This window comes from Homo sapiens, chromosome 22, assembly GCF_000001405.40.
Source record: "Homo sapiens chromosome 22, GRCh38.p14 Primary Assembly".
NCBI lineage: Eukaryota > Metazoa > Chordata > Mammalia > Primates > Hominidae > Homo > Homo sapiens.
Genome location: NC_000022.11, coordinates 42462307 through 43509310, shown reverse-complemented (window position 1 = coordinate 43509310; position 1047004 = coordinate 42462307). Strand labels below are relative to the sequence as shown.

At 51.7% G+C, this 1047004-nt stretch overlaps 15 protein-coding genes, 11 long non-coding RNA genes, 1 other non-coding gene and 10 pseudogenes across 88 annotated transcripts, besides 184 other annotated features; 21 read left to right on the top strand and 16 right to left on the bottom strand.

Moving 5' to 3' along the window:
• Window positions 1-1462: 1462 nt before the first annotated feature.
• Window positions 1463-97297, bottom strand: MPPED1 (metallophosphoesterase domain containing 1). Of its 2 annotated transcripts, none has more exons than NM_001044370.2 (7): window positions 97153-97297; window positions 84102-84403; window positions 74096-74277; window positions 34350-34575; window positions 10961-11076; window positions 6554-6667; window positions 1463-3813 (listed from the first exon to the last, which is right to left on the bottom strand). In NM_001044370.2, the coding sequence occupies exons 2-7, from the start codon at window positions 84323-84325 to the stop codon at window positions 3695-3697; spliced, it is 981 nt and encodes a 326-aa protein (NP_001037835.1). In that variant the 5' UTR covers window positions 84326-84403; window positions 97153-97297; the 3' UTR covers window positions 1463-3694. The 2 variants fall into 2 exon arrangements, with proteins under 2 accessions (NP_001037835.1, NP_001349715.1); NM_001362786.2 differs by lacking the exon at window positions 97153-97297 and adding an exon at window positions 92297-92759.
• Window positions 20581-21354: an enhancer, noted in NCBI's record as "H3K4me1 hESC enhancer chr22:43883837-43884610 (GRCh37/hg19 assembly coordinates)". NCBI's record gives its function as "activates a minimal SCP1, AML or CMV promoter by ChIP-STARR-seq in primed H9 embryonic stem cells {active_cell/tissue: H9 hESC(primed)}" and the evidence as "EXISTENCE:reporter gene assay evidence [ECO:0000049][PMID:30033119]".
• Window positions 21355-22128: an enhancer, noted in NCBI's record as "H3K4me1 hESC enhancer chr22:43883063-43883836 (GRCh37/hg19 assembly coordinates)". NCBI's record gives its function as "activates a minimal SCP1, AML or CMV promoter by ChIP-STARR-seq in primed H9 embryonic stem cells {active_cell/tissue: H9 hESC(primed)}" and the evidence as "EXISTENCE:reporter gene assay evidence [ECO:0000049][PMID:30033119]".
• Window positions 43833-44334: an enhancer, noted in NCBI's record as "H3K4me1 hESC enhancer chr22:43860857-43861358 (GRCh37/hg19 assembly coordinates)". NCBI's record gives its function as "activates a minimal SCP1, AML or CMV promoter by ChIP-STARR-seq in naive H9 embryonic stem cells {active_cell/tissue: H9 hESC(naive)}" and the evidence as "EXISTENCE:reporter gene assay evidence [ECO:0000049][PMID:30033119]".
• Window positions 59774-59973: a silencer, noted in NCBI's record as "peak4505 fragment used in MPRA reporter construct". NCBI's record gives its function as "represses an SCP1 promoter by STARR-seq MPRAs in K562 erythroleukemia cells {active_cell/tissue: K562}" and the evidence as "EXISTENCE:reporter gene assay evidence [ECO:0000049][PMID:32103011]".
• Window positions 81011-81512: an enhancer, noted in NCBI's record as "H3K4me1 hESC enhancer chr22:43823805-43824306 (GRCh37/hg19 assembly coordinates)". NCBI's record gives its function as "activates a minimal SCP1, AML or CMV promoter by ChIP-STARR-seq in naive and primed H9 embryonic stem cells {active_cell/tissue: H9 hESC(naive and primed)}" and the evidence as "EXISTENCE:reporter gene assay evidence [ECO:0000049][PMID:30033119]".
• Window positions 97298-99629: 2332 nt separating the features above from the next.
• On the bottom strand, window positions 99630-108980 carry LINC01639 (long intergenic non-protein coding RNA 1639). The gene is made up of 4 exons (NR_146918.1): window positions 108857-108980; window positions 107080-107206; window positions 104429-104532; window positions 99630-100225 (listed from the first exon to the last, which is right to left on the bottom strand). It is a non-coding gene; the product is annotated as a long intergenic non-protein coding RNA 1639 (long non-coding RNA).
• An 8923-nt stretch (window positions 108981-117903) lies between these two features.
• Window positions 117904-135317, top strand: LOC105373053 (uncharacterized). 3 transcript variants are annotated; one of them, XR_938288.3, is made up of 4 exons: window positions 117904-118007; window positions 118228-118375; window positions 121092-121224; window positions 135279-135317. It is a non-coding gene; the product is annotated as an uncharacterized LOC105373053 (long non-coding RNA). The 3 variants fall into 3 exon arrangements; XR_001755577.2 differs by lacking the exon at window positions 135279-135317 and adding an exon at window positions 123229-129308; XR_007068121.1 differs by lacking the exon at window positions 135279-135317 and adding an exon at window positions 123229-126000 and having other exon boundaries at window positions 118231-118375.
• Window positions 120092-120670: an enhancer, noted in NCBI's record as "H3K27ac-H3K4me1 hESC enhancer chr22:43784647-43785225 (GRCh37/hg19 assembly coordinates)". NCBI's record gives its function as "activates a minimal SCP1, AML or CMV promoter by ChIP-STARR-seq in naive and primed H9 embryonic stem cells {active_cell/tissue: H9 hESC(naive and primed)}" and the evidence as "EXISTENCE:reporter gene assay evidence [ECO:0000049][PMID:30033119]".
• Window positions 120671-121249: an enhancer, noted in NCBI's record as "H3K27ac-H3K4me1 hESC enhancer chr22:43784068-43784646 (GRCh37/hg19 assembly coordinates)". NCBI's record gives its function as "activates a minimal SCP1, AML or CMV promoter by ChIP-STARR-seq in primed H9 embryonic stem cells {active_cell/tissue: H9 hESC(primed)}" and the evidence as "EXISTENCE:reporter gene assay evidence [ECO:0000049][PMID:30033119]".
• Window positions 139177-139678: an enhancer, noted in NCBI's record as "H3K4me1 hESC enhancer chr22:43765639-43766140 (GRCh37/hg19 assembly coordinates)". NCBI's record gives its function as "activates a minimal SCP1, AML or CMV promoter by ChIP-STARR-seq in primed H9 embryonic stem cells {active_cell/tissue: H9 hESC(primed)}" and the evidence as "EXISTENCE:reporter gene assay evidence [ECO:0000049][PMID:30033119]".
• Window positions 162652-162797: a silencer, noted in NCBI's record as "fragment chr22:43742520-43742665 (GRCh37/hg19 assembly coordinates)". NCBI's record gives its function as "represses an EF-1alpha promoter that drives an FKBP-Casp9 reporter gene in an ReSE screen in HepG2 liver carcinoma cells {active_cell/tissue: HepG2}" and the evidence as "EXISTENCE:reporter gene assay evidence [ECO:0000049][PMID:32094911]".
• Window positions 165939-312031, top strand: SCUBE1 (signal peptide, CUB domain and EGF like domain containing 1). The gene is made up of 22 exons (NM_173050.5): window positions 165939-166137; window positions 170076-170207; window positions 189246-189374; window positions 218131-218265; window positions 246466-246591; window positions 250976-251092; window positions 270357-270473; window positions 277436-277558; window positions 280123-280239; window positions 281815-281937; window positions 286095-286214; window positions 286569-286673; window positions 288022-288138; window positions 288724-288861; window positions 290853-291056; window positions 295060-295221; window positions 296719-296886; window positions 298228-298389; window positions 299071-299268; window positions 301087-301239; window positions 301698-301777; window positions 305162-312031. Exons 1-22 carry the CDS (start codon window positions 166050-166052, stop codon window positions 305312-305314), a joined length of 2967 nt encoding a protein of 988 aa, NP_766638.2. The 5' UTR covers window positions 165939-166049; the 3' UTR covers window positions 305315-312031.
• Window positions 179502-180275: an enhancer, noted in NCBI's record as "H3K27ac-H3K4me1 hESC enhancer chr22:43725042-43725815 (GRCh37/hg19 assembly coordinates)". NCBI's record gives its function as "activates a minimal SCP1, AML or CMV promoter by ChIP-STARR-seq in naive H9 embryonic stem cells {active_cell/tissue: H9 hESC(naive)}" and the evidence as "EXISTENCE:reporter gene assay evidence [ECO:0000049][PMID:30033119]".
• Window positions 180276-181050: an enhancer, noted in NCBI's record as "H3K27ac-H3K4me1 hESC enhancer chr22:43724267-43725041 (GRCh37/hg19 assembly coordinates)". NCBI's record gives its function as "activates a minimal SCP1, AML or CMV promoter by ChIP-STARR-seq in primed H9 embryonic stem cells {active_cell/tissue: H9 hESC(primed)}" and the evidence as "EXISTENCE:reporter gene assay evidence [ECO:0000049][PMID:30033119]".
• Window positions 194861-195362: an enhancer, noted in NCBI's record as "H3K4me1 hESC enhancer chr22:43709955-43710456 (GRCh37/hg19 assembly coordinates)". NCBI's record gives its function as "activates a minimal SCP1, AML or CMV promoter by ChIP-STARR-seq in naive H9 embryonic stem cells {active_cell/tissue: H9 hESC(naive)}" and the evidence as "EXISTENCE:reporter gene assay evidence [ECO:0000049][PMID:30033119]".
• Window positions 196029-196608: an enhancer, noted in NCBI's record as "H3K27ac-H3K4me1 hESC enhancer chr22:43708709-43709288 (GRCh37/hg19 assembly coordinates)". NCBI's record gives its function as "activates a minimal SCP1, AML or CMV promoter by ChIP-STARR-seq in primed H9 embryonic stem cells {active_cell/tissue: H9 hESC(primed)}" and the evidence as "EXISTENCE:reporter gene assay evidence [ECO:0000049][PMID:30033119]".
• Window positions 196609-197189: an enhancer, noted in NCBI's record as "H3K27ac-H3K4me1 hESC enhancer chr22:43708128-43708708 (GRCh37/hg19 assembly coordinates)". NCBI's record gives its function as "activates a minimal SCP1, AML or CMV promoter by ChIP-STARR-seq in primed H9 embryonic stem cells {active_cell/tissue: H9 hESC(primed)}" and the evidence as "EXISTENCE:reporter gene assay evidence [ECO:0000049][PMID:30033119]".
• Window positions 207873-208372: an enhancer, noted in NCBI's record as "H3K4me1 hESC enhancer chr22:43696945-43697444 (GRCh37/hg19 assembly coordinates)". NCBI's record gives its function as "activates a minimal SCP1, AML or CMV promoter by ChIP-STARR-seq in naive H9 embryonic stem cells {active_cell/tissue: H9 hESC(naive)}" and the evidence as "EXISTENCE:reporter gene assay evidence [ECO:0000049][PMID:30033119]".
• Window positions 208373-208874: an enhancer, noted in NCBI's record as "H3K4me1 hESC enhancer chr22:43696443-43696944 (GRCh37/hg19 assembly coordinates)". NCBI's record gives its function as "activates a minimal SCP1, AML or CMV promoter by ChIP-STARR-seq in naive H9 embryonic stem cells {active_cell/tissue: H9 hESC(naive)}" and the evidence as "EXISTENCE:reporter gene assay evidence [ECO:0000049][PMID:30033119]".
• Window positions 215274-215568: an enhancer, noted in NCBI's record as "tiled region #12495; HepG2 Activating DNase unmatched - State 4:PromP, and K562 Activating DNase matched - State 5:Enh". NCBI's record gives its function as "activates a minimal TATA promoter and a strong SV40 promoter by Sharpr-MPRA in HepG2 and K562 cells {active_cell/tissue: HepG2 | K562}" and the evidence as "EXISTENCE:reporter gene assay evidence [ECO:0000049][PMID:27701403]".
• Window positions 215629-216146: an enhancer, noted in NCBI's record as "H3K4me1 hESC enhancer chr22:43689171-43689688 (GRCh37/hg19 assembly coordinates)". NCBI's record gives its function as "activates a minimal SCP1, AML or CMV promoter by ChIP-STARR-seq in naive H9 embryonic stem cells {active_cell/tissue: H9 hESC(naive)}" and the evidence as "EXISTENCE:reporter gene assay evidence [ECO:0000049][PMID:30033119]".
• On the bottom strand, window positions 225481-233369 carry SCUBE1-AS1 (SCUBE1 antisense RNA 1). Its single transcript, NR_134582.1, has 2 exons — window positions 233300-233369; window positions 225481-227374 (listed from the first exon to the last, which is right to left on the bottom strand). It is a non-coding gene; the product is annotated as an SCUBE1 antisense RNA 1 (long non-coding RNA).
• Window positions 226550-227050: an enhancer, noted in NCBI's record as "H3K4me1 hESC enhancer chr22:43678267-43678767 (GRCh37/hg19 assembly coordinates)". NCBI's record gives its function as "activates a minimal SCP1, AML or CMV promoter by ChIP-STARR-seq in naive H9 embryonic stem cells {active_cell/tissue: H9 hESC(naive)}" and the evidence as "EXISTENCE:reporter gene assay evidence [ECO:0000049][PMID:30033119]".
• Window positions 231091-231591: an enhancer, noted in NCBI's record as "H3K4me1 hESC enhancer chr22:43673726-43674226 (GRCh37/hg19 assembly coordinates)". NCBI's record gives its function as "activates a minimal SCP1, AML or CMV promoter by ChIP-STARR-seq in primed H9 embryonic stem cells {active_cell/tissue: H9 hESC(primed)}" and the evidence as "EXISTENCE:reporter gene assay evidence [ECO:0000049][PMID:30033119]".
• Window positions 239000-239786: an enhancer, noted in NCBI's record as "H3K4me1 hESC enhancer chr22:43665531-43666317 (GRCh37/hg19 assembly coordinates)". NCBI's record gives its function as "activates a minimal SCP1, AML or CMV promoter by ChIP-STARR-seq in naive H9 embryonic stem cells {active_cell/tissue: H9 hESC(naive)}" and the evidence as "EXISTENCE:reporter gene assay evidence [ECO:0000049][PMID:30033119]".
• Window positions 239787-240575: an enhancer, noted in NCBI's record as "H3K4me1 hESC enhancer chr22:43664742-43665530 (GRCh37/hg19 assembly coordinates)". NCBI's record gives its function as "activates a minimal SCP1, AML or CMV promoter by ChIP-STARR-seq in naive H9 embryonic stem cells {active_cell/tissue: H9 hESC(naive)}" and the evidence as "EXISTENCE:reporter gene assay evidence [ECO:0000049][PMID:30033119]".
• Window positions 244293-244792: an enhancer, noted in NCBI's record as "H3K4me1 hESC enhancer chr22:43660525-43661024 (GRCh37/hg19 assembly coordinates)". NCBI's record gives its function as "activates a minimal SCP1, AML or CMV promoter by ChIP-STARR-seq in naive H9 embryonic stem cells {active_cell/tissue: H9 hESC(naive)}" and the evidence as "EXISTENCE:reporter gene assay evidence [ECO:0000049][PMID:30033119]".
• Window positions 244293-245905: a biological region, named in NCBI's record as "BRD4-independent group 4 enhancer GRCh37_chr22:43659412-43660611".
• Window positions 244706-245905: an enhancer, noted in NCBI's record as "BRD4-independent group 4 enhancer chr22:43659412-43660611 (GRCh37/hg19 assembly coordinates)". NCBI's record gives its function as "activates an origin of replication core promoter dependent on BRD2, P300/CBP, MED14 and CDK7 cofactors, and independent of BRD4, by STARR-seq in HCT116 cells {active_cell/tissue: HCT116}" and the evidence as "EXISTENCE:reporter gene assay evidence [ECO:0000049][PMID:35650434]".
• Window positions 244793-245294: an enhancer, noted in NCBI's record as "H3K4me1 hESC enhancer chr22:43660023-43660524 (GRCh37/hg19 assembly coordinates)". NCBI's record gives its function as "activates a minimal SCP1, AML or CMV promoter by ChIP-STARR-seq in naive H9 embryonic stem cells {active_cell/tissue: H9 hESC(naive)}" and the evidence as "EXISTENCE:reporter gene assay evidence [ECO:0000049][PMID:30033119]".
• Window positions 245150-245199: an enhancer, noted in NCBI's record as "active region_19190". NCBI's record gives its function as "activates an Ori minimal core promoter by ATAC-STARR-seq in GM12878 lymphoblastoid cells {active_cell/tissue: GM12878}" and the evidence as "EXISTENCE:reporter gene assay evidence [ECO:0000049][PMID:35858748]".
• Window positions 245220-245499: an enhancer, noted in NCBI's record as "active region_19189". NCBI's record gives its function as "activates an Ori minimal core promoter by ATAC-STARR-seq in GM12878 lymphoblastoid cells {active_cell/tissue: GM12878}" and the evidence as "EXISTENCE:reporter gene assay evidence [ECO:0000049][PMID:35858748]".
• LOC124905129 (uncharacterized) lies at window positions 245588-251996 on the bottom strand. The gene is made up of 2 exons (XR_007068120.1): window positions 251752-251996; window positions 245588-249730 (listed from the first exon to the last, which is right to left on the bottom strand). It is a non-coding gene; the product is annotated as an uncharacterized LOC124905129 (long non-coding RNA).
• Window positions 257568-257756: a silencer, noted in NCBI's record as "fragment chr22:43647561-43647749 (GRCh37/hg19 assembly coordinates)". NCBI's record gives its function as "represses an EF-1alpha promoter that drives an FKBP-Casp9 reporter gene in an ReSE screen in HepG2 liver carcinoma cells {active_cell/tissue: HepG2}" and the evidence as "EXISTENCE:reporter gene assay evidence [ECO:0000049][PMID:32094911]".
• Window positions 261279-261780: an enhancer, noted in NCBI's record as "H3K27ac hESC enhancer chr22:43643537-43644038 (GRCh37/hg19 assembly coordinates)". NCBI's record gives its function as "activates a minimal SCP1, AML or CMV promoter by ChIP-STARR-seq in naive H9 embryonic stem cells {active_cell/tissue: H9 hESC(naive)}" and the evidence as "EXISTENCE:reporter gene assay evidence [ECO:0000049][PMID:30033119]".
• Window positions 270090-270590: an enhancer, noted in NCBI's record as "H3K4me1 hESC enhancer chr22:43634727-43635227 (GRCh37/hg19 assembly coordinates)". NCBI's record gives its function as "activates a minimal SCP1, AML or CMV promoter by ChIP-STARR-seq in primed H9 embryonic stem cells {active_cell/tissue: H9 hESC(primed)}" and the evidence as "EXISTENCE:reporter gene assay evidence [ECO:0000049][PMID:30033119]".
• Window positions 270591-271091: an enhancer, noted in NCBI's record as "H3K4me1 hESC enhancer chr22:43634226-43634726 (GRCh37/hg19 assembly coordinates)". NCBI's record gives its function as "activates a minimal SCP1, AML or CMV promoter by ChIP-STARR-seq in primed H9 embryonic stem cells {active_cell/tissue: H9 hESC(primed)}" and the evidence as "EXISTENCE:reporter gene assay evidence [ECO:0000049][PMID:30033119]".
• Window positions 277774-278068: a silencer, noted in NCBI's record as "tiled region #15411; K562 Repressive DNase unmatched - State 8:EnhW". NCBI's record gives its function as "represses a minimal TATA promoter and a strong SV40 promoter by Sharpr-MPRA in K562 cells {active_cell/tissue: K562}" and the evidence as "EXISTENCE:reporter gene assay evidence [ECO:0000049][PMID:27701403]".
• Window positions 282313-282878: an enhancer, noted in NCBI's record as "H3K4me1 hESC enhancer chr22:43622439-43623004 (GRCh37/hg19 assembly coordinates)". NCBI's record gives its function as "activates a minimal SCP1, AML or CMV promoter by ChIP-STARR-seq in naive H9 embryonic stem cells {active_cell/tissue: H9 hESC(naive)}" and the evidence as "EXISTENCE:reporter gene assay evidence [ECO:0000049][PMID:30033119]".
• Window positions 282879-283445: an enhancer, noted in NCBI's record as "H3K4me1 hESC enhancer chr22:43621872-43622438 (GRCh37/hg19 assembly coordinates)". NCBI's record gives its function as "activates a minimal SCP1, AML or CMV promoter by ChIP-STARR-seq in naive H9 embryonic stem cells {active_cell/tissue: H9 hESC(naive)}" and the evidence as "EXISTENCE:reporter gene assay evidence [ECO:0000049][PMID:30033119]".
• Window positions 284066-284231: a silencer, noted in NCBI's record as "fragment chr22:43621086-43621251 (GRCh37/hg19 assembly coordinates)". NCBI's record gives its function as "represses an EF-1alpha promoter that drives an FKBP-Casp9 reporter gene in an ReSE screen in HepG2 liver carcinoma cells {active_cell/tissue: HepG2}" and the evidence as "EXISTENCE:reporter gene assay evidence [ECO:0000049][PMID:32094911]".
• Window positions 288563-289064: an enhancer, noted in NCBI's record as "H3K4me1 hESC enhancer chr22:43616253-43616754 (GRCh37/hg19 assembly coordinates)". NCBI's record gives its function as "activates a minimal SCP1, AML or CMV promoter by ChIP-STARR-seq in naive H9 embryonic stem cells {active_cell/tissue: H9 hESC(naive)}" and the evidence as "EXISTENCE:reporter gene assay evidence [ECO:0000049][PMID:30033119]".
• On the bottom strand, window positions 295650-296637 carry SCUBE1-AS2 (SCUBE1 antisense RNA 2). The gene is made up of 2 exons (NR_134632.1): window positions 296614-296637; window positions 295650-296156 (listed from the first exon to the last, which is right to left on the bottom strand). It is a non-coding gene; the product is annotated as an SCUBE1 antisense RNA 2 (long non-coding RNA).
• Window positions 310308-311239: an enhancer, noted in NCBI's record as "H3K27ac-H3K4me1 hESC enhancer chr22:43594078-43595009 (GRCh37/hg19 assembly coordinates)". NCBI's record gives its function as "activates a minimal SCP1, AML or CMV promoter by ChIP-STARR-seq in primed H9 embryonic stem cells {active_cell/tissue: H9 hESC(primed)}" and the evidence as "EXISTENCE:reporter gene assay evidence [ECO:0000049][PMID:30033119]".
• Window positions 311240-312172: an enhancer, noted in NCBI's record as "H3K27ac-H3K4me1 hESC enhancer chr22:43593145-43594077 (GRCh37/hg19 assembly coordinates)". NCBI's record gives its function as "activates a minimal SCP1, AML or CMV promoter by ChIP-STARR-seq in primed H9 embryonic stem cells {active_cell/tissue: H9 hESC(primed)}" and the evidence as "EXISTENCE:reporter gene assay evidence [ECO:0000049][PMID:30033119]".
• Window positions 321764-321883: a silencer, noted in NCBI's record as "silent region_13859". NCBI's record gives its function as "represses an Ori minimal core promoter by ATAC-STARR-seq in GM12878 lymphoblastoid cells {active_cell/tissue: GM12878}" and the evidence as "EXISTENCE:reporter gene assay evidence [ECO:0000049][PMID:35858748]".
• Window positions 322132-322291: a silencer, noted in NCBI's record as "silent region_13858". NCBI's record gives its function as "represses an Ori minimal core promoter by ATAC-STARR-seq in GM12878 lymphoblastoid cells {active_cell/tissue: GM12878}" and the evidence as "EXISTENCE:reporter gene assay evidence [ECO:0000049][PMID:35858748]".
• Window positions 322177-342689, top strand: TTLL12 (tubulin tyrosine ligase like 12). Its single transcript, NM_015140.4, has 14 exons — window positions 322177-322418; window positions 326162-326331; window positions 328371-328569; window positions 329311-329470; window positions 329559-329692; window positions 332915-332991; window positions 334696-334812; window positions 334908-335102; window positions 335485-335596; window positions 336757-336908; window positions 337411-337492; window positions 339743-339811; window positions 340399-340537; window positions 341152-342689. Exons 1-14 carry the CDS (start codon window positions 322242-322244, stop codon window positions 341301-341303), a joined length of 1935 nt encoding a protein of 644 aa, NP_055955.1. The 5' UTR covers window positions 322177-322241; the 3' UTR covers window positions 341304-342689.
• Window positions 322332-322551: a silencer, noted in NCBI's record as "silent region_13857". NCBI's record gives its function as "represses an Ori minimal core promoter by ATAC-STARR-seq in GM12878 lymphoblastoid cells {active_cell/tissue: GM12878}" and the evidence as "EXISTENCE:reporter gene assay evidence [ECO:0000049][PMID:35858748]".
• Window positions 322932-322991: an enhancer, noted in NCBI's record as "active region_19188". NCBI's record gives its function as "activates an Ori minimal core promoter by ATAC-STARR-seq in GM12878 lymphoblastoid cells {active_cell/tissue: GM12878}" and the evidence as "EXISTENCE:reporter gene assay evidence [ECO:0000049][PMID:35858748]".
• Window positions 323002-323081: an enhancer, noted in NCBI's record as "active region_19187". NCBI's record gives its function as "activates an Ori minimal core promoter by ATAC-STARR-seq in GM12878 lymphoblastoid cells {active_cell/tissue: GM12878}" and the evidence as "EXISTENCE:reporter gene assay evidence [ECO:0000049][PMID:35858748]".
• Window positions 323002-323526: a biological region, named in NCBI's record as "H3K27ac-H3K4me1 hESC enhancer GRCh37_chr22:43581791-43582295".
• Window positions 323022-323526: an enhancer, noted in NCBI's record as "H3K27ac-H3K4me1 hESC enhancer chr22:43581791-43582295 (GRCh37/hg19 assembly coordinates)". NCBI's record gives its function as "activates a minimal SCP1, AML or CMV promoter by ChIP-STARR-seq in primed H9 embryonic stem cells {active_cell/tissue: H9 hESC(primed)}" and the evidence as "EXISTENCE:reporter gene assay evidence [ECO:0000049][PMID:30033119]".
• Window positions 339391-340246: an enhancer, noted in NCBI's record as "H3K4me1 hESC enhancer chr22:43565071-43565926 (GRCh37/hg19 assembly coordinates)". NCBI's record gives its function as "activates a minimal SCP1, AML or CMV promoter by ChIP-STARR-seq in primed H9 embryonic stem cells {active_cell/tissue: H9 hESC(primed)}" and the evidence as "EXISTENCE:reporter gene assay evidence [ECO:0000049][PMID:30033119]".
• Window positions 340247-341103: an enhancer, noted in NCBI's record as "H3K4me1 hESC enhancer chr22:43564214-43565070 (GRCh37/hg19 assembly coordinates)". NCBI's record gives its function as "activates a minimal SCP1, AML or CMV promoter by ChIP-STARR-seq in primed H9 embryonic stem cells {active_cell/tissue: H9 hESC(primed)}" and the evidence as "EXISTENCE:reporter gene assay evidence [ECO:0000049][PMID:30033119]".
• Window positions 345259-345761: an enhancer, noted in NCBI's record as "H3K4me1 hESC enhancer chr22:43559556-43560058 (GRCh37/hg19 assembly coordinates)". NCBI's record gives its function as "activates a minimal SCP1, AML or CMV promoter by ChIP-STARR-seq in naive H9 embryonic stem cells {active_cell/tissue: H9 hESC(naive)}" and the evidence as "EXISTENCE:reporter gene assay evidence [ECO:0000049][PMID:30033119]".
• Window positions 345762-346265: an enhancer, noted in NCBI's record as "H3K4me1 hESC enhancer chr22:43559052-43559555 (GRCh37/hg19 assembly coordinates)". NCBI's record gives its function as "activates a minimal SCP1, AML or CMV promoter by ChIP-STARR-seq in naive H9 embryonic stem cells {active_cell/tissue: H9 hESC(naive)}" and the evidence as "EXISTENCE:reporter gene assay evidence [ECO:0000049][PMID:30033119]".
• On the bottom strand, window positions 346069-357752 carry TSPO (translocator protein). 5 transcript variants are annotated; one of them, XM_047441479.1, is made up of 4 exons: window positions 353373-357752; window positions 349891-350101; window positions 348121-348259; window positions 346069-346508 (listed from the first exon to the last, which is right to left on the bottom strand). In XM_047441479.1, exons 2-4 carry the CDS (start codon window positions 350070-350072, stop codon window positions 346320-346322), a joined length of 510 nt encoding a protein of 169 aa, XP_047297435.1. In that variant the 5' UTR covers window positions 350073-350101; window positions 353373-357752; the 3' UTR covers window positions 346069-346319. The 5 variants fall into 5 exon arrangements, 4 of the variants coding, with proteins under 4 accessions (XP_047297435.1, NP_000705.2, NP_001243460.1 ...); NM_000714.6 differs by having other exon boundaries at window positions 357707-357752; NM_001256531.1 differs by having other exon boundaries at window positions 357184-357378.
• Window positions 351708-352228: an enhancer, noted in NCBI's record as "H3K4me1 hESC enhancer chr22:43553089-43553609 (GRCh37/hg19 assembly coordinates)". NCBI's record gives its function as "activates a minimal SCP1, AML or CMV promoter by ChIP-STARR-seq in naive H9 embryonic stem cells {active_cell/tissue: H9 hESC(naive)}" and the evidence as "EXISTENCE:reporter gene assay evidence [ECO:0000049][PMID:30033119]".
• Window positions 357060-357159: an enhancer, noted in NCBI's record as "active region_19186". NCBI's record gives its function as "activates an Ori minimal core promoter by ATAC-STARR-seq in GM12878 lymphoblastoid cells {active_cell/tissue: GM12878}" and the evidence as "EXISTENCE:reporter gene assay evidence [ECO:0000049][PMID:35858748]".
• Window positions 357781-358000: a silencer, noted in NCBI's record as "silent region_13856". NCBI's record gives its function as "represses an Ori minimal core promoter by ATAC-STARR-seq in GM12878 lymphoblastoid cells {active_cell/tissue: GM12878}" and the evidence as "EXISTENCE:reporter gene assay evidence [ECO:0000049][PMID:35858748]".
• Window positions 361210-361419: an enhancer, noted in NCBI's record as "active region_19185". NCBI's record gives its function as "activates an Ori minimal core promoter by ATAC-STARR-seq in GM12878 lymphoblastoid cells {active_cell/tissue: GM12878}" and the evidence as "EXISTENCE:reporter gene assay evidence [ECO:0000049][PMID:35858748]".
• Window positions 365889-366158: a silencer, noted in NCBI's record as "silent region_13855". NCBI's record gives its function as "represses an Ori minimal core promoter by ATAC-STARR-seq in GM12878 lymphoblastoid cells {active_cell/tissue: GM12878}" and the evidence as "EXISTENCE:reporter gene assay evidence [ECO:0000049][PMID:35858748]".
• MCAT (malonyl-CoA-acyl carrier protein transacylase) lies at window positions 365913-377105 on the top strand. Of its 3 annotated transcripts, NM_173467.5 has the most exons (4): window positions 365913-366385; window positions 368062-368149; window positions 372013-372230; window positions 375825-377102. In NM_173467.5, the coding sequence occupies exons 1-4, from the start codon at window positions 365963-365965 to the stop codon at window positions 376266-376268; spliced, it is 1173 nt and encodes a 390-aa protein (NP_775738.3). In that variant the 5' UTR covers window positions 365913-365962; the 3' UTR covers window positions 376269-377102. The 3 variants fall into 3 exon arrangements, 2 of the variants coding, with proteins under 2 accessions (NP_775738.3, NP_055322.1); NR_046423.1 differs by lacking the exon at window positions 372013-372230 and having other exon boundaries at window positions 365914-366419; window positions 375825-377105; NM_014507.3 differs by lacking the exon at window positions 372013-372230 and having other exon boundaries at window positions 365914-366385; window positions 375825-377105.
• Window positions 371703-371872: an enhancer, noted in NCBI's record as "experimental_63425 CRE fragment used in MPRA reporter constructs". NCBI's record gives its function as "activates a minimal promoter by MPRAs in K562 erythroleukemia cells, with activity observed for the introgressed 22:43533530 variant allele {active_cell/tissue: K562}" and the evidence as "EXISTENCE:reporter gene assay evidence [ECO:0000049][PMID:34662402]".
• A 2493-nt stretch (window positions 377106-379598) lies between the features above and the next one.
• Window positions 379599-398561, bottom strand: BIK (BCL2 interacting killer). Its single transcript, NM_001197.5, has 5 exons — window positions 398508-398561; window positions 385128-385295; window positions 381516-381614; window positions 380686-380815; window positions 379599-380098 (listed from the first exon to the last, which is right to left on the bottom strand). Exons 2-5 carry the CDS (start codon window positions 385286-385288, stop codon window positions 380006-380008), a joined length of 483 nt encoding a protein of 160 aa, NP_001188.1. The 5' UTR covers window positions 385289-385295; window positions 398508-398561; the 3' UTR covers window positions 379599-380005.
• Window positions 379864-380741: an enhancer, noted in NCBI's record as "H3K4me1 hESC enhancer chr22:43524576-43525453 (GRCh37/hg19 assembly coordinates)". NCBI's record gives its function as "activates a minimal SCP1, AML or CMV promoter by ChIP-STARR-seq in naive H9 embryonic stem cells {active_cell/tissue: H9 hESC(naive)}" and the evidence as "EXISTENCE:reporter gene assay evidence [ECO:0000049][PMID:30033119]".
• Window positions 380214-380263: an enhancer, noted in NCBI's record as "active region_19184". NCBI's record gives its function as "activates an Ori minimal core promoter by ATAC-STARR-seq in GM12878 lymphoblastoid cells {active_cell/tissue: GM12878}" and the evidence as "EXISTENCE:reporter gene assay evidence [ECO:0000049][PMID:35858748]".
• Window positions 389915-390074: an enhancer, noted in NCBI's record as "active region_19183". NCBI's record gives its function as "activates an Ori minimal core promoter by ATAC-STARR-seq in GM12878 lymphoblastoid cells {active_cell/tissue: GM12878}" and the evidence as "EXISTENCE:reporter gene assay evidence [ECO:0000049][PMID:35858748]".
• Window positions 397692-397911: a silencer, noted in NCBI's record as "silent region_13854". NCBI's record gives its function as "represses an Ori minimal core promoter by ATAC-STARR-seq in GM12878 lymphoblastoid cells {active_cell/tissue: GM12878}" and the evidence as "EXISTENCE:reporter gene assay evidence [ECO:0000049][PMID:35858748]".
• Window positions 397936-398494: an enhancer, noted in NCBI's record as "H3K27ac-H3K4me1 hESC enhancer chr22:43506823-43507381 (GRCh37/hg19 assembly coordinates)". NCBI's record gives its function as "activates a minimal SCP1, AML or CMV promoter by ChIP-STARR-seq in naive H9 embryonic stem cells {active_cell/tissue: H9 hESC(naive)}" and the evidence as "EXISTENCE:reporter gene assay evidence [ECO:0000049][PMID:30033119]".
• Window positions 397936-398611: a biological region, named in NCBI's record as "H3K27ac-H3K4me1 hESC enhancer GRCh37_chr22:43506823-43507381".
• Window positions 398442-398611: a silencer, noted in NCBI's record as "silent region_13853". NCBI's record gives its function as "represses an Ori minimal core promoter by ATAC-STARR-seq in GM12878 lymphoblastoid cells {active_cell/tissue: GM12878}" and the evidence as "EXISTENCE:reporter gene assay evidence [ECO:0000049][PMID:35858748]".
• Window positions 407754-408048: an enhancer, noted in NCBI's record as "tiled region #7153; HepG2 Activating non-DNase unmatched - State 3:PromF, and K562 Activating DNase unmatched - State 5:Enh". NCBI's record gives its function as "activates a minimal TATA promoter and a strong SV40 promoter by Sharpr-MPRA in HepG2 and K562 cells {active_cell/tissue: HepG2 | K562}" and the evidence as "EXISTENCE:reporter gene assay evidence [ECO:0000049][PMID:27701403]".
• On the bottom strand, window positions 416732-417177 carry RPS25P10 (ribosomal protein S25 pseudogene 10; annotated as a pseudogene).
• Window positions 418946-419005: a silencer, noted in NCBI's record as "silent region_13852". NCBI's record gives its function as "represses an Ori minimal core promoter by ATAC-STARR-seq in GM12878 lymphoblastoid cells {active_cell/tissue: GM12878}" and the evidence as "EXISTENCE:reporter gene assay evidence [ECO:0000049][PMID:35858748]".
• Window positions 419754-420048: an enhancer, noted in NCBI's record as "tiled region #1995; HepG2 Activating DNase matched - State 1:Tss". NCBI's record gives its function as "activates a minimal TATA promoter and a strong SV40 promoter by Sharpr-MPRA in HepG2 cells {active_cell/tissue: HepG2}" and the evidence as "EXISTENCE:reporter gene assay evidence [ECO:0000049][PMID:27701403]".
• Window positions 419754-420048: a silencer, noted in NCBI's record as "tiled region #1995; K562 Repressive DNase unmatched - State 1:Tss". NCBI's record gives its function as "represses a minimal TATA promoter and a strong SV40 promoter by Sharpr-MPRA in K562 cells {active_cell/tissue: K562}" and the evidence as "EXISTENCE:reporter gene assay evidence [ECO:0000049][PMID:27701403]".
• Window positions 419754-420152: a biological region, named in NCBI's record as "Sharpr-MPRA regulatory region 1995".
• Window positions 419813-420152: a silencer, noted in NCBI's record as "silent region_13851". NCBI's record gives its function as "represses an Ori minimal core promoter by ATAC-STARR-seq in GM12878 lymphoblastoid cells {active_cell/tissue: GM12878}" and the evidence as "EXISTENCE:reporter gene assay evidence [ECO:0000049][PMID:35858748]".
• TTLL1 (TTL family tubulin polyglutamylase complex subunit L1) lies at window positions 419920-469795 on the top strand. Of its 2 annotated transcripts, NR_027779.2 has the most exons (12): window positions 419920-420034; window positions 429325-429409; window positions 433721-433837; window positions 439069-439140; window positions 439467-439707; window positions 440721-440901; window positions 444987-445121; window positions 445390-445498; window positions 449784-449927; window positions 457424-457510; window positions 462738-462901; window positions 469406-469795. NR_027779.2 is itself a non-coding variant. In NM_012263.5 (11 exons), the coding sequence occupies exons 3-11, from the start codon at window positions 433725-433727 to the stop codon at window positions 469533-469535; spliced, it is 1272 nt and encodes a 423-aa protein (NP_036395.1). In that variant the 5' UTR covers window positions 419920-420034; window positions 429325-429409; window positions 433721-433724; the 3' UTR covers window positions 469536-469795. The 2 variants fall into 2 exon arrangements, 1 of the variants encoding a protein (NP_036395.1); NM_012263.5 differs by lacking the exon at window positions 439069-439140 and having other exon boundaries at window positions 439467-439675.
• Window positions 429742-430263: an enhancer, noted in NCBI's record as "H3K4me1 hESC enhancer chr22:43475054-43475575 (GRCh37/hg19 assembly coordinates)". NCBI's record gives its function as "activates a minimal SCP1, AML or CMV promoter by ChIP-STARR-seq in naive H9 embryonic stem cells {active_cell/tissue: H9 hESC(naive)}" and the evidence as "EXISTENCE:reporter gene assay evidence [ECO:0000049][PMID:30033119]".
• Window positions 430264-430786: an enhancer, noted in NCBI's record as "H3K4me1 hESC enhancer chr22:43474531-43475053 (GRCh37/hg19 assembly coordinates)". NCBI's record gives its function as "activates a minimal SCP1, AML or CMV promoter by ChIP-STARR-seq in naive H9 embryonic stem cells {active_cell/tissue: H9 hESC(naive)}" and the evidence as "EXISTENCE:reporter gene assay evidence [ECO:0000049][PMID:30033119]".
• Window positions 456945-470726, bottom strand: TTLL1-AS1 (TTLL1 antisense RNA 1). The gene is made up of 3 exons (NR_125362.1): window positions 469047-470726; window positions 468010-468100; window positions 456945-457256 (listed from the first exon to the last, which is right to left on the bottom strand). It is a non-coding gene; the product is annotated as a TTLL1 antisense RNA 1 (long non-coding RNA).
• Window positions 474763-475264: an enhancer, noted in NCBI's record as "H3K4me1 hESC enhancer chr22:43430053-43430554 (GRCh37/hg19 assembly coordinates)". NCBI's record gives its function as "activates a minimal SCP1, AML or CMV promoter by ChIP-STARR-seq in primed H9 embryonic stem cells {active_cell/tissue: H9 hESC(primed)}" and the evidence as "EXISTENCE:reporter gene assay evidence [ECO:0000049][PMID:30033119]".
• Window positions 481271-481771: an enhancer, noted in NCBI's record as "H3K4me1 hESC enhancer chr22:43423546-43424046 (GRCh37/hg19 assembly coordinates)". NCBI's record gives its function as "activates a minimal SCP1, AML or CMV promoter by ChIP-STARR-seq in naive H9 embryonic stem cells {active_cell/tissue: H9 hESC(naive)}" and the evidence as "EXISTENCE:reporter gene assay evidence [ECO:0000049][PMID:30033119]".
• Window positions 493675-493874: an enhancer, noted in NCBI's record as "active region_19182". NCBI's record gives its function as "activates an Ori minimal core promoter by ATAC-STARR-seq in GM12878 lymphoblastoid cells {active_cell/tissue: GM12878}" and the evidence as "EXISTENCE:reporter gene assay evidence [ECO:0000049][PMID:35858748]".
• Window positions 493857-494560: an enhancer, noted in NCBI's record as "H3K27ac hESC enhancer chr22:43410757-43411460 (GRCh37/hg19 assembly coordinates)". NCBI's record gives its function as "activates a minimal SCP1, AML or CMV promoter by ChIP-STARR-seq in naive H9 embryonic stem cells {active_cell/tissue: H9 hESC(naive)}" and the evidence as "EXISTENCE:reporter gene assay evidence [ECO:0000049][PMID:30033119]".
• Window positions 493995-494184: a silencer, noted in NCBI's record as "silent region_13850". NCBI's record gives its function as "represses an Ori minimal core promoter by ATAC-STARR-seq in GM12878 lymphoblastoid cells {active_cell/tissue: GM12878}" and the evidence as "EXISTENCE:reporter gene assay evidence [ECO:0000049][PMID:35858748]".
• Window positions 494162-639545, top strand: PACSIN2 (protein kinase C and casein kinase substrate in neurons 2). 10 transcript variants are annotated; one of them, NM_001349969.2, is made up of 12 exons: window positions 494162-494290; window positions 597154-597290; window positions 615698-615854; window positions 618129-618364; window positions 620513-620668; window positions 624750-624925; window positions 627007-627127; window positions 628689-628694; window positions 630142-630263; window positions 632301-632423; window positions 632978-633174; window positions 637842-639538. In NM_001349969.2, the coding sequence occupies exons 2-12, from the start codon at window positions 597231-597233 to the stop codon at window positions 637952-637954; spliced, it is 1467 nt and encodes a 488-aa protein (NP_001336898.1). In that variant the 5' UTR covers window positions 494162-494290; window positions 597154-597230; the 3' UTR covers window positions 637955-639538. The 10 variants fall into 10 exon arrangements, with proteins under 10 accessions (NP_001336898.1, NP_001171899.1, NP_001336900.1 ...); NM_001349970.2 differs by lacking the exon at window positions 494162-494290 and adding an exon at window positions 549042-549149; NM_001184970.3 differs by lacking the exon at window positions 628689-628694.
• Window positions 494195-494244: a silencer, noted in NCBI's record as "silent region_13849". NCBI's record gives its function as "represses an Ori minimal core promoter by ATAC-STARR-seq in GM12878 lymphoblastoid cells {active_cell/tissue: GM12878}" and the evidence as "EXISTENCE:reporter gene assay evidence [ECO:0000049][PMID:35858748]".
• Window positions 494365-494434: a silencer, noted in NCBI's record as "silent region_13848". NCBI's record gives its function as "represses an Ori minimal core promoter by ATAC-STARR-seq in GM12878 lymphoblastoid cells {active_cell/tissue: GM12878}" and the evidence as "EXISTENCE:reporter gene assay evidence [ECO:0000049][PMID:35858748]".
• Window positions 501587-501656: an enhancer, noted in NCBI's record as "active region_19181". NCBI's record gives its function as "activates an Ori minimal core promoter by ATAC-STARR-seq in GM12878 lymphoblastoid cells {active_cell/tissue: GM12878}" and the evidence as "EXISTENCE:reporter gene assay evidence [ECO:0000049][PMID:35858748]".
• Window positions 504771-504870: a silencer, noted in NCBI's record as "silent region_13847". NCBI's record gives its function as "represses an Ori minimal core promoter by ATAC-STARR-seq in GM12878 lymphoblastoid cells {active_cell/tissue: GM12878}" and the evidence as "EXISTENCE:reporter gene assay evidence [ECO:0000049][PMID:35858748]".
• Window positions 507565-507744: an enhancer, noted in NCBI's record as "active region_19180". NCBI's record gives its function as "activates an Ori minimal core promoter by ATAC-STARR-seq in GM12878 lymphoblastoid cells {active_cell/tissue: GM12878}" and the evidence as "EXISTENCE:reporter gene assay evidence [ECO:0000049][PMID:35858748]".
• Window positions 516161-516281: a silencer, noted in NCBI's record as "fragment chr22:43389036-43389156 (GRCh37/hg19 assembly coordinates)". NCBI's record gives its function as "represses an EF-1alpha promoter that drives an FKBP-Casp9 reporter gene in an ReSE screen in HepG2 liver carcinoma cells {active_cell/tissue: HepG2}" and the evidence as "EXISTENCE:reporter gene assay evidence [ECO:0000049][PMID:32094911]".
• Window positions 522932-523450: an enhancer, noted in NCBI's record as "H3K4me1 hESC enhancer chr22:43381867-43382385 (GRCh37/hg19 assembly coordinates)". NCBI's record gives its function as "activates a minimal SCP1, AML or CMV promoter by ChIP-STARR-seq in primed H9 embryonic stem cells {active_cell/tissue: H9 hESC(primed)}" and the evidence as "EXISTENCE:reporter gene assay evidence [ECO:0000049][PMID:30033119]".
• Window positions 523451-523968: an enhancer, noted in NCBI's record as "H3K4me1 hESC enhancer chr22:43381349-43381866 (GRCh37/hg19 assembly coordinates)". NCBI's record gives its function as "activates a minimal SCP1, AML or CMV promoter by ChIP-STARR-seq in primed H9 embryonic stem cells {active_cell/tissue: H9 hESC(primed)}" and the evidence as "EXISTENCE:reporter gene assay evidence [ECO:0000049][PMID:30033119]".
• Window positions 537951-538938: an enhancer, noted in NCBI's record as "H3K27ac-H3K4me1 hESC enhancer chr22:43366379-43367366 (GRCh37/hg19 assembly coordinates)". NCBI's record gives its function as "activates a minimal SCP1, AML or CMV promoter by ChIP-STARR-seq in naive H9 embryonic stem cells {active_cell/tissue: H9 hESC(naive)}" and the evidence as "EXISTENCE:reporter gene assay evidence [ECO:0000049][PMID:30033119]".
• Window positions 543811-544590: an enhancer, noted in NCBI's record as "OCT4-NANOG-H3K27ac-H3K4me1 hESC enhancer chr22:43360727-43361506 (GRCh37/hg19 assembly coordinates)". NCBI's record gives its function as "activates a minimal SCP1, AML or CMV promoter by ChIP-STARR-seq in naive and primed H9 embryonic stem cells {active_cell/tissue: H9 hESC(naive and primed)}" and the evidence as "EXISTENCE:reporter gene assay evidence [ECO:0000049][PMID:30033119]".
• Window positions 544591-545372: an enhancer, noted in NCBI's record as "H3K27ac-H3K4me1 hESC enhancer chr22:43359945-43360726 (GRCh37/hg19 assembly coordinates)". NCBI's record gives its function as "activates a minimal SCP1, AML or CMV promoter by ChIP-STARR-seq in primed H9 embryonic stem cells {active_cell/tissue: H9 hESC(primed)}" and the evidence as "EXISTENCE:reporter gene assay evidence [ECO:0000049][PMID:30033119]".
• Window positions 549314-549608: an enhancer, noted in NCBI's record as "tiled region #1755; HepG2 Activating DNase unmatched - State 1:Tss, and K562 Activating DNase unmatched - State 1:Tss". NCBI's record gives its function as "activates a minimal TATA promoter and a strong SV40 promoter by Sharpr-MPRA in HepG2 and K562 cells {active_cell/tissue: HepG2 | K562}" and the evidence as "EXISTENCE:reporter gene assay evidence [ECO:0000049][PMID:27701403]".
• Window positions 556691-557192: an enhancer, noted in NCBI's record as "H3K4me1 hESC enhancer chr22:43348125-43348626 (GRCh37/hg19 assembly coordinates)". NCBI's record gives its function as "activates a minimal SCP1, AML or CMV promoter by ChIP-STARR-seq in naive H9 embryonic stem cells {active_cell/tissue: H9 hESC(naive)}" and the evidence as "EXISTENCE:reporter gene assay evidence [ECO:0000049][PMID:30033119]".
• Window positions 560860-561751: an enhancer, noted in NCBI's record as "H3K27ac-H3K4me1 hESC enhancer chr22:43343566-43344457 (GRCh37/hg19 assembly coordinates)". NCBI's record gives its function as "activates a minimal SCP1, AML or CMV promoter by ChIP-STARR-seq in primed H9 embryonic stem cells {active_cell/tissue: H9 hESC(primed)}" and the evidence as "EXISTENCE:reporter gene assay evidence [ECO:0000049][PMID:30033119]".
• Window positions 561752-562644: an enhancer, noted in NCBI's record as "H3K27ac-H3K4me1 hESC enhancer chr22:43342673-43343565 (GRCh37/hg19 assembly coordinates)". NCBI's record gives its function as "activates a minimal SCP1, AML or CMV promoter by ChIP-STARR-seq in primed H9 embryonic stem cells {active_cell/tissue: H9 hESC(primed)}" and the evidence as "EXISTENCE:reporter gene assay evidence [ECO:0000049][PMID:30033119]".
• Window positions 564135-564214: a silencer, noted in NCBI's record as "silent region_13846". NCBI's record gives its function as "represses an Ori minimal core promoter by ATAC-STARR-seq in GM12878 lymphoblastoid cells {active_cell/tissue: GM12878}" and the evidence as "EXISTENCE:reporter gene assay evidence [ECO:0000049][PMID:35858748]".
• Window positions 567174-567400: a silencer, noted in NCBI's record as "fragment chr22:43337917-43338143 (GRCh37/hg19 assembly coordinates)". NCBI's record gives its function as "represses an EF-1alpha promoter that drives an FKBP-Casp9 reporter gene in an ReSE screen in K562 erythroleukemia cells {active_cell/tissue: K562}" and the evidence as "EXISTENCE:reporter gene assay evidence [ECO:0000049][PMID:32094911]".
• Window positions 568794-569088: an enhancer, noted in NCBI's record as "tiled region #5708; HepG2 Activating DNase unmatched - State 5:Enh". NCBI's record gives its function as "activates a minimal TATA promoter and a strong SV40 promoter by Sharpr-MPRA in HepG2 cells {active_cell/tissue: HepG2}" and the evidence as "EXISTENCE:reporter gene assay evidence [ECO:0000049][PMID:27701403]".
• LOC124905128 (uncharacterized) lies at window positions 569322-571605 on the bottom strand. The gene is made up of 2 exons (XR_007068119.1): window positions 570453-571605; window positions 569322-570349 (listed from the first exon to the last, which is right to left on the bottom strand). It is a non-coding gene; the product is annotated as an uncharacterized LOC124905128 (long non-coding RNA).
• Window positions 569421-569921: an enhancer, noted in NCBI's record as "H3K27ac hESC enhancer chr22:43335396-43335896 (GRCh37/hg19 assembly coordinates)". NCBI's record gives its function as "activates a minimal SCP1, AML or CMV promoter by ChIP-STARR-seq in naive H9 embryonic stem cells {active_cell/tissue: H9 hESC(naive)}" and the evidence as "EXISTENCE:reporter gene assay evidence [ECO:0000049][PMID:30033119]".
• Window positions 574262-574777: an enhancer, noted in NCBI's record as "H3K4me1 hESC enhancer chr22:43330540-43331055 (GRCh37/hg19 assembly coordinates)". NCBI's record gives its function as "activates a minimal SCP1, AML or CMV promoter by ChIP-STARR-seq in primed H9 embryonic stem cells {active_cell/tissue: H9 hESC(primed)}" and the evidence as "EXISTENCE:reporter gene assay evidence [ECO:0000049][PMID:30033119]".
• Window positions 574778-575294: an enhancer, noted in NCBI's record as "H3K4me1 hESC enhancer chr22:43330023-43330539 (GRCh37/hg19 assembly coordinates)". NCBI's record gives its function as "activates a minimal SCP1, AML or CMV promoter by ChIP-STARR-seq in primed H9 embryonic stem cells {active_cell/tissue: H9 hESC(primed)}" and the evidence as "EXISTENCE:reporter gene assay evidence [ECO:0000049][PMID:30033119]".
• Window positions 578425-578504: a silencer, noted in NCBI's record as "silent region_13845". NCBI's record gives its function as "represses an Ori minimal core promoter by ATAC-STARR-seq in GM12878 lymphoblastoid cells {active_cell/tissue: GM12878}" and the evidence as "EXISTENCE:reporter gene assay evidence [ECO:0000049][PMID:35858748]".
• Window positions 582952-583750: an enhancer, noted in NCBI's record as "H3K27ac-H3K4me1 hESC enhancer chr22:43321567-43322365 (GRCh37/hg19 assembly coordinates)". NCBI's record gives its function as "activates a minimal SCP1, AML or CMV promoter by ChIP-STARR-seq in primed H9 embryonic stem cells {active_cell/tissue: H9 hESC(primed)}" and the evidence as "EXISTENCE:reporter gene assay evidence [ECO:0000049][PMID:30033119]".
• Window positions 592575-593353: an enhancer, noted in NCBI's record as "NANOG-H3K27ac-H3K4me1 hESC enhancer chr22:43311964-43312742 (GRCh37/hg19 assembly coordinates)". NCBI's record gives its function as "activates a minimal SCP1, AML or CMV promoter by ChIP-STARR-seq in primed H9 embryonic stem cells {active_cell/tissue: H9 hESC(primed)}" and the evidence as "EXISTENCE:reporter gene assay evidence [ECO:0000049][PMID:30033119]".
• Window positions 602710-603385: an enhancer, noted in NCBI's record as "H3K27ac-H3K4me1 hESC enhancer chr22:43301932-43302607 (GRCh37/hg19 assembly coordinates)". NCBI's record gives its function as "activates a minimal SCP1, AML or CMV promoter by ChIP-STARR-seq in primed H9 embryonic stem cells {active_cell/tissue: H9 hESC(primed)}" and the evidence as "EXISTENCE:reporter gene assay evidence [ECO:0000049][PMID:30033119]".
• Window positions 604280-604800: an enhancer, noted in NCBI's record as "H3K27ac-H3K4me1 hESC enhancer chr22:43300517-43301037 (GRCh37/hg19 assembly coordinates)". NCBI's record gives its function as "activates a minimal SCP1, AML or CMV promoter by ChIP-STARR-seq in primed H9 embryonic stem cells {active_cell/tissue: H9 hESC(primed)}" and the evidence as "EXISTENCE:reporter gene assay evidence [ECO:0000049][PMID:30033119]".
• Window positions 610198-610972: an enhancer, noted in NCBI's record as "H3K4me1 hESC enhancer chr22:43294345-43295119 (GRCh37/hg19 assembly coordinates)". NCBI's record gives its function as "activates a minimal SCP1, AML or CMV promoter by ChIP-STARR-seq in primed H9 embryonic stem cells {active_cell/tissue: H9 hESC(primed)}" and the evidence as "EXISTENCE:reporter gene assay evidence [ECO:0000049][PMID:30033119]".
• Window positions 610973-611749: an enhancer, noted in NCBI's record as "H3K4me1 hESC enhancer chr22:43293568-43294344 (GRCh37/hg19 assembly coordinates)". NCBI's record gives its function as "activates a minimal SCP1, AML or CMV promoter by ChIP-STARR-seq in primed H9 embryonic stem cells {active_cell/tissue: H9 hESC(primed)}" and the evidence as "EXISTENCE:reporter gene assay evidence [ECO:0000049][PMID:30033119]".
• Window positions 616189-616288: an enhancer, noted in NCBI's record as "active region_19179". NCBI's record gives its function as "activates an Ori minimal core promoter by ATAC-STARR-seq in GM12878 lymphoblastoid cells {active_cell/tissue: GM12878}" and the evidence as "EXISTENCE:reporter gene assay evidence [ECO:0000049][PMID:35858748]".
• Window positions 619466-619525: an enhancer, noted in NCBI's record as "active region_19178". NCBI's record gives its function as "activates an Ori minimal core promoter by ATAC-STARR-seq in GM12878 lymphoblastoid cells {active_cell/tissue: GM12878}" and the evidence as "EXISTENCE:reporter gene assay evidence [ECO:0000049][PMID:35858748]".
• Window positions 626294-626867: an enhancer, noted in NCBI's record as "H3K27ac-H3K4me1 hESC enhancer chr22:43278450-43279023 (GRCh37/hg19 assembly coordinates)". NCBI's record gives its function as "activates a minimal SCP1, AML or CMV promoter by ChIP-STARR-seq in naive H9 embryonic stem cells {active_cell/tissue: H9 hESC(naive)}" and the evidence as "EXISTENCE:reporter gene assay evidence [ECO:0000049][PMID:30033119]".
• Window positions 626868-627442: an enhancer, noted in NCBI's record as "H3K27ac-H3K4me1 hESC enhancer chr22:43277875-43278449 (GRCh37/hg19 assembly coordinates)". NCBI's record gives its function as "activates a minimal SCP1, AML or CMV promoter by ChIP-STARR-seq in naive H9 embryonic stem cells {active_cell/tissue: H9 hESC(naive)}" and the evidence as "EXISTENCE:reporter gene assay evidence [ECO:0000049][PMID:30033119]".
• Window positions 627443-628017: an enhancer, noted in NCBI's record as "H3K27ac-H3K4me1 hESC enhancer chr22:43277300-43277874 (GRCh37/hg19 assembly coordinates)". NCBI's record gives its function as "activates a minimal SCP1, AML or CMV promoter by ChIP-STARR-seq in primed H9 embryonic stem cells {active_cell/tissue: H9 hESC(primed)}" and the evidence as "EXISTENCE:reporter gene assay evidence [ECO:0000049][PMID:30033119]".
• On the bottom strand, window positions 633781-637897 carry LOC101927393 (uncharacterized). Of its 2 annotated transcripts, XR_001755575.2 has the most exons (3): window positions 637808-637897; window positions 637226-637326; window positions 633781-636819 (listed from the first exon to the last, which is right to left on the bottom strand). It is a non-coding gene; the product is annotated as an uncharacterized LOC101927393 (long non-coding RNA). The 2 variants fall into 2 exon arrangements; XR_244440.4 differs by lacking the exon at window positions 633781-636819 and having other exon boundaries at window positions 636852-637326.
• Window positions 651763-652512: a silencer, noted in NCBI's record as "silent region_13844". NCBI's record gives its function as "represses an Ori minimal core promoter by ATAC-STARR-seq in GM12878 lymphoblastoid cells {active_cell/tissue: GM12878}" and the evidence as "EXISTENCE:reporter gene assay evidence [ECO:0000049][PMID:35858748]".
• Window positions 651763-652879: a biological region, named in NCBI's record as "H3K27ac hESC enhancer GRCh37_chr22:43252438-43253282".
• Window positions 652035-652879: an enhancer, noted in NCBI's record as "H3K27ac hESC enhancer chr22:43252438-43253282 (GRCh37/hg19 assembly coordinates)". NCBI's record gives its function as "activates a minimal SCP1, AML or CMV promoter by ChIP-STARR-seq in primed H9 embryonic stem cells {active_cell/tissue: H9 hESC(primed)}" and the evidence as "EXISTENCE:reporter gene assay evidence [ECO:0000049][PMID:30033119]".
• ARFGAP3 (ARF GTPase activating protein 3) lies at window positions 652038-712809 on the top strand. Of its 3 annotated transcripts, NM_014570.5 has the most exons (16): window positions 652038-652197; window positions 661679-661797; window positions 668295-668367; window positions 673818-673949; window positions 674986-675069; window positions 677675-677762; window positions 682312-682371; window positions 685609-685655; window positions 686902-687041; window positions 691454-691582; window positions 692047-692169; window positions 698367-698498; window positions 700421-700544; window positions 702148-702238; window positions 710151-710272; window positions 711706-712809. In NM_014570.5, exons 1-16 carry the CDS (start codon window positions 652129-652131, stop codon window positions 711721-711723), a joined length of 1551 nt encoding a protein of 516 aa, NP_055385.3. In that variant the 5' UTR covers window positions 652038-652128; the 3' UTR covers window positions 711724-712809. The 3 variants fall into 3 exon arrangements, with proteins under 3 accessions (NP_055385.3, NP_001135765.1, XP_005261582.1); NM_001142293.2 differs by lacking the exon at window positions 673818-673949; XM_005261525.5 differs by lacking the exon at window positions 698367-698498.
• On the top strand, window positions 655371-656229 carry COA1P1 (COA1 pseudogene 1; annotated as a pseudogene).
• Window positions 709474-709768: an enhancer, noted in NCBI's record as "tiled region #9313; HepG2 Activating non-DNase unmatched - State 14:Gen5', and K562 Activating non-DNase unmatched - State 23:Low". NCBI's record gives its function as "activates a minimal TATA promoter and a strong SV40 promoter by Sharpr-MPRA in HepG2 and K562 cells {active_cell/tissue: HepG2 | K562}" and the evidence as "EXISTENCE:reporter gene assay evidence [ECO:0000049][PMID:27701403]".
• On the top strand, window positions 715609-717501 carry ADAMTS7P5 (ADAMTS7 pseudogene 5; annotated as a pseudogene).
• Window positions 720727-721899, top strand: DNM1P18 (dynamin 1 pseudogene 18; annotated as a pseudogene).
• Window positions 724745-724852, bottom strand: GOLGA2P4 (GOLGA2 pseudogene 4; annotated as a pseudogene).
• Window positions 729085-729134: a silencer, noted in NCBI's record as "silent region_13843". NCBI's record gives its function as "represses an Ori minimal core promoter by ATAC-STARR-seq in GM12878 lymphoblastoid cells {active_cell/tissue: GM12878}" and the evidence as "EXISTENCE:reporter gene assay evidence [ECO:0000049][PMID:35858748]".
• RPL5P34 (ribosomal protein L5 pseudogene 34) lies at window positions 731941-732966 on the top strand (annotated as a pseudogene).
• Window positions 739545-739731: a silencer, noted in NCBI's record as "fragment chr22:43165586-43165772 (GRCh37/hg19 assembly coordinates)". NCBI's record gives its function as "represses an EF-1alpha promoter that drives an FKBP-Casp9 reporter gene in an ReSE screen in K562 erythroleukemia cells {active_cell/tissue: K562}" and the evidence as "EXISTENCE:reporter gene assay evidence [ECO:0000049][PMID:32094911]".
• Window positions 739563-739622: an enhancer, noted in NCBI's record as "active region_19177". NCBI's record gives its function as "activates an Ori minimal core promoter by ATAC-STARR-seq in GM12878 lymphoblastoid cells {active_cell/tissue: GM12878}" and the evidence as "EXISTENCE:reporter gene assay evidence [ECO:0000049][PMID:35858748]".
• Window positions 750154-750448: a silencer, noted in NCBI's record as "tiled region #987; HepG2 Repressive non-DNase unmatched - State 23:Low". NCBI's record gives its function as "represses a minimal TATA promoter and a strong SV40 promoter by Sharpr-MPRA in HepG2 cells {active_cell/tissue: HepG2}" and the evidence as "EXISTENCE:reporter gene assay evidence [ECO:0000049][PMID:27701403]".
• Window positions 760177-760738: an enhancer, noted in NCBI's record as "H3K27ac-H3K4me1 hESC enhancer chr22:43144579-43145140 (GRCh37/hg19 assembly coordinates)". NCBI's record gives its function as "activates a minimal SCP1, AML or CMV promoter by ChIP-STARR-seq in primed H9 embryonic stem cells {active_cell/tissue: H9 hESC(primed)}" and the evidence as "EXISTENCE:reporter gene assay evidence [ECO:0000049][PMID:30033119]".
• Window positions 765253-765828: an enhancer, noted in NCBI's record as "H3K4me1 hESC enhancer chr22:43139489-43140064 (GRCh37/hg19 assembly coordinates)". NCBI's record gives its function as "activates a minimal SCP1, AML or CMV promoter by ChIP-STARR-seq in naive H9 embryonic stem cells {active_cell/tissue: H9 hESC(naive)}" and the evidence as "EXISTENCE:reporter gene assay evidence [ECO:0000049][PMID:30033119]".
• Window positions 766014-766308: a silencer, noted in NCBI's record as "tiled region #8887; HepG2 Repressive non-DNase unmatched - State 8:EnhW". NCBI's record gives its function as "represses a minimal TATA promoter and a strong SV40 promoter by Sharpr-MPRA in HepG2 cells {active_cell/tissue: HepG2}" and the evidence as "EXISTENCE:reporter gene assay evidence [ECO:0000049][PMID:27701403]".
• Window positions 766405-766980: an enhancer, noted in NCBI's record as "H3K27ac-H3K4me1 hESC enhancer chr22:43138337-43138912 (GRCh37/hg19 assembly coordinates)". NCBI's record gives its function as "activates a minimal SCP1, AML or CMV promoter by ChIP-STARR-seq in naive H9 embryonic stem cells {active_cell/tissue: H9 hESC(naive)}" and the evidence as "EXISTENCE:reporter gene assay evidence [ECO:0000049][PMID:30033119]".
• Window positions 768135-768711: an enhancer, noted in NCBI's record as "NANOG-H3K27ac hESC enhancer chr22:43136606-43137182 (GRCh37/hg19 assembly coordinates)". NCBI's record gives its function as "activates a minimal SCP1, AML or CMV promoter by ChIP-STARR-seq in primed H9 embryonic stem cells {active_cell/tissue: H9 hESC(primed)}" and the evidence as "EXISTENCE:reporter gene assay evidence [ECO:0000049][PMID:30033119]".
• On the top strand, window positions 788010-817190 carry A4GALT (alpha 1,4-galactosyltransferase (P1PK blood group)). 12 transcript variants are annotated; one of them, XM_005261648.5, is made up of 3 exons: window positions 788010-788146; window positions 813680-813736; window positions 815314-817190. In XM_005261648.5, exon 3 carries the CDS (start codon window positions 815360-815362, stop codon window positions 816419-816421), a length of 1062 nt encoding a protein of 353 aa, XP_005261705.1. In that variant the 5' UTR covers window positions 788010-788146; window positions 813680-813736; window positions 815314-815359; the 3' UTR covers window positions 816422-817190. The 12 variants fall into 12 exon arrangements, 11 of the variants coding, with proteins under 11 accessions (XP_005261705.1, NP_001304967.1, XP_047297368.1 ...); NM_001318038.3 differs by having other exon boundaries at window positions 813680-813820; XM_047441412.1 differs by having other exon boundaries at window positions 813680-814320.
• Window positions 788342-788531: a silencer, noted in NCBI's record as "silent region_13842". NCBI's record gives its function as "represses an Ori minimal core promoter by ATAC-STARR-seq in GM12878 lymphoblastoid cells {active_cell/tissue: GM12878}" and the evidence as "EXISTENCE:reporter gene assay evidence [ECO:0000049][PMID:35858748]".
• Window positions 788562-788791: a silencer, noted in NCBI's record as "silent region_13841". NCBI's record gives its function as "represses an Ori minimal core promoter by ATAC-STARR-seq in GM12878 lymphoblastoid cells {active_cell/tissue: GM12878}" and the evidence as "EXISTENCE:reporter gene assay evidence [ECO:0000049][PMID:35858748]".
• Window positions 788872-789001: a silencer, noted in NCBI's record as "silent region_13840". NCBI's record gives its function as "represses an Ori minimal core promoter by ATAC-STARR-seq in GM12878 lymphoblastoid cells {active_cell/tissue: GM12878}" and the evidence as "EXISTENCE:reporter gene assay evidence [ECO:0000049][PMID:35858748]".
• Window positions 797562-797691: an enhancer, noted in NCBI's record as "active region_19176". NCBI's record gives its function as "activates an Ori minimal core promoter by ATAC-STARR-seq in GM12878 lymphoblastoid cells {active_cell/tissue: GM12878}" and the evidence as "EXISTENCE:reporter gene assay evidence [ECO:0000049][PMID:35858748]".
• Window positions 801838-802049: a silencer, noted in NCBI's record as "fragment chr22:43103268-43103479 (GRCh37/hg19 assembly coordinates)". NCBI's record gives its function as "represses an EF-1alpha promoter that drives an FKBP-Casp9 reporter gene in an ReSE screen in K562 erythroleukemia cells {active_cell/tissue: K562}" and the evidence as "EXISTENCE:reporter gene assay evidence [ECO:0000049][PMID:32094911]".
• Window positions 806003-806502: an enhancer, noted in NCBI's record as "H3K4me1 hESC enhancer chr22:43098815-43099314 (GRCh37/hg19 assembly coordinates)". NCBI's record gives its function as "activates a minimal SCP1, AML or CMV promoter by ChIP-STARR-seq in primed H9 embryonic stem cells {active_cell/tissue: H9 hESC(primed)}" and the evidence as "EXISTENCE:reporter gene assay evidence [ECO:0000049][PMID:30033119]".
• Window positions 807617-808300: an enhancer, noted in NCBI's record as "H3K27ac-H3K4me1 hESC enhancer chr22:43097017-43097700 (GRCh37/hg19 assembly coordinates)". NCBI's record gives its function as "activates a minimal SCP1, AML or CMV promoter by ChIP-STARR-seq in naive H9 embryonic stem cells {active_cell/tissue: H9 hESC(naive)}" and the evidence as "EXISTENCE:reporter gene assay evidence [ECO:0000049][PMID:30033119]".
• Window positions 809669-810352: an enhancer, noted in NCBI's record as "H3K27ac-H3K4me1 hESC enhancer chr22:43094965-43095648 (GRCh37/hg19 assembly coordinates)". NCBI's record gives its function as "activates a minimal SCP1, AML or CMV promoter by ChIP-STARR-seq in primed H9 embryonic stem cells {active_cell/tissue: H9 hESC(primed)}" and the evidence as "EXISTENCE:reporter gene assay evidence [ECO:0000049][PMID:30033119]".
• Window positions 810353-811036: an enhancer, noted in NCBI's record as "H3K27ac-H3K4me1 hESC enhancer chr22:43094281-43094964 (GRCh37/hg19 assembly coordinates)". NCBI's record gives its function as "activates a minimal SCP1, AML or CMV promoter by ChIP-STARR-seq in primed H9 embryonic stem cells {active_cell/tissue: H9 hESC(primed)}" and the evidence as "EXISTENCE:reporter gene assay evidence [ECO:0000049][PMID:30033119]".
• Window positions 814337-814836: an enhancer, noted in NCBI's record as "H3K4me1 hESC enhancer chr22:43090481-43090980 (GRCh37/hg19 assembly coordinates)". NCBI's record gives its function as "activates a minimal SCP1, AML or CMV promoter by ChIP-STARR-seq in primed H9 embryonic stem cells {active_cell/tissue: H9 hESC(primed)}" and the evidence as "EXISTENCE:reporter gene assay evidence [ECO:0000049][PMID:30033119]".
• Window positions 814837-815338: an enhancer, noted in NCBI's record as "H3K4me1 hESC enhancer chr22:43089979-43090480 (GRCh37/hg19 assembly coordinates)". NCBI's record gives its function as "activates a minimal SCP1, AML or CMV promoter by ChIP-STARR-seq in primed H9 embryonic stem cells {active_cell/tissue: H9 hESC(primed)}" and the evidence as "EXISTENCE:reporter gene assay evidence [ECO:0000049][PMID:30033119]".
• Window positions 815733-816254: an enhancer, noted in NCBI's record as "H3K27ac-H3K4me1 hESC enhancer chr22:43089063-43089584 (GRCh37/hg19 assembly coordinates)". NCBI's record gives its function as "activates a minimal SCP1, AML or CMV promoter by ChIP-STARR-seq in primed H9 embryonic stem cells {active_cell/tissue: H9 hESC(primed)}" and the evidence as "EXISTENCE:reporter gene assay evidence [ECO:0000049][PMID:30033119]".
• Window positions 820567-821458: an enhancer, noted in NCBI's record as "H3K27ac-H3K4me1 hESC enhancer chr22:43083859-43084750 (GRCh37/hg19 assembly coordinates)". NCBI's record gives its function as "activates a minimal SCP1, AML or CMV promoter by ChIP-STARR-seq in naive H9 embryonic stem cells {active_cell/tissue: H9 hESC(naive)}" and the evidence as "EXISTENCE:reporter gene assay evidence [ECO:0000049][PMID:30033119]".
• Window positions 821459-822348: an enhancer, noted in NCBI's record as "H3K4me1 hESC enhancer chr22:43082969-43083858 (GRCh37/hg19 assembly coordinates)". NCBI's record gives its function as "activates a minimal SCP1, AML or CMV promoter by ChIP-STARR-seq in primed H9 embryonic stem cells {active_cell/tissue: H9 hESC(primed)}" and the evidence as "EXISTENCE:reporter gene assay evidence [ECO:0000049][PMID:30033119]".
• Window positions 822349-823240: an enhancer, noted in NCBI's record as "H3K4me1 hESC enhancer chr22:43082077-43082968 (GRCh37/hg19 assembly coordinates)". NCBI's record gives its function as "activates a minimal SCP1, AML or CMV promoter by ChIP-STARR-seq in primed H9 embryonic stem cells {active_cell/tissue: H9 hESC(primed)}" and the evidence as "EXISTENCE:reporter gene assay evidence [ECO:0000049][PMID:30033119]".
• Window positions 846565-846844: a silencer, noted in NCBI's record as "silent region_13839". NCBI's record gives its function as "represses an Ori minimal core promoter by ATAC-STARR-seq in GM12878 lymphoblastoid cells {active_cell/tissue: GM12878}" and the evidence as "EXISTENCE:reporter gene assay evidence [ECO:0000049][PMID:35858748]".
• Window positions 846885-846934: a silencer, noted in NCBI's record as "silent region_13838". NCBI's record gives its function as "represses an Ori minimal core promoter by ATAC-STARR-seq in GM12878 lymphoblastoid cells {active_cell/tissue: GM12878}" and the evidence as "EXISTENCE:reporter gene assay evidence [ECO:0000049][PMID:35858748]".
• Window positions 847065-847204: a silencer, noted in NCBI's record as "silent region_13837". NCBI's record gives its function as "represses an Ori minimal core promoter by ATAC-STARR-seq in GM12878 lymphoblastoid cells {active_cell/tissue: GM12878}" and the evidence as "EXISTENCE:reporter gene assay evidence [ECO:0000049][PMID:35858748]".
• Window positions 858931-859744: an enhancer, noted in NCBI's record as "H3K27ac hESC enhancer chr22:43045573-43046386 (GRCh37/hg19 assembly coordinates)". NCBI's record gives its function as "activates a minimal SCP1, AML or CMV promoter by ChIP-STARR-seq in naive H9 embryonic stem cells {active_cell/tissue: H9 hESC(naive)}" and the evidence as "EXISTENCE:reporter gene assay evidence [ECO:0000049][PMID:30033119]".
• Window positions 859439-859538: a silencer, noted in NCBI's record as "silent region_13836". NCBI's record gives its function as "represses an Ori minimal core promoter by ATAC-STARR-seq in GM12878 lymphoblastoid cells {active_cell/tissue: GM12878}" and the evidence as "EXISTENCE:reporter gene assay evidence [ECO:0000049][PMID:35858748]".
• Window positions 859849-860038: a silencer, noted in NCBI's record as "silent region_13835". NCBI's record gives its function as "represses an Ori minimal core promoter by ATAC-STARR-seq in GM12878 lymphoblastoid cells {active_cell/tissue: GM12878}" and the evidence as "EXISTENCE:reporter gene assay evidence [ECO:0000049][PMID:35858748]".
• On the top strand, window positions 859919-891471 carry CYB5R3 (cytochrome b5 reductase 3). Of its 6 annotated transcripts, none has more exons than NM_001171661.1 (10): window positions 862322-862425; window positions 862610-862670; window positions 872465-872596; window positions 877861-877933; window positions 878323-878429; window positions 881030-881159; window positions 881623-881706; window positions 881922-882007; window positions 885423-885522; window positions 889366-891471. In NM_001171661.1, exons 3-10 carry the CDS (start codon window positions 872513-872515, stop codon window positions 889536-889538), a joined length of 837 nt encoding a protein of 278 aa, NP_001165132.1. In that variant the 5' UTR covers window positions 862322-862425; window positions 862610-862670; window positions 872465-872512; the 3' UTR covers window positions 889539-891471. The 6 variants fall into 6 exon arrangements, with proteins under 6 accessions (NP_000389.1, NP_001165132.1, XP_047297139.1 ...); XM_047441183.1 differs by having other exon boundaries at window positions 862605-862670; NM_000398.7 differs by lacking the exons at window positions 862322-862425; window positions 862610-862670 and adding an exon at window positions 859919-860016.
• Window positions 860059-860408: a silencer, noted in NCBI's record as "silent region_13834". NCBI's record gives its function as "represses an Ori minimal core promoter by ATAC-STARR-seq in GM12878 lymphoblastoid cells {active_cell/tissue: GM12878}" and the evidence as "EXISTENCE:reporter gene assay evidence [ECO:0000049][PMID:35858748]".
• Window positions 864101-865092: an enhancer, noted in NCBI's record as "H3K27ac-H3K4me1 hESC enhancer chr22:43040225-43041216 (GRCh37/hg19 assembly coordinates)". NCBI's record gives its function as "activates a minimal SCP1, AML or CMV promoter by ChIP-STARR-seq in primed H9 embryonic stem cells {active_cell/tissue: H9 hESC(primed)}" and the evidence as "EXISTENCE:reporter gene assay evidence [ECO:0000049][PMID:30033119]".
• On the top strand, window positions 868710-869508 carry ATP5MGL (ATP synthase membrane subunit g like). Its single transcript, NM_001165877.1, has one exon. It carries the CDS (start codon window positions 869037-869039, stop codon window positions 869337-869339), a length of 303 nt encoding a protein of 100 aa, NP_001159349.1. The 5' UTR covers window positions 868710-869036; the 3' UTR covers window positions 869340-869508.
• Window positions 872023-872558: an enhancer, noted in NCBI's record as "H3K27ac-H3K4me1 hESC enhancer chr22:43032759-43033294 (GRCh37/hg19 assembly coordinates)". NCBI's record gives its function as "activates a minimal SCP1, AML or CMV promoter by ChIP-STARR-seq in naive H9 embryonic stem cells {active_cell/tissue: H9 hESC(naive)}" and the evidence as "EXISTENCE:reporter gene assay evidence [ECO:0000049][PMID:30033119]".
• Window positions 872559-873096: an enhancer, noted in NCBI's record as "H3K27ac-H3K4me1 hESC enhancer chr22:43032221-43032758 (GRCh37/hg19 assembly coordinates)". NCBI's record gives its function as "activates a minimal SCP1, AML or CMV promoter by ChIP-STARR-seq in primed H9 embryonic stem cells {active_cell/tissue: H9 hESC(primed)}" and the evidence as "EXISTENCE:reporter gene assay evidence [ECO:0000049][PMID:30033119]".
• Window positions 877299-877800: an enhancer, noted in NCBI's record as "H3K4me1 hESC enhancer chr22:43027517-43028018 (GRCh37/hg19 assembly coordinates)". NCBI's record gives its function as "activates a minimal SCP1, AML or CMV promoter by ChIP-STARR-seq in naive H9 embryonic stem cells {active_cell/tissue: H9 hESC(naive)}" and the evidence as "EXISTENCE:reporter gene assay evidence [ECO:0000049][PMID:30033119]".
• Window positions 885164-885718: an enhancer, noted in NCBI's record as "H3K27ac-H3K4me1 hESC enhancer chr22:43019599-43020153 (GRCh37/hg19 assembly coordinates)". NCBI's record gives its function as "activates a minimal SCP1, AML or CMV promoter by ChIP-STARR-seq in naive H9 embryonic stem cells {active_cell/tissue: H9 hESC(naive)}" and the evidence as "EXISTENCE:reporter gene assay evidence [ECO:0000049][PMID:30033119]".
• Window positions 887536-887625: an enhancer, noted in NCBI's record as "active region_19175". NCBI's record gives its function as "activates an Ori minimal core promoter by ATAC-STARR-seq in GM12878 lymphoblastoid cells {active_cell/tissue: GM12878}" and the evidence as "EXISTENCE:reporter gene assay evidence [ECO:0000049][PMID:35858748]".
• Window positions 893441-893570: an enhancer, noted in NCBI's record as "active region_19174". NCBI's record gives its function as "activates an Ori minimal core promoter by ATAC-STARR-seq in GM12878 lymphoblastoid cells {active_cell/tissue: GM12878}" and the evidence as "EXISTENCE:reporter gene assay evidence [ECO:0000049][PMID:35858748]".
• Window positions 893918-894067, bottom strand: RNU12 (RNA, U12 small nuclear). The gene has a single exon (NR_029422.2). It is a non-coding gene; the product is annotated as an RNA, U12 small nuclear (small nuclear RNA).
• Window positions 894011-894070: a silencer, noted in NCBI's record as "silent region_13833". NCBI's record gives its function as "represses an Ori minimal core promoter by ATAC-STARR-seq in GM12878 lymphoblastoid cells {active_cell/tissue: GM12878}" and the evidence as "EXISTENCE:reporter gene assay evidence [ECO:0000049][PMID:35858748]".
• Window positions 894011-894576: a biological region, named in NCBI's record as "H3K27ac hESC enhancer GRCh37_chr22:43010741-43011284".
• Window positions 894033-894576: an enhancer, noted in NCBI's record as "H3K27ac hESC enhancer chr22:43010741-43011284 (GRCh37/hg19 assembly coordinates)". NCBI's record gives its function as "activates a minimal SCP1, AML or CMV promoter by ChIP-STARR-seq in primed H9 embryonic stem cells {active_cell/tissue: H9 hESC(primed)}" and the evidence as "EXISTENCE:reporter gene assay evidence [ECO:0000049][PMID:30033119]".
• Window positions 894221-894280: an enhancer, noted in NCBI's record as "active region_19173". NCBI's record gives its function as "activates an Ori minimal core promoter by ATAC-STARR-seq in GM12878 lymphoblastoid cells {active_cell/tissue: GM12878}" and the evidence as "EXISTENCE:reporter gene assay evidence [ECO:0000049][PMID:35858748]".
• Window positions 894361-894540: an enhancer, noted in NCBI's record as "active region_19172". NCBI's record gives its function as "activates an Ori minimal core promoter by ATAC-STARR-seq in GM12878 lymphoblastoid cells {active_cell/tissue: GM12878}" and the evidence as "EXISTENCE:reporter gene assay evidence [ECO:0000049][PMID:35858748]".
• On the top strand, window positions 894428-925590 carry POLDIP3 (DNA polymerase delta interacting protein 3). Of its 5 annotated transcripts, none has more exons than NR_103820.2 (9): window positions 894428-894512; window positions 906151-906541; window positions 907255-907341; window positions 909518-909613; window positions 912946-913125; window positions 913708-913774; window positions 917227-917356; window positions 921739-921805; window positions 923343-925590. NR_103820.2 is itself a non-coding variant. In NM_032311.5 (9 exons), exons 1-9 carry the CDS (start codon window positions 894454-894456, stop codon window positions 923518-923520), a joined length of 1266 nt encoding a protein of 421 aa, NP_115687.2. In that variant the 5' UTR covers window positions 894428-894453; the 3' UTR covers window positions 923521-925590. The 5 variants fall into 5 exon arrangements, 4 of the variants coding, with proteins under 4 accessions (NP_115687.2, NP_001265586.1, NP_835237.1 ...); NM_032311.5 differs by having other exon boundaries at window positions 913697-913774; NM_001278657.2 differs by having other exon boundaries at window positions 907204-907341; window positions 913697-913774.
• LOC124905127 (uncharacterized) lies at window positions 894532-900576 on the top strand. Its single transcript, XR_007068118.1, has 2 exons — window positions 894532-897398; window positions 900349-900576. It is a non-coding gene; the product is annotated as an uncharacterized LOC124905127 (long non-coding RNA).
• Window positions 894577-895120: an enhancer, noted in NCBI's record as "H3K27ac hESC enhancer chr22:43010197-43010740 (GRCh37/hg19 assembly coordinates)". NCBI's record gives its function as "activates a minimal SCP1, AML or CMV promoter by ChIP-STARR-seq in primed H9 embryonic stem cells {active_cell/tissue: H9 hESC(primed)}" and the evidence as "EXISTENCE:reporter gene assay evidence [ECO:0000049][PMID:30033119]".
• Window positions 894611-894940: a silencer, noted in NCBI's record as "silent region_13832". NCBI's record gives its function as "represses an Ori minimal core promoter by ATAC-STARR-seq in GM12878 lymphoblastoid cells {active_cell/tissue: GM12878}" and the evidence as "EXISTENCE:reporter gene assay evidence [ECO:0000049][PMID:35858748]".
• Window positions 895665-896208: an enhancer, noted in NCBI's record as "H3K4me1 hESC enhancer chr22:43009109-43009652 (GRCh37/hg19 assembly coordinates)". NCBI's record gives its function as "activates a minimal SCP1, AML or CMV promoter by ChIP-STARR-seq in naive H9 embryonic stem cells {active_cell/tissue: H9 hESC(naive)}" and the evidence as "EXISTENCE:reporter gene assay evidence [ECO:0000049][PMID:30033119]".
• Window positions 906814-907108: an enhancer, noted in NCBI's record as "tiled region #2357; HepG2 Activating DNase matched - State 5:Enh". NCBI's record gives its function as "activates a minimal TATA promoter and a strong SV40 promoter by Sharpr-MPRA in HepG2 cells {active_cell/tissue: HepG2}" and the evidence as "EXISTENCE:reporter gene assay evidence [ECO:0000049][PMID:27701403]".
• On the top strand, window positions 927300-936067 carry RRP7BP (ribosomal RNA processing 7 homolog B, pseudogene; annotated as a pseudogene). Its single transcript, NR_002184.2, is given in 7 exon segments — window positions 927300-927382; window positions 928952-929094; window positions 931349-931467; window positions 932213-932330; window positions 932702-932799; window positions 933185-933380; window positions 934493-936067. The product of NR_002184.2 is annotated as a ribosomal RNA processing 7 homolog B, pseudogene (transcript).
• Window positions 927328-927537: a silencer, noted in NCBI's record as "silent region_13831". NCBI's record gives its function as "represses an Ori minimal core promoter by ATAC-STARR-seq in GM12878 lymphoblastoid cells {active_cell/tissue: GM12878}" and the evidence as "EXISTENCE:reporter gene assay evidence [ECO:0000049][PMID:35858748]".
• On the bottom strand, window positions 934929-955355 carry SERHL2 (serine hydrolase like 2). Of its 18 annotated transcripts, none has more exons than XM_024452196.2 (13): window positions 955269-955355; window positions 954224-954373; window positions 953966-954079; window positions 953606-953647; window positions 953228-953247; window positions 952723-952797; window positions 950854-950963; window positions 949046-949125; window positions 945842-945922; window positions 942973-943007; window positions 938108-938190; window positions 936782-936875; window positions 934929-935375 (listed from the first exon to the last, which is right to left on the bottom strand). In XM_024452196.2, exons 1-13 carry the CDS (start codon window positions 955288-955290, stop codon window positions 935256-935258), a joined length of 1026 nt encoding a protein of 341 aa, XP_024307964.1. In that variant the 5' UTR covers window positions 955291-955355; the 3' UTR covers window positions 934929-935255. The 18 variants fall into 18 exon arrangements, 11 of the variants coding, with proteins under 11 accessions (XP_024307964.1, XP_047297251.1, XP_047297255.1 ...); XM_047441295.1 differs by having other exon boundaries at window positions 934929-935372; XM_047441299.1 differs by lacking the exon at window positions 955269-955355 and adding an exon at window positions 954634-954935 and having other exon boundaries at window positions 934929-935372.
• RNU6-513P (RNA, U6 small nuclear 513, pseudogene) lies at window positions 940061-940164 on the top strand (annotated as a pseudogene).
• On the top strand, window positions 943982-944249 carry RN7SKP80 (RN7SK pseudogene 80; annotated as a pseudogene).
• Window positions 948197-948881: an enhancer, noted in NCBI's record as "H3K4me1 hESC enhancer chr22:42956436-42957120 (GRCh37/hg19 assembly coordinates)". NCBI's record gives its function as "activates a minimal SCP1, AML or CMV promoter by ChIP-STARR-seq in naive H9 embryonic stem cells {active_cell/tissue: H9 hESC(naive)}" and the evidence as "EXISTENCE:reporter gene assay evidence [ECO:0000049][PMID:30033119]".
• Window positions 948331-948390: an enhancer, noted in NCBI's record as "active region_19171". NCBI's record gives its function as "activates an Ori minimal core promoter by ATAC-STARR-seq in GM12878 lymphoblastoid cells {active_cell/tissue: GM12878}" and the evidence as "EXISTENCE:reporter gene assay evidence [ECO:0000049][PMID:35858748]".
• Window positions 955413-955812: a silencer, noted in NCBI's record as "silent region_13830". NCBI's record gives its function as "represses an Ori minimal core promoter by ATAC-STARR-seq in GM12878 lymphoblastoid cells {active_cell/tissue: GM12878}" and the evidence as "EXISTENCE:reporter gene assay evidence [ECO:0000049][PMID:35858748]".
• Window positions 957156-957655: an enhancer, noted in NCBI's record as "active region_19170". NCBI's record gives its function as "activates an Ori minimal core promoter by ATAC-STARR-seq in GM12878 lymphoblastoid cells {active_cell/tissue: GM12878}" and the evidence as "EXISTENCE:reporter gene assay evidence [ECO:0000049][PMID:35858748]".
• On the bottom strand, window positions 959803-990895 carry LOC124900479 (uncharacterized). The gene is made up of 3 exons (XR_007068117.1): window positions 989958-990895; window positions 979502-979587; window positions 959803-959949 (listed from the first exon to the last, which is right to left on the bottom strand). It is a non-coding gene; the product is annotated as an uncharacterized LOC124900479 (long non-coding RNA).
• Window positions 974904-975404: an enhancer, noted in NCBI's record as "H3K4me1 hESC enhancer chr22:42929913-42930413 (GRCh37/hg19 assembly coordinates)". NCBI's record gives its function as "activates a minimal SCP1, AML or CMV promoter by ChIP-STARR-seq in naive H9 embryonic stem cells {active_cell/tissue: H9 hESC(naive)}" and the evidence as "EXISTENCE:reporter gene assay evidence [ECO:0000049][PMID:30033119]".
• Window positions 975405-975905: an enhancer, noted in NCBI's record as "H3K4me1 hESC enhancer chr22:42929412-42929912 (GRCh37/hg19 assembly coordinates)". NCBI's record gives its function as "activates a minimal SCP1, AML or CMV promoter by ChIP-STARR-seq in primed H9 embryonic stem cells {active_cell/tissue: H9 hESC(primed)}" and the evidence as "EXISTENCE:reporter gene assay evidence [ECO:0000049][PMID:30033119]".
• Window positions 975405-976127: a biological region, named in NCBI's record as "H3K4me1 hESC enhancer GRCh37_chr22:42929412-42929912".
• Window positions 975698-976127: an enhancer, noted in NCBI's record as "active region_19169". NCBI's record gives its function as "activates an Ori minimal core promoter by ATAC-STARR-seq in GM12878 lymphoblastoid cells {active_cell/tissue: GM12878}" and the evidence as "EXISTENCE:reporter gene assay evidence [ECO:0000049][PMID:35858748]".
• Window positions 980719-981466: an enhancer, noted in NCBI's record as "H3K4me1 hESC enhancer chr22:42923851-42924598 (GRCh37/hg19 assembly coordinates)". NCBI's record gives its function as "activates a minimal SCP1, AML or CMV promoter by ChIP-STARR-seq in primed H9 embryonic stem cells {active_cell/tissue: H9 hESC(primed)}" and the evidence as "EXISTENCE:reporter gene assay evidence [ECO:0000049][PMID:30033119]".
• Window positions 988314-988608: an enhancer, noted in NCBI's record as "tiled region #9885; HepG2 Activating DNase matched - State 1:Tss". NCBI's record gives its function as "activates a minimal TATA promoter and a strong SV40 promoter by Sharpr-MPRA in HepG2 cells {active_cell/tissue: HepG2}" and the evidence as "EXISTENCE:reporter gene assay evidence [ECO:0000049][PMID:27701403]".
• Window positions 989134-989193: an enhancer, noted in NCBI's record as "active region_19168". NCBI's record gives its function as "activates an Ori minimal core promoter by ATAC-STARR-seq in GM12878 lymphoblastoid cells {active_cell/tissue: GM12878}" and the evidence as "EXISTENCE:reporter gene assay evidence [ECO:0000049][PMID:35858748]".
• Window positions 989374-989433: a silencer, noted in NCBI's record as "silent region_13829". NCBI's record gives its function as "represses an Ori minimal core promoter by ATAC-STARR-seq in GM12878 lymphoblastoid cells {active_cell/tissue: GM12878}" and the evidence as "EXISTENCE:reporter gene assay evidence [ECO:0000049][PMID:35858748]".
• Window positions 989454-989623: a silencer, noted in NCBI's record as "silent region_13828". NCBI's record gives its function as "represses an Ori minimal core promoter by ATAC-STARR-seq in GM12878 lymphoblastoid cells {active_cell/tissue: GM12878}" and the evidence as "EXISTENCE:reporter gene assay evidence [ECO:0000049][PMID:35858748]".
• On the top strand, window positions 989515-1000967 carry RRP7A (ribosomal RNA processing 7 homolog A). The gene is made up of 7 exons (NM_015703.5): window positions 989515-989597; window positions 991164-991306; window positions 993175-993300; window positions 994043-994160; window positions 994532-994629; window positions 995007-995205; window positions 996316-1000967. Exons 1-7 carry the CDS (start codon window positions 989525-989527, stop codon window positions 996399-996401), a joined length of 843 nt encoding a protein of 280 aa, NP_056518.2. The 5' UTR covers window positions 989515-989524; the 3' UTR covers window positions 996402-1000967.
• Window positions 989634-989763: a silencer, noted in NCBI's record as "silent region_13827". NCBI's record gives its function as "represses an Ori minimal core promoter by ATAC-STARR-seq in GM12878 lymphoblastoid cells {active_cell/tissue: GM12878}" and the evidence as "EXISTENCE:reporter gene assay evidence [ECO:0000049][PMID:35858748]".
• Window positions 994953-995496: an enhancer, noted in NCBI's record as "H3K27ac-H3K4me1 hESC enhancer chr22:42909821-42910364 (GRCh37/hg19 assembly coordinates)". NCBI's record gives its function as "activates a minimal SCP1, AML or CMV promoter by ChIP-STARR-seq in naive H9 embryonic stem cells {active_cell/tissue: H9 hESC(naive)}" and the evidence as "EXISTENCE:reporter gene assay evidence [ECO:0000049][PMID:30033119]".
• On the bottom strand, window positions 996751-1008732 carry SERHL (serine hydrolase like (pseudogene); annotated as a pseudogene). Its single transcript, NR_027786.1, has 11 exons — window positions 1008619-1008732; window positions 1007537-1007686; window positions 1007279-1007392; window positions 1006919-1006960; window positions 1006543-1006562; window positions 1006038-1006112; window positions 1004169-1004278; window positions 1000201-1000283; window positions 998587-998680; window positions 997384-997495; window positions 996751-997193 (listed from the first exon to the last, which is right to left on the bottom strand). The product of NR_027786.1 is annotated as a serine hydrolase like (pseudogene) (transcript).
• Window positions 999580-1000278: an enhancer, noted in NCBI's record as "H3K27ac-H3K4me1 hESC enhancer chr22:42905039-42905737 (GRCh37/hg19 assembly coordinates)". NCBI's record gives its function as "activates a minimal SCP1, AML or CMV promoter by ChIP-STARR-seq in naive H9 embryonic stem cells {active_cell/tissue: H9 hESC(naive)}" and the evidence as "EXISTENCE:reporter gene assay evidence [ECO:0000049][PMID:30033119]".
• Window positions 1000279-1000978: an enhancer, noted in NCBI's record as "H3K27ac-H3K4me1 hESC enhancer chr22:42904339-42905038 (GRCh37/hg19 assembly coordinates)". NCBI's record gives its function as "activates a minimal SCP1, AML or CMV promoter by ChIP-STARR-seq in naive H9 embryonic stem cells {active_cell/tissue: H9 hESC(naive)}" and the evidence as "EXISTENCE:reporter gene assay evidence [ECO:0000049][PMID:30033119]".
• LOC101927372 (uncharacterized) lies at window positions 1003452-1007402 on the top strand. Its single transcript, XR_938283.3, has 2 exons — window positions 1003452-1003491; window positions 1005952-1007402. It is a non-coding gene; the product is annotated as an uncharacterized LOC101927372 (long non-coding RNA).
• Window positions 1004084-1004717: an enhancer, noted in NCBI's record as "H3K4me1 hESC enhancer chr22:42900600-42901233 (GRCh37/hg19 assembly coordinates)". NCBI's record gives its function as "activates a minimal SCP1, AML or CMV promoter by ChIP-STARR-seq in naive H9 embryonic stem cells {active_cell/tissue: H9 hESC(naive)}" and the evidence as "EXISTENCE:reporter gene assay evidence [ECO:0000049][PMID:30033119]".
• Window positions 1008885-1008934: a silencer, noted in NCBI's record as "silent region_13826". NCBI's record gives its function as "represses an Ori minimal core promoter by ATAC-STARR-seq in GM12878 lymphoblastoid cells {active_cell/tissue: GM12878}" and the evidence as "EXISTENCE:reporter gene assay evidence [ECO:0000049][PMID:35858748]".
• Window positions 1008955-1009324: a silencer, noted in NCBI's record as "silent region_13825". NCBI's record gives its function as "represses an Ori minimal core promoter by ATAC-STARR-seq in GM12878 lymphoblastoid cells {active_cell/tissue: GM12878}" and the evidence as "EXISTENCE:reporter gene assay evidence [ECO:0000049][PMID:35858748]".
• Window positions 1009525-1010026: an enhancer, noted in NCBI's record as "H3K27ac hESC enhancer chr22:42895291-42895792 (GRCh37/hg19 assembly coordinates)". NCBI's record gives its function as "activates a minimal SCP1, AML or CMV promoter by ChIP-STARR-seq in naive H9 embryonic stem cells {active_cell/tissue: H9 hESC(naive)}" and the evidence as "EXISTENCE:reporter gene assay evidence [ECO:0000049][PMID:30033119]".
• Window positions 1010112-1010632: an enhancer, noted in NCBI's record as "OCT4-NANOG hESC enhancer chr22:42894685-42895205 (GRCh37/hg19 assembly coordinates)". NCBI's record gives its function as "activates a minimal SCP1, AML or CMV promoter by ChIP-STARR-seq in naive H9 embryonic stem cells {active_cell/tissue: H9 hESC(naive)}" and the evidence as "EXISTENCE:reporter gene assay evidence [ECO:0000049][PMID:30033119]".
• Window positions 1010234-1010528: a silencer, noted in NCBI's record as "tiled region #4608; K562 Repressive DNase matched - State 5:Enh". NCBI's record gives its function as "represses a minimal TATA promoter and a strong SV40 promoter by Sharpr-MPRA in K562 cells {active_cell/tissue: K562}" and the evidence as "EXISTENCE:reporter gene assay evidence [ECO:0000049][PMID:27701403]".

The window sequence follows — 1047004 nt, the reverse complement described above, 5'->3', positions numbered from 1 at the left end:
ATGGGGAATGGATGGACGGATAGATGGAGGATGGATGGATGGGGGATGGATAGATGGAGGGATGGATGGATGGATGGGGGATGGATGGGTGGATGGGGGATGGATGGATGGAGGGAGAGATGGATGGATGGATGATGGACGGAGGGAGGGAGGGATGGACGGATGGCGGATGGATGGTTAGATGGATAGATGGAGGACGAATGGATGGAGGGAGGGATGGGTGGAGGGAGGGATGGATAGATGGATGGGGGATGGATGGATAGGTGGGGGACGGATGGATGGATGGAGGATGGATGGATGGATGGATGGATGGGGGATGGATGGATAGATGGATGGATGGGGGATGGATAGATGGAGGGATGGATAGATGGGGATGGAGGGATGGGGGATGGATGGATGATAGATGGGGGATGGATGATGGATGGATGGATAGATGGGGGATGGATGGATGAGGGGATGGATGGATAGATGGGGGATGGATGGATGGAGGGATGGGGGATGGATGGATGATAGATGGGGAATGGATGGAGGGATAGATGGGGATGGATGGATGGGGGATCAATAGATGGAGGGATGGATGGATAGAGAGAGGGAGGGAGGGAAGGATGGAAGGATGGGGGATGGATGGATGAATGCATGGATGATGGATAGATGGAGGGAGGGATGGATGGATGATGGATGGAGGGAGGGATGGATGGATGGGGGATGGATGGATAGATGGGGGATGGATGGGTGGAGGGAGGGATGGATGGATGGGAGATGGATGGATGGATGGATGGGAGATGGATGGATAGATGGATGGGGGATGGATAGATGGAAGGATGGATGGATGGACAGATGGGGGATGGATGGATGACAGAGGGGGGATGGATGAATGGATAGATGGGGCATGGATGGATGGGGGATGGATGGATGGATGGATGGATGGATAGATGGGGATGGATAGATGGAGGGATGGGGGATGGATAGATGGAAGGATGGGGGATGGATGGATGGATGGATGTTGGAAGGAGGGGTGGATGGTATATAGAGGGATGGACGGACAGATGGATAAAAATGACAGAACTTTTGCAGCTTGGGGGCTTTCAGACTAGGGTCGTTGTACCTGCCAGTGTTTCTCCTGGGCAATGTCTGGACCCTGTGTTTCACAGGGGCTGGGCTGAACATGCCATTTCCAGGAAGAGTCCAGCGCTAAGGCCTCTGGAGGTGTTCTGTTTTGGGAGACCAGGCAGCCAAGTATTTGTACAAAAGAGGACCCAGAACTGCCCACACCACCACCTCTGGGATCCCCCCACCCCAGGGGAGGTTAAAGCAAGCAGAGGGACACCGACTGCTGCCACACAGGAGGTCTTTGGCATCCAAGCTCTGTCCAGGCCTCAGCATTCTGCAAGAGGACACCACGCTGCCACCATGTGTCCCAGACAACAGCCAGAGATGTGGAAGGAAGAGGTGCCGCGTGGACTTCTCTTTTTACAAAGACTTTATTGTCTGACATGCTTGACAAAAAAAAAAAAAAAAATTACAGCCACAATCAAGTTATGCCAAAATGATTGAGAAGCACGCCGTCATCTTCATACCTCGAGGACTTTTAATGAATTTTCTCTTAAAGTAACAGCTGCCTTCATAACTTTTCTTTTCCACATAAAAATACACCATATTCTGAAGATACCTTAGGAAAAAAATTTTTTTAAGTTTATCGTTCTTGGTCCACATAGAAATTGAGTGGAGCTGGCACTGAAAGGGCCTGCTTTTCTCCACCCGCACACATGTCCTGCGCCTGGGGCATCAGAGAGACCTCATAAACATCCCTGGCTACAGGAACCCCTTCAGCCAAACGGGATTCCTGGAGCCCTGCACCCCACGGCGCTCAGCTTCAGCCAACCCGATACAGTGCTGCTGCCAGGCTTCCAGGGACAGCAGCCCCACCCCTCGAGGAGCCCAGCTCAGTGTGGGCAGAAAAGGACTCCCAGGATGCTAGGATGCTGCACCCAGGGTTCAGGACTCCTCAGAGCTCACACCAGTTTTGAACAGGACCCTTAAAAATAAAAATACAATAAAAAGAGCCTTGGACCATGCATTGCTTTGTAGGGACATAACTTCGGGTCATGGCAAAGTGAGGGCAGTGAGGCCAGAGAACAAGGGTCAGATCCTGCCTCGGCTCCTTTTGTGCTGTGAGCCCCCAGGCAAGTTACCACACCCCTCTGGCCTCAATCGTCTCATCTCTAAAATGGGACTAAAGTACCTACCTTGAAGGACCATCTGAGGATGAAATGAGTCTATATCTGCAAAAGGGCTCACGGTAGGCTGGTTCCCAGGGCTGGGACCTGGGTGAGGGAGTGACACCCTTCTCTCAGATGTACAACGGAAAGGGGTGCAAAAAAAGTCACCAATCAGGACAAATAATACTACTTTAATGCAACGTTAAAAATCAAAATAAATGCAGAAAAAGTCCATGATGAACAAAATATTAAATAACGACAGAATCTGACCCTGAACTTGCCCATTTCTGCCTGACTGCCTGCCCCTCATCTAGGCCCTACCGGTTCCCACCACCGCCCTGGCCCCACCCCCTCCAGTCCTAATTCAAAGAAGAAAAAGAAGCTGTCCAAGGTGGGGCTGCTGGAGCCTGGGGCCCGCTCGGTCCCTGTGCCACCCTCCAATTCACAGGGCCGGCTGGTCCTGGGCTTCCTCGGCTGCAGGCATGCCAGACAGAATCCTAACGGTGCAAGGGAAGCCGCACCAAGGAACAGAACCTCACTACGGGGCAGAAAAGAGAAACACAGGACCCACTTGGTTCAATTAAGAGGGGTGCGTGCGTGCATGTGTGTCGGTGCGTGCCTGGACATGGGTTCACACCCATGGCAGGCCTGCTGCAGCCTAAGCCTGCAGACCCTCCATCCAGGCTACCGCATTCTACAGAGCAGTGTGTTCCCCGTGGGACCAAGGGTCATCCCCCCATGACTGGGAACGCTCTCACTGGTCCTGGGCACGAATGCCAGTGGCTCATTCTGTAGAACCAGCCCCCATCATCCAGGCTCCGAGTGAATGCCTAGGACACTCAGGTCATTGTTCAAGTAAACAAAAATGCCTATGGGAAGAAAAAGGGGGGAACAATGCCAGGCAAACAGCTGTGGGCCTGGCCAGGTGCGGTCTGAATTCCTGAGATGTCCCTAAATGCTCCCTCGGAGGGCCTCCGCCTTGGGCCTGTCTCCTCCCTCACTTGGGAGGAGAGAAAGGGACTGTCTGTGTGCAGCTCACGAATCCTCCCACCCACCCCAACCCAGGGGCATGCCGCCACACAGACCCGTGGTTAGAGGGAGATTTTGTGTAACTTCCAAAACCCATTCAAGAGCAGCAGCTTCCCAAACCAGGAGGGCGTCCAAGGGAGAAGAATGAAGATTTAGTCATTTCCCAAACATGACAGGGCCATGAGCTTAGTAGGTCCTTTAACGAGGTACACGCAGGATGTACACGCAGAAAAAGTAAATGAGCACAGAACCCCTGATGGGGATGCGCAGGGTCCCAACTCCAGGTGACAGAAGGCTAAAGAGTCGTTCCAAGGCCCTGACCTGCCTGCTAGGCCAGTCCCCGCAGCCAGATGGGTCGTCCAGGCAACTCAGCATGGAAGGAACAGTGGCCGGGCCAGGCCTGTGGAGCTGACACGGGCGGGCAGGGCAGGGGCAGTGGGGAGCAGTCAGGAGTTCCGGGGTGTGGGGAGGTCGATGACTATGGGCGGGTTCACGGGCTGGTAGTTCACAGTGCATACGGACGCATTCACATAGGTGGTCGTCCCATCTGCCATGACACCATACCCTGGAAAGTAAGCACATGCCCATCAGGCCAGCAGCCAGAGTAGTGAGGGTGGCCAGGGGGGTGTGGCAGTCATAGGGCACTCAGCCCCTGTGGGCTGAATGTGTTTGGGGCAAGCTGGTAAACTCTCGAGGTCAGTCCCTTCATCTGTAAAATGGAGATGATAATGATACATGCCACTTCCAAGCCTGCTGTGAGGATTATATGAGATAATTATCTATGTACTGTGCTCGGCCCAGTGCCTGGCACATAAGAAGCACGCAGTGAGTCATCATCATCGACATCATCTTCACCACCATCCTCGTCACCATCACCACCACCACTGTACCACCATCATCACTATCAACATCATCATCACCACCACCCTTATCGTGATCATCACTATTTTTCACCACTACTACCACCATAATCATCACTAATGTCATCATCATCACTATCATGATCAACATCATCACCAACACCCTTATCATCATCTTCACTGTTACCTCCACCACCATTACCATCACCGTCATCATCATCACTACCTTTATCATCACCACCACCATCGCCATCACCAACATCATCAAAAATGCCATCATCATCACTATCACCATGAACAACATCACCGCCCTTATCATCACCACCACCACCACCATCATCATCATCTTCACTAATGCTATCTATCATCACTACAATCATCACCACCATCATCCCCATCACCACCATCAACATCATCATAACCAATGCCATCATCATCACTACCACAATCAACATCATCACCACTGCTCCTATTATCATCATCATTATCACCACCACCATCACCATCATTATCACCAATGCTATCATCATCACTGCCTTTATCATTGTCATCGCCATTCTCACCACCACCATCACTAGTGCCATCAACGTCACCAACATACCGCCACCATCACCATCAACATCATCATCACCAATGCCATCATCTTTGCTATCACCACCAACATCATCATTGCCACCCTTATAATTACCATTCATCACCACCACCACCATCATTCATCACCACCACCACCATCATCAAGAATGGTGTCATCACCAATGTCACCATGATCGTCATCACTACCCTTATCATTATCATCGCCACTGTTATCACCAGCATACCACCATCATCACTATCATCATCATCATTGTCATCATTGATGATGCCATCACTGATGTCATCATGATCATCACCACCAACACCACTGTCATTATTATCACCCTCATTATTATTGTATCAGCACTATCATCATCACCACAATCACCATCATCATCACCATTATCATCATCACCACCATTGCGTTTATCATTATCACCATTGTCACCACTACCATCATCATCAGTATCATCATCATCATCATTGACATTATTACTATCACCATCATCACTACCCACACCACTGTGAACATGGCCATCATCATCATTACTACTATCACTACCATCCTCTCACCATCATCACTATCATTATCATCATTGTCATGTACTTTCTCTGCCTCCCTCATACCCTCTTCTCACCACCTCTATTTGGTAGAATCCCCCTCATCCTTCAGCTCAGGTCATCTCCAAGATAGAAGGAACATTTCCCCTTCCCTGCGTGGTGCTGGGGGAGGAAGGGAGTGGTTAGTGGGTGGGTGAGGACCTATTCTTTGGAGTCCAATTGTGCCTGTCCAATTGTGTGGGGGTGTGGTTTGGGTCAAAGGCAACTTTGGATCTGATGGAGCTACATGCCCATAGTAGGGCCACAGAAAATGACAGCTATTATTATTATCCCACAGCACGTGAGCTGCCCATCTCTCCCAGGACCTCTCACATCCTGCTTTGATGACTCCTCTGTGCCTAGGGCTCCTCCAGGAGCTACTCCAGGGCCAGGTGAGGTCTGATCACTCCTTCCCCTTGACAATGAGCTGCAGAGGCCCTCAGGGAATGAATGGTTTGAGGCTTGCTTGCTTTTGAGCTGGAAAACGATCTAATATGGACCAGGCAATGTGGAGGCCTGGGGTCCCTGGTCCAACCAGACACAGGTTCCGGAGGCCAGGAGATGTCTCTGGGGGAAACCACGTCAGTCCAGACATCCCACAGCAGCCAATATGCTTCCTGGCAGGGATGTGACAGAGAGGCCTTGGGCAGGTGGGATAAATATCCAAAAGGGGCAAAAAAAGAGGCATCTGTGCCAAACTGGTGAAATGAGGCTCAGGTGAGGATGGCTGAGGTCTACTAGGGAACGCCTGCACGCAGCAACAGGCCAGGGCGTGGCCATGTGGATGATAGAACCGGAGCTGACATCACCCTCACCATCACAGGTAGTCCCTCCACACTTATTAAGCACCTATTGTATGCCAGGCCCTGGGGACAGAAGCAACAAGACAGGGCCACCAGTTTTAAGGGATTCATGGTGTGCCCACCAAATATAATGCATCCTCCATGTCACGGCTCAAATGCCCCTTCCTCTGAAAACCCCCTGCCCACCTCCCGACGGCTTCCCAGGCTGGAGGCACAGCAGAGTTGCAGGGCTCCCCGGAAGCAAAATTTACCCCCTAAGTCATGCAGGATGTTGTGATCATCTTCCTATTATTAAACATTTAGCAATAGCTCATTGACAGCCAGGGTGTGTATGGCAGTTAGCAGTTACAAAGCGAACAGTAGGAATGGGCTATTTATTTCCCTTCTGGCTGAACGAAGGGGAGGTCCTGCTGGAGGGTCCATTAGGAGCCCCTAGCCCGTGAGGTGCCTGTCTCCGCTACGTACTGACCTTCGTGGATGTGGCCAAAGACATGTAACCGCGGCTGGACGCGCCTCTGCACCGTGTTGAGCAGCTCCACACAGCCCACCCGCTGCATCTTCTTGGGGACCCAGTCCAGGAAGCCTGGTATGGGGGAGACAACAGGAGGCCATGACGCGGTCTGTCCCAGCCCCTCACTGCCCCACGCCTAGCAGCAGCTTCTGCAGCCTGGAGAAGGCATGGGGCTTCCGGACTCCGGCTTTGCACCACTCTCCCCTAGCAAGCTCTCCGGAACCCTGCCCTGCCTCAGGCTTCAGGGACTGAAACCATTCAGGACCTTGCAGCCTCACCCTCCTCCTCCATAGGGCTGCACTGAGGGCCTCCTTGAAAGAGCTCAGCATGGGCCAGGCACTTGGGGTGGGGTGCTCAGTAACTGCTGGCGCCCCCCAGACCATCTGTGCTCGAGTGGCCTCAAGGGTGGCATCCGCCCACCGCAGAGATCAGCAAACGGAGGCCAGAGAGGGACGGGTGAGTCCCAAGGGCAGGCACCCTGGTGGTTAGTTGCAGAGCAGGGCGTCCTGATACACAGCCCAGGAGTGAGATTTCCATGTCAGAAACTTCCTAAACAGCACAGACTCATGAGCAGAAACTTCCTCCGTGGGTGCAGCATCGCTCACGTGGCTGCGCCTGCGCCTGCCCCCGCTGCCAGCCTCCTGGAGCCGCCCAGATGGTGGCTGCTTATTATCCTCACATGGCTACACAAACGGAGAATAATTGATTACTCCAAGCAAACAATTAGGGTTCATGGCGGCCCCTCTCTGTTTGGGTGAGCAGAACAGGTTTCTGCAACTGCCAAGAAGGGGACAGGGGAAGCTTCCACTCAAAGGCCCAAGCAAGCAGCAACAGGCATAAAGAGAAGACACAGACAGAGATAGAGACAAAGATGAGGGAGGAGGAGGAGGGGGAGAAGGAGGGGAAAGCAGAGAAAAGAGACCAGGAATGGGTTGGGCACAGGCTGGGGGCAGACACTGGGTTGAAGTCCCAGGCTCTGCTGCCTACTGGCTGTGTGACCTTGGACAAGCCACTTAACCTCTCTGTGCCTCCGTTTCATCCAATAGAGTGCTGGGCTGGGCACTGGGATCCCACCATGCATGAGGCCGGATCCTTCTTCACTTCTGGAGTGTGTGTTGTGGGGAGGGTCTCCAGCACCTCGGCACCCTGGCGCACACAGTCCGGAGATGATGCAAGGGCAGCACCAGCTGGAGTGCCTGGCACATGGGCAGCCCCGAGACAGGAGCCGGGCGGTGTGTGAAGGGGCCCGGGCGGGGCGTCTGGAGAGCAGGAAGCCAAACGACACCATGTTTGGAGAGATGGATGGATGGAAAGGAGAGAGGGAGAGAAAGAAGGAAGAGGGAGGAGGGGAGGAAAGATAGAAGAGGGGAGAAGGAAAAAGGAGGAAAAAAGGAGATATGGAAAGGAGGGAATGAAAAGAGAAGGAAGAGAACAAGATGCCTTTGCTGCTGAGCCTCACTGTCAGTGACCAATGACACCGAATGTTGACGGGAACCGTCCCAGGACTCAGGCGGCTTCAGGTGGGGGTGAAACAAACCCGGCTACAACCTCTCTGTGCTGCTTAAATCACACCAGGGCCCAGGCCTCCGCTTCCACCTGTGAGGGTGAGGCTGACAAAATCTTCCTTTCCTGGACTTTGTGAGGAGGCAGAGGGGCCGTGGCGCACTGGCTGGGTAGGGGCACAAAGTGGTATCAGGATTTTCTTCCTGAACTGGTGTGTGAGCCAGTGACACTCAAGCTGTCCTGCGCCTCACCCCACACCCTCCCCCATGGCCTCTGCCTGGGACACCCTTCCCCTCCCCTTGTCTACCTCACCCTCCTCCTCCAATTCTGGGATCACAGCTTGTGCAAGTCCCCCATGCAGCCTAACAGCAGTCATCTCTCCTGACTCCTCAAGCTTCCCTCACCCCCGAATGTGTCCCACGGGGCTTGGCTGTTCCTGAACCCTCTACCCTGCAGCCTGGGGGCCCTCCAACCCAGGCACACACTGCAGGAGTTATCCTGGACCAGTGTCACCCAGCACAGGGGCTGGTCCCAAGCACTGAGGGAGTGATGGTGGGTTTCTGGAGGTGGCGGTGGGAGCAAGACACTGATATGGGCCGAACTGCTGGGAGACTGAACTTCATTCAGAGGACTGAGGGAACCACAGAGGGTCACAGAGGGGTGGCATGGCACACATAAGGATACAGAAAACTCCCTCCTGCTGATGTAAAGCGAGTGGACTGGAAGGGGCAAGACCTTCGCCTCCACCACCTCCACCACCTCCGTCACCACCTCCACCACCACCTCCATTACCACCTCCATCACCACCACTACCACCTCCATCACCATCACCACCACCACCCCCATCACCACCTCCATCACCATCACCACCACCACCTCCACCACCACCATCACCACCTCCATCACCATCACCACCACCACCCCCATCACCACCGCCACCTCCATCACCATCACCACCATCATCACTGCCACCTCCATCACCACCTCCACCATCACCCCCACCACCTCCATTACCACCTCCATCACCATCACCACCACCTCCATCACCATCACCACCACCACCCCCACCACCTCCATTACCACCTCCATCACCACCTTCATCACCCCCACTACCACCTCCATCGCCATCACCACCACCTCCATCACCATCACCACCACCACCCCCATCACCACCTCCCTCACCACCACCACCACCTCCACCATCACCACCGCCACCTCCATCACCATCACCACCACCACCCCCATCACCACCTCCATCACCACCACCACCACCACCTCCACCATCACCACCACCACCTCCATCACCATCACCACCACCACCCCCATCACCACCTCCATCACCACCACCACCACCTCCACCATCACCACCACCACCTCCATCACCATCACCACCACCACCCCCATCACCACCTCCATCACCACCACCACCACCTCCACCATCACCACCGCCACCTCCATCACCATCACCACCACCACCCCCATCACCACCTCCATCACCACCACCATCATCACCTCCACCACCACCATCACCACCATCACCCCCATCACCGCCACCCCCATCACCACCACCACCACCTCCACCATCATCACCACCACCATCACCACCACCACCACCTCCACTACCACCACCACCTCCACTACCACCACCACCACCTCCACCACCACCCACCATCACCACCACCTCCATCACCACCACCATCACCTCCATTACCACCATCACCACCCCCATAACCACCACCACCACCTCCATCACCATCACTACCTCCCACCACCACCACCTCCCACATCACCACCACTTCTATCACCACCACCATCACATCCATCACCACCCCCATCACCATCACCACCACCTCCATCACCATCACTACCTCCCACCACCACCACCTCCCACGTCACCACTTCTATCACCACCACCATCACATCCATCACCACCCCCATCACCATCACCACCACCTCCATCACCACCACCACCCCATCCCCACTGCCACTACCTCTATGACTATCACCACCTCCCACCACCACCACCACCATCTCCACCTCCCACCATCACCTCCGTCACCACCATCACCTTCATCACCACCACCTTCATCACCTCCACCACCATCACCACCTCCACCACCACCACCTCCACCATCACCACCTCCATCACCACTACCTCCATCACCACCACCTCCACCATGACCATGGGAGAGAGAGAGAAGACATTGTCCTGGACTGAGGCAGGGTCAGCAGCTTGAAGAGAAGGGGGAGTGGGAGGCAGTTTGGAGGTGGAATGGGAGGGATGTGGTGATGGCCAGGCTGTGGGAATGAGGAAAGGAAGGGAACTGAGAGAGCCCCCAGATGGGACAGTAGGGGTGGAGGAGGCAGTATGCAGATGAGGGGATGACCTCAGTGTGGATTGGGTGGTGGGGTGGGGGCAGAGAGGAGAGATGGGAGGTGGTCTACAGGCCCTGGGGATGTTGGGCTGGGTGGGGGTGAGGAAGTGGGGACCCCAGGTTTCTGAGGGAGTTAGGGCTGCCCGGAGGAAGCCCTGTGCAGGGCTCTGGTGATTTTCAGCACCCGGGACTGGGGTCTGCAGAGGCATAAGCCGAAGCTCCAGGGTCCCACCTGTCAAATGGGCAGGTGATTCTGGCCTCCTGTGCTGTTGTGAGGAGCCCACAAGATAACAAGTCAAGCCCCCTGCTCTCAGTGGGCACTCAGGAAATAAGAGGGACCATGGGGCGACGTGTCCTCAGTGCCCCAGCAAGTGGGACTCAGAACCCCTCCAGGGCTCCCCTATACAGGCCCAGCCAGCCCCCCATCCCAGAGCCCACCCACCAGCCCAGATGGGCGAGCTGGAGGGCCAGGCCAGCAGAGCCTTACCCAGTGGTGGTCCATGGGTTATCAGGATGTCTACGCCTTCGGGAATGAGGTTCCATTTCTCCAGCAGGGCTTGGCCTCGCGGGAGGTTGAAGCCCCAGCCGTAGAACCAGGGCTGCCTGTAGAAGAAGTGCAGGTGTTTGAGGGAGGGCGGGTGAAAGTACAGGGTGGTCAGAGGGAATGCGGAGCTCCCCACGGGCCAGGGGGCCCTCAGGACCAGCTCGCTACCTGGAGACCCAGGGAAGGTCTCCACCTAGGGAAGGCAGGGACTCACCAGGACTTTGACCCACTGGCGGTCTGTGGGTCCCCAGGCAATTCTCTTTCCTCTCTCCTTCTGCTTACCTGCAGTTTCTGTTTTTCTGTAAGTATTATTTACATAACCAAAAAAAAAAGAAAGCTAAATACATATATATATATACATATACATATATATATCAGCTTCTTCCTAAGACCTTTCCTGCTCCAAGCCTTTCTAAGAAAATCCACAGGGAACATTATACATTCTCCAATACTCCCACCCCCACCCCCAGGAAGATGCCCCTCCATCCTCCCTCCCCCAGGTGGGGTGTGTGGACCCCCAGTCAAAAGAGAGCAGATTCCAGGTGCGGGCTGCTCATTCTTGCTTATACTGGAAGCTCTGGCCAGGGAGTCCAGGTAGAGTTGAGCCCATCCCCAGCTGGGAGGGTGGGGCCAGGTGGACCTAGACCATTATACGCAATCCCAGCCTGGTAGCCTGCTCCCCAGCCAAGACCTGGACCCATCAATGCCAGATATTCCCCCTAGTCAGTTCAGTGGTGAACACATCACCTAGATCCTTCCAATTGCAGGCAGTCTCTTTTCAAGAAGAAAAGTGGATACTATCATCCCTGTGTATAAACAGTGAGCTTCTAGCCTTGGGAGCTGTGGGCAGCTGTCGGCAGCTGTTAAGTTACCCAAGAAACAGCTGGATCAAACTGGACCAGACACCCACCCTACCTCAGCACTTCCCAATTATACGGGCCAACACAAAGCCATTTGAACTGGGTTTTCAGTCATTTGCAACAAAAGCATCAGAATCATCCCGTAGGTTTCACCCATACATGATTCCACAAGAATGGGCCCTTTATGTCAATAAAGTAACCAGCATCACCACCTCCAACACCGCCACCTCCACCATCACTAGCACTTCTACCATCAACAGCACTTCCACCACCACCTCCATTACTAGTACCTCCTCCACCACCACCACGTCCATCACCACCTCCATCACCACCATCTCCGCCACCACTACCTCCACCACCACCTCCACCACCACCATCTCCACCACCACTACCTCCACCACCACCACTTCCACCACCACTACCTCCACCACCACCACCTCCACCACCACTACCTCCACCACCACTACCTCCACCACCACCACCTCCACCACCACTACCTCCACCACCACCACCTCCACCACCACCACCTCCACCACCACCACCTCCACCACCACCATCTCCACCACCACTACCTCCACCACCACTACCACCACCACCACCTCCACCACCACCACCTCCACCACCACCACCTCCGCCACCACCACCTCCACCACCACCTCCACCACCACCATCACCACCACCACTACCTCCACCACCACCACTTCCACCACCACTACCACCACCACCACCACCACCACCACCACCACCACCACCATCTCCACCACCACTACCTCCACCACCACCACCTCCACCACCACCATCTCCACCACCATCTCCACCACCACTACCTCCACCACCACCATCTCCACCACCACCACCACCATCTCCACCACCACTATCTCCACCACCACCATCTCCACCACCACCATCTCCACCACCATCTCCACCACCACTACCTCCACCACCACCATCTCCACCACCACCACCACCATCTCCACCACCACTACCTCCACCACCACCACCTCCACCACCACCACCTCCATCACCACCTCCACCACCACCATCTCCACCACCACTACCTCCACCACCACCACCTCCACCACCACCACCTCCATCACCACCTCCATCACCACCATCTCCGCCACCACTACCTCCACCACCACCTCCACCACCACCATCTCCACCACCACTACCTCCACCACCACCTCCACCACCACCTCCACCACCACCATCTCCACCACCACTACCTCCACCACCACTACCTCCACCACCACCTCCACCATCACCACCTCCACCACCACCACCTCCACCATCACCACCTCCACCACCACCACCTCCACCACCACCATCTCCACCACCACTACCTCCACCACCACTACCTCCACCACCACCTCCACCATCACCACCTCCACCACCACCACCTCCACCATCACCACCTCCACCACCACCATCTCCACCACCACCACCATCTCCACCACCACCATCTCCACCACCACCACCTCCACCACCACTACCTCCACCATCACCTCCACCACCACTACCTCCACCACCACCATCTCCACCACCACTACCTCCACCACCACCATCTCCACCACCACCACCACCATCTCCACCACCACTACCTCCACCACCACCACCTCCACCACCACCACCTCCATCACCACCTCCACCACCACCATCTCCACCACCACCACCACCATCTCCACCACCACTACCTCCACCACCACCACCTCCACCACCACCACCTCCATCACCACCTCCACCACCACCATCTCCACCACCACCACCTCCACCACCACTACCTCCACCATCACCTCCACCACCACCATCTCCACCACTACTACCTCCACCATCACCACCTCCACCACCACCACCTCCACCATCACCTCCACCACCACCATCTCCACCACCACCATCTCCACCACCACCACCTCCACCACCACCACCACCTCCACCACCACTACCTCCACCACCACCTCCACCATCACCAGCACTTCCACCACCACCTCCATTACTAGTACCTCCTCCTCCACCACCACCACCTCCATCACCACCTCCATCACTACCACCACCATCACCACTACCATCACCACCATCACCTCCATCAACACCTCCATCACTACCACCACCATCACCACCACCATCACCACCATCACCTCCATCACCACCTCCATCACCACCACCACCACCTCCATCACCACCTCCATCACCACCACCACCTCCACCACCACCACCACCTCCACTTCCATCACCACTTCCATCATCACCACCTCCATCACACCTCTGTCATCACTACCAGCACCTCCATCACCACCACCACCACCTCCTACCACCTCCATCACCACCACTACCTCAATCATTGCTATGATCTAAATGTTTGCATCCCCCCAAAATTAATATTTTGAAATCTAATCCCCAAGGTGCTAGTACTAGGAGGTGGGGTCTCTGGGAGGTGATGAGGTCATGAGGGTGGAGCCCTCTCAAATAGGATCAGTGCCCTTATAAGGAGAGGCATGAGAGATCCCTTGCTCCTTCCACTATGTAAGGAAACAGCAAGGAGGTGCCATCTATGAACCAGGAAGTGGGTCCTCACCAGACATGGAATCTGCCAGCACCTTGATCTTGGAATTCTAGATTCCAGACTGTGAGAAACACACTTCTGTTGTTTAGAATCCACCCAGTCTATGGCATTTTCTTGTAGCAGCCCGAATGGTCTAAGACAGCCACCATCACCACCACCACCACCACCACCACCACCACTGTGAATCAAATTGTGTCCCCCAAAAAGACATGTTGCCAACCCCCAGGACCTGTGAATATGACCTTATTTATAAAGAGGTTCTTTGTAGATGAAATCAAGCTAAGATGGGGTCATACTGGATTCGTGTAGGTCTTACCTCCAATGACTGGTGTCCTTAAAAGAGGGCCATGTGATAACATAGAGAAACTGGCAGAGGGAAGGACACCAGGTGACAATGGAGGTAGAAACTGAAGTGACACTTCCACAAGCTAAAGAACAACCAGGATCACCAGCAACCATCAGAAACCACAACAGTGTGGCCAAGGATCACCAGCAACTAGCATCACCAGCAACCATCAGAAGCCACAAGAGTGTGGCCAAGCATGGTGGCTCATGCCTGTAATCCCAGTGCTTTGGGAGGCTGAGACAGGAGGATTGTTTGAGCCCTCGAATGCAAGACCAGCCTGGGCAACACAGTAAGACACTGTCTCTACAAAAATATTTTTAAAAAATTAGTCGGGCATGATGGCGCGCACCTGTAGTCCCAGCTACTCAAGAGGATGGGGTGGGAGAGGATTGCTTGAGCCCAGGAGGTCAAGGCTGCAGTGAACTGAGATTGTGCCACTGCACTCCAGCCTGGGCAACAGAGCAAGACCCTGTCTCAAAATAAAGCAGCAGCTAGAAGAGTGGCCCGGAAGAGTTTTCCCTCAGAGCCCCCCAAAAGGAACCAATCTTGCAGAGGCCTCTCTAGGCTTCTAGCCTCCAGAACCGTGAGAGAGTGAATTTCCGTTGTTTTCGCCACTGGATTTGATCCTCAGTTACACAGCCCTACATAGTAATGCAATTGCCATCCCCACATCACCTCCCCGCCTGCTGCCCTGGGACGACCTTCACCCCTGCAGCACTGTTGGTCAGACAGGTCTCCTTCTACATGGTTTGTAGATGAGAAAATTGAGGACCAGGGGTGGGAAAATAAAAATAGTCACCAGCATTTCCTGTGCACCTACTGTTCTGCCAGGCCCCAAGTATGTACATTACTGGGATGGGCTCAGCTGTTACAAGAACCCCGTGAAAGAGGGACTAGCATTATTCCCCTTTTACAGATGAGGACACTGAGGCTCCCAGCAGTGAGATGGCACAGGACTTGGGTCCTGGCGTGCCGGCCCCCAACAGGGTGCCTCACTACCACTCTCCCGCCACCACATGCTGTGAGAGTTGGTGGAGGCTGGGGGAGGGGTGGGCTTTGCCATTGCCAGTGCCTCTATCACCACCTCCATCACCAGCACCAGTGCTCAAGGCTGCCACTTAAATCCCTCCCTGGGCCATGCACTGTTCCGTGGGGTGACTGACACCCCTGGCTGTTAACCCAACATACTACCCTGTTGGCAGGTGCCCAATGCACCTCCTTGGAACCCCATTTGAAAACCCCAACTTAGTCCTATGCTGGCAGGTCCTGGACTAGAAGATGGAGGTTTGGCGAGGGAATGGAAAGTGCCCAGGTTCACACAGTGGGTCAGTGGAGAAGTCATTCTCAAACCCAGATCTGATGTTCTCTCCCCACTGCCCCACCCTGCCTTCAAGCCTACAGAGCCATCTCCTGGGACACAGGGCTTGTGACAGAGGAGGATGGGTGGCCACACTGGTTATTTGGGGTCAAAGGCCTTTTCATTGTTTCAGACACCAGCCCAGGAGACACGCAAATCTATGTTTAACGAATGATGGTGGGTGAGAGGGGACTGAATTAATGAATAAATTGTTAACAGGATGTTGAGCAGGACTTTACCTGTTCTTGGGATTGCAGCCAAAATGCCAAAGCTGAAACCGATCCCCCTCATTTGAAAGAAAAGCCCCAGAACCCCCAGGGGAACGTACTAAAAGCAGGCAGAACACACCAGACCACCACCTCCCCAGTCCCCTACCAGCCAAGCTCTGGGCCTTGAGGAAGAGGGCTGTCGCTCCTGCCCGGTTCTTGGGGGAGAAGAAGAAAGCAAGTCCCCTACACCCAGCCATGAGCAGGCTCCAGGAGAGCCCCTTGCACAGGTGGGGGCCTGGGGAATGAGACTGGCTGTGCTTTCTGGGTTGTGCCTGGGGATCTGCCCCCAGGCCTGTGAGAGGAAAAATTAAGTGTGAGGGGCAGGGCACAGAAGAGCTGCCTGCACCCCCAGTATGGGCTCTCTCAGGGACCCCCACCCACAGGCAGTGCCCACCAATTGAGGAAACCAGGCAGCTGTGGCTAAGGAATGGCCTCTGGGTGGGCAGCATCAAGGACAGTGGCTAATCCCATTAGTGGGCACCGTCTCCCTCAGACACATCCACACAGGCCTGCAGGAAGCCAAGATTCTCTCTGCAGAAATACGTATCACCCCTGACATGCACACACATGATTTTACACCCAACTGTGAGCTCATCTTGCAGTTAGACCTAGGTTACAATGGTCCACTCCTTACCACCTGTGTGATCTTGAACAAAGAACTTAACTTCTATGCCCCAATTTCCCATTTGTGAAGTGGGGATAATACTCAATACGGCTGTTGAAATGACTAAATCAGTTAATCCATGTAAAGTACTTAAAACGGGCCTGGTACACAGTAAGTATTCAACACATTGCAAGTTCATCATCCCCATCACCTCAATTATCCCTATAATCACCCCCAGCACCACCTCCATCACCACCACCTCCACCACCTCCATCATCACCAACATCATCACCACCACCACCTCCATCACCAGCACCTCAATCATTACCACCACCTCCATCACCACCGCCTCCATCATGACCACCACCACCAGCACCTCCATTACCACCACCTCCAACACCACCACCTCCATCATCATCACCATCACCATCACCACCACCTCCATCACCAGCACCTCAATCATTACCACCACCTCCATCATCACCACCATCACCACCACCTCAATCATTACCACCACCTCCATTACCACCTCCATCACCACTACCTCCATCACCATCACCACCACCAGCATCATCTTTATCACCACCACCTCCATCACCACCACCACCTCCATAACCACCACCTCCATCACCATCACCACCACCTCCATAACCACCACCTCCATCACCATCACCACCACCTCCATCACCAACACCACCATCACCACCACCATCATCTTCATCACCACCTCCATCACTACCACCGCCACCACCTCCATCACTACCATCACTACCACCACCTCCATAACCACCACCTCCATCATTACAACCTCCATCACCACCACCACCACCTCCATCACCACCACCGCCTCCTCTATCACTATCACCACCATCATCTCCATCACCTCCACCATCATCACCACCACCTCCACCATCATCACCACTACCATTATCAACATCAACATCATCACTCTCATCACCACCATCACCATTACCATCATCATCACCATCATACACCACCATTATCAATATCACCACCATCACCATCACCTCCTATATCACCACTACCATCATTATTGCTATCATCATAATTATCATGGAGCCCTCCTGAGACTCACCCACGGAGCCTGAATGAAAAACCTTTGGCCTACAGCAGGGTCTTTCAAATTGCATTTTGATGAATGGCAACAGCATTTTTTTAAAAAAAGAATAGAAAACATCAGCTCCCCAAGATTTGAGAGTCCATTGAGCCAGGAAAGGGATACTTCAGTTAAATATATTTCTATTTAATTAGCCACCCACATCCACATGGACTGAGTCACAGAGTAAAATGCTTTCCTTCCGCGGTTCCTAGTGGAGAAGAGCCGACAGCGTCTCACTGGCAGCTCCCAAGGCTGCCCCAGTTCTAACCTGCTGAGTTCACAGCTGGAATTTTCTGATGCCGCGGTCCCAGACACATTCAGAGCCCCACTGGCTGAACCAGGCAGGTAGGGGGAATGGGTAAGGTGCTTCTGGGAAGGACTCAGTGGCTTAGAAGCCACTTAGGGTCCTCCCTGGAGCCCCAGCCCCATCAGCCAACAGAAAAACAAGCAACACATTTCTGGTGGTGCCTTCCAAACACAGCTTCCATTTTTCAAAAATCTGATCAAATATTTACAAGACAGGAGGAAGCCTCATCAGTATGGAGAGAACACGTCTGTTGGTTCCCGAGAGCCACGGCAGGGGGCAGTTATTTGAAGGAAACACTCGGAAACATATCAGAGACCCTGTGGACCCCCAGGAGCTGGCCCCTGGTAGAGCCGCTGCCTGTCCCACCTTCCCCTCACCCAACACCAAGGAGCCTTCCTCTAGGGGTGACAGTTTCCCGCCAGCTTCTTGGAAACACATGACCTCAAATCTTGGGGAGCCGGAATCTGCCCTGTTCCCCCACCCCAATGCCCAGAGAGGTTGTTCCACTTCCCAGGGTCACACAGGGAGGCCCAGGCAGAGCTGGGTGAAGAACCAGATCTCAACAGGGCAGCGGGTCTGGAATTTGTTCCTTTTTCCCTCCCCATCACACCCTTGCCCATTTGGGGAGCCATGAGAACATCTCCAAATGCATAGAAGGACCAGACTTGCCTGCAGGATCTGGGGACATGGGGGCAGCTGACACCACAACATTGGGTCCGGGGGCCCAGAGCCTGCCTTGTTTTCCTCTACTGGGTAGAAAGGGCACTGAAGTGGGCATCGGACACCCCAGTTCTGCCCCTGGCTGCTCACTGCACCTCTTCCAGCCTCGGTTTCCTCCTGTGTAAAGATGGGGTTAATGATGCCTCTGTCCCCAGTCCTCTTGCTCTCCTCTGTGTCCCACTGCCTGACGCAGGGGAGGAAAGGAGGGAGGAGGAGAGCAGTTAGGAGGATTAGACGGCACCACCACTGTGAAAATGCCTTCTAAATACCCGGGAGCTCCATCAATGGGAAGAGGTGATGTTCCAGCTTTTATTAGAATGTTGGTGGACAGGGGCCGGGTGCAGCGGCTCACGCCTATAATCTCAGCACTTTGGAAGGCCGAGGTGGGTGGATCACCTCAGGTCAGGAGTTCGACACCAGCCTGGCCAGTGTGGTGAAAACCCGTCTCTACTAAAAATACAAAAATTAGCTGGGCATAGTGGCACATGCTTGTAATCCCAGCTACTCAGGAGGCTGAGGCAGGAAAATCACTTGAACCCAGGAGGCAGAGGTTGCAGTGAGCTGAGATCATGCCACTGCACTCCAGCCTGGGCGACAGAGCGAGACTCCATCTCAAAAAAAAAAAAATGTCAGGGGACAGGAGGAGTCAAGTCATGCACAAGACATCCAGAAGAGACACTTCCCAGGACAGACTGCTCGCTGGGGAGCACCATCCCCAGGCTGGGAAAGGGGGACTTCTTAAAGGCAGGCAGGAGCAGGTGGGTGGGCACGACTGAGTAGACCCCTTGGGGTGATCTCACTCCTAGAGGCCTCTGAGCCACACATGAGGCCTGGACAGCCCCCGGCCTCCTGTACAACATTCATGGAAACCACCATCAGGCTCTGCCCTGGGCAGAGGAGACAAAAGAAGCAGCCCCTCCTGGAGGCGAAGTGCGAAGAGGTCCTCCCCACATGCTGTGTGTGGGGATGAAATGACCCTCTCCATGTCCAGTGAGACCTGGCAGACCTGGCAGGTGGGATCAACCACCGTGACCGGCAGGCCCGAAGTCCACGTGGCCCCTGGTGTTTCAGAGGTTAGGGCAGACAAGGGCTCCAGGGGCCCAGTCAGCCCTGATCAAGCCCACCCCTCACTGCCCACACTGCCAACATGGTCTGAGACTCACGAATGCCTGAGATACGACGCTGAGGTGCCCCAAGAGCCACTGTACTTGTTGCCAACACAACCCAGTGCCTGGACCCAACCTCACCACCCTGAGGGTCCAGGATCCCCAGTGCCAGCCCCACTGTGCGGGGCACACCACAGCGCCTGAGGAGGGCGGACGGATGCGAATTCCCGCTAAGCCATGGAAGGCGGCTTTATGTCCTGAATTTCTGTCTTTCTGTTCTAAAGTAACCATTGGAATAATTTTCTTACAGAATGATAGTTGCCATGACAACCAGAGCAAATTTTCCTTTTCTGAAACAGATGTCTCATTTAGTTGAAAATTAGAATGTGAACAAACCCATGGGAAAAATTAATTCAAACTTTAACAGAGCGCTGAATACAATGTAATCTCTCAGAGGTTAACCCCTTAACAGCTTTTTTGTGCTCTTATGGTAACCTTCGAGTCCCGTCTAATTAAGCCTGCTTAGCCAATATAAATGACCTCCTCGTGGCCAATCGTTAAACAGTCTCCTGCTGAAGCGTGAATTCCAGGTTCCTCAGCCGCAAACAGGGAAGCGGGGAGACACTCGTCTATAGGAAATGGCAGAAGCCGAGCCTACCCTGCTCGGGTTCTCTGCCTCCCCAGGTAGGGTACACAGCTGCTGGGTAGGTCGTGTCCCCAGGAGTCACTGTAGCACCCTGGAGTACAGCCATCCCTGGCTGCGCCCCATTTCCTGGAGTGCTGGGGCCTTGGGGGGCCCTGGGAAGTGCTGAGCACACAGGCACACCCGGGCCGGGGCATGAGGCTGAGGGCGGCGTAGGGGCCGCCCTCAATGGGACACAGAGCAGACACCCACACAGATGCAGTGCCCACGGCCTCTCCAGGAACAGCCAGACTCAATCCTCACACCCCCCCAAGAGAGGCAGCTGCCACCATGGCCTCCACTCTACAGATGCAGAAACTGAGATGGAGAGAGGTACCCACGTGACACAGCCAGGGCTCAAACCCGGAATGCAAGTTCCAGGGCCTATACTCTATGTGTCCATCCCAGAGTGATGAAAATGTGACCAGGAATCAGCCTCGCGCCACCCGCCCCACCGCCCTGCCCACAGCAAATCCCCTTAAGCAGTCGCTGTCACGTCTAGTAGCTCAGTTCATCCTCAGGGCAAAACAGTTGGGAGGCCCGCCCGTTTCAGAGACAAGGAAACGGAAGCACAGAGAAGTCAAGCAGTGTGTCCGAGGGCATGGGCCAGGGCTCAGAGCTCCTGCGTCCTGTGCCCAAGCTGGCAGCTGACACACAGACAATTCCTGGGGTGCCAGGCCACAGGCTCTCCCTCTCCCAAGATGACTTCCTGCCTGCTCCTCTGAGCTCCCTGACCCTTGCCAGTTCCCCTCTTAACCCCGACTGGACAGAGGGGAAGAGGCCTGCACCCCTGGCTCCTAGGACCCCACCCACACATTTACTGCATGTCATTCCTCCACTCCAGCGCCTCCCATGGCTCCCTGCTGCTTCCAGGACAAGCCCAGCCCTCGGCGTGGCACACGGGGCTTTAGGATCTGCCCTGCCCACCTTCCAGGTCATTCTGTTCAGGATCCCCACGGAGCTCACCACCCATGTCAACCTTAACCATCCACTTCCAGCTTCCTAAACACAGTCTGGCCTTTCTGTACCTCCAGGTTTTGCTTGTGCTAGTTCAGAAATCTGAAATGCCCTTCGTAGCCTCTCCCATCATCCACGACCCGTATTTTATTAAGGACCGGCTCAAAGGCCACCTCTTCCAGCAGTTTCTCTTGATCACCTGCCTCCCCCAGCACAGGTGTCCCCTCTCCACCCTGACTGAGGTCCATCCCTGAACCCCTCCTGCCCAGGCCGGCTTCAGGGAGGGGTTGCTCAAGACGGCCATGAATGAATGAACGAAGAATGAAATGAACAAGCAGGTGCTCTACCCGACAGGAAGGTGGGAGGAACTACACACTAGCCCTCTTCACTCTGCACCATCCTGCCAGGAGCCTCACCTCAGAGTCCCTGACAGTCAGGAAGCCCCAAGACCCATATCAGCGATGAAAACAGTCACGAGAACTCTCTGAGACCTCTGCCATCTGCTGAGTGTCCCATTCTCTCTCCCTCTCCCATGAACCTGCACCGGAGACTTACGTGTCCATTTTACAGATGAAGCCTCAGAGGTAAACCCAGATCCAGGATGCTCACACCCCTCTGCTGCATCTGGACCCCCAGGAAGGCTCACCTCCCCTGGGGGCCCCTCCCAGCCTCCCCAGGGCCCCCATTTCCCGGGGTGCAGGCTGAGTGCTGGCAACTCTGCTGCCTGCTGGGGTGGCCACCACCATGAAGGTCCTGTGGAGGAAGAAGGGCCTTTTACAGGACCTGCCAGCAGCCAGGTATTCCTATACTTCCTCCTCTTGACAATCCTCTGAGGATAGCTTTGCTGTCTCTACTCTACAGGAGCTGCAGCTCCAAGCAGGGGTGTGACATTTTCCAGCCATGTGGCTGCTGCAGTGGCCCCTGAGCTTTCAGAGGAGCCTGTCCAGGTCCAGGTCCAATCTCCTTCCCCCAAGGCCAAGCACTCTCTGTCCTGATCCCCACCCGTTTGTTCTTCCCACCCCAATACCTCCCCTCCCCAAAGAGGCCGGGCTTTCCAGGGAGCCAGCCATGGCCACAGCCAATATTAAGAGTGTCTCTGGTGAAGATGACATCTGTCATTGGCCCCGAGTCCTTCCCCAGACACTGCCAGCACCCCAGTGAGGCTGTATTCCCATTCTGCAACAGGGGAAACTGAGGCTCAGAGATGTCAGAGACGTGCCTGGTTCCCAAGTGAGGGCATGCCTGCATGGAGACCAGACCGGTGTGTTGACTCTTCACACCACAGCTGGTGTCTGTCTCCTGGGGATGTCCCACTGTCCGAACTTCCTCTGTCCTCTGCCCAGTCCTGGTGAGAGGGGTTTGCCCTGACCCCTCCCTCTGCATCTCCTAGCCCGGTGGGCCCAGGCAAAGGCTGGGGGAGATGGACAGCAGGGGTCCAGCTCCACTGCCCTTGGGGCCCGATGGCTGCCCGAGAGGGGACAGGGCAGTGCGGAGCTGGCAACGCGTCCCCAAAGCCCGTCAATCACACACCTGGCCGGGGCACACAACTGCGTACGGCAAGTCAGCAGCAAGATAAGTGGAACCGAAGAACAGGGTCCTTTGTCATTCCTAATTAATTTTCCCACCCTTCCCATGCACAGAATCATCCATCTTTTGTTTCGCTGGGACTTTGCGGCAGGAAGGAGGCAGATGATTCATTTCAAACATTAATCTCATGTGGAGTAGTGTGCACACGTGTGTTGAGGGGCCTTCTAGAAAGGAAAACAGCCACGTGAAATCAATTTTATCTGGACAGGTGAACGGAAGATGAAGATAGGAAGGGGGCAGAAGAGAAATCGTGGCGGTGTCTGTGTGTGACTCTGTGTGTGAGTGTGAATGTGTGTGTGTGAATGTGTATGACGTGTGCATCCATGTGTATGTGTGTGACTGTGTGAGTGTGTATGTGTGTACTTGTGACTGTGTATTAGTGTGTGTGAATGTGTGTATGAATATGTGTGAATGTACATATGTGAATATACATGTATGGGTGAATTCATATGTGTATGAATGTGTGTGTGTGAATGTGTGTGTTCATGTGTATGTGTCTATGAATATGTGTGTGGTTGTGGATGTGTGAATGCATGTGTTTGAGCGTGTGGATGTGTGTGTGAATGCATGTGTGTATGAGTGTGTGGAAGTGTATATGAGTATGAATGTGTGTGTAGGTGTATAGGTATGTGTGCGTGTGAATTATGTGTGTATATGTGAATGTCATATGTGAATGTTTCTGTGTGTACATGATATTGTGTGTACATGTGTGAACGTGCATGTGAGTGTGTATGGTATGGGAATGTCTGTGCATGTACATGAATGTGTGTGTATGTGAATATGTGTGTGTGTGAGTGTGTGTCTGTGCGTTTGTAGAAGCAGCACAGCAAGCTACCAGAGACTGAAGAATTTCTTTGCCTCCATCAGAATGTAACTGATGCTGCACGTTGGGCTCAGAATTCTAAGAAGCCAGTACGGGAAGGAGACGGAGGTGGGTGGCTGTGGGATCACTCTGGGTGGACACTGCTGGCTGCCTTGGGCCCCCTCATCCATGGCACGTACCAGCTGGCTCCCAAGCCCCTCAAGCAGCCGTTTCCCTGAGAGGCTCAGGCGGGGCTCACACCTGCCCTAGATGACAGGCTCTACAGCCACCCCTAAGCAGGTGGGGCAATTCCTGACTTGATCTGGGCTCAAGGCAGGGGATGAAAGGGAAACACCATGCAGGTCTCCACAATACCCCAGCCGCATGGCTTTGCGTGTCTCACCCTGTTTCACCATCCAGGGCCCTGTGAGGGGAGAGGGAGAATCCTCTCTACAGATGCAGGACCCAGTGCTCAGGACGAATCCGTCACAGAAGGGGACAGGGATCCAGAAGCCCAAAGCTCAGCAGGGACTGCCAGAGGCTGGGCCCAGGGGAAGCCAGGCAACAGCTGCCAGAACAAGCTGCCCACTGGACGGCCAAGGCCAGGAGCTGCCCAAGTCTACACGCCTGAGCCAGACCCGGGGCTGCCTCTTCCTAGGGCTGAGATCTTGAGCCAGATGCTAGACCTACTCAAGCCTTACCTGACCCATCTGTAAGATGGGAATGGAGATCATCCTGCCTTGCCTGTTGCTAGGCAGACTACATGGGACAATACACGGGGCAGTCGGCCGAATGCGGGTCTCGAGTATGAAGCAGCGGGGAAAGTCTTTGCCTCACCTGCCCAAACAAACTGGGAAAGGCCAGCCTTGTGCTGGAATCATCCAGAAATACAAGGCAACATGCAAGCAGCACTGCACCAGGTGAACGGGGACTGCTGGCCCCTGCAACCAGGCGACATAGTCCTAATGGCCGTGAGGCCGCAAGAAGGGAGGCCTCGGCCACTTAAGAGGGGAGTTGGACTCGCCCTCCATCCTTGGTACACTGGGCCCCAGAGGGCTTCAGGAAAACAGCAGAACAGAAAAGGCCCCCACTGGCCACGGGCAGCAGGAGCTGGATCCCCAGGGCTGTTCTCAGGCCAGCAGACCTGTGTGGTCCAGGATGCCCCAAGCCAAGAAACTCACGTAAAGTGGCCCCTGCTGGGTGTGCCCACAGACTGAGGCAGACACAATGCCTCCCAGGGAGCACCCTCAAACTGGGCTACACCCCCTAAGCCAGCCACACCCCAATCCAGCCTGCCCAGGACTCCCCCAGATTGTACCTTGCTGGCCAAGAGCCTGCCATCTAAAATGACAACACCCCTAACACCTCAGAGGGAATTATTGGAGACTAAAACATAAATGTTTTATAAAAGATTTAAAAGGGTTCTTAAGAGAAAGGGCAAAGGACTCCAGGTCAGAAACTTGGCACTGAGTGCCGGGCCCGCCTGTGTCTCACGCAGAGACAGGAGGAGGCACCGAGGGCGTGGCATGCTGCAGAGAAGCTGGCAGTCCAAACCGACACCTGGGGGGCTTCCTGGGAAGGGTGGCATCACCGGCCGCCTTGAATCCTGGGTGGAGCACGCCATGGGGCAGGGTGGAGACGGGAGAACCAGCCTCATCACTGTCACCCATCTGCAGTGACAGCTGGGGGAGTGGGGGCTGCCTCGGGGCCGGCCAGGCATCCCGCCACCCTGCCCTCCACTCCCAGGACTCGGCCCCGTTCTGGTGGGAGGCAAGGTGGAAGCTATGGGGCCAGGAGATTAACCTGTCTCGTTTTTTCTCTAAAATATATATTTATCAAGTTAGAAAGAAGCATTCTGGCAGCTCACTGTGCACACCAGGTGGGGCCTCCATCCTCCCTGCCATGCAGGCCCAGCTTGTTCAGTTCCCACAGGACCTCACACAAGACACTTCCCTGCTGGGGTCTCAGACCTCTCAGCCATAAAATGTGGACAAGAGTCTAGGCCTCCCTGACTGTTTCAGAGGACAGGGCCTCTGGGCCAGCATAAGACAGGGACTGTCACTGCAATCACATCAACCCCTGGCCCTGAGCTCTTTCAGGGTACAGATTTCAAGTTCCAGGCTGCTCCGTTCTGGCCCCATCCAACTGGCAGGCCTGCTAAGCGCAAAAAGGGAAGGGAAGGAACGGACGTCAAAGGCCAGTGCCACGACCCACCCCAGCCTCATCCCAGAGCCACCTGGCTGCAGCTCTGTCCCATGGCTGTGGGCGGTAGAGAAACCACCCATATTGCTTCCGTGCCCTAGCCTGGGCGGTCATAAACGTCGAGCAGCAGGTGTATGAATGCCCACCATGTGCCAAGCAGTGTGCACACAGGACCTCCTTCAATCCCAAGGGCAGTTCTGCAAGGGGACTATCCCTCTTGGCATTTCACAGAAAGCCAAGATTCTGACCCAAGGTTAAACAGCTGGGAGCCACGTACCAGGATGTGTATTCCAGAATGGTCTGGAGCAGCCCTGGCTGTTTGAAGAGGGCTGACCCCTGAGGCCACTGGCTCCCACAGAGAGGTGAAGGGCATCCTGGCACCACTGCCTGGCCTTGAGGTCCAGCCCTGCCGGGAGACAGTGAAACCCCTGAGCCGAGAATCAGGATCCGAGCGCAGACGCCCAGCAACGGGCCCGGCAGCCACTTCTCAAAGTTTAATGTCTCAGCAGGTTTGGATCCCTTCTTTCAAAATACCAGAAGTAATTAGACCAGATGGACTCGCTGCGTGCCAATTTCACTCTCTCCCTCACTCTTTTTTTTAAATCAAGGCCGTTTTCAGTTAAATGAGAACAAAAAATGCATCCAAAACCCATAAATGAATACGGTATGTATACGGGATTTTTTTTAACACTTGGGATTTTGTACCAGCTGAGTTCTTCCTCTTCTCCTGCAGTTGGTTCCCGCCCCCTTCCGCTAAGCTGCTCTCAGCGAAGGCCCAACACCGGCTGCACCTGAGGGTCCACAAACGGCCTCCCTGAGCCCTGGAACGTCACGGCGCCCTGGGAGGGGGCAGCACAAACACGCCACCCTAATGAGACTTTCATCCCTTCTTGCCTGAACAGACTGAAAGGCTTGGTAAGTGCAGGGCACAGCGGTGGTTATGGCCCTGCCCCCATTAGTGATGATGCTGTGATGGAACCCTTGCTGGGGAGGGCAGGGCCCAAGATCCAGGGGACACAGGAGGGGGCATCTGGCCTTCAGCTTGAGGGTGAAGGGGATGGTATCAAGGGGGCGACATGGCAAGCCAGCAGGGGGCACAGTTAGGCCTTGCTTTAGAGAGAGCAGCACGGAAGAGGAAGAAGGAAACAGAGGGGAGGGAGCTGGTGACAGGCCTGGGAGGAACCCCAGAAAGGTTCAATCGCAGGAGAATAAACCTGGCCTGGATTTTAACTGAGTCCCCACAGCTTGCCATCCATCCATTTGGTCACTCATCCACTCATTCATTCATCCAACAAATACTTATTATGAGGAACCAGACTCTGTACTGGGCACTGGAGTTAGGTCTATGAGAAAGAGAGATCTGGGTCCCTGCCCCTATGAAGCCTCAGACGCCCTAGTAGGATAAAGAGAAGATAAATCAACTGCCGGAGTAATAAAGACAGGGCGGTCCTACACTGAATGGCCCAATGGAGGAGAGAGAAGCCAGACACAGACCCCACGTGTCAGATAAGGGTGGTAGGAGTAAAGAGGATAGGCTTTCTACACATGGTGCTAGGCCAGGAGGGTGTCCATGTGGAAAAACCCTGAACAAGATCCCTATCTCACACCATCAACACAATCATTTCCAGTGGATCCAACACCTGAACATAAGAGGCAAAACAGCAAAAGTTCTGGAAGACAATATAGAAACAGGGCCAGGCAAGGTGGCTCATGCCTATAATCCCAGCACTCTGGGAGGCCGAGGCAGGTGGATCACTTGAGGTCAGGAGTTTAAGATCAGCCTGGCCAACATGGTGAAACCCTGTCTCTACAAAAATACAAAAATTAGCTGGGCATGATGGCAGCTACCTGTAATCCAAGCTACTCAGGAGGCTGAGGCAGGAGAATCACTTAAACCCAGGAGGCAGAGGTTGCAGTGAGCCGAGATCATGCCATTGCACTCTAACCTAGGCGACAGAGTGAGACTCCATCTCAAAAAAAAAAAAAAAGAAAAGAAAAGAAAAAGAAATAAGTCTTCATTATTTCAGAGAACAGAAGATCTCTGCAATAAGGTACCAAAAGCATTTATCACAAAGAAAAACACGAAGATATTTGACTACACCAAAATTTAAAACTTCCGTTCACCCAAAGGCTCTGCTAAGACAGGGGAAAGAGAGGTCACAGAGGGGGAAAAGCTATTAGTAACATCACAACTGGGAAAAGGCTCATACTCATAATCAGAATACATGAAGAATCTCCATGAACCAGTAAGAAAAAGACAAACAATCCAATTATTGTTTTTAATGGACAAAAGACTTGAGCACTTCCCAAAAGAGGAAATCTAAGTGGCCAATCAACATGGGAAGAGATTCTCGGCCTCACTGGTCATTAGGGGAATGCAAATGAAAACCACCCAGAGACACTGCACCAGCACACACCCGTGAGAATCAACCCACTGCAAGGACTGAATGAGAACATGCGAGCAAGCACTGAGCAGGGGGTCTGGCTTGTGCAAAGGCTGGGTAAGCAGAGGATGCCAACAGTCACAGGCCCCTGCCCCCAGTAGTTATAGGCCCTTGTCAAACCTGAGCTCCTGGGAGGCAGGCTTGATCCATTTCAGGGTCTCCCGAGCCCTGCACAGAGCCAGGCACGTGACAAACCACAGCGGGCCTCAGAGTGTGTGGCTCAACAAACAAGGAAGTCAAAACCATTACGATCTAACCCACTGAGGACTGCTTGAGCCCAGGAGTTTGAAATCAGTCTGGGCAACAACATGAGACCCCATCTCTACAAATAATTTTAAAAATCAGCCGGGCGTGGTGGTACATACCTGTGGTCCCAGATACTTGGGAGGCTGAGGTGGGGGGATCACTTGAGCCCAGGCAGTCGAGGCCGCAGTGAGCTGTGACTGTACCACTGTACTCCAGCTAGGGTGACAGAGCAAGACCCCATCTCCAGGGAAAAAGAAAATCTGACCTACCATTCTCCCAAGCAGAGTATCTCTTAGTGGTAACAGAAGAAAAGCCAGTTGCTATAACCATATGTTTGCTTTTTGCTTCCCCTTTCTAGCTTGCTATGTAAAGCCCTCAATATCAAGGCTAGCCTCCAAGTCTAGCAGAGAGAGGACCTCCTGGGAATGGGTCCATGCATCCCTCTGCTTAAGGGGGAATTTCCAGCCACAGGCAGAGGAACTGTGGCCCTGTAAAGGGGAAGGGGCTGGAAGGGCACTAGGCCCACCCACAGCAGACCCCCTGCTTGCATGCCCCTCGTGATGGGCAGCTCACTGCTTGGTAAGGCCACATCACCTCTCCCCTGGGCGCCTGCCTATGGGGGAGTCTTCCCTCACTGGTGAGACTGCCTCCTGTCACTTCCCTCTGTCCTCTGCTCTGCCGTCTACCTCCTAAGGCCACATGGTGAACACGTCTGCCCCTCAGCCTGGTCGGCCCTGCCCACATGTCCAGCTGCAGCAGCTATTAGGTCACTCATTGCTAGTGTTTGTTTCATCCCTGCTCCCTGCCTGCTGGTCTAACTGTGCTTCTAAAGCTGGAGGGAATGCCTCCTGCAGTCCACGTGGTAGCCAATATGTTGAGGGCAGAGGGGAAGAAAAGGAAAATCTGGAACATCTGAACTTCACAATGATCACAAGCAGCTCCATCACCTGCACCCCCCGAATGAGCTGCCATATGCCCGGGTGGCCGGCGCCAGGGGAGTGGAGGGCCCCAGCCAGAACCTCAACAGACAGCTGGGGAGGGGGTGCACAACCCCCCCACACCCCACTCGACACCAGGCAGGATCAGCAGCCAGGCCGGCGGGTTCTTCAGCCGTGAATACAGTTTTAGGGGCTGGTTAATGCCACTTCCAATTGTGGAGCTTCTAGCATCACCTGGGGATACCGGCAGCTGAGGGTCCCTCTCTACCAAGAGACTCTCGTAGGGTAGTGTCGCACGCTCCCTAGATCACGTCATGTCACCTTCCCACTTACTGGGAAGCCCAGGGCTCAGACAGGCTACCTGACACCCTCAAGGGAGAAGGCCGCCCCGCAAAGTCCTGGCTACCAGCAGCACGGTGGGTGGACGGGGGTATGGCCGGGGACCCAGGGACCTGGGTTCTGGCGGCACCAAACACAATCTGGCTGCCCAGTCTCTGCTCTCTTGCTGTCATCCACCCAGGCCCCCGGAAGCCACACTCAGCTCTGTGGTCCCCAAAATGCCCCAGGCCCTCTCAAGTCTCCTGGCCTTTGCCCAGGCTGTTCCCTCTGCCTGCCACACCCTTTCAGCTGCACTTAGCTGCCTGTATCTCTTCAACCTCTGGCTTTCCCCATGGGAAGCCTCCCCTGACCCCAGCACCCAAGGCCCCTCCTTCATGGCTCTTATTGATGATGGAATTGGTTGTTGACTGTCTCCCACGAGAACGTAAACCCCATGAAGGCAGCAGCAGTGTCTGTCTGTCCACACCATGTCCCCAGGGTCTCCCTGGCACTCTGTACATCCTTGATGAATGAATTAACAAGTTTATTCCTGAGGGCATGAGGATATCAGCTCAATCCCCAGGCCTCAATCTCCTCAGGGGGCCAAAAAGGCCCATATGCACCCAAAGGCTGTTCTGAGAACGGAGGCCTGCCACACGGGATACGTTCAAAAAGGCCACTGAATGGCCTCCGCCCTGGAGCAGGAAGAGCTAGGACTGGCAGCCTGAAGGGCCACCCCGCGGGTGCCCTGGACAAGCCACATCCCTGCCTGAACCTCTACCTGCCCTTCTGTAAAATGGGGTAATTGCAGGCCTAGCCCTGCCTTGGGGTTTGTGGAATAAAACTAAATAGTTATCCTCTTCCTCGCTCCCCAAGGAGCACCCCAGTAATAATAAATGACCACAGCCACTCTCCAGGGCCTTCCTTTGAGCCAGGCCTTCACCTGGATGGGCCCAAGCAGACCTCACAACCCCCCAACAAGGCAGGCGGTGTCGTTTCCCCACTACACAGAAAGACCAGAGAGGCTGAGCCACCTGCCCAAAGTCACACAGCTGAAAAGTGGTGGTATCCCAATTTGAACAGCCTCCAGTACCCAAAGGCCCTTGTCTGGGACCTCACTGGCTGCAGGGAGGGTTCACCAAGACCCTGTACATCGTGAAGTCCAGGGAGATGACAGCAGGCACCTGCCGAGGCCAGGGAAGATGAGACAGCCCTGCACCTCCCCATCTTCCCCTCTGCTCCATGAGGAGGCCGTGGCAAGATGAGACCAGGTCCTAAATCTGCCCACAGCCTCCAGCCGCCAGGTGGCCACCATGTGGCACCAACCAGGGCAGCCCAGGGGTTTCCCAGACACTCTCTGCTGGGGCATGGTGGCAGGGACCCAGCCTCCCAGGGGAGGGTAGCGGCCAGAGTGGCTTGGCATCCATTCCGTGGCACCACAGCAGCAGACGCAGGCAATCTGCTCACCCCGGTTGGAAACTGAGTGAAACTTGCCCAACAAATGAGCCCAGGTCTCACCTCCACCACCTGCTCCCAGCCCCAGACAGGGCCTGAGAGGAACAGGAGGAGCACCAGCTCACAGCCTCCCTTGCGGGATGGAGAGAGGGGGCGTTCAGCCCTTGTGTTAAGGGCTGTCAAGTGACAGGCCCAAGAAGAGCCTGGCACAGGGCCTGACACATAACAGAGGTTCAGACATGTGGTCTCCCTCTGCCTCCTCTGCCTGTGGAAATCTCATGCCTCTTTTGGCCCCAGTTCAAATGCCCCCTCCAACAGGGAGCCCTCCTGGATCTCACCAAACCCCTTCTGGAGCAGGGTAGCAGGGCCCCTGAACCCACCTCCTGGGCTCGAGTTCCCTTCTCTGTCCTTCGGCTTCTCCCACTCCCTGGCATGGCACAGGCTGTGTGTGTGCACCTGGCTGGTAGGGGGGTCAAGGGGAAAGCTTGCTGGGTCCTCCTTCTAGACGGCCCTCCTGGTTTTTGGCCTATCAGACTTCTCCAGATCTGAGCTCTAGTGGCCGGTGAGGCAGACTCAGCCACCTCCCCTCCTCTCCTTGTCCTTGGTACTGACCTCATCACATCCTCAAGTGCCCAGAGGTCCTTGTCTGGGACCTCACTGGCTGCAGGGAGGGTTCACCAAGACCCTGTACATCGTGAAGTCCAGGGAGATGACAGCAGGCACCTGCCGAGGCCAGGGAAGATGAGACAGCCCTGCACCTCCCCACCTTCCCCTCTGCTCCATGAGGAGGCTATGGCAAGATGAAACCAGGTCCTAAATCTGCCTGCCGCCTCCAGCCACTAGGTGGTCACCATGAGGCACCAACCAGGGCCACAGGGGTTTCCCAGATGCTCTGTGCTGGCAGTAGCTCTCTCTGAAGTCCTTCCACCCAGGCAAGCCCTTTGTGCCTCTAAAGGGCTCCTTAGCCTCGCTGACTGTGCTGCTTCCTGATAGTGCAGCCTCAGGCCACGTTACTCCTCCCTGCCTGTGAATACCCTTCTCTTCCCTCAAGGCTCAGGTTACCCCACCTCCTCCAGGGAGCCTTCCAGGATCAAGCCACACTTTTAAGCATATGTGATCTTGCCCTTCCATGTATGAAGCCCACCTCACCCTGCCAGCACTGGGCACCCTGTGGCCGCTCATTCTGTCCACCTATAGAATAGGGATAATAAATCAGTCCTCACAGGGCTGAGTAAGGATTAGAGATAAGGTTTATAGAGCCTTTAGCCTAGGGCCCAGATTACTGTAATTGCTCAGAAATTATTTCCTGCCATCACCATCATCATCATCACCACCACCCCCACCATGATCATCACCATCATTATCACCATCACTACCCTCACCATTATGATCACACCACCACCACCACCATCATCATCACCACCATCACTACCACCACCACCGTAATCATCCTCATTACCATCATCACATCATCACCATACCACCATCACCATCTTCACCATCATCACCATCAGCATAACCACCATCATCACCATCATCAGCAGCATCGCCATCATCATCACCATCATTATCACCATCACTACCCTCAATATCATCATCACACCACCACCATCACCATACTATCATCACCCTCACCCTCACCCTCATCATCATCATCACCACCACCACCACCACCACAACCATCATCATCACCATCACCACCATCATCACCACCACCATCATCACCATCACCACATCACCATCACCACATCACCACCACAACCATCATCATGACGATCATCACCACCATCATCACCATCACCACCATCATCACCACCATCACCACCACCACCACCACCACAACCATCATCATCACCACCATCACCATCACATCACCACCACCACCACCACCACAACCATCATCATGATGATCATCACCACCATCATCACCATCACCATCATCACCAATATCATCATTATTACGATCATCATCTCCCCCAGCCCCTGACATATGCATCTTTTTTTGTATGGAGCAGGAAGACAGCATTAGAGAAAGATTCCTAGCATTATAGAATATTCATTAAAGGCAGGGGTTCTGGAACCAAATTGCTTGGGTTTAATCCCAGCTCTGCCCCTTCCTAGCTGTGTGACCTTTGGCAAGGTCCTCACCCACTGTGGGCCTCAGTTTCCTCACCTGTAAAATGGAGATAATAGTACCTGCCTGTAAGTGAGCTAGTACAGCATAGCATAACACAGGTTACAGCTGATAATACTATTTTCAGTGAGATGTGGGAAAACAGGCCCAGAGAGCAGCGGTGACCTGCCTAGGTCACACAGAGGGTAAGGGGTCAAGATTCAGTCCTGAGCCTCGCATCCGGAGCTCCCTGCTGCTACTCCCATCCCCTACACCCCCTGCGCTCAGCCTCAGCTCTGGTCTCACCAGCAGGCAGGACCAGCACCCAGGCCCACTCACCATGGGGAGCCATAGATCCGGAAGCCCCGCACGGTGACCTCCGAGTCCTGAAGGTAGATGCAGTTGGTCAGCAGCGACTGCACATTCTCATAGTTCTCCGGCTTCAGCTTCGACACAGATGGGAAGTAGTAAAAGTCCTGCTTGATGAGGTCGGCCATGAACTCCTGGTCAAAGGTCAGCTCGTGGTTGCCTGCGATCACGATCTTGTACTCGTAGGGCAGGCTGCCTGCAGGGGTGGACACAGACAGACACACAGCACACAGCCGTCAGCTTGTCCAGAAGCCACAGCACGGCTGAGAGAGGGGCGGGCAGGAGGAAGCTGCATGAACTCCTGGTCAAAGGTCAGCTCGTGGTTGCCCGCGATCACGATCTTGTACTCATAGGGCAGGCTGCCTGCAGGGGTGGACACAGACAGACACACAGCACACAGCTGTCAGCTTGTCCAGAAGCCACAGCATGGCTGAGAGAGGGGCGGGCAGGAGGAAGCTGCTGGAATCGCTGACAGGGGTACCTGCTGCCAGGCCCCCAACAGGTGTCTTCATCAGATCAAAGGAGGCAGCAGCCTGATCACTGTCCCCACAGTCCTGCCTGTCCAGGCCTCCACTGGCCATCGGCCCCCTGAGATCATCGGGAAGAGGCTGGACAGGTTCCTCCCAGGCTGCTGAGCTGCAGAGTGCCTGGCCTCATCCTGGGACTTCTCTGCCTCAGTTTCTTCTGTCTGGACTAGTTTTCTACTGGAAGAAGACCCCCACGCTGCATCCCCAGCCCTAGCTGTCACTGGCCTCACGGTCCCAGGCCCCCACCCCCTGGGTATCTTGGACTCTTTATCCTCCACTTTCCAAAAGGAATTGCAAGGTCTTTGCAGAGCCCAGTTCAAATGTTTGGAGACCCCACACTCAGGAAACATTATAGTACCCACCCCTACTGCCATGGAAATTCAAAGCCAAAACAAAATCTAGATGGAATCAAAACAAAAATGTCTATGTATACAGCCACTGAATTACAATAGTGTCATTCCAGCTTTGCTGTGTGCGAACTTTTGGGTAGTTCTTCCAAGGTACACATCTTTCTCTCTCTGGGGTCCAGTTTTCTGGATGCCCTAGGCAGGAGTGTGCACTGTCACCCAAGAGAGACTGGCTGGGGGCTGGTTTCTCGGCAGCTGCCCGGCAGGCCTCACCCACCAGGCTGGCTCTATGCAGGCGCAAGACCACCACAGCTGTTCGGTCTCAGTAAACGCCACTCGCCCCTGCCCCCTACTCCATCTGAGAGCCAGCCTGACCCCAGGCTTGGGCCCCTGACTCCCCACTCCCCACCAGCCTCAGCTGCTGGGCACTCATGGGCCTGGAGAGTCAAGATGGTACCTGTAAGCCCTGATTTGGATAAAAAATGAAATGTTGAAAGTGCACTTGGAGACCCAAGCCTTTCTCCTGGCCCCTCCTGGGCCGAGAGTGACCTGGAGGGTCAGGCAAGTAGCAAAGACGCCAGCACAGCACAGGGGCCTCGGGGTGGATGGGGACCCAGACAGGAAAATGGTGACATTCCATAACCAGTTCACAAAGCAGTAACTGTGGCTAACAAAGACCGACACCTCGCGAGGCATCCCCTCTATCCCTGGAAGACCATGACCTTCATCTGCTAAAGCACACACAGGGCAAGGTGCCAGAACACTTGTCTGGCCATCAGGCTCCAATGAGCCCCTGACACCCCCTTCACTCCTCACCCTCCCGGGGCAATGCCCAGCAGCACGGGCACCGTGGTCTGTCCCCTGGGACAACACAGCAGCCCAGGAACAGCAGAGCCTTTTCCACCATGACCAAAAACTCTACCTCTTCCGCTGTGTGAGCATTCCATGGGGAACCAAATTCCAGAAATGCCTCTGCTCCAAATACTAAGGATTGTTTTTCTTATTGGAAACGGATGCTTGCAATATGGGCTGAGACTCGGAAGATGTGCCATCACACTCAGCTCTCAGGAAGCACTCTAGGAAGAGCTCGCCTCCCCAGCCCTTACGTGAGCTCCAGGGAAGGGTAGAGTGAGGTTTACAGCAGTACATGTCCTATAACTACAGCCATTATTATATCCTAATAGCAAGGAAATAGAAGGGTCCAGTGCCCCGTTATAAGCTTCTTCTCTACCCCCAGCTAGATGAGACCTGTGCCGTCTGTCTAACCACGTGCCCTATGGCCACGGCAAATGGCCAGGTCCCAGCCTGGCCAGGGAGGGTGGGCCAGGGCGGTAAGAAAGGGAACCCCAAGGCGAGACAGAAGTTTTCTTCAGAACAGGCAGAAAATCCCAATCTACTCATAGCTGACTCACCAACCACCTCAGACTGCTTCACAGGTTTGAGAAAGAAAGCACTGCTCTTTCTTCTTCGGGATTTATCAACTCTGGGGCGGGGGACCACTGGTACATGGGGGCCACTGGTACTTAGCAGGCCACAGAATCTCAGCTCCAGCAGCCTGGATCCCAGACCCACTCTGCCACCAACCCGCTGTACGACTTAGCTTCCCTGTGCCTCAGTTTCCTTACCTGTAAAATGAGAAAAGTAACAGCGACCTTGCAGGACTGTTCTGATATTATAGAAGATAATCAATGGAAATGTACAAAATTTTGATGTTCAAAAAAACCAAAGAGCTTCCCTGGGCCAGAGTTTGCAAACTAGAAGCAGGCAGGCCAGACCCATCCACAGACATATTTTGTTTGGCACAACTTTTTTTTAAAACTTGAATTTGTTGCCAACATCAAAAATTTGAGAGATTCCTAATAACATTTCATTACTTCTGTTTTCTAAAAATAAAGAAATAAATACAATTTAACTGGTCCAGTCAGGAAGTGCTGAGTGTCTGTGTCCCCTTGGACAGGATGAATGCGTCCAGCTGGCCCCAATCCCCACCTGTCCCTACCGTCTCACACCCAGTCCACTTCATTCATTTGAAGGTACCGCCCACTCTTAACAGGCATTTGGGTTTCTGTCCCTGGGGACATGAAGGGAACAGCCTGGCCCTGGCCCGAGGTTCTTCCAGTCAGGCTGCTGGGATGAGATTCTACAAGCCCCTTCCACCTCCCTGACCCTCCTCTTGTACATCAGAGCCCACCCTGATGGACGCTGGGAACTCTGCTTGCTGTGCTCATGGGAGAGCTCCAAGAACATGGATGCAGGCGTGTTTGCTTCCCCCAGCTCTGTCCCTAGCAGGCCCCAGCAGGAGTCTGGCGAATGAAGCCTCCCACAGCCCCACAGTGCGACCAGGCATGGTACAGAGAAGCCCTCTCCAGTGAGGCTCAGGCTGCGGAGAGGAGGGAAGAGGGCTGCGTGGGCCTGAGCAGCTGGTAGTGGGTCCGGGAGGACACAGCAGGAAAGATGGCCACTTCTGGACCGCTGGTGGAGAGCTGAGATCTCATTTCCCTAGAGCACCCCCAAGGTACTTGGTTTTATTATCTCCTCTTTGCAGCTGAGCAGAATGAGGCTCAAAGGCTGGGAAACCCACCCAGGCCCCACGGCTGTGGAGGGGGACGCTGGTCCAGCTGACCCCACCCCTCTAGACGGGCACCTCAGACTCCTCCAAGGCCAGCAGACCCCTCATCGAGCCCCTCCCCAAACACACTGCAGCAGGGAGGCAGCCAGAGCCCCCAGCTCGGGTTGGGGGTGGCCACCATCGCTGCCTTCGGGCTCTGATTCACCACATTTCCACTTCACATCACCCATCCATCCTGCAGCCCAAGCTGGGGGTGCAGAGCCAGTGCTCATGTATTTATGTCATGTCTTTGACTGGGGGTGTTACTGAAGCAAATTAGCAAATTACTCCAACTGTACAGTTTCATTTATTTCTGCAGCTCCCGACTACTGGGGATTGGGCGGAGCGCAGAAGCTGTCAGCTCTCCCCTCTTCTTCTCACCTCAGCAGCTGATGACTGAGGCTTTTTCCCTCCCAGAAAAGGGTGGATGGGGCACAAGGCCCAGCTCCCATACATAATGCAAGGGAGCAGGGCAGGAGCCACCACCTGCTGGGGTGACACCCTCAAACACTGTCTGCTCCATGGCTTGGAGGCAAAGGGACATCCACTTATGAACACAGAAACTGTCCAGCACCACATCCCTCTGAGTCCAAAGTCACAAGAATGCCTGTGGGTGTCCACCTGGACTTGGCAATTCACCAGCTGTGCATAACCTTCACAGACACTTAAGTGTTACTATCCCCAGGTAAACCTGGCGAAACTGAGGCCCAGAGAGAGCTTGCCTAAGATGAGACAAATCAATAGCAAAATGACTGACAATTACAGAGGACAATGGACATTTGGTAGACCCTATGGCGGTATCCTGAGGTGTACTCTGCACCATCATGCTACCCCGCCTCTCAGTGGATGGATGGATGCATGGATGGATAAATCGTTTATAGATGGATGGATATATGGATGCACACATGGATAGATGGATGCATGCATGGATGAATGAATGGTTGGTTTACAGATGGATGGATATGTAGATGCACACATGGATGGATGGGTACATGGATGGATGGTTTATAGATGGACGGATGGATGAATGGATGGCTTACAGATAGACAGATGGATGAGTGGATGAATGGGTGCTTTGTAGATGGATAGATATATAGATGCATACATGGATGGATGAATGGATAGATGGCTGGTTTATGGATGAATGGATGGATGAATGGATGGTTTATAGATAGATGAATAGATGGATGAATGGATGCTTTGTAGACGGATGGATATATAGATGCATACATGGATGGATGAATGGATAGATGGATGGTTTATGGATGGATGCTTTATATATGTATGGATATATAGATGTATATATAGATGGATGAATGGATGGATGGATGGATGGATGGATGATTTATGGATGGATGGATGGATGGGTGGCTGGATGGATGATTTATATATGTATGGATATATAGATGCATATATAGATGGATTAATGGATGGATGGATGGTTTATAGATGGGTTGGTGGGTGGGTAGATGGATGGATGGGTGGATGAATGAATGGATGCTTTATATATGTATGAATATATAGATGCATATATAGATGGATGGACGGATAGATGGTTTATAGACAGACGGATACATAGATGCATACATGGGTGGGTGGATAGGTGAACTGACAGATGGGTGGATGGATGCATTTATCAATCAATCCATCCTTAGCTAGGTCTGACTGTCTCCTTTACACCAACTGACCTCTGTGTCGCCCCTTCTCCTCAAATGTTTCCTCCAACTGTCCCTGGCAGGGCATTTTTTTGACTCACCCTCCTTACCCACAATCTTGATTGTCCATCTCTGAATCTTCTCCAATTAAACATGCTCTCTTGCAGGTGGGTATGGAGGACACAGAACGGAAGTCCCAGCATGGCCTGACCATCACGGAGTGGGCAGGAGGAGTCTCCTCCTCTGTTCTAGGGCTGCCACCTCTGTTGTTAGAGCCTAAGGCTGCATTAGTTTTCCAGTGTTCCCATCGCCCTGCAGTTCTTACCAACCCGAACATAGATACGATTCCCAGTGACCAATCATTAGAGGCTCGCTTGCTTAATTTCATCACAACCCTCCATCTAAACAGTGAATGAGGGGAGTGTTTTGGGGACTTCAACCAACTAATTGATTTTCAGGGGCTTTATGGGGGAAAAATTAAATGAATACAAACTCTTCTGCCTAATGCCTGCACTGAACACAGAGGAAATGGATGTTGTTCTCTTTGCCCTTTCCTGCTGCTATTCCTCCCTGCAGCAGGTAAGACGGCTGACACACAGCGGAGCTTCCCCATTGCCCTGATGGGAGCTGCCTGAGAAGCCACAGGAAGTACCTGAACCCCGGGAAAGTAGCTGTTCTCCAAGCAGGTGTGGAAAGAGATTAGGCAGCACCAACCTTGGAGACCAGAACATAACGTGACCCCCTGGACCAAAGATGGGCACAACATGGGGAAGCTAAAGAAAAAGCCTCTCTACAGAGCACCCCCGGGCTGGGCACGGTGGACAGCAGTGCAGGTGCTGGGGGCTGTGCTTGCCTTGGTAAGTCTCAGCAAGGGCACAAATGGGTCCAAATGCCTTTTCTCATCCACCTCCCCTCATCAACCCAACGGAAGCTAAGCATCCACTGAGCCTATCCTGAATGCCCCTTAGGCTGAATGCCCACCTTCTTCCCTGAAGCTGGACCCACTACAAAGCCCCCTGCCCTGGTCAGCTCTCCATGAGCCCTGATTAAACATGAGCCCCCAGTGTTCCCGTGTTCCAGACCCTGGCGAGGCTCCGCTGGGGACACAGTCATGAATCAGACACCACCAAGAGGCCTGTAGCTCTCCTAATCCATGCTGCTGATTGGACAGGAGAAAACTGGAGCTCAGAAAGGGGAAGAGACTTGTCCAAGGTTACATAGCGAGACAGTGGAGAGAGCTAGGACTTGAACCCTGGCCTCCTGCCTCAGAGATGTCTGAACAATGACCAGCCTCTGGTAGGACATGCCTGATGAGTAGACAGTTTAGGGGACTGGAAGGATATGAGGACATCTGGGAAGAGTGGAGCAGGGACTTGTGGCACCGGTCAAACCCTGAAACTGGAGACAGGCCAGTTGGACTCTGCTAGGTGGGCGAGAACGCTGATCTCCCAGCCTCTGCCACAAGCCCTAGGTCCTTGATGCCAAAACTAGTGCTTTTCAGAGCTGGGGAGCAATGCTACACATTTGTATTCTCCATGAAAACATTCAGACCATCTTCCCCAAATGCCTCCTTTTTTCCCAGCCAGATCATTCAACATCCTGGCATTTGCTAGCCGTGGATTTCTTGTTGCAAAGACATTTAAGTATTAACCAGAAGAGCACTAGAGGATGGCCCTGTTGTTTTCACTTTCCATTTGCCACATACGTGTATTCAAATAGCTGTGTATCCGCACACAGATTCCACATTGCAACAAGTGCAGCTGCCGCACGGGGCAGAGGGGGATGTGCATGGAAGTCTCTGCTTTTTGTGCTTCCGAGATTAATCTCCCTCCAAAAGGTACAATTCTTTATCGCTAACACTTACCCATCCCATTTAACAGAAAGTGCTGCCTCCAAACTGCATAATCTGTTAAATTCAACAAGATATGTGCAAGCTTCTCCACCATCGATGCCATTCCCGGAGCAAAGTATTGAGCCCGGTGGAGTTTTAGCGTTCTCTAAATGCAGTGACAATCAGGAAAATGCCCACTTATGGCTTCTTCCGCCCATTCCCATCTCGCAGAACACAGCAGAGGGGGATGGAATAAAGAGACGGCATAACGATCTCTGATTGCATTTTTAGTACATCTTTGACAGTTCTGTGTTTAAACACTTGCCGATGTCTAGGAGATTCACATTAGCAGACTTCTCGGTATGGCGCATGGTCTAGAAACACACCAGGATGGAGCAAGCTGCGAGAGTCAGCTGTGAGCCACCGTGGGGTCTTGGTGCAACTCGGTGCATGAACGCCAGGAATGGCTTCACACGGCCAAGCACACACAGAAGACTGTGGCTGACCATGCAGAGAAAGGGAATTCTGTGTGTAACCTGAACAGGCGGGAGAGTTCTGGAGTCAGATGTCTGGGCCAACAGCCAAGGCTGAGTTCAGGGGAACACAGTGCAGGGCTGCGCCTGCAGAAGCTGAATTCTGCTACCCTGTACTGAGCGCCCTGTCCAGGCACTGCGACCAGCATCATGCATTCAATGCTTCCAGACACCCTTAGCAGGCACGGGCCATTCTCCCCATGACAGAGATGAAAGGCAGTGCAGCAAGGGGTGCAGGGGGCGTAGCCTGACTTCCATCTCTACCTCCCACTGGCTCTCTGGCCAGAATGAGAACCCTCACTTCCCTGAGCTTTAGTGTCCCCATTTATAAAACACGCATGCTTCCCCACAGAGTTCTTGCAATGATCAAGCTGATGAAGACACGTGAGCCCCACGCTGTACCTATACTTCTGCACGGATTTGTTTTTAAGCAAGTTTGATAAGACACATGGACACAGAAATGGCTGTCACAAAGGAGGCTTACACTCACAGTTCTCTAAAAACGCAAGCCACGCTCCACCATGCCTGGCCAGACAGGGAAGCACCAGGGACAATCAGGAGGTGGAGGGTGAGGGGGAAACATGGGCAGGAGCCTGTTTCATGGTTTCCAAAGGAAGGGTTGGGCAAGGCAAGGGAAAGAGACTTAGGACTGTCTAGTTCGAATAATTCTGGCAGGTTCTAGGACATGAGGGCTGTCCCTAACTGTCTGGCACTGCCCCTGGGGTGATCAGGGCAGGTGGATAGTGGCCCTGTCCACTCTACTGTGGGCTGTGGAGTGGTTGGCTTGTGTAGTTATTTGCTGTATCTAGGAACTGGTTAACCCAGGGAGAGACAATCCCCCTGGCTCAGCAAGGCCCTCAGATGTCAAAGCATCAGAATACAGAAAATAAAAGGCAAGGTTAATACAACCTGGATGTTAGCCATTTTCATTGCATTTCGGGGCTATTCAGGAAGATTAACGCTGCAATGTATAGCACAGCCCAGAAATGTGAGCTGCGAAGCTGGAGATGAGAACTGAGGCTCTACAAGTTCAGGTCACCTACCTGGGCACACAGCAGCTCACTGGGACCCAGGTCTGGCTTCCCAGAGCTCGGTGCCACAACACCCCAGATAGAACAGACATCCTAGGATGGCAGACCCCCCAATGAGCTGCAGACCCCCTGGCCTCATCCAGCCTCCACGGGTCCTCATGGGAGGCTGCTGGATTCAAAACTCAGCTCTGGTGCCTGGATTTAAAAGGCAAATGTGATTTTTCTTCTGTTCCATCCTAATAGCCAAAATGTTTAACTTTCAAACATTTGTTTTTCCTGGGAAATGTTTTAAAAACAGGAACATTCAGTCCTAATCATCTTCAACTGCTTGTTTCCACTGCTACTGCAGAGCACATATGACTTCAGGCCGAAAGTTTTCTGTGTTTTCCCCCAAAAATCAAGGCTGCCTGTAGCTAGCAGGACTTTGTGGGAACCTCCTCAGAAGTCGCAGTCCGGAAGGACACACGTGCCCAGAGATGTGCACAAAAGGGCCCTGGTGGCCCCCGGCTTCCCCAGGGGCTACTGCACTCCCTGCAGTGCTCTGATCTCAGCCCTCCTCGTCCAACCTTGCACCCCTGTGGGTGCTTACGGTCTCCTGGCATCCGCATCTGCTGTTCCACACACCAGGATCCTCTTCCCGCCCTTCCTTCTGAGTCAACTCCAATTCAACTCGCACTTTATCAGCCAACCCCAGGGCCACTTCCTCCAAGACACCTTCCAAGAGCCGCTCTCTTCACTCAACCCTAGCAGGATGATGGGTGCCCCCCAACAAGCACCCAGGGACGTGCTTCTCACAGCCCTGACAACCAAACCAACCGCGGGTTGATTTGTCTGCTTCCCCAGCACCCTGGGAGCCCCTTCGAGGCCCCTGCCTTGTTCAGCGCTCTACCGCCAGCACGGGGCTCGGTGATAAGTACACACTCAACACACAGCCACTGAATCCATGAGGTTCCGTCGTCCCTTACAACCCATGGCAAGGGCCGGGGAGGTCACATGATTCAACCAAGGTCTCCTAAGTGATCGGCTACAGGATGTCCCCAGAGGCCAAATAGCTGGCCCACGGATGGTAACCAACACTGTTAGGATGAGATGAGCCCATCAGGTGGCAGCCTCCCAACTGTCATGGTCTCCGTTCACTCGGCAGACATCAAGAGTCCATGACTTCAAGGCCCATGCCACGGAGCTGCCCCACGAGGCTGTGGGAGAGCCCTGGCCTGAGAGTCGGCTCAGCTCTCTACTATCTCACCATGCGACCTGGGATAGTGAGGCCTTTCCCCTCCTCGTGCCTCAGTTTCCCCATCTGTTCCATGAAGACGTGACATAAAGGTCCTGACCTCTGAGAGCTCTTTCAATTCTCTGAGACCCTCCAGGCAGGTGTGTATGTGGTACCGGGGTGGGGTGCCCACGGAGGGTGTTAACAGGGTCAGATGGTGGGAACCAAGGGGCCCTTGTATAGGACGGGATTCTGAAGGCCCATGTTTGTCCCCAGTTGTGGCTGACATCCCATGAAATCAGCAATAAAGGAAGGAAAAGGCATGGCCTGCCAAGGACAGAGGTTTGGAAGCTGGAAAGAGATGGATGGGTAGACTGGCTTAGCTGAGCAAAGAAAACTAAAACCAAAGTCCTGGGAGTGGGTAAGAGAAATGTGGAGCTACAAGAAGCAAGGTGAGCTGTGGCCAGAGTCCCAGGGGGTCTCAAGGACTAGAAGCCCAAGAGCTGCAGTCTGACTTAGAACCTGTATGAGAAGCAGGTGGGACCCGGGCCCCTCCCACCTTGCACCCATCCAGCAGCCATGCCCTTTGCCTCTCATCCCCACAAAAGTGGGGAGCACTACCAGGGTCACACAAAAACTCCAGAGAGCCCCATTTAGGGAACATCGAGGCAAGGGGATGAACCCTGGGGTCCCAGCCTCCAGACCCACTTAGCTATCAAATCTGGAAGCCAGACTTGGAAAGCAAAAACTGGGGAGAAAAACAGGTGCAGGAGGAAAAACCCATAGGTATCAATATAGGGCTTGCCCAAAGACATGGCCAGGGCCCCATGATCACATCCCCCTATGCCCACCACACACACACACACACACACACACACACACACACACACACACAGAGCTGACCAACAGCTTTCAGATGTTCAATTCATATACACAAATGCAGTGTCATCAAGCCTCTGAGAAAAACCCCACAGTGAAGGCCAGGTGCGGTGGCTCACACCTGTAATCCCAGCACTTTGGGAGGCTGAGGCAGGCTGATCACCTGAGGTCAGGAGTTCAAGACCAGCCTGGTCAACATGGTGAAACCCTGTCTCTACTAAAAATACAAAAATTAGCTGGGAGTGGTGGCGGGCGCCTATAAACCCAGCTACTCAGGAGACTGAGGCAGGAGAATCACTTGAACCTGGGAGGCGGAGGTTGCAGTCAGTCGAGATCACGTCACTACACCCCAGCCTGGGCAACAGAGCAAGACTCTGTCTCAAAGAAAAGAAGAAAGAAAAGAAAAGAAAGAAAGACAGACAGACAGAAAGAGAAAGAAAGAAAGAAAGAAAGAAAGAAAGAAAGAAAGAAAGAAAGAAAGAAAGAAAGAAAGAAAGAAAAGAAAAAATGAAAAATCAACCACAGTGAAAAAAGAGTCAGAGGCCAAATCAAACAAGGAAAAGAAATTAGAGGAAAGAAGGCTGAGGCAGGAAAATGCTTTTTTAAACTATATCATTGACATCCTTGGTGAGATAATAAAATATTGCACCCATGAAATTTTAGCAGGGTGCTTTTACAAAAGAAATAAAAACATAGCAGGATATTTTTTAATTTGACCAAAAGAGGGAAGACGAAGTCAAGGAAATCTCCCAGACACTAAAATAAAAAAGACAATGAAGTAAATAACAGGTGAGAAAAGATTTAAAAATCAGGCTGGCCACAGTGGCTCCCATCTGTAATCCCACCACTTTGGGAGGCTGAGGTGGGAGGACAGCTTAAGCCCAGGAATTCAAAGATGTGGTGAGCTGTGACTGCACCACTGCACTCTGGCCTGGGTGACAGAGCAAGATCCTGTCTCAAAAAAAAAAAAAAAAAAGAAAAAATCATAAGCCCAACATCTGAGTACTACAAGTTGCAGGAAGAGAAATCAGAAAAAGAGATGGAAGAAAAAACTGGAGATGAGAAAAGTTCCTGAATTAAAGGACAAAATTTTTCCATTAACAGAGTGCTTGGAAAAAATAAATGAAGTAAAGACCCACATTAAGCACATTCTCCAGAAACCCAACAGGTTATATATAAAGGATGAGAAATCCCAACAGCAGTGGAATTTTCAACAGTGACACTGAAAAAAAAAGGAAAAATGCCTTCCAAACTCTAGGGGAAAATGATCTGCAACTCAGAATTCTATACCTAGATAAACTATTAGTTAAGACAGGACAGAATAAAGATCTTTTCTAACATGCAAGTCTGCCAGATATTTCTCTTGTGCACTTTCTCAGAAAGCTACTGGAGGGTGTGCTCCACCAAAATGAGGGAGTAAACCAAGAAAAAGGAAACCATTGGATCCCAGAACCAGGGGTTACAAGACAGAAGAAAGGTGAAAGGAGATGATGGCCATCTGAAGATGGTGACTGTGAGCAGGACTGGAAATCAATCAGTCCCAATGGGAGCAGGCCTTGGAGGCTCCAGGAGGTAAGCCTCCAAGAAAAACTAGAAGACAGATGACCTAGCACATCTCACCACACTACAGAGGGGTGTTTAAAGCTCTGCAGAAGACTTGAGGATGAACTATGATGGACACATGAAAATATAAGCAAACAAACAAAATAATTAACTACTTTTAAAAAATAATGTCACATAATGAATATTCAACCAAAAATTGGGATAGAAATACTAACAGGTGAAAAGATGCATATGTGAGTGGGGAAGCTAAATCTCTAAATCTTCATTTCCCATTATAAGAAATCTAAAAGTAATGTCTAAATTGAAAAATCAAAACATAGCAATCCCAGGTTGTTCCTTCGAGAAACAAGAGAAGCAGCACTAGAGCTGCACTGGGAGTGGGAACCAGGCCTCGGGAGGAGGCTGCTATCTTGAGCATAAGCCCTGTAGCACTCTGTGACTTACAGTGCACATTCATTGCCTGAATGCAAATAAAATGTTGATTAAATAAAAAGAAGCATCTTCAAAGTCAAGTGCTTCTCTTCCACTTCCCAACTCTGTCCAGGGCCACCCTGACCTTTCACTTGTTCTGCCTGTTGCTCAAAACCTACAACAAAAGCAAACTGGGCCACAATTAAGGTTGATGGAAAGACAGAGCAGGTAGAAAATCAAAGCTGGCTGATTCCTCCGAGATTCTGAGGGTCCGAGTGCTGGGATGACTCTGGCACCAGGTTCAAAGGCAGGTGATCCAGCTGAGCAGCTCCTCACCTGGGCAGATCAGGCAGCTACTAATGACATCACTGTTGCCACCTGATGGGAACTTCAGCCACCTCCCCGGTGCCCTATTTCTCATCCTCACAATAGTCCCACAAAACAGGCAATATTATTAATATTTGGCAGATGAAGAAATCGAGGCTAATAAAGTTAATGAACTCCACAACTGATCAGCGAAGAAGCGGGAATTTGAACCTGGGTGCATCTGAAGCTGAAACCCATGATTTTCCCCTCAGTCACAACCACTTAGACATATATTCTCAGGTTTTTTCATTAAATATTTCTCAAAAAAAAGTAAAAAGAGTGCTGTCATACATTTGAGTCTTTACAATATCTCTCTTGCTATGAGCAGCTCTCAATGACTTTATTTTAAGCAACATAACACTCTGGGCAAGACTTTGTGGCTGCTATAAACAAAGAAACAATACAGAGAAGCACTTTGAGGATGAGGATTAAGGATCTTTGAGCACACGGTCCTCCACAAAGTCAACAACAACACTGGCAAAAGTTGTCAAAATCTACCTTTTTAAAATTCTGGAAATCAACCAACAATCCGAGGAGCATAGATGCAAGAAAAATAGCTGAGTTGTGCAGCATTCTAACTTGCCCTCTTCTCAGCCTCCTCTTTGCAAGCCTGTAGTAGCCTGAAAATCAGCAGTCTCAGAACTATTGCAGCTGTGAAAACTACCAGCCTAGCAGTCACAGGAGGGGGAAAAACAGCTTTGAGACTCCCAAGAAAGCCCCTTTCACTATTTGGCATATAAAGCCTCATTTGTAGAACTTGTCTTTTTTTAGAGATGAGGTTTCGCTATATTGCCCAGGCTGGTCTCAAACTCCTGGCCTCAAGTGATCCTCCCATCTCAGCCTCCCAAAGTGCTAGGATTATAGGTGTGTGCCACTGCACCCAGCCAGGACTTGTCTTTGTTTGACCTGACTCAGAGCTTGCTCAATGAGGAAAGCCCTAGCCCCAAAGTATTTGTTAAAAACAATCAGCAGCAGTTGTCTAACATCACAGCTTCCCAAGGAGGCCATACCAGTTAGGGCAAACAAGAGGCCAACCAAGAAACTTAAAATGAAAATCTGGAGAATGAGGCATCCACAGGACATCTAGAGGATCATGCTTATGTGCAGGGCTGTGCGTGTGCCTAGGAAAGGGGCCCTCATCACTCACCTCAGAATGACCTTGAAGCACATGCAAGAAGTGAAGGCTTTTGTAAAGTGCTAGGGTGTTGAGGATGTGCCTCAACACAATGGTAGGGAGCCCCTCAGCAAATGATGGGAGACTTATCAGTTCAAGGCATGTAAGGAAATCTCTGACCAGTCATCAGCTCACAACTAAGCTAACCAAGCAGAGACTTTAGTAGCCACACATGACAGAGAATACAAACACCACAGAGTTTCCAGGACATTCACTAAATAAACAACAACAAACCTTGGTGCAGGGGGTGGGATCTGATTCCCATAATCAGCAAATTATGTTATTTAAAACATCCACAGCCTAAGTGTGTTGGTGCTCGCCTGTGGTCTTAGCTACTCAGGAGGCCGAGGCAGGAGAATCACTTGAACCCAGGAGACGGATATTGCAGTGAGCCACGATTGTGCCACTGCACTCCAACCTGGAAGCAGTGAGACAGAGTGAGACCCTGTCTCAAAAAACAACAACAAACAAACAAATAAACAAAATCCAGTTTTTTTTGTTTTGTTTTGCTTTGGGTTTGGGGGGGGGGGTTTGGGTTTGTTTTTGTTTTTGTTTTTGTTTTTGTTTTTGTTTTTGTTTTTGTTTTTTGAGATGGAGTCTCACTCTGTCGCCAGGCTGGAGTGCAATGGCGCAATCTTGGCTCACTGCAACCTCCGCCTCCCAGGTTCAAGCAAATCTTCTGCCTCAGCCTCCTGAGTAGCTGGGACTACAGGCACATGCCACCACACCCGGCTAATTTTTGTATTTTTAGTAGAGACGGGGTTTCACCATGTTGGCCAGGATGGTCTCGATCTCTTGACCTCGTGATCCACTCGCCTTGGCCTCCCAAAGTGCTGGGATTACAGGCGTAAGCCACCACGCCTGGCCACAAAAACATCTAGTATTTTTTTAAATGAAACACACAAAGAAACAGGAATGTATGCTCCTTAGACAAGGGAAAGAGCAGTCAATAGAAATCGTCCTTGCGGAAACCCAGATGGTGGATATAACTAAATAATGCCTTTAAATCAGCTATTAGAAATATGTTCAAAGAACTAGAGAACTGTCTAAAGAATTCAAGAACATTATGAGAATGATGTGTTCACAAATAAAGCACATCAATAAGGAGATATAACTATAAAAAAGAATCCAATTCTGGAGTTGAAAAGTAAAATACCTAAAACAACATTTTCATTAGAGGGTCTCAACAGTAGTTTCAAGCTGGCAGAAGAAAGAATGAGCAAACCTGAAGACAGATCTGTTGAAATCATCCAGTTTGAGGAACAGAAAGGAAAAAGAATGAAGAAAAATGAACAGAGCCTCAGAGACCTGTGGGACACCATTGGGTGCACTCATGTGTGCGTAAGAGGAGCCATAAAGGAAAAGTGAGAGGGGACAGAAAGAGTAGTTAAAGAAACAATAGCTGTATTCTCAAACAATAGCTCACGCCTGTAATCCCAGCATTTTGGGAGGCTGAGGTGAGTGGATTACTTGAAGCCAGGAGTTCAAGACCAGCCTGGCAATACCCCATCATGGCAAAACCCCGTCTCTACTGAAAATACAAAAATTAGCTGGCATCGTGGTGTGCACGGTGCACCTATAGTCCCAGCTACTTGGGAGGCTGAGACACAAGAATTGCTTTAACCTGGGAGGCAGAGGTTGCAATAAGCCAAGACTGAGCCACTGCAATCCAGCCTGGGTGACAGAGTGAGACTCTATCAAAAAAACAAAATAAAAAAAGAAAAAAGAAAAGGAAACAATAGCAAAACCTCCCCAAATTTGATGAAAAACATTAATCTACACATCCAAGAACTTCAAGTAACTCCAAACATGATAAACTCAAAGAGGTCCACACCTAAACACATCATAATCAAACTGTCAGAAAGCAGACAATCACTCATCACACACAAATAATCCTCAGTAGCAGCTGGCTTCTCATCAGGAACCACAATAACCAGAAGGCAGTGGGATATACAAACGCTAGGAAGAAGGACTGTCGACCAGCAATTCTACATCCCGCAAAACTATCCTTTAAAAATAGAGAAATTAAGTCATTCCCAGATAAACAGAAACAAACTGAATCTGTCACTAGCAGACACTCTCTACAAAAAATACTGAATAGACTTTTTCAGACTGAAATGAAAGGGCACCAGACAGCAACTGAAATCCATATGAAGAAATAGAGAGCACTGGTAAAGGTAGCTACACAGGTAAATATAAAAGACAGTACAGGCCAGGCGCGGTGGTTCATGCCTGTAATCCCAGCACTTTGGGAGTCTGAGGCGGGCGGATCACGAGGTCAGGAGATAGAGACCAGACTGGCCAACATGGTGAAACCCCGTCTCTACTAAAAATATAAAAATTAGCCGGGTGTGGTGGCACGTGCCTGTAATCCCAGCTACTTGGGAGGCTGAGGCAGGAGAATCACTTGAACCAGGGGGTCAGAGGTTGCAGTGAGCCGAGATCACAACACTGCACTCCAGCCTGGTGACAGAGTGAGACTCTGTCTCAAAAAAAAAAAAAAGACAGTACAATTGTATTTCTGTTTGTAACTCCTTTGTTCTCCTATCCAGTTTAAAAGACAACTACACTAAGGAATACAGTCATGGACTGTTAATGACAGAGATGCATTCCGAGAAATGCACCATTAGGTGATTTTGATATTGTACAAACAGCAGAGTGTACTTACGCAAACCTAGATCATACAGCCTACTACATACCAAAGCTATACAGTACAGCCTATCACTACAGGCTACAAACCTGTACAGCATGTTATCGTACTGAATACTCCAGGCAATCGTAACACAATGGTAAGTATTTGTATATCTAAACATAGAAAAGTAAGTAAAATTACAGTGTTATAATCTTATGGGACCACTGTAGTATATGCAGTCTGTCATTGACAGAAACATCATTACACAGCACATGACTGTAGTTATAAAACTGTGTTAATGAGCTTATAATGCACAAAAATGTAATTTGTATGACAATAATAGCATAAAGGAGGGGGAGGGCATAGAACTCTACATTAGAGCACAGTTTTTGTATATTTATGAAATTAGGTTGCTATTAATCAAAACTAGATTGTTATAAGGTAAAAAAAATTTAATTATAATGCCCAGGGCAACAACTAATACAATTTTTCAATATAGTAAAAGAAATGAAATTAAAATAGTGAACTAGAAAATATCTATTTAACACAAAAGAAGGCAGTAATAGAAGAAAAGATGGACAAAAAATATATAAGATATATAGAGAACAAAAAGCAAAATGGCAGATATAAATCCTACTTTGTCAGTAGTTATATTAAACATAACATGCTTAAACAGTACAGTCAAAAGAAGGCAGAGATTAAAATTTTTAATTTTTTAAAAATCCAATTATATGCTGTTTATAAAAGACACACTTTAGATCCAAAGAAACAAGTGGGTTGAAAGTAAAAGAATGAAAAAGATATACAAACAGTATCCAGACGCCAAAAGAGAGCTGTAGTCGCTATACCAGCATCAGAAAAAAATAGATTTGAAGACAAAAATTGTTACTAGAGAAAAGGAAGAATATTTTATAATGATAAAAAGCCCAGCAACAGATGGCTTCACTGGCGATTTGTATCAAACATTTCAAGAATTAACACCAGTCCTTGACAAACTCTTCCAAAAAGCAAAAGAGGAGAAAACACTTTCCAGCTCAGTCTAGGAGGCTTTGATACCAAAACCAGACAAAGCTATCACAAGAAAAGAAAACCACAGACCAATATTCCTTCTGAATATAGGCTCAAAATCCTCAAAAAAATACTAGCAAGTCAAATCAAGCAACAAAGGATTAGACACCATATAAAAAGGTATTATACACCATCACCAAATGGGATTGAACTCAGGAATGTAAGGTTGGTTCAACATACAATTAATGTAATATACCGTAATAATAAGGGGGAAACCATATGATCATCTCAACAGGCACAGAAAAGCATTTGACAAAATAAAACACCCTTTCATGATTTAAAAACACATACACACACACACCGGGTGCGGTGGCTCACGCCTGTAATCCCAGCACTTTGGGAGGCTGAGGTGGATGGATCATTTGAGGCCAGGAGTTCAAGACCAGTCTGGCCAACATGGCGAAAACTCTGTCTCTACTAAAAAAACAAAAATCAGCCAGGCATGGTGCTGCACATCTGTAATCTCAGCTACTTGGGAGGCTGAGTCACAGGAATCGCTTGAACCTGGGAGGCAGAGGTTGCAGTTAGCCAAAATTGCACCACTGCACCCCAGTCTGGGTGACAGAGCAAGACACTGTCTCTAAACAAAACAAAAAACACGTAACAAACTGGGAATAGAAGAGATCTTCTGAACCTGACAAAGAGCATCTCTAAAGGTCCCTCAGCGAGCTGGGCATGGTGGTGCACACCTGCAGTCCCAGCTATTTGGGAGGCTGAGGCAGGAGAATCACCTAAGCCCAGGCACTCAAGTCCAGCCTAGGCAATATAATGAGACCCTGTCTCTAAATAAACAAATAAATACATACATATTACAAATCCCACAGCTAACATCATACTTAATAGTGAAGGACTAAAAGTCTTCCTCCTAAGATTGGTCACAAAACAAGGACATTCACTCTTGCCATTTCTATTCAACATTATGCTTGAGGTTCTAGCTGGGGCAATGAAGCATGAAAAAGAAATAAAAGCATCCAGAACGGAAGGGAAGAAATAAAACTGTCTCTATTCACAGAGAAACATGATCTTGTGGCCACAAATCAAGGAAGCCAAAGGTTGCCAACAGCCACCACAAGCTACAAGAGGCAAGGAAGGATTCCCTGTTTCCTCTCCCTCACCAGAGCCTCCAGAAGGAACACAGCCCTGCCGACACCTGAATGTCAGATTTCTGACCCCCAGAGCAGTGAAAGGATACATTTCTGTTATCTTAAACCAAGAAGCTTGTGATAACTTGTTACTGCAGCCTCAGGAAATTAACACAATAATCAAAGTGCTTGAAACCAAAGACAAGAAACTTTCAAGCAATTGGGGTGGAGGAAAGGGCACATTATCTTCAAAGAATCAACAGTAATGCTGATAGCTGATCATTCAACATGGAGAAATTACACTGAGTAGTTATGTTGCTGAGATTATGAATGGGTTTCCATAGCTTCCTGCAACAGATTCAAAAATGCTCTGAAAAGTATGTCGGAAACAGAAAATAGCTCTAGTGATGGCAGTTTCACCTGTTATAGGCTAAAAATTGTCTCCCCCTCCACAAAAGGAACATGTTGAAGTCTTAATCCCTAGTACCTCAGAATGGGATGGCATTTAGAGACAGGACCCTTAGTGAGGTAATTCAGGTAAAATTAGGTCATATGAGAGGGCTCTAATCCAATGACTGGTGTCCCTGTAACAAGATGACATTGACCTGGCGCAGTGGCTCACGCCTGTAATCCCAGCACTTTGGGAGGCCGAGATGGATGGATCACCTGAGGTCAGGAGTTTGAGACCAGCCTGGCCAACATGGTGAAACCCCATCTCTACTAAAAATACAAATATTAGCTGGGCACGGTAGTGGGCACCTGTAATCCCAGCTACTCTGGAGGCTGAGGAGGAAGAATCGCTTGAATCCCAGGGACAGAGGTTGCTGTGGGCCGAGATCACGCCACTGCACTCCAGTCTGGGTGACAGAGTAAGACTTCGTCTCAAAAAAAAAAAAGGACATGAAGGCAGAGAGGCAGAGAAGCTCATATGAGGACACAGTGAGAAGACAGCCATCTGCAAGCCAAGGAGAGAGGCCTCAAAAGAAACCAATCTGCTAATATCTCAACCTCAGATTCTGGCCTCCAGAACTGGGAGACAATAGGCTTCTGCTGTTTGAGCCTCCCAGTCTCTGGTACATGGTCAGGGAAGCCCTATCAAACCAACACAGTATCAATGCAGAAGATGCACTTGAAGAATCTGAATACAAATGTTTCATAAGATGTGAGAGAACAGAAATATATGTCTCAATCCCAGCACTCTGGGAGGCTGAAGCAAGCATATCACCTGAGGTCATGAGTTCGAGACCAGCCTGAGCAACGTGTCAAAACCCCATCTCTACTAAAAATACAAAAATTAGCTAGGTGTGGTGGTGTGCACCAGTAGTCCCAGCTATTCAGGAGGCTGAGGTGGGAGGATCACCTGAGCCTGGAAAGTTAAGGCTGCAGTGAACCATGATAGAGCCCTATAACTTAATAGTACCGGTGTTCCTTTAAGATGAAGAATTTTGGGAGGCCAAAGCAGGAGGATCCCTTGAAGCCAGGAGTTCAAGACCAGCCTGGGAAACATAGTGAGACCTTGTCTCTACAAAAATTCAAAAAATAAGCTGGGCATGGTGGCACATGCCTATAGTCCCAGCTACTCAGGAGGCTGAGGTGGGAGGATTGCTTGAGCTCAGGAGATCAAGGCTGCAGTGAACCAAGAACACCACTGCACTCCAGCCTTGGCAACAGAGTGAGATCCTGTCTCTAAAAAGAAGAAAATAGGCTGGGTACAGTGGCTCATACCTGTAATCCCAGTACTTTGGGAGGCCAAGGAGGGCGGATCACCTGAGGTCAGGAGTTCGAGACCAGCCTGGCCAACGCAGTGAAACCCCCTCTCTACTAAAAATACAAAAATTAGCCAGGCGTGGTGGTGGGTGCCGGTAATCCCAGCTACTTGGGAGGCTGAGGCAGGAGAATCGCTTGAACCAGGGAGGCAGAGGCTGCAGTGAGCCTAGATCGCACCACTGCACTCCAGCCTGGGCGACAGAGCGAAACTCTGTCTCAATAAAGAAATAAATAAATAAATATTTAAATTTTAAAAAAGAAAGTAGAATGGTGGATGCCAGGGGCTGGGGAGAGGAGGGAGGAAGAAGTTGTTTAATGGATCATTTCCATTTGGGAAGACAAAAAAGTTCCAGAGAGGAAAGGCAGTGATGTTTGTACAACAATGTGAATGGTCTTAATGCCACTGAACTATACACTTTTAAAAGACTAAAATGATCAATGTCATGTATATTTCACCACAATTTAAATAAATAATCTGGGGAGCCTGGATCTTAGACAACTAGAAGTGTGAGCAGGCAGAATTGTAGGCTCTTGGAGCTCTGAGAGTTCTAGCAATGCAGTTTTTAAAATCTTAGAATCCTGGAAGCCAATCATTCTCATCTTGGAAATAAACAATTCTAGAACTGTAGAAGTCAACGGGGTTTCGGGATGAAAGAAGAGTAAATGGTCATCTAGAGTCCTGGCCCACCTCATCCCCCACACCCCCATCATCATCAGAAAATCCCACAACGAAGCCGCAGGACTGGAAGGCTATACCTGGTTCCAACTCACCAGGAAATTCCCAGCAAGGATTGTGCTGGGTTTGGCCAAAGACCCTGGATTTTAAAGGCATGGCTTCAGGGCCAGATATCTGGCCCTTGTGTCACTGAGTAAAAGGTGTCTTCTGGCTACAGAAAACCCATTTAAAGGGGCAGGGGGGGTGGTGCGGGGAAACGGCCCATAGCGATGTTCTTTGCAGTAGTAACTGAAATAAGTATTTAAAAATGAGTAAGACTGGCCGGGCACAGTGGCTGATGCCTGTAATCCCAGCACTTTGGGAGGCCGAAGTGGGCAGATCACAAGGTCAGGAGATCGAGACCATCCTGGCTAACACCGTGAAACCCCGTCTCTATTAAAAAATACAACAAATTAGCCGGGCGTGGTAGCGGGTGCCTGTAGTCCCAGCTACTCGGGAGGCTGAGGCAGGAGAATCACTTGAACCCAGGAGGCGGAGCTTGCAGTGAGCCGAGATTGAGCCACTGCACTCCAGCCTAGGTGACAGAGCGAGAATCAAAAAAAAAAAAAGTAAGACTAAAAGTTCCTGTTTTTAAAATATTTCTGGCTAGGTGTGGTAGCTCACACCCTTAATCTTGGCACTTGGGGAGGTCAAAGGAGGACTGCTTGAGCCCAGGAGTTTCAGACCAGCCTGGGAAACATAGGGAAACCTCGTCTCTACAAAAAATAAAAAAAGTAGCCAGGCGTGGTGGCATGTGCCTGTGGTCCCAGCTACTTGGGAAGCTGACGTGGGAAGATTGCTGAAGCCCGGGAAGTCGAGGCTCAGTGAGCCGTGATCATGCCACTGCACTCCAGCCTGGGTGACAAAACAAGACTCTGTCTCAAAAAAGAATAAAATATTTATTCCTAAAGCCAAGGGTTTTAAGGCTAAATAAACATTTTGAATGTTAGGATACACTAAAATGAAATCATCTTCCCCCCTCTGTTTATTCATTTCCCCATTCCCCAGTTCTCTTTCTTGGCCCTAGTAAGTTCTGACTGGCCCCCTACAGTCCCTTCCTCTGTGGCCTAGGGTTGTGGAGGGAGACACACACAGGCAGCTGAGGAGCAGCAGTGGGGAGAGTATTGAGTTTTACAGAACCACAGGCAGCAGTGCTGTTTCCTTTCCCTGGCCAGGAGTATGAGAGGTTCCACAAGATTGATAAAAGGGGGTGATCAGCTGGGCGCATTGGCTCACACCTGTAATCCCAGCACTTTGGGAGGCTGAGGCAGGCAGATCACCTAAAGGAGTTTGAGACCAGCCTGGCCAATATGGTGAAACCCCATCTCTACTAAAAATACAAAAATTAGCCAAGCATGATGGCTCACGCCTGTAATCCCAGCTACCAGGGAGGCTGAGGCAGGAGAATCGCTTGAACCTGGGAGGCAGAGGTTGCAGTGAGCCGAGATCATGCCACTGCACTCCAGCCTGGGCAACAGAGCAAGACTCCATTTCAAAAAAAAAAAAAGAAAGAAAAAAAGAAAAATATAGGGAGGTGATCACAGAAACTACAGAAACAGGTATCCATAGTGGACAGCAGCTCCCTAGGCAGTCAGGATTGGCACTCCGGCAGGAGCAGCCCACACAAGAAAGGCATGGAGGCGGGAAAACCTCCAACAATGTGACAACTGCCCCGAAGCCTCGGACAGACAAAGGGGAGGGGTGGAGCCAGGCCTAGTAGGGACCATGGGGTCCCCGCCAGAGGCCTTGACCACAGGAGCAGTGCCTGGACTCACCCGGGACACAGGAGGGAAACCTCTGCAGAGTTTTAAGGGGGTGCGGCGCATGGTTGGATCAATGAGCAAAAAACTTCTTTCAAACACCAACATGACAAATGTTAGTTTGGAAAGTGACTATTTTGAGAGGTTGGGATGTTACCAAAGAAAGCCTCGCTTTGTCAGCTCGATGCTTCCCCTTCAGTGTCGTGGCTGTCAAACCAGCCCAGAATTAGCTCCAAACGGCCTTCCGCGAGCTCTCGGATCTTCATTTGCATCGTGCACACTCCGAAAGGTGTGAAATCCTTCTTCTTAAGAGAGATCAAAGAAACAAACCTATACACTTTTTAAAATCCGCTTTTCTTTTAAAAACAAATTTCAAAGAACTAAATTCTAACTTTTAAATGCACGATTTTAAAAAGCGGAAGTCCTCTTTGGATGATATTAATAGTAGTAATTAAAGCTACCACCAGCTGGGCGCAGCGGCTCACACCGGTAATTGCAGCATTTTGAGAGGCCGAGGCGGGTGGATCACGAGGTCAAGAGATTGAGACCATCCTGGCCAACATCGTGAAACCCAGTCTCTATTAAAAATACAAAAATTAACTGGGTGTGGTGGCGCACGCCTGTAGTCCCAGCTACTCAGGAGGCTGACGCAGGAGGATCGCTTGAACCTGGGAGGCTGAGGTTGCAGCGAACCGAGATGGCCCCACTGTACTCCAGCAAGACTCCATCAAAAAAAAAAAAAAAAGCCAGATGCAGTGGCTCACACCTGTAATCCCAGCACTTTGGTAGGCCAAGGTGGGCAGATCACCTGAGGTTGGGAGTTCGAGACCAGCCTGACCAACATGGAGAAACCCCATCTCTACTAAAATTATAAAATTAGCTAGGCGTGGTGGCACATGCTTGTAATCCCAGCTACTCGGGAGGCTGAGGCAGGAGAATCGTCTGAACCCGGGAGGCAGAGGTTGTGGTGAGCCAAGATGGCACCATTGCACTCCAGCCTAGGCAGCAAGAACGAAACTCTGACTCAAAAAAGAAAGAAAAAAAAAGTCTACCATCAACTGAGCCATCTACTCTATGCCAGGCATTTTAGATTTAGATGTGTTCACAAAACCACCACCAGAGCAATGGCTGCCTGTGTTATGCATTTACCCCATGCCAGGCCCTATGATGAGCCCAGATCACCCGCTGCCTCACTGAACTCTCCCAATATCAGCTCCCTTTGATAGATGAGAAAACTGAGGCTCAGAGAGCAGACAGAACATGCCCAAGGCCATATGGCTGGGAAGAGCAGAGCCAGGATCCAAACTCGAGAGGTCTCTCAGGACCCACGAGGCTAAGCAGAATCCCAGCTGCAATGCCTTATTCAATCCTCACAACAGCCCTCCAAAGCAAGTGTGTCGCCCCATTTTTTAGGTGAAGACACTGAGGCACAGGGGAGTGATGACCTTCTCAGGGCTGCCCAGCAGGCATGTGGCCAGGCAGGACCGGGAGGGGGCCTGCCCATTCCTTTCCCCTGGCCCCTGTCTCATTCAGGAATTAAACTAGCCCAGGTCCACGGACATGACCACATCATGGCTCCCTCTGAAACCCAGATAAGCCCTGCAATGGGGAAGGCTCCAGAAGCCACAGAGAACACTGAGTGGGAGGGAGGTCACTGACACGTGAGAAGAATGGGGCTGGTCCCACCGAGGACAAGGGTTGGGGCGCTACGCCCTGCATGCATGCCTCCTCCCCATGGTACCTGCTGGTGTCCCTGGCTCTACAAACCACCGCCACCCGGCTGGGCCCGCCCATTCTGCAGCCCCATCTCTCCAGCTGCCTCCACTGCCTTTCTGCTTCTAGAATCCACCTCGCTCAGGAGGGATGGAAATAATGAAGAGTTTATGCTGCATCGCCTGGAACTTGCACTTCACCTGCATTATCTTGTTCGGGTCTCACCAAGGCCCTGTGAGAAACATCCCGTTACTTCCCCATTTTCCAAATGATAAAACTGAGGTCCAGGGAGGCTAAGTCACCTGCCCAAGGTCACACATCGAGGAGGCAAGGTGGCCCAGCTCTGGTTTCAGTTCAGAGTCTGAGCTCTCAACCATGTCCCCCTGATGCATGTGTGTGGCCCTCGGCACCCAACTCCCTCCCTCGCTGGGTGGCAGGTGGAAGAGTTCCAGGGTGCGGGGATGGGGCCGAGCAGGGGATCGAGGCAGGCGGAGGTCTAGCATATCCACAGTCTGCCAGGGCACACACAGGGCCCACATCTGGAACTCAGGGCCATAGGATAAGGGGATGAGTGCATTCCTTGACTTAGCCAATAACAACACTGAGAGCCTACTTGGAGGGGGGGCGGGGGGGGTTGGCACTGTCCGTGGTGCTGAAGATATGGCGGTGTACCTGACGATCCAGATCCCTGCCCTGGAGACCTGCGTGACCTCCAGAAACCACCTCTCCGCACTGGGCCTCAGTCTCCTCATCTGTCAAGTGGGGACAATATACTCAGGGCCCAGGATATCTGTTGCAAGGGATCGTGAGAAAACAACGTGAAAGTGCCTGTAAACTGTAAACTTCTGTCCAGAAGTCATTATTGCTGTTAAGCCCCCGTGTGACTTGGATACGAGGCTTTGCAGCAAAACGTGTATTTCGAATATGAAACGTAGGATGTAAAAATCCCTGTATCCCATCAGCAGCTGACACAGGACTTTTTTTTAGTTAGTCCTAAGCCTATAAAGCTTTACTGCTGACCATAAATATCAAAACCGTCTTGGAAACGAAGAATTTGCCTAAAAAAAAAGAGTCAGGGGCTGGCAGGGGATTTTCCAGATACACAAGAGTAGTTCCCATATACAAAAGGTCTCCTTAGCTATTAAAAACAAATAAAAAATGTAGGGCTGGTGGCTCACGCCTGTAATCCCAGCACTTCGGGAGCCCAAGGTGGATCACTTGAGGTCAGGAGTTCGAGACCAGCTTGGCCAACATGGTGAAACCCCGTCCCTACTAAAAATACAAAAATTAGCTGAGCATGGTGGCAGGTGCCTGTAATCCCAGCTACTCAAGAGGCTGAGGCAGGAGAATCACTTGAACCCTGGAGGCAGAGGTTGCAGTGAGCTAAGATCATGCCACTGCACTCCAGCCTGGGTGACAGAGCGAGACTCTGTCTCAATAAATAAATAAATAAATAAATAAATAAATAAATAAATAAAAAGATTTTAAAAGAGCCTAGACCTTGGGTTGGAATCCTGACTCCACTTTTCTTTGCCGTATGACCTTAGACAAGATTTCTCCCCGCTGAGCTCAGCTTTTGCACCTGCAAAGCAGAGACAGCAACAGCAGACACCTCCAGGGATGTCTAGATGTGTGGTCCAATGCAGCAGCCATGAACTCCCTGTGGACATTTAATTTCAAATCAGCTACAATGAAATAAAAATACAAAAGTCAGTTTCTCAGTCACACTAACTGAATTTTGAGTGCTCCATACCCACATGGGGGCTCGTGGTTACCACACTGGACAGCACAGATATACAGCTTCTCCACTCTCTCAGGAAGTTGCACAATGCTGGTGTCAGGCCCTGTTACTCAAAGTGTGATTCCCAGGATGGGCGCAGTGGCTTACGCCTGTAATCCCAGCACTTTGGGAGGCCAAGGCAGGTGGATCACTTGAGGTCAAGAGTTCAAGACCAGCCTCACCAACATGGTGAAACCCTGCCTCTAAATACAAAAATTAAAAATACAAAAATTAGCCAGGCGTGGTGGTGGGTGCCTGTAATCCCAGCTACTTGGGAGGCTGAGGCAGGAGAATTGCTTGAACCCGGGAGGCAGAGGTTGTAGTGAGCCGAGATCGCACCACTGCACTCCAGCCTGGGCAACAGGGCGAGACTTTGTCTAAAAAAAAAAAAAATATATATATATATATATATATATAATATTTACATATATAAAATATTTTTATATTTATATAAAAATATAAATATATATATATATAAGTGTGCTCCCCAAGAGTCCTCGGGAGAACAGAGAAGGGGCATACCCTGGGAGCTCATTAGAAATGCAGAATGTCATGCCCTCCCGAGACCTATGTAATCTGCACTTGAGCACTGAAGTGTGAGATAGGCCAGTCGTGAGGATAAAGGAGAGACCAGGAGGGGAGACGCCCCTCTACATGAACAATAACAGCACCTGCTGGTTTCCACTCTCTCTAAGTGGCGATCGTATTCTCCAAATGGAACTAGTCCCCGGGCTTCTGACAACGTTTATGCTGAGTGCAGGTGCAGGAGGCAGGCAGGCAGGGGCAGGTTGCATAGACAGGGAGATGGTGGAAACTTCCAGACATTTCAGAAGTTTATGTGCACGCGGGGACACAGTATTTTAATTCTGTGCTGGCCAGGATTTTCTGGCTTGTTCATTATTCCTGTTCTGGAATAAAATCCTGTATGAAAATGACATTTTAAAAAATCTACAGGCTTGTTTCATATCCAAACACCTCTCTCCATGTTTGTGAAAAGAGAGAAAAAGCATGTCAGTAAGAAAATCTTGCTTCCACCAACTTCTGAACAACCAACCAGCAATTTCTCCCCAAAGGGTCCACAGCCTTGAATGAGCTGGAGAGAAGCGGCACAGGAAGAGGAAGACTCACACGAGGGAACCTGGCACAGCCCCAGACTGCACGCTTGGCATACATCCTCTCTCATCCGCAGAACCACCAGCAGGGGGGAGGAAGGCACCGCCACCCTCCATTACACAGGAAAGTCACCTGCCCTCCGTCTCACAACTGGGAGGCAGGTGAGCTGCAAGTTAAGCCTACATGGTCCAACTTGGTCCCCGGCTACCACTTCCCCCTGTCCTGTCTCCATCGTTCATGGTGTTTTCTTGTTTGTGTGGCTCTCAAGTGGAAGTCTTGCTTGATTTGCTGCCCACGGTATCTCTGGTGTCTGGCACAGGGTGTAGAACAACACAGAGGTGCCACAAATGTTTGTTGAGTGAATGAATGATTGCAAACCAAAGGCAAGTAGCAGCTTCAGCCTTGCGCCCTAGGTTAGCCTCAACCCTTGAGCTGGAAGGCCTGTGCTCATACTTCATGTGTCCAAGCACTGCCCAAATGCCCAGGCCGCCTCACTTGCCACCTCCTGCATGAAGCCCCCCAAGCTTCCCTACTGGGTCCCATCCCCCATCTGGACTCAGTTTCTTCCACTCACTTGCTCAGACTCTCCGTGGGGTTCCAGCCACATCTTCCCATGTGCCGTCAACACCCCCAACTCAGAGTTGCTGCCTCTGCCCAGACATGGGCACGGCTGGCTGCCTCCATTCAGATCTTCATGCAAACATCCCCTCAGCAGAGGGTCCGGCCCTTCCCCATCCCTTCATGTCCCCTCAGCCTGAACACCCCCATCATATGACAGCTGTTTATCCACAGCCTGTCTTCTCCCCTGACTCACAAAGGCAGGAACTAGTTTTGTTCACTGCTGCATCCCCAGTGCCTAGAATCACGCCCAGTGCAGAAAATGTGCTCAGGAAACATCTGTTGAGTAAATAATCAAGTGCAACCTGGAAAACAAATACTAATAACTATGACTAGTTTGAGGCAGAGTTAAAAATGCATTAAAAGTAAACACCAGGCTGGGTGCAGTGACTCATGCCTGTAATCCCAGCACTTTGGGAGGCCAAGGCAGGCAGATCGCTTGAGCCCAGGAGTTCGAGACCAGCCTGGGCAACATGGTGAAACCCCGTCTCTACAAAAAATAGAAAAATCAGCCGGGTGTCGTGGTGCATGCCTGTAGTCCCAGCTACTAGGGGGGCTAAGGCGGGAGAATCACCTGATCCCAGGAGGTTGAGGCTGCAGTGCGCCATGATCACACCACTGCACTCCAGCCTAGGACCCTGTCTCAAAAAAAAAAAAAAAGAAAATGTAAACACCAGGCTAGGCACAGTGGCTCATGCCTGTAATCCCAGCACTTTGGGAGGCCGAGGTAGGCAGATTGCCTGAGCCCAGGAGTTCGAGACCAGCCTGGGCAAAATGGTAAAACCCCATCTCTAAAAAAATACAAAAATTAGCCAGGCATGGTGGTGCATGCCTGTAGTCCCAGCTACTCGGGGTGAGGTGGGGGACTAAGACGGGAGGGTTGCTTAAGCCCAGGAGGTCAAGGCTGCAGTAAGCAATGATTGTGCCACCGCACTCCAGACTGGGCAACAGAGTGAGATCCTGTCTGCAAAAAAAAAAAAAAAAAAAGGAAACATCAGACAGCAAAGATATAGATAAGATGGCAGCAAGAGGGGGCAGGGTACGTGTGTCCTCAGGTTCTTCAGGGAGGAATGGAGATGTTGATTAATTTTAGGCTGTGTTAAGTCTGATACACACGTTAAAAATTTATGAGTAACTACTAAACAAATCAAAAAAGAATACAAAATTTCCAAACCAGTAGAGGCGAAAAAAAGAAACTTCAATCAATCAATCCAAAAGAAGGCGGAGGTGGGGGGGATAGAAAGCACAAAATGAATGACAGAAATGGGCATGTTTTATACACCAGGTAACTAAATAAATATTTGTTGTTATTATCCAAATACAAAAGCCTTTACCAAGGTCCTTCCACACAGAAATAAGGAGGGCACAGGAATAGGCCTTCAAGTTACTCCCAGTGGAATGAGATGGATGTCAAACATGCTACAGAGGACCCATCAGAGGAGCTGGCACATCTCCCAATAATCAGGGCCATTAATCAAATTACCTTCTTCACTTTGGCCCCCAGGAAGCTCAGACCCTAGTTAACCACTTACAGCCCACATAGCACTGGGTACTGGAATTCTAGGCCCTCCGTCTGAGCTACTCTAACTTTTTTTTCAACCCTGGCTTTTAATTTATCATCAATATTCTACCCATTTTACTATTTTTGTCATTTTTATAAACTATCTCCAACTCTTTGACACAAAATGAGATATAAACAAGCAAACAAAAAATCCAAATGAATAACAAACTACACAAAATTAAGCCACACAAGAACTTTCAGACAGTCCAGGACTTTCAGAGAAATGAATCTCTCTACCCTGCTTAGATTTTTTTTTTAAGTTTTTAATTTTAAGGCAGAGATACTTAGGATAATGGTCTTCAAAAAAAATAAAGAAATAAAGGGCCAGGCATGGTGGCCTATGCCTATAATCCCAACACTTTGGTAGGCCAAGGCAGGTGGGCCACCTGAGTTCAGGAGTTCAAGACCAGCATGGCCAACATGGTGAAACCCCGTTTCCACAAAAAATACAAAAATTAGGCATGGTGGCTGGCTCCTGTAATCCCAGCTACTCGGGAGGCTGAGGCAGGAGAATCATTTGAACCCGGGAGGGGGAGGTTGCAGTGAGCTGAGATCGCGCCGTTGCACTCTAGCCTGGGTGACAGGGCAAGACTCCATCTCAAAAAAAAAAAAAAAAAAAAGATAGATAGAAAGAAAAAAACACCACTGCATAACATGTTTGATACACACACACACACACACACACACACACACACACACACACACCCCAGTGGGTCTCATTTCATTTCCAAAGCCATTTTGTTGTAAATAGATAATTATCACTTAAGCATACCTTTCAAGGGGTTTATACATTAACATGAAAATACTGTAATTATGGCTGGCCAAAATCACTTGACTACAACTTAGAATTCTAGATTTTTCATCTTTCTTAGAAGTTAATTTTCTTCCTTTTAGCCCCTACAACACAGCATGGCTTGTGAGGAATTTTTTTGATGAAGAATATAGAAAATTAATTTTTTAAATGAAGATCAAACCTCTGCTGCACAAGCCATCCATTTTTCTTCTGAGCCTTGATCTCACTCTCCAGGTGGTCACTCAGTTTATCAATCACACTGGCCATGTGCGTACGCAACCAAAATCCCTGGACACCAACAGCGCCCCATCAGAGAGTGCCGGAGGTGACAAGAGGCTCCAGAGTTTAAAAGTAAAATTATTTTTAAAATATTCAATCTCAAGTCTTTGCAAGAATAACAATGTGTGTCTGGAAATGTCTGAATCAGGCCGTAGCAACAGAATCCATTTTAAGTCTGCTGTACACTTTCAGAGAGAATTCTTGTTAGCTCTTTAAAAAAAAAAAGTTGGTTGGACTTTTTTTTTATCAAAGTGATCACATCATAAAATTTGTCTTCTCTTTCCTCATTCCTTTAACAAATATTTGTCAAATGCCCACCTCATGCCAGGCTGCCAGGCCCTAAGTATACCAGGTCAGCCATCTCCCTCGCCCCTAACTTCATACCCCACCAGCAAATTCTGTTGATTCCACTTCCAAACCAGAGCCAAGCCTCTACTGCACTCTCCCTGGGCCACCTCCAGGTCCAGCCTGAGCTACCCTGGCCTCTCGCAGACACCTGCACCAGCCTCTCCTGGTACCCTGGCGTCCTCTCCTGCCTGCTACAGTCAGGCTCCACCCAGAAGGGTCCTTCAGAAACCCGAATCAGACCTTGTCCTCCCTGCCTAAGCCCCCCAGTGGCCTCTAGAATAAAATCCATGCCCTCGTCCCAGCTGGTCAGCGGCCCAGGATCACCAGGATCAGGCCCACAGGCCTCCACTGTGCAGCAGGAATTCAGAGCTGGGTCCTTCTCCGTGCATGACCCTCCCAGGGGGGCCTTCCCCAGCCATCTTATGTCAAGGAGCTTTCCACTCCAGTCACCACCAGCCTACCCTGTGCATTGATCAATTCTCTTCACTCTGCTTGCTATTTACCACCTATGACTGCATTCAACCTCAGGCCACCCAGGCAGGGACAATCCTGTGCCATCCATCACTGAATCTCCAGCACCAAAGCAGTGAACACAGTAGCCCCTCACGCTGTGTTGACTGAGATGCACGTAGACCCCTGCCCTGGTCCCCAGCAGTCACAGCCCCGCGGGAGAGGCGAGAGATCTACTAACCCATGCTGGGGGCTCTGACACTGGGAGGTACGTGAACCGGCAGGGCCCTAAGTGCCAGGAGGGGCTGAGTTCACACAGGGTGCACACACGGTCTCATCTGATTGAGGTGGACGCTCCATGAGGGAGAAGGGAGGCCAGCTGGCTGATGAGGGCAGAATCAGAAGTGGCCCCACATCCCTGACCTCCAGTGCTTGGTGCCCTGCACTGGGGAGAGGCTGCCAGTCCTGACAGAGCCAGCATGAGGCCTGATGGACTGCCCCTGCAGAGCTTGGCACCCCATTCCCAGGAAGACTCCAGTCCCACCCGACCGCACCCTCCATGCATAGAGAACAGCTCCACCTCCCGGAGGCAGGAGCAGCCCCGCACAGGGGCGGGTGCCCAGGTACTAGCTTTAGGTCCTGATCTATTACGGGGGATGCCCACCCAGCACACTCTGCAGCAGTCAGAAGGGGCAGCCACGGGGCAGGATCTTGCAGTGCTCAAGTCAGGAAAGGGAGGAAGAGCGAGGTGCACCCAGGCAGGAAGGAGCATGGGAGAGAAGGAGGGAGCTTGTGCATGCTGTTCATTGGGTGGGGAGGTGGGAAGAAGGGAGGGGAAAAATAAAGAAACAAAAGCAGGGACTTGCACAAGCTGCAGGGGACAGACAGCCATGAACTCTGGGATGGGGACCTTCCCATCCGCATCCAAGGTTGGTTTCCGCACCCCCAAGTAGAAGAGAGGAGGCCAGAGAGTAGACTGGAAAGGACAGACAAATTATGAGAGGGGCGTGGAGGGGGGTCAACCACCAGCTTGCACCAGAAAGTACTTGTTTCCCACACATGATCCTAATTACCATGCCTGTGAGCTGCCTCCTGCTCCTGCAAGGGGAGGGCGAGGCCCCACCTGCTCCTTTCTGAAGCCCCCGACCTCCACTTGGAACCTTGAACAGAGAAGGTGCCCATTCCGCCGGCAGGCGCCCTGGGATTAAATCACAAAGAGGCAAAACGATTGTGTGTGGCCCATTTCCAGGCAAACCCCCTGCAGCCTCAGACCTTCCATGCAGTGGCAAATGAGGCAAGAACCAAAGAAACTGCCTTGACGTAAATTCTCCATTTCCCTTTCTCCCCCTTCCTCCCTCATGGATTTTAATTAAGGGTTTACTTGCAAAAGACCTAGTTCTATTTCACTAAATCCTTGGACCCCTTTTATATTGTCTCATATATCGTGTTATGCTCAGGCGCCAGTGCAAACTTAATTATAACTTCTAAATACTCCATTACCAGGCCCTCATCTTCCTCCCCTGCCTGAGTCTGCTAAGGGTAGTGCCACTTAATTAATGGGCCCATCATGTGCTTTACAGACCACGCTTTTACAACAAACACCCCTGGGCACCTCGGCACCAGGCTGGGCTGGGCTCTGAGGACCCGTGCTGACCAGGGTATGGTCTCCGCCCTGGAGTGGCTCACAGAAGCTGCAGGAGGAAGGGAGGCCAGTAGGCTGGCACACAGAGCACCCACAGCAGCTCAGCAGGTGACACAGTGGGCAGAGGGGACAGTGGGCAGGACAGACGATAGCAGTGTCACAATCACAATAGATGATTGCAGACGTCAGCCTCAAAGGGAAAGGAGAGGGGACATAGGAGCCCTGACTGAGAGGGTCCCAAATGCCATAGTGAAGTGCTTCATCTTACTACATAGCCTAAGGGGATGGGTCAGAGGTTTGGGAGTTCAGTTTGGGACAGAACTAGTCTAAAACCCTGGCAGACACCCAGGAGGAGGTGTTTTGTAAGAAGACTAGACAATGCAGTGGCTGGATGAGAGAGATGGAGGCATTCTGCAGGTCTGGGTGGAGCTAGAGCTGGGGGGTCTGAGTGGTTAGTTGTCATTTGGAAAGAAGGTGGGTGAGAGGCCTAAGGATGGACCCTAGGAGAAGCCCCCTTCAGTGGGCAGGAGGGGAATGAGGAACAAAAGGAGGAGATGGAAAAGGGCCCTGGAGAGGGAGGCCACATGGAGCCTGTGGCAGAACCCACACTAGAGGAACCTGCATCCAGCATCAGGCGCCGCAGAGCTGAGGGGAGGAGAGGCCAGCCAGTACAAAGCCACCTGTGGCCTCTGGCAGTCACTCCCAAGGGTGGCGCAGGGTCCTCAGGCTGTGGGGGCTAGGGGTGAAGTGAGGGCTGTGGAGGGTGCAGTGAGGGCTGCGGAGGCTGCAGGCTTCCTGTGGCTGGGGGTGGGGAGGCCAGCCTGGCACCTGCCAGTCACAGAGAGGGAACTTTCTGGCATCTTGCAAATCCCAGCTCAGGAACTGACAGTTCTTGCAGGCATGGCTGTCACTCAGAGATGGCAGCAGAATTTGGACCTGGCATTCTTGCCTTGGGAAAGATGTGGGCAGTGCCAGGGCCTTGGGGTCAGTGGCTGCCTCTGTAGGGCATCCTGGGAGGAGGGTGCTTCTGGGTGTTCAGCCTCCCCTCCTGCCCTCAGCACCCTGGCCTCCAGGGGGGCCTGCATGCTAGCACATTTCATCAGGTCCAGAGCACCTGTGGCCCCAGCTTCTAGCCTCGTCCTTGAGACCCCAACTCAACTTACGCTCCCTGAGTCTTCTCAGATCACTTCCCAAGTCGTGTGTGGCAACAGCGATGGCTCACACTGGTCTGTGTCACAGCGCTGCCCTCCTTGAAGCTCCCATTTACTGGTGGCCTACCCAGTGGCATTCAGGCATGCCCTGCCCTGCTGGGGTCACCATGGCCAGCTGACAGACAGGGCTGCGTCAGCGGGGTCAGCATGCCACTCACGGCTGCACATTCCTCTCTGTCCAGGGCTCCGCTGGCTGGCGCTGGACATGAAGCCTTGACCCTCCCCTTCAGGGGCTGACAGTGGAGGTAGGAGACACGCCCCCGCCGCAAGGCGAGAGCCACCAGCAGAGCCTAGACCAGGAGCTCTGGGCGTACAGAGGAGCAGGGAACAGCTCTGCCCAGCGGGGTTGGGGGAGGCTTCACAAGGGGCAGCTCTGGAGGGGTGAGTGGAGCGTGGGCCCCGGACCAGGGAGGGGAGCTTATTCTACGAGTGAGGAGTCCAGCTGGACGGTGTGGCTGGAGGGAAATGGTGCTGCTGGTGTTGAAGTTGAGGAGTCTGTTTTGTGTGGGGCAAGGATCTGGGAGTGGCAAGTTGTTCACCGTGACAGATGTTTCACAATGACAGGGATCCTGTGGTGCCCGGACTGTGCAAAGCACTGCGTGGGAATACTATTCATCAACCCTTCCCCACAGCCCTGGGGCAAGAAAATAATTCTCCCCGTTCTACAAGTGAGGCACAGAGAGGTTGAGAGACTGGACTGAGGTAACACAGCAAAGAGGAGGAAACAGGGGTGAAGACAGCTGCCTGGCCTCCAGCCGCCCCACCTCCCTGCACTGGCACTGCTGACTGATCCATCCAGGCTGTGAGCTCCCTGTGGCTGGTGAGGAGCAAGGAACCACCTGCACATTCTTTGCCATTTTCAGCAAGTTTTGCTTTTGCGTTCACTCTTTATAGCTGGAGAACTTGTCCTTATCCATCTTTTAGCTGCTTACTCGACATTTACAAATCAAGCTGCCACTTCTATTTCATGAATACATTTGGGATATTAATGGCCAAGGGGGAAAAGGGGCTGCTCAGAGGGACTCTTTCATCCCAACCCGTCCCCCTCCCATGAACGCAGACCCAGCTAGAAGCCGGCAAACGGGCAATGCATAGACACCAGTCACAGCCGAGCTGACAGCAACGCACCTCACAGCAAGTTAGAGTCCGCAGGAATTTAACCACGCAGAGCCCCGTTAGATGTCTTGTCTTGTCTTATACGGTAGGTCTTTATTAATTTTTTAAATCTCTTCCTGTCTGTCTGGAGGTGGCTCCCAGAATATGATTTCAAATGCTTTCCATGAGATCAATGAACAGGGAAGGAGCAAGTTGTGAATTTCAAATCTATAACTTTCTCATCCAGGAGAAGGGGCTGAGCCAGTGGGTGGGCGAGGTGGGCAAGGTGATGAGGTGGGTGTGCAAAGGTCTCCCGCCCTGTCGGCTGGGGAAGGGGCTCATGGAGGCCCTTGAGCGGCCAGGATTGACCCAAGGCCCAGCGCTGTCCCATCCCTTCTGTGACACACTTGGCACCAGACACCCAGGAGCGTTGCCTTTGTTTGAAATTACCAGAAAAACACACCCCTCCCCTATAGAAAATCAGACACAGAGAGAGAGAGAGACAATCCTAAAGAAGAAGGTAAAACCCCATGAGCCCACCACCCAGACATCGACTCTGGAACATTCTGGAGCTTTAGCCCTCACCAGGTACACTCTGGTTCTACAATCCATCATGGCCTTTGAAAAGCTTTCTAAAGGTCATCCCCATACAAAAACCTTCCCAAAGCTCCCCCTGCCCTTAGGATCAGCCCCACACTCTTGTCCGAGGCCCAGGAGGCCTGTGTGGACCAGTGCCTGCCCCACTGCCCTGCTTCTCCCACTTCCCAACACTCCTAGTGCTCTCTGCTCCCACCCCAGGGCCCCTGCAGCCTCCGCGTCCTCTGCCTGGAACGGGTCCTGCCCAGAGCTGCACAAGGCTGCCTCATTCTCACCCTCAGGCCTGGCCCAACATCCCCTCCTCAGGGAGGCCTTCCGTGCCCACCCAGCTGAATGGCCATCACCACACGTCCCCAGGTGGGTCCCAGACAGACCCCATAGCTCTCTCTAATGAATGGCTCCCGTGCCGCCCTCATGGCTATGAAGCCACCGTCCCCTCGCATCAGGCTGAGTGGGGCCCTGTGTGCTCAGGGCCTACTGTTACCCCAGGGCTTGCGACACACCTGGCACCTCGTGGGCTCTCAGTGAGGCTCAGCAATAGGATGACGGAATGTTTCTTTCCAGTCTCTTTTTCTCTGTGTCTGCTGTTGGGAGGGCGGTTGCTAGCTGAGACTACACGTCCACATCTCTCAGGAACTCCACATGCTGTAACACATGTGTTGTTCCACTGCCTTCCCTGCCAACTCAACCTCAAGGTTCAGGTCCAATGTCTTCCTCCCAACACCCCACCCCTACCCAGGGGAGCCCAGATCTGGTAGACGCCAGTTCATGGGGGCAATCATAACAGGTATACAGCACTTTACATTTTGCAAGGTGATTCTTTCCTCCATTCCAACAGAGCCTCAAAACAACATTTGGAGGGATGCGAGGCAGGGGAGCCTAACCGCCCCCTTTTAAAATGAGGCCCAGAGGGGCCACGTGGCTGCTGTGGTCACCCAGGCAGGAAGCAGATCCAGACTCCAAATGCATCGCCTACACCCTTACTTCCAATCAGCATCGTCCACACCCTTACTTCCAATTAGGGAGGCTTCACCTCAAGAAGGAGAGGCAACACAGAGCTATACCAAGAGTTCAGCACTGGGGTCCCACTGCCCAGTTCTGCCATTTACAAGCTGTGTGACTTTGGGTAAGTGGCTTCACTTCTCTGGGACTTGGTTTTCTCCTCTGTAAAATGGGAATGATAATAGTTCCTGCCTCATTGTCAGGAGGATTAAATGAGTTACTAATACATGCGAAGGGTATAGAACAGCACCCAGCACATACTAAATGCTCAGTAAACCTGAGCTTCATAGAAAAAACGACCCTGTCCAAACGCACCAAATAGGTGCACAGTCCATCTCTCAGCCATGATCACCAAACTCTGGGGACCTGGCCCACCGGCCAACCAAGGTGTCTCGCTTTGTGCAGTGGGTGAGTTCCCAAAATACCAGCAGCAAATGGGCTTCGATTCATGCTCTCACCCCCATGCAAATGCTCCTCCTCCCTCAGTCTGAAGCCCATTCCTCCTTGAGTGAGGGTCCTGACATCTGCAAACACTTCCAGGCAGCAAAGGGGCGAGGCCTGAGGGAAAGAACCTTTTGTAAAAGGAAGACCCCTTTACAAGTTGTAAGTTCACACTTTCCACCCATCATGGGCACCTGGAAAGCCAGGCTGTGTGTGAGAGACAGTCCCCACCCTTCAGAACCTCCATTCTCCTCTGTCAAATAGGGACGCAAATGGTAGCCACCTCAAGTAGCTGTTCCCAAATTCAACAAGGCAGAGGTGGTAAGAGCCTGCCACCCCGTGCCTGGCACACAGCGGGGGCTTGGCCCACAGCGACTCCAGCCTCTCTGCCCTGGAAACGGCCTCTTGACTCCACCAAGTGGAACCTCCTGTCTTTTGAAACCCACAGCAGACGGGACAAGCAGCCTCCCTCGGGGAAGGGGCCCCTCCTGGGAGGCAGCCCAGAACTGGAGCCAGTGTGGGCAAGGGGAGAATCCCAGAGAAGGACTTCAGGAGCCCTGTCCCCCGGCCTGCACTTCCTGCAGCCCAAACAGGGCCTTTGATTAGAATTTCCCGTTTGAAAAATCAATATTTAAAGCCCTCTGCCTGCCAAACAGAAGGGAAGGCCTTGCTTGTAAATATTTGTCTCGCCTGGCAGAGTCGGGCCCCTGGCTCACCGCGGCTGCCCTGCCTCACTCCTGGCCCTCTGCTTGTGCAGTCCCAGCCAACTGCACAGCGGGACGCCCCTGGGGAGGCGGAAGGGACCGTCTGGCAGCCACGTGGGGCTGCGCAGGAAGGTGAGCGGCCCCGCACCCACGCCTCCACGGCAGCAGGCCTGGGTGCTGGGCTGCACAGGGGCCATCCATCTGTCTTCCCCGGGTGGGGACAGAGATGCCTCACTGTGAGATTTCTCTGGATTCCAAGGCAAGCGAGTTTTCCCAGGGGGTCCCCTAGGTTTATTTCTTATTTTTGAAAAAAAGCACAAAGACAAAACCCAGAGGATGTGCTTATAAGTCATCACCCACCATGGCGCAGTGCATGGGAAAGGGCTCTGCTGCCGAGACCAGCAGCTGCTCACATCTGGCCCCTGGAGAAACCATCTCCATGGCAGTGGGTGACTGAGCTAGGATGAACCAGCTGAGCACCTACCCTGGCACCACCATTCTGTGTGTCACTCATGCATTCACCCACTCAGCCATTCATTCATTCATTCATCAATTTCTTTTCTTTTGAGACAGAGTCTCACTCTGTTGCCCAGGCTGGAGTGCAGTGGAGTGATCTGGGCTCACTGCAACCTCCACCACCCAGGTTCAAGCAATTCTCCTGCCTCAGCCTCCGATGTAGCTGGGATTACAGGTGCCCGCCACCACACCCAGCTAATTTTTGTATTTTTAGTAGAGACAAGGTTTCACCATGTTGGCCAGGCTGGTCTCAAACTCCTGACCTCAGGTGATCCACCAGCCTCAGCCCCACAAAGTGCTAGGATTACAGGCATGAGCTGCTGCACCCGGCCTCATTCATCAATTATTTATTGAGGCCCTACCTTTGCCAGGCACTGGGGCCTGGACACATAAATGGACAAAGACATGAGCAAAGTCCCTTTTGGAGGGGGTCTTCCAGGCCAAAAAAAAAAATCCCACAAACAAATGGAAAGTCACAACCAAGACAGATGCTGGAGGAGGAGAGGTCCAAGGTGGATGGGAGAGAAAGGGGCACCTGCTCTGAGAGGTCAGGGAGGGTGACCAGGCAGGCACAGGCCAAGGAGGGGGCCCGGGCAGCGCAGGAGGGAAAGGCAGGCAGGCAGCCTCGGGAGCTGGCGGGAGCCCCCTTCCTGCTCAGCACAGCCGCCCGCCCGGGGCAGGAGGGACCTACCCAGCCACTCGTTGAACTTCTTCACCTCGCTCGGGAGCCCCAGCTCAGTGAAGTCCCCAGCGTGGATCAGCACGTCGCCGTACGGCATCTGGATGGGGTCCGTCCTCGAGTGGGTATCAGAGACGCAGACGAAGCGGGTGTAGCCTGGAGGTTTGGGGGCATCGTGAGGCACCGGGTCCACCCTGCAGGGAGAGATGACACTGCGGATCAGGAGGCCATGGAGCCGCGAGCCTGCGGGTGGTGTGTCTGCAGCCCCATCCACCACAGCTCACAGCCCCATCAATCCCGCTCAGATCCACCAGACCAGGGACTGGACGCCCAGCCTTCCCAGGGGTCCACCCCGGCCCGAATCCTGACTTCTCTCATCTTTAGCCAGGCAAAGCATGTTTGGCCCCCAAGCCTCAGTTTCCCTGTCTGTAACATGGAAACGTCGGGTTGGGGGGCTGTTGGGAAGGTTAAAGGGAGTGAGAAGTGGGTGCAGTGAGCATCTGCCCTCCGAGCTGAGGTGCTGCACAGCTTCCAGCCTTTTGTTCGTTATCACCGCCAGAGTGGCCTCTTCAAGATGTCTTTTATTTTCCCCTACTCACTTCCCTCCCATGAAGCTTTAGTACGGCATCACAGCGGTGCCGTACGTGTGTTTAGGTACCTCACATCCACCTCTGCTTTAGACAGAAGAGCAAGACGTTTTCTTCACTCCCCAAGCACCAGATTTTACCCTTTAGGGGCGCTATGGCCCCCACTGAGACCGCATGGAGTAAAGCCTGTGGTCGGGCGATGAGGACAACTGCCCGGGCTGTGCAGCGCACGTCCGCCGTCGCAGGACAGCAGCACGGGAGGGGGAGTTTCAGGAGAATGTGTGAAATAAAGACCCTAAAGGAAAGGAGTCCATTTCTCAAAACCGTAAGACAGTGTGATCATTTCTAGACCAAGGGCCTTCCAGGGCTGTGTCAGAAAACACTCCTGGAGTCAGAAGACCAGGCTTTCCACAGCCTGGGTCTGCACATCTGTAAAACGAAGCTACTTCACTGAGCAAAAATAACATTTTAAAAAGCGGCACAAATGTAGGTTCTTGTGCCTCAGGAGCCTATCGTGGCCCTCCCGTTTGACAGACGAGGATGCCAAGATCCAGCCGGGCTGAGCAAGCTGCCCTGGGCACCCCAGTGCAGAAATGTGGACGTGGGCTAAGACCCTGGCTCCCGGCACCCCGTGGGCTAAGACCCCAGCTCTCCATCCAGTGCGGTCTCCACTACACGTTGCCTCCCCAGGTGAATGGTTTTACCAGGCTCAAAACTCTTAAAAACAACGCAATGACATTTCAACAGCAGCTCTCTCCAAATGAGTATGCTGCTCGAGGAGTTGTGTTTAAATCTAATTATGCGGCAAACCAAAAGCGGTGCCATATCAGTTACATAAATACTTTTAAAGACATCTTTCTAATTATCCTTTTTTTTTTTTCAGACAATATACTTCGAAGAAATTTAATTAACACCTTACGAGAGACGTGGGTTCAGCATGCTAATGTGCAGGGCGCACTAGCGCGCTCCATCCGCCGCAGCCGGAGGCGCCGAGCCAGCCTCTCCCCACCACGATGCCGCGGCGGGAGCGCGCACCCGGGGCCCCTTCCTGGGGGTTGCTAGGCCTAGGGAGAATCCCAGCAAGTCAGAGCTGGTCTACGCTGGGAGGAAAATGAATATGAATCCGATGATGACCAACCAGGGAGGTGCTAGGAGCTTTTCCTCTTCTCCTCCATTCACTCATTCACTCACTCATTCACTCATTCACTGAATACAATACATCCTGAATGACTACCGTGTGCCAGCCCTGAGCTCAGCGCAGGGCCACAGGGATGAACCAGGCTGACCCCTGCTCACAACAAGCCCAGGGACTGATGGTGGCAGCAGATTTGGCCAGACGATGACAATACAGCCAGCACCTTTGACAGGGCAGCAGAGGGGACAGGGCGCAGAGAAGGCCCTAACCTGGCCTGGGGTCTTCTGGAAGCTTCCATCAGGGGTAGTGTCTGAGCTGGTCTGGAAGCTGAAATCTCCTTCCCAGAAATTCCCACCACTCTTCTGTCCTCTGGGGCCCCCAGTGACCCCCACTCCCCATGACAGACAGCTGGTGTGACCTACATACCCTGCCGCCCCCCCACACACAGCTGATCAGACCAAGGGCAGCCAATTGCTACTGGGCTACTGGCCTGGCACAGGAATTCAAGTGAGCCAATCAAATTCATTCATTCATATTCTCTCCCTCTCTCTCTCCTCCCTTTCTCTCTCTTTCCCTCTCTCTCTCCTCCCTTTCTCTTTCCCTCTCTCTCTCCTCCCTTTCTCTTTCCCTCTCTCTCTCCTCCCTTTCTCTCTCTCCTCCCTTTCTCTCTCTCTCCTCCCTTTCTCTCTCTCTCCTCCCTTTCTCTCTCTCTCCTCCCTTTCTCTCTCTCTCCTCCCTTTCTCTTTCCCTCTCCTCCCTTTCTCTCTCTCCTCCCTTTCTCTCTCTCTCCTCCCCTTCTCTCTCTCTCCTCCCTTTCTCTCTCTCTCCTCCCTTTCTCTCTCTCTCCTCCCTTTCTCTTTCCCTCTCTCTCTCTCTCCTCCCCTTCTCTCTCTCTTTCCCTCTCTCTCTCCTCCCTCTTTCCCTCTCTCTCCTCCCTTTCTCTCTCTCTCCTCCCTTTCTTTCTCTCCTCCCTTTATCTCTCTCCTCCCTTTCTCTTTCCCTCTCTCTCCTCCCTTTCTCTCCTCCCTTTCTCTCTCTCTCCTCTCTTTATCTCTCTCCTCCCTTTCTCTCCTCCCTTTCTCTCTCCTCCCTTTATCTCTCTCTCCTCCGTTTCTCTCTCTCTCCTCCCTTTCTCTCTCCCTTTCTCTCTCTCCTCCCCTTCTCTCTTTCCCTCTTTCTCTCCTCCCTTTCTCTCTCTCTCTTTCCCTCTCTCTCCTCCCTTTCTCTCTCTCTCCTCCCTTTCTCTCTCTTTCCCTCCCTCTCTTCCCTTTCTTTCTCTCTGTGTCTCTCTCTCTCTCTCTGTGTGCCTCTGAGGTTTTGAAGATGTCATAAGGTGACAAAGACTAAGTCAAAGAGACAAAGAGAGATGAAGATGGGAGAGACAGGGAGCACAATGCCACCCCCGAGCTGCTAGGGACCCGACAGTCTACCCTCTGGGAGCCCCGCCTAGCAGAGGAGCCCTAAGAGGGCCTCAGCTCCCACCCACCACCAGCCAGCCAAGAGCAGTGCGGTTCTGAGGGCTCTGGTTGGGCTGGGCCTGCTGCTGGAGCCAGAGATCTTTAATTAACTCCACTCATATTTCCCTGCACCCCGAGGCTTCTGGAGCACAGCGAAGAGGCAGACCTAGTCATCCCCAGAGAAAGAAATAGACTCTCATTTCCCGACACAGTCCCCCAGCTATTTGGATTGCAACAAATGCTCAACTTTGAAATAATAACAACAGTAATGATTTCAATGATCCCCACGCATCAAGAGCTCATTATGTGCTGGGCACGTTACAGGCAGTGGCTCTCTTCACCCTCATAATGACCATCTAAGCAGGGTACTATGGGTAGCCCCATTTTACAGGTGAGCAAACCAAGGCTCAGAAAAGGCTGACTTGTCCATGATCTTAGCTACAGGAGTTGGTGCAGCTGAAATTTGAAGCTGGTTTTTGGGTCCAGAACTCACACCAGGCTGGACTGTTACCAGGCTGGACTTCATTTCATTCAATCAACCTATGGACAAATCTTACTGAATGCCTCTAAATGCCAGGGACCTGCTTGGTATAAGGATACATCTGTGGGTGGGACACCCACAGAGGCCACCGGTGTGAAGATCCAGAAACCTGACTATGTTTGCAAGTGAAGGAAAGAGCAAAAAGAGTCAAAATATGGAGAAAGAGGCCAGGCACAATGCCTCACACCTGTATTCCCAGCACTTTGGGAGGCCAAGGTGGGTGGATCACTTGAGGTCAGGAGTTCAAGACCAGCCTGGCCAACATGGTGAAACGTCGTCTCTACTAAAAATATAAAAAATTAGCTTGGTGTGGTGGCAGGCGCCTGTAGTGTCAGCTACTATGGAGGCTGAGACAGGAGAATCGCTTGAACCCGGGAGGCGGAAGTTACAGTGAGCTGAGATCGCACCACTGCACTCCAGCCTGGGCGACAGAGTGAGACTCTGTCTAAAAAAAAAAAAAAAAAAAAAAAAAAAAAAAAAAAAAAATTAACAACAACAGTAGAAAGAGACAGTGAACAAGAGGGCATAATTTGAAGATCCAGCTATACCTGAAGCTAGACCCAAGCTTGAAATTCTTAATATGGGCCAGTAGACTCCTTTTCATCCTTAAGGCAACTTAAGTTGTGTTTCTGATACTTGCAATGACAATGAAAAGTTAGTCCATGCCCAAGCTCCCAGCTACTAAGTTAAAGAGTGGAATTTAAACCCAGGACTTCACAACAGGAATCTGGGCGTCTAATCTCAACACTTTGTGACTCCCCCCCAAAAAAAAAGTGCAAAATGGTTCTTTCTCAGTGACATTCTGCAGGGACCAGAGATAAGACGTGGAAGCAAAGGCTTCTTATTTCTTGGAGCCAAACTCAACTTCCCCAAAGCTTCTGCCTACTGGGGTGGTTCTGAGACCTGACACCCATCTCAAGCTCTCCCCAGCCTACACCGATCTTCTTCCCATGGGATTCCTGGCAGCAGGAACAGCACAGAGGAGAGAACACGGCCTCCGACGCCAGACCCCAGGCTGGCACCCCAGCTCAGTGACCTCCTCCTTGCTGTGCCCCTGGACCCCACCAGGCTCCAGCCCTGCTCTGTAGGGTGGGGACAAGCCACTCCCTCTTTGTCATGTTGTGAGAACTTCACCAACCTTCACAGCTGGAGCCCTGATGCCAACACCCCTGCAGTGCACTCTGGATCCTGCTCTTGGTTCTTTCTCTCCCATAAGCCACTGGTTCTGTGCAAGTGCAGTTCCTGGCGCCAAAAGCCCAGAGAGGCATCAGAAGCAGAGGCTGTTACCCCTCGTAACCCTATTCCTGCAGACATGGGGTGCTCTGAAGGTCCAGGCAGGGACAGCTTCTAACAACTCATCCAGCCGTGTGACTGGGCATCAGCCTTTCCTTTAGTAGGAAAGGACCTCTAGTCCCTTCCTCTCATTTTACAAATGGGGAAACTGAGGCCTGGGGAGGCACAATGACTGGCTGGATCAGCATCACACAACAACTGCCCCAACCGCTTGCCCAGTACTCTTCCCACAAAGCACTGCGTCCAAGGGGACCCTGGCCACAGTACCCTCCTGCATCCCCACACCTGTCCTTCCTTCCCACATCCTGGCCTCTGCTCTTGCTGGTCCCTCTTCCTAAAGTGGCCCACTCCACGGAGGCCACAGTGCAGCTGGTCCTCCACACCCAGGGATTATGCCACCCCCACCCCCACAGAAAGTCCTCCGTGATCCCTGACACTCCTTCTGAGTCTTGCCGCCTGTCCCGTTCTCACTCTCTTCTCTTTCCTGCTTCCTATTCCCTGTGCTAGGCACCAGGCATGCAGCCCCATGCTTGTGGAGGGGAGAGATGCTTGGGAAATCCTCCTACAAATGAATGTGTCAGCACAGAATGAATCAGGTGCCACAAAGCGTGGGCCACAAGGCCCAGTGCTGAGCACCTAGAGCTGGAGCGGGAAAGACTTCCCTGAGGTGGTGACACCTGGGTGAGATCTGAAGGAGGAGTCAGTGCTCACAGGGCAAAAAGCTGGGATCAGAGGGAACAGCATGGGCAAAGACCTGAGGCAGGAGGAAGACTGGAATGTTTGAGAAACTGGAAGCAGCCACCGCATCTGTTGCCCAGCAGGACAGGATGAGAGCCAGGCAGTGCCGGGGTGTGAGTCCTCCCCACCTGCTTTGCTCCTTGTCCCCCTCCCTGCACTCCAGGCTGAGCTCCATGTCTCCAGGAGCCTCTCAGTGTGTGGAAAGGCCAAGGAGCCACACAGCACTGGGTGGGAATCCCAGCTCCCCACACTCACCTTCCAAAACCTTAGCATCCTCATCTGTAGAGAGGGTGTCCACATTGACCTGAGACAGCAGGAAAGGCCAGGAACAAGGCACAAAGGGACTACTCTAGGCCTGGCACGCAGCTGTGGCCTTCCATCCCACTCTGCTGTAGCTTCAAGGACCCGGTGCAGCCTGAGGGGCTCGAAGGGCCTTTAAGCGATGACTCAAGTCTCTGCCATAACGACTTTTAAAGGTCAGAGAGGAGTTGCTGTGCCTGGTGCCATGGCCCTGGGGACTTCAGTGAGAGCTCCAGGATAACCCTGTCCCCCAACACTCACTCTTGCCTTCTTACTGACCACCAGGCCAGTGGTCCGCCTACCCACCCAGAGCAGAAGGGCTGGGCCTGGAAGAGCCTCCTGAGACCCCCATAGGGTTTCTCAGTCACCGGGGCAAGGAGTCTTCAGCCTTGCTCACAACCTAGAGGCCCAGCTCCGGAGATTCATTACCCAAGCAAAGGCGGCCTCGTCACCAGCAGAGTCTCTGGGGGCAACTGCATAAATCACAGGACTCAACCAGAGGCCATGTTTGGACTGTCACTGTTGTTATTAAATATAAATTGTGGATTTATTAAATAAGGCTCCATCGCTCCCTCACCCCGGAGACAAAGCCCAGGGTGGCAACAAATCACATGTCGGGAAGTGGCAGCCATCCCCCCACCGCTCCTGGGAGGGAGCAGCCGACTCGCCATGGAAATCCATTCAGCCACCACCAGCAGCCTCCATGCTTCCGAGCTCGGGGTGTGGAGTCTGAATGAAGGGGCAGTGGGAGGCAGCAGCCCCCTCATCCCTGTGCCCACCCTGGCTTTACCCAGCTGTGTGCAAAGTTGTGTTTCAAAGCTGGAGCTCGGAGCATGCTCCCTCCAGGGTCCCACCCAAACCCCAGCTGCCTCGGAGTCAGCAGAAGCCGGGAACTCTCCCCTCTGCCGGAGGTGGTGGTGCAGAGCAGTCCAGGATGGGGTGGGGCAGGCCAGGTGTGAATCCTTGCGGGGCCTGCTCCAGCTCCCCAGCTAAGCTCCTTCTCCATAGCACTTACCATCACCAGCATCACACGCTTTCATGACCATCTGCTAACTGCCTGCCATCCACTGGATGTAAGCTCAGCACAGGCAGGGGTGCCTTCGATCACTGCTGGGTCCCAAGCACCTCACCAGGCCTGGCATGTGCTACCAATGCTGAACGCTTGCTGCCCACCGCGCCTTCTCTACGAGGATTTAACTATTTCATCCCCAGCATTACTGTGCGCAGCGTTTTTTTCACCCCCGAAGAACCAGTTTTCACCCCTTGGAGGTGCTGTTTCCTCCACTGAGAATGCATGGACTAGTGTCACGGGGGGTGAGGACCAGCTTTCCGAGCTATGCAGAGCGCATGCGCCATCCAAGGAGGGCGGCACGGCAAGGGGAATTTCAGGGGAACATGTGGTCCCTCGACCTGGAGTAGCCAGCTCCAGGTTGGCGAAACTGAGGCACCAAGCAGCATGAACCCCATCCAAGCAGGCAAGCTCAGCGCCCAAGGTCCTAAACAGTGAGAAACTCAGCAGCTCACAGACATCCCAAATGCGTGAATGAATGACTCAACAAATGAATGAATGGCCCTGGGTTGCTCGGTTAAATGGGGTAGATCACCCCCTCTCATTCAGTCATTCACCACCCTCCCTCAGGACGCAGCCCGGCCTGCAGGGGCCTGTGGTGTCTCCTGCACGCCCCCAACCCCTGCTGCCTGCCCAGCTGGGCCTCCATACAGTTCTCAGAGACCCCTGTCTTCTAGCCACCTGCAGGCTCCGACCTGCCGCCCCTTCTGCTGGCCCACTTCCTCCTCACACCCTCTCCCAACTTGCTACGCCTATTCCTCCTGCTCTGGCCTTCACCTAGAAATTACCCAGTTCTCCAGGGGGTCTTTCCTGGATCCCTTGAAACTGGGAAGCACCTCCTCAGCCCCCACTCTCTGTCTTCCTCTTTCCCTGGCTCAGTTCTCTGACTAGGAGCTCCCTAAGTGTGTGCCTGGCCCAGGCAGGGGCACCGTGATTGACAGCTGTCCATGGTCCCACTGTATGTGGTGCTGGGACCCTCACAAACCCCACCTGCCCTGGGAGGCCTTGCTGCTCTCTCCTTGCCCACTGGGCAGGAGTTCAGCCTGGCCTCCGGGGACCTCAGGCTCAGTCACCTCTGACCCACCCAGTTGGAGGATGAACCTCACCAGCAAAAGACAAAACCCAGCCCAGGGAAGGCCCCCATCCCTGCAGCCCCTCCCAGGCCTCAAGTCTCACAGACCGAGGAGCGGCAAGCCTGAGGCCCGGGGCCTTCCTTCCTGCCCAAACCCGCCAATCGGGCTCCAAAAACAGAAAACCAGAGGCAGCAGCCCAGATAGAAATCTACCAAAAAATAAAGTAGGCAGCCACAGGCAACACTAGCCCTGTGGCCCCACACGGAGACAAGCATTTTCCTGGGCAAGTGCCACTGGAAGAGGGCGATCCCCGCCTGGAGCCTGCTGCCCTGCAGAGCCCTTCCCTGCAGCTCCCTCTCCCCACAACAGAGGCCAGGCCTGAGGGAGGCCACACAGGGACGGGAGGTCGCGCCCTCACACACACCCCACCAGGCCAGGGTTTCGAAACCCCGTCAACTCCTTCTCCGAGTGGTCCGAGGGACAGCGGCTGGGATGCCACAAGCACCGCTGCCCTAAGATGGAGATCACAGCCCCAGAGGCGGCCCAGGGCCTGGACCCTTTTTGGGGCACCAGACTCACGGGCAGTCTGGAGGGCTTCCCGTAGGCCCTACAGCACTGGATCAGCCCCTGTCATAGCTCCCCCCTCCCTGTGCTGTCACCTCCCTGCTCTGCAGGGGTCATCCCTCATCCAGACCCAGCTTGGGGGTGGGCACCCAGAGTGGCCGGGTGAAGGTACAACAGCCAAGGGGACAATGGCCTCCGCTCTCAAGCAGAAGCATGAACATCCACACACATCACAGCCTGAGGATGCGGGAGGCCCAGCAAGGAGAGCCCCGGGCTGGACTCAGGAAGCCTGGGTTCAACTCCAGCTCTGGCATCTGCCAGCAGGGTGGGGCACCTCACGGGCCTGGGCCCCTGGTTCCTCACCAGGTAAGCTCTGTCGTGCAGGGCTCATGGGAGAAGCAATGGGGATAAAGGAGGAGGGGGGCTCCAGGAACTCAGGGAACCACCCAGAGCAGGGCCAGGAGCTCGACCACCTCTGGAGCCACCCCAAGCTACCCACAGCTTTCCAGGTCCTCGGGAAATCCAGAGAGGGAAAGGCTGGCCCCGCACACAGGCATCAGGACAAGTCCTCCTGCTGCTCACGGGGGCCTTGAGTCTGTGTGCTCCCCAGGGCCTCACTGCTTGAGCACCCCCAATGCCCCGAGGGGCAGACAACAGAATCCCCCAGTCCTTTTGGAAAAGCATCTCTGCTTTCACAAGAGAAGCACAGGGTCTGGACAAAAGGAAGGGCAGGGAGGGGAAACAAAGAGCCCAAGACTGGTGTCCTAACCTGCCATGGGGCTTGTGGCGAGCCCCTTCCCCTCTCTGGGGCTCGGTCTCCCCATGTGTACAATGAGGAGCGTAAATCAGACCAGGGGTCGCCACCCAAATGCCAAGAAAGGGATCGGGAATGTGGCCCCCGCCAGACGCTGCCAGGAGGACATGTGGGCCTGGGGTTTCCAGGCCTTTGGGTTTTATAAAGTGAAGCCAGAAGTCTGGAGTTTTCTGTGCATCCACCTCATCTTTAAATATTTGTAAAACATGCTCCTGGCCAAGTGAAACAGGACTGCGGCCAGAATCGGCCCACAGGCCATCCATCTGCAACTTCTTGCCGGTCCCTCCCAACTCAGAGCCCCGATGATCCTAGAATTCCAGAATTGTTGCAGTCAACAAACATTCAATGCTTGTTACAGTGCCCCCAGAACCAGGAGGCACCCGAGACCATGCACCCACCCCAGGGGGCCGTCACCGCCCCCACCCCCACCCCACCGGTCCCACTTACATCTGCACATGCGGTGGCTGGAAGCGGCCCTGGTTGATGTTGTAGAAGGTGAAGGCCTGGGTGGGGTTGGAGCTGTACTCGTCCACCTCGATGATGAGCCGGCTGTGCTGGTGCCGCCGAGCGGCCATCACGTGGGACTGGGAGAATGCCATGCCCAGGCCGCAGGGGAGGAGGGCCAGGGCCTCCGCCTTCAGGACGCTGGCATCCCACCTAGAGCGCCACATGGACCTCCGCCGGCCGCCCCGGCATCTCCCACCGCTGCCGCCACCGCAGCCCGGCCCCCCGCCAGACCTGGAAACAGACTGAGGAGACGGAGCAGAACCGTGCGACAGTTAATCTGTTTGGGATTTGCTTTATTTAATGTCAGATGAAGATTTAGAAAGAGGGAGAGGGCGGGGGGAGAGGAAAAAAAAACACAGTCGTACAGCTCAAAAACTCATTACAAATCTTTCCAACTCAGCAGTTTGATGAATATACTTTGGTAAAAAGAAAAGGGAAGGGAGGGAGGGGACAAGAAAAAAAAGAAAAAAAAACAACCCACAGCACTGTGGACGGATGCATGCATGGCTCAACGTGTTTAAATACTTAAGACATTTTTTTTTTCCTTCAACAAAATCCTCCCGAGCCTACAGGGTGACAGTGAGCTGGGGTAAGACAATGGCTGGTATTTTGTAAACAGGTGAGTTAAGTTTTACTTTTCAGAATTGGGGAACAGGAAGGATTCTCCTACAACCCTCCCCCATCCTCCACAGACCCCCAAACACACCCACATGGCCCCACGCCCACACCCCTGCAAGCCTGAGCAGGTGGAGACAGCACGGGCGAAAATTCCTCCCTCGACATCGATTTCATCTAAAGATATCTTTTAGTGGTGCCCTGAGAAGGGATTTTCCCAGACATAGATGGTCACATACCCACTGGCTCAGGGATGGTAGTGCAGGTAGGGGCAGAGATGGTGAGGGAGGAGGAACCTTTTGCAAAAACCTCCTCCGATGCCTCACTACCATCTCTCTCGTAAGGATCTCGGGAACCCTAATGTGCCCCGTCAATCTTTGAATTGCAGCTTGAGAATGCTGCAATATTTTTCAAATCTTTTTCACGGGGAAGTGCAGTTTGCATTTATATTTACTGGACTTAAATATCCCTCCAACCGACCCCACCTTGGGGTCAGTGTAGAACTCTGTAGAAACTTGGAAATGCAGGCCCCAGGTGAGGCCCCATCCTACCCCAACACACAGCACAATGGCCGACGCCTCGTTAGTCAGACCATTGAGTTGTCTTGTTCCTTTTCATAATTATTTTTTAAACTGTGTAAATGGGAAATGCCTTGAAGACTTTTTGTCGTTGTTTTCAGTTTGGGTCATTAAGACCCTCCAACGATTCCTTTTGCGCTGTATTTAACCAAGGAGAAAATAACATCATTTAAACTATTCCTGGACACTCATATCGCAATCACATTAAATGAAGAAAAATCCCCTTTGCTTTGCGCTTGGAAGAAGAATCGACACAGTCAGAAAACAAATTAGATTAGGAAAAAGACAAAAATTAGAGACTGGAGAACATTTTAATTATGTGCAAAGGAGAAATGGGTTATTAATTTTTTTAAATCTTGATCATCTCCCTAGAAGGTGAAATAAATAGCAATATCCTCCTTCTCCCACAGACCTCTAAAGACACTTCCTGATTCCCAAAACATATCCCTCTTCTCCACCTGCAGAGACAAGGGGGAAAAAAATCTCCCTTTTCCTGGGGACACACTTGCGCCATTGTTTTGTCCTGTGGGTTGTTTCAAAGTGAATTGGCTCTCCCTGCAGGTGCTACGCAACAGAACTGTAGGTGGGGGAGCAGGGGCCTGCACCCCTCTTGTCTGTAACTGCTGCCCGGCACCCAGAAGGCCTGGGAAAGGGCTCAGGGCACCAGATGCCAAGTTTCAGGACGCCGCATACTCTGAGCCAGGCCCGCCCAGATCTGGACGGGGGTCAAGCCCCAGCATGGCTGACTTGCTGTGTGACCTTAAGCCAACTTCCTAACTTCCCTGAGCCTCCAGCTTCCTCTTCTAGAAGATGGATTTGAGGCCCGGTGCAGTGGCTCACACCCGTAATCCCAGCACTTCGGGAGGCTGAGACGGGCGGATCACCTGAGGTCAAGAGTTTGAGACCAGCCTGGCCAACATAGTGAAACCCCCTCTCCACTAAAAACACAAAAATTAGCCGGGCACTGTGGTGCACACCTGTAATCCCAGCTACTTGAGAGGGTGAGGCAGGAGAATTGCTTGAACCCAGAAGGCAGAGGTTGCAGTGAGCCGAGACAGCGCCACTGCACTCCAGCCTTGAGACTCTATCTCAAAAAAAAGAAAGAAAAGATTTGATAGTAGCAATGCCACCTCCTGGGGGTTGTGCAGGTTAAATGAAGAAGTAAGCAGGAATCCTGAGTACAATGCCTGGTGGGTCCCAGGCGCCGGCTCACCTCAGCTGTGATGGTCACAGTCACTATTCTGCTCAATTTGATCCTTGCATATTGAGGAGCTGCTGTCAGCAGGTGCTGCCTGAGTACTGGACACCCTTGGTACGAGGGTGTCAAGTGCGAACCAAGGGGCCAGTTCCAGGAGCAAGGGGTGCCAGACAGGCCCTGGAGAACTCAAATATTTCTCAAATGCAAGCTGACCACATCACATCTCTACTTGAAATCCTTGCGGTGGCTTCTCTGATAAAATCCCTTGACCATAAGACCCTGCATGGTCTGGCCCTACGACTGGTCTGGCCTCTACTTGAGCCACACAGGCCGGCCCCCGGTGGCCTCTTGCACCTGGAGGCCTACAGCTCACAGGGGCCATGCTCTTGTTCAGAGCCACACAAGTCCAACACTTTTTGAGAGTCTTCCTCTGTAATGCTCACCACTAAGAGACAGATATTGATGCCCATGTCTCATGTTTGACAAATGATCAAGGGTACATCCCACAGAAGTGACGTCTCATTGCACAGAGAGTAGGTGGCAGGGCTGGGCCCCCAGACCTAGCTGCCTGGCTTCCGCCTCTGCCCTCCTCTCCCGCTGGCTGAAGCTGACACCCTTCCTCTCAGCAATGCCGGGGTCTCCTCGGAGAGGCCTGGATCTGGGGCCTTCATTTCAGGGTCCCAGGAAGAGCCCGGATGTCCCCTGAGGGCAGGGTCGGGCTCCCCCCTTGTGCACCCCATGTGTCAGCTCCGGCCCCCAGCAGCTCTGTGACCCTGAGCAAGCGGCTGAACCTCCAGAAGCTCTGTTTCCTCTTCTACAAAATGGAAAGAAAAACAGTCCCTACCTTGTAGAGTCATGAATATTCAATGAGATGACACATGTAAGCTGCTGATCACAGAGCCTAGCAGACAGTAAGTGGTCAATAAATGTTAGCTAATATTATTGTTATAACATGATCACCCCACGGCCTATCACAAATACTTCATCAGTAGTATTAGTGGATGGATGGAGGCAGGGAGGGAGAAACGGATGGATGGAGGCATGGATGCAGAGACGATGAGGGGACAGAAGGACATACAGAATGTCTGGAGACTTTGCCTGGTGCCCAGCAGAGGCTTGGCAGAGGGTGGGTGTCAGGAGAGCTTAGCTGAAGACCGAAGAGTCACTGCCCCCTCTCCATCTTACCCACCTTGCATATCCAGCAAGGAGGCTGCCAGGCTGGCACAGCCCTTGTGAAAAGGGGTTCCAGGGGCCCCCACCCGTCTTTGCCCCAGAGGAGCAGGCGCTAGCATGCAGACAGCCTGCAGTCGAGGGAGAACCGCTCTGCACCAAAGGGACTCAGCCGGGAAAGGCAGGCGGCAAGGCTCCCGGAGGCGCTCCGCGCTGAAATGCTGCATTTCACATAAAGGGGGTTCGCAACGGGCCCTGCTCAGAGAAATCCGGGAAACTGGAAACGCAACGGCTTCTTTTAATGCCCATTTAATATTTATGGAGCCGCAGCAGCACGTTAGCCACCGTGCGAGGAGGCGAGCATTCTCCGCCGTGCAGCCGATCCACGGAGGAGGCGCAGCATCTCCCAAACAAACAGCTTTGAGCTAGGAAGCGTTTACACCCGGTCCTCAAAACAGCACAGCACGCGAGCGATGCAGTGGTGCCCCGGGACCCGCCGCAGGGAGACCGCCTGGGCTCCCAGCCTGGCTCTCAGTCCAGCGGAGTGACCTTAAGCAAGTCATGCATCCTGATGGGGCTGCAGATGCCTCCCCAAAATGGAACTACGGGGGAGGATGGATGGATGGAATGAATGAATGAACGCATGACTTATTCAACAACCATTAGCCAAGGCCCTACATGCTCTCCCTGTTCCAGGTGCCAGAAAGGGCAATGGAAAAACAAAGAGGCTCCTGCCCTTGAGGAACATGGGACGGGGTGGAGGGGGGACAATAAAGTAAACAAAGAATTAAACAGAAAAGACACTTTCAGCTAATAATCAGTACCTGGAAAAAGACAGAACAGGGTGATGGTTTGACTAAATTGGGTGATCAAGAAAGGTCTATCTGGGCTGGGCATGGTGGCTCACACCTGCAATCCCAGCACTTTGGGACGCCGAGGCGGGAGGATCACCTGAGGTCGGGAGTTCGAGACCAGCCTGACCAACATGGAGAAACCCTGTCTCTACTAAAAATACAAACAGCCAGGCGTGGTGGTGGGCGCCTGTAATCCCAGCTACTCGGGAGGGTGAGGTAGAAGAATCACATGAACCGGGGAGGTGGAGGTTGCATTCAGCCGAGATCGTGCCACTGCACTCCAGCCTGGGTAACAGAGTGAGACTCCATCTCAAAAAAAAAAAAAATGTCTATCTGAAGCGGCATCACCTCACACACCAATGACACCCCGACCTGGGGAATGAGAACCTGGGCAGAGGGAGGGGAAGTGCTAAGTCCCTGAGGCCTGGGCGGCCTGGATAAGTGGCCTCACTCTTTCGTTGTCATGGGTCACTGGCATGCTTCTGCCATGGAGGACAGCCTGGACTCTGAAGTCAGAGAAAGAAGGGTTCCCATTAAATTCCATCTCAGGCTGCTGAGCGGTAGGACACTGGGAAAGTCACTCAACCTCTCTGTTTCCACTTCTTCAGTGGTCCCCTTGAGGGGTTACAGAGGGGCTGGAACAAACCTTGTACCTGCCCATAAAGGCCCAGTGAACCCAGAGTGGGAGACTCCAGGTCCCCGCAGCCCAGCACTCCTTGAAAAATTCCCTCTGGTTCTAAGGGCTTGCTTTTCCAAAGTCTGATTCTCTTATCAGATGGTTTCTCTTTCCGTTTTCCTCTCAGAGACATTTATTTGTTGTTCCTTGGGTACTGTGAGTCCAGTGAGGCCAGGGTGCTCCAAGGAGAACCTGGGTGTCAGCCAAGACACCAAGGAGCAGGTCCCATTTGACGCCAACTGTATGGAAAGCTGGTGTCTAGGAAAGAGGTCCGACTCCAGGACCCACCTCTCTGTGCCTCTCTCTGACCACCCCCCACCCCCAAACTTGTCTGGTCTCCTGGCGGTCTTGACCCCCCATCACCATGGTCACACCACACCGGCCTCCCGAAGGAATGTCCTAGAACTCACCTCTGCCCGTGCCATTCCCTCTGGCACACCCAGCACCCTCTAGAGCAGCTGCCGCCCTCAGGTGAACTCAGCACCTCAGGTCAGCTCAGGAGGCTGCACCTGGCCCCAGCCCCACTCCCACTTCTCAGGCCCGGCTCAGTCATGCAGGCTTTCCCTGGCACAGAGGGGGTCCTGCCTTGAAGCCTCCACGAATGCTATTCCCTCTGTCCAGAAGGCCCTGCACCCAACCCCACCCCTGCGTTCACCCTCGTTTCCTGACACAAGCCCACTCAGTCTCAGAAAGCTCAGAGCCTCAGAAACACCTTCCCTGACCTCCCCTGGCTGGGTCAGGAGCCTCCACCCACAGCCCCCAAGGCTTCCTGTAACAAAACTCCCAACACACAGTCGGCTTTTTATCTGAACTGAATGAAACGCCAAAGAATAAAATGATATGTGAATGAATGAATGAGAGAAACTACACAGGCCTTTGAGTCTGACAGCAGGACTCAAAAGCAGCTTTGCCCCCCTTAATCTTAGTTTTTCACCTACAAACATGTGGATTCTCAATCCTTCCTTCCTGGGCTGCTGGAGCACTGAAGGACACAGGAGATTCAAAAGCCCCTGCCAGGGCCTAGCACACAGGAGGTGCTCACTCCATGTCTCTTCCCCTCTAGTTAGAAAGTTCTGATGAACTCAGAAGCTCCCCAGGGAAATTTCAAGAATGCAGAAGGGATTTTCAAGCAACCCCTCCTCTCCTGCCTGAAAGCCCATGGTGCCTGGCCCCTTCCTTCTCGCCCCACCGAGTAAGACTCTGAGGCTTTGACTTCCCAGGGAGTTGTGGCTGGACACGTCCACTACAACCCACCCTTGACACGTTTTTCTAGGCAAATTCTTCACCACCACCCCCATCTGGACACTGCAGGGCACTGGTCAGCCCCAACGCACCCACTGCTGCTCCTGCTCTGGGCCAGATCCTGTTCTGGGAGCCACAGGACCCAGACACGAAACTAGCCCTCCAAGGGCTCAGACCCGGCGAACCAGCCAGGCAGAAAACAGACCTCCTCAGAACTCTATTTTGAGGAGTTGCAGTGGAGGGGGTCTGTGGGCCCCTAAGAAGGCCCCCACCAAACAGCGAGGCCAGCCAGTGTGTGCTGAAGGCCCAGGAAGGAGAGAGAGAGAGGCCTTGGCTCACACAGAGCATCTCAGCAGCAGATGAATGTTTGCAAAAGAGATGCTTGGATCATTCTGGTGGCCCCTCTCTGTCCGAAGATGTGTGAGGAAGATCTTGGAGGATTGCACTACCAGAGGAGCTGCTGCCCTGCAGACCAAAGATAGATTTTGCTTCACCGTGTGACTTGAAGCATCACTTCCAGCCAACACAGGCCTCTCAAACTCAGCGCAGGCCCAGGACAGCCCCAGTTCACATCTGCTGTCCCTGTGCCACTATTACCAGCATCCTCTCCGGCTCTCGAAAGTGCTCTCGTTTGGAAGGAAAAGGTCACTCTGATCAAAGCCAGTGCCAGGCCGGTAAGGCAGCCATCCCCAGAACACACCTGTGTTTCTCTTCCATTCATCGGCAGCTCTTTAACAATCACTGGGGGGCTAGCATAATATGGTGCTGTCCTGGGTCCAAAACTCGGATGACAGTCAATGAGCACACAGAAACGACTGTCTTATTAAGCATGAGAAGCTTCCAGAGAAACATCTCCCCCAACAGCCATCCCCGCTGCGGCGTTCTGAGGAACCCCACCTTGGAAAGCTTTCACCAGGATCCTAGACGCACCTTGGCTCCGTCTCCTCTTGGGGCCTTTAACTGAGAGTAGGAGCGACTGAATAGCCCCAGCCTCTCTGATGGGACAGCCAAAAGTGCAGCTGCCTGTCTTCAGGCCGGTGGCTCAGGGCGATGCAGAGAAAAAGCCGGCTTGGCTCAGCAAAGGCAGTGCTTACTAGGGCTTTTGTTGCAATGTGGCGAAATGTCACAGAGAAACCACACTAACCCTTCCTAAGTGGTCCCTGCAAGCAAAATGCAGGAGATAATATTTAACAGAAAAGTACCAAGGTGTGGGGGTCTGGGGAGAATTGTTTTACAAGCGACAATTCCCACACAAGCTCAAAAATCACTTTTAAATCATATTTTCTTTCCTTGTTTTGCCTCTGCTTGAAAATATGCAATTGATGAGCCCATAGTAGAAAATGCCATAAAAGGAAAAAAAAAAAAAAAAGCAGAGGGACTCAAAGGAAAAGAAGCAAATACCCCAATGGGAGAAAAAAAATCAGACCTCGTCCCACCATGTCCTAAAATGACAGACCTTTGTGTTTGATCTCCTTCCCAATCAAGTGTGGGATCCCAAGGAAAAGAAACACTGGCCAGCAGCTGGTATTATCAGCTAAGCTGAATAAGCTGATGAGTTCAGTAGATGAAGGAATCCACAAATAAAGTGAAAATTAGCCCCTATTCCTTGCAAAAGGATCAACCACAGTGACTTTAAAGCATTTACCACTTAAAAACCTTTTAGCTGGGCCCATTTTGAATTATGACTACATGATTTTAAATTACACTTTCTAATTCCTCACCACCGCCACCCCCCAGCAGTCTCTGCCGCTTCATTTTCCAATTATGTACTTTTATTTCGGAATATGAAGAGTGCTACTTACTGGATCATGTCCTGTCTGCCACAAATAGCTGCTCACTTATTCCTTTAATTTTAGCTATGAATGCAGTCGGCTCGCCGGGCTTGTCTTCAAATTCTGAATATTCTCCATTCCCATTGCACAGAACGAGCCCCGAGACGCAAAGAAACACACAAAGCTCGGGCAGAGAAATATGTTTGTAAACCAGTGCTCTACTCCATAAATTATTATAATTCTTGGTGCTTTCTATATCCATCTAGCAGATCAGCGATCACATAAATAATAGCAAGTGGACTGATTTTTCTTCTGCAAAGTGCTACGTCCTAGTTTTCAAAATAAAGCACTTGGAGAGTCACGTATCTATGGAGTTGAAATGGGAAGCTGTTCAGATCTGTTTCAAACATGCACACAGACATATCCACACACAAAAGGAAATAGGAGGTAAATGTGTAAAACTCAGCATCGTGTCCCCTTCCCGCTTATATATCAAGTCACACTCAACAGGAATGGGGGTTTAGCACATACATGGCTAGGGAGGGGAAGAGGCTAGAGGGCTGTGGTTGCTCAGGATTCAAATACAATTTGCAAAGAAAGTAAATGTGGATTTACAGTTCTTGTGGAAATCTATTAAACAGATGTCACTGAAGCATAATCAAATCAGCACTATGGCAATTCTACACTTAAGTCTGATATTGGGGTTTTGCCATTTTTATGATCAGTTCAAGTGTATGTTTTGTGATGGTGCAGGAATTTGCAATTAAGGATGAAACCTCCCAAGTATGATCAATTAACTAACGTGCCTGAATGACAAACTTACAAATGCAAAACTCCATTCTCACCAGCCCCCAACCACTGCATTGTGCAGGGAACCCAGGGCAGAAAAAGGGTTAGGGGAGAGAACCTTTGCCTCTTCTGTGAACACTGAAACACTAAAAAGCGCTTTGTCAGGAAGAAGGGAAAGGCAGGTTGCAGGAAGGGATTACATTTCTCAGGTAGCCAGTGCAATATATTTTGCAGGCTTGCAGACTGCAGCACTGTCCGGAAAATGCAAAAGAATGAAATGAAGGGGAAACGATGAGAGTGTTAGAAATTGGAAGCAGGCATCATTTTCTCCTTGAAGTGATGAAATTAGCCTGGGCGATGCCAAAAGTCTCTTCGTGTGCATCAACGCTGAGCCTCACATCCTTCTTGGAAGGAGGAGACGGGAATGCGAAAGTGGGCAACAGACAAGTCACATTTTATAGAAACAAACTTTCAGGTGTAGATTGGGGTGGTGGAAAGAGGAGCCTACTCATCCCTGGCTTTGAACTGGATGCAGAGCAGAGTCAACCAGAAGGGAGAATTTTATTTATTTATTTTTTCCCGCAGCTGCTTCTATTTATGATGATGACCTGGTTCTGACATTAAGCTGGCCAAGTTCAGGTCCAAGAAAATCCCCCACAGAGTAATTCATGAAAAGGCCTGAAAAGGCCACGGAACACCTCAAATCACAATTTGATTTCAAAATTAATACCTATAATCTCAATTTGTTATGATTTTTTTATGAAATTGGGCTGCCCTCATTGGTCACAGATATTTTAAGTGGAAATAAAGTATAACTAAGTCTTGTCTCATTAGGGGGAAAAAAGTCAAAATAAAGTAAAACATTTGTGTTGGCAGCAGACCTGTCAGGTCACCAGGGAGAACCATGGTGAATCAAATTAACTGAGAAGCAATTTATACCTTTCCTCCAATACCACCCCCAAAAAGGGGTCTCTTATTTTTTTCCTGTTGGGTTTTTTGTTTCTTTCCTTTTTTTTTTTTTTTTTTTTTTGCTTTTGACATTTTAGTCACCTCTTCAAACTCAAGTCAGACAACTTCAGTGGCAGTCTGGAAGGGATGCTCACTGATGGTCTCATTACATGGGGACATCCACACAGCAAGAACGAGGGCTGCAGGGAATGGCTTTCGGAGTGCCCCAGGCTACATTAAACGGTTCTTGCTGTGGGAAACAGTGCCTTCATCCCCTCTTCTCCCTGCCACCCCCAAGTGTTGGACACTTCTGGTCCTAGAGGGTGAGGCGCCCAGGCCAGAAGGAAGGCCCCTACCTCTTATCGGAGGTGCCATCGACTTTGATCTGTGGGTACGGAGGGAGCCTGAGAAGCTATTCCCAGGCCTCTGCACCTGGGGAGCCCTTTGCCCCAGGACCCTTGCTCCAGAAGGGCAGGCAGACAAAGGTACTTATTGCTGAACGGAAAGATCTCAGGGAGAAGAAGAATGGAAAGGGGGAATTCGTGAAAAGACCCTTTTTTGTTCCCGGTGAGGGAGGGGCGATGGGAGAGACATGTCACATTGTCACATTAAAGACTTTGACAGACAATCCAGGGATAACGCAGAAATTCCACCCTTAACTGCAGCCTGATGCAACTTGAAAGGCATTAACTAACCTCCACTAATTGCATGTTTTTCTGTGCATAATATTTACTTGTTAAAAGTCTTTGCCTGGCTGATTAATTTCCTCTGCCCCCGGTATTCATGATCAGTTCACAGGCCTGAAATTGGGAAAATGAAGTCATTTTGATAGACTAAAAGATGATTGCACTTTGGGGAGGGTTTTCTTTTTTTCCAGAAGTCCAGACCCGCACCCAGAATGCTGATTTTTCTCCTTAATGCTGCCCTTCACGGAATCCCAGCGACCACCGTCATTCCTCAAACAAGCAGAGAGAGATGTGTCCTGTATAAAGTGAGCATACCAAGGCCCGTACTGCCTAGTTGGGAAGGTAGCAAAGTTCAAAGAAGAACAAATGAACTTAAGCCACATTCATTGGATGAAGATTTAAGAGTCTCATGGGTGAGCTGGGAATTTATTAAAAGCAGGCTTTTCAAGAACGATGATTCCCTACATCAGTCTGTGTATTCCTGACAGTTGGGGCTCAAGTAAAACACCCTAAAATTCTTATTGTTCGCCTAGATCTAAACCTGTCCTATCTGTCTACAGGCATAGCCCACGGGGCATCAGCCAGGGTGGATGTGAGTGATTCTAAGCGTACCACGGGGTGGTTACATCAGAGGTACCTCCTCGGCCATGTAGGTGACTCTCTGAACCCATCCACATCACCAGTACAGGGACCTCATTCAATCCAGGTCTTCCGAAATTCCTGGGGCCGAGAAATAAATAGGAAGGCAGTCCCACACTGAAACACTTCCGAACACACGATTAAGCCTCCGTGACTGGATTATCGCCTTTTGACTAGCCATCGCCCAATTAATGTACCTCCAGTGAGCAAGCACTAGAATCGATGGAACCATTCCACCGAAATCCATCTCCAGAAAAAGATTTTACAAGTGTTGTGGGGCTGCCACTCAGAAAGCCAATTTGCAAGGAGCCCAGCACGGTGAAGCGCAGTTTATCATGCGTGGTTCCCACACAGAGGGCCCCTGCAGACTGCGCCTGGCTCCAGAATGCCTCCCTAGCACCACAAGCTCAAACGCATTGAGGTTCTCCCCTGCCTCAGCCCGGCCGAATCCATCAGCACCCTCCCCAAATAGTCTCTTAGAGCCCTGGCTCCTGTACACCAAGATCTGGCTTCCGACTGGACGTGGCAGTCAGCTGGTGGCCTCTCCAACATCGCCCTGTGCCAGGTTTCTCACCAAGTTGGTTTAATTTTTTTTTTTTTTTTGCAAAGTCCAGTCAGATTATTGACAGTGCCTGTCTGCCTGACCCGCCCCCGCCCCCCGGCGCCGCAGATCCCTGCTAACAAGTCTCCCAGTGCCATTCAACTCCCGTGAGCCAGCTCCGCCATTCAACAGCCAGCCCACTTTTGTTCCCCCAGTTTAATTTCATAATTGTTTGCCACTTAACAAGCTCTCCTCTGGGCCATTCAATAGAGCAGGGGAAATGGGGAGGGGGAAGGCAAAGAAACTCTGGGAGGGGAGCTGGGAGCCAGGCCAGCCCAGCACTGGGGAAGAGACATCCCAGAGAGGTCAGCTGGACAGGGGTGGGGGCCAGTTCCGGAGTGGAGCCTCCTGACACCAACTGGGCCACCCAGCTTGAGCCCGGAGAGGTGGGAGGGAAAGGAGCAGGGTGAGTTCCGAAGGCCAGGCCGGGGCCTGCCAGACTCCTGGGCACATCAGTGCTCTGAATGACACGCCTCTGGCCCTGCCAGGGTGAAGGGAGACAGCATGAATTCACGCTCCCGTAACATGTCCCAGAACAAACACACAGGAGACAGAACTGCTCCTTAGTTTGGGCATTCCATGATCAACATTCCCTTTGAGGGCTGGGACCTGTCTAGGTAGCCACTGAATCCCCTGGCCGAGCACATAGCAGACAGGAATAAATATGTGTTGAGTGAGTGGATGGATGGATGGATGGATGGATGGATGGATGGGAGGGAGGGATGAATGGATGGAAGGAAATGGATGAAGTTTCCAGCAATACCTAGCAAAAGTGGCCACTCGGCCAGCGTTCGTTCCCTATCTCTTCCCCCCCAAGTGCCAGCAGGGGCTTGGCAGCGCACACAGTAGGCTCTCTACAAGCGGGGGCTGCTATTGTTACCACTATCATCATCACTGGCACTCCACCAGCCCGCTGCTTCCACCAGCTACTCCGCCAGCAGCAGCAGCGACTGGCGAGCAAGGGAAAAGTTTCGCTGACCCCGCGGCCCCAGCCGGAGTCCCGCGCCCTGGCGGAGCCCCCTCCCGCCGCCGCCCGCTAGGCAGGCGGGGCAGCTGGGGTGCCCAGCCCGCTTCCCGCACCCGGCAAAGGCGGCCAAAGTAACTTTGCGGGCGCCCCTGCGCAGCGCCGCGGGCGTCGCCCAGCGCCTGGAGAGGGTCCCGGCCGCGCCCCGCGCCCGGCCTCCCGCCCGCGCCCGCCGCGCCCCGCCCGCCTCCGGTCCTACCTGGCCCCGGGCTCCTCTTCGGCGGCCGCGGCGGCTGCGAGCAGCAGCGCGCACCGAGGGAGGCAGGGGCTCCCGGGAGGGAGGCGCGCAGGGGCGGGGGCTCCTCCGGCGGCGGCCGCCTCGCCGCGCGTCCGAGGCTGCAAGTGGGAGCCAGACTCCTCCTTCGTGGGGCGGGGGGCTCCCCGCGCCCCCTCCGCCGCCCGCCCGCGCGCCGCGAGGCTCCGAGCCTCCTTGGCTCCCCCCGCCCGCCGCCGCCCGCCTCCCCACGCCCGCCCTCCCCGCCTCTCCGCGCCCGGCCGCCGGGAGGGGCGCGCTCGCGGCCTCGGTCCCGGCCCTTGCGCCGCCACCCGCCGGGGCCCCCGCCAGGCCCGCCAGGCCTCGGCCCTCGGCCCCCGCCCGGGCTCGGAGTCCGCATCCCGCTGCGGAGGGACAGGGAGCGCGGCCGCGGGCCTGGACGCGGGAGGAGGAGCGGGGCCCGCGCTGCGGAAAAGGGAGGGGGCCGCCCCACTGCGCCCGGCGCCCCTCTTGGCGCCCGCCCCCAGCCCCGGACCGGGCCGCGCGCGGGCTGGGCAGGGAGCGGGGCGGGGGCGCTCTCACCTCCGGATCCGTGGCCTCCGCAGCGGGCACCGCGTGCAGGGGCGTGCGCGGCTCCTTCCGGGGCGCCGCAGCCTTCGCCCGAGGCCCGGACCCCCTCCTGGGGCCGCCGGGGCACCCTGCTGTGGGCCCCTCCCGCCCGGGGTCTGGAAGGTCCCCCTCCGGAGACGGAGACACTCTGACCCCAGCTCCCAGTCTGAATAGGTCGGGGTCCTCCTCCTGGGCCACCATCTCTTCCACTCGGGAGTCACAGGTCCCCAATCCCGGGCACAGCAGGTAGCCTGCAGCGGCCGGAGCCCCAACGGGATGGGTAAACAAGTCAGGAACTCAGACGGCGCGACACCCAGTGTAAAGAGGCCCTGCCTTGCTGGGAAGAGCAGAGACCATCGCCTTCAGTGTCGGGGGTCACCCTGGGGAGTTTAAGGCCCTGTGGCTTCCAGCCCCTTGCCGCGGGTGGGACGGGGATTCCAGGGCCTTGTATAGTTAGGGTGCAGATCACTCTGGCCTGGGCCTCCCAGACTGAGAGGAAGATGAAAAGGGGCTGTGGCTCCTCAGAGGCCCAAAGCCCCTCAACAAATGCTTGTAGGGTCTCCCTTCACCAACACACACATCACACAATCCCCAAGGACACCCTCTGCGGGCCCCTCAGGCCTATTCTGCCCCTGAGGACTGCTATCTGGTGTGGCTTCCTGGAGGTGGGGACAGCCCAGTTGAATGAGTGTATGCCAGGAGAGAAGGCCTGGAAAAGACATCCAGGCCGAGGGAATGCGGCATGCAAAGGCCTTGGCATGTGAGTTCATTGGGGCTAGAGACAAAGGAAAAGCAAGGGAGGGAAGATGAGGTGGCAAGGCTGGGAGTGAGGGAACAGAAGCCAGATCGGGAAGAGCCTTGGATAGACTTTATCAGGGGCAGTGGGAGCCATAGAGGGTTTTTAAGCAGGGCTGTGACTTGGTCACGTTTATCTTTTTACAGCTTGTTCTGGCACCTCTAAAGACAGAGGTAGAGGGGGAGAGGCTGGGCTATGGAGGGAGAGGATGGAGGCCTGGGGCCCTCAGGCCAGAGATGGGGGGCAAGGGCTGGCCGAGGAGTCCTGAGGCAGTCACCCCCTCCTGCTTCCTTGTCTTTAGACCCCAATTCTCTCTCAGGGAATCCCAAACTCAACCCGGGAGCCTCTTTCTCCTCCTAGGCTACAGGCTTCCTGAGCACCGTGACTTCGAGGGAGGTGAAGGAGAAAACTGTCATGCCTGCCTGGGAAGGCGGCTTGGACTCAGTGTCTCAGCAGACCCCACCTGCCGCCTGCCTGGGACAAAGCCACAGCTTGGCTGTGGCCTCTGGAGATCACAAAGGACAGTGACAAATGTGCCTTCCTGGTCCCTGGGTCGAGAGCAGAGGTTCCTGTGACACTTGTCCTCCAAGGCCAGCTTCCCCACCACCTCCAGTCCTACCAGAACTACCCTCAAGTCCCAGAGCATCATCTCTTACCTTCCCAGGGTACACATTTATTGAGCATCTACCATATTCCTGGCACTCGGCACTTGCTTTGAAGCCAAGCATGAGCTCTCCACCAGAGGGACCTGGTGCTACCTGCACCACCCAGTCCCAGGCGCAGAGCTCTCAGCTTGACCCACACTGTCTTATGTAGCCCTCATGCCTCCCCTGGGCCAGGCTGCATCCCAGAGGTCAGCCTCCCCAGCGCCTAGTGCTGCATCCCACAGGGCCTGGCACTCTGTAGGTGCCCAGGGAATGGTCCCTAAAAGATGAGGGAATGAGGAGTGTGGGATGGGCAGGATAGACCCACTCCTAAAAGAGCAACCATTCTGGCAAACACAGCACACATTCTGCTTTTGGAAAAATTTAATAACACAGTGGCACTTGTTCATGGAGACTAATAGAAACACCACACAATCCCACACTGCTAAACCAGCCAGGAGATGGCTCGTTCTGCTGGAAAACATTTCCTAGGCGCCTACTACGTGCTGGAGGCCAAGGCAGAGAAGGAAGAGAAGGAAGGCACTCTGTCATGGGAGAAGCAGAAGGTCAGCAGATACTCATGACACCAGGGAGAAGAGGGCAGCCCAGGGCAAGGAGAGCAGCACATGCAGCCAGGACACTTCAGAGGAGGCAGTGTGTGTGCTGCAGAAGAATCTAGGGATAAATGGGAGAGGGGCAGCCAGGCAAAGGGACCAGCCTGTGCAAAGGCTCAGAGGCTCCAAAGTGCATGTGCGATATCCCCTGGCCAAGAAACTCACCTTCCAGAAAGGCGTCCTGAGGCAGTAACTGCAGGCTGTTTATAGCAGCCCAGAAGTGAAAGCAACCTAAATGCCCAGCCAGAGGGGATCCGTTTTTTAAATCCTGCTATGTCTGGGGAGTTTCAAATAGCCAAGTCCTGTTGCTGAAATGCCACATGGGAAAATGGGCTCCATGCTCACCACCCATCCCGCGAACGAGCGAAGCAGGTTACACCAGAGTGTGCCCGAATCTGTGTTTTGAAAAATGAAAAAATAGAGGGAAAGAGGAGAAAGAAGTCAGGAAGTAAATACAGCAAAATTTCAACCCTGATGATAAGATTTTGGGTGGGGGTTGGGGGAGTCTACTTTATTTATGGGAATTTTTTGTCTCCTACTTTCCCGCGATCATCAGGATGTCACGAAGGATGGTGAGTGTGGGGCATTCAAGGAGGGGTGTGGGGTGTGTGGGGTCCCTGCAGGGCAAGGGCTGGGATGAGCTGGAGGCCTGGGTGGCTTCGCTGACAGAGTGACCTAAGCTTTCATGCCTTCCTCGGGTCCTTCATGGTGACTGGCTCACAGCCAGCATGCCAGAAATGTTATTAATCAGCAAATATCCACATGCACTGTTTTAGGCCCCAGGAATCACTCTGGCAGAGAAGGGCAGAGGAGTTCAGAGGACATGAAAGTCATCATGGGCTGGGGCTTGGGAGAGGCTCCCAAGAGGAGGTGACGCAAGCTGGGTCTTGAAGGATGGAGCCCTAGTTTCATATCCCCACCTCGGCCCTATTAGACCCCAACAAGGTCTCTACCTGCCAGCCAGGTCTGTGTGGATCCTGACACAGCCCAGGGCAGGGTCAATTTTAGTCCAGCTATCTGGCATGGTCCTCATCCTGGGCCTTCCTCTAGGCCTAGAGCCCAAGGTGGAAAAGCCACACCTTATCAGGGACCCTGGGCCCTGCTCACCTCCAGCAGGCTCAGGTACAGCCTGCAATGACTATACCTACTCTTAAACCATGCCCTAACCAAATTCTGCTTTTGCCATTTAACAGCTCATGAGTCTGAACCTCAGTCTCTTCTGTAAAGCTGATGCAATAATCCCTACCTCAAGGGCCGTGCACATGCAGAGTGCAAGGTGCACAGTAAACATTCAGCAAGCAGTGGCAGCTCACACTGTCACAGTTCTAGATACCAGGTCTGGGGATCTGGATTCTAAAACCCAGTTCTGTTACTAACTTGCTTGGGACCTTGGGACATTCTCATGTTTCTCTGAGCCTCAGTTTCCTCAGCTCGAGGAGAAAGGGGATGGGAAGGCTCACTCCTGAGCTTGCTCATAGATGAAATGACAAGCTATGGAAAGACCCCAGGAGCTCCCTCCTCCTGCCCCCAGCTAGAGTTCCAATTGGACCACTGGCCACATGAGACGCCCACCCCACTCTGCAGCATTCCCTGCCATGTAACTCCAGGCCATCACCCAGAAAGCCAGGCAGGAGCTGGATGGAGGCCAAGCCCAGGCAGGGCCGGGCTCCTGTGCAGTCTGCAGGAGCCAGGAGGATATGCTCCCGAGGTGGGGGCTGCTCCTGGTGCCACTCCTGGTCCTCCAGTCACCACTTCCAAGCCTCCCCTGTGGGTGGCCTGAGCTCACGGTACCTATGGCTCTTGGCCCCTCACATGCTGCCTCTGAGCCCTTTGCTGTTTGAGAGAACTTCTCCAGATGGCTTCTAGCTGGTTTATTTCTCACAACAGCCTGGTTGGGACCTCAGTGAGGGGCAGCCCTCCCTGTGAAGGGAGACTAGAAATCCCATTTTATAGATGAAAAAACCGAGGCTCCAAGAGGTTTCGAGACCTGCCCAGCTGGTATAAAGTTGAGATAACAAGGCCCATCTTCAGACTCTAAGACACCCGCTCTTCCCTCCACCCAGCTCCCCTGCCCCCCACCTGGTGCCAGACCAACTCCTTCAAACCCTGCTGAGGCCCCCAGCACATCTCAGCTACCATCCCAGCACTGCTACGGGCAGATGGGCTCTTCTGAGCTGTCCAGGGTCCTGGCCATGCCCAGCCCTGCCTCAAGGCCTTCTCTGATCCTTCCCTGGCTGCCACCTCTCTGACTTCCTGGGTAGCAACAAAAAGTGGGAACATGTGGCTGGGCTTGGTGGCTCATGCCTGTAATCCCAGCACTTTGGGAGGCCGAGATGGGTGGATCGTCTGAGATCAGGAGTTTGAGACCAGCCCGACCAACATGGTGAAACCCCGTATCTACTAAAAATACAAAAATTAGCTGGGCATGGTTGTGCATGCCTGTAGTCCCAGCTACTCAGGAGGCTGAGAGAGGAGAATCGCTTGAACCCGGGAGGCAGAGGTTGAAGTGAGCCGAGATCGTGCCATCGCACTCCAGCCCAGGTGACAAGAACAAGACTCCATCTAAAAAAAAAGAAAAAAGAAAAGTGGGACTATGTGATGCCGGGCCTGGCCCAGGTCTTCCGGTCCTATGCTGCCTGTGTACCCTTGGACACCACACTTCAACACTCAGGGCCTCAGTTTCCTTTTCTGAAAAATGGGCACAGCATGGGGCAAGCCAGGAGGTGGTTCAGACTCAGCCCACCTCTGCAGTTGTCTCTGCCTCCTCCTCTGGGCCAAGCAAAGCCAGAGACTCAGAGGCATTTGGGCCCAGCCCTGCCCTTGAGCAAGAGGTCCAGAGGCTGTGAGGCTTGAGAACACAATGACCATGCCCTGCCAGGCCGAGGGGCACACGGGCTGAGGAGCACAGTGGGGCCTCCCGTCCCTCCTGGAAAGCAGAGAGGAGAGGAGCTTGGAGAGTGCCCTTGACAAGGGCAGAGAGGGCATAACGGGCAGAGGGAGCAGAAGCAAAGGCCTAGAGGCAGGAACCAAAGGGGAGGCTTGCTCAGAGAGTGCCTGGGAGGCAGAGGCGGCCCCTCTTCGCTGCACTGTCAGTGGCCACAGAGAAGAACACCAGGGAAAGTGGTCGGGGCCAGGACCCGCCCTGGGGAGATCCCTCAGGCAGTGGGCAGAGGCGGAAGACTGAAAGCCAAGTGCAAAGCAGAGGCAGCAATCCAAGGGACAGAGTGTGGGGCGGGGACAGAGGGATAGCGAGGAGGGGTCCCCCCGAGGCAGAAAGGCCAGAGCTACATGGCTTGTGGCATCGCAGTCTCCACAACACCAGCTGACCCTTGCTAAGCATTTGCTCAGCCTAGGGGCTGTGCTGGGCTCCTCATTCAATCCTCATGACCACCCAACCTGTTCACTGTGGAGTGGTGGCAACGGTGGCATGAACTGGGACACTATGAGGTCCACAGGCTTCCAGTCACCCCCTCCAGCTGAGCTTCTGATTTGTCTAACATCCCCGAGCTCAGTATCCCCACCCAGAGAGTAAGTTGCAGAGCCTGGGGCATCAGGCTCTGAAAACCAGGCCCTTATCACTGGGGACATTTTTCCCTACCGTGGGAGTTTGGGTGAGCTCACCAGCTCATGGCAGGTCCCCTGTGTCCTCTTCTCTCTGGGATTGACATCTCCAGAGCTGCCCCTACCGCAGGCTCATTTGCCCATGCCACCCACAGAAGGCCCAGGTGTGGGGGCCAGCAGCAGGAACCCTGGGTTCAAGTCCAGTAGTCTGACCCCAGAGCCAGGTCAACAGTGGTGCCAGAGTCAAATGTGGGGAAAGAAGGAGCCAAACAGGGTTTGCTCCTGGGACCCAGGAAAGGGATGAGTGAGGGAGGTCCTGGCTCCAGCCATGAAAGCCCAGACCCAGATCTCTGCCCACCCCCAGCCCCAAACACCACCCTCACCCACACCAGACAGGTCCATGGGTGGCTCGGATAAGAAAGGGCTCGGGACATGGGCCTGAGTCTTGGCACGAGTGTCCTGGCCAGGACCAAGCAGACCCTGCAGCGAATGTTCGGGGGTGCAGAGGGCTGGAAGATGAAGGCAGGAGGCAGCAGCTCAGAGCGGGCAGCTTCTTCCAGGGCAGTGAGAACCAAAATCTGTGCATCCCCATGCCCTGTCCCCTGTCCCTTACTCCTGCATCGGGCAGTACCCAGGTCCTGTCCACCTGCTCCCGAATCCGCCTGCAGTCCCTCCGGCCCTCCCCACCCTCAGGCCTCACTGAGCTCCCGGCTCACCCTGCCCAGCATCCTGTTTGGGGAGGGGGTCCTGCCTGTCCTGCCAAAGATATGCTCACCCAGGCAACCTCCCCCTCCTGGCCCACCATAGGCTGTGGCTGCTCTGTCCTCGACCTTGGCCCACGGCCAGTGGTAGGGTCTGGGCCTGTGAACCTTGGGTGGAATCAAGAGCGAAGGAGGCAGCTGGATGGGCCTGAGGTCCAGCAGCACACAGCTGAGGCTTCCCGCCATGCAGGCGCCTTCTGAGAGCCCAAACCAGCACCACCCAGAGCCCCACCCCATTCCTCTCCTGCCAGAAGTCCCACTCCCAGTATCCCTCACCTGGGAGAGGCACCGCAGTGAGCTGGAGAGAGCACAGCCTGAGGCGTCAGACAAGCCTGGGCCCTCTATGTGGTTGTGGGCAGGGTGCCGGCCTGCTGCCTCACCTGTAACATGAAGGAAAAGACACTGCCCTGCAAGGTTGTGCCAATGGCATGGAATCAGGACCGTGAACTGCCTAGTGCCAGCTCTGATTCCAGCAAGTACCAATCAGCGGTGGTCCCCAGGACAGCCAGCAGGTGCCTGCCCCAGCCTCCCCAACCACAACAGGTCCCATGCTATGCACTATGGGACCTGCATCTCCATTCCTACTACCCAGAAGACACTCAGTCAACACAGCATGCACCAGGATGCATCAGACAGAGGATCCTGGGAAAGCACCCTAAAACGGAAGCCATTATCCAATGGTGAGAGGCACTTTCCCAAGGAGACAATGCAGGAGAACTTGGGAGAGATCACAGAGCTGGGGGAGGCACAGAGGAGCTGGGGAAGAACAGGAGAGCTAGGGAAGGGATAATTGAGGTGGGGAGGGTCAGGAGAGCTGGGGAGGTACAGTGGAGCCGGGGGGAGGGTCAGGAGAGCTGGGGAAGGACAGTAGAGGTAGGGGAGGGACAGAGAAGCTGGGGAGGGACAGGAGAGCTGGGGGAGGGACAGTAGAGGTGGGGGAGGGACAGAAGCTGGGGAGGGACAGGAGAGCTGGGGGAGGGACAGAAGAGGTGGAGGAGGGACAGTAGAGCTGGGGGAGGGACAGTAGGACTGGAGGAGGGACAGGAGAGCTGGGGAGGGACAGTAGAGGTGGGGGAGGGACAGAAGAGGTGGGGAAGGGACAGTAGAGCTGGGGAGAAGGAGCAGTGCTGGGGAAATAGCACCAGACAAACTTTGCAGCTGCCCCCTGCTGCCCTCCTCAGAAAATAGGCCTCTCCCCTGCATTCCTGCAAGGTCCACCTGCTCCCTTTGCCCACTGCTTTTCCCCTGCCTGGGACCTGTTCTACCTTTGGGAACATCTACCTGTGAGAAGTTTTTTCTTCTGTTGAGCTTGGAACTTCTCCCTTTGCTTCTCACTCCACCTCCAGGACTGCACAGCACCCTCAGCTCCCTCCTGGGTTCCCCAGGGAGCCTTGGGGCCATCAGTGGAACTCCCTGAGCCTCTTCCTCCCCAGGCTCCACAGCCTGCCCTGCAGCTGTCTTGGCTAACCTGGCTGCACACCCCTGCCCTTCTCTGGATGAGCCCCAGTCTCTCTTTCCCCTCAAGGTGAGGAAGCCAGACCAGCTCAGGCCAAATGCAGCTCTTAGCAGGGTGTGGATGACACAGAACCCAGCTAGGCAGTGTCATGTGTCTGCCATGGCAGTCATTCACACCCTACTCCAAATGTTTCCAGCTATTTTCTAACAGCGTAGTTGAATTAAGGTCCAGTGGCCCAAGCCTGTGATCTCAGCACTTTGGAAGACTGAGGCGGGTGGATCACCTGAGGTCAAGAGTTCAAGACCAGCCTGGCCAACATGGTGAAACCCTGTCTCTACTAAAAATACAAAAATTAGCCACGTGTGGTGGCGGGCACTTGTAATCCCAGCTACTCAGGAGGCTGAGGCACGAGAATCACTTGAACCCAGGAGGCAGAGGTTACAGTGAGCTGAGATCATACCACTGCACTCCAGCCTGGGCAACAGAGTGAGACTCTGTCTCAAAAAAAAAAAAAAAAGAATAAAGTTAGACCTGGTGGGGACCTCAGTGCCCTTCTCCAACCCCACTCTATTCCTCCACTGTACAAATAGGAAAACTGAGACCCATGCTGAAGAAGAAGGAAGTGTAGGAGAGGAAATATTCTCTCCTCAGATTCCAGGAAAGGATAAATGGCTCCTGAAGAGGAGGTCAAGGTGTGAGGGCAAGACTAAAAAGAAACTTTTATGTTTTCTGTCCAGGATTGTTAATGCCTATTACCTGAGGCTGCAGAGGCTGCTGATAAACTTTACTATCTAATTCATCAGGAAAGAATCTATTTTGCCAATGAGTCAAGTGAGGTCAGAGGCACTGAATGACTTGGCCAAGGGTGCATTGCAACCCTGCCCAGATCTGCATGACCCCAACCTCCACATACTTCCACTCCCTGACACCACTCTGCAGGCAGCAGAGGGGAGGAGAAAGGTATGTGTGCATGTGCAGTCCCCAGGCCATCACCCAAGGGGACAGCGCTCAGCCTCCCTCCTGACTCCCATCCCTATACTCCCCTGACCACCCTGACCCTGCAAACCACTCACAGAGATCAAAGCTGCTATGTTTGAGCATCCCCCTTGAGCTGGTCACTCTGCACAAATTATGCATTTAATCCTCATAACCACCAGGAAAGATGGCAGTATTATCTCCAGTTTACAGATGACAAAATTGGGCTGGAAGAATGGACTTACCCAAGGTCACACCTTGAGTCTCTGGTAGGGCTGGAGTGGCACCCAGTTCTAGTGCCACTAGCAAAAGAAAAAGCCCAGGCAGGGGCAGTGCAGAAACTACTCAAACTCTATACCTCCCACTGTGTGTCCACAGCAGACATCACTAATCAATCACAGAACTCTTTCCTATTAAACTAGAATCCTTGCACAGGGCTCCAGGCAGCCATTCTGAGGGCTTGGCCCTAGAAACAATATCCACTCGCCACTCCTACCTGGGCCAAGGTCCTCTTGGAGCAGTCTGAACATTCCACTCCTGCCCTTGCACTCTTATTCAGCTGTGACAGACCAGAAACTGGCCCAGAATCCCAGAGTATTAGACTGGAAGGAACTTTAGGCAATCTGTGGGCATATAAGTGAACAAAGAGGTGAACTGACCCATGCATACAGCAAACTGGTAAAGCAGCCTCCGCACCAGGCCAGGCCTGGAGTTCCTGCTCCCTGTCCCCACCCCAGTGTCCACCACTCAGTTTCCCCAAAATGCAATGGAGCCCTGGGGACTGCCAGCCTTGCAGGGTGCCCCCAGAACCTGTGCCCCACAGGCAAAATGGCAGCTGGAAGTTTGGATGGTTATCTCAAAGCTTGCCACAGAAGCTGGTATCTCCCTGTGAAAGACCCACTGGGCTCCCAGAGGCAATTACGTCCCTGTAGGGCTGGGTCTGGAGCTGACCAGGGCCACACTGTGGTCCAGCAGGGCTCTGCCACCTCCACACTGCCATCTCTCCCCAGACCTTCCTCTCCTCACAGCTCGTGGGGTCTCCAGTTCTCTGCCTTGAAGACAAGCATACTTTGTATCTCACTGAACCAAGGAAACCCTCACCAGCCTAAACCCTAAGCTGCAGCCCTTCCTGAAACTCCTCTCTCCCCTCCAGTGTCTGCCTCCCTCAAGAGCCCTCTACTTGGTACCCCACTTCTCCACACCTTCAGGTACGCCCGGTGCACCCACCCCTCTCCATCTGCATTCATACTTGCTCGCATCAACTGACCTAAGAAACAGGCCTCTGTCCCTCCCACCTCACCCTCCTACTCCTGCCCCATCTCATCCACCTCCTCAACTGAGTTTCCTTAAACAGCCATCGCAGGTGCCCTCTCTGCTTCCCTGCCTCCTCAGGCCAGGCCAGGGCCACCAACGTTCTCCCTGGTGTCTAGTGTGGTCTTGCTCAGACCTCATCCTGCTCACTCCTGGCATATGGGCCCCTCCCCCACTCTCAGCCGCCCGGCTGTGGCCCTCAAGTCTCCATGGTCTGGTCCCAGAGTCCAGCCTCATCCAGATGCACTGACCAACTTTCTTCTCCTGCCCTGGGACTCCATGCTGGCTCAGTCCTCTGCACCCTTGATAAACAATCACAGCAGCAATAACAAAGATACTGCTTCTCTAGAACGAACATGGGCCCATCACTGAGCTGAGCATGAATTAGCCAGTTCCGTCTTCCATCAAACCTATTGATTTGTTGACTCCAGAAAAATTCAGTGAATGCCTACTCTGTGCCACTCACTACTCTCAGCACTGGGGATACAATAATGTAATGATGGTATTGTTCCAATTGCACAACTGTGGAAACTGAGGCCCAGAGAGGCTAAGTGACCTGCCTGGGCTCACACAACCACGAGGTGGGTTCCAAATCCTACACCCGCACACACACCCGTGCCATGGCCTCCCTGTGGGCCACACACTCCAGAACCCTGCCCCCATCCCCCACTCCTCTGTCGCCCCTGGAGCCCAGCATCCTCAGTGCTTTGTTCTCTCCAGAAGCCCCCTCCCACCACCGCCACCACCCGCCGCCAGCCCGGCTGCTGCCTCCCTGGGAGCTGCTGCCAAGCCGTCAGCTCCTGTCATCACCCCAAGGCAGCCAGAGGGAGCACCAGCAGCAGCTTTGGCACACGCCACCTCCGGCCGCTCCACAGCCACCAGGCCAGCAGGATGGGCGCCCCTCCCGCAGCCATGCCATGGGAGTATCAGTGCAGGGGGATCCAGCCCTCCCCATTACAAACCAAGAAACCGACGCTGGAGAAGAAACTCTGAAGTTCAGCCAGGCCTCCGGTGACAGTGGCTAAATTTGTAAAATCAACCCATCGTGGTGATGATCCAAAGTCTCTGGAAGGCAGTCCCTCTGCTGGCATAGTCCCCTGTTCAACCTGCCACCAGCCTCTGGGAGCTCAGTGGGGTGGGGCACTTCCTCAGAGGAGGGTTCTGACCTCCGCTCAGGTCAAAGTTCCCTCTCAGGTGCCCATGGCACCCACCCCAGGTGCTCCGCCAATAGTCAGCCCTGGGGTCACCCAGCCCTGAGGTCATCCAGCCCTGAGGTCACCCAGCCTTGAAGTCACCCAGCCCTGAGATCACCCAGCCCTGAGGTCACCCAGCCCTGAGGTCATCCAGCCCTGGGGTCGCCCAGCCCCAGCTCCCAGGTGACCTCCGTGGAATCACTCCTGTCCCCTCCCCTTCCTCCTGGTCAGGCAGGTGACCGCGGACGAGGTGTGGACTCAGGTCCTGTCCTTGCCTGCCTTCCTGCTATCCCTCCTGGGGGAGGAAGCCCTGGGAGGGAGGCGGGCGCCCTGCTGGGGCCACATGGGGACCGAGGAGCACACGTGGCCAGGCCCGACCACCACGAGACTGTGCGGGCCGCCTGGGGCTCCCCCACAGGCGGGGAAGGCACCCCCGCTGCGTGACTCTCTCGGCTGCCACAGGAACCTCGTCCGAGGAGTTTAAGGAAAAAGGTTGTCCTCTGAGGGGGCCATAGGTTGAAGGAAGGGGCAAGAAGGCAGTGTGTGGAACAGACAGGCCCACGCGGCTCCCAAGTCGCTGCCACCTCCAGGCTCCAGGTCTCCTCCCCGGGTTCAGAATCACAGGAGAGAATCCCATTGGGTTTCACTTGGGTCACGTGTCCAGCCTGGACCAATCAGCCATGGCAGGGGTGGGGCCATCTGGAGGGAGTCTGGCCAGTCCCAGAGAAGAAAGAGCCTGTGGGCGAGGCAGTCACCGACACGCAGCTTCCCATTTTACAGGAGGGAGGTGGACAGGCCCCCAAGGAAAGATCCCTGGGCACTGTGTCCTTGCGTCTCTGGATCAACCCAGACAAAGGCCCTGCAGTGGGAGGGAGCCACGTGTGCCCTGGTGAAGAGGAGGAAGAAGAGGTGTGGTAGGTCCCCAGTGGAGGTGTGTACCAGGTGTGCCCTGGTGGAGAGGAAGTAGGGTAATGTCCCAATGGAGAGGACCCCCGAGGCGGCCGACGGACTTCGGTCCATGCAGCAAGACAGACATGAGAGACCCCTGTTTCCAACAATGACACTGGTAATAGGAGCCCAGGAGATGACTGGGAGGAGGGAGGGAGTGGACAGGGAGAGATAGAGGGTGAGCAGCTGAACCCAGGCCACTGAGGACAGGTAGAGGGAGAGGAGCCACCGGCCTGGGCTCCTCCAGGACACCCAGTGGGGCTCGCTGGGTGACATGGGGGGATCGAGGGCAGGAAGCCAGCTAGGGGGAGGATGAAGAGTTCAGTTGGAAACACTTGAGCATGAGGTTCTGTGGGGTACACAAGAGAGCTGGCTAGAGGGCAGGGGCCACAAGGAGAGAGGCCTGAGCTTTGATCGGGGACTTAGGGGTGACTGGCAGTGACACAGGTGGCCCAGGAGGCCACGGGAGTAGTCAGGATCTTATAGGAAATGGCCAGAAGAGAGGGGGCCAGGACTGGGTCCTGAGGAACCCAAAATCCAGGAGAAGGGTGCAGAGGAAGGAGTGCGGGGAGAGCAGGGAGGGGTGAGACCAGATCCTGTAGGAGAACTTGGACTTAGCAATGGGATGCCATAGGGGACCTTGAGGAGAGGGTCCCCATGGGGGCTAGGATGATGGTGATAAGAAGGGGAGACATCCCCCGAAAAACGAGGCATCTCCCTATGCCTCTGAGTCTCCAGCACTCGGGAGCGATCCTCCATTATGTTGAGAATAATGACTCCAGTGTCCATCGGGGGCAGAGGTTTCCTTGGCTAGAAGAGACCACTGTCTGAAATGTGTTGGGAAATGGCTGTGCTGTGTTCCCAGGGCCACCTAGCAAAGCCAAGGTCATCCACATTTGACAGATGGAAAATGAGGGGAAGCAGCTCATCCAAGGGGCACATCCATGGCAGAGCTGGGACCAGGATCAGGACCTTGGTGTCCAGCCTCTCTTCCTGGCCCTGACCACATCCCAACTGCTACTTCCAGTGAATGTCATGGCCATAGTGGGGGAGACTGGTTAGACTTCCTCTCCTCAGGCCTTGGCCCTCCTTCCAGGGGCCTGAGCCAGACCTCTGCTTGACCATGATGCCCTCTTTAGCCCGGCCTGGGGAGGCCAGGAAGAGCCCAGCCTGCAGGTGCCCCAGCTCTCACATGGAGGCCTCAGGTGGGGTCAGCTCCTGCCAAGCCCCGGATGTCCTGGGCAGATGCCCACTCTGGTCACCACCAGCAAATGAACTCCAGAGAACAGCAACCACACTCACTAGCAAGCCAACACCAGCAACCCCACATACCAGCAACCCCGCACACCAGCAGCCCCGCACACCGGCAGCCCTGCACACCAACAACCTCAGGAAGGAGGCAGTGGGCATTTGAGTTCTCAACGAGGGCAATTCCAGGACTATTGTGGGAGCTTTGGCACTTGTTGGACCAAGATTCCCGTTCTGACTCTGCCACCTGCCACCTGCCCCCTGCACAACCTTGGGCAAGTCCGGACACCATGTCAAAACCTCAGTTTCCTCATCTGCAAAATGGGCTTTCTATGCCCATCTGCCAGGAAGATGAGGATTAAGGGGCCCCCCTTTGGATAGTTGCCTGGAGAGCGAGGGCCCCTGTTTATGTCAGGTATTGAGCTCAGCACCAGCAAAAGAGGCACAGGTGATCCAGTGCAGAGCCCAGCCTCACATCGCTCACTCCAGGGTCCTGATATTTCCTATAAATGTGATCCAGGATTGAGTTCCTGGTTCCCTGCCTTCGTCTGCACCATGCCCTCTGCTTACTGTGCCCACACCATGCCAGTTTTCCAGGCTGTCGCTAGCCCTTGGCCTGTGTCTGCACCCTCCAGGCTGACCAGTGCCAACGTGGTCCCAGCCTTCTCCCTCTCTTTGGCGGCAGTCATTGGTGCCACACAAACAGCCCATCTGAAGCTCACGTTCAAACACAGCCACCCACGGGCCCAGGACACTGCAGGAGCCAAGTGGACGCCCCTCCCCTTGCACCCCTCGCAGTGAGGGAGGGCGGGCAGGACCAGGCGGCCCGCACAGGAAAGCGGGTGTTTACACTGCAAACAGAGGCTGAGCAGAGATTGTGCCGTGGATTCAGCTTCAGGGAGGTGCAGACGCCCAGGTGCCAGGCCTGGTGTTTGCCCCCAGCCCCAGGGGTTCTTGCTGCCACCCGCAGCGCGGAGCATTGCTGAGCTGTATTTGCCCCCAGCGCTCAGCCTGTGCCGTGTGCGGTGGCGGCGGAGTGCCCTGGCTACAGGGCAGCCGCTGGTGCCTGCTCACCCTCCGCAGGCTGCTTCCTTCTGCCTGGGATTCGGCTGCCATGGCGCCTGCTGCTGAGCAGCCCGGCTCTTAACAGAGATGCAGGACCGATCCTGCTTCCTGCCCCAGGCCCTGCCCCAGCCAAGGGCCCACCACCCCCAGCCTCATCAGCTCCCCACTCTCTCTGTCCTCACCTCCCTGCCTGCCACATCACCCCAGACTCTAATCACTGTGAGCGCCGCCCCAGCAAAGGCCATTCCAGCCCTCCCTCATCCCTTTGACAAGCAGCCCTGGTTTGGGCCTCTCTGCTCCTGCCAGTGGTGGAGGTGAAGGAGCAGCTTCTACCCAGGGGGCGAAACAGAAGCCTGGAAGAGAGGCCAGGACCTCAGGCTCTGAGCCAGGCGCCCAGCCCCACCACTCAGGGGCCGGGTGGTGACCTCGGGCAATCACTGTGCGGCTCCGGGCCCCTTTCTCCTTCATCTGTAAAATGGGAAGATGCCAATCTTAGTCTCCACCTCGCAGGGCCAGCATGAGGATTAAATAAGTCAGGGCAGTAGAGCATTTAGAAAAGTATCCAGCTGGGCGCCGTGGCTCACGTCTGTAATCCCAGCACTTTGGGAGGCCGAGGCAGGCAGATCATGAGGTCAGGAGATCGAGACCATCCTGGCTAACATGGTGAAACCCCGTCTCTACTAAAAATACAAAGAAAAATTAGATGGGCGTGGTGGGGGACGCCTGTAGTCCCAACTATTCGGTAGGCTGAGGCAGGAGAATGGCATGAACCCAGGAGGCGCAGCTTGCAGTGAACCGAGATCGTGCCACTGCACTCCAGCCTGGGCGACAGAGCAAGACTCTGTCTCAAAAAAAAAAAAAAAAAATAAGAAGAAGAAGAACTAAAGAAAAGCGCCCAGCACAGCCTGTGAACTCCGCAGGTGACAGATGGTGGTACCTCACTGTCATCACTGTGCTGGGACCAAGGGAGGTGCCAGGAACTGTGGGCCCAGAGGAGGGTGAGGGTGCCTTACACACCTGCCTTCATCCTCACAACCCCTGAGAGATGACTGTTGCCAGACCCCTGGAATACAAGAGGAAATCGCGCCTGAGCCACCAGGCCGGGTAGAGCCTGGATTTGACCCACCAAGCCCGGGTGAAAGGAGGAGGGCACAGTGCTTTACTGTGGTAGGGAGGTGGCTTCCCGAGGACCTACCCAGGGCTCACCAGGGCCGATCCCAATGTCTCTGTCCCTTAGGAGGCTGGCAGCCCTGGGGTCCCATCTCAGGCAGAGCCAGGACAGCTATCCCTCCCACTGGTCCACATGTCTGGCCCAGCTGTCCCCTCCACTGAGAGGCCTTCGAGTTTCCCAAGGCTTCAGCCCCATCGGACCCCCCCACACTGGGCTGGAGCCGTGCTGGGCAGAGCTGGAAACAGGGACAACATCACCAGCCCCTGGCATCCAGGCCCTCCCTTCCAGGCTGGTGAAACTCCATGTCTGTACCAAGGTCACCTCTACTATCCACGCTGAGCGGCTGGGGTGGGAGGGAGCCACAAGGAGCCCCCTCTGCTCTCAGAGCCCCCCCCACCAGCATTCTCCTGCCCAGAATTTCCCCAAGACCCAACTCTCGTCTCGACTGCCTTAAGCCCCAGCGCTTGGCAGGATGACATATCTTGGAACAAGCAGGAAGAAGAAGGGAGGCAGAGAAAGCCCAGCAGCCTGCTGGCCAAGGCTGCCTGCGATTCAGGAGGAGCTGGGATCCAGCCTCATTCCCTCATCTGTGTGGTGAGAACCATGGCACCTAGGGGAGGCCTGGCATCCTCTCTGAGCCTCAGTTTCTTCATCTGTAAAATGAGGCTGATAACATCAGGCCCTGTGCCACAGGACTGTGGAAAAAAGTACCCAAGATGGAGTTCCAGGCAGCAGCAAGCAGGTGGTAAGCACTCAATGGAAATTAGCTGTGCCTGTTATCATTGCCCCATCCAGGTCCCCCACACCAGCTCTTACATGAGAAAGGCTTTGATGAGTGCTATAGCATGCAGCTGGCTTATGAAGAAGGGTGGATGTGGGAGCAAAAAGGCCTGGCAAAGTGGGAAGAGCCTGGTGAGGGGGTCAGGCACACATAAGCTCAAGAGCTGACTCCCTGATGTAAGAGCTGGGCCACCTTGGTCATGCTGTTTAACCTCTCTGGACCTCTTTGCAAGAATTAAATGGGAAAAGGTGCATGAAGGGGTCTAGGAGGTGTCAGCACACAGTAGAAGCTTCATTAATGTCAGTCTCATTAGCCCTTCACTCCTTGGATTTGTGAATAGTAGAGAAAAAATGCTCTTACACACCTATGCATTCTCCGTCTCCCGCCATCTCGCTCGAAACCCTGATTTGGCCAGGCCCGGTGGCTCACGCCTGTAATCCCAGCACTTTGGGAGGCCAAGGTGGGTGCATCACCTGAGGTCAGGAGTTCGAGACCAGCCTGGCCAACATGGTGAAACCCTGTCTCTACTAAAAATACAAATATTAGCCAGGTGTGGTGGTGCATGCCTGTAATCCCAGCTACTGAAGAGGCTGAGGCAGGAGAATCGCTTGAACCCAGGAGGCGGAGGTTGCAGTGAGCTGAGATTGTGCCACTGCACTCCAGCCTGGGTGACAGAGCAAGACTCTGTCTCAAAAATAAAAAAATAAAGAAACCCTGATTTGTATCATCTGCCAATTTCCATGGTGTAAATACTCCCACTATGATCGATTTCAAGCTACCACAAGCTACCAACCTAAGCAGTGTCGGGAATAGCTATGCACAGATGACTGTCATGCATGATGAGAGCCAGCTCCATGACACCACAGCTGTTCACAGCTCCCCTTCTCCACCATCCACCCCTCTTCCCAACCCACTGCTCTCCTGCCACACCCACCATGTTTCTGGTCTCACACATGCCAGGGGTGTTCCTGCCTCAGGGCCTTTGCACTGAACTGCTATGTCCTCTGCCCAGAACATTTCTCCCCTGGTTGTGACATGGCTGCCATGTCTTGCTTTCCAGATCTCACCTCAGATATCACCTCCTCCAAGAAGCCCACCCTGATCACCTTGCTAATATTGCTTCCCCACCCCACACACACCCCTACTGCTCTGAGATTTCATGATATTTTATTTCCTTCATGGCACTCGACTCGTCTTGAAAGTCTGGCACACATTTATCTGTTGTGTGTGTTTATCTGTTTACTTTCTGTCTTACCCTCTACGGGGTTGGCTCCATCAGGGTAGGGCCCCATCCCTGAGGTCCCTGCTGTGTCCTTGGTGTTTCACACAGTGCCTGACACATAGTAGGTGCTCAGGCAATATTTACGGCACAGATGAACGAACGAACAATTGAACTAGGAACGTCAGGACCCACCTGGGCTGATCTTCCCAGGCCCTGCCTGGCCCACAGCCCCTCCCCCACCACAGAGTCCCCATGCAGCGGCTCTAATTAGCAGAGGTCCCCCCCCCGCCACCCAGTCCAGCCCCCTCGACTACGGCCCCATTGTGGACCCTGTAATTGCAGAGTCTCCTGCCTTTTTCTCCCCCACCCCAATTCTCCCTCTTCAGCAGAAAGAGGCCGGCCCCATTGTGCAGCTCCTGTTGACACAGGGATGACCTCACCGGGGGCCTCCTGAGAGGGGCCCAGCAGGGGAAAGGGGAGTGGGGAATAGAGGGGTGGCAGTGGCCCGGCCCAGGCTGGGAAAGGGCTGGAGGCTGAGGCCTGGGACAAAGGGCCACAGGAGGGTGAAGCCAAGGGTTGGGGGTGGAGGAAGAAATAGAGAAAGAGAGTTTCCAGGGGTAAGACAAGGGTGCTTTTCATTAGAGGGATACTTGAGGGAGGGAAGATTTCATCCCAAGAAAGGATCCCACAGGAAGACTGGGCCTGACGGCCATGTTCTTGAGGGAGTTTTGGAGACACAGAAAGACAGACAGACCTAGGCTTAGGACCTGCCTGTCGTGAAGGCTTGGAGCAGAGACTCCCCGAGCCTGGATCTTCATCTGTAAAATGGCAAATAATAATACCTTCCACCTGGGACTGTCTTGGGGTCTCTAGTAGATCACAGAGGCCAGGTAAGGACATGGTAAAGGCTTGATGGTCATTCCTCCCCACCCACTACTGACTCCGGCACACACATACGTGTGCTGTTGTTCTCTCTCTCTCTCGTTCTCTCTCTCTCTCTCTCTCTCTCCTTTTACAGACTTTACTCATTCCTTGCTGCTTCAAGCTGCCCACCATCTGGCAAGGTCCCTACCACAGTGACCCCCGGCTGAGCCTGGGCACCTGCTGTCTCCTGCTCTGGGCTTTTGCACTTGCATGTTCATACGTGAGCCCCCAGCAGGGCCACCTGGTGTCTGTGCCTGGATCTCCGCCCCAGGACCCTGGTTATTGCTCCAGCCCTGAGCACCCCACTCCCAATCCCCCTACCTGAGGGGCCCTGGGAAGGGAGCATCTGCCCCATGACACCTGGGGAGCCCTGGGTTTGCCATCAAGTCCCTCTCCCTGGGAATGGGACAATCCCTGGGTCAGGACAGCTGCCAGATCCCAGGGAGCCCCATGCACTGGAGGGAACGGAGCGGGGCTTGGTGGGGCAGCACGTGGGCTCGAGGAAGAATGGGGTTCCTGGCCAGGCCTTCCTCCTTGTCTATGAATCACATTTAATTTTTTTTTTTTTTTTTGAGACGGAGTCTTCCTCTGTTGCCCAGGCTGGAGTGCAGTGGCACAATCTCAGCTCACTGCAACCTCCGCCTCCCGGGTCCAGGCAATTCTCCTGCCTCAGCCTCCTGAGTAGCTGGGATTACAGGCACCCACCACCACGCCTGGCTAATTTTTGTATTTTTAGTGGAGACGGGGTTTCACCATCTTGGCCAGGCCTGGTCTTGAACTCCTGACTTCAGGTGATCCACCTGCCTCGGCCTCCCAAAGTGCTGGGATTATAGGCGTGAGCCACCATGCCTGGCCACATTTAATTTTAATCAGAATTTTGTCAGCATTGTATCTTTTTCATGAGCAAGTATTTTGCAGATGGAAGCTCCTTACGTGAATTTAGTTCCTTGGCTGGTCTTCTATCGAGTGTGTTTCAAACAGTTTCTAACTTATTATTTGTATGTTCATTTCCATTTCACTGAACTTATTTTCACTGGCATCCATATTTCCCCCTGTGACGTTTCCACTGAAGACTTCATCCTCCGAACAGTTTCCAGCCACATCCCAAGTTAGCTTCTGCCACCATGGGTTTCCTTTGCTAGCCATGGCTTTCTCCCAAGGTCAATGTTTCCGAGACAGATGTCATAAGTGCTAAATTTGGTTAGGAAGGTTTGATTCTAATCAAAATCAAGAGGTTTTCCTGGGTGCAGGTTTGGTTTGAGGTGGATGATTCTCCCAGTGAGATTTCTCCTGCCCTAAAGGACTAGGAGTCCTGCTGAGTCACCACAGCAAAGAGCATCACAGGTATAGAGCAACCTATCAGGGCTTGGGTCAAAGTGACATCCCCAGGGTCAAAGTGCCCTGAGTCTGGAGAGGGCCCAGGTCCTTGACAGCAGAATCAGGACTGGAAAAAAGTCAACAGAAACCACAACAACCCTGTTAAGGCAGGACTGAGAGCCCAGACTCGTTAGGAATGAAGGTTTGGGTCACCCCACCTGGCAAGGAACCATGACCGGCTCAGGTACCACCTTTTCTTCTGACGAAACTTCTGCCTTGGGCCCCTGGTGATTACTGTGTTGGGCCGAGTCTAAGAGGCCCTCGGCAATGTCTGCCTCCCAGTAGTCACACACTTCCTCTGGAGTGTGGACACTCGGTTCTAGCCAATGGGGTACACCAAAGGTGATGGGACAATGTCATTTCTGCAATGAGGTGATGTAAGTGTATGGCCTCCATCTTGCCAGCAGTGATGAAGCAACTGCCATTGTGGAGAGGCCCATGGGGCCAGGAGCTGAGGAGCTGAGGTCCTCCAGTCCAACAGTCTGCAGGGAGCTGAATTCTGCCAGAACCATGTGAGTTAGGAAGCAGATCCTTCCCCGGTGGTGCTTTCAGGTGAGATTGCAGACCCTGTTCTCCCACCCTGATTGTAGCCTTGTCAAAGACCCTAGAGCTTGGCCGGGTGCAGTGGTTCACACCTGTAATTCCAGCACTTTGGGAGGCTGGGGTGGGCAGATCACATGAGGTCAGGAGTTCAAGACCAGCCTGGCCAACATGGTGAAACCCTGTCTCTATTAAAAATACAAAAATTAGCCAGGCATGGTGGCATGTACCTGTAATCCCAGCTACTCAGGAAGATGAGACAGGAGAATCGCTTGAACCCAGGAGGCAGAAGTTGCAGTAAGCCAAGATCACACCACTGCACTCCAGCCTGGGTGACAGAGCAAGACTCTGTCTCAAAAAAAAAAAAAAAAAAAAAAAGACCCTAGAGCAAAGGACCTGAAGACACGGTGCAGCCTCCTGCCCCACAGAGACCAGGAGATCATAAATGTGTTTTGCTGTAAGCCTCCAAGTATTGTGCTAATTTATTTTGCACCAATGGACAATGAATCCACCAGGCAAACAAATAGCAATGACAGGAAGAAGAATTAGTAGTGGTAGTATAGAGATATGTTTGTGTATTGAACACCTACTATGTGCCGGGCACTGTGTTAAGTACTGCACAGGCTTTGTCTTGTTCCTTCCTCACATGAACCATATCCATGCTATGGTCACCTTTTACAGAGGAAGAAACTGAGGCTCAGAAAGGTCAAAATGACTGAGAGGCTCCAGAGCAAGGCCCAGAGCCTGGCTCTGAGCTAAGAGCTGGTGGGAGAGGCGGGAGGTGGCCCAGGAGCACCCACCCCAGTTTCTGTTTTCCAGATCCACTTTCCTCCATATCATTCTCCTCTTTGGGTGCAGACACCCTTCATCTTGTCACACAGTGATCACATGGACACAAATGCACCTGCAATATCTTTAGGCAGACAAACTTCCCAGAAAATAACAACAATTTTACCTGCACTTTTAAGAAGCATTTAATTCCTTCAATTGTCTGGTGGTCCATTTGCAGGGGAAACTGAACTACCTGATCATTTCTCACTTCACCTGCCATACGGGAAAGAGATTCAATTAGAAAAATCTATTGCTAATTTGAAAGCTCTGATTCTATAATTTCCTACAGGGAAGACATGTAAATTGCGTGTTATTTAACACCCTTTCATGGCAGGTGAGTTCCGCGGGGGGCCATTATAATCCACTCTCCCCTCTTCTTACAGATTCCTGACAAGGGGGAAGAGGGAGGAGGGAGAAGGAGGAGGAGGGAGAACAGGAGAGCATTTTGAAGGCTGACTCCAAGTGGCTTTAGGAACCCATAAGTTTGAAGGGCTTAAATTAAGCAGGGTCAGCTGATTGGTGCCTGCCGGCTCCCTGGGAACACAGGCCAGATTCCCTCCTCCAACCCTACAACTCCTCCTGCCTTCCCCTAACCATCTGGAAAATCACCATGGCAGGCGGAGGGGTCAGGATGCCCTGATCCACACTCTAGCCTCTGTCACCAGCTGTGTGGCACGTAGCTGTCCCTTAATCTCTCTGGCCCTGGTCTCCATCTGTGCAATGGGGAAAACTAACACCCCCAGCCTGAGCTGCTGGGAGGACCAAAGTCCATTTCAAGTGTAAAACACAAAAGGGGACTTTGCAAACTACAAAGCACTGTCCCCTGGTGAAGGGCGCTAGCACTGGGACCCGGACCCTAAAGAACCCACTCAGTGTCTCCCACCCTAAAAACTCCCTAGAAGGTTTTTCTCTAGAAGGACCCGAATCTTTCTGGCTAAGGGGTTTTCAAGATGAAACTATTTCTTCCCACACAATTATAGCAAACAGGCTCTTTGCAGCACCCCTACACACACACAGACACACACACACACCCCTGGGTAGATTCTCTGGAAGAATGTTTCAGAAGCCAAGGGGCCTCTGGGGGCCTCTGGGGTGGGGAGGTGGGGAGGGAGGGAGCAAAGAGACCTAGTTTTTACCGAATGCTTTTTGTACGGCTTAGATTTCTTTCCACCTTCCTTCCTATCAGGTGCACCCAATTACCCCTCAAAAGCATTCTTTTATACTTTTATACATTTATTCAGTTTTAACAAATGAAACATGTGACCCATGGCTCCTCCCTCCTTCCCCCACCCTGGATCCCTGGCTTCCTGGCCTCCCCTGCCTCATGCCAACATTCTGGCTCCCACGTTCCAGCACCTGCCCCAGCCAGACCCGGGGCCGGGCTCCAACCAGGGGCTGTCACTTCCACCTGGGCCCCCCTTGAAGCTGTCGACCTGGAGCTGGCTCTAGAGGGAAGAACAAAAGTGCGCTGCTCCTTTCAGGGAGCTGTGAGCAGACACACCCCCAAACACGAATGCACTGGGATGGGGCGACCTTGACAACACCCAGAGCCCTCCCGCCTAGCCGCCCTCCTTGCAGGCCCCACTGGCCGGCGGGCGCCACCTGCTGGACGCAAGCGAGAAGTGCACGCTGGTGCCCACTCATCTCCTTGGTCCTTCCAGACTGAGACGGGCACAGCGGTCTGCAGCCCTGGGCAATGTGTCCCGGGCTCCCGCCGGGGGCGCGACATCCTCCTCCCCACAAGTTTCTCCCAACAGCTGTTTCAGGTGTTTTTCCCAGACATGACGTTTTTACATGTTGGAGGTGTGTCAGACTAAAAATCTCCATTCACTCCCCAAATGTGCAGCGGGGCAGCCCAGTGACATGGTGACCAACAAGATGTTCATGGTCCCTGCAGGCTCTGAGGACCGGCGGCTGAGATTAAACAACTTATTACACAAAGAACCATTTAATTGCAAGCACAATCACGCTTAGTGGAGAAGGAGAGAACGGAGCACGGTTTAAGATGATCTCCTCACCAGTTCTGCAAGGTAGGATTCATTGCTATATTACAGAGGAGGCTCAGAGAGGTGCAGTGACTCCCCTAATATCACACAGCAAGAGAAGGTGGGGCTCAGATAGGGACCCGGGTCGTCCAGGCCCCAGGAGGCTGGGAAGGTGCAGGGTCCCCAATAGACCCACTGCCAGTTTGCAGAAATAGCCTCCAACCCCCTCCCTCACAAGGGTCCAGGGAGCAGCTCTTTCCCCAAAGGCTGGTTTCAGCAGGTTGCAACCACTGCTAGGGGTTATAGGGGTTACACCAGGCCCCCTGCAAGAGCTGCAGACTCTCTTGTCTAAAACGACAAGCAGACAGAACGGAGTCCTCAGACACTGTCCCCGAGAGACCACCTTCCTCTGCCTCTGCTCACCTCCCTTTTCAGCAAACTAGCCCACCATCCTTCATAACAGAAGAGGGGCCTGCAGTAAAACATAGCATGCCTGGGCCCCCTACAAATTGCCATCTCCTCCCTGGCCTCAGTTTCCCTGCCTGTCTATATAATGAGAGGTCAGACCGGCTGGTCTAAAGGTCAAGGTTGATCGAAGCACTCTAACTCTCCCCACCCACCTCCCTTCATCAGCCAGTGCAGAGACACACACGCCCCTCCATGGTGCTGGATGTCCTCAGTTTTCCCAAAATGACCTGGCTTTGAAAGACCAAGGCCAAAATGGTTTGGCGGTGACTGTGGAGGCCAGCAGGACTCCCTGGCCACACGGTGACTCAAAGAGGCAGCCGGCAGGACAGCCCTGTCTCCCCTTGGGACAGTGATGCAATCCATGGGCAGCTGGGAGGGCTCCGCGGGCCAGACTGCTGGGCAGGCCCCCTCGCTTTCTGAGTTTCGGGCCCTCACTGTAACCTGCAGACCCTCCTTGAGCTGGAATCCAAAGCCCTCCTATGTGTGAGTCCTGCACTTCTCTAAAAGTGGTGGAAAAGACAGGCCAGGTTCGAGTCCAGCTCCCAACCCACCACTGCTGTTTTCAAAGCCTTGTGCCCTTGGGCAGGTCACCTCACTCACCCACTGCTGTCCTGTCTCATTCCCATGTGGATGTCGGTGACACCTGCCTCCCAGGTGGTGGCAGGTAAGACGAGATGATCCCGTCAGCAGAGGGCAGAGTGCCTCGGGGGAATTGGTGCTCACAGAGTTAGCCCTGATGGAGATGGCTGCCCAGGCTGGACCTTGTCAGCCTCCCCAGATGATGGATGAATAATGGATGGGCAGGCCGGGCGCAGTGGCTCACTCCTGTAATCCCAGCACTTTGGGAGGCTGAGGCGGGTGGATCACCTGAGGTCAGGAGTTCGAGACCAGCCTGACCAACATGCTGAAACCCTGTATCTACTAAATACAAAAAATTAGCTGGGTGTGGTGGTGTGTGACTGTAATCCCAGCTACTTGGGAGGCTGAGGCAGGAGAATCGCTTGAACCTGGGAGGCGGAGGTTACAGTGAGCTGAGATAGCACCATTGAACTCCAGCCTGGGCAACAAAAGCGAAACTCTGAAAAGAAAGAAAGAAGGAAAGAAAGAAAGAGAGAGAGAGGAAAGAAAGAAAGAGAGAGAGAGGAAAGAAAGAAAGAGAGAGAAAAGAAAGGAAGAAAGAAAGAAAGAAGAAAGAAAGAGGGAGGGAGGGAGGAAGGAAGGAAAAGGAAGAAAGAAGAAAGAAAGAAAACAAAGAAAGAAAGGAAAGAGAGAGAGAAAAGAAAGAGAAAGAAAGAAAGAAAGAAAAGAAGAAGAAAGAAAGAGGGAGGGAGGGAGGGAGGGAGGGAGGAAGGAAGGAAGGAAGGAAAAGAAAGAAGAAAGAAAAGGAAGGAAAAGAAAGAAAGAAGAAAGAAAGAAAAGAAAGAAAGAGAGAGAAAGAAAGAAAGAGTAAGAAAGAGAAAGAAAGACTGGATGGGCAAATTTGGACCGTGCACACACCAACCACCTTGCACAATGCTTGGTACTCTCACATCCGTGACTTCACTTAGCCCCCATAAAACCCCTGCTTCCATCATTTTCCAGCTGGGGAAACTGAGGCCCAGAAAAGAGACATTCCCAGTGTCACGCAGTGCTGGGTTCCAGCTGGGCAGTGCTGGAATCAAACCCCGGTCAACAGGGAGAGTCAGCTGCAGTTTGTCAGTGGAACAGCCTGAGCCGTGCGGCCGCGTTTCGCCAGAAAATCACTCCCTGCTCATCATAACCGGCACCTCTCCATGTCGGCCACACGAGGGCAGCAGCGCCCCGGCCATCGCCGGGCTTCGCACTGAGGCTTCTTCCATCCCTGCTGAGAACGACTGGGCGGTTGCAGCCAGCAAGGCTCAGAGGAGGAAGGGGCCACGTCGGGGACCTCTAGGGTCTGCGAGGGGCCCAGGCTGTGTCCTGCCCCCTCCGCTGCCTTGGTGCATGAAAGACTCCACTTCTTCTGTGAAATGGAGGCTTGTGTCCCCACCCAGGCAGCCCAGGCTCCGGATAACATCAAGTGCCTCTGCCAGGCTGGGGTGCGGCGAATAATCAAAAGAAGCACGGAACCACTGACCAGGTCCAAGTCTCCATTTCACAGAAGTGGAGGCTTCATGGTATCACTGCCTCCGTGCAGAAGAAAAGGAGACTCCAGAGGCTGACGCAATTTGCCTGAGGTAGACGCAGAGTCAGACTCAGAGGCCGTATTGGTTCGTCCCACCGTCTTCCAGAGAGAATGGGCTGCCTCCTGGAGCCCTGACCCACCCACGACAGCCCCCAGGATGTCCTACAGCCAGTTGCAAACTCAGTTTGTCCAAAGCCATTGCCCTTCCCTCTCTGTCTTCTGTCAGTGGGAGGCACCACTGCACAGAGACCCCCAGCCTGAAACCTGGCATCTCCCAAAACTTCTCTGAGCTCCTTAACCCCACATCTCCCATCCAACTCATCACCAAACTCTGTGGATTCTCCCCAGGCCCGTTTTTTAAGATGACAAAAATTGCCTTGAACTACATCTGGGCTGTGATTTCGGATTGGGACACACACTCTTCAGTTTGCTACAGGCTTCACCGCTCCCTGCTGCATCCCCAGCTCTGGGGGCCCAGGTCAGCTGCTGTCGAGCACTGGGCTTCACTGATGTGCTTTTTACAGCGAGGGAGTATTTCCTTGCCCCATCAAGTGTGCAGGAAAGAAAGCTGGGCAGAGAAGTCTGCCTATTTGAAGAAAAAAAATCAGAAACAATTTTCTTCAGGTGACAGAAGGCAATTTTTAAGAAGCATGCAACCAAAATGCATTATATGTAAACTGTGTAATATCTAATATTTTTTACGCTCAGCCCACGTTATACATTTTTGCCACCTGTCTGGCCACTGTAGGCTTTGGAGGTTGCAACCCCCAGGTGATAATAATCACAGAAGAGACTTACAGTGAGATAGCGAGATGGGGGTGGGTGTGGGCAGAGGGAGAGGAAGAGTCAAGCCATTTAGATAACTTGGGTTTCCTCTCCAGGCCCCAAAAAGCAGGAAGGGGGCGCGTAGAGTACTACCTCCTATCCTATTTTGTCCAAAGCCAGATTCATAATCATTGCCACTTCCATGCACACCCTTCTCAGTTTCCCACCCGATTCCCATAGACGGGGCCCCTCCACTATCTCCTGCCCACAGTATAAGTCGTAAAGTCTCCCAAACCTCAACCAGGTGAACAATAGTGCCTGATGTCACCCAGGTCCTATTGCAATGATTATGTGTTTTTTCTTTAAGCTGTTAATGGAATGAATTATATTAATTAATTTCCTAATAATAGGAATTGCATTCATAAGATAAACATAACTTCATCATAATATGCTGGGGTTTTTTGTTTTTGTTTTTTTTTTCTTTGAGATGGAGTCTCACTCTGTAGCCCAGGCTGGAGTGCAGTGGCACGATCTCGGCTCACTGCAACCTCTGCCTCCAGGGTCCAAGAGATTCTCCTGCCTCAGTCTCCCAAGTAGCTGGGACTACAGGCGCCTGCCACCACACCTGGCTAATTTTTTGTATTTTTAGTAGAGACGGGTTTTACCATGTTGCCCAGGTGGTCTCAATCTCCTGAGCTCGGGCAATTCACCTGCCTCGGCCTCCCAAAGTGCTGGGATTATAGGCGTGAGCCACTGCACCCGGCCTGTACTGTATTTTTTATTATTATTGCTGAATTCACTGTGCTAATAATTTTCAAGAATTCTTGGAATCTATGCTCATGGGTAAAATTGACTTGAAAGTTTTCTTTATTGTACTGTCATCATCTGATTAGCCAGCTTATGCTAACCGAATAAGGTAAACTGGTAAGTGTTGACTGTGTTTCTCCACTGTGGAGTAGAAATTTGGGTAAGCTTGAACTGATTTGTTCTTTGACTGTTTAGCCAAATTAGGATTTGGTTCATCCCACCATCTTCCAGAGAGAGCTGGGCTATTAATTTGGTGAATTCCAAATTCACATATCTGGAATTGTCATCTGGGACAGACGTTTTCTTTATAGGAAGATTTTAAACTACTAAATTAATGTATTAAGTGATTATAGGACCTTTCAGGTTTTCTGTTTTTTCTTGAGTCAACTTCAGTAAATTGTATTTTTCTAGGAATTTGGCAATTTTGTTTAAGACTTCTTATGTATTGGCATACAGTCACTTATAACAGTCTTGTGATATTTAATATTATTCATTTACTCTATGAAAAATCTAGAATTATGTCCCTTCTTTCATCCCTAGTATTGTTTATCTGTGCTCTCTCTTATGTCTTAAACTTGTAAGAGATTTTTATAATTTTTTAGTCCTTTCAAAAAATAATATTTTGTCTTTGATTCTCTTCCCTACTTAGGTTTGTTTTCCGGTTTTTTTGTTTGTTTGTTTGTTTTTTGTTTTTTTGTGTGATGGCATCTCACTCTGTTGCCCAAGCTGGAGTACAGTGGTGTGATCTCAGCTCACTGCAGCCTCCCAACTCCTGGGTTCAAGTGATTCTCCTGCCTCAGCCTCCCGAGTAGCTGGGACTACAGGTGCCCACCACCACGCCTGGCTTATTTTTGTATTTTTTAGCAGAGACAGGGTTTTGCCATGTTGGCCAAGCTGGTCTTGAACTCCTGGTCTCAAGTGATCCACCTGCCTCGGCCTCTCAAAGTGCGGGATTACAGGTGTAAGCCACCATTCCCAACCATTTAGGTTTGTTTTCTACGTCATTAATTTCTGTGCTTTTTTTTTAGATGGAGTCTCGCTCTGTCACCCAGGCTGGAGTGCAGTGGCATGATCTCGGCTCACTGCAAGCTCCACCTCCCAGGTTTATGCCATTCTCCCGCCTCAGCCTCCTGAGTAGCTGGGACTACAGGTGCACACCACCATGCCTGGCTAATTTTTTTGTATTTTTAGTAGAGACGGGGTTTCACCTGTGTTAACCAGGATGGTCTCAATCTCCTGACCTCATGATCTGCCCACCTTGGCCTCCCAAACTGCTGGGATTATAGACATGAGCCACCACGCCTGGCCCTAATTTCTGTTCTTAACATTTGATTCCTTTTAATATCTTGGGGTTTATTCTGCTGTTCTTATTTTAACTTTTAAGTCAGATGCTTAGTTCGTTCATTTGAAGCATTTCTTTTTTCTTCTTCTTTTGTTTTATTTTTGAGACAGAGTCTTTCTCTTTTGCCCATGCTGGAGTGCAGTGGCACCATCTCAGCTCACTGTAACTTTCACCTCCTGGGCTCAAGCAATCCTCCTGCCTCAGCCTCCAAAGTAACTGGGACTACAGGTGTGCACCACCATGCCCAGCTAATTCTTGTATTTTTTGTAGAGACATGGTTTTGCCAGGTTGCCCAGGCTGGTCTCGAACTCCTGGGCTCAAGCAATCCACCCACCTCGGCCTCTCAAAGTTCTGAGATTACAGACGTGAGCCACCACACCTGGGCCATGAAGCATTTCTTATTTGCCAATACAAGCATTTAAGATTATAAACACTCCTCTAAATACTGCTTTGGTTGGATCTCACAAGTCGTGATGCAAAACATTTTTGTGAATGCTCAATTCTAAGTATTTTCTAATTTTAGTTGTGATTTCGTTTTTGGACCGCGAGTTGTTTGGATGTACTGTTTTTCCTAAAGTACAGGCATTTGCTTGTTGTCTTTTTGGTTATTAACATCTAACTTGTTTAGATTGTGATCAGAGAATATAGTCTGTGTACACATTGTGGTGGAAGCTATGACTACAGCACAGCTTCCTCTTCCGGAACGAAGGACTTAGTCCCCCAGCTGCTGCGAGAGCTGCTGGAGGATGGCCCCCAGCTGTCTGCTCTCTTAGGAAGTTATGTGGGCTGAGGAAATTGACTTGCCCAGTCAAGACCATGCCTCCTTCAATGAGCAGCCTGCATGCAATGGCTGCTCAGGGTGAGAATGTAAAGGCCTGGTTCCTTACCAACTCACACCCTTCTGAAGGACTACCCAGCTCCAGCACTCTCTGCGGAGCTGGCAGAGGCTTCCGTGGGTATTGCATTGCTGCTCCACCTCTCCATCTGTGCAGACCTGTCTCATCCCATGCATTCCACAAGTGCTGATCCAAGGAATGTTCCCAAATAAAATTCCTGCACCCCAATCCCCATCTCAGAGCCTGACTCCCAGGAGATCCGACCTACCAGCCTGATCTTGGACGTGCATTGAGGTTAGCTTTATAGTCTATGATACTTTCCAAATGTCCCATGCATGCTTGAAAAGAATGTGTTCTCCCCCATTTCGGGGTTTCATATGCTACATGTTGATTATATGAAACTTGTCATTGTGTTCCTCAAATCTTTGATTTCTTCACCAAAATGGCCTAAAAATATCCCATCCTAAAGGTGGAGATATCTATTCTTGTCCCTTCCATTTTTGCTTTATATTTTTTGCAGCTATGATGATATTATATATAAATTGAGAACTGGTACAGCTTCCTGGTGAATTGAGCCTTCCACCATTATCTAGTGACTCTGGATCACTAGATAATGGAGTGCAATGGCACGATCTCAGCTCACTGCAACCTCCACCCCCTGGGTTCAAGCGATTCTCTTGCCTAAGCCTCCCGAGTAGCTGGGATTACAGGTGTGCACCACCACACCTGGCTAATTTTTTGTCTCTTTAGTAAAGACGGGGTTTCTCCATGTTTTTTAGGCTGGTCTCGAACTCCCAACCTCAGGTGATCCACCTGCCTCAATCTCCCAAAGTGCTGGGATTACAGACGTGAGCCACTGTGCCCGGCCACATATTTTTTCTATACTTGGACTTTCAACAGTTCTTGGTTCCTATGTTTGAGGTATGGGATTATGCTCTCTTGTAAACAGAACATAATCTCTGTTTTTAAAATTCATTCAGACAGTCATCTTTCAACTAAAGTGTTTAGTCCTTTAATATGAATTACTGACAACATAAATGTAGATTAATTTCCATGGTCTCATAATGTATTTTCTATTCATTCTATATTTCCTACCCTCAGCCCCCTTTCTAATCTTCCTTTGTATCATTTGAGATTTTTATCTTCTTTTTCTTATCCTATTTTTTCTTTCTAATTATTTAGAAGTTATCAGCTCTATGACTAGTTTTTAGTGCTTACTCTAGCTATCTTAACACTGAGCACTTAACAAAGTCTAAACTTAATATATTTGCCTTCTCCCCAAATAATGGAAAGACATTCACAACTTGAATTTTGAGCATCCGTCCCATATTATATGGTATTGTCCAGTATTTTAATACTAGCCCATTTTTCCTACCATAAGTTAGGCATTATTATCGTGGAGTCCTATACTCCGTTGTTGTTTAGTTTTCCATCAAATGTTTCCAACATATGTGCCCATTGTTCCTTCTTGTATGCCTTGCCTTTTCTCTGGAATAATTTTGATTCTGTCTGAACTACATTACATTTAAATGTGTCCTTAGTGAAGATCTTTTGGAGGTAAAATCTCACCATTTCTTTTTGTCTGAATATGTCTTCATTTCACCCTCAGTTCAGTAGGATAGTAAAGAGTTCTAAGTTGACCGTTGTTTTTTTTCCAGCACATGAAAGATATAATTCCACTGTCTCCTGGTTTCCATTGAGGATAGTGATACATCAGCTGTAAATGATCCTTTAGAGTTTTTTTGTTTGTTTGCTTGTCTTGTTTTGTTTTGGGGGGCTTTTGTTTGTTTGTTTGTTTTTGAGGCGTAGTTTCACTCTTGTTGCCCAGGCTGGAGTGCAATGGGGTGATCTCGGCTCACTGCAACCTCCGCCACATGAGTTCAAGTGATTCTCCTGCCTCAGTCTTCCCAGTAGCTGGGATTATAAGTGCCCACCGCCATGCCAGGCTAATTTTTGTATTTTTAGTAGAGACAGTGTTTCACCATGTTGGCCAGGATGGCCTTGGACTCCTGACCTCAGGTGATCTGCCCACCTCGGCCTCCCAAAGTGCTGGGATTACAGGTGTGAGCCACGGCGCCTAGCCAGATGCTTTCAACATCTCTTTTTCTCTGATGTTCCATAGTTTTCTTGGGATGTATGTAAATGTGAATTTCTTTTTATTTATCTTGCTTGGGATTCACTGGGCTTCCTGGATCTGAGATTTGTTATGTATAATTTCACAAAAGTATCAGCCATTACCTCTTCGTGTATTGCCCGTTCTCCTATTCTGTTAGCTCCTTCTAGAACTCTAAATACACGTACATTAGGCCCTGCCACTTAATTTTTCTGGATAATTCCTTTGGTTCTACTAGCTTATTAAACCTCTCTTTGGCTGTGTGTAATCTGCTGCTCGCTCTGCTCATTTCAAATTTCAAATGCTACATTTTTCACTTCTGTACATTTTATTTGATTCTTTTTCAAATCTGGTTGTTCCTTTTTTTTTTTTTTTTTTTTTTTTTTTTTTAGATGGAGTCTTCCTCTGTCTCCCAGGCTGGAGTGCAAATGGCACGATCTCGGCTCACTGCAACCTCTGCCTCCCGGGTTCAAGCCATTCTCCTGCCTCAGCCTCCCAAGTAGCTGGGATTACAGGCACATGCCTTCACACCCAGCTAATTTTTGTATTTTTAGTAGAGACAGAGTTTTACCATGTTGACCAGGCTGGTCTCAAACTCCTGACCTCAAGTGATCCACCCACCTCAGCCTCCCAAAGTGTTGGGGTTACGGGCGTGAGCCACCGCGCTCAGCCCTGGTTGTTCCTTATGCTCTCTTATTCCCTGAACTTCAATTTTAATTGTTTGAAAACATAAAACTAGTTATTTTAAGTGTATATTCTGCCTGTGATCATTTCAAATCTGAAAGCTCTAAGGTTCCACTTGTACTGTCTCTTGTTTCTGCTGGTTCTCTTATCTTCCTTGTGAAGTTTATTAATTTTCACTGGGAGCTGCTCATTTTCTTGGGGACTTTGTGGACATTTCTATAAGGCTGAGATTGTAGCTGAATTCCTCGAGGAAGGTTTAAGGTTTGCTTCTGCAAGCTGACTGCGGGTACTATCAAGCAGGGGCCAGTTTCAATTTTCAACTTGAGTTTTTTTAAACCACACAAGTAGCAGGAATTCAAACTGAAAATCACGTGAGGGCCAGCTTGTGGTTACAGATTCTCAGTGGAGATATGTTTCTCTCAACCCAATGTCAAGGTCAGGGCAGGCAGGCTTCCTTTCTGTTCTCCTCTGCGGGGTGAGATTTGCTTTTCATTCTTTCTGACACTCTAGACATAGACCTTTTGGACTCAGGCTTTGAAGAGGTCTCCTATTACAGCCCCCCTTGGGGGAAGCCCAGACTTTATCTCCTGTCCCTTGCACCTCACACAGCTATGGAAACACAGGCTCCAAGTCTCCAAGGCGTCTACCTTTGCTTCATGTTGGAGATCCGTAACTTTCTTGCTTTCATGCTAACTCAGCAATGTGTAAAAAAAAAAACAAAGATTAAAACAATATTTTATCCAGCATTTTGGTTATAATCAGGGGAGTGATTAAAGGTATCGAATCTGGCAGAGTGCCAGAAACAGAAGCTCTCTCTCTCTCTCTCTGAGAACTTTCCAGAGTGTGCCTTGGCCGTGAGCCCATGCTTTTCTTTTAACACACACAAGAGCATATTCACAGATGTATCTGTGGGTTGCTGTTGCTGTTGTTGCAGTGTGTCCTCTTACATGGGCTTTTCAAGGGCCAGGAGGAAGGGAAAGTTAGGGGCTCTCAACCTTGATGTGGACATGAAACAATGAAGACTCTGGAGAAATGTATGGAGAAAGTTGAATAATGGAGTGATGGCTGTTATATGCGTGCAGCATATTTGCACGTCACCCGTTGTTAATCACAGCTTCCCCTCTGTACCGGGGAATGCATTTCAACCAGGATATGGTCACAGAAAGCTTCAAAACTGACCTGCAAAAAAAAAGTTTTCGTGCCACAAAATGAAAATGCTTCTTGCCAGTTGGAATCACACCAACCAAAGCTGGGCCTGTGGATCTTAGCAGCCCTAACCAGAAGGCCCAACCGACGGGCGTCAAGAGCCTGGCAGGGAAAGCGCTGGACTGTCTGATGGAGCGTGCATGCTTCAACCCTCATCTTTCTTAAAATGGAAGCAATCCCGGTCCCTAAATATACATGGGTCTTTCAAAACCTTGCTCCTTCTCCCACCTACCTTCACACTTCTGACTCAAGGGGGAAAAATAGCCCTCCAGCAATTCATCTCCTTCACGGGCTGCCGGCAAGCTTATAATTTTTTTTCACAGCTGAGTTATTTCTGATCTATGTCCTGGCAAAAAGAAATATAGAGCAACAGTGGCTGGGAGACGTTTGGAAGCTGTGCCAAGCCAAACAGTGTCTAAAAGTCTACATTTGAGCCGCCAACCTTGGGAAAGTGTGTTTTAACTCTACAAAAAAAAAAAAAAAAAAAAAAAAAAAAAACACACACCAAAAACCTTAAAACACTCGTGATGTAAAACGAACTTAAAATGAGGGTCAGAAAGGAACTCTCATGAGTTATAACGGGAGGCAGCCCCCCAGCCCCTGAACGTGTGGTCTCACATACCCCTTCTGAAGGCATCAGAAGAACCACAAAGCATTGCAGCTCAGCAGGTCCCAGAGGCCCCTGGGGACAGCGAAGCTTGGAGGTGACAGACAAGCTTGTGAACCTCACCACACTGCGGTTGACGCCTTCTTCACCTCTTAGCCGGGTGCTCCTGGGCAATGCATTTGACCTGAGCCTTCAGTTGCTGAACTGTAAAACTGATGCTAGAAAACCCACCTTGTGAGGTCAACACAGCAATCAGATAAAATTATATAGGCAATCACACATAATCACAGTGCTTAGAGAGTGCTAGTGCTTACTAAGTGCTCACGATGACAAATGCCGCGTTTGTATTGTTGTACTGATGCTTAGTAGATGATAATGATAATGATGAGGTTGATGATGATAAAGGAGGAGGAGTAGAAGAAATTGAATCTGAGAGAGAGAGAGAGAGACATGATTAAAGTAATTTTAGGCCAGGAGCACTGGCTCATGCCTGTAATCCCAGAAATTTGGGAGGCTGAGGTGTGAGGATCGCTGGAGCCCAGGGGTTCAAGACCACCCTGGGTAACATGGCAAAACCCCGTCTCTACAAAAAATACAAAAATTATCAGGGCCTGATGGTGTGCACCTGTAGTCCCAGCTACTCCGGAGGCTGAGGTAGGAGGATTGCTTGAGCCCAGGAGGTCAAGATTGCAGTGAGCTGCGATTGTGCCATTGCACTCCAGCCTGGACAACAGAGTGAGATCCTGTCTCAAAAAAATAAAAAATAACATGATTTTTAAAAAACAGTCAGTGGCAGACACAGGATTATAGCCTTGCTCTCCTGACCTCCAGTCCTGTATTCTTTCTACCGTTACTAACATTGCAGTCATTCTTTTAGTATTACTATTAACCACCAACAGTTCTAAACGGGTCTAATGCTCATTCAGTGCTCCCACGCACATCTTCTTAGCACTGTTTCATGTCAACTTTGTGAGGAAATCTGGAGACACCCATTTTGCAGATGAAGAAATTGAGGCAGAGAAATAAAATGATTTGTCCAATTCCAGTAAGCCAATAGCAGAACTGGGGTCTGAACTTGGATCTCTTGGGGGAAGGTCAACCCTGGTTTTGTCTTCTAAAACATCAAACTAGGATTGATTGAGGCTGGGTCCTCTGCTGACTCAGGGGACTTGGACAGGATTTGGAACCGTTCCTTGTCCTGAGGACACTCACTGACTAATGGGCCAGACAGACATTAAAAGTTAAAATACATAAGGGCTTCCAGGCCCAGCACGGTGGCTCATACCTGTAATCGCAGCAATTTGGGAGGCTGAGGAATATGGATCACCTGAGGTCAGGAGTTCGAGACCAGCCTGGCCAACATGGTGAAACCCCATCTCTACTAAAAATACAAAAATTAGCTGGGCGTGGTGGCGCGTGCCTGTAATCCCAGCTACTTGGGAGGCTGAGGCAGGAGAATCACTTGAACCTGGGAGGTGGAGGTTGCAGTGAGCCGAGATCGTGCCATTTGCACTCCAGCCTGGGTGACAGAGTAAGACTCTGTCTCAAAGAAAATAATTAAATAACAAAAAATAAAATAAAATAAAATGAGAGTAGAACTAATTGAACATCTCTTCGAGGATGTTAAAGCCCCAGAGTCTTCTCCCCAGCTCCAGGAAGCCATGCAACACACCTCTCAACCACTCCCTGGCAGGGACCTAGAGGTTTATACTCTGGAAAGAGTGAGAGAGATCCTCTGGACAGGTGCATATGGAATGCTGAGAATCCTACAACTTTCCTCCCACCCTTGTCCTAGAACACTAGCAGCCGGTCCTTCACTGTCAGGCAAGAGACTGGAAGAGGTTTCTTCAGGGAATCTTACCAGCCCAGGGAAAATGTCTTTATACAGAGACATTTCCCAAACCAATCCTCCCAGTCAAATGACCTTCAGGAAAGCTCTTATCACCAAGCGCCACTCACACACTCAGAAGGACCAATCCCATGAACAGGCAACCAAGGATTGTTAGACTTGGGAGGAAAGCAGCAAAGCTGAAACAAATGACTCAGGTAAAAGTAACTTGGAAGAAATAGAAACTATTTTAGGGGAGGAAAACTTTCTTTTTTTCAGAGATGGGGTCTCACTCTGTTGCCCAGGCTGGAGTACAGTGGCATGTTCATAGCTCATTGTAACCTTGAACTCCTGGGCTCAAGCAATCCTCTCGTCTCAGCCTTCCTAGAATCTAGCACTACAGGCATGCACCACCATGCCCAGCTAATTTTAAAAACAATTTTTTTGTACAGATGGAGTCTCTCCATGTTGCCCAGGCTGGTCTCGAACTCCTGGCCTCAAGCAATCTTCCTGCTTTGGTCGCCCAAAGCACTGGGGTTATAGGCATGAGCCACCACATACGCCCTAGGAAAAAATTTTAAAAGCTGCCATTGACATTCTTAGAGAAAGAAAAGAAGAAGATATTATACTCATGAAACAAGAACAGGACACTGCAAAAAATGAATATTCTGAGAATCTAAAAAGAGCTCTTGGAAACTAAAAACAGCAGAGATTTTAAACAATTAGTAGAAGAGCTGGAATATAAATTTGAGGAAATATACCAAAAGGACAGAGATGCAAAACAGAAGGTATGATGATTAATTTTATGCATCAATTTGGCTGGATCGTGGGGTGCCCACATATTTTGCTAAACATTATTCTAGAATGTGTCTGTTGAGGGTCCTCCCTGAGGAGATCAACATTTGACTCAGTAGCCTGAGTAAAGCAGATGGCCCTCCCCAATGTGGGCAGGCACCATCCAAATCTTGAGGCCCTGAATAGAACAGAAAGGTGGAGGAAGGGCAAATTTGCTGTGTGCCTGACTGCTTGAGCTGGACGTGGGTCTTTTTCTGCCCTCAGACTAGGACTGACAGGAACCCCATTAGCCCTTGGGTTCTCAGAGCTATACCACCAGCTTTCCTGAGTCTCCAGCTTTCAGACAGCAGATTGCGGGACTTCTCTCATGAGACACACACACACACACACACACACAGTTGGTTCTGTTTCTCTGGAGAGACTTCATACAGAAGTGGGGAAAAAAACAATGGAGCAGTTCAAGACATCCATTTATTTATTTATATATTTTATTTTATTTTTGTAGAGACGGGGTTTCACCGTGTTGCCCAGGCTGGTCTCAAACTCCTGGACTCAAGCAATCTGCCCACCTCAGCCTCCCAAAGTGCTAGGATTACAGGCGTGAGCCACTGCACCCAGCCTACATCCAGTTAACAGAAGGTCCAGAAAGACCAGAGAAAGTGGGGGAAGAGATTAATAAATAATTTGGGGAGTTTTTCAAAATTAAAGGACCTAAATTTTAAAAAGTACAAGGATCCACCAAGTACTTCTTCAGGCAAGCCATAAAAAGAGAGCCCTAATATGACACATCATCATGAAAAATGAGCCTCCAGGATGAAGAGAAGCTTCCAGGAAGAAGAAATGGCAGGAATAGCTCTGGACTTCTTGACAGCAACATTGACAGCCAGCAGGTGCAGGAGCAATGCTATGAAATGCTGAAGGAGAAGTGTTTCCAACCTAGGTTTCTTTGGGTGGTGTTGTTGTTGTTGTTATTATTGTTGTTTTGAGACAGAGTCTCGCTCTTGTCTCCCAGGCTGGAGTGCAGTGGCACAATCTCAGCCCACTGCAACCTCCGCTTCCTGGGTTCAAGCTATTCTCCCACCTCAGCCTCCCGAGTAGCTGGGACTACAGGCACGTGCCACCATCCCTGGCTAATTTTTTAATTTTTTGTATTTTTAGTAGAGACAGGGTTTTACCACGTTGCCCAGGCTCGTCTCGAACCGCTGACCTCAGGCAATCTGCCCTCCCAAAGTGCTAGGGCTACAGGTGTGAGCCACCACGCCTAGCCCCAACCTATATTTCTTTACCCAGCCAAGCTATCAGTCAAATGAGAGGATAGAATGAAGAGATTTTTAGACATGCAAGGTCTTGAAACACATATAGTCAGTCCTCATTATTCTTGGATTCCATATTTTTGAATTCATTTAATCAATAAAATATATTTGTAACCACCAAACTAGTATCCACACAGCTTTTGCAGTCATCTGCAGACATGCGTACAGCAGCAAAAATTTGAGTCACTTGATGTGCATGTTTCCAGCTAAGGTTGAAAAAGGTGACCCTCTGCCTTCTTGTTTTGACTCTGATGATGTAAACAAGTGTCCTTTTTGCAGTCTAGTTAGTGTCATGTTTTTCATATTTTTTGTGCTTTTTGTTGATATTTCACTGGATTGTTTTTTGTTTTGGTTTGGTTTTGCTTTTGGCTTTTTTTTTTTTTTTTTTGAAATGGAGTCTCGCTTTATCACCCGGGCTCGAGTGCAATGGCGCGATCTCAGCTCGCTGCAACTTCTGCCTCCCAGGTTCAAGCAATTCTCATGCCTCAGCCTCCCGAGTAGCTGGGATTACAGACATATGTCACTACACTTGACTAATTTTTATATTTTTAGTAGAGACGGGGTTTCACCATGTTGGCCAGGCTGGTCTTGAACTCCTGACCTCATGTGATCCACCCACCTCAGCCTCCCAAAGTGCTGGGATTACAGGCATGAGCTACTGTGCCTGGCCTGGATTTTTTGGTTGTTGTTGTTTTGTTTTGTTTTGTTTGAGACAGCGTCTCACTCTGTCACCCAGGCTGGAATGCAGCGGCGTGATCTCCACTCACTGTAACCTCCGCCTCCCAGGTTCAAGCAATTCTCTTGCCTCAGCCTCCCTAGTAGCTGGAGTTGCAGGCAAGCGCCACCACACCTGGCTAGTTTTTGTATTTTTAGTAGAGATGAGGGTTTCACCATATTGGCCAGGCTGGTCTTGAGCCACCGTGCCCAGCTGATTTCACTGTTTTAAATGACCCCCACCCCCAAGCGCAGTGCTGAAGGGCTGTTGATATGGTTTGGCTGTGTCCCCACCGAAATCTCATCTTGAATTCCCACGTGTTGTGGGAGGGGCCCAGTAGGAGGTAATTGAATCATGGGGGTAGGTCTTTCCCGTGCTGTTCTGGTGATAGTGAGTCTCACGAGATCTTATGGTTATTATAAGCGGAATTTTCCTTTCCTCTTTGTCTGCGACCATCCACGTGAGATGGGACTTGCTCCTCCATGCCTTCTACCATGATTATGAGGCCTCCCCAGCCACATGGAACTGTAAATCCAGTTAAACCTCTTTCTGTTGTAAATTGCCCAGTCTCAGGTAAGTCTTTATCAGCAGCATGAAAATGGACTAATACAGCTGTCTAGTGTTCCTAAGTGCAGGAAGTCTGGGGTATGCCTTACAGGGAAAGCCCACGTTAGAGAAGCTTCGTTCAGGCAGGAGTTAGAGTGCTGTTGGCCATGAGCTCAGTGTTAATGAGTCAACAATATATATTAAATAGGGTATCTTTAAACAGAAATATATATAAAACAAAGTTATGTGTTGATCAGTTGGTGACAACACTGTGACCCCAGACTCATAGGAATGGAACCCTGTATTTCCCTCTTGGAGCATTGGCTTAGTGTTGGGTAATTCAGCATTTTTGGTGACTTTATAGACCGTAACTGGTGTGAATAATGAGAATAGACTGCTTTCCTTACATGCTTTCTCTGAAGATTACTAGAGAAGATACTTCACTAGAATAAGGGCTAAATCAAGAAAGAGGAAAATATGGGATATGGGAAAAAGAGAAAGGCAAGGGGGATCCCAGGTTGCTGGAGGCGGGATGCCCTATAGGCATGGGGCACCAGGCTCCAGCTTCCCTGGGCAGATGGGCGTGAAGACCCCAGTGCATCTCGAAGCCCTGCGAGGAAAGGGCAGGACTGAACTAGCAACAATTGTCTAGAGAACGATGCAAAGGAGAAACCACGAAAATGATTTGCTGGGGTCGGGGTAGGGAGTGCGACTGTGCGGAAAAGGTTGACAAAGAGGACAGTCATTTATTTGCTGCTGGAAGCCATTTACATGAATTGACTCATTGAAAGCAAGGCCAGGTAGAAGGCAATCAACCAAGAGGCTGAAGAATTTGTCCAGGATCACACAGCTAAGTGGCAGAAGGAGGACTAGAACCCGGAAAAGTGGCTTAGAACTCCATGCCCTTCACCACTGACAATGCTGGTGTCCTAAAAACAGGTCTGAGGGTGGGGGGCAGGTGCGCACAGTGAGTAGGGGTCAGGAGGCAGCGATATCCTCACCTTCCAGAAACAGAGGTCAACCAATGAGGCTGACAACTAAAAAAAAAAAAAATCAAGATGGAGTCTCAGAGGCCAGGCAGAGTGGCTCATGCCTGTAATCCCAGCACTTTGGGAGGCTGAGGCAGGCAGATCACCTGAGGTCAGGAGTTCAAGACCAGCCTGAGCAACATGGCAAAACCCCACCTGTACTAAAAATACAAAAATCAGCCAGGTGTGGTGGCGGGCGCCTGTAATCCCAGCTACTCAAGAGGCTGAGGCAGGAAAATCACTTGAACCCAGGAGGAAGAGATTACAATAAGCCGAGATCATGCCACTGCACTCCAGTCTGGGCGACAGAGCAAAGACTCCGTCACAAAAAAAAAAAAAAAAAGATGCAGTCTCAGAGGCAAATGACACAGGGTAAAAACAAAATAATTGGTTAAAGGAGGTGAAATAGTTGCCTCTGGGGAGGGGACAGGAGGGGGTGAAGGACAGGAACAGGGAACTGCTGTTCCTCTTAACAAACCTTGTAGAGCTATTTGCCTGTATAAGTTTCATGAAAATAAAAGCTAAAAATAAAGAGAAGAAATAAACACTGTTCCCGGATCCTAGACAGAGCCTGCAAGCCAGGGCTGCCAGGTGAGGCCCCGGGGACGGGGTAGCCATGGCTTTTCCTGTTTGCCCTGGAGACTTTGTCTTTGACTTGGGAGACACCCTCTGGCCCTCCAACACCAAGCACGGTGGTTGGGGGTTGGGGGTGGTTCCCCGTGTGAGTTACGGCCCCAGATTGGTTGACGATCCCAGCAGGGAGGGAATCGCCTGCCTGTGGAAGACCCCAGCTGCACCAATCTTCCTGCTCATTCAGGGGCTGCTGGGCTTGACCTATCGATGTCAGTTGCAAATGAGGGGTCCTCCCACAGCTGCTCAGCCAGCCCCTCATCTGAGACCCGTGCTCCAAAAAAGAAGCTGGGGCGGCAGAGGGCTGTCACCTCACACGCTAATGACATGGGCACGGACATAAGAGGCCCCCAAGAGACACACCAAGCACCTGAGGTCACAGAGACAAAGTAGAATCCACAGAGCAGTGGTGCCCCAGGGAGGCAGGAGACCCTCATCCCATCTCCAATCCCACCCTGGTCCCCACTCCCCAGTCCAGATGGGACTCCCTGCCTCTTTCCCAGATGTCCCCCACACTGACTCACTGTGGGCGGCAGCTTTTACGTAAGAGGGCCAAGTGATGGCCCCCACAACAGATCATCTGAGGCTGAGTATTAGACACCACTGCATATCCACCACGCCCCTCTTTTTCTCTTCCTGTCAAACTCAGTAATGGAGACAACCTCCTTCCTCTGGGAGTTTCAGATGCAGAGGCAAACTTTTCCCTCTCACAGCTATGATAACGGTGTCGTCTCATCTGGCCCTTAGCAATTTTTGAACCCCAGCACATCCAGCTAGTGGAATTAATACTTCTCAGGGTTCCTTCGAGGGCCAAATGAATCATGCAGGCTGGGGTATTTTGGGAAATAAAAGGGTGAGAAATCCAAAGAATATTTTGAGAAATGTGCGCAATCAGCCCTCTCAGATGTTCAAATAGATGATTAAGTCTCTGATTAAACAGCAGAGCTGGCATGAATGGAACTGACCAGAGAGCAGAGAAATGTTCTCATGTACATGAATTTAATACATGACCAAGCTGTCTTCAGTGGGCAAAGAACAATGGAAGGAGTAGCCAATATAAAAGCAGCTTGGGGGTCGGGCGCAGTGGCTCACACCTGTAATCCCACCACTTTGGGAGGCCGAGGCAGGTGGATCACCTGAGGTCAGGTGTTCAAGACCAGCCTGACCAACATGCAGAAACCCCGTCTCTACTAAAAATACAAAATTAGCCAGGCGTGGTGGTGCATGCCTGCAATTCCAGCTACTTGGGAGGCTGAGGCAGGAGAATCGCTTGAACCGGGGAGGCGGAGGTTGCAGTGAGCCAAGATCACACCATTGCACTCAGCCTAGGCAAAAAGAACAGAACTCCATCTCAAAAAAAAAAAAAAATCAGCTTGGATGCCTTCTTCATATCTTTCACAGATGCTGAAAAAAATAAATTATTTATCAAGCAAAGCAAACCCTAGGAGGGCTGGTCAAAAATATAAGTGAATATTAACCAGATCTCAGGAGGAATGGGAAGTCTTCGAGCTTTAAAATCATTAAGGAGATTTTTTTTTTGAGGAGAAGCAAAAGTGATTGACGACTATATAAAAACAAAAAACAAATCTCCCATACCACAGAATAAAAAACTAATGGGGGTAGAGGGGAACTAAATTGACAACCAAATGAATGGCAAAGGGTTAATATCAATAATCTGTGAAAACACTACACTGGCTGGTAAGAAAAGCCTTAAACCAACAGGGTTTTTATTTTCTTTTATTTTTTGGAACTTGACGAAATGATACCAAATTTCATCTGGAAAAATAAACGTGCGAGACCAGCCAGGGAAATTCTGAGGAAAAACAAAAGTAGTGGAGGAGGGCTGGCTTTACCAGATGTTAAAACATCTTAGGAAAGTACAATAACTTTTAAAGTTTAGCCCTGGAAAAGAAGTAGACAGTTCCATCCAGACGCGAGTGCAGAAATGGATGGAAATATGTAGGATTTCAGCACGTGAATGAGAGAAGGAATTTCACATCGGAGGGGAAAGGTGCATTGTTCAAAGTAAGGCATAGAGATAAGTGGGTAGCGGCCATCTGGAAAAAATAAAACAGAATCCCTACCTCACCCCCTACACCCAGATCAGTTCCACATGGGTCCAAAATTTAAACCAAAAAATTGAACCTTAAAAATTCTAAAAGAAACATAGGTGAACTTACAATCTTTGGAAAGGAAAGATCTTTATAGGCAGGATACAGAACACAGAAGCCACAATAAAATTCATTTGGGGAAATCAATGGGTGAGAAGTCCCAAGAATATTTTGAAAAAGATGGGGAATAAGCCCTCTCTGATATTAAAATACATGATTAATGGGGAGATGAGAAACAGGCTTTCCTCCATAAAACAGTTCAATACGTGATAATGGTGTCTTCTCTGGACAATGAACAATGGGAAGAACATTCAGACTGTGAAGTTGGGACATCATGAAAAGAAACATAAGTTTAAGTCCATTTTCCACATATACTAAAGAATAAATTATTTATAAAGCAAATCAAATCTTAGGCTGGCCAAAACAATAAAGGAATATTGAACCGGACTCTAAAGGAATGAGAACCTTGCAAGCTTTAAATGATTGAGGAAATCATGAAGGAAAAGGAGAACTGATTCAACTATTTAGAAAAGACCTTCTATATCAAAAAATCAAAGTGCAACAATTTTGACTACGTAACATTTTTTCATTTCTAGGTGAATAAAAAAGGTATATACCAAGTCAAGACAGAGCTGAACAGGGACTGACATTCACAGAATTAATTGCTTTAATTTAGAACATGTTTATACAAGTAAATGAAAGAAAGACTTAAAACCTAACAGATAATTGACAAAATCTGAATATGAAAAAGCAACTCCCAGAAAAACAAATTCAAGTAAATGGTAGCCATATGAAAAATGTTCAAGCTCACTCATCATCAAGAAACAATACAATGCCCTTTGGGGATAGGTTAAAAACCTATCCAATTGGCCAAGATTTGTAAGTTTGAAAATACCCCAAATATATGGAAAAATAGCCATTCTCAAACACTGTAGTGGGAGTATGAATTGGTCTATTCCACTCCTTTTAATGGCTGTATAATACTTCATGTGTGGATGTAGCAACATTTATTCAACCAGTCCCTGTTTATGGACATTTAGGGTTTTTTTCCTCCCAGTTTAGAATGAAAAGTGGTACCATGATGAACATCCTTGTACACACATCTTTGCATCCATGTGTAAACACATTTGTAGTAGAAATTCTTGGCAATGGAACTTCGCAGTAAATGCTGGTTTGCTATGAAAATTTTGAAAGATGTTTCCAAACTGCCTCCCGTAGGGTTACAGTCGTTTATACTCTGACCAATTGTATGTGAGCTGTGTTCCTATACCTTCTCCAGCAGCAAAAATTATAGCATTAATATTGTTTTGTTTTCATTGTTAAGTATATTTTTTAAAAGGGCAGTGGGGGCCAGGTGCGGTGGCTCACGCCTGTAATCCCAGCACTTTGGGAGGCCAAGGCGGGCGGATCACGAGGTCAGGAGATCGAGACCATCCTGGCTAACACTGTGAAACCCCATCTCTACTAAAAATACAAAAAATTAGCCAGGCGTGGTGGCAGGCGCCTGTAGTCCCAGCTACCGGGAGGCTGAGGCAGGAGAATGGCATGAACCCAGGAGGCGGAGCTTGCAGTGAGCCACGATCACACCACTGCACTCCAGCCTGGGGGACACAGTGAGACTCCGTCTCAGAAAAAAAAAAAAAGGGGGCAGTGGGGTGGAGTGGGGTGGGGTGAGTAGGGGGATTGTCAGGAAATTGCAAGTTGTGGTACAAATGTAAGACATTTTGATTTCTTCACCTTTGCCACTTACCTACCACAAGCTCCTCAGCTCATCCCCTTCCCTCCCTGGGCCTCAGTTTTCCCATCTGTGAAACAGGAGAATGAAATAAATTGATATTTTTCAAACTTACTCACCAAATGACAAAGCTGAGTGAGGTGATCTTACCTCTGTGTGTCTGGGGTGGGTGGGCGGTCACCCCTGCCCACTCTTCCCTCCTACACACCAGAGAAGCAAACACACATCGGGAGCTCCAGCCTGGCCCAGCCCACGAATTCAGGACTCTGGTCTCATTCCCAAGCTGCAGCTGAGGAAGGTTAGGAAGCCAATTCTGTTGCAAAGGTGGTCGCTTTCCTGCCATAAGTGATGTTGGACCCCAGGGCTGCCTTTCCTGGTGTCTTAAATGTGAGCCATTCAAACACCAATCTTGACCTGAACCATCTGTGGCTCCCCATCGCCTAGGGAATTAAGGCTGACTCCCTTCACTGATTCTGACCTTGAGCCTCCAGATTCTGGCTCCAGCCTCTCTCTCCATGGTCTGGCCAGACACCCAGTTTCTATCTCCTGCAAACCAAGCCTTGACCACATACCTTATCCAGGGGCTCCCCCTCCTGCTGGCCTTTGTTCACCCACAAGGTCTCCCACCCATCTCTAATGACTTCCTTTACCACCAATTGTGTGTGCCCTTCCGCATAATCTATAGTGTGCAATGAGGTGCAGGAATCAGAGGCCATAGGGTTATAACAGGGAAATCTATAAGCCTTCATCAAAGCATTCCAGCTTGGTGATTCTTAGAGAATCTAAGACAAAGCAAGCATATTCAAAATAGAGCAAGTATAATTACAATTAAGGTTGGGTAGGTATGCACGGATGAAGAAAAAGACTGGAAGGAAATATAATACACCAAAATGCCCCAGGTTTTGAGTATCTTCAAGATAATAACATTGATAGGCTGGGCACTGTGCTTCACGCCTATAATCCCAAGACTTTGGGAGGCCGAGGCGGGTGGATCACCTGAGGTCAGGAGTTCAAGACCAGCCTGACCAACATGGGGAAACCCCATCTCTACTAAAAATACAAAATTAGCCAGGCATGGTGATGCATGCCTGTAATCCCAGCTCCTCAGGAGGCTGAGGCAGGAGGATCGCTTGAACCCAGGAGGCGGAGGTTACAGTGAGCCGAGATTGTGCCACTGCCCTCCAACCTGGGCAATAAGAGAGAAACTCCGACTCAAAAAAACATTGATAATGCTGATGATGATAGCTTACTCATGTTAAACACGCCATGCCAAGGACAACGCCAAACATTTTATATGCTCTCTTTACCTAATTTTATATATTTCAAGCTCTCTGTAATTTACGTGTTTAACTTTTGTCATAAGAAAAATGTGTTGCTTTTTAGCATATTAGGGTTAAATCATGATGGATGGAGAATTATTTTCGTGCAATGAAAGGTGGGTTCTGGATAGAGATGGCTAAGGTCAGACTCCTCCCACCTTCCAGATGAGGTTCCTAAGTTTCTTGACCCCCTTTCTCTGCTGCCCCCTCCCTACACCCCTGCAGTTTTTCCTGAAAACTGGGCCCAACAGCTGGCTCTCATACACGTTGTCAGAAGAATGAAGCTAGAACCCCAGATCCCTGGAGTCTCCTCCCCTGGCCTGTTTTAGGTGGCCCAAGCTCCCACAGCCATCCGGCAGCAGGGTAGTGGTCAAGAGCCCAGACTCTGGAATTCAGACCATCCCTGACCCTGCTGTATGCCCCTATGTGAACTTGGCCAAGTGGCCCCTTCTTCTGTGCCTCAGTTTCCCCATCTGTAAAATGGCCATCATGGCAGAAGCCACCTCCTTTGTAGACCTGGGTGAGAAGGAAACAGTATGAGTTAAGAAAAGTGCTGTATCCAAGGCCTGGCACATAGTAGGCTCTCAGTACCCAGGTCCTACCATTATCATCATCATTTGTTGTTAATGTGTTGGAGGAATGCTCAGAGGCAGCAGGCAGACATTCCCCCCAAAATAAGCTCTTAGGAAGAAGCCCCCTGGACGCAGGCTCGGAAAACCAGAATGTTAAAAAGATAAATAAAGCCTCTCTGTAGCTGGACAAAGTCTGGGCGGACCAGAGGGGGCAAGGGAATTCGGCTGCGGAGAAGGATTTAAGCCCTGGACAATGGGCGCCGTCTGAACTAACCGGAGCTGCTTCTTTGAGTCGTGAGTAGAGCTATTTTCTTGTTTAAAGCCTTAAACAGCTATTAAGTTGGGCAAATCACTGGTAAAACAGCTGGAAACCTAAGTAGCAATTTAAACAGCCCATTGCCCTTCCATCCCGACATAGAATGCCGGCCGCTCGGACAGACCATCTCCAGGTCCGACTTTGTCAGGCCTAAGAGGATTGAGTGGGGGACCCTTCCCCAAGCTCTGAATGCAGCCAGGAGCTTTATTTAGCAAATCCACAATTTCCACCCCACCCCCTCCCCCTTTTTTTTTTAAGTGAGCAGACTGAACTCTAATTTTCCCTCTTTTCTCTCCCCGGTCTCCTTGAATCGGCCCATTCTTTCATTATGTGGAACTAATGAAGGCCTCGCAGAGTCCCTGCTCAGGAATAGGGCCCTTTAATAAAACATGTTTCATTGATCAACTTCAAAAAGTCTTTTAGTGGGGTTGGAGGTGGGAGAGGGAGGAGGTAGTTGGGATGGAGTGGAGCGGGGGAGGGTCTCCCAGGGCACCACTGGGGGAAGCTGAGCCTGGCGAGTGACAGCCTGGGAGCTCGGGCAGGCGTGCATAATGTCTGTTTCTTTCCTCACGATCCAAAATCCAAATCCACAATCCATTCGTTTGTTTTGTGGGCCGGTGATTCTGCAGGCGCCGGGACAGGCCTGCCTGAAGCCTCCCCATTCACCCACATGGGACGGGAAGGAGGGCTGGATTGCTTTACATTTTTTATTTTATTTTTTCTTAATCTACTCACAAATAAAACTTTTGGCCAGCTAAACAGAGCTCTGGACTTACAGCAGTCCCCCAGAGAAATATGGCCGCCAGCTTTGGGCTTCTCTAACATCCGTCCCAGCAACATCCCTCAGGCACAGTGTGACAGGGGAGGCGCCGCGGCACACAGACCGTCGGACCCCCGCCTGCCATGAATATTAAGTGAGAACCTACTATGTGCGCAGGAAGCTCTACGGATTAATTTTACTTTTATGGTTTTTTAAAAAATTGTTTGAATTGCAAAAGCAGTGAATGCCAATTACAAAGCCATTCCATGACACTGTGGGGTACACAGTAAAGCAAAAGTCCCTATTAAGGATTTTTTTTTTTTTTTTTTTTTGAGACAGTCTTGCTCTGTCGCCCAGGCTGGAGTGTAGTGACACCATTTTGGCTCACTGCAACCTCCACCTCCTGGGTTCAAGACATTCTCCTACCTCAGCCTCCCGAGTAGGTGGGATTACAGGTGCCTGCCACTGCACCCAGCTAATTTTTTTTGTATTTTTAGTAGAGACGAGGTTTCACCATGTTGGCCATGGTTGGCCAGGCTGGTCTCGAACTCCTGATAGATGATCCGCCCACCTTGGCCTCCCAAAATGCTGGGATGACAGGCATGAGCCACTGTTCCCAGCCCCTATTAGGGATCTTAATCTCACTCCCAGGAGAAAACCACTATTCACATTCAGATGTGTCGCTTTTTGAGACTTTCTTTATAAAAATACACACATACACTCACATCATACAAACAGGGTTTTTTAGTTTGTTGTGTTTTTGCAAACACAGGATCACAGGCAAATCCTGTTTCAAAACTTGCTTTTGTCACAATGTAGCAGGACCATTTTTTCAAGACACTCTTTAAATGTTGCATATTAATATTCTATAGTGGCCAGGCGCGATGGCTCACACCTGTAATCCCAGCACTTTGGGAGGCCGAGGCCGGTGGATCACCTGAGGTGAGGAGTTCGAGACCAGCCTGGCCAACATGGTGAAACCCTGTCTCTACTAAAACTACAAAAATTAGTTTGGCGTGGTGGTGAGTGCCTGTAATCCCAGCTACTGGGGAGGCTGAGGCAGGAGAATTGCTTGAACCTGGGAGGCAGAGGTTGCAGTGAGCTGAGTTCATGCACTTGCACTCCAGCCTGGGTGACAGAGCATGACTCCGTCTAAAAAAAAAAAAAAATCTATTGTGTTTGTGCCATAATTTACTCAGCCTTTCCCCTACTGGAATATATTTATGTTGTTTTCAAGTTTTCCTTGTTATCAGTGATGGTGTCCTGAACACCCTTGAACAGATATCTCTGTCCATGGGTAAGTATTTCTGTAGATTCCTGAATGGACAATTGTTGACTCAAAGGCAGCTGCATTTTGTTTTACTTTTATTTTTATATAATACATAGAGTATGGTGCATTAGGCACTCATCTTAAGTATTTAGCTGAATGCATTTTGCACGTGGATATATCTGGGTAATCCCACCCAGGCTGAGACACAGAACACTTTTCTCACCCCCAGAAAGCTCCCTTGGGTGTCTTCCCTGACAGTTCCCCTCCCTGGAGGAAAGGAAAAATAATTTTCCATTTTGATAGATAAGCCCTCCATAAAGGCTGCTCCATCTTACATGCTGCCCACCGTGTCCAAGAATGTCCATCTCCCAACAGCCTCTCCAGCACTGGCTGTTACTGATCTTTATCTTTTTTGCCAGTTCCACAGGGAAATGTGTGTCTCATGTTGACCTAGTTGACCACTTGAATGACAGTGAAGCTAAACTTTTGTTTCTAGCAATACTTCACCTTTTATTAATTCCTCCTCTGCAAATTGCTGGTTCACATCCTTTGTCCATTTACTTTAGTCCCCTAAAAATTAATTATGTTGGGCTGGGCACAGTGGCTCATACCTGTTATCCCAGCACTTTGGGAGGCCGAGGTGGGTGGATCACTTGAGGTCAGGAGTTCGAGACCAGCCTGGCCAACATGGAGAAATCCCATCTCTACTAAAAATACAAAAAATAGCCGGGCGTGGTGGCGCACGCTTGTAATCCCAGCTACTCAGGAAGCTGAGGCAGGAGAATCACTTGAACCCAGGAGGCGGAGGTTGCAGTGAGCCAAGATTCCACCACTGCACTCCAGCCTGGGCAACAGAGTAAGACTCCATAAAAAAAAAAAAGAAAAAAGAAAAAGAATTATCTTGGATTAATTATCTTCTTCCCTCATACTTCCAAACTCCTCACCTTGTTAGTTAATGAATAATTTAAAGATTCACCTTTATTGGCTTCTGGGCACCCATCTTTCTGGCCATTTTTACCCTGGAACACTTGGGACAAGTCGCTGAACCTCTCTAAGCCTCAGTTTCTGCATCTATAAAGTTGGGGGGACTCACACCTTCATGGCAAGAGTGTTTTGCAAACAAAGTGAGATTGTGAACAGCTGGCTTGTATTAAGAACTTACTTTCCCAGTCTTTTCTTGGGTTCCAAAATGAGGAGCCCCTGGAATTGGATTCCTGTTGCCAAAAGGCAAGGAAAGATGAGGAGTTTAGAGGCTCCGGGTCCACCGTGGTGAGGGTCCTAAGGCTTACTTCAAAGCGATTCTTCTCAAACCCTGGCATCTTCTCAACCTTAGATCAGCAGGGTCTAGACTGCCCCTCAAAGAGTGTTCCAAATAAGCTAAACAGCAGCTGCATGATTGAAAGAAACGGGGCAGGGGTGGTCAAACCAACGCAGGGCACACCGGGCCAAGCAGACACAGGATATCTCTGCTGCAGGATCGCCCAGAGCCCTTAGTAAGCCAACAGCCAGGGCGGCTCTCCAAGAGGGCGAGGTGTGTGTGGGGTAGTTCCCAAGTGGATATGACCCTGGATTCCCAGAGCAGTGGAAGAAATAGCTTGGATGTCTGCTCTCAGAAAGCTACCTTCAGAGAAGACTTAGGTGGAGCTAAACAAACACCTTAACCCTATTTGCAGGATCCCCACGCAGGCCAGAGGGATTTTTTTTTTTTTTTTTGAGACGGAGTCTCACTCTGTTGGCGATGCTGGTCTCGAACTCCTGACCTCACGTGATCCACCCACTTCGGCCTCCCAAAGTGCTGGGATCACAGGCGTGAGCCTAGAACACAAATCTGCTATGTCATGCCCTTGCCCCGAGCCCTCATGTGGCTCCTCAAAACTGTCAGGATAGAGTGGGAACCCCCCCGCTTCACTCCCCACCCACAGCGTTGCCTCCAGGCCCAACACACTATTTGCCATTTGCTCTGCTTCCCAGGATGTTTCATGTCTATTCCTCTCCTTGGAATGTTCTTAGTCTGCGAGGCACCTGTCGAACTCCTGCTCATCCCACAAAATCCCACTTAACCCTCTGGCGAAATTTTATCTTCTAACATGTGCTCCTCCCCACCATGCCTGTCCTGCTGAGTGGATGCTTCCCTCCTTTATCACAAAACTGCACATGGTATGGACCTCAAATCCAGCCCCTATGTCTCCAAGAGGTGACTATCTACTCATTTCTATCCCCTAGTAGACTCTGAGCTCCTGGAGAGCAGAAGCTGTGCCCAGAACAGTGCTTGGCATATAGTGGGTGCTTGGTTAAATGTTTGTTGAATGACAAAATGACTATTTCTCTAAAAGAATGTTACCCAAAGAAAAGCACAGAGGTTTGATGATCGTTACTTTCTTTGCACTGAGTGCTGTGGAATTGATTATCCAGGACCAGAAACCCAAAGAGAAAGTTAAAACTTGGTCACTGGTTTGTCAAAGAAGGCATTGCCAAAAATGCCATGTCCGTTAGATGCTGGTTGGGTGGCATCCTTCGGCAAGGCCTTCCGGGGTAGGTCATGAAGACAGAGGACAGCATCCCTTCCCCCGTTCCCCATACCCTTGGGGGTGTGACGTTCTCCCTGCAAGGCCCAGAGCCAATGCCACCTTCTCCAGGAAACCCTCTTGGAGGCACACAGCAAGTTCTCAACAGGTTTCCTTTTTCTTTTCTTTTTTTTTTTTTGAGATGGAGTCTCACTCTGTCACCCAGGCTGGAGTGCAGTGGAGTGATCTCAGCTCACTGCAACCTCCACCTCCCAGATTCAAGGGATTCTCCTCCCGCAGCCTCCCAAGTAGCTGGGATTACAGTCTCCCACCACCATGCCCAGCTAATTTTTGTATTTTTAGTAGAGACAGGGTTTCACCATGTTGGCCAGGCTGGTCTTGAAATCCCGACATCAGGTAATCTGCCTGCCTTGGCCTCCCAAAGTGTTGAGATTACAGGTGTGAGCCACCGTGCTGGGCCCCTTTCTTCTTTCTTTTTTCCTAGAGTGGGTCCCAGCTGCACCTGCAGCCTGGCCTGCGATGCCCCTTCTGGCCATGGCACCTCCACAACCTGCAGTCCAGTGGGCTCATCAGGCAAGGCACCCAAACCGCCCTGGCCAAGTTGGGCCCACAACTGTAGCTCTACCCACTAGACTCCTTCCTAAGAGCCCTAATCTTGACCCAGAGACTCACTCGAGCTGATGTACCGTGGCCCTGGAGAGCAGGGCCCCTGGTTCCTGCTGCCTGAATCCCTGAGCTGCCTTGAGTCTGTCCCTTCTGAGGCCCAAGCTTCAGGCTGTGCTTTTTTTTTTTTTTTTTTTTAATTCTGAGATGGAGTCTTGCTCTGTCACCCAGGCTGGAGTGCAGTGGCACGATCTCAGCTCACTGCAACCTCTGCCTCCCAGTTCTCCTGCCTTAGCCTCTGGAGTAGCTGGGATTACAGGCACCCGCCACCACACTTGGCTAATTTTTGTATTTTTAGTAGAGACGGGGTTTCTCCAAGTTGGCCAGGCTGGTCTTGAACTCCTGACCTCAAGTGATATGCCTGCCTCGGTCTCTCAAACAAGCTGTCCTTTAATCACTGAGGTGTGTACCGCCTTCCAGCAGATTCTGTGTTGCTTCAGTTATCCAGAGTCACAACCAATGACCTCTGACCCACTGGCTCATTTCACCCAGGCTGGCACTCCCTGCACGCTTCCTCACATGTATGTCTCTGGACTTACTCTATACTGTCTATAAAGTTTATATCAGTATTTGTTGAGTGCCAGCTGTATGCTAACCACCATGCCAGGAACTTTACATGTGTTATCTCATCTCTCCTTCATGAGCCCCAGTGATGGGAGTTTTTTATTATCATTTTATATATAAGGAAGCCCAAGCTCAGAGAGGCTAAGTAACTTTCCTGAGGACACACAGCTGGTTAAGTTGTTGTGTCCATTCAGGTCCAAAACTAGTGCATGTGGTCAGCTATGGGAGATTTGCAGTCTAGAAAAGATGAACCAGGCCAGGTGCAGTGGCTCATGCCTGTCATCCCAGCATTTTGGGAGGCCGAGGCGGGCGGATCACGAGGTCAGGAAATCGAGACCATCACTGTGTTAACAGTGAAACCCTGTGTCTACTAAAAATACAAAAAATTAGCCTGGTATGGTGGCACGCGCCTGTAGTCCCAGCTACTCGGGAGGCTGAGGCAGGGGAATCACTTGAACCCGGGAGGCGGAGGTTGCAGTGAGCTGAGATCACTCCATTGCACTCCAGCCTGGGCAACAGAATGAGACTCCATCTCCAAAAAAAAAAAAAAAAATGCTGGACGTGGTGGCTCATACCTGTAATCCCAGCACTTTGGGAGGCCGAGGTGGGTGGATCACCTGAGGCCAGGAGTTCAAGATCAGCCTGACCAATATGGAGAAATCCTGTCTGTAGCCAGGCGTGGTGGCGCATACCCATAATCACAGCTACTCGGGAGGCTAAGGCAGGAGAATCGCTTGAACCTGGGAGACGGAGGTTGCAGTGAGCCAAGATCACACCATTGCACTCCAGCCTGGGCAACAAGAGTGAAACTCCGTCTCAAAAAAAAAAAAAAAAAATACGAACCAGGCCCTGCTGCAGAACTCATTGCTGGAGCCTCCTTCTCCAGCCTCAAGCTGATCATGGGCAGGGGCCAGGCACTCTTCCCGTGCCTCCAGTGCCTGCCCCAGGGCCTGGAGTTTCTGCTTAGTCAATTTCTTTCTAAATGAAATGAATTTTTTTCCATTTCTGCTGGGTACTATCCAACAACTGAATAGCTCTTTTTCTTTCTCTAATGACTTAGGTGGAACAGCACAGCCTTGGGTGAGGGGGACTTAACTTTTCTTGGCCTCAATTTCTCCGTCTGCAAAACAAAGGATATGAGATCCCCAACCTCAGCCTTTGACTGTGAGGATCAAACAAGCTGATGGGTGTGACTGAGTCTGGCAAACTGTGAAGTCCTGCACAAAGCCCATTGTCACTGTCGCCATGACCTGCCCCAGCTACATCACAAGCACCAAGCTAGTTATCAAAGAGCATAGCTGGCCTTGGGGGCAGAAGAGCTCAAGCCCCTTGGTCAAGCTCTCCCTGGCTGGCCCTGACTCCCCCGGCATTCCTCGGAGATAAGGCTGTCAGGCAAGAGGCCATAACGGCTCATTGTGCATGGGGTGCTACGTCTGCCTGCAGCCCGGCATGCGCAGCTGTGGGGAGACTTTTATCATGGTGGTATTTGCACCCTCTTCCCCTTGTGCTGGGCAGACTTAGAATTGAACTAGGCCTGGCCGTGCGCAGTGGCTCACGCCTATCATCCCAGCACTTTGGGAGGCTGAGGCGGGTGGGTCACGAGGTCAAGAGTTTGAGACCAGCCTGGCCTACATGGTGAAACCCCGTCTCTACTAAAAATACAAAAATTAGCCAGGCCTGGTGGCGCATGCTTGTAATCCCAGCTACTCGGAAGGCTGAGGCAGGAGGATCACTTGAACCTGGGAGGTGGAGGTTGCAGTGAGCCAAGATCACGCCACTGCACTCCAGCCTGGGTGACAGAGTGAGACTCTGTCAAAAAAAAAAAAAAAAAAAAGAAGGAAAGAATTGAACTAGACCCGACCTGGGACCAGAGAAGGGTTAGCATCTTCCATTCAAAACAGCAAACTGGGGCAAGGCCCCAGAGGATGGCAAAGCTGCAGATCGCTGGGCTGAGAGCCCTTAACTTCTTCCTGGATCCTGGGAGACCCACCCTGGGATGTCACTGAGCAGCAGCATCGCTTCCTATTTCTATATTGTCACTTCCACTAATTAACCTTAGGAAAACATGTTTAAGGGGAATCCAGGCAAATGTCTCCTCTGCTATGCCTGTTTTCAGTACTTTCTCTGTTGGACCACTTGCTGGGTACTAGAGGAAGAAAAGAAGGAAGGGGACCAGTGACCCCCTAATTTATTGATGCCCCCAAATTCATGAGGTCCCCTCTTTGTGCCTAATATCAAGGCTCCTGCCCCCATCTGCAGCCTTGAAGCCCCTACCTGGCTTCCCAGTGGTGTCACCTCCTTGGAGGACTGTGTTGGTCTTGGGTTTAGAGAGCTGCTTGCAGCCCAGGTGGGTAGCATCCTTGGGCAGAAGCCCCAGGAAGAGTGCTGGATAATGACTCCAAAGGGTAGAGGAAACTGAGGAGGTGGAGAGGATTCCATGGATTTGAGAGTCGCTTTAGAGGTAAAATTGACAGGACTTGATAACGTCTTTTTTTTTTTTTTTTTTTTTGAGATAGAGTTTTGCTCTTGTGGTCCAGGCTGGAGTGCGGTGGTACGATCTCGGCTCACGGCAGCCTCCACCTCCCGGGTTCCAGCTATTCTTGTGCCTCAGCCTTCCAGGTAGTTGGGATTACAGGTGCCTGCCACTTCAACCAGCTAATTTTTGTATTTTTAGTAGATACGGGGTTTCGCCATGTTGACCAGGTTGGTCTCGAACTCCTGACCTCAGGTGACCCACCTGCCTCAGCCTCCCAAAGTGCTGGGATTACAGGACTGTGCCACCATGCCCAGTTGGTAACATCTTTCTGAGAAGCAAGTTGACAATAGGTCCAAGGAGACAAACACCTGATCCGCTTCCACCCAGTTGTTCTACCTCCACAGATTCATTTTAAAGACATGAGAGAGGTGGGCAAAGATTCAGGTACAAGCATGTTCCACTCAGTGCTGCTTATAACAGCAAAAAGTTGGAATCAAACTAGACTGGTTAAGTAAATTATGGTGTAGTATCCCTGCAATGGAATACTACTGTACATAGCCTGTTTTAAATTTTTATTTTATTTTATTTTGAGACAGAGTGTCGCTCTGTTGCCCAGGCGGGAGTGTAGTGGCGTGATCACAGCTCTCTGCAGCCTCGACCTCCTGGGTTCATGGGATCCTCCCACCTCAGTCTCCCAAGAAGCTGGGTCTACAGGCACATGCCACCAAGCTGATATATATATATATATATATATATATATATATATATATATTTTTTTTTTTTTTTTTTTTTTTTTTTGTAGAGACAGGGTCTCACCATGTTGCCCCACCTGGTCTTGAACTCCTGGGCTCAAGCAGTCTTCCTGCCTCAGCCTGCTAAAGTGCTAGGATTACAGGCGTGAGCCACCATGTCCGGCCAAAAACCACATTTTAAAAGATTTTGTGCTTACAATTCTGAATGAAATGAGAGAAAACAGGTTGCAAAAATGCATCTGTTGAATGAAACTCGAAAAGCATGCTGAACAAAAGCAGCCAGGAAGAAAAGGGTGAATCATTATGTATGATTCCATTCATGCATACAGTTCTAGAACAGGCAAAATCCATCCACACTCAAAGACATCAGATCACTGGTTGCCTGGGTTGGAGGGATTGCGGCAATTGACTGGGAAGGGCAGGTGGAAGTTTTGGGAGCGCTGAAAATGTTTTCTATCTTGGCTGTGGTGGACATTATACAGGAGTATATGCATTTGTCAAAAGCCACTGAGTGGGGCTGCCAGCGTGGAAGACACAGCACAGCCACTTCTCCGAAACTTAAACCTGGAATTACTACATGGCCCAGCAATTCCACTTCTAGATATACCCAAAAGAGTTGGCAGCAGGGATTCAAACCAATATTTGTACAGCAACGTTCATAGCAGCATTATTTGCAATAGTCAACAGGTGGAAACACCCAAATGTCCATCTGCAGATAAATGGATAAACAAAATGTGGCATAGACATACAATGGAATATGACTCAGCCTTAAAAAGAGGTAAAATCCTCCAGGCGGGGTGGCTCACGCCTGTAATCCCAGCACTTTGGGAGGCCAAGGCAGGTGGATCACGAGGTCAGGAGATCAAGACCATCCCGGCTAACACAGTGAAACCCCAACTTTACTAAAAATACAACAACAAAAAATTAGCCAGGCGTGGTGGTGGGTGCTTGTAGTCCTAGCTACTCGGGAGGCTGAGGCAGGAGAATGGTGTGAACCCGGGAGGCAGAGCTTGCAGTGAGTCGAGATTGCGCCACTGCACTCAAGCCTGGGCAACAGAGCGAGACTCTGTCTCAAAAAAAAAAAAAAGAGGTAATATCAGCCAGGTGGGGTGGCTCACACCTGTAATCCCAGCCCTTTGGACTTTGGGAGGCCAAGACGGGTGGATCACCTGAGGTCAGGAGTTTGAGACCAGCCTGGCCTACATGGTGAAACCCCGTCTCTACTAAAAATATAAAAATTAGCCGGGCATGGTGGGGTGCGCCTGTAGTCCCAGCTACTAGGGAGGCTGAGGCAGGGGAATCACTTGAACCTGGGAGGTGGAGGTTGCAGTGAGCAGAGATCATGACACTGCACTCCAGCCTGGACAACAGAACGAGATTCCATCTCAAAAAAAAAAAAAAAAGAGATAAAATCCTGATACATGCTACATCATGGATGGGCCTTCAAATCATTATGCTATGTGAAATAAGCCAGATATGAAAAGACCAATATCACATGATTCCACTTATATGAGTTTCCAAATTCATAGAGCCAAAAGACAGAATAGTGATTTACCAGGGGCAGAGGGAGGGGGAACGGGAAGTTACTGTTTAATGGGTACAGAGTTTCAGTTTGGGAAGATTAAAATTCTGAAGATGGATGGTAGTGATAGTTGCACAACGTGAATGTACTTAATACCACTGAACTGTACACTTAAAATGGTTAAAATGGTAAATTGTATGTTATATATATTTTACCATGATAATTTTTTTTTCAGAAACAGGGTCTCTGTCACCCAGGCTGGAATGCAATGGTGCTGTCATAGCTCATTGCAGCCTCGAACTCCTAGGCTCTAGAGATCCTCCCACTTCAGCCTCCTGTGAGACTACAGGCACACGCCACCAGGCTCAGCTAATTTTAAATTTTTTTGTAGAGATGAGAGTCTTGTTATGTTGCCCTGACTGGTCTAGAACTCCTGGCCTCAAGCAATTTATCCACCTCACCCTCTCAAAGCACTGGCGTTATAGGCATGAGCCACCATGCCTGGCAAAAAAAAACAAACAAAGAAACAAAAAATTGTTTTAAATTCATCAAACTATGCACTTTTTTTTTTTTTTCGAGACAGTGTCTTGCTCTGTCACCCAGGCTGGAGTGCAATGGCGCGATCTTGGCTCACTGCAACCTCCGCCTCTCTGGTTCAAGCGATTCTCCTGCCTCAGCCTCCCGAGTAGCTGGGATTACGGGCATGCACCACCACACCTGGCTAATTTTTGTATTTTTAGTAGAGACAGGGTTTCACCATATTAGTCAGGCTGGTCACAAACTCCTGACCTCAAGTAACCTGCCCGCCTCAGCCTCCCAAAGTACTAGGATTAGAGGCGTGAGCCACCATACCCAGCCTAAACTATGAACTTACATGGTACATTTTACTCTCTGTAAAGTATGCCTCAATAAATATAATTTAAATAAAATAAATAAACATAGAGGCCAGAAAAATATGCTGTATATGCAATATGGTCTTAGTTTTATTTTTTAAAATGTATATGCTCATGGCAAAAAGACTGGGAGGAAATATAGGAGAATATGAGTTAACAACATCCTTTCTGCGTCATTTCTTTTTATTTTTTTTGAGACAGAATCTTACTTTGTCGCCCAGGCTGGAGTGCAGTGGCACGATTTCAGCTCACTGCAACCTCCGCCTCCTGGGTTCAAGAGATTCTCATGCCTCAGCCTCCCGAGGAGCTGGGACTACTGGCGCCCTCCAGTCATTTCTATATTGAAAAGATATGGATTTTTTTTAATTGGAAAGATGTTCCTTTTTGCGTAAAAGGTGTCGTTGCACAAATCAGCATTTGCAGGGGAAACTGGGTGAGAGCACCTTGGGCCTGCTTCAAAACACACTATACTCACTCACCCACACCCCCTGCTCTGCTCCCCTCCATGCTGTTTAAATAATGTTGGCAGCACCGTCTTCCTGGTAGAGGGGGTTTGTTGTAAGCTCCACTGTACCATTTTTTTTTTTTTTAGAAAAAGGAAAGATGCTAAGATAATTTTGAAGATCAAGTCTGTAACTCCTCGAGGCAGCCTTCCAGCCACTCTCGGCATGCGGGCTCTGTTTGATTTTCAGGTCTGGTACAAGTGTCAGCTCCTGGGAGTGACCTTGGATGATGGCCCCTGTCCCACCACACCTCTGTGCTGGATCGCACCAGCCTACTTCAGTTCTCTGCAAAGCCCTGATCACTGACTTAGGCTTGTCTTGTTTCTGGTTTGTTTCTTGCTGGCTTGTTTGTCTGTCTGCTGTGCCCAGCTGGACTGTAAGCCCCATGAATGCAGGAATCCTGTTTGGCCCCCTCACTGCTGTATCCCCAACCCAGAAGAGTGTCTGCACAGAGCATCTTTTGAATGAATGGCTGCTTCATGTTCAATGCCTAGGCTGTTTTGCAAAAGTGATCTTATGAGAGTTTCATGCCCACACTGCAAGGTTAGCATTCTTAGCTCAGTTTTTGTTTTGTTTTGGTTTTGGTTTTTGAGATGGAGTCTTGCTTTGTTGCCCAGGCTGGAGTTGAGTGGCGTGATCTCAGCTCACTGCAACCCCCACCTCCCAGGTTCAAGTGATTCTCCTGCCTCAGCCTCCTGAGTAGCTGGGACTACGGGTGCATGCCACCATGCCCAGCTAATTTTTGTATTTTTAGTAGAGACGGGGTTTCACCATATTGGTCAGGCTGGTGTCTAACTCCTGACCTTAGGTGATCCGCCCGCCTAAAGTGCTGGGACTACACCCGTGAGCCACTGCACCCTGCTGCTTAGCTCAGTTTTACAGATGAGTATACAGAGAGGCACGGTGGTTTGCCCAAGGCCACACAGTAAGCGGCAAAGCTTGCATCTGTGTTCTGATCTGCCAGGTTCCTGCCCTTCCTCTTCACCTCTTCATCTAAGTCTTAGATGGTTAGATGGAGCATCTGAGACTGCAGGACAGAAGGAGGATGGAAGAGCCCTGGACAAGGAATTGGGAGCCCACAGCTCCTTCTAATCCCAGTGGTGACTGGCTGGGTGACCCAGGGCAACACTTCCCATTCATTCATTCAACCATTCATTTCATAAGTAGTCAAGGAACTCCACTTCTTACTCTTGTTGGAATAGTCATGGAATTGTCACAGCTGGATAAATAAAATATGAACAAGAAATCATGGGGTTTTTGTTAGGAAGGAAAGAGTAGGATCTTTTCTTTTTTTTTTTTTTTTTTTTTTTGAGATGGAGTCTCATTCTTATTGCCCAGGCTGGAGTGCAACGGCGCGATCTTGGCTCACCACAGCCTCTGCCTCCCAGGTTCAAATGATTCTCCTGCCTCAGCCTCCTGAGTAGCTGGGATTACAGGCATGCGCCACCACGCCTGGCTAATTTTGTATTTTTAGTGGAGATGAGGTTTCTCCATGTTGGTCAGGCTGGTGTCGAACTCCCGACCTCGACCACCCGCCTCGACCTCTCAAAGTGCTGGGATTACAGGCATGAGCCACCATGCCTGGCCAATAGGAGCATTTTTATTGACTATCATGGTTATACCTGTTTGAGTGGCAAAGAGTATGTACTCTGGAGCCGTAGTACCTAAGTTTGACTCCTGGTTCTGCTGTGTGACCTCTCTGTGCCACATTTCCACACCTGTAAATGGGGATAATAGCACCTACCTCAACTAGTGCCAGTAGGGTTGTAATATATGTGAAGTGTTTAGGACAAGGGCTGGCATGTCTGTTATTTGTCAATGGCGTTATTTCACAGAAGCACCCCCCACCCCCCCACCCCTCCGTGCAATGATTGAGCAGGACTTTTTTGGCTGCAAGTGGCAGAAACCAACATAACTGTCTTAAGAGCAGAAGAGATGACTCAACTAGGGCCTCAAACAGTGTCGCATTCCTCCTTTCCCCTCCTTCTCTACTTTCTCTCTCTCTCCTCTTTCCCTCTCCAACTCTCCTCTCTGCCTCTCTCTGACTGGCGGATCCATTCCTCCAGGCAAGCCGTCCACACAATGGTAGGACCACAGTGACAGGCAGCTCTGGCCACCAGTCCCTTACTGCTTCATACCCACACAGGAATGAAGACACCCCACACACACATCCAGCTCCACCTAGAGAATCCCAAGGAAGGCATCTCACTGGTGTGGCGCCATTGTGTGTCCCTGTCTACATGGCTAGGAGGTAGATTACAATGAATGGCTCAGCCAGTCACCTGTTCACTTCTGAGGGCTTGGGTTGACACGTGGAAGGGATACTAGGTGCCCAGGATGTCTAACTAAGCTGTACACTGGGTATACCACAACATTTTGATCTAAGCGGGAAGACGTCGACAGGCCGACAGGTTCCAGGTTTCAACACTCTCCCGGTGCTCATGGTGGAGGGGCACGCCGGGCACAAATGGGGCTCAGCACAGAGGCTGGTGCCCGAAAACAGGGCCCCTGAGCTGAGCCTGAGTCTGTCTTCCAGAGGCAGCGGATGGGGAAGGGCATCACAACAAGAGGGAATGGAGTGAGCTGTGGCTCAGAGGCGTGGGGTAGAGATGAAGCGTGGGAGTTTACCAGACAGCAGGTGAGGATGGAGAGGCCCACAGAGCACCATGTCCAAGGGTCTTGAGTGGATTTTGTCCTACTGGCGGCAGGGACTGGCGAGGTCAGGCAAGCCCTTTGAGAGCTGCCTCTAGCTACTCTGGTGTTATGAGTTTGAGTCTCAGTGGGTGAGAGCTGGTGCCAGTGGGCGAGGGGATAGAGAGGAGAGGTTACGAACACAGTGCTGACAAGGGGTGGGGAGTGGAGAGAGGAGATGAGAGGCATCCTCCAACCCCAGCTGGGAGTCCTGAGAGAAGCAGGCTTGGGCAGGAGGAGCTGAGGGCCCACTTGGTGGACTTTAGGTGCCTGAGGGGGCTCCAAATGGATGTGTCCAAGGGACAGCAGATCTATGAGGCTGGGCCTCAGTTTCCCCAGCTGTCAAATGAAGAGCATAGGCTGGGCTATCTCTAGGATTGATCTGCAGCTTTTCCTGTAAATGTGTCCATGAACTTGCAGCCATGAGGCAATGGGTGGAGGTGTGCCTGGTACACTGCAAGGCTCCACGTGGTGTGGCTACAAGGGAAAAGCAGCTAATCCTCCAGCTCCCGCTGGAAGACTCCGGGAAGTCCTTCTTGGTGTTGTCTCGTCTTTTGTGTCTCCTTGGCATGTGGAAGGGCGGTTCCAACAGATTTGGGGACTGTTAGAAAGATGAGAAAACATAAAACTGAGTCATCCCTAAAACCAACCCTGTGAGTTATGAACTGTTACAATTTGACCACTGTATTAGTCTGTTCTTGCATTGCTAGAAAGAACTACCTGAGACTGGGTAATTTATAAAGAAAAGAGGTTTAATTGGCTCACAATTCTGCAGGCTGTACAGGAAGCATGGCTGGGAAGGCCTCAGGAAACTTACAATCATGGCGGAAGGCGAAGGGGAAGCAGGCTCGTCTCACATTGTAGGAGCAGGAGGAAGAGTGCAAGGGGGAAGGTGCTACACACTTTTAAACAAGGAGATCTCGTGGTAACTCACTCACTATCATGAGAACAGCCAGGGGGAAATCCGCCCCCATGATCCAATCACCTCCCGTCAGGCCTTTCCTCTTCCCACATTGGGGATTACAATTGGACATGAGATTTGGGTGGTGATCTGGTTTGGCTGTGTCCCCACCCAAATCTCATCTTGAAACGTACTCCCATAATTCCCACGTGTTGCAGGAGGGACCCAGTGGGAGATAATTGAATCATGGGGGTAGTTCCCCCATGTTGTTCTCATGGTAGTGAATAAGTCTCATGAGATCTGATGGTTTTATCAGGGGTTTCCGCTTTTGCATCTTCCTCATTCTCTTTTTGCCTGCTGCCATCCATGTAAGATGGGACTTGCTCCTCTTTGCCTTACACCATGATTGTGAGGCTTCCCCAGCCACATGGAATTGTAAGTCCAATTAAACCTCTTTCTTTTGTAAATTGCCCAGTCTCAGGTATGCCTTTATCAGCAGGATGAAAACAGACTAGCAGAGGTGGGAACACAAATTCAAACACTGTCAGCCACTATGTGAAAACCACTTTTCTCAATATCTAAACTAAAAAAGTAAAACTTGAAGCATTACAGCCAGGAGTGCCCTACCACCCCCACGCCCCTCAGCCCTTTGAGTCTCTGAGTGTGTTTCATTAAAGAAGAATGGTTAAGAGTGTGCCATGGGGGGTCACACAGACCTGGGTTCAAATCCCACCTCTGCCACTTACTAGCTCTGGGATCCTGGGCAGGCAGCCTGAGTCCCCATCTCTGCAGGTGTGAAGCAGAGATGGCTCACAAGCTTAGAAGATATAACGCCCGGGACATCTCAGCAGAGTGTCTGGTATATATAATGCTCAACACACGTCAACTATTGTTACCCCCCCGGAAGGAGACAGCAGCAACAGGTCAGAATATGCTGGGTGACACAACTCAGGTGGGACGTCTCAGAATCTGGAACGTGGGTTCCTGGGAACTAAGACCCTCACTTGACAGGTCAGGCCAAGAAATGGGCCTGTGTGGCCGAAGGTCATTTAGGGATTGCAAAAGTCTACCCTCAAAGGTCTAAAAACATGTGCAACCAGAGGAGGCTATTATGCAATTTCACTTTTAATTAAAAAAAAAAAAAAGGATGGCTGGGTGCAGTGGCTCACGCCTGTAATCCCAGCACTTTGGGAGACGGAAGTGGGTGTATTGCCTGAGCTCAGGAGTTGGAGACCAGCCTGGCAAAGTGGTGAAACCCCGTCTCTACTAAAAACACACACACACACACAAAAAATAGCTGGGCGTGGTGGTGTGTGCCTGTAATCTCAGCTACTCGGGAGGCTGAGGCACAAAAATTACTTGAACGTGGGAGGCGGAGGTCGCAGTGAGCCAAGATTGCGCCATTGCACTCCAGCCTGGGCGACAGAGCGAGACTGGGTCTCAAAAAAAAAAAAAAAAAGAGAGACAGAGAGACAGAAAGGATGACAAAAGCATTTAAAGGAATCAATATGGAAGCTTGACATCTATGTAATGACATTTTATGCTGGCAAAGAAATTTATTTTCTGAAAGAACTTCCACAACTATTATTAAGCAAGAGAATTCTTCATGAGGAAGTTTTTAAATTGTGAAGTGTTCTTAACTGGTTGTATATTACTACCATCTGCTACTATTAGTAACAGTACCAGTACTAGCAGTAGTGATAGTAGTAGTAAGAATAATCATCGCATGTCCTAAGGGCTTTATGTACAAGATCTCACTGAATCCTCCCCACGGGTGAGTGAAAAACACTAGCTAGCATCACTCTCATTTTACTGATGAGAAAACTGAGGTTTGGAGAGCTTCCACACCATTTCTGCTGTGTTGAATCTTCCCGACAACTCTAAGAGGTAGGTCACCTATACAGAGGAGGAACCTGAACCCACAGAGATGTCAGTAGATTTAGCTAAGGTTACAGGGTGTGGTCTGAGAGCAGACCTGCCGGGTCCAGGGCCTCTGGCTTTCCCAGTGCTGAGGACTGGGGTCGGCCGCTGGGGTTGGGTCCGAGAGGGTGTACCTGGAAGGAAGCAAGAGGGGAGCTTCCTTCCCTCCTCTTCCACTGAGACCTGTGTGAGGCGTCACCAGGGGGAGCCAAAGGGCCCCAGGTCAGCCACTCTGGGCCCCTGACGACTGCCATCCTACTGGTTGGACCAGCTTCCCCACCGAGGCACAGACGTGGAGGTGGGCAGGACGGAGTAGGCAGTTGGATTCACTCTCAAGACCCTGTCAAATAGCCAAAGATTTGGCTTAAATCCTCCTTTGGCTTATTGTTCCTTTTTCCTGGAGCAATAAGAATGATCAGTTAAATGATGTCTGCCTTGTCTCTTTGTTCGTTCATTCACTAATTTAGCAATAATTTCTTAGGCCCCAACTAGGAGCTGTGGCCTCAGATATAGATCAGCTGCAAGCCCTGCCCTCGAGAACCCCCAGTCTAGGAGAAGACAGAGGTAAAACCCAGAGCGAGCCAAGCTCTGATGAGGTAACTCCAGGGGACTGCGGAAGCCCAGAGGAAGCCTCACACCCAGCTGGAGGCAGGGGTCAGGGTATGGGCAGAAGAGGAGGGGTGGGCCCTGTGAAGAAGGGAAACCAAGGGTGCTCCTGGCAGGGGAAAGGGTGCAGGCTCTGGGGTGTGAAAAATAGGACAGCTGTGGGGTTCCCTTTGCAGCAGTTTGGTGAGGCTAGGGACCGTTAGAAAGATGACAGAACATAAAGCTGAGTCATCCCTTACATCCCAAAGGGGTAAGAGATGACTTGTTTGCAACACAGAGAGCTCATAGGTCATTTGGAGGTGACAGGAGCCATAGTGTGCTCCCTGCCAAAGTCACTGTGCAATTCAGCAGCCTTCGGCCTCCACTATCCCAGCTTGGCATCCAGAGGTTCCAAGCCATCCCGTGCTGGAGGCCTGGCTATGGGTTCCCACCTGCCAGCCCACCGCAGTGCAAAACAGACTCATCCGTTTCTGCACGCAGCCCTCCAGCACATCACTGTCATGTGCATACAGTGCTCTGCAGTTTTCAAGATGCTTCCAGAACATTCTCTGGCTCACTTATTCAGTCCTCGCCTTCACTCATGGACCTTGGCAGATTCTCTATTTGTTCTTCTCATCCATTAGGCAAATATCCTCTTTATGTTCTGTGTCTAGCCCAGGTCACCTGTCCTAAGAGGCCTCCCTGACGGCGCCCTGGGGCAGAAGTGACCTCCTCTTTCTCTGCTCCACAGGCCGCCTCCTTTCCTTCACCTGTGAGGGGCTTACAGGTGTGTCTTCTCTCCATTTCCCTCCTCCTCTGCTCGCTGAGTCCTCCACATAGACAACAGCTGCCTAGAAGGAACCACTTTCTCTCTGCCTGCACACCTTAGAGGGTGATAATTCACCAGCAAACTTGACCTGAGCAATCGCTTGGGGGCAGGCTGGGGACTACAACTTGGTACAAGGGACAGCTACCTCTGGGCTGAGGGGTCACAGAGTAACCTGCCTCCATTCCTGCCTTGATTTGTGGGGATGGAGCCTGGAAGAAGCTTCTCTTGCTGCCATCAAGCTTGAGGGGCACCTGGCTAGGGCTGGGCGGGGGGGTGCCTAATGACCAGGCACATTAGAGGGCATTGTTTCAAGTAGGTCAGAGCCCCCTGGAAGAACCTCCCCCACCACCTCACACTGCTTGCCCTGTTGCCCAATGCACAAGATAATATGTGGTTCTGAGGGAACTCCCCACCCCCTGCAGAAACTCAAAGCTACACAATTGACGGGGACAAAATAAAGCCTGTCAACAGCATCTCCCAAATTAAACCAGCAGCCAGGAGCAGCCGTGCAGACCGAAATGTCTGGAGCAATGGGGTGGGGGCTCAGTGGAGACAACAGGCAGCGCTTCCTTCTTCTTTGGGCATCTCTGGACCCCCCACACCCCCGATCCCCATGTAGGGGACCCCTTGCCTCAGCCACCAGGCCCGTGCCACAAGCTGATGTGAAGTCAGATGGGGTGTGAGAGCTGGCTGGACACAGATTTAACCTTCCAGGGCTGAGGAGCTCGTCTACGGTAGGTTGGATGAGGGCGTGAAGAAGCATGTGTGAGCGTGTGTGTGCTGGAGGGTGTGAGGGTGTGAGGCTGTGTCTGAGTGATTGCACGTGAGAGCATGTGTCTGCATGTGTGACTGTGTGTGTGTGTGTGTGTGTGTGTGTGTGTGTGTGTGTGCGTGTGTGTGTTGGGGGCAGGAAAGGGAGCTGGTGTGGAGGGGCTCAAACTGGTGCAGGCAGAGTGGACAAAAAGAGAAAAGAGTTGTCTTTGAGTTGGGCCTGGAGAGCAGGAGAAGAAAAAAGGAGCTCTTATTGGTGGTTGTCAAGGAGATGGGCCTTGGGGTTTGCTGAACTTTCGTCCCTTAAAGCGTCCTGCCTGGAACTGAGAGGGGCCATTTATTTCCAGCCGCCCGTCCCTCCCAGGCCCGGTGGGACCAGACCCGAAGCCAACCCTCGCCAGGCGTCAGGTGTAGACCCCAGGCCAGGCCAGAGCAGTTCCTGGGTCTTCGGACCGGGATGCCCGCCCTGCCCCTCCTCCTGGCCCCGCCCGGTCTGTCACAGGGGGAGGCCTCGGCCTCGCATTCCGGGCAGCGAACTTCGCCGGCCGAGGTTAGCCCCGTGCGGGGGCCTCCCGCGGGACCGACCGCCAAGCGGCATTGTCCGTCCCGGGCGCCCGCCCGGTTCCAGACGCAGGTCCTGCGGCCGCCCCGTGACAAGCACACTGACGGGCCACTGTCCTTTGACGAGTGCTAAAAAGTTCGTTTGTTTTGAACGTCAATTTTCAAGTGATCTTCACGAGGTTTCCCCTCCCGGTTCCTTCGCTGCTGCCTCGCCCGCACTCGGTCCCCAGTAGGTGCTCAAGAAACGTCCAGCAAACGGCAGCGCAGGCGAGTCTGCTCTGCGCGCTGGCGCGTTTCACTGCCCACGGATGGCGGGCGACCTCACGGGATCCCCGGTTCGCAGGATCCCCGCCCCCGAGGCTGCCTCTGGGCCGGGAGGGGTTACCCCAGAGGGGCGTCCACTCTCGACGGCGGGGGCCGGGGCGCCGCGGGCAGGGGAGGGCGCAGCCTCCAAGCAGCCCCAGCCTGGCCTAGACCCCGCGCCTAGCGAGCCGGCCGGCCAGGCCCACACCCCCCACCTGCCGCCCGCCCCAGGGGAAGGGTCCCCCCGACGACGCCCGAGCCCCCCTCTTCCTCGGAGGGCCGGAGGCCGGCGCCCATTGGCCGGCCCTGGGCGACGCCCCGCCCCTCCGACGCCACGGGCCAATGAGCGCGCGCTGTCAGCTCATCAGCCGGGCTGGCTGGGCGGCTCGGGAGCCCGAGCGGTGGCGGAGCGGCGAGCAGCGAGCAGCGCCTGCGGGAGCGGCCGGTCGGTCGGGTCCCCGCGCCCCGCACGCCCGCACGCCCAGCGGGGCCCGCATTGAGCATGGGCGCGGCGGCCGTGCGCTGGCACTTGTGCGTGCTGCTGGCCCTGGGCACACGCGGGCGGCTGGCCGGGGGCAGCGGGCTCCCAGGTAAGCCCCCGACCGAGGTGGGGGGCGGCGGGCGCGGGGGGCTCGGGCGGCCGAGGCGCGGTCCCGGAGGGCTTCTTCCCCGCGGATCCCGAGCTCGCCCCGCGCGGCCCCGCGCCCCCTGCCTCTTTGCAAAGTAACTTCTAGGGCCGGCCCGGGGCGCCCCCTCCCCGCAGCCCGGGCGGCCGGGGCTCCTGAGTCCGGCGGGGCCGCACCAGGGGTGGGTGGGCCGGGGCCCCGGGAGGGGAAGCGCGAGCGCGGGAGCGAGGAAGAAAGGCGGCGGTTCCCGGGGACCCCGCGTGCGGACCTGGGCGGGGCGGGACCCCGAGCGCAGAGGGGCGCTCCTCCTGGGAGAGGGGGCGCGGGGCGGGGCGGGCGGAGGGGGACACGCCAGGAGGTGGACGGGGAAAGGGACGGACCGAGAGACCGGGACGGGGCGGGAGGTGCGGGACAGACGGACAGAAGAGCCGGCGCCGAGGGAGCAGACAAAAGGAAGCCCGGAGAAAAGACAGATGCGGAAGGGTAGAGAGGAGGCCCGCACCGCCCGGGGAAGGAGGAGGAGGCCGGTGGATCAGGGGGAATCAAGAGGGATGGTCCCACCGATGATAAGGGAGAGAGAGAGGAGGAGACGGGGGACAGATGGACGCCGCAGAAAAACGGGGTTGGGGGGGGCGGTGAGAGGGAGACCGGGAAAGAGAGAGGGACAGAGATACCTGGAAAGCCGCAGACGAGGGACCGGGACCGTCTGACAGGACGGGGAGGAAAGACAGAGGGAAGGAAGGCAGAGGATCCGGAGGACAGACACAGGGAGGAGAGTCCGGACGCGGGACGTCGGTGGAGCAGACCCAGGAAGGGGAGGGGGAGACCCGGAGGCCACAGGCCCAGGCCCGTGGGTTTCACGGGGACCCCCCCACCCTCCCACCCGGTCCCCTCCTGCTCTCTGTCTTCAGGGGCTTCCCGAAAAGCTGGAGTCACATTCTCCCCTCCTCGTCATCAGAGGCGCTTCCTCCGGTGCTCTGCTTGGAGGGGGAGGCAGGGGGAGGGTCCTGCACGTCCTTCCCGGCTTCCTGAGGTCTGGTATGGGTGGCGTAGGGTCTATTCCTGGTGGTCCCGCGTGCCCCGAGTGAGGATGCTGGGCCTGTGAGACTCTTCCACAGCAACACCCCTCCTGGAAGCCCAGCCCTGCTGCCCCATCATCCCCCTTGTGTCTGTGGGTGTCTCTCCCAAGCTTTGGGGTCCCTCACCTCTGAGTGACTGTTCCTGGGCGTGCCTATCCCCACCTGTGTCCCTCCTCGTGTCTCTCTGTATCTGACTCTGTCTCCTCCACGACCCTCTCCGTGGAAGCCCTGTGACTGTGAAACCCCAGCAGCATGTCCCCAGCATAAGCAAACCAGAGTCAAAGGGAGCAGCCTGTGCTAGGAGGGCTGGGTCGCCCTGCAGGGGAGTCTCCAGCCCAGACAGGAGCGGGAGCATGGCAGAGAACCGATGGGGACAAGTGGCTTCTCCCTCTCTCTCCTCAAACTCCCATGTCCTCTCCCCACACTCCACACCAAGGACACCCAAGTGTTTAAAGGTGTGTTGGGAGATAGCTCCACCCACCCCTCATCAACATCCATCCATTTCCATTCCAGTGAAGACACCTGCCTAGGTGGGAGATTAGGGGTGAGGGCACAAGGGGCTCCCACCCCTCATTCCTACATACTGGCCCCTGGGAAGTGGGAAGAGCCATATCTGTGGCCCACTGCCCCTGCTGGTCCTGTCTCATAAGTGACCCCAGTCCTCCCAAACAGAAGCCTGGAGATGGGCCCTCTCTGGCCTCTGGGTCCCTGCCTTAGAGGCAGTGCCAGTCCTGCACAGTGTCCCTCTGTTGCCACTTCCCCAGAAGGCCCTCATGGATGTTCCTGCTGGCCCAGCCATCCAGTTGCCGGCTGGGCCCCCTCCAGTTCCTGCCTCCTTGTCCCCTTTCCACTCTTCCCCTGGGCAGCTGTCTAGGACAGGCCGCCCACCTGAGCAGATGGGTAGCCCCCCCCGGAAAGCAATGCCACCTGCCGTGTGTGTGCGCACACGTGCATGCATGTGTGTGTGTGTGTGTGTGCAGGGGGGTCATGCTGTTGTGTTTCTTGTTGATGCCTCTCTTCCTTCAGGGGTGGGCAGGAGACTTAGGGGCTAGGGCAAAGAAGGAGAAGCCCTGGGGGGCATGGATCTCATAGGCCCCACTGGCAGATTTCGAACCCAGATATTATCCAGGGGAGAAATTTAGAGTGGACACTCTTGGGGACCCAGCAATCTAAGGTGAGACCAGAGGCATGAAGAGATGGGGACATTCCAAGCTTACCCCTGGGGCACTGCCCTCATGGCAGCTGCTGAGAGTTCCTTGCACTGCTGCACTCCTGGGTCCTTCTGTCTGTCTGTCATGTCTACATTTCATGCATTGCTAGCTAGAAGTCACATGGCACATAGGAAAGCTCATTCTGTGTCAGAGTCCAGTCTCAGCCCCAGTGAGCTACTGACCCATAACAGATTTCACCTCACTGGGCCTCATTTCCTCATCTATAACCTGAGGAATCAACCTGGATTATAGGTACAGCTCTGACTGTGCTGAACTGTGCCCGACAAGAGGCACGTCCCCTCCCTGCCTGAACTCTGTGTGTGTGTGTGTGTGTGTGTGTGTGTGTGTGTGTGTGTGTGTGTGTGTAAAAGAGACAAGGAGAGAGGCTTGGGGTGTATAGATGGAATGGATACACAGAATCTATTTTGCACAATTTGCCCCAACAGCTGTTCCAGACTGAAAGTGTATATGTGTTGGGGGCAGGAGGTAGAGAGTGTCGGGAGCCCTCAAAGCCTAGACTGAACTTGCATTTATAAGTTGGGACATGAAAACCAGGTTCACGTGTGGATTTCCGAGGAGGGAGGACCATGTGGGGAGTCAGAACCATGGATGGGCTCAGGTTAGCCCAGTTGAGGGTGTGGTTCTGCCACCAGACACTTTGGTGTGGGGGCGTGGAAGCCAGATGATGAATCCCGTGTTTCCACAGGCTAGGGGCAGGGTGGGATCCCACGTTCAGGTGACCTGCAGGAGCCTCCTGGCATGGCCTTGGTGTCCCCATCTGGAACCCAAAGGGACTAGATTTAAACTCCTCCAAGGACCCTTCTGGCTCTAAATTCTAGAATGAGGAGAGTGGGGGGAGGGTTGGAGCTATGCTTTGGGGGGGGTAGAATGAGGAGAGTGGGGGGAGGGTTGGAGCTATGCTTGTTGGGGGGGTAGAATGAGGAGAGTAGGGGAGGGTTGGAGTGATGCTTGTGGGGGGATAGTGAGGAGAGTAGGGGAGGGCTGGAGTGATGCTTGTGGGGGGATAGAATGAGGAGAGTGGGGGAGGGTTGAAGCAATGCTTGTGGGGGGATAGAATGAGGAGAGTGGGGGGAGGGTTGGAGCTATGCTTGTGGGGGGTAGAATGAGGAGAGTGGGGGAGGGTTGGAGCAATGCTTGTGGGGGGATAGAGTGAGGAGAATGGGGGAGGGCTGGAGTGATGCTTGTGGGGGGATAGAGTAAGGAGAGTAGGGGATAGAGTGAGGAGAGTAGGGGAGGGCTGGAGTGATGCTTGTTGGGGGAGTAGGACAGACGGAGGAGGAGGTTCTTCCTCACTGTCTCCTTAAGCCTCAGTTTTCTCATCTTTTTAGCAGAACAATAGCTCAATGGGATGGTTGCGACAATAAATAAGGCCAAGCGTATTGATAGCATTGTCCCTGCCACAGAGTAGCTGCGCCAAAGATGCTACCAGTTGCCACTTGTCACACCAGATTGTCCTGTGACAGCTGTTATTGCCAATGAGCCCACCGATCAATGGACGGGCAAAGGCAAGAGCTCCCCCTGCCCTACACTATCGGCCACCTGCCCTGGGGCCACACCTTACCTCTTATTCCCCCCACACCCCTACCCACAGGGTCAGTCGACGTGGATGAGTGCTCAGAGGGCACAGATGACTGCCACATCGATGCCATCTGTCAGAACACGCCCAAGTCCTACAAATGCCTCTGCAAGCCAGGCTACAAGGGGGAAGGCAAGCAGTGTGAAGGTGAGTCCAGCCCGGCCCTCCCGGGCAGACCCTGAGGCTGCCAGGGCTGCTGTAGGTGGCCGATGCCTGCCCCATTCATCACCAGCTGGGGCTGAGCCTCCAGCACCACCATTGTGGTTGCTGACAGCACAGGCTTCTCTCAGCCTCAGGAGGGAGGCAGTGAACTTTTCGGAAATGCCGGCTGCTTCCCTGGAAGGGTGGAGTTAGAGTCATGGGGTGCCTGATTCTCAACTGGGCTTGAAACTTTTTGTTCTTTTTAAGAAATTGGCTGGGTGCGGTGGCTCACGTCTGTAATCCCAGCACTTTGGGAGACCGAGGCAGGCAGATTACCTGAGGTCAAGAGTTTGAGACCAGCCTGGCCAACATGGCAAAACCCCATCTCTACTGAAAATACAACAAATACAAAAAAAGTTAGCCGAGCGTGGTGGTGCATGCCTATAATCTCAGCTACTCGTGAAGCTGAGGCAGGAGAATCACTTGAACCCAGGAGGCAGAGGTTGCAGTGAGCCGAGATGGCGCCACTGCACTCCAGCTTGGGCGACAGAGCAAGACTCTGTCTCAAAAAAAAAGAAAAGAAAGAAAAAGAAATTAAGATGAAGCATTGAATGAGGTATTTGTGCATCTGTCCTTGACTGGCTATATGGGGGTGGAGTGCAAAGACCTGGGCTTGCCCCCCGACCCCCAGAGTCCCTAACGTCAAGTTCAAAACCACCCTGTAGGTCTCTGTCTCAAGTTCCAGTGCTTGGACAGACACTGGTGGATTTGTGCCATCTGTCTCTCCAGCCTTTCTGCCCTGCACCTGGGGTGCTGGTTAGCCCTCCTGCTATTAAAAACTGCCTCCCCAGCAGGCTAAAAGTTAGAGAGAAAAGAGCAGCTCTGGCTGTGTTTGGTGCCAGGACTCTGCAAGCCCATTGGAACCTTTGGAGCTTTTGTCCATGAGAGTCTGCATGGCCGTCCTCACCCCATGGGTCTGGGGCAGGACTGGGCATCTGGGGGCTGGAAATAGCTCTCTCCGAGACAGACAGACACCCCTGGATGGGATCACTGATCCCAGTCTTCCCTGTCTGCACCCATCGTATAAATGAGGAAAGCTGAGGCTCAGACAGGAGAAGCATCTTTTGCAAGATTCCCATGTTCACAGTGATATGACAAGGACTGAAATCCAGGTCTTGTAACTCCCACTCAACAACTCTGGCAGCTAGTTTTCTTCTCCCTGGGCCCTGCCAGCTGAATTTTTCCAAGTTTGATATTTGTATTAGGAAAGTGACATGGGAGCACAGGATGGGTCCCTGCTCTTTCTGTATAAGGCGTTTACAGGGCTAGAGTTTTGTGGGCGATGCAGCCACTCCTCCCTGGGATGCTGGTGGTGTTTATCCTTCACATTTGTTGAGCATTTATTTAAGGCTGAGTGCTGGGCAGATGACATCGCCCTGGATCATGCCTGGTTGGGTAATATTCCTGGCACGCTCAGGGCCCAGAACCCAAAGTGGGGAGCTGGCGCCTACCCACAGACCTCTGGAAGGAGGCCAGGCTGGAGGCACACAGAGGAGGCCATGAGTGAGAAGCCTGGTGGGGCGGCTGGCCCGGCTGCTGGCAGGGCCAGAGGTTAGCTCGCTGGTTCGAGTGGTACATGTGAGGCTGGTGTGACCGCTTTCTGACCCTCTACTCTGCCTTCCAGACCCAGTGTCCCGGAAAGGCGGGGCCATGGTTGACCCCCCTATCTCTGCTGGTTTAAGCCACTGACCTGGCCTCTTCCTTCCCAAGCCCAGCTCCTCCTTAGGCCCTCTCCTGCTGTCCCCTGCCCGGGAGGCCTTACCTGTTTCCCTAAAATTTTTCGGAGTTCAGCTTTAACTCCTTACTCTGCTTGACCCCCGAGTTAGGAGTCAGACTTTTGTCCCAAGCCCAGCTCTGCTGCTCACTGGCTCTGTAGGCTTCATGTTCTCACCTGCTAGAAAAGGAAATTGTTTTGTCCTGCTGGGTATGAAGATGAGACAAGAGGAGGCTTGTGAATGTGCTTCGGGAACTGCCAGGGGTCTCCCTATCTCTCCAGCCAAATTCGGGCCTCCACCCTTCACATCCTGAAACACTGAACAACACCTCTGTCCTGGCACATGCATGCACACACAGACACACACACACACACACAGACATACACACAGACACACATGCATGCACACACACTTGGTTGCTCTATGTTTGTGAGCCCCAGCTCAGATTTTCCGCCTGCCTGGAGCTCCTTACCTTCTTTCTGTATCCTGTCTAAATCTGAAGGCTAATCATTCTTTAGGTTTGCCTCCTCCAGGAAGCCTTCTCTGATACCTCCACTTATATACACACACTTACACGTGCACACACATGCATGCTAGACTGCAATGGGTACCTACCCTGCTCCCAGAGGCTTCTGGGCTTCCCTCCATCATCACACTTCTGACTCTAGGTCATAATTACTTGTCTTGGTCCCCCACAGAACTGTGAGCTCATTTATTGAGGGCCCACCATAAGCTTGCTGTAAGGGCCACCATACCGAAGCTGTCAAACTCAGGCCATGCCCCCAGGAGCTCCCAGTGAGCTCCTCAATTAGAGGTTCTTTTACATTTGTAGCCGTGTTCCCAGCTCACGGGGCAGGGCCTGGCACTAGCGCGGGTCTGCAGAAAACATTTAGTCTGAGTTGGCTCTCCTTTGCCCGGACAGGACTTCACATTAGATGAGCAACCTGTAAGATATCCACAGAGGGGAGTGCGGAGTGTGGGGTCTGTGGAAGGGCTCGTTCTGGCCCTGGTGTCATCTTGACCCTGTGCAATGAGACAGAGGAAAGCAGAGACAAGGCTGGTCTCTTCGAGGGGAGCCTGGGTTGCAACCCACCTCTCATGTGAACATCTGGGTGGTAACTTGCCCTCACTGAGCCTTAGTTTCTCCTTTGGTTGTGCGGGCCAAAAATACTCCCCATCACAGGTCAGCCTGAAGATTGAGTGAGGCACAGTATAGTGCACTGGGGGCTGGCATCCAATACACAGTAGGCACTCATTCCGTAGAGTGTGCTCCATATACAGATGGCAAAGTCTTCACCATGATCCTGTCATTATCATCATCTGCATTATCACCATCATCATTATCATCATCATCACCATCATCATCATCACCATCATCATTATCATCTTCATCACCATCATCATCACCACCATCATCACCATCATCATTATCATCACCACCAACATCACCATCACCATCATCACCATCACCATCATCACCACCATCATCATTATCATCATCACCATCATCATCACCATCATCATCATCATCACCATCATCATCACCATCACCATCACCATCATCATCACCATCATCATCATCATCATCATCATCACCTGTTCTCACTAGCTGTCAAAGTAGTTTCAGGCTCAAATGAGACTATGAATGGTGAAGACCTTTGAAAATTGCTCAGTTCTGCATACCTGGGAGGTGATAGTTATGGTGCAACATAGTCCTTGGTCTCCAGAAGCTTGTGGTCTGGTGGGGCTGCATGAGCTGGAAATTCCTGATAACAGACTTAGGGTAGCATGGGTCATGAATCAGTGTCTGTTGAGTTGCCATGTTAACAGTATGAGAACAATTGTTAGGAACCAAAAGGAGGACATCGTTTGGTTATGGGCTTCCTAAACCCTCAGTGAGTGAGTGTTGGCATGGATTCTGGAGGCCTGTGTAGACCCTGTTCTTTTAGCACTCTGGTTTTCTCATCCCTGGGGACCTACTTACAGTCATCAATTTGAATCAAGTCAGCCTGCCAGAGTGCTCACATATATACCTCATACCCCCAACACATAAACACGGAGAACCATCAGATCCCTGCTGGCTTCTCTGGGAGGACTATGGAGAGACAACTGGGGGCTCTGAAATCTGAAGGGGCACCATGTGCAGCAGTGGCCTGAGGGAGCTGGGAAACCATCCAGATGTTCACATCCTTGGTTTACAGATGGAAAAATGGAGGCCTGAGGGGGCAGGGTCTTTCCTGGGTGGGGACTAGAGCCCAGGTTTGACAGACCTGTTTCTCCACACTGTGTTTCTGCAGGTGGTTATTCCTATCTGTGGCTTTCTGTTCTGAGAAGAGGGTGTTAACAGCCTCTATTAAGGTCAGCTTAGGAGTTAAAGCATTGACTTTGGTGCCAGATGGCTTGGGTTCAAATCCTGCCCGTGTAGCCTGGGCAAGTCATTTAACCTCCATTTGTTTATCTATAAAATAGGCATAATGTTAGTACTTATTTCATACAGATAGTGTGAGAATTAAATGAGTTAATGTATTTAAAGCCTTTGAACATAGCTTGGCACATATGATGCTGTATATAAGCACTAGCTGCCCTTACTGTGATGATGATGACGGTGCTATTGATGATGAGGGTGATGGGGGTGATGATAATGTTGATGGCGATGATAATGTTGATGGTGGTGATGATAATGTTGATGGTGGTGATGATAATGTTGATGGTGGTGATGATAATGTTGATGGTGCTGTTATGGTGCTGTTGATGAGGGTGATGATGATGGTGATATTGATGATGATGGTGCTGAAGAAGATGATGATGATGTATCTGATCATCATCATCGTCACTATGTTGATGTCAATGATCACAGTGTTGTTCAAGATGTGAAAGAACTAAAGCTTTGTCTTTTCCAACAATTCCTGGGACCTAAAATGGTTGGGAAATGAGGTATTCTGGTTCATCGACTGTTCATATAAACCATATGCATATACTTATATCCCCACAGAGGTGAACAGTCAGGTGTGTCATTCACAGATGGCTGCTTATCAAGAACATACAATAAGAAACACTTAGGAAAGAAGACTTTCCTTTGTTCAACTAAGCCTACTTCGGGGATGGCAAATATGCCATCACCTTCTGCCATAGCAGACATTAATAATCAATTACCGCACCCTCCAGTCATTTTTGCAGTAGATGAAACTTGCTTTCCCTCCCTGGGTTCCTGCATCTGCAGGTCCTGAGCTGGAGTAGGGTTCTGCCAAGGCTGGGGTTGGAGTCTTGGAGGCAGTGAGCCCCCTGTCCTGCAGATCTCACTGACTGTGCTCTTTGCTGTGATAAGAATAAAGGATGGACTCTCAGCAGAGCATGCCCCGAGGACATGGCTGCCACATTCTCCCCAGTTCTTCACCACCATGTTGAGTGTTTGCTTCCAGACACCCTGCTACATGTTCCACGTCCATGATCTCATTTAATCCTCTCAAGAACCCTACCAGATAGGGACTATGCCTTCCATTTTTCAAGTGAGGAAACTGAGGCATGGAGAGGTAAAGTGACTGGCCAAAGGTTACACAGTTGATAGAGGAGAGCTAGAATTTAAGCCCCAAACCGGCAGTTCCGAAGGTCTCTCCTCTTGACCGCTGGGTGATACTGCCTGCTTTTAACTGGCTGTCCCATAGGGACTGTAAGATTTGTCTTTACCAACTAATCAGTGCCCGAAATGTACTTTCTCTATCATTTTCACAACCCGAGCCTGGATTGTGGGAAGCCCGATGTGAGGCTGACCGAGCCTCTTACCCACTTCACCAGGTCACCTTGAAACTTCTGCTGCTTGAGAAATCCCTGTTAGCAAATCCAGCCCTGGAGGCCACCTGCCCCCCATTCTGGGAACAGTTTCTCTTCCCACCTTCAAGGGCAACTTGTCTTATGGCCAGTGGACATGTGTGATGATGGCATAGCCTCCACATGTGGAGACATGTTGCATCTGTGTCCAGGAGTGGCCTGGGGCCCCCTGCGGTCAGCCTAATGCCGGTAGAGGGCTTGCTGTAGCCAGACAGGTGAGTGCCTCAGACAGCCGGGAAAGGCTCTGAGCAGGGCTGGAGATAAAGCACTGTTTTCTTGATTGAATCTGAAGTGCCTTGAGGCAAAGTCCTGGCTGTGTGGAGTTGGAAGAAACTTCGAAGGGCGTTGAGGCAGTCCCCGTGAGTGACAGCTGCCACCCCTCTTTGCAGCTCACCCCAGGTCCATACACACCACCATTTTAGCCCATGCCACACTGCACTTAGGTTTTCCCACGTCTCCTCCTGGAATGTGAGCTCCTCAAAGACCGGATCTGGGACCTGTCAGCTCCCATCCCTGGAAGCTAGGGACTGGGCCTGGCACAGGGTGTGGAAGGCATTTGCTGGATGACAGGGTCACCTCCTCCAGGAAGCCATCTCTGGTCCCCCAGACAGGGGAGTTATCAGCTGTGAACATCCTCCCTCAGTGCTCCTGTCACACTAGGTTGTGAGGACCCATGTAACTTCCCTCAGGGCTGGGCCCAGAGCTGGTGTCGGTGGACAGTGAATGACCCTTATCCATGCTGGGAGGACCCAGGAAGGCCTCCAGAACCTCACAGACTCTGAGCGTTCTACAGATGAGGAAGCAGAGGCTTGCACAGAGAGAGAGCTAGTCTGAGGATAACTGGTGTGGACCGATGGCAGAATTCGCCTGGGGAAACTGGGTCCAGAGAGGTCTGTCTCTAGCCAGGCCTCCCAGCTGAGAGGGAGCAGGGCCTGGGTTTCGTCCCCCACCAGCCAAGGGGTCCCAGCATCAGGCCAGGCCCCCATCAGCCCATGGGAAAGCATTAGGGGAGGCTCCTGCACTATGGAGGGATCGAGGGAGCTGTACAGCCCCTCTGCTTCTACACGGACTCGCTCCCTTGCTGCTGCTGGCTGGTCTGAGACAGGACCTGGGAATGGGAGGGGCTGGAAGCTACCATTTGTGATACCGTTATTATTTTGATTTATTTTAGAGTTGGGGCCTCGCTGTGTTGGGAGCTATTATTGTTATTTCTGTTTGTTTTTGAGATGAAGTCTTGCTTTGTCACCAGGCTGGAGTTCAGTGGCTCAATCTCGGCTCACTGCAACCTCCGCCTCCTAGTTTCAAGGGATTCTCATACCTCAGCCTCCCAAGTACCTGGGACTACAGGTGCGCACCACCATGCCCAGCTAGTTTTTTGTATTTTTAGTAGAGATGGGGTTTCACCATGTTGGCCAGGTTGGTCTCGAACTCCTGACCTCAAGTGATCCTCCTGCCTCAGCCTCCCAAAGTGCTGGGATTATAGGCATGAGCCACCGCACCCGGCCATTTTTTATCCATCCCTCCCCACCCAGCCTCACTGTCTTTTTTTAGTTCCTCAAACTTGCCAGCTTGTTCCTACCTCTGGACCTTTGCACACCCCGTTTCCTCTTGCCTCTCCGTTTAACTAAGCGTGTTCATCCCCGGCTCATCCGGCCCCTGGGGCATGGGCCTTTCAGAAGCCACCAGGCCAGTCCCACACTGGCCTCCTGGTCCGAATTAACCAGGCCTGTTTGTGCTTATTCTGCTGAGGGGGCAGGCTGGGGGTGAGGAAGGGGCATTTCACCCCCTTTAAATGCTTCAACTCATTTAACCTTAATTGCCTTGTTTTCATAGACATTTGCGAGGGAAAAGGACCAAATTATAGCTTGAATTGGGTCCTACTAATCTTAATTAAAAGCTCTCGTTTATAATCAGGACCAGGCCCCAAACGAGGAGCAAACCGCCCTCAAATGGCTTGTTTAAATAACTAAGACCCTCCTGATAATCACTGTTTAGTCTGAACCAACAGTACACATCACCCCTTCTATGTGTACTTAATTTTTTAAACCATTTATTCAAGTGGTTTATTCCACTTGCAAGTTCCAACTCGGGCCTTTTCCAAAATGCTATAATTAAAACTCTTGGGGGAAATAACTTTGTTGTTTGGGCCACAGTATATCAAATATATTGCTATGTTCCTCTTTTTGTGTGAAAAGGAAAAACATGACAACCTTATGGCCATCAGATATCACAAAATTAGCATGTATGTAATGAATGTAAATAATCACTTCCTGAATTTTATATCCCCGGCGTCTACTTGTCAATCACTGAAGTTAGGTAGATTACAGAGCATGTTATTAAAATGTTTTAACAAAATTCCTAGTAACATACTCAGTGATCCATTTAGTTTAACATCAGAAAAACAAAATCTTAAAACCAATTTGGCCTTCTTAGGAAATAATGTCCATGACCTTATTAAATCATTTTCATCATCATTATTACACACTTTATTGAAACTCCAGATAAAATCCTGCTTTTTGGGAGGCCAGGAAAGGCAGTAGGCGGTGGGAGGCTCAGCGGGGAGAGAAGGGGAAATTCTTCTCCTTCAAGTCTTAAAACATGCAATTATGCATGCTAACGTGTGCTCTGCCGAAGATGAAAGTGCTCAAGTCCAAGCAGACCAGCAGGAAGGAAGAAATTGGATATAACTTAAAATTCCAAGTTGCTGTCAGCTAGCAATTAGGCAATGTTGCTTGCCAGCTCTGCTGCAGAGTTTAGGCCTCTTACAGAGTTCTTGGAGCCAATGACCACTTTTAGGAGGAAAAATAAAAAGCTCATGCTACTGCATTTAAACACTGGAGGCAAGTTCACCCCTGAGCCTCAGTTTGCCCATCCGTAAAATGTGTGTGCACTGGACTGGATTCAGTTGAGTATCAAGAATGTTCACTGAGCACCTACTCTGTGTCAAGCTTGGTGCTGGGGCCAAAACATGTTTCCTGCCTTTGACCTGCCTTGTGGGAGACACAGATTGGAAAAGATGTGATCATAACAGGATGTGGAAAGTGCAGCAATGAAAATACAAACAAGACAGGATGAAGTAGAGAAAGTGTATATCTCTGCCTGAGGAGGGGAAGAAATTCAGGAGGGCTTCTTAGAGGAGGTGTCCTCTGGGCTAGGTTAGAAAAGCATAGCAGAAGCAGGTCTCTGATGCTCCTTCCAGCTGTGATGGTCAATGGAAGCATTTGTAGCAAGGATTTAGAGGTCTGCATTTTGGTCCCTCCTAACTCCGTGAGCCAGCGGTGACTTAACCATTCTGAGCCCTGGTTTCCTCATCCATCACATGGGAGCCACAACACCTGCCTTACAGAATGTGCATTTGAGTAGAGATTTGAGGAGGGAAGGGGCCTCGCTGTCTGTGAGAATGTGTTGAAGGCTGCACCAGTATCTGCATGTTGGTTTTTTTTTTTTCTCTAATTCCCCATTTCTCCCAGGGTTAGGGGTCTCTGCCCCCACCTCCCACCCTCCATGTCCTCCAGCTCCCCAGGCAGCAGCCCCTCTCTGCCCCCTTCCTCTGGGCCCTCTCGCCTCCTCTTAGCCGCTTCTTATTACAGTGGCTGTATTTGTTTTTCCATCAGAGGAATGCTAACCAGCAAAAACCATTATTTCTAAGAAAATAAACCGTGGACTTGTGTGCCTTTGAATGCTACTGAAATGGATGATGGCCTTCCCTAAAGGCTTTGAGACAAAGAGGACTCGGGGCCTTGTGTGAACGGGCAAGGTCAGGAGGTCTCAGAGGGTGCTCCAAGACAGGCTTCCAGATGGGCCAGGGCTGCAGCCTCTGGCTAGAAAGAGTGTAAAACCCCAGCCAGCTGGTTGGACGCCTGGCCTAGGTTAACAGCAGCTGCTGGCGTTGATCACTCCCCACTCCCTCCAGGGTCTTCAAGGTGCACCCCTCTCTCCAGGAACCCCCATGTCTTCTGTCTAGACCTCCTGCCTCTCGTACAGAGGGAAGTGGAGCTGGGAGTGTGTCCATGGAGACCGGGTCCCAGCCCTATGTGGCCTGGGCCAAGTCTGTGGGCCTCTCCGGCCTTTGCATCCTGACATCAGAGTTCAGCAGGGGCAGGAGATCTCAGGCCCCTGGGACCCTCGCTGTGGGCAGCTCCTTCCTCAGGGTGCTCCTCGTTTCCATGGCGCCCAATGCTGGCCTCAGTCTGTCAGCTTGAGGGGTGGGCTTCAGTGGGGCTTAGCCAACTGTCCCTTCCCACTGCCAGCCCTGCGGGCAGACCTGGTCCTGGCCAGTCTGTAGGCAGGAGCACGAGAGTTTGTGGGCATCTGTATCTGAGTCATTCCCCGCTCCAGGCTGGCAGCCCCTTGTGGCCAGGGTCCAGGCTAAGGGCAAGGGGCCTGGCCCAGGACAGCACTGGCATGGGAGGGAAGAAGGCAGGGAGGTGGCCTGATCCTTCACAAGGCCCGCAGGCCCCAGATTCCTGGTTCACAGAGATGCCGTCTTCTCTAGACAATTGTGTCAAGGTGAGGAAGGTAGAGTCTGGGACCAGCCTGCCCAGGTTCAAATGTTGCCTTCACCACCTTCTAGCTGGGTGATCTTGGGAAAGACAAGTTTTCTGAGCCTCAGTTTCTTTTTCTATGAGCCATGGGAAATGAAGACCTTTCTGCCTGGCTGTAGGGAGGATTAAGCCAGTTACCATCAAGGTGGTGCCTGGTGTGGAGTTGCCACTGCTGTTATTTTTATTACAATGGAGAGGAAGTCCACCCGGGGATTCGGAGAGAAAGGGAATGAAACCGAATTGCACTAGGCCAGCTCAGGCCCTGCCCACTGCTGGATCCCGAGATGAGAGAAAGAAGCCCAAGCTGAGAGCCTTGAGTTCAAATTGCCATGAGCCCCTGATCTGCTAAGATTTGTCTTTCAGCTCCCTTCTTTGGGCCTCAGTTACACCTTGATAAAATCCAGGGTGCTCTAGGATCCAGCTTACCAATTCTAAGGGCCGGCCCAGGTTTTCAGGCAACTTCTTGTTTGTGATTGTCCTCCTGAGCTTGGAGGTGGCTGGGCCTATGGAGCAGCCCCACAGAGCCTGCAGTTTTTGGGTCTCGGGCCTCCCCTTGGCCTTTCCCTAAGGGGATGGGGGAATGACTGCCTGTAATTGGCAGGAGGGTGGAATAGGGGCCTTGACTGAGGGCTGGCAGAACTAGACTCAAGCCTGGCAGGTTCCCTGTGGTCTCTCCTGGCTTCCATCTCACACGCGCCAACGGCTCCATTTTCACTTGACCAGGCTGCCTCAGCAACCATTAGTCCTGATGCCAGAGCCCAGGAGCAGCCCCCAGCAAGGGCTTCAGGGCATTTTTGAGGGAGAAAGGAAATAATTAACTGGTCTTCATCATATCGGTTTGGTGGGAAATCTCCCCTGCTTCTTGGGAGCAACACACCCCACTGTGACCCCAAGCTGGGCAGGTGGCATTTGAGGTCAGTTCAGAGCCAACCTCCTTGTGGTTTCCCTTCACCCAGGCAGAGATCCCTGGAGATGCAACCAGCCCAGAGGAGAAGAAGACCGACAGCATTAGCTTGTTTGACTTTTATTTTTAAACAGCTTTATCGCGATATAATTCACATACCATACAATTCACTCGTTAAAAGTATACAATTCAATGCCTTTAGTATATTCACATTGCCAGTCCACTACCACAATCAATGTTAGTATCTGTTTAATTTATTTTATTTTATTTTATTTGAGACAGAGTCTTGCTCTGTCGCCCAGGCTGGAGTGCAGTGGCATGATCTCGGCTCACTGCAACCTCCGCCTCCCGGGTTCAAGTGATTCTTCTGCCTCAGCCTCCCGAGTAGCTGGGATTACAGGCATGCACCACCATGCCTGGCTAATTTTTTGTATTTTTAGTAGAGACAGGGTTTCACATGTTGGCCAGGCTGGTCTCGAACTCCTGACCTCAGGTGATCCACCCGCCTCAGCCTCCCAAAGTGCTGGGATTACAGGCGTGAGCTACCCTGCCGAGTCCAATGTTAGAATCTTTTCATTACTCCAAAAAGAAACTCCATGCCCCTTGACCATCCTCTACCACCCCGCAAGTCTTCAGCCCTTCCAGTGTTAGGAAACCTCTCATCTGCTTTTTTTCTCAGCAGATTTGGTTTTTCTGGAGACTTGATGTAAATAGAACCATCGACTATGTGATCTTGTGACAGAGACATCACTAACTCTGAAGTCAAGCTGCCTGGCTCCCTTCCTGGCTCCCCTTGCATTTGCTGTGTGATCTGAGGCAGGACAGGCAATGTCTCTGAGCCTTGGTTTGCTGCTGTGAGATAGACATGGTGGTACCCAGCTCTCAGGGCAGTCCTGTGTGTGGGGCCTGCAGACTGCCTGACATGTCATGAGAGTCGGTCAGCAAGGCCACCGTCGTGATTGTTCATTCATGCAATGCCCAGAGGATGCCTTTGAACATGCTCGGGCTCTGCTCGTTTCTGAGGCTCAAGCTGCACAGGACACAGTTCTCGTTCTCATGGATTTGCAGCATCAGAGGACACAGACACAAGCAAGCAAGAATAATGCTAGTACCTGCTTGGGCTGGGGGAGGGGCTAGATCTGCTCGAAGATGAGCAAAAGCTTCAGGGAGGAGGTGATGCTGGGGCTCAGGATGCAGAGGTGAGTAGATGTTTGTGGAGGGGAAGGAGCTCCAGGCAGAGGGAACAGCATGAGTCAAAGTGTGGAGGTCTGAAGCCACATAACGGACTGGGAGAGGTCACTGAGCAGCTCCAACCCCACGGTTATCTTGAATCACAGAGTGGGAAAGGGGAGGGAACCTTCCCACCCTCTGGCTGAGCCATGGTCATTGTGTGCAGTTAGGAATGAAAAAGTATATAGATGTGTGTTAGTTTTACGTGCCCTTTGACCTTTCCTGTAATTAACTGCTGGGCCCACTTCTGGCATTGTCTCTGCAGAAGGGAAACCTGATCGATGGATGCCAGGGGCCCTCAGAGAGCGCGTCTCATTACTCAGTCATTACAAACCCAGAGCTTAACCCCGAGCCACCGGAGACAGGGGCTTAATCCTTCCTGCTAGGCAGCCCAAGAAACTACCTTCCCTGGAGCATAATTAGCCAACAAACCGGATTAAGATTTATTCATCAATAAGGACTCAACTTCCTAAGCCATACATCTCTCCCCGAATGGTTGCCTGATCTAAGGAGGGCACGGTTTTTCTTAAAGCCCCCAGACAAAGGAGAGGACGTGCTAGCGCCCAGCCAGGAAAGGGGTCTTTGTTAGAGCGTTTGGTCTCCACTGTTCTTGAGGAATGTCTAGAAAAATGCCAGTTTCAGGGGGAAATGAGAAGACATTTTCAGTAATGATCTCCGAGAGTAGAGAGTGGGATGCTTTAAAAATACTTAATTTTGAGAATGTTTCTAGTCAGTCCCGATTTTGAGGAAAATACCCTAAAATAGTATTAAAATAAAATGAAAAGGCTCTCTGATTCATTGCAATAGGATCTTTTAGAATCTAGACACCACAGAGTAAATGTATATTTTATGAAGCAGCAAGAATCAATTTTGAATTAAATGATTAAAAAAAAAAAAAACACCTCACCCTATATGGGTTCCAAACCTGCGTTGCTGGCACGGAAGCACAGCCATGGGGTTGTGTGTGCGCACGCTGCCTTTCAATACACAAAAAGCGGAGCTGGGTGACCTTTCAAAAATTCCATAATGAGCAGTTCTCTGTGCTGCTTTTCTCTGCTCTATTAGATGCTGGGAGCTGTCTTCTGTTGGGAATTGAGTTTTCATTAAAAACAAAAAAAAATCCAAGCAGGGGAAGGAACAGGGATGCTTGGAGTGAATTGCTGGACTTCTCATCTCCTGTGTCAGGGCTCTGAAAGCTGCTCAGATCTTTTGTCCTGCCACTTTCTCCATTCATGTGAACCATCCCTGTCACCACCCCTCCTCAACCTCAAGGGTAGGTACAGATCTTGGAAAGAAAAGTAATAATACCCATGAAATCTCTTCCCCACTTTTCTCCTTAATGACTTTTTGGAGCATGAAACACTTTTTTTTTTTTTTTTTTTTTTTTAAAGACGGAGTTTTGCTCTTGTTGCCCAGGCTGGAGTGCAACGGCGCGATCTCGGCTCATCGCAACCTCCGCCTCCGGAGTCCAAGCGATTTTCCTGCTTCAGCCTCCCGAGTAGCTGGGATTATAGGCATGCGCCACCACGCCTGGCTAGGAGCATGAAGTACTTTTTTAAAATATTCATCTCACACACCCCAAGGATGTGGCTCCAAATGCGGGAATAGAGCCTGCACTTGAATGCAACCACTGGCTGGGGGCCTGAAGACAAGGTCCTCAGCGATCCTGAGCCTCAGCCTCTTCTGTGTGACAGCAGCTCTTACCCTGGCCTCACACACACAGCTGCCTCACTCCAATCTCTGCCTTCATCATCCCACGGCTGCCTTCTCTCCGCGTGTCTGTGTGTCTTCACATGGTATTCTTCTCCCTGTATGTCTGTGTCCAATTTCCCTCTTCTTAGGACAGCAGCATTGTATTAAGGCCCACCCTAATCTAGTATGACCTCATCTGAACTTGATTACATCTGCAAAGACCCTACTTCCAAGTCAGATCACATTCTCTGGTCCTGGGGGTTGGGACCTCAACATATCTTTTTGCGGGGACACAATTTAATCCACAACAGCCCTTTAAGAATAAACATCCATAGAGCTGTGCTCTGTCCCCTCCATTGCTTTACCATCTCCCTGCTCCACCTGCCTGTTTCTCGTTCTCTGGCTGTCAGTCCTGAAAAAGTGGTCTGAGCCTGATGAGTGTCTTGGAGGTCTGTGGTGCCTCTTCCAGGGGCGGCGACTCCTGGATATGTTTTTATAATAATAAATCCACTTGCTTTGGCAAATTTTTTTAGCTGGTTTGTTTGTGTGTTTATCTCTTAAGTATTAAAGGAGGAGGCTTACATGATTTTAGAACAAAATTTCAAGGTACAAACATGGAAAATCAGGGAAGGTTTGGTTTAGGAGCCAATGTCCTCCATCCAGGACACTGGGAGGTAAAGCTGGCTGCCACAGCAGGCCTGGGGATTGGAGAGGAACTGGTTGTTCTGAGAGATGCTCAGCCTGGGAGAACTAATTGGGGATGGATTAAGGAAAGAAATGCAAGCAGCAAATATCCCTGCACTCTCCAGCCCACTGGCAATTACTGTGGCCTACGTTATGGGGAGTCAAAGGCAGGAAATGGCTAGAGTTGTTTTATTGACTATTCAACGATATCTTTATAATGCCTTATGGGTATGGTGATCAGATAGTTTATCATTTTAATAATGAAAAGGTTAATAACTGCTGTTAATAATTACGCCCTGACAACAGGCATAAACTGATACTGTGCCAGGAAAATTAAAGTGTATGATATTCTCTAACTAGGGGAAGACATCCCCTAACTAGGAGGTCTGACGTTTCTCAGACCTTACCACCATTAAAATAGCCAGTTGGATTACATCTTATAGATGCAGCAACTCCATAACTGATTGTGTTTCTTTCTTTGTCTTGGCATTTAGGAAGCTCACAGCCCACCTTCTGTCATTGTGCTACAGTTATCAAATGTGTTTTTGTATATTTTCACCAGCTTTATCTTATTCTTCAACCCTCATTTATTTTTCTTCATACTAACATCTTATTCTATTAGAAAAAATTGTTGTATGTATTTTGTAAGCTGTTTGGAGGGATATTTGAAGGAATCAGTGAGTTAATAGAAGTTTGGATGGATGAATGGGTAGGTAGGTGTTTGAATGTGCGTGTGTGTGCATGAGCGTGAGTGTACATGTGTTTGGATAGAAAGGTGGGTATTTGAATCAATGAATATACAGATGAGAGGATTTCTCATCTGGATGGATGGATGGATGGATGGATGGATGGATGGATGGATGGATGTTTGGATGGGTCAGTGCTTAGATGAATGGAAGGATAGGCATCTGGTTGAATATTTAGACAGATGGATGCATGCATGCGTGTCTGGATGTATGGGTGAACATTTGGCTGGATAAATGGATGGGTGAATAGGTGATTGGAGAAATGGAAGGGTGGTCAGCACACTGGATATTTAGATGGATAAATTTTAGCACAAATAGATAAATGGAAGAATGGTTGAGTAGATATTTGAATGGATAGGTTGAGGGTGAGTAGATGGATGGATAGTGGAAGGGTAGATGGGTGTTTGGATGAAAGGATGCATGGCTGGCTGGCTGGTTATTTGGGTAGATAGGCATGCACACATGTGTATGTGTGTATGTGTATAGACAGATGCAGAACAAGTAGAAGGATAGATGGGTAAATGGGTATTTGGATGATTGGATAGTACTTTCTCAGTACACTGTATAAATGTGCCAAGGGTGAAATACTGTATCATGTATAAAGCATTTTGTCAATGACTGGCATGTCACAGGCATTCTAACTTATTAGAAAGGACGTGGGCTTCCTAGACTGAAAGACCTTTGTTCTGATCCTTGCCCTACCACTTACTATGTGACCCTGAGCAATTATCTAACTTCTCTGCACTTTAGTTTGTTCAACCATAAAATGAAGTTAAAACACCTACTTCCAAATGTTGCTGTGAGAATTAAAAGGGCTGGTGTATATTTCAGGAGTAGATACCTCCTTCTGAGGTACAAGATGAGAGAAACTTCTTTTACCCAAGCATAGAATAAAAGTCCTTTTCCTCAGTCTGATTGATCCAACCTAAGTCACCTACCAACCCTGGGACCAACAGCAATTGCTAGTGGCACGTGCTGTTTGGATAAGACTGTTAAGTCTCCACCCCCAGAGTTAGGACCAGGCCAGCTTCCCCCTGAATCACCTGCTTGAAGGAGGAAAGGAGGGAGGGAACAGTTTGGGGGCTGCTGAGTCAAATCGGGTGTGAGGTGATACTCATGCTGACAGGTAGTGAAAATAAGTGGCCAGTGGGCAGACTGTAACGATATTAAGGGTGTAGAAAAACCACGCGTTGGTAGCTGATTTGATGTTAAGGAAGCAGTGGAAGGAAAACAATATTCACCGGGATGAGGAACCCCAGGTAACTGTAGGTTGATGAGTTAAAGTTGAGCTTTGTTGCCTTTGGAGTACCTTTGGAATACCCAGGGGAAGAGGTGGTTGCATTAGTCTATCTGGGGCTCTGGAGAAAGGTCAGGGCTGCAAACAGAGACTGGGAAGTAATCAGTATCTCTCAGTTTTTTAAAATCTATGCCGGACGAGGTGGCTTACATCTGTAATCCCAGCACTTTGGGAGGCCAAGGTGGGCGGATCACGAGGTCAGGAGATGGAGACCATCCTGGCTAACATGGTGAAACCCCATCTCTATTAAAAATACAAAAAATTAGCCGGGCATGGTGGCACGTGCCTGTAGTCCAGCTACTTGGGAGGCTGAGGCAGGCGAATCGCTTGAACCCAGGAGGTGGAGGTTGCAGTGAGCTGAGATCGCGCCATTGCACTCCAGCCTGGGCGACAGAGGGAGACACTGACAAAAAAATAAATAAATAAATAAAATAAAATCTATGTGCCTTTTCAATAAACATAAAATATCACATTCTCCCTTAAGTTTATTTGTAATTTATAAGTGTATTAAATATCAGAATTAAAAACAGCCCAGAGCCAGGCACAGTGGCCTATGCCTATAATTCCAGCTACTAGGGAGGCTGAGGCAGGAGGATCCCTTGAGCCCAGGAGTTTGAGTCCAGCCTTGGCAACATAGTGAGGCCCTGTCTCTAAAAACAAACAAAACAAACCAATTCAAATGAGCTGCAGAATTGAGAACTGATGCAGGTGCCCCTATAGGCAGATTAGGAGAGGACTTCTATCTCTTGATCCTTTGGTGACCCAGCCCAGGCTACTTTGTTCTTCCCTCGCTGTGGCTGGGTGGACACCAAGAGTGGCTGCACGGACACCAAGAGTGGCTGCACAGCCCAGACCCCTTACTCTGGCGCGTTCACTTCTGCTGTTTGTTATCCCCTTTGCTCTGCAGCATCTCTGGCAGGCATCAGGGCAGTGCTTACACCTCCAGAGTCAGGGAGCTCACTACCTCCTGCAACAGCTTCTACCTTGCAGACCGGCACTCCTACCCCTGAACGTTCATTGGCCCCATGGCTTCCCCTCACTGTGAGTAGCTCTGCTCTCCAGACCAGCATGGAGAAAGCAAGGAGTTCCGTGTCTCCCTGCGGCAGCTCCTCCAGCAATTGAGGGAAGCTAGGCCTGCCTTCTACAGGCTCTCTTCTTCTACAGGATGGCCCCAGCCCCACTTTCGTAGCTGGAACCCAGCCTCAAAAATCCCTCTTCTACACTATAGGGGAGTGACCCCGGCTTCCTACTCCGTCGTCTCGTGAGATGCACTTCCGGTTCCACTTAGTGCTGCACTTCCGGTTCCGGTTCCAGTTCCCCTGTGGGGGACACTTCCGGCCCTCCTCTCTCCCCATCGTGTCTCGGAGCCTCTGGAGGTCAGGGTGACTGCCGGTTGAGATGAGTGAGGCCAGAGGGGTCTCAGGGGGATGCTGAAGACCCTGCAGAAGAGCCGGCACCACCAGGCTGGCAAATTCTCGCTGTGCCTGGTGCCCTCCCAAGGACGCCAGGTGTGACCGGGGTTAGGCCCCTTGGGCTCTGAAACCCACGAGTTTGAATCCCACGGATTCGAATCCCATTTGTGCCACTTCCTAGGTGTGTGACCTTCCACAAGGTTTTAGCCTCACTGTGCCTTGGTTTCTTCAGTGCTCTTGCAAAATTGGAAGTGAGAATGGTGCCTGCATCACTGAGTTAATGTGGGATTGAAGAGGTAATGACATGGCCTTACAAGCAGGACTTGGGCGTGGAAGCAGCTCAGACAAGGTTAACTAGGCGTGTTCCTATCATTCTCCAGGGTATCTCAAATCTCTCTGGAACTCCAGAATTGATAGCCCTTTGACCCCTGATGGGAAATGTTGAAAAAGCCTTAAAACAGCAAAAAGGGTGACCTTTATCAAGGCTACTGGCCATTGTTTATGAGACAGGAGCCTTTGTTATAGCAAGGAAGCTGGAGCAGTTGAAATGCAGGCATCAGACACTGATGTGGAAAGACACTGGAGGAGTTAGTGGACTTTTCTTTCATTCCAGAGATTACACTTCTTGGGGATGTGCAGTTAATTTTACTCAATACCCCCTGCTTCAAGAGAGCTAGTTTTCAGAAATTGTACACTGGCTCCGTGGAGGCAGAACTAGGTGTGAATCTTGCCTGTTCACTGTGGTAGGAACTGGAAGGCACCCCACACATGATTAGCATTTTTATAATACTTGAGTCCTCAGCTCCCAGGGAGGACTGAAGTGAATACTTGTTGAATCATCCCCTAATCACTCAGATCCCGGTGGCTTCCATGGTGTTGGGAGAGGGGACCACCAGGCTCTTCTTCTGACACCTCTCATGCCCTTCCTTTTGCAGACATTGACGAGTGTGAGAATGACTACTACAATGGGGGCTGTGTCCACGAGTGCATCAACATCCCGGGGAACTACAGGTGTACCTGCTTTGATGGCTTCATGCTGGCACACGATGGACACAACTGCCTGGGTGAGTGATACAGCTGTAGCCTACCCTCTGGGCACACCCTGCCTGTTGCTTTGCTCCAGCTTACAGAGTTGGGAGCCATGAGAAGGTTCTCCTTCCTTTGGCTTCCTGTATTAGTTTGCCAGGGTTGTCATAACAAAATACCACAGACTGGGTGGCTTAGACAACAGAAGTGTATTGCCTCGCAGTTCTGGAGTCTGGCAGTCCAAGATCGAGGTGGGGGCAGGGTTGGTTTTTCGGAGGGCCCGCTCCTCTGTCAGGCTTGCAGGTGGCTACCTTCTTTCTCCTTGTGTCTTCATACGGTCTTCCCACTTTGCATGCAAGTGTCTAGTGTCTCTCTGTGTCCTAATCTCCTCTTCTTTTTTTTTTTTTTTTTTTTTTGAGATGGAGTCTTGCTCTGTCACCCAAGCATGCAGTGGTGTAATCTCAGCTCACTGCAACCTCCACCTCCTGGGTTCAAGTGATTCTCCTGCCTCAGCCTCCCAAGTAGCTGGGATTACAGGCGTGCCACCACACCTGGCTAATTTTTGTATTTTTAGTAGAGACTGAGTTTCGCCATGGTTGCCAGGCTGGTCTCGAGCTACTGACCTTGTGATCCGCCTGCTTCGGCTTCCCAAAGTGCTGGGATAACAGGCGTGAGCCACCTTGCCCGGCCAGCCACTGCGCCTGGCCCTAATCTTCTCTTCTTATAAGGACACAGTCATATTGGAGTAGGGCCCACTCTACAAACTCCATTTTTAAGTTAATTATCTCTCTAAAGGCCCTGTCTCCAAATACAGTCACGTTTTGAGGTACTGGGTGTTGAATTCCTTCAACAAAGGAATTTTGAAGTGACACAATTTGGCCCATGATTTTATATACCTCCATCTTCTCATGGTCCAAATACATTTTTAAGCCAATTGTATAAAATTTATAAGAGGTCGGGTGTGGTGGCTCACACTTGTAATCCCAGCACTCTGGGAGGCCAAGGCGGGTGGATCACCTGAGGTCCGAAGTTCAAGACCAGCCTGACCAACATGGCAAAACCCTGTCTCTACTAAAAATACAAAAATTAGTTGGGCGCATGCCTGTAATCCCAGCTATTTGGGAGGCTGAGGTAGGAGGGTCACTTGAACCCAGGAGACGGAGGTTGCAGTGAGCCAAGATCACACCATTGCACTCCAGCCCGGGCGACAAGAGTGAAACTCCATCTCAAAAACAAAAAAATAATTACAAGAGTAGTCCACATTTGCTGAATCAAATTGGAAAAAAGGAGAAGAGTAGGGAGAAGAAATTGGCAGGCGTCTTAGTTGTGCTGGTGTGTTTTCTATCAGTCTTCCACCTGCATCCAAGTGTGTTTTTACCATAGTGGTGATCAGATAGTCAGCATGCATTTGCCCTTTGCTGTTCCCTTTAATATCATGCGTACCTCAGGCATTTTGGTTTTCTTTTGAGACAGAGTCTTACTCTGTCACCCAGCCTGGAGTACAGTATGGCTCAGTGCAGCCTTAACCTCTGGAACTCAGGTGATCCTCCCACCTCAGCCTCCAGAATAGCTGGGACCATAGGCACATTCCACTGCTACTGGCTAACTTTTGGGTTTTTTTGTAGAGACAGGGTCTTGCTATATTGCCCAGGCCTCTGGAACTCCTGGGCTCAGGTGATCTGCCCACCTCGACCTCCCAAAGTGCTGGGATTACAGGCTTGACCCGCCACCTTACCTCAGGCATTACTTCAGGTATTTTTATGTGGCCCCTGTTACCACTATTTTTCTAGTTGCCCCACAGTCTGACAAATTACTAATAACCTGTATCAGTTTCCTGGGGCTGCCATGACAAAGTAACAAACTAGGGCTTAAATAACAGAAATGGATTCTCTTGGTTAGGAGTCCAAACTCAAGGTGTGGGCAGGGTAGTTCCTTCTGAGAGCTGCAAGGGATCATCTGTTCCAGGCCTTTCTCATAGCTTCTGGTAATGTCAGGGATTCCTTGGCTTATAGATGGCATCCTCCCTCTGTCTTCACATTGTCTCAGCTCTATGTGTGTCTGGCTCTGTGTCCAAATTTTCCTTTTTTATGAGGACACCAGTCGTGTTGCATTAGGCCCACCCTAACAATCTCATCTTAACCTGGACATCTGCCAAGACCTTATTTCCAACAAAAGTCACATTCACAAGTACTGGGAGCTGCGAATCCAACATCTTTTGAAGGGACATAATTCAACCTGTAACAGAGGGAGTTCAAAGTCTGTCACAGAAGAACAATATCTTGTCATGGGAAACACGTGGCTCTCAAAGCAGACGTGTCTGTCCCCAAGGCCCTCTTTTGCCACTGGCTGCTGGGTAACCAGGGCACAGCAACTGGAGCCCAGGGGATATGGGCATGGATTTGGCAGGAGCATGTCCGTAGATACATTATTGATTGTCTGGGTCTCAGGCCCTTGTTGGTAGAGGGAGGCTATGAGAAGCAGCTTCCTCACAGGGTTGTCGTGAGCAGTGACTGAGATAATGTCCAGATGGCCGAGAAAAAGGCTCGGCACAGGGGACTCTCAGCAGCCGAGAACTGTTACTATCTACATGGTGTCTGAGCCTCAGTCTTCTCCAGTCTCCAACAGGGATAACTGCGTAATCCACTTCCCAAGATCGCGTGTGAGGATGAGGTGACAGTGTGAAGTGACTAGCCCCTATTAGGTGCTAAATAGTCAACGCAGGCATTACTACTCCAGCTGACTCGGCTGCCTTTCTGTGGTTAGACATTTAGATTGTTTGCTTTTTTGTTTTTTACCATGAGAATCCAGAGGTGGTTCTGGGCATAAAACATTTTTTTCCCCTGTTTTCCCAATCGTTTCCTTAGGAATGCTTCACAAAAGTGGAACCACTGGATCAAACGACCATTTGGTTTTTTATGGCTTTCTAAAAGGGCTCAGCAAAGCTTCTGTTGTGCCAGCTGGTTTGTGGGTGTGTGGTAGAGGATACTGGGTGTCCTGAGTGCTCTGGAACTTTCCCTCTTAATGGGGTGTTAGCCTTAGACCTGCCTGCCTGTTTTTGTCCAACCCATGTTGGATGTCAGATAAGTTTGTTGTGGAAAACATCTGTGAGCATGTAATTACACCCCGAATAAATACCCAAGTAGAGGTCCGAGCATCAGGTTATTGAAGCCCAGAGAGGCCTGTGAAGAGCTACCCATGGATGCAGTGAGTGTGGGGGTAGAAGCGGGGCTAACTCCCTAGGGGTCTTCAAAGAGAAGGTAGCATTGAGTGGAACCTCCAAGGTTGGGGATAAGTTTGCTAGACCAAGGGCAGAGCCTACATAGACCTGCAGGCAGCCCCTGAGGCTCAGCTCCTGGTGCGTGCAGGGAGCAGCAGGTGTGGGGCTGTGGAGGTGAGCAGGGCATTGACTAGATTGTGAAGAACTGGGACCACACAACGTTGATCGTGCCAGATGCCAGGTGAAGTATCTTCCAAGAGTTATCTCATTTAATCCTCCCAAAACATAAGTGCTTGGCTTTCTTAGTTGTTTGCTCCATTTTCAAATGATAGAGAGAGTATGTTTTGGTCTCTGATTAGTCAGTGAAGACAGAGCCGACAGTCCCTTTGGGACAGCCAGTTAAAAGCAGGCAATATCACCCAGCGGCCAAGAGGAGAGACCTTGGGAACTGCCAGTTTGTGGCTTAAATTCTAGCCCTTCTCTATCAGCTGTGTGACCTTTGGCCAGTCACTTTACCTCTCCATGCCTTAGTTTCCTCACTTGAAAAATGGAAGGCATAGTCCCTATCTGGTAGGGCTCTTGTGAGGATTAAATGAGATCATGGACGTGGAGCATGTAGCAGAGTGTCTGGCACCAAATATTCAACATGTAACCAGCATTCATCTGGTCACTGGCTTCCAGATGAGATGTGTTGATGTGGAGTGGTTTGATGCCTCCAAGACCTCGTGGGGACCAGTCCCCACCATGTGCGCTCCCACGGCTGTGCCTGACACGTGGAACTCTCCTTCCAGCCACTGTACTCTTACCTGTGCAGAACCACCTGTTTGTAAATACCCTGTTCTTGGCTACAGCAAGTACTCCCAGTGTCCCCAGAGCCTGACGCCAGCAGCCTGCAGACTAGCAGTGAGTCTGTGTGGGCCTTTGTCTCAACAACATTGTTTTCACAATGGATTATGTTTACACTGATTAATTTAAAAGAACTGGGTAAGGTTCCCCCCCTCCCCCGCCCCACCACCTCTGAGCACAGATTGCAACCTCACGCGGCTCTAACTTGCACACACAGCAGCCAAGAAAAGGCTCTCTCTGTTGCTCCTCTGCCTTTAGCTGAGGGCAGACCCTTCCCAACAGAGTTCTTTCTGTTCAGGCTTTCTCTTTCTCAAGACAAAACTCCAGCTCTAGAGAAGCCGGACCTTGGTTCCAACAGGCACCAACCCATCCTGACCATGTGACCTCAAGCTAGTTAACCGACTTCTTGGAGTCTCAGCTCCCTCATCCATGAAATGCTGTAAGAACTGGAGTACCTCGTACTCTAGGATCATGGGGCTTAATCAGTGTTGGCAGAAATAAATCATGCTGTAAGAGTCAGCTGGGCTTGGAGTTTGAAGATTTAGGCTCAAATTCAGGTGTCACCGCTCATGAGTTTTATAGTTCGGGACCTGTTCCTCTAGCCCACCAAGCTTCAGTTCCCCTAACTGTGAAATGGGTCAGTAATACTTGTCTCGGAGGGTCGGTGTCATGATTAAATCTGAAAGGAGATTGTGCAGAGCTTGTGTACAGATGTAAATTCTGTGCAGGTGCTGGATATTGTCATCACTTTCCAGCAAAGGCTTCAAGCTGGCAACCCACAGTCCCCATCTGGCCCACAGACATGTTTGGTTTGTCCCCATGGTGGTATCATTTGTTCTTATTAAATTATTTGTCAACACTTAAAAATTAGGGGTTATCACATTAAAAAAAATCAATATTTCTAGCATCATTCCATCTCAGCCACAGTTACCCAGCCCCTGACGTTTGCGGGACTTGGGACAGGAGTCCAGATGGAGGCCCCTATCCCACATGGCTAAAATATTAAAGTAATTAAGAAGCTCCCAAACAAGAATGACTCTGCCTCTTCTACCTTGACAAATATTCCTAACTAATGACCTAGAGGCTAGACTGGAATTTAGAAGACTGCTTGGATTTTGCGCCAGAAAGTGGTAGCATGGGCAATGCCTGCTCCCTCCCTGCCCTTCCCACCCTCGGCTCCACCCCACACCATGACGAGCCTCAGCACACCCTAATGCAAATGTGCAAGCTTTGGCCATTTACCCTGAAAGCAGCCACCTTTTGCCTAAGTCTTACTCAGGCCTAAGTGTAGTCTGATAGGCTTAGGACCCTTTTGGGGGAGTTTTAGGGTCCTAAATACCCAGCATGTAATGTGGAGTGGTAGGCGTGTGTTCCAGGTGCTCATGACTCCCCTGTGGACCCCTTACTCCATGGTGGTGGGGTCAGGGGGGTGCTGCTGCAGCCACAGGAGAGGCAGAACAGGGACCCCCAAAGTGTGGGGGCCCAGGGCAACAGCACTCTCGCTCACATCTCACTGTGGTGCTGGCAGCAGCTAGAGTGAACTACACCGCAGCTGCCTGCTTCAGAGGGGGTGTGTACTCTCTTGTTCGCCACAGTCTCCACCACTCCCTATTACTTGCATCCAGCTTTGGCCATTTAACTACCTGCTTGAAATTGTGCTGCCTGGAAATGTTTGGAATTCTTTGTGCTGCCTGACAAAGCTTCCTGCACAAGGTTTTGTCCCCAGTGGGCATTTGGTGGCTGTGAGTGGCCCACTGAGTTGTTGGAAGGTTCTCTGTCTCCGCTGCCTTGTGCATTCTTGGCTGCCTCTGGGCAGTCACTAAACCTCACCCCACAGCCCATCGCCCATCAGGAATAGTTAGGCCCGTTCGCACCTCCTCTGTTTTGTCTCAAGAAGTCTGGGTCAAGAGTCTTGTCCAGTTGTAACATTCCTCTCTGAACCACCACTGAATTCCTTAGGGATGGGGGCTGGGATAAAACCCTGATCACCTTAGAAATAAACAGGCCAGTTTGAAAAGTGTTCTGAGCTGATTAGGAGAAATGAGGCTGATGGCTTACAAGTTATTTTCTTGCCTAAGTTTTCATAGTTGAACCTTTTCTTTTCTTTCGAGTAAGCGAGGTTATTTTCCTGTGGAGATGGCCTGCCTGTGACTGTGTCCTGGAGGGTGGCCAAGTCTGTCCTCTGGGGAGCAAAGCCCTCACTCTATTTGACATCTTTATTGAGGAATTTCTCAAATATAACAGAAAATGACACCAGAGGGAATTGAAACCATGATGAGATCTTGCTCAACCCCAAATGGCTGCTTTTAGCTGTGTAATTACTTGAAATAGCAGTAGTTCTGTTTGAAAAATATTATTCCAAACTCCATGCAATTGGACAGCAGAGCAATATTTAGGCTAATAGAATAAGATTGTTTTCATCTTAAATTAAAACCAGCAGTGGATAATTTCTTCCCGTCTCCACAAAGCAAGGCTCCTCTTTCTCTAAAGCCATTAGTTCACTTAGCCAGATGTTTTCTTCGACCCCGATCTTTACCTTGACTTACTGAAAAATACGTCTCTCAAGTTGCTCACAGTTTGAATTTTGGACCTGCCTCTTGGCACTTTTTTTCCCTGTTGAAGAGAAGTCATCTGTATCCAGGTTCAGAAGCATTGATTTATTAGCCAGCTCTCTCCATTTCATTAACATTTATTGAGCACCAACCCTATGCCCAGCCTTGTGCTGGGTAGACCGTCCTACTTGAGTGAGATTCGGGAGCTTTGGTTGAGCCTCCTGTGTGCCTGGATTTGCCCGGGATGCTGTGCTCAGTTCTCTTGTTAGTGCTCACAGCATCCAAAGACATTAGTGTCTTCTTTTTACAAATGAGGAAACTGAGGCCTAGTGAGGGGAAGTGACCTACCCAAGCTCACACAGACAGTAGGTGGTAGAGCTAGGACTAGAGCCCAGGTCTGGGATTTTGCCAATTTCAGCCTGTAAGCCTGCCCTGCTGCCCACCCCCGCCCCATAGTGCCCGAACTGCACCAGCTCCGGGAGGCTGGCCAGGGCCTCCTTGTCGTAGGGTGTTAGATATGCACGCCTGTATCTATCCGTGAGTTTGGGAGTCACTGAGAGCATCCAGAAATCCCAGCACGTGCCAGGCCAGGCACAGGCAGGGAGTGTGCTGAAGGGCCAGCGGGCACCCCTTGCTCTAGAGAGCTCATACCAAGGGCGCCTCCACCCCATAGCTCGTTCAGCCTCCTTGGGCCAAGGGCAGAGCTTGTGGCCTTGTTTAGGCACCTCACATCATCCTTGAGCCACCCTTGGGACCTTGTCTTACCCCATCCAACTGTACGGAGCCCTCCGCTCCAGCACCCTCCTCTCATGGCCATTGCTTCCACAGTAGCTTGAGACCCCTCTGGCCAGGGCCCCACCAGCCTCCCCCCAACCCCATTTCTCACCCTTGCTTAGCTGTGCCCACTGGGCCAGCCTTCCCTGTACCCGCAGAGTCCTACACAAATCTGTTGACAGACTGCTACTCCCCAGCAGGGATCTGGTGAGGTCCTGCTCATCCTTCAAGCCCCAACCAAACCTCCCCTTGCTCAGAGGTCTGCTGTGACCCACGCCACACAGTTACATCTCCACTGCAGCTCTGTGTCATGGTCCTCTCTTCTTCCCCAAAAGCAGAATTTGTCTTGTTTACCTTTCTGTCTTTCTTCTTGGAACCTAGTGCAGTGTCAGATATATTGTAGGCATTTAGTAAATATTTGTAGAATAAATGAATGAATGGATTTGTCAAAATGCCTTGTAATCTAAAAACCCTCTCACCTAACAAGCCTCTGATTTTGCACCAGAAAGTGGTAGCACGGGCAATGCCTGCTCCCTCCCTGCCTTTCCCACCCTTGGCTCCACCCCATACCACGATGAGCCTCAACACACCCTAACGCAAATATGCAAGCTTTGGCCATTTACCCTGAAAGCAGCCACCTTTTGCCTAAGTCTTACTCAGGCCTAAGTGTCGTCTGATAGGCTTAGAACCATTTGAGGGGAGTTTTAGGGTCCTAAATACCCAGGATATAATGTAGAGTGGTAGGCATAGGGCAGAGGTAAAGATTAATTAGATGAGATATCTCTCGCAGGGCTCTTAGGTCCATGAGGAAGCCAGAAATATTCACAACTCTAATGAAGGGTAGAAAGTGCTATATTAGGGCCAGGCACAGTAACTCATGCCTGTAATCCCAGCACTTTGAGAGACCGAGGCGGGTGGATCACATGAGGTCAGGAGTTCGAGACCAGCCTGACCAACATGGTGAAACACCGTTTCTACTAAAAATACAAAAAAAAAAAATAGCCAGATTTGGTGGCAGGCGCCTCTAGTCCCAACCACTTGGGAGGCTGAGGCAGGAGAATCACTTGAACCCGGGGGGCAGAGGTTGCAATGAGCCGAGATTACACCACTGCACTCCAGCCTGGGCGACAGAGTGAGACTCTGTCCAAAAAAAAAAAAAAAAGTGCTACATTAGGAATAATACTAAAGCCTTCCACCTAGTATTCATCCATTTGTTTATTCCAAAAAAATTGTTCTGAGTGCCTGCTATATGCCAGACATGGTTTTCAGTGCTTACTATGGTGGTGAACAAAGGCTACAACATCTCCCTGCTTATGAACTTACATAGAGGAGAAAGACAGTGAACATGTGAACATGTAACTCAGTAACTTCAGCCAGGTCAGAGCCACTGAAAAAAATAATAAAACAAATAATGTGATACAAAGTGATGGGGGCAGGGTGACAGCATTGGGTAGGGTAGGATTCCAGTTACTATTGCTGCATAAGAAACCACCTCAATATGTATCAAGGCCAGGCTTGGTGGCTCACACCTATAATCCCAACACTTTGGGAGGCCAAGGTAGGAGGATCACTTGAGCCCAGGAGTTTGACACCAGTCTAGGCAACATAGCAAGACCCCATCTCTACAGAAATTTAAAAAATTAGCCAGGGATGGAGGTGTGCGCCAGTGGCCCCAGCTACTAAGGAGGCTGAGGTGGGAGGATTGCATGAGCCCAGGAGGTTGAGGCTGCAGTGAGTTATGTTTGCACTGCTGCACTCCAGCCTGGGCAATGGAGCAAGATCCTGACTCAGTAAAACTAAAAAAAGTTTTTAAAAAATGTGTATTGAAAAATCACTATGTCCCCCACAAATATGTACAATTATTACATGTCCATTTTGAAAAGTAAAATTAAATTTTTAAAAAACTACCTCACATTTAGTGGCATAAAATACTATTTTGCTCATGAATTCTGTGGCGCAAGAAGTCAGACAGGATCAACTAGTCTCTGCTCCACGGTGTCTGGGGCCTCAGCTGGGAGACTTGAAAGCTGGGGATGACTTGATAGCCAAGAACTGGAATCATCTGGAAGCATCTTTGCTCACAGCTGGTGGTGGTGGTTGGCTGTCAGCCAGGACACTATGGGCAGCCTCTTTATGTGGTCTTTCCACATGGGCTGGTAGGAGCTTCCGCACATCATGGCCGCTGGGTCCTAAGACGACAGAATCCCATGCTTGGCAGTTTGACAGTCTAGCCTGAGAAGTCACCTCCACCAATGAGGGGGGTAACAGAGGTCTGCCCGGGGTAAGGGGAGGAAGCCCCAGTGAGAGGGAGGAAGTACCACATGAAGGTCTAGGGAAGGTCCTCTGTCCAAGCAGAAGGGGGACAAGTGTGGTAGGAACTGTTAGGAGTTTGGGGATGGGCCAGGATGCCTGGAGGATCAGGAGCGAGGGACACAGACTGGAGATGAGGCAACGAGGCGGGCCGGGGCTGGGTCAGGCAGGGTCATATCGTCTCGAGAAAGGGGTTTGGATTTTATTCTGTTACCTGGGAAGCCGTGGGCTATTTTCACCAGGGATTGACATGTTCCAGTGGACATTTTAATTTAAAAAGCGCTTCTGGCTGCTGAGTAGAGAGGCAGAGTGGCTTAAGCAGGGAAACCACTGCAGTGGCCTGGGTCAGAGCGGTTGGTGGCTTCGTTCAGGGTGACAGTGGGAGAAGTGGTCGTTGAACTCACAGTGTATTTTGAAAACAGTTGACGGGAGCAGCCAGTGGATGAGATATGAGAGGTACAGGGAGAAGAGAGTCAAAACTGATGATTGGGTTTCCCCGGAGTTTCTAGGGGCTCTGCTGCTGTGGCTGAGATGGGGAAGGCTAGGGGGAGGACAGACTGGGTGTGGGGGTGGACACGGAGGTACAGGACTCAGGTGTCTGTTCGTCTGAGTTCTGTTTGAAATGATAAGCAGCCATCGAAATGGAGATGGTGCACAAGCTTAGAAGTCTGTAGTCAAACCCGGGGGAAAATGTGAGGGTTTCTACATGGCGTCTAGATGGCTTTGGAAGCCAGATATTTTAATATTCACTCATTTCGTAAAGATTTCACAAGCACCCACCCTATGCTGTGCCTTGCTTGGAGCTCACAATTAGGAGAGGTATGGCCTTATTTCGGGCCCTCAAGGAGCATCAGAAATCGATCTGCCTGGCTTTGAACCCTGGATCCATCACTTACTATGTGACCTTGAGCAAGTAATTCTGCTTCTCTGGGCCTCTGTGTACTCCTGCATGAGGTGGGGCTGGTAACAGTGCTTATTTGACAGAGATGATGCAGAGGCCAACGAGATGAGCTTTGTAAAACACATACCATAGTACCTAGCACAGGGCAAGGTCTCAACAGATGCGAATGAGCTAATTAACATTTATTCCTAGTGTGCAAAGCCAGAACACAGTTTAGGGAAAATGGATATACCTGGAGCTGGTGAAGGTGCAGGGGGCGAGCCTGGGCCTGGGCCGTGTGGGAAGCCCTTTGCCTGGGCCCTGCTCCTCATTCCTGCCAGATGAGCTGCTGCCCACGGTCCGCTCCCCACCTGCCAAATGCTCTCCCAGCCTCTTGCGCTGGTTCTTGTACTTACTGTCTGTTGACTGAGGGGTCATGTGACATCGCGACTTCAATTTGAGCTCTGCTGTGTTCTTATTTTGTAACTTGGGACACATCATCTCATTTCTCAGAGTCGGAGTTTTGGTCTCTGTGAAATGGGGTCGGTCCCTGTCTGTTAGGATCAGTTGAGGAGATGGATGTGCAAGTGGCACTTGAGGCTGCCAAGTGGAGGGGTAGAAAAGGAGGAGTAGGAGGGGCCCTCGGGGGACTCCCGATGGGGCCTGGAGCCCAGCTGCACCCTGGGGGAGGAAGTCACCGGCGAGTGCCCAGATGCTCCGTGCAGGCGCCGCGCTCCAGCTCTCCCTCCGCTGGGCTGATGAAAGGGCCTGCGCCATCGCGGCCTTTTAAAGGAGGCCCTCTTGTCCTGGAAGACAGCTGGAGACAACATGTGGCTCCCTGGAACCCCTAACGAAGGCTCGAGTTGCTGCTGTTTATTTGTCTTTATACTTCAACAGCTCAAATACATTTCTTGCTGGAAAAAAAAATGCTGATCATCTTAATGTAAAACTAAACAGCTTTGGACAGTCATATACTTACTCCATAAACACCAATATTTTCTAAAGTAAACTCAAGAGGTTTCTTCCTGGTCTCTTTCGTTATGCCCACCTACTACCCCACCACCTTTTCCCATTCTTGGCCCACTTTCAGGTGCTCTAAACACGCTCAGTTGGAGGGATTTGCTGTCAGAGTACAAGACAGATCCAGGCCCGCCTCTCCTCTCCGCCTTCTACAGCTGTTAATCTGAAAGAAATTATTTGGCCTGAGAGAAAGAGACTCCCTGGACAGTGTTGTACATCTTTATAGACTCGCTTCCTTCTTTTCCCAAATCGCTACAAAAAAGGGGAGACCCTCGAGTGGGGTGTAGGGAGGCAGACTGGTTCAGACCTTTGTGTGTTTCGGGGTGGAGTGGCCTTTGACAGCCTCATGCCCATGGCCTGCTTGGGATTGGGTGGGGGGACTGTGGGGTGTTTATTACAGGGGGCCAGATGGTTCTTCCTGCCAGCCCCCTTCTGGCCCAGCAATCAGGGCAGAATCAGTGGCCCACAGAGCAGAAGTCAGGCTCCTTAGGCCACTGACTTGCTGGGAGACCTTGGGAAATGCCCTGCCTCTTTATGCCTCAGTTTCCCTGTCATATGTGAAATAAAAAGATGGGATTTGATCAGTGGTTTTCAGATGCTGTGGGGTTTATAGCAGCAGAAATCTTTTTTCCGAAGCGGAATCATGCAGGGGCCTCACGCTGTGGCTGAACGGGAGACAAGACTGGCCACAGTTAGAGCTCTGCTCCCCATGGAACCTGTCTCTACCTCTGCAAAGTTCCTGGAGCCTCTGGACCTCAGTTTGGAACCCCCTGGCTGGGCTGCTGGGTCAGAGCCCTTCTCCTTCCAGCATCCCGTGACCTGGCAGTGCGGTCGTGTGATTGGCCCCAGGGACAGTGGCAGCTCAGCTCTTTTCCGTGTCCTCCTTGTCCCAGCAGGATGCAGTCGTTGTCTGCGCAGCTCTCCTTGTTTCTCAGAACTGTAATCTCCAGCATGGCGAACACTTTTCCTCTCCATAACCATCCCGCCCTTTCCTCCTCCAGGGTGTCCATACACCTGCTGTTCTGCACTGAGCGCCCTTCCCCAGCCTCCTGATGAACGCTTAGTTTGGCTGGCCCCTACTTGTTCCTCAGGGCTCACTCAGGTGAGGCGTCAACCCCTAGAGAAGACCTCTCTGAGCTGTACAGCCTCCCCTAGGCTTCCCTCTGACATGGCCCTGAGCTCCTGGGACTGGCACTCAGGCATCTCAGGGGAGATCTCTCTTCCTTCCTTGGGAATTCCTCGAGTGCTGAGCTCTGGATTGGCCAAGCTCTTTATCCAAGGCCTGCAAAGGCCAGGCCCACAGCAGGCTCGTTTGTGTGGTGGAGGATGGGCGGGTGGCAGGGTAACGGGGTAGAATGTTGGATTCTGACCCTCAGGAGGCAAACGACTTGACGGTGGCAGGTGCACAGACCTGCCGTGGGGGTCATCAGCACACTTGGAGCTGGGTAGAAGCGCTGGGAAAGTCTCCCTGTCTCCCTCGGCCAGCGATGGCCTGTGACTCCCCAGTCCACTTCTCCGTGCCTGGCTCCTTCTGGTCTCTGCTCTAGACACAGGGAGAGCATGGACTTGGGCATCAGACACGTTGGCCTTGACTCCCACTCCCTTCCTAGCTCTCTGCTCTCGGTTTTCTTTCCTGGAAAGGGGCATGCTGGTGTTCCCAGGACAGGGCTCTGGGGATACAGAGAAGGGTGTACGTGAAGGAAGGTGGCACATGGTGGGCCTCAGGACCCTTCACCTGCTCGTCCCTTCCCACTCTCCCTGTGCTTGTACATTCAGGTCAGGGATTGCATCCCTGTATGAGGCCACCTTCCCCTTGGTAGGAGTGTGTGTTCGTGATCCCATCCTCCCTCCACTGGATTGAAATCTGTTGTCACTGTGCCTGGTGCCACCCTACCTTTGTAGGTCTCAATTTGGTGGCTTGAGGAAGAAGCCCCGCTCTGTCTCAGAGCAGAGAATACCGAGTCCATAAACAGCAAAGAAAACACTCGCTGCAGACACTTGCCTTCCTCTGTTCCTGTTTGCAGTCCCTGTGCCAAGAGCTTGGTCAGAACTCCAGAAAATAAAAAATAAATAAATAAATAAGTGTCTTGTGAAGGCTCCTTAAAAATACCCTGCCAGCAAAACATATGCCCCCAAACCAGACACGGAGCCGTGGCCCTAAAAGGGGACATTAGCAACAATTAAGGGCATCTCAACCCAGTCCAGTACTGCGTCTGTCAATAGTCTCGCTTACCTTGGAGCACCCTGGGCCCTGGGTGGCGTTTGGGGTCGCCCTGGACGTTTGCTGGGCCTGGCTGCATCGGGGCAGATGCTGCAGTGACCCTCCTCCCCCAGCACCGGGACAGGTTCCAGCTGTTTATAGTGGCCATTAGCCAGGCCTGTGCATCAGGCTGCCCTGGCACCCCTCCCTGTCACCCACCTCATCCCAACCACATACAGCTAGAAATAGACTGCTGGCAGAGACGCCCTGTGCCTGGCTGGCACTCTTTATTTGTGGGAAGTGGGCAGCCATGGCAGCAGCCCAGCTGCTTGGCCTGGGGTCTTTAGTAACCTCCCAGGTGCTACTTTAATGATGGGGAGAGGATCCCACAGGCTTGCCCTCCCCTGGCTCATCTGCTGACCGCCAGGGGGTCAGACACCAGTGGAGTCATTTGGGACCCACCCGTGGTGGAGGCCCTGCCGAGTGGGACCCTCCCCAGGGCCTGTGTTGCCATTGTGGGGGTCTGGCTTCCTTGGCCTGGCAGCTGGCCCTGCTGACACTCCAGCCTTTCTGTTTCTCCCTGTGCTCCCAGCAAACTAAATATTAAGCCTGTCCCCCGGCTCCTCATGCCCTCTGGGCCTCTGCACACACCATTCCCCTACCTGGAGAACCTCCTCCCGGCCTGTCCCGGACACCCCAGCTCTTCCGCCTGAGCCTCTTCCCCAGCCCCCCGGGCAGAGGGACCTGCTCCCTGCATTCTGCTCCCTTGCCCTCCCTGCCAACTCTCAGGCCTGCCAGAATCAGACCAAGCTGCAAATGTCTGTTTACTTATCCATCAGCCACACGTGCAATAATTATACAGAAACACTCAGAGAAATCCAGAGAAAAGACAAAATCATTCCCCCATTTCTCACCCCTCCAATAGAGCAAGCGTTTTCATGTCCTGATGTCCGTGTCCAGTGTCACCTGGGCGTGGACAGAACTGTGTGTGGTGGCAGTCACCCATTGAGGTTTATGTGCCGCTTCTCCTCCGTATTCCGGCAGGACTCTCTTCACTGTTGATGCAGAATCACGTCGCCAAGATGGAATGGAATGAAAGCCCGGGACAGTGCGGGCAGTGGGGGTGATTATTGGGTTGGGACAGCAAGAATGCCCCAATGCTCTTCTGTCAGGACATGCCCCGGGTGCCCATATCTGCAGGTGAGGGGCCTCTGAGATTAGTTAGACTCACTCTTGCCCTCAGGGAGCTCCCAGGCCATGTGCAGAAATACTCCCACTATGGTGTCCTTTGTGTAATTAATACTAGGGGTGTGCAAAGGGATGGTGTGGGGTGGGTGACTCGCCCTACCTGGAGTGAGTGGAGGGTCCCCTGCGGGGGGTGGAGATGGGGTGAAGGGAGGACATTTTAGGAGGGAGGAGCAGCATGTGCAGAGCCTGGAGATGGGAAGGGCTCGGCCAGGGAGCAGAGTGGGTTCAGGGCAGGTAGTGGTGGTAAAAAGGCAGTCTCTGTCAAATGAGCCATATATACCATGTGCTCTCCTGGTCTTAGACCCAGAGATTACACACACACACAGACACACACACACACGACCAACCGCACTTCTCACCACCAAATGCACCTTTCTCTGCACTGGTCCTCGTGGCTTAGAGAGACGCTCTCTGCCTGGGTTCAGCCTGCCTGTTCCTGCTTCTCACAGCACACTCTTCTTGTCCTGCAGGGCTCTGACCCCACTATGGTTAATAGACACTGGTCTCCCAGTGTCCTCACCACCTCTCTTTCCTAGAATGGCAGCTCCCTGAGGGCAGGCCTTGGCCTCGTCTTTCCCTGTTTACCCATGCACCAGTGTGGTGCCTTGCACCCCTGCCAAGTGACTGAGTGAACAAATACATGTGACTAATCACAGAAGTTCGCTGGAGATGGATGTGGCCAATAGAAAAGACGGTGGCAGATGAGGCCACCGCAAGTGCAGATGCTGTACGGCAGGAGAGTCAGTCAGTTGTATGCAGGTTAACAGGGGTCTTCAGGGAGTCATGAGAAACAAAAGCTCACAGTCGTTGACCCAGGAATCCCACTTCTGGGGAGCTCTCTGAAGGCAATAATCCCTTAAATGAAAAGGGCCGTAGCTGCCCAGCTGCGTCCTTCACGGGGGAGTTTATTAACAACTGCACGAGGGCATGGAAGAGGAGCCCACTGTGGACTGCACAAAGCAGCGAGTCAGAAGTGGAGGCAGGGCCAAGCCACAGCACTGAAGGCGCTTTAGCTCAGCTCGCCGTGGCTGTGCACAGATCAACTCATTACATTTAGGAGAAAATCAGCTCATGCAAAAAGACGGAAACAAAATAGATGCTCCTGACTGTGGTTCTGTCTAAACTGTAGGATTGTTGATCAGCTTTTCCACTGTTTCTCAGAATTCCTTATCGGCTCAGAATCTTAAATAATAAAACAGTTGTATTGGTCAAGTGATAGGAAGCCATGCTAGGTTTTTGAGAGGAGGAGAACTACAGACAGAATGTGGCCACAAACTCAGAGACAGGTTGGCTGTGGGGAGGCCTGCGAGCGTGCCAGTGCCTCAGCCAAGCGAGTGCCCCCTTTTCCGTGAAGCTTCCTGGCACCCCCACCCAGCCCTCTGCCACTGCCTTCTGTGGCCTGCCATCTGCCTTTCTCCGGTATGTCAGCTCTGATGAGACAAAACTATTCCTTAGTCCTGGTTGTTGCCACCAGGCCCACCCCGGGGCCTGACAGGGAGGGACTGCTGAGTGCAGGAAGGAACAAGCCCACATGTGGCAGGCCCAGCTGGGGAGCCAATGCAGGGCATGGATGGGGCAGGAGGCCAAGCGGCTGGGATCAGGGTATGGCCACAGGCCTGGCGTGTGCCAAGGACGCTCACGCTCAAGGATACCTGGTAGGTGAGGACAGGTGTACACATGGAGGGTGCTAGCAAGGAGGAGGAAGAGAAGGAACAGCCGCACAGCCGCCTGGCAATTTCACATAGCTTTGGAGGGTGGAAGAAAATGCGGACTTCCACGGGAAAGAATTAGTCCCTGAAGGTTAGAATTCCGACGGTACCGAGGCTGGGAAATGGATGCTGGGAATCAATCAGCTGACTTGGCTGGAGTCTGGCAGGATGAACTGGCCAGAGGACCTGTGTCACCTGGGGTGTCGTGGGAGCTCCGGGGCCCCTCCTTGGTTCGGGGAAGTTTGGTTTTGTTTTTCAACAGGAGTGGGACTTGCCCTGCCGCCCCATCCACCGGCCTGGAGGTAATCACATGCAGCTGGGCCTGGGTAGGCGCAGAGGCGCTTCATTAAGCGTCCCGTGGGAGCGTTTCCTCCTTCTTTCCTTACAGCTTCTCGCTTTGGTTCCATGATTTGTTTGTTTGGTTTTCCTCCTTCCCTCTCTCCAGTCCTCCATTCTTATCCCCATCAAAAGAAATTTTTAAAAACTCCAGTGCCTCCTACAGATGTCCAGCCAGGATCACATTCACAGCTGCACTGTCAGAGGCCTGAGGGGATGAAAGCACCCCGTTCCCAGCCTGGCTCTGTCACTCACTTGCTGGGGACTGTGGGCAGGCTGCACACTGCTTGGAGCTCCCATTTACAAAACAGCTACTGCCCTGGGCTGAGGTTAACTGAGATAACTGTAACAAAGAGTGCCTGACTCTGAGCAGGGGCCCCAGCCGCCCCCTGCCCTGCCTGTGATCTAGAAGTTCAAGGAGGAACTGGCCTTGCCATAGGTGGTCTAGCAAAGTGAGTGAAATGTAGTTCGGTAGGGGATCCCACTGTGTCTCCAGACCGCTTCCCTCTCCACTCACTTCCTGAAACTCTGCCCAGCTCAAGCAGCTTCTTTAGTGGGAGACTTTGGTCCTCATGTCAGTAAAGGTGCCGACAAAGCAGGAGGAGACGCTGAGCTGCACCCCTCTTCTGAGGCCCCCCAACATGGATCCCGTCATGCACTGAGCACCAAAGCCACAGGCTGGCAATGACTGTGAGGGTACCTGGTTCCCCATCGCGATCTCCGCACAAGCTCCCCACTCTCGGGCAAGGCTAAGGCGGCAGATGAGCACAGCTCTTCTCTGAGAGCCTTCTCTGGCATCTCCTGATGTCAGCCCCTGACCCACCCACACACCCACGGCCCACTGGTAGCCAGCACATGCTCCTGTCACTCATCCAGAGCTGCTTCCTTGAGCAGGTCCTGGGGCTGCAGGGCCTCATGGCAGCCCCTCTGCAGCCACACTTTGCAGCATACGGCAGCGAAGGCCATGCAGCTCATCCTTGGTGGGACGGCCTTTAGCCAGGGCCTGTGGATGTCCAGGCCAGAAGCGCCGTTCCCCACCCACACTTTTGGAAGTGCTCAGTCCGTTATCCAGTCCGCAGACATACATCATGTGCCCCGTGCACTGTTCAAAACCCTGGGATACTGTGATGCTCAAAACAGACAGGGTCCCTGTTCTCAGGGGCTCTGTGTTGCCTGGGGGTAGACAGAAACAGTCACAAGGAAGATTCCAGGTGGGTGGGGGCGTGCTCTGAAGGAAGCAGGGGAGGGACACGTTGCAGAATGGCCTGTCTGCCACTTTAGCTTAGTGGTCAGAGAGAGCATCTCTGGGAAAGCGGCACGTGAGCTGAGGTCTGAAGGAGAAGGAGGAGGCAGCCGTGCCAAGACAAGCAAAGAACATTCCAGGCAGAGGAGCAAATGCCAAGGCCTGGAGATGGGAACAGGACAGCTGGGGTCAAGGGAGAGCAGGACACAGCAGCCTGGCTGGAGGCGGGTGAGCGAGGAGGAGCCCGGGGGGACGTGGGCAGAGCAGTTCCTGTGGGCTTGGTGGCCGGGAAAGGGAGTTCATGTTTATGACACCTTTGTGGGCTTTCAGGCAGGGGGATGGCATGAGGTCCATGAGGGATGGAGGATGGACAGAGGCAGGATGGAGGCAGGGAGTTCGAGAATCCAGGCCAGAGACGAGGGCGACTGGCCCAGCCGTGGCAGCCCTGGAGGGGAGCGAATGTGTTGTACTCGTGGTGAATTTCACAGGCAGAATTGAAAGGACTGGACCTGCTAAGGGCTTCAATGTGGGGAGAAAGCAGCATCAAAAATAACTACCAGGTGTTTTGCCTGAAGCAACTGTGGGTTGTGTGACCATTTGCTGAGCTGGGGAAGGCTGAGGGCAGACTGAGCTTTGTCTCATTCTATTCTGCTTTTGTGGGAGGGGGACTTGGGAGTTCAGCACGCGGCCCATGAAGTCTGTCACGCCCGCAGGATGTCCACGTGCAGGCACCAGGTCAGCTCTTGATGTCTAAGTTGGAGGGTGGTGGAGCTGGCAGGCCTGGGGGTTTGGGGGCAACCTTGGCAGATAGGTAGCCAAGGGACAGTGCGAAATCTCCCAGGAACAAAATGTAGATGGGGTGGGGGCGAGGGAAGAGCCTGAGAGAAGCCCAGGCCCCACTGACCTGCACTGAACTCCTGAGTACCTAGTGCTGCCTGAGGCTGCTTGAAAGGAGGTGGTGTCCACAGAATAGGAAAAAGTATTTGCCAATCATATATCTGGTAAGGGTCTAGTATCCAGGATGTATAAAGAACTCTTACAACTCAAGACATCCCAGTTTAAAAATAGGCAAAGGACCTGAATAGACATATCTCCAAAGAGATGGAGACGCCACGCCCACCTGGAGTCTTTGTGACTGTTTCTGTCTCCCCACAGACAGCATAGAGCCCGTGAGAACAGGGACCGTGTCTGTCTTGAGCGTCGCTGTATCCCAGGGCCATACAAATGGCCACTAAGCATGTGAAAAGCTGTTCAACATCATTAGTCATTAGAAAAATGAAAATCAAAACCATAATGAGAAACCACGCCACACCCACTAGGATGGCTGTTAAAAAAAAAAAAAAGCCCAGAAAGGAACAAGTGTTGGCGAGGATATGGAGAAATTAGAAACCCCATACTTTGCTGGTTGGAAATGTAAAACGGTGTCGCCCGTGGTAAACAGTCATTTCCTCAAAAAGGGCACACATGGAGTTACCAGATGATGTGACAGTGCCACCCCCAGGTATCCACCCAGGAGAGCTGAAGGCGTATACCCCCACGAAAACTTACACACAGTGTTCAGCAGCACCGTTCATAACAGCCACAAAGCCAGCACAACCCGGATGTCCATCAGCTCACGAAGAGATACATGAAATGTGGTCTGTCCATGCAATAGAATACTGTTCAGCCGTAAAAGGGAATGAAGTGCTGAGTCACGCTACGACATGGATGCAGCTTGAAAACATGCTAAGTGAAGGAAGCCAGACACACAAAGACAAATATCGCATGACTCTCTTTACATGAAATGTCCAGAATGGGCAAACCATAGATGGAAAGTAGACATGTGGTTTCCAGGGGCGAAGGGGTAGGAATTGGGACTAACCGAAAACGGGCACAGGTCCTCTTTCTGGCATGATGGAAATATTCTGGAATTAGTAGTGATGGTCGTGCAACACGGTGAATATACTAAAAACCACTAAGATGTCGGCTTAAAGATTGTGAATTGTGTGCTCCATGAGTTCTATCTCAACCAGAAACGGGATTGGAGAAATAGCAGAGGTCACACGAACATAGCATCAAAAGTCCCACCCACATCCTCCAAGCAGACCATGTGCACAGCTCTGTCCACTTCTGGGCCAATTGTGAGTGCCCCAGTAAGCTGGGATCCCCAGAGAAGGGCGACCTGGGTGGTGAGTGTGCCAGAAGCTTATTCAGGAGGGAACAGTGTCAGGAGCCGAGCGGCTTCACTTGGAGACCAGAAGGCTGAGGCGGGTCTGAGTGCTCCCCTCTGATGTGGTTTGTTGTTGCTTTTGCATTTTGGAAGGGACTTTGCTGTCACTGGAGTACGTTCGTACCCGTGATTCCCTGAGGCCATGAGCAGCGGCTTCGTGCTGCACCTGCTCACACTCGGTGGTGGTCTGTGTGTGCCAGGCGCTGTGCAGAGTACATTACCTCCATCACCTCCTTTGACTCCCAAACACCTCAGGGACTTTTATCCCTGTTTTATAGAGAAGGAAACCAAGGCCCAAAATGGTGAAATGACCTGCTCAAGGTCACAGAGCAAGTGACCAGCAAAGACTCACTGAATCTTTTTTCTTTTTTTTTTTTTTGAGACGGAGTCTCGCTGTGTCGCCCCAGGCCAGAGTGCAGTGGTGCGGTCTGGCTCACTGCAAGCTCCGCCTCCCGGGTTCACACCATGCTCCTGCCTCAGCCTCCCAAGCAGCTGGGACTACAGGCACCCGCCACCATGCCCGGCTAATTTTTTGTATTTTTAGTAGAGACAGGGTTTCACCGTGTTAGCCAGGATGGTCTTGATCTCCTGACCTTGTGATCCGCCCGCCTCAGCCTCCCAAAGTGCTGGGATTACAGGCGTGAGCCACCAAGCCCAGTCGACTCACTGAATCTTGTACTCCATCTGGTATGACTTGTAGAGCAACAGCCAGGTCCCATGGGCAGTGGTCACAGGGCAGCATCACGCAGACCCCTTTGAGGACTGGCCAGCGGTCTGCACTGGGCGGTAGACTCCCGTCCTTCCCTAGAGATGCACAGCAGGGGGCGGCAGGGCAGCGGCTGGGCTGGAAGGCAGGACTCAGGTTGCGGAGAGCAGAGTGAGCAGACCCCAGCGGCCAGCAGGCTTCACCACCTCTGCCTTCCCTGGGCTGGCTTGCTGGGTTTGGACGTGAGCAGTGAGCTTGCTGGTCTGGAAAGCTGACCTTACCATTCATGCGCCTCATCTCCCACCCTGAGCTTGGACTCAGGCCCAGGCCAAGAGGTTGGCTCTGTGTCTTCTGCACACGGCCAACCTGCTGGGGAATCAGGAGCCCCAGGGAAGACCTCAGCTGATGCCCAGACCAGGAAGCAGACAGGTCCTGGGAGACCCCAGGCATACCTCCTGCCGCCTGTGCCAGCAGCTCTTGACAGCTCGGAGAGTGTTCTGGATCTGGCAGAACCCAGGCCCCAAAGCTCTAAGACCCGTGTGTATTTTACCCAAAATCTAATCCATCTGGTTCTCATTTATTTACACTTAACTCATCAAATGCAATTTTGCAAGAGCCGCTAGATAGCCAAGAGGCTTTTCTGCCTAAGCCGCCCTTCTGAAAGGAGCCGGCAGGCGGTGGGGGCCTCAGCCCCCTGGGACCAGGTGGGAGCTCTCCGTGCTGGAGGTGGAGTTCGCTTCCTAAGATGGGCTGGGCACCTCTGCCTCTGTTTCTAGACCTTCCGTGGGAGCTGGGACACCGGAGCCAGTGGAGGGCCTGACACACAGTAGGCTCTTGACAGCCATGAAAACATGGGTGGGTCCAAGCAGAACACGGAGTCTCTGTTTCAAATCGGGAAATATTTGCGGGAAACACAAAGCAGCCAGAGCTGGATCCAGAAGTAATTTTTAGTTGTTATAAATAACTGTGAACCTGGACTCTTGGTCCAAAGTAGAACAAACAGCCAGCTATTAATAAAAACAAACATCAGCATCTTGGGCCAAGAAGCACACCTCCCGGGGAAACTGGTCCTGCCTGCAGAGGCCTTTCGGAAGCGGGTCAACCTATGGCCTGCTGATGTCAGCTCTGGAAATTCTTCTTGCTGGAAAACAACCATGTCAATCACAGCACAGGGGTCCCCTCCCACACATCACCCTTCAGTGGCTGGCAGCAGGTGGAGGTGGCCTGCGCCTGTGAGGACCGAGTGGAGATGGGCAAGAGTCACAGCTGAGGGCCGTCCGCCGCCACCCCGGCCTCCAGAGCTGTGCTCATGCTGGGTACTGCACAGTGAGGAGGTGGGACCTGACCCCAGAGACCCTGTGGGACCAAGGTGCCATGTCCTGTTCCAGCCAGACTCATCACAGCAGCCACTGCCCATGGAGAAGGGATTGGGAGGGAGAGGCTGGAGGCTGAGACCCAGGAGAAGTGTGCAGCCTACCCCAAAGAGGAAGCTGAGGTCCAAGCCAGGGCTGTCTCATGGGAGCCAGGGAGATGGACGGGCAAGGTGGCGTGGAAAAAGTCAGCAGCCTTGGTCAGACCCTTGGGAGAGGGGCAGAAGAAAGGGGCTTCGAGAACAACAGGGTCCTCAGGCCTGGTGGCTGGGTGGGACGAGGGCCAGACCCTGACCAGTGAGGCCCCTCTTTTGTGCTCCAAATGCTCAGCCTTTCTTGACTCCTGTCCTTCCCTTCTCCCACCTCTGACCTCCCCCAGCTCTGCGGGCTGAAGGAATGGGAGTTCACAGCTCACGGGGAGCAGCCTTCAAGGACCTTCAGGCTCCCTGTCTTTTGTCCCATACCTCACTGGAGTGGTCTTTTTCCGAGGGGGTCTCCCAGCCCCACCTGCTGAAGGCCCCTGTGGCACGGCCCACCAAGGTTCCACCTTCTCTTCCTCCCAGCTCCCTTGCCTGCCATTTCAGCCTTGGCCCGGAAGAGGGAAGGGCTCCGGCGGTTCGATGGCACAATCACAGATACAGTTGTACATCAAAAGAGGCTGTGGACCAGTGCCTTCCAGCCTCAACCACGCCGGTCCAGACAGCTGTGAAAGGCTCCTCCCAGGACCGGGCATGGAGGGCCCGCTCTCCACTCTACCTCCCCCGTCTCTCTCACCAGTTGAAAGGATTTCCTGAAAGGAGCCTCCTAGAGTCTGCCCCAGAGCCCAGGGGACCTCCTGTCTCTTTGTAGCTAAGTCCCTGTGCTGTGCTGAGGAGCTCCGTGCCTTCTGGGAACATTTAGCTGTGGTCATAAATAAAGATGAAGGACCATGAGCTGCCAGCAGGATTCAGAGGCGGGACACTCCCCCTACCCCTCCTAGAGCCGCCCAGGGATTCTGGACCCCGGATTGGAAACAGGCCCACTCAGGGGCCTCACTACACGCAGGCTCAGCCCTGGCCCAAGGCCTCAGTGGTTTGGGACACTCTGCGTGTCAGGCTGCACAAATGTTTTCTGCAGGGACTGTCCCCCTGCTAGTTGGACTGATGTGGGGACCCGAACAGAGCTGGGGTTTTTGAGCGCTGTGTGGGGTCGCCAGGGTAGGGTGCAGGCCACAGAGCAGCCTCGCTCACTCTACATGCCCACGGCCTGGCTCTGCTGTTCCTCTTAGCCCAGCATCCAGGACCCTGTCAGCCACCTTTCCCTGGTTGCTTCCAGAACTCTCCTCCTGTTAGAGAGGCTGCAGGCCCTTCCCTGTCTGGGCCCTGCCCTGCCCCTTCCATGAGCCTTTGCTTTCAGAACACCTCCGCCTCCTCCAGGATCCCCAGGCTCAGGTCACACCTCTCTGCTGTCCTCAAAGCAGCTTGTACTTCGCCTCTTCCAGGAAGCCTCCCATCTCTGTGCTCTGGCCCAGTGCCCTGGAGCTTGGTGTCCCTGGCAGCTCAGGGGTAGTGTGGCACAGAGTAGGTGCTTGGTGTTCACGGAGTGAGTGAATGAACAGAGGCGTTTCAGGTGGATTCAGAAGGCAAGAAAAACTTCGGTCTGGACAAGGAGGGGAGGCAGTTCCAGGAGGAGGGTGGCATGCACACTCGGGCAGAGGTGAATGGGTGGGCTGTGTTCAGAGAGCAGCCGCAGCGGATTCCTAGAGCATGGCTGAAGAAGTGGGCAGGCTATGAGAGCCCACTCACAGCTGAAGCCCCCCTCGTGCCCAGTGGGAATAAGGACAGCACTCTGCCCCCTGGGACTGGTCCCTTGGCGGTAGTGAGCTCCCTGGCACTGGTGTGTGCAAGCACAAACTGTGCCATCCCATTTACCCTCCTGTCACTTGAGTAATCACTCTTGGCCTGACCCGCTGCTAGGAGCAAGGATATAAAGGAGACTCAGATCTGTCCTCACCCCAGGGCGGGGACAGGATAGGCAAGCCCTCTGGTCCAGGGCAGAGGAAGGAAGTAGTGAAGGAAGGCAGGCCTGGCCTGGAAGCCGGGGTGGAGTGAATTATGCTGGGCACCAGAAAGACTACACGGAGGAGGAGGCTGAGCACTGGGCTTTGGAGAGGTGGGCATGGAGGGGCCAGGGAGGTTTGTAAGCATCAGCACCTGGGAACCTTCGTCACTACCGCCATCGGACTTGAAGGGTCGTCATTCACAGCTGAATCCTGCGGGAGGAGAGGGAGGGCTTTGGATTCATGGGGCTTCCAGTTCTCTTTCTGCCTCTTTTAGAGCTTTGAGGAAATCTCTCTCCATCTCCAGGCCCCAGTTTTCTCACCTGAGAATCAGGGATAATAAGAATAATGCCCCCGGTGTGGAGCTGTTGTGTGGATTTATTAAGATAATGCCTGAGCTGGGGCCTCGCTGGCAGCAATTGCCGTTATTTATGGTAGTGAGGCTGGCAACCCCGCCCAGCCTCAACGCTCACCTCTGTGTGAGGGCTTGGGGGTGGGCTGGGATTCTCACACGGGGCCAGCCACACAGGACCCATCCATGCACTGACAGTCAGTTCCACGGGGCAGAGAAGGAGGAGGGCTGCACACACCACAGGCATTCCAGGAGGACTTCCTGGAGGACGCAGTCTGCAATCCCTCAAGCTCTGGGAGCACTTCCCAGGGATAAGGCCTGGGCATCGCCCACAGGCTACAGGGCAAGACAGGGGCAGAACTCAGGGAGCCTGACTCCCAGGTGTGGGTTCCCCTTTTCCATGAGGACACCTCTCATAATAGAGTGTGCCAAATGCTGGGGGACCATGGGGCGGTGTGTGCTGGGCTCACAGCACCTCTTGGAGAGGGCCAAAGTACTGTTTCTCATAGTGCCCTGCCAGGCCTGGCCAGGGCCTCCAAGTGAGCCCAGTCTGTCCTGGGCTCATGGGCGGCATCTCACAGACCCAGCTGCTGCAGTTGGATGCTCTTCAGACCTCAGTGTGGGGCCCACTTGAAGTGCTGGAGACACAGGGGTGCAAGAGGCGTGTGTGGGGCCTCAGGCCCTTCCCTAGAGATGCTGGTCATGGCCTCAAGCCACCCAAGAGATTTGGCAGCCATGATTTCCTCCCCTCCTCGGGGGCCGGGGGTGAGGCCTGTTTGGACCGCAGTGGGAAAAGGGTGCAGAGGGGCAGCCCCCTCTTCCCACCTGCTTCATCTCAGGACTTTATCACTTGGGAGTGGGGACAAGACATGTTTACATGGCCCTGCATTTGTTTCCCATTATTCATCAGCACTGGCGAGTCATTGTTCCCTAGTAGAGTAAACAGCCCTGTCCCAAGGCCCAGCCGCCCTGCCAGGTCACTGAGGGTTTGTAGATGCCTTACGTCAACCGCCCTTTGCTTCAAGCTTTCAGTGAGGTGAGGAGTGGCCAGGCCAGATGGCTGCAGATGGGCGGCGCCAGGGAGCTTCCTCGTGACAGGGATGAGGTAGCATTTCTGCACTGGGAACTCAGCATTTGAGAGTCTGTGTCTGTTTGGTTTGCTTTACAGTCGGACCTTTAATAGGGCTGGGGAAGCCAAGGCGCAGAGCAGGGAATCTGAGAACCATGAGAAGGAAGGTAACAACCGTGACATGAGAGGGGTCCGAACTGAGTCCCAGGGACAGCTGCCCATGTCCAGGTCCCATTGTTAAGTGTATGCCAGCACAGTTCTCTACAGGGTCTTATAGGCCCAGAGATGGGACTAACCCCAGGAATGCTGGGTCCTTCCCGATGCTCCTCACGGCAAGCTGCATCTGGGGCTGACGTGCACGTGCTCAAGTTGACACTGGACTCCAGCTCGTGTGAGGAGCAGCCGGCTCTTCGCAGCATTGGTCTGAGCACATGCGCTGACGCAGCCAGCTTAGCCTGGGGCCAAAGGCGCGTGTTCTGCAGCCAGACCGCAGGGCTGGGTCCCGCCTTCACTCTGGTGTGCTGTGTCACTCTACTCAAGCTACTCCAGCTCCCGGAGCCTCCGTGTCCTCATCTGTAAAATGGGGTCAATAACATGACCTGTCACCCAGGTAGCTGTGAGGATCGCGTGGGCCTGCGCCTAACACATAATAAACACTCACAGATGTTTGCTTTGTGTTGTTAGCAGGATGAGTAGGACACGGGGCCTGGCTTGGTGCTTTTCATGGTCCAGTGCAGGCTGGAGACAGACCCCAGGGGCAGACATGGCTGAGGCTTGGAGGGGAGGGAGGCGACCACTCGCCACCCCTAGGGGCTGCGCCCAGCAAAGGTGGCATGGGCACTGGGCCCCTAGGGGGTCCTAAGCAAGGCTTTGTTGAATGGAGAAAGGTGCTGAGGATAGTCCCTCTCCCTCCTCCCCAGGCTTCCCCAGTCAGAATGGTGCGATCACCTGGCTCCTCTCAGCGAGGGCCACTTCTACCATTTTAGCTGTAACCACTGGCGGCTTTTAGAGTTCAGAGCTCTGCCTGCCTCCTCTGACTGCCCACACGGCTGACATTTGAGCTTGCCAAAGAATAATGGCCTCGCTGTCGGCCTCAAAGGCAGCCGTGTGGTGTCTTAGGTGGTAAAGTGGTCTGTCGTCCATGAGTCTAAATAGGACCTGGCTCAAATCGCTCCACAGCCAAGTCCTCTCCCAGTTCAGTGCAGGTCACCAACTCTTTACCTTTTCACATCCTTTTGGTTCCAATAGTAAAAGATGTCTATGTTAAAAAGAAGTGTATCAAAAGCTCAACACCGAAGAGTGTGTGTGTGTGTGTGTGTGTGTGTGTGTGTGTGTGTGTTAGGGACCGGGGATTGGCTAGAAGCAGCCAGTAGCTCACGCCGCCTTTGTGGTTTTATATATTTGCCTATTAAAATGACAATACAGACATGGAACATTAAGGTTTAAGAAGCCCTTCTTTCATTAAACAAACTGACAGAGCAGGGGGTTATGACTCTGGTAATTGAAACACGCTGTTGTGCTCAAGACCAGAACTCCATAAAGACTGTTTTCAGCCAATAGCGCCCTTTGTGCCAGCGGCCTCTGGTCAGAAATGAGTGTCGGCCCTGAGGTCTGCCTCTCCCCGAGAGTGGGAAAGACCACTTGGCAGCCTTCCACAGCCATCTTGGCAGCCGGAGGTCAGGGCCTTTTCTTAATAAAAACCTCCTCATTCTCGGAGTTTTTGAAATCAGTTGCAGGGCACAGAGCCTTGGGGCACTGTGCTGTGCTCCAGCCTGTTATCGTGTTGTGCTGCTGATGGTAAACCTGAGCTGAGTCAAGAGACGGGGCTCGTGGGGTTGCAGCTGGCAAAGCTCCATGTGTTGGGGACAGCTGCTGCAGGCTGCTGTGTCTTCCTAGAGTGGGGGGTCTGGCGACGTCACTGAGAGCTGAGGTTTCAGGGTCAGACCACCGGGTTTGAATCCTGCCTCTGCCACTTACCATACGTAGGACTTTAGACAAGTGACTTTGCCCCTCCGCACCTAAGTTTCCTCATCTATAAAATGGACTGGTACCTGGATCTGACTTACAGGGTTGCTGTGAGAATTAAAGGAATTAATACAGGTAAGATGCTTAGAACAGTGCTGGGCACTCAGACAGCACTGTTGAGTTGGAGTGAGCTAGCATCATAGCCACTGGACTCTTTCCAGGACTTGCTCTCGGGAGTACCACCGTGCAGCATCACCATGGAGTCCCGCTGTACCAGTATAGCACAGCACGATGGAGGCCCACCATGCCACTGTAGCGCAGCGCCATGGGAGCCCACCGTACCACTGTAGTGCAGCGCGATGGGGGCCCACCGTGCCACTGTAGCACAGCCTGATGGGGGCCCACTGTACCACTGTAGCACAGCAAAATGGAGACCCACTGTACCACTGTACCACTGTAGCACAGCGCGATGGAGACCCTCCGTACCACTATAGCACAGAGCGATGGAGGCCCACTGTACCACTATGGCACAGCACAATGGAGGCCCACTGTAGAGTGCCACCATGGTGCAGGGCCGTGGAGGCCCACTGTACAGTATCACCATCACACAGCACCAGGGAGGCCCTCTCTGGAGTCCCTCCCTTCAGGGCCATGTGAGGAAATTCACTGCATCCCTGTCCCGCCAGCCCCTCATGCCCTGCTTCCAACTTAGGTGTGATCTCTGGTCCCCTTCTCTTCCTTTTCTCACAGATGTGGACGAGTGTCAGGACAATAATGGTGGCTGCCAGCAGATCTGCGTCAATGCCATGGGCAGCTACGAGTGTCAGTGCCACAGTGGCTTCTTCCTTAGTGACAACCAGCATACCTGCATCCACCGCTCCAATGGTGAGTACAGCCTATGCTGACCAGGCATGTCCCCCCCCAGGATGGGCAGCCCCCAGAGTCCCCTTCTCCACATCTCAATTCTGGGGCCCTCAAGGTCAAGGCAGGGAATTTTGGTGGTAGTCTGAATGACTGTTTTGCACGTCTGGTATTGGTTCTGCATGGGCCTCCTTCCAGTTCCTTCCCTCTACCTGCTACACTAGGGCTGCGGGTGTTTCTCGTGTTTATATGTGGGGCCGCAAGTAGCACATGTGACCAGAGGAGCTGTTTTCCTTTCTGAGTTGGGGGCTGGCTGTGGCCAGGAAGAGTGGGGCCCCATTCTCCATGGGCTCCTTCTCCAAAGGGGGCTTGAGGCTATCCAGGCTGTGTGCCAACTTCTCTGTCTCCATGAGCCTGGCAGCACCAGCGACTCCCTGCTGCATGTTCATTGGGTTTCCCGCCAGGAGAGGGTCCTTGTGGTCGGGCGCCTGCTGTTTGGAAGCCAGGCAGTGTGGCAGGCCAGCCTGGGGAGGTGCAGAGGGCCCCAGGAAGACACCCCACCAGCTGGAGCACTAGGTGGCAGACCCAGGCTGAAGTGGAGCCTGGCCACCAGCCAAGCCCAGCAGGCAAAGGAACTTGGTGTTACGGCATCAGTGGTCAGATCCTGGAGTTTCGGCTCAGGGCAGCAGAGCTGTGAGGTGGCGGCAGAGCTGTCCAGAAAGCCAGGACACATGTGCTTGGAGGAGAGAGCCAGGACACATGTGCTTGGAGGAGAGAGCCAGGACACATGTGCTTGGAGGAGAGGGCCAGGACACATGTGCTTGGAGGAGAGAGCCAGGACACATGTGCTTGGAGGAGAGGGGCTTCCAGGCAGAGAACAGCTTTTGCGGAGGCACATCTCTTGCTTAAGATAATGCAAGGGCAGGCATCTGAGGCAGGGCTGTGTACCAAAGCAGAGTGTGCTGTGAGGGCAGGGCAGGAGCCAAGGTTCCCAGGGCCTGGCTGTCGTGAGCTGTCAAGGGAATAAATGTAAGGAAGAAGGCCAGAACTGCCCCAGTTCAGGCACGCCCCCATTGCTGACCCTTAACAAGGAGGAGGCGCTGGAGGCTTGCGGGCATAGAGGGCGTTCCTGGGAAGGTCGCCCCTCTCTGGTACACAGCACCTGCAGAAGGCTCAGAGAGGGGCTCACGCTGAGAGATGGGGAACCAAAGGGCACGCACTGGGCTCCAGGCCAGCCGGACCCTGTGTGAATCCAGCTCCTCCTCTCCCACGCTGGAAGCCTTCCCATGGGCGGCTCTACTGACTGCTCCCCAGATTCCTCGCCTGCAAAATGGGGAAGTGGTGTTACCCGGCAGGGCGTTCAGAGATGGAGCAGGACCATGGGATGAGGTTCCAGCCTCCCGTGAGCAGGCAGGAGGCTGTGAGGTGTGAGTCTGCCAGCCCAGGCATGAGTTTCATTAGAAAACAGTTCCTGAGAAAGTGAAAGCAAAAACATTTAAAAAGTACTCAGGATAATAAAGTGGAAATACTCGAACAGGCTCCTTAGAATTCTTAGTGTTTGTTGCCTCAAAGGCAGGACGGGCCTGCTAATCATGGCTCTGTGGTGTCCCCAGAAGAACAGAAAGCCCGAGCTCCGTGGCTCCTGGCACTTGCTGCTGTCACATTGTCCACACTCCACCCAGGTGGCTCCCGGGCATCAGGAGTTTGTTTTGCGCCTTGTAAGACCTCCCAGTTGTGGGCTGTGGGGCCAAGCTGCCCACGGTGGAGGCAAACCCTATAAACCAGGACTCTGAGCCCAACAGGTTGTATAAGAAGCAGATTGATGGGGACAGAGTGAGCAAGTGCGGGGAGGGGCCTCTGCTTTCATCCAGGGAGGGGAGTTCACAGAGTGACTGCTCTGAGCAGGCTGTAAAGTCCCAGGCCAGGGTGGCGTGAGCCTCCTTTTCAGCCAGGCTGTGTGTGCTCTGTTCCTTTGAAGCCCGGCTTTCTCCCCAGCAGGACTCCAGGTGGAGCTGAGGCCCCTGGTTGAAAGAAGGGTGTGCTGTGGGCAGATCACACCCGCAGCCACAGCCTGTTTGTTACAGGTTTGGCCTGTAAGCATCTGCTGTGCTGAGGAGGTTACAAACCTTAGCGTCCCCTACAGGACTGGGGTTGGGGAGGGGATGACGTGGGAGCAGCGACAGCAGGGGCTGCTGGGGCCACACGCTTACTCTGAGCCAGGCACGGGCCTGAGCACTGCCCAAAGACAAGCTCACTCCACCTTTGCCACTGCCCGGCGAGGCTGGGTTGTGACGCTGAGGAAGGCGAAGCCCAGCGAAGTTAGGGAAGAGGCAGAGCCAGGATCTGAGCCAGGCACGCTAGCTATGGGGCCCGCTCCTTGGGAGGTGATGCGGTGTGAGAGGAAAGAAACGGGTGGTGCAGCAGACGGTGCTGGAGCTGATGAGAAAGCCAGGTGGGAAGCTTGTGGGGAATGTGCCAGGCTGGGCGCGTGCAAAGGCCCTGGGGTGGGAATGGGCACGTGAAAAGCTGAACAAAGGGTGGGACGAAGGAGCAGAGAGCACGAAGCGGGAGGAGCCCGAGGCGGGGAGGTGGGGGCTGGACAACATGGGGCCTGGTGGGCTGTGGCAAGAGTTTGGATTTTGGGTGGAGGGCAGCTGTGGGAAAGCTGGTTGAGCAGAGGTAGGAAGTGATGCTTAGGGGAGAGGGGAGGCCATCTGGGAGAACGCCAGCACTTCCAGGGGCTGGCATCTCATAAATTGTGCAGTGGCTGGTGTTGGGTGGGACCCTGGGCACACATGGCTCACTCCACCCAGATGCCCCAGGTGGTCAGATCCTGATTTTTCAGGAAGCCAGGAGTCCAGCTTTAACCAGAATATGGATTTGGGGGCCTCAGTCCCAATCTGCATTAACCAGCGTGTCGGTTAAAGAAGTGCCTTCTCTCCTTACGATTTTTGTGTGGCCTCTCCTGATTTTTTGATCTGGGCAATGAAATCAGTCCAAAAAACAACAGATAACTTATCAGATTGCTCTCGAACGACAAGGTGCAGCATTCCAGTGGGTTTCCACGGCTGTGTGGAAGTCCTGAAGAGGGCAGAGCAAGCACACAGCACAGTGGTCAGCGGCCCATTAATGCCCATTGGGGAGACAGGGACCTGGGGACTGGGCAGGTTGTCTACCTCTCTGAGCCTCAGTCTGTTGTGACAATTGCCCACCATTAGTGTCAACTGCAATCATGATTGTTATAGCTCAAAATTAGAGCATGTCAGAGGAGCTAAGACTCAGCTTGTTTTGCAGACAAGTGACCTCTGATTCCCATAGCTCCTGGGAGGGCTGAAGGAGACAGAGCCATTTGGCAAATTAGATTCCCCCTATCACCTGACTCTTCCTCATGCCTGTCCAGCTCTTTGGAGCCTACCCCTGAACAGGGAGAAAAGCACACAGGCTGGTTTTGATTAGATGGAACCAGATGCATGAGAGGGGTTGGCCCAGGTCGGTCCAGACTCCTGGCTGAGAAACACAGGGCTCAGCCCGTCTGAGTGGCCCTGCTTTCTAGGCGCCAGAGCACACCCTGGGCCAAGGCATGGCTGCGACCCTGGCTAGGCTTGGGAGGATTAGGTTCTCAGCTCCAGCTCTCCATGTGGCCTCTGCACAGTTACTCTTGCCTCCTTGGGCCTTTTCAGCTGTAAAAAGGGCCTAGCTGTCGAATTTTCCCCATTCGCGGAAAACTGCTCTGGTCAATCAAGGGCAGCACCTGTCCTAGGAGTAGCGACTGATGCAGGCAGCTTCTTCAGGTCTTTAGAACACAGGCTTGATTTGGGGGACACACACAGGCTCCTCCTCTGTGCCCACACTGGGCAGGAGGGAGTCCGAGATGTTGGAATCTGGCCAGTTTCCCTCCACTCAGCACTTCCGAGCACTGCTTCTGGCCCCATGATAGCACCCCCTACCTCCCACTCAGCCCTAGCCCAATAAGTACTGACAATCCCTCCTCTGGCCACAGCCCCAGGGGCCCACCCGCTGCCCCCATCACACACCCTTGTGCCTGGTGTATCTAGAAGGCAGCACCTTCAGGCTCTCTCCCTCTCCCACACTGCTCTTCTTGTCTGTAACTTCTGACGGATTGATGCCACAGGAAGATGTGGCCTCCTGGAGGAACTGTCTCCTTTTCTCTCAATGTAGAATTCTGACCAGAATCGATCCGGGAGTAGAAAGGGTTCTGGAAGGCCTCAGTCTTACTAGCTACGTGAATGCAGGTCACTTGTATTTACCTGCTCATTCATTCATTCATTCATTTATTCGTGTGCCAGGTGCTCTGCCAGCCCCTAGGATCCGAGGCATGGTCCACTGGGAAGCTTTCAGCCTGGACAGGGGATCACATGCTAAGTAGGGGTCCTAAGAGTTCCTGTACAGTCATGAGCTGAGGGGAAACGCTCTGGGGATTCTATGGCTTTGGTCTTCTCATCTGAGCAGCAGAGACGTTCGTGACATGGTCTCCTCCTCCACCTGGTGAACTGTTGCTATTCCGAGGGTCCAGCACTGACACTGGGCCTCACTGGCTGCCAGCAGCTTTGGGTTTGAGATGCCACTGGCCCTCCATGCAGGAGGCTGTCCTGCAGGGCTCTGCTCTGAAGCCTCATCAGACGCCGCCTGTGGGCTGGCCTCAGCCTTGGTGGAAGGCACCAAAGTGAGAGGAAACGTCGCATTGTCTCCATCATTGTAGGAGACAGCACAGGCTCACAGCGGGGCTTCAGGCCCAGTGGCCTAGGCTGGAACCCCAGCTCTACCATGGACCATCTCGTGACCTTGAGCAAGTCACTTAACTTCTCTGTGTCTCATCTGTAAAATGGAGATAGTCATAATACCTGCTTCGTAGGGTTAAAAAGGTATTGAAAAGACAGTTTCAATAAACACGGGCTCTTATTCATGTGATTTGTGACAGATGAGGAAATGAGGCCCTGAGAGGGCAGGGCCTGGCCCAGGGCCCCACAACAAGCCGGCCGCAGAGTCAGGACCTGGAAGCTCTTGGAACGAGGCTCTGCTGACACGTGCCAGGTGCTGCACAGGAGCCTGTTCATTCAGCAGAGGGAGAGGGGAGGGAGAGGATCAAGAGGCCAGCTTTGTCCTCGACAAACTAGCGAGCTGGTGGTCCTTGCACCCAGGTTCATCTGTGCACAAGGTAGTACATGCCAAAACCTGAGGCCCAACAAGATGGCCATCGTCCCTCATTCATCGGCTGAGCTCCCGCACCTATTTGGCCTCGGGGCAGCCCTCCAGGGTGCCCAACCACCCATCCTTCCTGCGGAGGTTTGAGTACACCTGCAGAGGTGTCCCTGCTGGGCACAGGTAATCAGGAGTCACAACACAGAGGGAGCACCAGGGCCCTGCTCCTCACCCCGCCCTGTCTACTGACAGCTCCCGCACTTAGTCCCCTGTGAGAGTATCCCACCCACTGGACAGCCCATTCTGAGCTGAGCCCTCAGGGAAAACTGTTGGGCTCTGCCTCTTCTGTGCCCCAGTGGCCACCTCTGTCCCCCGCCCCCTATTGTTGCTGGCGGCAAGCTCCAGAAAGTGGTTTTCTGCCTCATGGTGCTCGTGTCCCTGCAGCTTGGGAGCTCCCTGTGGGCAGGGACTATGTTCCCCACATCTCTGAGTCCCACTGCCAACTTGGGCCTTTGGAAAGGACAGAGAGGGGAAGGAAGAGAGGAAGGTGGGCGTGGGCAGAGCCAGGATGGGTCTGGGAACAAGGCAGGGTGGTGAGCAGTTCAGCGTGGACACTGAGGAGCGTCGGGACAGCACTCAGTTCACAGCGCCCTCAGGTCGTGCTGTTAGATATTGGTCAGTGTGGGCTGGTGGACCATGTGGTTGGGCCAGGCAGGGGGCCAGACAATAGGGGTCCTCTATTGATGAGAGCCCCCATTTGGGAGAAATGAGGCCACGTGCACAGAAAGCCTGCTGTGCAGCTGCTCTGCTGGGGTTTTATGCACTGGAACAGGCCGTGGGGCAGCCTGAGGTTCTCCCCGCAAGGACTGCATGAGTTTACCCAAGTGCGTTTCACCTTCTGGTTAACGTTCGGAGTTTGTTTAAACACGTGCATAAATACGTGTAGGAAACCGCATTGCCCTCCCTCCACAGGCATTCCTCGTGGGTCTCGAGCCCACTGTTCACAAAGCTCAAGACTTGGCATCAAGAGTGATGTTGTCCTACAGCCAGGGTCAGAGGTGGGGGCCAGCAGTAGGAAAGCTTGGCATCAGGAATCAGTCCCTTTGTGTGTAATGTGATGATGATGATGACGACGACGACGACGACGATGACGATGATGATTGCAAGAGCTGCATCCAATGCATGCTTGCGTGTGCCAGGCCCTGCTACCAGGCACTTTCCATGCATTTCCATTCATTGCGTCCTTACAGTGCCCCATTTTCCAGATCAAGAAACTTGAGGCACTGAGAGGTTAGGGAACTGCAGGGTTGCCAGTGGCTTTGGGGGATTGGAGGTCTGCCAATCTGGCCCCAGAGCCTGGGCTCCTGACTGCCTGATAGTGAAGACAGCAGCAATGGGGAAGGTTCTGGGACCCCTCTCAGTTGTCGGCCCAAGTATGGTGAGACTCAGGCGGGGCCTGAGGTTCAACGGAGATGCCTTTATAGCTGGCACCACCTGCAGCTCCAGGTACCGAGTATGCCTCTTTAAGCACCTAGAGTTCAAAAGACATCTTGTGGTAGAAATTTTCTGCAGTGTGGCACGCACTTCCCTTCTCCCTTCACGGGAACAGCCTGAGTCGGCTTGGCCTCTTTCTTCCTACAGTTTAGGATTCTTGTTATGAACTCAGTTACGGAGACAGAAAATGGTTGCTAATGTTTATCCCCACACTGAATGTCCCCAGACCTCTGGCCTAAAAGCAAACGCTTTTCTTTCGACACTGCTCTTATTAACTGTTACATACCACTGTGTTGTCACGGGTCTTGCTCTGAAGACCACGGCCGTGTGTCTCCATACACAGACCAGGTAAGAGCCTGCGGGCTCGGGCTTGCTGATAGACTGCCTGAACTTTAGAGCAGCTGCCGGCCTCATGGGAGCCATTGCCACTCATTTCTGAGTATTTGCTGGATGACCTCTGGTTAAATTTAACTTAGTTATTTTGCTTATAAAACCCATGCTTGAAGTATTTTGGGGATCCATTCATTTCATCTGTAAGTTTGCAAGGGCAAATACCTGATGATAACTAGAGTCAAAACAATAGGATTTTTTAGAATTTTTTATTTTGAAATAATTGTAGATCCATAAGAAGCTGCAAAAAATAGTGAAGAGTGGTCTCAGATGCCCTTTACCCAATTTCCCCCAATGGTGACATCTTACGTCACTAGAGTTTAACATCCAGACCGGTAGCTGGACGTTGGTACAGTGTGTGAGTGTGGCTCCACGCCATTTATGACATACGGATCCACATCACAACCACCGCAGTCAATAGTTCGCATTTAGTTATAATTGAACAATATCCAAATCAGTACACTTGTGAGAATGAAAGGAGATACTATTATTAATTATGCCAGGGCTGTGGATATCAACTGGGACTGTCCCAGGCAAAGCAAGACATTGGGTCACCCTAATACTGCTTCATTTGACCCCTCGAACCCTCAGATGGATACTAATATTATCCATTGCAATTCCTTGAACCCTGTGAGCTGAGTACTAGCCGCTCCCATGTTGCAGATGTGGGTCAGAAGCTCACAGAGGCAAACAGTGTGTCCAATAGTGGCAGGACTGGAACCCAGTGGTCTGGGTTCAAATCATGACCCTCTCCCACGGCTGTCTGTCAGTGTTTAAAGGAATCACAACCACCCCCATGGATTCCCCCTTCTTTTTTCAAGTGTGGAAATTGGGTTCTAAGGAGAAGAGGAACCTTCCTGCCCAATATGCTGGTCAACCTGTGGTCCCCAAATCTACATGTGCCTGGGCAGGGCGTGCTGGATGAGGAGCAGGGCCAGGGGCTTGGCTAGCGGGCTGTTCAAGGCAGAGGAAGCTGAGCTCAGGGCTGGAGCCAGTGGGATATGGAAAGGGGTTGGAGAAGCCCACAAGAGGCTGGGTGTCGTGGCTCACGCCTATAATCCCAGAACTTTGGGAGACCGAGGTGGGCAGATCACTTGAGGTCAGGAGTTTGAGACCAGCCTGGCCAACATGGAGAAACCCCATCTCTACAAAAAATACAAAAATTAGCCAGGCATGGTGGCGCACTCCTGTAATCCCAGCTACTTGGGAAGCTGAGGCAGGAGAATTACTTGAACCCGGGAGGCGGAGGTTGCAGTGAGCTGAGATCGCGCCATTGCACCCAAGCCTGGGTGACAGAGTAAAACTCCATCTCAAAAAAAAAAGAAAAAAAAAAAGAAGCCTGCAAGAGCAGGTGGCTTCTGAGGTGGTGGCCAACTGATGGAGAGAAGGTGGGTGGTCAGCAGACAGAGGGGCCAGAGTGACATAGGCAGGATGCTGTTGGGAGGATTAAGGGGGGAGATTGGGTAGCAGCAGGAGTTTGTGGTAGAAAGAGAGGGCAAGGGGCTGGCAGCGTCATCTGGGCCCAGACCTTGGTGGACAGCAACGGATTGGAGGCAGCTGGCCTTAAAAAAGCACTTCAAGTAGGACTCTGGAGACAGGGAGCCAGAAACCCTGGGGAGAGGCACAGGCCAGTCCCGTCACTTTCCTGGAATGATGTCTGGAGCAGAGAGAGTCCTCAGATGCCATCCACCGTCCTGCGCCATCTGACTGCAAGCAATTCCGTGGCTGTCCCAGGTCCACAGCGCCTGGAGGGATGGGTGCCCGTGTCCATCCTGGTGTCTGTTTGTTTCTCTACACCATGGGCCTCACTGGAGGGTGCTTGAGCCTCTGCCCTGTGCCTGACACTTTTCCTGTGTGGTTGCTTTTGATTCACTTGCAACCTAGCAGAGACCCTGGGGCCACTGCCTCTCCCGTCCCCGGTGCCCTTCTCAACTCCCTTCACCCTGTTGACCGTCCAGCTGCTCCCGATGCCTGGGTGCCTCCTTCAGGCCAGCCTGTCCTTGCACCGTGGCCAGGGTTCCTCTGACACCGAAGATTCCAGCTTGTTCCGGTTGGCCAGAGGAGTCCTCGTCCCAGCAGCTGTGGTTACCTATGGGAGACAATGGGCCCAGGAGCCTGAAGCCAGGCCCAAAGCTGGCGGAACTCAGAGGGACAGGACCCTGTCTAGCAGGAATTTGGACTGTGCCGTGACAGTGAAGGGTGCCCTGTCAGCCATGAGGAGAAGGAGAATGAGCCCATTTTAGGAAGATCACACTTGCCTCAGTTGTACAGGTGAAGCAGGGAGTGGGGCCAGAGAGAGCACTGGAAGCCATCAGGGTCTGGAACCCATATGGGGACAGCAAGGGGAGAGGGCAGGATGGCTGAGGGGGAGACGACGGGAGGATGGCCAGGGGAGGTGACAGGGTTGCTGAGGAGGAGGTGACAGGAGGGTGGCTGAGAAGGGAGGTGACAGGAGGGTGGCTGAGGGGGAGGTGACAGGAGGGTGACTGAGGGAGGTGACAGGAGGGTGGCTGAGGAGGAGGTGACAGGAGGGTGGCCAAAGAGGGAGGTGACAGGAGGGTGGCTGAGGGAGATGACAGGAGGGTGGCCAAGGGAGGTGACAGGAGGATGGCTGAGGGAGGTGACAGGATAGCTGAGGAGGAGATGACAGAAGGGTGGCCAAGGGAGGTGACAGGGTGACTGAGGAGGAGGTGACAGGAGGGTGGCCAAAGAGGGAGGTGACAGGAGGATGGCTGAGGGAGGTGACAGGGTAGCTGAGGAGGAGATGACAGAAGGGTGGCCAAGGGAGGTGACAGGGTGACTGAGGAGGAGGTGACAGGAGGGTGGCCAAGGGAGGTGACAGGAGGATGGCTGAGGGAGGTGACAGGATAGCTGAGGAGGAGATGACAGAAGGGTGGCCAAGGGAGGTGACAGGGTGACTGAGGAGGAGGTGACAGGAGGGTGGCCAAGGGAGGTGACAGGAGGATGGCTGAGGGAGGTGACAGGATAGCTGAGGAGGAGATGACAGAAGGGTGGCCAAGGGAGGTGACAGGGTGACTGAGGAGGAGGTGACAGGAGGGTGGCCAAAGAGGGAGGTGACAGGAGGATGGCTGAGGGAGGTGACAGGGTAGCTGAGGAGGAGATGACAGAAGGGTGGCCAAGGGAGGTGACAGGGTGACTGAGGAGGAGGTGACAGGAGGGTGGCCAAAGAGGGAGGTGACAGGAGGATGGCTGAGGGAGGTGACAGGGTAGCTGAGGAGGAGATGACAGGAGGGTGGCCAATGAGGGAGGTGACAGGAGGGTGGCCGAGGAGGAAGGTGACAGGAGGGTGGCCGAGGAGGAAGGTGGTGGGGATGTGTGAAAGAAAGGTGACAGAAGGAGGGCTGATAGGGGAAGTTGGTAGGAGCATGGCTGAGAGAGGAGGTGACAGCGTAGCAGGGGAAAGGTAGCAGGAGGATGTCTGCAGGGGGAAGGGACAGCAGGATGGGTGAGGGGAAGGGACAGGAGGATGGGTGAGGGGAAGGGACAGCAGGATGGGTGAGGGGAAGGGACGGGGATGGGTGAGGGGAAGGGACGGGAGGATGGGTGAGGGGAAGGGACAGGGGGATGGGTGAGGGGAAGGGACAGGAGGATGGGTGAGGGGAAGGGACGGGGGATGGGTGAGGGGACGGTGAGAGACTTGGTGAGCTGACTCTCGGCAGAGCCCTCTGTCTGCCCCGGGTTTACACTTCAGCGAGGCCTGTTACCCGCGTCACATAGGTGGGGAATATTTAAGTTTCGGTGGCTCTGGACAAGGTGGGGCCTTGTTCTCTTCGTAGCGCAGAACGCTGGAGGTCTGGGAGACCTGGGGCTCAAGGCAGGGCCCACTGGTCTCTACTTTGGAAGAGGCAGACAGCGCCGAACCCTGCCCAGCGCCTTGCTCAGCATCAGATTCATGCGGTCCGGGAAAGCCTTGTGCAGAGGGCCGCTGCCCACCTTCCTCCTCCTGACTGGCTGGCTCAGGCCTGGCCCAGCCTGGGCTGTAATCAATTGCAGGGACTTGATTGGCTTGAGTGAGGAAAAGCTCAGTATTCAAGGCTTCATTGAGGCTTAGGAGCTTGGGACACTTGTGGAGTTTCAGATCTCCCTAGGGGACTGGGGACATCAGGATTCTTCTGCCGTCTGTACTGCACTTTAGTGACCACATGTCCAAGCCTCTGCATTCCACCCCCTTGGGTAGTACTTGGAAACCCCATTTTTGTGCCAGGGCAGGTCCTTTCGGAACTCACAGGCTGTAGGAGGGTCCAACCTGAGGCAGGTCCCGACCAGACAGTGCGTGGAGGGCTGTGACAGAAGCTGGACAGGGGCTGTGGGAGCCCAGGAGAGCATGCCCTTGCCCACGCCATCAGTCAGCAAAAAAGATTGCCTCCTACTTCATTCCTGCTTCTATAACAGAAGAGCTGAGACTGGGTAATTTCTAAAGATAGAAATTTACTTTTCACAGTTCTGGAGGCTTGGAAGTCCAAGATCAAGACTCTGGCAGATTCACTGTCTGGTGAGGGCTGCCGCAATAGGGGTTCAGTTTCAACATCATTTTGGAGGGGACACAATCATGCAGACCGTAGCACATGCTTACTCTGTGGTGGGCTTAAAAATAAAGGTTTCTTTCCTGCTGGCACTCAGCCTCCTAAGTGGTTGGAGGTGAGGCCCTGCACAGCATATGCACCGAGGCGGCCACTGTCAGAAGCACTGCCAGAGAGCAAGCCCACCCTGCCTCTGGGGCCTGAGCCCCCTGTTCCAAGTCCACAGCTGTCTCAGGACTGGCTGGGGGCTCCTTGACAAAGGTTACCTGAGAGTTTTAGGGTACAGGTTTCCTGGGGTTGAGCCAGAGCAGAGACCTAGTGTTTCTCCCCAGCAGCGTCTGGGGCAGCCTGTATCTGAAACCCTTGCCCTTAGCCTCTTTCCCACCCCAGACTCTAGTCCTGGGCCCTCCCAAGAGCCTCTTCCAGGCTGGTCCTCGAGCTTCCTCTTGACTCTGTCTTCCACTCTGCCTCTCCCACTCTGGCTTGTCTGTGGCCTGCAGGCTGACTGGACACTGTCCTTCCCCCAAACCTGTCTCAGCCCACAGGTGTCCTCAGGAGGCCCAGCCCCACCCTCCCGCAGCTCAGGTGTCCTCGACAGGCCCAGCTCCACCCTCCTGGAGCTTTGCTGTGGTTTCCATACAGGGTCGCCTGATGCTCACAGCCACCCTGTGACATGCTTTGGATAAGTACTAATGTCCCCATCATGGGAGGGAAAACTGAGCTTCCCTGAGCTGCACTGGGGGGGCAGGACTTCAGGATCAGGGGCTGGATTCTGAGGCCAATGTCAGTTCTTTTTGCCCTGCACCATCCACTTGCAGACTCAAAGAAACAAGCCAATGGACAGAGACCCATGGGCCCTCCTGAGCCACCTCAGCCACATATTGATAGGATCCTATCAGTGTGCCTAGCTGTCAGGTTCCTATTGGCTCCTGGGACGGGATTCCTATAGGATCTGGGCCAGGCCTTGACCTGAGGGGCCCTAGCACGGCTCCTGCAGGGCCAGAGACATCCCCTGCCCTGTTCCAGGGCTTTCCATTATCAACTGTGAGTGCTGGGGCAGCACGGCTAGGAACTTCCTGTTTAAAGAGAGGGTGTGGCCATGCCTCCGAATCCCATCCCAGCCTCAGCACCTGCCTTCTTCAGCCACTCCTTGGAGAAGATCAGCCAGGCAAGGGCGCCAGGCAGGACATGTGGGGTTGCAGGTTCTCCTCGCTCCCTTGCCTGCTGCAGACCAGGTGGACAGGAGAATAAACAGCTCCCTTGCTTACTGGAGAGATTTATGGTGCTACCGGAGGAGGCCTGTCCTGGCCCTGTGCGGTCCGGAATGGCCCTCAAGGTGGGGACAATAAATCCAGCCCATTATTTTTTATGAGCCTCCCACTCCATAAACAACTCTTTCGGCTGGTAAGCCCAGCTTCACGCCCCTCTCCTGGCCTGGCCTTGAGCCGGCGCCAGGGGCACCCCCAGTACTGACTTCACATCAGTGGTATAAATTTCCCCTAAGCTGCAGAACTTTCAAATCTCCCAGAGTTGTGGGTGCAGGGCAGGGAGAGCTGCAACCCAGAGGGCTAGGCCAACAGGTAGCTTGCCCAGCCCTGGCGTCCTTCTCTGCCACAAGTCCTGGGGCAAACATTCATATATTTTATGACAGAATTGTTTACGAGAATTAAAATGAGATCGTATATACAAGACATCGCCTCATGTAGAGCCCGGTCCAGATCACTAGAACTGTGCAAAGCTGTCATACGCATCATAGCTGAGCATAGTGCATAGACTCTGACACGAGTCATCAGATCCTGAGAACAGTCTGTGTCATGTAGCTACCCCATTTTGCAGGTGAGCAAATGGAGGCTGAAAAGCAAAGAGACTTGTCCGTAGTGAAGAAGTAGCAAAGCCAAGATTTGCACCCAGGCCCAACCGCCTCCTAAGATCAAAGACACTTGATGAACCAATGGATGGGGGGCCAGGGGCAGGGGTGCTGTGCAGCCCAGATGCCCTGTGACACAAGGAGCCCCTGTCTCGCCATGCTGCCCTCTGCCTAGGGCTGCGCTGCCGTCTTTTGCCTGAGTTAGTGCGGCAGCTGCCTCACAGGCCTCCCTGCCCCGCAAGCCTTCTGGTAGCAGCCAGAACCACTGCTCTGCCCAACCCTCTGGCTCTGTCATTCCCCACTCAAGACCTTCCCATGGCTCCTGAGAGGAATGTGGTTCTCTGCAGCCTGTCCTTGCTTGGCATGTCATGAACCAGCCATAGTGAACTTCTCATCCCGGCCTCTGCCCACACAGCTCCCTCTGTCTGGAACTCCCGCTCATCCTGACTGACCATCGCTCACTGAGAACCCTCTACACCTTTTCCCCGCACACCTCCTGATCCCCCAGGTGGAACCTACGCATCCCTGCCTCTGTCTCATTCGGCCTCCACCCTCAGCCTCCCTGCCCTGTCTCTCATGTCTCTGCTCCCGGGCCTTTCTCCCCCAAGTGAGGATATGCCCTTGGACACAAGGACCCGCTGGCCCCCCAGTGTCCAGCCTGGGGTCTGTAGGGAGCAGGCAGTCAGGAAAAGCTGAGGCGAGGTCATGGAGTTGACGTGCGTGAGAACCGAAAGCATGCTGCCCTGGAGGGAAGCTGGCCTGCACGCCTGTTCTAGAGTGAAGTAGCAGAGGCCCTGGAAACACCATGTGTCCTGTCAGAGGTCACTTAGCATGTTGGGGGCAGAGCTGGAACTTGTCCCAGGCCCCTAGGCTCCAGACCAGTGCCCACCCCCTACACCGTAGCCCACAGCCTGGCTTCCCACCTGGGGTTTGTGGGCACAGGCCCTACGCATGGAAAGTCATGCAGATCTGGAGTGTGGGTTCGGAAACCACCGGGCAGATGCCTGGTTGGCAGAGTGGGGAAGCAGCCGAGGTCATCCTGGGTCATTAGGGAGTGGTGTGAGCCCTCCCTAGCCTCATTAGGGAAATTGGGTTGTGACTGTGGCCACAAGGCCAATCTCCTGGTGGGACGTCTGCCTGGCCACCCCTGGCCGCAGCATTCCCCAGGTCCTCGTCACCCGCCTGAGGCCAGCCAGGTGGGTTTTTGTCTCCCGGCCTGGTGGCTGCTTGATTATGTCACCAGACTCTTTCAGCATGTACGTCCCATGGGACTTCTTCCCTTCCTCCTCAGCCCCCGATCCTGGCTCCTCCTCTGCCTCAGCCCTCTCCTAGCTCTCCCCTAAGCTTCTTGAGTCTCCTTGCTGACCAGCAGTGGCCACTTCTCCAGCTCTGACCCCAGTACCAACTGTCCCCTAGACGGGGACCCCAGCTACAGAATTCCCACCTGCCCAAAACCAAACGCAGCATCTTCCCATCCTCCCAGACCTGTGCTTCCTAGCGCGTCCCCCATCAGTGGGGCACCAGCGCTGGGGTGCTGCCTTCACCCTTCCCCTGTGTGGCTCCCACATCCTAGTGTGACCGGATCCCACGTCCGAGCTCTACTCACCTCCCAAACCCAGCCAGCTTCCTCACCCCTGTTGCCCTGCCTTCTTCAAAGGTTGTGGTTGCTAATTGGTGTCCCTACCTCCGCCTCATCCCCCTTCCCTCCTGCATCCTGCAGCCGGGGCGCTTTCTCCGCCCCCCTCCGAGTTCCTCCATTGTCAGGCACTGCTGCCTTCCTGCCTCCCAAGGCCTCCCACAGTCCAGTTCCTCTCTCCTGGTTCCTCCCCATCTGCCTGTTGTTCTCCCTGTTACGGCACACGTGCCCTTTACTGATTACAACCTCGGTATGTGTCATCCTCTGCCTTTACTGCCATTTCCCATTCCCCTCCCTTCCTGGAGAACTCTTAGTCATCCATCAAAACCCAGCGCACTTTCACCTCCTCTCTGAAGCTGTCTCTGACTCTTAGGCAGGCGTGCACGTCTTCCTCTTTACTTGCACTCATGTGTTTGAAATGGTTCAGCCCTCTACTGCAGGACCAGTCCATGAGCTCCCAAGAAGGGCAGGGATGTGTTTAAGTCATCCTTGTGTTTCTCACGTCTCACACAGGGCAGGGTGCAGAGGAAAACATGCCGCATGGGAGTGTAGAGGAGATGAGACCATCTCATGAGGGACTCATGCCCGAAGTGTGTGCATCATCCGTTCACAAAGTGCCTTCACACCCCTCGTGCAGAGCAGTGTGCCCAGCCCACCGCCAGGAGAGGGACGCCCAGCGCGTCGTGGTTTGCTGGGTCCTGCACTGCTGTCCCACCTTGCTCCCTTCCACAGCTGGTCAGCTTGCAGGTCTGCCGGCTTCTCTCCACGAGGCCTCTCCAGCCCCAGTTTGTCTGTCAGAAGCGCAGAGACCCCCAGCCTCACTCCCCAGGCCTCTGCATGGGCTTGTTCCTGCTCCAGAACACCTTTCCCTCCCGCTGCCCAGCCTCGCCTCCACATCACAGAGCGCCTGACTCCTGTGCCCCCAGGGCACATCACAGATCGCCCACACGTTTGTCTGTTGAGTGCAGCGACAAGTCACCAGACTAAGTTTGAGTCGGTGGCGGGAATTGGCTTATGTCCCCAAAGTGGCTGTACCTGCCGATGATCCAAACGTACCTACTGTGCCCCGAGCCCATGAGCCCCTTTTGTCCTCGAAGGGCCATGAGAAGTACCCGCTGCCGCCCCTCATGCACAGCTGAGGGAGAGGAAGTGAGCGCCACTGCTTGTGACGCAGCCGGGACTCCAGCCCCAGGCTGTGGCTCTGCAGCCCCTGCTCCTTTCTGCGGCATGTGGGTGGACAGTGGTGGAGAGTCACTGGCTGGGGCTCGGGGACGCTGCTCACAGCCTTACAGATCCTCCTGTTCGTGTGTCCACAGTGCTCTTACCACTGTCTCCTTCCGGGTTCCCAGGGCTGCTGTGGGAACACTTTTGGGATGCTACCACCTTGGCCCCCATGCCTGGGCGCCCTCCATCTCGTCACCTGCTGGAAAGGAAAAACAGACCTTTTCCCTGTTCGTGGCAGGCCATGGCCTGGGCACCTGCCTGAGCTCTCTGGCAGTAGGAGCTAAGGGTGGCACTAGACAGCCTGTCCGTCCGCCATGGCTTCCTTTAGGGTCCCTGTGGAGGGCAGGGCAGGGTTGCCAGATAAAATACAGAGTGCCCATTTAAACTGGGATTTCAGATAAACAAGTAATTTTTTTTATTATAAGTATGACCCATGCAACTTTTGAACATACTTATACTCAGGAAGTATTGATTGTCCACCTGAAATTCAGATTGAATGAGGCGTCCTGTATTTTTATTTGCTAAACCTGGCAACCTGAGGGAGGAAAGAAGGACACCTCCAGCCTCCCGGGCCTTGAGGGAGTAAAGCTCAGGAGGTGAGTGAGTCTCTTGACTCTTGACTTCTCTGGTGCAAGACCTCAGGTCCGTGGGGGCAGAAAAACTTGATTGCGGTGACACCTAGTGACCAGCCTGGGAAATTTCAGGAATCAAGGGAGAGGAACGGGGAAGAAACGAGGCAGGGCAGGGGCTCCAGGTGAGGAGCCAGCAGGCAGGGGAGAGGGAGCGGGCCAGCCTTACAGAGCACCCCCTGCAGCTTGAGGGATCTGAGCTGGAGCCCATCACCTCTGTTACTGCCCTTGAACACTCTTACAAAAGAAAGTTTTAAGCTGCGCGTGGTGGCTCACACCTGTAATCCCAGCACTTTGGGAGGCCGAGGTGGGAGGATCGCTTGAGCCCAGGAGTTCGAAACCAGCCTGGACAACATGGTGAAACCTCATCTCTACAAAAAATACAAAAATTAGTCAGGTGTGGTAGCGCACACCTGTAGTCACAGCTACTCCAGAGGCTGAGGCAGGAGGATTGCTTGAGCCCTGGAGTTCAAGGCTGCAGTGAGCTGTGATTTGATTACACCACTGCACTCCAGCCTGGGCGGCAGAGTGAGACTCTGTCTCAAAAAAAAAAAAAAAAAAAAAAAAGAGGGTTTTAGTCTCCCCACTTTATAAATTAGGCAACAACAAGTTCTAAAACCACATGCCTTAGAAAGGGCTGGGATGGGGACGCAAATCAGCGCTGTCGAATCAACCTGCCCCACCTCGGTGTTGCCCAACCCATAGAGCTTTCTGTGGCTCTGCAAATGTTTCTTGGTCCTCCCAACTGTCAGAGACAGAACCACCTCCCATTTCACAGAGGCAGCTTTCTAGGGGTTCCCGGTGCCAGGACTGGTCAAGGCCCTGGGGTGGGGAGAGGGTGCTGAAGGGAGGCTGGCATCCATCCTGCTTTCGGAGAAGCTTGCCAGGAGCCAATCACAGTCCCAGCTCTGTCTGTCTCCATCTGTGTACACAGTGCGTGCCTGCCAGTGAACCGCATGGCAGTGACTGGGTCTCAAACTGAGAATGAGCGTGTGGGGTTGGACACCCTTCCTCCTCGGTCTCAGCCCAGGGCCTGCACACAGCTGGTGCTTAGCAAAGGTTTGTCAATTGAGGGAGTGAAGGAATGCGTGAGCTGAAAGGTCAAGGGCAGCAGTCCTTGTGTGCCACCTCTTGATGTGAAAGAAAGAGCGCTGAGCTTGACCGAAAGTGGGAGGCTGCATGTGAACTCTGCACTGACAGCTGCGTGACCAGGGCAAGTCACAGCCGCGTGACCCAGGACAGTCACTGTCTCGTGGGCTTCAGCCTCCTCAGTGGAAATGGAGAGGCTTCACCTAGATGCTCTCCAAGGCGCCTTCCAGTTCTAGCTTTCCAGAAAACCAATCCATTCTGGTTTTTGCTTGCGTGTAAACACAAAGCAGGACAATTTCTCTCGGAGCTGTGGCCCATGTCCGTGCCCGGTGAGCTCATCAACCAACCACCTTGCAGGTGTTTATTGGGCACCCATTCGGGCTTCACTGTGGTCCGGCCCCTAGGAGAGCAGATCAGGAGGAGGCGCAGACAAGGAGCGGGCTGGTTGGTAGAAAGGCCTGCGCCTGCCTGGAATCCTGGGGCTGGAAACCAAGGAGGCACTCCCTAAATATTTGTGGAATGAAGGGGCACGTAAGCACACAAGCAGTTGAACGTGGAAGGCGTTGGGAGCCAGATAATACAAGATGTGGACTCTTGTGGCTGGAACAGCTGGGTGGTGAGTGCTGAGCCAAGGCCTGTGCACACCCAGGACGACTAGTCCTCTGGGGCCTGGCAGGAGCCTTTGAACCCTGAAAGAGGGCCCAGAGTCGGTGTCAGAGCAGAAGGGACGGTGCTGCGAGCGTGTGGAGTGGGTGGGAAGGGGACCAGGCAGAGTGGGCCAGCTTCTTTGCTGGGTCACACACCCAGCTGGGACCCAGGACCCCAAGAGGCTCTGGGGGATAAACTCTTTCCCCTACATCCAATATGGCATATTGGTCAAAGCAGAGGGGGCAGTGAGAAGGACGACGAGAGGAGCAGAGTTCCCTTGAGGGACCGTCCAGGCTGCCAAGTGGGTACCAGGGCTGATGAGGTGTGAGGTGAGCACTTAATGGAGGGGCTAGAACCCCTTTGGGCCTGCCAATGGAGTGGCCACCAGGGCATCAGCTCCCTACTCCCTCACACAAGGTAGAAGACCTGGGGCGGCAAGTCTCTTGATCTGTCTAAGCCTCAGCATCCTCACCTGTCCGGTGAGTGCTGGTTGTACCTGGCACTTGGTCATTGAGATGTTCAATTAGGAATGTTTGCAAAGAGCCCACTGTGGGGCCTGACACAGGGGCGCTCTGGGTAAGTAGAAGCCCGCAGTCTTTGGTCACTTGCATTTCCCAGAGGGGACTACCCCCTAGGGATGCTGCCTGGGGGTGGCTGGGCTCGGGGCCAGCTGGGGGTCTAGTCCGGGACCGCCAGCTGTTGGTTCCCGGCAGGCCTAGATTTGCCCCAGAGAATGTAATCTGGGGGATACAGGGTGGAAGGCAGAGCCGTGTGTTTCTACTGAAGCCGAGGCCGCACCGCGAGAGGCTCTCAGTGTGCCACTCCAGGGGCAGATGCTGTCAGCATGGAATTAGGGGATCCAGGGGGAGCCAGAACGGCAGCCAGGTCTGGGCCTGCAGACAAGCATACCACCGTTGTCTGAGAGTTGGCCCCTGTTCCGACACAGTCCAAATCCAGAGTAGCTGATCCCAGGCCGCTCACCAGTGAGCTTGTGTTTATCAGACGGTTTCTGTGCATTCACTGGGTTTCTGTGCATTCACTGAGTGTTAGGCATTGTACAGGGGACGAGGGCAAAGAGGTTACTCAGGTGTGGGCCCTTTTGAGAATGCCCCATCTGGAGGGAGGGAGACAATGTGTAACAGGTACAATTAGTGTGGTGAGTGCTATGAGCAAGGAGGGAGCAGGGGAGCCCCAGGCATGGCCCCAGTCCAACCTAGGCACTTGTGGAGAGGGTGGAAACAAGGAGGGCTTCCTGGAAGAGGTGACACAGAAACAGCATCTCAAGTAACTAGCCAGAAGTTGCCATTCAGAGGAGGGCGAGAGCGTGTCCCAGGCAGAGGAAAGCACCTTCTCAAAGGCTTAGGGTGGGAAGGGAGCGGGGGTTGTGCAGGGCGGCCGGGAGGCTGCCCCTCACCCAGGGCTCGAAGAAGGACAAGTCAGCTGGAGAGGCAGGTGGCAGGGGTCAGGGAGGACCTTCAGTCCCATGCTGAGAACTTTCAGCCTAACCCTTTGGGCACTGGGTGCAGGGGCACTGAAGAGTTTTTTTGCTTGTTTTGCTTGTTTTGTTTACAGTAGGAAGACACAGTCAGATTTATGCACTAGAAAGTTCCCTCTGCAGCTGGAGAAGGGCAGGTCTTCAAGTCAGACAGACCCAGGTTTCAGTTTCGCCTCTACCTGCCTCCCATGTCCTACTCAGTGACCACAGGCAAATCGCTCCACTTCTCTGAAGAGCTTCTGCTACATGGGGATAAAGCTACTTGCCCTGCAGGGCGATGTTGTAAAGGCTTCTCTGTCTCTGCCAGGCCTTGGCTTTGCAGGGTATGTTCCCGGCCCACAGGGGGCTCTCCATGGATCTGAGGAGACTGGCAGGGCAGGATCGGAATCGGCACCCTGGAGAAGCTGTCGTTGGAGACGGCCTTGGCGAGACAGTGTGTTGCAGCTCCAGCTCTGTCCGCTGGGTTCAGCCCCCTCACCTTACCTCAGTCACTAACCTCTGTGCGCTCAGCGTTCTCAGCTGTTAAGTGGACGTAACACAGGTTGAGCATCCTTTATCCAAAATGCTTGGGACCAGAAGTGTTTCCAGTGTTGGATGTTTTCACATTTGGGAACATTTGCAGATACATAATGAAGTAGCTTGTGGATGGACCCAAGTCTAAAGATGGAACGCATTTGTTTTATATACTCCTTGTACACATACCTGAAGGCAATTTTACATGGCATTTCAATAATTTTGTGCATAAAACAAAGTTTGTGTGAAGTACTTATGTGTAGAATTCTCCACTTGTGGCATCATGTCAATGCCCAAAAAGCTTTGGGTTTTGGAGCATTTCAGATTCTGGATTTTCGGATGAGGAATGCTCAGCCTGTGCCGTAGCATACCCCGTCCTGAGCTTGTCAGGGAATCCGTGAGGTAAGGAGTCTCTGGTGTGTGGTAGGCCTGGCGCACAGGCAGCCCTGATGAACGTGGGAGGCTGCACTGTTGTCATCATCATCTCTCCCACCAGCCCCGACCCTACAGCTGTTCTGCGCCTTCCCCCTGGGCACCACCTTCCCCGGGTTTCCTTCACCCCCCTTCAACGTTGGTGGGAGCTCGTGTTTGTTTTTCCCTGCATGGCTTGGACAGCTTGCGGAGTCGGGGTTGGGGAAGGCAGCCGCCTCCTCCCCCTGCCACCCCCAAGGCTCCAGGCTCTTTCTTGGCTCCATAACTTTCTATTGATGAGGCGAAGGGAGGAAAATCCCTTCCTCCCAAGTTGAGGGGGAAGGGCGCAGCAAGGTGTTTGTTCTTTTCTCCCTGCTCTGCCGTTCCCAGCTTGCCATCCCTTCCCATGTATTTAAGGGACATGGATGCAGAAAATGATGTTATTGATGAAGTCGCCATAGCAACGACCCTCAGGAGGCACACATTCCAGCTTTGTTATCCGACCGTGGCGGCAAGAAAGGCCCCACTCCTAAGTACAAACACGCTGGGCCGCACTGCCCTGCTTGAGATGCATCCGTGAACTTTGCATTGCAGAGGATGTGATGTACGCACTGGCTCGGGGCCAGGCAGACCATGCCATCGTTTCTCTCTGCGCACACTCTAGTGGAGTACCCAAGAATGATCGAAGGCCTTGGGGGAAGATAGGCCCCGGTGGGGAAGGGCTGCCAGGGCCTGTCAGAGTCCAGAGGAGATGGCGACCTGGGGGAGGGCCCATCGGGAGGAAGCACCGGCCACTTGGAGAAGAAGACACAGCCCGGGGCACGTCTTCCCCGACGCTGTCCCAACCTCCGTCTGCTTGCCTGGAAGGTGGGCACGGTGATGCCCGCTCATCAGGCTTGTTGTGAGGGTCCAAGTGAATGAAAGTATAGCCGGGGCCCAAGTTCATACATCACTTCTTCCAGAAAACTCAGAAGCAGCTCTTAAATGTGTCCAATCCAGCCCTCCTCCCAATCCCCATAACCACTGCCGTTCTACCAGGCTTTGTCCCTTTCAGAGTGATAGCAACAGCCTCTCCACTGTCCTGGCCTGCAGTCCTGGCCCTCCAGGGCATATTCCACACAGCCTCCAGAGATCTTTCTGACACACAAGCGTGTCGCTCCCCTATTGACAACTCCCCTCTGGCTTCCTTCTGGCCAGTACGAAGTCCCACAACAGCCTATCTGCACCCTTAGCCAGCACCTCACTCACCCAGAGACTGGGGCTGCACATTTAGCACACTCTGGGAAGCAGGCGCTACTACTGTCCAATTCTACGTAGGTGGAAACCGAGGTTCAGGGGTGAAGGGCTTGCCCAGGGTCACGCAGCAAGTGGCAGCCTGAATGTGGACCTGACACTGTGGCAGCAGAGCATCTGTCCTCTCCTTGCTCCCTGGCCCATCTTGGGCACCAAGGAGACACTTGGTCTGAGTTTGTAGCATGTAATTGGATTTGGGTGGTTGGATCAGATTAGATTCGACCTGGCGGGCCGCCTGGCCTGACGGGCATCAGGCCTCTGAAGACCAGGATTTCTGGGAATGACTCTGAAATTCTATCTCACTTCCCATTAAGAAGGGGAGACCAGCAGGGCTCTCTGCTGAACTTGCCTCTCCATGGTTCTCCCCATATCTAGGTCAAGGGAGCTGTCCTATGGCTCCCAAGAGCAGACGTGACACAAATCCGGGAGCCACAGGAGGACGGAGTTTGAACTGGGGCCCTTCCGTCCCTCAGGCTCACAGAAGCCTGCTCTGGGCCTGGGGCTTGGGGTTGGGCCTGAGTAGACTGGGCCCCTGCTCTGGAAGAGCTCACAGGCTGGCATCGGTGGACACAGCCTGCAGCTGCCACTGGCTGCATGGACCTGGCTGGCTCAGGGGAGCTGGAGGAGGCCCGGGGGGTCCTTCCAAGCTCACAGCAGAGGGGGTAGAGTCACAGACCCACAGAGTCCTTTCCCATCTGGAGCCCAGGCCCATCCCTAGAGCAGAAGGGCTTGGAACCCAGCACCTCACGTGCCTCAGGGTTCACCTTTTCCCCTTCAAATCTCAACTTAGCCCTCATGGCCCCAGCTGCCACCCAGAGATACCACCTGCAGGAGGGGATGAGTTGGCATTCCTTCCCGTTAGCTCACTGCCCTCAGATGGCCCCTCTGGGAGAGGGCAGAGAGGGCATGCCACCCGCTCTCCCTCTGAGGTTCGGAGGCACAGAGGATACCGCAGGTGCTCCAGTGGGTGGGGCCAGTGCCTTATCCCTGCCCCAGCCTGCCACCCTGGTCGCTGTGTCACTGTTGCTTTATCTGTCTGGTGAGGAGCTAGAATGGGCCACCCTTAGACCCTGCTAGTGCTGGGGTCTCTTCCTGTCCAGCATGCTGTGTTAAGTGAGGGGGAAGGGACTGTTCCACAGGGACCGCAGGACTTCTCAGAGCCTTTATCATGTGCTGCGAATTTCCCACATCAGGCATCCGAAGCGCTGTGTTTCTAGCACACGCAGCTAGGGATGCCATAAGAGCATTTTCAAAATTCTAGCCTTGCCTCCTAAAATAACAGACAACCCGCTTCATCTGTTCCGAAATAGGGGGCTTTCTTTCTCTCTTCTTCCTTCCTTGCTCCCTCCTCTCTCCCTTTCCATTCTCCCCTCTCTTTCCCCACTCATTCTTCCCTTTCCTTCTTTCACCCACTGTTTGCAGATCCCTAACCCTGTGCCAGGCCCTGTGCTGGGTACTCGTGATACTGAAAAGAATGAAGCTCATGTCTCCCCAACGGGTTACCCACGGTTGGCAGGAAAGAGTGTGACGGAAGCAACTATTCCGATTTCCTACGAGGCAGAATGAAGCAAGGGCAGATAGGAGTGCTGTCGTAGCAGCCTTGCTCTACCAAGACCCTCCCTGTGTCTCCCTCGATATTGTCACCTCGTTTCAGCTTCCCAGCAACTCTCAGGGGCAAAGATTATTACATCCCCATTTCACAGCCGAGAAAACAGACATCCTGTGCTGCAGGGGAGCGGAGGCTTTGTCCTCACACTCAGGGCCTGCCAGTAACAGCCGTGGAAGGTCAAAAGAGGAGCCAGGGTATGTGCTTCGTGGAGGGGCTGCTCCGAGAGCTTCAGGGGACGTAGCATCTGAACTGGCCTTGGATTTCGCTGGGCTCTTACGTCTGGAAACAGTGGCCAGTAACAGGCACCGTGTAGTCGCCCACTCTGCACCAGGTTCCCAAATCGGTTCCCCCCAGGAAACGTCTGCTCCCTATTAGCCATCTGGGTCCCACAGGTGTAGCCGAGTGACCCCAAGGTAGGAGAACTTAGGCTGGGAGCCCAGTGGCCCAGCTTCCAGCCCTGCTGTATGTGCTGGGACATTGATTTCCCATCTCAGGGGCTCATTTTCTGTCTCTATAAGATAGACAGACAAGATGCGCTGCAGGGAGGGGTCCAACCCTGACCTTCTGTGGTTCCGCCAGCCACGGAGCCTATCTGCTTGTGGCCTCCAAAAGCCAGTGTTGCCCGTGAGTGGAGGTGAAAGCAATGCAGCTGACAGAGGAGCTGATGAGTGCTTCGGAAGCCACAGTCAGCCCCCAGGCCAGGCAGTAGCAGCCATCCTTGCAGTGGTTGTAGGGTCATTTTGAAATGTGATAGTGATGCTCCCCCAACCACCCTTCTCGGGGAGGAGGCGCCTCAGAAGCACTCAAGCTGAGCAGACTCCAGCCTGACCACAGCCTCACCATGCAGCGGGTGAGCCTGGCTCGCGCGGGCCTGACTGGGGCATCTCAGGGCACCCTCCTTGTTCTGGAAAATATAGCTTTTAATACAAATATATGACTTGTGCTAACATGTAATATTTTTTTTTTCTTTGAGATGGAGTCTCACTCTGTCGCCCTGGCTGCAGTGCAATGGCGCAATCTCAGCTCACTGCAGCCTCCACCTCCTGAGTTCAAGCAATTCTTCTGCCTCAGCCTCCCAAGTAACTGGGATTACAGGCTTGCACCACTACACCTGGCTAATGTTTGTATTTTTAGTAGAGACGGGGTTTTACCACGTTGGCCAGGCTAGTCTCGAGCTCCTGACCTCAGGTGATTCCCCCCGCCTCGCTCTCCCAAAGTGCTGGGATTACAGGCGTGAGCCACCATGCCCACCCCCATGTAACAAGTTTTTTATCTTGTTTTTAAATAAGTTAATAAGTAAATGTAAATTTCTCTCTGTAGTATCTAGCCAGTCTCGATAGCTGTAACACATAAACACGTCCATCAGAGCGATTTGGGCTCCTTTATAATTGTCAGGAATGTAAAGAGGTCCTGAAGCCAGTCCCACTAACAATCACTGGCCCGTCCCTTGCTCTCCGTTGCAGAGCCAGTGGGGGCTCCCGTGCTGGGGATGCTGGGTGAGAGGCAGCGTGCAGGGGGCCTACCGTGGGGTGTTGAGTGAGGATGGCTAATCACAGGACCTCAGTTCTACCTCAGGGTCTTTAGGTGGGAGACGAAGGGCTCCACCCTCTTCCCCAAGTTGTTGAGAGGTAAAGTAGAGACCTTTGAGACCAGCTGACTACAGATAGGGCCTGGGGCTCACCCTTCCCAGCTCTGCGATTCTGTTGCTTAGTGTCTTATTGACTGTGGGTTACTGCAGTCCATAGTCATGCTAGAGTACGTCCCCAAAGTGTCCTTCACCAAGAAAACAACAACATCTTGGCTCAGTGTTAAAGTCTTTAGAGTCTCAAGAAGAAAGATCACTTGATGGCAAGTCCACGACGAGGGAGAAAACTGAAAGACCTCTAGGGCTTAATATTCCATTACCCAGGGCTCCGGCGTGCATCAGCTCCCCAGTGACAAATGTATGGTTGGTGATGATTAGCAAGGCTTCTTGTAAACTGTGATTCTTTGGCTGGGAATGGAAATTCAATCTCCCTTTCTTCATCATCTATAAGCCTTTGCCAAACAAGGGCCCTTGGGCTCTTCCCAGCTCAGGAAGAAAGCACAGATCTGCTTACAGCATTGATCTCCTGTGCCGGCCATAGGACAGCCCTAGGAAATTCACATGGGTGGTGGCATGGGGAGACACAGGGAGTAGAAGGCAGGAGCCAGGAGGCTTTGGGGAACTGGTGGAGTTTGAGGCAGGCCTAGGATTTAGTTTATGGAAGATAGGAGAGGGTGTCCGGCCCAGGAGGAAGGAGCAGCAAGGGGAGATGGAGCACCCTCGGGGGCTGCCCAGCAGGCATTGTGGGATGGCGAACCGTGGAGTGTGTACAGCTGTGAAGAAGCTGGAACAGCAGGGAGCCATGGAAGCCAAATGAACAGGGATGAAGGGGGCGACCCTGGACTCAGCCCACCGCCGACAACAGCTGTCAGTAACGGTCAGGGAGATGGCTTGCTGGCCACCACCCACTGGCCAAACCCTTACCAGGGCAGGAGGCTCCCAGAGGACCTGATGAGGGACTGAATATGTCTCAGTAGCCTGGGAAGGTTTCTCTACCGAGAGCCGCCTCTGGCCACCCGGTCCAGCCAGGCCCCAGGGAGGAGCCACGCTGTCTCCAGACCTGCAGGAGAGACACCGGCCTCAAGAGCCAGTGCCCCCACAGACAGACCTCGTCTCTTATTGCCTGGCATTTCCTGTCTGTAACTGGATTTAATTTGCACAGCTCCTCTGTGAGACAGAGGTGATCCTGCCCCTTCTAAGATTAGGCTCAGAAAAGGGAAGCAGTTGTCTCCCAGGCCACAGCCAGGAAGGAAGCCAGATTCACACCTACATCTGCCTGACTTTACAACGACCTTTCTAAGAAAGGGACGTGCTATGGCTGGCTTGTCTCAGCTTGTGAGAGCCAACTGTGCACATTTGTTCCCAGCTCTACCCTTGGCGACATCTCCCTGGTACCTTGAAATTAGCCGTGGCTGGCGTATTTATCCCACGTAAATTGGTAAATACTGCAAATCAGCCTCCACCCCTGCCGGCTGTTAAGCGTTGACCGCACGCCACTATCTGTGTGACTCAGGCGCTGATGCTGTTTTGGAATCGAGCCAGCGGAAAGGGTCTTTCCGTGTGAACTTGCAGCTTCTGTGCAGGGCAGCAGCATGAAAGCGCTTTCCGTGCTAACTCGTTGCTTAGTTAGACTCTGCGTCATTCCAACAATTTGATTGATTAGTGAGAAAATCAAGGTGAGGAAATATGAGTCGCAAAATCAGGTGAAACCAGGAGTTACAGTGCCGGGCAAAATGCAGGCTTCCTCATTTCCATTTGTTTGTTTGATTTTTAACTTTAGACGTTTTTGTCTTTATTACAACTAGCAGGGTGTTTGTGTTCTTAAATCTATTCTGTGTTGCTGCATACCCGTATTTAAAGTGGACGGGGTCAGGATTGAGCCAGTCCTCCCTTGGAACAAGAGGCCGGTGTGTCCCGGGGGAAGGAGGTTGCCCTGTGCGTGTTCGCCGTCTGCAGCCTTCACTGCCGCTCCCCGAGCCGGCTTCACTCCTGCCTGAGCTTCCTGTGGGTGGAGGTGGAAGGCAGGTCACAGAGCTGGTGGGTTGGCAGACAGAGGCGCTTCCCTTTCATCTGCCTTGGCCTCTTGATGGACTTGTGACCTACAACCTCTCACTTGACCCCTGACCTCATAAATTCTAGAAACGCCTCACAAATCACCAGGAAGATAAACATCAACTGAGGTCAACGGAAGGGGGTATGAGCCACTCCAGGCAGACAGAGAGGGGAGATCCAGTCTGCTGGGCGGGTGGGGGGTACCCTAGAACCATGGGTGGCTCGGGAGAGGGGAGCAAATCACCCTGACACAAAAGTAGTTCTACAGACCATGCCCCACAATCTGACCTAGAGCAAGAGCTTGGTCTCCGTGGGTCACGAGGTGCCATTTACAGTGCAACTCACAGAGCAAAGCCTGAATCTAGACCCAGGCACCGTGCCCTTGCTTTCTCCCTAAGGGATATCCATGTAGATGGCTGCTGCACACACGCATATGTGTGTGTGCGCAAGTGCGTGTGTGTGCATGATACATGCAATGACAGCCCATTTGATTGTTACATATCATTGGCTATCCCCTTTCAGCCTGAAATTTTCTCTCTCCCTCTCTGCCTGGTCTTCAACCCGTCTCTTGTCTGTCTCTCTTCCCAGAGGGTATGAACTGCATGAACAAAGACCATGGCTGTGCCCACATCTGCCGGGAGACGCCCAAAGGTGGGGTGGCCTGCGACTGCAGGCCCGGCTTTGACCTTGCCCAAAACCAGAAGGACTGCACACGTAGGTAGAGGGAGACAAATGGGTCAAACGTCCCGTGCGTCTCCTGCCATTACTTTCTGGAGGGTCTGTCCAGTCTGCTGGACTTTGGCCAGGGAGGGTCCCCAGCCCCATGGGGTGGAGAGAAGGGCAGGGCCTGTGGAAGGGGCCTGATAGGGCATAAGGGACAAGGGTTGTAAACCCTAGCCTTGGGGTTTTCCGCACCAAGCACGACACCACCAGTGTAGCCCCAGGAGCTGGGCTGGATCTTATGGCAGCCCCTGAGCCTAAGCTGTCCAGCAGGAATGGTGGGGCCGTGGCACAGAGGTCTACAGGACCAGGTTTCTCGATGGGCCTGGGAAGCCCCTGGTAATGAGTAGTACAAAGAAGGAAAAGAGTATGGTTCTGAAGTGGTCCCATTCCGGGCTGTGCTGACCTTTTTTCCGGGACCAAAGATCAGAACTCTGCACACCTATAGTCCCAGCTTCTTGGGAGGCAGAAGCCAGAGGATCACTCTAGCCCGACTTTGAGTCCAGCTTGGACAATACAGCAAGACCCCATCTCTAAAATAAAATGTAAAGATCAGAACTCACAATTTGACCCCTGCAAGGCTAACTGCAGATGGTGATATTCTGGGAGATCTGGGCTGAATGAGGCCTCTGGCCAAAGACACCATTTCAGGATCTGCTTGGTGGTCTGCCTACGGGGCCCACGTGTAGTCCAGCCTCTTAATGGGGTCACCCCATTCCCCAGTAGGAGTAGGAGCCAGGAAACCAAGTAGAACGATGGCTGAACTCAGAAGCTTGGGAGCCAGTGCATCCTCCCCACAGCTACGTGGGGGAGATGGTGGGGTGGGCCTCTCCTCGTGGGAGATGAGGGCACCAGGGATACCCAAAGCGATGTCATATTTGCCCTTTTTACAAAGAGCCAAAGAAGACTGCTGGAAGCACTTTCCATCTCTGGCAAGAGACAAGTGCCTCATATCAAGCCCACATTCTAATGCAGAAAAATGCTAGGGAGAAGTGTCCAGTTCCAACTCCCAATAGAGAAGGTGGTCCTCACCCTAGCTGTGGAAATGAGAGACTGAGGCTGCCCCGCTGTCATAAAGAAAATGACCGTTCTTCCACCCATCTTTCTGTGGAGAGGACAGCTGGCCCTTGTTGGTCCATCATCCACAGTCACTGATCCTCTCAGTTGTCATCAGCTCTCCTGTGGGTGCCTTGCCATACCTTTCCCAACTCATGGTCTCCTAGAATAGTCACCAAGGCCCTGGGGACCCACGTGTACCAGATGTGATTCATCCATTCTTCAAAGTGAAGGTGCTTCCTTCTGTCCCAGGTATGGTCCAAGAGGCGGACCACCTTTCTCTGTGTTCCTGGCTCTTTCCTGTGGGGTGGCCAAGATAAGCCTGTATACTGTCACCCAGGGCAGGACCAAACGGGCAGTCTCGATTGGAAGTGCCAGCCTCCAGCCCCAGGGCTCCATCCAGGCCCCGTCTCCACACCAGATGGATTCCTTTAGCTGCAGAGAAGTCTTCTGCCCCCGGCCACCTCAGAACAGAAATGCTGACTCCAGCTTTCCCAGTCCCCCGTGTTGTGTGATCTGAGTTTCCTCACGAGAAAGGCCAAGGTCAAAAATGCATGGCGTCAGCAGGGTTGTGGATAGCCCTGGCCAGAAGGACAGTGCATTCTCTTAGGCAGAAGACAGGCCGAGGGCCTGCTCCAACTGGGCCTTGAGCCCAGTGCCAGGGAGAGGCTGCAGGTGGCCTGACTGTGGGCGGCTTGCTCCCTGACCCCATAGTACATCTGACACAAGCACTACAAGGAGGAGTTTGCTCAGAGAGCATCTTCTGAGCGCCAGCCTGGTGCGAGAGGTCAGGGACTAGGCAGGGCCCTGTGAGCAGCTAGGACACCCCCCACAACCCTCACCCCAGCTGCCCCCGCCAGGGAAGGGCTCAACCCTTGCCTGGAATATGTGCTGGCTTAAGAAACAGCAGTCCCACCCTCTCCGTGGGTGGCTGAATATCACCAAGGTATGGAGAGCCCGATGTGATTTCTGGGGCCTGAGGCCTCCCGTGAAGGGCCTGCACAGGCAGCTGCCCAGCGAGCCCAGCTTTGGCTGCTTCTGTGAGGTTAATGAGACAAGGTTGGTGAGAAGTTAGCTCTGAGGCATTCGCTCTAGTCCTTGAAGTCACTTGCATTCCAGGAAATTCCAGATCTCAAGCTGGGTTGGGGGCTGAGGCCTGGCTTAGCCAAGCAGCCTCTGTGGCTCAAGAGGACTGCAGGGCTCTGAACCAAGCTGTCATCCGTCCAGAGCCCAGGACCCACTCCAGGGCCGGAGCTAGAGGAGGTTTTCTCCATCCTTCTATCCGTCTCACCAGAGCTTGAGCTCAGACATCTCTGTGTACAAGCTGTAGACTCTCCGGTATTCGAAGGCTCGACCTTTGGGGGTCTGTGAGACGCACAAATGACTATGTGGAGGGAACAAGGGTCCCTGAGCCTGGATCCCCTTCGAGTTGCCTCAGGCAGGCCTCCATCCTCATTAGAGTCACTTTTGGGGCACAGCCTGTCTCCAGGAGCCTGGAGCTCAAGAAGAACTGCCTTCTCCCCAGCTGCACCCCTGCCCACTCTGAAACGGGAATCTCCTGGGTCCTAGAAAGACACACGACGTCCAGCCCAAAGTGGGTTCCACCTGGGTCTCTCCCCATCGCCTGAGATCTGCACAGAGCTGCAGCCTCCCGGAATCCCTGGCTTCCCTGGGTTCCTTCCTGGCCGTTGAGGTGAGCTGTTGAGAGATGAAAGCTGAGCTCTCATCCAGGGTGCCGGCTCCACCCTGGAGAAGAGTCACTCCTGAGGAGAAGAGGCTGGAGGGCTTTGTGCTTGAAGCCCAGTTGTGTTTCTGGAAGCATTTTTCAGGTCCCTGAAATTTCCCCCTAGAAGTCAGCTCCGTCCTCTGGATGGTCCTCAGCTCCCTGTGGAAGAGGGAGCAGCCTCTTAGAGCCTCTGGTTGCAGCGGACAGCATCTGAGGCACTGAGCAGACACCTGTCCCCATATCAAGCCATTTTCTTGACATCCTCCTCGCCCGCTGTGGAGACGGCATGTGTCCAAGGCTGAGGTGCCCCATCACTCAGGACAGGTGGGCAGGAAGGCTCTGCGTCGGTCTCTGTGAAAGGAAGAGTGCGGAGAAGTCAGTTCTGAAACATTTGAGATCCTTCTCTGGGAGTTGCCACCAGTTGACTTCCCTCTGGTACCAGCTGTGCTCAGGGGTCAACCGAATAGAACGTAATTCATTCAAATTCTCAGGATTTGGGATTTTTGCCCCTTCTAACCATAGTTGGTCTGAGATTTATTTTTGCATATTTGATCATTAGGGTTTTGCCAAATAAATTAGAGTGTAGCTTGAATTCTGGACAGATGGTTAAAGTATCCAAGAACACGCCCCATACTGAGGCCCTGGTGCACATTTGCGTTCGGATGATGGGCGTGCAGCTGTCTCGCCAGCATCAAAAGGCAGGGGCCCTGCACCCCCTGGGGAGCACTTGGGTCACCTTGCTCCCCTCTAGCGATCTCTCTCACCCTGGAAATGGACCATGTGTTTAAATAAACTTGAATTTGTAGTTTTTTCTACTTCAGACTCCTTTCTGTTCTGCCCCCTTTTCAGCCAACCCAGGTTGCTGATGTTGTGAAACATCCTGGGATTCTGGGCTGAAAGGCACCAGATCCTCCAGGCCACAGGCATCGAAAACAATGTAACGTGGTTATTATTTAGGTGATTTTCAAAACCGTACCTCAGATGACATTAACTTGCATGAGTCTGTCTGTTCGGACATTGCCGAGCTCCCGGAGGATTAGGGCTTTGAGGGGATAGAGTTTGAGGTGGCCCCTGGGACTCTGAGGGGGGACCTCCGTGGAGACATCCACACACCCCAAGACAGGCAGAGGAAGGAAAGCTCTGCCAGAACTAAGGAAATGAGGGTCACCTGGAACCACGGGCCGCCATGTCCCTCCCCCGACAGCTTGACAAGTATGTCCTGGCATTGGCAAACATTTGCCCCATCAAGACAGGCAGCTATAAAATGTCCTGCAGTCTGAGAAGGATGAAGCTGTCTTCATCTACCACCATCTGAGCGCATCACCTCTGTGCCTGCTCTGATCAAAGCCCAGACGACCCCAAGTCCATTCTGTCCCACCCCCGTTCAGCTCTAGGGAGTGAGTGACTCCAGGGTCCCTGGAGGGGCTGAAGTGCAGGGAAATGCTCCCCCGTTGCCCGGCGAGCCTCATGACCCTACCCACTGATGCCCTTAGGCCTCAGTTTCCCCATACCCTGAAGGCAGCCGCCAACACCGGCAAACTAACCGTTTTTGTTGTTCTGTTTATACACCCGTGTGTACACTTTGGGCCTAACTAGTAACCTGTAATTATGGAAACGGAGGCTGCCAGCACAGCTGTGAGGACACAGACACAGGCCCCACGTGTGGTTGCCACCAGAAGTACGCCCTCCACTCAGACGGTCGCACGTGCATCGGTAAGTAGGCACCTCTGCCACACACCACCCTTGCGCCCCCCGCCCCCGACCCCCCATGCGTGCACCAGCAGGGCCAGCACCCTGCCACGTCCGGGTTCCCCGGAAGGAAGCTTCAGGGAAACAAGGAAAGGCAAGCCCATGGCAATGGCGGGGATGGCCGGCGCCCCTGGGGAGGCTTTCTGGGGAGGCTTCTCTGGGGCCTGCAGCCCCCCAAGACCAGGCTTTTCTGCTTTGTGTTCCCTGGCGACGCCTGACGTGGGCTCCCTAGCAGCAGGGATTCTGCACGTCCTCGTCCTGGAAGTGAGGGGTGGCCCCAGGCAGGGTGTGTGTGGGGAGAAGGGAGGTGTATGCACCTAAGACCTTCTGTTCCAGAAGCACAGGTGTTTCCTCCCCTAATATGGAAGACAGCCAGATTCAGGCAACTGCACACAGCCACGTTAGTCATGGGAGCTGCCCACAGCCGTCTGGAAAACTAAGAGGTTTCCTCAGAACTTTGCTTTGAGTGGTCATTGTCTAAACTCCAGGGGAGATGGACAGTGTGGGCCCTGCGTGGGTGTGGTGTTTTCACTGCTGGTCTCTCCAAGCTGCTGGGCCCCTGCTGGCCTTTCTTCCCAACCTGAAGTCCGCTCTTCCCGCCGCTGCCCCAGCCCGTCTCTCACCTGTCACGTGGAGTCTTGATCTGAGTCTCCGTCACCTCCTTCCTCCTGGTCCCTATTTCCAAGGGGAAGCTTGAATATTTCTGATTATTTCATGCCATAATCACTAGTAGGTTTTTTTCTCCCACTTAAAAATAGCAGCACATTTTTTAACTGAGAAAGGGTGGAGTTTCAAAGTTGGTGCCGGAGTTCAACCCTTCCTGTGCAGGCAAACTTTAGAAACCCAACACAAGTCAGTTATTTTTTTTTTAAGCCCCATTTCTTATCGTCAATCTGGAAGATACTTCTTGAGGGAGACTCAGGGGACAGGACAGGGTTGGTCAGCAGACAGAAGCCCATGAGGCCAGGGTGTGCCCCTGCTCTGTCTCCCAGGACGCTGTTCCCTTGGGTCTCAGGGAGCAGGGCCCGAGCGGGCACCAGGCTGTCACCTCTGTAGTCCGGGGCTGTCATCATGGGTTCTGCTGCCTGCGGTGGCTCTCCCTTCCTCTGTGTGGTCTCTTCTTTCAGACAACCATTTTTTATTTCATTTTTATCTCATTTCTCTTGCTTTTCTGGTGATGGTCCCTGATTGCCTGTCTTGTCTGATAACTGATGTTCATTAATTATTTTCAGAGCCAAAAGCCAAACCAAATCAACCAACCAATTAAAAAAGAATTAAAAGCCAAACCCGGTCTCAGACCAGTGTCTCTATTGCAGCCTGATCCCATCTAGAACCTCCTCTCCTCCGGCCTCTCTCCCTCCACTGTCCGGCCTGGGGCTCTCCCGGGCCACCCAGCCTCCCTCCTGTCTCGTCTGCTCAAGGTCTTCCGCAGGGTTTGCCACCTCTCTTGGAGCCAGCTCTGTGGCCCGGGGGCAGTGCAAACGGCTGCCAGGCCAGACGCACCCAGCCTGTGTCTAACACATCTTGTCTTGTCCACCTGAATCATCCTTTCTTGCTTTTTTATTTTTTGATGTCTACTGCATGTGAAGGCTCCTGCTTGGATCTCCTTTCTAAATTAACTTCCCCAGCCCCACCTTCCCTCCCCTCTCATTAGAAATCACCTTCCTTACCCAGCCCCTGCTGCTGCTACTTCTACTCCTGTCCAGGAAGAGATGCCTTCACCTGCCTTCGCCCACTGTTCATCTGTGTCCCCCTTGGGAACGAATGTCTCCGCATATTTCCCTCTGAGCAAAGAAAGTCAACCCAGCTAACCTCACCTGCCCCTCCACAGGAAGCCTCTTGGCATAGCCAGGATGCTCCCTGGCCAGCTCGGGGCCACTTCTCCTCTGCATGCTCCTAAAATAAGTGATCCCTCTTTGCATCCCCTTGTTGAGCACTTGAATGTTTAGCCCTAGTCCTCTATAGACAAGCAGGCAACCAGCGCTGCCCAAATCGATCCCGTGGTTTTTCTGTGTCTATTCTATTGGATCCATTATGTGTGTGCGTGTGTGTGTCCTATGTTTTGTTCTTAATTTTGCATGAGTGTTGACACCCCTTCACGTCCCTGTGACGGAGCCTCTGCTGTCTCAATGCATCCATCACCGGACCTTGTGGCCCTGTCCCCTTGTCCTGTGCCTTGTCCTGTGCCTGCCTCTCCAGCCTGAGCCACGGGGGTCTGTAATCACTTGTGTCTCCGTAAAGCACCATGGTGGTGCTTTCTGCTTCTGTGGCTCTCTGCGGACGAATCCCGTCTGCCCTGACCTCAGCCTCCTTCTCTGTTTGCTTGCCCATGGGCCCTGAGTCCCCTCTGTGTCCCAGGTCACTTTGTGGTCATTCCTCCTTTCCTGCACGTCCCCCCGCCCCCGCCCTCGCTGCCTCTCTGCTTTGCCCTGAACACCCCCACCTTGGAGGTTCCTGGGATTAGCCCCTTGGCGAGGATGCCGAGCTGGCCGGCGTGTTGTGTTGGCTTTGCGTGCGCCACGCCGAGAGGCTGACTGTCTTGGGCCGCGGGAAGTGGGCTGTCATTAACCACTGGCTCCGTGTTTGTCCCTTACTTGTGTTTTAGAGAAGGATGAGGCTGCAATTGAGCGCTCTCAGTTCAATGCCACGTCAGTAGCTGATGTGGACAAGCGGGTGAAACGGCGGCTACTCATGGGTAACACTTTTCTTCCACTTCCTTTGTCGTACTTGCACTTGTGTGTGTGTGTGCACATGTGTGTCTCGGGTGCGCACTGGCATGTGGACATGGGCGTGTGTGTGCTGTGTGTGGGTGTGACGTGTGCGTGTGGGGGCATATGTCTGTGTTGTGGGGTGTGCCCACGTGTGTGCAGTCCTGCGTGTCGTGTGAGTGCGGGGGGCTCCACTCCAGGTGTGAACTCACTTTTTCCTTTTTAAAGTTTTTACCCTCCATCAAACACATTTGTTCGTTGTTTGTGTGTTTGTAGCAAAGAACCCAGGGCTAGTATCCACTGGCCTGTGCGTGTAAGGAGACGTGTGTCGTAAAGCTCCCCGACTTGCGTGAACACCCACATTCACAGTTAGGATTCCCAGGCTCAGCAAAGCAGCACTGAGACTCAGCCACAAAAGAGGGCATTTGAGTAGACGGGTCAGGGCAGGAGAGTCCTTACCCATCTCCACTCCTGGGAGGGAAGCTACCGGCCAGGACCTCCAGGACCTCTCAGGGAAAAAGCCACCTACTTCTCAGAGGCTGCTCAAGGTGTTTTGGGAGGCCTGCTGGCAGGGCTGATCAGGCACCGATGTGAGGAGAACGAGAAGGAAGAGGAGAAATCACTGCTCTTGGACAGAGCTCAGCGTGCACAGTGGAAAGCAGACTTCCTCATCTACTCGTTCTTCTCTATCAGTCGGTTCTGCTGTTTTGCTGGCCTCTGGGCTTTGCCAGCTGCCCAAGACCTCCTGAGCGTAGCTGTGGTCGCCTAGGGTTGTCACGACCTTCTTCATGGCTCTCAGATAGCTCACACCAGTGTTTGCAGCTATGGGGTCAGGTAGCGCGGTCTCCATTTCTCCGAGGAAGAGGCTAAGGTTCTCTGGGGTGCCCTGGCTTGCCCAAAGTCCCACACCACCCTGCAGGGCTGAGCTCTACCCAAAAGTCCTGACCGTGTGGGCTGTCTCAAACATCAGGGTTGCAGGGCCATGTGAAGGTCAGAGCCTAAAGGTCCCAGAGAGGTGGCTTTGTTTCGTGGCCCTCATGCGGACCTCAGGGGGACCCAGGCATCTAGAGAGGAAGCAGGAGGGAGGTCCAGGGCCACAGGGGATATGGCCTTGTGTGCTGCTGAGGAGGCTTCAGGCCTGCCCACTCCTTAGGGGCTTCGAGGAGCTCATGGGTCTGGCTGACGGTGCTCTATGACCCTAAGTCCATGCTAGACAGGACAGGTGTGGCCCTCTTTCTCGGATGAGAAGAGTAAGGGCCAGAGAGATCAGAGCATTCACCTCTGGTCACACAGGCAGACAGGGCAAGCTCAGGCTGGAAGCTAGTTCTCCTCAAATTCTCTGGACAGGTCTGTCTTGTTGACTTGGGCAGTCCGGGTTGGCCTGGGAAGAGCTGGAGATGGCAGATTGGGTTGGCTTTGAGCCTCCAGCCTCAGCCCCAGCCAACAGGTATGACCACTGCCCTCCAGGCAGGCATGAGTCAGTGCTATGGACTTTCTGGAAGGGTGGCTGGAGGCAGGTGGAGGGAGCCCCAGAGTCGTCAGTGTTCTGAGGCCACTCTAAGGTCTCAGGGCCCAGGGCAGGGCCCTCGGTCTCACTTACAAGAAGCGGGCACTACTGTCTGAGGCCAGAGCTCCAGAGCCAGGCAGGACCAGGAGCTGGGCCCCTTAGGTACCCCGCGACCTTCCCAGGAAGAGGATGGGTGGTGGAAGAGGGCCGCGCTGTGTTGGCATCACGTAAATGGGTGGTGCAGGCGGGGGGAGGAGGGCCTCTGTGCTTGCATGCAATAATGAGAGTCAGTGGATAAAGGCCCAGAACCAGACCCCGGAGTGGGGTCAGGAGGTGAGGAGGGAGGCCCTGAGAATGCAGGTAGCCTCAGCCTGGGTTTGGGAGGCAGACTGAAGGAACACATCAAGGAGATCTCTGTGCCAGGCATCTGGGTGGGGACCCTCCCCTGCACCCCCACCTCTATGATTATCAGAATCCTCCCATACCACCCCTTAGAGCTTGTCCTGCCCCAGACAGAAGAGACTTCTCCTCCTCTGGTTTCCTCCAACACGAAGCAAAGGGAGAGCCAATAGCCAAGGCCTCACCCCCTGAACTAGGAACCAGACCCGGGCTTCTGAGAAGGGTCAGTCCGGGGGCCTCAAGTCTAGAGCACAAGTGAGCCCCTCTCTCACGAGCTCATCATTCTTAGCACCATCTCCTCTAAGAACAGCCTGTGGGGTAAAGACATAGGATCCTGTTGGACTTCAGGCCCCAACCAGTAGCTCCTGATGAGGTGTGGTGCCCCCCACGTTGTATTAATAGAGGCAAGGTATGGAGAGTAAGGGAGGTGACCGTTCCCATCCTGCCCCCACGTTGTATTAATAGAGGCAAGGTACGGACTTAGGTAGGGAGGTGACCGTTCCCATCCTGCCCCCACATTGTATTAATAGAGGCAAGGTACAGACTTAGGTAGGGAGGTGACCGTTCCCATCCTGCCCCCACGTTTTATTAATAGAGGCAAGGTATAGAGTTAGGTAGGGAGGTGACCGTTCCCATCCTGCCCCAATGTTGTATTAATAGAGGCAAGGTATGGAGAGTAAGGGAGGTGACCGTTCCCATCCTGCCCCCACGTTGTATTAATAGAGGCGAGGTATGGAGAGTAAGGGAGGTGACCGTTCCCATCCTGCCCCATGCTGGTCAGGTGCACCAGGGCATCACATTCAGAGCCAGTCCCTATGTGGGGAGAGCAGCCCAGATGGTGAGGGGCTCAGAACTGGGTCATCCTCATATGTTCATGCTGCCAGGATTGCTGGCCTGTGGGAGAGATCACGGGCAGTTCGTCCCAGTAGATCCTGAGCCTGTGGGCAGCCTGAGCCCCTTTCGGGGTTCCGGGAGGGGAGAAGGGTAGGACAGGCACAGGCAGAAGGAGCCAGCAGTAGATGAGAAAACTGAGACACTGAGGAGTTTCACAGCAAGGTCAGAACCTGGACCACGTGGCTCCAGAGTCTGTGCCCTTGACTGCAGCACTGGCCAGCTCCTCAGGAGAGCGGCTCGGATGCTCAGATCCCCGTCCCCTGGCAGAACCTGCAAGCCAAAGTGGCCATCTCTTAGAAACCACGGAGGGGAGGACACTGCGGCTCAGAGGGGCTAAGGGTTCCAGCCACACAGCTGGGCAGGACAGAGCCGGGATTGTGGCTCCAGTGAGGGAGGGGAGTGCCCTCAATGGGAGGCGCAGTTGTAAGTCTAGAATGTGGCCGGAGAGAGAGAATACCTCGAGCACGGCGGCCTGGGCCACTGGGTTCTCGGCTGCACCCAGCAATTGCTTTTTGTGATAGTCACCCCAGTCCCTGAGCACAGGTGAAGAACGGAGTAAGTATGTTTACTTTAAAGAGGCCCCAGAACATGTAACCAATTGTAGACTCCCATTACAATCAGTTAAAATTGTCGGATTTGCAGGTTAAAGTGATAAATTTCAATTATCTGGGAGACTTACATGAAACCTCTGAGGACCCAGCGTGGGGTGCTGCATGGGAGCTTACCTCAGGCCCCGGGACCCTGCTTGTGGCAAGGCTGATGGGGTGCTACGCGCCACGCTGGTCAGCTCCAGGTCTTCAATCAAGCCCCTCTCCCTGGAGCATGCTTAGGATAGGTGGAGCATTCCGCTCCTCTTGCTGCTGCTAACAGATTCCCGCAATCTCAGTTGCTTAAGACGACGCACGTTTATTATCTTCTGTAGGTCAGAAATTTGACCTGGGGCTCACTGGGCTAAATTGAAGATGTCGGCAGGGCTGTTTCCTTCTGGAGGCTCCAGGGGTGCATCCCCTTCCTTGCCTTTCCAGCTTCTAGAGCTGCCCACGTTCCTTGTCCCGCGGTCCCTTCTCCACCTGCAGAGCCAGCAGCCTGACCCGCCCCAGTCCTCACAGCTCTGTTTCTGACCCACCTCTGCTGCCTCCCTCGGTTACTCTCAAGGACCCCTGTGATCACGCTGGGCCCCTCCAGATAATCCAGGATAATTTCCCGTCTCATGGTCCTTCAGCACATCTGCAGAGGCCCTTCTGCCAGGTAGGGTCACAGTTTCTGGGGATTAGGATGTGGGCATTTTAAGGGGGCATTATTCTGCCTAAAACAGATGGTTCTGCTTGGGCTGAAGGAACCCTCCGTTAGGGCAGAGCCCACACCTGCCCTTTTCACTGGCTGAGCCCCAGGACCATGAGCCTCCTCTGAAACCAGTCCTGAAGATGTGGGATGCACCCCACCCACTTCACGGAGCCTCCGCTGGCTGCCCCAGCTGTGGGCACCCACTCTTCCTCAGGCAGCCTTGGGGGTGTATCTTCAGCCCATTCCCTCTGCCCCGGCTCTCTCGCCTCACCAGTACTGCTCAACCCCTCTAGAGTTTGCAAGGGACTTTCCAGGCAGCTTTCCAGTGAGTCTCCCCCACAGCCCTGGGAGGCAGCTATCCCCACTTCACAGATGAAGACCCTGAGGCCCTGAGAAGGGAGGCCACATAGCCAGTGAGCAAAGCCTGGGCCAAAGTCCCAGCCCTGTGGACTCCCAAGTCCGGGGCCCCAGGTTAGGAGCAGAACAGGCCTGAGGGACGCGGTTCTGCAGGCCCAGTAGCATTTCTGGCTGTGATGTTCCTCCTGTGGGCACGACATCAGCAGAACTCACAGCCAGCCCATTCCAGGGGTCCCACCACCCCCATGAGAGCAGTGGGGCCTGAGCTGCAGGCTAGGGACCCCAATCTGAGTCGGCCCTCAGCCTGAGCTCCCTCTGGGCCTTGCACTCTGCCCCGTGTTTACCTCAACCTCACAGCCACCCTGAGAGCAGTGCGAGTGTTTTAGAGATGACGACATGGGGGCACAGAAAGGCAGCTGGGAACTCCTCTCCCCGCACCCCTGAGGCTGCTCCTGCCTGGCTGCCTGAACTGCTCCACCTTGTCCGATATAGGCCCAACCTTCTCTGCCTCCTCTCTGGATCTGGCCAGGAGTGAGTGCTTGGCGATGCTTATGGAGGTCAGAGCAAAGAGGAACACTGCCCAAGAAGCAGTGCCTGGCCTGAGGGGACCTTGGGTTCCAGCAGGGACAGGGCCCCCTGAGCCTTCCCTGTCCCTCCGTACTATTAGAGCCATCTTCATAAGTTTTCCCCAGGCCAGTGCCAGACAAAGCCTGGGAGCAGTCGCAGCATCTGTGACTCCCTTGATCAGCAGACACTGCCTGGGCATCTCCCGGGAGACAGGGCCCTAGACCTGCAGGAGCCCCCAGGCGTCCAGAGGAGAGGGAAAAGCTTCGGTCATGGAGCAAGGCCTGGGTACCAGTTCTGTCCACTCCCTGGAAGCTTTGCTTGCTCAGGCGAATTTTTTAACTTCCCTCAGCCTGTTTCCTCAGCTGTAAAATGGTGATCGTGATAGCGTGTACTTCCTATCGATTTGAGGATGAAATGAGTGACTAAGTAGCAGGTGCTTAGCGCGGTGCCAGGCACGTAGGAAGCACTCACTGTGCATCAGCTGTGTGACGCAGTTGGGGCACTGAGGTGCAAAGCACCAGAAAGGGAAGCCGCCAGGGACAGATCTGCAGGTGAGCAGGCAGGGCCAGGTGGAGTCCCAGGCTTCCCCTGGCTTTTCCCCGCCCTTCTGCCCCTAGACCTGTCTCCCCAGCCATCCCGCCATCTATGTCCTGGCCACCCCCAGCCAAGCCCTCTGGGCCGCGTGGCTGCACTCAGGGCCCACTGTCCTGCTGGCAGGGGGAGAAGAGAGGAGCTTTCCCACTGCAGCTCACGGGGCTACAGCCTCACCCCTCTGAGCCCCGGGTTTCCCGTCCCCCAAATGGCCATGACCTGCTTCACCCTGCCAGGCTCAAAGGAGCTGGAAGGGAAAGAAAGGATGGAAGGGCCCAGCACACAGGCCAGAGCTTGGTAAGGGGCTGCTCATCCTGAGAAAAGCAGGCAGGGAGGCTGGAGAACTGGGAGGCCAGGGAAGACCGAGGAGAGTGGAGGCCACTGTGGAAATGGTGGCTGACACTTAGGGGGCACACACTGTGTCCCACACTGTCCCCAGCATCATTTAAGTGCACAGCCACCCTGAGCGGCATGGCCAATGTCACTTCTCATCGGGACATGTGCATTCCTGCTTCTCCCCGCTAGCTCCCCTCCACCCCAGCTCCCGTCCACCCCAGCTCCCCTCCACCCCGCCCGTACCTCCTCTTCTGCAGCGACCATCTCCAGGGTCCCGGGTGTCCCTGATTTCACCAATCTATGTCCCAGTCCCCACCCCGCACATTCACCCACTCCTGGAAGCCACCCTCTGCCTGTTCCTCTGGCCCTGCATGCTCAGCCTTTCCTGGACTCCCTGCCTCCAGGGGTCACATCCTCTTCTCTCTACCCAGGTGCCATCTTGGGTGGTTCTACCTGACAAAGGCTGCCTTTTGCTTGTCCTTCCTCCCCTGTCCCACCACTCACCCTTCCTCCACCAGCACCCCCTGACTGGGGGCAGAAGCTAGGTCTTTTCCAGCTTGGTGCCCCCCCTCAGGGCACAGCACAGGGCCTTGCCCAGAGCGGGAGCATGGGTGAGGCTAGTTGGCTCAGCACATGAATGAAGGCTTCCTGGAGGAGGTGCCCGGGGATGGATGGGGCCTCAGTGCCCAGGCAGGCAGGTATCCAGCTCAGAGAGAGGGCAGGCCCTGCAGCCTGGACGTGCTTGGAAGTGGGAAGGGACTCAGGCAGGTCTGAGTGCTGGTGAGGGAGGTGATATCACAGGGCCGCTCCCCAGGCCCAGTGCTCATCAGGTGGCCTGGCTGAAGGAAAGCGGGGGCAAGCCCCTCTCAAGTCGTGGCCTCCCTGCCCACTGAGCTCCAGGGACTGGGCTCCTGTTAGAGAAGGATCAGGTGGTCAGGCTACACCTCAGTCACTGGACTGGCTCCAAATATGGCTGGTGTCTGGTCAGCTGGGGCCCCCAGCCAGGTTGAGTCCTGGGCCCTGCCCTCAGTTGAGTCCCTCACTGTCTCACACTCACAGCTGGGGCTTGTAGGGGGAAGTAGGTGATGGCGACTCCGCTGTGCGGAGGGCTGGAGTGTGGGTGGAGTCGCAGTGCCAGGCAGGGCTTAGTAGAGAAAAGACGAGGGCTCGGGGCATTGCCTGGCCCAGATGGGAGGCTGAAGCCTAGAGGGGCTGTGGCCCACCCAGGCCACCTTGTGCGTTGGGCCTGGCACTCTTGGGTGGCCCTACCCCTCGCCCCCCAGCTTCCCTCCCACTGTACTCCATCCCAATGGAGGTGGGGCACACTTGACCCCCATCTGCTCCTTTTGGTCCTCAACTCTCATCTAATGTTTAAACATCCAAGACCACATCTCACTGCCTGCCCTGTTTCCTCTCTCCTAGATTCTGGCCCAGCCTCCCTGTCTCCCAGCCCCACCAGCTGTGAGGCCACGGCCAGAGCCCTCTTTGGCACAAATCTGAATAGGCTCCAGCCCTGCCTTAATCCTCCCCTAGGTTTCTTGGCCGCTGGTCTAAGTGGGCCCCAAAGCCCTTCGAGATGCAACCTCAGTGCCCTCTGTGACCTCCTGCCATTTTTGCTAATCCAGTCCTGACCCCCCGGCCCTGCAGGCCCACATGGTAATACTGATGTCCACTGGAGCTGTAATGGAAGGTGCCCAAGAACAGGGCACCCTCTTCACCTGCATTCTCAGGAGGAGCCCAAGTGTAAAAACAGGCCCGACCGGGCCCCTCTGCCACCCTGCCCGCTGGCTCCCTCTCACCCCACCTACCTGGGGGGCAACGGCCTGCTCCTCCTGCAGCCCTCCCCATCCAAGCCACCCTTGCCTCTCTCTAGTTGGATCCAGCTAAGGGCGGGCCAGGTGGTGACTGCAGGCCAAGGTTAGCCCTGACTTGACTGAGGAGTAGCAGGCAGCTCCCAGCAGCTCCCAGCAGCTCCCAGCTTCCTGAGGCGAGATTTCCTGGTCTGACCCAAGGAAGGTGGGTGGTTTCAGGTTGCTCAGCCAGGCTGTGTCATTGCTGTAAGGACCGTGCATTTGTTCTTAGAGCAGAGAAATCCGTGGTTGGAGCTTCACTCCAGTCAAGCACACGGTGATCCTTTCTGGTTATCCTGAGCCAGATTCTAGAGTCAGACCGGGGTTCAGTCCTGGCTTCCCCAGTCACTAGCTCCACCAGCACCCCAGGGCCAGCTCACATCTGAGCTTCAGTTTCTCATTTACAGAGATGGCTTCTAGTCTCTGGAGAAGCTTAGCTGAGGCACTGGACAGGCTGCACCTGGCCCTGTGTGTGGCCCGTAGCAGGTGCTCAGCCACTTTCCATCCTTTCCTTCTTCACCATCACTGGCCATGAGCATGTCACTAGGGCACTCTGGAATGCCAGGGAGGAACAAAAGCTTGATGGCAAGTCCCAGACAGTGAGACAAGAAGCCCGGAGCCAGCCTGGCCTCAGTCAGGTCATAGTGGTGGGCTGACGGGAGCCCTGGAGACCCAGCAGGATTAACAGCGCCTGGTGCCTGTAACCTGGACCCCTCCAGGAGCCCTGCACAGCTCCCAGGCTGAAGCTCTGGAGAGGGAGAGGGAGAGAGCATGGACACAGGCTCCAGGTGCCAGCTACTCCCTGCCCCGCCCCCATCCCCACGAAGTCACAGGGTGGGAGGGTGGGAGTGGGGAGCACATCACTGCCGGAGGCCCACCTGAAAGCAGAGGTGGGCACTGCCTCCTTCTGCCCCAGGTTGTTGTTTAATCTGTCCTCAGCCACATCTCCGGGGCAGCCCACGAAAACCTGGAGCAAGGCTTCCCTCTGTTGAGCAGCCTCCAGGCTGAGCTGTATGTATAACCAGACATGTTCAATGTTCCCGGCAACCTGCAAGGTTTAGTGTTACAGATAAGGAAACCGAAGCTCAGAGAGGTGAGAGCAGCTCTTCCAGTTCCCTCTATCCTACACCCCTTCCCCTCCAGGGGCAGGCAGGTGATAGCTCTGCCTCCCCAGGCTTTGCACAGGGCCTGGCATGAGCCTGATCAGTGAGTGTGAGCTGCTGTTGATCAGATCCCCAAGCCTCCCTGGGCACACACAGCTGGAGGGTCCGCCTGGTGCACGGAAGAGCACTGGCCCAGCTGCTTCCCAGCTGCCTGCCCTCACCAGCTCCTTCCCCTTACCGCATCTCAACCCTCCAAGCCTCCTGGGGCACGGCCATGATGCCTCCTGTGGGTGGGCCCCAGGGATCCCACCCACAGGGGAGCCCCCTTGTCTGCCCTAAGCACCCTTCACTGAGGAGCCAGGGTAGAGGCAGGAAGTGAAGGAGGCAGGGCAGGGGGAGACTGGCCACTGGAGGCCCTGCTCCTGCCACCTGCTTTAATATGAAACCTCCCTGTCCTCCAAGGGGCACTCGGGACCCCTCAAACCAAGTGAGGAGACCTCTCCTGAGGTCGGCTTGTCTTGCTCCTGGGTGGGCATCTTCCATACACCTGGTGCCACCAGCCCTCAGGCCTCCCTGCAGCCCCCATGCCACAGTCCTGCAGGGCACCGTCCCTCCATCCCAGTGGCTTCTGCTTTCTGAGCAGGTGCGGGAACACCCACCCGCCCACTAGTCACGAGAGAAGGTGGCTTGCCACACTCCTAGCGCATCCTGGAATTGAGGCCCCGCCTGCTGCCTTGGAAGACAGTGCCACTGACAATAATTTGCCTTGCAAATTGTTCCCCAAGCAGCACGGTTCTCAGGTAGACGGAGGCCCTAAGGATGGTGCAGGCCTGTGGGCCTTTTATTTCAGCAGGGCCGGGCTAAGGTCAGCAGAGGGCCAAAATGGGCCTCAGAGTCACGGGGCTGTGTACTAAAAAGGCAGAGTCCAGGAGACCCTGGGCTGCCTCAGAGGCCTGGGTGGCCCTTGGGGATCATGGGCGTTGGGGCCCCGCAGCCTTAGACACGAGCAGCGCTGGCTCTGGAGGAGCCTGCCGGGGTGTCCTGTCCCGTGTTCTCCTTGAGAGCCACTTCCTTGTCAGGGCTGCAGCCTCCACAGTCACCCTGCGTCCAGCCACACTTGAGCCCCACCCCACCCGCGCCACCACCTGCATGCACTGTCACCAGCGTGTCCCCAGGCAGCCCTGGGGCAGACCCAGCCGGCACCCCCCCAGCAGACAGGTCTCAGGATTGACCATTTGCCCAGTGGAGGTAGAGGCAGGCGGGGAGGCGTGGTCAGGACCAGGCGCGGCCCTCTGCTGAGGGTGTCAAGTTCCCTCCACCACACCCTGCTGACTGTCAGAGGCGCAAGGGAGGCCACATTCGTGGTGCCCAGCACAGCGCTGGCCATAAGGCTGCTGCACAACACTAGTGACGGGCCACAGGGCCTCCCCGGAGTTCAGAGGGCCCCTCGGGAGATAGGCCAGCCAGGGAGACCAGGGCCACTGTGTCAGGGGCTTGCCAGGGAGCACGGCGTGGCTTTTATCCCAAAGCGATGGGAGCCATGGAGGGTTCAGCAGCCAGCTGTGGGAAGATGGTCAGAGGTCAGAGGTCCCCAGATCTGCCGGAAGGGCCGGCCAATCCCTTTTCACCGCAGCTTCTGTTGATTCTAGGGACAGAAGGGCAGGTGGGCCAGCCCTGATTGAGGGATCAGCAGGTTCTGGCGAGGACCCCGGGCTGCCCCCATCATCAGGGTAGGCCACTGAGGGGCAGGGAGGAAGAAGGGATGGCAGGGCCTTTGTGGGACGCTGGGCCCATGCCAGACCCACCGGATCAGAGCCTCTGCCCTGGTGAAAAGCACCTCAGCGATGTTCAGGCACAACACAGGTGGGAAACCCAGGGCCTAGGGAGGGGAGGGTCCTTTGCCCACAGTCCCCCCGTGTGCTGGCACTGAGCCTGGCACCCACACCCACTTCCCATTGTGCACCACAGAGCGCCCTTGTGCCCTGCACAGCGCAGCACCACACTGCCTCCTCCACCAGGGGCACATTCGCCCTTCAGTCCTGCCCACCTCGCCTCCCAGCTCACTCTCCCTTCCAGGCCCAACAGAGGGTAGGGTCCCAGTTCCCAGACTTGCTTCTGTTCCTCTTGGGGCCTCCAGAGTCCCTGCTCATTAATCTAGTCATTGAGCACAACTCATTAGACACCTCCGCCGTGCTGGTCACCTTGACGCTGCCCTGCCCAGATAGCGTGTGGTCAGTGGGAGAGGCCTCTGCACACACAGACAGCGCTGCCCTGTGGGGCAGAAGCCCAGGGTAAGGCTCGGGACAGCTTTCGGGGAGGCAGGTGGGGCCTGCTGTGTCCTGAGGAGTTGGTTATTCAAGGCCAAGGGGGGTGCCCTGTGGAACCCTGAGGAACCGTGCTGGGGTGTGGCGGGGCATGGGCTGGGAGGTGGGCAGTGTGAGAGGAAGGCGCAGACCCAGGAGAGAAAGGCGAGGTCTGGGCCTTATTTCATGCCCCCCGCCACTCCATAAACTGTTGACACCTGGGGCATGTCACATTCATCTCTGTAGCTCCCCTCTCCCGGCCACCTAGCACCGTGAAATTGACCCGCCTGTGAAGACCAGTGGCTGTGTCCAAGGCGCATCCTAGCAGGGCAGGGAAGTTCAGATAATAATCATTGAATGAATTAGCAACTGCCTGTGGGTTCTGAGTCTCCATAGGCAGAGCTTCCAAGAATGGCACCAACAGTGAGAGTGTGGACCCAATCGCAGAGCAGCTTCCAAAGCACTGTCGCATCCACTGTTCTGCCTGGGCCTTGCAAGAACTGTGTGGTAAATATGATCATCTCCATGCTACACATCCAGAAGCTGACTTTGAGAAGCCAAGGGACTTGCCCGGGGTCACACAGCCGGCATGTGGAACCCTGTCATTCTGCCTCCATAGCGCCTGTCCCTTAATGTCCACCACACGGTGACTGAGACTGTCCTTTAAGGACCTTGTCCCAGACCTGGGGCGGCGTAAGCAGGCAGTGCCAACCCAAAGGCCAGCAGTGGCTGCAGCTGTTCCCAGGCATCCTTTTGTCCTCGCCCCTGCTTCCCTCTGTCAGAGCGCTGGCAGGCTGCATGCAGGGTCCAGTGGAGCGCCCGGCCTCCCCTGCAGGGCCCAGCCCAAAGCAGGAGCTCCCCAGAGAGAGACCAAAGGCCAGACCTTTTAACTTGTCTGAGATTTTCCCCACATGCTTTCGAGCCCCAGCCAGCCCTGCGCCTGGCCTTCCTTCTCCTTGGCCACCCTCGCCCTACAGGGTGAGCGCTCTCCCCACCAGCTGGAGGAGGAAGCCAGGGCACCAGCGGGTGCAGACCTCACGGTGAGGATCCCATCAAAGCCCTGATTCTCTGGCCTTGGCCGGCTTACTTATCAGCCTGGAGTGTTGCAGACCAGGGTTCAAATACTGGCTCCTCCCAATAGCTGTGTGACCTGAACACGGCCAGCTTCTAGGGTGTGTGGCGTGTGCGGTGGCCCAGGACCCCGCCCTTAGAAGGGCCCACGATTGGTTTCATGTTCTGTCTCTGTCTTGAAATTCTTAGCAATTTTTGAACAAGGCAATTCCATTTTTATTTTGCGCTGGGTTCCACAAATGATGTAGCCATTCCTGCCTGGACAGGCAATGTAAGTTCTCCATGCCTCCAGGCCTGTCTCCTTTGGCACTTCTGTGTCCCCCGGGGCTGCTGTGAGGCCTGCTGAGGTTCATGGATGATAGGTGCCTTGTCCACTACAAAGGGCTGTATTGTTCCATGATCTCTCCAGGTGGAGAGAGAAAGCCTCTAGACAAGAGCTCTGTAGCTTTTGTCTACAGGCTGGGGACAGAGAGACTGGAGGGCCCCCAGGGTCCACAAGGAAATTCTGTCTTTAGCTCCCCGGGACAAAGCTCCTGGAGGCTGCTCTGCGTCCTCCTCCTCTTCCCAGTCCCAGGCGCCTGAGCCGCCCTCCACAAGTGTGTTTCAGGGTGGGGGAGATTCCTCATGAGGCCATAATGTCAGCCCCTGGTAGGGGGCAGAGGCCGGGATGGGACCCAGAGAAGGCCCATGGGTGAGGAGGAGGAAGGCCCAGAGCCCACCCCCAACCTCCCCACCGGGCAGAGATGCCACTGCCGCAGCCTCGGGGCCCCGTTTGCTGCTTGTATTTGGAGGGGCCCCATGGTAAAGGCGGCCTGGCCTGCTTTCTTACTGTCTCTGAGACAGCTGTGGCCTAATACCAGGTCTGGGTGGCCTCTGGTCCTGAGGAACAGGAGGAGTGAGGCTGTTTTTTTGAGGATCTCAGAGATGGGGGAGCTGGAGCGATGGCCAGGCTGGTTGTCATGGAAGGCAGGGGCCTCCTCAGCAGCAGCACCGGAGCCTCTGCTTGAAGACTCCCAGGGACGCGGTGCTCGGCCCCACCAGGCCCGCCTGTCCTGTCATTGTAGACTTCAGTCCCCAGCCCTCACTTCAGCCCAAAGGACCTAGGTCAGTTTCACTGTTGTTCCCTCTACCCGTCTTGCATTTATAGTGAACCTCTAAAAACCTCACAATATGGCTGAGGTGGGCACCGCATAAATGGCCATCCCTGTGCTGTAGAGGAGGGATGGAGCCCCAGGCAAGAGGCTGCAGCCTGCCCCAGGCCCCGAAGCGGGAAGAGGTGAGGGCGGGCCCAAGGCCAGACTGCTCCCTCCACTTGACCCTCCCTGCCTGCACAGGGCCTGGCAGAGAGCGTCCCGGGGACTGCTGGCTCCCAGCGCTCTTACATGAGCCTGACATGGGCACATTTCTCTGGCTGCCCAGGATGACACAGTGGTCTGAAGGAGGGACCATGGGAGGTAGTGACAGTTGCAGGAGGACACTGGTGGCCTGGCCACAGTAAGAGCAGGGGCTAGAGCTGGGAAGTGCTGGGGAAGCAGCAGGCCCAGGCCCTGGGTCCCAGGGGGAGAGGAGGGGGCTCCTCGTCTTCGGCTTGGGGCAGGTAGGAGTAGCATTCCTGCAGACAGGGAGCACTGGGGGAGGAGCTGCTAGAGGAGGATGATGAAGAGTCCAGCGGCACGTGCTTGGTGGTAGGGCCCTGGAGCTGCCAGGTGGGTCACTGCCCGCAAGGAGCCAAGGGGGTTAGACTCAGATGGAGCAGGTCCCCTCCAGCTCTGCCATTGAGGCTGCACAGCCTTGGGCCGAGTTTCTGATGCTCCGTACCGGATCCTCTTCAGGGAAGAGGAGGGCACAGGAGCCACGAGGCTGGGAGCATGAGAGTGGGAGGCGGAGCAGGGCCCAGCCCGTGGTGACCACGTGACCCCTGCTGTGGAGCGGGTTGGTCAGCACCCAAGAACGGGCCCTAAGGGACTAAGAGCCCCTTGTTCAAAGCCTGATGTTTACATACCAGCCATAGACTGAGGCAACTCGTGAACTCAAGCTGCCTCGTCCAGAGAGCGGGTGACCTTTCAGGTGGAGCTTCCAAGTCCCATTAGGGACTTCAGGGAAGAGAAGAGCCTCCAGGATTCTTGGAGTCTGTTTGGCCGGGTCTGTCTCTCAGGGTCACTGCCCCTAGCGCCTGCACCACACCTCACCTCCCCCTCCGCAGAGACCCGGTGCCCTCAGCCCTGAGTTTTCATTGCCTGTCTCCCCCACCCTCTGCACCCTGCCATGTTCCCCCATCTCTCCAAGGCCTGAGCCTGAATTACCTCCACCTGGAAAACAGGCACATTCTCTGCCCACCTCTCCAGAGGGGGGCTCTCCCACAGGAAAAGCTGAGAAGGCAGGAGGGGAGCACATTGGCTCCTGGATTCGGGCGTGGGAGGCAGGAGGGGAGCCCATTGGCTCCTGGATTGGGAGTGGGAGGCAGGAGTTCCCTCTCTGGTTGTCAGCCCAGGGAGGAAACTAACAAGCCAGGCCCTTGTAAGCGGGTTGATTTGACCCTCACCTCCGCCCTGGAAGAGAAGGCTCGTCCTTATTTCCAGGTGTGAGTGCGGAGGTGCAGCCCCAAGGGGTTGGCTGCCTGAGGGGCTCCGTGAGTGACAGCCAGGACTCATTCCCTGGCCTGCCCACCTCCACTGTCCCAGTAGATGGCCCAGAGGGCATAAGCCGGCCAAGTGCCAGTCATACCACCTGCATGAGCCTGAGGAAGGATGACACCTTCCCTCCGTGTCTGGGGTATCAGGGAGGCTCCTTGCGGAGGTGGGCTCTGAGCCAGGCCTTGAAGGATGAACAGGAGGGAGGCGTCCAAGCCCTGGGACCAGCACACTGCCATGGCAGGAGATGGGAGGGCAAAAGACTGGTTCATAAAAACCACCCATGCCCAGCTGAGGTCCAGGATTTGAGGAGACACACAGAGGACGAGCCAGGAAGAGTGTCAGGGTCAAGACCACCCACCTTCCACTGGCAGCCGCAGCTCATCCTACGGTGGTGATGGCTCAGCCGTGACCATGAGGAGGACGCCCACCACCTCAGCCCTGCAGAATCTCAGATGCACACGCACACACACACAGAGGGGAACATGAGGTTCCCCTCTCCCCCTGCACACGCCTACAAGGTGAAGTTCAAAGGAAAGGCACCATGCATTTCATTTAATTAGCACCAGGGAGTCCCGACAGCTGAGGGTATGTATTCATTGACTCCCCCCAGCCTGCAGAAACGCAGACCCCACAGCACAGGAACAGAGTAAACCCATTAGGGAGACCGTTAAGGGAGAAGGCACACCAGGGCCAGGAGTCCAGGTGATGCCAAGGCGAAGGCAGGCAGGGGGATCCAGGTTATAAGAGATGGGCGCCCATTGGCTTTCCACCTCCCAGCAGCAAGGCGAAGAGGGAAGCCCATGCAGCCACAGCTTCCACAAGATAAAAGCCTGCCAGATGCTTAGGAAGAAACCCAGGTGGCAGAGACCCAAGGGCTGGACCAGCCCCCAGCATCCTGGTGTGCCAGCTCTGCCAGCCCCTCCTCCAGGCCTGAGGGGGCTCACTCACGGCATGACGGCTTCAATGACCTCGGTTATGCCCTGAGCCACTCTAGCCCCTTTGAATTTTGGAGAAAAAAGAAAAAGCACTAGACAAGCTTCAAGTGGACAAAAACCAGATGCCTTTGGCATATCACTCAGTGAGAACAGATGTTGGGCTGAAAGCCTCATCAAGGTGATGGATGGTGTGTGAGCCCTCAGAACCTACCCCTCGGCTCCCTGGCCGGGGCCACAAGCCAGTCTGTACTGAGGTGCATTTGGGGGCCCCAGTCACCTCCAAGTAACCTCTAGCCTGGACTTGGAGTCTGAGTCCAGGCAGGTCAAAGTTTTAGGAATCCAGCCTCGGGCAGTTAAATACAGCCAGGCCAGTCTGGCCCCAGATAGCAGTTTTGACCCTATTGGCAGCAGCCTCTGTATAAGCACAGCCCTCTGCAGTTTGCGGTGTACTCATCCCTCACCACATGCAACCCCACAGGAATGGTGTCATTCCCCCATTTCACAGATGGGGAGCTTGAGGCTCAGAGAGGCAGCACAGCTTCCCTAGAGTCCCACAGCCAGAGAGTATATCAGAGCCAGAGCTTGAACCCGGGTCTCGTCTCCTGTCTCATAGAAGATCTTTCCACGGAAGGGGAAAGCCAGTGGCTTCTGTCCAAGGAAACTGAGGTCTCTGTCTCTTTCCCTCCCCAGAGACGTGCGCAGTCAATAACGGAGGCTGCGACCGGACATGCAAGGACACAGCCACTGGCGTGCGATGCAGCTGCCCCGTTGGATTCACACTGCAGCCGGACGGGAAGACATGCAAAGGTCAGCATGTGGAGCTGTGTGGGTGCCCCTGCCTGTACTGGCCTGGCCAAGAGCCTCCGTGTGCTTGCATAGCCGGGCCCAGGGCTGGGCTGAACGGGGGCCACGTGTAGCTGTGGGAAAGGACACGTGGCAATCATTTGCTTTGCTGTTGGAGAGGCCAGGAAGAGGGAGGGCTGGCCAGCAGCAGGGTCCCCAGCAGAGTTCGAGAGAACACAGGTCCCACGGCACATCAGCAGGTTCCTGGGCCAAAAAGGCACTGATGTCAGAGAATTTGGCTGCACGCTGGGTTAAACAGTTAAGCCAGCGTCTCTACTGTGGGACTTCCTGGGCCCTCAGTGATAGTGTGGCTTCCCAAGGCGCGTAGAATGTAGCGCGTTTCCGAACCCCTTGACCTTTGGTTGCAGTGGGTCTTGCAGAGCTGATGGGGACAGTCTGGTGTTGGGCCATCTGGGACACACAGGTCTACTCATGCCAGGAAAAATAAGGACAGTGTGTCACTACTAGGGGGGCGAGGCTAGGGGGATCCCATCTGAAAAGATAAGGACTCAGGACTTCTGCTTGCCATCAGAAAATGAGGAGTCAGGAAGACCTGAGAGTGACTGGTTGAAGGAAGGAGGGACAGGGCTGGCCTGCTGGTGGCTGGCAGTGAGGGAAGGCAGAGGTGTATCCTCCCACTTGTCCCCTGAGTCACCCCACAAAGACTTACTGAGTACCTCCTGGGTTGAGGGGACCCTCAGGAAACAGGAAGCCCAGGGAGCTGGGAGAGGAGAGCTGGGTGGGCTCTCGAGACAGCCCTGCAGATGAGGAGGTCCAGCTACCCCCAAAGGACAGACGGAGCCCCAAGAAGCTGTGGGCCCTGGGGCAGGGTGTTAGGCCTGAGTGCCGGAGCCCTCTGTGCAGAAGGGTGAGGGGCAGTGCTCAGTGCCCCCAGCATCACTCCAGACCACCCTCCAAACGCCCCCACCCCAGCGCTGGGCAGTACCCCCACACTCTGCCAGGAAGGGAGAGCCTAGAGAGCAGGGCGTGGAGGGGAGAGGAACTGGAACTTCCAAAGTCCCATCGGGGAAAATATTGAAAGTGGAGGTTAGGGTGACTTAAAATAGCTTGAGGTGGACTTTTTTTAAGCCTGTAAAAATAAATGTATTTTTGTACAGTGTATGACTTCTTCCTTGCCAACTTGCTGGGAAGAACCGAGTGATTATTGACAGAAATAACAGTGCTTCCGCCTGTTTATTTGAAAATAAAGCCCTTCTGTGGCCACCGCTCAGCCTGTTAATAGCCTTGGTGCGTTCCTGGCAGGCAAGTGGGCAGGTGGGTGGCATCTGAGTCCTCGCCACATGACTCAGTGCCAGGAGTGACTGGCCGAGGAAGCCCAAGGTCTGTGCAGATCTGGGCATCTTCACAGCCCGGCGATGGCACAGCCTGCCAGCATTTGCCTTCGGAGGGCCAGAGGGGCAGGCAGAGCTTAATTCCTTGGGCAAGGCTGGGGCTGTTGGAATGGGGTCTGGAGGCCAGGAGCCACCCTGTCTGGGCCAGAAAGGGGCCTGGTGCAGGGCAGGCATGTGGCCCAAGAGGGGGCTACTGGGATTGGGGCTCCCACTGCTGCCCCCTAACCATCCCTCGGTAGCCCAAGGGACACTCGTTTCCTCCCACTCTGGTTCTGGCTCTGAGGGTAGGGTGGCGCTCAGGAGTGATGTCCACAGCCCCAAGACAACCCCCCAACCCCCCCCACCCCACCACATTTCCTTTGCTCTTCAAGCGGTCGGGGCCCTTTCACCAGGCTGCCCCACTCAGCCCTTTGGCCAGACCTCCTCCATGGACGCCCAGCCCTGGGCCTGTGGCTGCACTCAGAGCCCTTAGGGCCCTGGCTCCCACTGGCCAAGGTCAGAGATCATCTCACTCGCTCGCTCACGGAACAGGTGTGTTTTCTGGGCTCCTATTGTATGCGGGTTCCAGTGAGACAGGATGAATAAAAGAGACGGTTCCTGCCTGTAGGGGTCCTCTACTGAGTGCAGAAGACAGGTTTTCATTTTTAAAATCACTGAGATAATTGAGTATCACAGGCTGCTTGGTGTGGGATAGAGAAGTTCAGTATGGCAGGAGGCTGGGGGAGGCCGGGGAGGGCTGAGGGGAAGAGGCATTTATCAGGCAATGATGGGGGCAGGGGAAGCATTTTCAGCACTGTGACTGTTGCCAGAGGCCTGTGGGTTCAAGGACCTGGGACTGGGAAGGACGCAAAGGAGGCGGGCCAGATGGCGCAAGGCCCAGGGCTACCCTACAAGCTTGGCCAGGTCCCAGTCAGCACTGGGCAGGGGAGGCTCACACCCAGGTTTTCATTTTGAACTGACACTGGCCACAGTGGGGTCACAGTAGGGTCTGGAAGACCAACAGCCAGGCACAGCTGCTGTCACTCAGGCTCGTGGCAGTGCCAAGGCAGGACTGGCAGCAGACATAGAGAAGGCAGAGACTAGACATGTCCATAGATGCCCACATTTCAGCACCAAGGGACTGGCTAGAACTGCCCACAGGACCACCTCAGGGAGCCTGAGAAACCAGACGGTGGCCTCCAGCCCCAGGGTTGGTGTCATTGGTATGTTCCCAGCCCTGGCTGGAGAGGCACAGGCAGGAGGATTCCCAACAAATTGAAGACCCTGGCCCCAGGGTTTGGTTCCTCGGTCAGGTGCACACCCTGATCTTGGCAGGGTCTGGGGAGGATCTCAAAGGAGAGAGTTCAAAGGCTCCACGTTTTCTGAAAGCCAAAATGTCAATGTCAAGCAAGAGGAGTGGCTGGAGAACAAAGGTCACAGCGGGCTTGGACAACCCAGGGCTGCAAACCCCGGGCAGGTGGGGGTCACGTGGGCAGGTGGAGGCAGGGTTGGGAGAGTTGGGAGGTTTTGTCCAAATGTCGGGGACGAGGGGGGCCTGGAAGATGCGCCTAAGCCCTCGTCTCAAGGGCTCCCTGCTGGGTACCGTGCCCGTTTGGTGTTGGGAGGTGGTTATCTTGCTAATCGGTCCCTCCAAGAGGAAGGGGGTTCTGGGCCTCAAGAATAAGGATGCAGGACTGCTGCTTGCCGTTGGCAAGTGAGGAGTTGGGAGGATGGGAAAGTGACTGTAGCTGAAGGAAGCAGGGAAGGGCTGGGCTGCCGGTGGCTGGCAGTGAGAGAAAGCAGACGTGTATCTTCCCTTCCTCAGCGGGAGCCTGCATTTCCCTCAGGGTCACCTGCCCCTCTTCCCAGCATCTCCAGAACAATCTGGGAGAACCCCCCACCTACCGCCTGTTTCCTCTTCCCCCTCTGCAGTGCTCTGGGCCAGGCAGGCCACAGCCAGGGCTTTTACCCGAGTGGGAGCAATGGTGCCCTCGAGTGACCGCCACCTGGCCAGCCCCGCCTAGCAGCTGGCCCTCCCTGCTGGGCACTCCAGGATGGTGCCAGCCCATGACCCTGTGCCCTCCCTCTGCTCCCACCCAGAAGCCCTCCCCTACATGGTCCCCCACGTGAGATGGGCAGGAGGGAGCCAGAACCAGTGTCCTGTGCGTCCCTATAGCTCACCCCATCGCCCTGCCCCCATGCACACCCACTCAAGCTCCAACCCTGGGTGATGTACCCAAAGAGTCCACTCAGTGGCCCAAGACCCCACCCTTCCCTCAACCCTCAGACCCGCTCCATTGTCTGGAATCACCCTGACCCATTCCTTTATTCGGTGAGCGTTCCTAGACACTCACGCTGGGCCCTGGGGCACCAGACAGGAACAGCCACCCCCAAGTCTGTGTCCCAAGGCCCTCTCATGCCCCCAAAGGCATTAGCTCCCATGAAGAGGGAGCTACTGGCTCTGGAAAAACACTGGGAAAGGCTTTCTGGAAGGGCCGTTTTTCCCAGGGCTGGGGTCAGCAGGTGAGAGGGGGGCTGTGGCTGTACTGGGTGCGGTCACTGGAGTCCAGGCTGCCAGGGCAGGAGCCAAGCAGCCTGGAGAAAGGAGGCAAAGCAGCCTGGCCGGGCTGGAAGGGAAGCTCTGGGAGCCTCTGCAGAGGGAGGGCCCACATCCTAGCAGACTCAGGAGCCTCAGAATGCTGGCCAGCAGGCAGGGACTCAGCCAGATTTGTGTGCGGAAGGTGGTGCTGGCTGCCTGGTGTGGGGCGGTGGGGTGGGAACCCAGGAAGGAGCGGAAGGGCAGAGAGGTGCAAAAGCTGCACCCCAGGGGCCATGAGCCCAGCACCCCCTTCACTATATCCTGAGGTAGTGTGAGGAGGGGGCTTCCCTCCATCCTGACCCCCAGGCAGCCAGCTACACCAGCCCGGGCCTCAGGCAGACATGCCTCCCTCTGCCTGTCTGGTTGCTATGACAGCCCCTTAGCAGACAGGCCCAGATGGGGCAGGGGATGGGGCTGGGGGCTCTGGAAGGCCTGAGGCTCCACTGAGGAGGCAGGAGTGGTGAGAATGATCACGTGCTGCCCCTGTCTGCTTAGCAGCCTCAGCTCATTTCAGTTTGCTAAGGATGCTGGGAGAGGCGATGCTAGGAGAGGCACCATTTAGCAGCCCAGTTTGCAGATGGGATCCTAAGGCTCAGAGAGGTGCCTTTCCCTGCCCAGCATCACACAGCCAACTGAGGCAGAGTCAAGATGGGCCTCTGTTCTTCTACCTGAGACTTCTATCTAGAAATTCCCCATCTGCCTATAATCCCGGGGCTCGGGGGGAAGGAATGATAGAGATTCCTAAGCCTCCGCCCTGGACCAGCACAGCTGGGCTTCATATCTCTTTCTTGGTGGCTGCAGGGCCAGCGTGATGTGCTGCAGCAGGCCCGTCTTTGGGTTCGGATGGTGCTGGCTGAGAGCCGGCTCCTGCGTGTGGTGCTGTGACCTCATCTGTAAAATGGGAGCCTGCTGTCTGGGTTGTTTTGAAGGTCACACGAGATGATACCAGAAAGTACATGCCATGTCCCTCCCCGAGGCTCCCAGAGAGCCATGTGGGCATCCAGCCCTGCACTCCTCTAATATTCTTGACCAGAAATTGACCTCTAATAGCCTGGTTTTGTCATCACTGGGGGATGTTGCCTGGGAACACTGCTTTAGGACTTTGGGCAGGTATGGAGTCCAGCCTGTTTGGTTTGAAGAAGAAAAAGTGAGAGCGACATGGGCCGGCCTGAGGTCAGAGTAGCAGTGCCAGGAACAAGTTGCCTCTACGGGGCTCAGTGCCATCTTTAAAGTGGGGGCAGACTTACCTTCTGTACAGAGCGGTGCCAGTGACACTGGACAGGGCCCTTCAGGTACCTGGCTCAGCAACCATGCCCAGGACGGGCTCTGCAGATGCTGGAATCTGCGTCTGGCAGGTCTGCTGAGACGTGGCTGGTGACCAACAAGAGCTGATCTTCCCATTGTCCTCCTTGGAAGGGCCTCTTCCGCTACCTCCTTTTTGCTTCTGCAAGTCAGGGTGAGACCACCGTCGTGAAAGGCAGCACTGATTATTATTATTATTTTGTTTGAGATGGAGTTTTACTCTTGTTGCCCAGGCTGGAATGCAATGGCACAATCTTGGCTCACCGCAACCTCCACCTCCTGGGTTCAAGCGATTCTCCTGCCTCAGCTTCCCGGGTAGCTGGGATTACAGGCATGCGCCACCACGCCCAGCTAATTTTGTATTTTTAGTAGAGATGGGGTTTCTCCGCGTTGGCCAGGCTGCTCTGGAACTCCCGACCTCAGGTGATCCGCCCGCCTCAGCCTTCTAAAGTGCTGGGATTACAGGCATGAGCCACCGTGCCCGGCCAGCACTGATTATTTTTTTAAGCCACCCTGCAGTGTAGAAATAAAACCTCTTATTTTTGTTACTCACTGCTGGAGAGAGTCTGGAGGGGGTGGCCAGCATGGGGGCCTGGAGGTCGGGACCCAGGAGGAATTTGGGAGTAGCTGAGACTGTGTCCCTTGGAGAAGAGGCCCCTTGGGGACAGGGACCTCTAATGGCACAGAATGCCAGGCTGGCCCAAGGCCTAAGGGCAAAGCCCAGATGGGCCCGACAAGGGAGCAGGAGCATGGGGGCTCACAGGGGTCAGGGCTGTGTTTAGGGTGAGGAAGACATCTGTGAGGCATCGGCCAGCAGGCCATGCTGGGAGGGAGAAAGTTTCCTGTCCCTGGAGGTGTGCAAGCAGAGGCTGACTGGCAGAGTTGCTCAGGATGGCATCATTTATTACACGGGATCGGGCCAGGCAACCTTCGGAGCATACTACAACTCATTCACTGTTAAGCAAAGAAGCAGCTCAAACAAACAGGCGGGGAGTCAGGCTGGGAAAGGGGGGAGCGTCAGGCCCGCTGCATAGCCCAGCTCCCCACTTACCTTTTGAAGCCTCTTGAACCAGGTGCTTTCCCTCTCTAAGCCTCAGTCTACTCCTCAAACAGAGGCAAAAACACCTACTTTTTGAAAAAAGTTTCTTGAGCGCTGACCAAGCACCGGCACCGTGGAAGTGTTTTTTCACCTAGTCCTCGTGATATCCTTCAAAATGGGTGCACTTCCTGTCCTCGCTCTGCAAGCAGGAGACCAAGGCTCAGGGGTCCGGGAGCTTGCCGAGGTCACCAGAAGTGGTGCCTGCCTGCTCCAGCCTCCCTGCTGGCCAGGCGGCCTCCCTGAACCTGCAGAAGAGAGGACATGGGAGAGTCGCTGTCCCTGCTTTCTTGCCGGGCACAGCAGCCATCAGTTCCTCTCTACTCAATGTCTCACATCCCAGGCTTGCCAAGTCTCAGGGGAAGTGGTGAAGCTTGGGGAGCTGGCCCTTCCCAGTACAACCCAGCCCCGACCCTGACCCCTGCGAGACAGGGCCCCCACCCCTCTGCACAGCTGGGGAGCCAGCAGCCAGCTTGGGAAGTGGGCACCAGGCAACTCAGGGCAGTGTCATCCCCTGCCGCTAGCCTGCCGTCCCCCCGCTGGTCACACAAGCTGATTCTCCTGGCTCTCACTCCTCCATCCCCCTTGGCTCCCACAGACATCAACGAGTGCCTGGTCAACAACGGAGGCTGCGACCACTTCTGCCGCAACACCGTGGGCAGCTTCGAGTGCGGCTGCCGGAAGGGCTACAAGCTGCTCACCGACGAGCGCACCTGCCAGGGTGAGCCCCTGCCATGCCCCGGGTGGCTCTCGGGCCCAGCGGGATCGTGCCCCTTCCCCTCCTGGGCTGACACGGGCTCCTAGGAGGGGAGGGGAATGCGGATGGGGCTGGGCCCGAGGGAATGGGGTCCTTTACGACTCTAGGGGACATCCAGTCCAATCTGTTCCTTTTATTGATGGGACACTGAGGCTCGAGAGGGCTTCAGCACATGTCCCAGGTGGCAGAGGGAGCCGGTGGCCCAGCTCATCAGTTCACCCAGCCCCTCCCTTCCCAGGTGGCCCACGGGCCTCCCAGCATCGAACTCCTCTGGCTTCGGAGGTGGGATGCTGCCATCTGTTGGAAAGCGTTGCACATTGCAGGCAGGCGCTCTCAAACAATCCTCACCTGCTGGGAACAAGGATAATGAGGAGGGGTCTGGGCAGAAGCCAAGAATCCCGGCCCAGGAAGAGTCTAGTGGGATCCAGGATGCAGCAGGAGCCCAGAGGCTGGCAGTGCAGAGCGGGGTCAGGGAAGGCTACGGGGAGGGTCCGTTGGTGAAATGCCTGAGGGGTGAGTAGCGATTTTCCAGGAGGAGCCAGGGAGGTAAACCCACCCAGGAGATGGCGCTGCCGGCCTGAGGAGGTTTAGGGGACCACAAGGAACTTGGTGGGGCCGGATGAGGCCATGAGGAAGGAGACAGGTACCCTGTGGGCCCCACACTGGGAGAAAGTGCAGGGGGTGGGGCACCCCATGTAGCAGGGCAGGGGCTGTCTTTCCCTGACGATTATCCAGCTGTGCTCTGGTGGTTTTTTGCCCACGGGGTACCAGCAGTTGCGGGCAGCATGTGGCCTTGTCTGGGTACCAGGCTGTGCTTCTGCCTGTCAGTGCAGCTCAGGGGCTGGCACGGGGCAGGGTGAGGCCCTGAGGAGCGAGGGCTGTTCTCCCACAAGGTCCCTGAGGAATGTAAAAGCAGGAGGCTGGCGAGAGTAGGGCCAGGGCCTGCCGTCCTCAGAATCATGTGTGCCCCAGGCCAGCCGCTGCCTTCCCCAGGCTCAGCCTCTTCGTCCCTGGACGGGCATCCTGGCCCTGTCTTCTCCTCAGGGCCTGAGGTCTAGACAGGAGCACAGTGTCTGTCCAGGCCCTATCAGGGTTCTTCTGACTTTGACTTTGTTTCTCTGTTGGCCTTGCCAAGTTCTTCTGCAGAGGGCTGAGGAGAGCCCTTGACCTTGCATCCCAGCTGCCCCCTGAAAGAGGCAGGCGGCTGTCGAGGAGGAGGTGAGATCGCTTGTGAGGCCCTGTCCTCACCCGCCCCACCCCCACCTGTATCTTTTCCACCCCCTTCCAGGCTCATCTTTCTGAGGCCTTGGGGCTCTGGGCTCCACAGGTCCAGCAGGGAAGCGTCCATGCTCCTTTGCTTGGCACTCAGGGGACCCCAGACACCACCCCAGTCCCCCTTGGGCTCCACACAAGTGGACCTGCCAGGGTGGCTCCTAGGAGGGGAGGGGAGTTCAGATGGGGCTGGGCCCAAGGGAACAGGTGCATCCCCTGGGCACCCCATGCTCTTACCTCCTAGCCACTGCCTGGAGCACCCTTCCTCCACATTCATTCGCTCATTCCAGGCTGGTCCCATCCTTCAGATTTTAGCCCAGGTGCCGCAAGTACCCGGAGGTCCCAGATCCTCCCTGGGAGGGAGCACACTCGCCTTTGAGCACCATGCACAATTTCTTCCTTGTGTTAGTGGTTTTATAAATACGCGTATATTACAAATATTTGTGAAATTACATGAGCTAATGTTTTCAAAGAATGAACTCTTAACTGCTATGCCCAAGGAGGGGCAGGTTGGCGTCTGTTTTGCCTTCAGGGGTCCCCATCAACTGTCCCATAACAGCCATTTTCCTCAGAATTTATGGCCAGGACAGACTTGTCTCCAGTCAACATGGTGGTTCATTTTTTCCTTTCCAGGAACAAACACCCCATGACCTTCCCTCTTTCCCTTTTTACCTTGGCTGCCAGGAAGCTCATCATCACATTTCACATTCTATCAGAGCTCCCTTTTTGACCTTTATGGGTGGCATATTTCCTCTTCTCTTTTTACCTGTGTGGTTTTCCTTATTTTCTCAAGAAACATCATGGGGTGATGGGGAAAGATGCTTTGGTCAGCATCCAAGAGGCCTAGGTTTATGTCCCAAGTCAGCTGCCTCCCCAGGGCCCTGGGGCCAGCTGCAGTCCGTTTCCTGCAGGCGTGGATTCAATGCCTCTCTACCACTCCTAATTGGAGCTGACTGTGAGATAGTAAAATGGCAGAGATTCATAATAATCCCTTCCATTCACAATGTTTCTGCCCTGCTCGTCTCCAGAAAAGACGTGAGGTGGCTCCCAACCCAGAAACAGAAGGCTAATGGAGACACAATGGAAAGTCGAGCAGCAAGGAGTCTCCCATTTCCTGTGGGTCGGTGCTGTGCTGCGCCTGCGCCCAGGGACTGTGTGTCCACAGATGTGCCTTGAGTGACTGAGAGTGACAGGCCGTGCCCACCCACCACTCCCTCAAACTCCTCCCCCAACTTTGTCTCCCTGTGGCCACGCAGACATCGACGAGTGCTCCTTCGAGCGGACCTGTGACCACATCTGCATCAACTCCCCGGGCAGCTTCCAGTGCCTGTGTCACCGCGGCTACATCCTCTACGGGACAACCCACTGCGGAGGTCTGCAGCCTGCCCGCCAGGGCCACCTCCCCCCCGAGGCACGCGCCTGGCCGCACGGCCACCTACACTGCACCCCGCATCCCAACCCTGCCCTCAACCCTGGGGGGCCTGAGGCCTCAGCAAGGATGGGGACTCCTGGGCAGAGGGGCTCAGCCAAGGACAAGTGAGGCAGGGCTGGGGAGACAAGGGGTAGCAGGGAACGGTTAGAGGTGGGTAGCAGGTCTCTGCCAGTGCCAGGCCTTGGCCAGATGGGCACGGGGCTGGAAACCCCATTTACTAGAGAACTCGGGCCAGGAGCGGGGGCACCAATACATGGAAATTCCAGACAGCTCGTTCCAGGGAGGCTCACAGCAGAGAGGGGCAGAGTAGAGGGGCAATTCGGGATCCTCAAGGGGGAGTGTTTGGCTGGGGGTAGGGAGGCACTCCAGAGGGATCCGCATGAGAAAGCAGTGGACAGAAGGACCGAGAGGCAGCCACAGGACTGGAGCCCACAGGAGGGAGCTCAGAGGAAGATGCGGATAGGGGGCGCCATCCCACCATGCAGGCTGCGTGAGCCCGCAGGGGAGTTGAGGGTTTATTCCCAGTCAGATGAGAAGCCTGTGGAGGGTTTAAGCAGGGGTGTGATATGGTCAAGTTCATGGAACTAGATGCCCCAGTGACCACATGGAAAGGAGAGTGGAATCCAGGGTACCACTGGGAAGACAGCTCCAGGCATGGGAGCATGCACTGCTGGAGCCGGGGCAGGGTGGGCAGCGACGGAACAAAGAGGAAGATTCTAGATGTATTTAGGAGTCAGAGCCAGGCTGCTGGGACTTGGTGTTATATGGGCATGGTGGGTGAAGATTAGGAAGCCAAGGACGGTCCCCCTCTCTCTTCCTTTTCTGTGACCTGGGGGTAGCCACACTCACGATGCCAGGCCACTTGAAGATCAGACAGGGTCAGGCAAGAATGTGATCAGGACATAGCTGGTGCTTGGGCTTCTGGAGGCGGGCTACAGATTCTTCTGGAAAGACTCTCGAAAACTTGGGCACCCCTTCCCTGGGCCTGCCGAGTGCAGGCAGCTCAAGAACTAACAGAATGTGGGGCCCAGCCCCTTCCCCCAGCTTCAGCGGGTGCTTTTGGTCAGAGGAGGAAAGGCCTTAGCGGTGACCTCTTTCACCCTGGTGTCTGTTGTACCACAGGGGACCCGGGGCTAGAAAAGGGCTTGTCCAGAGTCCCACGGTAAAATCAGTTTCACAATCCCTGGAGCAGTGCTCATTCCCTGCGCCACAAAACCTGGTTGGGTTGGAACTTTAATCGTGTGCTACCTCCTCTGCCCCCTAGCCTGGGGTGCAGCTGCTTGAGTTCAGAAAACCACCCAGGTTCCTGGGGGAAGGGACGCTGGGGTCTGTGAGGAGCCTTATAAACCCACGCGTGTGTGTGCGTGTGGCGTGTGCACTGCTCATCTGCATCCCGTGATGCTGTCCGACTCGGTGGGGTCAGGAGATTCTTGCCCTCTTGCCCTGGGTGGTCCCTTCCCCTGCCAGCCGCCAGCCGCCAGCCTCCCCTCTGCCCTTACGCCCGCTGTGCTTCCAGATGTGGACGAGTGCAGCATGAGCAACGGGAGCTGTGACCAGGGCTGCGTCAACACCAAGGGCAGCTACGAGTGCGTCTGTCCCCCGGGGAGGCGGCTCCACTGGAACGGGAAGGATTGCGTGGGTAGGTGGCCGCCCTGTGCTGCTGGCCCCTCCCCTGCACCTGGGCTTGGATGGGAGGGACAGTGGCTTTTCTGAGGTGGGGGTGAGCAGGACAGCCCCTCCCTTTCCTCTAGGCCTTGCATTCCCAGGCAGAGGTTCTCTGCTGTTGGGGTATGGCTGATGGGAATGAGGACTTGCAGAAAAGGAGGGGGTCCCAGGCAGAGCATGCCAGTGTCAGCCAGAGGCACTGCAACAGGGACCTGAAGTGGGGAGGAGGGCACAGAGGAGATCTGCAGGTCCATGTGCAGCCCAGCCGTGGGGCACAGGGACCCTGCTGATGTCTCCATAGAGCTGGAAGCTTAGAGGGAGTGGGTGTGGAGGCCTCTCCTCTGGTAGCTTCCCCTTGTCTTGCTGAGGAGGCTGAGGGGGAGGAGGAGGGTCACTCGGGGTGCAGCAGCCTCAGTGGGGCACAGTTGCAGGGGATGTGGCAGTGCCTCCTGGAAAGCCCATGGTCCCTGCCCCCTCTGCAGGCATGCTCGCAGCACTGGGTGCCCCTAGGCTGAGTTCTGGACGGGCCCCTGCGTTCCCTGGTTCCCTGTACATGGGACCCTGTCTGGGTGCTGGGGCTGTGGGCCTGCCCTCCTGGAACCTCCACGCCGGGTCCTTGCCCCGCCACACTCTGACATCCCCAGGGCAGCCTAAGTGAGCCTTTTAAATGTAAGTTAGAACATCCCTCTGGGCTCAGAACCCCGCCCCCACCCCCACCCTCCGCCCCTTCCAACCCCGGTAACTCCTCCTTTGACTCTGAATCAAAGCCACAGCGCTTGGAATGGCCCGAAGGCTGCCGCCAGCTGACAGGATTGCCCTCTGCTGTCTCCCTCGCTTCACGCCAGCCTCACTGACTTCGCAGGGCCTCCACCAGCCCTCAGCCCGAGGCTGTGCGCTTCTCTTGGCCTGGAGGGCCCCCCCACACCAGCACTCCTCACTCCTCCCTTGCTGTGAGGGTCTGTGAGTGAGGCCTGCCCCATCACCCACCCAGAGCCGCAGCCTTGGCCACTTCCGCACCCATCTGGGCCCCCTGTGCTTCCAGCTTGCTTTCCCTCCCATCACACTCCCAGCCACCAGAAGTAATGTGCACTTTACAGGTTCGTGTTGGTGTATGTCTGTCTGTCTGTCCATCTCTCTCTCCTCACTAGAATGTAAGCTTTACACAGTTAAACAGGTCTTCTTGGCCTGTCCCATTTACTGCTAGAGCCCCAGCACCTGGAACAGACCCTGACAATCACAGACACAGAGTAAATATTTGTCAGTGAACACATTAACGAATACAAACCATCATTTAATATCTGAAATCCAAAGGCTGAGTTTATCACGTACTTGTGGAAGGACTTGCTGTGCTTTTCAGGCAAAGTCTCACTGAACAAAGTCAACTGCTGCTCTTCTGCTGAGTTTTGGGAAAGAGCTTGTTTGGGGTTGTACGGGTGGCGGAGGCAGCATGAGGGGATCTCCGTCTTACAAGCATAGGAAGGATATGGTACCTTCAGATTCTTTGCAGGAAAGCGTTGTTCATTGAGGGTGTTAGGGGGTCATTGCTCTGTGGTGAGCAGGTTTACGCAAACCTGCCTCCAAAGGGCAAGAAACTGAGTGGCAGAAGAAAGAGGCTGACACATTTAGTTTCTCAGAAAGAAACATTTGGCCGGGCACGGTGACTCACGCCTGTAATCCCAGCACTTTGAGAGGCTGAGGTGGGCAGATCACCAGATCACCTAATTTTTGTATTTTTAATAGAGACGAGGTTTCACCATGTTGGTCAGGCTGGTCTCGACCTCCTGACCTTGTGATCCACCCACCTCAGCCTCCCAAAGTGCCGGGATTGCAGGCGTGAGCCACCGAGCCCGGCCGCTTCTACTGCTCTTTACCATCTGTTGCTTTTGAACTTTTTCTTCCATCCAAGATCCTAACACTTAGGTGAACTCATTGTGATACAGATCTGATCATCCGGGACAATAACTATCCAGCGATATCCTGAATTCTTAAGCAAATGTTTGTCTGTCTCCTGGAGTTTAGGAAAATTTCCTTCAGCACTCAGCATAGCTCTAGACGTGGCTTTACATCCAGCATTAGAGATCTGATTTCTGGCTTTCCTGGGATAAACCCTAAGGGAGGAGTTGCTTGTGTAGGAGATGGAGGGGCAGGAGTGGGGGGGTGATGCGATAAGTGGCTGGTGAAGATGGAGCTGGGCAGAGAGAGTGGCAAGTGGATTTCGGAAGGTTTGAGTGGGAGGAAACTGAGGCCAAGGTATACCAGTGGCAGAAGCTATTAAATGATGAAATTTTGTCTCCTAACATTTTAGAGCTCCTCTTAAATATATTAATGTATTAGTTTTGATGTGTCAGAAGTTCCCACAATGACCAACGTTATTCTAAGCTGGTGGTGGTAGTTGTCGCTGTTTAGGTTTTGTGGTGAGTAGGGGGCAGTTTGCCATTTACCAGGACAAGCACAAGTTAGGATAATAGTCTAAATTCATAAGGCTGCAGGAGTTCAGCCAGGGAAGTTGCAGCCTTGGCATAACCAGCCCATGATCATCACTTTCATCAGTCAAAAGTGTGTGCTTAGCATGACGTTCCGGTTCCCCCAACCAGACACAGGCTGGAAAGGGCCGTGCAGTCAGTGACCTGACAGCTGTGACCCCAGAATATGGAGAAAACAAAGGGGCCTCCTTTCACGTGTTGGCAGAACAGGAGCGCCCTGAGGAAGATTTTAGAAGGGACCCAAGGAAAGCCCTGCCTAGTTGCCTACAGGAATTGGCCCCTAGTATCATAGACCTCTGACCATTGATCCTGGGGGCCAGCTTGGATTGAGTTGGAAGCATGCAGGGCCTGTGTCGCCATCTGGTCCCCAAGGAGCACCCTGTTATCTATCCATCAAACACAAGACAAGTCAGAGCACAACAAAACTCATGGGATAAACCTTTATCTAATAGTCAAGCAAAAGCAAAGTGCCCAGCAGCAGAACACACAGGTAAATGTGTGTCTCCGAACACAAGGTCTTGCTCCCCAGCCAGAGGCCCACTTGCTAACAAAGCAGTCAGCACGAGAGAGCAGCAAAGCAAGTGAGAGCTCAGAGTGTTGTCACACGGTGCCCTCGCAGAAAGCAATCAGCAGGACAGACAAAATGTGGGCCCCGGGGGTTGACCAAGGACACCTGTGGCCCACGGCACCCAAAGGACACTGGGAAGCAAGGGTTTCTAAAACAATCTTGGAGGAACCTCCAGAATTACCAAAGGATGAGATCAGCCACCGCTCAGTATCTGAAACCAGAAAGCTGAGCTGTCGCTTAAGTAAGGGGGAGCTGTGTTGGTCAGGCAGGCTCAGGGAGCAAAGCAAACTGCTGATCTTCCCTGGGGATTTGGGGCAAAGCTTATTCCAGGCAGGTTGGGATTAGGTTGATGGGAGTCTAGAAGCATGGCCTGTGTGGGTTACAGAAGGGAGGTGACTTGACTGAACCTGGAAGCCTGGTTACACTGGAGTAACTCCACATTGATGACTGACCAGAGTGCGAGGCTGTCACTCATGAGGTGGCTTTCAGAGGCGTGCCACATAAGCCGGTTGTCACCGACCAATTAGCCATCTGTAAAATCAGTTCTGGTATTTACCATGGCTGTAGAACCGTCCGTCTTTTCCTAGGAGTCCGGGGGACTTTTTCATCCTCTAAAGATAAGTAAGCAAGTGAGAAATTCTGGAGGGCTGTTTCTCCAGACACCTGATGGCTGTAGCAGAGGCTGCCCCAAAGAGGTGCTTCCGAGCGATCCCCCCCACGGCCCCTCCCAGGAAGCCAGTGTTCATTTAGCGCCGTTCCTTTCCCCAGTGGGAATGGACGCCTGCCCTGGAGAGCTCAGCCCTGCCCTCAGGGAGTTTCTGATCTGGGGATGGGGACATGAACCTTCTCACAGCCAGGATTAGAGCCTGAAGGGGAGGAGGGACTAAGCCAGCTGTCTGGGCCCAGCATCCCCACACGCCCAAGGGACCTGCGATCTCCAGGCGCCTTCCCACCAAGCCAGCCCAGCCATGGAAGAAGGGAGTTGGGGGAGTCCCCATTAGGCCATACCCAGGACCCTCCTGGCTCCAGGAAGCCTCCGCCCTGGCCTCTCTCAGCCCTCTCTCGTATCTCCCTTCATAGAGACAGGCAAGTGTCTTTCTCGCGCCAAGACCTCCCCCCGGGCCCAGCTGTCCTGCAGCAAGGCAGGCGGTGTGGAGAGCTGCTTCCTTTCCTGCCCGGCTCACACACTCTTCGTGCCAGGTAACCCGGGCCGTCCCTGAGATGGGATGCTGTGGCAGGGGGGTCTTCCTCCCTGGGGTCCCACCATTGCTCCCAGCTGTCCTCCAGGAAAGAGTCTGACCTAGGAATGAGGGTCTCTGATAACTGAGTGACCCTAAGGCAGCTGTCTGGTTTTCTGTGGGCCTCGCTGTCCTTCTCAGTAAACCCAGTGGGCTCCTTCCTCCTGGCCACTTCCCTGTGGTTGTGTAGCAGAAACTGGCAGAAGAATCTGTCCTGATCTTCGTCTCACTCCACAATCCCTCTGAGGCCCCAAGAATCTGAGGGCCGTGGGAGGGAGGAGCACCAGGCCCACCTCACCCACCGGCTTCTCTGCAGACTCGGAAAATAGCTACGTCCTGAGCTGCGGAGTTCCAGGGCCGCAGGGCAAGGCGCTGCAGAAACGCAACGGCACCAGCTCTGGCCTCGGGCCCAGCTGCTCAGGTAACCCCCCCGGCCTGTCCATGCTGCATGCCACTGGGTGACTTGACTGCATCCAGCAACATGCTGGCGGGGGAGGAAAGGGCACCGCCCAGGGAAGACCTTCCTGCTCTCGGCCCTGCTCCGTGTGGCCTGGGGTGCTGGCGATGAGCCAGGCCCAGGACCTAGAAGCCAGCAGGCTGCAGGCCGAGTTCTAGCCCAGGGTCAGGGGACCGTGGGAGGGCCCTTCCGGCTCTGAGGTCACAGCCAGAGTGGTTCAGGGACTCTAACGTGCTGTGAGTGCACAGATCTCAGACTGTATGGGTGGAGCAAGCCACATCTGCTGTGGCTATTAGGTTCTCCCGAGTCAGAGCTGGCCTGGCCGTGCAGAGCATGCCAAGAAGCGCCGAGGTGCAGCACAGTCCCAGCCCTTTGGGAGTGACCCGCTGGGCTTGGTCGGCATGGCACAGCCAGCCTTAGCTCCTGCCAGCTAAGGAGCTGAGGGTTGTGTCTTCAGCAGCTTTTCTTATTCAGGATGCTGGATTTGATAGATAGGTGCATTTCTGTATGTTTCTTTATTATTATTATTATTATTTTTAAAACGGAGTCTCGCTCTGTCACCCAGGCTGGAGTGCAGTGGCGTGATCTCGGCTCACTGCAACCTCCGCCTCCCAGGTTCAAGCAATTCTCCTGCCTCAGCCTCCTGAGTAGCTGGGATTACAGGTGCCCATCACCACACCTGGCTAATTTTTGTATTTTTAGTAGAGACATGGTTTCACCATGTTGGTCAGGCTAGTCTGGAACTCCTGACCTCAAGTGATCCGCCTGCCTCGGCCTCCCAGAGTGCTAGGATTACAGGCGTGAGCCACCGCACCCTGCCCATTTCTATATATTTAATGCATATGTGATTTGATTCTAAGCACCTGTGGTGGTAGGATTCTTTAGTCCAAGGGCTATGATTTGCTCTTGCAAGGAACCGGCAGTCCTGGATCTATAGTATTTCAAAGCCCCTTCCCTTCCTTGCTGTCCTATCTCTCTTCTGTTCTACGCTCTTTCCTAAAGCACAATCATGGCTTGCTGATGGGGAGGAGGTAGGAGGATCCCTGTCCTCCTTCTCAGAAGACCTCTGGCGGGTGGCCCCTGGGCTTGAGCTTGACCCCACCATCCATGTGTTCACCTGTTTTAGGCCTTGCAGGGAGAGAAATGGGGCAGGAGAGGGTCCCCCACCCCAGGAGAGCTGTCGGGGCACAGGGACTCAGATCAAGCCCCACCCCCAGCTCCAGATGGATTTGTCCCCTGGCAGCCCCCGTCCCCCACCACCTCCTTGCCTGCAGGAGAGGCCACCACCTGGGGGAATTTTGGCTTTCCCCAGATGCCCCCACCACCCCCATCAAACAGAAGGCCCGCTTCAAGATCCGAGATGCCAAGTGCCACCTCCGGCCCCACAGCCAGGCACGAGCAAAGGAGACCGCCAGGCAGCCGCTGCTGGGTGAGTGGGACGCCCTGCTCCTAACCCACACCAACGGGGCTGTAGGAGAGTCCTCATGCCTGGGAGCTGGGGCCCCAGGGTCCAGCGAGTCTGGTTTCCAAGGGTGGAGGTCTCTCTCACCTGGCAGCTGTTTATTGAATGAGAGTTTCCAAGGACATTGCAGGCTGGGGAAACAGCGGAGGGCAAGCTTGGTACGAGGGGCCCCGGAGGAAGGCACCAGCTCTGTCCCCGTGAAGATTCCTTCTCAAACCTAACAGAGCTCTCAGCACGCAGCAGGCTCTGCCCAGAGCCGAGTCTGCACTGGCCAAACCCTCAGCAGGCCCAGAGCTGGGGGCACAGCCTCATTCATGAATATGTATGAGATGCCTCCACCTGCAGCAGCGTGATGGACCGGGCGTGAGACCTGGCTCAGCCACCAGCCCCTCCTGAGACCCCGAGCCAGCCCTGACCTTCTCTAGCCTGAGTTTTTCCGTCTGCACCACGGACCAGGAAGTCCTTGCCAATGGCACTCTGTATGCAGGGCTTGGTAGGACCTTGCTCCCTGCCCCATGCCGCCTTTGCCACAGTGGTCCTTTCCTCGTCCAGACCACTGCCATGTGACTTTCGTGACCCTCAAGTGTGACTCCTCCAAGAAGAGGCGCCGTGGCCGCAAGTCCCCATCCAAGGAGGTGTCCCACATCACAGCAGAGTTTGAGATCGAGACAAAGATGGAAGAGGCCTCAGGTAGGTGAGGGGTTCTCCTGGGGGCTTCTGCAGGCCTGAAGGAGGACGACAGGCTGGTGGCGCTGCCGGGGGCCTGCCAGGCATGAAGCTAGGCTCCCACCAGAGCACAGCTGTGGCTGGGATGGGAGCCCAGCTTCTGGAGACAGAGGCAGGCCCACAAGCAAAGGGAGCTGGCAGGGGTCAACGCTTGCAGCCCAGGATAGAAGAGGCAGCCCAGGGCAATGAGACAGAAGAGCCGAGGTGACCTCAAAAGTCACATGACCCTTATCTGCCCCTCCACACTCCTGCTGGGACCCGGGAGGACAAATAGGTGCAGCCCCCCTAGAATGGTTGAGCCAAGGATTGTCTTTCCTGGTTCCTGAAGGAGGTTCTAATGCTGGCTCGGGTGTCACAGCAGCACTTTGCTCTTGGCTATATGTGAGTGTCAACCTGTGAGTCGTTGATGTTGAAGAGATGGGATCTGTCAGCAGATAAGTGTGGTATGGGCCTGGCTGTGGGCTTGGGCGCTGTGGAAAGAAAAGTCCCCACCCAGGTAACACTCTCAGCCAGAGAGGCAGACGCACGTGCAAACCACCCATTGCCAGGTGGGACTCTCGGTGGTGGGGGCACAAGAACAAACAATGCATAGAACTGAGGTCTGCCCCCCACGGGAGGGCTTAGGAAATGTCTTAGTCTGGCTGGGCACACTGGCTCACGCCTGTAATCCCAGCAGTCTGGGAGGGCCAAAGTGGGTGGATCACTTGAGTTCAGGAGTTCAAGACCAGCCTGGCCAACATGGTGAAACCCTGTCTCTACTAAAAATACAAAAATTAGCCAGGTGTGGTGGCAGGCACCTGTAATCCCAGCTACTCAGGAGGCTGAGGCAGGAGAATCGCTTGAACCTGGGAGGCAGAGATTGCAGTGAGCTGAGATCGCGCCACTGTGCTCCAGCCTGGCGACGAGTGAGACTCTATCTCAAAAAAAAAAAAAGGAAATGTTTTAGTCTATTTGCGTTGCTAAAAGGAACACCTGAGGCTGCATAATTTATCAGGAAAAGAGCTTATTGGCTCTCGGCTCTGCAGGCTGTCCGAGAACACGGCAGCAGCATCTGCCTGGCGAGGCCTTAGGCTGCTTCTGCTCACGGAGGAAGGTGAAGAGCAGCTGGCATCACATAGCAAGAGTAAGGGAGCAAGAGAGAGGGGAGGGGGTGCCTATGTCTTCACCAGTCACATCTCGTGGCGACTAGTAGAGCCAGCAAGAACTGACTACCACACCAGGCCATTCATGAGGGACCTACCCCATGACCCAGACACCTCCCACCAGGCCCCACCCCCAGCATTAGGGATCAGATTTCAACATGAGGTTTGGAAGAGACAAATATTGAAACCATATCAGGAAGCTTTCCCAGAAGAGGTGCCATTTGAATGAGAGCTTAGAATCAAAGCTCACTGGGTGGAAAAGGTGGCAAGGAATGGCATTCAGGCAGAGGGAATAGAATAGGCAAAGGCACAGAGGTCAGAGAGAGGAGGAGGTGTCCAGGAAGCAGTAAGTAGGGCCAGGTGGCTAGACATTGGAATCCACAGGGAGTGTCAGAGTGGAGGGGATGAGGCTGGCAAGGCCATACGGGGCTGGACCTTGAAGGGCCTTGGATTCAAGGCCAGAGAGCTGGACACTATCCTGGGGACAGTGGCAGTCCCCAAGAGTCTTTGAGTGACAGAAAGGCGTTCTTGCCCCGTGAGTCGTACCCTGGGGGGTGATGTGGTGCAGTGGCAGCTGCCTGGATTGCACTCAGATCTGCTGCGTGGCCGTGGGCAGGCCCTGCCTCCCAGGTCCGCAGCCTCCTCATCTGTCAGATGGGCATGACAGTGGCCCCTTGCCCCAGGACTGTTGTGAGAATGTGCTGAGGAGGTCCGAGCCCAGTGCAGGGCCTGGCACGGGGGAGCCCTCAGCTAAGAAGGCAGCGGCTAGCAAGGTTGCCAGCGATTCATGTTCTGTCTCTCCTGCCCCTGCAGACACATGCGAAGCGGACTGCTTGCGGAAGCGAGCAGAACAGAGCCTGCAGGCCGCCATCAAGACCCTGCGCAAGTCCATCGGCCGGCAGCAGTTCTATGTCCAGGTCTCAGGCACTGAGTACGAGGTAGCCCAGAGGCCAGCCAAGGCGCTGGAGGGGCAGGGGGCATGTGGCGCAGGCCAGGTGCTACAGGACAGCAAATGCGGTGAGTCCTTGCCCATGGCCACTCAGATGCTGACTCTGTCCTTCCTTGCACATGAGCCGGGGTAAACAGTGGTGGGCACGCAGGTGAGACAGACACCTGGGGAGGGGACAGAGAGATGCAGAGGCCTGCCGGGGAGAAGGACTGCAGCCCTCATGGTCATCACTGTCATTTGAAGAGCACTCCTCTGTGCTGGGCCTCGGGCATGTGATCACAGTCTGAGGAGGGACAAGGAGTGGACAGGACAGCAAGGCCACAGTCGAGGGGCGCGAGGGGGCACGGGAACCAGAACAGGCCCTCTCTAGTCTGGGATGTGGTTCAGGGAAGCTTCCTGGAGGAGAAGTCACGTTAGCTAAGACCTCAGGGCTCCAGGAGTTGGGGAGCCTGAGTCAGGGTCGGGGGACAGAGCAGGGATGTCGTGAGGCCTAGGGCCGCCCAGGAGGGCAGCGTCGTGCTGCAGGGAAGCAGGTGAGGCCGGCCCCCAGCGGGCGGGTGTGCGCTGGAGGGGAGAGCCTGGACGCAGGACAGGCAGAACCAGCACACGAGACAGTCCTAGTTCTAGTGGAGCTCACATGCCCGTGCGGAAGATGGACAGTGGGCCAGTGAACATGCCCACAGGTACAGTGAGGCCAGAGGTGATGGGGCCTGGCAGACACCACTCTTGAGTTGGATGGGGAGCCATAGGAATGCTTAGAGCAAGGACGCAGGCTCATGCGCGCTCTTACGGGAAGGCTGAGTAGCGGGGGCGGAGCAAGGACGGGGAGGAGCATGAGATGGAGGGGGCTCCTAGGGAGAGACAGACTTCAAGGACGACTCCAAGGGTTTGGCCAATTGGGCAGAGGTGGTATCGCTTCCTGACGCCGGCCAAATCCCCAAGGATTTGAGGAAGAGTGGGCTGGGGGGAGGGAAACTTGATGAAGAGTGGGCTGCGGGGATGGGGTGCGCAGGCTGGACATGTTCAGTCTGAGACGCTCACAAGTCATCCACATGGAGATGTTGGATGGGCAGTTGCAGCCACAAGTCCGAAGCCTCAAACAATAGGGTTGGCCAGGGGTGTAAACTGGGAAGCCGGAGGAGAAGAAATGATACCTGGCGGGGGAGGAGGGAAGCTGTTGGAGAAGAGGTGACACCTGGCGGATGGGGGGTGGGGGTTGGGGGAAGCTGTTGGTAAAGAGGTGACACCTGGCAGGGTGGGGAAGCTGTTGGTAAAGAGGTGACACCTGGCGGGGTGGGGAAGCTGTTGGTAAAGAGGTGACACCTGGCGGGGTGGGGGGAAGCTGTTAGAGAAGAGGTGACGGCAGTGTTGGGGGAAGCTGTTGGAAAAGAGGTGACACCTGGCAGTGGGGGTGGGAGGGAAGCTGTTGGTAAAGAGATGACACCTGGCGGGGGGTGGGTGGGGGGAAGTTGTTGATAAAGAGGTGACACCTGGAGAGGGCGGGGAAGCTGTTGGTAAAGAGATGACACCTGGCAGGGGAAGGGCCAGGTTGGGGAAGCTGGGACTCTGGCTCAGACAGTGGAGGGGGACAGCCGTACTGACAAGGGGGGACAAAGGGAGCTTGGTGATGTCATCTTCTACTTTCTTTTTTTGTTTGTTTGTTTTTATTTTTGAGACAGAGTCTCGCTCTGTAGCCAGGCTGCAGTGCAATGGTGTAATCTCAGCTCACCGCAACTCTGCCTCCCAGGTTCAACCTATTCTACTGCCTCAGCCTCCCAAGTAGCTAGGACTACAGGTGCGCGCCACCGTGTCCGGCTAATTTTTGTATTTTTAGTAGAGACAGGGTTTCACTATGTTGGCCAGGCTGGTCTCAAACTCCTGACCTCATGATCTGCCCACCTCGGCCTCCCAAAGTGCTGGGATTATGGGTGTGAGCCACTGCGCCCAGCCTCTTCTACTTTCAATAACTTATTTTGGGCCGGGCATGGTAGCTCACGCCTGTAATCCCAGCACTTTGGGAGGCCGAGACAGGTGGATCACCTGAGGTCAGGAGTTTGAGACCAGCCTGGCCAACATGGTGAAACCCCGTCTCTACTAAAAATACAAAAATTAGCTGGGTGTGGTGGCGAGCGCCTGCAATCCTAGCTACTGGGGAGGCTGAGACAGGAGAGTCACTTGAACCTGGGAGGCAGAGGTTGCAGTGAGCTGAGATCACACCACTGCACTCCAGCCTGGGTGACAGAGCGAGACTCCATCCCAAAATAAAAATAAATAACTTATTTTGAAATTATTTCAAAGTTTCAGAAACATTGTCAAGCAGAACAAAAAACTTCCATATTTTCTTCATCCAAATTCCCCAATTGTGCACATTTGACCACATCTGCCCCGTCTCCCACACGTGTGCATGTGTGTGAGTGTGCATGCATGTGTGAGTGTGTAGTCTTCACCATCCAACCCACACACCCACCCCATTCAGCTCCAGCAATCCTTCCAACAATGTCCCTTTTGTTTTTCTGGTCCCAGCTCCCATCCAGAAAGACATGTCACCCTCCACTGTGTCTTCAGGCTCCTTCAGTCTGGAGCCGCTTCTCCCCTTTCCCTGCCTCTCCTGCCCTTGTCCCAAACTCACCTCCTCTAGGCTAACGCTCAGAGCTCCCTCTGGTTTTTCCTGGGGACCTGACTCAGGGCCCAGGGTCCAGCAGGAACCTCAGCTTCGAGGCCTAATCCTGGGTGCCCCATCAGCAGGCACAGGATACCCCCAGCCCGCCACTGGCTTCACTTTCACTCGCCATTTTCTCTCTGTGATTGATGAGTGTTTTCTGAGTTTGGACCAATATTCTCCTCCTCATCAAACTTCTGCACAGCTCCCGCCATGTCAGCCACCTCTACCATTTGTTCCATGTTCCACGCTCACTAGTCACATTCTCCTGTAGGAAAGTGGGTGGCCATGGCCGTTTACCTCTGGGTCTGTATCCCTATAGACTCAGATTCCCCTTACTCATTGCGTGGTGATCCATTCCTGATGTTATTTAGTTCGGCGCTCACTGTGTCCCCAGGGTAGCCAGGGATGCCCCACCAAGCTGGCTCTTGGGTCTGTCTGACCTGCCACACACATGCTGCGAGCCTCCCCTTCAGATCCAACTGACACTCTCCATCCCCTGGCATCAGCCAAATCCCCAAGGACCCCTGGTTCCTTTGAGAGGAGGATGATGGGTAGAAACCAAAATCTGGGATATTCATTGCTCCTGGAGTACCACTGCCTCTAGGCCCTCTCATCGGACAGAACTGGAAAGCATAGATGTGTATACACGTGCACACACAGGCATGGGAATCTATGGGTGGGGGGGTTCTAAAACCATGAATTCATGCCAGTGCCTCCCGTTCCACACCTCAGGGTCTTTTCTAACCTTCACTCCCCATTTCCGCATTTGTAAGCATCTTCTCCAGCACTGAGAAACTCGGCTCCCTTTCTCCTGAATTTACTGATTTACTCAGTTTCCTTACTTACTCATCAGTCGACGTATTTGTTCAGTGTAGCCAACCAGACTGCGCTGTCTTCAGCCCATCATCTCCTCGCTACGCCCCTCCCACCTCGCCCGCCAGGCCCTCCTGCCCTTGCCTATTTGAGCCCCAGTCCCTCCCCACTGCCCCTAACTCCTCCACTCAGGAAGGACAGGGGAGCTTCGGGGTGAAATGACTGTAGCATATCCAAGTGGCGACATCCAGGAGGCAGTTTGCTAAAGCTGGAGGGCAGGGTGTGGAGCAGACAGAGGACAGACGTATGGGGGAGGTGGGGACCACAGGCTTCTATAAGCGGGTGGAGATGGAGGGGTCCACAGAGGACTCTGAGGTGCAGCAGCCAGAGGGGCCAGGCTTCATGGCCCTCACAGATGGCTGCCTCCTGGGTCTTGCCCCAGGCTCTTCTGGGATAGGTCAGGGGCCCCTCTGTGTCCTTGGGGCCCCAGGGGACAAGGACTGTGTCTATCAGGAGAGCCTGGGCTTGAGCACACAGGAGACACCCCTGGCCTCCCCACCTCTGCCTCCAGCAGCCTCTCCGCTTTGCCTCTGCAGTTGCCTGTGGGCCTGGCACCCACTTCGGTGGTGAGCTCGGCCAGTGTGTGTCATGTATGCCAGGAACATACCAGGACATGGAAGGCCAGCTCAGTTGCACACCGTGCCCCAGCAGCGACGGGCTTGGTCTGCCTGGTGCCCGCAACGTGTCGGAATGTGGAGGCAAGTGCGGGCCTAGAAGGAGAGGTGGGGGTGGGGGGTGGGCGGGGGCTCCTCCTGTCTCTGATGAGGCCCTCCTGTCGAAGGCCCAGGTGCCTGGTGTGGCCAGAGAGTGTGGTATTTTCTAAAGTTCCTTGTCGTTTCCAAAACCCTTCACGATGTCTGTGCAGTCATCACTTACAAAGTGCGTGACAGATCCCAAAGCGTCAGCAGTCCCGGCCTGCACTACAGTGCTGAGCGCTGCACTGCACTCGGTGTGCTCTCAGAATTGCATTGTGCCCTTTGGAAAGGACTTCACAGTGTGCAACTTACGGTTTCTAAGGGAGGTACATAAGTGCCTTATGGTGGACTAGACAGCTTACATTTTACGGAACATTCCATTACAACTGGAACACTTTGCAGAGAGTATCTTATACTTGAGCAAGAACTTTGCTCCACACAAAGAACTTTATTATGTGCCCCACAGACGGTTTAGAAAGCCCTTTTTCAATTTACCAAATGCAGTTAGGTTTGCAAAGAGCTTTTGCATTTACCTCCCTCTCCCCACTTAACTCCATCTGTGAAGCTAGCTCAGTCTCCCCATGAGCCTTTCTTCCCAGGCCACTGTGAGTTTCACCCAAGAGAATCCGCGGGGAAGGTTCTCAGCACCCTGAGAAGCACAGTGCCTGTGAGGGTGGGGGAGTGGGGTCCCAGGATACTGGAGACCTCCAGCTTTCTCCCGGTGATGGAAGGGCTCAGAGCCCAGCCCTGAGTCCGTCCAGGCTGCCGGCTGCTCTCTGGCCCACGCCCACTCCAGGAGTGTGGTCTCCACCCCTGGGGGAGTGGCCACTGGTAGGAGATTCCGTGTTTGGGTAGAAGCTGAGAATCCCAGGGTCTGGGCTGAGAGGGTGCTAAACCCGCCTCTCACTCAATGCCAGAATACTCTCTGCATCCTGAGTCTGCTGGAACGCAAGAACATTCTTTACTCGGAGCTGAAATTGGCTTTCCTGTGGTCCCCTCCCTTTGTCCCAGGGGTGCCCTTGAGTACCTCAGAAACCCTCCCCAGACCCGCCTCCCTCTGCTCTGGCCTGGCCCTGCTGGTAGACCAGGCAGCGTCACCCTGAAGCTGAGCAGGTGCTCCTTCTGCGGAGACCCCGGTGCAGCCTACCCCCCGGGGACAGCCCCTCTGAGACACGTGACCTGCCCCTCCACCTGTGGGTCCCCTTCCCAGCTCAGCAGCAAGGCCTCTTGCTCTTCAACCCCCAGGCCTTCTTGCTGGTGGGAGAAGGAGAGCCAGGCTTGACCAAGGCCGCACATGAACCGCTGGCATCATCCGGACCAGGGCCCAGCTTCCTGCACCCCGGCTGCTGCGTTTTCCCCACCCCGTCCCCACCCCAGGCCTCGGGTGCCCAGTACCTTTTCCAGGGCCGGGCAAGGGCCAAGAGCGGGGCCTGAGACCACCCACAGCCTCGGCCCTGCGGTGCCCTCCTGCCCGCCTGAGCCATGACCTCTGACTTTCAGGCCAGTGTTCTCCAGGCTTCTTCTCGGCCGATGGCTTCAAGCCCTGCCAGGCCTGCCCCGTGGGCACGTACCAGCCTGAGCCCGGGCGCACCGGCTGCTTCCCCTGTGGAGGGGGTTTGCTCACCAAACACGAAGGCACCACCTCCTTCCAGGACTGCGAGGCTAAAGGTGAGCATGCCCTCCCCACCACGCCCGCCCACCCCGAGAGGCAGGGCTGCACTGCTCCGAGAGGCTTCCCCGAACCCCTCTCATCTCCTCCATGTGGCGAACCTCCCAGCTCAGAGGAGGAGCCTGGAGCTGTCAGGCGTGGGCGTGGGTGACCCACTGTGCCCCGCATTAGGACAGGGACACCTTATAGCTGAGAGCTTTCTGAGCTCCAGGGGGAACAGCAGCTCCTCGGAGCACTGGGGAGGGCTCTGGGGACAGGAGGCCTTGAGCAGCATCTAGAAGGGAGGTTGGGAGGGTGAGGAGGGGGCAGGAGTGTGGGGGCAGGAGTGTGGGGGCAGGAGCGGGATCAGGGCATCACCTCAACTGCTGTCTGTTCAGGGCATCTGGTCCCACCCAGGTCTACATCCCGTCTTCCCTCACTCACCAACTCCCCCAAATCCTCCCCATTCTCAGCTGCTGACCCTGCTTCCCCACCGTGCTCCCTCTCAGTGTCTGTCTGTCTGTCCAGGTGGCCTGGCTCTCAGCCCCCTGGAGCCAGCCACATCACCAGATACTCCCCTGCACATACAAACTGTTCTGAATTTGCCCATTTAAAAAAAGAAGCCAGGTGCGGTGGCACACACCTATAATCCCAGCACTTTGGGAGGCCAAAGGGGGTGGATCACCTGAGGTCAGAAGTTTGAGGCCAGCCCGGCTAGCATGGCAAAACCCTGTCTCTACTTAAAAAAAATACAAAAATAATTAGCCGGGTGTGGTGATGTGCACCTGTAATCCCAGCTACTCGGGAGACTGGGAGGGGAGGATCGCTTGAACCCAGGAGGTGGAGGTTGCAGTGAGCCGAGATGGCACCATTGCACTCCAGCCTGGGTGACGGAGCGAGCTCCATCTCAAAAAAAAAAAAAAAGAATTGCCCATCTCTAGCCCCCCGCCCCGGCACCCCTCAGACTCCGGCCGCCTGTCTCTCCTGCCCCAGCAACCTTGTAGAAAGAGGGTTTGGCCTAGCTGGCTCCACTTCCCCTCCTCCCTGTCTCCCCCGCACGCCTCCGGCCACATCATCGCCCCCGCTCTCCCTGAAAATGGCTCCCATCAAGGTGGCCTGTGTGGTCCCTGTTTTGCTGGAGCCAACATCACATCAATCTGCCATGTGACCCCCACGCCAAGGGCTCTTCCTGGCCATGGCGGAGTGAGGGTGGTGGGAGGTCATGGGGCGGTGGGGAGGAGCCTTGAACTCTGTGCCAAAACAGACCTCGAGGGCATGAGAGGTCCTGGGGACAGCACCCCAGTGCTGCCCTTTCCCTGCACCCCTCCACACCCACCACACTGCCTTGTGTCCCCCGGCAGTGCACTGCTCCCCCGGCCACCACTACAACACCACCACCCACCGCTGCATCCGCTGCCCCGTCGGCACCTACCAGCCCGAGTTTGGCCAGAACCACTGCATCACCTGTCCGGGCAACACCAGCACAGACTTCGATGGCTCCACCAACGTCACACACTGCAAAAGTGGGTGCTGCTGCTCTGCCGTGGGAAGCTGGGAACACGGGAGGGGCTGGGCAGGTTGTGGGGGCGGGAGGAGACCTGATCTCACACGAGCTCCACGAGGACACTGGACTCCTCCCGCTCCGTCCCGTCTGCTCTCGGGTGCATTGCATCCATCTGGAGGCCTGTGGCACCAAAGGGGCAGCCCTGGCTTGGCCCACTCTACGGAGCCCACAGTGGTGGCCATCGTTCATCAGTTCCCACTGCTCACCCAACACAGCCCAAGCCTCTGCCCTGGGCCAGGCCCTGCTCTAGTTTCTGGGTCTGCTGGGGGGGCTGACAGCCTACAGGGGCACTGACAGGGCCTCTAGAGAGAGCAGGGCTCCAGGCCCTCTCAGTGCCCCTGACAAGGCCCAGCCACAGAGAAATAGGGTGGGCCTGCAGGCATGGCAGCCCAGTAAGAAGAAGCCCCCAGGCTGGGCCTCAGGGAACCACAGGCCTGAACAGGGGACCTGCCCTCCTGCTCTGGGGGCAGCCCAGGCAGGGTCCCCAAGGAGGATGGGCTCAGGGTCCGAGGGCTAGTGTGGGGGGGGACAAGAGCACCTTCCAGCCCTGCCCTAGGCCTCCCAGGTGGTTAGAGGCCTGGCCGGCCAGGGCCCCTGCCCAGCAGAGCCTGATGAGGCCCTCGGGCCACTGTGCCCACAGACCAGCACTGCGGCGGCGAGCTTGGTGACTACACCGGCTACATCGAGTCCCCCAACTACCCTGGCGACTACCCAGCCAACGCTGAATGCGTCTGGCACATCGCGCCTCCCCCAAAGCGCAGGATCCTCATCGTGGTCCCTGAGATCTTCCTGCCCATCGAGGATGAGTGCGGCGATGTTCTGGTCATGAGGAAGAGTGGTATGTTGGGGGCCGAGGGGACCAGAGGCAGCCTCAGCTGCGTGTGCACCCCCGTCTCGCTGCGGTTCTGCCAGGCGGGATCGCTGCCTTCACAGGGCAGAGAGGAGGGCCCTGGGGCTCAGAGGACCAGCCCCTCAGAGTCCACCTGGGAGGCAGGGTTGAAACCCACTTGGGTCTAAGAGCTGGCTTTACAGAGTTCTGTGGAAAGATCTGGAGAGCTTAGGGTATTCCGAGAGTGGATGCTGGGACATGGTCAGGCCTGGTCTCAACTCCGGCCACGAGCCGGGCCCTCATCCCAGTGGCGGGACCAGCCGCAGGGCCCCTTGCCACCACTTTCTGCCGCACCGCTCAGGGCGAGACCTCAGGCTCCAGCTCCATGGGTCTCCTCCCGCCCGCTGAGGTTTGGGGGACCACACGGCCGTCCCATGCACCACACAAGATAACAGCTCAGAGAGCCCTCCCCACCCCTCTGTGAGCCCTGGACTCCTGGCTCATCCGCCCCCGTCAGGGCTCCTCTTGAGACTTTAGGGAGTGAAGGATGGAATGGCATGAGAGAGGACTGGACTCAGCAGTGGGTGTGACCGCTGTGTGCCCAGCTGGCCACAGCAGCAGGAATGCCTGGGAGGCCCCTGAGCCACCCGAGCACCAGCCAAATACCTGCAGCGCACCTGTCCAGGGCACCTCGCTGCTGTCGGGCTGTGGGTGCCCATGTGAGCGAGCTCCATGTCTGAGTGTTAGGGAAGGAAGAGCAGGAACCCAGACACCCACAGACGCTGGCCAGAGAACATCTCTGGGTACCCAGTGACCACAGAGACCGGCCAGATGAGGGGGTGGGGAGGGGCCTGAGGTCTGCGCCAGGGCTGCTCCTCCAGAGTTGCGTTATCCTGGGCAGGAGTTGCTCAGCATAGCTAATGAGTAGACGGATGTCAGCAAGGCTGACGCAGCTGAGCAGCCAAAAGCCGCAGTGTGCGGATGGGCAAGGGACCGGCCTGGGACCACATTCCCCACCCGTTCCCCTCACCCGTTCCCCTGCCCCCAGCATCCCCTCCTTCTGTCCCCCACCACAAGCCTGAGCTGAAGTGAAGCCCAGCCTGTCCCCCATGAAGGGCTCCTCGGGAAGGCCCCCAGGGAGCCGTGAGGCCTTGCCAAGGAGCCCTTAAGCGGGGAGAGGCTGGGCAGGGCTGGGGTGCTCCCACTGTCACCGTGTCTGAGAAAAGGATGGTTTGCAGAGTTTGGGAAGATTCACCTGCCGGTCACATGCTGTACCCACGCTGCCGCACTCGGCTCCTGATTTCCTCCTCGGGAGATCAGGGCTCAGTGGGCCTTGCTGGTGTATTTGCTCTCGGGGAGAAGGGACTTCCCAAGTCTGTGCCTCTGGTCCCAGCAGTCAGTGCCAGTTCATCTCCCACGTCCTCCCCCAGCTTCCACTCCCACCCTGGCCTTGCACCAAGTGCAGGCCTGAGCCCTGTCACCGAGGAGCAGTTAGCTGGAGGGAGATGGAGACCCACTGACAGAGGGGCCTGTGATAAGGGGTTCACCAGAGCAGAGCAAGATCTTGGGAGGGGATGGGGGGAGAGTCAGGGAGGCTTCCTGGAAGAGGGGACAGAGATGGGTCTCAGAAGGACAAGTAAGAACCCGGGTTGAGGGTAGGGAAGGGCCTCAGAGGCAGAGGGAGCAAGCACAAAGACTAAGCCGTTGTGTTTGGGGGACCAGGCGTTCGGTGCAGGTGCTGGGTGGTGGACTGGATGGGAGGCGAGTGGCCTAGGGCAGGAGGAGCTGCCTACCTGTGGCAGCTCAGCAATGATGCTTCACCCGCAGCCTCTCCCACGTCCATCACCACCTATGAGACCTGCCAGACCTACGAGAGGCCCATCGCCTTCACCTCCCGCTCCCGCAAGCTCTGGATCCAGTTCAAATCCAATGAAGGCAACAGCGGCAAAGGCTTCCAAGTGCCCTATGTCACCTACGATGGTAAGATCCACTGTCTTCACGGCCCACTGTGCACGGCTCAGGCGGGGCCCTGGAGACACAGAGATGAGTCGCACGTCCCCGCCCTCAGGGAGCTGCGACCTGGCAGGTACAGACCTGGAAGCAGAACGAACACTGTCAGGGGCCAGAGCCAGACAGGCTGAGGGTGGTACCGGGTGGTACAGGCAAGACAGCGGTTAGTGGCCTCTGCAGGCTTCAGCTGAGGTGCTGCCCAAGCAGGGTTTTGAGGGCTAAATAGGGGGTTCTTAGTGAAACCCCGAGGAGGACAATACAGGTGCAGGGAGCCCCAGGTTCAAAGGCACAGAGGCAGAGCTGCGGCCAGCCATAGCCCAGAGCCCGTGGCTGGAGCACAGGAGGGAGGGCAGAGGCTGGAGGTGAAAGGGGAGCACGTGGGCCTCAAGCCCCTCGCCTTCCTCTCCCCCTGCTGACCCGCTGCCCAGAGGACTACCAGCAACTCATAGAGGACATCGTGCGCGATGGGCGCCTGTACGCCTCGGAGAACCACCAGGAAATTTTGAAAGTGAGTGAGTTTATTGGAAGGGAATCCACGTAACCCTGGGATGGGGCCTGTGATGAGCCAGGACCGCCCCTGCCCCAGCCCTGGCCCCTGGAGGAGCAAGGGAGGGTGGGTGGTGATGGGAGAGGAGCAGGAGGCTTGGGGGTCCCAGAGCCCTAATGGTGGGGACTGGGTCCTGCACATCTGTTCCTCCAGACCAGGAGGCCTGAGGGAAGCTGTTTGGTGAGGACTTGGGGACCAGGACCTGGTGATGTGGCCTCAGGCACATTCCTCACCAGCTCACAGCCTCACTCTCCTCATCTGTAGAATGAGGGTATTCTGGGGGATGTCTCAGAATCAGTGGGATCTACCCAGTGCCATTGTCACTTGGAGCCCCCCTGCCGCTGGGACTAGGCTCCCTCCTCTTCCTGCTTCCAGCCTGGAGAGGCAGGGCCGCCTGGTGTGTCACATGGTGGGTACTGGCCAGAGGCCTGGGGACCCAGGACTCACCCAGCTCAGCCCTGGGCAGCAGCACTGTCAGCCCAGGAGCCCCGGGGTGTGGAGGACAAGGGCAGGGCTGGAACGCTCCCGCTGTCACTTCTTCTGAGAAAAGGATGGTTTGCAGAGTTCGGGAAGATTCACTTGAGTCTCCCCATAGTCTGCCAGTCACGTGCTGCCGCCCTCGGCTCCTGATTTCCTCCTCAAGCTGCTTAGGCAGAAACCAGGGATGCGTCCTGGGCTCTCTCCCCGCAATCTCTGTCCCCCCAGCTCCGCCCTGGGAGCATCGCTCCCAAACTGGAAGCATCCTGACACTGCTCTGGGGACACAAACCTCAGCCGGAGGGCCATCCTCCTCCACAGCAGCTCCCAGCTCCTCACACGCACCAGAGCCTCTCGGCCCCTTCTTTCCCCCACCTCTTTCCCCCCATCCTTCCGCCCTCAGCTGGGACATCCTGTCGTACTCTGGGCGGCCTGCCCGGACCCCCTGACCTGGGCACACCCTTTGCAGCCCCTTAGGTCCCGCGTGCCCCTCCTTCCTGGCGCCCACCAGCACTCACTTTAGGTTTGTTCTGTGAATATTTAGTCCCTGCCCCCACAGCACAGAGGAGGGCAGGAGCATCTGTCTCCAGGGTGTGGGTTCAGGGCACGCGTGTGTGTGTGCGGGGGGTGGGGGAGTGTGCTGTGTGGTGTGTTTGTGGAGGCATGTGTGGTGAGTTTGGAGGTGTTCAGTGTGTGTGGTGACTGTGGTGTGTGTGTAGGGGTGTGTGTTGAGTGGGTGTGTATAGTGTGTATGTAGGGGTATGTAGGGGTGTGTGTGCTGGGTGTGTAGGGGTGTGTGTTGAGTGGGTGTGTGTGGGGTGTAGTGAGTGGGGGTGTGGTGGGTGTGTGGTGTGTTTGGGGGGGTGTGTGGTGAATGGAGGCGGTGTGTGTAGTGGGTGGGGGTGTGGTGGATGTGTGGTGTGTATGGGGGTGTGTATGGTCGATGGAGGTGAGGGTGTGTGGTGTGTGTGGGGGTGAGTGTGTGGTGAGTGGGTGTGTGGTATGTATATAGGGTGTGTGATGAGTGGGGGTGGAGGTGTGAATAGAGGTGGGGTGAGTGTGGTGAGTGGGTGTGTGGTGTGTATATAGGGGTGTGTGTGGTGAGTGGGGGTGGGGGTGTTTGTGGTGAGGGGTGTGTGGTGGGTGTGGTGTGTGTGGGGGTGAGTGGTGAGTGGGTGTGTGGTGTGTGTGGGGGTGAGTGGTGAGTGGGTGTGTGGTGTGTGTGGGGGTGAGTGTGTGGTGAGTGGGTGGTGTGTGTGTGGGTGAGTGGTGAGTGGGCGTGTGGTGTGTGTGGGGGTGAGTGTGTGGTGAGTGGGTGGTGTGTGTGGGGGTGAGTGAGTGGTGAGTGGGTGTGTGGTGTGTGTGGGGGTGAGTGTGTGGTGAGTGGGTGTATGGTATGGGGTGTGGTGGGTGTGTGGTGAGTGGGTGTGTGGTGTGGGGTGTGGTGGGTGTGTACACAGAGATGAGTGTGTGCCAGGACAGGTCCACCCCAGACACAGCAGATGCAGTCACAGTCAACAGGGCGAGGAGCTCTCACGCGCCAGCAGGTGGTGGTCGCCATTTGCTGAACACCTTCCCTGGGCCAGGCTCTGGGGACTCTGTCAGGAACCAGACCTCCGCCAGGCCTCACCTCTGCTCCATAGTTTCTGCCCAGGGTGGCAGCCAGTGCCCCACTAGAGAGACGAGACACTGGGGCTCAGAGAGGGCGGGGACTGCATCTGCCCTCCAGAGACTGCTCCGGAGGACAGCCCCGTTTGCTGCCTAGATCCCTGCAGCAAACCTGTACTGAGCACCGCTGAGGAGAGGTTCTCTGCTCACGCCAGTGCAGATCATTTTCCTCGCAGCCCCGGGAAGAGGCATCGTGACCTCTCTGTGCAGGGAAGAATGAAAGTCAGAGCAGCAAAGCGATGTTCCCGAGGTCCAGGGACCAGCGAGCAGGCCTGAAGTGATGATTTGGGATCTGCCAGCTGCAAAGCCTGTGCTCTTGGCTGGGTGTTCTCTGTTTGCAGATGTTGGTTGTGTTGTGTCATTTTGCAGCGGGACCCTTTGTTAATAAAATCTTTTTTTTTTTTTTTTTGAGACAGTCTCGCTCTGTCATCCAGCATGGAGTGCAGTGGCACACTCTCGGCTCACTGCAACCTCCGCCTCCCGGTTTCAAGCAGTTCTCATGCCTCAGCCTCCCGAGTTGCTGGGATTACAGGCATGCGCCACCACGCCCAGCTAATTTTGTATTTTTAGTAGAGATGGGGTTTCCCCATGTTGATCAGCCTGGTCTCAAACTCTTGACCTCAGGTGATCTGCCCGCCTCAGCCTCCCAAAGTGCTGGGATTACAGGTGTGAGCCACCACACTTGGCCTTTAATAAAATCTTATTGGAATCCCAAGAGTTAATGCCAATGATCTATTTAAAAACCAGTTACGGGCCAGGCGCCGTGGCTCACGCCTGTAATCCCAGCACTTTGGGAGGCCGAGGTGGGTGGATCACCTGAGGTCAGGAGCCTGAGACCAAGCTGGCCAACATGGTGAAAATGCGTCTCTACTGAAAAGACAAAACTTAGCCAGGTGTGGTGGTGCATGCCTATAATCCCAGCTACTCGAGAGGCTGAGGCAGCAGAATCACCTGAACTCAGGAGGCGAGGTGCAGTGACCCAAGATCCCGCCACTGCACTCCAGCCTGGGTGACAGGGCAAGACTGTCTCAAAAAAAATAAACAAATAAAAACCAGTTATACTATTAAAACCAAAAGAAGGTCTGTGGGGTCCTGAAACCCACCAGCCAGCGCATCTCTCTCCCCTCCCCCAGCCTGGCAACACCCCACAGACCCTACAGGCCCCAAGCCTCCCCTGCCTCCCACCCACTCTATCTTACAGGACAAGAAGCTGATCAAGGCCCTCTTCGACGTGCTGGCGCATCCCCAGAACTACTTCAAGTACACAGCCCAGGAATCCAAGGAGATGTTCCCACGGTCCTTCATCAAACTGCTGCGCTCCAAAGTGTCTCGGTTCCTGCGGCCCTACAAATAACCGGGGGGAGCGGCCCTGCCTGGGGGTGGCCTGGTCCGCGGAGGGTGCACCTGCCCTCCACAGTGGGAGCTGCATGGGCCTCCACACCACCTTGGGAACCCCATGGCACTGCCCTTCAGGGAAGCCGACCAGCCCATGGAGACCGAGCCCAGGCACCCTTCGGACCCGCTGCCCCTGTGGGAGCACCCTGCTTCAGGAAGCCTCCCTCCCTCCCTCTGCCTCCCTTCCCCAGGACACCAAGAGCGCCCTCTCCTGAGCCCTGGCAGACCGACTGCAGGTAGCAGGATTGCAGGACCCTCTGCCTGGCCTGGCGTTTCAGGAGAGAGGGGAAGTGGGGCCTGTGCTCTGGGAGGCGTGGTCATCCGAGACAGGAGTCCAGGGGAGAGAGGAGGGGACAAAGGCGCCGTCTGGGGGAGGTCGATGAGCCTGTGCTGGCATCCGCGGGCCCCACGCTTTGCCAACTCCTCCAGCCACAGGCAAGGCCACGGCTCCGGGCTGTTGCGCTCTAAGGGTTCTGTGATTGGATGGAACAGAGCTGCTGGGGAGGAGACTGGAAGTTTCTGCATTCCTTCAACAGAACATTTAATGAAGTACTCTATATATATATATAAATATATATATAAATATATATATATACTTCTATTTGTGGGTACTTTAGGAAAATGCCCTTTGGTCACTGTAAATATGAATTGTGACCCCATCCCTTCCCGCATGAGCCCAGTGAGTCCCAGCAGCTATCAGCCTCCCTGAACGATTAAACAGCTCCTCCCAGCATTTGCATTTGCCCTTCTGTTTCTGTGAGGCCGGCAGCCCTTGGGGCTGGGGAGAGCACAGCTTGCCTTGGACTTGCTTCTGAACACGAATTCTTCGAGAACTAGGCTCAGATGCTCTGCTGGAGTGTTGGCCTCACCCCAGTCCCCTTGCCAGCAACATCACTGCCCTTGGACGAGACTCAGTGGAAGACACTTCCCCTCGGACCCGTTCCCAGGAGGTGCAGGGGCCCAGCAATAAACGGCGAAAGGGGCCTTGGCTCTTGCCCTGTGGCAGTGACCTTGGGGTCCGTACTATGCCCAGGTGTCAGCAGGAAACAAGGCCTTGCTCACAGGAGCACAGGCTGTACCACCACAAGGAGCCTCAGAGCGGCCAGTGAGGAAAGGGGAGAGAGCAGAGCTTGCTGTCAGAGGCCAGGCTCCCAGTGCAGCCTCCTCTTGCTACGCCATGCCACCCCCATTCACAGGGAAACCTCTTTCCTTCCTATAAAGGAAAGAGGTTGAATTGACTCACATTTCCACATGGCTTGGGAGGCCTCAGGAAACTTACAATCATGGCGGAGGGTGAAGGGGAAGCAAGCGCCTTCTTCACAAGGCAGCAGGAGAGAGAAGCAAGCAGGGAAATGTCGGGAGAAAGAGAGTCTGGGCTGTGACCGAGTGCATGTGTCCCACCCAGCCGGAAGGCCAGCGCCTGGGATGGAGCCAGCAGAACCCCATGCCGAGGTCCAGGAGGCCTTGCCTGCTCTTCATCTGCCTGCGAGCTGTAGGACCTGCATGGGAAATGGTCTGTGTGTTTCAGGTTAACAAATACTGAAAATCCCAAGGAACCTGGGAGAATCTGAAAATGAACTCCAGTCTTCAGCTCGAAGTTGCCTCTAGGGTTCCTCCTGGTCACCCCCGGGCCCAGCCTGGCTGGCGAGAAACAAACACGGTTTGAGAGGCTGTGGCACACTGAGGACCACACAGATGGAGGCAGCCAAGTGAGGTCCCTGGAGGTTCAGGGCTTGGTGACGAGGTAGGCCGTGATCACATATTCTACAGTCCAAAAGAGGGCCCGGAGCTCAGCAATTACTCACGCCGTCACATGTGCCCACAGTAGCGGGCTCCGCGGCGTGGCTCCTGCTGCCATCAGCTGCCTTCTCTGCTGAAGTCCAACTCAAGTCGGAGAGAGAGTGGAGCCTCTGCACTTGGGGAGTAGGTCAGTGTCAACTAACAAGCCCTGCCAGGGGCCACTGCCGCTCCTCTGGTCACAGTCCACGCAGGCCAGCCCTGGTTTCTGGAAAGAGGCCTCCCTCCCTCCCTTTGTGGAGCCGTCAGTCATCCCCAAGATGAGAGGCGAGCATCCTGCCGAGTGAGCCTGCAGCAACAGCTCCTGAGGAAGGTGCCGGGAGGGGTGTCGCCTCTTCACGAGTGTTCTCCAGAGAATCAGAACCCAGAGGATACAGACGTAGATGTGTGAGGGGCTGCATTATGGGAACTGGCTCACAGATTCTGGAGGCCAACAAGTCCCACGATCGGCTGTCTGCGATTGGGAGACCAGGAGAAGCCACACCGTAACTCAGTCTGAGTCCAAAGCCCGAGAAGCCAGGGGCCACCCTGTGAGTCCCAGCATCCAAAGCCCCGAGAACGAGGAAGATGGATGTCCCAGCTCCCAAAGGGAGGATTCTCCCTTCCTCCTCCTTCTTTTCTATTGGGGCCCTCAACAGATTGGATGGAGTGGATGTCTTCACTCAGTCTGCCAATTCCCATCCTAACCTCTTCTGGAAACACCCTAGCATGTTTTCCCAGCTAGCTGGGTATCCGTTCACCCAACCAAGACGACCATGCAATCAACCATCACACTTAAATGTTTTTGTTTTGTTTTTTTTGTTTTGTTTTTTGTTTTCTTTTTTTGTTTTCTTTTTTTTTTTTTTTTTTTTTTTTGAGATGGAGTCTCGCTCTGTCACCCAGGCTGGAGTGCAGTGGCGCGATCTTGGTTCACTGCAAGCTCCGCCTCCCGGGTTCACGCCATTCTCCTGCCTCAGCCTCCCGAGTAGCTGGGACTACAGGCACCCACCACCTTGCCCGGCTAATTTTTTTGTATTTTTAGTAGAGACAGGGTTTCACCATATTAGCCAGGATGGTCTCGATCTCCTGACCTCGTGATCCGCCCACCTCGGCCTCCCAAAGTGCTGGGATTACAGGCGTGAGCCACCACGCCCAGCCAGGGTTTTCTTTTTTAATCCTTTCCAGAAACAGAAAGAGCTCTTAACCTCTCTGAGCTCTTTCTGCAATTCCTTTGGGCGATTTCTGAAAGTTGCCACCCACGTACTCACAGATCCACTGCCCGCCTCTCCTCCCCTCATGTTCCAGGACTCACCACCGTGGTCAGACCATGCCCAGTGTGCCCAGGGCAAAGTTGGATGGGCAGGTGCAGACGAGGCCCAGCCTTCATCCTGCTTTCCCTCGCAAGCCCTTCTATAGCTCCCAGCCCACGGGAGAGGCCATGAGGAGCGCGAGGTCGCCAGCAGCCCCACTGGGCCTCCCACACCATCTGAGTGACTTGAATTCCAGGGTTGGGCTCTGTCTTGAGTCTCCACATCAGTCTCACACCAGGGAACTTGGGGGTCCCCCGTTAAACTACAGCTGACCCTGGGCCTCAGGGCGGGATGGTCCCAAGGTGAGCTCCGTGGACAGCAAAGCGCATTTCTTCCAGTTGGCATGTTGTCGAAGCCAATGGCAGCTTGACTGATGTGAGGTGGCTATTCCACCTGGTTCAAGATGGAGGTGTAGAGAAAAGGGAAGTGGGGAACAAGGACTGGGCCAGGTAGGACGGATCCACGTAACGAGGCCCAAGAAAAAATGGAAGCTGGGGGCAGAGAGTCCAGGAGGCCCCCATGCTGTCTGAGGGGAGGCCGGCATAGCCCCTCCTCGACTGTCGCCTGAGCAGCTGATGAGGTCCCCAGCGCCGCACGCTGTGCTCCAGGGAGAGGAGCCAAGAAGCAAGCGGGCTGCTGGGAGTCCCTGCACTGCCATCTGGCCGGGACGGAGGCGCCTGCCCGGTCTCCAGGCTCCTCTGAGCTTGGGTCAGCTCCTAATGGAGCATGGCACCCCAGGGAACCAGAGGAACTCTGTGAAGAAAGGCATGGAAAACCGGGGTGTCTCCCGCACAGCTTCCCAGGAGTCAGGTGGGACCCAGGCGTGGGGGGACCTTTCTGCCCCACATTCCTGGCATTCCCCCCAAGTTTATTTCTACTTTCCAGAAACAAGCCACGGGAAGGGAAGGAACCTGCAGCAGGGTTTCGAAGACAGCCAGGCCCTCCGTGATTGAGGGCTCATATAGCCGCTGAGGGCAGCCTGCAGCCAGGTGGCCTCACCTGCTGCCCAGAATTAGGCTGTGCCTTTTCCCAGTCCTTCCCCATGCCAGAGCCTCTCCCCATCTTTCCCCGCGCCAGAGCCTCACAGCCACAGCCACACCAACCTCCCTCCTCTCAAGCAGCAGAATCAGCCTACGCTCCCCAGCCTCAGTGCCCCTGCCCCACACAGGTCACGCTGGCAAGGCGATGACCAGTTTCCGAAACGCTGGATCCCCAAGGGTACAGTGTGGCCCAGTCCTCCCCCACCTCCATGGTGGCCCAGGCTGCAGGGCTCACGGTGGGCCCACGGTGGAGGCCTCAGGCAGCTTTCTCTCCAGCTACCCATTGGCTTAGGACACACAGATAAAGTAGAGCTGAAACACGGGCCAAAACATCCCCAGACAAGGATGGCACAAGAGGCCAAATTTGAAGGCCTTGGGAGAGAAGCCATTTCCCCTACCTCTAACGAGCGTAGTTTTCTGTCTGAATGGCCCCCCTTTTCATGCACGCTCGTTCTTAAGAGACGCACCATCCGCAGGCAGCGTCTCAGTGAAGCCTGTCCCCTGGGCTTGTCCACGGCAGGAGGCCCCTGGCCTGTTTAAGCCATACCGATGCTTAATTTACATTTTTGGAGTTGAATATTATTCCGGTGCCTCCACCACCCCCAGCAGAAAAAATAAGATACTGAAATAAGTTGAGTCATTTCGCAAACATTTACTGAGCACCTCCTGTGTGCCAGGCTCCTAGAAAGACAGGGAGTTGGTGCCCTGCACAGATGACAAACTGCCCCAGACAGCAGACAGACAAACAAACTGCCCCGGACAGCAGACAGACAAACAGACACATTGCCCTGGACAGCAGAGAGACAAACAGACACACTGCCCCGGACAGCAGACAGACAGACACGTTGCCCCGGACAGCAGACAGAAAAACTGCCCCGGACAGCAGACAGACAGACAAACTGCCCCAGACAGCAGACAGACAAACTGCCCCGGAAAGCAGACAGCAAACTGCCCCAGACAGCAGACAGACAGACACACTTCCCCAGACAGCAGATAGACAGACACCCTGCCCCAGACAGCAGACAAGCTGCCCTGGACAGCCTGCTCACCTTGCCTGCCACAGTGCATGCCCCACAGGGAGAAGCCTTCCTTCTCACCCAGGGAGTCCAGCCATTTTCACCTCCCCTGGTCCATGCTCAGGAAGTCTGGTCACCCTGGCAAACTGCACCTGACATTGAGGTCCCTTTTCACCAAAGATGCACAAGGTGTCCATGCCGAGCCGACATCATTCAGGCCAAGGGCAGAGGATGTAATGAGGGGTGGAGTGAGGATGTGGAGAGAGAGCAGAGAGCGCCTCCTATTCTACCGCGGCTGCCTCTGCCCCCACAGCACCCACAGATCCCTGGCCCTTCCAGGAGTAAGTCCTGGGCAGGCAGAGCTGGGGTTGGCCTGATCCCACCTGCCTTGCTCTTGGAAAGGACATCAGGTGTGGGCAAAGCATCCTTGAAGCCCAGACAACACAGGCATGGCCTGCGTGCCCTCCCAGCATCTGCTGCGATGGCCTCAAGGCCTCTCCAGTCCCCTGCTGCACCATGCCACTCAGAGCCCCTGAGTGAGCCCCCTGGAATTGTCTGCACCCCCCAAGCCCCAACAGGAAGAAGGGAAAGGTGGGGAAGCTGACGCTCACTCAGTGCCCACTGGGTGCCAGGCTCTGGGCTCAACCCTCTAATATCCACACATTCCATCCCCCCAGCCCCATGTAGATGGTGGGGTTAAGACCATTCTTCAGATGTGGAAATGAAGGCTCTGGGAGACCACAGGACATGCCCAAGGCAAAGAGTTGGTAGTCCCTGGATTTGGGAATCAAACTCAAGCCCATCTAATCCAAGGGTAGGAAATGTCTCTAAAACGTTGATCAATCTGAAGCTTACAGATTGGAAACTGGGCCAGGTCAGCCCTGGCGGTGGAGTCCAGAGACAGAGAGAAGGCTGCAGGGAGGGGAGAGAACAGGAGGATCCCGGGCCAGGGTGACTTCAGTGACATTCCTTCCCTCCTTCACAAGCACGAAAAACTCGTTCGGAGAAAAGACAGCTTCTGCCTTCCCTACCAGGCGGACAGGGTACTCACTGTGCCGACGTGAGCAGACACAGCCAGAGGCTCAAGTGCCCTTGCCGAGTGTCCCCACTGCTCTTGGGGAGGCCCCGGCACAGCCCTGCAGAGATGCAAGTAAGAGAGTGCCCAGTGCCCTCGGCAGATGGGTGGCAGAAAGCAGGAGGAGGAAGAGGGAGCTGACCGATGCCGGGTGTCTTACTCCGCTGAGATCAGAACCTCCAACATGCCGAGCAGACGCAGGCCACATTGCTCGGGGAACAGGACACCAGGGCGCTGTGCTAGCGGCCCGCAGACTTCACTTCTGGCTCCTGTGAGGGCACTGTATTGTCCAGACGCTTGGCAACGACTCTGCCTGCAAGTGGCAAATACCAACATAACCACATCTTCCTTTTAGTTGCCACAAATATTCAGTTTTGTTTTATCCATCATGTCCCCCATATGCATGTAATGAAACATTTGTGAAAATCACTTTAATAATAAACAGGAAATGAACCTAAATATTGCTCTTTTCTCTTATTCAGCAGAAGTCATGAGTTGGGGGGAAATGCTAACTGGAATCCAGAAAAGAAAAAATAATGGAAGAAATTTCATGACGCTATTGAGGACTGAAAGTAAGGAGCTACAGTAACCTCTGGAAAATAAAGCAGCGAGGTGGAGATCTACGTACAGACGCAGGGGGCGCCCACATTTAGGGAACAGACATGCTTCTAACTGGCAGAAGGCAAAATGTCCATATTTCAAATCCCATTTCCCCGCATAACTCATGATGAAATGAGAGTTTTGTTTTTGTTTTTTTTTTTTTCAGACAAGAGTCTCACTGTTGCCCAGGCTAGAGTAGTGGCGTGATCTCGGCTCACTGCAAGCTCCGCCTCCTGAGCTCACGCCATTCTCCTTCCTCAGCCTCCCGGGTAGCTGGGACTACAGGCGCCCGCCACCACGCCTGGCTAATTTTTTGTATTTTTAGTAGAGACGGAGTTTCTCCGTGTTAGCCAGGATGGTCTCGATCTCTGACCTCGTGATCCGCCCGCCTCAGCCTCCCAAAGTTCTGGGATTACAGGCGTGAGCCACCGTGTCCGGCCAAGAGTTGTTCTTTGACACTGGGGCTTTAATCTGGAAGTCATGGTCACAGTGAGCCTCAGGGAATCTATGACTCATTGAAATTCGGCACGCAATGCTGTGTGTGTGTGTGTGTGTGTGTGTGTGTGTGTGTGTACACATGCATGTACAGATACACATTTCTATTTCTCTGGGAATATGGCCCACAGCTTTCCTCAGGTTCTAAAAGAAATCTAGGGTCAGGTGCAGTGGCTCACACCTATAATCCCAGCACTTTGGGAAGCCAAAGCAGGAGGATTGCATGTGTCCAGGAGTTCGAGACCAGCCTGGGCAACATGGCAAGACTCCCCCATCTCTACAAAAAATGAAAAATAAAAAATAAAAACTGACAAAAGATATATACATGCATTTCGCAGAAGAAGAAACAGGACAGCCAATTACCATTTGAAAAGGTGCTCAATCTCATTAATAATAATGGAAATACAGGCTGCTCTGCCTAGGAGTAGCCATGCTTTTGTTTCTTTACTTCTCTAATAAACTTGCTTTCACACACACACAAATGGAAATATAAATTGAGACAACAAAAATATGCCATGTTAGCACTAGGTTGGCAAAAAAACAATAATAAGTGTGATAAAATCAGAATCAGAGAGGATATGGATCAACTTACTGTATACAAATAGGGAATCTCTTTTTTACATATATGTTCCAGGAAATATACAAAACTATTCATAGCCTCATGTTTATTAGAGCAAAAAGCTTAAGATAACCTAAGTCTCTTCGTGGAAAACTGCATCATAGTCACGTAATTAAATATTATGTAGCTATGACAATTAATTAACATCCTGCAACAAAAGGGATATATCTTAAAAGCAACATGTGCAGGAACAAGACCAGGATGCGTGCCTGCACCGCTCTGCTGGAGGTCTAGCCAGGACAATTAGGCAGGAAAAAAATATAAACAGCATCCAGATTGGAACGGAAACAAAATTATCCATTTCACATGTCCTGATCTTCTATATGGAAGATACTTAAGGAATCCACAAATAATTACTAGAGCTGATGAAATTCACAAGGTTACAGAACATAAGATCAATATATAAAAATCAGTTGTACGGTGGGCACAGTGGCTCACCCCTGTAATCCCAGCACTTTGGGAGGCCAAGGTGGGTGGAGAGCCTGAGCTCAGGAGTTCAAGACCAACCAGTGCAACATGGAGAAGCCTTGTCTCTACCAAAAATACAAAAAATTAGCCAGGCATGGTGGCACGCACCTGTGGTCGTAGCTACTCGGTAGGCCGAGGTGAGAGGATCGCTTGAGCCTAGGAGGCAGAGGTTGCAGTGAGCCGAGATCCAGCCACTGCACTCCACCCTGGGTGACAAAGTAAGACCCCATCTCAAAAAAAGAGAAAAGAAATTAAAGAAGATCTGTACTCTTGGATTGGAAGACAGTATTGTCAAGATGACAGTACTCCCCAAATTGGTCTAGAGATTCAGTGCAATCCCCATCAACATCCAGGCTGGCTTCGTGCACAAACTGACATGCGAATCCTAAAATTCATATAGAAATGCAAGAGACCCATAGTAGCCAAACAGTCTTGAAAAAGAACAAAATTGGAGGATTCACGCTTCTCATTTTTAAAACTTACTACAAGCTTACATTAATCAAGATTTTGTGGTACTAGCAGAAGGACAGACCTACAGATCAATGGAATAGAATTCAGAGTCCAGAAATGAACCCTTAAATTTATCATCCATCAGTTGGTTTTCAACGAGAGTGCCAAAACCATTTAATGGGGAAAAAATAGTCTCTTCAACAAATGGTACTAGGACAACTGGATATCTACATGCAAAAGAAAGGAAGTTGGACCCCTACCTCCTATACAAAAAATCAACTCAAAGTGATCAACGACTGAAATGTAACAGCTAAAACTATAAAACTCTTAGAAACTAAGACAGATAAATAAGTCTTTGGAATCTTGAATTAGGCAATGGCTTCTTTTTTTTTTAACTTCAATTTTTGTATTTCCGTTAAGTTTTGGGGGAACAGGTGGTGTTTGGTTACATGAATAAGTTCTTTAGTGGTGATTTCTGAAACCTTGGTGCACCCATCACCTGAGCAGTACACCCTCTACCCAGGCAATGCCTTCTTAAATGTAACACACAAATAATAAGGCACCAAAGAAAAAATATATAAATTGGACTTCACCAAAATTGAAAACTTGTACTTCAAAGGGCTCTGTGAAGAAAGTGAAAAGATAACAGAATAGGAAAAAAACCTTTACAAATCACATATCTGATAAGACTCCAGTATCCAGGATATGTAAAGAACTCTTACAACTCAACAATAAGACAAATAACCTAATTTAAAAATGAACAGGCGGCCAGGCATGGTGGCTCACACCTGTAATCCCAGCACTTTGGGAGGCCGAGGCGGGCGGATCACGAGGTCAGGAGATCAAGACCATCTTGGCTAACACAGTGAAACCCTGTCTCTACTAAAAATACAAAAAACTAGCCGGGTGTGGAGGCAGGCGCCTGTAGTCCCAGCTACTCGGGAGGCTGAGGCAGGAGAATGGTGTGAATCCAGGAGGTGGAGGTTGCAGTGAGCCGAGATCGGGCCACTGCACTCCAGCCTGGGTAACAGAGCAAGACTCCGTCTCAAAAAAAAAAAAAAAGAAAAGAAAAAAAAAAAAGAACAGGCTGGGAGCAGTGGCTGTAATCCCAGCATTTTGGGAGGCCAAGGAAGGCGAATCACCTGAGGTCAGGAGTTTGAGACCAGCCTGACCAACATGATGAAACCGCATGTCTACTAAAAATACAAAAAATTAACCAGGCGTGGTGGCATGCACCTGTAATCCCAGCTACATAGGAAGCTGAGGCAGGAGAATCACTTGAACCCAGGAGGAGGAGGTTGCAGTGAGCCAATATCACACCATTGCACTCCAACCTGGGTGACAAGAGGGAAACTACGTCTCAAAAAAACAACAACAAAAAACAAAAGAACAAAGAAGGCCAGGCACAGAGGCTCATGCCTGTAATCCCAGCATTTTGGGAGGCCAAGATAAGAGGATCACTTGAGGCCAGGAGTTCAAGACCAGCCTGGGCAACAAAGCAAGACCCTGTCTCTATATCAACAACAAAAAAATGGACAAAGAGGCTGGGCACAGTGGCTCACACCTGTAATCCAGCACTCTGGCAAGCCAAGGCCAGCATATCGCTTGAGGTCAGGAATTCAAGACCGGCCTGGCCAAAATGGTGAAACCCCATCTCTACTAAAAATACAAAATTTAGCCGTGGGCACCTGTAATCCCAGCTACTAGGGAGGCTGAGGCAAGAGAATCACTTGAACTCAGGAGGCAGAGTTTGCAGTGAGCCGAGATCACGCCACTGCACTCCAGCCTGGGCGACAGAGAAAGACTCTGTCTCAAAAAAAAAAGGACAAAGAATGTGAATAAACATTTCTCCTAAAAAGATATGCAATTGGCCAATAAGCACATGAAAAGATGATTGACATCATTAGTCATTAGGGAAAATACAAATGAAAACTGTAAGATACCACTTCACAACCACTAGAACTATAATCAAGAGTCAGGGAATAACAAGTGCTGGCAGGAAAACTAGAACCCTCGGCCAGGCACAACGGCTCATGCTTATCCTAATATTTTGGGAGGCGAAGGCAGGAGGATCAGGTGAGGTCAATAATTTGAGACCAGCCTGGGCAACTAGCGAAACCTCATCTCTATTAAAAATAAAACTTAAAAAATTAGCCATGGCCCAGGCACAGTGGCTCACACCTGTAATCCCAGCACTTTGGGAGGTCGACACCTGTGGATCACTTGAGGCCAGGAGTTCAAGACCAGCCTTCACAACATGACGAAACCCAGTCTCTACAAAAAATACAAAAATTAGCCAGACGTGGTGGCATATGCCTGTAATCCCAGATACTTGGGAGGCTGAGGCAGGAGAATTGCTTGAATCCAGGTGGCAGAGGTTGCAGTGAACCAAGATCGCACCACTGCACTCCAGCCTGGGCAACAGAGCGAGACACCATCTCAAAAAAAAAAAAAAAAAAAAAAAAAAAAAAAAATATATATATATATATATATACACGTATATATATATATATACGTATATATATATACACATATATATACACGTATATATATATACTCATATATATATATACTTACCAGTTTATAAAAAACAGTTGAATCCAAATTATTTTTCTGACAAAATGGGGTAAGATTAAACTTTAAGAATTTTTAAAATACGCCACCTTATAAAGGTTGTGAGCCAAATTTTGGGTAACACAGCCTAAGTCAGTTACCAATATACTGTGTTGGACAAAGAATAGTTAACTGTGAAAACATGACTGCATTATGTGATGAGGCCCAAAAGATAGGAGTGACTCTAACCAGTCTTTACAGTATTCGTTTGGACTCTATTTTTTGTCCTTGAAGAAAAGAGTGTTGCCCTTTCTTTTAGTATAAGGAGGAAGTCTTTCCATGAGAATTTCATCTTTTGCTTTTAAGAAACAGCATGAAGTTCATAATGATTTTCTTTTTGTATCTCCTGGTTGTCAAGTGTTTTTACTTAAATAGTCAGTATTCCAGAATAGCCATTTAGAGGATAAAAAGGAGGAATTGTAAGGATTGGGGAGGCTCCAGAAAGGAACAGTTTCAGCTAGCTTTGACTCAGTGTTTTGTAGGAAGGCAATCTTTGAGTCCTGAATGGACTTGTTTTTTAGCCTCAAGGTATCAATGAGAAATACATACTTAGAGTGTATGATTTTATAACCATGGTCTTTTAATTTAAAGAATAAACTGAATGATCCCTATAATGTTTGAATATATTACTAGCTGGAGTCCTAGAAAATTTGGCATGCCTTTGAACTTTGAGACCTCATTTTAACTAAATATATCTAGGTGACTGAGATTGGTTTTTTCCCTTTTTTTTTTTTTTTTAGTGGCTTATCCAGCAAGTAAGGTGATTTAGTTTAATGTTGAGTACACAAAGGCCAAAGAAACACAAACAGACAGAAAATATAAGTATGTACTCACCAGGAAGAATAATAGTCATCTTCAAATGAGGGGAAAAAAATCCCCTCATCCAAACCTCAAGATCCAGACCTCACAGCTGAGATCAACAGGAGGAAAATAACCCTCCCCAACAGCAGATATCCCACACAGGACAGGGAAAGTCACCTCCCCAGCCATTTCCCAAATAAGAGAGAACTCAAACCAAATTCAGGAGTTCTGTCCAAGAGAGACTTACCAGGTGGGAGAAGAGGTGACTCACAAAGGTAGAAGGGTGTCAGAGGGCCCCAGTGTGAGATTCTCCCCAAAGTGGTTCAGTGCTTGGTCCCACTGCTGACACCATGTATGTCAAAATCAAAAATGTAGAGACAGCTCTGTAAACTTAATGTGTGTAGTTTTTTGTTTTTTTGTTTGTTTTTTTGAGACAGGGCTTCACTGTGTTGCTCAGGCTGGAATGCAGTGACACAGTCATGGCTCACTGCAGCCTCAACCTCCAGGGCTCCAGCAATCCTCCCGCCTCAGCCTCCCGAATATCTGGGACTACAGGCACCCACGACCATACCTGGCTAATTTTTGTATTTTTTGTACAGATGGGGTTTCACTGTGTTGCTCAGGCTGATCTCAAACTCCTGGGCTCAACCAATCTGCCCACCTTGACCTCCCAAAGTGTTGGGATTACAGGCATGAACTACCATGCCTGGCCTAAATGTAATGTTTTATTTGTGAAGAAGGAACTGCCATTCAGGGTGCACCTACAGACCAGGTGGTCTTTGCTTTGTCCGAAGAACAAAGAGAAGGTTAGAAGTTTTATTTAAAACAGAGAAATGGGCCAGGCACAGTTGCTCATGCCTACAATCCCAGTGCTCTGGGCTAAGGCAGAAGGATCACTTGAGGCCAGGAGTTTGAGACCAGCCTAAGCAACACAATGAGACCCCTGTCTCCACAGAAAACTTAAAAATTAGCCAGGCATAGTGGCACATGCTTGTAGTCCTAGCTACTCAGGAGGCTGAGGTGGGAGGATTGCTTGAGCCCAGGAGTTCAAGGCTGCAGTGAGCTATGATTGCGTCACTGGCCACTGCACTCTAGCCTGGGCAACAAAGTGAGACCCTTCCTCAAAAAGAAAAAAAAGAAGAAGAAATGTTACATATTGCTCTTTGAGAAAGTTCACTGGTACTTGTAAGGGTTTGGGGAGTTAGTAAGCTCAGCTTGGTGAGCCTTATTAGTCCTAGAGTTGCAGTCAGTTATCTCAGAAGTTATCAATAAATGGTTTTAGGTTACCACAAGCAGTTTCAGCAGTCGGGCTTACAGAGAATTACATTTTGGGAACAATGCCTTGCACCCCAAATGCTTTTTCCCTCTTGGCTTCTCAACTCTGTTTTAATTATGACAAGAATGACCCAATTTTTTTTTTTTTTTTTTTTTTTTGTGAGTTGGAGTCTCACTCTGTGGCCCAGGCTGGAGTGCAGTGGTACGATCTCGGCTCACTGAAACCTCTGCCACCAGGGATCAAGCAATTCTCCTGCCTCAGCCTTCCAAGTAGCTGGGGTTACAGGCACCGCACCAAGGCTAATTTTTGTAGTTTTAGCAGAGACGGGGGTTTCACCATCTTGGCCAGGCTGGTCTTGAACTCCTGACCTAGTGATCTACCCACCTCGGCCTCCCAAAGTGCTGAGATTACAGGGGTGAGCAACCACGCCTGGTGACCCAATTCTTATGATCAACTTTCACAAAGTCATTGTATTGGGTTTAGGCTCCATGTTGTATGAAAAACCCATTTTGTATGAGTACCCTTGGCAAAGCTCTCAGAACAAAAAGCTATCAGGGACCAAAGGTCAACCTGGGCTTGGATTTTCAGGATGGAAGGGCCTTTTTTATTTTTAGACGGAGTTTCCCCCAGGCTGGAGTGAGTTGATGCGATCTTGGCTCACTGCAACCTCCATACCCCCACCCCTGGGTTCAAGCAATTCTCCTGCCTCAGCCTCCTGAGTAGCTGGGATTGTAGGTGCCCACCACCATGCTCGGCTAAATTTTGTATTTTTAGTAGAGATGGGGTTTCACCATGTTGGTCAACCTGGTTTCGAACTCCTGATCTCAGGTGATCCACCCGCCTTGGCCTCCCAAAGTGCTAGGATTACAGGCATGAGCCACTGTGCCCGGCTATGGAAGGGACTTTTAAACTCTTTTTTTTTTCCCTGTTTCTCTCTCTCCTTTTTTTCAATTGTCTGGAGGGGGAGGGGGTTGGTGGCAGTAATGGGAGCAGAGCAGTAATTTTATGTTGATTAAATACACATTCTTCAGTGCCTCTTTAGAAGACAACATTTCAGCTGAGAAGAATGAGTCAGGATTTACAAAGTGAGCATGGGGAGAAAGGCTTTCTGGCAGAAAACAGAGCACAATGCTTTCCAGGAGCTGAAGACAACCAGAGATACAGGGACTCACAGTGTGAGGGGAAGAGTGTAATGAAAAGAGGCTGGAAAAGTTGGCAGTGCCAGCTCACACAGAGCCTTGGAGCTCAGGTGAAGAGTTGAACCACAAAGGGTTCCAAGTAGGGATCTGATACAACTGGGTTTACATTTGGGGAGGAGCATGTGAAAGAGGACTGCCCTGTCAGAGCCTCACATTCTCCTGGTCAAAGGGGCTGGGTCAGGAATGTTCACATAATCTGACCAGTACCTGACACAACTGAGACTCAGTCTGTCTTCCCCAGCGGGACCGATGGAAGGGTTGTGGAAGCGGGAGGTGCACTAGGTGTGTACCACTATACCTGGCTAATTAAAAATTTCTTTTTGTAGGGTCGAGGTCTTGCTTTGTTGCCCAGCCTGGTCTCAAACTCCTTATTTCAAGTGATCCTCCTGTCTTGGCCTCCCAAAGTGCTGGAATTACAGGTGTGAGCCAGCATGCCCCATCCTAGCATTGTGATGCTGTTTTACTATATTATTTATTTTGAGATGGAGTCTCGCTATGTTGACCAGGTTGGAGTGCAATGGTACAATCTCAGCCTTGGCTTCCACAACAAAAACCGAGGAATCAGGGTTTTCCTCTGGCCATGGTGAAACCCTGTCTCTACTGAATACAAAAAATTAGCCAGGCGTGGTGGCACACACCTGTAGCCCCAGCTACTTGGGAGGCTGAGGCAGGAGAATCACTTGAACCCGGGAGGCAGAGGTTGCAGTGAACCGAGACTGCACCATTGCACTCCAGCCTGGGCAACAAGAGCAAAACTCCATCCCAAAATAAATAAATAAATAAAATGTTTTTCTCTGCAGCCCTCACCAACTTGAGTTTGGAAATTTTTGCCTTTGCAGACCCACCTGCTTCCTACAATGGAATTGAACAAGTCCGTGAATTGGTGCATTTTATTCAAACTCAGTTCAAAAATGTTATCAAAATAGCATCTGAAGCTCCAAAAAATTTTCAGCCTTTGTTTTTTAGCAAATTACAATTCTTACAAAATTGCAAAAAGGAAGACATTGAAATGTATCCCTATGGAGCAATAAAACTCAATGAGAGTTCAAAAGAGAATGTCTTTTGAAATTCTATAACTGAACTGTTTTCTTTTAAAGAGGGAGTCTGGCTATGTTGCCGAGGCTGGACTTGAATTCTTGGGCTCAAGCTATCCTCCCGCCTCAGCCTCCCGAGTAACTGGGACTACAGACGCGGCCACCACGCCCAGCTCAACTGCACTTCGAAACATCCCGACATGTAGGAGTAAATTCCTCTGACGGGTACACTTGGTCTTAATTGGATCAACTGACATTCCGAATCCAAATATAAGTAATTGAGAAGGGCCACGATTTTGCAGCATCCAAATCTGGTGAAACGCTCACAAGAATCGAGAGCTCCCAAGGCAGGGGGCCTGCGAGCTCTGTGTGCCCGGTGCAGGCACAGAAGCGCCGCCTCACCGGGTTCGGGCCCCAGGACACCTTCCGGGCCGTCGGTGGGGCCTTTTCCGGTCCTGACAGCGCCCTATACGTAGGCACCCCGCCCTCCCGGCATTCCCCGGGGTCGCCGCGCGCTGAGCGAGAAAAGCTCAGCCACCATCAGGTGCGCGTGCGCACACGGCGGCAGCCAAACCACAGGCGCGGTCGCAGACGCGCGCCCCCTCCTGGCAAGCTCGCGCGCTCTCGCACGCACCCCGCCGATGCGCAGGGCCTGCCCGGGGGCCGCGGCAAACCGGGCTGGAGGCGGACTGGGGGCGGGGCGGGACGGGGTGAGGGGGCGAGAAGAGGGCGGGGCAGGGGAGGGGTCGGGGGGGCCGGGAGGAGGACGGGGCGGTGGGGAGGGGGGCAGGGGGCGGGGGCAGGGGGCGCGGCAGGGGCGGGGGGCTGGGGGGAGGACGGGGCGGTGGGCGGGGGGCTGGGAGGAGGACGGGGCGGGGGTGCTGGGAGGCGGGCGGGGCGGGGGGCGGAGGCGGGGGGGGCTGGGAGGAGGGCGGGGCGGGGGGGGGCTGGGAGGAGGGCGGGGCGGGGGGGGGCTGGGAGGAGGGCGGGGCGGGGGGGGGGGCGCTGGGAGGAGGGCGGGGCGGGGCAGGGGGCGGAGGCGGGAGGGCAGGGCCGACGGACGGCGGGCGGCGGCGGCGGTGGCGGCGCTGGAGTCGGCGCGGGTGCTGGCGCCATGGAGGCCGAGCGGGGTCCCGAGCGCCGGCCTGCGGAGCGTAGCAGCCCGGGCCAGACGCCGGAGGAGGGCGCGCAGGCCTTGGCCGAGTTCGCGGCGCTGCACGGCCCGGCGCTGCGCGCTTCGGGGGTCCCCGAACGTTACTGGGGCCGCCTCCTGCACAAGCTGGAGCACGAGGTGCGGGGAAGGGCGGCGGGCACGTGCGGCGGCCGGGGTGGGAGCGCGGCGGGAGCCCGCGGCGCGGGACAGGGAAGAGCGCTCCCGGGCGGCGGGAGCCGCGGTGAGCCACCCAGAGCGCGTCCTGGGCAGCTCTGGAGCGGCGTGGAGTTGGGGGCCGAAGAGTGACAGCAGGAGACCGGGGTACCTGCGGCCCTGATCTGCCCGGGCCCGAGACCGGCTGAGGGCTGCGTTGGGAACTTTAGGTCCTCCACACACCCGAGCCTGACACAGCCCTGCGAGGAGTGAAACTCATCACCCCCACTTCACAGATGAGAACACTGCGGCTCCGAGAGTCCCTTCAGAGGGATTCTTTCAGCCGCTGCCTCACAGGGACAACGGGAACCCCGTGAATTTGTGTAGCTGTAACTGTTGGGTTCACAGAATTCGGTGTTTTTTCATTTGATTTGAGCCTCGGGGTCCCCTCATCTTGCAGGTTAAAGAAAACAGGCTGTGAGAGGTGGAGGAGAAATCTAAAGAAAAATGGAAAAGATTGAGAAGCCTCTAGGTTCTCTCCCTTTTTGTGAGGACGGCCCATCCGGCTCACCTGCCTCCTCCACTCCAAAGCGTTCCCCACTGTCCTGGCTGGGGATGAGCCCTGGATTTTTATTGCGTGCCCAGAGGCTGAGGCCACAGCACCTTCCCGGGCTGGCGGGGGGGGGGGTGTTTTCTTTAGCTGGGACCCGACATCTCCTCCAGGTGCTGTCTCCCGGACGGAGATGAGCCTAGTGGCGCAGGTGATGAAGTGGAAACCCCAGAGCCAAGAACAGGGACCCGGGCCGGGAACTAGGAGTCCCTGAGCCTGGCTGCTGGCCAGACTCTACGGTCTCTGAGCCAGTTTTTCTCTGTGTAATCCTGATTGGACTAGGAACCTTCCTGCTGGAAACGTGCAGTGAGTGGCACCTCCTTATGCTACAGTGTAACAGAGAGTTTCCTCTGCCCCTCACTTCTGCCATATGCTTTCCGAGGACCACTCTGGTCCCAGGCCTGTGCTGGGTGGAAGGGACCTTGGTTTGTTCATGAGGACAAAAAGGTTCCCATGGGCTGCGTGGAAGGAGCACAGTGGGAATGACCAGCTCCTGCCCAGCCAGCCTCCACGGCAGCACGCCCTCCCTCGGGCGGTCACTCGCCCGTCTGAGACCTGTTCTCCATCTGGGAAGGGGATGGTGAGACACCATCTGGCTCCCACAGTATTGGAAGGATGGGAGGTGGCATGAGAAATATGCCTGGCACACAGAGGGTGGTCGCCACCGTGCCACGTCCCCTGCCCAGGCCGCCTTGCCTGCTGTTGCCCTACTAAGGGGCAGCCAGTGTTTTTCCGTGACCCTTCCCCAGCCGTTAAGGACAGAGCTGAATCACTGCTTTACCATTCACAAACTTGCAGCTCTTCCTGAGTGAAGCCTCCTGCTGCTACTGGCCCAGGTGTGGAGGAGGCCGCCAGCAGCAGCAGCACCTGCCAGCGCTGTGGGCCCTTACACCCCTGGCCATCAGCCCTCCTGCCTCACCTTAGGCCGGCTGCCCTGGAAAGGATGGGGAAACTTGAAGATACATACATATATATATATATATATATATATATATATATATATATATATATATATATATAATTTTTTTCTTTTTTTAATTGAGACGGAGTCTTGCTCTGTCACACAGGCTGGAGTGCAGTGGCATGATCTCGGCTCACTGCAAGCTCTGCCTCCCGGGTTCAAATGATTCTCCTGCCTCAGCCTCCCGAGTAGCTGGGATTACAGACGTGCGCCACCACACCCAGCTAATTTTTGTATTTTTAGTAGAGATGGGGCTTCACCATGTTGGTCAGGCTGATCTCGAATTCCTGACCTCGTGATCCGCCCGCTTTGGCCTCCCGAAGTGTTGGGATTACAGACGTGAGCCGCCACGGCCGGCCGAAGAGATGTTTTTAAAATGTCTACTCTTCTGTCTGCACAAGCTTCCCAGTTGCAAAACCACTCCCCTTATCTCCTGGGGAGCTCTTCCAGTCCTGCCATGAAGGGGTTGTGGTGAAGGAGAAACCCAGCACCCCATTTCACAGCTGGGTTGAATCCAGGCCAGGCTTGAGACAGGCTCTCTGACCCTCAGCCTCACGCTGTCCCCTAGGGATTTGGAGTACTGGGGCGGAAGCCCGAGGTCTGGATTCCAGCCCTCTGAGCCTCCCCCCAGCCCTAAACTGGAGAAGGCAGTAGCCTCCCCAGACCCACCTTGAGGGCTAAAGGAGAACTGGATGGCTCTTGTCTCAGGTGCCTTGTCTCTCATGTGACCCCTGGTTTGCTCCACCCTGGGCTATCTGCCTCCAGGCCTTCGCTCTTACTCTTCCCTCTGCGTGGAGTTCCTTTCCATCCTCACCCCGTAGCCTCATGTTTAAATCTTCCCCTTCTTCAAAGCTGGCCTCTGGTTATGGTTCCTCATCCATAAAGTCTTCCCAGGCCCTCCAGGCCCCAGAGCAATTTACCTGATACTCTTAGGTGGCCTAGACCTTACTCAGCCTGAGCTTCCTGAGCGAGACCTTGAGTGATTCATCCTCACGCCACCAAAGGGCAAGTCCTGCCCAGTGCACAAAAGCTGCCTGCACCTGAGTACTTAGCTAGTTTCCAACTGCCGTTTTTAATCGAGTAGTGGGAAATACGTTTTAGGGAGGAACTGGCCTTTGTTGAGCCTCCACTGTGCGCCAGGACTTTATGCACGCTGTTTGATTTCATTCCATCAGTGTCCTGAAAGGTGGATGACACCCCCTCTCACAAGTGAAGAAACAGTCTCAGAAGTGTAACAATGGCGCCACGTGTTTATAGAGCATTTGCTGTGGCCAGGCTCCACTCTGAGTTCTGGGTATGAATCACCTAATCCTCCCAGTAGCCCTCAGAGGGAGGTTCTGTTATTCCCATTGTGTGGATGAGGAAACACGCATGGGATAGTTAAGTAACTTGTTCAAGGTCACTTGTCTAGGAAGTGGTGAAACCAAGATTTGAACCCACACAGCCTGGCTCCAGAATCTGCCCAGAAGCCCCCCTTGCCGGCTTGTGGCAGACAGGGCGTGAGTGTGGCTGTGCCAGGGACCCCTCTGCTCCACACACACCAGAAGAGGTCACTTGCCTGCTTGACTAGCCGCACAAGGCAGGACCAAGGCCCTTATCTCCCCATCCCACCTTGACCTGGGGCCTCGCTTCCTGTTGGCCTGGATTGGGTGGGGCTGGGCTGGAGGAGGCTTCTCTGTGAGTTGACTCAGCTGTCCTAGTGTTGAGGGGTTCTTCTGGTGAGGGGGGCATTGGGGTGTGCCCCCAGCCACCAAGATCCTGACTCTTCCATTGACCTCCAGTGTAATTGGAGCCACCCTCTCTGCCTTTGGGGCCTCTCTTTCTGTGTAATGTGAGTGGGGTGGACTACAGATACCTCCAGCAAGTCCTCAAGGTCCCATCTCCATGCACAGCATCCTGTGGGACGAGGCTCTGGATGACAGCTCAGGTGACGGTGGGGTACATTAGGTCCCTGTTCCGAGCCTGAAATCTCCAGGAGCTTCAGTCTCCCCGCCCGTAAGACTGTGTGGTTGCATTAAACAGGTCCCACACCTCTGAAGGAGACAAGTTTGTCCTTGAGGCCTGGGTGTGGCACCTCGGGTGGCTTTCTGGAGTGGTGAAGGCATTGGGGTGGGGTCTCCTGCCCACACCCCTGCTGACGGGAACTCTGGCCCCCAGGTTTTCGACGCTGGGGAAGTGTTTGGGATCATGCAAGTGGAGGAGGTAGAAGAGGAGGAGGACGAGGCAGCCCGGGAGGTGCGGAAGCAGCAGCCCAACCCGGGGAACGAGCTGTGCTACAAGGTCATCGTGACCAGGGAGAGCGGGCTCCAGGCAGCCCACCCCAACAGGTAGGAGCCTGGCCAGAGACACCACCACAACCTTCACTTGGTGAAAGGTGGGAGATGCAGTAATGCAGATTCTCCTGGGCCCTGCACCGCCGCTGGACATCTTCCTTAGGACAGCTTTGTGGCAAGCACGTGTGGCCAGCGGTGTGTCCATCAGGGCTTCAGAGTACTGTCCGTGGCAACACAGCGTTCCTGGGGTGACCGGATGGACCGCGGCCTGAGAGCCTCTCCCAGCGGTCTCATTGTCACAGTGGTCCTGCTACAGGGGATTAGAAGTTCCAGTTTTGCTCGAGGTCACCCTCCAGGTTAAGGGTGCAGGTCAGCCTTACTCCTCCCCAGTCACAGCCCCTCTCTGGTCCTGCTAAATTGGAATCTGGGGTGGGCCCTGGAACACCTGAGGACCTGAGACCCAGAGCAGGCCTGGCCTTGCCAAGGACCACGGTGTAGTTAGGGCAGAGCTGAGACTGTACCCCAGGCTTCCTGCCCCCAGGGACCAAGAGTGGCTATCCCTAGGTCAGGCCTGCAGGCCCATCTGCCAAAGGTTTTGTGGACCCTCAGAGAAACTTGCTGGGCCCCTGTGTCCACGCACAGCTCTTTGGGCAGGGGTCTGGTCTCTTCTGCAGAGCTTCTCCCGCCTCCTCCTCCAGCTGGGAGTGGGCAGTAGCAAGCCACCCCGGAAATACGGACAGCCCAGCACCCCCGCCCATGCGTGCTTGGGCTCACCGTCCCCTTCAGGTTCAGTGAAGTGAGTTCTCCTGTGCGGCTCAGGCCCAGGAACAGGTGAATTCAGTGCAGTGGCTGCCCTGGGAGCTCCCAGCTCATGTTCTCTCTCGGGCCTACAACCACATACCCCGCTGCCAGCCTTGTTTTGGGTGGTGGGGAGGCTAGGGATCCAGAGTCTTGGATTTGGAGCCTGAGTGTTTGTTTCAGCCCCACCTGCTTCCGGGCCTTTCTGCTTCCGGGCCTTTCTGCTTCCGGGCCTTCATCCCCCTGAGTCTCCCCTGATTGCCAGGCCCTAACAAGCTCTCCATCCTCATCCCCATAGCTATCTTTGTACAACACCCCTTGTTGCACTTGCCCAGGGTCACCCCGAAGGCCTGGCTCTGCCCTGCATCACGTGGTCACCCACTCTAACACAAGTGCAAGAGTAAACCCACTTATTTTAGGACAGGCCAACAAAACTCATATAAGCACAATAAGATAAATACTCCTGAACTTGCCCCCCAGCCTAAGAACTGGAACACTGGCTGTCCCTTTCATTTTAAAAGGGGAACAGAGACGGGGGCAAGCTGGGGGCGGCTTTGTCTATTAGGCACCTGTGTGTTTGGTGCCTCCTGATCCGGCAGAGCTCTGGGAGGATTATGGTCAGCCCTGTGTCCTACAGGGTAGGGACAGTTGATCCTGTGCCACAGCCCCAGCATGCTTCTGTAGCAGCTCAGCTGCAGGGGTCCTGTGTGTGGGGACTGGAAGCCTCTCCCACACAAAGGCCTTGGTGCTTCCAGAAGACCTGGCTGCGTGGGTGAGGCCTGTGTGGTAGCCCTTGTGCCGTCTGTGTGCGTTGGCCTCTGGCGTGTAGGGCCTTTGCTTTTGTTGAGCAGCTGTGGTGTGCCAGGCCTGCAGGCCACAAGATGGGCAGCATGGGCCTGCCCTGCAGTGGCCCGAGGTCCAGTTGAGGACTTCACGCTAGTGACTGCTGGTGTGTTTATTACAAGTGCTTGGTGGACAGTAGGTGTACCACATATCTGGTCTCATTTGCTGCTTGTGACAGCCAGGTGACAGGCGGTAGAGACCCCTGCTGCCCTGTTTGAGAAGCTTGAAGAGGAGGAGGTGCTTGCTCAGGATCACACAGGGAGTGAGCAGCAGCGCCAGCACCTGACCCAGGCCCACTGGAGTCCAAAACTAGGCATAACTATGGCACCCAGTAGACCAAATCTAAGGAAGCTTGGGCCCTGGTCCCAACACAGCCCTGGGCCTCTTGCTCCCCCGACTTCCCTTTGCCCCATGCCCACCCGGCAGCCTCACATTGTGGCCTGTGCCCGCAGCATCTTCCTCATCGACCACGCCTGGACGTGCCGTGTGGAGCACGCGCGCCAGCAGCTGCAGCAGGTGCCCGGGCTGCTGCACCGCATGGCCAACCTGATGGGCATTGAGTTCCACGGTGAGCTGCCCAGTACAGAGGCTGTGGCCCTGGTGCTGGAGGAGATGTGGAAGTTCAACCAGACCTACCAGCTGGCCCATGGGGTGAGTGGGTAGCTGGGCCCCGGGGAGGGGGAGGACAGGCATGGGCACAGACCTCCGCTGCCCTGTGCCATCAGGCCGGGTGAGGGGCCGGCCAGAGCAAGCAACTCACTTTCTCCTGTGGCTTCCTAAGGAGAGTGCTATCCTGGGGACTCGGACCCAGCTGGCCTCTGAGCTCACAGGACGCAGCCCTCTCAGACTCCTAAACTGAAGGGGCCCAGATGACTCAGCCGCCTCTTTCCTGGCCCCCCTGATTCTGTCACTCTCTTAAAAGCCCTCAACCATTCCTCACCCACCCCTGCTGGCCTCTCCGGGGACTCACCCCATGCTCCAGCCCCTCACCACTCTTAGTTTGGGAAAAGACACCTGCTTGTTTCTCATGATTTTAGCTTAGATGTCATCTCCTCCAGGGACCCTTCCCTGAGCTCAAAGACGACTCCCCCGACCCCCCCATTACCCTCAAACCCATATACACCCCTACGGGTGCTGGGCTGAGTGCCTTGTTACCAAACGCCCTTTTACCACGAGTGTTCACGCTGTGTTACCCAGGCCTGTGTCCTGGTCTGCAAAGGCAGGGCTGCTGTCCCGGAGCCCCTAGCTTAGCTAAAGGGCCTGGGGTACATGTGAGAGGGCCTCCAAGATCAGAGAAATGGCTGTGGGCTGGTGGTCGATGTCTGGGTTCCGGAAGGGAGTTCCGGTGGGTGGATGGGTGAGCGAGAGGTGCCATATGTGCTCTGTCTGCAGACAGCTGAGGAGAAGATGCCGGTGTGGTATATCATGGACGAGTTCGGTTCGCGGATCCAGCACGCGGACGTGCCCAGCTTCGCCACGGCACCCTTCTTCTACATGCCGCAGCAGGTGGCCTACACGCTGCTGTGGCCCCTGAGGGACCTGGACACTGGCGGTAAGTCCAGCACCTGCCCGCCCTGGAGGAGGGGCCTCAGCCCAGTGTCCCGTCACCCCCTCTGATGGGCACTCATGTCTTGGCACAGAGGAGGTGACCCGAGACTTTGCCTACGGAGAGACGGACCCCCTGATCCGGAAGTGCATGCTGCTGCCCTGGGCCCCCACCGACATGCTGGACCTCAGCTCTTGCACACCCGAGCCGCCCGCCGAGCACTACCAGGTGCAGCCCTCCTCCACCCACCAGGCCTGTCTGCTTGGTAGCTTCCAGAATGTTCTCTGTGCACACACCAAATGTTATCAAACCCCAGCCGGGTGCCAGGCCCTGAGCCAGTTACCGTGGGAGGCATAGAGTTTTGGGAGCCTCTGAGAGACGAGGGGCTCAGAGAGTGAACACAAGCTGCCTGTGGCTGCACGGTGGGGGCTCCAGATCCCAGGGTGCCTGGTGCTGGCATCCGTCCTCAGGGGGTCCACGCTGCTCCCTTGGGAAGGAGGGGGCTGTGCAGTTGGTCTTGGCCATGAGCCCCACTCAGCCCCCTGTCCTCATCTCACCGAGGCATGGAAACACCCTGTGTTCACACATCGCGTGCCTCCCTCCCTCTGCAGGCCTGCGAGTTACCATCATGGTCACTGTTATTGATAACAAAGGTGCTTTCAGTCTTGGTCAGGGCCCCGAGGGACCCAGCTGGCCCACTCGGTAGTGCCTGGCTGGAGGTAAGAGCTCATCCAGGCCCCATACAAGGAGGCTGGCGGGTTAGGGAGTCGGAGTTGTCGAGGCCCCAGTGCCGGGGGAGGAAGAGGAGCCTGTGGGAGCGTAGCCACCTCCAGAACCAGTCAGGGCTGGGTAGGAGGTTCCTACCCTGACCCATCTCTCCTCCTTCCCCTCCTCTCCCATCTGCTGCTGCTTCCGTAGGCTGGAACCAGCCTACAAGGGAGCCTGTGCTTAGTACTTTGTGGGCGTGTGCCACTCAGTTCCTTACAATTTTACAGTTCTGTTTTTATCTTCATTTTACTGAGGATGAGGACATTGAGACACAGAGAGGTTAAGTCATTTGCCAGGGGTCACACAGCAGGGGGAAGAGCTGGAGTCCAGCTGAGGCTGCAGGCTTGCCCCCACGGCGACTGAAGTCATCCTTTTTGCACACCAGGCGCTCACTAAGTGCCTCGGAGGGTTTCGGGAAGGGTTAGACGAGTTGACCCATGTGAGAGTGGGCGCGTGGAGGCTGGGCGTGGGGGCTCATGCCTGTAATCCCAGCACTTTGGGAGGCTGAGGCGGGCGGATCACAAGATCAGGAGATCGAGACCATCCTGGCCAACACGGTGAAACCCCGTCTCTACTAAAAATATAAAAAATTAGCTGGGCGTGGTGGCGGGCACCTGTAGTCCCAGCTACTCGGGAGGCTGAGGCAGGAGAATGGTGTGAACCCAGGAGGCGGAGCTTGCAGTGAGCCGAGATCGCGCCACTGCACTCCAGCCTGAGAAACAGAGCGAGACTCCGTCTCAAAAAAAAAAAAAAAATAGAGCGGGCGTGTGTGGAGTGGTGGCGTGTTTGTGTGGGCGCTGCTGATTGCAGGGGTGGGCTGTGGGTGGGGGGGCCTCCTTTCACTTTCGGTCTAAGTCAGTGGTGATTGAACCAACCATGCCAAAAACAAGGGGCTCAGTCTTGTTGGTTCAAAGGGTGCTTACAAGCCTCCCAGAGCCCCTGCACCAGGAAGGTGCTTAGTACACGTTTGTCTGAAAAAGTGAATGCCTTCGTGGATGCAACTGGAGGGACAAACACTTCCTGGTCTCGGGTTTGTTTGTTAATGGAACATGAACTAAAGTTTGTGTTTTTCCTTGGGAAGCTCTGGGCTGACCAGGAAGAGGAGGAGATACAAGGCCACGCATCCTTGTTTTTTCCCATTTGACCCTTTACAATCAGGTCTGTGCTCTGGGCCCAGGGTTGCCTATGTTGATTAGCTATGGCTGGGTAACAAGTAACTCCAAAACTTAGCACCTTAAAACAGTAAACATTTATTATCTCACACGATTTCTGTGGGACAGGAGTTCAGGAGTGGCTCAACGGGGTGCCTCTGGCCTCAAGTCTCCCTTGAGGTACACAGGCCGCCCGTCGGGCTGTGGACCCGCTTCTGCATGGCATATGTGCATGCCTGCTGTGTTGGTGCTGACTGTTGGCAGCAGGCCTGGGCTCCCTGCCTTGTGGGCCTCTCCATAAGAGTGCTCAGGTGTCCTCAGGATGTGGCACCTGATTTCTCCCAGAGCAAGTGATCCGAGGGAGAGAGCAGAGAGGAAGCCTCAGGCTTCATGGCCTTGTTGCAGAAGCAACCCTGTCCCTTCCACCTTTTTCCTGCTCATTAGAAGCAACTCATTAGGCCCATCCCACCCTCAGAGATGGATGCGGCTCTGCCTTTGGAAGATAGTGTCAAAGAGTTTGTAGGCATGTTTTAATCTTTTTTTTTTTTTAATTTTTTAAAAAAGATAGGGTCTTGCTTTTGTCCAGGCTAGAGTACAGTGGCATGATCCTAGCTAACTGCCATTTCCAATTCCTGGGCTCAGGCAATCCTCCTGCCTCAGCCTCCCGAGTAGCTGGGATTCCAGGCAACTGCTACCAAGCCCCGCTAATTATTCAACTTTTCTGTAGAGACGGGGTCTCACTATGTTGCCCAGGCTGGTCCTACACACCTGGGCTCAGGTACTCCTCCACCTCAGCTTCCCAAAGTGCAGGGATTACTGGCTTGAGCCACCATGTGCAGCCACGTGGGCATGTTTTAAATCATCACACTGCAGAAGCTCCCGACAGCCCTCGTGGCTCCTAGGACAAAGCGGCTCCTCTCAGGAGGGGTTTGGCACCTTCTCGCCCCCTGCGATTTTGAGGTAGCACCGAGAAGATGTGCAACAATGTTTACCTTGTTCTTTTGACACCAAACTAGGACTGTTCGGCATCCGAGGGGCCTGGAGCCCCAGAATCCTGGGGTGAGGGGGGTGGTTAGAGGCTTTGGGGTGTTGGGAGGGAGGAGCAGCCATGCGCCCCTTGAGGCCATAGAACCTGATGCCAGGTGGTGAGGCTTGTGTCCCCTCCTTCTTTTCCTTTTTTTTTTTTTTTTTTTTTTTTGAGATGTAGTCTCACACTCTCTCCCAGGCTGGAGTGCAGTGGCGCAATCTCGGCTCACTACAACCTCCGCCTCCCGGGTTCAAGCGATTCTCCTGCCTCAGCCTCCCGAGTAGCTGGAATTACAGGCACGCGCCACCATGCCTGGCTAATTTTTATATTCTTAGTAGAGTGGGGATTTTGCCATGTTGGCCAGGCTGGTCTCGAGCTCCTGACATCACGTGATCCACCTGCCTCACCCTCTCAAAGTGCTGGGATTATGGACATGAGCCACCACGGCCGGCCTTTCCCTCCCTTCCTTGACCTCATCTCTACTTCCGGTGTGTTTCCTTTTAGGCCATTCTGGAGGAAAACAAGGAGAAGCTGCCACTTGACATCAACCCCGTGGTGCACCCCCACGGCCACATCTTCAAGTGCGTAGCCCCCCCCCACTGCTTGGGCTGGGACTTGTCCGCAGTCCCCGCCTCCCATGCTTCGTGGTTCCCACAGCCCCAGAACAGTGCTTGGCACGTGGCACGCAGCAAGTCAGCCGCATCCTGTCTGGGCACAGCAGTGACACGTGCAGGGAGTGGAGTTCTTGGGACCCCAGAGAAAATGCCGCAGAAAGTGAGAGAGCGAGCAGGGCTTTCTGGAGATTTTTTTTTTTTTGAGACAGAGTCTGTCTCTGTCACCCAGGCTGGAGTGCAGTGGCACGATCTAAGCTCACTGCAACCTCCACCTCCCAGGTTTCACACCTCACCTATGAGGCCAGGCATAGTGGTTCATGCCTGTAATCCCAGCACTTTGGGAGGCCAAACCAGGCAGATCGCCTGAGATCGGGAGTTCAACACCAGCCTGGCCAGCATGGTGAAAGCCCGTCTCTACTAAAAATACAAAAAAAAAAAAAAAAAAAATTAGTAGGGCATGGTGGCTGGCGCCTGTAATCACAGCTACTCGGGAGGCCAAGGAGGAAGAAGAATCACTTGAAACCTGGGAGGCAGAGCCTGCAGTGAACTGAGATCGGGCCACTGCACTCCAGCCTGGGCTACAGAGCAAGACTCCTTAAAAAAAAATAAAATAAATTCATCTTTGAAAGTTAAAAATAGGAATAGGCCATGGAAATGCTGGCAGTGAGTGGGTAAAGGGCCCCCTGGGCAGAAGCGTTGGCCACCACTGGTCCCCATCCCACCCCTGTCCTCTGGGCACCAAGGGGTCCTGTTACCAACCTTGCATGTCATGGGGCTGCTCCGCTTACCTGGATACGATGCTCATCCAGTCCTGGAAACCGACACTAGCCAGGCCTGTGCATGCCAGCCCTCCCCACAGCAGGGAGCCTTTGCTGGCCAGGAACATGCTGGGCACCCACAACAGGCACCCGGGCTGCCAGTAGGGGCCCCTCCCAGGAGGCTGCAGGTGTGGCTGTTGAGTTAAGGAAAGCCAGGCCGGCAGGTCCAGGCGGGACACCTTGCAGAAGCAGGCACAGGTGAGGACCCAGAGATGCAGAGCAGATTCCACCTCAGCCTTCACAGGAGCCCCTCCCTGAGGCTCCCAGACACTCCCCTTGGCTGCCCAAACCTGGTCTAGCCAAGAACAGGCAGGCTGCTCCACTCTGCCCCCTCCACCGGGCCTGAGGGCTTTCCTCCCTGCTGGCCTCTGCCCCAGCTGGGCAGCCCAGGGGCTCTTGCTGAGACGTGAGTCTTGTGGTGACCTGGCCAGGGCCTAAGGTCCCTCCACCTCCTCTGGGGCAGAGGCCTCACGGAGGCCCTTGGTGTGCCTGTCTGAGATTGGTGGCCCCAGCCTCATCCTCTTGTTTTGCATGTGAGAGGAAAGAACTAGCACATAATAAACACCCAAATTATGCCATTTAATTTTAATGACAAATGTGAGGTGGACGGTGTGGTCCAGTCCTGCGGATGGGGAACCAGGGGTCACAAGGGTACAGGTTGCGCCCCTCCCTCAGCAGATTGGAGGGAGCGGGGTCTGAACCCGGGCTGTCCAGCATCATGACTCGAACCCAGGACTTGCCTCTGCCTCATTAGCTTCAAAACAGGGAAGGGAGTCCCTGAGCCAGGGCTAGTGCTGGAGTCCCGCTTGGACACTTGGGAGCCGGGATCACCCAGCTCGGGCTCTCCCCACAGGGTCTACACGGACGTGCAGCAGGTGGCCAGCAGCCTCACCCACCCGCGCTTCACCCTCACCCAGAGTGAGGCGGACGCCGACATCCTCTTCAACTTCTCACACTTCAAGGACTACAGGTGAGGGCACCTCTGGCCGCAGGGGCCCTCCCAGTCAGGGCTTCTAGGCACTGCCGGCCTCCCCTTGAGCTGGCGCACCTGCCTCCGCCCTGCAGGAAACTCAGCCAGGAGAGGCCAGGCGTGCTGCTGAACCAGTTCCCCTGCGAGAACCTGCTGACTGTCAAGGACTGCCTGGCCTCCATCGCGCGCCGGGCAGGTGGCCCCGAGGGCCCACCCTGGCTGCCCCGAACCTTCAACCTGCGCACTGAGCTGCCCCAGTTTGTCAGCTACTTCCAGCAGCGGGAAAGGTGGTAAGTCCCAGACACGGCATCGGTGTGCTCCATGGCCCTTTTCCCCGGCCCAGCGTCTGTGTCCGCCTGCTCCTCCATGAGCACCCACTGTGGAAACCGTGGTGCAGGAGCCGAGCTGTGGGCCCCGAACGTCACGGCCGTCTTCACGGACCGCAGGACCTCTCCAGGTTTTTGCTGGGGCTGTCCTCTCCACCGCAGCGCAGCTGCCTGGCCTCTGGCAAACCCCTCCTTGTTTCCCATGCCCCTGCCTCTGACAGCTCTCTGGTGCCCCCTCAGCTCCCAAGGAGAAGTGGGCTGCCCTCTTCTGCCTCTGGGTCCTGGGGTGGCACCATCTGGGAACACAGGCCCCAGGCGCCCCCCAGACAGCCCTTCTGCTCCCCAGGGGCGAGGACAACCACTGGATCTGCAAGCCCTGGAACCTGGCGCGCAGCCTGGACACCCACGTCACCAAGAGCCTGCACAGCATCATCCGGCACCGAGAGAGCACCCCCAAGGTGGGCCCCGCAGACCAGGAGCCCCAGGGCTCAGGGCCCTGGCTGGACAGTGAGAGGTGGGGCTAAGGGGACCGAGCATCATGGTCCTTATGGACAGGTCCAGGCTGGGCAGGGTGGCTTACACCTGTAATCTCAGCACTCTGGGAAGTGGAGGAGGATCACTTGAGCCCAGAAGTTTGGAACCAACCTGAGCAACATAGGGAGACCTCGTTTCTACAAGGGAAAAAACTTTAAAAATTATCTGGGCATGTTGGCACACACCTGTAGTCCCAGCTTCTCAGGAGGCTAAGGCAGGAGGATCACTTGAGCCCGGGAGGTTGAGGCTGCAGTGAGCTGTGATCGCGTCACTGCACTCCGCCCTGGGCGACAGAGCAAGACCCAGTCTTTAAAAAAAGAACTGTCCTGGGTGCGTCTAATCGCAAAGTTCCTACCACATAGTGTGCCAGGTATGGCTGCCCAGCAGGGTGAGGTGGCTGAGCCTGGACAAGGAGCCTCTCAGAGCCGTGGTAAAGATTCATAGTGAGGGGACATCCAGAAGCAGTATTGGGATTGCAGGACACAGGATCTGCCTGGACTGTGTACATAGTCAGAGGCTGGCGGGAAATGCATCATGAGGACGATTGTCGTGGAGACTTCAGGCCATGGGATGGGGGTGGATGGAATTATGGGTGAGAATTTATATTTCATTTCAATTAAAAATGGATATAAAGACTTTGCTTCAGGGTGCGGTGGCTCACACCTGTAATCCCAGCACTTTGGGAGGCCAAGGTGGGCGGATCACCTGAGGTCAAGAGTTCGAAACCAGCCTGGCCAACATGGAGAAACCCCTTCTCTACTAAAAATACAGAAATTAGCTGGGGGTGGTGGCGGGCACCTGTAATCCCAGCTACTCAGGAGGCTGAGGCAGGAGAATCGCTTGAACCCGGGAGGCAGAGGTTGCAGTGAGCCAACATTGTGCCACCGCACTCCAGCTTGGGCAACAGAACAAAACTCTGTCTCAAAAAAAAAAAAAAGACTTTGCAGCAACTTAGGCAGGTTTGAAAAGGCAGAAGGAGGAGTAAAGTGCAGCCATGTCTGTGCCCCCTGCGTGGCTTTGTGTGCTCGGGAGCCCCAGGGGGCTCTGTCCTGGCCACCAGCGAGCTTGCACCTGTGTCCTCCAGGTTGTGTCCAAGTACATCGAAAGTCCCGTGTTGTTCCTTCGAGAAGACGTGGGAAAGGTCAAGTTCGACATCCGCTACATCGTGCTGCTGCGGTCAGTGAGGCCCCTACGGTTGTTCGTGTATGATGTGTTCTGGCTGCGGTTCTCCAACCGGTAAGTGGAGGGCCGGCTGGGTCCAGGGTCGGGGAGCTGGGTGACCGGGTGGAGGTAGCGGGTGGGTGATGGGCCCTTTTTGGAATCAGAAAATGTTGTTGGAAGGCACCCTCCATCACTCACCCAGCTAGCGGCCCTTGGAGCCCATCTCCCTTGGTGTTAATTGGCGGTGACTTGCCCTGCCCACCTCAGAGTTCTGGTGTTGCCCACAGTAATGGATGTGAACATTCTTTGTAAAATGGGCACCAACATGAGAACCAGGTGCCATTTTTATGGACCTGCAGAGGCTTCACAGCTAGCACCTCACTCACCTCCACCCCAGCTCAGTGGGGCTGTGGGGCTCCCCCAGCCACACAGACAAGGGAACAGGCTCCCGCCTGAGCAGCAGGTGGTCCTGCCCTGAGCCCTGAACCCCTAGTTGGGAAGGCTGAGTGGGTGGCACCTCCCTCGCAGGGACAAGGCCGCTCAAGAACCCATATGTGTCTGCACACTTGTCTTCCAGGGCCTTTGCACTCAACGACCTGGATGACTACGAGAAGCACTTCACGGTCATGAACTATGACCCGGATGTGGTGCTGAAGCAGGTAGGGCCTGAGGGAGGTGCAGAGCAGGTTCACACAGAGGCCAGGGCACACCCGACCCCACCCCGCCCACACTGCCTCCTAGGAGGACTGGCACACAGGCCAGTCCCAGGAGCCGCCTCCTGAGTTCCTGCTATGGAAGGCGATTGTTAGCGCTGCCATCATGAGCCAGGCTGGGTTCTGTGTTGTCTCAGGTAGGTCTCCCCACGGCACAGAGGGCCACTGGCTGTGTTTGAGATAATGTGGACACAGAGGGGGATGGGTCCAGCAGCAGGTTGAGACAGTGTGTTCCCAGCCGGGGCTTACTCCTCACCACCACTTCAACCGGAAAAGCAGACCACCCTGTGAGTGCCAGGGCAGGCGGGGGCGGGGAGGCCCCACCTGGTCCGGCTGGCTGCTGGCCCGTGACCCTGCCCGGGTCTAGGACCTCCTGTCCTCCCTGGTGCACAGTGTTGAGCGGTGCCCCATGCAGTGGGCACTCAGTGAATGGCAGCTGCACCATCTGAGCACCTGGAGCTCAGGGGCATCTGGACAAAGGCCCTTCCAAGGTGGGGGCGAGAAACCAGAGCTGGCCAGCCAGTGTACGTGGACAGGTAGGCACAGCCTGCACAGAAGCAGGAGGCCAGCTCTGGGTACAGGAAGGAAGAAAGGAAGTCCTGGAAGGCCTCTGTGGCCTGGCTGGTTAATGAGTGTTTCAGATGCACAGAACACCTACCCCACCCTGCCTGTCGCCAGCCTTGCAGGTGCCGCGGACTCCCCATGCAGCCAGCCCCAACGCTCCCCGACCCCTGAACGTGTGGCTGTCATTCCCAGGCATGTCTTTGGTTCTTTTCAGCAGGAGTATGTTCCTGACCATTCAAGCTGCTGTTTTGCTTACTTAGGTTTTTTGTTTTGTTTTGTTTTTTTGAGAGACAATGTCTCACGCTGTCACCCAGGCTGGAGTGCGGAGGCATGATCTGGGCTCACTGCAACCTCAATCTCCTGGGCCCAAGCCATCCTTCTGCCTCAGCCCCCTAAAGTAGCTGGGACTACGGGCACGTGCCTCCACGCCCGGCTAATTTTTTTGTATTTTTAGTAGAGACGGGGTTTCGCCATGTTGCCCAGGCTTGTCTGAAACTCCTGGACTCAAGCGCTCCGCCTGCCTCAGCCTCCTAAAGTGCTGGGATTACAGGCGTGAGCCACCATGCCCGGCCTCCTACTTAGGTTTTTATGTAAATATCATCTTATTCAACGGATCCTTCTGCAGCTTGCTTTGTTGGCTGAGTGGCGTGTTTTGAGGTTTTGAGGTTCGGGCTTGTTGCTAACTGTGGCGGCGATTGGTCATCTGAGGTCTTCACTAATGATAAATCATGGCGCGTGAACATGCGTGGAGGCACCTGGCCATGCCCATGTCCGAGGAGTCCTCTAGGAGGACTTGGAGAAAGGGCCCTGCCATGCACTGGTGACTATACCAGCACACACTCCCCACAGGGGCCGAGTGGTCCTGTTGCTTCTGTCTGTCTTATCCTTGCCTGTGTTGAAGCCTACTCCCTAGGACCCAGACCCCCCAGCAGGGCCCCAGGACATTGTTGGAAGTCGCCCTCAGGTTCTGAGCCCCTCCCTTCTGTACTGTGGGGGTCATCCCGGGAGTCCTCTCCTGGAGCTCTGTGCCTGGGGAGGTACGTCCAGCATGGCATGGATGGCGGGCTTCCATAGGGGCCTTTCCTGGCTTGTTCTTTTCTGGGAGAAACCTGAGCCGACTGCCACCTTCCTCGGGTGTGTTTTGGGTAAAGTCTTGAGGCCAGAAAGATCTTGCATCCCTCAAGCACTCTTGAGCTGGTGCTGAACCAGGGCACAGGCAGGTCCCGCGGCGGAGTCTTGAGCTCTGCCTCCTTCGCACTGTACTGAGCTGAGTGTGAGGATGGTGCCAGCCCAGGCCCTGCAGTTTCTGGAGCCCTCGATGTTCATTGTCTCGCGTGAGCCTCACAGCTGCGTGGCAAAGTCAGTTTACTGGGCAGAGCACATTTTCCCATTTCACAGAGGAGGAAACAGGCTCAGAGAAGTTAATCCGTTGGTCCAGAGTCACACAGTAAGACCTGGAGCCCAGACTCCATCTCCTGCCTCCTGTTTGGACCCTGAGGGTTCGGGGTTGGCTGCCTGCTCCTGGAACCCCCACCCAGTGTCAGAAGCTCCTGGTCCAGGCAGTAGCAGGCTGCCTGCTCCCGGCCCAGCGGAGGCCTGTACAGAGCGTGATGGGCCCTGTGTCTGTTGCAGGTGCACTGTGAAGAGTTCATCCCCGAGTTTGAGAAGCAATACCCAGAATTTCCCTGGACGGACGTCCAGGTAATTCCTGTCCTGCACACCATCGCAGGCCGGTGGGGCGGGTCCCGGGCTGGGGGCCTGCAGGAGCTGCTCCCTTCCCTCTCTGCTGGCATGGGCTGGGAGGGACCTTTGTCCCCTGCAGTTGGTCATTCTCCCCAGAGGCTGGCAAGACAGCGTGGGCTCCCCTCCCTTCCACCCTGGGCATTTGTGGGTGCTCCTGAGAGGGAGGGAGCTGGAGGGGCATGTGGGGCACCCCTGGGACAGCCAGAGGGTGGCGGCACTGCCTGACCCTAGATTCCCAGTCATATGGAGACGTTGGCTGGGCCTCCATGTCCAGCAGCGGCATTCTGGGTGCTGTGTTGAGCTCCTTGGGGCAGTGGGGAGCAACGGGGTCTGCGGCAGGAGATGGGCAGATTTGCAGAAGGTGGGCGTCAGGAGTAAGAGGGCAGGTGCTGGGCGGAGGTGGCCATGGTGAGGTCTAGAGACGTGAAGATGTGGGAGGGGGTGACTTGGGCCACGTGGGGCCCGGGACTTGGGCAGGGGCAGCAGACCCCCTCTTGAGAGGCTGTTCTGAGCAGGCCTCGTAACTCAGGCTCCCCGGTCCCCAGGCTGAGATCTTCCGGGCCTTCACGGAGCTGTTCCAGGTGGCCTGTGCCAAGCCACCACCCCTGGGCCTCTGCGACTACCCCTCATCCCGGGCCATGTATGCCGTCGACCTCATGCTGAAGTGGGACAACGGCCCAGATGGTAAGAGGGGCTCCCCATCTCCTGATCCAAACCAGCAGGCGCCCCCTCCGCCAGCCAGCCACAGCCTGGAGAAGGCAGGCAGCTGCCCCAGGCTGTCCTCTGGCTTGAATCAGCCAGGAATCTGGGTTGGGGAAAGCCCTGGCTTGGCCCACAGGAAGTGCCTGCGGTGCAGAGTCTGGAGGGGAAAGGCTGCGGGTTGGGCCTCTGAGTCGGGGGAGAGCTCACAGGACAGGAGACCCGTGTGAAAGGCACCCTGACCCCAACCCACACCACCCTGGCTGGCCTTCCCTGTGCCAGACCCCCACACAGTACACTGCTGCTGCATATCTACTTTTTTTTTTTTTTACTAAACTGAACATCCAAGCTTAAAGGGCCAGGCTGTCATCCCTAGGGCTGGAGGCAGCCCTGGCCTCTCCTAGAGAAGCAGATGTCAGGCCAGGCCTCCCCAGCAAAGTCAAGAGACCCAAGTTCTAGGCCCGGCCTTGTCCTGCTCATCCCCTGGGAATCAGGGCCCAGGTTCATGGCCTCCCAGCCTTTGCTGGATCCCCAGGCCACTGTCCCTGCAGAGTGGAGGCCAACGAGCCTTCACACTCTGCTGCGCTCTTTGCCATCAGGAAGGCGGGTGATGCAGCCGCAGATCCTGGAGGTGAACTTCAACCCCGACTGTGAGCGAGCCTGCAGGTACCACCCCACCTTCTTCAACGACGTCTTCAGCACCTTGTTTCTGGACCAGCCCGGTGGCTGCCACGTTACCTGCCTTGTCTAGGCACTCGCTGTCCCCAAAACCTGTGCTTGGGGCAGGATTCCAACCTCAGTTCTCTGAGCTGCTTCTGCAAAGGCCCCCATGTCCCTCCCCACACCGGCCCTGGGCATAGCCTCAGCCCCAGGCCTCTGTCCTGCCGAGCCATCCTCCCGGCGCCACACTCCGGGAGCACAGCATCCTCCTCTCACCTGTGGGTCAGAGCAGGACAGTGATGGTGTCCCCAGGGCTGAGCACCACCCCACGCCCTGCCCTCACCCCTCACCACCATCTGTGCACTGATGAGTCTCCAGTTTAGCCAAGGGCTTTGTTCCTGGCATGGAGAATTTGTTCCTGGCTGCTGTGTTTCCAGGGGGTGCTGGGGGAAGGGTTCCGTGGAGCGAGACAAGGTGTCCTCGGGAGCAGGGTTCCACCGGGAAGCGTTTGGGAGCCCTGTATCACACGGGGCAGGCGGGTTTCTCTTCCGGGGTCTCTGCTCTTATGCATCAGGACGACCCCGGGACGGCTGTGGGGCCCCACACTGCACCCACAGGGCTCTATGCGACAGGGGCCCAGGAACAGCCTGAGGCCACCACCCAGCAAGCCCGCCTTATCACCCATTCCAGCTCACCCAGAACCTTCACCAGCAAACCTCCTGCTGAGGTCCTGGCAGGAGGCCACCGTCTTGTTACCGTTTCCTTTTCGTTTGCTGAGGGTCACAGACCCCAACAGGGAAATCAGTATCTGTCTTCCCAGTGGTTGCCCTGCTCGCCGGGCACTCCACGGGGTCCCGCCCTTGTGTGAGATGGGCCAGGATCCTTCGGCAAGGGGCGCCTGGGGCTGGGGCTGATTGTGGGCGGTGGAGCGCCAGACAGAAAAGGATTCCAATGAGAACTTCAGGTTAAAGTCAGATGCCACCTACCAGGGTCTACAGTCAAAATGTTGGCTTTTTCTTATTTTTTAATGTATGGGAGAAAAATGTAAAATTCCAGTTCTTTTCTAATTGTGTTTCTGAAATTAGGAGTCAGCTGCCAGCGTTTTTGTGTGGCTGCAGTGTGCCTGGGCCCAGCTCACGGGCAGTGGGTGGACCTAACTGCCCAGGCAGGCGAGAGCTACTTCCAGAGCCTTCCAGTGCATGGGAGGGCAGGGCTAGGTGTAGCGGTGTCTCCTCTTTGAAATTAAGAACTATCTTTCTTGTAGCAAAGCTGCACCTGATGATGCTGCCTCTCCTCTCTGTGTTGTCTGGGCCCTTGTTTACAAGCACGCGTTACCCTTCCTGAGGGGAGCCATGCTCTAGCCCCTGGAGGGCCTGTTGCAGGGGCAGGGCGGGCCCGTCGCCTTTGGCAGCTCCTGGAGAGCTGTGGACATGCAGTCCCCCTCAGTTCGTGCTGCAATAAAGGCCATCTTCTCTTATTTCTGCCCTCCTTTCTCTTTGGACCCTGGAGCCACAGGCTCAGCCTGGCCTGTCGCCCCGGCTGTCACTGAAAAGCCCCGGATACCAAGAAGTCACCCACAAAAAGTGGGAGAAGAAATAAGATGGCCTTTATATCGCAGGCCTCCACCCCACAGTCTGATTTCCATGTGCTGGATCTGTTTCCAAGCCGGCCGGGAGCCTCGGTCCTCGAGTGGCCCCACAGCTCTAGTGGCCCTGGAGATAGCAGCCTCCCCACACTTGCCTCCTTGTCCTGGGGTGGGGACGGTGAGAAACCCTGGCTGCTGGGGCGTCTGCAGGGCTCCTCGGGCCACTGCTGAGCAGGTGCATGGACACCGTCAGTGGGTGGAAGCAGCGCCACATGGTGACCAAGGAGGTTAAGACTCAGAAGGCAGGCCAGGCATGGTGGCTCACGCCTATAATCCCAGCATTTTGGGAGGCCGAGGCAGGACAGAGAACAGGTCACACAAAGTCAAGAGATCGAGACAGTCAGACAGCATGATAAAACCCTGTCTCTACTAAAAATACAAAAAAAAACAAACATTAGCCGGGTATGGTGGTGCGCGCCTGTAGTCCCAGCTACTCAGGAGGCTGAGACAGGAGAAACGCTTGAACCCAGGAGGCGGGGGTTGCAGTGAGCCAAGATCACACCACTGCACTCCAGCCTGACGACAGAGTGAGACTCCGTCTCAAAAAAAAAAAAAAAAAAAAAGCGGAAGGCAGAGCGGCCCTGAGGCAGGCTGCCTGTGGACTGTGCTGCTTCTCTCCTTAGCCTCCCTTCCAGGGCAGGTCTCAGGACTGATGCTCACACGGACTCTGTCCAGAAGCTTAACAGCTGGTGCTCTCACTAGTTCCCAGCTCACTTAAAACCTGGTGCCCAGGAGATAGTCCTGCCCAGGGAGCAGCTGGGACAGCCCCCAGAATCAAGACCACATGGTCCAGGCTTTCCATGATTGTAGATGGCTATTCTCTGTCCCCACATGTCCTTGCACCTCTGCTCACTGCAAATGGACACCCCCAAGGAAGGCCAAGAGCCAGGGACTTCATGAGCCGGAAGACCAGCCGGCTCCAGGTGCTGAGGCAGTTGCCGGGAGATGTTTATCCCACTAAATACTTCTTCCTGGTACTCATTTGCACCCTCATCACTGTGTTAAGAAGCCATCCAAAGCCGGAATTGACCAGGCACAGTGGCTCACGCCTGTAATCCCAGCACTGTGGGAGGCTGAGGCGAGCGGATCACTTGAGGTCAGGAGTTGGAGACCAGGCTGCCCAATGTGTTGAAATCCCATCCTACTAAAAATACAAAAATTAGCCAGGCATGGTGGTACACACCTGTAATCCCAGCTACTCTGGAAGCTGAGGCAGGAGAATCACTTGAACCTGGGAGGCAGAGGTTGCAGTGAGCCAAGATGGCGTCACTGCACTCCAGCCTGGGCGATAGAGCAAGACTGTCTCAAAAAAAAATAATAAATAAACCCACTCAGAAAGCATCAAAACCTTAAGTTCCCAGTGGATGACAGCAGCTTAGAAAAGGAGAGAATGCTGTCTGTTACGAGCATTTCCTGGGGAAACGTCGCCAGGCTGTTAAAAGGAAGCCGGCAGACGAAATGCTAAATGCGTTCTCCTCTCGCCCATTTTTCCAAGGCGTTTTGTGGCAGTGCGTGTTTTGTGGCCAGCAGGAGCTATGTGGGACATTTGTTACAGATGAACAACCCCACGAGTTGCGGAGATGGCAGAAGTCTGGGTTGCACTTTCTCCAATCCCTAAGTGTCTGGCACGGACTCAGGTGTCCCTTGACACTTCAAAGGATACCCCTGTGCCCTGCGGGGACGGTGCATGCTCACCGGCATGCTGGAGCAGGAGACAGCCTGGCCTGTAAGTTTCTTGCTAGCAAGGACCTCTCTGCCATCCGCTGCTTGGACTGTCTGCACAGAGCTCTGGAGGAATTCAACTCTGGGCGTCTTGGAGAACTTCAGAAATAAGTTAATAAAAAGGATACACAGAGGCTCCCCAGCTGGCTCCTCTGCACCGGTGAGCATCGGGAAAGCCATGAGGGCTGAGGGCTCAGCTGAGTGCCCGTGGCCGCAGAGTTTTTGGATCCTGCAGAGCGTGATCTGTTGGGCATCAAACTCTGCCAGAGTCAAGGGAGCGGGAGGCTGAGGGTCAGGGTGGAGTAGCGCAGCCCCTGGGCGGGAGCCATCCCTTCTGTCAGAAGAATGCAGTCGACTGTCTACCCATTTCCCTGAGCTGTTCGTTCTTTCGTGTGTGTGTGTGTGTGTGTGTGTGTGTGTGTGTGTGTTGTGCGTGCACCAGAGTGGATGGTATAGACAAGAGTCTCCCTATGTTGCCCAGGCTGGTCTCAAACACCTGGCCTCAAGCAATCCTCCCGCCTCAGCCTCCCAAAGTGCTGGGATTACAGGTGTGAGCCACTGTGTCCAAGCTTTTGTGAACGTCAGGTTGTGTCTGAGCGTACAGGTCGGGAGAGGACACAGGAGCCGGGGGAGAAAAGAGGAAGCAGCAGCCGCGGGCTGTTGAGTGATGACGAGCTGTCTATGAACATTTTGCCAATTTGAATGAACTTAGCTGCCAAAAACAAAAAACAAAAAGCCCGGCAGGTCAGGCCTGGCCGAGGGGAGGGAGCCGCGGGCTGTGTTGCTGAGTGCTGCATGGGTGTGGTGACCGAGAGCAAGACGGAGGAGTGCTGCGTATGGGACTCGGCTCATTTACTCCAAACAGCTGCCTGGAGAGGCCATGGGTCACCCAGTTCGAAGCCGGGGTGAGGGAGTGAGTGGCTGTGACACCTCCAATCCTGGCCGCTCTGGGCCAGCAAGGAGGCCCTGTCTGCTGGAGTCGGGACCTAACCTTTCCTGCCTCTGACTCCCCCTCGAGCCAACTGGGTGTTTGCGGGGCTATCCCTGGTGCAGTGAGGCTGCCATAAGCCTGGGCCCCCGGGGGACAGGGCAGTCAGCACCCCCAACTCTGTCCTGGGTAAAAGCAGCTGAGGGCCACGCACTGGGCAGGACCAGGCGTCGAACAGTGGTTGTGGGCCCGGCCATTAAAGGGCCCGGGCTGAGCATCCCGGAAGCCATGGGAAGCGGACAGGACCCCCTCCCTCTGCTGAAGCCCACGGCCCCAGCTGGGTCTGCGCCAGTGTGGGCCCCAGGGTGGCACCCAGGGCTGCTCTGTTCATCTCCTGCAGGGCTTCGGGAGCGTCCCAGGAAGCGTGGGGCAGCCCCAGCTGGATCCAGCCCTGTCTGGAGAAGGCAGCCCAGGCAGATCCTGCAGAGACGAGCTCCAGTGCAGCCCCAGCTCCCCCTCTTCCCTGTGGCCAGGGGTCCCACCCAAGCAAAAAGGCCATGGTAAAGGAAGTCAAAAACTTTATTCAGCTTATAAAATTCCATGTTCCAAGAACATGCTCTAAGCATGCAGAAAGCACAGGACACTGCTCCCGGGTGGGGGCTCAGGTGGGGCCACCTCTGAAGCTCTGCTGACCCCTGGGCCAAGGCCCTGACAGACTAGCAGGCCCAGTGGTCATGAAAGCGTGACGGCCACCACATCACAAGCGTGATGGCACCTGCTGGTGCAGCTGCAGTCCCTGGTGGGCCGGGCACTCACTCTGGCAGCCGCCGTCCCCCACGCCAGCCATGGTTGTCCCGCCATACGCAGTAGTTGAGTGTGGTCGTGAAGGCCAGCCAGGCCAGGTAGGGGTAGAGCAGGCGGGCGGCCAGCGGGCTCACCTGGTACCAGGCCACGGTAGTGGCTGCCGCCGCCCCACTGACCAGCAGGAGATCCACCAAGGCCTGCAGAGATTGGGGGACGGAGGATGGGGAGGCCTGAGGCACCGCGTTCACCCAAGTGCCTGTCCCACTGCCCAACTCCCACTGGATTTGGGAGTCAGGAGCCTCACTCACCCCCACTCCACCCTTGAGTGACCTGGCCAAGCCCCTCCCCCATCGCAGCCTCAGTTTCCTCATCTGTAAAATGGGAACAGTCATGCCACCTGACCCATGCCTTGTGTGGGGTGCACATGACATGCCTGAAGTGAACTCGGTTTGTTCAAGGGTGCGGTGGTGGCTTAGGAGGTCTTGCACGTCCCTTCCCCTCTCTGAGCTTAGAGCCTCCACTGAGAGCGATGCTGACCTCCCAGCATTACTACAAGGCCCAAACAAAAACTTGCTATTTGTCAGGTGCAGTGGCTCACGCCTGTAATCCCAGCACTTTGGGAGGCTGAGACGGGTGGATCACCTGAGGTCAGGAGTTCAAGACCAACCTGACCAATATGGTAAAACCCCGTCTCTACTAAAAATAAAAAAATTAGCCAGGCGTGGTAGCACGTGCCTGTAGTCCCAGCTACTCAGGAGGCTGAGGCAGGAGAATTGCTTGAACCTGGGAGACGGAGGTTGCAGTGAGCTGAGATCACGCCACTGCACTCCAGCCTGGGCAACAGAGCGAGACTCCGTCTCAAAAAAAAAAAAATACAGAAAATTAGCTGGACATGGTGCTGCATGCCTGTAATCCCAGCTACTCGGGAGGCTGAGACAGGAGAATCACTTGAACCTGGGAGGTGGAGTCTGCAGTGAGCCGAGATCATGCCACTGCACTCCAGCCTGGGCAACAGAGTAAGACTCTGTCTCAAAAAAAAAAGGCTGCCGGGCACAGTGACGTGACCTGGAGTCCCAGCTACTCAAGAGGTAAAGGCGGGAGAATCAATCGTTTGAGCCCAGGAAGTCGAGTCTGCCCTGGGCAACACAGCGAGTCTTCATCTCTTAAAAAAGTTTAAAACTTTAAAAAAGAAGCAGTCAGCCGGGCGCGGTGGCTTACACCTGTAATCCCAGCACTTTGAGAGGCCAAGGCGGGTAGATCACCTGAGGTCAGGAGTTCAAGACCAGCCTGGCCAACATAGTGAAACCCCATCTCTACTAAAAAAATACAAATACAAATACAAAAATTAGCCAGGAGTGGTGGTGCACACCTGTAGTCCCAGCTACTCGGGAGGCTGAGGCAAGGGAATCACTTGAACCCAGGAGGTGGAGGTTGCAGTGGGCCGAGATCTCACCACTGCACTCCAGCCTGGGTGAGAGAGTGAGACTCTGTCTCAAAAAAAAAAAAGAAGAAGCTGTTATGTAGAGGGGCCAGTGACCCTGCCCACACAGTACCAGGCTTCGTGTGGGTTTTCCTACACAGTGGCCCCCAAACCCACCCCTGCAACCCCTTCTGCTTTAATAGCTTCCCTCACCGGAGGAGTCAGTAGAGGGGAGGCTCCAGGGTGTGGGCTGCTTACAGCTAGAGAGACATGGCCTTTTGTCTCCCCTGGCCCCGCCTATAGACACTGACCCAGTGTCATATGTGATGCCCCACGTCCTCCAAGGGTCGGATCCAGGGATCAGGGACACATGCTGTGGCCACACTTACCCAGCCCATTTGTCGGGCACCAAAGAAGATGGGGGGCCATGCCCAGTTCAGGGCCAGCTGCCCAGTGTAGAGGCCCAGGGGAACCACAGCCTTCTCTGTGAAGCCTCCCAGCTCTTTCCAGACCAGGTAGGAGCCGTACCTGAAACAGAGGCCGCAGTTCAGAGCACCATTAGGAACAAGGCCAGGAGCGTTGCCCACCTCCGAGTGGCACAGTGATGGTTCATACGTGACCTGACACTGACTGCTGTGTGATCTCAGGGAAGTTGCTTGACCTGTCTGGGCCTTCATTTTTCATAGGGTTGCTGTAGAGATTCTAGTTAGCACATTGGCAGTGCTTCATGCGATACCCAGCATTTAGGACACTCAGTAAATACCTGCCATTATTATCACTGTCACTGCTATGAAAGGGAAGCACATGGTGTGAATAGGTAGAGAGGAGGCTCTTAACCTAGCCAGGGCACTGCATAGAGGATGGGACATTTGGCCTGGGCCTTAAATGATGAATAGGAGTTTTCCAGGGGAGGAAACAGGACATGCAAAGGCTTTGAGGCAGATGTGAGACCCTGAGTCAGTCTGTGACTGCAGGGTGAGGTCCAGGGGGAGGCCTGATCATGGGAGCTGTTAACACAGGGCAACGATAACACCACCAGTAACAGCAGCCGATGCCCTCCAGCACTCACAGGAGCCAGGCCCTACCACTTCCCAAGCATTCACTCATTTCAGTCTCATGATGATGCCATAAGGCAGGCAGTATCAGCACCCCCTTTACAGTGAGGAGACTGAGGCGGTGAAGTGACTGAGATCTCTTGGCAGGCCATCAGTGGATAAAGTCTGGTCAGCCAGGGCCAGAGCCCCGGCTGTCACCTACTAATGAGGGGTTCGCCTTATCCAGAGCCACAGGGAGCCCCAAAATTTCCCCCGAAGAGAGGCTGGGACTGGGTGGTGTAGGAAGGCCAAGCAGGGTGGGGACACTGGAGCCAGGGAAGTGCAGGACCCTGGCTGGGCAGGGCCTGGGCCAGGAGGGGTGAGGCCCACGTGACACCCAAGTTCCAGGGCCTTATTCCCATCAGAGCCGGGCACCTGGCCTGGCCTCTGCTATCCGCCCCCTAGAGTGCCTGGCACCTGCGTCCCCACCCTGCACTGCGCTGGCACAGAACCAGGATGCAGGGAACATTTCAGAAGGCAGTCAATTCCCTGCCTCCTGGGTGTGGTCCCCGCTACAGCCACCAAGAGGCGCCCTGCCCCTCCCAGCACGTCCTTTCCGGGTGGAATTCCCCTGGTCTATTCCCAGGGGACTCAGGCCAGACTGAGCCTGAAGGGGCTGTGGGGGGTCCACACTTGCAAGCCCTGTGTCCTTGGGAGGCCTCTTATTATGGGGGTCGTTGAGTATGAATGAGACGAGCCTGGCACTGGGCAGGCGTTCAACAAAGGAGCTGCTCTTGGGGCTGTTGCTGCCGTTGTTAATCTTAGCGTCCATGCCTCTGCCCAAGACCAACCTTCACACACTAAGCCGGCCTCTGCCTGGAGCTGTGAACATGGCGGGGATGCCAGGGTGGGGTGAGCATCTGACCCATCCCCCCAGGGGCCCAGGAGGAGAAAGTTCAGTTGTGCAATCGACAGGCCCACAGCTTCCCCACCCTGGCTTGCCAAATGGGGCTGGGGAAACCATGCCATGGTCCATGGCCCGCCTGGAGAAGACCCTCTGTCCTGGGCCAGGCCTCCCCTTGCAAAGGGCCAGGCTTATCCCCAGGCCAGTGCACGCCCACCTACCCCATGGCTGAGTAGAGCGTGCCCCAGACAGGGCCCAGCACCCAGTGGGGCGGGTGCCACGAGGGCTTCTGCAGGCCGGCGTACCAGCGGAGACCCTCGCCGTGGACAAAGCGGGAGCCCACGAAGCACCCCAGGCTGGGCGCCAGCGTGAAGCCCATGGCGGGCACCCAGGGCGGGGCCATGGCTGCTGCAGCTGCTGTTCAGGGGAGCTCTGAAAGAGAAGACAGGGCTGGGTGAGGGCATTCCTGAGGCCATGGGGTCAGGCCCGTGTCTCCTCCAGCATCCCCGAAAGGCCTGTCACCCACAGATCAACCAGTCAGCTGATCAGGAGGCGCAGAGATGTGCGGGGTGGGAGTGGCTGAGTGAACGCATTTCCAGCCTTGCTCCTGCCCCAGCTGCCTCGCCTCACCTTTGCCCACCCTCACCTCGACCTTGGGTCTCTGGCACTGACCCCTCCTCTCTTCCAAGGCCAGTTTGGGTCCCCTCCACCAAGAAGCCTTCCCAGCCTGCCTCCCTGGGTCAAGTCCCCGTCCTGGGAGCTCTGCCAGGCCAGTGCTTTACGTTCCAGCACTTCACATTCACCTTTCACTCACTCACTCACTCACTCATTCATTTGGTGACTGGTATCAGACAGAGTTTGGGTCTAATCCCCTTCCTCACTGCCTCACTGTGACCTCAGGCAAATCACATCAACTCAGGGCCTCAGTTTCCCCCTCGGTAGAGTGGGATATCAATGCTCACCTACCTTGAGCACAGCTCAGTGCACAGCAGCAAGGAAGGTCTCTACACAGCTGTTTCAGCACCCCACACGGGCCCCAGTAAAACCACCGCCCCTTCCCCATGCACCGGAGACAGAGAGCAGCCTGCCTGGGGCCACACTGCACTCTGGCCCAGGCTCTGCCCTGGTGGCAATATGGCTCCCACCCTGACCTCATCCAAAAACAAAGGGCTAAGCTCCCACTCACTCTGATTCTAGGTGGAGAATCAGGAGTCGTCTGCTCTTGTCTGAGACAAGAAGCCACACAACCCGATTCAGTTCTGCCAACTTGCAGCAAGGCCTGCTGGGGCGAGGGCTAGGACCCAGGGGGGCACAGGGCTGGGGAGGCCCTGAGTGGGCACAGACTGGTGCTGAGGGAGCCTGGACCTCAGAAAGGGACCCTCTGACCAGGGACCAGGGAGGAGATGCCACAGGAAGAATACTGAGCACTTTCGTCCCAGGGGAACACGAGAGACAAGCAGTCCAGGGGACATGGAGGCAGCCAAGCGGGGGTAGAGGGGTGTCAGCAGAGACTGTGCTGAACTTGGGCTTTGGCAGGGGCAAAGGGCAAAGGGCAAATCTGGCCCCAGGGAGAAGGGGCGGCTGCTGGCCTGGGATCCATGGAGCTGGGTGAGCACAGAAGCAACCTCAGTGCCCAGCAGCCAGGGACTATTAAAGACTGGCCCCCCACAAACCAAGCTTCTGAAGGCTTTCTAGTAACGAGAAAGTTGTTCTCAACATAACACGAAGAAAGCAGAATATAACATTGACTACAGAATGACCCCAATTTTGGCAAAAAATGGATAACATAGATATGCGCTTTTTTTGAGACAGAGTCTTGCTCTGTTGCCCAGGGTGGAATACAATGGCGCGATCTCAGCTCACTGTAACCTCTGCCTCCCAGGTTCAGGGGATTCTCCCGTCTCAGCCTCCTGCCTCCCAAGTAGCTGGGATTACCAGCATGTGCCACCATGCCGGGCTAATTTTTGTATTGTTAGTAGAGACAGGGTTTCACCATGTTGGCCGGGCTGGTCTCAAACTCCTGACCTGAGTTGATCTGCCTGCCTCAGCCTCCCAAAGTGCTGGGATTACAGGCGTGAGCCACCGCGCCCGGCACGTTTTAAAGGAACAGAGTGTCAGGCATCCAGCAGATTCCGGTGCTGCCACTTACTATGATTCCCTCCCCTCCCTGGACCTCAGTTTTCTCGCCTGTTGAATGGGGACAGTTACCCCATCCCCCAAGGTCGCTGCAAAAATGAGCAGTAAGGATGGACATTCTGGGGGGGTGGGCATGTGACCTATGTCCCGGCAAGAAACGTTCCTGTGTTCTCCCTCCCGCTCCCTCCTGCCCCGCCCCTCCCTCCTGCCCCGCCCCGCCCTCCTGCCCCGCCCTCCAGCTTCCAGGGTACACGTGCTCATGGGGTGGGGATGGGGGTCTGATGTCACTACACATATGAAAGGCCACCCTCCCTGGGGCAGGAGGTACTGCTGAGCACTGGCCCTGCACCACCGCCAAGTGGATATGGAGCTCTGGACCACAGCCCTGGGACCACCTCCCAGCTCAGCCTCCCACTACATCCTCTCAGGTAAGCCCAGGCCAGCTCAGCCTACTGCTCATCTGGGCAACCAAGACATAACCGCTGCTCTGCTGGAGCCTGCGTGAGTCCACAGCTGAGTGACATTGTGGGGGAACCATAAGGAGCCTCGTTCAGCCTCCACTGGAAACGAGCCGGACCAGGGTGCCTGTACGTGCCTTTTCCCAGGACACCCTCAGTTGAGGCCCACCTGCCCCACACTAATGGCCTGCTCTCACTCACAGGTGTCCCTGTCCAGGCGAGCAAGGTTAATACCACCAGCATAAGACACGTGGACATCCCGAACCCCTTGATACGACATGGAAGCTGGTGCGCTTTCAGTGATGTTCATGCCACAAATGGAAACCCCCAGTGCAGGCGTGAGCCACCGTGCCCAGCCTAAAATTAACCGTTTTAAAGTGCACCATTCAGCAGCATTTGTATATTCCCAATGTTGTGCAACCACCCTCTGTATCAAGTTCCAAAGCATTTTCAACCCCTAAAAGAAACCCCGTATCCATCAGCAGTGGTTCCCCTCCCCCTCCCTCCCACCCCTGGCCGCCAGCAATCTGACTTCTCTCTGGGGACTTGCCCATCCTGGACATTTGGTATCAATGGAATCACGCAGTGTGTGGCCCTCGTGTCTGGCTTCCTTCACTGAGCGCCATGTTCTAGAGGTCCTCACCTTGTAGCACGTGGCAGAACTCCCCACGATTCTGTCACCTGGCTCCAGCACCCAGCCAGGGCCAGGCACACACTCGGTCCCCAGGAAATCACAATGGGACTCACCCAGTGTTCCCACTGACAGGGCCTTAGAGACCACCATCCAGGTCCCCCGTTGTATGGAACGAATAAAAGTCACAGAGGCATGGTGGCTTTCCCAAGGCCACAGCAAGAGAGCAGGGTCTGAAGCCAGTTCTGAGTCCCGTGCTCACACTCCCACCCCAGGCTGCCCCCTTCTCAGGCCTGGCTGTGGTTATGACCCACAGGGCCAAGGGGCTCAGAGGGTCTGCCCCACCAGAAAACAGGCGGTCAGATGCCCCACAAGGAGAAAGCCTGGTCGGGGGCGGGGAGTTTCCTAGGGCCTCTGGGGAACTGCCCAGCTCCTGAATTGCCCAAATGGGGAACAGGTGGGCAGGGGCGGTACCCACCATGATGAGTCATGCTGAGCCAGGCTAGGCAGGATCCAGATATCTGCTCTGGGATGAGTCCAGGGAAAGCTGGGGTGGGCCAGGCCAGGGGGCACACATGGCAGGGACAGGACTCAGGCTCAGGCAGAGGGGTGAAGCCACCTATACACCCTTTATTTGTCTCCTTCAGAAAGCGAATCGGGATCCAGACCTCGGCTCTGCCTCCATCCAAGGCTCGTCTCTGGGCCTGGCTTCCTCCAACGTCAGGTGGGTAAACCCGCTGTGTCTGCTTCTTGGGGGGCTGGGGTAGCTCAAGGGAGGAAGGGGTGGGACAACAACGTTTCCCTGAAAACTCCAGAGAAGAGAGGGGTTGTGGGTATCAGTGTGGGGCCACTAGCCCCATTTCCTCCAGGGGAAGACAGGGCCTCAAGGCTTGGACCTGTGACGAGACCTTATCAGCCACGAGAGCCCCTGGACACTCCACAGGTGAAAATGCCCTGCACGGAGCAGCGCCCCCAAAACAGGGGCAAGATCGGGGCAGGGTAGAGGGCGCAGGACGTAGAGGCAGGAGAAGGTTCCAAGCCTTGCTCAGCTCTGGTTGTGCACAGGCCTCTGGTAGGCAGGGGCCTGCGTGGTGGAGTCCGTGCTCATCCCGACGGTCACCGCCTTGTTCAGTCCCCACAGCAGCCACAGGGGACCAGCTGCTTCTCCCTGAGCCACACGGCCCACTCGGCCTCCATGGTGGACTCGTGACTGGTCCCATTTTCCAGATGAGGAAACTGAGACATGAGAAGTCACAGAACTTTCTAGGTCCGAGTGACTCCAAAACCCACCCCACCCCTCCCTTTGAGCTGGGTGTCTGCCGGGCTGCTCTGGGCCGCGTGACCACTTGCCAGGAGTTGTGTCACCGCCCGTCTCAGCCTCCTTCCTCATCTGAAACAGGGCTCATAGAGCCTGCGGCGCCAGGATTGGACCCGCAGGCCACTCCACCCCACCTCTGAACGGTGCCAGAAGGTTCTCTCAGGGCCAGTAGCATCACTCTCTCCACCTGCCGCGGCAACATCCCAGCCCCCACAGAGCATCGGGCCCTGCAGAATCTGAGCCCTTCCCCACTGAGGGTGGGACCCAGGGTCTCCAGGTCTTGTGAGGCTTCACTCCTGGCCCGAAGACCCCAGACCCATCGCTGCCCCAAGGTATCTCATCTCCTGAGCCTCTGTGTCCCCATCTATGAGGTGGTGGTCGAGCCAGTGGGTTTCAGGGTGTCTTTCTGTTCTTGGAGACCTCCCTATAGGTGACCCAGAAGGCCAGGAACGGTGGCTCACACCTGTAATCTCAGCACTTTGGGAGGCTGAGGCAGGCAGATCACCTCAGGTCAGGAGTTCGAGACCAGCCTGGCCAACATGGTGAGACCCCGTCTCTACTAAAAATAAAAAACTAGCCTGGTGTGGTGGCGCACGTCTGTAATCCCAGCTACTCAGAAGGCTAAGGCAAGAGAATTGCTTGAACCCGAGAGGAGGAGGTTGCAGTGAGCCAAGATTACGCCACTGCACTCCAGCCTGGGCAACAGAGCAAGACTCTGTCTCAAAATAAATAAATAAATAAATAAAGCAAACAAAAAAAAAGAAGGCGACCCAGAAACACAATAAGGAATGTGTCCCTTCTCTGATCCCCACCCCGACCCCCAGCTGCACCCACTCCCCTGAGCCTTGTCTCTCCAACGAAGCCAGCACTGTCCCAGGGACTTGTTTTCAGGCTTTTTAAAAATGATTCATGGCTAATCGTCCTCATCGTAACCTTTGTGTGCATTTTTCATTACAAAAGTAACCAGTGAAACAGCCCACAGGTCTGGAAAAATCCACAGCGAACCTGGCCATCGAGTGGCCTGGGAGAGGGTAGGGTGAGGGTGGGGTATCCAGGGGGAATTGGTTCTGTTAAGAAAGACTACTTCCCTTTCCTTCGAGGTTCGGGGGTTAAACTTTTTTTTAGTAAAAAATAAAGAAACAGCCTGGCCGACATGGTGAAACCCATCTCTACTAAAAATATAAAAATTAGCCAGGCTGAGGCAGGAGAATCACTTCAACTCTGGAGGCGGAGGTTGCAGTGAGCCCAGCTGGAGCCACTGCACTCCAGCCTGGGCAATGGAGCGAGACACCGTCTCAAAAAATATATATATAAATAAAAATAAGAAATTAAGAATGACTTCCCTAGTGGTCTAGTGGTTAAAAAAAAAAATAAAAAAGACTACCGTTTTAAACAGAGAGCACATCCAAGCATTGTTTGCACCATCAAAAGTAAAGAAAACACAAATAAGCCGGGCGCGGTGGCTCACGCCTGTAATCCCAGCACTTTGGGAGGCCGAGGCGGGTGGATCATGAGGTCAGGAGATCGAGACCATCCTGGCTAACAAGGTGAAACCCCGTCTCTACTAAAAATACAAAAAATTAGCCGGGCGCGGTGGCAGGCGCCTGTAGTCCCAGCTACTCGGGAGGCTGAGGCAGGAGAATGGCGTGAACCCGGGAAGCGGAGCTTGCAGTGAGCCGAGATTGCGCCACTGCAGTCCGCAGTCCGGCCTGGGCGACAGAGCGAGACTCCGTCTCAAAAAAAAAAAAAAAAAAAAAAAAAAGAAAACACAAATAAGCCAGGAACAGTGGCTCATGCCTGTAATCCCAGCACTTTGGGAGGCTGAGGTGGGAGGATCGCTTGAGCCCAGGAGTTCTGCAGGAGACTGCAGTGAGCTATGATTGCATCACTGCACTCCAGCCTGCATACCAGAGTGAGACCCTGTCTCAAACAAACAAACAAAAACAAGAAAGGAAGGAAGGAAGGGGAAGAAAGAAAAAAAGAGAAAGAGAAAGGAAAGAAGGAAGGAAGGAAAGAAAGAAAGAAAGAGAAAGAAGAAAGAGAAAGAAGGGGTGGGAAGGGGAGGGGAGGGAGGGAGGAAGGAAGGACGGAAGAAAGGAAGAAAGCAAGCTAAAGTGAAAAGTAGGCTCCCTCCCTGCGAGCCCAAGCCCCTCACCCCAGCTGGAGAACCCGCTGTGAATACTTTCTGGTAGATCCAGCCAGACATCCTGCCTCACGCCAGGCACAAGTGTGTACAGACGACAGGACACAGCACATGTGCACACACACACTCCCAGGAAAGAAAGTGGTCCTCGGGGCACAGTGGAGAAGGCAGGCTGGGATCAGCCTGCACGGGTTCTGGCCCTGGCTCCACCGCGCCAGCTGCGTGACTCTGGACAAAGGCTTCTTTGGCAAGCCTCAGTTTCGCCGAACCTCCCTGTGGGGCTGCCAGCAGCCAGGTGGAGACTCAGGGGCCGCCTTCCCCTGCTGGGCTGAGGCTGGCTCTCCTGTCCTTGCCACACGGCCCCTTTCACCGCCAGTGGAAACCTGCCTCAGGCTGCCCTGTCCCGGGCCCCACCGACTCCACAGAGACGCCGGGCCTCGCCCACTGTTCTGGCAGTAGGCCTTCATGGGCAGGGCTTGCTGTGTGCCAGGCAAGCTGGGCGGCTGCTTCCTGTACACCACCTCCCCTGATATCCTCGCCCTGCCTGAGCCCATTCTGGGACAGCCTCAAGTCCTGTCTCTCCTGCCATCCAGCCCAGGGCACGCTGCTGGTATCCCGTAGCCCTGGCCCCTGGCAGGCTGGCCAGAGGGGCTCCAGGCCCACGCCAGGCCATGGCCTCTGGCAGCTGCCCTGGCCAGCAGCGCGTTCACAGCAGGAAGCCCCCGCTTCTCCTACCTGGGCTCCGGCTTCTTTGCAAGGGGTAGGGGAAGCAGACAGGTCCCAGAGGCTGCTCGGCTCACAGTAAGACCCGTCTAGGCTGCAACGCACCTGAGCCCCGCACTGGGAATCGAGGGCCAGGGGGCCTCTAACCGGCTTTGGGCAAAATAAACTTCCCCGATCTGGACTGTTCTCCACTACGAAACGGGGTGTCTCGGAGATCAAGAGCCCGAGGTCTCCCAGATATTCTGAGACCCTCAAGGGAGTTCCGCCTGGGATTGCCCATCCGCGGAATGGGCAGGAGAGGGAGCGTCGGCCACTCCTGGGACCGCGCTTCCTGCAGGAGAAGCCACGCGGCCAAGGGCTGGGCGTGGCAGGGTTGTCCAAGTTTTCCCTCCCGAACCCCCAGCCGGAGGCGGCCCGCGCTGGAACCCCGGCCGCGGAGGCCCAGACTCTGCTGCCCGCCGCCCCCTGACCCGGTAGCCGAGCCCCAAGTGCTGCCCCGGGTCGCCCCCTCGGGTGTCCAGTCTGCGGCTCCGGCCTCAGTTTCCCTCTGTCCCGCGGCGCTGCCAAGAGTCGCAGCCATGCGGGCCCCCACTTCCCGCTGCCCCCTCCGCGTCCCGTCCTCACTCACCAGCGGCGAGGGCACGCTCCGGGAAGGGCACTGCCTGGCAGGAGTTAGCCAGGCCGCTGTCCCCGCATCCGCCCCGCCCCTCCCAGCCGCCAGGCCCCGCCCCTCTCAGTCGCCCGGCCCCGCCCCGCCCCGCCTGGCAGCCCGGGCACTGGGCCCACTCGCGTCCCCGCGGGACCGGGAGCTCACTCCTCAAAGCCACCTCTCCCGCGGGACGCGCTTCTGCCTCCCCCCGGCCGCGAGCAAGTCTCTCGGCTCCTCCTCCTCCCCATGGTGACCGGTGACGGCCGCCCGGCCAGACCCAACATCTAAAACGTTGCCGTGTGTCCAACGGCGTGTCGTTTGTCGTCTCTTCTAGCCTCACTTTTCCCATCTATAAAATGCAGCAACAAGACCGATCTCCGAGTGGGGAATTACCTCTCCTGAGGCCAAGGCCCTGAGCGTCCTGCTGCCCAGCAGCCTTGGCCCCATTTCCGGAGCACCCCAGTTCCTTGAGCTGTTGACGCAGGGCACGGAGGCAGCGCGCTGCACTCTTAGTCCTGGCCCAGCCACTTTCTGACTGGCTCTCTGGGCCTCCATCTCCTCATCTGTAAAATGGGCACAAAGTCGTGGGACTGATGAGGCCGCAACGCGGTGATGCAGGCAGGACACCCCTCAGATGCTCGGCGCTCAGTGAGGGGAGGCTGCCATCATCACAGCCCAGAGGTGGCCTCCAGCTGCCCAGGTCCACTCCCATGCAGGGTGTGTCCAGCCCCAGGCCCTTGGCACTATGGCTGTCTTGCTGCAGTTCAAGGCTGTCCCAGCTCCCTCCAGACAACTCAGCCTGGCAACGCCCCATCAGCCTGAACCAGCCACGTTGGCCCAAACTGATCCTGCAGGGTCCAAGGAGAACTGTGGCTACTTCTACCCAGACACAGAAGCCAGGAGCCTCCTTGGGGACCAGCCAGGCTGCAGTATGGCTTTCCTAGGACCTGGCATTTTTGCCTTTGTGAGCCTCTTCCTCTATTAAAAAACAAACATACATAAATCTATTTTTTACTGTGTTGGCCTGAAGACAAGGATAACCCAGGCTTGGTTCCATTCTTCATTCATCTTTTTCTTCTGGGTTTCTTTTTTTTTTTTTTTGAGACGGAGTTTCGCTCTTGTCTCCTAGGCTAGAGTACAATGGCACAATCTCGGCTCACTGCAACCTCTGCCTCCTGGGTTCAAGTGATTCTCTCCTCCCTCAGCCTCCCGGTAGCTGGGATTACAGGCGCCTGCCACCATGCCCGGCTAATTTTTGTATTTTTAGTAGAGATGGGGTTTCACCATGTTGGCCAGGCTAGTCTCGAACTCCTGACCTGAAGTGATCCACTGCCTCGGCCTCCTAAAGTGCTAGGATTACAGGCGTGAGCCACCGCACCTGGCAGCTTTGTTTTTTTTTTTTTTTTTCTTTTTTAAAATTCCTTCTGGCCAGGCACGGTGGCTCATGCCTGTAATCCCAGCACTTTGGGAGGCCGAGGTGGGTGGATCACTAGGTCAGGAGTTCGAGACCAGCCTGGCCAACATGGTGAAACCCCATCTCTACTAAAAATACAAAAATTAGCTGGGCATGGTGGTGTGTGCCTGTAATCCCAGCTACTTGGAAGGCTAAGGCAGGAGAATCTCTTGAACCCAGGAGGCAGAGGTTGCAGTGAGCTGAGACGGTGCCACTGCACTCCAGCTTGGTGACAGAGCGAGACTCCGTCTCAAAAAAAAAAAAAAAAAATCCCTTCTTAGCCGGGCGTGGTGGCTCACACCTGTAATCCCAGCACTTTGTGAGGCCGAGGCCGGTGGATCACCTGAGGTCAGCAGTTCGCCACCAGCCTAACCAACATGGTGAAACCCAGTCTCTACTAAAAATACAAAAATTAGCTGGGCATGGTGGCAGGCGCCTGTAATCCCAGCTACTCAGGAGGCTGACACAGGAGAATCGCTTGAACCGGGAGGTGGAGGTTTCAGTGAGCCAAGATCACGCCATTGCACTCCAGCTTGGGTGACACAGTGAGACTCTTTCTCAAAAAAACAAAACAAAAAATAAAATAAAATAAAAATAAGACACACATGTGGCTGGTTGCAGTGGCTCACGCCTGTAATCCTAGCACTTCGGGAGGCCGAGGCAGGCAGATCACTTCAGGTCAGGAGTTGGAGACCAACCTGGCCAACACGGTGAAACCCCATCTCTACTAAAAATACAAAAATTAGCTGGGCGTTGTGGCGGGCACCTTTAATCCCAGCTACTCGGGAGGCTGAAGCATGAGAATCACTTTAACCCGGGAGGTGGAGGCTGCAGTGAGTCGTGATCACACCTCTGCACTCCAGCCTGGGTGATAAAGCAAAACTCAATTTAAAAAAAAAAAAAAAAACCACACACGTGTACACATTACAACAATAATACCAGGTGTGCCCATTCCCCAGTTATGACCAGAACATTACGAGAGTCCTAGGAGCGCCCTGGTGACCTCCCCAGCGATTCCTCCCCTCCCCAGAGATCACCTTTACTTTGACTTGGGTTGATCACGCCCTTGCTTTCCTTTAGGGTTTTATGAATCCCACCCGGGTGTGTTTCCCTGAGTACTATGTGTGCAGAGAGGCAGCACACCCCCAGCTGGGGCAGAACAGGCACCATGGCCAGGCCAGAAGACTCCCGGGAAGATAAACTCAGCTGAGCGCCTGGGGTACAGGCTGGGCCCGGCCTCTGTGGGCACTGACAAGAGGCCCCTCTGGGGCAGGCAGAGGGCATGGTTGTGGGTGGGGCTCCCCTGTGAGGACGTTGAGCACAGCTGTGGCATGCGCATTCAGCAGGAAATGGTCAGGGGCATGAGCTGTTCTGTCTCTTGCTTCTGAGCTCACAGTGCCCTGAGGAGTAGGGTGCTCAGACCTCAGGAGCAAGGTGAGGCCTGTCAGGTGAGCCATGTGTCCTCAGCAGACCCAGGCAGCAGGGCGAGAACAGGGCTTCCTCAGCCTGTGATAGGGACCAGTCAGGTGCAGGCAAGATTCTGGGCCAGCGTCAGGTGCAATGGCTCAAGCCTGTAATCTCAGCACTTTGGGAGGCCGAGGTGGGCGGATCACGAGGTCAGGAGATCAAGACAATCCTGGCTAACACGGTGAAACCCCGTCTCTACTAAAAATACAAAAAAATAGCAGGGTGTGGTGGCGGGCACCTGTAATCCCAGCTACTCGGGAGGCTGAGGCAGGAGAATGCTTGAACCCGGGAGGTGGAGGTTGCAGTGAGCCGAGATCATGCCACTGCACTCCAGCCTGGGCAACAGAGTGAGACTCTGTCTCAAAAAAAAAAAAAGAATCTGGGCCAAGCTTGTGGGGCATTCTGTACCTAAATGAGCAGCATGGCAGTAGGGATGTTGGTAATGCCAGCTCTCAACACATCTCAAGTCACGCTGCTCCCCGCTGGACAGGCTGCACAGGTCCAGTACACACACCATGCCCGGGTCTTTCTTCACCACCTCCGCCCCCTCCTGCATGGGTCCTTATTTCCTGGATTTCACATCTTCCTCTTTCTTGGTCCCCCCTTGCTTGTGTTGAGCCTATCCTCCAGGAGTTCTTGAGAAAGACTGCCCGGAAGGTAACATTGCTGAATTCTTGCATCCTACCCCATAGATGGCTGATGCTTGGCTGAGCTGCAGATCGTTGTCCTTCAGAATCATGAAGAGATGCTGTTGGCCAGCTGCCACACTGCGGTTGAGCAGGCTAAAGCCATTCTGTTTCGGAAGTCTTTGGTTGTTTTTTGTTTTGTTTTTATTTTTTTGTAGACACAGGGTCGCGCTATGTTGCTCAGACAAGTTTCCAACTCCTGGGCTCAAGCAATCCTGCTCCGGCCACGCTGTGGATCCTTTATATGTAACCGATTTTGTTCTTCCTGGAAAGTTTTTAAGATTTTGGGCCCCAGAGTTCTGCAGTTTCACACTGATATTCCCCTATGTGGGACTAATTTTTTTTTTTTTTTTTTTTTTTGAGACCATCTCACTCTGTAATCCAGGCTGGAGTGCAGTGGTACGATCTCGGCTCACTGCAACCTCTGCCTCCCGGGCTCAAGCAATTCTCCCTCAGCCTCCCGAGTACCTGGGACTACAGGCGAGCTCCAACACACCCAGCTTCATTTCCTCCACTGTGCCTGCACTCAACAGGCACTTTCCCGCTGGAAGCTCATTCTTTACTTTTCAGAAGTTGGATTATTTCTTTGATTTCCTTCCCTCTATTTTCTCACTTCTCTTTCTTTTCAAATTTATGTTGTGCAGCAATCACTTCCTTTCTGGAACTCCTATTACTCAGAATGTAGGGCCTCTAGGGCTGTTTTTCTAACTTCCTTTTTCTCTCTCTCTTTTTTTTTTTTTTTTTTTTTTTTTGAGACAGAGTCTCACTCTATTGCCCAGGCTGGAGTGCAGTGGCATAATCTTGGCTTACTGCAACCTCTGCCTCCCGAGTTCAAGGGATTCTCCTGCCTCTGCCTCCCGAGTAGCTGGGATTACAGGCATGTGCCATGACGCCTGGCTAATTTTTGTATTTTTAGTAGAGACAGGGTTTCGCCATGTTGGCCAGGCTGGTCTCGAACTCCTGAGCTCAGGTGATCCACCCGCCTTGGCCTCCCAAAGTGCTGGGATTACAGGTGTGAGCCACTGTGCCCGGCCGTCTTTTTTTTTTTTTTTTTAATATCACCTGTTATTTTAGATTCGGGGGTATATGTGCAGGTTTGTTACATGGGTATACAGTGTGATACTGAGGTTTGGGGTACAATTGATTCTGTCACCCAGATAGTGACCATAACAGTAGTAGGCAGTTTTTCAACCCTTGCCTCACTCCTTCCCACCTCTAGGAGTTCCCAGTGTCCATTGTTCTCATCTTTATGTACAGGTGTATCAATGTTTAGCTCCCACTTGTAAGTGAGGACATGCGGTATTTGATTTTCTGTTTCTGCCTGAATTTGCTTAGGATAATGGCCTCTAGCTGCATCCACGTAACTTCCTTTTCTTGCCGACTTTTCTTTTTTTTTTTTTTTTGAGATAGAGTCTCGCTCTGTCACCCAGGATGGAGTGCAGTGGCGCAATCTCGGCTCACTGCAACAACCTCGCCTCCGCGGTTCAAGTGATTCTCCTGCCTCAGCCTCCTGAGTAGCTGGAACTACAGGCGCGTGCCACCGTGCCCGGCTCATTTTTTGTATTTTTTAGTAGAGACAGGGTTTCACCATGTTGGCCAGGATGGTCTTGAACTCCTGACCTCATGATTCGCCCGCCTTAGCCTCCCAAAGTGCTGGGATAACAGGTGTGAGCCACCGCACCCAGCCCTTTTTTTTATTTTTGGAGATGGAGTCTCACTCTGTCACCCAGGCTGGAGTGCAGTGGCACGATCTCTGCTCACTGCAACCTCCACTTCCCGGGTTCAAGCACTTCTCCTGCCTCAGCCTCCCAAGTAGCTGGGATTACAGGCATGTGCTACCACACCTGGCTAATTTTTGTATTTTTAGTAGAGATGGCGTTTTGCCATGTTTGGCCCCACTGGTCTTGAACTCCTGAACTCAGGTGATTCGCCCGCCTCGGCCTCCCAAAGTGCTTGGATTACAGGTGTGAGGCACTGCGCTGGCTTTTTTTTTTTCTTTTCTTTTCTTTTTTCTTCAGATAGGGTCTCCCTCTGTCACCCAGGCTGGAGTGCAATAGTTCAGTCCTGGCTCACTGCAGCTTCATACTCCTGGGCTCAAGCAGTTCTCCCGACTCAGCCTCCTATGTAGCTGGAACTACAGGCACGAGCCACAGTACCTAGCTTTTTTTTTTTTTTTCCTTTTGTAGAAACAGGGTCTTTCAAGTATCTGCTTTTGATGAATAAAAAAGAAAACAGTGTGACTATGTTGCCCAGGCTGCTCTCGAACTCCTGGCCTCAAGTGATCCTCCTGCCTCGGCCTCCCAAATCACTGGGATTACAGGCCTGAGCCACTGTGTCTGGCCAATAATTTTCTTTTTTTCTTTTTCTTTTTTTTATTTGAGACAGAGTTTCACACTTGTTGCCCAGGCTGGAGTGCAATGGCGTGATCTCCGCTCACTGCAACCTCCGCCTCCCGGGTTCAAGCGATTCTCCTGCCTCAGCCTCCTGAGTAGCTGGGATTACAAGCATGAGCCACTGTGCCTGGCCCAGAGACCCCTTTGTTTGTCCCTTTCCGGTGAAACCCCAGATGGGTCCCAAAGTGGGGGAGGGGCATCACCCAGTGGCTAGGGAGGTGGAGGGGACCTAAAGATCTGTTTCTCAAAGGCACCTCCAAACAATCCTCTTTGTTTTAGCCTTCTTTCACTCTTAGATCTAGAAGCAGCAGCAGCTGCTACCTGTTCTTAAGTTTTTGAGGATTCTGTTGTATGCATAAGGATTGGCTCGCAGCCTTCCCCACTCCTGGGAGGGATTTAGCTGTCTGAGATCAGCTCAGTCAGGTAATACCAGCCTACCTGCTTTCCAGCTTCCAGAGATTCTGCTGCTGGCGGTCCCCTTTCCTGTTCTTCCTGTCCTTGTGGATTTATATCTTTAAATATCTCTTTGTTGTGGATTTATGGGCTTCCAGAGGCAGTGCTCTCTCTATGCGTCTTAACCTGAAAGTGTCCTCTGTGTGTGTGTGTGTGTGTATATATATATATTTTTTTTGTTTTTTGTTTTTTTCTGGAGATGGAGTTTCATTCTTGTTGCCCAGGCTGGAGTGCAATGGCGCAGTCTGGGCTCACTGCAACCTCTGCCTCCTGGGTTCAAGCAATTCTCCTGCCTCCGACTCCCAGGTAGCTATGATTACAGGCATGTGCCGCCACGCCCAGCTAATTTTTGTATTTTTTGTAGTGAGGGGGTTTCACCATGTTGACCAGGCTAGTCTTGAACTCCTGACCCCAGGTGATCTGCCCGCCTCGGCCTCCCAAAGTGCTGCGATTACAGGCATGAGCCACCGCACCCAGCCTTTTTTTTTTTTTTGAAACGGAGTCTTGCTCTGTCACCCAGGCTGGAGTGCAGTGGTGGGATCTCGGCTCACTGCAACCTCTGCTGCCCGGGCTTAGGGGATTCTCCTGCCTCAGCCTCCCGAGTAGCTGGAACTATAAGCGCCCACCACCACGCCCAGCTAATTTTTGTATTTTTAGTAGAGACGGGGTTTCTCCATGTTGGCCAGGCTGGTCTTGAACTCCTGACCTCAAGTGATCCATCTGCCTCAGCCTCCCAAAGTACTGGGATTACAGGCATGAGCCACTGCGCCTGGCCGAGCCTGTGTCTCTTGAGTTGCTTTTAGGTTAACATTAGATAACCCCAATTTCCAACCTCCATTCTGTCACTAACCACCTGTCACTCAATCTCTGAGCAGCTATCCATCACAGCGTTGCTGTGAGGAATTAAATAAGCTAATATCTGAAACACATTCAAGGCTTTGTTCAATAGCATAAAGATCTATTGGATGCTTATTATGTGCCAAGCACTGTGTGGTTTGTAAGAAAACATTATAAAAGAGAGCTGTTGTATAGTTGGGAACTGGCAACGGATGGTCGGCCATGCCAACTCCTGTGGTTGGGAGGATCATATGCAAGAAATGTGGTTGCTGGCCGGGCGCGGTGGCTCACGCCTGTAATCCCAGCACTTTGGGAGGCCGAGGCGGGTGGATCACCTGAGGTCAGGAGTTCGACACCAGCGTGGCCAACATGGTGAACCCGTCCCTACTAAAAATACAAAAATTAGTCAGGCATGGTGGCGGGCGCCTGTTAATCCCAGCTACTCGGGAAGCTGAAGCAGGAGAATCGCTTGAACCTGGGAGGCGGCGGTTGCAGTGAGCAAAGAACACGCCACTGCACTCCAGCCTGGGCGACAGAGCAAGACTCCGTCTCAAAAAACAACAACAAACAACAACAACGACAACAACAAAAACCATCAATGTGGAAGAGTTTCAAGTGCTCTTCATGTGCCAGGTAGAAAGCGTAAATACTACATTGCGTTGCGTTATTTATTCCATAAATATCTGTTGAGGACCCACTGTGGTGTGGCATCGTGTTCCGTTCAACGGCTATGGCTGTTTAAGTAAACGCATGAGTCCCTCCAGGACCCCAGAACGCAGCCCGAAGGGCCTCAGAGCCGGGGCGGAACCAGCGTCTGCGGAACCTTTCTTCCCGCTCCCGGTGCCCCGGAAGCCCCGGCAGGAAATGCGTCAGGGACCACGCTGCGCCGCGCCGCCGCAGTCGGGCCTCGGTCGCCACGGTAACGCGCGCGGGCAGGTGTCCGACCATGAGCGTCCGGGTCGCACGGGTAGCGTGGGTCAGGGGCTTGGGCGCCAGCTACCGCCGCGGCGCCTCGAGCTTCCCGGTGCCTCCGCCGGGCGCCCAGGGTGTAGCGGAGCTGCTGCGAGATGCGACCGGGGCGGAGGAGGAGGCGCCCTGGGCGGCGACGGAGCGGCGAATGCCGGGCCAGTGCTCCGTGCTGCTCTTCCCGGGCCAGGGCAGCCAGGTGGTGGGCATGGGCCGCGGTCTGCTCAACTACCCGCGCGTCCGCGAACTCTACGCCGCCGCCCGCCGCGTGCTGGGCTACGACCTGCTGGAACTGAGCCTGCACGGGCCGCAGGAGACCCTGGACCGCACCGTGCACTGTCAGCCCGCGATCTTCGTGGCATCGCTGGCCGCTGTCGAGAAACTACATCACCTGCAGCCCTCGGTGAGGCCCGAGGCCCCGTGACAGGAGGGGGAAGGTGAGCTCTGCCTGAGCTCTTGGCCCTGCCAGAGGCTTCCGCCTGCCATTCCGGGGGCTCCCACGTCTTACTCATTCGATCGAGTTTTTTTTTTTGTTTGTTTTTGTTTTTTTTTTTGAGACGGAGTCTCGCTCTGTCGCCCAGGCTAGAGTGCAGTGGCGCGATCTCGGCTCCGCCTCCCGAGTTCACGCCATTCTCCTGCCTCAGCCTCCCAAGTAGCTGGGACTACAGGCGCCCGCCACCATGCCCGGCTAATTTTTTGTATTTTTAGTAGAGACGGGGTTTCATCGTGTTAGTCAGGATGGTCTTGATCTCCTGACCTCGTGATCTGCCCGCCTCGGCCTCCCAAAGTGCTGGGATTACAGGCATGAGCCACCGTGCCCGGCCCGTTTTGTTTTGTTTTTTGAGACAGAGTCTTGCTCTGTCACCCAGGCTGGAGTGCAATGGCGCAGTCTTGGCTCACTGCAACCTCTGCCTCCCAGGTTCAAGCAGTTCTCCTGCCTCAGCCTCCGCAGTAGCTGGGATCACAGGTGCACACCACCACGCCCGGCTAATTTTTTTATTCTTTACTTAAATCCTCCCAGGTTCACCCACCTCGGCCTCCCAAAGTGCTAGGATTACAGGTATGAGCCACTGCACTGGCCTAAATGAAGGAACATTGAGATGAGTTGAGAATGTCACTTCACTTGAAGGTGGTGGATTGATTGCTATTAATATTTAATAAGACGGTAAATGTTAAGCTAGCACTTGAGATCCTTTACCCTATTTCACCTTCACACCACCTTGTGAGGTTAATACTGTTATTTGATGGTTGAGGAATGCAGACTCAGGGATATTAAAAGAATTAGTTAAGTGGTCCTGTTGAATCGTCATCATAATATTCATTCACTGCTTACCCTAGTCTGGGTCTGTGCTAAGCACTGTATAGACATTATATTCACATAATTCTCTCATCCGCCCTTTGGGGTAGGCCCTGTTCTTCCCTCATTTCACAGATGAGATAAAAATGCTCTTGGCCGGGCGAGGTGGCTCACGCCTATAATGCCTATAATCCAGCACTTCAGGAGGCTGAGGTGGGTGCATCACGAGGTCAGGAGTTCAAAACCAGCCTGGCCAACATGGTGAAACCCCGTCTCTACTAAAAATACAAAAATTAGCCAAGTGTGGTGGTGGACACCTGTAATCCCAGCAACTCGGGAGGCTGAGGCAGGAGAATTGCTTGAACCCGGGAGGCGGACGTTGCAGTGAGCCGAGATCACGCCATTGCACTCCAGCCTGGGCAACAAGAGCAAAACTCCGCCTCAAAAAAAAAAAAGTCATGCTCTTAACTTGTGCACAACGATATGGCCTGAGAGCCTGCTGCAGGGCCATGGCAAGGGAATCCAGAGCCCTGGGTTGGCGTCAGTGTGACCATGGACGGAGTTGATGGACTGTAACTAACCAGGAAAGCTCCTCCTAAATAAAGGGGCAGGACTCAATGATTGTCAAGGTCACTTTTGTGTGTCCTCTTCCAGCTGGTGCACCAAGTTCGTAGAACCTGGCTCACTGAGATGCTGAACACCCCGCCAGCTCTCAGGTACAGAGCCCTGGAACTGGGATCCCCAGGAGAGTGAGGGCTCACGTTCTGCATCTGTCCCCACAGGTGATTGAGAACTGTGTTGCTGCTGCTGGATTCAGTGTGGGAGAGTTTGCAGCCCTAGTGTTTGCCGGAGCCATGGAATTTGCTGAAGGTACAGGAAGGAGTTTGGTTTTATGCAAGGCTGTGGTCTTGGGCTCATTAGGGGTAAGGGACACTGCCAAAAATGATACTGGACCCACTCAGGTGATGGGAAGGGAGCACATGGACAGGGGTGACATTGGCACATGAGGACAGGGCTTTGCTGTGATTCCTTTTCAAGACTGAAGGATTCATTAGGGATTTCCCTTATTTTTGTAATCTCATGAAATCTGCTTGCTGAACTGTCTAACCCGCTATCCTGTGCACTCATACCTGCAGCACCTGCAACACGAGAGTATGTGTTCAGTAGATATTCGTTGAATTAAAGAGTAAATAAATATTGGATCTGGAGCCATATCAGTTTTACTTCTTAAGATTTTTGCTGGCCAGGAACCATGGCTTACGTCTGTAATCCCAGTGCTTTGGGAGGCCAAGGCAGGAGGACCACTTGAGGCCAGGAGTTCCAGACCATCTTGGGCCACATAGTGAGACCTTCATCTCTGCCCCCAACAAAAAACAAAAATTACGTTGGGTGCAGTGATTCACACCTGTAATGCCAGCACTTTGGGAGGCAGAGGCAGATAGATGTTTGAGCCCAGGAGTTTTAGACCACCCTGGGCAACATGGTGAAAACCCCATCTCTACCGAAAATACAAAAATTAGCCAGGCATGTTGGTGTGCGCCTGTAGTCCCAGCTCGAGTACTTGGGAGGATGAGGTGGGAGGATTACCTGAACCCAGGAGGTCAAAGCTGCAGTGAGCTGTGATCGTGCCACTGCATTCCAGCCTGGGTGACAGAGTGACACCCTGTCACACACACACACATACACAAAATTAGCTGCACTTAGTGGCATGCATCTGTAATTCCAGCTACTCAGGAGGCTGAGGGAAGATCACTTGAGCCCCTGAGTCTGAGGCTGCAGTGAGCCACGATTGTGCCACTGCACTGCGGCATGGGTGACAGAGCAAGACCCTGTCCAAAACAAACAAAAAAGAATCTAGTATAGAAACACGAGAGGTTATTGGGACTGGAGAGGGAGAAATGGAGAGTGCCTACATAGTGGACATGGAGTGTTTGAAACTAGAGAGAGTTGGTGGTTGTACAACATTATGAATACCCCAAATACCACTGAATTATACACATTAAAGTGGTTAATTATATTTTATGTGAATTTCACTGCAGTGCTTTTTTTTTAAGCGTTATAACATTATTAAGGAAAGTTTCATAATTTCACATTTTATGAAACAATTTTATTACATGTATCATTTTATGTGTACATAATGTGCAGAATTAGGCTTGGTGTGGTGGCTCACGCCTGTAATCCCAGCCCAGCACTTTGGGAGGCCAAGGTGGGTGGATCACCTAAGGCAGGAGTTTGAGACCAGCCTGACCAACGTGGTAAAACCCCATCTCTACTAAAAATTCAAAAATTATCTGGGTGTGGTGGCGTGCACCTGTAATCTTAGCTACTTGGGAGGCTGAGGCACAAGAATCACTTGAACCAGGAGGCAGAGGTTGCAGTGAGCCGAGATTGTGCCACTGCACTCCAGCTTGGGTTAGAGAATGAGACTCTGTGTCAAAAAAAAAAAAAAAAGTGCAGAATTATAGCATAGTTACACTTTTGTGTTTTCTTTTTCTTTTTCTTTTTTGAGGCAGTATCTTGCTCTGTCACCCCAGCTGCAGTGCAGTGGTGCAGTCGTAGCTCACTGCAGCCTCAGCCTCTTGGCCTCAAGTGATCCTCCCGCTTCAGTCTCCAGACTAACTGGGACTACAGGCTCACACCATCATGCCCAGCTAATTTTAGAAGTTTTTGTAGAGATGGGGTCTCGCTATGTTGCCAGGGCTGGTCTGGAACTCCTGACTCAAGTGATCCTCCAGCTTCAGCCTCCTACAGTGCTGGGATTACTTACAGGCATTAGCCACTGTGCCTGGCCTACTTTTTTCCCTTGACATTTTACATAGTTTTGAATGTCTCTGTGGGAGGATGTCTGCGTGCTCTCCTCCCTTTTCTTGTATGTTTTCTTCTACTTCTTGTCACAGGCTCTTGTTCATTTGTTTTTTAAGAGACAGAGTTTTCCTCTGTCTTCCAGCCTTGAGTGCAGTGATGCAACCATAGCTCACTGCAGCCTCTAACTCCTGATCTCAAGCAGTCCTCCTGCCTTAGCCTCCTAAGTACCTGATGTCACAGGCTGTTTATGTATTTGTCCTCCTGTTCTTGTGTAAGGGAGCTAAAAGTCCAGTACATAGAAGTGCTAAGTGAATGAAGATATGTCAGGATTTGCTCCTTAGACCTCTCTGTTGACCTGTGAAACACTGTGCAGGTCCCTTAATCTCTTCTCAGTCTGGTCATCTCTTCTCTCTGCCCAGGAAGCAGGACCAGGGTGTCAGGGGTCTGGTAGTTTCAGGCCATTCTTATGTGTGGCTTTGTAGGGATTTTTGAGACAGGGTCTCGCTCTGTCACCCAGGCTGGAATACAGTGGCATGAACACAGCTCACTGTAGCCTCAACTTCCTGGGCTCCAGCAATCCTCCCACCTCAGCCTCCCAAGTAGCTGGGACCACAGGCGCACACTGCCACGCCCGGCTAATTTTTGTATTTTTGGTAGTGACAGGGTTTTACCATGTTGTCTAGTCTGGTCTCGAACTCCTGAGCTCAAGTGATCTGCCTGCCTTGGCCTCCCAAAGTGCCGGAACTACAGGTGCGAGCCACAGCGACCAGCCCTCAGGCCACTCTTATTATCATTGGCACTGCCTGCCCTCTCTCCATGCTCTTGAGCCACACTGAATCAGGAGTCATAGGTTTTCGTTCATCTGCATTGGCTGTGTCAGGTTCTCCAGCTCTAAGTGGGGACAGTAACACTTGACTTATGACAATTATGTCACTGAAATTCATGTAGTACAGTAGCCCATGTCTCTGATGGTTCTTTTTTGTTGTTCTTGTTTTGAGACAGGGTCTTGCTCTGTCACCAGGCTGGTGTGCAGTGGAGCAATCATAGCTTACTACAGCTGCAGCCTCAACCTGCTGGTCACAAGTGATCCTTCCGTGTCAGCCTCCCAAGCATCTGGGACTACAGGCAGGCACCACCATGCCTGGCTAATTTGTATTTTATTTTTTGCAGGGACAGGGTCTCCCTATGTTGCTCAGGCTGGTGTCGAGCTCCTTGGGCTCAAGCCGTCCTGCCTCAGCCTCCCAAAGTGCTGGGATTACAGGCATAAGCCACCATGCCCGGCCTGATCTCTCTTAATAAACTAACTAATAATAATTCCCAGCTTTCACAACAGCCCAGGCAGATTAGATATTATTATCCTCATTTTACTAACTAAAAATTTGAACCTCAAGGAGGTTGTGACTTGGCTAAGGCAATGTGGCTTCCACCCTGTTCCTCTTTACCTTTTACCAGGGTTTCTCAATAGTGGCACTATTTAAAAAAAAAAAAAAACAGTGGCGCTATTGGGCCAGGTCATTTGTTTTGTTGGGGGCAAGGGGGGCTGACCTGTGCAGTGCAGCATGTTGAGCAGCATCCCTGGACTCTACCCACTAGACGTCAGTGGCACTCTCCCCTAGTCAGAACAACCGGAAAACGTCTCCGGACACTGCCCCCGGCCTGTTGAGCACCACTGTCCTACTCCAAACCAGCTTTATAGCAGGAAGCTCCTTGGGTTAGTTTGTATAGTGCCAAGCACAGCAGCATACTTTTGGTGGTGAGCGCTTGTGCAGTCGATGGAGGTGTGTGGAACTGTGGCCCTGCTGGCTGGTGGCAGACACCAGTGCCCCTGTCTCTAGTGCAGAGTGGAGCTTGGGCTTTGTTTCTCAGGCCTGGCCTTTTCTCCTTCATTCTGTGCCCTCATTTTTCCAAATGCGCTTCTCTCTGGCCAGGTTTGTATGCAGTGAAAATCCGAGCTGAGGCCATGCAGGAAGCTTCAGAAGCTGTCCCCAGTGGGATGCTGTCTGTCCTCGGCCAGCCTCAGTCCAAGTTCAACTTCGCCTGTTTGGAAGCCCGGGAACACTGCAAGTCTTTAGGCATAGAGAACCCCGTATGTGAAGTGTCCAACTACCTCTTTCCAGATTGCAGGGTGATTTCAGGACACCAAGAGGTGGGTGTTGATGGGAACTGCCTTCATAGGCCAGTCCAGTACGGAGGGTTGGAACTGCTCCACACCCGTGAGGCCTAGCAGTCTGGCGGGTGCTGGGTCCAGCCCGGTCTTTAGGAAGTATTTTGGGGCCAGGGCAGTGAGGTAGACCGAGTGCTGCAAAGCAGGCAGGAGCAAGAATGCTGCCCTGCTCCACCACGTGTAGAATGGGGTCTGGAACCAACCAGCCAGCCCATGTCTAAAGTAAAGGGGCAGGGCCAGCTGATCTCCAGGGCCCTTCCCGTAGTACATTCTGGGCTTCTGAGGAGCCTGTGATCTGGTTGCTTCCTTAGAGAAAAGAGATTTGTTTTCTGCTAGATTGCTCTGCCTGCCCTGCTTTTTTTAGGTGTCTGTTTTTGCCCTGGAGTTCATTTCCTTTCCACCGTATTTCCTTCCATTTGCTACTTCCCCAAACATTTATCAAGGGCTGGGGACGCACAGACTGATTAGCCAGGGTTCCTGCCGTCAAAGGAAGAGCCCCGTGAATGGATGACTCCAGGCCGAGGGGTGCAGTGAGGGTCTGGCTGGCTACTCATGGGCCTAAGAGCAACCCAGGAGGCAGCAGCTGGAGGACGGGCATGTGTTTGCCAGCAGGGGGCACCCTGAGCAGAGCGGCAGGAGCCCCCTACAGAAAGAGCAGTGGGTGCTGAGTGCCTGGCTCAGGGAATGCTGAGTGAGCGCAGATTGCAGCCCGTGTGAGGGGCTGCTGCCCGGGCCAGGCATTTCTGTCTTACTTCATGTCCCTCACAGCCCATCCTGTGCTATATGGAAGGAAGGGATTCTTTTTTTGTTTGTTTGTTTGAGACAGGGTCTCACTGTGTTGCCTAGGCTGGAGTATGGTGGCACCATCACGGCTCACTGCAGCCTGGACCTCCTGGGCTCAAGTGTTCCTCCTACCTTAGCCTCCTGAGTGGCTTGGATTACAGACACGGGCAACCACACCTGGCTAACTTTTGTATTTTTTTGTAGAGACGGGGTTTCACCGTGTTGCCCAAGCTGGTCTTGAACTACTGGGCTCAAGGGATCCCCCCACCTCAGCCTCCCAAGTAGCTGGGACTACAGACACAGGCCACCACACCCAGCTAAAGGAAGGGATTCTTAATCACATTTTCCACACAAGGATGCTGAGGCAGAGAGAGGCAAGTGCTTGGGGATAGTAGAGGCAGAATGGGAACCTGAGTCTGTCTCACTCTGGAGTCTGTTTCCGCCACTTGACCGTGCTTGGCTCCCCTTCCCCTTTGAGGGCTCACCGTGTGCCAGGCGTCCTCAACTGCCTCCTCTGAAGTAGTGAGAGCTGGCAGGAGCCTCTTATGACTGTTCTGAGATGGTGGGCAGGTCAGGTATGGTGGCCCCAGGTCAGTCTTGGAGCTAGTTAGGCGTTCCCTTTACCAGCCTTGGAAGGAAGCCCAGAAGTGGCTCAGGAAGGACTTCCCAGTCAGGGCAGGAGTCTCCCCAGTAGGCTCCCAGACAGGTGCACCCAGTCTAGGTGACAACTCCTAGGTTCATCCTTTTGATTTTTTTTTTTTTTTTTTTTGTTTTTTGAGACAATGTCTTACTCTGTCATCCAGGCTGGAGTGCAGTGGCACGATCTTGGCTCACTGCAACCTCCACCTCCTGGGTTCAAGTGATTCTCCTGCCTTAGCCTCCCAAGTAGCTGGGACTACAGGTGCATGCCACCACACCCAGCTAATTTTTTGTATTTTTATTAGAGACGGGGTTTTACCATGTTGGTCAGGCTGGTCTTGAACCCCTGACCTCAGGTGATCTGCCCACCTCGGCCTCCCAAAGTGCTGGGATTATAGGTGTGAGCCACTGTGCCCAGCTTCCCTTTGGTATTCTTGGTAGTGCCACAGCAAAGAGCTCAGGTGAGGGCAGGGGTACCCCCTCAGGGGGGAAGCCCCTTTCCAACAACTGATGTGAAAAGGCTCCTGGGCCCTGCTCGCCCAATGCCTGGGCCAAGGACTGGCCATTGGAGAGGAGACTGCTGGCCCCTGTGATGGTGACCTTGAGCCCTGTGGCCCTAGCCTGGGACTTGAGAGGGCTCAGCTGTTGAGCCAGAGTCCAGAGATCTTACACGGAAAGCACTTTGAGACCACAGATGCTCCAGGAAGTGCTACTGAGTAGCCATCCCCATACCTGCCAGTCACTCAGACAATCTAGGTGTGGAGGGAGGGGCTTGGGCTCCAGAGTCTGGAAGGCCCAGACCAAAGAGGCTCCTGGTTCCTGCGGTCCAGCCTCAGTGGGATGGAGCCACATGGAGGGTGATGGTGGAGGGGAAGCACGGGTGAGTCAGTACAGGCCAGGTTTTGTTGCAGTGACAAGTAGCCCACACCTCAGTGGTCACAGCACACAAGCACCGGTCCCACTCCTGGTCTGTGCTCGCCAGGCTGGGTTCTGCTTTTCAGCCCAGGACTCAGGCAACAGGAACAGTCTCTAGGGAACACTGACAGACTAAAGCAGGTGGATGACTTGAGGCCAGGAGTTCAAGACCAGCCTGACCAACATGGTGAAACCCCATCTCTACTAAAACTTAGCCAGGCGTGGTGGTACATGCTTATAGTCCCAGCTACTCGGGAGGCTGAGGCAGGAGCATTGCTTGAACCTGCGAGGTGGAGGTTGCAGTGAGCCAAGATCGCACCTTTGCACTCCAGCCTGGGTGACAGAACAAGACTTCATCTCAAAAAATAATAAAGACCTTTGCAAGTTCTGTTGCTTGCTCACTGTTGCAAGGGTTTTGGAGCTATTGGCTCGCCCGAGGCCCCTTCTGAGCTCAAATGCCTTCAGGGGAGGTTTTTGGCATCAAGAGGAGAGCTCTTTCCTTCTCCAGAGAAACCTCAGATGAAAGTGACAATATCCTAGACCCTGCATTGTGAAATGGGGCTTGAATTTTAGTTCTGAATTTTTATTTTGAAGATTATGGAATAAAAAGCAAACAGACTGGTCAAAAATTATGAAAGGAGTGATAGAATTCTCATTGAGATCCGGGTGCGGCGGCTCATGCCTGTAATCCCAGCACTTTGGGAGGCCGAAGAGGGTGGATCACGAGGTCTGGAGATCAGCTAATACAAAAAATTAGCCGGGCGTGGTGGCGGGCGCCTGTAGTCCCAGCTACTTGGGAGGCTGAGGCAGGAGAATGGTGTGAACCTGGGAGGCGGAGCTTGCAGTGAGCCAAGATTGTGCCACTGCACTCCAGCCTGGGCCACAGAGCGAGACACCGTCTCAAAAAAAAAAAAAAAAGAATTCTCATTGAGAACTAACACTTCTTAGATAGTGCGTTTTCCTCTACCAGACACTGTTGCATGCCTTGTAGGGTTTGCTCTTCCTGGCAGCGTTGTGAAGTAGATGGAACTGTGCTTATTTGAAGGCTGGGACAGAAGAGATTCCAGGATGTTAAGTGAATTGCCTGGGGATGGTGCTGGGACAGACAGGTCACATGTCCACATCTAGCAGCTGTGGGTCTCTTTGTGGTCACCCTCCCAGTTTGGCCCTGTGAATGGTCAGATCTGTAAAGGCGGATTTCTGGGACATTGCTCGGCTGAAACCTCCTTCCTTCCCCAGGCTCTACGGTTTCTCCAGAAGAATTCCTCTAAGTTTCATTTCAGACGCACCAGGATGTTGCCGGTTAGTGGCGCATTCCACACCCGCCTCATGGAGCCAGCCGTGGAGCCCCTGACGCAAGCTTTAAAGGCAGTCGACATTAAGAAGCCTCTGGTTTCTGTCTACTCCAACGTCCACGCGCATAGATACAGGCATCCCGGGCACATCCACAAGCTGCTGGCCCAGCAGCTGGTCTCCCCAGTGAAGTGGGAGCAGACGATGCATGCCATATACGAAAGGAAAAAGGGCAGGGGGTTCCCCCAAACTTTCGAAGTAGGCCCTGGCAGGCAGCTGGGAGCCATCCTGAAGAGCTGTAACATGCAGGCCTGGAAGTCCTACAGCGCCGTGGATGTGCTGCAGACCCTCGAACATGTGGACCTGGACCCTCAGGAGCCCCCGAGATGACTGCAGGGGGCTCAAATGCGATGACCCCCTCTGTCCTCCTGAGGAGAGGCTGTAGGCTGTGCCTGTCGCCCCCTACCTTCCTAATGGCTCCTCCTCTGAGGAGTGAAAGGGATTTGTTTGCAACGTGCTTTGAAGGCCACATAAAAAGCCCTAAAAATGAGTATTTCTTTACATGACCCAGTCCATTTCTCCCCCTTGGAAAAACGTTTGGACGTTGGGAAGAATGATGCCACAGGGCTGGTGTGTGGGGAAGCTAGAATCCTGGCCCCGCCTCTGCCAGCCCTGCACCATAGGCAGGTGTGCCATCTCAGCGGGAAGGGGAGGACTGGCTGCTGCAGCCTGTCCTGCTCTGTGAGTGCTGAGAACATGCTGGTGTGGCCTCAATTTCAGCCAGTGCCAGGGGAGCCCCTCCACCACCCCCAGCCTGCCCCCCAGGGCTCCTTTGTCACAAATCTGAAAGGTTTTAGAACCCAGTTGGCCTTGGCAGTTTTGTTCACCTCCTCACTTGACAGCTGGGAGACAGAGGCCCACATTTATGGACATACCCAAGAGATATGTATTGCCTGCTGTGTGCTAGAGAGTGAGTGCGCTCTGTTCTGGTAGAAAGGTCCTTGAGTGAGGTGCGGGGTGTGGGGAGTGCCAGGTAGGGAGGGCGACTGAGGCCCTGGTCCTAGGGGTGGAACCATGGAGGAACACCCTGGTCACCCACTGGGACTGCGGGTCTGCGGGGCGCCAGAGGGAGCACAGCACATACCTGCCTCGGAGCTGACCCCTGGCTCCATGCCCCGTCCTCAGAGCAGCTCCTGCGCCAATATTAAGTATGAGACATTCCAAGCTGCTTGGGTGGTTGTTCATTATACAGAGATAGTGGGAAAATATTATTGGGAATGAACTCTCTGATTGTCTTAAAATGTTACCATTGTGTAGACACGTCAAGTCCTGGATAGGGTTCCTCATTTTCACATTTTTAGTTCTCTGGTGTTTCTCAGCAGGGCCCAGCTGGCCTTTGGGCAGAACCCTCCTTCCTTATATGGGAATGTCCCACTCTTGGGCAGCTGCCCTGGTGCCGGGCCATTACACACCAGCAGCACTTCCAGGCATTGTGACCCCAGACACCCTGCATGTCTCGAAGCCCTGGCTGAAAACACAAAAGCCGATGCGATGTGATTCCCACTGCAGCCTGCATGCGCGTCCCTGGGAGTGCGACAGTTCTTTGGAAAGAACTATGTCTTAAATCTGTATTGCACAGAGAACTTGATTATTTTAAGTACTGAGCATGTTTGAAGCTCCTTCCCTGAAAGCTTCAAGCAATGGCAGCCTCAGGAGACCCAGGCTCTCCACGTCCAGGTTCTCTTGCAGCGCTGCAGGAAGGATGGCCACGTTCAGCTCTGAGGAACAAAATCCCAAATAAGGGAGGGGTCTGCCTCTCCAGGAGGACAGCAGTAAGGGACAGCAGGCCTTACCACTTGCTCTCTCTGCACTACCCTTGTCCTCATGGCCTGGGGCAAGATCCAAGCCCATGAAGGGGTAAGAGAAATCAGCTGGGCATGGCAGTGCGCACCTGTAATCCCAGCTACTTGAGAGGCTGAGGCAGGAGAATCGCTTGAACCTGGGAGGCGGAGGTTGCAGTGAGCTGAGATCACACCACTGCACTCCAGCCTGGGTGACAGAGCGAGACTCCATTGTGAAAAAAAAGTGTTCTCCATGGAACAACATTCTGTCCAGATCAGGGCTCAGCCTGTCTTTGCTGAGCACATCCTGGCCTGGCCTGATGCCTTTACATTTCACTCACAAGCCCGCCCACCTCTGGCCAACAAGAGTGGTCTCCAGCCAAGCACGGTGGCTCACACATGCAATTGCAGCACTTTGGGAGGCTGAGGCGGGTGGATTACCTGAAGTCAGGAGTTCAAGACCAGCCTGGCCAACATGGTGAAACTACATCTCTACTAAAAATACAAAAATTGGCCAGGCATGGTGGCTCAGGCCTGCAACCCCAGCACTTTGGGAGGCCGAGGTGGGCGGATCACCTGAGGCCAGGAGTCAAGACCAGCCTGGCCAACATGGCGAAACCCACCTCTACTAAACATACAAAATTAGCCAGGCTTGGTGGCACATGCCTGTGATCCCAGCTACTCAGGAGGCTGAGGCAGGAGAATCACTTGAACCAGGAGGTGGAGGTTGCAGTGATCCAAGATCAAGCCACTGGACTCCAACCTGGGCAACCATCACAAAACTCCCATCTCAAAATAAAAATACAAACATTAGCTGGGCGTGATGGTGCATGCCTGTAGTCTCAGCTACTCGGAAGGCTGTCAGGAGAATCGCTTGAACCCACGAGGCAGAGGTTGCAGTGAGCCGAGATCGCGCCAGTGCACTCCAGCCCGGCCGACTCCATCTCAAAAACAAAAAACAAAAACAAACAAAAAAAAAACGGTGTGTGAAGTCAGGCCTCAAAGCTGCAAAGGGCTGTGTGCAGTGGTGTGTGTGCCTGCAGACCCAGCTATTTGGGAGGCTGAGGTGGGAGGACTGCTTGAGCCCAGGAGTTGGTGGCCGACCTGGGCAACACAGGAAAGCCAAGTCTCTTAATTAAAAAAAAAAAAAAAAAAAAAAAAAAAAAAAAAAAAAGGCTGCAAAGGGCCAGACCTTGGGGAGAGAAGACATAAGGAGGCAGGAAAGCCTATTGGAGGTCCCCTTTGGTTTGGAGGCCAGGATGGAGGGAGGAGTGAGCAGGATGCAGGGTCTGCCCAGCCAGCCTGGGAGGTATGAACAGCTGCATCTCCCAGCTCTGGGGATGAGGGGGGTTGGGGGCTGGAGAATGGTGGCCGGCCCAGCCCAGCTTTGACATTTGGGGTGGAGGGCAGACACAGAGCCGATGTCCTGGGAGGGAGGCCTGGTGGGGTCTACAAATGGCACGAGGCAAGGCCCAGGGCAGGTACCAAGCCTACAAAGGTACAAAGCAGGGTCCTGGCCCTCCTGCCCCTGGTGCCCCTTGTCCTGCTCCCCAATCCCCACCACACCTCTCCCTGTGAGCGGAGCCACGGCTGCATCCCTGTGGTGAGGAGTCTGTGCAGGGAGAGGCAGGCATCCCCTAAAGAGGAACTGAAAGCCCAAAGGAAATAACCCCCAACAGTGGATTTTAGGCCACAGACCGGGACAAGGGAGAAGGCAAACCGTCGGGCCAAACCAAGGCAGCATTTGCGGTCCCCTTTTGCAGGGAAGGATCTGATTAGGAGCACACAGGCCCTGCCCTCCCCACCAACACAGTGTGCCTCCCTGGGGCGAGAGGAAGCCCGTGCTGGTGCTGCCAACCCCCCAGAGAGGACCAGAGACTGCTGGAAACCAACATTTTATTGAGCACTCCTGCTCCTCGGAATCTATTCCAGTAGATTCTTTGCCGAGGGCATCACATATCACACAGGGGTGTGACCAGCACTCCCCCTGCTACCTGCCGTGTGGGCAGGGGCAGGAGTGAATGGCTCTTCCTGGGCACAGGCCACAGTTAACCGGTGACAATTGCAGAGCCATAGGAATTCATCTTTTAGAAAAAACGAAAACTGGAATAAAAAAAAAACAAAAAACCTGAGTATAAAACCTCAGCAGTGTTCCAGCACTATCTCGGGGTTTAAATATAAAAAGGCATCATGAGAAAACAGTTAAAAAGATAACAGCAGCAGGCCGCCACCTCCAGGGCAGTGGTCATGGGGGTGGGGCCAGCCCCGCCCTGAGCCGCCGGGGCCTCACTTGAGCAGCAGGTGCAGGCCCCCGCTGAGCAGCGGCAGCAGCAGCGCCAGCAGCAGCAGCAGCGCCAGCAGCACCTGTTCGCAGGACACCTGTGGGAGCAAAGCAGAGGAGTCAGGCTCGGGGCAGGCCCCGGCAATGGGGCCAGACGGGTGACAGCGGAGTGCCAAGGGGAAGCCCAGGAGGGTGGGGACTGGGAAGGAGCTCGAGGGGACCAGAGAAGGAAGGAGTTCAGGAGAGGGGGAAAGTGGCCCTGAGGACGTGGCCAGAGAGGCCAGCGTGGCCTGGGCCTGCCAGTCTGCGGGACACAGGCAAAGACACCCGGTGGGCACAGGTGAGGGCAGTCAGCTGCCCTTGTGGTGGGCGGTGCCGAGTGGACACCATGGGACCAGGCTACCAGGAAGGCTGCTCAGGGAGGCCCCTGCCCTGGCCAGGAGACGGGAGTCCTGCCTGCCAGGTGAAGGCTCTCGGACCAGAGGGAGACCCAGGACCATGCACTGGTTTGTGCACTCAGAACCAGGCATCTCAAACCCAAAAGCCCATGGGATCAGGCAGATGTGGACACAGGTGACACAGATGATGATACGGAGTGGTGGGGACTGTGGCGCCCCAAGGAGCGGCTCTGACAGCCCCCACTGGCCGCAGCGCAAGTCAGGGTCAGGGATCTCAAGGCTCTTACCCAGGACCCGGGGTTCGGGGATCTCCAGAACCTCATTATGTTCTCCTTAAGTGTGGTGAAACCGTCCATGAAACTTCTAAGAACATCCCTGATGTCCTCAGTCTGGTCGTAGATGAAAGCCAGACCCAGGCTATAGACAAAGAGGATGGGGGGACAAAGCCATTACTGCAGGAGCAGGTAGGGGCAGCCTGTACTTAGATGACACCATCACAGCTGTGGGGAGCAGGGGCCTGTGCCCTCCCACCCCACAGCCACCCGGGGCCCTTTCCGTGGGCGCCTCCACCTGCAGGGGCCGCGTGGTATGGACTGTTTGTGGTCAAATTCATTCCAACTTCCTGCTTCCTCCGCCAGCCAGCCGCCCGCCAGCCCACCGGGTGTTTGGCCCTGTCTTCCAGAGCTGGCCACGTGGAAAATAAACCCCCATTCTACAGGGCCCTCACAAGCCACTGCCCACTCTATTCCCCCACCGGAGACTCGCTGAGAGGCCCAGCCCCCAGGATCTAGGATCCGAGCTCACGTAGCACCCCCTCTTAAGACCACGGTGGAAATGTACCATCTGGGCTCAATGAGGACGGCGAGAGAGAAAAGGGCCCTGGGCTCTGCTTTGTTGCCCAGGAATGCCAGGGACAGGTGGCAGGGGGCGAGTGCCAGGAGCTGGGGGCTCCCAGGAGAGGTGCGGGAAGCAGCCAAGGGTTTCAGTATAGCCCCAGTGTCAAGGCACATCCCCCACAGAGCTTCCTCAGGGCCCAGCCCTGTGCTGTGTTCAGGGCCTCCACCCACCGCCCAGGGCCCCTCCCCAGGTGTAGAGGCATAGGGCATAGGCCGGCTACCTGTGCATGGCCACCTCGGAGAGCTGGGCCAGGCGCGGGGCCCTGAGGCTCACGTCCATCTCGTCCCCGATGCAGGCCAGCCGCAGGGCCAATGCGTCACTGCAGGGAGCACACACAGGAGTCGGGTGTGGCTGTGCCGTGGAGGCCACATGCACCTGGACCCACCCAGCCAACGGATTGTGTGCAGCTGGGAGTGGCCCAGAGGATAAGAGATGGTGTCAGATTTGGGGCAGGCAGTGAGTGGGCCTCCCTGTATCCCTCCTCCGGCTCCCACTTGGATTCAGAGATACCCATGAGGTCCCATCCGTGGGTGGCCCCAGAGGTGCAAGCTATTTCAAAAAGAATCCTGGGGCAGGCCCACCTGTGGGCTTTGGTGGAAATGGTGGACAAGGGGAACAGGCAGGTCTGGGGGTGCTGAGCCCCCGGATGGCTGAGGCTGACCAAGGGGAATGGACAGGTCTGGTGGTGCTGAGTCCCCCGGATGGCTGAGCCCCCTTGAGCCCCCTTCCCACAGGGGTTGCAGCTTACCTTCCTTTGTGGGAGGTGAGGGGGCTCTAAGACCTGTGTCCTGGTCCCAATCCTGAAACCAGCCCTGCTGGCACCACCCCTCTCCAAATGGGGGGACTAAGAAGCCCCTAGTAGGCCCCCCACTAAACCACATCCTTGATCCTACACCCCACCCGCATTCACTCCCACACAAAGACTAAGACACTCCCCACCCTCCCAGCTTGCTGGTCTGGGCCTCTACCAGGGACCTGTGTGCATTCCATCCCAGTGACTACACCGGGGGAACTCCCAGGGAAGTGGGACTCCTAGGGGCCCTGAGCTGAGGCCGGCCCTGGGCCCTGGCCCCACCCACCTGACCTGCCAATGCCCTGGGCCTACACTCCCTACTTGGAGGGGATGCGGGTGGGAGGGGTACAGGTGTGGGCTGGCAATCAGGGTTGGGGGCTGTGGTCCTACCTTCTGTTACCCTGGGAAACCTCAGGAAAATACTGCCCCAGGCTTCATGTCCTCCAACCTTGTCCATTAATGGACAGGTGCCTCCAGTTCTAAAATCCTTAATGACTAAAAATCCTGAGGCTGAAAAAAAAAATCCTGAGCAGAAAAGAATCCTGTGGAACATGGAGCTGGTCCCTGGCCTGTGGGAGGTGCCACATCAGAGACAGGATTCCCCAGCAGAAAGCAACAGCCCAGGTCAGGCCTGACCATTCTCTTCCAGGCTCAGGGTAGAAACTACTGAGGTCAGCTGCTCCTGGGCCTTCACGTTCCTCATCTGTACCAGGGGAAGAATGAAAGTGCCAGTCCTGGCCGGGTGTGGTGGCTCACGCCTGTAATCCCAGCACTTTTTGGGAGGCCGAGGCAGGCAGATCACGAGGTCAGGAGATCGAGACCATCCTGGCTAACATGATGAAACCCTGTCTCTACTGAAAATACAAAAAATTAGCCAGGTGTGGTGGCAGGCGCCTGTAGTCCCAGCTACTCAGGAGGCTGAGGCAGGAGAATGGCGTAAACCAGGGAGGTGGAGCTTGTGGTGAGCAGAGATCATGCCACTGTACTCCAGCCTGGGCGACACAGCGAGACTCCGTCTCAAAAAAAAAAAAAAAGCCGGGCATGCTGGTGCACGCCTGCACTCCCAGCTACTCAGGAGGCTGAGGCAGGAAAATCACTTGAACCCGGGAGGTGGAGGTTGCAGTGAGCCAAGATCATGCCACTGCACTCCAGCCTGGGTGACAGAGACTCTGTCTCAAAAAAAAAAAAAAAAAGTGCAGGTCCTTCCTGCCGCTGGGATGGCCGGGTGTGCCTGGACATCTGGGTATGCTGCCGTGTGCTGGACATAGCTGGGAGCAGTTGGCAGAGTGCAAGGGTCAGGTCCTACTGGACCTTGGCCCCTGAAACCCCAGGCAAATCCTGCTGCCTCCAGGGTCCTTGTCAGTCCAAGGAAGATCCCTTCTTCATGCCTCAGTGATTCTTTGAAGCCGGGACCAGGAACTGCATGGCCTCCTCAGGCTCTTCCATAGGTTCTGGTTTTCTTTCTTTTTTCTTTCTTTCTTTTCTCTTTCTCTTTTTTTGTGAAACGGAGTCTTACTCTGTTACCCAGGCTGGAGTGCAGTGGTGCAATCTCAGGGCTCACTGCAACCTCCACGTCCCGGGTTCAAGTGATTTTCCTGCCTCAGCCTCCTGAGTAGCTGGGACTACCAGCGCCCATCCCCCCACCCCCGGCCCCATACCTGGGTAACATTTGTATTTTTAGTAGAGGTTGGGTTTCACCATGTTGGCCAGGCTAGTCTCGAACTCCCAACCTCAGGTGATCCGCCCACCTCAGCCTCCCAAAGTGCTGGGATTACAGGCATGAGCCACGGCGCCCGGCCCGGTTCTGGTTTTCTAAAATGAGAGCCGTCAGAGGCAGTTGAACCAGAGCGACTCCATCTTGATTAGGGGCTGGGTAACAAAAGGCTGAGACCTACTGGGTTGCATTCCCAGGAGGCTAGGAATTCTAAGTCACAGGATGAGATAGGACATCAGCATAAGATACAGGTTACAAAGACCCTGCTGATAAAACAGGATTCGGCAAAGACGCCAGCCAAAGCCCACCAAAGCCAAGATGGGCACAAAAGTGACCTCCAGTCATCCTCACTATTCATTGTGCACCAACTATATTAGCATGTTGGAGTCACTCACCAGTGCCACGACAGTTTACAAATGCCACGGCAACGTCAGGAAGTTGCCCTATATTGTCTAAAAGGAGGAGGAATTCTCGGTTCCGGGAACTGCCCACCCCTTACCCGGAAACTCATGAATAATCCACCCCTTGTTTAGCATGTAATCAGGAAATAACTATAAGTATATTCAGTTGAGCAGCCCATGCCGCTGCTCTGCCTATAGAGTAGGTTTTCTTTTTTTGAGATGGAGTCTCGCTCTGTTGCCCAGGCTGGAGTGCATTTTTGCAACCTTGGGTCACTGCAACCTCTGCCTCCTGGGTTCAAGAGATTCTCCTGCCTCAGCCTCCCGACTAGCTGGGACTACAGACATGTGCCACCAGGCCCAGCTACTTTTTGTATTTTTAGTAGAGACAGGGTTTTGCCATGTTGGCCAGGCTGGTCTCGAGCTCCTGACCTCAAGTGATCCGCCTGCCTCAGCCTCCCTAAGTGCTGGGATTACAGGCGCGAGCCACTGCGTGTGGCCCAAATTCTTTCTTGCTTGAGATCTAAGAACCCTCTCTTGGGATCTGGATCGGGTCCCCTTTCTGGCAACAGAGTCACCTCCTTCAAGAGGCCCTGATGTCCTCAGCAGGTCGCTAAGGGCCTGTCTAGCTCCCTGAGGCCCAAACACTGTGCCATTTTGACAGCCAGGGGCCCCAGGTCCATCTTGAGACTGTGAACATGCTGGCTGTCCAGGGGTCTGTGAGCTGGTATCAGGGGAGGGTGGGGCAGCAAAGTGAAGCCGCTCCCAGGGCAGAAGCCTCCATGCCCACATCCGGGAAATCTTCCTCTCGGAGGCCCTGCCTGGGAGGCATCTGCAGGCGCTCCCCCGCTCATAGAATGTCTGCTCATCCAGCCCACCCCTGAAGTCACTATCAGGCAGGGGGTAGGGCAGGCCATGGGGACCTACCTGCCCTCCATGCATTCCAAAGAATCGAAGTCCTCCATAGGGTCCAGGTCCTCTTCAGAGTCAGTCATGCCAAGAACCTCCATGGTCGGGGGTTCCAGGAGCTGCTCATACAGGAGGGTCTCCATCAAGATGTCTCTGGAGAGGGGTCTTACTTCAGACATTTCTCCTCTGGGGCAAAAAGACAGCATATGACTGGACCCCTAAGAACTGAGCAGTCTGGGGGCTCTCTCACAGGATGACCCCCAGATTGTATAGCCCTACTCACCAGCTCTTTTGATCCGCTAAAGCCGTCAATATCCCCCAACCCCAGCTCCCACAGGCATGAATCCTGCTACATGCTGGCTGTGTGCCTCTGGGCAAGTCGCCTAGCATCTCTGTTCTTGGAAGGGAGGAACTTGAAGATGATTCATAAGGGCCCTTTCTTTCTTTCTTTGTTTTTGGATACTGAGTCTTGCTGGAGGCTGGAGGGCAGTGGCACAATCTTGGCTCACTGCAACCTCTGCCTCCTGGGTTCAAGCAATTCTCCTGCCTCAGCCTCCCGAGTAGCTGGGACTACAGGCATGAGCTATGCCTGGCTAATTATTTTGTATTTTTAGTAAAGACGGGGGTTTCATCATGTTGGCCAGGCTGGTCTTGAACTCCTGACCTCAAAGTGATCCACCCCACCTCGGCCTCCCAAAGTGCTGGGACGACAGACATGAGCCACCACGCCCAGCCTTTTTCTTCTTTGTGAAACAAAATCAGAGTATAAATAAATATTAGAAGTTCTCCTCGGACACCAGCCCTCAAGAACCTGTCAAAGCAGAAAACCCAGGCACCTGCTGTCAGCACAGGGGACAGAGGCCAGGCTGCAGGGCGATTCCTCTGTACCACTTAACAGAAGGCTACACCTGTTCTTTGGTGTCTGCTGTTTCTCTTGAGAAGAAAGGCAGAGAGGCAGCATGAGAAAAACGTATCACAATCCCCATTCCCAGAGAGACCATCGCTAATTCTTCTAGTGTTTTTCCTAAACACTTGTGCGCATCACACATCCTTCTTCACAAATGGGATCACCCCATACAGTGTCTTACAGCCTTCTTTACTGGCAGATGCTATTTACCTCTCCGATATCCATTCCACCTGGCTCCTTGCTGATAGAACCCCAATTTTCTTCGGGGTGGCCCTGCATCCTCATTCATCTAAGCCAACCATGGCCCTCCTCTCCCTCAGCTTCCCAGCATCCCTTGCAGCTGGTGACAACCATGTAACCCAGTTCTGGTCAATGAGGGCTCAGAGGCTGGAGGCAGGGGTTGGATGCCAGGGAGTAGACACAGCCAGGGCAGCTCCTTCAAAGATGGAGCTGCAGTGGCTGACCAAGAAGAGCAGAGTGGGGAGGCAGAGAGCGGCCAGGCCTGAGGGTGTCACTGAGCTGTCTCCTCCAACTGTGTGTAAGAAAAATGAACCCAAATGTGTCCTCATCACCATTCACTGAGTTTCCTCTTCTTTGCCACCAAAGGCCTTCCTAACTATGATCATTGCGAATCCCATGCCAGTACATGTTTCATCATGATGGCAGAGAAGGGTTCTGCGACCTGATTCACCATCATGTACCCCACATTTACCCTACAGGGTACCAAACAGCCTTAGATGTAGATGACGATAATGACGATGACTGTGGCACGGAAATCTAATGGCCTAGTTCAAAGCCCGGCTCTGGCAGTTAGCAGCAGTGTGTCAATTTCTTCATCTGTGAAATGGGTTTCATGGTCTGAGAGCCCCGCCCTGGGCTATTGGGAAGACGAAATAAGGAACTCCTTCATGTACTTTGAACAGGGCCTGGCACGCTGGGAGGAAGTTGGCACTAACCATTACCTTTATGCTTCAACTCATTATTTTCTTACCATAATGCCCTGGGTGTTCTTAATTTTTAATTCCTCATGCCTGCTGACAGGACACTCCGCCCTCCCACCATCTCACTGAGCTGTTTGTTCACACAGGACACTGAGGCTTAGAGAGGTTCATGACTAAGCCAAGAAGGGACAGAGCTCCAAGTCTCCCTGACCCCCAGGAGAGAGAAAACTGACGGCAGGCAGGACCCACAGCGCCGCCCTCCCACAGGCCTAGGCACAAGTGTGTGCTCACGACTTGCTTTCAGCATTCAAGGGAGATGGATGGGCCGGGTGCGGTGGCTCACGCCTGTAATCCCAGCACTTTGGGAGGCTGAGACAGGCGGATCACCTGAGGTCAGGAGTTTGAGACCAGCCTGGCCAACATGGTAAAACCCCGCCTCTAATAAAAATACAAAATTAGCCAGGCGTGGTGACATACGCCTGTAATCCCAGCTTGAACCTGGGAGGCAGAGCTAGATTCTGACTCAAAAAGAAAAAATAAGGTTTCACAGATGAGATGTTTTACATTGTATAGACGGCCAGCAGTGTGCGTGTTAAGCTGGCATTAGAAGAACTGTGTCCAGAACTTCCAGCTGCCTTGGGTGTCTATGCAAATGGCATTTCCCTAGGAAAGCAGCTCCAGCCCTTGTTTGCTTTTCCCCCCTTTCCCTTCCCCTCGAAAAGGCAGTCTCCTGCTTTGTGCTCCTGGAGACCCCAGTACCTCCACGCCCCGCAAAGCCAGAGCAACAGTGGAACCTCACCTCACTGTGAGCTGAGCTGTGAGCTGCACCGAGCCTCGCCTTGACCCACTGTGCCCACAGCCCCCTTACCCAGCAGGCATTCCGAGAATCCTTAGGCGCCAGATAGGAAGAAGGCCCCAGCCACCAGAGTGGGCTGCGCTGCCGAGGGTCTGCAGCAGAGTGCAGGTCAGGCCTACCTGAGGAGTCAGTCACCCACGCTCTGCCTGCAAGACCCTTTCAAGCTCCCCACCCTGCCAACCTCCCCATCTGAGTAGACCCAGGACCACATCTCACCTTAGGTTGATACCCTAGCCCAACCCTTCCTGCACCAGCCTCAGTTTCCCCATCTATTGTGTTTTTGTTGGTGGTAGTGTTTTTTTGTTTGTTTGTTTGTTTGTTTTTGAGACAGTCTCACTCTATTGCCCAGGCTGGAGTGCAGTGGTGTGATCTCAGCTCAGGTGCAACCTCCGCCTCCCAGGTTCAAGTGATTCTCCTGCCTCAGACTCCCAGGTAGCTGGGATTACAGGCACATGCCACCACACCCGGCTAATTTTTGTATTTTTAGTAGAGTCGGGGTTTTACCATGTTGGCCAGGCTGGTCTCAACTCCTGATCTCAAGTGATCCACCCGCCTCAGCCTCCCAAAGTACTGGGATTACAGCACTTTGGATTAATTTATTAAATACCCATTACCCTCTACCACAAAGAAGGGACCTAATCTGAACCTTTAACCATCTGGCCTCTGGGCCCAGGCCCTCAGATTGACTTGATATGAATGGCAAAGATCCCATCACCAACTGGGCCTAGGCTGGCCTTAGGGCCCAGATCTGCATGGGAAAAGTGTGGAGCCAGGGAGCGGAAGGTGGGGAGCCTGCCCAGGAGGGTCCTTGCAGCAGCGACCTCCTGCTCTGGTCTCTCCTGGCCACCCCACCAGCCCAAGGGAGGCCCAGTCCTGTCAGCTCCTACCTGGCACCAGCTCTGAATGCCTTACTGGTCTCCAGCCTTCAGTGGAGCTCTCTCCAACCTAATCTCAAGGTAGCAGCCTCAACCCTGACCCTGTCACTGCTCTGTTCGGCTCCCTAGACCTGGCCTGGTGCAGTGCGGCTCACGCCTGTAATCCCAGCACTTTGAGAGGTGGAGGCAGGTGGATCACCTGAGCTTAGGAGTTTGAGACTAGCCTGGCTAACATGGTGAAACGCCATCTCCACTAAAAATACAAAAATTAACCAGGTGTGGTGGCGCTCGCCTATAATCCCAGCTACTTGGGAGGCTGAGGCAGGAGAATCACTTGAATCCAGGAGGCAGAATATGCAGTGAGCCGAGACCGCGCCATTGCACTCCAACCTGGGTGACAGAGCAAGACTTGTCTCAAAAACAAGTGGGGGGTTGTGCCACATCCACTAACAGGCCCTCCCCCTGTGGCCCTGCCACCCCAATCTTGGTTCCCGCGCTAACCACACTCAAGTATGCTTTCCATGGATGGTGCCTGGTCCTGCCATGCCTCCAAAGTCTTCAAATGTGCAGAGCTCACCAGCCAACCTCAGACCGGCCCATGCCTACGCCTATTGGTCCTTTTTTAAAAATTAAATTTTATTATTATTTTTTTCACAGACAGGGTCTCACCCGTTTGCCCAGGCTGGAGTGCAGTGGCCTGATCATGCTCACTACAGCCTCAAACTCCTGGGCTCAGGTAATCATCCCACCTCAGCCTCCAGGGTAACTCGACAGGTATGTACCACTGCACTTGGCTCATTTTTATAGAATTGCTGTAGAGATAGGGTCTTGCTTTGTTGCCCAGGCTTGTCTCGGAACTCCTGGCTTCAACTCCCGCCTGGGCCTCCCAAAGTACTGAGAGGATGGGTATGAGGCTGGCCTATTCGGGCATCACCTTCTTGGACCCTCAGAGTCTGCTTGGGGGCCTCCTGGGGGTCCTGCAGCCCCTGTCTCTGCTCCCCTCTGGCTCCAGCTGACCACTGCACTCCAGGCTGGGCTACAGGGCAAGACTCCATATCAGAAAAAAAAAAAATTAGAATGGAGATACTAGTAACACCTATTGCACAGGACTGTTGTGGGGATGAAATGATCCGGCACAGAGTAAACCGCTAAGAGAGGGGCTGCTGCTCTTATCAGTTTCTGGTTGTCAGCCCAAGGCCTGGCATAGAGCAGACATATGTTTGTTGACTGAAGACATGAAGGCAACCTATTCCCAGAGGACCCACTGTGAGGTCACTGCAGCTGCAGATACAGGAAACTGGACTGGTTTTTATTATCTTTTTTTTTCCAGCAAACTTGCAAATGAGTAGTTGAAACCCTTCTTTGGTGAAGGAAGACACACCTAGCCATGTGTCCCCACCCAGGCTACAGCCCGCACTTAGCCTCCTACACACTCACCAGTGGAAACACCAGGCGCCAGTCAGAAGCCCTATTTTACCCTAAGAGGTTAGGATGCAAATCTAGTATGTGCAGAAAAGAGTACCACACCCACGGCCTTGAGGGCACCTGCAGGGCTCCGAGTGGGAGGGAGGGCAGGTTCTGGACAGAGCAGCCTACATTTGGTGAACAGCTCTGCACTCGACAGCTCGCCTATGGCTCATCTGGAAGATGGGGAAACGCCATCTACCTCCCAAGCCCCTCCCAGGTTGCCCAGAAGCACAAGCAAGTAGAGATGTGTTCTGCTCAGCCCTCAGCAGGTGTTCGAGGGCCGAGGCTGCAGGAGTGTCAGAGCGGGGTTGGGGGCAGAGGTGGATGGGGCTGGACCTGAGGATGAGGTCGAACTCCTGGTAGGGACCCTCAGACTCTCATGACCTCGCCCAGTCCTGTCAAAGCCAAGCAGGCGGGATCTGACACTTCCTGTTTCACAGGCAGGCAAACCGAGAGGGTCAGGGGCCACGCTGGGGTCACAGGGAGGGCCAGCTGAGTGGGCCCAGCTAGAAAACCCTGGTCCAGTCTTCCACGTGCCACCCTCCCAGTCACAGCCTGGCCCTGGACCATGAGGGTGGGGTGGCACAAAGCCCTTGGAGCGCACACAACTCCAGTGTAACCCAGCAGGAAACGCCCTGAGCCTGCAGCCAGGCTGGACCTCAGTTCCACCCCCTGCTCGGCCCCTGCTGTGTGAGGCAGAACAACCAGCTCACCTCTGAGCCTTGCAGAAACAGCCGGGCCTCCAGGGCTGCTGAGAGGATGAAAACATACACTACTGCCCATTTTCCACCACCTAGCAGGGGCTCCATAAAAGCTGGTTAACACAATCAACAGCCTTAGAAGAGAGGAGACCAGAGGCCACTCACAGCTCAGGACGCCACGGTGGACTGAACATGTTGCTGCCTTTCTGGAGGGTAGTGTGACCATCAGCATCCACCAGTCACACACGCACATGACCTTTGATTTCTAGGGATGCATCCCACACACACCCCTGCATGGACCTGGCAGCCTTGAAAAATTGAAGCCATAGATCACAGGCACCGCTGTGCTGTCATCACAGCCCTTCGGGAGGCCGAGGCGGGCACGTCGCACGAGCCCAGTTCAAGACCAGCCTGGGCAATACAACGAGACCCCCTCTCTAAAAATAAATTAACAATAAAAAATTTTAAAAATATATGAAATGGGCCAGCCGCGGTGGCTTACACCTGTAATCCCAGCACTTTGGGAGGCCAAGGTGGGCAGATCATGAGGTCAGGAGTTCAAGACCAGCCTGACTAACATGGTAATAAAACTCCGTCTCTACCCCGTTTCAAAAAAAATTAGCCAGGTGTGGTGGTGCGCGCCTGTAATCCAGCTACTCGGGTGGCTGAGGCAGGAGAATCGCTTGAACCTGGGAGGAGGAGTTTGCAGTGAGCCGAGATCACACCATTACACTCCAACCTGGGCGACAAGAGCGAAAAACTCCATCTCAAAAAAAAAAAATATGGGCCGGGCGCGGTGGCTCACGCCTGTAATCCCAGCACTTTGGGAGGTTGAGGCGTGCAGATCACAAGGTCAGGAGATGGAGAGCATCCTGGCTAACACAGTGAAACCCTGTCTCTACTAAAAATACAAAAAAAATTAGCTGGGCGTGGTGGCGGGCGCCTGTAGTCCCAGCTACTCGGGAGGCTGAGGCAGGAGAATGGCTTGAACCCTGGAGGCAGAGCTTTCAGTAAGCCGAGATCATGCCACCACACTCCGGTCTGGGCGACAGAGTGAGACTGTCTCAAAAAAAAAAAAGAAAAAGAAAAAAAAAAATCCGTAGTATGTACCTTGTTTCCTCAAGTTTCAAGAAAAAAAAAAGACAGCTCACTTTTTTCTCTTTAAACACTGATGTGTAGCTAGTAACTTGGATAAAAAGGTGCCACCCTACAAAATGTGCTCAGCGTGTTCTGATTCCAGGATGGGCTTGGCTGCCTGGGCTGGGCCTGGGAGACCTCCGTCCGTCACAGTGGAAACTGAAGCCAAGTGCCAGTGCCGCATCCGGCTTCAAGATCTAGAATCAGAGCCTTTGAAATGGAAAAGGGGCATCTGAAACGGCACCCCCACCTGCGGCTTTCAGAGCTAAGGCTCCAGAATGAAGGGGTCACCTGGCTAGTGACAAGATGGGAGTCACCCTGAGCTGCAGCTCCCCCCAAGATTCCCCTGTGAGAGGCCCAATATGGAGTATTACTATTTTGAGACAGGGTCTCTCTGTCACCCAGGCTGGAGTGCAGTGGCATGAACATGGCTCACTGTAGTCTCCACCTCCCTGGGCTCAGGTGATCTTTCCACCTCAACTTCCCAAGTACCTGGGACTACAGGTGCACGCCACCACACCTGGCTAATTTTGTATTTTTAGTAAAGACGGGGTTTCACCAGGCCGGGCACGGTGGCTTACGCCTGTAATCCCAGCACTTTGGGAGGCCGAGGCGGGCGGATCACGAGGTCAGGAGATCGAAACCATTCTGGCTAACACGGTGAAACTCTGTCTCTACTAAAAATACAAAAATTAGCCGGGCGTGGGGGTGGGCGCCTGTAATCCCAGCTACTCGGGAGGCTGAGGCAGGAGAATCACTTGAACCTGGGAGGCAGAGGTTGTAGTGAGCCGAGATTATGCCATTACACTCCAGCCTGGGTGACAAGAACAAAACTGTCTCAAAAAAAAAAAAATGCATTTAATACATGTAACCTACCCAACGTCACAGCTTAGCCTTTTGGAGGCTCCCAGCACTTTAAGAGCACAAGGCGAAAGGATCACTTGAGCCCAGGAGGTTGAGGCTGCAGTGAGCTGTGACTGCGCCACTGCACTCCAGCCTGGGCGACAGAGTGAGACCCTGTATCAATAAGTTAGGGGAGGAGATTTTATTCTATGTCCTTTCCTGTTCGAACACCTATAAAAATAATCCTAACCGTAGAGGAAGTCTAACAGACTAATAATTCTCTTGACTGATTTTGAAATGACCCCAAAAAGGGGAAGCCTGTGCCTTTTTATCACCATGAAGGAAGCAGAGAATGCCAAGCCACCACCTGGGCCTACAGTTGTTAAGTTTCAAAAGTTCATATTTAAAACAAGTTCTGGGCCGGGGCGCGGTGGCTCCCTCCTGTAATCCCAGCACTTTGGGAGGTCAAGGCAGATGGATCAACTAAGGTCAGGAGTTCAAGACCCCCCGGTCAACATGGTGAAACAGTGTCTCTACTAAAAATACCAAAGTTAGCCGGGCGTGGTGGCGGGCACCTGTAGTCCAAGCTACTCGGGAGACTAAGGCAGGAGAATCACTTAAACCTGAGAGGCAGAGGTTGCAGTGAGCCAAGATCGTGCCACCGCACTCTAACCTGGGCAACAGAGCAAGACTCAATCAAAAATAAAAAATAGGCCAGACGCGGTGGCTCACACCTATAATCCTAGCACTTTGGGAGGTTGAGGCAGGTGGATCAACTGAGGTCAGGAGTTCACAACCATCCTGGCCAACATGGCGAAACCTCATCTCTACTAAAAATACAAAAACTAGCCAGGCGTGGTGGCGCACGCCTGTAATCCCAGCTACTAGGGAGGCTGAGGAAGGAGAATCACTTGAACCCAGGAGGTGGAGGTTGCAGTGAGCCGAGATCGCGCCACTGCACTCCAGCCCCCGCGACAGGAGTAAGGCTCCATCTCAAAAAAAAAATAAAACAAGTTCTGAAATGCTGAGGCTGAAGAATATGAAGACTGCTCACCCTGGCCCCGACCCTGAGGCTTGAGAGGCAGGTACGGCCCCTGGGCTCCACTTCAGTGTTTGGGTCTCCCCTATGAACTTGCACCCAGCCCTTTCACACCCCAGCTCCTCCTTTACATCCTCCCTCTGTTACCAACATCCCCCAGGCAGGCACGGGGGACTCACTGCTTCCTTGGGGCTCAGGCACAAGTCACTTCCTCCCCACCCTCCCCAGGACAGAATTAAATGCTCCTCATCTGTGTTGTCCCAGCACCTTGGGTAAACAGACCTGGATTGGGCACTCAGCCCATCAAGGTCTCGTTAAATGTTTACCTGTGTGTCTGCCCCAGCCAGTCGGGAACCTGCATGGCCCCAGAACAGAGCAGGGACCCAGTGAAAGCCGGTGAGAGGATGCAGACAGCCTGAGAGTTCACTGCAAAATCCTGAGAATGAGGGAAGGGGTTACTCTGGTGCTGGGCTCACGATGGCAGGCTGTTCCTGGCTGGGAGACCCTGGACTGGACAGTATCACCTTCTGTTAAAGGGCAGGAGGGAAAGCCCCATGGGCAGATGTAGCCCTGAGAAGGAGGTGAAATGCTGCATGCATGGTATGCAGTAAGTGCCCACTAAGAGGCAGCTCTCATTCTGTGAGCCTGTTGCTCTGCGAGGCGCACACCCGTGCTGACCACCTCACGGTCCGAGCTCGGATTTATCTTCATGATGCGCCATTGTCTGCACAGGGAATTTCAGCTCCTCCTGGAATCAGGTAGCTCTCTTTGCCCTCACATGAAAGGGAGCCTCTAATCTCGAAGATACTGTCACACACAATAAATGTCATCTCTTGGCCAGGCACGGTGGCTCGCACCTGTAATCCCAGCACTTTGGGAGGCTGAGGCGGGCGGATCACAAGGTCAGGAGTTCAAGACCAACCTGGCCAACGTGGTGAAACCCCATCTCTATTAAAAATACAAAAATTAGCCTGGTGTGGTGGCACGCGCCTGTAATCTCAGCTACTCGGGAGGCTGAGGCAGGAGAATCACCTGAACCCGGGAGGCAGAGGTTGCAGTGAGCTGAGATCACACCACTGCACTCCAGCCTGGGCAACAGAGCAAGACTCCATCTCGGGGAGGGGGCGGTCAAGAATACTTGATCTTAAATATCCAAAATGACAGGGACCCTCACTCAAATAAACAAGTGAGCTTTTCTCTCTTTGCTGCATGGCTTTTCAGTTTGGCTAACTGGGTGCCAAGTTCTGTCCCACCCCCAGAAAAACAGGTTTACCATGCAGTGCCTGGCGAGGCCCAGTGGTGTTTTGTATTGTCACATCCTAATATTGACACTAGGAAAATCAGCTGCCCTGTGTGCCCGCCCCTCTCCTGCCTGCCTCGGGGCCAACAAGGAACTTAGGGGCCACGGACTGATTTGCTCACATTCTATGTTTCTCCCAGGGCCCAGCCCCAACCAACCAGTGGCAGGACAAAGGGAGGCTAGGAAGTGGCCACATGTGTCCAGTTCAGACACACTGCTGGCTTCCTGGTGACCACCAACAGTAAGACTGGTGCGGAGACTTCCTCCATACGGCTCAAACTGTTCTGAGCACAGACGGTAGTCAAAATCTCATGGGATCCGCTAAGTCTGCAGCAGGGGAAGCAAAAAGCCATTAATTGTCTACACATTTAATAGGTTCACTAAAAACAGGATGCTTTCCAGGGAGAGGGGAAAATACCACCAGCAGTGGTGTCAGCTTCAAGACTCACTGGCCAATCAAGCCCTTCCTCAATTACATCCTTCCGTTGAGACGGGATCAGAAATGGGGGAAAAAAAAAGTACACGGTTATGAGTAGTCTCTGGTTTATCTGCAGCTCTGTGACACAAGACGTAATTTTTTTTTTTTTGAGATGGAGTCTCACGTTAGCCCAGGCTGAGTGCAGTGGCACCATCTCTGCTCACTGCAATCTCCGCCTCCTGGGTTCAAGCAATTCTCCCGCCTTAGCCTCCCAAAGTGCTGGGATTACAGGCAAGTCAAATGTGTAAGAATCTTGAGCCGGGTGAGGTGGCTCACGCCTGTATTCCCAGCCATTGCACTCCAGCCTGGGCAACAAGAGCGAAACTCCGTCTCAAAAAAACAAACAAACTTACAATAACTAACATGTATGCAGCCTCTCTATCCAGCCATAGAGTACCCAAGCTGTAACAGACACTGGGGATCTACCATTTGATGCTTTTTTAAATTTTCTTTTGACAGAGAGTCTCCCTATGTGGCCCAGGCTGGAGTGCCATGGTGTGATCTCCGCTCAGTGCAACCTCTGCCTCCCAGATTCAAGCAGTTCTCCTGCCTCAGCCTCCCAAGTAGCTGGGATTACAGACACACGCCACCACGACCGGCTAATTTTTGCATTTTTAAAAGAGACTGGTTTTGCCATGTTGGCCAGGCTCGTCTCACAACTCCTGACCTCAGGTGATCCATCTCCCTCGGCCTCCCAAAGTGCTAGGATTACAAATGTGAGCCACCATGCCCAGCCTAATGCTCCTTTTTTTGAGACAGGGTCTCACTCTGTCTCCCAGGCTAGAGTGCAGTGGCATGATCAGGGTTCACTGCAGCCTCAACCCCTCCAAGCTCAGGTAGGCCTCTGAACTCAGCCTCCTGCGTAGCTAGGACCAGAGGCACATGCCACCATGCCCGGTTAATTTTTTGTATTTTTGGTAGAGACAGGGTTTTACCATGTTACCCAGTCTGGTCTAGCCCAGTCTAGTCTCCTGAGCTCAAGCAATCCTCCTGCCTCAGCCTCCCAAAGTGCTAGGATTACAGGCACGAGTCAAATGTGTGAGAATCTTAGTCTTAACATCCTTAAGACAATTAAAAAAAAAAAAAGGGCCAGGCATAGGGGCTCACGTCTGTAATCCCAGCACCTTGGGAGGCTGAGGCAGGAGTATTTAAACACTCAAGCCGGGCGGGGTGGGTCACACCTGTAATCCCAGCACTTTGGGAGGCTGAGGCGGGTGGATCGCCTGAGGTCAGGAGTTCGAGACTAGCTTGGCCAACATGGTGAAACCCCATCTCTACTAAAAATACAAAAAATTAGCTGGGCCTCGTGGTAGGCGCCTGTAATCCCAGCTACTAGGAGGCTGAGGCAGGAGAACCGTTTGAACCCAGGAGGCCGAGGTTGCAGTTAGCCGAGACGGCGCCATTGCACTCCAGCCTGGGCAACAAGAGCGAAGCTCTGTTTCAAAAAAAAACAAAAAGAAACAAAAAACACCCAAACTGTGCCATTCCTGAGAACTTATTCCAAAGGCGTGCCCAAATTAAGTAGAAATCGGGGTGAGTCTTAACTCCAGGGAGGCTACTAACTTGAGAGGGGCTTTCACCTGGCCAGAAACCTCAGGGATACATTTTGCAGAGTGAACAGAACAAACTGAGGTTCAGAGAGATGGAGTGGCCCTTCCGAGGCCACAGGGCTGGAGAGTGGAAAGAGGTTTTGGCTTGGGTTCCATAAAGGGCCCTTGGCTTCTAGCTAGACAACCCTGGCATTTCTGTGCCTCCTGGGACTGAAATCTCTGTTTCTCCACCTGGAAGATGAGGCCTCCTGCTCCCAGGGGCAGACAGATGTTAAGAACTTCCCGGCGCTAGTGCCCACCAGACTGCGCTCCTCCTAATGCGGGGACATGAGGCTGACACCAATGCTCCCTGGGAAGCTCGGGCTCCCAGACCACAGTAAACACTGCGTTAAAACAGCAACAAAAATGTTACAATAGTAAGAGCTACAACAGTAACATCAACAACCACGTCCTACCCCACGAGTGGCTCATTCTAGCAAAATTGACAATGAAGGGCTTGAAAGCGATCGCATTTAGGAGGCCAGAGCCCAGACGACGACCAGCTCCGAACCCCACAAGCCTTGTCGTGACCGCGCCCCGCAGGCGGGGGGCCCCCTCGCGGGTCACCCGCAGGGGCGCACCTCCAATTTACCAAACAAGGTCGCATGCCCCAGCCGGGCTCTAGTCCCCGCCCAGTCTGGGGCGCACCTGTGCAGGGCGCGTGGGCAAGCGAGGGCGGGCGGCTGCGCGCCGCTCCGTGTGCACGTTCCTGTTCCGGACTTTCTGGGCGTCCCGTTACGAAGCCTTTCCTCGGCCCTTCCTCAGGTGCGCAGCGCCTCCGGGAGCCGGTCCCGGCGGCACCGGGCACGACGCCATCTTCCCTCTTTTAAGGGCACCGGGGCTGTGCGGCCGCGGCCGTGGGCTGGCGTTGCCGCGCTACGGTCTGGCCGGGTCCGCACGACCCCAGAGTTCGGAGCCGGGTGCCCGGAAGCCGCACTGGAGGACTGTGCGGCGGCGATGGGGCGTCCAGCCGTCGCGGCGAGACGCAGAGGGACCACCCCATTGCACAGGCGCGGAGACTGAGGCCCGCAGGGGCCGCGCCTGGCACGATCGCCCGTCGGGGACCTGGAGCCCCGGACAGAGAGGGTACGTTTCGGAGCCGGAGTCCCGAGACGTCGCCCCGCCAGCGACTTGCTGGAGCGGTAAAACCTGGGCACGGCTCCCCACACTTCCAGCCGCTCGGCACCCGGGCCGCGGCCTGGGCGCTAACCGCCGGGCTCGAGCTGGGCGGAGCAGCGGGCGGCAGCAGGGTCGGGGGCACTCACCTGGCGGCGGCGATGCTGGCAGCGTCTGTAAGCCACCCGGGAGGCTTCGTGTCTGCGGCCCGGCTGCCGGCGCGGGACCTAATAGGCCCGGGCGCCCCGCCCCTCCCGCCCCGCCCGGGTCCCGCCCCTCCCCGGGAGCGGCCTCTCGCACCCCGAGCGCGGAATCCCGGACTGGGGTCTGAATGGCATTGGCAACAGAACCGCTACAAGTGCAGCCCGTTGGCTTGTTTACAGCCTCTCTGCCCCCTGCTGTTCTGCAAGCTTGTTTTGTCCCGTGCGTCGCTGTTTCCCCTGCGCCCAGCACGGGCGTGCACTCAGGGGTTTCCATCAATATCGGGGGGATCGATCCATTGACAGAATCTGGCCCTTTACACGGATGGCCTCCGTTCGAGCTCAAAGTACTCCTCGGTGCTTTTTTTCACGATCATTTTACCCACGTGGAAACCGAGGCTCCAAGAGGACGAAATGACTTAAATGACAGCGTGAAGCCAGCGTTCAAAGACGTGTGCTCCTTAGGCTGGCAGCTTTGGGATTTAGGTGTTTTAAAGCCTATTTCACAAATATGAAAACCGAGGTTCACATTTGGTTAGCAGCAGCATCCAGTGATCCATACCCGAAGCCAGGGGGCTGCCCCTCCACTGCCGCCCGTCCGCAGCCTTCCAGCTGCATGACACACCCACTGCCTTCCCCCTCCCGTCGGGGCTCCGGGTCCGCGAGAGGCGGGCGGGACTGGGAGGGATTGGGGGCAGGGGGCTCACGTGCAGACCTGGTGAGACGGACCCCACAGCGCCTGGCGGGGCGAACAGAGAAATCAGAAAGCTTCCAGGCGGGGTGGGCGGGTGGGCAGCCTGCTACGCGGGGATGGGTAGGACCTAACTCCAGCCCTGGGGTATATTGGGGGTGGGAGAAGGCAGAGCGCTCCTGGAATAACAAAGTAACAATTGTCCTGGGCACGGCAAAGCTTGTTTACTTCTGTCTTGATCCCCTCAGAGATTAGGGGAGGGGCAGGGACAGGGGTTCCCCTCCCCCAGCTCTGTCGTTTGCTACCTGTTGGGTACCCTCACTCTGTTCTTCCCACCTCTAGGGTAATTACTTCCCCTTCAATGTTCTCATCTGTGAAATGGACAACAGCACCTACCAAGAGCTGGGCTGTTGGGAGGAACAGAGGAGGTAAAGTGTGATAAAGTCTTCAGAGCCCCTCCCGCCTTCCGGGCTCTGGACCTTCTTTGCTTTTGTGGGGTTTTTTTGTTTGTTTTTGTTTTTGTTTTTTTGAGACAGAGTCTAGCCCTGTTGCCCAGGCTGGAGTGCAGTGGCACAATCTTGGCTCACTGCAACGTCTGTCTCCCAGGTTGAAGCAATCCTCCCGCCTCAGCCCCCCTAGTAGCTGGATTACAGGCGTGTGCCACCATGCCCGGCTAGTTTTTGTATTTTTAGTAGAGACGGGGTTTTGCCATATTGGCCAGGCTGGTCTTGAACTCCTGACACCAGGTGATCCACCGGCCTCGGGCTCCCAAAGTGCTGGGATTACAGGCGTGAGCCACCACTCCCGGCCCTGTAGTCTTTTCTTCTAGGGCCTCCAAACTACATCAACCCCTACAAAGCAGCTCGCCCTGACTGTGGCTAACAGCCACAGAGTGCCTTACAGTCAGGAGCAGGGAACCCTTCATAATGGGGGCTTCCCTCTGAATGCATTTTGCAGATGAAAAAATTGAGACTCAGGGAGGTAAAGCAATGACACGGGGTCTCATGGGTCCGAAAGACCTGATATATGTGAGATGCTTGCAGAGGGGTCTTAAGGCTGGAGGCACAGTGCCAGGTATGTAGGAGATGTTCAGTAAACATTAGCAGAAAAGATGGAGAAAGAAGGACCGTTTGGGGACACTGGATGATTCAAGGGCAGAGTGGGTGCAAATACAGTACTTATTTACTTTGCAAAATCCCAAGACAATATGCTGATCAAAAGGAGGAAGAGATGGCTGGGCATGGTGGCTCACGCCTATAACCCCAGCACTTTGGGAGGCCAAGGCAGGTGGATCACCTGAGGTCAGGTGTTTGAGACCAGCCTGGCCAACATGACGAAACTCCATCTCTACTAAAAATTAAAAAACTAGGCCAGGCGCGGTGGCTTGCGCCTGTAATCTCAGCACTTTGGGAGGACAAGGCAGGCGGCTCATCTGAGGTCAGGAGTTTGAGACCAGCCTGACCAACATGGAGAAACCCCATCTCTACTAAAAATACAAAATTAGCTGGGCGGGGTGGCACATGCCTGTAATCCCAGCTACTCGAGAAGGTTGAGGCAGGAGAATTAGGGAGGCAGAGGTTGCAGTGAGCTGAGACCACGCCATTATACTCCAGCCTGGGCAACAAGAGTGAAACTCTGTCTCAAAAAAAAAAAAAAAAAAGTAGCGGGTGTGATGGCACTCACCTGTAGTCCCAGCTACTTGGGAGGCTGAGGCAGAGAATTGCTTGAACCTGGGAGGCCTTGATTGCAGTGAGCCAAGATCGTGCCACTGCACTCCAGCCTGGGCAACACAGCAAGATTCTTCTGTCTAAAAAAAAAAAAAAGCTCACGAAGGAAACTGTCTTGGAGATGCATGATCGCATGATCTATTGAATGAAATGGCATGCTGTATAAATCACTGTGTCCATTAGAATCCTATATTCTTTAAAAATCCATGTATGGCTGGGCAAGGTGGCAGGTGCCTGTAATCCCAGCACTTTGGGAGGCCGAGGCAGGCAGATCACAAGGTCAGGAGATCGAGACCATCCTGACTAACACAGTGAAACCCCATCTCTACTAAAAATACAAAAAAATTTAGCTGGGTGTGGTGGTGGACGCCTGTAGTCCCAGCTGCTCAGGGGGCTGAGGCAGGAGAATGGCGTGAACCCGGGAGGCGGAGCTTGCAGTGAGCCGAGATTGTGCCACTGCACTCCAGCCTGGGCAACACAGCGAGACTCTGTCTCAAGAAAAAAAAAAAAAAATCCATGTGTGAAAGTCTGGAAGGAAATATAGCACAGCAAAATGGGAATAGTAGTCATCTCTGGGCATCATGAAGTTCATTACCAGGCACACCTAATCTATGGCGCTAGAGGTGACATTGGCGGCTCCCTCTCCAGGGTGAAGATGGGTATTGGCTGGGAAGGGGCATTATGGAACTTTCTGGGGTGACACAGATGGTGGCTGCAGGGGTGCATATGTATGCAAACAGCTGAATGCTTAGGAACTGTGCATGTTTTGGTATGTCAATTAAACTCAATACTAATACAGGTGTATTGAGTTTTTGTTTGTTTGTTTTTGTTTTGTTTTGTTTTTGAGATGGAGTCTCACTCTGTCACCCAGGCTGCAGTGCAGTGATGCCATCTCAGCTCACTGCAACCTCCGCCTCCTGTGTTCAAGAGATTCTCCTGTCTCAGCCTCCAGGGTAGCTGGGACTACAGGCATGCACCACCACGCCCGGCTAATGTTTTTTTTTTTTTTTTTTTTTTCTGTATTTTTAGTGGAGACGGGATTTCACCCTGTTGGCCAGACTGGTCTTGAACTCCTGACCTCAGGGAATCTGCCCACCTCGGCCTCCCAAAGTGCTGGGATTACAGGTGTGAGCCACCACGCCTGGTCCTATTAGTTTGTTTTTTTGTTTTTGTTTTTGTTTTTGTTTGGAGACAGCGTCTCACTTTGTCATCCAAGTTGGAGTGCAGTGCAGTGGCGTGATCTTGGCTCACTGCAACCCCTGCCTCCTGGGCTCAAGTGATTCTTGTGCCTCAGCTTCCTGAGTAGCTGGGATTATAGGCGTGCATCACCACACCCAGCTAATTTTTGTATTTTTAGTAGAGACAGGGTTTCACCATGTTGGCCAGGCTGGCCTGGAACTCCTGGGCTCAAGGGATCCGCCCACCTTGGCCTCCCAAAGTGCTGGGATTACAGGTATGAGCCACCGCTCCCAGCCGTGGTTTAGTTTTCTGCCTTGTGTTTTCATGTATTTTCCGGATTGTCTAGATAAACGTGCAAAAACATTATCTTTTTTTAGAAGAGGAAGAAAACTATGTTTGGTCTTAACTGAAGCCAGAGCCAAGCCAGAGACAATGCCAAATGCCTACCTTCAAGACAGTGGCAATGCAGGGACAGACAGAAAGTGACTGTGGCGTCAAGCAAGGGAAAACTAAGCGCCAGGCTCCCACAGAGGACACAAATATATCAGGGAAAGCTTCATGGAGGAGGAGATATTTGAGGGGAATTCAAAGAAGGGACTGGATTCCAACCAGAATAGAAAGGTGAATGTGGCCTAATTATCCTGTCGGTACTGGGGAGCTATGGAAGGACACTGAGCTGGAAAGGAACAAGAGGTTAAGGAATTGGAATCTAGCAGCCATGCGGAGGGGTATTGAAGGGAAAATAATGCCCATTGTCTCCGAGAGTGCCCAGGGCTCCTAAATAGAGGTATTGCAGCCTCCGTCCAACTGATTGGCGTACCCAGGCTGCCCCCCGACCCACAGCTGGCCAGCAGTACATCCGTCAGCTGGCATTCTGCACACCCAGCCTGGACTCAGCTCCGAAGCTGTGAGGCCCTCCATGGACAGAGCTGTTGTACATCCTCTGAAAACTTTTTTTTTTTTTTTTAAACTGAGTCTCGCATTGCCGCCCCGGCTAGAGTGCAATGGCACAATCTTGGCTCATTGCAACCTCCACCTCCCAGGTTCTAGCGATTCTCCTGCCTCAGCCTCCCAAGTAGCTGGGATTACAAGCGCCTGCCACCAAGCCTGGCTAATTTTTTGTAGAGATGGGGTTTCACCACGTTGGCCAGACTGATCTCGAACTCCTGTCCTCGTGATTCGCCCACCTTGGCCTCCCAAAGTGCTGGGATTATGGGCGTGAGCCACCGCGCCCAGCCCTTTTTTTTTTTTTTTTTCTGAGACATATTCTCACCCTGTCGCCTAGGCTGGAGTGCAGTGGTGCGATCTTGACTCACTGCGACCTCCGCCTCCTAGGTTCAAGCGATTCTCCCGCCTCAGCCTCCCAAGGCTCTGAGATTATAGGCACGCACCTCACGTCCGGCTAATTTTTGTATTTTTTAGTAGAGATGGGGTTTCACTGTGTTGGCCAGGTTGGTCTTGAACTCCTGGCCTCAAGTGATCAGCCCACCTCCACCTCCCAAACTGCCGGGATTACAGGTGTGAGCCACTGCGCCCAGCCTAGGAAACTTTATTACATTCCCAGTTTATCGGTGAGGAGACTGAGGCTTTGAGAGGCCAACTGAGCTGTAGGGTGGAGGGGCATAGACACTGCACCTGACATGAGGGGTGGAGGCTGCCCTTCACAGCTGTGTGAGCTTGAGCACAGCCTCGTGCATCAGAGGCTGTCTTTCCCACACTCTCTGGGAAATGGAGATTGCGATACACAACTCATAAGGATGTTGGCAGGATGTCAGACCCAATGCCAAGTGATCTTCACTATTGTCCGAGGCTGGTGGTGGGGCTACTGCTTCCCTTCTTCTCCTGCTTATTTTACTTTCTTCCACAGCACCTTCTGCTCTCTTACATATTTAGTCACCTGTCTATTTGCTTATTGTCTGACTCCCATCCCCCACTAGAATCTAAACCAGACTCATCCTGCGCCGCTCATATAGTAGGTGCTCAGTAAATAGCTGGGGGTTTTTTGGTTTGTTTTTTTGTTTTTTTGTTTGTTTTTTGTTTTTGAAACAGTTTCCCTCTTGTCACCCAGGCTGGAGTGCAATGGTGCAATCTCAGCTCACTGCAACCTCCACCTCCCAGGTTCAAGCAATTCTTCTGCCTCAGCCTCTTGAGTAGCTGGGATTACAGGCATGCGCCACCAAGCCTGCTAATTTTTGTACTTTTAGTAGAGACAGGGTTTTGCCATGTTGGCTAGGCTGGTCTCAAACTCCTGACCTTAGGTGATCTGCCTGCCTTGGCCTCCCAAAGTGTGGGCAGAAAGCCACCCAGTTGCAGAGGCAAGAGACTGAAGGCACAAGCTGTTCCAATATAATAAAGAAAATAGGATAAGAGAAAGTTATATTAGAAATAGGATATAGAGATGATTATATATGGATATTATCAATCATTAGTTTCTAGTATTAATCTTTGTATTATTATTATTATTATAATAACCGAGGAAAAACCAGGCCATACAGAGTCAGGAGCTGAAGGGACATTGTGAGAGGTGACCAGAAGACAAGAGTGTGAGCCCTCTGTCACACCCGGATAAGGGCCACTTGAGGGCTCCTTGGTCTAGTGGTAGCGCCAGTGCCTGGGAAGGCACCCGTTACTTAGCAGACCAGGAAAGGGAGTTTCCCCTTCCTTGGGGGAATTAGAGAACACTCTGCTCCACCAGCTCTTGTGGGAGGCCTGACATGACTCGGGCCTGCCCATAGTCATCCGGAAGCTTCAACGTCTCCCTGTGGTGCTGTGCTTCAGTGGTCACGCTCCCTGTTCACTTTCATGTCCCGCCTGTACACCTGGTGCCTCTTTTAAGTTCCTAGAAGATAGCAGTAGCAGAATTAGTGAAAGTATTAAAGTCTTTGATCTCTCTGATAAGTGCATAGAAAAAACGCTGACGTCTGCTATCCTCCCTCTCTGCTTTAGCAACCACAAAGGGAAAGGCTCCCTGTCACGTGGACACGTGACTTGCTTGACCTTATCAATCACTTGGGATGACTCACTCTCCTTCCCCTGCCCCCTTGCCTTGTATACAATAAATAGCAGTGCGTCCAGGCATTCGGAACAACTACCGGACTCCGTGCATTGGTGGTAGTGGCCCCCTGGGCCCAGCTGTCTTTCATACTCTCTCTTACTCTTGTGTCTTTCTTTCTATGTCTCCGCACACGACGAGAAAACCCACAAGGCCCAGTAGGGCTGGACCCTACGCCAAAATGCTAGGATTACAGGCGTGAGCCACCATGCCCAGCTGTATAGCTGTTGAAGAAATGCATGCATGTTGTGTGCATTAGGGCCAAAGAGACACATCTATTTTTGGGTGATTTCCTCCCTCTGTCCCTCTCTTGGTTCTTCCCCCCGATAGGCTTCTCCTTGAACAACAGTTAAGAACAACTTCTGGGCCGGGTGCAGTGGCTCACGCCTGTAATCCCAACACTTTGAGAGGCTGAGGCGGGCAGATCACCTGACCTCAGGAGTTTGACACCAGCCTGGGCTACGTGGTGAAACCCCATCTCTACTAAAAATACAAAAAATTAGCCAGGCATGGCAGCATGTGCCTGTAGTCCCAGCTATTTGGGAGGCTAAGGCAGAAGAATTGCTTGAACCCAGGAGGTGGAGGCTGCAGTGAGCCAGGATCGTGCCACTGCACTCCAGCCTGGGTGACAGGGTGAGACTCCAGCTCAAAAGCAAACGAACACAAAAGAACAGCTTCTGCTGAGGCTTCACAGCTTCTCTCTCTCTCTTTTTTTTTTTTTTTTTTTTTTTTTTTTGAGACAGAGTCTCGCTCTGTCACCCAGGCTGGAGTGCAGTGGCGTGATCTCGGCTCAATGTAACCTCTGCCTCCCCACTTTGAGCGACTCTCCTTCCTCAGCCTCCTGAGAAGCTGGGATTACAGGCACCCACCACCACACCTGGATAGTTTTTATATTTTTTATTGAGACAGGGTTTCACCATGTTGGCCAGGCTGGTCTTAAATCTTGACGTCAAGTGATCCACCTGCTTCAGCCTTGCAAAGTGCTCAGTTTATAGGCATGAGCCATCGTGCCCAGCCCTCTCTCTCTCTCAGTCTCTCTCTCTCTCTCTCTCTCTATATGTATATATATGTGTGTATGTATGTATATATGTATATATGTGTATATATGTATATATGTGTATATGTGTATATATGTATATATGTATATATGTGTATATGTGTATATATGTATATATGTATATATGTGTATATGTGTATATATGTATATGTGTATATATGTGTATATATGTATATATGTGTATATATATGTATATGTGTGTATATATATATGTGTATATATATATATTTTCTTTTTTTTTTGAGACAGAGTCTCACTTTGTCTCCCAGGCTGGAGTGCAGTGACGCATTCTCGGCTCACTGCAACTTCCACCTCCTGGGTTTAAGCCATTCTCCTGCCTCAGCCTTCCAAGTAGCTGGGACTACAGGCGTGTGCCACCATGCCTGGCTAATTTTTTGTATGTTTAGTAGAGAGGAGGTTTCACTGTGTTAGCCAGGATGGTCTCGATCTCCTGACCTTGTGATCCGCCCGCCTCGGCCTCCCAAAGTGCTGGGATTACAGGCGTGAGCGCCCGGCTTTAACTTTTTTTTACAGACATTATGTTGAATGAAAGAAGCCAGACACGAGGCCAGGTGCGGTGGCTCACGCCTGTAATACTAACACTTCGGGAGTCCAAGGCAGGTGGATCACCTGAGGCCAGGAATTTGAAACTAGCCTGGCCAACCCTGTCTCCACTAAAGACACAAAAATTAGCCGGGTGTGGTGGTGCACGCCTGTAATCCCAGCTACTCGGGAGGCTGAGGCAGGAGAATTGCTTGAACCAGGGAGGTGGAGGTTGCAGTAAGCCAAGATCGTGCCACTGCACTCCAGCCTGGACAACAAGAGCGAAACGCCATCTCGAAAAAAAAAAAAAAAAGAAGCTGGACACAAAATAAAGCATGCTGTAATTCCATTTCTATGACGTTCATAACTAGGCATAACTAGGCACAACTAATCTACGGCATTAGATGTGAGATCGGTGACTCCCTCTCCAGGGTGGGGATGGGTATTGGCTGGGAAGGGGCATGATGGAAGCTTCTGGGGTAACACAGATGGTGGCTGCAGGGGTACATATGTATGCAAACATACATTGAACTGAATGCTTAGGATCTGTGCACTTTTGGGTATATCAATTAAAACTCAATACTAAACAATAAAATCAAAGCAAAGCCCAGTGGATCAAACTTGAAATAGTCAACATCAAGGATTTTAATCCAGATCTGGATTCACAGCTGCCAGGGTGCTTGGTAGGCCAAGGCCATGGTGAGATCTGAGAGGCCAGCTTTGCAGGTGACAAGAATAATGTAACTGAAAACAGGACCAGTGCATTTCAGAGCAAATTATGGAGGCTCAACCCGCCAGGCCTCTCAGCTCAGTGCCACAGCCATGTAACAGACACACGTTTGGGCCAGATATCCAAATGGCTAGTGTGACCAACATAATCTACTGTGGCCTGTCAGGAGGATGGAGAACAGGCCTCCATTCTGTGAGACAATTCCAGGAATCCAGGGTCAGAAAAGAGGTGATCTCAGCTCCTGCAGCATTGCGGAGGCCTTGGGCAGCAGTCCGGAGACGTCCTACAGTGATGGCCACTGCTGTCCCTGCCAGGAGCAGGCTCAAGGCCCCAGATTATCACCCAAGCCGGGTCTGATGGGAGGGGCTAGGCCCATGTGGTGTAAGCAGGAAGGACCTCCAGTCCTGCGGAACCTCCTTTCGCCCAGAAATAACATCCCTTCTGACAACTGAGCTTATCAGAGTGATAGCAGATATTTTCAAAACAATAGCAGCTCTGGCAGCTCCTGGGGTTCAACCTGCACCCTCAACGAGGATGGGGTGGCCATGGAATTGGCAGTGGCCGCCACCCACACCTCTGCTCTCAGGGCACTCTGGGAAAGACCTCTTCATCTCCTTTTTTTTTTTGGAGACAGAGTTTCCCTCTTGTTGCCCAGGCTGGAGTGCAATGGTGCGATCTTGGCTCACCGCAACCTCTGCCTCCTGGGTTCAAGTCATTCTCCTGCCTTAGCCTCCCAAGTAGCTGGGATTACAGGCGCCCGCCACCATGCCTGGCTAATATTTTTGTATTTTTAGTAGCGACGGGATTTCACCATGTTGGCCAGGCTGGTCTCGAACTCCTGACCTCAGGTGATCTACCCGCCTCAGCCTCTCAAAGTGCTGGGATGACAGGCCTGAGCCACTGTGCCTGGCTGGGAAGAATCTCTTCTAGCCAACCTTCCCCTGGTCTATCAGCCCCAACACGGGTGTACATTTTTGCTCCTCTGCACCCCAAAAAGCGGACCCTCAGTAGATGTCTGTTGCACAAATGAGTGGATTTTTCCATCCCTTTTCATCTCCACAACAACCTTAAGAGACAATTTCTGCTGTTGCCACTTTACAGGAGAGGAAACTGAGGCCAGACAGGCAAAATGATGCCCTGAGGTCTTGTGGGCCATGGGAGGACCCAATTTCTCATTCCAGGCCCACAGGTCTCCTGGTTTCACCACTCTCTCCAACTTTCCTTCTCCTGCCTCGAAGAATGAGGAAGACTCAGGAGATACAGCATGCTGGGATTTTCCCCTCTCGTGAGTAACCATTTCTTTTGAAGTTCTGTAATAGTCATATCTCTTTTGCCCCAGGAAGTTTATGTTACCATGTCCCCACGAATCATGAAAGAGATGCAAAGAAAAGCAGCAACAATGCTCTCAGTATTTCATCCTTTGATGGCCTGTCAGATAGGCAGGAGCCTGGCCGTCTTGTCAGCCTGTGCTGGAAATACACACGGACACACCCTCTTAGGAGGGCAGTCTGGTGAATACCTCAAAACATTTAAAATGTGGGGCAGGGCCGGGCACCGTGGCTCATGCCTGTAATCCCAGCATTTTGGGAGGCCGAGGCGGGTGGATCACAAGATCAGAAGATCAAGACCATCCTGGCCAACATGGTGAAACCCCATCTCTACTAAAAATACAAAAATCAGCTGGGCATGGTGTCATGCGCCTCTAGTTCCAGCTACTCAGGAGGCTGAGGCTGGAGAATCACTTGAACCTGGGAGGCGGAGGTTGCACTGAGCCGAGATTGCACCATTGCGCTCCAGCCTGGGTGACAAGAGTGAGACTCTGTCTCAAAAAAAAAAAAAAGTGCATGGTTGGGCCGGGCATGGTAGGTCACACGTGTAATCCCAGCACTTTGGGAGGCCAAAGCAGGCGGATCACTTGAGGTCAGGAGTTCGAGACCAGCCTGGCCAACATGGTTAAACCCTCTCTTCACTAAAAATACAAAAATTAGCCAGGCAGGGTGGCGCATGCTTGTAATCCCAGCTTCTCTGGAGGCTGAGACACGAGAATCACTTGAACCCAAGAGGTGGAGGTTGCAGTGAGCCGAGATGGCACCACTGTACTCCAGCCTGGGCAACAGAGTGAAAATGCGTCTCAAAAAAAAAAAAAAAAAAAAAAAGACCAGCCTGGCCAACATGGCAAAACGCCATCTCCACTAAAAATACAAAAATTAGCCGGGCATGGTGGTGGGCGCCTGTATTCCCAGCTACTCGGGAGGCTGAGGCAGGAGAATCACTTGAACCTGGGAGGTGGAGGCTGCAGTGAGCCAAGACTGCGCCACTGCACTCCAGCCTGGGCAGCAGAGTGAGGCCCTGTCTCAAAAAAAAAAAAAAAATGACCCAGATATGTATTTCATTTAGGACATTCTAGATAGAAGGACTCCTGTGAGCGAGCCAAGGTGAGGAAGACAAAGTCTGAGTGTTGACATGTAGCAGCAAAAGCTAGCCTGGCTCTTTGCCTCGGAAGGAAGGGAGCTACCAGCCAAGTTGGCTGCAGGGGGTAAGGCCGGGAACTGCAGGGGCTAGAGAATTCCAGACAGGAGGCCCCAGTGGGAACCTGGAACCTGGAGGTGGGTGGAAGCCCTTGTCTCAGCTGCCTGTGAAGCATTTGCAGGGTTAGTGTTATTTTTCTGCTTCTCTCTAACCTGGTGAAGTGTGTAGCATGAGCCCATTTCACAGACGCGGAAGCTGACTTCAGCCAGGGTCAGCCCTCCTGCACAACCCCAGTTTGAACTCAGGTGTGTCCAAGTTTCAATTTCTTTCTTTCTTTTTTTTTCTTTTTTTTGAGACGGAGTTTCGCTCTTGTTGCCTCAGCCTCCTGAGTAGCTGGGATTACAGGCACGCACCACCATGCCCAGCTAATTTTTGTATTTTTAGTAGAGACGGGGTTTCACCATGTTGGCCAGAATGGTCTTGATCTCCTGACCTCGTGATCCACTCACCTCGGCCTCCCAAAGTGCTGGGATTACAGGCATAAGACACCGTGCCCAGCTGGACCAGGCAGATATTCTACAGGGTCCGGGCCAGGACTGTGTTGGCCCCAGACAAGCTCTGGGCCTGGGCCAGCCTCTACATGTCTGTGAGCCTCAGGTTCCTTCTGTGCTAAACAGGGAAAACCTAAAAGGGACTGCTGTGGGGTCAAGTGGACGTCCTGATGTAAACCAGACCTTAGTTCTCATTTTCCTGCCTTTCCTGTTGGGGCTGGGAGCTTAAATGATTGACAGAAACTTTTTTTTTCTTTTTTTTGAGACAGAGTCTCACTCTGTGGCTCAGGCTGGAGAGCAGTGGTGCCATTATAGCTCATTGCAGCCTCCAACTACTGGGCTTAAGCAATCGTCCTGCTTCAGCCTCCAAAAATGTTGGGACTACATAAGCCCAGCAGGAACTCTTCCGCCATCTCTCGCCAACACCACCCTGCCTTCCTGTTGCCCCATTGCCCTTCCCTGGCTCCCTCAGCTGTGAGTACTGCCTCCGGCGCTGTCTGGGGGTGAGGTGTGCAGTGCGCCTGACGGAGGGAGCAAGGAGGGCTCACTGAAGTCAAGACCCACATTCCTGGCACAGTTTGCTGTCTTCAATTCTGCCTCCTCAACAGCATTGCAAGGTGGGGTGCATGGCTCCTTCCTGATGGAGAAACCAAGGCCCAGGGACCTGGAGGGCCGAGCTTAGGTCCAGTGAAGAGGATCAGAGGTTCAGCTCTCTTCTTCTTCTTCTTTTATTTATTTTTTTTATTATTATTATTTTTTTAGATGGAGTCTCGCTCTGTCACCCAGGCTGGAGTGCAGTGGCACGATCTCAGCTCACTGCAAGCTCCGCCTCCTGGGTTCTCGCCATTCTCCTGCCTCAGCCTCCCAAGTAGCTGGGACTACAGGCGCCCACTACCACGCCTGCTAATTTTTTGTATTTTTAGTAGAGATGGGGTTTCACCATGTTAGCCAGGATGGTCTCGATCTCCTGACCTCGTGATCCGCCCGCCTCGGCCTCCCAAAGTGCTGGGATTACAGGCGTGAGCCACCGCGCCTGGCCTTTTTATTTATTTATTTATTGAGACGGAGTTTCGCTCTTGTTGCCCAGGCTGGAGTACAATGGTGCAATCTCGGTTCACCGCAACCTCCACCTCCCGAGTTCAAGTGATTCTCCTGCCTCAGCCTCCCGAGTAGCTGGGACTACAGGCATGTGCCACCACGCCCAGCTATTTTTAGCAGAGATGAAGTTTCTCCATGTTGGTCCGGCTAGTCTTGACCTCCCAACCTCAGGTGATCTCCCTGCCTCGGCCTCCCAAAGTGCTGGGATTACAGGCGTGAGCCACCGCGCCCAGCTCAGATCTCTTCTGAGGCAGTCTTGCTGCATCCCAGGAGGACCCAGGCCTGAGAGGAGTCTGGGGGTCCTAGCTGCCTGCTCGTTATAGGGTGCAGTTCTTCCCTCCATCCTTCACAGGCCTTACTGGTCATGTTTCAAGGCCAGGCCCATGTAGGTCTCTGGGGTACAGAGTAGAGCCTCTCCAGGCAGGTGAGAGCAGCAGACCGGTGACTGGTCAGCCCCGTAAGACGGGCTCTGTGCTGCCTGGGCTCCCTGAGCCTCCCTTACCTGCACCCCACCTCCCAGGCTCCGCTATCCACAACCCCTCACCCACACACCTCTGCCTTCCTCCTCCACCATCCAGCTGATACAAAAGAAAGAGCACCAAACACAGAGGCCTCCAGACCTGGACTCAGATCCCCTCTGGAAGCCGCTGGCTCCTCCTGGCTTGCAGGGGTCCAACCCCAGGCAATCTGGAGGAAGTCGGACAAAGGATCCGTTTCTGCGTCTCACTGGGCCGTGGGAGAGCGTGCAGGACCCAGCTCCCGGGAAGATCAGCCCCATCTTCCTCAGCTGGGGCCTCTGCTGTCTGTGCTGGGTGCTGCTTAGCAGGGGGTTGGGGAGGAGCTCTAGTCCCTTCCAGCTTCAAGCCCCTTGTCCCAACCCTCCCCACCAACCTTGGGTCCTGCTGTGGGTGGGGTGAACACACACATACACACACAGTCACTCACATGTGTTGGGAATGAAGTTTTTGGTGTCACACACAAAAAAAATTAACACAGAAACAAATGATCTCTCGGCAAGGTGCGCTTTACTTTCTGCAGAAAGGGCGCTGCTCAATAGCTGCTCAGCCACGAGAGCACACTGAGCGAAGGAGACTGTTATTTATAACCTAACGCATCTACCCTACTGCTGTGTCCAGTTTCCATTGGCTGGAATAGGACCTCACATTTTACACTTTACTCGATTGGCTATTGGTTTAAAACGTTTTAATTGGGTAAGGGGGACAGAACAAAGAAAGAAAAGGAAGTTGCCCAGGGATAGTTAAGGGAGCATCTCCAAATAAGGAATGGGACGCACTATGGGCTGGGGCTTTCTATTCTTTTTTTTTTTTTTTTTTTTTTTTTTGAGACGGAGTCTCGCTGTCACCCAGGCTGGAATGCAGTGGCACAATCTCGCCTCACTGCAGACTCCGCCCCCTGGGTTCACGCCATTCTCCTGCCTCAGCCTCCCGAGTAGCTGGGACTACAGGCGCCTGCCACCTCCCAGGCTAATTTTTTGTATTTTTAGTAGAGATGGGGTTTCACCATGTTAGCCAGGATGGTCTCCATCTCCTGACCTCGTGATCCACCCGCCTCGGCCTCCCAAAGTGCTGGGATTACAGGCCTGAGCCACCGCACCCGGCCCGGCTGGGGCTTGTCTAGTTCTGTCCAGGCATGCCGGAGCAAGCTAGGACAGCTGATAGGACACTATATATATATATATAGTGGATAGCAATCTTACAGTAAGAAATTGTGACTTTTTATAATCTTTGAAGAACTTTCCCATTTCTCACACACACACACACACACCACACACACACTCTCACACTCACACAAACACACCACACACACAATAACACTCATTCACACACACAACACACATACACTCACACACAACACACACTCACACTCACACACACTCTCACACTCACACAAACACACCACACACACAATAACACACACACACAACACCCATGCACTCACACACAACCCACATATACTCACACTCACACACACTCTCACACTCTGGGCATGCGGTCCTCTCTGAGCAGCTTCCCCTTGATTGATCATGAACAGTCTTCCTAGGAGCTGCCCTCTGTGCGGGCTGCATGCTGAGCACGGTCACTGGCATGGTCTCATCTGATCGTCACAGCTGCCCCGGGAAGCTGGTTCTATTATTAACTCCATTGTAAAGAGCAGGAGCGAGCAGAGGTTAAGCACTCGAAGTCCACTTGTGGGGAGGCTCTCTGGGGTACCAGTCGGTACTTTTGTTATTGTCCTTTAACCTTCCCTGACCGGACACCTCCTCGGCTTTACCTGGGTGGACACTTGGGTCCCCAGGACTGGGGAACTGGGGCACGGGGGACTTGGTTGCCCAGCAGGAGGGCAAAGGGGTGGAAATGGATGAGAAGGGAAGGGGGAGAGAAGGAGGGAATGGAAAGCCAGGCCCCCCAAGGGAAACAAACAGCCACCCTGTGGGCGGTTCTTGGAGGAATAACAGGTAGGGGCGGCCCTCGTCTCCCACCAGCTCTGGGGATTGAAGATTATTTTCTTTTCTTTTTTTTTTTTTTTTTGAGACTGAGTCTCCCTCTGTTGCCCAGGCTGGAGTGCAATGGTGCAATCTCGGCACACTGCAACCTCCGCCTCCCAGGTTCAAGCAATTCTCGTGCTTCAGCCTCCAGAGTAGCTGGGATTACAGGCACGTGCCACCACGCCTGGCTAATTTTTTGTATTTTTGGTAGAGCCAGGGTTTCGTCAAGTTAGCCAGGCTGATCTCAAACTCTTGGCCTCAGGTAATCCACCTGTCTCAGCATCCCACAGTGCTGGGATTACAGGTGTGAGCCACTGCACCCGGCTGGCTTTCTTATTGTTCTCTGAGCCCCCAGGGACTCCACCCTTTGGCCCTAGGCCAGGAGGCCTGCGCTCTGGGCCTCAGCCCCTTGGGGCTAGAAAAGGGCCTGACAAAGCCAGAGCCTGAGGCCCAGCTGTCTGGCCTCTCCCTAATCCTTCTAGGTGCTCAGGTAAATGGGCAAGGAGGATAAGGAGAGATCCCGAGAGCACCTGGTTCTTTCACCTGGAGAAGAGGCAGCCTTCCCACCTCCATGCTGCAAGGGGGAGGGAGGAGGGGACAGAGACCCTGGGAAGTCAGGGCCTGTGGTGGGAAGTGGGGGAGAAGGGGGCAAGGCTGCTAGAGGCTGAGGGTGGGGCAGCATGGGGAGGAGCATGGCCAGGTCTAGGCAGGTTCGGGTCCAGCTGGCTGGCCAGGGGGCTGCAGTGGCATGGGGCGTGCCTGAGGGCTCCTGTTGGCCTCAGGGAGCATCAGACTGGAGCGAAGGTGAAGTACTTGTGTGTGCTATTGGCTGGCACTGTGACAGCGGCGAGCTGGCCTCCTGGTGGCAGTGTGAGTGGGGCTGATGTGTTGAGACATCTGCCCAGTGACGATGACTGCTGTAGTGATTGCTGCCTGGCCTTGGGCAAGTTACTCACCACCTTCAAGCTTCAGTTCCCATATTTACAAGGCAGGGAGGATGTCACACCCGTTAGAATAACTGCTATCAAAAAATAGAAGATAACAGGTATTGTCCAGGATGTGGAGGAATTGGAACTCTGGCACTGTTGGTGGGAATGTGAAATGGTGCAGCTGCTGTGGAAAACCTTATGGAGAGTCCTCGGAAAGTTCAATATAGAATTCCTACATGATCCAGCAGTCTCACGCTGGGTACATACCCCAGATAACTGAAAGCAAGGAGCCTGGGGTGGTGGTTCATGCCTGTAATGCCACCACTTTGGAAGGCCAAGGCAGGCGGATCACTTGAGCCCAGGAGTTGGAGACAGCCTAGGCAACATAGTGAGACCTGATCTCAGTTATTAAGAAAAAAAAAAAGAATTAAAAGCAGGGTCTCAGATATACACCCGTGTTCATAGTAGCATTAATCACAATAGCCAAAAGGTAGAAACTGATGAATGGATTTTTTTTTTTTGGGTGGCGGGTTCTCGCTCTATCCCCTAGGCTGGAGTGCAGTGGCATGATTTCGGCTCACTGCAATCTCCGCCTCCTGGGTTCAAGTGATTCTCCTGTCTCAGCCTCCCGAGTGGCTGGGATTACAGGCGCCCGCCACCATGCCCGGCTAATTTTTGTATTTTTAATAGAGACGGGGTTTTGCCACGTTGGCCAGGCTGGTCTTGAACTCCTGACTTCAGGTGATCTGCCTGCCTGGGCCTCCCAAAGAGCTGGGATTATAGGCATGAGCCACCAAGCCTGGCCCTGGATTTTTTTTTTTTAATTATACTTTAAGTTTTAGGGTACATGTGCACAACGTGCAGGTTTGTTACATACGTATACATGTGCCATGTTGGTGTGCTGCACCCATTAAATCGTCATTTACATTAGGTATATCTCCTAATGCTATCCCTCCCCCCTCCCCCCGCCCTGGATTTTTTTAAATGCCTTAAAAACATACAATGAAATGTTTTCAGCCTTAAAAAAAAAAAAAAAGGAAATCCATACTACAACAGGAATGAACCTGAGGGCATTATGCTACATGAAATAAGCCAGTCACAAAAAGACAAAAATTAGCTGAGTGTGGTGGCACATGCCTGTAGTCCTAATTGCTCTAGAGGCTGAGGAAGGAGGATCACTTGAGGTCCAGAGCTCAAGGTTACAGTGAGCTATGATCCTGCCACTGCACCCAGCATGGGCCACAGAGCAAGACGTCCTCTCTAAAAATAAATAAATAAATAAATAACAAATACTGTATGATTCTACTTTCTTCCTTTCTTCTTTTTCTTTCTTTTTTTTTTTTTTTTTGGAGATGGAGTCTCACTCTGTCGCCCAGGCTGGAGTGCAGTGGCATGATCTTGGCTCACTGCAACCTCCGCCTCCTGGGTTCAAGCGATCCTCCTGCCTCAGCCCCCCTAGTGGCTGGGACTACAGGCACATGCCACCATGCCCTGCTAAGTTTTGTATTTTTAGTAGAGACGGGGTTTCGCCATGTTGGCCAGGCTGGTCTCGAACTCCTGAGCTCAGGTGATCCACCCACCTCGGCCTCCCAAAGTGTGGGATTATAGGCATGAGCCACCGCGCCTGGCCTCTTTTTTTGATTTAATAAAGTTTTATTTTTGCAAATGTACAGTTGGTTGGACCTGTTCATGTATCATCACCAGCAGCTATAACATCTCCACCCTTGGTATTTCTGATGTAAATTACTTGAGCTCTGTGCTTTGAAACCAGTTTGTTAAGTCCTTTACTAAGGTTCTCCTGAAGGGCTGCCCTGGCCAGGAAGCCTCGAATCTTCAGTTTCTCAGAGACCACAGCAGGGCTTATAAGTTTATGGTTAGGAAGTTCCTTACAGAGTTTGTCATAGGTAGGTTTGTCAAACACGACTCAGTTATTGAGCTTGTCCCGGACTTTGCCTTTGAACCACTTCTTCTTTTGGGCCCTGCCCCCAGATTTGTTCACTGAATCTTTGTCTTTCTTAGCGACTTTCCGGTGTCTTCGTTCTTCTTGTCATCCATTGATAGCACGGCGAAGCTCAGAGAGCAGCAGCGAACCCTTTCTTCCCTCCCTCCCTCCCTTCCTTCCTTCTCTTTCTTTCTTCTTCTTCTTCTTTTTTTTTTTTTTTGCAGAGACGAGGTCGCCCTATGTTGCCCAGGCTGGTCTCAAACTCCTGGGCTCAGGCAATCCTCCTGCCTCAGGCTCCCAAAATGCTGGGATTACAGGCATGAGCCACTGTGCCTGGCCCAGATTCCACTTAGATGAGGTACTTAGGGAGTCTAATTCATTAAGACAGAAAGTAGAAAGGCAGTTACCAGGGGCTGGGGAAGGAAGGATGGGGAATTGTGTTCAATGGGTAAAGAGTTTTAGTTTAGCAAGAGGATAAAGTTCTGGAGACTGATTGCACAACGTGAATATATTTAACATCACTGAACTGTACATTTAAAAATGGCTAAGATGGTTAAGTTTTATGTTATACATATTTTACCACTTTTTCTTTTTTTTGTTTTTAGACAGAGTCTCGCTCTGTCGCTAGGCTGGAGTGCAGTGGTGTGATCTCAGCTCACTGCAACCTCTGCCTCCCAGGTTCAAGCGATTCTCCCGCCTCAGCTCCCTGAGTAGCTGGGACTACAGGCGTGTGCCATCATGCCCGGCTAATTTTTGTATTTTTAGTAGAGACGGGTTTCCATCATGTTGGCCAGAATGGTCTCGATCTCTTGACCTCATGATCCGCCCACCTCGGCCTCCCAAAGTGCTAAGATTACAGGCGTGAGCCACTGCGCCCGGCCAATTTACCACTATTTTTTAAAAAGTGGTGATAACACCATTAACTCAGCAGAGTTCTTGTGGGGATTCATTGAGGGGAGCTGTGGCCAGCTTCTTAGGGTAAGGCCAGCCTCATGGGCCTGTGACCTGTACAGAACCATAGGACCCCGTGCTCAGACAAGCCCTGAAGTTAGTTTAATGCTGCTGTCGCCATCTTAAAGTTCTTTTTTTTTTTTTAAGACGGAGTCTCGCCCTGTTGCCCAGGCTGGAGTGCAATAGTGCGATCTCGGCTCACTGTAACCTCTGTCTCCCAGGCTCAAACAATTCTCCTGCCTCAGCCTCCCAAGTAGCTGGGATTACAAGTGCGCACCACCATGCCCGGCAAATTTTTGTATTTTTAGTAAAGACGGGGTTTCACCATGTTGGCCAGGCTGGTCTCAAACTGCTGACCTTAGGTGATCCACCCGCCTCGGCCTCCCAAAGTGCTGGGATTACAGGCGTAAGGCACCATGCCCTGCCTTAAAATTCTTTTTTTGTTGTTGTTTTTTTTAACTTTTTTTCTCTAAGAGACAGAGTCTTGTTCTGTTGGCCAGGCTGTAGTGTAGTGGCGGGATCATAGCTCACTGCAGCCTCAATCTCCTAGGCTCAAGTGATCCACCTCAGCCTCCTGAGTAACTGAGTAGGACTGCTGGCTACGCCCCCATACCCGGCTGATTAAAAATATTTTTTCTTTTTTTTTTAGAAATGGGGTCTTGCTATATTGGCCAGGCTGGTCTGGAACTCCTGACCTCAAGTGATCCTCCCATCTTGGCCTCCCAAAGTACAGGGATTGCAGGCATGAGGCAACATGCTGGAAGGCTACAATGTTTATTGAACACTTTACTATGCCAGGCCCTAACCACGTCTTGCAAGCCTTCACTCATCTCCTGGGTTTAAGGTGAGAACACTGTAGTCGGAAGCCTTGGGACTTCTCAAGGCCTCACAACCAGACAGCAGCTGAAGGGTATGAATTGGCAATTTGGACTCCAGATAAGTGTTGGTTCCACTAGATGGTGCCAAAAGTAAATGATGATGCGCTGAATGTGCTCTGGGCCTGGGAGGCGGTTGTGTGGGAGATTATAGGAAGTGATGTTAGCAAAGCTCCAATCATCACTAAGAAAGCACACCACCACCCCTCCTGAGAGGCAGCAGCATGAATGGTCAGGTGTCCTGGGTTCAAAGCCAGACTCTGTCACTTACAAGTTGCACAAGTTTGCATAACTCTTTAAATTGATGAAATTAAAAATGAATAATTGTATAGAGAATTCGAGGTAACACAGGTCTATAACGAGAATAATAAACGTCTTTTTTTTTTTTTTTTGAGGCGGAGTCTTGTTCTGTCGCCCAGGCTTGAGTGCAGTGGCACGATCTTGGCTCACTGCAACCTCTGTCTCCCGGGTTCAAGCGATTCTCTTGCCTCAGCCTAGCCAGGATGGTCTCGATCTCCTGACCTCGCGACCCACCCGCCTCTGCCTCCCAAAGTGCTGGGATTACAGGCGTGAGCCACCGAGTCTGGCCCAGATAAACACTTTTTAAAAAAAATTATTTTATTTTTATGTTATTATTATTATTATTATTTGAGATGGAGTCTCGCTCTATCGCCCAGGCTGGAGTGCAGTGGCGCAACATCACCATTTCTTCAGATAAGGAAGCCGAGGTAGAAGGGGTAGGAGAGGCTAAACAGCGGATTGAGACCGAACCCAGGATTCGGACCTAATCATCACACCGCTCTACCTTTCTTTTTAGACTTAATCCCGTGCTCCAGACCCTTCTCAATCTCCTTTCTGGGCCCCGAGAGGGTGGACGGCCTGGCATTTCCTAGGATCCAAGCCCTGGGCATAGCGGCCGCCCGAGGTATGGAGCCCAAAGGAGCCCCAGGCAAGTCTGACTCCGGAAATAGTCGCAGCGCCGGCGGTCGCGTCCTGGGTTGCCAGGGCGCCGCCCTGGAAGTAGAGTGCAGCGCGGGGCGGGGCGGGCCGGTGCGCCTGGCAGTCGGCTGCGTACTCCTGCGAGCGCCGGAGAGGGGCTGGAGGCGGGGCGAGGGCGCGGCTCGAGGCATCCCTGCAGGGCGCTCCTCCGAGTCCCTCGGCGCTCTGAGCCCACAGGTGAGGTCCTGTCCCCCAGGCCGCCGCCTCCCGGGCACCGAGGGTGTGGCTGCGCGCGGGCTGGCGAGTGCGCATGGGTGAGAGAGTGTGGGCGCCAGTGTCTACGCGGCTGCGAAAATGCGGTTCAGATGCTGCTTGCCGGATCCGCGTCCTCCAGGAAGCCCGCGCTAACCACCGTGCCTTTCTCCGTCCGCTGAGTTCCTATGACTTACCTCGTGCTGTCCGACTGTTGCAATTGCATCATTATGTTTATTATTTGTTATCCCAGACTTTCATTGTTCCTACACGTTTCCCATTCGTTTGCAATCTGTGTTGTTTCTGTTGGCATCTTTTGCAGGGCGCAATGTACCTGTGGAGAGAACTCAGGGCAGGAGACAAGAGCCTTGTGTCTTCCCTCTAGATGACTGGACCAAGACATTTCCCCTCTCTGATTCCCTATCAGCTAAGAGGGCAGGGCGGGGTAGTCATCCTTTTCCATAGAGTAGCTGGGGCATTAGAGGAGATTAATTCTGGAAGTGAAAGTATCTTATCATTGTTAGCCCTTTTGGCATTTGCAAAGCAGGTTCTTTGCTCAGGAAACGTTTGATGAGCACATTATGGTGCCGGGTTGTGGCGGTACAAAAAGATGGGCCCCGGCCGGGCACGGTGGCTCACGCCTGTAATCCCAGCACTTTGGGAGGCCGAGGCGGGAGGATCACGAGGTCAGGAGATCGAGACCATCCTGGCTAACACGGTGAAACCCCGTCTATACTAAAAATACAAAAAAAAAAAAATTAGCCGGGCATGGTGGCGGGGGCCTGTAGTCCCAGCTACTCGGGAGGCTGAGGCAGGAGAATGGCGTGAACCCGGGAGGCGGAGCTTGCAGTGAGCCGAGATTGCGCCACTGCACTCCAGCCTGGGCGACAGAGCGAGATTCTGTCTCAAAAAAAAAAAAAAAAAAAAAAAAAAAAAAGATGGGCCCTTCTCTGCCCTCAAATTACAGACACTGGTAAGCAGTCACTGTGGAGCATGGTACTGTCACCCAGTGCGGGCGTGGAGATGGACAGTGACAATACCGCTGTGAACGAATGCCCTGCTCAACATGAAGTCATCACTGACATTGTTATTACTTTATTTATTTATTTATTTATTTTTAGACGGAGTCTTGCTTTGTTGCCCAGGCTGGAGTGCGGTCGCTCTCGGCTCACTGCAACCTCTGCCTCCTGGGTTCAAGCGATTCTCCTGCCTCAGCCTCCCATGTAGCTGTGATTACAGGCACGCGCCACCATGCCCCGCTAATTTTTTAAATTTTAGTAGAGATGGGGTTTCGCCATGTTGGCCAGGCTGGTCTCGAGCTCCTGACCTCAGGTGATCCGCCCACCTCGGCCTCCCAAAGTGCTGGGATTACAAGCGTGAGCCACTGTGCCTGGCCATATTCTTGGTTTTTTTTTTTTTTTTTTGAGACCGTCTCACTCTGTCACCCAGGCTGGAGTGTGCAGTGGTGCGATCTTGGCTCACTGCAACCTCTGCCTCCCGGGTTCAAGCAATCCTCCCACCTCAGCCTCCCAGATAGCTTGGATTACAGGCGCCCACCACCACGCCCGGCTGATATTTGTATTTTTAGTAGAGATAGGGTTTCACCATGTTGGCCAGGCTGGTTTTGAATTCCTGACCTCAGGTGATCTACCCACCTTGGCCTCCCAAAGTGTTGGGATTACAGGCGTGAGCCACCGTGCCCTGCTAAGAATCTGTATTTCTTTTTTTTTTTTTTTTTGAGATGGAGTCTCACTCTGTTGCCCGGGCTGGAGTGCAGTGGCGTGATGCCAGCTCACTGCAACCTCCACCTCCCAGGTTCAAGTGATTCTCGTGCATCAGCCTTCTGAGTAGCTGGGATTACAGATGTGCACCACCACGCGCAGCTAATTTTGTATTTTTAGTAGAGACGGGGTTTCACCATGTTAGCCAGGCTGGTCTCGAACTCCCGACCTCAGGTGATCCACCTGTCTTGGCCTCCCAAAGAATCTGTATTTCTAACAAGCTCCAGGTGCTGCTCACATGTGGGCCATGCTTTGAGTAGCACTGGACTAAATGATTGCTTACAACCCAAGTGCCATGGAGAAAATAAAGTGACAATGTGGTGGAGTCAGGAGGATTGAGATTGAGTGGTTGGGGAAAGCCACTCTGAGCAGTTGACTTTTGAGAAGGGACAGATCTGGAGGACGAGCAAAGGCTTAAGACAAAATGCAGCCTGTGGGGTGTCAGGAGCTGAAAGAAGGCCAGGGGCTAAAGAGGGTTGGTGAGAGACAAGGCCTAAGAGGTGATGGTCCAGATCTGCAGGGCTGGCCTCGTAGGCCATGGAGGACCACTAGCTTCATTCTGAATGCAGTATGAAGCTACTGTGGGGTAGTGAGCAGGGTGACATGGTTAGTGTTGTGTGTGTCACACATTGGTCCGCTGCTGGGTGGGAAATGGGTTGTAGTGGAGTGAGAAGAGTAGCAGGGGACAGAGTGGGGCCTGCTGCAGTTGCCCAGGAGAGAGGGGACATTATGGGAGTGGAGGATGGATTTGGAATCTTCTGGAGTGGAGCTGACCTGATTTGCTGCTGGATCAAATTAACCATCCCTTCCTTCCCCGGCCACAGTTGAACTGTGATGTGTTGTTGAAGCCCTTTGCTGCAGGCAGGCCTTACAGCTTGTTAAATGTGTCTCCTGTGCTCCTCGCCCCCATCTGGGCTCTCAGTTTAATGTCTGTCTGTTACAGGCCTGGCACTGAGTGGCTGTCAGGGCTGTGTGGGTGGATGAGAAGTTAGACCACCAGTGGCCCTGATATCCAGGGTGTTCATGGGAAACCTTCTCTTTGAGCTCATGACGATCCTACCCAGTTGCCCCAGGAGCGAGACCCAGGTTGTCTTCTGAAAATAACCAGCAGCTCTCTGGTTTCAGGATGGCTTTCTGTGGTTGACACACTTCAGGTGGTGACAGCCCCAACTCCAATTGTGAGCTGCATTCAACATAAAAGGTCAATATGTCACTCTGTTTTTCCTGGTTAGGTTTTTATGATGCTCAGTTTAGAAAGTGACGTAAGATTCAGATGCATCAATTCACGTGAACCAGGAGAGATAATAACACGTTACTCAGTACCCTTAACCCCACTTCCGTTTTCTGTTTTAGGAGGAAGCAACAATAAAACAATCTGATATCAGGTATTTATTTACTTTTCTAAGGAAAACGGCTTAGTATTGCTTAGGGTTGGGAAGGAATCACCCATTCTTCCACACTGTGGGGCGTGGCCCGGTGGATCACTTGTCTACACACGATTTTGGAGCCCCACGCTAGGCCTGGCTGGCTGCGTGCCCGACATGAGAACAGACACGAGTCAGCCCACTCCTGAGCCAGCCCGCTCCTGAGCCAGCCCACTCTGCTGCCCCGCAGGAGGTTGCTATCTAATGTGGGAGGCACATGTGAAATAACAGTTGCCATCTGGTGTGGGAGGGAAGCGTGTAGGCTGTCCACAGGCTGCACACTCTCCTCTTCTTTTTATTCTCTGGCCCCCATTTTCCTCATCTGTAAAATGCGGAGAATTCCTGCTGTATTAGTCTGTTCTCATGCTGCTAATAAAGACATACCCAAAACTGGGTAATTTATAAAAGGAAGAGGTTTAATTGACTCAGTCACAATCATGGCGGAAGATGAAGGAAGAGCAAAGGCACATTATACATGGTGGCAGGCAAGAGAGCTTGTGCAGGGGAACTCGCATTTATAAAACCATCAGATCTCACAAGATTTATTCACTACCACGAGAACAGTACGGGGGAACCACTCCCATGATTCGTTTATCTCCACCTTGCCCTGCCCTTGACTCGTGGGGATTATTACAAGTCAAGTTGAGATTGGGATACAGACAAATCATATCATCTGCCTTTGGGCATCACATGAGACGATAATATACACAGTGGAGAAGAATATTCATAAACTACCCCACCCAGTACCTGACACATGCTAGAGCTTAATAAGTGGTAGCTTTGCCAGGCGCGGTGGCTCACACCTGTAATCCCAGCACTTTGGGAGGCCGAGGCAGGCGGATCACGAGGTCAGGAGATGGAGACCATCCTGGCTGACACAGTGAAACCTCGTCTCTATTAAAAATACAAAAAATTAGCCGGGCATGGTGGCATGCGCCTGTAGTCCCAGCTACTCGGGAGGCTGAGGCAGGAGAATCGCTTGAATCACTTGAACCTGGAAAGTGGAGGTTACAGTGAGCTGAGATCGCGCCACTGCACTCCAGCCTGGGCGACAGAGCAAGATGCCATCTCAAAAAAAAAAAAAAAAAAAAAAAGGTGGCAGCTTTTGTTCTTAATGATGATATAAATTTGTCATTCCTTACTCTGTGCAGGCATGGTTGAGCTCCAGTGCCCAGCCAGGGCCCTGGCTAGAATTACTCCAACCTAACCACCTGATGATAAGAGATTGGAAGCTTGTGGTTGAAACCTAGAAAAAAGGCTGGGCACAGTGGCTCATGCCTGTAATCCCAGCACTTTGGGAGGCTGAGGCGGGCAGATAACAAGGTCAGGAGATCGAGACCATCCTGGCTAACACGGTGAAACCCCATCTCTACTAAAAATACAAAAAATTATCCGGGCGTGGTGGCGGGCGCCTGTAGTCCTGGCTACTCGGGAGGCTGAGGCAGGAGAATGGCGTGAGCCCAGGAGGCAGAGCTTGCAGTGAGCCAAGATCGCGCCACTGCACTCCAGCCTGGGCGATTGAGCAAGACTCCATCTCAAAAAAAGAAAAGAAACCTAGAAAAAGCAGGTGGGGAGCCTGCAAAGAAAGAAGGAAAAAGGTGTCAGCTGGGCACAGTAGCTCTGAGCCACCTGTAATCCCAACACTTTGGCAGGCTGAGGTGGATGGATCACGTGAGGTTAGGAGTTCAAGACCAGCCTGGACAACATGGTGAAACCCCACCTCTACTAAAAATACACAATTAGCTGGGCATCGTGGCGGGTGCCTGTAATCCCAGCTACTCAGGAGGCTGAGGCAGGAGAATCGCTTGAACCTGAGAGGCGGAGGTTGCAGTGAGCCAAGATTGCACCACTGCACTCCAGCCTGGGCAGTAGAGCTAGACTCCATCTCAAAAAAGAAAAAAAATATGTTTAGAGTTTTTTCAGAAGACAGGAACTCTGTTTCTATCTTCCGTGGCATCCCTTTTGACGAGAATAAGGATTTAGTTTATTTTAATGCCATGATATTGTTAGGTAAAATGGTTAGTAGAAAGTATGACACAGAGTAGCAATTTGGTAAGCATTAGTAAATAATGTCAAGGAAATTAACCAAACTGCTTTGAGAGTCTCAACTTGTTAAATCTCAGTTGGCTCAGCTGATCTGTTAAGACACTTGTAGCTGACACATATCCTTTTTTCATTTTTTTTCTTGATTAATTAAATCAAGAATTTTGCTCAGGGAAGGTGATCATATCCCCAACTCAGGAATAAATCCTAATTAGCCTAAGCCAGTTTGATATGCTCATTCCCTTGCCAGTGGGTTTTTATTGTTGTGGTTGTGGTTGTTGTTTCTGAGATGGAGTTTGCTCTTGTTGCCCAGGCTGCAGTGCAATGGTGCGATCTTGGCTCACCGCTGTCTCCGCCTCCTGAGTTCAAGCAGTTCTCATGCCTCAGCCTCCCGAGTAGCTGGCATTACAGGCAAGCGCCACCACACCCAGCTAATTTTGTATTTTTAGTAGAGACGGGGTTTCTGTTGGTCCGGCTGGCCTCGAACTCGTGACCTCAGGTGACCCGCCCATCTCGGCCTTCCAAAATGCTGGGATTACAGGTGTAAGCCACGCCACTTGGCCAGCCTATGTTTGTTTTAGGAATTGGTGGGTGATAAAATTTTGGCCAGTGAGAGAGCTATATATGTTTTTTGTCTGTTTGTTTGAGACTAAGTCTCGCTCTGTCGCCCAGGCTGGACTGCAGTGGTGCAATCTTGGCTCACTGCAAGCTCTACCTCCCAGGTTCACACCATTCTCCTGCCTCAGCCTCCTGAGTAGCTGGGACTACAGGCGCCCGCCACCATGCCTAGCTAATTTTTTGTATTTTTTTTAGTAGAGAAGAGTTTTCACCATGTTAGCCAGGATGGTCTTGATCTCCTGACCTCGTGATCTGCCTGCCTCGGCCTCCCAGAGTGCTAGGATTACAGGCGTGAGCCGCTGCGCCCAGCCTATATATGTATTTTTAAAAAGGAGTATTGTTGGTCTTTATTATTATTATTATTATTATTTTATTATTTTTGAGACAGAGTTTTGTTCTTGTCACCAAGGCTGGAGTGCAATGGCACGATCTCGGCTCATTGCAACCTCTGCCTCCAGGGTTCAAGCGATTCTCCTGCCTTAGCCTCCCAAGTAGCTGGGATTACAGGCGCCCGCCACCATGCCCAGCTAATTTTTGTATTTTTAGTAGAGACGGGGTTTCGCCATGTTGGCCAGGCTGGTCTCAAACTCCTGACCTCAGGTAATCCACCCACCTTGGCCTCCCAAAGTGCTGGGATTACAGGCATGAGCCACCGCGCGCAGCCTGTTTTTATTATTTTTGATACAGAGTCTCATCCTGTTGCCCAGGCTGGAGTGCAGTGGTACAATCTTGGCCCACTGCAAACTCCGCCTCCTGGGTTCAAGCAATTCTCCTGCCTCAGCCTCCTGAGTAGCTGGGATCACAGGCGCGCACCACCATGCCTGGCTAATTTTTGTATTTTTAGTAGAGACGGTATTTCACCATGTTGGTCAGGCTGGTCTCGAACTCCAGACCTTAGGTGATCCACCCACCTCAGCCTTCCAAAGTGCTGGGATTACAGGCATGAGCCACTACGCCCCACGCCCTGTCTGGCCTTTATTTTTTTTCCAAAAGATTTTCTCACATAAAAAGAAACCCTGAAAAAGAAACAGGCTTTTCCTCTCCTGGAAATGTAGCTGTCTTGACTGGGCTTGACTGAGGACAGAGCCAATTTTCTGAGGATGGCAAAATGGAAAATGGGAAGAACTCAAGCTATTGGTGATGATATCAAGCCCAGAAATTACCAGCTCTGGAGCCTTTGTAGATATTATTAATGTGACGTAATCAATTATCTGTGTTGTTTAAAAAAAAAAAAAATGGAAGGGGTCCAGGTGCGGTGACTCACACCAGTAATCCCAGCACTTTGGGAGGCAGAAGGGGATGGATCACTTGAGGTCAGGAGTTTGAGACTAGCCTGGTAAACATGGTGAAACCCTGCCTCTACTAAAAATACAAAAACTAGCCAGGCGCGGGGGCATGTACCTGTAATCCCAGCCACTTGGGAGGCTGAGGCAGGAGAATCTCGCTTGATCCCAGGAGGCGGAGGTTGCAGTGAGCCAAGATGGTGCCACTGCACTCCAGCCTGAGTGACAGAGAAAGACTCTGACTCAAAAAAAAAAAAAAAAAAAAAGGCCAGGTGTGATGGCTCACGCCTATAATCCCAGCACTTTGGGAGGCCGAAGCGGGTGGATCATGAGGTCAGGAGTTCAAGACCAACCTGGCCAACATGGTGAAACCCCCATCTCTAGTAAAAATACAAAAATTAGCTGGGCGTGGTGGCAGGCGCCTGTAGTCCCAGCTACTTGGGAGGCTGAGGCAGAGAATGCTTGAACCCAGGAGGCGGAGGTTGCAGTGAGCTGAGATCGCGCCACTGCACTCCAGCCTGGGCGACTGAGCGAGACTCTGTCTCAAAAAAATAAAAAAATAAAATACATTAAAAAAAAATGGAAGGGGTGTGTGGGGATCTTTGGAGCAAAGCTCTTTCTGCTGCATGTACTTGTTTCAGACAAGTTAGGACTTCCCCATAAGTTTGTGGGGACACAACTTAACCCGTAACACATCTCTATGGGAGCGACTGTCAAAAGCAGAGTCAGGTTCAAGGGACTCACCTGGAGGGTTTACCCACTCCCTCCGTCATGCACTGAATATTTACTGAGGGCCTTGCCTGTGCCTGGGCTTGTGCTGGAGATGTTCAGGTCAGGCAGGATGGATGGGGGGCTTTGATGCGCATGCCCACATCACAGCCTGGAAAGATTCTGTGCAGCCGGGCGCGGTGGCTCACGCTTGTCATCCCAGCACTTTGAGAGGCCGAGGCAGACGGATCACCTGAGGTCGGGAGTTTGAGACCAGCCTGGCCAACATGGTGAAACCCTGTCTCTACTAAAAATACAAAAATTAACCAGGCGTGGTGATGGGCTCCTGTAATCCCAGCTACTCCAGAGGCTGAGGCAGAAGAATCGCTTGAGCCCAGGAGGCAGAGGTTGTAGTGAGCCAAGATGTGCCATTGCACTCCAGCCTGGGTGACAGAGCGAGACTTTGTCTAAAAAAAAAAAAAAAAAAAAAAAAAAAAAAAAAGTCATGCAACACTGGGAACAGGTGACTCAGAGTCCCACCCTCCTGTGTTTATAGAAGGAATGTACTTAAAGGGCTGAAATGCAAGGTAGGCAGTTCTGAGTGCCAGCAAGGATGGCAGGAGAGGAGACAGAGGGTCTGGGGAGGGCACCTTAGCTCCATCCAGCTAAGGCTGAGAATGGCTCTCTGTGGAGGGAGTGACCTTTGAACTGTACCTTGAATGATTGGTAGGAGTTGGAGAAGAGGCAGTGCAGAGGGGCCGTTCCAGGTGGGGCACAGGGTGCACACAGGCTTGCAGGTGGGAGGAAAGGGTCGGGCAGGTGTGGGAAGGGGCTGAGCTCAGCTGGAGTGAGGGGTGTGTGACATGAGGGGTGGTATGGCAGCTTGAGAAGGCCAGCTGGAGCCAGTAAGTAATACAGTTCAGAAATTCTTACTGTAATGGGAAGACTCTTAAGAGCATCTTTTGGTGTACATTTGTTCAACAAGATGCCAGCCACTGAATATTCTGGCTAGTTACGGTTTTGTCATAGTATTCTTAAAATGGTTAAAGAGGCCAGGCGCGGTGGCTCACGCCTATAAATCCAGCACTTTGGGAGGCTGAGGTGGGCAGATAGCTAGAGCCTGGGAGTTTGAGACCAGCCTGGCCAACATGGGGAAACCCTGTCTCTACAAAAAATACAAAAATTAACCGGGTGTGGTGGCACTCGCCTGTAGTTGCAGCTACTTAGGAGGCTCAGGCAGGAGAATCACTTGAACCCGGGAGGCAGAGATTGCAGTGAGCCGAGATCATACCACTGCACTTCAGCCTGGTTGAGCAGAGTGAGAACCTGTCTCAAAAAAACAAAAACAAACAAAAAATGGTTAAAGAGTGTCTTCTTAATGTGTTTGATGTACATTTCATCTGTGTGTTAACTTTTAGGGAAGAAGGAGGGGCCGGCGTCAGTGACGTCAGCGAGACCGAGGTGAGCGTGGGCGTTGCCAGTGGTGCTCTGTCAGTGCCTATGGTAGGTACAGCCTGAGACGGCCCCTTAGGGACCATTTGCCCACACGGTGGGAGAGAGGGCGCGGGGCCTGGGAGGGACACCTGATGGTCTGGCTAAAGCACCTGCCCCAGTTGCTTAGTGAAATGTGGATGAGGATGTTTGGCCCGTCTGCCTCGGTAGGTTTGGGGTCTCACACCTGAAAGCGTTGAGGCCTGGGGAAGCACTGTGTGAGAATCGCGCACAGCCTTCCTGGTCTCCAGTCACTACTCTTCTGTCACCTCCAGGTAGATGTCAGTGGCTGGTGTGAGGTCACCCACTAAGATGCTTGCTTTAAGTACAACATGTGAACCATGCAGCCTGGACGGCGGTGGTTGGGGGGTGGTCCCCAGGCCGCAAGCAGGATTCATCAGGAAATCACAGCTGTGGAGGCTGAAATCACATAGTGAAAATGAAAAGTTCCCTGAGCCATTGGCGTGGCCCCGTGTCTGCGGGTGTGAGGGGTGTGGAATCGGCTCACGCTCTGGGATGCAGCTCCCGTGGTCCCCATGTCTTCGGGTGTGAGGGGTGTGGGATGGGCTCACACCTGGGGTGTGGCTCCTGTGGCCCCCGTGTCTGCAGATGTGAGGGGTGTGGGATGGGCTCACGCTCTGGGGTGCGGCTCCCTTGGCCCCCATGTCTGTGGGTGTGAGGGGTGTGGGATGGGCTCACGCTCTGGGGTGCGGCTCCCGTGGTCCCCGTGTCTGTGGGTGTGAGGGGTGTAGGATGGGCTCACGCTCTGGGGTGCGGCTCCCATGGTCCCCGTGTCTGCGGGTGTGAGGGGTGTGGGATGGACTCACGCTCTGGGGTGTGGCTCCCGTGGTCCCCTTGTCTGCGGGTGTGAGGGGTGTGGGATGGACTCACGCTCTGGGGTGCGGCTCCCGTGGTCCCCGTGTCTGTGGGTGTGAGGGGTGTGGGATGGGCTCACGCTCTGGGGTGCGGCTCCCGTGGTCCCCGTGTCTGTGGGTGTGAGGGGTGTGGGATGGGCTCACGCTCTGGGGTGCGGCTCCCGTGGTCCCCGTGTCTGTGGGTGTGAGGGGTGTGGGATGGGCTCACGCTCTGGGGTGCGGCTCCTGTGCTTTTATTGTCATCTTGGTGTGACTGCTGAGGTTCCACGTGCACCATATCGGATCACCTAACAGCAGTCCTTTATACAGCACCTTGTAGCTTGCAGAGAGCGGTTCTGTTTATTGCTCATTGACCCTGTGACCTGGGTGTTGTCATCATCCTGCCAAAGGCCAGGTTCACAGAGGGAAGTGATGGGCTGTGTGGAGAGAGGCGGCACTTTAGAGTAGTATCATCCCGGCTTTGAATCAGGGCACCCGGACTCCCTTGAGTCTGTTTCCTTTTCTTCTCTTCTCTTCTCTTTTGTTTTTCCTTCCTTTTCTTTTCTGACAGAGTCTTGCTGTGTCGCCCAGGCTAGAGTGCAATGGTGCGATCTTGGCTCACTGTGACCTCCGCCTCTCGGGTTCAAGCAATTCTCCTGCCTCAGCCTCCTGAGTAGCTGGGATTACAGGCACATGCCACCACGCCCAGCTAATTTTTGTATTTTTAGTAGAGACGGGGTTTCCCCATGTTGGCCAGGGTGGTCTTGAACTCCTGACCTCAGGTGATCCGCCCACCTCAGCCTCCCAAAGTGCTGGGATTGTAGACATGAGCCACTGCACCCAGCTGAGTCTGGTTCTTACACAGGCTCTTAACTGTTGAGCCTCAGCTTCCTCATTGGTGCAGTGGGGATGATGATGATAATAGTGAATGTCTCTTGAGTGCTTTTTTTTTTAAGACAGGGTCTCACTCTGTCCCCCAGGTTGGAGTGCAGTGGCGTCATCCTGGCTCACAGCAGCTTGACCTCCCAGATTCAAGTGATCCTCCTGCCTCAGCTTCCCAAGTAGCTGGGACTATTGGTGCATGCCACCACGCCCAGCTAATTTTTGTATTTTTTTGTAGAGATGGGGTTTTGCCATGTTGCCCAGGCTGGTCTCAAACTCTTGGGCTCAAGTGATCCGCCTGCCTCGGCCTCTCAAAGTGCTGGGATTATAGGCGTGAGCCACCGCGCCCGGCCAGAAGATTGTCTTAAGTACAACGTGTGAATTGTACAGGCCAGATGCCTGTGGTGTGGGGGTTGCCAGGGTGGGGAGGCAGCCTCCTGTAGCCTTCCTGGTTGGAGCCGGGGTGGGAGCCTTGAATCTTGGGCTGCCTGAGCAGTTTGAAAACGAGACTTTTCAGAGCAGACCGAGGTCCAGAGTCCTCCTGTAACTATGATAGCTCCGAGTCCCACAGTGGCGCTGACAGGCCTGGGACAGCAGCCAGTTTCTCCATCTGAACTGAGCATCCCTCACGTGCCAGGCATGGAGCTGGGCCCTGGGCACATGGCAGTGAAGAAGAAAGCAAGCCAGCTCCCTGGCCCCCAGCAGGGACAGCAGATGCTTGATACAGAGCTCCAGGGTTGCCGAGGGGTACAGCACCTTGTTTGGAGGGTCAGGGAGGCTTTGTGGAGCAAGCGACATTCATTTATGCTGGCAGATGAGTGGGAGGCGGCTTAGCCAGGCAGAGATCGAGGGCAGCATGCTGCAGGCGGAGGGGCCCAGTGTGTGCGAGGCCTGTGGCAGGAGAGAGAGTGGGCAGAGAAGCCCAGCGTGGCAGAACAGAGGGTAAAGGAGAAGGTGGTGTGAGGTGTACCTGGGGAAGCAGGTGAGGGCCAGGGGTCTGTGTGTTTAAGTGCCCTGGGGAGTCATGGAGGTTATTAAATGGGAGTGATGTCGTCAGATAAACAATTTTTTTTTTTTGAGGTGGAGTCTCACTCTGTCACCCAGGCTGGAGTGCAGTGGTGCGATCTCCGCTCACTGCAATCTCCGCCTCCCGGGTTCACACCATTCTCCTGCCTCAGCCTCCCAAGTAGCTGGGACTACAGGCGCCTGCCACCGCACCCGGCTAATTTTTTGTATTTTTAGTAGAGACGGGGTTTTACTGTGTTAGCCAGGATGGTCTCGATCTCCTGACCTCGTGATCCACCTGCCTCGGCCTCCCAAAGTGCTGGGATTACAGGCGTGAGCCACCATGCCTGGCCCAGATAAACACTTGTTAAAAAATTATTTTATTTTTATTTTATTTGATTTATTATTATTATTATTATTTTGAGATGGAGTCTCGCTCTATCGCCCAAGCTGGGGTGCAGTGGCGCAATCTCTGCCCACTGCAACCTCCACCTCCCAGGTTCAAGTGATTCTCCTACCTCAGCCTCCCGAGTAGCTGGGATTACAGGCGCATGCCACCATGCCTGGCTAATTTTTTGTATTTTTAGTAGAGACAGGGTTTCACCGTGTTAGCCAGGATGGTCTCAATCTCCTGACCTCATGATCTGCCCACCTTGGCCGCCCAAAGTGTTGGGATTACAGGCGTGAGCCACCGCGCCCGGCCTATTTTTATTTTTTGCGATGGAGTCTCGCTCTGTCGCCGAGGCTGGAGGGCAGTAGTGCGATCTCAGCTCACTACAACCTCTGCCTCCCGGGTTCAAGCGATTCTCCTGCCTCAACCTCCCGAGTAGTTGGGATTACGGGTGCGCACAACCACACCCGGCTAATTTTTGTATTTTTAGTAGAGATGGGGTTTCACCACATTGGCCACGCTGGTCTTGAACTCCCAACCTCAGGCGATCCGCCTGCCTCGGCCTCCCAAAGTGCTGGGATTACAGGCATGAGCCACCACGCCCAGTCCAGATAAACACTTACGGTCACTCTGCAGTTACAGAGGGTGACTTGAAGTAGGGAGACAGGCAGTGCCTGGAGGGATGTGGGACAGGCATGCTGATCCCCACTCACCCATCGGAAGTCGGCCCGAGGGTCCCCTTCTCAGGGTGGCCCTCCCCAGCTGCCCTGTCTGCGGCTCTCAGAGCCCCATGTGCCCCTCCTTTGTGGCTCCTGGCACACTTGCAGTTGAACATTCCCGGGTGGTGATTTGATGGCTGCCTCTATCTCCCACCAGACCAGGGTTTCTCAGCCTTGGCACAGTTGACATTTGGGGCTGGATAATTGGTTGTGAGGGGTCATCTGTGCAGTCGGACATCGAGCAGCATCCCTGGCCTGGACATGCCCGATGCCAGAGGCATCCCCTGGTCATGACAACCAGACTCTCTAGACATTGCCAGGTGTCCCCTGGGAGATGGAATCACTCCTGGTTGAGAACCATTGCCGGGGTAAGATCGAGTTTGGGATGGGCATGCTGTTTAGAGGATTCCTTGGGTTTAAAGGGAAGTGAGCTGTTGAAGTTTCATATCTCTAATATTTTGATCTCTTCCAGGATTATGGCAGGGAAAGTAAAATGGGTCACTGATATCGAGAAGTCAGTGCTGATCAATAACTTTGAAAAGAGAGGATGGGTCCAAGTGACAGAAAACGAGGACTGGAATTTTTACTGGTAAGCATACACAGCAGGGCTGGGTTGTTTCTCTGAGGCTTACGTATCGGTTTTACTAATTCCAGTGCCTCCCAGAGAGTGGCCTCAGAGCCACTGTCTCCTGTCATTGTGCCATCTCCCCGCACACATTTTTCCTTAAGGTTTTTTGTGAGAGTATGTGTTGTGGTGTGTTCCCACATCACTGTGTTCACCCTGGGGTATGAAGTCCGGGGTGTTTCAGCACAGCAACCCTGTGGGGAGTTTGGGTGAGAAACAAGAGCCTCAGCCCTCCCCTTCCAGTGAGCGTGCGTTATAGCTGGGCCAGAGGACAGGACAGAGTCTTGCTCTGTCACCCAGGCTGGAGTGCAATGGTGCGATCTCAGCTCATTGCAATCTCTGCCTCCTGGGTTCAAGCGATTCTCCTGCCTTAGGCTCCCAAGTACCTGGGATTACAGGCGCCACCACACCTGGCTAATTTTTTTGTGTTTTTAGTAGAGACGGGGTTTCACCATGTTGGCCGGGCTGGTCTTGAACTTTGTGATCCACCCGCCTCGGCCTCCCAAAGTGCTGGGATTACAGGTCTAAGCCAAGCGCCTGGCCACATTTTTTTCTTTTTTTGTAGAGACAGGGTCTTGCTATGTTGCCTAGGCTGGTCTTGAATTCCTGGCCTCAAGGGACCTTCCCATCTCGGCCTCCCAAAGTGCTGGGATTACAGGCATGAGCCACCATGTCCGGCCATGAATAAGAAGCAGTTTGGAGTTATTCTTTTTTTCTTTTTTGGTCATAAAGCTGCTGTTTATTTATTTATTTATTTATTTCAGAGGCAGAGTCTTCCCATGTTGCCCAGGCTGGTCTCAAACTCCTGGACTCAAGTGATCTTCCCACTTCAGCCTCCCAAAGTGTTGGGATTACAGGCGTGAGCCACTGTACCCAGCCTTCGGAGCTATTCTCAACAACAGCAAAAAATGGAATGAAATGAAGAAAAAGGCTAAACAGTGTAATAGTCTTGGCTAATTGATACATATATTTTTTTTTCTTTCTTTCTTTCTTTTTTTTTTTTTTTTTTTGAGACGAAATTTCGCTCCTGTCACCCAGACTGGAGTGCCATGGGGCAATCTCGGCTCATTGCAACCTCCACCTCCTGGGTTCAAGCGATTCTCCTGCCTTAGCCTCCCTAGTAGCTGGGATTACAAGCATGTGCCACCACGCCTGGCTTATTTTGTATTTTTAGTAGAGACGGGGGTTTCTCCATGTTGGTCAGGCTGGTCTCGAACTCCCGACCTCAGGTGATCCGCCCGCCTTGGCCTCCCAAAGTGCTAGGATTACAGGCGTGAGCCACTGTGCCTGGCCAAGCTAATTGATATTTTGAGAGCTCTTGTTCTGGCCGTCATGCCCGTAATCCCAGCACTGTGGGAGGCCAAGGCCGGTGGATCACTTGAGGCCAGGAGTTGGAGACCAGCATGACCAACATGACAAAACCTTGTCTCTACTAAAAATACAAAAAAACTAGCTGGGTGTGGTGGTGCCTGCCTGTAATCCCAGGAACTCGGGAGATTGAAGCAGGAGAATCGCTTGAACCCAGGAGGTGGAGGTTGCAGTGAGCTGAGATCGCGCCACTGCACTCCAACCTGGGTGACAGTGAGACTCTGTCTCAAAAAAAATAAATAAATAAATAAATAAAAAAGAAGAGCTTCTGTTCTAAGCACTAAATGTACAATCAGGTTTACAGAAAAATTGGTTGGGGTAAAATACTGGAAACAACTAAATGTTAAACAGTATGGGGGGGTGGGTTAAGTACTTTGAGTGGATTATGGTGCAGCCGTTAAAATAATTATGATGGGCTGGGCACAGCGGCTCATGCCTGTAATCCCAGCACTTTGGGAGGCCAAGGCGGGTGCATCACCTGAGGTCAGGAGTTGGAGACCAGCCTAGCCAACTTGGTGAAACCCCATCACTACAAAAATACAAAAATTATCTGGGTGTGGTGGTGCGCACCTGTAATCCTAGCTGCCCGGGAGGCTGAGGCAGGCAAATGGCCTCAACCTGGGAGGCAGAGGTTGCAGTGAGCTGAAATCACACCACTGCACTCCAGCCTGGGTGACAGAGTGAGACTGTACCTCAAAAAATAAAATAAATAAATAAATAAATAAATAAATAAATAAATAAATAGACCGGGCGCAGTGGCTCACACCTATAATCTCAGCACCTTGGGATGCCCAGGCAGGTGGATCACCTGAGGTCAGGAGTTTGAGACCAGCCTGGCCAACCATGGCCAACATGGTGAAACCCTGTCTCTACTAAAAATACAAAAATTAGCTGGGCTTAGTGGCAGGCGCCTGTAATCCCAGCTACTTGAGAGGCTGAGGCAGGGAGAATTGCTTGAACCCAGGAGGCGGAGGTTGCAGTTAGCTAAGATCGCACCACTGCACTCCAGCCTGGGCGACACAGCAAGACTGTCTCAAAAAAAAAAAAAGAATAATTGCAATGAATTGAAACTTATCATATGTATTTGAATTTATAAGTTCATACAACTGCAAACAGAAAAATACCCCAAAAGCCACATACCCAATTTGTGGCAGATTAAAGATGGCCACAGGCCAGGGCATAGAACTCTTGGGCACAGTGGCTCATGCCTGTAATCCCAGCACCTTGCGAGGAGTTTGAGACCAGCCTGGGCAGTATACTGAGACCCTGTCTCAAAAAAATTAGCTGGGTGGTGGGGTGCCTGGGTGCAGTGACTCATGCCTGTAATCCCAGCCTTTTGGGAGGTGGAGGCAGACAGATCTCTTGAGCCCAGGAGTTTGACACCAGCCTGTGCAAATGGTGAAACCTCATCTCTACAAACAAATACAAAAATTATCCAGGCATAGTGGTTCGTGCCTGTAGCCCCAGCTACTTGAGAGGCTGAGGTGGGAGGCTTGCTTGAGCCCAGGAGGTCAAGACTACAGTGAGCCTTGATTGTGCTACTGCACTCCAGCCTGGGCAACAGAGTGAGACCTTGTCTCTAAAAGAAAGAAAGAAAGAGAGAAAATAAAGATGGTGGCCAGGCGCGGTGGCTCACGCCTGTAATCCCAGCACTTTGGGAGGCCGAGATGGGCGGATCACAAGGTCAGGAGATCGAGACTATCCAGGCTAACACAGTGAAACCTCATCTCTACTAAAAATACAAAAAAATTATCCGGGCGTGGTGGCGAGTGCCGGTAGTCCCAGCTACTCGGGAGGCTGAGACAGGAGAATGGCGTGAACCCGGGAGGCGGAGATTGCAGTGAGCCGAGGTCACGCCACTACACTCCAGCCTGGGCGACAGAGCAAGACTCCGTCTCAAAAAAAAAAAAAAAAAGAAAAAGAAAATAAAGATGGTTGCGAAGTTCTTGCCACTACTTCACTCTAAAGTTGAGGTCTTTGTCCTTTCCTCGTGAAAGACTCTTTGACCACATTGACCAGTGGAATACAGTAAAAATCATACATGCCTGGGCCCAGGCCAATTCCTCTGTTGGAAACATGTGGGTGCCCTGAGCTGTCCTGTGAGAAGGTGCCATCCTGAAGCCCTCGTGCCACAGCGGCCACAGGTAGGTGTTGTACATGGCAGTGCAGCTGTGCCCACCTTCCAGCCTCCAGCTAGGCCTGCCAAGGTGTTAGACATGAAGAAAGCCTTCTGGGACCCCCAGCTCATCCCATCGGCTGGCTCTACACTTCTGAATGACCTCAGTCAGTGCCACAAGGAGAAGTAGAATTGCTCAGCTGAGCCCTGCCCCAATTCTCAGCCTTCCAAAGTGCTGGATTATAGGCCGGCATGGTGGCTCACGCCTGCAATCCTAGCACTGTGGGAAGCCAAGTCGGGCAGATCACCTGAGGTCAGGAGTTTGAGACCAGCCTGGCCAACGTGGCAAAACCCCGTCTCTACTAAAAATATAACAATTAGCGGTGTGTGGTGGTTCATGTCTGTAATCCCAGCTACTCAGGAGGCTGAGGCAGGAGAATGGCTCGAACCTGCGAGGCAGAGGTTGCAGTGAGCCAAGATCGTGCCACTGCACTCCAGCCTGGGCAACAGAGTAAAACTCTATCTCCAAAAACAAATAAACAAAACAAAACAAAACAAAACAAAAGTGCTGGATTACAGACGTGAGCCACTGCGCCCGGCCAGCTCTTTATTTTGAAAAACTGATAAATAAAGGGAAAGAATCAAGCACTGATTCTGTGTTTTGTGTATGAACTGTTCTTGAGGCACCTAGATTGTTGATGAAGGGAAGCTTGTCCCTATAGAAGTATTCCTGCCGTTGCCAAGCACGGTGGCTCACACCTGTAACTGCAGCACTTTGGGAGGCTGAGGCGGCAGGATCAGTTGAATCCAGGAGTTTGAGACCAGCCTGGGCAACATGGCAAATCCCCATCTCTACAAAAAAAATTATAAAAATTTAGCAGGACACGGTGGCCCCTTCCTGTAGTCCCAGCTACTTGGGAAGCTGAGAGAGGAGGATTGCTTGAGCCTGGGAGGCAGAGGTTGCAGTGCGGCGAGATCAAGTCATGACACCCCGGCCTGGGCAACAGAGCGAGACCCTGTCTCAAAAATAAATACATACATACATACATACATATTGCTTTTTTAGTTCTGATAATTATATAAAATAGGATATCACATAATTAAACATGGAGTCTTGAACCGTTAGAGAATCTTACAGAAATGCTTTGGATGAAATAATATGATGTCTGGGAATTGGTTCAGAACATGCCAGTGCTGAGGGGGGTGGAGGTTCAGACTAAACGAGACTGGCCACGTGCCGTTAACTGGTGAAGTGGGGCAATGGGGGTCCCTTAACGCTTTCTCTCTCCTTCTGAGTGTGATGGAGGTTTTCCATAATAAAAAGTCAAAAAAGATTCCCTTTATTCTAGCCATCCTGGAATCCACAGCAACCCTTCGGGGGCTCCGGGCACCCTCTCTAGGGTGGTGCTGTGGGGTGGGGGTAGGCTGGGGGCACAGGGACCACAGTGCAAGAGGCTGGGGCCACTTGCCATGTTTTGTGACTCTGGCTCTGAGCAGGGGCCAGCCCTTCCTCCGTACCCCTTCCCTGCTTCTCTGGGGGTTGGTGAGGACAGGCGTGTGGCGGGGAGACCGTGGCTTTCTCAGAGGCTCAGAAGGAATCTATTTCTCTTTCAACTCTGTCGTCCCCAACTTGCCCCTTCAGCAGACTCTCCAAGAATATCAAATACTGACTCAGGGCCCTTAAATAACCCCTGTGATTTTGTTTTTAAAGGCTCCTTGACCTTCCTGAATTTCGGTACAGATCCTGTTTAAATGAGTTTCCTGACTTCAGAGTCTGAAAAGGGTATATCTTTTATTTGTTGACAGTGTTATCATTAATCCGTGTTATCACTAATCAATAAACATCTATTGAGTGCCTGCTCCGGGCCAGAGAGGGAAACAGCTCAGAATCAGCACAGCTCCTGGCCCTCACACCACTTGGGTCCCGGCCTGTCCCTGGGCACCCATTCTCTGCTGCTGTGGGCCGGGCAACCCCTGGCTCAGGTGCCAGGGGATGTGGGAGTAGTGGTGAAGGGTGCTGAGGGTTCAGGGTGTTTGCGGGGACGGGAACAAAGGACTTCTGCCACACAGACATCACTGCCAAGTGTCTCTCCTGCTCATCTCTTTCAGGATGAGTGTGCAAACCATCCGAAATGTGTTCAGCGTTGAAGCTGGATATCGGCTCTCAGATGACCAAATAGTCAACCATTTTCCAAACCACTATGAACTGACCCGGAAGGACCTGATGGTGAAGAACATCAAAAGATACAGGAAGGAGCTGGAGAAAGAAGGGAGTCCTCTGGCAGAAAAAGATGAAAATGGAAAATACCTCTATCTGGGTTTGTGCGTCTTCCACCGGCTCATGTTTTCAGTAAACAGCTGAATTTTTTCTTTGGGGCGCGAGGCGCTGAGGTGGTGACTGTTGGCTTTGATGCGTGAGCATGTCCATGCGAGTTGTGGTGGCACCTGTTTCATTTCAGGTGTCTCCAGAATGAGGGAGAAGGAGGGGCCTGAGTGTGGCATCCTAGTTTCTGTGAGTGCCTTGGGAATTGCCTGGCATGGCGTTTTTTTTTTTTTTTTTTTGAGACAGAATCTCACTCTGTCATCCAGGCTGGAGTGTAGTGGCGCGATCTCAGCTCACTGCAACCTCCGCCTCCTGAGTTCAAGCAATTCTCCTGCCTCAGCCTCCCAAGTAGCTGGGACTACTGGTGCCCTCTACCATGCCCGACTAATTTTTTTTTTTTTTTTTTTTTTGTATTTTTAGTAGAGATGGGATTTCACCATATTGGCCAGGCTGGTCTCGAACTCCTGACCTTGTGATCCACCCGCTTCTGCCTCCCAAAGTGCTGGGATTATAGACGTGAGCCACCACACCCAGCCAGCATGGACTTTGTGTAAGCCAGAGGATGCCCTCAGCGCTCAGCCTGGGGAAATACTTCTTGAGCCACAGGCTGCCACGAGGGCTCATGACTGTGTCTGGCTATACCCAGGGAAGACAGTGTGTCCCTGTCCAAGTCCGGGATAAAAGCTGGACTGAATAGTTTCAGATTTCTTCACAAACCTGGGTAGAATTCTCTATCTGATCTCCCTGGGCCTCAGTTTCCTCGTCTGCTAAATGGGAATTATTACAGGGTTTACAGTAGCTCCCAGGTGGCCGTGGGGATTGAAAAATACAGGTTTGTAAGGTGCTTAGGTAGGCTCTATAAATGTAACTTGTGAGTGTTGCCCAGGGATTGTGCAGCAGAGGCCCTTGTTCTGTTAGCTGCTGGGTTGCGGTGGGGGACACTCAGCCCACAGGCCCTGGAAAGGCAAGGGCAAGATCTTTCTGTTCATGGCCACTGTTGGGCTGGCTGCTTACCAGTGCTGGGTGTCTTTGCCTTGCAGACTTTGTTCCAGTCACCTATATGCTGCCCGCTGACTACAACCTGTTTGTAGAGGAGTTCCGGAAGAGCCCGTCCAGCACCTGGATCATGAAGCCTTGTGGCAAGGCCCAGGGAAAGGGCATCTTCCTTATCAACAAGCTCTCACAGATCAAAAAGTGGTCCCGGGACAGCAAGACATCTTCGTAAGTGTGGGCAGCCACCCACTTTGTGTGCCAGGTCCCAGTTCACCGTTTTATGCTGTTCGCAGTCTTTGTGGGTTTTTGTTTGGTTTTTTTTTGACAGAGTCTCACTCTGTCGCCCAGGCAGGATTACAGTGGCACAATCTCAGCTCACTGCAACCTCCGCCTTCTGGGTTCAAGCGATTCTCCTGCTTCAGCCTCCCGAGTAGTTGGGATTACAGGCATGCGTCACCACGCCCAGCTAATTTTTGTATTTTTTTAATAGAGTTTTTTTTTTTTAAATAGAGATGGGGTTTTGCGGCTGGGCATGGTGGCTCATGCCTGTAATCTCAGCCCTTTGGGAGGCCGAGGTGGGTGGATCATGAGGTCAGGAGATCAAGACCAGCCTGGCCAAGATGGCGAAACTCCATCTCTACTAAAAATACAAAAAAAAAAAAAAAAATTAGCCAGGTGAGGTGGCAGGTGCCTGTAATCCCATCTACTCAGGAGGCTGAGGCAGGAGAATCGCTTGAACCCAGAAGGCAGAGGTTGCAGTGAGCTGAGATCGCGCCATGCACTCCAGCCTGGGTGACAGAGTGAGATTCTGTCTAAAAAAAAGAAAGAGAGAGAGGTGGGGTTTTGCCCTGTTAGCCAGGCTGGTCTCAAACTCCTGACCTCAGGGTGATCCACCCACCTCGGCCTCCCAAAGTGCTGGGATTACAGGCGTGATTCACTGTTCCTGGCCTGTTCTGTGGTCTTTGGCCATGAGCCACACAGCCCATGCTTGCTTTTACAGGCGTGCGTCATCTGTCACGTGGCGTCACGGTGGGGTTCTGTGGTTGTCTTCGTGTGATTAGTCCCAGACTCTGCCCAAGGCAGGCCATGAAGAAGGGTGTAGGTCATGGGCCAGGGCCTGCAGCCACTTTTTGATTACAGGCTGGTGTGAGAACCGCTCAGTCGTGGTGGTTCTGAGGCAGCGAGGCACCTGCCAAAGTCCTGGGACTCGTGGCCCTAGGGTCCTGGGTTTGAAGCCCAGTCTCACACGAAGTGGCTGAGCGTATTTTGTTCTTCAGACTCTCCATGTCTTACATTCTCCATCTGAGTAAACCGGGGACACCAGCAGCACCACTGCCATGGGGTTGTGATGGGGATGGAACGAGTTAACACATGTGAAATATGAAGCATCTGGGAGGAGCCGGGCACAGCCGATGGGCACAGCCGAGCAAGTGGTGGGGCAGTGGCCTCGTGGCAAGCCCAGGGGCCTGGGTCTGCTGGCTTCTCTGTCTTTGTTTTTTCTCAGCTGCTCAGAAGTGCCCGGGGCCCACCGGGGCAAAGCTTCTGTCTGATCCTTTTCCAGTGGGGAGATGACTCACTTGTCAGGAGTTCCCAGGGTGACAGGAGACACCTTCTCATTTTATAGCATGTTTACTTTTTTTTTTTTCTTTTGAGATGGAGTCTCACTCTGTTGCCCAGGCTGGAGTACAGTGGTACAATCTCAGCTCACTGCAACCTCACGCCTCCCAGGTTCAAGCGATCTGCCTACCTCAGCCTCCCAAGTAGCTGGGATCACAGGCACCCACCATGCCTGGCTAATTTTTTTATTTTTAGTAGAGATGGGGTTTTACCATGTTGGCCAGGCTGGTCTCTAACTCTTGACCTCAAGTGATCCACCCACCTTGGCCTCCCAAAGTGCTAGTATTACAGGGGGTGAGCCACTGTGTGTGGCCTAAAAAAAAATTTTTTTTTTTTTAAGACGGGATCATGGCTCACTGCAACCTCAACCTCCTAGGCCCAAGCGATCCTCCCACCTCAGCCTCCTGAGTAGCTGAGACTATAGGTACACACGACCACACCTGGCTAATTTTTCTTTTTTGTAGAGGCAGGGTTTCATCATGTTGCCCAGGTTGATCTCAAATTCCCGGGCTCAAGTGATCTGCCTGCCTCAGCCTCCCAAAGTGCTGGGACTACAGGTGTCAGCCACCATGCCCGGCCATGCTTAAATCTAATTACACTTTGCTAGCCCCCAGATGGCCAGGCCCGAGGAGCATTTCCCTGAGTGGACTCCTGGGGACTGTCCTGCAGCTGCTTGCACTGTCCCCTGGGGCAGGGGGTGTGTCCTCCATGGATACACCCCACCCCCATTTCCTTCCTGATGACCCAGCCCCTCACAGTGAGAGGCCGGGAGCGTGTTGCCAGCTGACGAGATGCACCTTTGGTCTTTACCATCCATTTTTTTTCTAGTAGCTTGATTTTTTTTTTAATTTTTTTTTTTTTTGAGACAGTGTCTCGCTCTGTCTCCCAGGCTGGACTGCAGTGGTGCGATCTCAGCTCACTGCAACCTCCACGTCCCAGGTTCAAGCGATTCTCCTGCCTCAGCCTCCTGAGTAGCTGGGACTACAGGCACCCGCCACCACACCTGGCTAATTTTTGTATTTTTAGTAGAGACAGGGTTTCACCATGTTGGTTAGGCTGGTCTTGAACTCCTGACCTCGTGATCCTCCTGCCTCGGCTTCCCAAAGTGCTGGGATTACAGGCCTCCAGTAGCTTGATTTTTTTAGAGCAGTTTTAGGTTTACTGCACAATTGAAGAAGATACAGAGATTTTTTTTTTCCTATACCCCTTCCCCACACATGCACGGCCTCCCCCCTTATCAGCATCCCCTACCAGAATTGTTAAAGTTAGCAAACTGATTAGCTGGGTGTCGTGGCACATGCCTGTAGTCTCAGCTACTTGCCAGGCTGAGGTGAGACTATCACTTGAGCCCAGGAGACTGCAGTGAGCTGTGATCGCACCACTGCACTCCAGCCTGGGCAACACAGCAAGACCATCTCAAAAAAAAAAATTTGGCCATGTGTGTGGCACAAGCCTGTAATCCCAGCACTTTGGGAGGCCAAGGCAGGCGGATCACTTGAGGTCAGGAGTTTGAGACTAGCCTGGCCGACATGGCAAAATCCTGTCTCTACTAAAAATACAAAAATTAGCCAGGCATGGTGGCTGGCGTCTGTAATCCCAGCTACTCAGGAGGCTGAGGCAGGAGAATCATTTTAACCCAGGAGGTGGAGGTTGCAGTGAGCCAAGATCACGCCAGTGCACTCCAGCCTGGGTGACAGAGGAAGACTGTGTCTCAAAAATATATATATATAAATAAAAATTGGCAGACTGACACCAGCCCATCATCACCCAAAGGCCATAGTTCACATTAGGGTTTACTCTTAGTGTTGTCCATTTTGGGAGCTTAGACAAATGTATAGTGACATGGATCCACCATTATTTTATTTATTTATTTTTTGAGATGGAGTCTTGCTCTATTGCCCAGGCTGGAGTGCGGTGGCAGGATCTTGGTTCACTGCAAACTCTGCCTCCCGGGTTCAAGCGATTATCCTGCCTCAGCCTCTGGAGTAGCTGGAATTACAGGCACCCGCCCCCATGCCTGGCTATTTTTGTATTTTTAGTAGAGACAGGGTTTCACCATGTTGGCCAGGCTGGTCTCGAACTCCTGACCTCAGGTGATCCACCCGCCTCGGCCTCCCAAAGTGCTGGGATTACAGGCGTGAGCCACCAAGCTCGTCCAGATCCACCATCATAGTAACATACGGAGTAGTTTCACTGCCCTCAAAATCCTCTGTGCTCTGCCTGTTTATCCCTAGTCTGTGGCAACCACAGATCTTTTTACTGTCTTTATTTATTTATTTACTTATTTATTTATTTGAGATGGAGTCTTGCTCTGTCACCCAGGCTGGAGTGCAGTGGTGCCATCTCAGCTCACTGCAACCTCCACCTCTTGGGTTCAAGTGATTCTCCTGCCACAGCCTCCTGAGTATCTGGGACTACAGGCACACACCACCACACCGGGCTAATTTTTTTTCTTTTTAGCAGAGACGGGGTTTCACCGTGTTGACCAGGCTCGTCTTGAACTCCCGACCTGAAGTGATCCACCCGCCTCGCCTCCCAAAGTGCTGGGATTACAGGCGTGAGCCACCGCGCCCAGCCAAAACTCTTTAATTTTTTAATTTTAATGAAGTCCGGCTTATCAGTTATTCCTTTCTTGGATTGTGTCTTCGTTATTGCATCTTTTACCATCTAATTTTTACTTTCTCTGCCATGTTTAGGTTTGTGTCTCAATCTAATAAGGAAGCCTACGTGATCTCTCTCTATATTAACAACCCGTTACTAATTGGCGGGAGGAAGTTCGACCTGCGCTTGTACGTTCTGGTGTCCACGTACCGTCCACTGCGCTGTTACATGTAAGCGTCCCTAAGGTTTTGGTTCCCTCTTGATTGTGTTTTCACCCAAAACGTCTTTCTTCTTAGCACCATTGTGAGGTTTCATAAAACAGTGCATGTGCGGTGCCTGGCACGGGGCAGGGATTGAGGGAAGTAAGAGCAGTCAGGCCCGATGCCGATGTGAGTCGTGTAAATCACACACACAAAAGCAGCTCTTTTTAGAGAATGAAGTGGTGTCTTTTCTTTTTGTTTCTCCTCAGAGTTTGAATTAATCTACATTCCCTCCTAGGTACAAGCTTGGGTTTTGCCGGTTCTGCACAGTGAAATACACCCCGAGTACCAGTGAGCTGGACAACATGTTCGTTCATCTCACCAACGTCGCCATCCAGAAACACGGGGTGAGTGTGTCCTTTCATTTGTGCTTACAGAAATGGACTGACTTTCAGGCCGGGTGTGGTGGCTCACGCCTGTAATCCCGGCACTTTGGGAGGCTGAGGCGGGTGGATCACCTGAGGTCAGGAGTTCGAGACCAGCCTGACGAACACAATGAAACCCTGTCTCTACTAAAAAAAAAAATACGGAAATTACCATGGTGGCTGGCGCCTGTAATTCTAGCTACTCGGGAGGCTGAGGCAGGAGAATCGCTTGAACCAGAAGGCAAAGGTTGCAGTGAGCCGAGATTGCACCATTGCACTCCAGCCTGGACAACTGAGCGAGACTCTGTCTCAAAAGAAAAAAAAAAAAAAAAGGACCGACTTTGTGGGTTTCTTTCTTCTATTTTTGCAAGAACAGGGTGGGTATAGAAGTGATACTCAAAGAGTATCCTGGTCTAAGGTCCGGCACTGATGGGACTGGGAGGCTCTAGGCATCAGGCGGGCTGGCCTAGGACACATCAGCTGAATGCCGTGGCTGGGTGGGGGCACCTGGAGAAAGAAGGCAGCAGGCTCAAGCCCTGCCTTTCTAGTTCTGTGGCCTCGGGCAAGTCAGTGTAACTCTCAGAGCCTCGGTTTCTCCATTTATAAAAGGAGATCATAGTATTACCTGGCGGGACTGTGGGAGGATGTCATGAGGTGACTTCTGCTTAGACCATCCCTGAGGTACCCTGCCTCAACTTACAATTTTTCAAGCTTCCAGTGGTATGAAAGTGACATGCATTCAGTAGGAACCGTACTTCAAGTACACATGCAACCGTTTGGTTTTTTACTTTGAGTACAGTAGTCAATAAATTATGTGAGGTATTTCACGCTTTATTATAAAATAGGCTTTGCCTTAGATGATTTTGCCCAACTTCAGGCTATTGTAAGTGTTCTAAGCATGTCTTAGATAGGCAAGGCTATGATATTCAGTAGGTTAGGTATAGAAAACGCACTTTTTTTTTCTTTTTGAGGCGGAGTCTCGCTCTGTTGCCCCGGCTAGAGTGCAGTGGCATGATCTCAGCTCACCACAACCTGTCTCCCAGGTTCAAGTGATTCTCCTGCCTCAGCCTCCTGAGGAGCTGAGACTACAAGCATGTGTCACCATGCCTGGCTAATTTTTGTATTTTAGTAGAGATGGGGTTTCACCATGTTGGCCAGGCTGGTCTCGAACTCATTTTCTCAAGTGATCCGCCCACCTCAACCTCCCAAAGTGCTGGGATTACAGGCGTGTGCCACTGCGCCTGGCGTTAAATAATGCAGTTTCTTTTTTTTTCTTTTTTCTTTTCTTTTCTTTTTTTTTTTTAAGAGACAGAGTCTTGCTCTGTTGCCAGGCTGGAGTGCAGTGCCGTGATCTCAGCTCACTGCAACCTCCGCCTCCCAGGTTCAAGCGATTCTCCTGCCTCAGCCTCCTGAGTAGCTGGGATCACAGGCGTGCGCCACCACGCCCAGCTAATTTTTGTATTTTTAGTAGAGATGGGATTTCCCCATGTTGGCCAGAATGGTCTTGATCTCTTGACCTCGTGATCCACCCTCCTCGGCCTCCCAAAGTGCTGGGATTAGAGGTGTGAGCTACTGCGCCCGGCCAAATCTACTTTCAACTTACAATATTTTCAACTTGCTATGGGTTTATCTGGACATAGCCCCATCGGAGGCCCCATCTGTACCCATTGAGTACCTATGTGAGTTGGTCCCCTTCTGAGTGCCCAGGACACAGTGATAGGCAAAGCCTACCTTAGTACCTACTCTCACAGATCCCAGAGCTTCCAGGGGAGATAGTCATCAAATAATCACCCTGATGAACATGAAATTACAAACTGAGCTGCTTGCTCTGAAAGTGAGGAACACACATCTAGAAGATCATGGAACAAAAGAAGCCCCTTATCCAGTGGTTGGAGAAGGCTTCCCTGCAAAGCGGTGCTGGAGCCGAGATCTGAAGCATGAGTAGGGATAATCCAGAGAGGGTGGAGAAGGTTCCATAGTAGTAGGTACAACGTGTGCCGAGGCCCTGTTGCCAGAGGGAGCATTACAGGGGCTGAAAGGACGCCAGGGTAGCAGGAGCCCCTGGCGTGAGGGCAGTGGATGGGGAGGGACTGGAGAGGCCAGCAAGGGCAGACACACAGGGCTTTGTGGACCCAGTTCAGGTTAGGGGCTCTAATTTCACCCCAACATAAACCAAAGGTCTCGTTTCTTTATGAAAGACTCCTTCTTTGATTTGAATCTTCTTTGGATGGAAGCCTTGAATGCTCTGGTCTGTTTTCTGATTTGAGGAGAAAGAGAGTGAGTATTGGTATGAAATATGCATTTCTGAAGAACCTGCTGAAGAGTTTGGTCAGACGAGGCTGGACTCGGTCCTCTGCCCATCACTTACCTCTGTGTGACTTGGGCAGCTCACCAGCCCTCTGGGCCCCACAGCTGCCAACAGGAGCCAGGGGTTCACCTTGCTGGTCTTGGGATGACGATGGCCACTGCTTACCGGGGCCAAGTGGCTTCCACATGTGGCTGGCCTAACTCGCTTCCCCTTCAGGTCTTCCTCAGAGTAAACCAAGCAAGCATCAGTTTTACAAATTTTATTTTTTATTTATGTATTTATGATTATTAGTTTTTTTAGACAGAGTCTTGCTCTGTCACCCACGCTGGAGTACAGTGGCAGGATCTCGGCTCACTGCAACCTCTGCCTTCCGGGTTCAAGCGATTCTTCTGCCTCAGCCCCCCGAGTAACTGGGGTTACAGGTGCACGCCACCACACCTGGCTGGGGTTTTTAGTAGAGACGAGGTTTCACCATGTTGGCCAGGCTGGTCTCGAACTCCTGACCTCAGGTGATCCTCTCACCCCAGCTTCCCAAAGTGCTGGGATTACAGGCGTGAGCCACCGCGCCTGGACTTTCTTTTAAAATATGGTTAATTCTCCTTTTATCTGCTTTGAGTCAGTGGTGTTTGCTCGAAGAGTTAGTAGGCTGGTTTTGTTTTAGTTCATGGTTCTCACTTTATACTTAGAAAATGAAATGTAGTCTCCTAACAATGTAATACATTTGGGTATTTTCTAGCTCTTTGCCTTCAAAGATAAGCATTGTATGGAGAATTAATTTTCAGGGGTGGCAAAACAGGAAGAGCTCAGAAGTGGCATCAGAACATTTGGGCTGGAGGCCCAGCCCCATCCCAGCCCAGGAGGAAAGCTTGGCCAAGTAACAGCTTCTCTGAGCCCGGCGTCCCCTGTGAAATGGGATGATAATGGCGTCTTCTCAAGGTTGTTAGAGAGTGATGAGTGTGGTGCTTTTAAACTGCAGTGTGAGCCCAGTGTCTTAGGTTGGCTTCCCCAGGAAAGACTCTGAGGTAGAAGTCGGCAAGCTGATGTTGCTGCAGTGGAGGCCTCTGCCCACCGTGGGGCGCTGTGGAGCAGGGGTGGCCCTGCAGAGCTGTCCTGGAGGGAGCAGGGGCTGACACCTGGCATCAGCCAGACATGGTATGCTGTTGCCTTGGGGAGGGCTTTCACCCTGGATTAGGCAGCTCCCTCAAGCCAAGGGCACTCTCAGTGAGGGTGGGTCTCAGCTAGAAGAATGAGTGCCTTGGTCTTGAAGGGTATCCCGGCAGCACTCCACAGCCTGTGCTGTGAGGCATAAATGATTAAGCCTGAGAGTATTAGGGAGATGAGCATTTTAAAATACCCACGGAAGGCCAAGCGCGGTGGCTCACAGTGCAGTAAGCCGAGATCGTGCCATTGCACTCCAGCCTGGGTGACAGAGTGAGACTCTGTCTCAAAAAACAAAAATAAAAACAGAAAAACCCCACATTAATAGGAGGCCCAGGTGGCCGGGCACAGTGGCTCATGCCTGTAATCCCAACACTTTGGGAGGCCAAGGCAGGAGGATCCCTTGAGGCCAGGAGTTCAAGACCAGTCTGGGCAACATAGTGAGACCTCTTCTCTACAAAAAATTTAAAAATTAGCCAGGCATAGTGGCACATGCCTGTAGTCCCAGTTACTTGAGAGGCTGAGGTGGGAGGATTGCTTGAGCTCAAGAGGTCAAGGTTGCAGTGCACCAAAGTAATGCCACCGCACTCCAGCTTGGGGGACAGAGTGAGACCCTGTCTTAAAACAAAACGGAAAATAGCCGGCCCAGATCTCCCTGGGGCAGGGGTCTGGATGTTTGCCTTGTTGCTGGATGCCCACACCCAGGGGGCACTCCAGAAATGCTTGGGGGATGCAACGGTTCCGCTGGGTTCCTCTGGGGTGCATAGCCTGAGGGATGCCTGCCCGCTTTCCCGTCACCAGGAGGACTACAACCACATCCATGGGGGCAAGTGGACAGTGAGTAACCTGCGGCTCTACCTGGAGAGCACCCGCGGCAAGGAGGTGACCAGCAAGCTGTTCGACGAGATCCACTGGATCATCGTGCAGTCCCTGAAGGCTGTGGCGGTGAGTTTGGTGCGGGCGGGGGAGCCGGCTCCCAGGGCCCGTTTGGGAGTGGGGGGGCTTGCTGTCTTTCTGTTAAAAATCCCTGTTTTCAGCTGTGCGCGGCGGCTCACGCCTGTAATCCCAGCAAGCTGGGAGGCCGAGGCGGGCGGATCACCTGAGGTCAGAAGTTTGAGACTAGCCTGGCCCACATACATGGTGAAACCCTGTTTCTACTAAAAATACAAAAATTAGCCGGGCATGGTGGCATGCACGTGTAATCCCAGCTACTGGGGAGGCTGAGGCAGGAGAATCACTTGAACCCGGGAGGCAGAGGTTGCAGTGAGCGGAGGTCACACCACTGCACTCCAGCCTGGGTGACAGAGCAAGACTCTGTCTCAAAAAACAAAAAACAGGCTGGGCGCGTTGGTTAACGCCTGTAATCCCAGCACGCTGGGAGGGCGAGGCAGGCGGATCACCTGAGGTCAGAAGTTCAAGACCAGCCTGGACACGGTGAAACCCTGTCTCTACGAAACATACAAAAAATTAGCGGGGTGTGGTGGTGTGCACCTGTAATCTCAGCTACTTGGGAGGCTGAGGCAGGAGAATTGCTTGAACCCAGGAGGCAGAGGTTGCAGTGAGCCGCGATCGCGCCATTGCACTCCAGCCTGGGCAACAGGAGCGAAACTCTGTCTCAAAAACAAAAAAAAAAACAAAAAAAAACCTGTTTTCACTTTCTTGCCGCCTGCACATCTGCCAGAGGCTGCAGTCTTTTCGGAAAGGGAAAGGGGCTAGCTTGCAGCCCAGTGCCATCCCGGGGTGAGCCGGGCTAGCCTCTCAGGTGTAGCCACAGGCCCTGGCCCCTCCACTCCTCTTATACCCACTAAGTCAATAATAACTATTTTGGCATAAACTGATATATTGGAGATGGACTTCCAGCAGCGTCTTGTCTGTGATGTCCTGACTTTAGTATTTCATAGATATTTCGGGCTGGAAATGGCGTGCCTCTTTTTTTATCTTCACATTTTATGTTTGTTTGCTGGTTTTCAGTTGGCATTCGTGTTTTGTTTTACCGTGTTAAAGCAGGTGCACATCTGTTTTTAAGGGAAAAGAGAGAAATGAACATATGAGCACCAGCAAGCTTGCTACTATTAATATTTCCGGGGCCGGGCGCTGTGGCTCACACCTGTAATCCCAGCACTTTGGGAGGCCAAGGTGCGCAGATCACGAGGTCAGGAGATCGAGACCATCCTGGCTAACAGGGTGAAACCCCGTCTCTACTACAACTACAAAAAAATTTGCCGGGCGTGGTAGTGGGCGCCTGTAGTCCCAGCTACTCGGGAGGCTGAGGCAGGAGAATGGTGTGAACCTGGGAGGCAGAGCTTGCAGTGAGCCGAGATCGTACCACTGCACTCCAGCCTGGCGACAGAGTGAGACTGTCTAGAAAAAAAAAAATATATATATATATATATTTCCAGTGCTTCCCCAGTGGGTGTCTTGGGGTGTTTTGTTACTCGCATATGACTCCTGGGAAAACGGAGGCCCAGGCCCCGGAGCTGGGAAGTAGAACAGGTTTCTGGCCCAAAGCCCATGAAATCTTCCCATCTCACCTATGAGGGAGGGGCAGGAAAGCAACCCTCCCACCCTCCCCTGCCCACTCCAGGAGCCCAGTCTCTCCTGTCAGTTTCGTGGTCTTTTGTTTTTTTCTCTGAGGGCAAGTATGGTCTGTTCTTTTACTTTTTGAGGTGGCCCCTGAGAGACCCACCTACTCAGATGTGGGCCCAGAGAGTGGGTGCCACATCACCGTGGAGTGTGTGTGTGGTGGGATACTTCCCATTCTTTTAACAAAGGTGCTTTACAAAACTCCCAAAGCTCAAAGAATCACCACCATGTCAAAGAGCAAAAGTAACCATGGCCAGCTGTGGTATGTGTCCCCCACATTGGTGTCAAGAGGCTGTGAGAAAGAGCTTCCCTCCACAGTCAGAAATGTATGAAATTGGCCGGGCACAGTGGCTCACGCCTGTAATCCCAGCACTTTGAGACGCCGAGGTGGAGGATCACTTAAGCCCAAAAGTTTGGGACTTGAGGGTAACAAAGTAAGACCCTGCTTTTTTTTTTTTTTTTTTTTTAATTTAATTTGAGACGGAGTCTCATTCTGTCGACCAGGCTGGAGTGCAGTGGCACAATCTCAGCCCACTGCAGCCTCCGATCCCTGGTTCAAACAATTCTCCTGCCTCAGCCTCCCAAGTAGCTGGGATTACAGGCTTGCGCCACAATGTCCAACTAATTTTTGTATTTTTAGTACTGACAGAGTTTCACCATGTTGGCCAGGCTGGTCTGGATCTCCTGAACTTGTGATCCACCCACCTCAGCCTCCCAAAGTGCTGGGATTACAGATGTGAGCCACCGCGCCTGGCCAAGACCTTGCTTCTAAAAATAAAAAATAAATTAGCCGGGCGTGGTGGCACATACTTGTGATCCCAGCTAGTCAGAAGGGTGAGGTGGGAGGATTGCTTGAGTCCAGGAGTTTGAGGGTACAGTGAGCCACGATCACGCCAATGCACTCCAGTCTGGGTGACCATGAGGCCCTGTCTCTTTAATGTTTTTGTTTTGTTTTGTTTTTGAGATGGAGTCTCTCTCTGTCACCCAGGCTGGAGTGCAGTGGCGCGATCTTGGCTCCTAGCAACCTCCACCTCCCGGGTTCAAGAGATTCTCTTGCTTCAGCCTCCCAAGTAGCTGGGACTACAGGTGCGCGTCACCATACCTGGCTAATTTTTGTATTTTTAAGTAGAGACAGGGTTTCGCCATGTTGCCCAGGCTAGTCTCGAACTCCTGACCTGAGGTGATCCACGCACCTGGACCTCCCAAAAGTGCTGGGATTACAGGCGTGAGCTACTGCACCCGGCCAGCCCTGTCTCTTTAAAAAAAAAAAAAAAAAAAAAAAAGACAAGAAGAAAGATGGAAATGTGTGAAACTGCTGTTCTGGAGAAAGTGTGATGGCATCAAGGTTGATGTGTGAACATTTTTTTTTTTTTCAATTTTTTTTTTTTGAGACAGAGTCTCGCTGTGTCGCCAGGCTGGAGTGCAGTGATGCGATCTCGGCTCACTGCAACCTCCGCCTCCCAGGTTCAAGCAATTCTCTTGTCTCAGCCTCCTGAGTAGCTGGGACTACAAGTGCGCGCCACCACGCCCAGCTAATTTTTGTATTTTTAGTAGAGACAGGTTTCACCATGTTGGCTAGGATGGTCTCCATCTCTTGACCTCGTGATCCACCTGCCTCGGACTCCCAAAGTGCTGGGATTACAGGCAGGAGCCACTGTGCCTGGCTGTATGAACATATTTATAGAAAACAGTCTCTGTGGAGGCCAGGTATGGTGGCTCACGCCTGTAATCCCAGCTCTTAGGGAGGCAGAGGCAGGAGGATAGCTTGAACCCAGGAATTCGAGACCTGCCTGGGCAATATAGCGAGACCTCCTTCTCCACAAAAAGGGAAAAAAAAAGACAAAAAAAGAAACATTCTCTGTGGAAAATTAAGGCCTTGTCTTCTACTTTTACCTTTAAACATAACCAAAGAGGCTTATATTGAGCCTCTTTGAAGTGAAAGGCTTCAGTGAAACAACCACGAAAATTAAGAGGCTGGGCGTGGTGGCTCATGCTTGTAATCTCAGCCCTTTGGGAGACTGAGACAGGAGGATTGCTTGAGGCCAGGAGTTCAAGACCAGCCTGGACCACATAGCAAGATGCTGTCTCTACAAAAAAAAAAAATTATTTTTAATTAGCCGAATGTGTTGGTGCACACCTGTTGTCCCAGCCCTTTGGGAGGTCAAGGTGGGCAGATTGCTTGAGCCCAGGAATTTGAGACCAGCCTGGGCAACATGCGAGACTCTGTCTCTACAAAAAATACAAAAATTAGCCAGGCATGGTGGTGCATGCCTATAGTCCCAGCTACTGGGCAGGCTGACCTGGGAAAATCACTTGAGCCTGGAAGATGGAGGCTACAGGGAGCTGTGATCACACCAGTGCACTCCAGCCTGGGCGACAGAGTGAGACCTTGTCTCAAAAAAAAAAGAAAGAAAACTATAGACAGACGTGGCCAGGCACAGTGCCTGTAATCCCAGCACTTTGAGAGGCTGAGGTGGGCGGATCACATGAGGCCAGGAGTTGAAGACCAGCCTGGATAACATGATGAAACCCCATCTCTACTAAAAATACAAAAATTAGCCAGGCGTGATGGCACACACCCATAATCCCAGCTACTCGGGAGGCTGACGCAGGAGAATCGCTTGAACCCGGGAGGTAGAGGTTGCAGTGAGTGGAGACCACACCACTGCACCCCAGCCTGGGTGACAGAGTTAAGATTCTGTCTCAAAAAACAAAAAGAAGGGGCTGGGTGCGGTGGCTCACACCTGTAATCCCAGCACTTTGGGAGGCCTAGGCGGGCGGATCACAAGGTCAGAAGATCAAGACCATCCTGGCTAACATGGTGAAACCCCATCTCTACTAAAAATACAAAAAATTAGCCAGGCGTAGTGGCAGTGCCTGTAGTCCCAGCTACTCGGGAGGCTGAGGCAGGAGAATGGCGTGAACCCGGGAGGCGGAGCTTGCAGTGAGCCGAGATTGCGCCACTGCACTCCAGCCTGGGCCACAGAGCAAGACTCCGTCTCAAAAAAAAAAAAAAAAAAAAGGCCAGGTGCAGTGGCTCATGCTTGTAATCCCAGTACTTTGGGAGGGCGAGGTGGGTGGATCACCTGAGGTCAGGAGTTCGAGACCAGCCTGGCCAACATGGTGAAATCCTATCTCTACTAAAAATACAAAATTAGCTGGGTGTGGTGGCGCATGCCTGTGATCCCAGCTATTTGGGAGGCTGAAGCAAGAGAATCGCTTGAACCTGGGAGGTGGAATTTGCAGTCAGCCGAGACCGTGCCATTGTACTCCAGCCTGGGCAACAAGAGCAAAACTCCATCTCAAAAAAAAAAAAAAAAAAGAGATTATGTCGGGTTGGTGCCTTGACTTTCTGCACTTTAAGTGAAGCTCTTCCTGCTTTCAAAGTGGTGCGTGAGCACAGTGTGTGGGTTCGTTTTGTGTCTTTGGCTCACAGAGGATTCGACAGAAAAAACCCGGGACCTAGTTCACTGCTGGAGATACATCTTAGGGGCCGAGTGCCCCATCTCTTGTCCCACTGAAGCTCCTTATACCTTGGTGGCTTGGGTTGCAGCTTGGGTGGCAGGTAACGAGTGTGGAGTTCAGATCTGATTCCATGCCAGGCCCCACCATATCCCGACAGGGGACTTTGCTCAAGAGCCCACTCTTGCTGGGCCTCAGATGCCTCATCTGTGAAACTGGGACCCTGACACCAGTGTCACGGCGTATGTGTGAACAGTGCTCTGCAGAGACTGACTTCATGATTGGGAAGGGTTAAATACCGCTCATCGGTTGACACGTGACTGTGTGAATTCTAATGCCGGATTAAGCAGCCCTTTGCTCTCCCTCCCTCCCCAGCCCATTTTGGTAGATCTTTGAGAAAAAGTTAGCTGTTTAATCAAGGAAACCTGTATTCTTTCAGCCTGGCCCTCTGGCAGGTGCCTCTGAACGACTCCTTCTGGGCCTCAGTTTCCTGAACTGAAAAGCTGTTATGATAGATTTCTAAGGCTCTGTGAGGCTTTGGGAGCAGGAATTTATTTATTCAGTTTTTATTCACTTAGCAAATATTTCATCACCTGGTTTTTACCAGGCATGTTGTCCTCAGAGTGAGGCAGACAAGGAAACAGGCACATGGGAGGGGCCTGGTGCAGGACGGGAGGTGGCTCTGAGACCCCCCGAGGAACCCAAACCTGCAGCATGAGACTGGACAGAGACACTGAGAGCTACGCAATGCAGGCAGCCTGCTCAGGGCTGGAGGCAGAGCAGGGTTTGGAGAATGACAGTCAGGCTAATGACTTCCTGTCTTACAGACATTTTCTGGGACAGTAATCTGGGCACTGGCCTGGATGAGGATACCAGGCTTTTAGTTTAAATGTAATTCCGCTAAATTACATGAGGAGGCAGCCAAGAGCCTCCCTTTCTCTCAGTGAGTGAGGAGGGTGGTCCAGGCTGTCTCCTTCCCAGAGTTTCTAGCTTCAAGTGTTTCGTTGAAGCGGAGTCCGATGCCCTCTATCGTGTGACAAGACCTCCCTACCCCGTCTCTATGCTTCACTGACTATAGGGTGCACAAGTCTCTGAGGAGCCTGTAAAACTGTGGTGCGTCTCCAGAGGTTGAATCCAGGCAGGCTGGGGAGGGCCCAGGAATCTGCATCATAAGCAGCTGGGTTTGGGGGGTTTTGTGTTTTTTGTTTGTTTGTTTGTTTTTTGAGACAGAGTTTCGCTCTTGTTGCCCAGGCTGGAGTGCAGTGGCGCAGTCTCGGCTTACTGCAACCTCCGCCTCCCAGGTTCAAGGGATTCTCCTGTCTCAGCCTCCCAAGTAGCTGGGATTACAGGCACGCGCCACCACGGCTCGCTAATTTTTTGTATTTTTAGTAGAGACGGGGTTTCACCATGTTGGCCAGGCTGGTCTCGAACTCCCGACGTCAGGTGATCCACCTGCCTCCGCCTCCCAAAGTGCTGGGATTACAGACATCAGCCACTGCGCCCAGCCAGTTTTCTTTTTTTTGTTTGTTTGCTTTTAAGTGACAGGTTCTTGCTCTGTCACCCAGGCTGGAGTGCAGTGGCACGATCATGGCTCACTGCACTCCAGCACTCCTCACGGCACTCCTCTTCCTCCCAGCCTCCAGCTGTCCCGAGTAGCTGGGACTAATGGCACATACCACCACACCCAGCTAAATTTTTTATTTTTTGTAGAGGCGGGGGTCTCGCTGTGTTGCTCAGGCTGGTCTCAAACTCCTGGGCTCAAGTGATCCTCCCACCTTGGCCTCCCAAAGTGCTGGGATTACAGGCATGAGCCACTGCACCCAGCCTCAGGTGGTGTTATTTATGTATCTGGAGAACAGTTAATCTAAGGTGTATCTAAGTGAAATGGAATTGAAAATTACAAAGGAAATTCAAAAATTTGTATGTAAATGGATTTACTTTTGTCACTGGGAACAGAGGTTAATAGTCTGGCACCCGGATCCCTAAGGGCCTGGGAAGGGGTAACGGGCAGCCTGGTGGACAGTTTGTGTTTGTCTGTGATAAGGCTGCACAGACCTTCACTGCAGGTTCTGGGCTTGGAGCTGGACATCCGTTCACTCTGATGACAGTCTCACGCCAACAGAGGGGTTGGGTGCTAGTCAAGCCTCTGATGAGTGAGACGCAGAGATGCCCATTACGGCTTCATCAATTCCCTCTATCAGGCTGAGGAAAGTGCCCAATCTCTGAGCTCTGCGGGAGGAAGAGGGAGAGGAGGGAAGGAAGCGTTTGTGGTGGAGGGTGGGAACCTGTGCTGTGGGAGGTCGGGACGTGGGACGATCCTGCTTGTCTCTGTGGCGTTGGTCTCGGCTGCGCCCTTCGATGCTGGCCATGTCACCCACTGGTCACTCTCTCTCCAGCCGGTGATGAACAATGACAAGCACTGCTTTGAATGCTATGGCTACGACATCATCATCGACGACAAGCTGAAGCCCTGGCTGATCGAGGTAACTGCGGGAGCACCTGCACCTGGTCACACCACACATAGCCCCCAACACACTTCTGCCCCGATTCGGGCCCAGCAGTCCCCCAGGCCCCAGATGTTTCTCAGGCCAGGCAGGAAGGGGACTGATGTTCGAGTTTGATTGTTTGCTGATGGTTAAGGTATAAGCACATTCCTGCCTTGCTCCCCTCCCAGAGCCCAGCCCACGACAGGGAGCTGTAGCCCATCTCACGTGAACTTGGTGGCTATGACTCCTCCAGGGTGCATCTGGGCTAGTTCATCCTCCCTCAGTCCTGCACCCTGTCCCCCAGGCCCTCCCCTGTCCTCATGGGTGACAGTGTTCCCATCTAGGAAAGCAGCTCACAACCTCGGTACCCTTGGCCAGCAGGAGCACACTCTCCTGAGGGAAGGAACGCCCCTGCTCTTCTTTGGCATATATGAAGGTAGAGTTTGGAAGTGGATTCCTCTGCCTCTTTCAGTGGGTGGAGAGGATGTCGTGTTGGCTATCTGTTTAGCACTGCCTCCTGACACCAAGCCTGGCTGGTGCGACCTCAGCCACAGTGGGCGCTGGCGCGCTTCTCAGAGGCCCCAGCTTCAAACCCACCTTGCCCAACCGTTGCTCTGGAGCCAGGAGGAGGAGCTTCAGGCCTCCAAGGGGACAAAAGAACTCCGGCTCTATTGGTTCATCTCCCTGCACGCCCTCCCAACCAAGTTCATTTGCCAGTGGATGGCTTGGGCCCTTCATCTCGGTCACATTTTGAGCCAGGACACCCAAGTCCACAATAGCAGGTTGTAGGGACTGGTTCCCTATGGGTAGAGTCATGGGAACCCCTGCAGGAAGCTGCTGAAGAGCCAAGTGAGCTGGTTCCATCGTGGCATTTTCCAGGCAACTCCTTATGCCGCCAAAGCTGGGTGTGTGAGCGGGGAATAGATAGCCAGTGTTTGTACTTTCTTGTCCTCCATGTTAAACAGAATAACTTGAGGCTGGGCATGGTGGCTCACTCCTGTAATCCCAGCACTTTGGAAAGCCAAGGCGGGTGGATCACCTGAGGTCAGGAATTCAAGACCAGCCTGGCCAACATGGCAAAACCCCACCTCTACTAAAAATTAAAAAATTGCCCAGGTGTGGTGGTGTGCACCTGTAATCCCAGCTACCGGGGAGGCCGAGGCAGAAGAATCGCTTGAACTGGGGAGGCTGAGGTTGCAGTGAGCTGAGATCGCGCCACTGCACTCCAACCTTGGGTGACAGAGGAGAGACTTTGTCTCAAAAACAAACAAACAAAAAAAAAAACAAAAAAAAACCAGAGTGACTTGAATGGAAGTCTCTCCTGGATGACCTAGGATCTTAATTGTGAACATTACTTTTCTTTTCTTTTTTTTTTTGTTTTTGAGACAGAGTCTTGCTCTGTCACTGAGGCTGGAGTACAATGGCACGATCTCGGCTCACTGCAACCTCCGCCTCCCGGGTTTAAGCGATTCTCCTGCCTCAGCCTCCTGAGTAGCTGGGATTACAGGCGTGCACCACCACGCCCAGCTAATTTTTGTATTTTTAGTAGAGATGGTGTTTCACCATTTTGGTCAGGCTGGTCTCAAACTCCTGACCTCGTGATCTGCCCACCTCGGCCTCCCAAAGTGCTGGGATTACAGGTGTGAGCCACTGCACCCAGCCCTACTTTTTATATAATAACAATTCTGTTTTTTTGTTTTTGAGACGGAGTCTCACTCTGTCGCCTAGGCTGGAGAGCAATGGCGCAATCTCGGCTCACTGCAACCCCCGCCTCCCGGGTTCAAGCAATTCTCCTGCCTCAGCCTCCTGGAGTAGCTGGGACTACGGGTGCATGCCGCCAACCCTGGCTAATTTTTTGTATTTTAGCAGAGACGGGGTTTCACCATGTTGCCCAGGCTGGTCTCCAACTCCTGAGCGCTCAGGCAATTTGCCTGCCTCGGCCTCCCAAAGTGCTAGGATGACAGGCGTGAGCCACCGTGCCCAGCCAACAATTCTTTTTTTTTTTTCTTTTCTTTTTTTTTTTCTGTCTTGAGACAGGGTCCCACTCTGTGGCCTAGGCTGGAGGCAGTGGTGTAATCATAGCTCGCTGCAGCCTACACCTTCTGAGCTTAAGTGATCTTCCTGCCTCAGCCTCCTGAGTAGCTGGGATTACAGGCATGTGCCACCATGCTTGGCTAATTTTTTTTTTTTTTTTTTGTGGAGATGGGGTCTCACTATGTTGTGCAAGCTGGGTTTTTTTGTGTGTGTTTTTTGTTTGTTTGGTTTTGTTTTTTTGAGACTGAGTTTCACTCTTGTTGCCCAGGCTGGAGTGCAATGGCGCCATCTTGGCTCACCACAACCTCTGCCTCCCAGGTTCAAGTGATTCTCCTGCCTCAGTCTCCCGAGTAGCTGGGATTACAGATATGAGCCACCACTCCTGGCTAATTTTGTATTTTTAGTAGAGATGGGGTTTCTCCATGTTGGTCAGGCTGGTCTCGAACTCCTGACCTCAAGTGATCTGCCCATCTTGGCCTCCCAAAGTGCTGGGATTACAGGCATGAGCCACCATGCCCAGCATCCCAAGCTGGTTTTGAACTCCTGGGCTCAAGTGATCCTCCTGCCTTGGCTTCCCAAAGTGCTGGAATTACAAGTGTGAGCAACTGCTCCCAGCCTTTTTTTTTTTTTTTCTTGTTTCAGGGGGCACATATGCCGGTTTGTTACATGGATATATTGCAGAATGCTGGGCTTTGGGCTTCTCTTGAGCCCGTCACCCAAATAGTGAACATAGTATTCAATACGGAGTTTTTAAACTCTCGCCTTCTTCTTCACTCCCCTCTTTTGCAGAGCCTAGTGTTTTGGGTATTTTTTATTTTTATTTTTTTGAGACAGAGTCCTGCTCTGTCACCCAGGCTGGAGTGCAGTGGCACGACCTCGGCTCACTCCAACCTCTGCCTCCTGGGTTCAAGTGATTCTTGTGCCTCGGCCTCCTGAGTAGCTGGGATTACAGGTAACTGCCACCACGCCTGGCTAATTTTTGTATTTTTAGTAGAGATGGGGTTTTACCATGTTGGTCAGGCTGGTCTTGAACCCGGACCTCAAGTGATCCGCCCACTGCAGCCTCCCAAAGTGCTGGGATTACAGGTTTGAGCCACCATGTCTGGCCTGGGTTTTTTTTTTTAAGAGACCAAGTCTCGCTCTGTGTTCCAGGCTGGAGTGCAATGTCACCATCATTGCTCGCCGCAACTTGAACTCCTGGGCTCAAGTGATCCTTCTCACCTCAGCCTCCTGTGTAGCTGGGAGTAGAGGTGTGTGCCACTCTTCCCAGATAATTTTTTTTTTTTTTTTTGGTAGAGATGGGGTCTCGCTGTGTTGCCTAGGCTAGTCTTGAACTCCTAGCTTCAAGCGATCCCTCCACCTCGGCCTCCCAAAGTGCTGGAGTTATAGGTGTGAGCCACTGCACACAGCCTAAAACAATTCTTTTTTTTTTTCTTTCTTTTTTTTTGAGACGGAGTCTCACTCTGTGACCCAGGCTGGAGCGCAGTGGCGTGATCTCAGCTCACTGCAACCTCCACCTCCCGGGTTCAAGCGATTCTCCTGTCTCAGTCTCCCAAGTGGCTGGGATTACAGGCGCCTGCCACCACACTTGGCTAATTTTTTTTATTTTTAGTAGAGACAGGGTTTCACCATGTTGGCCAAGCTGGTCTCGAACTCTTGACCTTGTGATCCACCCGCCTCAGCGTCCCAAAGTACTAGGATTACGGGCATGAGCCACCGCGCCCGGCCCCTAATAACAATTCTTAATCTTCATGTATTCATAATAAGAATTATAGTATTATGGTATACTACAGTGGTCATTTTGAGGACAATGAGATGTGTGCAATTCTTTGGCACAGTACATATTCGATACACTGCTAGCAGCACAGACAGGCAGTCTGACTGGGAGAAATGTAAACAGCTTACAAATTTGCTCCCTCTAATCCCCCATGGCCTGAAACAGCTAACCAAGGTCATTAGAACAGTGCCTAAAATATGAGTAAATAAGTAGTGACTGGCCGGGCACGGTGGCTCACGCCTGTAACCCCAGCACTTTGGGAGGCCGAGGCGGGCAGAACCCCTGAGGTCAGGGGTTCAAGACCAGCCTGACCAACATGGTGAAACCCTGTCTCTACTGAAAATACAAGTATTAGCCAGGCGTGGTGGTGCATGCCTGTAATCCCAGCTACCCAGGAGGCTGAGGCAGGAGAATTGCTTGAACCCGGGAGGCAGAGGCTGCAGTGAGCTGAGATCACACCACTGCATTCCAGCCTGGGTGACACAGCAAGACTCTGTCTCAAAAAAACCAAAAAAAGTAGTGACTGAGGGCCTGTGGGACTCTCCACAGAACAAAGCGAATGTCTTCATTTTAATGTGTGGATCTTGTGACGTTGCTTAGCTTCTCAGAGGCCTTATGGGACCACCTTTCCATGTGTTGGAAGGATTCATCATTTGAGTGAGAATGCTGCTTTACTAATGAGATATTACTCTCTTAGCAAAAAGGGAGCCCATTGCCTTTTGCTGAAACCCACACTGCTGCTTGGGCAGGGCCATTTGGGTCACTGATTCTAACAAACCCTTGTGGGGCTCTTGGTACTTAGGACAGAACCAGTCACACAGGTAGGCACTGATAACGTTTGTGATATACACTGGCCCAAAATGTTTGTGCGATCGCTGATTTGTAGATCCTAATTCTAATCCTACCTTTAAGTATTACTTATATTTCATTGAACAGCTAATAAAAGTGGATCACAAAGAGTTTCCTATCCAAGGTGCTCTGACGGTATTAGATAGTAGCAATATTAAATAACCATTTTCCAGGTGTGGTGGCTCACGCCTGTAATACCAGCACTTTGGGAGGCCGAGGTGGGAGGATCACCTGAGGTCAGGAGTTCGAGACCAGCCTGGTCAATATGGTGAAACCCCATCTCTAATAAAAATACAAAAAAATAGCTGGGCGTGTTGGTGTGTGCCTGTAGTCCCAGCTACTCAGGAGGCTGAGGCAGGAGAATCGCTTGAGCCCGGGAGGCGGAGGTTGCAGTGAACCGAGATTGCGCCACTGCACTCCAGCCTGGGCAACAAGAGCGAAACTCTGTCTCAAAAAAAAACTTCACTAAAGTGTGTAGCAGCCAGCATCTCCTTCTGCAGTGCACATTTTCATTCCAAAAGAGCGAGAGACACAGGTGAGGAACATGGGTCTTTCATCTCACAGGTGAATGCGTCCCCGTCTCTCACGTCCAGCACTGCCAATGACCGAATCCTCAAGTACAACCTGATTAATGACACCCTCAACATCGCCGTCCCGAATGGTGAAATCCCAGACTGCAAATGGAACAAGTCGCCACCTAAGGAAGTCCTCGGCAATTACGAGATTCTGTAAGTGTGTGTGTGACTGTGCGCTTGTCCTTCTGTGTTTCCGAATGGCGTGTGCCATAGCCCAGCTTGGATTTCTGGGCATATGTGGATTCTCCTTATTTGGGCAGACTGTTTCATTTACTAATGACATGATGGGATAGATCTTGTTGTAGCAGAAAAGCAATTTGTTTATTTTATTATTATTATTTTGAGAGGGAGTCTCACTCTGTCGCCAAGGCTGGGTTGCAGTGGCACGATCTTGGCTCACTGCAACCTCCGCCTCCTGGGTTCAAGCAGTTCTCCTGCCTCAGCCTCCCAAGTAGCTGGGACTGTAGGCATGTGTTACCACTCCTGGCTAATTTTTGTATTTTTAGTATAGACAGGGTTTCACCACGTTGGCCAGGCTGGTCTTGAACTCCTGACCTCAAGTGATTCTCCCACCTCGGCCTCCCAAAGTGCTGAGATTACAAGTGTGAGCCACTGCACCCAGCCCAGAAAAGCAGTTTGGGTGCTGAACTTGATCATTGTGTATGCTCCTACTCAAAACATATGTGTGGTGCACTGATCACGTGCCAGGCCCCCGCTGGCCGCCGGGATAGCTGGAGCAGGCTGGGTGGAGTGCTTGGCCGCTGGGATAGCTGGAGTAGGCTGGGTGGAGTGCTTGGCCGCTAGGATAGCTGGAGTAGGCTGGGTGGAGTGCGTGTTTCTCACGGGTCACCTGGGCTCATTCCCTGGCTTTGCCGCATAGAGCTGGGTGACAGGGAGGAACTCAGTGCAACTGTTTGAGCCTCAGTTTGTCCACCTTTAAATTGGTATAATAGACCAGGTGCAGTGGCTCACACCTGTAATCCCAGCATTTTGGGAGGCCGAGGCGGGCAGATCACCTGAGGTCAGGAGTTCGAGACCAGGCTGGCAAACATAGCGAAACCCCATCTCTACAAAAAAAAAAAAAAAAAAAAATGGGTATAATAAGATCTATTTTACAGAGCGGGAAGGAAATAGCTAACTTTCGAGGGCTTGTCATGTGTCAGAAACTGTGCAGAGTGCTTTACACACAGTATCAATTCCTTTCCCCAGTAATATTTTGAAGTAGGTAAGACTATTAGCTCCATTTCACAGGTGTGGAAACAAAGGCTTAGAGCGGTTCCGTGGCATACTCGTAGTGACGAAAGTGGGAACAAAGTGAGAGCCCATCAGGAGTGTGGTGGCTGAACACAGTATGGTTCATTCATTCTGCGGTCTATTAAGTGGCCTTTAAAAAGATTGACCTGGCTGGGCGTGGTGGCTCACGCCTGTAATCCCAGCACTTCAGGAGGCCAAGGCAGGTGGATCACGAGCTCAGGAGTTCAAGACCAGCCTGACCAACATGGTGAAACTGTATCTCTACTAAAAATACAAAAATTAGCCGGGTGTGGTAGTGCGCGCTTGTAATGTCAGCTACTCAGGAGGCTGAGGCAGGAGAATCGCTTGAACCCGGGAGGCGGAGGTTGCAGTGAGCCCAAATTGCACCACTGCACTCCAGCCTGGGCGACAGAGTGAGACTCTGTCTCCAAAAAAAAAAAAAAGGATTGACCCAGAGCTACACCATGGGGCCTGGGAGGTTGCCTGGGAAAAACTCACTGCAGAAAAGGGTGTATAACGTAATCCTTGTAAAACATTGGCCTCAGAATCCCCTGTGTGTACATACAGTGACATGTGCGGTGGCTTACATGCGAATGCATGAGCAGGGAAACATGGAAGGACACACATCATGTTGTTGGCATCGATACTGCAGTCGAGTGGGCGTGGAGAAGAGAGGGAAGCAGACGGCAGTAAAAGGCGGAGGAGTAGGTGTGTTAGGATCACAGTTACATGCTTCTGTCACAGCAAAAATGTGCATTTCATGTAAATTTTTAAAAAACAAAGGAAGAAATATTTAGTGAAATTTACACACACACACAGAGACGTCAGGCTTGTAGCTGGTAGGCGCTGCTGGTGGGAGGACTCTGAAGCCCATGCTTAGCTGCCTCCTGCCCCTGCTGTGGGTGATGTGTGGTGTGGATGTGCGTGTTACAGCTCATTGTCTGGAACAGGAGGAGCAGGTGCAAGGGGAGTTTAGATGGAAGTATACTGGGCTTGCCGGCAACCTCGGGGCCTCTACAGGGTAGTGGCTGTGAACTTCAGGGGTGACCAGTCAGTGTGTGGTTGGTTGTTCTCTCCCTCCATGATCAGCTGCCCAGGCTAGGTACAGAGAAGGCAGAGGGTTGGGAGGGACCAGGATTGGGAGCTTGCGATGGCAAGACAGAGGGCAGCGGGGACAGGGAGAAGATGGGGGTGGGTGGCAGTCTCTCGGGGAGGAGGGTTGTTGGAGTCGGGCACTAGGGAAGTGGGCTGGGAGGAGAAGGGGCAGTGGTCAGGGAGTGAGCACTTGCCATGGAGATAATGCAAGGGGTGACGAGGCTTGGGGACTCCCTGGGGATGGGACTGAGATGGAGTAGAGGACAGGGTCACCAGAGGTCAGGGAGTTGGGGGTTTCATCTGTTTGGTCATTGCCATCACCCACCACCATGAACTAGGAGCCTGGCTCTCCAAGGGATCTGGGGTGGTGACCTGGAGGACTGGAGGTGACTGCACAAGGAGGAAGGTAACTGTGGTGACCAGGCCTGGAAAGAGCTGGGGGCTTTAGAGAGGAGGCCCCCTCCAACCAGGAGTATGGGGGGTGGGAGAGAAAGCAGTCTCCACACCAGGGGCTGCAGGGGAAGCAGCGTCTCGCAGGAGCCCATTAGAGCAGGAAGGGGAAGTGGAGATTAAAGGATAAGCAGAGGGCATGGTGGGTGCGATGATGGGCAGAGAGTTCCGGAGCCCACAGAGGGTGAGTCTGGGGATGGGGTCAGACTGGGATTGGCAGCCTGGAAGGTGAAGGGTGAGATCAGGGTTGGGGATGGCAACTGCGATGGCGGCCTTCGGGGCTGGGTCCTGATGGCCCCTGTGCTGGAGGACTGAGGGGGTCTGTGAGTGTGTACAGGGTGGGGACCATTGCGGGGAGACTTGTCAGTAGCATGAGGACCTTGGGGGGTTCTCTTCAGTCCAGTTGAGGGTGGTGGAGAGGCTGGCTTGTTGGGAGCGTGTAGAGCCTCTGCCGCGTCCAGCCTGTGGACTTCTTGAGGGAGTGGGCCAGACTCGCCATTTCCCGGCCAAGAAGCAGAGGCCAGGCTGGGTATGGTGGCTCATACCTGTAATCCCAGCACTTTGGGAGGCCAAGGCAGGTGGCTCACCTGAGGTCATGAGTTCAAGACCAGCCTGGCCAACATGGTGAAATCCCGTCTCTGCTAAAAATACAAAAATTAGCCGGGCGTGGTGGTGGGCACCTGTAATCCCAGCTACTTGGGAGGCTGAGGGCAGGAGAATGGCTTGAACCCAGGAGGCGGAGGTTGCAGTGAGCCGAGATCGTGCCACCGCACTCCAGCCTGGGCGACACAGCGAAAGTCTGCCTCAAAAAAAAAAAAAAAAAAAGAAAAAGCAGCAGAGGCCAGAGCCTCACTGCTTTTAGTTGAAGAGACAACAAGGTGAACCCCCCTCCCTGATCCAGCCGTCCTCTCCTGGCTCCTGAGGAGTAATGGAAGGCTCTTGTGTGGAGCTGATGGCCTCTAAACGCTTCTAGTCAGGGCTTGCTTCCCTTAGGCATTCAGCTGATCAAAGAACCCCAGCTCCATTTTCAGGTGCAGCCACCAGCAGCAGTAGCAGTTGGTGCTGACTGGGAGGGCCACGTCATCTGAGCGGCGCCGCCCGTCCATGCCAGGTGCTCTGCGTGCCCACAGCAACTCCTCAGAGCCCAGCAGCATCTAGCAGAGGACACTGGCCGCATGAGGTCACGTGCCCCAGGCCATACCATTGGCTGTGGCCCTACAAGGCCTGGCACTTTGCATCTGCCACCTCCAGGACCCTGTTCCGAAGTTGCTGACTGTACTTTTACAGCCTTTAAAAAACCCTAACAGTGACTAGATTGTTTCTGTGAAAAGCCAGAAGAAAAGCCTGCTAGAACAGGAACTTCGAAGAGCCATCTTGGCTCTGATTCTCCTCTGCGTTGGCTCGGTAGGTGGCCAGACCACCCCTGGGAACAGCGCATCCCGGTGCCAGCTGCTTGCCAAATGCTCCTTTCTGTTTGTTTTGTTTTTTGAGCCACACAGATCAGCACAAGTGCTCCGTGAAACCGGTCACCATATGTGGTCCTTTTCTCCATTCATTCAGTAGATTCCTATCCACCAGACCTTGAGCAAGCTGCTGGGGGCAGCCACGAACCAGACGGGCGGTCACTGCAGCCCCCTGGCCAGGGAAGCAAACACGGGGGCAGTGGAGTGACGACATTTATGAATGTGGAGTCCCCACGGGGTAGGGGTATCTGATCCTGTGGAGAGGCGCCAGGGAGGCTTCCTGGAGGACCCCCCCCACCCAGGCAGATTCCAGAGTTCCAGGGGTGTCCTGTCCGGCTTCCTTGTGTCATAGGGACTATGGCTGTGTCTCTCCTTCGAGAGCCAGAGAGGAAGCAGGCCCCTGTATCATCATCCTGACAGCTCCACCCTGGTGCAGAGCCTGGATCCCTGTGGTGTCTGCTTCACAGACAGAAGTCAGAAAATGCGGCCAGGCGCAGTGGCTCACACCTGTAATCCCAGCACTTTGGGAGACCGAGGCAGGAAGATTGCTTGAGCTCAGGGGTTCGAGGCCAGTCTGGGCAACATGGTGAAACCCCATCTCTACCAAAAATACAAAAAGTTAGCCGGGCGTGGTGGCATGCGCCTGTAATGCCAGCTACTTGGGAGGCTGAGGCATGAGAATCTCTTGAACCCAGGAGGCAGAGGTTGCAGTGAGCCAAGATCGGGCCACTACACTCCAGTCTGGGTGACCGTTTAAAAAAAAAAAAAGGAATCAGAAAATGCTTTCTTCCCACCTACTCTTTCAGTCCCAGTTTGCCACCAGAAGCACAATGCAGAAAATACATTCTTTAACCTCAGAAGTTTCTAACTCATACTACATTCAACCTGCAAACTCTGGTTTTGGTAATAAGCTTATCACAGAAATCCACCCTTTTCCAGAAGTCCACATGATTAGCACTCAGCATCTGGGTACCTTTTGTGTTTGACACAAATACCTACATACAACCGAGGGTCCTAGTCAGGATGGCCAGCGCAGCACACCGACGGATGTGCTTTAACTGGGGAAAGATGCTTTCCACACTCCTCAGCGCTATGGGACAAAAAACTCCGAATTAGAAATCAGAAGTCCTAGAGGTTAATCTTACCTGTGCCACAGGCCAGCTGTGGGACCCTAGGCCCTGAGCAAACCTCTAGAACCCCAGTTTCCCCCCATAGGAAGCAAGTCCTGGTGCTGCCGCCCGAGTTGGGAGGATAATGTCAGTCACCGTGGAGGGGGGCGGCCCCATTCCCCCAGCCTGCTCCCTGCCACAGCCTGCAATAGGTGCAGGCAGCAACGACCATGCTCCAGGACCCCGTGAGAGAAGGGCCCCGCCACTGTGGGAAGGACCCAGGACTTGCCCAGATGCTGTGACCACCCCGTCTGGGGAGCTGCAGCTGGCATCCAGCTCTTCCAGACACGAAAATTCAGGCTGTTTCCTACACTGCTGCCTCCTTAGCACACGCGGCCTTAGGATGCATGAACGTTAATTGGGAAACAGGCAGTTAAAGAAAATGGGGGCCAGGCACGGTGGCCCACGCCTGTCATCCCAGCACTTTGGGAGGCCGAATGGGCAGATCACCTGAGGTCAGGAGTTCGAGACCAGCCTGGCCAACATGGGGAAACCCTGTCTCTACTAAAAATACAAAAATTTGCTGGGTGTGGTGGTGGGCACCTATGATCCCAGCTACCTGAAAGGCTGAGGCAGGAGAATCGCTTGAACCAGGGAGGTGGAGGTTGTAGTGAGCCAAGATTGCGCCACTGTATACCAGCCTTGGTGATAGAGTGAAACTCCATCTCAAAAAAAAAGAAAATGGGGAGGGGTGGCGTGGGTCACACTGGCAGAGTCTCTAGCTGAGTGTGCACCGTGGGGCCTCTCTGCCCTGGCCTCCACTGACCAGTGCTCATGTACCACTCCCATCTGGAATGGAGTTAGTCCCCCCAGCCTGCAGGTGCCTTGTGTGAAGCGTTTCCAGCCAGGCAGTCTCACCTCACTTACCCTGGGCTGGTTCTGTGTCACCTCATGCATGTTGCCTTTGGAGTCATTGCCATATTTGACCTGGTGACCTGTATAAAATGTCAGCTTCCGAGGGGAGACCACTGTCCACAATAACAACAAGGTTGTACACATAGGCAGGCTGGCCTTGGGGAGCATTTGCTGGGCTGCGAGAGCCACCTGGCAGGCAGGTGGGCTGGAGCCAGGTGGGAGGTGGGCGGGAGCCAGCAGGAGTCGCGAGGGTGGGGCCCCCTCAGGCCGCTTCTCTGGGTGATGTCATATTTGCCACACAGCAGCCTGGTGGCCCTGCCTGTTGCCTTTGAAAGAGAGCCTGCCGTGATCCTGGCTGTTTCTGTCTCCAGGTATGATGAAGAATTGGCCCAGGGTGACGGGGCTGACCGGGAGCTGAGAAGCCGTCAGGGTCAGTCTCTGGGGCCCAGAGCAGGCCGATCGAGAGACTCGGGGAGAGCGGTCCTCACCACCTGGAAGTGAGTCCCACCTGGACCTTATCAAAACTACTCACTCCACCTGGGCCCCTGCTGAAGCCCTATTTTGAAATTTCCCTTTTGTAGAGCTTTTTTCCTTTCCTAAGCCCTGTAAATAAACGAAGGCACTTCTTTGGAAGGTTATGGAGTCTGTTTGACTAGTGCTAAAGGAAACAATTCATGCGGATGTATAAAACTCGCTCTTTTTTTTTTAATTTTTAACCTAAGCAGAATTTTCATATTAAAAACTCACTTTTTTGACAGAAAGTAACAGCTTCAAGCATGTAATTTGATGTGTCACAAGGTTTAAACATTAAAAAAACTTTACACTAAATTAAAAACAAAACAAATCTTATAGACTCGTCCTGCCACGAGAGAGGAATGTATTTAACTGACGGCTCTTTTAGTTGCGTTTCTTTTTACTTGACTGCGATTTTTTTTTTTTTTCCCGAGACAGAGTTTTGCTCTGTCGCCCAGGCTGGAGTGCACTGGCACAATCTTGGCTCACTGCAACCTCTGCCTCCTGGGTAGTATTTCTCCCACCTCAGGCTCCCAAGTAGCTGGGATTACAGGCGTGTGCCACCACACCTGGCTAATTTTTGTATTTTTAGTAGAGATGGGGTTTTGACCATGTTGGGCAGGCTGGTCTCAAACTCCTGACCTCAGGTGATCTGCCCACCTCGGCCTCCCAAAATGCTGGGATTACAGAGGTGAGCCACCACGCCCAGCTTACTTGACTGTGATTTTGAAGAAAACAGGCAACTAGAAATATTCCTCGGTAATTTATCTTTACAAAGGCCTTTGTCTAGGTGCTCCCAGGAAGACCTGTTTTCTTTTCTTTTCTTCTCTTTTCTTTTTTTTTTTCTTTTCAGACAGGATCTCGCCCTGTCACCCAGGCTGGAGTGCCGTGGTGCCATTGTGGCTCAACTTCCTGGGCTCAAGTGATCCGCTCACCTCAGCCTCCCGAGTAACTGGGACCACACAGGCACACACCACCACCCCCAGCTACTTTTTAAAGTTTTTTTTGTAGAGACAGAGTTTCACCATGTTGGCCAGGCTGTTCTCGAACTCCTGGGCTCAAGCGATACTCCTGCCTAAGCTTCCCAAAGTGTTGGGATTACAGGCATGAGCCACCACGCCTGGCTTCAAAAAGACCTGTTTCTACCACTTCGGTTTTGTGGATGAGTCTGTTGTAAATGGAACTAGATGAGCACAGACAGGTCCGGCTGTGTGCCTTTTATGACGTCAGCAGCTGGGTTTGCTACAGGGAAGCGCCGTGGGCAGCCAGGAGCTGTGGGAGGAGCGATGGCTGCGGGACAGGCTGCGCGAGCGTGGTTGTTCCCATGCAGTCTCCCGGTAGCCCGGTGACTTACAGGAGTGTATGGAGAGGACCTGAGTTGGTGGGTAGATGGACAGATGCATTTGAGTAATAACTCATGAGTTACAGTGCTGTTCTTAGGAAGGGTCTTTTTTTTTTTTTTTTTTTTTGAGGTGGAGTTTCACTCTTGACACCCAGGCTGGAGTGCAATGGCACAATCTAGGCTCACTGCAACCTCCACCTCCTGGGTTCAGGCGATTCTCATGGCTCAGCCTCCCAAAGAGGTGGGCTTACAGGCGCCTGCCACCACGCCCAACTAATTTTTGTATTTTTAGTGGAGACGGGGTTTCACCATGTTGGCCAGGCTGGTCTCGAACTCCTGACCTCAGGTGATCCTCCCGCCTCCGCCTCCCAAAGTGCTGAAATTACAGGCGTGAGCCACTGCGCCCGGCCAGGAAGGGCCTTTTACTCATGGTCGTATTAACACGTATTTGCTGAAGTTTCACTCGCTGTCTTGAGTTTATCTTTAAAGCTTGCCACCTGTTTTTGTTGCAATGCTAGTAACAGGAGTTTGTTCTCCCAAATGGCACCAAGGGTATGTCCTTCAGATAAGGGTCTTAACTGACTTGCCCAGGCTCTCTCAGTGCCCATGCATGGACGTGTGTCAAGTGTACATGCCATATTGTGTGTGTGTATATGAGTACATATATTTAATGATGTTTCACTGCCAATTAGGGAAAAATAGGTCTTTTCAACACAAATGGTACTTGGCTGGACTCCAAATAAACTACAATTGGTGGGCTTTTCAGCCATTCCTTCTTCGTGATCTTATTGGTATGTGTGTTGTGTGTGTTCCCTGGTGTTTAAGTTTTGTTTTGTTTTGTTTTGTTTTTGAGACAGAGTCTCGCTCTGTCGCCCAGCAGGCTGGAGTGCAGTGGCGCAACCTCAGCTCACTGCAATCTCTGCCTCCCGGGTTGAAGTGATTCTCGTGCCTCAGCTTCCCAAGTAGCTGGGATTACAGGTGTACACCACCATGCCCGGCTAATTTTTGTATTTTTAGTAGAGATGGGGCTTCACCATGTTGGCTAGGCTGGTCTCAAACTCCCAGCCTTAGGTGATCCGCCTGCCTCAGCCTTCCAGAGTGCTGGGAATACAGGTGTGAGCCACTGCGCCCAGCCGTGGGGTTTAGTTTTAATGTGTTTGCTGTTGATGGCGGGTGTGGGATGGAGATCCCCGAGTCAGACTTGGCCTTGTGGCCTGGCTCTGCTGTTTATTAGCTGTTTCCCAAGCCTGTCCCTGGGGTCGTTGCACCTTTGTTTCCCACTGTATAAAATGGGGAGTTCTGTGGCCGGGCGCAGTGGCTCATGCCTGTAATCCCAGCACTTTGGGAGGCCGAGGAGGGTGGATCATCTGAGGTCAGGAGTTCGAGACCAGCTTGGCCAACATGGTGAAACCTCATCTCTACTAAAAATACAAAAATTAGCCTGGAGGCTGAGGCAGGAGAATCGCTTGAACCCAGGAGGCGGAGGTTGCGGAGAGCCGAGATGGCGCCATTACACTCAAGCCTGGGCAATAAGAGCGAAACTCCGTCTCAAAAAAAAAAAGGGGGGGAGTTCTGTTTGCCTCAGAAACAACCAGTACCACCGCACAGGGACCCTGCCCGCACGCCTTGCTGGCTCTGGCGAGCCCTCTTACCTCCCAGGAGGGGGTGTCCTCTGCACAGCTGGCGGCTCCACCTCGGCTCCTACACGCAGAAGTGAAAGACACCCCGTTAACTGTTCCCAGCTCTTCCACCGGTTTTTACAACCCGGTTCTCAGTTACATTGTGTTGTTTTTGCCTCCCTCTGGGAGAAGGGTGGAGTCCCTGGTTGGGAACGTTGGCCTCTGAGGCTCCGGGGCCACGCAGTCCTAATGGAAGAGTCACACCAAGTGGTTAGTTTGCTGGTGACCCAGTTGCTAGGTGAGAGTGAGGCTCTGCTAAGTGGATTTATGTCATATAGTGACTGTCTCATTAATGATTTAGTGATGTCATGTTCTGGGCAGATGTTTCCTCTGAGCACTTCCAGGACACGGGTGGGAAGGGTGCGGTGTTGGCAGCAGGCCTCGGGAGGCTGTCGGGCCAGGAACAGCCCCATTCAGCGCTAGGCTGGGGCTAAGCAGTGAGCCCTGCTGGGAGCTGTCCGGGAGCCGTTGCTGTTTTCTTGTCAGCCCCCACACACTTGATGGGGTGGGTCCCAGGCCAGAGGGTTGCATCCTGTGGTCGTTTTCACCAAGTTTGATAGGCTTGGTTTTCCCAATATAAACCCATCCTCGACTGGGCACAGTAGCTCACGCCTGTAGTCCCAGCACTTTGGGAGGCTGAGGTGGGTGGATCACCTGAGGTCAGGAGTTTGAGACCAGCCTGGCCAACAAGGTGAAACCCCGTCTCTACTAAAAATACAAACATTAGCTGGGCTTGGTGGTTCATGCCTGTAATCCCACCTACTTGGGAGGCTGAGGCGGAAGAATCACTTGAACCCAGGAGGCGGAGGTTGCAGTGAGCCGAGATCGCACCATTGCACTCCAGCCTGGACAACTGAGCAAGACTCCATCTCAAACAAAAGAAAACCACCATCCTTCACCTCCTTTGCACACGGGCTGCTCCCCGGGTATTAGTGAGGGCCTGGTGACAACCTTCTCACTGTCTCCCTTCTCCTCCTCCGCCTCCCACCTGGGCTGCCATGGAGACCCCATCAGTCTGGACCCGCATCTGGTTGCGCTCCACCAGCTGCTAGGACTTTCCTCACAGGGGGCCATTTCCCCTCCACACAGTGGTTCTTCAGGGTGCTCCATAAAGCCTCCTATGCTTGCCACCCATTGGCCTGTTGGCTCACACTGCCACACACCATGTCCACCAGTGCCAAACACACGCAGCTCCTCTCTGAGTGCCCCCAGGGGCCAGCGCACTCTCCACCCTCCCCTCTGGAGCCATTCCCAGCTGTGCTGCGGCCGCCTGGCCCTCTCCCCGCAGCAGCCCTGCAGCCCCTGTGGTCTGGGGAGGCCAAGGTCTCCTGCAGGGCCCTGCCTGCTGGTAACGGCACAGCGACTGGGGCTGCTCAGCGACTGGGCACCCTCAGGCTGTTTGTGTGTCCCCTAATGTGAACTGTGCCCCAGTGGAGGGCCCTGGGGCACGTGAGGACCCTTTGTGAGCAGGTGGGAGCACATCCACTTTTGATTCCAGTCTCTCATTGTGGAAGACGAGGGATTTTGATCTTCACTGATTTGCCCCAGCCTGAACCATATTAGATCTCACATCCTGTGAACAATGGCGGCCTCCTGCTTTTGTCCTGAGAAGCATTCGGAGCGCTCCTCCAGTGACAGATGCAAACCCACCTTGCTTATGCTCCTGCCCGGCCGCTGGCGCTCTGTCAGCAGGAACAAGTCTAGGGGCCCATGGCGTTCCCTCAGGCCCAGGCCCACCCTGCCTGCCACTTGGCCAACATTCCCCCACAATTCCAGTTTAACTCACCTAATCTCCCCTCCCCTTCCCACCCCTCCCCTCCCCCCTCCCCTCCCCCCTTTCTTTCCTTTTTTTTTTTTTTTTTTTTTTTTTTTAGACAGAGTCTCACTCTGTTGCCCAGGCTAGTGGCACAATCTCGGCTCACAGCAACCTTTGCCTCCTGGGTTCAAGTCATTCTCATGCCTCAACCTCCCAAGAAGTAGCTGGGATTACAGGCATGCGCCACCATGCCCGGCTAGTTTTGTTTTGTTTTGTTTTGAGACGGAGTCTCACTCTGACACCCAGGCTGGAGTGCAGTGGCGTGAGCTCAGCTCACTGCAAGCTCCGCCTCCCAGGTTCATGCCATTCTCCTGCCTCAGCCTCCCGAGTAGCTGGGACTACAGGCGCCCGCCACCACGCCCGGCTAATTTTTTGTATTTTTAGTAGAGACGGGGTTTCTCTACTAAACATGTCTACATCCTGACGTGTTAGCCAGGATAGTCTTGATCTCCTGACCTTGTGATCCGCCTGCCTCAGCCTCCCAAAGTGCCGGGATTACAGGCATCAGCCACCGTGCCTGGCCTAGTTTTGTATTTTTAGTAGAGATGGGGTTTCACTATGTTGGCCAGGCTGGTCTTGAACTCCAGACCTCAAGTGATCCGCCAGCCTCCATCTCCCAAAGTGCTGGGATTACAGGCATGAGCTACCGTGCCCGGCTTCCAGCCAAATGTTTTTGAGTGATGGCATCAGTGTTCTTAGAGATGTGCCTCTCTAAGGATGACGGAGCTGGTGAGAGGCTAGAGGGAGATCTGGCAGTGCAGGCCACAATGTGAACTCAGGCGGTGCCCTAGGGACGGGAGGAGGGGAGTTGTGCACAGGGAGCCTGCACACCGGGTGGAAGGGGATCTGCAGAGACGAGCAGTTCTCAGTGGCCCAGTAGGGGGCGTGTGTTAAACGGGGTTTGAGCCCTGAATGTAGAAGGAGGTAAACTGCAAAGCTGCAGTAACAAACGTGCTTTTCAGAAGCTGTTCAGAAAGGCCACGCTACTCATGGTTATGAATAATGCTGCCTCGAGGCCATGGCTGAATAGCAAGAACGTCACCAGGCAGCTTCCCTTCCTGCATCTTGTACTGGTTAAAATGAAATCAGAACTTTTTGTTTTTTTGGGACGGAGTCTTGCTCTGTTGCCCAGGCTGGAGTGCAATGGCGTAATCTTGGTTCACTGCAACCTCCACCTCCCAGGTTCCAGTGATTCTCCTGTCTCAGCTGGGATTACAGGCGCCCGCCACCATGCCCAGCTAATTTTTGTATTTTTAGTAGAGATGGGGTTTCACCATCTTGGCCAGGCTGGTCTTGAACTCCTGACCTGGTGGTCCACCCACCTTGGCCTCCCAAAGTGCTGGGATTACAGGCGTGAGCCACCACGTCCAGCCTGATAGCTCTTTTTTTTTTGAGACAGGGTCTGGCTCTGTCATCCAGGCTGGAGCGCAGTGGTATGATCACAGCTCACTGCAGCCTTGACCTCCTGGGGTGATCCTCCCACCTCAGCCTCCCAAGCAGCTGGGATTACAGGTGCATGCTACCACACCCTGCTGATTTTTATTTATTTTATTTTATTTTGTTTTTTGAAACAGAGTCTCATTCTGTCACCCAGGCTGGAGTGCAGTGGTGTGGTCTCGGCTCACTGCAACTTCTGCCTTCTGGGTTCAGTCGATTCTCCCACCTCAGCCTCCTAAGTAGTTGAGATTACAGGCACATGCCACCACGTGCGGCTAACTTTTGTATTTTTAGTAGTGACAGGGTTTCACTATGTTGGCCAGGCTGGTCTCAAACTCCTGACCTTGTGCTCCACCTGCCTCGGCCTCCCAGGGTGCTGGGATTACAGGCATGAGCCACCGTGCCTGGCTGCTAATTTTTTATTTTTTTGTAGCGACAGGGTCTCACCATGTTACCCAGGCTGGTCTTGAACTCTTGGCCTCAAGCAATTGGCCTGCCTTGGCCTCCCAAAGTGCTGGGATTACAAACGTGAACCACTGCTCCCCTGAAGTAGTATCTCATTATGGTTTTGATTTGCATTTTTTCTGACAGCTGATGATGTTGAGTATCTTTTCATGTGCTTATTGGCCATTCGTATGCCTTCCTGGGAGAAACTGTTTTGATTTATTTATTTATTTTTTTCTTGAGACAGGGTCTTACTCCATCACCTAGGCTGGAGTGCAGTGGCACAATCACAGCTCCCTACAGCCTCAACCTCCCAGGCTCAGGCGATCCTCCCACTTCAGCCTCCTGAGCAGCTAGAACTACAGGCATGTGCCACCATGCCCAGCTAATTTTTTGTATTTTTTGTAGAGATGGGGTTTTGCCATGTTGCCCAGGCTGGTTTCAAACTCCTGGGCACGGCTGGGTGCGGTGGCTCACGCCTGTAATCCCAGCACTTTGGGAGGCCGAGGCAGATGGATCATGAAATCAAGACCATCCTGGCTAACACGGTGAAACCCCGTCTCTACTAAAAATACAAAAAATTAGCCGGGTATGGTGGCAGGCGCCTGTAGTCCCAGCTACTTGGGAGGCTGAGGCAGGAGAATGGTGTGAACCCGGGAGGCAGAGCTTGCAGTGAGCTGAGATCACGCCACTGCACTCCAGCCTGGGTGACAGAGCGAGACTCCATCTCAAAAAAAAAAAAAAAAAAGAAAAACTCCTGGGCTCACATGATCCGCCCACCTTGGCCCCCCAAAGGATTACAGGCAGGGGCCACTATGCCCAGCCGCATTTTTAAAGGGGTGATTTTTGTACTGCTCATAGGAAATCATGACTCCTCTCTAATTCTGTGGTAGAAGGCATCATTGCCTCTTCTATAAAGCCTTTCCTGGTGACTCTAGTCTCCAATGGTCTCTCCTTTCTCTTACATTTTATTATTATTTTAAAAAATATTAGAGATGGGGGTCTTGTTATGTTGCATAGGGTGGTCTGGAACTCCTGGGCTCCAGGGATCCTCCCATCTCAGCCTCCTGAAGTGCTGGGATTACAGGCATGAGTCACCACGCCCAGCCTCTCTTGCATTTTAAAGCATAAATCAGATTCTATCAGAGCCCTAATGCCCTCCAAAAGCCTCCCCTGGAACATAAATAAAATCAAGTTCCTCGCCTCTCTGGCCTCCCCCTCCACCCCCTCCCTTCTGCCCTTGCTGGTTTTGCTGGAGACACAGCAATCTTCAAGCGTCATGCCCCTCCCTGCCTCAGGGCCTTTGCATGGCAGGCCCCTCTACTAGAATTCTCCTCCCCCATCTCTGCAGGCCTGGCTCTTTTCATCACTTGGAGCAGCCTATCCTGTCTGCCACCTTCCCAGAGAGGCTCTCCTTTTTTTTTTTTTTGAGACTGAGTCTCATTCTGTCACCCAGGCTGGAGTGCAGTGACATGATCTTGGCTCACTGCAACCTCTGCCTGCCGGGTTCAAGCAATTCTCCTGTTTCAGCCTCCTGAGTAGCTGGGATTACAGGCACTCACCACCATGCCTGACTAATTTTAGTATTTCTAGTAGAAACGGGGTTTTACCATGTTGGTCAGGCTGGTCTCGAACTCCTGACCTCAGGTGCTCCACCTGCCCTCAGCCTCCCAAAGTGCTGGGATTACAGGCGTGAGCCACCATGCCCGGTCCCAGAGAGGCTCTCCTGGTGATCCCTCTAGCCCCACTTTATTACCACCTTCTTCCGTTTTCTCCAAAGCACTCATATCCCTGAGATGATCCGGGTCAGGCATGTGCCTCTGTGCTTTCTCCCCGGCACAGCCTCCAGCTCCGCGTGCCTCTGCCTGGCCCCAGCCTGACACATGCGTGCAGCACTGATACGTGATGGCCGAACGACTGTGGGAACCAGGCCGTCTACTCATTTGGGATGGTCCTTGTCCTCCTGCTGTGTCGCTCTTATTGCCTGGGTCTTTGCTATCCACCCCCAGGCTGAGATAAGGAGGAACTGGAGGGCAAGGGCCGAGATCTGTCCTCCACTCCCAGGCAACGCTGGTCATTTGTCGAAGCATTTATGGACAATGTCAGAGCAGCAAAAATGGAGGGAGAGCAGCAGGCGGGCGAGGGATGATTGGGAAATCAAAGACATTTAGTCTTAAGAGGGATGATTTAGGTGTAACACAAAGGAGTTCAGGGACTGTTAGGTGATGAGGGGCAATTCGTGATGTGCATGTGTTTCTGGGGGCCGAGGTGAGGAGCAGAGCACAGAAGGAATGGGTGAGGGGCGCTGTTTCCACAGAGGGAGGGAGTGCTGGAGACAGGGAAGCCCCTTTGGCCTTTTGGGGTCTTTCCAGCACAGCCGCAGAAATCACACTCAGACAGGTGTAGGTGAAGGGCTCAATTACACTCACGGGCCCCAGAGAGGAAGGCCAGCCCCCATGTAGGGGGCTGGATGGGAGGAGCCCACAGGGAGCAGGCCCACCTAGCAGGTTCGGGGCCAAGAGAGCTTGAGGGCCTGAGGACCCACAGGCAAGTGCCTTTCCTGGGGGGTCAGGGCGGGGGGCACTAGCCAGAGACGTGAGCAGATCTCACTGGTGTGTTTCAAAGTGACTGGGTGACCCTCAGGGGAAGGCTGGAAGGGAACCTGGAGCAGGGACCAGGCTTATTCCACGGGGCTGCCTGGCTGCCAGGGTGGGGTGCTCTCAGCCTGTGTGTGGGCATGTTGAGGTGTCAGGGCAATAGGAAGGGTTAAAAATGGGCTAATCTCTTGCTGGGCACGGTGGCTGACGCCTGTAATCCTAGCACTTTGGGAGGCCGAGGTGGGCGGATCACGAGGTCAGGAGATAGAGACCATCCTGGCTAACATGATGAAACCCCGTCTCTACTAAAAATACGAAAAAATTAGCCGGGCGTGGAGGTGTGTGCCTGTAGTTCCAGCTGCTGGGGGTGCTGAGGCAGGAGAATGGCGTGAACCCGGGAGTCGGAGCTTGCAGTAAGCCAAGATCGCGCCACTGCACTCCAGCCTGGGCGACAGAGCAAGACTCCATCTCAAAAAAAAAAAAAAAAAGGCTAATCTCGGCCGGGCGCGGTGGCTCATGCCTATAATCCCAACATTTTGGGGGGCCGAGGCAGGTGGATCACCTGAGGTTAGGAGTACAAGAAGAGCCTGACCAAGATGGAGAAACCCCGTCTCTACTAAAAATACAAAACTAGTCAGGCGTGGTGCTGCATGCCTGTATCCCAGCTACTCGGGAGGCTGAGGCAGGAGACTCGCTTGAACCCAGGAGGCAGAGGTTGTGGTGAGCCAGGATCACACCATTGAATTCCAGCCTGGGCAACAAGAGCGAAACTCCGTCTCAAAAAAAAAAAAAAAAAAAAGGGCTAATCTCGAACTCCTGGACTCAAGCGAATCCTCCCACCTCAACCTCCCAACGTGCTGAGATTACAGGCATGAGCCACCATGCTTAGCCGAGTGTTAGGGGCCAGGGGATGTCTCCATTAGCGTTGCCTGGGTATAGAGTGGTCCATCTTGTGAGGTAATGAGTCTCCTGTCAAGGGCAAGTTCAAGCAGAGGGCAGATTCCCCCAGGGGTGCATAGAAGGGACACATGGAAAAGATGTCCTTTCTGCCTCTGAGTGCCCTCAGCTGAAGGTATGTGCTGCACTGACCCAGCTTTCAGGGGAGACCCAGATTTTGCTCTGGGACTTCTGGGATGGGGAAAGAGCCACTTCAGGGGCAGGGAGGAAAGACAGCACCAGCCTGGGAACTGAACGGCATGGAGAAGCCAGGGCGAGGACAGGCCAAGCTCCGTGGCCCTGAGAAGGAATTTCTGCTCACTTGTTGCTTTGTTGAATGTTTCTCCCCCGGCCGGGCGCGGTGGCTCACGCCTGTAATCCCAGCACTTTGGGAGGCCAAGGCGGGCGGATCACGAGGTCAGGAGATCGAGACCATCCCGGCTAAAACGGTGAAACCCCGTCTCTACTAAAAATACAAAAAAAATTAGCCGGGCTTAGTGGCGGGCGCCTGTAGTCCCAGCTACTTGGGAGGCTGAGGCAGGAGAATGGCGTGAACCCGGGAGGCGGAGCTTGCAGTGAGCCGAGATCCCGCCACTGCACTCCAGCCTGGGCAGGAGCTTGTCATCACAGTCCCCTCAGTAGCCCCAGTGTGCAGAATGGTGCTGGACACCTCCAGCTAAAAAGCCTGGGCTCTGTAATTAGGAGTCCGTGGAGGCGCTCCCTGCCCACCTACTGGCTGTGTGAGCTCAGGTTGGCTCCTTCACCTCTCTGAGTCTATTTCCTTACAGATGGTGACATGAGAGTAATGGCTATTCCTACCTCCCAGGTGGCTGAGCTTGTGCACCTGTGCCTGGGTCTGGTTGCTTTCCTGCTATTGTTAGCCGCCATGAAGGCATACCTGCTGTTGGGTGCTGCCCCTCCCCTCCCATGGTTCCCCGGGCAGGCAGTTTTCAGACCCTGCCCACCACCTGCCGGCTTGTGGAGAACAGCCCAGCTGGTAGAGCTGGAACATGGGCCAGTGCCAAGGGAGGGTGAGCTTGGGACTAGCAGAACCCTGGGCTGGAAGAAGGCTGAGTCACAGCCATAAGGTCAGGGGTGTGTCGTGGTGACAGGACATCCACTTCCAGCCTGGAGGGTGCCATGTCTCACATTTGGCACATTTGGGCAAGTGAGCCCAAGCAGAAAGGCTTTGGCAAAGAAAGGAGACAGGAGGGCAGCTGGAAAATTTTGACTAACGGCTGTCAAGGAATCCCTTCATCGTGAGAGTCTTTGGAGTATCAGCCCCCAATCTATACCTGGCCCGGCCCATCACTCAGCCTGGAGTGGCCTTCCCAGCTACAGGCACTGAACCTTCAGGCATCCCCGTGCTCCTCACCATCTTGCCCCAGGGCCACAGCTCATGCCATACCTGTTCCCGGTATGTGGGTCCCCTCCCCATTCCCTCACCTGCTGAACTCCTGCTCATTCCTGAGACCCAGTTAAAACACATTTCTGACCAGGCGCGGTGGCTCACGCCTGTAATCCCAGCACTTTGGGAGGCCAAGGCAGGCGAATCACGAGGTCAGGAGATCGAGATCATCCTGGCTAACACGGCGAAACCCCGTGTCTACTAAAAATACAACAAAATTAGCTGGGCGTGGTGGCGGGCGCCCGTAATCCCAGCTACTTGGGAGGCTGAGGCAGGAGAATGGCGTGAACCCGGGAGGCGGAGCCTGCAATGAGCCGAGATTGTGCCACTAGCCTGGCAACAGAGCGAGACTCCATCTCAAAAAAAAAAAAACATTTCCCTGAGGCTTTCAGCCATCTTCTGATGTAGCCCCTGCCACTGTCCTCTGCCTGCCCTTGACATTTCAGGCTTTGGATAGCACCCAGGCTGGATAGGCCAGCCTGCCCAACATGGTGAAACTCTGTCTCTACAAAAAATACAAAAATTAGCCCGATGTGGCGGTGCGTGCCTGTAGTCCCAGCTACTTGAGGGGCTTGGGGAGGGAGGATTGCTTTAGTCCAGGGGTTCCAGGCTGCAGTGAGCCAAGATCGCACCCCTGCACTCCAGCCTGGGTGATAGAGCAAGACCCTGTCTCAAAAAAAGAAAAGAACTATCAAGCTGTGAAAAGACATGGAGGAGGCAGGGTGCTGTGGCTAAAGCCTGTAATCCTGGCACTTTGGGAGGGCGAGGCAAGCTGATCATTTGAGGCCAGGGGTTCGAGACCAGCCTGGCCAACATGGTAAAACACCATCTCTACTAAAAATACAAAAACTAGGCCAGGTGTGGTGGCTCACACCTGTAATCCCAGCACTTTGGGAGGCAGAGGCAGGCCAATCATTTGAGGTCAGGGGTTTGAGACCAGCCTGGCCAACATGGTAAAACCCCATACTAAAAATACAAAAATTAGGCCGGGCGCCGTGGTTCACACCTGTAATCCCAGCACTTTGGGAGGCCGAGGTGGGTGAATCACCTGAGGTCAGGAGTTTGAGACCAGCCTGGCCAACATGGCGAAAACCTGTCTCTACAAAAAGTATAAAAATGGGCCGGGCGTGGTGGTGGGTGCCTGTAATCCCAGCTACTCAGGAGGCTGAGGCAGGAGAATTGCTTGAACCCAGGAGGCGGAGGTTGCAGTGAGTTGAGATGGTGCCACTGCACTCCAGCCTGGGCGATAGAGCGAGACTCAGTCTCAAAAAGAAAAGAAAACATATGGAGGAAACTTAAATGCATATCACCAAATGAAAGAAGCAAGCTGAAAAGCTACGAATACTATGATTCCAACTCTGTGACATTTTGGAAAAGGCAAAACTACGGAGACAGTAAAAAGATCGGTGGTTGCCAGGGACTTGGGAGTGAAGACGGAGAGGAGAAATCATGAGGCACAGGGAACTTTTAGGGTAGTTAAACTATGTATGATGTAGTTATGCGTGGGTCAAAACTCACAAACTATACAACACAAACAATGAACCCTAATGTAAACGGTGGACTTGAATTCATAATAATGTATCAATATTGGCTCGTCAATTGTAAAGATACCACCCTAATACAGTATATAAAGAATAAGAGGTGGCTGGGTGTGGTCGCTCACGCCTGTAATCCCGGCACTTCCGGAGGCCGAGGTGGGCGGATCATTTGAGGTCAGGAGTTCGAGACTAGCCTGGCCAACATGGTGAAACATCCCCTCTCCACTAAAAATACAAAAAGTAGCCGGGTGCCATGGTGCATGCCTGTAATCACAGCTACTCGGGAGCCGAGGCAGGGGAATCACTTGAACTTGGAAGGTGGAGTTTGCAGTGAGCCGAGATCGTGCCACTGCACTCCAGCCTGGGCAACAGAGTGAGACTCCATCTCAAAAAAAAAAAAGGGGCTGGGCATGGTGGCTCACCCTTGTAATCCCAGCACTTTGGGAGGCTGAGGCAGGCGGATCACAAGGTCAGGAGATCGAGACCACGGTGAAACCCCGTCTCTACTGAAAATACAAAAAAAAATTAGCCGGGCCTGGTGGCGGGCACCTGTAGTCCCAGCTACTCGGAGAGGCTGAGGCAGGAGAATGGCGTGAACCCGGGAGGCGGAGGTTGCAGTGAGCTGAGATCGCGCCACTGAACTCCAGCCTGGGCGACAGAGGGAGACTCCGTCTCAAAAAAAAAAAAAAAAAAAAAAAAAGCTACCTAACTGCAGTTTGACAAAGAGAGCAGGTCATGGGGTGCCCGTGCTCCTCAGAAAGGGGTGCTGTGTTTAGGGATCTCCAGGAAGGAGCACCGTCTGCCAGAGTGGGCATGCTGGCAGGTGGTGGAAGCTGCAGGAACCGAAACACAGAGACGGAGAGGGCATGGGGGCTCAATGGGCAAGGGCATCACAGAGCAAGCCCTGGAAACACGCTGCTGACATCCAGCCTGGCTCCAAGGCCAGTGCTCAGGGGAGTGAGGAGGGCGTGGCTTTGCAGCCACACGAGACCTACAAAACCTTTACCTCTTTGAGTCTCAGTTTCCCTAACTGCAAAGTGGGGAGATTGTGAGGAAACCTGAGGTGCCGTGTATAAAACACTGAGCATGTGGCTGGCCACCGTGGAGGGAATTATTTGGGTGGCAGTCAGTGTGACCCTCCCTGCATGCCCAGCACAGGGTCTGCCCCCATAGGCAATTAACTAACCCACCAGCTGTGCAAATGAGTGGAGGGTGGCTGTGTCATAGGCCTGGTCCTAGCCTGGCCGCCCACTGTCTGGGCACACAGCAGGAATGCCGTGACCTGTAATTAACCTAGGCCAGGCTTGGCAGGCAGGCAGGCTCTCCCCGGTGCCCACATGATACTGCCATCAGCCTTAATGAGTGCACGTGCTGCAATCTGAAACCTGAGGCAGGGGCTGGAACCAGTTGCACAGAGAATAGAATTGTCACAACAGGAAGGGTGTGTTCAGAGCCTGCTGGAGGAGCGGCAGGAGGGGGCCTGGGCCTGCGCTTCCGCACCTCATGCCACCCAGAGGCTGCCAGGACCCCGATGCCTAGAGAATGGCTGCTGGCTGCTGGGAGAGTGCCCAGGGCTGGGTACTTGATTCAGGCCCAAAGTACTGATTTCAGGTACTTTGGGAGGCCGAGGCAGGCAGATCACGAGGTCAGGAGATTGAGACCATCCTGGCTAACACGGTGAAACCCCGTCTCTACTAAAAAAAATACAAAAAATTAGCCGAACATGGTGGCGGGTGCCTGTAGTCCCAGCTACTCGGGAGGCAGAGGCAGGAGAATGGCGTGAACCCGGGAGGCGGAGCTTGCAGTGAGCCGAGATTGCGCCACTGCACTCCAGCCTGGGCGACAGAGTAGGACTCTGTCTCAAAAAAAAAAAAAAAGAGGTTGTTTTCCCACAGCCTTCAGGAGCTTGTGCTCCAGCCCTTTGCTCCCAGTGTCCCCAGCACCTTTCCTTCCACTGTGCCCTGCTTATTTTCAGGACCTGCTCAAACTCCTCCCAGAAGCCTTCCAGGGCCCGCCCTGTGCGGCTCCAGTCCCTCTAGAACACTGCTTATGACCTCTCCTCTGGCCCCCCATCTAGCAGGAGTTGCTTCAAGGTGGGCAGTATTTTTCATTCATGCCCAGCATGGTAGCCCGCATCATGTGCCCACTGAATTAAATAGAGGGAGAAATGGGGTTGGTAAAGAATACAGGAGCAGAACCGGGCATGGTGGCTCAGCCTGTAATTCCAGCACTTTGGGAGGCTGAAGCGGGCAGATCACTTGAGGTCAGGAGATTGAGACCAGCCTGGCCAACATGGTGAAACCCCCTCTCTACCAAAAATATAAAAAATGAGCCGGGCATGGTGGCAGGCACCTGTAATCCCAGCTACCCAGGAGGCTGAAGCAGGAGGGAGGTTGCAGTGAGCTGAGATTGTGCCACTGCACTCCAGCCTGGGTGACAGAGACTCTGTCTCAAAAAAAAAAAAAAAAAAAAAAAAAAAAAGAATACTGGAGCAGGAGCCAGAAGGCCTGAGTTTGATTTGAGAGGGGTCTCTGACTCCTAATGGCTGGCAGACCTCGGGCCACTCGCCTGACTTCCCTGGGCCTCAGCTTCCTTCGCCTTAGAAGAGGCTAGGACTCACCTTTGGGGGTCTTCTGGCTTAGATGTTCTGTGGTCCCAAATGCTCCACAGGCTGCCCCCTGCCCTGTCTCCCACCTGCCCACTCCCTGCCCCATACTGAGCTGTGAGGTGAAGCCACCCCCCAGGCCTGTTCACCTTCTGACTGCCCACGTGGTCGGCTCTCCATCCTTCATGCACCTGCGGGTGAAAGGGAAGATTCCTTCCTCATACACTTCCAGCATCTGCCTCGTGCTGCGCACAGCTCTGGGCCAGATGACTTACAACCATCAGTCACCCATGCCAGCTTGGACCTGCCATCTGTGGCCCAGACTCAGAGAGAAGAGAACTTGATGCAGAGTTGGCCTCACCCACCCCCTGCCTCCAGAGGGGCTGCCTGGATTGGAGTGTGGGTTCCCATGGGCCTCAGACTTGGTTGGAGGCTCAGCAGAAGAAGGGGGGACAGGGAGACAGGTGGGGGTGGGAATGGAGGCTGGGAGGTGCAGAACGCTGTGGGAGTGGAATGCAGGCAGCAGGTGCCACCCCGCAGGATGGGGAGATGGGGCCTCATTCTTCTGTGAATGATAACGCCGGTGGACTGGGTGCTAGCTGAAGCCGAAAGTCAGCTCCCCAGAGACATGTCCATTCCTGGTAGGCAGCACCCCTTGGCTCCAACTCCCCTTGGGGCAGGGAGTGTGGGTGAGAGGGAGCTGGGGCCTGCCACACACCTCAGCGGCTTGCTCTCCTCTTTCACAGACTAGGAGGCGGCTCTGGGTTAGGGCCATGACAGCCCGGGCCGGGAACCAGCATTGGTGGAGCTGGTAACTTACTGTGTGCCGTGACGGGCGTGCGCACTGAGCACTTTCCCCATGTGACTGCAGTGAGTTCCAGCAGCACCCCATGAAGCAGGGGTGAGCTATCGCTCCCTGTCCAGATGAGGACATTGAGGCTGAGAAGTGAGTGGCTTGCCCAAAGCCGTGTGGCTTATAAAGGATGTGTGTGTGTGTGTGTGTGTGTGTGGCAGGGGCGTGGGGGCGGTGGGATTCCAATTCCTCTCTGTCTTTGTCCCAGGATGACGTGAGGGGATGTCCTTTAAGCTCTTGGGCACAGGTTTATGGAACAACTTGCTGTTTGTGTGTGGTTTTTTTTCTTTCTTTCTTTCTTTTTCTTTTCTTTTTTTTTTTTTTTGAGATGCAGTTTTGCTGTTGTCACCCAGGCTGGAGTGCAGTGGCGCGATCTCGGCTCACTGCAACCTCTGCCTCCCGAGTAGCTGGGATTATAGGCACGCACCACCATGCCCAGCTAATTTTTTTGTATTTTTAGTAGAGGTGCGGCTTCACCATGTTGGCAAGGCTGGTCTCGAACTCCTGACCTCGTGATCCACCTGCCTTGGCCTCCAAAAGTGATGGAATTACAGGCGTGAGTTTGTTTTTGAGATGGAGTCTCGCTCTGCCCCAAAGCTGAAGTGGAATGGTGCAATCTCAGCTCACTGCATCACTGCAACCTCCGCCTCCCGGGTTCAAGTGATTCTCGTGCCTCAGCCAGGATTACAGGCGTGCGTCACCATGCCCAGCTAATTTTTGTGTTTTTAGTAGAGACATAGTTTCACCATGTTGGCCAGGCTGGTCTTTTTTTTTTTTTTTTTTTTGAGACTGAGTCTCATTCTGTCGCCCAGGCTGGAGTGCAGTGGCGCGATCTCGACTCACTGCAAGCTCCGCCTCCCGGGTTCACGCCATTCTTCTGCCTCAGCCTCCCGAGTAGCTGGGACCACAGGCGCCTGCCATGACGCCTGGCTAATTTTTTGTATTTGTAGTGGAGACAGGGTTTCACCGTGTTAGCCAGGATGGTCTCAATCTCCTGACCTCGTGATCCGCCCGCCTTGGCCTCCCAAAGTGCTGGGATTACAGGCATGAGCCACCGTGCCCCGCCTCAAGGCTGGTCTTGAACTTCTGACCTCAAGTGATCCGCCCTCCTAGGCCTCCCAAAGTGCTGGGATTATAGGCATGAGCCACTGTGCCTGGCAGGTATTTTATTTTTATTGGTATACAATTTATAATGTATGTATTGGTGTACAGGTTATTTTACAAGTTCAAGTTAACAACATTTATTTGTCATAGGGCTGGGCGCCGTGGCTTATGTCTGTAATCTCAGTACCTAGCACTTTTTTTTTTTGGCAGAATCTTGCTCTGTCGCCCAGGCTAGAGTGCAGTGGCATGATCTCAGCTCACTGCAACCTCCACCTCCTGGGTTTAAGTGATTCTCATTCCTCAGCCTCCCAAGTGGCTGGGACTACAGGCGCCCACCACCACACCCGGCTAAAATTTGTATTTTTAGTACAGATGCAGTTTTGCCATATTGTCCAGGCTTGTCTCGAACTCCTGGCCTCAAGTGATCTGCCTGCCTCGGCCTCCCAGAGTGCTGAGGTTACAGGCATGAGCCACTGCGTTTGGCCAATCTCAGCACTTTCAAAAGCTGATGTGGGAGGATCGCTTAAGACCAGGAGTTCAAGATCAGTCTGGGCAACGTAGTGAGACCCCATCTCTGCAAAAAATATTTAAACCATTAGCCAGGTGTGGTGGGACATGCCTGTAGTCCCAGCTATTTGGGAGGCTGAGGCTGCAGTGAGGTATGATCACACCATTGCACTGCAGTCTGGGTGACAAAGCAAGACCCTCTCTCAAAAGAAAAAGAAAAAAAAATAAATAGAATGTAAGGCACATATGTAATCTTGTACCCACATTTAAAAAGTATAAAAATTCTCGGCATGGTAGTGCCTGCCTATAGCACCAGCTACTCGGGAGGGCTGAAGTGGGAGGATCACTTGAGCCTAGGAGTTTGAATCCAGCCTGGGCTAACATAGCAAGACCCTGTCTCCAAAAAGTATAAAGAAACGGTAAAATTATTTTAAAAATTAGGAATGCAAAAGGTTTATGGAAAAAAAATAAAAAAAGAGAAAATATTTGTTATAAAGTTAATCAGGAAGGGCAATGTTACTTTTTTGATGCATTTACATTTTGAGACTGCTGCAATGTTTTAAAAAGTAGCCTCATTCACGCCTGTAATCCCAGCACTTTGGGAAGCTGAGGCAGGCGGATCACGAGGTCAGGAGATCGAGACAATCCTGGCTAACACACGGTGAAACCCCGTCTCTACTAAAAAATATAAAAAATTAGCCAGGCGTGGTGGCAGGTGCCTGTAGTCCCAGCTACTCGGGAGGCTGAGGCAGGAGAGTCGCTGGAACCTGAGAGGCGGAGCTTGCAGTGAGCCGAGATCGCGCCACTGCACTCCAGCCTGGGCAACACAGCGAGACTCCGTCTCAAAAAAAAAAAAAAAAAAAGTAGCCTCAGTATCTCATTTTACCTTACACTAAGGCAATCTGGATTCACAGCAGTTGCATCCAATAACTTTAAAAAAAATTAGTTTTACAATTGCAGGATGCCTTTTAATTTATCTAATTAGGAGCTGGCAAAAGGTAAGATGATTGGCTGGATTCAGAATGGAATCTGTTGGCTTCTGGGACCTCCTCATCCTCCTGCATAGCAAGGACTCAAGGAGGGACTATTGCCGGAGTTTATATCTTCCTCCCAGAGTAGAAAATACTTTAAAATGTATCACATAAAGCCTGGGCATTGTTAGGTTTTCATTCCAAATTTTAAAACAGTTACTTTGAAATTGTTGACACTGGCCCACTTTGGTACAAATGGTAACACTGTAAACCCGAATTCTCCAAATGAGCTTTTCCACTTAGTAAAATAAGATAGAAGTAGAACCAACTGAAGAACTTGCAAAAAAATTGAGTGATCCCATGGCCGGGCGTGGTGGCTCACGCCTGGAATCCCAGCACTTTGGGAGGCCGAGGTGGGCAGATCATGAGGTCAGGAGATGGAGATCATCCTGGCTAACACGGTGAAACCCCGTCTCTACTAAAAAAATACAAAAAATTAGCTGGGCGCAGTGGCACGCGCTTGTAGTCCCAGCTACTCGGGAGGCTGAGGCAGGAGAATGGCGTGAACCCGGGAGGCAGAGCTTGCAGTGAGCCGAGATAGCGCCACTGCACTCCAGCCTCGGCGACTGAGTGAGACTCCGTCTCAAAAAAAAAAAAAAAAAAAAAAGAATGGATTGATCCCAATTCAGGGCACCTGGGCAGTGCCCAGTGCCCACTTGGGAAGCCCTGTTTGTATGCTGCTCCATACCTACCTTTGTCTGGGAGCAGGCTCCAGCCGGGCATGGCAGGAGTGGAACATTGTACTTGCTGGTACAATTTGACGTGAGCAGACATGTGCAGCCAGAATGGAACAAAACAAAACAAAGCCAGGGAGATTGGGGTAATTGCCTCCTAATCAATGACACATTTACAAAGAATTCAGATCTTTACACGTACTTGGCAGGTGAGCATGTCATTCAGAGGTATGTTCAGAAATGTGTTCCTCCAGCCGCCATAGTTAGTGCTTTGATATGGCCAAAATATTAACAGTTGGTGCACAGCACGTGTTCTTAGGTTTGTTTTCCATTTATTTATTTATTTATTTATTTATTTATTTATTTATTTATTTTTGAGACAGGGTCCTGCTCTGTTGCCCAGGCTGGAGTGCAGTGGTGCAATCTTGGTTCACTGCAGCCTCAATCTCCTGGGCTCAAGTGATCCTCCCACCTCAGCCTCCTGAGTACCTGGGACTACAGGCCTGCACCACCACGTCTGTCTAATTTTTTTTTTTTTTTTTTTTTTTTTTGAGACCAGGATCTCATGATGTTGCCCAGACTGGTCTCCAACTCTTGGACTCAAGTGATGCTCCCGCCTTGGCCTCCCAAAGTACTGGGATTTTAGGCGTGAGCCACCACGCCCAGGCTTTTCTTTTAGACACGATTAAAAATTTAAAAAAGTGAATATACCCTGAAGCACTTTTACAAAATCAGGGGTCCTTGAACACACTGAACAATGACCTGTGCCAGGCCCCATGCTGAATATTGCAGAGCGAACTCACAAATCCTCACAGATTCTCTAAGCTAACAATCACTAGGTTTTGTGATTATCCCCGTTTTACAGTAGGGAAAACCAAGGGCTGGAGTAGTGAAGTCACTTGCCAGGGCCGCAGAGCTCCTTGCCGCTCGGCTGCCTTACTGCCTTGTTTCCCCTGGCTTCTCTTTGTGCCTGCAATGCAGCCAAGTGGAACCCTCCTCTCTTCCTGGACAGGAGGAGTTCTTGCCTCCTGATCTTTGCTCTCTGTAATCTTCCACTCATTTTGGCTCAGGTAAACAGCACTGTTTTCAATACCACTGCACCCTCTTCTGTTCTAAACTCTATGTCCTTGCCAGATCTTTCCAGGAACATCAGCAGGACCCAGGTCCACCCCGAGCCACCTTCCCTGCCTGGCACGTTCTAAATATTGGAATTATTGAGTGAGTGAATGTCTGTAACTGATTTTGATTTTTTTTCTTGAAAGACATGTATCACTGTACAATCCATAAATCACTGTACTTATCACACTGAAAATACACGTATCACTGTATTTTCAGCAATACAACTATATCTGGATGTTTTAAATTTTTTGAGAATATGATATTCTCTGTGCAAGTATGTTTTAGCCCAGACTGTCTGTTTATCCAGGCTGCTTAGTGGGAAATGGTTAATAAAGGACTAAACTAAAGCCGGTCAGTCTCAGTCCCAGGCACTCTGTGGCAATGGTCACATTTTGGGGGAAGGAAGGAGCAGCTGACAAGGCATGACCACATGTCCACCGTTCAGACACAGCATTCACAGCCGTGTGCCCGGAACAGCTCTCCATGCTTTGACTCCTTACCACAGCCCTGTTGCTCTTCCTAATCCCCATATCACGGAGGGGACACAGAGGTGCAGAGAGCTGCAGTGACTGGCCCAAGGCCCCTTGGCTGAAAAGGGGTGGAGGCAGGATTGGGCTCCAGGCCTGTTCAAATATGACTGAAGGAGGAGGCTGGATGGAATGTTGTGAAATGTTTGTGGGGAACAAAGTTGGGGTGCTCACATGTGGCAACGGGGAGCTATCTTTGGAAAAATACCCTGATAAGCTGCCAGGACAGAAGGTATAAGGCCCAAAGAGTTCAGGCAATGATGTCAAGCTGCTAGGTGCAAGACAAGGAAAGGAATTTTGTGTTTGTCCTGAGAAGGAGGAGGAGAGAAAAGAAGAGGGGGAGAGTGCAGAAAACCAAAGGCATGTGAAGTGGCCAGAGTGTGGCATGGGTCACGTGACCAGGTGGTGACTCCTGGGGCCAGGCAGCCAAAAAGGCTCACGAGGCATCCTGTCTTGTTGCTGGGCAGTGCCAGGCTTGATGCCTCTCTCCAGCTTCCAGTCTTCAGGAACCCCTGCTAGACTCAGCAGTGCTTGGAGTGCAGGGGGATTCGTGCAACTGGATAAGGGGATGATGGTGAGACCAGTGAGCATGCGGTGTGTGGAAGAGCAGGAGGCCTGATGACAGACGCTTGTTCAGAAACCTTGGGAGAGGCTGCGTACAGTGGCTCGTGCGTGTAATCCCAGCACTTTGGGAGGATGAGGCAGGAGGATTGCTTGAGCCCAGGAGTTCAAGACGAGCCTGGGCAACATGGCGAGATTCTGTCTCTACAAAGATTTTAAAAAATAATTAACTGGGCATGGTGGTGCGCACCAGTGGTCGCAGCTACTTGGGAGGCTGAGGCAGGAGGATGGCTTGAGCCTAGGAGGTCAAGGCTGCAGTGAGCCATCATTGTGCCACTGCATTCCAGCCTGGGCATCAGAGTGAGACCCTGTCTCAAACAAACCAAAACAAAAACCCCCAAAAATTTGGGAGAGGCTCTGTATTTCTTTTTTTTTTTGAGGCGGAGTCTCACTCTGTTGCCCGGGCTGGAGTGCAGTGGCGCGATATCAGCTCACTGCAAGCTCCGCCTCCCGGGTTCACGCCATTCTCCTGCCTCAGCCTCCCGAGTAGCTGGGACCACAGGCGACCGCCACCACGCCTGGCTAATTTTTTGTATTTTTAGTAGAGACAGGGTTTCACCATGTTAGCCAGGATGGTCTTGATCTCCTGACCTCGTGATCCGCCCGTCTCGGCCTCCCAAAGTGCTAGGATTACAGGCGTGAGCCACAGCGCCCGACAAGGCTCTATATTTTTATAGGGCATGGAATTGCGATGTAAGCGGAACTTACCCAGATATGAAAGTGCTGAGAGCTGATGGCTGAGTTCTATCTATACAAATGGTCCACAGGTATTGTGGGTGGCAAAGAGGTCCCTGTTGGCTCAGTCCTGGAGAATGAGGAGAGACTTCTTGGCAGTGGTTTGTCCTGGCACTGTGTGTTGGTTTTTTTTTTTTTTTTTTGAGATGGAGTCTCGCACTGTCGCCAGGGCTGGAGTACAGTGGCGTGATCTTGGCTCACTGCAACCTCCGCCTCCCAGGTTCAAGTGATTCTCCTGCCTCAGACTCCCAAGTAGCTGGGATTACAGGTGCATGCCACCACACCCAGCTAATTTTTTGTATTTTTAGCAGAGACAGGCTTTCACTGTGTTGGCCAGGCTGGTCTCAAACTCCTGACCTTGTGATCTGCCCGCCTCGGCCTCCCAGAGTACTGGGATTCCAGGCGTGAGCCACCGTGCCTAGCCGGTTCTTTTGTTTCTTTCTCAATTATTGTCATAAGGACAATGCCACAGAGCAGTCTAGAAAGTAAACAACCACTAGATTTCTTTGTGGACTCTTTTCTCATACCTATCTATATGTAGCAGCAATTCTACAGTTTCTACCATTTTGTATCTAGCTTTTTCTTTTATTATTATTTTCTTTTATTTTACTTTTTAGAGAACTGGGTCTTGCTATGTGGCCCAGGTTGGCCTCAAACTCCTGGGCTGAAGCGATTCTCCTGCCTCGGCGTCCCAAGAAGCTGGGATTCCAGGTGCATGTCACCATGCCTGGCTCTATCTGGCTTTTTCTTTTAACGTTTTAGTTTAAGCATTTTCCCATAGTGCTACACAGTCATCATTATTATTCTCAAGGGTTGGGCTGACCTGGGTTTCTAATCCTGGCTCTGCCATTTACTCTCTTTACTCCACATCACCCCCAGCAAGTTACCTGGCTCACCCCTCACCTGGGGTTCCTCTCACCATCCTCTCCACCTGGATGACATGAAGCAGTGCTTGGACAGCGCGTAGGACAGTGCTCAGGAAGTGCTCTCCATTTTCCTTCAAGAGTATTTCCCTCTGCAGAACGGGGCTAATACCCTATCATGCAAGGTGATTGTGAGAATTGGAAAGAATGCGTGTGCATTGCCTGGTGCCTTGCCATCCAAATATATTTTATTAGAGAGAGCAGCAACATACGCCCCCCCAACCCCCCGTTTAAACTAAGCGGGTCCACGTGGAATGACGCTTTTGGCGCAAGTCGGAGGAGCTCCTAACGACATTAGCTTCTTTGAGTCCCTTGGGAGAGGAAACTTTCTGAAAGACTGTAGGATTACCTTCCCTGAACTTCCGGTCAGGTGCGGTGCTGCCCTGCCGCGCCCTCTTACCCCTGGATGCCGACGAAACCGCAAAACTCCAGCCCCGGGAAGCGCGTCTCAAGGACCACCACCAGCGAGCGGCTTTGGGAGAGTAATCTGCGCCACCCTCGCAGCCCATTAAATAGGCACTCCCCGTTTGATTGACAGGAGAAGTCACCAATGCGCGTCCTGGGGCTTTCCCTCGTCCTCACGCGGGGTGAGCCGCCTCTCTACTCATCTGGCCCAATCGGGGGCGCCGGGGAGGCTGTGGGGCGGGGCTCGGTGTCCGGTAGCCAATGGACAGAGCCCAGCGGGAGCGGCGGGGGCGGTGCGGTCGCGGCTGGCGGCAGAAGCGGCCGCAGGGGTCTGGGCAGGGCTGGGCAGTGCTGCCGGAGCAAAAGCGGTAGCGGGAGCCCGGCCGGAGCTGGGTCTGGAGACGCCGTGGCAGCCTGAACGGAGTGTGCGACGGATTGGGAGGTGAGTGGCCGCCGAGGTCAGGGGTCGCCGCGACGGTTGGGGCGCCGCGGGCGGGACGCGGGGGCGCTGGTCCGCGGCCGGGCCCGCGCCCCGTCAGGGCCGCCGCGCCGAGCTCCGCGCCCTGAGGGAAGCGGGTCGGGCCGCGCGGAACTTCCTGTCTCTGTGGGAGGGGGCGAGTGCTCGGGGCCCCGGGGGGCGCCTGGAGAAGACATCTTGGGGAGGACGAGGGCGAGTGGGGTCGGCTCGGGGAAGGGGCGGGGGCCCATGGGGGCGGCGCTGTGGGAGCGGGGCAGTTTTCCGGGGTCCGGGGCCTGCTGGAGAGGGAAGTGCAGGAGCAGGGCCGTCGGGGGTTAAGAGCTGCTAATGAGTGGGGGAGGTGTAGACAGCTGCAGAAGGGGGAGCTGGGGCGACTTTTGGAGGGACGCGATTTAGGAGAAAGCTGGGAATCCGAGACGTGCAGAGGTTAGGCGAGGGTGCCGGAGCAACGCTGGAGGGAAGGCGTGGCTGGGACGCGCCGGTGAGAGGGCAGGGCTTAGTCCTGGGGTGGCCTGGGGGGCGACGCAGGACACACGCGGGTGCGCTGATTTCGGGCGCTTTGATGAGCGGCCTCCATTTCCTTCCTTCCCACCCTCCGTGTCCCGGGGGGGGGGGGGTGGTGTGTGTGTGTCTGTGTGTGTGTGTGTGTGTGTGTGTGTGTGTAGGGCGGGGGGAGCAAAGCCCTTACCGCAGCACGTCCTAGGGCTGGGGCCAAGCAGGAGAGGCCGGGGAGGTTTGCCCTTGTGACCCTCCTCAGAGTTTCCCCAGACTCACTGAATCAGAAATCCGAACTCCTTACTCCTCTAGGGCTTTCAAGCCTGGCCAGGCATCCTGAGAGGTCCGCAATTGGAGAGGTAGTGATTGCTGCTGCTGTTGAATTTCATTGATTCATTGGGTTTCGGCTCCATCAGAGAAGGTCGATTTTCTTTTCAGAAGGAGTTGGTTGGTCAGGGGAGCAAGCTGTGCTATTGCTTTGGGGCCCACACGGCTGCAGCCTTTGACGTATAACAGGACCTGGGGATGCCACTCTTGGCTTGGGTGCCTGAGGGAAGGTGGCCTTTGGCTGGGTGTGTGCACCATTCCTGGATCCTGTCTTCTCTTTTTCCCTCCGCCTGTCCGGTGTTTTTGTGGTTAAGGGGGTAGGCTGCTCAGAGTCTCCAGGGCTACTTGGTACACTGTTTACCAAATACTGCCTGGCTGTCTTGATGAAAATCAGGAAACCAGCTCAAAGAGTTTGAACCTCAGCTGCAGATGGTGAGCTCACACCTTCTTCCTTCCCTCCTTTTCGGTGCCTTCCTCTGCGGTTATTCCCGTGTGCTGAAGTTCTGTTTTAACCCTCCTGGGATTGCCAGGTTGGAGCCCAGGGCAAGGGAACCGACCAGGCAGGCAGTGTTGAATGCCAGCCCTCCTGTTCTTGCCCAAGATGTTGTCGTTCCACTTGATTCATGAGCCTGCCTGCATGCAGCCTCCTCATGGAGACATTGAAGCTGTGCCAGTGCAACTTGGATCTCTCTTGATTCACCTGGAAAACTTTCACTTGTGTGGACTTAAACTTAATTCTAGAGTTTGGTAGCCTCTTTGGTGAGGTTATGCTGGTTGAGATATGAGGCCACTACATCAAAAACATTGGTGTGTTTTTCTTTTGACAATAGACTTAAAGCTTTAAAGAAAGTGGCCATTAGGCTGGTGATATTTATTACTTGGGAAAGTAACATAACACAGAGAAGTAGATGGGTGATTAGGTCTGCACTCTTTATCCACTTTTTGGGAGAAGAATAACAACTCATTTGAATGGAAATGGTATCCTTAGCTCGTGCTGCTTTGGGACTTGGAACTTTATCACTTTTAATCTCAAATGTATATGAAGTTGTGATGTGATATTTAAATAATCTAGGCTGGGCGGGGTGGCTCACGCCTGGGATCCCAGCACTTGGGAAGGCCGAGGCGGGCAGATCACCTGAGGTCAGAACTTAGAGACCAGCCTGGCTAACATGGTGAAACCCCGTCTCTACTAAAGATACAAAAATTAAGGCCGGGCGTGGTGGCTCACGCCTGTAATCTCCAGCACTTTGGGAGGCAGAGGCGGGCGGATCACCAGAGGTCGGGAGTTCGAGACCAGCTTGACCAACATGGAGAAACCCCATGTCTACTAAAAATACAAAATTAGCTGGGTGTGGTGGTGCTCATACCTGTAATCCCAGCTACTTGGGAGGCTGAGGAAGGAGAATTGCTTGAACCCAGGAGGCGGAGGTTGCGGTGAGCCAAGATCCGGCCGTTGCACTCCAGCCTAGGCAACAAGAGCAAAACTCCTGTTTCAAAAAAAAAAAAAAATTAGTCTGGCGTAGTGGTGCACACGTGTAATCTCAGCCTCAGCTACTTGGGAGGCTGTGGCATGATAATTGCTTGAACCTGGGAGATGGAAGTTGCAGTGCACTGAGATCACACCACTGCACTCTAGCCTGGGTGACAGAGTGAGACTCTGTTTAAAAATAAATAAATCTAAAAGTATGCATATATTTAAAAAAAATTCTGGATTTCCACCAACATAGCATTCTGCAGGGAGATAACATGAACTTTTCCCTAATCCTGGATACCCATCCACATCTCTGATGGCCAGGCATTTCTGGAGTGGGAGCAGAGGGGCATTTGTCCTTGCTTTTTTTTTTTTTTTTTTTTTGAGAGAGAGTCTCTGCCCAGGTTCAAATGATTCCTCTGCCTCAGCCTCCTCAGTAGTTGGGATTACAGGCGCCTGCCACCTTGCCTGGCTAGTTTTTGTATGTTTGTATGTATGTATGTATGTATGTATGTATGTATGTATGTATGTATGTATTTATTTATTTTGAGACAGAGTCTCGCTCTGTCGCCCGGGCTGGAGGCAGTGGTGCGATCTCAGCTCACTGTAACCTCTGCCTCCCAGGTTCAAGTGATTCCCCTGCCTCAGCCTCCTGAGTAACTGGGACTACAGGCATCCACCACCACGCCTGGCTAATTTTTGTATTTATAGTAGAGACGGGATTTCACCGTGTTGGCCAGTATGGTCTCGATTTCCTGACCTTGTGATCCACCTGCCTTGGCCTCCCAAAGTGCTGGGATTACAGGCACCTGCCACCTTGCCTGGCTAGTTTTTGTATTTTTAATAGAGATGGGGTTTTACCATGTTGGCCAGGCTGATCTGGAACTCCTGACCTCAGGTGATCTGCCCACCTCAGCTTCCCAAAGTGCTGGGATTACAGGCGCCTGCCACCTTGCCTGGTTAGTTTTTGTATTTTTAATAGAGATGGGGTTTCACAGTGTTGGCCAGGCTGATCTGGAACTCCTGACCTCCAGTGATCTGCCCGCCTCGGCCTCGCAGATGTCCTTGCCTTTTGTTTCTTCTCTATACCTTGAAAGTCTGTGCTGTGTTAAGGGCGTCATGCTCAGGCTTACTGATTCTGAAGGGGTTATCAGTGGATGATTCCGGATGTTGTGGAATATCAAACAGATCGAAAAGTTTCTTTAATAATAGTGATGGCACCTTGTGTTTAGAGTTCGCAGTGGCATTTACCAGATGCTCTCTGGCCACCTTCATGTGAACCTCCCAGCTGACTCGGGCCTGCTTTATCTGCCATCAGATTGTAATGGCAGCTTTGTGGAGGCCGCCCTGTAGATTATGCGATTAATGACCACATTCATGTGAGCAATAGTGCTGGCTTAGTTTTTTTCCAGTTAGGTTGTTTGGAATGGTAGCTGCATACCTGAGGGCAGTGCAGCAATGCCTTAGTTACGAAGGCAGTTTGCATTCCACAGGTAGAGTCTTTCCTTATGGCCAGGGCACTGATCCCTCACATACCAGAAAGTATCATTCGTCCCTGCCCCAGACAGACTCCAGATGCGTCCCAGTGGTGGTTCTTGGGATAGTTTTGTAGGAATTTCTGCAGAATTTTAGTGTTCAGATGAGTATGCTCTGTCTGTGGACTGGAGACAGGCTTCAAAGAATTCTCAAATTATTCTGCACAATACATCATTTTTTGGTATCTCTGCAGTTCCAAAGGTAACTACTTGAGGGACAGTGGCCACCAAAGAGCACAAGTTTTGACATTTTGATGAAAAGCACACATAAAACAAATAAAAACCACCTTTCCTTAAGTTACCTATTGAATTGTGCTTATTCCCATAAATGCATGTTCATCTGTTTGCTTAATAAAACTTAAAGCACCATAGAGTCTTTCTTGTTTCCTAGAATAAGGTCTTTTTTCTTTTCCTTTCTTGTCTTTTTTTGTTGTTGTTGTTGTTGAGACGGAGTCTCGCTTTGTTGCCCAGGCTGGAAGTGCCCTGTGGTGTGATCTTGGCTCACTGCAGGCTGCGCCTCCCGAGTTCATGCCATTCTCCTGCCTCAGCCTCCCAAGTAGCTGGGACTACAGGCGCCCGCCGCCACACTTGGCTAATGTTTTGTATTTTTAGTAGAGACGGGGTTTCACTATGTTAGCCAGGATGGTCTTGATCTCCTGACCTTCGTGATCTGCCCGCCTCTGCCTCCCAAAGTGCTGGGATTACAGGCGTGAGCCACCGTGCCTGGCCGGTCTTTTTTATTTTCAATTAAAAAAAAATATATATATATATGTATTTTTAAACAGAGATGGGATTCCGCCATGTTTGCCAGGCTGGTCTCAAACCCCTGGCCTCAAGTGATCCTCCCATCTCGGGTTCCCAAAGTGCTAGGATTACAGGTGTGAGCTACCACACCTGGCCTATTTTCAATCCTAAAAAAATCATTTGCGTGTTTCTTGATTTTAGGCACTGAACTAGACGGAGATGAGAATATAGAAATAATAAAATGGGGCTGGGCGCTGTGGCTCACACCTGTAATCCCAGCACTATGGGAAGTAAAGGAGCAGATCACTTCAGGTCAGGAGTTCGAGACCAGCCTGGCCAACATGGTGAAACCCCATCTCTGCTGAAAATACAAAAATTAGTCGGGTATGGTGGCGTGCGCCTATAATCTCAGCTACTCGGGAGGCTGAGGCAGGAGAATCACTAGAACCCGGGAGGCAGAGGCTGCAGTGAGCCGAGATTGTGCCACTGCACTCCAGCCTTGGGTGACAGAGCAAGACTCTGTCTCAAAAAAAAAAAAAAAAAAAAATAGAAAAAATAAAATGATGTCTCAACTATCAAAGACCTCGCAAGAAGCCTTAAAAATGATAAATAAGGCTAGAGATTTTGCTGTACCTTTGGAAAGTGCATGTGTGGTGGTTTATAGTACATATTCTGTGGCCAGATAAAATTTATATGATTATTTTTCCTCCCAAGAATATGAGATGACAGAGGGGGAGGAGCGTGGATGGAGACTAGGAGCCTTGGGCTCTTGTCCAGCCTTTCCCTGACCAACCCTGAGGTCTGGGACAATCAGCACAGAACTCCAGGTCTCAGTTTTCATATTTGTAAAATGAAGGACTTAGAGGACCTTCACCTTTTGCAAATCTGATAGCAACTGTGACCCCTTCCCACGAAGGGGGACAGCTTCATAGGCGTGGACCCAGATTAAGAACTGGATTATTCCATCTCTAAGCTCCCTCTCACCTGTGATATTCTGTAATCCTATTTTCCTGGTCATCTTTGAGCTAATAATAATGATGACTTGTATTTATAGAAGATGCACATTCCAAAGCACTTTCACCTCTCATTCTTTTGTCCTCAAAACATTTCTGAGTGGTACAGGTGGCAATAGATATTCCTTCCTGTGATGAAGAAAGTGGGCCAGGCTTGGTCAGCACGTTGATGGAGCAAACAGCCAGAGGCCGTCCTGGGACCAGAACTGGGGCTCCTGGTTGCCATCCTGGGGCTTTTCCATTAGGTTTTGCTTCCTTGGTGGTTGTCATTATGAGTTATGTTTGGCAGTTCAAATATCCCAGAATGTGTCACTCGTAGAGGAAACTATTTGTTCATCTGCCGGAAAGGACTGTTTTTCTCTCTGAATTTGGATCACTAAACACCTTTTCTGTATGTGAAAAGGCTACTTATTTGTTTTTGTTATTTTTTCTTGCCACATTTTTCATAGGGACAGTTTGTAGGGCTTGAGTGTTTTGAGCAGACTTATTTAATGCTTATTGATGAAAGAGTACATTAAAATGACTACTTCTCAGTTGCTTAGCACTTGAGAAAGTTGTGAAATAAATGTTAAGTAAAAATTCCAAATGTCTCACTTGTCCTATCCAAGTATGTCCTCACAGATGAGATGCTTTCTGCAGTCTAGGAGGCCCCTCCCTGGGCCCAGAGCCGCTGGGTGGGTTTGAAAGTTGGGTGTGGATTGTGCCAGTGGCCAGGACTGTCCAACAGTGGCTGCTTGTGGCCTTCTGGCTAGATTCCTAACATTTTATGGACTAATTTTTTTGGTTTATTGAAAGAGTACACATTCTGAGCTATATAAAGAGCTCATATATGTAAAAGAACACTGAACTTAGGCCGGGCGTGGTGGCTAACGCCTGTAATTCCAGCACTTTGGGAAGCTGAGGTGGGCAGATCACAAGGTCAGGAGTTTGAGACCAGCCTGGCCAATATGGTGAAACCCCATCTCTACTAAAAATATAAAAACTAGCTGGTCATGGTGGTGCGTGCCTGTAATCCCAGCTACTGGGGAGGCTGAGGCAGGCGAATGGCTTGAACCCAGGAGGCGGAGGTTGCAGTGAGCCGAGATTGTGCCACTGCACTCCAGCCTGGGCGACAGAGTGAGACTCTGTCTCAAAAAAAAAAGAAGACCACTGAATTTTAGAGCCTCACAGATGTTAGGTGGCTTATTTCTGATGAAAATAATCATAATAAAGATGTTTTTTATTTTTATTTTTTAAAAGAATACTTCTGATGTATTTCTGAAAGCTGTTTTGAATACTCAGACATGGAAGCTGATAGTACTGCACACAGCAGGCATCACTCAATGTGGAGTGTGTGTGGAGAATCCACCTGTCTTCCTGTTATGTCATGTGTGATGTGACTATTGATAGAGTTGCAGCCAGCTGGGGCACTCCATTAAGCTGCCCGTGGAAGTACCTGCTTTTTATTTTCATTTCACTCCCTGGACTGAGAGTGTTTGGAGGATATCTCAGTGGCTCATGTGGAGGGAGCATCTGTGGGTGGAAGGCAACAGGCAGGGTGAGTCAGAGGTAGTGGTCCTGGCCACTGCATGCCTGGTGCCCCTGGCTCTGCCTGCAGCTCTGGAATCCTGAGATAAAGATGATGGCTGCTCTGTAAAGGCAGCTCAGTATAGGCAGCAGGCCTGGAAACTTCTCTTTTCATTGTGGCGGTACCAGATAGTAGTGTGTACAAAGTACTGCACGACAGAGGAGGGCGGGTCTGACTGTCCTCAGGACACTACAGAGAGCTGACCTTCAGGGAAGTGACTTGGGAGGGATTGTGCCAGAGCCACAGGTGCTCTCCAGGTGGGGCTGACGTGAAGGACCATTCTGGGCAGAGCTACAGAGCTCTGAAGAACAAGGAGTGGCTGGGAGAGAGGGGTCACGCCTGTAATCCCAACACTTTGGGAAGCTGAGGTGGGCGGATCACTTGAGGCCAGGAGTTTGAGACCAGCCTGGCCAACATAGCAAAACCCTGTCTCTACTAAAAGTACAAAAATTAGCTGGGCGTGGTGGTTTGTGACTGTGAACCCAGGTACTCGGGAGGCTGAGGCAGGAGAATCGCTTGAACCTGGGGGCAGAGATTGCAGTGAGCCAGGATAGTGCTACTTCATTCCAGCCTGGGTGACAGAGCGAGACTGTCTCAAAAAAAAAAAAAAAAAGAACAAGAGGTGTGTGTGAGAGGGGCTGCTAGGGGCAGGGAAGGCTCCAGGTTATGACCTGCCTTATATTCTCCTGGAGGACAGTTCACTGGGGAGCAGTTTCTGGGTATTTAAAATACCGGGATGAAGATCTTCAGAGAAGCAAGATGTCAGTTGAGAAGTCAGGGATGCAGATGGGGGAGGGGTGATTCAGGTGACTCAATTTCACAAAGGTCACCTCTGTCTCTGGGAGTCTCAAGGATTGCCATCTGTGTTCCTAGGAAGCAGTGGCTCCACTCTAATGAGAAGGGCTTTTCGAGTGGGAATGGCCTCAGCCTTGACTCATTCTCTTAACCTGCATTTACGTGTTTGGTTGAGAATGCAGTAGCTGTGTGGGTTCTGCTTCTCTTTCTTTTTTCTTTTTTGAGACGGAATTTTGCTCTTGTCGCCCAGGCTGGAGTACAATGGTGCGATTTCGGCTCACTGCACCCTCCACCTCCCAGGTTCCAGTGAGTCTCCTGCCTCAGCCTCCCAAGTAGCTGGGATTATAGGCATGCGCCATCATGCCGGGCTAATTTTTGTATTTTTGGTAGAGATGGGGTTTTACCATGTTGGCCAGGCTGGTCTCAAACTCCTGACCTCAAACGGCCCGCCTGCCTCTGCCTCCCAAAGTGCTGGGATTTCAGGCATGAGCCACCGTGCCTGGCTGTTTCTCTTTCCATATGGTTTATGCTTACAGATCCTTGAGGTTAATATGTCACTTTCACTGTTAGTTCCTACAGAAGAAAGGTAATTTTGCAATAAGGTTTTGGAGGTTAGGAACATGGTTTTGGAGTCATACAGCCCTTGGGTGTGGGTTCGAGCTCCATCACTAGGTGACTGTGCGGCTTTTGGCCAAATGTTTCAATGTCTCCAAAACTTGAGTGTCTTAGTCAGTTGGGGCTGCTATAACAAAGATGCGGTGGCTTGTAAACAACAGAAATTTCCTTCTTACAGTTCTGTAGGCTGCAAGTCTGAGATCAGGGTACCAGCATGGTTGGGTTCTGAGGAGGGTCCTTTTTCATGTTGCGGATTGCTGACTTCTTATAGCTTCACATGACAGAAAGAAGGCGAGAGAGCTCTCAGGTACTTTTTATAAAGGCATGAGTGGCTGAGTGCAGTGGCTTATGCCTGTAATCTCAACACTTTTGGAGGCTGAGGCAGGAGGATCACTTGATGCCAGGAGTTCATGGCCAGCCTGGGTAACATAGTGAGACCCTATCTCAACAAAAACTAAAAAAAAAAAATTGTAAGGACACTAGTCCCATTCATGAGGGCCCTGCCTAATTAGCTTCCAAAGGCCCTACTTCCTAATGCCATCAAACTGAGGGGTAGAATTTCAACATATGAATTTTGAGGGGATCCATACATGCAGTCCTTTGCACCAGGATACTGAGAGCCCTTCCTCATAGGATTTTGGCGGGGCAGCATGAGGTGATGGACCCCAGGAGCCCAGCATGTGTGCCTGGTCACAGTGCTCATTCAGTCACTCTCCTATCAGTCTACGTAAGTGAATTTGCCAGCAAACTATACCTTTAAAGTGCCCAAAGTGATTTTATCCAGTTCTATTTAAAAATCCTTCCAGAACTTTTTGGACCTTTCCTTGGTGACTCGGGGTCACGGGTGTAGTCGCAGGTCATTGGTGTGGGTGAGGCCTCCTGCCCTGGCCCTGCATGGACTCCCCTCATATCCTGGCACTTACAGGGCCTGTCTTTCTCCCCACCACCTTTTGTAAGCTGCTGTTGGCACCTGGCCCTTTTGTTGGGGTAAGGGCCTGATGATGGTCATATCCTCCCTGGGTTTTGAGGGCAGCCTTGCCATGCAGAGAGGCCTTGCTCTCTTCTGGGTTGGTAATTCTCTGCCTGAGTTTAATGTGATGGATTCTAGAAAGCCTGACCCTGGGGTGAAGGGATGTTGCTTGACTACACGTAGTGACTCAGGATTGGAAGGGAGTACTGGTAATGATAGCTTATCCCTAGGTGATGGGAAATAGGACTTAGAAAGCAAATGATAAAGGTGTGAGCACTGCTCACCTGTGTGAAATTGTATTAAGATAACACGCAGCAGTGATAGTTAAGGCTTTAGAATTATAGGAAGTTTCTCCTTGTTTTCCACACAGTACCATTGCCCTTTTACTTTTAGATTAATGTTTAAGTAATAACTTTGTAATTAAAATAAGTATAAATAAAAAGAGCTTGGTTGTCTAGGCATTTGCATTTTACCAAGAAGCTTTCCATAGCCCTCATTTTGTTTTCAGGACAGCCTTGTTGATTTGTTTCCCTTTTCATTGTTTAGAGGAGAAAGAGAGTCAGAGCTAAAGGGGTGAGTGGTTTTGCCTGAGGCCACCTGCCAGGACCCCATATGGGCCTCTGAGCCCAAGCCCAGAGCGCCCAGGGAGGCCTGTGACGGGGCCTCTGCCTGGACCTGCAGGGTGGTCTTTAGATAGGATCAACTGTGTATTCTGAAGTTTCCTATTGAATGAAATGAAATCTTCTTAATGTAAAGTGATACCCAAACCGTAGTTTGTGAGCATTTTCATGTTTTAAACTGCATTTGTCTTTCATTATATTAAATTATGTTGTCGCCAACCGAGCGTGCCAAGATCATGAATTGTGGTCTTCAGAGGAACCACAGAGCAGGCAGTGCTCCCTGTACAGACGTCCAAGCCCGCTATTAGTGGGTTCTGTAGCTGTCTGATTGGCTGGAGCTGGCTGCCTGCTCGCCACTTAGCTCGCACGTGGTGATGCTTTAATTAAGCAATTGCGACCTTTGCTCCTGCAAATGTGTCATCAGATAAGGAGACTGGGCATGTGCCACCAAGGAGGATGTGCGTGGGGGGTGCAGAGTCAGTGGTGAGGGGCTGTCTGCACAGGCCCCCATGTTCTGAAGTTTCTGAGGGACCATTCAAGAAGCTTTACATTCCTGCCCATTTAATTCTTGCAACCAGATAGTGTTCTCTCCACTTGATCCATCAGTAAACCTAAGCTCAGAGAGATTCAGTGGCCTTCAGAGGGTCACCATCAGAGCTGGTGCTCTGCCTACCGAAGCCCACACTCATTTCACCTCCTCTGGCTGGCTGGAATAAGTAAGTTGTGAATCACTCTCAGATGTGAACATCTTTAAAAGATAATTAATCTTTCTCCCCCACCTCTGAGAAACATAGACATGAGGGAGATTATGTGTGTCCTTTGCTTAAGACGGCATCTATGTCTGTAACTAACTTGGTTTCAATAATCTGAAAGTTTACAACCATTTACACAGCAGGGAGATAAGGGCACAAAAGGGAGAGCTGCTGGGGTGCGGTCAAGGCCGTGGGTGACTCGCTGGTACACCCACCCCATGATGCATCCCACGTGGGACAGGAGGAAGATTCCAGAGGCCCTGGCTTAGGAGTGCCTCATCTTCGGCAGATGCATTTTAAAAGGCATCTTATGCTGTTAAAGAGCAGGTAGACAAGGGAGAAGAAATTGTGTTTCTGTAGAGGACTGCACTTTGTAAAATTGCGAAAGGTCTTCACATTTTGTCAACGTTGTGATATCACATAAGAGCATTTGCTCAGGTATATTAGAGCAGATATTTGTTTTGTTTTGTTTTATTTTGAGACAGAGTCTTGCTCTGTCGCCCAGGCTGGAGTGCAGTGGCGCGATCTCGGCTCACTGCAAGCTCCGCCTCCTGGGTTCACACCATTCTCCTGCCTCAGCCTCCCAAGTAGCTGGGACTACAGGTGCCCGCCACCACGCCCAGCTAATTTTTTGTATTTTTAGTAGAGACGGGGTTTCACCGTGTTAGCCAGGATGGTCTCTATCTCCTGACGTGATCCGCCTGCCTTGGCCTCCCGAAGTGCTGGGATTACAGGCGTGAGCCACCGCGCCCAGCCGATATTTGTTTTTATGCTTGGGATAATCATCACTTTTGTGTCAAATGACTTCTTTTTTGCTTTCTTTAAATCTTTTAAAAATTGAAGGTTCAACATAGAAAACAATGTTCTGAGTAAAAAACTCTTTGTAGTTTACCTTCCACGCACAAAGTGGTTTTTGTGTATCTTGATCAAGTAACCTATTCCCTGCCAACTTTGTACCAAGCTTCAGAAGAGGCAAGAGAGGTACGTTGTCTCTGTCCTGCCTCAAGGCAACACTTCGAGGTTGTTAGTTTGAATGTGAGGAAGCTGTAGGTAGTGAGATCAGGTGCCTAGTTCAAGGCCATCCAGTTTGTAGATGGGAGAGATCTGGAGCTTGAACTGACCTCGCTGTTTCCTTTTCAATAACTGACATTGTTATAATTGTATTATTCAGATTCACTTAAATATTTTCTCAAGTATTTTCCATGTTTTACCTTCATCTTCAAAAAGATTATTAATGGTTATATTATCCTGTTGACGTAATGAGATTAAAACATTCCCTAGTGCTGGACATTTTAGGTTATTTCCACTTTTTTGCTAATGTAGATGAATTTGCAGTTTATAATTTCATCCTTTTTCATCTGTGTAATTAGTTCCTGGGGATAAATTCCCGAGAATAGAAATCTTGTATTAAAGGGTATGAACACCTTAAGAGTGTTTTGAAAGCCTGTCTTGCTGCTTGTAAGTGTATTTTTCTGATTTTTTGGGTGAAAAAATGGGGATTCTTTCTCTTTAAAGTGCCTGCCTTGGCCTTTAGAACTTCCAAGTATCTGTGAGATAAGAAAGTTCTGTGAGGGTTTCTTAAATGAGTCACATTTCCTTCCTAAGTTTCTGGATATCATTTTACTTGAATTGGTTGCCATACTTTGATGAGCAAGGAACGCTGTTTTAGAAAATCCTTACTACTTGATGATTAATCCTTGGAGCTAATGTTCCACGTTCCCAAGGTTGTGAGTGCTTATGGCCACATTCCTGCATCAGCTCAGCCATCGCGGTAGGTATCTCACAGACCTTCTCTAGCTTTCTTTTCCTCACTTAAGGGATGCATATTGGAAAGACTCTGCAGGGTTCTTTCTGCCAGGCAGCCTGGGGGTCGTGTGGTCCTTTAGAGTTCATCTCTAGCTTCTAGATGCTGCTCTCATGGGGGTTCCTGGCTCTGTTCATCTCCAGAGACAAGCATCTCAAAGGGAACCTGGGAAGTTTATAGCACTGGTGCTTGCTTGCCTTGTTTGCTTGTTTGTTTTTCTGTTCTGGTCTGCTGTGGAACTTGTCACCATGTCCCCTCCCCATGGACTGACTTTCCTACCCTCCACTGTCCCTTAGGTATTCACTCTCAGACTGAGTGGTGTCCTGTTTTCCTGGTGGCTCATTTGCCAGGGTCTGCAAAGGACAAGGTGCTTAGCAGGGACAGAGAGGGGCTCCAGGTGGGGAGCAGTGGTCAGGCCAGCTGACCTTAGTGCTTACCCCTGGGTCCCCTCCCTAGAATTCCTGCGATGCCTCCACCATGTCTACCCTCTCCCCACAGGGGCTGTTTCCCTTTTAGTTCTCTTGCCTTACTGTGGGCAAAAGCTTACTTTTCTTGGTTCCTCTTATCCCAGCTAAGAAAAGCTGATGTTCACAACAAAATGAAGAGACTTGACTACCCAGGAAGGTAGACATAAGAGGAAACAGCCACAAACAGCACAGGCATACAAGTGTCTTGCTTCCCAAGCACAGGCAGGTTTTTGTGCCCACACTTCAGGGCTCGTCTGACTGCACTGGCTCTGCCAGGCGCTGCCCAGCTTCCTGCTTCCCCTCCCAGTCCTGCTTCTTCTGTCAGTAAAACAAAATTTTAGAGTGATGCTTTGCTTGATGCTTTGGGGGCTGCATTTTTATCACAAGTGTGGAAATTGTACTTTGCTCTGGTTTCTACAGATGCCTAAACATGTCTAGGTTGCTGTTGCCTTGGCAACTGGCTGAGCTGTTGGTTGTGTGTGTGGTGAAGGTTCTGGCAGGGGCTTCATGGAAGCCTCTGGTCATCCTTAGAGCTTTTCAGCTAAGCTGGCGGTTACTCCCAAGCCCAGAACCATATGCTCTTAGCTCCCCTTTGTCGTTTGGAGCTTCCCATTTTATTTCCCTGAGAAATCCCTGCTCAGCTGCCCTAGACTTGGGTGGGTGGTATGGCATGGCATGGCATGCACTGATAGGGCTGATTTATTTCGAGACTGGATTTTTGGTAACACAAGACGTGATTCCATAGCAGCCCTTGGCCTAAGTTTTATTTGAGGTCGGACGGGGCCCAAGGGCTGCTTGTGCTCTCCCTTCAAGTGCCTTCTGCTTTTTAGGCCTGGGGTGCTTGTTGGGGCCCAGAGCTGGGCCTTGCCTGAGAGTCACGCAAAAGCAGGGCCTTCCAGTACTCCAGAGGGGTACTCCTGACCACCTGTAAGCCATGGGAAGAAAGTCAATGTGATTGGATCACGGCAGTGCCACACAGTATGTCTCCTTTTATGAAGACTGAGTGAAAGGATATAATCAATTCCAGTTTTATCCTTTGTTATTTTCTTTAATGCTTCTTGTATTTCCTTTTGGATTTATTTCTTTTCTTCTTAGTCTTGCAAATGTGAGTCTGAAGTTGCTGATGTGGGGGTTGGGGCTGACTCATCACCTCCCCTTATAGCTCAGACAAGTCACCTTCCTTAAAGTTTTTTGGGTGTACGCTCATTTCCAGAATTGCTATTTTGGGCCCATGCTTTTCTCTCTGCTGCCTCTACTAGGAACTTGCAGGTTCACGAAATTTAGAAATAGTTTAACATAACATGAGCTCTTACTAGTAAGTAAAGAGGTGAGTAGAGAGAGAAACCTCCTCCAATCCTCCAAACCCTCCAAAAGCCTCATGTTAGCAGTGTGATTGGTGGAGGTGGAGACAAACTCAGTCCATTGGGAACTCGTGGGGTTACCAGGTGGGAGAGGGGAGTTCTCTCCTTGGGGTAGAGTTGGCAAATTACCAGTCCCCACAAAGGCTGCAAAGCCCTGCTACCCACTCCCTGTGCATCCTGCTGTCCAGGATGGCTGGCTTTTGGGGTCCTGACCTGGAACCCGGGTTGCTTTTCCCCATAGGAGGGCCTCTGTCTGGAGCAGAGGTTCAGGGAGAAGCCTCTGGCATGTTTTGGTCTTGGGCCGGCCCCGTCCATTGGGGCTACAAGTGCCTGCAGTGAGCTGTTGTTAGTAAGGAGCTCTGCAACCAGATTGCCTGGGCTTGAATCCCAGCTCTGAGATTGGTTGTGATACCTACCTCACCTTTGAAATGGGGATCATGATAGGATTGTTGTGCAGATGGGATGCATGAATGTGTGCCCTGCACTTGTGATGGCATTGCCCTTAGAGAACTCCATTGTAGCACAGCCATCGGTGCCTCTGAGCCTGCCAACCATCTTGCCTTGGGACTCTTTGATTCCCACTTTACAGTTGAGGAAATAGGCTCAGAGAAGCTTAATATATCTTCAGATCTGGGTCTGTCTCAGGGTTCTCTCTTCAAAGCACTGGTGGTCCCCCACAGTGGCCCTGTCTCCCCAGCAAGTTAGGGAGTGACTGCCAGGGGACTGCTCCATCAGTCCTGTGCCCACCAGGCATAGTCTGTAGACAGCATTTTTTTTTTTGAGATGGAGTTTCATTCTTGTTGCCCAGGCTGGAGTGCAATGGCATGATCTTGTCTCACGGCAACCTCCGCGTCCCGGGTTCAAGCGATTCTCTTCTTCAGCCTCCCAAGTAGCTGGGATTACAGGCATGTACCACCACGCTGGGCTAATTTTGTGTTTTTAGTAGAGACAGGGTTTCTCCATCTTGGTCAGGCTGGTCTTGAATTCCCAACCTCAGGTGATCCACTGGCCTTGGCCTCCCAAAGTGCTGGGATTAGAGGCATGAGCCACCACGCCTGGCCTGTAGACAGATTTTTTAATGCCTCCGTACACACACATACACACACACATTAGACATTTATATGTTACTGAAATGGGAGAGTTCCCTGGACCCCTTCGAGGTACTTGGGACAGGGGTGTGGCTGGTTTGCTTAAACCACTTACAGGAGGGGGAGCATGCAGGTGAGCAAGTACAGGGGCCGAGGCGAGCACTTTTGGGCTCTGGCCCCACAGCAGTGTCTAGGGTTGTTACAATGCTCTTTTAGCCCTCCTGTCTGAGGACGGCTTAAGTGTTAAACGGCTTAAGAGTCAGTGTGACAGCCTTTTTGGGTTCAGCATCCCGAATTATCTGGCGTCCAGGAAGAATCAGGTCACATGGACTTGAAGGATGGTGAATGCGGGATTTTATTGAGTGATGGAGGTGGCTCTCAGCAGGATGGGGAGCTGGAGATGGGATGGAGTGGGAAGGTGATCTTTTCCTGGAGTTTGGCCATTCTGCAGCCGATCTCCTCTTCAACTGCCCCCAGCTCAACTCCTCTCGACTTCCTCTCTTCTCTCCTCTGCCACTCTTCTGCTCCTGGATTCTGGGGTTTGGGGTTTTATATGGGCACAGGATGATGGGGGACATGGTGGGCTGAAAGGCAACATTTGGGTGCGAAAACAGGAATGCTTGTTCTCATTTAGGGCCTTGGGTCCAGGCTTGAGGGTGGGGCTCTCACCAGGGACCCTGCCCTTCTGCCTCGTGTTTGTATCATTACTATATATAAATGATGCTGTGATTATGATTAACAAAATACCAGTTTACTTTAAAACTTGAATTTACAGTAGCCTTTTGTCATCTGGAGTTTCTAAATCATTGAATGTGAAAAATACTATTATTTAGGGATCTAGCAACCTTATTGATCTTTAAAAGGCTTAAGTTCAGAAAAAGTTTATTGTTGCCCTTTTCTTGCTCTGTGTTTTGGTGTCTGCCCTTCTGTCTGTCTGGCATCTGTGCGAGTCATGCGTCAGGGCATGTTGGGGAGATGGAGGCCAGTGTGGCTGGGTTGAGTTATAAACTGGAAGCAAGGTTGGGAGCCCAGAATCCAAACCAGGTTCAGACTGGGAGAATATCTGAAATCCCTGCAGCAGCAAAGAAGGTTCCTATATTCACGGTCCCTGAAGGAATTTTGCTGGGTCCCCAGGTTCTCTGGGAGCATTGATGTGTCTCACTCTCATGGTACCAAAGACTTTCTGTTTTTATTCATCAACTTCCTGTATTTCCTTCTGCTCCCTCCTTAACCTGGGGTTGGCTCTAGTTTCAAAGTTAATTCTCAAATCCAAACCTCAGACTTAAAGGCTGGTAACTGCCCTTGGATATGTTTGGGGCTGGCTCCTGAGAAACCTCTTTTCCAGGAAAGCTCTGGCCTGTTAGATTTTGCTCTGTAATTTTACTGCCTTGCTCACCTAACGGTGGTCACTGGTGTTCTGAGACACGTGGGTGGAACTCAGCAATGTTTCTTCACTTGTATTTTTGTTTGTTTGTTTTTTGAGACAGAGTCTTGCCCTGTCGCCCAGGCTGGGGTGCAGTGGTGTGATCTCAGCTCACTGCATCCTCCACCTCACGGGTTCAGATGATTCTCCTGCCTCACTCTGCCTCCCGAGTGAAGTAATAGCTGGGACCACAGGCATGCGCCACCATGCCTGGCTAATTTTTGTTGACCTGTATTTGGATCTTATATTTACATGAGAATTTCATGCAAATAGATTCTTTCCCCCTAGAAATGGACTCAGACATTTTTGCATGCAATTCAATGTATTCATAAATCCCCATTCATTTTTATTTATTTATTTATTATTTATTGTTTTTTTTTTTGAGACGGAGTCTCGCTGTCGCCCAGGCTGGAGTGCAGTGGCGCCATCTCAGCTCACTGCAACCTCTGCCTCCCGGGTTCAAGCGATTCTCCTGCCTCAGCCTCCCAGGTAGCTGGGACTACAGGCGCCTGCCACCACGCCTGGCTAATTTTTTCTATTTTTAGTAGAGACAGGGTTTTACCATGTTAGCCAGGATGGTCTCAATCTCCTGACCTTGTGATCTGCCCGCCTCTGCCTCCCAAAGTCCTGGGATAACAGGCGTGAGCCACTGTGCCTGGCCAAATCCCCATTTATGTATTCAGCAAATTTTTGAACGCCTGCCATGTGCTAGGCACGGTTCTAGGCACTGGAGTTACAACAGGAACAACGTAGTCCATGATCTTACATTCTGGTCAGAGGAGGCAGAGCGTGATTAAACACCCCCAGCCTGGTGTGGAGGGAAGGCCAGCCTCAGTGGGCGGGAGGGTCCAAGCCTCATCCCCTCCTGCCAGGGCTCTGCTTGTTGCCAAACCTCCCAGCCCCCTTCTAGCCTTCACTTCCCTGAACTGGTTTCTGACTTCACAATCGTTATCAGAATTATTTTTAAAAAATTTAATGTTTATTGAGGCTCATTTTGTGCCAGGTGTCCTATTTTTCCTTGCGTGATTACACTTATTCTCATGACAACTTTGTTTTGCAAGTGAGAAAGCTGGGCCTAGGCCTCATACCTAGGAAATGTGATGTGTGGTTTTGATCAGCATGCAGCTTGAGGCTGTAGAACTCAGTAAGCCAGGCCTGAGGACACCATCAGAAATACCAACAAAAAATTCAGTGTGTCCATTTTGGCCTGGACCGTCTCTATTCTCTGCTTTTTTTCCCCCTGATTGAGACAGGGCCTCACTCTGTCACCCAGGCTGGAGTGTAGTGGTGTGATTGTGGCCCACTGCAGCCTCCAACTCCAGGGCTTAATGATCCTCTCACCTCACCCTCCCAAATTACAAGTGTGTACCATCATACCTGGCCAATTTTTTTTTTTTTTTTTTTTTGCGGCAGAGTCTTGCTCTGTCACCCAGGCTGGAGTGCAGTGGCTCGATCTTGGCTCACTGCAACCTTTGCTGCCTGGGTTCAGGCGATTCTCCTGCCTCAGCCTTCCCAGTAGCTGGGATTACGGGCGTGTGCCACCATGCCCAGCTAATTTTTGTATTTTTAGTAGTGATGGGGTTTCAGCATCTTGGCCAGGCTGGTCTTGAATTCCTGACCTTGTGATCCACCCATCTTGGCCTCCCAAAGTGCTAGGATTACAGGCGTGAGCCACCGCGTCCAGTGTCATACCTGGCTAATTTTATTATTTTTTTTTTGAGACGGAGTCTCGCTCTGTCGCCCAGCCTGGAGTGCAGTGGTGCAATCTCGGCTCATTGCAAGCTCCGCTTCCCAGGTTCAAGCCATTCTCCTACCTCAGCCTCCCAAGTAGCTGGGACTACAGGCGCCCACCACCACGCCCAGCTAATTTTTTGTATTTTTAGTAGAAATGAGGTTTCACCGTGTTAGCCAGGATGGTCTTGATCTCCTGACCTTGTGATCCGCCCACTTCGGCCTCCCAAAGTGCTGGGATTACAGACGTGAGCCACCACGCCCAGCCAATACCTGGCTAATTTTTAAATTTTTCTGGAGACTGGGGAAGGGGGCAGGTCTCACTGTGTTGCCCAGGCTGGTCTTGAACTCCTGGCTTCAAGTGATCCTCCTGTCCCGGCTTCCCAGAGCGCTGGGATTACAGGTGTGGGTCACTGTGCCTGGCCACTGTTTCTTTTAACAATCAAATTGCCTTTCTCAAGGAGGAAAACATGGGTGGAATGTGCTTTAAGGCCTCTGTCTGGTGGACATTATAGGCACTTGAAGTTACCAAATCTGTATATTTACTGTTGGCAAAATTGCATGATCCCATCCTTATTTCCAAATAATTGCCGCGTGAATGACATTGGAAATGCACATTTAGTTCTTGACTGAGTAGTTGTATACACACTCTGGTTTTTCCACACCAGACACTTGCTCTCTTGCTGTGACTTTTAAGGTCCTGCCCAATGGACAGAGTAACTTCCTGAAAAGTTGCTTTAAAAACCTTGTCTCCTCAGTGGACGGAGGGTGCAATGAAACAACATTTGTCATCCTGACTCAGTCCCAACCAAGCAGAACCTTTATTGTGACTGGAGGTTTGCAAGCTGCCGTCCTCCTGGCACCAAAAGCAGCCTGTTCTTTAAATATTTGCATTGAATAACTTTGTAGCTCTGCTTCCTTCTAAGGCTTGCCACACTTCATGTCAGAAGCAGAGCTCCTCCTCTGGAGTTATTGTGAAACATGACTGAATGCCAGGGTGCAGTTTCTCTGCAGTCAGCTCACTTTATAGAGGAAGAACTCGGCTGCTTCAGCTCAATGTGAGTTAAACGTTGCAGTGTCCAGTCTTGCTTCCTGGCAGTTGGGGCCCGGAGCAGCCCCGAGGCGGGGAGGGGGGACATTGTCCCCTTTGACTATGTGATTGTTGGAAGCAGGGTCCTGAGAGGGAGTCCAGGAGGCAGCCTAAATGGAATTTCCAGTCTAAACGGGCAAGGCACAGTTGCGGGAGTCCTGGTGTAAAGTCCAGTGAGACAGAGACTGGGGCTTGGGGTGGGATGGGGATTGCTGACAAGAGAGAAGGATCTCTGGGCCAGGGAAGAGGCAGCTGCATTCGCTGGCTGCGAGGCTGTGGCTCTAGGTGTGGATATGCTAGGGTGCTCCCCGCAGCCCCCAGACCTTTCATATGTCAGCATTCCCGTAGGTGGGGCATGTGGGACCCCTGCCCGGGGCCCTTTTTCCAGTGTGACTGTCCCTATAGGGTGAGGAATCTGAGGTATCAAGAAGTGGTATCTCCCTAAAACTTGTGCCTCTCCCTTTAGGCCATGCACAGGGACAGAGACCCTGGAATTCCCTGCCCCAGTAACCCCCAGACCCCTTACATGGCCTGCATGGGCCGCCTCCCTGGCGTGTCCTGCTGAGGGTAGGCTGTGCACTGTGTGCACGTGCCTCCAGCCAAAGGTGGCTGAATGGTGGCCATGGGCAGGGTATGTGTGGACAGAGCTTGGGTGTGCAGGCTGGGGTGTCCCCATAAGCACGCCCGAGGGTCTTTGTGGCGCAGGACACGGCTCTGGATTCATGTGTGTGCCTGGTTTCTTGAATGGTAAAGTTCATGCTTATTTTCTGGGTGTGTTTGGGGTTGTCCCTCCCTATCTGACACATGGGGCTTGGGACCATGCCTGGAGCCCCAGTTGCATGGGGAGGTGGGGTTAAGAGCAGGCCTGTCCCCCTGCTCAGCCCTTCTTACCACCAAACCAGCCACACTTGAGCAGGAGCGCACTGCACTGTCATTTTACCCAAAGTTTCCCTCTAGGGCTTTGCTGATGACATCTCTTGGCTTTTGTTAGCATTCTGGCGCAATATCAGAAGGATTCCAGTCTACATCGTGGTCTTCTTGAGAGCTCATATTTGATTTCGGCTTTAGCTCACTGGACTTTAGCCTGGAGGAATCCCACTGAAGAGTTTTTAATGTTGACTTATGGAACTTGTCCCAGCAGCAAACCACAGATACTGTGGCTTGGGGGTGAGCAGCTCTTGTGGAAACAAGGCACTTCCCTTCTTCAGCTGCATAGGAGTGCTTCAGGAACCTTTTGGGCCACATTCTTCTTGTGATTTCTTGACTTGTGGGAGGGCAGGGAAGTGATGTCTGGGTCCCACAGCGCACATGGCTGTCCCTGGTGCCGCCCTTCCAGGAGGAACTGCCAGGTCGGATGTGGAGATGAACCCGGAGAGTGTCCTTCGGCTCTGGTCGGCCTTCAGGGGCATTCCTGCCAGTCTCAGAAGATGACAGTCTGCAATCGTGTTATCATCAACGTGGAAAAAATAAGGGCAATGCAGTTTTCATGTGTGTAAGGTTAGCAGCTGCCCTTTCTTGGGAAGGGCTCTTTCTGTATAAAATTTTGACCATTGTATCTTTTACATTTTAAAATGTCCTATCTTTCCATGTTGATGAAAAGAGCTGGTAGTTTCTAAAGGATATTCTTACTTGGCAAAATAAGAAGTAAGCAGTCTTATGTTATTCTGCCTTCAAATTTGAAACAGTTTTATTGAGTTATAATGAACAGGCGATAAGTTTTGGCATATGAATACACTGTTAAGCCATCATTGCAAAGAAGATAGTGAGAAGTCCACCCTCTGAGGGTTCCTCTTGCCACTTGGGGTCCCTCTGCCCCCACTTCTTCCAGGCCACCACTGCTCTACTCTTTGCCACTGTAGAATCATTTGCATTTTCTAAAATTTTATGTAAATGGAATCATACAGTATGTATTCTATGTATTCTTCTTCTTCCTTTTTTTTTTTTGAGATGGAGTCTTGTTCTGTTGCTAGGCTGGAGTGCAGTGGTGCAATCTCGACTCACTGCAACCTCCGCCTCCCGGGTTGAAGTGATTCTCCTGCTTCCCAGCTCCCAGCTCCCGAGTAGCTGGGACTATAAGTGCATGCTGCCATGCCCGGCCAATTTTTTTGTATTTTTAGTAGAGACGGGGCTTCACTGTGTTGCCCAGGCTGGTCTCAAACTCCTGAGCTCGGGCAATCTGCCCGCCTCAGCCTCCCAGAGTGCTAGGATTACAGGTGTGAGCCACCACTTCCGGCCAGTATATATTCTTTTTACAGTATGTGTTATTTTTAGTCTGGCTTCTTTCACTCAGTAAAATTACTTTGAGATTGTTGTAGCATTTATCAGTTAGTTTCATTTTTTAAAAAATCCAATGCATGGGCATGCTACAATTTGTTCATTCACCTATTGACAGACGTTTGGGCTGTTTCCACTTGGTGTAATCACAAATGAAGATGCTATGTCGTGAAAAGATGTTACAGAAAAATAAGGTGCTATTAACATTTGTGTGCCAGTCTCTGTGGGGACATCTGCTTTCTTTTTATCAAAAATTTAATGGAGACAGAGTCTCCCTATGTTGCCAAGACTGATCTTGAACTCCTGGGCTCAAATGATCCTCCTGCCTCAGTCTTCTAAAGTGTTGGGATTACAGGTGTGAACCACTGCACTTGGCCAACATCTGCTTCCACTTCCCTGGGGTAAATACCTAGAGTGGAATGGCTAGGTGCTTTGGTGGTTTAGGTGGTTAGGCTAGGTTTGGTGGCTAGGGTACGTTTAACATGTCCAGACACTGCCAAACTTTTCCAAAGTGCTTTGCGCGCATCACCAGCACTGGGTTCTAGTTCCCCCACATCCTCACCAACACTTGGTACATGTAGTCTTTTTAATTTTTGCCATTCTGGTAGGTTTAATTTGCATTTCCCTAGTGATTATCTCTTTAAATCACTTGCCTGTTGAAAAAGCTGAGTTGTTTTATTAACTTAGTTTTGAAATTTTTAAAATATATTTTGGATACAATTCCTTGATCAATTACATAATTTGAAAATATTGACTCCCTGTCTGAGGCTGTCTTTTCATTCTTTTAACAGTATCTTTTGAAGAACAGAAGTTTTAAACATTTGCTGAAGTCAATTTGTTCTTTTACGGCTTGTGCTTTTTTGGTTGGTGTCACAGCTAAAATCTTTGCCTAATCCCAGGTCACAAATGTTTTCTCATGTCTCGTCTAGAAATGTTATAGTTTTATGTTTTACATTTAGGCCTGTGATCCATTTTGAACTTTTAAAATGTGTTGCGGTGTGTGAATTGAAGGTTTTTTTTTTTTTTTTTTGTCTGTGGATAGCCAGTTGTTTCAGTACCATTTGTTGAAAAGTCCCCAAAATTTTGGGGGAAAATTTCTAATTGGTGAAACCCAGAGGTCTGGGAATTGTGGTTCTGAGCCCTTGGATCTCTTCATGACTGTTTACTGTTCTCAGCTTCGTATGGCATGGCTTTCTCTTTATCGCACCTGGGAGTTCCCAGCTCCTGACAGCAGGAGCTCTATCATTGGATAGGGCTGGGAAAGGGACTGGGCGATGCCCGCTGGATTCCCGCACAGTCTCTCTCCTTCTTCTCTGGGCCATACAGAGGCTTCTGGTTGGTGGGTTCTGGGCAGTGTCTCATTTCCAGAGGTGACTAGAGGCTTGCCAGGACAGAGAGGTGGAGGGAGAAGAAGCCTTCTGTGCCTGGATGGGTGGGGTGGGGCTCAGGCTGAGAAAGGTGGGAGGGGCTGTTCCCCATTCTGCGAGGGCTGACAGCCTTGAGACCTGCAGCCAGCTGAGACCCAGGGAACTGGGCTCTGCTCTGAGCCACTGCTTGTCCTTGACCAGCTTTATGACTGGGGTGGATGGGGGTGGGAGGGGTTAACACAAGTTCATTCTTTTCCCTTCAGTCACAAAGTGGCTCTGAGCAGTCTCCAAGTCTATACCATTGTACAGCAGCTTCCTAGGAGGTGGTAAAGTCTCCATCTGCTTTTTGATCTGGGGGCAGTGTGTTCTGACTCATAAACTGCTGGTACTACTAGTCCTAGCACTAGGAGTTCCACCAGCACCTAAAAGTGATGGAGCTTTCTTCTGCTGTAAGCACTTTGTGTATAGAACCCGTTGAGTCCTCACAACAGCGTTGTGAGGTGGCTGCTGTCCATTTTACAGATGAGGAAACTGAGGCACAGAGAAGGTGACCATCTGGAAGAAGTCTTTGGGCTGTGCTTTTTGTTATTGAACATTGAAGGACAGATATGGTTTAGCATTTTTCATTAGCTCTTGAGCCAAATAGAGTGGTTTCCATGGCCCTCTTCCACATCTTCATGTTCTTATTGGCAACGGGGAGGGGTCGGACTGTCTGAGATTAAAATTCTTGAGTGGTTCTCTGTTGTTATCACAATAAAATCCAGACTTGTGGTCTGACCCCTGCTTACCCGTTGAGTCTCATCTCTTGCCACACTCCTGAACTTCTTGCATTTCTCCCATGCAAATCTTGTCTACTGCAAATGCCATTCTTCCCGTCTTTGCCTGCTGAACTCATCCTTCAAAACTTGGCTCTAATTTCACCTTCCCCTCCCTCCAGGTGTTTTGCCCCTGGGCCTGCAGAGTGGATGGTCCACCCCCGTCCCCATACTCCTCATGTATGGTATGACCGACCTGTTTGTCTTCTGTGGGGCTAGGAGCTGGGTAGGCGGAGGGCAGGGGACTGCATTTTGTATTGTAGTGTGCAGTTCTTAGCTCTGAAATGGCACATCATAGGCAAGCAGGCTCTGTGGGATGAACAATGCAGGCATGAGTGACATGAGGATCTGCAGTCCTAAGACTGATTCATTCTTTGGGAGGAGTATCCCTTCTTACCCAAAGCCAGTTGGTTTGTGGCCGTCTGTGATTGCAAGTGCCCAGGGCTGCCCTCATGTGGAAAGTCACGTTGACTGACTGCAGAAATTAGCTGTGTTTAAAAATCATTCTTTTTAAAAAAATCATTCATTTTTTAAACCTGTTTAAATGCTTGAACTGGCTTACATCTTACATATATACACACACATATATATACACACATATGTGTGTGTATATATATATATATACATATATATACATATGTGTGTATATATATGTGTGTGTATATATGTATATATAAATATATCTTCTTTTTTTAAACCTGTTTAAATGCTTGAACTGGCTTACATCTTACCTATATATACACACATATATATACATATATGTGTGTGTGTGTGTATATATATATATATATATTTTTTTTTCCCCCTCCAAGAGAATGAGTTTTCTTTTCTTTTTTTTTTCTTTCTTGTTTTGTTTTTTTGAGACAGAGTCTCACTGTGTCGCCCAGGCTGGAATGCGGTGGCGCGATCTCAGCTCACTGCTGCAATCTCTGCCTCCCAGGTTCAAATGATTCTCCTACCTCAGCCTCCCAAGTAGCTGGGACTACAGGCACCCACCACCATGCCCAGCTAATTTTTTTTGTATTTTTAGTAGAGACGGGGTTTCACTGTGTTGGCCAGGCTGGTCTTGAACTCGTGACCTCGTGATCCACCCGCCTCGGCCTCCCAAGGTGCTGGGATTACAGGTGTGAACCACCACACCTGGCCTTTTTTTTTTTTGAGGGGGATGGAGTTTCACTCTTATTGCCCAGGCTGGAGTGCAATCGTGTGATCTCGGCTCACTGCAACCTCCACCTCCCAGGTTCAAGCGATTCTCCTGCCTCAGCCTCCTTAGTAGCTGGGATTACAGGCATCCACCACCACACCCAGCTAATTTTTTGTATTTTTAGTAGAGATGGGGTTTCATCATGTTGGCCAGGCTGGTCTTGACCTCCTGACCTCAGGTGATCCACCCACCTCGCCTCCCAAAGTGCTGGGTTAATAGGCGTGAGCCACTGCGCCCGGCCGAGAATTGAGTTTTCTATTGTATTAAGAAACGAACTAGACCAGGTGCAGTGGCTCATACCTGTAATCCCAGCACTTTGGGAGGTCAAGGCAGGAGGATTTCGTGAGCCTAGGAGTTTGAGACCAGCCTGGGCAACATAGTGAGACCCTGTGTCTACAGAAAATTTAAAACTAGCCAGGTGTCATGGTATGTGCCTGTGGTCCCAGCTATTCAGGAGGCTGAGGTGGGAGAGTTGCTTGAGCCTAGGAAGTCAAGGCTGCAGTGAGCCATGATTGCGCCACTGCACTCCAGTCTGGATGACAGACTCACTCCCAAAAACAAAAAAAAAAATTTCTTTGACCACCTTTCAGATCATGGATTTAAGTTTCTATATTTTTTCCCAAATGCATGTGATGTCATTGTAAATTTTATGGCAAGCTAAAAAAATAATTTGAGTTTTTGAAAATGTTTCTTTGGAATGTGTGGGCTGGGGCCAACATGAATTAGATTGGATCAAGTTTGGTATCCCTTCTTGAAAGAGAAGGAAGTTTGGAGAGCAATGTTAACTGAACTGCATTTGGTACAGAGAGCTATTTAGAAATGTTTTGCTACATTTCACTGAAATCTTCATACCTGTGGCTACATTATTTTCTTCCCGAGCTGCTGTAGTTAGGAGCAGTTATACTTTTGGCCAGTGGACCCTAAGCCTGGACTTCTACAGGTTGCTGAATTTGAACCAGATTTTCAGTTCATTGCATAATGTATTTTTTTCTTTAATTACTAGGACGCAGGATTAACTAATCTTGGGAAGTAGAAGGTTGAGTTGTACCTTGATGAAGATGAGTTCAAGCTCTATTTGGTTGTGGTCCTCTCCTGCTCTGGCCATGACGTGCCCCCCACCCCTCACTCACACATCCCACAGCTGTCTGTGTCCTCGTGGGCTTTGTAACTGTGAGGGTCCTAGCAGTGAATGTGAATGAAAAGTGTTCAGAGACTATCTTCTCCTTGTCTTTGGTGCCTGGGACAAACCTACATTTTCTAAATGGTTTTGCTTTTGTGTTCTCTGGAACAGGCATTTATGTATTTATTTATTTTGTTTTTGAGCCACAGTCTCGTTATGTTGCCCAGGCTGGGGTGCAGTGGTGCGATCTCGGCTCACAGCAACCTCCACCTCCCGAGTTCAAGTGATTCACCTCAGCCTCCCAAGTAGCTGGGACTACAGGGATGTGCCATCACACCTGGCTAATTTTTGTATCTTTAGTAGAGACGGGGTTTCACCATGTTGGCCAGGCTGGTCTTGAACTCCTGACCTCAAGTGATCTGCCCGCCTCAGCCTCCCAAAGTGCTGGGATTACAGACATAAACCACTACGTCCAGCCTGGAACAGGCATTTTAAAATGTGTTCTGGAGGTTTTATGGCTCATGCCTGTAATCCGAGCACTTTGGGAGGCGGAGGTGGGTAGATGATGAGGTCAGGAGATTGAGACCATCCTGGCTAACACAGTGATTAAACCCTGTCTCTACTAAAAATACAAAAAATTAGCCGGGTGTGGTGGTGCGCACCTGTAGTCCCAGCTACTTGGGACGCTGAGGCAGGAGAATCGCTTGAACCCGGGAGGCGGAGGTTGCAGTGAGCCGAGATTGCACCACTGCACTCCAGCCTGGGTGACAGAGTGAGACTCCTGTCTCAAAAAAAAAAAAAAAAAAGAATGAATGTGCCCGTCTTCTGAACATGGTGCCATGGGTGTGTGTGTGTGTGTGTGTGTGTGTGTGTGTGTGTGTGTGTGTTGCTCCTGGACTCAGGGTGGGGTGTCTCAAACCACATGCTGGGTGGCCAGTGAGGTCCCTCGGGCAGAGCCACCTGCGTGTAGGGGTGTCATCTTATCTAGGGGCTGGAGATGAAATTTTTATCTGTGGGAAGCTAAGCAGCCCATATAATAACAGTGATGATCAGTGTTGGGGTACCCAAGGTTAGTGCTGTTATCACTTTTTTACACATAAATGAAATGGAGGCTCAGAGAGATAGTTAAAATATTTGTTCAGGGACACATGGGTGGTAAGTGACAGAGTCAGGGTTTGAACCCAGGTCAGTCTTGGTGTTTTGTGTATAGATTCAGACACACCCCCCAGCAAGTCATCAAAAATGTCTTCTCATTGACTACACATCAAGGGTGGGTGGAGTGGACTCTACAGGCTGTCTGAGGGGTGTTAGTTAGGGAAGGCGTCAGTGGGAATGGAGTATCTATGTATGTGTGCGTGTAGGTATGTGTGATTTACATCCAATAAACTTTACTCAAGAAGGGGATCTTAGGGGCTTTATTATATAGGCAGTGGCTATCAAAGGCTTTTAAGCAGAAGAGAAAGGTGAGACCACATCTAGGTTTCGGGAAGGTTTTTTTAGAATGGGTAGAAAAGGATAGAGATTAGATCTAGAGAGACAAGTGTTGATGCAGTAGCTGCTGCCCCTTCTTAGGGTCTTTGCACGTGGGGTTCCCACTTCCTGGAATGTTCTTTGTCTTCAGGTCATAGCACAAAAGCCCCCTCTCAGTGGTCACTGATGTTGCTCTCTGCCCTGAAGTAGCCCTCTGCTGTGTCTGAAGTCATTGTGTTCCCATGTGGATTTTAGTGTGTATCTTCACCCCCCATTAGAGTGTCACTGTCATGCATGTGCACTCAGCAGCGTGCAGGGCCCCAAAAGGCCTCCGTGAACTGTGGAGGAATGAGCCCCTGAAGTGGCGGGTGGTGAGATCGAGCCTGTCTGCTGGTTGCCATGCTGGGAAGGGGTTGTGGAGGGAGAGGGGAACCAAGGTCATTTCTTTTAGGCGTTTGATTTCGTTTGGCCGGATGAATGCTGCCCTTGATTGATACTCACGAGTGTTTTCTTTGGGGGCCGCTGCGCTTTTCCAAACAGCCAGGGTGCTTACCAGACTCGCTGACCACACTGCAGCCCAGCGTCGTGGCTGACGCAGTGGCACGGTTTTGCTTAGCTTGAATTGCTTTTCCTTTTCTGTTGGTCAAGTTCTCTTTTGTTAGTGATCATTTACCTCTTTTAAATCTCCTAGCATAGTTCCTGGTCTTCCTTTTCTTGTTTTTCCCTTGCCTAATGCTTACTGTTTCTGTGTTAATTCTGGGGAAAGGGAAATCACCTTGAGGGTGCTTGGCTAAAACTACAGAGCAAGGGGATCGTTGTTTGGAAAGTCAAGCGTGAGCCTCCTGACCTGGGGCATTGGCCCAATCAAGAAGACCTCGATGTTTCTTTGTGTTGGGGGTGTGGGGTGAAGCCAAGTGGCCGGTGGCTCTATAGTGGCCCTGTAATGGACATCAGACCTGCAGTCAGCAAGGGGTGGGCAGGGTGGGCATGGGAGGGTGGAGAATCACTTCAGTTGGAGATGAGACTGTGGAGAACCTGGGTTTTGCTCAGTGATTCCTGCATGGGGAGGGGTTAGGCGTCTGGGAGACTTATCAGATTTCCAGGACATTTTCAGACCTTAGCCCTCCCTCTGAATATAATGTGGTGAAGAGGCAGACAGAAGGTTAAAAACCAGCTGGAGCTGGATGACATGTGAATGTGTCTGTGTGTGTGTCTGTTGGAGGGGCTGTTCTTTGTCCTGTTATCTTTATGTTTTGCAAATGTTTCAAAACCAGGTGGGTCCTTCTCAGGGGTTGGCCGAGCGAGGGCTGGAGGCAGTGTCTTCAGTTGCACCTAGGTGCTGTAAAGGTGACACTCCTGGACCTAGACCTGGGCCTGCATGTGGAGAGAAGTGAGGCCAGTGGGGGGCCACAACGGAGCCTTGGAGTGTGCCCATCTGCTGCCCTTGTGGGCAGAACGTGGAGCCCATCAGGAATGGCTTGTGGGAGACAGCCAGTCTCTGGGGTGAGCACCCCATCCAGAGAGGTGCACAGCTGATGGAGTCTCGCTCTGTCGCCAAAGCTGGAGTGCTGGAGTGCGGTGATGAGATCTCGGCTCACTGCAACCTCTGCCTCCTGGGTTTAAGCAGTTCTTCTGCCTCAGCCCCCAAGTAGCTGGGATTACAGGCATGTGCCGCCACTCCTGGCTGAGTTTTGTATTTTTAGCAGAGATGGGGTTTCGCATGTTGGCCAGGCTGGTCTTGAACCCCTGACCTCAAGTGATCCTCTCACCTTGGCCTCCCAAAGTGCTGAGATTACAGGCGTGAGCCACCACACCCAGCCCATACACACTTACTGATTTCATTTTTTATAGAAAGCAGCCAGCTTTCCTGACCTTTGGTTGCCAAACAGAACAAGCAAATCCACATATATCCATCTCTAGGGTTTAGTTTAGAATAAGAAAAACTAGGGGTGGGGCCTACTTTTGTTTTCCAACCTCTCCCCAGCTGCTTTTTTCAGGTAAGTAGTTGCCTCTTTTGGGGTCTCATTGTTACTAAGCTGGGTGTTGATGTGCTGAGAAGGAAGACCTGTGCTCTTAGTCTTGGGGATGTTTTCTGCCCTCCTTGTGTTAAGATAATCTTGTAAGTGTCAAAGGCCACAGCTCTGCAGCCTTTTGGCACAGGTGAGGTAAGAGAAATTTCATTTTCCTTTCCTTCTGGTTTACCCTGCTCCTTATTCCCAGATGCCCTGAAGCACCGATTAAAGGGAGTAGTTTTTGCACCAGGAACCTTTGCAGCAGGTGTTGTCAACCCGCTGGCCTGGGTCAGGGCAGTGCAGATCACAGTCCTGCTTTTCTCCTGGCCATGTGGGTTTTCACCTCATCTCCAGATCCAGTCTGGGGAGATGCAAGATGGGACCAGTGTTTTACTAGGTTCACATATCAACATCAGGGAAGCTTCAGGGAGGCCGAGGGCCTAGAGCATTTCTTCCGGGTGGGAAATTGAGAATTCTGAATTCTGTACTCATTATTAACTTTTCCTGGTCTTTAAACAAATTATATAGTTGTTTCTTTTCATTGAGGGCAGGAAGAATTTTATTTAAAAAGTGCTAAGTGCTAGGTAGTGGGTGGTAGCTCACACCTGTAATCCCAGCACTGTGGGAGGCTGGGACAGGCAGATTACTTGAGTTTGGGAGTTTGAGACCAGCCTGAGCAACATGGCGAAACTCCGTCTCTACAAAAAAACATAAAAATTAGCCAGATGTGGTGGTGCACACCTATGATCCCAGCTGCTCAGGAGGCTGAAGTGGGAGGATTGCTTGAGCCCAGGAGGTTGAGGCTGCAGTGAGCCAAGATTTCATCATTGCACTCCAGCCTTGGTGACAGAGCCAGACCCTGTCTCAAAAAAAAAAAAAAAAAAAAAAAAGTGCTAAGTGCTGTGCCCATAGCCTGTGCGTAGCTTCTTCAGCCCAGGTTTACACTAGTTTATTTCCTGACCTGACATGACATCTGATCAGTGGTCATTAAGTATCTGTCTCATGAGATGGAGACTGACCACCAGTCAGTTAACTGAAGAACAAAGACAAAGATTCTTAAAAAACAATACATAGTTTAGGGATGTAAAAAAAATGATAGGCATGATGGTGTGCTCCTATAGTCCCAGCTACTCAGGAGGCTGAGGTGGGAGGATGGCTTAAGCCCAGGAGTTCAAGACCAGCCTGGGCAACATAGCAAGACCCTATCTCTTAAAAACAAAAAATTGATATATTCTCATATGTCAATCTTTTATTGTCCTTTTCTTTTACTTTCAGTTTACTAATTAGAACTGCTGGTTATTTTTTTTGCATATGCCACACCAATAATTTATTGCCTTCAATATCTGTTTTTTTTTTTTTTTTTTTGAGATGGAGTCTCACTCTGTTGTCCAGGCTGGAGTGCAGTGGCACAATCTCGGCTCACTGCAACCTCCGCCTTCTGGGTTCAAGTGATCCTCCTGCCTCAGCCTCCCAAGTAGCTGGGATTAGAAGTGTGTGCCACCACACCCAGCCAGTTTCTTTTTTTTTTTTTTTTTTTTGAGATGGAGTCTCGCTCTGTTGCCTGGGCTGGAGTGCAGTGGCACATTGTCGACTCACTGCAGCCTCCACCTCCTGGATTTGAGCAGTTCTCTTGCCTCAGCCTCCTGAGTAGCTGAGACTACAGGTGTGCGTCACCACAGCCGGCTAATTTTTGTATTTTCAGTAGAGACGGGGTTTTACCATGTTGGCCAGGCTGGTCTCGAACTCGTGACTTCAGGTAATCCACCCGCCTCAGCTTCCCAAAGTGCTGGAATTACAGTTGTAAGCCACTGTGCCCGGCCTAATTTTTGTATTTTTAGTAGAGATGGGGTTTCACCATGTTGGCCACGCTGGTCTTGAACTCGTGACCTCAAGTGATCTGCCTGCCTAAGTCTCCCAAGTGCTGGGATTACAGGTGTGAGCCACTGCTCCTAGCCTTGTTGTTGTTTTTTTTTTTTTTTTTTTTTATTGATCATTCTTTGGTGTTTCTCGCAGAGGGGGATTTGGCAGGGTCATAGGACAATAGTGGAGGGAAGGTCAGCAGATAAACAAGTGAACAAAGGTCTCTGGTTTTCCTAGGCAGAGGACCCTGCAGCCTTCCGCAGTGTTTGTGTCCCTGGGTACTTAAGATTAGGGAGTGGTGATGACTCTTAACGAGCATGCTGCCTTCAAGCATCTGTTTAACAAAGCACATCTTGCACCGCCCTTAATCCATTTAACCCTGAGTGACACAGCACATGTTTCAGAGAGCACAGGGTTGGGGATAAGGTCACAGATCAACAGATCCCAAGGCAGAAGAATTTTTCTTAGTACAGAACAAAATGAAAAGTCTCCCATGTCTACTTCTATCCACACAGACCCGGCAACCATCCGATTTCTCAATTTTTTCCCCACCCTTCCCGCCTTTCTATTCCACAAAACCGCCATTGTCATCATGGCCCATCCCCAATGAGCCGCTGGGCACACCTCCCAGACGGGGTCGTGGCCGGGCAGAGGGGCTCCTCACTTCCCAGTAGGGGCGGCCGGGCAGAAGCGCCCCTCACCTCCCGGATGGGGCGGCTGGCCGGGCGGGGGGCTGACCCCCCCACCACCCTCCCGGACGGGGCGGCTGGCCAGGCAGAGGGGCTCCTCACTTCCCAGTAGGGGCGGCCGGGCAGAGGCGCCCCTCACCTCCTGGATAGGGCGGCTGGCCGGGCGGGGGGCTGTCCCCCCACCTCCCTCCCGGACGGGGCGGCTGGCCGGGCAGAGGGGTCCTCACTTCCCAGTAGGGGCGGCCGGGCAGAGGCGCCCCTCACCTCCCGGACGGGGCGGCCGGCCGGAAGGGGGGCTGACCCCCCCACCTCCCTCCCGGACGGGGCGGCTGGCCGGGCAGAGGGGCTCCTCACTTCCCAGTAGGGGCGGCCGGGCAGAGGCGCCCCTCACCTCCCGGACGGGGCGGCTGGCCAGGCGGGGGGCTGATCCCCCCACCTCCCTCCCGGACGGGGCGGCTGGCCGGGCGGGGGGCTGACCCCCCACCTCCCTCCCGGACTGGGCGGCTGGCCGGGCGGGGGGCTGACCCACCCACCTCCCTCCTGGACGGGGCGACTGGCCGGGCAGAGGGGCTCCTCACTTCCCAGTAGGGGCGGCCGGGCAGAGGAGCCCCTCACCTCCCGGACGGGGCGGCTGGCCGGGCGGGGGGCTGACCCCCCCACCTCCCTCCCGGACGGGGCGGCTGGCCGGGCAGAGGGGTCCTCACTTCCCAGTAGGGGCAGCCGGGCAGAGGCGCCCCTCACCTCCCGGACGGGGCGGCCGGCCGGGCGGGGGGCTGACCCCCCCACCTCCCTCCCGGACGGGGCGGCTGGCCGACCCCCCCCGCCGCCTCCCTCCCGGACGGGGCGGCTGGCCGGGCAGAGGGGCTCCTCACTTCCCAGTAGGGGCGGCCGGGCAGAGGCGCCCCTCACCTCCCGGACGGGGCGGCTGGTCGGGCGGGGGGCTGACCCCCCCCACCTCCCTCCCGGACGGGGTGGCTGCCGGGCGGAGACGCTCCTCACTTCCCAGACGGGGTGGTTGCCGGACGGAGGGGCTCCTCACTTCTCAGACGGGGCGGTTGCCAGGCAGAGGGTTTCCTCACTTCTCAGACGGAGCGGCCGGGCAGAGACGCTCCTCACCTCCCAGACAGGGTTGCGGCCCAGCAGAGGCGCTCCTCACATCCCAGACAGGGCGGTGGGGCAGAGGTGCTCCCCACATCTCAGACGATGGGCGGCCGGGCAGAGACGTTCCTCACTTCCTAGATGGGATGGCGGCGGGGAAGAGGCGCTCCTCGCTTCCTAGATGGGATGGCGGCCGGGCAGAGACGCTCCTCACTTTCCAGACTGGGCAGCCAGGCAGAGGGGCTCCTCATATCCCAGACGATGGGTGGCCAAGCAGAGACGCTCCTCACTTCCCAGACGGGGTGGCGGCCGGGCAGAGGCTGCAATCTCGGCTCTTTGGGAGGCCAAGGCAGGCGGCTGGGAGGTGGTTGTAGCGAGCCGAGATCACGCCACTGCACTCCAGCCTGGGCACCATTGAGCACTGAGTGAACGAGACTCCATCTGCAATCCCGGCACCTCGGGAGGCCGAGGCTGGCGGATCACTCGCGGTTAGGAGCTGGAGACCAGCCCGGCCAACACAGCGAAACCCCGTCTCCACCAAAAAAAAACGAAAACCAGTCAGGCGTGGCGGCGCGCGCCTGCAATCGCAGGCACTCGGCAGGCTGAGGCAGGAGAATCAGGCAGGGAGGTTGCAGTGAGCCGAGATGGCAGCAGTACCGTCCAGCTTTGGCTCGGCATCAGAGGGAGACCGTGGAGGGAGAGGGAGAGGGGGAGGGGGAGGGGGAGAGGGAGAGGGAGAGGGTTGTTTGTTTTTTTGAGGGAGGGTCTCTCTCTGTCGCCCAGGCTGGAGTGTCGTGGTGTGATCATGCAGCCTTGACCTCCTAATGACCATGACAAGCTAGTGTTTTTGATTTTTAGTAGAGACAAGGTCCTGCCATGTTGTTCAGGCTGTTCTTGAACTCTTGGGCTCAAGCAGTCCTCATGCCTTGGCCTCTCAAAGTGCTGGGATTATAGGCATGAGCTACTGTGTGTGGCCATTAATTAATTTAATTAATTTTCTTAATGACAATTGAGAACTTAGAAGCAACATGAATGTGGAATTATAGATTTTACAAATTTTCACCCAATACTCTATACTTGTTTTGCCATACCTATAATTTAGTTAGCAGATTGTTTCTTTCTTTCTTTTTTTTTTAATTAACAACTTGTTTTAATAGAAACTTGTTTTAATAGTTTTAATGGAAACAATGATGCGCTTATTTCATAGGTTTATATAGTTAAGCATGTATGTGTATTTATACTATATGTGTATTGTATGTATGTGCGTATGTGTAATAAATGTGTGTATGTAAATTTACAATGACAAGTACAGTTGGCATAAGCAGGGGTTTGCAGACAAACGTGTTTCAGCACACTGGGCAACATATCAGTCTGTAGCATGTGGTCAGGATGCAAGGGGGATCCGTTAATCCATTAATAACTTAGGGATTTTGTCCTCAGGAATCTCCCAGCCTAGAGGAGGCAATGTCTGTGTTTAAATAACTATAACCCAAGTTAGAAAGCGGCAGGTGCCTTAAGACAGAGCATATACTCCCAGGAGGAAGGAGCCAGAGAATTCATAGAGAAGGAGGTATCTGACCTGGGCCAATTACTTCTTTCTTTGTTTTTTGACTGTTTTTATATTTAGTTAAATATCTGTATATTTCTTTTTTCTTTTCTTTCCTTTTTTTTTTTTTTTTTTTTTGAGAGGGAGTCTTGCTTTGTTGCCTAGGCTGGAGTGCAGTGGCATGATCTCGGCTCACTGCAACCTCCACCTCCCATGTTCAAGTGATTCCCATGCCTCAGCCTTTGGAGTAGCTGGGATTACAGACGCCTGCTACCACGCTTGGCTAATTTTTGTATTTTTAGTAGAGATGGGGTTTCACCATGTTGACCAGGCTGGTCTCAAACTCCCGATCTTAGGTGATCCACCTGCCTCTGCCTCCCAAAGTGCTGAGATTGCAGGCATGAGCCACCGCACCTGGCCAAATATCTCTATATTTCTGTAAATCTATAAATAAAAACACAAACAGATGAACCATCATTGGGCCTTGGGCAGTGGTATGGACATTTGAATTGTTTTTGAAGTTTCTATGTCTCAGCCAGTACAGGTGCTGGCTGTTTCTCCTAGGCAATGGAGCTTTGTAGTACCCCTGTTGTCTGTGCTATACTGCAGGGGGATTGGTCAACAGGATGCATTCCTTTCTGTCACAGTTCATTATACTGGTCAGAGTTCTGAGGTCACCAGCTAACCTGAGCATAATCAGTTCCTTGGAAGACATTGGGTGGAGTGACCTCATAGACTCATAGGAAACCTGAAAAGAAGCCAGGGGAGAAACAATTGTTTTGAAGGAGTAGGGAGATTTCCCAAAGCCCAGCTGGAATGCTGTTGCCAGGAGGAGGAACCAGTTAAGGGGCAGGGACCAGCCTTTTTGGAAATGCTTTGTAGAATGCCCTAGGGAAGAGGAAATACATAAACCAAGGGCCAGGATGCAAACATACTTTTGAATATGTCTCAGATCTGAGTCCACCTGAACGTCTGCAGGCCAAAAAGCATAGCACATCATTCATAGGAACTCCAGAAATGTTGCCCGACTGCCTCCCACAACTTACCGTCAGTGCGGGCATGGAAACCTTCCTGCTTTCTGCTCTGTGTGGGTGGGTGAATGTGAGTGAGGAGAAACACTGTCATCTGGGAGTGAAGAGCCCAGCTTTGCAGTCATTCAGCAGGATGAGGGTGGACTTTTGGCTCTGCCACCAACGCAGTGTGGGCCCTGTGCTCTTCTTGTGTTGCGTGTAAACGAAGACTGATATTTTCTGTTAGATTTCTCAGCGTTATAGGTTATTGGATTTGTTACTGTGTGCTCATGCCAAGAGAAACAGAAGATGTATAAACAGCTAGGTGGTAATCAACTGTTGACTGCTTGTTGTAGCAGAGCCTTCCACAACTTTCTCCTGACCCTCACAAATGCATGTTTTAAAAAAAGAGAGGGACCTATTGTAGGCATTATTCAGCAACTTGTTATTTTCACTTCTCTTGAGCTTACACACCCCTGAATTTAAGCTCTTTTGATAACAAATAATTGAAAAAAGTGCATGGCAGGTTGTAGGTGCTCATTGTGGGATGAATGAATGAATGAGCCAGTGAGTGAGTGTTGTACTCTGGATCTCTCTCCAGGTCAGTAGTTTTTAGTAGTTATGTCACACTGAATTGCTCTAGTCTTTTTCAGACTTGTACTAGCAATGTATGAGTACCCCTGTATTAGTTCGTTCTCACATTGCTATAAAGAACCACCTGAGACTGGGTGATTTATGAAGAAAAGAGGTTTAATTGACTCAGTTTCACAGGCTTAGCAGGAAGCATGGCTAGGAGGCCTCAGGAAACTACAATCATGGTGGAAGGGGAAGCAAGCGTGTCTTACCATGGCAGAGCAGGAGAGAGACAGAGAGCGTGAGGGGGGAAGTGCCACATGCTTCAGATCTCCGAGAACACACTTACTGTCATGAGAATAGCAAGGGGGAAATTCGCCTCCATGATCTAATCACCTCCCATCAGGTCCCTCCCCTGCCACACAGGGATTACAATTTGCCGTGAGATTTGGGTGAGGACACAGAGCCTAACCATATCAACCCCTTTTACTGGGCATTTCCACCAGTGCTAGATGTTGTATTGTTTTTGCTAATCTCATGGCTGAAAATGGTATTATAGTCTTAATTATTTTTAACTAAAAACTGTTTTTCACCATTCTGTTTCTATGGAGCACTTTTATTTTAATTTGTGTTTTCCTGAGTACTGGTGAGGTTGAGCACCATTTCACCTTTTTTCTTTATTTTTTCTTCTGTGAATTCCATACCTATATCCTTTCTCCGTTTTTCCGTCTACTGGATTGTTTTGAATTTTTAGGAACTCTTTGTATATTAGGGCTATAAATTATTTGTTGTGTGCATTGCAAATGTGTCCCCAGCTATTGTTTCTATAGTTTGTTTTTACATTGTTTAGGTGTGTTTTGCCATAAAATTTTAAGATTTTTTGCAAATTTCTATTTCTATTTCTTTGTAAAAATGTTTGTTTCTTCTTCCATCCATGGTCTAAATGAAATTACAGATCAGTCTCATATGAATGTAATATGTGTCTATTAATGCATATATATGTTTATATATTTGCAACATTTTAAAGTAGGTTTCTAAATCAAATAATAATTTGAATACAGTAGTGTATTAAAAGATTAATTTTTCATGACCAAACAAGGTTTACTCTAGCAATGCAAGGATAGCATAACATGAGGTATTGTGTCGGCTGGAGAAACTTCTAGCTCAGGGATTAGAGCATGGTTTGCCCCAGTCCTGCCATTTACTAATTCTCTGACGTTAGCCAAATTAGTTAATCTCCCTGAGCTTCAGTCTCCTCATCTATAAAATTGGCAGGACAATTACAATACTGCTGTATAGGGTTGATGGAAGGACGAAATGGGGTATCTGTGAAATGATTAGACCTGGGTTTGGTGCATAATAAGTGCTCAGTTAATGTTATACATCACAATTCACTGTATCACATTAAAAAGAAAACCCATGTGGTTATGTTAGCATATTTAAAAGGCATGTAATACAATTCTGCCGCTAATCTTAATGAAAATCTAAAACAGTCATAGAATCTACATAAATACAGAAATAGGTGCCAACACCCAGCAGCAAGCCTGTTAAGTGGCCATTCTGTGACACTCCAGGCATGACAGGGAGGCCTGCATTTAGCACTGTTGCCTCAAATCGATGATCCTGTGGACTTGTCAGGCTTTTGGGGAGAGGAGCCAGTCTGTCGCCTGGGCTGGCCAGTGTTGCCTCTGCTCTGTCTGGAGCAAGTGTGCATTAAGGCCTGCGCTTGCCAGTGGCCTTTCACCAGGGTGTAGCTTCTGGCCTTGCTCTATAGGAACCAGGAATTCCTGGGGTTGGGCTGGGAAGAGGATCGTTAAAGTGATAAGCCTGGAGGCATTTTGAGAACTACCTGTGACATTTAGAGTGAGGAGGGTCAGCAGTGGGTGGGTTAGCCTGGCAGGTGCCAAGGTTCTGTACTCCCTCTAGGTGAAGAATTAGCACAGGCATAGTTTCTAGCCCCCTTTTCCTCTCCTACATGCAAAATAAGATGATGAATGTTCTCCAAATGACAGAGGAGGGGAAGGCCTCAATGCTGTGAACTCTGTAGGGTTTCAGCTCAGATTGGACCTTCCAGACTGGCCTGGAAAGCCATGGGGGCCAGGGTGTCTCAGCATTGGCCCGCTTTTGGCCTGGTATTTGTTGAACATCTATCAGTGGGTCTTTTTCTTGTGTCTGTCTTACAGCATTTCTCTCATCTACCCCTAGTTTAGAAATGTTTTCTTAGATAACTTAAAATTCATGTAAAATAAGAGGTGATGGATATATAAGTTTTGGAACATACTAATAAATGCCTGGGAGCCAACCTCCTAGCTGGAGAACTAAACCACTGTGCACCACAGGGAAACTCCTAGTGGGTGCTCCCTGCCAGGGGGTAAAGGCATTCTAGAATAGTTCATCATTCCTGCACCTTTTTTTTTTTTTTAAAGAATATTGACAAGGCTCTGGTTAGAAAAAGGGAAAAAAAAAAGAATACTTATACACATGTATCTGTAAATAATATATTCTATTTTTGTTTATGAATTTTATAAAAAGAGACTCATAAGTAATCTGCAAATTTCATTTTTCATTCATTTTTACAGCTGGATAATTTTTCATTGTGTGCATGCTATATATATATATATTTGTATATATTTTTTATTTTTGTAGAGACAGGGTCTTGCCCGAACTCCTGAGCTCGAGCAATTCTCCTGCCTCAGCCTCCCAAAGTGCTGGGATTATAGGCATGAGCCACCATGCCCAGCCCCCTTTCTACCTTTTAATAGATATATTTTAGTTTTATTTGTCTTATGAGTAAACCACAAGAATGGGGACTTTCTCTAATGGATTTCTGTATCCTGTGAAAGTACTAAAACTTGTGGTGAATATGGTGGGAGCGTCCTCCATGCTAATAACTGAGTATTGGCATTGGATTTAAGGGAGTCAGTAGGTTAAACTGATACAGATTGGACCTTAGAGAGGGTGATGTGAGTGTCAGAACAAGACCAAAATGCCACCCTTGTTACAATGTAGTAGAAGTGGTGGACTAGAGCTCATCTGCAGTGCAGGCAGGTGGGCTTGCTGACTCTCCCTGACCCACATTCTAGGCCCTGGCACAGTCTACTCAAAGGTCAGCTGGGTCTGCAGAGGAGATATCCTTGCTCCAGCTGGCTGCCTTGCATCAATCTGGGGTGGAGAGGAAAGGAAAAGAGGACTAATTCCCAAAGCTTATGTTGTTGTTGTTGTTCCTTCTCCTCGTCCTCCTCCTCCTCTTCTTCTTCTTCTTTCTCTTTTCTTCCTCTCCTCCTCCTCCTCCTCCTTCTTCTCTTTTCTTTTCTTTTTTTTTTTTTTTTTGAGACAAGATCTCACTGTGTTGCCCAGGCTGGAGTGCAGTGGCACAATCTCAACTCACTGCAACCTCCACCTCCCAGGTTTAAGCAGTTACGGTGCCTCAGCCACCCGAGTAGCTGGGATTACAGGCACACACCACCATGCCCAGCTAATTTTTGTATTTTTAATAGAGGCAGGGTTTCACCATGTTGGCCATGGCTGGTGCTTATGATCTTTTAATGGATGGCCTCTACCCAGACAAGAAGCCTGTATGTGGTACTTCTGCCCCTACTCACCAGGAAGAGCACTCTCCTCTACTGTTCTCCAGTGGGGAGGAGTTAGGCGTGGCTTAGACCAGGAGCATTGAGGGAATGGAAATCATTGGCAAAGGGGAGCTGGCATCCTTCCCTACTGTTTAGAAGTAGATCATATCTAATTAACAGGTGAATGCTCTGGGTATGGCACCTGCTATTTGGTGCTCATGGGAAAGGGCCTTGGGTAGACGGTTCAGGCGCCAGGCCCTTGGTGGAACTGGCTTTTGTTTTTCATTGTACCTAGTCATGGTACACTGGATGGCGGATAACCGGAAGCAGAGTCGACATAGGGATACGGAGGGAAGGAGACTTACATAGATTTCAGGACAACAGTGAGCTGCCAGGCACCAGGCCAGGTGCTTTATCTCATGTAATCCACTTGGTAACATGTGAGGTGGGAGATGCTGGTCCTTTTTATACAGGTGAGGAAACAGAGGCTCTGAGGTAAATTGAATTGCGATTCCACAGCTCGTGGGCTGTGAGCTGGCATTTGTATCAGGCTACAAGTTAAGGCTACGCTTCTGTTCTTGGTACTTGGCATCCACACCTGAGCTATGTGTCCCCAAGGATGAGGCTGCCATTTCTCTCGTGGGCTTTTCTCTTTTCCTCTTTTAGCATATGCTGTGCCCCTAGACCCTAAGCCCTGTGCTAGGTGCCAAGGAAACAAGGGCAATGAGGGATGATGGAGACGGGAGTGGAGGATGGGCCCAGGCCTAAGACTGGAGTGTAGCAGGCCTGTTTCTGTGTCAGTTACAGGGGAGAGCAGCCAACCCAGTCTGGGTTTATGGGGCAGGGGGCCATGCGTGGCACAAGTGTGGGGCTTGCCACACCTGGGCGGAGACAGGCAGGCATGTTGGCTGGAGAGCTTGCTTGCGAGCTTTGCAGCTATCAAATGTGTAAATTCCAAAGTGTATATGTAGAGTTTCTGATTGAATGAAACATTTGAAAAATGAATGGGGAAAGCATCTGGAGTCTTTTTCTCAATGAGAAGTTAAAGGAGGAAGCTTCAGTGGAGCCTTGTTGACAAAAAACAGTGTGGTACAGATTCCCAGTTGCATAATTCAGAGCACTGGGGAAGTTTTGACCTGTGTTTTGCTCGTCAATTCCTGAGCAAGTGGAAATAATGAAGTTGCTCAGGAGGGATTGCCTTGTGGGCGAGACCTGTGACAGAGTCTGTCATTTTGAACCTTCTGTTCTGGAAATACTTTTTACAGTGTCTTCTGCCTTTTTTCTTTTTAAAGATTGTTTTAAAAACACCACTTCTCGCTTTCTCTCCTTATCTTTCAGTAATTTGTTGCAGGGCATTTTGGATAGGAATATTTCACTGATATTCTTGTTTGAGCTGACGGTCATGTCCCAGATGTGTTTGCTGCAGTATGTGGGCAGATATATGACTGCCCTGTCAAAGTTCTTACTTCCGTATTGACCCCAGCCATAAAAGTCATGATAAATCTGGTTCACAATGAACAATCCTCACATGCTGTTCGTAATTAGAAAATCCAGGTGTGTGCTTTTATTTCTAGAATTTTGTCCTGTCTGAAATGTAGGAAGATGCTGTTATAAAGAAGCACATTCAAAGCCATTTAAAAGCACGGTTGAGCTGGGTGCAGTGGCATGCATCTGTAATCCAGGTACACAGGAGGCTGAGGCGGGAACATGGCTTCAGCCCAGGAGTTGAAGTCCAGCCTGGGCAACATAAGAAAAAAAAAAGTAAAAGCATGGCTGACTTTTCTTAGAGTGAGGCAGTAGACTGTGTGCTTCCTGGCGTGGTGTCCAGGTCGGAAAGCCCAGAGGTGGAATTCTCCTTTGGCCACTTTGGGCCCATCCTGGTGCAGAGCTACAACTTCAGGTTTCCTAGTGCACAGTTCTGATCATATCTTTTTTTCCTAGATGTATAAGGAACTATTTTTCTAAAATGGTGGTGGTTTAAAATATATATATATATATTTAGTATTTATTGATGATTCTTGGGTGTTTCTCGGAGAGGGGGATTTGGCAGGGTCATAGGACAATAGTGGAGGGAAGGTCAGCAGATAAACATGTGAACAAGGGTCTCTGGTTTTCCTAGGCAGAGGACCCTGCGGCCTTCCGCAATGTTTATGTCCCTGGGTACTGGAGCTTAGGGAGTGGTGATGACTCTTAAAGAGCATGCTGCCTTCAAGCATCTGTTTAACAAAGCACATCGTGCACCGCCCTTAATCCATTTAACCCTGAGTGGACACAGCACATGTTTCAGAGAGCACGGGATTGGGGGCAAGGCCATAGATCAACAGCGTCCCAAGGCAGAAGAATCTTTCCTAGCACAGAACAAAATGGAGTCTCCTATGTCTACTTCTTTCCACACAGACACAGTAACAATCCGACTTCTCTTTCTTTTCCCCACATTTCCCCCCCCCATTGGACAAAACCGCCATTGTCATCATGGCCCGTTCTCAATGAGCTGCTGGGTACACCTCCCAGACGGGGTGGCGGCCGGGCAGAGGGGCTCCTCACCTCCCAGACGGGGCGGCCGGGCAGAGGCACCCCCCACCTTCCAGACGGGGCGGCGGCCGGGTGGAGGCTGCCCCCCACCTCCCGAACGGGGCTGCTGGCTGGGCGGGGGCTGCCCCCCACCTCCCTCCCGGACGGGGCTGCTGGCCGGGCGGGGGCTGCCCCCCACCTCCCTCCCGGATGGGGCGGCTGGCCGGGCGGGGGCTACCCCCCACCTCCCGGACGGGGCGGCTGCCGGACAGAGATGCTCCTCACTTCCCAGACAGGGCGGCTGCCCGGCGGAGGGGCTCCTCACTTCTCAGACGATGGGCGGCCGGGCAGAGACGCTCCTCACTTCCCAGACATGGTGGCGGTTGGGCAGAGACACTCCTCACTTCCCAGACTGGGTGGCCGGGCAGAGGGGCTCCTCACATCCCAGACGATGGGCTGCCAGGCAGAGACGCTCCTCACTTCCCAGATGGGGTGGCGGCCGGGCAGAGGCTGCACTCTTGGCACTTTGGGAGGCCAAGGCAGGCGGCTGGGAGGTGGGGGTTGTAGCGAGCCGAGATCACGCCACTGCACTCCAGCCTGGGCAACATAGAGCACTGAGTGAGCGAGACTCCGTCTGCAGTCCTGGCACCTCGGGAGGCTGAGGCGGGCAGATCACTTGCGGTCGGGAGCTGGAGACCAGCCCGGCCAACACGGCGAAACCCCGTCTCCACCAAAAAATACAAAAACCAGTCAGGCGTGGCGGCGCGCGCCTGCAATCCCAGGCGCTTGGCAGGCTGAGGCAGGAGAATCAGGCAGGGAGGCTGCAGTGAGCCGAGATGGCGGCAGTACAGTCCAGCTTTGGCTCGGCATCAGAGGGAGACCGTGGAGGGAGAGGGAGAGGGAGAATATTTTTATCATGGTGGTTTGTAATGCCACCTCCTTTCATTGTTTTTAGCTTAGCGTTAGCCTGCAGACCCTCAGAAACTGCTGAGTGGTGAGAGGTGGTGCAGGGGTAGGCTGTAGCAGAGAGGGCTGTGGAGAGGCTGGGGGCAGGGCAGGGTGGTGCAGGGAGCCTGGGTCGCTGTCTGACCGCACAGCTGTGGGTGGCGTGGGGAGGCGCTGCAGGCCAGCCTCCCATCTCATGGTCAGCACTGCTTGTTACCACAAGCACTCCATATCTGGTGGTGCACTGCCATGGAGCACCTCGGGTGACATCAGCTTACACGGGGCCCTGCCTTCCTTTCCAGGTGCTTGCTTACTTAAAGATTTTAACAAATCATTTGATTTCTTTAGGCTTCATCTTCCTTGGCTAAATTTTAAAAAGAAGACCACATTGTCCCTGACTCCTTTTTGCAAAGGACGTAATGAATGTTCGTTAAACTTTTGTATTATTATTTCTATAATAAACTTTTTATTTTACAAGAATTCTATATGTGCAGAAAAGTTGCAAAACTAATAGAGTTCCTGTCTACCTTTTGCCTGACTTTCTCTAATGTTAACATTTTATGTAACCATAGCTTATTTTTTGAAATTAAGAAATTAACATTGATGCAGTATTACTGAATAAACTATGGACTTTCTTTGGATTTCACCAGTTTTCCCACTGATGTTTTCTTGCAGTTCTAGGATCCCATCCAGGTCCTTGATGATTTTTCCTAGTATTAGATTGGTGGATGAATTTGGGGAGAGTCCCACAGAGGTGAAGTGCCCTTTTCATTACATCATCTCAGGAGGCACCTGATACTGCCATGACTCACCACCGTGATGTTAACCTTGCGGGTTTACTTTAGTCGTTCTCCTTTTTAAATGTGATTCAGGTGGCACTGGTTCCCCAAAAGATTGCTGATCCCTTCAGGCCAGGACCCTGCTCTGCTTGCTTTGTGCCTCTTCCCAGCGTGAGGACTTGGGCTGTGGTGCCAGTGTCGAAGGGGGCATGCCAGGTCAGGTGGAGATGCATTTGGGTTCTGTGATTTTGTGAGCATTCTACAGTTTTCACATCACAGGTGAAACAGGATTGGCCATGTGTTGATACTTGTTGAAACGGGGGGTCATTCTAGTTTCTTTTCTTTTTTTTTTCTTTTTCTTTTTTTTTTTAAGGGCCAGCATCTCACCCTGTCACTCAGGCTAGAGTGCAGTGGTGGGATCATGATTCATTGCAGCCTCACCCTCCTGAGTAGCTGGGACCACAGCTGTGCACTATCAAGCCCAGCTTAAAAATTTTTCGTAGAGATGGGTTCTTTCCATGTTGCCCAGGCTGGTCTCGAACACGTGGACTCGAGCGATCATCATGCCTCGGCCTCTCAGAGTGCTGGAATTACAGGCATGAACCACTGTGCCTGACCTAGTTTCTACTTTCTACGTAGAAACTACGTAGGAGAAGGGAAAACTATTTCCAATCTACAGCGATAATCAATCCCATATTGCTTGGATAATGCCGGTGTTACAATGGTCATCGTTGCCAGAGTTATTGAGGTGGGAGGATTACTCATCTTAAATGTATTTGGTTCTTCCCCAAGGCCTCCATAAGAAGAAAAACTTGCATCTAAACCAGTGTTAAGTGGTACTGCTAATAACAGGGTAATAATAATATTCCTTAACATCTTTCAGGGAGAAAAATCACTGGTGTGCCATCAGAAAAGAATTCCAATTGAAATGAGGTTACAGATTAGTTGGAATACATTTATAGAATACAAAGAAAGTTTACCATGTAATGTCATGATCATTTGTTGAAAAGAAATTTGTAAAATGAGATACACTTTTAAGTTTATAGTTGGTATTCTATTTATAATTATCTCCATATTTCAAACTGAGAATGGAAGCTTTTAGAAGTTAGTGACCATGTCTTTTAAGTTGTATTTATGTAACACTTGCCTAGAGGCTTTAGATGTATACTTACTACGTGGCTGTATTAGTCAGAGCCAATAGGGTGGATGGATGGATGGATGGATGGATGGAGATAGATAGATAAGAAGCAGTTTATTAGGGGAATTGGCTCACATGGTTGTAGAGTCTGAGAAATTCTATGACAGGCTGCCTGCAAGCTGGAGACTCTGGGATGCCGGTAGTGGGGCTCAGTCCACATTTGAGGGCCCCAGAACTAGAGAAGCCAGTCATGTAGCTCTCAGTCCAGTGCTGAAGGCCTAAGAACCCAGGGGCCGCTGGTATAAGTCCAGGAGTCCAAAGGCTGGCAAGCTTGGGGTTCCGTGGCCCAAGGCAGGAGGTGAGTGCATCCCAGCTCCAGGACATTGATAGACACATTTGCCCTTTTCCTGTTTTTGTTCTTTTTAGGCCCCCGGCAGATTGGATGGTGCCTGCCCTTATTGATGGTGGCTCTTCCCCACCTCATCCACTCACACTAATGTGCTAGTCTCTTCTGGAAACAGCCCCATGGACACACCCCAAAATCAGGCTTTACTAGGTTTCTAGGTTTTCCTAGGTGTTCCAGTCAAGTTGACACCTAAAACTCTAAAACTAACCATGACACATGCCAAGTATTGAAAATCTCGAATAAGGGTTCAAATGCTACCTATTTCTTTTCCCATCTTGCCCATTTTCTTTTTCCCCAGCACTGATCCAAAATATAGAAGGAGAAGGGAGAAGATAATGGTAGCGTCCTGGAATGCTTGGCACCACGATTTCATTTTCTTACATATTTATACCCTTCCTGGTTTCACTAAGGGTTTGAGTTGGTTATTAGGGACTATGAAAAAAAAGGTGGCAGACTTGAACTCTTCCTTTGCCTTCCCCAAAACAACAACAGTGAAACAGATGTTTAGTTCTGGGAGGAGCCGTTGCAATCACCCACAGCTGTCTTGCAGTGTCACGCTGTTTGTGGAGGTCCAGGACACACTCGGCCGTCAGAGGGAGCCAGGGTTGCAGCTTCCCGCGCTACCATTGCTGTGCAACTGTGGGCAAGCCACTTCCCCAAACCTGTAGTTTTCTCATCTGAAAACTGGCGCAGTACTCCCACCTTGCAAGGTTATCATGAGTGTATATCCTGAGTATATCATTGTATATAAAGATCTGAGGAGCGTGTATAAAATGTCATAAAATATGCACTCAGTAAAGTACCTAATTTGATCATCCATTTGCAGGATTTCTTTTTATTTTTGAGATGGAGTCTCGCTCTGCGGCCCAGGCTGGAGTGCAGTGGCGTGATCTCGGCTCACTGCAAACTCTGCCTCCCGGGTTCATGCCATTCTCCTGCCTCAGCCTCCCAAGTAGCTGGGACTACAGGCGCCCACCCCCACGCCCGGCTAATTTTTTGTATTTTTAGTAGAGATGGGGTTTCACCATGTTAGCCAGGATGGTCTTGATCTCCTGACCTCGTGATCCGCCCGCCTCGGCCTCCCAAAGTGCTGGGATTACAGGCGTGAGCCACCGCGCCCGGCCCATTTGCAGGGTTTCTAAACACCAACTCACAATGCCAGTTTCACTATCATGCTAGACGATGAAACACCAACAGTATAATTATTCTGTTACAAAGTTAAAGATCTTTAGTTTAAGGCTTTTCATTGATTCTGGGGTTGTATTACCTGTCTTTTGGTGTTAAAATGTCTGAAATGAAATAATGGGAGTGATAGGTCTTTTTCTTTTTTAAATGTCCTTAGGGGGCAAAATAAAGTTGGCGGCCTTGTGTTGGCTGCCTTTCCTGCCCTCAGGAAAAAGCCCTGATCAGTAACATTGGGATCTTCTATCTGGTCCCTGCTCTCCTTTGAGGGAGGAGGAAGCCCCAGCCAAAGAGGGGAGGCCACAGCCAGAGGTGCAGCAGGACACGGCCCTTGTTTACGTGATTCAGCTCAGAGTCCAGCCTTCCTGGGCATCTTCTCACATCTCTTCCTGGCCCCCTGTCCCAGCCCCACCTTCCACATTCCCTGCCTAGTTTCTGTTACGGAGCACCTGTCACCCTGCATGGTCCTCTGGGTACTCGTCCGTCTACCCTACCAGACTTGAAGCTGCTTACGGACAAGTTCGTTTAAGTTAATTATTTAGTTTGTAACTTCCAGAGCCTGGACAGTGCTGAAAAATATTTGTCAGATGGCTGAATTAAACTATAAATAAATGAGGGGAAAAAAATCACACCGATAAAACATTAACATAACATGCCCCTGACTTTATTCCTGAAAATACCCACAGACTCACCAGGAACCTTGCTCACATTCCTTTTGAATTTCAGATCTTTCTTGGATCATCTTCCATTTTTAATGTGTTGCCCAGAGAAGGCTCAAGCTGTTGCCAGGACCATGAGGCTGCGTGACATCTTAACTGAGATGTGCTAGAAATCTAGATGTTGCTTCTTCTGTGGCATTTGGGGATTCTATAAAATGCATAAGAAAAAAATTAACATGTTCCCTCTATCACATTGGTGCTTTCAAGTTTTTCCTCAATTGGGCTGTCTCCATTAATTAGTCTCACTTCACTGTTAAAAAAATCTTTGGACAAGTGCCAGAGAAGCAAAGAAGCTTATGTAAAGGGTTTTAACATTTTCTCCTTTGCCAAAGATAGAACTGATACTTAGCTTTGCTTTGTCCTGGGACCTTCTTCTTTGATAGAGAATGTTAGACATTTGGCTTGGTTTATTCCTTTTTATGTACACGTGTTGGATGAGTAAAGACAAGTGGCTTTTTTTTTTTTTTAGATGCAGTCTCACTCTGTCGCCAGGCCGGAGTGCAGGGGCACGATCTCATTGCAACCTCCGCCTCCCAGGTTCAAGCAATTCTCCTGCCTCAGCCTCCCAAGTAGCTGGGACTACAGGTGCACACCACCACACCCTGCTAATTTTTGTATTTTTCAAAGAGACGGGGTTTCACCATTTTGGCCAAGATGGTCTCGATCTCTTGACCTCGTGATCCGCCTGCCTCAGCCTCCCAAAGTGCTGGGATTACAGGCGTGAGCCACCGCGCCCAGCCCAAGATGGCTCTATTTACATCTTGGTTCATGAAACATATGAAAGGCTAACAAGTAGGATTTGCAAATAGCCACTACCCTGTTCTCAGCCAAAAGAAAAATATGAAAAAGATTGACCTATCACATTTTCACATAATTTATTTATGATTATTTATTTATTTATGATTATTTATTTATTTATGATTATAGTAGGTTTCTAGAATTTAAGATTTACTTATTTGAAGAGAGAAACTAATGCCTTAAATTATCATATTAAATTTTACTGGTTTACTGTCTAGCAGCCATTGAAACCTATTGCTGACACCTGCCACTTCCAGGTCACTGAACTGTCATTGTCATGCCTTTCATCGCGGTGCTAGTGGGAAGAACCCAAGCTAGCCTGGTTAGAAAGTGGACCATTTGGATCCTCTACCAAAGTCATTGGTAGAGGATCAGTTATTCCAAGAATTGAGGCCCAAGAAATACACTTGGGCTAAAATGACACAGAACTTACTTTAATCTTTTGAATCTGAGGCACTTTGTGGTTCTTGGTTAATGTCAGTCACCACTGTATTGCAGATGCAGACGCTGGGTAGGAAGGAAGCTCTGTTACTAGACTTCTGCTGGGGGCTTTTCTTCCTTTTCTCCTGTTTTCTCACCTTCTTTTCCCCTCCTTCTCCCGCCTTCTTCCTCTTTATTGAGGTATTAGTTTACATACAATTGAATGCATCCTTTTAGGAGCTTTGACAAGTGGAAACACCTGTATGACTCAGTCAAGACAGAATATTTCCATTGCTCCAAAATTTCCTTGTGTCCCTTTGAAGTCAGTCCCCCACCCTGCCCCCTGGCCCTGGCAAACATTAATCTGTCACTGTAGATTGGTTTTGCTTGGTTTCGAATTTCATCCACATAGACACACACAGTGGGTGCTATTTTGCATCTGGCTGCTTTGCTCAGCATGATGTTTTTGTGATTGATCCATGTCACATCTGTCAGTAGCTCATTCCTTTTTATTGCCGAGTGGTTTTCAGCTGTGCGCCGATGCCACACACAGTTGGGTTTTGATGTCCTCTATAGAGATGTGTGACAAACCTAGGTGCTACAGGAGTGTGTGCATGCCCTCCCCATCTTTCAGCAGCATATGAGGAAGGCAGAGGGAACTAGCAAATAAATGAACCAGATTTGGGGGAATCTTCTTTTTATCCAAGCCATGGGTCTTGCTAGTCCTTGACTAGTTTGGCTTCTCAGAACAACACTATTCTAGTTACCCCTGGCTTGGGCCAGCCTGTAGGATCTCGGTGTTTGCCTTTCTGGAGATGGGGAGTTACAAATTCCTAATGGAAAAGGCTTGTGGTCAGAGCAGCTCCTTTTGGTCTTTTGTCTAACTTTGTCGTCCCTGCTGCCGATGGATCACCTGGCTCTGTGTTTGGGGCATGCAAAGTTCAGGGACCCAGGTACATAGGAACTGTAGAGCCTGCCCTGTGCCAGGCTGCCAGGTACCCCACCTCCTATGCCAGCCACCTGCCACTCAGGTCTCCTGCCTTGCCCTTGCCCTGTCCTGGCTCAGCTGTTAGTTTTAGCCTGCTAGGGAAAGACTGAGGCGAGCGCAGAACTGCAATCTGTGGTATTCTATTAACAACCCAATTATTGTGTGCCCATGATCACTTTAAGAATCACCTTTTTTTTTTTTTTTTCCAGACGGAGTCTCGCTCTGTCGCCCAGGCTGGAGTGTAATGGCACGATCTTGGCTCACTGCAACCTCCACCTCCTGGGTTCAAGCAATTCTCCTGCCTCAGCCTCTCGAGTAGCTGAGATTACAGGCATGTGCCACCATGCCCAGCTAATTTTTGTACTTTTAGTGGAGACAGGGTTTCACTATGTTGGCCAGGCTGGTCTCCAACTCCTGACCTCAAGTGATCTGCGCACCTTGGCCCCACAAAGTACTGGGATTACAGGCATGGGCCACCGTGCCCAGCCAAGAATCACCTTGTAAAACACAATGACTGCCGCGGGCTGGGGAAAGGGTTGGGAATAGAGGGATGATAGCTAAAGGGTACAGGGTTTCTCTTTGAGGTAATGAAAATGTCCTACCCTTGACGGTGGTGATGGTTGCACACACCTGTGAATATACTAAATAACATTGAATTGTGCCCTTTAAATGGGTGAACTGTGTGACGTGAATTATATCTCAATAAAGCTGTTTTTTTTTTAAGGCAGTATAGTATTAGAGCGATGACAGACCAGTAGAGAAGTGGTGAAAAAAAAATTGTAGAAATTTTATTGTTTCCAAATGACACGACCTTTTGCCAAATATCTTGATTTTCATAGCAGGTCCCGTTCCATGGGAGGCACGGGTGTGGTAGAGAGAGGAGGGACTTTGTATCAAGTGGACCTGACTGAATCCCATTCTGCCCTTATTAGCTGGGTGACCTTGGGCAGATTGCTTATGTTCTGTGGTGGTTTCCTTCCCTGTAAAACAGGGCTAGGAGTACCTATCTTATAGTGTTTCAAATGAGCGTGGTAAACGTGGTACAAGCAGTCATTTTTACCATGCGACAATCATATAACAAAAGGCCTCAGATAGAAGCAGCAGCCTTGCTGGATCCTGTCCTGTCTTTGAGTCCTGCTAGGCTGATGAACTGGCCTGCTGGAGCTGCACTGACCGCTGGGCGAAAGAATCCCCCTGGGAAGTGCTGCCCTGCGTGTTGTTTGCCGCCTCTGCAGGGGGCCTGAGCTGATGGGTGGCGCTGCTGGTCTTTAGTTAACTTGGTGGACTCTCTGTTTCTGAATTTTCTTCCGCCTTAATCCACATGGTTTGAGTAGGCTGGTTGCACACTCTTGGAGAACCAGCACGAGATGTCCCTCATTTTATTTATTTGCACTTCTGCTCAGCCTGTACATTGTGGGCCGGGGCAGGGACCTTGGCTGCTTTGACTGTGGGACCCTAAGCACTGTGCCTGGCATTAATGTTTGTTGAATGAATGTCCAATGGTTTCCAGTCTTTGATGACAGAAGCCAGATCAGAACTGGAATTCCAGCTTAGGCTCTGCATGCCAGAGGCCAGCAGGTGAGCTTCCCTGAGCGGTTTCTGTCCCAGCATCACCTAAAGAGTGGTCGGGCAGCTGTATCACTGCCAGGGACAGGAGAGCTGCCTGAGTCAGTCTTGTCTTCTGCCATAGTCCACGTTTCCTGCCTGGAATCCACTAGTGAGATGTGGCTGACATGGGCAGGGAGAGGGTGTCTTTAGCCACACTGGAGATCTGGTCTGATGACTTCCTAGTCCCACTACTATTCAGTTCAAAGTCAGTTTTCTTTTTCTGCGCCGCCCCCCCCCCCCGCCCACACCTTGCTCTTGTGACTGGGTACTTGGGGCAGGACTCACAATGCCTCCACCCACCCCAGGCATCCAGGCTGCACTTTGCCTGAGGGCATGTGAGGGTGGCCCTGTGACTTGGACTGTGAATGGCTGCTGGGCTGGCCTTCCCTTGCCCTGTGCTGGATGTGGCCCTCACCCCCTACCCCAGACCTCACCCTCCACCCCCCACCCCCAGTTCTGCCTTGGGCCTCTTCTCCTTTTCCAAGTTCAGCTTTTTATTAAGCAGAAACTATCCAAGACCCAGTTCTGACCGTTGAGGGAAGTCAAGTTGGAGGGGCAGTGTTGTGTAGCCTGGCTTACAGGCTGGCTCTCCTTGCGCCAGCTGTGGGACACTTAGCAAGTTGCATAACCTCTCATCTGGGAAATGAAGATAACAATGCTTACCCCCAAAGAGCTATTTTCATGATTAGCCAGAAATAAAGTAAGTGCTGTGTAAATGTTTATTGAGCAGCCTGTGTTTGTTGGATTTAAAAGAAGAGAGTGAGTCTTTTAAACAAAAAGCCCTCCCATAACCAGCAGCCCTAAGTGGGGCTCTGGGACAAAAAAAAAAAAAGTTTTCTGGTATCCTGGCTTGGGGGAGGGAACAGGTAGACAATTTTTGTATTTTTTAGTACAGACGGGGTTTCACCATGTTGGCCAGGCTGGTCTCAAACTTGCTTCCCCAGAACTCAGGCGCTGCTTCTGTCTTAGTGGAGTGAGTGCTTGCCAGCTGTGGCGGGCGTGGCACTCTGGTGTTCATCTTCTGTGATGGTGCCGTGGATTTAACTAAGCCAACCACAGGATATAGTGAAATATGTGTTGACTTCTCTGCTTTTTTGGTGACGGGCTGTGTGGGGAGGGGTGGTAAATAATTTCTCAAGTAGTGTAAATTATTATCATATGTCAAGTAATAGAGTCTCATGTTATGTGGTCTTTGCTTTTATTGGTATTTTTCCATTAAGGAATTTCTTTTTCTCTTTTTTTTGAGACAGGATCTCGCTCTGTCACCCAGGCTAGAGTGCAGTGACGTGATCTCAGCTCACTGCAACCTCTGCTCCCTGGGGTCAAGCGATTCTCGTGCCTCAGCCTCCTGAGTAGCTGGGATTACAGGCATGTGCCACTACACCTGGCCAATTTTTGTATTTTTTAGTAGAGATGAGGTTTCACCATATTGGCTAGGCTGGTCTCAAACTCCTGGCTTCAAGCAATCCATTTGCCTCAGCCTACCAAAGTGCTGGGACTACAAGTGTGAGCCACCGGCCCAGCCTAAGGAATTTCTAAACACAAGATTTTTTTTTTTTTTTTTTTTTAATTGATCATTCTTGGGTGTTTCTCACAGAGGGGGATTTGGCAGGGTCATAGGACAATAGTGGAGGGAAGGTCAACAGATAAACAAGTGAACAAAGGTCTCTGGTTTTCCTAGGCAGAGGACCCTGCGGCCTTCCGCAGTGTTTGTCTAAACACAAGATTTTCAAAAGAGATTTTTAACCTACTTCGTTTTGTGTTATAAGGTAAGACTAGATGGCTGTTTTTAACTGAACATTTTTGAATGAATATGAGTAGCAAGAACACTGGTAAATAGTGTATATCCACTTAGCACAGTTTCCCCTTGCAGTATGTTCTTTTGCCAATTACGTATTTTCCCATCCCTACATACACCCGCTTGGGCCATGTTGAAAGGAGGAACCGCCCTGAACTGGCCCTGCCCTGGCCATTACCACTTAGATCCTGGCTTGCCAAGGGGAATGGGGGAGTGTGCATGTGTATCTTCTAGGAGGGCACCTAGCAGAAATTGATCCCTTGAAATATTTGTTTCCTGTCTGTTTTTGCAGGTTGGTTTCCATATCTACTCTTTCCTGTAGTGTCTGTATTTTTTGTTACTGTATGAGATTTTAAAAAGTGTTATTGAATAATATGCATACCTAAAGTGCACAGATCTCAAGTGTACATATCAGTGAATTTTCACAAGCCCAGCACACCCATAGCCAGTTTAAGAGCCACAGCACAGCTCCAAAACCCTCCTGGCACCCCTTCCTGCCTGCCTCCTCTTTCTCTTCCCTGTCCCGGCTTCGAAGGGTGTAGATTAGTTACGCCTTTTCTTGTGCTGGATCCAAAGGGAATCGTACAGCATGTATTCTTGTAGGCACAAGCATTTTAAAATCTTTCTCTCCTCACCTAAAGCTTTATTGTTTTTTTCTTCACTTTAAATTCTTTGTAAAAATTGAAGAAGCGAGGTGTTTTTATTTCCATGTAATCACAGTTGCGTATTTGAGTGTCCTAGTTCTTAGGAGACAGTCGTGCTGCTGAGAGACCATGGGGTCACCTGCCTGTCTCCAGGGGACTCTGTGTCCCCAGTCCTGTCTCCTGCATGAGGCTTCCTGTTCATCTGCTGACAGGCATTGCCTTGTTGTGTGTAGTCACAGAAGGAAGTTGACTTCCACATGTAGGGACAGTGTAAGATTATCCTGTGCAAGCAAGTCCCTGTCCCACTGACTGCTGTGACGCCCCTCAGATGCAGAGAGAGCATGCTGTCTTTTTTCTCTTGTAAGCAGGAGGATCCCAAATACAAGAAGATATTAGAAGACTCATGTATGGTGTAAGTTAGTTTGTATATAATTTGATTTTTTGTGTGTTGGGGAGGGGGTAGTATGAATTTTGTTCTCAGACCTCTTCTCCCTGATTTTCCGTGGAAATACTGAAATTTCTCTTTGGCCACTTTCTGAAAAGAGAGCTCTTCTGTGATGGCCACAGCAGGCAGGAGCGTGCAGTCTGGGAACCTGGGACTGTACAGCGAATGCAGCAGTGTATGGGAATGACCTTATCTCGGCAGCCAACAGGAAATGATGAAATGTGCTGGGAGAATTCAGCTGAGAGACAGAGGTCAGACATGCCAGCAGGGTTGGAAAGAGGCAGGTACGGAAGCTGAGCTGCAGAGTTAGCCGGCATCTGACAGAAAAATGTGAGTGTGCTGTGGAAGGCTTGCATTTCCTTTAAGGTAGACCTCTTTGAAAGTAGAATTTTCACGGAATTGTTTTCTTTCTCACTGAGTGACTGATTTAACAGAACTCTCACCTTCTATGCAAGCGCACCTAGTTTTAGAGCTCCGTGACGGCAATGTTCAATTAGTTCATTATTAACTGAGCAATGCAGAATGCTTTATCCAGGGTGCTTGGAGAAGATGTCAGAGTAAGTGTTTGATTTTCTTGGAGAATAGATTTCGGCTTAAACAAATGAAGGATTGTGTTTTGTAATTTTTGACTCTGGTTTTAGAACATACGTGCGTGTTTCCTTTCAAAATAGATGCAATAACTTTGCACCTTTGCTTTGGCATGTTTTAGAGTAGCTGACATACTTTAGCTGTATTTTTTTCTTACCGAGTAGCTAAATGAGTTACTTGAGTTAGCTGTTAATAGAGGGCTTTTCCCCCTACTTTAAGGCGTTAATGTTTATTACATGCTGCCATTTTCTTTCTTTACAGCCAAATCTAATCTACAAACACATAAGTGGGACTTGAGAGAGAAAGCAAATTATCTTTTCCAGGAGACTGTAATTGCTGTTTCATGACTGTTTACTGCAGAGTCTCTGATCACCTGCCACCGCTCCAGGACCCCTCCCGACCACCTTCCCATCCTCCCCCTCAGTTCTTCTCATTTCTCATCCCAGCTGGACCCTGTGCCCTCGTCCCCCTCTGAGGGCTGTCACTAGACACTGTTTATATTTTTGTCGGGTAACAAAATGTAAAAGTCTTATTGTTTTAATAACTGAGCAGCCTTATGTACGTATTCAATTGTTTCTTAGAAGTCATATTCTGGAATTTTTGAAAAACAGTGGCTCCCCTTTATTGCTGTGGTGCTGTAATTCTAATTAGATTTTTAAAATCCTGATACTTAAGTGACCCATCACTCAGTGAATTATACTTACTGGATTACTGATTGCCATTAAAAAGGCAGCATCCTCTCTCCGTCCTCCAGAAAATACTGTGCTGGTGCAGCCTGTGCCTCACAGAAAAACATGCTTTCTTGTTAGGATGTTACCTACTGTGAAGTGTGTGTTTCAAATACTTTTAAGATTGCATAGGAAAGGTTTCTAGAAACCCCCAAGGTATATAGTATGTCTGTCCGACCTTAATCGGGCCCATCAGTTTTGTCTTTGCTCTTGTAGCTCTGAATATCTCTTTCTTCAGATCCCTTCCTTCTTGTCAGTAAAACATCCTACTGAATTCTGCATGAATTTTAAATGCTGTATTTATGAAAACAGCAAAGAGGTTTCATAACTTCAAACCAAAGCATTTTTACAGGTATGAGATTTATGCCAATAAGTAAAAATACGCCTTCCTTTTTTCTTTTTAAACAGTGTTAGTCCTTTGAGACCCGTTTGCCCACCCACACAATTCTGTTATTCATTTGGTGGCATAATGCAGAAGGTGGGAACGCAATATTTAGAGCTGTAATGGCTCTTGGACTTAATATTCCAGGATCCTCACTTTACCAAAGGAATTGGGATCCAGAGGTGACGACTTGTCCAAGGTCACTCGTCTCGTTGGTAGCCGAGTGAGTCTGAAACCCTGGTCATGAGACTCATTACTCTTTCCATTACAGTAATCTGCTTTCTTCGCATTATTATCTTAAGATGAATATCACTTAGCTAAGAGTGTTTTTTTTTTCTACTGATGAGTCCGTTCATATTTGTTTCACTTTCAAACACTCAGCTTTTATTCAATAACTTTTTTGCTGTAAGTACCATTTGCATAGATGTATAGTGAATTACCTCAAGTACAAAGAGCATTGACATTTCTTAAAAATCAACAATTCTCTATATTATAAAGTTTTGCTTGCCTCTCCCCTAGCTCAGGGGAGAGACAGTCAATTGTTACTGATAGAAGCGGGCCTCACGATGGGATTGCTTGCCAGATGAGAATGCCAAACTTAATACAATCACAACTAATACAAGAAACAGACAAGCACTCAATTCTTCTTTGAAACAGGATTCTTCAGGGTGTGAAAGGGAAACCCCAAACCTTTAGCATTTCTGCCTTTCAGCCCCTATAAGGGAATACTGACTCTGTCTTGAGCTGAACTGAAGAGGTATTGGAATATGAAAGACTTTAAAATAATACAACATAATATAAATAAAGGAGAAAACGATTTAATTTATAAAAATGGAATTTACTCACAATTTTCCAGAATCATTAAAAATGGTCTCTGCTAAAAATTCAGTTTGAATCCTCTGAAATTCAGGTGTGGGAGTTAGTTATAAACAGGTATGCTGAGAACAGTGGGTGACTGTTCCTAGACCTCGGTGTGGCCATCACTGTCTGTCCAAAGTCACCTTAAAATACCTTGGGGAGGTTCACAGGATAGCGCTTATTTGTATTTTCTAAAGTATTTAGAATATATGCCTTGAAGAATTTCTGAAACAAAAGCACTTCAGGAAAACTGGCACTTTCATAAATATGTTAATTGTATTTGAAGTTGAATTTAATAACTTTACAACTATTTTAATTTATGAAACTGAAGAATGAAGTGGAATACATAAGCAATATTTTTATGCAGTGTGTCAGAACTGTCTTCCCTCCTGGTGTTCTAGTGGGCACTTTCTGTCAGTCTCCTTAAAGAGGTGCTGCTTTCATTTGGTGAGCCAGGCGACATTATCCTAGAGAAGAAGTGGGGCTGCAGGCTCAGGAGCCGCAGTGGCTTAGTTCGCTTCTCCCATAATTTAGTTACCTTTGTTCCCCAATTAGCATTTTATACTTACTATTATATTTTCACTATATATTAAGTATAGAATATTCCAATCGGCTTCCTTTTCTTAGTGTATAATTGACCTTCTTATCTTCTGCAGTCTATAAGTAACATTTGATATGCTTCCCTCCCTGGCCTCTAGCTTCTGCCCACATTAGTATAAATGTTGCTGTGCTTGTGAGATTTAAAGATGAGAAAGAGATACCAGACTGTTGCAGTGCTGGCATTGCTCCAAACTGAGAAGGGGTTAAACGGCAGCCCCCTGGGGCTGCTGTTGGCTTAGAAATCTCAGAGTTTGTGTTGTTGGTGTTTGGGCCTTTTTCATGTCCACCTCTGTCCAGGGCAGCTCTCCAGACCAGATTCTAGAAGTGGCCTCAGAACCTTCTCTAAGACTATGAAGAAACATCCCCCAGTATCCTAGGCCCTTAGAGTTTGGTAAAGAGGAGCATGTATGTGTGTGTCAGTATGGTGAGATAGTAATTAGACAAGGGTTATTGATTTGAATGAATGAATGAATGAATGACATTGTTTGCTTTTCCATAGTGATTACTTTTGAAGGCACTATAGTCACATTTCACTAGGTGGTCTAAATGCATTTGCATGTCACAGTTCTGCCTTGACACCAAGTAACAGGTTGTGTCTACCTGACGTCTCCTCCAGCCCTGGGGCTCTGGCCTAAGTTTTTTCTTATTAGACTCTGTCATATATGAATCATAAGACATAAATCTTTATGTGGGCTCATGGTACATATTTTATTTTGAGAAACTTAAAGAATCTAATAGGAAGTTAGAATTAATTTGAAATGTGTGCCAGTGGTCATCACAATAGTATGGCATTTAGATTATCTTTTTGTTAATGTGAAGGGTGCTATGAATTTCATACTCAGTCATGTTTCCCATCAGGATTTGTTCTACAGTGGAGTCCTTGAAGGAGAACAAGGAAGAATGATTTTGCTGGAAAATGCTTACTTGACGAAATGTTGATGTAATTAACAGGACAAAATGTTGAACTTCCCAATTTGGAACTCTCTCTTTGACTCTTAAATTCCTAACATAGATTGGTAGTGCTAGTTTAACAAAATAAATGAAGCACATGACAGTTTTGGGGATAATGAAATGACTTCTCTATCTTCTCTGCTATGAACTGACACATGAAGAAAAAATAGCACAGGGCGTAGTAGACTGATCACCAGTATCTATTGATTTGGAAGACAGAAACATTTGTTACTACTTTCCCATCTATAGGGACGGTCACCTCAGGTTCACTTAGTCAGATCCTACCATTACTGTGCAGGAAGAATGTTAGAAAGCAAGACTGTAAAGCCATGAAGGAAAGTGGCAAGACCACTTTTGGTGGATAAATCTTTCATACTTCACATTGAACTCGAAGACATTAAATTGAATCTTAGGTGTACCCAGTGAACTTCTGAGGTTGAAGAGTTTGCATTTGGGATGGTGGAAGTTGTCATGATGATGAAAAGTCATGATGTGAGGCTATGTAAACTGTACTTGTCCCAGCACCTGACAGCCTTTTTTTTTTTCCCCCTGATGCTATCTCCAGGTATGACAGCTTTTATTGGTAGACATGCAGGCACCTGAGTGAGCTCTGGGCTTATTTCCAGCCATCCGTTAGATCACTGCCTGGAGGGACAGTTCACCTGGATGCTGGCTGGCTGGATCAGTTGATTTGTTTTTTCGTTCGTTCGTTCGTTTGTTTGTTCATTCATTCATTCATTCATTCAGTTTACCTTCTTGGTCTCTTGTCCACGCAGTTCACATCAGGCACTGTGCTAGACTCTAGGGATCCATAGACGGTTAGGATTGAGTTCTGGTCTCTGAGGACCTCACAGTCCAGTAAGGTAAAGAGACTTCTAAGCAGCAGGGTGGTGAGTCTTAAAGAGCTATTGGGACCTTATTCTGCCATGAAGAATGGAGGAGATTGGGGGGAAACTCCAGTTTGATGATGAGTTTTAGAGGGAGTGGTTTGTCAGGTACCCAAGAGAAGCAGCGGGAGCAATATATGCAAAGGCAAGGAGGTCAGAATCTGCCAGACTTAGGAGCTTGTTGTGGCTGGAGTGCCGTTTATATGTGGACATGCTTCAGGAACATCATATTTATCAGATCCAAACCAGTTTGTTCTTAATTCTATTTTTCTCTTTGTGGCATTATCACCTACCATGCCTCCGAAATTTGAGACTTTGAATCCCTGCCCCCATCCCCCATTCCCTGGCATCATCCATCACTATGTCCTGTCTGTTTTTCCTCTTGGATATATTCCTCTTTCCTGGTCTTCTAACCATTTCCCTTTCTCCAGACTTGAACCTCCAGAACTGCGATGTCCAGTGTGGTAGCCACTAACCACGTGACTGTTTACATTAAAATTGACTAAAATTAAAAAGTCATTGAGACCAGTCTGGACAACATAGTGAGTCCTCTGTCTCTATAAAAAATAAAAAATTAGCCAGGTGCAGTGGCACATACTTGTAGTCCAAGCTTCAGAAGGCTCAAGTGGGAGGATCGCTTACACCCAGGAGGTTGAGGCTGCAATGAGCTGTGATAGTGCCACTGCACTCAGCCTGAATGACAGAGGGACACCCTGTCTCAAAAAAAAAAGTCAGTTTCTCACTTGGACTAACTACTTTTTAAGTGTTAATAGCTGGTGGCTGCCATACTGGACAGCCCAAGACTAGAGGCTCAATGGGCTGTTCTCCACTCTCTGTCCAAGGGAACCTTCCTTTATGTGCTTTTTGCTTTCAAGATAGGGTCTTGCCCAGTCGCCTAGGCTGGAGTGCAGTGGCATGATCTCGGCTCACTGCAACCTCCGCCTCCCAGGTTCAAGTGATTCTCTTGCCTCAGCCTCCCAAGTAGCTGGGACTATAGGCACATGTCACCATGCCTGGCTAATTTTTTGAGTTTTTTGGTAGAGACAGGGTTTCACTATGTTGGCTAGGCTGGTTTCGAACTCCTGACCTCAAGTGATCTGCCTGCCTCAGCCTCCCAAAGTGCTAGGATTACAGGCATGAGCCACCGCACCCAGCCTCATGCCTTTTAACCTTTGTACTTGCTGTTCTTATTCTCTCCAGAATACCATTCTTGCTCTAAGCATTCCTCTCTTCCCTGGCTTTCCTTAGGTGAATTTCGTCTCTTTTTTCCTCCAGTGTCCTTGTAATCACACAATCACGCTTGCCTCTGAGAGGGCACATATATGTTTATCGTGTGTCGAGACATCATAGTATAGTGGTTAAGCCTTGGGGACAGATTGTCTTAATTTCAAAACTAGCCGGTTACTTGCCAGGTGGCTTTGAACACATTACTTAACCTCTCGGAGTTTTAGTTTCTTCAGCTATAAAATGAAGACAATGGTTTTTTCCTCGTGTTAAATGAAACCCTTAGCACTGCATTTAAATATATAGCTCTCAAATTGTAGCTGAGAGCTCTCATTCTAGATAAATTCCCTTCCTCTGTTCATCAGCCATGCTAAAACCATTTAATGGTTTGTTAATGCTAATAATGCTGTTACGTTTCTTCTTTTCTGATTGTTACACCTTTTAGTTATTTTTCTTATTGCAGTGGCTAGGCCCTTCAATGCAATTTGCATAGACATGTAATTTTTTATTCCTGTAATTTCTATTGGCTGTAGTTCTTCTGGTGAGATTTTTATTCTCTCTTTTGTTTTGATTGCATTTCATCATGCCCATTTTCCATTGCATTTTTTTTTCACTCTTAGTTTAGAAATTAAATTCTCAGCCTGCTCCTTTAGTGGTTATCCTAGATATTTTTGTGTACTTAACAAAATCTTAAGTGATATCTTTACCCTTCTCTTGAACAATGGAAGGATAGAAAACATTTTAACTCCATATGCCCTCTCAACTTGTCCAGTTTTTTTTTTCTGATTTTTTTAAATCCTGCAAATTTGCCATTGTCTTTTATACAGCTAATGCTATTTAGATTTATCCAATATATTTATCTGCATATTTGCTTACCATTCCTTCTTGTGCTTCAGGGCTTTCCATCTGAAATAATTTCCTTCTTTTAAAAGTATATCCTTTAAGGGCTGGGCATGGTGGTTCACGCCTGTAATCCCAACACTGTGGGAGGCCGAGGCCAGTGGATCACTTGAGGTCAGGAGTTCAAGACCAGCCTGTCCAATATGGAGAAACCCCGTCTCTACTAAAAAACACACAAAAATTAGCTGGGCCTGGTGGCACACACCTGTAATCCCAGCTACTCGGGAGGCTGAGGCAGGAGAATTGCTTGAACCTGGGAGGCAGAGATTGTAGTGAGCCGAGATCGCTCCACTGCACTCCAGCCGGGGCGACAGAGCGAGACTCCATCTCAAAAAAAAAAAAATAAATAAATAGGCCGGGTGTGGTGGCTCAACGTCTATAATCCCAGCACTTTGGGAGGCCAAGGTGGGCGGATCACGAGGTCAGGAGACTGAGACCATCCTGGCCAATGTGAAAACCCGTCTCTACTAAAAATACAAAACAAATTAGCCAGGCGTGGTGGTGCGCGCCTAAAGTCCCAGCTAATCAGGAGGCTGAGGCAGGAGAATCGCTTGAACCAAGGAGGCAGAGGCTGCTGCAGTGAGCCAAGATCATGCCACTGCACTCCAGCCTGGGTGACAGAATGAGACTCTGTCTCAAAAAAAAGATAAACTTAAAAATAAAAAATAAATAAATAAAATAAAATAATAAATAAATAAATAAATTTCTTCAACAGGAGAGTCATTAAGATACCTGGTTTGCTGTGCTGCTGAAAACAGAATTATGCTCTGTCATTCCTTGACTCATTCATTCTAGTTGTGTTTATTATGTGCCTGTTACGTATCAGTGGTAGGAACACGGGCAAACAAGGCAAAATCCTGGTGCATAAGGAACCTACATTCTCGTGAGTGGAGAGAGAAAAGATAATTTGGCAGGTGAGGTTGAGTGTTAAGAAAATAAAACAGAGTTAGGGCTGGAGTATCAGGGCTGGGGGAAGGCTTTCTTAAGAAGAGGGTAATGTTTGAGCAAATATCTGATGCTGGGAGGCAGCAGATCCTACAGATGTGGGAGGCAGGTATTCCCGGCAGAGGGGAGGCAGGTGCAAAGGTAAGCCGAGTCTGGTGCATCTGGAGAACCACATGGAGGTCACTGTAGCCAGAGTCCAGGGTGTGGGGATTGGAAGGAGCGAGACTGGCGCTGGAAGCAGGGGCTAGAATCACATGGGACCTTGTAATCAGGGTGGGGAGTATCAATAACTGTGACAGTTGACAATAGCTGTTGGCAAGATTTGAGTTTAGTAGATTGAACCAGGGTAACTGAGACAGAGGTGGTGTGAAGCGGCCACATTCTGGCTCTGTTTTGAGGTAGAGGTGATGTTATGTGGACATGAGAGGAGGAGAGGAGTCAGGGATGACACTGGGGCATTTGTCCTGAGCAGCTGTGTCCTGGAGGAGCCCAACCGGGGGATGCAGGAGCAAGAGGTGGGTTTTGGCCAGTGTGTCGGAGAGGCCCGTGAGCCTCCCAGGGGGAGATGCTGAGCCAGCAGCTCGGGCCATGCCGGATCTGGAGCTCAGGGAGAGGCTGAGTGAGGAGGCATCAGCACGTGGATGGAATTTTAGGTCACAGGAGGGAGAGGGTCACCCAGGAAACTAGTGTGCACAGAGAAGAGGAGGCTGAGCCCTGGGCACCACGGGTGTGCACAGGGTGATAAGGGCACCAATTGGGTGCTTTGCAGGACTGTCCGGAATTACTTGTCTAGAGAGAATGCAGTTAATACTGCAGGCCGGTTATCGTGACTAGAAGATAAGGCTCGTGGATTCCTTTACCAGAAAAGCTTGGATTTCATGCTTACCTAAAGGGAAGGTGCCCACGTGCTGCCTTATCTTCCTTTTGAATTTTCAAAAGCAACTCAATCAGTGTATTCTTATGGCAGAACAATTAAGTGATACAGATATGCAAAAGCCCAGACTTTCATGTTCCACCACCCAGAGATGTTCATTCAAGACTCAGGACAACCTTCCCTGACCACCATATGTCCAGGTAGACCCTGTCACTCTCTGTCCCCCACTTGGCTTCATGCTTTCCCCCAGCCCTTAATGCTGTCTGCCGCTACATTACCTACTGGTGTGGCTTTGAAATCCCCTGACCCCTACTGGAATATATACAGGGGCCTTGTCACTTCTACCCATCCCGGGACCCCACAGGCCCAGCGAGGTGCCTGGCATACGGTAAGTAAGGCTGCATTACATTTCATTGAATGGAAGAATTCACATTTTTGGTACATAGCCATCTGGACTTTTTTTCTAGGTAATTACCCACTCTTAAACATATATTTTTAGATAAAGCCCAAGTGTTCAGCTTTTTAGACGTAAGAATGCTACTTATGGCGTTGAATGTTACTGTAAGCTAACTTTGCACTAGTTGGCTGGGGCTGCTGTTTTCAGTCAGTTTCAGCAATGGTGGCTGCACAGGCCTTCAGAGCCCTTCCTGAGCCTGTGCCTGGACAGCAGCGTGAATCGTCAGTCCACCTCATGCTGTCTCCTAGGAGGCTGTGCAGCTGCAGGCCTTCTTTCCTCAACCAAAATGCTGTGCCTGCCCACCTGCCCACTCCCTTCCCTCCCTCCCTCTCAGCCTAATCTGGTATGACTTTGTCTTATCTTTCCTAGTATTTAGACAATTTGTTCCTTTGTATCTTGGAGGATTGTTCCAGGACCCTCCAAAGGATACCAAAATCCATGGATGCTCGTCTCTGATATAAAATAGTGTTGTATTTGCATATAACTTATGTATACTCTTCAGTATTCTTTAAATCATCTCTAGATTACTTATAATACCTAATAGAATATAAATACAATGTAAATAGTTATACCGTATTGTTTAGGGAATAATGACAAGCAAAAAAAGTCTGTACATGTTTAGTACAGATGCAGCTACCCACTTCTTTCCCCCGTATATTTTCGATTCCTGACTGGTTGAATCCACAGATGTGGAACCCTTGGGTATGAAGGGCTGAGTGTGCTGTGAGCTCCTGGACCGCAGGGCCTGCATGGTGTTATTCACTTGTTTTCATTTCCATCCCCTAGCTCTTAGCAAGGTTTCTGGCACTCAGAAAGTAAATGTTTTTAGAATATTGGGAGAGATAGATGTAAAATAATTTGTAAAATCAATTTCCTTGGCTTGATATTTACTCAGTTTATTAGAATAAATTAAACATTTTATTGAAAATATTTAAGAATTTGGGACACAGGCTATGTCTTGAGACAGCCAAACTGACAAATTTTTATGAAGGACAGGTTCTTTCTGCCTGTGTGTGTGTGTGTGAGAGAGTGTGTGTGAGTGTGTGTGTGTGAGTGTATGTGTGTGTGTAGTGGGGGTATTGGGTATTGTAATGAAGTCAAGAGAGTAACCAAGACATTTTCTTCAGGGCTTCTCAGATAATATTATTGTATATTGTAATTCGGCATTTTATCATAAATAAGAATTGTCATTAATTTTTCCCCTTTATAAGTGGTCACTGGAAATGTTTATTAGGCAGCTAGCATCACAAAATGTGTGTGTGTGTGCGTGCGCGCGCGTGTGTGTATGAGGCTTAACGTTGAAGGTCTTTGTTTTGTGTTTCTAGAGTTCTCAGTGGCACAGCTGAGAATGGGTGTGTAAGTCCTGCTTGCCAAAGCCATATCCTCCCTGTGTGGGGTGGGAGTTGCCAGAGAGGCCAGGAGGAGTCATACTAGGAGCAAGAAGGCTGGGAAGGCTGGAGACTGACATTTTCAGGCACTCACATACAATGTGTCATTTAAATTCCTACTCTGTGTAGGTCAGCCACCTTTATTCCCATTTTGCTGGTAAGAAGGTAGCTTAGAAGTTAAAATGTGCACCTATTATTTAAGAAATGTTTTGTCCTTATAGAGACAGGATCCCACCTTGTTGCTCAGGCTGGTTTGTAACTCCTGGGCTCAAGCAATCCTTCCACCTCCACCTCCCAAAGTGCTGGGATTACAGGCGTGAGCCACTATGCCTGACCCACTCCCCTTGTTTAAGGGAAACTTTTGCTATTAATTTTATGCTTGATTTAAGCCTATTAGTTTCAGATTGTTGCCTGACAATTGAGTTCCCTGTTTGTTTTTCCAAATTACTGGCTAGTTCATTTTATGTGAACTTTTTTTAGAAATAAAAGCACTGTCAAGTTAGAATTCATTTATCAGTTTGTCACACGAAACTGGCTCCATATTCTTCTCTACAGTAGAGTGCTTTGGCTCTAGCTGATACCTTTGAATGAAATAGAATATTTTCTTGAGAAAGCGGCACCATAGTTGAGTGCATAGATGCCCAGAAAATATTTGAAAACCAAATCCTCTCATGGTTTGTACTTAAAATTTTTTTTTAGAGATGGGATCTCACTGTGTTGCCCAGGCTGGAGTACAGTGGCTACTCACAGGCACTATCATAGCTCACTGCAGCCTCAAACTCTTGGGCTCAAGTGATCTTCCTGCCTCAGCTTCCCAAGTATCTGGGACTATAGATAGTCATGTGCCACCACACCCAGCTCGTGTGGCTTTTTAAACTTCAAAGGCACATATTTATAGTACTGGTTGAGAAGGTATTTAGGTAGTTCACTTCTAGATAGCGCTTCTGATGGGTGTGACCTCTTCTTGTCCATGCTTACCTAGCATTCTTATGGTGGGCTTTTATCAGGACATTCTACTTTTTATTGCTGGTAGGTAAATGGAGCAGAAGTCACTCTTGTGGTGGAGTAACTAGTGACTTGAGCTGGTGTCTGATCTTCAGCGCCCTGCCATTTGTCAGTCCCCTCTCCCCTCCTTCACAGCCACAGCAGCTTCCCAGGGTTTGCCCTCCAGGACCAGCGGGACCCTGCACTGGGCTGGTTTCTAACTCCCCTTTGTCACACAGGTTCCTCTACCTGGGATGCCTTTCCTTGCTGCTCCTGCTGAAGAATTCCCACTGAAACATCAGCCCTGGGCACCCTTTCTGGACCCTCTATGTGTCCCCGTAGCATGTTGTGCAGAACTGTTTCCTAGCTCTTGGCCGCTGTGTTGGAGGAGGTTGTTCAAGTGTCCATCGACCCTGTGAGAATGGAGTGCCCCAGTGTGGGGGCACCTGGCTTACGGGCTCAGGAGCTGGGCTGCCGTGGAGCCTGGCCCCAGTCACCTTCTCCCTGGCCAATGCTTGTGGAAGGTCCCCATACTCCAGGCACTGTGCCAGGTCCCAGCCGGATGCCATTTGATCCGTGCAACCTGTCAGGCAGATTGGATTCTATTTTACCCATGAGCAGTGTCAGGCGCAGAGCTCTTAGGTATTTTGCCTGAGGCAGCTGGATCATTAAGAGGTCCCCCCCCCCACCCCCAGGGGTCTTGTGAAGACTCATAGATGCAGATTTCAGAGACCTTCTAGATTTGTGCATCCAGGCTAGCGTGTTCTTTGGTGTTGTCCCCTCTTGCTGTCTCTCATATTCAGCTTGTTCAGACCAGGGCTTCAGCTCCTCTTGAGGATTCCACTCATCAGACTGTTGGGTAGGGAAGAGCCTCTGAAACGGCTGCCTCCAAGCATGGGAAGAGGCCGCTCCTCTTTTGTGGACAAAGGGCCACAGAGGCCCTTTGTGTGACAGGAAGTCCTGCTTCTAGAAGGGGCTGCCTGAAAGTGGAGGGGTTGAAAGAAGCTGAAGCGTTGACCTGGGGCCACTCTGACTCATGCATGTTGTCAATAATACTCTTTGTCTGTCTTGGGAACCTGGCACAGCAGACCTCGAAGGTGGCCTGGAGCATTCCTCTTCTCCCTCCTTCCTGCTCACTCTGCCGCCTGTGAATGCCCCTATTTTCTGACCTGAACAAAGGGCAGCCTCCTGACCCATTCTATATTTTTTCCTTCTATTTATGCCAGGAGAATCTTTCTGTCTCATCTGGGCCTGTGTGAGTTTTCTTTTTTAGGGTTTAAGTGCGTCTCTTGAGTTGGAAAACTTGCAGCTTAAGGGAGAGCTGTCCCACTGGGCAGGTGCCTCTGACGGAGAGGAGGCGTCGTCGGGAAGTATGTGGCCGTGGCTGCTCTGGCATGATCCTGAAGACTGGCACGAAGGGGAATGGAGCCGCACAGAGAATTTCAGGCATCAGAGGGGAAGCGCAGGTACCCGGACCCACGGCCCAGCTCCCTGCAACATGGTCCACATGTCTCCTGTATTTGTGGCCATCTGTCAGTTGTTAAATACTGTGGTTAGGATGTGAGGACACCAGAAGCGAGGGAAGTGGTGGCAGAGATGAGCTGACGCGTCCTCATGTGCTCTGAAGTCCTGATCCCCAGCTGGACGAGAGAGGATCATGTGTGTGCGCATGCCTGTGTGAAGGGATCCTAAGATTATGTTGGAATAACACTGCATCAGTCCTGGGCAGGCAGCTTTGTGTGTTGTGTAACTGGGGCTTCTTGCTGTGGGGACATGGTGGCAAATCAGTGAGCACTTGTTCTTTTTGTTTTTTGAGACAGAGTTTTGCTCTTTCCCCCAGGCTGGAGTGCAGTGGTGCGATCTCACTGCAACCTCCATCACCTGGGTTCAAGTGATTCTTGTGCCTCAGCCTCCCAAGTAGTGGGTGAGCCCGTGGTACATTGCTGCTCTCGCCAGGCTCAGAGGCCAATGTGTGCCTCCTTCCTGGATGCAGTGGCAGTCAGTGAGTGCTTCCACTCCTGCCCCCAGGGACAAATCCTTTGGCTTTATTAGCTTTGTCCTTACTTCCCCCTTAGACTGTGGCAGGTTTGGGGTACCCATACTTCTGGAGACCCTACCCTGGATTATATTAGGTATGTTATGCTCACATGCAGTTTAAACACTTCTTTATGTTATAAAAGTAATTGGAAGGATTCTTATTATTTTGCTTTTGAAACTATTTGGCTATGAGAAGTTGATTTCTCCTCCACCTCCTCTAATTCATTTGTGCATTTGTTCAGAGGGAACAGTGTGTGTGAAGGGGTGGAGCTGATAGGAGTGTGGTGCTTGTGTTGGTAGACACAGGTGATTAACGGTGGCCAGAGCGTGTATAGTGTGGCCAGGAGTGTGGTGTGAGTGGTGAGGCTGGAGGAGCAGTAGTTACAGCCTGGAGGCCCTGCTGGCTTCGGGAGGAAGTAGGGGGAGGAGTTTGAGTAGAGGCAAAACCTGATCTTTCCAGAAGACATTCCAACCACCATGGTAGAGTCACAGTAATGTCATGGAGAATGAAGGGAGTCGGGGACTAAACAAGTGGCTGCAGGTTAGTTAGGACGTTGTTAAGGATTAGGCAGGAGGCAATGGTGGCCTTAGCGAAGGTAGCTATCATCATGGGGACAGAGCCAAGTGGGAGGATTCAAGAGATATTGAAGAGCTGATGTAGTCCGGTCTTGGAAGCTGATTGAATGTGGTAGTGGTGAGGGGGGTTGGGTGTGGGAAGAAGAGGAGTTTCTGGCTTGAGAAGCTGGGTGAATGAATGGTGGGACCATTTCTGACGTAGAAAACCCAGGAACAGGAGTGGGCTCATAGGGAAGGGGATAGTTTGCAAGGACTGTGTGATGGCCAAGTGGAGGCATCCAGTAGGCAGAGATGCGGGTCTGGGCCAGACAGCAGATCAGGGGGCTTGAGGTTAAAGGTGGTTTGGTGTGTGGGCACAGAAGACGTAAGAGAGAGGGCCTGGGACAGAACCTGGGGAGCGCCAGCAGCCAGGAAACAGGCAGAGGAGGTTGAGAGAAGGCACACTGCAGCCACTACAGAAATGAGCTGGTGAGTGTCAGCTCCCTCCCCAAAGACTCCTCTTGCCCTCGTCCCCCACTGATTTTGCTTCTGTCAGCTTGGTAATTGCCGGTGCGTACATCTAGTCACTGTGCAGACTCATTTGAGCATCTACCTCATGCTAAGCACTGGGGATACGGAGATGACACAGCCCTTGCCTCTTTTTTTTTTTTTTTGAGACGAGTCTTGCCCTGTCGTCCAGGCTAGAGTACAGTGGTATGATCTTGGCTCACCGCAACCTCTGCCTCCCAGGTTCAAGTGATTCTCCTGCCTCAGCCTCCTGAGTAGCTGAAACTACAGGGGCGTACCACCACACCTGGCTAATTTTTGTATTTTTAGTAGACATAGGGTTTCACTGTGTTGGCCCGGCTGGTCTTGAACTCCTGACCTCAGGTGATCCACCCATCTTGGCCTCCCAAAGTGCTGAGATTATAGGCGTGAGCCACCGCGCCCAGCTACAGTCCTCACCTTATAAGTTGATGTGTAGTGGATGCGCTGTGCCACTCTGCCTTTTTTGCTTATACCCAATTTCGGATGGAAAATAGCTCACCTGCTAGTTCTCTGTAACGGATGTGTTGTGTCCTTTCTGTCAACTCGTCATTGTTTTCTTAGCTTTGAGCAGCTGACTCGTTTCCAATTTTTGCTGTTATAAATATTGCAGTGATGAACATTTTGTCCAAGCTATTTTTTCTTTGAGTTTATTTGCTTGGGGCATGTTCCCCAGAGTGGGACTTAAGGGTCAGAGGTTGGTAACTGTTATCTGCCTTGTTCTGTATTTTCAGATTTTTCCATGAAGCCTATTAGCAATGTTAGAGTACATTTCTGTTTTCCTGTAGCCCCACCAAAACTGGCATTGTCATATTAATTTTCCTTATTTTACAAGTTATTTCCATATTTTAAAGGAAGTTGTGCTTTTTTTTCCTGCATGGGAATTTGTTGTATTATATTTAGCTAGGTTACATTGCAGTAACAAGCAAACCCCAAGTCTCAGAGACTTAGCCTAACACAAATGTCTTTCTCGCTTGATCTGTGTGTCCCTTGTAGGATGGCTGGGGGTGCGGTTCCACAGAGTCCCTCAGGCCAGGCTGATTAAGGAGACAGCACTCTCTGAGAGCTGCCACTCGAGGCCTGCTCAGTGGACAACACAGTAGACAGGAGAGGCTGGGGGCTTTGTGTGGACTTTTCACTACTGATGTGGCCAGGACTACCAACACAGTCTGGCTTAGCAGGTAGAACTTAGTGAGCATTCCTGTCTCTGCCCAGCCATCTCCTCTTCTGTTTGTTCCTCTCCAGCAACTTCTTTGTCCAGTGGAATTGGATCCTCTGTCTTCATATCAGCTCTTAATGTATTTTAGGTAATAAGATTTTTATCAATTGTGTCTTTTTCTTTCTTTGCTTTCTATATTGTATTGTGCAAAAGTTTAACGTAAGTTTTGGACACATTCATGTTTTCCTCTGATACCTTATTATCACAAATTTCTTTTCTCAAAGCCAGAGAATAAGCTGCTTTTCTTTGAGTTGCTTAAAATGGATTTTATTTGGCTCCTTATGACACTTGAAATTCATCAAAATATATAATGTCAGGTGGTTTTAATCTAAGTTAATTAGGTCCTTGGTGATGCCTGTTCTGCAACATTAAAACAAAACAAAAGAAAGAAAAAACACCCAACCCCAAGCAACACCTCTTCATGACAGAAACACTCAGCAAACCAGGAACAGAAGGGAACTTGACTGGATAAAGGGTATTAATCAAAACTTCCAGGGCTGGCAGTGAAAGACTAAAAGCTTTCTTCCTACAATCCAGAAGAATAGGACCTTGATGTCTGTTCTCACTCCTTCTGCTCAATATTGTACTGGAGAGTCTAACCAGGAACTTCGAAGTTAGACAAGAAAACAAAAGGCATACAGATTGGAAAGGAAAAGGTAAAACACTCTCTGTTCAAAGATGGCATGATCTTATATAAAGAAAATCATAAGGAATCACCAAAAAAACTCTTAGAATTAATATACAGGTTCAGCAAGGTTGTAGGATATAAGATCAATATACAAAAATAACGATATTTCTATAATCTAGCAAGGAATAATTCAAAAAATGGAATTAAGAAAACAGTTTCATTTATTATAGTATATAAAGAATAAAATAGGAGTAAATTTATGAAGAGAAGTGTAAGACTTATATTCTGAAAATTACAAAACATTGTTGAAATAAATTTAAAAGGACCTGAATAAATGGAAAGAGATCCTACATCCATGGACTGGAAGACTTCACATAGTTCAGATGGCAGTACTCCTCAAATTGAGCTACAGAGTCACAGCAGTCCCTTTCAAAATCCCAAAGCAACAAGCCAATTCTAAAATCCCTGTGGAAATGCAAGGGACCAAGAATAGTCAGAACAGTTTTGAAAAGTCAGAGAACAAAGTTGGAGGGCTCACACTTCCCAATTTACAAAAATGTATAAATCTACAGTATTCAAGAAACAGTGTGGTGCGGGCATAAGGATAGACATGGAAAAATGAGATAGAGTCAAGAAAACAAAACTAAACCCCTACATTTATGGTCAGTTGACTTTGGACAAGGATGCTAAGCCAGTTCAATGGGGGAAAGAAAAATCTTTTCAACAAGTGACGCTGGGACAACTGGATATCTGCTTGCAGAAGCATGAATTTGGATCTCTGCCTCATGCCACATATAAAACTTAACTCCAGATGGATCAGAGACCTAAATGTAAGAGCTAAATCTGTAAAGCTTTTTTAATTAAAAAAACGTTTAAAAAAATTAGTCATAATAAGTGATGTAAAACTCTTAAAACATAGCATAAGTCTTTGTCACCTTGGATTAGGCAGTGTTTTCCTAGATATGACACCAAAACAATCAACAAAAGAAAAAAGTGGGTAAATTGAACTTCATAAAAATTAAGAACTTTTGTGCTTCAGAGGATGTTATCAAGAAAGTAAAAAGACAACTCAGAATGGAAGAAAATAGTTTCAAATCATATATCTGATAAAGATACCTTGAATACATAAAGAACTCTTGGGTGGGTGCATTGGCTCACATCTGTAATCCCATTACTTTGGAGGATCACTTGAGGCCAAGAGTTTGAGACCAGCCTGAGCAACATGAGACCCTGTCTCTACCAAAAAAATTGAAAGAATTAAAAAAAAAAAAAAAAAAGAACTCTTAAAATTCAATAATAAAGGCCGGACACAGTGGCTCACTCCTGTAATCCCAGCACTTTGGGAGGCAGAGGCGGGCAGATCACCTGAGGTCAAGAGTTCGAGACCAGCCTGGCCAACATGGTGAAACCCTGTCTCTACTAAAAATACAAAAATTAGCTGGGCGTGTTGGCCCATGCCTGTAATCCCAGCTACTCAGGAGGCTGAGGCAGGAGAATCGCTTGAACCCAGGAGTCAGAGGTTGCAGTGAGCCGAGAATGCGCCACTGCACTCCAGCCTGGGTGACAGAGTGACAGAGTGAGACTCTGTCTCAAACAAAACAAAACAAAACAAAAACCCCAAACTCAGCAATAAGAAGACACACCAGTTTAAAAAATGAGCAAAGGATCTAAACCGACGTTTCTTCAAAGATAGTATACAAATGGCCAATAAGCACATGAAAAGATACCCAATATCACTAGTCATTAGGGAAACACGAATCAAAATCACAATGAGATATCACTTCCCACCCACTAAGATGGTTACAATAAAAAAGACAACATGTGTTGGTGAGGATATGGGAAATTGGAACTGTCACACACTGCTGGTGGGAATGTCAAATGATGCACCTGCTTTGGAAAGCACTCTGGCTGAATGTTGGAAACTCCTGACTTTGGAAGTTTCTCATTATGACCCAGCAGTTCTACTCCTAGGTATCTACTCAAAAGAAATGAAAACATCTGTCCATACAAAGGCTTGTACACAAATGGTAATAGCAGCACTATTAATAGCGGAAAAGTGGCAAACAACCCAAATGTCCAGTCACTTGGTAATGGGCAAACAAATTGTGGTATATTCATACAGTGGAATATTACTTAGCAACAAAAAGGAGTGAAATACACATGCTGCAACGTGGACGAACCTTGAACCTTGAAGACATTCTGGAAAAAGTGAAGGAAGCCAATCACCAGAGCCACATGTTATGATCCCATTTATCTGAAATGTCCAGCATAGGCAAATCCATAGAGACAGAAAGTAGATTAGTGATTGCCAGGATTGGGAGTAGAGGAGGTGGGGGATGACTGGGGAAGGGTGTGGGGTTTCTTTTTGGGGTGATGAAAATGTTCTAAAATGATTGTCATGATGTGGCACAACTCTGTGAACACACTAAAAATCATTGTGTACATTTTAGATGGGTGAACTGTGTGAATTATTATCTTAATAAAACTGTTAGAAAAATAGCAAGAATCTCAAGTACTTCACCCATCATCCCTCCCACAGCCTCTCCTGGCTAAATAATCCCATCCCTTTGGCTATTCTTGACAGACACATTTGGGTCTTTTCCATTTGTATACCCAGAATTTTATTCTTTTTGAGCCTCCTAAATTGTGACTTCCGGGATTAAACACAAAGTCCCAAGGTAGGGGAGGAGGTGGTGGCGGTGGCAGGGGCTTCACCAGCTTGAAGAGAAGCAGCTGGGTATAGGGAAACCCAGGACCTGGGGTGGCCCCTCTCCAGCATGCTAGTGAGGGCTCTGTGCCCTGTCCCAGGGCGGGGCTCATATTCTGGTGGCACTGCTTCTGGTGTAACTGGCTGACCTTGGAGACTGGGCTTCTTTCCCCCTCCCTTTCCATGAATGTAAAAGGAGGAGTGGATTGAGGAGGAAGTTTGAGAGCTACCTGGTGTAATCCGTATTCCTGTTGACAGGAACAGTGTTACTCATTCAGCAAACACATGCTGACCCCCTGCTTTGCACAGCGTCTGAGATTCAGAGATGAAGACAGTATAAGGTCACGATCTAATGACTCACTCTGCACTACATTTCTTTCCTTCTATTGTATAAAATAGAAAAATCTATTTTTGGTGTAAAATGACATCCTAATTACTGAGTAGTTAAGGAGTTTGAGTTTTTAAGCCCGTGCATGCTTTCCACTTGGTTTTACTGTTTGTTCTGTAAGGCGCTGTGTAGGAATAGTACTAGGTAACATCTGTGGAGCTGATAGCAAGCATTGTCCCGCTCCTGCCTACAGCCTTCGGAGGAGCTTCCCTGCAGCAGGCTGCTGGATGCAGGGGGCCGGGGGAATAATTCCATTTTAGAAACCCAGTAATTGTGTCTGGTGCTAGGTAGAATTTTCCTTCATTCAGTAGTTTATTGAAGGCCGGGTAGACGCCGATTGCCACTAACATGCAGTCTCTAGAAGTCAGGGACTTTATCTTGCACGCTGCCATCTCCTGTTCCTGGAACATCGCAGGTGCTCAAGATGTGTTAATTAGCGAAGAAGCAAATGACTAGAGGATGCAGTGATAATGACCTTTCGTTCACCCTGAGAACTAGGCTGGCCAGGGAGTGTCTCTCCCTCTTGTAGGTAAGGAAACAGGCTGGCAGGAAGTGACTGCATAGAGTTAGGCAGACTGTAAAAGCCAGAGCGGGCACAAGAATCCAGGTCTCCTGACTCCATCCTTCCATTGTGTGTTCTAGTCCCACCCAACTTTGAAAGCAAAAGTTGTTATATATTTCTGTTAAAAACGTTGCCCTGTGGGAGTGCTTCCCATTCCCTCTGTGGGGTTGGCTCCACTGGAATGGGGAGGGGAGGAGCTGTGGAGTTGCATCGTTCTGGTTCAGTTAGGCCTGCTCTAACTGCGTCACTTCCAATCATTCTTCTTTCAAATCTTTAGACTCTTGTACATCTTCTTACACTACTGTTTGAATTCTCATGTTAATATCAAATTTGAAAAAGTGTCATTTTTGTCCTTTTTAAAGTAAGTTTTTCTGTTTTAAACCTCTGGAACATCAACTGAGTATTTAGGTTGGGGAAGTGTTCAGCCTCCATCTCCACATTCCCAGGGTGCTTGCCAACCAGAGGCTAAAAAAATATTGCTGTAAAAATCAGTCCAAGGCAAGTCTGGATCTGTCAGCTGATGTGTTCCCATTGCATAAGATAAACGAGTTTTGGGGACACATCTAATTACACGCTGTTAGCTCCAGCTCTTCATTAAGTTGCATAGGTGAGCTAAGAGCTGATGGGCTGCGCTGGGACGGGTGACCTTGGGGCCTGTCCTACCTTTGCTGCTGATTCTGATAGCCCAGGTGGTTGTCAGCTGGAGCAAGCGGTCTGAATGCCACCAGGATGGCTGGTCATCAGCTTGTTTCCTTTGACCTATAAAGATGTTGGGGAAAACATGGTTATTTTAAGGGTTACTATATGAATCTGCATATAGGATTTTTAAAAAATACAAATTTGTCACAGACAGCATTTTTACCTTCTCCACCTCGGGATCCAGCACAAACAGCACCTCCTCTCTTCCCTTCCCTTGTCGTCTTCTCTTGTTACTTGAGCACTTGCTTTGGGTTAGATAAAAAGGGTGAAGCCCTTCCCTCGTGGAGCTCCAGGTGGAGTGGGAGAAAGGCTCTTCACCAGCCAGGCACGGGTAGCACACACCGGAATGCCACTGTGCCAGGCTGTCGAGAGGGAGATGGTGCAACCTAAATGGTCCTGCGGAACATGCAGTTGGCCTGTGCAGAGGCATTCTTCATGTTTGGACAGCCTCTGCTTGCTGTGGTCCTTGGCACACAGCACACACCTGGTGAGCTCTTCCCATAGAAAAAGATTCCCTACCTGCTTCTGAGCCACTGCTGCTGTGACTGACCTTCCTTTCCTCTAAGGTCATGGGAAAGGGAGAAGGTCAGGCTTCTTTCTGACGCCTCCTGTGTGTTCCAGAGGGGAGGATTCCTTATGCAGTTTCTGCATCAGGGGCTTCCCTTTCTTCTTCAGGCCAATTTTAAGAATAAGATTAATTGGCATATCTTTCTGTGGGATCTTCAGAACCGTGTGTGTTTTCATCCTCGGGTTTTAGGAATTCACTGCCTAGCATTCTCTATTCATACCTTCTGCTGCTTCGCGAGCCCAGGAAACAACTTGGAAACTGGATCTCCAGTGGAGAGAGTGATTGATTTCAAAAGACCTTCCCCAAACTTACCTCAAGTGATTGCTTGGTTTGTTTCAAAAAGATTTTAAATTTTGCTCGACTTAAATGGCAGTCGTTTTTAGGGCTGTCATCTAGAATCTAGTATTTAACATGATGATTTTGTTTTACTCTGTACAACTGTGGGTAGAGGGCAGGGAGCAAGTTAGCTGGGAAAAATCAACCAGGCAGGCGCAGGTGAGACTTCTACCGCTGTCATTCCAGAGTTCTCCAGTGGGAGATTGAAGCCTTCTGGAGATGGGGGTCCAGACTGCTCGAGCCAGGAGAAGGGTCCCCCTGCGGGGCTCCATGTCTGTGTGACTGGTCTTCAGATCGTGTGACCCCCTAGGGATGCTGGACTTTGCTGTTCTCGGAGCTGCATGGGTGCCATGGAAAGGGCTGGGAGCCAGTGTCCCTGCTCCTCACCCACAGTGGGGCCTTGGTTGAGTCTGAGGGAGAGCCGAGTTAGGGGAAGTGCAGGATTTGTGGCCAGGCAAGGGGTGTGGTAAGTGAAAGCACCTCGTATGCTGACTCACATGCCTGACTGCTTGCACAGGGCTCCTTGAGAATGAGGCCGTGTGGAGATTCAGTGTGTGGTAGTCACTGCACACAACCTTGGTGATCGAGCCGGGACATCTAGGCAGGGGCTCAGAGGTGGACTTTGGTGGTGGGGCTAGAAGTTGAACAAAGAGGTCATTTTGTTTTGTCTTCGGTGCCCGTTTAAGCTCATGCATCGTTATTTCTACTGCCGCCTGCCTGGGCTCACCCACAGCCATCTCACCAGGAACTGCTGCCACACCTGTCTTTCTGTGCCTCAGACATGCCAGGTGGGCCTCTCTTGCCTTTTGCTGGGGCTGCCTGTGCTCTGGGGGCCCATATGGCTTACTTCTTCCCATGTTGTCTCAGGTGTCACCTTCTTTGGGGACCTTCTCTGGTCACTCTGTTTAGAAGCAGTCTCCTTTCTGTCTCCTCCCTATCTCATCCTCGCTTATTTCTCTGCATAGCACCTGCTGGGTCAGTCACCTGTGCCAGAACACAGACCCATGAGGGCAGGAGTTTTGGTCTGTTCTCTCCGCTGTTAGATTCCCAGCATTCAGAACACCGTGTGGCTGCACAGGCACCCAATATACAGGTGTTGAAAGAATGGAAAGTAGGCATTGGTGGGTAGATTACTAATGCATTCGCAATGGGTGTAAATAGGTATTTGCTAATTTAATTTACTGCCCCTGCCCCCCCCCCTTTTTTTGAGGCAGAGTCTTGCTGTGTTGCCCAGGCTGGAGTGCTATGGCATGATCTCGGCTCACTGCAACCTCCGTCTCGCGGGTTCAGGTGATTCTCTTGCCTCAGCCTCCTGAGTAGCTGGAATTGCAGATGTGTGCTGCCACACCTGGCTAATTTTTGTATTTTTAGTGGAGATGGGGTTTCACCATGTTGGCCAGGCTGGTCTTGAACCCCTCATCTTAGGTGATCCACCCAGTTGGACCTTCCAAAGTGCTGGGATTACAGGCATGAGCCACCATGCCCAGCCATAACCCCATCTTTATTTCTGCTTTGATATATGTAAAAGTCTTTTTTCTTTTTTTGCTTTGATACAAAATGCATACTACATATTTTCACTTAAACCAGTCCATCCTTTGCCTTTGCCTATGCTTCATGTCCCCTTAGAATGTTTGAGTCTTCATAGGACTTAAAGATCATCTGCTCCATGAACAAGGGAACTGAAGGTCAGAGGGGAGGAGTCTTGTGCTAAGTCCGGGGTCATTCTGCTCCATCTCCTTCCACTGATACTGGAGCCAGGGAAGGGAACCAACATGGATTGTTTGCCAGATGAGAGACAGGTATTTCCCCGCATGATCTAAGTGAATCCTCAGAAGTCACAGGGTGTGCATTGTCATCCCTGTTTCATGAGTGGAATTCTGTAGGATTTTTTTTTTTTTTTTTGAGACGGAGTCTCGCTCTGCCGCCCAGGCTGGAGTGCAGTGGCGCAATCTTGGCTCACTGCAAGCTCCGCCTCCCGGGTTCACGCCATTCTCCTGCCTCTGCCTCCTGAGTAGCTGGGACTACAGGCACCCGCCACCATGTTCGGCTAATTTTTTGTATTTTTTTTAGTAGAGACGGGGTTTCACCGTGTTAGCCAGGATGGTCTCGATCTCCTGACCTTGTGATTCACCCACCTCGGCCTCCCAAAGTGCTGGGATTACAGGCGTGAGCCACCGTGCCCTGCTGGAATTCTGTAGTTTTCAACAGGAAGAATGAAGTGATAGAATGTACCTGGGTAACGTGGCCAGTAAGACTTGATGGCTAGGTCATCTCTCAGGGGTGCCATGGAGCCCCTGGGATGCCTGGGACTCTCTGAGCTCTCCAGGTCTCATGCTGTCTGAGGGTGCTGCTTGTGGGGCCACCTGTGTTCCCTCGGGACCAGTGTGTTTCAGTGTCTGGCCCGTGAACCTGTTCTCAAGTTGCCCTTGTCTCTGTGGAAACACTTTTTCCTCGAAGCCAGTATTTGGGATTTTGGTAACAAGCCAAATTGAAATCTCAGTGATTATAGGACTTGATGAATAATTTGTGTTGCAAAAGATTGAAAAATCATCCCTCACGAAGTCCATTTTAAGTGTTGCCTAAGTACAGTTACTTCATTGAAACTGCTCACCAGCTGGTGGCAAAGCTTATGTGGAAACAAGTTTTTTGGTGCTCTGACCCTAGACAAGACCATGAGTCTGGAGCCATGTCCACAGTAGGTCTCCGCACATGTGGAAGAGGGGCAGTCTGTGCAGGAGAGCCTTCTTCCCCCCACCCCGCCCCATGGGAAAAGGAGAGAAATGGTGAGTTAGGTCAGGGGAAAGGGAAACAGGGAGGAGGCAGGTCCTCGATAATCAGGAATATGGCGCAGACACTGCTGGACTCTGAGGTTTCCTAAAAAATTCATGCCCTGGGCTGGGCACGGTGGCTCACGCCTATAATCCCAGCACTTTGGGAGGCCGAGACGGGCAGATCATGAGGTCAGGAGATCGAGACCATCCTGGCTAAAACAGTGAAACCCCGACTCTACTGAAAATAAAAAAAAAAAAAAAAAATTAGCCGGGCGCGGTGGCGGGCACCTGTAGTCCTAGCTACTCAGGAGGCTGAGGCAGGAGAATGGCGTGAACCTGGGAGGTGGAGCTTGCAGTGAGCCGAGATTGCGCCACTGCACTCCAGCCTGGGCGATAAAGCGAAACTCTGTCTCAAAAAAAAAGAAAAAGAAAAAGGAAGAAAGAAAAGAAAAGAAAGAGAAAAGAAAGAAAAGAAATCCATGCCCTGGCTCCATTTTTTCTTTCAGTGACCCTCACTGAGGAGCTGTGGGTACCGTGATAGGCACTAGGGAAGGCAGGTGACTCGAGTATGGTCTGATCTACCAGGGTTAACAACTTGGTTGGGGAAAGAGGAATGGGGGCCAAATAATGGCACCATAGAGGAACTATAACGGGACAGTGGTGGGCAAAGGGTCACTAGAACGGTGGGGGGCTTCTTGGAGGAGATGACACTCAAACTGGGCCTTGCAAGGTAGGTGGGAGTTGACCAGCAAGGCGGCAGTCTCAGGTGGCAGTGTGCTGCACGTGTGGCTATCAGGGCCAGCCCATGAGGGGCAAGGCTGCTGGGCAGGCTGGGAAGCCAGAGTGGGGAGGCCCCAGGAGGTGTTCTGTGTGCAGCTGCCACATTGAAAGGTGTGCAAGTGTAGTTGGAGGATGTGCAGCTGAGGCAGGGCCCAAAGGAGGGGGAGTACACAGAAGCCAAGAAGGGAAAAGAAGGGAAAAGGCGATCTGCACACACACAGTGCCTTGAAGGTCTTGCGTTTCCCGTAGAAATTGTGCTGTAGCTCTTTACCAGATTGACTGGTATTTGGGCACACAGTTGAGCATACTCTGGGCCTCGGTTATATGTTTTGAATTTAGTATGGTTTTTATTCAAAGCCTCAGTGCTCTCTGCACGTTTCCATACTCCCATCTCAACTCTAAAACATATAAGTTGTTATTCAGATCAACTTGCTGGTAAAATTAGAGAAAATTTCAAAGCTCCTTTTTACTCTCTTTGTCTCACATTTCTCCAATGGGGAAAAAGCCTGGAAGACAAGTGTGTTAAAGAACTGGCTGTTCTTGTAAGTATTTGAGGAGAACAGTGTGAGTCATTGTAGCTTTTCACTGGTATTTGAGTATCCGGTTTATTTTTAAACAGTTCTGTGAACTGGAGTTTCTTCCATAGTTTCTGTTACCATGGCGCCATAATATTTCCTCGTCTGCTTGTTCATACTTTCACACACTTCAGCATCACATTTACAATTCCTTACAATCAGAATATCTTATTCATAACTTCCAAGAATGTTTCTCCAGCTGCAATAGCATTTTTCTCCAAATGGGAAAAGTCCGTTGTTCTGCCACTTGCAGATGCTGGGAAGAAAGAGGGTCTGGTTCTGTGAAGGACGGTGCAGGGTGCGGGGGCTGTGAGGGCCCCGTTGGGGTTTGAGTGGGTGGACCTATGTCATCTGTGTGGAGCCACTTCCCCTTTAGGCGCCACGGTTGAGAGTATAGGACGGACAGGCTGCTGCTTTTGCTTGGGAGGAGTTGGTGTTATACATTTTGGTCTAGACATCTAACAGACCACCCTTGGTTCTTTGGTCCCCTCAAACATGAACATGGGTGTGTTCTGTTGCTCTTATTTATTTTGTCATTTATTTTTGGACTTGAATTGAGGCTTCCACTTTGGGCAGGTCTCTTGTTTTGAGAATCTGCAGTCCAGAGAAAAACAATGCTGGGCTTGGCAGTCACTGGTGAAGTCGGCTTTGCCCGCCCTCCAGGCATGCAGGATTATTCAGAGAGGTACCTTTCTACATCTCATTGCTTTGAGAAATATATATTTCTTAAAGAGTTGTTCAGGATTTAAGGAAAGTTGGGGAGGTATATGGAACCATAGAGATAGTTTGTTTCCAATTTCTTAAAGTCTTAGACCTCAACTTTTCAGGGATAACAAGGTTTTCCTCTGACACATAAAGATAATAATAGACTAGGTTCTGAATATGTGCTTTGGACTTAATTATGGGAACTTGGCTTTGCCAGGTGTTTTCAAATTCTACTGTAAATATAAATGCTGATTCAATGATACAGCAACTCTTGATACTTGAGAATTTAAAGTGCTGCGTAACTGATTGGACATTTCGTCTCCTAACACAGTTGGTTCCTCTGATTCAGAGAGGACCCCTTTTTGAAGATCAAAAGCAAAATAAAAGTGTGGAAAGTGTGGACTTCTAGTGGCATGTGGACAGGGGGGTGTCCTGGGGGCTGCCCAGGAGGCTCCAGGTGGGAAGTGCTTCTGACTTAGTGGCTCTACAAGCTGGCCATTGTGGAAGAATTGGCTTTTTCCTTTTTTTTTTTTTTAGAATTGACTTTGTAAGAATCATCAAAAAATTGTTTTGCTCTCAGCTCAATAAACATTTGTAGTTAATAATCCGAGTAACTAATCTTTTTTCTCTCCTGTGTAATCCAAGATATGTCAGTATATGGTCTTCGTGAGTAAAATTGATACCAATAGTACATTATCCTAAAGGTCTTATTTGATATCCTTTTATCAAGTCAACACTTTACTGTCCCACCATTTCACTTGTAAAGATCCCCAAGTGTGTCGCTGTCAGTTTCAACAAATGTTAGAAAGGACCTGTTGTCATATGTGAGATACGCTTCTGGAATTCACTGTCTAGAGGGGAAAGCAGACTGTACACAGGTAAAAACTGAGGTAGTGGTATGTGCTTTGAGGAAATATAAAAAGAGTTAGAAGGTAACAGGCTAGAGTTGGTGGTGGTGGGAGGTGTGGCTAGATTCTCTAAGGGATGCCCCAAATGGTGTGAGGGGGAGCCGGCCATACGCTTGTCTCAGGGAAGAACATTCCTGGCAGAGGGAACAGCATGTGCAAAGGCTCTGAGGCAGGGATGAGCTTATTATGTTGAAGAAACAGAGAGAAGATCCTGTGCTGGGACAGAGAAGGGCCAGCAGGTAAGGGAGAGTAGTTGGGGAATGGGTGGAAGGGCAGGCAGGGGCCGGGTCATGACGGGATTTGCAGTACAGCGGAGGAGTTAGGGTTGAAGTGATGTGATGGTTTAGAGAAGGGAAGTGACATGATTTGAGTATTTACAAATATTGCCCTGAAGAGGCTAGAAACTGGAAGTGAGGATAGGTTTTCTGTTCTCTTTAACGTTGAGTTTCCATGGGAAAACATTAAACGTTTTCATTTTAGCTTTGAAAATTTAGGGTTATTAATACCACCTGTGTTCCTTACAATTGGGGGTTTTGTGACATTTTCTGGGCTGTTTTGGAAGAGAGGGATTGTGTAAGTGAATATACCCTGGTTGTTAACCATAATAATAACAACGTGATCTCTGCATGGCTCTGTTAAATTAAAAAATGTAACTATTAATAGTGTGTGAAATAGTTCTCAGCCTAGCCAGCAGCTGGAAGATTACACATTATGAGAAACTCATCAAGTTTAAACCACATGGGGATTTCTGTGTAGAAATATACCAGTTCCTCCTTCCTTCCTCGCTGTTCCTGTTTCAGGGCAGCCATCGGCTTTGTGGAGCCCTCTGAACCCTGGCTGGTTCCATTGACGCTGACTGTGTTCCTCCACTACCTTCCCATCACCTAAGGTCTCTTCTGTCTCGGACACCTCCTGCCTCTCCCACTCTGCACCTGCCCCATTCCCATCCAAGGTTCACCTTGGTGTCGCTGGCTTGGAAGCCATTTCCTCACTTCCCTGGGTGGAAAGCAGCTACTTCAGTCCTCCAACAATCCCAAGGAGTGGTAGGCAGTGTTAGTTTTGTTTTCTGGATGAGGAAACTAAGGTTCAGGAAGGTTAAGTAACGTGCCCCTGGTTACCCAGCTGGTTTGCAGCAAGGCTGGGATTCATTCATTGCTGCTTCTCACATATCATTGCCTCGTGTAAGCCAGGTGCTGTGCCCAGCCGTGGGATACAACTGTGAACAAGGCAGGTGTGAGTTAGGTGTCTGCCTCCCTCAACACCTTGAGCTGTTTGAGCAGGCAGGCGTCTGGAATAGGCATGCAGTGAACACTGAGCGAATGAATGAGTGAATGAAAGAATTCCTGTCAACATTCTACTCTTGTTGGACTCGGGTTGGCATGCTGCCTCCCTTAGCATCCAGCCTGTCACTCTTCAGAGTCACGCACACGTGACTCACCTCTGCCTTTCCTTGGTGTCTTTTGTTGCCTGTGTCTCATGCAGGAGGCAGCACAGCCTGGTGGCTCAGGGAGGCTCTGGAGCACCTGGTCTGGGTTTGAATCCAAGCTCTGCCCCTTACTAGTTGTGTGACTTGGGCACGTTATTTAAACACTCTTATGCCTCTGTTTCTTCATCTATAAATTTACTTTTGAACTTGAACTGTCAAAAACTTTCATTTTTTAATTCTTAAACTTTCCCACTGACCCAAACCAGATTGAGAAATTGGATAACCAAAACCATGGAGGTATTTTTGCTTTTTATGAGCGTGCCTTTTGTTATTTCAAAATGACCTACTTTCATACTTCCAAATGCATTTTAGAAACATTTTGATTAATTTAAAAGACAATCATTTTCAAAATTAGTTTATTGAATAACTTTTTCCCTTGTTTATGTGGTGTGAACGTGGGTATCCATGTACTTCTTGGGTCAGGATTGAGTGGGTGCCTCATCTGTGCTAGGCTCTGCGTGAGACACGAGGACAGGAGGGTCCAGAGAAGGTCTGAGAGCTGAGACAAAGGTGCTGAGTGTGTCCAGGGCCCAAACCCAGAGGTCCTGGTGCTGCTGCATGTTGTGGCTGTGGAATTGGGGCAGAGAGCACAGGTAGCAGGAAAGTGTGTGAGTTAGGCTGCATGTCACAGAGACCCTCAAAATAATAGTGGCTTAAAGAGAAGTTTATTCCTCTCATCTGCAGAGTCCAGAGGTGGCATGGCTGGTGGGCACACCACACTGTCAGAGACCTAGACTTCCTCTGTCTCGTTTTGTGCATGGCTCTGTTCCCAAGTCACCTCATGGTTCGCGATGAGAAAAGCATGGCATTCATATTTAACACGGCGAACTTTGTGCTAGGATTGGGACACAAAAATAAACTCCATGTGGTTCCTGCCCTCAAGGATCTTAGGTCTCTTGGGAGAGACAGATGCCTGGATGACCGCCCTCCATCTGAGGTTGATTGGAAGGAGCCCTGTGTGAGAGGAACACAGGCAGGCAGGCCAGGCAGCAGAGCTGACATTTGGGAATAAAGGAAGTCTTTATGAAAGAGGTGGCATCTGATCTTGATCTTAAAGAATAATTAGTATCTTGACACTCATCTGGGAGGCTGTTTGAGGGAGAAGGATACTGTGAAGGGAGGTACGAAGACCTGAAAGGGCAGGGCTCTGTTTGGAGCCCCGGGTGGCGGGTCACTCTCCTGCCTTGTCCGAGTTGAAGTAGACCATCATTCTGGAGCAGACGTCACACAATTGGAAAGATGTCCCCAGCTGTGTGATTAGTATGACATCCATTCTAAAAGGTGAACAAAAGAACCTGGAAAGAAACCAGACAGGATCGTTTTGGAGTTCTGAGATACTCATTCTTTTGCCTGTACTTTGGAAGCAGGATCAAGCCATTCGTAGGCACGCCACTCCCACTGAACATTTCACAATCCACTGAGCCCAGTGCTGTCACTGTGTTTCAGTTCTCAGAAGCTATTGACAGCATCTTCAATGAGAAGTCCTGGGACCCAGAGTCAGAGCACTTTTTACTGGTTTTGCAAGATACAAATATTAATTGCTGTTGACTTTCCCTTTAAATTTTAGCCTCTGTATGTGGGCAGGACTTGTAGCATAGATGAGACCTTGTGTTACCAACATTGTAAGTAATTTATGTGATGTGGACGTGCTTGGGAAGCATGGACTTTCTTTATGCTGACTGTGGCTTGTTTCACAGTGAGACCCTGATAATGAGCTCAAGCCCGGACATTGGGGTCCTGGTGAGTATAGTTGCACAGGGCGGCCGTCAGGCCTGGATCTGATGAAGTAGGGAGGATCTTTGCAGCCATGCTCACTGCACATACACACTCTTATAATTACTCGGCTTTAATTCACGTTTATTCTTCCATAATCTCCTGCTTATAGGAGGCTGTCTTAAAACATTTTAAACTCAGAGAACTCTAAGAGCTTGTTGAATCCCACTCTCTTCTTTTCATGTGAAAGTAGTTGGATGCTGAGAAGATAAGGGACTTGCCCAATGTCCCATTGCTGTTTAATGGCAAATTTGGGATGAGGCTTCTAAATTTTGGCACTGAGAGCTCTTTGTAAGTGTAAAAAATGACTTCAGAATTATCAAAAATGAAATTATGTTCAGTGTAGCTTTATTGATTTTGTTTGTTTAGAGGTATATGTATTTGTGTGTATTTTTCCTTAAATTTGGTGTTCCAGGTAGGGTATACCCAGTGATTCCCTTCACCAGCCTGATTACCTACAAGTGCCTCCACCACTATTTTGGGGTGTACTTCATTGTCTTCAGACATTAACACCATCTACTGAGTTTAATGAGCATCAGTCCATCAGGCCCAGTGAAACACTCTGACAACTTACATATTAAAGGAGTTTCACATCTAAAATTTCACAAATGAGGCTTATGTATTTGAAGTTTCTTAAAAATAAAAACAAAACCAACCTGATTTCTGTACTCTGATGCATGAAATTAGAAGCTATGTGAGGCTCACCTGCCTCCACAGCAACTGAAGTCTTGTTTTATGTGAACACCTTCTTTTCTTTCCTCCTTCTGTCCATTTCTGATGCATGTGTAAGATGGCAGGTGATATTTCATCGCCTACAGCACTCTCAGATTCAGCACGTGAAGAGACAGTGAATCACTTTAAGGACTTCAGAGGCAGCGACATTTTTTAGCCAAGGTGTTTCTTTGGGCCATTTTCCTCCTATGCCTCTCCGGGTGTGTTCCCGTCCTTTCTCAAGGGTTTATGGTTTGCCCCTTAAGTGTAGATTGAGGATGTCAGATTGAAATCTTGCTCTTTAAACTGTATCCAGAGGTTCTTCAACTCTCTTTGGAATGTGTGAGCCAGAGAGCCTCAGGGAAACAGTGGGACAGAAGTGGAAGCTGCATGTGCCATGACATCCCCAACCTGGGCTCCGCCTGAGGACTACCTGGAAACCCAAACATCTGGACATGAGGGCTCGGCTCAGTGGAGTATGGGACCATGACATGACGTTTTACAGCCATTAAAAATGACTGAGGCCGGGCACGGTGGCTCACGCCTGTAATTGTAGCACTTTGGGAGGCTGAGGCAGGCGGATCACCTGAGGTCTGGAATTCGAGACCAGCCTGACCAACATGGCGAAACCCCATCTCTACTAAAAATACAAAATTAGCCAGACGTGGTGGTGCATGCTTCTAATCCCAGCTACTCGGGAGGCTGAGGCAGGAGAATCGCTTGAACCTGGGAGGCAGAGGTTGCAGTGAGCCAAGATCACGCCATTGCACTCCAACTTGGGCAAGAAGAGCAAAACTCAGTCTCAAAAATAACTAACTAAATAACTAAATAACTAAATAAATAAATAAATAAAAGACTGGGGCCAGGCGTGGTGGCTCACGCCTGTAATCCCAGCACTTTGGGAGGCCAAGATGGGTGGATCACTTGAGGCCAGAAGTTTGAGACCAGCCTGGCCAACATGGCGAAACCCTGTCTCTACTAAAAATATTTTTAAAAATTAGCTGGGCATGGTGGCGGGCACCTGTCGTCCCAGCTACTCGGGAAGCTGAGACATGAAAGTTGCTTGAACTCGGGGGCAGAGGTTGCAGTTAGCTAAGATCGTGCCACTGTGCTCCAGTCTGGGCAACAGAGCGAGACTCTGTCTCAAAAAAAAAAAAAGTAACTGGAAGATACCCAGACAACAGGGAGAAATGCTGCTTATGCAGCTGAGGAAAGCAGAACACAGGATGGCTTGTTGGCTGCAAGGACAGTGAAGTCAGTCCATAGATGATGGGAGAAGCAAGGGCTAAATGAGGAGAGCGGAGGCTGGTGGGACAGAACTGGCCATGAGGAGCCCCTGTTGGCCTTGACAGCTCTGTGCTAGCCAACATTTGGACTTAAAATCATCATGGGCTTGGCAGTGTGGGGAGGCTGGAAAGAGGAGAGCCAGAGGTTCTCCTGAACAGGAATCGTGAGCTTCAGAGCTGCCGAGGAGCCCAGCCAGGTGTGGTAAGCAGAAGAACTGCACTGAGGTTGCTCTGTTGTTTGTTTTTCCTTAACCTCCTCCAAGCATTTTTTTTTTTTTAAGAGATAGGGTCTCTCTATGTTGCCGAGGCAGGAGTGCAGTGGCTATTCACAGGCGTGATCATAGCTCACTGCAGCCTTGAACTCCTAGGCTCAAGCAGTCCTCCCACCTCAGCCTCCTGAGGAGCTGGGACCACAGGTGCACTCAGCTCCAGAATGATTTTTTTTTTTTTCCTGTGGGAAGAAGAGGGCTTGGTCTGTCATGTTGAGTGAAACAAGATGTGTTTTCCCCCCTCTCTTTTTCTCTTTTCTTCTTAACAGAGATATTGGAGAGTCTGTGCTGTGTTTCTTTGAAGTGATTCTGTGTCCTCGTGGAGTTCCTAAGATTCCCCTTCCTCCCACTGTTTTTCTTCAGTTTGCAGTGGATAGTTCTGTGCCATGAGGTGGTTTGAAATCCTCTGGTTTTCGGTGATGGTTTCTATAGCAACAATGAGTTGTGTCTGCCTGGAGATGCTGGCTGTTTTTTTAATCTCTGGAAGCACCTTTGAGTGTGTTCTGCCCCACCCTGCCCAGGCCGATGGGTGCTTCTGGAGGGCCTAGGACCTGCTGAGCTCTAGGCCTCAGTGTGATTCCCTTGAGGGAGGGGCCAGCCTTTAAGCCCAAGCATCTTGCAATGCGCAAGCTGTTTCCCGTTGTTGAATCAAATGTACTACACCATGTTCCAGAGAGATATAAGTCACTTTATTTGCTGATCTCTTATCTCTTCCTTTGAGGAATGTTCACTTTTCCAGATGAAATCACTGGAAACAAAATGAGTTGTGCCAGGTAGTTGAGCTCTTAAAAAACATCCCAGCTTTGCTAATGGTGCAAAGCACTATCTTAATGTGGGCCTTACTTCCTGAGCGCCCACTGGCTTATAGGGGGTGACCTGGGTGGTAGAGACAAGCAAGAGACCCCATTCTTCCAGGAGACTGACTGGACATACATGAATAGCCCGAGCTGAGCCAAGGCTGGTGACATAGAGGGCCCAGGGACCCATGGGCCGCAGCTGGGTTGTCAGGCAGCAGGAGGGCCTCCCGTGAGGCCGGTGGTAGACAGGCAGGGTAGAACCACACAGCCCCCAACCGTGGTTGCTAAACCCATGTGTGGTTTAGATTAACATGTGCAGTAGTGTTTACGAAAGAATTCTAACCATTAGAGTTATAGCACCTTCACATAAATGCTCTCATTATTTTCCATCTTTGAATCCTCAGTCTCCATAAATCAAAATTACCCAGGCTCTTCAACTTTTCTTGTCCTGAATTCATCCAGCAATTTACAAAGCAACTGCTTTGTGTTTGACACTGGATGCTGGGGCTGTAGCAGTGATCACAGCTGACATTTGTCCCTGCCCTCCTAGAGCTGATACTTTTTTTTTTTTTTTTTAAAGACGGAGTCTTGCTCTGTCGCCCAGGCTGGAGTGCTATGGCGTGATCTTGGCTCACTGCAACCTCTGCCTGCCAGGTTCAAGTGATTCTCCTGCCTCAGCTTCCCAAGTAGCTGGAACTACAGGCATGCGCCACCACACACAGCTAATTTTTGTATTTTTAGTAGAAATGGGGTTTCACCATGTTGGCCAGGCTGGTCTTAAACTCCTGACCTCAAGTGATCCGCCAGCCTCGGCCGCCCAAAGTGCTGGGATTACAGACGTGAGCCACCGCCCCGGCCCTAGAGCTGACTTTCTAGAGGGTCAGACAGACAAGAAATAAAACATTTAAGTAAATTATGTAGCTCGTTAGGAGGTGGTAAGTGCTTGGGAGAGAAAAATAAAGCAGGGAGGGGGTCTGAGGGGGCTGGGGCAGGGTTAGAAAAGTTCTCACTGGGGCCGGACGCAGTGGCTCACGCCTGTGATCCCAGCACTTTGGGCCGATCACGAGGTCAGGAGATCGAGATCATCCTGGCTAACACAGGTGAAACCCCGTCTCTACCAAAAATATAAAAAATTAGCTGGGCGTAGTGGCAGGCACCTGTAGTCCCAGCTACTTGGGAGGCTGAGGCAGGAGAATGGCGTGTACCCGGGAGGCAGAGCTTGCAGTGATCTGAGATCGTGCCACTGCGCTTCAGCCTGGGCGACAGAGCTAGACACTGTGTCGAAAAAAAAAAAAAAGAAAAAAAACCTCACTGGGGTGGGGGCTGATACAGGCCTGTGGGGCAGGAGGGAGACCATTTCAGGGAGGAGACGAGCACATTCACTGTGCCTGGCAGTGCCCAGACCAGCGGAGGAGCCAAGTGGAGCTTGGTGTAGGGTGGACAGCAGTGGTGGCGGGTTGGAGAGCAGGGTCTGAGGACAAAGTAGCTCGGTGGAGGTGAGCAGATGCGGGCTGGGAGGACCTGGGCTTTTACTCTGCATGGGGGGCTTAAGAGCAGCAATGTGGTCTGCCTTGCATTTTGAGAGGGTCACACTGTTCAGAGTGGACTGAAGTCAGATTGTTAAATATATCATGCATTGAGAAAGCATGCAGCAGTGCATACAGCTACAGTTGTATGTACAAGTATGAAATTAATATGTTCTAATTTTTAAAAACAGTAGCACAGATACAAAACACTGAGTTACTGTGGGAAGCTGGGAGCTCTGTTAGAGGGAAGAAGACTGCAGCCACACAAAGGAGAGGTGATAGTGGCACTGACAGTGGAGAGATGCAGGGGGTCTGGTCATGTCCTTGGCTTTTTGGAGGCAAGGCCGGTCCAGGAGGTGCTCATGGACCTCCCCCGCTCCCTAAAGCTGGGGCCTGGGGGTCTTGTGGGAACCTCCCTTCCTTCTAGTATGGGGCCATTCATGAAACAAAGTCGGGTATTCTCCAGGATTTTTTTTTTTTTTTTTTAAAGAGACCAGGTCTCGCTTTGTCACCCAGATTGAAGTGCAGTGGCACAATCGTAACTCACTGCTGCCTCAAATTCCTGGGCTCAAGCAGTTCCCCTGCCTCAGCCCCCTGAGTAGCTGGGAGTACAGGCGTGCACTACCACACCTGGCTAATTTTATTTTTTAATTTATTTTAGAGATGGGATCTCACCATCTTGCCTAGGCTGGTCTTGAATTCCTGGCTTCAAGCAGACCTCCCGCCTCAGCTTCTCAAAGTGCTAGGATTACAGGCATGAACCACCATGCCCAGTCAGGATAAATTTTTAGAGGAAATAGTTGAGGCCGGGCGCAGTGGCTCACGCCTGTAATGCCAGCACTTTGGGAGGCCGAGGCGGGCGGATCACGAGGTCAGGAGATCGAGACCATCCTGGCTGACACGGTGAAACCCCGTCTCTACTAAAAATACAAAAAATTAGCCAGGCATGGTGGCGGGCGCCTGTAGTCCCAGCTACTCGGGAGGCTGAGGCAGGAGAATGGCGTGAACCCGGGAGGCGGAGCTTACAGTGAGCCGAGATCACGCCACTGCACTCCAGCCTGGGCAACAGAGTGAAACTCTGTCTCAAAAAAATAAAAAAAAGAAGAAGAAGGAGAAATAGTTGAAGATGAAGTAGCTTAGTGGAGGTGAGCAGATGCGGGCCTGCGGGCCAGGAGGACCTGGGCTTTTACTCTGCACAAGGGACTTAAGACCAGCAATGTGGTCTGCCTTGCATTTTGAGAGGGTCACCGTGTTGAGAATAGACTGAAGTCGGATTGTTAAATATATCATGCATTGAGAAGACATGCAACAGTGCATACAGCTACAGTTCTGCGGCCAATTATGAAATGAATATGTTCTCATTTTTAAAACCAGTAGCATGGGTACAAAACTCTGAGTTACCATGCAGCTTATCTATGATGCCAGATTAGTCCTTTCTAAAGTGCACCCTGCCCCACAGAAGCATGTGAGCTTCCGCTTTGTTGGGTGCTGGGACAGCCACAACACTCACTCCCTCTGCCTCTGCCGGAAAGACCCCTCCCCTGTCCTTCTCATGCCCACTGCCCATCTTCCTGCAGTCCTCAGAGAGCTCGCATTCTATCTCAGTAAGCCCGCCCCACCCCCAGGTCTTTTAGAGTGCCCTACTTCTCTGTGTCCTGGTGCTTTTCACACCATATAGCTGTTTTTACTTTGCTGTGTGCCAATCTGCCCTAGTAGGATGTCAGCCCCAGGAGGGCAGGGACCCAGTCTGCCTTGTCCACTGCCCCTCCCCCAGCTTAGAAGAGTGCCTGGCACATGGTAGATGTTCACATGGTAAATATGTCCCTTATCAAAGGGCCCTCTCACCTTGGGCCCAAACATTGGCTTAGAATAAATCGTTATTTCCCAACCACTGAAGAATCTCCCCCCAGATAGTGAAGAGGAAACGAGCTGCAGGTCAGCCTGTGCTCAGTGCAAGGCCTGTGGAGCGGCCAGAACCCAGCCAGCCAGGTGTGCTCGGGCCGTGGCAGCGAGGATGTCCACCTCTGCCTACCTCTGCAGTTAGAGGATTAGAGCGGGGTATCGGGGGCTTTCTCCCGAGGCCAGCTTTCAGGAGAGATGAGCAACATGGTCTTTTTACTCAGAATGTTCTTGCTTTATGAAAATAGCCTTTTGGCCTAAAAAATGACCTGTTCTTTTGTCTGGTTGTGGAATAAATTAAGGGTGTTAAGGGGGAGCTGGATGTCCTTGTGAATACATCATTTGTTTACCTGATATCTGTTATCAAGCCCAAAGGGGAGGAAGGAGGTTATGCCAGCTTCCAGCCTGTGCCACGGTCACCTTAGCAACCTCTGTTAACCTCTGAGACTCTGCACACCATCTAAGGAATGGCTCTGACTCACTGTACTTACATACATTGCTGGCAGAAGTCACTGGAATCTGAGATCTGGAACTGTTTTCAATACCTCAGTCATTCCCGGATTCCCAGATTCCTGAGAAGTGCCCCTTAGAACAAAAGGGTTGGGTGGCTCACACCTGTAATCCCAGCACTTTGGGAGGCTGAGGCAGGTGGATCACCTGAGTTCAGGAGTTCGAGACCAGCCTGGCCAACATGGCGAAACCCCGTCTCTACTAAAAATACAAAAATTAGCCTGGCATGGTGGTGAGCGCCTGTAATCCCAGCTACTCGGGAGGCTGAGGCAGGAGAATCGCCTGAACCCGGGAGACGGAGGTTGCAGTGAGCTGAGATCGCGCCACTGCACTCCAGCCTGGGCAATGACAAAGCAAGATTCTGTCTAAAAAAAAAAAAAAGCTTCTAAATGAAGTTTCCAAAAGTTAGAAAAGCTATTTTCTGGCTCCTGATTGCTCCCTTTTCATAGCAGCCTGTTTGTGTTTTATGGGTACATAACCCTTGAGTCTCTCCAAGAATTCTCATCAGATTTCATTAGAATTTCTCTCTTGTTCCCTCAAGTATTTGTTTTCCCCTGATTTCAGTTTGAACTTTATGAAAGGGTAGGGCTGATGGCATAGGAAGCTGAGCTGGTTCCCTCTTGGCCCTTCCCCTAAATGGGAGAGTGGCCACATCTCTGTAAGAGTCTGGGCAATGCCCCAGGTGGGTTTCCCTGAAAGTCATCTGTACTTGATGGCTTGGCTCCAAATGCAGCTTTTTTTTTTTTTTTCTTTTTTCTTTTTTGAGACGGAGTCTCACACTGTCGCCCAGGGTGGGCGACAGTGACACAATCTCGGCTCACTGCAGCCTCCACCTCCTGGGTTCAAATGATTCTCCTGGCTCAGCCTCCCGAGCAGCTAGAACTACAGGCGTGTGCCACCACGCCTGGCTAACTTTTTGTATTTTTAGTAGAGACAGGGTTTCACCGTGTTAGCCAAGATGGTCTCTATCTCCTGACCTCATGATCTGCCCTTCTCGGCCTCCCAAAGTGCTGGGATTACAGGCGTGAGCCACTGCACCTGGCCCAAATACATTTTTAAAAATGACCCTGGAGCAGGCACAGTGGATCACTTGAGCCCAAGAGTTCAAGACCAGCTTGGGCAATACGACGAAACCCCGTCTCTACTGGAAAATACAAAAATTAGCTGGGCGCATGCCTGTGGTTCTAGCTACTGGGGAGGCCGAGGTGGGAGGATCACTTGAGCTGAGGAGGTTGAGGCTGCAGTGAGCTGTGATCACACCACTGCACTTCAGCCTGGGCGGCAGACCGAGACCCTGTCTCAAAAAAAAAAAAAAAAAAAAAAAAAAAGTGTGATAATTCATGATAATTGACCCTCACCCCTGCCACTCACAACTTTGCATTTCTCAACCCTGAGCTTGGCGTTCCTACCCTGCCAAGGCCTGTCTCCAGCACTGGCGTTTTTAGGTGGTTTTCTTCTCCTGGTGCACACCTGGCTGCTCTCTTCCAGCACGTCCTCCACCATGGGCGGTGCGGCCTTGTTTCTGCGTTGTTACAGCTTCCACCTCTTAATTCAGCAGGCCTTTGGGAGGAAGGAGAAGGAGGTATGTTTGCCTCCCTTGAATTTGTTTCTTTCCAAAAAGTGACACTAAAATAGCCATGCTGTAATGTCATTATTTTGGAAAAGAAATAAATTCAGAGGAACTACATGGGAAACATATTTTCTTACATGTTTTTGCCATTGTGATGGGAAAGAATCCAGAATAACTCAGCACACACCACCCCATTCTAAAAGTTTATTTCAAAATCACTTGTTGGAATTCGGATGGCATGCTTCTGATTCATCTTGCATGGCACCCAGGGTAGCCCGTGAGAGTGAGTTCAGGTCTGGAGTGTGTGCAGGAACAGTCTCCCTCACGTGTAGCCCTTGTTCAGAGTTCACAGAACTCATTCAGCATTGAATTCCGGTATTGGAGCTCAGTTTCTTTTTTTCTTTTTTAGATTCTTTCTTATTTTTAATTTTTAAAGTTCTTTTAGAGACCAGGTCTCACTCTGTCACCCAGCCTGGAGTGCAGCAGTATGATCGTAGCTCACTGCAGCCTCCAGCTCCTGGGCTCAAGTGATCCTCCCACCTCAGCTTCTTGAGTAGCTGGGACTACAGGTGTGTACCACCACCCCTGGCTAATTTTTCTTTTTTTTTTTTTTAGAGATGGTGGTCTCACTGTGTTGCCCAGGGTGGCCTCAAGTGATCCACCTGCTTTGGCCTTTCAAAGTGTTGAGATTTCCAGGCGTGAACCACCGTGCCTGGCTGAGCTCAGTTTCTTTTTCTTTTTCTTTCTTTCTTTCTTTTTTTTTTTTTTTTTTTTTTTTTGAGACAGGTTCTTGCTCTGTCACCCAGGCTGGAGTACAGTGGTGCAATCTCGGCTCACTACAACCTCCACTTCCCGGGTTCAAGTGATTCTCCTGCCTCAGCCTCCTGAGTAGCTGAGATTACAGGCGCATGCTACCACACCCAGCTAATTTTTGTATTTTTAGTAGAGACACAGTTTCACCATGTTGGCCAGGCTGGTCTTAAACTCCTGACCTCATGATCTGCCTGCCTCAGCCTCCCGAAGTGCTGGAATTACAGGCGTGAGCCACCACGCCCAGCCTGAGTTCAGTTTCTTTAGGAAGAAATAATCAGTCAACCACTGGGTGCCAGACAGTCTGAAATGTGCAAAAGAAGTGCCAGATGAGTCCCTGTCCTTGGAAAGACCAGGGATGACTCATTTGTCTGTCACTTTGCACTTTCTCAAAATTCTTTCACAGCTGTCGCCCCGAGCCTCTTAATACCCTGGGAGGTAATGAGAGCCCATGTTGTACTGCCTTACAGACAAGGACAGTGGCTCTCAGAGGGGACAAATAGCTGAATTACAGAGGTGGAGCTGAGACTCATTTTCGACTCAATATCACACTCTCTTCCCAGGAACTTTACCTTCCAGATGAGAAGCCCCCAATTAATTATTAAATACACATTTTACATATTTTTTGCATTAATAAATTGATTTCCAAAGGCTCCAGCACTGTTTGGCATTAAAGAGCAGCTTGTCCCATACGTGTGCACAGGTATGGTAAAGGTCGTTGTAGTCGGCTCAACCTGGAAGAATGAATGAAGCAGAGCCAGGAAACATGCCCTACCTGACCTCGTTTTGAAGAAACAATCGCTCTCAGAAGCCTCTCAGTCTCCTCAGCTTATGTGTTTCTTCAGCTGAGAGGGTGCTGCAAGCAGATTCATTTTTATGGTTAAGGACATGTGTGTGTCAAAAAAAAATTATAGTAGTACTTCCTGACAGGCCCAGCGCCTTTGGGGATGTGGTAGAGATCAGGGTCAATGTGGAAGCCCTGAGGCTCCAGCCTCCCTGGCAGGTGGTGGGACTCTGGAGAATCCTCCTGCCCTTTCTTCTTTTCGCTGCCAGAGATTGCCGGATTCTGGAAATGCCTGGTAGCTGGGCATGTGGTGTCTTGTTGGAGTTGGGCAGCGTGGAGTCTGATGGTCTGGGTTGAGTCTCAGCCTAGCACTTAAGAGCTATGGGTCTGTGACCAGTGATTTGAATTATCTGTATCTTGGTTGCCTTTTCATCAAATGGAAACAATAATACATCTTTTATAGGATTTTTGAGGTACAAAAATAATATATCTGAAGTTCACCTCACCCATCTGTTGGTGCTGAGAGGTACTGAGTAGCTGGTAGCTGCTTGGATGGTGGTTTATCCCACTTCTAGAAAATTTGTAGCTTGGGCTCCCAGGTGGAGCAGTCTTGCTTGGTTTGATGCAAACATGGCAGACTCCAGGCAATATAGCTGTCTTTGGGGGATATAATTCAGTCATCAAATAGCTTTTGAACACTGCATGGTGCCATGAGGCAGCTCTTCTAGCTCCTTGGACTCCCTATGAGGTTGAGCATGGCTATTCTAGGGTGTGGCCTGTCTGCAGTGGCCCTGGTGTGCAGCTGGTTCCTACTCAGGATGGGGTCATGCCCACCATAGCAACTGTTACCTGCAAAGGACATTTTTACTTTACAAAGCATTTTCACATCCTTCTCAGTTGACCCTCACCACGATTCTGCCAGGCAAGTGGGGATAATATTGGTGCAGTAAACATTATATTTAAATACAGTTGCCCTGGGACTGAGTGTTCCCGTGCAACAAATGGCACCATTAAGGCATAAAAAGATAGAGCATAGCCAGGCAGTGGCACACACTCTGTAGTCCTAGCTACTTGGGAGGCTGAGGCAGGAGGATCCCTTGAGCCCAGGAGTTAAAGGCCAGCCGGGGCAACATAGTGAGATCCCATCTCTAAAAAGAAAAAGAAAAAGAAAAGAGTACCAATCAGTGAGGGAAATGCAGATTAAACCACCATGGCTTACTAACATCTTCTGAAAGGCCAAGATCGACAGACTGTGCCTGGAAATAGGACTATAGCAGTAGTTCATCACGGCACACCGCAGAGCAGTGCGTGTTCACTTTTTTTTTTGTTTGGTTGGTTTTTTTGAGATAGGGTCTTGCTCTGTTGCCCAGGCAGGAGTGCAGTGGCACAATAATAGCTCACTGCAGCCTTGACCTACTGGGCTCAAGCAATCCTCTCGCCTCAGCCTCCTGAGTAGCTGGGACCACAGGTGCGTGCCACCATGCTTGGCTAATTTTTTTTAATTTCTACTTTTTGTAGAGATGGGATCTCACTATGTTGCCCAGGCTGGTCTTGAGCTCCTGGGCTTAGGCATTCCTTCTGCCTTGTCCTCTCAAAGTGCTGGGATTACAGGTGTGAGCCACCGTGTCTGACCGATATTTAGTTTTTCATGTTATATGTTCTAGAAGATTTGAACTCAGCACTGAGGTGGTTAAGATCAGTGGTTAAGAGCATGACTGCTGTCAGCCTGCCTTTATTAAGGTCTCAACTCCGCTGCTTGGGCAAGCTCCAACCCTTTGTATGCCCCAGGTTCCTTGCTTTGACAATGCCCATGGCGAAACCGCTACCCCATAGAGTTGTTAGGACTAAATGGAGTGCACGCGTGTAGTGCATGGGGCGCAGTGTCTGGCACATGAGGAGTCGCCATAGGGGTGGGTATGACTGGCTTCTTTGCTGTTGAAGAAGGGAGGGCTGGTGGCAAGGTCACAGTGGCAGGTGGCAGCGTCACCAAAAGTGCTTATCCCAGTAGCAACAATGACAGGAAAACAAAAATCAAACCCAGCCCCAGTCACCAACATTTCCGAGTACCTTCGGGTGGCTTGCTGTGGTGATTCTAAGAACAATGGCTATCACTTTTAGGGTGTCAGATGTATGCCAGGTGACTTCGTCACTGCTGGGCCTTCTCCATGCCTGCGAGGAAATCACCTTATTGGGTTGAGAGGCTGCCTCTTGAGAGCTGCTGGTGTGTCCCTGCACATGGATGCCGTTTGAAGTCATGGGAGTTCCAGAGATCAGTGCTGGGAGGGATGGGAGGAGCCATAGAGCGGACTGCAAGGTGTGCAAGCAGTTGGGGGAGGAAAGGGAGGCTTGTCAGGGTGAGAGCGGGGAGCCAGGAGAGTCCCATACGCTGAGGCTGGTGCGGCGTGCCGTGGGAGGGGTGAGGTGGTTGGACAGGGCCCCTGCTGCTCATATCCCGGAGCAGGGGCAGGAGAGAGGGGACTTGGGAGTTGTCATTGAGAACTCAGCTCGGTGCCTGCCCTCAAGGCCCCCCTTCCCCACCCCCCATCCCCACCCCCACCCCAGGTTGTTGCTCTGTGAACATCAGAAATGAGTTCCCAGATTGGCCATGGTTGTACAATCAGTTGGGTTTTCTTTGTGGTGCAGATTCTTGTCCCCCAGGTCCTCCCCTTTACCTGCATTCCTTGTGACTGTGGAGCTGAAGGAAGTAGCAAGGACACTTTGAAGCCCAGGGTGCCGGCCAAGAACAATGCTCCCATTGAGGTAGGCCGTGCCACGGCCTGTGACCTGGGGGTACTGAGACCTTCATCTCATTTAACCTTCACTGAAACCTGGTAAAGCACAGCTCAGGAACTGGGGTTCAGAGAAATTACATGGCTTTCTGCGGTCACCCAGCTGGCCAGTGGTAGAGCTCGGATTTCCCGCCTTCCACCATCCCAGGCCTTCCCCACAGGCACCTCGTCTGCATTACGTCACTGACTCTTTGGGCAGGAGACTTTCATTTCTTCCCCTCACAGTCTCTGTCTTTTTGGGTTTTCTATATCTTGCCTCAGTGTCGCCTTAGGGCTTCGGATATCTTTGCTAGATTCTGACTGCACAGTTCAGTGAGACCTTGTATAAGATGTGCTTAGAGGGTTCAGATGAAAGTAGTTGATTGTGAATTATTCCAGCTCAAGAACTGAAGTGGTGGTGCAGAGCTTCCTAAAGTAATTTCTGTTGGGTCTGAAATGCCTTGTGCATTTTATAAAAAGATTTGTCTTCCTAATTCTGTTTTACTTAAATTAATAAAGATGTATATAATCTCGGAGAATGTCTAAGTTGGAAGGTGACAGATTTGTGGCAGGGAGGAGCTGGCTGAGCATTAAGATGAACTCTTAAGTAATGCACATGGGGATAGTTGAGCTGATGTTATTACAGATTGAGCTGTGGCCACAGGGGATACCCGTGGGGTACGCTTGTCCCTCATTGCACCTGAAGGCATTCTACAGGATGTCACTGTTGCTGAGTGCAGTGCTATGATGAGATCCTGGTCCCAGACAGAAGGAAAGTGAATAAGTATGGGCCTTTCCCAGCTCTGCCACCATGTAACCGGAGAATGTCCCTTCCCCTTGCTGGTTGCTCCTTGTTCCTTTTGGTCAGCTAAGAGCATATGTCCTGTCTGATGCCCTTGGCAGACCCAGAATCTTGGTTATATTACCTCTCTCCTCAGTGATTCAGGCTCTTACTCCTAAAGGCTGCCCACTGTGCTGAGCCTCTCCTTGGCTCCTGGCACTTAGTGGGCTCTTAAATCTTAGGCCCGGTGTGGTGGCTCATCCATGTAATCTCAGCAATTTGGGAGGCCAAGGCAGGAGGAACGCTTGAGCCCAGGAGTTTGAGACCAGTCTGGGCAACAGTGAGACCCCAGTTTCCACACATAAATTTTTTTTTTAATTAGCTGGGCCTGGCAGCACGTGCCTGTAGTCCCAGCTACTCAGGAGGCTGAGGCGAGAGGATTGCTTGAGCCCATGAGTTCGAGGCTGCAGTGAGCTGTGTGATCATGCCACTGCACTCCAGCTTGGATGACAGACAAGACGCTTTGTCAGTCAGTCAACCACCAGTCAGTCAATCAATCAGTCTTGTGCAGAACTGTGTCAAGACCACAGCTGCATCCAGACAGAATCTGAATTCCTCTGCCCAAGTGGCTCAGGTGTCAAGCTGCCTCTCAGTCCGGAGCAGGGGCCTGCTCTTCCCTGCAGCTGCTCCCATGGCTGGCCAGGCAGCCCAGCTGGTGGCTTGATTGGGCCACTTTGAGACTCACCTGAGCCCAAAGCCCTGCTATTCCCTGAGAAGCCTAGAGCAGAGACCAGCTGCTCTGGGTAGAAAACTTTCTCCTGCTGAAACATGGGGTGAGGCGACTCCAGGAGGGCCCTGGCTAGCAGCATAGGATTCCATAGAAAAAAGGCTCACACCTGTAATCCCAGCACTTCGGGAGGGCAAGGTGGGTGGATCACTTGAGGTCAGGAGTTTGAAACCAGCCTGGCCAACATGGTGGAAACCCCATCTCTACTAAAAAATACAAAAATTAGCCGAGCGTGGTGGCACATGCCTGTAATCCCAGCTACTGGGGAGGCTGAGGCACTAGAGTTGCTTGAACCTGGGAAGCAGAGGTTTTAGTGAGCTGAGATTGCACTACTGCACTCCAGCCCGGGCAACAGAGCCAGATTCCACCTAAAAAAAAAAATTACTGTGAGAGGTGGCATCAGGGCCCAGGCCAGGTGGCCTGTCCAGCCTCTGTGAATCCTAGTGGTTCAGATGACACGCTGCCCCTATGATTATGGAGCAGAGCCCTAACCAGTGTGGGAGAACCCCTCACTGGAGTTCTCTCCATGAGAGCCTGGTTAGGAGCGTGCATGCATCTTAGTCCTGCAACAGTCTCCTCACAGCGGCAATGTCTTTGGAGGACTTGGCTTTGAAGTACCGTTATCTGTTGTGGACTTTGTCTCTGTTGCTGCACAGCAGTGTGTTTACCTTTAGGAGCTCTGCAATCCACCAGATTAAGCCCTTTTAATTAGCAATCCAATTTTAGGTTGTAGGAAGCCTGATTTACTTAACTTTGAGATTGTTTTTGGAAAACATCTTGGTGTAATGGAGAGAATATTACCTTAGCAAGCAGGCAGAGCTGGTGTCAAATACTAGTCTCCACCAGCCATTACTTGGACAACCGTGGGCAAATTACTGAACATCAATTGTCTTGACTTTAAAATAGAGACAGAAGTAATGATAGTAATCATAATTACTATGCAATAATAATAGTGGCAACAATAATTCATTATTTACTATGTTCGTAGCACTTACTAAGGGTGTATAACAGTACTTAGTAAGTTCGTAGCACTTACTAAGGGCCAAGTATTGTTCTAAGCTCTTGTATATATTTGACTTGCAGCAATTCTGTGTTGTAGGTTCCATTAGTGTCTCTCTTTTTTTTTTTTTTTTTTTTTTTTGGAGACGGAGTTTCGCTCTTGTTGCCCAGGCTGGAGTGCAATGGCACGATCTTGGCTGACCGCAACCTCCACCTCCCAGGTTCAAGCGATTCTCCTGCCTCAGCCTCCTGAGTAGCTGGGATTATAGGCACATGCCACCACGCTTGGCTAATTTTGTATTTTTAGTAGAGACGGGGTTTCTCCGTCTTGGTCAGGCTGGTCTTGAACTCCTGACCTCAGGTGATCCGCCCGCCTTGGCCTCCCAAAGTGCTGGGATTACAGGCATGAGCCACTGTGCCCGGCCTATTGTCTCTTTTTTCCAGATAAGGCAAGCGAGGCACAGAGAGGGTAGGTAACTTGCCCACTGTTGCCCACCTCATAAGTAATGGGTCTGGGATTTAAGCCTAGGTAGTCTGACTCTGGAGTCTGTGTTTCTTGCTCCAATTCCAGGCTGTGTCACAGAGAATCATGAAGATTCATGTGATTACATATGAAACAGGACCTAGAACAAAGTCTTGTGCCTTGTTGGTGCTCAAAACAAGTTGGCCATTCTGTCTCACCCCTTCCTGTTGCTAAGCTAAGGCTTTAGACTGTTGACTGTGGCAGTGAGGAAGGTCTTGGATCTCTGGCTGTGTGATCTGAACACAGGGTAAGGTAAAGAAAGGTGGGGTCACCTTTTTACCAAAAAGTCAGACAGTTTCATCTCGGCTGCGGACAGGTCATCACACTAGCAAGGTGTGGTTTGTGCTTATGGGAGTCCTTCAGTTTCTTCCCTCCAACAGGGGAAATAATTGCCGCCTTTACCCTTGCCTGGATTGTAGATTGCTGAGTCTGTTATTCAGAAGTGATCCATTTAGCTTTCCAGCTGAGCCACACACAGACAGTGTCAGAACAAACTGGTCTGAATTTGTGGCTTCAGTGGCGGAGTCAGTAAAGGTGGAGTTGAGTGGGGACAGTGCTCACACAAGTGGAATGTGGTAGCCACTCTGGAGAGGGGAGTAGGGTGTCAAAGGTGGGATTACCTCCACTCACGTTTTATCCCGGGTCCTAGCCCTACCAGTTAGGTAGAGTAGGTCGGGATGGGCAAGCCCAGAGATCCAAGGACTCTGCCTTTTATGCACATGCACCCCTCGCCCCCATCACCCACCATGCACACACACAGACATACACATATGTGCCCAGAGTTGATTAGAGTCTACTGGCTTTCTGCCACCTAAAGGAAATATTATAGACCGCCCTGTACTGAAGGCAGTGATTAGAAACGGGAAGTTGTGAAATAGAGATGACTTGTTTCTTTACCTTGGGAATTTAAAAACCACTATGTTATATGTTTTTCATTTATAGGTTTGTCTACAGATTTTGAGCGTTCGAAGTTGACCCCTGACTAAGTATACTTTGCTGCTCCCTCAGCCTTTGAAAAAATGTCTGTCACATATGATGATTCCGTTGGAGTAGAAGTGTCCAGCGACAGCTTCTGGGAGGTAATGCACCTGCTTTCTTCCAGTGAATGAAGTGGCCAGGCCAATAGTGTCTGGCAGGCCCTTTGGTTTTTTTGGTGGAGGTTGGGAACTGAGGTGAACATACCCCCAAACCAGCCATGCATTTGTAGTCAGACCTAGATAGCAGCAGAAAAGGTTTGGACACTTGTTTTTAGGCAGTTCAGGTATGCCTTAGCCATCATCGAAGGCAGTGAACTTACCTTGCTAGGAAAGGCTGATACTTAAAGAGGTTAGGGGTGTTTATGAAAGGTCTTGGGGATCACCTTCCTTTTTATGTTTGCCATGGTGTGAGTGGGAGAGACAGACACTAATTGCTCAGCTTATCCTACGAGGCACTTTACTGTTGAGTTTTATGTAGAAACAAGGAGGGCTGTGATTTGACATCATGCTGGACAACACAGGCAAGTGGCCAGAGGGCCAAATGCCTTCAAACTTGCTGGAGCATCTGCCGCCAGTCTGTACCCATGAGTGGCCCTCTTCCTGATTGGATTATTTTTGTTTTTTTGTGGAGGCGGAGGGTGTTGTTCCTGAGTCCCACTTACTTTTCCTTCCTGCTAGTTAATGGAAAGTCCATCTTTTTTTTTTTTTTTTTTTTAACAGTTGAGGTCTCGAGAGCGCAGGCTGGAGTTCAGTGGCACCATCATGGCTCACTGAAGCCTTGATCTCCTGGGCTCAAGCCATCCTCCCACCTCAGCCTACTGAGTAGCTGAGACTATAGGAAGTCAATTTTTGGTCTAATTTTGTCCCTGTGGCAAAACCCCTGGAGCTTTCTTGGCCTTCATGGAAAGAGGCTTTGCATGGCCGGGCGCAGTGGCTCATGTCTGTAACCCCAGCACTTTGGGAGGCCGAGGCGGGTGGATCTTGAGGTCAGGAGTTCAAGACCAGCCTGGCCAACATGGTGAAACCCCATCTCTACTAAAAATACAAAAAATTAGCTGGGCGTGGTGGTGGGCACCTGTAACCCCAGCTATTTGGGAGGCTGAGGCAGGAGAATGGCATGAACCCGGGAGGCGGAGCTTGCAGTGAGCCGAGACAGCGCCACTGCACTCCAGCCTGGGTGACAGAGCAAGACTCCGTCTCAAAAAAAAAAAAATTATGTGTTAACTGAGTACCTGTAGTGTGCTAGGCAAGGGATGTGACAGACTGAGTTCCTGCCCTCCAGAAGCTGGCTTCTGCCACAGCAGAAATAAATGTGGAAAGGCACAGAGCATGCAGGTCCTCTCTGCTGCCACCCCTCGGCTGGTGGCATCCTTCTGGAGGGGTGAGGGGGGCACCCAGCTCAAATTTCAGCAGCCGGAGAGGCACATCTGCCTGAGAAATATTTCACTTAAGACAGCAAGAGTGACAGGAGCAGTGACAGCCAAACAGGTCGCCAGCCACATCTCACAGCATGGCAGGAGGTTGGCCGTGAAACTAGATGAAGCAGGACCAGCAGTTACACGACGTGGTTTGGAGGTGCCCCTGGAATAGTGCTAGAATTCAGGACTGCCTTTGCCCCCGCTTGCAGGTACAGGTTCACAGTAATCAGGTCCCGCTGGCTGGCCCCCCCAGAGAGGCTGTGGCCTCATTAGTGCAGGAGCGCTTATGGAGCTGGCAGCAGCTGTGAGAGCCTTCCTGTGAGCTCTCCAGCCTTTAGAAGTGCAGGCCCTTGTTCTCAACACTGAACCAAAACTATAGATAGAAACCTTTCCAGTTATGGGGAGCCTCTTTTTTGTAACTGTAGTGACATTGCTGGCTGGCACCAATCATTCCCTGCCTTGAGCTTGGTGGTGGTGCAGACAGGACAAGCACACTCAAAAGGCCCTTCCTTGTGAGGGATAGGCCAGGAGAGGCAATGGGGACAGGTGAAGACATTGCTTTGGAGCCAGGAGGTCTGGGTTTGACTGCTGACCTGATCACTTACTTCTGTGTATGGCTTTGGGCAAGTTACTGATTTTTCTTTGCCTTCATTTCCCAATCTATAAGATGGGGGTAATAACGGTACCCATATCCTAGTATTGTGAGGGTTAAAAGAATGAATAAACGTTAAGTGTTTTAGGGCATCAGGGCAAGGCTGGTGGGGGCCCTTCCCTCTGACACGGGAGCTGAGGGAGTCGGTGTGCACAGTCAATGTCTGTTCCTGCGGTGCCCTTGGCGACATTGTCTTCATTACCCACTTGGTGGCAGAAACTGCTGGGAAAATTATGTAGCTAAATATAGTGCTATTACAGAATTCTTCAGCTGCTTGTTAAAAAACATTCAGGTGAACGTTGCCAGTGTATATTGTCAGCATATATTAAATCAACTAGCTTTAACAAGTCCAGTAATTAAGCTCTTATGCTCCCTGTTAAATTCTCAACTGCAATAATGTCAGTAGACAAGAACATCTCCTTTTGCCTGAAAATGCTCAGGCGGGCTCTGCTCAGCTTGTGATGCTGTCCCTGAAATTACTCTCCAGCTGGTATCAACTCCGCAGTGCTGTGGTCGTCCGCCTTCTCCATGACGGATGTTCGTTGAGTGGCGGAGTGACTGCTCAGTGATGGCCTGCTGGGATCTGAGAGACTCAGGTGCACACTGCCAACTGCACATCTTCCCAGGCAGGTAGCAAGTTCCTCTTTCCCATGGAAGGACACTTTTCCAAAGAAAGCCTTGTGGTCTTGAGGTGGAAAAGTTTTTTGTGTTTAATTTTACTCCTTCCCACCAAAAGATACTAACTGGAATATGTCATTCCAGAGCCATCTTCTGTGTGGCCCTGTCCTCCAGGAGCCTTTGGCTGTGACATTTGGAGGAATAAGGTAGACACTAGGCAGGTCATCATGCCAGGTGCCGTAGGATTTGCTAGGTTTGCCCAGGGGGAAGGGCAGGAAAGGCAGCATGGGGTAGTGGACGTTGCTGCACTTGGATGCTTGCTGGACGAATGAAGGAACCCATACTGACCTGTGGGAGGAGAGGTTACCCACAGGGACATGATACTGAATAGAGCTATTTAATGCATATTCGGAAGGAGTACCTCCTGCATTCCCCCAACCCTGTAGATATAGGGGAAAAATAAAAAGAGGAAGAGGGGAGAGGGGATCCAGTTCCCACAAAGAAGATGCTTATGGAGTATGAGAGCAGGAGGGACCACCCCCAGCTCTGCCTCTCAGTAACATGGTCTGCTGGGCAGAGTCAGCAGAGGAGGCCTGTGGCTGAGTAGGGTTGGGCCAAGAATTGGGAACAAGTAGAAGGGATGGCATTCCAGGTTGGAACCAAGTCTGGAGCCTGAATGAGTGTGGTCTTACAGAGTGCTGAGGACCTTGACCTTTTTGGAGCTAAGGGCCAGTTTTGGAGCAAAATGGGAAGTCGTGTGGGATTACAGTGGCGGGGGCCAAGTGGAGGCAGTTCCCCAGGTGGGTCGCTCCCTCAGCAAGTCAGAGCCTGGTCTGGCCCGCCCACAGGCTTCACGGCAGGGCATGGGGCAGCTTGGCTACTTCTGGCAAGTTTTCCTGACTTGTTGCAGGAGCCCAGGGGCCCTCCTCCTGCCTTTCCACTTCTGGGCACTGCTTCCAGGCCTTCTCTTTGGTTCTGGGAGCTGGTGTCCAAAGGGCCTGGGCTGTGAGCCTTGGGGCTTTTCACGTGTCACCAGTGCTTCCTGGCCTCCCTTACCTTCATTCAGTAGGCTCTGGGAACAGGATGGCAGGTCTGTCCCTAGCAGGGCTGAGAGCCGCTGCCTGCATCTCTGAAGGCTCCTTGGGGGCCAGGCTAGGAGGGCAGACGCCACTTATTTTAGGAACTGGAGCCTGAGTCTGCCTCAACAAAAGCTCCCCGGAGGCGGGATTTCTGCACAGCTGTCAGCTGTCTGTGCATTTAGAGCTCAGATCTTCTGGATGAACCCAGGCTGAGTCTGACCTCTGTGCACTATCTTGTGGGTACAAAGAGCCCCTGAGAAGAGTATTTGGGGAGATGAAGAGAACATAAGTATCTTGTGTCAAATATTCTGGGAATGTTAGCCCTGAAGAGTTGGCACGTGACTCTCAACATTTACCGTTCCCTGCCAGGAAGGCGCTCCCTGTAGGTTGTTGCAACTTGCTCTGAGTCGGGCTGGTTTCTCTCAGACTCTAGCACTGCAGGACAGCTCATCACGTGAGAACACCTTCATATTCATCATCCATGTGGAGTGATACTTTCCCCATCCTTCCATACCAATTCTATAGGACACATATTTAGAAGCTGCCATGACCCGGGCCCTGGGCTAAGTCCTGGGCACCCCATATGAGAGCCCAGCCTCGGGCCTCCTAGAGCCAGCGTTGTATGGAGAGCAGTTAGGAGGCGGCAGAGCAGTGCCCTGAGCGCAAGCACGAAGCGAGCGAATGTCAATACCACCTCATGCTCAGCAGCAGTGACTGGCTCTGTCTGCTGCCCAGCCGCCTCCACGCACGCCGACCCCAACGGACTTTTCCGTGTGATGGCCTGCCTGTGTCAGCCTTGCAGGAGCACTGTGCCCACATCCATGGGCTCCTCGGGACAGGGTGCGCATCAGCTTAATTATCACCCCACCGTGCTCACATATGGCTCCTAGAAGGTTAGTGGCCCACATTAGTTTCACTAAAGTTTCTAAAAATTACCATTAATTATTTCTTTTCACTGAACTAGTATCTGCTGAACCATGAGCAAGGATTAAGGCATCAACTCCTCAGTCTCCACCCCACTGCCAGATAGCCCATCTAGAAAAGCAGATTGGATGGCTCCCTGCCCTGCTGGGAAGCTTCAGTTTTCTGCATCACCTTCAAAATAGAAGCATACTCTTTAGCATGGCCAAGACACGAGCATGTGTTGACAGCCAGCTGGACTCCCTGGCTCTTCCTGAGAAGCTCTGCCCTGGGCTCCAGCCAAGCTGAGCCACCCCAGGCTCCCATCCACAAAGATCTGTGACCCTGCCTGGTGTGGCTTGGAGGATTCTTTCCTCCATCCAGACTTCCATCTCCTTCCTAGGGAGCTGCTCTGGGAAAGGAAGAGCCTTCCCTGACTGCTCCGGGCGGGCTTGGGCAGTCTTCCTCTGTGCTCTCCAGCATTTCCTAGGCTGTAACATGGCATTGCTCATTTCCTACTTCCAGGATGGTTGTAAGAATTACAGAGAACACCCACAAAGAGGCTAAAATTGTGTGTGGTACTTTTTTTCTCTTTTGGCAAAAACTCTTTTTCCTACCCCGATGTTACACACAAAATGTAGACATGGTGTATATTGCGTAATCTTCGTTTAAGGTTCTTATGCTTATTTTGGGGAGAGTTGTGTTTCTGATGGTATTTGGCTGTTCTGGGATTTCTGAACAGGCTGCTGCAGCCTGCTCTTCAGAGCACTGTATACCTACCTTTTTCAGGAATGAGTTATATTCATGTGAATTCCTTCTAAGCCAGTGAGAAAATAGTTTTCCTAAGATCCTGCCCTTCTTTGGTGGGTGACCCTCCCCCTGAGCTATAGTGGACATTTCCATTGTGGTTCAGATAGACTTTGTCGTCCTATGGGGCAGATCAGGGCCCTCGACGTGTGGGCTGCCTTTGTCTTGGCCATGTTTGGCTGACCCTGAATCTCGTGACTCTTCAGAATTACGTGTTTTTAAATGGGTGGTTTTCACAGTTTAGAATACACAACCTAAGCAATGCTTGGACGCTTATGAAAACAGACGTCAACATTGGACAGACTTTGACGTTGAGATTAGAGCAGAAAGCAGCCTTTGCTGCCCAATCTCTACCCAGTAATGGAGGTTTTTCTCATGATGTGATGGGTTTTAACCAAGCTGTCCTTTGTCCCCCTTGGTCAGTCAGTCAGGCTCATGCCTGGCCTGAGCTTGGGGCTGGGACACAGAGGTGAGTGTGACAGGGACAGTCCCTTGTCCTCTTGGAGCTCACAGGCCAGCAGCAGCACAAGACAGTTCCACAAGTGACTGCCATTTCCCTTGGACAGTTTTCAGCACTGCTGCCATCCCTGTCCATGGCCACTGTCCCCTAGCTTGGCAGGTGTTGCTTGGCTGGTGTTGCCAGGGCCTGGTGCCATGCACAGCACATGGGAGGGACTTACATACTTGAAGGAGTGGGTGGCGGTGGGTGGTCAGGTAGATATGACTGAAGGTCTCACAGGAGCCTCTCCTGCTGTGTTCCAGCAGCTGCAGAATTGGCCTGGTTCCCACAGGCGGCTTCCTGCTTTTAGGGCAAACAGGGCAGGGACCAGCCCTGGCCAGCACCAATCCCTTTTACCCATCCACCCACCAGGAGCACTGCAGGGAGCCAGCCGGGCAGTTTATTTTGGCTGGCTGCTGCAGGCCGTCGAATCTGTCATTTTTGTTTTCAGCTCTTTCATGCCCTTTGGTGTATGACATCTACAACATTGTCTTCGGCCTGCGTGCTCAGCCATTCCCGATACTGGGAAAAATCAAATTCCACTTTCAGTGGAGGAAAAGAAAGCAGAATTTGGGGTGCACCGTCGCAGGTCAGGCTCAGCCAGCAGTGATGGCCTGCTGCTGTTCTGTGATGGGCTGCCCAGGCCAGGGACAGCACTTGCTGGTAGTTGGGCACTGGGCCAGCGGCACCAATGAGCCTGTTGACACCCAGAGTTTATTTTGTCTGAGGTCACAGGACACCTGCATGGCAAGGCCAAGTCTAAATGACTCCCGAGCCCGAGTGGTCTCTGAGCGTCCTCTCTACACTTACCGTTTCTGCAGCCACACGCGGGAGCATCGCACACGCGGAGACAGGAAAAGGTGGATGAATGAGGTCACCTTTCCTTCTGTTGTGCAGACAGACCTGTCTTCCCCCCGTGTGAATGCCATCATTCTGAATGCAGAGAAAGAGTTCTTTGGTTTTTGCGTTGAGGGAATTTAGCACTTCGGGGTTTTGTGCTGTCAAGAAGCTTGTCTTCTGAAGATAAAATTTTTTAAATTTTTTTTGTGCATTTCTGTAGATGAAGATAAAATTTTATTTTCTTATTTGATCTCAGTGATGTCAGAATAACTTTTTAAAACTGTTTAAGAGACACATTTTTCCTTTCTATTCAGTAACAAATCTCCTTTCATTTTAGAGCCGGTGGGGTCCGTAGTGCTCATTAGACTGTGGTGGGCTTAGCTCCATGGAGACATTTGTGGATAAACGATTGTTTGAGCTGGGCACAGTGCAGGGGGGCGGAGCTGGGGTGCCCAGGCACAGAGATGGGGAGAGGAGCCCACATTCCACTAGTGGGGACTGGTAGGGTAACAGGAGTCATAAAGTAAACCAGGATTCGGGTGCAGGGGGCTAGGGCCAGGGTGGAGGTAGACTGGAGTGCAGTATGGGGGGGCTGTGGAAGCACCAAACTGGGAAGAGGAGGGAACGGAAGGAGGTGGGGAGGCTTCCTGGAAGAATTGATCCTCCAGCTTTTCCCAGCTGGCGTTTCCCCACTAGATCATCGGCTTTGGACCTTAGGGGTCGAGCCAGTTTTGGATGTCTCTCACACTCCCTGTCAGTCAGGGGGTGCCTTGGGAATTCTGCCAAAAGCCTCAGGTCTTCAGCGAGCTTAGGGACCGGGCAGGTGATCTCGCCATGGCAGCTCTTCCAGCAAGGTGATGCCTGCATCAGTGGGGGCGCCTCCCTGAGGAGTGAGGGAGAGCAAAAACGGCAGCCACATACCAAATTCCTGCCACTTGCTGGGTGCTCGGCTGAAGGCAAGTGAGCAGTGCATGTCTTCCCAGAGACCCAGGGCTCCAGGATGGGAGATGGCACACAGGGCGGCATATGCTGTGCATGTGAACGCCATGTAGGGTGTCGCGGGGCCTTCTCGACATCTGTGTAACACGCACCAAGGGAGCAGAGCATGGGGAGCCTGGCCGACGGCCTTGAGGAAGAGTTAGTTCAACACAGCTTTGCGTAAACACATCCTTTCTTTCTATGTTGTCTATCTTATGTGTTCTGCCTTTGGAGTTAGGATCTGAAAATTGCAATTTCTGGGTTTCTGTGTCATCTATTTTTTATTTTGTCATTTTGAACATTTCAGTTAAAGATTCGTAACTCAGTGTGTCTTTATGATTGTTGAAATCTGGGATTCATGCTTTTAAATGATCAAACGGCAAGGGGTGCTTTCAGGGTAGTGAGCTCCATTTTCTTCACCTTCGTACTTGAGGATACAGGTTTCAGGAACAGAGGATACGGCCAGTCAGTGTTGGGAGCAAGAACTGAAAACCCCAAGTTGAGACAGAATTGAGGCCCCGAGGAAAGGACAGGACTAGTGCTGGGTCAGAATCGAGTCTGGATTGTAGATCAGACTCAAGGCGATTCTGAATCTCTAACCCTCTTGGGCCCTGCAAGGTAAATAGCATCACCTCATTTGCAGATGGCGAGCCCCAGTGAGGTTAGGTGTTAGTCTGAGCTTGTGGTTCAAGGCAGCACCGAAGTGTGGAACTCCCAGGGCCTACATTCCAGGGCTGAGACAAGTTGGGAGCCCAGTGGTGGATGAGCTGGTGGGAAGTTTGGGGACCAGGACGAGTGGAATCCCATAGAAATGAGGATGTGGAAATTGCAGTTTGGCACCTGAAAGCAAGGCACGGACTAGATGGTTTTTCAAGGACCCCTGTTACTCTTTGGTGTTTTCAAACACACATCACAGATTTCACAACCCTAATATCAACAGTCATCCCCGTTTGGAAAGGAAGATTCAGCATAGGGGTTAGGATAGGTTGGAAGAAAGTTGCCTGAAGCTGTCACCATGGGGACATCTGGCAGGTGTGTACAGGATACAACATCTGCCAGGCACACGCACACCCTCCCCAGGGAAGGTGGGTGAGAGGTAGTGACTCTGCAGGGCACAGTCCTGAGGAGAAGGGACTCAGTCCTGGAGCCCCCTCTAGCTGCCTGGGACGTGGGTTGGCTTAGGGATAAACTAACTCAGGCCCTGGATTTCCCTGAAAGCTTTGTAGCTGCAGTGAAGGCCCGGTGAGGCCCTGCAGCTGGCTGTGCTTATGTGACTCTCTCAGGAATGCGGCAGAAGCGCCGGGAGTTGCTCTTCTGCCGGCCATGAAGTTACTGGCTGATGACGTGCTAAGAGTTGATTCCTTTTAGCTACCATGGAGAGAGCTCGTGTGACTCGCAGGATTGAGAACTGATAAATAGGCCGGGCGCGGTGGCTCACACCTGTATTCCCAACACTTTGGGAGGCTGAGGTGGGTGGATCACTTGAGGTCAGGAGTTCAAGACCAGCCTGGCCAACATGGCGAAGCCCTGTCTCTACTAAAAATACAAAAATTAGCCAGGCGTGGTGGTGCATGTCTGTAATCCCAGCTACTTGGGAGGCTGAGGCAGGAGAATCGCTTGAACCCAGGAGGCAGAGGTTGTGGTGAGCCGAGATCATGCCACTGCTGAGATGCACCACTGTCCAGCCTGGAAGACAGAGCGAGACTCCATCTCAAAAAAAAAAGAACTGACAGATAAAGGATCATGAGTTGTTTGGTTGACCATGCCTCTGAGATCTCAGCGACTTCTCAGTCCCTTCCTTTCCAGGGGGAATGGAAATCCCAGCTCCCAGCACTGTTTGGGCTCTGAGAAGATAGGGTGTCCTCTTTCTGCCTGGCATGGATGATGGAGACATATAGAGGCATAGTAGTTGCCCTCAGAACCCACTATTTTGATGCATTTTGGCATGTGACAGCACATGTCCACCAGGGGGAGGGGTAATCTGTGGGGGAAGCGTCCTGGGGCAGCAGAGCCCCCAGCTCACTCTCCGTGGGCCTCATGGCATTTTCCTCAGCTGTGAGAAAGCGGCCTTGCCTCAGAGCTGTCTTCAGCTACCGCCTCAAACATCGCTTCCTCCAGGCAGCCCTGACCACCCAGAGTGTTCCTTCTCACAATGTGTCACTGTCTCATTGCATTATTTTTCTGGCCATAAGTTCCATGAGGGACAGTCGCATGGCAGTTTGTTCACCACTATATCCCTAGGGCCTCGTGGCCCTTCACACACAGTGGATGTTCCTTAAATACCTCTCAGTGGCAAGAGAGTGTTGCCAGACGCTCAGAAATGGAGTGATGAATGCTTCAGTGGGGAGCCAGCCAGCTGGTGGCATCAGCAGACTGGAAACTGCTCCCTCTGCACCACGGAGAGGAAGGGCCAGGGGCGAGCCAGCTGGTCCGAGCTGAACCACGGAAGGAAGACGCCCTGGTGGTGCCCCTGCAGGCAAAGCCCATGGAACCAGAGTCGAATGTCTGACCCAGAGCTGGTCAGGTATGCCAGGAAGCACCAACATCGTCTTCAACCAGACACCCTGGAATCCTGAAGGCTCACCTCACCCCCCACCCTGACCCCCAGACAGGGTGAAGAAATGGCTTAGCAAGAAGTTAGGCCTTGTCAGGCGATCGCCGTGGCAGGCGGAGAGCACAGCTGGCTGGGAAGAAACCTACCGTGCAGTGTAAACCCCTCCTATCCTGGGCCATTTGGTCCTCACAGGAATAGCTCTGACTCTACCTGACAACTGAAAGGGCAGAAATATACGGAGAGGGACTTGTACAAAGTTACACATTTTGGGGCAGGGCCAGATCTGTGCTGCTCCCCTCATGAGAGCAGGTGAAGGGAAGGAGGTCTTGTTAGGGCTGGGAAATCCGATGGATTTGAACAAGTTATCGAAAGCATTTTGCCCGTCTCGTTGCCAACTGCAGACTTGGAATTAAGGAATCCCTAAAGAGTTGCCTCATCCTTGTCTGCCAGGCTGACAGAGGAGATGCTAGAGCTTCTTGGCATATTTGGTCAGCTTTGGATAAAACATTTGACTCTGGTTCCATGGGCTTGCCTGGCGAGGGGTACGCCAGGAGCTCTTCTGTAGGTCAGCTTGGGATAGCTGGCTCACCCTTGACCCTTCCTCTCCAGGGTGCAGAGGGAGCGGTTGTGGTGCTTGGGCCTTCAGGGCCACAGATTAAAGGGGAAGATCATCCTGAGGTTAAAATCAGGGTCATCCTTGGCAACCGGTCCTAGAAGTTTACAGGCTTGGGGTTCCTGGGAACTTTGTTGGCATATGGTGGGGACAGGAGCAGGGCCTGTGTGCTGCATGGAGTCTGGAATTCTGTTTGTGACTTGCTGGCGCCCACAGGGCTGGCTGGAAGCACACGCATCATCTCATGTTGACTTGGTAAGTCTCAGTTTACACCAGCTCTGATCCCGGCCTGAGGGATGTTTGGGCAGGTGGCCTCTCTTTCTGTTGCATGACCATGAGTGACTGCATCTCTTCAAACTTCAGTTTCCTTTTCTCTAAAATAGGGACACTAGGTCGGGTGCGGTGGCTCATGCCTGTAATCCCAGCACTTTGGGAGTCCAAGTTGGGAGGATTGCTTGAGCCTAGGAGTTTGAAATCAGCCCTGGCAACATAGTAAGAACCTGTCTCTACAAAAAATATAAAAAATTAGCCAGGTGTAGTGGTACATACCTGTGGTCCCAGCTACTCGGAGGCTGAGGCAGGAGGATCACTTCGGACGGGAAGGTTGCGCCTCTGTGATTGTGCCACTGCACTCCAGCCTGGGCAATACAGTGAGACCCTTCTCGCAAATAAAATAATAAAATTTAATTTAATTTTTAAAAATAGACATTAATAGTATCCCCTGGCTAGCATTCTCACAAGATTAAGTGGGGTGGCATGTAAAACTGTCAGTACCCTGCCTGGCCAAGTATGGGATGCTCTATTATGACGCCGTCGCTAGTGAAAATCACTCAGTGTGTGGCACCTTTTGGCGGGAGGCTTACAGTCTAGCTAGGGAAGTGAGGCTAATGTGCTCGAGGCAATTTTGAGACGAGCTGTGACCCGAAGGGCATGGGGACGGTGTTCACAAGGGCCATCATGGCCCCCAGCTGGACCAGATGGCAGGAGTCCTCAGATGAGTCTCCCCTGTCTGTGGGTGCAGGTGGTGTAGACTGGGTTGGTGCTCCACGCTGGTGCTCCAGCAAGGACGGGCTGCATCAGGGAAGCCTGCGTGGGGAAAAGGAGCCAAGACTTCACAGAGAGCTGAGATGGGGGCAGGTAGGAGGGGGACTCGCTCATCAATAACCGTTCCTGTCTCTATTTCTCCACCTGCAGTTGATACCTAGGCCCCCTCCCCATTTCTAATGTTACAGCTTTTGTTAGCATCTGCTCTCATAAACTTCGCACCCCTACTTCATGTGCACGTATTCTTAATTGATGTAAATGGCATCATGCCCCACATCATTCTGTTTCTGTTCTGGGTCAGTGTGTCGGCGTAGTCGCGCACATCCTTCCTCCCGCTGCACTGCTGGGCCCCGTGCTTACCTGTGCATTCCCCAGGGAGAGGCCCCCTACCTGTCCTGGGACCAAAGGGAACACTTCTATGGGAATCTAAGCCCAGAATGAAGCTGCTGGGTCATCGTAGGGCACTTGCATGCTTTATGATTTAATGACTGCCTAGTTGTGCACAGAGGCCTGCCCAGTCTGTTTCCACCAGTATATCCAGTAAAGGGTGCTGTACACCCACCTCTGCCCACACTTGGCCTTTCCCACTCTCTGGTGGTTGCCAGTCCACAGGCGTAGAGCTGCCTTGCTGTTCTCAGGCACATCCCTCTGGGCACCCACATACAGAGGTGTCTCTGTGTGCTCTGCCTGCTGTCATCCCAGCTACTCGGGAGGCCGAGGCAGGAAAATCGCTTAAACCCGGGAGGCAGAGGTTGCAAGTGAGCCGAGATGGCACCACTGCGCTTCAGCTTGGGCAACAGAGCTAGACTCCGTCTCAAAAAAAAAGAAAAAGAAAAATTTTGTTTAAGGAGCCATGCCGTAAGTCACAAAGGTATTCGCGTTCATTTTCTTCTGGTCATGTTATGGTTTTACCTCACATTTGTATGGGGTGCCTGCTGTGCGGTAGACCCTGTGGAAAGCAATGGAGAAAGAGTGGTGGATTAGGAAGACACAGGTCCACACCCTCTTAGGGCCCAGAGTCTGAAGGTATTAGGGGTTGGGAGCACCACAGAGCTTGGCATGGTCCTGTGTCTGCACAGCAGACCTTCTCCAGCGTCCTTGTGAAAGGCACCTCTGGACTGTTTACAACAGATGCATGCAGGATGGAGGAGGAGCTGACGTGGCCTCTTTGGATAGTCCCCCCAGCACGCCTGTGACAATAAGCTGCTGGGTTTCAGGTAGAGCCCCTTTCTCTGCTCCTGATTGCACGGATGTTTCTGCACAGGGATGGTTGAGATTCCAGCTGCCACCTCATCCTAGCTGACTTTAAAACTGAGGCTTGGCTGACATTGGGTTCTCAGAGGAACGATTAGAAGCCTGGCTCACTGAGAGGGAGTGAGTGCAGCCTGGAGGAGGGCAGGCGGCAGGGCGAGTCCTGGGCTCGGGGAAGGGCATGGGGAAGGGAGTGGATTCCCTGGAGGCAGAGCTTGATTGTGAGGGATGTGGCCCCCAAGGTCCATCCCTGGGAGGCAGGAGAGCGGCCTCCGGAGGACCCTAGAAAGGAGGTTCTCAGCCGGGCACAGTGGCTCACGCCTGTAATCCCAGCACTTTGGGAGGCTGAGGTGGGCAGATCACCTGAGTTCGGGAGTTTGAGACCAGCCTGACCAACATGCAGAAAACCCGTCTCTACTAAAAATACAAAATTAGCTGGGCGTGGTGGCGCATGTCTGTAATCCCAGCTACTCGTGAGGCTGAGGCAAGAGAATCGCTTGAACCAAGGAGGCAGAGGTTGTGGTGAGCCGAGATCGCACCATTGCACTCCAGCCTGGACAACAAGAGCGAAACTGTCTCAAAAAAAAAAAAAGAAAAGGAAGGAGGTTCTCTTTCCCAAGGTGGGCACAGCCTGGAGAAGGCAGGGGTGCTGTATGCAGAGAAACCTGTCTGGGAGCCAGGGATTCCCACGACCTTTGTCCCCGCATCCTCCACCTGGAGGATGGGCAGCTCCCTTTTTTGGCTCGCATGCCCTGGGTTCCACTGAGCAGCCCCATTCTCTGGAGGCTGCTCTCAATTCTTCCTTCCAGGATGTCCCCACCCCCGCCAGCCTTCTGAGCCCCACCAGTCCCCAAGCCTGACACCCTTCAGGATGCAGGCCTAGCCTTCCCAGTTTCTCAGCATCTGCCCTCCCTCATTGCCATTTGCTCCCTGTGTTCTGTGTTCCATTCCCAGCTGACTTCTCTCAGGGCCCCAGGGTTGCCATGTGGACACACCTTCCTTTTGCCAGTGCTGTTCCCTGTGCCTGGAATTATTTTCCTGGCCTCACCTTTAATCTGGCCAGCCTCCTACCTGTCCTTGAAGATGCCCTTTGGATATTGCGTTCAGGATACCTCTCACCCCCTCCTCCTAGTGCCCCAGTTCCAGTGCCCTGTGCCCAAGCACTGAGTCCCTCAGTAGGTACATGCTTGGCCCTCCGTCTGCCAGGCAGTCCCTCAGGGGAGTGAAGGGATGTCCAGGCACATGTATGCTGAGCATTTGTCTTTGGTAGCTTAGTTTCTGAGTGGAGTGAGCCTGAATTTAGAGGAAGTTAGGAACATAGCTTCATACCTGGTTCAAAAATGAGGATTTTGTGAATGAAGCAATTAATATGTTTGGAAGAAAGCATGCTTATATTCAGTTTCTACCTAAAGTTTTCTGCCATTTGGCTATCCCAAAACAACCTAATGTTTTGAAGAAGTAGAAGAGAGGTTTTTAATTACAAAACTGATAGAGCAGAAATAGTTAACTATATATGTGCTGATTTTAATGTATGATCGATTTGTCAAATATTTGAAAATTAATTTTCTTGCATTGTAAAAACTAGTCATTATTATACGTTTGATTTTTTAAAAAATATATTAAAAAGGGAACAGGCCAGGCGCTGTGGCTTATACATGTAATCCCAACACTTTGGGAGGCCAAGGTGGGAGGATCGCTTGAGCCCAGGAATTCAAGACCAGCCTAGGCAACACGGCAAAACCCTGTCTCTGCAAAAAATACAAAAATTAGCCAGGTGTGGTGGTGCGTACCTGTAGTTCCAGCTACTCTGGAGGCTGAGGTGGGAGGATCACTTGAGCCTGGGAGGTTAAGGCCACAGTGAGCCATGATTGTGGCACTGCACTCTAGCCTGGGCAACAAAGCAAGACCCTGTCTCAAAAAGAAAAAAAAGGAACAAACTTTACTCAAGAAGGCATACAGATGGCAAATAGTCATAAGAAAAGATTTTCAGTATTATTAGACTTTAGAAAGATGCAAATTAAAATCACAATGCAATATTGCTACACTAAGTAGAATGGCTAAAAATAACAAAACAGAACAAAACACCCTGGCAATACTAAGTGCTGGGAGCATGCAGGACAGGGAAGTCTCATACGTTGCTGATGGCAGTGCACAGCTGTCCAGTCACTTTGGGTAGCAGTTCGGCAGTTTTGTTAAACGTACAGTTAACATTTCCATTCCTAGGTATTCACCGAAGAGTCATGGAAGCTTATGTCCCCACAAAAGACCAATAGATGAACGTTATAGCTTCTTTATTCATAATTCCCCCAAACTGAAAATGACCCAAGCAACCTTCAGCAGGAAGAATATGGATAAACCAAAGAGTGGTATAACTACCCAATCGAATACTACTTAGCAGTAAGAAAGAGTGAACTTCTGATAGTGGTATACCTACACAGTCGAATACTACTTAGCAGTAAGAAAGAGTGAACTTCTGATAGTGGCATAACTACACAATCGAATACTACTTAGCAGTAAGAAAGAGTGACCTTCTGACGTAGATAGCAACATGGATCAGTCTCAGAAACATTATGGTGGGTGACAGAAGCCAGTCTCAAAAGCCAGGCTGCATACTGTGTATTCCATATATCCTTGCCATCCTGGAAAAGGGGCAAAAATCATGTCTGTGGTTGCTGGGGGCTGTATGGGGAGGGGATGGGCTGCAAGGGGGCACAAAGGCACTTCATGAGAGATGGAAGTGTCCTGTTCCTTGCTGTGGAGGTGGTAGACAGTGGTATATGTTTGTCCACATTCAGATCTAAGTGTACCCTGTAGTGGGCAGTTTTGCCTGTGTGTAGATTCCATCTCGACCTAGAGAAGCAGCCAGCAGTAGCTCTGCTCCTGGGACGACTGCAGTGCTTTGCCCAGGGAAGTGGAAAGGCCACATTGCTCTGTCCCTGGTGGTTTATGGCGATAGAGACTTCCAGTGATGGCCTTCACCGGCCACCACACAACCGTTTCATTAAAGGGACAGCAGGGCCGATGTTGCTGGGGTGCCTCGGTCCCAACTGTTTGGCATACTGCCCTTCTCCCGTTGGCTCTGTGCTCAGCCAACTTGCCTCTTGTCCCCAGCAGTGGTCACAGGACCAGCACAGGCTCCTCTGCAGCCTCTAGGACCAACTGGGAGCTTATTTGGAAACCTGAAATGTGTACTTACGGAAACACTCTTCCTGTATTCATCACGGATTTCCACATTTCAAGAGTTGTCATGTAAATGTGTATTTGCAGCTCCTGTGTGTGCCGATGGGTGGTACCAACATGTGACTTGTTAAGAAATATCCTTTTCTTTTCCCTAAACCTTTAACCAGTGGTTCTGAAAATCACAGAGATAAGCAGGTTTCAAGAGAGCCAAAATACATGATTTGATGGTGATTACCAATTTGAATACTGTTGGTAATAGGCAGATGAAAACCAGCTCTGGGTTGTGGCTTCATGTCGACTGTCAAGGCTAAGTTAGGGCCGTGTTACCTCAGCTCCTCCTACCACCAGCTCAACGATACTGAGTTGCTTGTTGGGTATTTTTTTCATCCTGCTGTAAATTTCAAAATGACAGTAAGGCCTCATTTTAAGGGAAGCAACCACATAATGTCACTTCCAGTGAGCTGTGAAAATGCTCACTTCCGACTTCCTCACAGGAGCTGCTCTAGTTTGGAGTGGATGCTCAGGTTCAGCTCATGTTTTGACGAGCTGCCGAGCTGCCAGCCTTGCTGGGGGAGGTCTTTGGAGGGAATGAGTAGAGCCGGAAGTCTCATCTGCCTCTGGAGAAGGCTGCCCAGGCTAACCACCTTCCAGGGGTCTTTGCTTTTCACCAGGATTCTGGTTCTCACAGGAGTGGAGTCATCTCAGCCCATGTAGCTCAGCCTCAGGGACAGCCCTTCCTCCAGGTGCTGCAGCCCCCTTCCCTCCCCTTGCCCATCTCTGTGCAGGGCCAGGCAAAGAGATTTTAGAAAAGGTAAAACTGACAAGGGGTTGACTAAGATTTTTGAAGGCATTGGGAGAAAAAGGCTGAAAAGAGATCGTTTTTCTGTCATATTTCCTCTGGGTGCTCAAGTTATCAGCGACTGTAGCCTTTCAAGCCAGCAGCTAAAAGAATGAAACATATCGAACATTTTCGTTTTCACCCCAAATTAGCCATTAACATTTCCTCAGTTACTCTTTTATTACTTATAACTTTGATGAACTAGTTTTTCTTTTCATATACGAAAAAAGGCAGTCAAAACTCAGCTTAGCCCTGACAAAGCTTTGCCATCAAGACAGTCCTACTTGGAACCCTTTGAAAAACTGCCTTTGGGCTGGGCGCGGTGCCTCACGCCTGTAATCCCAGCACTTTGGGAGGCTGATGTGGGTGGATCACAAGGTCAGGAGATTGAGACCATCCTGGCCAACATGGTGAAACCCTGTCTCCACTAAAAATACAAAAACTAGCTGGGTGTGATGGCATGCGTGCCTGTAGTCCCAGCTACTGAGGAGGCTGAGGCAGAAGAATCACTTGAACCTGGGATGCGGAGGTTGCAGTGAGCCGAGATCGTGCCACTGCACTCCAGCCTGACGACAGCGAGACTGTGTCTCAAAAAAAAAAACAATTGCCTTCAGCTCCAGCCTAGCCACTGTGGCTGCAGGATCTTGACAAACCACGTAACTTCTCTAAGCCTTTGTTTCCTCATCTGTAAAATGGGGACACTTATTCCTACTAGGTAGGGGAGACAGTATTTGGAGGTGTAAAACACCTAGCAGGTCGCCTGGCACATGGTAGGTGCTCAGGAAGTGGAAAAGTTTTTACAGCTATGATTGGGAAGTAATAACCCAGCACATGATGGATGACATCAAAGCAGAAGGCTTTGGTTAGATGTCACCTACTCCAGGAAGCCAGCCCCAGCCCCTCAGTCTGCGTGAGGTGCCCGTTTAGGCATCCTCAGCCCCACCCCTTCCTGAGCCAGTCAGCCTCCCTTCCTGACCCACAGCCCAGTTTCTACTTGGTACCCAACCTAAAGAACATTGAGAAGCCCCCGTTCACTGATGTGTATGATCTTATTAATAATAAAAATAGAGAGGCTCATTATCTAACTACACGGAGTGCCTTTCAAACTCTTGGAGAGGGGTGTGGTAAACATGACCCCAGGGGCGCATCAGGGCCTGGTTGGCATGGAGGCCATTTGTGCCACAGCCAAGGACAGGCTGCCCCAAGCCCCCTGCCTCCCAGCTGGTTCTCTCTCCTAGGTCGGGAACTACAAGCGGACTGTGAAGCGGATCGACGATGGCCACCGCCTGTGCAGCGACCTCATGAACTGCCTGCATGAGCGGGCGCGCATCGAGAAGGCGTATGCGCAGCAGCTCACTGAGTGGGCCCGGCGCTGGAGGCAGCTCGTGGAGAAAGGTATGGGGCCCCGGCACAGGTCCTGTGGCCTGGAGGCAGCTACACCCCAGCCGGGGGCTCTGGGCACGTTGTGACCCTCTCTATGCCAGTTTTCTGTCTTTTAAGATTGGGGCAAGAGTGCATTTCCCAGTTCCAGAGCGGGGTGTGATTTTTATGGGGAGCATTAGCGCCCATCACCAGAAGGCACAGGCTCCATGAGCTTTTGTCCACTTTCCTTGGGGACACAGGACTATAGCCCTTGTCATCCATAGGACACACTTGCACTTGCCGAGTTAACTCAGAACTCGGGTAAGTTCCTATCACGTGGAAGGCCTTGCCGCTTGGCACCTTAGTTTCTAACACTGAGAGCTGTTTATTTTTAAACTTGGCCATGTAGCAGGTCAGATAAGACTAGCTGGCAACACCTGGCAGTCTTTCTGAGTTTACATTTTAAGGGAATAATTACAGGTGTTGTATGGCAGAGGTTTCACCCCCTTCTGTCCCCACCGAAAAGCTCAGAAGATTCTGTAGCTTTATTAGTGCCACTGTTGTGTGGACAGGGGCCATGCTTAGAACACACTTCCCAGCAGGGAAGGGGAACTTGACTGATTACAGCCTTTCCGGCACAGAAGCAGAGCAGTGTGGGTTTCTCAAGGTGTGTTTTGGGGCAGGCTTTCCTGTGCTGACCAGCTGTCCTCAGCCCCAGCTGTCCTCAGCCAATCAGGGGAGCCAGGTCCCAAGCAAGCCAGGTCTAGTCCAGCTGCCTGTCCTTTCCCGTGATGCTGACATGGGTTGTTTGTGTGGGCTTAGCACAGTCCTTAGGGCAGGGTATGTGCCCAGGCTGTGGAGCAGGCACGTGGCAGAGGAGGGGCCTAGGATAGGTCAGCTCCCTTGGTCGGTGGCAGTGTCGTCATTTCGTTTCCACCTGCTGCAGCCCCTCTCCCAGGATCAAGCTGTCAGTCAGAGCTTGAGGTTTACAGAGCACCCTTACCACCCTCACCTTGTGGGTCTGGCTGTAACGTTGTGGACAGGACAGGAATGTGCTCATTTTGTAGACACGAAGGCACAGAGAGGTCCAACTTCCGGGGCTGTTCTCTGTTGTCTCCAAGCCCCAGAGTCACGTGTCCCCCTCTGGGTTCTCACAGCCTGCCCTCCCCTCAGCCCACCTCTGTCATGACTCAGCGCACTTGGTCACTGTCCCTGTGACCACCTTGAAGACCAGCCATGGATCTTCTCGATTTCTGCCCCGGCTCCGTTGTGGCTCTCCCTCCCTCCAGCCTCACGCCACCCCACCCTACCCCCTGAATAGAAATGCCAGCCTGGATTAGGGCTTCCTTCCTGAGCCTCGGGGACTGAGAACAGTGAGTAGGGAGAGGCGACTCAGCCCCTCCTGCCATACTGGTCCAGAGCAGGCTCCTGCTTCCTCCTCTCCTTCCTCCTGCAGGATGGGCTTCCATTCTGCTGAGGGGACAGTCCTCATTCCACAGTGTTCTCAAGCTTGTGCTCAGAGCCAGGCTCTTTCTGGGAGTGAATGAACACAGTCCTGCAGAGGAAGGCAGTGCAGGGCTAGCCAGGGGCCAAGCAGGGCTGATAGGAGCCATGCCAGGAGAAGCGTTGGCATGGTGTGGGTGGGTGCCCAACACCTGGGAGAAGCATCTGCTCACTTCAGAAGGTCCCCCCTTCTCTGGCCACCTTTAAGTAAATTAAGACTTCTAAGATGTGGAAATTTGAGTTTTTATAGAGTTCAGTGGCTTTAAATAAAGGAAAGGCATGGCCGGGCGCGGTGGCTCACGCCTGTAATCCCTGCACTTTGGGAGGCCGAGGCGAATGGATCACCTGAGGTCAGGAGTTCGAGATCAGCCAGCCTGGCCAACATGGTGAAACCCCGTCTCTACTAAAAATACAAAAATTTAGCCAGGCGTGGTGGCGGGCACCTGTAATCCCAGCTACTCGGGAGGCTGAGGCAGGAGAATCTCTTGAACCTGGGAGACAGAGTTTGCAGTGAGCCAAGATCACGTCTCTGCACTCCAGCCGGGACAATAAGAGCGAAACTCCATCCCAAAAATAAAAATAAAGGAAAGGCATGTAATCCCCCAATTTTCCTAACACGAGGGGCAGAGCAAATTCAGCTTTGGGAACTGAAAAAGGCACAGAGTCCCTGAGAGAAAAATATCTGAAACCCTGAAAGGAAACCCTCTGTGGTCTAAATGGCCACATTGAACAGCCGAGGTGTGAGCAGAGCAGACCCCACCATGGCCGGCGCTGAGTGACCCGCAGCTTCTCTCCCCTGCACAGGGCCCCAGTACGGGACCGTGGAGAAGGCCTGGATGGCCTTCATGTCCGAGGCAGAGAGGGTGAGCGAGCTGCACCTCGAGGTGAAGGCCTCACTGATGAACGATGACTTCGAGAAGATCAAGAACTGGCAGAAGGAAGCCTTTCACAAGCAGATGATGGGCGGCTTCAAGGAGACCAAGGAAGCTGAGGACGGCTTTCGGAAGGCACAGAAGCCCTGGGCCAAGAAGCTGAAAGAGGTACATCTGTCCTGCAGGCTTCCCTGCCCGGCCTTGCTCTGCCTGGCACCCCACTAGCAGCACCACCTCCTGCACCTAGGACTTCCTGCCACTGGCTGTAGGCACAGGAGGCCAGACCTGGTAGAGATGAAGCCACTCCTCAGGCTAGAAGCCCATGGTAGTTGACATTTACCCAGGTTGAAGATGCTGAATGCTCTATGTGCATTCTTTAAATTTTTTATTTTTATTTTTTGAGACAAAGTCTCACTCTCTCTCCCAGGCTGGAGTGCAGTGGTGCAATCTCAGCTCACTGCAACCTGTGCCTCCTGGGTTCAAGCAATTCTGCCTCAGCCCTCCGAGTAGCTGGGACTACCGGCACATGCCACCACACCCTGCTAATTTTTGTATTTTTAGTAGAGACGGGGTTTCACCATGTTGGCCAGGCTGGTCTCGAACTCTTGACCTCAGGTGATCCACCCACCTTGGCCTCCCAAAGTGCTGGAATTACAGGGCATTCTTTAAATTTGATCCTACCAACACATTTTACAGATTTGGTAACTGAGGATCAGAACCATACATTGGTGGTAGAGCTCAAAGCCCAAGCTCTTAACCACTAACAGTACTTCTCCCAACCCTGGGGAAGTGTCTGCTGGAGACTTAAAAGTCCTTGCCGGGCGCGGTGGCTCACGCCTGTAATCCCAGCACTTTGGGAGGCTGAGGCAGGCGGATCACGAGGTCAGGAGATTGAGACCATCCTGGCCAACATGATGAAACCCCATCTCTACTAAAAGTACAAAAATTAGCAGGGCGTGGTGGCGGGCACCTGTAGTTCCAGCTACTCAGGAGGCTGAGGGAGGAGAATCACTTGAACCCAGGAGGTGGAAGTTGCAGTGAGCTGAGATCACGCCACTGCACTCCAGCCTGGTGACAGAGGGAGACTCTGTCTCAAAAAAAAAAAAAAAAGTCCCTTTGGCTGCTCTGCGTGTGCAGTAGCCTTTCTTTATTCCTTTACTTTCTCAATAAACTTGCTTTCACTTTATTTTTTTTTCAAGTCCCTTTGACGATAGAAAGAACTAGTTTACATTTTTCTTTCTCTTGCATAGGTTTTTATCCCAAAATTTCAAACATTGATACCTGTTTTTCTAAAAGTAGCAACCAAAGCCATTGAGTTTTGTCGAGCCTTGGCTAGTTGGAGGCTGTCATCTGTCCACCCCAGCCCTCAGCTTGTGTGCCCCGCCCCTGCCTGCAGCCTCGCCCCCCATTCCTAGCTGGAATGGAGTAGACGGTAGATGTGCCACCCCCAACACCCAGATGTTCTCTGGCCTTGCGCTGCCTTCCTCCGCCTCAGAATCATCCAGAACATGCCTCTGTCCTTCCGGATGGTTTTCTCTGTGTCTCCTTTTCTCTGTGTCTTAGCTTTTGTCACATCTCCTTTCTCTTCTGTTTTGTCCCTGGCCCCATTCATAATGAAACTGTCTGTGTCTCATGAGGCCTTTGCTAATAAACTCCTCCTTCCCTCTAGAATGAAATTTGTGGCTTTGGCTCAAATAAGGAAGGATCTGTTAAGAGTGTGTGTGTGTGTGTGTGTGTGTGTAAAAACCATTAAAACCAGAGGAAATGTGGCTGATGGCCCTGCCCCCTAGTATGGTCCTCTCTCTCATGCTGGGTTCCTCCTTGGAACTTTCTTTGTATTTGCCGATCCTGCGGCCTGGCATGGTCTTCCTGGGATGCCCATAACCCCTCCATGTGCGTGTTCCATGTGCGTGCTCCATGTGCGTGTTCCATGTCATCTCAGTGGCTTTCTCCACCCACCCCATGCTCCGTCTCAGTTGTCCTCCCCTACACTTAATGCCCTCTAATTGACTCTGGCATGTAACTTTTCCTATACTGTATCTGCCTCCTGCAACTCAAATGAAAGCTTCACAAAGACCTTGTGTTTCTTGCTGTGTTCCTGGTGCCTCGAACCATGCACAGGACAAGCAAGTACTCCATGAATATGTGTTGAGTGCGTTCCTGTTGTGACTGGTTGCTATGATAGTATACATACAATTTTGTACCTGCCTTTTTCTCCCCTCTTGGTAGCACAAGCATTCCCATGGTCTGTGTGACTTCTAGTGAGGATCCTGAACTCCCAGTGACATGGCATTCAGGAACTCATTCTCCCTGTAGGTAGAAGCAGCAAAGAAAGCCCACCATGCAGCGTGCAAAGAGGAGAAGCTGGCTATCTCACGAGAAGCCAACAGCAAGGCAGACCCATCCCTCAACCCTGAACAGCTCAAGAAATTGCAAGACAAAATAGAAAAGTGCAAGCAAGATGTTCTTAAGGTAAACTGTACACTTGTTTTTACACGTCGAGTGTCACCGTGTCAGTTGTTGACGTGTCTGGCATATAGCCTTCTGTAACTGCTTGGGTGAATGGGTGGATAGAGGGATAAATAACCAATAAAACACACCCCTGTCCTCAAGAAGGCCACAGGTGAGTGCCCTAGCACCTCGCCTCACCATAGCCACTGTACCTGCTCAGTCAAGGGACAGAGCCAGGCTCTGGGCAAGCCAGGGGTAAGAGACAGCTCTTGGTGCTCAGAGACACAAGGACAGCTGGGATTGCTGCAGGGAGCTGCTTGTGCCAACATGGGCGTCGCCAGTGGTGGGTGTGAATGGGTGTGGCTGGTGGCAGGTGTGAATGGTTGTGGCCAGTGGTGGGTGTGAATGGGTGTGGTGTGAGCTGGTATGGAGGGTTATGAGGACCAAATCACCAGTGGCCTGGACAGCCAGGCTGAGTAAGGAGCTTAGGATGCTGCTGACCAGGAGCCACTCAGGAAGGCCTGAGCCTGGGTGGGATCAGGGAGGAGGTGAGGAGGGTGAGATGGTTTAGAAGGATTGCTCTGCTTGTGTAGGGAGAGGGGCTGGGGGCAGAGACCTGGGGGAGGGACTGCAGGCTGGGAGCGCTTGTCTGGGGGAGCCAGGTGGGAGGGAGGATGGAGGGGCCCTGCAGTCTCCACAGTGACAGGCCCCGAAAGTGAGGCAGAGGCTGTGGAGCCAGGGGTGGCAGAAGGGTGGTCTTTGGCCAAGGAGAGACCGTGACCAGGCACTGTGGCATCATGGGTGCCCTTCCATTTCTGTTGTGAAGCGGAGATTTTCTGCCCCATGGGTTAATGAGAAATCATTGTGTAAACTATTACATGCTCCGCAGGTGTAGATAAGTGATTCTGCCTGGAAGGTCCTGGAGTCACAGGACTTAAAACCAGACAGCGTCATCGTCTTGTGATTTAAAAGTTCACAGGAAGGGAGGGGCTCAGCCCTCGGCCCCACCTCCCCTCCTTTGGTCAGCCATGAGGGGTGAGGGCTGGGGGGTGTGATTGCCGAGGGCCTGCCCTGCCTCGGTGTTTGGAGAGGAGATTCCCAACCAGGATTTGCAGAGAGAGACGGAATGAGGTAGAGAGAGGCTGCACTCCAGGAAGAGGACATGGGCAGAGGGGAGGCAAGAGGCCTAAGCTGGTTTCACTACCCACCAGCCTTTCCTGGCCCCTGTCAGTTAGGTGGTGGCATCCCTGTTTTGTGAATGAGGAAACCAAGATCAGAGAGGTTAAGTCACGTGCCATCCAGCAGGTGAGAGCAGGAACTTCTGACCTCAAGCCCATACATATGCCCTTTCTCCACTGTTCCTCACTGCTATGCCGTCGGTGTAGCAAGGGGAACACGTCATCTACACGAGAGTTCGTCACTCAGACCAAGTGTCAGAATCCTCTGGGAAACCCCTCTCACTCCCATTGCTGGAGCCAGGAATCTGGGCTTTTGAAGCAGCCCAGGTGCCTCCACGGTGGGATCAGGTGAGGAGCCTGGAACCAACTACTGAGTGGGAGGCACCTGGGCTCAAGAAGCACAAGGTCCGGGAGAACTCTCGGGCCTTTGCCAGAATCCCAGGGAATCAGGTGCCCAAAAAGGTGCCTAGAGGAAAGATGGGGCTTCTCCATGTTGGGCGGGGGCGTGCCTGTGTGAGAGAAAGGGAGACAGAGATGGAGAGGAAGAGGCCTTTCATGTTTGACAGCCACCCAGAACATCAACTCAGGCTTTTGCAGAACAGGCCCAGGGCTCGAGGTTGGACATAAGCGCCTGGCAGGATGACTGGGACAGTTTGTAGTGGGTTCCCTCCTGGGACCCTCCCTGCCTCTTTGGTCTGGCCAGTGACTGCAGGATATGAGAGGTCCTTGTGTGCCTAGAGCTCTGGAGAGGAGGCCAGTCCCTCCCCACCACCCTTCTTGACGCAGTTTCCAAAATCCAGCACACAGCCTGGGAAACATAGTGAGACCTCATCTCTACAAAAAATTTAAAAACTTAGTTGGGTGTGGTAGCACGTGCCTGTAGTCCCAGCTACTTTGGAGGCTGAGGCGGGAGGATTGCTTGAGCCCAGGAGTTCAAGGCTGCTGCAAGCTGTGGTCACACCACTGCACTCCAGCCTGGGTGACAGAGTGAGACCTCATCTCTAAAGTAGGTAAGTAGGTAGGTACATACATACCTACCTACCTACCTACCTACCTACCTACCTACCTACATACATACCATTGCTGACTGGTTGCACATGTACTTTCATGTTTCTTATCAGCCATCAACTACATCTTGTAGCATCCATCATAAAAGAACTTTTTGCATTTAGTGCTAAAATATTACAATCCACCTAAGGGTGAAGGCCGCCTCTTGTTTTACTCCATGGGTGTTCGCTGAGAACTTTCTATGCCCTGCAAGGGGATTTCCAGAACAGTGATGACCCTGCTGAGTACCTGGCCTGTGCTGGGGGCAGGACTTGGGGCTAGCAGGGTCGGCACAGGCTGAGGGCAGGGGCAGCCCAGAGGTGGAGCATCTTGTTGCCACTGAGTACCCTGAGAGCTCCCGGGAGGCTATTGTGTCTTGAAGGCTCCTGAGATGGGGCTGCTCTGTGTCACTTCAGCAGTATCCTCCAGATGCTGGGCGCTGAACCCACAGCTATGTGTCTTGGGCTTCTGAGCTAGGCTCCCATGCAGGGCTGCCAGGTAGTGGGCACGGGCAGTGTGGATGGCTGTGGGGAATAGGGGAATAGCCACAGCGCTGTGGAGCTCTTTCTCTGCTGGGCATGCCCCAGCCCTGGCAGGGGTGGCCTTTTCCTGGCACAGAGGACCCAAGCCCAGCCATCTTAGGAGGCTGAGAAGCAGAGCAAGGACCCGGATACCAGGAGAGGAGAAAGGGGCAGGAGTCAGGGCCCTAGAGGGCGGGGTGGAACCTGGTCTCACGAGGCTGGGGAAGGCTTCAAGAAGAGGAGTTGCTTTGGAGCCTGAAGCAGAGTCTCCCAGGGCTCTGAGCCACGTGAGTCAGAGGAGAGCATCTGGGAGGGGAGCCGCATGGGCAGGGTAGACTCAGTCCCAGCTGGGGGCAGAGAGGGTGCCCGATAGGCCTGCAGTGTCTCGGGAAGCGCTCCATCCTTCCTCAGAAGGCCCTGCACATGTTGTTAGGGACAGCAAAGCTTAGACCTGAGTGGAGCCCGTGACTACCCCCATAGTAGAAAGAATTGCAATAAATAGGTGGCCCCAGCCCTGCTATCTCTCACCCACCCCAGGGGGACAACACGACCATGATCCCACCAACTAACAAAACCACCTGGCCACCAAACTGGTGGCCCTGCATGCTGAGATGAGGGGGTGCGGGGAAGTGTGTACCAGTGTGAGGTCATTGACCTCGAGGCACATCCCCACCAGATGAATGTGCCCACTTTAGCCATGTCTTAGGAATTTCACACGTTTTCTAGCTGCCCCTGGATATTCTTGAGATAGGCCACACCTGCTTTTTAACATTTCCTGCCTTGTAAAACCCCTTCTTGGGACAATCTGGGAGGGAGCAGCTGTGTGAGGGGGATGGAGTGGGCTGAAAGACAAGAGAAGGAGGACTTTTTTTGAATGCCTTCTTCCTGCACCCCATCATGTACATATCAGAACACTGTGAAGGAGAGATGTCCTCATCTGATAAAGGACAGTGAGGCTCCAAGAGAGCTGCAGGATTCAGCCCCAGCCCCACCTTTGCTGTGGGCCAGATCTGAGGCTTGAGGGTAGCCAGGCACAGCCCTTCCCCACAGGGAGAAGAGGACATGGGCGTGTGGCACGCTCAAGACCATACACACTGAGTTCTGGGGAGACTGCCCTTTGCCGGCATCTACCTGTCTGGGCCTTGCTCCAGCTGAGAGACAGGGCAGATGGCAGGAGTGTGATTCACCTTGCAGGAGTGGAGGAACTGGGACTTGAACTTGAAGTCTGTCAGAATCCAGAGCTCCTGTTTTTTCTTTGCATTTGGAATCTGGGAAGGCCTGAGACACTCCAGGGGCAGGGTGAGCCAAGGGCTAAATGGAAATGAACCTCTGTCTTGTGCCTGGATTTTCCTTTAGACCAAAGAGAAGTATGAGAAGTCCCTGAAGGAACTCGACCAGGGCACACCCCAGTACATGGAGAACATGGAGCAGGTGTTTGAGCAGTGCCAGCAGTTCGAGGAGAAACGCCTTCGCTTCTTCCGGGAGGTTCTGCTGGAGGTTCAGAAGCACCTAGACCTGTCCAATGTGGCTGGGTAAGTTTCCTTTGAGCTAAAACACACACGTCATTGAAGTCAACGGAAAGTGCTTTTGAAGCAAACTCAGATGCTGCTCCCAGGTTTGGGATGGCGCGTTCATCAGGAGGTCTCCTCACCGCCCTCAGGGCCTCCTGCTTCTTTGTAATCTGGATGGCAGGGAGGGCCCCTCTGCTGAGTGTTTCTGCAGCTGCAGGCATGGCCGGCTGGACCTCTGGAAGGCCTGGTTGACCCGGCCAATTGCTGGCCCAAGCAGATAAGGCCGGGCCCACTCTGCCAACTCCATGTACAGGTCTGGGTGGGAATGGAGATTGCCCATTCTGGGGCCACAGCTAGGACCAAGGCAGCTGGCATATCTTTTCTTTTCTTTTTTTTTTTTTGAGACGGAGTCTTGCTTTGTCCCCAGGCTGGAGTGCAGTGGCGTGATCTCAGTTCACTGCAACCTCCTCCACCTTCTGGTTTCAAGCAGTTCTCCTGCCTCAGCCTCCCGAGTAGCTGGGATTACAGGCATGCGCCACCACACCCAGCTAATTTCTGTATTTTTAGTAGAGATGGGGTTTCACCATGTTGTCCAGGATGGTCTCGATCTCTTGACCTTGTGATCCGCCCACCTCGGCCTTCCAAAGTGCTGGGATTACAGGCGTGAGCCACCGCACCTGGCCGCAGCTGGCATATGTAAGATCCACTGGAGGTGAATCTGGCATTTCTGGGCTGGTCGTGCCTGGGACAGTCTTTCTTTGAGGCCCTTTGTGATCAGGTGACTGCTTAGTGGCTCTCAGCCCCCAGGACAGCACATACCCTCTGAGACTTGGTTCTGAATTGTGATATGGAAGCTGTGCTGTTTCTTCTGTGCTTTCCTCATCTTTGGTTCTGTGATGCCTTCACCAGGGCAGAGGTCCCAGCTAAGTCAAGGACGTGGATTACTGTCATCCATCTAGCAGAACCGTGTAGGGATGCGTCACGGGTCAAGGCTTGCTGTTAATAGGAGACACATTCCGTTTGTCTCCCTCTGTGTAACAATCATCAAAAGCAACAGTTACTGCACCGCTGCTGCTCTGCCACCATTCCATTTTTATGATAGTCTTGTAAAGTGGGTGGCACTGACCCCATCTTATTGATGAGGAAGCTGAGGCTGGGTGAGATTAAATGACTTGCCCGAGGCTGCTCTGCTGGCAGGAGCAGGGTGAGGCTGGCCTGTGTCAGGCTCTTCTGCATGTGGAGTGACTCCCATCGTGTGGATGCTTGTCTGTCTCTGTGTCTGGATTTCCCCCTTTTAATACAGGCACCAGTCATATGGATTAGGGCCCCTGCTAGTGACCTCATTTTAGCTTGATTACCTCTATAAAGACCTTATTTCCAAATAAGGCCACATTCCGAGGCACTGGGGTTTGGACTCCAGCATGTCTCCTATGAAGGACACAATTCAACCCTTGATGGAGGGGATCATGCCCACTCAACGGAGGAGGAAACCGAGGCCCAGAGAAAGTACATGACTCACCAGCCATAAAGATTATAAGTGAAAATATCAGGTCCAGCAGTGATCCATACTCTTCCCTGGCAGGGCAGCTTCCTAGGAAGGTGAGCCGATGATGGCTGCCAGGCGGAAGGCAGCCCCCACCCCGTCTTGGTGGTGGGTGTGTTCAGCACCGGGTCATCTTCACGCTCTGCATTGGCAAGTCTGGGTATAAAGCTTTTCTGGACAGAGATGAGGAAGGAGGGGTACTTTCTAACACCCTCCAGTTTTCTCTTCCTCAACTCTGGGCCTGGTGAAATGGGACCACACAGAGTGGTGGCCCACACAGCCCACCTGCTGGTGCCTTTTGCATATGTGACACAGAGCAGGGCTTAGTCATTGCCACCTGCTTGGCTGGTTTGATTTAAAGCTCATTTGTCAGGAGCCATCTGTGCACGTGGCGGCCCGTGACCTTCCACCTGAGCCAAGGGAGGAGTGTTCTGGCTCTGTCTGTGAAACCAACTCACAGAGGGCAGAGACCACGGGACCTGCTGTGGCTGGCACTGGGCTGGGACAAAGGGTAGCTGGCCCCTGCCTTCTAAAAGAGCCACGTTTCTCTCTGATTTAGCTACAAAGCCATTTACCATGACCTGGAGCAGAGCATCAGAGCAGCTGATGCAGTGGAGGACCTGAGGTGGTTCCGAGCCAATCACGGGCCGGGCATGGCCATGAACTGGCCGCAGTTTGAGGTAAGAGGAGGGTGTGCCCATGAGCTCATCAGCCTGGAAGAGGACCTGGGCCCACAGAGTTGCTAGATGATGTCTTTCTCATTCTAGACTCTATGTTAGTGTTTGCCCTGTTTATCAGGCAGCCTTTAGGCATAGCTATAGTACAGACCAAGTTCTGGCATAGAGTCCTGGGGGGCTGCAGGCATTACCGAAGGCCTTCTGAACCTCTCCTGAAGTCGCGGTTATGTCCTCTCTAGTTGGGAATGTTTGACTGTCACTTTTTGGCCACTGGCATTCCCTTCCTTCCTAGTCAGTCTCAGGAGCCGTAGGCACACAGGACCTCAGGTCCCTGACCCACCCTGTGGGATGGCCAGGAAGGGAGCAGCCACAGTGCTCCCCTCACGGTGGGCCAGGGGAGGGGAGGTGGTCTCAGTGGGCAGCCCTCCCTACCCTTCCAACAAAGGACTTTTCCCTACTCCAGGCAGTAAATTCAGTGAATCCTGATTCAAAATGAATGTTCTTCTTTTCCCATCATGTGGGTCTAAGCTTTCATTATCTTTACATTCGAAATGCAAGGGCCTGGGGATCTCAGGACTCACCTAGCCCTTGGATTGGTCACTAGGCCCCACCTGGCACCCTGAAGGCAGTGGGCAAAGGTCCTGGTGCCCCTGAGGCTTAAGCACGTGGCGTCAGCTGCCCCAGCAGGGATGCTGAGGGCGACTACCTCTGCTGTGGGCGTGGGCCTCGTGGCTTCCCCGACTCAGCAGCGGCCAGAGCCCGGGCTGCATTCAGATTCTGCTCACCTCTGACCACCTGTGGGAAGCTGAGCAAACTATTCGCCCTTTTTGTGACTCAGTTTTCCCACGTGTGGAATGGGAATGACAAGAGCACCCATCTCCTGTCGGGGGCTGTTAGGGAACATGGTGACTTTGTCCACGCAGGGCTATTGACCCAGGCCCACCACTCAGAAACCTCCTGGGCGCCTCATAGCCTGCAGTTTTGTCAGTCCTTACTCCTGCACTTCTTTTATGGCCCTTAACAGGAAGGTTTTTCCAAATGACAGTGTGGGCCCTGCTGCCGAGCACTCCCCTGCGCCAGCCCCAGGACTTGCTCCCAGTAGGAGGCAGTAGAGCAGCTGTGCCCCTTCCACAGAGGCACTGAGAGAGCATGGAGGGCCAGAGCCGTCCTGACTGGAAGCGGCCCTAGAGGGGACAGCACAAAGCCCAGCCTCTCCTCTGGAGCCACACACCAGGAAGTCTTGGCTGACGTGTTTTGTGCACAGCTGGGGTTTCAGACACAGCGAGGATTTGCTGCTCCCGGAGTGGCACAGGAAACCACCTGTGAAATTCGCCTGGGTCCCTTAGAGGTGCCCATTATACCCAAAGAGGGGCACAGTGGGGAGGACTATTTGACAGTCTGTCTCCTGGAGGGTGTCCCAGCCAGAGCCTAGGGGGTCCTTCTCTCTGTGGGTCCATGGGCTGGGAACCAGCCCCTGTGCATTCATTCTGCGCACATTTGCAGCTGTTACGGGACCATGCCTTTCTCTAATGCAATTCTTTGTTTTTATTTTTCATGCCACAAGGATGAAGTAAGTGTCTGCGTTCGGCTACCTCATAGAGTGCCATACGCCATGCAGGGTGTCTGTGGCCCGCATGGGTGGGTGTGCTGCCCCCGCTAGGCTCCTAGCAGTTCAGCTGAGGCTGCGCTGCTGTCAGGGGTATTGAGAGCCGGCCCTTCCCATCAGTGCCGGCTTGGTGTTGATCCCATTGGCCTTTGGAAGCCACCCAATCAGGATGAATTTATATTCAGAGGTCACTGTGGAGAACTCTGAGGTTCCAATTGAGTTCTCAGTCAATCTATTTTGGTCAGAAAATAATTAATAGATGAAAAGGTGACCCAGATTTGGGGTCGGGCCCAAGTCTGCCACCCACACTGCGTGGGCAAATCACATTGCCTTTCTGGGCCTCAGTTTCCTAATCTGACAAATGGACAGGTTAGACAGGATGCTTCTGAGTTGGCTTCCAACCCAAAAGTTCTGTAAGTACGTGTGAGCAGAGCCGTGGACTCAGCCACACCAAGTTTTAATCAGAGTTGTCTGGTAACTGGTGGAGATGGGGGGAAGGAGAGCTCATTAAACACCTGCGGGCATGCACAGACTCTTCTAGAAAATCAAGACACAGTCTCCATTCATGGTTTTGCCCTAGTCCATTTTCAGTGCGGTTGGTGAAGCCAGTTCGCCACCCGAGAACTCGTGAGGCTTCCAGGAGGAGCGTACTCTGCTTTGCTTCGTTAGCCCCAGCATGTGCTCAGATCACAGAGGAAAAGTCCCAGGGCAGCAAAACACTGGGGAGGGCCCTGCGCTTTGGAGACTGAGAGTCTGCTTGCCTGCCCCTTCTGTCAGCGGGTAGCCACCTAGCCCTGGTTTTATTTGCAGTGGCTTTATTTGCACCTGGTTTTATTTGCACCTGCCTTTCCACATGGCAGGCTTGCTCAGGTCTCCGAAGCCAACTGTCTTGACCCTGTGGCCCAGGGACAATTTAGGGCATCGACGCAAAGGATCTTCAGCACTTCAGGACAGGTGCCTCAGAGGCTGGCTCCTGTCTACTTTGGGAGGCTCAGCAGACATCTGGGGAGGCCACAGGGGCCCATGCTGGCCTGAGGGGGCTGGGACTGAGAACCTTGGTGGGTGGGGTCAGGAACAGGAGGCCCCGGACCTTGCCCTGGTCCTCGCCACCCCCGCTGGTCCTCTGGGAGGTGGGCAGCATGGCCTGGGGGTGGTTGTAGAGGTGCAAGCCTCCAGATCCCCTGATGAGCCCCTGCTTTGAACAGTGAGGAGGGGCTCAGGTCGTTTGGGTTCATAAGTGGGGCATGGGGAGCCTGAGGTCTTCTGGGAAACCAGGGAGAGCTGGGGCCCTGAGTCTACACATCAGATGCACAGAGCCAACTGCAGGCTCGCTGGGCAGGAACTGAGGACAGACGTGGCTTCCAGCAAGTAGTGAACCTTTGGTTTCTCTCCCTCGGCACCTGTTGCCTAGGAGTGGTCCGCAGACCTGAATCGAACCCTCAGCCGGAGAGAGAAGAAGAAGGCCACTGACGGCGTCACCCTGACGGGCATCAACCAGACAGGCGACCAGTCTCTGCCGAGTAAGCCCAGCAGGTGAGTGGGCGCCACCTCCATCCAAAAGAGGCCGTTCCATGGTGGGGGCCCTGGGCAATCTGCATGGTCCAGGGCAGCCCCGGCCTGGACACCTGGGAGGTTCCTGGGCTCCTGAGCTCTGTGGGCCGTGGCCCAGCCTGGACACCTGGGAGGTTCCTGGGCTCCTGAGCTCTGTGGGCCGTGGCCCAGGGGCATCTCCAGGGAAGGTCGTCTTCCTGCCTGGTGCCAGAGCTGCTGACAGATCCAGAGAGGGAGGCTTGGCCCTGAGCTTCAGACCTGAGTGGGGAGGAGCTGATGACAGGGCTGGCATTCATGTCCCCAGGGATAGCACCGCCCTGCCCGGACACTGGTGGAGGTGCCACCCTGGTTCCCTCAGGCAGCTGAGGTCCTGCCGAGGTTCATGCTCACTCTGTATTGTGTGCAGGCGCCAGTCGAGGGAGGGACAGGAGAGGACTGCCAGGCATCTCCTTTCCAAATTACCTCTTCACTAGGAGCATTGGTTATTTCTGACTTAGTCATTGGCTGAAAATGAGAGATATAAGGGTGGCACTGTGGTCATTAGAACCTTCTGGAAAGTGTGTGCTAGAGGAGGTCTTCCTATAGGACCTGCCCACAGGCCTCCATGTGACACTCAGTAATAGTCATTTCATACGGGGGCTTCCTAAGAAGGCTTAGCCCAGGTTCCCTTGGCCTTCCTGCAGCCCCAGGCACTGAAGCCCCCACCCAGGCTCCCCAGCAGGTGTGGCTGTCGTCATTCCGCTGCTTTGCACGCTGTCTGGGCAGGTGGGCTCGGCAGTAAGTGCCTGTCCCAGGGATCAGGCCAGCACCTGTATGCTTGGGGGTGGGAATGGGAAAGAAGAAACACTGCCTCAGAGGAGACCCTGGGGGCCCTGGGCTGGCCAGGGTTGCTGCACAATCCAGCCGCCCCCACCAGTGCCGTCTCACAACAGTCTGCTAGAGAAAGGTGCCAAGGAGGGAGGAGGGCCGGTGAGCTCAGACATGTGGCCTGGATATTGGCCTCCAGCAGGCCTAGGTCAAGTACCACTTGCCAGGCTGAAGTGGATGAGGCAGTTACTGGCCACTCAGGATCACCCTGGTGGCATTGGAGGCATGTCCTCGCCTCCCTTCCTTGGTTCTGGGGTGGTGGGTGCTCAGGCTGAGCAGTCCATCCAGTGCTTTGGGGGCCTGTGCCCTGAGGCCCTGGTCTTGGAAGTAGAAGGTGCTGCTGGCCAGGGTAGCCCGGTCCTAGGATCAGTTACTTGGTGGGGTGCCAGGGCCCTTGGTGCCTGTCTGATTGGATTGCTTGATGGTCTGCCTGTGGTCTTCGTAGTGTGTAACTCAGCTCCCGGCTCCCAGCCCTCAGGCAGAGCTTGGCCCAGATCTCTCTGGTTCCCACACTGGGCCTGGCAAACAGTAGGCAGTTGCACGACTGGATTTTCCCTCTGGAGCACCAAAGGAATCTTCTTTCTATCTAGAAAAGACGGTGCCGCAGGCCCTGGCCCTGATTTTGGAGGCTTCAGCTCCACAGAGCAGAAGAGCGAGCCCTGAACCCCTTAGTAGTCAGGAGGAGGCCGTGTGGGCTGAAGAGCTCAGAGCCCTCTCCCACTCATCCATGGGAGCCGGCCCCTCCCACACTGTCACTCTCAGAGGAGACCCTGAGGGGCTTTTTGACCCCCCCAGCTCACATTGGTGGGAGTCAGGACAGAGGAGAAGCCCTGAACCTGGAAACGACTTTTGCTCCAGCTGTGGCTTGTCACCCGCCCCTGGGCCACCCCAGGGCCCCTGTTCTGGACGGACTGTCTCCAGGTGCAAGGAAGGAAAAGGGAAACCAAGTCCTCTCCTAGGCTCCTGGACCGTGTTTCACAGCTGAAGTATTGCCCGCATTCTGCCATAGTAACCTTTCTGTTGAAACACCACGGTCCCCTCCGGTCACAGGAGGAGCTGATTTGTCTCTTGAGATCCTGCAGCTAGGAGTTGCCAGGACCCTCACGGGCCCCTGCAGAGCTGGGATCCCCTGAAAGCTCTCTCTCTCCATAGCACCCTTAATGTCCCGAGCAACCCCGCCCAGTCTGCGCAGTCACAGTCCAGCTACAACCCCTTCGAGGATGAGGACGACACGGGCAGCACCGTCAGTGAGAAGGACGACACTAAGGCCAAAAAGTTGGTGAACAAATGCTTCCTCTGCTCCCACCGCGCTCACTCTGTCTCTCTTCCTCTCTCTCTGTCCAGGGGTCTCACCCCTCGGCACTCGGCAATGCACGGAGCTCTGCAGGAAGTGGGCACCTGGCGTGCCGCACCCTGGCCCACTACCTGCTCTCTGGCACAGGCTCTCTGGCACCCCCATTCCTCGGGGAGGGCACAGCTAACAATCTTAAGTTGCTTTTTCTCTGTCCTCTGTTAACCCTTCAAGGCCCTAGCAGCACCATGACAGGAAAACAGACAACGCGCAGTCTGTGCTGGGGACTAGAGAGTGAGGCCCCAGGTTGGCCTCTGCTGTGGGCATCTCCAGCCGCCTGCCCCTGGAAAGCCTGTTGATGGCTCAGGATGAGTGTGGATGGCATGAACTCACACTAGCACTGGCTCCACCTGTGCTCCTTCGGAAGGAGCCCTCAGCCCTGAGCCCCAAGGCTCCAGTGCCCTCCCCTTGCGGGGCGGGGGCCTCACACCCTCTGCCGCCCTGTGCTGAGGGCCCTGTGGCCTCCCCTTTCTTGCAGTGTGAGCAGCTACGAGAAGACCCAGAGCTATCCCACCGACTGGTCAGACGATGAGTCTAACAACCCCTTCTCCTCCACGGATGCCAATGGGGACTCGAATCCATTCGACGACGACGCCACCTCGGGGACGGAAGTGCGAGTCCGGGCCCTGTATGACTATGAGGGGCAGGAGCATGATGAGCTGAGCTTCAAGGCTGGTAGGTGGGCTCCCCCAGCATCCAGGGGAGGAGGGCTTCCAACCTGCAGGCTGTGGGCGGTCTTTTTTGTTTTTTAAGTCTGGAAAAGTTCTTGCTAGTTTCACTTGTGAGTCACTGCAGGCCCTTCCCCAGTGCCCTGGCTTCATTGTCAAAAGCAGCCAATTGGCTGGATGTGGTGGCTCATGCCTATAGTCCCAGAGCTTTGGGAGGCCGAGGTGGAAGGATCGCTTGAGCCCAGGAGTATGAGACCAACCTGGGCAAAATGGCAAAACCTGTCTCTACAAAAAATACAAAAAATTAGGCCAGGCATGGTGGCTCACGCCTGTAATCCCAGCACCTTTGGGAGGCCAAGGCAGGCAGATCACTTGAGGTCAGGAGTTCGAGCCCAGCCTAACCAACATGGTGAAACCCTGTCTCTACTAAAAATACAAAAATGAGCCAGGCGTGTGGCGGGGCATCTATAATCACAGTTACTCAGGAGGCTGCGGCAGGAGAATCACTTGAACCTGGGAGGTGGAGGTTGCAGTGAGCCAAGGTCACACCACTGTACCCCAGGCTGGGTGACAGAGCAAGACTTTGTGTCAAAAAAAAAAAATTAGCTGGGCTAATTTTAGTGGCACATGCCTGTAGTCCCAGCTCTCTGGGAGGCTGAGGTGGGAGGATCACCTGAGCCCAGTAGATTGAGGTTGCAATGAATCATGATTGTACCACTATACTCCAACCTGGACAACAGAGCGAGACCCTGTCGCAAACAAACAAACAAATAAATAACCTGGGCAACAGAGCGAGATCCTGTCTCAAATAAATAAACAAACAAAAGTAGCAGATTAGCTGGGCGTGGTGTTGCATACCTATAGTCCCAGCTGCTTGGGAGGCTGAGGCAGAGGATCACTTAAACCCAAGAGGATACAGTGAGCCATGTTCATACCACGTACTCTAGCCTAGAAGAGAGAGCAAGACCCCATCTCTTAAAAAAAAAAAAAAGTAGGCTGGGCATGGTGGCTCACGCCTGTAATCCCAGCACTTTGGGAGGCCGAGGCACACAGATCACGAGGTCAGGAGATTGAGACCATCCTGGCTAAGAGTGTGAAACCCCGTCTCTACTAAAAATACAAAAAATTAGCCGGGCGTGGTGGCAGCCGCCTGTAGTCCCAGCTACTCGGGAGGCTGACGCAGGAAAATTGCTTGAACCCGGGAGGCGGAGCTTGCAGTGAGCCGAGATTGCGCCACTGCACTCCAGCCTGGGCGACAGAGCAAAACTCTTTTTCAAAAAAAAAAAAAAAAGCGGATGCCCAATGCCAAGACTCAGAAATAGTGAGGTGCTGCCAAGCCAGTGCCTGGACTCCTCACCTTGCTGGGCCAAGGCTGTGAATTGCAGGGCACTGGCTAGTCACACAGAAGGGCATCTGGAGAAGCTGTTGGCCAGGACCACCAGGTTCCCCCATATGTAGTCTGGGAGCTGCTAGCCCCGCAGGGCCATGAGAGAAGCCTTTCTCTAGGGGTCCCCAACTGCCAGAGAAGCCCTCAGGAGAGCCACAGCTTTGCCCAGACCCCAGAGTAGCACTTGGCATGCCCCTGGGCCAGGTGGGGCCTTGTCTCAGGCAGCAACTTGTGTGTGTGCACACCTACCTGCCCACACCTACCATGCACACACCAACCCACACACATATCTGTGTTGCTAGGAGCAGAAACCATAGTTTTATAAAACAGCCTGGATCCTGATTACATGTGCTCTGCCTGTGAAGACTTTCTGTGCAATGTCTTTTTCTTCTTTGAATGGTCTTCAATGATAATCTTTTTTTTTTTTTTTTTTAATAGAGACACGGTCTCACTCTGTTAGCCAAGCTGGGTTACAGTGGTGCGATCATAGCTCACAGCAGCTGCAGCCTTGATCTCCTGGGCTCAAGCAGTCCTCCCACCTCAGCCTCCTACGTAGCTGGGACCACAGATGTGTGCTACCACCCCACCCACTATAGGAATCTTTTTTAATGCATTTGCAGTTTACCAAAATGGCTTTTCACATCTTCAATTTGAAAAGTGTTATCTTGTCCGGGCACGATGGCTCACACCTGTAATCCCAGCACTTTGCGAGGCCAAGGCCGAAGGATCACTTGAGGTCAGGAGTTTGAGACCAGCCTGGCCAACATGGTGAAACCCTGCCTCTATTAAAAAATAAAAAAATTATTCAGGCATGGTGGCACACACCTGTAATCCCAGCTACTGGGGAGGCCAAGAGAATCACTTGAACCTGGGAGGTGGAGGTTGCAGTGAGCTGAGATCATACCACTGCACTCCAGCCTGGGTGATGGAGTGACACTCTGTCTCAAAAAAAAAAAAAGGAAAGAAAATTGCTATCTTAGCACCTAAGGAAGCTGGAGTGGCCTAGGGCCAAAGTGGACCCACAGCAACCCAGATTCTTCCCTCTCTTGCCCTCTTTGTGAAGCTCCCCCAGAAGCAGCATCTACCACTCCAAGAGGGAAGCTGGGCCAGAACTCAACCCACACAGGCTGAAGTGTGCCCTTGCCCCTAGGCTACACTTGTGGGAAAGGCTGCCTTACCACCACCACCCCAACCCCTGACTCAGCAGGGAAGCCAGGGCCTGGGGGCTGTGCCCAATGGCCTAGCTTCTAACCAGTCTTCAGCCTCCTCCCCTCAGCACCCAGAGTGCCAGCCTGCTGTCCCCAGACACTCTTCCCCTGGGCTGGTTATCAGCTGCCTCTGCCCAGTTTGAGAAGTTGGGTTTTTTTGTTTTTTTGGATTTTTTTTTAATGTGCCTTTAAGCCATCTTCATCCAGTTTCTGATATCTTTGGTTGGGGTTGTTACCCCCGACTTTGTTGGTTTATTTGTTTATAATTTCTAACTCCTTTTCAATCCTGCCTATTGGGTTTGACAGTAATTTTGTAGATTTAAAATGTTTCTTCCAGATCCAAGTAAATTGTCAAAAGCAAACTGATTGAAATGAACCTTCTAATCACCAGTTCACATTTGCACAATGTGAAAGCTTTCCTGTCCGTTCTATTTTCTGTGTTATCCTGCTTTTTAACAATGCAAAATTAGCTCCCAGCCAGTGTGGCTTGACTTACGTCTCTTGCGGTGTTCTGGCTGTTTGCCACATGGTAGTGTGGGGTTACAGGCCTCATCCTAGCCTCGGTAGCCTGGATCCAGGCCTGTGAGAGCACAGCAACCAATGAAGGCAGGACAAAAGAAACGCCAGGGGCCCGAGGCACGAAGCGGTGGAAAGAGATGGTGGTTCATCGTGGCTGCTGCCCTGTGGCCCCTGCATCTGCTCCTGATGCCTCTGGGTTAGATCTGCAGGCGCACTGGTCTGGCAGAAGCGGCACGACAGTGGGAGGCTGAGCCAGTGCTTACGCATGTCCCACCCTCCCAGGGTTCTTTAGTGTCTTAACACTTAATCTTCACAGTACCCCCAGTCCACAGATGAGGGCCACAGGCCCAGGGAGTGGACGCAGTTGGTCCAGGTCTCCCAGCCAGTGAGTGATGGCTGTGGGATTTGAGCCCAGGCAGTCCGGGGAGCACTGGAAGCCCCAGGTATTAGCTCCGCAGGCATGTTGACCAGCATTGCTGCCATACAAAATCCAAAGCATCAGGGAAATGCTAAACCAGGGGGAAAACTGCATCTAATTCTGAAAAATGGACCAAAAAATGCCAAAGAGAGTTACAAAACTTCAAACTTAGCAATAAAGGCAAAACAGCACTGGGACTATTTCTTTCCCACCAATTGCTTGCTCCTGACGAGGTCCGAGCCAGCAGGCCCAACTGGCCTTCCCTGCAGTGAGTTACCAACCAGAAGCACACAGGCCCCTGCCCACCCCTGGGCTCTGAGCTGCTCTGCTTCCCTAACCTGGCAAATGCCAGACCTGGGGCCCTACCCTAGTGCCACCTCCCCCTCACCACCCTAGTCTGCCTCCTTGAGACCAGGATCCATCAGTTCCTCTCATCTCTGTATCTCCTCTTCTACCCAAGGCCTGGCCAGAAGTAGGAGGTCCTTCAGGTTGGAACAACCAAAGATAAATGGAACCACGTTAATACATTAGAGCCACAGGGAGATTCCAGAACAGCGCCAGGGGCTCCTTCTCAGGGTCTCAGGAAGGGTTGACACATGGCACCGTGCACAAGTCATCAGCCAGGTGCTGGGGATAAAATGACAGGTATGACTGTCAGACATGGTCCCTTCCCCTCGCAGCCTGGAAGTTGCAGAGGAGAGGGATTAGCAAAGGCAGAGAGACCCCAGAGACAGCTGCTGGGAGCAAGGCGGCCGGGGCCCTGGGGAGGGGACAGAAGAGGCCCAACGTGAGGGAGGGGCACAACCGAGGGACGATTCCTGCCACCTGGCCAGGGTGGTGAGGAAGGCACAGCCCTATGGAGCTGGATGCCGCAGTCTCAGTGGGAGCCACTGTGGCAGCTGAGAGCAGCTTGTTCCAAATTACTGTGTGAGACTGTCATCTCTAGGTCTGTCAGAGGCCCATGACCAAAGAGGCAACTTAAAATGCATGCATTTAGTAGAGAAATGACCAGGCCCTCGGCCTGCCCGCCACAGAATGCCTGGCCCTCCACCCTCTGTGGGCTCAAAGCTCGTGAATGCGGCTCTGTAGCCCACCGTCGGTGTCATACCTCTCATGGAGACGGCTCCCTCTTTGTCTTGCAGGGGATGAGCTGACCAAGATGGAGGACGAGGATGAGCAGGGCTGGTGCAAGGGACGCTTGGACAACGGGCAAGTTGGCCTATACCCGGCAAATTATGTGGAGGCGATCCAGTGATGAGTCGGGGACAGGCCAGCGGGGGGACGGAGGCGGCGGGCCCAGGAGCCTCAGCCAGCCACGTGGGCATCCACTCCTTTTCCTGCAAGAGATGATGGTTCCATTGCTCTTGGCTTCATGGTGTTCCTGGAAGGCAGATGAGCTGGTCATTTCGCCTGGGACTCGGCACCTTTCCGAGTGCAGCTGGAGGGATCTGAGCGCAGGAAGACGCAGAACAACAGAAATAGCCGCCCCTCCCCGCCCACTGTGCCTGTTGGCCTATCATAGATCTCTATGTTCTTGACTTTGTCTCTCCTTTCCGAGTCAATGGTGGGTTACACTGATCTTGTTCCACTGATTACTCTCTCTGACGAGTCCATCACCTGCAACTTAAATGAACAAGCTTACATCCCATTTTGAGTGAAGATTTTGAGGTTTTTAATTTAAAGGCTGTGTACAGTTATACTTTTTTATACACCTGTTCATTTCTACTTAAATTATGGCACAGATTGATGCGCACCAGTCTTGAGGAAACGATCTCCCTATTCCCTTACCCTGTTACTCAGCCACGCCGTGTGTAGGCTTAGCCTCAGGTGGCAGATGTTTGAGGAAAGGAATTATGCCAGGAAGGTGGGACCGGGTTATGGTCGGGTTTCTATTGGGAATGCTCTTTGTGCTTTTGGGCATCTGAATGGAAGCTTTACATAGAACCTTAGGTAGAACTCCCCCAAATCGCCATATTTAAAAATTATTTTCACTCTATTCTTGCTTAAAACTGTACTCTTTTGCAAATTAACAATTTTATCACTGATTCAGAGTTAAAAAGAAGACTAACTTTTCAAGCAAATGCATCTGTAAAGATGCTTTAGATTAGACTGTCATGTCTCAGTGTCTATCTGTATATATTATTTGATATTCAGAGAATCTAAAGCACTCGTCTACTGTTTTAATGAGATTTAACAGCTTTTAACAGTGAGTTTCGTTTGTAAACTGCTTGAAGTCTGTGGCATTCAGGCACACGTCTGGCTGGCCGGCTGGGTCTCCTCCCGGGCTCAGTGGGCCTGGGGCCTCTCTGACGTGGTGCCTGCTGGAGGGAGGCTCGTCGTCACCAGCTGACTGCTGGTCCGGCTTCTGACCGGCCTTTGTCCTGGCTCCGTAGCAGAACACTGTAAAAGTGCCCGCGTCTTTGCAGTAGTTGCAGATTTCAGTCGTCGTGTTACTTGTGCACAAACAGAAGCTGGGTCTTACCCGCAGCACGAGTGTCTCGGGCTGCCCGGAGTCGCCCGGGAGCAGGTGCTGCAGCCAGAGTTACGCGGGGGCCACGCGGGCCGGCGGGGGTGGGGGGAACGTGGGGGAACCTGTGTTTCACGTGACTCAGCAGTGCCCGCCGCCGTCACCAGCTATGCATTCACTCCGTTTCCAGTGAGCAGATGTCTTGCTTGGAAAGTGGACCTGTGTCTGTGTCTGTCCTGAGAACTTACCAGCAGAAATCCTCATTTCTGTGCTACGGATTTACCAAAAATTGTCAAGTCTTTTTCAGTTTAACAGTTCCTTTACATGTGTAGTATTTGAGGAAAAAAATCAATAAACAGTTGATCTCGTGCATATGGAAGTCCCTTCGCCATCATCTGTCTTCATGCCCACTTCACTTGGCGGGGGTGGCCTCCCTGGGGCTTACTAGCTTTGGAGCTGGGCAAGATCCAGGGCACAGGACCCCTGCCCAAAAGGCCACGGCCCACTGCCCCTGCCAAACTGGAGGTTGGGGATTTGAGGCACCTGAGCCCCTTGGGGTTCCCTTCTCCCCGAGACCTGCTGCTGTTTGACCTGGGCTTCCACATGGTGCGGGCATCGGCTGGCGCCTCTCTATTGCCCCAGCCCAAACAGCAGGACAAGACTGACATCACCCATAACTCTCCTATGAGCACATTTTCCTGAGCACCTACTGTGTGCTCTCCACTTTTTACTTACATTATCTGCGTCTCCAAACATCTCCACAGGGTATGGGCAAGTCTCCCCATTTCCATTCTACCGAGGAGGAAACAGAGGCTCCAAGAGCCAGCCAGGGTTTCTTGAGGAGTCTCAGCCAGCCCAAAGCACTGAGCGAAATCCCTGAGGAACCACCCCCTCCCTCGCTGGAGAAACTGAGGAGGGAGGAGGCTTGGACTGGCTTGAAGACAGGAGAGAAGCAAGACGTGAGGGCGGCTGTGGCCACGCTCACCGAGCCCTGGGAAGGCTGCCCAGAAAAGCACGCCAGCTGGGCATGGGGCCTCACAGAGCACCTGGGAGGAGCAAGGCAGGCAGCTGCCCCTGCAGTGTGGCTTTGTCCCAGCTCAGCAAGGGTATGGGACAGATCCTTGTCACGCAGCCTCCTTGTCTGAGGGGTGGCGGGTCCCCTGCTCCCAGCTTCTGAGGAGTTGGAGCCCTACAGCGCAGGGCGGACACCCGGCTCGGCCCACAGCCCCAGGCTGCAGAGAAACAGGCAGAACGGGGTTGGGAGGGAAGGTGGGGGGTCAGAAGCAGGCTCCTGGTGCCAGTGGCCTCAGTCACTGCCCAAACACCATGGCAAGACCACGGTCCCCGCTGAGCTGGATGAAGCAACCTCCACTCTGAGGCTGGATCACACGGCCCCCCCCGTGAGAGATCTGGCAGGGCCTCTAACTGCCCATCTTCCCTCTCCTGCCCTGCCCTCAGGGGCCAGCTTGGAAACTTCAGCTTGTCTCTAGGCCTCAGTTTCCCCAAGTAGAAGTGATACTTTTCCAGTTGGAGAGTTAGAGCAAGAAGAAAAGGTGGCCTGGGCAACATAGTGAGACCTTGTCTCTACAAAAAGTTTAAAAATTGGTCGAGTGTGGTGGTGCATGCATCTAGTCCCAACTACTTGGGAGACTGAGGCAGGAGGATTGCTTGAGCCCAGGAATTTGAGGCTGCAGTGAGCCATGATTGCACCACTGCACTCCAGCCTGGACGACAGAGCTCTCGAGACAGTCTCAAAAAAAGAAAAAGGCCGGGCACGGTCGCTCACACCTGTAATCCCAGCACTTTGGGAGGCCGAGGCGGGTGGATCACGAGGTCAGGAGATCGAGACAATCCTGGCTAACACGATGAAACCCCGTCTCTACTAAAAATACAAAAAATTAGCTGGGCGTGGTGCCTGGCACCTGTAGTCCCAGCTACTCAGGAGGCTGAGGCAGGAGAATGGCATGAACCCGGGAGGTGGAGCTTGCAGTGAGCCGAGATCGCGCCACTGCACTCCAGCCTGGGTGACAGAGCAAGACTCCATCTCAAAAAAAAAAAAAAAAAGAAAAACGCCACAGGCACTCAGGAGCTGGTCATTGTCACGATTATGAGTGACACCATAGGCAGGGGCCCAGGGTTCTCTGCTGTCCATGGCTGCCCTTCGCTCCTCCCACAGCCACCACCCTGGATCAGTGCTGCCACCAACTGTCCACACCTCTTCGGGTCCCCAAGGCCCCTGAGTTGACACTAGGGGGAGTGTTAGCCCCAGAGCCCTCTCCTGGGCCAAAGCTACCTGGAGCTCAGGACAGGGGTATTTCATCATCTCTCTCCATCCTTCCCACAACCCAGAAATGTCGGGAGGGTGAGCAAGTGCTGCCAAGTGACCGGAGTAGGGATCTGGCTTTGCTGCAGCCTGAGCTAAAACTGGGCCTTCGGAGGTCCCTGCAGATGGAGAACAGGGCTGACCTCTGCTCTGGGCTCTGATGCCAGATCCTGGTCCACTCAGAAGCATGTAGTGAAGGCCCGACTGGGCAGCCTGGGCTGTGTCAAGGCCTCAGGCACTGGATAGGCCTGGAGGGAACCCGCTCACAAGCCATCGGGATAGGGATGGGGGAGGTTGGGAAGGACTTGTGTGGACCACCTGACCAACCCCCTCATAGTTCATGGGGAAACAGGACAAGTGAGAGGAAGCAGTGACTTCGCCGTGGGCACAGACCATGTGGTTTGGGAAGCTGAGCAAGGCCTGACCCCTGAGTGGCCCAACCTGGTGAGGGATCAGCTGGCTCTCCTTATGTATCCATTGTGCAGTCATTCATTCACCATGCATCTATTGAGCACATACTGTGTGTGAGACTCAGCGGTGCCAGGACAAACATGAAGAGAAGCCAATCTTGCCCTTGGGAAACTCTGGTAGGCTCAGAGAAGGACCTGTGTTATTCTGACACCATGATGGGACAGCCAGAGACAAAGGGCCAGAGTTGTCTTCTGAGAATGTGTGTGCTGGGTTTCAGAAGTCTCAGGCCTCCCAACCCAGGCTCCAAGGCCTCAGAGATCAGAGCACTGCTCAGTCCTTGAGCCGTTCCCCAACTTCCTGTAGGAAGTGTCCCTGAGTCCCCACCTGGGCAGGAGGCTGGACCACAGACAAACGGAAAATGCCTGAGCTTCATTTGCTGAAAAGTAGGGATGACTGGCGGGCACAGTGGCTCATGCCTGTAATCCCAGCAGTTTGGGAGGCTGAGGCGGGTGGATCACCTGAGATCAGGAGTTCGAGACCAGCCTGGCCAACATGGTAAAACCCTGTTTCTACTAAAAATACAAAAAATTAGCCGGGCATGGTGGTGGGCACCTGTAATCACAGCTACTTGGGAGGCTGAGGCAGGAGAATCGTGTGAACCCGGGAGGCGGGGGTTACAGTAAGTCAAGATTGCACCACTGCACTCCAGTCTGGGAAATAAGAGCAAAACTCTGTCTCAAAACAATGACAACAAAAAAACAGGGGTGATGAAGTGAGGATAACTTAAGGGGTGCTCAGAAGCCAAAGACCCTGCCAGGTGGGCACCCCAGCCTGTGGGTGCCCTGTAAGCTTTCCTTCCCCCACCCCTTTTCACAGTCCAAGGTCTCCCCAGAGTGGTGGCTGTCCGCTCTGCTCCCCTCCCTTGTCCACCCTTCCTGAAGCCTCCTCTGAGGCAGGGAAGGTCTGCGCCCCTCCCCAGCCCTTCCACAGACACCTGTGGAAGACAAAGGCCACTCTCTGGGCCTCGGTTTTCCGAATAAATGGGCTGCATCTCTGTGGCCCCTGTGGTGGCAGCAAGCAGAGGGGCCCTCAGGCCAGGACGGAGTCAGCTCCAGGTGCCAGCCAGTGAAAAGAACCAGGGTCAGGATGGAGGTGGCTCCACCACACCTGGGAGGATGTGCCCAAACTGAGCTAAATCTGGCCTCGCCTGCAGTTGAGGTACGAGGCTCATTTCTGGCCAGGCATGACCACCACCAGGCACAGGGTCGGAGGAACCACAGTGCTCATCCTCCCTCTAGCCTGGGTATGTGGCACTAAACCAAAAAGAAAAAAGAAAACGCAACAAATCTGGGACTATCCTATGAAACCCAGATTATATTGTTCTAGGCATCTACAAATCCTTTGTGGAAAGGGCTAGGAAAGGAAGGAAGGAAGAAAGAAATGAACTAAATAAGTGATGTCACTCTTAGGGGAAAGGATACCAGCACCAACGGCCAGTGGACCAAAACTCAGACGCCAGAGGAATACTAGGTGCTAGACCTCCCGAAGGTTGCAGAAACCCAGAGCGCCTTAGGGTTAGGGTTAGGGTTAGGGTTAGGGTACGAGGACCTAAAAGACCCTGAGCTCAACAGCATTCGGATCACCAAGGCAGCCGCCTCAGGGCATGTGAACTACATACAGTCACTGGCCGCTTCTGGGCAAAGACAGCCAGGTGGCCCTGCCACTTTATGGTATTTTCCAATAGGAATCTTAATTATTTTTTCCTGATTGTAAAAGGAACAAAGGCTCAGATGAAAATTTGGAAATTTAGTAAAGGTATTCAGAAAAACATTAGTTATCTGTGATCCTGACTTCCAGAGGTTACATTGCTAACATTGGGGTGTATTTTTTTCTGGTATTTTTCCTAACATATATGCACATGTGCCATTTTCTTTTTTTCTTTTCTTTTCTTGAGGTGGAATTTCACTCTCGTTGCCCAAGGCTGGAGTGCAATGGCACAATCTCGGCTCCCTGTGCCCCCCACCTCTCAGGTTCAACAATTCTCCTGCCTCAGCCTCCCGAGTAGCTGGGATTACAGGTGTGAGCCACCACGCCCAGCCACATGTGCTGTTTTCTTGTCGTCATCATCATCATCAATGTGTGTATGTGTCTTACAAAATTGGGATCGTACTGTAAATATAGTTTCGTTCTCCTGCCATTTGATCATGAGCATTTTCTCATGTCCCTAAATATACTTCAATTAAAAATAAACACCAGACATAGTGGCTCATACGTGTAATGCCAGCACTTTGGGAGGCCGAGGTGGGAGGATCACTTGAGCCCAGGAGTTCTAATCCAGCTTGGGTAACACAGGGACACCCTGTCTCTACCAAAAATAAAAAAAAAATTAGCCAGGCATGGTAGCACACACCTGTAGTTCCAGCTACTCAGGAGGCTGAGGTGGGAGGATCACTATAGCCTGAGAGGTCAAGGCTGCCGTGAGCCATGATTGCACCACTGCACTCCCGCCTGGGAAACAGAGCAAGACCCTGTCTCAAAAAAAGAAGTGAAAGAAGTAGAGGAGGTGGAAGGAGCAACAGGAAAGGCTGGCACACTCAAGTGTAACTTTTATTGAAAAAAATCTGGCTGGGCATGGTGGGTCATACCTGTAATCCCAGCACTTTGGGAGGCCGAGGTGGGAGGATGAGGTCAGGAGTTGGAGACCAGCCTAGCCAACATGGTGAAACCCCGTCTCTACTAAAAATACAAAAATTAGCCAGGCATGGTGGCACACACCTGTAATCCCAGCTACTTGGGAGGCTGAGGCAGGAGAATTGCTTGAACCTGGGAGGTAGAGGTTGCAGTGAGCTGAGATCGTGCTACCACACTCCAGCCTGGGTGACAGAGCAAGACTCCATCTCAGAAAAAAAAAAGAAAAAAATCCACATGTAAGTGGACCCATGTAGTTCAAGCTCAAGTTGTTCATGCGTGAAGTGTACTGTTTAGTGGCCGAATGATACTCATGCTGTAAGTCCCATGTTGCTGAGCATTTGCTTTGTTTCCCATTTTTCTCAGTTCTTAAGGTATAATTTATGTATATACTTTTTTTGTTGTTGTTGAGATGGAGTCTCCCTCTGTTGCCCAGGCTGGAGTACAGTGATGCCATCTTGGCTCACTGCAACCTCTGCCTCCTGGGTTCAAGCGATTCTCCTGCCTCAGCCTCTTGAGTAGCTGGGACTACAGGCACCCACCACCATGCCCAGCTAATTTTTGTATTTTTAGTAGAGGGGGGTTTCACCATGTTGGTCAGACTGGTCTCGAACTCCTGACCTCATGATCCACCCACCTCAGCCTCCCAAAATGCTGGGATTACAAGCGTGAGCCACTGCGCCAGGCCAAAAACACTCCTTTTAGTGTACAGTTCTTGAAGTTTTGATGAATGTATACAGTTATGTAATGTACTAGTCCATTCTCATGCTGCCACAAAGAACTTGCTCAAGACTGGGTAATTTATAAAGGAAAAAGGTTTAATTGACTCACACATCTGCATGGCTGGGGAAGCCTCAGGAAACTTATAATCATAGCAGAAGGGGCAGCAAACACATCCTTCTTCACATGGCAGCAGGAAAGAGACATGCTGAGCAAAGGGGGGAAAACCCCTTATAAAACCATAAGAACTCATGAGAATTTACTCACTATCATGAGAACAGCATGGGGGTAACTGCCCCCATGATTCAGTTACCTCCCACCAGGTTCCTTTCCTGACACATGAGGATTATGGGAACTACAATTCAAGATGAGATTTGAGTGGGACACAGCCAAACCGTATCACATAACCATCACCACAATCAAGATATAGAACTCTTCCGTCACCTCCCCAACACGTGGATTTTTGTTGTCAACCCCTCCTTACACCCCCAGTCCCTAGAAACCACTTAGATGTTTTCTGTTTCTACCTTTTCCAGAATGCCATAAGAATGGAACCGTGCAATATGTAGCCTTGTCTTTTTTCACTTCCCATGACTCATCTGACATTCATCTGTGTGGTTTCATATGTCAGTATTTTGTTTCTTCTTCTTCCTTCTTCTTTCTTCTTCTTCTTTTTTTTTTTTTTTTTTTTTTGAAACGGAGTCTCGCTCTGTTGCCCAGGCTGGAGTGCAGTGGCGTGATCTTGGCTCACTGCAAGCTCCGCCTCCCGGGTTCATGCCATTCTCCTGCCTCAGCCTCCCGAGTAGCTGGGACTACAGGCGCCCGCCACCACACCCAGCTAATTTTTTGAATTTTTAGTACAGACGGGGTTTCACCGTGTTAGCCAGGATGGTCTCGATCTCCTGACCTCGTGATCCGCCCGCCTCGGCCTCCCAAAGTGCTGGGATTACAGGCGTGAGCCACCACGCCCGGCTTTTTTTTTTTTTTTTTTTGAGACAGGGTCTCCCTCTGTCACCCAGGGTGGAGTGCAGTGGTGCAATCTCTCCTCACTGCAACCTCTGCCTCCCGGGTTCATGCGATTCTCATGCCTCAGCTACGTGAGTAGCTGAAATTACAGCCACACGCCACCACCCCCGGCTAATTTTTGTATTTTTAGTAGAGACGGGGTTCTCCCATGATGGCCAGGCTGGTCTCAAACTCCTGGCTTCAAGTGATTTGCCCACTTTGGTCTCCCAAAGTGCTGGGATTCCAGGTGCAAGCCACTATGCCTGGCCTTCTTTTTTTTTATTTATTTTTATTTTTTTACTGACAGTGTCTCGTTCTGTCACCCAGGCTGGAGTGCAGTGATGCAATCATAGCTCACTGCAGCCTTGAACTCCTGAGCTCAAGTGATCCTCCTGCTTCAGCCTCCTGATTAGCTGGGACTACAGGCACGTGCCATCATGCCCCGCTAATTTTTCAATTTTTTGTAGAAGTGGGATCTTGCTATGTGGCCCAGGGTGGTCTCAAACTCCTGGCCAAAAGCCATCCTTCTGCCTCAGCCTCCCAAAGTGCTGAGATTACAGGCATGAGCCACCACACCTGGCCCCAGTAAGTTCATTTCAAATGTATCTGGCCTATACAGAAAGAATATGTCAAAGAGATAGCATTCACTTGTTTTCGCTTGGCACTAAGCAAAGTCCACAGGTGTTGTCTTCCAGGGGCAAGGGACAGGATCTGTGCGTATTCTCACTTGTGATTCATCATATGACTATGTAGCCATGTCTGGTTTCTCTTTAGGGTGGGATTTGGCTTTCAGCAAGCTCCTATTAAACAGTAAATGAACTAAATAAACACAATGCTGCTTCATTTGGCCATAGCTATGCCAGGATCTCTTCATGAAAGACGAACAGCAAAGAGAATTAGAATGCAAATACTCTACAAGACGGACAATACTGGGCTGGGTGGTGGCTCACCCCTGTAATCCCAGCACAGTGGGAGGCCGAGGCAGGCGGATCACTTGAGGTCAGGAGTTCGAGACCAGCCTGGGCAACATGGTGAAACCCCATCTCTACTAAAAATAGGAAAATCAGCTGGGTGTGGTGGCGGGTGCCTGTTAATCCCAGCTACTTGGGAGGCTGAGGCAGGAGCATTGCTTGAACCTGGGAAGCAGAGGTTGCAGTGAGTCAAGATCATACCACTGCACTGGGTGACAGAGCCAGACTCCGCCTCGAGAAAAAAAAAAAATGTGTAGCCCAGGATGCTCAAAGGGTGGGGCCTTCTCAACATTCCCACCATCCTCATGGCAAACCCCTGGATTGTAGAGGGATTCTGCTTCTCTTTCCCCTCCTTTTTTGCATTTGAATTTGGATTACTGGGTTTTATTTCTACCCCTCCCCTGGCAGCAACAGATCTTTGCCCATTCCCTGAGACAGAGAGAATTTACTGCTTTTGCTTTTTTTCTTTCTCTTTTCTTTCTTTTTTTTTTTTTTTTTTTTGTGACGAGTCTCCCTCTGTCGCTCAGGCTGGAGTGCACTGGCTTGATCCTGGCTCACTGCAGCCTTCCCCTCCCAGGTTCAAGCAATTCTCGTGCCTCAGTCCCCAAGTAGCTGGGACTACGGGTGTGCGCCACCACGCCGAGCTAATTTTGTATTTTTAGTAGAGACAGAGTTTCACCATGTTGGCCAGGCTGGTCTCAAATTCCTGACCTCAGATGATCTGCCCGCCTTGGCCTCCCAAAGTGCTGGGATTACAGCCATGAGCCACTGTGCCCAGCCTGCTTTTTTAGAAGAGAAGAGTCCAGAGGAAGCAGGTGGGGTCTGTGCCTGTTCCTGAGCAGCTGGATGCCCACCCCACAGAGAGGTCTCTCTCCGGGCTCTTTGCCAGTCCCCATCTTCCTTGTGAAGTACGGTTTCTGATGGAGGTTTATTAAAAAGGGCTTATGAATGAATGTGAACTCCCTTTGTATCTGAGGCCCCCAGCTAGTCCAAACTCACATGCCAACCTACACTTGGCCTTTAAGACTTCATTAAAATTATAGCCGATTTCCTGTTGCCAACTAGTTTGGCAGTAACCTCTTTCTCCTGCGCTCTGCCAAAGGTGAAGGGGTTCTTGTGTTCTGTCTTTGGAGAGGCTTCTGTTGTCTCTCTTTGGCGCTGAGGTTACTTGGTTGCCTTGCAACCTCAGCTTTCTGATGGGCTCAACAGAAGTTACAATTTGGTAGATTATCCAGCTTTTCTCATTATGATATTGGGAGGGAGAGCCTTTGTAGCTTTCTACATTCTAAGCCCATTCCACAAATCTTTATTGAATGCATACTATGTGCCAGGCATTATTCTAGGTGCTGGGGATAAAGTAGTAGAAAAAACAGGCTGAGCACAGTGGCTCACACCTGTAATCCCAGCACACTGGGAGGCCAAGGCGGGCGGATCACTTGAAGGAGTTTGACACCAGCCTGGCCAGCATGGTAAAACCCCATCTCTACTAAAAATACAAAAATTAGCCAGGCGTGGCGGCAGCTGCCTACAAACAGCTACTCGGGAGGCTGAGGCAGGATAATTGCTTGAATCCACGAGGCAGAGGTTGCAGTGAGCTGAGGTTGCGCCACTGCACTCCAGCCTGGGTGACAAAGCGAGACTCTGTCTCCAAAAAAAAAAAAAAAAAAGTAGAAAAATAGATCTGATTTCAAGAGATTTATATTCAATTGAGGAGAGGCAGATACAGATAGATAGAATATTATATATCATAATATTAGATGCCAATAAGTTCTATGAAAAACACTTAAGCAACTGACAGATAAGACAACCATAGTGTATTGGCCGGGTGCTGTGGCTCACGCCTGTAATCCCAGCTCTTTGGGAGGCTGAGGTGGGCAGACCACCTGAGGTCAGGAGTTCGAGACCAGCCTGGACAACATGGTGAAACTCCGTCTCTACTAAAAATATAAAAATTAGCCACGTGTGGTGGCATGCGCCTGTAATCCCAGCTACTCGGGAGGATGAGGCAGGAGAGTCGCTTGAACCTTGGGAGGCAGAGGTTGCAGTGAGCCGAGATCACGCCATGGCACTCCACCTGGATGACAAGAGTGAAACTCCATCTCAAAAAAAAAAAAAAAAAAAAAAATTAGCCAGGCATGGTTGCGGGCGCCTATAATCCCAGCTACTCAGGAGGCTGAGGCAGGAGACTCGGCTGAACCTGGGAGGCAGAGGTTGCAGTGCGTCAGGATCACACCACTGCACTCCGGCGAGACTCCTCAAAAGAAAAAGGAGAAAAAACATTTGATTTCAAGAAATATATATATATATATATATATATATATATATATATATTTTTTTTTTTTTTTTTTGAGACAGAGTCCCGCTCTGTCGCCTAGGCTGGAGTGCAGTGGTGTGATCTCGGCTCACTGCAACCTCTGCTTCCCAGATTCAAGCGATTCTCCTGCCTCAGCCTCTGAGTAGTTGGGATTACAGGTGCCCACCACCATGCCTGGCTAATTTTTGTATTTTTAGTAGAGATGGGGTTTCACCATGTTGGTCAGGCTGGTCTCGAACTCCTGACCTCATGATCCACCCACCTCAGCTTCCCAAAGTGCTGGGATTACAGGTGTGAGGCACCGCCCCCGGCCAGAAATATATATTTTTGTATTCAATTAGAGCCAGATAACATATAGATAGAATATTATATGTTATAGTATTAGATGCTAAGTTCTATGAAGAACACTTAAGCAACCATAGTGTATAAATGGTACCTCCTACCCCTTCCTCCCCTATTCGTGTAGATACTGTCTATAATTTACTGCTTTTGTTTCCCTCTCCTCAATCTCTATGGTGGAGAATGGGCTAGACTGCACTACTCTGATAATATAACTTAGTAAGATTTCAGCTCCAAGTAGTAAATGGGACCATCATTCCCATTCCCATCAGGAAGGATAAAACTGCTCATAAACATGCCCGGTATTCTGCATAAGGCCAAACTAGTACCCGGTGGACACAAAGCACAGGTGTTATACTTCGACTCAATACAGGAAGAACTTTTAAACCATCAGAGCTACCTGCAAAAGTAATGTACTTTTCTGGAAGATAATCAATTTCCCTTTCTTGGAAAAGTTGCAGCTTTGGGTTTATAAGTTACATTGTCTGCAAGCTCCCAACTGCCACCGAGGGTCTCCAAGCAGATAGGTGGAGTGTACATTTCCTGACTTCTAACAGTAGAAAGCCTCCACCAAAGGCTCTTCAGGATATCCCTAGGAAGCTGCTCACCTGTGCTACTCAGCACTGATTCTTTAATTTCTTTGTACAGATGAATAAACCATGGTTTATTTTATTTTACTTTTTGAGACAGGGTCTTGGTCTGTCGCCCATGCTGGAGTGCAGTGGTGCGATCTTGGCTCACTGCAGCCTCGACCTCCTGGACTAAAGCGATCCTCCCACCTCAGCCTCCCAAGTAGCTAGGACTACAGGCCCATGCCAGCATGCCCGGCTAATTTTTGCATTTTTTTATAGAGACGGGGTTTCACCATATTATCCAGTCTGGTCTTGAACTCCTGAGCTCAAGTGATCCTCCCGCCTCAGCCTCCCAAAGTGCTGGGATCACAGGCATGAGCCCCTGAGACTGCAAATAAACCATGCTTTAGAGAAGGTAAGTGTCTTGACCAAGGCCACAGAGCTAGGAAGCAGCTGGCTGAACTGGGATTGAGGCCAAGGTAGTGCCTTTGATGCCAAAACCTGCTGTCCTTCCTCACTATCACCCAACCTCTTTCCAGTGGCTCCACACCCATTGTGGTGACAGAGGCACCTTCTGCTGAGTGTAAACTCTTCTGGCTGGAATTGTTTCCCAGAGGGTAGGGTGCAGCCCCGAGGGCCGGGGTTAAAAGTCAAGCTTCTCATCTGGACTCATCAGTTCTGACTGAGCACTTCTGCCTCAACCCGCACTGCCATCTCTCCATGAACGTGACACAAAAGCCCTTGGTTTCAGAAAGCCAGTTTCCGGGCAAAGAAAGCTTTCCACCCAGGGCCTGGCGTGAGCTGAGGGCAAGAATTAAAAAGAGTCGGGCGCGGCGGCTCACGTCTGTAATCCCAGCAATTTGGAAGGCCGAAGTGGGTGGATCACCTGAAGTCAGGAGTTCGAGACCAGCCTGGGCAACATGGTGAAACCCTGGTCTCTACTAAAAATACAAAAATTAGCCGGGCGTGGTGATGTACGCCTGTAATCCCACCTACTCGGGAGGCTGAGGCAGGAGAATCGCTTGAACCAGGGAGGTTGCAAGGAGCCGCAATCGCGCCATTACACTCCAGCCTGGGGGACAGAGCGAGGCTCCGTCTCAAAAAAAAAAAAAAAAAAAGGGAAGGCCACCAGCTAAGGTCCGGCGTCAAGGCACGGGCCCTCCGTCCGTCTCGTGCCGAAGGAGGGCGCGTGCGCCCCTTCCCCTGCCTCTGACCTTTCCATGGAAGCAGCCCGTTAGGCGAAATGGCGATCGACCAGGCGAAACGTTGGTGGATCCTATGGCAGCGCGCGTGGCAGGCAGCCACACCCGGGCCCGGCTTCGCCCAGCGCTAAGGGCGTGGAGCCGCGCCGCAAATGGCGCGCGAGCCTCCTGCGCACGCGCGTGCAGCGCCTGGGGTCGGGCCAGCGGCGCGGCTGAAGCGAGGGCGGGGAGGGAAAGCGAGCGGCGCCTGCGCCCCGGCGGTGGACGGGCCCGGTCGTGGGCGGGGATTGGGGCGGAGCCTGACCGTTACGCGCAGCCCCGCCCCCGCGGCCTCGTCGCTCCTGCTGAGGCGGTAGCCGCTTTTCGTCGACTCTTACCGGTTGGCTGGGCCAGCTGCGCCGCGGCTCACAGCTGACGATGGGGGACCCCAGCAAGCAGGACATCTTGACCATCTTCAAGCGCCTCCGCTCGGTGCCCACTAACAAGGTAGCGGCCGCGGGCGAGTGCGGGCCTGCCTGGCATCCCTGCGGGAACCGGCGGGAGGCCCCGCGGGCGCCAGTGCCCGTGGCTTGGGAGGCGGGGCCGGCGCGGCCTGTGACACGTCGCACTGTGGGGCCGCGGCAGCCTGGCCGGGCCGGGGCGGGCGGGGCCGGGCAGCTGAGAGGCCCGGGCGGGAGGCCGCAGCGCGGGGGTCCTCACGCGAGCCGGGGAGCGTTCCCGGGGGCGGCGGCGCGGGCACACCCCCCGGCGAGCTCTTGGGGCGGGGGGCGAGCACCGGCGGCTCTGAGCGGAGGCGGGGGCGGGGGCATCCTCGGGGGCGCTGCGAGGAGGGAGCTCCCGGCTCGGAAACCCCGGCTGCTGGCGCCGGATGCGGGGAAAGCGCGGCTCCCCCAGCGCCACCCTGGAGCTCGACCCCGCCTGTTGGAGCCGGCTTGGCTCCTCGGGCCTTGCGGTGCCTGCCTCAGTTTCTCTTCTGATAAAGTTGCCGAGTAGTCTACGCTTTGGCTTCCAGCTTTTGTCGCTTTGGCCAGGGAGGCTCACCACAGCCTCCTCCCTCTCCTCGGTTCTCTTTGGAGATGGAGGTTTCCTTTTTTTTTTTGTCTCCAGAGGCTGTTCTCTCCCTGGAACTTTTACAGCTTTGCGCAGCTGGCTGGAGGCGTTGGGGTGACGCAGGGGGCTAAGGTGACACGTCGGGTCGGAGAGGGACTTGGAGAGTGCAAAGGGCTGTCGCGTCAGCGTGGGCTCTCCCCGCCCCTCCTGTGACACGAGTGTTGTCTGGTTCCCACTGTCACTTCCCGAAGGGAACAGCTGTTATTGAACCTCGATATGCTGGCATAGAAAGTTCCCGAGTGTTACAAAATAGGTGTTTCTGTTGGTTTTAAGTCTTGATGGTACAGGGGAGCCCATATTTTTTCCAGCCTAGGTGAGGAAGGAAACAGTTTATTGGAGGTGATGTCTGATGGATGTGGGAAAGTTAAGAGAAAGGCTCCAGGAATTCTCCAGTGCCCGTTTCTTTACTGTTCTCTTGATTTTCACATTTTTATTTATTTATTTTTTTAGAGACAGGGTCTCACCCCGTCACCCAGGCTGAAGTGTAGTGCCTTGATCCTAGCTCACTGCAGCCTTGACCTACCCAGCCCAAGCCATCCTTCCTTCCCAGCCTCCTGATGAGGCTGACACCACAGGGCTGTACCACCACGCCCAGCTAATTGTTATTATTAATTAATTAATTAATTAATTTTTGTAGAGACAGGGTCTTGCTATGTTGCCCGTGCTGGTGTCAAATTCCTGGGCTCAAGCAGTCCTCCTGCCTCCTCCTGCCTTGGCCTCCCAGAGTGCTAGGATTACAGGCATGAGCCACCATGCTGGCCTTAATGTTCTTTTTTTTTTTTTTAACGTTTTAATTTTAATTTTTTTGAGACAGAGCCTTGCTCTGTCGCCCAGGCTGGAGTGCAGTGGTGCGATCTCAGCTCACTGCAACCTCTGCCTCCTGGGTTTGAGCAATTCTGCCTCAGCCTCCTGAGTCGCCAGGATTACAGGCATCCACCACTACACTCAAGTAATTTTTATATTTTTAGTAGAGACGAGGTTTCACCATGTCAGTCACTCTGGTCTCAAACTCCTGGCCTCAAGTGATCCACCCGCCTCGGCCTCCTGAAGTGCTGGGATTACAGGCGTGAGCCACCGCGCCCAGCCTTGATTTTTAAATTTAGATTGATGTGTTTATAAAGAGTGGGTCCTGTGTAACTTAGTCAAGATTAGGATCTGCGGTTAGCAATGTGTAAACTATATTTTTTTGTCACCTTTATCTCAGAAACATCAACATGTATTCTCTTTGATTTAATTCAAAGATAATTTTAAATTAGAAATCAATGTCTTTATATCAAGAGGCTTTTGAGAGACAGGCTTGTATTGTCCAAACTGCTACTTTCTAGGTATGTCACCCTTGGACAGGTTACTTGACCACTTTGTCCCTTTTTTCCTCCTCTGAAAATGGGGCATGAACTAGACCTGACTCAGAGGGTTATTGTGAAGATTAAATGGAATAATCCAAGAAAAACACTTAGAGTAGGAACTGCATATAATAGTCTTCAATAAATGGCAGCTGTTTTTATGATGAAGAACACACCTGTGAAAAATTTATATTCTGTAATAAGATTAATAAAAGCAATGAGCAAAAATGTTTTCTGGTAATGTTTAACAGTAATGTGCTATATTTCTTGGTTGAGACCTTTTATTTGATCATTGGTTTGAAACCCTTACCTAAACGAAGATAACAATAGCATTTTAAAATTGGGGTCATAAAAGACAGCTCTAAGATACATGAGCCAGGAAAGGTAATCAAAGAAAAACAAGTCGGCTTACTTTTAGAACATGGTATCCAATTTCTTCGTCTCATGTATGATGATTTACTCTAGATCAAAGGTCATGAGGGTCAATTCTCTTTTTTCTTTTTCTTTCTTTTTTTTTTTCTTTTGAGACAGTCTAGCTCTGTTGTCCAGTCTGGAGTGCAGTGGTGCGATCTTGGCACACTGCGACCTCCTCCTCCCAGGTTCAAGCGATTCTCTTGCATCAGCCTCCTGAGTAGCTGGGACTACAGGCGTGTGCCATCACGCATGGCTAATTTTTGTATTTTTAGTAGTAATGGAGTTTCACCATATTGGCCAGGCTGGTCTCAAACTCCTGACCTAAAGTGATCCGCCTGTCTCAGCCTCCCAAAGTGCTGTGATTACAGGCGTGAGCCACCGCACCTGGCCAAGGGTGAATTTTCTTGTTTGTGGAAATCCTTCTTTGTTGCTATACCATTCCTTACTTTTATATAGATTGGGTTATTCATTCAACAAGTATTCATTAAGCACCTATGCTATGCTGGGCACTGTGTAGAGCATGAAAGGTATGTACACTGATGGTATGTTCCTGTCCTCAGGGAACTTATAGTCTAGTGGACAGATGAAGGGCAGATGCAGGACGGCAGGTGGTATGTTTTCTGCTCTGAAGCACAGTGTGGTGGAGCGGGAAGAGTGGCTCTGGGAACAGACTGCATGGGATCCAGTCCCCATTGTGGGCATTTCCACTAAGGAATTACTAAGCAGTGGCCACTTCTTATCTGTCATACTTAATTCAGTAATTCCTTAGTTTTCTTTAAAATGGAGATCAAGATTTACCGCCACCATCCCACGCCCGGAAGGGCTCCTCATGCTCTCTGCAGCATGGTGCTTCTGTCGCTTACAGAACAACTTGCCTTTGATGATTTTCAAGAGAGTTGTGCTGTGAGGTGGCAAAAGTATCCAGGCAGCAGGATGCCAGTGCCTCAAGGAAAAAATGGTCCTTTTCGGCAATGTGTTCGGTACTGGGGGCTTGGCCCTTGTGTATTACCGCATACAAAAGACTTTTTCCAGGGCTTTGTATTACCAGTTGGCATTGGAGCAGGTGCATAGCCATCCCAAGGCACAGGGAGCTCTGGGCCCTCTTCTCAACATTCACTGTCTCAAACTCACCAAGCACAACTTTGTGGACATTGCTGATGCCAAGTTGAAGATTCCTAGCTCTGGATCCAAGTCAGAGGGCCATCTCCATGTCAGCTCATCCAGAAGTGCCCCTTTCAGAGGTGGCACCTTGATGAGGTCTTCCTAGAGCCCAAGGATGGCCAGCAGATTCCCTTGTTCAAGCTCAGTGGGGAGAATGGTGAAGAAGTGAAAAAGGAGTAGAAACGATCCAAAAGACCCAGCTTTCTTCTAGTCTGGCCTTCCCTTATCTCCACCATGTGCCCACCAGGGGTGATGGCCCATCTGAGTGACAGACACTCCCGTAAGCTAATTTTCCAGCCACCAGTGGAATGATTGTATGTGCTGGCATATGGTAATTTTGGTATAATTCTAACTTGGGCACAACGAATGCTATTGTCATTTTTAAACTGAATCAGAAAGAAACTCTTATTATAAGATAATTTATGTGAAAGTTCTTTGTTTAAGAAAGCACATGATAAAAGGAATCAGAATTAAGAAAACATTCATTGATTTAAAAAACAAATAAATAGGCCGGGCGCGGTGGCTCACGCCTGTAACCCCAGTACCTTGGGAGGCTGAGGCGGGTGGATCACCTGAGGTCAGGAGTTCAAGACCAGCCTGGCCAACATGATGAAGCCCCGTCTCTACAAAAATACAAAAATTAGCTGGGCATGATGGCGAGTGCCTGTAATCTCAGCTGTTCGGGAGGCTGAGGCAGGAGAATCGCTTGAATCCAGGAAGCAGAGGTTGCAGTGAACCAAGGTCACGCCACTGCACTCCAGCCTGGGCAACAGAGAGCGACTCCATCTCACACGCACACACAAATAAAATAAAATTAAATAAATAAAATGGAGATCAAGACTAGCTACATAATTTGTGAAATGTACAAAATGAAAATGCAGGGCCCTTGTTTGAACAGTATTAAGAATTTCGGCCAGACACAGTGGCTCACACCTGTAATCCTAGCACTTTGGGAGGCCAAGGTGGGTGGATCATCTGAGCTCAGGAGTTCGAGACCAGCCTGGGCAACATGGTGAAACCCCATCTCTACTAAAAATACAAAAAATTAGCCAGGCGTGGTGCCATGTGCCTGTAATCCCAACTACTCGGGAGGCTGAGACAGGAGAGTTGCTTGAACCCAGGAGGCGGAGGTTGCAGTGAACCAAGATCACGCCATTGCACTCAAGAGTGGGCGACAGAGCGAGACCCTATCTCAAAAAAAAAGAATTTCAAGATGAGGCTAGGCGCGGTGGCGCCTGTAATCCCAGCACTTTGGGAGGCCGAGGCAGATGAATAGCTTGAGCTCAGGAGTTTGACACCAGCCTGGGCAACATGGTGAAACCTCATCTCTACCAAAAAAAAAAATTAAAATTAGCCATGCATGGTGGCTCATGCCTGTGGTCCCAGCTGCTCGGGAGGCTGAGGTGGGAGGATTGCTTGAGCTCGGGAGGCAGAGGTTGAAGTGAGTCGAGATCATATCATATACTCCAGCATGAGACCCTATCTCAAAAAAAAAAAAAAAGAATTTCAAGATGAGACAGCAGAGCATTAAGCCAATCACACACTCTTTTATTCTAAGTGTGGGGCCCTCTGCGACTGCATAGATCACACACATGCCCAGGAAGCTGGCCCTGATGGGGATGATCATAGTACCTTCTACTAGTACCCTACTAATGAAAGCGTTGTTAGGAAGATGAAATTGGCTAAAGTGCCAACAATAGTGCCTGAATTAAACACTCAATATTAGCTGTTATTATTATTTGTATACTAATTATTCTCATCATTAAACAAAACAAATTGTCAGTCAAAAGCTATTTCTTGCTCATCACCATAAGAACTGATGTTCTGCTTTAAAAGCCACATCTTGACTTTGGTTTGGGATTGCATATCAAATCAAAGCGCAGTCCCTGCTTCCAAAGCATAGCCTCCTGGTATAGCAGGAGGATCAAGGCAGCATTTATGGGAGCCAGACCTGTATTTCTCACCACTTCTGACCTCCACACGTCCCAGTCTCCACTTGTTAGCTCCTCTACCCCTATAAACTGCTCCACCATGTGCATTCGCATTTAGTGAGCACCTGTGTTGTGCCAGGCATGGTGCCAAGCTCAGGTGAATAAGGTAGACATGGCCCCCCCCTCATGGGGCTACATTTTAGCAATCCCTTAGCTTAGGTGATGGGTCCGGAGGATGCCAAAGCTGCCTGCCTCATTAGGAACCTCACTGCTCTCTTCTTGTAGCCAGTCTGGTGACCACCTCAGAAGTGATTCTCAAACTTGGCCTGCTCTGGGCTGTGTACCCAAAATCTCTGCCATCACCTCTACCAAAAACCCTTTGCATCCTGTCCTTGCTTACTAGGAAACAATCTTGTAACTAATTGTCTTGCCCACTGGACTGCTAGACTGTGGGCTCCATGTGGGCAGACTTCCTGAACCACGCTGGTATGTCCACTTGGTATGTGCCAGGTACACTTGATGGTAAGTGCACAGCAACTGGTAGTTGAGTAACTAGGTGAGAAATTACACACAGCCTGACGGGGAAGAACAGCACCTTTTGGCAGAGTCTGTCGTTTTGTTTGATGCCCCACAGAAGAGGGTTCTCCTAATGGCCATCACCACAGGGCGTTTGAATTTGCGCGTCTGTCTTCCCCACTTCTCAGTGAGCTCTTTAAAGACTAGCACCAATAAGCGTTCAGCTAGTGTTTGTGCTGCTACTTTTTCATACCTCATCACCTGTCACATGTCTGACATACAGCAGGTGATCAGTAAACACCAAAGTAAATCTCCTGGCCTCTTTTTGTGTCAGTTGTCACTCCACCCCGATTATTCAGTGTGCGATCAGTGTGAGCATATTGTGGTGAGGGGCTTTAGAAAACCCACTCGTGTTTCCTCTCTTGTATTGCCCTTGTATTGCCCTGAAAAGACCAGAAGCCAGATCTTGCTTGATAATGATAGGTTGGACAACCTTCACATAAGTGATTCTGCCTATAAAGTATATCTTTTTTTTTTTTTTTTTTTTTTTTTTGATAGCAGGGTCTCACTGTTGCTGAGGCTGGAGTGCAGTGGAGTGGTCTCCGCTCATTGCATCCTCCGCCTCCCAGGCTCAAGCGATCCTCTCACCTCAAACTCCTGAGTAGCTGAGACTACAGGCACGTTCCACCACGCCGGCTAATTTTTTTAATTTTTTGGTAGAGATAGGGTTTCGCCATGTTGCCCAGGCTGGTCTCAAACTCTTGAGCTCAAGCGATCTACCTGCCTTGGCCTCCCAAAGTGCTAGGATTACAGGTGTGAGCCACTGCACCCAGCCTATATATCTAATATGTATTTTTTTTTCCTGCAAAAAGATTAAAAACACCTCTATTAGAGGAATTTTTTCCCTATTCGGAGTTTAATGAGTTATAAATACTACTTTCCACAACAAGCACTGTGTATTTTATGGGCCCAGCACACTTCCGACGCGTGACTCTGCTAGTTAGCACTGTGTATTTTAAAGTACTTTTATGCTCCTGTTGGGCTTCAGTGTCAGTGTTGAAGGGGCTAGTAATTTTTGAGCTGGCAATACGTTTTTAAAGTTATTCTTTTGAGTAACAAATATTTACTGAATGCTTACCATGGGTAAGCCTATTTTTCAGGCTGTGTGTGAGATTTAAAAGTACACAACTATTCAGCAAACACTTATTGTGCGTTTACCATGTGCAGGTTCTGTGCTAGTGGACAGGAAAGTAAGGTGACAGGAGCCGGACGTGGTGGCTCACACCTGTAATCCTAGCATTTTGGGAGGCCGAGAGGGCCCAAATTGCTTGAGCCCAGGCGTTCAAGACCAGCTTAGGCAACATAGCAAGACCCCCATCTCTACAAAAGAAAAAAAAAAATCTGGGCACGGTGGCATACACTTGTCCTAACTGCTTAGGAGGCTGAGGGGGGTGGATGGCTCGAGCTCAAGAGTTCGAGACTGCAGTGAGCTAGGACCGTGCCACTGCACTCCAACCTAGGTGACAGAGCCAGACCTTGTCTCTTTAAAAAAAAAAAAAAAAAAGCCATAAAGCAGCGAGCTAGGACCGTGCCACTGCACTCCAGCCTAGGTGAGAGCCAGACCTTGTCTCCTTAAAAAAAAAAGAAAAAAAGCCATAAAGATTAGCAAAAGGGAAAGATTCTACCCCTGTAAGAGCTCTCAGTGCCCTCAGTGGGCAGGGAACGTAGTCCTCGGTTATGAACCTGCATCTAAGAGTTATCAAAGTGACCTGGACAGAGTGAGGCAGTGGAGGTAGAGAAGGGCACAGCATTTCATAAAGGAATATCTCTCTGTATTAGTCATCTATTGCTGTGTATCAGATCACCCCCAACTTGGCATCATAAAACAACAGATAGTTCTGAGGGTCAGGAATTTGGGGGTGACTTAGCTGGCTGCTTCTGACCCAGGGTCTTTCATGAGGCTGCAGTCAAGCTGTTGGCCCAGGGCTGAGGTCATCTGGGAGCTTACTCACATGGTGGTTGGCAGGCCTCCTCTCCTCGCTGGCAGTTGGACTGGGGGCCTCAACTCCTCAGCACTTCACCCTCTCCACAGGGCAACCTGAGTGTCCTCAAGACATGGCACCTGGCTTCCCCTAGAGCTAGTGATCCAAGGTGGGGAGGGAGAGAGGGGGAGAGAGAAAAAGAGAGTGGGGGAGACAGGAAAAGGCCATAGTGTCATTTGTAACCCAATCTCAAAAATGACATGGTCATTTCTGCCATATACACATAGACACACAGATCACCTTGGTAAAGTGAGGGTGGTGGAGATTACACGGGATGCAAATACCAGGAGGTGGGTTTCACTGGGGCCATCTTGGAGTCTGGCTGCCACAACCTCTTCCTCTGGCTGGGGAGAGAAGCAATATGCTCAACAGCCTGCCATCTGGTATAGCCACTGCCAGGAAGGATGGTAGGGCTGGAGTGTTTCTAGGCAGGGCTGCTTCCCTCACTAGCATTCCTTTACATGACTGGTAGGATCCCTGCTGATGCTTCAAGGATAAGGCATGTTTGAGATGGTACACAAACCTAAATTCTCTTCACTATGTATAGTGTGCATTGTTAAAATATATACATGATAGCCCGGGCGCGGTGGCTCACGCCTGTAATCCCAGCACTTTGGGAGTCCAAGGCGGGTGGATCACGAGGTCAGGAGATCGAGACTATCCTGGCTAACACGGTGAAACCCCATCTCTACTAAATATACAAAAAATTAGCCGGGTGCGGTGGCGGGCGCCTGTAGTCCCAGCTACTCAGGAGGCTGAGGCAGGAGAATGGCATGAACCTGGGAGGCGGAGCTTGCAGTGAGACGAAATCGTGCCGCTGCACTCCAGCCTGGGCGACAGAGCGAGACTCCGTCTCAAAAATAAATAGATAAATATATATATAACATAATCTGTAATATACTGTATAAATCATGTAGTAAACTGGGCACAGTGGCTCGTGCCTGTAATCCCAACACTATGGGAGGCCGAGGCTGCCAGATCACCTGAGGTCAGGAATTCGAGACCAGCCTGTCCAACATGGTAAAACCCCATCTCTACTAAAAGTACTAAATTAGTTGGGTATAGTGGTGTGAGCCTGTAGTCCCAGCTACTCCGGAGGCTGAGGCAGGAGAATCAATGGAACCTGGAAAGCAGAGGTTACAGTGAGCCGAGATTGCACCATTGCACTCCAGCCTGGGTGACAGAGCGAAACTCTGTCTCAGAATAAAAAAATACATAATATAGTAATTAACTATACTAATTTATAATTAATATAATTATATATAATAATAAAAGAGCATGAAATTTGAGGCTTTTAAAAAAACCTAGGTGAGATATTTTCTAATAATACAATCCCAAAGTTTACATTGTAAAGGTTAAACAGTTTTCAAGCTAAGTCATTTACTGTATCTTACAGGATAATTTATTTGGCTAACATAAATTAGTAACTGAATTTAACATTTTTTTTCAGGTGTGTTTTGATTGTGGTGCCAAAAATCCCAGCTGGGCAAGCATAACCTATGGAGTGTTCCTTTGCATTGATTGCTCAGGGTCCCACCGGTCACTTGGTGTTCACTTGAGTTTTATTCGGTAAGTGAATCTTCTCTCATTGGGGTGAGATTGATTACATTGTTACATGGGTGTTTTTTTCCCTTTTTTCTTTTCTTTTTTTGAGACAGTGTCTTGCCTTGTCGCCTGTCACCTTGGCTGCAGGAGTGCCATCATAGCTCACTGGGCTCAAGTGAACTCAGCCTCTACAAAAAATAAAAAATGTTGTGGTGTGATGATGTATAACTCTAGTCCTAGTTACTCAGGAGGCTGAAGTGGGAGGATCACTTAAGCCCAGGAGTCAAGGCTGCAGTGAACTATGATCTTGCCGCTGCATTCCAGCCTGGGCGACAGAGTAAGACCCTGTCTCTTAAAAAAAAAAAAAAGAAAGAAAGAAATGTGATTTTCAGTGTTGCCATACAGTATTAAAAGGTGAGGCCTTTAAGAATTGATTGAGCCCTCATTGGTATGGGTTAATGGGTTATCATGTAAGCGGCTTTATAGGAAAAGGAGGAGAGACCTGAGCTAGCACGCTCAGCGTTCTCACTAGGCGATGCTGCCTCTGGACTCTACAGAGTCCAACCAGTAAGAAGGTTCTTACCAGATGTAGCCCCTTGACCTTGGTCTTCTCAGCCTCCTTAACTGTAAGAAATCAACTTCTTTTCTTTATAAATTACCCAGTTTCAGGAATTCTGTTACAAGCAATGAAAAACCGATTTATGTCAATCATCTTCTAATAATTCGGCAGTACAAAGTACAGACTCATGGGAGAAGGGGAATCAGGTGCTGTGGGTCTGTCCTATGTCCTCCAAAGTGGAGAGTTTATGTCAATGATGAGACACTCTCCTTGTATCAGGGCTTCACTTCCACCGTAATCTTATAGCTCTGGCTTCCAAGGACACTAATATCACAAAGCCTGAGTGAATGATTTTTAGTGGCAGTTTCAAATGTTTATAACATGAAGGTCTTTTTTCTCCTTTTATCTGAAGACTTGGGCTGCATTGGCCCCTCTGGTGAGTAAACCGTCTTCTACTTCTGATACTCTATGGCAATAGCCCATATGGGGCCTTTTGCATCAGAAGAAGACACCACCTTTGGACTGACAGTCTGATGGGATAACCCCACAGTCCAGTGGGAGGCAGGACTATTTGTGAAGTGAAATAAATTGAAATAATAAAAGAAATAATGGAAAGATCCCCAGGGCTTGGAAGCTAAGCAAGGCCTGCCTGTCACCTGCCACAGGCCCTTGCCAGGACAACTTGTGCAGAGCACCCTCAAACAGCCATGGCTTAGTCATTGCTGCCTCCCCCAGACAATTTCCAGAGATTTCCCTACTCCATCTTTTCTAGGGAAGGAACCAGCTAGGCTGCCCATCTGGAATTGTGGCAAGCAATCTTATATTATGACTTAAGGAATATCGAAATATTGATAGAACGTGATTATTAAAAAGGAGCATTTGTTTCTATAAGATAAAATCTATTATGATTCTTTGTCTTTTTTTTTTTTTTTTTTTTTTTGAGATGGAGTTTTGCTCTTGTCGCCCAAGCTGGAGTGCAATGGCGCGATCTCAGCTCACTGCAACCTCCACCTCCTGGGTTCAAGCGATTCTCCTGCCTCAGCCTCCCAAGTAGCTGGGATTACAAGTGCGCGCCACCACACTCAGCTAATTTTTGTATATTTAGTAGAGATGGGCTTTCACCTTGTTGGCCAGGATGGTCTTGATCTCCTGACCTTGTGATCCACCCCCCTCGTCCTCCCAAAGTGTTGGGATTACGGGCGTGAGCCACTGTGCCTGGCCTTGCCTTCTGTTTTCTTCTAAGAGTTTTATAGTTTTAGGTCTTACCTTTAAGTCTTTGATTCATTTTGAATTAATTTTTGTTCACAATGTCAGGTAAGAGTTCAACTTCATTCTTTTGTATGCGGATACCTAGTTTTTCCATCACCATTTGTTGAAAAGACTGTCTTTTCCCCATTGAATCAAACTTGGGGTTTTTTTTTGTTGTTGTTGTTTTGGGTTTTTTTTTTTTTTTGAGATGGAGTCTTGCTTTGTCACCCAGGCTGGGGTGCAGTGGCACGATCTTGGCTCACCTCAACTTCCGCCTCCCAGATTCAAATGATTCTCCTGCCCTCAGTCTCCTAAGTAGCTGGGATTACAGGCATGTGCCACCACGTCCATCTAAGTTTTGTACTTTTAGTAGAGACAGAGTTTCGCCGTGTTGGCCAGGTTGGTCTTGAACTCCTGACCTCAGGTGATCTGCCCGCCTCGGCCTCCCAAAGTGCTGGGATTACCCCGGCTAAAGCTTGTTTTTAATGTACTTTGTTTTCCAGATTGATCATTACCAGTTAACTTATGGTAACCTACTCTGCCCAGAGCAGATGAAGACTAGACTCAAGGCAATACCTAGTTACTTCTCTTCCTTCTGTCTTTACTGTGTTCTTTCCCTCTTTCTTTCTGCTAAGTCTCGCCCATTATAACCTCTCCTTCTTCCTCATCGCTAAAGAATACTTCCAGTTTAAGCCATTCCAGGAAATCGGGTGGTTTTATGATGTGTTCCTCCGTGAGGGAAGGAGTGACCTAGAGCCTGAGGGGCAGTACAGCAGGATCTGTTTGGGCCATTGCAGGTTTAATCACTGACCTTTTAAAAGTCAGATAAATAGAACTGTATGAGTCACAATGCTTGTAAATGATTCAAAAACAGCAATTAAAATTCATGATACAACCTTAGGGCAGGAGTCTAGGATTTGGGCAAGAAAAAGTCAAGGATGAGAAAGTACTCAGTATTGTTTTTGTTGTTATTTTTAAGGCAGAGAAGAGCTATTCTTTAAACATTTTTATTCCTTAAAAAAAACTGAGGGGCCGGACATAGTGGTTCACACCTGTAATCCCAGCACTTTGGGAGGCCAAGGTGGAAACATCACTTGAGCTTGGGAGTTTTTTGGGTTTTTTATTTTTTTTTTTTTTTTTTCCTTTGAGACAGAGTCTCACTCTATCCCCTCGGCTGGAGTGCAATGGCATGATCTCAGCTCACTGCAACCTCCGCCTCCCGGGTTCAAGCAATTCTCCTGCTTCAGCCTCCGAAGTAGCTGGGATTACAGGTGTGTGCCACCACACCCAGCTAATTTTTGTATTTTTACTAGAGACGGGGTTTCACCATGTTGGCCAGGCTGGTCTTGAACTCCTGACCTCATGTGATCCACCCACCTCAGCTTCCCAAAGTGCTGGGTTTACAGGCATGAGCCACAGCACCTAGCCGAGCATGGGAGTTTGAGGCTGCAGTGAGCTATGATCTCACCACTTCACTTCAGTCTGGGTGACAGAACAAAGACCCTGACTCAAAAAACAACAACAACCACCACCAAAAAAAGAAACAAAAAAAACCACTAGCTAATTGGGAAAAAATCCAAGCAGCCCCAAAATATATAAAGTCTCTCCTCTAGAATACTTTTCCCCTCTTCTTCCCCTCCCACTGCCAGACACACACACATGCACTGCTTCCTGTGTGGCATGGGTGGTGTGCATATTTAACTGGAGTTTTTTTTCTTTAACTAGAATTTCAAGTCAACAAATTTACAGAGGAAAAATAATTTATAAGTTATGGCTTTTGCCAAGCAAAGGGGGGAAGGCAGATTAAGAGTATATGGAGAGGGCAAACTGCATTGGTTGCTGACTGCTCCCAGAGTGGACCAGATTGAACTGACCTCTGCCCCTTTTCACCTCCATTGCTGGGATCTCCATGTTTCAGGCTGCTCCTCCCCTCTAGCTCTGTTTTTTCTCAAGTTTGCCGTTACGTATTTCATGAGCTTATTAAAGGTGAATGGGATCCCTGCATCGATCTTGTTGGCCTGGGGTTAGGGACAGGCTTAAATACAACGTAAATAAGAAGATAGACTGCAAAGTTATGCATGAGAGATGGAAACTAAGTCCTGTGCCCACTTCTGGTTGGAAAATAAGGCAAAGTTTAAAAGAGGTAACATTTGCAATGAACTTGGAAGGTTTGGTGAGGTTTTGATAATGGAGACAAGGCCGGGCATGGTGGCTTGCGCCTGTAATCCCAGCACTTGGGAGGCCGGGGTGGGAGGATAGCTTGAGCCCAGGAGTTTAAGACCAACCTGGGCAACATAGTGAGACCTCATCTCTACGACAACAAAAAAAGATAATGGAGACAAGGGAGGGAAAATTGAGGTCAGCACTCGGACCTTCAGATATAAAAGCAGGAAAAAGCGAAATGCTTTGTAGCGACTTTTTGTATGCATAGGAAAATAAAGAGAAGTAAGGGTGAAAGGAGAGGATCTGTGTCATATTGTGGAGCGCTTTAGCTGCCACACTGGGAGCTAAAAGTTCACTCCTGAGGCCCTGGAGGGGTGAGGCATGTGGGGAGGCTGACTCAGCCTGGGCAGAGCAGGAGACAGCATCAGGAAGAGGTGAGGACCGAGGCTGAGGATGCAGGAGCGGGGATGTGGTTGGGGGGTCGGGGGGAGGCAAATCTGAGCTGTCCTTTCCTGGCCTTGGGTGTGTTCCTTACCTCTGAATGTCTTGCTTTCCTTCTCTTGAAAGTGAGGGTGAGAATACTAGGACCTGCCGTACAGGGTGTTGGCAGGAGCGAGCAAGAGAGCCCCATACAGCCTGGCACATAGTGAGCCCTAGAACATGTTGATGATGACCAGGGCAGAATCTGGGCTCCTGCTCGGTGGACACTGGGGAGAACCTTTTTATGATGTTGGCGTAGAAAGGCAACGCTTTTTATGACCTTATAGAGGTAATCAAACAAGTTATAAACAAAGGGCGGCTGGGAAATTACTGAGATTGTCTATAAGTAAAACTCTAGATTAATAATGGTATGCACTTTGGGAGGCTGAGATGAGGGGATTGCTTGAGGCCAGGAGTTCGAGACTAGCCTGGCGAACATGGCAAAACCCCGTCTCTACTAAAATTACGAAAATTAGCCAGGTGTGGTTCCGCACGCCTCTAATCCCAGCTACCTCTGGAGGCTGGGGCACAAGAATTGCTTGAATCCAGAAGGCAGAGATTACCATGAGCTGAGATCGCCTCACTGCACTCTAGCCTGGGCAACAGAACGAGGCTGTGTCTCAAAAAAAAAAAGGTATGGTTCACTGGGCATGGTGGCTCACACCTGTAATCCCAACACTGAGAGGCTGAGGTGGGAGGATTGCCTGAGCCCAGGAGTTCTAGACCATCTTGGGCAACATAACAAGACCCTATCTCTATTTAAAAAAAAAAAAAAAAAAAAAAGGCCAGGCACGGTGGCTCATGCCTGTAATCACAGTACTTTGGGAGGCCAAGGTGGGTGGATCACCTAAGGTCGGGAGTTTGAGACCAACCTGACCAACATGAAGAAACCCTGTCTCTGCTAAAAATACAAAAATTAGCCGGGCGTAGTGACACCTGCCTGTTATCCCAGCTACCCAGGAGGCTGAGGCAGGAGAATCACTTGAACCCAGGAGGCAGAGGTTGCGGTGAGTCAAGATCGCACCATTGCACTCCAGCCGGGGCAACTCCGTCTCAAAAAAAAAAAAAAAAAAAAAGCCCGGCATGGTAGCTACCATCTACTTGGGAGGTTGAGACAGGAGGATTGCTTGAGCAATCCTGGTTGAGGCTGCAATGAGCTGTGATCACACCACTCCATTCCTGGGTGATGGAGTGAGACCCTGTCTCAAAAAAAAAAAAAAAAGAAATTAGTAAATATAAGGGCAGCACAAAGGAAAGTTTTGGTGGACCTAAAGCTTCTTTTCTTTTCTTTCTTCCTTGCCCATTTTGTAAAAGGTATTCTGCCTATACTCATTCTAAAATATCCACATTCCTTTACAGTTAGTGTAGGGCAAGCTATTACTGAATAACAACCTCTGCTTTTTGCTCATTTCTGTGGATTCAGTATAAAGATTCTAACATTGTTGCTTTACCGTCGACCCCTTGGGGAATGTGCATTGTTGAGGCTATACTCACTGCCTTTACTTGTTTCAGATTTGATCTTACAGTGGAGAGAAGTTAGGCATAAGGTGTGGAAGGGGCAGGAAGTGCTTGTAGCTTTCACTTCAGGAGCATGAAATCTTGTGTTTTTTCCTCTCTCTGCTGGTCGTGATGTTGGGTAGGTCTCTTCTACCTTGTGATAAGAGAATGAGCATCCTCCAAGCTTCTGGTAGCGATCAAACTGGACAAGTAGATCACCGACCTGAAAACATCCAAACAGTGCATCTGTTTCAAGTAGAGACACATTACCAAATTTCAAATCATATCCAACCAAGGATGGGAGGCAAAGAGTTGGTGTCGTTCCAGCAGCCCGCTGACACTTGTCATGTCCCTGTGCCCTGCATTCCAGGAAGGACGAGAGGAGCCAGGGGTTGCTCACGCCAACCATCATCCACTCTGGAGTCCTAGCATCCCAAAAGTGTGGGTCCTTGTTGACACAAACTTAGAATTCTTTAGGATCCTAAAGCCTAAGGAAACCTTGTTCTCAAAAGCTCACTGATTTTGCTCCTGGGGATAAAAAATATTAACAGTTAGTAATATTCTTTCCATTTAGATCTACAGAGTTGGATTCCAACTGGTCATGGTTTCAGTTGCGATGCATGCAAGTCGGAGGAAACGCTAGTGCAGTAAGTTCATCTCAAACTCGTCATTTTCCTTCTTGTTTAAATATTTGTTATGCTATAATAGTAAAGAAGCTCAGGCTAGGTGCAGTGGCTCATGCCTGTAATCTCAGCCATTTGGGAGGCTGAAATTACAGGCGTTTGGGAGGATCACTGGAGCCCAGGAGTTCAAGACCACCCTGGGCAACATGGCAAGACCCTCTGTTTATAAAAAACAAACAAGTCAGGTGTGGTGTCTCACGCCTGTAATCCCAACACTTTGGGAGGCTGAGGCGGGCGGATCACTTGAGGTCAAGAGTTCGAGACCAGCCTGGCCAACATGGTGGAACCCCATCTCTACTAAAAAAAAAATAATAATAACAAAAATTAGCTGGGTATGGTGGTGCACACCTGTAATCCCAGCTACTCGGGAGGCTGAGGCGGGAGAGTTGCATGAACCTGGGAGGCAGAGGTTGCAGTGAGCCGAGATCACACCACTGCACTCCAGCCTGGGTGACAGAGCGAGACTCCATCCCAAAAAAACAAACAAACAAACAAAAAGAGTTCAATACTTGAAAGTTTGGGAGGCCCTATGAGAAGAAGCAGAGAGCCTGATGGGTTTTGGAGTTGGACAGACCCAGTTGACTTGTTTATTCAAAAATCTGTTAAACACCTAATAAACAGGAAGCGTTGGCTAGCTGCTGGGGATATAGTGACAGACAAGACAAACAAGATCCCCAGCTGGGCACGGTGGCTCATGCTTGTAATCCTAGAACTTTGGGAGGCTGAGGCAGGCAGATCGCCTTGAGCCCATGAATGTAAGACTGACCTGGACAACATGACAAAACTCCGTTTCTGCAAAAAATGCAAAAATTAGCAAATCATGGTGGTGCATACCTGTAGTCCCAGCTACTCGGGAGGCTGAGGTGGGAGGATCTCTTGAGCCTGGGAGGTAGAGGTTGCAGTGAGCTGAGATCGCACCATTGTGCTCCAGCCTGGTTGATAGAGTGAGATCAGTGATAGATAGAGTGAGTTGATAGATTATCAAAATAATAAATTAAAATAACCAATATCCCCTCTTATAGGGGATATTTTATTATAAATAAAAATAATCAAGATCCCCTCTTATAGACAGGGGCAGTCAGAGAGTAATCAAAGAAATATGTTCACAGGAAAATAACAGGCAGTGATAAGTGCTTTAAGAAAATTAAAACAGGAAGTGAGGGTACAGAGAAACTGGAGGCTTCTTTATGATAATAGTTTTTTAATAACTGGGGTGACTTTTGTGGTTAGGATGGAATGCTTGTATTTAAATTAATATTTAACTTCTTAAATCTACAAATTAAAAAACCCATTCTTTTTTTTTTTTTTTTGAGACAGAGTTTGGCTCTGTTGCCCAGGCTGGAGTGCAGTGGCGCCATCTCAGCTCACTGCAACCTCCACCTCCCGGGTTCAAGAGATTCTCCTGCCTCAGCCTCCTGAGTAGCTGGGACTACAGGTGCACGTCACCATGCCTGGATTTTTTGGTATTTTTAGTAGAGACGAGGTTTCACCATGTTGGCCGAGCTGGTCTCAAACTCCTGACCTCAAGTGATCTGCCTGCCTTGGCCTCTCAAAGTGCTGGAATTACAGGCATGAGCCACAGCACCCGACCAAAAAACCCATTCTTCATGTCTTTAAATATAGCAAATATTGTGTGTTAATTTCTAAACACAAACATAAATACTGTGTGTTAAGTTCTGTGAAAAAATAACCTTAAAATATTCAATTAATTTATAATTTTAAAGAACTGATTTCCTTAACCCCATTTACAAACCTAAGTAAGGATTTTCTTTTTTTTTTTTTTTCTTTTTTTTTTTTTGAGACGGAATCTTGCTCTGTCACCCAGGCTGGAGTGCAGTGGCCCAATCTCAGCTCTCTGCAACCTCTGCCTCCCAGGTTCATGCCATTCTTCTGCCTCAGCCTCCCGAGTAGCTGGGACTACAGGCGCCCGCCACCACACCCAGCTAATTTTTTGTATTTTTAGTAGAGACGGGGTTTCACCATGTTAGCTAGGATGGTCTCGATCACCTGACCTTGTGATCCGCCCGCCTCAGCCTCCCAGAGTGCTGGGATTACAGGCATGAGCCACCGCGCCCGGCCTAATTAAGGATTTTCAAACATTTTAAACTTTATTTACAAATTCAGTATATTTGATTATCTCAAACACTGAACTGGCAGCCTTACAAATCTAGCCAGCCAAATCTTGCACAGCACTGGTAACCTATTTATCAGGCCAAAATGGTGTAGATGGAGTAAATGGAATTCCTTTAGGCGTTTCTTATATGCTAAAGTATAAGAAATCAAATTTGTATGCATTTCAAATAAAAATTATGGCCAGGCATGGTGGCTCGTGCCTGGAATCCCAACACTTCGGGAGGCTGAGGCGAGAGGATCACTTGAGTCCAGGAGTGTAAGACCAGCCTGGGCAACATAGTGAGACCTCATCGTACAAAAGACTTAAAAATTAGCAAGGCATAGTGGAACCTGCCTATAGCCTCAGCTACTCAGGAGGCTGAGGTGGGAGGATCACTTGAGCCCAGGAGTTCAAGGCTGCACTGAGCTGTGATCATGCCATTACACTCCAGCCTGGGTGACAGAGCAAGACCCTGTCTCAGAAAAAAAAAAAAGAAAAAAAAAATATATATATATATATGTGTGTGTGTATATATATATCAATTAAATAGTTAAAGTCAGAGGTCTAAAATAGCAGTTTCCAAAATGCTAGTTTCTCAATCTTTTTTCTTCGTTGTCCCTAAGCATAAAAATCAATTAATTAGATAATTTTCCATTTAAATTGGATCCAATGTTTCCCTAATGAGATAAATTAAATACTAAGGAATACAATTTTGTCAGGTAGAGGTGACCTTTGGAAGGCCATAAACCATTGTAATAACTAAGATTTTTTTTTCACTTTTCAAGAAACAATTTTTGCCCCTCTTAATTAAAAATATATGCCTGGCCAGGCATGGTTGCTCCTACCTGTAATCCCAGAACTTTGGGAGGCCGAGGCAGGAGGACCACTTGAGCCCATGAGTTCAAGACCAGCCTGGACAACAAAGTCTACAAAAAAAAAATTTTAAATTAGCCAGGCATAGTGGTGCATGCCTGTAGTCCTAGCCACTTGGGAGTCTGAGGCAGAAGAATCACTTGAATCCAGGGGGTTGGCGCTACAGTGAGCAGTGTTCACCGTGCCACTGCACTCCAGCCTGGGTAATCAAGCAAGACCGTCTCAAAAAAAAAAAAAAAAAAAAAAGAAGTATGCCTTAGATGTTTCAAGGCTTTTTTTTGGTTTTTTTTTTTTTTTTTTTGAGATAGAGTCTCACTCCTATTGCCTAGGCTGGAGTGCAGTGGCAAAATCATAGCTCACTGCAGCCTCAACTTCCTGGGCTCAGGTGATTCTCTCACTCAGCCTCCCAAGTAGCTGGGACTACAGGCAAGTACCACCACGCACAACAAGTTTTTTACATTTTTAGTAGAGACAGGGTTTTGCCATGTTGCCAGGCTGGTCTCGAACTCCTAGGCTCAAGTGATCTGCCTACCTCTGCCACCCAAAATGCTGGGATTGCAGGCATGAGCCACCGGGCCCAGCCAGTGTTTCTTATTAATTTTTTATTGATTTTCTGTTTTTTTGTAGAGGCGTGGTCTCACTTTGGTTCCCAGGTTGGTCTCGAATTCCTGGCCTCAAGCAATCCTCCTGCTTTGGCTTCCCAAAGTGCTAGGATTACAGGCATGAGCCACTGTGCCCAGCCTCAAGCATCTTTTTAGAAACCTTTGCCCATTATCATGATGTTCACAAACTTGTTCCTAAACTTAGCACTGTTGGTTTGACTTACCTGTTCTTATTTCTAAGCCTTCCCAAGGTTGCAGAGTCACCCTCCAAACTCCAGAAAGGAGCTTTCTCATCTCAAGCCATCAGGGGTTGGGGGACATGGGGAGGGAAGGCTCAGATGAGTGGTCATTCGGTTTAGCCAGTGGAGCTGTGAGTTCTGTGCTTGGAACCATCCTTTTTGTATTTGAATCCTAACTCTGTCCCTTGCTACCCATGTGACTTGGGGCATGTTGTTGAACCTCTCTGTGCTTCATTTTCCCCATCTGTAAAGTGTAGACAGCAGTAGTGACTGTCTGATAGTGTTGCTATGAGGGTTGAATGAGATGATGCCCATGAAGCACTCACAACAGGATCCGGAACATGTGGGTGACCAATATCATTATCAGTTAAATTAGGTTCATCAAAGGATCACTCGTATAGGTTTTTAGAAGACCTGTTTTAATTAAGATATGAATTCTATAATTCATGTCTATACATGGATCCTCATGAAGTGGGTAAAAGCAGTTTCTTTTAATTGTTTAAATACTTGTTTTATCATCTTACCTATATTGTAGTATCTGTTAATGATAAAATAGTGCTAAACAAGGTAAACATTAATGTAGCTCCTCACTAATTTGTCAAAAATTCTGATTTACTGGAATCCATTTTGAGATTGATTGTGGACGAAGTGTAGTGGTTCACACTTCTAATCCCAGCACTTTGGGAAGCCACGGTGAGAGGATTGCTTGAATCCAGGAGTTGGAGGCTGCAGTGAGCCATGATCATGCCACACTACCCTCCAGCCTAGGTGACAGAGTCAGACCATCTCAAAAAACAAAGAAAAGGGCCAGGAGCGGTGGCTCACGCCTGTAATCCAGCACTTTGTGAGGCCAAGGCAAGTGGATTCCTTGAGCTCAGGAGTTCAAGACTAGCAACATAACAAGACCCCATCTCTACAAAAAATACAAAAATTAGCCAGGCGTGGTGGCACACACCTGTAGTCCCAGCTATTTGGGAGGCTGAGGTGGTGGGATCACTTGAGCCCAGGAGGTGGAGTTTGCAGTGAACCGAGATGGAGCCACTGCATTGCAGCCTGGGTAATAGAGCAAGACTCTCTCAAAAAAAAAAAAAAAAAAAAAAGAAAGAAATGGATTGCTCGTGAATTAAAAGTAGTCCTGAGTAGAAAGCTTTTCCCCAAATAAAGTTCACAATGACAGAGATGGTTTAATGGACAAATGAGGACTAGTTATTTCATTTTGTAATGCAAGTCTCATAGCTAGTTTTTGTTGTTGTTGTTGTTTTGAGATGGAGTCTTGCTCTGTTGCCCAGGCTGGAGTGCAGTGACACGATCTCAGCTCACTGCAAGCTCCGCCTCCCAGGTTCGCCATTCTCCTGCCTCAGCCTCCCAAGTAGCTGGGATTACAGGCGCCCGCCACCACGCCTGGCTAATTTTTTGTATTTTTAGTAAAGGCAAGGTTTCACCGTGTTAGCCAGGATGGTACTGATCTCCCGACCTCGTGATCTGCCTGCCTCGGCCTCCCAGAGTGCTGGGATTACAGGCATGAGCCACTGCGCCTGGCCATACGTAGTTTTACGAAAATATTAATGTGCATGCTTTTCTCTGTAGTCTTCCTTTTTTCATCAACATGGGTGTTCCACCAATGACACCAATGCCAAGTACAACAGTCGTGCTGCTCAGCTCTATAGGGAGAAAATCAAATCGCTCGCCTCTCAAGCAACACGGAAGCATGGCACTGATGTAAGTCACTGGAGGCTGGATTGTTTCCTTTAGATACATGTTCACTTCATAGAAAAAGTGATTTTTATCCTGAATAGTAAAACTTTTCTACCTGAGTTGTCTTACAAGGAATTAGTGTACAGTAGATTCTTACTATTGAAGTAGTTATGTTCTGTAAATTCATCATGAGTACTGGATTAGTGAATACTAAAACATTGCTCCTAGGAGAAATACAGGATTAGGTTCCTATAAGCTCTGGTCTCATTTTCATCAACTGATCAATACATAACCTTATTTAACATGTGTTTCTATTTAAAGACACCTTTTTAAATATATATTGATGGCTCATGAATATTGAACTCACAGCCAAGGACTATAACTCAGCCCTGAATGAAGCTTATTTAATGCCTGAATTTTCTCCATGAGGCACATCACAGCCTTCATGTGCTTCAGAACATTAGATAGCCCTTCAGTACTGCACTTGAGAGGCATCTTAAAAAATGACATCCTCAATAAAAAGCATGGGAATATGAAGAACATAGCACAAAATAAACTGCAGAAAGGACATTTGTTATGAGAACTGAAACAAGAAGGCAGAGTAGTGTGTCTTGTTCTACCTCAGCTGAGAATGTGCTTCTTGGGCAACTCATTTTTTGCTGCACTATTCTCCAAATGACTGAAAACACCACGAGGACTAATTTTGGGTTAAACGTAAATTTTAGCAAGTAGGTAGATTCATAAATATGGAATCCATGAATAACAAGGATTGATTATCATTTGGAACCTGCATTTAGATATGAAGTCTTTGATCTTTCCTTTTCAGAAATGGTTTATGTGTTTGAGGTCCTTGACTTCCTCAAGGTTTGGAAGCAAAATTTACTGGATGATAGATTACTAAAGTGCACGCAGAGGTCCTCTGTAGGGATGTTACTGATTTTATAAGAATGGAAAGCACCAATCTTTAGGAAACAGGTCTCTAAGGGAAGTGAAAGGTATCAAATAAAATCCTTTACAGGCCGGATGAAATGCTCAGCCCTGTGTTGTTTTTTTGTTCTAGCTGTGGCTTGATAGTTGTGTGGTTCCACCTTTGTCCCCTCCACCAAAGGAGGAAGATTTTTTTGCCTCTCACGTTTCTCCTGAGGTATGTATTATGCTTCACATCATTTTAAAGTGTGCTTACTCTGACAGTTAACAAAAGGTGCATATTTAAAATGTTAGGATGTAGGCTAAGCTCTTGTAACAAGAAGTGCTGAAACATAACTACTGAAGAGAGAAATGACATTATCAACAATTCCAAGGTTAGGATATCTGCTATTGACTGATGGACTTACTTTGCTGTTCTCAACATGTGGCTTCCATCTCAGGGTCTAAAGCAGCTGCTCCAGTTTAAGACTCTCCCAGATTAAGAGAAAAAGACAAGCATCCTTGAGAGCTAATGCCCTATTCTTCTATTTATTTATTTTTGGGGGGACTGAATCTGGCTCTGTTTCCCAGGCTGGAGTGCAGTGGCACGATCTCAGCTCATTACAACCTCTGCCCCCTGGGTTCAAGTGATTCTCCAGCCTCAGCCTCCCGAGTAGCTGGGACTACAGGTGCGCACCAACACACCCAGCTAATATTTTTTTTGAGATGGAGTTTCGCTCTTGTCACCTAGGGTGGAGTGCAATGGTGTGATCTTGGCTCACTGCAATCTCCGCCTCCTGGGTTCAAGCGATTCTCTTGCCTCAGCCTCCCGAGTAGCTGGGACAACAGGTGCACGCCACCACACCTGGCTAATTTTTGTATTTGTAGTAGAGACGAGGTTTCACCATATTGGCTAGGCTGGTCTCGAACTCCTGACCTCAGGTGATACCCCCGCCTTGGCCACCCAAAGTTCTGGGATTATAGGTGTGAGCCACCATACCCCACCACAGATGCCCTATTCTTTTACAGAAAAAGTCTGGAGGGAGCTCCCATCCCTTCTACTTATGTCCTATGAGCTGGAATTTAGTTGCATGTCTTATCTAGCTGCTAGGGAGAACTGAGAATTTATTACTAGTAGTGTGCCACAGTTCAGTTCAGAGCTCTGAAACTGACTAAAAATGAAAACATTTTTAATAGGGGTTTCATTCTCAGTGCCCCAGTTTTGCTGTTTATGTAGTATTATCTCAAAGCTATTGGATGAGTTAATGCAGGTAAAAGTACTTAGTACCTGGCACAAAGTAAGCCTTCAGTAAGTGCTCTAAATATCACTATCTTCATCTTTGTGACCTGATAGCAACAGTGACAGCAATCCATAGTACTTCTGTGGCCTCTCCTCAGATCACTTAGATCTAGGGAAAGTAAAGCCTAAAAGGCGACAATATTTACTATTTGGCCCTTTCTTTTCTTTCTTCCTTTCTTTTTTTTTTTTTTTAAAGACGGAGTTTTCCCTCTTGTTTCCCAGGCTGTAGCGCAATGGCGCGATCTCGGCTCACTGCAACATCCACCTCCCGGGTTCAAGCGATTCTCCTGCCTCAGCCTCCCAACTAGCTGGGATTATAGGCATGTGCCACCACACCTGGCTAATTTTGTATTTTTAGTGGAGACGGGGTTTCGCCATGTTGGTCAGGCTTGTCTCAAACTCCTGACCTCAGGTGATCCACCTGCTTCGGCCTCCTAAAGTGCTGGGATTATAGGCATGAGCCACCACACCGGGCCTACTATTTAGCCCTTTAAGGTAACGTGTGCCTACCTCTGTCTTGGACCATCATATGTTCTGCCAGCTACTCTAGCTCCTCCCAGTCCCACTGGGTAAGGAGCACGATTTGTTGAACTCTTGCTCAATCTATTCTTTAATTTTCTTTTTTTCTTTCGTTTTTTTTTTTTTTGAGATGGAGTCTTACTCTTCTGTCACCCACGTTGGAGTGCACTGGCACAATCTTGGCTCACTGCAGCCTCTGCCTCCCAGGTTCAGGTGATTCTCCTGCCTCAGCCTCCCAAGTAGTTGGGATTACAGGCCCACACCACCACGCCTGGCTAATTTTTTTTGTAATTTTAGTAGAGACAGGGTTTCACCATATTGGCCAGTCTGGTCTCGAACTCCTGACCTCAGGTGATCTGCCTGCCGCAGCCTCCCAAAATGCTGGGATTACAGATGTGAGCCACTGTGCCCAGCTTATTCCTTAATTTTCAATTTAAAACTATGTAAAGTTGTACACAGGTTGTTAAAGCTTGTTTTTTGGGTTTTTTTTTTTTTTTTGCTATTATAATTTGCACATACTTATTAGCATTGTCACAGTCAATAGTTACCAAAAATGGTTATCAAGAAAGAGGAGAACAGGCCAGGCATGTTGGCTCATGCCTGTAATCTCAGCAGTTTGGGAGGCCGAGGTGGGAGGATAGCTTGAGCCCAGGCGTTTGAGACGAGCCTGGGCAGCATAGTGAGACTCCTTCTCTACAAAAAATTTAAACTTTAGCTGGGCGTGGTGGCACATGCCTGCAATCTCAGCTACTCAGGAGGCTGAGGTGGAAGCACTGCTTGAGCCTGGGAGGTCAAGGCTCCAGTGAGCTGTGATTGTGCTTCTGCACTCTAGCCTGGGCAACAGAGCAAGACCCTGTTTCTAAAAAAAAAAGAAAGCAAGAAAAAAGTAGATATGCCTTCCTTTCCATTAACAGGGACTCAGAATGTGGCTGTTTAAATTGTTAGGTTTTTCCCGTGCTTTGATGTGTTTTTTATGGCTGTTTTCTTGCTTTGTCTGCTAATGACTTTTCTCGCCTTGTTTCAGGTGAGTGACACAGCGTGGGCATCAGCAATAGCAGAACCATCTTCTTTAACATCAAGGCCTGTGGAAACCACTTTGGAAAATAATGAAGGTGGAGTCCTTAGAACTGTCATGTAATACTATTCTATGGTTCAGTGGCATGCTATGAAACTATTAAAAATTAAGATGGGCCAGGCACAGTGGCTCATGCCTGTAATCCCAGCACTTTGCGAGGCTGAGGCGGGGGGATCGCCTGAGCCCAGCAGTCAGAGACCAGCGTGGGCAACATAGTCCCCATCTCTATCAAAAAAAAAAAAAACTGAAACCTAAAAATATTAAAATGTAGACCCTTCTGTCTTTTTTTTTTTTTTTTTGAGACTAAGTCTTGCTCTGTAGCCGAGGCTGGAGTGCGATGGTGTGATCTCGGCTCACTGCAACCTCCGCCTCCTGGGTTCAAGCAATTCTCCTGCCTCAGCCTCCCTAGAAGCTGGGATTACAGACATGCACCGCACATCTGGCTAATTTTTGCAACATGATTTCACCATGTTGGCCATGCTGATCTCGAACTCCTGACCTCAGGTGATCCACCCGCCTTGGCCTCCCAAAGTGCTGGGATTACAGGCGTGAGCCACCACACCTGGCCGACCCTTCTGTCTTAACAGGAAGAAATATTCATAATAGACTATAAAGTGGGGGAAAAATATTACTGAACATGGAATATAATAATCATTTTTGTAAAAAAAGAAAAACATACCAAAAACGTTCTGGAAAGCACATAGCAAATTGTTAAATAGAGAGTGAAATTACTGAGGATTTTTAGTTCTCACTTGATATAGTGTTGAAGTGTCTGAACTTTTATAATGAGTATGGGTTACTTTTATCATCAAAAACAAAATTTCAATTTAAAAACTTATAAAAATAGTTGATACATAATGATTCACATTTGGTGACTTTCTTACAGGATTACATTTATTGTAAATATATCAGTTGCTTACATATTAAAAATCACTTGTGACATGAGTAGTCAGCTCTTTCTGTTTTAAAGTTGTGCATCCTTTGTTAGGCCAGAATGTTAGTGTAAATTAACAACAAAAATGTAACTTTGGACAACTAAGCAGTGAGTTCATGGGTTATGATACCTTAAGAAGTGCTGGCTTATATAAACTGAGCCTTGAACTACTCTAAGGAACATAGCGTAACAGGAAAGATGAAGCAGTCACCAACCGCGGGTTGGGTGATGGTATTGAGAAAATTTCTGGCAAGGATTTTGCTGGAGGGTAGGAGAGTAAGTGGTATTTATCAAGAAAGTAGTCCTAGGAGAGAGAGGCACTCAGCTGTGTCCCAGAGTGGAGTCATGTTGTAATGAAAAGGAGTCGCATAGCCAGGCAGGTTGTGCACGCCTGTGATCCCAGCTACTAGGGAGACTGAGGCAGGCAGATCTCTTAAGCCTATGAGTTTGAGACTGCAGTGAGCTATGATTGCACCACTGCACTCTCCAGCGTGGGTGACAGAGACCCGGACTCTAAAAAAAATAAGAAGAAAAAGAAAAGGAGTCGCTTCCTTTGTATTGAGTTATAGGTATAAGGGTGGGAATGTCTGAGATTTCCATCAAACAGTAGAATGCTGATTTTTCATTTTGCTGGTATAGGCGTAGACATATCAGTGAATCAGGATAAGAACATTGCATATCCTAGGTAACAATGGGTTATTTGATGAATGGAATTTGGACAAGTGTCTGGCATTTTAGAAACAAATAATAAAACAAAGTAGAATTTCTTCTTTACTCTTTACACAAGGCTAAATTCAGGTAGTTCAAAGATTTACATGAAAATATGATTATCCTAGAAGAAAACATGGGTAAAGCCTTTTTTATTATCCTGAATTGAGGAAGCCCTTCTAGGCATATTCAAATCTCATAAAAGGAAAAGGTTAATAAATCTGATGACATAAAAATAGAACATTTCTGTTTTGAAAAAATACTTTAAAGTGAAGACAAATGATAAACTTATATTTGCAATTCATATGTAGACAAAAACGGCTTGTTTCCTTACTATGCAAAGAACTCTGATGTGGTTGTTTTGTGGATGATTTGCACCCTGTGATTTTTTTTTTCCACATTCTTTTTTTAGGCATATGACCGTAGATGCCTGCAAAGAAGACATTTATACACCTCTAACTGGAGTTTAGTTTTTTGATTTCTTAGCCTTACACTATACTGCAGCCACATTTGCCCTTGGGTGTTTTTCTGCCTGTGTTTGCTTTTTGTTTTGCTTGGAGTGTGGCTCTGCCTTGATTGGCATGGGTTGCCTCTTTGTTGGGGTTCAGCTTTAAGACCAGCCAACGAGCACTCCCAGTCACAACTGCATTTGTACATTTTTTCTTCCTCATAGCATAGCAAACACCAGTTCTGGAAATTACTGCGTTTCTTAGTTTGCATGTCCACTGTGTGTCCCCTCTGCTGAGCTGTGAGCTCTTCCAGAGAGAGATTGTTTTTTAAGATGAGAAATCTACCTGAGCCATTGATTGATTTACCGTTATCAATCAGAGAGAAGAGAAGAAAGAATTCCCACAATCTCCTAACAAACAGGAACAGTGCGTTATATATCTTTTGTGAAAGTACAGATGATAATTTAACTATTTTCACTATTATAATTTATTAGCATAAAAGGGCTTTGAGGCCAGGCACAGTGGCTCACGCCTATAATCCCAACACTTTGGATGGCTGAGGCGGGTGGATCACTAGAGGCCAGGGGTTCAAGGCCAGCCTGGCCAACATTGCAGGACCCTATCTCTACTAAAAATACAAAAATTAGCCAGGCATGGTGGTGCATGCCTGTAATCCCAGCTGCTCAGAAGGCTGAGGCAGGAGAATCCCTTGAACCTGGGAGGCGGAGGTTGCAGTGAGCCGAGTTCGCACCACTACACTCCGCCTGGGCAACAGAACAGGACTCTGTCTCAGAAAAAAAAAAAAAAAAAAAAGGCCGGGGGCTTTGAGATTGAGGGTTAGCCACAGGAGATATGTGTAACCTCTGAAGTCCGGATGTCACAGTTTGTTTTAACAGAAACCCCAGTAACTAACACAGAACAAGAATTTTTTTTTTTTTGAGACAGAGTTTCACTCTTGTTGCCCAGGCTGGAGTGCAATGGTGTGATCTCAGGTCACCACAACCTCTGCATCCCGGGTTCAAGCGATTCTCCTGTCTCAGCCTCCCAAGTAGCTGGGATTACAGGCATGTGCCACCACTCCTGGCTAATTTTTATATTTTTAGTAGAGACGGGTTTCACCATGTTGGCCAGGCTGGTCTTGAACTCTTGACCTCATGATGCGTCCCCCTTGGCCTCCCAAAGTGCCGGGATTACAGGTGTGAGCTACCGCGCCTGGCCCTCATCTTTGTATTTTTTAGTAGATACAGGGTTTCACCATGTTGGCCAGGCTGATCTTGAACTCTTGACCTCATGATGCGTCCCCCTTGGCCTCCCGAAGTGCTGGGATTACAGGCGTGAGCCACCACACCTGGCCCTCATCTTTGTATTTTTTAGTAGATATGGGGTTTCACCATGTTGGTCAGGCTGGTCTCAAACTCCTGACCTCAAGTGATCTGCCCGCCTCGACCTCCCAAAGTGCTGGGATTACAGGCATAAGCCACCACAAGCCCAGCCTACACTTTATCTATTTTTAAAGTAATAAATAAAATAAAATTAAAATAACAAAGTATGGTTGGGCGCGGTAGCTCACGCCTGTAATACCAACACTTTGGGAGGCCAAGGTGGGAGGTCTCGAACTCCTGAGCTCACGCAGTGTGCCCAACTTGGCCTCCGAAAGTTCTGGGATTACAGGTGTGAGCCACTGTGCCAGGCTTTTAATGAAGGCTTCATAGAGTTGCTAACCAGGATCACTTTTTAGGTAAAATAGAATAAACAAGGCAGATTTCTTGGCAACTGAAAATTTAGATTTCTATCACTGATGTAATTGGTATTAGAATTTCCACATATTAGGCCGGGTTCAGTGGCTCACGCCTGTAATCCTGGCACTTCGGGAGGCCAAGGCGGGTGGACCACCTGAGGTCAGGAATTTGAGACCAGCCTGACCAACATGGAGAAACCCCATCTCTACTAAAAATACAAAATTAGCCGGGCATGGTGGCGCATGCCTGTAATCCCAGCTACTCGGGTGGCCGAGGCAGGATAATGGCTTGAACCCGGGAGGCGAAGGTTGCAGTGAGCCGAGATCGTGCCATTGCACTCCAGCTTGGGTAAGAAGAGTGAAATTCTGTCTCCAAAAGAAAAAAAAACAAAACAAAACAAGGATTTCCACATATTAACATACATTGGGTATGTATAGTCCACAGAGGTAGTAAGTATCTTTTGACAGGTCACATTAAATCACCAGATCATAAGGTAGAATTTTGAATCGTATTAGTTGAAGAGACCACTAACATTTTTATTTGATAAAGCCATTGGATTAAAAATAAACTTCTACTTTAATGGACTTTTAAGTCAAAATTCTTATAACGTTAAAATAGAATATACAGCTAAAAAGGTAGGTGATCATTGACAAAATTGGATAAGATGTAGCACTGAGCAAGTTGAATTATTATATATTCAAAAGCAAGTTAGCTGAGTATATTTTCTGCGCTAATATCAATGTTTTGAATTTTCAGGTGGACAAGAGCAAGGACCAAGTGTGGAAGGTCTTAATGTACCAACAAAGGCTACTTTAGGTAATATGCTTAAAATCCTACATTCTGATTTAAAGTGTATGACTCATTAAGAAAAAAATAAATCCTCTTGCATTTGGCCTGGGCATCTCACCTGACGGAGTAATATAATCATGACCGAATCTGTTAATAAGATTTTATTAAACAAAAGATACTATATATATATGTTTTTTATTCATCTCTCAAGCTTCCAACAAAGATGCTACATTTTAACCAGCTTGATAATATAAAATGCAGCATTGTGGCTGGGGGCAGTGGCTCACACCTGTAATCCTAACGCTTTATGAAGCCGAGGTGGTCAGATCGCTTGAGCCCAGGAGTTCGAGACCAGCTTGGGCAACACAGCGAAACCTTAGCTCTACAAAACAACAACAACAACAACAACAACAACAAAAATTACCTGAGTGTGGTGGCACACATCTGTAGTCCCAGCTACTTGGGAGACTGAGGCAGGAGGATCACTTGAGCCTGGGAGGTTGAGGCTGCAGTGAGCCATGATCACACCACTGCACTCTGCCCTGGGTGACAGAGTGATACCTTGTCTCAAAAAAAAAAAAAAGCAGCAATGTGCACATTTAGCCAATATGGCTGCTGATGGTTTTGATTCGTGGGTTTATGTTGGGCTGGCTCACCTTACGGAAATAAGCAGTGGTCAGAACATCTACACCATTCCTTTTTACTCAAGAACTCATTTTCTTCTCTTTCTGATTTTATTATAGGTGAACTTAATCTTAAATTTTTCATTATCAAGGAATTATAATTTGTAATTGTTATATATTCCATTGCATTAGTTGGAAAGCAGCTGCTTTGGTGAAAAATAACTAAACTGTTAGAAATGCTCCTGACATTTTCATCATGTTTTAGACTCGTCAGAGTTTGGGAGCAGGTTATGTGACTACTACAATACAAATCTGAAAGAAAGTAATGAAAAGGAAAACTCCCACAAGCATCTTTTTCACACTTGAAATGTAATGACGTTATTCTCTACTCACGGCTAAAGATTGTTATCTTTTGCTGTTTCTGGCTTTATGCTATCTTTTCCTATCAAAGCACATTCTTATCTTTATATGAAAAAATTAAGACTTTAATTTTGCTGGGTTTCTTAGACATAATTCTAAAGACAATATATAACCTATAAGTAAAATGTACTCAGAAAATGATTTTTAAGAAACTTTCTCTAAAAGTATTTTTGTGCAATTTAGAAAGTATTGTTATTAAAATAAGAGAATGCTTTATGTTTCTTTTTTTTTTTTTTTTGGAGACAGAGTCTCACTCTGTCACCCAGGCTGGAGTACACTGGCACGATCTCAGCTCACTGCAACCTCTGCCTCCCGGTGCCTCCTGGGTTCAAGCGATTCTCGTGCCTCAGCCTCCCAAGTAGCTGGGATTACAGGTGTGTGCCACCATGCCCAGCAAACTTTTTGTATTTTTAGTGGAGACGGGGTTTCACCATATTGTCCAGGCTGTTCTCAAACTCCTGACCTCAGGTGATCTGCCCGCCTTGGCCTCCCAAAGTGCTGGGATTACAGGCATGAGCCACCATGCCTGGCCGAGGATGCTTTATATTTATTTTGGCTAATATGATAAAATCTATATATAAGCCAAGGTGAAAAAGCACGTCACTGGCTGCTTTAGTTGTATACATAATGCCTAGCTAACTTTATTTTTATTATTGTTATTACTTTTTTGAGCTAGAGTCTCGCTTTATTGCCCATGCTGGAGTGCAGTGGGTGCAATCACAGTTCACTGCAGCCTGGCCCAAGAGATTCTCCTACCTCAGCCTCCCAAGTAGCTGGGACCACAGGCGCACGCCATCACACTGGACTAATGTTTTTTGTTTGTTTGTTTGTGGAGATGGAGTCTCCCTATGTTGTCCAGGCTGCGAACTTTATATTTTCAAATAAGTTTTATGCAGCCGTAAAAAAGAACAGTCATGTCCTTTGCAGCAACATGGCTGGAGGCCATTATCGTAAACAAACTAATGCAGAAACAAAACCAAATATCACATGTTTTCACTTATAAGTGGGGGCTAAATCTTGGGTTCATACGAACATAAAGATGGGAAGAGTAGACACTGAGGACTCCAAAAGGAGGGAGGGAGAGAGGGGAACAAGAGCTGAAACACTTCCTGTTGGATACTGTGCTCACTGTCTGGGTGATGGGATCAAGAGAAGCCCAAACCTCAGCACCACGCAATATACCCTTGTAACAAAACTGCACGTGTACTCCCTGAATCTAAAATAAAAATGGAAAATTATAATGATTTTTAAAGTTTTTGGGCTGGGCATGATAGTTCATACCTGTAATCCCAGCACTTTAGAAAGCCAAGGCAGGAGGATCACTTGAGGCCAGGAGTTCAAGACCAGACTGGGCAACATAGTGAGCTCCCCTGATGTCTACAAAAAAAAAAAAAAGAAAGAAAACCAGGCATGGTGGCATATGCCTGTAGTCCCAGCTACTAGGGAGGCTGAGACGAGAGGATCACTTGAATACAGGAGTTCAATGCTGCAGTGAGCTCTGATCACACTACTACACTCCAGCCTAGGTAATGGAGTGAGACCATCTCTAAAAAATTGTTAGATTTTTAAGTGTTTTAAAGTTTTTGAAGAGTAGCACTTGATAAAAGAGTTGTGGCATGGTGGCTCATACTCATAATTTCAGCACTTTGAGAGGCTGAGGCAGGAGCATCACTTGAGCCCAGGAGTCCAAGACCAGTCTGGGCAACATAGCAAGACACCCATCTCTAAAAAAAAAAAAAAAAAAAAAAAAAAATAGCCAGATGTGGTGGTGCGCACCTGTGATCCCAACTACTCAGGAGGCTGAAGTGGAAGGCTCCCTTGATCTGGGAGGTAATGCCACTGCACTCAGCTAAGGTGACAGAGCGAGACCCTGTCTCAAAAAAAAAAAAAAAGTTGTTGTAATATATTTTTTAAATGCTCCTGAAGAAAGTACTGAGAGGGGCAAGCTCAGGCTCTATTTCTCTTCAGTGTGCTGTTAAAAAAAAAAATACATTTTCTCTGAGTTTGGAGACTGCGTGGAAATACTGAGGACACCATTTTGACAAAGTTCTGTTAATCCAAAATATGCTTATCAACTTGAGTCTTCTGGATGAGAAACTAAAGTGGAAAATGTTATCATCTCTTAAATAATAAAGTGCAGTATCTTAGAATTTTAAAAGACACACTAAAAAAGAAAAATTATTTCTATTGGTCTTACTTTTTAATTTTTATTTTTTGGCAGAGGTATCCTCTATCATAAAAAAGAAACCAAATCAAGCTAAAAAAGGCGTGAGTATTATGTACTTTATATATAAAAATCTGGTAGTTAAGCTTTAAAACTAAAAAGCCGCTTCGTCATTTTAGTTTTATTCTTTTGAACCATCTTGTAATAAATGTAGCTTTGATATAAGGAGTCTATGTTTTGTTCAAAGAGATTAATGTCAAAGAGATTAATGTTATACTTATTGAATTTTTTCTAGAATGATTATTTAACATTTTTTCTGTCTATGACAAAATTCTGAAAAAAATTAACAAAGGTCCCCTGGGAATTTGTCTCCTGCTTGTGTAGATCAATAAGCAATGACATCTTGTGAGGCTTAGAGGGTGGTTGTCTGGTGAGTTTTCAGATACAGCGAAGCATTGCGGAGCACCAGCTCTGGAGGCAGGTGCAGGGTTTGAATCCTGGCCTTGCCATGTATTGGCTGTGTGACCTTGGCCACATTCCTTAACTTATATGAGCTTTACTTTCCTCAGCCCTCTGTATCCAGGGGTTCTGCATCCATGGATTCAACCAATTGCAGATCAAAATTATTTGGGGGGGAAAAAAAAACAATAGGCCAGGCGTAGTGACTCACGCCTGTAATCCCAGCACTTTGGGAGGCCGAGGCAGGTGGATCACTTGAGCCCCGGAGTTCAAGACCAGCCTGGGCAAAATGGTGAAATCCCATCTCTTCAAAAAATACAAAAAGTAGCCGGATTTGGTGGCCCGTGCCTGTAGTCCCAGCTACTCGGGATACTAAGGTGGGAGGATCGCTTTACCCCAGGAGGCAGAGGTTGCAGTGAGCTGAGATTGTGCCACTGTACTCCAGCTTGGTCAACAGCATGAGAGCCTGTCTCAAAAAAAGTAAAAAAAAATAAAAAGTAAGAATACAACAGTAAAAACAATACAAATAAAAACACAGAATTAGTAACTATTTTCATAGCATTTACATTATTTAGGCATAATAAGTAATCTAGAGATGATTGAAAGTATACTGGAGGCTACACGTGGGTTAAATGCAGATACTACGCCCTTTTACGTAAGGGACTTGATCATCGCAGATTTTGTTATCCACAGGGTCGTGAAACCAATTCCCCCATGCTGAGGGACTCCTGGAATAATACTAACTTCACAGAGTTCTGAGGACTAAGCCACAGAACAAATGTAGAGTGCTTGTCACAGTGCCTGGCAGGTCCTAACCCTTAGGAAATGTTAGCTGTAGTCACAGAAGCTTTCAAACAGCTCGTGTAGACTATAGTCTTATATATGTTCTAGCTTGGGGCCAAAAAAGGAAGTTTGGGAGCTCAGAAACTGGCAAACACATGCTTTAATGAAATTGAAAAACAAGCTCAAGCTGCGGATAAAATGAAGGAGCAGGAAGACCTGGCCAAGGTGGTATCTAAAGAAGAATCAATGTAAGTTTAATTTCATTATATTAATACATTTTCAGGGAATAAAACTATTAACTCAAGATTTTGCTTTCCAAATGCCATGTATTTTTGTGTGGGGGGGGAAGGGAGGGTACTGCAAAATTCAGTTTTATGAAAACTGATATTGCATTGGCATGTGGATTGGAAGGGAAAGAGACGATGGGGGCAGCAACACTCTGCTGAGGCTGTAAGGGCAAGACTGGAGTGACATCAGTGAGAAGGGAAAGACAGAGATGCATGGAGGTGTTTACACATGAAACATGCTTCACATTATTAGAGTTGGGGAAATGCAAATCAAGGCCACAATAAGATACCACTGTGTACTCTCTAGGGAAGCTATAATAAAAAAATCAGTAACAGGTGTTGGCTAGGATGTGGAGAAATTTGAACCCTTGTACATTGCTGATGGCAATGTGAAATGGTGCCACTGTTGTGAAAAACAGTTTGGCAGTCCTTCAGAAAGTTAAATGTAAAGTTTCCATGTGACCCAGCAAATCTACTCCTAAGTATATACTCAAGAGAAATTAAAACTTACATCTGTGCAACCACACACAAACTCGTGCATGAATGTTCATAGTGGCGTTAATCCTAATAGCCAAAAAGTAGAAATAAGCTAAATGTCTACCAACTGATAAATGAGAAAGAAAATGTGGTATGTCCATACAATGGACTATTACTCAGCCACAAAAAGGAATGTAGTCCTGATATTGGCCACAACATGGATAAACCTTGAAAAGTTTATGCTAAGAAAGAAGCCAGTCATAAAAGATCACATGATATGATTCTGTCTATATGCAATGTCCAGAATAGGCAAATCCGTAGAGACAGAAAGCAACTTACTGGTTGCCAGGGCCTGGGGTGAGGAGAGAATGGAGAGTGGCTGCTAATGGTCCAGGCCTGCTTTTTGGACTGCTGAAAGTGTTCTGGAGTTAGTGGTGATGATGGCACAGCTTTGTGAATGTGCTGAAACCACTGAATCATGCACTTTAACAGGGTGAGTTTTACGGTATGTGAATTATATCTGCATAATGAAAAAAGTATTTATAATCTGAAGCCCTGTTGGACTCTGTGACTAAATTCTAAATACATGATGGAAGACTATGGCTCTGGTCGTGTCTCCAGAGGTTCTGAGCCTGGATCTTGGAGAGGGAGAAGGAAGAGTTTCAGAGAATGAAGAAGGTGGAATGATCGTGTGTGTCGGGGGCCTGCCTGAAGTGGAGGAGTTGGAACGATAATGTGGAGCACCTTAAAGTCAGGCTGTGGTTGTCCACTTACCCAAGAGAAACAGCTCCTTCAGCAGTGCTGTCATGAAGGGGCGTCTCGGGAGAATGAGTTCGGTAGTGATACCCAGGCCAGGAAGAGGGGAGGAGACTGGAAGCCAGGAGGCCAGTGAAGAGATCGGTTTTCCGTAGACTTTTGTAAGGCTCTTGAGAGGTTTTCATTTGTGTTGAAATCAGAAGAGAAAGATGGCCTTCTGGAAACCGTGACTGTACCAAAGATCAGGAGAGAAGGGCGGAGGGTGCATGCTACACAGAAAGGAAAAGTAACCTGGATCCCTATTTTTTATGTGTGTGTTTTTTAATGGTGTTTTCTCTTACTTTCATGTGTATTTTATCTGTTTTAGCTTGAGTTACTATAGACTGTATGATGAAGAAAATAACACCTATTTTATGAGGTGGTTTTAAGGATTAGTTTAATAGCTTAAATGCTCATTGAAGTGCATCAAACAGTACCTGGCACATAGTAGGTGCTCAGTAAATGCAACTACTTTTCGTACTGTCTTACTGTTCATACTGACGGTTCGCTAAGATGGAGTTTATAAGGTAAACCCAAATAATTTGAAGTTGATAGTTGTTTCTCCTTGTCATTTAATTCACAGAACATAGGGGGCAGCACTGAACTGTATTTAGGTCGAATATGGTTTGAAATGCTTTGTGTACAAAAATTTACGTTGACTTGTCACAGACTTTAATTTCTCTTACTAAGCTAAGTTTTTGACCCTGGCAAAGGGAAAGGTTAGATTTGAGTGTTTCGATGGCTTCTCTTGGTATTTGGGAGTAGGCTCTGTCCAGATTACTCATGCTTGAGGTTTTCCCAGAGCGTGTGTAAAATCGGGCCCTGATCAGCTTCCTTCCTGCAAGTAAGCTGGATGGAGAAGCTGCAGGTAAGCTGGATGGAGTGAAGTCTGGTTGTTACTTCTAATATTAACATGCTAATCTTCCTGAAAACAGGAAGCAACAACCAGACTTCACTTGTATCTTTCATTAGGAGTGTTTAATACATCACAAAAACAAAGATGCAGATCGGAAGATTTATGAATTTGATTTGAGAAGCCAGTTTGGCAACTTTCATGGCCTTGTTCAGAACAACCACACCACTGTGCCTTAATGACCACCACTGCCACTCAAACCCGTAGAAAGTACAGGTGTTTTATCCTTAATACATGAGTGTTATGTTGCAAGTTAGTTTGTTTAATGGCTGTAAATAAAGTTATTTCGGCTCAGTAAACTGTCAGAACAGTGTTGTTCTTGTACTGTCAGAGTGTGAAACTAAACAGCCCATGCAGCATCCTGGTCTCCTTCTAGCAGTTTCCCAGCCCGTCCTCAGAGGCTCTCTGTGTGCCCACTTGGTAGGAAGGAAGGAAGAGGCAGAGCTGCCTTGAGCTGCTCCGCTTGTTTGATCTGTGTCCTGCAGTCCTCCCTTGAGCCAGTACCCGTAAGCACTCCTGAAGTTCTGAGAAACGCGGTGTTCTGACTTCTTAACTGTTGGTGCTTCCAGAGAGATGTTCTCGTAAGCATCAAAGTGCATGCTTTTAGTGAGTGACCCAGTCCATGTCAGATTACCTAGGAAGGAAAACTTTTCCATCTCTTATCTTTCTAATAGAACCTTTTCATCCCCATGCATCTTCTCCAGAAGAATCTGTTGCTGTAATTATATGTATTCATGATTTTAAACAGAGCTATTGTTTTCCTCCAAAAGAAAAAGTAGTATTTATTTGTTAAGGAATAAAATAGCCATAACCTGTTCTGTAGGAAGAGTAAGGAAAACAAACTGCCATGTGAAAACCAAAGAAATCTTGCTTGACTCATTAAAGAAAAGAAACAGCAAAAGCAAGATTACTTTTTCCTAATAAGAAATTCTGCACCGGGCGCGGTGGCTCATGCCTGTAATCCCAGGACTCTTTGAGGCAGAGGCAGGCAGATCGCCTGAGGTCAGGAGTTCGAGACCAGCCTGGCCAACATGGTGAAACCTCGTCTCTACTAAAAATAGAAAAATTAGCTGGATATGGTGGCAGGTGCCTGTAATCCCAGCTACTCGGGAGGCTGAGGCAGGAGAATTGCTTGAACCTCGTGGGTGGAGGTTGCAGTGAGCCAAGATTGCACCACTGCACTCCAGCCTGGGCGACAGAGCAAGACTCCATTTCAAAAAACAGAAAGAAATTCTGTTGTCTTTCCCTATTACTATGCAGAAATTTATTTATATTACTAGGAATTTATACAATGCCTCTTTTGCCAGGAATTCATGGTATTTTACATGTTTTTATAAAGTGGATGATAACTTAGAAATCCTTGTAAGTTAGATAGATCATTTTTCAGGGCCCTGAAATGTTGTGCTGTCTCACTAAAATATGATGCAAACTGCTATTCTTGCTATATAGGCATAGTTTTCTTTATGAAAAATTAAGTCATTATTGCATTTTTAGAAATCTGAGAGCAAGGACAATGTTTTGTACACCTTTTTACCCCTTTGGTGTCCTGCTTGTAGCAGATATTTGATTTTAAATAGAAGAGTGGTATTTGACTGACTAGTAGTGCTAAAGAGTCTATTAGCTGATGAGTCACTATCCCATTTTAAATGCTCTCAGAAGCCTGATTGCATAGAGATGTATCTACAAGAAATTATTTTGTAAATGGAAGGATCCTTTTACAATTAAGTAATAGCCCCTTAGTTGATCTATTTGTAAAGTCAAATTTATATATTTATTTATTTATCTTAAATCAAGATAGACTAGTGAGACTAACCTCATGCTTTGTTATGTAATGTGGAAGTGTAATAAAATATTAATCCAAGTAAGAAATCTTGCTTTTCACTATCCCATATGGAAGTGATTTGGGTATACATTATGTTATTATACAATAATAGGTAACATGAACTAAACTTGAACAGTGGTATAGGTTGAGCAGCAATGAGAAAGTGGCTGTAAGCTCATTCAAATTTTCTTAAACGTCTGTTCAAAAAAGGCAGGTAGAAAAAACACCAACTTGCCTTCATAATTGTTAATTATGGAAAGAATCATGAAGCTAAAAGTATAAATTACATGTTTAATTTTGCTTGCTATTTTAATATAAGAACAAAGGATTAAAGCTAAATTAAGGAGTATTTGGTTTTTCTGGCAGTGTTTCATCATTACGATTAGCCTATAAGGATCTTGAAATTCAAATGAAGAAAGACGAAAAGATGAACATTAGTGGCAAAAAAAATGTTGACTCAGACAGACTCGGCATGGGATTTGGAAATTGCAGAAGGTATGTGAGACTGCTTTCTTGGAGTTAGAATTTAAAACAGTGTGTCAATCATCAGTGGATTTTTCTTGGACTGTGTTAGTTTCAACTTTAGAGATTTTTTTTTGTTATTCATTAACTTCTCTAATTATTTTTGCTTTGCTCTGGTATTCAGTATAACATGAAAAATTTCAAATTTGGCTCTTTAAAAGAAGGAAAAAGGTCTGGCTCTTTACATGAAGCACCTACCAGAGAGGAAACCATGGACATAACCAATATTTGTGACTGCATTTGGTGTAGACACAGTCCTCACAAAATTTTAACATTTTTGAAAGCTTGCACCAGAAAAAAAAATTGTTTTATTGCTTATGTTTTTAACCCCTCGAATACATTTGTCTTTGTTCAAAACATAAATTAAAGCTTTGTTTATTTTGGTGAAACAAAAGTTTGTGAACTTACTGATATATATATTTTTCTGTTTTCTCAAGTGTTATTTCACATTCAGTGACTTCAGATATGCAGACCATAGAGCAGGAATCACCCATTATGGCAAAACCAAGAAAAAAGTATAATGATGACAGTGACGATTCATATTTTACTTCCAGCTCAAGGTACTGTATTACAAATCATCGTTGAAGTGTCATTTTGAAAAGCAGTGACTAGTATGGATTTATTAGTTTATTTGCATTAGGAGAAATTACAAATCAATTTACTTCACTGTTTTTAAAAGCTCTGGCTGGAGCCAGAGCTGTTCTTTGGAGTAAAAATTAGAGAAACGTTTGTAAAAGAACAACGTTGGCTAATATTAAAATGTTTGGCAATAAAATCAGCAACTGTGAGTTAAAATTAGAGGTAGGAGAGATGTGCTTATTTAAATTATGAAATTGGAGAAAACTGCAAAATCCTGAAGGTATGTGTTGTTTAGTCCAGCAGTGGGAATATTTCACAGCTCTTTCTCAGGGCTTCAGCAGATTTCTGTGCTTCAGAATGCCAGCTTCAGAAAACTCCAGTTGGTACAATAGTGCATTAAATAAACTCTATGGGTGTGTGTATTTATTAATGAGGAAGATGATTGTACTTTGAGGGGACCCCAGAGTAAAGCCTAGGTTTCTCTCCTTCAGCACTCACTATCTTATTGAGACAAAATGCATAACTCTAGTGTGAAGCTGACTGTGGAGAGCAGTGCACGGTCAAGTGGCCTGCCAGAGCAAAGAGAACAAGTTTAAACTTGAGTCAGTTCACTTCGTAAGGACCTGCTCGGCCCAGTGAGAGGTCTGCTAAAAAGGCACAAAATGAACCTGTGATTTCACTGGAGAGGGCACAGCTCAGGAACAGAGGGGTAAGAATATGGGCCCAGGGGCCAGATGGCATGGATTTGAATCCTGGCTTTCACTTACTTGTCACCTAGGCCAAGTTATTTAACTTCTTTGTGCTATAGCTTCCTCATCTGTAAATTAGGGACCCTAGTAATACCTACCCAATAGGGTTGTGTGAGGATCGAATGAGATACTGCGAATGCTATAGCACGTTTAGAATGGTGCTTGGCTCTTACTATGTTTAGCTGCTATATGATAATATAGAAACTCAGTTTAAGAGATGTGATTCAGTCTAAATGTTTTTTGTTTGTTTGTTTGTTTATGAGATAGAGTCTCACTCTGTCACCCAGGCTGGAGTACAGTAGCATGATCTCGGCTCACTGCAACCTCCACCTCCCAGGTTCAAGCAATTCTTATGCCTCAGCCTCCTGAGTAGCTGGGACTACAGGCGTGTGCCACCATACCCGGCTAATTTTTTGTATTTTTAATAGAGATGGAGTTTCGCCATGTTGGCCAGGCTGGTCTCAAACCCCTGACTTCAAGTGATCTGCTGGCCTCAGCCTCCCAAAGTGCTGAGATTACAGGCATGAGCCTCCACGCCCAGCCTAAATGTTTGATTACTATTGTTAGGTAGTTAAACTAACCACATTGAGGACCACCTTTGGGTTAGCAGTTCATGAAAACTGAAGGTGTTCCTGTCGGAAATGGGCGGTGCTTACTGGAAGGCTCCATCACTTATGTCTCTGAGGGCATTAGAGTTGTCTGGCAATTTATAGGTTTGAAGCGTTTTCATATGTATAAAAGATATATATGTGTGTGTGTATATATACACACCCACACACATGCACTTCATATATAGAACAGATATAAATATATTACCTAGGATCTAATTGTGAAATTGTATATTTTCCTATCAATGTTTATAGACAAGGAATTGTATAAAGAATACTATCCTTAAAAATGTCTCTAAGTATAGCTCTAAATTATTTCAAGTCCAGGGATTTTACCAAAAAAAAAAAAAAAAGTAGTAGTTTAGTGGTGTTCCATGGTGGTATTTTCAGAGACTTGGGTGGTTTTATATTTTTGCCTATCCTTTGCAGCCTGTATAATGCACCAAGTTTCACTTTACTCAGAAGTGATACCCAAATCATGCCTTTTAAAGGTATGTAAATAGATTTTACACAGAGTAAAATTAAATGTGTAATTTGATTTGGAAACTACATACGTGTCAGATCATTTCAGATGTGAATATTAAATGGTGGACTAAGTCTGGGTCAGAGGAAACTCTTGGCAGTACGGGTCTGTATTAGCCTGTGTGGCTTCTCACAACATCTTTGATTATTTCACTGCTTATTAGCAACTTCTGCAGATGATAGTGTAGGAAGGTAAAGAAAGTTTAGGCTGGGCATGGTGGCTCACACTTATAATCCCAGCACTTTGGGAAGCCAAGGCAGGAGGATCACTCGAGCCCAGGAATTCAGGACCAGACTGGGAAATATAGTGAGACCTCATCTTTACAAAAAATTTCAAAAATATTAGCCTAGCATGGTGGACATGCCTGTAGTCCCAGCTGCTTGGGAGGCTGAGGTGGAGGATCACTTGAGCCTGGGAGGCAGAGGTTACAGTGAGATTAGATTGCACCACTGCACTCCAGCCTGGGCAACAGAGCAAGACCCTCTCTCAAAAAAAAGAGAAAGTTTCAGTTAAATCAGTACTGTTGCTTGGTAGCCGGGTTGGTAAGAAAGCTCTAAGTGAGGTTGCCTAATGGGAACTTCAGAGACCCTCACTGGCTCCAGGTCACTGACAGGCCCCTGTGGGGCCTTTCTGCCTTGTAAAGGCTTCAGGGATCTTTCAGACTTCCCCTTCTTCAAAGGCTTAATCAAAAGAGTTAGACCCAGAAGCCACTGTTGCTATGAAACTGTTACTTATGGTTTGAAACCTGGGAGCAGATGGCATATTTATATAGACCACACCTCCTGGACTCTTTCCAGAGAGACCTTGGTGTATTGTTTATCACGACCTGCAGATTGTCTAATAGGAACATAAATGCCTTCTCTAGTCCTCCTTGGCATGGTGACCACCACTAGTAGAATGAGGATACTATTAGGTACTTTGGCAACTGAGGTAAAATAAACATGGACTCTGAAAGCAAATATATTAGTTCGATGAAGAGCTCTTATTGCTTTCAAATTATTCATTAGCCCATTAGAACTTGAACATTATGAATTATGAAAGAGTTCTGTTTCTGTTAAAAATAAGATAAAACCTGTCCTTGTTTTTTTTTATTATTGAGTTCCATTATTTCTAGGATATAAACAGTATAATTATATATTGAGTACAAGATAATGAAACTAGAACAATTTGCTCAGCCTTATAAAGCCAGCATGGCCTTAATTAGAATAGACAACTGTCTATAGCTCTAAATCAGAGCAAATGTGATATTAGGGTGCTCTTATCAAGGGATTTTAAGGAATGTTTTCAAGATTGGGTAAAGACAGAGTGGGAGGGGAAAAATAAAAGTAAAAAAGCATTGAGAGCTATACAATCAAAACATTAGAAAGCCAATAAAGGTTTGGAGATGAGGAAGGAAAGTCTGTGTGTTTCTGAGCAGGGACTAGTGGCCGTTAGTCGTCCCACTCACCCCATCCTTCCAAAGGTCAGCTGGAGTCCTGGCTGGTGGTCTGTCGGTCCTCTTAGTGAGTTGCCAGTCCTCCTACTGAGTTGCTCCTGCTTAGCATGAGCACAGAGAGCCTCTCGTGGATGACTGGAAGACAGAGAAGCCGCCAGCCAGCCCACGCATGGACTGCTGCCTCACAGGCTCATGCTGGTCAGGGGGACCCAAGCCGATGGCTGTCTCTCTTCTTTGACTTCTGAATAGTTCAGTCACTTAAAAGTAATCTGATTCCTCTACATTTCAGGATAAGTACATTGGCTTATAAGAATGAAGAATGTTATTTCCTTAGAGTGTTGCTAAATCTACAAAATTTAGTATCACAGAGTCATGAAGAACCTGGAAGTTCCACCCCACCCTCACCCTGCACCAGTCCAGTGCTGACCCCCCTCTTCCCACTCCAGGGCAGTCCAGCCTCTACTACACCCTTCCTTCTCCTCAAGGCAGCCATTTGGTCCCAGGTCAGCTCCGTGAGAAACTCTGCCTTTCATTAATGCAGCTTCTGAGGCTTCTGCATTCAAGTCAGCCTCCCTTCCATAAGTCAGTTCCCAAGCCTCATGAGGGCAGGAGCTGAATGTGTCTTCTTGCCCTTTGTCTTCCCCTAGCAGAGTGCCTGACTCCTCGTAGGTGCTTATTAAGTAGTTTTAAAATTCCTCACTGAATTGATCTTAGTTCTTTCATGGTGCCTTAAAATAAGTCCCTCAAACATGTGAATATCACCTTGCAGGCCAGCACACATCCCACATCTTTTGAACCTTCCTCCGATGTAACTTCCGGTTCCTTCAGTGTCCTGATCTCTCTTCTCTGAAAGGGGATCGGTCATCTCTCTTCCTCCAGGCAGAGCCTGGGTGCAGTACAGATCCACTCATCCGCCATAGGGAGAGCCTGGTCGGTTTCTAGCTGAAATCCAGATACACTTTGAACACCACGTTTTCCTTCCTAAGGAGTAGATGCTAGTGTCATGAGATTTGTTCTTAATGACCTTCTTGCCAGAGAAGGCAGAAGCCACATTTAGAAATTCTACTTTCTGTCTATTAAGGATGTAATATCATACCATCTGCTCCAACAGCAGTTTATCCTCTGTCCCTTTTTTGTTTCGTTTTGTTTTCTGCCAAGAAAGAGTAAATGTGTTCTTAGCATTTCCCCCACCCAGATCTTAGCTCACCGAGGTCCCTGGCCTCTTTGCTCTTATGGGTTCTTGCTTCCCTCTTATATTGGCCTTTGGTTACTGGCCCCTCTGACCTCCTATGATCTGCATCTTCTGTGCAACTCCTTATAGCACGGAGCTTGGTGCTCATCTTATTTCCAGTGTGCTTCCTGTCCTTACTCTCTGGAGAAAACCTGGATGATGTCTGTTAAGGCCTCTGCATTCTCTTCTGTCACCCTTCCTTTCCTAAGACCTCCCTGGGATCTGCCTCTCTCCTCTGAACTTCTTGGACTGCCTTAATGAGGTGTGTATATCTGGCCAGACTGCTTTTCCATCCTAAGCTATCGTGAATTCTGGCATGGCACAGTCCCTTTTTTTTTTTTTTTTTTTTTTTGAGACAGTATCCCACTCTGTCACCCAGGCTGGAGTGTAGTGGCATGATCATGGCTCACTGCAGTCTCGGCCTCCCAGGCTTAGGTGAGCCTCCCAAGTAGCTGGGACTATAGGCGTGCCACCATGCCCCATTAATTTTTTCTTTTAATCCCCGGAGATGGTCAGGAAACGGTTATTTTATTTGTTTATTTATTTTTTATTTTGCATTTTTTGTAGAGATGGGGCTTTGCCATGTTGCCCAGGCTGGTCTGGAACTCCCAGGCTCAAGCAATCCACCTGCCTTGGCCTCCCAAAGTGCTGGGATTACAGGTGTGAGCCACCGTGCCTGGCTGGTTGATGGTCACTTTTTCTCAAGGTTTTGGCACATCCACCTCGCCTGTCAGTCTCTCCTGTTCCAGGCAGACCTTGCTGCTCTTGGTCAAAGATTTTTCTCTAATCACACAGGACCAAAAGCCAACACTGAGTGCTGCTCTCTGAGCAATGCCCTGCTCAGTGACAATTGGCTAATTAAAGTGTAAACTGATCTGAAGGCCAGGCTCTCCTGGGATGCTTGCAAATCAGATCAAGTTTACTGCAGGCTCCAGGCTGAAAGACTATCCCCAGAATGGTCCAGTGATCATGATCCATAGCTTTGTATCCAACTCCAGGAGGAGGTTAATGAGCATCATTTACATCATTTTCATTGAATGTGCTTAACACGGAAGGGATTGCCAACAAGAAGCTCCTTGTATGGAGTCAGTTCTCTAGGCCCAGCAGTGTTATTTGTGATTGCCTAACCAGGCGGAATGAGACCTAAAGACAGTGAAATGTGTAACCTGTGGTAGATAACATTTAAAGATGCCCTGTGTTGTCTGGATAGGCCAAGTTATACTAAGGTTATAAACATCCCCCAGATCTCAAGGGCTGAACACAATGACAATTGATTTCTTTTTCACATAAAGTCAGCTAAGGGTTCAGGTGGTTCTCTAGAGTACCTGTCCTCCATGTGTCATCTTGATTGTCCAGACTGATGGAGGTTTCACCTACCTGAGACTGTAGCACCTGGAACACAATCTCTTCCATGTAGCTTGGGAAGAGAGGACTGGGCAAGGTTGAACACAGGTACTTGAAAGGCCTTGGAAATGACACACCTCGTGTCTGCTCCTGTCTCATTGGCTAGACCTAGTTATGTGACTGCCATTAACTTCAAGGAGGCATCCCCCACATCTGTGGAAGTGAGAGAGCCCAGGACGAGTGTCAACAAGGACCTCCAAAGTCACTGTTGTACTCTTGCTCCTACAGTTACTTTGACGAGCCAGTGGAGTTAAGGAGCAGTTCTTTCTCTAGCTGGGATGACAGTTCAGATTCCTATTGGAAAAAAGAGACCAGCAAAGATACTGAAACAGTTCTGAAAACCACAGGCTATTCAGACAGGTATGAATGCAAAACTGTGGGGTTGTAGTAGTGAATCCATGCATTTCTGGGAAAAAATTGCTGATAACATGATGACATGAAAACCCTTGTAAGGGGCTGGGCACGGCGGCTCATTCCCATAATCCCAGCACTTTAAGAGGCCGAGGTCAAAGGATCACTTGAGCCCAGGAGTACAAGGCTGCAGTGAGCTATGATCACGCCAGTGTACTCTAGCCTGGTCAACAGAGTAAGTCCCCCTCAAAAAGGAAAACCTTTTGAAACCTTTTGTAAGACTAGTAAATGATTTTGTTCTACTATTTCAGGAATATTGTTTTGATTTTGTTTTTTTGTTTTGTTTTGTTTTATTTTTGAGACAGAGTCTCACTCTGTTGCCCAGGCTGGAGTGCAGTGGTGCAATCTCAGCTTACTGCAGCCTCCGTCTCCCAGGTTCAAGCGATTCTCCTGCCTCAGCCTCCCGAGTAGCTGAGACTACCGGTGCACACCATCATGCCAGGCTAATTTTTGTACTTTTAGTAGAGACGGTTGCCTCACCAGCCAGGCTGGTCTCAAACTCCTGACCTCAAATGATCCGCCTGCCTCGGCCTCCCAAACTGCTGGGATTACAGGTGTGAGCCACCGTGCCCAGCCTGTTTTGATTTTAAATTACTGATTCTAAATAGGAAGTGCACATCAGAATCCTCTGTGGACCTTGAAAGAAATGTGTGTGTGGAGTCCTCTTCCCTGAAGATTCTGATCCATGGGTCAGGGGTGGCCTAGGTCAGGAAGGTTTCACCTTTTTCCCCAATTTTTTTTTTTTTTTTTTTTTTTTTAAGATGGAGTCTTGCTCTGTCACCCAGGCTGGAGTGCAGTGGTGCAATCTCAGCTCACTGCAAGCTCCGCCTCCTGGGTTCACACCATTCTCCTGCCTCAGCCTCCCGAGTAGCTGGGACTACAGGCGCCCGCCACCACGCCTGGCTAATTCTTTTGTATTTTTAATAGAGACGGGGTTTCACCATGTTAGCAAGGATGGTCTCGATCTCCTGACCTCATGATCCACCCGTCTTGGCCTCCCACAGTGCTGGGATTACAGGCGTGAGCCACCGCACCCGGCCTTTTTTCCCCCAATTTTAAGGTATTATTTACATATAGTAAAATTCATCTTTTTAAACTTACAGTTCTGACAAGCACATACATTCATGTAATTACCACCAAAACCAAGAAACAGAACAGTTCCCATCACCCCCAAATTTTCCCCATGCCCTTTGTAGTCCCCCCTCCCCTGCCCCTGGCCCCTGGTCACCCCAGGTCTGTTTTCTGGCCTTACAATTTTGCCTTTCCCAGATATCATATAAATGGAGTCATGTAGCAATTGGCCTTCCTACTCTGGTTTAACTTGTCTTAGTACACTTGGGGAAGACTCATTCATTCTTGTATTCATTCCTCTTACTTGCCAAGTTTATCCATTCACCTGCTGAAGGGCTGTCTCCAGTTTTTGGTGATTATGAATGAATTTATTTTCCAACCAGAGGACTTCTGAGAGTGCAAGGGGGTACTACTAATATGTTGGGACAACAGGTGTGACTTGAAATTGTCCCAGGTAACTGGGACATTTTATAACCTATACAATGTAGAGAGAGCAGTGTCCTATGGACATTCCAAACAATGTATTCAGTGTTTACCCAGTTGATCTGAAATGTGATATAACATATTTGAACTGAAATGTGAAATAACAGACCCCGTTTTAAACAGAAATTCCTTCAAATTTTGTATCGTTTGGGTATTTATTCTTTTTTTTTTAATTAGAATTTTCAGGCTTTTAAAAACAGCCTAAAATCCTTTTACAAAATTTACTGCTGTTGGCATTTTAAAAAATAAAATGAGTATGAAACACATTTGCTTCACCTCAAATTAGTTTAACCTAATTTGGCTGTTTTTAATTGCAGACCTACTGCTCGCCGCAAGCCAGATTATGAGCCAGTTGAAAATACAGATGAGGCCCAGAAGAAGTTTGGCAATGTCAAGGCCATTTCATCAGATATGTATTTTGGAAGACAATCCCAGGCTGATGTAAGGGTCCAGAGAGTTTCTTTGGGTGCCCCATAATGCAGGAAGGAAGTGTGGGTGTGGGCATTGTCGGGGAGGAGATCCTGAGTGAGCTGGGCTCAGGCTGCCAGATGCCCTCTGGCCTGAAAGTGCTGGAGTCAGGACTTGAACCCAGGTCTGTATAACTGATCATGTGCTTGCTACCTCAGCAAGAGGAATGTTTACAAGACAAGGACTTATCTCACAGTTGTCTTATTCCTCTCTTGGTGTTTTGAATAGCCATTATCCAGTATCTTTTGAATATATTTCAATTGTTGGTGCAGCTGTAATTTACTTAATAACTTTTAAACATAGTGAAATGAAGCACATAGATATGTTTCTTTTTTTTTTTTTGAGACGGAGCCTCCTTCTGTCACCCAGGCTGGAGTGCAGTGGCATGATTTCAGCTTACTGCAACCTCCGCCTCCCAAGTTTAAGCGATTTTCCTGCCTCAGCCTCCCAAGTAGCTGGGAATACGGCCGTGCACCACTACACCTGGCTAATTTTTGTATTTTTAGTAGAGATGAGGTTTCACCATATTGGCTAGGCTGGTCTTGAACTCCTGACCTCAGGTGATCTGGCTGCCTCGGCCTCCCAAAGTGCTGGTATTACAGGCGTGAGCCACCACGCCCAGCCAGATATGTTTCTGAGGAGTGCATATATTTATTTTCAGGTTGTTGGCTTTTCTCAGAAATGTTAATGAACTTGGCCAGGCACTGTGGCTCACACCTATAATCCTAGCACTTTGGGAGGCTGAGGCAGGTGGATCACTTGAGGCCAGGAGTTCGAGACCAGCCTGGCCAACATGATGAAACTCCGTCTCTACAAAAAATACAAAAATTAGCTCGGTATGGTGGTACGCGCTTCTAGTCCAGCTACTTGGGAGGCTGAGGCAGAGAATCGCTCGAACCCAGAAGCAGAGTGAGACTCTGTCTCAAAAAAAAAAAAAAGAAAGAAATGTTAATGAACTCATCATAGTGAAGTCTTGCTAAGCTGTAAGACTCAAGTGGAAGTGGGGAGGTTTACGTCTTTCCTCTCATCCTGAATTGCTAGTGTGCCTCTGACTATTTGGATGATGGTTTCCTAAAATGTGCTGAATGTATTTTGCAGAAATTTAAACTTCTGCAAGTGTAACATTTCGCCATCATTTCGAAAGTAGAATTGCCCCTTGCTGTTCCCACAGTCCATAAAATCTGCCTTGCTTCAAAGTTGACATTCAAGTTCAGTTTTAAAATAGTGTCATGGGGCTTGGAAAAGAGACTCTTAGAGTGGCCTTTGCTGACAGCTGGCTAGAAGCAGCACCAGGAGAGAGATGCCGCTCTCCCTCCCTCACTCCGACGGCCTCCGCACTGGCCATCGTGGCTGAGGTGTTGTATGTTGATCAGTCTGCCTGTGACCTGCCTCCCATGCAGAACATGAGCTTTGTGCTGTCCCGCAGGACCTGGCCTTGGCAGTGGCATTCAGTAACTGTTGGAAAGAAAGAGCCTGGGGGTCAAACACTTTCAAATGACAGCTCTTCAGTGATTCTTTTTGCAAAACTGCCCACAATCTTTGGAGCCTAACATTTCCTTTTCCTTGTCTTCTCTAGTATGAGACCAGGGCCCGCCTAGAGAGGCTGTCGGCAAGTTCCTCCATAAGCTCGGCTGATCTGTTCGAGGAGCCGAGGAAGCAGCCAGCAGGTAGGGGGCACTGAACAAGAGCTGGTCTCTGTCATGTCTACGGTATGAACACATTTCATCTGGATAGGACTGTTTCCTTTTCCAAGATATTTTAGCAACCATTATTCGATGCTCTGATCTCTGCTATAAGTCAGGTAGAGCAGAAGTTACTATTCCAGGCTTCACACGTAAGGAGACCAAGTCATGAAATTAAAGCAACATCCCATCATTGCCTGGCAAGTCATCCTTCTGAACACTGTCATAGAGGAGTGTTTTCTAGCTGAGTGCGGCTGTGCTATGAAATACCATGTGCTATCTTAGCCTTAGAGGTGGACAGCGCCGGGCTCCCGTGTGATCCTCACCACCCTCTAGCTGTGAGCCCTTGAGGATGTCATGGTGTCTTTAGCCTCAGTCTCCTCCTCTGTAACGGGGGTGGATAAAACCACCTCACAAGGTTGTCATGCGGCTTAAATGAGCAATGTGAAGTGCCACCAAGTGTCTGGCACACAGCAGGCCCCAGGGGTGGGCAGAGGCAGATAGAAACATGTGGCTCTAACAGCATCTGTCTTCTGGGGAAGACAGAACACAGCTTTGGGAGTGAGCAGGTGGAGAGGAATTGCCTGTCTCCCATATCCCTCTTCAGGGTTCAGACCCCAGCGAGGAGGTGTCTGGTCCTCCCAGGGCTGGGATGGCCTAGGATGGGGCGGCCTGTGAGCCCAGTGGTGGGCCTCAGAGCGCCGGCCCCTCTGCTTCGACTTCCCCTCCCCCTGACTGAGGGATGCCTTGTGAGAGTACCCTACAAAGGCCTCTGCCAGGCCACAGTGGGGAGGAGGGGCCCTGTGGTTAACGTGAAAGGGGCAGCGTCCTCTGAGGTCATTTCAGGAAGCCATTTATCAGCAGGAGAGCCAAGGGGAGGGATGACTCTCAGGAGCCAGGCATTCCAAGCCTGGCACCCTCAGCATCCCTAGGCCTAGAGGAGCTGGCTGTGGCTCTAAGTGACCAACCTAGGCTATCACTTGGCCTTACAGCCACAGAGAACAGCTGTTTTCAGAGTCCAAAGAGAAACAGCTCGAGAGAGGTCTGAGTGTCGGACATTCTGGGTTGTGGTTTGGGGATGTTATAGAGACACACTGTGGCCCTCGGGGTGCAGTGGGCACTGCCAAGTTGCTGTGCTGCAGTGGAGGGAGAGTCCTAGCCAGGTGGCAGCAAGTGAGACAAGGGTTGTGTTGGCAGAGCAGCTGGCAGAGAGCCAGGCAGCCCAAGGAGCCAGAGGCCAGGGCCAGAGTGGACAAGCCCCGGCACATCCGCTGCCAGTGAGAGTGTGAGGGTGCCTGGGGGTGCGCAGCCAGGGCCACGGCTCCCCTGAGCCACTCTTTGGTCAGGAGCACACCCTGTGCCTCACCCCAGACTTGAGCAGAGGGGCCTCGTTTCCCTTGGGCAGTCAGTTACTTGCTGACTGGGCATTTCCTGGCAGTGAGTCTTGGTGGGGGCAGGTGAGGCTCATTGGCTTGTTCCATCTCCAAACTTTCAGTGTCCTGGCCTGTTGTCAGGGCAACTTCCTTTTGTGACCACCCCTGGCAGAGAGGCACTCCGGCCACCTTTGGAGACCTCCAGCAGCCCCACAGGTCAGTGCTGGGTCGCCTTGTAGGGGCCCTGGCACAGCCAGCAGCCGGTCCAGAGACCTGCATTGTTCAGTCCCCTGACTCCCTGCAATGGATGCCTTTGTAATTTAAATCAATAGAAGTTTTACTCTGAAGCACTGTTTGTTTTTTTAAAAAAATATTTGGAGATCAAATGAGAGCAGCCTTTCCAGTTACTGAACAAAAATAGTGGCAGCCTGTGTTTACCTTCCTGTTCCCTTTCAGAGAACAAAGATCCATTAAATTTTTTTGACCCTGTGTGGATGCCAAACCAACCCTGGTTCCTGGCACCTCGTGGTCATTGTAAGGTGCACCCTGGGGTGAGAGGCCACCCAGAAACTCACTCCCCTGCCCCCGCCGGGGTCTAACTGTGTTGCCCAGGCTGGTCTCAAACTCCGGGCCTTGAGCAAACCTCCCTCCTCAGCCTCCCAAGAAGCTGGAATTACAGGCACCAGCAACTTTTATTAAATATTTACTTTTTATTATTCAGAGCATATTTCAACAAAGAGCTTTGTGTGTTCTGCCTCCATAAAGCTTGTTTTATTTTATAAATTTTTTTTTCTTTTATTTTGTCTTTAATACTTTCCTATTGAAGTAAAAGCTTGTTTTAAGAAAACAAGTTCTTAAAACTTGTTCTGGGCAAGGCACGGTGACTCACACCTGTAATCCCAACACTTTGGGAGGCCGAGGTAGGCGGATCACCTGAGGTCGAGAGTTCAAGAGCAGCCTGGCTAACATGGTGAAACCCCATCCCTTCTAAAAATACAAAAATTAGGCCAGTCACAGTGGCTCACGCCTGTAATCCCAGTACTTTGGGAGGCCGAGGCGGGTGGATCACGAGGTCAAGAGATCGAGACCAGCCTGGCCAACATGGTGAAGCCCCATCTCTACTAAAAATACAAAAACTAGCTTGGCGTGGTGGCATGTGCCTGTAGTCCCAGCTACTCCGGAGGCTGAGGCAGGAGTATCGCTTGAACCTGGGAGGTGGGAGTTGCAGTGTGCCGAGATCACACCGCTGCACTCCAGCCTGGAGACAGAGCGAGACTCCATCTCAAAAAAAAAAAAAAAAAAAAAAAATTAGCTGGGTGTGGTGGTGGGCGCCTGTAATCCCAACCACTCAGGCGGCTGAGGCACAAGAATTGCTTGAACCTGGGACGGGGATGTTGCAGTGGCCGAGATCGCACCATTACACTCCAGCCTGGGCAATAGAATGAGATTCTGTTTCAAAAAAAAGAAAAGGAAAAAAGAAACTATTCTGCTTGGTGGCTCACCCCTATAATCCAGCACTTTGGGAGGCTGAGGAAGACGTATCGCTTGAGCTCAGGAGTTCCAGACCAGCCTGGGCAACATGGCAAAACCGTGTCTCTACAAAAAATACAAAAATTAGCCAGGCATGGTGGTGCACACCTGTAGTCCCAGCTACTCTGGAGGCTAAGGTGGGAGGATGACCTGAGCCCAGGAGGCAGAGGTTACAGTGATCTGAGATCGTGCCACTGCACTCCAGCCTGGGTGATAGAGCCAGGCCTTGTATCAAAAAAAAAAAAAAAAAAAAAGAGGAAGGAGGGAGGGAAGGAAGGAAGGAAGGAAACAATCAGTTCTGTGTTCCTTATCTTAATTTCCAAATGTGAAACGCTTCTGGTGAGGTAAGCTGCTTTCTGGGGGTGTTTCTAGCCCAGGAGACCTGCGGCCGTTCTTACGGGCACTCTCTTTCACTGTAGCTGAAGGATTGAGTGGGAAGCGCATGTAAGTGCCTGCAGCCAACCTGACCTGGCACAGCAACAGTCCCTGTGGTCACACCCATGGGACAGGGTCATTAGAGCTGGGGGACTGCCATCAGCTGGGCACTGCCTCAGGCAGGCGTGAGGCACTCAGACACCAGATGACAGAGTGGAGGCAGCTGTGTGAGAGCCAGGATACAACAAAAAGCTTAAAACCCAGCTGCCCCCTCAGCATGTTTCCTCCCAGAAAGCCAATTCTGATTGTTTGAATGAGAGCACGTCTGCATGGGAGTGCAGACACCTGCACCCCTTCCTTGTGTGCATCGTGGGGTCAAGTGGTAGGTTGTTTGTGAGGTCCCTTAACCACTGTCTCCTTTTCTCTTTGCTCCAGCCCAGGGTCTAGGAGTGTGACCTCGAAAGCACTGCCCTCAGTCTGCATCAGGCAGTCTGGTTTGGTTATTGCCATGTGTGCTTGTCAGACAGTATAGCTGTGCAGTGGCCCCAGGAGTTCCAGACCAGCCTGGACAACATAGTGGGACCCCCATCTCTACAAAAAATTTAAAAAATAAAAAAATTAGCTAGGTGCGATGGCTAATGCCTATAGTTCCAATTACTCGGAGGCTAAGGCAGGAGGATCACTTGAACCCAAAAGATTGAGGCTGCAGTCAGCTGTGATCACACCACTGTACTCCAGCCCGGGCAACAGAGGGAGTCCCTGTCTCAAACAAACAATGCCCAAACTTGTTCTTATAATCTTGGAAATACTTTTTCTCTTCATTTGTCTGCATGAAGCAGAGAAATTAATACGTGGTATTCTATTAAAAATTCTTATTTTGGGCCAGGTGTGGTGGCTCACGCCTGTAATCCCAGCACTTTGGGAGGCCGAGGCGGGCAGATCACGGGTCAGGAGATCGAGACCATCCTGGCTAACATGGTGAAACCACATCTCTACTAAAAATACAAAAAATTAGCCAGGCATGGTGGTGGGCGCCTGTAGTCCCAGCAACTCGGGAGGCTGAGGCAGGAGAATGGCGTGAACCTGGGAGGTGGAGCTTGCAGTGAGCCGAGATCGCACCACTGCACTCCAGCCTGGGCAACAGAGCAAGACTCCATCTCAAAAAAAAAAAAAAAATTCTTATTTTGGGCCAGGCGCGGTGGCTCTCGCCTGTAATCCCAGCACTTTGGGAGGCTGAGGCGGGTGGATCACAAGGTCAGGAGATTGAGACCATCCTGGCTAACACGGTGAAACCCCATCTCTACTAAAAAATACAAAAAAAAAAAAATTATCTGGGCGTGGTGGCGGGCACCTGTAGTCCCAGCTACTCCAGAGGCTGAGGCAGGAGAATGGCGTGAACCTGGGAGGCGGAGCTTGCAGTGAGCTAAGATCGCGCCACTACACTCCAGTCTGGGTGACACAGCGAGACTCTGTCTCAAAAAAAAAAAAAAATTGTTATTTTGAGGAGCCTGGGAGTTGTCCTGGAAACTTCCACCTCCCACGTCACACCATAGACCCATATGATCAGAATCTCTCCTGGGTGACTCCAGACCTGAAACGTGGCCACAACCCGCTGCTTGGTCCTCCTGCCTCCAGTCTTGGCTGCTGCTCACCCCTCTCCTCACTCTTCCCACAGGGATCTTTCAGAACACAGTCATCTGTGCTGAAAATCCTGCCCTCAGCTTGAAGCACAGCTCCCCACCCAATGCCCACCTCCAGGACCATGGTTCCCACTGGCCTTTCCAGCCTCATTTCTCGTGATTCACTGTTGTGGCTCACTCCAGCTGTGTTGAGCCTGTGGAGCCCCCAGCCCAGAATGCTCTTCTTCCCCATTCCCCCAGACAGCCCCGCAACCCGTATTTACCCTGGGGGCCTGGTTAGGCCCCCTTGCACCACTCTTGTGCCTTACACTGAGGGCAAGACCATGCGAAGACCGTCTCCCCCAGTGGACTGTCAGTTCTCATTTCTGTGCCCTTGGCGCCTGACAGCCTGGCAGAGGAAGCCCTCTGCAGGTGTTTGAGGATGAATGGGTGGAGGGGTGATGAATGACCCCAAGGAGCTTGCTGAGTCTGAGCACCTGCCCACCGGCCAACATAGGCTGGAACACGCCTCCCCCTACCTCCCATGTCCCATGGCCAGTGCCAGGCTGCAGGGGCGATGTGTTCCGCCTCCAGCACAAGCCTTAAGAGCTGTGCGCATGTTGCCATGTTTCTTTCCCTGTCATAGTAGGCAAGGAAGCTGGAATTAAGAGGTGGCCCCATGGGCTTGGACCGCAAGTGACTGTGATGCACAGAACCCCCTGCCCACCTGCACTGGGCACAGCAAACATCAGTTGTGGGTGGTTGTTAGCTCAGAGTCACCTGGCCTGTCCTGACCCATCCAGGGCATTTGCCCCAACCACAGACCACTGTGTAGCTCAGTGTCCCCTCTGTCTCAGAGAGGGGAGCAGCTGTCTTCTTCCTGGCTGCCCAAGCAGAAACCTGGGAAACATCCTTAATCCGCCTGCCTCTCAGCCTGCCTAGGCCAGTCAGTCAGTGTGCCTCTTGACACCTGCCTCCTGAGGACGCTCAGCCCGTTCCCTCCTGATCCCCACTGCCGCCTCCTCATGCTCAGGCACCGCCCCATGCACCTGGACCCCTGCAGCCACCTCCCAGCTGTCTACCTGAGTTTGCTCTGTGTCCCCTCCAGATGACACAGGTCACACTTTAGTGATGTTATCAGTTAATTGTCTGCTTTCCCCAGTAGGTGGTGAGCTGTGGAAAAGCAGGTCTGTAGCTGTGTCCTCAGTACACACTGTGGGTGTTCTGGGAAAAGATAGGGAGGAGAGATTCCCTGGGTCAAGGACGCTCTTCCTGAGCAGGTGGCTGGAACTGTCATTTCCTGGAGCTCATTGTGTAACCTGAGCACACTAGGGCTGTCTTTGACCATGGCCACCCGGCCCCTCCAGCCTGCCCAGGCAGCCCTCAGAGGAGACACAGCACCCCAGTCCCATCACTGTGTTGGAATTACACTCTGTCATTGGTGAAGGCCTACAAGATTTTAGACAGTCAGCTGGAGGTGGAGATGGGAGGACCTGCATCTGTGGTGGGCATGGGAACAGTGCTGGGGGCAAATGCAGTGTCTCTTCCAAGGGACACGTTGCAGGGTAACTTGTCAGTTCTGTTTTATTCTCAGAGAGGGACTTGACCAAGGCTTTCTGTTTTTGTTTTTGAGATGGGGTCTCGCTCTGTCACCCAGGCTGGAGTGGGGTGGCACAGTCTTGGCTCACTGCAACCTCCACCTCCCAGGTTCAAGTGATTCTCCTGCCTCAGCCTCCCAAGTAGCTAGGGTTACAGGTGTGTGCCACCATGCCCAGCTAATTTTTTGTATTTTTAGTAGAGATGGGGTTTCACCATGTTGGCCAGGCTGGTCTTGAACTCCTGACCTCAAGTGATCCTCCCACCTCAGCCTCCCAGAGTGCTGGGATTACAGGCGTGAGCCACTGCGTCTGGTGGGTTTCTGTTTTGTAAGGAGCAGGTGGTGTCATGTGGGGCTTAGGGAGTAGCTGGGCGTGGCTACTCCTGAGGACCTGCAGGGTTTGTGTTGAGCTCACTGAGCCCCTCCAGCGTCTTATTACAATTGTGACACAGAAGTTTATGAACCCCTGATTGTCAGCTCTAGGAGTGTGGTCAGACCTCCTTGATGTGTGATAACCCTGATGAACTTCACCCAGATTGGTAGCAATTATGGTGATGTTTACATCAGGGCAACCAAAACTTAAGCAACTAACACTTAACAAAACTAACAACTAACAAAACTTAGGGCCACTAACACCGGCCCTAGCAAAGAGGGTGGAAGTGTGAACTTCTGTACCTGGGAAGACTGGCAGTGGAGCTTGGCTTCTAAGTCACAGTCAGACAGCATCAGTGATGCATCTATTTGGCTCACCTCCTTGGGGGAGGTAACAAGCTTCCTCCATACCCCAAGCGAGTGGGAGGGGCAGTCGTAGTCACAGATGGCTGCTGCTTTGCTTTGTCCCTGCCAATAACCCCAGAGCAAGCAAATGGCTCTTCTCATTTGAGGATACATGAATCCCTGGGAAGGCTCTGATTGGTCAGGCCTGGGTCATGTGCCCATGCCTGTGGACAGGGTAGAAGGGAGAGGTGGTTCCTGGAGGAAGGGAGGAGTACTGTTACCAAAAGAGGGAGGAGGTGATGAGAAACAGGCCATCCGTGTTGGCCCATCTGCCTTTTGCTGGGTACTTACCTGCCAGGGCTATGTTAAGCACCTTGAGGAAATGGGCCCAGAGAGAGCAAGGAACTTCTCTAGAGGCACACAGCCTAGAAGTGACAGTGCCAGGATTTGAACTCATAGTGGTGTTAAGTCCCCCATACTACATTTTCTGTCGTGTGGATTCTCTCATGTGGATCATGGCAGGGCTGCCACTTCAGCCCGAGTCTCCATCCCACTGTTGGGCCCCTTGTGAGGCAGCAGGAGGGGAGAGATCCGGGTTCTCTGGAGCCGTTGAGCACTCTGGGTACTGGGTTTGCCGCAGCTGTGGCCAGGGCAGTGATGAGACAGTGTCTGCTGTGTGTGTGCAGGGAACTACAGCCTGTCCAGTGTGCTGCCCAACGCCCCCGACATGGCGCAGTTCAAGCAGGGAGTGAGATCGGTTGCTGGAAAACTCTCCGTCTTTGCTAATGGAGTCGTGACTTCAATTCAGGTCAGTGGAATGGGGCAGTGCTCACTGGCTATGACGGTAGGTTCAGCAGTTTGAAAATGAGACCTGCTTCAATCTTCAACTGCTGGAAAATTCAATTATATATTATTGGATCGATATGTTTGCTACACTATAACCCAGAACATTATGAAAACCAGAAATTATAATTTTATATTTAATATTTTCTAACGGATGACTCTAGGGGAATTGTTAGAGGAATTGTCATGACCATTGTCCAGTTTTTTTCCTAGATTGGAACAGAGAAGTATTAAGAAGAAAACTGAAATTATCTGTAATGCCACATCACAGGGATAACCTCTGTTAATATTTTGGTATATTTTTAGCTCTAGATTTCTAAGGATATTTTTCTATACGTAGATTAAAAAGATATACATATCTATCTTTTTAAAGTTAAAAAGGGATTATATTGTATAGAGGGTTTTATATCTTGCTTTTTCTCTGTGATGCTGGGAGCATTTCCTTGTAATGAAAAGTTTTCCTAAAACCACATTCTATTGAGTGAAAACATAAGCCAAGGATGGCGCATACTTGCGCATGAGAGTCGAGGCCATCTGTGACGATATGAGTGGCTCGTTTCTTTGCACCTTCTTGTTTACGTCAGGCTATTGAAGAAGGATTGTATTAATGTAAAACGCTGCTAAAGGAAGTAGGACTGAAACCGTGTGGACTCTGGTGCCTCCAAAGGAGATTCCTGGTCCCCAGGCAGATGCTGCTCTAGCTGCAGTTCAAGGAGGGCGTGGAGGTGCACCCATTCCGGAGAGTTCCCTCAGCCCCAGGACTCTGGATGTAGCCGTTTTCATGCTGTGAATAGCACAGTCTTCCCTTTCATGTGGCACTGAAGTTAAAATGCATAGAGCTCTTTCATGTCCCTTAGGTCAGCTAAGCCCACATCAGTGTCCAAATAGGTAACATCCCTATTTTATAGATGGTCATCCCCATTTTAGAGATGGCTCCCTTTTATATCCCCATTTTACAGGTGAAGGAATTGAGGCACAGAAGGTTAGGTCACTTCTGCAAGATGACCAGCTGAACCAAAATTTCAGGGCTTCAAACACCAAATGTGTTCCTTTGTCTTCCGTTTCCCACTTGCTTCCCAGAGGGCTCAGCAAGTTGCCTCTGGCCCACTGAGCATCCTCCCGCCCACTTTGCTCCCTGCCTCCTGATCCCAGGACTGTGGCCGTGGATGCCAGAGGCAGGATGTGAATCCTGTTGGGTTCTGAAGCCCACACCTACCCTCAGCCTTGAAGCTGCAGCAATGGCTGCTTCCAGATGAGCACACCCTCGGGGTGCAGCGTCCATGTCACATGCCTGACATGGGCTGCAGTGTCAATTTGGGTGATGCTGAATATTCAGGGCGTGGGAGTCAGGGATCGCTGCTGAATGGTCGTGAACTTCCATTTTGGTTCTCTCTTCAGGATCGCTACGGTTCTTAATACTGAAGTCATGATGTGTATTTCCTGGAGAAATTCCTCTTTAAATGAACAAGTAACCACATCTCAGGCGGCAGTGAAGTCCAGATAGTTTTGCAGATTGTTTTGCTACTTTTTCATATGGTATATGTTTCTGATTTTTAATATTTCTTTTGAGAAATTCTGAGTTCTGATGTAGGAGCTTTCCTGTGATTTCTGTTTCACGTTCCTTCCTGTCACACCCTCCTTTGGCGTCTCTGTGTATATCCTTGCTTTATTTTCTTGGAACCTTTGATTTCAACACTGAGGGCCTGGAGACCTCGGCTCCTCCTGCTCCTGAACCAGGAGGCTTCATGTGGGGGAGGAGGAGAGGTCTCCATGTGACACATGGGCTCAGGGCTGCCAGAATCAGCGGATGCTGGATGGGCCTGCAGAAACAACACTCACCACACACACTTCCTTCAAAAGACCAAAAGTGACTGGTGTCTCGTGTGACAGATTGCTTCATTTATGTTTCTACATAGTAAGGTGACTGCCAAATAATATTTGAAGTCATCTGTCTCTTTGTAAATTATTTTATATGACCTATAAATTTAAAAATGTTTTTCAGTGAGTGCTTTTAACAAACTTAAGCTTCTGCCCTGCCAAGGGAATTAATGTTATCTTGTGAAAGGTGTTGCTGTTTGAATTGATGAGAAATGGAAGATGAGAACTCCCTAAGAGTTCTCATAATAAATCATCTCATCACAAATCAATACGGTATACAGAGTTAAAGTGGAATGAGGTAAGAAGATACAGCTACAGAAAATAGTTGCGTGTATGGGAGAACAGTCATTGTAATTGGGTAGTTTTGTTAATAAATATTTTTAAATCTTGCTTTTCAGAAATTACCGAATGTGTATAAACAAATAAAGAAAAATAATTTAGCTGTGTTTTAGACAGCATTAGAATATATTGTTCAGCACAGTAAAATATATTTGAAATTTGATAAGCCAAAAATGTGGTTTTGAATGAATATTTTGTGAATCTTTCTTAAAAGCTCAAATTTGTAGACTTCTAAATAGAATAAACACTTGCAGCAGATGGCATTGCCTACATTTTTCCCTGAAAGCTTTCGTAATAAGTCATCGTAAGTCGAGGTTTTTGGTGTGACATTGATGAACGTTTGAATTGTGGTGACTGTAGGTGGACGTGGATTTAGCGTGCGTGCGGGGCCTGCTGTGCAGTTGTGATGAATTTGGGATGTTGTTTGTAGCACAGGAGCAAGGCGGGGTGTCCCGGTTGAAAATGGGGATGTTGGGCCAGGTGAGGCGGCTCACACCTGTAATCCTAGCACCTTAGGAGGCTGGGGCGGGAGGATTGCCTGAGCCCAGGAGTTTGAAACCAGGCTGGACAACACAGCAAGACCCCGCCTCTACCAAAAAAGAAAAAATTCAGCCGGGTGCAGTGGCATGTGCCTGTAATTCCAGCTACTCAGGAAGCTGCAGCAGGAGGATCCCTTGAGCCCAGGAGGTCAAGGCTGCAATGAGCTACGACCTGGACACTGCACTGCAGCCTGGATGACAGAGCAAGACCCTGTCTCAAAAGAAAAAAAAAAAAGAGGAAGGGAGGGGATTGACTCCCCACTCCCAGAGCCTTAGCTGAAGGTGCCTGTCATGTGCCTTCCATGCCCCTCCCCACTGCCCCTCCCCTTCCCCTCGGTCTCCCCCCTGCCCCTCAGTCTCCCCCCAGCCCCTCTCCACTGCCCCTCGGTTTCCCCCCTGCCCCTCAGGCTCCTCATCCCCCTTCCCCCCGCCCCTCAGTCTCCCCACCTGCCTCTCGATCTCCCCTACCCCGTCTCTTAGTCCTCCCCTTTTCCCCTCAGTCCTCCCATCTTTGACACTCAGTGTCCTCAGGGTCTCAGAATCAGGAATCTGAGATAGATAGAGACATTTGAGCATTCCTTAAAATGCTATTAAGATGGCAAAATGGAAACTGGAGAACTCGGCAGATACCTTCCAGAGAGCTAGGAAACCCATTTCATCTACTACCGGTGTCTTTAAATAGAGGTGAAGACTGACAGATACGTTGGAAGCACCAGACATTTTGGGAGTCGTCTTTCAGCAAATTGGCTTCACAGGCGGACCACTGAAGAGTGTATGCAGAGGCTGGTCCCTGTGGGGGCCGGAGCAGACGGGTTATTGTCGCAGGTAGGAAGTCCCAGGTGTACCATCCAAGCTGGCAGGACTTGAGCTGGCTTGCCCTTAACCGCACTGTCCTTGCCACACCAGCCCTCCCCTCCTGCTTGTCACAGATGGCATCCTCCCTTCCAGGCCTCTGCGCAAGAACAAGGAGAGGAGAAAGGGCTGACTCCCAGCGAGGGACTTGTGCCTTTTTCTCCCCAGCCAGAACTGCGTCCCAGGCCCCCCTAGTTGCAAGGGAGTGGCAACGGGGTGTGTTTTCAGCAGGTCCCATTGCTGCCTTGAACAAAATCAGAATCTGTTGGTGAGGAAAGAGGGGGACGGGAGTGGGACTGGCAGCTTGGGGGAGGGACAACTTACTTCAGGACTACTAGGGGAACAGAGAACCGGAGGGGAGCAGAGAAGGCAGAGCCACCAGCAGAGGGGGTCCTGCGGCTGGGCCTGGACAGGCAGTATGGAAGTGAGTGTCCGAGGTGAGGAGTGTGGCCGTGCAGAGGCCCCGGGGTGGGCGGTGGCAGAGGGAGCAAAGGACAGGAGCAGTGGCGAGACTGGTGCCAGGGGCAGGGAGCGGGGCCTGCCCCTTGATGCATTTTCTCGTCCAGGCTTTTCCTGAGCCTGCTAGGAAGGGTGTGGACGGTAGGACAGCCTTGACGCCATGGTTGGGTTTGCAGGCCAGCAGCAGCTGGCACTTGCTGAGCTCTGAGGATGTGTGGGGCACAGGCTGAGCCTGCACGTGTGAGAGCACACGGAGTCCTCACACCAGCGCTTAGAGGCAGGCAGGATTGTCGTTCCCACTTCACAGAGGAGGACACTGAGGTTCAGAGAGGGAAAATGAGCCACCCAAGGCCCCTCAGTCAGGAAGCAGAGGGTCTGGGCACCCAACCCACTAAACTGCCACACTCTGCCACCCTCCAGGGGCAGTCAGAGGGGAGGCTACATTGGAGAGGAAGGGGGTGAGGGCCAGGAGGACAGCGAGGAGGTGGTGGTGGAGGCCTGCCTTTCTCCTGACACAGGCAGTGAGGCACTGTTCTGGGAGGGTTCTGGCAGAAAGGGTGTCTTTGGGTCTCGGGTGGTGGGCATCTGGGTGCCAGGCCCAAATGGATCCCCATGGCCCCTAGGTGTGCAGAGGCAGAGTGTGTACTGCTCGGAGTGGCAGGCAGAGCTGCTGGACGAGGAGCACTGTGACACCCTGGCCCAGGGATGGCGGCCAGAGGGGGTGGTGAGGAGTCCCGCCCTGCCGGGTGAACCCACCCTGACCACACCCCCACCAACTCCCCACGCCTAGGTGTCCTGCGTCTGCCACAGGCCCCTACATCTGGGTTCCCTGAGGCCCAGGGGAGGAGCAGAGGGAGCCGGACTTTCACTCTCTTCCTAAGGCTGAAGCCCCAGCCCCGGGTTGCCGCTCACCCCAGCCTGGGACAGCCGGGACACCTGTGCTCCTCCTCTTTGGGTCCCTGGATGTGGAAATAGGCCTCTGGTCACCCTCAGTTTCCCTGAGGGGAGGGTTGTGGGAGTGGAGGGGCTGAGCCGTGTAACCAGGCTTTGGGGGCGGGACACCGACCTGGGCTAGGAGCTCTGGAGAATCGTCCGCTGGCCTCAGTCCCGGCTCTGCCCAAACCCTGAGGGTCTGGGAGCCCCTCCTGGCCCTCCCTGCTGGTCAGCCTGCCGATGCCACCCATCTGACACCACGCTGATGCCACCTGTGTGCCCTCGCATGGTGGTGGGCAGGGGCCTGGGGGCCTCTCCCGCTGGGCAGTGCTCTGCATCCCAGTGTGGGGCTGGATGAGCAGAGACCCCTGGAGCCGCCCGCCTGTGAACACCATCCCCAGTCCCCTGCTGGAACCCCTTGCAACCACCATGTGCCCCGTCTGTCCACCTGGGCTGCGGGGAACTGGTCTCGGGATGGGAAGGGGCCTGCCTCCAGCTCCCCCCTTGGTCTTGGGCTGCAGGGAGGTAGACGGCCTTCCGGGAGCCCTTATTGCCTGGTACCACAGGTGGGAGGGAGCCTGGGGGATTCCAGGGTCCAGACCCTGACTCCAGAGCCTCAGGGATCAGGAAGCCCCTGGCAAGCTGTGGCCACAGCCATGGCCTTGAGCTGGGCACGGCCAAAGAGGGCTGGCTGGGGTCTCTGCCACTCTGACATCGGGCAGTGGACAGGTTACCCAGCCTTGCCCCAGCGTCCCCTGGCAGCCTGCCTCCCAGCCTGAGCCCCTCCCCTGGCTTCCCTGCAGTGCTCAGTGACATGCAGGGAGGGCACTCAGCACCGAAGTGTCCTCTGCACCGATGACACCAGTGTCCCTGTGACAAGGCCCAGCAGCCAGCCAGCACAGTCACCTGCTCTCTACCACCCTGTTGGCGAATCCTGGACACACTGGGCCCTGAAGGCTCAGGCAGCGGCTCCTCAGCCACGAGCTCTTCAGCGAGGCTGACTTCATCTCACGCCTCCTGGCCCCAAGCCCTTCACCTGCGCCAGCCAGCATGGCAATGCCATTGAGGAGGAGGCCCCAGAGCTGGGCCCACTGGGGCGCGTGTTTGTAGATGACTTCCACTACGACTACAATTTCATTCATCTCCACGAGGATCTGTGCTATGGGCCCTTAGAGGGGCCTGACCTAGACCTGGCAGGGACAGGGGATCGGACGCCCCCACTGCACAGCCGTCCTGCTGCACCTTCCACCGGCAGCCCCATGCCTGCCACAGGGCCTCCTGCAGCCAAGGAGGAGGGGGTACTGAGACCCTGGCCCACTAGCCCTTGGCCCAGCCAGGCCAGCCACTCCCCACCCCCACCTTCAGAGCAGACTCCTGGGAACACTCTGGTCAATTTCCTGCGTGAGGAAGACACCCCCATAGAGGCTCCAGACCTTGAGCTCTCCAGCCCGCCCTGGCCCAGGGTTTCTATTGATGGCACGCAGACGCCTGCCACCCCTGGGAGCCAAAATGACTTCCTAGTCGACTAGGACAGCCAGAACCAGCTGCCCCCTCCATGGTGGGACAGGACCAATGAGGTTTCCAAGGACAATGAGGAACCCGTGGGTCACGGAGCACCCTACCTGCCCCAGAGACTCAGCCCCACGCTGCCCCCTTTGTTCCCTGTCGACAGCACCCACTCCTGTCCTGGTCCTGACATGGTGGAGCTGTGGACAGGAAGGACTGTAGCCTGGGAGCCAGCTCAGGATGGCGGCCTGGGGCCTGTGGACAGTTAGCTGTGGCCCACTGTGGGGGCGGCTCCTCCCCCTCCTCCCGTAGGCACTCTGCCGGAGATTAAGGGCAGGGACAGCCTCCTGGAGCCAGAGACTCCCACCTTCCCAACCCCAGGACCAGGCTCATGGGACCTGCAGACTGTGGCAGTGCCGGGGACCTTCCTCCCCACAACCCTGATTGGCTGCAGGCACACACCCTGGGTGACTGCCCTGAGCCCGAGACCCAAGGGCCAGCCTGAGCCCCTCAGCCCTGAGGTGCCCCTGAGCTCTGGGCTTCTGTCCACGCTAGCTTGGGGCAGCCCCAACAGCAGCAGCAGAGTTCCTGAGGCCCAGCCCCCGGCCCCCAGCCTGGCTGAGACGGGGCCCCCGCGGACCTGCTGGCTGCCAGGAACACCAGCTGGCGAGCGGGAAGCTGGAGCAAGGCAAGTGATGTGGGCTGTTGGGTGGGCGGCGAGTTTGCACGGGACCTTGGTGACTGTTTCCTCATCTGAAAATGAGCAGAGTGGGACACGGGCGCTGTCTGTCCTGTTTCCCTTGGGGCGGGGGTTCCTAGGATTAGGGGAAACTGACAGCTGTGGTAGGTGGAGGCTCCATGAGGTGAGAGGAGCATTGCTCCAGCTCAGCCTGGCCAACATGGCAAAACTCTCTCTACAAAAATTAGCCAGGCGTGGTGGTGGGCGCCTGTAGTCCCACTTACCCAAGAGGCTGAGGGAGGAGAATCGCTTGAACCCAGGAGGCGGAGGTTGCAGTGAGCCGAGATCGTGCCACTGCACTCCAGCCTGGGTGACAGAGCAAGACTCTGTCTCAAAAATAAAAATAAAATAAAATATACCTACTAAGCATCTACCCGTGCCAAGCACTATTCTAGGCACAGGATATAGTGAAAAATGAGATAGACAAACTGAGAAAAAAGAAATAGGATCATTCATTCTTCACTCCCCAATATTATAGAACTAGTTCAGGCCTATTAATGAAATAACTGAGGGCTACGAAAATGTAGCGTGCATAGACTAACGCAGGCACGTGACGAGCATTTACTGAAACACACACTTTGGCGTTCCACCACCAGGCTCTGCCGGCAGCACTTGGTAATGAACACGGCTGCTGCACAGGCTCAAAAGAAGCAAGAGTCAGGGCTGGGTTAGGGCACGTTCAGCCAGCTGTCGTCGCAACAGCTGGAGAGACACTACTTCTGGGCAACTTTCTGGAGAAACCTCAACCTGCTTCCTGAAAGGGCAAGCCAGGCTGAACACCTTCAGTAGAGAGTCATTTGTGGAATAATCCATGACCATCTATTCGCGCTATAGGAAAAGCAGTCTCTTGACAGAGGAGAACCTAGGACAGGGAAATTTTGCCAGGGACAGGGACTCTGAGTTCTGAGGACTTCCCAGTCGCGGGGATGACTTGCAGCTGTGGGTGAATCATGATGGCCACTGATGTTTATTGAATGTGCACTGAGCCTCCTGGCCACCACACCACACAGATTAACTCTAGAATTACCAAAACCTACCAGGTAGGTACCTTTTGTTTTTTGATTGGTTGGGTTTTTTTTTGTTTTTTTTTTTTTTTTTTTTTTGAGATGGAGTCTCGCTGTGTTGCCCAGGCTGGAGTGCAGTGGCCCGATCTCAGCTCATTGCAAGCTCCACCTCCCAGGTTCATGCCATTCTCCTGCCTCAGCCTCCCGAGTAGCTGGGACTACAGGCACCCACCACCATGCCCGGCTAATGTTTTGTATTTTTGGTAGAGACAGGGTTTCACCGTGTTAGCCAGGATGGTATCGATCTACTGACCTTGTGATCCGCCTGCCTCGGCCTCCCAAAGTGCTGGGATTACAGGCATGAGCCACCGTGCCCGGCCCGGGTAGGTACCTTTTCTCCCTTCTATTTTTATAGATGGAGAAACAGACACAGTGAAGTCATAGGGCCAACAAGTAGAGGAGCTGGGATTCTTTTTATTTTCTTTGAGACAGAGTCTCGCTCTTATCACCCAGGCTGGAATGCAATGGGGTGATCTCGGCTCACTGCAACCTCCGCCTCCTGGGATCAAGCGATTTTCCTGTCTCAGCCTCCTGAGTAGTTGGGATTACAGGTGCATGCCACCACACCTGGCAAATTTTTTGTATTTTAGTAGAGATGGTTGGCCAGGCTGGTCTTGAACTCCTGAGCTCAGGCAATCCGCCCACCTCAGCCTCCCAAAGTGCTGGGATTACAGGCATGAGCCACTGTGCCTGTAATCAGGCCTCAGATTTTTTTTTGAGAGAGAGTCTCGCTGTCACCCAGGCTGGAGTGCAGTGGCACAATCTTGCCTCACTGCAACCTCCACCTCCCAGGTTCAAGTGATTCTCCTGCCTTGGCCTCCTGAATATCTGGGATTACAGGCGCGCACTGCCACGCCAGGCTAATTTTTGTATTTTTAGTAGAGACAGGGTTTCACCATCTTGGCCAGAATGGTCTCGATCTCCTGACCTTGTGATCCACCCATCTCGGCTTCCCAAAGTGCTGGGATTACAGGCGTGAGTCACTGCACCTGGCCTGGCCTCAGATTTTTATTTTAAGTGCACAAAATAAAACACAGCAATGTATATAAATCTTGTAGAGTTTATGAAAATATTTCTGATATTACATGATATGCTTTACTGGCACGTTAAATAAGATCCAGAGTTGGGTCTAATTACTATAATTTTGAGGTAATAATGAGCAAAAGTGATATCTCAAGATGTCTGCAACAGCTGCAATGTAACATGAAAATATCTGATTTCTATTGGTAACAAGGTAACAGGTGCTGCTAACACTAATGAGGTTTGTTCCCAGCAACATTCACCATGGAAGGAAATGCTGAATTTCAATTAAAGTGTAGGGAAAATCAAGATGTAATCTCCCTCCTCCTTGTCTCTTTTTCTTTGTTTGTTTTTGTTTTTGAGGCATGGTCTTGCTCTTGCCCAGGCTGGAGTGCAGTGGAGCAATCATGGCCCACTGCGGCCTCAGCCTCCTGGGCTAAAGCGATCCTCCTGCCTCAGCCTCCTAAGTAGTTGGAACCACAGGTGTGTACCGCTACACCGGGCTAATTTATCTTCTTTTATTTTTTATTTTTTTTGAGACAGAGTTTTGCTCTTTTTGCCCAGGCTGGAGTGCAATGGCGTGATCTCAGCTCATTGCAACCTCCGCCTCCCAGGTTCAAGCAATTCTCCTACCTCAGCCTCCCAAATAGCTGGGATTACAGGTGCCCGCCACCATGCCCGGCTAATTTTTCTATTTTTAGTAGAGATGGGGTTTCACCATGTTGGCCAGGCTCATCTCAAACTCCTGACACTGTGATCCACCTGCCTCAACCTCCCAAAGTGCTGGGATTACAGGTGTGAGCCACCGTGCCAGGTTTTATCTTTTTTATAGAAATGAGGTCTTGCCTCCCTCCTGGTACTGACATACCTGCTAGCGTGTGACTGAAGGCAGTGTCCTTGGCCCCAGCAGAAGGAACGTAGCCAGCCGGCAGCTCACGCACCTTGGCCTGTTGCTCCTAGGAGCTGCCTATGCTATTCAGCCAAGGGGACCACGGTGCCTGCTGGCCCGGCTGAGCTCTGCCCAGCGAGCCCGCCAACTTCCCCGGCCACTGACTCTTGCTCTTCTGCTTTTCCCAGCAGGAAGACAGACCCCAGCCTCACCTGCAGCCACCCCACCCCGACCAGCTAAGGCTCCCCACTTAGACTTACAAGTCTATGGCCACTGGCATCCGGCTGCCTGCCCTCCCTGCCTCCCCCAGGGTCCCTTCAGAGGGTCTTGGGCTTTCTGACCCCTTTTAGCTTCACCCTCCCGGTTCAAGCAGTGTTTTCTCTATGAGACCTGGTGGCTGTTGCGTGGGGCTCTCCACGGCAAGGGGTAGCCCTGAGCCAGTGGGTTGGAAGACAGGGTGACCAGAGAAGAGGGAAGCCCGAGGGGGCTGAGATCGGTCTGAACTGTGGGTGCACTGCCTGGGTGCCGTGGGAAAGGCCAGCGTGTGTGGGGTCGGGAGGGCCGCCACAGCCCCCAGGTGCTACCTGTGAAGCTCCGAATCCTCCATCATCCTCCCCTTTCTCTTCCAGCCCCTCCTTTCCAGGAACCTTGCCACACCCCCACCTGTACCTGCACCTGCACGTGCACCCTTCCCTCTCCCTCCCGTCCCGGGCCCTCCCACCATGTGCTGCACTTGCCTTACCAGCTCTCCTCACTTTTCTCTCTCCCGTTTTCTCTCCGCTTTCTCTCCAGCTGCCAGCTGATAGATCGAGTCAGGCAAGAGAGCCCCAAGCCCTTCGACCTCTAAACAGATCCCTCCTCTTCTCGGTGACCTCCCTTTCCCAGCCTGCCTGGACGGTTGTTCTGTGACTTAACAGTGGCTCCCCCAGCCCCAAAGCCAGCCCCCTTCATCTGTGACTTAGTCTGCTGTCGTGGTGAGCTGACACATCCAGGTGTGACCACTGGTGAAAACTTGTGCCTCTGTTGTACACCCTGCCCTGTTCTATAAATATCTATCAATACTCATATATAGACACACCTACACATGGCCGACCGCCTCGCCTCTAGCGCTGGGCATCAGTCACCATGCTGTCCTTGTGGAGTCTTGTGGTCCAACTACAAGAGAACGCTGTCCCTTGACATCCCCCCTCCAAAATGCGCCGCCTCCAGTGAGCCTCCCTGCCGTGCCCAGCCTTTGGACAGCCAGCTCCTGCCACCCCTCCTGCCCCCTGCCAAGTATTGGAGTGCTGTGCAGGCAGCCGTGTGGCCTGACGGTCTCTACCAGTCCTGCTGTCCCTCGGCTGGGAATCAAACTCATTTCTTGATAACAGGGAATGTCTCCTGCTGGTTGTGTTCTCCGCGGAGCTCAGGGGAGGGAAAGGGCCACGCCATTACTAGGGTGCTGTTGGGAACGGTGAAAAGGAACACCTTTCACCTTGAAAAGGTGTTTCCAAGGGACACTTTTCCTGGAAAGCTCCTGGAGCTTAGCTGGCTCTCATCCTGTGAAGCCGGCTCTGGCCATGATGGGGCAGGGCCACAAACTCAGCCTGGAGAGAGCCTGCGGGGCAGCCGGCACTCCGGAGGCACAGACCAGTGAGGGAGGCAGGGGGACTGAACGGAAGACGCCTGGGCTGGATGGAAGTCAGTGCCCTTGGGTACTGCTACAGGTGTCCCAGGTATTGGTCTCCCTGCAGACTCTGAGTCTCTTGGCTCTTCAGTTCCACCTGCAGAAGATCCTGGGCGTAAAGGCAGGTGGTGGCTGGCTTCCAGATTCTGGGCCCATAAATAAGGTAGCGAGGGCTCTGTGGGACTCTTTCACCTCTCCAGGCCCCTGGCCCCTTGCTCTAGGCCTCAGTGACGGCCTCCCTTGCCTAGAGCTCCATGCCTCCTTCCCCAGCCTCAGATCTCACAGCCTTCTTCCCACCATTTGAACTGTAGGCCACAGACTGGTGGAAACGCAGAGGGAGCCAAGCACCATCTGCTAAGTGTGCGACATGCCTAATGTTTCCACGTATTATCCCACTTAATCCTCAGCACCTCTGCGAGGAAGATGCTAACTTCCTTTTTAACTAATGAAACCGAGACTTAGAGATGCAAAGTAGTTGAATGGTGACCAGTGGAGCCAAGGCCGGTATCCACTTTGAATCTAAGGAGCCTCTTATACCACTGTCTCTTTCCCTATAACTGGACAGCTCCATGCCTCTATTCAGTATGATGATGTCCAGACCCGGGGCTACCCGCCTCTAAAAGTCAGAGGGCAGGAAGCAAGAAACAGTCACAGGACTGCCCTGGAGGGCGCTGGGGTCACTGTCCCCCACGCTGGAGCTGCCTCTGACCTCATACCTCCCCTCCCCAGGGGCTGGTACCCACCTCCTAGCCCTTTTTGTATGGGGCAGGGTTACCGTCTCCTTCAGCCCAGCTTCTCCTGCAGCTCCTTCTTGCCATGCAGCTCCGACTGCAACGGACTGGCTATCTCCATGTTCTCCTTGTTCCGGACAGAGAGAAGCAATCAGTGGCCACCCACTGCAGCTGGAGACCCCAGAACTTGGTGTCTGCCTTTTGTCTCCCATGGCCCCAGGAAGGGTGGAGGCAGGTTAGAGAAAAACCATCCCCCCTCCCCAACAGCCATCCGAGCAGGGCTCTGGCTCACAGGTGCCTTCAGAAGTACCATTTCACGTTGAGGGCTACAACGCCCATTTCACAGGTGGGGAAACAAAGACCCAGAGGGCTAGGGAGAAGGGGAGGCTCCCCAGGTGGGGCTGAGCACCAGCTCCTTGAAGCCGCTCTGCAGCTCGGCCAGCTGCTCCTCCAGCTCGTGGTTCTAGGAGAGCGCACAGCTGACGGTGGTGAGCTCGGTCTGCATGGCCTCCAGGGTTTGCACGCGCGCCTTCACCTGCTCCCCCCAGAGCTCGGCCTTATGCCCAGCTCCTGCAGCCTCTCCTCTTCCTGCGTCTTCTCCTGCTCCCACAGCCTCTCATCCTGAGGTGCATGCAGAGAGAAGGAGGTGGAAGAGGACTGTGAGGACAGGTAGAGCAATCATTAGGGCTGGGGGTTGTGTGGGCTGTCTCAGCTGGCAGAGGGGCATCCAGCCTGCTCTATGGGAGGAGGCATTAGGGTTGGGAGCTGTGTGGGCTCCCTCAGCTGGCAGAGGGGCACCCAGCCCCCGCTGTGGGATGGAGGTTGGAGGGCTGGGCTGCAGGGACACTGGGCTATGGCTCCGGAACTCTCACCTCCAGATCCTTCAGGTTAGCAGACGATGCAGGCCCTCCCCTTTGACAGATGTTGTTGACTACGAGAGAGGAGATTGCACCTGAGATGTTCTGTCCCCCAGTGTCTAAGCCCTCTGACTTCCTTTCTTCCCCATCAACTGGCAACATTTACTTTTCTGCCTAACTTGGACCCTTCGTCCCGTAACCCCTTTGTGCCAACGTCTCTCATGGTTCTTACCTCCCCACCATCCCTCCCTCCCGAGCAACTCTCATCCGGTTCTTCTGCGGCAGCATAAAATGATGCAGCCAGTCACGGGGTCCACCTCCTCCCTGTGAACAGCTTCCAGGGAGAAGGCTCAGGGAAGAGGTGACTTCCTCAACACTGCCCAGCAAATCGGCTGGTCCCAGGATCTCCCCTCTCTCTCGTGAATCCCTGCCTCAGTTTCTATCATACTTTCCTTCCCCCCGCACCCCCCTCAATTCCTGAGGTACCTCACAAACAAGACTATTGAGTTGTTGGGAGAGTTGTCGCAGGCTCTCCGTCGATGAGAAAGTCCTGGAGGTGGAGACACAGGGGTGAGGGATGCAGGTGGCTCGATGGGAAAGGAGGTCATGAGCAGTGGCTTCCCTGACTCCCTTGGCCTAGAGACTGCTGCCCCGATGGGAGACACTTGGTTTCATCCATGAGATTGAGGCCAGTGTCAGCATCATGATTCTGTGTGGGAAGAAACATATGAGGTGGTCATTCAATTTCTGGTAAGAATCACCCAGGACGGGGTGAGCCAAGCTCCCAAGCTCATTCCAACAATCTTCCGTCTCCCCAGACCACAAGGAAAAGCCCAGTGTGAGCCTTCCACCAGCCCGGTCCCAGGAAGGGCACTTGGCACTAGGGAACAAGCTACCTGTGAAAGGAGAGGAGAATCCATAGTAAGTACAGGAGGGCAGTGGGCAGATGGGGGGGAGGCTCCCACCTGAGGTGCCGCCATGCTACTGAGACTGGCACCAGGGGAATGGACACTGCCAGGTAACATGGTGTCATCAGATGGCTGCAGAGAAGCAGCATGGTCTTTGGGCGTCTGTCATATGACAGAGCAGGGGGTTAGGGGGCCATGCAGGAGAGAAGGTTCCTCAGTGCCATGGACGCAAGCAATTCCCCTGCCTCAGCCTCCCGAGTAGCTGAGATTACAGGCGCCCGCCACCATGCCCGGCTAATTTTTGTATTTTTAGTAGAGACGGGGTTTTGCCATATTATCCAGGCTGGTCTTGAACTCCTGACCTTAGGTGATCTGCTCGCCGTGGCCTCCCAAAGTGCTGGGATTACAGGAGTGAGCCACTGCACCCGGCCTGAGTATGAGTCTTAGAAAAGGAATCAGATATGGCAGGCAGGATATTCTAGACAAGGCAAATACGGCACTAGAAAAGCTATAGAGAAGCAAGTCAGTCATGGCATGAGTCCACACCCACGTTTAACAGGACCAGATCACTGTTACTAAGCTAAGGGTGGGAAAAAGCAACAGAGGAAAAGCTGCAAACACAAGCCAAAGCTGTTCCTAGTTGACATCTGAAGCCCAACGAATGTGATCAAAACAAAGCACTTCGGTTTTGTTTGGGTTTGCTGCCACTAGGACACGGTATAAAGTCAGATATTCACATTCATACCATTTTCTGCATTCTTCAGTATCTGTCAGTGTGTTTAAGTCTTTTTTTTTTTTTTTTTTTTTTTTTTTTTTTTTTTGAGACAGCGTCTTGCTCTGTCACCCAGACTGGAGTGCAGTGGCACGATCTCGGCTCACTGTAAGCTCTGCCTCACGGGTTCACGCCATTCTGCCTCAGCCTACCGAGTAGCTGGGACTACAGGCACCCGCCACCACACCCGGCTAATTTTTTTGTATTTTTAGTAGAGACGAGGTTTCACCGTGTTAGCCAGGATGGTCTTGATCCTCTGACCTCGTGATCCGCCCACCTCGGCCTCCCAAAGGGCTAGGATTACAGGTGTGAGCCACCACGCCCAGGCTGTTTTTGTTTTTTGAGACACAGTCTCACTCTGTCACCCAGACTGGAGTGCAGTGGCGTGATCTTGGCTCACTGCAACTTCTGCCTCCTGGGTTCAAGAGATTCTTGTGCCTCAGCCTCTCAAGTAACTGGAACTACAGGTGTGAGCCACCACAACTGGCTAATTTTTGTATTTTTAGTAGAGACAGGGCTTTGCCATGTTGGTCAGGCTAGTCTTGAATTCCTGACCTCAGATGATCCACCCACCTCAGCCTCCCACCTCGCCCAGCCATGTTTAAGTGCTTTGAATACACAACTTTTTAAAAAGTCAAGACACACTATGAGAAACTTTTTCCGAAGAAAATGATCCAAAAAGCAGAGTGAGAGTCAATGCATGGTGATAGGCAGTATAGAAGTGGTTTTCTAGGCCAGGCGCAGTGGCTCACGCCTGTAATCCCAACACTTTGGGAGGCCGAGGCGGGTGGATCACCTGAGGTCAGGAGATCAAGACCATCCTGGCTAACACAGTGAAACCCCGTCTCTACTAAAAATACAAAAAATTAGCCAGGCGTGTTGGTGGGTGCCTGTAGTCCCAGCTACTCGGGAGGCTGAGGCAGGAGAATGGCGTGAACCCGGGAAGCGGAGCTTGCAGTGAGCCGAGATCGCGCCACTGCACTCCAGCCTGGGTGACAGAGCAAGACTGCGTCTCAAAAAAAAAAAAAAAAAAGTGGTTTTCTATTCCCTCCTTCCGCACCAGGGAAAAAGAATATTAATGTGTTTTCACAACAATCTATATGGAGGAGAAGAATTTAAATTCCTGTCAAGGATGAATTTGAAATAATCTTTTCATGGACTCTCATTTTTTATTTTCTGGGTTTTTTTTTTTTTTTTTTTTTGTGAGACTCACTCTGTTACCCAGGCTGGAGTGGATAGGAGTCACGTCACACTTCTCTAGCTGTAAGGACTCTAGGAGAGCAAGTATCTGCTCTTCTTGGCTTCCTTAGTCGGGGGCAGAACCTGTTTTTTTTTTTTTTTTTGCCAAAAGTCATGCAATGGGCCGGGTGCGCTGGTTCACGCCTGTAATCCCAGCACTTTGGGAGGCTGAGTTAGGTGGATCACCTGAGGTCGGGAGTTCGAGACCAGCCTGACCAACATGGTGAAACCCCATCTCCTCTAAAAATACAAAAATTAGCCAGGCGTGGTGGCGGGTGCCTGTAATCCCAGCTACTCAGGAGGCTGAGGCAGGAAAATTGCTTGAACCCAGGAGATGGAGGTTGCAGTGAGCCAAGATCACACCATTGCACTCCAGCCTGGGCAACAGTGAAACTCAGTCTCAAAAAAAAAAAAGTGGGGGGGCATGCAATGGAGCTTTCCCCAATGTATTCGTCACTTGTTGAACTGCTATAAAGAAATACCTGAGACTGGGTAATTTATAAGGAAAAGAGCTTTAATTGGCTCATGGTTCTGCAGGCTGTACACAAAGCATAGTGGCTTCTGCTTCTGGGGAGGCCTCAAGGAGCTTCAAAGCAGAAGGCAGAAGGCAAGTGGGAGCATGAGTCTTCCATGGCAAGCGCAGGACTGAGAGAGAGAGACAGGAGGTGTTATCCACTTTTAAACAGCCAGATCTCGTGAGATCTCACTATCCAGTACCAAGAGAGATGGTACTAATCCATTCACGAGAACTCTGCCCCATGATCCAATGGCCTTCCCCCGAGCCCTACCTGGAACACTGGGGATTACAACAGATCATGAGACTTGGGTGGGGATTCAGATCCAATCCATATCACCCAGACAAAATGTTTACTTGTATCATTAACTATTAGGCAGCCATGCATGTGCAGAACCTCACAGAGGTCATGACTGGTCTGAAAGGATGTTTAAGAAATGGCCAGAGCCGGGCGCAGTGGCTCACGCCTGTAATCCCAGCACTTTGGGAGGCCGAGGTGGGCGGATCACGAGGTCGGGAGATCGAGACCATCCTGGCTAACATGGTGAAACCCCATCTCTACTAAAAATACAAAAAAATTAGCCGGGCATGGTGGCGGGCATCTGTAGTCCCAGCTACTCCGGGAGGCTGAGGCAGGAGAGAGAGGCGTGAACCCGGGAGGCGGAGCTTGCAGTGAGCCGAGATCGTACCACTGCACTCCAGCCTGGGCGACAGAGCGAGACTCTGTCACAAAAAAAATAAAAAATAAGAAATGGCCAGTATATCGGTCAGGATACGATACATTATGCTGCAGGAACAAATGACTCCAACATCTCAGCAGCTTACGGAGATAAAGGTTTACTTCTCATTCAGGTCCACTGTAGATGGCCAATATTTTCACGTTGGGACCCAAGCTGATGAAACAGCCTCTAGAACATGACTGATCTCATAGCAGGGAAAAAGAAAAACAAACCAAAAACCCCACAGCAAGTCACATTCTGGCTCTTGAAGCTTCTGCTTGGAAGTGACAAACATAACTTCTGCCCATATACTATTGGCTAAAACAAATTATGTCTCCAAACCTGATTTCTGTGGAGCAGGAAGTGTGATATTACCCCAGGGATGGGCAATTAATATTTTTGAAACAGAATAGGAATATTTTGAATAGAATGCTTCAGTAGGCCAGGTGTGGTGGCTCACGCATGTAATCCCAGCACTTTGGGAGGCTGAGGCAGGTGGATCACCTGAGGTCGGGAGTTCGAGACCAGCCTCACCAACGTGAAGAAACCGTGTCTACTAAAAATACAAAATTAGCCAGGCTTAGTAGCGCATGCCTGTAATCCCAGCTACTTGGGAGGCTGAGGCAGGAGAATCGCTTGAACCCAGGAGGCAGAGGTTGCAGTGAGCCAAGATTGCGCCACTGCACTCCAGCCTGGGCAACAGAGCTAGACTTTGTCTCAAAAAATAAATTAAAAAAATAAATATAATAATAAAAAAGAGAAAAGTTAAATAGCACAGATATTATGTGAAATAATTAAAAATTAGACTTATTAAAATGTGTATTCTTCAGAAAAAGACCCTTAACACAGTATCAGAGATAGATATTGCTAAGGAACTGAATAATGTAAGTGGCTAGGGAAGACAGCAACGCTCAGAGATGTGTCCCCTGGGGCAACATGGTTCCACAGCAGATATGGCTGTTGGGATCCAGATTACAGCATTCTTGTGAGGCTCTAATCCCTAGTGCCCAGCCCCTTCCTCCAGCCATCCTTGAGAAGTAAAAACAGGAAGGCAGCAATGTAACAGAAGACAATACATGCGATAAAGTACTTGAAAGCCAGTAAGCGCCATCTAGTGGCAAGGGGATGATTTTTTCCCATTTTGTATGTACTGTCAAATTCAAACTGCATAGGACAATTTGCATTCCTATCAGCAGGGTGTGAGAGTTGCCAATGTTTTTGTTTTTGTGTGTTTTTTTGTTTTGTTTTGATTTTTGAGATGCAATTTCACTCTTGTCGCCCAGGCTAGAGTGCAGTGGCGTGATCTCGGCTCACTGCAACCTCCGCCTCCCAGGTTCAAGCGATTCTCCTGCCTCAGCCTCCCAAGTAGCTGGGATTACAGGCACCCACCACCATGCCCAGCTAATTTTTGTATTTTTAGTAGAGATGGGGTTTCACCACATTGGCCAGGCTGGTTTCAAACTCCTGACCTCAGGTGATCCTCCTGCCTCGGCCTCCCAAAGTGCTGGGATTACAGGTGTGAGCGACCGTGCCTGGCAGTTTACAGTATTCTACCTTGTCACTAAGCTTGCTAAGTTCAGACTCACTAAGTTTTCTCATTTTAATGAATACAGAATAGTATTTCTGATAAACTGATAGTAAGATTTAGAGGCTTATTGCTGGGCATGGTGGCTCACGCTTGTAATCCCAGCACTTTGGGAGGCCAAGGCGGGCGGATCAGATGAGGTCGGGAGTTCGAGGTCAGCCTGACCAACATGGAGAAACCCGTCTCTACTAAAAATACAAAATTAGCTGGGTGTTGTGGCGCATGCCTGTAATCCCAGCTACTTGGGAGGCTGAGGCAGGAGAATCGCTTGAACCCGGGAAACAGGTTGCGGTGAGCTGAAATCACGCCATTGCACTCCAGCATGAGCAACAAGAGCAAAATTCTGTCTCAAAAAAAAAAAAGAGAGATTTAGAGGCTTGCTTCTGATTCCATTTTTAAAATGTATTTATTTAGGCCAGGTGCAGTGGCTCACGCCTGTAATCCCAGCACTTTAGGAGGCTGAGGCAGGCGGATCACCTGAGGTCCGGAGTTCGAGACCAGCCTGACCAACATGGTAAAACCTTGTCTCTACTAAAAATACAAAAATTGCCAGGCGCGGTGGCTCACGCCTGTAATCCCAGCACTTTGGGAGGCCGAGACGGGCGGATCACAAGGTCAGGAGATCGAGACCATCCTGGCTAACACGGTGAAACCCCGTCTCTACTAAAAATACAAAAAAATTAGCCAGGCGTGGTGGCGGGCGCCTGTAGTCCCAGCTACTCGGGAGGCTGAGGCAGGAGAATGGCGTGAACCCAGGAGGCGCAGCTTGCAGTGAGCGGAGATCGTGCCACTGCACTCCAGCCTGGGCGACAGAGCAAGACTGTCTCAAAAAAAAAAAAAAATACAAAAAATACAAAAATTAGCCGAGCGTGGTGGCAGGCGCCTGTAATCCCAGATACTTGGGAGACTGAGGCAGGAGACTGAGGCAGGAGAATTGCTTGAACCCAGCAGGCAGAGGTTGTGGCGAGCTGAGATCGCGCCATTGCACTCCAGCCTGGGCAAAAAGAGCGAAAAGTCCATCTCAAAAAAAAAAAAATTATTTATTTAGGTAAGGATATATATGTATACTGTATTTTTTTTTTATACGAGTCTTGCTCTGTTGCCCAGGCTGGAATCCAATGGCATGATCTCAGCTCACTGCCGACTCTGCTTCCCAGATTCAAGTGATTCTCCTGCCGCAGCTTCCTGAGTAGCTGGGACTACAGGCGTGTACCACCACCCCCAGCTAATTTTCTATATTTTTAGTACAGGCGGGGTTTTACCATGCTGGCCAGGCTGGTCTCGAACCCCTGACCACAGGTGATCCGCCCGCCTCGGCCTCCCAAAGTGCTGGGATTACAGGTATGAGCCACTGCTTCCAGCCACTTTATATATGTATACTCTATTCTCTATGTACTTCCGATGGTACCACATCAAGAGGCACATAATGTCTTGTTATCAATCAAATGTTGTTCAAATGTGGTTGGCCTGATTCATCAATAGATACAGTAATAAGGTTTCTTATCTATCTTTCACCCAATGGTTTTAGAAACCACTGATGATTGGCTGGGCGCTGTGGCTCACGCCTGTAATCCCAGCACTTAAGAGGCCGAGGGGAGCAGATCACGAGGTCAGGAGTTCGAGACCATCCTGGACAACATGGTGAAACCCTGTCTCTACTAAAAATACAAAAAGTAGCTAGGTGTTATGGCGTGGGCCTATAGTCCCAGCTACTTGGGAGGCTGAGGCAGGAGAACTCTTTAGAACCCAGAAAGTGGAGGTTGCAGTGAGCCAAGTTTGCACCACTGCACTCCAGCCTGGCAACAGAGCGAGACTCCGTCTAAAAAAAAAAAAAAACAACAACAACACTGATGATTATTACTTAGATTCATCATTTCATAAAGGATTTGAAAAAAATAGTAATTTTCTAATTTTATTATTCCTTCTGCATTTATTTATTTATTTATTTTGAGATGGAGTTTCACTCTTGTTGCCCAGACTGGAGTGCAATGGCACGATCTCGGCTCACTGCAACCTCTGCCTCCCAGGTTCAAGCGATTCTCCTGCCTCAGCCTCCCAAGTAGCTGGGATTACAAGCATGAGCCACCACAAGCGGCTTATTTTTGTATTTTTAGTACAGACGGGGTTTCACTATGCTGGTCAGGCTGGTCTCGAACTTCTGACCTCAGGTGATCCACCTGCCTTGGCCTCCCAAAGTGCTGGGATTACAGGCATGAGCCACCATGCCCGGTCAGAAATTGCTCTTAAAGAAGACAGATTTTCTATTTTGGCTTTAGAAGAAATATGTCATTTTTATGGATAACTTAACTATTGACTAAAATATAGAATGACCCACAACTAGAGTTGAAAAGAATTTCAGAGACAAAGGATTCTGATCCCATCATATAACAAATTCAGGCTTTTGGGCTCAAAAAAGCCAAGTAGCCTCTTCCCCTCCCTGGCACCGCTGGGCCTGCAGGTCTCTGTCGAGCCGCGGACGCGGGTCTCTGTTCCGCTGGATGGGGTTTGTTAAAGTTGTTAAGAATAAGGCCTACTTTAACAGATACCAAGTGAAATTTAGAAGACGACGAGAGGGTAAAACTGATTACTATGCTCGGAAACGCTTGGTGATACAGGATAAAAATAAATACAACACACCCAAGTATAGGATGATTGTTCGTGTAACTGACAGAGATATCATTTGTCAGATTGCTTATGCCCGTATAGAGGGGGATATGATAGTCTGCGCGGCATATGCACACGAACTGCCAAAATACGGTGTGAAGGTTGGCCCGACAAATTATGCTGCTGCATATTGTACTGGCCTGCTGCTGGCCCGCAGGCTTCTTGATAGGTTTGGCATGGACAAGATCTATGACGGCCAAGTGGAGGTGACTGGCGATAAATACAATGTGGAAAGTACTGATGGTCAGCCAGGTGCCTTCACCTGCTGTATGGATGCAGGTCTTGCCAGAACTACCACTGGCAATAAAGTTTTTGGCGCCCTGAAGGGAGTTGTGGATGGAGGCTTGTCTGTCCCTCACAGCACCAAATGATTCCCTGGTTATGATTCTGAAAGCAAGGAATTTAATGCAGGAGTACACCAGAAGCACTTCATGGGCCAGAATGTTGCAGATTACATGCGCTACTTAATGGAAGAAGATGACGATGCTTACAAGAAACAGTTCTCTCAATACATAAAGAACAGCGTAACTCCAGACATGATGGAGGAGATGTATAAGAAAGCTCATGCTGCTATACGAGAGAATCCAGTCTATGAAAAGAAGCCCAAGAAAGAAGTTAAAAAGGAGAGGTGGAACCTTCCCAAAATGCCCCTTGCTCAGAAGAAGGATCAGGTAGCTCAAAAGAAGGCAAGCTTCCTCAGAGCTCAGGAGCGGGCTGCTGAGAGCTAAACCAAACAATTTTCTATGATGATTTTTCAGATACAGACAATAAACTTAGGGCCAGCAAAAAAAAAAAAAAAAAGCCAAGTAATTAACTTGAAGTCACATCATTTATGAGAAACAAGCTTGCCCTTAACTATAATTGGCATCGTAGTCAATGTATAAACCTTACGGAGAACATTATCCAGAAAACTGGGAGGTATAACATTCATCTTTTTTTTTTTTTTTTTGAGATAGAGTCTCGCACTGTCGCCTGGGCTGGAGTGCAGTGGCTCAATCTTGGCTCACTGCAACCTCCGTCTCCTGGGTTCAAGCGATTCTCCTGCCTCAACCTCCCAAGTAGCTGGGATTACAGGCACCCACCACCACACCCAGCTAATTTTTTGTATTTTTAGTAGAGACAGGGTTTCACCATGTTGGCCAGGCTGAGCTCGAACTCCTGACCTTGTGATTCGCCTGCCTCGGCCTCCCAAAGTGCTGGGATTACAGGTGTGAGCCACCGCGCCTGGCCTATAACATTAGTCTTTATAACAATTCCACTACATTTAAATGATACAGGAAGTTGAATGCATTGCATCAAAATCAAGGTACTGGGCCAGGTGTGGTGGCTCACGCCAGTAATCTCAATACTTTGGGAGGCCAAGGCAGGTGGATCACTTGAGGTCAGGAGTTCGAGACCATCCTGGCCAACATGGCAAAACCCAGTCTCTACTAAAAACACAAAAATTAGCCGGGCATGGTGGCATGTGCCTGTAGTCCCAGCTACTTGGGAGGCTGAGGCAGGAGAATTGCTTGAACTCAGGAGGCGGAGGTTGCAGTGAGCCAATATCGCACCACTGCACTCCAGCCTGGGGGACAGAGTAGACTCTGTCTCAAAAAATAATGATAAAATAAAAATAAAAATAAACAAATGGTACAGGAAGTGGAATGCATTGCAGCAAAGTCAAGGTACTGGGCCGGGCACAGGGGCTCACGCCTGTAATCCCAGCCTTTGCCTGAGTTCTTGTCCTGTGTCCAGGAAGAATGAGGTACACAGACAAGTGGAGGGTGAGCAAGACAAAGAAAAGCTCTACTGAATCTTAGGACAGCTCAGAGGAGACCCGCAGTGGGCAGCTCCTCTCTGTAAGCAGGTCATCTCCTCCAGTGTTCAGCTCTCCATAGGGAGGAGGCCCTGGAGGCCCTGGAGTGGGTGGCTCCACTCTGCAGGCAGGTCCCTGTTGACTTCCCAGCTCTCAGTAGAGAAGGTAGCTCCTCTCTGCAGCTGGTCATCCAGTCTCCAGTTGTTTCTCCATCCTCTGCCTTGCTCTGGCTGAGACTGGGGTGTTTACGGACCTCAGAGAGGAGGAAATGCATGCCAGTTGGTGCATGGGCACCCAGAAGAGGTACCACAGGTCCCCACTCTGGTCTGTGGATCTGGCAGCCCAGCCTTCAGCCTTCAGGCCCTCCCTGGTCTGAAAGTGGGGTCTTATCGGGTATCCCCGGCTTCTGCCCAGGAATCCGCCTCCCACTGCCATTCATGGCCCCTGCTCAGCCCAGCTTTACTCTGAGATCAGAGTGGGTGTTGACAGCCAACAGTAGGGAGAAGCCAGGCAGTGGGGGCAGGTACTTTTGAGCCTGTGAGGGCGGGGAGGGGGGGCCTTCCCAGGCCCCCAAGAGTGGAGGGATGCCTGAAGCTGCAGCCACCAGTTTGGGTGGCTGCAGGTGCGTCCAGAGGAGGCAGGGCTCCTGGCTATTCTGTGGAGCAGGAGGCCCGGGTCTGCAGCCACAGTTTGGGTGGCTGCAGTGGCACCCAGGAGAACAGGGCTCCTACCTGCTTGCCCCGCAAGAGCACAGGAAGGCTCAGATCTGCAGCCACAACTTGGGTGGCTGCAGAAGTTACAGACTTGCAACTCAGAAGGGGCAGGGCTCCTGCCAGCTCCATGGAACGTGTAGCCCGGGTAGCACCTCCCCGCTGCAGCAGTGGCAGGCTGTCTGGAGCAGCTACTACCATGAAATAGAGGAATGATATTAAGAAGGCAGTTTTTGAACAGAAGTATGTTTTTTCATTACAATATAAACATTTGAGAATTGTTATTTCTAAAATTTCTAGTCTGAAACTATAATATAAATTTGAAAATATTTAGATAAATTCATGGATAGTTGAACATTGATTCACTTTTTTTTTTTTTTTTTGACATGGAGTTTCGCTCTGTCACCCAGGCTGGAGTGCAATGGTGCAACCTCGGTTCACTGCAACCTCCGCCTCCTGGGTTCAAATGATTCTTCTGCCTCAGCTCCTGAGTAGCTGGGATTATAGGTATGTGCCACACGCCCTGCTAATTTTGTATTTTTAGTAGAGACGGGGTTTCTCCGTGTTGGTCAGGCTGGTCTCGAACTCCTGACCTCAGGTGATCCACCGCCTTGGCCTCCCAAAGTGCTGTGATTGCAGGCATGAGCCACCGCACCCAGCCCAATGATTGACTTTTAAAGTTGAGGTTAAGTCAATATAATTATTTCACTAACACTTTTTCACGAACTGGATTCATGGTAAATTTTAGATAGCCTAATAATCTGATCCCAAATTATTATATCCTATTGTCCTTACATTCACTCATTCAACATATATGAGTGCTTACCTGTGCCAGAAATTTAAAAATTTCTAGTCTTTTTTTAACAATCTTCCATTAGCAATTTCATATTCTAAATAGCAAGTTCAGAATTTTATGATGCCTGAATTAGAAACAAATACAGAGAGTATTAAACCTTGGATATTTGTGGAGACAAATATGTCTGATGAATGACCTTGGAGGCCCAGAAAAGAGAATGGCTAGAACTGGGGATTGCAGCAGGGTCAGCAGCCGCAATAGCCACGCCCAAGGGCTGCAGAGTGAGGCAGCGGCAGAAGCAGGTGCCTGCTGGGCTTGGGCTGCCCGCCCTCCCCAGGGTCCCCCCAACCTCCGTGCTTCCTGCCTCGTGGTGTTGTGTCTGGGCAGACTTGTCTTCACCACACCGCATCAGCAGGAGTGTGTAGTGGACACAGACGGTGTCTGCTCATGTCTGCCTGGTTCCCCGCCGCTGCCAGGCAATGCCAGCAGGAGTAGATAAGGGTGTGACAGAGGCTGGGGCCAGCCCTACAGGGGGTTGAGGGAACAGGGGACAGGCACGGCTGCCCTGGGATTCCCTCCCAGAGGAGGGGCTGCTCTCCAGACCTCGTCCTTCCACAGAGATCCGAGGTCTCTGCCTGGGTCGGGCCATCGGAGACTCTGTTGTATCAACTGTGATGTCATGTTCTCCAGATCCTTGTCGGGCCAGGCTCAGGGTCTAGGCTCAGGGACGGAGGCTGCAGGGACGGACAGCAGGGCCACATGAGGGCTTGGCGGTCCAGGAGGCCTTCTGAGGGCAGGGCCCTGGGGTTGCATTTTGGGGAGAGGCTGCCACAATAGAGCAGGAGGAGCGGGGATGGGGGTGGCAGCATGTGCAAAGGCACAGCACTGGGGGTAGGGCTGTTGTTTAGCCAGTTGGAGTACCCAGGAGATGAGATGAGAGGGGCAGGTGGGCCTCTGCTGATGGGCTGGGGGTGGAGGATCGGCTCAGCCAAGCGGGGAGCCTGGAGTTCTCCTACAATTGTAGGGCCCTGTGCCTACTCCCACCTCTGCTCCTCTTTCAGCCCCACCAAGGCCTCTCCAGGGGATCTCACAGGCTGCTCCCACTCACCCCATCCTCCTGTCCCATCTCTAGCCTTGGGTTGCCTGTGCCTGGAGAGGGGAGGAGAGGGGAGGGGAGGGGAAGAGAGATGAGGGGAGGGGAGGAGAAGAGAAGGAAGGGGAGAGGAGAGTAGAGGGGAGGGGAGGAAAAGAGAGGGGAGGGGAGGAGAAGGGAGGGGAGGGGAAGGGAGATGAGAGGAGGGGAAGGAAGGGAAGGGGAGGAGAGGGGAGTGGAGGGGAGGGGACATGAGAGGAGGGGAGAGGAAGGGAAGGGAGGGGAGGGGAGGGGAAGATGTGTAGGTCAGTCTCCGGGAGGGTAGGCTGCTGTGACAAGATCCCACAGACTGGGGCTTCAGCAACAGACTTTTATTTTCTCACAGTTCCAGAGGCTGAAGTCCAAGATGAAGGCGCCATCGCGGTTGGTTTCTGGTGAGGCCTCTTTTCCTGGCTTGTAGGTGGCCCCCCTCGCACATGGCCTTCCTCTGTGTGTGCAGAGGGGAAGGGAGAGCTCTCCGGTACCTGTTCCTCTTCCTGTGGAAGGGCCCTCCCCTGTGTCCTTCTAACACCTTATCGCCAATACAGTCACTCAGGGGATAGGAATATTGAAGATGGGGTTGGTGATGTCACAGTTCCATCTGTAGCAGTGTCCGTAGGAAATTCCCACACTGGGGCCGGGCACGGTGGCTCACACCTGTAATCCCAGCACTTTAGGAGGCTGGGGCAGGCGAATCGCTTGAGCCCAGGAGTTCAAGAACAGCCTGGGCAACATAGCGAGACCTTGTCTCTACAAAAAATGCAAACATTAGCTGGGCGTGGTGGCACATGCCTGTGGTCCCAGTTACGTGGGAGGCCGAGGTGGGAGAATCACTTGAGCCCAGGAAGGCAGAGGTTGCAGTGAGCTGTGATTGTGCCACTGCACTCCAGCCTGGGCAACAGAGCGAGACCCTGTCTCAGAAAAAGACATCAACAAACTTCCCACACTGGGAGAGCCTGCTCCAGGCTGGGGCCTGGACTCGACCGGTTGCTGTGTGGTCGTTCCGTCTTCCAGAAACCCTCCCAGCAGGTCATATTCCCATTTCACATGGAGGGTGAGTGAAAGGCAGCCCTAGGTGGCTCTCTCTAACTCCAAACGTATGAACGTGGGTTTCCCCAGCACCGTCCAACCCCAGGCCTCACTGGGACTCCTTCCCAAGCTTTCCATCTGATGCTTTTAGGGCCCAGCAGCCACAGGTGTCTCAGGGAGGATGCTGGGCCCAGTGCTGGACCCTGCCAGGCAGGCTCCCTCAGCCGTGGGGCGGGTGGCCGGTCCCATCTGGTGGGCCCATTCCCCCTGCCTGAGTGCACAGATGTGTGTGTGTGTGAGTTTAGTGTGTGTTCTTGGCCCATTCATCTTTCAGCTTTTGTGTTTTATTATGTAATCATTTTGCATGAGTGCTTAGTATATGAAAGATGTTAGTTAATATTTGTTAAACAAAACACATTTTGGATCTATCGATTAAAAAAGAAAAAGGTGATAACGACAATCCAAGGACCAGGTGGAAACCGGTGAAGGCTGGACTGAGGGCTCAGGCAGTGGTGCGGAAAAGGTACTTATTGTACTTCTGTTCTTGAGATGAAGCCAGTGAGGGCCAGGGGATGTTTCTGAACCTCTGCGCCAAGAGGAATCGGGTCAGCAAAGAGAGAGGAGTGGGAGACAGAGGTTCGTCTTACACACACAGCCTTTCCCAGGAACAAATTCTCTCTTAAAATGCAGCATTAGGAAATCACCTCAGAGCCGGGCGCAGTGGCTCACGCCTGTAACCCCAGCACTTTGGGAGGCCGAGGCAGGGGGGTCGCTTGAGCTCAGGAGTTTGAGACCAGCCTGGGCCACACAGCAAAACCCTGTCTCTAAAAATACAAAAATTAGCCAGGCATGGTGGTGGGTGCCTGTAATCTCAGCTACTCAGGAGGCTGAGGCACGAGAATCGCTTGAACCCGGGAGGTGGAGGTTGCAGTGAGCCGAGATCATACTCTAGCGTGGGTGACGGAGTGAAACTCCGTCTCAAAAAAATAAAGATAAAAATAAAAATTGCACCCCTCCCCAGCTGAGCATGGTAACTCATGTCTGTAATCCCAGCACTTTGGGAAGCCAAGGCAAGAGGATCTCTTAAGCCCAGAAGTCTAAGACCAGCCTGGGCAACATAGTAAGACCCCATCTCTACAAAAAACTGGGGAAAAAAAAATTAGCTGGGCATGAAAGTATGCACCTATAGTCCCAACTACTCGGGAGGCTGAAGCCAGAGGATCGCTTGAGCCTGGTAGGTCGAGACTGCAGTGAGCTGTGATCGTAACTCTGCACTCCAGCCTAGGCAAGAGGGCGAGACCCTGTCTCAAAAATAAATAATTGCGACCCTCCCCCACGCAGCTGCTGCTTGGCTCGGGAAGGAGCTGACTCTCCCCACTGATCCCGGAACGTCCCGCTCTGCGTGGTTACGTGGGCTCAGAGACCATTGTTTGCACTGCGTCCCGGGATGGATTTACACAGGACCACGTGCCTTCTGCTCCCTCCCACTCCCGTCCGCGTTCCCTGTTTGTGGTTCTTATCATTTTGCTCGCGTGAGTCATTGGTCTCGCCGAAAACAGGAGCACAGCGGAGGTCACGCCAGCTGCAGCCCAGCACGGACAGACGGATGGCGGCAGCCAGACATCAGGGGCTCCTCGGCTTCCCTCTGCCCGACACCTGTGCTGGTCCCGCCGGGTCGGCGGGGTCCTGCAGGGGCGCTGGGCAGAGAGGGTGCCGCCCAGCCGGGCTGAGAACCCACCTGTGCCCTGTGCCCTGTGCCCTGAGGCCTGCTCCTGGGCTGTGGGGGCCCCGTTCGCCCCCGCACCGGACATGACCTCTCCCACAAGCTCTCACTTCCTCTCCGCTGCCCTGTGGCTGTCCTCCTTGTCGCACGGTTGGCTGCCCTTGTCTACACCACGACGCCCTGCTTGGGAAGGCCCCTGTTTGTCCAGGCACCCAGGGCCGGAGCCAGGCACAAGGCATCACTGCCTGGACACCTAAGTCCAGTGGACGCTCCTGTGGGACCCGTGTCCCTCAAAGGGGCCCCTGCAGCTCCACACTCCAGCCGCCTCCCCCGTCACCTCCTCACCTCACCCCAGGCCCAGCCAGCCCCTGCGGCCCCCACCAAGCCATTCAGGCCACTCTGGAGGCCCTCACCTTCCACCCGCAGCCGGTGGGCCTGCAGACCCTCCCGATCCCGGACTCCTGAGCCTCCCAAGCCCACGGTCTCCACGTGACTCGAGCCACCCCCTCCCTGGCTGGGAGCCCTGAGGGTCCCTTCCTCCTGCCACGGGGTCTCCTGCCTCTCCACAGCGCAGACCCTCCCAGGTGAAGCCCTGAACCCTTCAGAATGGCCCAAGGGGCGCCTGTCCACCCTGCTGCCCCCCACCCTCTGCCCCTCAAGGCCTGGGGCATCCAGGCTCTATGACCTTTCCAAGGGTTTGCTGGAAGGAGCCTGGGGTTGGGAGCCGCTTGTGGAGGCGAACAGGCTCGTGGGCCATGACAGTCCCCTCGCTTCCTCCCTCACACAGAGGAGAGCAGCATCCACCGGGTCACCTGTGGGAGAGTTGGAGCCACTGGAAACGCGGGGCTCAGGGTGCCCGGCACACAGTGGGCCTGCAGGTGGGCACGGTCGGCCCCTCACAGAGTAAGCGGCTGAGGCACTGCCTGTGCTTGCGAGGTGCTCAAGTCACACCCCAGTAAACGGGGAGGGAGCTGCCTCCACCCCACCACCCACCCACCCACCCTCATCCATTCAGGTTCTCACACACACGCCCGTCACCGTCAGCCAGCGCCCCAGCCGGTCCCATGGCCCTCCCAGTTCCGTGAACGGCGCCACCTCTCAGGCCTCCATCCTGCCACTGGCCAGGTCACTCAGACTGTGGAGGGGAGGGTCTGACAGGCCCAAGCCCGACCCTGTGCCCCTCTCTGGCTGCAGCCCCGCATGCCTGAGGGTGGCTGGAGGGGGCCCAGTGCCTGCTGGGTGGGTGTCCCTTCCGGAGGCTCTGCAAGTGAGTTGCCTTCTGAGTCCGCGCAGGTGGTTGGTGGGATCTGGTTTCTGTGGCTATAGGACTGAAGTCCCTGTTCCCTGGCTGGCTGTCAGCCAGGGCCCAGCCTTAGCAAGTAGAGGCCTGTCTCTGTCCTTGCCCGTGGGCCCCCGTCTCGGAGCCGGCAGCGGCATGTCCAGTCCTCACACTTGGAAACTCTCTGGCTTCCCATTCGGCCTGGTCTCTCTTCTGCTTCCAGCCAGAGAAAGTCCTTTTCTGCTCTTACAGCTCATGGGACTGGACCAGACCCACTATCCCAGCCATGTCTAGGATAATTTCCCTCCCTATTTTAAGGTTCGTAACCTTAATTACACCTGCAAATTTCCTTTTGTCTTGTAACAACATCTTCCCAGCTACCAGGGATCAGGACTGGGACATCTTTGGGGGCCACTTCGCCTTCCACCAGACCTGGTTGGCCCCCTCAGCTGCCCTCTGTACGGCCTTGTAACATCCTTTTCCAAAGTCCAAGCAACTCAAGAGAAAAGACCCAAAGATAGTGACATCAGCAGTTCGCCCAGGAAAACCGTCCAGCTGGTCCTCTTATGTGAGTCCCACATGGATGAATCCTGCACGTGGCACAGGGTGTCTAAGCCACTGTTTGCTGCCCCTTTCTTAAATAGAAGTAGATGGCTGGGCACAGTAGCTCATGCCTATGATCCCAGCACTTTGGGAGGCTGAGGTGGGCAGATCACTTGAGGTCAGGAGTTCAAGACCAGCCTGGCCAACATGGTGAAACCCTGTCTCCACTAAAAATGTGAAAAAATTAGCTAGGCGTGGTGGTGCACCCCTGTAGTCCCAGCTATTCAGGAGGCTGAGGCAGGAGAATTGCTTGAACCTGGGAGGTGGAGGTTGCAGTGAGCCGAGATCTCACCACTGCACTCTAGCCTGGGTGACAGCAAGACTCTGTCTCAAAATAAATAAATAAATTAATTAATTAAAAAGAAGGCCATGGAGGGAAACATGTTCCCGAGATCTCTTGGAACTGTGCCGTGGGCAAAAAAAAAATAATTAAAAAAAAAAAAAAAAAAAAAAAATATATATATATATATATATATATATATATATATTTTTTTTTTTTGAGACAGAGTCTCTCTCTGTCTCCCAGGCTGGAGTGCAATGGCACGATCTCGGCTCACCGCAACCTCTGCCTCCTGGGTTCAAGCGATTCTCCTGTCTCAGCCTCCTGAGTAGCTGGAATTACAGGCGTCTACCACCACAACCGGCTAATTTTTGTATTTTTAGTAGAGACGGGGTTTCTCCATGTTGGCCAGGCTGGTCTCGAACTCCTGACCTCAGGTGATCCGCCCGCCTCGGCCTCCCAAAGTGCTGGAATTGCAGGCATGGGCTACCGCACCCCGTCCCCATTATATATATTTAAAAAAAAAAGAAGTCTTGGAGGGTGGGCATGAGCAAAACGAGGGGCAGCCACATAGAGGAAGATGGGGTCCAGGCAGCAGGAGCCAACTGATAGGAGAGAGTGGGTGCCAGATGACAGAGGCCAGGCACCAGGCCACAGGGGATGGTCAGGAGGCTCTGGGAGGAAACTGTTCCAATGTGTCTGAACACGTGGAGAGGCGGCTTACATAGCGGAAGGAGAGTGCAGAGGTGAAGTCACAGCCCCAGGAAGAAACTGGGGCACAAGTGGCCTGGGAACCAGATGCACTCCAGGGAAAATGAGGAACCCCAGCCTGCTGCACGGCTCAGCGTGAGCTGCACCCGCATAGTAACGTAGACACTGAATGTCTGTCTCACCAAAATTATGTTGGGGGTGGGGACAGTTGGGGGGTTCTATGTGTGAGAGGGAATTAAATCCTTCACTTCCAGGGTGGAGAATCAGGAGACCCTGTGCAACACTGAGAACCTGAGAAGTGTCCAGCTAAGCACAGTATAATTATTTTGGGTAGAGATGGGGTCTTGCTGTGTTGCCCACAGTGGTCTCCAACTCCTGGGCTCAACAGATCCTCCCGCCTCAGCCCCCTAAAGTACTGGGATGATAGACATGAGCCCCCATGCCCGGCCTAAGTACATTATTTTTTATTTATTTTTATTTATTTATTTATTTTTGAGATAGAGTCTTGCTCTGTCACCCAGGCTGGAGTGCAGTGGCTCGATCTCAGCCCACTGCAAACTCTGCATCCTGGGTTCAAGCTATTCTCATGCCTCAGCCTCCCAAGTTGCTGGGATTACAGGTGTGTGCCACCATGCCCAGCTAATTTTTGTATTTTTGGTAGAGAGGGGGTTTCACCACGTTGGCCAGGCTGGTCTCGAACTCCTGACCACCACGCCTGGCATTTTTTATTTATTTTTTGAGACGGAGTCTCACTCTGTTGCCCAGGCTGGAGTGCAGTGGCGCCATCTCAGCTCACTGCAACCTCTGCCTCCCTGGCTCAAGTGATACTCCCACCTCAGCCTCCCAAGTAGCTGGGATTACAAGCATTCCCCCCTGTGTCTGGCTAATTTTTGTATTTTTAGTAGAGACGGGGTTTCACCATGTTGGCCAGGCTGGTCTCGAACTCCTGACCTCAAGTGATCCACGCACCTCGGTCTCCCAAAGTGCTGGGATGACAGGTGTGAGTCACCATGTCTGGCCTCCTAAGCACATTATTTAAGCATAAAAAGGCAGACATGAAAAGACTGACCTGAAACATAAATGCTGGGAAAATAAACACAAGGGCATGGGAGCCTTGTGGACGCACAATGGGCAGAGAGGGGCGGGGACTGTTTTTATAACAGATGCATAAACCACTTGCATCCTCAAGTCACACACATGGTTGACAGAATGGGGTGGGAGGAGACCCCACACGAGTCCCACTGGGAGGGGCTGGCCTTGTAGGGGACACAGGGAAGGATCCCTGAGCTCCACCTGGGGTGTGGGTAGGGTGAGGGAGCCCCTCCCTCCAGGGGGAAGGGAGGAAATTCCACCACAGGGATGCAGGAGCCAGAGAACAGCAAGCCCACTCCTGGTACAGTGGGAACTCAGGGGTGGAGAGGAGGGACGGCAGTGGGGCCGGTGCTGCCTCTCTGCTGGCTGGGACGCCCCATGCCCAGCAGTCGGTCCCACGGATACGCCACCTTCCGCGGCACACTGCTTCAAGACTCTGGATCATTGCTTGTCTTCCTGCGGACGACAGGAAGAAAGATGAAGGCATGAGAGAGATGGCACTTTATAAAGGGTCAGAGAAGGGCCTCTCTGATGAGGCAACATTGGAGCAGAGACTCAGGACCTGAGGCACGTGGATAACGGGGCTCCCAGCTATGAAGGGGCCAGCTCGCGGCCACACAAGGATGACCTCCTTGCCCACCCAGGCTCTGCCTTGACCAATCCAGAAGCCATGCGGCCTCTGTGCGACTCCCTGCTCTTCTCCCAGGCCGGGGGCTGGGGCATGGGCTCGGGCCAGGGGCCGCTGTTTCTTGGAGTCTCCAACCAGAACTGAGCTCTTCAGGGGACCTGGATGACGCACTGTTTGGGTGGTTGTGTTTGGGGTGTGATGCGGCCACCCTGGAAAGCCCCAGCCTGTCAGCTCTGATCCGCGTCCCTGGGGTTCACCTCCCACCTCCGTGTCAGAACCTCTTCCTGCCCTTTCCTGTGGACTGGGGGGGATCTGAGTGCCTCCCTCCATGTTTCATGAACCGAAACTGAAGCTGGAGAAGATAGGGCTTATCTGGGGTCAAAAGGAGCCCAGGTCCCCAGCTTTTGTGGGGAAACTTGTTCTGGGGGCTGAGTCAGCCTGGCCAGGTTATATGGGCGTCGGGGATGAAGTGCAGGAGAGGAGTTTGGGGTCATCCCATGAGTGATCAGAGGCCCCTGGGGGCTTGGGTGGGAGCATCAGAGAGTGGGAGGTGCCAGAGCCGTTCTCTGCCTTCAGAAGGAAGATGAGTGAGAAGGTGCAAGGGGAAGAGGAGACTGAACAGAGAAAGAAATTCAAGAGGAGAGCTCTGGAGAGAGAGGCAGGTGCCGATGGAGAAGCTGGCCCATGGGGCGGTGGGTCGGTGGGTGGAACACGGTCCTCCCCACATCTGTCCACAAAACCTTCCAAAAAGTCCCATCTCTTTGCAGAGTAGGTAATAAGAGCAGCTCCCAGGCACCCCTATGTATTTACCAAGCTTTACAGAGCACCAGCCATCACTGGTCCAGTCCATCCTCACAGCTGCTCTGTGGGACAGGTACATTATTCCCTGCTTTCATAAATGGGGAAACCGAGGTACAGGGAAGTGCCTAAGGTCAAGCACTGGAAGGTGGCGGAGCTGGGAGCAGGCAGAGTGACTCGGGGCCCACTCCCACCTCCCCACCCGCCCTGTGTCTCTGGGGTGTAGGGAGTGAGTCCTGCAGCCAGGTGTGGGGGTGGGGGACGGGTTCCACACCAGTGAGGCTGGCCGGGCCCGGGTCAGAGGGTTGATGGGGTTTTTCAGCTCATGGGCAGTACCCAACTGCATCGTGGATTGAATCAGGCCCTGGGCTCTGAACCAACGCAAACTCTTCCAGTGACTGCCAATGAGGTGGCAAGGGAGCCCACGTGACCCTGAGGGCCTAGCACGCTCTTCATTGCCCAGGGAAGCCAGCCCCAGCCTGCAGGGCCACCTCCAGATGAGACACCGCTGGAGACGATGGGTGGCATTCTCAGGGCCTCTTTGTGGAGAAAAATAGGAAACTATGATTATAAAATTAGGCATAAAAGTGAATATTAAGAGTAAATAGGGCCAGGCACGGAGGCTCACGCCTGTAATCCCAGCACTTTGGGAGGCCGAGACGGGCAGATCACCCGAGGTTGGGAGTATGAGACCAGACTGGACAACATGGCGAAACCCTCTCTCTACTAAAAATACAAAAATTAGCCGGGTGCGGTGGCAGGCGCCTGTAATCCCAGCTACTCAGGAGGCAGGAGAATCACTTGAACCCAGGAGGCAGAGGTTGCAGTGAGCCAAGATCGTACCACTGCACTCTAGCCTGGGTGACAGAGTGAGACTCCATCTCAAAAAAAAAGAAAAAAAAGAGAAAAGTTAATTGGCCACGCACAGTGGCTCACAACTGTAATCCCAGCACTTTGGGAATCTGAGGTGGGAGGATCACTTGAGCCCAGGAGCTCAAGACCAGCCTGGGCCACAGTATGAGACCCTATCTCTAGTTTTAAAAAAGTAAATAAATCACAACTGCAAAAAATGTAAAAAGCCAATAAGCAGCATAAGCATAATAAGATCCAATAAATTAACATAATATTTCTCTTAGAGAACTGCCTGATGCACCCCTGAAGTACGTTGCGTTTGTGTTTTTTGAGACAGAGTCTCGGTCTGTCACCAGGCTGGAGTACAGTGGTGTCATCTCGGCTCACTGCAACCTCCGCCTCCCAGGTTCAAGCAATTCTCCTGCCTCAGCCTCCCAAGTACGTAGCCGCCACCACGCCCAGCTAATTTTTGTATTTTTAGTAGAGACGGGATTTCACCGTGTTGGCCGGGCTGGTCTCGAACTCCTGACCTCAGGCGATCCACCCACCTCGGCCTCCCAAAGTGCTGTGATTACAGGTGTGAGCCACTGTGCCCAGTCAGTATTTTGTACTTTACGTTTCTCCCCTAAATACTCTCTGATCATCTTTTGAAAAGACAACAAGTTTTGTAATATCATTTTCCACTGAGAGAATAGAACAATAATTCAGCCTTTCCACTAGCGTGGTTGACTAAAAATTATTATTGGTCCAAAGGTAGCAAGTTATCTCAATCGATTCTTCACAGTCAGTTACAGATCCAACTCCTTCCCCCGTCTTACCACTGCACTTAACTAGTCTTGAAAACACAACAAGAGAAAAATGGCTGGGCACGGTGGCTCACGCCTGTAATCCTGGCACTTTGGGAGGCCAAGGTGGGTGGATCATTTGAAGCCAAGAGTTCAAGACCAGCTTGACCAACATGGTGAAACCCTGTCTCTAATAAAAATACAAAAAAATTAGCCAGGCATGGTGGCACATGCCTGTAATCCCAGCTACTTGGGAGGCTGAGGCCGGAGAATGACTTGAACCCAGGAGGTGGAGGTTGCAGTGAGCCAAGATCACACCACGGCACTCCAACCTGGGTGACAGAGCAAGGCTCTGTCTCAAAAAATAAAAAAGAAAAAAGAAAGAAAAGAAAATTATCATTATTGTTTTTTAAACATTGCATCAGTATTTTCTTCTTCTTTTTTTTTTTTTTAAACAGAGAAAGGGTCTCGCTATGTTACCCAGCCTGGTTTCAAACTCCTGGGTTCAAGCAATCCTCCTGCCTCAGCCTCCTATAAGTGTTGGGATTACAGGTGTGAGCCACTGCGCCTGGCCATTGTATCAGTATTTTATCCCTCCCTTTCTCCCTTCCTTCCTTCCTCCCTTCCTTTTTCTCAGTCTCTCCCTGTTGCCCAGGCTGGAGTGCAATGGTGCAATCTCGGCTCACTGCAACCTCCACCTGCCAGGTTCAAGCCATTCTCCTGCCTCAGCCTCCTGAGTAGCTGGGATTATAGGTGCATGCCACAATGCCTGGCTAATTTTCATATTTTTAGCAGAGACAAGATTTTGCCGTGTTGGCCAGGCTGGTCTCGAACTCCTGACCTCAGGTGATCCTCCTGCCTCGGCCTCCCAAAGTGCTGGGATTACAGGCTTAAGGCACCTGGCCAAGATGGTGAAACCTCGTCTCTACTAAAAATACCAAAAAATTAGCCAAGCGTGGTGGCACGCACCTGTAATCCCAGCTACTCAGAGGCTGAGGCACAAGAATCGCTTGAACTTTGGAGGCGAAGGCTGCAGTGAGCCGAGATTGCACCCCTTCACTCCAGCCTGGGTGACAGAGAGAGACTCCAGGACTCCATCTCAGACAAAAAAAATAATAATAAAATAAGGAAGCCTGGGGGTCTGGCATCTATGGGGACTCAAAGTCACAAAGTCTCTGTCCCTGGGGCCCATTGCCCAGCAGCCCCTGCAAGGGCCACACGGGTGCCAGGAGAGTCACTGGGATTCACGGACTTCTCTCAGACCAGAGAAACTTCTGCACCAAGCCCCACAGCGTGACTGGGGGAGAACTGGGCCGGGCAGGAGGTGGCTGGGGGAGCAGCTGGGGGAGCAGCTGGGGGAGCAGCCTCTCCAGGAAACTGTGGAGGCCCAGCAGCCTCCCCACTCCTCAGCTTCCCTTGCTGATGATGCTAATACAAGAAAAGAAAGTGAGAGGCAGTCAGCTGTCCCTGAGGACAAAACTGCATTATCGGGGTGTGGCTGAGGTGGCCTTGGGTGGCACTGAGCAGGCTCAGGCCTAGAGGCTGGTCCCCACCCATCAACATCTCAGAGACAGCTGGACCAGTGTTTGAGGCCGCGCACCTGCATCCTTTCGGACAGAGAGGCTTTGGCCACAGCGGGCCACCCAGGAGCCACCTGGCGAGCCCTCACAGGCCCTGGCTTTCAGAAGATTCATTCAGAGGCAGAAACGGCCTCCGAGGTCTGAGGTGAGGGCACCACCCTGTTCCATTCATGATGAGGCAGGGCATTCCCTAAGAGGCCTCCTCTCATCGGAAACAAAATCCTCAGCAAAAACACCAACCTTCTCACCTTTCAGGAACCAGGAGTTTGGCCCGAACGAGGGCCCAGGCAGCCACGACGTGGGGTCCAAGACACGAGTGGGACTGACTCCAACTGCATTTGACCCCAACAGAAGTAAACACCTCAGCCCCAGGGGTGCGGGCAGTCCCCTCCGGCCACGGGCCTTCCCAAGCCAGGCTCAGCCAAAAGCTACGGCCCTAGTCATTGGGAGCAGGGCTGGGCCTCAGATCAGAGAAGGTCCCAGTGTCCCCAGGAACACTGCACAGCCCCTCTGGGTGAGGCCTCCCAAATTCCCCCAGTGTTGGGTGTCAGGGGAATAGAGACCCCCAGGTACGTACCTGTTTGCAGAAAAACAAGTGACCACTTCTGGGGGATTCTGGACTTGGTTTTGTGGGGGTTTTTTTGTTTGTTTTTTTGTTTTTTGTTTTTTGTTTAAGTCAGAGCCTCGCTCTGTTGCCCAGGCTAGAGTGCAGTGGTGCGATCTCAGCTCACTGCAACCTCCACCTCCCGGGTTCAAGCGATTCTCCTGCCTCAGCTTCCCGAGTAGCTGGGATTATAGGCGCCTGCCACCACGCCTGGCTAATTTTTGTATTTTTAGTAGAGACGGGGTTTCACCATGCTGACCAGGCACATGGATTACAGGCATGAGCCACTGCGCCCGGCCCATGGTTTTGTGATTTTGTGAAGCTAGATTCCTCCACACTGAAAGAGGAGACAATTTTAACCTGAGTTTGGAGGGGAAGAAAAAAACTTAAAACATTTTTGGCCAGGCGAGGTGGCTCACGCCTGTAATCCCAGCATTTTGGGAGGCCAAGGCCGGTGGATCACTTGAGGTCAGGAGTTCAAGACCAGCCTGGCCTACATGGTGAAACCCTGTCCCTACTAAAAATACAAAAATTAGCTAGGCATGATGGCGCGTGCCTGTAATCCCAGCTACTCAGGAGGCTACGGTAGGAGAATCACTTGAACCCAGGAGGCGGAGGTTGCAGGGAGCTGAGATCACGCCATTGCACCCCAGCCTGGGTGACAGAGTCACAAAAAAAAATTTTTTTTTGGAAAAAAAGAGGAGACATTGAACCCTGGCATGGTGGCTCACGCCAGTAATCCCAACACTTTGGGAGGCTTAGGTAGGAGGACCTCTTGAGGCCATGAGTTTGAGACCAGTGGTCCGGTGTGGATGAGGGGGTGGAGCAGGGGAGCTTAGAGTATGTAAGAAAAGAAGAAATTGGGGCCGGGCACAGTGGCTGATGTCTGTAACCCCAGCACTTTGGGAGGCCGAGGCGGGCGGATCACCTAAGGTCGGGAGTTCGAGACCAGCCTGACCAACATGGAGAAACCCCGTCTCTAATAAAAAGACAAAACTAGCCAGGCGTGGTGGCGCATGCCTGTGATCCCCGCTACTTGGGAGGCTGAGGCAGGAGAATCACTCGTACCCGGGAGGCGGAGGTTGCAGTGAGCCGAGATCGCGCCATTGCACTCCAGCCTGGGCAACAAGAGCGAAACTCCGTCTCAAAAAAAAAAAAGAAAAGAAAAGAAGGAATTGGAGAAACTGTGCTGGGTGGCGTCCAGCCTCGTGAATCTCTTACAAAACCAACATTACTCACCAAAGCTTTTGACGTGTTTTGTTTTGTCTATGGGAGTGGGAAGGAAGATGGGAGAAATGCTGAGGGCGGCCTCCAGGTGGGCAGGGGGCAGACACTGCCATGGGGGTCCTGCTAGACTCCGCGCCGCTGCGCAGGGAAACCATTGCCGAGGGTGGGCAGGGAAGCAGCCTCAGAGACCACCCGAAGCAGCACCGCTAACACCCACGGCACCCGCTCCCCGCCTCCTGCCTTCCTCCTCTTCCACTCTAGACGGCTTTCTAGCAGGGGAGCAGGGATGCTGACCCTTCCAGCTCCCTCTGCCTTAGCCGCTGAGCGCTGACTCGAGGTTAACTAAAATCCCAGGAAAGGACTCTTGATTGGCACTGGTCAGGGCCTGCCCCCTGACCAATTAAGAGTGGCCAAGCAGTGATATCACATAACAATGGTTGCTCCTGGGGGTGTCCCACAGTTGGGGAGCAGTTTGAGGAGGGGTGGGGAGGGTTCAGGACAGGCAGAATAGCAGAGGGAGGAGCGCACTGCCCAAGGGACTTTGCGTCTCTGCACCCTGCAAAGTATATTTATCCTCAACTCACAGATGAGGAGTCCACAGCCAGAGAGGGTCTGTGATAACAGCTGCTGAATGGAGGAGTCATGAGTGCCAGTGCCCGGACTCACCTCCTGCACCACTGCCTGGCCTTGGATCCTACCTTTTCTAGGTGCTCACGTATTCTTGCAAGATCTTTTATTTTATTTTTGAGATGGACTTTCGCTCTTGTCGCCCAGGCTGGAGTGTAGTGACGGGATCTTGGCTCGCTGCAACCTCCACCTCCCGGGTTCAAGTGATTCTCCTGCCTCAGCCTCCCAAGTAGCTGGGATTACAGGTGCCCACCACCACGCCCGGCTAATTTTTTCTCTTTTTAGTAGAGATGGTTTCGCCATGTTGACCAGGCTGGTCTCAAACTCCTGACCTCAGGTGATCCTCCCGCCTTGGCCTCCCAAAGTGCTGGGATTACAGGCGTGAGCCACTGCACCTGGCCTGTCCTTGCCAGATCTTAAGGCCTTGAAGACAGAAACCACGCTGGATCTTTTCTCTCATCCCCAGAGCTCGTTTCTCCAGGCTGGATCTGGGTAGTCCCTGGCTGCTACCAAGGGCTCCTCCGAGGAGTCTGCAGTGATGGAGAAGGAGCCACAAACCCATTTGTCACCTAAATTTCCCAGATGTGCAATGTCAGAGTGGTCCTGATGATTCATAGAAATCTCTCTATGTTCTTTTATTTTTTGTTTTTGTTTTTAGAGACATATCTCACTCTGTCACCCAGGCTAGAGAGCAGTGGTACGATAATGGCTCACTGCAGCCTCGAACTCCTGGGCTCAAGTAATCCTCCCAACTCAGCCTTCAGAGTAGCTGTGACTATAGACAAGCATCATCACACCCGGGTTTTTAGATTTTTTTTGTAGAGACAGGGTCTCATTATGTTGCCCAGGCTGGTCTCAATCTCCTGGCCTCAAGTGATCCTCCCACCTCCCAAAGTGTTGGAATTACAGGTGTGAGCCCGGCTTAGCCCCATGTTCTTAACAATCCTTACATCCTCAGGGGCTGAGCGTGAGCCCCAGGACTGCGCCAGCCAGCTCACCTCAGATGCGGTGTTTGCATCTGATTTGCCGGTTAAAGTCTCCATGTGTTAAATTTGCATTTCCCTTGTTATTACGATATTAGGTTTTATTCCCAATACTCAGAGCTAGAATACATGGCTCAAAGTGATTCACGGAGGCATGCAGGAGTCATGTGATCCCACCACGTGGAACGATCTTGTAAACATAAACAAGGGGCAGGGGAGCCATGCAAATGCAGAGAGGGTCCCCTGCCAGCTAATCCGCAGGTGCAACTGGAAAGAGTAAGCAGGCAGGACAGCCAGGAGCCTGACTGGACAGGCGGGACAGCAGGGACTGACTGGCTCCCACCTAACCCCAGCTCCTGGCAGTGGCTGTGATGCTGCTGTGAGTGCAGAAGAGGCCAGGAGCTCTTTTTTTTTTTTTCCTTTTGAGACAGAGTCTCGCTCTGTCGCCCAGGCTGGAGTACAATGGTGCGATCTCGGCTCACTGCAACCTCTGCCTCCTGGGTTTAAGTGATTCTCCTGCCTCAGCCTCCTGAGTAGCTGGGATTACAGGCATGTGCCACCACGCCCGGGTAATTTTTGTATTTTTAGTAGAGACGGGGTTTCACCATGTTGGTTAGGCTGGTCTCGAACTCCTGACCTCATAATCAGCCTGCGTTGGCCTCCCAAAATGCTGGGATTACAGGCGTGAGACGCTGTGCCCGGCCAGGAGCTCTTTTTCGAAGTGGGCGCTTTGTCTTCTCTAAATTCATAGGGGTTTTTTTTTTCCAGAACAAGCAAAAAATAATTATTTGCAGCAGAAAACGGATTAATTTTTACACTAAAGGCAGAGATGTCCAAATTATAGAGACACCATTCAATGTCCCCTTCCCTCTGGCAAGAAAAGAGAAACAGGTCACACTGTGCTGAGAAGGCAGGAAAACCTGCTTGTTGTGACTGAATTATGTCCCTCCAGATCCACTGGCTGAAACCCTAACTCCCAGTACCTCAGAATGGGACCGTATTTGGAGAGAGGGTAAAGGGGTATTTAAGTTCAAATAAGGTCATATGGGTGAGTATTTAAGTTTTTTAAAAAAGGCCATACTATCCTTATGAGAAGAGATTAGGCTGGGCGTGGTGGCTTACTCCTGTAGTCCCAGCACTTTGGGAGGCCAAGGCAGGCATATCACTTGAGCCCTGGAGTTCGAGACCAGCCTGGGCAACATGGCAAGACCTCATCTCTACAAAAAAATATGAAAATTAGGGCTGGGTGCTGTGGCTCACACCTGTAATACCAGCACTTTGGGAGGCCAAGGCGGGTAGATCACCTGAGGTCAAGAGTTCGAGACCAGCTTAGCCAACATGGTGAAACCCTGTCTCTACTAAAAATACAAAAATTAGCCGGGCGTGGTGGCAGGTGCCTGTAGTCCCAGCTAGTTGGGAGGCTGAGGCACGAGAATTGCTTGAACCGGGGAGGCAGAGGTTGCAGTGAGCTAAGATTGCACCACTGCACTCCAGCCTGGGCACCAGAGTGAGACTCCATCTCAAAAAAGGAAAAAAAAATTAACTGGGCACTGTGGCATGTGCCTGTGGTCCCTGCTACTAGGGGAGCTAAGGCGGGAGGGGCTTGAGCCTGGAAGGTCAACGCTGCAGTGAGTCAAGATTGCACCACTGCACTCCAGCCTGGGTGACAGAGCGAGAACCTGTCCCCCCAAGAAAAGAAGAAGAAGGGATGAGGACATAAACACACACAGAGGGAAGGCAGCACAAAGACTCGGGAATGAGAAGGTGGCCATCTCCAAGTCAAGGACAGAGGCCTCAAAAGACACCAACCCCACTGACACCCTGATCTTAGACTTCTGGCCTCTAGAGTTGTGAGAAAATAAATTTCTATTATCACAGTGGTGCACACCTGTAGTCCCAGCTACTCAGGAGACTGAGGCAGGAGGATCGCTTGAGCCCAGGAGTTTGAGGCTGTAGGGCTCTGTGATTGCATTTATGAATATCCCCACCGCCCTCCTGCCTGGCAAAACAGTAAGACTCTGTCTCTTTAAAAGATAAATAAATAAATAAATATTAAAGTAAACTGTTGTTTAATCTACCCAGTCTGTGGTATTTTGTTACGTCAGCCTAAGCTGACTCATACAGTGCCCCAGAGTTCATCTCAGATATTATGTTCAGAAAGTATGATGTTCTATTAGCAAATTTTTTTTTTTTTTGAGAGGAGTTTTGCTCTTGTTGCCCAGGCTGGAGTGCAATGGTGTGACCTTGGCTCACCACAACCTCCGCCTCCCAGGTTCAAGTAATTCTCTTGCCTCAGCCTCCCGAGTAGCTGGGATTACAGGCATGCACCACCACGCCCAGCTAATTTTTGTGTTTTATAGTAGAGACGGGGTTTCTCCGTGTTGGTCAGGCTGGTCTCGAACTCCCGACCTCAGGTGATCCACCCCGCCTCGGCCTCCCAAAGTGCTGAGATCACAGGCGTGAGCCACCGTGCCCGGCAGCAAATTTTTTTTTTTGAGACAGGTCTTGCTATGTTGCCCAGGCCGGTCTCGAACTCCTGGGCTCAAGCAATCCTCCTGCTTCAGCTTCCCAAAGTGCTGGGATTTGCCACGTGCAGTGGCTCACGCCTGTAATCACAGCACTTTGGGAGGTTGAGGCGAGTGGATCACCTGAGGTCAGGAGTTCGAGACCAGCCTGGTTAACATAGTGAAACCCCGCCTCTACTAAAAATACAAAAAAAAATTAGCTGGCCATGGTGGTGGGGCAGGCGCCTGTATTCCTATCTACTTGCAAGGCTGAGGCAGAGGGATCGCTTGAACCCGGGAGGCGGAGGTTAAGATCGCACCACTGCACTCCAGCCTGGGCAACAGCACAAGACTCTATCGCAAAAAAAGAAAAAAAAAAAAAAAGAAAGAAAGTCATCAGTCCAAAGTGCTGGGATTACAGCTATGAGCCACAGTGCCCAGCCCAATGACTAGCAATATTTTGACATTTTGACAAAGCTACCAATGTCTTGGCTCTCAGCCCCTATGCAGAGCAGGAGTGAGGGAGGAATGTTTGATGACTTTGTTCTGCTTATCACTGAGCACCCAAGCTCAGGGAAGGGCTGTGCGTGCGTGTGTGTGTGCGCGTGTGTGTGTTTATCCATGGCCCTGCAAATCAGGAGCCCAGGCTATGTGGCCCCTCCAGCATGAGTGCTGCTTCTCGATTTGACCAGGCTGAGGATCAAGTCAATGATTTTTTTTTTTTTGAGACAGAGTTTTGCTCTTGTCACCCAGGCTGGAGTGAGATCTCCAATGGTGAGATCTTGGCTCCTAGGTTCAAGTGATTCTCCTGCCTCAGCCTCCCGAGTAGCTGGGATTACAGGTGCCCACGCCTGGCTAATTTTTGCATTTTTCGTTTTTTTTAGTTTTTTGTTGTTCTTGTTGTTTGTTTTGAGACAGAGTCTTGCTCTGTCATCAGGTTGCGGTGCAGTGGCACGATCTTGGCTCACTGCAACCTCCGACTCCCCAGTTCAAGCGATTCTCCCGCCTCAGCCTCCCAAGTAGCTGGGATTACAGGCACACACCACCACACTCAGCTAATTTTTTTGTAATTTTAGTAGAGACAAGGTTTCACCATGTTGGCCAGGATGCTCTCGATCTCCTGACCGCGTGATACGCCCGCCTCGGCCTCCCAGAGTGCTGGGATTACAGGCGTGAGCCACCTCACCTGGCCAATAATGTATTTTTAGCTACATCTAAATGCTTTGCCAGAGAAAGAACCTTCTCCAAAGCCAAATGTCACCAGAGAGAGGCTTAAAACTCAGCTAGCCAGGCACACGCCCGGGTCAAGAGGGTGACGTGCTGCTGGTGCGTCGCCAGGACCACACCATGGGCAGCCTCCTGAGGAAACATCACCAGCTTCTGAGGCCAGCTTTTACCCGAACACCCAGAAGGGTCCCGTCTTAGCCCATCTGGGCAGGTGTGACAAATACCCCAGGACCAGGAGGCTTCTAAACAACAGACACTTCATTCTCAAAGTCCTAGAGGCCGGAAAGTCCAAAAGTCAAGGCACTGGCAGATTCTGTGTCCCGTTCAGAATTAGTCATTCTATTTATATATTTATTTTTAGGCCAGGCACGGTGGCTCACGCCTGTAATCCCAGCACTTTGGGAGGCCAAGGTGGGCAGATCGCTTGAGCCCGGGAGTTCAAGACCAGCCTGAGTAACATAGTAAGACCTCATCTCCACAAAAAATCAAAAAAATTAGCCAGGCATGGTGGCATGTGCCTGTAGTCCCAGCTACTTGGAAGGCTGAGGCAGGAAGATCACCTGAGCCTGGGAGGTTGAGGCTGCAGTGAGCCATGATTGCAACACTGCACTCTAGCCAGGGCAACAGAGGGAGACCCTGTCTCAAAAAAAATGTAAAGAAAGGCCAGGCGCGGTGGCTCATGCCTGCAATCCCAGCGCTTTGGGTGGCCAAGGTGGGTGGATCACTTGAGGTCAGGATTTCGAGACCAGTCTGGTCAACATGGTGAAACCTTGTCTCTACTAAAAATACAAAAAATTAGCTGGGCACGGTGCCATGTGCCTGTAATCCTAGCTGCTGGGGAGGCTGAGGCAGGAGAATCACTTGAACCCGGGAAGCAGAGGTTGCAGTGAGCTGAGATCGCACCACTGCACTCCAGTCTGTGAGACAGAATGAGATCCCGTCTTTAAAAAAAAAAAAAATGTAAAGAAAAAAAAAACCTGAAAAATCCCCTTCAGTCCAGAACCCCCGAGCCATGCGTCATGGGGCTGTGGCTGATTTTTAATCTGCTGGTCTTGTGCGTTTGCAGAGGGACTTTGCCAGAACTGGAGTAATTTGGTTAAGGCCGAAGCTCAGTGGACACAGACAGCTTGTCCTGGGTCCTGGGAGGGTGACAGGAGGAGGCTGCAGGTTCCCAGAACCACAGCCCTCACAGCTGGAGGGGGATTGGGAGAGACCCCCTCCCTGCACAGCCCCCAGTAACCAGTGTGTCACCCCAAGCCTGGGAGGGAAGGATGATTACTCTTCCTAGTTTACAGACGAGGAAACTGAGGCTCTGAACAGCCCACAGTCTCACAAAGAATGAGCAGCTGAAAGATGCTAACCAGGCCTGTTGGAGTCCACAGCCTCGTCTGCCTCTCGGGACAGGTGCTGCCACTGAACGAGGTGGCTGAGCTGATCCGGGGTGCCCTCTCCCCAATACCTCTTTCCCATGGGTCCCTCGCATGCCAGGAAGCTCCCTTTCCAGAGCCAGCCTTTGGAGTCCGGCAGAGGATCTGCCCAGGTCACTTCCTGGGGACTTGCCTTAGCTGACCCCCCCAGCTGGACAGCAGGGAGGGGGCTTGGGAAATGTCAAGGAGGAGGACCACGGGGTTGGGGGAGCCTTCACGGCGTCCACCCCTCTCCTCACTTCCCCTTCCAGCCTGGCCCTGGCCTTTCCGCCCCTCCTTCTGCTCCCCATGGGCACCCAGGCACAGATGTGGCCTGTTAGTGCTATCCGAGAGCTGTGGGGGATGCCTGTCACCTGTGTCCATGACTCAAGGGATAATTCTAAGTCCTCTCTCAGCTCCCAAAAGGCTGACCCCACCCTGCGCAGCACGGTCCTTTGTCCTGCTTTCCTGGGGGAACCACTTGTAAGTTGATTTGGGAACTCGTCCTAGCTCCAGATTGTTTTGCTTTATTTCAAATAACAGGTCAAGGCAGCTTGAACAGGGGCGTGAAAGGAAGTCAGAGGCAATCCCGGGGCAGCGGCCCTGCAGGGCGGCCCCCCACCCTGAGGTCTCCCACAGACTGGCTAGGTTTCAGGGCCATCTGAGGACACGGCTGGGACAGGCCCCCACCCCTCGTCACCTGGCCTTGCACTGTGTTTCAGCATCTGGGGTGGGGGTGTTCCATGGGCAGATACGAAGTCTCACAGTTTCCTAACAGGAAACGTGGGGCGTGGAGGCCTTCTTCGGGTCCCAGTCCACTGGGGTTAAGAAGAAGGGCTTGGGGCCAGGCACAGTAGTTCATGCTTGTAATCCCAGCACTTTGGGAGGCCAAGGCGGGCAGATCACTTGAGGTCAGGAGTTCAAGACCAGCCTGACCAACATGGTGAAACCATGTCTCTACTAAAATTACAAAAGAAATTAGCCAGGCGTGGCCAGGCGCGGTGGCTCATGCCTGTAATACCAGCACTTTGGGAGGCAGAGGCAGGCGGATCACAAGGTCAGGAGTTCAAGACCAGCACGGCCAACATGGTGAAACCCCATCTCTGTTAAAAATACAAAAATCAGCAGGGCGTAGCCGGGCACGGTGGCTCACGCCTGTAATCCCAGCACTTTGGGAAGCCGAGGCGGGTGGATCACTTGAGGTCAGGGGTTCGAGACCAGCCTGGCCAACATGGTGAAACTGACTCTACTAAAAATACAAAAATTAGCTGGGCATGGTGTCATGCGCCTGTAATCCCAGCACTTTGGGAGGCCTAGGCGGGCAGATCACCTGAGTTCAGGAGTTCGAGACCAGCCTGGCCAACATGGTGAAACCCCGTTTCTATTAAAAGATGAAAATTAGGGCTCTTGGAGGGGAATCAAACACAGGGAGTAGCTCTCCCTCTCCCTGTCCCTGTCCCTGTCCCTCTCCCTCTCCTCATGGTCTCCCTCTCCCCATGGTCTCCCTCTCCCTCTCTTTCCACGGTCTCCCTCTCATGCCGAGCCGAAGCTGGACTATACTGCTGCCATCTCGGCTCACTGCAACCTCCCTGCCTGATTCTCCTGCCTCAGCCTGCGGAGTGCCTGCAATTGCAGGCGCGCGCCACCACGCCTGACTGGTTTTCGTATTTTTTTGGTGGAGACGGGGTTTCGCTGTGTTGGCCGGGCTGGTCTCCAGCTCCTAACCGCGAGTGATCTGCCAGCCTCGGCCTCCCGAGGTGCCGGGTTTGCAGACGGAGTCTGGTTCACTCAGTGCTCAGTGGCGCCCAGGCTGGAGTACAGTGGCGTGATCTCGGCTCGCTACAACCTCCACCTCCCAGCCGCCTGCCTTGGCCTCCCAAAGTGCCGAGATTGCAGCCTCTGCCCGGCCGCCACCCCGTCTGGGAAGTGAGGAGCGTCTCTGCCTGGCCGCCCATCGTCTGGGATGTGAGGAGCCCCTCTGCCTGGCTGCCCAGTCTGGAAAGTGAGGAGCGTCTCTGCCCAGCCGCCATCCCATCTAGGAAGTGAGGAGCGCCTCTTCCCGGCCGCCGTCACATCTAGGAAGTGAGGAGCGTCTCTGCCCGGCCGCCCCGTCTGAGAAGTGAGGAGCCCCTCCGCCCGGCAGCCGCCCCGTCCGGGAGGGAGGTGGGGGGGTCAGCCCCCCGCCCGGCCAGCCGCCCCGTCTGGGAGGTGAGGGGCGCCTCTGCCCGGCCGCCCCTGCTGGGAGGTGAGGAGCCCCTCTGCCCGGCCACCACCCCGTCTGGGAGGTGTGCCCAACAGCTCATTGAGAGCGGGCCAGGATGACAATGGCGGCTTTGTGGAATGGAGCGGGGGGAAAGGTGGGGAAAAGATTGAGGAATCGGATGGTTGCCGTGTCTGTGTAGAGGGAGGTAGACATGGGAGACTTTTCATTTTGTTCTGTACTAAGAAAAATTCTTCTGCCTTGGGATCCTGTTGATCTGTGACCTTACCCCCGACCCTGTGCTCTCTGAAACATGTGCTGTGTCCACTCAGAGTTAAATGGATTAAGGGCGGTGCAAGATGTGCTTTGTTAAACAGATGCTTGAAGGCAGCATGCTCGTTAGGAGTCATCACCACTCCCTAATCTCAAGTACCCAGGGACACAAACACTGCGGAAGGCCGCAGGGTCCTCTGCCTAGGAAAACCAGAGACCTTTGTTCACTTGTTTATCTGCTGACCTTCCCTCCACTATTGTCCTTTGACCCTGCCAAATCCCCCTCTGTGAGAAACACCCAAGAATGATCAATAAAAATAAATAAATAAATAAATAAATAAATAAAAAAGAAAATTAGCTGGGCGTGGTGTTGTGCACCTATAATCTCAGCTACTCGGGAGGGTGAGGCAGGAGAATCACTTGAACCTGGGAGGCACAGGTTGCAGTGAGCCGAGTTTGTGCCACTGCACTCCAGCCTGGGTGACAGAGTGAGACTCCATAAAAAAAAAAAAAAAAAACAACTCTGTGAGGCCCACACTGTAAGGAAGCACAGAAGTAGCAAAGGCTTTGCTGAGTATTGGGAACCTACCCTGGGCAACAAGCTCAGACCTGCCTGGGAAGGAGCTGTGCCCAGCAATGATGCAATGATGAAATGATGCTTTTTTTTTTTTTGAAAGGCATGTGCCACCATGCCTGGCTAATTTTGTATTTTTAGTAGAGACGTGGTTTCACCATGTTGGCCAGGCTGGTCTCGAACTCCTAACCTCAAGTGATCCACCTGCCTCGGCCTCCCAAAATGCTGTTATTACAGGCATGAGCCACCGCGCCCAACCAGTGATGCTTATTTTTTCTGCCAGTGGTGAGGCTGCGAACACAGGGACCATGGGAGTGGGAGCAGCCAGCCTGAGGACGGACAGTAGTGCAGGGGCACCCCCACCTGGCATGGGAGGTTAAGAGCCAGCCACCAGGCCTACATGGCTGGGGAGGGTGGATCCCTAGCTGCCAGGAGAGGGTGGTGCCACTGGGGAGGCCACAGAATGTCCTCTTCGAGTCCCTGAGCCTGCATCCTGCAGGCTGCAAAGCGCAGTTGCCTGGAGTAGCTGGTGCCGACTGGGATAATAACCAAGCGCTTCTCATTGCTGTGGGGGCATCTCTCTTTCCCATCCCAACAAAGAGGCCAGGCCTTCGGCTCGCTTGTCTCTGGGAAAGCAGACAGAGCGGGCAACCAGATCACAGCCTCCCTGGCCAGCACCCACACACCCTGGAGTGGCAGAAACTGGGGCTCCCTCAGAGGATTAGGCTGGGGCAAGCAGGAGGGCAGTGGGTTAGAGGCAGGTGCAGGCGGAGGGGAGGGATTGGCAGCCTCCCCACCTAAGCCTCGGAAGGGATGAGGCCCCTCCTAGCCTCAGATGGGAGGACCCTGGGAATGTAGCTGCAGGGGAGCCCAGGATAGCCAAACCCTGGAGATAGGGGTCCCAGGGAAACTCCTTATAAAATTTATAAAATTAATCAGGGGCTCGGTGCAATGGCTCATACCTGTCATCCCAGCACTTTGGGAGGCTGAGGCAGGCAAATCACTTGAGGTTAGGAGTTTGAGACCAGCCTGGTCAACATGGCAAAACCCTGTCTCTACTAAAAACACAAAAATTAGCTGGGTGTGGTGATGGGCGCCTGTAATTGCAGCTACTCGGGAGGCTGAGGAAGGAGAATCGCTGGAACCAAGAGGCAGAGGTTGCAGTGAGCTGAGATTGCGGCACTGCACTCCAGCCTGGGCGACAAGAGCCAGATTCCATCTCAAAAAAAAAAAAAAAAAGTAATCAGGGAAGAGGAGGGAAAAACGGAAACAAGCCAAGCTTGCAAGCTACTCAGCATGAGCTCTGAGAGCAGCCTGCTCTCTGACCAGCTGCCTCACAGCCATGCAGTGCCTGTGGCGGCCTCAGAATCACACAGACCCTGTCGCAGGATGCTAACACCCCTTAACTGCTCTGTAGACAGCCACTTGTATGTCATGAAACGTTCACTTTTGCATTTGAGATATTCTTTCAGGGCCTGCATCCGGATGAAACTACTGACGCCAGCTAGTCTGAAAGATCCCACAAAGAACTGACTCACAAAAAAAAAAAAAAAAAAGCCATTTCCACATCCTGACGAATTCATCTCCCTGCCCCCACCAATCAATGACTCCAGTTTTCCAACCCCTTGACTTCTTTATAGGATCCCCGTAAAAGCCCCAGCCCGGAACTCCTCTGGAGGTGGATTTGAGGGTCCCCTCCCAGTTCCTTGCTCTGTGCTCGGCAATCATTAAACTCTTTCTTTGCTGCAAACCCTGCTGTCTCAGTGTCCTGGTCTGCTACTGAGCAACAGGCATGCAAATATGTCGGTCCTATGACACCAGCCTTAGCCAAACCCTAGGCCCAGGAGAGTCACACCCTAGAGGTCTAGACAAGAAGAGTGTCAGCAGGGACCATTTTGCATTGTAGACTACAGGCCCAGCTAATTTTTGTACTGTTAGTAGAGATGGGGTTTCATCATGTTGGCCAGGCTGGTCTCTGGTCTCGAACCCTTGACCTCAGGTGACCCGCCCGCCTTAGCCTCCCAAAGTGCTGGGGTTACAGGCCCGGAAGTTCCTTTTAATGAGTATAATAAAATCTTTACATCTTGTTTTTTGGAAAACGCTATATTTAAGCTTTGTTCTTAAAAGACTGTTTTCCTTGGTACACATTGCAAATTAATAGTTGTTTTCTCTTCACATTTTGGAAATATTATTCCACTGTCTTCCAGCTTCCATTGTCATTGAAAGCCTCCCTATTGTCCTCTAGGTTTGGTGGTTTTGTGTTTTTGTTTTGTTTTTTTAAATTGGTCAGGCGTGGTGGCTCACGCCTGTAATCCCAACACTTTGGGAGGCTGAGGCGGGCGGATTGCGAGGTCAGGAGTTCGAGACCAGCCTGGCCAACATGGTGAAACCCGTCTCTACTAAAAAATACAAAAATTAGCTAGGCATGGTGGTGTGTGCCTGTAATCCCAACTACTCAGGAGGCTGAGGCAGGAGAACTGCTGGAACCTGGGAGGCGGAGGTTGCAGTGAGACGAGATCATGCCACTGCACTCTAGCCTGGGCAACAGAGCAAGACTCCATCTCAAGACTCCAGCTGCGGTGGCTCATGCCTGTAATCCCAACACTTGGGGAGGCCAAGGCTGGCAGATTGCTTGAGTTCAGGAATTTGAGACCAGCAATGTGGTGAAACCCTGTTGTCACCGGTGGAGGTTCTTGGCATCTTGAACAAAGAATTGGACAAAATGCACAAACAAAGCAAGGAAGGAATAAAGGGATTTATTGAGAATGAATATACACTCTACGGTGTGGGAGCTGGCCTGAGCATAGGGGCTCAAGGGCCCCATTACAGAATTTTTGGGAATTTAAATACCCTCTAGAGGATTCCATTGGTTACTTAGGGTATGCCCTATGTAAATGAAGAGGATGAAGTAAAGTTATAAGGTTATTTACTTGGCCTATGCCCTGTGGAGAGGATACTTCCTGTCATAGCTGAAGTGTGAATTGGCCTTATGTGCCCTGCCTCCGGACCCTATTTTCCTGCCTCACCATCTCTACTAAAAGTACAAAAGAATTAGCCAGACATGGTGGCACGTGCCTGTAGTCCCAGCTACCGGGGAGGCTGAAGTGGGAGGATTGCTTGAACCCCGGAGGCAGAGGCTGCAGTAAGTGGAAATCATGCCACTGTACACCAGCCTGGGCGACAGAGCCTGTCTCAAAAAAAAAGTCTCCCATTCATCACGCTGCCATGATCTGCAGCTTTCCAAAAGCATACCTAGGTTTAGATTCTTTTTATTTATCCTGCTCAATGTATGTTGTGACTCTATGTTTATAGATTCCTGACTTGCACCATTTCTAGAAAATTCTCAGTCATTAGAGGTTTTTTTTGTTTGTTTTGTTTTTGAGATGGCGTCTTGCTCTGCTGCCCAGGCTGGAGTGCAATGGTGAGATCTCTGCTCACCGCAACCTCCGCCTCCCGGGTTCAAGCGATTCTCCTGCCTCAGCCTCCTGAGTAGCTGAGACTACAGGCACCTGCCACCACGCCCGGCTAATTTTTGTATTTTTAGTAGAGATGGGGTTTCACCATATTGGCCAGACTGGTCTCGAACTCCTGACCTTGTGATCCGCCCGCCTCAGCCTCCCAAAGTGCTGATATTACAGGCATGAGCCACCACCCCCAGCAGCTTTTTTTTTTCTTTTGAGAGGCAGTTTAGCTCTTGTTGCCTAGGGTTCAAGCGATTCTCCTGCCTCAACCTCCTGAGTAGCTGGGATTACAGGCATGTGCCACTACACTGGCCAATTTTGGTTTTTTATTTTTTATTTTTTGAGACTGTGTCTCCCCCTGTCGCCCAGGCTGGAGTGCAGTGGTGTGATCTCGGCCCACTGCAACATCTGCCTCCCAGCTTCCAGCGATTCTCCTGCCCCAGCCTCCCAAGTAGCTGGGATTACAGACGCCTGCTACCAGGCTGGCTAATTTTTTTATTTTTAGTAGAGATGGGGTTTCACCATGTTGGCCAGGCTGGTCTCGAACTCCTGACCTCAGACAATCTGCCCGCCTCAGCCTCCCAAAGTGCTGGTATTACAGGCGTGAGCTGTGACCATGCCCGGCCATTAGCTCTTTATTTGCTGCCTCTCCTCGCTCAACTCCTGGGACTCAAGATTAGGCTCCGTGAATGTCCCCTGGTGGGTGGTGGACAGGTCTAGACAAACCTGCCCCAAAAGTCTAAGGAAGCTAAGAGGCTGAAAAAAGAGGCTGACAAATCTGGCTTCTCAGGAAAAAACGTTTAATAGGGCCTTATGAACAGAAGCCATGTCTGTGTGTAAAGCAGCGAGACAAGAGGTGGATCGCCACACTCTCACTCCCAGACCCAGGGCTTACATAGCCTGGGAAAGGGTGAGTCAGAGGGACGAGCAGGCCACTTGAAGTATGATAACATTAAGATTGTTTGACCTTAGGGCAGGATTTATAGTAAGTGTGTGCTCTTACACAAGGAACAATAGAGAAACTGGAAATCTTTTTGTTTTTGAGTCGAAGTCTCACTTTGTCGCCCCGGCTGGAGTGCAGTGACACGATCTCGGCTCACTGCAACCTCTGCCACCGGGTTTCGAGGGATTCTCCTGCCTCAGCCTCCCGAGTAGCAGGCACAGGCCACCGCGCCCGGCTTATTTTTGTATTTTTAGTAGAGACGGGGTTTCGCCATGTTGCCCAGGCTGGTGCCCAACTCCTGACCTCAGGTGATCCACCCGCCTCAGCCTCCCAAATTAAAGGTTCTCGTATCGGTTCCAACCCCGAGAGCGCGCCAACAGACAGCACGAGGCAATGTGGGGGCAACACGCTGTTTTAATGAGCGATTACGTGCAGGTGGGCCGAGACCTAAAATGGCGTCAGCACCAAATGAGGACGGAGTGGGGGTTTTATAGTCTCCTGTAAACAGGAAGTGTCCCAGTCTGACGTGACTGCTACATGGTACCCGGACGGCCTCCCACTCGATCTTCAGCGAGTATGTGTCTTCCGGCCAGGTAGGTGTTTTCTGCCCGGCTCTCTTCCTGCTTCGGCCATGCTGCTGGCGCTTAAGTAGCCTTGCGCCTTGGGACTGGGCCTGAGAAGGGAGGCGTTACCCATCCCTTCAAGCTTTCAGGCCCCGGGGAGAATCACCAAAGTGCTGGGATTACAGGGGTGAGCCACCGCGCCCGGCCAAACTGGAAATGTTAGAGGCCTCCCAGAACTGGGATTACTCAGAAGTCAACATGGCAGATTAGCGTCCAAGATGGAGCTGCTTTGACAGCCTCGACCTCCCCAGCTCAAGTGATCCTCCCACTGGGACTACAGGCATGCACCACCGTGCCCGTCTAATTTTTTATTTTATTTTTAAATTTTATTTATTTATCTTTTTTGAGATGGAGTCTTGCTCTGTTGCCCAGGCTGGAGTGCAGTGGCGCAATCTCGGCTCACTGCAACCTCCGCCTCCCAGGTTCACGCCATTCTCCTGCCTCAGCTTCCGGAGTAGCTCGGACTACAGGTGCCCGCCGCCACGCCCGGCTAATTTTTTGTATTTTAATAGAGACGGGTTTCACCATGTTGGTCAGGATGGTCTCGATTTCCTGACCTCGTGATCCACCCGCCTTGGCCTCCCAAAGTGCTGGGATTACAGGCGTGAGTCACCGCGCCTGGCCTTTATTTTTTAATTTTTTTAGAGACAAAGTCTCACTATGTTGCTCAGGCTGGTCTCAAACTTCTGGCCTTAAGTGATCCTCCCGCCCGGCCTCCCAAAGTGCAGGGATAACAGGCGTCAGCCAGGGCTCCCAGCCTCTGTGTCTCTTTATTGCTATTAATATTTCATCCTCTTTCCTTCTCCACGTCCTCCCCGCCACTTCCTGGCTTCCCTCTCACGCTCCAGGCCTTGCCAGGGCCCCACCCGGCCTCCAGGGATGTTCCAAGGCCCAGCCTGCCAGGCTGAAGTGAGTGTTCTCTGGGTTCAGCTGAGAACAGCTGGAATCTACCCCAAAGCAAATTTCCTAGGTAACTTTAGGGCAAACAGAGGCCAAACAATGGAAAGAATAGAGGCCCCCAGAGGGAGAGACCAAAGGGGCCGCCATGGGCTGTCCCCGGGGCTGGGCCTGGGCTCTGCTCCAAATGCCTGCCCTCCTCCCCACCAGAGCCTTCCTGCCTCAGGCTCTGAAGATTCAATCACTAGGGGGACCCCAGAGGCTCTTTCTCCCCACCCCCACACACTACTGATCCCCTGGCGGGGAAGGTGAGAGGGCGCAGGTTGGGGGCAGGGCTGGAACCCCCCTAAGCCACAGACAAAACTGAAGAATGAAGTGTCTGTCCTCTGGGGGTAGGGGTTGGAACCCATGACAGAGGGTGCTCAGGCCCCCAGCCCAGTCCAAGTCCAGTCTGAATGTCCCCTGCCCCAGCCCTCACAGCTTTTCAATCTCCTGCCACCCAGGATGGCCGCTGCTGGGCCTGCAGGGTCCTCCCAGGACCCTAGGAGAGAGAGGATGCTCTGATCCACACAGCACTTCGCTACCCGGGACATGCAGAAGCCCCTACCCAGAGCGCGAGGGCCAGCAGACCCAGGGGGACCAATCCGAGTCCAGATCGGGGATTTTGCTACCTTGCACCCAGCTGATTGGCTCAAGGAGAACCAATCAGAACCCAGAGTTGGGATTTTGCAAACAAAATGCAGAAGAGAACTTTGTCTTCCCAGTCCCACGGAGAGCCAGTCTGTCAAGAACAGAGATGAGGAGTGGACAGGAAGAGAGTAGTGGGGGCATTGGAGCACTAGGCTTGGGGAGTTCCTGCTTGTCCGAATATTCGGTTTGGAATCTTGGCAATTCCACAAGCCAGTGAATCTTCTTTGTGGGTGAGTGAATGTGAAGTGGATTTCTGAAATTTGCAACTAAGAGAATCCTGATTCATTCAGTGTTCAAGGATATTTACATCTGGAAACAAAACAAACAGCAAAAACCTGGGCCCCATCACCCTGGGCTCCAAGCCGTGCGAGCTTCTCAGGAGAGTGGTCTATACCTGCTGTCTCTCCTTCCGAGGTCTGATCTCTCCATGCTGCCCACTGAAACCGCCCCCACCACTACCCCCACAAGGAGGCCAAAGACCTACGAGTCCCCGAGCCTGAGGGACACACTCAGCCATCATCTTCCTAAACCCTGCCAGGGCCTGATGCTGCCCGATACTCTCCTCTCCCTCAAGATTCTGTCCTGGCCTCTCACCCCTTCTCTTCCTCTCCTCCTCTGGGGGCCTCGCAGGCCAATCACAGCCACCTAAATCCTTGTCACTGGCCCAGCCCTCTGCCTGGAGGTTGCTCAAGGCACCTTAGTACGACATGTCAAAATCAAACTCACCATCTTTCCCTGCACGGCTGCTCCTACCCCCCGGCCTTTGTACAAGATGTTCCCTCTGCCCGGTGTGCCCTCTCCACCCTGATCCACTATAAACCAATTGCCTTTCCGGCTTCCGGACTCCCTGGCATCAGCCCACCCCCTGCAAAGCTTATTGCCCAAGCTTGAGGAGCCAGGTAGGGGGAGGGTCTGAGTTGTGACGTCCCCACTGAAGGAAATCAAAATATACCCCAAAATATGACTCCCTGCTATAATGAGCATTTGAATTAAAAACCCTTAGGCTGGGTGCCGTGGCTCACTCTTGATCTCACCACTTTGGGAGGCTGAGGCAGGTGGATCAACTGAGGTCAGGAGTTCGAGACCAGCCTGACCAAGATGGTGAAACCCCCGTCTCTACTAAAAATACAAAAATTAGCTGAGTGGCCGGGCGCGCTGGCTCACGCCTGTAATACCAGCACTTTGGGAGGCCGAGGCGGGCAGATCATGAGATCAGATCACGACCATCCTGGCTAACACGGTGAAACCCTGTCTCTACTAAAAATACAAAAAAAATTAGCCGGGGATGGTGGCGGGCGCCTGTAGTCCCAGCTACTCGGGAGGCTGAGGCAGGAGAATGGCGTGAACCGGGGAGGCGGAGCTTGCAGTGAGCGGAGATCGAGCCACTGCACTCCAGCCTGGGCGACTGAGCGAGACTGTCTCAAAAAAAAAAAAAAATTAGCTGAGGGTAGTGGCCCAGGCCTGTAATCCCAGCTACTCCGGAGGCTGAGGCAGGAGAATCACTTGAACCCCGGAGGTGGAGGTTGCAGTGAGCTGAGATCATGCCATTGCACTCCAACCTGGCAACAAAAGTGAAACTCCGTCTCAAAAAAATAAAAATAAAAATAATGGCTGGGCGCAATGGCTCACACCTGTAATCCCAGCTCTTTGGGAAGCCGAGGCAGGCGGATCACATGGTCAGGAGATCGAGACCATCCTGGCTAATACGGTGAAACCCCGTCTCTACTAAAAATGCAAAAAATTATCCGGATGAGGTAACGGGCGCCTGTAGTCACAGCTACTCGGGGGGCTGAGGCGGAAGAATGGCGTGAACCCGGGAGGCGGAGCTTGCAGTGAGCCGAGATCGCGCCACTGCACTCCAGACTGGGCGATAGAGGGAGACTCCGGAATGAATGAATGAATGAATAAATAAATAAATAAATAAATAAATAAATAAATAAATAAAAATTAACAACCCTGAGAGATCGGCAATGCAGGAAGAGCTTCCCCCCACCACCCCATCTACCTAAAGATGGGACTCACCCGCCAAGAACAGCTGTTCTTTTTGTCATGCATGTCCCTGTTAAGAGACCATCAAACAAACAGGCTTTTGTGTGAGCAACAAGGCTGTTTATTTCACATTTCACCTGGATGCAGGCGGGCTGAGTCCGAAAGGAGAGTCAGCAAAGGGTGGTGGGATTATCATTAGTTCTTACAGGTTTGGGGATAGGCGGTGGAGTTAGAAGCAACGTTTTGCGGGCAGCGGGTGGATCTCACAAAGTACATTCTCAAGGGTGGGGAGAATTACAAAGAAACTTCTTAAGGGTGGGGAAGATAATAAGAACCTTCTTAAGGGTGGGGAAGATTACAAAGAACCTTCTTAAGGGTGGGGAAGATTACAAAGAACCTTCTTAAGGGTGGGGAGATTACAAAGAACCTTCTTAAGGGTGGGGAGATTACAAAGTACATTGAACAGTTAGAGTGGGGCAGAAACAAACCACAATGGTGGAATGTCAGCAGTTAAGGCTATTTTCACTTCCTTTGTGGATCTTCAGTTGCTTCAGGCCATCTGGATGTATACCTGCAGGTCACAGTGCATATGATGGCTTAGCTTGGGCTCAGAGGCCTGACATTTTTCCCTCCCTGTTATGTCATTATCCAAAAATGCAGCCACACCTGAACAGATTCTTTATTTTTTTTTTTTGAGACCGAGTCTCGCCCTGTCACCCAGGCTGGAGTGCAGTGGCTCGATCTCAGCGTACTGCAACTTCAACCTCCCAGGTTCAAGCGATTCTCCTGCCTCAGCCTCCTGAGTAGCTGGGATTACAGGCACGTGCCACCACAGCTGGCTAATTTTTGTATTTTTAGTAGAGAAGGGGTTTCACCATGTTGGCCAGGCTGGTCTGGAGCTCCTGACCTCAGGTGATCCACCTGCCTCGGCCTCCCAAAGTGCTGGGATTACAGGCATGAACCACCTCGCCTGCCCACTGAACACATTCTTTCCAAGACAATGACTGTCTCCAGGGGTCGTTTAAATTCCAAAGAGAACGATTTAGAAATTAATCTCTGAGGCCGGGCTCGGTGCCTATAATCCCAGCACTTTGGGAGTCTGAGGTGGGCGGATCACGAGGTCAGGCGATCGAGACCATCCTGGCCAACATGGTGAAACTCCATCTCTACTAATATGCAAAAAAAAAAAAAAAAGTTAATATTGGTTCCCCATTTAATCCTTCTCCCTGGCAGTCATTTATTGCCCCACAACAGAATTCCTCTCTTCTCCCTTCCCATTTTACCAGGATCTAAGCCCCCATTCTTTCTGCAACCTCAAGGTGGTTTGGAAGTTTCTGCACCGCATTGGGAGGTTGGGTCTTCATTGTGAGTGCTCCCATGCATGCCCCCCTGATGAACCTGTGTGCCTTTTGTGCTGTGAATCAATCTGCCTCACATCAGTGATTACAGCTCTTGACCCCCCAACCCCCCTAACGCCAATCCCTTCATCTGTGGACCAGGAACAGTAGCCAGCTCACCTGCTTCAAGGGTTGAACTAAGCTCAAGTGAGGACTAGACCCTGAATGTTTCATGTGGGGAGCCTGGTCTGTTTTAAGAGACCAAAAAGGGGGTTGGAACTGTTAACAGGATTGGCTGGGCGCGGTGGCTCAAGCCTGTAGTCCCAGCACTTTGGGAGCCGAGGTGGGTGGATCACAAGGTCAGGAGATCTAGACCACCCTGGCTAACAGGGTGAAACCCCGTCTCTACTAAAAAATACAAAAAATTAGCCGGGTGTGGTGATGAGCGCCTGTAGTCCCAGCTACTGGGGAGGCTGAGGCAGGAGAATGGTGTGAACCTGGGAGGCGGAGCTTGCAGTGAGCCGAGATCGCGCCACTGCACTCCAGCCTGGGCGACAGAGGAGACTCCGTCTGAAGAAAAAAAAGAAAAAGAAACTGTTAACAGGAAAGGGGTCCCGATCCAGACACAAGAGAGGGTTCTTGGATCTCCCGGAAGAAAGAATTCAGGGCGAGTCCATAAAGTGAAAGCAAGTTTATTAAGAAAGTAAAGGAGCTGAGCACAATGGCTCATGCCTGTAATCCCTGCACTTTGGGAGACTGTGGCTGGCGGATCACTTGAGGTCAGGAGTTTGAGACCAGCCTGGCCAACATGGTGTAACCACGTCTCTAGTGAAAATACAAAAAAAGAGCCAGGCATGGTGATGCGCGCTTGTAGTCCCAGCTACTCAGGAGGCTGAGGCAGGAGAACTGCTTGAACCTGGGAGGCAGAGGTTGCAGTGAGCCGAGATCTCTCCACTGCACTCTAGCCTGGGGCAGCAGAGTGAGACTCCTCAAGAAAAAAAAAAAAAAAGTAAAGGAATAAAGAATGGCTACTCCATAGACAGAGCAGCCCCAAGGGCTGCTGGTTGCACATTTGTATGTTTTTTTTTCTTTCTTTCTTTCTTTCTTTTTTTGAGACGGAGTCTCACTGTGCTGCCCAGGCTAGAGTGCAATGGTATGATCTCAGATCACTGCAGCCTCCGCCTCCTGAGTTCAAGCGATTCTCCTGCCTCAGCTTCCCGAGTAGCTGGGACTACAGGCGCCTGCCACCACACCCGGCTAAGTTTTGTATTTTTAGTAAAGATGGGGTTTCACCATTTTGGCCAGACTGGTCTCGAACTCCTGACCACAAGTGATCCACCAGCCTCGGCCTTCCAAAGTGCTGGGATTATAGGCATGAGCCACCACGCCCAGCTGGTTATGTCTTAATTATATGCTAAACAAGGGGTTGGTTATTCATGCCTCCCCTTTTTAGACCATATAGGGTAATTTCCTGACGTTGCCGTTGCATTTGTAAACTGTTATGGATTGGTGGGAGTGTAGTCGTGAGGACTCTCATTGCCATCCTGGTTTTGGTGGGGTTTTTTTGTTTGTTTGTTTTGGTTTGGTTTTTTTGAGACAGAGTCTCGCTCTGTCACCCAGGCTGGAGTGCAGTGGTGAGATCTCGGCTCACTGCAAGCTCCGCCTCCCAGGTTCATGCCACTCTCCTGCCTCAGCCTCCCAAGTAGCTGGGACTACAGGCGCCTGCCACCACGCCCGGCTAATTTTTTGTATTTTTAGTAGAGATGGGGTTTCACCATGTTAGCCAGGATGGTCTCAATTTCCTGACCTTGTGATCCACCCGCCTCGGCCTCCCAAAGTGCTGGGATTACAGGCGTGAGCCACTGCACCCAGCAGTTTTGGTGGGTTTTGACTGGCTTCTTTACTGCAACCTGCTTAATCAGCAAGGTCTTTATGATCTGTATCTTGTGCTGAACTCCTATCTCACCCTGTGACTTAGAATCCCTTAACCATCTGGGAAGGCAGCCCAGTAAGTAGGTCTCAGCCTCATTTTACCCAGGTCCTATTAAAGATGGGAGTTGCTCTGGTTTCCATGCCTCTGACAAAACCACTTAGAGGTAGAAAGCCACATGTGAGCTGACTTTTGAAGAAGGCTCACTTCATTTGTAACCAAACACAGGTCCGGATGCCCACAGAGTCCAATTTACAAGAGTGAGAGTTCTGGCAGAAAGAAAGTGATTTTGGCCAGGCACGATGGCTCATGCCTATAATTCCAGCACTTTGGGAGGCCGAGGCAGGTGGATCACCTGAGGTCAGGGGTTCGAAACCAGCCTGGCCAACATGGCAAAACCCTGTCTCTACTAAAAATACAAAATTAGCTGGGTGTGGTGGCGCATGCCTGTAATCCCAGCTACTTGGGAGGCTGAGACAGGAGAATCGCTTGAACCTGGGAGGCGGAGGTTGCCGTGAACTGAGATCCCGCCATTGCATTCCAGCCTGGGCAACAAGAGCGAAACTCTGTCTCAAAAAAAAGGAAGAAAGTGATCTTGTTACTCAGAACTCCCAAAACTAGTAATGGGGAAGTAGCCGGACTCCCATCCAAAGCAACCACTTCAAATTTGGAGGGGGAAAGCAAGCGTTTAGAAAGGGAAAACTGGCCAGGAGTGGTGGCTCATGCCTGTAATCCCAGCACTTTGGGAGGCTGAGGTGGGCAAATCGCTTGAGCTCAGGCATTCGAGACCAGCCTGGGCAACATGGAGAGACCCTGTCTCTACAAAAATACAAAAAAATTGGCAGGGCGTGGTGGTGCACACATGTAGTCCCAGCTACTTGGAGCAGGTGAGGCGGGGGGGTCATCACTTGAGCCCAGGAGGTGGAGGTTGCAGTGAGCAGAGATCACGCCACTGCACTCCAGCCTGGGCAACACGGTGAGACCCCATCTCAAAAAATAAAGAAAAGAGAAAATTTGATAAGGAAGGTATATGCAGGAACGTGCTGAGTACAACATCTATGTGTCCTATTCCTGAGGCTATCTTGGGTCCCAGCCCACCTGGAGCATGGGCTGGCAACATCTCAAGAATGGGCGGGTTGTTAATTAGCCGTCTTGAGGTCCTCTCTGGAATTTTGCAGCTGTATCTCCAGGTTTGGTCTGCCTGTCTCAAGATCAGCCCTGGAGCTTCTAAGAAGGCTTATAATCAGATACTAACATGCAGTTAGGTAAATGTGAGGGGAGTATAGATGGCGGAAAGAGGAGAGACCCGGAGTCTGTTTCACGGCTAAGGGAAAAGGGGCTTCTGCAATTTGTTACAAGGTTACATCTTGAAACCCAAGAGAAAGATAAAGAAAATTTAAAAATGCATTTTGGTGTGGGGCACAGCGGCTCACGCACCTATAATCTCAGCTACTCAGGAGGCTGAGTCAGGAGAGTCACTTGAACCTGGGAGGTGGAGGTTGCAGTGAGCTGAGATCGCGCCACTGCCCTCCAGCCTGGCGACAGAGCGAGACTCCATCTCAAAAACAAACAAAAAAATAAAAATAAATGCATTTTGAAGTTAATTATAACTAGGCAGTTAAAAATAACTGCCTAGTTACACGTTCACTCACTCACTCATTCATTCATTAATTCATCAAACACTGAGTACCTAGTATCTTCCAGGTCCTGGGCTTGAATGGAACCCCAGCCTGCCCTCCAGGAACTCCTGGTCAGTGGGGCTGAGAGGCAAAAACAGGCCATGCCCCTGTCATATGATCAAGTCATGATGAAGGGCAGGGAATAGTGGGACAGAGCAGACAGACAGAGCCTGTGGGCTCTGAGATGGACATGGAGGCTGACCCACTGCTGTCCCTGCATCGGGAGGGGCAGAACTGGAAGGCAAACCCAAGTTTCAGCATCCTAACCCTGGCTGTCCCAGGGTTAGGACAGACTGGGACTCAGGGGCTCCCGGGGTTAGGACAGATTGGGAGTAAGGCCTTGGGTCTCCGTTCTGTGGGAGAGGTACCCCCATCAGGCAGCGGCCTGGAGGGGTGAGGACAGAGGCTGCCAGCTCTCTGCTGATCCCTCCCACCCTCTCACAGTCCACGTGGGCTGGGGGTACTTATAAGGACAGAGTCCAACAGTGCCCAGTGCCAGGCTGGCTCACCCTGCTGCACACCAGAAAGTCCTAGCTAGTGGTTCTCAAAGCGAGGTTGCCCAGTCCAGCAGCACCGGCATTAACTAGGCACTGTCAGAAATGCAAATTCTCAGCCAGATGTGGTGGCTCACGCCTGTAATCCCAGCACTTTGGGAGGCCGAGGCGAGTGGATTACTTGAGGTCAGGAGTTCAAGACCAGCCTGGCCAACATGGTGAAACCCCATCTCTACAAAAATACAAAAGATTAGCCGGCCGTGGTGGCACATGCCTGTAATCACACCTGCTCAGGAGGCTGAGGCAGGAGAATCACTTGAACCCAGGAGGCGGATGTTGCAGTGAGCCGAGATCACGCCACTGCACTCCAGCCTGGGCAACAGTGTAAGACTCCTTCTCAAAAAAAATGAAAAGAAAAAAAAAAAAAAGAAATACAGGCCAAGCACCATGGCTCACTCCTGTAATTCCAGCACTTTGAGAGGCCGAGGTGGGCAGATCACCTGAGGTCAGAAGTTCAAGACCAGCTTGGCCAACATGGTGAAACCCCGTCTGTACTAAAAACACAAAACTTAGCCAGGCATGATGGTGGGCGCCTGTAATCCCAGCTACTTGGGAGGCTGAGGCAAGAGAATCGCTTGAACCCGGGAGGCAGAGGTTGCGGTGAGCCAAGATTGCGCCATTGCACTCCAGCCTGGGCGACAGAGCAAGACTCCGTTTCAAAAAAAAAAGAAAAAAATGCAAATTCTCAGGCTCCACCCTAGACCTGAATCAGAAGCCCCAGGGATGTCACCCAGCCATCTGTGTGCTAACAAGCCCTCGTGGAAGACCCTGATGCATGCCAGAGCCTAAGCCACCATCCTAGAATTCTGAGGACCGTCTAAGAAGACAATAATGGAAGTCACATATGTGCTGGGTGCTTTGCATCATCTCAGGTAATGCTTCCAACAGTGCATGCAGCAGGGGCCCGTGTCATCCTTCCAGGCTCAAGAGAGTCACAGGCTTAGCCCCGGGCTGGATCAGCATCCAACCCCAGGTCACTGTGACCCCAAGGCCTGGGCTTCAGTTATCAGGCAGAATCTGTGCAGCAGTCAACACCCACACAGCACTTGGTGGTTGCAAAACGCCTCCTCATACCTGTTGTCATTGTTCAGTATATCTCCCAGGGGCTCCAGCAAGGCACAGTGGCTGCACGCTTTGCTGGGCTGAACAGCCAATGAGTTATAGCCAGGGCCTGCCGAGCAAACTGGAGAGAAAGGAGAGGCAAGTGGACTCAGCGCCAAGTCACACAACATCGGATGGGTCAGGCAATCTCTCCAGAGTTCAGTTTCTTCATCTGTAAAATGGGACGATAATCCCTCCCACACAGCCAGCAGAGATGGAGGTCAGATACGAAGCAGCCACCTCCACTTTCTCCCGAAATTCCACCAAAATGACACAAAAGAGATGTCTTTGTTTTATTTTATTTTATTTTATTTTATTTTATTTTATTTTATTTTTGAGAGAGAGTCTGGCTCTGTCACCCAGGCTGGAGTGCAGTGGAGCGATCTCAGCTCACTGCATCCTCCGTCTCCTGGGTTGAAGTGATTCTCCTGCCTCAGCCTCTACAGGTGCCCGCCACCACGCCCAGCTAATTTTTGTATTTTAGTAGAGATGGGGTTGCACCATGTTGGTCAGGCTGGTCTTAACTCCTGACCTCAGGTGATTCACCTGCCTCGGCCTTCCGAAGTTCTGCGATTACAGGCGTAAGCCACTACATCATTCTTTTTTTTTTTCTTTGGAGACGGAGTTTCACTCTTGTTGCCTAGGCTGGAGTGCAGTGGCATGATCTTGGCTCACTGCAACCTTCGCCTCCTGGGTTCAAGTGATTCTCCTGCCTCAGCCTCCTGAGTAACTGAGATTACAAGTGCCCACCACCATGCCCAGCTAATTTTTTATTTTTAGTAGAGATGGGGTTTCACCATGTTGGCCAGGCTGGTCTCAAACTCCTGACCTCAGGTGTTCCACCCCCCTCAGCTTCCCAAAGTGCTGGGATTATAGGTGTGAGTCACTGAGCCTGGCCTGTTATTCTTTTTTATGGCTGTATAGTATTCCATGGTGTATATGTACTACATTTTCTTTTCTTTTCTTTTTTTTAGACAGAGTCTCCCTCTGTCACCAGGCTGGAGTGCTGTGGCGTGATCTCAGCTCACTGCAATCTCCGCCTCCAGGGTTCAAGTGATTCTCCTGCCTCAGCATCCTGAGTAGCTGGGACTACAGACCCACGCCACCATGCCCAGCTAACTTATGTATTTTTAGTAGAGACAGGTTTCACTATGTTGGCCAGGATGGTCTCAATCTCTTGACCTCGTGATCTGCCCGCCTGGGACTCCTAAAGTGCTGGGATTACAGGCATGAGCCACCGCGCCCAGCCACCACATTTTCTTTATCCAGTTTTTCACTGATGGGGATTTGAGTTGGTTCCATGTCTTTTTTTTTTTTTTTTTTTTTTCCTGAGATGGAGTTTTGTTCTTGTTGCCCAGGCTGGAGTGCAATGGCGTGATCTCGGCTCACCACAACCTCCACTTCGCAGGTCCAAGAGATTCTCCTGCCTCAGCCTCCCAAGTAGCTGGGATTACAGGCATGCGCCACCACACTCAGCTAATTTTGGATTTAGTAGAGACAGGGTTTGTCAATGTTGGTCAGGCTGGTCTTGAACTCCCGACCTCAGGTGATTCGCCAGCCTCGGCCTCCCAAAGTGCTGGGATTACAGGCATGAACCACCGCGCCCAGACCCAAATGGAGGCCTGGTTCCATGTCTTTGCTATTGTAAACAGTTCTGCAATAAACATACGTGAGCTTGCGTCTTTATAGTAGATTGATTTATATTCCTTTGTGTATATACCCAGTGTATATGCCCAGCCTGATCTTTCTAAAACTGGAAAAAAAAAAAAAAAAAGTCTAGGCACGATGGCTCACGCCTGTAATCCCAGCACTTTGGGAGTCCAAGATGGGCAGATCACAAGGTCAGGAGTTCGAGACCAGTCTGGCTAACATGGTGAAACCCCGTCTCTACTAACAAAATACAAAAAAATTAGCCGGGCATGGTGGTGTGAGCCTGTAATCCCAGCTACTCAGGAGGCTGAGGCAGGAGAATTGCTTGAACCAGGGAGTCGAAGGTTGCAGTGAGCTGAGATAGCGTCACTGCACTCCAGCCTGGCAACAGAGTGAGAGTGTCTCAAAAAAAAAAAAAAAAAAAAGTCAAGCAGACCATGGCTCTGGGCACCAGCAACTCCTTTGTGGGCTGGACTAGGGCTCAGCTTTGGAAGGAGGCCAGGGTGGGATGGAGGCCAGACCACCTATGTAGGAGACCACCCAGGAAATATGAGGCAAGGAGAGAGGGGGCTGGCAAAGGGCCGAGGCTCCAGCATGGGAAGGGTGGGTTGAGAGGAGTCCTCGACCAGTCAGAGAGGCAGGAGGCCAAGGACACAGAATTCGTGACCAACTGTCAAATACACGAGCAGGTCAGAGGGACAGCCTGTGAACCACCATTGCGTTTGCTGATGGAGTTGTTGCTATTGAGAGATCTCAGGCCAGGCGTGGTGGCTCAAGCCTGTAATCCTAGTACTGTGTGAGGCTGAAGCAGGAGAATCACTTGAGGCCAGGGATTTGAGACCAGCTTGAGCAACATAGTGAAACCCCAGTTCTGAAAGAAAAAAAAAAAAAAAAAGACAGGTGTGGTGGTGCACACCCATAGTCCCAGCTACTTGGGAGGCTGAGGTGGGAGGATCACTTAGCCCAGGAGTGCAAGGCTGCAGTGAGCTGTGATCATGTCACTGTACTCCAGCCTGGGCTGGAGTGAGACCTTGTCTCAAAAAAACAAGAGTATAATTTGCTTTTACCAAGAAAATGTATCCACTTATTTGTGTCATAAAAAACAACTGCTGGGCACAGTGGTTCATGCCTGTAGTCAGTCCCATCTACTCAGGAGAATGAGGCAGGAATTCCTTGACAGCAGGAGTTTGAGAGCAGCCTGGACAACATAGTGAGATTCAGTCTCTTAAAAACAAACCAACAAAAACCTTCTGAATCATACAAGACAAAGAACAAAACAAACCAATAACCACAATAAAAACACCAATAAACCAACAACAACCATTTTTTTTTTTGAGATAGGGTCTTGCTCTGTTGCCCAGGCTGGATTGCAGTGGCATAAAATCATGAATCACTGCAGCCTTGACCTCTAGAGCTCAAGCAATCCTCCTGCCTCAGCCTCCCAAGCACCTGGGACTACAGGGGTGCGCCACCAGACCTGGCTAATTTTAAAAATTTTTTTATAGAGAGAGGTTCTCATCATGTTGCCCAGGCTGGTCTCGAACTTCTGACCTCAAGTGATCCTCCCACCTTAGCCTCCCAAAGTCTTGAGATTATAAGTTTGAGCCACTGTAACCAGCTGGGCTCTTCTATCTCAAAAGCAAAACTTCAAAATCCAATTTCTTGAGTATTCCAACCTTGATTACAAACAATTTACTAAACTCCCATACATGATCTAAACTGCAATGACAGATTTTGTATGGCTGACTTCCATAAGAATACTTTTACACTTAACACTCTTCTGAAACATCAAGGCCCGGGGATCATTTAGTGCTTCCTCACTTCGTTTTTCTTTTTTTCTTTTTTTTTTTCTTTTTTTTGAGACGGAGTCTTGCTGTGTTGCCCAAGCTGGAGTGCAGTGGCATGATCTCGGTTCACTGCAATCTCCGCCTCCCAGGTTCAAGCAATTCTCCTGCCTCAGCCTCCCAAGTAGCTGGGATTATAGGCGCCTGCCACCATGCCCAACTAATTTTTGTATTTTTAGTAGAGATGGGGTTTCACCATGTTGGTCAAGCTGGTCTCGAACTCCTGACCTGCCAGCCTTGGCCACCCAAAGTGCTGGGATTACAGGTGTGAACCACCGCGCCCAGCCAATGGTTTCTCATTTCTATCATTGCTTTTATCTTCTTAGGGATCTTTTGATTTCTCCCTAGGACTTTGGTGATGGGAGTTTATTTATTTATTTATTTATTGGATACAGGGTCTTGCTTTATCACTCAAGCTGGAATGCAATGGCTAACAGCTCACTGTAGCCTCAACCTCCTGGGCTGAAGCGATCCTGCCATCTCAACCTCCCAAGAAGCTGGGACTACAAGCACACACCACCACACCTGGCTAAAATTTTTATATTTTGTAGAGGCAGGGGTCTTGCTATGTTGCCCAGGCTGCTCTTGAACTCTTGGGCTCAAGTGATCCTCCTGCCTCAGCTTTCCAAAGTGCTAGAATTACAGGGTGAGCTACCCTGCCTGGCCAGTGATGGGATTTTGGTATCTTCCCATGTTTGGAATAATTTTCCAAGACAAGCTGAGGTCACTGCATCTGGATGTTTGACTGCTGGTCCTTGGCTGGAACATAGGACTTGACTGCCTCTGCTGGGATTGCAATGACCTATTTAGTCATTTTGGACATTCTCTGTTGAATCCTCCTTGTCCTTGCAAACTAGGGGTGGCCCCTGTCCTGAATACCTGGCAGAGCCTTGTCTGCCTGGTAGTTGTGTGCAGCTACCAGTGCCCATGAGTCTGTGCTTGCTTTCCTTGGTGCAGTTTCTGCCTCTCCAGGGCTCCAGCCCAGAGCTCTGTGTTTATTCTTTTCTGATTACACAGATAGAAAGCAAACAAATCAGGCCGGGCGTGGTGGCTCACGCCTGTAATCCCAGCACTTTGGGAGGCCGAGGCGGGCAGATCATGAGGTCAGGAGTTCAAGACTAGCCTGACAAACACCCTGAAACCCCATCTCTCCTAAAAAAAAATACAAAAAAATTAGCCGGGCGTGGTCACACGTGCCTGTAATCCCAGCTACTTGGGAGGCTGAGGCAGAAGAATCCCTTGAACCCAGGAGGCAGAGGTTGCAGTGAGCTGAGAACGCGCCACTGCACTCCAGCCTGGCAACAGAGTGAGACTCCGTCTCAAAAAAAAGAAAAAAGAAAGCAAACAGATCTCTTTACTGTTTTTTGTTTGTTTGTTTTTGTTTTTGTTTTTTTTTCGGATGGAGTTTCGCTCTTGTCGCCCAGGCTGGAGTGCAATGGCGTGATCTCGGCTCACTGCAACTTCCGCTTCCCGAGTTCAAGCGATTCTCCTGCCTCCTTGGGATTATAAACTTGAGCCTCCCGAGTAGCTGGGATTACAGGCATGCACCACCATGCCTGGTTAATTTTGTATTTTCAGTAGAGACGGGGTTTCTCCATGTTGGTCAAACTGGTCTCAAACTCCCGACCTCAGGTGATCTGCCCGCCTCAGCCTCCCAAAGTGCTAAGATTACAGGTGTGAGCCACCACGCCCGGCCTAATATGTTAACAATAATAAAAGAAACAAAATGCGTGGACTAACACACCCCCACATATTAAGCTCAGTAAAAATTCAAGTCATATGACAATCATCTTTCGTATTTATTTTTTTCCATACCTAGTCCCACAGACATCTTTCTTATATTACAACTCTTTTTTTTTTTTTTTTTTTTTTTGAGATAGAGTCTCTGTCATGCCAGGCTGGAGTGCAGTGGCATGATCTCAGCTCACTGCAACCTCCGCCTCCTGGGTTCAAACAGTTCTCCTGCCTCAGCCTCCCGAGTAGCTGAGATTACGGGTGCATGCCACCACACCGGTCTACATTTTGTATTTTTAGTAGAGATGGGTTTTCACCATGTTGGTCAGGCTGGTCTCGAACTCCTGACCTCAATTATGATCCACCCACCTCAGCCTCCCAAAGTGCCGGGATTACAGGTGTGAGCCACTGTGCCCGGCTTTTTTTTTTTTTTTTTTTTTTTGTAGAGGTAGGGTCTTACTATGCTCCCCAGGCTGGTCTTGAATTCCTGGGCTCAAACGATCCTCCTGCCTCAGCCTCCCAAAGTGTTGGGATTATAGGCGTGAGCCACTGTGCCCAGCCAGGGAATAATTTTTTATGCTCATATTATCACAGCTTGGCTGATGCTGGGGAGACTTTGGTTGTTTCCATTGCCTGTCCCATATTCCCCTAACATGTGTGAGTGTGGCCTTCCTTTCTGGCCACCCCAGGCCATTCTGGGTCATTCTAATTTTTTTTTTTTTTTTTTTTTTTTGAGACGGAGTCTCATTTTGTCACCCAGGCTGGAGTGCAGTGGCAACATCTCAGCTCACTGCAAGCTCCGCCTTCCTGGGTTCATGCCATTCTCTTGCCTCAGCCTCCTGAGTAGCTGGGACTACAGGCGCCCGCCACCACGCCCGGCTAATTTTTTGTATTTTCAGTAGAGACGGGGTTTCAGCGTGTTAGCCAGGATGGTCTCGATCTCCTGACCTTGTGATCCACCCGCCTCAGCCTCCCAAAGTGCTGGGATTACAGGCGTGAGCCACCGCGCCCGGCCTAATTTTTTTTTTTTATATGCTCCAAGGGATACTGGTTTCCTTTAGTGGATAAGGGTCTAAGAGACTTATATCTGGGTACCAAGGTGCCCATGAGACTGGGGGTGGGCAAGGAGCTATTGTGGCTTTCAGGCAACTCTTGTCAAAAACAAAGCCGGAAGCCAGGCGCGGTGGCTCACGTCTGTAGTCCTAGCATTTTGGGAGGCCAAGGTGGGTGGATTGCCTGAGCTCAGGAGTTCGAGACCAGCCTGGGCAACATGGTGAAACCCTGTCTCTACTAAAAATACAAAAAATTAGCCAGGCGTGGTGGTGCATGCCTGTAATCACAGCTACTCGGGAAGCTGAGGCAGGAGAATCGCTTGAACCCAGGAGGCGGAGGTTGCAGTGAGCCAAGATTACATCACTGCACTGCAGCCTGGGCGACAGAGCGAGACTCTGTCTCAAAAAAAAAAAAAGAAAGAAAAGAAAAGAAAAAACACAAAAAAACCAAAGCCGGAAATAACTCATACTTTTAAGGTCATAAATGGACAGTAAGTTCCTTCAGTCTGTGGTTTTGTTAACAGACATTAATAACATTGTTATTGTTAATTCTGTATTGACAAGGGCGAGCCACAGCAGTCACTGTGACACTGGCTGGCTCAGCAGGGGACAGGAAAGGGATGAAGAAGACAGGGAAGGAAGGGTCAGAAACAGCGAGTGGAGGTGATTTGTTTGAGAAATCTGGTTGACAGGAGGAGAGAGCTGGCAGTCACAGGGTGGAGGGAGGAGTGTTTGCTTTGCTTTTTGTTTTCTTGTCCTTTTCTTGGGATGGGAGAGGCTCAAGCTTGCTCATGGGTGGAGTGGAAAGTGCCAGTACCCATAAGAGTGTATCAATCAAAATTCCTGCTTGTACAAGGGAAAGTAAGAAGCTGGGTGTGTAATCCCCACACTTTGGGAGGCCAAGATGGGCGGACCACCTTAGGTCCAGGGTTGGAGACATGGCGAAACCCTGTCTCTACTAAAAATACAAAAACTAGCTGGATGTGGTGATGTGCGCCTTTAGTCCTAGCTACTAGGGAGGCAGAGGCTCGAGAATTTCTTGAACCCAGGAGGCCGAGGTTGCAGTGAGCCCAGATCGTGCTACTGCATTCCAGCCTGGGCGACAGGGAGACTCTGTCTTAAAAAAAAAAAAAAAAAAGAAAAGTGAAAGAATCCAGCTTGTCTGGTTAAACCAAACCGTGTAACAGGAAAGCCCAGGTGGGGATGGAAGCAGGGAGATCACCAGGTCAGGCCCAGCTGGACATGGCTCCAGGGATGCCCTGACTCAGTTCTGTGTGTGTAACTAGCTCCATTCATGGGGGACTGGGCTCTATTCTGAGATGGGCCCTCCCCTCATGTGGCAATGAGATATCACCGAGTCCAGAAAAAGACAACACACCTAGAAGCCATCCAGAAGAGGACACACCTCTGTCCCAGACTTCTATCATTAAGACCATGTGGGTCACATCATCTCTGGACCAGTCTCTGGCTGGGTGTTGTGAACAGTCCAGGGTCAGAAATAACCAGGCCCACGTTTGTGTCTTTCCACAATGTCAGGATTTTAGCAGATTTTTTTGTGTTTCAATCACAAAAGCCATGAGCTCCATGGGGTTCCCAAGGAGGCATTCTCATTGCTTCCCATTTACTCAGTAGTCAGAGCCACAGGCACACAGGCTCAAGCCACTCCACAAGTCAGTCAATACTGCAAACCATACACAGTAGTGTGCTTAGTCTATATATAAATGTTACAGATTAAACATTCCACAACAAAGTCACACTTAACATCAAGAGGAAAGAGAGGCTGGGTGCGGTGGCTCACGTCTGTAATCCCAGCACTTTGGGAGACTGAGGCGGGCAGACTGCCTGAGGTCAGGAGTTCGAGACCAGCCTGGCCAACATGATGAAACCCCGTCTATACTAAAAATACCAAAAAAATAAAAAAAAATAAAAGCCAGGCATGGTGACAAGTGCCCATAATCCTAGCTACTCAGGAGGCTGAGGCACTAGAATTGCTTGAGCCTGGGAGGCAGAGATTGCAGCAGTGAAGACAGAGCAAGACCCTGTCTCAAGAAGAAAAAAAGATGGAGTTACTTATGTCAAGGGAGCCACTGCTTTAAACTGGCTCACAGGCCCGCCTTGGAGCTGGGGACAGGTCAACCACACCAAACCCAGGTGGAATTCCTCAGGAAGTATTTAGTGTGCTGTTACCAGACAGTTGGCAGAGAGAAGAAAGAAAGATCCCTGTCCACCAGAAAGTTGGAGCTAGGGGCCAGACAGGGGGTGATCAATGAGAGCAGGCACACAGGGGATGAGAGGAGACGGACCCTGTGCCTTGCCTCTGCCTGTGCTGTTCCTTCTGCCAGGAGAGCCTTATGGAGTAATTGACAGAACCTCCCCTCCCGTGTAAGCAGTGGTCTAGATGTTGACATCCTGCCTTTCTTCTCTAGGGCCCAGGAAATGCCTGTTGAAATAAATTGCTGGAAAGCCACCACACCACGAACCGTGCAAATTGTCAGACTGTTCTTTCCCATGTGGATATGAAATCTGCTTTGGAGCATGGGCCCAGTGGGGCTGCAGGGAGCCCACCACCTTCCAGGACCACTACTGTCTTAGCCAGGACTAAGAGTTATGGACTGAGACCTATTAACTGAGGGCCCTTAGGCAAGGCTGTGCCTGGCTCCTTAAGCCCCAGGGTCCTCCTGGGTAAGGGGTGCCCCTGGAAAGGGCTTAGCAAGTGGTAGGAGTTCACCCCAACAGTAACTATGCCAGTGCTTTATCCTTCCCTTATTGCAGGTAGACCAAAGTGGCCACAGGCTTTCTATTCAACATTCACAACCAGATGACCAGCTCCAGTTTACTGATGGGAGAGAAACCCATTGGTTCAAAGAGTTTAAGAATTTCAGCCTAGCTGGGCGCGGTGGCTCACGCCTGTAATCCCAGCACTTTGAGAGGCCGAGGCGGGCGGATCACAAGGTCAGGAGTTCGAGATCAGTCTGGCCAACACAGCGAAACCCCGTCTCTACTAAAAATACAAAAAAAAAAAAAAAATTAGCCGGACGTGGTGGCCGGTGCCTGTAGTCCCAGCTACTTGGGAGGCTGAGGCAGGAAAATGACGTGAACCCGGGAGGCAGAGCTTGCAGTGAGCTGAGATCGCGCCACTGCACTGCACTTCAGCCTGGGCGACAAAGTGAGACGCCGTCTCAAAAAAAAAAGAAATTCAGCCTAGAAGCTGGGCGAGGTGGCTCACACCTGTAATCCCAGCACTTTGGGAGGCCAAAGCGGGAGGATCATTAGAGGTCAGGTGATCAAGACCAGCCTGACCAACGTGGTGAAACCCTGTCTCTACTAAAAATATAAAAAAATTAGCCAGGTGTGGTGGCGGGCACCTGTAATCCCAGCTACTCGTGAGGCTGAGGCAGGAGAATCACTTGAACTCAGGAGGCAGAGGTTGCAGTGAGCCGAGATTGCGCCATTGCACTCCAGCCTGGGTGACAAGAGCAAAACTCCATCTCAAAAAAAAAAAAAAAGAGCCAGGCATTGTGGTGCACACCTGTGGTCCCAGCTACCCAGGAGGCTGAGGCAGGAGGATCACTTGTGCCTGGGAGGTCAAGGCTGCAGTGAGTTGGAATCACATCACTGCACTCCATCCTGGGCAACAGAGTGAGACCCTGTCTCTAAATAATAATAATAATAATAATAAATCCCAGCCTGAGTAAGAGTGTCTCAAAAAAAGAAAGAAAAAAAAATCTGCCCACACCCACCCTGCTAAGAGAGGCAGATTCAACCCCAGGCAGATCACTCTCTTCTTTCACAAGCATCCCAGCCCTCTCCATCTCCAACCAGAAAGCCAGCCACGAGCCATGCCTTCCCTTCCTCTCAGAGCCTGTGTGCTCAACCTTAGGAGGAAAGGGACCTGCCAGGGTGCTAGGAGGGAGGGAAGAGGGGAGCACTGGGCTCAGAGGCGGAGGGGGTGCTCCGGGGGTCAGGAGAGCCCAGGGCAACATGGGCCAGGCTGTGCTTCCAGGGCAGAGTTTCACAGATGAGTGAACTGAGGCCAGGGCAGGTCAGACACATAGGCTCTTTTGTCCCCTGCTTCCTCCTTCACGCCCTGGCCTCTGAAGCTCTCCCTGCAGTCGGGACAGGTCAGGCTAGAAAATAATTTGGCCTCAAAGGCTGCTGGGGCTTTGGGGGTCAGGCAAATTTGAATTCCAACCTCTGCTTGTTTTTTCCTTTCTTACCTTTATTTTGAGATAGGATCATTTTATGTTGCCCAGGCTGGTCTTGAACTCCTGGGTTCAAATGATCCTACTGCCTCAGCCTCTGTGAGCTTAGGTTAATTTCCATCTTGGGCTCAGTATTTTTCTTTTTTCTGGGACGGGGTCTCGCTCTCACCTAGGCTGGAGTGCAGTGGCATGATCTCGGCTCACTGCAATCTCTGCCTCCCAGGTTCGAGCAATTCTGCCTCAGCCTCCTGAGTAGCAGGGATGACAGGCAGGCACCACCACATCTGGCTAATTTTTGTATTTTTAGTAGAGATGGGATTTTGCCATGTTGGCCAGGCTGGTCTTGAACACCCGAGCTTAGGTGATCCGCATGCCTCGGCCACCCAAGTGCTGGGATTACAGGCTTAAACCACTGCACCCAGCCAACAGCCTCCGTTTTTTTTTGTTTGTTTGTTTTTGAGATGAAGTCTCGCTCTGTCGCCATACTGGAGTGCAGTGGCATGATCTCAGCTCACTGCAACCTCTGCCTCCCAGGTTCGAGTGATTCTCCTGCCTCAGCCTCCCGAGGAGCTGGGACTACAGGGGCACGCCGCCACGCCCAGCTAATTTTTGTATTTTTAGTAGAGACGGGGTTTCACCATGTTGGCCAGGATGGTCTCGATCTCCTGACCTCATGATCCGCCCGCCTTGGCCTGCCAAAGTGCTGGGATTACAGGCGTGAGCCATTGCGCCTGGCCCAGCCTCCGTTTTTTTCATCTGTAAAATGGGGATAACAGGGTGACCTCAGAGGGTTGTGAGATTAACAAGCTGCAAGGAGACCGTTTCCCCAGACATAGCCAGGAAGAGCTTGTGGGTCTGGGCACAGCTCCAGCGATGGCTATTCTAAGAAAGCCATTCCCTTCTCAATTCTCTTTAATCCCTTTGCTTAAGTCCAGGGGCAAGTCTTTGCTGGGTGCTGGCCTGCCTTGAATATCTCTCTACACCTTTCGAATCTTCCTTTTTTTTCTTTTTTTGAGACGGAGTCTCACTCTGTCGCCCAGGCTGGAGTGCAGTGGCGCGATCTCGGCTCACTGCAAGCTCCGCCTCCCGGGTTCACGCCATTCTCCTGCCTCAGCCTCCTGAGTAGCTGGGACTACAGGTGCCCGCCACCACGCCTGGCTGATTTTTTTGTATTTTTAGTAGAGACGGGGTTTCACCTTGTTAGCCAGGATGGTCTCGATCTCCTGCCCTTGTGATCTGCCCGCCTCGGTCTCCCAAAGTGCTGGGATGAATCTTCCTTTTAACAAGGAGAGGGCAGGAGGAACTCAGCTCTTGGAGGGGCAACAGGACCTACCCGGGCTTTATAACATTGTTTTAGTTTTATTTTTACTGTTGCCTTCTAGTCTCTGAGATACTGGTGTTCCATTTAGGGTAGCAATACAAAGTTTCTCTGAAAAATACATTTGTGATCATGGAAAAGCCAACATAAAGCAAAAGCATTAAAAGTATTACAAGTGGGCCAGGTGCCGTGGCTCACATCTGTAATCACCACACTGTGGGAGGCTGAGGCGGGTGAATCACTTGAGGTCAGGAGTTCAAGACCAGCCTGGCCAACATGGTGAAACCCTGTCTCTACTAAAAATACAAAAATTAGCCATGGTTGTGCATGCCTGTAGTCCCAGCTACTCAGGAGGCTGAGGCAGGAGAATCACTTGAAACCAGGAGACAGAGGTTTCAGTGAGCCGAGATGGTGTCACTGCACTCCAGCCTAGGTAACAGAGTGAGTCTCTTCTCAAAAAAAAAAAAAAAAAAAAAAAAAAATGAGTATTACCAGTGGAGAAAGGGTCCGCATTCATTCTTTTTTTTTTTTTTTTTTTTTTTTTTTTTGAGACAGAGTCTGGCTCTTGTCACCCAGGCTGGAGTGCAGTGGCATGATCTAGGCTCACTGCAACCTCCACCTCCTGGGTTCAAGTGAGCATGTCCAGCTAATTTTTGTATTTTGTAGAGATGGAGTTTCACCATGTTGGCCAGGCTGGTCTTGAACTTCTGATCTCAGGTGACCTGCTTGCTTTGGCCTCCCAAAGTGCTGGGATTACAGGCGTGAGTGCTTGCCTGGCCTCTTGTTTCCGTTTTAAGATGGGAGAAGTAACAGCCTGTGATGGGAATGACCCAGGGAGAATGGAGAGAGGGCAGGGTTTCGGGATCAGTGTTGGCGTGAAGGGTCGGGATCTTCTGGAGGGGGTGGTCGTGGCCAGGAGCTGGACGGGTTCAGCCCGGTCCCAAGAGGGAAGGGACTGGGTGCTACCTCAGCGGGTGGGTGGGGGAGCTGGTGGGAATTTTCTACTGATTCCTTCATTCGAAGTGTATTTATTGGGCACCCATTGAGTGCCAGGCTCTTTCTCAGGGCTAGGATAGAGGTTCCATTTTCTCAGTGGCTTGGGCACTGGGTCATCAGCTGAGTGAGAGGATGGGCGTCAGCACTCAAGAAGTCACCCAATGGTTTCATTTTTTGCAGTCTTTGTTGTCCCAGAGGAGTAAGAACTAAAAGCACCAGGACTGTGACATGCTGGAAACATGGCATGTTCCAAAGAGAATAAAATACAGTTTTATGATACACGAATTGTGTGTGATACATTCCAATTTCTCACATTGAACAAATTACCAATAGCAATATGTGTGAAGATGGGGCGAGGTGAGAGTGAGGAGGAGGAGTAGAGAAAGGACGGGGCGGCGTTAAGGATACAGCAAATAACTGGAATTCCGCAAACACTGGGGTGATGCAGGCAATGCCCTTAGCACGGTCCCGGCAGGAGGCGGTGGGATCAGGCCGACCCGGGTCCCAGGGGTGACAGCGTCCCTTCTCCACTGCAGAATATCGAGGTACTCAACCCTCTGAACCTCAGTTTTCTCATCAGTTCAATGGGGAAAACGGGATGGTAACCCGTAATACTGGCGGCGCGGAGGCCGGGGAGCGCTCCCTACCTGTTGGCCGGCGGACTGGGGACTGTCCGCACCCGCCCCGGGGAGCAGCGAGGGCGCGCGGGCGGGGTCGCGGGGACCCCGCAAGGGCTCTGGGGACCGGGACCCGCAGGGTAGGTCGGGACGGGCGGGGCGGGGCGGCCTGACCCCGCCCCGGGCCGGAGGGGCGGTGCTGCCTCCCGCCGGGCCCCAGGCACTGCCCTCCGGCCGCCGCGCCGCCCGCCCGCCGGGGCCCCGCTGTCCGCCGCCCGCCGCCGCTGGAGCTAGAGGTACGAGGGGCCGCGCCGATGTTGCGGGGGACGGGGGCTCCAGGGGGATCCTGCGGCTCGCAGTGGGGAGGAGGCGCCTCGGGAAGGCAGGGGCAGGGGCGGAGGGGCTGGGCCGCCGCCCTAGCCCGGGCCACCTGTTCTGGAGGCGACATTTGTGCGCGCACGAACCCCGCGCGGCGGTCCCGGCCACCGCCTCCACCCCAACTGCGCCCCGAAGTGGAGCGCGGCGGCGGGACCCGGAGCCCCGGCCCTCGCGGGCAGGACGCGCCTGGCTCCGGAGCCCTCGAGGGCAGCCCCACCCGGTTGGGTCCCGGGGCTGGAGAGAGGGCGTCGGGGAGAAGCCGGGTTCGAGGCAGGCTCTGCCCGGCCACCGTGGGTGAGTCGCGCTCCTCCGTCCGGGGGAAGCCTGGGCGTCGGGCGGTGCTCGCCCCGGAGCGGATGCGACCGGGGACGGGGATGGAGAGCGGCCGGCAGGAGGGGGCTCTGCCGGGCTGGCAGCGTCGGCGCCGGCCTTAGGGAGGGTGAGGATTTGGACCTGCCCAGAAGCGGGAAGGGCCCTCCCCGTGCGGGAAACGGCCTGGGTACGAGCTGGGCACGGGGCGAGCCGGTTGGAGTCGCCCGGCCTCCGCGCTCGCCTCGGATCCGCAGGCGCCCCTCCCTCCTCTCCAGCTGGGGAAGGTTGAGGACTGAGCGGGAGCGGAACTGGGCTTGGGAGAGGATCTGCCGGGGCACCTGGTCCCAGCGCCCATCCCGTTTCACTGCCAGGGCGAGTCCCCTTCCCTCAGTTTCATCACCTGTCATCCGGAGGGACAAGTTCCCACCTGGATAGTCTCGGCTGAGCCTCTGGCCCTGAGTGGGTTAAAGCGCCATTTCCCCTGCACCCACCTTTCCCTCACGACACCCTCTCTGCGGCTTCCTCCCCTCCGCCAACGTCGAGTGATTGTTCCGCGAAGGCCCCTTGGGGTCACGTACCCTGCACTCAGCAAATAACCCCGAGCACCTGGTGGGTCTCAGGCCAGGTCTGGCCTTCCCGTTCCCGCCACCAGCTGCCCAAAGACTTCCCCTTTGTCACCTCCTCCCAAAGAATGAGGGAGCCACCCTGCCCAGGGTCCCATAGCAGAGTGCGGATGGAGCCAGGCCTCCCTCAAGATTTCCCACAGCCCTCTTCCAGCCTCAAACCTTCTCCAGGACCCGAAACCCTGCTACACTGTGTTTCCATAGCTGCAACCCCCCAAAAGAGGGTCCCCAAATCAAAGGAATACAAAGGAAAACAAAATAGAAAGGAAAAGAAAGGAAGAGGAGAGATGGAATCCTCTCTGTCATTAGTTTTCTGTTTGTTTGTTTTTTAGGGTCTCCCTCTGTCACCCAGGCTGGAATGCTGTGGCAGCTCACTGTAGTCTCAAACTGCTAGGCTCAAGCGATCCTCCCACCCCAGCTTCCCTAGTGGCTGAGACTGCAGGCACACACCACTACACCCAATGTTGTCATTAGTTTTTCTCTCAAACATTTTTCTAATGCCTTGGGTGCCTGTCGTTTCTTGTCTGCTAGGACAGCTCAGTATTAGAGGATAAACTCCAAAATGGACAGCCATCTACAAAATATGTTTTGTTTCCTTGTACTAATTGAAGCCCTCTAGCTGCTAGGTTAATGGGTCCATTAATTTCCAGTTCGTGTGATGGGCCCTGGGACCCCAGTGTGGAGCAGGATTGGCAGAATCTCCAGGTGGTTTGTGTGGAACACCAGGAGGTTGTGAACTACCACATCAGCCCCAGCTAGCAACTCCCAAGCCCACCTGGCCACGGGGCCACTGGGTTCAGACCTCCAAGGATGCAGTTCAGCTGGGGATGCAGGTCCCGGAAGGTGGTGGCAGGTGGACGGCCTCCACCACCAAGCCAGCCATCTGAGTTCTGAAGTGCACCTCCTCTCACTCTCCCCAGCTGCCTCCTTCTTTGGGGACCTGCTAGGCGTGCTCACAAACTCCTGTTGATCACCCTGCATTTTCATTGGCTCACCGCATGCTTCCCTCCAGATTGGAAGCTCCTGGAGGGAAGGACCCTTGTCCAGATCCCAGAGCCTAGTGCCAGGCCTGGCACCTAGCAGGTGCTTCCTGAATATTGTTTGAATGAATTAACCGAAAGAAGTAGGAAAAACAATTCCTGTTTGCATACTTGAAGACAACTATTGTTAACATTTGCCTTTTTTTTTGCCAGACCTTTAAAAACACGTTTTTCCAGCCGGGCGAGGTGGCTCACGCCTGTAATCCCAGCACTTTGGGAGGCTGAGGCGGGTGGATCACTTGAAGTCAGGAGTTCGAGACCAGCCTGGCCAACTTGGTGAAACCCCCCATCTCCACTAAAAATACAATAAATTAACTGGGCGTGGTGGCACGTGCCTGCAATCCCAGCTACTCAGGAGGCTGAGGCAGGAGAATCATTTGAACCTGGGAGGCAGAGAGTGCAGTGAGCCGAGATGGCGCCACTGCACTCCAGCCTGAGCAACAGAGCGAGACTCCGTCTCCAAAAATAAATAAATAAATAATAAAATAACACGTTTTTCTGTATTTGCATATCTTGTCTATATAAAATATTTTTCCATTAGTATAATTTCACGAGCATTCCTCATCGCAGACATTTTTTATATTTTTCAATGCTTGCATTTTGCTATGTCATGTTGAGTTATTGGATCTCTTGACTTTTTAAAAATATATTTGGCTCTTTTTGATAATGTTACATTGAATTTCTGCATACATTTATACATGGCCACATCTTTCCTGGGAAGGAATTAACCTGGTAATCAGTGCGTATGAACTTCTAGAATGGCTGTATCTGGACCCAGCTAGATATTTCTTCGTATTTCCTAGAAATGAAACTCCTGGGTCAGAGTACGAGAAGCCAGGTTCTTTGTGTGTTGCTTATTGATTGGTTTGAGCTCATCAGTAAGGTTTTACCCCTTGTCTGGTCTTTGTGTGCCAAGGATCTTTCCCCAGTTTATCATTTGGCTCTTATTTGTGGGTGTGTTTGTGCGTGCGTGGGTGTGTGTGTGGGTGTATGTCTGTGAGACAGAGAGATAGAGAGGAGCAGCAAGTTTTTTGTTTTACTTTATCTGTGTGTGTGCTTTCTGATGAGGGAGACTTGGCTGCATTTATGAGCTGATGGGAAAGCTAGAAGAGAGAGCTCAGCTCCCTCAGGCCCAGGAGAAGGAGGGACAGGTTGATAGGCTGAGGTCTCCGAGGACTGAGGAGGTGGGAGGATGCAGTGCTGCTCCCAAGGATCCTCCCGGGCTGGTGAGGACAGGAGGCAAGAGGGAGGGGCTTGGGGGACACTTGATGAATTGGCTTTGATCTTCCCCAGAGGGAGTTGGAAGTCAGCGGAGGGGAGGGCCCCAGTCTTTGGTGCTTCCTCCCTGGGAGGGAGCAGGTGTGAACACTCCCATTGATGACTACGCAGGGAGGAGAGAGCCTAGTTCAGGGTGAGTCCATGCAGGGCCAGGTTCAAAGCAGGCTGTCCACATACCAACCACAAGCCCTTGGGAATTGCTCTTCTCTCCGAGGCTCTGTTTCTTGTAGCTATCAGGAAGTGGCAGCTCTTTGAATAAGTGCCTTTTCCTCTCCCATCTGCCACCTTTGTCTTCCCTCTGGACATATCCTGGGGGTTCAGGAGCTTCCAGCTGTGCAGTTGGCCACAGGACTAGGGGAGCCCCCTTCCCTTCCAGACCAGTGTCCACATACCCTCCCCTGTGCCCACACACCTTCCCCTGTGCCCGCACTGTCACCCACCACAAGCCTACTCCAGCAGGAGCACCACAGCCTTCTGCGGTCACGCTGTGCAGTCAGCTGGCAGACAGGGAGCCAGGTGGACCAGCACATGAGAGCGAAACAGGAAGAGTGTCTGTCTTCACCTGTTTGAAAGTCATTGTCCCAGATATAGTTACGGGACCCAGAGAGCCCTGATCATCTGTGACCATCATTTGCTCCTTCCCCTTCAGGTGGGGGTAGGCCTCTACCCATTAAGCCAGACACTGTTACCTGACCTTACCAGACCCTCTCAGCCACCATGCTCTGTTATTCCCATTTTACAGACAAGGAGACTGAGTCTCAGAGTCAAGCACCTCCTCTTGGCCACAGTGAGATTGAGCCCCTAGCCCTGGTGCAGCCCCAGGCAAATGAGGCTGGGCCACAGGTAGACAGACCCCTTTCCCCCAGCAAAGGGTGTTTGAACCCCGCTCTGCCGCTGCCCAGCAGGCCTTGGTTTCCTCTACACTTACACTGTAGTTAATCATAAGAGGACCTGCCACACAGGATGGTGAGGGATTGAACAAGTCAAAGCAGGAAACCACTTTGACCAACGGCTGCACATGGTCAGTGCTCAGAAAATACACGCCATTGTTACTATTAAACCACACAGCTCCAGGCCTGACAGTGAGCTTTTAATAAATGTTAACTCAACACTGGAGAAGCCTTCTCACCCCGTCAGCAGTGCAAACAGAAACAACAGTGAGATCACATTTGCCACTCACCCCAGTGGTGGAGAGGATGGTCATGCACCCCACTCGCCCTCCTATGCCCTGGGAGAGCCTGTGGTGAGGCAAGTGTGCCCTGAGCCTGGAGTAGGAGTGGGAGAGAGCAGGTTAGGGCTCCATATCTGAAGATTTAAATTATATTTCTGAGGCCGGGCGCAGTGGTTCATGCCTGTAATCCCAGCACTTTGGGAGGCCGAAGCGGGCGGATCACCTGAGGTCGGGAGTTCGAGACCAGCCTGACCAACATGGAGAAACCCTATCTCTACTAAAAATACAAAATTAGCTGGGTGTGCTGGTGCATTCCTGTAATCCCACCTACTCAGGAGGCTGAGGCAGAAGAATCGCTTGAACGCAGGAGGCGGAGTTTGCAGTGAGCTGAGATTGCACCATTGCACTCCAGCCTGGGCAAAAAGAGCGAAACTCCATCTCAAAAAAAACAAAAAAAAAGATTGTATCTTTCCGGCCAGGTGTGGTGGCTCACACCTGTAATCCCAGCACTTTAGGAGGCTGAAGGGGGTGGATTGCTTGATTCCAGGAGTTACCTTTTTTTTTAAATATAATTTTTGAGATAGGTTCTTGCTCTGTTGTCTAGGCTGGAGTGCACTGGTGCAATCATGGCTCACTACAGCCTCAACCTCCTGGGCTCAAGCGATCCTCCCACCTCAGCCTCCTGAGTAGCTGGGACCACAGGCACCCTCCACCATTCCCTGCTAATTTTTTGCAAAGAAGGAGTCCACTTATGTTGCCCAGGCTGGTCTGGAGCTCCTGGGCTCAAGTGATCCTCACACCTCCACCTCCCAAAGTGCTGGGATTACAGGCATGAGCCACCTTGCCCAGCCCTGAATTACATTTCCTTTGACCCAGAGGGCTCACTTCTAGGAACCAATCCTATAGAAGTAATTAAGGACATGCTCAAAGATGTAAGTGATGGTTACCATGGTGTTGTTTATAAAAGCCAAAAAGATCAAAACATTTCCTATCTTGACCACATTTCTGGTGGTCAAGATAGGAAATGTATGAAATGAAGGCAGGAACTACCTTAAGGTGGGAGACAATGTTGCCTTGGAATTTATGGTATGAAGCTGTATTGCTCTCTTAGATCTCTAAGACGTAAGTCACACTGTAGCACTCCCAAAATCATCCCAATCAAAAGGCAAGTCCTTCAGCAGCTCTCAAGGCCCCCTGTGGCCCACCCTCCCCTTATCTTTCTGACCTCCTGTCCTGGAACCCCCCCACCCCACATACTCTGCTGTTTGCTCAGAACTCAGCCACACTCGCCCCTGGATCTTTGCAATCCCTGATCTTCCTCCTCCCTGAGTCACTTACTCCAGGGCCCCACAGTGTGTTCCCTGGCTTCCTTCAGGCCTCAGCGCAAATGTCCCCTTTTCAGAGCAGCACCCCCTAACCCAACTGTATGTAGTAGCCCCTGCCCCGCAGCCCATCTCCCTGAGTGCATTTTTCTCTTGGCACATTTTACCCCCTGATGTATTTCTTTATTTCTTTTCTTTTTCTCTTTCCTTTTCTTTCTTTTTTCCAGCCTGTAGTGCAATGGCACCATCTCGGCTCACTGCAACCTCCGCCTCCTGGGTTCAAGCGATTCTCAGCCTCCCGAGTGGCTAGGATTACAGGTGCCAGCCACCATGCCTGGCTAATTTTTGTATTTTTGGTAGAGACAGTGTTTCACCATGTTGGCTAGGTTGATCTTTTTTTTTTTTGAGACAGGACCTTGCTCTGTTGCCCAACCTGGTGTGCAGTTATGAAACCCTGGCTCAGTCTTCTGGGCGCAAACCATCCTCCTACCTCAGCCTCCCAAGTAGCTGGGACTACAGGCACATGCTAATTTTTGTATTTTTTGAAGAAACGGGGTTTCACTATGTTGCCCAGGCTGGTCCCGGACTCCTGGGCTCAAGTGATGCTCCCGCCTTGGCCTTCCAAAATTCTGGAATTACAGGAGGGAGCCACCATTCCTGCCTTTTTTTTTTTTTTTTTTTTTTTTTTTTTTTTGAGACAGAGTCTTGCTCTGTTGCCCAGGCTGGAGTGCGGTGGTATGAGCATAGCTCACTGCAGCCTCAGCCTTCTGGGCTCACGCAGTCCTCCCACCTCAGTTTCCTGAATAGCTAGGACTACCACCCCTGGCTAATTGTTTTATTTTTATTTTTTGTAGTGATGTGGTCTCCCTATGTTTCCCACGCAACTCTTGGCCTCAAGATTCTCCTGCCTCAGCCTCCCAAAGTGCTGGGATTACAGGCATGCGCCACTGTGCCTGGCCTCTGGCTAATTTTTTTATTTTTATTTTTTGTAGAGATGAGGTCTTCCTGCGTTGCCCAGGCTGGTATTGAACTCTTGGCCTCAAGATCCTCCCACCTCAGCCTCCCAAAGTGCTGGGATTACAGGTGTGAGCCACCTCGCCCAGTCAGCACCTGATGTCTGTCTGTCTGTCTGTCTGTCTTTTTTTTTTTTTTTTTTTTGACAGAGTTTCGCTCTTGTTGCCCAGGCTGGAGTGCAATGGCACGGTCTTGGCTCACTGCAACCGCCACCTCCTGGGTCCAAGCAATTCTCCTGCCTCAGCCTTACAAGTAGCTGGGATTACAGGTGCCCACCACCATGCCTGGCTAATTTTTGTATTTTTAGTTGAGGTGGGGTTTTGCCAGATTGGCCAGGCTGGTCTCGAACTCCTAACCTCAGGTGATCCACCCGCCTCGGCCTCCCAAAGTGCTGTGATTACAGGTGTGAGCCACTGTGCCCGGCCAGCACCTAATGTGTTTCTTCACTAATTTTCCCCTACTAGAATGTCAGCTCCATGAAGCCAAAGACAATCCTTCTCTTCCCTGTTGTACATATTCCCTGACCTTGGAGAGGGGCCGCCACAACATTGGCGCCCAGGCACTTGTTGGATGAACAGTCAAGGTGCGAAGGGCAGTGCTGGGGACTTGTCTGGTTTCTTTCCAGGATGACTTCTTGCACGAGGTTGAGCAGAAACTCTCACCTGTGAATTGTCACCTCCTGACTTGGTCTTCTGCACCCTTGGCCTTGACCCAAGGGGGCGGGTGGCATGGAGCCGCTCTAAGAGGTCAGTGATGTTGGCTTCTGATGGAATGGACAGAGGTGGTGCCAGGAGACCAGATTAGGAAGGCCTTTCTAGAAGGGTCCTAAGAGATTGTCTTTTCTCAGCTCTTTATTTTACAGATGAAGAAACTGAGGCTTAGAATTGAGGGGGAGGCTACAGAGCAGGGTGTAGAAGATAGACAGGCCCCTTCTCAGGCAGTATCCAGTTAGCAAAGGTGGTTAATGACAAGAACACGCAGTAGGTGATGCTGGGGGAGCGGGGGGAGAATGAGCACTCTCTTTTGCTACTATTTTTGTTGTAGTTGTTGTTTTATTGAGACGGAGTCACACTCTGTCGCCCAGGCTGGAGTGCAGTGGCTCACTGCAACCTCTGCCTCCTGGGTTCAAGCAATTCTCCTGCCTCAGCCTACCAAGTAGCTGGGATTACAGGCTTCCGCCACCACGCCCAGCCAATTTTTGTATTTTTAGTAGAGACAGGGTTTCACCCTGTTGGCCAGCCTGGTCTTGAACTTCTGGCCTCAAGTGATCCACTCACCTCGGCCTCTCAAAGTGCTGGGATTACAGGTGTGAGTCACCACACTCGGCCTTGCTACTGGTTATTTTTAATCTTTAAGACAGTAAAACAGGTGAAAGTGAAGCAATATGGAAACTTTCTTTCAAATAGAACGAACTCAGGACTCTTCTAACTCAGACCAAGATTTCTAGATGCCCTTTCCATGGGCATTGCATTTGCCAGGCAAGATTTCCCTGTGAAGAGCTTTCCCTGCGATTTGCATCTCTGGGATCTCTGCGCATAGCAAGTGACCAAGTCAGAAAACTTATCCACATCCAGGCAGCCTGGCACAACAGGATATCCCCACGTGTGCATGTGCGTGTGTCCAGAGCGAAGGTGTAAGAGCCCAGATTCAAGGTCACTCAGTGCTTTCGGAACTGAGATAAAACCCGGTGGAGGGGTTGCGGGGAATTTCACTCTGCCCCTGAGAAGCCAGCCCCACCCAGCCAGATCCAGCTTCCTGTGGGGAGCTAGAGTGACCCTGGGAGGGAAGGGTGGCCTCAGGGAAGGAAGAAAGGCGCTCTTGGGACTGGCAAGTAGTCAGGTACTTTACCATGAAGAGCTAAAGGCATGTGACTTGATTTGTACCTTCAAATAATGAGGCAGCTGTAATTTGCATCTGCGTAGAGTTTATAGTTTGCAAAGGGCATTTCCCAGGATTAGTTATCACATTTGATCCCGGCTTTGTGGGCAGGACTGGTATCATTTACTCATCCTTTCAAAAAAATACGTACTGAGACCAGTCACGGTGGCTCACGCCTGTGATCCTAGCACTTTGGAAGGCCGAGGTGGGTGGATCACTTGAGGTCAGGAGTTCGAGACCAGCCCGGCCAACATGGTAAAACTAAAAATACAAAAATTAGCCAGGCGTGGTGGCACGCATCTGTAGTCCCAGCTACCCGGGAGGCTGAGGCAGGAGAATCTCTTCAACCCAGGAAGTGGAGGTTGTAGTGAGCCAAGATCATGCCACTGCACTGCAGCCTGGGCAACAGAGCGAGACTCGGGGGTGGAAAAAAAAACAAAAAACAAAATACAGAAAATATGTATTGAGCACTTACTATGTGGTAGGATCTGTGCTGGCCCCAGGGGAGATGACTGAGTAAAAACAGCATTGGTCTCTGCCCATTTCCATGCTATCATTATATCATTGTTTATTTAATCAGCCTCTTCAAGAAAGACCTTGGGTTGTTTCTAATCTTTTGCAACTGCAAACCTGTGACCTTGTGCAAATGTCATTCATCTGTAGGATAAAGCCCCAGAGTGAGATAGATGTTGTTAAATTGCGGCTGAGCACTGTCTGCATGCCCACTGGCTGTGTATGAGCATGCCTGTTTGCTCACAGCCTTGCCAAAATAATGTGTTAAGTGTTTTGGATTTTTGCTGATCTGATATGTGAGAGATGCTATCTGAGTATGTCCATTTGCATTTCTATTACTTATAAAAAGATCCTTGCTCTAGCTTACTTGTTTAGAGGTCATATTTTGTATGTGTGTGAATTGTCTTTGGCCCATTTTGTTTTGGGGTGTTAGTCTTCTTATTGATTTCTGGGAGCTCTTTATATATTAGAAAAATTCGACTTATGTGATATGAGCTGCATTTAAGTTGTCCCAGGTTGTCACTTCTTTTTTTTTTTTTGAGACAGAGTCCTGCTGTGTCATCTACGCTGGAGTGCAGTGGTGTGATCTTGGCTCACTGCAACCTCCATCCCTCAGGTTCAAGCAATTCTCTCGCCTCAGCCTCCTGAGTAGCTAGGGTTACAGGTGTGCACCACCACACCTGGCTAATTTTTTTTGTATTTTTAGTAGAGATAGGGTTTTGCCATGTTGCCTGGGCTGGTCTCAAACTCCTGAGCTCAAGCCATTCACCAGCCTTGGCCTCCCAAAGTGCTAGGATTATAGGCGTCAGCCACAAGGCTGCATTGTTCTTATTTATTTATTTATTTATTTATTTATTTATTTATTTCGAGCTGGAGTCTTGCTCTGTTGCCCAGGCTGGAGTGAGATGGCACCATCTTGGCTTGCTGCAGCCTCCCCCTCCTGGGCTCAAACTATCCTCCCACCTCAGCCTCTCAAGTATCTGGGACCACAGGTGCATACCACCATGCTCCACTAATTTTTGTAATTTTTTGTGGAGATGAGGTTTCACCATGTTGTCCAGACTGGTCTTGAACTCCTGGGCTCAAGCAATCTGGCTGCCTCAGCCTCCTAAAGTGCTGGGATTACAGGTGTGGGCCACTGCACCCAGCCTCACATAGATGTTTAATATCTTTTGTTAAGTTTAACCCTGAGTATCGCGACTGTTGTTGTAAGCGGGGTCTTCTCTTTTCCCATACCTTCTAGTGACTTGTTATTTATATTTAAGTGTGTGTGTTTATACTACCATCTTTAGTTTTTACTTTTTCAATTATTTATCTTGACTTTTCCAGGTATACAATAATATCATATGAAAATAGCAATAGTTTTAACTATTTCTATTGCGTTTTCTTTCTTTTGTCAAATTCCTCTGATAAATACACCCAGTATAGTGATGGTGGTGGCAGCATCTGTGTCTTCCCTGAGCTTAGTATTAGTGCCCAGGTATGAAACTGTGTATTCGTACTCTCTGGAGTATGAAGCTGGTTCCTGGCTTCTGTGTTAATCTATATAATTTTGTTAAGGAAGTGTCCATTGATTCATAATTTACTAAGTGTTGGCTACTTTGTTAAATGTTTTTTGGTGTCACTGGGGATGATGATTTTTCTGCTTAGATCTATTTAATATGATGAATTATATTCATGATTTCCTAATTATGTTGAACCATCCTTGCATTCTTTGAATAAACCCCACTTGCATTCCTGAATCACCCCCATTTTTTTATTTTTTTTATTTTTTGAGACAGAGTCTCACTGTGCCACCCAGGCTGGAATGCAGTGGTGCAGTCTTGGCTCACTGCAACCTGTCCCTCGCAAGCTCAAGCGATTCTCGTATCTCAGCCTCCTAAGTAGCTGGGATTACAGTTGTGCCCCACCACACTGGGCTAATTTTTGTATTTTTAGTAGAGATGGGTTTTTGCCATGTTGGCCAGGCTGGTCTCAAACTCCTGTCCTCAAGTGATCCACCTGCCTTAGCCTCCCAAACTGCTGGGATTACAGGCACGAGCCACCGTACTTGGCCTCCATTTAATTTTAATGTGCTGCTGAATTCTATTTGCTTATATTTTATTTTGGATTTTTACAATAATATTCATAAGTGAAATTGGTCAGAAGGATATTCTGTGAAGCCGTTGTCAGGTTTTGGTTTAAGTATTTGCTTTACTTAAATTTTTTTTTTTTTTTTTGGCCTGGCACAGTGGCTCGTGCCTGTAGTTCCAGCATTTTGGGAGGCCAAGGCAGGTGGGAGCCTAGGAATTCAAGACCAGCCTGGGTAACACGGTGAAACCCCATCTCTACTAAAAATGAACCTGGTATGGTGGCATGTGCCTGTAGTCCCAGCTACTCAGGAGGCTGAGGTGGGAGGATCATGTACTTGAGCCTGGAAAGTAGAGGCTGTAAGTGAGCCATGATCGTGCCACTGCATTCCAGCCTGGGTGACAGCAGACCCTGTCTTAAAAAAAATATATATATATATATATATTTAAATTTTCCTTTCTATATGTTCCTGTTTAACAGTTTAAACATTATCTGTTATTTCTGAGTTTTCCAGGATTCCCTCCCAAAATGTTTTGCCCTGGTGCTTTTGTTTTGTAATGGTAGTCCTTTTATAATTCTGTTTCTAATGTGGAAGTTGTCCTGTGTAGATTAGCTATGTCTTCTGGGATCCATTTGATTTATTATTTTTGTCCAGAAATTATTTTATTCAGGTTTTAAATTTTATTTGCTAAGTACTATCTTATTTTTTAAAACAATTATCTGCTTATTTGGTTATTTTCCCATTTAGCGTTTCCTAGTTTGTATGGGAAGCTTTCTCCCCACCCTCCTATCTTGATTAGGTTAGTTGGTGGTTGTATATTTTATTGGCTTTTTTCCAACAAGCCAGCTTTTTACCTTATTTATTAGTTCTACCGCTTATTTCTTCCCTAATTGATTTCTTTTCCTTCCTTCCTTCCTTCCTTCCTTCCTTCCTTCCTTCCTTCCTTCTCTCTTTCCTCTTCTCAAAACAGGGTCTTGCCGTGTCATACAGGCTGAAGTGCAGTGGCACCATCATGGCTCAGTGCAGTCTTAACTTCCCAGGCTCAGGTGATCCTCCTGAGTAGCTGGCACTGCAGGTACACACCACCACACCTGGCTAAATTTTTTTATTTTTTGAGAGGGAGTTTCGCTTTTGTTGCCCAGGCTAGAATGCAATGGCGCGATCTCGGCTCACTGCAACCTCCTTCTCCTGGGTTCTCCTGCCTCAGCCTCCCAAGTAGCTGGGATTACAGGTAGGCGCCACCACACCCGGCTAATTTTGTATTTTTAGTAGAGATGGGGTTTCTCCATGTTAGTCAGGCTGGTCTTGAACTCCCAACCTCAGGTGATCTGCCTGGCTCAGCCTCCCAAAGTGCTGGGATTACAGGTAGGTGCCACCACACCCGGCTAATTTTGTATTTTTAGTAGAGATGGGGTTTCTCCATGTTAGTCAGGCTGGTCTTGAACTCCCAACCTCAGGTGATCTGCCTGGCTCAGCCTCCCAAAGTGCTGGGATTACAGGCGTGAGCCACCGCACCCAGCCTTTTTTTTTTTTTTTTGTAGTGACAGTCTCACTGTGGTGCCCAGGCTGGTCTCAAACGATCCTCCCACCCCAGCCTCCCAAAATGCTCTGAGATTACAGACAGGAGCCACCATGACCAGCCATGTTTCTGTGTTTTATTTTGTGGTTCTTTTTCTAACATTTTTAAACTGGTGCTTTATTTATTTTTATCCTTTCTGTTTTAATTGTTACATACACTGGTGGCTAAAAATATCCTGATCATTGCTGTAGCTGTATCCTGTAGATATGGATACTTGGTGTTTTGGTATTTGTTGGTGGTGGTGGTGTTATATTTTGAGAAAGAGTCTCTCACTCAGTCATTCAGGGTAGAAAATGATGATGCAGTTTCAGCTCACTGCAACCTCTGCCTCCCATTCAAGCAATTCTCGTGCCTCAGCCTCCCGAGGTAGCTGGGACTACATGCATGTGCCACCATGCCTGGCTAATTTGTTGTATTTTTAGTAGAGACTGGGTTTCACCATGTTGGCCAGGCTGGTCTCAAACTCCTGTCCTTAACTGATCCGACTGCCTCGGCCTCTCAAAGTGATGGGATTACAGGCATGAGCCACCATGCCCAGCCTGGTGTTTTTATTATTTTTATTTGCTAGGAATCCCATAGATAAAATTTTTTAAAAAATTCCCGATTTTTAAATTAATTTCTAGTCATATTGCTTCATAATCATAAATTTTTAAAATATTTTTTGGATGTTATTGACATTTTCTTTGGACTGAATATGGTCAGATTTCATGACTGTTCCATCAGCTCAGCTCTTGAAAAGAAAGCACAGTATCTATCACTAGGGTAGAGAGTTTGAAATATTATAGTACCTTACTGATTATCTTATTTGGGTCTTCTGAATTCTTATTTCTGTTCATGCTACTTAATGTTTCTTGAACTGAAAGTGGTAAATTAAAATCTCTTATTAGTGTTTTGATATATTTATCCTAGTATCTGTAATTTTTCTATTCTGAAAATTGCTACAGTATTATTTGATGCATTATGAATTATACCGTTAGCATAATAAATTGCCCTTCTTTGGCTAATTTAGTGAGGTTTGTTGTGATTTTGCATCATTTTATATTAAGATTTTTGCCCCAGCATTTTGTTTGCATTTGCTTTTATATCTTTGCTTGTTCTTTTTTTAATTTTTTTTTTTTTGAGATGGAGTCTCACTCCATCACCCAGGCTGGAGTGCAGTGGCGTAATCTTGGCTCACTGCAACCTCCGCCTCCCAGTTTCAAGTAATCCTCCTGTCTCAGCCTCCCAAGTAGCTGGGACTACAGGCACCTGCCACCATGCCCAGCTAGTTTTTGTATTTTTAGTGGAGAACGGGTTTCACCTTGTTGGTCAGGCTGGTCTCGAACTCCTGACCTCAGGTGATCCACCCGTCTTGGCCTCCCAAAGTGCTGAGATTACAGGCGTAAGCGACCGCACCCGGCTGTTCTTATATTTTTAACCATTCTAAGTTACTTCGTTTAAGGTATGTCTCTTGAATAGAGAATAGAGATAGGTTACAGGTTATGCTTGAAATCTAATCTAAAAATCTTTTTCTCCTTCAAGATTAGTGGGTGAAACTTTTTTTTTTTTTTTTTTTTTTTGGGATGGAGTCTCGCTCTGTCACCCAGGCTGGAGTGCAGTGGTGTGATCTCAGCTCACTACAAGCTCTGCCTCCCGGGTTCACACCATTCTCCTGCCTCAGCCTCCCGAGTAACTGGGACTATAGGTGCCCGCCACCACGCCTGGCTAATTTTTTGTATTTTTAGTAGAGACGGGGTTTCACCGTGTTAGCCAGGATGGTCTCGATCTCCTGACCTCGTGATCCGCCCGCCTTGGCCTCCCAAAGTGCTGAGATTACAGGCGTGAGCCACCGCACCCGGCCAACTTTTTTTTTTTTTTTTTTTTTGAGATGTAGTCTGTGTCACCCAGGCTGGAGTGCAGTGGTGCGATCTTGACTCATTGCAACCTCCACTTCCCAGGTTCAAGCGATTCTCCTGCCTCAGCCTCCCGAGTAGCTGGGATGACAGGCACACATTACCACGCCTGGCTAATTTTCGTATTTTTAGTAGATACAGGGTTTCACCATATTGGTCGGGCTGTAATTTTTGTATTTTTAATGGAGATGGGGTTTCACCTTGTTGGGCAGGCTGGTCTCCAACTCCAGACCTCAAACGATCTGCCAGCCTCGGCCTATTAAAGTGCTGGGATTACAGGTGTGAGCCACCGCACCTGGCCTGGAATTACTTTTTAAAGTGTTTTTATTTTTAAATTCATGCTGTAATTTTGGATTCGAATTTGTATTTGTCTTGTGCCAGTATTTTCTTCTTTTTCTTTTTCTTTTTCTTTTTTTTTTTTTTGAGACAGAATCTCTGTCGCCCAGGCTGGAGTGCAGTGGTACGATCTCAGCTCACCACAGCCTCTACCTCCTGGGTTCAAATGATTCTCCTGCCTTGGCCTCCCAAGTAGCTGGGACTACAGGCACGCGCCACCATGCCCAGCTAATTTTTTGTATTTTCAGTAGAGAGAGGGTTTCGCCCTTATTGGCCAGGCTGGTCTCGAACTCCCGACCTCAAGTGATCCACCCACCTCGGGCCCCCAAAGTGCTGAGATTACAGGCATGAGCCATTGCGCCCGGCTGTGGCAATATTTTCATAGTGAATTTTCTTTATATATAAGCGAGTATTTGTGCTCCTCACCCCCGTTTCCATTTTGTTTTATGCCTTTAAATTTTTTTCCATATTTGAATTAGTTGAATTTTCCTGGAGTGGCAATTAACAGGAGGTTTTGGTGGAAATTGGGAGAGAAGCCAGGACAGTTCTCTGGGTTTCTCTGGTGAAAGGCTCCCTCCTCTGTTGCCATGGTAATGGGTTGTGCTTTTTAAAGTATGGCCTTTCTCTGCATCCACTCCTCTTTCACCTCCAGAACCTAACCTGTCTCAAGAGGTCACTTGCCTCCAGCCCTGAGTACTCCCAGTTCATTCTGGCCGTAGCTCATGCCTTCTGCCATCTCCCTTTTAGAAGTGGCCTTTTCTGGGGTCTTCCACTCTTGAGCTCCCCCGCCTCCGCCGCCCCCCCCCGCCCCCCCCCATTGCCATGTCTGCTGCCCGCAGGTGCTTTGGGCCACACTCAACTGTGGTTGGGAGTTTGCGGGTTTTCCCTGCCTCTTAGTTTCTCTCATTTGTCTTTACCCATGTTGCTTTGTATAATTTGGTAGAAGAGGGAAAATTCAGAACTAAGCTGCTGCCTTATTCCTCCTGGAATGAAGTCCACCTCCCTGAGTTTTCTGTTTGTAACGTCCACCCAGACAGCAAGACCGCCTGCTTGATTCCTGGCTTCTGAGGTGTTAAAGGCCTGGGAGGAAGAATATTTTGTAACCTCTGCTCCGAAAAGAGCCCTTCTGCCCTTCTTACAAACAGCCCTTCAGCCCTTCTTTTTTTTTTAATTTTTTTTATTATTTTTTTTATTTTTTGAGTCCAGAGTCTCACTTTGTTGCCCAGGCTGGAGTGCAGTAGTGCAACCTCAGCTCACTGCAATCTCCGCCTACCAGGTTTAAGCAATTCTCCTGCCTCAGCCTCCTGAGCAGTTGGCATTACAGGCATGTGCCACCATGCCCAGTTAATTTAATTTTTGTATTTTTTAGTAGAGATGGGGTTTCACCATATTGGGCAGGCTAGTCTTGAACTCCTGACCTCATGATTTGCCCACCTTGGCCTCCCAAAGTGCTGGGATTACAAGCATGAGCCACTGCGCCTGGGCACAAACAGTCCTTCTTATACCAATTACTTCCTCCTAAAAACTGTCATTCTTACTTCTTGGGTAGAAATATTATATTTATTTGTGCCTTGAAAGATTGTGGGGCTAGGGATGGGGAACAGGACACTTGGTCCTCCAAGCAGGGTTTGGAAGCTCTGGGCATTGAGTTTTCACATCAAGGGGGGTCTGAGTTCCAAGACCAAGGAGCCCACCCCCTCCTTTGATGGACAAAGCAGTGAAGGCCCAGGGAGGGGCAGAGGTGGGTCCAAGGTCACGTTGCCAAATCTTAGCAGGTGCGGAAGCTGTCAGGCAGGGCCTGGATTTGAATTCTGTACTCGGTGCTGTTTCTTGGCTCTGTGGCCTTCTGCCCCAGATCCCTCAGAGTTCTTGGCGCCTCAGGTCTGTGCTAAGGTGTTACTTATCCCATGCAGTTAGCAGCAGGTGCCCATGTGTCCCGCCAAGGTTAGAGCATTTGGTTAGCCTGCACCCTCCCTTCCCCGCACTGTGCAGAAGGGAATCTGAGGCCCAAAAAGGAAAGTGACCTGTCTAAGGTCACACTGCAAGTCATCTTCCCGACATCACTGCTGAGTGGGCCAAGGACAGCTTCCTAGTTCTGCACTTTCAGAGTTTGCAAAACACTCCTTATTGCAGGCCGGGCACAGTGGCTCACACCTGTAATCCCAGCACTTTGGGAGGCCGAGGCCAGTAGATCACGAGGTCAGGAGTTCAAGACCAGCCTGGCCAAGATGGTGAAACCCCGTCTCTACTAAAAATACAAAAATTAGCCAGGCGCGGTGGCAGGTGCCTATAATCCCAGCTACTCGGGAGGCTGAGGCAGGACAATCACTTGAACCCGGGTGGCAGAGGTTGCAGTGAGCTGAGATCGTGCCACTGCACTCCAGTCTTGGCAATAGAGTGAGACTCTGTCTCAAAAAAAAAAAAAACAAAAACAAACAAACAACAAAAAAAAAGCCCACTACTTATTTATTTAATACATGTGGTTGAGCCCTAGGCTGGGCCTAGTCTCTGCCCCCAAGGCATTCACAGCCTGGTGGGGACAACACACACACACACACACACACACACACACACACACAGTGGGGCAGCATGCTCTCTCTCACACACACACACACACACACACACACAGCAGGGCAGCATGTGCCAGCCAAGGCTGCAGTGTGGAGGGCAGAGGTGCTGCGGCCAGCGGACCACACTGTGATGTACCCCGGCCTGAGTGCCACTGTGGCCCCTTTACTTTTCTGAAAGTTAAACAGGGGAGCAGGGACCGGGATTGGCTGGAGTAATCCCCGCATCCCTCACTGGGGGTCAGGCTGAGCTAAGACAACCTGCCAACCCCATTATTTGGGCCAGGACCGCCTGACTCCACCAGGTGCGTCCTCGGCAAGTGAAGGAACCCGGTGGGCGTTCCACCTTATCTGCACGAAGGCTCCGGACCCTTTGTCTCCCACTACGTCCCCTCCCCAAAACCACCCAGTTCCAGTGAGTCCAGGTGTCCTCTTCCTGGCAAGGGGGCTCCCATGCCAGTTGGGGGTAAAGAGTGTGTTTCAGCCGGACACGGCGGCTCACGCCTGTAATCCCAGCACTTTGGGAGGCCGAGGTGGGCGGATCACCCGAGGTCAGGAGTTCCAGAACATCCTGGCCAACATGGCGAAACCCCGTCTCTACTAAAAATACAAAAAAATTAGCCAGACATGGTGGCGCACTCCTGTAGTACTTGGGAGGCTGAGGCAAGAGAATCGCTTGAACCCGGGCGGCGGAAGTTGGCAGTGAGCCGAGATCGCACCACTGCACTCCAGCCTGGGCGACAGAGCAAGACTCCATCTGTGAAAAAAAAAAAAAAAAAAGAGTGTGTTCCTCTGGTGGGGGAGCCCCTTTTTCCGGGGGGGGACACAAGTCCTCAACAGCGGCTGCACATCTAGGTGCCTTCAGTCCTGTGAGCCCGGCCCTGGCCCTCTCTGTCTCCTGCCATTGCAGCCCCACCCCTGATATGATGTTGTGGGGTCAGGGACCAAGAAAGGCATCCCGGTGTCTGCTGAGGGGGATGAGGAGAGAGAAAGGAGAGAGAGAGAAAGAGAGAGAGAGACACCAACCTGGAGTGGCAGGAGGGAGAGAAAGAGGGGAGGGACAAGGAGTCCCAGGGAGAAAAAGCAGGAAGAAGACACTGATCAGGGGGATGAGACATTCATTGGTCGATTGAGGAGGTCATCAGAAGGTTCCGTCATTGACTTCTGGGCTATCCTTTCCTCTTGTGTGGACTACGTAGGGTGGGATCCACGTGTCATGACAGTGTCACGTGGGTCTCTGTCTCCTTCCCTTGGCTCTGCTTGCCTCAGGGCTGGCTTCATTACCAGGCAGCCTCTACCTTGACGGTTCCTGGCTCACACCTAGTGACCCCATGGGAAGCACATACCTCTGCTTGGACCTGACTAGGTTCTGTGTGCCTCAGCCGGACCACTGCGGCCAGGGGAATGTGGTACTATCATTAGCTGGACCTGAGTCAGTGCTTATGGCAACAGCCAGGGAGCAGGGCCCACAGGCAGGGGTGGCTCCCCACAGGACAGCAGGTGTTCTCAGGAGGATGAATGGGTGCAGGGTAGGTAAACCTAGATGACCCCTCTGCCTCCACTGCAGAACAGCAGTGCATGTGACTTTTCTCCTTTTTCTCCTGCTGCGGCGGGAGCATTCTTTATGGAGCTGCTATGTTAGTGATGTTCAAAGCCACATGTGACCTTAGGGTCATGGGGACTCTGGAGAAGGTAGTGGGAGAAGTTTCCTTTCTACCTCACCCTGGCCAGGGGTCCACCTCGGGCTCCTGTCTGAGTCTGGGATCCAGCTGAGCCCTGACCACACTTAATCCCCACAGCAACCTGTGTCCTGGGTGCTGGTGTTACCCCTGTCCACAGACAGGTTCAGAGAGGTGGCCTGTCTTGTGGGCACGTGGCAGGGCCAGGAAGGAAGCTCAGGTATGTTGGTGCAGGCCGTTGTCCTCCAGGCCTGGCCACATAAAGTCCTGCTCAGGAAGGAAGCCGTGAGGCAACGAGCTGGGAGACCCTGGGGGTGAAGCCCACCTTGGTCCCTGTCTGACCAGGCAAGGGTGGAGGTGGGTGGGGAGGGGACCCGATTTGGCTCCACTAGAGGCAAGTATGACCATGGGACAGGGATGGCAGGCTCTCACCATCCAGTTGGTGACAGCTGTGGGACTGGGAGCATGATAAAGAGCATGCTACGTCCTGGCTGCATGTCCCTGCTTCCTGACCTTAAACACTATCCTGAGTGGTCCTTCACTTCCAGCCCCATCAGAGACTTCTGCACACAGATACCCACCAGTTCCCCTGCCGGAGGAAAGGCCTATAATGCGATGGCCGTGGCCACATCTGTTGAGGGCCTGTTCCGTGGGCTGGGCCCTGGAGATGCATTGCCTCCCTCCATCCCTCCAAAGTGGAGTTAATCCCATTTTGTGGGCAGAGAGACTGAGGCTCCGAGGAGGAGCATGGCCTGACTGCAGTCACATGGCTGGTGACACAGTGGGAGCACCCGTGTGACCCTGGCGCTGGTGTCTTACACCTCAGGGGTCTGGGGTCACAATCACAGGTCAGCAGGGGTGGCCACACCCCAGCCTGGCCACGCACAGGGGCCAGCTCCTTATCTGGAGAGGCTTGGAAGCCACAGCAGTATCCAGTCGTGGTCACTGATGCGCCCCACCTTGGCCACTGCTGGGCCTGCTTCTCCCCACTTCCCACCTTTGAATGAGCTGCTGGCCTCCCACCACCCGACCGTGGCTTTGCTCCTGGAGTTCCAGTTCCTGGGCCCTCTTGTTGAGACCCCAAGAACATGAGAAGAGTGGAAATAGCCTCTGGCTCTCCTGGAGGGCCATTCCTCATCTCATCAGTATCTGTTGAGCTCCTGCTGTCGGCTGAACCTGTGTCAGCACCAGGAACAGAATGAGAGCGAGGAGCCCCTGCCCCTTAGGACTGACACAACGGAAAACACATACAATCATTTCCAGGGGACGAGGGCTGCGCTGGGCGCGGTGGCCCCATCTGGTCCCACCATTGAGCCCTGGAGCCCCCGTCTCCTGGGTAGATTGCCCCCTACCTCGGGAGCAGCCCATCCCCAGTGACCCACTGCGGGCCAGTGTTGGTGTAGGCCCCTGGGTTAGTCGGGGTTCTCCAAATTAACAGAACCAGTCGATGAGAAGATGAAATAAGACATCCTCTCTCAGCTCAGCAGTGAGGCAGGAGAACGGGGGCGAATTCCTCCGTCCTCAGCCTTTCCTTCTACTCAGGGTTGGGGGCCCACCCACACTGGGGGCCATCTGCTTCCTGAGTCTGCCATTCGAATGGTAATCTCATCTGGAAACACCCCCAGACACACCCAGGAGTAACGTTTAATTGGGGCACCCTGTGTCCTGGTCAAGTTGACACATGAAATTAACCATCATAGCCCCGACTGTGGTTTGGAACAAACATCTCTGATGGCCACCCCAGCTGCAGAGCTCCTATGGGACTGGCCGAGGCCCCTGTGGCAATGACAGCCTCACAGCTCAACATCTCCCTCTGTGCAGTCCTGCGTCCCTTGCCCTCACAGGAACTCAGAGCCCTCCCCTTGCCCTGCATGGGGCTCTCCAAGTCCTCAGTCAGCTCCCCGGGCCAGGCCCATGACCAAGGGCATTGAAGGAAATGTCGAGTGATGTGACCGAGAGTGACAGGAGGGTCGTGGCCACTCACACCAGGGGGCAAGAAAATTCAGGATGAGTCCGCAGTGCAAAGTGAAAGCAAGTTTACTAAGATTGTAAAGGAGCCGGGCGCAGTGTCACATGCCTGTAATCCCAGCACTTTGGGAGGCCGAGGTGGGCGGATCACTTGAGGTCAGGAGTTCAAGACTAGCTTGGCAAACTTGGTGAAACCAAATCTCTACTAAAAATACAAAAAATCAGCCGGGCATGGTGGCACATGCCTGTAATCCCAGCTACTCAGGAGGCTGAGGCAGGAGAATTGCTTGAAACCAGTAGGAAGAGGTTTTAGTGAACCGAGATCGGGCCATTACACTCCAGCCTGGGCGACAGAGCAAGACTCATAAAAAAAAAAGAAGGTAAAGGAATAAAAGAATGGCTACTGCATAGAGCAGCCCCTAGGGCTGCTGCTTACCCATTTTTATGGTTATTTCTTGATGATATGCTAAACAAGGGGTGGATTATTCATGCCTCCCCTTTTTAGACCACCCAAGGTAACTTCCTGACGTTGCGATGGCATTTGTAAACTCACGGTGCTGGTGGGAGTGTAGCAGAGAGGACGACCAGAGGTCACTCTTATGGCCATTTTGGTTTTGGTGGGTTTTGGCCGGCTTCTCTACTGCAACCTGTTTTATCAGCAAGGTCTTTATGACCTGTATTTTGTGCTGAACTCCTATCTCACCCTGTGACTTAGAATGCCTTACCCGTCTGGGAATGCAGCCCAGTAGGTGTCAGCCTCATTTTACTCAGCTCCTATTTAAGATGGTGTTGGTCTGGCTCACACGCCTCTGACACCTTTGCCTCTCGGGGCCTCTGTGTTCCCGTCAGGACATCGGAATCTCCAAGGGCATAACCCTGGTGCTCTGGGAGCCTCTCTGTCAGCACTCAGCCTGGATGGAGGGCTCAGTGCGGACTCCGTTTTGTTGGGTCATGGTTGGCCAGTGCTAGGCTGAGCTGGGCTGGACACAGGGCTGGAGGGGTAGCGCCCTTACTGTAGGGACAGGTGGGGGTGCAATTTGTGTAGGGATGAAAAGCACCAGCTTGGAGGGCCTTTTCTAGGCCCTTGGGCCTAGCCCCTGATGCTGATGCCCCTAGTTGGGGTCTGCAGAGCTGGTGCCAAGAACCTGGCTGGTAGGGGTCTGACCCAGCCTTTGGCCTTCTGTCTCCATTGCCCTGCACCTCTCGATTTTTTTTTTTTTTTTTTGAGACGGAGTCTCGCTCTATTGCCAGGCTAGAGTGCAGTGGCACGATCTCAGCTCACTGCAACCTCTGCCTCCCGAGTTCAAGCGATTCTTCTGCCTCAGCCTCCTGAGTAGCTGAGACTACAGGCGTGCACCATCATGCCAGCTAATTTTTGTATTTTCAGTAGAGATGGGGTTTCACCGTGTTGGCCAGGATGGTCTTAATCTCCTGACTTCATGATCCGCCCACCTCAGCCTCCCAAAGTGCCGGGATTACAGGCGTGAGCCACCGCGCCCGGCCATGCCCTGCACCTCTCCTCTCTCCTCACTTCCTGCCTAAGATGAGTCATGGGGAATCCTGGCGATGGGAGCCATGGAAGGGCTTAGAGCAGGGGAGTGGCCACAGTAACAGGCTAACTGGGAGTAGCTCCCTGGTGACAGGGCGGGAAGTAGTGAGCCTGGAGGCAGGGGCAGGCAGCAGGGGTGTGCCAGGCCCAGCTGACAAGGTCCAGGACATAGGCTGCAACTGCGAGGCCCGTCTCGGGGGCCAGGAGCATGCTTTGGGCCTGAGGTCACCTGGATATTGGGCTGCGGCCAACTTGGCCCCATACACAGTTTCTATTCCTGGGTCTTGGGCTCTGACACCAAATATGGCGTGGCCTGAGTCTGGCACCCCCAACTGTGGTCCGACGACATATCCTGCTCCTCCAAGTGGGCCCGGACCCCGCCCACACCATGGAGTCAGATCATGCCAGCACTCGGGGCCCCCAAGTGGGCAGAGGCTCCTGCTGCTGCTACTGGCCCTCCAACTGTCCACCCGTCCGCGTGGTTCACATGGGGTTAAAAGTACTCAGGACCAAAATAGCCCCTCTCCCTGCAGAAGAAAGACAGGGGCAGGGGGCACCATGTCTTGGTTCACACCACAGCCCTGTCCTTGCTACCCGCATCCCAGGGAGCTCACCCGGCCTCTGCCCCCCACCTTTCGCACTGGCCCACTTGGTCACACAGCGATCTACACACTCATTGGTTCACTCTTACTGGTCACTCACTCGTTCACTCATTCATTCATTTACTGATCATTCATTAATTCACTCATTGGTTAACTCATGGAATCACTGCCTATTTATTGACCACATACTAAGAGCTGGACACCGTTCTACCATTTCAGAGCTGAACAAAACACAAAACATACCTATCCTCATGGGGTTATGTTCTAGACAGACAACCAAAGCAAATAAGTAGGATGTACCGTGTGTTAGAATAAATGCAAGGATGAGGAAACGAGGGGGCTCTGAGGTGATGGGGGGAGTTGGAATTTCAGGGGGCCCAGGGAGGACCTGGTGGGAAGGGGACTTTTGAGTGGGCATCTGAGAGAAGAACCCTCCAAGCAGAAGAACAGCAGGTGCCAAGGCCCTAGCAGCCGTTTGAGGCCTGAAAAACAGGCGGCCAGGTGTGGCTGGGGCACAGGTGGCGGGGAGAGAAGCAGAACGTGAGGTCAGGGGGACACATGGGGCCCAGTGGATCAGGGCCTCATGTCATTCAGGGTCTGAGCTGAGAATGACGTGGCTGATATACTTGTAAAGCATCCTGCTGGCTGTTGAGTGAATGGGTCAGAGTGAGCCATTTTCCCATGTGCCTGCTGCGTGCTGGGAACCTAGCTGGGTGCCGGGGAGAGAAGATGCAGGTGAACCCTAGATGCTTATTCCCATGGTGCTTGCAGAGGTCTGGAGCCACCACTGTCTCCTCCATCTGACCTGCTCATCCTTGGTGCTTAACCATGTGTCACCTCCCCAAGGGAGTCACCATCTTTGTCTGTTTCCTTTTTTCTTTTTTTTTTTTTTTCCTTTTTGAAACTGAGTTTTGCTCTTGATGTCCAGGCTGGAGTGCAGTGGTGCAATCTCGGCGCACTGCAACCTCCGCCTCCTGGATTCAAGCAATTCTCCTGCCTCAGCCTCCTGAGTAGCTGGGATTACAGGCATGCGCCACCATGCCCGGCTAATTTTGTATTTTTAGTAGAGACAGGGTTTCTCCATGTTGGTCAGGCTGTTCTCGAATTCCCGACCTCAAGTGATCTGCCCACCTTGGCCTCCCAAAGTGCTGGGATTACAGGCGTGAGCTACCGCGCCTGGCTTTTTTTTTTTTTTTTTTGAGATAGAGTCTGGCTCTGTCACCCACGCTGGAGTGCAGTGGCACAACTTGGCTCACTGCAACCTCCGCCTCCCTGGTTCAAGCGATTCTCCTGCCTCAGTCACCTGAGTAGCTGGGATTACAGGCGCACACCACCGCGCCTGGCTAATTTTTGTATTTTTAGTAGAGACGAGGTTTCACCATGTTGGCCAGGCTGGTCTCGAACTCCTGATCTCAAGTGAGCCACCACGCCTGGCCTCTTTGTCTGTTTCTAAATGATGCCCCCACCAGACTGAGAACTCCTTTAGGGAAAGGCTGTGTCTGATTCTCCCCTTCTCCTGGGTACCAGTGCAGGGCCTGCCCCTATTCCCTGAGTGTCCCCTGAGAGGTGGAGCGAGTGAATGAATCAGTGAACACATGAGCCCCAGGCCTGACCTGCCTGTGTGGCCAGGGGGACGAGGCCTCTGAGAGCCAGCGACCTGTTTCACTCTCTTCTTGCCATCTTTTGCAGATGGATTTGCAGCCGCTGCAAGTGTGTGGAAGGGCCGTGTTCGTGTTGGCAAAGAAGGTCGGCTGCTGAGCCAGGGCGTGTCTCCCGGAGGCCTGTGGGCTGCCAGGATCCCCACCTCTCTGCAATGGGCTGCCCAGGCTGGTCAGTTACCAGCCAGTGACATCAGCGAGGTTCCCTGCTCTCTACCCTGGGAAGGGCCCAGCCTAAGTTACCAAGCCCCAGGCTCCCAGTACCACCCTCAGCCTATGTGGATTGCCACCCCACCTTCTGCCTGTCCTTGGGAGGGGACCGACTCTTAGCTCCCCTTAGCAATCAGGTTGCACCCAGTCCCTTGACTTTATGCCCAGGTTTCCTGGCACCTAAAGTAGAAACGATGCAACTGCCCCTCGGGCTTGCTGAGGGTCAAAGGGGGTGTGACTTTGTCATGGAGCGTAGAAGTCAGAGTCGATGGTGATCCCGCTGGCTGTTAACATCGATACAGTTCAGGTCAGCATGCACCAAGTTCCTCCAACACACCAGGTACATTGGCTAGCCACCTCTCCCAGGCAGGGCGGTGCAGTGGTGAGAGCAGGGACCCCAGCCAGGTGGCCTGGGTCCTAACCCCCTGCACTGTCATTGCTGGCTGTGGGACTCTGCACAAGGTACTGCACTTCTGTGCCTCAATTTCCTCATCTGTAGGGTGGGGGTGGTGATTGCCACCCCATAGGGTGGTTATAAGGGGCCACACATGTTCCTATGTGTGAGATGCTGAGAAAGTCACCTGGCATGGACAGGATGGACAGCCAGTATTTATCGAACTATGAATGAATGAATGTTACCCTTTAGTGGGTTCCAGCGTCCTATCCTGTCGGTGGGAAGACTGAGGCTCAGAGAGCTCCGTAACTTGCCCCAGGTCACACAGCCGGTTCAGGCAGAGTTGGGGTCTCATGCCTCCCAGGTGTTCCCACAGTCTTTTCCCCAGGAGCAGGGTCCAAGCCTGCTGCTCCTCCAACCACCTGCGAGGCACCTGGGCATGTTCCTGGCCACCAGGAAAGAGAGGTCTAATGGCAGTAGTACCAGTCAGCGTCATGTGCCTGGAGCGAGTGCCCTGTGAGTGCACCTGCTGGGCCAGCCCTTAGCAAACCAACGCCTGGGCCTGCCGGAGCCCCAGACCTCATGCTGAACATCCTCAGGGCCCCTCAGTGGCCTGTCCTTAGACGAACCCCAGGCCTGGTTTATGGAGCTGAGGCGGGCATGAGCTGGGCCTCAAATCCCAGGCTGCCAATCCTCACAGAGCCCTGTGTGTCACATGGCGAAGCCATCACTTCTGACAGTCCTTACGCAGACCAGACTCTGGCCTGGGCCTGTGATGGTTACACACCATGGGTGGCACTGGCCTGGTCCTTGGGTGAGCTCACAGGTGTGTCGCAGAGAGTGGAAGGGACCCTGCTCAGACCCCAGTCCATGGCCCACTGTGCTCCCATTTCGTAGGTGAGCAGCCAGCAGGCTGGGGTTCAAGCCTTGGCCCCTGTGGGCCCAGGAGCCCATGGGCTTGGAAGCCAGCCTTGGCTCTGGCTGATGTTCACAGGAAGCGTTTTCCTTGTGGATCGGGAATGCCAACGGCCTCCCTGATGGCGGGTGCTCATCTCTTGCAGACCAGCCGGTTCCTGCTGGAAGCTCCTGGTCTGATCTGGGGATACCATGTCCAAGCCCCCCGACCTCCTGCTGCGGCTGCTCCGGGGCGCCCCAAGGCAGCGGGTCTGCACCCTGTTCATCATCGGCTTCAAGTTCACGTTTTTCGTCTCCATCATGATCTACTGGCACGTTGTGGGAGAGCCCAAGGAGAAAGGGCAGCTCTATAACCTGCCAGCAGAGATCCCCTGCCCCACCTTGACACCCCCCACCCCACCCTCCCACGGCCCCACTCCAGGCAACATCTTCTTCCTGGAGACTTCAGACCGGACCAACCCCAACTTCCTGTTCATGTGCTCGGTGGAGTCGGCCGCCAGAACTCACCCCGAATCCCACGTGCTGGTCCTGATGAAAGGGCTTCCGGGTGGCAACGCCTCTCTGCCCCGGCACCTGGGCATCTCACTTCTGAGCTGCTTCCCGAATGTCCAGATGCTCCCGCTGGACCTGCGGGAGCTGTTCCGGGACACACCCCTGGCCGACTGGTACGCGGCCGTGCAGGGGCGCTGGGAGCCCTACCTGCTGCCCGTGCTCTCCGACGCCTCCAGGATCGCACTCATGTGGAAGTTCGGCGGCATCTACCTGGACACGGACTTCATTGTTCTCAAGAACCTGCGGAACCTGACCAACGTGCTGGGCACCCAGTCCCGCTACGTCCTCAACGGCGCGTTCCTGGCCTTCGAGCGCCGGCACGAGTTCATGGCGCTGTGCATGCGGGACTTCGTGGACCACTACAACGGCTGGATCTGGGGTCACCAGGGCCCGCAGCTGCTCACGCGGGTCTTCAAGAAGTGGTGTTCCATCCGCAGCCTGGCCGAGAGCCGCGCCTGCCGCGGCGTCACCACCCTGCCCCCTGAGGCCTTCTACCCCATCCCCTGGCAGGACTGGAAGAAGTACTTTGAGGACATCAACCCCGAGGAGCTGCCGCGGCTGCTCAGTGCCACCTATGCTGTCCACGTGTGGAACAAGAAGAGCCAGGGCACGCGGTTCGAGGCCACGTCCAGGGCACTGCTGGCCCAGCTGCATGCCCGCTACTGCCCCACGACGCACGAGGCCATGAAAATGTACTTGTGAGGGGCCCGCCAGGTCACCTCCCCAACCTGCTCCTGATGGGGCACTGGGCCGCCCTTCCCGGGGAGGCAAGATTGAGGGCCCGGGAGAGGGAGGCCCGAGCTGCCACCGGGCTTAGGCAGGCTGTTGAGGAGCTGTGGGAGCAGGCCCAGTGGGAGGCTGTGGACACCCCGAGGACAGTGTCCTGTCTCGAGGCAGGGCTGACACATGGTGCCATAGCCAGCGGAGGGCGCTCAGTGAGTGCCCCGGGCCTTCTAGACAACAGGCAGGAAGGATGAACCTCAGGGCACCCCCAGGTGGTGCGGAAAGCCAGGCAGTTGGGACAGAGGTGCCCACGAGGGCAGAGGCCGGTGCTAAGGGGATGGGGAAGAAGGGACAAGATTCCCAGAGAGGAGAGGAGGCTGTTGGTAGGAAAGTGGCAGGGCTGGGGGAGACCCAGCCCCAAGGGTCCGGGGCGGAGGATGCTTTGTTCTTTTCTGGTTTTGGTTCCTCTTTCGCGGGGGGTGGGGGAGGTCAACAGGGACTGAGTGGGGCAGAGGCCCAGAAGTGCCAGCCTGGGGAGCCGTTTGGGGGCAGCCCCTTCTGCCCACCCCATCCTTCTTCCTCTCCAGAGATGCCAGGGGGGCGTGTATGCTCTGCCCCTTCCCTCAGACAGGGGCTGGGTGGGGAGGCTCTTTAGGCTCAGGAGAAGCATTTTAAAGAAACCCCCACCCTGCCGCCCGCATTATAAACACAGGAGAATAATCAATAGAATAAAAGTGACCGACTGTCACTTCGGGCCTTGTGATTGGTGAAGTGTGTTCAGGCTCACAGCCTCCTCCGCTCCATTCTTCTGACGGGGAATCCACTGGGTGGACTGGTGGTGACTTTGCCAAGGTCTCACAACCTGCCCAGCACGGAAGGGCTCGGGACCTGGCTCATAGCCCCAGTGTCCCTGGTGATGGAGAGCCCCCGCAGTGGGGAATGGGGGGAGCCTGTTTTTCCCTCCTCCTTTTTCAAGGCTCACAAACACGGAAGGTTGGGTCCCACCAGCACAACTCCCCCCATGACAAGCCTGAATCTGTTTAACATAAATGGGACCAAATGTGGACACTGAGGAGCCCACCGCCGGAGCAGGGCTGAGCTGCCACCCATCCAGGGAGAGGTCCCAGTGAGGGAGCTGTGAGGGCCTGTGGCTGAAATCCCGGGAGGGACCTGAAGTGCCTTGTGGGCGGCTCCAGGACTGGGCCATAGGAATATCTGCTCCCCGCAGGGCGAGACCCCAGCTGGTTTGCATTGTGGAAGCTGCCTAGGCGTTCCCCACCAGGACTGGGGGTGCTGCCAGGAACACTGGGGCCCAGCAGGCTGCTTTTTGGCAGCTGAAGGGGGAGGCATTCATTGGCCTCCGTTTTCTGCCCACAGACCGTCTTGAGCAGCGTGGGAAGGAGGTGAGCTCCCTGGCTCTTAGGAGTATTCAAGAGCAGGTTATGTGTCGTTTTCTTGGGTTTCTTTCTTTCTTTTTTTGAGACAGAGTCTCGCTCTGTCACCCAAGCTGTAGTACAGTGGCCCCATCTCGGCTCACTGCAACCTCTGTCTCCCGGGTTCAAGCGATTCTGACCTCAGGTAAGCCACTGCACCTGGCCCAGGTTTTGTTTTTGATGAATACAAAGGATTGTTAAGTCAGTGATTTCTCCAGCCACAGCAGCATTTCAAATGAGCAGGTTTTACTTAAATAATACAAATCATATCCTAACTATATATGTATGTGAACAAGTGAGATGACCTTTTAGAGTCCAGCATTGTTTAGTCATTTGACCATCATACAGTGAGTGCCTACTCGGTGCCAGCATGAGGTCAGGAGTTCAAGACCAGCCTGGCCAACATGGTGAAACCCCGTCTCTACTAAAAATACAAAAATTAGCCAGGTGTGGTGGTGGGCACCTGTAATCCCAGCTACTCGGGAGGCTGAGGCAGGAGAATTGTTTGAACCTGGGAAGCAGGGGTTGTGGTGAGCCGAGATCGCACCACTGTGCTCCAGCCTGGCTGACAAAAGCGAGACTCCGTCTCAAAAAAAAAAAAAAAAAAGGCCGGGCACGGTGGCTCATGCCTGTAATCTCAGCACTTCGGGAGGCTGAGGCAGGCAGATCATAAGGTCAGGAGTTCAAGACCAGCCTGGCCAATATGGTGAAACTCCATCTCTACTAAAAATACAAAAACTAGCTGTGCATGACTTGGGGCGCCTATAGTCCCAGCTACTCGGGAGGCAGAGGCAGAATTGCTTGAACCCGGGAGGCGGAGTTTGCAGTGAGCCAAGATCGCACCACTGCGCTCCAGCCTGGGTGACAGACTGAGATTTCATCTCAAAAAAAAAAAAGGAAATTATGAAATTATGTGCATAAATGTCTGCTTAGGGCAGAGAGGTGGGTAGGAAGTGCCAGTTCCCAGGGAGGATGCTGTTGACTCCTTATCCACGGCCATTCTCCTCCCGCTTCTTTCTTGCTAAGGAAACCCCAAGTTTGTTCAACCCTCAGGTAGCTTAGGGCTGTAGAGGAAGTGGGCCCTCCCTAGGCCTGGGGGTGAATCTCTTTTGGTCTAAGCCAGTCCTAGTCATTCCAGTCCCTTCCTAGTAATTTGAGTGGAAATGGGCATATAATGCTATTCTGGCCAATGAGAGGGCAAGTCAGCTGGAAAAGAGGGCTCTGAGAAAATGTTCATAGACAAGAAAGCAACATTTCTGCATTTGGCAAAAGGGTGTAATGCTCCAAGCAATGGCAGCCATCTTGAGGCCGTGAGGGGACAAGTCTGAGATCAAATGTCACCATACTGCATCCTTGAAGACATGAAGACCTCAGCGAGCTGCTGAATTAACCAACCCTGAAAGCGCCCTATCCCGACTCCTTGTCTCGTGTGTTAGATGCTATTTACCATCCTCAAGTGTCCATTCTTCTTGTGGTCCTTAGAAAAAGAACACAGCGAGTTCTAGGCAGACATAGCACCTCCCCTTGGCAGCTGGCTGTGGCCATGTGACTAAGTCCAGGCCAATGGGATGTGAACAGGAGTGATGCGGGCAACTCATGGATGATCTTAAAGACATTTGCTTTGGGCACTCTAACCCGCTTCCCACTGGCTGGAGCATGGCAGCAGCTGGAGTGCTTTGCAGGGCACATTTTGGGGGTGGCAGAGTGGCCCCAGTGGCCTTGGAGCACTCACCTTGGGACTGTAATGTGAGACAGAAACAATCTTCTTTTTTTTTTTTTGAGACAGAGTTTGACTGTTGTTGCCCAGGCTGGAATGCAATGGCGCGATCTCGGCTCACCGCAACCTCCACCTCCCGGGATCAAGCAATTCTCCTGCCTCAGCCTCCCGAGTAGCTGGGATTACAGGTGTGCGTCACTACACCCAGCTAATTTTGTATTTTTAGTAGAGACAGAGTTTCTCCATGTTGGTCAGTCAGGCTGGTCTCAAACTCCCAACCTCAGGTGATCAGCCCGCCTCGGCCTCCCAAAGTTCTGGGATTATAGGCATGAGCCACCGTGCCTGGCCTAATTTTTGTATTTTTAGTAGAGACAGGATTTCACTGTGTTGGCCAGGCTGGTCTCGAACTCCTGACCTCAGGTGATCTGCCCACCTTGGCCTCCCAAAGTGCTGGGATTACAGGCATGAGCCACCGTGCCTGGCCTGGTCTCGTTTCTCTCCTTGGAAGTTGGTGGGGACCGGGGCTGGGTTCTGATTTTTGGCAGTGGACTAAAGCTGGGAGGAATGTCTCACGTCTCACCTCCCCTTGGTTTCCTGCTGCTGCTGCTGCTGCTGCCGCCACACCCACCCTGGAAGGGGATGCTCCTCCTCCCCCAACCCCACCGCAGCACAGATCACACCTGAGTCCAGGGCCTGAAGCCTGGTCCCACCCTGACCCCCAACCTCACAGCAGAATTCCGAGCACGCCTTGCACTGGGCTAGTCCAAGTTAGAACAAGCAGAGATTTAGGAACAAGTGAACCATGAAACCAGACTTCCAGGAACACGGGGGCTCACTCATCCCCGATCTCTGTTGGGCACTCAGAGGACATTACAATTTAATATTTAAACAAGAAGTTGAATATTGATACACCAGCAAGGGGGAATTATTTTCCTTCCCCTAGAGCTGCTGGGAAAACGACTCCCTGCTTGCCTATGCCTGGCCAGCTGGGAAGATTCTTAAATAACCGACTGGACACCGGCCCCAGGCCACGCAGTGCTCCCCCAGTAAAGGATAGGTCCACGTCTTTCTCAGTCCTGGCCAAAAACGTCTGTGAACACACCCACTAGAAACAAGCCAGGAACAAACCGCTGCTCTGAGGATCTGATTACATTTCCCCAGGGCAGGTTTCCACCAGAGCGAGCGCCCCTCCCTCCTCCTTTCCCAGAACTCCGTTGCCCAACAACTGTTCCAGCTCCTGCTCCTGAGGCGGGGGCAGCCTGAGGAAACCAGGGCCTCAGGCGACAGCCGGCTCTGTTAGGCAGGGGCAGGACAAAGTGCAAGGTCCCTCTGGAATCCCCCAAGGCAGAGGGCAGGAGCCAGACTCCTCCGGTAGCTGTGGGGGCTCGGAAGGGGACATTAGACTCTGGTCTGTGGCTGTTGGCGCAGGGAGGTGAAGAGTGGTAGCTGCCCCCCGAGGCAGGCACTGGACCCCTTCTCGGCTCCCCAGCCAGCCTCCTTCCTACCCTGTGCACAGAACAGTGAAGGTCTGGGTTCAAATCCCAGCACCGCCACCTACTTGCTGAGCTTCTTTCTCTGTGTGGAAAGTGGAGGTGTGATAACACCACTCTGTGTCGTAGAGAATGTGTTCTGTGCCAGGGGCTGGGCTGGCTCATTTGATCATTACAACCATGCTGGGAGGGGGCACCACCCATCTCTTTGCAAAAGAGGAGATGCACAACTCTGGCCAGGGGTCGGTGGCCAGGAGGCAGGAACGGAGGATCTTTGGGACCCCTGCCCTGCCCCGGGCCTTAGACCCATTGCTCCCAGCCCAGAGGTGCAAGAACACAGCACTGTGATGGGCAGAGGCTGGGGTCCTCACCTGGCCGGGTGGTGTGGTGGCAGCGGGCATCTTCTGGCCTTGCAGCCTTTCTGCTGTTACCTCTGCCCTGCCTGTGCCTGTCCTCACTGCCTCTGTGTTCTCCAGGATGCTACTCTTATTTCTGGCCAGCTGGATCCTACTCTTATTTCTGGCCAGCTGGATCCTGGCCCATTTACATAGTTGCATTAAGAGGCTGGGCTGAGGCCAGGTGTGGTGGCTCACGCCTGTAATCCCAGCACTTTGGGAGGCCGAGGCGGGCGGATCACTTGAGGTCAGGAATTCAAGACCAACCTGGCAAACATGGTGAAACTCCATCTATACTAAAAATACAAAAATCAGCTGGGCTTGGTGGCGCATATCTGTAATTCCAGCTACTTGGGAGGCTGAGGCACAAGAATCGCTTGAACCCAGGAAGTGGAGGTAGCAGTGAGCCGAGATGGTGCCATTGCACCACCACCCAGGTTGGAGTGCGGTAGTGCAATCATGGCTCTCTGCAGCCTCAAATTCCTGGGCTCAAGAGATCCTCCCCCCTCAGCCTCTGAAGTAGCTGGGACTACAGGCATGGGCCACCACGCCCGCCCAGCTAATTTTTAACTTTATTTGTAGAGTCGGGGTTTCACCATGTTGCCTGGGCTGGTCTCAAATTCCTGGCCTCAAGGGATCCACCTGCCTTGGCCTCCCAAGGTGCTAAGATTACAGGTATGAGCCACCGCGCCCGGGCTGGTTATTGTTTCTTGATCTGGTGCTGGTTAAGTGGTGTGTAATTTGGTGAAAATTCACCGATTTTAGATTTAGAGTTTGTGGACTTCAAGAACATTGACATGAACAACAAGACAGAGGCCGTGAGGGTGGAGGAGAGGGCAGTTGGAGAGGCACTTGGGCCAGGGAACAGGGCTGGATGTTGGGGATTTAGGGTGCAGCCTGGCTTCTGGCCAAGTGGCTGGAGAGATGGGAGGATGAGCAGATGAGACACGCAGCTGAGACTGAATGTGAGGGGCCCCCCAGAGATGTGGCTCCCGGGGACCCAGATTGAGAAGCTGACCTTAAGGTGATGGGAAGTGGTGCCGTAGGAAGGAGGGCTGGTTCTGGGTGAGGCAGCTGAATGAGGGGCATGGAACCTGAGCACCCATTCTAGGGGCTGCCTGCCCCCAGAGAGTGGGTTCTGGAGGAGGGCCTGGGGGAGATGGGGAGAGGACCAGAGCCAGCAGCATCCAAGGAGTGAGCAGGGTAGCATGGAGAAGTTCTGGAGCTGCTGCTGACACGTGGCCTCAGGAAAGAGAACCAAAAGCTGGGGCCCTCAGAGCCCCCTGTGTCAGCAGCGCCAGGCACCCTGGTCTGGGACAAAGGCAAGTGGCCACACCCACCTATTTATAGAAGGCAGCTGGCAGGGATCAGGGGAGCCTTACAGGGGCCCTGGGGGAGGGGGCACTGGCAGGGGATGATGAAGGCTCTGCCAGGTCTCTGCCAGCCCCGCCCATACCCTCAGAGCAGAGGCCAGGCCAGAGTTCAAGGAGATCTGGGACAGATGCAGGCCGACTGCACCCTGCAGGCACAGCTGGGCCTAGGAGCAGGGGCTTTTGTCCATCTGTGCTCTGTGGAGTGAGGGAGCTTTTTCTTCTCTGGCCTTGCTGTCCTTTCCTGTGGTATAGGAGACCCCATTTGTCTATGCCATGAGACCATGTACTCCTCCTGGAGCCCAGGGTGGGGTTCCCTCTTGGCCCCAGCCCAATCCAGGGTTGGACAGGACATGCCTGCTTACTGAGGGATGAATAAATGAGAAACTCACGTCCCCAGAGGCTGAGGGACCTGCACAAACCCCAGGCCTTCTCCTGGCCACTCACACCCCTCTGATGTTGCCCTAAAGACCTCAGGGCCTCCAGGTGCAGAGGCTCACACCTGTAGCCTCAGCACTTTGGGAGGCCAAGGTGGGTGAATCACTTAAAGCCAGGAGTTCAAGACCAGCCTGACCAACATGGCAAAACCCCATCTCTCCTAGAAATACAGAAATTAGCCAGGCATGGTGGCAGGCACCTGTAATCCCAGCTACTCAGGAGGCCGAGGCAGAAGGATTGCTTGAACCCAGGAGGCAGAAGTTGCAGTGAGCCGAGATCACGCCACTGCACACACCAGCCTGGGAAACAGTGCGAGACTCCATCTCAAAAAAAAAAAAAAAAAAAAAAAACCCTCAGTGCCCCCAACAGCAGGGGCTGCTGATAGGGTGAGTTAGGCCTCCAGACCAGGGAGTGGGGAGGGGCCAGGCTGGGCCTTGGAATTTAGAGCCTTGGGGCCCCTGGGAAATTCACCTCAAAAATTACCTTAGAAATTCAAGAGAGGGCCAGGCGCAGTGGCCCACGCCTGTAATCCCAGCATTTTGGGAGCCTGAGGCAGGTGGATCACCTGAGGTCAGGAGTTTGAAACCAGCCTGGCCAACATGGTCAGAACCCATCTCTACTAAAAATACAAAACTTAGCCGGGCGTGGCGAGTGCCTGTAATCCCAGCTACTCGGGAGGCTGAGGCAGAGACTTGCTTGAACCCAGGAGGTGGAGGTTGCAGTGAGCCGAGGTCGCACCACTGCACTCCAGCCTTGGCAACAGAGCAAGAAACCGCCTCAAAAAAAAAAAAAATTAGCTGGGTGTGGTGGCGGGCGCCTGTAATCCCAGCTACTTGGGAGGCTGAGGCAGGAGAATCGCCTAAACGTAGGAGGCCGAGGTTGCAGTGATCCGAAATCTTGACATTGCACTCCAGCCTGGGCAAAAAGAGCAAAACTCCATCTCAGAAAAAGAAAAAAAGAAACTCGAGAGAGTTAATTGAGGATGTGTAAACCACACTTGAGAGATCCCTTGGAGGGCTGCCCTGCAGTGTCATGGACAGAATGTTTTTCTAGCAGCTGATAGAACCGGCCACAAACTCCCTGTGAGATCTGAGCAAGTTACATCTTCTTGGAGCCTCAGTTTCTCCATCTGCAAAGCTGGGCAGGGAACCGGGGAGCCTTTGCCCAGTTTCTGGCCCTAGAATTCCTGATTGGATGAAGATCTTCAGGGGTCTTGGGGTAAGAGCTGGAATGTGGCCACAGGCCCTTTGTGACGCATGGGTGGGATCTGGGATTGGGGGTTTGGACCCAGCTACCTTGGAAGCTGCCTGTGTCAGGGCTTGGGAGGAATGGTCCAGGTGCAGCCCGCAGAGCCACGAGAGGGCATCCATGCCAGGAGGCCACATCCCAAAGTCCAGGGGCAGTGGAGGCCCATGTGATGTCCCTGGGTGGCAGGCATGGTCCAGGGGAAAGTGCCCACCACGTGCTACCTCACCCAGCCCTCTGACATGGGTATCATGATTGTCATTTTGCCAAAGAGGAGTGCCCAGAGAGGGCAAGTGTATTTTCAGAGTCACACAGCTGTGTCTAGGGCATCTTCAGCTCCTGCCATCCAGAACAGTGGCAGCAGCTCAATCTTGAGCCCAGAATGACTCCCACCTCCAGCCTGGCCCTATGGTCCTCTTCTGTCCTCTGTCCATAGAGCACCTCTGTCTCCCTGCAGGCTGCAAGCATCTCAAGGACAAGACCAGGTTGTAGAATAACCCCTTTCACCGGCTACAGGATTTTACCTTTCACAAAGCACTCCCTCTCCCTCTTCTGCACAGAACTCTGAAAGGCAGACATGAGCCCCGTGTGACCCAGGAGAACTCCAAGGCCCTGAGAAGTTGGAGGCCTTGCCCGAAGTTCACAGCTCCTAGGAGACAGGGCCACAGTCCAGATCTGTCTGACCCAAGCCTGGGCTTATGTTGTGCTCCACCCTCCCTCAGATAAACCAAGAAGGGCCAACTTGCTAATGGGGAAATGCAGGCAGGGCCACAAGACCACCCCTCTTTCCACACAGTCACATGCAAGCTACAGTCAGGTCCATTTTGTCAGGGAAAGTGCAGACTGTTAGAAGCCAAGAAACTTGAGTGTAATGTGGGCATCCAGGCAGAGTGAAGCCCTGGGGAGTAAGTTCCCCTAGCTCGCCCTGCTGCTGGCAACCATGCCCAGTGCCTGGCTCGGCCTCCCTGGCTGCTCTGAGAGGCCTGGCCCGGGCTCTGCAGGCGCTGGAGCCAGCGGAGGCATCTGGATCCCATAAGCTTGTCATGAGCTGGTTTGAGCAGAATGGCCTCAACAGCCCCCAGAGAGCCCCCCTCACCCCTGGCTGCACTGATGCAACTCCCATCTGTCCCCAGCCCACAGCAGCTCCCAGGGATGGAGAGTGTGAATCCTCAGGGAGGGTTGTCTAGAGGCCCTGGGCTGGACGGGGATCCCATGCTGACCGGTGGACACGGCCCCGAATCCCCCTGCACTGCACTTGCTGCTCTGTTTTGCCTGTAAGCATCTCCCCCATCAGACCGAGCTCCTCCAGGATAAGAACTGTGTCTGATTTATCTGTGAGCTGCCAGCATCGCCCTGCCTGGGACCTGGCACAAAGGAAGTGTCAGGTGACTGCTAAATGAATGAGTGAAGGAATGAATGGATGAAGCATCGTCTCCATGAATCAGCCAGGGTCCAGTTAGGAAAACAGGAACCTTATGAGTTATTTTACCATAAAGTATTTAATGTGTAGGGAGTTAGCTAAAGAGGCATTGACAAAGCCATAAAGAGAACCCTGAAGGCAGCAGAAAAGGCCATCTCCAAGAAGCAGCTACCACACCAGAGGAGGCGAGACGAAGAGGTGGGAGCTACTAGAGCCTAGAAGCTTGGAGGGGGTGCCCGGGGCTAGAAGTCACACCTCTAGGCAGGGCACAGTGGCTCACAGCTGTAATTCCAGCATTTTGGGAGGCCGAAGCAGGTGGATCACTTGGGCCCAGGAGTTCAAGATCAGCCTGGCTAACATGGTAAAACCCCGTCTTTACTTAAAAAAAAAAATACAAAAAATTAGCTGGGCATGGTGGCAGGCGCCTGCAGTCCCAGCTACTTGGGAGGCTGAGGCAGGAGAATCGCTTGAACCTGGGAGACAGAGGTTGCAGTGAGCCGAGATAGCACCACTGCACTCCAGCCTAGGTGACAGAGTGACACTCTGGCTCGAAAAAGAAGTCACACCTCTGAGGAGGAGGAGAGGCTGCCCAGCCTCAGGATCTTGGAGAAGGGAACCCCCCTGAGGCAGCACCCAGGCCTCAAAGGAGGGAGTGCCAGAGCCTCTGAGCAGCTGGTTCTCGGAGCACAGAGAGAACTTTGGAACTGTGTGCTGCTGCTGACTGAAGAGCCATCAGCAGGGTGATTTTGGCAGGACACTGAGCAAATAAGGAATAAGTCTTTCCTCTCTCCTCCAGCCTTCCAGTCTCTCTCTAGTCTCTCCTGTTGGCAGAGCACAACAGGCTGCCAGATGGCAAAGGAGACACGCAGTGTGCAGAGGCTCCCACCCAAGCAGGGGGCCGGGAGCCCAGCCCCATAGCATGGGCGGCCCCACTAACACAGGTGCACCTCCATCAACAGCAACAAGCATGTCATCCTTCTGCTTCGAGTGATGGACCTTCTCTTCCTAGAAAGATACTTTCACTCCCTTCCCCCAGAGGAGACACAAAGTCCAAAGGATCACTGTGTCCATCTCTGGGAAAGGTTAATTACTCTTCCAAGTCAACCACAACCTCACCTGTGTGTTCTGCAATCTAAAGAATACATTTTAGGCTGGGCGCGATGTGGCTCGTGCCTGTAATCTCAGCACTTTGGGAAGCCGAGGCAGGAAGATCACTTGAGCCCAGGAGTTTGAGACCAGCCTGGGCAACATGGCAAAACCCCATCTCAACAAAAAATACAAAAATTAGCCGGGCATGGTGGTGCATGCCTGTAATCCCAGCCATTCAGGTGGCTGAGGAATGAGAATTGCTTGAACCCAGAAGGCGGAGGTTGCAGTGAGCCGAGATCACTGCATTCCAGCCTGGTTGACAATTCCAGCCTGGGTGACAGAGTAAGACGCCATCTCAAAAATAAAAAGAGAGAGAGAGAGAAGGGAGGAAGGGAGGGAAAAGGAAGGGAAGGAAGGGAGGGAGGGAGGGAAAGAAAAGAAGAAAAGAAAAGAAAGAAAAAAGAGAGAAGAAGGAAAGAAGAAAGTGAAAGAAAAGAAAGAAAGAAGGAAAAGGAAGGAAGGGAGAGCCGGGCACGGTGGCTCACACCTGTAATCCCAGCACTTGGGATGCCGAGGCAGTTGTATCACGAGGTCAGGAGATCGAGACCATCCTGGCTAACACGGTGAAACCCCGTCTCTACTAAAAATACAAAAAAATTAGCTGGGAGTGGTGGCAGGTGCCTGTAGTCCCAGCTACTTGGGAGTTTGAGGCAGGAGAATGGCGTGAACCCGGGAGGCAGAGCTTGCAGTGAGCAGAGATCACGTCATTGCACTCCAGCCTGGGTGACAGAGCGAGACTCCAGAAAAAAAAAAAAAAAAAAAGGAGGGAGGGAGGGAGGAAGGAAGGAAGGAAGGAAAAGAAAGAAAGAAAGAAAGAGAAAGAAAGAGAAAAAGAAAGAAAGAAAAGCAAAGAAAATGTATAGATGTATAGGCCAGGCATGGTGGCTCATGCCTATAATCCTAGCACTTTGGGAGGCCAAGGCAGGCGGATCCCTTGAGCTCAGGAGTTCGAGACCAGCCCGGGCAACATGGCAAAACCATGTCTCAAAAAAAAAATTAAGTAGTTAAATATATATAAAATATTTATATAATACATTTTAAACTTAATCACCAACATCAATGCTGAAATAAATCCGGGGAAGGAGGAAGAGAGGAGAAGACAATAGGAAGTTAGACAGGAGGGGAGAAGAGTGAGGAGGAGGAAAGGAAGAAATGTATGTATGTATGAGTAAAATACGTATACGTTTGTGAGTGTGCGTGCATTATTTTCTTTTGCGTGTGTGTGCATGCGTTTTTGGTTCAGTGGATAAGGAGCCTAACATGGCCAGGTGGCAATCTCAGCTTCTGACTAAGTGGAACCATTGTTGTCTGCTGGTAGAAACACTCCTCTCTTGGGGACCAAGACCTTTACCCCAGCAGAGCTCCAAGTTTCAGGAACCGGAAATGACAATTCTGTGGGTGATGACTCAGTGCAGTCATGATTCCTGGCTGTGTGTTCTGTCATGGAATGTGCGGGTCTCTGAGTCACCACACACTGTATCCTACAAGACAGAGCCTCATCTTTTCAGCGTGTTTCCTCCCAACTGGGGTTGTACCTGAGCCTTCAGGAGGTCATGCCACCACCATGCTGCTGGACCAGCTGTTTCTGGGTGGAGGGGTATCTCAGAGACAATAAGGGCCTACTCTGCCCTGGAAGATCCTCCACTAGGTCATGGAGGAAGCCCACCCAGCAGTCCTCTCCTGTGCTGCTGAGCCAGGCTGGGGGCTGAAGGCAAAGGGTGGTGGAACATCACCTTTGACCCCAGCTTGGTCTAAAGTCCCCAAATGTGATCCCCTCCAGGCTAAAATATCAGGGGGCGTTCATTCTATTTGAGTCTGGGAGGAAACAACAGGGATTGATCACAGTGAAGGCTCAGTGAGAAACAAGAAATGCACACCTCCACAACCCTGCAGGGTAATATTCAAAATAAAGAGCATGACTCCCCACAACAATGTGAATGCACTGAACACTCCTGAACTGTACACTTACACATGGCCAGAAGGATCGATTTTTATCTTGTGTATATTTTACCACAATTTTTTTGTGTTTTGAGCCAGGGTCTCGCTCTGTTACCCAGGCTGGAGTGCAGTGGCTCAAAATGCCTCCCAGAGTGCTGAAATTCAGGCATGAGCCGCTGCACCCGGTCTTATTATTTTTTAATAGAGAGAGGGTCTTGCTATGTTGCTGAGGCTGGTCTCTAACTCCTGGCCTCAACCAATCCTCTGGCATCAGCCTCTCAAAGTGTAGAAATTACAGAAGCGAACCACTGCACCAGGCTTGTTTTACCATGACTAAATTAAAATAATAATAATGAGATGGGAAGTGTGAGGTAAGGTCAGTGTATTACTCCATTTTCACACTGCTATGAAGAAATACCCTAGACTGGGTAATTTATCAGATGAGATTGTGCGTATTCAGGGTGGTACAGCCATCCACGAGACTGGGTAATTTATAAAGAAAAGAGGTTTAATTGACTCACAGTTCTGCATGGCTGGAGAGGCCTCAGGAAACTTACAACCATGGCAGAAGGCACCCCTTCACAAGGCGGCAGGAGAGAGAATGAGCACTAGCAGGGGAAATGCCAGACACATAAAACCATCAGATCTCATAAGACACACTCATTATCATGAGAACAGCATGGGAGAAACCGCCCTCCATGATCCAGTTACTTCCACGTGGTCCCGCCCTTGACATGTGGGGATTATTACAATTCAAGGTGAGATTTGAGTGGGGATACAGAGCCAAACCATATCATTCTGCCTCTAGCTCCTCCCAGATCTCATCTCCTCACATTTCAAGACACAATCATGCCCTTCCAACAGTCCCCCAGAATCTAAACATACTCCAATACTAACCCAAAACTCCAAGTCCAAAGCCTCATCTGAGACAAGGCAAGTCCCTTCTGCCTATGAGCCTGTAAAATCAAAAGCAGGTTAGTTATTTCCTTCCTGACACAATGCAGGTACAGGCATTGGGTAAATTCACCCATTCAAATGGGAGAAGCTGGCCAAAATAAAGGGGCTATAGGCCCCATGGAAGTCTGAAATTCAATAGGGAAGTCACTGAACCTTTAAGTTCCAAAATGATCTTTGACTCCATGTCTTGCATCCAGGTCATGCTGATGCAAGAGGTGGGCTCCCATGGCCTTGGGCCGCTCTACCCCTGTGTCTTTGTGGCATATAGCTCCTCTTCCTGGCTGCTTTCACAGGTTAGTGTTGAGTGTTTGTGACTTTTTCAGGCACACAGTGCAAGCTGTTGGTGTATCTACTGTTTTGGGGTCTGGAGGATGGTGGCCCTCTTCTCACAGCTGCTCTATACAGTGCCCCAGTGGGGACTCCGTGTGGTGGCTCCAATCCTACATTTCCCTTCTGCACTGCCCTGGCAGAGGTTCTCCATGAGGGCTCTGCCCCTGCAACAAACTTCTGCCTGGACATCCAGGCATTTCTATACATCCTCTGAAATCTAGGCAGAGGTTCTCCAACCTCAATTCTTGACTTCTGTGTACCTGCAGGCCCAACACTTCGTGTACGCCACCAAGGCTTGGGGCTTGCACCCTCTGAAGCAATGGCCTGACCTGACCTTGGCTCCTTTTAGCCATGGCAGGAGCTGAAACAGCTGGGACACAGGGCACTATGTCCCAAGGTGGCATAGAGCAGTGGGACCCTGGGCCCAGCCCAGGAAACCATTTTTCTCTCCTAGGCCTCAGGTCCTGTGATGAGAGGGGCAGCCGTGAAGGTCTCTCACATGCCCTGGAGACATTTTCCCCATTGTCTTGGTGGTTAACATTCAGCTCTTCATTAGGCAAATTTCTGTAGGCAGCTTGAATTTCTCCCCAGAAAATGGCTTTTTCTTTTCTATCACATTGTCAGGCTGCAAATTTCCTGAACTTTTATGCTCTGCTTCCTCTTGAACACTTTGCCGCTTAGAAGCTTCTTCTGCCAGATACCCCAAATCATCTTTCTCAAGTTCAAAGTTCCACAGATCTCTAGGGCAGGGGCAAAATGCTGCCAATCCCTTTGCTAAAGCATAGCAAGAATGACCTTTACCCGAGTTCCCAACAAGTTCTTCATCTCCACCTGAGATCACTTCAGCCTGGACTTCATTGTTCATACCACAATCAGCATTTTGGGCAAAGGCATTCAACAAGTCTCTAGGAAGTTCCAAACATTCCCACATCTTCCTGTCTTTTGAGCCCTCCAAGTCTCTAGGAAGTTCGAAACTTTTCCACATTTTCCTGTCTTCTTCTGAGCCCTCCAAACCGTTCCAACCTCTGCCTGTTACCCAGTTCCAAAGTTGCTTCCGCATTTTCAGTTATGCTTATAGCAGCACCCAACTCCTGCTACCAATTTACTGGTCTGTTCTCATTCTGCTATGAAGAAATACCCAAGACACTGGGTTTTGTTTTGTTTGTTTTTTTGTTTGTTTGTTTGTTTGTTTTTGAGAGGGAGTCTCGCTCTGTCACCCAGGCTGGAATGCAGTGGTGCGATCTTGGCTCACTGCAACCTCTACCTCCAGGTTTAAACAATTCTCCTACCTCAGCCTCATGAGTACCTGGAGTTACAAGCACCTGCCACCACACCTGGCCAATTTTTGTATTTTAGTAGAGATGAGGTTTCGCCATGTTGACCAGGCTGGTCTCGAACTCCTGACTCAAGTGATCCACCCACCCTGGCCTCCCAAAGTGGTGGGCTTACAGGCATAAGCCACTGCACCTGGCCAAGACTGGTTAGTTTATAAAGAGGTTTAATTGACTCACAGTTTCACATAGCTAGGGAGGCCTCAGGAAACTTAGAATCTTAACAGAAGGCACCTCTTCACAGGGTGGCAGGAGAGAGAATGAGTGCCAGCAGGGCAAATGTCAAACGCTTATAAAACAATCAGAGCTCATGAGACTCACTCATTATCATGAAAACAGCATAGGGGAAAACTGGTCCCATAATACAATTACTGCCACCTAGTCCCACCCTTGACATGTGGGGATTATCACAATTCAAGGTGAGATCTGGGTGGGGACGCAGGGCCAAACCATATCAACTAGGGACCACTGTGACAAAATCTGTGTCTGAACTTGAAACCCATCCAACAAATATGTGTCAACACTAATTGTGCTTAAAAAACACAAATGCCAACCCTAAAGTTCCTCAGATTTCAGGAGAATGTCAGCACCTTCCTTCTTTGCCTTTAGCAATTCAATATTTTAATAGCAGTGTGAAACTTCCTCATGACAAAACCTTTTCTTTTTTTTTTCGAGACGGAGTTTCACTCTTGTTGCCCAGGCTGGAGTGCAGTGGCACGATCTCAGCTCACCCCAACCTCCACTTCCCACGTTCAAGTGATTCTCCTGCCTCAGCCTCCCGAGTAGCTGGGATTACAGGCATGTGCCACCACCCCGGCTAATTTTGTATTTTTAGTAGACAGGGTTTCTCCATGTTGGTCAGGCTGGTCTTGAACTCCTGACGTCAGGTGATTCGCCCACCTCAGCCTCCCAAAGTGCTGGGATTACAGGCGTGAGCCACTGTGCCTGGCCCCCTCCTCCATTTCTGCCCCTGCCTCGAGCCTCTCCAGGGTTTGGGCTTGAGCCCCACCCACTCCTGCCCCAGAAACCCCTCCCAACTTCAGCTCTACTTTTGTAAACTCCAGCCTCTGAGCCCCCTCATCCTGTTCCCTGTCCCAGGGAAGTCCCCCACCTGCCTAACAGGCCTCAGAGCCAAATCAACCCAAATATTTCTTCAACAGGAAACTCAACATCCCAGCCACGCTGGGAAAACAAGGCTTAAAAAAAAATGAGAGGCAATAAAAATCCCCAAATGACTCTGTTCTGTTTTGACAGAGGGGAAAAAAAAACAGGATTTCACAAACTGGATTTTTGGCATTGCAAAATGGTCATCAACTCTCCCAACTTCCCAAGAGACTGAAAGGAAAATTCCCAGAGCTTCTTACTTTTTTATTTTCCGTTAAGTGCAGTCCATCTCCTAGTTCAATTACAGAAGGTCAGAACTGAGGTCGAGGGAAAAGAGTTCACATGAAAGAAGGAAGGATAGAAAAGATCAGGCTGGGTGTGATGGTTCACGCCTGTAATCCCAACACTTCCGGAGGCCGAGGCTGGTGGATCAATTGAGTCCAAGAGTTAGAAACAAGCCTGGGCAATACAGCAAAACCCCGTCTCTACAAAAAATACAAAAAAATTAGCCAAGCACCTGTAATCCCAGCTACTCAGAAGGGTGAGGCAGGAGGATCACTTGAGCCCAGGAGTTTGAGACCAGCCTGGGCAACATAGCAAGATCTGTCTGTATTTAAAAATCTATATATATTAGCTGGCATGGTGGCATGAGCCTGTAGTCCCAGCAACACAGGAGGCTGAGGCGGGAGGATCACCTGAGCCCAGGAGATCAGGGCTGTGATGAACAATGATGAACTGCACTCCAGCATGAGCAATAGAGTGAGACTCTGTCTAAAAGAAAAGAAAGGAAAGGAAAACTCCGAATCCAGTCCAGAGCCTTGAAACTTTGGGTTTCCTCAGCCTAACCAAAACCTGTCCTATCCTATAACCACTGAATTTCAAGACTGGGAGGGGCTGGGCTCGGTGGCTCACACCTGTAATCCCAGCACTTTGGGAGGCCAAGGTGGGTGGATCACTTGAGGTCAGGAGTTCGAGACCAGCCTGGCCAACATGGTGAAACTGTCTCTCCTACAAATCCAAAAATTAGCCAGGCGTGGTTGCAGGCGCCTGTAATCCCAGCTACTCGGGAGGCTGAGACAGGAGAATTGCTTGAACCCAGGAGGCGGAGGTTGCAGTGAGCCAAGATGGCACCATTGCACTCCAGCCTGGGAGCTAGAGCAAGACTCCATCTAAAACAACAACAACAACAACAGCAACAAAAAAAAACAGAAACAAACAAACAAACAAACAAACAAACTGTGAGGGACCATAGACCATAGAGATTTACTGGTCCAGCTGGCACATCCCTAGAGAAGCACACATCTCCCACTTTAAGACAATCTGGGCCGGGCACGGTGGCTCACGCCTGTAATCCCAGCACTTTGGGAGGCCAAAGCAGGCAGATCATGAGCTGAGGAGATCCAGACCATCCTGACTAACACGGTGAAACCCCATCTCTACTAAAAAAGTTTAGCTGGGCGTGGTGGCACACGCCTGTAGTCCCAGCTACTCAGGAGGTTGAGACAGGAGAATTGCTTGAACCCAGGAGGTGGAGGTTGCAGTGAGCCAAGATCGCGCCATTGCACTCCAGCCTGGGGGAGAGAGCGAGACTGTCTCAAAAAAAAAAAAAAAAGACAATCTGTAAGTTACCACACAGTACCATACAGAATACCCAGGAGACCCACACAGGGAGGCAAACACCCTCCATTAATAATGGCCTAAAGGGCCGGGCGTGGTGGCTCACGCCTGTAATCCCCACACTTTGAGAGGTGGAGGCAGGCGGATCACGAGGTCAGGAGATTGAGACCATCCTGGCTAACACAGTGAAACCCCGTCTCTACTAAAAATACAAAAAAATTAGCCAGGCATGGTAGCGGGCACCTGTAGTCACAGCTACTTGGGAGGCTGAGGCAGGAGAATGGCATGAACCCGGGAGGCGGAGCTTGCAGTGAGCCGAGATCAGGCCACTGCACTCCAGCCTGGGCGAGAGCGAGACTCTGTCTCAAAAAAAAATAAAATAAAAAATAAAATAAAATAATGGCGTAAAGAAGGTGGAACTGTATTTCCCTCTGAGGTAAGAGACCAGAGGTGGGCAGTCAGGGCCCAAAGATTGATCTTCTCCCCCAAAGTCATCCAAACACCCCAGACTCCTGCAACCCTGCTCTGTTCCTTAACACTCAGCTCTCATCTCATGGTCCAAAGCAGCTGCTCCAGCTCCTGCTGTTGCACCCACACTGAGCCAGCTGACTTGACCCAGAGATCATTATGTCACTTCTTTCTTCTCTTATCCCATTGGCCAGCCCTTACTGCCCGTCCTTGCAAGAGGATCTGGGAAAAACAGTTGCTAGGTAGGGAGCCAGGTGCTGACCTGAAAACCCCATTGTGGTGTATGACAGTGGAGTGGGTGCTGGGGAGGAACTAGCCAGGTCTGCTAGAGAGGTTTCCTCTGGGAAAAATCCAAGTCATTGTATGCCATGATTTCCCAGAATGCACTATGCTGCAGCATGAAGAATGTCACATTTTGTTTTATTTGAACTCCCTAGCATCTTGGGCACAATTCCACTTTGTTGTTAATGCCAAATCCACTTCCCAAGGCAAAAATGTAACGGTTTTTGGACTTTGCTACTGGCTCAGAGTCAGACTGCTCAGATTTAACTCTGGGCCCTCTTCCAACAGCTGTGTGGCTGTAGGCAAGTTACCCACCTGCTTGTGCCTCAGTTTCCTCACCTGTAAAATGGGGATAACAACTGCTTCTGGCCAGGCACATTGGCTCATGCCTGTAATCCCAGCACTTTGGGAGGCCGAGGTGAGCGGATCACTTGAGCTCAGGAGTTTGAGACCAGCCTGGCCAACATGGTGAAACCCCGTCTTTACTAAAAATACAAAAATTAGCCAGGCATGATGGGGTGCGCCTGTAATCTCAGCTACTCAGGAGGCTGAGGCAGGAGAATCACTCTAACCCAGGAGGCAGAAGTCACAGTGAGCCAAGATCATGCCACTGCACTCCAGCCTGGGCAACAGAGTGAGACTCCATCTCAGAAAACAAACAAACAAACAAACAAAAAACACAATTGCTTCTACCTCATATGATTTCATGTGGGTGGCCAGGTGCGGTGGCTCACGCCTGTAATTCCAGCACTTTGGGAGGCCGAGGCGGGCAGATCATCTGAGGACAGGAATTTAAGACCAGCCTGGCCAATATGGTGAAATCCCGACTCTACTAAAAATAAAAAAAATTAGCCGGGCAAGGTGACGCACGCCTGTAATCCCAGCTACTCGGGAGGCTGAGGCAAGAGAATCGCTTGAACCCGGGAGGTGGAGGTTGCAATGAGCCAAGATTAGGCCACTACACTCCAGCCTGGGTGACAGAGCAAGACTCCGTCTCAAAAGAAAAAAAGAGATTGCGTCTGGGAGCACCCAGCACAGCACAGGCACATAGAAACAGCTCAATGAATCCTCTGTCCCCTGAGCCACCAGTCCCATCTCTGAATCTCAGCTTCTTCATTTGTGTAATCAGGGGTGTGGTAGCTGATCTCCAAAGATGGTTTCAAATAATTCTTCCCCTTTCTGCACACATACACCAGTCCTAACAAGAGGTATCTGGAGGCCAAAGCCACTCCGTCTTAGATGCTAAGCTGCCATGTTGACTTCTGATTACCCTCAGTTCCAGGACTACTTTATCTACTGTTAAAAACACGTACCTCCAGCCCTGGCAACATAGTGAGACCCCATCTCTACAAAAAAATAATAATAATAATTAAAAATTAGCTGGGCATGGTGCGTGTGCCTGTAGTCCCAAACCGTTCAGGAGACTGAGGCTGGAGGATTGCCTGAGCCCAGGAGTTTGAGTCTGCAGTGATCTATTATCCCATCATTGCCCTCCAGCCTGGGCAACAGAGCGAGGGCCTGTCTTTTTTTCCTTTGAGATGGAGTTGAGCTCTGTTGTCCAGGCTGGAGTGCAGTGGTGTGATCTTGGCTCACTGCAACCTCCACCTCCTGGGTTCAAGCGATTCTCCTGCCTCAGCCTCCTGAGTAGCTGGGATTACAGGCGCCTGCCACCACGACTGTCTAATTTTTGTATTTGTAGGAGAAACAGGGTTTTGCCATGTTGGCCAGGCTGGTCTCGAACTCCTGACCTCAGGTGATCCACCTGCCTTGGCTGCCCAAAGTGCTGGGACTACAGGTGTGAGCCACCGCACCCAGCCAACAACCTGTCTAAAAAAAAGAGTGTGCACGTAGTGTAAATCCTGCCCGTAGGTCAAAACAACATTATCCTGCCCTTAGTCAAATTACTTCAATTGTCTTACAAACTTCTTCTAAAGTATGTATACAATTTCTCTATGGTATTTAAAGCCCTGGGTCTTGGGGGTAGGGGCACAGGGATCCATCTAATCTCGTGGCCTCCTGAGACATGGCTTCTGTGTGTAAGTCTTTAGTAAATGTTTCTTTCTGAGAAAATGCATTTGTTAGCCTCTTTCTTTTCTTTTCTTTTCTTTTTTTTTTTTTTGAGACGGAGTCTTGCTATGTCACCCAGGCTGGAGTGCAGTGGCGCAATCTTGGCTCACTGCAAGCTCCGCCTCCCAGGTTCACGCCATTCTCCTGCCTCAGCCTCCCCAGCAACTGGGACTACAGGTGCACGCCGCCACGCCTGGCTAATTTTTTTGTATTTTTAGTAGAGACGGGGTTTCACTGTGTTAGCCAGGATGGTCTCGATTTCCTGACCTCGTGATCCACCAGCCTTGGCCTCCCAAAGTGCTGGGATTACAGGTGTGAGCCACCGCACCCAGTTGGCAGCCTCTTTCTTTGAGGCTTTCTTTGAATCTCTCAGCTTCCTGGGCCTTTGGGAGTAGGTTTGCACAGACCTGCTCACCACAGAACAACATGGAACTTACATCGAATTCCCTGGGTCCAGCCTGGACCTGGCACAGTGGCAGAAGTAAGGATGTGCCACTCGGGGCCTGACCATTAAGAGAACAGGAAGTTTCCACTTCCTTTCTCGGAACCCAAATACCGTGCTGCGAGGAAGCCCGACTGACATCACCTTTGCAAAGATTATGACGGCCAGATAAGTCTAGCGCAGCTGACTCCATCCTGCTTCCAGCCTCACGGGCTGGCTGGCCTTAGGCATTCCTGGGCGTAGGCCAAACTAACCCTGGGAGAAATTTAGTTTATAGTTTGTTTGTTTTCTTTTTCAACATTTATTCTAGGTTCAGGGGGTGCATGTGCAGGTTTGTTGCGTGGGTAAATCGTATGTGGCTGGGGTTTCCTACACAGATGTTTTCATCAGCCAGGTGGCAAGCACAGTACCTGACGGGTAGCTTTTCCATCCTCACCCTGCTCCCACCCTCCACCCTCAAGTAGGCCCTGGTGTCGGTTGTTCCTCTCTTTGTGCCCAGTTTAATTTTTTTGTTGTTGTTTTGTGGGTTTTTTTGGTTTTTTTTTTGTTTGTTTCTTTGCTTGTTTTTCTTTTTTTGAGATGGAATCTCACTCTGTCGCCCAGGCTGGAGTGCAGTGACGTGATCGCAACTCACTGCAAGCTCCGCTTTCCTGGGTTCACACCATTCTCCTGCCTCAGCCTCCCAAGTAGCTGGGAGTAGCTGAGACTACAGCCACCCGCCACCATGCCTGGCCCATTGTTTTGTGGGTTTTTTTAGATGGAGTCTCGCTCTGCTGCCCAAGCTGGAGTGCAGTGGTGCGATCTCGGCTCACTGCAACTCCACCTCCGGGGTTCAAGGATTCTCCTGCCTCAGCCTCCCAAGTAGCTGGAATTACAGGCATGCGCCACCACGCCCAGCTAATTTTTGTATTTTTAGTAGAGACGGGGCTTCACCATGTTGGCCAGGCTGGTCTCAAACTGCTGACCTCAAGTGATCCACCCGCCTCAGCCTCCCAAAATGCTGGGATTACAGGCGTGAGCCACTGCACCTGGCCTTTAGGTCCAGTTTATAGTTTAAAGCAAAGACAGTAATAGTCCCTCCCTAAAACTGCTTCCTTCCTTGCTTGGAAACTGAAACCACCTTTGCTAAACTAAAGAAAAGTCCATGAGATTCGGATAACAGAGGGGCCTGAATTCTGCTAAAATGTAGACCTAGTTTCCATCATCCCTTACTGCTCAGGAGTCATATGGCCAAGATTCATGACGTCCCCAATGGCTCCTATAGACAATGTCACTATTGTAGAAACGGAGATTGGTTTTTTGAGATGTTTTTCACACTTTTGCATTCTGACAACCTACTGACCCCACCTGGATCTATGACGACTCATGACTCAACCAGTCCGTGTCCCCCACCCAGGGGTGGACTCAGAGCACAAGGATTGTTCCCACCCACTTCTGAGTGCATCCCCAACCAATCAGCAGCACCCATTCCCTACTACACCCTCCTCACCCCCCTTCACTCCCACCCCCCAACTGCAAACCAAATTATCCATTAAAAGCCTAGCCTCTGAGTTCCTGGGGAGGCTGATCAGAGCAATCATAAACTCCTGTCCTTCCAGTTGGCCAGCCTTGCATTAATTAAACTTTCTCATCTTTTTTGGGGGGTGGGGTGGGGGTGGAGTCTTTCTCTGTCACCCAGGCTGGAGTGCAGTGGCACGATCTCGGCTCACTGCAACCTCCACCACCCAGTGATTCTCCTGCCTTAGCCTGCTGAGTAGCTGGGATTACAGGCACCTGCCACCATGCCCAGCTAATTTTTTTGTATTTTTAGTAGAGACGGGGTTTCACCATGTTGGTCAGGCTGGTCTTGAACTGCTGACCTCATGATCCACCCACTTTGGCCTCCCAATGTGCTGGGATTACAGGCGTGAGCCACCGCACCCGGCCAATTAAACTTTCTTTACTGCAACAATGCTGTCTCAGTGAATTGGGTTTATCTGTGCAGCGGACAAGACGAACTCCTCAGGCAATTTCACAAGCAGCTCCATGGATAGGTCCACACGGAGGGTAACAGTGGCTCCCAGCCACCCCGCAGTCTCCCAGGCAGGAGAATGAGCCATCTTGGAGGTGGGCCTTCCAGCCCAGTCAAGGTATCCCAGCTGATGCCACATGGAGCTAAGAGATGGCCCTGCTGAGCCCACAAAATTGCAATACTGTGGCCAGGTGCGGTGGCTCATGCCTGTAATCCCAGCACTTTGAGAGGCTGAGGTGGGAGGATCACTTGAGCCTAGGAGTTAGAGACTAGCCTGGGCAATACAGCAAGACACCATCTCTATTAAAAAATATATATAGGCCAGGCACGGTGGCTCATGCCTGTAATCCCAGCACTCTGGGAGGCCAAGGTGGGTGGATCACCTGAGGTTGGGAGTTCGAGACCAGTCTCCTAGCCAGGAGACCAACATGGAGAAACCCCGTCTCTACTAAAAATACAAAATTAGCCGAGAGTGGTGGCAGGCGCCTGTAATCCCAGCTACTGGGGAGGCTGAGACAGGAGAATCACTTGAACCCGGGAGGTAGAGGTTGCAGCGAGGTGAGATCATGCCACTACTCTCCAGCCTGGGCAACAAGAGCAAAACTCTGTCTCAAAAAAAAGAGAAAAAAAAAAAAGAAAAGGAAAGAAAAGAAAAGAAAAGAAAAAAATATATATATACACACACATATATAGCAATATTGTAAGCCAATGAACAACTATTGTTTTGAGCTACTGAATTTTGGGGTGGTTTGTTATGATCAATGACCGGAAGACAGTGTGACACGTAAAAGTAGGGTGGTACAGAAACAAAAAATACACCTGGCATTGGTTTGGGGACCAGAGAGTAGAAAGGACCTTGACAAAACTGTTAGTGAAAGCTTAAAGAACAGTGAGGAAATTACTTTTTTCTTTTTTTTTCTGAGATGGAGTTTCACTCTTGTCGTCCAGGCTGGAGTACAGTGGCACATCTTGACTCACTGCTCATTTGCCACCATGGCCGGCTAATTTTTTTGTATTTTTAGTAGAGACAGGGTTTCACCATTTTGGTCAGGCTAGTCCCGAACTTCTGACCTCAGGTGATCCACCTGCCTCGGCCTCCCAAATCACTGGGATTACAGGCATGAGCCACCACATCTGGCCCAATATAGAGTTTTTTTATTTTTATTTTTTTTATTTTTTGTTTTGTTTTGTTTTTGAGAGAGTGTCACTCTGTTGCCCAGGCTGGAGTGCAGTGGTGCGATCTCAGCTCACTGCAACCTCCACCTCCCGGGTTCAAGCAATTCTCCTGCCTCTGCCTCCTGAGTAGCTGAGATTACAGGCATGCACCACCATGTCCAGCTAATTTTTTTGTATTTTTAGTAGAGATGGAGTTTCACCATGTTGGTCAAGCTGGTCTCGAACTCCTGACCTCAGATGATCTGCCTGCCTCGGCCTCCCAGTGCTGGGATAACAGGCATGAGCCACAGCGCCCAGCCCAGGAAATTACTATTGGAAGCTGAAGAAAACAAGGCCCAGTTATGTAACCCAAGTGAGATATACTGGAACGCTTGTTTTAATCACCTCTCTTGACTTCATCAGTGCAGGAGGGATTCCTGACCTAGGATTATGGCAATGGCTGAACACAGGACACCCGAATCTGGACAGAAGAGATCCAGAGCAGTTTATGAGTCACATGTACTCACAGCTCAGGAGAGGAGGACACACTCTGCAGGGCCACACAGGGCTTGTGCCTGGTACCAGTGGACCACAAGAGGCTTTGTAGTATCAAGAGGGTAAGGGTGGCCGGGCGTGGTGGCTCATGCCTGTAATACGAGCACTTTGGGAGGCTGAGGTGAGTGGATCATTTGAGGTCAGGAGTTCAAGACTAGCCTGGCCAAACATGGTGAAACCCCATTTCTGGCCGGGCGTGGTGGCTCACACCTGTAATCCCAGCACTTTGGGAGGCTGAGCCGGGTGGATCACGAGGTCAGGAGATCGAGACCATCCTGGCTAACACGGTGAAACCCCGTCTCTACTAAATATACAAAAAATTAGCCGGGCGTGGTGGCGGGCACCGGTATTCCCAGCTACTTGGGAGGCTGAGGCAGGAGAATGGCGTGAACCCAGTAGGCGGAGATTGCAGTGAGCGGAGATCGCGCCACTGCATTCCGGCCTGGGCGGCAGAGTGAGACTCTGTCTCAAAAAAAAAAAAAAAAGAAACCTCATTTCTACTAAAATATAAAAATTAGCCGGGCATGGTGGTGAGTGCCTGTAATCCCAGTTACTTGAGAGGCTGAGGCAGGAGAATCACTTGAAACCTGGAAATGGAGGTTGCAGTGAGCCGAGATCGTGCCACTGCACTCCAGCCTGGGTGACACAGCGAGACTCATCTCAAAAAAAAAAAAAAAAAGTTGAGGTGTCCTCTGGTTTCGTGGTGTATGTGATTGGCTTGTTTTTATAATTCCATGGGCTGGCAGGGAACTGAAACCAGCTACTCAGGGGGAAGCAGGAATTGTACCCGGTCCACCTGATAAGGAGGATTGCTTGGCACTTGGCTAGAGTACGTTATGTTGAAATGTTGAAAATGCCAGCTATTTTCTTTCTTTTTTTTTTTGAGATGAAGTCTCACTCTTGTCCCCCAGGCTAGAGTGCGATGGCGCGATCTTGGCTCATTGCAACTTCTGCCTCCTGGGTTCAAGCGATTCTCCTGCCTCAGCCTCCTGAGTAGCTAGGATTACAGGCATCTGCCACCACCGGCTAATTTTTGTATCTTTAGTAAAGACGGGGTTTCACCATTTTGGCCAGGCTGGTCTTGAACTCCTGACCTCAGCCTCCCAAAGTGCTGGGATTACAGGCGTAAGCCACCGCGCCCGGCCAACCAGCTATTTTCTTTTAGCTGCTTATGATAAAATTCAAGATTATAATGAGTGAAAAAGGAAGGATTCAGGTCTCAGGTAGAATTACGAGGGCATATAAAGGAGCCAGGATTTGCTGGTTTCAAACATATAAACTATCATGTAATTTCTTTCTTTCTCTTTCTTTCTTTTTCTTTCTTTCTTTCCTTCTTTCTTTCTTTCTTTCCTTCCTTTTTTCCTTCTTTCCTTCTTTCCTTCTTCCTTTTTTTTTTTTCTGAGATAGGTTCCAGCTCTATCACCCAGGCTGGAGTGCAGTGGCACAATCTTGGCTCAGTGCAACCTCTGCCTCCCCGGCTCAAGCCATCCTCCCACCTCAGCCTCCTGAGTAGCTGGGACTACAGGTGCAAACTACCATGCCCGGCCAATTTTTGTATTTTTGGTAGAGATGGGGTTTCGCCCTGTTGCCCAGGCTGGTATCCAGCTCCTGGGTTCAAGCAATCCTCCCGCCTCAGCCTCCCAAAGTGCTAGGATTACGGGCGTGAGTCACTGCACCCCACCTAATTTCAGTTTTTGTTTGTTTGTTCCTTTTTTTTTTTTTTTTTGAGACCGAGTCTCGCTCTGTCGCCCAGGCTAGAGTGCAGTGGCGCGATCTCTGCTCACTGCATCCTCTGCCTCCCGGGTTCAAGCAATTCTCCTGCCTCAGCCTCCCAAGCAGCTGAGACAACAGGTGTGCACCACCATGCCTGGCTAATTTTTGTATTTTTAGTAGAGATGGGGTTTCACCATGTTGGCTAGACTGGTCTCGAACTCCTGACCTCAAGTGATCCACCTGCCTCAGTCTCCCAAAGTGCTGGGATTACAGGCGTGAGCCACTCTGCCTGGCCCTAATTTCATTTTTTAAGCAATGAGGTTAGTTTCTTTTATTATAAACTTAGCCTCGCAGTAAAAGATTTTAAAAAATATCTTGGCAGTTTTTGCGCCTAGGACAGAAACTGGCATGGTGCTTATCCACACTGACATCTGAATAAATGCGGTCTGAGACCTGTTCTTCTTCTATTTCTCAAGTTGCTGCCTGCAAACGGACAAGAATCTGTTACCTTGAAGAGAGCAAGAGCAGAGCATGTGACTCCAGCAAAAAGTAGGGCATCTGGGGAGCTGAGATGACTGAAAGCCACCAGGAAGGTACTTTCCAGGCAGTTAAATTTTTTCTTCTGGTATCCCCACTCTCCTCCATCAGCCACAGATTGCTCCCTAGAAGAGGTGATCTGTGATGCCAAGTCAGTGATGCTCAGGGCTGGGTACTATGATCTTCCTCCAGGTGTCAAGGAACTTGCAGGAAATCGTCAGGCCAATTCGGGCTGCCACGACGAAGCAAGTGAGGCTCATAAAAGTAGTCACCCAGCCAAGATTTGAACTGTGGTCTCTCTGAGGATAAACTCATGCTCTGTCAACTACATCAGGGGGTTTCAAGCTTTCTCCCAAAGGCCTTGCCCTGTGAATACCAGGAAACCCATAAAAGTCCCAGATCTCAGATGAGGATAGAAATACATGCCATCATTTGCATGTTACAATGCAAAACCTGTGGTACTCACCTGCTTCAGCAAGCAGGATGGTGTGTGGATGCCCTCAGACCACTCCAGTCTGACCTGGGTACGTCGGAGCAGCTGTGCTGGACCTCCACCCTACAGGCACTTTTGCAGTGTCATTCATTCAACCATTATTTATTGAGGGCCACCATGCTCCGGGCCCTGGCATGGTGGACTGTACGCAGGGAGGCAGCCTGGGCACAGGGAGGCAGCCTGTGTACAGGGAGGCAGCCTGGGTAGAGGGCGGCAGCCAGTGAGGCCAGACTGCCTGCATCTGCAGCACGTTCACCTGTGTGATGCTGAGTGTGTGAATTACTGGTCTGTTTTCTCTTCTGTGGGATGGCAGTAACATAGGCTTTCTCCTCCCAGGGTGGCCAGGAGAAATGGATGAGTTAAGGCACGTACACAGTGCCAGTCATATAGCAAGCAGTCTCATTTCTTTTTTCTTTTTCTTTTTTTTTTGAGACAGGGTCTGGCTCTGTCACCCAGACTGGAGTGCAGAGGTGCGATCTTGGCTCACTGCAACCTCCGCCTCCCAGGCTCAAGCCATTCTCCCACCTCAGCTTCCCACGTAGCTGGGACTACAGGCATACACCACCGTGCCCGGTTAGTTTTTGTATTTTTTTGTAGAGATGGGGTTTTACCATGTTACCCAGGCTGGTCTTGAGCTCCTGGGCTCAAGGGATCCACCTGCCTCAGCCTCCCAAAGTGCTGGGATTACAGGCGTGAGCCACTGCCCCAGCCTCTCATTTCTTTATTACTATTATTTGATAACTGATGGATGGATTTAATTACAAAATTGTAAGATACACAGGAAAGGCCATGGTTAAGCCCATTTTACAGATGAGAACAATTGAGGCTTGGGCCATTGAAAAAGGTTGCTGGGAATAGAGTAGGTAGAATTATTCCCACTTTATAGACAAGTAGACTGAAGCTCAGGGAGTTAAGTCACCAGCTCAAGGTCAGTATCAGTGTCAGAGCCCAGGCCCAGGCCCCTCCGGCCTCAGTAACAGCCCCCTCTTTGAACTCTGAACTAATGGGGCAGTGTTTCACAGAAGGCACAGGTGGCCTCAGTGACGGGAAAGGCCCAGGAGGACAGGTGGCCTGAGATGGCTGAGGTCCTGCAGCAGCGTGTACTCCTCCAGCTGAATCGGCCTGGGCCTCACCTCCTTGGTCCTCACCTGCTCAGACTCTGCAGGAAGCTCCCTGGGAAACGGTTCAACCCAGAGTTTGTGCTCAGAAAACCCATCTTCCCACCGCCACTGGGCTCAGCACCTAGGCCTGGCTCCATGGCTGACAGCGATTTATTTATTTATTTACTTATTCATTTGAGACAGAGTCTCGCTCTGTCAGCCAGGCTGGAGTGCAGTGGCACAATCTCAGCTCACTGCAACCTCCGCCTCCTGAGCTCAAGCGATTCTCCTGCCTCTTCCTCCTGAAAGCTGGGATTACAAGCATGTGCCACCAAGCCCAGCTAATTTTTGTATTTTTAGTAGAGATGGGGTTTCACCATGTTGGCCAGGCTGGTCTCGAACTCCTGACCTCAGGTAATCCGCCCACCTTGGCCTCCCAGAGTGCTGGGATTACAGGCATGAGCCACTGCGCCTGGCATTAATAGGGATTTAAACGCGTAGACCCCCAACACCCCTTCCTCACCCAGCAGCTCCCAGAGCAGCCCCTAGCTCCTGGCTGGATTAGAGGCACCTGGCACTGTGCCTGAAATCAACACCTCCTTTGGGTTTTGGGTTCTCATTAGCCAGAACTTTCTCATGAAATAAAAATGATAACCTGAGGGAAAACTGTTAAAAGTTTGTAATTATAGAAGGGGAGGAGCTCCTGTCTTTCTTTTGTTTTGTTTTGTTTTGTTTTGTTTTTTGAGACGGAGTCTCAGAGTCTCGCTCTGTCACCTGGCTGAAGTGCAGTGGCATGATCTCTGTCGACTGCAACCTCCGCCTTCAGGGTTCAAGCGATTCTCCTGCCTCAGCCTCCCAAGTAGCTGGGACTACAGGCATGCGCCACCACGCCCAGTTAATTTTTGTAGTTTTAGTAGAGCCAGGGTTTCACCATGTTGGCCAGGATGGTCTCGATCTCTTGACCTCGTGATCTGCCTGCCCCAGCCTCCCAAAGTGCTGGGATTACAGGCGTGAGCCACCGAGCCCGGCCAAAAGGACGCAGACTCTGTTTTGAAGGAGGAGGTGGAAAGGGATGGAAGAAACTTCCAGAGCGTGCCGTTTTCTTTGTGACAGGCTCTGTCCTCGGCAGGGGCAGGCGTGACCTCTCTGAGCCCATGAGCGGGAACTGTTTTTGCCCTGGACACCCTGGGATGGGCCCTGCCATGTTGCCCAGGCTGGACTTGAACTCCTGAGCATCCCCTGCCCCGCTGCCCTCTCGGCCTCCATTCGGGAGCTTCACATCCCCCTCCCCTCACCCCCACGAGTCCTGGGGGGCCAGCTGGGAGCTCTGCGGGGAGTAACCCCACGAGGGCAAGGCAGGGGAGGGCGCCGCCCAGCGCCCCGTGGGGCTTCCGCCGCCTCGAGGCAGACCCGGATCCAGAGGGCGCCTGGACAAGGTAGGGCCCCCATCCCGCCCCGGCTCCGCGTGCCCTCACAAGAATCACCCGTCTCCGACCGTCACCTCCTCCCGCTCCCGGGCCTCCCCGGCAGCCCCCACGACCGTCCACCCCGGCCCGCCCGGCCCGGGCTCCCGCTCTCTCGGCCGCTCTCCGCGGAGCCCCGCAGCCCAAGGGGCAGCACCTATCCCGGGACAGCGGCCTCTCTTCCCCACCGAGGCGTCTGCAGGGCTCCCCGTAGCGGCGCGGGGCTCGGGGACACGGACTCGAAGGAACCTGAACACCTCCAGAGCGTGGAGGTTGTGGGGGATGAGCCCCAAGAGGCGCACCCCTCCCAGGCTGCCGGGACCCAAGGTGGGCACGGGCTGGGTCCGAGGAAGGGGTAGAGGAGGCAGGATTTGGGGCTCGGCTGGAGCAGAGCAGCGGCAGAACCCCCAGCCGAAGCCGGTGGGAGTGGAGATTTCGGATGGAGCCGGCTGGACCCGCGCCCCGGGCGCCGGGAGCCTTTTCCTGGCTCGGGCGCGCCCCCTGGAGGCCGGAACCTGACATCAAGCGCACCCAAATTGCTGGGACTACAGACCTGGCGACAGTACCCAGCCCATCCTACTCAACTGCAAATGCCCCCTTTTACACTTAGGTCTATTTCTGGACGCTCAAAGATCCATTGAGATCTATTCTGCATTGGTTGGACAGAACCAGTTTTCTTCATCTACAAATAATAATACAACTCTCCTTTTTTTTTTTTTTTTTTTTTTTTTTTTTTGAGACAGAGTCTGGCTCTGTCGCCCAGGGTGGAGTGCAGTGGCGTGATCTCCGCTCACTGCAGCCTCCGCCTCCCGGGTTCAAGCAATCTGGGATTACAGGCATGCGCCACCACTCCAGGCTAATTTTTGCATTTTTAGTAGAGACAGGGATTTCACCATGTTGGCCAGGCTGGTCTCGGACTCCTGACCTCAGGTGATCCTCCCCCCTCGGCCTCCCAAAGTGCTGGGATTACAGGGGTGAGCCACCACACCCAGCCAAGTTAATTCAATTTTTAAAAATAAATAATTTTTTTTTGAAACGGAGCTTCACTCTTGTTGCCCAGGCTGGAGTGCAATGGCGCGATCTCTGCTCACTACAACCTCTGCCTCCCGGGTTCAAGCAATTCACCTGCCTCAGCCTCCTGAGTAGCTGGGATTACAGGCGTGCACCACCACATCCAGCTAATTTTGTATTTTTAGTAGAGATGGGGTTTCACTATGTTGGTCAGGCTGGTCTCGAACTCCTGACCTCAGGGGATACACCCGCCTCGGCCTCCCAAAGTGCTGGGATTACAGGCGTGTACCACCCCACCCAGCCAAAAAAATAAAATTAAAAATATGTATATAAATAATAATATATATTATTAAATATAATAAATATATATAGAAATAAATAGGCCGGGCGCGGTGGCTCATGCCTGTAATCCCAGCACTTTGGGATGCCAAGGCGGGTGGATCACATGAGGTCAGGAGTTCAAGACCAGCCTGGCCAACATGATGAAACCCCCGTCTCTACTAAAAATACAAAAATTAGCTGACCATGGTGGCGGGCACCTGTAATCCCAGCTACTCGGGAGGCAAGGCAGGTGAATCACTTGAACCCAAGAGGCAGAGGTTGCAGTGAGCCAAAATCATGCCATTGCACTCCAGACTGGGCGACAAGAGCAAGACTCCGTCTTAAAAAAGAAAAAAAGAAAAGAAAAGAAAAGAAAAAGAAAGAAATAATGGACGGGGTTGGGAGAGCTTCTGGACAGCTGAACACTTGCTGGTGCCTGGAGGGTAGTGTGCCTGGAGAGGGCATGGAGGTGCCACACACTTCCCCTTCCCTTGCCCTATGGATCTCTTCCATCTGGTTGTTCTTCTGTATCCTTCTGAATATCCTTTATTTTATTTTATTTTATTTTTTTGAGATGGGGTCTCAGTCTGTCACCCAGGCTGGAGTGCAGTGGCAGGATCTTGGATCACTGCAACCTCCACCTCCCAGGCTCAAGTGGTCCTCCCGTCTCAGCCTCTCAAGTAGCTGGGACTACAGGTACACACCACTATGCCCAGCTAATTTTTTGTATTTTCAGTAGAGATGGAGCTTTGTCATGTTGCCCAGGCTGGACTTGAACTCCTGAGCTCAAGCAATCCACCTGCCTCAGCCTCCCAGAGTGCTGGGATTACAGGCGTGAGCCATCACACCCGGCCCCTGAATATCCTTTATGATAAACCTGTAAATGTTAGTGTTTCTCTGAGTTCTGTGAGCCATGCTACCAAATTAATCAAACGTAAGTGGCGGGTCTTGGGAACTCCAACTTACAGCTGGACAGTCAGAAGTGTTACCAGCACACTGGGTTCTTGTAATCTTCCAGGATAGAAATCAAGAGAGATCACCAGACATAGCAGCAAAAAGAAAGTTTATTTTAGCTTGTGCACAAGGAAGCCAGCACTGAGAAAGGAAAAGGAACGGGCTGCTCCCCAGGGGTGTTGTGTGGGTTAGTTTTATAGCAGTGGTCCCCAGCCTTTGTGGCACCAGGGACCAGTTTTGCAGAAGACAACGTTTCCACGGATGGGGGGCTGAGGGGGTGGTTTCAGGATGATTCAAGCACATGACATTTATTTGCACTTTATTTCCATTATTATTACATTGTAATATATAATGAAATAATTATACAACTCACCATCATGTAGAATCAGTGGGAGCCCTGAGCTTGTTTTCCTGCAACTAGACGGTCCCATTTGGGGGTGATGGGAGACAGTGACAGATCATCAGGCATTAGATTCTCATAAAGAGTATGGAACCTAGATCCCTCACATGCACCGTTCACAATAGGGTTCACGATAGGATTCTCCTATGAGAATCTAATGCTGCTGCTGATCCGACAGAAGGCGAGCTCAGGCAGTAATGCAAGCGATGCGGATCGGCTGTAAATACAGATGAAGCTCTGCTTACTCGCCCCCCACTCACCTCTTGATGTGTGGTCCAGTTCCTAAAGGCCGTAAACTGGTATCAGTCCATGGCCTGGGGTTTGGGGACCCCTGTTTCATAGGGTTGTGAAAGGAGAATAGGGCCAGGCACGGTGGCTCACGCCTGTAATCCCAACACTTTGGGAGGCCAAGATGGGAGGATCACCTGAGGTCAGGAGTTCTAGACCAGCCTGGCCAACATGGTGAAACCCTGTCTCTACAAAAAATACAAAAATTAGCCAGGCATGGTGGCACACGCCTATAGTTTCAGCTATGGGGGAGGCTGAGGCAGGAGAATCACTTGAACCTGGGAGGCGGAGGTTGCAGTGAGCCAAGATTGCGCCACTGCACTCCAGCCTGGGTTATAAGAGTGAAACTCCATCTCAAAAGAAAAAAGAAAAAAAAAACAAAAACCAACACCAAGCACAGTGAGATGCTTCACACCCACGAGATGGCTATAATCAAAAGTCAGATAATAAGTGTTGGTGAGGATGCGGAGAAATTTGAACCCTCCTGTGTTGCTGGTGGGGATGTAAAATGGTGTAGCCACTTTGGAAAACATTTTGGTAGTTCCTCAATAAGGTAGACATACAATATATAGAACCCAGCAATTCCACTTCTAAGTATATATGCCCCAAAGAAATGAAAACATATGTCAGCACAAAAGGTACACAGATGTTTACAGTAGCATGATTCATAATAGCCAGAAAGTGAAAACAACTTAAATACCCATAAACAAATAAATAAAGTATATATCCACACCATGGCACCCTGTCACCCAGGCTGGAGTGCAGTGGTGTGATCCTGGCTCACTGCAACCTCTGCCTCCCAGGCTCAAGCCATCCTCCCACCTCAGCCTCCCTAGTAGCTGGGACTACAGGCATGTGTCATCACAACTGGGTAATTTTTTTTTTTTTTTTTTTTTTGAGACAGAGTCTCGCTCTGTCGCCCAGGCTGGAGTGCAGTGGTACAATCTCGGCTCACTGCAACCTCCACCTCCCGGGTTCACGCCATTTTCCTGCCTCAGCCTCCTGAGTAGCTGGGACTACAGGCACCCGCCACCATCCCCAGCTAATTTTTTGTGTTTTTAGTAGAGACGGGGTTTCACCGTGTTAGCCAGGATGGTCTCAATCTCCTGACCTTGTGATCCGCCCACCTCGGCCTCCCAAAGTGCTGGGATTACAGGCATGAGCCACCGCGCCCAGCAATTTTTGTGTCTTTTGTAGAGATGAGTTTTCGCCCTGTTGCCCAGGCTGGTCCTGGGTTCAGCTGGGCACAGTGGCTCACGCCTGTAATCCCAGCACTTTGGGAGGCCGAGGTGGGTGGATCACGGGGTCAGGAGTTCAAGACCAGCCTGGCCAACATGGTGAAACCCTGTCCTACTACAAATACAAAAATTAACCGAGTGTGGTTTTGCCAGCCTGTAATCCCAGCTACTTGGGAGTCCGAGGCAGGAGAATCGCTTGAATCTGGGAGACAGAGGTTGTAGTGAGCTGAGATCGCGCCACTACACTCCAGAGTGGGCGAACAAGTGAGACTCTGTCTCAATAAATAAATAAATAAATAAAAATAAAAATAAAGGCATTTCCGTCTTGAAGACCCTTCTTAGCCAGGCTGGCAGGAAACATGACTTCAGTTCTAGAGGCTCAGGAGTTTCAAGGGGAAGGACAAGGTGGGACTGGTTCTTGGTCACTGGTCCTCCCAAGTTTCTGCAGGGCTGCCCATCTTCACAAATCAGCTTGGGACAGCTCACATTGAGCAGCTCCCCACTGTCCTCCCATCCCCCTGGATCCTAATAGCCCATATATACCGGGAAGACCCCTGCTGTCTTTCAGCATTACCCCACCCAGGAAACAAGTGCAGCAAAAATCTTTCCCTTGTTGCACAATAACCCATAGAGGTGGGAAGTGGAGCTTGAAACAGTGTGACTACGTCAGGCCCAGGGAACAGGGGGGCAGAGGGGGGCAGTTCCCCAGAGAGGGCATCTTTCTCTAATTGCAGAAAGGTATGCTACAGGCCAGTAGGAAACCATTCATCTCTGGTTTCCCAGTCTAGCCCTGGCACGCTGTTGACCCTCAGTTAATGATACCTCGTGTGTGTGTGTGTGTGTGTGTGTGTGTGTGTGTGTGTGTGTGTGTGGTTTTATTTATTTGAGTCATAACTACATCTCCCACGTGGCATGGTTGGGAAGGCCCCTGGACTCCAGGATCTATAGACCTCCCTTAGCCTCCCCCTAATTGCCCCAGTCCTGGTGAGACGGTCTTTTTGAAAATTGTAACAGTGAAGGCCGGGTGTGGTGGCTCATGCCTGTAATCCCAGCATTTTGGGAGGCTGAGGTGGGTGGATCACCTGAGGACAGGAGTTCGAGACCAGCCTGGCCAACATGGTGAAACCCGGTTGCTACTAAAAATAGAAAAATCTTGGCCGGGCGCGGTGGCTCACGCTTGTAATCCCAGCACTTTGGGAGGCCGAGGCGGGTGGATCACAAGGTCAAGAGATCGAGACCATCCTGGCTAACATGGTGAAACCCCGTCTCTACTAAAAAATACAAAAATTAGCTGGGCGTGGTGGCGGGCGCCTGTAGTCCCAGCTACTAGGGAGGCTGAGGCAGGATAATCGCTTGAACCTGGGAGGCGGAGGTTGCAGTGAGCCGAGATCGCGCCACTGCTCTCCAGCCTGGGCAACAGAGCGAAACTCCATCTCAAAAAAAAAAAAAAAAGAAAAGAAAAAAAGAAACTTTATGAATTTGTGTTGGGCTATATCCAAAGCCGTTCTGGGCCACCTGCGACCTGCAGGCCAAGGTTTGGACAAGCTTGGTTTAAATGATCGTAGCCTTTCCCCAGAACTGAACCACCTTTGTAAAGCAGACGAAAGACCCACCAGGTTAAGAGGATGAGGAGCCTGAATTTTGCTAACGTGTAGACATAAATCATTACCAGCCATCATTCCAGAGGCCACAAGATTTGCAACTCCCCCAGTTATTTCTGCAGATAACATCCCTACTGCAGAACCTAAGACTTGGCCTTTCAAGATGTCTTCTCAGGCTTTTGCGTTTCTTGTGACCGATGACTCCGCCCAGACCCTGACACCCACAGACTAGTTCCATGGCCACACTCAGAAGTTGACTCCCTGACCAGGCAATCCTTGAAAAACCCTCGCCTCTGAATTTTCAGAGAGATTGTTTTGAGTCGTAACTATACCTCCCACGTGGCGTGGTTGGTTTGGGATGGGTTCAAGCAATTCTCCTGCCTCAGCCTCCCGAGTAGCCAGGATTACAGGCATCCACCACTATGCCCAGCTATTTTTTTTGTATTTTTAGTAGAGACAGGGTTTCACCATATTGGCCAGGCTGGTCTCGAACTCCTGACCTTGTGATCACCCGCCTCAGCTTCCCAAAGTGCTGAGATTACAGGCATGTGCCACCGTGCCTGGCCTAAACTCTCTCTTTATTGCAATGCCCTACTCTCAGTGAATTGGTTTTGCCTGTTCAGTGGGCACCAAGAATCCACTGAGGGGTTATCTGGTCAGAGGTGGGAGCCCTTCTTCCTCCACATGTTCTCAAGGAGCTCTGCCCAGGCCAGGGAACTTTCTCTGGCTCACTCCTGGCAGGCTGCAGCTTTCTGCCCCACCACGCCATTTCCCTGGGGCAGCAAACACAGGGAAAGGGAAGCGGAAAATACAGGAGAAAACAGAGAGAACATCATGATCCTATCTCTCCACACAGGCAAAGCACCTGGCACCTGTCAGAAGCTCCGTGTAGCTCATCACAGGGCGCCGCCCTTCCTCCATCGTTTGCATAAAATCACAACAGCGTGTTAGGTCCTCAGAGCTCAGATGTCACCTCCCTTGATTTCACATCAGTGAAGAGCCTGGTGTTCCTCCCCACCGTTTTCAGCTTGGTGTCTGTCTCTGGGGACTGAGCCTCATTCATCTCTGGTTTCCCAGTCTAGCCCTGGGCACACTGTTGACCCTCAGTTAATGATACCTCGTGTGTGTGTGTGTGTGTGTGTGTGTGTGTGTGTGTGTGGTTTTATTTATTTATTTATTTATTTATGAGACAGAGTCTTGTTCAGTCTCCCAGGCTGGAGTGTAGTGGTGCTTTCAGCTCACTGCAACCTTTGCCTCCCAGGTTCAAGCCATTCTCCTGCCTCAGCCTCCGGAGTAGCTGGGACTACAGATGCACGCCACCATGCTCAGCTAATTTTTAGTAGAGACAGGGTTTCAGCATGTTTACCAGGCTGGTCTTGAACTCCTGACCTCAGGTGATCCACCCACCTCGGCCTCCCAAAGTGCTGGGATTACTGCCACCACACCCGTCCCTGTTTTTGTTTTGTTTTTTGTTGTGTTTTGTTTTGTTTTGTTTGAGACAGGGTCTTGCTCTGTCGTCCAGGATGGAGTGCAGTGGCTTGATCTCAGCTCACTGCAACCTCCACCTCCCAGGTTCAAGCGATTCTCCTACCTCAGCCTCCCGAGTAGCTGGGATTACAGGCATGCACCACCATGCCTGGCTAATTTTTTGTATTTTTAGTAGAGACTGAGTTTCTCCATGTTGGTCAGGCTGGTCTCGAACTCCGGACCTCAGGTGATCCACCCGCCTCGGCCTCCCAAAGTGCTGGCATTACAGGCCTGAGCCACTGCGCCCAGCCGTGCCCGGTGTTTTTATTCACTCAATCTGGCAACTTAGTTCCTGCACCTCTGACAGGGACTTAGGGGACTGCCTGAGTAATATAGCTCCAACCCAGGCCCAAAACTCTGCCCTTGCATCTGCCTAGGAGCCTCCTTCCCAAACTCCTCCTCTTAGCCATAGAAGGGCTGGAGCTCAGAGATTCCTGAGGGAGTTGCTCCACTACCCTCCTGATTCTCTGCTCTCTCTGGGCCTCATTTTCCTCCTCTAGAAAATGACTGTTTCTCTGCCCCGTCTACCTCCCAGCCTTTCCCAAGGATCAAACTCCTCAGCAGGATGGGTCAGAGATCCTCAGCTAACATGCCCAAAGTAAAAGGGGTTTGTAGGGAGTTTCTGAATCACAGCAGGACTTTGAGGGAATAGGACAAGGGTCTTTCTTTTTTTTTTTTTCTTCCCGAAGCAGTTTGTAAACCAGTTAAACCACTCAATGATAACTGACTCAGGCCAGGATCCTGGCTAGATGCAGAAACCATTATATGAAGTTTATTGGGGATCAGGGCATTCACAGGGTATCAAAGCAAAAGGTTATCTTACATCGGGGAGGCCTGGCAGGCGCCACCAACAATGGGACAAGCTGACATCACATACCTGTACCTCCCGATCCCATCGGTCTCCAGATTAAAGGAGACTAAAGAGACTTTCCAAGTAAATGCAATGCTTGACCTGGGATTAGAGCCTGAGTCAGAAAAAAAAAAGAATAGCTAGAAAGGACTTTATGGGGTAATTGGGAATATGGACAGATAATAGCATCGGGTCAATGTTAAGTTTCCTGAATTTGATAATCACACAATGTAGGAGAGCGACCCTGTTCTTGGGAGAAGTATGGGGAAGTGTTTAGGGGTGAAGGGTCAAGTGTCTGCAACTAATTGTCACATGGTTCACCAAAACCAAATAGAGAGATAGGGAGATAGAGAGAAAAGCAGGGAGAAAGAGAAAGAGCTGAAATGATAACCACTGGTGAATGTGATTGTTGTATTTATACTATTCTTGCAACTTCTCTGTACGTTAAATATTTTTCCCGAACAAAAGTCTGAGGGAGAATAAATATAAAATATCAGAAGCAGAAGGAGCTTTAAAGACCTCGAGGTCTGCCCACCCTCTCTCAGACAAGTGCCCTGAGAAGGAAAGGTCTTGGCCTGCGGTCACTCCATGAGCCGTAGCAGAGCTGGCCAGACCCAACCTTGCTAGCTGCAAACACGAGTCCCCAGCCCAGGGTCTGAGAGCTCCCAAGAACAGCAGGCGAGCCTCTAGTCAATGTCCTTCCTGTTTCGTCTCCCTGCTCCCCGGGGCTGCCTCACAGTCAGCACCTTGCAGGAGGTGAGCAGCCCCCATGAGCTTCAGGGGAGAAACCTACCCCTCCCTTTCCAAAGAAACTGGACCCCCAACTTCCCTCAACCTGCTCTGCTGACCACACTGGGGAGACATCCCTACCTCCCTGGGTGCAGGCAGGATTAGACCTCAGGGTAAAAAGGAGGGCTCAGAGCAAAAACGATATGTTATTTTATTTTATTTTTTTATTTTATTTTTTGAGACAGAGTCTCGCCCCGTTGCCCAGGCTGGAGTGCAGTGGTGCAATCTCGGCTCACGGCAACCTCCAACTCTCGGGTTCAAGCAATTCTCCTGCCTCAGCCTCCTGAGAAGCTGGGACTACAGGCGCCCTCCACCATGCCTGGCTAATTTTTGTATTTTTAGTAGAGACGGGGTTTCACCATGTTGGACCAGGCTGGTCTCGAACTCCTCAGGTGATCTGCCTGCCTTGGCCTCCCAAAGTGCTGGGATTACAGGTGTGAGCCACCAAGCTTGGCAGAAAAAAGGACATTTTAACAGTGTCCCCTGGAAAGCAGCAAGTTCTGGGGCCTCACTTGGCTGTTGCAAGCAGATCCAAACCCCAGAAAGGAAATGTGTTGGGAGCTGAGGCCCAGATCAATAAATGGGCAAAATAAACACCCTTGGCACAGTCCTGTGCCAGGGTTGGGGGCAGCCAGAGGACAGGATTGCTGGAACTGGGGACCAAGCCAGCTGGAGGGTATGGACAATGAGGGGTCTCCAGTGACCCCATCTTTTTTTTTTTTTGAGAGAGAGAGAGAAATATGCAACTGGACAATTTGTTAGCTTTTCTTTTCTTTTTTTTTTTTTTTTGAGATGGAGTCTCTCTCAGTGGCCCAGGCTGGAATGCAGTGGTGTAATCTCAGCTCACTGCAACCTCCGCCTTCCGGGTTCACGCCATTCTCCTGCCTCAGCCTCCCGAGTAGCTGGGACTACAGGCATCCACCACTATGCCCGGCTAATTTTTTTTGTATTTTTAGTAGAGACGGGGTTTCACCGTGTTAGCCAGGATGGTCTTGATCTCCTGAACTCATGATCCACCCGCCTCGGCCTCCCAAAGTGCTGGGATTACAGGCGTGAGCCACCGTGCCCGGCTAGCTTTTCTTTTCCTTTTTTTTTTTTTTGAGTCTCAAACTCCTGACCTCAGGTGATCCATTCACCTCAGCCTCTCAAAGTGCTGGGATTACAGGCGTGAGCCACTGCGCCTGGCCTGTGTGTTTTTCTTTTCCTCTTTTTGTTAGTTTTTCAATTAAAAAAAGACACCTAACCCATGTAGTGTCATCTTTCTACAACCAGTGTTCCCATGGGGGTAAAACTATTCAGATTACTTGCACGTAAAAAATAATTTAACCTTTAGCATGAAAATATGTGGCAAAACCCAGAAAGATCCATCATGAATCCAAGATACTTTCAGCAAAAAGTTATACCAAAATAAATAAAATAAAATTGAAATAATGCTTAGCTGATCCCAAGTCAAGATTTACGTTTGTATTCTATGGCAGTAGGTCCCTCCCTCCACACTGCCCCCAGAGTTCCCTCTTTAAAACCAGTAGGTGAGCTGGGCACCGTGGCTCACGCCTGTAATCCTAGCACTTTGGGAAGCAGAGGCGAGTGGATCATGAGGTCATGAAATCGAGACCATTCTGGCCAACATGGTGAAACCCCGTCTCTACTAAAAATACAAAAACTAGTTGGACATGCTGGGCGTGGTGGCTCACGCCTATAATCCCAGCACTTTGGGAGGCCGAGGCAGGCAGATCACCTGAGGTCAGGAGTTCGAGAACAGCCTGACCAACATGGAGAAACCCTGTCTCTCCTAAAAATACAAAATTAGCTGGGTGTGGTGGCGCATGCCTGTAATCCTCGCTACTCGGGAGGCTAAGGTAGGAGAATCACTTGAACCTGAGAGGCGGAGGTTGCGGCGAGCCGAGATCGCACCATTGCACTCCAGCCTGGGCAACAAGAACGAAACTCCGTCTCAAAAAATATAATAATAATAATAATAATTAGCTGGGCATGGTGGCACGCACCTGTAGTCCCAGCCACTAGGGAAGCTGAGGCAGGAGAATCGCTTGAACCCCGGAGGTTGCAGTGAGCCGCGATTGCAGTGAGCCTGGCAACAGAGCAAGACTCCGTCTCAAAAAAGAAAAACCAACCAACCAACCAAACAAACAAAAAAAACAGTAGGTCAGGTGGGTGGGTAGGCAGACGGGCATGGTGGCTCATGCCTGTAATCCCAGTGCTCCGGGAGGCTGTGGTGGGAGGATGGCTTGAGCTGCAGTGAGCTGTGACTGCATCACTACACTCCAGCCTGGGCATCAGAGCGAGATCTCTTCTCTGGGTAAATAAACCCAGTGAGTCACTCCCTCAGCTACCTAGATCCTGCAGGGCTCCCCATTCTCCTTGACATTCCAGTTCTTTCCACCCGGGGCTCCACATTGCCTCCCCAACGTCACATCACACCCCAGCTCGGCTGTATCAGCCCCTCTAACCTTGCCCATCAGGCCTCTGTTCACCTGTCTCCACCTCCAGGCCCTGCCAGCAAGGCGCTTCTCCCTTTCTCTGCCTGGTCTGTGCCACGTTGCCTGAACACACAGCCCACCCCATCCCCTCAGAGCACCAGGAGCTCACATCTGGGTCCAAGACCCTACCAGGAGAGCAAGGCAAGAGAATGACGCTAAGGCCCAGCATGAGCCTACACAGAGAAGGTGCCCACTGTCTGTCAAATTCATCCATTCAACAAGTATTTAGGCTGCTCATCGTGGCTCACGCTTATAATCCCAGCACTTTGGGAGGCCAAGGTGGGAGGATGGCTTGAACCCAGGAGTTCCGGACCAGCCTGGGCAACATAGTGAAACCCGTCTCTACAAAAAAATGCAAAAATGGCCGGGCGCGGTAGTTCCCACCTGTAATCCCGGCACTTTGGGAAGCCGAGGCAGGTGGATCACCTGAGGTCGGAAGTTCGAGACCAGCCTCACCAACATGTTGAAACACCGTCTCTACTAAAAATACAAAATTAGGCCGGGCGCGGTGGCTCACGCCTGTAATCCCAGCACTTTGGGAGGCCGAGGCGGGCGGATCACGAGGTCAGGAGATCGAGACCATCCTCGCTAACACGGTGAAACCCCGTCCCTACTGAAAATACAAAAAATTAGCCGGGCGCGGTGGGGTGCCTGTAGTGCCAGCTACTCGGGAGGCTGAGAATGGCGTGAACCCTGGAGGCGGAGCTTGCATTGAGCCGAAATGGCGCCACTGCATTCCAGCCTGGGGGACAGGGCGAGACTCTGTCTCAAAAAAAAAAAAAAAAAAAAAAAAAAAAAGATTAGCTGGTTAGCCAGATGTGGTGGCACATGCCTGTAATTTCGGGAGGCTGAGGCAGGAGGATCTGTTGAACCCTGGAGGCGGAGTTTGCGGTGAGCCGAGATCGCGTCAATGCATACCAGCCTGGGCAACAAGAGCGAAACTGCGTCTCAAAAAAAAAAACAATTAGCCGGACGTGGTGGCATGTGCCCAGCTACTCAGGAGGTTGAGGCAGGAGGAACACTTGAGCCTGGGAGGTTGAGGCTAAAGTGAGCTGTGATCAGGCTCCTGCATTCCAGTCTGGGCAAGAGTGAGACCCTGCTTTACCAAAAAAAAAAAAAAAAAAAAAGGTATTTATTGAGCACCTACTATATGCTAGGCTCTGTGTGGCTAGGCTCTGGGGATGTACGGGACTTCAAACCAGATAGGGCCTTGCCCTCCGGGAGCGCACAGTCCACTGGGATGGGGTGGGAGTGGGGGAAACACGCAGGAGGCCTTCAGCTAAGTGGGACAAAGATCACTCCACAGTGGGACAATGGCGTGGGGAGCGGAGGCGCCGCCGGCGAGGAGGCTCCGGGCGGGCCGTGCTGAGACCGCAGCATTTAACCCGGCCCGAGGCAGCTGGGAACAGTGCTGCCCAGGGAACTACAAATTCAAAGGCCCGGGGAAGGGCCGCGCTGAGCAGCTGCAGGCACAGGCCCAGGCCAGGCCAGGCAGGACCGGCCCCTGCAGTCTCGGAGGCCGGGGGAAGATTCCGCCTCTTATTCTCGCTCCCATCCGGGGGGCGCCATCTTGCTTCCTTTATGGCGGCGAACGAGGCCCAGAGAGGCCACCGTCCCGCGCGGGGCAGCACAGCGGCGGGAGAGCTCGGAGCGCAGAGGGCCGCATCCCCAGTTCCCAGTCTCCATCCCCGGCAGAAGCAGGCGGAGCGACCCGGTCCCCGCCCCCGCGCCCGCCCCGCCCCGCGCGCCCGCCTGGCCCCTCGGCCCCGCCCCTGCTCCGGAGTGACGCGGGCCCGGGCGCGACGGTCTCGGCGGCGGCGGCGGCGGCGACAGAGCGAGCGCGGCGCGGGGCCACCATGGGGGCCCAGCTCAGCACGGTAGGCGGGGAGGGGGCGCCGGGGCCGCGGGGCGTCGCGAGGGACTGGGACCCGGCGGCGAGGGGGCGGGCTGGCCTGCGGGAGGTGACGCGGGACCCGGGCCGCACCCGGCCGCACCCACTTCGCCCGCCCAGCCCGCCGCGCCCCACCCCACCCCACAAGGGCCTGGGCGAGCTACGTGGTGACCGCTACTTACGCCCTGGCAGTCTGCAGCGGGGACCCAGCCCTCCTGCCCGGGGGGCGCGCCAGAGCCCAGCACCCGGGGGCACCTGGGCCCTGCCCTGGCCGCCGTGGGGCCTTGGCTGCTGGAGGGACCCGTGGTTGTGAGCGTGTGTGCCGCTGAGTGTGAGTGTGTGAGCGAGCGTGTGAATGGCTTGAGAGTGAATGTGTGTGTGAGTGTGACCGTGGGTGTGAAGGGCGGGCATGGAAACGTGTGATGGGGTGTGTGTGTGTGTACGGGAGTATGTGAATGGGCGATGTCACTGACTGCGACTGAACGTGTGTGTGTGTGCGATGTCACTATGTCAGAGGGTTTTGCACGTTTAGCAACAAGGAACAGAACCCGGATGACACGGGGGCATCCTCCCAATGCTCAGTGGGCCAGGCTCCCATCAAGGCCAGGCTCCCACTGACCCTGCAAGCTGTGCTGGGGACCTCACACTTTGCGGTGTCAGTGCTGTTTGCCCCATTTCACAGATGGGGAAATGCAAACTAGTCTTGGCCACCGTCCCACAACGCTGCCGCCGGAAGGAGCCTGCTCCATGGGGTTTCAAAGTCCACTCTGCTGCTGTCACTCCTGGGCTGGCCTAGAGCCACCTTCCCTTCCCCCCAGGCCACCTCCTCTCCCCAGTTTCTCAAAAGTTGACCATGGTGAGGCTGGAGGCTTGAGTCTGTGTGGACATGTGGAGGCTGCGGCTGCAGAGGGCAGCTCTCCTGTCAACTGTGACCCGCTAGGCGTGGGGAGGCTGGCACAGGAGGAATCAGCCCAGTGCTCCTCCACCTCCACCTCTACCTCTATGCCTGGCATCTGCCACTTGGAGGGCACCTGGGTCCTCCCTCCTTGGGGAGGACCTGGAGTCTCCTCCTTGGGGATCCAGGCAAAAGGCCTCTTGGCTTGGGTGGTTGCTAAGGAAAGTGTGGCCCAACCCAGAACTTCGGGATGTTCAGACCCCAGGCAACCTTGGCCAGGGTGAACCTGTGGGCATCACCCCAACCTCCATGCAACACCCGGCCCATTTTTCCCCAGAAAGCATCTGCCTCCTTTATTGTTGAAATGTCCTGCCTGTGTCTCTAAAGCTTCCCCTGGTCTCCACCCAACCCTTCCCTGCTGTTTTTGGTGGTGTTCCATACCTTCCAGCTGGTGGTTGGATTTATGGCCACGTCCCCTGCACCTGGCTGCTCCATACATTTCTTTTTTCTTTTTTCTTTTTTGAGAAGAGTCTCTCACCCAGACAGTAGTGCAGTGGCGCGATCATAGCTCACTGCAGCCTCAACCTCTTGGGCACAAGTGATCCTTCTACCTCAGTGTCCTGAGTACAGGCACGTGCCAATATGCCTGGCTAAGTTTTTTTTTTTTGAGATGGAGTCTCTCTCTGTCACCCAGGTTGGAGTGCAGTGGCATGATCTCAGCTCACTGCAACCTCCACTTCCTGGGCTCCAGCAATTCTCCTGCCTCAGCCTCCCAAGTAGCTGGGATTACAGGCACTCGCCATCACACCTGGGCTTCGCCATCTTGGCCAAGCTGGTCCCGAACTCCTGACCTCAGATGATCCACCTGCCTCAGCCTCCCAAAGTGCTGGGATTACAGGAGTGAGCCACTGTGCCTGGCCTAATTTTTTGTATTTTTAATGGAGACAATGTCTTGCTATGTTGCCCAGGCTGGCCACAAACTGAGCTCAAGTGATCCTCCCATCCCAGCTCCTCAAAGTGCTGGGATTACAGGTGTGAACGCCGTTCTTGGCCTCATTCCATATATTTCTGTTGAATGGCTGAGCAGTCCTCTGTAAGGGGCAGAGCACTGCCTGGGAGTCGGGAGACCTCCACCAACCCTCCCCCGCCCAGCCCCATCTCTCCAAGGGTGGGTGGGGATTACCCTTTGTGGGTGCTGCTGGGATCCTCGCTTGGCCCAGAATGTCTCCAGCACATTCTGAGCCAGGCCTCCTGGCTTACGGGCTCCCCACAGTCTGGAGGAGGCTGGCTGGGGGCCTGGTGCTCTAGGTGTCTTATCTAAGACATGCAGGCCCCATGGGAGGCCTCTCCCAACACTTTGTGGGATCCAGGCCAGGGGTTGGCCCTGGAGTCTGCCAGCCACACTGGGAAAACATTGGAGCTTGGTCTGCCATCCTGAACTGTGGTTCCCCTGCCTCCCAGCCCGGCTGTGAGTGCTCAGCGACCCTGACAGGCTGACAGGTACAGTCTGCCGGGCTTTCCTACTGTCCCTGGCAGCCCCATGCTTACTCTGCGGCCCAGATCCCAGCTCTGTGTCCACCTGTTCCTTCTCCTGGGTTCCCTTCCCCCACAGTTCCCAGCCAAGCCAGAGCCCCCCACTGCAGAACTTCCTCCACTCCCTCCCACTTCCTCCCGGTTAGAACAGGACCAGGAGGGAGGTGCCGCTCAGATTCTGGCAGGACCGCTGGCGGGCAGGCAGGGGACAGGTAAGCAAGTCACCCGACTGGCTTGTCTAAGCTCCAGGGCAGGGAGCTGGCACCTGGGGAGGACCGGGCCTGCCAGGTCGGGGGCCCTGGCAGCTCTCTCTGCCCACCCCTAACCTGGCCTGGGCAGAGTGGAGGCCAGGGTCCCAGTGGGGAATTCCAGGGGTGGGCAGCTGCGCAGGGCATTCTATGTGTGGGGAGCAGAGCTACGCAGCCCCTCAGCTATGGTGCATGAGCTGGGGGCTCCCTGGGACTCTGGCACCCTGTGTCCCTCTTCCCCTCTGTGTTATTAGAGGCAAGGAGAGGCGGGTGATGGGTTCCCTGGTGGGGCAGAGCATGGCTTGTGGGCATTAGGTCAGGGGCTGGGAGGCAGCTGTCTCCTGGGCCCCCAGGTGGCTGGGGTGAGGTGGTCTGTGTGTGTGAGTGTGTGTGTGAGTGTGCACGCAGCACAGGTGAGGAGGCACAGGGGTGGGACCTTGGCCTCAGCCACCTGCCTTCTGTTTACTTGGCCCACTGCTGGTGAGGGTTGGGGTGGTGCTGTGGACGAGGACGGGGCAGAGCCTGTTCCAACCCGTGTGGGTAGGAAGAGAGTGCACCCCACCGTGTGAGTCTGGCAGGGCCTCTGGCTTTCTGGAGGTGAAACCTTCGCCCCTCCACTGCTCCTGGCTGTGGTGCGCCCTCTCTGCCGGTGTCTGTCTCCCCGTCTGGCTTGAACTCGGGCGGGGCCTCCTGGCCTGTGTCCCCTGCGTTGCACATGGGACCTGCCACCTCAGTGCCCACTGGGGTTTGTGGACTAAACGACTGACCGACGGTGATGGTCTGCCTGTGGCTGCCTCCCCAGATAAGAACTTTTACCTATAAAAAGCCCACCCCTTCTCTTTAGTGGCCAGAAAGTGTCCCCGGGCTCAAGTCTGTCCCCTGAGGCTTGGTTTCCTCACCTGAAGTGGGAGGAGTCATGAACAGGCTTGAGGACTGAATGAGGTGGCGTGAGCAGAGGCTGCCCGCCTGGCTCCGGGCAGCCCCTGTTGTTGGGAGCAGACACTGGAAGGAAGGTCCTTGACTCTCATCTGCTGCCCACGGCGAGCCTGGCCTTCTGAGCAGTGCTTGACTCCCAGCTCAGCCACGGGAGCTGCGTATGTCCTCTCTGAGTGTGGAACAGGCGTGGAAACAGCCTGGAGCCGGATCCTAAGCCCACCTCTGAGGCCTGTGCTCTTGGAGGACAAGCGGGCTTTTCTGACAAACAGGACAGGCTGTGCCGCGCCCTCATCCAGGAGTCTGGGCTCTTGTCCTGGTTCTGGAAACTTCTAGGCAAAATAAAAACACTGGGAGGGTGGGAGCCTGTTGTCCCTTCACTAATTCATTCCACAAATATTTGTTGAGTGCTTTCTGTGTGGAGTGTTGGGGATACAGTGGTGACGACAGACACAGATCCTGCGGTCTGCTCCAGGGCCACTTCTGGAGACTTGTGGGGAGCCGGCAGCCTGGGGTTGGAGGCCAGCATTCGGGGACTTGCCATCGGAGCCACTAATACGCGGGTGTCTTTTTCTTGGCCCAGCGCCCACCCAGGCTCACTTCCATGGGTTTAGGTTTAGGGCAAGGGAGGGAAGTGGGAAAGCAACAGAAAATCAGAAACCAGGCTCCACCCTGGGCCTCCTTGAGCTACATTTGTCCCCTCATTGTCACACGGGGAGCCTGGTTGTTCCCACCTTGCACCACTGTGGGAGGGCCGGGGAGGAAATGGGGGAAGGTGCCTCGCAGCCCGTGAAGCCAGCTGCCCGCGGAGGGGCCTTAAGCTGGGCTGTGCACTGACGCAGCTGTGCTGGAAAAACAGAACTCCAGGGAGCACCAAGCACAACCCCAGCTCCTAATGTCATTCAAGTTCATTGCCAGGGCCCCCAACAATGGTGATTTCCTGTGAATGTAACTTCGGCCAACTTTTTCCCTAGACTCTATTCCACGTGGGCGTGGTTTCTGTGACTGAGGGAGAGGTCGATAGCAGAGGAATCCTCGGAATAGTACTTGCCCCAGGGAGTTTCCAGAAGGGACCAGGGGCTGTGAAAAGTCTACCAAGGGCCTGGTTAGCTAGGGAAGGGCTCATCAGGGAAGATTTGATGTTTGAGCTAGGCTCTGAGGAATGAATAGGAGTTTGCTGGTTGGATGCATGCAGAGCAAGGACATTTGGGGCAGAGAGGAGAGCATATGCGAACGCCTGAAGCAAGATGGGCTTGATGTTGAAAGAGCAGAGAGCTGGGAGGTGAGTCCAGAGTTGGGGCCATAGAGAGGGTGCCTTCAGGTAGGCAGTGGGGAGCTATGGTGGGTATTTGAGGAGGGGTGGAGCCGCCTGTTGGTTCGGACCCCCGGGGCTGGGGGCAGGTGCTCAGGCCTCACTGTGGGAGGCAGGATGTCAGATTTGGGCTGTGAGCTCTTTGACTGGAGCAGAAAGAGTGCCCCTGTCCTGGGAGGTGGCTCAGGAAGAGCAGCACTTTGGGCTGGACATTGAGAGTCCACTCCCGGCCCACCCTGAATGGCTATATGACCTTGGCAGGTCACTTCATCTATCTGAGGGATAGATAACAGTGTCATGTGGTGAGCGATGCTTGGAGGGCTGGCTTTGGTGTACTCCGGGCAGGTCACTCCCCTTTCCTGGCCTCAGTTTCCTCACGTGCTGGGATGATCACAGTGCCCGCAGCCTAGGGTTGAGGTGGGGAGTATTCCAGGAAACCCGCGGCCCCTACTCAGAACAGTGCCAGCTCAGGGGCGCTGACCGCTGTGTGCCTCCTTCCTCCCCACCCTCCCCATCCTCCAGGTAGGGCCCGGGGAAGTGAAGCGACTCTCCTGCCATCCTTAGCTGGGACTCAAACCCTGGTCTCTCTGACCCAAGTCCACAGCTGCCAACTGGGGCCTTAAAGGAGGCCTGGGATGAGTGAAACACCTGGGCCATGCTGATTAAATGGGTGGTGGCCAGAGACCCCAGCTGGGTGGCCCTGGGCATGGGTGAGGGGTGGGCTAGGCATCCACAGCCCTTCCTTTAGACCCATGGGTCAAATACCAAGGGCCCCATGGAGCGAGGCCTCAGCTGCACCCAGCATGGAGGCCCTGCCTGGGAGAGAGGCCTTTTGTTTTAAGCCCAACAAAGGACCTGTAACTGTAGCTGGGCAGCTTGGAGCTGCTGGGCCGTTGCAGGGTGGGGGGTGGGGGGGCGGGGGCCAGGCCTGGTGTGAGGTTGTAGCACCCTGCCCTTCCTTCACTTGGCTATTCCACTCCTCTCAGTTGGTAGTGGCCCCGTGAGGGTGGCAGGAAAAGCTCCTGTGTGTGAGCCGGGACTTCCCAGGTTATAGACCCCTACGTGACCTGGGCCCCAGCTCATCTCATCTCACATCGCTTCAAGGAGATAGGCCAGGCAGTGGCCCTCGCTTTTTACAGACAGGACACGTGGCTCCACCAGAGCGTCCTCCTCAAATTGTTGGAGAGTAGGGACTCCTGGTAGTGTTTCCAGAAGGGGAGGGGCAATGGGGCTAGGCCTTGAGAGGTTAGGAGCATCTTACCTGGCTCTGAATAGAGCAGAGGCACTTGTCTGTGTTCTGCAGGATATACTACCTCAAGGGGCCCGTAGCAGGTCCCACAAAGCAAGTAGAGAGGCCTGCACGCATGCAAGGAACTTGTTTCTCAGCTTCCTGGCACTCAAAGTGAAAAGGGAACTTGTAGGGTAATGATAAGAGAACACACATGCACATTTGCTGGGAGAACTACAATCAGGGAGGTATATGGGGAGGGTGTATAAACAAGCTCTGAAACAGCTTTCTTGAGAGCCAGTGTTTTATATGAACTTTGGCTTCTCAGCCTCTCTAGTTGAACTACCAGTATGGGCTTCACACACTTTTTATTTTGAAATAATTTCAAATTACTGGCCGGGCGAGGTGGCTCACGCCTGTAATCCCAGCACTTTGGGAGGCTGAGGCGGGCGGATCACGAGGTCAGGAGATCGAGACCATCCTGGCTAACGCAGTGAAACCCCGTCTCTACTAAAAATACCAAAAATTAACTGGGCTTGGTGGCGAACGCCTGTAGTCCCAGCTACTCGGGAGGCTGAGGCAGGAGAATGGTGTGAACCCAGGAGGCAGAGCTTGCAGTGAGCTGAGATCGTGCCACTGCACTCCAGCCTGGGCAACAGAGCGAGACTCCATCTCAAAAAAAATAATAATTTCAAAGTTACTGTAAAAGAACATTTATGGGCTGGACGCAGGGGCTTATACCTGCAATCCTAGAACTTGGAAGGCTGAGGCTGGCTGTTGGCTTGAGCTCAGAAGTTTGAGATTAGCCTGGGCAACATGGTGAAACCGCATCTCTACAAAAAATACAAAAAAATTACCAAGGCCTGGTGGTACGTGCCTGTAGCCCCAGTTACTTCGGGGACTGGGCTGGGAGGATTGCTTGGGTACAAGAGGTCAAGGCTATAGTGAGCTGAGATCACGCCACTGCATTCCAGCCTGGGTGATAGAGTGAAACCCTGTCTCAAAAAAAAAAAAAGAGCTCTTATGTACTCTTCACCCAGATGTACCTAATGTTATTATTTGCTACATTTGCTTTATTTCTCTCTATACAGTATATATCTAATGTATGTTAAATATATTAGATACTACATGTGTGCATATCCATACAGTGGACCCTTGAATGGTATGGGGGTTAGGGGCTGACCTGTATAGTTGACAGTCCACGTATAGGCTGGGTGCAGTGGCTCATGCCTGTAATCCCAGTACTGTGGGAGGCTGAGGCGGGTGGATCACTTGAGGTCAGGAGTTCGATGAGACCAGCCTGGCCAATGAGAAAAAACCCCGGCTCTACTAAAAATACAAAAATTGGCCAGGCGCTGTGGCTCATGTCTGTAATCCCAGCACTTTGGGAGGCCAAGGCAGGCAGATCACCTGAGGTCAGAAGTTCGAGACCAGCCTGGCCAACATGATGAAAACTCGTCTCTACTAATGATACAAAAATTAACTGGGTGTGGTGGTGGGCGCCTGTAATCCCACCCACTTGGGATGCTGAGGCAGGAGAATCGATTGAACCCGGGAGGTGGAGGTTGCTGTGAGTTGAGATCTCACCACTGCACTCCAGCCTGGGTGACAGAGCCAGACTCCATCTCAAAAAAACAAAACAAAACAGAAAATAAAAATTAGCCAAGTGTGGTGGCGTGCGCCTGTAATCCCAGCTACTTGGGAGGTTGAGGCAGGAGAATCGCTGGAGCCCAGAAGGCGGAGGTTGGAGTGAGACAAGATCGCGCCACTGCATTCCAGCCTGGGCCAGATCTGTCTTAAATAAAAGAAAAAAAAAAGAAAATCCATGTATAACTTCTGGTTCCCCCAAAACTTTCCTACTAATATACTATTGACTAGAAGCCTTACCAATAACATATTTGTATATTGTATGTATTATATACTATATTTTTACAGTAAAGTAAGCTAGAGAAAACTGTTATTTTAAAAATCATAAGGGGCCGGGCGTGGTGGCTCACGCCTGTAACCCCAGCACTTTGGGAGGCCGAGGCAGGAGGATCACCAGGTCAGGACTTCAAGACCAGCCTGGCCAACATGGTGAAACCCTGTCTCTACTAAAAATACAAAAATGAGCCAGGAGTGGTGACGTGCGCCTGTGATCCCAGCTACTCGGGAGGCTGAGACAGAAGAATTGCTTCAACCTGGGAGTTGGAGGTTGCAGTGAGCTGAGACCGTGCCACTGCACTCCAGCCTGGGTGACAGCAAGACTCCGTCTCAAAAAATAAATAAAGAGAAAAAAAAATCATAAGGAAGAGAAAACATATTTACTATTCATTAAGAGGAAGTGGATCATCATAAAGGTCTTCATCCTTGTTCTCACGTTGAGAAGGCTGAGGAGGAGGCAGGGGGTAGTCTTGCTGTCTCGGGTGACAGAAGAGGAAGAAGATCCTTGTATAAGTGAACCACTCAGGGTCCTGGCCGGGCACAGTGGCTCACGCCTGTAATCCCAGCACTTTGGGAGGCCGAGGTGGGTGGATCATGAGGTCAGGAGTTCAAGACCAGCCTGGCCAACATGGCGAAACATTGTCTCTACTAAAAGTACAAAAATTAGCCAGACGTGGTGGTGCTCACCTGTAATCCCAGCTACTCGGGAGGCTGAGGCAGGAAAATCACTTGAACCCGGGAGGCGGAGGTCACAGTTAGCCAAGATCACACCACTGTACTCCAGCCTGGGTGATAGAGTGAGACTCCATCTCAAATAAATAAATAAATAAATAAATAAATAAATAAATAAATAAATAAGTGAACCACGCAGGGTCCTTCCGGGGGGTGACCTTCAGCTGGCCATTCGGGATGATGGACTTTCCATCCCAGAACCATGGCTCCATTTGTCCGTAACCTTGTGGAGAAGACCCCAGCACTGGTGAATGCTGCTGTGACTTACTTGAAGCCTCGATTGGCCGCATTTTGGTACTACACCACGGTTGAGCTGGTTCCTCCCACCCCTGCTGAGATCCCTAGAGCTATTCAGAGCCTGAAAAAAATAGTCAGTAGTGCTCAGACTGGTAGCTTCAAACAGCTCACAGTTAAGGAAGCTTTGCTGAACGGTTTGGTGGCCACTGAGGTGTCGACGTGGTTTTATGTCAGAGAGATCACAGGCAAGCGTGGCATCATTGGCTAGAATGTTTGAAGACCAGTCTTAACATCTGATTATATTTGATTTATTATTTGAGTGTTGTTGGACCAGGTGTGATCAGACTGCTATCTGAATAAAATAAGATTTGTCAGAAATTCCAAAAAAAAAAAAAAGTGAATCAAGCAGTTCCAACCCATGTTCAAGGGTCAACTGTGTCTATATTTTGAACCATTTAAGAGTAAGTTGCCCCTTTGCCCCTAAATATTTCAGTGTGTATCTCCTAAGAACAAGGACATTCCTTTGCGTAACCACAGAATAATTACAGGAAAGTAACATTGGTACAACACTATTATCTAATCCACAAGCCTTATTCAATTTTTTTTTTTTGAGATGGAGTCTTGGCTCTTGTCACCCAGGCTGGAGTCCAGTGGCATGATCTCGGCTCACTGCAACCTCTGCCTCCTGGGTTCAAGTGATTCTCATGCCTCAGCATCCTGAGTAGCTGGGATTGCAGACGCCCGCTACCATACCTGGCTAATTTTTGTATTTTTGGTAGAGACGCGGTTTTTCCATGTTGTCCAGGCTGGTCTCCAACTCCTGACCTCAGGTGATTCACCTGCCTCGGCCTCCCAAAGTGCTGGGATTACAGGCGTGAGCCACCGTGCCCGGTCCCCCCCCACTTTTTTTTTTTTTGAGACAGAGTCTCGCTCTGTCACCCAGGCTGGAGTGCAGTGGCACGATCTCAGCTCACTGCTACCTCCGCCTCCCAGGTTCAGATGATTCTCCTGCTCCAGCTTCCTGAGTAGCTGGGGTAGCCTGCCACCACACCCAGCTAATTTTTGTATTTTTGGTAGAGACGGGGTTTCACCATGTTGGCCAGGCTGGTCTCGAACTTCTGACCTCAAGTAATCTGCCTGCCTTGGGCTCCCAAAGTGCTCAGATTACAAGTGTGAGCTACAGCGCCTGGCCTTTTTTTTTTTTTGAGATGGAGTTTCACTCTTGTTGCCCAAGCTGGAGTGCAATGGCACGATCTCGGCTCACTGCAACCTCCATCTCCTAGCTTCAAGCATTTCTCCTGCCTCAGTTTCCTGAGTAGCTGGGATTCCAGGCATGCGCCACCACATCCAGCTAATTTTTTGTATTTTTAGTAGAAACTGGGTTTCACGATGTTAGCCAGGCTGGTCTTGAACTCCTGACCTCAGATGATCCCCCCGCCTCAGCCTCCCAAAGTGCTGGGATTACAGGCGTGAGCCACCGCGCCCGGCCTTTTTTTTTTTTTTTTTTTTTTATGGAGTCTTGCTCTGTCTCCCAGGCTGGAGTGTGGTGGTGTGATCTTGGCTCACTGCAACCTCCTCCACAGGCAACCTTCTGCCTCAGCCTCCTGAGTAGCTGGGATTACAGGCATGCGCCACTGTGCCCGCCCAGGGATTCAGGTTTTCTAACCAACTTTTAGGGTCTTTTTTTTTTTTTTTTTCAACAGAGACAGAGTTTTGCTATGTTGCCCAGGCTGGTCGCGAACTACTGGGCTCAAGCAATCTTCTGCCTCTGCCATCTGAGTAGCTGGGACCACGGGCGTGTGACACTGCAACCAGCTAACTTTTTTTTTTTTTTTTTTTTTTTGAGATGGAGTTTCACTCTTGTTGCCCAGGCTGGAGTGCAATGGCATGATCTTGGCTCACTGCAACCTCCGCCTCCCAGGTTCAAGCGATTCTCCTGCCTCACCCTCTCAAGTAGCTGGGATTACAGGCACCTGCCACCACGCCCGGCTAATTTTTGTATTTTTAGTAGAGATGGGGTTTTACCCTGTTGGCCAGGCTGGTCTCGAACTCCTGACCTCAGGTGATCCACCCACCTTGGCCTCCCAAATTGCTGGGATTATAGGCGTGAGCCACTGCACCGGGCCTACAACCAGCTAACTTTTTATATTTTTTGTAGAGATGGAGTTTCACCCTGTTGCCCAGGCTGGTCTTGAACTCGTGGACTCAAACTGTTCACCTGCCTCCGCCTCTCAGAGTGTTGGGATTACAGGCTGGAGCCACTATGCCCAGCCCCCTTTTAGGGCCTTCAGGAGACTGAGATGTCGGGGGCAGGGGCTGGGGAGGAACAGCCCCTCAGGGCCGTGTGGCAGGGTCCACTTGGTCATGAGGTATCCCAGCGTGGTATAAGGGATGGGTGGACTCTGGGTCAGCTCCTCACCTGCCAGCTGTGTGACTGGGTGAGTCGCTTTGCCTTTCTGGGCTGTTTCCTCATCTGCGAAATGGTGGTGATGACAGTGCCTACCACACGGGGTTGCTGCGAGAGCCGTGCCCGTGTGGTACCCGACGTGGCCCTGGGATCCCAGAGGCTGTTGGCTTTGGTGATCTGAGCTGTAGGGTCTCAGCTCTGGGGGCCTTGCAGATCACCTGGTCCACTCAGGTTGAGAGGGGAAGGGACTTTCTCGGGGTCACACAGCCAGTGACCTTCCCAGTGCCTGGCTCAGTGCTTCGCTTCCCCTTACACCTGATGGCAGAACCCCAGGGCTCAGGGACACTCATGGATGTCATTTGGGGGAAGTGGCTCAGTTTACTCAGCTTCACTGGCTTGTTCTAGTGTGCTCTGTGGGAGAGCAAAGAGGAGAGCATCAATCCCAGTGGCCCCAAGGGACTGGATTTAAAGGTGCCATAGAGCCATTTGGTCAGTGTAGGCCTTTCAGATAGATTCTGAGTTGGGGTTATTATTTGTCTGTTTGTCTAAATCAAGCTAGAACTTGACATCACTTAATAAGACCAGGGAAGTTGACTGAAGGAAGCAAGAGAAGGAAGGAGCACAAATACATTATGCTCAAGATTAATTTTACTCTGAGCTTCCTAGTAGCCAAAGTGAAAAAGGATATGTGCTTAGACCCACAGCTCTTTTTGGTCCTGGCTCTTCAGAGGAAATGGAGCTTTTTCTCATGGTACTGAGCATAGAAGCCCAGGTAATGCTCAGTGACAGGTGTCATGAGGCTGGTCTTTATAGCTTCTCCTAGTGGGCACCAAAATGGATGATGAAGCTTTCTGGATGAGGGTGGTGGGGAGAGGGTGCTCCTGGCAGAGGGGGCAGCGTGAGCAGAGGCCTGGTAGTGTGGACAAGCCGGTGTGTTTGGGGAAAGGCAGGCTCCTGCACTGACCCCGCGGGTCCTGTCGTTTCAGTTGGGCCATATGGTGCTCTTCCCAGTCTGGTTCCTGTACAGTCTGCTCATGAAGCTGTTCCAGCGCTCCACGCCAGCCATCACCCTCGAGAGCCCGGACATCAAGTACCCGCTGCGGCTCATCGACCGGGAGGTGAGTGCCGGCCGCCGCCGCTGCCTCGTCAGCATCACAGCATTGCCCAGCACCTACTCTGTGCTCAGGGCATGGTCCTGCTCTGAAGTAGATACTGTTGTCCACCCATTTTACAGATGGAGAAAGCAAGGTGATGTCTCTTGCTAAGGCCACCAGGAAGTAGCAGAGGAATTTAAACCCTGGTCTCTCTGTCCACAGAGCCCCTTCTCTGAACCACACTCACTGCCTCATGCAAGGTCAGAATGGAAGGAACCCCTCAGAACTTTTAGGTTCAATCCCCCATTTATGGGGTAGGAATGCAGGGGGTGAGAGATTTGAAGATAAGGTCTCCTCCCTCCTCCCCCTCCCCCAGAGTCATTCCCCACAGCCTGGTACTACTGGACCTGGACACCTTTCACATCTGTGCAGATTCCCTGGGTGCTCTGAGCTGTGTGGGCTTCCTCTGCCCTGTTTGATTCTTACTTTCTTTCATTAGTGAGTTCATACTTTTTTTTTTTTGAGACAGAGTCTTGCCCTGTGTCCCAGGCTGGAGTGCAGTGGTGCGATCTCCGCTCACTGCAACCTCTGCCTCCCCAGGCTCAAGTGATTCTCCTACCTCAGCCCCCTGAGTAGCTGCGATTACAGGCGTGAGCCACCGCGCCCAGCCTAATTTTTGTATTTTTTGTAGAGGTGGGGTTTCGTCCTGTTGCCCAGGCTGGTCTCAAACTCCTGGGCTCTAGTGATCCCCGCACCTCCACCTCCCAAAGTGTTGGGATTACAGGCATGAGCCGTGGTGCCCGGCCTGACTCCTTTTTTTCAAAGCTCTGATTATGATTTAAAACCATCCTCTCCCTCTTTTGCCTTGCCCCCAGTAAAGGCTGCTTCCATCGGTCACTTGCCCTCTTCAGAGCCCCTCCCTTGCTCTATTTCTGGCCACCCCCAGCAGGCACAGGAGGGGTGTGGCAGGGAAAACTGAGTCACAGCAGAGAACATCATCTGCCAGGGCCCAAGTCTCCACCCTGGGCTTGTGCCTGGTGCCTCTGACTCAGGCTTCACAGGAATCTCAGGCTTCCATGGCACGGAGCTGGCCGTTTCCTGTAACTGTTGGGGCAAGTGTCTGTAATTGTCCCAGGAGCTCACAGAGAAGTTGACAACCAGAGAGAAGCAAAAAAATACAAAATGAAAAGTAAATTATTGGCCAGGCACGGTGGCTCATGCCTGTAATCCCAGCACTTTGGGAGGCCGAGGCCGGTGGATCACCTGAGGTCAGGAGTTCAAGACCAGCCTGGCCGACATGGTGAAACCCCATCTCTACTAACAATACGAAAATTAGGCCAGGCGTGGTGGCTCACACCTGTAATCTCAGCACTTTGGGAGGCCGAGGAGGGCAGATCATGAGGTCAGGAGATCGAGACCATCCTGGCTAACACGGTGAAACTCTGTCTCTACTAAAAATACAAAAAATTGGCCGGGCGTGGCTGGGCTCACACCTGTAATCCCAGCACTTTGGGAGGCTGAGACAGGCGGATCACAAGGTCAGGAGATTGAGACCATCCCGGTAACACGGTGAAACCCTATCTCTACTAAAAATACAAAAAATTAGCCAGGCGTGGTGGCAGGCACCTGTAGTCCCAGCCGCTGGCGAGGCTGAGGCAGGAGAATGACGTGAACCTGGGAGGCGGAGCTTGCAGTGAGCCGAGATTGCGCCACTGCACTCCAGCCTGGGTGACAGCAAGACTCCGTCTCAAAAAAAAAAAAAAAAAATTAGCTGGGCGTGGTGGCAGGCACCTGTAGTCCCAGCTACTCCAGAGGCTGAAGCAGGAGAATGGCGTGAACCTGGGAGGTGGAGCTTGCAGTGAGCCGAGATCGTGTCACTGCACTCCAGCCTGGGCTACAGAGCAAGACGCTGTCTCAATCAATCAATCAATCAATCAATATGAAAATTAGCCGGGCGTGGTGGCAGATGCCTGTAATCCCAGCTACTCCAGAGGCTGAAGCAGGAGAATGGCGTGAACCTGGGAGGTGGAGCTTGCAGTGAGCCGAGATCGTGCCACTGCACTCCAGCCTGGGCTACAGAGCAAGACGCTGTCTCAATCAATCAATCAATCAATCAATATGAAAATTAGCCGGGCGTGGTGGCAGATGCCTGTAATCCCAGCTACTTGAGAGGCTGAGGCAGGAGAATCGCTTGAACCTGGGAGGCAGAGGTTGCAGTGAGCCAAGATCACACCATTGCACTCCAGCCTGGGTGACAAGAGCGAAACTCTGTTTCAAAAAAATAAAAAATAAAAAGCAAAAAAAAGTAAATCACCACCTCCCAGATGAGACCACACTTAACCTTGCGATATGATTTTTTGTTTGTTTGTTTGTTTTTGAGATGGAGTTTTGCTCTCGTTGCCCAGGCTATAGTGCAATGGTGTGATCTCGGCTCACTGCAACCTCTGCCTCCCAGGTTCAAGCGGTTCTCCTGCCTCAGCTTCCCAAGTAGCTAGGATTACAGGTGCCCACCACCACGCCCTGCTAATTTTTTTTTTTTTTGTATTTTTAGTAGAGTCAGGGTTTCAACATGTTGGCCAGGCTGGTCTCGAACTCCTGACCTCAGGTGATCCACCCGACTTGGCCTCTCAAAGTGCTCGAATTACAGGCGTGAGCCACCGTGCCTGGCCCTGTGATATGTTTTATACTTATGTAAGCAGGCACACATGTTTTTTTCTTACCCAAATGAAATAATAACATTTTGAAACCTGTTTTTTAACGGTATTTTCCCTTGTTATTGTTATTGGTGGGTTGTTTTGTTTTTGTTTGTGTTTTTTTAGAACAAGGTCTCGCTCTGTCACCCAGGCTGCTTTCTGCAACCTCAAACTCCTGGGCACAAGCCTTCTGAGTAGCTGGGACCATGTGCATGCACCACTATGCCTGGCTCTGTTACTGTCGTTCCTTTTTGTTGTTGTTGAGATGGACTTTCGCTCTTGTTGCCCAGGCTGGAGTGCAATGGCACAATCTCGACTCACCGCAACCTCCACTTCCCAGGTTCAAGTGATTCTTCTGCCTCAGCCTCCCAGGTAGCTGGGATTATAGGCATGCGACACCATGCCCAGCTAATTTTGTATTTTTAGTAGAGATGGGGTTTCTCCATGTTGGTCAGGCTGGTCTCGAACTTCGACCTCAGGTGATCCGCCCGCCTCGACCTCCCAAAGTGCTGGGATTACGGGCATGAGCCACCACGTCTGACCCTACTGTTTCTTAATTCCAGAAATAATGTATGATTTATATGTGCTCACAGCAAAAACTCTGTAAGGTATGACCTCCACCCCTGCCCCATTGCCGCATCCCAGGGCCCCGTGCAGAGGGCCCAGGTCACAGCTCAGCGTGAGCCTGCCAGACCCTATGTGGGTATCACGTTCATACACGGGTGTGTGGAGGTGCGGGTGTGTGCACACTCAGTTTCTTTTTTTGATAACCTGGTTTTGTAGCCAGCCATACAACATGGATCCTTTTAGTATTTCATCATAGGGATGTTACACAAGGGAGCATGTGGCAGATGTCCTAGGATTGCAGCTTTGCCCCCTCATTGTGCCCATGGTGGCTTTGCGGGGTCCGCAGCGGGCCTGCTCTGGGTGCTCTGTGCTTTGCCCCACCCTGCTGCCCTACTAGAGGTTGGCCAGCACCATAATTGTTCATCTCTTGTCCTCATTTCTATTCTTTTTTTTGAGACAGAGTTTCACTCTTGTTGCCCAGGCTGGAGTGCAATGGTGCGATCTCAGCTCACTGCAACCTTGCCTCCCAGGTTCAAGTGATTCTCCTGCCTCAGCCTCCTGAGTAGCTGGGATTACAGGCATGCGCCACCACGCCTGGCTAACATTGTAGTTTTAGTAGAGACGGGATTTCTCCATGTTGTTCAGACTGGTCTCGAACTTCCGACCTCAGATGATTCGCCCACCTCGGCCTCCCAAAGTGCTGGGATTACAGGCATGAGCCACCACGCCTGGCCATCTCATTTCTATTCTTCCTCCAAATATTTTCTGGTACATGGGTGTCTGACCTTGACCCTTAGGACCAGTTGATAGTCCTGGAATCCACTTCCAGAAGGCCTTGGGGCTCTGTTTGCCCCTAATGCAGAAGCTTCTGGTAGAGGCAGCTTTGAGGCCTGGGCTGCCTGGGAGAGGTTGGTGGGCCCCCTGCACACCTGATCCTGAGTGGCGTTTGCACCGTCTTTCCTGCGATTTGCCTCTGCTCACACGTGTAGGGACGGGTCTCTCCTTGAGGCAGCTGCTCTGTGCTGGAACACTGCTCAGGTCGGAGAGTTCTCGTACTGAGCCGAGATGGGCATCTGTGATGTCCTGCCCTGTTGGAGAGGTCTGTTGTCCCCCTCTAAGTGATGACACCATCCACATGTGGACTTTGCCACGTTTGGATGTAAGCGCCTCTGCAGCGCCGACCTTCCGCATGGCTTCTTCACACTCCCTCTCCTGGCCATGCTGGGTACTGGGGACCCCACAGGGAGTGCACCCTCAGGACGCTGGGTTTGGTTCCAGCTCCGACTGGAACTGATTATGTGATCGTCCCTGGCCTGAGCGTAAGACCCACTTAACAAGACCTCAGGGGTTTTAGTCTCAGCTCCTTCCCTGGCCCAATCTGGCTCTTAGCCAGCCCCCCTCCTCCTCTGCCACTGTCCCAGCCACTGACCATGCCCTGGGTGCCCACCCTGTGCAGGGTGGAAGCCTGGCTTTGGGCTCTTGGAGTTCCTGGGCAGGGAAGGCTCCCACTTTCTGCCCTGTGAAGCCCACCTCAGTCCTGGCTGCCCCATTTCCCAAGGGGCTCTCAGGTGCAGTGGCTTCTGCAGCCCCTCTCTTGGGATGCAGGCCTGGGCACGTGCAGCCTTGTCTAGCTCTGCCCCAGTTTGCCCATCCAGCCCTCAAGTTCTTCCTGCCCCTTCAGGCCACTGCTTGAGCTGATGGCAGAGATGGATTCCTCCCTCCCCGTCCTGTCTGGCATCCTCCCTTTGGGACCCTGGGTTCATTCCCTGTTCTGGCCACCTTGTTTGTGGCCCCTCTAGGCCAGCAGGACAGACACACCCAGCGTGCGCCTGGCCTCAGCACCTCACACGCAGCGTGCATGTGTGTGCATCTGTGCTTGGCGTCGGCGTCACGTCTTACAAGGACAAGCAGGCACTGGGGAAGGGTGGGGACACAAAGGAGGAATGGGATGGGGGCTCCGAGGCCTGGGAGCCGCCCTGGGAGGCCTCTGCCCTGGGGACCGTTCAGCAGCTTTGGGCCTCTCTCCAGATCATCAGCCATGACACCCGGCGCTTCCGCTTTGCCCTGCCGTCACCCCAGCACATCCTGGGCCTCCCTGTCGGTGAGTCACGCCCCTGCTGGGCCCATTCGGAGCCCGGCAGGCTGCTGGGGCACTAGATCAGAGAGATGGAAGCTTTACATTTCCACCAGGGAGAGCAGGGAAGCCTTCAGGAGGAGGTGACAGCTGCCCTGGGCCTTTGAGGGCGAGTCTGTTGGAATGAGAGTGGGAAGGCCCAGAGTCCCTGGCAGTGGCACCAGCAGGAGTGAAGGCATGGAGGCAGGAAGCTGGGACGTGAGGGGAATCCCCGGGAGGGGTGGGAGGGGGCCGTGGGAGCTGACGCCAGGCCAGGCTTTGAATGCCGGGTGGGGTGCAGGGGAGTGGGTTGACAAGACCCAGGGGTCACCCGCAGGATGATCTCTGGCCCAGAGTGACCCCGTTCTGTCCTGCAGGCCAGCACATCTACCTCTCGGCTCGAATTGATGGAAACCTGGTCGTCCGGCCCTATACACCCATCTCCAGCGATGATGACAAGGGCTTCGTGGACCTGGTCATCAAGGTGAAGCCTCTGGGTCATGACTGTGGAGGGGGTGTGGGTGGGTGGCCATGGCAACAGCCCATGTGGACCCCCTGGACAGGGAAGTCTCCCGCTCCTGCCCTGTGCAGCCCAGCCTCGGTCATGGCTGCCCCACTTCCTCAGGGGCTTGCAGGGGCAGTGGCTTCTAGAGCCCCTCTCGAGTCCATGTCCCCCCGCAGCCCGGACTCCAAAGACCCAGTGCTCCCTTGTGCCTGGTTTCTGAGTAAATAGCACGTCATCTTTACCAACAAAAGCCAAAGAAGGGGGTCTTGGCAGAGAACAGGGGCCAGGGTTCAGGGCAAGTGCCTTCAAACAAGGACAGGTACCTGCAGCAGAGGCTCCAGGAAGGCCGGCTGGCGGTACAGACGCCCCTGCTGCGAGGTGTGACGGCGCAGTCCCGTCCCTGCTCTCACGCTGGGAGATCCCTGGGAGTTGGGTCCCGAGTGTGCGGGGTGAGGCAGCCACTCCACCGTGGTCAGCGGCCGGGCCTCTGTGACACGCAGGCCCTGTTCTTACCCGTTTCCCTAAGAAATGTCCCTCAGGCCTGCTAGGGAAACATGTGAGGGGCTCGTGTGGTGTTGTCTGGGAGCTGGGGTGATGGGCTTTCTGGGGTCTGCTGCGGGGTTCGAGGTGGAGGTTCACAGGAGAAGATGCAGGCGTTAGGGGCAGCAGCCCGGAACCTGAAACACACATGCCGAGTGGGAAGTAAGAGGCAGCATGACGGCCCCAGCAGGGACGTTTTTATGAAAATTAGAAATACAAGCTTTCAGCCAGGCACAGTGGCTCACACCTGTAAGCCACTTTGGGAGGCCAAGGCGGGTGGATCACCTGAGGTCAGGAGTTAGAGACCAGCCTGGCCGACATGGAGAAACCCCGTCTCTACTAAAAATACAAAAAAATTAGCTGGGCATGGTGGTGCGCACCTGTAATCCCAGCTACTTGGGAGGCTGAGGCAGGAGAATCACTTGAAGCTGGGAGGCAGAGGTTGCAGTAAGCCAAGATCATGCTACTGTACTCCAGCCTGGGCAATAGAATGAGAGCCAGTCAAAAAAAAAGAAATACAAGCTTTCCTGCAGAACAGAGGGTGAGAAGCAGCCTAGACCAGTGGGTATGTGGGGTGTTGGAGACCCTCCCCAATCAAGGCCAAAGCCCTATAGCCTCCCCAGCCCAGCACCCTCAGGTACCCCTGGAGCCCCCTTACTGGGCCGTAGCTGAGGCCCTTACCTTGCCAGGTCTGGGGGCAGGCACTGGATCTGAAGGGTGGGAAGGGCCCTGGCCCGGGCTCCTTCCTTGCTGGGGCGCCCAGGCCTGGCCTCAGGAGCCCGTCTTTGGCTGGAGGACGGACACTGGACACATAGTCATGGGGAAGCCAGTGCTCCCTGCAGGGGACAGGTACCTGCGACCGAGCTTCCAGAAGGGCCACCAGGGATGGGTGGGGTTGGCTGGTGAGAGTGGCTCCCTAGCAGGTGACAGTGAAGGTGAGATCTGGGGCTGAGTAGGCACTGACCAGGTGAAGAAGGAAGAAAAGGAGCTTCAGGTGCAAAGGCCCTGAAGTCAGCAGCAGGCTCAAGGATTGAAGTGGCTGGAGGGTTGGGGCAAGGGGTGGGAGAGGTCAGTGGGGCCAGACGGGGCCTTGGAGGCCCCAGTAAGGTTTGGGGCTTTGTCCAGAAGCACAGAGGAGGTGATGAGGGCTCAAGCATCTGTTCACGTTGAAGTCTCTCTGGCCAAATGTGGAGAAGCTATTAGGAGGATTCAAATTGAGGATGAAAAACTCACAGGTGACCAGGCCTCTCCTGGCTTGGAGACCTGGCTGGCTCCCTTGGTCCTTGATAAAGGTTAGAGTCCTGGCCTGGCACCCAGGGCCCAGGACAGTGTGCTCTGCCTGCCTGTCCGTGGCCCTCCACTCCCCTCTGCCTCCACACCCCATAGCCACCCTCTGTGCTGAAGCCACAACAGGCTCCCCTCCCTGAGGCACTGTGTACACGCTGTCCCTCCCCCAGCCACCTTCCCCTTCTCCATCCATCAGACTCCTTGGGCAGGGTGAGCCGCTCCTCCTCTGTCTCCCCATTTCTTTGTAGGTGTCGGATTGAGGCCCTTCTCTTTCCCAAGACAGTAATCCTAGAGAGTGCAGGGCAGGAAGTAGTCCCAAGAGTGAGGGAGGTTTTTAGCGACAGCACAAAACGGAAGGGACTGAGTGTCCACCAGGAGGAGTGTGGCTTAGTGGGCCTCCCAGAGCCTTGACTTTGCTGACGGGTTCAGTGTCTCCCGTTGGGAGGGGGCCCCAGAGACAGTTGGTGAAATGTGAGTGCATCCAGCCCTGGAGTTGGTCGGCCTTGTACACGAGGCTGGTGGTTTGCTTTCCCCGGATATGTCAGGTGGAGGCTGACTCCTGGGAGGACGGGGTGAAGGACGGGGTGCAGGACAGGTAGGATTTGACGGCTGGGTGGATGGGGCTCCACGGGAGAAGGCCATGTGTGGGCCTCAGAAGAAGCTGCAGAAGAGGCACTTGTCTCCCACTGTGGGCAAGAGCTCGCCCCTGAGACCTGGAGCTGGGGACTGAGGGCTGCGGGGGTGTCTTGCAGGTTTACTTCAAGGACACCCATCCCAAGTTTCCCGCTGGAGGGAAGATGTCTCAGTACCTGGAGAGCATGCAGATTGGAGACACCATTGAGTTCCGGGGCCCCAGTGGGCTGCTGGTCTACCAGGGCAAAGGTGATTCGGGTCGGAATCCCTTGGTTACACGGCAGGCTCAGAGAATTGGAGAGCTTGGGCGTGCTGGGTGCAGGGTGCAGGCCCCTGGCTCTGTGTGGATGGGTGACTCTCGTCAGGCCAGCTGTCCCTCTCTGGGAACTGAGTCTCCCTGGCTGTAGAGGGGGTAAGTTGCTGGCACAGGGGTTGCAGACAGGCCACTCCTGGGGGCCACGTCTCACCCACTGCCAGCCTCTATTTGGCTTTCTCAGCATCTGAAACAAGCAAGCAAGAGGACAGAGCTGAGCCTCCGGGTTCCCAGCCTCTCCACTGCTCCTGCACCTTCCTCATGGCTCGCGTTAGAATGGCAGCTGCCTCTACCTCGGACCTCACAGTGGGGGCAGGTTCTCCAGCCCCCTCTCCAGCCTCTCCAGCCACCACACATGGCATGTTTGATGGCCGGGCCTCACCCCTTCTCTCTCCCCAGGGAAGTTCGCCATCCGACCTGACAAAAAGTCCAACCCTATCATCAGGACAGTGAAGTCTGTGGGCATGATCGCGGGAGGGACAGGTACACGGAACCCCCCACTGAGGCGTCCGGCGGCTCATGTTAAGGGTGGGGTTGGGGTGTGGGTGAGGCGCAGGTTCTGAGTGCCTGGGAGCTACCAGAGGTCAGGGGCCCAGGCCCAGTGGTCCTGGCCCCTCCACCCCAGTACACCTGGGCGGGGCGGTGCCTGTGAACAGGCCTCGCTCAGCACGTGCGAGGCCCGGCCGGCTATTTTGCAGGCATCACCCCGATGCTGCAGGTGATCCGCGCCATCATGAAGGACCCTGATGACCACACTGTGTGCCACCTGCTCTTTGCCAACCAGGTCAGTGGGCATCCCCATGATGGGGAAACTCAGCTTACCCTGAGAGGGGACTTCGGGCCTGGTCAGGTGCTGTTCCAGGGGTCTGCACAGCTCTGCTGAGATTCTGGGGATGACCGGGATGGGGGGCCCTGAATGTTCTGTGCACTGGCGGCCTTGGCAGCAGCACGGCGGGCAGGCTTTGTGGTGCAGCGCCTGTGTCTGGCTGAGGGGGCTGCCTTGCGGGGAGCTCCCTGAGCACCCCCTCCCCTGGCTGCTTCCTCCAAAACTCAGAACTCCCTTCACCATGAGCACGGTGTGGAACCCACTGGTAGAGTGGGAAGAATGCTGGCCTGGACATGGAGGGGCCCATCTTACAAATGACCAGACATTTGCACGAAGCCCCTGAGCTACAGGGTGTCAGGGCAGGATTTGAATGTTGGTGTCTCTGGCTCCTGATTCATATCCTTGTCCACGAGCCCACTGCCTGCCTGCCCGCCCTGGCCTGCTGTGTGGTCTTGGACGAGCTACTTTCCCTCTCTGAGCTTCACTCCCTCATCTGTAGAATGAGCTGATGAAACTGGGTTGTTGCAAGGTCTTTTCAGGTTAGTGTTTTGTGACTGATGACGTAGATTTGGGGGAGAAGATGCTTGCCTGAGGTCCTTGGATGTGGGTCCTTGCCCCACCCTGCCTCCCCGCAGCTGCAGAAAACTGCCGCAAGGCCAACCAAGATGGCCTTGCCAGGCCCAGGGGAGAAAGAGCCAGAAATTCTAAGCTGGCTGGTGTGGAGGGAGAGAGGGCAGCAGTGAGACTTGGTGGTGCTGGTTCAGAGTCTGTGGAGGCCGTCAGACCGTCTGTCACCTGTACAGGCCATCTTTGCAGCTGGTAGCGAGGGCAGTGTGGTCGCCTCATCTCATACCTCCGAACACAGGCTCCGGGAGGGGCTTGACTGTGCATGTCTCGTGGGAAGTGCTGAAACCAGGATGCAAACCAGGGTTTTATTTATTTATTTATTTTGATACAAAGTCTCGCTCTTGTCCCTCAGGCTGGAGTGCAATGGCACAATCCTGGCTCACTGCAACCTCCGCCTCCCGGGTTCAAGTGATTCTCCTGCCTCAGCCTCCCGAGTAGCTGGGATTACAGGATGTGTGCCACCATGCCCGGCTAATTTTTATATTTTTAGTAGAGATGGGGTTTTACCATGTTGGCCAGGCTGGTCTCGAACTCCTGACCTCAGGTGATCCACCCGCCTCAGCCTCCCAAAGTGTTGGGATTACAGGCGTGAGCCACAGTACCCAGCCTATTTTTATTTTTAAAAAACTATTTTAGAAAACATCATTCTGTTTTACGTTTTTGCAAACCTTGGAATGTCTGGCTTCATAGGACAGCTAGATTCCTGTGTTTGTTTCTACATCCCATCTGTGTGATGTTGCCAGTCACGCAGCCTCTGGAAAGTGGCCCCATCTACTGAGAGAGGAAGAGTGAAAAATACCAGTGTCTCAGTATTATATGAAAACCATTTGGCCTCAGGGATCCTCTCCAGGGTCCCAACCCCAGGGGTCCCCATGCTACACTCCGAGAACCGTGCCAGTCGGGTCATTGCTGCTCGTTTCCTCTCCTACCTTCCTCCGTGACCTCAGTGCCTGGTTTTGAGCTGGGAGCCCCCTACCCTCGAGTAGCAGCCCCCCAAGGTTCCATCCCTCTGTTCATCTGTCAGGTGGGTCGCGGCGGTGGCCACCTCAAAGGATGGTGGTGAGGATTAAAGCATGAGACACACTTTAGCTCAGAGAGGAAGACATAACTTTTTTTAAAAAAATTGAGACGGAATTTCACTCTTATTGCCCAGGCTGGAGTGCAATGGCGTGAATCTCGGCTCACTGCAACCTCCGCCTCCCGGGTTCAAGCGATTGTCCTGCCTCAGCTACCTGAGTAGCTGCGATTACAGGTGCCCGCCACCACATCCAGCTAATTCTTTATATTTTTAGTAGAGACGGGGTTTCACCATGTTGGCCAGGCTGGTCTCGAACTCATGAGCTCAAGTGATCCACCCACCTCAGCCTCCCAAAGTGCTGAGATTACAGGCATGAGCCACCATGCCTGGCCTAAAAAGAAAGTTACACATAGTTAATAGAAAAAGAAAAGTGAAAAGATGCACACAAAAATCCTAACAGTCATTATTTCTGAAGGGTTTCAGGTACTTTTTCTTCCATATTTTCTGTATTTTTTTCCTTGAGTTCATCTAGCCCAAAGCCTGTCCCTGTCCCTGTCCTCACCCCATTAGGGCAGAAAGGGCCCTCAGCCTCCCACCCTCAGAAACTGGAAAAACTGTTCAACACCCCGTGTTCCCTGGGATGTGTTGAGGCTTATGCCCCTCACACAGCTCATCTGCTGGAGGGGAGCACCAAGGAGCTGGTGATTCCCGTATTCAGGCACCCTTGGGCTACGCGGAGGGTGGGTGCAGTTCCCCAGCCCTGGGAACAGAGGAGTCACGTCTGTGGCTGCCTCCTGGGGAGAGTCCACCCCGCCCTTGCCCAGCCTGGGAGCTCAGTAGCGATTTGTTAGTGGGCAGCCCTTTCTGGGTGGCAGCGCTCTTTGGCCCCTGGTTTCTTTGAGTTCCCTGAGGTCAGGGACACTGCACACTGACCTAAGGAGCCCCTTCTGTCCCTGTGTGACCTGCAAACGCTGGGCAGCAGCCTGTGATGTGATCAGAGGTGGAACGGGGGTGGGGGGCGGGGAGTCGGGTGGGGGATTCAGGGGGAGATCCCTGATAGCCCCTGGAGGGTCCAGGAAGCTTTCCTGGAAGGGATGACGCTGGACTGAGTTCTGTAGGGCTCTGTGACAGCCGGGTGGGGGTGGGGGAGCCGCAGGCCAGCCAGGAGGATGGGTGTGGGCAAGGCCCGAGGGGGCCAGGTTGGGTGGGGAGTGGTGTCTGTACTTCCTGGTTTCTGGAGGTACAACCTGAATGAGATCCCAGAACGCAAAAAGACTTGCCGGAGGGCTGAGGGTGCAAATCCTGAGCCTTCTCACGGGGCCATTGCTTATTGTATGTGTTACACCCGCTCCCGGGCTGACCCCCTGGAGTATCTTGGCACATTTCCCGTCTCTTCCCTTTTTGCTGTCGCGCAGCTTGGCCGCCTTTAGTTTTTTCCATTTTTCCCACTCTCGGGACATCGAGCCCATTTCCTCACAACAGCAGAAGCAGTTGACACACTGAGTTTCTAGCGAACGCCTTCGCCCCTTCAGCAGCAGCTTTGAGGGGCTCCTTAGGCTAGACAAGGAGAGAGGGGTGCCAGGGTGATCTCTGGCCGAGTCCCCTCCTGAAAGCTCCGCAAGCGTGTGGCCCGCAGGCGGGCGCGATGACGAGGCGCGTCTCTGTTGAGTGTCTCCAGGGGCAGTCTGCCACCCATCCTTCCTGACTGCCTGGCCCTGTCCCCTGCAGACCGAGAAGGACATCCTGCTGCGACCTGAGCTGGAGGAACTCAGGAACAAACATTCTGCACGCTTCAAGCTCTGGTACACGCTGGACAGAGCCCCTGAAGGTGAGTGAGGGAGGCCCCTCACTGGGTGGGTGGGAGGTGCCAGCCCACAGTTCACCTTTGCCCAGCTGTTTGTGGCGTTGAGCCTTTGGACGACATCTGGCACTCACTATGGCCCTGTGGGAGGCAGGTGGTGTGGCCCCGTCTCACAGATGAGGAACAAGGGCTCACTGAAGCCACACAGCCGGAAACCACCACAGCCCGGCCTGAAACCCAGGTCCTCGCCTCCAGAGGCAGAGTCCTTTCCCGGGCGCACTGCACTGCCCAGCTGGGCAGAGAAGGCCAGCGTCCCCTCCCTGGGCGGGGCTCACTTCGGGGCAAGTCTCGGGGCAGCGGTGGCGGCTGCTGCTTCCACATCCCAGCGTGCATACTCTCAGGTGCTGCCGAGTTACACCAAGGCCATCTTCTCTCCCATTGTCAGCCCTGGGGAGTGGGCTGGGCCGACGTTGGGGTTACCCTTGTTCCACCTGTCCAGTGGCTGAGCTGCTTGCCAAGGGAGTTGTGGGAGAGCCAAGCTGGAGGCAGCGAGTGAGGGCCGCCCCACCTCCACCACTTGCAGTGAGGTTGCCTCTGGGAGTTAAAGCGCCCTTCCCTTTTCGGCTTCAGATAGAGATGTAGGTATAAGTAATATCTCAATTTCTTCTTTGCTGTAAGAAAAGCAGAGCTCAGCCTTCCCCAGGAAACATTCTGGTGATGTTTAGCTTCAGGGCTGAGAGACTAGGGAGTGGCGGCAACTGCGGTAAATTGGAGCGCATCTGCCTGGTCCGGAGGACACAGCCCCATCCGCCGTGGGCAATCCCGCTGTGGAGTATAGCCCTGTGTGGCCAGGGCCTCTGCTTTTCAAGAGAAGCTGGGGACCTGCATTTTCTGGGAAATTTCTAAGTGTTGGAAGCACCATTTTTGAATACCCGTGTGAGCACCAGTTTGGGGTCTCATGTCCTGCCATCTGCCCCTGCTTTGCCTCCGGCACCTCCTACGGCCCCACAGTTTCCTCAGGACTAATCCATGGTGGGGGGCGCACACCCTCTGCTGATGATCCATGTCAGGGGGTGCATGCCCTCTACTGATGAGGGAGCTCTGTCCACACCACCCTCTGCTCCTCCCAGAAAGGAGCACATGGGCTCTGGGACTTGCACCACCTGGCTAGCACCTAGGAGCTGGGTCACCTGGGCCCATCCCTGAGGGAGCAGCCGCCCTTCTCAGATGACCAGCTTGGGTTCCAGGCCTCCAGGCTGAGAGACCCAGGCCTGGAGGGGGTGGTGGATGTGTGGGTTGTCACCGTGTCCGGCCTCTGGCTGGACCTGCTGTCCTGGGTCAGCCCACCCCCTCCAGGTCGGCTGCTCCACCTGGTATGCTCAGGAAGCCAACCTGACCCCGCAGCTGACCTTCCAGTGGGGGAGGCAGAGGACTAATGGGAGCAGGTTTCTTAGTAAATTATAGCGCGGTTATGGTGGCGGGGTTCCTGTGATGTGGGGGGCCAAGCAGAGCCAGGCAGCGGCTGGAGCGGAGGTCAGCCAGGGCACTGGCTCTGGGAGTCTAGCTGCTGTTTCTCTTCTACTAACGAAAGGAGCAGGCCGGGCGCGGTGGCTCACGTCTGTAATCCCAGCACTTTGGGAGGCCGAGGCAGGCAGATCATGAGGTCAAGAGATCGAGACCATCCTGGCCAACATGGTGAAACTCTGTCTCTACTAAAAATACAAAAATTAGCTGGGCGTGTGTCGCGTGCCTGTAGTCCCAGCTACTCGGAGGCTGAGGCAGGAGAATGGCTTGAACCCGGGAGGCAGAGGTTGCAATGAGCCGAGATGGTGCCACTGCACTCCAGCCTGGCGATAGAGCGAGACTCCGTCTCAAAGAAAAGAGCGTTTTATCCTGTACCCATGTGTCAGTCTAAAGGGAGGAAGTGATAGGCTGCTTTGCTCCTTTCTGACTGCAGTTTCTAATGGCATGGGCGGGGCCAGCTTGCTGCGAGGCAGGGTTTAGCCCCATCCCAATTCCAGATGAGTGATCCAGATCCCTGGTGCGTGCAGGAGCCCCTGCCCTGTGGCCAGAGCGAGGCCTGGTCCCCCAGGGAGGGGCCAGTGCTGACCCCTGGTGGCAACAGGCAGCAGCACCTGCACCACCACCACGGGACAGTTACCTGCCAATGAGAGGAATAGTTGGGTGATCTCCTAGCATTTTTCGTGTACATTTGTTGCCACTGTGACCCACAATTCAAGATTAGTTGAGGTACTGCTGTAGCATTAAATGTAAGCTGAAATTCCAGAGGTTGAGAAAGAAAGTGGTAACAGGCCAGTCTGGCTGTACCGTAGCTAAGCGAAGGATGAGGAGAGCCCCAAGGACTCCAGGCAGGGGCAGTGAGTATTTCCCCCACAGAGCCACTTTCAGGACAGGTACAGGGAAAAATACATTAAGCCATGCACGGTGGCATGCACCTGTAGTCCCAGCTATTCAAAGCTAAGGCAAGAGGATCACATGAGCCCAGGAGCTCCAGGCTGGAGGGCATTATGATCACACCTGTGAATAGCCACTGCCTGCCAGCTGGGGCAACATAGCCAATTCCTGTCTCTTAAAAACACACACACACACACACACACACACACACACACACTAAAAAGAAATCGCTGTGAAATTGAAAGGTGTCTTACATACCTGCACATTTTGTACACTAGCAGTTTATGCCCATGCAGTTTTTACAAGGTACTTTCAGATCCACTTCAGATCCATTGCCCAGCTATAAAACTATTTTCTGTGCCTCGCCTTGTTCCAGAGGGATTTTAGGAGGCTTACAAAGACTCATCTGGTGAGTCAGAGTGGCACAAATGGAAAGTGGGAGTGAAAGAAAAACAAGTGCAGGGCTATAAAATGAATGGAATCAGTACTGGGATTTGTACAAAAACGGACTATAATGTACGCTTGCTGTGAATGGGCCACACGTATCACTCCAGGCTTCCCAGCAGCCAAGGTGAAAAGGGAAATGTGGTCAGTGACTTAGCTCATGGAGTCCATGAGATAAAGAGGACCCCCTTGCTCAGCACAGTAGACTCTTCCTGGTTCCAGGGCAAGCGGGACTGCTTTGGCCCCTCCCCGTCAGGACCTTCACAGCGTGGAGTGTATGCTGTAAACTTGGGCCATCTAGGCAGGGTGTCTGTGTCAGCCAGTGCCAGCCCTCCTGGCCTGAGGCTTCAGCAGCTTTTCTCTTGGTGTTGAGGGCTGTGGGGTGGTTGTTTCTGGTTACTAAGGATAGAGACCAGCCATATCATCGTGGGCGCTCAGGGCTCGAGGGGGCAGGACACACAGCTGTGGATGAGACTCAGTTCCTCATGGGCCGACATTCTTGGGGAGTCACAGTGGGCTCATGGAGGTGGGGGCAGTTAGAGACTGTCACCCTGAGCAGCCTGGGGCAGAGCACCAGCCTGGGGACCTCTGGATCCTGGAAGGTACATCTCAGTCGTGTCCCTGCCTCATTGTGTGATCTTGAGCAACTCAACTCTGGGTCCTCTGGGCCTCAGTTGCCACATCTGTAAAATGGGATTCATATTCCCCGCCCTGTCCACCCACTGGGTTGTTCCAAGGGACACCCCGGAGGCCAAATGGAAGCAAAAGGCTTTGCAAACTGTAAAGTGCAGTCAGGGGAACCATGATGGGCTTTGTACACTGGTTTCAGGCTGCAGGGCCTGAGGCCATAGGCTTGAGTCAGGGTTGGGGGCAGGGGGTCCTGGTGACAGTTTGCTGGGATCAGCCTCTCCATTCTTCAGCATTTAAGGAATTCACCGCCTAGGGTTGGTCGGTCAGCAGGTTGGTGACCACACAGCCACACGTCAGCTTACCTGGTCTCTCACCCCACAGCCTGGGACTACGGCCAGGGCTTCGTGAATGAGGAGATGATCCGGGACCACCTTCCACCCCCAGAGGAGGAGCCGCTGGTGCTGATGTGTGGCCCCCCACCCATGATCCAGTACGCCTGCCTTCCCAACCTGGACCACGTGGGCCACCCCACGGAGCGCTGCTTCGTCTTCTGAGGGCCGGGCACGGTCACACGGCCACCCGCCCCGCGCACCCCACGCCCTGTTCACGCTCACCCAGTCACCTCCCCACATCGCACACTGGGGCCCCGGGTTCAGCCTGGCCTGCCCGTGCCCTGGTGAATCACCTGGCTGAGCAGTTCCCCTGGAGCCCCTTCGGGAGCAGGGCTGTGTCCCAGATGGGCCACGGCTGAGCCTTCAGAGTACGTCCTGCCTGGCACTTACTGGTCCTTACCAGAGACGCCCAGCCCCATCCCTGTCCTCATGACCCCTCGTCCACCCCCCACACACACTATAAGGCTGAGGGCTGCCAGCAGCCCCGTCTGCCCACCATTCCCGGCCGTGGACCATAGTCGGGATGTCAGCAGACACACATGGGCAGCCCAAAGCTGCAGGTGCCAGGGCCCACCCCAGCCTCGCCTGTCACCCCCACTCCCGCCTCAGGGCCAGGCCCAGGCCTCACCACCTGACGCTGCATGAGACATTGACACCAGAAAGCCCTCTTGGGGGCACTGCTCCCTACCCCAGGGCCCTGGCCAGCCGGGAGCTTGGCTCTCCTCTGGCTAGAGTGGGAAGAGGGGGCTGGCCATGGGGCCCTCCCAGAACCTCAGCATTTCCTTCCAGCCCATCCAAACACTGAGGCAGCCTTGGGGAACCCCGAGCTGGGGGGTTGGCAGCCCACTGCACCGCCTCAGGGTTTTGGGGTCCTGGGCTGGGGCCACCATCCCTGATGGCAGAACTCCCACAACCACATGTATTTATTCCTCTGTCCTAAACCGTCCCCTCCTTCCCTCACCCCCAGCACAGGGGGATTCTGAGCAGTGCCTCTTGTCTGAGGGACATATCAGTGACCTCGACGTTGCCTTTAGACTACAGTTGTGTTAGCCTCTTGCGTATTGGCTTTTTCAGAGTCATTTATGAGCAGAAAAAAAAAAAGTAAAACTTTGCTAATATTAACCCTTCTCTAGCTCCTCGAGGGTCTGTGACCTGCAACACAAGGGGTGGGGTCAGGAAAGGGCTGGGGAAGACCTAGCATTTTTTTTTTCTTTTTTTTTTTTTTTTGAGACGGAGTCTCCCTTTGTCACCCAGGCTGGAGTGGCATGATCTCAGCTCACTACAACCTCCACCTCTCGGGTTCAAGCGATTCTCCTGCCTCAGCCTCCCGAGTAGCTGGGACTAAAAGTGCCCACCACCACACCCAGCTAGTTTTTGTATTTTTTTTTTTTTTTTTTTGAGACGGAGTCTCGCTCTGTCGCCCAGGCTGGAGTGCAGTGGCGGGATCTCGGCTCACTGCAAGCTCCGCCTCCCGGGTTCACGCCATTCTCCTGCCTCAGCCTCCCAAGTAGCTGGGACTACAGGCGCCCGCCACTACGCCCGGCTAATTTTTTGTATTTTTAGTAGAGACGGGGTTTCACCGTTTTAGCCGGGATGGTCTCGATCTCCTGACCTCGTGATCCGCCCGCCTCGGCCTCCCAAAGTGCTGGGATTACAGGCGTGAGCCACTGCGCCCGGCTCCAGCATTTATTTCTGATGTATCTTTGTGGTAGAAAATTTGGAAAGTGCAGAGAAGTATACACAGGAAGAAAAATTCCCAACCCCCAGAGGCAAACCAGCTGAAACCACGCAACCCCAGTCACCCCAATGCACCGCGAGGCTGCTGCCTCCTGTCAGGGTCAGATGAGCCTCGAGGCTCAGGAAAGTCAGAGGATGCCATCTGCATGGTGGTAAATTACAGAGGTGATGAGGCAAGGTGGGTGTGGGGCTGTTCTTAAAACGGGGCAGCAGGAAGGCCCCAAGGAGATGGATTTGGGCTGGGACGGGAAGAGAGAGCTGGCCATGCTGGGGTGGGTGGGTGTTCAAATGGTGGAAACAGCAGACGCAAAGGCCCTGCCGTTGGAACCAGCTTGTGGAATAAACTTTCAGAAACAGATCGAAGAAGATAGGTGGCTGGAAGGGGCAGCAACGATGAGGCTGGAGAGGGAGGCGGGGCTAGGCTGGTGCTCCGGAGACTTGCTGGGTGGCCCTAGGAGCACAGTGAGGCCAGTGTGGCTGGAGGGGAGTGGGGAAGAAGAGGGGACGGGGCAGGTTCACAGGAAGGAGGGCCCAAGACCAACCTAGGGGACTAGGAGAGCCCTGTCTCCTCTCACTTCGCATTTTCCATTCTGTCTCTGGCCACCTCACTACCTACAGTGGCAGGAAAAGGAATCTCAGACCCAAAATGGCCTTCACACTGTGGCGGGGGACTGCTAGCAATGGACACGCGTTAGGTTTCATCCTCATTTCTGTCCCTGTCTGAGGCTGAAAGGCACAGGATTTGAACACAGGCCTGCCTGAGCCCACAAGAGGCTGCCTCCTGGGAAAGGGGACGTGGGAAAAGGGGATCAATTGGACCCGATTCCCACCCTCTCCAGGTCTGTTTCCCCATTCAGAAAATGGGAGAGGGCTCTAAGGCAGCGATTCTCCATACAGACTCGACACCTTTATTTATTATTTTTGGGACGGAGTCTCGCTCTGTCTCCCAGGCTGGAGTGCAGTGACATGATCTTGGCTCCCTGCAGCCTCTGCCTCCCAGGTTCAAGCGGTTCTATTGCCTCAGTCTCCGGAATACCTGGGGATTACAGGCGTGCACCACCACACCGGCTAATTTGTTTGTATTTTTAGTAGAGATGGGGTTTCACCATGTTGGTCAGACTGGTCTGAAACTCCTGACCTCAGGTGACCCACCCTCCTCGGCCTCCCAAAGTGCTGGGATCACAGGTGTGAGCCACCATGCCTGGCCAACACCTTTAAAATAACAGTTGTAACGGGCCCTTTACGCTGCAGAATTCACAGGCAGTATCACCTACCTATACGAAGAATTTTAAAAATCAACACAGCTCTAAATGAGTTGTAAAAGAACAAGAAAGGAGGCCGGGTGCTGTGTCTCATGCTTGTAATCCCAGCACTTTGGGAGGCCGAAGCAGGTGGATCACCTGAGGTCAGGAGTTCGAGACCAGCCTGGCCAACATTGTGAAACCCCCGTCTCTACTAAAAATACAAAAATTAGCCGGGCGTGGTGGCGTGCGCCTGTAATCCCAGCTACTCGGGTGGCTGAGACAGGAGAATCGCTTGAACCCGGGAGGCGGAGGCTGTGGTGAGCTGAGATTGTGCCACTGCACTCCAGCCTGGGCGACAGAGCGAGACACCGTCTCAAAAATAAAAATAAAATTGTCCTCCGCATCTGCCCTACACTGCCCAGCTGACCCCACTGGCCAGCCTGTCCTCCTCCCACCTCTTGCGCGTTCCTCCTGGCACGCCTGGAAGGGAGGAAAGGCTTAATGGTCCCGTTCTATGGGTGAGGAAAAGAGGTCTGGGAAGGAGCCCGGCGTGGTGGGGCGGGCCTGTAATCCCAGCTACTCAGGAGGCTGAGGCAGGAGGATTGCAGGATCGCTCTTACCCAGTTTCTTTCTTTCTTTCTTTTTTTTTTTTTTTTGAAACGGAGTCTTGCTCTGTCGCCTAGGCTGGAGTGCAATGGCGCGATCTCGGCTCACCGCAACCTCCGCCTCCCGAGTTCAAGCGATTCTTCTGCCTCAGGCTCCTGAGTAGGTGGGATTTCAGGCCGTGCCACCGCGCCCGGCTAATTTTTTTCTTTCTTTTTTTTTTTTTCAGTAGAGACGGGGTTTCTCCGTGTTGGCCAGGCTGGTCTCGACCTCCTGACTTCAGGTGATCCACCCGCCTCAGCCTCCCAAAGTGCTGAGATTACAGACATGAGCCACCGCTCCTGGCCTCTTACCCAGTTTCTGCACGGAGCTCCTGATGCCTGATGGCCAAGAGGACATAACCCCACCTGTTCTAAGGGCATGGAGTGTATTTTTAGAGTGATTGGACAAAATATGTGCCGAACACCTACGTCAGGTCTGGCGCATGCTGGAGGCTGGGGTTATATCAATGCAAAAGCCATTCCCTGTATTTAACACGTAAATGAATTAGTCTCTTTAACTCTCCCAACGCCCTATAAATTATTTGCTCCATTTTACATATTAAACGCTGTCACGAACTGAGCTGCTGTGTGAGGCCGGGGCCGGACTTATCTTTCTGAAGCACAGAGAAGCGGTTATACGCAGAAGTTTGGGAGAACTGGGTAAGGCCGCACACATGGAAATTGCCAGTTTCGTGGGTCCCAACGTCAATACTGTGGGCAACCTTAGACCGGCTCAAAGCGCAGCTGGGGACGGTGATGAAGTGCAGAGCGTCCACAGCCAGCGACAAGACTGCCAAGCAACTGGCAGCCTGAGTAACGGAGAAAACAACGAAAAAAACGCATTCACCACCTACCAACAAGAAACAAAAAACACGACCACCCCACAGTCAGTCTACTTTTTAGGCGTGAATAAGGTCGGGCAGATCGCAACTCCCAGGCATCCCGCAAAGTAGGCGGGTCACCTTGAGGGCGACCTTTACCCGCTCAAAAATTCGTCTCACATTAGCAGTGAGGATTCGGGCGTCACCCCGAATCGTTATTTTCCTTACTCATAAGTTTAAGGCATAAGGACGTTTTTAGTTTATTTCCTAGGTAATGAATTCTATTCTCATTAGGCGTATGATGACTATCGTAGTTGACTGTTGAGGTCATGATCCAGTTCCATTGAAGTTTGTCTCACTTGTTAATAATGTATTTTGTTGCTTTTCATTTAATTTTTTCCCTCGAGGAAAATAAATAATTCATAATGTGCCGAACTTCCGTATGCAGATGAGCAGCCAGCACCGCGAAGGCTCACGGGGAACGTCCCCGCCCCTTCCGGTTCTTGCCTGCTTTGAGCTGGCTGTCGCGAGAGTTGGTCCGCGGACGCCGGAAGTAGTTCGTCGCTCCCTAGCGGCCGAAGGGGCGGGCTCGCGGGGTCTCGACTGCTTTCGGCTTGCTCGGCGGAGCAAGATGGCGGACATCTCCCTGGACGAACTCATCAGGAAGCGCGGGGCGGCGGCGAAAGGACGGTGAGAGGCCTTTCCTTTCTTCGGGGTTTAGGGTCCTCGGCCTAGTGGAGCTCGAGGCGGGGGAGGTAGCGATCCGGGAGCGACGCGGAGGACCGGGTGCGCCCGCCCCCGACCACAGCCGCGCTCCTCATTGGCCGGCTGCCGCCGTCCCCGCCGTGGCCCCGACCGCCCGCCCACTGGCCGAGGCGCAGTCCCTCTGGCGGCCCTGGGAGGCCGACGGGGCCGCGGCGGGGACAGGGTGCCGCCTCGTGGACCTGAGGGGCTGCCCCCTGGGGCCCCCGCGTTCCGGGGTCCTGGGGTCTCGGCGGCGCAGCCTCCTTGCCTGTGTGGACTGGCATTTGGGCCCCGCTCCGTGATCTCGGCGCTGCCTGGTCTCCACCCATCTTAGAGTTGAGACAACCGAAGTTTAGTAGCGGGGAAGTGACTTGCTCCGACCGCCGAAGCTGAGGCGCAAGCCCAAATCCCCCTGCACGCGGCCCCTGTTAACACTCGCCTCTCTTTGTGCGGCGTTTTAAGTTTTCTGAGCCCTTTCATATACACGATGCCTCATTTAATCTTTTACAGTCCTGTTGTCTGCTAGCTATTCATGTTACCCACCTTTTACTGATGGGGAACTTGAGGCTGGAAGTGGTAGAGTGACTTGCCCGAGGCCACGGAGAACTGAGCGGCGGGCTGAGCGCGATTTAATTGCTGGCTGAGTTGGCCTCCTACATGGGCTTGAAAAACTGGTGTGTTGGGCAGGAGATTGGTTATTTCCTTAGGGAGAAGAAAGTGCTTGAGCTGGCTGAGGAGCCATGGAGGTGATTTGCAGTCATGTCTCCCAAACTTCCCCTAGACCCTTAAATGTTGTTAGTCATTTCAAGCCTTCGTGAGCTGAGTTCATCTGTATGAAGAAGTGAGAACTTTGCCCAATAGTTTCCCAACACACATTAAGTTTAAATGTCTTTGTAAATAGCCAGGATGTAAATATGTTAGATATTGTTTTCTCAGACATTTGTTCTCTCAGCAGATGTTTATTTTTATTTTTATGTTTTTTTTGAGACGGGGTGTTGCTCTGTCGCCCAGGCTGGAGTGCAGTGGTGCCATCTCGGCTCACTGCAACCTCCGCCTCCCCGGTTCCAGCGATTCTCCTGCCTCAGCCTCCCAAGTAGCAGGGACTACAGGTGTGCACCACCACGCCCGGCTAATTTTTGTATTTTTAGTAGAGATGGAAGTTTCACTGTGTTGGTCAGGCTGGTTTCGAACTCCTGACCTCAGGTGATCCTCCCGCCTCGGCCTCCTAAAGTGCTGGGATTACAGGCGTGAGCCACCGGCCCGGCCATTCCGCAGATGTTTATTAATACCACCCGTATGCCTGTGGTTAGGTTTTTCTCTTGATGTCTGAAATGTATCCCTCACCTCCTTCCCCATCCTGGACACTTGTATCAACTACAACTGCCACCACCACCTCATAATTCGCAGCCAGCACTTACCTGGCTTGTGGTTCGTAACGGGCACACATTAGTATTTGTTTCCTCAACTACTGACTGTGAAAGCTCTCTCAGATCTCCATCTAGTGACTGATGTGAAGCTGGTGCTGGCTCCTCTGGCCACTTCTAAGTCCATCCACGTTTTGTAGGTTCCTTTGGAAACGACAGAATGATCCACCCCAGGTTCTTCTCTCTCTGAGGTCACTCCGCCAGTTTCTGACTGCAGGTGGACTGCACTGTAGTCTATTTGATCTCTATGTTTTTGGTTTTAGTGTGTGCAGAGTTTTGTGTTGGGCAGTAGGTGGGGCTGCAGGAATGGGGGGTGGTTATGTGTGGATCCACAGGAACAGGGGCCTTGCAGCTGGATACACCTGGCACTTGCCACTGTTGGGTTCTGTTTCCCTGGCCAGGGGAGTTCTGAACTAGGCAGTTTCCTCACTTGGAATGGTGATTCCTGGTTGAGCGGGATTAAATGTGAGAAGGGTTTTTTTTGTTTGTTTTTTTGAGAGGGAGTCTCACTGTATTGCTCAGGCTGGAGTGCAGTGGCACAGCCTTGGCACACTGCAACCTCTGCCTCTTGGGTTTAAGTGATTCTCCTGTCTCAGCCTCCCAAGTAGCTGGGATTACAGGTGCCCGACACCACGACTGTCTAATTTTTGTATTTTTAGTAGAGATGGGGTTTTACCATGTTGGCCAGGCTGGTCTCGAACTCCTCACCTCAGGCCGAACCCGCTCGGCCTCCCAAAGTCCTGGGATTACAAGCATGAGACACTGCGCCGGGCCAGAAGGTATGTTTTAAAGTTTGTGCCATGTGGCAAGTGTTCAGCAAAGGCTGGTAATTATCTTGGACCTTTCCTTAAAGGCATAGAAGCACACAACGCCCCTGGAGCATAGGTGAGCACTGGGACTCTAGACGCAGACCACCAAGCTTCCAATCCCTGCTTCTCCCACTTTCCCTAGGACCGTCTGCAAGTTACTTAACCATTCCTTGCCTTTCTTTCCTTATGTATAAAACCTGAGTAATATCTACTTTATTAGGTTATTGTTAGGACTGAGTGAATTAATATACCTGAAGTGCATTGAAAAGTTCCTGACAACGGGTACTTAAGTGCTTGATAGACGTTAGCTTTCGTTATTGTCATTGAAGGCTTCTTAAAGTAAAGGAGTAACATGATTCAATTTTTAGCTTGAAAATATTTCTTTGCCATTGTATGGGGATTGGATTGGGGCAAAGAGTGCAGGCAGAGAGACTAGCATGGAAGAACCTGGAGTGCATGCTGAGTTTGAGTTAAATCTTCTGGAAACTCCGTTTTTATCTCACCTGCACAGCCAACAAAGAAAAACTAGATCCAGTGGTCCCTGTTAAGATAATGTGAAAGATCTGAACAAATTCAATGAACAGATGTCATTTCCTGCAGTAAGTTTATTTTTATTTTATTTCTTTATTTTTTTTGAGATGGAGTCTCACTCTGTTGCCCAGGCTGGAGTGCAATGGCATGATCTCAGCTCAGTGCAACCTCTGGCTTCCAGGTTCAAGCGATTCTCCTGCCTCAGCCTCCCAAGTAGCTGGGACCATAGGCATGCGCCACCACGCCTGGTTAATTTTTTTGTATTTTTAGTAGAGGTGGGGTTTCACCATGTTGGTCAGGCTGGTCTTGAATTCCTGACCTCAAACGATCCACCCGTCTCAGCCTCCCAAAGTGCCACCGTGCCTGGCCATACATGCTATTTTACATACTGCCTAGAAGAATCTGCGTACTTGGAACTTTGGTTTTAATGTTGCATGGATATTCCAGGAAGAATTTTGTTGTTTAAGAAAGCTTTTTTCCTCTTAGTAGAAATAGCCAAAGATCCAGCTTGTGGAAGTGTAAATAACCTCTTTCCCCACCACTCTGCTCACTTTGTTTCCTGTGATCCCAAGGATCACATTTGTGGAATGTGCTTGTTCTCAAAAGCAGCCATTCTGTTTTGTGTTCCTCACACCTTGTGAGTCAAGAAAAGGGTCATAGCTGGATGCAGTGGTTGCTCATGCCTGTAACTGCAGCTGTGTGGGAGGCTAAGGCAGGAGGATTGCCTGAGTTCAAGGCTGCAGTGAGCCATGCTTGCACCACTGCACCCCAGTCTGGTTGACGGAGCAAGACCTCATCTCTTTAAAAAAGAAAGAAAAAAGTCATTACCATTATTATTACCTAGGCCTCCAATTAATTATTAAAAGATTCCTTGACTAATGGGAAATGATTGAACCAGAAGAGGGTGGTTTTGAGTGATACCTTCCTCCATGGTGAGGTGCTATCTTTCCTCACCACAGCACATCTCCAGTGACTTTAGTTGTGAAAGATCCGTAGAGAGTCTCCTCAGGATAGCATTAGGTACCAGTTGCAGTGCTGGCCTGCCCCTCATGTTGGTTTTTTCCTTTATTTATTTGAGACAGGATCTTGCTCTGTCATCCAGGCTGGAGTGCAGTGGCAAGATCACAGCTCACTCCAACCTCTGCCTCCTGGGCTTAAGCAGTCTTCCTGCCTCAGCCTACCAGGTAGCTGGGACCACAGGCATATGCCATCATGCCTGGCTAATTATTTTTGTATTTTCTGTAGAGACAAGGTCTCGCCATGTTGCCCAGGCTGGTTTCGAACTCCTGGACTCAAGCAGTCCTCCTGCCTCTGCCTCACAAAGTGCTGGGGTTACAGGTGTGAGCCACTGTGCCCAGCAGTTTCTTCCTTTAGATATGAGGGCATCCCCAGTTAAGTCAGTTGACATGTCCGCTTTTGTTAGTTCGATGAGTTTAACCCTCAGCGGATAGCTTTCTGTCAGCTGCCTCCAAGCAGTTCAGTGTGGCAGCCTTGAATGTGCTGGAGGCTGGAGTTGAGCAGCTCTCTGGGCCAGACGCCTCATCTGGGGAGTCCTTGGAGCTGGAAGTGGGAGGTTGTTGGGGGACAGGGTGGATTGTAAACTTTGCAGTTCAGCCCAGGACTCTGGTCCTGGTACTGACTGCTTGTTTCCTTGTTGAAATAAGATAAAGGAAATAAAGACCTAAACACAAAAGGGAGGAAATGAGTTATTACATAACTCTAGGGAACGAATTATGTTTTAAAATGAAACATCTGCACAAGACTCTTGGGTAAGGGGATAGTATTTTATTTTATTTATTTATTTTTGAGACAGAGTTTTGCTCTTGCTGCCCAGGCTGGAGTGCAATGGCGCGATCTCAGCTCACCGAAACCTCCACCTCCTGGATTCAAACGATTCTCCTGCCTCAGCCTCCTGAGTAGCTGGGACTACAGGCATGGGCCACTACGCCCGGCTAATTTTTTGTATTTTTAGTAGAGACAGGGTTTCACCATGTTGGCCAGGCTGGTCTCAAACTCCTGACCTCAAGTGATCCGCCCATCTCAGCCTCCCAAAGTGCTTGGGATTACAGGCGTGAGCCACCTCGCCCAGCAGGGGATAGTATTTTAGTGTCTTGTTTTTCTTTGTGTCTCTTAAACACCTAATTCAGAGTTGACCCTCAGTCATAGTTAGAATTAAGCTGTTTTCTCTCTATAAAAATGACCTAAACACACACCTAAACGAACACCCCCTAACCCAGAAGCTTTTTTTGTTTGTTTTTATAAGACGGAATCTTGCTCTGTCACCCAGGCTGGAGTGCAGTGGTGCGATCTTGGCTCATGGCAACCTCTGCCTCCCATAACCCAGAGGATTTTAAACCCATGGGTTAAAATCTGCTTTATAATAATCCAGGGCCCCACTTCATGGGCCTGAATCTTTTGGACTGGACATCTGTCCAGAATGGGCTGTAGCCCTGCCCTCCCCAGACAGAGCCAGGAGGGTGAAATATTCCTATAGCCCAGACAGACCCTCCCTGGTCATCACACCTATGCCAGGTTCCCGTAGGGGGTATAGAGGAGAGAATTTGGGGTCCAGGGAACGTTTGCCTTCTCACCTGCCAGCAGCGCTCTTGCCAGGACCTCGCGGAATACCTGGTGAAGCCCTGGAAGCAGTTGCAGAGCTGTAGTTTCGGTGCGATGGAGGTGGGGCATTACGAGACTCAGTCAAAACCTTCCTCCTTCGCCCTCCCAAACATTTACTGAGGATAAAAGTGCAGGATGTGTTTTGGGAACGTCAGTAGTCACTGCAGTGGGGAGTAAGGCTGCAGCCATAAGCTGGAGCCAGAGCCGAGGCCCCCCCAGGGGTTGGGCTTTGTAAAGGAGCCCCCAGCAGTTCTAGAAGCGGGAGGGTAACATAATTGAGTCTGTGTTTTAGAGACCTACCCCTGGCAGGAGTGTTGATTTGAAAAATTTCCGATGACTAATGCCTGCCTGAAACCAGTACTGCTGCCTGCTGGGATGAATAGCTGTCTTTTCATGCAGGAAGAGCAGCTGTGATTATAAAAAGCCTGAACACTGAAGCCCCCTCAAGCTGTTCACGAAAGAAGTTGAAAGCACTGGTGGAACCAGGGAACTGAGTGCATCAGATTGAGGGAAATAGCTTACTCCCTCCCACCGTGAGGAGCTCCTACTACATCCTCAACTACCGTTAACTCCCACCCCTAAATGTGCCTTTTAGGCTGTTCAAATAGATAAAAATGCCAGCACAAAGCATCTTGGTGGTCCTTCCTGCCAGGCAGGCATTGTGGTATGCGAGTTCTCAGTGCGTGCACCACCCGCTCGCCTCGCTGCTTGTGCTCACCCTTTGGTCGCTAGAGAGTGCTCCGTATCCCTGGGCATGACCGGAGTCCTAAGATTTCTTCAGCCTGCGGACTGTTTATCCTTCCTTTATATATATGTATAAATTTTTAAGGGTTTAACAACATATTGAAACTGAAATACCAGACAATAATGATAAGGAAGATTGTTTCTTTTTGTTTTGGTGGTGGTGGTTTTTTTTTGTTTTGTTTTGTTTTGATTTTTGAGACAGGGTCTTGTTCTGTCTCCCAGGCTGGAGTCCAGTGGTGTGATCTTGGCTCACTGCAGCCTGGACCTCCTGGGCTTAGTTGATCCTCCTGCCTTGGCCTTCTGAGTAGCTGGGACTACAGATGTGCATCATCACTTGCAGCTAATTTTTTTTTGGGGGGGGGGGTAAGGTTATAGATTAACAGCATCCCAAGGCAGAAGAATTTTTCTTAGTACAGAACAAAATGAAGTCTCCCACGTCTACTTCTTTCTACACAGACACAGTAACAATCTGATCTCTCTTTTCCCCACATTTCCCCCTTTTCTATTCGACAAAACCGCCATCGTCTTCATGGCCCGTTCTCAATGAGCTGTTGGGTACACCTCCCAGACGGGGTGGCGGCCGGGCAGAGGGGCTCCTCACTTCCCAGACGGGGTGGTGGCTGGGTGGAGGCGCCCCCCACCTCCCGAACAGGGCGGCTGGCTGTGCGGGGGCTGCCCCCCACCTCCCTCCCAGACGGGGCGGCTGCCGGGCGGAGACGCTCCTCACTTCCCAGACGGGGCGGCTGCTGGGCGGAGGGGCTCCTCACTTCCCAGACGGGGTGGCCGGGCAGAGAAGCTCCTCACCTCCCAGACGGGGTGGCGGTCGGGCAGAGACACTCCTCAGTTCCCAGATGGGGTCGCGGCCGGGCAGAGGCGCTCCTCACATCCCAGACGGGGCAGCGGGGCAGAGGCTCTCCCCACATCTCAGACGATGGACGGCCGGGCCGAGACGCTCCTCACTTCCTAGATGGGATGGCGGCCGGGAAGAGGCGCTCCTCACTTCCCAGACTGGACGGCCGGGCAGAGGGGCTCCTCACATCCCAGACGATGGGCGGCCAGGCAGAGACGCTCCTCACTTCCCAGACGGGGTGGCAGCCGGGCAGAGGCTGCAATCTCGGCACTTTGGGAGGCCAAGGCAGGCGGCTGGGAGGTGGAGGTTGTAGCGAGCCGAGATCACTCCACTGCATTCCAGCCTGGGCAACGAGCACTGATTGAGCGAGACTCCGTCTGCAATCCCGGCACCTCGGGAGGCCGAGGCAGGCAGATCACTTGCGGTCGGGAGCTGGAGACCAGCCCGGCCAACACAGCGAAACCCCGTCTCCACCAAAAAATACAAAAACCAGTCAGGCATGGCGGTGCGCGCCTGCAATCCCAGGCACTCGGCAGGCTGAGGCAGGAGAATCAGGCAGGGAGGCTGCAGTGAGCCGAGATGGCGGCAGTACAGTCCAGCCTCGGCTCGGCATCAGAGGGAAACTGGGGAGAGGGGGAGGGGGAGGGAATTTTTTTTGTATCTTTTGTAGAGACAGGGTTTTGCCATGTTGCCCAGGCTGGTTTCGAACACCTGGGCTCAAGCGATCTGCCCGCCTTGGCCTCCCAAAGTGTTGGGATTACAGGCATGAGCTACTGCTCCTGGTGTTTTTTATTTTTTAGAAGTTTTTTTCTTAACTCTTCCAGCTCTGCTGTTTACTCTTGACCCATGCTTATTTAATTGATGCTTGAACCAGGTACAGTGAAGTTCAAGTCCATTCCTCACCCCTTAGTAGCTCTTGGGATAGTTAATCTCCTTGGTTCTGAGTTTCCTCATTTATAAGATGTGAACAATAACCTGATTCACGGGGTTGTAACATTTAAAGGACGTCTAAAGCTGGGCATGGTGGCTCCATACTTAGAAGGCTGAGGCAGGAGGTCAAGGCTGTAGTGAGCTATGATCACTGCACTCCATCCTGAGCAGCAGAATGAGATTCTGTCCTTTTAAATTTTTTAAAATATGTTTTTGAGACAGGGTCTTGCTCTGTTGTCCAGCCTGGAGGACAGTATCTCGATCCTGGCTCACGGCAACATTGCAGTCTGGGGCTCAGGTGGTCTTCCTGCTTCAGCCTGTGGAGTAGACTCATGCTGCCATGCCCAGATAATTTTCTGCTTTCATTTTTATAGAGATGGAGTCTCACTATATTGCCCAGGCTGGTCCTGAACTCCTGGGCTCAAGCCATCCTCCTGCCTCAGCTTTCCAAAGTGCTGAGATTACATGGTGTGAGCCACCATGCCCAGGGAGTCTCGCTATGTTGCCCGTGCTGTTCTCGATCTCCTGGGCTCAAGCCATCCTGCCATTTGGCCTCCCAAAGTGCTGAGATTACAGGCATGAGCCACTGTGCCCAGCCTTGTTTCTTAAAAAAAAAAAAAAGTCTGTGTGAAAAATTGTCAACCTGTAGTGAGTAATACTCAGAAGTTTTCATTGATCATGTCCTTTATTTTTTTTGAAACAGAGTCTTGCTCTGTCGCCCAGGCTGGAGTGCAGTGGTGTGATCTTGGCTTGCTGTAACCTCCATCTCCTGGGTTCAACTGATTCTCCTGCCTCAGCCTTCCGAGTAGCTAGGATTATAGGCGCGTGCCACCACGTCTGGCTAATTTTTGTATTTTTAGTAGGGACGGGGTTTCACCATGTTGGCCAGGCAGGTCTTGAACACCTCACCTCAAGTAATCCATCAGCCTCGGCCTCCCAAAGTGCTGGGATTACAGGTGTGAGTCACTGTGCCTGGCCTAGCTGCAAGTTTCTGAGGTCACCCCAAAGCATAGTCCCAGTTTGTCTATGGCTTTGTAGGCCATGGAACACGAAGCCTAGGGTAGCCCAGTCCTAGGGAGGGTGGATGCCATCTACCACATACAACCATTTCTTTCTAATCGTGCATGCCGACCCCCTGAACACTCCCTTCCTTTGGCCCTGCTTTCTCTAGTGCCTCCATCTCCCAGAGTCCTCACATTAAAAAAATAGGACAGGAATGGCCAAGTAAACCTTAAGCCTTATCTGATTAATTGTATAAATGACCCTTCTACCCAGAACCCACTGGAAAATCTTTAAATCTGAATTTGCCACTCCAAAGAGAAAAATGATAGCATGCATCACTGCCTGTTTTAGTCCGTTTAGGCTACTATAAGAAAATACCCTAAGCTGGGTAACTTATAAAAAACAGAAACTGCCGGGCGCAGTGGCTCACGCCTGTAATCGTAACGCTTTGGAGGCCAAGGCAGGCGGATCACGAGGTCAGGAGATCGACAGCATCCTGGCTAACACGGTGAAACCCCATCTTTACTAAAAATGCAAAAAATTAGCCGGCCGTGGTGGCGGGCGCCTGTAGTCCCAGCTACTTGGGAGGCTGGCGCAGGAGAATGGCATGAACCCGGGAGGCGGAGCTTGCGGTGAGCCAAGATTGCGCCACTGCACTCCAGCCTGGATGACAGAGCAAGACTCCATCTCAAACAAAACAAAACAAAACTGAAGAAAAGAAACTTCCTTGTCACAGAGAGTCTGGGAAGTCCAGGATCAGGATGCTGGCAGATTCCATGTCTGATGAGGGCCTGCCTGCTTCCTGGTTGTAGATGGTCTTTTTGCTGAGTCCTGACATGGTGGAAGGGGCCAAGGAGCTTTCTGGGGCTTCTTCCTTATAAAGGGCACTAATCCCATTTGTGAAGTCTCTGTCCTCATGACTTAATCACTTCCCAAAGGCCACCACCTTCTACCACCATCACATTGCAGATTAGGCTTCAACAGAGGAATTTTGGGGGGACACAGATGTTCAGTCTGTATTACCGCCTTAGGTTTGGTACTGGCATATTGGAGGCAGCAGGTGTTTTTCCATTATTTGAGGGATAACAAGATGAAGGTCCACGTTTGCTTTTATTGGTACCAGGTAGACTCACCTTTGGCTGCACTTCTGGTATTCATTAGCAGAGGAACTGACAGCCAATCTCACTCCAGCCACTGGAATGCAGCAGTGGGAGAGTGCCAGTGACTGACCCAGTATGAGAGATGCCTCCTGGGAGGTCCAGGCAGTGAAGTGGGAGGCAATACAGGAACTCGTTTATGCAGCAGAGTTTACCCTCTAACAGCAGGTCAGAGATCCTCAACATGGCTCTTCTCCAGAATCACCCATGGAGTTAAAAATGCAGATGGCCAGGCCTCGCCCCAGATTTTGGATTCAGCATCTAGGGTGGGATCTGGACAGCTCTGTATTTAAGAAGCTCCACAGGAGTTTCTGACACTCAGCCAGGGCTCGATGCTGCTTAGGAGGTGCTGGGCCCTGCAAAAGGACTGAACCCCATTCTCCTCCCCCCGCCCCACCCAGGGTAGGGAGAGAAAAAAGGAAACAAGCAGGTATAATAATAGGCACAGAGGAGAGTTGGCCTGGAGAAATCCGGGAGGGTTTCCCAAAGAGCACCCCTTGACATAGGAGTCCGCAGGCAGAGCGTCTGCCGCATGAGTGGCCGTTGAGGGTAGCTATTGTAGAGAGGCCTGAGGGTGGGAGGCGACAGAAGAAGCCCAAAGACCTTGGGGAGGATCTCCAGCGCTATACTCAGGAGGGCCTTCTGTTCACTTTCAAGCCACTGTAGGCCAACAGAGGAACCCAAGAAAGAGACCGGGGCCTGTTTATGGAGTTTCATTCATTTCCAGTTAAAAAAAATATTTTATTTTAAATTCAGGGGGTACATGTACATGTTTGTTCCATGGATTATATTGCATACTGGTGAGGATTAGGTTTCTAGTGTACCCATTACCCAAATAGCGAACCCTGTACCCGATCATTTCCAATTTCAGTGGTTTCTGTATTTGATATTTTTGCTATTGCAATTTTTTCTTTCTTTCCTACCAAGTCTTTGTGTTTTCTGTTTTCCTCTAGCTCTAAGCCAGACCCATATGTTTGCTCTCTTGGTCTTAGCCCAGTAGATGGTGTCTGCCTTCCTTAGAGACACTCTTTGTTAATCATTGAGCCTCTCCAAACCTGCTTCTCCCACTGTAAAGTGGGCATAGTAAGTACTTCTCAGGGTGCTGAGAGGGCTGAGTGAGAACATGGATGGGGATGGGCCTTGGAAACTAAAGTTACTCCTCAGATGAGTGGGATTAGATTTGGTGGATGTTTATTTTATTTGACTGGCATTGTTGGGAAGTTATTGTCCATGTTGGTGTCTCAAGACACGTGGTCTAGGAAGCAAAACACTCTTAACTAGGAATAAAACTTGCCAGCCCCTCTCTCTTAATTTTGCTTAAAATGCAAAGTTAAAAGCCATCATGAAACCAGGAAAGGAGTCATCATGTAGGCATAATCGTTTATTCAATCACAGGCAAGGAGCCGCTTTCTGATTCTCCAGGGCCTCCTCTGTCCCCAGTGTTACCACAGTTCCGCTTTCATAGACTGCTGTAGATACCCAGATCCACTTAATATTGATTGCAATTTATATTTACAGGCTTAATGCCAGACCGGGAGTTGGAGGTGTCCGATCTCGAGTTGGGATCCAGCAAGGCCTTCTCAGCCAGTCAACACGCACAGCCACCTTCCAGCAGAGATTTGATGCCCGGCAGAAGATTGGCCTCTCAGATGCCCGGCTCAAACTGGGAGTCAAGGATGCCCGGGAGAAGCTTTTGCAGAAAGATGCCCGATTTCGAATCAAAGGGAAAGTGCAGGATGCCAGAGAGATGTTGAACTCTCGCAAGCAGCAGACCACGGTGCCCCAGAAGCCCCGCCAGGTTGCTGATGCCCGGGAGAAGATCAGCTTGAAGAGGAGTTCCCCTGCTGCCTTCATAAACCCACCCATTGGGACAGTGACCCCTGCTCTGAAGCTCACCAAAACCATCCAGGTGAGTTGTGGCTTTTGTCATGAATTCCCAGAAAGCTAGTAACAAAGGTAGATTTAGAGGCAAGGTGCCAGGAGTGACTGGGCAAAAATACTATCCTCTCAAGTGTTGGCATAATACAGACTTTGCTCCTTACAGAGGCTTTAAGTACGTTATAGCCAAGGAACTATACAAGGAAGGAAAGGTATTATCTCAGTTCTAAAAAAAAAGAAAAAGGAGGCCCATAGAAATTTGGTGACTTTCCCAGGTGAGATACTGGTGGAAGAAAGAGAGAGGAAAGGACAAAAGATTTATTGAGCACATGCTATGTGGCAGGCCCTTAATATCTGTGACCTTACAGTCCTCACTCCACCCCCAGGCCCAGTGGGATTTGGCCCCTAGTCCAAGGCCCTGGCCACCCTTCACAGCTGCCACCACAGAGGGAAAGGAAACAATGTCATTTAACCTTCATAGCAGCTTTGGTAATAGGAACAGCAGCGGCCACAGCAAACATTTACTGAGCCAAGTCCATTAAGCCCTACATGTGCGTTACCGGCATGGTCTCTGGATTGATGATTCTTCTGTTACTTCCTACTGTGGAGGATAAGGCCCTCTGTAGTGCCTTTTACCAAAGACCAAAGCTGCATGCCCACCATGTATCAAGTTCAGTAACCCCCTTCTTCTAGAGAATGCATGTGGACCCTGTGGGGTGGATTCTGACCACTGAGTGTTTCCAGGTTCCACAGCAGAAAGCCATGGCACCACTTCATCCCCATCCTGCCGGAATGAGAATCAATGTTGTCAATAACCACCAGGCCAAACAGGTAGAGTGAGTGAGTGAGAGAGAGAGAGAGAATCTGTGTGTACATAGCGAACATGTAGGTGTGCACGTGTTTTGATGAGGCCTACTTGGGTGGATGGACTGAGGCTTGCTCAGTTGGTAGTTCCCAGTTGGTAGTATTGGAGGCAGGGTTACAGCGAACTTTTTGCAATTTGAGTTTAAAGAAGAAATTTTTTTTATTTTTTTATTTTTTGAGACGGAGTCTCGCTCTGTCGCTAGGCTGGAGTGCAGTGGCGTAATCTCGGCTCACTGCAACCTCTGCCTCCCGGGTTCAAGTGATTCTCCTGCCTCAGCCTCCTGAGTATCTGGGACTACAGGCGCGTACCACCACACCCAGCTAATTTTTGTATTTTTAGTAGAGATGGGGTTTCACCATGTTGGCTAGGATGGTCTCAATTTCTTGACCTTGTGATCCCCCCGCCTCAGCCTCCCAAAGTGCTGGGATTACAGGCGTGAGCCACCACACCCAGCCAAGAAGAAACTTCTTAATAGAGGAAGGGAGGCATAGGGGGCAGAGAGGCTAAAAAAAGTTTTGTTTGTTTTTTTTAATTTTTTTACGCTTTTTTTTTTTTTGTCTTTTGTTTTGTTTTTTTTTCCTTTTTCTGGAGAACGGGGTCTCGCTATATTGCCCAGGCAGGTCTCGAACTCCTGGGCTCAAGCTATCCTCCCGCCTCTTAGCCTCCCTGAGAGCTGGGATTACAGGTGTGAGCCACCGCGCCCGGCCTAATTTTTTTAAATAAAAGTTCTATGTGCTTAATATAGAAAACTTGCCAAAAAGTCCCTCAAGTTCCTATTCTCCAAAGCCAGTCACTGTTGAAATTTTGCCATAGTTCCTTACATGTACGCTTCTTTTTTTTTGATACAGGGTTTCACTCTGTCCCCCAGGCTGGAGTGCAGTGGTGCAGTCATGGCTCACTGCAGCCTTGAGTTTCTGGGCTCAAATGATCCTCCCACCTCAGCCTCCTGAGTAGCTGGGATCACAGGTGCATACCACCACATCTGGCTAATTTTTGTAGAGATGGAGTCTTGTCATGTTGCCCAGGCTGGTCTCGAACTCCTGGGTTCAATCGATCCTCCTGCCTCTGCCTCCCAAGTAGCTGGGATTACAAGCATGAGTCACCGCGCCTGGCTAATTTTGTATTTTTAGTAGAGACGGTGTTTCTCCATGTTGGTCAGGCTGATCTCGAACTCCTGACCTCAGGTAATTCGCCCACCTTGGCCTCCCAAAGTGCTGGGATTACAGGCGTGAGCCACTGTGCCCAGCCCCAGTCTGTTTTTTACTTAACTCATAGTTGTGGTTGTGGTTATATATTCTTTTTTTTTTTTTGAGACCGAGTCTCGCTCTGTCACTCAGACTGGAGTGCAGTGGCACGATCTCGGCTCACTGCAAGCTCCGCCTCCCGGGTTCACACCATTCTCCTGCCTCAGCCTCCCGAGTAGCTGGGACTACAGGCGCATGCCACCATGCCCGGCTCATTGTTTGTATTTTTCGTAGAGACGGGGTTTCACCATGTTAGCCAGGATGATCTCGATCTCCTGACCTCGTGATCCGCCCTCCTCGGCCTCCCAAAGTGCTGGGATGACAGGCTTGAGCCACTGAGCCCAGCCATGGTTATATTCTTATCCAATTTTGTATCATTCTTTTTTCACTTTGTAACTCAAGCATTTCTCTGTGACATTTCATATTTACTGTACATGTTTTAGTAACTGCAAAATCTATATAGTTGGCATTCCAGTTTTATTTAAACCATTTTCCTGTCATTTTCACTGTTAGAAATCCTTCTGCTGTGAACATCTTTGTAAATAAAGCTCTTTCTAGGGTTTGGATTTATTTCTGTAGGTCATATTAACAAGGATGGACTTTCCAAGCCAAAGGATATAAAGAAACATTTTAGGGACTCTTGGTACATACTGCCCACTGGGAAAAAGGGACTTCTGATGTATCTGGAAGTTGTAGGACTTTCACTGGGTCCTTGCTGACAGGGAGTTAGCCTGTGAAGACTTGGGCCCCAGTCTTTCCAGGCACCGTCACCCCTGTGCCCACTTCTCCTTGGTCCCTTTGTTTCTCCAGCAGCCATTTCCTTGCCATGCCTGTTCTAGATGTCTGTTGAGGGCCCAGATGCCACATTTGCTTATATTTCTTTATGTTATATTCTCAGAATTTATATGACCTGGATGAAGATGATGATGGTATAGCTTCCGTTCCTACTAAACAGATGAAGTTTGCAGCCTCAGGCGGCTTTCTCCACCACATGGTATGGCATTTCATGTTTTCTTACACTGCGTGTCTGATCAGGCAGGTGGGAGAGGTCGTGTTGAATAGAACCTGTTGTTTTTTTTGTTTTGAGACGACATCTCGCTCTTCTCCCCCAGGCTGCTGGAGTGCAATGGCGCAATCTTGGCTCACTGCAACCTCCGTCTCCTGGGTTCAAGCTATTATCCTGCCTCAGCCTCCCTAGTAGCTGGGATTACAGGCGCCTGCCGCCACGCCCAGCTAATTTTTGTATTTTTAGTAGAGATGAGGTTTCACCATGTTGGCCAGGCTGGTCTCAAACTCCTGACCTCAGGTGATCCGCACGCCTCGGCCTCCCAAGGTGCTGGGATTACAGGCGTAAGCCACTGCGCCCGGCGTGAATAGAGCCTTTCAATGCAGAAATATTTCTTTGTTTGGGCCGTAAGATTTTCAGAGCTGGAACTAGTCCATTCCCTTAGTTTTATAAACGCTGAGACACTGGGGTGCCTTCTGATTTGTTCAAGGTCCCACAGCAAGTGAAGTACAGGGCTGCAGCTCCTAGGTGCTGTGTTTGAGACACTATAGGGAAAGTGTGAGTGATCCCACAGTGGGGAGTCTGTGTTCTTTCCTTGGTGGCTGGCCATTCTGCATGCTTCGTAACCCTTTGTGGTCAGCAGCTCTGGCGCTGCTCTTGGAGTCTGGATTCCGTTGGTTAACATTAGCAGGAATACATCTCACCTGATCTGTGGGCTCTACCAGGTGCAGCCTGCATGCAGGGAAAGCTTGCTAGGCTAGAGTGTTGGTCAGACATCATGCAGAGAAGGAAAGAAAACAACATCTGGGATCATCAGGGAGGTCCATGCTGCTCAGCTCAGTGGTACAGCCAAGTGTCAGACAGGGAGGCCAGTGGGCTGCCTAGGTGGGTCCTTGTGGCAGCCACCTCTTTTGTTTTTCCTTCAGACGCTCAAAGACTCAGTTTTGGTTACTGTCCTGAGTATGTGGACCAGCCTCCTGGTTAGTAATTAAGAGAAATATGGGCCAGGTGCGGTGGCTCACGCCTGTAATCTCAACACTTTGGGAGGCAGAGGCGGGCAGATCACAAGGTCAGGAGATGGAAACCATCCTGGCTAGCACGGTGAAACCACGTCTCTACTAAAAAATACAAAAAAGTTCGGGCGTGGTGGCTCACGCCTGTAATCCCAGCACTTTCGGAGGCCGAGGTGGGTGGATCACGAAGTCAGGAGATCGAGACCATCCTGGCAAACATGGTGAAACCCCGTCTCTACTAAAAATACCAAAAAATTAGCCAGGCGTGGTGGTGTGCGCCTGTAGTCCCAGCTACTCTAGAGGCTGAGGCAGGAGAATGGCACGAACCCAGGAGGTGGAGCTTGCAGTGAGCCAAGAGGCGCCACTGCACTCCAGCCTGGGCGACAGAGCGAGACTCTGTCTCAAAAAAAAAAAAAAAAAAAATATCCGGGGTGTGGTGGCGGGCACCTGCAGTCCCAGCTACTCGGGAGGCTGAGGCAGGAGAATGGTGTGAACCTGGGAGGCAGAGCTTACAGTGAGCCGAGATTGTGCCACTGCACTCCAGCCTGGGCGACAGAGTGAGACTCTGTCTCAAAAAAAAAAGAAACATGAAGCTGGCTCGGCGTGGTGGCTCACGCCTGTAATCCCAGCACTTTGGGAGGCTGAGGTGGGCAGATTACCTGAGGTCAGGAGTTGGAGACCAGCTTGGCAACATGGTGAAATCCCGTCTCTACTAAAAATAAAAAATTAGCTGGGCATGATGGCGCGTGCCTGTAATCCCAGCTGCTCGGGAGGCTGAGGCAGGAGAATTGTTTGAACCCCGAGGTGGAGGTTGCAGTGAGCCAAGATTGCGCCACTGCACTCCAGCCTGGGTGACAGGGCGAGACTCCGTCTCAAAAAAAAAAAAAAAAAAGAGGTCGTGAAGCTGAATGATGCCAGTTTGTTTCTTTACAAAGGGACCAGGCCTTTCCAGTAATTAGACTGCTCAAGTCTGCTATCAAGGGAACTATCAGCTTGCTCAGTGAGTCTCTATCCCTATTTGATACCCTAATTGAATAAATGCCATATTTATACTCATGCGTCTTGTACCCTGTGAGATGGGTACTGTTGATTACCCTCGTTGATGGATGAGGGACAGGCATGGAGAGGTGAAATAAGCCTGTTCAACATCACCCAGCTGATGAGAAGCAGTGGATCTAGGAATGGAGCCCGAGCAGTCTCGCTCTCAGGGCCCTGTGTGGAGTCACTGTGCTGTCCCAGCTCTGGAGACGCAGAATTCCACATGAGGAATGTGGAATTCAGCATGGGGATGACGCTGCTTCACCCAGACTTGGAGGAGCGTGGTGAATTGCCCGTGCCCATGCTCTGATGTGCCTCTCTGGCCGCTGCGTTCCTCCTTTCTCCCTGCCCTGGGTCAGTGCCTGTAAACACTGCCCTAAATCAGCAGGGCCCCCGTCACTTCTGCTTTATGCACCTTTTTCCTCAGACACATTAATACAGGGGAGTTTTGTTTCCAAGGGACCACATCCAGATGGAGGGGCTGTTTTTGGTGATCTGCACTGCCAAATGCCCGAGTGTCCCTGACAGTCGGAGCTGATGAGGCCAAGGCTGTGTGTGGTTCCTCTGGATGGCCAGAAGAGGAACCAAAACACTGAATTCTGGGCCTTCTTAAGAGTGGTGATCAGCACATTGTGATAGAAGCATATCTGGGAATGAACTTGGCCTCAAGCTTTTGGCCTTTTAATTTTTTTTTTTGTAAGCAAAAGCAGCTTTATTAAGAAAACAAAGGAATAAAAGAATGGCTACTCCACAGGCAGAGCAGCTCTTTTACATTTTTTATAGAGATGAGGTCTCACTGTGTTGCCCAGGTTGGTCTTGAACTCCTGGCCTCAAGCAGTCCTCTCACCTCAGCCTCCCAAAGTGCTGGGATGGCAGATGTGATCCACTATGCCTGGCCAAGCTTTTGGCCTTCTGACCAGCCTCATATTGTAGAATTTTTAGAAAGTCTAAGTGGTGTGGGTGAGCCTGTGGCTCCTGGGTAATTTTCCAGGTCAGGGCTGTATGGAAGCTTCCTGCCAAGAGCTTCTAGCACTGTGGGGAGTGGCTTCTGTGAGTGCGCGTTCAGGCTGTGTGTTTTTCTCTCCCCCTGCCCCTTCCCTATGGGATGTCACTGGCAGCCGGCAGCCTTTTTGGCTCCAGACCTCTAATAGAATTAGAGAGCTGGGAGGCATCGAGGGTTCATGCTCTCAGCAAGTTGTCAACCTCTTGGGGCTTCTTCAGAACATTGCAGGTCTGGCTTCTCAGATTCTTTTCTGTCTCTTCGTTTAGGCTGGGCTAAGCAGTTCCAAGCTTTCCATGTCCAAGGCCCTCCCTCTCACCAAAGTGGTTCAGAATGATGCATACACAGCTCCTGCTCTCCCTTCCTCTATTCGAACAAAAGCCTTGACCAACATGTCCCGGACACTGGTGAACAAGGAAGAACCCCCCAAAGAGCTGCCAGCTGCTGAGGTGAGGTGATGGTGGTGACTGCAGCAGTTGGGGTCAGGAGGGCTGTATGCTTATATGTACCTCATTGTGTTCCCCACAACGCCTTTGTGAGGTGGGCATTGCCACCCCCATTCTACAGATGAGCAAACCAAGACCTAGGGACTCTTACCCTCAAAGACCTTGCAGGCTAGTGGGGACGGCAGACCTGCTGAGAGATTGCGGTATCTGGTGATATGTTAGACTCTCTCAGAAGAAAGCTATTAGGAGGGCTGAGGACAGATTATCTCATTCCAGTTGGGAAGTCTGGGAAAAAGGGCTCTTTTAGCTGAGTGGGTCTGGAAGCATGAGTAGCCTTCCAGGTAGAGGCTCAGGGCCTGAGAGGCTTGCGTATTTGGGAGATGGGAGAGGGTCCATGCTTTTAGCATAGAGTGATGGGGGGTGTAGTGGACACTGAAGTTCAGGGGGCCCATTTGTGGTAACTCTCCATGGAGCTTTCCTCTGGGCCTTCCTAGTCACGTGCCTGGAGGAATTTCTGTTGTGGGAATGCTTATCAGCCATCTGGCTTCTGGTAATGCTCTTGTCTGTGTGGCAGCCTGTTCTCAGCCCATTGGAAGGCACCAAGATGACTGTGAATAATCTGCACCCTCGAGTCACTGAGGAGGACATTGTTGTAAGTACTGTGACCTACCAAACATTTAAATCTCAAACTGCCTCTGTGGCAAAGGTCTCTTAAGACCCACCCTCAGGTTTGATGACTGCTAGGACTCACCAGACTCAGCATATAGTCACGCTCAGGGCTGAGACTAATGACAGCAAAAGGATGCAGAGCAAATGGCTCATGGGGTGAAGTCGGGGGGAAACGAGGCACAAGCCTCCAGAGGCCCCTCCCAGCAGAGTCGCACAGGATGCTGGGTGCAACTCGCAGCAAGTTGTGACAATACATGTGACACCAGGGAAGCTCATTAAAGACTCAGTACCCAAAGGTTTTACTGGGGGCTGGTCACTTCGGCATTCTCTGTGTAGCATGTACTAAAATTCCAGACTCCCAGAGGGAAAGCAGCTGTTGAGCAGAAACCATGTTGTTTGCACAGTCCAGGCACAGTGAACTGTGGGGTGGCAGGAGCCCTCCTGAGATCCGAGTTCTCAGATGCCAGCCAAGGGCCACCCCTGGAATCGGACCTTTCAAACAATAGCAGTCAGCCCAGCTGCTTCACTCTTCTGCACAGCTTCTAGCCAAGGCCAGGTGCCTGGCCTGAATCTCAGAGTCAGGGGATATCTATGCTATAATGGGTCCTAAATGGGATCCTTTAGTCCCACTGGGCAGTATCCAATAGTTGTGTTTTCCTGTGTCCTTTGGAGGTATTACAAGATGATTCCAAAGTGAAAGAAGTGAGATGGATTGGTGGTATCCACCTTCCTGGTCCATCCCGTCCCACCCATGGCAGTCATGGGCAAAACCTGTCAAATGTCTGTGAGCGGGGTTCTGGATGCAGCTAGGACTTCTTTTCAACATCATTTTCATTCAGGCACCCAAAAGAGCCATTAGTTTAGAAATCCAGGCATCCTTTGAACTGTCAGATCACAAAATGAATACGTTTGGAGAATCCAGCCTCTCCCTGCAGTTAAGTCCCAGACTAACAGACTGCACTGGTCACTACATTTGTTAAATCTTTTTGTTTTGTTTTGTTTTGTTTTTGAGATGGAGTCTCACTCTGTCACCCAAGCTAGAGTGTAATGGTGTGATCTCGGTTCACTGCAACCTCTGCCTCCCAGGCTCTAGCAATTCTCCTGCCTCAGCCTCCCGAGTAGCTGGGATTAGAGGCGCCTGCCACTACGCCTGGCTAATTTTTGTATTTTCAGTAGAGGCAGGGTTTCACCATGTTGGCCAGGCTGGTCTCGAACTCGTGACCTCAAATGATCCACCCACCTCGATTTGTTTTTTTTAAAGATGGAGTCTTGCTCTGTCGCCCAGGCTGGAGTGCCAGTAGTGCGATCTTGGCTCACTGCAACTTCCGCCTCCTGGGTTCAAGTGATTCTTATGCCTCAGCCTCCCTGGTAGCTGGGATTATAGGCGTGTGCCACCACACCCGGCTAATTTTTGTATTTTTCAGTAGAGACGAGGTTTCACCATGTTGGCCGTGTTGGTCTTGAACTCCTGACCTCATGATCTGCCTGTCTTGGCCTCCCAAAGTGCTGGTATTACAGGTGTGAGCCACTGTGCCCAGCTGAGGTTAAATCTTAATTGTGAAACACACGCATGCCGTGAGATGGGTCACTCGTATCTCCTTCTCCTTTAGCAGGGACAGTACTGTGAATGGTGCACGTGAGGATGGAAATTGTAGCCTATTTTGTGTAATACTTGACAAGTCATTAAGAATTAAAGCTGATTGCCGGGTGCAGTGGCTCACGCCTGTAATCCCAGCACTTTGGGAGGCCAAGGTTGGTGGATCACCTGAGGTCAGGAGTTCGAGACCAGCCTGGCCAACATGGCAAAACCCTGTCTCTACTAAAAACAGAAAAATTCGCCAGGCGTGGTGGCACGTGCCTGTAGTCCCAGCTACTCAGGAGGCTAAGGCAGGAGAATCACTTAGAACCTGGGAGGTGAAAGTTGCAGTGAGCCGAGGTCACGCCATTGCACTCCAGCCTGGGTGACAGAGTGAGACTCTCTCAAAAAAAGAAAAGAATTAAAGCTGTTAAGGAGCGTAATAACAACTGCCATTTACTGAGTACTTGCTATGTGCCAGTCACTTTAGGCAGACTCTTGGAAGATACATAATGGTGGAAAACTAAACACCAGTCATGATCAGTGCTCAGGGGAAATTGCTAGTAATAATCACCCTCGCTTCTCTTCTACCCAAATAGGCAATGTTAAAAGGACAATGGTAATAAAATTGGAATTACACCTACTATTTATAGTTGGCCCTCCATATCTGTCGGTTCTGCATCTGTGGATTTAGCCAACCACTGAATGAAAATACTCAAATTTTTAAAAATAACAGTATGATGAGAAATAATACAAATTTTAGAAATACAGTATAACTATTTATATAGCATTTACATTGTATTTGGTATTATAAGTAATCTAGAGATGATTTAAAGTATAGTGGATGATGTGCATAGGTTATGTGTAAATACTACAGCATTTTATAGCAGGGACTTGAGCATCTACAGATTTTAGTATCTGCGAGCGGTTCTGGAACCAGTCTCCTGCAGGTGCAGAGGGGCATCTTGTTTTGATATTTACCATTAAAAACAAACCATGTCAAGGACCTTTTCATAAACCTTCTTTTGGCCCTCACAGCAACCTTGTGAAGGCAGTTGCAGGTGAAGAAATGGCGTGAGTGCTAGTCAGCCTCTGTCCATCTTCACATTTTGCTCCCTCTCTGGCCTTAGTCGTCTTGTCTGTAAAATGAGGTGGAGATCGGACTCAATGATGTGTGCAAAGCACTGCCTTAAAAATTATCTCAGTTGAGCTTTCCAGTAAAGCTGGGAAGTAAGCTAGTCCTTTTTATTTTCAGAGGAGGAAACAGGCTCAGAGAAGTTAAGTAATTTGCTAGACGTCTCATAGCAGATAGAAAGCAGAGCCTGGGGGATCAAACTCAGGTCTGACTTAGAGTGACCAACTGTCCCTGTTTTGCTGGGGACTCTCCTGGTTTCATCACTCAAAGTCTCATGTCCAGGGAAACCCTTCAGTCCAGCCAAACCAGGACTCTGGGTAGAACTCCAGAATTTGTATTTGTAACAGATTCTCAGGTGACATATTAGCAGCTGTCTTTCTTTGTATACATGTATTCTAATGACAGGGCTCTTTGCGAAAATTTTCATAACTGTTTTATCCCTGTTGAGGTGGGCACTGAAGACTTTGGTGGTGGCTTGCTGGGAGATCCCAGGTGATCCAAGGCTTGTAAACCCAGCCCCTTTCCCACTGCTGACCTCATCTGGTGCTGTGTTGAAGCCTGTGGATGTCTCCAGAGCACCACCTCGCGTGGAGCCTCCCCGCAGTCTCAGGCGCAGGGCGCATTTAGCTGCAGCGGAACCACCACACCCCAGGGCCTTCAGAGTGTGTGAGCGGCAGGTGCTGAGAAATCCTTCCCCAATCCCAACCCCTCTTGTTGTGTGCAGGAGCTTTTCTGTGTGTGTGGGGCCCTCAAGCGAGCTCGACTGGTCCATCCTGGGGTAGCGGAGGTGGTGTTTGTGAAAAAGGACGATGCCATCACCGCATATAAGAAGTACAACAACCGGTGTCTGGACGGTAAGTTAGGGAGAAAGCAGTCCCCTGACCCTCCCACTCATCTCTACTTGCTGTCAGGTAGCAGGCCTTCCAGGGGAAGTCTCTGTGAGATGGGTGGAACCCATCTCTGGGGCCTCGTCTGCACCAGGAACTGCCGTGCAGTCTCTGAGTAGTCCTGAGCTGTGGGTTACACAGGGCCCTGGATTTTCACCCAGCCCTTAAGCTTTTGAGCCCAGCAAAAAGGAAAACAGCATTTCTCCATGGATGGTTCTCTTAAGGGGTCTTGCCAGGGGAGCCAAGAGGCACAGCTGTTGCCTCCCAGATGTTGATCTGTTTAGTGCTAGGGCAGAAGTTCCTCCCAGCCCTGGAGTTTTGTCTGAATGTTGACACCTGGGTGAGAGCTGCTCCTGGTGGGTAAACAACAGACTTTATTGACTTGAGGTTCATATTTTTCATCTCCAGACAGCCTGTAGAGAAGAATTCTGTCTGCCATGCTCCTTTTCCACTCATTTGTTCTTTCAGTATGTATTGAGTGCCTACTGTGGACCAAGGCCCTGTGCTAGAAGTGGAGAAGCAGAGACTAATAAAACAATACAACAATAAAAAAAATTACAAATAAAAGACCTGGAGCCTTGGCTAAATCTTGGCACCTGGGTGAACTCCCCTGGGTGAGTCAGTGGAGTTCTGATTTGCATTTCCCCATGGCTAATGATGTTGAGCACCTTTTCATGTGCTTATTGGCCATTTGTATGTCATTAAAGAAATTAATTTTGTTTTGAATTTCTGTTCTTTTTTTGTTTTTTCTTATTTTTTGTCATATGTTTGGATGTGGAAAGATACTTATTTTCCTTTTTCTTTCTTTTTTTTATTTTTATTTTTTATTATTTTTTTATTTTTTTATTTTTTTTGAGTTTCTCTCTGTTGCCCAGGCTGGGGTGCAGTGGCGTGATCTCAGCTCACTGCAACCTCCGCCTCCCCGGTTCAAGCGGCTTTCCTGCCTCAGCCTCCCAAGTAGCTGGGACTACAGGTGCACGCCACCAAGCCCAGCTAATTTTTTTGTATTTTTAGTAGAGATAGGGTTTCACCATGTTGGCCGGGCTGGTCTCAAACTCCTGACCTCAGGTGATCTGCCCACCTCGGCCTCTCAAAAGTGCTAGGATTATAGGCATGAGCCACTGTGCCCAGCTATCTTTGGAGAAATGCCTGTACAGAATCTTTGTCTGCTTTTTAAATACTGAGTTGTAGAAGTACTTTACATATTCTTAAGTCCCTTATCAGATAAGTGATTTACCAATATTTTCTCCCATTCTGTAGGTTTATTTCTGCTTTTTAATGTATTCATATGCAGTATAAGGACTTTTTGGTTAACAGCAGACCACATATATGACAGTGGGCCCATAACATTATAATACCATATTTTTACTGTATTTTTTCTACGTTTAGATGTACAAATACAGTTGCCTACTCTACTCAGTAGAGTAACATGCTGTACAGCCGGGTGTGGTGGCTGAAGCCTGTAATTCCAGCACTTTGGGAGGCTGAGGCAGGAGGATCGCTTGAGCCTAGAAACTTGAGACCAACCTGTGCAACGTGGCAAGACCCTGTCTCAAAAAATAAATTAGCTGGGCGCGTGGTGGCGTGTGCCTGTAGTCCCAGATGCTGGGGAGGCTGAGGTGGGAGGATCACTTGAGCCTGGGAAGTTGAGGCTGTAGTGAGCTGTGATCGTGCCACTGCACTCTGGAATGTATTCCCATGGTTAAATGATACATGACTGTATGTGCATTTACAGCTATATATTCTAAGCATGGCTGTAACTGCATTCCGTGTTTTGGTATATCATGCCTTCATTTTCATTCATCTTGAATTATTTTCTAATCTCCCTTGTGATTTCTCCTTTGACCCATTGGTTATTTAGGATTGTTTCAATTTCCATATATTCATGAATTTTCCAGATTTTCTTTTCTTCTATGAGTGTTTAAGGAAAATATGTATTTTCTTGTTGTTAGGTGGAATGTTCTGTACATGTCTATTATGTCTTGTTGCTTTGTAATGTTTAAGTGCGTTTCATTGTTGATCTGCTTGGTTCTATCTAGTATTGAAAGTGAAATACTGAGGTTCTGTTTTTTTTTTTTGATACGGAGTCTCCCTCTGTCACCCAGGCTGGAGTGCAGTGGCATGATCTCAGCTCACTGCAACCTCTGCCTCCCGGGTTCAAGCAATTCTCCTGCCTCAGCCTCCCAAGTAGCTGGGATTACAGGTGCCCACTGTCACGCCCAGCTAATATTTGTATTTTTCGTAGAGATGGGGTTTCACTGTGTCAGCCAGGATGGTCTTGATTTCCTGACCTCATGTTGGCCAGGCTGGTTTTGAAGTCCTGACCTCAAGTGATCCGTCCACCTGGGCTTCCCAAAGTGCTGGGATTAGAGGTGTGAGCCACTGCACCCGGCGAGATCTTTATTACTGTTGGTCTGTTCCTTTCACTTCTGTGTATTTTTATTTTATATATTTGAGGTTCTGTTGTTACTTGCATATATGTTTGATTGTTTTCTTCCTGATGAATTGACCCTTCAGTCAAATTTAAATCTCTCTTTACCTCTAGTCACTTTTTTTGTTGTTTTAAAGTATATTTCATTTTATATTACTAATAGCTAATAAGCTAATAAGTAAAAGACCAGCTTTCTTAGGGTTGCTATTTGAGTGATATATCTTTGTTCACTTTTTTTTTTTTTTTTTGAGACGGAGTCTCGCTCTGTCGCCCAGGCTGGAATGCAGTGGCATGATCTTGGCTCACTGCAACGTCTTCCTCCCAGGTTCAAGCGATTTTTGTGCCTCAGCCTCCTGAGTGGCTGAGACTACAGGTGTGCACCACCACACTCAGCTAATTTTTAGTATTTTTAGTAGAAATGGGGTTTCTGCCATGTTGGCCAGGCTGCTGTCAAACTCCTGGCTTCAAGTGATCTGCCCATCTCAGCCTTGCAAAGTGCTGGGATTACAGGCATGAGCCACCAAGCCTGGCCCACTCTTACTTTCAATCTTTTTCTCTCATCAACTGTAAAAATGTGTTTCCTAGGCTGGGCACAATGGCTCACTCCTGTAATCCGCCAGGCGGATCACCTGATTGGGAGTTCGAGACCAGCTTGACCAATATGAGGAAACCCCATCTCTACTAAAAATACAAAATTAGCCAGGTGTGGTGGTACATGCCTGTAATCCCAGTTACTCCGGAGGCTGAGGCAGGATAATCGCTTGAACCCAGGAGGCGGAGGTTGCCGTGAGCCGAGATCGCACCATTGCCCTCCAGCCTGGGCAATAAGAGCGAAACTCCATCTCAAAAAAAAAAAAAAAGAAAGAAAGAAAAATGTGTCACCTATAGAGAGTGTATAGTTAGATCTTACTGGTTTTTTTTTTATTTGAATTCAATCTGACAATCTGTCTTTGGATTGGATTATTTAATCCATTCATATTTAATATTGATAATTAGGTTTATTTCTTCCATTTTACTTTTTTTTTTTTTTTTTTGAGGTGGAGTCTCGCTCTGTTGCCCAGGCTGGAGTGCAGTGGCATGTGGTCTCTGCTCACTGCAAGCTCTACCTCCCAGGTTCACGCCATTCTCCTGCTTCAGCCTCCTGAGTAGCTGGGACTACAGGCGCCCGCCACCACACCCAGCTAATTTTTTGTATTTTTAGCAGGGACGGGGTTTCACCATGTTAGCCAGGATGGTCTCGATCTCCTGACTTCGTGATCCACCCGCCTCAGCCTCTCAAAGTGCTGGGATTACAGGCGTGAGCCACCGCGCCCGGCCCCATTTTACTTTTTTGTTCCTCTTCAGTGGCTTTTCTTTCACATTTTTTCCCCAATATTTTAATTCCTTTAATGATGTATTCACTAACTTAACTCGAGTAAGATATGGAAATGTTACTCCCACATGGCCCTGTTCCTTCTTCCTCTTTTTTGTGCTATTACCGTTACACATGTTATGCTTTGTATACAGTGGGAGTGTGGTCTTCCTAGTGCTTCATCCTTTGTAGACAGAGTAGAAGCCTGTACATAATGCTTTTGATCATCTTTTCACTGAATTTGATAGCATAAACCTTTTCCCTTACTACTTGGATGGCTTCACATTGAGTCTCGTTTCTCCCTCACTTCCCACTCATCTCTTCCTGTATGAAGCAAGGTTTGTGGCCACTTTGCCTCTTGGTGCTCCACTGCTGAGGTTTCCTCACGCCCTGGGATTTTCTTAGTGTCTGGCTTGACTGGAACCTAGCAGCCCCATCTCCATCTGTGGAGCCAGAACTGCCAGTGGTGGGTGCTTTGACCATTGATAATGGAGGTACAGCCCTTGTCCTCTTGTGTGAGGAGCCGAGGTCTCATAGCAGAGCCTTTTTCTTTCTTTGGTTTTTCAGGGCAGCCGATGAAGTGCAACCTTCACATGAATGGGAATGTTATCACCTCAGACCAGCCCATCCTGCTGTGAGTTCCAAAGGCGGGGTGCTGGGGAGAGGCAGCTCCGTCCATCTCTTTTTGTTCTAATGGGTAAACTGCCTGCATCACAGCTCCCCTTCATCCCCCCATTCCGTTTCCTCTGTTCTAATGGCAGCTGGCCGTTTCATATGCTTAAACTTGACCAAAATGGTTTGCTTTGTTATTTCCCCAGGGCTTGACCCTATAGGGACTAGCATTATGATCTCGTTCTCAGCTTTCTGATTTAGAAATATCTGAGTGGAAGTTGGAGGGGGAGGCTGCTTGGGTCTCCTAGCTGTGTGCATCATCCCGGGAACAGAGAACTCCACTGCATGATTGGCTCTGATGGAGACAGTGCCAGATGCTACCCCTTATTTTGTTCCCCAGTGAGGTTTTTTGTTTGTTTGTTTGTTTGTTTGTTTTTTGCTTTTTCAGTTATTTTGAGAGTCTCACTGTGTTGCCCAGGTTGGTTTCAAACTCCTGGGGTCAAGCAACCCTCTCCCCTCAGCCTCCTGAGGACCTGGGACTATAGGCGCACACCATCACGCCCAGCTGGATTTGGCTTTTAAGTACAGTGGGAAGCCATTGAAGGCTTTTGTTGCACACAGCTGAGTATACATGCCTGGCCCAGGACTGAGGGATGTTTTGAAGCCTGAGATGCATAAAATGTTGAGACTGTGAGGACTTCACCTTCTAGATAAGGAAGCAGATACCAGGGAGGAGGTTAGACTTGCCAGGGTGAGTGGGATAGTGTGGGGCAGGGCTGAAATAGACTTTGAGATTTAAAAAGACTAGGATTTGAACCCTGGGTAATGAATTATGTGATTTGGATAAGTTCTTAAACTGTGTTCAAGGAATAAGAAATATTTCTTAGGGTTTTGTAACCTAATAAGTTTGGGAACTACTGGGCTAAACAGAGTTACATCTGTTTCACTTTCGGGCTTCTCAGATTGTGTAATATGCTAATGGATGTTACCATCCAGAAGGAACATGCAGTGTTTCCTAAACTTAAAACCACAATTAGCCAGGTGTGGTGGCATGCACCTATAGTCCCAGTTACTTGGGGGGCCGAGGTGGGAGGATCGCTTGAGCCTGGAAGATCGAGACTAGTGAGCCATCATCATGCCACTGCACTTCAGCCTGGGTGACAGAGTGAGATTCTGTCTCAAAAAAACCCCACAAAACCCTAGAACATACAGCACTGCCTGCGTCTCCATTTTCTCATCAGTAAATAAGAAAAACACAGCCTGGGCCACATAGCAAGACCTGGTCTCTACAAAAAATTTTAAAAATGAGCCAGGCATGGTGGTACACGCCTGTAGTCCTAGCTCCTTAGGAGGCTGTGGCAGGAGAACTGCTTGAGCCTAGGAGATGGAGGCTGATGTGAGCTGTGATTGAGTTTGCTGCGAGGTGGAATGAGATGAAGGGGTATGGAAAGTGTTACACCCAGTGCCTAGCTCATGACAGATGCCCAGTAAATGGTGGGTCCCCTCCCCATCTAAGGAAAAACTGACAAGAATTTTTGACTCTTCTCTGCTCTCCACAGGCGGCTGAGTGACAGCCCATCAATGAAAAAGGAGAGCGAGCTGCCTCGCAGGGTGAACTCTGCCTCCTCCTCCAACCCCCCTGCCGAAGTGGACCCTGACACCATCCTGAAGGCACTCTTCAAGTCCTCAGGGGCCTCTGTGACCACGCAGCCCACAGAATTCAAAATCAAGCTTTGAGCAGGGGAGTGAGGCAGCCAGAAGTGGGGGCAGAGGAGGGTGGCTCTGTTTCCCCAAGGCAAAGCTTATGACCAATGGGCCATCGGACTGGAGACCCCTGATTGTGGGAAGGGTTGCCAGGGATAAAGAGCTTCCTCACTGGATGGGACCCGCCTTTCTGTGTTGTGTTCTGCCCTGTGCTCTTCTCTCTACGTTAACGTTTCCTGTAGTATGTTTCTTCATCTCATCGCCAAGGTAGGCTTGTGTTTTTCAGTGTGTGCCTCCCCGAGCCTCAGCCCCAAGCTGATTTCTTATCTGGAAATGGTACACTGAATTCTCTGGGTGGCTTTCTTGTGGCCCCATGGGATGCAGCGTGGGGGCTGTCTGAAGGACCCTGCTTTTTCCAGGGGCCGAGGGGCTGCCTTTCCTTTGTGTGTATTAAGCTTTTCAAACAATGGAGGGGATGGAGAGCCCTGGTGTCCTGACGGGAGCCAGGTCGGCCTGAGAGCTGTGCCGCTCCTCTGTCTTGTCAGTGGAGGTGCCTGGGTGGGGAGCAGGTCTCAGGCCTCTTGTCCTCTCCCCAGTGGCTCCAGGCCTCACTAGTGGCAAGGGCAGGATGAGGCTGCACCGCTGGGAAGAGTCTATCTAAGCTCTTGGCTTGGAGTCCCGTGTCGTCTCCACCCAGAGGAAGTTCTCCAGAGTTCACCTTTCCCTTTTCCTTGAGTTGTGCTGAATGCCCCACCCCAGCTCTCTTTCCCTTCTGGGTGTCTTTGCTGGGAGGGGGCTGTGTTGTGAGCCCTCCCGGTTCTCACCTCGCCTGGCACTTAACCACACCCTGGTTTTGTGTAGCCGCCAGCTCTCTTCTGGTTGGGCCTTTGAAAGGCTCAGCCTCCCATTGTGCAGTGCTTGGGTTTGGAGCTTATTTGAATGGAAGAGGTCAGTTTGTTCCTGGCTCTCCATTTCTGGCCTCAGTTGTCTACAGGACAGTGGTCAGGGATGCCTGGAGGCATATATCCAGCTGCCACCAAGGGGCACTGTTTGTTCCCACTTATGTGAGTGACCCCATCCATCCATGACCAGAGGATTATTTTCCTGCCTTGGCAGAGGAGGAGGAGTCAAGGGAGCAGGGCAGCTCTACCAGGCAAGGTGTTTCCCCAGCATAGGCGCAGACAGTTGGGACGAAACTTCAGAGCCCAGGCAGTCCCTGAATGACCAGGCCAGTGTTGTCACTGAGTGGTCCCCTGCTGGTTGGGAGTGAAGAGAATCCAGGCTGGCAGAGCTGGAGCCAGTTGGGGAGCACGGTTCTGGGAGCTCTGCAAAATCAGTAGCAAGTGCTGGAAAAGGCACATGCCGAAGATACTCAAGAGCTCCCAAGATTTGCTTGAGGCTAGCCCAGTGAAAAAAACCAGAGACTCATGTTTCCAGGGGTCAGTCTGTCAGGCAGGAAGGACCCAGGATTTGAACCCAGCTTCAGTGTGCAGGCTCTGAGGCTGCCCAGGACGGGAAAGTCCAAGGAAGGGGCCTGGTGGTGCTCCACTTGCAGTTCTTTAAAGAATGCTGCTTTTTATTCTCCTAACCCTTTCAAGTGGGTGCAGACTTCTCGTTAGCAGCTGGAAGACATTCCTCCCACACTTTTCCCTTCCTGGCCCAAGAGAGCATCCAGAAGGCAGTAGGACCTGGTTTTTCAGGTACTGGGAGCCGGGGGCTCACTGCTTGCACTGTGCTTAGGGTAGGGATGGTAAATATCCTCCCTGCATGGCTTTATCCTCCCTCTCATCCCAAAGCAGGTATCTTCTGGTTGTCACAGAGTTTCATTGAGTCCAGCTGCAGCCACGTGGCCATCTGGAGCTGGTGCTATAGGTGACCATCTGGTACATTGAGGGGACCTGTTTGCCTCCTCCACTCTATAAGCAGTCATCTTGGGAGACCGGGAGGAGAAGGTGGTGGGCTAGTCCTGTGTCCTCCTCCACTTCCCATGCCTCTATGTTACCCATCTGTGTCTCCTGTGCAGAAGGAGAGGAAGGGGCATTAAGAGATGAAGGGTGATTATGTATTACTTATCCATTTCTGAATAAACATTTGTTATTCCTACCTTTGAGTTATCTTTTTTTTTTTTTTTTTTTTTTTTTTGAGACAAAGTCTCACTCTGTTGCCAAGGCTGGAGTGCAGTGGCACTATCTCAGCTCACTGCAACCTCCGCAGCCAGACTCAAGTAATCCTCCCACCTCAGCCTCCCAATTAGCTGGGACTGCAGGCGTGCATCACCATGTCTGGCTAATTTTTGTAGAGATGAGGTTTCACCATGTTGCACAAGCTGGTCTTGAAATCCTGACCTCAGGTGGTCTGCCTGCCTCGGCCTCCCAAAGTTGGAATTAACAGGCGTGAGCCACCACGCCCAGCCAAGGGTTTTAATCTTGCAGGGATTTCAACATTTGGGGTGGAACTTAATTATTTAAAAAATAGAGACAGATTCTTGCTATGATACCCAGGATGGTCTTGAACTCCTGGGCACAAGTGATCCTCCTGCTTCAGCCTCTCAAAGTGTTGGAGTTACAGGCATGAGCCACTGCTCCCCACCAGGGATGCAAATTACTTGATACTCCTCTCCAGAAGGTGGGGTCCTGTGCCCCTCCTGAACCCAAGTGTGCTCTGTTACTACTTTGACCAGATGTGACTCTGCCATTTCTGTGCCTAGGCTTTTAAAGATGGTCACTTCTCCATTTCCTGTGCCTGGAACATTCTCTGGGAGCCTTGACACCACATTTGAAGTTGCCTATTGGGGCCAGCATGGTGGCTCACGCCTGTAATCCCAGCACTTCAGAAGGCCGAGGCAGGCAGATCGCATGAAATCAGGAGTTTGAGACCAGCCTAACCAACGTGGTAAAACCCTGTCTCTACTAAAAATTACAAAAATTAGAGGGGCGCGGTGGTGGGCGCTTGTAATCCCAGCTATTCAGGAGGCTGAGGCAGGAGAATCACTTGAACCCGGGAGGCGGAGTTTGCAGTGAGGTGAAATCACGCCACTGCACTCCAGCCTGTGCAACAGAGCGAGGCTCTGTCTCAAAAGAAAAAAAATAGTTGACTGTCGGTTTGGCATGGTGGCTCATGCCTCTTGTCCCAGCACTTTGGGATGCTGAGGCAGGAAGATTACTGGAGCTCAGGAGTTCGAGACCAGCTTGGGCAATATAGTGAAGCCCTATCTTTACAAAAAACGAAAAATTAGCTCAGCTACTCAGGAGCCTGAAATGGAGGATCATTTGTGCCCAGGAGGCAGAGGTCGCAGTGAGCTGTGATCATGCCACTATACTCCATCCTGGGCAACACAGTGAGACGGCAGAAAAAAAAAAATAGTTGACTATTGAGTCTCATATCTGATTGCCCACCTGACATCTCCCCTGAGTGGCCTAATGGGCATCTCACCACGGCCCACAGAGAACTGATCTACTCGATTTTCCCTAAGCTGGCCCCTCTCCTGCAGTCTACCCATGTCAGTCAATGGCAACACCATCCTCTTAGTTGCTCAGACTGAAAAGCTAGCAGCCATCCTGGATTTCTCTCACACTGCCTATTCAACGTGTGAATGCATGAGTGGAAAGCTGAGTTCGCACTCGTGACTGGCCGGGGTCGACTCTGACATTCACTCCCACTTTGGCGCGCTGATTTGCCTCTGAGCGGATGAAGGTTGAGCCATGGCGGGCGGGGCCGGGGAGGCGGGCTTGGAGCGAGGGGGCGGGGCAGGCGCCACAAAAACGCGCTCGCGCCGGCGCCGAACCGCAACTCCCGGCGACCCCCGCGCTCCCGGGTGGCAAGATGGTGGCGCGCAGGACGAAGCTCGCGGCGCGGGACCCGGAGGACGGTATCCCGAGCCCACCGTGCTACGCAGGTGAGGGGATCCGGAACGCGAGACCGGGGGCGGCCAGCATCGCCGGGAGGTGTTTGGGGGCTGGCGGCGGCCGGGGGTCCCCAGGAGCGGCCGCACGGTTGGGTGTGAGCCCCGGTGGCCCGTGGCCCCAGGCTCCGCAGGTCTTGAGGCTCCGGGGTCCCGAGGACCCACGCGGCGCCCTTCTGCCTGCTCACTCTCCCGGGGCGAGCCCAACTTGGTCCACGCTTCCCTTGGGTGAGCCCGCCTCTGTCCACACTCTCACCCAGGACAAACCCATTTCCGTCCACACCTGCTTGTCCAGGTGAGCTCATCCCCTTCTCATCGCCTCTGCTCCTAGTCCATCCCCCATCAGCTCTTACCTGGGCTGTTATAGGCCCTCCTACTCGGTTGCCCTCCTTCTCCTCTTGCCCCTGCTTCTGTTCTCCACCCACGTGCCAGAATGTTCTTTTAAGGACATTTAGATTCGATCATGTCTGCCGCGCCCACGATAGGCGCCACACCTACTGCATTCCCTCCAGTGGCTTTATCAGGTAGCTTCTAAAACAAAAACCAGACTTCTTAACCTGTGTGGGCCACGTGGTCTGGCTGGTGCCGACCTAAAGCTCTTTCTGTTCCTCTGAGGGAACATGCTTTTTCCCCCCTCTGGGTTTTTGCACGTGCTGTGCCGGTTTGTTGCACAGTGGCGTTCTGGCCTGAGCTTTAATGTTGCTTCCTCAAAGAGGCCATCCGTGATGGCCTATGGAAGGAAGACCTCTGCCACCCCATCACCCTGTAATGTTTCCTTCACGATTGATACAAGTTTGCTGTATGCTTACTTGTTAATTGTCTTCTCCGTTATTGCAACTGAGCTTCCTGAGTTCAGGGACCGCAGCTCTATGCCAACCGGTACTGTGACGGAGGTGTGAGAAAAATAGAAGCAGTTCCTAGCTTTATGAGGATTACAGTCATGGGTGTGCCAGCGATTAACCAAAGAATCTCATCAATATAGCCCCCAGACTGTTAAGAGAAGCTGTGAAGGCACAGGCAGTGGGATCTGAGCTGGCAGGAGGGGCGGAGGTGATGCTAAGGCTCTCCTGAGGAAGCGAGGTTTGAGCTAAACCTGAGGTGAGCGGGAGGGAAGAGGGTGACACGCCAGGTAGAGAGGCCAGCATGTGTGAGGCCCTGGTGTACCCGGGGGAACAGAGAATCCAAGGTGCTGGGGGAAGATGGTACAAGAAGAGGTCACAGTGACAGGCAGGGTCTCACGGGGCTTCCAGCCATGGTTAGGATTTTGGCGTTGACTCCAAGAGCCGCAGGGTTCGAGCTTCCCTCTCATTGCGCCCCCATCTGTAATCATTGCCCATTTATCTTCTCTCTCCCTGCACCGCCTTGGGAGGCCCTCCTGGGCAGACTCTTAGAGCCCGCACAGGCTTTGCCAAAGAGTAGGGTAAGGGGGGTTGGTGAAGGGATGGATGGATCGATGAACAGATAGGACTAGACAGGGATGTGGAGAAAGGAAGTTGTGTGAGTGTCTCGCTGGCCTCAGCTCAGGGTAGCCTGGCCATCCCTCCCCTCCCATTTCCTTTCCAGCTATTCCAATCAAGTTCTCTGAAAAGCAACAGGCTTCTCACTACCTCTATGTGAGAGCACACGGCATTCAACAAGGCACCAAGTCCACCTGGCCTCAGAAGAGGACTCTTTTTGTCTTCAATGTGCCCCCATACTGCACAGAGGTGAGCTGGTGTCTGGGAGGGGACCTGTTGGCTCAAGGTCCCATGGGACCTGGGGGCTCCCATGGCCTCCACCGAGTCCTTGGTGGTGAGATGGACATAGCTAATGGGAGCCCCAGAGGAGAGTGTCAGGAAGGCTACCGTGATCTCCAGTCAGGAAACTGGCTTTTTAAAGATGTCTTTAAAAGTATAATCCTGCCAGGCATGGTGGCTCATGCCTGTAATCCCAGCACTTTGGGAGGATGAGGCGGGCGGATCACCTGAAGGGAGGAGTTCCAGACCAGCCTGGCCAACATGGTGAAATCCCGTCTCTACTAAAAAATAAAAAATGAGCCAGGCATGATGGTGTGTGCAGGTAGTCCTGGCTACTCGGGAAGCTGAGGCATGAGAATCCCTTGAACCCGGAAGGCAGAGGTTGCAGTGAGCCGAGATTGCGACATTGCACTCCAGCCTGGGCAACAGAGTGAGACTCCATCTCAAAAGAACCCAAAAAACCCCAAAAATTAGCCGGACGTGGTGGCGCACGCCTGTAATCCCAACTAGTTGGGAGACTGAGGCACAAGAATTGCTTAAACCTGGTAGGCGGAAGTTGCAGTGAGCGAAGATCATGCCACTGCACTCCAGCCTGGGCAACAGAGTGAGACTCCATCTCAAAAGAACCCAAAAAACCCCAAAAATTAGCCGGACGTGGTGGCGCACGCCTGTAATCCCAACTAGTTGGGAGACTGAGGCACAAGAATTGCTTAAACCTGGTAGGCGGAAGTTGCAGTGAGCGAAGATCGTGCCACTGCACTCCAGCCTGGGCAACAGAGTGAGACTCTCAAAAGAAAAAAAAAAGTATAATCCTAAGTAGCCCAAGGCTTTTTTGCATATTACCCAAAGTTGTTTGAATTACATGTTTTCTTCCAGATTGTACATGTCCATAATTTAAAAGTAGGAAAGTATAAGAAAATAAAAGTGCCTCTAATTCTATCCAAACACAACTGTTAATTTTTCTTTTCTTTTTTTTTTTTTTTACAGAAACTAAAGGGAATTGCTGGATTTTCTTTTCTTTTTTCTTTGTTCTTTTTTTTTTTTTTTTTTTTTTTTTGAGACAGAGTCTCTCTCTTGCTCAGGCTGGAGCACAGCGATCACGACTCACTGCAACCTCCACTTCCTGGGTTCAAGCGATTCTCCTGCCACAGCATCCCGAGCAGCTGGAATTACAGGCGCCCACCACCATGCCCGGCTCGTTTTTGTATTGTTAGTATAGACAAGGTTTCACCATGTTGGCCAGGCTGGTCTCGAACTCCTGACCTGAAGTAATCCGCCCCCTTCAGCCTCCCAACGTGCTGGGATTACATGCGTGAGCCACCGCCCCTGGCCAAGGGAATTGCTGGATTTGTTTTCAAAAAAGAAACCCTAATTTGTAAAAGATTCCTCTAAACTTAGAGAAAAAAAGAAGCATATAGAAGAGGGGGTGTGAGTTCTGACCTTTTTTGAAGTGCAGCATGTGTGCCGGGAAGGGCCCCAGTCGCAAGTGTCCAGCTCGCTGCATCCCAGAGACAGAACATAGCTGTGTAGTCAGCACCCAGGTGGAGACACAGCAGCACATCCCAGAACCCCCGAACCCCCACTGCCTCCACCAGAGACAACCACCATCCCAACTGTCACAGCATAGGGTCGCTACTGCTGATTCAGGTAGTAAAACTTGTCATAGGAAATCAGAATAACAGCAAGAATGTCCCCACCTGTCTCCAATGAGAGAGAGCAGGAATGTGCCGGGCACAGTGGCTCACGCCTGTAATCCCAGCATTTTGGGAGGCCGAGGCGGGCAGATCACCTGAGGTCAGGAGTTCAAGACCAGCCTGGCCAACATGGCAGAACCCTGTCTCTACTCAAAATACAAAAATTAGCTGGGTATGGTGGTGGGTGCCTGTAATCCTGGCTGCTCGGGAGACTGAGGCACGAGAATCACTTGAAACCTGGAGATGGAGGTTGCAGTGAGCCGAGATCACTCTATAGCACTCTAGCCAGGGTTACAGAGCAATACTCCAACTCAAAAAAATTAAAAAAAAAGAGCAGGAATATCGACCTCCATATTGTCCCTGGGGAACAGGTCGGAGGCCATGGTGCCCACAGTCTCCCGGCTTGGGCAGATGTGGCTGTGGCTCTGAGTCCTTCAGCGGCGCTGGATCCCTGGCAGCGCCACCCATGGTGGAGGGAGGCTTTGGGATGGCCCTGCGGATGCTCACACTTGGCTTCCCTCTCCCTGCAGCAGGAGAGCCTGTCCTGCCTCCAGTCCACCTGTGGCCTTGTCCAGTCTGTAGAGTTGAAGGAGAAGCTGGAGCTGGCTGGGAGTCAAGGTCGAAGTTTTTTCATCCAAAGCCAGTTCCGGTGAGCCGCCAAGCACTGGGTTCCACTAGAGTGAGGGGGGTGGTGGGGCACTGTCCCCAGTGTGGTAGGGGAGCTGGCAGTGGGACGTCAGAGCATTCTCTGGTCCTGAGCCCATCCTCACTGTGTGTGGTGTAGGAGACTGTCCGGCTGACAAAGCCTGCGATTCCTTCCCAGATTTGCCACATCCTTGCACTTCCTGCCTGGCTTTTTCTGTCCCGTGTTAAAGCTCACGGACCGTCTCTGCTGGCCACCTGCAGGGCCTTCCCCGGCTCCCCTCCTGCTTCCCCACTGAGGGAGCTCCTTCCCCAGGCTTGGGGGCCGGGTCTCCAGGAGCACTGTTGTTCACAGCTTTCCCAGTGGCCCTGGAGCCCACACCTCCTCCCCACACAGTGGCATCTGGCATGGTGTGTGTGCCCAGGCCTGGCTTCCAAAAACCTGCCGTGGCCCAGGGCGACCCCTGCGTTTCACCGCATCCCTCCCGTGACTGGAAGAAAGGAAGCCTCTGTATCCTCTCTTCCTGGGGAGGAGTTGGGAACAGCTGTCACTTCGCGAAGAAGCAGGATCACTGGAAGTGTGGCTGCCCCTGACCTGGATTATGGGATGGCCTGTGGTTCTCTTCATGGCTCAGGAATAGCCTAGCACCGTCTCCCCTGGTGTAGCTACCACCTAGGCTGAGGGCAGGCCTGGAGACCTTGTGCCAGACGTGGGAAGGAGCCCCCAACCTCTGACATCTCTCTCTCTTCAGGGTTTCCAGGTAGCCTACGTGGTGTTCCAGAAGCCAAGTGGGGTGTCAGCGGCCTTGGCCCTGAAGGGCCCCCTGCTGGTGTCCACAGAGAGCCACCCTGTGAAGAGTGGCATTCACAGTTAGTACTGCGGGAGGGGTCTGGCGCCTCCTTTCTGGGCTCCGGGTTGGCAGGACACTCTATGGGGACAGTGTCTGAATGTCACAAGCCAAGTCCATGCTCCCTGAGAGCAGCATGTGGAGGCCTGGGCAGGAGGACCATGGGGCTGTGTCTGGGTCCCCAGGGAGTCATTAGCCTGAGCCCCTGGCACAGAGCGGCACAGGCATACTGGGCAGGCAGAGCGAGGGCGCAGCTTGCAGCCCCTGGGATCTCCTTAGCGCCTGTGCCCCGGGCCCTGTGGGAAAAGGTCCCAATTTGCCTGGCAGGCCCTGGGGTGGGGCCCAAATGCCAGGCCTGAGGAAGCCCCGTTTCCCTGGCTCCCTTTTCCTCAGAATGGATCAGTGACTACGCAGACTCTGTGCCCGACCCTGAGGCCCTGAGGGTGGAAGTGGACACGTTCATGGAGGCATATGACCAGAAGATCGCTGAGGTAGAGGCCCCGCGGGGTCGGCCGAGCCCCGCGTCGCCCGTGTGGCTGTGGGAAGGTGGCGCCCCAGAGGGAGGGCGGTGGTGTCCTGTCCTTGGCCACTCTGTAGAGGCCAGGCTCCCTGTTTCCCTGCTGGATCCTGGGCTGCCTGGTTGGGTGACACATGTAGTCTCCACATGGTCTACAGTGGAGAAGGAGGCAGCGCCAGCAGGTCCGTGCCCTCCCCGCCCTCCTTAGCCCCAACACTGTGCTGGGAGGAGGGGAGCAGCCCTCCCCTGCGGGGGCTCAGGGCAGTTCTGACTTTGGGAGGAGGGCGTGGAGGGCGCGCTGCTGGAGGCTGCGGGAGGTCCCAGGCGCCCACCGGACGATGGGATCACCTTCCTTGCAGGAAGAAGCTAAGGCCAAGGAGGAGGAGGGGGTCCCTGACGAGGAGGGCTGGGTGAAGGTGACCCGCCGGGGCCGGCGGCCTGTGCTCCCCCGGACTGAGGCAGCCAGCTTGCGGGTGCTGGAGAGGGAGAGACGGAAGCGCAGCCAAAAAGAGCTGCTCAACTACGCCTGGCAGCATCGAGAGAGCAAGATGGAGCGTAAGCCACCCCGAGTCCATCCTCAGACCCCTCGGCCTTGGCCCCAGCCACGGATGAGGCCTGTGGCCAGTGCTCCTGAGGGCGGGCGCTGGACTTGGTGGTCGAGGAGGGAGGGCGTCCCTAAGCACGGGGCTCGCACCAGACTCTGTGGAAAGAGGCCCAGCCTGGCAGCACCCTGTGTGGCGGTTCCCCATCACCCCCCAGGGGCAGATGCATTTGCTCAGTGGGTGGGGACCCTAGGTCATCAGTGCCCACCTCTGGGTTCCTGTGCACTTAGTGCTGGCGCTCGTCAGCCTCCAGCTAACGCGTTCAAGTGCAGAGGGGGCTTCTGAACCCACTGTGGGTGCAGAGAAGGTGCTGCAGAGTATGTGTGTTGGGTTGGTGGTGGGTGTGTGTGTGTGTGTGTCTGTCAGGTGGCCCCGCACAGGACCCTCCCATGCCTGTGGGCCCGATCGCCTGTGGCCCACTCCTGGTGCTGCGGCTGAGCCTCCTGCCCCACTGCCTGGTGTCCCTGTCTACAGAACAGCTTCCCTGTGGGCCCAGGGGAGGGTTCTCCTGGCCCTGGCTAGGGCACAGGGACGGGCTCTGCGGCAGGCCCTGAGCCGCCCGCCCAGTCACTGGTGCTTTCCCTGCCTGGCTGGCCCTCCTGGCTCCCGCTCGTGCTCGCTCTAGACCCTCAGCTTCCCCCTCAGTGCCATCAGCCTCCCACTGACCAGGGTTGCCATCTGCATTCACCAGCACAAGGGCTGGGGTGCCTTTACTGATTCTCAGGGTTCTCCAGGCCGAGCGCTCAAGACTCCTTCCTTCCCCCTGTGCAGGGATGGGGGTGGGGGCGGGTACCTTTGCTTTGTCGCTAGGGCTTCATCTCCAGGCTGGGGGTGCCAGCATCTCCCACTTTGGCCTTGCCCTTGGACTCGGCCTGGCCTGCCGTCGGTTCTGTTTCCTGACAAGATCCAGACCCTGCCCCCACAGCAGAGCTGGGAGGGGGATGGGCTGGTGGGGGAGACATAGCCCCACCCCCACAGTAACTGGGAGGAGGGGTGGGGCATGAGCAAGCCAGCTTCCCCGGGGCGCGCTGTCTGACCCTGCCCCGCGCCTCCTCTCACCCCCAGATCTAGCGCAGCTGCGCAAGAAGTTTGAGGAGGACAAGCAGAGGATCGAGCTGCTGCGGGCCCAGCGCAAATTCCGACCCTACTGAGCCGTGAGAGCCGCAGTGGATGGCTGGAGGTGCAGGGCCAGGAGGAACATGAGGTGAGGCAGGGCCTGCAGCGGTCTCTGAGAGGCCGAGCTCTGGCCAACGGGCCCCAGGTTGAAGGCCATCGCGTCCAACAGCCCCATCAGAGTCCACACAGGCCAGGAGTGAAGGACCAGGCCACCCCTCGGGTCTTGTGCTTCAGCAGTCCTGGAGACCCAGGCGTGCCGAGAGGAGGACTTGTCCTTCCCACCTCTTGCCTCCACACCCTTGAGGACCCTGGATGAATCCGTTCTGTGCTTCCTTTTCCCTCAATGCAAAAGCCCTTGCTGGCAACAAAAAAGCCTCAAAAGCAGTGAGAATACAAGAACCTTTTATTTTCCATCCAGTTGGGCAGCAGGGAAAGGCTAGGTGGGCCCAGCCTGCCCTTCCTTCCTCCAGCTGGCTGGATATTTATTATTAGCCAGGAGAAAGCAGCCCTGGAACCCAGACTCTGTCTCCCCCTTGAGGTCACAGATGTTGAAGTTGGAATCTCGCTCCTTCCCCTGACTACCATCCTAGGCTGGGCCTCAAGACTAGTGAGGCCTGTCCCCACCATCCCTGGCCTTGTTGTGGGGCTCAGGAACTCAGAGTCCCAGTGTTGAGTCTGGGAGCACTAGGTCTTCATAGTTCCAGGCCCAGAGCTACAGCTGGGCTGGGAGCATGTGTGTGCACTGTAAGAAGGAGCTGATGATACTGGCCACGTGCTGGGGTTCGCTCATGTGGACACAGTGATTGCCTGGGACTTCCACAAACTGGAACTGCTGGAGAGGGGAGGGGGTGGGTGGTGAGGTGTGGCCAGAGGAGCCTAGGGAGCTCCATGGGCCCCGGGGTCAGGGCCCTCCCACAGCATTCCAGCTCCCTGCAGGTCAGGAGCGCCTCCCACAGTGAGTTTCCCCCACACTCGGCTCCTTGGAGCCCCGACAGTCCATAGCACCCCAGGAGGTGTCTAACCCTAGGGACTTGGAGGCCTCCCAGGGGTCTAGGCCAGCTGAGTTGTGAAGTTGCATGGCAGGGACAGGGCGGGGCCGAGGCCAGGGTTGCTGTGATTGTATCAGAAGAGGTACCCGTGAGAAAAGATAATGAGATGGGGGCGTGAACAGCCTGCAGACTTGTGTCTGCCTTCAAGAAGCCAGACAGGGCCGGGCGCAGTGGCTCACGCCTGTATTCCCAGCACTTTGGGAGGCCAAGGCAGGCGGGAGGCCAAGGTGGGCGGATCACGAGGTCAGGAGATCAAGAGCATCCTGGTTAAGACAGTGAAACCCCGTCTCTACTAAAAATACAAAAAATTAGCCGGGCGTGGTGGCGGGCGCCTGTAGTCCCAGCTACTCGGGAGGCTGAGGCAGGAGAATGGCATGAACCCGGGAGGTGGAACTTGGAGTGAGCCGAGATCGGGCCACTGCCCTCCAGCCTGGGCAACAGAGCGACACTCCATCTCAAAAAAAAAAAAAAAAAAGCCAGACAGGAAGGCCTTGCCTGCCTTGGCTCTGACCTGGCAGCCGGCCAGCCACAGGTGGGCTTCTTCCCTTTGTGACAATGCCAAGAAACCTGCAGAGGCCCCAGGGTCAGTGTTCCCGGGTAGGTGACCATAAAACACCACGTGCTCCCAGGAACCTGGGGGAAAAGCCACCTCTGCCTACAGCCAGCACGCCCACTGTCATGATGGGTGCAGAGGGATGAGGCAGTCGGGTATTCTGCTGTGGTTTGGGAGCCTGTAAAATGTGCGACTAGGCCGGGTATGGTGGCTCCCATCTACAAAACCAGCACTTCGGGAGGCCAAGGTGGGCGGATCACCTGAGGTCAGGAGTTTGAGACCAGCCTGGCCAACATGGTGAAACCCCATCTCTTAAAAATATAAAATATAAAAATTAGCTGGGCATGGTGGCAGGTGCCTGTAATCCCAGCTACTCAGGAGGCTGAGGCACGAGAGTAGCTTGAACCTGGCAGGGGTTCCCCACCAAAGGTCTCTGTTTCCTTAATTCTGATTACATGTGTCCCTAGGCCTCTAGGGACTGACCACAGTGGAGCATGAGGCCTGATAGATCCTGGTGGTCACTTGTTGGGCCTGGGGGCAGACCCAGGGTCTTCCCAGTGCATGAGAAGAGATGGGTGAGGTGGGACCAGAGTGGGCGACAGTGGCTGGACACCAGCTGCCTGAGCCCCGTCTTACCTCTTTGAGGGTGGATTTCATCGTGTCTATCATGAACGACAGGGACTCCTTCTCAGAGTAATTCTGTCTTGAATCAAAATATCCGTGGACTGCTCTGGAAAGTGAGGAGTTGGGGGTTGTTGGGGTTCATCTTAGAACCGCCTCCCAGCGGTGCCCCCATCCTGCCCTGGGTTCAGGCCTCTGAGGAGAAACCAAAGCCTGGGCTACCCCAACTCCCACAGCTGGGTCCCTTGACCCTGGGTTGGATTTGAGGCTCAGTTAATCTCAGCTCATGCTCAGCTGGCACAAGCCAGGCACAAGTGAATGCTGAAGGCACAGCCTTTCTGGGGCACAGGGAGTTCAGGACTTGGTCACAGTCAGCCCTGAAAAGCAGAGCTGGGATCTGAACAGGCGCTGGAGCCCATACTTGCTCTGAGAGAGAATTTATGTCTTCACAATCCTCCCGTTGATAGTCTACAATTCTGTGGTTTTTAATACATTGAGTTGTGAGACCATCGTCACAATTACAGGACATTTTCATCGCCCCCAAAGAAATCGCGAACCTCTGAGCTTACGCGGACACACACACACCCCACCCCACCCCCCGCCCCCCGCCCCCAACAGGCTTCCGGTCCTGAGCAACCATGACCTGGCTTTGTCTCTGCAGTGTGCCCTATTTGGACTTGACTTGAACGTGAATGCAGCCATACAACACGTAGACGGTTGTGTCTGAATTCGTCCACTTAGCGCGATGTTTTAAAGGCTCATCCATGCTGGAGCCCGTGTCAGTGCTTCGTTTCTTTTTATGGCTTAAAAATCGTCTATGGTGGGCCACGCACGGTGGCTCACGCCTGTAATCCCAACACTGGGAGGCCGAGGCGGGCGGATCATGAGGTCAGGAGATGGAGAGCAGCCTGGCCAACATGGCGAAACCTCGTCTCTACTAAAAATACAAAAATAAGCCAGGCCTGGTGGCGGGCGCCTGTAGTCCCAGCTACTCGGGAGGCTGAGGCAGGAGAATCGTTTGAATCCAGGAGACAGAGGTTGCAGTCAGCCGAGACTGGGCTCACTGGTTATGGAGCCTTACCTGGGCATGCCCCCCGCTGACACCTGTGGAAAGGCATGGGACAGCCCCGGCCCATCCCCTGCTGCCCGAGCCCTCCCCTCCTCTGACCTTCCTCCTTCCATGACCCTGCTGCCAGGGGGGCTTCCCAAAAAAGATCTTGAGCCTTAGCGATGTGGTCGACACGCAGAGAACTTGGAGCCTCATGCCAGGGCCCCCTCCCGGAGATTCCTGGCGCCCATGTCTCCTTGGCGGGTGGCTGAAGGGGATGGGTCCAGACTTACTTGATCAACAGGACATGGGCCTGCAGCTTCCTGATGGAATGCGCACACAGCTCCCTGCTGATGAAGTCAATGCTGTTCTCTGCCTGCAGAGACAAAAACATGGTGAATTCTCGTCACAAGGCACAGGCACTCTCGTGGGCACGAAACCCATCTCTGTTGGGGTGGCTAAGTCCTGGCGAGGGCACCTTAGCCACCCACCCTGGGTCTGAGCCCAGGACCCCACATCACTGCCTCATCGAAGGCTCTTTAGCCCCTGGTGGCCAGAGACTCCTGCCCTCTCCAAGTCTGTTCTCCCTTCTTCCTGGGCTCGTGGCTACCCAGCCTGACTCCATTTCCCATACTCCTTTGCCACCGGGTATGCCTGTGAGATTAAAGGCAGAGAAGTGAGTTGGGCCACTTCTGGGCCTGGATTTTAGGACTTAGGTGTGGCCCTTCCACACCCCTTTCCCAGTCCATAGGCTGCACCTCACGCTGTCCCCTGCCAGCCTGGGACAGGCTTCTTGCCAGGAGGAAGAAACTTGCTGGGACCACAGTGCAGGATGGGCACTCCGTGATGGCCCCTGCCGGCCTCCTCCGCGGCCCTGCCAGCCCTGTCTTGTGACTGTTTTACGTCTGGATGGCAGGGATGTGGCCAGCTTGAGTGAGATGTGCTGTAGGTGTGACACGAAGCTGGATTTGGAAAACTTAGCATGCAAAATAATGCAATCAAGCTTTATGTTGATTACATCTTGAATCACATTGTGGATGTTAAAATATGAGAACAATTGTTAGAGCCTTATTTATTTGAGACCGAGTTTTGCTCTTGGTGCCCGGGCTGGAATGCAATGGCGCGATCTCAGTTTACCGCAACCTCCCGCCTCCTGGGTTCAAGCGATTCTCCTGCCTCAGCCTACCGAGTAGCTGGGATTACAGGCATGCGCCACCAGGCCTAATTTTGTATTTTTAGTAGCGACAGGGTTTCACCATGTTGGTCAGGCTGGTCTTGAACTCCTGACCTCAGGTGATCTGTCTGCCTCGGACTCCCAAAGTTCTGGGATTACAGGTGTGAGCCACCACACCCAGCCTTGGGCCTGTTTTAATATAGCTGCTAGAGAAATGTCAAGTTCTGTGAGGCTTTGCTTCCATTGCACTGTGCTGCTCTGATCTGGGGACTCCAAGGGCAGGAGCTCTCAGCATTTTCTCTATCCCTAGTTCTCAGCACGTGGAGTACAGAGGAGAAGCTTCATAAATGCAGCTGAGTGGATTAATTCCGGGAAGCTCCCGTAAGGACCAGCTCCCCTAAGTTACACCCGATACTCCTGCACCATTGTGAATATAAAATTGCCATGAACACACACACACACACACACACACACACACACACAAATTGCTATGAACACACACACACCAGTGAAAACTCACTGCCCTGTTTCCACCCTGGCCCTCCAGCTATTTTCTGCTTCTCAGACTAAAATGACCTGAAGTGCCTTCCCTGAAACAGGGGTTCCCATACTGTTCCCAAGGCCTGCGTGTTCTCATATGTCAGCTGCCACATCTCACAGCAGGGTGTGACCAAGCTTTTTGGGCCTGCACACAGGAGGGGCTTCCTGGGCACAAGGTGAACAGGCAAACTTGACCCTGTCTCTACTAAAAATATGAAAATTAGACTGGGCACAGTCACTCACGCCTGTAATCCCACCATTTTGGGAAGCTGAGGCAGGTGGATCGCCTGAGGTCAGAAGTTCGAGACCAGTTTGGCAAACGTGGTGAAACCCCATCTCTACTAAAATTACAACAAATTAGCTGGGCATGGTGTCAGGCGCCTGTAATCCCAGCTACTCAGGAGGCTGAGGCAGGAGAATTGCTTGAACCCGGGAGGCAGAAGTTGCAGGCAGCCAAACTCGGGCCACCGCACTCCACCCTGGATGACAGAGTAAGACTTGGTCTCTAAATAAATAAATAAATAGAAGGTAGGTGCTTTGCTTCAGCAGCACATATACTGCTAAATTGGAACAACAAAGAGATGATTAGCGTGGCCCCTGTGCAAGCGTGATACGAAAATTGTGAAATGTTCCTTTGCAAGAAAAAAAAAAAAATTCACATCACCTGAGGTCAGGAGTTCGAAACCAGCCTGCCCAACATGGCAAAACCCTGTCTCTATGAAAAATACAAAAAATTAACCCAGCATGGTGGAGGGCGCCTGTAATCTCAGCTACTTGGGAGGTTGAGGCAGGACAATCCCTTGATCCCAGGAGGTGGAGGTTGCAGTGAGCTGAGATCCCACCACTGCACTCCAGCCTGGGCGATCTCAGCTCACTGCAATCTCCGCCTCCCGAGTTAAAGCGATTCTCCTGCCTCAGCCTCCTGAGTAGCTGGGACTACAGGTGTGTGCCACCACACCCGGCTAATTTTTGTATTTTTTGGTAGAGACAGGGTTTCACCATGTTGGCGAGGCTGGTCTTTAACTCCTGGCCTCAAGTGATCTGCCTGCCTTGGCATCCCAAAGTGCTGGGATTACAGGCATGAGCAACTGCAGAAACTTAAAACTTAGCTGGCCAGAAACTTAAAAAATAAAAGAGAATTTTGGGCCAGCTCCATTTTGTAATGTGTATCTTCTGCAATTTAGTTTATGTCCTAACGAAGTCTTTCCATCCCTGGGAACCATCTTCCTTCCAGCATTATGGGTGATCACAGCTCCCACTACAGAACAGGTCACATAAGACATGGTCCCTAAGGACAGGGAAGGGGGCATCTCCAAAAGCCAGATTGACTAGGATCTGGCAATAAATTCCTACCACGAAGGTCAGCACACACAAGGGACAAACCACCAGTGAGTGAGCCTTAGTGGGTAGGGAGGACCACCCAACAGCTGGTATTGTTCATCTAGAAAAACAATTACAATGGCTGGCTGCAGTGGCTCACACCTGTAATCCCAGTACTTTGGGAAACTGAGGCGGGAGGATAGCTTGAGCCCAGGCATTCAAGACCAGCCTGGGCAACATGGCAAGACCCTGTCTCTACAAAAGTAAAAAATTTAGCTGGGTGTGGTAGCGCACACCTGTAGTCCTAGCCACTCCGGAGGCTGAGGTGGGAAGATCACTTCAGCCCAGGAGGTTGAAGCTGTGTGAGCCATAATTGAGCCATGGCACTCCAGTCCGGGTGACAGAGGGAGACCCTGTCTCTACAATTCAAATAGACCGAACACTGTGGCTCATGCCTGTAATCCCAGCACTTTGGGAGGTCGAGGCAGGCAGATCACCTGAGGTCAGGAGTTCGAGACCAGCCTGGACAACATGGTGAAACCCCATCTCCACTAAAAACACAAAAATTAGCCAGGTGTGGTGGTGGGTGCCTGTAATCCCAGCTACTTGGGGGCTGAGACAGGAGAATCACTCGAACCTGGGAGGCAAAGGTTGCCGTGAGCTGAGATAGTGCCATTGCACTCCAGCCTTTGCAACAAGAGCGAGACTCTGTATCAATAATAATAATAATAATAATAATAAAATTAAAGAAAAATCGAACTTTTATTTTTTTTATTTATTTATTTTTTTTTTGACATGGAGTCTCGCTCTGTCGCCCAGGCCGGACTGCGAACTGCAGTGGCGCAATCTCGGCTCACTGCAAGCTCTGCTTCCCGGGTTCACGCCATTCTCCTGCCTCAGCCTCCCGAGTAGCTGGGACTACAGGCGCCTGCCACCGCGCCCGGCTAATTTTTTGCATTTTTAGTAGAGACGGGGTTTCACCTTGTTAGCCAGGATGGTCTCGATCTCCTGACCTTGTGATCCACCCGCCTCGGCCTCCCAAAGTGCTGGGACTACAGGCGTGAGCCACCGCGCCCGGCCGAAAAATCGAACTTTTAAAACACAAAAAAGAAAAAAAGAAAAGAAAATGAATCACTATCTGACACCATGCTCAAGAACAAATCCCACACGGATCAAAGACAAACACGTTAACATTCCCAGACCATTGGCTGACGCCCTGGTCCAAGCCTCATCTCTTGGCCTGGGCCTGGGCAGCAGCTCTCAGCGGTCTCCCTGCAGTTAGAGCGTCCCCACCTCTAATGACAGTGTCTCACATGTGTCCAATGTTCTACCATATTTTAACAATCACAAAATAGCACAGGCCATGAGCACCTGAAGCGACAGCACTGTGCGAGGCCACTCAACACACATGACCTCACCTAGTCTCGACAACAACCCTTCAAAGGCAGGCCCAGGGCTTGGCTCCCCTAGCCAAGCTGCTCATAAACCAGCTGAGCGAATGAAAGCACTTTCTTTTTGCACGTGAGACAACCAAGGCTCAGAGAGGGTAAGCACCTTGCCCAAGGTCCTACAGCCCCTCACTGGCAGAGATGGCCAAGTTTCTATTAATACAAGTGCTCCAGTGACACAGGCCTCCAGATGGGACGCTGTTTTTTGAGAACCTTTGTCATCCTGCCCCTCCCCTCTTTAATCTTCACAGCCTCTATCAGGAATCCCCCTCTCAACAGATGCACCGAGCTGACTTCGAGCTTTTCCCTGTGCAGCAGCCAGTGCCTGGGATGTCTCCCTCCTCTCCTCACCTCCATCGACTGTATTTAATGCCACTGAAGTGCATACTTACAAACGGTTAAATTGACAATCATTAAGTATTATGTTAGCTATATAATTTCTTTTGTTTTTTTTTTCTTGAGATGGAGTCTCGCTCTGTCGCCCAGGCTGCAGTGCAGTGGTGCTATCTCGGCTCAATGCAACCTCTGCCTCCCATTCAAGCGATTGTCCTGCCTCAGCCTCCTGAGTAGCTGGGATTACAGGCGTGAGCCACCACGCCTGGCCTGTAATTTTCAAAAACGACAAAGACGCTAACAGGCAAACCTTGGCGGGGGACCCGGAGGCAGTGGTACTCACCCAGGCGAGCCTCTGGTCTCTGTTCAGAACCAGACCTGGAGGCGGAAGCACAAAGACAGCAGCGTCAATGCTGTCCATCAGGGTCAGGGGACGCTCCGTGACTTTGCTGGAACCCTCCAGGCCTTTGCAGCCAGGGCCCATTTCTCCCACCTGCCCCCGACGTCCTCAGCTGCCCAGGACTCCCTGTCCTGGGGTCCAGCTGGAGCAGGGCTAGACCACAGCCACCTGGCCACAGACCTGTCAGCCCACATGGGCCCTCACCGGCCACCCCAAAGGGCCGGTGCAGAATGAGGGCGGGAGCTTAGGCTAATAGCCTCGTGGACGGTGGAGCTCTAGTCTCTGAGAAACTCATTCATTCCTTTAGTCACTAGGAAGAAGCAAATAAGTACCAATGGTGTCACTGGTTGTGGTGAGCTGAGATCGTGCCACTGCACTCCAGCCTAGGCGACAGAGCAAGACTCTGTCTCAAAAAATCAAACAAAAACCACTAAAAAACCATACATATATGATATACCAACAAGATTTTCTTGGTGGGGGGCCTAAACCACCTGATTCTCAAGTTCACGTGGAAAAATTACACAGGTAAGAATAGCAGGAGGTCAGGCACCTGTAATTCCAGCACTTTGGGAGGCCGAAGTGGGAGGATCACTTGAGACCAGCGTGGGCAATGGAGCAGGACCCCATCTCTACACAAAAAAACTAAAAAATTAGCCAAGGCCAGGCATGGTGGCTCAAGCCTGTAATCCCAGCACTTTGGGAGGCCGAGGCAGGCGAATCACGAGGTCAGGAGTTCAAGACCAGCCTGGGCAATATGGTTAAACCTGGTCTCTACTAAAAATACAAAAATTAGCTGGGCGTAGTGGCAGGTGCCTGTAATCCCAGTTACTCGGGAGGCTGAGGCAGGAGAATCGCTTAAACCCGGGAGGCAGAGGTTGCAGTGAGCCGAGATCGAGCCACTGCATTCCAGCCCAGGTGACAGAGTGAGACTCCGTCTCAAAAAAAAAAAAAAGATGTGAGGGTGATCTGGCTGCGACATCTGTCACCCCATTGATCGCCAGGGTTGATTCAGCTGATCTGGCGGCTAGGCGGGTGTCCCCTCCCTTCCTTACCGCTCCATGTGCGTCCCTCCCGAAACTGTGCACTCGGTCGAAGAGGACGACCATCCCCGATAGAGGAGGACCGGTCTTCGGTCAAGGGTATACGAGTAGCTGCGCTCCCCTGCTAGAACCTCCAAACAAGCTCTCAAGGTCCATTTGTAGGAGAACGTAGCGTAGTCATCCCATCACCCTTTGCTCTCTTTTCGGACTCGGCCCGCCTGCACCCAGGTGAAATAAATGGCCTTGTTGCGTGTACACACACACACACACACACGCGCGCGCCGAGCATGGTGGCACACTCCTGTAGTCCCAGCTACTGGGAAGACTCAAGTGGAAGGGTTCTTTGAGCCCAGGAGGCAGAGGCTGCAGTGAGCCGAGATCCTGCCACTGCAATCCAGTCTGGCCAACACAGCAAGACCCTGTCTCAAAAAGGAAAAGAAAAAAGACTAGTAGAAAAACTCTGTAAAAGAGCCATGAAGGGAGACGGTCCCGTCAGATGCGAAAATCCTCAGGCCGGGTGCGGTGGCTCACACCTGAAATCCCAATACTTTGGGAGGCCAAGACAGGTGGATCACCTGAGGTCAGGAGTTCGAGACCAGCCTGGCCAACATGGTGAACCCCATCTCTACTAAAAATACAAAAATTAGCCAGGCATGGTGGTGGGCACCTGTAATCCCAGCTACTTGGCAGACTGAGGCAGGAGAATTACTTGAACCCAGGAGGTGGAGGTTGCGGTGAGCCGAGATTGTGCCATTATACTCCAGCTTGGACGACAAAAGCAAGACCCCGTCTCAAAAAAAAAGAAAAAAAAAAATCCTGTGTCGGGCCTCAGTTTAAAATGTGTGGTACAGTAAGATCATAGACAGGCAGTCAGAGACAGACCCAAGTACAGATGGGCATTCACTGTCTGACCAAGGCAGCCCCTTACATGAACAGGGTAAAGATAGACTTGTCTAAAAATGGCATTAGGCACCTGAGGAGCCATCTGGAAAAAGATGAAGTCAGATGCAAACCTCACTTTGTATACTAGATAAGGATCCAATGTAGTAAATATTTAAATGCTAGTGCTAGACCCAAAATAATATTAGTGTCAAGCATGACCTTTTAACTATGACTCAAATTCCAGAAGCCATACAAAAGACATGTTTTTTCTTGTCTTTTTTTTTTCTGAGACGAAGTTTCACTCTTGTTGCCCAGGCTAGAGTGCAATGGTATGATCTCAGCTCACTGCAACCTCCACCTCCCGGTTCAAGCGATTCTCTTGCCTCAGCCTCCCCAGTAGCTGGGATTACAGGCATGCGCCATCACGCCCAACTACTTTTGTATTTTTAGTAGAGACGGGGTTTCTCCATGTTGGTCAGGGTGGTCTCGAACTCCCAACATCAGGTGATTCACCCACCTCAGCCTCCCAAAGCGCTGGGATTACAGGCATGAGCCACTGTGCCTGGTCTAGAAATCTGTATTTTTACATAAAATCTTTCTATTTAAAATAATAGCCCTTCTGCTCTGGTCCTTGGGCCCTTCCTCCAAAAAATAAAAAGAGTATAATAAAAAATAAAATGTGGGCAATCTATTCAAAATTCCCCCCATGCCAAATGTTTTTGATTAAACTGCACAAGTTAAACAAATTATTATCTGCAACCTGTATGCAGTCCAGCTTATGAGAAAGATTTGAGCCTCCCCCACAGCACGGGGCTTCAGGGGCCAGATATTTTTGTTTTGTTTTTAAGACAGGGTTGGCTGGGCATGGTGACTCACACCTGTAATCCTACCATTTTGGGAGGTCGAGTCAGTAGGATCGCTTGAGTTCAGGAGTTCGAGACCAGCCTGGGCAACATGGCGAAACTCCATCTCTACAAAAAAATACAAAAATTAGCCAGGTGTGGTCTGCACACTTGTGGTCCCAGCTACTCAAGAGGCTGAGGTAGGAGGATCGCCTGAGCCCATGAGGCCAAGGCTGCAGTGAGCCATGGTCACGCCACTGCATTCCAGCCTGAGTGACAGAGCAAGACCCTGTTGAAAACAACAACAACAACAAAAAAAAAAAAAAAGAAAAAAAGAAAAAGCCAGGGTCTTGCTAGAGTGCAGTGGCACAATCAAGGTTCAATGCAGCCTCCGACTCCTGAGCTCATGTGAGTCTCCCACTTCAGCCTCCTAAGTAGCTGGGACCACAGGTGTGCCACCATGCCGTTTATTTTTGAATTTTTTGTAGAGATGGGGGTGTCTCCCTATATTGCCCAGGCTGGTCTTGAACTCCTGGCCTCAAACAGTCCTCCCACCTGGACTCCCAAAGTGCTGGGATTACAGGCATGTGTGAATACGCTTGGCCAGGGGCCAGACTGACACAGACTGTCCCTCTGTCCTTAGGGCACCCCAGGCAGAGTGGGCCCCTCCCTCCTTCATGGGAACACCTCAAGATGGTTTCCAGAAAGCCAGTATTGTGGGGCTTAAACTTAGATGAGAAGATAAAGAGCTCATCTCTGCTGCTCTCTCCCCATCCTGCACCACCAGCTCACACCTCCAGGCCTGTCCTGCCAGCTCCTTTCTCCTCCTGGAGTCCGTAGGAGCAGCTCCCGTACCTTCACTGCTTTGCTCAAAAGTCACCTTCTCATGAGGCCCACCCAGACCTTCCTATTCAAAAGAGGAAGTGGAGCTGCAGCCTCTCCAACAATGCTCGCTGCCCTCCCCACTCTGCGTCCTCCACGAGCCCTCCCCTTCTCACGCACTCTGTAACCCACCCAGAGAACCTCACACACAAGCCAACGGGCTCCTGAGGCTCCCAGCAGCCAGAGAGGTGGGAACAGATACTCCCTCACAGCCCTCAGAAGGAACCAGCCCTGCCGAGGCCTTGACCTTGGACCCTGAACTCCGGAACTGTGGGGGAATGTGTCTTGGTTGTTTAAGCTCCAGATTCTGGAGGAATCAGGTTGGATGATGGGGGCAGGGAAGGGAAGTTATCCCAGTTCAGAATAGAATGTGAACTCTCAGGGGCCCTGGGGTTGGAGGGAAGCATTTGGGAGGAACCTACATTGTCCTTGAGGCACTGGGTGGGGGGTTCTGGCTGGGTACTGTCTTCTTTTAGGTTAATGCTGGGTCCCAAAAGGCCACAACTGCTGCAGAGGGCTTGTCTGCACACAACGTTCCAGCCAGCTGACCACTTCCCCCAGACCCAGGGTTCACCTCTTTCTCAGCCCTCCCTCTTGCCTGTTCCCTCACCCCCCTGACACCCACATAGGGGTGCCTGGTCAGCATCCTGCATTCACTGTTTCCTGTGACCTGGGCCTAATCGAATTCCCCGGCCTCATTCCAGATTAGCTCACTTCTGTGCCTGGGGCTCCCTAGGTCAGCCATCCGTGAGGCATGTCCAGGAAGCCTGGGCCCGGGGTCCTTGACCTCCCCTCCCCATGATGGGTTTCCAGGGAGGCAAGATAAAGGTTCAGCCAAGATGATCACGAAGACCCAACTGGTCCCAAACTGGCGACCCGAGGCCAAAACAGCCCACAGGTGCCGCTCCTTAGACCCTCGGGGGATGCTGTCCATTTCTGGACTCAAGACAACTAAAAATACTCACCTCAGCAGATCAACTGCAGAGCTGAGCAACTGGTAATTCTGGCCACACGAGACTGAATTCCCACTTGATTAGCACCGGCCCAGCTGCCTACCAGGGTGGGCTGCCTCCAGCTCCAAAGTCCCTACACAGCCCATAGCCTCCCTCCCGGCCTGCACCCTCAACTCCACAACACGCCCCCACCCCCGCCCCCAGGTGCTGGAGTTTCTGACCCCCTGCCTCACTCAGCACTTTATAAAGGGAAGGCACATGCCCACCTCACCTGGTCCAATGAGCGCAAAAAACCCAAGACCTTGTTTGTCACCTGAGCAAACAAGGGGAGTCTAAAAGGGAAGGGACTGTCCCAAGATCACTGAGCTGGCAGTGTCAGGAAGCAAAGTTGTGTTGCCCAGCTTAGCACATTTTCCATCCGACGACACCATCTCCCTCCAGCTGTTCCCTCACCCTGGGAGAGCTGCTTCCTGGACCACTGCTCTGAAGCAGGCCCCGCCATGAGTCTCTTCTAGAGCACCATGTATTTCCTTCATTACATCTAGAGAATGTCTAACCACTCATGTGCCTGTTCACCTGTGTATCATCTGCTTCTCTTCCAAGAATCTAGGCCTCTGCCCAGACTCTTCCTTACTCAACTCCAGGGGGCGCCATTTGTGCACAGCAGCCCCTGGAGTTGTGGTGCGGGAGGTCTGGCCCCACTGAGAGAGGGACAGTCGGCTCTTGCTCACTGCAGCCTCACTGAGCCGGGCCTGTAGCAGGCCCTTACAAAAGATTTCCTGGGCCAGGCACAGTAGCTCACACCTGTAGTCCCAGCTACTCAGGAGGCTGAGGTGGGACGATCTCTGGAGCCCGGGAGGTGGAGGCTGCAGTGAGCCATGATGGTGCCACCGCACTCCAGCCTAGGTGACAGAGCGAGACCTTGTCTCATAAGAAAAAAGAACGAAAGAAAAAAAATTCCTGGGTAAAAAGCAAAGTACACAAATCGCTTGTGCCAGAAGCTGCTCTGAAACCAAGACATACCAGCTCCACCTCTCCATTGTGAAAAGCCTCTCCCAAGTCACTCAGCCCCTGGGACGTCCTCACAGCCTGCCTCTGGCGCTGGGCACCCACCCCAGATCCAGCAGAGCATGGCCGTGACATTCACCAACATTTAGTCCAAGACACCTGACCAAACTCTCCCAGAGCGTGGCTTTCTGGGATGTGCAGTAACTGTATGGCCTCACCCGGGTTGCTTGGCAATGCTGAGCCTTGGTTTCTCCTGCTCTAAATGGGATGAGGGTGAGGCAGGAGGGGGATTCAGTGAGATGCTGTTTGCAAAGCGCTTAGTATCCTGCCTGGTCTAAGGCAAGTCCTTGACATCCTCGGTAAGAATAGTGACAAATATAAAATGGCCTTGGACAGTAGAGTCCCTTACCTGTGGCCACCTTCGTGGTTCCTCTTTGCAGGAGAAGCTCCCCGCACTCCTCACTCAAGTGGCTATTGCTCTTCAGTAACCTGGGGGGAGACAGAAGGATGCTGGGTGCCTGGAGGCCAATAAAAAGGAGGTCAGATAAAAAGGAGAGGAGGGCCGGGGGGGACGGTGGCTCATGCCTGTAATCCCAGCACTTTGGGAGGACAAGATGGGCGGATCATCTGAGGTCAGGAGTTTGAGACCAGCCTGGCCAACATGGTAAAACCTCATCTCTACTAAAAATACAAAACTTAGCTGGACATGGTGGCATGTGCCTGTAATCCCAGCTACTTGGGAAGCTGAGGCATGAGAATCACTTGAACCCAGGAGGCAGAGGTTGCAGTGAGCTGAGATTGTGCCACTGCACTCTAGCCTGGGGAACAGAGCGAGATTTGGTCTCCAAAAACAAAACACAACAACAACAAAAAAATGGAGACAAGGGCAGCAAAAGGGAGGTCACCCACAAAGCGTGCATGTGTCTCGTGATTTTTTTTTCTTTTTTTTTCTTTGTGAGACAGAGTCTTGCTCTGTTGCCCAGGCTGGAGTACAGTGGCGCAATCTGGGTTCACTGCAAGCTCTGCCTCCCGGGTTCATGCCATTCTTCGTTACATCTAGAGAATGTCTAACGCCTCTTCTGGATAGATATTCAGGCGCCCGCCACCACCACGCTTGGCTAATTTTTTGTATTTTTTAGTAGACACAGGGTTTCACCATCTTAGCCATGATGTTCTCAATCTCCTGACCTCGTAATCTGCCCACCTCCGCCTTCCAAAGTGCTGGGATTACAGGCATGAGCCACCGTGCCTGGACCTTGTATTCTAATTGAGACAGGGTCTCACTTTGTCACCCAGACTGGAGTGCAGTGGCATGATCATGGCTGTCTGCAGCCTCGACCTCCTGGGGCTAAGCACTCCTCCCAACTAAGGCTGCTGAGTAGCTGGGACCACAGGCGTGTGCCACCACGACCAGCTAATTTTTTTTTTTTTTTTTTTTTTTTTTTAAATACAGGGTCTCGCTATCTCGCTCAGGCTGGTCTCTAACTCCTGGGCTCAAGCTATCTTCCCACCTCAGCTTCCCAATGTGCTGGGATTACAGGTGTGAGCCACTGCGCCTGGCCTGTGTCCCGTGTTTCGATTGCATGTTTACAGCGGCAGGGTGTGTGTGTGTGGGTGTGTGTGCGCGTGCGTGTGGTGGGGCAGTGGGGGGCTTCTCCTCCTTCAGACAACAAATATGTGTGGAGCTCTGACCTACCAGGCCCACTGCCAGATGCAGGAGGCACAAAGATGACCAAATCAGCCATAGTGGGGGTTGCGGAGTTCACATGCCTCGGGAAACAGAGGAATCAATAGGCTCTTATTGGACAGTGTGGTTACCTGCAGGGCAGGGACAGCTTGCCTGGGGGTGTCAGGGCAGGGTTCCCAGCTGAGGCCCCAAGGAGTGGGGAAGCCAGTGAGCAAGCACAGGGGAGAATTCCAGGTAAGGGAGCCCAGGCTGGAGTCCCAGAGGGGAGAGAAGGCGTGGAAGCAGCATGTGCTTGGGAGAGAGGCGGGTGCGTGAGAGGTGTGGGGAGGGTATTGGAAGTAAGGGGCATGGCTGGAGCAGGGGCAGAGGGAAAGAGAGAACGTCCCTGAAGACCCTGGGAAGCCTGGTGCTCAGCGTGACCCCAGGGAGAAACAGGCTTGTTGGGTGAGAGGGAGAAAGAAGCTTCTCCACGTCTCACGGGATGTCCTCCCCTGGACCCCACCAGCTCCCCGTCCACACCGGGCACCCACCTCTGCAGCAGCTGCTTCAGGCTGAACACGTGCGAGGGCTCCTGGGAGGCCTCTACCTGCAGCACGTGCTCTATGGCTCTCCGCTTGTAGGTCAGCAAGTTCTCCATTTCCTAAGGAGGCACAGTTGGCTGGTGGGCAGGGATCCAGGCTGCAGACGAGGTCTCTGCCCCTCCTAGCCCTGCCCTCTGCTCTCAGCTGAGCCCCTCTCGGCAAAGGGGCACACAGCCCCAGCCCTGGCTAGTCAGCCCCACGATTCTGAACGAGTCTTTGCTTCGCCTCAGTCACAGCCAGCCTGGTCTTGCCTGCGGCCAGGGACAGTTGAAGAGATCAGGTGGGATGATGGAGAGGAAGGGGAATCTCTGTCAACTGCCAAGTGCTTTGCAAAGGCATGAAATTAGGGTCCGGAGGCCACGAACCATCTGGGGTTGGCAGTTTCATCTGGTTCAACGAATGCCATCATTCTCAGTGGCAGAAAGGGACTGGCAGAAAGGGCGCATTTCTGGGGCTTCCAAGCTCCCCCATGATGTGTGGCTCACTCTGTGAGGACAGCCTCAGGCCCACTGCCTGGGGCTGCAGAGGGGGGCATCTCCCATCTACCCATGCCTGAGAATGCAGGACAAGAGGACCAAATGCCCCTCTTGACTCGCCCAGGAGGAAGCCCCTGGGGGCACTGCACTTGTCAATTCAGTGGGTGAAATGCAGAAAGAAGGGAGTGTCTGCTGTCTGCCATCTGTAAATTGGATCCTTATAATAGCCCCTGAGCTAGCTGAGCTCATGCAAGGAACATTTACTGAGCCCTTACTAGGTGCCAGGATTGGGGATGTGGTGACAGAGATGGACATGATCCTTATCCTTATGGGATCTGCCGTCATTCTTTTTTTTTTTTTTTTTTTTTTTTTTGGGAGACGGAGTTTCCCTCTTGTTGCCCAGGCTGGAGTGCAATGGCGCAATCTCGGCTCACTGCAACCTCCGCCTCCTGGGTTCAAGCGATTCTCCTGCCTCGGCCTCCCAAGTAGCTGGGATGACAGGCATGTGCCACCACGCCCAGCTAATTTTGTACTTTCAGTAGAGACGGGATTTCTCCATGTTGGTCAGGCTGGTCTCGAAATCCTGACCTCAGGTGATCCGCCAGCCTCGGCCTCCCAAAGTGCTGGGATTACAGGCGTGAGCCACCGCATCTGGCCGATCTGTGGTCATTCTATGGACAAGAAAACTGAAACTGATGAGACTTGTGTCACAACTGATAGGCTGAGACCTTGGCAAGAAAATGACAGGATGTCAGAGCTGGCCAGGTCATTGAGCCCAACCTCATTTTACACGTGCGGGAACTAAGGCCCAGAGAGGCAAAGTAACTTGCCAGGGGTCACCCAGCAGGTAAACCAGGCCAGGACTCAGACGCAGAGACAGTACTGGTTATGGGTAGTGGTGGTCAGAGGGGTCAGTCCTTGTTCCTTCAGTTCACATTTAGGGCTGTCATGTGTGGTGGTGCAATGTGGACACAGTGCAAAGGCATTCGACTGGGTGTGAGTGCAGTGTGCCGGCCCAGCTGTGTGCCCTAGAACATCTTCCACCCATGGCCGCTGCCCTCTTCCACTGCCTGCCACTGCGTGATCAGCCTGGCATTCTGCAGATCCCGAGCCACACATCCAGTTTCCAAGGGGTCCCCCACACCCCTTGTCCTGACCACTGCTAGGGGTATAAGCAGCAGAAGCCTGTCATCTGTTGGGGAGCGGGTCCCTGACTCCCCTTTCCCACCCTCTGCCGCCTCCTCGTGCTTCCCTAGTGTCCACCAAAGGAGACAGGGCTGGGAGCGCTGCCCGGGGCCCAGGTCCTCCCTAATGACAGCATGCACGAAAGCCCGCTTCTCACATCTGATTCCAGGAGAAAGAGCGGCGTGTCCAGCAAGATAAGTTTATCCACCATCTCGGGGAAGGTACAGAAAAACTGTGAGGATGCCAAAAGGGGAGAATGAATAGGGGGAAGAAGGAAAGGACACTCCCGCCTTTCCCTGGGGACCCTGGAGTTCCCCGAAACATCTTTTAGGCTGGGGGGAGGGTGCTGACCAAGAGGCCAGAGGAGAATCTTCTATCTATGGTGTGCCTTCCCCCACCACCCCTAAGTCTGCACCCAGCACTGAGCTCCAGACCTTGGTGATGGCTGGACTCCAGGGTGCGGTGGGACCGGGTATGGGGGCGTGGAAACATGAACTCTACCAGGAGTCTCCACCGTTTACACCAACTTCCTGGTATAAGGACTGTCACTGTGACAGGAGGAGGCACTTTCTGTCCCAGGTACCTTCTCCTTCCTCCTTTGTGCTCCCCTCCCCACTCCACCCAAGGGAGCCCCAGTTGGCCAGACAAAGCCATCTACTCACCATTCCGCCCACGACGCCACCTGGGGGACAAAAGAGCTGTGGGTGACATTCCCTCACTCCCTCCCCAGCTGCATACCCTAAAGCTTCTTCCCACCAGTTGGGGGGGGGGGGCACCATATGGGTGGCTGGGGGCTCAGCATCTGGGCCATGATGTCCCCTTCATCAGACCTGACCACTCAAAAGACCACATTTCCCTCATCCCTGTGTCCCTTGCGGCAGTTGCCTGAGGTCAGAGGGTACAGTGGTCAACCTCTGACTGACCCTCTCATCTCTCTTTGCAGATCTCATAAGTGCAGGGGAAAGGGGTGGGGCAGCAGCTCCTATCCTTCCCTCCCAGCCCTACTCCGGGCCCGGTCAGCTCCTGGCCACTGTACTCACCGAAGCTGTGGCCCAGAATGGAGAATCGATTCCATTTCAAGGCTGGAAATGCAAGGAGCCAGAAGGTCCGGCTGGGCACAGGCTCAGCCCACGATCTTGCTTCTAGTCCCCAGGCTCAGGAAATCCCTTCCCAGCATCTGGGGTGTCCACCCAGGACACTAGCTTGGGGGACCCACTGGAGGAAGCGAACTCTTCAACTTTCCCAAGATCTCCCGTGAATTGCTGGCAGACCTGGGGCCAGAGCCCAGGCCCCACTCTCAGGCCAGCGCTGCTTCCTGGATCCTACCCCGCCTCCAGTGATAAGAGGGGGTGCCCTAGAGCACCCCCCACACCGCCGAAAATACACACTCTGTTTCTTACCTGCCACAACTCTTCGGATCTCACTCACAAAAGTCTGGAGGTAATATGGGACACCTGGGCTGTAATGGGACGAGAGCCCATGACCTCCGAAATCCATGGCAACGTAATAAAAGTCTGAAACAGAGAGAAGCGGGTTGGAGGGTAGGAAGAGGTGTCTATGCCAGCTGTCTCCCCGCCCTCCTCATTCCCCTGCAGACCTCCCCCCTCACCTTCCTGCCCACTTTCCCCCTGGCCTTCCCTTCAGCCCCAGCCTCACACCTTGCGGGAGAAGAGGGATGAGTCTGTCGAAGGAGCTGGCATTGTCCAGCCAGCCGTGCAGGCAGAGAACTGGAGGGCCCTGCAGGGAGCCCCAGGCTTTGGCTGCGATGTGGCCCCAGGGCACAGCCAGCTTCAGCTCTGAGATCAGACCTGAAAGACACAGCCGGGTCTTTCATTCCTTCATTCATTCACCCATGAAGCTGGTGCTCCCTGAGCCCCTTATCTCTGCCTGATGTGCTTGAGCCAGGGGCTCATGTCCAGAGGGACTCAGACCCTTAGCTGCCCCAGAAGGTTATGGGGAGAGAGTCAGACATGGGAGTGGAGACTCCCAGAGGAGGGACAGAGAAGTTAAGCCGGAAAAAGCTGTGACAGGCCTCAGAGCATGCACCCCATTTAAACTGGGGCAGAACCTTCTAGAATGTGCTGGGGCGGGGGCGCTGGTCAGGCCTGGACCCCATCACTTGCTGGCTGGGTAACCTTGGAGAAGTTACTAAAACGTCTTGAGCCTGTTTCCTTTCCTGTAAAACCGGAGTAAAGAAACAGCCCGTTTCCTAAGCCTTTCCCAAAGGCCAGAGGGGTGCCAAACCCTCATACACGCAGCAGGTGGGACCACTGTCACTCTCCCTCCACAGAGCAGGAAACTGAGGCACTGGGAGCTGCAGTACATGCCCAAGGTCACACTGGGCGACAAGGGCGGAGTGGAAATTTAGGGCAGGCGGTGGGACTCCAGGAACCCCCACCGCCCCCACATCTGGCAGCCTCCTCCGTCTCTGCAAGGCTGGAGACTTGCGCACCCCCGACACCCACGCGCACGCTCGGCTAACTCAGGGGCTCCTGGAACCCTGGGAGGCCACGTGCGGCCGTGTCCCGGGTCCCCCAACTCCTGGCCGGTCGCGCTCTCATGCCCCGGGACTGCCGAGGAAGGAGCTGCGACACCCAGGAGGGCGACGCGGTCGGCGAACCCTCCACTCCATCCCGCCCTCTTCTACTGTCCCAACCAGGTGGGTGGGCAGTGGGACGCTCGCACAAGGCCTCCCCGTCAGACCTGGTGCGGCGTTCTCACTCATCGCTCTCGTCCCGCGAATGCGCTGCTGTCACTCCCTCACGCCTGGCTAGGTCGCAGGAGCAGAGTGACGCCCGCAATTCCGGGCCCTATCTCCAAGCTGTCCTGCCCCGCCCTACCCCAGGCAGGCCCCGCAACTCCAGCAGTCCCCGCCCCCACTCAGAAGGCCCCGCCTTCCCACCGCCCTGCCCGAGCCCCGGCGGGCCCTGCTCCCACAGCCGCGGGCTCCACCCCAGGAAGGTCCACCCCCACCGCCAGGCCGCGCCCCCACCCGCCAGGCCCGGCCTTCCCGCCACACTGTCCGCGCCCACCGGCTTGGAACCCAGCAGGGCGCCAACCCCCGGGCAGTCCTGATGGCCGCCCCCACGTCCGCGCGGGACCAGACCCGGGGAGCAACCACAGCGAGTTGGGCCTCTGAATGCTCGCTGGCCCGCGCCGCAGGGCTGAAGGCTACCCTTTGTTTAGTGGCTTACTAGCCCCCTTGACGGACAGCCTGCGTCCACCGTGTCCCCACCGTGTCCTGGGATTCTCAGCAGAGCCTGGCACAAGCCAGTCTTAATAATTGTTGTACAGGCCGGGCGCGGTGGCTCACGCCTGTAATCCCAGCATTTTGGGAGGCCAAGGTGGGCGGATCACAAGGTCAGGAGATCGAGACCATCCTGGTTAACATGGTGAAACCCCGTCTCTACTAAAAATACGAAAAATTAGCCGGGCGAGGTGGTGGGCGCCTGTAGTCCCAGCTACTCTGGAGGCTGAGGCCGGAGAATGGCGTGAACCCGGGGGAGCGGAGCCAGCAGTGAGCCGAGATCGCACCACTGCACTCCAGCCTGGGCGACAGCGAGAGTCCGTCTCAAAAAAAAAAAAATTGTACAGGTGAACAAATGAATGTATAAATTGGGGACGTGGAGGAACCCTCCAGGTGAGGGATTATAAACAATATCTGCCTGGAAAGGATCGAAAACCCCAAGTTATGAAGAGGATGTTTGGGGTGAGCAGATTCATGCACTAAATCCTACAATGAAAGAGGGAAAGTGCACCCTTTGAGTCTGAAACAGTGGCAAGTCTAGGACAAATAAGAACAAGTACTGGTAGTGAATTCTCTTTTTTTTTTTTTTTTTTTTTTTTGAAACAGAGTCTCGCTTTGTAGCCCAGGCTGGAGTGCCGTAGCGCGATCTCGGCTCACTTAAACCTCCGCCTCCCGGATTCACGCCATTCTCCTGCCTCAGCCTCCCGAGTAGCTGGGACTACGGGCACCCACCACCACACCCGGCTAATTTTTCTTGTATTTTTTTTAGTAGAGACGGAGTTTCACCGTGTTAGCCAGGATGGTCTCGATCTCCTGACCTCGTGATCCCTCCGCCTCGGCCTCCCAAAGTGCTGGGATTATAGGCGTGAGCCACCACGCCTGGCCAAGTACTGATAGTGATTTCTTATAATTTTATGTTGCCTTGGCATCCATTTTGATAAGATTCAAATTTTTCCTACCAGAAGTAGGGCTCAGTCTGTGGGCGGCAAGCCACCCAGGTGCCAAGGCAAGAGACCGAGGGCACGAGCCGTACCAGTATAATAAAATATATAAAATAAGAATAGTTATACTAGATATAGATCATAGATATGATTATATATGAATATCATTAATCATTAGTTTGTAGCAATTACTCTTTATTCCAATATTATAATAATCCTCACTCTACAATCATAACCTAGGAAAAATCAGGCCATACAGGGATAGGAGCTGAGGGGACATAGCGAGAAGTGACCGGAAGACAGGAGTGCGAGCCTTCTGTTATGCCCAGACAGGGCCACCAGAGGGCTCCTTGGTCTAGCGGTAATGCCAGCGTCTGGGAAGACGCCCGTTGCCAAGCGGACCGTGGTCTAGCGGTAGCATCAGTGCCAAGGAGAAACACCTGCTACTTAGCAGACCGGGAAAGGGAGTCTCCCTTTCCCCGGGGTAGTTTAGAGAAGACTCTGCTCCACACCTCTTGTGGAGGGCCTGACTGATTGCCCACAGTTATCCGGAGGCCTAACCGTCTCCCTGTGATGCTGTGCTTCAGCGGTCACACTCCTGTTTCACTTTCATGTTCCACTCTGTACACCTGGCTCTGCCCTCTAGATAGCAGTAGCAAATTAGTGAAAGTACTAAAAGTCTCTGATATGCAGAAATAATGGTGTAAGCTGTCTCTCTCTCCTCTCTCTCTGCCTTGGGTGCCAGGCGGGGAAGGGCCCCCTGTCCCATGGACATGTGACCCACGTGAACTTATCTATCATTGGAGATGGCTCACACTCCTTACCCTGCCCCTTTGTCTTGTATCCAATAAATATCAGCACAGCCTGGCATTTGGGGCCACTACCGGTCTCTGCGTCTTGGTGGTAGTGGTCCCCTGGGCCCAGCTGTCTTTTATGTCTTTGTCTTGTGTCTTTATTTCTACAATCTCTCGTCTCTGCACATGGGGAGAAAAACCCACTGACCCTGTGGGGCTGGTCCCTACACAGTCACCCTTGGCAGTTTCCAGGTCTACACCACACCCAAAGGACTGCAGAGATAAGAAGTCAGAGGCCTGACAGGGTGGGAATAGGCTCAGGTCTGTAATCCAAGGCAGGAAGATTGCTTGAGGCCAGGAGTTCGAGACCAGGGCTGGGCAACATAGTGAGACCCACCCACCCCCACTACCACAACCACTCAAAAATAAAATAACGCTTAGAGGCATCTCTTCTGCCTAGCAGACTGCACTCCTGCTTTTCTGATGCTTCCTTTAAAAAGAACAGTCAGGCATTTGGTCAGCAAACTTATTGACCCATGATCATTCCCTTCTATCTGCTGTTAGTTGCCACGTGCTCTTTCTGCCTGACTCTTCACTCCTGCCTCCCGTGACCAGGGACGAGGACTTCCCTCCAGTCTCATTACACTTCCCTTGCCCAGGTTCTGTATTAAAAATCTTTGGACTTGTTTCCTCCCGCGGTGGTGGGTTGAATTTGCACTTTCCATCAGAACAACCAGGGGCTGCCCTAGGCCGGGCTCCCGGTGCCAGAGCAATGGTCAGGCAGCATAAACCAGACATGGGTCTCACCAGAGCCACTAGGGCCTTTCCCATGTGAGGGGCCTCTGGTCATAGGTCAGACACTAGGCATGAGGTTGTCCACTAGTTACAAGAAGTATCCTGTGAAAGGTGCACTGCACACATCCACGTCTAGCCCCCTACCTTTCTGCTTAGGGCAGGTTGCTGGCTGCTCTGGTACTGGAAGCCCAGTTTAGCTGGGGGCTCTCAAAACAGGACTTCCTGTTCCTTCACTACCATTTGCTAGTTGGAAGCTCTGGGAGTAAATGGGATGTGGTCCCTCGGGCTCCAGTCCAGCAGCGCTCATGAGTGGCGAGCTACAGTACAGCACGCTAAGGTGGGGAAAGATCTTTACAGCGAGTTCTCCCTAGACCGGGACAGGGGAGCCAACCCCTGGAGACAGAGAAGACCTTGGGCTGCAGAAGTTAAGGGAGCTTCCCGGTGGAGCCGCAATGCAGGGAAGGTTGTCAATGGCTAGAAAAAGTGGGCAAGGGCGGATGATGGACTGGAGCTTGGTGTGGCATTAGGTTACAACAGGCCTTGCATGTGGGGCCGAGGAGCTTGGCCCTTATTCTGAGTGGTGGGGCCCTGGGGAGGCTAGGGGCTGGGAGATGACAAAACTGCTTCTAGAAAGGTCCATGCACGGTACAGTCCATCAGCTCAGTAAACAGTTTGGCTTTCTATGGGCCTGGACCCTTTTACAAGTTATACAAGGGGTCAAAGATCCTGGAGTAACAGAGGCATTGAGGACATGACCCCTATGAGGTGGGTTGGTCTCTTTCCTCTTCTGCCCTGAGGACCCATTGGCAGACCCTCTTCACTGATGACACCAAATTTATGCCTGGGCGCCAGGCTCCAGCCTGACTCAGGGGTGGGGACCTGACCTCCATCTCAACCTGCTGTGGCTCTACCAGCCCCTTCAACACAGAGGCACCCACCCCCTCTGTCCAGCAGATTCGCGGCCTCAGTCCCCCACTTCCACCGCCCCCCCCCGCCCCCATCCTCATCTTCACACTCACATCCTGTTATCACACCTCAGCCTTTCCCCACCTGCCTCTCTTCACTTTCATTCCTGTGACCCTCCCCACCTCCCACCCCCTGGGCTGGCTAGCTCGTCGTCACCCCAAGAAGACAAGAGAAATCACTTTGTGCCATGCCACCAGCACCCCCCTGGAGCTCAGCTGTAGCTCCGATCTTACTTCCCTGTGTGGGAGTCTCCGCTGCTTCTCACCGCCTGCTGGAGGGAGGTGGATTCCTGCCCCAGCATGGAAAGCCTTCTCTGGAGCCCCTCTCTCTTTTATACCACATTTAACTCCAGGAATGTTGGGCTGCTCATTCTATGCACCTGCCCCCAGTTTTCACACTTCTGTATCTTTGCTTACACTGCTCCTTCAGCCCAGAACACAGTTCCCCTTTGCCTTTACCATTGAAATCATACCCTTCTTTTAAGGCATAGTTCAGAATCACCTGCTCCAGGAAGCGCTCTACGATCCTCCCAGGTGAAATGCATCTCCCCATCTCCATTACTGCTGCTGCCACCTGCCTCTCACCCCTATGTGGTGTTGCAGTCCATTGGGTCTGGCTGCCTCTCTGGCTGGATGTCTGCCCTAAAAAGTGGAAAAAGGTCTCATTCAACTTTGTTTTTCCCCATAGCGTCTACCAGAGGACCTTGCACACAGTAGGGCCTCAATCAATGTCTGCGGGTTGAAGTGGCTGAGAACTGCTAAGAACATCCTCTCCCAGTCTCCCTAAAAGGGCTCACAAAAGCAGCAGCAAGCGGGGGTGGGGGAGGGCGTGGATTCTGGAGGGCATGGATTCTGGCGGGAATTCTTAAGATGTTATCTTCTCACCCCTTTTTTATGTTAACATGGTAGCCACATCCAGAGACACAGGAGTGTATGAAGTGTTCACATAAACACTTGTGAGAGACAAAGGTTTCCCAGGAGTTCCTCCTTCATCAGCAAGACAAGGCCCCTAAGCTACGTCGGTGAAATAAAAACTGACACTAAATGCAATGTGGTATTCTGGACTGGACCCTGGAACAGACATGGCCAAGAACATTAGGTTTATTTATTTTTTTTGGTGAGACGGACATTTACTGTTGTTGCCCAGGCTTGAATGCAATGGCGCGATCTCGCTCACTGCATTCTCCGCCTCCCAGGTTCAATCGATTCTCCTGCCTTGGCCTCCCGAGTAGCTGGGATTACAGGTATGTGCCACCACGCCCGGCTAATTTAGTAGAGACAGGGTTTCACTGTGAAGAACATTAGATTTAAAGACAAACATACACAGGGGGTTAGCAAATATGTGTACTGTGAAACGTACAGTCATTTATTTATTTTTTTGAGACGTAATCTCTCTCTGTCGCCCAGGTTGGAGTGCAGTGGCGCGATCTCGGCTCACTACAACCTCCGCCTCCCAGGTTCCAGTGATTTTCCTGCCTCAGCCTCCTGAGTAGCTGGGATTACAGGCACCCTGCACCACGCCCAGCTAATGTTTGTATTTTTAGTAGAGATGGGGTTTCACCATATTGGCCAGGCTGGTCTCAAACTCCTGACCTCAGGTGATCCACCTGCCTCGGCCTCCCAAATTGCTGGGATTATAGATGTGAACCACCGCCCCCGGCCAAAATGTGTAATGCCCAACCTTGTTTTTTCCTTATTCACCTGGCCTTGTTTCTCCCTTAGCTAAGAGAACCAGACAAACTCCATCTTGACTCTTTCACTGGCAGCCCCTTCCTCAAGCACTTAACTCATGCAAGCTGACTCCCAGCACATCCAAGAATGCAATTAACTGATAAGATACTGTGGCAAGCTGTATCCGCAGTCGCCAAGAATTCATCTGATTGATAACGCCCAAAGCCCCGCGTCTATCACCTTGTAATAGTCTTAAAGCCCCTGCACCTGGAACTGTTCACTTTCCTGTAACCATTTATCCTTTTAACTTTTTGACTACTTAACTTCTGTAAAATTCTTTTAACTAGACCCCCCCCCCCACTTCCTAAACCAAGATATAAAAGTTAATCAAGCCTCTTCCTCAGGGCTGAGAGAATTTTGACCGTTAGCCGTCTCTCGGTCACCGGCTAATAAAGGACTCTAAATTCATCTCAAAGTGTGGCGTTTTTCTAACTCGCTCAAGTACAACAAATGTACAGTCATTAATGAGAGTGTTAATGAGCATGTTTTGCTTTGCTTTACCTTTTTTTTTTTTTTGAGACACGATCTTGCTCTGTCACTCAGGCTGGAGAGCAGTGGCTCAATCCCTGCTCACTGTAGCCTTGAACACCTGGGTTCAAGGGATCCTCACCTCAATCTCCCAGGCAGCTAGGGCTACAGGAATGGACCACGATGCCCAGCTAATCTTTCAATAATTTTTTTTTTTTTTGTAGAGATGGGGGTCTGACTACGTTGCCCAGGCTGGTCTCCAACTCCTGGCATCAAGCAGTCCTCCTGCCTCACCCTCCCAAAGCTCTGTGATTATAGGCATGAGTCACCGTGCCTGGCCTACTTTAATTAAAAAAATAAATTTTGGCCAGGCACGGTGGCTCATGCCTGTAATCCCAGCACTTTGGGAGGCCGAGGCAGGCGGATCACCTGAGGTCAGGAGTTCGAGACCAGCCTCAACATGGAGAAACCCCTTCTCTACTAAAAATACAAAATTAGCTGGGCGTGGTGGCGCATGCCTGTAATCCCAGCACTTTGGGAGGCCGAGGCAGGCGGATCACCTGAGGTCAGGAGTTCGAGACCAGCCTCAACATGGAGAAACCCCTTCTCTACTAAAAATACAAAATTAGCTGGGCATGGTGGCGCATGCCTGTAATCCCAGCACTTTGGGAGGCCGAGGCAGGCGGATCACCTGAGGTCAGGAGTTCGAGACCAGCCTCAACATGGAGAAACCCCTTCTCTACTAAAAATACAAAATTAGCTGGGCATGGTGGCGCATGCCTGTAATCCCAGCTACTCGGGAGGCTGAGGCAGGAGAATTGCTTGAACCTGGGAGGCGGAAGTTGCGGTGAGCACCATTGCACTCCAGCCTGGGCAACAAGAGTGAAACTCCTTCTCAAAAAAAAAAAGAAGAAATTTATTTCCCAGTCATGTATTTATCTAAAACATTTTTATATTCAATTTTCTTTCTTTCTTTCCTTCGTTCTTTCTTGCTTTCTTTCCTTTCTCTCTCTCTCGTTCCTTTTTTGAGACAGAGTCTCGCTCTGTTGTTGCCCAGGCTGGAGTGCAGTGGTGCAATCTCAGCTCTCTGCAACTTCTGCCTCCTGGGCTCAAGCAATCCTCCCACCTCAGCCTCCCAAGTAGCTGGTATTACAGGCATGTGCCATCAAGCCCAGCTAATTTTTGTATGTTTAGTAGAGATGGAGCTTCACCATGTCGGTCAGGCTGGTCTCGAACTCCTGACCTCAAGTGATTCGCCTGCTTTGGCCTCCCATAGTGCTGGGATTACAAGTGTGAGCCACTGGGCCTGGCTAGTTTCTTTTTCTTTTTAGAGAAAAGTTCTTGCTCTGTCACCCAGCCTGAAGTGCAGTGGCACAATCACAGTTCACTGCAGCCTCAAACTCCCGGGCTCAAGCAGTCCGCCCACCTCGGTCTCCAGAGTAGTTGGAACTACAGGCATGTGCCACTACACCCAGCTTCAACACATGCATTTAATGCTCTAAATTTCTTTTCTTTTTCTTTTGAGACAGGGTCTCATTCTATTGCCCAGGCTGACTGCAGTGGCACAATAACGGCTCACTGTAGCCTTGATCTCCTGGGCTCAAATGATTCTCCTACCTCAGCCATCCAAGTAGCTGAGACTACAGGCATGCACCACCACACCTGGCTAATTTTTGACTTTTTTGTAGAGATTGAGTCTTGAACTCCTGAGCTTAAGCAATCCCTCCACCTTAGCCTCTCAGAGTGCTGGGATTACAGGAATGAGCCGCCACATGGGCCTAATGCTCTTTTTCAAAAAATTTGTAGCTGTGTTCCATATAATTTGACATGCTGTATTTGCATTTTCATTGAGCTATTTTATTTTATTTTATTTTATTATTTTTGAGACAGAGTTTGGCTCTGTTGCCCAGGCTGGAGTGCAGTGGTGTGATTGTGGCTCACTGCAACCTCCACCTCTCAGGTTCAAGCAATTCTCCTGCCTCAGCCTCGCAAGTAGCTGGGATCACAGGTGCGTGCCACCAGGCCTGGCTAATTTTTGTATTTTTAGTAGAGATGAGGTTTCACCCCGTTGGCCAGGCTTGTCTCGATCTCCTGATCTCAAGTGATCTGCCCGCCTCCACCTCCCTAAGTGTTGGGATTACAGGTGTGAGCCACTGTGTCTGGCCTAATTTTTGTATTTTTGGTAGAGACAGGGTTTCACCATGTTGCCCAGGCTGGTCTCAAACTCCTGAGCTCAAGTGATCTGCCCACCTCAGCCTCCCAAAGTGCTGGGATTACGGGCATGAGCCACCGCGCCCAACAGGGCTACTTTGTTTTTACCCTGTCCCTGTCCACCCTATTTTCACCACCTGCTTTAAGAAACTTCCTCTTTGGCTGGATGTGGTGGTTCACATCTGTAATCCAGCATTTTGGGAGGCCAAAGCAGGCGGATCACCTGAGGTCAGGGGTTCAAGACCAGCCTGGCCAACATGGCAAAACCTTGTCTCTAATAAAAAATACAAAAATTAGCTGGGTGTGGTGGCGCATGCCTGTAATCCCAGCTACTCGGGAGGCTGAGGCAGGAGAGTCACCAGAACCCGGGAGGCAGAGGTTGCAGTGAGCCGAGATTGCGCCACTGCACTTCAGCCTGGGTGACAGAGCGAGACCCCATCTCAAAAAAAAAGAAAAAAAGGAGGTTGGCTGTGTACACTGTTCTGCACCTTAGCAATATATTCCTGAGCTTCTCCTATATTTGTCAAAAAAAAAAAAAAATCACAAAGCTGCCTCACTCTTTTTTATACTTGTGAAGTCTTCTGCTGGGTGACTATTCCACGGTTGTATTTGTCTATCCTCTACAGAGAGAATATTGGAATCTTGCCCATGTTTTGCTTTACAGACAATGCTCCAATGACTAGCATGGTCAGAGATAACCATGAGAGAACTTCCCAGAGGTGGGAGAGCCAGGGCAAAGGCTAAACACGTTTGTCATTTTCTAGATGTTTCCACATCACCAGACTGTCTTATTCTGCCTCCCTCCTGCACTAGACAAGCCTGCCTCCTTCCCTATGGCCTTGACAGATGACAGTATCCAGCTTTTGAAATTGTGTCAATTTGATAGGTGAGAAATTGTATCTTACAGTGCTTGGAATTTTTTTTCTTTTTATAAATTGGCTTAATCATCTTTTTATATATTTAAGGATCAGCTGTATTTTTTTTTTTTTTTTTTTTTGGAGACAGAGTCTCACCGTGTTCTCCAGGCTGGAGTGCAGTGGCGCGATCTCGGCTCACTGCAAGCTCCGCCTCCCGGGTTCACGCCATTCTCCTGCCTCAGCCTCCCGCGTAGCTGGGACTACAGGCGCCCGCCACCACGCCTGGCTAATTTTTTTTTTTTTTTTTTTTTTTTAGTAGAGAAGGGGTTTCACCGTGTTAGCCAGGATGGTCTCGATCTCCTGACCTTGTGATCCGCCCACCTTGGCCTCCCAAAGTGCTGGGATTACAGGCGTGAGCCACCGCACCCGGCCCAGGATCAGCTGTATTTGTAATGTCCTTTCCCTACTTTTTCTTTGTTTCCCCCCTGTATTTCTTAGAACTTTTTTTTTTTTTTGAGACAAGTTCTCGCTTTGTTGCCCAGGCTGGAGTGCAGTGGCGCAATCTCAGCTCACTGCAAGCTCTGCCTGTAATCCCAGCACTTTGGGAGGCTGAGACAGGTGGATCACCTGAGGTCATGAGTTCAAGACCAGCCTGGCCAACATGTTGAAACCCTGCCTCTAGTAAAAATACAAAAAATCCACCAGGCGTGGTGGCGCATGCCTGTAATCCCATCTACTTGGGAGGCTGAGACAGGAGAATTGCTTGAACCTGGGAGGCGGAGGTTGCAGTGAGCCAAGATTGCACCATTGCACTCTAGCCTGGGCGACAAGAGTGAAACTCCGTCTCAAAAATAAATAAAATAAATAAATAAATAATAAACCATAAAAAAATAAGCTCACTACTCGTGTTGCTGGAGTGGAGCCCATACCTTCCTTTTGGTTTGGTGCTTCGTGATTCATGAATTTGTTCTTTGCTCAAATAAACTGTTACATTTATTTTGTCCAAAGTTCTTCTTTTAAGACTGTGAAGGTATTTGATAGCTTTGATCAAAGTTTCCAATCAGTAGACATTAAGTAGAGATGGCCCTTCCTAACATGGTGGGCTTCATCCAGTGAGGTGAAGACCTTAAGAACAGGGCCGAGTGCAGTGGCTCACACCTGTAATCCCAACACTTTGGGAGGCCAAGGTGGGTGGATCACTTGAGCCCAGGGGTTCAAGACCAGCCTGGACAACATAGTGAGACACTGTCGCTAAAAAAAAATACAAAAATTAGCTGGCATGGTGGTGCACACCTGCAGTCCCAGCTACTCAGGAAGCTGAGGTGAGAGGATCACTTGAGCCTGGGAGATCGAGTTTGCACTGAGCCATGATTGCACCATTGCACTCCAGCCTGGGTGACAGAGTGAGACCCTGTCTCCAAAAAAAAAAAAAAAAAAGAGAGAGAGAGAGAACAAAAGCACAGGTTCTTGGAGAAGAAGAAATTCTGCTTCAAGTCTGTTCAAGACTGTGACATAGAGATCCTGCCTGAGTGTCCAGCCTGCAGCCTGCCTACAGATTTCAGACTTGCCAGACCCCACAATCTGTGAGCCAGTTCCTCAAAATAAATCTCAATCTCTGTCTCTCTCTTTCTATATATATATATAATACACACACACACACACACACACACACACACACACACACACAGTTGGTTCTGTTTCTCTGGAGAACCTGGAATGATACAGTTATCTAGTCATCTTGCTATCTAGATCAAGTGGCATATAATGGGGAAAAATGGCCATTCAAGGTTTTCATAGGGCTATGGACTGAATTGTGTGTGACCCCCCACCCCCCCCAAATTCAGGTGTTGAAGCCCCAATCCCCAGTGTGATTGTATCTGGAGACTCGGTCTTTAGGAGGTAATTAAGGTTAATCAAGTCATCATGGTGGGGCCCTAATCCAATAGGACTGTGGCTTTATAGGAAGAAGAAGATCTCCGTCTCTCCTCACCTCCCCCACGTGGAGAAACAGCAAGAAGGCAGCAGTCTGCAAGCCAGGGAAAGAGTCCTCACCTGAACCTGACCCTGCTGGCACCTTGATCTTGGACCTTCTATCTTTAGAACTGTGAGAAATTAAATTTAGGGTTTTTAAAATCTGCTCAGTCCACGGTTTTCATTATGGCAGCCTGAACTGATAGAGACACAGCAATACTTTCTGTCAGAAAAAACTGGAATAATACATTTAGGATACTCAAGACAAACACCAGCTAAGCCAGGATTTTATATCTGGTCAAACTAACTTTTTATTTATTATTTATTTATTTATTTTGAGACGGAGTTTCTCTCTTGTCACCCAGGCTGGAGTACAATGGGGTGATCTTGGCTCACCACAACCTCTGCCTCCCAGGTTCAAGCGATTCTCCTGCCTCAGCTTCCCGAGTAGCTAAGATTATAGGCACATGCCACCATGCCCGGTTAATTTTGTATTTTTAGTAGAGACGGGGTTTCTCCATGTTGGTCAGGCTGGTCTCGAACTCTCGACGTCAGGTGGTCAGCCTGCCTTGGCCTCCCAAAGTGCTTGGATTACAAGCGTGAGCCACCGCACCCGGCCTGGTCAAACTAACTTTTAAGTATAAAAATAGCAGTTGTCGGCTGGGTGCGGTGACTCACGCCTGTAATCCCAGCACTTTGGGAGGCTGAGGTGGGCAGATCATGAGGTCAGGAGATCGAGACCATCATGGCTAATACAGTGAAACCCCGTCTCTACTAAAAATACAAAAAATTAGCCAGACGTGGTGGCAGGCGCCTGTAGTCCCAGCTACTTGGGAGGCTGAGGCAAGAGAATGCCATGAACCTGGGAGGCAGAGCTTGCAGTGAGCTGAGATGGTGCCACTGCACTCCAGCCTGGGCGACAGAGCAAGACTCTGTCTCAAAAAAAAAAAAAAAAAATAGCAGTTGTCAAGCCAGATGCAGTGACTCATGCCTGTAATTCCAGCACTTTGGGAGGCCAAGGCAGGCGGATCACTTGAGGTCAGGAGTTCAAGACCAGCCTGGCCAACATGGCTAAACCACATCTCTACTAAAAATACAAAAACAGCTGGGCGTGGTGGCGCACGCTTGTAATTTCAGCTACTCAGGGGGCTGAGGCAGGAGAATTGCTTGAACTTAGGGGATGGAGGTTGCAGTGAGCCCAGGTCGTGCCACTGCACTGCAGCCGGGTGACAGAGTGAGTTACAAAGAAAAAAAAATAGCAGATTGTCACCAATGTGCAGGAACCCAGAGAATATTGTTCCCAAAGACTTTCCTGAGGAATTACGAGAAAATAAGCGTCAGACAACCAAAGAGACTAAAAAGACATTGACATTAGCCTGGTGTGAACATTAAAGATACATTTACATGGAGAACCAAGAGAAGATGAGGAGTAAAAGGGAGAGTATGGAGTGTAATGGTTACATTCGCCAACAACATAGACAAAGTTTAGCTATAAACAGGGGGAGAAAATGGTGTGGGCATATCTTTAAAATGTTGTTTTTTTTTTTTTTTTTTTTGGCCAGGCATGGTGGCTCAGGCCTGTAATCTCAGCACTATGGGAGGCCGAGGCGAATGGATGGCTTGAGGTCAGGAGTTCGAGACCAGCCTGGCCAACATGGCGCAACTTCATCTCTACTAAAATACAAAAATTAGCTGGGCGTGGTGGTTGGTACCTCTAATCCCAGCTACTTGGGAAGCTGGGGCAGGAGAATCACTTGAACCCAGGAGGTAGAGGTTGCAGGGAACCAAGATCGCACCATTGCACTCCAGCCTGGGTGACAGAGCAAGACTCCGTCTCAAAAATAATAATAATAATACTAAAATAAAATTTTTTGGAACTGTTTTTAGTGATCATATGGACTGGTAATGTTAAATTTTTATTCTAACAATGTTTTCGAACATGGGACAAAGCAATTAGTAATTATGTGATATTCAAATTCTATCATCCCCAGTGGCCAGAGAACTGAATTCCTGGTGTAGGGAAAAGGAGTTACAGATGTGAAATAGAAGAGAATGAGTAACATCTTGTCTCCTGAATTTGAATCAGAAGTATCAGTATGTTTCATGAGGCATCTTATCTTAAAAAAAATACACAAATTCACATACACACACACACACACAAACACCTTGTAGCTGTGTACTTTGAAAGAGTCTTAACAAAAACATAAAAAGCTTAATCTGATTAGCACTCTAGATGCAATGATCAATTTATAGGAAGAAAAAAGAAACCTGTTAACCTATACCACAAGAATGTAACCAGCAAAATCCAGACTATGGGAAGTGATACAAATTAACCATCCCAAATTTTTCAATAAAAAATTGAGAGAATAAAGAGATGCAGGGGGAATCTATAGATTGAAAGAGACTCTTAAAAGCAGGCAGTACTAACTATAATATTTAGGGAGGCTATATTAATTTTCTATGCTATGCAACAAATTACTACAAATTTAGCAGCTTTTTTTTTTTTTTTTTTTTTTGAGATGGAGCCTCACTCTGTTGCCAGGCTGGAGTGCAGTGGCGCGATCCTGGCTCACTGCAACCTCTGCCCCCGGGTTCAAGTGATTCTCCTGCCTCAGCCTCCCGAGTAGCTGGGATGACAGGCATGCGCCACCACATCCAGCTAATTTTGTATATTTAGTAGAGACGGGGTTTCACCGTGTTAGCCAGGCTGATCTCGAACTCCTGACCTTAGGTGATCAGCCCGCCTTGGTCTCCCAAAGTGCTGGGATTAGGGGCAGGAGCCACTGCTCCTGGCCCTTTTTTTTTTTTTTTTTGAGCCAGAGTTTCGCTCTTGTTGCCCAGGCTGGAGTGCAGTGGCACGATCTCAGCTCACTGCAACCTCCGCCTCCTGGGTTCAAGCCATTCTCCTACCTCAGCCTCCAGAGTAGCTGGGATTACAGGCACCCACCACCACACCCGGTTAAGTTTTTGTATTTTTAGTAGAGACAGGGTTTCATCATGTTGGCCAGGCTTGCTTCAAACTCCTGACCTCAAGTGATCCACCCTCCTCGGCCCCTCAGAGTACTGGGATTACAGGGGTGAACCACAGTGCTGGGCCCAGAATCCATTTTGAAGTGGAGCCAACAGGATTTGCTGCTGGGTGTTGTGAGAGTGGGAGGAGTCAGGGATGACGCACGGGTGTTGGCCTGAGCAGCTGGAGGAAGTGAGTTGCCGTGAGCTATGGGCACAGCCAGAGCTGGCTTTGTTGACTGTTTTATCTGATGCTGACCAGCCACTGACCTACTCTTCCTACAGATACATTGAGACTATCACACCGAGGGCCCACGGGCTTCGCTGGTCCGAGACCAAGTGTCCTTTCTCTTGAAGTGTTTGCATAATGTCTGCTTCAATGCACTGTAGGTGGTGTGCACTGTAGAGTTTCACTCTCAGGAGGAAATTTATTCCACAACGGTAGCTGCACGTGTCTACCCAAAGATATTAACTTGCTGTGTTACCGACTCCTAGCATTCCTTAGGACTGTATGGCTTTGAACTTCATCTGAGGCTTCTACACTCTGTGGCTTTGACTTGGCCCTCCTCTGCTACCTGTGGTGATTCTTAGGGGCTGGTACAATTCTTTTTTGTTGTTGTTGTTGTTGTTGAGACGGAGTCTTGCTCTGTTGCCCAGGCTAGAGTACAACGGCGTGTGATCTTGGCTCGCTGCAACCTCTGCCTCCTGGGTTCAAGCGATTCTCCTGCCTCAGCCTCCCGAGTAGCTGAGATGACAGGCATGTGCCACCACATCCAGCTAATTTTGTATATTTAGTAGAAACGGGATTTCACCATGTTAGCCAGGCTAATCTCGAACTCCTGACCTTAGATGATCCGCCCGCCTTGGTCTCCCAAAGTGCTGGGATTAGGGGCATGAGCCACCGCGCCTGGCCCTTTTTTTTTTTTTTGAGACAGAGTTTCACTCTTGTTGCCCAGGCTGGAGTGCAGCAGTGCAATCTCGGTCCACTGCAACCTCCGCCTTCCAGTTTTCAAGTGATTCTCCTGCCTCAGCCTCCTAGGTAGCTGGGATTACAGGCACCCACCACCATGCCTGGCTAATTTTTTGTATTTTTAGTAGAGACGGGGTTTCACCATGTTAGCCAGGATGGTCTTGATCTCCTGACCTCATGATCCGCCCGCCTTGGCATCCCAAAGTGCTGGGATTACAGACATGAGCCACTGCGCCTGGCCTTTTGTATTTTTTAGTAGAGACGGGGTTTCACCATGTTGTCCAGGCTGGTCTTGAACTCCTGACCTCGTGATCTGTCCACCTTGGTGTCCAAATTGCTGGGATTACAGGCGTGAGCCACGGCGCCCAGCTGTTTTTTGTTGTGGGTGGTGGTGGTGGTTTGTTTTGTTTTGTTTTTGAGACAAGATCACCCAGGCTAGGGTGCCGTGGAGCAGTCATGGCTCACTGCAGCCTTGAACTCCTGGGCTCAAGCCATCCTCTTGCCTCAGCCTCCTGAGTAGCTGGGACTACAGGCACACACCATTACACCAAATTCAGTAGCTTCAAATAACACCCATTGTTAGCTCACAATTCGGTAGGACTGTAATGGATTGAATCATGACTCGTTCTCCCCACCAAATTCACATGTTGAAGTTCCAACTCCTACTACCTCAGAATGTCATCTTATTTGGAGATAGGTTCTTCTCAGAGGTGAACAAGTTAAAATCAAGATATCAGGCTAGGCCATATTCCAATATGACAGGTGTCCTTAGGAAAAAGGGAAATTTCATTATACACATCCAGAGAGAACATCAAATAGAAACGATGTGGTTATTTATTTATTGAATCAGAGTTTCACTCATGTTGCCCAGGGTGGAGTGCAATGGCACGATCTCAGCTCACTGCAACCTCCGCCTCCTGGGTTCAAGCCATTCTCCTACCTCAGCCTCCCGAGTAGCTGGGATTACAGGCGCCCACCATCACACCCGGCTAAGTTTTTGTATTTTTAGTAGAGACGGGGTTTCATCATGTTGGCCGGGCTGGTTTCAAACTCCTGACCTCAAGTGATCCACCCTCCTCGGCCCCTCAAAGTACTGAGATTATAGGGGTGAACCACAGCACTGGGCCCAGAATCCATTTTGAAGTGGAGCCAACAGGATTTGCTGCTGGGTGTTGTGAGAGTGGGAGGAGTCAGGGATGACGCACGGGTGTTGGCCTGAGCAGCTGGAGGAAGTGAGTTGCCGTGAGCTATGGGCACAGCCAGAGCTGGCTTTGTTGACTGTTTTATCTGATGCTGACCAGCCACTGACCTACTCTTCTTACAGATACATTGAGACTATCACACCGAGGGCCCACGGGCTTCGCTGGTCCGAGACCAAGTGTCCTTTCTCTTGAAGTGTTTGCATAATGTCTGCTTCAATGCACTGTAGGTGGTGTGCACTGTAGAGTTTCACTCTCAGGAGGAAATTTATTCCACAGCTGTAGCTGCACGTGTCTACCCAAAGATATTAACTTGCTGTGTTACCGACTCCTAGCATTCCTTAGGACTGTATGGCTTTGAACTTCATCTTGAGGCTTCTACACTCTGTGGCTTTGACTTGGCCCTCCTCTGCTACCTTTGATGATTCTCAGAAGCTGGTACAATTTCTTTTTTTTTGTTTGTTTGTTTTATTTTTTTGAGACAGAGTCTTGCTCTGTTGGCCAGGCTGGAGTGCAGTGGTGCGATCTCGGCTCACTACAAGCTCCGCCTCCCGGGTTCATGCCATTCTCCTGCCTCAGCCTCCGGAGTAGCTGGGACTACAGGCGCCCGCCACCATGCACAGCTAATTTTTTGTTTTTTTTAGTAGAGACGGGGTTTTACCGTGTTAACCAGGATGGTCTCGATCTTCTGAGCTGGTGATCTGCCCGCCTCGGCCTGCCAAAGTGCTGGGATGGGAGTCTTGCTCTGTCGCCCAGGCTAGAGTGCAGTGGCGCCATCTCGGCTCACTCCAGTTCTGCCTCCTGGGTTCACGCCATTCTCCTGCTTCAGCCTCCAGAGTAGCTGGGACTACAGGCAGCCGCCACCACACGTGGCTAATTTTTGGTATTTGTAGTAGAGACGGGGTTTCACCGTGCCCGGCCATAGTTATTCGTATGTTTATTGTTATTATTTTGTCTTTTTTTAATTTTTAGAGACAGGGTCTTGCTGCATTGCCCAGGTTGGAGGGCAGGGGCTATTCATAGGTGCGATCCCAGCCCACTGCAGCCTCAACTCCTGGCGTTGAGCGATCCCCCACCCCAGCCTCCCAAGTAGCTGGGATTACAGACACATGCCATTGTGCCCAGCTTGTATGTGTTTTCTGGGGTCATCCATTCCTTTAGCAAAAATGTGTTGAGCACCGGTGGAGCAGCAGTGCACCTGCCCAGGAGGCCCATGGCATGAGGCCGAGTGCAAACAGAAAGGGAGAGTAATTTCCTGGACTTTTACGAAGTGAGGCCCAAGGTTTGAACAGAATGCCCTGGTGAAAGGTTAGCTCATAGACCCCGGTGTGAGTTGAACTCTTAACCTTGTGGAGCAATAAATGAAGGCCTCCAGATATGAAATGATTTGCTTGGTGTCTCCTGCCTGCAACCTGTACATTTTTCTTCTAGACCATGCCTATTGTATTCTTGATTTTTTTTAAAAGACTATTTTGGGGAAACAGTTTTAAGTTCACAGCATAATTGAGAGGAAGGTACATTTATATGATTTTTAAACCTTGGAGGAAGAGGAAATTTTTTTTTTTGAGAGAGAGAGTCTCCCTCTGTCACACAGGCTGGAGTGCAGTGGCATGATCCCGGCCCACTGCAACCTCCGCCTCCCAGGTTCCAGTGATTCTCCTGCCTGTAATCCCAGCACTTTGGGAGGCTGAGGCATGCATATCGCTTGAGGGCAGGAGTTCGAGACCAGCCTGGCCAACATAGTGAAACCCTGTCTCTACTAAAAATACATAAATTACCCAACATGGTGATGCACAACTGTAATCCCAGCTACTCGGGGGGCTGAGGCATGAGAATTGCTTGAACCCGGGAGGCGGAGGTTGCAATGAGCCCAGATTGTGCCATTGCACTCCAGCCTGGGCAATAGAGCAAGACTCTGTCTCAAAACAAACAAACAAACAAAAAGTCTCAGAAAGGGAAATGAGCCATTGCAGAGAACAACTGTGTTTTGTGAGCGGGTCCCAACAATGCCACCACCAGGAGCGGGTGCCGCCCGCTCGGCCCCTGCAGAGCCGGGGACCTCAGAGGAAGGGGTGCAGGTGGCGGGGAGGGCCAGGCTGCAGATGCGGGGCCTCATTTTGTTTCCTTGTAAAGTGAATTCCCCAAAGGGTTCTGATGCTTTTGCTTGGCAGAGCAAGGGAAAATAAGACATTTTAAATGGATTCCATTGTCTTTCCTGGTGACAGAGCAGCCTCCCCAGCGTGTTTCCGTGTCTCTGTAGCCCCGTGAGAGCAGTTGCTCCCTTCTCCTCTTAAAACGCGGCAATAATGAGTCAGAAGAAAAAGTGCTTGTTGCCAAAGGCTGATTATTATAGGTCTCCGAGCATTCTGCATCCACCTGCTGAGGAAATCATGGCTTTGAGTGTGCAGAGATTTATTGCCATGCAAGTTCATTTGCAAGTTTAGAAGATAGGAACAGACTAATATTGAACTACAGAGGCAAAGATGGTAGAGTGTTTGAAGGGGTGCAACACAATTTTAAGATCCAGCCAATTCTCCCTCTCATCTCTCCTTCCCAACCCAAGGGCAATAACATCCCGCATCCCCAGGGCCATGCTCTGCATAGCTCTATGTAGCTGGCACATTCTCTAGGACTTGAGCTAACTGGAGCTTGGGGTCCTTGGCGATGACAAGCATGATATGCAGGGCAGCTCTCATCTCACAAGACCAGCTGGTAGGAAGCCCTTCCAAGACGTGGGTGGCCCTGAGCTTGAGCTTAGCTCAGGCAAAGTGGGAGATTGGAAAGAGAAGTGGAGGCAGGCTGGCCATCTTCCTTTTCTCACACACCTGCTGTGGCCTTGAGGAAGTCCTGTAAACTTTCAGGGCCCCAACTACCTCCTTCTCCAAATGGCTAGTGGCCTCCTTGAGCTCCTTGAGTAGGGCCACAGGCCACAGCAGTGAGAGTCCGCTGGGGGGTGATGAAGTTTTAGGGAGCCCAAGGCAAAGCAGCACACAGTGTGAAATACCATTTCATAGCATGAGCTTGTGTGTATGCCAATTAGCTGGTATAAAGATCAAGGCCAGGCATGGTGGCTCATGCCTGTAATCCCAGCACTTTGGGATTCTGAGGAGGTGGATCTCTTGAGCCTAGGAGTTTGAGACCAGCCTGGCCAACATGGTGAAACGCTGTCTCTACAAAAAATAATAATAATAATAATTAGCCGGGCATGGTGGCAGGTGCCTGTAACCCCAGCTATTTAGGAGGCTGAGACAGGAGGATCACTTGAGCCAAGGAGGTCAGGGCTATAGTGAGCCATGATCACACCACTGCACTTGAGCCTGAGACTCTATGTAAAAAAAAAAAAAAAAAGAAAAGAAAAAAAGACAAACCAACAAAACAAAATAAAACAAAACAAAACTCAGACTCTACCCAGGGTTTCTAAGATGAACACTTACAGAGGGATGTGGACCTGAAAGGAAGTATCTGGAGAATTTTAACTGCATTCAGTCTGCTTTGAAACTGTGTATGGGTAAAAATGGGTCCAGTTGCCATCACAGGCTGGGGGAGAGCTGGCAGGTGATGGGGAGGAGGGCAGCTCACATGCAGAATCATGATCAAGCAAAGCGGGTCTAGGAAGGTGGCTCCGGGTTCGCGGAGCTCAAAGAGAGCGGATGAGGGTAGGTGGGGGAGGCTGGGCCAGGGAGGAGGCCTAGGGAACGGCAGGTGCTCTGAGTTGGAAAGCGCCCCCAAGAAATTCATGGCTACCTGGTACCCATGAATGTGACCTTATTTGGAAATAGGGTCTTTGCAGTTGTAATCAAGTTCAGATGAGGTCACACCTGTAGGGGCCAGCCTTACAGGGTCTGTGGGTTTTTCTCCCCATGTGAGGAGACGAGAGATGGTAGAAATAAAGACACAAGACAAAGAGATAAACGAAAAGACAGCTGGGCCCAGGGGACCACTACCACCAAGACGGGGAGATCGGTAGTGGCCCCAAATGCCTGGCTGCACTGTTATTTATTGGATACAAAGCAAAAGGGGCAGGGTAAAGAGTGTGAGTCATCTCCAATGATTGACAAGGTCACGTGAGTCATGTGTCCACCAGACAGGGGGCCCTTCCCTGTTAGGTAGTCGAGGCGGAGAGAGAGAGGACAGCTTACGTCATTATTTCTTCTATGCTCTTTTCAGAAAGATCAAAGACTTTAATACTTTCACTAATTTGCTACTGCTATCTAGAGGGCAGAGCCAGGTGTACAGAGTGGAACATGAAAGTGAAACAGGAGTGTGACCGCTGAAGCACAGCATCACAGGGAGACGGTTAGGCCTCCGGATAACTGTGGGCGATCAGTTAGGCCCTCCACAAGAGGTGTGGAGCAGAGTCTTCTCTAAACTACCCCGGGGAAAGGGAGACTCCCTTTCCCGGTCTGCTAAGTAGCAGGTGTTTCTCCTTGGCACTGATGCTACCACTAGACCACGGTCCGCTTGGCAACGGGCGTCTTCCCAGACGCTGGCATTACCGCTAGATGAAGGAGCCCTCTGGTGGCCCTGTCCGGGCGTGACAGAGGGCTCACACTCTTGTCTTCTGGTCACTTCTCACAGTGCCCCTTCAGTTCCTATCTCTGTACGGTCTGGTTTTTCCCAGGTTATAATTGTAGAGCAAGGATTATTATAATATTGGAATAAAGAGTAATTGCTACAAACCAATGATTAATGATATTCACATATAATCATATCTATGATCTATATCTAGTATAACTCTTATTATTTTATATATTTTATTACACTAGAACAGCTCGTGCCCTCAGTCTCTTGCCTCGGCACCTGGGTGGCTTGCCGCCCACACACACCCTCATCCAATGACTGGCATCCTTAGAAGAGGAACAGGTGGACACAGAGACTGCCCCAGAGGGACAATAGCCATGTGAAGACGGAAGCAGAGGTCAGAGCGATGCTCCCACAAGCCCGGCAATGGCAGCGATTGCAGGTGTCTTCGTCTGCTGTGGCTGCTAAAGAAGATGTGGTAGACTGGGAGGCTCAAACAACAGATATTTGTTTCTCCTAGTTCTGGAGACTGGGAAGTTTGAGATCAAGGTACTGGGAAGTTTGAGATCAAGGTGCTGGAAGGTTCGGTTCAATCTGGTGAGGGCCTCTTCCTGGTTTTAAGGATGGCTGCCTTCTTACTTTGGACCTCACATGGCAGAGGGGGGTGAAGAGAGAGAGGCAGAGAGATTGATGATGTCCCCTGTCTCTTTTTTTTTTTTTGGAGATAGAGTCTTACTCTGCCACACAGGCTGGAGTGCAGTGGCATGATCTCAGTTTACTGCAGCCTCTGCTTCCTGAGTTCAAATGATTCTCCTGCCTCAGCCTCCGGAGTAGCTAGGATTACAGGCACCCCCCACCATGCCCGGCTCATTTTTTGCATTTTTAGTAGAGATGGAGTTTCGCCATGTTGGCCAGGCTGGTCTCGAACCCTGACCTCAAGTGATCCACCAGATGTAGGGTCCAGCCCTACAGGGCTTGGCGGGTGTTCTCCCCATGTGCGGAGATGAGAGATCGTAAGAAATAAAGGCACAAGACAAAGAGATAAAGAGAAAACAGCTGGGCCCGGGGGGACCACTACCACCAAGACACGGAGACCGGTAGTGACCCCAAATGGCTGGGCGCACTGTTATTTATTGCATACAAGACAAGGGGAGCAGGGTAAGGAGGGTGAGTCGTCCAAGTGATTGATAAGGTCGAGCAAGTCACGTGATCATAGGACAGTGAGCCTTTCCCTTATAGGTAGCTGAAGCAGAGAGGGAAGGCAGCATACGTCGGCGTTTTCTTCTATGCACTTATCAAAAAGATCAAAGACTTTAAGACTTTCACTATTTCTTCTACCGCTATCTTCTAAGAACTTCCAAGAGGAACCAGGAGTACGGGAGGAGCATGCAAGTGGACAAGGAGCGTGAGCATTGAAGGACAGCACCACAGGGAGGGGTTTAGGCCTCCGGATGACTGCGGGCAGGCCTGGACGATATCCAACCTCCCACAAGAAGGTGGTGGAGCAGAGTGTTCCCTGACTCCTCCAAGGAAAGGGAGACTCCCTTTCACGGTCTGCTGAGGAACGAGTGCCTTCCCAGGCACTGGTGTTACCGCTTGACCAAGGAGCCCTCAAGCGGCCCTTATGCGGGCGTGACAGAGGGCTCACCTCTTGCCTTCTTGGTCACTTCTCACAATGTCCCTTCAGCACCTGACCCTATATCCGCCAGTTATTCCTTGGTTATATTAGTAATACTACAAAGAGTAACATTAAAAGCTAATGATTAATAATGTTTATACTGATGATTGATAACGTCCATGATCATCTCTGTATCTAATTTGTATCATAATTATTCTTATTCTGTTTTTTTTTTATCATACTGAAACAGTTTGTGCTTTCAGTCTCTTGCCTCAGCACCTGGACAGTCCTCCACTCACACCTCAGCCTCTCAAAGTGCTGGGATTACAGACATGAGCCACCGCACCTGGCGTCCCCCATCTCTTCTTATAAGGGCACTCATCCCATCATGGCATCAGGGGGCCCTATCCCCATGACCTCATCTAACCCTAGTTACCTCCCAAAGATCTCACCTCCTAATACCATACCTAACTGGGGGTTAGGGTTTCAACAGATGAATTTTGGGGGGACACATATACTCGATTCATAACAGCCAAGAACCACCAGAAGCTAGAAGAGGTGAGGAAGGATCCCTTTCTTGATGTGACACCTTCATTTTAGACTTCTGGCCTCTGGAACTGTGAGAGAATAAAGTCTGTTGTTTTAAGCCACCCAGTTCATGGTCATTTTACTTTAGCTGTGGTAGAAAGCCCAGGAAAAAGTCTCCAGAGTGAGCTGGGGGACACACCTGCCCCTCACACCCTTGGCCATGGTCACCCAAGGGTCTCCTTTCCTCCTCATTCCTCCTCCTTCTTCCACCAGGGGCACGGGCACCATCCAAGTGCAGTCTCTGCAGGCGGGGGAGACTCCTGCACGGACTTCCTGCAGAGTCAATTCTGTAGTAGACACCAGTCGGGTGTCCTCTGCTTCCACTCAGTCCCAACACTGTCTACCTGGAGATGTCCTCAGGTCCCGCAGGTTGAGGACTTCGTCCCACAAGACCTGAGCCACACTCCCAAAACTGATCCCAAGCCCAGGTTATTTTGAGTCTCTCCTTCTCCTTCTTCTCCTTCTCCTCCTTCTCCTTCTCCTTCTCCTCCTCCTCCTCCTCCTCCTCCTTCCTCTTCTTCTTCTTCTTTCTTCTTCCAGGGTCTCACTGTGTTGCCCAGGCTGGAGTGCAATGGTGTGATCTTGGCTCACTGCAGCCTCCACCTCCCAGGTTCAAGCGAATCTTCTGCCTCAGCCTCTCCAGTAGCTGGGACTACAGACATGCACCACCATGCCCCACCAATTTTTGTATTTTTAGTAGAGATGGTGTTTCACCATGTTGGCCAGGCTGGTCTTGAACTCCTGACCTCAAGGGATCCATCCACCTCAGCCTCCCAAAGTGCTGGGATTACAGGAGTGAGCCACCGTGCCTAGCCTATTTTGTGTTTGCTTCTGACCAACCAGCCGTAAATTGGGGTTCCCACAGCCCTCTCTTTGGGTTCAATTCACTTGCTAGAGAGGCTCAGAACTCAGGGGAACACTTACTCAGGTTTACCATGTAGGGGTGAAGGGAAAACTTCCCCTTCGCCCTCTGAAGGTTCACGGAAAATCAACTCTCAAAAGGCAGATGAATAGGAGAAAGGGATGCGCATTTATTTGATTATAGTTTTACCTGTCACAGGAGACTTCGGAATGAAGACCCAAAGATACAGGGGAAATTGTCCATTTTCATGCTGAGGTTCAACACAGTATGGGCAGCTGTGGAGACATAGGATTGGACAAAAATGATCTGATCTAATGCTAGCAGATGGAGTGGGGAACCCAGCAGGGCCTGTCTGGCTAGATTCCTCCTGGCCTCTCTGAGCTGAGTTCCTTCCTTCTGAGTGTGGGGAGGACAGTCTCTGGAATGCGGGTCTTATTATTTTTTGAGACAGTCTTGCTCTGTGGCCCAGACTGGAGTGCAGTGGCGTGATCTCGGCTCATTGCAACCTCCGCCTCCCGGGTTCAAGCGATTCTCCTGCCTCAGCCTCCTGAGTAGCTGGGATTACAGGTGCATGCCACCACGCCTGGCTAATTTTTGTGGTTTTAGTAGAGATGGGGTTTCATCATGTTGGCCTGGCTGGTCTTGAACTCCTGACCTCAGGTCTACCCACCTAAGCCTCCCAAAGTGTTGGGATTACAGGCGTGAGCCACGGCGCCTGGCCTGGAATGGGGGTCTTATGGTCTACAGTCAAACAAAGTAGGCCAGAGAATTTCTTTATGGCCAGTTTTTGCACAGATAGGGCAGAGGGGAAGTTAGAGTCATATTTTAGGTTGTATGGCTGGTTTGGGGGAAAGGGGTTCTGGTTTCTATGACTCACCCTGAGGAAGAGAGATTCTAGTTTCTATGGCCAGCCTCAGGGCAGAATGAGGGGCCACAGACAGGAGGGCAAGAGAAGGTCAGAGAAACTCCTTCGCATGGATGACACAGACCCCCATCTCCAGGCCTGAAAGCACCAGGACTAGGAGGAAAAGCAGCCCCCACTCAAGAAGGTGGCAGCGGGGCACAGATGAGAACAATGCTGCAAAATTTGTGTCTACCCTTGGAGCAGACCAGACCAGATACAGAGTTTCAGCTGACGGGAGCCGGTCCCTGGCTGGTGCTACCCTCCTCCCCACCCTGGCCTGGAGTCCTGCAGCATGCCCCAGAAACAGTGCCAGCAGCCAGGCCGGAGGAAGTGGTGCCCAGCCGTGCAGACACGGCTGGCTGGAGGGAGCCCTGGACATTATGACTGTCATGGGGCCTTCGTCCACTAAAAAAAAAAAAAAAAAAAAGTAAAAATTGTATATTATGCCTGCATGGCTAAAAAGATGAAAATAACCAGGCTGGGCTGCTTATAAATCAGTTACATGTTTTTTTCTGGTTTTAATAGAAATTAAGACGTTTTTGTGGGCCCACAGTGCCCCTCAGGCACAGTGCCTGCTGAGCCGAATGTGGATGTGGGCTCTGCCTCTGGGGTTAGTGTCAGGAAACTCCTGCTTCTTCCCTTGCAGGATCAGCAAGGGGTCACTCTGGCTTTCCTCATGGCAAAGAAACTTCCCATGGGCACCTGCACACACCCCAGGCCTCCTCCCTGCCAAGGCAGGGATTCCTGTGCCACCTGCTGGGGAGGGCAGCCCAGCAAATGAGCCAGCTGCATGGGTGGGAGTTGGTGACTGTTCTTCGTTTTCTGCAATGGTTCATTTTTTGTGTCAACCTGTTGGAGCCATGAGGTGCCCAGTATTTGGTTCAACATGATTCTGGGTCTGTCTGTGAAGGTGTTTCCAGAAGAGATAAGCATTTGCATCAGTAGACTGAGTAAAACAGATGGCCCTCCCCAGTGTGGATGCGCCTTGTCCAATCCATTGAAAGCCTGATGGGAACAAAAGACAGAGTGTGGTGACGCATGCCAGTAGTCCCGACCACGCAGGAGGCTGAGGCAGGAGGATCGCTTGAACCCAGGAGTTGCAGACCAGCCTGGGCAACGTGGCGAGACCTCATCTCTACAAAAACATAAAAAAAAAAAAAATTGAGACGTGGCACACTTGTAGTCCCAGCTACTCAGGAGGCTGAGGCAAGAGGATCATTTGAGCCTGGGATATCGAGGCTACAGTGAGCCACGTTCACACCACTGCACTCTAGCCTGGACTACAGGGCAAAAGTCTGTCTCTTAAAAAAAAAAAAAAAAGGCCCGGTGTGGTGGCTCACTCCTGTAATCCCAGCACTTTGGGAGGCCAAGGCGGGTGGATCACCTGAGGTCAGGAGTTCAAGACCAGCCTGGCCAACATGGTGAAACCACGTCTCTACTAAAAATACAAAAATTAGCCGGGCATGGTGGCAGGCATCTGTAATTCCAGCTACTCAGGAGGCTGAGGCAGGGAGAATTGCTTGAACCCGGGAGGCGGAGGTTGCAGTGAGCCCATATTGCACCACTGCACTCCAGCGGTATACTCTGGGTGCCATCACTTAGCTCCTCGGACCTCCTCAGTATCCTAATCACCCTCAGCAGATGGCCTGGAGATTGGCTTCTTAGTTTTAAATTCTAGGACCATCTACAAGCTTGCTTTTGGTAAGTCACTACAGACAAATACCAGTTAAAGCACTCAGGAAGATTCAAGCTCCAGTGAAATACTATGCATTGCCTAAAGCATATTCCTGGGTGAAAGAGCAAGACTCCTTCTCAAAAAAAAAGAAAAGAAAAGAAAAAGAAAAAGTAAGATAGAATTCACTCCATCTGCCTGACTGTGAGCTGAGCTGGGATACTGGTCTTCTCCTGCCTTTGAACTTGGACTTGGACTGCAATGACACTGTCGGCTCTCCTGGTTTTCTTTTGCTTGCTGACTGTAGATCCTGGGACTTCTCAGCCTGAGCTCAGCCAGGGCTGCATTTAGGCAGAAGTAGGGCTCAGGGTAATTAGATGGGGCAGATGGGGCTCCTCATCTATTTTGGGGCAAGTCAAGCTAAGACACCTCCTTGAGAATGGCTCTGCAGAGAACTGCCTGACCCCAGGCAGTAAGAGGTGAAGCTGCCACGCCTTCTCCTAATTCAGGAGCAGAGTCTTTGCCTTTAGAAATTCCCTCTGCTGGGCCGGGCGCGGTGGCTCACGCCTGTAATCCCAGCACTTTGGGAGGCTGAGGCGGGTGGATCACGAGGTCAGGAGATCGAGACCATCTTGGCTAACATGGTGAAAACCCGTCGCTACTAAAAATACAAAAATAAATTAGCCGGGGGTGATGGTGGGGGCCTGTAGTCCCAGCTACTCAGGAGGCTGAGGCAGGAGAATGGCATGAACCTGGGAGGCGGATCTTGCAGTGAGCCAAGATCGCACCACTGCACCCCAGCCTGGCTGACAGAACAAAATCTTGTCTCAAAAAAAAAAAAAAGAAATTCCCTCTGCAGTTATGTTAAGGGTGGGATGGAAGTAAGTATAAACTTCCATGCAAAGCAAACAAATAGGATATAATAAGGATTTGGGGCTGGGCTGAGTGGCTCAAACCTGTAATATTAGCACTTTAGGAAGCCAAGGTAGGAGGATTGGTTGAGCCTGGAAGTTTGAGACTAGCCTGGGCAACACAGTGAGACCCCATCTCTTAAAAAAAGAAAGAAGACTTTTTAAAAGTGTTACTAGGCCATTACTGTTGATTCCCCATTATTCGGGATTCGATCATCCAGTCTGAGGATCACTGAAGCCTTTTCTAGGCTGTTTTGATTCATCTTTTGTGTGTGTGTGTGTGTGTGTGTGTGTGTCTGTGTGAGACAGAGTCTCGCTCTGTTGCCCAGGCTGGAGTATGGTGGCGTGATCTCAGGCCACTGTAACCTCCGCCTCCTGAGTTCAAGAGATTCTCCTGCCCCAGACTCTTGAGTAGCTAGGATTATAGGTGCGCGCCACCACGCCTAGCTACTTTTTATATTTTTAGTAGAGACAGGGTTTCACCATGTTGGCCAGGATGGTCTCGATCTCTCGACCTCGTGATCTGCCCGCCTCGGCCTCCCAAAATGCTGGGATTACGGGTGTGAGCCACCATGCCTGGCCTTGACTCATCTTTTCATTCTTTCACTAATCTTGGCATTTCCTAATATTAATGAAAATAAAAGGAAATGAGAGTGAAACAACAGGTTTACTTTCCTCTATTAGCTTCTGAGGGAAAAGGAACGGACAAGAGCAGGTTGGGCGACCAGCTGGCATTTGCCCCTCTGTCAGGTGACCTCGACATCCCCGCATTGCAGAAAGGACCCTGAGAGCTGACCTTACCTGTGTGCGTCTCCCCAACGAAAACTCTTAGCAAGTCTGACTTACAGACCACTAGAAACCCGATCGGGACCCAGAAACCCCACTCCCAGGTATTCACCCAAGAGAAGTGAAAACTTCCATTCATACAAACACCTGTGCGTGAATGTTACAGCAGCTTATTCATAATCGTCGAAACCTGGAAATCGCCCACATCCTTTACTTGGTGAATAGATAAATAGACCACACTCCATCCAGACAGTGGAACATTTCTCAGCAATGAAAAGGAACCATACAACAATGTGGGTGAACCTCAAATCACGATGCTCAGTGAAAGAACCTGGACTCGCACGATTCCACTTTCAGGACTCGCTGGAAAAGCAACGGGAGAACAGAGCAGTGGTTGCCAGCGGCAGCACGGGAGTTCTGGGAGTGACGGGATGTTCCCTATCTTGACTGTGGTCATGGTGATAGGACTCTATGCATTTGAACTATATACCAAAAGAAGTGAATTTTACTGTGTGGACATTTGAAAGTATTTTTTAACCATTAAAAAAGAAAAATTGAGGCTGGGCACAGTGGCTTATGCCTGTAATACCAGCACTTTGGGAGGCCGAGGCGGGCGGATCACAAGGTCAAGAGATCGAGACCATCATGGCCAACATGGTGAAACCCTGTCTCTACTAAAAATACAAAAAGTAGCCGGGCGTGGTGGCGGGTGCCTGTAGTCCCAGCTACTCAGGAGGCTGAGGCAGGAGAATGGTGTGAACCCGGGAGGCGGAGCTTGCAGTGAGCCGAGATCACACCATTGCACTCCAGCCTGGGTGACAGAGTGAGACTCCATCTCAAAAAAAAAAAAAAGTGACTTCAATTTTTCCTTCTCCTCCTCTTGGCTTGTAAAAGGGTTACCCCTGCGTGGCTTCAGAGTGTTTAAAATCGCTTACCTCCTCTTGAGGAGGTTTAACATTCTTTCCTTTTTTGAGACAGAGTCTTGTTCTGTCACCCAGGCTGGAGTGCAATGGCTTAATCTCGGCCCACTGCCACCTCCACCTCCCGGGTTCAAGGGATTCTCTTGCCTCAGCCTCCCAAGTAGCTGGGATTACAGGTGTGCATCACCACACTCAGCCAATTTTTGTATTTTTGGTAGAGACGGGGTTTCATCATGTTGCCCAGTCTGGTCTCAAACTCCTGGACTGAAACGATCCACCCACCTCAGCCTCCCAAAGTGCTGAGATTACAAGTGTGAGCCACTGCGCCAGGCCTCAATATTCTTTCTAATAAGCTCACTTGGGTTCTTATTCAGTGTATTCCTTTTCCCAGGCTGCTGTAACAAAATAATATAAACTGGGTGGCTTAAGACAACAGAAATTGATTTCTGGAGGTGAGAAGTCCAACACCAAGGTGTCGGCAGGGCTGTGCTCCCTCTGAAGGTTCTAGGGAAGAATCCTCCCTCACTTCCTCCGGCGTCCAGTGGCCACAGGCATCCCTTGGCTTATAGCCTCACCACTGCCATCTCTGCCTCCATCTTCCTATGGCCCTCTTTCCTGTGTGTGTCTCCTAGGCATCTTATAAGGACACCAGCCATTGGACAAAGAGCCCACCCTAAATCCAAGATGATTTTATCTTGAGTTGAAAGGACCTGATTACATTTGCAAAGACCCTGTTTCCATATTCAGGTCACATTCACAGGAATGGAAGAGTGGTGGGGGAAGGGAGAGGTTAATACTTGAACATGGCTGGGCGCGGTGGCTCACGCCTGTAATCCTAGCACTTTGGGAGGCTGAGGCGGGCAGATCACGAGGTCAGGAGATCGAGACCATCCTGGCTAACACGTGAAACCCCCGTCTCTACTAAAAATACAAAAATTAGGCCGGGCGCGGTGGCTCACGCCTGTAATTCCAGCACTTTGGGAGGCCAAGGCAGGTGGATCACGAGGTCAGGAGATCGAGATCATCCTGGCTAACATGGTGAAACCCCGTCTCTACTAAAAATACAAAAAATTAGCCAGGCGTGGTGGTGGGCGCCTGTAGTCCCAGCTACTCAGGAGGCTGAGGCAGGAGAATTGCGTGAACCCGGGAGGCGGAGCTCTCAGTGAGCCGAGATCGCGCCACTGCACTTCAGCCTGGGCAACAGAGCAAGACTCCATCTCAAAAAAAAAAAAAAAAATACAAAAATTAGCCAGGCGTGGTGGCGCACGCCTGTAGTCCCAGCTACTCGGGAGGCTGAGGCAGGAGAATCACTTGAACCCGGGAGGTGGAGGCTGCAGCAAGCCAAGATCGCCCACTGCACACCAGCCCGGGAGACAGTGTGAGACTTCATCTCAAAAAAAACATACTTCAACATGTCTCTTGGGGAGCACAATTCAACCTCTATATTCGGTAAGACTCTCTTAGACAGGGCAGGGCAACCTGGCCCTGCACTCCTTGGCCATCCTCTGCTGTCACCCCCAGACCTCAGGCACGGCGGCCCCTCGCTCTCCCCCGTCTTTTCTCTCCGGGCCTCTGAAGTCACCAGTTCTCCATGCCCAGCCGTGGCCTGTGGGAGGGAGCTGGGGGGGTGAGCTGGAGCTGCCACTTAGCGGCAGAGTCGCAAACTCACCGTTCCTAATGAAGCCCGTCGCTTCTCCCTCCTCCTCCTCCCAGCAAGCAGGAAAAAAAAAAAAAGTTGACTACTGAGACCACATGCTAGGAAATCCATGGGTGGGTGCTCTAGTTGACAAGTCCCACTTGAGCCCAGCCATATTCGGCCATTCTTGCACTGCTATGAAGAAATACCTGAGACTGGGGAATTTATAAAGCCAAGACGTTGAATTGGTTCTGCAGGCTGTACGGGAAGCATGGCTGCATCTGCTTCTGGGGAGGCCTCAGGGAGCTTTGACTCATGGTGGAAGGCGAAGTGTGAGGGGTCACTTCACATGGTGAAAGCCTGACCAACAAAGTGGGGGGTGAAGCAGCCACCCATTTTTAAACAAACAGATCTCGCGAGAACTCGCGATCGCAAAGACGCAAAGACGGCGCCAAGCCATGAGGCCCCCATGATCCAAACACTTCCCACCAGGCCCCACCTCTAGCACTGGGGATTACAATTTAACATGCGATTTGGGCGGAGACAAATACTCAAACTCTATCACCAGCCATCCCTGCTGAGATGCCGGACTCATCTGCTGAGATGCTGCGATGTGAGTGAAGTGACTTGGAACCTTTAGTGCAGCCCATATGCCAGCTGAATACCATCAAATGCCCTCAGTCAGTGCCACAGGGAGAAACAAAATCTCCTAGCAGAGCATTGCCCAAATTCCTGACCCATGAAATACATGGGCAGTGGTAATTATAAAGAAAGTGGAGTTAATTGATCGAGTGGCATCAGTGGGCTGAAGGAAGAAAACAACAGGCCTCAGGACAGCCATTTATCAACTTATAGCCCAAGGTGAAAATCAGGAGGGGCTTCCAGAGACGTGTTTAAAGACAGGTCACATTGTGCTGATAAAGGCCTAGAACCTGATGAGAACTGTGGAGTTTGAATCAGGGCAGATGAACGGCTGTGCTAAGTGCTGTGCTCCAGTCAAGGAGCACAGAAGTGAAGGAGCGGACACTGTCACCTAGGGCAGGGAACGTCTGGATAGATGGGCTCAAGAGTCTTGAATTCTAGGCTGGGTGCAGTGGCTCACACCTGTAATCTCAGCACTTTGGGAGGCCGAGGTGGGCAGATCATCTGAGGTCAGGAGATCAAGACCAGCCTGGCCAACATGGTAAACCCTGTCTCTACTAAAAATACAAAAAAGTAGCTGGGTGTGGTGGCACATGCCTGTAATCCCAGCTACTTGGGAGGCTGAGGCAGGAGAATTGCTTGAACCCGGGAGGTGGAGGTTGCAGTAAGCTGAGATGGCAGCACTGCACTCCAGCCTGGGTGTCAGCAGAGTGAGACTCCGTCTCAAAAAAAAAAAAAAAAAAAAAAAAAAAAGGCTTATGCCTGTAATCCCAGCACTTTGGGAAGCCGAGGTGGGCGGATCACAAGGCCAAGAGATCGAGACTATCCTGGCCAATATGGCGAAGCTCTGTGTCTATCAAAAATAAGAAATTTAGCTGGTCATGGTGGTGCACACCTGTAATCCCAGCTACTCAGGAGGCTGATGCAGGAGAATTGCTTGAACCCAGGAGGCGGAGGTTGCAGTGAGCGGAGATCGCGCCACTGCACTCCAGCCTGGCGACACAGCGAGACTCCATCTCAAAAAAAAAAAAAAAAAAGTGATGTTGTGTGGCCAGTCCTGATATCCATCGAGATGGCTCCTTGAAGCGTGGAAGCAATACATGAGAGGGAGATAACAGAACGATGGTGGCAGGGCACTGAGAAGGAGCCAAAGGCCTCGGGGAGGGGGATGTGCAGGCACAGATTTATTATGCAACATCTGAGAAGCCAGATGACCGTATTTCTGGAGGGTTCACCAGAGACTGCTTTGACTAGTGGGGGGTCTAGGCATCAATGGGCAATCGGCATGGCCGTCCTCTGAGGCCAGGGTAGAAGAGGGCAAATAGGACTGGAGCCGGGCTCGGAAAGGTCAGCAGGAGATAGGATTCCAGAGAGCAGAGGTTCGGTTGATGTGACTGTCAGAACAGGAGCAAGGCCAGAGTGGCTGCCAGGGATCCTGGGCGCACAGGAGTCTCTGGTGAATGCTAGTAGACCACGGTATTCCCAGGGGCCACGGAAGCCCCAACACTGCTTGACTGCGCTAAGCAAAGAAAGATCAAAAACAAAAAACGAGCGAACAGGACAGTAATGGCAGCTGCTGATGGAAAATCCCAACCCCTCATCCAGTTTCCAGGCCTAAGCTAGGCCTCAGAACCAGAGGTCACTGACTGAAAGGGAGGCTGGGTCCCCTCCAGACCACAAATATTTGCAGTAGTAGGCTCCTAATCTTTCCCCAAAGGGGCCGACAGCATTTCCAAGAAGCAACTGTACACTGGGAAAAGAGAAATAGTAGATACATCAAGGGCTGGCGGGTACACAGTCTGAGAGGCCCTTTGGAGTCCAGAAAAGTGGAGTCCTTGGACTTCATTTCTCCCCTATCTACACTTGCTCCCTTGGCGATCACACCCTCTCATAACTTTCTTTTTTTTTCTCTTTCTTTTTTTTTTGAGACAGAGTCTCGCTCTGTTGCCCAGGCTGGATTGCAGTGGGGCGATCTTGGCTAACTGCAATCTCCGCCTCCTGGGTTCAAGCGATTCTCCTGCCTCAGCCTCCCGAGTAGCTGGAATTACAGGCATGCACTACCACGCCCGGCTACTTTTTGTACCTAGTAGACACGGGGTTTCACCATGTTGGCCAGGCTGGTCTGGAACTCCTGACCTCAAGTGATCCGCCCCCCTCGGCCTCCCAAATTGCTGGGATTACAGGCATGAATCACCGCACCCGGCTCCTCTCGTAACTGTCAATAACCTATCCATGGCCAGTCCCGTGTGTATTGCTCCAGGCCTGACATCTCTGATGTTCAGTCTGTTCAGTCTCATATCTAAGTGCCCACCTGACATGTCCCCTGAGTGGCCTAATGGGCATCTCACCACGGCTCACAGAGAACTGATCTACTCCATTTTCACCCCCAAGCAGGCCCCTCTCCTGCAGTCTTCCCATCTCAGTCAATGGCAACACCATCCTCTTAGTTGCTCAGACTGAAAACCTAGCAGCCATCCTGGATTTCTCTCACACTGCCTATTCAACGTGTGAATGCATGAGTGGAAAGCTGAGTTCGCACTCGTGACTGGCCGGGGTCAACTCTGACATTCGCTCCCACTTTCGCGCGCTGATTTATCTCTGAGCGGATGAAGGTTGGGCCATGGCGGGCGGGGCCGGGGAGGCGGGCTTGGAGTGAGGGGGCGGGGCAGGCGCCACGAAAACGCGCTCGCGCCGGCGCCGAACCGCAACTCCCGGCGGCCCCCGCGCTCCCGGGTGGCAAGATGGTGGCGCGCAGGAGGAAGTGCGCCGCGCGGGACCCGGAGGACCGTATCCCCAGCCCACTGGGCTACGCAGGTGAGGGGCTCCGGGACGCGAGACCGGGGGCGGTCAGGCATCGCCGGGAGGTGTTTGGGGGTTGGCGACGGCCGGGGGTCCCCAGGAGCGGCCGCACGGTTGGGTGTGAGCCCCGGTGGCCCGTGGCCCCAGGCTCCGCAGGTCTTGAGGCTCCGGGGTCCCGAGGACCCAGGCGGCGCCCTTCTGCCTGCTCACTCTCCCGGGGCGAGCCCAACTTGGTCCACGCTTCCCTTGGGTGAGCCCGCCTCTGTCCACACTCTCACCCAGGACAAACCCATTTCCGTCCACACCCGCTCGTCCAGGTGAGCCCATCCCCTTCTCATCGCCTCTGCTCCTAGTCCATCCCCCATCAGCTCTTACCTGGGCTGTTATAGGCCCTCCTACTCGGTTGCCCTCCTTCTCCTCTTGCCCCTGCTTCTGTTCTCCACCCACGTGCCAGAATGTTCTTTTAAGGACATTTAGATTCGATCATGTCTGCCGCGCCCACGATAGGCGCCACACCTACTGCATTCCCTCCAGTGGCTTTATCAGGTAGCTTCTAAAACAAAAACCAGACTTCTTAACCTGTGTGGGCCACGTGGTCTGGCTGGTGCCGACCTAAAGCTCTTTCTGTTCCTCTGAGGGAACATGCTTTTTCCCCCCTCTGGGTTTTTGCACGTGCTGTGCCGGTTTGTTGCACAGTGGCGTTCTGGCCTGAGCTTTAATGTTGCTTCCTCAAAGAGGCCATCCGTGATGGCCTATGGAAAGAAGACCTCTGCCACCCCATCACCCTGTAATGTTTCTTTCACAATTGATACAAGTTTGCTGTATGCTTGTTAATTGTCTTCTCCGTTATTGCAACTGAGCTTCCTGAGTTCAGGGACCGCAGCTCTACGCCAACCGGTACTGTGACGGAGGTGTGAGAAAAATAGAAGCAGTTCCTAGCTTTATGAGGATTACAGTCATGGGTGTGCCAGCGATTAACCAAAGAATCTCATCAATATAGCCTCCAGACTGTTAAGAGAAGCTGTGAAGGCACAGGCAGTGGGATCTGAGCTGGCAGGAGGGGCGGAGGTGATGCTAAGGCTCTCCTGAGGAAGCGAGGTTTGAGCTAAACCTGAGGTGAGCGGGAGGGAAGAGGGTGACACGCCAGGTAGAGAGGCCAGCATGTGTGAGGCCCTGGTGTACCCGGGGGAACAGAGAATCCAAGGTGCTGGGGGAAGATGGTACGAGAAGAGGTCACAGTGACAGGCAGGGTCTCACGGGGCTTCCAGCCATGGTTAGGATTTTGGCGTTGACTCCAAGAGCCGCAGGGTTCGAGCTTCCCTCTCATTGCGCCCCCATCTGTAATCATTGCCCATTTATCTTCTCTCTCCCTGCACCGCCTTGGGAGGCCCTCCTGGGCAGACTCTTAGAGCCCGCACAGGCTTTGCCAAAGAGTAGGGTAAGGGGGGTTGGTGAAGGGATGGATGGATCGATGAACAGATAGGACTAGACAGGGATGTGGAGAAAGGAAGTTGTGTGAGTGTCTCGCTGGCCTCAGCTCAGGGTAGCCTGGCCATCCCTCCCCTCCCATTTCCTTTCCAGCTATTCCAATCAAGTTCTCTGAAAAGCAACAGGCTTCTCACTACCTCTATGTGAGAGCACACGGCGTTCGACAAGGCACCAAGTCCACCTGGCCTCAGAAGAGGACTCTTTTTGTCCTCAATGTGCCCCCATACTGCACAGAGGTGAGCTAGTGTCTGTCTGGGAGGAGACCTGTGGGCTCAAGGTGGGGGCTCCCATGGCCTCCACCAAGTCCTTGGTGGTGAGACGGACACAGCTAATGGGAGCCCCAGAGGAGAGTGTCAGGAGGGCTACCGTGATCTCCAGTCAGGAAACTGGCTTTTTAAAGATGTCTTTAAAAGTATAATCCTGCCAGGCACGGTGGCTCATGCCTGTAATCCCAGCACTTTGGGAGGCTGAGGCGGGCGGATCACCTGAAGGGAGGAGTTCCAGACCAGCCTAGCCAACATGGTGAAATCCCGTCTCTACTAAAAAATAAAAAATGAGCCAGGCATGATGGCATGTGTGGGTAGTCCTGGCTACTAGGGAAGCTGAGGCATGAGAATCCCTTGAACCCGGGAGGTGTAGGTTGCAGTGAGCCAAGATCGCGCCACTGCACTCCAGCCTGGGCAACAGAGTGAGACTCTGACTCAAAAAAAAGAGAAAAAAGTACAATCCTAAGTAGCCCAAGGCATTTTTACATATTACCCAAAGTTGTCTGAATTACGTGTTTTCTTCCAGATTGTACATGTCCATAATTTAAAAGTAGGAAAGTATAAGAAAATAAAAAGTGCCTCTAATTCTATCCAAACACAACTGTTAATTTTTTTTTTTTTTTTTTTTTTTTACAAAAACTAAGCTAAGGGAATTGCTGGATTTATTTATTTATTTATTTATTTAATTTATTTATTTATTTTGAGACAGAGTCTCCCTCTGTTGCTCAGGCTGGAGCACAGCGTTCACAACTCACTGCAACCTCCGCTTCCCGGGTTCAAGTGATTCTCCTGCCGCAGCCTCCCAAGCAGCTGGAATTACAGGCGCCCACCACCATGCCCGGCTCATTTTTGTATTGTTAGTATAGACAAGGTTTCACCATGTTGGCCAGGCTGGTCTCGAACTGCTGACCTGAAGTAATCCGCCCCCTTCAGCCTCCCAACGTGCTGGGATTACATGCGTGAGCCACCGCCCCTGGCCAAGGGAATTGCTGGATTTGTTTTCAAAAAAGAAACCCTAATTTGTAAAAGATTCCTCTAAACTTAGAGAAAAAAAGAAGCATGTAGAAGAGGGGGTGTGAGTTCTGACCTTTTTTGAAGTGCAGCATGTGTGCCTGGAAGGGCCCCAGTGGCAAGTGTCCAGCTCGCTGCATCCCAGAGACAGAACATAGCTGTGTAGTCAGCGCCCAGGTGGAGACACAGCAGCACATCCCAGAACCCCCGCTGCCTCCACCACAGACAACCACCATCCCAACTGTCATAGCATAGGGTCACTACTGCTGATTCAGGTAGTAAAACTTGTCATAGGAAATCAGAATAACAGCAAGAATGTCCCCACCTGTCTCCAGTGAGAGAGCAGGAATATGCCGGGCACAGTGGCTCACGCCTGTAATCCCAGCATTTTGGGAGGCCGAGGCGGGCGGATCACCTGAGGTCAGGAGTTCAAGACCAGCCTGGCCAACGTGGCAGAACCCTGTCTCTTCTCAAAATACAAAAATTAGCCACGTGTGGTGGTGGTGGGCGCTTGTAATCCCAGCTGCTCGGGAGACTGAGGCATGAGAATCACTTGCAACCCGAAGGTGGAGGTTGCAGGACTCCAGCCTGGGCTACAGAGCAATACTCCAACTCAAAAAAAAAAAAGAGCAGGAATATCAACCTCCATATTGTCCCTGGGGAACAGGTCGGAGGCCATGGTGCCCACAGTCTCCCGGCTTGGGCAGATGTGGCTGTGGCTGAGTCCTTCAGCGGCGCTGGACCCCTGGCAGCGCCACCCATGGTGCAGGGAGGCTTTGGGATGGCCCTGCGGATGCTCACACTTGGCTTCCCTCTCCCTGCGGCAGGAGAGCCTGTCCCGCCTCCTGTCCACCTGTGGCCTCGTCCAGTCTGTAGAGTTGCAGGAGAAGCCGGACCTGGCTGAGAGCCCAAAGGAGTCAAGGTCGAAGTTTTTTCATCCCAAGCCAGTTCCGGTGAGCCGCCAAGCCCGGGGTTCCACTAGAGTGAGGGGGGTGGGGCACTGTCCCCAGTGTGTTGGGGGAGCTGGCAGTGGGACATCAGAGCATTCTCTGGTCCTGAGCCCATCCTCACCGTGTGTGGTGTAAGAGACTGTCTGGGTGACAAAGCCTGCGATTCTTTGCCAGATTTGCCACATCCTTGCACTTCCTGCCTGGCTTTTTCTGTCCCGTGTTAAAGCTCACGGACCGTCTCTGCTGGCCACCTGCAGGGCCTTCCCCGGCTCCCCTCCTGCTTCCCCACTGAGGGAGCTCCTTCCCCAGGCTTGGGGGCCGGGTCTCCAGGAGCACTGTTGTTCACAGCTTTCCCAGTGGCCCTGGAGCCCACACCTCCTCCCCACACAGTGGCATCTGGCATGGTGTGTGCGCCCAGGCCTGGCTTCCAAAAACCTGCCCTGGCCCAGGGCGACCCCTGTGTTTCACCGCATCCCTCCCGTGACTGGAAGAAAAGAAGCCTCTGTATCCCCTCTTCCTGGGGAGGAGTTGGGAACAGCCGTCACTTCCCGCAGAAGCAGGATTACTGGAAGTGTGGCTGCCTCTGACCTGGATTATGGGATGGCCTGTGGTTCTCTTCATGGCTCAGGAATAGCCTAGCACCATCTCCCCTGGTGTAGCTACCACCTAGGCTGAGGGCAGGCCTGGAGACCTTGTGCCAGACGTGGGAAGGAGCCCCCAACCTCTGACATCTCTCTCTCTTCAGGGTTTCCAGGTAGCCTATGTGGTGTTCCAGAAGCCAAGTGGGGTGTCAGCGGCCTTGGCCCTGAAGGGCCCCCTGCTGGTGTCCACAGAGAGCCACCCTGTGAAGAGTGGCATTCACAGTTAGTACTGCGGGAGGGGTCTGGCGCCTCCTTTCTGGGCTCCGGGTTGGCAGGACACTCTATGGGGACAGTGTCTGAATGTCACAAGCCAAGTCCATGCTCCCTGAGAGCAGCATGTGGAGGCCTGGGCAGGAGGACCATGGGGCTGTGTCTGGGTCCCCAGGGAGTCATTAGCCTGAGCCCCTGGCACAGAGCGGCACAGGCATACTGGGCAGGCAGAGCGAGGGCGCAGCTTGCAGCCCCTGGGATCTCCTTAGCACCTGTGCCCCGGGCCCTGTGGGAAAAGGTCCCAATTTGCCTGGCAGGCCCTGGGGTGGGGCCCAAATGCCAGGCCTGAGGAAGCCCCGTTTCCCTGGCTCCCTTTTCCTCAGAGTGGATCAGTGACTACGCAGACTCTGTGCCCGACCCTGAGGCCCTGAGGGTGGAAGTGGACACGTTCATGGAGGCATATGACCAGAAGATCGCTGAGGTAGAGGCCCCGCGGGGTCGGCCGAGCCCCGCATCGCCCGTGTGGCTGTGGGAAGGTGGCGCCCCAGAGGGAGGGCAGTGGTGGCCTGTCCTTGGCCACTCTGTAGAGGCCAGGCTCCCTGTTTCCCTGCTGGATCCTGGGCTGCCTGGCTGGGTGACACATGTAGTCTCCACATGTCCTACAGTGGAGAAGGAGGCAGTGCCGGCAGGTCCGTGCCCTCCCCGCCATCCTTAGCCCCAACACTGTGCTGGGAGGAGGGGAGCAGCCCTCCCCTGCGGGGGCTCAGGGCAGTTCTGACTTTGGGAGGAGGGCGTGGAGGGCGCGCTGCTGGAGGCTGCAGGAGGTCCCACCGGAGGATGGGATCACCTTCCTTGCAGGAAGAAGCTAAGGCCAAGGAGGAGGAGGGGGTCCCTGACGAGGAGGGCTGGGTGAAGGTGACCCGCCGGGGCCGGCGGCCTGTGCTCCCCCGGACTGAGGCAGCCAGCTTGCGGGTGCTGGAGAGGGAGAGACGGAAGCGCAGCCGAAAAGAGCTGCTCAACTTCTACGCCTGGCAGCATCGAGAGAGCAAGATGGAGCGTAAGCCACCCCCAGTCCATCCTCAGACCCCTCGGCCTTGGCCCCAGCCACGGATGAGGCCTGTGGCCAGTGCTCCTGAGGGCGGGCGCTGGACTTGGTGGTCGAGGAGGGAGGGCGTCCCTAAGCACGGGGCTCGCACCAGACTCTGTGGAAAGAGGCCCAGCCTGGCAGCACCCTGTGTGGCGGTTCCCCATCACCCCCTAGGGGCAGATGCATTTGCTCAGTGGGTGGGGACCCTAGGTCATCAGTGCCCACCTCTGGGTCCCTGTGCACTTAGTGCTGGCGCTCGTCAGCCTCCAGCTAACGAGGAGTTCAAGTGCAGAGGGGGCTTCTGAACCCACTGTGGGTGCAGAGAAGGTGCTGCAGAGTATGTGTGTTGGGTTGGTGGTGGGTGTGTGTGTGTGTGTGTCTGTCAGGTGGCCCCGCACAGGACCCTCCCATGCCTGTGGGCCCGATCGCCTGTGGCCCACTCCTGGTGCTGCGGCTGAGCCTCCTGCCCCACTGCCTGGTGTCCCTGTCTACAGAACAGCTTCCCTGTGGGCCCAGGGGAGGGTTCTCCTGGCCCTGGCTAGGGCACAGGGACGGGCTCTGCGGCAGGCCCTGAGCCGCCCGCCCAGTCACTGGTGCTTTCCCTGCCTGGCTGGCCCTCCTGGCTCCCGCTCGTGCTCGCTCTAGACCCTCAGCTTCCCCCTCAGTGCCATCAGCCTCCCACTGACCAGGGTTGCCATCTGCATTCACCAGCACAAGGGCTGGGGTGCCTTTACTGATTCTCAGGGTTCTCCAGGCCGAGCGCTCAAGACTCCTTCCTTCCCCCTGTGCAGGGATGGGGGTGGGGGCGGGTACCTTTGCTTTGTCGCTAGGGCTTCATCTCCAGGCTGGGGGTGCCAGCATCTCCCACTTTGGCCTTGCCCTTGGACTCGGCCTGCCGTCGGTTCTGTTTCCTGACAAGATCCAGACCCTGCCCCCACAGCAGAGCTGGGAGGGGGATGGGCTGGTGGGGGAGACATAGCCCCACCCCCACAGTAACTGGGAGGAGGGGTGGGGCATGAGCAAGCCAGCTTCCCCGGGGCGCGCTGTCTGACCCTGCCCCGCGCCTCCTCTCACCCCCAGATCTAGCGCAGCTGCGCAAGAAGTTCGAGGAGGACAAGCAGAGGATCGAGCTGCTGCGGGCCCAGCGCAAATTCCGACCGTACTGAGCTGTGAGAGCCGCAGTGAATGGCTGGAGGTGCAGGGCCAGGAGGAGGCGAGGCAGGGCCTGCAGCGGTCTCTGAGAGGCCGAGCTCTGGCCAACGGGCCCCAGGTTGAAGGCCACCGCGTCCAACAGCCCCATCAGAGTCCACACAGGCCAGGAGGGAAGGACCAGGCCACCCCTCGGGTCTTGTGCTTCAGCAGTCCTGGGGACCCAGGCGTGCCGAGAGGAGGACTTGTCCTTCCTGCTTCTTGCCTCCACACCCTCCTCTCCAGGACCCTGGATGAATCCGTTCTGTGCTTCCTTTTCCCTCAATGCAAAAGCCCTTGCTGGCAACGAAAAAGCCTCAAAAGCAGTGAGAATACAAGAACCTTTTATTTTCCATCCAGTTGGGCAGCAGGGAAAGGCTAGGTGGGCCCAGCCCGCCCTTCCTTCCTCCAGCTGGCTGGAGATTATTAGCCAGGAGACAGCAGCCCTGGAACCCAGACTCTGTCTCCCCCTTGAGGTCACAGATGTTGAAGTTGGAATCTCGCTCCTTCCCCTGACTACCATCCTAGGCTGGGCCTCAAGACTAGTGAGGCCTGTCCCCACCATCCCTGGCCTTGTTGTGGGGCTCAGGAACTCAGAGTCCCAGTGTTGAGTCTGGGAGCACTAGGTCTTCATAGTTCCAGGCCCAGAGCTACAGCTGGGCTGGGAGCGTGTGTGTGCACTGTAAGAAGGAGCTGATGATACTGGCCACGTGCTGGGGTTCGCTCATGTGGACACAGTGATTGCCTGGGACTTCCACAAACTGGAACCGCTGGAGAGGGGAGGGGGTGGGTAGTGAGATGTGGCCAGAGGAGCCTAGGGAGCTCCATGGGCCCCGGGGTCAGGGCCCTCCCACAGCATTCCAGCTCCCTGCAGGTCAGGAGCGCCTCCCACAGTGAGTTTCCCCCACACTCGGCTCCTTGGAGCCCCGACAGTCCATAGCACCCCAGGAGATGTCTAACCTTAGGGACTTGGAGGCCTCCCAGGGGTCTAGGCCAGCTGAGTTGTGAAGTTGCATGGCAGGGACAGGGCAGGGCCGAGGCCAGGGTTGCTGTGATTGTATCCGAAGTAGTCCTCGTGAGAAAAGATAATGAGATGACGTGAGCAGCCTGCAGACTTGTGTCTGCCTTCAAGAAGCCAGACAGGAAGGCCCTGCCTGCCTTGGCTCTGACCTGGCGGCCAGCCAGCCAGCCACAGGTGGGCTTCTTCCTTTTGTGGTGACAACGCCAAGAAAACTGCAGAGGCCCCAGGGTCAGGTGTAAGTGGGTAGGTGACCATAAAACACCAGGTGCTCCCAGGAACCCGGGCAAAGGCCATCCCCACCTACAGCCAGCATGCCCACTGGCGTGATGGGTGCAGAGGGATGAGGCAGCCAGGTGTTCTGCTGTGGTTTGGGAGCCTATAAAGTGAGACTAGGCTGGGCATGGTGGCTCCCATCTGCAAAACCAGCACTTTGGGAGGCCAAGGTGGGCGGATCGCCTGAGGTCAGGAGTTTGAGACCAGCCTGGCCAACATGGTGAACCCCCATCTCTTAAAAATATAAAAATTAGCTGGGCATGGTGGCAGGTGCCTGTAATCCCAGCTACTCAGGAGGCTGAGGCACGAGAGTCGCTTGAACCCGGGAGGTGGAGGTTACAGTAAGCTGAGATCTTCCCACTGCACTCCAGCCTGAGCGACAGAGTGAGACTCCATCTCAAAAAAAAAAAAAAAGTGTGACTATTAGCTGGGCATGATGGCATGCGCCTGTAGTGCCACCTACTCAGGTGGCTGAGGTGGGAGGATCATTTGAGCCCAGGAGTTTGAGGCTGCAGTGAGCTATGACTGAGCCTGAGCAACAGAATGAGACCCTGTCTCTCAAAAAATGTGGGACTGTCTCTGGCAGTTGGGTCACCTAATTGTGCCTGGCCCCAAGAAGGAGGGGTGGGTACTTGAGGATGGTAAAGAACCTCCCCACCAAAGGTCTCTGTTTCTTAAATTCTGATTACATGTGTCCCCAGGCCTCTAGGGACTGATCACTGGAGCATGAGGCCTGATAGATCCTGGTGGTCACTTGTTGGGCCTGGGGGCAGACCAGGGGTCTTTCCCAGTGCATGAGAAGAGATGGGTGAGGTGGGACCAGAGTGGGCGACAGTGGCTGGACACCAGCTGCCTGAGCCCCGCCTTACCTCTTTGAGGGTGGATTTCATTGTGTCTATCATGAACGACAGGGACTCCTTGTCAGAGTAATTCTCTCTTGGATCAAAATATCCGTGGACTGCTCTGGAAAGTGAGGAGTTGGGGGTTGTTGGGGTTCATCTTAGAACCGCCTCCCAGCGGTGCCCCCATCCTGCCCTGGGTTCAGGCCTCTGAGGAGAAACCAAAGCCTGGGCTACCCCAACTCCCACAGCTGGGTCCCTTGACCCTGGGTTGGATTTGAGGCTCAGTTAATCTCAGCTCACGCTCAGCTGGCACAAGCCAGGCGCAAGCAAGTGCTGAAGGCACAGCCTTGCTGGGGCGCAGGGAGTTCAGGACTTGGTCACAGTCAGCCCTGAACAGCAGAGCTGGGATCTGAACAGGCGCTGGAGCCCACACTTGCTCTGAGAGAGAATTTATGTCTTCACAATCCTCCCATTGAAAGTCTACAATCCTGGCCGGGTATGGTGGCTCACGCCTGTAATCCCAGCACTTTGGGAGGCTGAGGCGGGTGGATCACGAGGTCAGGAGATGAGACCATCCTGGCTAACATGGTGAAACCCTGTCTGTACTAAAAATACAAAAATTAGCCGGGCTTGGTGGTGGGTGCCTGTAGTCCCAGCTACTCCGGAGGCTGAGGCAGGAGAATGGCGTGAACCCGGGAGGCGGACCTTGCAGTGAGCTGAGATTGCACCACTACACTCCAGCCTGGGCGACAGAGCCAGACTCCATCTCAAAAAAAAAAAAAAAAAAGTCTACAATCCCGTGGTTTTTAATACATTGAGTTGTGAGACCATCGTCACAATTACATTTTCATCACCCCCAAAGAAATCGCAAACCTCTGAGCTTACACACACACACACACACCCCACCCCCCCACCCCCAACAGGCTTCCGGTCCTGAGCAACCATGACCTGGCTTTGTCTCTGCCGTGTGTCCTATTTGGACTTGAACGTGAATGCAGCCATACAACACGTAGACGGTTGTGTCTGACTTCATCCACTTAGTGCGATGTTTTCAAGGCTCATCCATGCTGGAGCCCATGTCAGTGCTTCGTTTCTTTTTATGGCTTAAAAATCGTCTATGGTGGGCCACGCACGGTGGCTCTCGCCTGTAATCCCAACACTGGGAGGCCGAGGCAGGCGGATCATGAGGTCAGGAGATGGAGAGCAGCCTGGCCAACATGGCGAAACCTCGTCTCTACTAAAAATACAAAAATAAGCCAGGCGTGGTGGCGGGCGCCTGTAGTCCCAGCTACTCGGGAGGCTGAGGCAGGAGAATCGTTTGAATCCAGGAGGCAGAGGTTGCAGTGAGTCGAGACTGGGCTCACTGGTTATGGAGCCTTACCTGGGCATGCCCCCCGCTGACACCTGTGGAAAGGCATGGGACAGCCCCGGCCCATCCCCTGCTGCCTGAGCCCTCCCCTCCTCTGACCTTCCTCCTTCCATGACCCTGCTGCCAGGGGGGCTTCCCAAAAAAGATCTTGAGTCTTAGCGATGTGGTCGACACGCAGAGAACTTGGAGCCTCATGCCAGGGCCCCCTCCCAGAGATTCCTGGCGCCCATGTCTCCTTGGGGGGTGACTGAAGGGGATGGGTCCAGACTCACTTGATCAACAGGACATGGGCCTGCAGCTTCCTGATGGAATGCGCACACAGCTCCCTGCTGACGAAGTCAATGCTGTTCTCTGCCTGCAGAGACAAAAACATGGTGAATTCTCGTCACAAGGCACAGGCACTCTCGTGGGCACGAAACCCATCTCTGTTGGGGTGGCTAAGCCCTGGCGAGGGCACCTTAGCCACCCACCCTGGGTCTGAGCCCAGGACCCCACATCACTGCCTCATCGAAGGCTCTTTAGCCCCTGGTGGCCAGAGACTCCTGCCCTCTCCAAGTCTGTTCTCCCCTCTTCCTGGGCTCGTGGCTACCCAGCCTGACTCCATTTCCAATACTCCTTTGCCACCAGGTATGGCTGTGTGATTAAAGTCAGAGAAGTGAGTTGGGCCACTTTTGGGCCTGGATTTTAGGACTTAGGTGTGGCCCTTCCACACCCCTTTCCCAGTCCATAGGCTGCACCTCACGCTGTCCCCTGCCAGCCTGGGACAGGCTTCTTGCCAGGAGAAAGAAACTTGCTGGGACCACAGTGCAGGATGGGCACTCCGTGATGGCCCCAGCCAGCCTCCTCCGCGGCCCTGCCTGCCCTGTCTTGTGACTGTTTTACGTCTGGATGGCGGGGATGTGGCCAGCTTGAGTGAGATGTGCTGTAGGTGTGACACGAAGCTGGATTTGGAAAACAGCATGCAAAATAATGCAATCAAGCTTTATGTTGATTACATCTTAAATCACATTGTGGATGTTAAATAAAAATATGAGAAGAATTTATAGAACCTTTTTTTTTTTTTTTTTTTGCTCTTGTTGCCCAGGCTGGAGTGCAATGGCGTGATCTCAGCTTACCGCAACCTCCGCCTCCCGGGTTCAAGCGATTCTCCTGCCTCAGCCTCCCAAGTGGCTGGGACTACAGGTGTGTGTCACCACTCCCGGCTAATTTTTGTATTTTTTGGTAGAGACAGGGTTTCACCATGTTGGCCAGGCTGGTCTTTAACTCCTGGCCTCAAGTGATCTGCCTGCCTCGGCCTCCTAAAGTGCTGGGATTACAGGCGTGAGCCACTGCACCTGGCCAGAAATTTAAAAAATAAAAATAAAAAAAAAGAATTTTGGGCCAGCCCCATCTTGGAATGTGTATCTTCTGCAATTTAGTTTATGTCCTAACGAAGTCTTTCCATCCCTGGGAAGCCTCCTCCTTCCAGCATTATGGGTGATCACAGATCCCACTACAGATCAGGTCACATAAGACATGGTCCCTAAGGACAGGGAAAGGGGCATCTCCAAAAGTCAGATTGACTAGGATCTGGCAATAAACTCCCACCACGAAGGTCAGCACACACAAGGGACAAACCACCAGTGAGTGAGCCTTAGTGGGTAGGGAGGACCACCCAACAGCTGGTATTGGAATAACTAGCTGTTCATCTAGAAAAACAATTACAATGGCTGGCTGCAGTGGCTCACACCTATAATCCCAGTACTTTGGGAAACAGGCGGGAGGATAGCTTGAGCCCAGGCATTCAAGACCAGCCTGGGCAACATGGCACGACCCTGTCTCTACAAAAGTAAAAAACTTAGCTGGGTGTGATAGCGCACACCTGTAGTCCTAGCTACTCGGGAGGCTGAGGTGGGAAGATCACTTCAGCCCAGGAGGTTGAGGCTGCGTGAGCCATGATTGAGCCATGGCACTCCAGTCTGGGTGACAGAGGGAGACCCTGTCTCTACAATTCAAATAGACCGAACACTGTGGCTCATGCCTGTAATCCCAGCACTTTGGGAGGTCGAGGCAGGCAGATCACCTGAGGTCAGGAGTTCGAGACCAGCCTGGACAACATGGTGAAACCCCATCTCCACTAAAAACACAAAAATTAGCCAGGTGTGGTGGTGGGTGCCTGTAATCCCAGCTACTTGGGGGCTGAGACAGGAGAATCACTCGAACCTGGGAGGCGAACGTTGCAGTGAGCTGAGATGGTGCCATTGCACTCCAGCCTTTGCAACAAGAGCGAGACTCTGTATCAATAATAATAATAATATAATAATAATAATAATAATAATAAAGAAAAATAGAACTTTTAAAACATGAAAAAAAAAAAAGAAAATGAATCACTATCTGACACCATGCTCAAGAACAAATCCCACACGGATCAAAGACAAACACGTTAACATTCCCAGACCATTGGCTGACGCCCTGGTCCAAGCCTCATCTCTTGGCCTGGGCCTGGGCAGCAGCTCTCAGCGGTCTCCCTGCAGTTAGAGCATCCCCACCTCTAATGACAGTGTCTCACATGTGTCCAATGTTCTACCATATTTTAACAATCACAAAATAGCACAGGCCATGAGCACCTGAAGCGACAGCACTGTGCGAGGCCACTCAACACACATGACCTCACCTAGTCTCGACAACAACCCTTCAAAGGCAGGCCCAGGGCTTGGCTCCCCTAGCCAAGCTGCTCATAAACCAGCTGAGCGAATGAAAGCACTTTCTTTTTGCACGTGAGACAACCAAGGCTCAGAGAGGGTAAGCACCTTGCCCAAGGTCCTACAGCCCCTCACTGGCAGAGATGGCCAAGTTTCTATTAATACAAGTCTCCAGTGACACAGGCCTCCAGATGGGACGCTGTTTTTTGAGAACCTTTGTCATCCTGCCCCTCCCCTCTTTAATCTTCACAGCCTCTATCAGGAATCCCCCTCTCAACAGATGCACCGAGCTGACTTCGAGCTTTTCCCTGTGCAGCAGCCAGTGCCTGGGATGTCTCCCTCCTCTCCTCACCTCCATCGACTGTATTTAATGCCACTGAAGTGCACACTTACAAACGGTTAAATTGACAATCATTATGTATTATGTCACCTATGTAATTTCTTTTTTTTTTTTTTTCTTGAGATGGAGTCTCGCTCTGTCGCCCAGGCTGCAGTGCAGTGGTGCTCTCTCGGCTCACGGCAACCTCTGCCTCCCATTCAAGCGATTCTCCTGCCTCAGCCTCCTGAGTAGCTGGGATTACAGGCGTGAGCCACCGTGCCCGGCCCTTGTTTTCCTTTTGAAACAGGGTCTCACTGTCACCCAAACTGGAGTGCAGTGGCATGATCATGGCTGTCTGCAGCCTCGACCTCCTGGGGCTAAGCACTCCTCCCAACTAAGGCTGCTGAGTAGCTGGGACCACAGGCGTGTGCCACCACGACCAGCTAATTTTTTTTTTTTTTTTTTTTTAAATACAGGGTCTCGCTATCTCGCTCAGGCTGGTCTCTAACTCCTGGGCTCAAGCTATCTTCCCACCTCAGCTTCCCAATGTGCTGGGATTACAGGTGTGAGCCACTGCGCCTGGCCTGTGTCCCGTGTTTCGATTGCATGTTTACAGCGGCAGGGTGTGTGTGTGTGGGTGTGTGTGCGCGTGCGTGTGGTGGGGCAGTGGGGGGCTTCTCCTCCTTCAGACAACAAATATGTGTGGAGCTCTGACCTACCAGGCCCACTGCCAGATGCAGGAGGCACAAAGATGACCAAATCAGCCATAGTGGGGGTTGCGGAGTTCACATGCCTCGGGAAACAGAGGAATCAATAGGCTCTTATTGGACAGTGTGGTTACCTGCAGGGCAGGGACAGCTTGCCTGGGGGTGTCAGGGCAGGGTTCCCAGCTGAGGCCCCAAGGAGTGGGGAAGCCAGTGAGCAAGCACAGGGGAGAATTCCAGGTAAGGGAGCCCAGGCTGGAGTCCCAGAGGGGAGAGAAGGCGTGGAAGCAGCATGTGCTTGGGAGAGAGGCGGGTGCGTGAGAGGTGTGGGGAGGGTATTGGAAGTAAGGGGCATGGCTGGAGCAGGGGCAGAGGGAAAGAGAGAACGTCCCTGAAGACCCTGGGAAGCCTGGTGCTCAGCGTGACCCCAGGGAGAAACAGGCTTGTTGGGTGAGAGGGAGAAAGAAGCTTCTCCACGTCTCACGGGATGTCCTCCCCTGGACCCCACCAGCTCCCCGTCCACACCGGGCACCCACCTCTGCAGCAGCTGCTTCAGGCTGAACACGTGCGAGGGCTCCTGGGAGGCCTCTACCTGCAGCACGTGCTCTATGGCTCTCCGCTTGTAGGTCAGCAAGTTCTCCATTTCCTAAGGAGGCACAGTTGGCTGGTGGGCAGGGATCCAGGCTGCAGACGAGGTCTCTGCCCCTCCTAGCCCTGCCCTCTGCTCTCAGCTGAGCCCCTCTCGGCAAAGGGGCACACAGCCCCAGCCCTGGCTAGTCAGCCCCACGATTCTGAACGAGTCTTTGCTTCGCCTCAGTCACAGCCAGCCTGGTCTTGCCTGCGGCCAGGGACAGTTGAAGAGATCAGGTGGGATGATGGAGAGGAAGGGGAATCTCTGTCAACTGCCAAGTGCTTTGCAAAGGCATGAAATTAGGGTCCGGAGGCCACGAACCATCTGGGGTTGGCAGTTTCATCTGGTTCAACGAATGCCATCATTCTCAGTGGCAGAAAGGGACTGGCAGAAAGGGCGCATTTCTGGGGCTTCCAAGCTCCCCCATGATGTGTGGCTCACTCTGTGAGGACAGCCTCAGGCCCACTGCCTGGGGCTGCAGAGGGGGGCATCTCCCATCTACCCATGCCTGAGAATGCAGGACAAGAGGACCAAATGCCCCTCTTGACTCGCCCAGGAGGAAGCCCCTGGGGGCACTGCACTTGTCAATTCAGTGGGTGAAATGCAGAAAGAAGGGAGTGTCTGCTGTCTGCCATCTGTAAATTGGATCCTTATAATAGCCCCTGAGCTAGCTGAGCTCATGCAAGGAACATTTACTGAGCCCTTACTAGGTGCCAGGATTGGGGATGTGGTGACAGAGATGGACATGATCCTTATCCTTATGGGATCTGCCGTCATTCTTTTTTTTTTTTTTTTTTTTTTTTTTTGGAGACGGAGTTTCCCTCTTGTTGCCCAGGCTGGAGTGCAATGGCGCAATCTCGGCTCACTGCAACCTCCGCCTCCTGGGTTCAAGCGATTCTCCTGCCTCGGCCTCCCAAGTAGCTGGGATGACAGGCATGTGCCACCACGCCCAGCTAATTTTGTACTTTCAGTAGAGACGGGATTTCTCCATGTTGGTCAGGCTGGTCTCGAAATCCTGACCTCAGGTGATCCGCCAGCCTCGGCCTCCCAAAGTGCTGGGATTACAGGCGTGAGCCACCGCATCTGGCCGATCTGTGGTCATTCTATGGACAAGAAAACTGAAACTGATGAGACTTGTGTCACAACTGATAGGCTGAGACCTTGGCAAGAAAATGACAGGATGTCAGAGCTGGCCAGGTCATTGAGCCCAACCTCATTTTACACGTGCGGGAACTAAGGCCCAGAGAGGCAAAGTAACTTGCCAGGGGTCACCCAGCAGGTAAACCAGGCCAGGACTCAGACGCAGAGACAGTACTGGTTATGGGTAGTGGTGGTCAGAGGGGTCAGTCCTTGTTCCTTCAGTTCACATTTAGGGCTGTCATGTGTGGTGGTGCAATGTGGACACAGTGCAAAGGCATTCGACTGGGTGTGAGTGCAGTGTGCCGGCCCAGCTGTGTGCCCTAGAACATCTTCCACCCATGGCCGCTGCCCTCTTCCACTGCCTGCCACTGCGTGATCAGCCTGGCATTCTGCAGATCCCGAGCCACACATCCAGTTTCCAAGGGGTCCCCCACACCCCTTGTCCTGACCACTGCTAGGGGTATAAGCAGCAGAAGGGTGTCATCTGTTGGGGAGCGGGTCCCTGACTCCCCTTTCCCACCCTCTGCCGCCTCCTCGTGCTTCCCTAGTGTCCACCAAAGGAGACAGGGCTGGGAGCGCTGCCCGGGGCCCAGGTCCTCCCTAATGACAGCATGCACGAAAGCCCGCTTCTCACATCTGATTCCAGGAGAAAGAGCGGCGTGTCCAGCAAGATAAGTTTATCCACCATCTCGGGGAAGGTACAGAAAAACTGTGAGGATGCCAAAAGGGGAGAATGAATAGGATGAAGAAGGAAAGGACACTCCCGCCTTTCCCTGGGGACCCTGGAGTTCCCCGAAACATCTTTTAGGCTGGGGGGAGGGTGCTGACCAAGAGGCCAGAGGAGAATCTTCTATCTATGGTGTGCCTTCCCCCACCACCCCTAAGTCTGCACCCAGCACTGAGCTCCAGACCTTGGTGATGGCTGGACTCCAGGGTGCGGTGGGACCGGGTATGGGGGCGTGGAAACATGAACTCTACCAGGAGTCTCCACCGTTTACACCAACTTCCTGGTATAAGGACTATCACTGTGACAGGAGGAGGCACTTTCTGTCCCAGGTACCTTCTCCTTCCTCCTTTGTGCTCCCCTCCCCACTCCACCCAAGGGAGCCCCAGTTGGCCAGACAAAGCCATCTACTCACCATTCCGCCCACGACGCCACCTGGGGGACAAAAGAGCTGTGGGTGACATTCCCTCACTCCCTCCCCAGCTGCATACCCTAAAGCTTCTTCCCACCAGTTGGGGGGGGGGCACCATATGGGTGGCTGGGGGCTCAGCATCTGGGCCATGATGTCCCCTTCATCAGACCTGACCACTCAAAAGACCACATTTCCCTCATCCCTGTGTCCCTTGCGGCAGTTGCCTGAGGTCAGAGGGTACAGTGGTCAACCTCTGACTGACCCTCTCATCTCTCTTTGCAGATCTCATAAGTGCAGGGGAAAGGGGTGGGGCAGCAGCTCCTATCCTTCCCTCCCAGCCCTACTCCGGGCCCGGTCAGCTCCTGGCCACTGTACTCACCGAAGCTGTGGCCCAGAATGGAGAATCGATTCCATTTCAAGGCTGGAAATGCAAGGAGCCAGAAGGTCCGGCTGGGCACAGGCTCAGCCCACGATCTTGCTTCTAGTCCCCAGGCTCAGGAAATCCCTTCCCAGCATCTGGGGTGTCCACCCAGGACACTAGCTTGGGGGACCCACTGGAGGAAGCGAACTCTTCAACTTTCCCAAGATCTCCCGTGAATTGCTGGCAGACCTGGGGCCAGAGCCCAGGCCCCACTCTCAGGCCAGCGCTGCTTCCTGGATCCTACCCCGCCTCCAGTGATAAGAGGGGGTGCCCTAGAGCACCCCCCACACCGCCGAAAATACACACTCTGTTTCTTACCTGCCACAACTCTTCGGATCTCACTCACAAAAGTCTGGAGGTAATATGGGACACCTGGGCTGTAATGGGACGAGAGCCCATGACCTCCGAAATCCATGGCAACGTAATAAAAGTCTGAAACAGAGAGAAGCGGGTTGGAGGGTAGGAAGAGGTGTCTATGCCAGCTGTCTCCCCGCCCTCCTCATTCCCCTGCAGACCTCCCCCCTCACCTTCCTGCCCACTTTCCCCCTGGCCTTCCCTTCAGCCCCAGCCTCACACCTTGCGGGAGAAGAGGGATGAGTCTGTCGAAGGAGCTGGCATTGTCCAGCCAGCCGTGCAGGCAGAGAACTGGAGGGCCCTGCAGGGAGCCCCAGGCTTTGGCTGCGATGTGGCCCCAGGGCACAGCCAGCTTCAGCTCTGAGATCAGACCTGAAAGACACAGCCGGGTCTTTCATTCCTTCATTCATTCACCCATGAAGCTGGTGCTCCCTGAGCCCCTTATCTCTCCCTGATGTGCTTGAGCCAGGGGCTCATGTCCAGAGGGACTCAGACCCTTAGCTGCCCCAGAAGGTTATGGGGAGAGAGTCAGACATGGGAGTGGAGACTCCCAGAGGAGGGACAGAGAAGCTAAGCCGGAAAAAGCTGTGACAGGCCTCAGAGCATGCACCCCATTTAAACTGGGGCAGAACCTTCTAGAATGTGCTGGGGCGGGGGCGCTGGTCAGGCCTGGACCCCATCACTTGCTGGCTGGGTAACCTTGGAGAAGTTACTAAAACGTCTTGAGCCTCAGTTTCCTTTCCTGTAAAACCGGAGTAAAGAAACAGCCCGTTTCCTAAGCCTTTCACAAAGGCCAGAGGGGTGCCAAACCCTCACACACGCAGCAGGTGGGAGCACTGTCACTCTCCCTCCACAGAGCAGGAAACTGAGGCACTGGGAGCTGCAGTACATGCCCAAGGTCACACTGGGCGACAGGGGCGGAGTGGAAATTTAGGGCAGGCGGTGGGACTCCAGGACCCACCGCCGCCCCCCACAGCTGGCAGCCTCCTCCGTCTCTGCAAGGCTGGAGACCTGCGCGCCCCCGACACCCACGCGCACGCCCGGCTAACTCAGGGTCTCCTAGAACCCTGGGAGGCCACGTGCGGCCGTGTCCCGGGTCCCCCAACTCCCGGCCGGTCGCGCTCTCACGCCCCGGGACTGCCGAGGAAGGAGCTGCGACACCCAGAAGGGCGACGCGGTCGGTGAACCCTCCACTCCATCCGCCCTCCTCCACAGTCCCAACCAGGTGGGTGGGCAATGGGGCGCTCGCGCGAGGCCTCCCCGTCCCATCTAAGTCTAAGGCGACCTGGTGAGTCTAAGGCGACCTGGTGCGGCGTTCTCAGCCATCGCTCTCGTCTGGCGAATGCGCGGCCGTCACACCCTCACGCCTGCCTAGGTAGCAGGAGGGGAGTGTATCCTGCAGTTCCAGGCCCTGCTTCTAGGCTGTTCCGCCCCGCCCCGCCCCGCCCCAGTCAGGCCACACCTCCACGCCTCACGCCCCGCCTTCGCCCCGCCTTTCCACCGCCATCTCTGCGCCCTGGCAGGACCCATCCCGAGGGCCGCCGGCCCCACCCCTAGGCGGCCCCACCCCTAGGCCGCCCCGCCCCACCCCTAGGCCGCCCCGCCCCACCCCAGGCAAGCCCCGCAACTCCAGCAGTCCCCGCAACTCCAGCCGTCCCCGCCCCCATTCAGAAGGCCCCGCCTTCCCACCGCCCTGCCAGAGCCCCGGCGGGCCCTGTGCCCAGGGCCGCTGGCTCCACCCCAGGAAGGCCCCGGCTCCACCCCCGGAAGGCCTCCGCCCCACCTGCCAGGCCCCGCCCTCACCCGCCAGGCCCCGCCTTCCCACTACCCCATCCGCTCCCACTGGCTGGAACCTAGCAGGGTCCCGACCACTGGGCAGTCCTGTAATTATAGTCACGCGCGACCACGCCCGACTAATTTTGTATTTTTAGTAGAGACAGGGTTTCTCCATGTTGGTCAGGCTGGTCTCGAACTCTCAACATCCGGTGGTGAGCCCGCCTCGGCCTCCCAAAATGCTGGGATTACAGGTGTGAGCCACCCAACCCGGCCTGGTCAAACTAACTTTTAAGTATAAAAATAGCAGATTGTCAGGCCGGACGCAGTGGCTCACGCCTGTAATTCCAACACTTTGGAAGGCCAAAGCAGGCAGATCACTTGAGGTCAGGAGTTCAAGACCAGCCTGGTCAAAATGGCTAAACTGCGTCTCTACTGAAAATAGAAAAACAGCTGGGCGTGGTGGTGCACGCTTGCAATTTCAGCTACTCAGGAGGCTGAGGCAGGAGAATCGCTCGAACTTGGGGGATGGAGGTTGCAGTGGGCCCAGATCGCGGCAGTGCACTCCAGCCTGGGTGACAGAGTGAGTTAAAAAGAAAAAAAAAATAGCAGATTCTCACCAATGTGCAGGAACCCAGAGAATATTGTTCCCAAAGCCTTTCCTGAGGAATTACTAGAAAATAAGCTTCAGACAACCAACGAGACTAAAAAGACATTGACATTAGCCTGGTGTGAACATTAAAGATATATTTACATGGAGAACCAAGAGAAGATGAGGAGTAAAAAGGAGAGGATGGAGTGTAATGGTTACATTCGCCAACAACATAGACAAAGTACAGCTATAAATAGGGGGAGAAAATGGTGTGGGCATATCTTTAAAGTGTGTGTGTGTGTGTGTGTGTGTGTGTGTGTGTGTGTTTTGTTTTTTGTTTTTTGGCCAGGGACGGTGGCTCAGGCTTGTAGTCTCAGCACTTTGGGAGGCCAAGGCAGGTGGGTGGCTTGAGGTCAGGAGTTCGAGACCAGCCTGGCCGATGTGGCGCAACTTCATTGTAGGGAGACCCCCTGAAACTATTGCTATGGAATAAAAGATGAAATGCTCCTGATTATTGTAAATACAAAATTGCATGCAGGATTGTGTAAAGACAATGCCAGGTTGGACTGCCAGAATGAGCCAATAGCACGTGATGTGCTTCCCCCTGCAGAGAGCCTATGAATGGACTTGCAGTCAGGGAAGTTTCACATCACCAAGATTCGTATCCCAGCAAAGCAGATGTTCATAGCTCTGGGAATGGAATGCGACCCTTGTGGAGAGCCTATAAATGGACGCATAGGGGGTGCCTGTCCATATGGATAAGATAGGGCTATAAACGCCCTCATCTTGCCGTGGCTCTTCTAGGCCTCTTTAGGGTTAAGGCATACTCCCTTCTGAGAATTTCTGGTCTAACCGGTTGTCTAGCTTCCTGTTTCCATGGATTGTTTGTAACCAGCTTTTGTTGCAGTTTTTACTACTGATTAAAATCTTGCTAATCATAGGTTATGGAAAGACTGTGTTTCTGTTTTAAGGCTCTGTTAGAAATTACTGACGCACACACTATGTTGTAAATTCTTATCTCTGTATACTATACTTCTACATACAAATGTACTGTACTTCTACATACAAATGTTATGTTAAAGAATTGCTTCATCCCCATGTGACCATCTCACCTCATAATCAAATGACCCTAAATCCCTCACTAACCTACCCCCGACCTCACTAAACTTAATAATAAATGCTGGTATATCCCGTGCATTGTTGGCACTGAGGGACCAGAAGGCAGTGACCCCCCTGGACCCAGCTTTCACTATCTTGTGTGTGTCTATTATTTCTCAACCTGCCAATCCGCTTGGGAACAAAGAGAGAGCCCCGTTGCATTGCAGGCTGCTGGCCAGATCCTGCAATACTTCATCTCTACTAAAATACAAAAATTAGCCAGGTGTGGTGGTGGGCGCCTGTAATCCCAGTTACTTGGGAGGCTGGGGCAGGAGAATCACTTGAACCCAGGAGGTAGAGGTTGCAGTGAGCTGAGATCACACCATTGCACTCCAGCCTGGGTGACAGAGCAAGACTCCGTCTCAAAGAAAAAAAAAAGTAATAATAATACTAAAGTAAAATAAAATGTTTTGGAACTGTTTTTAGTGATCATATGGACTGGTAATGTTATATTTTTATTCTAAGAATGTTTTCGAACATGGGACAAAGCAATTAGTAATTATGTGATATTCAAATTCTATCATCCCCAGTGGCCAGAGAACTGAATTCTTGGTGTAGGGAAAAGGAGTTACAGATGTGAAATAGAAGAGAATGAGTAACATCTTGTCTCCTGAATTTGAATCAGAAGTATCAGTATGTTTCATGAGGCATCTTATCTTAAAAAAAATACACAAATTCACATATACATATACACACACACACAAACACCTTGTAGCTGTGTACTTAGAAAGAGTCTTAACAAAAACATAAAAAGCTTAATCTGATTAACACTCTAGATGCAATGATCAATTTACAGGAGGAAAAAATGAAACCTGTTAACCTATACCACAGGAATGTAACCAGCAAAATCCAGACTATGGGAAGCGATACAAATTAACCATCCCAAATTTTTCAATAAAAAATTGAGAGAGAATAAAGAGATGCAGGGGGAATCTATAGATTGAAAGAGACTCTTAAAAGCAGGCAGTACTAACTATAATATTTAGGGAGACTATATTAATTTTCTATGCTGTGCAACAAGTTACTACAAATTTAGCAGATTTTTTTCTTTTTTTTTGAGATGGAGCCTCATACTGTTGCCAGGCAGTGGTGCAATCCTGGCTCACTGCAAACTCTGCCTCCTGGGTTCAAGCGATTCTCCTGCCTCAGCCTCCCGAGTAGCTTGGAATGACAGGCATGCGCCACCACGTCCAGCTAATTTTGTATATTTAGTAGAGACGAGGTTTCACCATGTTAGCCAGGCTGATCTCGAACTCCCGACCTTAGGTGATCAGCCCGCCTTGGTCTCCTAAAGTGCTGGGATTGCAGGCGCAAGCCACTGCGCCCGGCCCTTTTTTTTTTTTTTTTTTTTTTTTAAGACAGAGTTTCACTCTTGTTGCCCAGGCTAGAGTGCAGTGGCAGGATCTCGGCCCACTGCAACCTCCGCCTTCTGGTTTTCACGCGATTCTTCTGCCTCAGCCTCCCGGGTAGCTGGGATTACAGGTGCCCACCACCACGCCCGGCTAATTTTTTTGTATTTTTTAGTAGAGACGGGGCTTCATCATGTTGGCCAGGCTGGTCTTGAACTCCTGACCTCGTGAGCCGCCTGCCTCGGCCTCCAAAGTGCTGGGATTACAGGCATGAGCCACTGTGCCCAGCTGTTTTTTTTTTCTCTTTCTTTCTTTCTTTCCTTCCTTCCTTCCTTCCTTCTTTCCTTCTTTCCTTCTTTCTTTCTTTCTTTCTTAAGAGACAAGATCACCCAGGCTAGGGTGCCGTGGAGCAGTCATGGCTCACTGCAGCCTTGAACTCCTGGGCTCAAGCCATCCTCTTGCCTCAGCCTCCTGAGTAGCTGGGACTACAGGCACACACCATTACACCAAATTCAGTAGCTTCAAATAACACACATTGTTAGCTCACAATTGGGTAGGACTGTAATGGATTGAATTGTGACTTGTTCTCCCCACTAAATTCACATGTTGAAGTTCCAACTCCTACTACCTCAGAATGTCATCTTATCTGGGGATAGGTTCTTCTCAGAGGTGAACAAGTTAAAATTAAGACATCAGGCTGGGCCATATTCCAATATGACAGGTGTCCTTAGGAAAAAGGGAAATTTGCATATACACATCCAGAGAGAACATCAAATAGAAATGATGTGGTTTTTTATATATTGAGCCAGAGTTTCACTCTTGTTGCCCAGGCTCTTGTTGCCCAGGGTGGAATGCAATGGCACGATCTCGGCTCACTACAACCTGCACCTCCCAGGTTCAAGCCATTCTCTTGCCTCAGCTTCCCAAGTAGCTGGGATTACAGGCGCCCACCACCACATCCGGCTAAGTTTTTGTATTATTAGTAGAGACGGGGTTTCATCATGTTGGCCAGGCTGGCTTTAAACTCCTGACCTCAAGTGATCCACCCTCCTTGGCCCCTCAAAGTACTGGGATTACAGGGGTGAACCACAGCACCTGGCCCAGAATCCATTTTGAAGTGGAGCCAGCAGGATTTGCTGCTGGGTGTTGTGAGAGTGGGAGGAGTCAGGGATGACCCACGGGTGTTGGCCTGAGCAGCTGGAGGAAGTGAGTTGCCGTGAGCTATGGGCACAGCCAGAGCTGGCTTTGTTGACTGTTTTATCTGATGCTGACCACCCACTGACCTACTCTTCTACAGATACATTGAGACTATCACACCGAGGGCCCACGGGCTTCGCTGGTCCGAGACCAAGTGTCCTTTCTCTTGAAGTGTTTGCATAATGTCTGCTTCAATGCACTGTAGGTGGCATGCACTGTAGAGTTTCACTCTCAGGAGGAAATTTATTCCACAACGGTAGCTGCACGTGTCTACCCAAAGATATTAACTTGCTGTGTTACCGACTCCTAGCATTCCTTAAGACTGTATGGCTTTGAACTTCATCTTGAGGCTTCTACACTCTGTGGCTTTGACTTGGCCCTCCTCTGCTACCTTTGGTGATTCTTAGGGGCTGGTACAATTCTTTTTTTTTTTTTTTTTTTTTTTTGAGACGGAGTCTTGCTCTGTTGCCCAGGCTAGAGTGCAATGGCGTGTGATCTTGGCTCACTGCAACCTCTGCCTCCAGGGTTCGAGCAAGTCTCACCTCAGCCTCCGAGTAGCTGGGATTACAGGCACCTGCCACCACGCCCGGCTAATTTTTGTATTTTTAGTAGAGATGGGGTTTCACCATGTTGGCCAGTCTGGTCTCGAACTCCTGACCTCGCGATCCACCCGCTACAGCCTCCCAAAGTGCTAGGATTACAGGTGTGAGCCTCTGCACTCAGCTGGTACAATTCTTTACCTCTCTCTTCATACCCCTCTTTTTTTTGAGACAGAGTCTTGCTCTGTTACCCAGGCTGGAGTGCAGTGGCGCAATCTTAGCTGACTGCAACCTCTGCCTCCTACTCTCAGATCAGCAAAGCCCATGGGCCCTTGGTATGATAGTTCCCAGGTTCAAGTGAGTCTCATGCCTCATCCTCCCAAGTAGCTGGGATTACAGGCATGTGCCACCATGCCTGGCTAAATGTTTTTGTATTTTTAGTAGAGATGGGTTTTCGCCATGTTGGCTAGGCTGGTCTCAAACTCCTGGCCTCAAGTGATCTGCCCGCCTTGGTCTCCCAAAGTGCTGGGATTACAGGCATGAGCCACCATGTCTGGCCCATACCCCGTTTTATCACACATGCATTCCTATGCATGTGTGTGCGCACGCACACACACACACACACACACACTACTCTGCAGGTGACCTTGCCTACACACTAGGCAGGTCACCAGAGTCCTCAGTCCTCCAAAGTCTGGCTCCTGGCCCCACCAATCTTTTAACATACTCCTATTAATACCACCTGTCCTGGCAAATGCCATCCCCAAACTTACAGCTGCAAATTCTTTCTAGAGAGTCCCAATTTATAACATTCTGCAGCAGCTCTGTTCAACAGAAATACAATGTAAGCCACATATGCAATTAAAAATTTTCTAGGACCCTCATTTAAAAACAAAAAGAAACAGGTGAAAGTAATTTTAATAATGTATGCATTTTATTTTACCCAACTTACTCAAAACATTTTTTTTTTTTGAAACAGAGTCTCTCTCAGCTGCCCAAGCTGGAGTGCAGTAACACGATCTCGGCTCACTGCAACCACTGTCTCCTGGGTTCAAGCAATTCTCCCATCTCAGCCTCCCAAGTAGCTGGAATTACATGCACCCGCCATCATGCCCAGCTAATTTTTGTATGTTAGTAGAGACAGGGTTTCTCCATGTTGGCCAGGCTAATCTTGAACTCCTGACCTCAGGTGATCCGCCCGCCTCCAAAACATTATCTTTTTTTTTTTTTTTTTTGAGACGGAGTTTCGCTCTGTTGCCAGTCTGGAGTGCAGTGGCAGGATCTCGGCTCACTGCAACCTCTGCCTCCTGGGTTCAAGTGATTCTCCTGCCTCACCCTCCCAAGTAACTGGGACCACAGGTGCACACCACCACGCCTAGCTAATTTTTGTGTTTTTAATAGAGATGAGGTTTCATCATGTTGGCCAGGATGGTCTCATTCTCTTGACCTTGTGATCCACCCGCTTTGGCCTCCCAAAGTGCTGGGATTACAGACGTGAGCCACCGCGCCCAGCAAAAAACATTACCTTTTTAACATGCAATCAATATAAAAAGTATTGGAATGCTTTACATCCTTTTTTTCCCCTTCATGTCAAGTCTTTGAAATCTGGTATTTTACACTTACAGCACATCTCCGTTCGGAGAAACCACATTTCACAGCTTAATGGCCACACGTGGCTAACTGCCACTGTTTTGCACAGTGCAGTTCCAGGTACTTAACTATCCGCACAGTGGTCAGGCAAAATCAGCATCTGTCTCAGCTGGAAGCTTGTTTGTAATGCAGAATCCCAGACCCACTCAGCCAGAATCTGCCTTTTAATGAGATGCTCAAGTAATTTACACACACATTCCAGTGTGAGACGCATGGGTGGATGGCCATTGTTTTGGTTTGTTCTGGAAAGTATACTTGCATTTTTCAGACTACATGCCTTAATTTTGGTTCTGAAAGCACAATCACTTCGCCTATGATGGCATCTGTATTAGGGTCCTCCAGAGAAACAGAACCAATAAAATACATAGAGAGAAATACAGACAGATTTATTTATTTATTGAGACATGGTCTTGCTCTGTTGCCCAGGCTGGAGTGCAGTGGGGCAATCATGGCTCACTCCAGCCTCGACCTCCCAGGCTCAGGCAATTCTCCTGCCTCAGCCTCCTGAGTAGCTGGGACCATGGGTGTGTGCCACCATGCCCAGCTAATTTTTAAAAATTATTTGTAGGCCGGGCGCGGTGGCTCACACCTGTAATCCCAGCGCTTTGGGAGGCCGAGGCGGGCGGATCACGAGGTCAGGAGATCGAGACCATCCTGGCTAACGCGGTGAAACCCCGTCTCTACTAAAAATACAAAAAATTAGCCGGGCATGGTGGCGGGCGCCTGTAGTCCCAGCTACTCGGGAGGCTGAGGCAGGAGAATGGCGTGAACCCGGGAGGCGGAGCTTGCAGTGAGCCGAGATCGCGCCACTGCAGTCCGACCTGGGTGAAAGAGAGAGACTCTGTTTCAAAAAAAAAAAAAAATTATTTGTTGAGACAGGGTTTTCCTATGTTACCCAGGCTGGTCTAAACTCCTGGGCTCAAGCCATCCTCCTGCCTTGGCCTCCTGGGATTACAGGCATGAGCTATCAGCCCGGCCACCTAAATGATACTCAAATAAAGTTTAAAGACAAGGCAAAGAACTCCCCAGAATATGCACCCTATGCTCCAAAAACAGTTCCCAAAAGTTTGGTCACTGGCATTGCCGCTGTCATCACCGCAAAGCCTCCTGGGGCTACTTGGAAGGACCAGGCCTGTGCAGATGTGCACGCCAGCACCTCTTGGTAGGTGGCTCACGGCCTGTGGCGTCCACTGTTCTGCGAGCCCGGGAGAGTTGTGGTGCCCTCGGTACTGAGCACAGATACACCAATGTTTAGGGCCGCTGCGTCCTTGGACAAATGGTGATGCGAGATGCTCAGGGGAGGTGGGTTGGGGGCGGGCATGAGTCCCATCGCGTCCCCAGGCCTTCGCCCAGCGTCCCACACATTGGGACTCCTACTGTGGCCAATGCCACTGTGACCGCGACTGCCCATTAGCTCGAGTGTGTGGCGCTGTCACCCCCATCTCTGATTTCCTTCAGCTGCTTCCGGCTGAAGAGCGTTTTCGGACTTCATGGGGAGGCTTCTGGAAAGGATTGCAAAAGCAACAGAGGAGCTCTGTCCACTGAGATGGCGGCATGGGTGAGCACCAGGCCTGCCATGGCCAGAGCTTCAGGAGGACAAGAGGCCAGAGCTTCAGGAGGACAAGAGGCAGGACGGGTTGGGGCCTTCAGCTGTGTGGGAGAAAGAGACCTGCTGACACCAGGACTGGCGCCCATTTGGGACAGTGGCTACCAGCCAGGGAATGGGCACTGCTGAGATGTGAGTCTTTGTGTCAGCAATCAATGGCAAGGCGGTAGCATCCTACCTAAGTGCCCCTTCTAGAATGCCTGGACCAACCTTGCTGTTGGTTATTTTTACTTATTTATTTATTTTTGTAGAGATGGGGTCTTGCTATGTTGCCCAGGCTGGTCTTGAACTCCTGGCCTCAAGAAATCCTCCCACCGGCCGGGCGCGGTGGCTCACGCTTGTAATCCCAGCACTTTGGGAGGCCGAGGCGGGCGGATCACGAGGTCAGGAGTTCGAGACCACAGTGAAACCCCGTCTCTACTAAAAAATACAAAAAATTAGCCGGGCGTGGTGGCGGGCGCCTGTAGTCCCAGCTACTCGGAGAGGCTGAGGCAGGAGAATGGCGTGAACCCGGGAGGCGGAGCTTGCAGTGAGCCGAGGTTGAGCCACTGCACTCCAGCCTAGGTGACAGAGCGAGACTCCGTCTCAAAAAAAAAAAAAAAAAAAAAAAAAAAGAAATCCTCCCACCTTGGCCTCCCAAAGTGCCAGGATTACTGACATGAGTCAGGACACCTGGCCTGTTGTTATTATTTTATTATTTTATTTTATTTTGCTTTTTTTGAAATGGAGTCTCACTCTGTGTCACCCAGGCTGGAGTGCAGTGGTGCGATCTCAGCTCACGGCAACCTCCGCCTCCCAGGTTCAAGCGATTCTCCTGCCTCAGTCTCCTGAATAACTGGGATCACAGGCATGCGCCACCACACCCAACTAATTTTTGTATTTTTAGTAGAGACAGGGTTTTGCCATGTTGGCCAGGCTGGTCTCAAACTCCTGACCGTGGGTGATCCTCCCGCCTTGGCCTCCCAAAGTGGTGGGATTACAGGCATGAACCACCACGCCCAGCCTGTTATTGCTATTTTTTTAAATGGTGGTTGTCCATATAAAGTTTTTTTTTTTTTTTGAGACGGAGTCTCGCTCTGTCGTCCAGGCTGGAGTGCAGTGGCGTGATCTCAGCTCACTGCAAGCTCCGCCTCCCGGGTTCACGCCATTCTCCTGCCTCAGCCTCCCGAGTAGCTGGGACTACAGGCGCCCATCACCACACCCGGCTAATTTTTTGTATTTTTAGTAGAGACGGGGTTTCACCATGTTAGCTAGGATGGTCTTGATCTCCTGACCTCGTGATCTGCCCGCCTTGGCCTCCCAAAGTGCTGGGATTACAGGCGTGAGCTACCACCCCTGGCCCATATAAAGTTTTAGAAGGAAGGCTGAAGACATCTATTTGAACCTAAATAGATCATCCTGCTCCCCTACTGCTGTCCCCGTGGAGGGTTTGTGACTCTGCTTTCAACATAATTAATTCCTTTCCCGCTTTACAGCTTTTGAAAGGGCACAGTGGGGGCTGCTAGTATGTTCTTCTCCTAAAAGACACCTACAAACTCAGACACAGACCAGAAACAATGGGGAGTGAACTTTTATTTAAGACTTGCTCAGTGGTTGGCATATCTCCTTTTCCTATTAAGGACGGCTCCTCATGTGCCTCCCTTAGGCATCCAGTACAAGTGTGGACTTTATAATCCCTGTGGCCAGCCAAGGTTGGACCCGGGGTGCTGGTTTCACAACAAGCCTAGGTGTTAGTAGAGGCACATCCATAGATAGCAGGATGGGCTTTTTCCTCTCTCCTTTGCTCCTAGAAAACTCTGCCTCAGCTCCAAATAGGATATTACAAACTATATTAATAGGTAAATAAAAGGAAAGCTGAGTGCGGCGGCTCACGCCTGTAATCTCAGCACTTTGGCAGGCTGAGGCAGGTGTATCTTTTGAGGTCAGGAGTTTGCAAACAGCCTGGCCAACATGGTGAAACTCTGTGTCTACTAAAAATACAAAAATTAGCTGGGCTTGGTGGTGGGCGCCTGTAACTCCACCTACTAGCGAGGCTGAGGCAGGAGAATCGCTTGAACCTGGGAGGTGGAGGTTGCAGTGAGCCGACATCACGCCACTGTACTCCCGCCTGGGTGACAGAGCGAGACTCTGTCTCAAAAAAAAAAAAAAAAAAAGGGAAAGATGAACCACTGTCAACATCTGACTAACGTTCTCTTTAATAGTGGTGCCAGCCAGGCACAGTGGTTCACAGCCATCATCCAGCACTTCGGGAGACTGAGGGGGAAGATCGCTTAAGCCCAGGATTTTGAGGCTACAGTGAGCCATGATTGCACCACTGTACTCCAGTCTGGGTGACAGAACAAGACCCTATCTCTAAAAAAGAAAGAAAGAACAGGTAGATACCTATTCAGGATGATGCCTGTCGATGGCACTAATCACACCTTGTGGCACGGTTAGGAGTTCTCAGTTCCCATTCTCAGTAGCTTTCACCTTTCCATCTTTCTTCACACCACCACGCTGGCCTATCAGTCTTTTTTTTTTTTTTTTGAGTCGGAGTTTTGCTCTTGTTGCCCAGGCTGGAGTGCAATGGCGCGATCTCGGCTCATCACAACCTCTGCCTCCCGGGTTCAAGAGATTCTCCTGCCTCAGCCTCCTGAGTAGCTGGGATTACAGGTGCCTGCCACCATGCCCGGCTAATTTTTGCGTTTTTAGTAGAGATGGGGTTTCACCATGTTGGTCAGGTTGGTCTCAAACTCCTGGACCTCAGGTGATCCGCCCACCTCGGCCTCCCAAAATGCTGGGATTACAGGCGTGAGCCACCGTGCCCGGCCATAGTTATTCATATGTTTATTATTTTTTTCTTTTTTTTTAATTTTTAGAGACAGGGTCTTGCTGCATTGCCCAGGTTGGAGGGCAGGGGCTATTCATAGGTGTGATCCCAGCCCACTGCAGCCTCGGACTCCTGGCGTTGAGCGATCCCCCAACCCCAGCCTCCCAAGTAGCTGGGATTACAGACACATGCCACTGTGCCCAGCTTGTATGTGTTTCCATTCCTTTAGCAAAAATGTGTTGAGTGCCGGTGGAGCAGCAGTGCACCTGCCCAGGAGGCCCGTGGCATGAGGCTGAGTGCAAACAGAAAGGGAGAGTAATTTCCTGGACTTTTACAAAGTGAGGCCCAAGGTTTGAACAGAATGCCCTGGTGAGAGGTTAGCTCATAGACCCCGGTGTGAGTTGAACTCTTAACCTTGTGGAGCAATAAATGAAGGCCTCCAGATATGAAATGATTTGCTTGGTGTCTCCTGCCCGCAACCTGTACATTTTTCTTCTAGAACATGCCTATAGTATTCTTGATTTTTTTAAAGACACTATTTTGAGGAAACAGTTTTAGGTTCACAGCATAATTGAGAGGAAGGTACATTTATATGATTTTTAAACCTTGGAGGAAGAGGATTTTTTTTTTTTTTTTTTGAGAGAGAGTCTCGCTCTGTCACACAGGCTGGAGTGCAGTGGCATGATCCTGGCTTACTGCAACCTCCGCCTCCCAGGTTCCAGTGATTCTCCTGCCTTAGCCTCCCAAGTAGGTGGGACTACAGGCACACACCACCACACCCGGCTAATTTTTGTATTTTTAGTAGAGACGGGGTTTCACCATGTTGGCCAGGCTGGTTTCAAACTCCTGACCTCAGGTGATCCACCCGCCTTAGCCTCCCAAAGTTCTGGGATTATAGGCGTGAGTGTGGCCTAATTTTTTCGTATTTTTAGTAGAGATGGGGTTTCACCATGTTGGCCAGGCTGGTCTCAAACTCCTGACCTCAAGTGATCCTCCTGCCTTGGCCTCCCAAAGTGCTGGGATTACAGACATGAGCCACTGTGCCTGGCCTCACAGGTAATAATTTTATTTATTTATTTATTTACTTTGGGACAGAGTCTCGCTGAGTCACCCAGACTGGAGGGCAGTGGCGTGATCTCAGCTCGCTACAACCTCCGCCTCCCAGGTTCAAGCTATTCTCCTGCCTCAGCCCCCCAAGTAGCTGGGATTACAGGTGCCCGCCACCACGCCCGGGTAACTTCTGTATTTTTAGTAGAGATGGGGTTTCAACATGTTGACCAGGGTGGTTTCAGACTCCTGACCTCAAGTGATCTGCCTGCCTTGGGCTCTCAAAGTGCTAGGATTACAGGTGTGAGCCACTGCACCTGGCCCTCAAAGGTAATAATTTTTGTTTTTTTTTTCAGACAGAGTCTCACTTTGTCACCCAGGCTGGAGTGCAATGTCACGATCTCGGCTCACTGCAACCTCCGCCTCCCAGGTTCAAGCGATTCTCCTGCCTCAGCTTCCCAAGTAGCTGGGATTACAGGTGCGTGCCACCATGCCTGGCTAATTTGTGTATTTTTAGTAGAGACGGGGTTTCACCATGTTGGTCAGGCGGGTCTCGAGCTCCTGACTTCGTGATCCACCCACCTCGGCTTCCCAAAGTGCTGGGATTATAGGCGTGAGCCACCTCGCCTGGCCGAAGGTAATAATTTGAAATTATTGAAAGTTGCCCCACATTTTCTGTAATTACAGTTATTAGGCACAAGGATTCTGGAAAATGTTTCTTTTGAATGTGAACATTTAAAAAAAAATTAAAAACCACATATGCCTTGTATAGGTTGTCTACTATGCATGACATCAGTGGGCTTAATGGTTTTCTCTCAAAGGTGCTTAGCAAATATTTCACAACTAATAGTAGGAAGCTCAGTTAGCCTTGGTGAGGGTCCTGGTCTTAATTCAGGCCTGACTCTGCCCTGACAAACCTGCAGAACTCTGAATCGCACAAGTTAGGTCCAGATTTAAACATTCCCAGAAAGTCCTAGCTGCAAAGGAGATGAGGAAGACATGGTTACAGTGATTTTTCTGGAGTTAGGAACCTTATATTCTAGTTTTGGGAAGACACTTGGCTTCTAAATAGTTTTCTTTACCATTGGTTCTCTTTTCATAGATCTTACTATTTTATAAGTTTAGTTAATGAAAGAAGAGCTTTTCTTTTTCTTTCTTTCTTTTTTCTTTTTTGAGATGGAGTCTGGCTCTATCGCCCAAGCTAGAGTGCAATGGCATGATCTCAGCTCACTGCAACCTCTGCCTCCTGGGTTCAAGCGATTCTCCTGCCTCAGCCTCCCGCGTAATTGGGATTACAGGTGCCCACCACCACGCCCGACTAATTTTTGTATTTTCAGTAGAGACAGGATTTTGCTATGTTGGCCAGGCTGGTCTTGAACTCCTGACCTCAGGTGATCCGCCCACTTCGGCCTCCCAAAGTGCTGGGATTACAGGCGTGAGCCACCGTGCCCCACCTCTCTTTCTTTCTTTCTTTCTTTCTTTTTTTTTTTTTTTTTTGAGACGGAGTTTCACTCTTGTTGCCCAGGCTGGAGTACAATGGCACGATCTCGGCTCACTGCAACTTCCGCCTCCCAGGTTTGAGCAATTCTCCTGCCTCAGCCTCCCATCCTGCTTCAGCCTCCCAAGTAGCTGGGATTACAGGCATGTGCCACCACACCCAGCTAATTTTGTATTTTTAGTAGAGATGGGGTTTCACTCTGTTGGTCAGGCTGGTCTCGAACTCCTGACCTCAGGTGATCCACCCACCTCAGGCTCCCAAAATGCTGGGATTATAGGTGTGAGCCACTGCGCCTGGCCACTTTTTTTTTTTTTTTTTTTTTTTTTTTTGAGGCAGTGTCTTGGTTTTTTGCCTAGGCTGAAGTGCAGTGGTGTGATCACAGCTCACTGCTGCCTCTACCTCTTGGGCTCAAGTGATCCTCCTGCCTCAGCCTCCTGAGTAGCTGATTTGATTCTACAGGCACTGCCACCACACTAGGCTAATTTTTCAAAAAATTTTAAATCAATAAAATGTTTTTACATAGAGACATAGTCTCACTATGTCGCCTAGGCTGGTCTCGAACTCCTGGACTCAATCAATCCACCCACCTTAGCTTCCCAAAGTGCTAGGATTACAGGTGTGAGCCACTGCACCTGGCTTTTAAAAAAAAACAAAAACAAAAACAAAAAAAACAGGGTCTCACCTTACACAGTTCGCTGCAGCCTCAACCTCCTGGGCTCAGGTGATCCTCCCATCTCAGTCTCCCAAGTAACTGGGACTACAGGCACACACAACCATGCCTGGCTAATTTTTTGTATTTTTTGTAGAGATGGGTTTTTGATGCGTTGCCCAGGCTGGTCTCTAACTCCTGGACTCAAGTGATCCACCCACCTCAGTCTCCCAAAGTGCTGGGATTACAAGCATGAGCCATTGTGCCTGGCCAAAAAGTTTTTCTTCACTTGAGTGTCTGATAATAAATACTTCATCTTCATTCCTCCTGGGTGGTGACGAAGTAGAAATTATTTACTTTGGTTTCCAATTATATATATAATATATATATATATAATAATAACAATAATAATAATTTTTTTGAGACAGAGTCTTGCTCTGTCACCCAGGCTGGAGTGCAGTGGCTTGATCTCGGCTCACTGCAAGCTCCGCCTCCCAGGTTCACGGCATTCTCCTGCCTCAGCCTCTCGAGCAGCTGGACTACAGGTGAGTGCCACCACACCCGGCTAATTTTTTGCATTTTTAGTAGAGACGGGGTTTCACCATGTTAGCCAGGATGGTCTCGATCTCCTGACCTCAAGTGATCTGCCTGCCTTGGCTTCCCAAAGTGTTGGGATTACAGGCGTGAGCCACCGTGCCCGGCCAGTCTCCAATTATATTCATAGTAAAAGTCAAAATAACATTTCATTCAATTCTGATAGACAAGGACCTGCCCCAAATTTATCTTTTTTTTTTTTTTTTTTGAGGCAGAGTTTTGCTTCTTCGCCACGGCGGGAGTGCAATGGCACGATCTTGGCTCACTGCAACCTCCGCCTCTCAGGTTCAAGGAATTCTCCTGCCTCAGCCTCCCAAGTAGCTGGGATTACAGGCATGTGCCAGCATGCCTGGCTAATTTTTGTATTTTTAGTAGAGACAGAGTTTCACCATGTTGGCCAGGCTGGTCTTGAACTCCTGACCTCAAGTAATCCTCCTGCCTTGACCTCCCAAAATGCTGGGATTACAGGTGTGAGTCACCGCACCTGGCCCCAAATTTATCTTAATAAAAACTTTTCTTTACAGTATGCAATAGTTTAAAAGAACATTGTAAAAATACATTAAAGTTATGTTTTATTAGTTTGTTTAATTCACGCTTGTCACTGACTGAGTCTAGCTTTCTGCCAAATGGTCCAAATTGGCCCAATTTTCTGTCACTGTTGTCACTTGCCCGGTGCACTAGGCCGGGCATTGACTCCTGATCCAGCTGGGTTGCAGATCAGTGATCCGAATGACCCTGCTGGCTTAGCAAGAAGTGCAGAGCAAGTAATTCAAGCTCTCCACCTCTGAAGAAGTTCAGAGCAAGTAATTCAAGCGCTCCACCTCTGAAGTCCTTGCTGATTGGACTCTTTGGTGACCTCTGTTCCCTTGGGAACTTCATGCTGGAGACAGCGTAGGTATCCACCCCTCAAGCACTGGTGAGGGTTGCCAATGCTGTGCCCTAAAGGTACGACAGAGCCTTAAGGACCTACCCAGTGAGGACAAAAGAAAAGTGAGGGACAGAGCTCTCAGAGCTTTGTAATTGTGTCCATCCTCTCTGTGAAGTCCAGGTTCAATGGGAATAAACAGAGCACCTTTAAAACAGAAAGGGAGGCCAGGCGTGGTGGTGCACGCCTGTAATCCCAGCACTTTGGGAGGCTAAGGCAGGTGGATCACCCGAGGTCAGGTGTTCGAGACCAGCCTGGGCAACATGGCGAAACCCCATCTCTACTAAAAATACATAACTTACCCAATGTGGTGGTCACCTGTAATCCCAGCTACTCGGGGGGCTGAGGCATGAGAATTGCTTGAACCCAGGAGGCGGAGGTTGCAATGAGCCCAGATTGTGCCATTGCACTCCAGCCTGGGCAATAGAGCAAGACTCTGTCTCAAAACAAACAAATAAACAAAAAGTCTCAGAAAGGGAAATGAGCCATTGCAGAGAACAACTGTGTTTTGTGAGCGGGTCCCAACAATGCCACCACCAGGAGCGGGTGCCGCCCGCTCGGCCCCTGCAGAGCCGGGGACCTCAGAGGAAGGGGTGCAGGTGGCGGGGAGGGCCAGGCTGCAGATGCGGGGCCTCATTTTGTTTCCTTGTAAAGTGAATTCCCCAAAGGGTTCTGATGCTTTTGCTTGGCAGAGCAAGGGAAAATAAGACATTTTAAATGGATTCCATTGTCTTTCCTGGTGACAGAGCAGCCTCCCCAGCGTGTTTCCGTGTCTCTGTAGCCCCGTGAGAGCAGTTGCTCCCTTCTCCTCTTAAAACGCGGCAATAATGAGTCAGAAGAAAAAGTGCTTGTTGCCAAAGGCTGATTATTATAGGTCTCCAAGCATTCTGCATCCACCTGCTGAGGAAATCATGGCTTTGAGTGTGCAGAGATTTATTGCCATGCAAGTTCATTTGCAAGTTTAGAAGATAGGAACAGACTAATATTGAACTACAGAGGCAAGGATGGTAGAGTGTTTGAAAGGGTGCAACACAATTTTAAGATCCAGCCAATTCTCCCTCTCATCTCTCCTTCCCATCCCAAGGGCAATAACATCCCGCATCCCCAGGGCCACGCTCTGCATAGCTCTATGTAGCTGGCACATTCTCTAGGACTTGAGCTAACTGGAGCTTGGGGTCCTTGGCGATGACAAGCATGATATGCAGGGCAGCTCTCATCTCACAAGACCAGCTGGTAGGAAGCCCTTCCAAGACGTGGGTGGCCCTGAGCTTGAGCTTAGCTCAGGCAAAGTGGGAGATTGGAAAGAGAAGTGGAGGCAGGCTGGCCATCTTCCTTTTCTCACACACCTGCTGTGGCCTTGAGGAAGTCCTGTAAACTTTCAGGGCCCCAACTACCTCCTTCTCCAAATGGCTAGTGGCCTCCTTGAGCTCCTTGAGTAGGGCCACAGGCCACAGCAGTGAGAGTCCGCTGGGGGGTGATGAGATTTTAGAGAGCCCAAGGCAAAGCGGCACACAGTGTGAAATACCCCATTTCATAGCATGAGCTTGTGTGTATGCCAATTAGTTGGTATAAAGATCAAGGCCAGGCATGGTGGCTCATGCCTGCAATCCCAGCACTTTGGGATTCTGAGGAGGGTGGATCTCTTGAGCCCAGGAGTTTGAGACCAGCCTGGCCAACATGGTGAAACACCGTCTCTACAAAAAAAAAAATTAGCTGAGCATGGTGGTGCATGCCTGTAGCCCCAGCTATTTAGGAGGCTGAGACAGGAGGATCACTTGAGCCAAGGAGGTCAAGGCTGTAGTGAGCCATGATCACACCACTGCACTCGAGCCTGGGTGACAGAGTGAGACTCTGTGTCAAAAAAAAAAAAAAGATCAAACTCAGATTCTACCCAGGGTTTCAAAGATGAACACTTACAGAGGGATGTGGACCTGAAAGGAAGTATCTGGAGAATTTTAACTGCATTCAGTATGCTTTGAAATTGTGTATGGGTAAAAATGGGTCCAGTTGCCATCGCAGGTTGGGGGAGAGCTGGCAGGTGATGGGGAGGAGGGCAGCTCGCATGCAGAACCATGATCAAGCAAAGGGGATCTGAGAAGGTGGCTCCTGGTTCGTGGAGCTCAAAGACAGCGGGTGAGGGTGGGTGGGGGAGGCTGGGCCAGGGAGGACGCCTAGGGAATGGCAGGTGCTCTGAGTTGGAAAGCGCCCCCAAGAAATTCATGGCTACCTGGTACCCGTGAATGTGACCTTATCTGGAAATAACGGTCTTTGCAGTTGTAATCAAGTTCAGATGAGGTCACACCCTCATCCAATGACTGGCATCCTTAGAAGAGGAACATTTTGACACAGAGACACTGCCCCAGAGGAGCAATGGCCACATGAAGACGGAAGCAGAGGTCAGAGCGATGCTCCCACAAGCCCGGCAATGGCAATGACTGCAGGTGTCTTCGTCTGCTGTGGCTGCTAAAGATGTGGTAGACTGGGAGGCTCAAACAACAGACATTTGTTTCTCACAGTTCTGGAAACTGGAAAGTTAGAGATCAAGGTACTGGAAGATTCGGTTCAATCTGGGGAGGGCCTCTTCCTGGTTTTAAGCATGGCTGCCTTCCTACTTCAGACCTCACATGGCAGAGGGGGGAGAAGAATGAGAGAGGAGAGCGCGAGAGAGCGCGCGATCCCCTGTCTCTTTTTTCTTTTTTTCGGACATAGAGTCTCACTCTGGCTGGAGTGCAGTGATTTGATCTCAGCTCACTGCAGCCTCTGCCTCCCGGGTTCAAGTGATTTTCCCCCCTCAGCCTCCTGAGTAGCTGGGATTACAGGCACCCCCCACCACACCTGGCTCATTTTTGTATTTTTAGTAGAGATGGGGTTTCACCATGTTGGCCAGGCTGGCCTCGAACTCCTGACCTCAAGTTATCCACCCGCCTCGGCCTCCCACAGTGTTGGGGTTACAGGTGTGAGCCACTGCACCCGGCGTCCCCCATCTCTTCTTATAAGGGCACTCATCCCATCATGGCATCAGGGGGCTCTACCCCCATGACATCATCTAACCCTGATTACCTCCCAGAGATGTCACCTCCTAATACCATACCGAACTGGGGATTAGGGTTCAACAGATGAATTTTGGGGGGACACATACACTCGGTTCATAACAGCCAGGAACCACCAGAAGCTAGAAGAGGTGAGGAAGGATCCCTTCCTTGATGTGACACCTTCATTTTACACTTCTGGCCTCTGGAACTGTGAGAGAATAAAGTCTGTTGTTTTAAGCCACCCAGTTCATGGTCATTTTACTTTAGCTGTGGTAGAAAGCCCAGGAAAAAGTCTCCAGAGTGAGCTGGGGGACACACCTGCCCCTCACACCCTTGGCCATGGTCACCCAAGGGTCTCCTTTCCTCCACATGCCTCCTCCCTCTTCCACCAGGGGCACGGGCACCATCCAAGTGCAGCCTCTGCAGGCGGGGGAGACTCCTGCACGGACTTCCTGCAGAGTCAATTCTGTAGTAGACACCAGTCGGGTGTCCTCTGCTTCCACTCAGTCCCAACACTGTCTACCTGGAGATGTCCTCAGGTCCCGCAGGTTGAGGACTTCGTCCCACAAGACCTGAGCCCCACTCCCAAAGCTGATCCCAAGCCCAGGTTATTTTGAGTTTGCTTCTTCTTCTTTCTTTCTTTCTTTCTTTATTTTTGTTTTTGAGACAGGGTCTCACTGTGTTGCCCAGGCTGGAGTGCAGTGGTGAGATCTTGGCTCACTGCAGCCTCCACCTCCTGGGTTCAAGCGAATCTTCTGCCTCAGCCTCCCCAGTAGCTGGGACTATGGGCCTGCGCCACCATGCCACACCAATTTTTGTATTTTTAGTAGAGATGGTGTTTCACCAGGTTGGCCAGGCTGGTCTTGAACTCCTGACCTCAAGGGATCCACCCACCTCAGCCTCCCAAAGTGCTGGGATTACAGGAGTGAGCCACCGTTGACTAGCCTATTTTGTGTTTGCTTCTGACCAACCAGCCATAAATTGGGGTTTCCACAGCCCTCTCTTTGGGTTCACTTCACTTGCTAGAGAGGCTCAGAACTCGGGGGAACACTTACTCAGGTTTACCATGTAGGGGTGAAGGGAAAACTTCCCCTTCGCCCTCTGAAGGTTCATGGAAAATCAACTCTCAAAAGGCAGATGAATAGGAGAAAGGGATGCGCATTTATTTGATTATAGTTTTACCTGTCACAGGAGACTTGGGAATGAAGACCCAAAGATACAGGGGAAATTGTCCATTTTCATACTGAGGTTCAACACAGTATGGGCAGCTGTGGAGACATAGGATTGGACAAAAACGATCTGATCTAATGCTAGCAGATGGAGTGGGGAACCCAGCAGGGCCTGTCTGGCTAGATTCCTCTTGGTCTCTCTGAGCAGAGTTCCTTCTGGGTGTGGGGAGGACCCTCTTTGGAATGGTGGTCTTATTATTATTATTATTATTTTTGAGACAGAGTCTTGCTCTGTCGTCCAGGCTGGAGTACAGTGGTGTGATCTCAGCTCATTGCAACCTCCGCCTCCTGGGTTCAAGTGATTCTCCTGCCTCAGCCTCCTGAATAGCTGGGATTACAGGTGCATGCCACCATGCCTGGCTAATTTTTGTGTTTTTAGTAGAGATGGGGTTTCACCATGTTGGCCTGGCTGGTCTTGAACTCCTGACCTCAGGTGATCTACCCACCTAAGCCTCCCAAAGTGCTGGGATTACAGGCGTGAGCCACGGCGCCTGGCCTGGAATGGGGGTCTTTTGGTCTACAGTCAAACAAAGTAGGCCAGAGAATTTCTTTATGGCCAGTTTTTACACAGATAGGGCAGAGGGGAAGTTAGAGTCATACTTTAGGTTGTATGGCTGGTTTGGGGGAAAGGGGTTCTGGTTTCTGTGACCCACCCTGAGGAAGAGAGATTCTAGTCTCTATGGCCAGCCTCAGGGCGGAATGAGGGACCACAGACAGGAGGGCAGGAGAAGGTCAGAGAGAAACTTTTGCTTCTGAGGCTGCTGCTGAGGCCTTCATTTTGGGGCATCATTTTCTGAGCCCCAAATCTCCTTTAGTATAAAGGAGCCAGCCTCGGCAACATAGCAAGACCCTGTCTCAATCAATCAATCAATAATCTAGGCGTGATGGCACACACCTGTGGTCCCAACTACCCGGGAGCCTGAGGTGGAAAGATCATTTGAGCCCAGGAAGTTGAGGCTGCAATGAACCGTGAACATGCTACCGCACTCCAGTCTGGGCCTCAAAAAAATATATTTAAAAATTAAAAAAGCAGCCAGATGAAGAGCCATACAGGCGAGGGTCTGGAAGGGCCCCGAGCGCAAGAACTCCTGTCCCCGTGGAGTTGGGTGGGCCACCCCCAGCATGTGGATGTGTTCCTGTTCACTTTCCCGGAAGCCCCCGTGTGTCTGGCTGCCTGTAAGCTCTCCGAATCCAGTCCTGTTGGGGTTTTATGGAAGCCTCATTATGCAGGCGTGATTGATTAAATCAGTGGCAATTGATAATCAACTCAAACTTCAGCCCCTCTCCTTTCGGGGAGATTGAAGGATGGGGCTCAAAGTCCTAATTCTCTAATCTTGTCTCGGTCTTCCCGGTAACCAGGCCTCCTCCAGAAACCACTGGGGGCTGCCAGTCACCAGCCAAACATTAGCATACAAAAAGACACTGTCCTTTTGGAGGGTCCAAGGATTTTAGAAGTCATGTATCAGGAAATCAGGTAGAAGACTAAATACATATGTCACTGTGTCTGTATTAGCCTGTTTTCACGCTGCTGATAAAGACAAAGCCAAGACTGGAAAAGAAGTTTAATAGACTCACGGTTCCACGTGGCTGGGGAGGCCTCACAATCGTGGCAGAAGGCGAAAGGTGGCGGCAAGAGAGAAATGAGCCAAGCAAAAGGGGTTTCCTGTTATAAAACCATCAGATGTCGTGAGATTATTCACTACCATGAGAACTGCCCCCATGATCCAATTATCTCCCACAACACGTGGGAATGATGGGAGCTACAATTCAAGATGAGATTTGGGTGAGGACGCACCCAAACCATATCAATATCACTACTCCCCTTTCACTCACCCCACTTCCTGTTTGATGGCAACCTCGATTTCCTTTTTTAACTTTTATTTTTTACTTTTTGGGATGGAGTCTCACTCTGTCACCCAGGCTGGAGTGCAATGATGTGATCTCGGCTCACTGCAACCTCTGCCACCCTGGTTCACATGATTCTCCTGCCTCAGCCTCCTGAGTAGCTGGGACTACAGGTGTGTGCCTCCACACCTGGTTAATTTTTTGTATTTTTAGTAGAGATGGGGTTTCACCATGTTGGCCAGGCTGGTCTCGAACTCCTGATCTCAGGTGATCCACCCACTTTGACCTCCAAAAGTACTGGGATTACAGGCCTGAGCCACTGTGCCTGGCTGTCAACCTCGATTTCTTGAGTCTACCAAGCAAGGTCCTTGGGGGTCCTAGGAGCCCTCAGAGGCTTCTCTGCCTCTGCCTTCTTGCCCTTAGGTTTGGTTCCTCCCACACCAGCTAGGGCAATCCTTTAAAAACCCTCAGACCGCTGGGAGGAGGGTACTGAATGCTCCCAGCACAGTGACATGATAGACATGATCAAGAAGATGGATATGCAAAATATCTTGATCTGATCACTACATACTGTATGTATCAACACATCACTGTGTGCTCCATAAATATGTACAATTATTCTATGCCAATTAAAAAATGAGATAAAATAATATTCTGATTTTTTTTTGAGACGGAGTCTTGCTCTGTCACCCAGGCTGGAGTGCAGTGGCACGATCTCAGCTCACTGCATTCTCCGCCTCCTTGGTTCAAGCGATTCTCCTGCCTCAGTCTCCCGAGTAGCTGGGACTACAGGTGCGCACCACCATGCCTGGCTAATTTTTGTATTTTTAGTAGAGACAGGGTTTCAGCATGTTGGCCAGGATGGTCTCGATTTCTTGACCTCATGATCCACCCTCCTCAGCCTCCCAAAGTGCTGGGAATACAGGCATGAGCCACCGCACCCGGCCCTGATTTTTTTTAAGTAAGCCCAATTATATTATTCTGTTTAAAACTCCCTCATGGAGCTCCCCTAGAGTAAAAGCCAATGTTCTTGCCATGGCCTGTAAGGTCAAACAAAACCTGCCCCCTTCCTTCTCTCGGGCCTTATCCTTATCCCCCCATTTACTGTGATCCAGCCACTTGTCCTTGCTGCTTGGGGATCCTGCTGTTTAGAGGTGACCTGTGTCCAGGCTGGTGTCTGTTGGTAATGCACAGTTTTTTGTTTTTTGTTTTGTTTTTGTTTTTTGTTGAGACAGAGTCTCACTCTGTCACCCAGGCTGGAGTGCTGTGGTGTGATCTTAGCTCACTGTAACCTCTGCCTCCAGGATTCAAGCAGTTCTCCTGCCTCAGCCTCCAAGTAGCTGAGATTATAGGCGCCCGCCACCACACCCAGCTAATTTTTGTATTTTTAGTAGAGACGAGGTTTCACCATGTTGGCCAGGCTGGTCTCGAACTCCTGACCTCAAGTGATCTGCCCTCCTCGGCCTCCCAAAGTTCTGGGATTACAGGTGAGAGCCACCACGCTTGGCCCAGCATAGTTCTTAATAGTGCCACTTTCACTCCTGAATGGCCCTGGTTTGGATGCATCAACCTAAAGAAACTGAGGTCAAATTAACATAGGTAGAGAGTTTATTTTGGGCCAAAGCTGAGGACTACGGCCTCAGACACACTGGGAAGTGCCCTGGAGAACAAAGGAGAGACTGGAGTTTTTAAAGAAAAAAGGATCGGGCTGGACGTGGTGCCTCACGCCTGTAATCCTAGCATTTTGGGAGGCCGAGGTGGGTGGATCACTTGAGATCAGGAGTTCAAGACCAGCCTGGCCAAACATGGTGAAACCCTGTCTCTACTAAAAATACAAAAATTAGCTGGGCATGGTGGCACGTGCCTGTAATCCCATCTACTCAGGAGGCTGAGGCAGGAGAATTGCTTCAACCTGGGAAGCGGAGGTTGTAGTTAGCCAAGATTACGCCATTGCACTCCAGCCTGGGGGACAAGAGTGAAACTCTGTCTTGAAAAAAAAAAAAGAAGGAAAGGAAAAAGGATGAATCAGGCTGAGCACAGTGGCTCACACCTATAATCCCAGAAGTTTTGGGAGGCTGAGGTGGGAGGATTGCTAGAACTCAGGAGCTGGAGACCAGCCTGGGCAACATAGTGAGATCCCTATCTCTATTTAAAAAAAATCAGCCGGGCATGGTGGTGTGTGCCTGTAGTCCCAGCTACTTGGGAGGCTGAGGCAGGAAGATCGCTTGAGCCTGGGAGATGGGGGCTGCAGTGAGCCACAATCACATCACTGCACTTTAGCCTGGGCCATAGAGCAGGAACCTGTCTCAAGGAAAAAAAAAAAAGTATGAAACAGGAGAGAAGCGATTACAGAAGTTATGTTACAGGAATTCTCATTGGTTTATTGAAATCACATTGATTAGAGTATGAGTTATGGTATCCAGCGAATGGCATGGTTAGGTTAATTTATGGCTGTTGGTGTTGATAGTCAGTCTAGGGTCCCAATAGCAGGTGGCTTTAGGGGCGGGTGGGGGAGGGGGCTTGTAACTGCCATCACATTTCAATGCCTCTCTGGGCCTGATGATTTAAAGGGGGCTCTCGGCAGGGCACAGTGGCTCACGCTTGTAATCCCAGTACTTTGGGAGGCCGAGGTAGCAGGGGATCACCTGAGGTCAGGAGTTTGAGACCAGCCTGGCCAACATGGCGAAACCCCATCTCTACCAAAAAATACAAAAATTAGCCAGGCCTGGTGGCGGGCACCTGTAACCCTAGCTACTCAGGAGGCTGAGGCAGGAGAATTGCTTGAACCTGGGAGGCAGAGGTTGCAGTGAGCTGAGATTGCACTACTGCACTCCAGTCTGGGCGACAGAGTGAGACTCCTTCACAAAAAAACTAAAATATAATAAAACAAAGTCAGCTAATTAGCAAACTTCATTTCATCTTCAACCTTCATTCCCTCTTGCCACGTAACATAACATATTCACAGGTACCAGGGATTAGGACATGGACATCTTGGGGGAGGCATCATCCTGCTACCACAGTGAGGATGCTACTTTGAACAGGGTGGTCAGGGAGGGCTTCTGTGAGTAGCTGGCATTGAAAGGAAGATCTGAAGCATAAGAAGGAGCTGACAACATCAAGTGGCAGCTTCTCAGGCAGAGGGAGTGCCACGTGCAAAGGCCCCGGGGCAGAGAAGAGATGGGTGTGTTTAGGAGCAGGTGGGATCTAGAGTGGCTACAGCACACTAAGGGGAAGAGTGACCCCAGGTGAGGCTCAGAGGGAGGCTGGGATCAGATAGTGCAGGTGCACTGGTTTTCTCTCCCAGCCTAGGTCATCATAATTAGTGTGATTTCCATGCCATTGTCAAACACAAGCTTGATTCTGTGTGTGAGATGGCTGTGTTTTAACAATGTGTGATTCTTGTAGATTTGTTCACGAAGTTGTTTGAGATCTGGCTGTAAGACACAGGCAATTGTTACCCATTCATAAGGTCACTTTTTCTTTTTTTTTTTGAGACAGAGTCTCACTCTATTGGAGTGACTGGTGCGATCTCGGCTCACTGCAACCTCCACTTCCTGGGTTCAAGTGATTCTCCTGCGTCAGCCTCCAGAGTAGCTGGGATTACAGTTGTGCACCACCACACCTGGCTAATTTTTGTATTATTAGTAGAGATGGGGTTTCACCGTGTTGGTCATACTGGTCTCGAACTCCTGACCTCAGGTGATCCACCTGCCTCGGCCTCCCACAGTGCTGGAATTACAGATGTGAACCACCACGCCCAGCCCCAGTCACCTTTTAAATTTACTGAATAGACTGATTCATCCTTCTAAGAGAAGGGATAGCCAGGTGCAGTGGCTCACACCTGTAATCCCAGCACTTTGGGAGTCTGAAGTGGGTGGATCTCTTGAGCCCAGGAGTTTGAGACCAGCCTGGGCAACATGGTGAAATCCTGTCTCTACAAAAAATTAGCTGGACGTGGCTGGGCGCGGTGGCTCACGCCTGTAATCCCAGCACTTTGGGAGGCTGAGGAGGGCAGATCACGAGGTTAGGAGATCAAGACCATCCTGGCTAACACGGTGAAACCCCATCTCCACTAAAAAAAAAAAAAATACAAAAAATTAGCTGGGCATGGTGGCAGGCACCTGTAGTCCCAGCTACTCGGGAGGCTGAGGCAGGAGAATGGCGTGAACCCAGGAGGCAGAGCTTGCAGTGAGCCGAGATATAGCCACTGCACTCCAGCCTGGGTGATAGAGCAAGACTCCGGCTCAAAAAAAAAAAAAAAATTAGCTGGACGTGGTGGTGCATGCCTGTAGTCCCAGCTTCTCGGGAGGCTGAGGCAGGAGGATTCACACCCAGGAGGCGGAGGTTGCAGTGAGCTGAGATCGTGTCACTACACTCCAGTCTGGGTGACAGCACGCAACTCTGTCTCAAAAATAAATAAATAAATAAATAAATAAATAAATAAATAAATAATAAATAAATAAATAAAAATGGTAACCCTAGTTTGCATAATGGTTTTGAGCTATGAACCTAGACTTAAAGGGAATACATTGAATAAATCGAATGACCATGGAGAATTAGATGAGACCTGTTGTAACCAAGTGACTTGTTTTCTTATTTTGTGTATTTGGGTCTCAACTTCCCCAAAGAAATTTATCCAGGTGTGGCATGTAGTATTAGCAATAGCACAGACATTTCCTTATCCAACCAATAAATAATATAGAGCAAATTCATCATCTAGTATCCCACAACTGGGATGCATTAAAGCCGAGTGAACAACAGTTCTATTAGGGATGTTGCCAAAGTTACCCACTAGGTGGCCTAAAGGATCTCTTAGGTCAGGTTCTGTCAAGTTACCAGCAGAAGCTACTGATTGGGAAGTTTCAGTTGCATCATTATCCTGCCAAGTGGAAAAAATTGGCATAAGCAGGGAAGAATTAAGAGGGACAAGAGGCTCATGATGGGGACTCTTGTTCTGTTGTCTTGGGAAAAGCCACCCACAGCATGAAGCCATCAACTGCTTGTCCTGGTTTACAGTTAGACTGTCTCTGCTCATGGCATGAGGCAGTCCAGTGAACTTTCTATATGGTCCATAGATCACACACAAGACTCATCCCTTAAAATTCATTTAGTTTCAGCTTATAGTGCCTTAGGAACAGAGCAATTCCCATTCTTAGTATTCTATGGAAGAAAGTTGGATTGGAGGAACCAAAAATAATTTAGGGTCAGGTGGGTACGGTGGCTCACGCCTGTAATCCCAGCATCCCGTGCACGCCTCAACCAGGGTAAAAATCTTTATGCTGTATGCAGGCAGATGTGCACAGAAATAGAACTAAAAATGGTCTATAACTGATTCCCTTGAGCTCGCAAGTCCCCACTCTTGCTCACGGCAAAAGAGAGAAAGGAAATAACACCAGGAACATGCTCATCAGAGCTAACTCAGCCTCTTCAGTCTTCCAAAACTCCCTTCCTCATTAACGCGTCAAGATTAAAGTTCAAGTTCAGGTTCAAGTTCCGATCAAGTGTCTCTCCCTGCTCCTTTCTGAGATGCTGCTAGGGTGCGGGGTAACTAGGGCACCCTCCTGGCTCCTGCCTCTCAGCCATGGCCAGGGCGGTTCCTGGACCTTCCGTCCTGGTGTCCACGAGGCGATACCATCATGCATTATTCTCAACCTCCAGCCCAGGGCTCCCAGCCTGGCCTCTGTACCCCAATCTCAGTCTTTTGATTCATCAGGGCCTGGGCTGCTTTTCCCACTCCACACTAGAGAGTGTAGGCTGGGTGTAGCCTCACACTAGATCTGTGAGGCTGCCTTCCAGGCCACTGTCCTAGACCCTTTCCTGGCCATTTCCAAAGCATGCCTGAGCAGCCCCTGTCGTTCTGCTGCCATGCTCACCGCAGGCCTTGCTACCACTGTGTTAACCCCGAGGAGGGAATCAGGACGCTGACATCTGATCTCCTGTGTCTTCCTACTGATGGGAACTTCCCTAAGTCACACCTTCAGACCCTGTGCACTGCTTATAATCCAAGTCCAGGATTCTGTTATTTACGTCTTAAAGCAGAGCCTTTGGAATTTAGAAAATCTCTTTTTTCTCTGAAAGCTCAGTTTCAAGACTACCGAATCACATGCACTTGGAGTCAGTCTTAATACTTAAAAGTGAAAGCGTCTTTCTTTCTCATCACCTACCTACTATGAAAATCATAATTATCCTTGAGGCCAACAGAAGCTTCTGACTGAATAAGAGAAGGAAAAAATATTAATACATCTAAGATAGTATCTGGCCAGGTGCGGTGGCTCATGCCTGTAATCCCAGCACTTTGGGAGGCTGAGGTGGGCAGGTCATTTGAGGTCAGGAGTTCGAGGCCAGTCTGGCCAACATAGTGAAACCCTGTCTCTACTAAAAATACCAAAAAGAAAAAAAAAAAAAAGAGCCTGGCATGGTGGCACACACCTGTAATCCCAGCTACTCGGGAGGCTGAGGCACGAGAATCGCTTGAACCCAGGAGATGGAGGTTGCAGTGAGCCAAGATTGCACCACTGCACTCCCGCCTGGGTTACAGAGTGAAACCCTGTCTCGAAAAAAAAAAAAAAGATAGTATCCCTCTTTTACTTGTAGCATAGCACTTATCACAAATGTACTAGAATTGTTCCATATCTGTCATCCTAAATAGAGAGGAATTACTTAAAGGAAGGGCACAAATCTTACTCACTTTTTATGTCAAGTGCCTAAATATTGTGCCTGGCACTTTATACGCTCCCAGAAACTATTGGATAGATGGATAGGTGGATGAGTGTGTGGATGGGTGGGTGGATGGTGGATGGATGGATGGATGGATGGATGGATATGTGTGTGGGTGGATGGATGGGTGGATGGGTGAAAGGATGGGTGGGTGGGTAAGTGGATAGGTGGGTAGGTGGGTGAAAGGTTGGTGGATGAGTGGATGGGTGGATGAGTGAGTTGTTGGCTGGATGGGTGAGTGGATGGATGGATGGGTGGGTGGATGGATGGGTGGGTAGATGGGTAGTGGATGAGTACATGGGTGGATAGATCAAAAATAAAATGGGGATAAAAGGGATTGGAGATAGGCAAAGGAAGAGGTCATACTTTTTTCCTTGATGCCAACAATAAAAACTCTTAAAGCGTCTTACATGTACCATGACTTGCATCCAGACAACAGGAGACTTCTTGCCAACAGCCACATGAGTAAACCTCCTTGGAAGAAGATCCTCCAGATCTAGTCAAGCCTTCGGATGACTGCAGCCCCAGTGGACACCTTGACTGCAACCTCATTAAGATCTTGAACCAGAACCACCCAGATAAGCCACTCCCAAATTCTTGACCCACAAAAATCGTGAGATAATAAAAGCATCCATTGCTTTAAACCACTAAGTTTTGGGATACTTTGATATGCATCGATAATTAATAAACCTAGCAAACTTCAGCCTGTATCTCATTGTCCAAAACTGTGTCACTTGGCCACCCTGAGATACAGAGGGAGCTGGGAATATAATACGATAGTTGTAGTCATTTTAAAAGGACCATATTAGAACAAAATCGTGGTTCTATTCTTAAGGAAGTGGGGCAGAATGGATACTGGCTGTGCTCTTGGCAGTAACAGCCAAAGGAGGTTACATTTTAGCCAAACCTCACAGGTTGCAAAGGAGAGGAAGGGCATTTGGAGCTGAGAAAACAGCCTAATCAAAGGTATAGAGGCAAGAGAGTTCCTAACGAGAGCAGGGAATGGCTCCTAGTAAGTTCTGGGTAAATGCTAGCCCATGACTATTAATATACATAAGCAGAGGATTCTGTAGAAAGGATTTGTATTTTAACCTAAACTGTAAATACATATTGCATTATAGAATGAGGCATGAAACTGACTCATAAATGTGAGCTATCGTTATTTCTGGCTCTCTACTTTAGCTGTGTTCAGTTCCTTGGGTTAATTCCTAACAAGCCTGTGCTTTCTCTTGCATTTGCTCTGCTGCTGTTGCCAGAGGTCTGCCTTTTTCATGAGTCTTAAAGATCCAGCTGCAGTTTTGTGTATCCTCTATTCATTTTTTTCTTTGATTAATTTCTGTTTTTATCTTTATGATTTTCTTGTTTCATTCCTTCTACTTTTGTTTTTGTTGTTTTATTCTACTCTTTTTCTTACTTTTAGAGTTGGACACTTAGCTCATGAATTGGGAATCTTCTTATTCTTTTTTTTTTTTTTTTGAGATACAGTTTCATTCTGTCACCCAGGCTGGAGTGCAGTGGCGTGATCTCAGCTCACTGCAACCTCCGCCTCCCAGGTTCAAGCCATTCTCCTGCCTCAGCCTCCCGAGTAGCTGGGATTACAGGCAAGTGCCACCACACCTGGCTAATTTTTGTATTTTTAGTAGAGACGGGGTTTCACCAGGTTGGCCAGGCTGGTCTTGAACTCCTGACCTCAAGTGATCCACCCACTTTGGCCTCCCCAATTGCTGGGATTACAGGTGTGAGCCACTGCGCCCAGCCTTTTTTTTTTTTTTTTTTTTTGAGACAGGGTCTCACTCTGTCATGCCGCCCAGGCTAGAGTGCAGTGGCACAAACACAGCGCACTGCAGCCTCAACCTCCTGGGCTCAAATGATCTTCCTGTCTCAGCCTCCCAAGTCGCTGGGACTACAGGTGTCCACCACCACGCCCGGCTAATTTTTGTAAAGATGGGGTTTCACCATGTTGCTCAGTCTGGCCTTGAACTCCCAAGCTCAAGCAGTCTACCTATCTTGGCCTCCTAAAGTGTTGGGATCACAGGCATAAGCCACCAGGCCTGGCTGAATCTTCTTCTTTTCTAATGTGCGCAGTTAAGGCTGTAAATTTCCCTCTGCATACTCCTTTAGTGATATTCTTCGAGATTTATCACACAGTGACTTAATTATCTTTCAGTTCTAAATATTTTCTGATTTCCCTTATGATATCTTCTTTAACTTTTATGTTAGGCAATCCATGAATTTAAATTTTAAAACATACGGGTTTAGAAAATCATTTTATAATGTCTTTCTAACCTGATTGCATTGTAGCCAAATACCAATTTATTGTACGTGTTGAGCATGACACTGCGACCTGCTACACATGCAGTCTAAAAAAACTTTTTTTTTCATTTCAGTCTTAAAATTATTTCTTCAAAGACAACATGTACAATTTTTGTAAAAGTACTATGTGTGCTTGGAAAGATATAGTCTCTAATTCTTGGGTATAGGAGTCTCTTATTGCCCATTCATCTTTAGGAGAATATCTCCATTTTTGCCTGCTTGGTCTGTCAATTCCTGAGAGATGGATAGGATGCAGATTATGACTTTCTACTGTAATATTACATGTGGTGGCCATGGACTTACACCGCTCAGATTCCCCTTCAAAGGGACCTGACCCCAGTTGCTCCCAGGCAATGACTAATCACCAAGGGGGTGCTGGAGCCCCACCACATCTGCCTGGTGCAAGACTCCTCTAACAGTCATTGCTTGGAGACTCATCATCTGCCTGGCCAAGCTTGCTCAGAGTCCTGCTGCAGCCTGAGGCTTCCTTCTTCCCTCCCTCCTTTATACGTCAGACCTGCCTCTGTGGCCTGAAGGCTCTCCTGCTACTTCTTTGCTTCAGTCTCACTCTGTCTCCCAGCCTGGAGGGCAATGGCATGATCACTGCTCACTGCAGCCTCAACTTCCAGGGCCCAATGCAATCCTCCTGCCTCAGCCTCCGAAGTGGCTGGGACCACAGGCATGTGCCTTAGTGCCTAATTATTTTATTTTTCGTAGAGATGGGGGTCTCCCTATGTTGCCCAGGCTGGTCTCAACCCCCTGACCTCAAGCAATCCTCCTGCCTTGGCCTCCCAAAGTGCTGGGATTACAGGCATGAACCACCATGCCCAGCCCCTAGCCTGCTTCTGCACTCTCTCCCCTTCATCCTTCGCCAGATCTCTTGTGTATCTAATGCCATCTTGGTGTTTATTTCTTGAAATCCAAACTAGCACAGGGAATTTGTCCATTTCTCCTTGTAATTCTGACAATTCTTGACGTATTTTGGGGTACATGAAAGTTCTTATATATTGCTGATGAATTGTTCCTATTATTGTATATGATAATCCTAATTCTTAATAGCACACTTTATCAAATGTCTATGCCCCTGAACAATACATAGTATTGTTCTATATTTTTGCAACTTTAAAGTTGTTTTGAAGTATTCCTCTCCAATTTATGTTTTTGAGGTTTATTCATGTAGATATGTGTAGTTGCAGTTTATTTTTACTGCTTTACATTAATCTGTTATGTGAATAAAATACGATCTATTTATCTCCTCTGTTACTGAAGGACACATAGCTTATTTCCAAATTTTCTCTATTGCACATAAGGCTACTGTAGACTATCTTTTCTTTTCTTTCTTCTTTTTTTTTTTTTGAGATGGAGTTTCGCTTTTGTTGCCCAAGCTGGAGTGCAATGGCGTGATCTTGGCTCACTGCAACCTCTGCCTCCTGGGTTCAAGTGATTCTCTTACCTCAGCCTCCCTAGTAGCTGGGATTATAGGCATGTGCCACCACCCGCATGCTCATCTTCCACATGCGCCCTGCTAATTTTGTATTTTTAGTAGAGATGGGGTTTCTCCACGTTGGTCAGGCTGGTCACGAACTCCCTACCTCAGGTGATCTGCCCGCCTCAGCCTCCCAAAGTGCTGGGATTACAGGTGTGAGCCACCTCACCCAGCCTGCTGTAAACATTCTTACGCATAGAACATGGTGTTCATATACGAAAGTTTCCTTAGGATATTTGCCTGGCAATAAAACTCCTAGGTCATAGCACATGTACATCTTCAATAGAAAAAATGTCCAATTGCTCTCTGCAGTGTTTGTCCTTATTCACACACAACTAGCACAGATATGGGTTTTCTTGTCTCCATATCTTTGCCTATACTTGGTATTATTAGGCTCTGATATTTTTGACAATCTGATACTATCTTATTGTGGCTTTTTATGTATGTATGTATGTATATATGTATTTGAGATGGAGCTTTGCTCTTGTCACCCAGGCTAGAGTGCAATGGCGCGATCTCAGCTCACTGCAACCTCCGCCTCCCAGGTTCAAGTGGTTCTCCCACCTCAGCCTCCCAAGTAGCTGGGATTACAGGTGTGCGCCACCATGCCTGGCTACTTTTTGTATTTTTAGTAGAGATGGGGTTTCACCATGTTGGCCAGGCTGGTCTCGAACTTCTGACCTCAGGTAATCTGCCCGCCTTGACCTTCTAAAGTGCTGGGATTACAGGTGTGAGCCACTGCATCAGGCCAGCTTATTATTATTATTATTATTATTATTATTATTAGAGACAGAGTCTCACTGTATCACTCAGGCTGGAGTGCAATGGCATGATCACAGCTCGCTGCAGACTTGACATCCCAGGCTCAAGCAGTCCTCCCGCCTCAGCCTCCCAAGTAGCTGTGACTACAGCCATGCATCATGCCCAGGTAATTTTATTTTATTTTTGTAGAGACTGGGTCTCACCATGTTGCCGAGGTTGGTCTCAAACTCACAGGTTGCAGAGCTCAAGCAATCTGCCTGCCTTGGCTTCCCAAAGTGCTGGGATTACAGGTGTGAGCCATGGTGGCCGGGCCCAGTGGCTCACACCTGTAATCCCAGGACTTTGGGAGGCCGAGGTGGGTGGATCACCTGAGGTCAAGAGTTCAAGACCAGCCTAGCCAACATGGCAAAACCCCGTCTCTACTAAAAATACAAAAAAATTAGCCAGGTATGGTGACGCGTGCCTGTAGTCCCAGCTACTTGGGAGGCTAAGGCAGGAGAAGTGCTTGAACCTGGAAGGCGGCAGTTGCAGTGAGCCAAGATCGTGCCATTGCACTTAAGCCTGGGTGACAGAGTGAGAACCTGTCTCAGAAAAAAAAAAAAAAAGAAGGCATCTTGCCCGCAGCTATTCCATGTTGTGACCATGGATGGCCCTGTCTGCTGCTGCAAGTCATTCTTGCAAATAAAATAATTATCAACTTGTCTATATGCATAACATACTTTATATAAACTCTATCATATCAGTGGTGTTCCAAGAACAAATTTGGGAATCAAAATAAGTCTTAAAATCGGCAATGTTGACACATGAAGTGTTATTTGCAGTGACACATGAAGTACTGTTAACCTTGCTAGGAAATCCAAAAATTACATTATTTGAATATCACCCAATAATGGTCACTGGTTTTTCCCGTGTTGTAATATGCCCTATAGGCTACAGTTCTTTATAAATAGTATTAAGCTTAATGTTTCTTATTTGTCAAATACATTTTTAGGTGATTGGGTTAAGAGTATGAATCATGTTGGAAGCATTTTAGGAATAGCTTATGATTTGGGGAATTCCCAAGAATTCCTGGGAATTCTGATTTCTTATTCCTGCCTGAATCTTAAACTTTAATATCTGTCAGAATTTGGAAACGGTTTTACTCATTGAGGCAATGTTGCTTACTTGAAAAGCACACCATTGCTTCTATTAAACATTTTTTTTTCTGTCAAAAGAGAGCTGGAGTAATATCATAATTTTTTGAGACAGGGTCTCACTCTGTTGGCTAGGCTGGAGTGCAGTGGCACAACCATGGCTCACTGCATCCTCAACCTCCCAGGCTCAGGGGAGCCTCCTGACTCAGCCTCCTGAGTAGGTGGGACTGCAGGTGCACACCACCACACTCGGCTAATTTTCAAATTTTTTGTAGAGATGGGGTCTCACTCTGTTGTGCAGGCTAGTCTTGGAACTCCTGGCCTCAAGCAATCCTCCTGTCTCAGCCTCCCAAAGTGCTGGGATTACAAGCATGAGCTACGACACCTGGCTCTCCACTACCGCTTCTTGAGTTGGTATAGCATAGTGTTTAAGAATGTGGACTGTTGTAGCCAAACCTTGACCTGTGACCAGGGCAAGTTTTAACCCCTCTGTGACTCAGTTTCCCCATCTGTAAAGGGAGTATGATAGTAATCACACCCAGTTCTGAGGGTTAACATGAGAATTAAATAAATAAGAGGCCGGGCATGGTGGCTCACACCTGTAATCCCAGCATTTTGGGAGGCCGAGGCGGGCAGATCACTTGAGGTCAAGAGTTCAAGACCAGCCTGGCCAAGATGGTGAAACCCTGTCTCTACTAAAAATACAAAAATTAGCTGGTTGCGGTGGTGAGCACCTGTAATCCCAGCTACTCAGGGAGCTGAGGCAGAAGAATCACTTGAACCTGGGAGGCAGAGTTTGCAGTGAGCCGAGATTGCACTATTGCACTCCAGCCTGGGTGACAGAGCAAGACCCTGTCTTTAAAAAAAAAAAAAAAAGAAAGAAAGAAAAAGAATTAAATAAATAAGGAAAGGTACAAACCACCACACTCGGCTAATTTTTACATTTTTTGTAGAGAAAATCCTTAGAACAGTGCCTGGTGTACAACAACCACTCAATAAATGAGACATTATTATTGTTTCCAAGTCTTTTCTTCCTCTGGGTTGACTTTTCTCTTTCATAAAGTGCATTTTTACTAGTACAGCATTTCCAGTGAGTGTGGCAAACAGCCTCTGTCTTCATTCTAAAATATATATATTTTTGCCCTCATCCTAGAACAATAATCATGCTAAGCATAGGATTCTAGGTTGACAATTCCTTTGAAAACACTGCTTAGCTGCCTTCGGAGATTTTGGTTGCTGTTGAGAAGTCTTCTGTCAGCAGAATTGTTACCCGTAGGTGAGGTGCCTTCTTTTTCTAGTTGTTCCTATGGTTGTCTTTGTGTCTTTTGTAGCTTACAGTTTCTCTATAGCGTGCCGAGGTGTAAATTTATTCTTACTTATTGCTCAGAGCCATTTCTGCTTCTTGAGCCCAACGAGTTAGGTCTTCTACCAATTCTCAAAAAACTGTCCATGCGATTTCTTTGAATCTCACCTCTCCCTTTTTTCTTTTCTTTTCTTTTTTTTTTTTTTTTTGTTTTTTGAGACAGAGTTTCGCTCTTGTTGCCCAGGGTGTAGTGCAATGGTGTGGTCCTGGCTTACCACAACCTCCGCCTCCCCAGTTCAAGCGATTCTCCTGCCTCAGCCTCCAGAGGAGCTGGGATTACAGGCATGCACCACCACGCCCGGCTAATTTTTTTGTATTTTTAGTAGAGACGAGGTTTCACCATGTTGGCCAGACTGGTCTTGAACTCCTGACCTGAGGTGATCCTCCCGCCTCAGCCTCCCAAAGTGCTGGGATTACAGGCGTAAGCCACTGCGCCTGTGCCCTTTTCTTTTAGAATTCCTATTAAATGAGCAGCATGCCTTTCAATTTATTCCCTGTGTCTCTTAATCTCTCCTGACTTTTTTTTTTTTTTTTTTTTTGTATATTTCTCTCTCCACTCTGCATTCTGGATTTTTTTTTCTTTTTCTGTTTTGAGACAGAGTTTCACTCTTATTGCCCAGGCTGGAGTGCAATAGCACGATCTCGGCTCACCACAACCTCTGCCTCCCGGGTTCAAGTGATTCTCCTGCCTCAGCCTCCCAAGTAGCTGGGACTACAGGCATGCGCCACCACGCCCAGTTAATTTTGTATTTTTAGTAGAGACAGGGTTTCTCCATGTTAGTCGGGCTGGTCTTGAACTCCTGACCTCAGGTGATCCACCCACCTCAGCCTCCCAAAGTGCTGGGATTACAGGCATGAGCCACTGTGCCCAGCCTAGATATTTTTTTTCATATCTTCTAGTTTATCAATTCTCTCTTCATCTGTGTCCAATCTGTCATTAAGCCTGTCCTAAGTGTTAAATTTCATTATTGATATTGTTCATTTCTAGAAGCTCTATTTGGAGCTTTATGTTTTGTTTCATACTTTTTATTATAGAAAATTCAAATGTATATAAAATTAGAGACAATGGAATAAACCTCTCTACTTATTAACCTTTTTCTTATTTACTCATTTTTTTTTTATAGAGATGGCATCTCACTATGTTGCCCAGGCTGGTCTCGAACTGCTGGGTTCAAGCAATCCTCCCACCTTGGCCTTCCAAAGCACTGGGATTACAGGTGTGAGCCATGGTGCCTGGCCCTGTGTAGTTATTATTCACCTTCAACAAGTACCGACCCATATCTCATATTGTTTCATCCATGATCCTTCCTATAGCTCCCCACTCTGAGATTATTTTGAGGCAAATCTCAGACACCATATCATTTCATCCATAAATATTGTTCAAATCTGTCTATTCTAGCCAGGTGCGGTGGCTCACGCCTGTAATCCCAGCATTTGGGGAGGCCGAGGTGGGTGGACTGCTTGAGCTCAGGAGTTCAAGACCAGACTGGGCAAAATGGCGAAACTCTGTCTCTAGAAAAAATACAAAAATTAGCCTGGTGTTGGTAGCTTGCACCTGTAGTCCCAGCTACTTGGGAGGCTGAGCGGGGAGGATCGCTTGAGCCCAGGAGGCAGAGGTTACAGTGAGTTGAGATCACACCACTGCACTCCAGCCTGGGTGAGGGATTGAGACTTTATCTCAAAAATAAATAAATAAAATTAGCTGAGCATGGTGGCATGCGCCTGTAGTCCCAGCTGCTCGGGAGGCTGAGGTGGGAGGATCTCTTGAGCCCAGGAGGCAGAGGTTGCAGTGAGTCAAGATTGCACCACTACACTCCAGCCTGGGTGACAGAGCAAGACCCCATCTCAAAAAAAGAAAAAAAAAATCGGTCTATTCTTGGTGTCATGATGTCTCACTATCTTCTTGAGAGTTTGAATCTTTTATTTTGGCCTTTAATCATCACGAACATTCTTATTCGATATTCGCTTTTGGCCTGCTATTCTGTTATCTCAGAGTCTCGGCCTCTATTCCTTCTGTGTGTACTGTCTGTCCCTGTGCTCCAGGTGACCCCTTTCCTTGTGTGTACTGAGATTTGATTGTGAGCTCATCTTCAGTGGAGCATGTTTTTCGCGTGGGAATTTCCTGCTGCTGGAGTTGTAGAAATACCCCTCCACAGCCATTTTGCAGCTGCCACACCAGGTGGCCCAGAGTTAACACCAGCCTCGTACCAATTTTCTTCTCTTGGCATAGGAATCCCAGGCCATGCATGAAGTACAAATTTGGACCTCAAACCCCCTCAAAGCACAGATATGAGGCTTGGATTTTTCAAGGGATCCTTTTGTAGCATGTCCCCCAGGCCCCCACTGCTCTATGCTCCTGCTATGATAAACAAGCTTTCTTGTTATCTCCCTGTGCCAGAGGGTAGGTTTTTTTCTAGCCCATCT

Bases quoted from the DNA above. Each gene is read 5' to 3' on its own strand.
- MPPED1 (NM_001044370.2), bottom strand. From the start codon at position 84,325: ATGTGGCGCTCTAGGTGGGATGCCAGCGTCCTGAAGGCGGAGGCCCTG. The intron at 11,077-34,349 runs GTGAGTGGGCCT...CTTCTTCTACAG, and splicing joins CGGATCTATGGCTCCCCATG to GCAGCCCTGGTTCTACGGCT. The intron at 3,814-6,553 runs GTCAGTACGTAG...CTTACTTTCCAG, and splicing joins CTTTGGCCACATCCACGAAG to GGTATGGTGTCATGGCAGAT.
- SCUBE1 (NM_173050.5), top strand. From the start codon at position 166,050: ATGGGCGCGGCGGCCGTGCGCTGGCACTTGTGCGTGCTGCTGGCCCTG. The intron at 218,266-246,465 runs GTGAGTACAGCC...CTCTCTTCCCAG, and splicing joins CTGCATCCACCGCTCCAATG to AGGGTATGAACTGCATGAAC. The intron at 291,057-295,059 runs GTGAGTCCTTGC...TTGCCTCTGCAG, and splicing joins GCTACAGGACAGCAAATGCG to TTGCCTGTGGGCCTGGCACC.
- TTLL12 (NM_015140.4), top strand. From the start codon at position 322,242: ATGGAGGCCGAGCGGGGTCCCGAGCGCCGGCCTGCGGAGCGTAGCAGC. The intron at 322,419-326,161 runs GTGCGGGGAAGG...TCTGGCCCCCAG, and splicing joins TGCACAAGCTGGAGCACGAG to GTTTTCGACGCTGGGGAAGT. The intron at 340,538-341,151 runs GTAAGAGGGGCT...CTTTGCCATCAG, and splicing joins GTGGGACAACGGCCCAGATG to GAAGGCGGGTGATGCAGCCG.
- TSPO (XM_047441479.1), bottom strand. From the start codon at position 350,072: ATGGCCCCGCCCTGGGTGCCCGCCATGGGCTTCACGCTGGCGCCCAGC. The intron at 348,260-349,890 runs GTAGGTGGGCGT...CCTCTGTTTCAG, and splicing joins ACGCTCTACTCAGCCATGGG to GTACGGCTCCTACCTGGTCT. The intron at 346,509-348,120 runs GTAAGTGTGGCC...CAATCTCTGCAG, and splicing joins GTGCCCGACAAATGGGCTGG to GCCTTGGTGGATCTCCTGCT.
- MCAT (NM_173467.5), top strand. From the start codon at position 365,963: ATGAGCGTCCGGGTCGCACGGGTAGCGTGGGTCAGGGGCTTGGGCGCC. The intron at 368,150-372,012 runs GTACAGGAAGGA...CTCTCTGGCCAG, and splicing joins AGCCATGGAATTTGCTGAAG to GTTTGTATGCAGTGAAAATC. The intron at 372,231-375,824 runs GTGGGTGTTGAT...TTCCTTCCCCAG, and splicing joins TGATTTCAGGACACCAAGAG to GCTCTACGGTTTCTCCAGAA.
- BIK (NM_001197.5), bottom strand. From the start codon at position 385,288: ATGTCTGAAGTAAGACCCCTCTCCAGAGACATCTTGATGGAGACCCTC. The intron at 381,615-385,127 runs GTAGGTCCCCAT...TGCTCCCTGCAG, and splicing joins TTGGAATGCATGGAGGGCAG to TGACGCATTGGCCCTGCGGC. The intron at 380,816-381,515 runs GTAGCCGGCCTA...CTTTGTCTATAG, and splicing joins TCCGAGGTGGCCATGCACAG to CCTGGGTCTGGCTTTCATCT.
- TTLL1 (NM_012263.5), top strand. From the start codon at position 433,725: ATGGCAGGGAAAGTAAAATGGGTCACTGATATCGAGAAGTCAGTGCTG. The intron at 440,902-444,986 runs GTAAGTGTGGGC...TGCCATGTTTAG, and splicing joins CGGGACAGCAAGACATCTTC to GTTTGTGTCTCAATCTAATA. The intron at 449,928-457,423 runs GTGAGTTTGGTG...CTCTCTCTCCAG, and splicing joins AGTCCCTGAAGGCTGTGGCG to CCGGTGATGAACAATGACAA.
- PACSIN2 (NM_001349969.2), top strand. From the start codon at position 597,231: ATGTCTGTCACATATGATGATTCCGTTGGAGTAGAAGTGTCCAGCGAC. The intron at 597,291-615,697 runs GTAATGCACCTG...TCTCTCTCCTAG, and splicing joins CCAGCGACAGCTTCTGGGAG to GTCGGGAACTACAAGCGGAC. The intron at 624,926-627,006 runs GTAAGTTTCCTT...TCTCTGATTTAG, and splicing joins GACCTGTCCAATGTGGCTGG to CTACAAAGCCATTTACCATG.
- ARFGAP3 (NM_014570.5), top strand. From the start codon at position 652,129: ATGGGGGACCCCAGCAAGCAGGACATCTTGACCATCTTCAAGCGCCTC. The intron at 677,763-682,311 runs GTGGAGTCCTTA...TTGAATTTTCAG, and splicing joins CACTTTGGAAAATAATGAAG to GTGGACAAGAGCAAGGACCA. The intron at 702,239-710,150 runs GTAGGGGGCACT...GTGTGTGTGCAG, and splicing joins GCCGAGGAAGCAGCCAGCAG to GGAACTACAGCCTGTCCAGT.
- A4GALT (XM_005261648.5), top strand. From the start codon at position 815,360: ATGTCCAAGCCCCCCGACCTCCTGCTGCGGCTGCTCCGGGGCGCCCCA.
- CYB5R3 (NM_001171660.2), top strand. From the start codon at position 864,802: ATGAATAGGAGTTTGCTGGTTGGATGCATGCAGAGCAAGGACATTTGG. The intron at 878,430-881,029 runs GTGAAGCCTCTG...GGTGTCTTGCAG, and splicing joins TCGTGGACCTGGTCATCAAG to GTTTACTTCAAGGACACCCA. The intron at 885,523-889,365 runs GTGAGTGAGGGA...CTCACCCCACAG, and splicing joins GCTGGACAGAGCCCCTGAAG to CCTGGGACTACGGCCAGGGC.
- ATP5MGL (NM_001165877.1), top strand. From the start codon at position 869,037: ATGGCTCCATTTGTCCGTAACCTTGTGGAGAAGACCCCAGCACTGGTG.
- POLDIP3 (NM_001278657.2), top strand. From the start codon at position 894,454: ATGGCGGACATCTCCCTGGACGAACTCATCAGGAAGCGCGGGGCGGCG. The intron at 907,342-909,517 runs GTAGAGTGAGTG...TTATATTCTCAG, and splicing joins ATAACCACCAGGCCAAACAG to AATTTATATGACCTGGATGA. The intron at 909,614-912,945 runs GTATGGCATTTC...CTCTTCGTTTAG, and splicing joins GCGGCTTTCTCCACCACATG to GCTGGGCTAAGCAGTTCCAA.
- SERHL2 (XM_024452196.2), bottom strand. From the start codon at position 955,290: ATGAGTGAGAACGCCGCACCAG. The intron at 950,964-952,722 runs GTGAGAAGCGGG...GTGCCTCCTTAG, and splicing joins TCTTTCTCCTGGAATCAGAT to GAAATGGAGAACTTGCTGAC. The intron at 945,923-949,045 runs GTAAGGGACTCT...ATTTTTTTGTAG, and splicing joins AACCACGAAGGTGGCCACAG to AGATGGAGTTTCGCCATGTT.
- RRP7A (NM_015703.5), top strand. From the start codon at position 989,525: ATGGTGGCGCGCAGGAGGAAGTGCGCCGCGCGGGACCCGGAGGACCGT. The intron at 991,307-993,174 runs GTGAGCTAGTGT...TCCCTGCGGCAG, and splicing joins TGCCCCCATACTGCACAGAG to GAGAGCCTGTCCCGCCTCCT. The intron at 994,630-995,006 runs GTAGAGGCCCCG...CCTTCCTTGCAG, and splicing joins ATGACCAGAAGATCGCTGAG to GAAGAAGCTAAGGCCAAGGA.